Here is a 1,153,433-nt window from a genome sequence, read left to right as displayed (position 1 = left end):
TCTATTCACTAATCTTATTGCCTTTCTCTGTACTCATTCTAACAGCTCTACATCCTTCCTAAAATGAGGCCTCAAGACCTGTATACAGTAATCAAGGTGTGGCCTGACCATTGCCTTATACAAGGGGATAATGACCTCCTTATCCCTGCTAGAAAAATTCCTGTATATCATTAAAAAGACACCATGAACTACTGTTGCAGACCGTCTGCACTGCTCATAAAACTTCATATCTGCCTGCACAATTACCCCAGGTCCTTTTCATTCTCTACCACGACATTCTCTACCACGATATTTGATACGTTATTCTGGGGTTACATTTGTCAATGTTAAACTTCATTTGTCACCTCTCAGCCCATCTGCTCAACTTTTCTAGATCCTGTTGCAGGTGCTGTCATTAGTATTCTCTTAACAACCCTGCCAACCTTCGTATCATCTGCAAACTTGAACATTAAGCTTGATATACCATCATCAATATCATTTATAAATACAGAAAACAGCAATGGCCCCAACACTGAACCCTGAGGGACTCCACTAATAGCATTAGTCCACAATGAACAGTGTCCATTGATTACCACTCTCTGTCTTCTCCCAGTCAACTATCCCTTTATCCATAGCAGCAATTTGCCTCCAATGCCACACTGCTTCAATTTGTGCAGCAGTCTTCCATGTGCAACAGTATCAAAAGCCTTTCTAAGATCCAAATATATGATATCAAAGTTATTCCCTGCATACAGTTCCTTTGTGACCACATCATAGTATCCAATCAAATTTGTCAGGCAAGATTTTCCCTTAACAAAATCATGCTGTGTCTGAGCTATAACTAGTCTTGTCTAGATTATCCTGCAGTGCTTCTTTAACCAGTGCCTCCCTTAATTTTCCTGGAACAGAAGTTAAACTAACAGGTCTATAATTACTTGTGTCGCCGTTTGATCCTCCTTTATGAATTGGGGACACATTTGCACATCTCCAGTCCATGGGTACCTCCCCTGAGTCCAAGGAAGCTCTCATAATTATGACTAAGGGTTTGCTTACTTCCTTTGCTGCCTCCTTTAATATAACTGGATGGATCCCATCCACCCCAGGTGCTTTTTTATGTTTATGTTCAACAATTTCTCCTCCACTTTCCTCTCAGTTATTACAAAATCATCTAGCTCATTGCCAGGGTCTAATTCACCTCTGGCATTCCCCTTCCTGAATAACTCCTCATTTGTGAATGTAGATGCACAATGCTCATTTAGTTTGTTAGCCACCTGAGCAGGATCCTCAACTGTTGAACCATCAATATCCAGTGGACCAATCTGGTTCATCCCTTTCCTTCTAGAGTTTACATAGGTAAAGAACTCTTTACTGTTTTTCTTTGCATCCTTTGCAAAGATTTCTCATAATCTGCCTTTGCCTGCCTAATCTCCTTTGTCACTTGGTTACAGACCAACTTATATCTATCATAGGCTTCCATGTCACTCATTAATTTATATGTATCCCATACATTTTTCTTCTCTGCCATATGGCTCATTAGTTCATCTGACATCCATTTAGGCCTAAACATTAAACAATATTCTTAGTTGGTATGTAAAGCCTAGTAGCTTCCAAGATAAATTCTTTGAATGCCTCCCATTTTTAATTTGCTATTGATAACATCATCCGTTGGTCCCACCGTATCGAATTTAAATACTGTCTCAGACCACTGTAGTCACCTTTACGAAAGCAAAAACACTTCCCTTTACCCCTGATTTGGTTACCTCTTTTAGTAAATCCCACTTCAGCACGCTGTGATCACTGCCACCTAGTGGTTCCTTTATCTGAAAATTCTTAATGCATGAAGAATCACTACTGATAATCAGATCAAGAATATTACTCTCTCTAGTTGCCTCCCAAACATGCTGATGTAGAAAACAATCATCCAATAAATCCACAAAAGCCTTGCTAGTTAGTGTGTGAGTGACCAACCCACAATTCCAGTCAATATCCAGGAAATTAAAATCCCCCATTATAAGACTCTCTGATTTACTGAACCATTCTATTTCCTTCTTTTACACATTGACCCATTCTTTCTTGTACACATTGTACTCCCCAAATTCCAGTTCTGCATTCCTTATATCTGTGTGACACCCCGTCTCTTAGATCCCAACAATATCTGCCTTTGATGTTTTGAGCAATATCTCAAATTCATCAAATTTATTTACCAAACTCCTAGCATTGGTGTATACACAAGGATACATGCACCTGTTCCTAATCTTAGCTACCCTAACACAACCCATGTGTTTACTTGTACTCCCAGCAGTCTCTGAAATACCCTACATCTATTTTTTCAGGCTGCTGCTCATTCCAATAGAAGCAGTGCAAGAGTCACTTTCACCTCTGCCAGTGGCTACTGTTAATCTATTAATCCTTGTCCCCCCAAGCTAGCAGTTTTCCGACCCACCTAACACTGCCTCGATAGCATCAGCAAATATTCTTGCACCCTCTCTATTTAAGTGTATCCCATCCCTGTAGAAGCAGTCTCTCCTGTTAACAAGTACAGACCAGGCTGAAAAAAATTCTACCCCTTGAGCCTTGCACAATCTTTGCAATGTCGAATTGATCAACAAGTCTCTCATCATATACTCCCTCCTCTCGTGTCTGGGCAGAATTGCATACACTTTCAAATTCAACCCTAATTCACGGCTTTTTTTCAACAGTGACCTGTACTTGTTAAGTAATTCTGCCTGTCTCCTACTCTTAATATCATTCTCTTGCTTTGGAAAACATTTCAAGCAAAGAAAGTAAATACAAGAAGTCTTTCACTACCTATAATCAGGTATACTAAAAAAATATGTCTGATCGAACTCCATCTTCTCATATAAAGTCAGGCATTAATATGAACTACAATTGCAAGAGACCAGACTCAGAAAAGCAAAACTATGAGAAGTGAATTATGGCCATGGTAGCTGATGACAAACAACAACACGGATGCTCTCATAATTGTGGCTAAAGGTCTACTTACTTCCTTTGCTGCCTCCTTTAACATAACTGGATAGATATCATTTGTTTCCAAATGATTCTGTAATAACTGAGAGAAAAGTGGAATAGAAATTGTTGAATTACTTCAATTTCTATTCCACTTTTCTCTCAGTTATTACAGAATCATTTAGCTTCCTGTTAGGAGTTTGATAAGCTTCTGGCCTCCACTTTCCTACAGAATTCCACATGTGTGAATCTACATTCAGAAATGCTCATTTAGTTTGTTAGTTATCTGAGCAGAATTATTAAGTGGACCAATTTGATTCATCCCCCTCCTTCTAGAGCCTACAAAAGTAAAGAAGATTTTGCCGTTTTTCTTTGCATCCTTTGCCAAAGATTTCTCGTAATCAGTCTTTGTTTGCCTAACCTCCTTTGTGACTTGATTACAGAGTAGCTTATATCTAGCCTGTAATCTAGCCCATACTTCTGTGTCGCCTGATAATTTATATGCATCCCATCCATTTTTCCTATCTGCCATGAGACTCATTAGTCCACCTAATATCTGTTTAGGCCTGAACCTTGAAGAGTATTTCTTAGTTGGTATGAAAACCTAGTAGCTTCCAAGATTAATTCCTTGAATCCTCCTTTTAGAATTCACCATTTGTAACAAATTCAGTCCCGCTGTATAGAATTTAAAAACTGTCAGAGACCACCGTAGTAACCTTTACGAAAGCAAAAACTCTTCCCTTTATCCCTGATGTAGTGAAATCTTTGAATAAATCCCACGTCAGTACACTGATCACTGCCACCTAGTGGTTTCTTTGTGAATATCTGACATAAGGTTTCTTGATTCATGAATAATCACTTCTGATAAATCAGATCAAGAGTATTACTCCATCTGGTCGCCTCTCGAACATGCAGCTGTAGAAAATAATCAACTAAGTATACGAAAGGTCTTGCTAGTGTGGGATTGACCAATCCACAAGTTTCAGTTAATAACTGGGAAATTAAAATCCCCATTATAAGCAATTCTGATTTACTGGCTACTCTCATTTTTTCTTTCCCAGTGCTTATGTCATACTAAAGTAAGTCAACATTGCTGTGTCCACCTATGTCAACTAAATGCACTGCCTTCGATTTTGTGTGTTTCTTGAGTAAAAGAATAACCCATCCTCCCTTCCTCTGCTATCTGTCCTTTCTGTACACATTGTACTGACAAAATTCCAATTCTGTATTTTTTATATCTGTGTCTCACCACGTATACTTGCATATATACCAATGCTAGAATTATAGTAAATAAATTTGATGAATGTGAAGTGCTCGTCAAGACATCAAAGGCAGATATTGTTGAGATATTAGAGACATGATGTCACACAGATATTAGGAATGCAGAATCGGAATTTGGGGGGTAGAATGTGTACGGAAAGGATAGGAAGGGAGGAGGGGTTATGCTGTTAATTAAGAAAATATAAAATCAAAAGAAGTGCATTCAGTTGATATGGATGGAGAGCACACTGTTGAGTCAGTTTGGTGTAACATAAGCACTGCAAAAGCAAAAATAAGACTAGTAATGTGTTATAGGCCTAATGAGTCGAATGAGTACAACGAACAGTTGTACAGAGAAGTAGAGTGGGCTAGTAAATCAGAATGTCTTATAATAGGGGATTTTAACTTCCCAGATATTGACCTGAACTTGTGGTTTTTTATTATTATTATTAAAAAAAAAAAAAAAATTGAATGGCAAATGCCTAAAAAACGGTACTCACCTTGTATAAATCTGCAATAAATTTATTGGTAAATGGTGGCTGAATTTAGTTTGGAAGAAGCATTAAAAAGAACTAAGGCAGAGAATGGGGTAAAAATATTTTTAAACAAATTTTAAAATGAGCGCAAGGAAGTAGAAGTGCAGATCTCCAATCCTTGGTTGTCATAAAAAGGTTGAAGGACGCGAATGAAAGAATGAAATAAAAGAAAAGACCAGTGGTGCCAATAGTCGTTGCGAGAGACTTTCGTTAAATGAACCGTCATCAGTTGGCAAATGGAAGAGAAGTGAGCGCGTGTTATATTTAAAGTTGGTCTTTACTCTCGTGATGCTCTTTTTGACACGTGGGAACTTTAGCTGCGAGAGGTTCCAAGCCGGTGAGAGGTTGAAGGGAAGTTTTGCGTTAATAATATTGAGATCGGAATGGTGTCGGTACCATTCGATGGTGAGGGCTTCATATTGAAGAATTCTGTAGCTCGATCTAAGTTTAATAATAGTGATGGCAGAGTCAATAAGGGGGGGGTGTGGTTGGGGTTTTGAGCATGGGTTGTTAACTCAGTGCAGGATTGACTTGTCCTGAAACTGTTGAAGTGGTAGTATGCGCGGGTGTTGGAAGTTGTGGAGGAACCGAATTTGGTGGTAGTGCTGCCGATGTAACAGGTGTCTCAGTTTGGTTGGCATTTTATGAGATATATGATATTATTGAGATCATTGATGGGATACTTGTATGTTTCTTTATAAGAATTAAATAGGGAACCTAGTTTATTATAAGTAGAGAAAGTGAGGGAGATGTCGGTATCTTTGAATGTACGTCGGAATTGTCCTGCGAGTTCACTATGGTAAGGGAGAACTATGCGAGTATTTGTCTTGTTACTGTGTCTGATGGGGTTATTAATGTTGTTTTTAACGGTGGATATTGTGTGTTGGATGAGTTGAGGGGGATAGCTCCTGGCTATGAATTTATCAGTAAGGTATTGAAGTTCATTGTGTAGATCGTTTTGCGAAGAGCTGAATTTGATAGCATTGTAGATTTGGTTGTATAGGACGGCTTTTTTGGTACTAAGGGGATGATGTGAAGTGAAATGTAGATATTTACCAGTATGCGTGTTTTTTCTGAAAATCTTGGTATTTAAATTTGTGTCTGTTGTATAAATAGTGAGATTAAGAAAATTAATTTGGTTGTCCGTTCCGATTTCGAGGGTAAGCTTTAGCCTGCCATGTATTGTATTGAATTTTAAAAAAAGATTGTCTATGATTGTTCTGTTGCCTATTATTAAGACATCATCGGCGTAGCGGATGTATAATCTAATTTCAGAAGGGAAAGGTTGTAAAATTTGGTTTTCAATAGTGCCGAGATAAATTTCAGAAAGGGGAGCAGAAATGCCTAAACCCATTGGTAAACCGAATGTTTGTCAATAAATTTTATTATTAAATCTAAAATATCTAGCGTCTAGTAAAAGAGTAGTAAGTTCAAGGATGTGGTCAACTGAAAGAGAGGTACGTTTCGTTAAAGTGTCATCAGCTGTTAGAAGTACGCGTAATGCTTGTAGGGTGAAAGGAATATGCACGTTAGTGTATAGGGATGTGACGTCAAAAGAAGCTAATATGTCTTCGTCGGATATGGTGGTGTTGCTGATTTTTTGGAACGCTTGGTTTGTATTATTAATTTTGAATGTAGAGAATCGAGTGAGTGGGGATATAATTTTAACAAGGAAGGTGGATAAATTAGCAAAAGCTGATCTACTAAAAGAAACAATAGGTCTTAGTGGGTGGCCAGGTTTGTGTAGCTTGGTTATTCCAAACATGTGGGGCAGAATGTTGTTGCGAATACCTATCTGTTGTAAAGTAAAGAGGTTGATTTCTTTGTTCTGAGTTTTCTGAGAATTGTGTCAAGTTTATTTTTAAGTTTTGTAATGTTGTGGTTGCTGTCATTTGTATATGTATCTTGGTCGGCTAAAATTAATTCCATTTTTTCTGTGTAGGTGTCCTTGTCCAGGATAACGATTGTGTCTCCTTTGTCAGCTTTTTTGGATGATGATATCTGGGGTTTTGCTTAGTCTTTGTAAATCCGAGAGTTGTTGTTTTTTTATGTTAGGGAGAGATGTGAGTTTAGAATTTATTATCCTGTTAGACTGGTGTATAAGTCGCCACTTATCGGGATGTTGGTCGAGTTTAAAATTTGGGGGGGGGGGTTGGATGTGTGAGTATTTCCATTTTTTGGTGTGTTTTTGTGTTATGTGTTGGATGGTGGCGTTGATATGTACATTGTTGTGGTTAGTATATTCGATCCAGGCGCTGATGGCATATTTCTTTTGAGAAGGAATCGTAATTGGTGAATGTAGTTTAAAAGTTGGTGTTTTTTGTTAAATCTTTTCTTAAGTTCTTCGCGTATGATCGCGATGGATGTGCGGTGTATGATGTGTGGGTATTTTTTACAGTTATTTTTGGGAAAGATGCAGGCGAATTTGGGGATGACGTTGTGATATAAGCATTTTTGTAGGAAAGCTGTATGTAATTTGTTGGAGAAATATTTGATAAGCGCTTTGGAGAGTTGTATTTTTCTATCAGGCATGTCTAAGAGCATCAGAGATGAGATTGGAAATATGTGAAATATATTAACCCGGTGCAGATAAGGTGTTGATAATGACGTTAAAATATCTTATAAGTTTGACGATAGTGAAATTATAGTCGTCTACTCGCCTTCTATAAATCTGCAATAAATTTGCAGATTTATACAAGGTGAGTACCGTTTTTTTAGGCATTTGCCATTCAATTTTTTAGTCAGTTTGTCATGGCATTATAAGACTACTATAATTTCACTATCGTTATTATTATTTATTATTATTATTATTATTGGCCATATGGTGCATGGAAGCCTCAGGCTTATGTTGCACCAGCCAAAAAAAAAAATTTTTTTCTGAATTACCCTGAGAGAGAGAGAGAGAGAGAGAGAGAGAGAGAGAGAGAGAGAGAGAGAGAGAGAGAGAGAGAGAGAGAACAAGAGTCAGAAGGAGAAGAATGATGATTTTGGCCACTTGCACACTAGTAAGACTTTTGTGGATTTATTGGATGATTATTTTCTGCAGAAGAATGTCAAAAGGCAACCAGAGAGGGTAATACTCTTGATCTGGTTATCAGCAGTGATCATTTGTGTATTAAGCATTTGCAGATAAAGGAACCACTAGGTGGCAGTGATCACAGTGTGCTGATGTGGGATTTACTTAAAGATATAATTACCATTGGGGTAAAGGAAAGGGTTTTTGCTTCCATATAGGTGACTACATTGGTCTCAGACAGTTTTTAAATTCTGTACAGTGGGTACAACTGATGATGTTACCAACAGCAAATTCTAATTAGGAAGCATTCAAGGAATTAATCGTGGAAGCTATTAAACGTTTCGTAGCAGGTACAGCCGAAACAACTCCATCTTGGCAGCTGGTACACAGTACCCTACCAATAACAATTGCGGTAGATTGTCAGGTGCATCATTCTCCTCTCGAATAAAACCCATGATCACAAGACCCATCCAACAATCTAAAGCAATCTTTGTTTCCCAAGTCGACCCTCAGACTACTCTAGACCAAATTGTGTCTGAATGCCTACGACTCATGAATATAATTGTAAAAGTCACGCAACTGAAGAGGGCAGCCACATATGCATCCTTCAAAATTGAGTGTGATGAAAAAGATGTTAATAATGTTGCCGCCACTTCCTTCTGGCCAGTGGGAGCTCTCATCAGACCTTTTTATCACAACGGCCAGCTGAGATTAAAACTACCTCGCTATGTATATCCCAGTAAGCCAACCACAAACTCACAAGTATGACGCCAAAGGAAGGAAACCAGACCATCGCAGAATATATGTACCCGTCAGTTACACAGGATACTGAAACTCTACCGGATCGCCATTCAGATGTCAATCAGATTTCTACAATAGTCACTACCCGACACATGATACAAAGTAAGACTATACCCCGTAGAAGACCTACTAGGACACGGATAAAACCAATATCCATAAGGAAGATTTTTTATCAGAATGTTAGGAGCATACGAAACAGGTTGGACACATTGGAACAAATGCTCTTGTCACGGTCTGCTGATGTTATCTGTCTTGCGGAGAGTCTCTAGTCGCTGCTGACGCTGCTGGATACAATGCCTACTTCAAATCCAGATCTGTAGCGAGGTGGTGGAGGAGTAGCCCTGTTTGTACATGCCATAGCACTTCAAATAATCTCGGTTGCCTACTCAGATTCAGAGTTTTATGAGGCATTACTTGTCACTCTAAAAGTCCACTCAGCACTCTTAGATATAGCAGTCGTTTACATTTCACCTGTCTCTAGTCTAGAAATGATAAATAATGTAGTAGACTGGCTTCTCAACAAATTACATGTGTCAGCCACCCATATAGTATGTGGAGATTTCAACCTTCCACCACAGCTCAATAACCTACTGGACATCATGTTAAATAAACTACAGCCATGTTCCATCTATCTTATCAATGACCAACCTACAAGAGGTGAAAATAGACTTGACCTAATTCTTTCTTCTGGTAAATGTATAATTGATGTACCCCCCCCCCCCCGAAATGTTCTTTCCATCCAATCATAGCCCAATTGCAATGCCCATAATGCTACCATATGTGGACTTCAATGTCAAGAAAAAAATTAAGAACCAGCTTGTCACTTCGCCAGACTTTCTGGACCCAAATAAATGCTTATTTGCTGCCAGTATCCCATGGGAATGTCTACTCAAATGTGATGCCTTATTTGCAACAACTCTCTTAACCAGTTGGATCAACTCTATTACAGAATTTGCGGCTTCCAAAGTAGTAAGGATGTCATCAAAATCTAAAACCTGGTGGAACTCCAGCCTAACTGCATTGTTTAAACTAAAGCAAACTCTGCACAGAAAATGGAAACTGTCTAATGACACACAAGATAGAATTAACTACTCGAGGGCCAGAGCAATATTTAACAGGGAAAAATCTAGAGCAATCAACCGCTACATGAAAGACACACTTGACAGGGGAAAGCTACCTCGTTGCACACATAAAAGTGACACAAATCAGGGGCTTGACAAAGAAGCGTGGATGGACCACATCAGCAGATTCTCCAGCATATATCATGAGTCTCAAGTCAGGGAGTTTGAGTGGCATCAATTAGTTGATAGTGAGATGGAGTCTGTTCTTATCACTAAAGAAGCACTAATACAGAGTATTAACTCCCTCAGGCCAACTAACACAGCTGGAGTTGATGGAGTTGACCATGTTCCCCACTTCATGGTCAAGTGTCTCAGCCCTTACCTAATTGAACCACTCCAAGCAATTTATATCTCTATCCTTGCTTGCCGAGTTTTCCCCGAGAACTGGAATAAGTTCGCTGTACCAATGCCAAAAATTACAAAGCCTAACCTTGTGGAGCACTATAGGCCAATATCTACTGCATCTACCCTGTTAAAAGTACTGGAGAAAGCTCTGTTGCCAAAGTTGTCGAATCAGATACTGGCTGGACAGCCTCAACAAATTCATTATTCAATAACTGCAAGATCAACAATAACTAACCTCCTCACAGTTCAAGCCATGCTACTAAATGCTTTCCAAGCCAGAAAGGAAATTGCAGTAATTTATGCCGATATAAAAGCAGTCTTCGATAGTCTGGATGTACATGCCTTACTTCATCTGCCCCAACATGCCTTCCAAATAAAAGGAAATCTACTGAAGTTCCTACAGGCCCTACTTACTTGTCGGTCCATTTATTACCGCACAGATAGTCAGATCCTCCAACGCCAACTCCACAGGAGAGTCACAGGGTGGAGTTTTATCTGGACTCCTCTTTACCGCCATGATGATCCCGTTCTGCAACGGAAGGGATGATGTATACACTTATGCAGACGATATTAAGATCCTAACACCCATCCAACCATCCATGGACAATAGGGCATTGTGTGAGCAGATTAATTATAAGCTTCTGAACTTATTCGTGTACTTAGACAAATTTGGCTTGGCCCTAAATCCGCAGAAGACTGTAATCATGGTGTACTCGCTCAAAAAATCGCCTACGCTCGTACACCCAAAACTTAATGGCAAACCTATCTAAGTTGTTGAGACACATAGAGATCTTGGAGTAACATTTTATATGAAACTTACGTTCAAGTCTCATGTTGACCTGATTGTAAAGAAAATGAACTACTTACGTTGGGCAACAAAACAGCACCTCTTGCACGTGAAACAGACTGCAATAACCACACGATATTTAAGAACCACAGTGTATTCGGCCATTTTGTATGGCGCCGAATTGTGGGCGTCAGCCACTCCCTACCCACATTAGGAGAATATATGCGAGTGAATTCTGGCTGCTGAAGTGGACAAACCATAAGCACCATCTCCCTCAACAGTTAAGGACCACGCAGCTCTCTGAACAGCTTAAACTGCAGCGTTTACCAGACATCATTGCCTGGAAACGATTAATAACTACAATCAAAATGATGACTGGCATGATATCATCACCATGCTTCTGGCAGCTTTGTGAGTGGCACATCCCACCATCTGCATTAAGAGGCACAAAATCCTTGAGAATGAAGACCAACAGACTGAAGATGGCTGACAGGTTTATACCCGCCAGAGCATTAGAATCAATTCAGTGCCTAACACATATCGGAATTGACCTACTAAGGCTCATAGAAGATCCGAAATATAGGAAACAAACCGCAATGTGGCTCGCTGAGGCTACTGTTGCCCCTAGTAGTTGTGTGAATTTCTGTCAAGAACTGTGTGTACGTAATTGAATAATGTATATCTCGCACAAGTTGATCAGTGGATATGATGTTCAGATGAACTTTTGTATTACAATTGCCAGGACTCTAGACAGAAATGTAGTGAAGAATAATGTAGTTTAAATGTCATCTTTTCGTGTATATTTAACCTTTCTTTCTTATATATTTTAGACATTCTTTTATTCGCATTTTATGGTAATCCCCTGGCATTTTCTGCCCTGAAGGGAATTTGTCACTTACCAATGTACACCTATATTTTAAATTTGGTAGGACAAATAAAGATTTATTTATACCTACTAAGAAATATTATTCAAGGTTTAGGCCTAAATGGTTATCAAATGAACTAATGAGACTCGTGGCAGAGAAGAAAAATGCTTGTGGGATGCATATAAATTATCAGGCGACACAGAAGCTTATGGCAGATAAGCTAGTCTGTACTCAAGTCACATAGGAGGTTAGACAGACGAAGGCAGATTATGAGAAATCTTTGGCACAGGATGCGAAGAAAAACAGCAAGGATTTCTTTACTTATATAAACTCTAAAAGGAAGGGGATGAATCAGATTGGTCCACTTGATATCAATGATTTGACTGTTGATGATACTGCTTAGATAGCAAATTGAATGAGTATTCAGTTTGCTATCCAGTTATATTAAAGGAGGCGGGAAAGGAACTAAGCAAACCCTTAGTCATAATTATGAGATCATCCTTGGACTCAGGGGAGGTCCCCTGAGTCCAAGGATGGGCAGTACAAGGCAGGGAAAGAAGGTAATTGCCTCTCTGTATAAGGCAATTTTCAGGTCAAATGTATCCCCTAATTCACAAAGAGAGATCGAAGGATGACACGAGTAATTACAGACCAGTCAGTTTAACTTCTGTTCCGCGTAAAATAATGGAGTCACTGGTTAAAGATGCATTGCAGGATCATCTAGACAAGACTGCAGTAATAATTCAGACACAGCATGGGTATGTTAAGAGAAAGTCTTGTCTGACAAATTTGATTGGATATTATGATGTGGTTACAAAGGAACTGGATGCAAAAAATAACTTTGATATTATATACTTGAATTTCAGTAATGCTTTTGACACTGTTGCATATGGAAGACTACTGTACAAATTGGAGCAGAATGGTATTAAGGGTAAGTTGCTAGAATGGGAAAAAGGATGGTTGAGTGGGAGAAAACAGAGAGTGGTAATCAATGGGCGCGAATTTTCGTGGACTAATGTTATTAATAGAGTCCCACAGGGTTTGGTGTTGGGTCCACTGTTGTTTTGTATATTTATCAATGATATTGATGAAGGTATATCAGGCTAAGTGTCGAAATTTATAGTTGATACAAAGGTAGGTAGGGTTGTTAATGACAGTAATGGCAGTGTGCTACTGCATCAGGATCTAGAAAATTTCGGCAGATGGGCTAAGAAGTGGCAACTGAAGTTTAACCTTGACAAATGCACAGTACTGCATATGGGTAGAAGTAACTCCAGAGGAACGTACCAACTGTGTGTGGTACTACAGGGTGGTAGAAAATGAAAAAGACCTAGGAGTAATTGTGCAGTGAGATATGAAGTTTTCTGAACAATTCAGACAAGCAGCAAGAGCAGGTCATGGGGTTTTGCAATTATATACAGGAATTTTGCTAGCCGGGAAAAGTAGGTGATTGTCCCTCTGTATAAGGCAATGGTCAGTCCATGCCTTGAGTACACTGCGTACAGGTCTGGAGGCCTCATTTTAAGAAGGAATGAGATTTGCCTGAGCGTGTACAGAGAAGGGCAACAAGATTAGTGAGGGTAATGAAATGATCCGCTTACTAAGAGAGGCTTAAATTCTGCAAATTGCAGCGGCTGGAGACTAGACACCTGCGAGGTGATCTGATTGAGGTGTATAAGGCCTTGATTGGGTTGAGCATTCTGAATTCTGATGGGATTCTTCCACTTGTTCAGATTACAAACCTAAGGGGGCATAAATTCAAATAGAGGAAAGACAGCTGTACAATAGATGTGCAGAAATTTGCCTTTAGCCAGCGGGTGGTTAATTGCTGGAACAAACTTCCATTTTTCATTGTGGAAGTTGATAGGTTAAATAAATTTAAGAAGGAACTGGACAAAAATTTAGAGGGAATGGTTGTGTGAAATTTTTTTTTTTTTTTTTTTTGGCTGATGCTACATAAGCTCATATGCTTGCTTTCTTGCCACGATTACTATTACTATCTCTAATATTTCAACAATAGCCATGTTTGATATCTTGACCAGCACTTCAAATTCATCAAATTTATTTACTATAATCCCAGCATTGCTGTATATGCAAGTATTTGTGCACCTGTTCTTACCCTTACTTACCATAATACAGCCCATGATGACTTCCTGCAGTCTTTGAAATCCAGGCTGCTTCTCATTAGTAGAGGCAGTTAAAGAATTGCTTTCACCTCTGCCTGTGGCTATTATTAATCTATGAGTCTCACCCACCCCCCCCACCAGCTAGCAGATTTCCAACCCAGCTAACACTGCCCCAATAGCATCAGCAAATATTCTTGCACCCTTTCTATTTAAGTGTATCCCATCCCTGTAGAAGCACTCTCTCCTGTTAACAAGCACAGACCACACTGATAAAAATTCTATCCAAGAGCCTTGCACAATCTCTCCAGGGCCGAATTGAATGCCAAGTCTCTCACCTTATATTCCCTCCTATCGTGTCTGAGCAGAATTTCAGACACTTTCAAATTTAACCCTAACTCACGACTTTTTTCCAACATTGACCTTTACTTGTTAAGTAGTCTACAATAAGTGATGCTGAATTTGAATATGGGTAGTATAATGTATAGAGATTCAATAGATAAGACAGGAGAGGTGCAGGGGTTATGGTCTTAGTTAAGAAGCATTATACATCTAAGGCAGTGCATCCAGTTGACATGAGTGACGAGTGTAATAATGTTGAATCAGTTTGGTGTGATATAAGCACTGAGAATACAAAATTTGAGATTAGGAGTGTGTTATAGGTTTAATGACTGTGTTGAGTATACCTACCAGCTATACAGAGAAATAGTGTGCCAGCAAATCAGATTGTCTCTTAATGAGCGATTATAATTTTCCAGTTGTTGACTGGAATTTGTGTTGATCACTCACACACTAACAATACTTTTGTGGATTTCTTGGATAACTGTTTTTCTACAGCAGCAGCATTTTAGAGAGGCATCAAGAGGAAGCAATACTCTTTGTCTTTTTATCAGCAGTGATTTTTTATACATTAAGAATCTGCACGTTTGTTTGTTTGTTTGTTATTCGGTTTTTAGAAGCATTAGCAACTAAGGCCATATTGCTCCGGGAATATGCAGTGGTCATTCTCTGACCTTTCCACAGCCTCCGTATTTGGTGGTGACGGGCTCGAACCCCGGTCTAATCAAGAAGCGTGTGCTACACACTGCTGCTCCTTCCCACCTGGCTACGGAGACGCCGAATCTGCAAGTAAATGACCCACTGGGTGGTAGCAATCACAGTGTACTAATGTGGAATTTAATTAAAGACATAACTACTATCAAGGATAAAGAAAAATGCGTTTGCTTTCATAACGATGACTACAGTGGTCTCAGAAAGTTTTTGAATTGTGTGTAGTGGGACGAACTGATGATGTTACCAACAGCAAATTCGAAATGAGAAGCATTCAAGGAATTAATCTTGGAACTTACTAGGCTTTTCACACAAAGAAAGAAATACTGTTCAAGGCTTAGGCCTAAATGAACGTCAGATAAACTATTGAGACAAGTGGCAAAGAAGAAAAGTGCATGGGATGTATGTAAATTAGCAGGTAATACAGAAGCCTATGGTATATAGAAATCAGCGTGTAATCAAGTGACGAAGGAGGTTAGACAAGCTAAGGCAGATCATGAGAAGTCTCTGCCAAAGAATACAAATAAAAACAGCAAAGATGTCCAAGTTTATATTAACAGTAGAAGGAAGATGTTGAAGGACATTGGGCCACGTCTGAGTTAACTGTAGATGACCCTCCTTAGGTTGCAGAATTGAATAGGTATTTTGCATTTACATTTATACACGGGGTATTCATTCCAGAAGAGGATATCTGAAGTTCATCAAACTCTACTGAGGAGCTAAATGACTTTGTGATTACTGAAAGGAAAGTAGAGAAGAAATTGTTGAGGTCGAACATAAAAAACGCACCTGAGGTTCGATGTAATCTATCCAATTATAATAATGCAGGCAACAAAAGGTGTAAGGAAATCCTTAGTCATAATCATGAGAGCATCGTTGGATTCAGGGAGGTCCTTATGGACTAGAGATGTGTGAATGTATCTCCAGTTCATAAAGGGGAAGCAAAAGGAGATGTGAGTAATTAACAACCTATTAGATTAAGATCTGTTCCAGGAAAAATAATGGAATGACTGGTTAAGGAAGTAATGCAGGACCATCTGGAGAAGCATACAATTATACTGCAATCACATGTATTTATTAAGAGGGGTGGTCTTGTCTAACCAATCTGATAGGTTAAACAAGATTTGACCAAGAATGGGTGCAAAAAATAATTTTGACATCATATACTTGGATTTTTGGAAGGCTTTTAATACTGTCGCAAATAAAAGACTGCTGTCTTTTATTTGCGACATAAATGGGTAACATAAGCCAGAATTCGATACTAATGGAATTCATCCTGGTGATTGTTGATCAAGCGGAAGGTTTCTAGATAGTTTAAGAGTTGGCGGTTATTCGGTTCCTCCATTACTTAGAAAGAGTAAAAGTAATTGCAATGGGACAATAATTGGATGGGAGGGATTTGTCACCCTTTTTAGGAACTGGCTGGATATGAGCAAATTTCCGAGCAGAAGGAAAAACACCTTTAGAATAAGAATGTGAAAAAAGGTGGCAAAGAACAGGGGTAAGTTCAGAGCACAGGTTTTGAGAACAAGCAGAGAAATACCATCTGGACCTGGAACTTTCTTAGCATCAAGATTCGTCAAAATCCTTCTTGACATCCTTTTGATGGAAGACCACCGACGGAATTGAATGGAGCTTGTTCGGAATGGTGGGAGATGTTTTACCAAGATCACTAATACATGAGTTGGAAGAAAAATGGGATACTAGCAGGTCAGCTTTATCCTTGGCTGAAGTGACAATAGAACCATCTGGTTTCGACACAGAGGTGGCAGCAGAGATGGGCAAAAGTTACAGCCAATAGCTTGGGCAAGAGACCAGAATGCTCAGCTACCATTTGGGAAAGAAGCAAGTTTTATACTCTTAGCCTGTTCAAAATCTAATTAGGACTTATTAATAACTGCTTTACAGTTGTCGTGAGCTTTGGTGTAGGCAGAAAATGAAACTGAAGAATTGGATACAAGCCATTTACAATATGCAACATTCTTCTCTTGAACAGCCTTAGCACATTATTGGAAAACTAAGGTTTAGATAACTAAGGGCCTAGTGTGTGGAATTAAGGTTTAGAGCAACGATTTCCAAACTGAGAGGCATGCCTCCCTGGGGAGGCACGAACTAGTGCAAAAGGAGGCACGAAAAGTTTAACAGAAATGTAATTTTCATAACATAACATATATAAATAAAAATATATATACAGGAGTTTAATAAACAAAAGCAAACCTTCAAAAAAATAGTTTCTGTTCCATCAAATGCATTGCTAGCATCGTACCAAGTTTCTTACAGAATCGCGAAATCTAAAAAACCACACACAATAGGAGAAACTAGTTTTGCCGAAGAACTAGAAATTGCATAATTATGGATGTTTTACTTCAAGGGAGGCGTGGGCTCAGAAAGTTTGGGAAATGCTGGTTTAGAGTGTGGAATACAGGATTCCATTCCTACAAGAATAATTTCAATGACATGTGCTGAGCAAATGTTGACATCAGAAGTTTTGAAACAGTAATGCAACCAAGGAAAAGAAGAAAAGAAATCACCCAGGTGATCCCATTTTGCATTCTTTTAATGCCAAACAACACAATATTGGAAATAGCCTTGAGATAAAGGCTCCACTTGAGAAGAGACAATCACCAAGTTGTGATCTGAGGTGCCTAAAGGACTGCTAACTTCAAACGAGTACTAAGAAGGGTTGTTTGTAAGAAAAAGATCAAGCCTGTTGGCTGTACGGTTAGGATTGTTCTGTATTCTAGTAGGTAAATGAACAATCTGTGTGAGGTTATTAGTAATGGCAAAAGCCTCAGCATCTCAACCAGCTGGGTCAGTGTGACTAGAAAACTGAAGCCAGCTGGAGTTTGGCTCATGGCTATTCAATAAATCAAATAATTCAGCCCATTTATTTAATTTTATCCAGGTATTGTTCAAATAGCATAGTTGCCAACTCTCTGGATTTAGGTAAAAAAAAAAAAAAAAATTAAATAAAATAAAAAGATTCTTTTTTACTCAATGTAATCCTTCTCTGACCATTCTTACATAGTTGGTGACAGTTTCTCCATCTCTTTTTGCGAAAACTCAGTTTATCTCCATCTTCTTTTTAAAAAAAAAAAAAAAAAAAAAACTACTTAAATTTTTTTTGTATGTTTTGTGATATTTTCATTGACCATCAGGTGTGATGTGGTAGTCTACGTTGCAAAAATAGTAATGTGTGATAATATCCTTGTTTTGTGCAATAATTTCATAGTTCTTGTGTAGTGCAAAGCTAATTAACAATATCTTTCACTGTGATACAAAAGAAATATGACATAGTTTCATGCGAGGTTTTCAATGAATTGTAAAATCTGAAAAATGTAACATGTTTGCCTTGTTTTACGATATATGCAAATGTGTGATTTTTCAATTTCAAGTGGTGGGAAATGTGATATGATCAGATATTTGCAAAAAAATAAGTATAACAACAATGTGCAGTGTATAGAAAAAAATTAAAATAGATGTTGCATTTTGTGGTGACGGTGGTGATGTCATACATGCTGAATGTTTATTTGCATTTTTTGTCATAGAACATAATCTTCCTCTCGGTTGTGCTAATTGTGCGAGCACATTTTTAAAAAATGTCTTTCCTGATAGAGAAATAGTAAAAAAAAGTATGGTTGTGGAAAGAAGAGGTGACAGGCTCAGTTAGTGAAGCTGCATGAATGGAGGAAAAAGAGGTAGTCATGGCTCTGAAAAATGGACCATTTACAGTTGCTACAGATAGCAGTAATCAGAGTTATTCCAAGCCGTATCCCATTGTGGAGACTGTTTGTAATTAAGGGAGAAAAGCATCAACTCAAAAGCTTCTTGCTTTCAGCACCAGCATGTAGGATTACTTCAAAAAAATTGTATGGCACGTTAATAATGTGCCAGTTATGGTAGGTGTAAATACTGGAGTAGAACCAATTAAATTTAAGAGAATTGACTGTTTGGTGGTAATAGACAGTAATCTTATTAATTTGTGTGCTGAAAAGGGATTGCATGCCCTCCTGTGAAAGTGGATGAATATTTGGTGGAAATTTATTACTATCTAGGAAGAAGTGCAGAAAGGAAAGATAGTTTTAAACAATTTTAACTGATTTGTGCTACTGAAAGTCGCCGACCGGGCTAGCCGAGTGGGTAAAAGTACCTGCCCGGCAACCCAAAGGTCGCGGGTTCGATTCCCGCCTCGGGCTTGGATCAAAGTACTGCAAAAACCTTGGGAGGTGCAATATGGCCACAGAAGCCGATGCGCCAACAACTACCAAATCAAAAAAAAAAAAAAAAAAAAAGCTACTGAAAGTAAAAAAAAAGATTTTGAAATGTTGGCCATCAGTGGTTAAATTATACATTTACATTACACTAGACTAGTAGAACTGTAACAACTTTTGACAAGTCTGTTTAAAGAAGTGGTGAGAAAAGAAATATGAGCACTTTTCAGTGTTACCAGATTAAAAAGTACAAGTCATCACTAGTGGGTGGTACTGAATCATATTCAAATCCAGTTCATGATCCAAACGTTCTTAAAGAAGATAAACTTATGAACTCAACAAAAAGAACTGGTAAAAGAATCTTAAACAGGTCAAGGAAGCTGATAACCTAGGCATGTCATCCTCACTCATGCTGAAAGTCTTTTCATGTAATCAGCTTTCTTGTTTCTTTTAAATTTTATGCCAACATTTAAAAATCCAGACATAGCTGTTCAATTCAGTGTACCTCACATCCATGTACTGAGGCCATTACTCTAGATATATTGAAGACATATCGAAGTGCAAATTTATTTTACAAATAGTTTATATATCTTACCTTTTGGAAGTTGATTATTATAACAGATTAAACTAGTCTGCTATGGTAATTAATAGCACTTAGTCATGGACATTTTTAACTGCTAAAGGTGTAACGGAAAGTCAAAAACAGGAGATTTTTTTTAAAAACCAGCTTGCTATGATAATCAATAGGAGTTAGGCATTTTTGATTGTTAAGGTGTAGTGGAGCATCTAAAACAAGATGAAAAGATTTTTTTATTTTGCTCAGTGATTCTATGTGACTGTATGGTGCACAAGTTCCCATTGAAAAATGATGTTCTTATAAAAGTTGAGGTAGCACAAATTTCATGAATTGGCAGTGCATCATTTTCAAACTCAGTTTTTTGTGTTCAAGTTTCCATTAATTCTTGGTGTTTGAAGATAAAGAAATAGATGTAGATGAAGCAGTAGATGTTTTTTGCAGCATAAGTGTGAGAACTTACCAGATGTTATTATGAAAACATTTATGTACTGTGGTTCTTGTTTGAAAAGCGGAAAAGTGCACAAGGCAGCTTGAAATATAGTAGATTATCCCAATTTGTTCTCTTCATTTTAACAATTCCTCATAGTAGTGCTGAGTGCGAGAATATTCATCCCGGTTAGAAAAGATTAATTCGTGAAGTGCTGTGGCCATTAATAATCACTTTTGTCTCTTGCCACTCACCATCCCTTTATCCATGGCGGTAATTTCTGCCAGTGCCACAGCACTCCAATTTGTAGAGCAGTCTATCATGTGGAACAGCATCAAAAATTTTAATGAAATCTGAGTATATGATGTAAAAATTATTTTTTTTTTACAATCAGTTCTTTGCATCTTCTTCACAGTTGCTAATCAGATTAGTTGGACAGGAGGTTCCCTTATCTTATCCATGCTGTGATTGCCTTATAACTGCATTTCTGTTAAAGTGATATTCTGCCTTTTCTAAATTCAAGGTGAGATTCTGCATTCATCCTTTAACCACTGATTTGAATTTAATGACTCTGCATGTGTTTCAGCAAATTGGGCAGAAATGTGTTTAGCATTGGATGGAAGAAGTTCATCACAGTTCCTTGGTAGCTCACAGAATATTTGGGGTTGAACTTCTAAAGTGTTTCCTCATTATAAACAAGGTTACGGAGTAAATATAATTATATAGTTATAAACTATTTAATTGTAAATCTAAATTAAGTGAAAATTAATGTGCAGGCTATGGACTTCAGACACAAGATTTCACTAAACAAAAATCTGTTCAGTCATGTTCTAGATTTAAGCAAATATTAGGACATTTAACTGGTGTGAATGAAGAAGTATCATGAATAAACTACAGCTACTAAATTCATAGTTTGTGGTGATATACTTGGGATTTAAAACAGTTCAACATGCACAATCTTGAAGGATAGCAAAAAACCTGAATAGTTTTTTTCACTTTCTAGGTAGGAAATCAGATTCTAGCTCTAACACCCCAGAATAGGCAAACCCTACCATCTGTGCACCAATTAAGAAACCTGACTCCTGATCAGCATATACAGCTTAAGGTTAGTACAGTGATTTTTATTTGTTTTTACAGACTCATTTATGAAGGTTAATTTTAAATGTGTTTTTAAACAGACAAAAGTTCTAGGCTATTCTTTTAAGAAACCATACAAAAAGAAATCAATACAAATGGTATTTAGGCTTTCTATTAGTTTTTATGTCTTTATTTTTAAGTGATATGAAATAGTTTACAGGTCCTTTTTTTTTGTTCATATTGAAATAATTACGTCTCACCTTATTATAAACAGAAATTTTAAAAACATATTGTTTAACTTGCATTACCCTCCAAAAGTATTCAGGCACCTTCTAGTGTGGTGAAGGGTGTGAATGAGATGTAAGCAAATCAGGAACAGGCTTGGAATGTATACAGGTAATAAATAGGAAAGGAATCACAAACAATCAGAATGAGTTGTGATAGTGTGTTTATGGAAGTTCAACGAGTTAATTATCAGATGCTATACAGTGAGTGGTGCTTATTGTGATCATATTAGGTTTCTGAAAATTGATAATGTTCAGCTGCTGAAAACAAAGCACTAAAAAGGGTTTAGGACTGAAAGCCTCAGACTATGGGAAATTTACTAGACAAACAAGTTAGTGCAAAGCATCATTTTAGTTCGTAGTAAATCACTGAAGTAAGTGAAATGGCATTGTTTTTGTTACATCTCATATTGTGAATGCCTTCACAACAAGTTGTCTGTTATTGCACTACCTTGAATGAGCAATGCTTCTCCAGTAGAAAAGACTAAGGTTACTTATTCTCTGCAGATATTAGTATTAGTAATGGCCGCATGGTGCAAGAAAGCCTATGGCTTAATCTGCACCAGCCAAAAAAAAAAAAAAAAAAAAACAAATAAAACAATGATAAAACATAATAAATAAATAAATAATAATAATTAATAAAATAAAAGGAAATTAAATCTATCATCCTATGTGCTTTCCTGACCCGAAGGTACTATCCAGATGACCTTTGAATTTCCCCAAACTGTCAGCCTCTATCACCCATGTAGACTTATTCCAGTAATTTATAACTCGCTGGCTAAAATAAAACTTCCTGCAGTCCAATCTAAGTTCTAGCATCATTTATAATCTTGAAAATTTCATCCTCATTCATTTTACTGATGCCTCTCAGAGCTTTAAACACCTCAATCAAATCTCCTCTAAGGTGTCTAGTTTCCAAACTCTGCAACCCACATATTCGAAGTCTTTCTTCATAAGGACGCCCTTTTGCCGATCTCACCAGGCGAGTTACCCGTCTTTGCATCCTTTCAAGAAGCTCGATGTCTTTCTTTAGGTGCGGTCTCCATACTTGAACACAGTATTCCAAGTGTGGTCTAACAAAAGCCTTATATAATGGGATTATCACGTCCCTATCTCTACTTGCAAAAGTTTGATAGATCATCAGCAGGACACCGTGGACCTTCCTTGCAACCTGTTTACAATGCTCAGAGAATTTCATGTCTGAGTGTATCGTAACACCAAAATCCCTTTCCTCCAGTAATGGGTTTAGTTGAACTCCACCAAGTGAATAAGTTATTTTGGGATTACTGTTTCCCAGGTGTAATACCTTACACTTTGTTGGATTAAAGCATAGCTGCCATTTTTCTGACCATTCCTGAAGTCTATCTAGGTCTCTCTGAAGAAGCTCAGCTTGACAGTGATCATTAACTACTCTACCAATTTTAACATCATCTGCAAATTTAGACATCATGCCCGTTATCCCTTCATTGATGTCGTTTATGAAAATTAAAAACAACGTTGGTCCTAATACTGATCCTTGGGAAACCCCACTTCTTACATCAACCCAATCTGAGGAACAGCCATTTATCACAACCCTCTGCCTCCTGCCCTGAAGCCATCCTGCTATCCATCTAAGGATTTTCCCAGTGATTCCAACCTGTTCCAGCTTATAAAGCAACTGCTCATGTGGGACTGAGTCAAAAGCTTTGCTGAAATCTACATAAACAATGTCGAAATTATTCCCTAAATCCAGCTCGTGAGTGACCCTTTCAAAATAGTGAACCAGATTTGTTAAACATGATTTTCCCTTTACAAAACCATGCTGAGTATCCCTGAGAATTTCAGTTCGATCCAAATGATCCTGAATTCCACCCTTGATCATTGCCTCCATGATTTTCCCTACCACTGAAGTCAGACTGACAGGTCGATAATTTCCCACTTCACTCTTAGAGCCACCCTTATGTATGGGAGATACATTGGCACTTTTCCAGTCCAAGGGAATCTCCCCAGAGTCTAGTGATCCTCGCATAATTAGGCTCAATGGTTCAATGCACTCACTTGCCGCCTCCCTTATGATTATAGGGTATATTCCATCAACTCCAGGAGCCTTACTGGTCTGTAGGCTCAAGTTTTTTTATTAAATAATCTTGGGAAATTTCAATATCATTAATTACATATTTTCCAACTTCGCTCCCACAATTTCCCATTGCCACAAAAGGTTTTTCATTTGTAAATATCGATGCAAATGACTGTTGAGTTCATCTGCAACGGCAGCTGGTGTATTTAATGCTATCCCCTTTCCCATACATAAAGGTCCGATCTGGTTTGTCCTGCTCTTCTTGGCATTGATATATGTGAATAATTCCTTATCCCCCCCCCCCTCTTTGCTCTGTTTGCTAGTGCTTTCTCATAAACTGCCTTTGCCTGCCGAACCTTTTCTGTGGCTCTATTACAGATCATCTTGTAGCTGTTATAGGCTTCAGTACTTTTTATTGCTCTGTAACCTTTCCATGCCACCTTTTTCTGCTCAAGTGATGTGGCAACTTCACTATTCATCCAACTTGGAACCCTCCTCGCGGAGTATTTTTTTTAATGGTAAATACGCATTCAATATGCATATCACCACCCAGATGGCACCATTTTGAAACTTGTTGGTCTCTCACTTCTACCGGGGTGTGAAAAGTTGGTTTCTCACCTCTGCCAAGGTGTGAAACACCTGCCTACCCCAGTGATACAATGAGTGACAATCCAGTTATGTAGTTTAACTCCACAATACGGGCGATGCCAGACGGTGTGCAATAGTAATTGCCATTTCACTTATTTCCGTGGCGCCTCCGTAGCCAGGTGGGAAGCAGCAGCAGTGCGTAGCGCACGCTTCTTGATTAGACCGAGGTTTGAGCCCGTGACCACCAAATACGGAGGATGCAGAATGATCAGGAAATGACCACCGCATATCTCCGGAGCAATATGGCCTTAGTTGCTAATGCTCCTAAAAATCAAATAACAACAACTTATTTCGGTGATTTACTATAAACTAAAATGCTGATAACATTAAATAGGGGGATTTTTTTTTTTTTTTTTTTGATGAAATAAAAAGTTGTTTATCTTACCAAACTTTATTTATTATCCAGTACAGTATATATATATATATATACCATACTATACGTACTAGAGTACTATACAGGGTTATTCAAAATGATTCCGGGGTTTCTTCATATGTCTGCTCATGTGTGTACAGGAATTGTTTGAAACCCCGGACTTCATTTTGAATAACCCTGTGTATATATATATATTGTACTCTACATCAGTGAGGTTGCCAAAATCTTAACAACCAGTTCCCCATAAAAAATTCTGATTTAAGGGCAATACAGTATGTATTTTTTGTACCTTTCTCCCATAAGAAGTGGCAATGCATTGAGCCATTCAGAATCATATTTAGCAATATTAAAAAACATTTTTACATGTTTATTACAATAGAAAAAAGTAAATTAAATGAAACTGAAATATGTACATTTCAAAAAAAGAAGATAAGAAGTGATGTATGTGTAATAATGTTTAAGAAAAAAATGCCTATCATTCTTGTATTATGAAATATTACACATGAGCTATTTAGGTTAGTAAAAATAAAAAGTGTAATATAATCATGTTAACATATACAATGCAATAAACAATAATTTAGAGAATCCTGCCAACTCCTGTTAGTAAAATAAAAAAGTAGATGTTTGTCTTGCGTCAGGACGAACTTAAATGTATATTTGTTTCTTATTAATGTGCTTCTTATTTGTTACAGACTGTGACAAATAAGAAGCACAGAGTAAACATAACTCGTGACCTATCTGTTATAGAAGTGGCTCTTTAACTACTAGAAATATGCAATCTTTTGCATTTGATGTTTATTTTGTATACCATATTATTTTATACACCGTTTTATAAGATTAAAATTATTCGATTTTGAGATCGTTGTCACATTTGTTTGCATAAAAATTAACAACAAATTTACACAAACCAGTGTGAACCAGCTCCAGCTCATCACACTACTACAATATCAACTGATTTCAGTGTTGAAAAAAAAAAAACAAAAAAAAAAACAATGAATACAAAAACACATTTTAAACATACCGACTTATTTAAAATTTTTCTCCAATGTTTGTTGTTTTAACTCCTTAACAGTTAAATTTTCAGTATGTTCTTGTAACCTTTAGAATAATTTGTAATCTTCACTTTTCCCTCCCTTAACGTCTAATACACTCCATAACACTTCAAAAGATTTCATAATTTCTCTGGTCATTGGCAATGACCAGAGAAATTGTACCTCACTATCTTCGTTACCTACTATCTGTAGCTCACTATCTTCGTTACCTACTATCTGTACCTCACTATCTTCATTAATAGAATTTTCATTTTCTCCAGTGTCAGGTTTATCTGATATAATTGTTTTCGGAAGATTTTCATCATTTTTGGTCCTGGGTGCAGTGTTCCATGACCAAGAGATTTCTCAAAGTGTTATCTCCAAAGAGCCTTCAAGTGATAGATTATATTTTTTTTCAACAACCATTTTCTTTATTTATTAATTTGTCTAGCTCTTTCACACTACAAGAAGTAGGCAAAGGCCCAGAAAGGAAAATTACCTTTCTGTTTCTATTTCTAATAGTACTAACTAACTAACTTAGCTGCTTGATCACCTTGTAGCACTGCTCCTGCCTCCCTGTGGCGGGGCCGGAAACCTGGGTGGTGAAGAAAATCCCCAGGGCCAAAAGGAGCAAAACATGGACTGTGGCAATTTTTCACCAATTAGGACTGCAAATCCTGTGGATTTGTACATACCCAATAATGACTCATCAAATGCAAAGAGACTGAGGATGGATGCTCACCGAGTTTTCTCATTCTTCATTTGCTGACTTACAAGTCCTTAGATAATCTATCACCATTTCTCATTCAAAAATGTCTTGAGAGTGTAGCTGGCCCCTGAAAATGGTACAACGGCTAAAATCTGGCGACCTGCTTGTTGACACCACCAACTCCAAACACTCTTGAGTCTCTACTCAGACTCAACTCATTTGGTGGAGTTACAGTTAAGGTGCCCCCACACGCCACACTTAATACATCCAAAATTTCTGAACGGAACGTAATGAATATCTCAGAAGAAGAAATTGTTCAGGAACTGAAGGAACAGAAAGGCAAAATGAATTATGATGAAAAAAGATGACGAACTCTTTTTCAACTCGCAGCATAATACTGGCATTCAGCTCACCCAACTTACCTTCACCAGTGAAAGCAGGGTATTTGCATTGTCGCATTCATCCATATATTCCAGACACTCACAAATAGTCTGTTGAGGTGACCCCATATGTCCTAACTGTGGATTAAAAGAGCATTCCCAGGCTGATTGTAATGCACAGTCTCCGCTTTGCCCTAATTGTAAAGGCAACCATTCAGCTCTTCCTAAAAACTGTGAACAATGGAAATACAAGAAAAAATACAGAAATATAAAATAGAATAGAAAAGTCTCATTCCCAGAAGCAAGAAAGCAATTACAACTACAGATACCTAGAAGCATGTATGCCGAAGCCACTAAAAAGGTTAATTCAGTGTCAGTCCAGACTGATATGTCAATTCCTCCAAACATCTCTATTTCGGAATGGGCTCGATCCCTGCTCAGCTCTGTACCTCAATCTTTAAAGCAACAGATTTCAAGCAACACACCAGTCACGATACCACCACATTTGACTCCTCCCTTATGGATACTAATGAAATTTCCAGTCAAGGTGATACCGAAACCATTCTGGAGATCCATCCAGAGGATGAAATAGACACAAGACCTGTTTTCCCAAAAAGAGATAAGATTAAAATTGACCATGTCAAGCAGACTTCCAAAAGCCAGGTAGATTCAGTTCCTTCATCTAAATCGAAACAGTGAACAATGTTGTCCAGTGAATTGTAAAGGCTTTAGGAGCAATATTGTTTTTTTTTTTTTTTTTTTTTTTGTTAGTTGTTCACGCATCGGCTTCTGTGGTTATAATGCACTTCCCAAAGTTTTTGCATTTTACTCTGAGGCAGGATTAGAACCTGCGACCTTTGGGCTGCCAGCAGGCACTTTACACACCTGGCTAGCCTGGTCAGCAGGAGCAGTATTGATGACATCTATGGTATAACTAAGCATCACAATCCAGTAGGCATCTACTTACAGGAGACATATTTTATTCCTCAGGTATCATCTTCTTCAAGAGGAGTGTTTCCATTTACAATGGGTTTCCTCAGCCTACAAGTTATTTCTTGTTAGGAATTTTTTCCTGCCATAAAGTGCGGTTCAAGGTGTCTTGGTCGGTTAAGCCTTGGGCTGTCATGCACTCCCGTACTCCATCCATTCATGTCCTCCTAGGTCTTCCTCTTCTCCTTCTTCCAGGAGGAATCCATTCCAGGATAGCCTTTGGATATCTGTTTTCTTGCATCCGTTTTACATCTCCATACCATGTTAAAGAACAGAACCCAATTGAGAAAATAGCCAGGGTTTACTTTGCTTAATTGGGACAACATGCTGTTTAATCAGGGCAGGAGACTGCAGCACTCAAGATCACAACCATAAAACAATAAAAACAATTAGCAGTCCCCTGTTTATTGGGCTTTTCTGTTAGTGCAGTCTATTATAAACGGATAGTAACCTCGACCTTATTGAATTTGCAATAATACCAATAGCTGGAATTCTGTGGGTTTTCATGTTATGGTGAAATGTGTTTCCCCTTCCATGAAATCTTCAATCATATAAAAAAACAAATTGTTACTCCGTTCTCACTTGCGAGTATCGTGTTTCTTGTGATTGTGTGTGTGTGTGTGTGTGTGTGTGTGTGTGTGTGTGCGTGTGCGTGTGCGTGCCTTGTTCTTTGTTATTGATTGCTTCTCTTTTTTACTGTTTTAAATTTTAACCCCCACCCACAAATGTTAGTGAACAGAAATATCAACTAATTAGTATGTACATATTATAGTATATATTAATTAAGCTATGCACGTAAGCTTAAATTTATTTTTATTTTGCTAAACTGTGGAAAATATTCTTCCGATTTTCAAATATCATTTAATTTTTTAATTGGTAAGGTAATAAAGTGTAAATTTGTGCTTGATATATCTTTACTTTTATAGCCTGTGGATAATATTCCTCCTATTTTTGCTAATTAGAATTGCTGTTTAATAGAATTAAAATTCAACTCACAAACTTGATCACAATGACTGGCGCTTACTACATATTATATAGTGAACAGTACTTTACTATGGTGAGTCCATCGTAATGTGATTTGATCGTACAGAAAATCAATCGTAAAGCTGAGTCCATTGTATTTTTAACTATTTACATGAAACTTCGCATAATTGGAGCAGCTGCTTAATCAGGCATGCACTAGTCCTGACGTGTCCCAAACAACTAGAATCGACTGTATTTCATTATTTGTAACACACACAAAAAAAAAAAAAAAAAATCAGAAATCTTTCATCGTTATCATATGTTCCGTTATAAGAATCAATTTTGAACACCTTTGTGATATTTTTCTAAAGCATGTTTCTGGAAGTCACTGCCACAAAACAATAAAAACAATTTTACTTTCCAGTTTATTGAGCTTATCTGTTAGTGCATCTTTTTTTTTTTTTACAGTGTCTGGAGACTAGGCACCAGCGAGGTGATCTGATAGAGGTGTATGAAGCCTTGAATGGTTTGAGCATGCTCAATGCTGATGGGATTCTTCCTCTAGCTCACAATAATCACCTGAGAGGGCATAAATTCAAATTGAGGAAAGACAGATGTAGAATAGACATGCGGAAATTTGCCTTTAGCCAGCGGGTGGTTGGTTGGTGGAACAGACTTCCATCCCTTGTAGTGGAAGTTGATAGCCTAAATAAGTTTAAGGCTCAGCTGGACAGGTATTTTGAACGAACAGAGGGGTGAAGTGGAAGTGGGTTTTTTTTTTTTTTTTGGCTGATGCTGCATAAGCTTGCTTTCTTGCATCAAATGCCTCTACTAATGCTAATGCTAATGCTAATTATAAATGGGTAGTAAAGGCGATCTTATTGCATTTGCAATAATTCCGATAACTGGAATTGTTGGGTTTTTACGTTATTATGGTGAAATGTGTTTCCCCTTCACTGAAATATTCAATCATCATAAAAAAAATAAACTTTCAGAATCTTCTCTTCATTCTTATTTACTTATTACAATGGTGAAGGGAAAGCGACCAATGGAAAGTGCAAGTGCTGGCAGTGCTAGGAAACCAAACAAAATTGATTTAGAAATGAAGATGAAAATCATTAAGAAGTATGAAGCAGGACAAATTTTGTCATTTATTGCATGGGAATTAAGTCTCACTGCTTCAACAGTGAATGCTATTTTAAAGGACAGTGAGCGTATAAAAGAACATTTTAAAGGTCAACACATTTAAGATCATCAGTGATCACAAATCAGCATTCAGGTGCTATATCGAAGATGGAAAAGCTATTAATAATGTGGATGGAAAATCGGATTCAGAAGCAAGTGCCCCTCAGTCCAATGGCCATTCAAGCAAAAGCAAAACGTATTTATGAAGATATTAAGGATACGGCAAACCCCAAGCCAAGTTTGTGGCAAGCAATGATTGGTTTAATAAGTTCAAGCATCGTGTTGGTTTCCAAAACATTAAAGTATGTGGTGAAGTCACCAGTGCTGATTCTGCAGCTGAAGAGAAATTTTGTGATGTGTTAGAAAAAACCCATTCTAAATCATCACAGCCCTCAAATTCCACAGCGGCGTTTTTGTCAGCTGGAGAGTTAATTCTGGCAACAATGCTTGAAAGGTAAAACTTGCTGACGTTATGCCTGTCTCCTCTCTCTTTTTGTAATTTTGTATACTTTTGTAATTCTTCCTACACATGAGATAAAAAATGTATAATTCTATTTACATGTTCATCGAACGTTTCTTTTTTGCTTCAATCAAATTCAGCATGCGTAAGTGTGAGTGCTGCATAAGCATTTAGGGAAATTCCGACTTACATAAAATTCCACTCATGCAGAGTTCCGCACAACGCAACCCTTACATAAGTTGGGAAGTAGCTGTACTCGTAGCTGCGCCTGAAAGGAAAGTCACACCAGTCCCAGTTAACTCGTATGCGGCGTCCTCGGCCAGATCACAAAATACGAGTTAACTCGCCTTTGGCAGTCAATGTGTTAAGTAAAATTCAAATCATTACCTTGCCACCTAGCAGTTCTATTATCTGCAGATTCTTAATACCTGAATAATCTCTGCTAATAATCAGATCACGAGTATTACTTCCTCTCGTGTAATATACTACTGTGTCCCTCCTATTGTGCTTGGACATAAATGCAGACGCTTCCAAATTTATTCCTAACTCATGCCTTTTTTCTGAATATTTCCTTGTAATTGTTGAGTAAATCCACAGACCTTGTACTCTTAATATCATTACTACCAATGTGTACAAATGTCAACTTTTGTTTACTTAAAAGATGATGGCTGCTATAAACATCATGAACTTTTTTTCCCTGGCAGACACTCCCTAGGCCTGTTTCACCTGTCATTTTTACAAAATATATTTCTTGTTTCTCTGATAATAGACCTTTAGTCATGGCCCACCTCTTCACCTTATAGGCTTTCATGACCCACCTCTCCACCTTATAGCCTTTCCAGGCAGGCGATCACCTGAAAAGCCTGCCCTTAATGGGCAGGCTTTCTGGGTGATTGCCTGCCTGCTGATTAAAGTGGCCTGAAACAAATAAACAGCACAGCAGTTTTACTACACAAAGACAACATTTTACACCTTTTTGGCCTATTGTGGCAGTTTCTATCATCACTATGTACCACAGTGAAGTTGAATTAAAATTTTGGAGCCAGCCTACATAAGGTACTATATATGTTCTACATTCCCCGATAATAGAGCCACCAAAGGTTGCTACTTCCTGTGGAACCAGTGCATTCTTCCATGTAGAATGTCATATCATATGATGCTCAAGTGTAGTACGCAGTATTGTGGTGGGTGGCTGAGTGCTTGATAGGTACCTCTCTTTTATTTCTTTGATTGCATCGGCCCTTACCCTCAAGTGCTCATATATGCTCATCAGAATTTGTTCACACTCTTTGTGAATGTGAGGAAATTAACAAATGCACACAGACATCCTCTTTGGCTGCATTACGTCCCACTACAGTCATCTCAGAAAAATAAGTGCAAAATGCACCCTATATGTCCTCTTTAGTGAAAGCTGTAGTTAGTCAATCTTAGGCAGAGGGAGCAAGGTTCTCCTGTAAGTGATTTAGGATTTTTCAGCTCATACAACATCCAAATCAAAACACACACACACACACACACACACACACGGCGCCTCTGTAGCCAGGTGGGAGGGAGCAGCAGTGCGTGGCACACGCTTCTTGATTAGACCAGGGTTCGAGCCCGTCACCACCAAATACGGAGGATGCGGAAAGGGCAGGAAATGAGCACCGCATATTCCCAGAGCAATATGGCCTTAGTTGCTAATGCTCCTAAAAAACAAATAACACACACACACACACATACACACACACACACACACACCTGATATATGAACTACGTAGATTTGAGGGATATGCTCCAATATCATTAAAACAATTTGGATTTGTAAAAATTTCTCCTTAATTCAATTTACTGTACTCACTTAGTATCCTTTTATAAACTTAAATTAAATATCCTATAAGGTACTTTAGCATTAGTTGAGACACATTATGCAAGAAAGCAAGCAGCATCAGCCAAAAAAAACCTTTCCATTTCACCTATCTGTTCACTCCAAATGTTTGTCTAGTTCAGCCTTATATTTATTTAAGCTATGAACTTCCACAACAACAGATGGAAGTCTGTTCCAGCAATCGACTACCTGCTAGCTGAAGACAAACTTCCACATGTCTATTCTACAACTGTCTTTCATTAATTTGACTCTATGCCCCCTGAGGTTCTTAATCTAAGCGAGCAGATGTATCCTGTCAGCATTGAGCTGCTCAAGCCATTCAACGCCTTATACACCTTAATCAGATCACCCTCGCAGGTGCCTAGTTTTCAGATGCTGCAACTTACAGAATTTAAGCGTCTCCTGGTAGGAAAACCCCTTTGTTCCTTTCACCAATCTTGTTGCCCTTCTCTTTACTCATTCTGGCAACTGTACATCATTCCTAAAACGAGGCCTCCAGACCTGTATGCAGTACTCAAGGTGTGGCCTGACTGTTGCCTTATACAAAGGGATAATCACCTCCTTGTCTTTTATAGCAAATTTCCTATATATCATTGACAAAACTCCATGACCTGCTCTTGCAGCTCATCTGCACTGCTCAGAGAACTTCATATCCGACTGCACAATTACCTCCAGGTCTTTTTCATTCTCGACCTCCCTGAGTTTAGTACTACACATATGCACTACTTTACATTTGTCAATGTTAAACTTCAATTGCCACATTATTACTTCTCAGCCCATCTGCCCAACTTTTCTAGATCCTGTTGCAGTAACATACTGTCTTTTGTGTCATTAATAACTCTGCCATCCTTTGTGTCAACTGCAAAACAATAATTGGCCCAGCACCCAACCCTGGGGTACTTCACTAATAACATTAGTCCATGTAGAGCAGTGTCCATTTATTAATCTCCCACTCAACCATCCCTTTATTCATTGCAGCAACTTGCCCTTAATGCCATATCACTCCAGTTTGTACAGCAGTCTTCCATGTGCAACAGTATCAAAAGATTTTGTGAAATAAAAGTATATGATATCAAAATTAAATTTTGCATTCAGTTCCTTTGTAACCACATCGTAGTATCCAATCAAATTGGTCAGATAAGACCAATAAACCCTTAACAAACCCATGCTATGTCTGAACTATTACTGCAGTCTTCTCTAGATGATCCTGCAATGCTTCTTTAACCAGTGACTCCATTATTTTCCCTGGAACAGAACAAACTAACAGGGCTAATTATTATTTGTATCACCCTTTGAACCCCCTTTGTTAAACGGGGATACATTTGTACATCTCCAGTCCATGGGGACTTCCCCTGAATCTAAGGATGTCATAACTGTGGTAAGGGTTTGTACTAATTTCCCACACTGCCTCCTTCAATATAATAACTGGATAGATTCAATCCACCTCAGGTGCCTTTTTTATGGTTAACTTCAGCAATTTCTCCTCCACTTTGCTCTCAAAATTTTACAAAATCACTTAGATCCCTGTTAGAGTTTGATAAACTTCTGGCATTCCCTAACTTAAATAACTCCTCATGTGTGAATGGAGATGCATAATACTCATTCAGTTTATCAATTACTTGAGCAGGATCATCAATAGTTGAACCATCTATGTTAAGTGCACCAATCTGATTCATCCCCTTCCTTCTAGAGTTTACATAAGTAAGGAACGCTTTGCTGTTTTTCTTTGCCTCCTTTGTGAAAGATTTCTCATAATCTGCCTTTGCCTGCCTAACCTCCTTTGTTATTTGATTACAGACTAGCTTCTGTGTCGCCTGATAATTTATATGCATCCCATGCATTTGTCTTTTCTGCCACGAGCCTCATTAATTCATCTGGCATCCATTTAGGTTTGAACTTAGAACAGTATTTCTTAGTTGGTATGAAAAGCTTAGTAGCCCTCAATATTAAATCCCCGAAGACTTTCCATTTAGAATTCAACGTTGGTAACATCATCACTTGATCCCACTGTATAGAATTTAAAAATTGTTTAAGACCACTGTACATTTTTATGAAAGCAAAAATCATTCTCTTTACTCTTGATGGTAGTTACATATTTAAGTAAATCCCACAGCATGGATTTGTTAAGGGAAAGCCTTGTCTGACAAATTTGATTGAATACTATGATGTGGCTACAGAGAAACTGGATGCAAAAAATAATTTTGATATCGTATACTTGGATTTCAGGAAAGCTTTTGACACTGTTGTGCATGGAAGACTACTGTACAAATTGGAGCAGAATGGCATTAAGAGTAAGTTGCTACAATGAATTAAAGGGTGGTTGAATGGGAAAAGACAGAGAGTGGTAATCAATGAATGCTACTCTTTGTGGACTAATGTTATTAGTGGAGTCACACAGGGTTCAGTTTTGGGCTCACTGTTGTTTTGTATATTTATCAATGATACTGATAAAGGTTTATCAGGCTTAGTGTCGAAGTTTGCAGATGATAAAAAGGTTGGCAGGGTTTTTAATGATAGTAGTGACAGTGTGCTACTGCAACAGGATCTAGGAAATTTCGGCAAATGGGCTGAGAAGTGGCAACTGAAGTTGACAACATTGACAAATGCAAAGTACTGCATATGGGTAGAAGTAACTCCAGAGGAACCTACCAACTGTGTGTGGTACTACACTTAGGGTGGTAGAAAATGAAAAAGACCTAGGAGTAATTGTGCAGTGAGATATGAAGTTTTCTGAGCAATGCAGACAGGCTGCAAGAGCAGGTCACGGGGTTTTGTCAATGATATACAGAAATTTTGCTAGCAGGGAAAAGGAGATGATTATCCCTTTGTATAAGGCAATGATCAGGCCACCCCTTGAGTACTGCATACAGGTCTGGAGGCCTCATTTTAGGCAGGATGTAGATTTGCTTGAACGTGTACCGAGAAGCGTAACAAGATTGGTGAGGGGAATGCAGGGATCCTCTTACCAGGAGAGGCTTAAGTTCTACAAATTTCAGTAGCTGGAGACTAGGCACCTTTGAGGTGATCTGATTGAGGTGTATAAGGCTGGGAATGGGTTGAGTATGCTGAATTCTGATGGGATTCTTCCACTTGTTCAGATTACCAACTTAAGGGGGCATAAATTCAAATTGAGGAAAGAGAGTTGTAGAATAGATGTGCGGAAATTTGCCTTTAGCCAGCGGATGGTTAATTGCTGGGACAAACTTCCATCTGTCATTTTGGAAGTTTATAGCTTAAAAAATTCAAGGAGGAACTGGACAAACTTTTAGAGGGATGGTTGTGTGAATTTTTTTTCTTTATTTATTTAATTTTTTTATAAATTTTTTTTTTTTTTTTTTATTATTATTATTATTTTTTGGCTGATGCTGCATAAGCTCATATGCTTGCTTTCTTGCATCACATGCCTCTATTACTATTATCAGTATGTGGTGATCACTGTCACCTAGTGGTTCCTTTATCTACAAATTTTTAATGCATGAATAATCACTATTAATAATCAGATCAAGAGTATTACTCCCTCTGGTTACCCCTCAAACATGTTGCTGTGGAAAACAATCCTCCAGTAAATCCACAAAAGTCTTGCTAGTGTGCGAGGACTAACCCACAAGTTCCAGTCATTGTCTGGAAAGTCAAAATCTCCCATTACAGGCATTCTGATTTACTTGCCCACTATTTCTCTGCACAACTGTTCATTGTACTCATCAGAGTCATTAGGCCTATAACACACTCCTCTCATTTTCCCTTTTGCAGTGTTTATGTCACACCAATCAGACTCAACGTTGAACTGTCCACCCGTGTCAACTGGATGTACTTCCTTAGATTTTGTATGTTAACTAGCAGCATACCCCTCCTCTCTTCCTACCTTGTCTATCCTTCCTGTACACATTGTACTCCCCAAATTCTAATTCTGCACTGTTCATATATATGTGTGACACCATGTCTCTGATATCCCAACAATATTTTCTTTTGGTGCCTTGATCAGTACTTCAAATTCATGAAATTTATTTACTATTCTTCTGTCATTGGTGTACATGCAAGTATATGTGCACCTGTTCTTACTCTTAGTTACCCTAACACAGCCCATGTATTTACTTGTTCTATGATGACTCCCAGCAGCTCTCGAAATCACCAGCAACTTGCTCTCTAGGCTGCTGCTCATTACAATAGAAGCAGTGCAAGAATCACTGTCATCTCTGCCTGCAGCTACTTTGAAAGTGATTCTTGCGTATTTCTCCTCATAGGGACGTCATCCAGCCAATCTCATCAGGTACATGTCTTGTCACTGTACTTTTTAATGAAACTACCTTTTCTCAGCTGTGATGTCTATACCTCGACAGAGTATTCTAAGTTTGATCACATTTTCCCTATTCAGTGGAATTATAACCTCCCTCTTTCTACAAGCAAATGTTCAATAATGCGTTATTAGGAGACAATGGCCTTTCCTGTTGCTTGTCTGCCATATATGGAGAATTTCATATCTTTGTCATATCCCCCAAATCTCTTTCTTGCTTTACCACTTTTAACTGAATGCCAGTCATTGCCAATTATCTAACCATCCCTGAAGCCTGGATTGTTCTGCAGCAGTATTGCTTGATGGTGATCATTAACCATTCTTAATTTTCACATCATCTGCAATTTTTTTTTTTTTTTCTTTTTTTTAATCAAGCTCTGTATCTCTCTGTCAGTATCAATTAAGGAAATCAGAAAGAGGAGTGATCAAACACCAGTCCCTGAGGGACATTGCTTTCCTTGCACATTCTAAAAATTAACTGTTAATTACAATGCTTTGTCTTCTGTTGTGTAGTCATTTTGTAATTTATCGATCTTATCTATGATCCCAGTATGTTCCAGCTCATTCAGGAATTTCTTATTTTGAAACTGAGTCAATTGCTTTGCTGAAGTGTGAATAAACAATGACAAAGTTATTTCCTGCATCCAATTCATGATTGACACTGTCGTAATAGTTCATTAGACTAGTTTAAGAAGTTTTTTTTTTTTTTTTGCTAAGGTAGTATGTGTTTTAATATTTCAATGTGTGAGTACACTAGTTTTTCATACTTTTACCAATATTTACTTATGTTTTTAATTTCAGAATTCCCAACAGACACTTCTTTTAAGGGTACAGTCACAGGGGCCACAGACAAATGCCGTAGCTCTTCCAAATGTCATTCAGATACAGGTAAATATTGAATTATTTTTTTTTATTTTCTTTTTCCTTTGTGAAAAATGATCTGTACTAATCTTTAGTACTTGTATTTGCTATCATTGATACTTTTTACCAATAAAATACATTTTTGTAATAATTCATTGTTAATAACGTTATGATATCTTGCTGCCTGTAAAATTATGTGAGAGTTCATTTTCTAGTGGTATACCAAAAATCAATGTGAAAGAAAAGACACAGGTAAATAACTATAAGGGATATAATAACTATAAAAAGTAAAAACTTAACCTATCTGTATAGATGCCAAGAGTGTTGTAAACGAAATGAGCGAACTTGAATTCCTGGTTAGATCAGCTAATGGTGATATTGTAGGAATAACTGAAATGTGGTACACCCAAGATGCTGCTGACAGCAAATGCAGGTTATCTACCCTGTAAAGATCATACATATCTAATCTGATGAGATGTTTCAAATGTCAGCATTTTGGGTGCTTGGAAAATACTTGCAGAAGACATACCATCTGTCCAATGTATAGGTCGAAAGATCGTACACAGACAAAATGTCTGTCTACATCACTTGCTCTAATTGCAATGGTAAGCATCCTGCTTTCTCTGGCAACATGTGAACATTAGGAAAAAGGGTAAATAATAAAAAAATAATATACAGAAGGAAATTATGTGACAACCTGAAGAATGGGAAAAATTATTTGTAATATAGTCATCTCAATTTTATGCCTCATTATAAAAAAAAAAAAAAAAACAGTCAAGCAAAACAAACAGAATTTTATATTCCTTCAAATTCAGCAATTTTTGAATGGTCATAAACTATAATTTCTACTGAACTAAGATCATCAAATGCTGCTATTGCCACTACAACCAACAGATGAGGATACTTTGCAGTCAAACAGAGTTCAGTACAGGGTTATTAGATCTATTTAACCATTCAAGTGTAAGCACAAACAGTATGGTATTAACCAGAGCTGTAATGCTCAATACGTTCTACGTTGATATCAATATTTATAAAATAATAAGAGAAGTTTACCTCAATATAGTACGTAGAACACTTCCTACGGAAGTGTTCTACATACTATATTGAGGTAAACTTCTCTTATTATTTTACAAGCAGAAACGAGAGAGAAAGATTTAACTTTGCATTTTGGAATATTGAACTACAATATCTACCACAAAGACAGGAATGATAGTAACTCCTCTAAAGGAGGTTTAATGATTATGATGCACATAAGCATTCCCAGAAGTGTTAAAACTTTAGACTAATTTTCAGGTAGTAGCTTTGTGAATAGCTTTAGAAATAACCATCAACTTGGCACCCATCTCTCCTAGCTTTTATGATTAGGATGAATCTGATATAGACCCATGAAGCTTGAATCTATAATGCAAATCATATTGCTTGATGCAATGGTGCATCACAATAAAATTATTATTCTGTTCACAAATAACAGCAGCTGCTCCATGTTTTTGGTATTGTTATCACGATACCAAGAAGCAAAGTTTATACAGCACTAGCCAGAAAAATGAAAAATAAGTAAATAAAAATTACCCATTTCAGTATCTCCTTCTTTCTAATAATTTGTCCAAACGATATTTAAATTTGTCCAGGCTACTCAGTTCCACAATACAATGTGGAATTTTTTCCAGTAGTCAAGTTACTTTCTGACTGAGTGCAAATTCTGCACATCTATTTTGCATTTGAACATGTTCTGAGAAAGAGTGACTATAAGTATTCCATTGGCATATTATCCTGTAGTGCCCTCGACTAATTTTTTTGCCCCAAATGAGATTTCCAAACCTCTGTGCAGTATTCCACATGTTGCCTAACGATTAACCAAAAGGATAATCACCTCTTTATCCCTGCTGACAAAGATAGTTTACCCATGTAGTGCAATGAAGTCACATTCTTTTTCTAATTAGGGAAAAAAGTAAATAACAAATATTGAAAAATAAAATATATAAAAACATAAAATAAATTACTGATGTATTTCTCTCCTTCCTCACATAGCTAGGTAACTATATTAAGAGTAGGAGACCGGCAGAATTACTAAACAAGTTCAAGTCATTGTTGAAAAAAAAAGCCGTGAATTAGGGTTGAGTTTGAAAGTGTCTGCAATTCTGCCCATACACAATAAGAGGGAGTATATGATGAGAGCATTGTCGATCAGTTCGGCCCTGGTAAGATTGTGCAAGGTTCAAGAGGTAGAATTTTATTATTTTATTATTATTATTAGCCATATGGTGCAAGGAAGCCTGAGGCTTATGCTGCACCCTGAGAGAGAGAGAGAGAGAGAGAGAGAGAGAGAGAGAGAGAGAGAGAGAGAGAGAGAGAGAGAGAGAGAGAATCAGAAATAGAAGGGAATCAGCAAGAAAGAGAAGAATGATGATATCAGCTTAGAACCCTGGGTTTGCCAAGCCCCATACTCACCAGATGTGAGCCCCTGGGGTTTTTTCTCAGCCTGGTCTGTGCTTCTTAACAGGAGAGACTGCTTCTACACTTAAATAGAAAGGGTGCAAGAATATTTGCTGAAGCAATTGAGGCAGTGTTAGGTGGGTCGGAAAACTGCTAGATTTGGGGGAGATATACAGACTAATAGCTTAACGGTAGCCGCTGGCAGAGGTTAAAGTGATTCTTGCACTGCATCTATTGGAATGAGCAGAAGCCTGGAAAACAAGATGCAGGAGATTTCAGAGACTGCTGGGAGTCATTGTGGTACACATGGGTTGTGTTAGGGTAGTTAAGAATAGGAACAGGTGCATGTATACTTGCATGTTCACCAATGCTAAGAATTTGGTAAATAAATTTGATGAATTTGAGGTGTTGGTCAAAACATCAAAGGCTGATATTGTTGGGATATCAGAGATGTGGTGTCACACAGATATAAGGAATGCAGAACTGGAATTTAGGTAGTACAATGTGTACAGGAAGGATAGGAAGGGAGGAGGGGTTATGCTATTAGTTAAGAAACACATAAAATCCAAGGAGGTACAGCCATTCGACATCGCTGGACAGTGCAGTGTTGAGTCAGTTTGGTGTGACATAAGCACTGGGAAATCAAAATTGAGAGTGGGAGTGTGTTATAGGCCAAATTACTCTGATGAGTATAATAAAAAACTGTACAGGGAAATAGAGTGGGCCAGTAAATCAGAGAGTCTTATAATGGGAGATTTTAATTTCCTGGATATTGACTGGAATTTGTGGATTGGTCACTCGCACACTAGCAAGGCTTTTGTGGATTTATTGGATGATTGTTTTCTACATCAGCATATTCGGGAGGCAACTAGATGGAGTAATATATCTACTGATAATCAGATCAAGAGTAATAATACGCTTGATCTGATTATCAGTAGTGATTCTTCATGTATTAAGAATCTGCAGATAAAGCAACCACTGGGTGACAGTGATCACAGTGTACTGAAGTGGGATTTACTCAAAGAGGTAACTACCATCAAAAGTAAAGGGAAGCGGTTTTGCTTTCGTAAAGGCGACTACGGAGGTCTGAGACAGTATTTAAATTCTATACAGTGGGACCAGCAGCAAATTGAAAATGGGAAGCATTCAAAGAATTAATCTTGGAAGCTAATAGGCTTTATATACTAACTATGAAATATTGTTAAAGGATTAGGCCTAAATGTATGTCAGATGAACTAATGAGACATGTGGCCAAGAAGAAAAATTCATGGGATACATATAAAGTAATGGGTGACATGGAAGCCTACGATAGATATAAGCTGGTCTGTAACCAAGTCACAAAGGTTAGTCAAGCAAAGGCAGATAATGAGAAATGTTTGGCAAAGAATGCAAAGAAAAAGAGCAACGAGTTCTTTACGTATGTAAACCCTAGAAGCAATGGGATGAATCAGATTGGTCCACTGGATATCGATGGTTCAACTGTTGATGATCCTGCTCAGGTGGCTAGCAAACTAAATGAGTATTTTGCATCTACATTCACACATGAGGAGTTATTCAGGGAGGAGAATGCCAGAGGTGAACTAAACTCTGGCAGTTAGCTAGATGATTTTGTAATAACTGAGAGGAAAGTGGAGGGGAAATTGTTGAAGATAAACATAAGAAAGGCACCTGGGATGGATGGGATCTATCCATTTATATTAAAGCAGGCAGCAAACCCTTCGCCATAATTATGAGAGCTTCCTTGGACTCAGGGGAGGTACCCATAAACTGGAGATGTGCAAATGTGACCCCAATTCACAAAAGAGGATCAAAGGGCGATACAATAATTATAGACCTGTTAGTTTAACTTCTGTTCCAGGGAAATTAATGTAGGCACTGGTTTAAGAAACACTGCAGGATCATCTAGACAAGGCTTCATTTAATAAAGCTCGGATTATGATTTTGTTAAGGGGAAGTCTTGTATGATCAATTCAATTCGATACTATGATGTGTTACAAAGGAGCTGGATGCAGGGAATAATTTTTGATATCATATATTTGAATCTTAGAAAGGCTTTTGATACTGTTGTACATGGAAGACTGCTGCTCAAATTGGAGATGTGTGGCATTGGAGGCAAATTGCTGCTATGGATAAAGGGATGGTTGAGTGGAAGAAGACAGAGAGTGGTAATCAATGGACGCTGCTCTTCGTGGACTAATGTTATTAGTGGAGTCCCTCAGGGTTCGGTGTTGGGTCCATTGTTGTTTTCTGTATTTATAAATGATATTGATGTTGATATATCAGGCTAATGTCCAAGTCTGCAGACGATACGAATGTTGGCAGAGTTGTTAATGACAGTATGCTGCTGCAAGAGGATCTAGAAAAGTTAGGCAGATGGGCTGAGAGGTGGCAACTGAAGTTTAATCTTGACAAATGTAAAGTACTGCATATGGGAAGCAGTAACCCCAGAGGAACGTATCAACTCTGTTGTACTACACTGGGAGAGATAGAGAGTGAAAAGGACCTGGGGGTAATTGTGCAGGCAGATATGAAGTTTTCTGAGCAGTGCAGACAGTCTGCAAGAGTAGCTCATGGTGTCTTGTCAATGATATACAGGAATTTTTCTAGTAGGGATAAGGAGGTGATTATCCCCTTGCATAAGGCGATGGTCAGGCCACACCTTGAGTATTGTATACAGGTCTGGAGGCCTCATTTTAAGAAGGATATAGAGCTGTTAGAATGAGTACAGAGAAGGGCAGCAAGATTAGTGAATGGAACAAAGGGGTTCTCTTACGAAGAAAGGCTTAAGTTTTGCAAATTACAGTGTCTGGAGACTAGGCACCAGTGAGGTGATCTGATAGAGGTGTATAAAGCCTTGAATGGTTTGAGGATGCTCAATGCTGATAGGATTCTTCCTCTCTCTCAGAATAATCACCTGAGAGGGCATAAATTCAAATTGAGGAAAGACATGTAGGATAGACGTGCGGAAATTTACCTTTAGCGAGCGGGTGGTTGGTTGGTGGAACAGACTTCCATCCCTTGTCGTGGAAGTTGATAGCCTAAATAAATTTAAGGCTTAGCTGGACAGGTATTTGGAACGAATGGAGGGATGAAATTGGAGTTTTTTGGGGTTTTTTTGGCTGATGCTGTATAAGCTTGCTTTCTTGCATCGTGTGCCTCTACTAATTTGAATGGTAATGCTAAATATCCAGCTGACCTTTGAATTTATCTAAGCTGTCAACTACCCCAATTTATCTCTGAACTAACCACAGAGGTTAACTTATTTCAGTACTTTTCAACTTACTGGCTGAAAGAAAACTTCCTACAATCCAGTCTATACCTCTTTATATGTATAATTTATGGCTCCTAGTTTCTGGAATTATAACGGTGAAAATTTTGTCTTCACATGTTTTACCATCCCCTCGCAGAACCTAATAGAACTCAGTCAAGTCCCATCTAAGTTTCTTTTGCTGAGCTTATTTGCTTAAATGTCTTTCCACATAGAACATACTTTTTCAGATAACACTGTGGGTAGCTCACTTTTGGACCCTTTCAAGAAGCTTGATGCTTTTTTTTTAGGTGTGTGTCTGAGAGACAGATTCAAATGCAGTCTTACAATTACTTTATATGATGGAATTATGATCTCACTCTTGCTTTCTCTACACACAAATATATATGACAATTCATTGTTAGGACACTGTAGGTCTTCCTTGCTGCCTGTCTACACTGTGCAGAAAACTCTCATATCTCTCCTCCTATCGCAATCAATTCCCAAATCCTTTTCTCTCTCTACCATTTTTAATTCAATCCTAAGTGTGCAAGTTATTTTGAGATTACTGTTTCCCAAGTGTAACATTACATTTTGCTGCATTAAAACATACTTTACTGACCATCCAGGGAGTCTATTTAAGTCATTCTGAAGGAGTTGGTTAAGGATTTTATGGTGCATTAGCATCTAAGACTATAATGCGCCAAGTCAACCTGAAGGAGTACTGCTTGATGCTGAGCATGAACTACTCCCTCAATCTTCACATCATATACAAATTTTAGCATCATGCTCTTTATCCTTTTGTCGATATCATTTATAAAAATCAGAAATAAGTGTCTCAGAACTGACCCAAAATGTTTTTCCTTGTCACCCACCTTGAGTTTGGTATGGTATCTGTATATGCTGCAGGATTATTGCTACCCAAAAGCAGTACTTTGAATTTAATAACATTAAACCTCAACTGCCATTTCTCAGCCCATCTGCATAGTTTTCTAGAAACACTTGAAGTAGAACTCCCTGTTTAATACCACTAACTACCCTGTATCATCAGCAAACTTTATTAAACTTGAAATTCACACAGCAGTGTCTTTATTAAATACTAAAAACAGGAAATGGTCCAACACCAACCTCTGTGGTAGCCCACTCTCATCACATTAGTCAGTATAGAGCAGTAGCTATTTATATCTACTCTTTGTCTCTTATCACTTGACTATTCCTTTATCCATAGTATTAATTTGCCCCCAGTGCCTCACTATCCAGTTTATACAGCATTGTGATACATCTACATCTATGCCGCAGTTTCAGTACCACTCGTGGTATTGAATTTCTTTTTCATAAGATTTTACGTGTTGACTAGTATTATGGGTCTGCGCACACTCCTGGACACTTATGTAGTATGTAGTACTACCCTTATTTTGTTTACCCATCCATGGATGCATTCTAGTTCCGTTAGTGATAGGCAGTTGGAGCTTTATAATTGTGGTTATTCTCCTGGTATTCTCCTGGATAAGTGTGTTACAAGCCCGCAATTTTGTCACCCAATCACATCCTCCCTGCGATAATGAGATTATCTACACTGCCTACTATCCAGGCACATTTGAGTGTCTTACTAGAAGTTTATGCTCTTACCATATACGGTGTGTACAAGTCCCTGGTAGGAAATTACATTCTATCATTTCCAGAGTGAAAGCACTTATTCCTCCTTTTCTGCTGAGCGGTTCCATTTACCTTATTGTGTGTCTGGATTGTGGGATGTGTTATGTTGTTGAGACTGCCAGAAGATTAAGAGATCATGTTTCACAGCATGAGGTGGCTCTCCGCACCACCAACTTTCAATGCTCTGCTATTGCTGAGCATTATTGGGTCGAGGAACATAACCCTGATCCCCGTCTCAACATTAAAACCATCAATTACTCACGTGATTACTGTCAGCACTCATGACTTGAGACACTCCACATTTCCGGTTGCAATTGTACTATGAATCACAATAGGGGAATTCATATACACTGCATTATGGAGTCTGCCATTCTACAGTGCAGTGAGCTCTGGCGTTCATTTCCTATCCATAATGCTGCATCACCGGCACCGGAGTTGTGATTTTATGATCATGCTCAGTCTTCTTCTATTATATTAACCAATGTATATATAGTCAGTAACTAACTAGCTGATGAAGGGACACCTCGCCCCGAAAGCTACTATTTTATTCCTTTATTTAACACTTTTATTGTATTTTAATGCTTTTTTTCTTGTTTTAATGATTTATTTATGTATATTTCATATTGTATCTTATTTATTTTATTTTAATAAAGTGTGATTAACCAGTTTGTTGATTGAGACAAGAAATTATAGCAATATGCAGCCTATTTGCAATTGTTTCCCAACGCCTGTTTTCTAATGCATTTTGGTGATGTTATTGAATTGATGAAAACCAGGCTAGTGTATAATAGTCAGATTATGATTATAGAAAAAATGATATCTGTTTATAGGCAAATCGTATAACACTACAATAGTTAAGCGAATATTAACCTTCAAAACAAAACAACAGAAACTGCTGTGCATGTACTGCATACAGACATCAATTTTGATTGGCACCATATACAGCAATATTCTGCATAGAATACTCCGCATTTTCTCAGCATACAAGTCTTTGTATATGGTACAGACAGACAGACATACATCTGTCTGTACCATATACAGCAATACTCCGCATAGCACTGATAATTGGTACCAAAGCTGTTCTGCGTTATGTGAAACCGTGCTGATTGAGTATAATTATAATGGTTTTAATAAACAAATTATAATAAATCTATAAACAATTTGTGCTTGATAGCCAATTAAAAGGATTTGAAATAAAAAATATTGCAAAATTTTATTAATGGAAAGGTAACAGCATGAGAGGTGAGAAAAATGCTTTATTATTTATTTAGGTCTTTCAATAATAAAGTCTGGTGAAGTCGTCTCTTCTTTTTCTCAGCATACAAGTCTTTGTAGGCACCTCCGTAGCCAGGTGGGCAGGAGCAGCAGTGCGTAGCACACGCTTCTTGATTAGACCAGGGTCCGAGCCCATGACCACCAAATACGGAGGATGCAGAAAGGTCGGGGAATGACCACCTCATATCCCTGGAGCAATATGGCCTTAGTTGCTAATGCTCCTAAAAACCAAATAACAACAAGTCTTTGTAGCATCGAATCCCATCTTGTAAAATTTGCCATATCTTGGTGCTACGTTCGACATCCGGATCTCCATTCATAATTGTCTTGCAGGCCATGTGAACCCCCAGAAAACTTTCTCCTTCCGTTGGAAATTGTTTTCCTCTTCGTCATATGCAGTTTGCCGTCAGTTTCAAGGAGAACTGCATCATCTAAGTCATTTGCATGCAAGTCAATACAGTCGTTTACATTGGCAGTGTCCAAAGTTTCAAATCCCAACTCTTTTCTGATCTTCACAATGTCTTCGACAGTTGTCTGAATTTGCAATTCAAAACCAGTGAAATCAGTTTTGTCAAATGGGACAAAACATGCTGCCAAACAGAACGCATGTTATTGCCAGTGATTTCTAGCAAAGATGCAAATATATTTTTGATCTTATTTAAAGAGATAAAAAATTAAATGTGAAATTAAAATCTATCACATCAGGATGGAATTAAGAATACTGAACACTGTTACACATTGCTGCTGACTACCTGAGGGGAGCTATTGGCAGATGTTCATGTGAGACAATAGAGTCGGCACTGCAGCATATGTGTAGATTACGTGTCTAGGCTATTGAATGAGTCTTAATATGTACAGTAATTTTCAACTTAAACTTAATTGAAAACCATGTTATAGTGAACCCCATGCTATGTGAGGTATTGCTGAACAAGCAAGTCTGGCAAGCAGTTCGAAAACTTTAAGGAATGTATTAGTGTAGTAAACAGTGTAAAGTACTTGGTATGAGGTTGGGGAAAGATTGGGTACGTGGTGGCTTATAGAAGTGTTAGGAATGTTCCTAATAAAATTGAAGTTTTAACTCTTGGTTAGTACAACTATTTAATAAGGTTAATGAAACTTGGTGTCACTCAGAAAATAGGAGATGGTGAGTTTTGCTGTAATGTATACAGTTTATTTAGGAAGGATAAGCAGGAGAGGAAGAAGGATATCATGTTTCTGGTCAAAACTAGCCTTTATACAACAGGAACATTGTCAGATTTGACGCTAATATGTGAATCTGAGAATCTTATTTGGAGGAGGGGATATTTTGCAAACCAGAAGGCTATAGAGTATGATGAGACCCTCTTTATGCAGATAGAGAAGTAATTTAGTGTAAGTTCCTTGTTATAGGGTATTTAAATCTGCCCTTCATTGATTGTAGTGAATAATTCCATTAATTTACTGTAATTCAACAAAATTATGATACAAAATGATTACAATGGAAAAACCAAATATCTTATTATTAAAATTGTAATAAGTGCTAATTTTTTAATAGCATTAATTTCACCATCTGTTAATTTATCTTTTGAATCTTTATATATTAAAAAAAAAAAAAAAAAAAAAAAACCCTTAGAGTACTTGATCCGGTTTTTTTCTTATGGAGTGGATTTGTTCTTGCTGTTGGCATGGTGATTTAATGCTTTAATACTATTGTATTTTACACAGAGTTTTACATTAGTGTCATCTAGTGCTAAATAGTTAAAATCTAGCCTATGTCAGTCAGCCATTAAAAATGCAGTCCAAGGTATGACATTTGTTAAAAACACAGTCCAAGGTGTGACATTCAATAACATCTTCCAAGGGCAATGCCACTCACAGTGGAAGCTGTACAGTGACATAATGGTGCAGTTCAGTGATAATGGTACTGTGCATTTGTTTTATCATGAACCATTTACCATTATTTACTTTTTAGTCCCCCCCCCCCCGACACATCAATCTCAGAATGGGCTTGATCAGTACTCTCGGTTCAGCATCCATCTCCACCAAACATAGTAGACCAAAGCAATAATACACCACTGACAATTCCATCCCAAAGAGTTCCCCATTGTCAAGCAGCAGAGAATTTGCAAAAATCAGATCCTGTTGAGGTAAAGCAATCACACCTATCAAGCATAGATACAGATGATACAACTAATCAATGAAGATCTGCTTGAAATACATGCAGATGATGATGATGATAAGAAAGCAGTGGCTCGGGACACCCTACTTTTTTGAGAAAAGAAAAATCAAAACTCGACAAATATAAACAGCCCACTCACAAAAAGCAGACAGACTCATTTTCTGCCTAAAAAATCAAATAATGGAAAAAATCATACAATGGAATTGAAGAGGTTTTTGCAGCAATATTGATGATATCTGGAATTAATCCACCATTACAATCCTGCTGCCATGTGCTTACAAGAAACAAATTTAACACCAAAAATCTCTGTTTTTGTCAAAAATTATACTATCTTCAGACAAGATCAGTCTTGATACTAGCAGCCCCCATGGAGGAGGAGCTATACTCATGGACTTATGAGTCCCCTCCAGGTGCATTAGAAGCTGTTGTATAGAAATTGGTATAGCAATTTGTATATGCTGACACTGGTCTCAATATATCTTCTGCCAAACTATCTATGTATAGTTCTATCCATGTATAGAACTGTTTAGCACTAGATGCATGTATAGAACTGTTTAGCACTATAATTCAGGAAGTTGAAAATCTTATTTTTCAATTGCCATCTCCTATCTGTGTATTAGGATATTTTAATGAACATCATCCATAATGGGATTCTCTGGCCTCAGACGGACGCTATATGACACCATTGAATACTGGCTTACCCACTTACATCCATTTTTCTTCTGGGTCAACCACTGCAATAGATCTTTCAATCTTCTCTCTGATCCTTTTCCTAACTATAGAGTGGGCAGTGCATGACAATCCTCTAAACAGCAATCACTATCTGGTGATTTGTAGCATTCAAACCACCCATTCTTAACAAACAGAAACAAAAATTAAATGGAAATTTTCCAAAGCAGACTGGACAAAATTTACCAATCATGTATCTTTCGATTGAATCAATGATGACATCATTGAGTCTTCTGCAATCGATATTGTCACTGATCACATCACAATTCAGATACTAACAGCTACAACAGCCACAATCTCACAGTTTCAAATAATAAACCATTGTAATAATAATCACTGGTGGACTGATGACTGTAACAAAGTGAAAAGAGAAAAAAACGCAGCATGGAACACTTTACATGAGCACGCTGAATTCTGATGGGATCCTTCCACTTGTTCAGATTACGAACCTAAGGGGGCATAAATTCAAATTAAGAAGGACAGATGTAGAATAGATGTGCGGAAATTTGCCTTTAGCCAGCAGGTGGTTAATTGCTGGAACAAACTCTTCCATTTGTCGTTGTGGAAGTTGATAGGTTGAATAAATTTAAGGAGGAACTGGACAGGCATTTGGAGGGAATGGTGTGTTGTTTTTTTTTTTTGCTGATGCTGCATAAGCATATACACTTGCTTTCTTGCATCACATGCCACTACTACATCTGGCAGAAGGCCAAAAAAAGACTCATGGATAAAATTTGCCTCCTCAGTCTACAAGGATACTGATACCTGAATAATCTGGGAAAAAAAAAATAAAGAAACTAAGCAGTAAATATTATATGTTACCTTGTCCTATTATTAATTGGAATGAGAAGGAGATCTCTTCTGGCCCCGGGCACCAAGCGATAGTTTCCAAGCGATTTTTACTAAGTGATATATAGAGATCTTTCTAAGTGATTTAGTTTTGTTTTCTTTCCAGTGCTTTTCTCATCCTCAATTCTTTGTAAGTGGTTCTGTACTTAACAGACCTTGAGTAAAAAACCCAGAAAGGAAAATCACCTTTCTTTTCCTAGTATATTTATTAATTTTTACACTAAAAAACTAACTTCTCCAGTCACTTGGTCACTAGGTGGCACCACTCCTGCTTCCCCGTGGTGGGGCCAGAAATCTGGGAGGAAAAGCTCTCACTCCCAGGGCTAAAAGGAACAACAATGGGCTGAATTCATGTCCGCCACTACAGTCAACAGGCTCTCAACATACTGAGACCTGCAGAATGGAAGACGACCTCAGTCATTCTGAAAAGAATGAAAAAGAACTCTAACAAATCAGAACCACCAGCATTTTCTGATAATGCATTCACTATTGACTCAGCCAGTAAGCAAACTCTCTCCCTTTGTTATCCAGAGATGTCTCGAGAATGCACACCAAAAATGGTGAAAAGGCTCCAGTCAGGAGATCTTTTAATTGAGACCATGCAACGTTCTGAATTATTATTAAAAATGTTCTCTATAAGTGGAATCTCAATCAAAGTCACACCACATAACACATTGAACTCCTCAAAAAGAGTGATAAATGAATGGGATTTATTGAATGTTACCGAAGAGGAGATAGTCATAGAATTACTAGAACAGAAAGTAACTCAAGCAAGACGAATTATGGTATGGAAGGACGATAAGCTTGTCCCAACACGTAATATTATATTGACCTTTAGTACACTACATTTGCCAACCTCAGTTAAAGCAGGCTACCTGCACTGCTGTATCCAGCCATACATTCCAAACCCTTTAAGATGTTTAAAGTGCCAAAAGTTAGGTCACTCCCAGACAACATGCAGAGGTGCAACTACTTGTTTTAACTGTGGGTCTGGCGCCTCCGTAGCCAGGTGGGAAGGAGCATTAGTGCGTAGCACACACTTCTTCATTAGACCGGGGTTTGAGCCCGTCACCACCAAATATGGAGGATGCGGAAAGGTCAGGGTATGACCACCGCATATCCTGGAGCAATATGGCCTTAGTTGTTAATGCTCCTAAAAACCAAATAACAACATAACAACTGTGGGTCAAAAAATCATTCACAAACAGATTGTACTGCAAAGGCTCTGGAATGTCCCAATTGCAAGAGCGACCATCCAGCATATTCAAAATCATGCTACCTCTGGAAAATTGAAAAAAGAATACAAAAGTATAAGATCGAAAATAAGGTCACATATCAAGAAGCAAGAAAGAAAATAAAATCAACTATCTCAAAAACCATGTACGCTTCTGTTACACAAAAGTGCCACACTGTTTCAACCCAAACTGAGGTATTAGTTCTGCCCAATACATCCATTCCGGAATGGGCATGATCTATACTATGAACACATCAACCCACAAAACCTGTGCTAGTTGATGAAATAAGTAATATCCCTATCTCAGTTCCGCCTAAAATCCCATCATATGATAAAATGTCCAATAAATCACGAAGGCAACAAGACACTGGATTGCAAAAGCCAAACTCAAATAGAATGAACTCTGAAAATATAGCTACACACGATGAAACAGTCCTTGATCTTCATGCAGAAGGTGATATGGAGACTGGATTTTCACTTGGTCAAACTGATGATGTAGAAGAGAGTACAGATTCCGGATGTCCCAATTTTTCTAGAAAAGATAAAACGAAGTATGACCATCAAAAGCAAACCACTCACAAGAAACAGACAGACTCACCTTCCCTCCTCAAACCCAGATAGTGCAGAACGTTGTAAGTGGAATTGTAGAGGGTTACGCAGCAATACCATGATTAAAATCAATACTATGATTTAAAAACCCAATATGGTCCTGTAGCCGTTTGCATACAAGAGACTAATCTAACTCCACAAGTAACTCCATCAATCAAAAATTTTACATTTTACAGAAAAGATAGAAACTCTTCATTATCCGCACATGGAGGCATTGCGATTCTAGTTGACTGTAAAATATCTTCTAGAAACATTCCGCTTCAGACCCACTTAAAAGCTGTTGCTGTATGTGTATCAATTGGGCAAATTCTAACTCTAGTATCTCTGTACCTTCCACCTAACAAGATGTGCATGTTCAAAGAACTGGAAGACCTCATAAGACAAATACCACCACCTTTTTGTATCCTTGGTGACTTCAATGTGCATCATCCATTGTGAGGATCAGACCACATGGACAATAGAGGACCCGTGATAGAGACGATACTAGACCAACTGAATCTAACATTACTGAACACTAGTGAAAATACTTATACTCACCTTCCCACTGGATTGATTTAACTCTCTGTTCCCCCATATTGTATCCCAGTATAGAATGGACAGTTTTAAATGACCCACACAATAGTGATCACTTCCCAATCATATGCAGAATTCAAACACCATACTCTGATAATCGCTTAAAATGGAAATTCTCCAAAGCAGATTGAGAAAAGTTTTCAACCCGCCTTTCTTTTGATAGCCAATTGATCATATTACAACCCACTGATAATGTCACAGAGCATATTACCAGGCAAATACTGACCATAGCCTCTGAAGCAATACCTCAAGCCTCCACATGTAAACACAAAACCTTAAACAGTGGTGGAATGAAGCTTGTACCAATGCCAAAAAGGAAAAAAATAAAGCTTGGAACCTACTCTGGAAGTTCCCAACTACCAACAAAAGTATAAAAGGTTCAAGTCAAAAGCTAGACAAATTAGAAGAAAAGCCAAAAAGGAATCATGGATACAGTTTGCCTCCACTATTACAAAAGATACTAGCAGTCGTCTCATCTGGAAAAATATTCGGCAATTAAATGGGAAATATCCACCTCTTCCTTCTCCCATCTTAATCAAAAATAGACAGGAAATATCTTCTTCTGAAGAAATAGCTAACACCCTTGCAGAGAATTTCTACCAAACGTCTGCCACTTCAGCATGTAGCAACTCCTTTCTTAAAATCAAAGCTTCAGCTGAAAGGTACAAAATAAAATTCCATACTACTCAATATACTACTCAAGAAACACTTGTCATACTACTCAAGAAACACTTGTCATGATGAACCAAAGACGACAAATGAAGAGCAAGAAAAACACTGACAGGGAGAAAATTGAGTATACTGAGTTATGCAAAGCCATTAGAAAGAGACTCAGAGAGGACATAAGAAGATTTAACACAAGAAAAGTAGAACAAGCATTAAGGGAAAACAAAGGATTTAAATCAGCAGCCATGAGCAGTAATACAGAAAGACAAATGATACTGAAACTGAAGAATAGTGATGGTGTACTTATAAACAGCAGAGAAGGCATAATTCAAATAGCAGAAGACTACTATAGAGAATTATACAAGGAGCGAGGGAATGATACCAGCAGTGGGGAACATGGATTGCAAAGTAGCAACACATACGACATACCCGATATTCTTCCTGATGAGGTAGAACATGCATTGAAGAAAATGAAGAATCGGAAAGCCCCAGGGGAAGATGAAGTTACTGTAGAGTTGTTAAAATTGGGAGGAAGAGACATAACACAAAAACTGGCAAGGCTCTTCACAAAGTGCATTAGAAAAGGTGTGACGCCTAAGCAGTGGAATAATGCAATCATAGTTTTGCTGCATAAGAAAGGAGATAAATCAGAAATTGGAAATTATAGACCAATTAGCTTGTTATCCCACATCTACAAGTTGTTCACAAGGGTCATTACTAACAGATGAGAAAGAATACTTGATGAGAATCAACCGAAAGAGCAAGCTGGCTTTAGGACAGGATTCTCAACTATGGATCACCTTCACGTAATATCACAGCTAATGGAGAAAACAAATGAATATAAAACACCATTATGCCTGGCATTTGTGGATTATGAAAAGGCATTTGACTCCATACAGCATAAGGCAATGTTTCGGGCACTGGAAAGACAAGGCATAGATACTCCATATATTATGATTTTGAAGAAAATATATGAGAGTGCTACATCCTTTATTAGACTAGACAAAGATTTTTTTTTTTTTTTTTTTGATTTGGTAGTTGTTGGCGCATCGGCTTCTGTGGCCATATTGCACCTCCCAAGGTTTTTGCAGTACTTTGATCCAAGCCCGAGGCGGGAATCGAACCCACGACCTTTGGGTTGCCGGGCAGGTACTTTACCCACTCGGCTAGCCCGGTCGGCTTAGACAAAGACAGTAGCAAATTTAAAATTGAGAAAGGAGTTTCTCCGAAGCTGTTTACTGCTGCCCTTGAGGAAGCTTTCAGAAGATTAGACTGGTCGCAGAAAGGAGTCAATGTGAACGGAGAGTACCTAAACCATTTACGATTTGCAGATGACATTGTGGTCATAAGCCACGATCCCAAAGAATTAGAGGAAAATCTTAATCAGTTATGCACAGTTAGTAAGGATTTTGGACTAAAGATGAATATGGCTAAAACAAAAGTAATGATGAACAAGTATGCCACAGAAAGGGAAATAATGATTGAAGTAGCAGTAATTGAAAAGGTGGAGTCATATACTTATCTGGGACAAGTTATTAGCTGTAATAATGATAAATGGCTTGAAGTCAAGAGAAGAATAAATTTTGGATGGATAGCATTCAGGAAATATAGTCACATACTGAAGAGCAATATCCCAGTTTGTCTGAAACGTAAAATAATGAACCAATGTATACTCCCCACCATGACTTATGGAAGTGAAACTTGGGCACTCACCAAAAGAATGGAAGAGAAGCTAAGAACTACACAGCGAAGAATGGAACGAATTATATTGGGAATCAGACTGTTAGATAAGAAGAGAAACACATGGATTAGGCAGCAAACTCAAGTAAAGGACATTCTTATCAAAACTAAAGAACTAAAATGGTCTTGGGCAGGACACATAGCTCGAAGACATGATGACAGATGGACTAAGAAAATAACAGAATGGTACCCAAGAGGAGCTAGAAGAAAACCTGGAAGACAAAGGCGGAGATGGATAGATGAAATTCATGAGTCTTTGAGTAGTAAATGGATGGCCAGTGCTCAAAACAGAAGGAACTGGAAAGTTGCTGGAGAGGCCTTCATCCTGCAGTGGATTGAAAATGGCTGATGATGATGATGACTACTCAATATATTGCCTATAATCAACTGTTTAAACTATTTGAACTGCAAACAGCATTAAATAGATCACTAAACAGTGCAGCTGGACCTGATGGAATATATTATGTAATGCTGAAACATATAAACAGTATGGCCTTGAATTTACTATTAATGTTCTATAATCGAATTTTTCTTGAAGGTACATACCCATCTTCCCGCATCATTTTAGCCTTTCCTAAACCAGGAAAAGATCACTCACTTCCAGAAAATTACCAACCTATCTCTCTAACCAGCTGCTTAAGTAAAATCCTAGAAAGAATGATACACAGATGGCTTACCTAGGTTCTTGAAACTAAAGTACTGATGAATAACAATCAGTTTGGATTCCGAGAAAACAGATCCACTTTGGAGCTAATGGTGAAAGCCGAGACTAACATCCATAATGTAAGTCTCAATATAGAAAAAGCTTTCAACACTACCTGGAGGTATGGCATATCGAGAGAACTTCATTCCATAGAATTGCAAGGGCACTTACCAGAATTCATTAGAAATTTTCTTCAACACAGAACCTTTCAGGTCTGCTATCAATCTGTACTTTCTCAGTCCTACACTCAAGAAGGTGTCCCACAAGGATCATTATCGAGCTCTACCTTTTTTCACTTAGACTGAACATCCTATAACACACAACATCCCGATACTGTAGAACTATATATGTATACTGTCGATCATACTATATCTTGCCATTCACAAAATATTCATTCCAATGAAAGACAGCTGCAACTTTCCATAAATAAGTTGGAGACATGGGCACTGCAGAATGGATATCATTTATCAGAACAAAAAATAATTGCAGTTCACTTCAGCAAAAAACATAAGCTACACCCAGAACCGGAACTCAGATTAAAAAACCATTTGATCCATCTCACCAGTAATCTTCGTTTCCTAGGCTTAATATTGGACACCAAACTTAACTTTGTTTCACATATCACATACCGCCGAACTGTTTGTCTAAAGAAACTTAATATACTTAAGTCCATTTCTGCTATAACATGGGGAGGTGATAGATACACTATTACATTTGTACCTGATAATAGCCGGTCTCTAAACGAGACCTGCTATTATCAGGTCTCGTTTAGACTACGGTGCTATTGTATATGATTCAGCTAGGAAAAGTGCATTAATCAGACTTAATACCATCCAACACAGTGCCCTTCGTACGGCTCTGAACGCATTTAGAACATTCCCTGTTCAGAGTCTGTATGTCGAGGCACATAAACATCCTCTTCACCTTAGAAGGAAAATGCTGCTGCTAAATTATGCAGCTAAAATTCAAAGCCTTCCAGTCCATCCTGTCCAACCGCTGCTTTCCAACCCTGAATGGACAGTATTCTATAACAGTAAACCTACTAAAAATAGACCAACTGGCATTAGACTAAAAGATTTGCTTCACACCTGGAATATTGATTTTGATAACATACTTCAAGAGAGTGGTGTTCCTGATCTACCCTGGTCCGTAAATCTCCCTCACTGTGATACCCACTTTCAGAAATGGGGAAAGAAATCCTTAGCAGATGAAAATATCAAACAATTACATAAAGAACATGCCCTCAATAATATATAAAGTGCCAAATATATACAGATGGCTCAAAAACAGTTCTGCCCTTGGTGCTGCAGCTGTCTTTCTTTCTTTTACAGCCTCCATATCACTACCATTTGAATGTAGCAGTTATACTGCAGAATTATATGTAATCAAACTGAATATTAACAGAATATTAACACTTTCCACAATGCTAGCAGTGTAATATACACTGATTCATTGAGTGTAGTGTCTGCTTTGGGCAATCGATTTTCAATATCACAACCAATCAAAAAACAAATCATTTGCTGTTTAAACCATCTATGAAATAGGAATCATTCAGTGAAATTCTGCTAGATTCCAGGGCATTCTTGGTATTATTTATTATTTTTTTTATTATATAGCTAATAATAATTGCACCAGCCAAAAAAAAAATTCCCGAGTTACCCTAAGAGAGAGAAAGAGAGTCAAAAGGAAATCACCGAGAAAGAAAAGAATGATGATATCCAGCTCCGGACCCTGGGGTCTTAGGCAATGAGAGAGCAGATCAGGCAGCCACAAAACCAAACAGTACAACATCAGCAAATTACGAAGTACCATATAGAAATTATTTGAAGCATATAAAAAAGTCTGTACATTTCAGTGGACAGAAATATGGAAATCACCAAGTAATAACAAATTGCTCCAAATCAAAGAAGAACCAGCATTATGGATTTCCAGCTTCAGACAAAATAGATAGGAAGAAGTTGTATTAGCAAGACTAAGGATAGGACATACGCACCTAACCCATATGTTTCTACTCATGGGGGAATGACCCACCTTGATGCACGCATTGTACACGTACACTACCACTTACGGTCAAGCATATACTTTTAGATTGTCCTCACTATTCCCATTTCAGAAGAAGTACTTTCCACTCTCAATCACACATGATTGGAAATAGTGCTAACCTAGATAAACTCTATACCTTTCTGAAGCAAATACATATACAGTCATACCTTGGTTAACGTTACCTCTGATAACGAAGCTTCGATATAACGAAGTCCGCAATTTCAAACCCCATTTAACATTAAAAAATATTCCAATTTAAGGCCACTGCCCAACAATCATCCAATTGGTGACTGACGGCAACTTGTTATATACTCCCGAGCTGCGTGTCTGTTATAACAGTTTTGCGCGTCATTCGCCTAATTTAGTTGTTGTTTACACTTCATAGGGTGTGTTTCCGTGTGGTGCATTGCAACAATCCGTATCTGTCAGTTTTCTTGGTATGCCAGATCGTGATTTTTAACTGTCCTCCATTTCCTTTACATGATTGATGTTGTTTCGGTGTAGCGCATTGCAATAATCGATGCAGGTTCTTTGATAGCATAACGTAGATTTTGTAAATTTTAATAGAAATATTTTTGTTTTAGTTAAAATGTCAGAATCAAAGAAAAGAAAAGCAATTTCTTTGGAAACTAAACTAAATATCGTACAACGTGTTGAAAGTGGTGAAAGAAAATCCGATGTGGCACATTCTTTAGGATTAGCGCAATCAACTTTAACAACCATACTAAGTCAATCAGAAAAAATAAAACAGTCTGCTCAGAATTGTACAGATGTTACAGCGGCAAAATTAACTCACTTAAGGAATCCAATTTTAGAAAAAATGGAGAAAATGTTAAGTTTGTCGATAGATGATATGTCACAACGTCATATGCCTTGAAGTCAAATGGTGATTCAAGAAAAAGCATTATTTTTGTTTAATCACCTGAAATCTAAACAAACTAAAGAAATTACAGAAACTTTTGGGGGCTTTTCATGGTTGGTTCGAGAAATTTAAAAAAAAGGGCTAGGATTCATAGTGTAAAATTAACAGGAGAAGCTGCAAGTGCAGATGTTGAAGCTGCAAATAAGTTTCCAGAAAAACTAAAAGGAAATAATTGAAAATTTTCCACCAAATTTGGTGTTCAATGTTAACGAAAGTGGTTTGTTCTGGAAACGGCTACCAACAAAAAGCTTCATTTCTATTGAAGAAAAATCAGCTGCTGGGTTCAAAGCAGCCAAAGACCATTTAATGTTACTCTTTGGATCAAATGCCTCTGGAGATTATAAATTAAAATTGTTATTAGTTTACCATTCAGAAAATCAGAGGGCATTAAAAGGTAACATAAAAATGAATTTACCTGTAATATGGAAAGAAAATAGAAAACGTGGGTTACCAAGGAGTTATTTACTGATTGGTTTGTTAACCACTTTTGTCCTGAAGTAAAACGGTATTGTCAAAAAAACAACTTTGAAGAAAAAGCTCTTTTGTTGTTAGACAATGCTCCAGGACATCCTACTGATCTTAACACGTTGCACACATGCATTCCTGTCAAAGTTGTGTTTCTTCCAGCAAACACAACTTTCCTGATTCAATCACTGGATCAGGGAGTAATAGCATCATTTAAAGCTTATTATCTGTGTTGAACACTAAGCAATTTAACTGAACTAGAGGATAAAGAGGAAACGACAGCTAAAACTTTTTAGAAAAACTACACCATTAAAAGTGCAATTGAAAACATTGATAGTTCTTGGAAAGAAGTTACTAAGAAATGCTTAAATGGAGTTTGGCGCAAAATATAGCCAGAAGTTGTACTAGAAGAAGAAAATAACATCCAAGATATTAGAAATGAAGTTATCCAGATGGCTCAATCAATAGGTTTCGAAAATGTCGATGAAGAGGATGTTAGAAATTTATTGAATTGCAGAAGGCGATGGTTTTTCAGTGGAAGATTTAGAAAACCTTGTTAGCAACGAAGACAGAGATAATGAAGACGAAGTTAAAGAAGTTCCTGCCAAAAAAGTGTTAACAACCAAAGATTTAAAAAGGTGCTTAAATGACATTGAAAACGTTTTAAATTTTTTTAGTGAAAATGATCCTGATTTAGGAAGAAGTGTTATTGTTAAGCGATCAGTGTTAAATGCAATAACTCCGTATAGGCAATTGTTAAATGAAAGAGAAAAAAAGCATAAACAATCAACTTTAGACTCATATTTTAAAGTGTGATTTCACTTTGTATGTAAGTTGACTGTTTATTTAATAAAACTTTTCTTTGTTCGAAAAAAAGCTTTTCATTTTCTTTACATAGGAATGTATCCCTATTCTGGCCATAGTATTTTTACCTCTGAAAACGAAGTTTTGCTTAACGAAGTAATTTCGTGGAACGCATCTTATTCGTTAATCGAGGTATGCCTGTATATGAATTCCTCTGATGCCAAAATGGAACAAATTATATTACTTTAGGATAATAATATAGGGCCTGGCACATTTTGGCCTCAGCTGCCCTTGTACACTTAAACACAAATACCAATACCAAAGATCTCTTCTCCTGGGGAGATTGCCAATACCTTAGGAACTGTGTTCTGTGAATTATCTGCCTCAGCCACATATCAACCGTCTTTTCAAATTAAAGATGGTTGATATAAAAAAAAAACCTATATATACTTCAAGAAACAGTGCTCCTGGCCTCACAATACAATCAACCACTCACAATATCTGAACTGCAGAATTATATACCTCAAGAAACAGCACTCCTAGCTCTGACGGAATATACTATATAATACTTCAAAATCTCAGTCAGAAATCACTATGGTCATTCCTAAATTTTCATTGCTAATATTCTGAGAACATATATTCCCCACTTCCTGACAACATTCTTATGTAATAACTATACCTAAACCTGGAAAATCATTCAATTCCTCACAACTATAGACAATTTCTGTAACCAGTTGCTTGAATAAGACTTTGGAAAAAATGGTTTACTATTGACTCATCTGTTATCTTGAATCCTGAAACAATCGGTAATAATCAGTTTGGCTTTCGAAAGAATAGATCTTCCCTAGACCTCATGACAAAAGCTGAATCAAACATAACAATTGCATTCATCAGGAATCACCATCTCATCATTATATATCTCAATATAGAGAAGGCTTTTGATACCACGTGGTGCTATGACATCCTAAGAGTATTATGGACATATGGACATTCTATTCATATTCTCATATGAATAGAATGTCCATTCTATTCATATGAGAGGCCATTTACCATATTTTATTCAAAGCTGCCTTTGACACAGATCTTTCCAAGTTAAGTACCGGCAGGTTTTATCTCAAACATATAGACAAGAAGAAGGAGTACCACGAGGCTCTGTTCTCAGTGCCATTTGCAATACGAATAAACAATATCACAAACAGCATTCCAAACACTGCTGACTCATATCTCTAGGTGAATTATCTTACCATATCCTGCCATTCCAAGAATATGAACTATATTGAGAGGCATCTACAAATATCCATAAATAACATTGAATTGTGAATGGCACAAAATGGATACAAACTGTAAAGCCACAAGTCTACACCAATACATTTCTGCACCAAGCACAGAATGCATCTTTAACCTGAGTTACACTTGGCCAATCATCCTCTACCAATTGAGAACAGTATTCGCCTCCTAGGGCTAATTTTTGGTAAGAAGTTCAACTTCCTGGAGCACATTAAATATCTATGCACCACTTGCATGAAGAAAATGAATATACTCCAGTACATCTTCCGGTGCAGATCATATACCCTACTCCTTATATAGGTCCTTAATTAGATCTCGGCTAAATTACAGAGCACCTGTTAATGGCTGAGCTAGGGAGAGCACCTGTTAATGGCTCAGCTAGGGAGAGCACCTTAGCCCATCTTGCGCCCATCCAACACTCTTTTCCAAGGATAACCCTAGGGGCATGCAGAACATCACCAGTTCAGAATCTTTATGTTACAGCTCAGAATCTAATAGAATGCTGGAACATTCAGCTTGATAATATCCTCAGAGAATCAAAAGATCCAGATCCCCCATGGACTACCTTCACACTTTCTTGTGATGAATACTTTGAGCAGTGGGGTAAAGATTCTATAGCAGATATTAACATCCAACAACTACATTTTGCTCATACACAAAAGTATTCCCACTTTACTAAGATCTATACCGATGGTTCAAAGTCTGAAAATCAAGTGGGTGCAGCTTGTTGTCTTTCCTAATGCAACTGTTTCGGTTTCACTTCCAGTTGAACGAGGCAGTCATATACTGCTGAGCTCCATGCCATTAAGCTTGCCCTGAGAAACATTTCACTTCTTTTGTTAGCTTTCAAAAGCACTTCCTCACCTAACAATCCTTTATTAAAGCTCATAAAACATGAGCTGATACATCTTCGTGAATATCAACAAACTGTTATCTTCCCTTGGATCCCAGGCTACAGTGGTATTCCAGGAAATGAATGTGCAGATGATGCTTAAAGGCATAGCCATCTGGCATAGCCTCAACAAATGATCTGGTCCCATATACTGATTATAGACACAATATACAAAAAACATGTATGGAACAATGGACTTCTGTGGAAAATGCAAACGAATAACAAGCTATTTTAACTAAAACCTGAACCACAAGAGTGGACTGCTAGCCTTTGTAAAAATCGAAAAGAAGTAATCTTAGCCAGAACCTGAATAGGTCACACTCACCTCGCACATTTCTATCTGCATACAGGAAATGATCCCTCACAGTGTATATGCACTGCTCACAACAATACACTTCTTTCAGTTTTGTTTCAGATCTGCAAGAACCTTTGTCTCTCAATAGCATCATAGGTAAAGAAGGAAATCTCTTTGAATTCTTTCTCTCTCTTTTTTTTTTTTTTTTTTATGTAAACCCCAAACATAAGAGGTATTAGAACCTATAGTACTTAGTACCATGCTTGGGTTGGAGGTTGAAAATGTGAAAGAAGGTATTTGTTGACATTGGACTTGAACTTCTGTAGACTGTAATTTTCAGGAAATACATATGAAGGAAGGTTGTTGCAGAAAATGGCAGTTGAATGAATAAACAAGAAAGATGAAAAGTTGGTTCTGTGAGTTTGAAGTTGGACAGTAAATGAATGTTGGCTGGCGGCGGCACGTGTTCGACTATTCTGAAAGAGAGAGCGGGAATTATAGAAGCCATTTCAGAAGAACAGTGCCCGTGGAAATATCTGTAGAAGAGGCATGCAGCAGAAACAGTATGTCTATGAGACAGCGAGCGGAGAGACACTGTTAGAGATGAATCATTAATTAACCTAACTGCCCTCTTCTGAACCGAATCAAAGAAGCCTGAGAGAGGTTTTGGGGGCACCACCCCAGATGTGGGAACAATATTCCATGGTAGGGCAGATTTGAGATTTGTACAGAGTGAACAGCTGTTTGGAAGAAAAGTAATGCCAAGAGCAAAAGAGAAAACCAAGTTTTTTAGATGCAGAGGAAGCAATATTTTTAATGTGCTTGCGCCAAAAGAGATTAGAAGTCTGGGTAATACCCAAAAGAGATATATCATTTTGTATAGAAATCGGAGTGTCACCAAAGATAAGCATAGGAGCAGAAGAATGCTTTTTGCGAGATATAAGACAAGACTGAGTTTTAGAAGGATTGAAATCAACTAAGTTGCCTTTGCCCCACTGGAGAATTACCTGGAGATTGGAATTTAAGGAATTGGTAGCAGATTTTCGAAAGGTTGAAGCTGATTGAGCAGGGCAAGGTTTCTCAAAATGGAAAGTGGAATACAATGTGCTATCATCAGCAAAACTATGGATAGGATTACCAGTCAATGGAAGGTCATTAATATACAAGAGGAAAAGAGTGGGGGAAAGAACTGAACCTTGAGGGGACACCAGCATTAGTGGAGAAGTTAGAAGACAGAGAGCCATCTACCATCACCCTCAGTGAGCGATTAGAGAGAAAATTAGATAACCAATTACAAAATACAGTTGGCAAACCATAAGATGGAAGCTTGTTTAGAAGACCTTTATGCCAAACACGATCAAAAGCCTTTGAGATGTCAAGAGCAACTGCTTCTGTTTCACCGAACTTTTCCATTGAATTAGTCCATGAATGGGTAACATAAGCCAGAATATCACGAGGGGATTGACAATGATGAAATCCATACTGCCGATCGTTGATCAGATGGAAGGTTTCTAGGTAGTTTAAGAGTTGGCGAATTTATTACTTTAGAAAGAGTAGAAGTAATTGCAATGGGACAATAATTGGATGGGAGGGAGTTGTCACCCTTTTTAGGAACTGGCTGGATATGAGTAAATTTCCAAGCAGAAGGAAAACCACCTTTGGAATAAGAAAGTGAAAAAAAGGCGGCAAAGAACAGGAGTAAGTTCAGGAGCACAGGTTTTCAGAACAAGTAGAGAAATACCATCGCGACCTGGAGCTTTCTTAGCATCAAGATTCATCAAAATCCTTCTGACATCCTTTTGACAGAAGACCACAGGAGGCATTGAATGGAGTGTGTTGGGAATGGTGGGATGTGTTTTACCAAGATCATTAATACACGAGTTGAAAGAAAAATGGGATGCTAGCAGGTCAGCTTTATCCTTGGTTGGACAAAGGTGGGAGCAGAGATGGGCAAAAGTTCCGGCCAATAGCTTTGGCAAGAGACCAGAATGCTCGGCTACTACTAAGGCAAGAAGCAAGTTTTCTACTCTTAGCCTGTTCAAACTGTAGTTTGAATTGATTAATAACTGCTTTACAATTGTTGCGAGCTTTGGTGTAGGCAGAAAATGGCACTGAAGAATTAGAAACAATCCAATTACGATATGCAATGTTCTTCTCTTCAACAGCCGTAGCACGTTTATTGTAAAACCAAGGTTTAGATAAAGGACGAGATTTTAAAGTGGAGTGTGGGATAAAGGATTCCATTCCTGCAAGAATAATTTCACTGACACGATCTGAGCAAACTTTGACATCAGAAGTTTTAAAACAGTAATCCGACCAAGGAAAAGAAGAAAATAAATCTCTCAGGTCATCCCATTTTGCATTCTTGTAATGCCAAACAGTACGAGGTTGGGAATAGCCATAAGGCTCCATTGGAGAACAGACAATCACCAAGTTGTGATCTGAGGTACCTAAAGGACCTCTCACTTCGACCGTATACTTAGAAGGGTTGTTTGTGAGAAAAAGATCAAGCATGTTGGCTGTATGGTTAGGATTGTTTGGTATTCTTGTAAGTAAATGAACAATCTGTGCAAGGTCATTAGTAATTGCAAAAGCCTCAGCATCTCTACCTGCTGGATCGGTGTGACTAGAAAACGGAAGCCAGCTCGAGTTGTGAACATTAAAATCACCAAGGAAAATTACCTCACTGTTAGGAACGTTGGACTGGAGAAAGTCAAGTTGCAAAGAGAGGAAGTCAAAGCTATAAGTGATTAGTGAAGTTGGGAGAACAGTAGAGACAACAGATGAATTTAACCCAATGAGATAGAGAGATTTTAAGCCAGAGAAGATCGAAAAGAGGAGATTCCAAATTACCAAGTCTCTGACAGGGAATATCAGAATGGACATATGCACAAGTACCACCTTTGAGGCAAAACGAATCATACAGCGAATAATTTGGGAATCTGAGATGAGCAGTATTTGAATCAACCGATAACTGAGATTCTGTCAGAAAAAGTACATGGGGTTTGGCAGACTGCAAGTAGAAATGGACATCGCTGAGATTAGAATTGAGACTACGTATATATGTGAAATGAATTAGGAAGTCCTTGGGACGTTTAGATCCTCTCGCAAATAAGCTTACTCTATTAGTTTGACAATTCATGGTGCATTCAATAGTAAGAAAAAGTGGGTGGTACATGCTGTATGAAGTAATGAAATTTTTGGATATGGAGTACACATGGTAAGAATATACCCAGATCCTTGACATAATGTGGCTTCGACAATGCCCCCCACATACACACTACTCGGACTCCCTCCAATCACTATCTGGCAGAGTAGAGGTAGCAAGATTATACACTAGCTGATCCGGAAACCTCCTAGAGAGTTACCAATAGGTTCGGTCCAGTGTACTAACTAGCGTCCGGACTGCGAACACTGTTTTAGAGCTGTACCCTTGAAATGTAAGGAAGGTTGGATCTCACCACGTTGTTCATCATAACCTCAAAAGTCATCAATCATACTGCACAGTGGAAGATATGGGGAAGGGTTGACCGAACTTAGCTCTGGAGACTAAACATGGGTTCCACCACTTCAAGCCTCCAATAAGCAAAGTGGTGGTATTGCACCGGTTGATGAGAGTCATCTACCACCTAGTACTGCCTGGTAACACAGAGGGTGGCATTCCTCCATGTGGTGTGGGCACCACACCTCGACCCCTGCTTACATTGGTTCACACCTGCGTGGTCACCCACCATGTGCTTGAGCATGGAGGTTATACCCAGGATTACTAACAGTAAACACCATCGTGAAGGTGCAAGCAGAGGATTTGGCTGTCACAGACCATCCGGACTTCGCCGAAATTGGGTCCACTTGACTTGAGTGTCACCTGAATATTTAAAACAAATTCAAATATATGACCATTTCTAATTGCTCCACAGGCAATTCTCATATGTAAAGTCAATTGATTTGAGAGAGACAATATGTCCTAAGTAGCCCTTGCACCAGAAACTACCACCCAGAAAAATGACAACTGTACTTTTTATCAGAATTTTAACATACAATGTGCATATAAGCACGCCACGTTTGTGTTATTTTTATTTGTTTATTTATTTTTTTTTTGTTTTGTTTTCAATGATGAAAAAAAAAAAAAAAAAACCATCTTTTAGGGGAAGTTCAGCAGTCAATTTTACAACTAGCTTTCGATTTAAAAATGCTAGCCATTTGGCAACCCTAATCAGCATGTGTTGTGGAAAATACTCAAGGCAAGAATGTTCTGCACATGGTCGTGATCTGTGTTTCAGATAATATTATAGGAGTGACACTACAGGAACATTTAGATGGTGATCATGGATCCTATGATGGATGATGACATGTGGGACCTTCATTATTAAAGGCTTGGGTTTTACTTTCAGAAAAGAACTGTGATTTATTTGATCCTGCATGGATTTTTAACTAGAAAGTCAGTGTGGAGAGGGCAAATACAGGTGAATTATTTAATAAATATTCTTTATTGTACAACTAGATAAAATGAACACTACTGTTGTACAAGCCCTTCACAGCCAGAAGGCTAACCCTTGGCCTTCTGGCTGCAAAGTTAAGAATGATATTATTCCATCGTGGAATAAACGTGAAGAGCAGCCGTCATAGTAGCTGGGAATGCATATGTAGCATTAGGAAGGGCATGTGATGCAAGAAAACCAAGCTTATATAGCGTCAGCCAAAAAAAAAAAAAAAAAAACCCCACCTCCCCCCCCTTCTCATTTCATCATCCACTTGCTCAAAATGTTTTTCTAGTTCTGCCTTGAATTTGTTTAAGCTATCAACTTCTACAACGACGGATGGAAGTTTGTTCCAGCAATCAACCACCCACTGGCTAAAGGAAAACTTCCAACTTCCGCACATCTATCCTACAACTGTCTTTGCTCAATTTGAATTTATGCCCTCTCAGGCAATTATTCTGAGCAAGAGCAATAAAACCTTGAATGGTTTGAGCATGCTCAAACCATTCGTTTTATACACCTCTATCAGATCACCTCGCTGGTGCCTAAGTTAAGCCTTTCTTCATAAGAGCAACCCTTTGTTCCATTCACTAACTAAGTTGCCCTTCTCTTTACTCATTCGAGCAGCTCTAAATCCTTCTTAAAATAAGGCCTCCAGACCTATATACAATACTAAAGGTGTAGCCTAACCATTGCGTTATACCAGGGGATAATCACCTCCTTATCTCTGCTAGAAAAATTCCTGTATATCATTGACAAGACACCATGAGCTACTCTTGCAGACCATCTGCACTGCTCAGAAAACATCATATCTGGCTGCACAATTACCCCAAGGTCCTTTCCACTCTCTAGCACTGCCAGTGTAGTACCACACAGTTGATACGTTACTCTGGGGTTACTGCTTCCCATATGCAGTACTTTACATTTTTTCAAACTTCAGTTTCCACCTCTCAGCCAACATGCTCAACTTTTCTCGATCCTGTTGCAGCAGTGTACTGTCATTAGTGTCATTAACAACCCTGCCGACCTTTGTATCATCTGCAAACTTGGACATTAAGCCTGATATGCCATCATCAATATCATTGATAAATACAGAAAACAACAATGGACCCAACACTCAACCCTAGGAAACTTCACTAATAACATTAGTCCAGGAAGAGCAGTGTCCATTGATTACCACTCTGTCTTCTCCCTATCAACCATCCCTTTATCCATAGCAGCAATTTGCCTCCAATGCCATGCTGCTCTAATTTGAGCAGCAGTCTTTCATGTGCAACAGTATCAAAAGCCTTTCAAAGATCCAAATATATGATATCAAAATTATTCTTTGCATCCAATTCCTTTGTGAATACATCATATTATTCAATTTTTTTGACTTCCCGTTAGCAAACCCATGCTGTGTCTGAGCTATAACTGAAGTCTTGTCTAGATGATCCTGCAATGCTTCTTTAACCAGTGCCTCCATTAATTTCCCTGGAACAGAAGTTAAACTAACAGGTCTGTAATTACCTGGTCTCCCTTTGAACCTCCTCCTTTGTGGATTGGGGTCACATTTGCTCATTTCCAGTCCATGGGTATCTCTTCTGAGTCCAAGGAAGCTCTCATAATTATGGCTAAGGGTTTGCTTACTTCCTTTGCTGCCTCCTTTAATATAACTAGATAGATTCCATCCATCCATCCATCCAGGTGCCTTTCTTATTTTTATCTTCAACAATTTCTCCTACAATTTACTCTTAGTTATTGCAAGATTATCTTGCTTACTTTCAGAGTTTAATACTCCTCTGGCATTCCTCTTCCTGAATAACTCCTCATGTGTGAATGTAGATGCAAAATATTTATTTAGTTTGTTAGCTACCTGAGTAGGATTATCAACAGTTGAACCATCAATATCAACTGGACCAGTCTGATTCATCACCTTCCTTCTAGAGTTTACATAAGTAAAGAACACTTTGCTGTTTTTCTTTGCATCCTTTGCAAAGATTTCTTGTAATCCTGCTTTGCCTGCCTAACCTCCTTTGTGACTTGGTTACAGACTAGCTTATATCTGTCATAGGCTTCTTTGTCACCTGTTAATTTATATGTGTATCCCATGCATTTTTTTTCTCTGTCACATGTCGCCAGGGGCAAAGGTTGATGACGTTGTAGAGCAGATATCATCTTTTAAGGGCACAAAAGGTGATATAGTTGTACACGTTGGCACTAATGATATTAATAGTATTAGACCAGCGGAATTACTTAACAAGTACAGGTCACTGTTGAAAAAAAGCCGTGAAGTAGGGTTGAATTTGAAAGTGTCTGCAATTCTGCCCAGACACGATAGGAGGGAGTATATGATGAGAGCCTTGTCGATCAATTCGGCCCTGGAAAGATTGTGCAAGGCTGAAGGGGTAGAATTTTTTTCAGTCTGGACTGTACTTGTTAACAGGAGAGATTGCTTCTACAGGGATGGGATACACTTAAATAGAAAGGGTGCAAGAATATTTGCTGATGCTATCGAGGCAGTGTTAGGTGGGTCGGAAAACTGCTAGCTTGGGGGGAGACAAAGACTAATGGATTAACAGTAGCCACTGGCAGAGGTGAAAGAGATTCTTGCACTGCTTCTATTGGAATGAGCAGAAGCCTGAAAAACAAGATGCAGGATATTTCAGAGACTGCTGGAAGTCATTGCGGTACAAGTAAACACATGGGTTGTGTTAGGGTAGCTAAGAATAGAAACAGGTGCATGTATACTTGCGTGTACACTAATGCTAGGAGTTTAGTAAATAAATTTGATGAATTTGAGGTATTACTCAAAACATCAAAGGCAGATATTGTTGGGATATCAGAGACGTGGTGTCACACAGATATAAGGAATGCAGAACTGGAATTTGGGGAGTACAACGTCTACAGAAAGGATAGACAGGATAGGAAGGGAGGAGGGGTTATGCTATTAGTTAAAAAACACATAAAATCCAAGGAAGTGAAGCCAGTTGACATCGCTGGACAGTGCAGTGTTGAGTCAGTTTGGTGTGACATAAGCATAGGTAAATCAAAATTGAGAGTAGGAGTGTGCTATAGGCCTAATGACTCTGATGAGTATAATAAGATACTGTACAGGGAAATAGAATGGGCCAGTAAATCAGAGAGTCTTATAATGGGGGATTTTAATTTCCCAGATATTGACTGGAATTTGTGGGTTGGTCACTCACACACTAGCAAGGCTTTTGTGGATTTATTGGATGATTGTTTTCTACACCAGCATGTTCGGGAGGCAACTAGAGGGAGTAATACTCTTGATCTGATTATCAGTAGTGATTCTTCATGCATTAGGAATCTGCAGATAAATGAACCACTGGGTGGCAGTGATCACAGTGTGCTGAAGTGGGATTTACTCAAGGAGGTAACTACCATCAGAGGTAAAGGGAAGGGTTTTTGCTTTCGTAAAGGCGACTATGATGGTCTGAGACAGTATTTAAATTCTATACAGTGGGACCAACTGAAGATGTTACCAACAGCAAATTCAAAATGGGAAGCATTCAAGGAACTAATCTTGGAAGCTACCAGGCTTTACATACCAACCAAGAAATATTGTTCAAGGTTCAGGCCTAAATGGTTGTCAGATGAACTAATGAGACATTTGGCAGAGAAGAAAAATGCATGGGATACATACAAATTAATGGGTGACGTGGAAGCCTATGATAGATATAAGTTGGTCTGTAACCAAGTCACAAAGGAGATTAGGCAGGCAAAGGCAGATTATGAGAAATCCTTGGCAAAGGATGCAAAGAAAAACAGAAAAGAGTTCTTTACCTATTTAAACTCAAGAAGGAAAGGGATGAATCAGATTGGTCCACTGGATGTTGATGGTTCAACAGTTGAGGATCCAGCTCAGGTGGCTGACAATCTAAACGAGTATTTTGCATCTACATTCACACATGAGGAGTTATTCAGGAAAGGGAATGTCGTAGGTGAAGTAAACATTGGCAGTGAGCTAGATGATTTTCTAATAACTGAGAGGAAAGTGGAGGAGAAATTGTTGAGGATAAACATAAAAAAGGCACCCGGGGTGGATGGGATCTATCCAGTTATATTAAAGGAGGCAGCAAAGGAAGTAAGCAAACCCCTAGCCATAATTATGAGAGCTTCTTTGGACTCAGGGGAGGTACCCATGGACTGGAGATGTGCAAATGTAACCCCAATTCACAAAGGAGGATCAAAGGCTGACACAAGTAATTATAGACCTGTTAGTTTAACTTCGGTTCCAGGAAAATTAATGGAGGCACTGGTTAAAGAAGCACTGCAGGATCATCTTGACAAGAATTCAGTTATAGCTCAGACACAGCATGGGTTTGTTAAGGGCAGGTCTTGTCTGACCAATTTGATTGGATACTATGATGTAGTCACAAAAGAACTGGATGCAGGGAATAACTTGGATATTATATATTTGGATCTTAGAAAGGCTTTTGATACTGTTGCGCATGGAAGACTGCTGCACAAATTGGAGAAGTGTGGCATTCGAGGCAAATTGCTGCTATGGATAAAGGGATGGTTGAGTGGCAGAAGACAGAGAGTGGTAATCAATGGACACTGCTCGACGTGGACTAATGTTATTAGTGGAGTTCCTCAGGGTTCAGTGTTGGGTCCATTGTTGTTTTCTGTATTTATAAATGATATTGATGATGGTGTATCAGGCTTAATGTCCAAGTTTGCAGACGATACAAAGGTTGGCAGGGTTGTTAAGGACACTACTGATACTATGCTGCTGCAACAGGATCTGGAAAGGTTGAGCAGATGGGCTGAGAGGTGGCAAATGAAGTTTAACATTGACAAATGTAAAGTACTACATATGGGAAACAGTAACCCCAGATCAACGTATCAACTCTGTGGTACTACGCTGACAGTGGTAGAGAATGAAAAGGACCTGGGGGTAATTGTGCAGGCAGATATGAAGTTCTCTGAGCAGTGCAGACGAGCTGCAAGAGTAGCTCATGGTGTCTTGTCAATGATATACAGGAATTTTTCTAGCAGGGACAGGGATGTGATTATTCCCTTGTATAAGGCATTGGTCAGGCCACACCTTGAGTACTGTATACAGGTCTGGAGGCCTCATTTCAAGAAGGATGTAGAGCTGCTGGAACGAGTACAGAGAAGGGCAACAAGATTAGTGAATGGAACAAAGGGTTGCTCTTACAAAGAAAGGCTTAAGTTTTGCAAATTACAGAGCCTGGAGACTAGGCATCGCCGAGGTGATCTGATAGAGGTGTATAAGGCTTTGAATGGCTTGAGCATGCTCAATGCCGATGGGATTCTTCCTCTTGCTCAGAATAATCACCTGAGAGGGCATAAATTCAAATTGAGGAAGGACGGATGTCGGATAGATGTGCGGAAATTCGCCTTTAGCCAGCGGGCAGTTGGTTTGTGGAATAGACTTCCATCGCTTGTTGTTGAAGTTGATAGCCTAAACAAATTTAAGGCTCAGCTGGACAGGTATTTTGAACGAATTGAGGGGTGAAATGGGAGTAGTGGTTGGTTTTTTTTTTTTTTTTTTTTATTGGCTGATGCTGAATAAGCTTGCTTTCTTGCATCATATGCCTCTACTAATGCTAATGCTAATGTCCAATTAGTTCATCTGACATCCATTTAGGCCTGAACCTTGAACAATATTTCTTAGTTGGTATGTAAAGCCTAGTAGCTTCCAAGATAAGTTCTTTGAATGCTTCCCATTTTGAGTTTGCTGTTGGTAACATCATCAGTTGGTCCCACTGTATAGAATTTAAATACTGTCTCAGACCATCGTAGTCACCTTTACGAAAACAATAACCCTTCCCTTTACCCCTGATGGTAGTTACCTCTTTGAGTAAATCCCACTTCAGCACACTGTGATGACTGCCACCTAGTGGTTCCTGTATCTGCAGATTCTTAATGCATGAAGAATCACCACTGATAATCAAATCAAGAGTATTGCTCCCTCTAGTTGCCTCCCGAACATGCTGATTTAGAAAACAATCATCCAATAAATCCACAAAAGCCTTGCTAGTGTGTGTGTGTGACCAACCCACAAATTCCATTCAATATCAGGGAAATTAAAAACCCCCATTATGAGACTCTCTGATTTACTGGCCCACTCTATTTCCCTGTAGACTTTCTTATTATACTCATTGAGTTTCTTATTATACTCATTATTATACATGTTCGAGAGGCAACCAGAGGGAGTAATATCAGCAGAGTAATATCACCCTTGATCTCATTATCAGCGATCATTATTCATGCATTAAGAATTTGCAGATAAAGGAACCACTAGGTGACAGTGATCACAGTGTACTGGTGTGGGATTTTCTTAAAGATGTAACTGTCATCAAGGGTAAAGGGAAGTGTTTTGGTTTCGTAAAGGTGACTACAGTGGTCTCATACAGTTTTTCATTTCTGTACAGTGGGATCAACTGATGGTGTTACCAACGGTGAATTCTAAATGGAAAGCCTTCAGGGACGTAATCTTAGGGGCTACTAGGCTTTTCATAACAGCTACAAAATACTGTTCAAGGTTCTGGCCTAAATGTATGTCGGATGAATTAATGAGGCTCGTGGCAGAAAAGAAAAATGCATGGGTTGCATATAAAATCAGCAAAGAATTCTTTACTTCAGTAAACCCTAGAAGGAGGGGGTTGAAACAGATTGGTCCACTTGATATCAATGGTTTGATTGTAGATGATCATTCTCAGATAGCTGCCGAACTAAATGAGTAATTTTCATCTACATTTACACATGAGGAGTTATTTAAGTTAGGGAATGCCAGAAGTTCATCAAACTCTAACAGGGATCTAAGTGATTTTGTAATAATTGAGAGCAAAATGGAGGAGAAATTGTTTAAGTTAAACATAAAAAAGCACCCTGTGCAAATTGAATCTATCCAGTTATAATGAAGGAGGCAGCAAGGGAAGTAAGCAAACCCTTAGCCATAATTATGAGAGCATCCTTAGAATCAGGGGAGGTCCCCATGGACTGGAGATGTACAAACGTATCCCCATTTCACAAAGGAGGTTCAAACAGTGACACAAATAATTATAGACCTGTTAGTTTAACATCTGTTCCAGGTAAGATAATGGAGTCACTGGTTAAAGAAGTATTGCAGGATCATCTAGAGAAGGCTGCAGTAATAGTTCAGACACAGCATGGGTTTGTTAAGGGTTTATTGGTCTTGTCTGACCAATTTGATTGGATACGATGATGTGGTCACAAAGGAACTGGAGGCAAAAAATAATTTTGATATCATATACTTGGATTTCAGGAGAGCTTTTGATACTATTGCACATGGAAGATTGATGTACAAATTGGAGTGGTATGGCATTATGTGCAAGTTCTGCAATAGATAAAGGGATGGTTCAGTGGGAGACGGTGGAGAGTGTTAATAAATGGACACTGCTATACATGGAATAATGTTATTAGTGGAGTCCCGCAGGGTTCGGTGCTGGGCCCATTATTGTTTTGTGTATTTATCAATGAAAGTGTATCAAGCTTAATGTCCAAGTTTGCAGATGATACAAAGGTTGGCAGGGTTTTTAATGACAGTGAAGACAGTATGCCACTGCAACCGGATCTAGAAAAGTTAGACAGATGGGCTGAGAAGTGGCAACTGTAGTTTAACATTTACAAATGCAAAGTACTCCATATGGATAGCAGTAACCCAAGAGAAATGTACCAACTGTGTGGTACTACACTCAGGGAGGTGGAGAATGAAAAAGACCTGGGGGTAATTGTGCAGTCAGATATGAAGTTCTCTGAGCAGTGCTGAGAGGCTACATGAGCAGGTCATGGAAGTTTGTCAATGATATATAGGAATTTTGCTAGCAGAGACAAGGAGGTGATTATCCCTTTGTACGAGGGTAATTCAAAAAATAAGTTATACTTGACCATTGTAGCCCAAGAGACATTTATTGCAGTATTTAGCATTATGCAATAGAAAGCACATACCTAGCACTACTTTGCTACATAGTTACCGAGTTCGTCCAAACACTTCTTGGAACGTGTGACTAAGAGTTCGATTCCCTGTTGATAGAAATCCACTCTTTGGTCATTAAGCCACTGTCGAATTGCTGTTTGGACCTGCTCATCGTTTGCAAATCATTGTGTCCCTAGATGTTCTTTCAGCTTGCCTAAGATGTGGTCGTCACAAAGTTAAAGATCGGGACTGTTCGGCAGATGTTGCCATACCTCCCATCCAAAACTTTGGAGAAGTGTTGTGTTGTACATGCATTGTGTGGTGTTGTCCTGAATGTGAACAACACCTTTGCTTAACTTTCCAGGCCTCTTGTTTTTCATGGCTGTTCTCAAAGACTGTAATGTTTGGCAGTTTGAGGCAGCATTAATTGTTATGCCTTTTGCCCTAAATTCCGTGTAAACTACTCCTTCACAGTCGAAAAACACAGTGGCCATAACCTCTCCTGCTGATGGTGGAACTGAATTTCTTCTGCACAGGCAATGTTGTGTATGTATGTATCTCCATTCCATAGATGCTCTCTTCGTTTCTGGGGTGAAATGGTGCACCCACCTTTCATTGCCAGTGGTGATGCAGCATAAGAAGTCATGGCCTTCCACAGAATAGCATTGAAGGAAGGCTAGAGAAAGTGAGAAACATTGACCTTTGTGTTCGTCTGTTAGTGAATGATGAACCCATCTTGCACACAATTTTCGATAGTTAAGATGTTCACGGATGATGGCATGATCTGCCTATCGAAATATCCAACTCATTTGCCATTTCTGCAACTGTCAGTCTTTGATTATTATTGCGAATCATTTCATCAACCTGCATCACGTTGTCTGAAGTGGTCAACGTTGATTGCCTTCCTTTTTGATCAGCATCCTTCAGTTCTGTGCGACCACTTTCAAACTGGTGGACACAACATTGCATTTTCCCCATACATCGCCGTTATTTCACGATGAATCTTGGAACAATTCAGACGTTTCGCCCACAAAAATCATACTGTTTTGCGTACCTTGAACTTGGAGTAACATTCTAGCTGCCATGCCATTATGAATGCTTGCTCCTACACAACTGTTACTGCTATGTAAATGAAACTCACCTACCAGGGGTGCACGATATGAACTCCATTCTGTGCAGGCACCACATTTGTTGTACAATTATACCAAGTGATGGCAGCAGGTGTAACTTATTTTTTGAATGCCCCTTGTATAAGGCAATGGTCAAGCCACACCTTGAGTACTGTATACAGGTCTGGAGGCCTCATTTTAAGGAGGATGTAGAGTTGCTAGAACAAGTACAGAGAAGGGCAACAAGATTGGTGAGAGGAACAAAGGGGTGCACTTACGAAGAAAGGCTTAAGTTCTGCAAGTTGCAGCATCTGGAGAAGAGGCACCTGCAAGGTGATATGCTCAAGATATATAAGGCCTTGAATGGTTTGAGCATGCTCAATGCTGATGGGATTCTTCCTCTTGCTCGTATTAAGAACCTGAGGGGGTAGATTCAAATTGAGGAAAGACAGTTGTAGAATAGATGTGCGGAAGTTTGCCTTTTACGAGCAGATAGTTGATTGCTGGAACAGACTTCCATCTGTTGTTTGTGGAAGTTGATAGCTTAAATAAATTTAATGCTGTGAACTAGACACACATTTGGGTGAAATGGGAAGGGTTTTTTTTTTTTTTTTTTTTTTTGGCTGATGCTATATAAGCTTGCTTTCTTCCATCATATGTCTCAACTAATGCTAATACTAATATTGGGATCACGGGTAAGATCGAGCTACACAAGAGGAGGCAGGAGTAGAGATTTGGTGCATGACTGCTCCTGTTTCCTATTTTATTAAATGAGTTTATGAAGGGATAAAGGATGTGTTGTCAAAATTTGCACCCGTTTTCAGTCAGCCACTGAAAACAGGTGCAAATTTTGACAATGGCAAAACAATCATATGCCACTCCAATGCCCACTGTAAGCGTGTTTTCATGTGATGGGTAATCAGCAGGAATACTGAAGGAGGCCATTGACTGTGATAGCACAGTGTGCTAGTGTCCAGTACATGGAATGGGTATTGCAACCCGCCTGTTTATTGTGTAGTCAGTTGCTCTACTGTTGTTTTCTGTTTTGCTGGACAAATATTCAATCCCTCATCATTTTGATTAACAGCACTTGCTTGATACCCACAAGAAGTATGGATGTATTGGAACACTGGAGAAACGCAACTGTGTCTTTCAAGATACTTTTCCCCTGCTAATCTGGCCTAATGATCATCCCCAGTTGGAACTTGGTTGGGTTACACCTCAGATCCATTCATTGTATGCAACACCAATCTACCAAATGCTGTAGTGTCTGGCTCTGTCCTTACATACAAACTCTCGTAACCTATTGCGTGTCATGATCTGTAAGCTTATCTATCTTGTTTGTCAAAAGTTAAATTTGTAAGTTCCCATTCATTTTTTGAATTCAAAAATAACATGGAAACACAAGTACTTTTAAATAACTACTGATCATCTGAACAGATAATAAGTTACAGTCTTTGTGGCATGCTGTATTGCTGGACACGTGACTGTACCATAGTATAATCATAGGAAGGTGAGTTTGTGGTTGTTTTTAGTGATAAAATAAAATTTTGGTAAATTTAAAGGTTTCAGTTTTCCAGCTATATATTTTGTCTGATTAAATCAGTATAATGATTGTATAGAAAATTTAAAGTTTTTATTTTTTCCAGGGTAAGCAGGGAGTAAACAGGGTAGCACTTCCAATATCCAAAACAGCATTGTAAGTCATTTTTATATGTTTGCTTTTTTTTTTTTTTTTTTTTTTTTTGATGAGTGATGTACACTGAGTGGACAGAAATCATGGGATACCTACCTAGTAACTGGTAGGCCCACCTTTTGCCCAGATAAGGGAGTCACACGGTGAGTCATTCAGTCCACTAGTTCATGAAAGCGTTCCACAGGTATTTCCATCCGTGCTTGCTGCACTGCTGTCCATAATTCCGTCGCATTCTTGGGTGGAGGATCCAAAGCTCGAACGGACTTTTCCATACCATTCCAAAAATGGGTTCGTGTCCTGTGAGCAGTGAAGCGGTTCCATGGTGGTAATATCTGCGGAATGCTCTCCAAACCATGTTCTAGTTACCATTGCTCTGTGGGAAGATGCATTGCCCTGCTGGAAGAATCCATTGCCCTATGGGTGCACGATGACCATGAAGGGATGCAAATGGTCTGCAAGGATGAACACAACCAGGACAGTTCAGAGATGCATCTAGACATACCAGAGGTCCCAACGTGTGCCAGTTGAACATGCCCCAGACCATTAGCGACCATCCACCTGCCTGAACAGTTCCTTGTTGACATGATAGGTGCATTGCTTCGTGCGGTCTGCTCGAAATAACTGAATATGGGACTAATTGGACCAGGAGACCAGTCTCCAATCAACCAAGGTCCAGTGCTGATGTTCTTTTGCCCAGTTGAGGCTTAGAGTCCTGTGTCATGGTGTTAGCAATGGGACTTGGTGGGTCGGCGGCTCTTGTAACTTATTGTGTCTAATGATCTACTGATGATCTTAGTGGAGACATTTCTGGCACCTCCCTCATTGAAGTCAGCAGTGATTTGTGCCACTGTCTCTCTCCGGTTGGCAGAAACAATGCAAGACAGGCATCAGTGGCTACGTTCATCCACCACCTTTCTCAGCCGACAGCACTGTTCACGATGAGATGTTATTCCAGAAATGGTGTACTCTTGATACTGTCGAACGGGGATAGTGCAGTTTTTCTACCACATCTGTGATAGAGTGACCCATGCATCGGGTAACCACTATCATCCCTCTTTTAGAGTCGGTTAACTCATGATGTTTATCCTTACTGGCACCGAATTACCATCTGCGTGCAGTGATGCATTGTACCTGTCAAGCCTATCAGGTACAATGCCTGTCAAGCGGTGGGTTCGTCCACTAGCGAGAGGGGTGACAGCATCACATTGCCCAGGAACCAGGTATCCCATGAATTCTGTCCTTTTCAGTGTACATGTTTATTCAAAAATAGTAGGCAAAACAGAAGACAACTGGCGTGATATATCTTTTATTGTATTATTTGAAACTAATTTTATCAGTGATTGAGAAGATGTTTGATTCTTTTTTTTTATTATTCTTATTTTGTTCAATGCATAGAATGAGAACTGCGGTTTTGTATATTCAAAGCCACGTGCTGCTTCAGAGCATGGGTTCCTGAACTCCTAACCTATTATAACAGTAATTTTTTATTACCATTTAATCGGAATTATGTGATAATACATTAAGAATTAGGAAGAACCATGCTAATTCAAGTTTGCAAAATTATATGGAGAGTTACATTTAGAGGAAAATAAAACAGTTAATAAAGTGCCACGTTATCCAGAAACCAGGTATCCCATGAATTGTGTCCTTTTAGTGTATATGTTAATTGATAATTCTGCTTTAGTAAAATGCGCTTTAGTAAATCTAAATCTCATTTTAAACTAAGCTAGTTTCATTTGCATGGAGAAGTTCTAATACAGTATATTGTATGGCAGAAGGCAAGCTTCCACTTTAATGAAATGCTTAAATTTCACTTTAAACAACTTTTTTTTTTTTTTTTTTTTTTTTTCCAAGAATTATTTTGAACATGTCGCTAAATGTAAGATTGTTAACTTTCTATTATAATTTTTTCCCTTTAATTTTATGCACCAGTTTTCTCTGTGTTGTTATGCCATTTTGACTTCAATTTGTAATTTTCTCTAATCCCAGCATCATCTAGTTGATGTGGTCATACTGTTGTCACATACTACCATATGAGAATTATATTTGATTGGACTTTTGTTCCAGTTATTTTAACCTGGAATATAGTGCACAAAGTGTATAGTGTTTAGTATTTACATCACTAAACACTATACCTTGGTGTTTATACACCGGAGTATAGTATTTACGTCAGGGTCTTTGAGGACCCACATGAATTTTAGTGATTTCATGCTTGTGAACTATAGGAAAAATCCTGGATCATGAATGAATGCTACTAATAATTTTTAGTTTATTCCTGATGTAAACAAATGTGAGTTTCCCTCACTAAGATTTTCTTTGGAAAGTAGCTATATCACTTTCTGGATTTTTCCAGTATATAAGATAAAGTTTATGCAAGTGTGCACAATAGCTATAGTTCATCGCTCATCTAAGGGAATACATTTTCCTAAATGTTTAAATCATCAATAGACAGGATATAGATTATAATTGTTTCTTTGCACACAAAGGACAAAAAAAAAAAGATGTGCATATGCCTCACAATGAATTGTTTAGAAAACAAAATTATTATATATTCTTTCTTCAGTATGTATTGCATATACTAACAAAATTTAAAGCAAATTCATCTTTCAGCAGCTGCATTATAAATTGCAAAAACAGAAAACATCACTTTGTACACTGAATAAAAAAAGAAATTTGCTCTACTTTCATGGAATTGTTTTTCAAAAACTATACTGTTACAGTGTCTTTCCTCAGTAGCTATAGTTCGCACATTTCACATTTCCTCAATATAGCTCAGTGGTCAAGAGTGAGAGTGCCATAGTGTATGCATTTGAGTGGACTATAGTTCAAGGCCTCATGGCTGATAGATTTGATTAGCAGTTGTATTCATGTTGAAATAATTGTAAATTCCTTTGACCTGCTGGTAATGCCAGAGTATAAAACTTTTTTTTTTTTATGTGATCTTGTAACAAAATTTCAAGAAAAAAAAATCTATGTTAGTAGCTTCCTTATAAACTTCTGAAAAGTAATATCAAATCTTAAACCACATCTGTTGTTACCTTCTGCCCAAAATAAAAAAGCATGTGCTGCTTTTTTCTTTTGGGCAAAACTCAATGGATTGTGTTTTGAAAATTATATTGTTGTAAGATCTTGCTTTGATATATGTTTGACTTAATAACACAATTTCAGGGAAAATTTTCTGTTAGAAGCCGTGTTATAAACTGCCAAAAATTGGCATCTTATCAAAAATAAACTGGAATAAATATGATTTAAAAAAATAAATAAAATACTGCAATTATTAATAAGAAATTTTAGCTATTTGTGAAATAGATAGTATTACTAACCAGGCAAAAAAAAGGAAAAATGAAATATAAGAAATTTTCATAAGTGCTGCTACATTTTAAAATTGCACATGTACTAGTTCACTTTGACATTGCATGCATTCAAATGTAATGGTTCTTATACTTTATCTTGCAGGTTAACTTTGTAACCTTTATCATTTTTACTATTTGAAGCGAACATGGAAAACATTTTATCAAATTGAGTCAAAGTTCACTATTATAGCATTTATTTCCAACTTTAAGATGAGCCAGTTGTTAGTTGTTTACGTTTTTAATAATCAGAAAATCGCTCCTGATAAGTTGGCTTAATATAGAGGGTGTTCATAAAACATTTGAATGATAAGAAATATAGTAAAATTAAACCCAGGCAAGCCACAAGAGAAATGTTTATTAATATGATACAGGAATAAAAAAAGTTTTATCTAAATGGTTGGTACACTTCAGTACATGCACCCTTTGTTGCATATAGGACTTGCATTTATAGTTAACTTCTCTATTTCACTCCTGCTTTGAATGTTGTTCGGTGAGTATGGGCTTGGCAAACGGGTCCTGAGCTGGATATCATCATTCTTTTTTCTTGCTTTCTTGTTGATTCCCTTCTACTTCCGACTCTCTCTCTCTCTCAGGGTAACACGATTTTTTTTTTTTTTTTTTGTCTGGTGCAGCATAAGCCTCAGGCTTCCTTGCACCGTATGGCTAATAATAATAATAATAATGATGATAATGTCATCTGTTATTCTGGTTTGAAGTTTTGTAATGCACAAAACTTCTGTCCACCATCGCAGGTGAACAAAAGTTTTGCACATTGCAAAACTACAATTCACTGATGTGTGAAATTCCCAGTTCAGAACCTGCTGCACTGAGTGATGTATGGTTATATTTCCTATATCAGCTGAAACAAAAAATGTCCCAACATCTCAAGACAAGCAGCAGATTTCATGGTATTTTCAATGAAGAAAGAACCTATGATCACACTTATACATACACACAACCATACACATATATCCTGGTTGGACTCAATTTTATTAGAACTTCCACCTGTATTAATAGTACTACTGGTTTGTTATGTTTCTTATTTGTATAATAGTCATTAAGCTGGACTTTTGATTATGTTGCTTCCATTACCTTACAAAATTTTTCTAAATCATCTTCTCTTCTCTTCTCTTCTTTTCTTTTCTTCATCTTCTCTTCTTAGACGCCTCCGTAGCCAGGTGGGAAGGAGCAGCAGTGTGTAGCACATGCTTCTTGATTAGACCGGGGTTCGAGCCCATCACCACCAGATGCGGAAAGGTCAGGGAATGACCACCGCATATCCCGGAGCAATATGGCCTTAGTTGCTGATGCTCCTAAAAAAAACCAAAAATAACAAAATAACAATCTTCTCTTCTCTTCATCTTCTCTTCTCTTCTTCTCTTCATCTTTTCTCTTCTCTTCTTCTCTTCATCATCATTTCGTTTATTTTTCACTCTTATCTACCAGATAATAAATTTCTCCCAATATATTTGACTTCTTCAGCACTACAATATACAGTTGAACAGAGATAATACCATAACTGATTATTGCATTCACAACTTTATATGCATCATTTATTACTGTTTTATACTTGTTATTTTCATTTACGTTAGGTAGATCAGTTTAATTACTAAATTAAATCAAAAGTTATTACACTATATGGAATTGATTATATCTAACCAGAAGAAGACTCCTACATGTCTTAAGCTAAGGTTGCAGAGCACTGACTGCTATCCTGACCCAATATTCACCCCTAACAGTTTTTGTACTGTAGCCTGTTAGTAGGAAGCCTTCTCTATAACTACCAAATGAATGAAGACAAATGCTAATATGACATTGTTTAAAGGATTAATTAAAATAGATTGAAGACATCACTGTGATACAAAATTCATGTGAGCACAATGTAAGATGGAAAATTTGGTGATGAAATTTGTCGATATATACAGTCCAGCTGAAATCTCAAAAAATAAATGAAATATAAGAGTTCTTTATTATATTAAAAAGGGTACAGAGTACAGAGTATTTTTGGGTCTAACGGCACCAGGGATTTACCCCATCTCCACGTATGTTCTTTGTATCGAGGACAGTATACTGTCAAGGCCAGAGGTTTAAAAGTGTGTGGGTCATGTGTTGTGTAATATGTTGTGCCCCTTGTTCCTCAGGCTTGTTAGCCGCCAGACCCCAGATGGGACCTGTTGTTTACGTACTCCGCCACGTGGAGGCCAGCCAGGTGTTTCCTTAAAGTTTGCTCTGGCAGGTCCTACCACCTATTTTTCTGAGATTTCACTGGCTCAAAGACCTAAAAAAAATAAATAAATAAATAAAAAAAATAGATAAAATAAAAATTCTTCTTTTCTTTTCGGCACAGATGGTATATTATACACTGCTTAGAGGGTCTATAAGGGATAAGCACTGGAGGTGATAAGATTTCCTAATAGGTCGGGCATGAATTTTGGTGTTTTAAATTTGTACGTGTGGGGCATGCGCTTTGTAAGGCAGAAAGGGAGGGGAGGGAAGGTGGAAGACTGGGAGGTTGGAAATTGGAAGTAAGGGGTCGATAGGGAAGATGACCCCTGTTGAAATAGTGGGGCATGCCCATGCCCCACCAGAGGAGAAAGAATGGTGGCAGGACGGGAGGAGACAGCAGGCCCCCCCTGCTAGGGAAAGAGGAGTAAAAAGCAGGCTATACAGAGCCAGGACGCCATATGGCTGTATGGCATCATAAGATGGAATCTTCACCTTTGTGTTCGGGTCCTTCGGAGGTCCGAGTCCAAGTTGCAGTCTTCGTCTTTGCATTAGTCTGGTGGAGGTCTAAGTCCAGAAGTCAGGTCCAGTTCGTTACGTTCATGTGTTGTATCTACTTCAGGTGGTCACTAGTTCAGAGTTTCACATTCATCTCAGGTAGTTATGTCTGTGTTTTCATAGGTTAGTGATGATGTGGCAGGGATTTTTGTCTTTCAAAGAGTTTGTGGGCAAAGACAGTGAAAACCCGGTAATTATCTTCGTCTTGCAATATTATTTCTTCTCAGTTTCTTAGCAAGGAGTTGATGCATGTATATAGCTGACATCTGAGGTTCTCATAGTTGTCACAGTCATGGATAAGATGTTCCCAGGTTTTCTCCTGACCGCAGTTACAGCTCGGGTTGTCGGAGATTCCCAGCTCGTGGAGTTTCCCCTCTGAAGAAGTCATGTCCCGTAAGAAGGAAGGTGGTGTGCAAGCCAGCGGAAAACCAGGAAGGGGAAATAGGATATACCCTACTGACATCGGGTATAAATTTTTTGGTGACTTGCCTTTTTGTGGTAAGATTCCATCCATTTTGCCAGATAGATTGCAGATGTTCCATTAACCTCTTATTTTCTGAGGATTTGCTTTTCTGTGGATCTATTGTGTAGTCTAGATAAGTTGTGGTTCTTCCTTTTGAATGTTGGTGTAGCATCCCACAGCGCACAATCTCCAGGTCCAGGGGAAGGAAGCCCGCCAGGGCCTGGAGTGCATGGGAGCTCACTGTGCAGCAGGCTCTAGTTGTTGTCAATAGTATGGATCAGTGGATTGACTCCAGCTTTTTCTTGTTGACTGCTGTGTTTGCTTTCTGATACCAGGCGCCTGCACCATAGGCAAGGATAGAGATGAAGAGAGCTTTGTATAGAAGGGAGAGAGTCCTCTTCTTTAGTCCCCAGTCCCTCCTGGTTATTTTGGTTATCAGGGCCGAGAGCCTCCTTGTTTTCGTTCTGAGATAACAGAGATGAGATGTGAAGTTCAGGTTTTGGTCTAATATTATTCCTAAGTATTTTAGTTCCTGTTTGAGTTTCATGGTCATTCCATTTGTTTTGATTAGTGGAGGTCTACCAGGGTCAAGAGCACCCCCTGAGGAGTATTGAGTTTGTTTTTTCAGTTGAGATCGTTAGAAGATCCCTCTTGGCCCAATCCTGTAGAATGTGTGTGGCATGATTGCCTATGGCCTCCAGTTGAGCCCTGCTGTCTGCTTGAAGCATCATAATCAGATCATCAGCGTATGCCTGTGTAATGACATTTGGAATATCCAGATTTAAAAACTCATCAAGCACCAGATTCCACAGGAGTGGCCCCAGGACGGATCCCTGCGGGCAGCCCCTATAAACCGGTGGATACAGAGGTAAAGAGAGTGCTGACAGTGATTCTTCGGTTTTCCAGGTAAGATTTCATGCAGCGAAATAGATTTGATGGGATTTGAGCCCGTCGAAGCCTGGCCAGATCTTCCTCGATGATCCTCTCGAGGGCATCAGTGGTGGAGCATCCCGTTCTGAAACCAAATTGGTTTCTTGACATCAATTGAGCATTTTGGTAACGGTTTTCAATTCTGTGGTAGATGAGTCACTCAACGAGCTTGCTCGGCATTGACAGCAGAGCGATAGGCCTGTATGAGCCTGGCATGTCGTGGCGTTTAGTGGAGTTTTTCAGGATAAGTCTGACTCGGGCTGTCTTCCACAAAGTTGGAAAGAAACCCTCCATGAGGCATTGATTTGCTAGGTTTAATATAGTATCCGGTATAATTTCCACTCCCTTTTTTAGTATTTCCGGCTCTGTTTGATCTTTGCTGGGAGTTTTCCTGTTTTGCATTTTAGCTGTAGCTATGTTGAGTTCCTTTATCGTGAAAGCGGGCTCCACTGTCTGGGTGGAGTATTTATCATTCCCCATGTAGAGAGTTCTCTGTTCCTGCGTGTGTGGAATTATTGAAGGTAGGAGGATATGGTCCAATATATTATTAATGGAAGAGTGCCAGGATCTGGTGTATGTCCCTTGAGGTGTTAAGGTGACAGCAACAACTTCTCCCTTGGGGAATTTACTGGTGGTGACTTTATATACCACTCCCCAGGGGTCTGCATTTCCTATTGTGGATACAAGGTCTTCCCAGGAGCATCTTTTTCTTGTTTTAATTTGAGCTGTATATTGGTTCCTAACCTCCCGGTATTGCTGTCTGAGTATGTCAACCTCTGCTTGGGGCCAAGATCTGCATGCCCTTTGGAACCTTTTTCGGGCATTATTCACTCGCTGTCTTATTGCCTGGAGTTCCAGTGACCACCAGTGGACCACTTTGAGAACAGGCTTCTTTTTCCTGATGGCCATGTTTGCTGCCTCAGTTATGAGCTGCATTACTTTTTGTTGGTGTTAGTCTGGATTGAGATGTTTTGGGTCGAAATTCCTAGCCTTTTCCATCAGTGTCTGTTGGAATAAGTTCCAGTCTGCTTTTTGGATGGCATATCTTGGCGAGAGGAATCTAGATGGATACTGTGCTATGAGGGAGTGGTGGAGGTCAAAGGTTAGGACTCTGTGGTCCGATGTAGTCCAATATTCTTGTACCACCCAGGGGGAGAGATGCCCAACAATCAACCGAGTGGTGAGAGTTACATCTATATTTGCCTCCCATAGTGTGCTGGAGAAAGTTGACGGTTGATTAGGTCTGTTCAGAACTGCTAGATTAATGTTGGAGATGTAATCCTCTAGGCGCTGACAATTTCTTGCAACCCCCACGGTCTGGTCTTTCACTGTGCCAAGCAGGGGATCTACAGTTGGCATCCATTCCTACTATGAGTTTGGCATTCTGCATTTGTAGTTGGATATTTTGCATATATCTTGTGACGGGCAATATATAGAGGTGACATAAAATTCCCCTAACGGTGAGGCTATATGGGCACATGTGGTCCAGTTTGTACATAGGTCTGAGGTCTTGGTTACCATGAGGTCAGGATTCCGGACAGCGATGGCAGCCCATGGGTTGTCTCCATCGACTTGTACGATCTTGTAATGTAGGGGGTAGCCTTTTACTTCTTTGTTGTAGGGCTCCTGTAGCATTAGTATGTCATAATTTTCTTCCATGGCTTTTTTAGCCATTTGTATACGGTAACAGCCTTAGATCTCTGAGCATTGTGCTGTGCGAATTTAATCTTTGTTTGATTATAGTGATTCCTGTTATTCCCCATAGTCGATTCTGGTTTGTTACACACTCTTAGCCTTTATGTAGATTGGACACATATTATCCCATAGTGAGTGATCAAATGGTAGCTTCGTTTCTTTACAATTCACACAAATTGCAGGTTCTGCTTTACTGGAGCAGAATGCGAATTCATGTCCAGTGTCCTCACAGTGGTGTGGGCTGTGTGACCAAAGTGGTAGCACCTGTAGCATTTGGAACAGCCACGTGCTCGCAAAAACGGTGGCTGCCCCAGTTTATATAGATTCTTGATTGTTGGCTCAAAGATTTCCAGGCCGCTGCTGAGAGCTCTATGATCCAATTTAAGGCATTTCCGTTTCTGGATTTAGTTTTATGTTTGGGCATAATGTGTTGCCCTGATTCTTCCTTTTTGCAGTATATTTCCTCTGTTAATTCTTCTGGAGTTGTCTCTTTGTCTACATCAAATACAATGATGCTTGGCCCTTTCCGTCTAGGAGGCTCTGCTAGGAGTTCCAGCATTGAAAATTTGGGCTTGCTAATTATACCTTTTATGTCCTCCACAGGTTCAGTTTCAATTAACGCCCCTACGTTTCTTGTTTTCCGAATAGATCTAATCTTAGTACTTGAAGTCACCCTTCAGCTTTTCTGCTATTGTTTGTTTTACTTCTTCGCTGGTCTTGTGTGTTTCTGTAGAGGCTGGCTTTAGTACAACTAGGTGCTGTTTTGGTATGAGGGTTTTCCTCTGGGCTGTTGTGGTTCGGTTTGTAATGATGCTTTCATTTGCCTTGTTTAGGTTGGTCCTCAGTGCTTGGGGGCAGGTAGGGATGCACTGTAGCATTTCCTTTGCCCTACTGTTTTGATAGACTTGAAGTTTGGTTAAAGCAACCTCTTTTTCCAAGTTGGTCTGGACTAGGATTGTCTCCATTTTCATCCATAATACCACTATTTCCCCCCGGAATGCAGTCGTAATCCTGTTATGTTGATCTTTAAATAGGCTTTCTAGGGTAGTCCTTAGAATAAGAGACTGCTCCAGTGCAGTGCCTTCAAGCAGTCTGGGGTCCAGTGAGGTTTCTTGTTGGCAGATAGTCTGCTCCGTTTGGTCTTTGTTCTCGCTTTTGGAGCGGGTTTTCATCTCCGATCTGGGAGCTGTGGATTGCTTGCCCTTTCTCTTCGCTGTGGATGCTGTTAGAGTACTGTCCAAATCTTCATTATTCTCTATAAGTATTGGGTCATCGTTATTTATAGCCTTTTTCAGAGGCATACTTGGATTTTTCGATTTTACGGCCAGGTCCAGATTATTGGGATTGTTTTGGGTTATCGGTTCCATATTTTCCCTGGATGAACAGTTCTGAAGGGCAGCTACTGAATTGCTTAGCTGCAGGAGTGCAGTGCTTAGTTCAGATTCTGTTTTATGCTTGTTGACCCAGAGCTTGCCGGGTGTGGGGGGGGGAGTCTCAACCCTAATTACCAAAATACCTGGATGTTGTGCTTAGTTTATTATTCATTCTGGGAGGATAGCACTGTACACATTATTATATATATTCTCAATTAAAAAGAGGCTAATTGAATATTAGAGCAGAGAAAGAATAGTACTGGTTGGAGGTTTAAATTAGTATTGCAAGGAAGCCATAAACTTTTGCTGCACCAGCCAAAAAAAAAATAAAAAATTTCTATTTTATAAATACTTGAATTTATTTTTTTTTTTAATGAAAACTCCAAACACGAGAGGTATTAGATGCTATAGTACTTAGTACCGTGCTTGGGTTGGAGGTTGGGAAGATGAAAGAAGATATTTGTTGGCATTAAACTTGAACTTCTGTAGACTGTAATTTTCAGGTAATACGTATGAAGGAAGGTTGTTCCAGAAAATGGCAGTTGAATGAATAAACGAGAAAGATGAAAGGTTGGTTCTGTGAGTTTGAAGTTGGACAGTAAATGGATGTTGGTTGGTGGCAGCACATGTTCGGACTGTTTTGAAAGAGAGAGAGAGAGAAAGAGCGGGAATTATAGAAGCCAATTCAGAAGAACAGTGCCCATGGAAGTATCTGTAGAAAAGGCATGCTGCTGCAGCAACAGTACGTCTATGAGACAGCGAGTGGAGATACTCTGTTACAGATGAGTCATTAATTAACCTAATTATGCTGTTCTGAATGGAATCTCGAAACCTGAGAGAGACAGTGTACTTCGTTGGCTGGATCCTGTCCATCATATGGCTCTCCGTACCGCTATTGGAGCATATCGAACATCTCCAGTCCAGAGCTTATGCGTCGAAGCAAACGAACCGCCGTTATCGCTTCGACGTAAGCAGTTGTCTGTAAACTACGCTCTAAAACTGAAATCCCTGCCAGACCATCCTATGTGGCTATCCGTTTTTGAGCCATGATGGGAAAATTTGTACAACACCCGTAAGACTGCCAATCATCCTTTTGGTATTCGTCTCCAAGAGCTACTCAAAGAACTTAATATCAAGGTAGACAAGGTTGATCAAACACCTAAGCAACCCCTTCCACCCTGGCATGCTCATGTTCCGGCATGTGACTTGTCCCTTAGAAATTGGGGAAAGTCGGACACTCCATCGTCTGTCTACCTGCAGCTTTGCTCAGCACACTTAGCTGAACATTCTGACTTCGCGCCAGTTTACACAGACGGCTCGAAGTCGGAATCATATGTGAGATCTGCTGCTGTCTTTACAGACAGCACTACATCGGAGCAGATTCCCTCTGAATGCAGCATATTTACTGCAGAAGTGCAAGCTATAGAGTTAGCCTTGGATCACATTAGTGAATGCCAATACCAACAGTTCATTTTATATTCCGACTCTCTCAGCGTGTTACAGGCTTTAATAACTGTGAGATATAATTCTCATCCAGTTCTGTCAAGCATTCAGTAGAAGATTCACTTTCTCCATGAACGTGAATATGATATCCGCTTCTGCTGGATTCCCAGCCACATTGGGATTAGGGGAAATGATTTGGCTGACACCGCAGCCAAGTCAGCAATCCCCAATAATAATCACTGCCTGTCAGTCCCCTATACAGACTACAGGCAAATAATACAGCAGAAGATACACTCCCAATGGCAGGATTTGTGGAATAGACAGGCTGGGAATAAATTATATTGTATAAAGCCTGTAATTGAACTGCGGCAGTCTAGTCTAGTCTGCGCAAGAATCGTAAGGAGGAAGTTGTTCTTGCCCGGACCTGCATAGGACATACTCATTTGACACATTCGTTTTTGCTGAGGGCTGATGACCCTCCTATGTGTGAGTCCTGTGGCTCAATTTTAACTATTAGACACATTTTAATTGATTGTCCAGATTTTAGCAATATCCGTTTTACCGCTTTTAATCATCTGGCTGAGCCGTATACACTCAGTCAGATTTTATCCGACAATGACCATGTGTCTGCCGTTTTTAGATTTTTAAAATCAATAAACATTTTTGCTCATATATAAAATTCACATTTTTCTTTTATACCTTTTATACATTTGTTATACCTTTTGACATAGTGACCTAACCAATTAGGTCACTGAAAGTTTAAAATTTTTTTTATATATGACCTGGTCTTGGCGCATTATAGCCTTAGTAGCTAATGCACCAATAAAATCAAAACCAAACCAAACCATGGTAAGGCGGATTTGCGATTTGTACAGAGTGAACAACTGTTTGGAAGAAAAGTAACACCGAGAGCGAAAGAGAAAACCAAGTTTTTTAGATTCAGAGGAAACAATATTTGTAATGTGTTTGTGCCAAAAGAAATTAGAAGTCAGGGTAATCCCCAAAAGAGATATATCATTTTGCCTAGAAATTGGAGTGTCACCAAAGATAAGCATAGGAGCAGAAGAATCCTTTTTACGAGATATAAGACAAGACTGAGTATTAGAAGGATTGAAATCAACTAAGTTATCTTTGCCCCACTGGAGAATTACCTATAGATTGGTATTTAACGAGTTAGAAGTGGTTATTCGAGAAGTTTAAGTTGATTGAGCATGGCAAGGTTTCTCAAAATGGAAAGTGGAATGCAATGTGCTATCATTGGCAAAACTGTGGATAGGATTTCCAGTCAATGAAAGAAGGTCATTAATATACAAGAGAAAAGAGTGGGCGAAGGAACTGAACCTTGGGGGATACCAGCATTAGTGGAGAAGTTAGAAGACAGAGAGCCATCTATCATCACCTTTAGTGAGCGGTCAGAGAGAAAACTGGTTAACCCCTTACAAAAAACAGTTGGCAAACCTTAAGATGGAAGCTTGTTTAGAAGACCTTTATGCCAAACACGATCGAAAGCCTTTGAGATGTCAATAGCAACTGCTTGTGTTTCACTGAACTTTTTCGTTGAATTTGTCCATAAATGGGTAATATAAGCCAGAATATCACTAATGGATCGACGGAATCCATACTGGCGATCATTGATCAGACGGAAGGTTCTAGGTAGTTTAAGAGTTGGCAGTTAATTGATTTCTTCATTACTTTAGAAAGAGTAGAAGTAATTGCAATGGGATGATAATTGGATGGGAAGGATTTGTCACCATTTTTAGGAACTGGTTGGATATGAGCAAATTTCCAAGCAGAAGGAAAAACACCTTTGGAATAAGAAAGTGGAAAAAGGTGGCAAAACGAACAGGAGTAAGTTCAGCAGCACAGGTTTTGAGAACAAGTGGAGAAATACCATCAGGACCTGGAGCTTTCTTTGCATCAAGATTCGTCAAAATTGTTCTGACATCCTTTTGACAGAAGACCACAGCAGGCATTGAATGGAGCATCATGGGAATGGTGGGAGGTGTTTTTATCGAGATCATTAATAGAAAAATGGGATGGTAGCGGGTCAGTTTTATCCTTGGCTGAAGTCACAACAGAACCATCTGGTTTTGTCAGAGTTGGAATCAGAGATGAGCAAAAGTTGCAGCCAATTGCTTTGGCAAGAGACCAGAATGCTCGGCTACCATTAGGGCAAATAGCAAGTTTTCATCTCTTAACCTGTTAAAAGTTTGGACTGATTAATAGCTGCTTTACAATTGTTGCGAGCTTTGGTGTAAGCAGAAAATGAAACTGAAGAATTGGAAACAAGCCAATTATGATATGCAACATTCTTCTCCTGAACAGCCTTAGCACATTTATTGGAAAACCAAGGTTTAGATAAAGGATGAGATTTTAAAGTGGAGTTTGGGATAAAGGATTCCATTCCTACAAGAATAATTTCACTAACACGATCTGAGCAAAGGTTGACATCAGAAGTTTTGAAATGGTAATGCAACCAAGGAAAATAAGAAATGAAATCTCGCAGATCATTTTGCATTCTTGTAATGCCAAACAACTGGTGGTGAGCTATAGTGGGCTCGCGAGAGTCCATTGTTATTTTTTTTTTAAATTTGCGAGTTCATTGTTGAGACTATAATTTATTTTACAAATGAAATCCTGAATGCAATTATTGAATATCCAGAGCCCAAACTACAGTGGGGAGAGGGGGGGGGGTCCCATTCCCAGCATTTTAAAATTGCTTCATTTTTGATTTAATTAGTCGGACCTCTGTTTAACAAACTTCTTTATAGCGAATTTTTTTTATTCCCCCTTGGTAATTACATTTCAAATAGTTTCAGTTGAACAAAGAAAATTTCCATGTAACGAACGGATTAGGAGAGAACTTTGTATGCATTGTTCCCACCTCTGGCCTTTAGGCAATTTAGATAATTAGAAAGTGCGAATTAAGGGTGAACGGGATTACCATTTCACAATGTTAGTGGTGTCCATAAAACCTATGCAGTCACATACTGAGAAGTCGCGCTAGTCAATATGCTTTCCATAGTCATTCAGAGGATTAAGAAGATTCTGACAAGGATACTAGCCCCTGGTCAACCTATGTTGTGGTTCTCCTTTACTCGGACAAACGGGCATATGTTTTTCAGAGAAGTGAGTGATCCACACCTTCCAGTTAATTTCTCCTGTCTGTGTTTACATGGTCACAGTAACTGAATATGCATGTGATTTTGACATTTTGCACTTATTCAAAGAACTAGTGATAGTAGCAATGTAGAGGTGGGGGATTGAGGCAACTAAGAAACATAAACTTTACGAAGATGAAATGTTGGCAGATTTTGAAACTTTGTCGAGCCTTTTACAGTGTAGAAAATATTCTAAAATATAATGGCATATAGGCAATAATTAAAAAAAAAAAACTATATCACCAAACTCCAAAAAACTAGCACAAATTAAGGATGATTGCTAAAGAACTATGGGGAAACTATAAAGATCGGTTGTGTGTTCGGACCACGATGAGCAGCTTTTAGCTTGCGGACAGCAATTATGGGTTGGGGGAATTCCCGATTATTAAATTGACCTTTAAATTTGTAATTTCTTAACAATTTAGCAGTAATGATCGACATCCTGCAGGAGCTCTCTTACCTTTCAGAAGCTATGGTAAAAGCATATAAATTAATTATTCAAACTATCAGTGCTATTGCTAATTTGAAAAATTCTAAAGCTAAAATTGAGAGCATGTTGAAAGTGGAAAGAATTTGAAGGAATCAAAATCGAAAGTAAAAAAAGTACCTCGTGACAAGTTATTAAATGCATTGTGTTATCCTTAAATGATAAGTTATTAATGCAACAGGGCAATTTTAAATTAAATAAAGAAAATAACGATACCATTGAAAGAAATTTTAAACATATGCTACCCGAAATCGTGGAATGTGAAAGAACTTTCGTCTCGGTGGCGAGAGGGTGAAAACCGAATAAGAAATTTGTTTTCTGATAAAATATGAAATAAAAATTAATGATTTTAGAGATTTTGTCGAAGACAGTTTATCTTCAAAATCGAGTGAAATTACCTTTTCAATTAAGAAAGCCAGAAAATATCTTTGAAACCATTGCGATTAGCAGTGCGTGCTGAAGCTGAGTGAGCTTTCAGCGTAATGAATAATATTGTGACAATTAAACACATTGCAGATTATGATGACCATACCTCTTAACTCTTATCTAAATGGAAAACCATTGCTTCAATTTGATCTGGATTGTTACATCAAATCATTCCCCTGTAATCATCGTTCAGCTATTGAGCAAAGCAGATCGACAACAAATATTAATTTTATTAATTTATTAATAAAATTAATAAATTAAACTAATTTAATAATAAAGAAGTAAATTGGCAATTTTTAGAATAAATTTTTCTTGAATATTTGTGAAATATATTCCTGTGGTTTTTGTGTACTTTTTCTGGTGTTTGTTTTTTATGTAATATTTGTTTTTATATTGTGGAATGTTTTGTGATAGTTTTTATGTTATTTGTGATATGGGAAATATTTCATGTTATTTTTTATTTCAATATTAAAATTTTATCATGAAAAAAATGTATCCATCAGTGGCATAGCTACCGTGTAGGCAGGCAAGGCAATTGCCTCCGGGCCTGGCCCTTTAGGGGCCCAGCGTCTTTGGCTGTCTCCTGTTTTTACAATTTTCATTAATTAAGTAGGGGCCCGAACATGTACTTTGCCTCGGGCCCCAAAAAGGGTAGCTACACTACTGGTATCCATTATATTTCCCTAGTTGTTAAAAAAAAAAAGACGAATAAAAAAGTTGCGCATGTGTCGCGCATGCGCAGTAGATGGTGTATGCGAAACATCTTTTGCGTTTCTTTTAGGTACTGTATTTTGATTTGTATATATCGATTACAAAATAAAAGAACTTTCTTATTGTAAATATTTTATTGATCATTCACAGATTTTCATAATTTCTGGAAGACAAGATACAATGGATTTATGATAACTAAAGTAAGAGATGTATACTTGTGAGTGCAACGTATCTAAATAGCTCTGTAAAAGAGCACCAATTGATGTACCGATCTTGTAGTTTAAGCGACATACACAGCTGTTAGGGGCACCTAACAATGAAATGTAACGAAAATGCGAGACGAAAAAAGAAATTGTTGACAAATATTTGTATTGTTGCAATCATACTTACTGCAGTAGTAACTTCAGGAAGCATGATTGCAACGTCATGGTATTTAAAAATTCTAAAAAGTTAGAACTCCAGACACTGTCGTATCAAGTTATCATCGTAAGGCGGAACATGACGACCAGGTTTTTTTATATATAGACCTAGGAACTTTTACACATGGTTAAGGGGGTAATAAGTCACATCTGTCCATCCCCCTAAATCCGCCACTGACTCAAGATATCATACCAGTCATGAAAAATGCGTCACACGCTCTAATCACACTACTAGTAGTGCGAGCGTGTGAAGCGCCTCTAGTGGAAGCCGCAGATGACGTCATTTCTGACCAATCAAATTTACTCAGTAGAAAATCGGAAAAACTGCGAGCCCATTGGTAAAATATTCACAGCTCACCACTGCGAACAACACGGGGGTTGGGAATAGTCATGAGATAAAGGCTCCATTGGAGAAGAGACAATCACCAAGTTGTGATCCGAGGTGCCTAAAGGACCACTCACTTCTACCGTATACTTAGAAGGGTTGCTTGTGAGAAAAAGATCAAGCGTGTTAGCTGTATGGTAAGGATTGTCCGATATTCTTGTAGGTAAATGAACAATCTGTGCAAGGGCATTAGTAATTGCAAAAGCCTCTGCATCTCAATCAGCTGGGTCGGTGTGACTAGAAAACGGAAGTCAGCTGGAGTTTTGAACGTTAAAATCACCAAGGAAAATTACCTCACTGTTAGGAAAGTTGCACTGGAGAAAGTCAAGTTGCAAAGATTTGCAAAGAGAGGAAGTCAAAGAGCTCCAAGTGATTAGTGGAGTTGGGAGAACGGTAGAGACACAGATGAATTTCACAGAATGAGGTAGAGAGATTTTAAGCCAGAGAAGAGGACAAGGAATATCGGAGCGGACGTATGTAGAAGTACCATCTTTGAGGCGAAAGGATTCATACAGCGAATAATTTGGGCAACTGAGATGAGCAGTAGTTGAATCAACTGATAACTGAGATTCTGTAAGAAAAAATACATGGGGTTTGGCAGACTGCAAGTGGAAATGGACATCGTTCAGATTAGAATTGAGACCACATATATTTGTGAAATGAACTGGGAAGTGTTTGGGAGGTTTAGATCTTTTCACAGATATCTTACTCTATTAGTTTGACAATTCATGGTGTATTCAATTACTGTGTGAAGTAATGAAATTTTTGGATAAGGCGTACACATGGTAAGAATATACCCTGATCCTTGACATAACGTGGCCTCGACAATGCCCCTCAAATACACACTACTCGGACTCCTCCAGTCACTATCTAGCAGAGTAGCGGTAGCAAGATTATACACTAGCTGATCCGGAAGCCTCCTAAAAAGTTACCAATAGGTTTGGTCCAGTGTACTAACTAGCGGCCGGCCTGCAAACACTATTTTAGAGCTGTACCCTCGAAATGTAAGGAAGATTGGATCTCCCCATGATGTCCATCATAACCTCAAAAGTCATCAGCCATACTGCATGATGGAAGATATGGAGAAGGGTTGACTGGAAGTTAGCTCTGGAAACTAAACATAGGTTTCACCACTTCAAGCCTCCAATAAGCAAAGTTGTGGTATTGCACTGGTTGATGAGAGTCATCTACCACTTAGTATTGCCTGGTAACACAGAGGGGTGGCAGCATCTTCCATGTGGTTTGGGCACCACACCTCGACCCCTGCTTACATTGCTTCACACCTGGGTAGTCACCCACAATATGCTTGTGCATGGGGGTTATACCCAGGATTACTAACAGTCTCACCATCGTGATGGTGCAAGCAGAGGATTTGGCTGTCATAGACCATCTGGACTTTGCAAAATTGGGTCCACTTGACTTCAGTTTCACCCGAATATCAGTTCCATCAGCGTTTTAGACTCCCAGGTAGCAAGTACAGCTTGGCTGGCCTATCTTGTGTCTGTGACAACTGCAAGGACCAAATGTGTGAATGTAGTTGGAAAATACCTATTCTGTTTGTCAGCAGCTTGAGTTGGATCATCAAGAGTTAAACCATCAATATCAAGTGGACCAATGTGATTGATCCCTTTCTTTCTAGAATTTACTTAAGTAAAGAAATCTCTTTTTCATTGTGTTGTTTCCCAGTGACTTCTCGGATTGCCCTACATAACATCCTTTACGACTTGATTGAAGACTATTTTATATCTGTTTGTTTGTTGTTGTTTGTTATTTGGTTTTTAGGAGCATTAGCAACTAAGGCCATATTGCTCCGGGGATATGTGGTGGTCATTCCCTGACCTTTCCGCATCCTCCGTATTTGGTGGTGACGGGCTCGAACCCCGGTCTAATCAAGAAGTGTGTGCTAAGCACTGCTGCTGCTGCCCAACTGGCTATGGAGCACCTATATTATATCTGACATAGGCTACTGTATCACCTAATAAGTCATACAACCCATGCATTTTTCTTCTCCGCCACATGTCTCAGTAGTTCACCTGACATCCATTTAGCTCTAAGCTTTGAACTGTACTTCTTATTTGGTATAAAAAGCCTAGTAGCTTCCATAATTATTTCCCTAAATGCTTCCCATTTAGAATTTGTTGATGGTAACATCATGCAAGGCTCATGGAGTAGAATTTTTCTCAGTGTAGTCTGTGCTTGTTAACAGGAGAGATCACTTCTGCTGGAATGGGAAACACTTAAATATACACTTAGAAATGGTGCAAGAATATTTGCTGATGCTATCGAGGCAGTGTTAGGTGAGGCAGAAAACTGAGTTTGGTGGGGGGGGGATTCACAGACTAATAGAGTAACAGTAACCACAGCAGAGGTGAAAGTGAATCTTGCTCTGCTTCTATTGGAATGAGCAGCAGCCTGAAAAGCAAGGTGCTGGACATTTCAAGAACTGCTGGGAATCTTCATGAAACAAGTAAATACAATGTCTGTATTATGGTAATTAAGTGCAAGAACTGGTGCATGTATACTTGCATGTACATCAATAGACTTTGTACACCAATAGAAGTAATTATTCATCATAGTATATAAATATGATGAATTTGAAGTTCTGGTCAAGATATCAAAGGCAGATATTGTTGGGATATCAGAGACATGGTGTTACACAGATAATAAGGAATGCAGAATTAGAATTTGGGAAGTACAGTATGTACATACAGGATGGAAGAGAGAGGGGTTTATGCTGCTAGTTAAGAAACACATAAAATCTAAAGCAGTGCATCCAGTTGACATGGGTGGACAGTGCACCGTTGAGTCAGTTTGTTGTGTCATAAGCACTGGGAAAAGAGAAATGAGAGGACTGTGTTATTGGCTTAATTGACTCTGATGAGTACAGTGAACAACTAGACAGAGAAATTGAGTGGGCCAGTAAATCAGAATGTCTTGTAATGGCAGATTTTAACTTCCCAGATATTGACCCAAACTTGTGGATTGGTCACTCACACACTAGCAAAACTTTTGTGGATTTATTGGATCATTGTTTTCTTCAGCAGCATGTTCGAGAAGCAATCAGATGGAGTACTCTTCTTCCTTACAAATTTTCCCTAAATCCAGCTCTTGAGTGGCCCTGTCAAAATAGCTAACCAGGTTAGTTAAACACAATTTTTCCCTTACAAACCATGCTGAGTATCCTTCAGAATTTCATTTCTATCTAAATGATCCTGAATTCCACCCTTGATCATTGCCTCCATGATTTTTCTGACTACTGAAGTTATACTGACTGATCGGTAATTTCCCACTACACTCTTAGAACCACCTTTATGTATTGGCAATACATTGGCACTTTTCCAATCCAACGGAATCCCTCCTGAGTCCAGTGATGCTCTCATTATTAGCTTCAACAGTTCAATGCACTCACCTACTGCTTCTCTTAAGATTATAGGATATATGATTTTTTTTTTTTTTTTTTGTTAGTTGTTGGCGCATCGGCTTCTGTGGCCATATTGCACCTCCCGAGGTTTTTGCATTTTCTACTCTGATCCGAGCCCGAGGCAGGAGTTGCCAAGCAAGCACTTTAGCCCAGTCGGCATAGGATATATGCCATCAACCCCAGGAGCCTTACTGGCCTGTAGGCTCGAAAGTGTTTTCATTAAATAATCGTGTGAAATTTCGTTATCATTAATTAGATATTTTTTGACTTCACTCCCATAATTTCTCTTTGACATAAAAGGTTTTTCTTATGTAAATATCGATGCAAAGTAACTGTTGAGTTCATCTGCAATTAAGCTGGTGTATCTAATACAATCTCAACTCCATTACTTAAGGGTCTGATCTGGTTTGTTGTTCTCTTCTTTGCGAATATATTCTTCACAAATATAAATATTTGTGAAGAATTCCTTATCTCCACTCTTTGCCTGTGATTTCTCAGGATCTGCCTTTGCCAGCCTAACCTTTTCTGTGGCACTATTAGAGATCACTTTGTAGCTGTCATAGGCTTCAGTACTTTTTATTGCTCTGTAACTTTTCCATGCCGTATTTTTCTGCCCAAGTAAAATGGCAATTTCATTATTCATCCAACTTGGAATCTTCCTTATGGAGTATTTTGTTTAATGGTTTATATGCATTCAAGGCTTCTGTGATTAATGTTTTAAAGGTATATCATACTAGCAGTCACCCTAAAGTAAGTAACAGTTTCCCTGAACCTTTAACGTATCCTCAATAAGCAAAAACTCTTGCTCTACCTTTGTTTAAATTTATCCTGTCACTACAAAACAGATTCCTTCTACCTACAAGTGTTAGCCAAGCTGATAGAAAAGACCCCCAAAAGCCTTGCAGTCCTTCAAGCTTAAGCTAATCCACAAGGCTTTCAGCATATAATCCCTCCTATTGTGCCTGGGCTATACTGCAGACACATAGACATTGTGACCTAACTTGTGGCATTTTTTCAGCATGGTCTTATATTTGTCTAACAAATCATCAGATTGTGTATGCTTAATGATATTAGTCCCCACATAAATAATATTCTCTTTATCCCCTTTAAAATCTGATAGTCTGTTAATGACATCATTAATTGTTACTACTGGCAGACATACCCTAGTATGTCTGTAGTCCATCTATCCTTATTACAAAAATATTTACCTTTTCCCCGACAATGGAGTCTCCTAATAGAACTAAGTCCTTTTGAACTAGAGTAGTTTGCACTTTGTTATTCTGTTCTGGGGCCTGAATCGGGAGTGCATCACTTGGTAGGTTACTAGAGTCTTGAGTTCCTGACGAGCTCCCGGTTACATTATTCTCGAGGGCAAGCACCCGTTTTTTCAGTGACTCAAATTTTCAGCAATGCACTAAATTTTAACTTAAGATTGGTACACTCCATAAAACGGTGACAAAGAAAAGAATCGCCAGGTGAGCTACGATTATCCACTAGATCAACCTTGGAATACATGCCACAGGTTCTGCAAAGAATAAAATCATCACTCATACAGAAATAGCTGATGGCTATTTCCGTATGAGCGATGATACCCTCTGACAAAGTGTTCTAGGCTGATCTTGTAACAACCATTGTAAAATTTACTAAATATCAGTAAAAGACACTTTCAAAAAATTATACTTATAATATTATAAAAATCAAACTATTACGGGGAAAAAAAACTTAACAAAATAAACTTTACAATATACTACATAAATTATATAAAAGCAATATTCAAACCTCTGTAATCCTCCTGTGCTCCACTAATCCCCTAATTCTTTGTAGTCACTATGAAGAGCACCACCTACAGAGGCGGATTTAACGGCGGGCGCACCGGGCGCACGCCCTGGGCCCCGACTTCTGAAGGGCCCACGCAAAACCTCAACAAATATATCTTCAACTTCTTCAACGACTTCAATGTTCAACTAATATGAACTAATATGTTCAACTAATTTTAGTTGAACATATTAGTTCAAAACTTTGCGATTATTATTATGCTATTATTAATTATATTATATTCAAATTTTATTGGAAATAAAACATTAATAGTATATAATATTTTTTATTTATTTAAAAAATTGGTTTACATGTATTTTTATTTTCCCTGTCTCTCTCTTTTTTTTAAGGGGCCCAATATTTTCTTCGGTGCCCGGGGCCTCAACCGACTTTAATCCGCTCCTGACCACCTAGGCACATCTGCTTGCCACGAATGCAAACAATCGAAACCCCCAGAGAGTTTAAATTTGTGTTATCATGAATGAACAATTTTTGATCATTTATTTATTTTTCCACTGTTTAAATACATTAAAGGTTGATGCACTGATGTTTTTGCCTTTGTGCTTAATACTGAGGGAGGGGGTGGTTTCAGTAGAAGAAAAATTAAAAGATAAACTGAAAAAGTAAAATTCGTTCTACTCAACAAATTAAAGAAGGTTGGTATTTGTATAATTTAGAACTGACTAAAGTTAGTAAATAATCTTTAACAAATAGATATTTACAGTATACCCAGTATAAAATAAAATATAAGTACAAATTCAGTAGCTTTCGGAACTCGTGTCCCTTTATCAACTGACAAATTTGAATACATTACAAGCAAAGTGTGGCACGTTACTCATTCGTCATTGTTGTAGCACGGACGTGTGCTGCCTTGCGCCAGTGATCATCCATCAATAAAACGGTTGTCTCCAGGATTGGATGTATACGCATGCCTTTCTGGCGATTTAATGCCTTAGGGTTGTTTATTATGTTTAGTGACTCTAGCCATAGGCGGTGGCGAAAGTGTCGCGCGTGGTCCACTATCTCAAAGTCGCGCTTGGGGTCAAGATCGTGGTTGGTAGCCCAAAAATGTTCTGCAAGCGCGGACTGGTCAGTTTCGGCAAGCCGGATTGCTCTGTCGTGTTCCGTGAGGCGATCCTGGAGACGTCTCGATGTCTCACCTACGTAGCAACTGTTACAGGCCCTACAGGTGATACGGTACACTACATTGCTGCGTAAGACAGGTGTGACAGGGGTCTTCACACTGGAGACAAGTGAACGTAGGTTCCTACCTGGTAATTGCACACATTTGATGTAACTTCTCAGGATCTTCGAGATACGTCCTGACACTCCTGGATAGTACGGAATGTAGGCGGATGATATGCCGACTTGCTTCGGAGGTCTTGGGTTGGAAGTAAGTTCTTGTGCCTGTAACAAGCATCTGTTTAGTACATGGGATGGATAACCGCATCTGGTTAGGTCCGCCTTCACACGGGAGATCTCGTTACGTCTAATTGTGTCGGTGCTGGAATGGCTCCAGGCCCTGGAGAACAGGATGCGGGCAGTGCTATTGAGATGGCTTGGAGCGTGGCCGGACCCGTAGTTGGTGAATTGACCGCACCACATGGGTTTGCGGTATACTGAGGTCTCTAGATGTGGGCCTACGCGATGCACTAGCACGTCCAGAAACGGGAGCGAACCGTCCACCTCTGATTCTACGGTAAACTTGATGAAATTGGATAGAGAGTTGAGGTATTCTAGTAGTACCGTTTCAGAACCACGTGGTATTATGTTAAAAATATCGTCGACCTATCTACACCACGTTGTAATAGGTGTAGGTGGGTTCTGGTGTATCTGCTTCTCCAGATCTTCCATGGCGATGTTAGCTACTACGGAACTGACAGGGGCACCCATAGCAGTGCCATGTACTTGTTTGTAGAGTGAGTCTTCAAAGGTGAAGATGCTGCTAGAGAGGCATAGGTTGAGGGCGGTACAGATGTCATCAGTGGATAGTGACGTCCTGGATTGGAGGCTTAAGTCGCTCTCAAGGAGCCTTCTGGCGCAGTGCACGGCCTGTTGGACGGGAATCGAGGTGAATAAAGAAACCACGTCAAATGATGCCATTGCAGAGTTATCAGGGATTGAAATGTCCTTAATGGTGTTAATGAATTCACTGCTGTTTTTAACGGTGTGAGATGTATTACCTATAAGAGGCGAGAGGAGGCTCGCGATGTGTTTGGACAGTTCATACGTTGGGGCACTGCAGCAAGACACTATAGGTCTGAGAGGAATACCCGGTTTATGGATCTTTGGTAATCCGTAGAATTGCGGTAGTTGGCAGCCAGTAGCACGCAGAAGATGGTGAGTCGCGGTCGGGATCTTCTTATCTTTAAGCCATGCGTGGACAAGTTTATTAACATTTGCTTCCAGACGTTTCAAGACTTTAACGGGAGGATCAGGTAGAGGTTCATATACGTTAGGATCGAGTAATAGGGCCAAGGCTTTCTCTCGGTAGGCTGATCGGTCCAGCACAACAGTCCGGCGCCCTTTATCCGCAGGAAGTACAACGATGGAGTTGTCTTTTCTTATAGATGACAGGGCGGCACGTTGGCGGTGGTTGAGGTTTGAGCACGTTTTTCGAGTGTTGCGGAGGACTGCGGCAGTGTTGAATCGGATCTCGTTGGCAGTTTCTTCGGGAAGGTTGGTAATACTGGCTTCTATACCCATAGCGAGCTGTGTGATGGGAGGTTTCGATGGTATAACGGCGAATTTCATACCGTTTGATAAAACACTCAGCTGCTCGTTGGACAGTTGTTTGTTACTTAGATTCAAGACGAAAGAAGTTGTGTCGTCTGAACGAGTGTTCGTCTTTAAGGAGTTAGTTTCTATGCTCAAGTTTATGAACTTGCGCTGTTCGCGTAAACGGTAGGTATCCGAGGTCTGACTAGCCCGATGGCAGATGGTATGTATAAGGTTTGTAAATACAATAGGCGAGACCTTACCTTGTAGATGTTGTAACAGTCTGGACTTGTTGTAGTCAGCGTTCCTGATTTCACGGTGGAGATGGGATATCCATAAATTTAATGTGCGTAGGCTGAAGTTAAAGCAGGCACGATCCATATGAGAGTTGTGGAACGGGGCTTTGTATCGGAACCCTTTAGGTATAATTCGATTGCTTTTGCATCTGTGTGCGAAGCGTAAATGTTGCCTGTAGCGAGCTATTGAGAGGAAGCACTTTTGCAACTGTGCACAATCGTTGTAGGTATTATGGCCATAAAGTGATCGAATAGTGACAAATGGGCCTGGAGTACTGGGGTCCATAGTTTAACAAATAGATATTTACAGTATACCCAGTATAAAATAAAATATAAGTACAAATTCAGTAGCTTTCGGAACTCGTGTCCCTTTATCAACTGACAAATTTGAATACATTACAAGCAAAGTGTGGCACGTTACTCATTTGTCATTGTTGTAGCATGGACGTGTGCTGCCTTGCGCCAGTGATCATCCATCAATAAAACGGTTGTCTCCAGGATTGGATGTATACGCATGCCTTTCTGGCGATTTAATGCCTTAGGGTTGTTTATTATGTTTAGTGACTCTAGCCATAGGCGGTGGTGAAAGTGTCGCGCGTGGTCCACTATCTCAAAGTCGCGCGTGGTCCACTATCTCAAAGTCGCGCGTGGTCCACTATCTCAAAGTCGCGCTTGGGGTCAAGATCGTGGTTGGTAGCCCAAAAATGTTCTGCAAGCGCGGACTGGTCAGTTTCGGCAAGCCGGATTGCTTTGTCGTGTTCCGTGAGGCGATCCTGGTGACGTCTCGATGTCTCACCTACGTAGCAACTGTTACAGGCACTACAGGTGATACGGTACACTACATTGCTGCGTAAGACAGGTGTGACAGGGGTCTTCACACTGGAGACAAGTGAACGTAGGTTCCTACCTGGTAATTGCACACATTTGATGTTGTAACTTCTCAGGATCTTCGAGATACGTCCTGACACTCCTGGATAGTACGGAATGTAGGCGGATGATATGCCGACTTGCTTCGGAGGTCTTGGGTTGGAAGTAAGTTCTTGTGCCTGTAACAAGCATCTGTTTAGTACATGGGATGGATAACCGCATCTGGTTAGGTCCGCCTTCACACGGGAGATCTCGTTACGTCTAATTGTGTCGGTGCTGGAATGGCTCCAGGCCCTGGAGAACAGGGTGCGGGCAGTGCTATTGAGATGGCTTGGAGCGTGGCCGGACCCGTAGTTGGTGAATTGACCGCACCACATTCCAGCACCGACACAATTAGACGTAACGAGATCTCCCGTGTGAAGGCGGACCTAACCAGATGCGGTTATCCATCCCATGTACTAAACAGATGCTTGTTACAGGCACAAGAACTTACTTCCAACCCAAGACCTCCGAAGCAAGTCGGCATATCATCAGCCTACATTCCGTACTATCCAGGAGTGTCAGGACGTATCTCGAAGATCCTGAGAAGTTACAACATCAAATGTGTGCAATTACAGGTAGGAACCTACGTTCACTTGTCTCCAGTGTGAAGACCCCTGTCACAACCTGTCTTACGCAGCAATGTAGTGTACCGTATCACCTGTAGGGCCTGTAACAGTTGCTACGTAGGTGAGACATCGAGACGTCTCCAGGATCGCCTCACGGAACACGACAGAGCAATCCGGCTTGCCGAAACTGACCAGTCCGCGCTTGCAGAACATTTTTGGGCTACCAACCACGATCTTGACCCCAAGCGCGACTTTGAGATAGTGGACCACGCGCGACACTTTCGCCACCGCCTATGGCTAGAGTCACTAAACATAATAAACAACCCTAAGGCATTAAATCGCCAGAAAGGCATGCGTATACATCCAATCCTGGAGACAACCGTTTTATTGATGGATGATCACTGGCGCAAGGCAGCACACGTCCGTGCTACAACAATGACGAATGAGTAACGTGCCACACTTTGCTTGTAATGTATTCAAATTTGTCAGTTGATAAAGGGACACGAGTTCCGAAAGCTACTGAATTTGTACTTATATTTTATTTTATACTGGGTATACTGTAAATATCTATTTGTTAAACTATGGACCCCAGTACTCCAGGCCCATTTGTCACTAAATAATCTTTATTGATATTATAAAAAAGTAACATTATTTGAAAACTTTTAATGAGAACTTTATTGTTACATAATTCTTTGCATAATTACACTTATGCTTTTCATAACTGCATATGACTAATATATCATAAAACAAATTTTTATTCAAATAAAAATACTGTTTTTATAATATACAGTATTTATGGTTTGGTCATGTGGCCTGCATACCATTGTTCCCCCACTCTTGTCCTGGGAATTCAGTGACTAACAGTTGAGAAATATTACTCTATAGCAGGAGTAGCCAACTTAATTTGTGATGCGATGCGATCTACTTTTTTCCTTCAAAATGTGCCACGATCTACCATCTCAAAAATTTCATTGCACAAAGTTAAAAAAGTTAATGAAAACATATTGAAAAATGTTGTTTATAAATTTTAAAATTCAATACAATTCAGAATTCTTATTTTAAATTCATACGTATTTAAAATTTTAATTTATGCAAAGTTTGTCTTCATGTCATCTGCCAAGCTTTCAAAATCGGAGATATACTGTGATAAGTCCAACCATAAAGAATATTCAGGATGCAAGTCCGTAAGAGCACAGCAATTCTTCGTCTTTGTTTGTTTCAAATACGAAAAGGCCGATTCACACAGAAATGTGGAACCAAAACAGGAATTTAAAAGTTCACTGCATTTTTTTACATTTGGGTACTTTTTTCGGCAAACATATTTCCAAAACTCTTTTTCCGACGACCTGGCTTTTAGGAACATATCGTTTTACAATGTAATAATTTCATTTTCAAGTAATATTTTCTCCGTGTGAAAAATCTCAGCGATTTTTTTTTCTGCAATTTGTTTTGTATCTAAGTCGACATTAAATGGATAAGAAATATGTTGAACAATGTCTTCAATTGTTTTAAAATCACTGAATCTGGTTTCAAAATCATCCACAACATTCTCAGTTTCAGAAACATATTTCTCACTATTAAATTCAAAAAACAGGATATTTTTGCAAATAATCTTGCATATTTGCAAAATGGTCGAATTTTGTTTTCTTTGAGATCCTTAGCCATTGCCAAAAATTGATATTTATATTCAGAAATACTACTAATCATGTCACCCACATTTTTATTTTTTCCTTGTAATTCCAAATTCAGATCACTTAATTCACTGGTAAAATCTGACAAAAAAGCCAGATCACACAACCACTCCGTATCTTATAGATGCTGATAATCATTTCCCCTTTGATCAATAAATTTTTTAATTTCATTCAGCAAATTTCGAAATCTCTGTAGAAACTTACTCCGACTCAGCCACCTCACATCTGTGTGTACTTTCAGATCTGGTTCTTTTTCATCGAGTTGCATTTTGAAAAGTCTCCTTTGAAGAGATTGTCCTCTGATGGAATTTGCGATTTCGAAAGCGATGTCCATAACACTTTTAGTATTTAATCTTTTGCTGGCTAACACTTGTTGGTGGATTATAGTGGTAAGTCAAAAAATCTAGGAATTCATCATCCTTTTGGCACAATGCAATGAATCCGTTAAGATGCCCCGTCATTGCTTTAGCTCCATCTGTTGTTACTGGTTCGAGCTTAAATAGTGGTAATTTAATTTAATTTTTTCAATAAAATATTTGAATGAGTTAAAGATATCAAGACCTCTAGTTCTTTCTTTTAATGAAACCATACCCAGAAGTTCTTCTCTAGTGACAGAATCATAGAAAAACATACCAACAAAAATGAGCAATTGAGCTGTATCACTGACGTCTGTAGATTCATCCAGTTGTAAAGATAAGGACACACAATTAGCAATCAGCATGCAATTGTTCGCTCACATTTTTACTCATTTTTTTTTGATGCGTCACATCACAGTATTTCAAGATAATTGCACATCTTGAAGGTCACTTTTAATTTCATTTTTATTCTTAAAATGTTCAAAAAGAGAATCTGTTATTTCTAAAAATGCGTTTTTGATGAATTGACCATCAGAAAATTATTCGCATTTTATTCAAGAAGATGACTCACTTTAAATGAATGCTACAATTACTGCTTTAGATTGTAAATTAGGTGTCATGAAGAAATTTTGTTGAGTGAATAATCTAGATTTAAGTTCTAATTTTTTTTTTCTAAGGTCACTATTCGGCAGAAAATCCGATTGGTGTTTACCATGGAGTGCGTTGAAGTGCCTTTCTAAATTTCCTTTTTTGGGTATAGCCACGGAAGCATTTCAAATCAAACAGCAACATTTTTCTTTCACCATTACAAAAAAAGTATTCTAGTTCCCACCCTTGATGAAAATGATACGTTTTACTCTTTTTCGTAGTATTCATTTTAAATCAAAAGGTATTAAATGAACATATAAGTACTGTCCAGTTATTAAATCAGCAAAAGCAATGTTTTACCGATTAAAACATTTTAAGTTGTGTGAACTGGAAAAATATTCTGTCTGAACAGCTAACGTAGGATAATTGATGAAGAAGATTCCCGAATGAGGAAGTTGTTTCCAAAATAACCAGACAAACACACCACTATTTATTGCTCTGTTCGGTTATATCGTTATAAGAATCAGTTTTGAACGCCTTTGTGATATTTCTCTAAAGCTATTTCTGGAGGTTACGACCGTAAAACAATTTTAAATGGGTAGTAAACTCAATCTTATTGCATTTGCAATAATACCGACATCTGGAATTCTGTGGTATTTTACGTTATTGTGGTGAAATGTGTTTCTTCTTTAATGAAATCTTCAATCATACAAAAAAAAAAACAAAAATAAATTTTCAAAATCTGCTCTTCATTCCTATTTTTGAAGCTTCATTAAAAAAAATAAATAATGCGCAAATAGCGAAACCCACTGCGCAACATAAAAATTTTGGTAGTATACCTGACCGCGCAAATCAAGGGATGACTGTATATTTAAAATTCGTCGTGATTGACCAAAATTAAAGCCGCGATCGACTCGTTGGCCTCCCCTGCTCTATAGGATATGAGAAATAATTGCTAATCAGACACTGACTTACTCAGAACAAATGTCCTGTAGATAATATGTTAATATCTAAACATACTAATTCTTAGTTTTCTGTGCAATTTATTTTTATAATTGTTTGTGTAACTTTACAAATGACCATACTTGATGGCAAATTGTATTGTTTAATTAAGAACTAAACTTTTTGATTAAAAAAAAAATTAGCCAATATTTAACAGTATTTAATTTTTTTTTTAGGATGCATCAACAGCTAACAGTAGACCAAAATGGTGCTCTCAAACCTGAAACACAAACTCCATTTTCATCCATTTGTAATGCATGTGAGCATCTCCTTCGGTATCATGTTTTTAACACCAAAATGCCTTCTCCTCAACAAATTAAAGAAGGTTGGTATTTGTGTAATTTAGAAATAAGTGATTTACTTTCCATTATTGATTAATAAATAAAACCTTGTATCATGTGAAGTTGTCCAAAGTAAGGTCCTTGCCTTTATGCTTAATACTGGGGGGGGGGGGTGTTCAGTTGAAGAAAAATTAAAAGGTAAAGGTTCCACCATTTCACAAAGGTGTGAAATGGTGGAACCCATATTTAGTTTCCAGAGCACAGCTCTGAATCCCCCCCCCTCCACCATCACAATTGATATCATTTGAGGTTATGATGGGTATCATGGCAAGATCTATTCTCCTTACATTTTGAGGTACAGCTCTAAAACAGTGTTTGCAGGCTGGCCGCTAGATAGTCCACTGGGCTGAACCTATTGGCAACTCTCTAGGAGGCTTCCGGATTAGCTAGTATATAATCTTGCTGTTTGTTCCCTCAGCTAGATAGTGACTGGAGCGAGTCTGAGTAGTGCAGGAGGCTTTGAGAATATACACAGCTCCTGTATGTCAAGGAGCTTGGTATATTCTCACCGTGTGTACGTCATATCCAAAAATTTTATTGCTTCATACAACATGTCCTACCCTCCTTTTCTTACTATTGAAACCATCATGAACAGTCAAACTAATAGAACAAACTAATCTGTAAAAAGACTTAAACCACACATCTTCCTCATTCATTTCACAAATATATGTGGTCTCGGTTTCAATCTCAGTGATTTCCATTACCAATTACAGTTTGACAAGCCCACATGTTTTTTCTAATGGAACTCCAGTTATTGGTTGATACATCCACTGCTCACTTCAGTTGTCCAAATTATTCTCTGTATGATTCGTTTTGCTTCAAAGATGGTAAGTGTGCATATGTCCACTCTGATATTCTCTGTCAGAGATTATCAGAGTGGTAATTTGGAATCTCCTCTTTTCAATCATTTCTGGCTTAAAATCATTCTTCCCCATTCTGTCACTAGGAAATTCTTTGACTTCCTTTCTTTGAAACTTGACTTTCTCCAGTCCAACTTTCCTAACAGTGAGGTAATTTTCCTTGGTGATTTTAATGTTCACAACTCCAGCTGGCTTAAGTTTTCTAGTCACACAGATCCGACTGGTCGAGATGCTGAAGCTTTTGCAATTACTAATAACCTTGCACAGATTGTTCATTTACCTACCAGCAGTGCTTTTTTTGGGACGGTAAGCAATGGTACGGCATACCGGCACCTTTATTAACAGTGACGTGTGACATTTGGATGCAGTGCACTTCGAAATTTGTAATATTCTGTAAATTTTTTTTCACGTTTACCTACTATTCAAATAAGCTTAAAATTATTTAACTAAATTTGCATTTTTCACTGTCTATTTATTGTTAAGATATTTTCTACATAAAACTGTATAACCATTTTTATAATTCTAAATTACTCAGTCGGACTTCTGCTTTTATAGCGAATTATTTTGAATTCCCCTTGGAGGAAGTAACATTTAAAATACTTTCCGTTGACCAAAAAAATTTTTCATATAGCGAACGGAGTGAATTAACTCGGTACACACTGTTCGCATTTCTGGTCTTCAGGCAGTTTAGGGAATTAGTGCTGCTGTGCGCATTAAGAGAGCTAAAGGGATTTCTACAACTTAGTGGTACCTGGTAAAATCTATCCGACCACCTGTTCCCACATACGGAGAAATTGTGCTAGTCAACAGTGAGCAGATCAAGGAGTATTCCCAATGGGCTCTGGTCCACCTTCTACTGCAGTGGTGTCCAAACGTTTCCCGTACAGGGGTCATATTCAAAAAAAATTCAAAAGTTAGATTTCTTTATGCTGTTTTAGCAGGCCATAGGTTGCCCACCACTGTGAATCAACTGTAAGTGCTCCCATTCGAGAATTAGAAGAGAGCGATTTTCTTTTACCCTGAAAAATAATCATCTGTTGTTTCGCAGAAGTACGTTATTGACATTTTTCCGTAAATTTTTCCTGTCTCTGCTTACATGGTCACAGTACCTGAATATCCGAATGACACTGACATTTTGGACTTTCCAAAAAAGGAAAAAATTCAAATTTAAGAACTAATGACAACATCAATGACGAGAGAAGGAAAACGAGGACAACGAAGATATTAAACCTTCTAAACATGAATTGTTGTAATTTGGTGAAAATGAAGTTAGAAAATTGTCAATTAGGTTACAGTTAAATGAAAGAGATACAATTTGTGGATTTCTGGAATACCTAATTTAAAAGATGGTTTCGGAAGAATTGAAGCATTTGATGGACGCTCTGAGTACGATACCAATTTCATTGAGTCAATGTGAACGAGAATTTTCACAAATGAATCTTATCGCCAGCCCAACAAGAGCTTCGCTGATGACAAAAATAGTTTCTTCACTACTGTTTTTTAAAATTGTAGGGCCAATTCGATCCAGCAAAATATATCGATTCATGGCTGCTTCAGAAACGTCGTTCAGAAACCGACACACAAAGAGGAAGAAAATAAGTCAGCATAGGGTGTCAGATGAGAATTTAATAAAAATTTGGAATATTTTACAAAAACTTTATTATGAAATTATTTTTACTTATTATTTTTAGGGTCCGTAGTCTAAAGAAAGACCCTTATTATTGTTGTTATTTGGTTTTTAGGAGCATTAGCAACTAAGGCCATATTGCTCCGGGGATATTCGGTGGTCATTCCCTGACCTTTCCGCATCCTCCGTATTTGGTGGTTATGGGCTCGAACCCCGGTCTAATCAAGAAGCGTGTGCTACGCACTGCTGCTCCTGCCAAACTGGCTACGGAGGTACCAAAAGACCCTTATCACTCGGTTGTCTGTCTGTCACAGCATTGTATCTCTGGAACCACTCAACCTATTGACTCAAAATTTTGCATGGGTTTGTACATCATATGGGCCAACATAATACCATATTGATCATTGTTGACAAAATTTGTCCGAGAAACGGAGGGGTAAAATGTGGGTGGGGGGGACAAAAATGTTGTTGACAACCTATATACACCGTTGGAAAGAGCTCAATGAGTAGGTTTAAAATATAATTTTAAAATTAAAAATGGTGGCACCAGACAGGAAAATGTGACTAATTTCCGCGTCCCCCCTATTTCTGTCACTAATGGAGCCAAAAATTTCAAAATCACATTAGCTATGCGTTATTCGATGCGTATCAAGGGAAAACTATTCCGATTTAAATCTATCATTTACTTTTTGCGTTAAAATTAAAAAAAAAAAAAAAAAAATTTTTTTTCACTTCGATAGCACGCTTCTTTGTACTAAGTAACTCTCCTTTTGGTGACAAAAATGTTGCTAAATAGTTAATTAATAATTCTATAAATTTTTCGAAGAGAAGTATTTTTTAAAAATTTTCAAAGCTGGAGTTGTCACAGCAAGTAGATACTCAGAGAGCCAGTGTTGAGGTAGCGGTGGTGGGTAGGCACCTACATGGAGCCTTGCAGGGCTCTCACCTGCCAGTCACTTCTCCCCCAAGAGTTTAATCGCTTCTCCCCCACAAGGTTAATTGCTTCTTCAGGAAGAAGTCAGAGTCGCTTCTCTCACTCTTGTCATTCAATGACTGGAAAGACTCAAATAGGCAACGCTTTCGTTAGTTCCTCAGTTTTAGGCCAAGCCGGTGTACTAGAAACATTTTTTCAGTTACCATAAAGCTCTCTATTTGAGATACTACACTTACAACCATTCGCGACTACAGACCCTTCATCCTGAGTGCTTGGCACTCAGTAGTTGACCGATTTATTTACTTATTTTACTCACATTTTACTTATTTTTTTTTATATACTTGGATAATAAATTTATGCATAATAAACTGTGTTAATATACTAAATTTGTTGTTCTTAATCCAAAAACATTACTACTAAAGTAACAATATCGGGGGGAAAAAAATTATTTTAGAGTATCCTTTTAATTTTTAATTTTTCCTGATAGTAAAGAATTAGTACTGGCACCTATTTTTTTTTACAAAAAAAAGCACTGCCTACCAAAATACCGGACAATCCTAACCATACAGCCAACATGCTTGATCTTTTTCTCACAAACAACCATTCTAAACACATCTGGTATTTTGGTATCTAAATTTTCTGGAGAAATAAATATTAAATAGATAAATAATAGAGAAATTCATTAAATCCTATCCAGCCACCTCAGATCACAAATTGGTGATGGTCTCTTCTTCAATGGAACCTTTCTCACATAGCTACTCTCAGCCTCATGTTGTTTGGCATTACAAGAATGCAAAATGAGATGAACTGTGACATTTCTTTTCTTCTTTTCCTTGGTTGGATTACTATTTTAAATTTTCTGATTTCAATGTTTGTGGAGATCATCAATGAAATTATTCTTGTAGGGATCAAACTGTTTATTCTACACCTTAAAATCTCATCCTTTATCTAAATGTTGGTTTTTCTAATAAATGTGCTAAGGCTGTTCAAGATAAGAATGTTGCATATCACAATTGGCTTGCATCCAATTTTCAGCTTCATTTTCTGCTTACACCAAAGCTTGCAACAATTGTAAAGCAGTTATTAATCAGTCCAAAGTCAATTTTAAACAAGCTAAGGGTAGAAAACTTGCTTCTTGTCAAAATGGTAGTTGAGCAGTCTGCTCTCTTGCCAAAGCTACTGTCTGCAACTTTTGCCCATCTCTATTCCTACGTCTATCGAAACCAGATGGTTCTATTGCCACCTCAGCTAAAGCTGACATGCTAGCATCTTACTTTTCTTCTAACTCATGTATTGATGATCTTGGTAAACCACCTCCTGCCATTCCCAGTAAACTCTATTCAATGCCTCCTATGGTCTTCTGTCAAAAGGCTGTCAAAAAAATCTAAAGAGTCTTGATACTAAAGCACCAGTTCCAGATGGTATTGCTTCACTTGTTCCCAAAACCTGTCTGTCCTCCAGAGCTTGCTTTTGTTCTGTGTTGCCTTTTTACACTTTCTTACTCCACTGGCGTTTTTCCATCTGCTTGGAAATTTGCTAATATCCAGCTGCTGGTTCCTATAAAGCGCGACAAATCCCTCTTATCCATTTATCATTCCATTGCACTTACTTCTACTCTTCCTAAAATAACAGAGAAATTCATTAACTGCCAACTCCTACTAAACTATCTAGAATCCTTCCATCAGAACAATCAATGCCAGTATGGATTCTGTCAGTTTTGATTCACTATTTCATTTTACCCATGCATGGACAAATTCAATGGAAAAGTTTGGTGAAACTGAAACAGTTGCTCTTCACATTTCAAAGGCTTTTGATCGTGTTTGGTATAAAAATAAGCTTTTTAAATAAGCTTCCATCTTATGGTTTCTGTTTTGTAATTGGGTATACAGTTTTCTCTCAGACTGCTCGCTGTAGGTGATGGTAGATTGCTTTCTATCTTCTAACTGCTCCACTAATACTGATTCCTTCTTCCATTGACCAAAAATTCTATCCATAGTTTTACTGACGATAGCATATTCCATTCCACCTTCCACTTTGAGAAACCTTGCCCTGCACAAAAAGCTTTAACCTCTCAAATATCCACTACCAGGTTCTTAAATGCTGATCTCTAGGCAATTCTCCAATGGGGGCAAAGACAACTCAATTTATTTCAATCCTTCTAAAACTCAGTCCTTATATCTCACAAAAAAGATTCTTCTGTTCCTATACTTATCTTTTACGACATTAAGAATTCTAGAAAAGATTACATATCTCTATTAGGGATTACCCTGACTTCTAATCTCTTCTGACATAAGCATATTACAAATATTTCTTCCTCTGCATTTAAAAAACTGGGTTTTCTCTTTTGCACTTGGTATTACTTTTCTTCTAAACAGCTTCTCACTCTGCACAAATCTCAAATCTGCCCTACCATTGAATATTGTTCCAATGTCCAGGGCAGTGACCCCCCCCCCCAAAAACCTCTCTCGGGCTTCTAGACTCCATCTCTCTTCCAAACTAGTTTGAACACATGCTGCAATTTTATTGCCCAACTTCAAACTCACAGAACCAACTTTTCTTCTTCCTCATTTATTTCTCCACTTCAGTTCTCTGGAACAACCTCCCTCCCATCATAGGAAAAGCATAATTACAATCTATAGAAATTCAAGTTTAATGAAACATGTATCTTCTTTCATCTTCTCAACCTTCAACCCATGCGGTACTAAATACTACAGGTTTTAATACCTCTTGTGCTTGGAGTTTTCATTAAAAAAAAAAAAAAAAAAAACGTGTCAAGTAATGTTGTCAAGTACTCCCAATTGACCTGATCTTAAGAATAGACCAACCATTGCTGAAAGCTCTGGTTCATAATGAGATGAAGATTTTTTTGGTTCATAATAAGATTCTATTGTAAGGGAAACTGGGAACATTTTTAGTAAAAAAGACACATGAAACCAAACCAGAGTTTGCCTACCTAGTGTTAAAATTGACAATGTTACAAATTGGTTGTCAGGTCATAAGGAGACTATAGGGAATATGATTATATATCTGGATACTAATGACTTAAAGCTTAAGCCAACTGAAGATCTGGTTCTGAAGTATAAGATCACAATGCAAAAATGTCATAAGTCAGGTCAAAATGTTCTTGTGGCTACAATGATGCTCAGACATAATGGGAGGGGTCTTATGATGAGAACCTTGCTGATTAACTCAAGACTTCAAGATCTCTGCAAGGCGTATGGGGAAAGTTTCCCCAGCTTTTTCTGCCCTAATAGGTAAAGTGAATTTATTTAATAGAGATAATATTCATTCATTCATTTGAGCAGGGGAGAAGGTGCAAGTCTTTGATGAAGTTATAAACGAGGCATTATAAACGAGAGCAAGGAATGTTCAGTTTCAAAGCCAACTTATACAAATTGCAAAGAAGAGAACCTTGCATACTCTGAAATATGCCAAAAAATTGGTACAAGCTCAAAATAACACCTGACTTACTTTCACTTGAGTAATTCAAAAGTCAGCACCACTCCTGCGCAAGGAACAACAACGACTAGTACCCAAAAAAAATAACACATCCCTCAAACAGATCAATGTCATACTGGGCTTGTCACTTTTGGAAAGTGTATCCTTACCTATTAAAACAACTAAGATAAACAAGGCTGACAACACACCAATCACTGTTCCACATACTAATACTCAGTGCTTTTTTTGTAAAAAAAATAGGTGCCGGTACTCATTCTTTGCTATCAGGAAATACTAAAAATTAAAAGAGTATGAAAAGTACTCTAAAAAAATTTTTTTCTGATATTGTTACTTTTGTAGTAATGTTTTTGGAATAAGAACAACAAATTTAGTATATTAACACAGTTTATTAAGTATAAATTAATTATTCAAGTATATATAGAAAAATAAGTAAAATGTGAATAAAATAAGTAAATAAATCGGTCAACTACTGAGTGCTGGGCACTCAGGATGACATGAATGGCCGTTAGTGTAGTATCTCAAGCTTTATTAGCATTAGCATTAGTAGAGGCATATGATGCAAGAAAGCAAGCTTATTCAGCATCAGCCAAAAAAAAAAAAACACACCACTCCCATTTCACCCCTCCGTTCGCTCGAAATACCTGTCCAGTTGAGCCTTAAATTTGCTTAGGCTATCAACTTCAACAACAAGTGATGGAAGTCGGTTCCACAAACCAACCACCCGCTGACCAAAGGCAAATTTCCGCACATCTATCCGACATCCGTCCTTCCTCAATTTGAATTTATGCCCTCTGAGCTGATTATTCTGAGCAAGATGAAGAATCCCATTGGCATTGAGCATGCTCAAACCATTCAAAGCCTTATACACCTCTATCAGATCACCTCGCCGGTGCCTAGTCTCCAGACTCTGTAATTTGCAAAATTTAAGCCTTTCTTCGTAAGAGCAACCCTTTGTTCCATTCACTAATCTTGTTGCCCTTCTCTGTACTTGTTCCAGCAGCTCTACATCCTTCTTGAAATGAGGCCTCCAGACCTGTATACGGTACTCAAGATGTGGCCTAACCATTGCCTTATACAAGGGAATAATCACCTCCTTATCCCTGCTAGAAAAATTCCTGTATATCATTGACAAGACACCATGAGCTACTCTTGCAGCTCGTCTGCACTGCTCAGAGAACTTCATATCTACCTGCACAATTACCCCCAGGTCCTTTTCATTCTCCACCACTGTCAGTGTAGTACCGCAGAGTTGATACGTTGCTCTGGGGTTACTGTTTCCTATATGTAGTACTTTACATTTGTCAATGTTAAACTTCATTTGCCACCTCTCAGCCCATCTGTTCAACCTTTCCAGATCCTGTTGCAGCAGCATAGCATCGGTGGTGTCCTTAACAACCCTGCCAACCTTTGTATCATCTGCAAACTTAGACGTTAAACTTGATATCCCATCATCAATATCATTCATAAACACCGAAAACAACAACGGACCCAACACTGAACCCTGAGGAACTCCACTAATAACATTAGTCCACATTGAGCAGTGTCCATTGATTACCACTCTCTGTCTTCTGCTACTCAACCATCCCCTTATCCATAGCAGCTATTTGCCTCCAATGCCACACTGCTCCAATTTGTGCAGCAGTCTTCCATGTGCAACAGTATCAAAAGCCTTTCTAAGATCCAAATATGTAATATCAAGGTTATTCCCTGCATCCAGTTTTTTTTTTTTTTTTGTGACTACATCATAGTATCCAATCAAATTGGTCAGGCAAGACTTGCCTTTAACAAAACCATGCTGCGTCTGAGCTATAACTGAAGTCTTGTCTAGATGATCCTGCAGTGCTTCTTTAACCAGTGCCTCCATTAATTTACCTGGAACAGAAGTTAAACTAACAGGTCTATAATTACTTGTGTCAGCCTTTGATCCTCCTTTGTGAATTGGGGTTACATTTGCACATCTGCAGTCTATGGGTACCTCCCCTGAGTCCAAAGAAGCTCTAATAATTAAATCTAGGGGTTTGCTTACTTCCTTTGCTGCCTCCTTTAATATAACTGGATAGATCCCATCCACCCCAGGTGCCTTTTTTATGTTTATCCTCAACAATCTCTCCTCCACTTTCCTCTCAGTTATTACAAAATCATCCAACTCAACGCCAATGTTTACTTTACCTACATCATTCTCCTTCCTGAATAACTCGTCATGCGTGAATGTAGATGCAAAATACTCGTTTAGATTGTTAGCCACCTGAGCAGGATCCTCAACTGTTGAACCATCAATATCCAGTGGACCAATCTGATTCATCCCTTTCCTTCTTGAGTTTAAATAGGTAAAGAACTCTTTTCTGTTTTTCTTTGCATCCTTTGCCAAGGATTTTTCATAGTTTGCCTTTGCCTGCCTAATCTCCTTTGTGACTTGTTACAGACCAAGTTATATCTATCATAGGCTTCCATGTCACCCATTAATTTGTATGTATCCCATGCATTTTTCTTCTCTGCCACATGTCTCATTAGTTCATCTGACAACCATTTAGGCCTAAACCTTGAACAATATTTCTTAGTTGGTATGTAAAGCCTGGTAGCCTCCAAGATTAGTTCCTTGAATGCTTCCCATTTTGAGTTTGCTGTTGGTAACATCATCAGTTGGTCCCACTGTATAGAATTTAAATACTGTCTCAGACCATCATAGTCGCCTTTACGAAAACAAAAACCCTTCCCTTTACCTCTGATGGTAGTTACCTCCTTGAGTAAATCCCACTTCAACACACTGTGATCACTGCCACTTAGTGGTTCCTATATCTGCAAATTCTTAATGCATGAAGAATCACTACTGATAATAAAATCAAGAGTATTCCTCCCTCTAGTTGCCTCCCGAACATGCTGATGTAGAAAACAATCATCCAATAAATCCACAAAACCTTGCTAGTGTGCGAGTGACCAACCCACAAATTCCAGTCAATATCTGGGAAATTAAAATCCCCCATTATAAGACTCTCTGATTTACTGGCCCACTCTATTTCCCTGTTCAATATCTTATTATACTCATCAGAGTCATTAGGCCTATAGTACACTCCTACGTTCAATTTTGATTTCCCTATGCTTATGTCACACCAAACTGACTCGACATCGCCCTGTCCATCGATGTCGACTGGCTTCACTTCCTTGGACTTTGTGTTTCTTAACTAATAGAAAAAAAAAAATAATAATAATAAAAAAAATAATAAAAAAAAACCCGACACGGAGTCTGCTGACGAGGCTACTAGTGACGGTCTCGTGTTCAAAGCCGCTAAGTGGATTTTTCTTATTTATTGATTTGAAGTTATTGTTTTTCTAAAACTTTTGATTTAAATTTAGTAGAATAACATTATTTTGTGATTTTTTGATTAATTTGGTGTATTTATTCTTTACTCGGCCTTGTAAAAGTATCGGTAAGGGTTTCCACGTGTTCGTAACTACCGTTCGTAACTACCGCTACCGTTAGTAACTTTCCCGCCATTATGATACCGTACTAGATATACCGTAGGTTATATACTGTACTAGATAGCGTTAGTTGAACTTCGTTAGCAGTTAAATTGTACGTTTAAATAAACACATATAACGACTTTGATTACAAACGTAATATAATTAATAACATAACATAATTAATTAATAAATTAATAGAATCATGACTCAGACCAGAGCAGCAAAGCAAAAGGCTCAAGCTAATGGAAGTGCTGTGGCTCAGAGCAGAACTGAGGGGGGCAGTTGTCCTCTGACTCACAGCCTTATAAAATGCACTGTTTGCTTGATGTTTGCAGAGCAATCGGGTACGGGACATGATACTGCCAAGGGGGATGTCTTTGTGTGTGCGCGATGCAAGGAGTGTATCGATATCAGGCAACAACTCGGCGTTCTTGTGGGCCTATATGAGAGCTTGAAGGACAGGGTGGATGCCCTCAAAGAAACTAAATTGAGGGGCCCATCAAGCTCTCAGCTGCCCACATCAACGCCAGAGCTTGCACTTGGGCATCGCGTGACACAGAGACAACCCCTAAGGCAGAATGCGCTGGTCCCGAAGGAACTAGTAGTTGTTGGTGACTCTATTGTCAGGGAAACGGGGAACATGCTTTGTAAAAAAGATAGGTGGAACAGGACCAGGGTATGTCTGCCAGGGGCAAAGGTTGATGACGTTGTAGAGCGAATATCATCTTTTAAGGGCACAAAAGGTGATATAGTTTTACACGTTGGCACTAATATTATTAAGAGTAGGAGACCGGCAGAATTACTTAACAAGTACAGGTCACTGTTGAACAAAAGCCGAGAATTAGGGTTGAATTTGAAAGTGTCTGCAATTCTGCCCAGACACGATAGGAGGGAGTATATGATGAGAGCCTTGTCGATCAATTCGGCCCTGGAAAGATTGTGCAAGGCTCAAGGGGTAGAATTTTTTTCAGCCTGGACTGTACTTGTTAACAGGAGAGATTGCTTCTACAGGGATGGGATACACTTAAATAGAAAGGGTGCAAGAATATTTGCTGATGCTATCGAGGCAGTGTTAGGTGGGTCGGAAAACTGCTAGCTTGGGGGGAGACAAAGACCAATAGATTGACAGAAGCCACTGGCAGAGGTGAAAGAGATTCTTGCACTGCTTCTATTAGAATGAGCAGAAGCCTGAAAAACAAGATGCATGGTATTTCAGAGACTGCTGGGAGCCATTGCGTTACAAGTAAACACATGGGTTGTGTTAGGGTAGCTAAGAATAGAAACAGGTGCAGGTATACTTGCGTGTACACCAATGCTAGGAGTTTAGTAAATAAATTTGATGAATTTGAGGTATTGCTCAAAACATCGAAGGCAGATATTGTTGGGATATCAGAGACGTGGTGTCACACAGATATAAGGGATGCAGAACTGCAATTTGGGGAGTACAACGTCTACAGAAAGGATAGACAGGATAGGAAGGGGGGAGGGGTTATGCTATTAGTTAAGAAACACATAAAAACCAAGGAAGTGAAGCCAGTCGACATCGCTGGACAGTGCAGTGTGGAGTCAGTTTGGTGTGACATAAACATTGGGAGATCAAAATTGAGAGTAGGAGTGTGCTATAGGCCTAATGACTCTGATGAGTATAATAAGGAACTGTACAGGGAAATAGAGTGGGCCAGTAAATCAGAGTGTCTTATAATGGGAGATTTTAATTTCCCAGATATTGACTGGAATTTGGGGGCTGGTTACTCACACACTAGCAGGGCTTTTGTGGATTTATTGGATGATTGTTTTCTACATCAGCATGTTCGGGAGGCAACTAGAGGGAGTAATACTCTTGATTTGATTATCAGCAGTGATTCTTCATGCATTAAGAATCTGCAGATAAATGAACCACTAGGTGGCAGTGATCACAGTGTGCTGAAGTGGGATTTACTCAAAGAGGTAACTACCATTAGGGGTAAAGGGAAGGGTTATTGCTTCCGTAAAGGCGACTACAATGGACTGAGACAGTATTTAAATTCTATACAGTGGTACCAACTGATGATGTTACCAACAGCAAATTCAAAATGGGAAGCATTCAAAGAACTTATCTTGGAAGCTACTAGGCTTTACATACCAACTAAGAAATATTGTTCAAGGTTTAGGCCTAAGTGGATGTCCGATGAACTAATGAGGCATATGGCAGAGAAGAAAAATGCATGGGATACATACAAATTAACACATGACACAGAAGCCTATGATAGATACAAGTTGATATGCAACCAAGTTACAAAGGTGGTTAGGCAGGCGAAGGCAGATTACGAGAAATCCTTGGCAAGGGATGCAAAGAAAAACAGCAGAGAGTTCTTTACTTATGTAAACTCTAGAAGGAAGGGGATGAATCAGATTGGTCGACTTGATATTGATGGGTCAAGTGTTGATGATCCTGCTCAGGTAGCTAACAAACTAAATGAATATTTTGCATCGACATTCACACATGAGGAGTTATTCAGCGAGGGGAATGCCAGAGGTGTATTCAACTCTAGCAGTAAGCTACAGAATCTTGAAATAACTGGGAGTAAAGTGGAGGAGAAACTGTTGAAGATAAACACAAGAAAGGCACCAGGGGTGGATGGGATCTATCCAGTTATATTAAAGGAGGCAGCAAAGGAAGTAAGCCAACCCTTAGCCATAATTATGAGAGCTTCCTTGGACTCAGGGGAGGTACCCATAGACTGGAAATGTGCAAATGTGACCCCAATTCACAAAGGAGGATCAAAGGCTGACACAAGTAATTATAGACCTGTGAGCTTAACTTCTGTTCCAGGAAAATTAATGGAGGCACTGGTTAAAGAAGCACTGCAGGATCATTTAGACAAGACTTCAGTTATAGCTCAGACACAGCATGGTTTTGTTAAGGGGAAGTCTTGCCTGACCAACTTGATTGGATACTATGATGCAGTCACAAAAGAACTGGATGCAGGGAATAACTTTGATATTATATACTTGGATCTTAGAAAGGCTTTTGATACTGTTGCACATGGAAGACTGCTACACAAATTGGAGCAGTGTGACATTGGAGGCAAATTGCTGCTATGGATAAAGGGGTGGTTGAGGGGGAGAAGACAGAGAGTGGTAATCAATGGACACTGCTCATCGTGGACTGATGTTATTAGTGGAGTCCCTCAGGGCTCAGTGTTGGGTCCATTATTGTTTTCTGTATTTATAAATGATATTGATGATGGTATATCAAGCTTAATGTCCAAGTTTGCAGACGATACAAAGGTTGGCAGGGTTGTCAAGGACACTACTGACACTATGCTGCTGCAACAGGATCTGGAAAGGTTGAGCAGATGGGCTGAGAGGTGGCAAATGAAGTTTAACATTGACAAATGTAAAGTACTACACATGGGAAACAGCAACCCCAGAGCAACGTATCAACTCTGTGGTACTACACTGACAGTGGTAGAGAATGAAAGGGACTTGGGTGTGGTTGTGCAGGCAGATATGAAGTTCTCTGAGCAGTGCAGACGGGCTGCAAGAGTAGCTCATGGAGTATTGTCAATGATATACAGGAATTTTTCCAGCAGGGATAAGGAGGTGATTATTCCATTGTATAAGGCGATGGTCAGGCCACACCTAGAGTACTGTATACAGGTCTGGAGGCCTCATTTCAAGAAGGATGTAGAGCTGCTGGAACGAGTACAGAGAAGGGCAACAAGATTAGTGAATGGAACAAAGGGGTGCTCTTACGAAGAAAGGCTTAAGTTTTGCAAATTACAGTGTCTGGAGACTAAGCACCAGCGAGGTGATCTGATAGAGGTGTATAAAGCCTTGAATGGTTTAAGCATGCTCAATGCTGATGGGATTCTTCCTCTAGCTCAGAAAAATCACCTGAGAGGGCATAAATTCAAATTGAGGAAAGACAGATGTAGGACAGACATGCGGAAATTTGCCTTTAGCCAGCGGGTGGTTGGTTGGTGGAACAGACTTCCATCCCTTGTGGTGGAGGTTGATAGCCTAAATAAGTTTAAGGCTCAGCTGGACAGGTATTTTGAACGAACAGAGGGGTGAAGTGGAAGTGGGTTTTTTTTTTTTTTTTTTGGCTGATGCTGCATAAGCTTGCTTTCTTGCATCAAATGCCTCTACTAATGCTAATGCTAATGCTAATAGCATAACCCCTCCTCCCTTCCTATGCTGTCTATCCTTTCTGTAGACATTGTACTTCCCAAATTCCAGTTCTGCATTCCTTATATCTGTGTGACACCACGTCTCTGATATCCCAACAATATCTGCCTTTGATGTTTTGAGCAATACCTCAAATTCATCAAATTTATTTACCAAACTCCTAGCATTGGTGTACACGCAGGTATACATGCACCTGTTTCTATTCTTGGCTACCCTAACACAACCCATATGTTTACTTGTACCGCAATGCTCCCAGCAGTCTCTGAAATATCCTGCATCTTGTTTTTCAGGCTTCTGCTCATTTCAGTAGAAGCAGTGTAAGAATCACTTCCACCTCTGCCAGTGGCTACTGTTAATCTATTAGTCCTTGTATCCCCCCCAACTAGCAGTTTTCCAACCCACCTAACTCTGCCTCGACAGCATCAGCAAAAATTCTTGCACCCTTTCTATTTAAGTGTATCCCATCCCTGTAGAAGCAATCTCTCCTGTTAACAAGTACAGTCCATGCTGAAAAAAATTCTACCCCTTGAGCCTTGCACAATCCCTCCAGGGCCGAATTGATCGACAAGGCTCTCATCATATAGTCCCTCCTATCGTGTCTGGCAGAATTGCAGACACTTTCAAATTCAACCCTAATTCACGGCTTTTTTTCAACAGTGACCTGTACTTGCTAAGTAATTCCGCCGGTCTCCTACTCTTAATATCATTAGTGCCAACGTGTACAACTATATCACCTTTTGTGCCCTTAAAAGATGATATCCTCTCTACAACATTATCAACCTTTGCCCCTGGCAGACATACCCTGGTCCTATTCCACCTATCCTTTTTACAAAGCATGTTCCCCGTTTCCCTGACAATAGAGTCACCAACAACTACTAGTTCCTGTGGGACCAGCGCATTCTGCCTAGGGGGCTGCCTCTGTGTTGCCTGATGACCACGTGCAAGCTCTGGCATTGATGTGGGCGGCTGAGAGCTTGATGAGCCCCTCAATTTATTTCCTTCGAGCGCATCCACCCTGTCCTTCAAGCTCTCATAAAGGCCCATAACAACTCTGAGTTGTCGCCTGATTTCCTTGCACTCCTTACATCGTGCACGCACAAAGACATCCCCCTTGGCAGTATCATGTCCCGTACCCGACTGCTCCGCAATCATCAAGCAAACAGTGCATTTTAAAAGACTGTGATTCAGAGGGCAACTGCCCCCCTCAGTTCTCCCCTGAACCACAGCACTCCCATTAGCTTGAGCCTTTTGCTTTGCTGCTCTGGTCTGAGTCATGATTCCGGTTTAATTCAATAAAATTTCAAAACAAAATTAAATCCTTAAGTTATATCCCAAAACAGTTATAACGCTATATTTATTTTTTCGGTATCTAGTGTTTTCTACGAGTTCCCTTTATATAACTTCTGTATCACGTGTGCCACTATAGTTATGTATTAATTATTTATTACGATTAAGTCGTTATATATATATATATAGAGTTAAAAGTACAATTTAATTGACAATAAAGTTTATCAAGATTAATAGATTTACTGATTAATTGACAATATTATTATTATTATTATTATTATTAGCCATATTGTGCAAGGAAGCCTGAGGCTTATGCTGCACCAGCCAAAAAAAAATTTTTAGTTACCCTGTGTGTGTGTGTGTGTGTGTGTGTGTGTGTGTGTGTGTGTGTGTGTGTGTGTGTGTGAGAGAGAGAGAGAGAGAGAGAGAGAGAGAGAGAGAGAGAGAGAGAGAGAGAGAGAGAGAGAAGTAGAAGGAAATCACCAAGAAAGAGAAGAATGATGATATCCAGCTGAGGACCCTGGGTGTGCCAAGCCCATACTCACCAGATGTGAGTATGGGCTTGGCACACCCAGGGTCCTCAGCTGGATATCATCATTCTTCTCTTTCTTGGTGATTTCCTTCTACTTCTCTCTCTCTCTCTCACACACACACACACACAAACACACACACACACACACACACACACACACACACACACACACACACACACACACACACACACACACACACACACACACACACAGGGTAACTAAAAATTTTTTTTTGGCTGGTGCAGCATAAGCCTCAGGCTTCCTTGCACAATATGGCTAATAATAATAATAATAATAACAATATTGTCAATTAATCAGTAAATCTATTAATCTTGATAAACTTTATTGTCAATTAAATTGTACTTTTAACTCTATATATATATATATAACGACTTAATCGTAATAAATAATTAATACATAACTATAGTGGCACACGTGATACGGAAGTTATATAAAGGGAACTCGTAGAAAACACTAGATACCGAAAAAATAAATATAGCGTTATAACTGTTTTGGGATATAACTTAAGGATTTAATTTTGTTTTGAAATTTTATTGAATTAAACCGGAATCATGACTCAGACCAGAGCAGCAAAGCAAAAGGCTCAAGCTAATGGGAGTGCTGTGGTTCAGGGGAGAACTGAGGGGGGCAGTTGCACTACACTAAGCTTATGCTATCGTGTAAAAATGGCGGGAATTCATGAACGGTACTTCTACGGACTCGTAAGTATTGATTAGCTTCCAAATCTCGCTATCTCAATTTAGAATAAACTAAGGATCCTGACTAGGTCTATAATCTACTTATAGAAGATAATTTAATATAACAGTTGGTTAATAAATCGACTAAATTTGGTTAAAAAAAAAGACCTCTCGTTCAATTTGTAACACGTGGATTTGATACCGTTACCGATACTAAGTAATACCTACAAAATCTGTCTAAGTTAAACTTTAAACTAAGTATCGTAACTAGGAATATAAAACTACTCTAGAAATAAGTTAATATGACAATTTAAGCTAATAAATCAGAAAATAAATCAGGAAAAACTTCTCTGTTCCAAGAGCGTCAAAGAGCTTCGTCCGCACAGGCTACTCTTGTACCCAGCTTTATGGTAACTGAAAAAAGTTTCTAGTATCTCGGCTTGGCCTAAAACTTAGGAAATAACAAAAAGGTTGTCTATTTGAGTCTTTCCAGTTGTTGTTAATGCCAAGGGTGGGAAAAGCAACTCTGACTTCTTCCTGGAGGAGTGATCAAATGCTTGGGGGGGGGAGAGAAACAACTGGCAGGTGAGGGCCGTGCAGGCGCCTCACCACCACCGCCTCAACACTGTCTCTCTGAGTACCTCCTTGCCGGGACAACTCCAGCTTTGAAAATTGTTAAAAAATACTTCTCGTCACAAAATTTATAATTGATCTTTATAGAATTATTAACTAACTATTTAGCAACCTTTTTGTCACCAAAAGGAGAGTTAGTACAAAGAATTGAAGTCCAATAAAAAATTGGTTTTTTAATTTTAACACAAAAAGTAAATAATAGATTTCAATCGTAATAGTTTTCCCTTGATGATAAGCATTGAATAATGCATAGCTAGTGTGATTATTTTAATTTTTAGCTCCGTTAGTGACGGAAATAGGGGGAGGACATGAAAATTCTCACATTTTCCTGTCTGGCGCTGCCATTTTTAATTTTAAAATTATATTTTAAACATATTCGTTGAGCTCTTTCCAACGGTGTAGCCATAGGTTGTCGTCAACATTTTTATCCCACCACATTTTAACCCCCCCTCTATTTCTCAGACAAATTTTCATCAACAATGATCAATATGGCGCTACGTTGGCCCACTTGATGTGCAAATCCTGCAAAATTTCTAGTCAATAGGTTGAGTGGTTCCAGAGATACAATACTGTGACAGATGGACAGACAGGCAGACAACTGAGTGACATTTTAAGGGTCCTTCATTAGACTATGGCCCCTAAAAATAATAAGTAAAAATAAATAATATAAGTAAAAATAATTTTATAATCAAGTTTTGTAGGATATTCCAAATTTTTATTAAGTTTTCATCCGGCACTCTATGCCGACTTCTTTTCTTCTTCTTTGTGTGTCTCTTGCTCACGTTTCCGAAGCAGCCATGAATCGTCATATTTTGCTGGATCGAAGCGGGTCAGCAGTGGGCATACAATTTTAAGAAACAGTAGGGAAGAAACTATTTTTGTCATCAACGGAGCTCTAGTTGGGCTGACAATCAGATTCATTTGTGAAAATCCTCGTTTACATTCAATCGATGAAATTGGTATACTGAGAGCGTCCATCAAATTCTTCAATTCTTCCGAAACCATCTTTTCAATTAGGTACCCCCCAAAATCCCATAATTGCATTTAACTGTAACCTAATTGACAATTTTCTAGCTTCATTTTCACCAAATGCCAACAATTCATGCTTAGAAGGTTTAATTAATATACCTTGTTTTCCTTCTCTCGTCATCGGTATTGTCACTAGTTCTTAAATTTGAATTTTTTTGAAACTGTCCAAAATGTCAGTGTCATTCGGATATTGCGGTACTGTGACCGTGTAAACAGAGAAGGGGAAAATTTACGGAAAAATGTGGATAATGCACTTCCACGAAACAACAGATGATTATTTGTCGGGGTAAAAGAAAATCACTTTTCTAATTCCCAAACGGGACGCGCTTACAGTTGATTCACAAAAGTGTCCAACTGAGGAAAGTGAACTAAAACAGCATTTTAAATTTTGTTAATTATCAAAAAAAAGTCTCAATAAATGTTTTATTCAGTAAATGTAATTGTGTATTGTACTTAATAAAATTTTCGAATATTTTCAATTTTACTTTTACATGCAACAAGATATGGAAAATGTAACACACTAAAGAAATGTAACTTTGAATTTTTTTGAATATGGCCCCTGTATGGGAAAAGGTTGGACACCACTGCAGTAGAAGGTGGGCAGAGCCCATTGGGAATACCCCTTGCTCTGCTCACTCTTGACCAGCACGACTTCTCCATATGTGGGACACGTGGTTGGATAGTTTTTACCAGGTAACCACTAAGTTGTAGATTGGTAATCCCTTCAGCTCTCTTAATTCGTGCAGCAGCACTAATTGCCTAAATTGCATGAAGGCCAGAAATGCTAACAGTGCCTACTGAGTTCATTATCTCCTAATCCATTTGCTATATGAAAATTTTCCCGCTCAACGGAAACTATTTTAAATGTAACTTCCAAGGGGAATTCAAAATAATTCGCTATAAAACGACTTCATTAAACAGAGGTCTGACTGAGTAATATAGAACTATAAAATGGTTATAGTTTTATATAGAAAATATCTTAACAGTAAAAGACAGTAAAAAATGCAAATTTAGTTAAATAATTTTAAACTTATTTGAATAGTAGACAAACATGTGAAAAAAATGTATGGAATATTACAAATTTCAAAGTGCACTGCATCCAAATGTCACACGTCGCTGTTAATAAAGGTGCTGGTACACCGTACTGTTGCATACCGTCACAAAAAAAAGCACTGCTCCTGATAACACTATACAGATTGGCTCACCAGCAGGGGTGGAAATTGAAGAAAATGCTCACTGCTTGACTTCTTCCCCTGGGAAGAGGTCGAGAAGTGGATTATCTTCCCCCCCCCAAAAATATCTGATTACCATAAGCCATCATCCTGAGGGATACACTAAATCTAAATAATGCCCAGTTTCCTTCAATGAAATTGTAGAGAATATCAACCTTGCCTACATTTGGGATCTTCTTATCCGGTAAACCCAGTTACCTTTTGTTCTCAAGAAACTAACTTAACAGTATCTATTACTACATCACTTAAACGTCATGTCATCTATGGAAATGAGAGTGCTGACCGTGCAGCCAAATTCACCGTGGGACCATTTGACACCTCTTAAAATTCCTTTTCTGACTGCAAAGATCTTGTAATAAGTCAAAGTATAAATCACTAGCAAAATCGCCGACCGGGCTAGCCAGGTGGGTAAAGTGCCTGCCTCGCAACCCAAAGGTCGCGGGTTCAAATCCTGCCTCAGGCTTGGATCAGAGTACTGCAAAAACCTTGAGAGGTGCATTATGGCCACAGAAGCCGATGCGCCAACAACTACCAAAAAAAAAAAAAAAAAAAACAACAACTAGCAAAATGAAGAAGGCAACAGACTCGTTCAGATAAAACTGAATCTACAGTCTAGCTTCTGCTCAAATCAAAAAGAAGTCACACGCATGATTAAGAATGGGTCATACACACCTTACTCACTTTTATCTTCTTTCTGCCTCAGATCCACCATTCTATCTGAATTGTCATCCTCAACTCAGAATCCAACATATCATAATTGACTCTCCTCTCTATAATACAGTATAGCAAACAACGTTCTTATGAAGGCATGTAACCTAAATCACTCCTACTTTGAAATGAATTTTAGACAATATATCTGATATCAATGAAGTTTTCACTTTTCTAAAAAAGATACAATGCTGTGACAGAATTTGAATCCTAATTCCTACATAAGGCACATATCTATTATTTTCTACCATTGTTCTACCATAATAGCCATTAACTTCCATTGCACTGTAAAACCTTCAGTAATAATTGAGCAGCAGCAGCATTAACAATCATGCTACTGTCTCCTTGAAGGCCTATGAGTGTATTTATAGTTGTGTCTGACATGCAGTGCTTGGGTAGGATGTAGGGTTTATACAAAAACTGGTTTTCGAATTCCAGTATTTCCAAAAAAACGGTTAAACTGGTTTTCAAATTTTTACAAAAAAATAAAATGAAATAATAATATAATTAAAACAGTAAAAAAATATTTATACTTATTTTTAAATTTTTCAGTTTATTTAATATTTATGGAACTATAAAAATATAACAAAATAAAATATACTCCATACAAAACCAAATAAAAAAAAAAACTAAAATAACTAAAATCCGTACAAAATATAAATTATAAATTTTTATTTCATTTAGTATTTTTCTTCAGGAAATATGATTTCAAAAAAAACAAAATGTCCACTGAACAATTACTTAATCTTGTTCTTATTCTAGATAAAAAATTGCTTGAAATAGCAGGGCATCAAATAATAAATCTAAATTCTTTGTTCTTTTATTGGTTGCCTCAAATACTGAAAATTCAGTGCCTTCAGATTTGATATTATTTCTTCCGGTTCCTCAAGAAACCTATGAATTGATTTTTCCATGGCTTCATGGAAAAATTAATCCAACTTGTCTTCTTTCTTGAATTCGTACTTCTAAAGCATTTAATAATTTGGAACTAATTTCAGTCTTCAGTTTTTTTGGTTCATTTAACAGAAATTGAGATATGCCTTCACTTGTTAATAAATTGGCATCTTGCTGCCCTAAGGTCTCAGCTGCTAGATGTACTGGCCCCAACACTTTAAGAAGCTCTATGATTTTAGGATATTGAGCTTCATTCCACATATGAGAAGCACCAATATCATTCAAAGCTAAAACAACACATTCTTTTAATGTTATAAATCTTTCAGTCATGGCCTCTAAACTATTCCATCTCATTTGGCAGTCAAGAATCAAACTTAATTCCTTTCTTTTTCTTGTTTTACATAATTCTGAAGGATGCTATCTCTTACGGGAGATTTTCTAAAAAATTTGAAAATTTTTCTAATTTGGGAAATTGATTGTTTGTAATTGTCAGACAACATAGGGAATCCACAGTCGCTATCTAGATTAAGAAAATTTAAAAAATCCTCGCTATAGTCATCTTCGCACTCTATGTCATCTTCCGATTTCTCACTTGTAACATATACATCGGTTTCAGCAATTTCTTTATTTTTATATAACACATCAGTAACTGCTAAGTGTATGGCATGTGAATAGCATAGTTGATTAATTATAGGTGATAATTGGCCAAATCTTTTCATAAGTGTCATCATTTGTTGCTGCAACTATGTCGGTTGCTAGATCCAAGTTAAGAATTTGTAGCCTCTCAGAAACTATACTTCTAATGTTTTCTTAGCATCGCAGGAACTAGCTATTGGAACGAAATCGAAATTAAAATCTTCCGCAAAATGGTGTATGTTGATATTCAAATAGCTGCAATTTCTTTTGCTAGTCCACTCATCTAAAGTTATAGAAAATTTTTTCCCATTCTTAATACAATCCAATTCATTTATAGTTTCACGTTTGGCATTTTCATAAAATGTATGAATGAGATCCATTACTCAAGTGTTGTTTTTTGGTAATGAATATCCCCGTTGTTGCAAAGACTCTCATATGAACGAGCTTGTTGTAATACTATTAATGGACAATCCATCCATTGCAGTAAGTTTTGCTATAATTTCTTCTAAACTGCTCCTTTTTACAAAATTAAAAATACTGGCTTGTTTTTGTGGGCAGGAGGAGGGTCCAGGTGTTTCTTGCTTGTCAATCGTTTCTGTTTTCTTGTTGATCATTATTTTATGAACTGCTTTCAGATGATTATGAGATTGCTCGTAGATGATCCTTTACAGCTCAACATTTTATTACAATGATTGCAGCATGCCTTGTCTTTTCCAACCTTTTTGAAATTATCCCAACCCTCTGACTTATTTACAACATTCATTTTGGTCTAAAAATCAAATAAAACATTTTAAATATTTTTATCAATGACATTAATATTTAATAATGAAGGAATGTTATATTATTAGAATAGACAATTTACTTCTGTTGTTTTTGTTTTTACTAGCTAAAACAAGAAAAATAACAAGCAATAACATAAACTTCCTATTGCTGCTTGTGATCAAACTCAAGTGAACAGAGCTGTCGCAGCGCGTCGTATACTGCGTACAACCCGTACTAAGCAGGACTAAACTGGTCTGGTGTGGTGGGGTCCACGTGAGCAACACATCTGATGTCATCGGTCAGTCTCTGTGATGCCACATAGAATAGCATAATAGAATGCGTTTGTGGATTTGCATGTCAAACATTCGCCTGACTCGTGAAGATTAGTTTTTCTACAATATGCTTGTGCCCGAGGCACAGGCAAGTCAAAATGTTAATGTTTTTAATTAAATAATTAATTTTTACGTATTAATTCTAGTATCTAAAACCGGTTTTTAAAAACTGACAAACCCTAGTTGTTTGTTTGTTTGTTATTTGGTTTTTAGGAGCATTAGCAACTAAGGCCATATTGCTCCGGGAATATGAGGTGGTCATTCCCTTGACCTTTCCGCATCCTCCGTATTTGGTGGTGACGGGCTCGAACCCCGGTCTAATCAAGAAGCGTGTGCTACGCACTGCTGCTCTTTCCCACCTGGCTACGACAAACCCTAGTAGGATGTGAGCAATTATCAATGGAGTTTTGTGCAGTGTATATATTTAATAATCTTCATGGTTATTATATGTTTTTATTATTTATGTATATTATTATATAAGCCCTCATTACAATTTTATGTAGTTTTTAAAGCTCTCTTTTATCCCTCCTGGCCTGTGTGCCATTTGGGACCGAAAAATATGTGGTAGTCTGATATTTATTATTTTCTGACCATAGAAGAGGAAGAATTTGAAAATATATCTAGGCAGCTCTTAGAGAGAAGCAGGAAAATGATAATGAAATATCAATATCTTTTACTAAAAGAAGGAATGGTAAGTTTAAAAATTTATTAACAGTTTTATTTGTAATAAGGAAGAGTACTGATAGCTATATTTTAGTAATAGCATTGTAAAAGTGATGCAAGGAAGCTAATCTTATGTAGTATCAACCTTAAAAAACAAATCATTCTGTATGTAATTGTAAGCTATATGTAAAGTGTTAGAATTTATTTTTCTCTGCTTGGAAATAACTATGATAGTTTTGGTACACTTTAATAAAGGCAATTGTTTTACATAGCCAGTAAAATGTTCTCTTATCTTTGGATATAAATATTTCATGAACCTAGAGAAATGCATACCAAAAGTAAATAATACAAGGAAAGCAGCATAAAAATCAGTAGGCTCCCTTTTTAAATTTCATATTTCAGCATGTACAGGCAACACCCGTATAACATGATACTTCTACAACACGGTTTCACTCTTAACACAATTGATAAATTGTGGCAATCCTTACACAACACGGTTAGAGAATTGCAACAAACCTAACATAATGGTATTTTTGAGCTTTTGTGCAGGGAAAACCCTGCTATTATGTAAGATGTAATTTTTCAACATTTCCATTCTTTTTTTTTTTTTTTTTTTTTCTTTCACGAATCCCTGCTGTTGACGTGCTAATTGTTATGCAAAAAAAAAAATTATTGGGAAATCCCCATGTTAGGTTCTGTGCTATTGAACCTGTGCTTGTTTGAGACCATAAAAAATTGACTTTGAAGCATGCAATTCATGACTTTTAAGGTTTTTTGTAAGATTATTTTGTTTTCACCATAAAGTGACAAACTCGGTCTTTGAATTCTGTGCCAATTATCATGCACAAACCTGTGCATGATAATTGCAACTCTTACAACACTCAAAATCATTTTAAAATATTCTGCTGTCACTTCTCCCCCTCCAACTACAGAAAAATAGCTTGTAAAATGTGACTCTCTTGAGAACTGCGAGAGAGAAGATGGGTTTTAATGTCTACAGTGAATAGCTTAAACAAAAAAAAAAAAAAAAGAACAGGTTCAAGATATGATAGTCAACTACACCCTCTTACTCAAGGTGGATGTGTAAGCATAGGTGGATTCAGGGTAGGGGAAACAGGGCACATGCCCTCCCTGTTGTTTTTCGAAGAATATACACCAATCATTTAAATTCCCTTTAGCTACAAAAAAAAATTATTTTTCATTGTTATCATAAGATTTTACCTATTTTCAACTGACTACAGTTGGCAACACTGATGCTGATGTGATTGTCATTCTAGTTTGAGATGCCACACAGTATAGTGGAGTGTAATGTTTATTTCAAAGTAATTCAAAGTTTAGCTGTGTGCCTGTGTTCACCAGTCACATTATGTTTGAGTGTCATATTTGTTTTGTTCTGTGCATTATTTTGTGCCTTGTTTGTGCATAATCAAGACACAAGGCATAAAATGGTGTCCCCCCCCCTCCGTCATTTTTTTTTGGATCTGCCATTGTGTGTAAGTGTATTTATATTGTGAAATAGCAGCTGTTTGATGGTCATGGGGTATTCCAAGCTCACACAAATCTGAATTCCTAAACTTCAGTAAGAGTTATAATTATTTTTCCTAAATGAATTAGAGATAATTTACATAAAAAAAATTAACTATTTTCCATCAACATATTTTCATTTGAAAAAAATAACCTTTTAAAAGGCTCAAGAACCTTACTGCTGACATGAACTAAACATTTTTTGACTCGGTCCTGAATTCCTTTAACCTTAAACCTTTGGTTAAACAGAATCACTGTTGAAGATTTATTTTGATTGCAGTGACCACTAGTAATTGCAGACTATGCTTATTGTAGCTATTACATTAATATTAAATTTTCTTAAGAAAAACAATCTCTGAAAGCTAGGAACATTCAAGATTTTAAAAAGGATAATTATTTATGAGCATCTGTCTTTCCTAGGTCTCCTTCGAAGTTCTGCAAAATTCCTTCAGTGACAGAAATTTACTCTCTGAAATTCGACAACCTAACTTGAGAAACTTGTTATAGCACGGAATGCTTTCTAAATAAATCATTGACTGAAAGCTCTCTGTGAACCAATTGTATGCCACAAATCCACATATTTATTTCAGACCACTTAATGACGGCAAATATGAAACAGCAGATACTTCTATATGTGGTCTCAATTCTAATCTTAACGATGTCCACTTCCACTTGCAGTCTACCAAACCCCATGTACTTTTTCTGACAGAATCTTAGTTATTGATTCATCCAACTACTGCTCATCTCAGTTGCCCAAATATTTGCTGTATGATTCCTTTCACCTCAAAGGTGGTACTTGTGCCTATGTCCATTCCGATATTCCTTGTCAGAGACTTGGTAATTTGGAACCTCCTCTTTTCGATCTTCTCTGGCTTAAAATCTCTCTACCTCATTGTGTCAAATTCATCTGTTGTCTCTACTGTTCTCCCATCTGCACTAATCACTTGGAACTCTTTGACTTCCTCTCTTTGCAACTTGACTTTATCCAGTCCAACTTTCCTAAGAGTGAGGTAATTTTCCTTGGTAATTTTAATGTTCACAACTCCAGCTGGCTTTCGTTTTCTAGTCACACCAACCAAGCTGGTCGAGATGCTGAGGCTTTTGCAATTACTAATCCTCTGGATCATTCCTCTGCATCTAAAAAACTTGGTTTTCTCTTTTGCTCTTGGCGTTACTTTTCTTCCAAACAGCTGTTCACTTTGTACAAATTGCAAATCTGGCCTACCATGAAATATTGTTCCCACATCTGGGGCGGTGCCTCCAAAAGGACTAACAGAGTCTGTCCACTCGCTGTCTCATAGACATACTGTTTCTGGTGCATGCCTTTTCTATAGATACTTCCATGGGCACTGTTCTTCTGAATTGGCTTCTATAATTCCCGCTCTCTCTTTCAAAACAGTCCGAATACGTTTTTTTTTTTTTTTTTCCATCTTCCTCATTTATTCATTCAACAGCGGTTTTCTGGAACAACCTTCCTTCATACGTATTTCCTGAAAATTACAATAAACAGAAATTCAAGTCTAATGTCAACAAATATCTTGTTTCGTCTTCTCAAGCTCCACCCAAGCATGGTACTAGGTACTATAAGTTCTAATACCTCTCATGTTTGGGGTTTTTGTAAAAAAATAAAAATATATATATTTCTTTCAAACCTTGTGATTCTTGCATAAGTTAGCAATGCTTACTTTCTTAACAGAAACAAAATATTTTAACATCATTGAGTGTGCAAATTTTTATACTGAAGTATTCTACAACATTATGTATACAAACTGATAAACGTACACTTTTCTATAATGCGAAATGGCACTCATATAAAGCAGCATTACTGTTGCTCTGGACGTATTGCCATATTAGTGGAATGTGACTGGTGCAAGATGTTGTTATAGAAAGAATATATATATCGAGTTTACCCTGTATAGTTTGGTAGGCTTAATTCTAATCTTATGATTGTAGATTTATCCACAAACGGTGGGGGGGGGTGAAATGTTTGTATGAAAGGGTAGTGGTACAGTGCTAAAAATTTCTGTACTTAATGTATAACACTTCAAATAGTAACTCAACAAGTTTCATGCAGTTTCAATAACATCTTTTTTTAATTATAGGTCCTGAAGTTGACAAAGTTGTGAAAATGAAGAAAGATGAATGAAATCAGTAAACATATAGTCATCCAATATTTGTGGGGGGGGGACTAACACCAAAGGCAATTCATGAGGATAGGCAAAACCATTATAGTCACCTTTACAAAAGCAAAATCCTTTCCTTTTACTCTTGACAGCAGTTAAATCTTTAACCCTTCAGTAGTCACGTGACCTTTCTTGACACTTTTAGTCGTATAGATGACCATTGTCCTCCATTTTAAAATTCATTTTTAAGTTTGTGGAATTTTTTTTCCCTTTGTAATTTCATAATAGGCGTTCTTATTGATCTAGTCAGGGACATTATAAACTGTTTTTAAGTTTCTGGAAGAAAAGGGTGATCATTAATAACCACCTTGATAGAATATTTGTATCAAGCATTGATGGTGAACATTTTCTATTGATTATGATTATTCTATCAATCAGTAGATTATTATTTATAGTAGGTTCATCATGTAATAAAATTATGTTCAATACTAATAGAATATTTATTAATATTTCACAGAGTACAAGATATTGGTTTCTTTGATGTGTACTATATATTTTGAAAAAATATTTATTTTGAGAAATATTTTATTACAGTAAATATACAGAATATTTATTGTACTTTATATACATTCATTTATCCACTATAACAATTGTGCTTCACTCTCAGCACTAAATCACCTACTCTAATTCTTTTAGAACATGACATGGCAAAATGTGGTCACTCAAATAAAATATGAGCAAACAAGGACACTACACTCTAAAATCTAAGTGAAAACTGAAATTGCAACAAGGACAAAATAAAATAACTGTGGGAATCTACAGTAAACCAGAAAGCAGCAATGTGAAATGGAGAGTTGAATTGTAATGCAATTAGTCATGTGGATGACTATTCCTTCAGACCAATTTTTGTGGAAAATACTGAGAAAATAACTGCTAGCTGATCTTGATTCACACAGAAACAATAAATTAGCTTAAGATAGGTAGGTTTTGAGAGCTGCACTGCTGCAAGTGAAATTACTGTTTATTGGCACCAATTTAAAATTCTATGGATGACATCCTCCACATAATGACTACTGAAGGGTTAAGAAAATCCCACATTGATAGATTATGATCACTGTCACCTAGTGGTTCTTACTTTATCTGGAGATTCTTAATGTATAAAGAGTCACTGCTGATAAGCAGATCAAAAGTATTTATTTTCTCTTATTGTCTCTCTAATGTGCTGGTACACAAAACATTCATCCAATATGTTTAGAAAAGTTTTGCTGCCGTGTGAGTGACCCACCCACAAATTCTAGTCAGTATCTGGAAAGTTAAAGTCCTCCATTATAAAACATTTTGATTTGTTGGCCCATTTAATTTGTCTGTATGGTTGTTCATTACTCTTCAGTCATTCATGCACTAGTCATTTGGCCTATAACATATTCCTATTGTACCCTCATTTTCCCCAGTGCTTATGTTACATTGGCTACCCACATTAACTGGAAATACCACCTTGATTCTATGTACATGTTAGCCAAGAGTATAACCTCCCTTCTCCTGTCCTATCCTTCTCCCCCCCCCAAAATAACTTGCTCCCTCCTCTGTTAACTCCCTCCTCTCCTACCACCCCCAGATGTGGGTTGAGGATCATGCACATGCATAGCAGTGATTGTTAAACAGGCCATACAATGCTGTCAAAATAGTGTGCACAGATCATAGTGCCCACTTTATTGCTTATCCTGCAATTCCTAACACAGCCCCTCCCTGATAGCATTAATTGCAATTTTTATCCCCTGAGATATCTTTCCTATCCAATCCCTTCCTTTCATATTATATCTCATGTGGTGTTTACAGAAGATAGCCCACCTCTTTGACAACAGATTTCCAGGTGATTTTGTTGGTTACTAAGAGGCTAATCAAATAGCACAACACATCACTAAGCACACAAAACAAGACCACATGCATGGCTGAGTTTGCAGAAATGCTCAACACAGAGACATGAGACCGGTTTGGGGATCCTCAAACCTGTCTCATGTCTCTGTGTTGAATTGCTTTAGCAAAGCCATATACATGTTCTTTCTGTACACATTGTCTGAGTGGCACCATGTTTCCAATATGCCAAGTAAGTCCACATTTGATGACTCAACCAGTACTTCAAATACATCAGATTTATTTACTATACACTTGGCATTAGCGTACAGGCTTTTCTATGTATGCCTGTTTTTGCTCTTAGTAATCCTAACACCGCCCATTTGCTTTTTCCAGGAGTAACCCCCTTCCCCACACATTCAGTGCAACATATTTCTTGAAGCAATCATAACACTGATCTGCACAGATTTTGATGTTTTCAAAATTTGTTGTTTCTTGGTGTACTAATTCTAAACATCCAACCAAGTTTTACCAATCAGATGCAGTTTACAAACAGTAATAGAAGAACATACACTATACAGTGTGTTTTAATGGCATAATAATTAGACTTATTAAATAACTTGACATTACAAGTGAGTAAAACCAGATTTCAGTAATCTGTTAAAACATCAGTTTTAAAATATTAGATATGAAATGTTAAGATGGCAAAACTGTGAAAACCATGCTTAATTTGGAAATATATATTACTTCTAACTGAAGGCAGTGATTACTGTGAAGTGAAGGAATGATGGAGTCTACTGGCAAAAGAATCATATGTACAGGATGTCCCCTTTGACTGGTGGCCAAAGAGTGACCTAGGAATTGTCTGGTTGTTAGCAGCCTTCTTATCTTCCAGATGGTCAGCAGCCCATCTGGGAGGGTGAAAGTTTGTGACATAATTAGTTGTCACTGTAGTGATCGTAGGAGTGACTCTTGTTCTCTCTCTCTCAGGTAACTCAGAAATTTTTTTTTGGCTGGTGCAGCAAAAGCCTCAGGCTTCCTTGCACCATATGGCTAACGATGATGATAATAATAATAACTCTCCAAATTTCTGATGGGGAATCCATCTTTCTGATTCAATTTCATTCCTTCTTTGTCTTCTTGCAAAAACACTATTTTTCTCTTTCATTTACTTTTTTGCAAAATTAATAAAAATGCATTAAATTGCAACTTGTTTAAAAATTTTCTGTTCATTTTTTCTTAATTTTGTTAAGGAATATGACTATGATAAACACCTGAGAATAATTTGTCATAATTGTTCAGTTATCCATAAAAAAGAAGCAAACTTTGATCCCAACTCACAGTTTAAAAAGCAACAAAGATTAATAAATAACTTAAAAAGCTTACTAAAAACTAGTATAACTGGCATCTCCATAGCCAGGTAAGCAGGAGCAGCAGTGTGTAGCACGTGCTTCTTGATTAGACCGGGGTTCAAGCCTGTGCCCACCAAATACGGAGGATGCGGAAAGGTCAGGGAATGACCACCGCATATCCCCGGAGCAATATGGCCTTAGTTGCTAATGCTCCTAAAAACTAAATAACAAAACAAACAACTAGTATAACTGAAAATTAATTTTCAAATAAAATAAATTTATTTGTTTTCAAATCCTGACTCACATTGTTAATAGTCTAGAAATATGAGCCAAAACACTTTCCTCTGTCAATGAATTAATAAAGGCCATCTTCTTTTCAATTACAGTCACAAAAACCATTGAGAGACAAGTACAAATGATGTGTTGAATGTGAAAACAGGTTGATGCAGTTTAAAAAAAAAAAAAAAAAAAAAATTTCAAAATTTTTATATACCATTGAGGTGATTTGTATGCTAATGTGTTACAACTTCAAATATTTCATATGCTTATAGCAGAACCTGAATGACTTTATGAATAAATTTGGTAAATTGCATTTCCTTATAGCAGCTGAAAGTAAAAGGCTTCAAACATAATTGATATAAAGTTGTCCAGCTGGCTTACTGGAAGTATTAAGTTAAATATCATTTAATTGTAACTTATATAAAATCATATTTGGAGAACCAGATTGCCATCCAATAATGCTATTCTTCAATTTTTTTTAACCAAATTGAAACAAATCAATTTCATGGAAACAAAAATTGCAAGAGTTTTCACTGGTTTTCAGTATTATTGAAGGTAAAGAAATAGATATTTTATAGATCAGTTTTCAGTTCAGGTCTCTTTCTGCTGTAGGTTTGTAAATGTTTTTGAGAGCAGTCTAACAGTGCCATTGCTATAAACAAAGCTTTGATGCAGCATTTCTGAAGATATGCAAAGCTGCTGCAACATATTTCTTGAAGCAATCATAACACTGATCTGCACAGATTTTGATGTTTTCAAAATTTGTTGTTTCTTGGTGTGCTTTTAGTGCTAATTCTAAAGATCCAACCAAATTTTACCAATCAGATGCAGTTTATAAACAGTAAGAACTGTTTTCTTAGATACGTATTTCATGTATATGTAATATGCGTACTACTTCTTTTGTGACTGACAGGTATGGACAAGCCCAGATTTGTTTAGACATGTCAAGGCTTGTCTATTTCAAGCTAATATTTAAACCTGTGAAGTGTTTCTTCTGCATTCAGTTGTTGTCTGGTGCAACTACTCTAACCAGTTCTGCATCTAACATGATTTTCATAAATCTGTGTCTTTGACAGTGGCAACTCATGGTTGTGTAATCTATCTAAATATATTTTTTTACATTTGTGGTAACCATGTTGTGATGAAACAAAGGCAGGATATACATAATCTGTGAAAATTGTATATGTGGCATATTTCGCAATTAAATTGGATGACCAACATAAAAGTTGCCATCACCCTCCCCCCCATAAAGTGTGCTGTGCATTTGTAGAGGGCTTGTGATTTTGTAAATTTGGTAAAAAGAGAACCATTACATTTGCCATTCTCATGGTGCAGAACAAACCTCAGGATCAGATTAATGACTGCTACTTTTGTTCCATAAATGTACCAGATTATGATGTTTAATCTGTAAAATACAAGATAAACCAGAAGCATCTCTGCTAGTATTTTTTTATTGTGTATAGAGTATTGTATTGTGTACCCCAACAATATTACTTCAGCTGTAAGACCAGTACCTCATGCACCTGAACTACTGGTTCCACCTCCACCAGTTGCCTAACATATACCACCAGAACCCAAATTTGGAAAATTTTGATATAGTGGATATACAATAGCATGAAGAAGAAATCCACAACTCTGGATCATAGCTGTTTACACAAAGTGAACTCGAATATCTTATGAGAGATTTAAATCTGCCCAACAGGTCTGCAGAGTTTTTGTGTCTAAATTGAAATCCAAGGATCCACTGGCTACAGGAACAGCCTTTTCATGGTATAGACATCATGGAAAAGAATTGATTTTCCCATGTTTTCAAATATGGCTCAATATACTACAACAAAATTCCTCCAATTTTGAACTTTGTTTGGAAATTTTCACCAACCAACAGAATGGAGGCTATTTATTGACTCATTGAAGCAAAGCCTCGAAGGAATTCTTCATATTGGAAACAAGTATACATTCATCCCCATAATAGGATCGTGGTTGACTAGTGTGTGGAGAGTTTAAAGTTATTGGTCTCCGACTTGGTTAACAACTTGGTTACACAAAAATACCTTTCTCTCTGTGGAGTTGGAAAGCCGAGCAAGAAACGAACATTGGAGAAGGAACGTGTGAAGGAACAACAGTCTCTGACACCAGGTTTAATAATGGTGAGTAATTGTTGGGGGCCTCTTTGGTATCATCCTCATCAGAGTGGGAAAGTTTGAGTTTGATGGGATGTTGTAATTTTTAAAGTTCCACAAGTAAAACTTGTAGCACTTTAAAAATTCTGCTAAAAGAGTTACCATACTTCTACACTTCTAGCAGATAAGTGATATGTGCCTTTTTAATTTTTCAAAAATACCAAGGGAATTAAATAGTCAAGTTCTTTACAGGATTATTAAGCATTGTAGTAGTAAAAGCTTATGAACATCACAGTAAGGAACCATATGTAAATTATGTAAGGCCAGGAGAGGAGGTTATATCAAGTGGTGGGGCACACAGAAATGTTACACAATGTAAAAGATGGTTCAAAAAGTTAAAAAATAAATAAATAATGTAATTTGTAAATGGCCTAATATAAGCATAAGCTTTATTCTGCTTGGTGAAACATCTCATGCCTTTATGTTGAGTGAAAATTTAATTTAGTCTAATATCAATCATCATGCTCCATTTTATCAGTATTAACAGAATAAAATTAGTTAAGTTTTTCTGATTTTAGATAAATAAATAATTTTTTTTTTTTTTTTTTTTTTTCTGTTTATACTCCAGCATGACAACCAAGTCAGTAGAGTTTACAATAAATCGTCAATATAAATATTTTACCGTATTTAGTAGTCACAGGCTTGAACCCTGGTCCATTCAAGGAACGCGTGCTATGCACCCTCGCTCCTGACCACTCAGCTACGTCAGGCCTAATATCAATCATCATGCTCCATTTTATCAGTATTAACAGAATAAAATTAAGTTTTTCTGATTTTAGATAAATAAAATAAATTCTTTTTTTTTTTTTTTTCTGTTTATACTCCGGCACGACAACCAAGTCAGTAGAGTTTACAATAAATCGTCAATACAAATATTTTACCATATTTAGTAGTCATGGGCTTGAATCCCGGTCCACTCAAGGAATGCGTGCTATGCACCTTCGCTCCTGACCACTCGGCTAAGTCAAATAATTACAGGTAACCCTTGTATAACACAGTAGTTGGGTTCCTATAAAATGTTGTGTTGTGCGAAACCATGTTATGTGTGACTAAGAAAAAGTACAAAAGGGGAGTTACGTTCCAAAAGTAACAAAAATGCACAATTTCGTTAACAAAAATACATCATTCTAGATTTCGTGTATCTTCTACTCTCTTTAAAAAATCAGTAATCTGGGTTTGTTTACTTTTCCTTGATAAATCTTTGTGAATTTTATTGTATGGAACTAAGCATTTTTGAAGCTCCCTTTTGAACTTTGAACTCCTTTCATTCAAGAATCTGCATTTAAAAAATAAGATTCTAATTGTTCAGCTAACTTTATACCTTCCCGTATGCTTTTTAGTGTAAAATTTGGAAGTTTAGAATTTTCATCTGCTCTATCATCCTCTAAGTTGATTTGGTTTTATCTCTGATACCATTACCACGAAATCTGCTTCGCCAGTCTCTTTTTCCACCAGTAATTCTTGAATGTCTTCAGTAATCATATCTTTTTTTTAGGAGCATAGGTGACTCAGGCCATGTTACTCTGTGTATATTGCCTATATATATATATATATAAAACCCCACGGACTCACATCTGGTGAATATTGGCTTGGCACACCCAGGGTCCTAAGCTGGATATTGTCATTCTTCTTTTTCTTGGTGATCCCCCCCCTCTCTCTCTCTCTCTCTCTCTCTCTCTCTCTCTCTCTCTCTCTCTCTCTGTGGCTGGTGCAGCATAAGCCTCAGGCTTCCTTGCACCATATGGCTAATAATAATAAAAATAATAAATTGATGTGTCCTGAGGTCGATTTTCTGTTTTGCTGGATGAAAAACCAGAGATTCCAGGAGGAAAGCCACTCTACCCTCGCCTGAGCCGAACTAACTAAGCCACATTGTGAAAAACACCCATAAAAATTCCTCCCATCATTGATGGGATTCGAACTCAGGTCTTTTCCACCCAGTGTTCGGAGGAGGGAGATTCTATCAACTGTGCTACCCACGAGGGCTTTAGTAATCATATCATCAAAACCTTCCCCTCCTACCGACGTAGCAAGTTCTACTATCGCACCGATTCCGTTTTCTGCCAGTTCGGCCATATTTCCTGAATGAACTGACTCTGGTCGTACATTTTTCCACACACATTTAACGTTGACGGTTTTACTTCTTTCAGCGATAAAGCTATGATTCTGATACTTCTGAAATTGAGAAATGGGCCTATATGAGAGCTTGAAGGACAGGGTGGATGCCCTCGAAGGATTACAAGTGAGGGCCCATCAAGCTCTCAGCTGCCCACACCAATGCCAGAGCTTGCACTTGGTCATCGCGCAACACAGCGGCAACCCCCAAGGCAGAATGCGCTGGTCCCAAAGGAACTAGTAGTTGTTGGTGACTCTATTGTCAGGGAAACAGGAAATATGCTTTGTAAAAAGGATAGGTGGAACAGGACCAGGGTATGTCTGCCAGGGGCAAAGGTTGATGACGTTGTAGAGTGGATATCATCTTTTAAGGGCACAAAAAGTGATATTGTTGTACACGTTGGCACAAATGATATTAAGAGTAGGAAACTGGCGGAATTACTTAACAAGTACAGGTCACTGATGAAAAAAAGCCGTGAATTAGGGTTGAATTTGAAGGTGTCTGCAATTCTGCCCAGACACGATAGGAGGGAGTATATGATGAGAGCCCTGTCGATCAATTCGGCCCTAGAAAGATTGTGCAGGGCTCAAGGGGTAGAATTTTTTTCAGCTTGGTCTGTACTTGTTAACATGGAGAGACTGCTTCTACAGGAATGGGATACACTTAAATAGAAAGGGTGCTGATGCTATCGAGGCAGTGTTAGGTGGGTCGGAAAACTGCTAGATTGGGGAGATTCAAGGACTAATAGATTAACAGTAGCCACTGGCAGAGGAGAAAGTGATTCTTGCACTGCTTCTACTGGAATGAGCAGCAGCCTGGAAAATAAGATGCAGGATATTTCAGAGACTGCTGGGAATCATGGGGGTACAATTGAACACTTGGGTTGTGTTAGGGTGGCTAAGAGGAAGAGCAGGTGCATGTATACTTGCGTGTACACCAATGCTAGGAGTTTAGTAAATAAATTTGATGAATTTGAGGTATTGCTCAAAACATCAAAGGCAGATATTGTTGGGATTTCAGAGACGTGGTGTCACACAGGTATAAGGAATGCAGAACTGGAATTTGGGGAGTACAATGTCTACAGAAAGGATAGACAGGATAGGAAGGGAGGAGGGGTTATGCTATTAGTTAAGAAACACATAAAATCCAAGGAAGTGAAGCCAGTCGACATCGCTGGACAGTGCAGTGTCGAGTCAGTTTGGTGTGACATAAGCATTGGGAGATCAAAATTGAGAGTAGGAGTGTGCTATAGGCCTGATGAGTATAATAAGAAACTGTACAGAGAAATAGAGTGGGCCGGTAAATCAGAGAGTCTTATAATGGGGGCTTTTAATTTCCCAGATATTGACTGGAATTTGGGGGCTGGTCACTCACACACTAGCAAGGCTTTTGTGGATTTATTGGATGATTGTTTTCTACATCAGCATGTTCGGGAGGCAACTAGAGGGAGTAATACTCTTGATTTGATTATCAGTAGTGATGCTTCATGCATTAAGAATCTACAGATAAATGAACCACTAGGTGGCAGTGATCACAATGTTCTGAAGTGGGAGTTACTCAAAGAGGTAACTACCATTAGGGGTAAAGGGAAGGGTTATTGCTTTCGTAAAGGCGACTACGATGGACTGAGACAGTATTTAAATTCTATACAGTGGGATCTACTGATGATGTTACCAACAGCAAATTCAAAATGGGAAGCATTCAAAGAACTTATCTTGGAAGCTACTAGGCTTTACATACCAACTAAGAAATATTGTTCAAGGTTTAGGCCGAAGTGGATGTCAGATGAACTAATGAGGCATATGGCAGAGAAGAAAAATGCATGGGATACATACAAATTATCACGTGACACAGAAGCCTATGATAGATACAAGTTGATCTGTAACCAAGTTACAAAGGAGGTTAGGCAGGCGAAGGCAGATTACGACAGATCCTTGGCAAGGGATGCGAAGAAAAACAGCAAAGAGTTCTTTACTTATGTAAACTCTAGAAGGAAGGGGATGAATCAGATTGGTCCACTTGATATCGATGGGTCAACTGTTGATGACCCTGCTCAGGTAGCTAACAAACTAAATGAATATTTTGCATCGACATTCACACATGAGGAGTTATTCAGCGAGGGGAATGCCAGAGGTGTATTCAACTCTAGCAGTAAGCTAGAGAATCTTGTAATAACTGAAAGTAAAGTGGAGGAGAAATTGTTGAAGATAAACACAAGAAAGGTACCTGGGGTGGATGGGATCTATCCAGTTATATTAAAGGAGGCAGCAAAGGAAGTAAGCAAACCCTTAGCCATAATTATGAGAGCTTCCTTGGACTCAGGGGAGGTACCCATGGACTGGAGATGTGCAAATGTGACCCCCAATTCACAAGGGAGGATCAAAGGCTGACACAAGTAATTATAGACCTGTGAGCTTAACTTCTGTTCCCGGAAAATTAATGGAGGCACTGGTTAAAGAAGCACTGCAGGATCATCTAGACAAGACTTCAGTTATAGCTCGGACACAGCATGGTTTTGTTAAGGGGAAGTCTTGCCTGACCAATTTGATTGGATACTATGATGCAGTCACAAAAGAACTGGATGCAGGGAATAACTTTGATATTATATACTTGGATCTTAGAAAGGCTTTTAATACTGTTGCACATGGAAGACTGCTGCACAAATTGGAGCAGTGTGGCATTGGAGGCAAATTGCTGCTATGGATAAAGAAATGGTTGAGGGGAGAAGACAGAGAGTGGTAATCAATGGACACTGCTCATCGTGGAGTCCCTCAGGGTTCAGTATTGGGTATTTTTTGTTTTCTGTATTTATAAATGATATTGATGATGGTATATCAAGCTTAATGTCCAAGTTTGCAGATGATACGAAGGTTGGCAGGGTTGTCAAGGACACTACTGACACTATGCTGCTGCTGCTGCAACAGGATCTGTAAAGGTTGAGCAGATGGGCTGAGAGGTGGCAAATGAAGTTTAACATTGACAAATGTAAAGTACTACATACGGGAAACAGCAACCCCAGAGCAACGTATCAAATCTGTGGTACTACACTGACAGAGGTAGAGAATGAAAGGGACCTGGAGGTGGTTGTGCAGGCAGATATGAAGTTCTCTGAGCAGTGCGGACGGGCTGCAAGAGTAGCTCATGGTGTATTGTCAATGATATATAGGAATTTTTCTAGCAGGGATAAGGAGGTGATCATTCCCTTGTATAAGGAAATGGTCAGGCCACACCTAGAGTGCTGTATACAGGCCTGGAGGCCTCATTTCCAGAAGGATTTAGAGCTGCTGGAACGAGTACAGAGAAGGGCAACAAGATTAGTGAATGGAACAAAGGGGTGCTCTTACGAAGAAAGGCTTAAGTTTTGCGAATTACAGTGTCTGGAGACTAGGCACCAGCGACGTGATCTGATAGAGGTGTACAAAGCCTTGAATGGTTTGAGCATGCTCAATGCTGATGGGATTCTTCCTCTTGCTCAGAATAATCACCTGAGAGGGCATTAATTCAAATTGAGGAAAGACAGATGTAGGATAGATGTGCGGAAATTTGCCTTTAGCCAGCGGGTGGTTGGTAGGTGGAACAGACTTCCATCCCTTGTCGTGGAAGTTGATAGCCTAAATAAGTTTAAGGCTCAGCTGGACAGGTATTTCGAACGAACAGAGGGGTGAAGTGGAAGTGGTTATTTTTTATTTATTTATTTTACTTTATTTTTTTATTTTTATTTTTTATTTTTTTGCTGATGCTGCATAAGCTTGCTTTCTTGCATCTAATGCCTCTACTAATGCTAATGCTAATGTTTCCATGCCTCCATTACTTCAATAGATTCAGAATCATTTTTTTCCAAAATCCATTGTAACAATTTTCTGAAGTAATGAGTTTTAAAGGTGGATATAATACCTTGATCTAATGGCTGAATGAAAGAAGTTGTAGGAACATAACTTCAACATCTGGATGACTTAAATCTTTTGGATGACCTGGTTTTGCTATCAAGTAGTAATAAAACTTTGAAAAATGTAGATTTTTCCACAAGTTCAACAAGCACAGAACATAACACAGGGATTTCCCAACCAAATAAAATACAGGGATAATATCTCAATAATTGTTTTTGACTAGCGAGTCAACAGGCAGGGATTCAAAAAGAGTGGAAATGTTGAAAAATTACATCTAACATAATAGCAGGGTTTTCCCCATACAAAAGCTCAAAAATACCGTGTTATGTGAGGTTTCCCGAAATTCTCTAACCGTGTTGGAGCTAAAACCGTGTTATATAAGTACTGTGTTGTGCGAGGTTTGCTGCAATATATCAATCGTGTTAGAGCAAAACCGTGTTGCAGAAGTACCATGTTATACGGGGGTTGCCTGTATATTAAATATTCAAAGCGTCCCAAACTTGAACTTGTAAACAAGTTTTAAATGAATTTTAAAACTCTACTCAAAAAAGAATAATGATAAAAGAATTGTGTATAAAAGTGGAGACAAAGACTGTATAAAGAATATGTAGAACTCTAAAGAATATGTATAAAAAAATATAGGCTTTATTCTGCTAGGTTAGACATATGGTATTTTATGCTGAATGAAAGTTTAATTTAATTGTATTTCAGTGAATTATGGTCTGTTTTATCAGTTGTTAAGAGGATAAAACTGGGTGGGTTTTTTTTTTTTTTTTTTTGATTATATAAATATTAAATATCCAAGAGTATCCAAATTTGAACTTTCAAATAAGTTTTAAATGAATTCTTAAACAGAAAGAATGTCCCACTCCAGAGAGAGTAATGCTAGAAAGGTTGTTTATAGAAGAAGAGACAAAGACTCTAAAAAATGATAAGTTATCTGTAGCAGAAGGCAAAGGTAAGGAACTGATTTTAATTATATTTTTACAGTATTATCTTTTGTTGCTCTTTATTTTCATAAGTACAGTAATTAGTAAAAAGCTTTTGTTTATACTCTGGCCAATCACACATGGTGCTCAGTTAATAATGAGGCATATTTTTATCATGTCATATAAATTTGAATGTACTACTACCATATATACAAACCATTACATCTGGTCACAGTATTGATGCAGTGTTGGGCCTGTGCCACACTGAAATGTTGAATTATACAGATGCAAAATGTAATGAGCAGAGGTAATGACTTTTGATTTGGGAGGAGGGGAGAGATATAGTCTGAAAGATATATTTTGAATCAGTGGATAGAGACTGATGAAATATACTTTTGTCACCACCACCACTTAGCAAACCACACAGGTGTCTATCCTCATGGTATGCTGACCTCAAGGACTGACTGCGTAAAAAGAATATCAAGGTACTTCAGGACAATTGACATCTTTGTTCCAAGTAGTTCCCTTCTCTTCCCTTTGTAGTGATACACTATATCTGGCATTGCTGAATGTCACCAAAGTAACTTTGGATATATGTGGTGAGGGGACCTCCCAGTGATGCTACTGGCCTTCCAGATTAGCATCAATAGGATCTCCAGCGCCCATACCTTGTTTTCAGGGTTACATCATTGGAATCCAGCATGTGCAACGATGCAATGTAAACTCAGAAAGGGAGATCCTGGTAATTTTTTTTTTTTTTTATGAAAACCCCAAACACGAAAGGTATCAAAACCTATAGTACTTAGTTCCATGCATGGGTTGAAGGAGAAGTATGGGGGGAGGGGGATGCCAGAAACTTTGCTCTAGAGACTAAACATGGGTTTCACCACTTCAAGCCTCCAATAAGCAAAGTGGTGGTATTTGAGGGGCTCAGCTGTAACACACCACTTTGACACCTGCTTCAAAAAGATAGGAAGTCCTGGTGTGGCCCTACTGTGATCAGTGGGCACTTCCATAGCCAGGTGGGAAGGAGCAGCAGTGCATAGCACATGCTTCTTGATTAGACCGGGGTCCGAGCCCGTCACCACCAAATACGGAGGATGCGGAAAGGTCAGGGAATGACCACCGCATATCCCGGAGCAATATGGCCTTAGTTGCTAATGTTCCTAAAAAAAACCAAATAACAAATAACTGTGATCAGTCAGTGGGTGGTTCTTACTGCTGGGGTCAACTGCATTCTAATAAGTCTACTTTGCTGAGGTCCCAGAACAGGGTCAAGACTTATTGGAAATGTGGCTATGGTGTTTTAAGCAAACTTTGTATCCCATTTGTGTACGTAGTACCTGCTAGTTTATGAGTGGATATCACTCCCCCATTATTTTTGAACATTTGCTCAAAAATAATGACCTTGCACTTCAAAATATGGGATCCAATATCTTTTTCCACATGCCTTCCTGTTCATGTACTGCCATTAGTCTTTTTATCTGCTCTCCATTTCTCCTCCATATGTGCACAAGTGGGGGTTGAAGAAAATTTCCACGGAAGCAATCAGTTCTCTGTGATATCCACCCTGGGTAATGGGAGAGGTTACCCATGTCATCCAGCAAGGATTTCGTGGTGGAAGATTGATCAGGCTGACTGGAGCACCTTTAAACATCTGGAAATGTTCGATACTACCATAGAAGTTAAGAGCCAATCAATGAAACAGTAAAGCATATTACAAAATGTATTATCCAAGCTGCTGCACTTGCAATTCCAAAGCTATCTACTCAGTTTCCACTATTCTTGAAGCCACAGTGGAATGCAGAATGCACAGCAGAAAGAAAGGTACAACACAAGGCATGGAGAATACTTTGACAATAGCCTACAAATAACGTAATAGTCTTTAAAATACACATTACATTCACCACCAGAGTCGGAAGGAATCTTGGATCCACTTTACAACTTTCCTCAACCAAATCAATTCCAAAGTAGTCTGGGATAAAGAATGAAAAATGAAGGGTGAAGGTAAAGAAAGCCAACACAAGAATGACGAGAAACGTTGGATAACTACTGCTGTTCATTCAGTAAACAGACGGTTGGTGTTATCAGTCTGAAGCAAAGTCGAGAATGATATAATGATTAACAGGTAGGCATGGCAAATGATGTGCTGACTGGTGCGCAAACACAACACATGATAACATCGGTTTAGTATCATTTTAGTATTAGTAGCACTCAGAAGCACTAATGGTAACTTGCCCTAATGAACGCTTTCCATAATGGTGAAAAAAGGTCAAGTTACCTCCACATGAATCCCATGGGAGCTTGAACCCCTTCCCAAAGTGGAGGGGATAACCTAACCTTTTTTCTTTAGAATCATGGGTGGACTAGAGCATAAATTGTTTTTTAACAAAATATTAATTTTTTATTACTGTACTTTTGTTTTTAAAGACACTCATGTAGATACACACGTATCATAACGGCCATCAACACCTAAATAGCTATTCACTCTATATATATATATAAAGAATCTTTCTTTCTTTTCCTATTATTTCCTAACCTAGGTCAGGAAATATAAGGAAACCTTTTCTATTATTGCCTAACCTACCATTTAAGGTCAGGTTACAAAATATAATGAAAAATAAAGAAACCTTTTCCTTTTTTCGTAACCAAACCTAAATCAACAATATAGTAAAAACACTCATGAACTCAAAAAATCTGCTTTTAATAATGAGAAAAAAAACATCATGAAGAACATAAAAATGAACAGAGCGAAACTTTTATTAATTTAGTTTTCATCAAAAAATCAACCAACATTTTATTATCCTTACAAATTTCTTCCATCTTTAAAAGATCCATCGCTACTATTACCTGTTTACCATTCATTACTCATAAATGCACATTATAATGCCAACCAATGACTACACAGTAGCTTGTCATCTGTCACACCCACCACCAATCATTTCATTATTTGCCACGCCTACCTGTCATTCAATATATCCTTCTCAATTTCGGCTCCAGACCGATAACACCTACCGTCTGTTTACCGAGTGAGCAGCGCTGGAGTCCAGTGTCAGGAAACTAATTTTCCGTGTAAGTTATCTGACATTTCTCGTCGTTCTCGTGTTGGCTTTCTTTACCTTAGCCAGGCAAATATATGTCATTTCCTAGAATATAATGGATGTGCAATTGCAGACCTAATGGAAATTGCTACTATTCATAATCCTGAAGTGGGGGTTGTAATTCACTATGGAGGTGTGAGACAGATTTTAAGGTCTATAGAGTGGGACCAACTGATGATGTTACCAACAGCAAATTCTAAATGGGAAGCATTCAAAGAATTAATCTTGGACGCTAGAAGGCTTTTCATACCAACCAAGAAATGTTGTTCAAGGTTTAGAACTAAATGGATGAACTAATCAGATGAACTAATGAGACATGTGGCTGAGAAGAAAATGCTTGGGATACAAATAAATTAACAGGTGATACAGAAGACTATGGAAGATATAAGCTGGTCTGTAATCAAGTCACAAAGGAAGTTAGGCAGGCAAAGGCAGATTACGAGAAATCTTTGACAAAGGATGCTAAGAAAAACAGCAAAGAGTTCTTTACATATGTAAACTCTAAAAGGAAGGGGGGATGAATGAGATTGGCCCACTTGATGTCGATGGTTCAACTGTTGATGATCATGCCCAGGTAGCCAACAAACTGAATGAGTATTTTGCATCTACATTTACACATGAGGAGTTAATTGGGGAGGGGAATACCAGAGGTGTATTAAACTATGGTAGTGAGTTAAATGATTTTTTTTAATAACTGAGAACAATGTGGAGGAGAAATTGTTGAAGATAATCATAAAAAGGCACCTGGGGTGGATGGGATCTATCCAGTTATATTACAGGAGGTGGAAAAAAAGTAAGCAAACCCTTAGCTGTAATTATGAGAGCTTCCTTGGACTTAGGGGAAGTACTCATGGACTGGAGATGTGCAAATGTGACCCCAATTCACAAAGGAGGATCAAAGGGTGACACAAGTAATTACAGACCTGTTAGTTTAACTTCTTTTCTAGGGAAATTAATGGAGGTACTGGTTAAAGAAGCACTACAAGATCATCTAGACAGGATCATCTGAGTTATAGTTATAGCTTCAGTTATAGTTCGGACACAACATGGGTTTTGTTAAGGGGAAGTCTTGTCTGATCAATTTAATTTGGATGCTATGATGTGGTCACAAAGGAACTGGGTGCAAAAAATTATTATTTTGATGTTATATACTTGGAACTTAGCAAAGCTTTTGATACTGTTGCACATTGAAGACTACTGTACAAATTGGAGCAGTATGGCATTAAGGGCAAAATGCTGCTATGGATAAAGGGATGGTTGAATAAGAGAAGACAGAGTGGTAATCAGTGGATGCTGCTATTCGTGGACTAATGTTATTACTGGGTTCAGTGTTGGGTCCATTGTTGTTTTCTGTATTTATTAATCATATTGATGAAGGTATATCAGGCTTAAAGTCTAAGTTTGCAGATGATATGACGGTTGACAGGGTTGTTAATGACAGTACGCTACTGCAACAGGATCTAGAACCATTGAGCAGATGGGCTGAGAGTTGGCAACTGGAGTTTAACATTGACAAATGTAAGGTACTGTATATGGGTATCAGTAACCCCAAAGTAACATATCAACTGTGTGGTAATACATTCAAGGTGGTAGAGAATGAAAAGGACCTGGGAGTAATTGTGCAGTCAGTAATGAAGTTTTCTGAGCAGTGCAGACAGTCAGCAAGAGTAGCATTACTGTGTCTTGTCAATGATATTCAGGAACTTTTCTAGCAGGGATAGGGAGGTGATTATCCCCTTGTATAAGGCAATGATCAGGCCACACCTTGAGTACCATATATAGGTTTTAGGCCTCATTTTAGGAAGGAATTTTGAGCTGCTGGACAAGTACAGAGAAGGGCAACAAGATTAGTGAATGGAACAAAGGGTTGCTGTTACAAAGAAAGACTTAAGATTTGAAAATTATAGTGTCTAGTGACTAGGCATCTGCGAGGTGATCTGATTGAGGCGTATAAGCCTTGAATGGTTTGAGCAAGCTCAATGCTGATGGGATTCTGCCTCTTGCCCAGATAAATCACCTGAGGGGACATATGTTCAAATTGAGGAAAGAGAGTTGTAGAATAGATGTGCGGAAGTTTGCCTTTAGCCAGTGTGTGGTTGATTGCTGGAACAAACTTCCATCTTTTTTTATTTATTTATTTTTTTTTATGAAACCTCCAAACACAAGAGGTATTAGAACCTATAGTACTTAGTACCGTGCATGGTTTGGAGGTTGAGAAGATGAAAGAAGATATTTTTTAACATTAGACTTGAACTTGTGTAGACTGTAATTTTCATGAAATACGTATGAAGGAAGGTTGTTCCAGAAAACGGTAGTTGAATGAATAAACAAGGAAGATGAAAAGTTGGTTCTGTGAGTTTGGGGACAAACAGTAAATGGATGTTAGCTGGTGGTGGAATGTGTTCAGACTCTTTTGAAAGAGAGAGAGAGCGGGAATTATAGAAGCTAATTCAGAAGAACAGTGCCCATGGAAATTATCTGTAGAAAAGGCATGCAGCAGAAGCAATACGTCTATGGCACAGAGAATGGAGAGACTCTGTTAGAGATAAGTCATTAATTAAGCTAATTGCCCCCTTCTAAATGGAATCTAGAAGCCTGAGAGAGGTTTTGGGAGCACCACCCCAGATGTGGGAACAATATTCCATGGTAGAGTGGATTTGAGATTTGTACAGAGTGAACATCTCTTTGGAAGAAAGGTAACGCCGAGAGAGAAAGAGAAAACCAAATTTTTTAGATGAAAAAGAAGCAATATTTGTAATGTGCTTGTGCCAAGAGAGATTAGAAGTCAGGATAATCCTCAAAAGAGATATATCATCTTGCCTAGAAATTGGAGTGTCACCAATGATAAGCATAAGAGTAGAAGTATCCTTTTTCTAAGATATAAGACAGGACTGAGCTTTAGAAGGATTGAAATCAACTAAGTTGTCGTTGCCCATCTGGAGAATTACCTGGAGATCGGCATTTAAAGAATTGTTAGTGAATATTCAAGAAGTTGAAGCTGTGATTGAGCAGGACAAGGTTTCACAAATTGGGAAGTGGGATGCAATGTGCTATCATCAGCAAAACTATAGATAGGATTGACGGCCAGTGGAAGAAGGTCATTAATATACAAGAGGAAAAGAGTGGAGGGAAAGAACTGAACCTTCAGGGACACCAGCATTAGTGGAGAAGTTAGAAGACAGAGAGCCATCTACCATCACCCTCAATGAGCGATCAGAGAGAAAACTGGATAACCAATTACAAAAAACAGTTGGCAATCCATAAGATGGAAGCTTGTTTAGAAGACCTTTATGTCAAACACAATCGAAAGCCTTTGAAATATCAAGAGCAAGTGTTTGAGTTTCACCAAACTTTTCCATTCAGTTTGTCCAGAGATGGGATGTGCTGGGAATGGTGGGAGTTCTTTTACCAAGATCATTAATACATGAATTGGAAGAAAAATATGATGCTAGCGGTCAGCTTTATCCTTGGCTGAAGTGGCAATAAAATCATCTGGTTTTGAAACAGAGGTGGGAGCAGAGATGGGCAAAAGTTGCGGCCAATAGCTTTGGCAAGAGACCAGAATGCTTGGCTACCATTAGGGCTAGAAAAAAGTTTTCTACTCTTAGCCTGTTCAAAATCTAGTTTTGACTGATTAATAACTGCTTTAAAATTGTTGCAAGCTCTTGTGTAGGCAGAAAATGAAACTGAAGAATTGGAAAGAAGCCAATTACGATATGCAACATTCTTCTCTTCAACAGCCATAGCACATTTATTGTAAAACCAAGGTTTAGATAAAGGACGAGATTTTAAGGTGGAATATGGAATACAGGTTTCCATTCCTACAAGAATAATTTCACTGATACGATCTAAGCAAAGGTTGACATCAGAAGTTTTGAAACACTAATCCAACCAAGGAAAAGAAGAAAAAAAATCATGCAGGTCATCCCATTTTTCATTCTTGTAATGCCAAACAACACGAGGTTGGGAATAAATAGCATTAGCATTAGTAGAGGCATTTGATGCAAGAAAGCAAGCTTATGCAGCATCAGCCAAAAAAAAAAAAAAAAAAAACCCACTTCCACTTCACCCCTCTGTTCGGTCAAAATACCGGTCCAGCTGAGCCTTAAACTTATTTAGGCTATCAACCTCCACGACAAGGTATGGAAGTCTGTTCCACCAACCACCCACCCGCTGGCTAAAGGCAAACTTCCGCAAGTCCATCCTACATCTGTCTTTCCTCAATTTGAATTTAAGCCCTCTCAGGTGATTATTCTGAGCTAGAGGAAGAATCCCATCAGCATTGAGCATGCTCAAACCATTCAAGGCTTTATACACCTCTATCAGATCACGTCGCTGGTGGCTAGTCTCCAGACACTGTAATTTGCAAAATTTAAGCCTTTCTTCGTAAAGGCAACCCTTTGTTCCATAGTTACGAGATAAAGGCTCCATTGGAAAATAGACAATCGCCAAGTTGCAATCTGAGATCCCTAAAGGACCGCTCACTTCAAACGAGTACTAAGAAGGGTTGTTTGTGAGAAAAAGATCAAGCCTGTTGGCTGTATTGTTAGGATTGTTCTGTATTCTAGTAGTAAATGAACAATCTGTGTGAGGTTATTAGCAATTGCAAAAGCCTCAGCATCTCGACCAGCTGGGTCTGGGTGTCTAGAGAACTGAAGCCAGCTGCAGTTTGGCTCATGGCTATTCCCAACACAAGATTGGGAATAGCCATGAGATAAAGGCTCCATTGGAGAAGACGCAATCACAAAGTTGTGATCTGAGGTGTCTAAAGGACCACTTGCTTCAACCGTGTACTTAAATGGTTGTTTGTGAGAAAAAGATCAGGCTTGTTGGCTGTATGGTTAGGATTGTCCGGTATTCTGGTAAGTAAATGAACAATATGTGCAAGGTCATTAGTAATTGCAAAAGCCTCAACATCTTGACCAGCTCGGTCTGTGTGACTAGAAAACGGAAGCCAGCTGGAGTTGTGAACATTAAAATCACAAAGGAAAATTACCTCACTGTTAGGAAAGTTGGACTGGAGAAAGTCAAGTTGCAGAGAGAGGAAGTCAAAGTGATTAATGGAGTTATTAGAATGGTGGAGACAACAGATGAATTTGACAGAATGGGGTAGAGAGATTTTAAGCCAGAGAAGATCAAAAAGAAGAGATTCAAATTACCAAGTCTGTGATAGGGAATATCAGAGCGGATATATGCACAAGTACCACCTTTGAGGCGAAAGGAAGCATACAGTGAATAATTTTTGCAACTGAGATGAGCAATGGGTGAATCAACCGATAATTTAGATTCTCTCAGAAAAGGTACATGGGGTTTACAGACTATAAGTGGAAATGGACATCATTGAGATTAGAACTGAGACCACGTATATTTGTGAAATGAACTAGGAATTAAGTAAGAGATGCACCCTAAACGACAAAAATATAATAAAATGAACGGAACGATTAAACGCCACTTCGGAAAACAAATGACAACTGAAAGAAAATTACGACTGCAGAACATCACTTCAAAATCAGTCCTCTTCTGCACCTGTGAGACTTGGGTCATAAATAAGAAAGATGCACAAAAACTAGAAGCAGCACAAATGAGATTTTTAAGACCATTGTTAGGCTTTACAAGTCTAGACCACCAAAGAAATTTGGATATTCGTGAGAAATTAAAAGTAGATAACATAGTAAATGACATAAAACAGTATAAAAAAAAATGGATCAGCCACATAGAAAGAATAAACCCAGACTGGATCCCAAAGTTAGGCTTTATCTACAAACCTATAGTGGGCAGGAGCAGCAGTGCGTAGCACACGCTGCTTGATTAGACCAGGTTTCGAGCCCATGACCACCAAATACGGAGGATGTGGAAAGCTCAGGGAATGACCACCGCATATCCCCGGAGTAATATGGCCTTAGTTGCTAATGCTCCTAAAAACCAAACAACAACAACAACAAACCTATAGGCAAGAGAGATATGGGTTGGGCAAGACAATGACGGTGAGATCAAGACCCCCTCCAAGAGCTACAACGGAACAGGTCTTAAAAGACCTAAGCCAGACCAAGTTCATGATGATGAAGAACTAGGAAGTGTTTGGGAGATTTAGGTCTCTTTGCAGATAGGTTTGCTATATTAGTTTGACAAGTCATGGTATATTCAATAGTAAGAAAAAGTGGGGGGGGGACATGCTATAAGAAGTAATGAAATTTTTGGATATGGCATACACATGGTAAGAATATACCCAGATCCTTGAAATAACGGGCCTCAACAATGCCCACCCCTGCATACACACTACTCAGACTCCTCCAATCACTATCTGGCAGAGTAGAGGTAGCAACATTATACACTAGCTGATCCAGAAGCTTCCTAGAGAGTTACCAATAGGTTCTGTCCAGTGTACTAACTAGGGCCTTCCTGTAAACACCGTTTTACAGTTGTGCCCTCGAATGTAAGCTAGTTTGGATCTCGCCATGGTGTTCATCATAACGTCAAAAGACATCAATCATACTGCATGATGGAAGAGAAGGGTTGACCAGGACTTAGCTCTGAAGACTAAACATGGGTTGCACCAGTTGATGAGAGTTATCTACCACCTAGTATTGCCTGGTAACACGGGGGGGGGGGGGGGCATTCTTCCACATGGGCGCCACACCTCGACCCCCTGCTTACATTTGTTCACACCTGGGTGGTTACCCACAATGTCCTTGTGTATGGGTGTTATGGGGATTACTAACAGTCCCACCATCGTGAAGGTGCAAGCAGAGGATTTCTCTGTCGCAGACCATCCGGACTTTGCCAAAATTGGGCCCATTTGACTTAAGTTTTACCCGTATATCAGTTTCATCAGCGTTTTAGACTTCCAGGTAGTAAGCACAGCTTGTCTGGCATCTGTTGTTGTAGAAGTTGACAGATTAAATAAATTATAAGCAGAACTAGACAGATATTTGGAGCGAATGGATGGGTGAAATTGGAAGTGTTTTTTTTTTTTTTGGCTGATGCTATATAAGCTTGCTTTCTTGCATCATATGCCTCTACTAATGCTAATGCTATTTTATCAGAAATGTCAGTGAAAACAGTATACCCCCATAGTTTCTGGGCTCAAAACTTAAAATAGCAACCATTGCAGTTGTCTTGTAACAATTCCATCTATTCTACAATTGTCCAGCATTTCCAATGCATAAATTTTACATGGCACTCTGTCTCTCCAAGGTGAGTGCTATAGAGCCAGACAACATCCATTATGAGATGATTAAACATCTTTCATCAGAATCCAAGAATCGTCTACCCTGTTTTTACAACAGAATCTGCCTTGAAGAGCAGTTCACTGACTCCTGGCATAAGACAATTGTGCTTGCCTTTCCAAACTAGGAAAGGATTCAAAAATCCCAAAGAATTACTATCCCATTGCTCTGAAATGATTGTGCAACATCCTGGAAAGTGGATCATGCCCACCTTATTGTATTATGAATCAAATGACTTCCTTTCCAGGATATGGTGGGGTCTAAAGGAACAGGTCAACACTCTGTGATGCTTTCCTGAAATACGAGTACTTGGATTGGTTTTCTCTGATGTACAAAAAAATGTGTGACCAGCTTGGAGATTTGGAATCTTAAATGACATTCTTAACCTGTATTTTTAAAGGCCGCCTTAAAAATTTTCTCTCAAACTGCTCATTCCAAGTTTATGTGGGATCCACTCTCTCTTTTGTCCTTTTTTGCCAAGAGAAAGGAGTTCTCCAAGGATATGTTGTAAGTGATGCGTTTTTGCTATCAATGTTAATTCTTTTACTGAAAAACTTCTCCAAATATGAAGAGTACCCTCTATTAATGACGTCAATATTTTTATGCAGTCAGGCAACATGAGCATTAGCATTAGTACAGGCATATGATGCAAGAAAGCAAGCTTATAGAGCATAAGCCAAAAAAAAAAAAAAAAAATCCCATTTCACACAACAGTCTGTTCTAAACGTTTGTCAAGTTATTCCTTAATTTATTTAAGCTATCAACTTCCACAAAGACAGATGGAAGTTTGTTCCAGCAATCAACCACCTGCCAGCTAAAGGCAAATTGCCGAACATCTATTCTACAACTCTCCTTCCTCAATTTGAATTTATGCCCCTACACCAGGGGTGGGCAACTTTTTTCGTCAGCGGGCCGAATGAAATTTTCGTATCATGATGCGGGCCGAATGAAATTTTTGCATCATGATGTGGGCCGGAATAGATTGAACGATTTAATGAAAAAAATCAGAACCTAAAAAATGTTATATTACTTGAATTACCAAATTATTAATATATTTAAAAAAAAAATATCTGAATGTCCAATTATCATTGAAAATGCAGCATTCGGCATCAATTTTTCTTTTTTTTTAATTGGCTCATTTTATGGGCTATAAATTATATTAAATTAAAAATTATAATAATTAGAAAAGGCATAAAACAAAATATCTCCCACCAATATTATTTTTTTCATAAGAAGTCAAACCCAAAGGAACTTCGTTCGATCGATGCTACAATAATAATTAGGAAATAACTTTGATGCTGCGTAGAATTACTTGGTTACTGTTGTACTGGCCGCGATGCCCGATTGAACCGAATTAAGCCGAACATTTACGGCGAGTGTAGTCAGGTATGGATTTTCTATATTTATGCATTTACCGAGGGGGCCAGATTCAACATCGTCGCGGGCCGGATGTTACCCACCCCTGCCCTACACATTCGTAATCTGATCAAGAGGTAGAATCATTAGCATCGATCCTGCTCAACACATTCAAGGCCTTATACACCTCAATCATATCACCTTACAGGTGTCTAGTCTCCAATGCTGCAATTTGCAGCAGAACCTAATCCTTTCTTGGTAAGAGTATCCCCCTTCGTTACCCTCACCAATCTTGTTTCCCTTCTCTGTACTCATTCTAGCAACTCTACATACCGTATTTCCCCATGTATAAGACGCACCTTAATTTTGGGGCCCGAAATTTGAAAAAAAAATGTATTACATAAAGTTATTGAAGTCAAGTTTTATTCATCATAAAATTCATACAACTCCTCATCACTATCAAAACTCCCATCCATTAGCTTGTCCTCATCTGTGTCTGATGACGAATTACTGTCTTCATATATTGCCTTGTCCTCAGTTCCATCTATGGCATTTGAAATGCCACACTTCTTAAATGACTTGACAACGATCTCAATCTTGATATTATCCCAGGATCTTTTCACCCAGGTACAAACTTCTCCTATAGTTGGTTTCTTCACTCTTCTTGCTGGTGTCAAATTGTCCCCAGAAGACTTCATCCATTGGTTCCATTCGTCTCTCATGGCAGCTTTGAAGGGTTTGTTAATGCTGACATCAAGTGGTTGGAGCTGGGATGCCAAGCCTCCAGGTATGACGGCAAGTTTTGTTTTTTGCTCTGCGGTAATCCTCTGTGTTTTTTGTTATGTGTGCCCTGAACTGATCAAGCACCAATAGGGCAGGTTTGCGTAAGAGCTCACCTGGTCTCCTGCTCCAAACTTTCTCAAACCAGATCTTCATCCCATCCTGATCCATCCAACCCTTGTCATGAACGTGGACAATCACTCCTCGAGGAATGTCTTCTTTTGGCATTGTTTCGCGTTTGAAAATCAGCATAGGAGGCAGCTTGGTTCCGTCGTGGCAATACGTAACCTAATATACCGGTAACAAGTGCAAAACAATGAGCGCAAAGAAAACAAGCGCAAAAAAGCGGAAAATACAAGTAAAAAAATCTACAACCACTGTATAAGACGCACCCAGTTTTTAGACGCCAAATTTTTCGAAAAAAGGTGCGTCTTATACATGGGGAAATACAGTAATTCATAAAATGAGGCCTCCAGACCTGTAGGCGTGGCCTGACAATTTCCTTATACAAAGGAATAATCACCTCCTTCTCCCTACTAGCAAAATTCTTGTATATCATTGAACAGAGGGGTGAAGTGGAAGTGGGTTTTTTTTTTTTTTTTTTTTTTGGCTGATGCTGCATAAGCTTGCTTTCTTGCATCAAATGCCTCTACTAATGCTAATGCTAAAGACCCCATGACCTGTTCTGGCAGCCTGTCTGCACTGATCAGAAAACTTCATATCTGACTGCACAATTACTCCCAGGTCTTTTTCATTTTCTACCATCTTAAGTGTAGTACCACACAGTTGGTACGTTTCTCTGGGGTTACTTCTACCCATATGCAGTACTTTGCATTTGTCAAGGTTAAACTTCAGTTGCCACTGCTTAGCCCATCTGCCCAAATTATCTAGAACCTGTTGCAGTAGCACACAGGGTTGTCATTGACAACCCTGCCAACCTTTGTATCATCTGCAAACTTCGACACTAAGCCTGATATACCTTCATCAGTATCATTGATAAATATACAAAACAACAGAGGACCCAACACCGAACCCTGTGGGACTCCACTAATAACATTAGTCCACGAAGAGCAGCACCGATTAATTACCACCCTCTGTCTTCTCCCACTCAACCATCCTTTTATCCATTGTAGCAACTTACCCTTAATACTATTCTGCTCCAATTTATACAATAGTCTTCCATGCGCAACAGTGTCAAAAGCTTTCCTGAAATCCAAATAAATGATATCAAAATTATTTTTTGCATCTAGTTCCTTTGTAACCACATCATAATATCCTATCAAATTTGTCAGACAAGACTTTCCCTTAACAAACCCATGCTGTGTCTGAATTATTGCTGCCTTGTCTAAATGATCCTGCAATGTATCTTTAACCAGTGACTCCGTTATTTTACACGGAACAGAAGTTAAACTAACTGGTCTGTAATTACTCGTGTCACCCTTCGATCCCCCTTTGTGAATTGGGGATACATTTGCACATCTCCAGTCCGTAGGGACCTCCCCTGAGTCCAAGGATGCTCTCATAATTATGACTAAGGGTTTGCTTAGTTGCTTTGCCGCCTCCTTTAATATAACTGGATAGATCCCATCCACCCCAGGTGCCTTTATTATGTTTGTGTTCAACAATTTTTCCTCCACTTTCCTCTCAGTTATTACAAAATCATTAAGCACCCTGCTACAATTTGATAACCTTCTGGCATTTTCAAACCATAATAACTCTTTGTGTGTGAATGTAGATGCAAAATACTCATTCAGTTTGTTTGCTATCTGAGCAGGATCATCAACAGTGGAACCATCAATATCATTGTTGAAGATCCTGCTCAGATAACAAACAAACTGAATGAGTATTTTGTCCCATTGGTCTACCAATGGGACTAGGAACTTGTGCATCACTGTCGGAAATACATTTAGTATCAATAGAAGATCAAATTCTTAACCCTCTCCCTCTCACAGTTAAATTATTTATTCACTACCCTAATTATATTCTTATAATTTCCAACAGAAGGAATATATGTACTATTATCTATATACTATTATTATACTATTCTCTTTTAATAATATTATTATATTATTATACTATTATATTATACTATAGGAATATATATACTATTATTATACTATTATCTTTCTTTGCAAGATAATAGTATAAATTTCTTAAACTTAGATTTTTAAGCACAGTGATTAGTTAAAAACTCGTACCAATAGAAAAAAGACAAATACAGAGAAATGTTTGCATTTTTATTCACACCATCCATACAGTGTAAAAAGATCAGTTTCGTAACACAATAAATTATTGCCATGACGAAGCTGACTTACAAACAGAGCTACAATATCTGAATAATCAAACCGGAAATAATAAAATTAAATAAGATTAATTAAATAAAAAAAATTATAAACCAATCTCGGAAAACAGAAACATCCATTGAGGCATCTTTATGATTTTTATACAAAATAGAAAAATTAGAAAGATTTTTAAATGCTCTAGGTTTTTCGACTTACCAATAATGAACACGAACAATCTGTGTGCATCCCAGTGGCATTTGCACACATAGCAATTGTAACTTGCACTTTTTTCTCCTTAAAACCTGGTACAGACATTTCTCTTTTGGTGGCTACGGTTTTTGTCGGTAAAGCTTTCCATAATAAGCCCATCTCGTCAACATTATACACGTTTTCTTTCTCATAATTTGCTATAACTGAAGAAAACTTACTTTTCAAAGGACTCGCTGCCGATTCGTCTGCAGAAAGTTTCTCGCTTTGAATCTAGTTCATGTATACTGTTTCTCAGTTTAAAGTTTTTGAGCCAACCTGTGCTTGCCTTAAAATCTTCATTACCTATTAATTTTTGATTAAAATCCAATGCTTTTTCACACAAAATTGGGCCAGGCATTTGTCCACCTAAACTTCATTCTGAAGAAAACAAAGAAATTAACTGAGTGCACTCTCTAAAGTGGCATTTTCAGGTTTCGACATTGTCTTTCTCCTGCTAGACCCTCCTTCACTATCCATAATCGACACAAATCTTGTTATAGCATTGGAATTTTTCTTGATGTCATAAATTGTTGAAGTCCTCACATTAAACTCCTTGGAGAGATTTCCACCTTTTTTGAATTCTATTATTCTAGAATTCAAAATAATAGTGAAACCAACACAGAAACTTCACTCCATATTGAAACATCATTCTGTCCTTCCATCTTCTCCCATAGAAATGCATGACATAGTATATAGTATCTCATGCGGAGATTGTGATTCCTCTTGTGTGGGATTGACAAGGTGTCATTTGGACACATGTCAGTTAGAGCATTACGAGCCATGGCATCAGAACTGTCTTCCCATACCATAATGAGGGTAAGGTTTTAAACATACAACACAATTATTAGTACAGGTCGACTGTCACTAATCCGACAGCGTTGGGACCTGTGGGGTGCCAGATTAGTGAGTTTGCCGGATCACTTGTGGTTATTTTAGCACATGCAGTTTACCCAACAGCTAACCACCTCCTCCTACCTTGCATTTTGACAGGTTGACTGCCAAGCCAGTTTAAGAAAAAAATTCCCCAGGAACCAAAAAATATTTAGCGAATAAGTTGATTAGTAATTCTAAAATAAATATCGTAATGTCAGTCTTGTTGTTTTTTCACTTAAAAAAAAAAAAGAGAGAGAGAGAGAGATTTTTTTTATGTCGCATATATTGTGGCCAATGTGGCCCAGTAGGTTACTTTATTTCTTGAGAAGCCATGTCGGCCACATACGTGTGACGCTATTACGGCATACATATGGAGGTTGTTTGTGATTAGTTTATTGCATGCGTGGCCAGCGCTGCAATAAAATAAACTCTCAAACATCGCAATAAATTTGTCAGTATTGTTAGAGATTTTGTGAAAACAAGTTCGTTAGCACACTGTATTATCCATCATATTGTGTTGTGTTTTTCTGCAATTTTGTACAAGTGTGTTGTAAAAAAAAAAAAAAAAAATCTAAAAAGGAATGGCTAAAAGAAAATTACTAAAATAAGAGGACCTGAGAGAAATTGCTGGAATTTACAATTAAGCAGAGTTAAACTTCTCACAGGACACACTGCTGTCGAGTTTTTTCAGAGTTCAACTTTATCTGTTATGGACAATGTATGGTGTTTGCACTTTACACCATGAGAGGCACTTCCTTTATGCATTGGAACCATGGCTGGGGCTAAATGTGAGCAGGTTATAATAATAATGAATGCAGAAAAAGAAGTGGGAATGGCTTTCCAGTGTGTACGAATTCGTGCCAATAGCTGATGCTGCAACCAACACCACCAAAACAGTAGCAGGAGGTCTGTGTACTGACCCAGGAAGTTTTAAATTACATTCGCAGAAATTATCCGAATTAGCAGTGGAACCAGATTACCGGTGGCCGGATTAGTGATGGTCGACCTGTATTAGTATTAGGAATGGCCACATGGTGCAAAAAAGCCTTTGGCTTATGCTGCACCAGCCAAAAAAAATAAGAAAATTTTTAAAAAAATAATAAAAGAAAAGGATATAGACAGCCTCTGGTTTCCCTCCTCCCGTAGTTAATTATCCAGCTGACCTTTGAATTTCCCCAAACTGTCAGCCTCTACCACCCATGTAGTTAACTTATTCCAGTAATTTATAACTTGCTGGCTAAAATAAAATTTCCTGCAATCCAGTCTAAACATCTCCCCCCGCAACTTGAAATTATGGCCCCTTGTTATACAAAATTACTAATTGCGGAAACCATAGAAATGAGACTACAAAATAACTCAGTTAACATAAGATGTCCGTTTCTTATTTCAGATACACGGGCTTTTACACGCATGCTTACTAACGAGTAATCTCCCATAAATATCGTAGAATACATATTGCACATTAGTATTCCAACCTGTGAACACTGGAAGTCAAAAAGCTTGGTCCCCTTAAGGAAGGAAAGTTTTGTAAATTATTTCATCGTTGCATATTTATGTAGCAGTTTATTTTGTGGTATATTTTATCGGCGTCTATTTTTAAATATCTGACATGATGTCTTCAGTCACTCAAGGTTTCGTGGAGGATTTTATGGGTCTGGGGTCGGGTTAGGGCTTTTGACTATGATCCCTGGGCTTCAGATCATTCATATACGAAGAAGATCGAACACATTTAATAATTTTAAAGAAGTTTTTTATGCGTTTTAAAACCAGTTCTGGAGAGTAGAGTATAGAGGTCATCCTATGAAGAAATATTGAGGTAACTCTTGTAATTTTCAAATATATATTATTATTATTGTTGTTGTTGTTGTTGCTCTTATATTATTTCTCCCTGATTGGGGGATTCCACTCCGTGACGGGTACTGCTACCAAGTAGACAGAGTGGTTGTAATGTCTAGTGTTACTGTCGGTCAAGGAAATCTCTGACTATCCTACAGGTGTTCAGGATTACAACTTTCTGGAGTTCCTTGTAGTTGTTCTCTGGGAGACCTATTGCTGCTAGGCTGCTGTGTAGAGTCTTCGGTACCATACCGGTGGTTGACGCGATGATTGGGACGGTTGATACTTCTTCCATATGCCACATCTCCTTGATCTCAGGTCCGTGTACTTCCTAATTTTTTCCTCATGGGTTTACTGGACATTGCTAGTGTTGGGCACCGCTATGTCAATCAGGTATGTAGCCTTTTCCATCTTGTCCACAAGGGTTATGTCCAGTCTGTTGTGTGGGATGGACTTATCCGTTATTATGGCGCGGTCCCAGTAGAGCTTGTGAGTTTGGGTCTCTAGTACTACCTGGGGTTCGTACTTGTAGTATGGTACACTTTCTTTGGTCAACTGGTATTTCCTCGCTAGCTTCTGATGTATTATCCTGGCTATCTGATCGTGTCTATGAGTGTACTCAGTCTGGGTGATCACCTTACACCCCGCGGTGATATGTTGGATCATTTCTGAGGCCAGGTGGCATCGTCGACATGTGTCATCTGATATTCCGGGCTCCTTTGCAATGTATTTTCTATAGTTTCTGGTGTTGATTACCTAGTCTTGGATGGCCAGCATGAATCATTCAGTCTCGGGGAAGAGCGTCCCACTTGTGAGCCATGCATTGGAAGCAATGTTATCGATGTGGTCTTGATGGAGGTCATTGTAGTGTCTGCCGTGGAGTGTCTTCTTTGCCCAACTTTCTAACTTTGTTTCGTGTACTGTCTGGGCGGGAAGGGTCTCCTTGCTTAGGTTGAGTGGGGTATACCACTTATCTATCTTCCTTATGGCCTGATGGAGTGTTGCTGTGTGGTTCTCAAAGTAATTCTTCAGGTTAACTATCACTGTTTTCTGTTGTTCTATCAGGCCCCTTCCTCCCTCTTTCCGAGGTATTGTTATTCTCTCCACTGCTGACTTCAGCTGGTGTTGGCGACTCTTGGTCATCATTGTCCTTGTCTTTCGTATGATATCTTCTAGCTCGGTGTTAGTCCAATCTATGACCCCGAATGTGTATGTTAGTACTGGAGCTGCATAGGTGTTTATGGCTTTAACTGTGTTCCCTCCATTCAATTTTGCTTTCAGCAGGCTTCTGAGTCTCTGATGATATTTTTTGGTCGGGCACTTCTTGAGGCCCCGGGTGCCAAGCGAATTCGAGGTCAAACGATTTTTCTGCGATATATAGAGTGCTCATCAAAAGCGATTAAAGTTTTTTCTAATTTTGTACGTTTCTATTAGCAGCTTTATTTCTATATCGTTCTACACTTAAAAGCCACAAGTTAGAACAGAGAAAGGAAACTCACCTTTCTTTATTTATCCATATATTTCTATTTCCACTAACTAACTAACACTTTAACTGCTTGGCCTCCTAGCGGCACTGCTCCTGCCTCCCCGTGGCGGGGCCGGAAATCTTGGCAAGTAAGATCACTTGCCAAGATTATCTTGGCAAGTGATCTACACAGCAGGTTATTTACTTTGCCGAATCCGGCCTTACATTCCAAACCCTTTAAGGTGTTACAAATGCCAAAAGTATGGCCACTCACAAACTGTATGCAGAGGAGTTCCTGTCTGCCCCAACTGTGGTTCCTCGGATCACATACAAAGTGACCTGTCCAAATTGCAAAGGTGATCATCCTGCCTATTCCAGAACTTGTGAAAAATGGAAAACGGAGAAACAAATTGTAAAATACAAGGTCGAGAACAAAGTAAGTTATCCAGAAGCGAGAAGACTAGTGGCACCTACTATGAATAAAAATATTTCTTATGCTAATGCAGTTAAAAAATACCAAACAGTCTCTACTCAAACTAATGTTACAGTTCCTACTAATATTTCAATTTCAGATTGGGCTAGAACTCTCAGACCAAGCAAATAATACTCCTCTTACAATACCAGCAGAATCTCCTCCCCCAATGAGTGCTACCACACCATGTATTACAAATTTAAATATAATCAAAAATATTCGAGACACAACCATGGACACAGATGGCACATCTATAGAGGAAGATCCTCTTTTAGAGATCCATGCCGAAGAAGAAGAAATGGACACTGGTCAGCCAGTCTTCCAAAAAAAAAGACAAACACAAATTGGATCGCCATAAACCAGTCACTTTCAAAAAGCAGTCAGAATCAGCTCCATCAACTAAACACAAATAATGCCTTGTATTTTACAGTGGAACTGCAGAGGCTTTCGTTGCAATACAGTCGATATCCAAGATCTAATAAATCGATTTTCTCCAGTTGCCCTTTGTCTTCAGGAAACTTACTTAACTTTGCAAATTTCTCCTTCGATAAAGAACTATTGCCTTTATCGAAGGGATCGTAATACAGCAAATGCTGCCCATGGTGGTGTAGCAATCCTGATAAATTCAGTAATTCCAACTAAACATATTCCACTTCAAACTGAAATAGAAGCTGTTGCTGTGTGTATAACGCTCCATATTGAAATAACTTTAGTATCAATCTACTTACAGCCAAACCGTACCTACTGTTTAAAAGATCTTGAAGATCTCCTTATACAGATACCTCCACCTCTCTGTATGTTAGGGGACTTCAACGGGCACCACACCTTATGGGGCGATCCTAAATTAGATAGACGAGGTCGACTCATTGAGAGCCTAATAGAGGCGGTAAACCTCACCATACTCAATACTGGCACACACACTCACGTTCAGCTCCCAAATGGACATACCTCAGCCATAGATCTCTCCATTTGTTCTCCATTACTGGTCCCGACCATAGAGTGGTATGTTTTAAATGACATAATGGGTAGTGATCACTTCCCAATCGTATGCAACCTATTAATAGCACAGGCTCCTCCAGCTCAACCATGTAGAAAATGGAAATTTGCCCGAGCAAACTGGGCAAAATTCCGATCATCAATATCTTTTGATGAGGAAAAAATCCATCTCCAGCCTATTGATGATGTGACAGAATACATCACGTCACATCTCCTAAATGTGGCTAAAGAAACAATACCACTATCAAATCCTTCGGTTCGTAAGCATTATAATTATTGGTGGAATGAGCAATGCACAAAAGCCAAAAAAGCAAAAAATAAAGCCTGGAATTTGTTTCGGCAATATCCAACAACACCCAATCTAATAAATTATAAGAAGTCAAAGGCAAAAGCACGCTTCATACAAAGGCAAGCCAAGAAAGAATCCTGGATCCATTTTGCATCAAGCATTAACAAAAACACTGACACCAAAATAATATGGAAAAATATTAGACAGCTTTCTGGTAAGTTTCCTACCGTACCTTCACCAATTCTGTCCTGTAATGGGCAAGATCTATCTAGTCCTTTAGATATCGCAAATGCTTTGGGCAACACATTTGCTGAAATCTCAGCGGCAGCAGCTTATACTCCACTTTTCCAGAGAATTAAAAACACTGCAGAACAGCACTCTGTTAACTTCCAAACTGCTCTCCTTCTGCCGTATAACAAACCCCTACAATATTCCGAACTCTTGCATGCTATCGGAACAGCCCACAATGGTGCTGCCGGACCAGATGGAATCTACTACGTCATGCTACAACATCTTGACGACAGAGCTTTGCGTCTCCTTCTGCTCTTTTACAATCGTATTTTTCTAGAAAATGTCTATCCAACTTCTTGGCATCATTCTACTGTTTTGGCATTCCTAAAACCTGGAAAAGATCCAACCAATCCCCATAGCTATAGACCAATATCCCTCTCAAGCTGCCTCAGCAAAATTCTAGAAAAAATTGTCCACTGTAGACTCGTCTGGATCATTGAGTCAGAACAGTTAATGAGCAATAGTCAGTATGGCTTTCGTCAAAACAGGTCATGCCTGGACCTTATGGTTAAGGCTGAATTTGCCATTCGTAATGCCTTTATTAAGCATGAACATCTAGTAATGGTTTCCATAGATATAGAGAAGGCTTTTGATACCACCTGGCGGCATGGCATACTAAGAGACCTTTATTCTCTTGGTCTGTGGAGAAACCTTCCTATATTTATAAAGCATTTTCTACACACTAGATCTTTTCAAGTTCGATACCAACATGCCCTCTCTGCAACTTACATTCAAGAAGAAGGTGTTCCACAGGGATCAGTACTGAGTGCCACTCTTTTTGCCCTAAGAATAGATTCTATCACTAAACAACTTCCAAATACTGTAGAAACTTACCTTTATGCAGATGACCTTGCCATCTCCTGTCATTCCCAAAATATGAGATCTATTGAATGACAGCTTCAGATATCATTAAATAAAATACAGCAATGGGCCAGCCTTTAAGGCTATAGGCTATCACAGCAGAAAACAGTTGCTATCCATTTTTGTAGGCAATGCAAATTTCATCTGGATCCTGAACTTCACGTCTCTAATATTTCCATCCCAGTCACTAGTAACATTAGATTTCTAGGTTTAATCATGGACAACAAGCTAAATTTTTTAGAGCACATTAAAAAAGTACGTACTGCCTGCTTAAAAAAGATAAACATACTCAGATCTTTATCTGCACAAACGTGGGGTGCAGACCGTACCTGCCTTCTTCGATTATACAGGGCATTAATCAGATCCCGTCTTGATTATGGAGCTCCCATTTATGACTCTGCCAGAAAGAGCGCATTACGCTGGCTTGATCCAGTACAACACAGTGCACTGAGGATTGCACTTGGTGCATTCAGAACATCGCCAGCACATAGCCTGTACATTGATGCTCATGAACCGCCACTATCTTTACGTAGGAAATTGCTTTTGCTAAAGTATTCTGTCAAGATATAAAGTTGTGCCTCGCATCCCATTCAGCCATATCTTTTCAATCCACCATTAGAAAATCTGTACAGAAATAAACCTAGCATAGTAAAACCAGCTGGTCATCGCCTTCTTGAACTACTGCAGGTTTGGAATATATCCATCCGTTCTGTTCAACAAGTAGCCACTTGTACCCAGCCACCATGGGTTCAAACTCCTATACCGACCTGTGACACTAACCTCTGTCAGTGGGGAAAGAATATTTTGCAATCATCAAATATCAGACAAGTTCATGCTGTTCACACTCAAAAATATATTGATTTTTTACCAATATACACAGATGGCTCTAAATCAAATTCAAAAGTTGGAGCAGCTGCAGTGTTTCCGAATACAATTGTATCAGCAGCCCTTCCTCCTGAATTCAGTATCTTCTCAGCTGAGTTATTCGCAATTAAACTAGCTTTAAAAAATCTCCCTCCTGACTGCTCATTAAAATCAGTAGTTTACACGGATTCCCTCAGTTCAATCAACGCTTTGTGTAGTTCCTCAGATAAATTTCACCCTGTTATAATTGAAATTAGAAAATTATTACTAAAGATTAAAGATCATCACCAACTGGTCGCCTTCTGCTGGATACCAGCACATTCTGATATTTTAGGCAATGAACAGGCTGATAAAGCTGCAAAAAACCCAACCAGCTTAGATTTAACCAATATCCCTGTCCCAGCCTCAGACTATGCAATAATGATTCATGCTGCATGCCTAACAGAATGGACAGCGCAATGGCATTCCCAAACGAATAATAAACTTTTTCAGATTAAACAGGTTCCGAAAATCTGGCCCTCCAGTGTCCGGACATCAAGACGAGAAGAAGTAATTCTTTCAAGAGTAAGAATAGGTCATACTTACCTGACCCATCTTCATTTACTCACAGGAGATGATCCACCACAATGTCCACATTGCTATATAAATATGACTGTTAAACACATTCTCATTGACTGTCCCTATTATAAACAAGACAGAATTTCAACCCTGCAATCACTGGTTATCCTTCAACAACCAATAACCCTAGAGAATTTGATAGGTGACAAGGCAAATATATCTGAATTCTTCCGTTTTCTGAAGCAAATTAGAATTTTTAATCTTTTCTGATTAAGGACACTTCAGACAGTACGATTCTTTCCCTTTTCCTTTAATATAAATGAATAGGCGCATTATAGCCAAAGTTGCTTATGCGCCATGAAACCCCCACAACAACAAGCACTTCTTGATTTCCTTGTGTTCTAACTGCTCAGCCTGCATCATCCCTAGGTATTTGTAGGTCTCTCCTTCTGTCATAGCTTCGATCTCTTTACCAGTCAGCAGCTGGTAGTTTCGGCCAACTAATTTTCCCTGGTGCAGTGTGTAGGTCTTTCATTTTTCTAAACAAAATTCCATCCTGATGTCCTTGCCGAATTCTTCAGTGATCCGGAGTAGTTGCTGGAGTTGCTTCTCAGTTGCCGCATAGAGCTTGATGTCATTCGTGTACATCAGGTGGGTGAGGGTGTATGGGTTCTTTCTTCCTTCTTTGTGGTTATATCCATACTTACTGCCATTGAGCATGGTGGATAGCGGGTTGAGTGCTAGACAGAACCATAGTGGGCTCAGAGCATCTCCATAAAAGATTCCTCTTCTAATGGGGATTGGCCTGGTTGTGATGTTCTCAACCTTAATGGTCGTACTACATTTTGCCATTGTTGATCCTGGGAAGTTTGTCACTATCGGATTGACCTTGTAGATCTTCAGGGTCTCTATTAGCCAACTATGAGGTACGGAGTCGAAGGCCTTGCGGTAATCGATGTAGGCATTGTATAGGTTGTGGTGCTTCTTGAAGGCTTGATCCATAACTGCGGCATCTATGGTTAATTGCTCCTTGCATCCTTTGCTCCTCCGCTTGCATCCTTTCTGCTCTTCAGCCATTATGTTCTGACTCTCTAAGTGGTCTGATATCTTCTTGGTTATGCAGCTGGTCAGGATCTTGTACATCATTGGGAGGCAGGTGATTGGCCTGTATTTCGTTGGGTTTTTTGTAATCTTTAGGCTTCAGATATGTGACTCCTTCAGTGAGAAACATCGGGATTGTCTCCGGGTGCCTTATCATTCGAGTGAACTGCTCTGCTAGGTTCTTGTGTGTGCAGGTAAGCTTCTTGTACCAGTAGTTTTGGATGTTATCAATTCCCAGGGTTCGCCAGTTGTGGGTGTTCCTGATCGACTGTTTTACTTCTTCTTCTCTCATCTCCTGTATGTCCTTTGTTTTCTTGCATTCTATTTCTATCTAGGGTGCTCTGTTGTTATGTCTTACTTCACTGCTCCAGATATTTCCCCGGAACTCTTCAATTGTCTTCTTCTCAGGTGGTCCGTTTCCTGCTTTCTCATCTTCATCCAGTTTCCTGTAGAAGGCTCTTTGGTCCTCATCGAAGATTCAGTTGTTTATTTTCCTCTGGGAGCTCTCTTTGTATCGGTGTAGTCTCTTGCTGAGTGCAAGGAGGTTATGCTTCAGTGTGTCCAAGTATTCTCCTATTCTCTGATTTCTGGTCTCAAGTTTGTTGTGGAAGCTGTCTCTCTTGAGGATGCTCTTCACCTTTCCAATCAGTTTCTTACTTCTATTACCTGTTGGTATTGTGTCAACTGACCTATCTTGACTCTTAATTCTTCTGTCTTCTTCTGGTCTTTTTTTCCAAGCTGGCGGTTCCTCCTGTTTTCGGTTCTTCTGCTGCTGGTCTCTCGTTTCTTTTCTATTAATCCTAGTGGCTGCTATTGCAGCACAGTATACGGTTGTGTGGATAGCTTCCAGCGTTGCACCATTGTTGTCAAGGTAATATAGCATTATTTGCCGATTGAGGTGGTCTGTTACTCTCCACAGGATTTTATTTGGTCTCTGCTTGGGTATCACGTGGGTTCTTGTGTTGTCCATTCCTTCAAATTCTGTTAGGGCCTTCTTCCACTGGTCTTATTATTATTATTATTAGCCGTATGGTGCAAGGAAGCCTGAGGCTTATGCTGCACCAGCAAAAAAAAAAAAAATTTTCCGAGTTTCCCTGAAAGAGAGAGAGAGAGAGAGAAGGAAAGAATGAGAAGTAGAAAGGAATCACCAAGAAAGAGAAGAATGATGATATCCAGCTCAGGACCCTGGATATGCCACGCCCATACTCACCAGATGTGAGCCCCTGGGGCTATACAATGGAAAAAATTAAAAATATATGTATGTATATATATATGTGTGTGTATAAAATCTGGATAAATTAAAAGAAAAATACATAAAGATGGAGCAGAACACAAGGTGTCAAGGCTAATAGAAGAAGATACAAGTAAGAAAAGAAAAGAATGAGGAATAAAAAGAGAAAGAATTTTAAGAACCTAAAAAAAAAAAAAATATATATATATATAAAATTATCTGATATTAAAGGCTGAATCAATGAGCCGATTAAGCATAGAAAAGCTGAAAGGGAAAGCAAAAATATATGATTAATAAGAAAACTTAAAATAGTGAACATCAAACTAAGGGTGGGAAGTATTAAAATCACTAAGGAAAAGAAAGAGTTTGATGCAAGCTTAAGAAAGTTGGTACAGTAGTCCCCCCCCCCTAATCCGTGGGGGATACATTCCAGGACCCCCAGTTAATACCTGAAACCGCGGATAGTACCGAACCCTATACATACTATGTTTTTCCCTATATATATATACCTATGATAAAGTTTAATTTATAAATTAGGCACAGTAAGAGATTAACAACAATAACTAATAATAAAATAAAACAATTATAACAATATACTGTAATAAAACTTGTGTGAATGTGGTCTCTCTCTCTCTCTCTCTCTCTCAAAATATCTTATTGTATTGTACTCGCCCTTCTTCTTGTGATGATGATACAATGCCTACATGATAAGATGAAGTGAGGTGAATGACGAAGTGTTAGGCTACTATTGACCTTCTGACAATACGTCAGAAGGAGAATTATTTGCTTCTGGTGATCCTGGATCATCAAGCCATGATGGTGTCGATGGTTGGGGATCCTCGATAGTTGAAAGTTTTTTGCCGAAACCTTTTGGAAGAACATTATAATCGGAAGTTTTTGTGTCTTTCTTTTTAACTCATCAAAGTGTTGCTGCAGAGGTTGTAATCCTTTGGTGATCATACGGGTGACTTTAATGCTGCGTTCCATCCGAGGATCGTATTCCATAATTTTGTCCTTTAATGTCTGTGCAATTCGAAACTTCGGCAAATTTCGGTAATGTCCACATTGCTGGTTCTGCTTCAGTTTCTTCTTCTCCCTCTTCCTCTGTAGATGACTCAACAAGTTCTTCCAATTCCTCATTTGTTAACACTTCTCAGTGGTCTTCAATGTGTTCTTTCATTTCTTCATCAAGCATGTCAGCAAATCCTTCTCCACCAACTTGTCTTGCTGCGTCAATGATTTTCCTAACTTCTCCATCGATCCCCGGAAAGCCTTTAAAATCATTCACCACTTCACTCCATAAGATCTTCCAGCAGTTTTTGGTTTTAATTCATCCATTGCAGCTTTGATGAATGCTATTGCATCAGCAATAGTGAATGATTTCCAGCACTGCGTTATGTCCGGATTAGGGTCTAGATCAATTGCTGATCAAATGCAATTTGATCAGCAATTGATGGGTAGAATTTCTTGAGGGGTAGAATTTTTTTCAGCCTGGACTGTACTTGTTAACAGGAGAGACTGCTTCTACAGGGATGGGATACACTTTAATAGAAAGGGTACAAGAATATTTGCTGATGCTATCGAGACAGTGTTAGGTGGGTCGGAAAACTTCTATCTTGGGAGGATACAAAGACTAATAGATTAACAGTAGCCACTGGCAGAGATGAAAGTGATTCTTACACTGCTTCTATTAGAATGAGCAGAAACCTGAAAAACAAGATGCAGGATATTTCGGAGACTGCTGGGAGTCATTGCGGTACAAATAAACACGTGGGTTGTGTTAGGCTAGCAAAGAATAGAAACAGGTGCATGTATACTTGCGTGTACACCAATGCTAGGAATTTGGTAAATAAATTTGATGAATTTGAGGTATTGCTCAAAGTATCAAAGGCAGATATTGTCGGGATATCAGAGACGTGATGTCACACAGATATAAGGAATGCAGAACTGGAATTTGGGGAGTACAGTGTCTACAGAAAGGATAGAGAGGATAGGAAGGGAGCAGGGGTTATGCTATTAGTTATGAAACACATAAAATCCAAGGAAGTGAAGCCAGTCGACATCGCTGGACAGTGCAGTGTCGATTCAGCTTGGTGTGACATAAGCATTGGGAAATCAAAATTGAGAGTAGGAGTGTGCTATGGGCCTAATGACTCTGATGAGTATAATAAGAAACTGTACAGGGAAATAGTGGGCCAATACATCAGAGAGTCTTATAATGGGACATTTTAATTTCCCAGATATTGACTGGAATTTGTGGGTTGGACATTCACACACTAGCAAGGCTTTTGTGGATTTATTTCATAATTGTTTTCTACATCAGCATGTTCGGGAGGCAACTAGAGGGAGTAATACTCTTGATTTGATTATCAGTAGTGATTCTTCATGCATTAAGAATCTGCAGATAAAGGAACCACTAGGTGGCAGTGATCACAGTGTGCTGAAGTGGGATTTACTCAAAGAGGTAACTACCATCAGGGGTAAAGGGAAGGGTTATTGCTTTCGTAAAGGCGATTACGATGGTCTGAGACGGTATTTAAATTCTATACAGTGGGACCAAATGAAGATGTTACCAACAGCAAATTCAAAATGGGAAACATTCAAAGAACTTATCTTGGAAGCTACTAGGCTTTACATACACCAACTAAGAAATATTGTTCAAGGTTTAGGCCTAAATTGATGTCAGATGAACTAATGAGACATGACAGAGAAGAAAAATGCATGGGATACATATAAATTAACACGTGACACAGAAGCCTATGATAGATACAAGTTGATATGTTTACCAATTTACAAAGGAGGTTAGGCAGGCAAAGGCAGATTACGAGAAATCCTTGGCAAGGGATGCAAAGAAAAACAGCAAAGAGTTCTTTACTTATGTAAACTCTAGAAGGAAGGGGATGAATCAGATTGGTCCACTTGCTATCGATGGGTCAACTGTTGATGATCCTGCTCAGGTACCTAACAAATTAAATGAATATTTTGCATCAACATTCACAAATGAGGAGTTATTCAGCGAGGGGAATGCCAGAGGTGTATTCAACTCTGGCAGTAAGCTAGATAATCTTGTAATAACTGAGAGTAAAGTGGAGGAGAAATTGTTGAAGATAAACACAAGAAAGGCACCTGGGGTGGATTGGATCTATCCAGTTATATTAAAGGAGGCAGCAAAGGAAGTAAGCAAATCCTTAGCCATAATTATGAGAGCCTTCCTTGGACTCGGGGGAGGTATCCACAGACTGGAGTTGTGCAAATGTGCCCCAATTCACAAAGGAGGATCAAAGGCCAACACAAGTAATTATAGACTTGTGAGTTTAACTTCTGTTCCAGGAAAATTAATGGAGGCACTGGTTAAAGAAGACTGCAGGATCATCTAACAAGACTTCAGTTATAGCTCAGACACAGCATGGTTTTGTTAAGGGGAAGTCTTGCCTGACCAATTTGATTGGATACTATGATGCAGTCACAAAAGAACTGGATGCAGGGAATAACTTTGATATTATATACTTGGATCTTAGAAAGGCTTTTGATACTGTTGCACATGGAAGACTGCTGCACAAATTGGAGCAGTGTGGCATTGGAGACAAATAGGACTTTAAATTCCAACCCTTCCTCTTCCAAGTATTTTTGCACTTCTGGGATGAGGCATTGGTGGAACCATTCCATAAACAAGGTGGCTATAACTAATGCTCTCTAATTATGTTGCCAGAACATGGGCAAATAATTTTTGTTTTTGCTTTTGAGTGCGCTTGGGTTCTTTGCTCTGTACACTACACCTGGCTTTATCATATGCCCTGCAGCAGTCACATAATACCAGAGTTAATCTGTCCTTCCATGTTTTATGCCCTGGTGCCTCCACCAGGGCATAAAACATGGAAGGACAGATTAATTAACTCTCAGATAAAACATTTGCACTTTTACGAATGTAGGTTCTATTTGGCATCTTCTTCCAGAAGAGCCCAGTTTCATCACAATTGAAGACTTGCTTTGGATGGTATCCTTAATCAGCTTCTTCAACTCTGCCGGAAATGTGGCAGCGGTTTCTTCATCAGCATACAAAGCCTCTCCAGTAATTTTTATATTTTTCAGTTCAAACCTCTTCCTGAATCTGTGTAACCATCCCTTAGTCGCAGTAAATGCCTAGGTGTCACTCGTTTCAGAGGACCCCCTTCGTATAAGCTCGATGCTTTCTGGCACAACACGTTGCCATCGATTGGAACACGTTTTCTGTTCATGTATTCCACCCACAAATTTAATGCCTTTTCCATATTAACTAAGCACTTATCACGCACTGTGGCCATAATTTTTGCAGTTTGAAGTGCGACAGCAAAACTAGCACGAATTTCTTTTTCCTTCTTCACAAATTCACAGATAGAAGATTCGTTCTTACCATACATCTTAGCAACCTCAGCATACAATTTTTTTCTTTCCTTATTAAGTCACGAACTTTCACCTTTTCACTTAAAGAAAGTGTTTTATGGCTTCTCTTTGGCATATTCGAATTTCCAGCATCACTACTCTTGCACTTTGGGGCCATTATTAAGTAAAGTAAGGGTTACTTGAACACACAGTACTGGGATACTGCGATAGTCAATCTGATAATCGAGATGGCTACTAAGTGACTAACAGCAGATAGCATATACAGCGTGAGATTTCATCATGCTTATGCATTTAAATTCATAAAACTTATGAATTATTTATTTCTGGAATTTTCCATTTAATATTTTCAGACCATGGTTGACCGTGGGTAACTAAAACCGCGGAAAGCGAGACCACGGATAAGGGGGGACTACTGTACATAGATCAGGTATTTCATCAGGGGACTACACCTGACTATATACCGAGCCACTGCATTTCTATGCAAATTTATGGTAATTGAGGAAAGATTAATATAATAGGGGGAAAAAAATTTAATATAATAATAAAAAAGAGGAGGGAGAAAAAGATAGATCCTCCAAAATAGATCCTCCAAAATAGATCCTGCAGTGTATATAATTAATTAATTAATATAATTACTCTGAATATTTAAATAAATTATAGTGAATACCTTGAAATTCATGTATATACCTTAAGTATTTTGTGTTAAAAAGATAGTGTTAAATTTGCATGTCCTAGATAAGGAGAGATAAATTTTGACTGAAAAATATAGTAAAGATGTAAATTTAGTGTAACAGGCAAAGGTATAGAAATGGGAAATAAAACAAGGAGCGGGAAGGAAAAGGTAGTAAAAATAAAAGAGGCGAAAATAGCAAAGAAGAAGGAAAGCAAGAATGTCTGAAGCCGACCAGGCTAGCTGGGTGGGTAAAGTGCCTGCCTGGCAACCCAAAGGTCGCGGGTTTGATTCCCGCCTCGGGCTTGGATCAAAGTACTGCAAAAACCTTGGGAGGTGCATTATGGCCACAGAAGCCTATGTGCCAACAACTACCAAAACAAAAAAAAAAAAAAAAAAGAATGTCCGAATCGCCTTCATATTACGCTAATAGCTCAACAGACAGAAAAATGAAGGAAAGAAAATAAAAAGATAAAAAGCAAAGAAAAGAGTTTAAAGGATACTAGGCAAGCTGGGTGTGTAATACCCACTCTCTTAGGAGGACCTTGGCTGAGAGAGCATTAACTGAAGGATAAACTTATACCAAAAAAAAAAAAAACACAGAAAAATGTATTAAGCGGTATAGAAACGGGAAATAAAAACAGGGTAAGGAAAGGATAAAGGTAGCAAAGAATAAGAAAAGTAAGAATGTCCGAATCACCCTCATATTTCACTAATAGCTCAATGGATGGGAAAAAGAAAGTAGAAAGATAAAAAGCAAAGAAAAGAGTTTAAAGAATACTAGGCAAGCCAGATGTGTAAATACCCAACCTCTTAGAGAGGGCCTTGACTGAGAGAGCATTAGTTGAAGGAGAAACTAATACCACATGCCTGTAATGTTTTGGAATGTCAAAAAAATATGGTTAAAAATATATAAGAAGAAAACAAATAAATACCTTGGATTCATTAAATTAATTCAAGTGTCATCAAGATAGTCATAAATGGGATATAAACAGAAGCAAAGAGCTATGACAACTGTTGAGTTCCTCAGAGAAGAAAACAGTATATAAAGTGTAATGCAGACTGAATAGAGAGCTGTGTAAAAGAAAGAACAACTAGTGCCCTCTGTAGCTGTTATTAGTGTAACATAGAAATGAGCTGAGCTTCCGAATAAAAAATAAGCCAGTTGAGACCAAAATACATTTAAAAATATGAATGCGAACGTTTGTTACAGCAAAACCACAATCTGGAGAAAAGAGAGAAAGAGCAACATGCAATAGATGAAAAGAAGAATATAAAATACCATTTGTAAATTATTGTTGTATAATATCGGTGTAGATACAAGCATTGACATCATTCAAATATAAGTCATATAATGCATTTACTCTCAAAGTAGTGGAACTACCACCATTGAAATTTACATCTGTACATTTCTGCAAGTATGAAGTTAGCACTAACCAAAATGCAACATTAAATCCAAATATATGTTTGATAAATGATAATATATTTTTGATGTTATAATTAATAAACTTAATAGGAACGTTGTTAGTAACCAATTTAATACAAAGGCAGTTAAGGCATTAGTGAAAAGTGCTTGATTACTGCTTAAATTATTAAGCCGAATAATCTGCGTACAGATAATGTTTTTATGCACTTTAATGGAAATATTAGAATTCCAGTTAGTTTGGTAAATAATGTTAAAATTGAATTTACCCTTTTTGTCAAATAATTCTAAATTATGATGAAGAGGGGGACTATTCAATGTAATACTTAAATCAAGAAAGTTAGTATATCGATTACCAGTGTTAAGCTATAAACCCAAGCAAACTTACTCTGAATAAAGAAAACACTGGTAATTTCCAGAATTTTCCATTGCCTATTTAAGGATCGTTTTATGCACTGACAGTCAGTTTTACTTTGGCTTTAATACTGTTCAAGTCGGTTATATCGTAATGCGAGTGAGCTAATATTTGTGTTGCCGTTTCTATTTAATGAAGTTAGTAAGCAAACAGTTTTGTGTTGTGACTCTTATATACACATGATTCCAACTTGATGTTGCTTTCCAAGCCAACTAGAAAAAGAAAGGTTGTTGATGAGGGGAGACAATTCCAAGAAAGATGAGAATTGAGTTACTTTTGCACAGAGGTAAAAGGTAAAATTGTGTGTATTATTTGCAATGAATCAATTAGTGTCATCAAAGAGTACAATATTAAATTACACTATGGTACAATTCACAAAGAAAAATTTTCCTACTTTGAGGGTAAATTAAAAGAAGAAAAACTAAAGGATATGAAGAACTCACTTCAAAGGCAGCAAAATGTAATTACAAAAAATCAGTAGTGAAAGCCAGTTATGAAATCAGCTATTTACTGGCAAAACATTCCAAACCTTTCTGGCTGAAAACGTGTCCCGGAAATGTGAAAGTGTTCCAAGAACTTTTGTTGTCGAGAAACGCAGTGGCTGAAAGGATAACTGAGATAACAGACAATTTGCCTGAATAACTGCAGGAAGCGTCTGCAATGTTTCATTGTTTTTCAATTGCACTTGACGAAAGTAATGATATTCAACATGTGGCACAAGTTGTACTGTTTCTTCGCGCCTGCAATGACAATTTGAATAAAAAATAAGCCAGTTGAGACCAAAATACATTTTAAAAAATGAATTCGAAAGTCTGTTATGTCTGAAGTTTTTGGAAATGATTCCCATCTATGTAACTACTACTGGGAAAGACATTTGTGACTGCATATGGAGCATTCTGGAGAAATACAAGCTTCCTCTCAAGAGACTCGTGGCTGTGACTACCAATGCTGCTCCGATGATGACAAGCAAAGTCAAAGGATTTGTTTCAACACTAGAAGCAAAACTGAAGGACGAGTATCCAGACAAACAAAAATTGCAATCTTTCCAATTCATCAACAGGTTCTGTGTTCGAAAATACTGAAAATGGACTGTGTGCTCAAGACTGTAGCCAAAACTGTGAACTTCATCTGGTCCAGAGGACTGAATCACTGCCAGTTTGCTCTCCTTCTTAAGGACTTGGAAGGTGAATTTGAAGGGCTGCCGTACTACACAGAGGTTCGTTGGATGTCTTGCTACAATGTACTAAAGATTTTTTTTTACTTTTGGAAAAAATAATACTGTTGCTGGAAATGAAAGGTCAGGATGTATTGCTTCTGAAGGATCAGTCTTAGGTATACAAGATTTGGCTTTCCTAGTAGATATTACAGGTCACCTAAATGATCTAAACATCAAACAACAAGGAAAAAATCAGTTGGTAACAGACATGCACAATGCACTGGCTAGTTTTCAAAAAGAGTTTATTGTATGGCAAAATCAATTAAAAACATATACTCTGACTTACTTTTCTGTGTGTGAACAATTGAAAAATCAGTCAAAGTTATACCTTTTCAAAATATTATGACAATAGAAAAGATTAAAGGTGAATTTGATAGGCGCTTTAAAGATTTCAAGGAGCACCAAGAACATTTCATTTTTTTCTCTTTTCACGGGTCTTTTTCTTTTAATGTCGAGAGAGCTCCCATTTCCATACAAATGGAACTAATTGATCTGCAGAATGACTCAATTTTAAAAGTGAAATACCGAGAAGTTGGGATGGCAAAAATATCCAGAGATAAGAAAGTTTACCGCACAAGATCTGTGTTACTTTGGGAGCACATATTTATGTGAACAACTGTTTTCGCATATGAAAGCTAACAAAATAGCCCCCAGAACAAGGCTAACCAATGCCAATCTTTCTTCCATAATGAAGGTTATGTCTTCTCAATCTTTGACTCCAAATCTTGCAAAGCTGGTTGCAAGTAAACGGAGTCAAGTGTCTGGCAAAAGGGCCTAAATTAGCTAATTTCATGTGTATTCCCTCGTTGAAATTATCTGGAATAAACTTGCTTTTCATTATTCGTTCTGTTATTTATTCGACTTTTATTTCCTTTCAATTAGTTATTAGTGCATTCTCGGCTGCGAGTATCAATCAGCAACAACTAAGCAATTAAAAAGCATCTTTAGGCTTAGCAATGGCAAGGTTTGTAGGTCGTGTGCGGCCCGCGTGAGGTACACTAATACGGGAAATGGCCCACTGCCCAAATGAGTGTGACATCCGTGATCTATAACCATGTGGTAGGGAGACTAAATAGTTACCAGAACTGATTATTAACTATTCCAGCATGAATTATATAATGCAGATAGATCTGCATGAGTAGAGAGTTTGGAGATATTATGCGAGGACTGGCTATACATATAAAAACAGATAAATTTAAAGTTGTTATTGGATGGCTACTACATTTCTGTGGGAGAAATGGAACAGTAAATAAAAAAAATAAAAAAAAAATACAGTGGATAATCACTGAATATATTGTATGTAGTTTTGAGGTATTTGATTTTTTCTCCCCCTTTTTAATTTGGAAATTACTGTTTATATTTAAAGTTGGATTAAAAATTTTCTTTGGCCCTCTAGCTGATGTAGCAAAAAAAAATAAAATAACTTAAGAGTTATTATTTTATTTTTTGGGATAAAAGGCAAGAAATAGTTGAAAGCGGTGCACTTATAAGATACTGCAGTGGCCATGGGCATCCACAGAAAATTTTCCAGGGGGGGGCAAAGCTTGGAGACAAATAATTATATCAATAAATTTTTAAAATAATTATTTAATTATACAAGTAGATTATAGAATACAGTATTGCATCAATACAAAAACACATACATAATGTATATAAATTTAAAATATAAAGGAAACAAGAATTAATACACACACACACTGGCCTCGATTAATGCGATTAATTCGTCGCGCAAAACGGAAACGCGTTAATCGAATATAATAATCAATAGGAAAAATTATAATTGGTCCTTGACCTTCTGGAATGTCCATAAAGAATTTTAAAAATACCTTTTAAATAACTTTGTAACTGTATACAATGTAAAAGATAATGAAAATAATTATGGAATTAAATGTTTATTGCATAAAATGGCGGTTCCCAAACTGCGTGCCGCGGAATATTTTAAATTTTTGAGGGAAATACAGCAATACTCAACATCTTTCAGACACCGCACAAACTATTTGCTCGAGGTAGTTCACAGTTTCAGCATTTCTTATTAAGTTGTTTGGACCTAACTATTAAACGGAACTGTTAGGTATTTCTTTTGGTCTGGGTGCGCCTTGAAACAATTACTGAGATACTAAGGGCGCCGAGAAAGTTTGGAAACCTCTGACAATGAAGAAATGACTGTTGCAGAAATATTTGAACAGTGTTGACTTTCTCTTTTCATCAATCAATTTCCGATAGCCGACAACAGTCTTCTCTGGGCCCTGGCGAAATAAATATCGCAGAAAACCTCAAACCTGTTGTTTGAGGTTCTCTGCAATACGAAAGATTTCATCTAATTCTTTTACCATTATCTCCTTCGCGGTAACATTTTCATTTGGCTCATTTAAAAATTTGAATTTTTATGCAAGTGCGCATTGACTTTATTAGCAGGAGACAAACAAACAAGTAACGCATCTTCTTCCGATGGTTGATGGAACACACTGAAGTGGGCAGCAGGCAAACGTTTGTTTGTTGACCGTACGACTTGCAGTAAGCTTAACGTGCGATTCAAATCTTTTTCAACTATTGCATAAAAAAAAAAGATCGCGTTAACTGTAAATTTGCATCATGCAAAGTGAAAAGTGGTGGTATAATTTTTCAAATAGCGTTAACTGAAAATCACGTTAATCGAACTCCCGTTATGCGAGGCCTGGCTGTATATATATATATATATATATATAATAATAATAATAATTTCAATAATCACATATTGTATAAGAATTGAATTCTCCATCTATCGCTTGCAAACCTATTGATGACATTTTCAATAAATTTCTTCTTTACCGCTTCCTCTTCTAGTTTCTTCCTGTGCATACTAATCATACATAACCCTGATAAGCGAGTTTCTGAGATAGTGGACACCTTAACCATGTTTTCACACGGCTCAAGGTGCTGAAACTTCTTTCAATGGTACAGGTCGTAACAGGTAATGTCATACCAATAGTTATTGCCGAATTAATAGTTGCAATGTTCCAAAACTTCTGGTAAAGTTTGGGGAATATCACTCGATTAACCAAAAACAGGAACACATGTTTTATTGCTGCAATAGATGAAACACATGTTCTATGGTTACCCCGCCGAGGGCCGAAACTGGCCAGCCCGTAATAAAATTTTAAGGCAGACAAAGCGTTCCGTGGTCGAGGGTGTAAGGTTACATATCTCAATCACTTTTAGGATTATAATTTGTGGAATTTTTTACTCAATCCCAGGGAGGGGCAAGTACCCTGTTTGCCCCCCCCCTCTGCGGACGCCCATGGCTGTGGTTTAACAAAAGACTTGTTTATCAAAAAATAAAAAATAAATAAATTCCCCTACCACCTCATTTCTGATGCTCAGCAACATGAGACAAGCAAAATATATAAATAAGTAAATTAAAGCTGTACAGAAAATTAACAGGAGCAAGTGTGGTACACTTTTGTGCCCGAACACAGTAAGTACTATAAAGGAATTTTTTTTTATAGCTATACATTTTCCATTTAAAAATAATGATCTAGGTTTAAAATGAACACCATACTGGAGAAATACTTTTAAGTCACACCAACATAATTCTAATAAATATTTAATTTTTTTCTTCTTTCTTTTTGTATTTAGTATGCAAGGTTAAATTTCCTTATTGTCATTTAATATATTGTAATAAACTTATATTTTACTATTAAATTTCTCTTTTCAGAACTTGATCTTCCTCCATATCCAGATGTGTGGCTTAAGTCAATAAACCCAGTGGCAGATGCATCACCAAAGTGCAACAGCAAATTCTTTTCAGAAGAAATAGTTGTGAAAAATGAAAATTTTTTGGAAGTTCAGGAAGAGAGGTATGAGAAAACTTCTTTGAAACGTGTTTCAGTGAAAGAAGAACATCAAGAAGTAGAAAGTGTAGAGGAACCTATAAATAAAAAGCCAGCTAAAATTGTGAACTGCATAACTAAAGAACAGAGTGAAATTGATTGGTCTCATAATCATCATCAGAATTCTCCTGTTTCTGAACCTTGTGAGGATGATGATCTAGAACCTCCTAACTTACATCCAAGTGTTGTGGCAGAAGATGATGAGTATGGTGAAGAGAATGACATTCCCTCTGGTATTACAACAGTAGCTGCACAAGATGAAGATATTGTATCAAAAATCAGAAAGGAGCTGAATATTTCACCACTTGAAAATGAAGATGATGATGATGATGGTGAGTCTGTTCCTCATGTAGACTTTGAAACACCTGGGGAAACTAGTGGCTTAGCAGATTTCGAACCGCCAGTGGCTAGGACAGAAGAATCACTTGAATCAGCATTGTTGACTTCATATGGTAATGGAGCAAGAAATGGTGTTGAATTAAAATATGACTTTGAGATGTTGGATGGTGCATCAGAATGGGCTCAAGCATATAGTGGTCAGGGGCACAGAATAATATCAGAGTCTGAAGCTGCTGTTGAAAGCATCTTAGAAGAGCAGAATCAAGGAACAGATTTGGATCTTTCAGTGATAGAAGGACTAGAAGAGCAACTTGACGAAAGTCAAGAAATTATGCCAAATGGCCTTAGAGAAAGAGTGGAAAGAAGGGAAGCAGATTTAGGTTATGTGGGGTTTCATCTACAAAAGAGTAGAATTTGTACATTAGAACGGGAACTGGGAAAAGCACAGGGTGGGGGTGAGGACCAAAATGATAAGCGCCATGCTCAAGTACAGAGTGCCATTAAAAGTATACTGGAACTGCAATCAACTGAGAATCGTTCCTACTATGAGGATGGAGATGGGGAATTAGTTTCACGCATATGTAACTTAGAAAAAGGAACTGAAGGTGCAGATAAGCAAAGTCATGAATCAGAAGTCATGGACTATGATGTAAGTCTTGATGCGGAAATAGGTGTATCTAGCAGTGAATCAGATGCAGTACTAAATGAAGCTGTAAGAAGTATTTTACTCTAACTTAATGTGTTCTAGTTACCTAATACATGCTGATGAGCCTTTAAAAGAAAATAGTATTGCAATATTCTTTGTAAATTTTAGGTGGTTTTTTTTTTAACCAAAATACTTGAACTGTGCAAGTCATTACTTTAGTGATTTTCATTAATGCATGGCTCAAAATGTTGAATACTCATTAAGCAAAATGCACAAAAAATATTGTGGTGTATTTATTTTTCTTCAACTGATATAGATCCCTGACTTTGACATCATTCTTCTAATTTATGAAATTTATTTTCATGAGTAGCTTTTATCAAACATTTCTGTTTATTTATATTTCTGTCTGTAATGATATGCACATATTATGCAAATCTATATGTTCCTGTTAATATAATTTAGTGAGTGAACAATTTTCTGTACTATATCTCTCTATATATATCACTTACCTGCTCTTTCAAATAGGCAGATAAATAAGATCAATGTAAAGCAATAAATAGATGATTAAAGTAGTATTTATACAAACTGGCTTATCTGCATGATATTAGGTAGCTGCAATTGAGGAATATTTAGGGCATAGCAAATGTCCAAGCTTCCTCTGCTATATGTGTTCCGTCCTGATTAGCAAAAAAATAAAAAATAAATAAAAAGGAACAGCTGAAAGTGAATAACAACATAAAGAGCAGATTTTTTCTCCCCAACACATAATTTTAAAGCTATATATATATATATATATTATGTAGTGTAAAACACCAGTGGAACCCATTTCAAGAAAATGCTTAATTGGGTTATAAACAAAATTTAACATTTAAAATAGTTTGCCTGTTTCTAGAAATTCCACTTTTCCCATTATTCCTAAAGTAAATTATTTCATAATACAAGACATAATATATAATAATTATTTTTTTTATATATATAATTTCTAGAAACAGGCAAACACATTTAAATGAGTCTGTCTGTTTCTAGAAATAATTTGAGTTTTTCTCATAATTCCTAAGGTTAATTATTTTATAATACAAGTAGCTTACTTTTTTTTTTTTTTAAGTTAACTGTAAGCATAATTATGAGTTCAGGAGGACTACTTGTATCAGATATGACAAAATCCTGTGTCTTTCAGCTTAAAACAAAGTTATAAAGGGAAAAATTTATATTAAAAAGAAAAAGAGAAAATGCTGGAAGCAACTTTCATTTAGATAAAACTGTGAAGGCATAACTTTTGGAAATTGTATTTGCACTAAATTATTGGATACCAAATTTAAAAAAAGCATTATCTTAGCACAGATATTTCACTGGTGTTTACACATACTAATACATATGTTATAAGCAAAAATTCAGGATACTATAAAATTACTTTTTAAAAATAAAAAGAAATCATAACGAAAATTTATATGCGCATTTATACAACCAAGATAGTATCTCTATGTTTTTGTTTTATTTTCCATGCATAAAAACTGCAACACAAAAGTTCCATTTGTTCTAGATTGTTTTGCTTTGTTATGCATGCATGAAACATACACACACCACACCACACATATGTGCCTCCGTATATACACACACAGCACAGCAAAAAATAAATAATAAAACAATAAATCCTGTTTATTGTGACTGATCTCACTTTCAATAGCATATACGTGGTATTAATTATAATATAAAAATATCAGTTTAATTACAGTTAGTAATACTGATTCCAAATGCATAAGAGCTTCATTTGCCAATATTAAAAAAAATAAAAAAAAACACCATGTTTAGGATTTATAGTCAGTTTTATCTGGTACCAGACATCACCAATAATATTTATAATTGTTGTATGTTACTTTGAGCTCTGGTTTTCAAGTGATTGTTTTAACAATCACTCAATTTTTATTTATTATATGTGCATTTCTTTTCAAAATTAATTATCAGTTTATTGATGTCTTATGAAATTTAATTTTATTGTAACATTACCAAAATCTATATTGTATAATTTTAAACAATTATTGAACTTATTCCCAATAGTAATGCACCTGAGTAGAACCATTTAGATGCAAATTTCAAGTAATGGGTACTGCCGTGTCTTGGTTATATTTGATTATATATTTCAAGAAAATAACATTTTATGGATATTCCATTATATTTTACTGTATATGGTGATGTACTTAATAATTTTAATGCAGGTTAACTGAATTAAGATTTTACAATATTTAAAGAATTTAAAATGGGTTAATGACATATCACTCGGAGATTGCTTTGTTACACTGCAGTATGTTGATTTACTATACATGTGTATCTTTCATCTCTTTCTCAGCGTGTGTGTGAATGCAGATTTATTTTGTAAACTTATAATAAGTTGTATTGATTTTAACAAAAAAGTGCAATATTTTGACCCTAACAAATGGAGAACACTTTTCATAAATTTTGTTTGTTGTGCTTCTCCCACTTCTTTGTTACATCAATTTGTCTTCATTATTATTGGATATGTTATTTATGAAATGTGTGCTTAATATTTTATCGGATTTATTTCTGTAAAATAATAGTTTAAAATATTAAGCACACATGAAATCTGAAAGCTGAAAAATACTGTATCAGTATTTCAATATAAGTGAGTGATAAAAGAAAAGGTGCATTTGCTTCATAGTACTGCTAGATATCTCCTATTTCTTGTACTTGATGTATGGTGCAGTAAAACTGCTGAAACTATCTGAACTATTTCAGTGAAAATTGCCTTTCAGATACTGAAGTCTATTTTCCATTGTTAGTCTGTAAGGATGTTGCTACTATGGTGCAGCATCATTAAATGATCCGTACTTAGTGTGCCTGCAAGATTAATGAAAGCCAAAATGAAATTAATGTACTAGCACCGTAAACTGGCAAAGGAAGAAGGCGACTGAGTAATGTTTTTGTTAACTTGTCATTGAAAAGGCTGTGTGGTCTTTTAGCATTACTTTTATGAATTTTTATAAACAGATGTGTATCACTGATTTAAGAATCATTTATAAAATATTAAATTACCATAATTATTTATTAATAATTATGGTAATTCAATGTTAATAAAATGTAACATGAATCTCAGTTTTTCATGATATTGATTAAATTATATTAAGGTCATTTTAACTAAGAATATATCATGTATTAATTAGCTTTTTTTTTTTTTTTTCTTCTTTCTTTCTTGTTGTTGCAAACATTTGAAACAAATTATCCTTATTTTAAAAACATTATAGCTTGAGCAATTTGTAAGATCTTTGCTCGTAATATGGATAAAGAAATTGCTGTGAAATGTTAAATTAGTCTTTACAAAATTGAATTATGGTTTGTATGGAGAAGATTGCCATAATCTTTATTATCTGTTGCTCATTTTAATAGTGATGGTTTTTCTGTTGTTTCTAATGCCTGGATATAGAAACCATAACTCAGATATAAAAACTGTAATTGCAGCCTTTTTAATGACTTCAAATTGTTAAGATATATATTTTACTGTGATGATTTTTTTTTCCCTATTATATTTTAGTGCCACTTTTGTCTTTCAGTTTTGTGCATGGGGTAATATTGATAGTTTCCAGCCAGTATACAAGGATTAAAGTGATGGCTGCTCGATTGATATGTTTGGCTGTTGTGATAAAAGCTCAACCCGCAGGGTGAAAGAACCCAGACTGTGTAATATAGTAACTGTAGTTACTCAGGGTTAGATGAACTTACATTATGATGATGGTGTACAGAATGACTGCATCTTTGACATGCATTTTTTTCTACAAAATGGTTGTAAATATTTTATTAAACGTCCTGAGCTGTCAGCAGACTATTGTTGTTGTCTTTATTTTCTCTACCCCTGCCAGTACAGGGTATTAATAGGATATATTGTTACTTTCCACAAACATACACACAAAGGAATCCGTTGATAACACTATGTAACAAAAAAAAAAAAAAGTTCGTTTATATTTAAATATTTCTATTGTGTATTTTGAGTCCAACAGTTTCATTAGTTTTTCTCTAGTATCAGTTTTTGGCATCATTTGAAGGCAGTTTTGTTTTTGTGACATGTAATAAATGCATACCAATACAATGGTATTATAAAAGCCTGTAGTATTTATAAAATGTTGGGGGTTTTTTTGTTTTTTTTCCAGAAAGATGTAAGTTATCTCTAGATTCATTCTGCTATGTTTGTGGATAATATATAGATCCAAAGGAGATGAGGCATAATATTTTAGGTGACACCAAGTTTTGCAGTGCTTGCAAAGCCTATTTTGAAATGCCTTGGGTGATCAGAACAAGTTGCAGACACCTCATTTCTTCTTTGATTAATTAATCAGTTAATCAAAGAAGAACTGTAGGTCAAACATTAGAGGGATGTTTTTTTTTTTTAATGAACAGAAACAAAACACAAGGTATCAAAATCTATAGTACTTAGTAATGTGCATGGGTTAAAGGATATGGGGGGGGATGGAATGCCAGAAACTTTGCTCTGGAGACTAATGGGTTTCACCACTTCAAGCCTCCAATAAGCAAAGTGGTGGTATTGCACCATTTGATATGTGTGTGAATATGGAGAGAGAGTCCATAAGCCATCATGATGACTGCTACCTTTTTAATGGTTGATATATCATAGTTTAAAAAGTCTGCAGAATAAAAGCTGTAGTTTATCTGTATTTGATCATACCATCCTCAGTTGTTGCAGTGCCACACAATGAAGACCTGCTGATTCTCAATCCACCTTCCAGAGAATTGCTTTTGGAACTGGATAAAGAATCTGGTGAATTGGATAATTGGGATTACACCATAAGAAGCCTGTTCAAATAAAGTACCCGGTTTCCCTAATTAGCAAGAATTGGATGGAACTTCTGCATCACAGCTCCAAAATTCCACCTAAAGAAACAAGACATCTCTTATGCATATTTTTATGCTGTTGCAGAATCTCTGTGCTATTGTTTTGATCTTTATGAAGAAATTGGCATTAGAATCCTCCACAATCCAGAGGAGTGGCATCTTTTCATAGATCATTCAAGTTTTAAAGTTTGTTGCTTCAAAATTGAGAATGTACAGCAATTAATTCCTGTTGTGCACTCTGTTAACATTAAAGGGGACTACAATGTGCAATAGAGATCATATATGACCAATATACATGGGATGTCTGTGGGGATTTAAAGATGCTAGGATTCCTTCTGATTTTTCAAGCTGGTTTCACTAAGTTCCTTTGCTTTCTCTCTCCCTGTGACACTGTGGCAGTAGAACAGCAGAAAAGAATGGCTTGCATCCATCACTCTGCATCAAGCTGAGACTGGTCAAACAATTTGTTAAAGCAAGGTGACACCATCAAACATATACAATTCATATTTCCAAAATTGTCTTTTGTCTTTTCTTTCCACAAAAAATAATAAAACGGGGTTAGAAGACATATACACAAGATTTTCGCATACTATAAAATCTGAAAAAAGGTAACACATTTGCCTTGTGTATGATGATGTGATTTTTCAATTTGAAATGGTGGGAAACATGACATAATTAGAAACTGCAAATAAATAAGCATAACAACAGTGTGCAGTGCATAGAAAGCAATGCAAAAATATCATATGTTGCAGTTCGTAGTGATGATGTCATTCGTGCCAAATGTTTATTTGCAACTTTTGTAATAGAACACAATTTTCCTCTGAGTTGTGCATGCAGTCATGTTTTTCAGAAATATGTTTCCTGACAGGGAAACAACAAAAAATACAGATGTAGATAAACAAAAAGTAACAGGCATTGTTAGTGAAAGAAGAGGTGGTATTAGCTATGAAAAGCAGGCCAATTTCAGTTGCTACAGATGGCAGTAGTTAAAGTGATTCCTAGCTATATCTGAAAGCTTGGAATTGAAAAATTAGAGGGAACTGTGGTGACCACAATTCCCTCTAATAAATGAGCCTTGATGCTCATTTATAAGGCTATATTTCTTCTGATAACCTGTTACAGTGAAGCAGTGTGGTGTACCAGAGCCACCATTATAAGGAATAAGCTTAAATTGGAGTCAGTCCATTTATCTATGCTACTTACCACCATGAGGGTGCACTGTAAGTACCCCTGCCCTCGTGGTCCTGGTTGGCTCTATGCCACTATACCTAGAGGTGCTCAAGTGAGGACTCTTTCAAAGACCGAAAAAAAGGCATCCTAATGGAACAGCTGGCATTCAATTTGACCTTGCAAATCAGCCTAAGTAGGAGAGGAAAAGGATAGCGGACAAGCTTCAGTCAATCTGGAAGAAACCTGATAACACTACCAAATGTGCTATTACCAAGAAGCTTATTCCCCTGTTATGATCACAAGTCCAAAGCCATTTCCCGGTACTCTCCAGGACTACAGGCCACTTTCGACATAAGCTAACAACTTTTGGCATTGAAAATAACTCATACTGTTTCTGCAGGGAACTTGAAGGCTGGGAACATGTTATGTTATGTCCAGAATACAATGACTATTGAGTAGACTGTTTTCCAAGCTCAAAGGCAATCCCTGCAACTCAGCACACCTGTTTCTCTTGGAAGAGAACTTCTAAACTGCATTTACTGATCAAAAATGCAAATCAAGACCTGTGACCACAACTACTAGTGATAGCTGAACATACACTGTCTTCTTAGCATTATGACCATGGCCACTCTGAATACAATGGGATATCACGCATCTTCCCTGAATTGTGACTGGACTGCAATTTGATGTATAAACGACGGGACTTTGAATGCAGCCGATTCCCATGTGGGACTTGTCCAAAGCATGCTTCCAACAACCTGTAACTCCAGGATAGACTACCATCAAAAACTTATGTATAGGCAGAATTTAGGGTTAACTTTGAAAGTGTCTGCAATTCTGTCTGGACATAATGGGGGGAAAGAGTATATAATGAGGGCCTTGTCAATCAATTCGATGCTGGAGAAATTGTGCAAGACTCAGGGGTAGTGTTTTTTCCAGCATGGACTGTGCTTGCTAACAGCAGAGACTGTTTCTATGGGGATGGGATACACTTAAATAGAAAAGGTGCAAGAATATTTGCTGATGCTACAAGACAGTGTTAGGTGGGTTGGAAAACTGCTAGCATGGAGGGATTCACAGACTAAAAGATTAACAGTAGCTGCAGGCAGAGGTGAGAGTGATTCTTGCATTGCTTCTATTAGAAAGCAGCAGCCTAGAAAGGTGATGGGAGATTTCAAAGACTACTGGGAGTCATCATGGAACAAATTCAACGGTCAACCCTTCCCTACCTCTTCCATCATGCAGTATGATTGATGACTTTTAGGTTATGATGAACATCGTGGCAAGATCCATTATTCCTTACATTTCGAGGGTACAGCTCTAAAAACGGCGTTCACAGGCCGGCAGCTAGTTAGTACACTGGACAGAACCTATTGGTAACTCTCTAAGAGGCTTCTGGATCAGTTAGTGTGTAATCTTGCTACCTCTACTCTGCCAGATAGTGACTGGAGGGAGTCCGAGTAGTGTGTATGCGGGGAGCATTGTCGAAGCCACGTTATGTCAAGGATCTGGGTATATTCTTACCATATGTACGCCATATCCAAAAATTTCATTACTTCATACAGCATAACCCACTATTCTTACTATTGAATACACCATGAATTGTCAGACTAATAGAGTACGCTTATTTGCGAAAAGATCTAAACCTCTCAAACACTTCCTAATCCATTTCACAAATATACGTGATCTCAATTCTAATCTCAACGATGTCCATTTCCACTTTCAGTCTGCCAAACCCCATGTACTTTTTCTGACAGAATCTCAGTTATCGGTTGATTCAGCTACTGCTCATCTCAGATGCCCAAATTATTCGCTGTATGATTCCTTTTGCCTCAAAGGTGGTACTTGTGCATATGTCCATTCTGATATTCCCTGTCAGAGACTTGGCAATTTGGAATCTCCTCTCTTTGATCTTCTCTGGCTTAAAATCTCTGTACCTCAATGTGTCAAATTCATCTGTTGTCTCTACCGGTCTCCCAATTCCACTAATCACTTGGAGCTCTTTGACTTCCTCTGTTTTCAACTTGACTTTCTCCAGTCCAACTTTCCTAACGGTGAGGTCATTTTCCTTGGTGATTTTAATGTTCACAACTCCAGCTGGCTTCCGTTTTCTAGTCACACTGACCCAGATGCTGAGGCTTTTGCAATTACTAATGACCTTGCACAGGTTGTTCATTTACCTACAAGAATACCGGACGATCCTAATCATACAGCCAATACGCTTGATCTTTTTTTCACAAACAACCCTTATAAGTACACGGTTGAAGTGAGAGGTCCTTTAGGCACCTCAGATCACAACTTGGTGATTGTCTCTTCTCCGATGGAACCTTTATCTCGTGGGTATTCCCAACCTCGTGTTGTGTTTGGCATTACAAGAATGCAAAATGGGATGACCTGCGAGACTTCTTTTCTTCTTTTCCTTGGTCAGATTACTGTTTCAAAACTTCTGATGTCAGTGTTTGCTCAGATCGTGTCAGTGAAATTATTCTTGCAGGAATGGAATCCTTTATCCCACACTCCACTTTAAAATCTCGTCCTTAACTAAACCTTGGTTTTCCAATAAATGTGCTAAGGCTCTTCAAGAGAAGAATGTTGCATATCGTAATTGGCTTGTTTCTAATTCTCCAGTTTCATTTTCTGCCTACACCAAAGCTCGCAACAATTGTAAAGCAGTTATTAATCAGTCCAAACTAGAGTTTGAACAGGCTAAGAGTAGGAAACTTGCTTCTTGCCCTAATGGTAGCCGAGCATTCTGGTCTCTTGCCAAAGCTATTGGCCGCAACTTTTGCCCATCTCTGATCCAACCTCTGTCCAAACCAGATGGTTTTGTTGTCACTTCAGCCAAGGATAAAGCTGACCTGCTAGCATCCCATTTTTCTTCCAACTCATGTATTAATGATCTTGGTAAAACACATCCCACCATTCCAAACACGCTCCATTCAATGCCTCCTGTGGTCTTCCATCAAAAGGATGTCAGAAGGATTTTGAAGAATCTTGATGCTAAGAAAGCTCCAGGTCCCAATGGTATTTCTCCACTTGTTCTCAAAACTTGTGCTCCTGAACTCACTCCTATTCTTTGCTGCCTTTTTTCACTTTCTTATTCCAAAGGTGTGTTTCCTGCTACTTGGAAATTTGCTCATATCCAGCCAGTTCCTAAAAAGGGTGACAAATCCCTCCCATCCAATTATCGTCCCATTGCAATTACTTCTACTCTTTCTAAAGTAATGGAGAAATCAATTAACCGCAAACTCTTAAACTACCTAGAAACCTTCCGTCTGATCAACGATCGCCGGTATGGATTCCGTCAATGTCGATCCACTGGTGATATTCTGGCTTACATTACCATTTATGGACTAATTCAATGGAAATGTTCGGGGAAACGCAAATAGTTGCTTTTGACATCTCAAAAGGCTTTCGATTGTGTTTGGCATAAAGGTCTTCTAAACAAGCTTCCATCTTATGGTTTGCCAACTGTTTTTAGTAATTGGTTATCCAGTTTTCTCTCTGATCGCTCACTGAGGGTGATGGTAGATATCTCTCTGTCTTCTAACTTCTTCACTAATGCCGGTGTTCCCCAGTTCAGACTGATTAATAACTGCTTTATAATGGTTACAAGCTTTGGTTTAGGCAGAAAATGAAGCTGGAGATTTGGATGCTTATTGGGAAATCAATGTTTAGCTCAGTGTTTCCCAAACTTTTTTATTCAAGGAACACTTTTCATCTCACAATATATTTACAGAACACTTACGTAACACAAGTTTAGTGGGAGCCAAAGAACTGTTTGCAAATATTTTATTACATATGACGCACTGTGCATCTTTATTTCCAACACATGTAAAGCCAAAATTCAAATAACTGTCATTATACTTTCGTTTTGGTCTTTTATTAGTTGGTTCCTGTTTTTTCACTTTGGATTTTTGGGGAATACAAGGCTGCGATTGTTCATCCTCACTTTGAAGTGTGACAATATTGTGTTCATTTTCATCAACCACAGTTGCAATACTAGAAGTACTTGCTTCTCTTTTTAAAGTTTCTTTCTTCAACCACAAATCCATGGTCATTTATTTTAATAATAATATTTCAAAATACTGATAATGATCAAAAAAAATTTATACAAGGAAGTGAATTTAGTTATGATATTGGTTCGCTTCTCCCTCTCCTTCAACCCGTGTCCTCCAGACTAAATCGCATACAAATGGCATATTAGATCACTACATTGCTACTTTTTCGTAGATGTCATTACCTCTACACATACTTCTCTATGCCCGCCAAAATAAAATTTTCCACGGTCTATTTGATTATTAGTCTATGCCAGTATATCAATAACCAAAAAAAATTATAACGATAAAGTGGTGTATGCTACAAATATGCAAAATTTATTTATTTTATTTTTTTTTTAATTATTAATTATGATTTTTCATGAAACACTTGGTCTGCAGAACACAGTTTGGAAAACACTAGTTTAGATAAAGGATGAGATTTTAAGGCAGAGTGTGGAATTTCATCCCTGCAAGAATAAGTTCACTGACACAATATGAGCAAACAGTGACATCAGAAGATATAAAACAGTAATTCAACCAAGGAGAAGATGAATAGAAATCTCACAGATCATCCCATTTTGCATTCTTGTAATACCAAACAACAGAAGGTTGAGAACAGCCACAAGAGCCACTCTGCCGGAAACAAGACTATCACCAGTTTGTGATCTGAGGTGTCTACAGGAACACTCACCTCACCCGAGTACTTGGAAGGGTTATTTATGAGAAAAAGATCCAGAGTTTGCTGTGTGATTAGGATGTCTGGTATTCTTGTAGGTAAGTGAATAATCTCAGCAAGATAATTAGTAATTGCAAAAGCCTCAGCATTTGACCAGCTGGGTCTGTGTGACTGGAAAATGGAAGCTAGATGGAGTCATGAACATTAAAATTACCAAGGAAAATTACCTCACTGTTAGGAAAGTTGGACTGAAGAAAGTCAAGTTTCAAAGAAAGCCAGTCAGAGAGTTCCAAGTGATTAGTAGACAATGCAAACCACTAAAGGCAACAGATGAATTTGACATAATGAGGTTGAGAGATTTTAAGCCAGAGAAGATTGAAAAGGGGAGATTTCAAATTACTAAGTTTCTGAGAGGGATTATCAGAGCAGACATGCTTGCATACCACCTTTGAAGAAAAGAATTATACAGTGAATAATTGAGAAAACTGGAATAAGCAGTGGTTGATTCAACTGATAATTGGGATTCTGTCAGAAAAGTAAATGCAGACTAAGTGGAAATGAATGAGGAAGTTTTTAGGAGGTTTAGATCTTTTAGCAGATAATTTCATTGATAAGTTTGACTATTCAAGATGAATTCAGCAGTAAGACAAAGTGGAGAGGACATGAAGTAATGAAATTTTAGGATATGATGTACATATGGTAAGTATATACACAACTCCTTGACATAACGAGGCCTCAACAATGTCCCCTCCCACACATACATACTACTCTGACTCCCTCCAGTAACTATCTGGCAGAGTAGAGGCAATGAGATTATACATTAGCTAATCTGGATGCCTTCAAGAGAGTTACTGATAGATTCGGCCTGGTGAACTATGTAGCTGCCAGACTGCAAACATCATTTTAGAGCTATAGCCTCAAACTGTAACAAAGACTGACTCTTGCCATAATGTCCATCATAATCTGAAAAGACTGAAAGTTGATAGTTTAAATGAATTCAAGGAAGAACTGGACAAACTTTTGTAGCAAGTGTATTCATGGGAAGATTTTTTTTGCTGGTGCTGTATAAGCTTGCTTTCTTGCATCACATGCCACTACTAATGCTAAAGACATCAATCATACTGCATGATGGAAGAGATGGAGGATTGCCAGAGCTTTGCCCTGGAGACTAAATGGGGTTTTGCCACTTCAATCTTCCAATAAGCAAAGTGGTTGTTGTTGTTGTTATTTGGTTTTTAGGAGCATTAGCAACTAAGGCCATATTGCTCCGGGATATGCAGTGGTCATTCCCTGACCTTTCCGCATCCTCCGTATTTGGTGGTGACGGGCTCAAACCACGGTCTAATCAAGAAGCGTGTGCTACGCACTGCTGCTCCTTCCCACCTGGCTACGGAGGCGCCTAAGCAAAGTGGTGATATTGCACCAGTTGATGAGAGTCAACTACCACCTTGTATTGCCTGTTAACATAGAGGGGCAGCATTCCTCTGTTAATGGCCACCACACCATTCAACTATACTATGTACAATCAGATTTGTGGCCTAGCTATGGGGCCACCATTTAGCTCTCATGTGATTTACCTTCATGGGAATCTTTGAATCTGAATTCTTTCTTAACTTCCTCTTTACACTCATCTTATGGAAAAAAAATATATACATATATATATATGTGTGTAATTTTAACTGAGAGATGAAGTTGACGAGGATGTGGATATCATTAACAAGTGCAGAGCAATGCGGAAAAAATTTCACAAACTGAAACTGAAAGTGTCTGCACTCCTGTCCACACAAAAGGGAGTACATGATGAGAGTCCTGCCAATCGAGTTGTTCCTGGGGAGACTGTGCAGGGTTCATGGATTAGAATTTTCTCAGTTCTCATATTAATTTTCTCATATTAACAAGCTCTCTGTGAGCTTGTTAATATGAGAGTGATTCTACAGGGATGGGATACACTTAAATAGAAGGGGTGTAAGAATATTTGCTGATGCTATTGAGGCAGTGTTAGGTGGATCAGAAAACTGCTAGCCTGGTGGAATACAAAGACTAATAGATTAACAGTGGCCATAGGCAGAAGTGAAAGTGATTCTTGCTCTGCTTCTATTAGAACATGTAGCAACCTGGAAAACAAGCTATTGGAGATTTTGCGACCTGTGATTCTCATGGAACAATCAAATTTTTTTTTTTTTTTTTATGAAAACCCCAAACACGAAAGGTATCAAAACCTATAGTACTTAGTACCATGCATGAGTTGAAGGAGAAGTATGGGGGGGGGGGATACCGGAAACTTTGCTCTAGAGCAGTGATGGCAAACCTTTTTGAAGAGTGGGTCAATTATTTTTATTTCTTTTTTAAATACTAGCCCGTGAGTCATAAGTTAGTGGCTTCAATTAGAAAGGGGGGTAAAAAGGCTGCCAATTATTTGGAAATATCAAACATTTTGTTAAGAGATAAAGTTGACAGTTGAATCTTTTTGGTTCTCACTTTTGAAATAATCCAAAAAAGGTTTTAGTTTCCTTTTTGATTTATAACTTTAACTTTTGCAAGTGAAGAGCTAAAAAAAAAGTAAATATGGAAGCTTGATTTGATACCTTGTACCACACCAGGTGACATCATGACCAGTATTGCCTCTGCACAAAGTATTTGAATGAGCAAGGAATAAAAGAAAACGCTTTTATTTTGAAATATTCTTCATTAATAATTAACATAATTACAGATACAGTATGTGTAATAAAGTTGATAAAAGTATATTTAATGCGAAATTTGTTGTTGCTTACTTTCAGACAGTTTCTTAATATTAGGTACATACTTCGTGTTCATTACTTTAATACATTTTGCAGTCAATTAATTTCCAAGTTTATTCCTTTTGGAAGATTTAACAAAATTCATTGAGGAAAACAATTTTTCACATGAATATGTGGACCCGAACATTGTGAGAAGAGCGTTAGCCAGTTTCCTCGAACATGTAAAATTGTTCGGTAAAGAATACCATGCGTTTAATATAATATTTTCAACTTTTAGTGTGGGATCTTCATTAGGCCTATCTGCATTACTTTCTGAAATTTTTCCTTCTACTTCGAAAATCAAGTTTTCAAATTTATTTTTCCACACTATGCTGCTTTGGAATTCAATTAATTCCATTTCTAAGTTAGTGATACCTAGCCACATAAAATCATTTAGCTGCATTGTATCGTACTCTGCTTTATGTGGGCATAAAATAAAACAAAGTGTATTTTCCAAACTTTTAAATTGATTATATCTCTCATGGAAAGCTTGTTTTATTTCTTGCAAAATGGTTCAAGAAAATGCAATTTTCTTGAACGTCAAGAATATTTTCAAAATCTTTAGTGTTTTGAAAATGTTTTTGTAATTGAGGAAAATATTTCATGGTGCTCATATCCAAATCTTTAGTAAAGATGTCAAGTTTTTTCATAAATATTTTGATATTTTCAAACATCATTAATGCAATTTGTCCATGTCATGTCCCTGAAGTTTTTATTCAGTTCATTGAAATGCTGAGTGATATCACATAAGAACATTAAATCATTTAGCCAATCTATATTTGAAAATTCATCATAACTATTGTTTTTTTCATTCAAAAAGAGCTTTATTTCGTCTAATAAAATGACAAACCGATTAAGAACTTGGCCGCAACTGAGCCATCGAACATTGTTGTATGTCAAAATCCCAGAATATTGGCACTCAATTTCCTCTAATAATTGTGCAAATTCTCACTTATTAAGACCTCTTGCGTTTATAAAGTTAATAACTTTAATTACAACTGGCATTACATTAGAAAATGTTTTTAAGCCATGCTTCGCACATAGAACTTGCTGGTGTATTATGCAATGAAATTCTATCAGAGAATGTCTAATATTTTGCTTAAGCTGCTGAATAAAACTAACGTTTTTTCCCACCATATTGGGAGCACCGTCTGTTGTTACAGAAACAATTTTTTGTAGGTCAATTTCCATTTTTTTTTTTAAATGCATTATCAAATTCTTTAAAAATATCAAGACCGGTACACCTTCCTTTCAATGTTATTAGTTTTATTAACTGTTCTTTCATTATATTGCCTGCATTATATCGAGCAAAAACTGCTAGTTGTGCATAACCATTTACATCAGTACTCTCATCTAAAGCAATCGAATACTACAGACTTTAAATCGTTATGTATTTGAGAAGAAATATTTTTTTTTCTAATTCGATTATTCGATCTTTAATAGTATTGCGACTTATTGGTAACTCATTTATATGCTTTATAATCAAGTCTTTTTCTTTAAAATCTGAAAACAGAGTAGCACTACATTCTAAAAATGCTTGTTTTACAAACTCTCCTTCTGACAGAGGTTTCCCATGGCGAGCAATGCAATGGGCTACTTCAAAACTAGTAGCTGTAATGTTATTTTTCGGAGTCAAAAAAGTTTTTAAAACACTTGTCTGTGAATCATTCTGTTTTTTCTTTTGTAAAAAATATTCTCTCCTTTCTTCGTCTGTTGAGAAGCCGAGATTTGATTGCAACTTTTCAAAATGTCTTTTTACATTGAATGTACGAGAGGTGACTTTTTTCGTTACAAATAACACACAGTTGTTTTATTCTTTTCAATCACACCATATTTATCAAACCATTCTGTTTGATATGGTCTGGAGCTTGTACCATTAGTTTTCATTTTTTTAACCACTGACATAGTTCAGGGCTACGCCTGCAAAAAAAAAATATATTTTTATAACCTACATATATATTATATATGTAGGATGCAATAATTTTAGATGAACTTTTATAAACGTAGGCCCACTTAATATACTTTCATCGGTTATGTAGATGAGAAAATTTGACAATAGAAAAATTAAGTTATAATCAATTTACTATTAACACTTCTAAACTCGTACGTCAAGTCTAAGGTGCCTCCGTAGCCAGGTGGGAAGGAGCAGCAGTGCATAGCACACGCTTCTTGATTAGACCGGGGTTCGAGCCCGTCACCACCAAATACGGAGGATGTGGAAAGGTCAGGGAATGACCACCGCATATCCCGGAGCAATATGGCCTTAGTTGCTAATGCTCCTAAAAACCAAATAACAAACAAACAAAGTCAAGTCTGCCTATTAGTCCAATACTTTGAGAGTGCGTGCTGGTAACTTTGGTACTAGCTCGATACATCTCCGTTCTTCAATGCAACGACAAATCGCGCCAAGTTTATGTCACAATGTAATGAGTCACCCCCACCCACGGGCGCCTCCGTAGCCAGGTGGGAAGGAGCAGCAGTGCGTAGCACATGCTTCTTGATTAGACCGGGGTTCGAGCCCGTCACCACCAAATACGGAGTATGCGGAAAGGTCAAGGAATGACCACCGCATATCCCGGAGCAATATGGCCTTAGTTGCTAATGCTCCTAAAAACCAAATAACAAAACAACAACCCCCACCCAGAGTTTAATACAATAGAACACTGTTTGCCGACGCGCGACGTCCACATTCCACTTGGATTTTTGTTATTTTTTATTTATATATTTTATTTTTAGTTATTTATTTTTTTATAAATCTGACATTACATATTTATATTTTATAATTATTGTTTAATATTTTCGATTATCTTTTCTCTCTGTTATAATTAAAAAACAAGTAGGCCAATATTACAATAAACGCATGCACGTGGGTTACTTACAAAGCCTTTGTGGGTCAGTATCTGACCCACGTGTCATAGGTTCGCCACCACGGCTCTAGAGACTAAACATGGGTTTCACCACTTCAAGCCTCCAATAAGCAAAGTGGTGGTATTTCACCGGTTGATGAAAGTCATCTACCATCTGCATGGGCTGTAAGAGTAAAAACAGTTGCAGATATACTTGTATGTAGAGGGCAGCTTGTCCACAGGCACTGCGGCGGGGGTGCCACAGTGCCTGTGGACAAGCTGGCTATTTAAATCTAGATATACAATGAACAGAGTTATATTAAATTTTGTGAAGAACAATGCAACGCAATGAATATTTTTATTAACAGGACCCACATACAGTATGTGCATCTTCTATTTCCAATAATCATTTCAATAATAAATGAATAAAAACACAAAAGTACGGTTAATTAAACTTCAAAGTTTCTGACTTTGAAGTTTAATTAACCGTAGGTCTCACTGTGCACCAGGAACAGTGAGACCTACGGTTTATTAACACGTTTTGCATTCTAGTGGATATCTGGTAGTTGGTTGCCGTTGGCAACTTGCCAATTAACATTTTTTAAATTGCTACTAAATTGTTTAACAAGGAGAACTTTGTTATTTTTCGTATGAAAATGCCCAAGGAAGAGGTATGGGAGCCTACTGAGGCATATCCCATGATCGAAAGAGGAAAACTTACGGAATTACAAGTTTTCTATAGCAGACATGATCTACACAATTATTGCAAATTAACTGCTGTTTGTTATTGTTTGTTATTTGGTTTTTAGGAGCATTATCAACTTAGGCCATATTGCTCCAGGGATATGCAGTGGTCATTCCCTGACCTTTCCACATTTGGTGGGCACGGGCTCAAACCCCGGTCTAATCAAGAAGTGTGTGCTACGCACTGCTGCTCCTGCCCACCTGGCTACGGAGGCACCTGCAAATTAACTGACTTGCTGAAATTTATCTCAGAAAATAATCTAGCTGAAGTTCTTGGTGAACTTACAAAACTCTTATGAGTTCTTTTGACCATTCCAATGACTACTTCAGAGCCCCCGAACACTGCCATTCGACATTAAAAAGAATAAAAACATTTTTAAGGAGCACTATGAATCAGGAAAGGCTAAATGCTCAAGCAATGCTTTCAATAGAGAACAGCTTAGTCAACAGTGCACCACACTTGAATGAAAAGGTTTCCAGAATGGATTTTGTTTTTAAATAAAATTTCAAGTCAATGGTTAATGTTTTGTAGTATTTTTAACTTGCTTATTGTTATTACTGTGTATGTCTACTTGTCTTATAACCAAGGCAATTTAATGTAACTTTAAGATGCGGCACCCCCAAACATCAGAGTCACGTGCCGCCACTGCTTGTATGTATACTAATGCTAGAAGCATAGTAAATAAATTTGATGAATTCGAAATAATCATAAAATCATCAAATGCAGATATTGTGGGGATATCAAGAGACTTGGTGTCACTCAGATATAAGGGATGTCAATATGGAAAAGGAGTGCTAGGGTGATAGTTCGAGTTAGCATAAAGGTGAAGGAGGTGAATGGTATGAAAACATCCACCAGGAAACAGGAATTTAAGAGAACAGAAGGGCTCCACTAGAGAAAGCCCATCCTTCATTGGGGGGGGGCTGTTAAGAATTGGGAAAGGTTTAGAACAGCATTGCCCACTAGACAAAAAGTAGGAATGGAAAGTGGGAAGGGATGGTAGAAGGTTTAGGGGGAAATAGAGTCATTGTGCATAGTATTAATTGTAATGTGGCACTGCTGGTTCCCCCAATTTCACATTAGGCAATGTGAAGAATACAAAACTCTGTAAAGGCCAGATTTATGTAGGTTAGTGAAGTGTTAATGTGGGGGTTGAGTTGTCCATCCAGCCTCTTAGCCTAGGGGCTTGTGTTTTCACACATAAACCTCTAGTTTACCATCCAATGCCATGAGGTGGGCCAGGCAATAGGGAGTATGAAAGCACTGGCTGGGCCAACCCTGTGGTAACCAAAGCTACAGATAGGGAGAGCCCAGTAAAAAAAAAAAAAGAAAAAAGTGGAAGATAGTTGTGGGAAGACAGGAAGTGGGGGGAGGTTAAGGTGGTAGAGAGAAAGGGGAGCAGTAGCTCCCCTTTCTCTCTACCACCTTAACGTGGGGGTTGAGTTGTCCATCCAGCCTCTTAGCCTAGGGGCTTGTGTTTTCACACATAAACCTCTAGTTTACCATCCAGTGCCATGAGGTGGGCCAGGCAATAGGGAGTATGAAAGCACTGGCTGGGCAAACCCTGTGGTAACCAAAGCTACAGATAGGGAGAGCCCAGTAAAAAAAAAAAGAAAAAAGTGGAAGATAGTAGTGGGAAGACAGGAAGTGGGGGGGAGGTTAAGGTGGTAGAGAGAAAGGGGAGCAGTAGCGAAGGCTCCCACCTGGTTGGAAGGGGGGGGGGACAGATGAGATCCCCCAGGTGAGGATGCCCATCCTGGTGGGGGCAGTGCATTTTAGTGCTCTATCTCACACTAGCTGGGGGGGGGCAGCCCTTGCTGGCTGGTGTCAGTGTCCCACACCATGCCGGCTGAGTAGCCACGGGATGGTGTCTGCTTAGATGGGCAGAGGGTCTGGGCCATCTGCCCATCATCCTATCAAGGAGGAGGAAAATATGTATAATTTTGTACATTTTTCTTATATTTTATGCTAGTTTTGTACCTTTTTTCTCACATTTTCTGTTAACACGGGGGGGGAATGTAGTGGTGTGTAAAGTAAATTAATATACTAGTAGATGATAATTAAGGCTAAATAAGAATTAGGAAGAAGTTAAACTAGGGTTAGTCAATACTTAACTGTGGTTTGTGTTCTTTCACTCACATAATCACACTCATATTCATTCTTCTGGTTTTCTCATTTATTCAGTTCTAGTTTCTGCTCTTCACTCTCAGGGCATTCCAACTTACTTTTATTTTTCAGTTGGGGTGCTTGGCCCGGCTGCAATTTGCAAGCCAGGGGAGAATGCAGTGTGTGCTCATGTTGTTAGTATTGTAATACAGTTTTTGTTAGTGTATACAAGCTAAAATGTATTATTATTAAGTATTTGTTCATTCTGTCAGTTTCTTTCATTCCTTCACTCAGTCTCATTTACCATAAATTTCATTAACTCCCTCTTGCTCCCTTACTGGGTCACTCTATTTCACCAAAACTAGAGCTCATTTGCTTTTTACCACAATTCCTATTTCACACTCTATCATTCAGTGCCCAGCCCATTTACTCAGTCTTTCACACTCTTTCAGGTGCCTCCGTAGCCAGGTGGGCAGGAGCAGCAGTGCATAGCACACGCTTCTTGATTAGACCGGGGTTCGAGCCCGTGACCACCAAATACAGAGGATGCGGAAAGGTCAGGGAAAGACTACTGCATATCTCCGGAGCAATATGGCCTTAGTTGCTAATGCTCCTAAAAACCAAATAACAAACAACACACTCTTTCATTCTACATTGTATCTCCTTGCTACTAGCTTACTAGTATTTTTCAGCTAAGTGGCTTCCCTGGTTGCCTGTACACATCCCTCCCCCTAGTGTTTACATAGCAGGTGTGTAGGAGCCCCCAGGCCCCTGTATAAGGCAGGGTATGTCTGGGGGGGGGAAAACCCTGGTCAATCTGGTTTAGTCACATTCAATTTTCCGTCAGGGTGCTAAATACATCTGCCCTGTCAGTTTAAAACAGTGCTGTCCAACCTTTTTTCTTAAAGGGGCCATATTCAAAGTTAGACTTGTTTCACGAGCCGCACCGAATGATTCGAGAAAAATTGACGTGTTACATTTTCCATATCTTGTTACACGTAAAAGGAAGTTTCTATTTTCATGTTACTGTTTTTAATTTTCAGGCTATATATAAAAAATGCAATTCCCAACACTTTTATGTGCAAAATATCTGTCATGGAGTTATTTTTAAGATTTTATTAAAATTATAAAAATATGACTTACTTCTGTTTTGTAAAAAAATACTTTACTTCTGTTTTGTAAAAAAATACTTTACTTCTTTTTTTTTTTAAATACTTTACTTTTCCTTTTAAATGCTCACTTTAGAAAAATTTACAACCTGGAAAGGATAACTGCTTTTCAATATTGAGGTGAATAAATAAATATAATTGATACACCTAAAATTGAAAATACGTATTTGAAAATCTTATTAAGTAATTAATAACAATATTCACAATAACGCTTACTGAACAAAACTTAACATTTAATGAGACAATTGAGGCTGGATATTTTTAAATAATTGCCCAAAATTTGGTTGAAAATTTGTGACACCAATTCTCGATACGGAACGAAGATGCTCACCTGTTATCCTGTTTCTTTTTAAATATTCATTTGATTTCGTGCATGAAAAATTTGCTTGCGAACATACGCTGATCCAAACAAAGTAGCCATTTTCATGGCATTTTCTTTTATTACTGGAAAATCTTCAGATGGGAGAGCCTTTTAAAATTCAAATAGTTTATTTTTGCAGTCCATATACTTATTTTTGAACCACATTTTGGTTTGAAGAGCAATAATTTTAAGTTGCAAGATGGGATTGCAGTTTTCAGCCACACAAGTAGATGGATTCTTAAACAAGCTTATGTCCTTTTCATGAGATCTTATATCAGTAAATTGACTTTCAAACTCATCAAAAAGTAATTGTCATAACGAGAGGCAACAATTCTCTAGAAATATGTTTCTCTTTTAGCTCAGTACCGCATTCAAAGTGAACTAAATTGTCTTGCTCAATTTGGGATTTAAATAATAACTTAATCTGAAAATGATTTGACATCACCATACAAATCGGAGACCAATTTTCCTGTCCCTTTCCCTTGTAGTTTTAAATTGAGAGCATTTAAATGACTAGAAATGTCTGTAAGAATTGCAAGATCAAACAACCGCACCATATTTGATAACTTTTTAATTGGTTTCCCTTTTTCTGTCATACAGATATCAATTTCATGATGCAGTTTAAAGAAACAATATAAACTTTGCCATGACTAAGCCATCTCAGTGTGCTTTTGTAAAATTACATCTTCATATTCAGCTTCAATTTCTGAAAGAAACTGTTGAAATGTACAATGACCAGAGAGAATCAAATGCCCCAGCAAAGCCTATTGAAATTGCCAACATGTACTTTTCCTCTGTATTTTTTACTGTTGTCGGTAAGTGGTGCATGGCATCCTCAGTAGAGTTTCCCTGCTTAAAACCATAGTGATTATTTGAGTGAAAGCCTGCTTCTGTATAATACACAGATATCCTATTGCAAATTAGTCTTTCATATATTTTCCTTAGTACTGGGAGTAGAGCTATTGGTCTGTATGATTTTGCATCAGTGGGAGGTTTCTCTGGGTTCTTCAGGATTAATCTTATTACTGCTTTTTTCAAGATTTTAGGGAATGCTCTCTCTGTCATGCAGTGGTTGCATAAGGCTATTAGTTTATCTGGTGCTATTTCAGTTAATTTTTTGATGATTTCAGCCTCTAGGAGGTCAAAACCAGGGCTTTTGTTGTTTTTGGTTAAAGTTATTTCTAAAAATTCTTCTGTTGTAAAAGGAAGCTCTATATTGGCATTTTCATATTCAGAATTTTCTTTTATAATGTCAATCTGAGTAGGGGAATAATTCCCAGCCTCAGTCTGGATAATAGTGTCTAAGATGTTGTTCACAGACTCTGCCCAACACATGGGTTCCATCTGGTTTAACTAGTTTCAATTACATCTCCTCTTCGCAACTTGTTGGTCACTATTACTTTCAAACTAAGGATCGTTGTTTTCGTATGTCCCCACCAAGTGCCTCCAGGATTCTTTTTTCTTTTCTCTATTGAGAGAAGTATATTGGTTCCTGAGAGTTAGCATTAGCATTAGTAGAGGCATATGATGCAAGAAAGCAAGCTTATTCAGCATCAGCCAAAAAAAAAGAAAAAAAAAAAAAAAAAAACAACCACTACCATTTCACCCCTCAATTCATTCGAAATACCTGTCCAGCTGAGCCTTAAATTTGTTTAGGCTATCAACTTCAACAACAAGCGATGGAAGTCTATTCCACAAACCAACTGCCCGCTGGCTAAAGGCGAATTTCCGCACATCTATCCGACATCCGTCCTTCCTCAATTTGAATTTATGCCCTCTCAGGTGATTATTCTGAGCAAGAGGAAGAATTCCATCGGCACTGAGCATGCTCAAGCCATTCAAAGCCTTGTACACCTCTATCAGATCACCTCGGCGATGCCTAGTCTCCAGGCTCTGTAATTTGCAAAACTTAAGCCTTTCTTCGTAAGAGCAACCCTTTGTTCCATTCACTAATCTTGTTGCCCTTCTCTGTACTCGTTCCAGCAGCTCTACATCCTTCTTGAAATGAGGCCTCCAGACCTGTATACAGTACTCAAGGTGTGGCCTGACCAATGCCTTATACAAGGGAATAATCACATCCCTGTCCCTGCTAGAAAAATTCCTGTTTATCATTGACAAGACACCATGAGCTACTCTTGCAGCTCGTCTGCACTGCTCAGAGAACTTCATATCTGCCTGCACAATTACCCCCAGGTCCTTTTCATTCTCTACCACTGTCAGCGTAGTACCACAGAGTTGATACGTTGATCTGGGGTTACTGTTTCCCATATGTAGTACTTTACATTTGTCAATGTTAAACTTCATTTGCCACCTCTCAGCCCATCTGCTCAACCTTTCCAGATCCTGTTGCAGCAGCATAGTATCAGTAGTGTCCTTAACAACCCTGCCAACCTTTGTATCGTCTGCAAACTTGGACATTAAGCCTGATACACCATCATCAATATCATTTATAAATACAGAAAACAACAATGGACCCAACACTGAACCCTGAGGAACTCCACTAATAACATTAGTCCACGTTGAGCAGTGTCCATTGATTACCACTCTCTGTCTTCTGCCACTCAACCATCCCTTTATCCGTAGCAGCAATTTGCCTCGAATGCCACACTTCTCCAATTTGTGCAGCAGTCTTCCATGCGCAACAGTATCAAAAGCCTTTCTAAGATCCAAATATATAATATCAAAGTTATTCCCTGCATCCAGTTCTTTTGTGACTACATCATAGTATCCAATCAAATTGGTCAGACAAGACCTGCCCTTAACAAACCCATGCTGTGTCTGAGCTATAACTGAATTCTTGTCCAGATGATCCTGCAGTGCTTCTTTAACCAGTGCCTCCATTAATTTTCCTGGAACCGAAGTTAAACTAACAGGTCTATAATTACTTGTGTCAGCCTTTGATCCTCCTTTGTGAATTGGGGTTACATTTGCACATCTCCAGTCCATGGGTACCTCCCCTGAGTCCAAAGAAGCTCTCATAATTATGGCTAGGGGTTTGCTTACTTCCTTTGCTGCCTCCTTTAATATAACTGGATAGATCCCATCCACCCCGGGTGCCTTTTTTATGTTTATCCTCAACAATTTCTCCTCCACTTTCCTCTCAGTTATTAGAAAATCATCTAGCTCACTGCCAATGTTTACTTCACCTACGACATTCCCCTTCCTGAATAACTCCTCATGTGTGAATGTAGATGCAAAATACTCGTTTAGATTGTTAGCCACCTGAGCTGGATCCTCAACTGTTGAACCATCAACATCCAGTGGACCAATCTGATTCATCCCTTTCCTTCTTGCGTTTAAATAGGTAAAGAACTCTTTTCTGTTTTTCTTTGCATCCTTTGCCAAGGATTTCTCATAATCTGCCTTTGCCTGCCTAATCTCCTTTGTGACTTGGTTACAGACCAACTTATATCTATCATAGGCTTCCACGTCACCCATTAATTTGTATGTATCCCATGCATTTTTCTTCTCTGCCATATGTCTCATTAGTTCATCTGACAACCATTTAGGCCTGAACCTTGAACAATATTTCTTGGTTGGTATGTAAAGCCTGGTAGCTTCCAAGATTAGTTCCTTGAATGCTTCCCATTTTGAATTTGCTGTTGGTAACATCATCAGTTGGTCCCACTGTATAGAATTTAAATACTGTTTCAGACCAGCATAGTCTCCTTTACGAAAGCAAAAACCCTTCCCTTTACCTCTGATGGTAGTTACCTCCTTGAGTAAATCCCACTTCAGCACACTGTGATCACTGCCACCCAGTGGTTCATTTATCTGCAGATTCCTAATGCATGAAGAATCACTACTGATAATCAGATCAGTATTACTCCCTCTAGTTGCCTCCCGAACATGCTGGTGTAGAAAACAATCATCCAATAAATCCACAAAAGCCTTGCTAGTGTGTGAGTGACCAACCCACAAATTCCAGTCAATATCTGGGAAATTAAAATCCCCCATTATAAGACTCTCTGATTTACTGGCCCACTCTATTTCCCTGTACAGTATCTTATTATACTCATCAGAGTCATTAGGCCTATAGCACACTCCTACTCTCAATTTTGATTTACCTATGCTTATGTCACACCAAACTGACTCAACACTGCACTGTCCAGCGATGTCAACTGGCTTCACTTCCTTGGATTTTATGTGTTTTTTAACTAATAGCATAACCCCTCCTCCCTTCCTATCCTGTCTATCCTTTCTGTAGACGTTGTACTCCCCAAATTCCAGTTCTGCATTCCTTATATCTGTGTGACACCACGTCTCTGATATCCCAACAATATCTGCCTTTGATGTTTTGAGTAATACCTCAAATTCATCAAATTTATTTACTAAACTCCTAGCATTAGTGTACACGCAAGTATACATGCACCTGTTTCTATTCTTAGCTACCCTAACACAACCCATGTGTTTACTTGTACCGCAATGACTTCCAGCAGTCTCTGAAATATCCTGCATCTTGTTTTCCATGCTTCTGCTCATTCCAATAGAAGCAGTGCAAGTATCACTTTCACCTCTGCCTGTGGCTACTGTTAATCTATTAGTCCTTGTATCCCCCCAAGCTAGCAGTTTTCCGACCCACCTAACACTACCTTGAGTCTCCTGTTCATCGCAGTGATCGTGATATTAAGTGATTGCATAGTGTAGAGTGTGTTATTTATGTTGTATTAGTGTCTAGAAGGTTTAAGAGTTGCAAGACATTTTCAGAAGTTTCTTTTAATCAGTTTTAGGAGTTAAAATTCAGGTATTTTTGATTTTTAATATATTAATTTATTGTCAGTGGACTTTTAGCATTGTATCGTATAATTAATTGAAAGGACAGTAGGTTTATTTTCTAATAGTTGATTTGTATTGTAGTATAGGAGTATTTTCCTCTAAATATTAAGGAAAATATTGGAGATATCAATATTCCCTCCCCCCATCTTTGTGTTCAAGCTTAAATAGAGATTGTTAGCTTTTGATAGTTTGAAGTTGTGGGTGTGGTTTTTTTATCATTGTATGGTGTTATATTTATTTTGGTTTTGATTTTAAATTATTTATTATGGTTTACTGACTTGGCCTGTGGGATCACTAAGTCTGGTAAATTACTAACCTGTATTATTGTTAAATAGTTGGCTCAGTCAATTATTGATTGATCGTTTAATTGTAAATAGTTATATTTATTTTATTTATACATTACTAATATAAACGTGTATTATGGCTATGGGAATAAGGAGATTCTTTACTGGTTTCCCTTCCAGACCTTACTGCAGTAGCAAGTATATCTGATGTTGATAGTAATGAACAAAGTCTTGTAGAATATGTAGATATGTCTGAAGAGGAGTTAGAATGGGTTAAGGTTAGTAAAGAAGTAAATGTGGTATCCAAAAAGCAGAAACTAAAAGCAAAGAAACCTGGAGAAAATTCTAAAGCTAAGGGTAATCCAAACATTAAAGAATGTAGTGTTCAACTGGAAGTAATGGATTTAGAATTAATAAGTCAGAAACTCTCAGAAAGCCAGGCATATACAGGAAAGAGACAGGAAAATAGAGCGGCTAAACATGTAAGAGAAGATCTGTAAAGCTCAAGTGATATTTCCTTGGATATGGCAGTAGACAGAATATGGGTTTAGATGGAAAAGATAAAATAAAGAACTGCAGGTTAAAACTAAGAGAATTACTTCTTAGAAAAGATTATAACATTCCTAGTGTTGTGACTGTGGAAATACTAGATCTTTGGGATGGATTAGAATTGACAATAATAGATTTACAAATTGATAATAAAGTTTTAGAAACTAAATTGGAAGAAAAGAAGGATTCTCAGAAGTCATATGCCCAGGTTGTGTAAAAAGAACAGGATACAGTAAGACAACCAAAGATTGCTGTTTTAACTTCAAATAATGATAAATTTTTATCTAGCGAAGTCATGAAGCAAGAGTTACTGAAAACAGTGAGACTAACGTTGCAAGACATTAAAGTTAAAAGTGTATAAGAGCAGTGAAGGATAGGAAAGTTATTATAGAGATGGATTCAGACCGAGAAAATTAAAAGATGTCTTCAATTTAAAGATCTTGGTATGACTTTGGAGAAACCTAAGAGAATGAAACCCAAGCTGCTAGTCTTTGACATTAGTGAAGAGGTAACTAAAGAACAATTAATTGAACAAATATGGCAAAGGAACTTGAGTGAATATGAAATTACTAAAGAAATTTAGTTGAAACAAAAGATCTTTCAACACTTGAAACTAAAGATGTTTCCATTTTGTCTATTAATAAAGTTAAAGGAAAATTTACAACTAATTGGATTTTACAAATGTCAGGACATATCCACAAGCTATTGTTAAATAGTGGTAGCCTATTTATTAACTGGGACTCCTGCCGGATGCGGGACATTGTAACAGTAACCCAATGTTACTGTTACAGACATATTGCAAAATATTGTAGGAACGAAACCTGTGGACACTATAGTGCACAGGGTCACTCATTTAAAGAATGTTCCAAAAAATTGGAGCCTGTAAAGTGTATCAATTGTTGGTGTAAGAAAAGCTCCGCTGAGCATAGTGCAGTAAATAAACAATGCCCTGAATATGTTAAAGCATTGGAACAAAATAAGAAAAGGATTGATTATGAGTAAAGTTATAAATATATTTATATTAAAGATTTTACAAATAAATGCTCACCAGGCAAAAGATGTGACATCTCAGCTATGTAGGGTGGTGGAGGAGGGATCTGATGAAATTATTCTTGTGCAGGAACTCTATACCTTTAAAGGGAAAGTGAGGGGATATCTGGGTACATACAGAATCATACAAAGTGGAGACATGCCTCTTGCTGCTGTAATAGTTATTAATCCACGATTAGTGGTTACCATGATTACAACCTTGTGCTTTGATTGTGGAGCATGTTGTGAAATAATGACACCTACTGGTTCTGTGTACCTGGTGTCCCCTTACTATAAGTATAGTGATATTATTGACCCGTATATACAATATTTGGAAAAGGTGGAGGGTGTCCTGCAGGGGAAGCCTGTGATTGTTGTGGCAGATGCAAATGCTGGCTTCACACTCTGGGGAGCTAGGAATACTGATGAAAGAAGACAGGAGATTGAGGATTTCCTTTGCTCCGCTGGGTGGGGTGTCATCAATGATCCCCGGCAGCTTCCTACCTTCTCTTCCCTGCATGGCAAATCTTACATTGATATTACTATTTGTTCCAGTGCTATTTTAGGTAATATTCATAATTGGATGGTTCACTGTGCATTAACTACAAGTGACCACAGGGGCATTTCTTTTGATTATTGGGGCTGGGGTGCCTCGTGCCTGGCTGGAGACCAGTAGGTATAATATTAGATCTGTGAACTGGGATAGATTTGATAACTATATTCAGGGTCAAATCGGTGGCGCTGTGGACTGGGCTCTATGTAGGGCTGCCCAAAAGTCAGAAAATCTTAACTAACATTTTCAAGTCGGCAAGTCAGAAATTGATGAGTAGAAAAAAGAAGTGTTTTAAATCTGTCCCGTGGTGGAATTCATATTTAGATGAATTAAAACGTAGGTAAGATCTGCTAGGAAAAATTTTCAGAGGGCACGACGAATGGCTAATCTTGCTTTAATCATGGAATTAAAGCAAAGCTATAGAGTTAAAAAGAATGAATGCTCATCAAAGATTAAACAACATAAGCAACTTGCATGGCAATCATTTGTTGAACGGGTTGGAAATGCAGACCCCTGGGACCCAGGGGTCTGCATTTCCAAGGTTATCACCGAGAAGTCAGTATTAGGTAATATTGCTTATTCTGCACTGGGTACGGAAGATACGGTGCATTGGGCTCAGTCAGTCTGGCAGGTCTTGTCAGAATTGTTTTTACAAAGATAATGAGATAAACACTGACTTGCAGAGATCCATTGAGGTAGAGAATCAGGAATATATCTCTAATGAGAGAGAGAGATCCCCATTTATTCGAACTGAATTAGATGCTGCTGTTAATAGGGTAAGGGATGGGAAGGTGCTGGGGATCGACTTTAATGAGACACTAGTAAAACATTTTTATTCTATGTTCCCCGATATAATGTTAGATCTTTACAATACATGTCTACTAGAAGTTTTTCCAAAACTATGGGAAACTGCAGTCCTAAGAGTGATCCTGAAGAACCCGGAGAAGTCCCTGAGGTGAGCCAACGTCATATGGCCCAATTGATTTGCTTCCAATCTTGGGAAAAATTTGAGAGGCTGATAATTTCCAGGTATCAGTTTAAATATGAAAATTTACATCTTTCTTCAAGTAAACAATATGGTTTTAAGAAGGGCTTCTCGACCGAAGATGTGATTCGTAAACTTATTATGATTGTACAGGGAGGATCAAGGCGATATGTCCTTGGATTGTTTGTGGACTTTAGAGGTGCATTTGCCCTGTGGTGGGGTAGCATCCTCTGCAGGACGAGAACTGCCCTGTCCTGGGTACTTATATAGCATCTTGTGGGATTACTTTTCGGACCGTAGTGTAATTGTTTGGTCCTCTTGAGGAGGAGATTTTTCAGGTTGAACAGGGATGCTCGCAGGGGTCGATCCTCAGCCGCTTCGTGTGGAACATGGTTTTAGAGTGTGACATGGGAGACTCACAGGCCATCGCCTATGCTGATGATTTAGTTTTGCTGGTTCCCGGTAACTCCAGGAGAGATATTGAAGGCAGAGTCAGTGCCCTGTTACAGGATCTGTTGTATTGGAGTACCTTGCACAAGCTTAATATTTCTAGAGACAAAACTGTTACTATGTTGCTGAAGGGAAAGCTAAGAAGGATGAGGCCTCCCGTTGTTCATAGCAGAGGTGTCTCTTTGAGGAATGTACCGTCGGGTACCTTAGTGTTTGTCTGGAAGAGTGCCTGTTTTTTACGAAACATGAAACATATCTAAAACAAAAAATTAAACTCCTTTATGCCAAGCTCCGCAGAGTAATAAGGATGAAATGGGGAATCAGAGGACGATCATTAAATATGCTATATGAGTGTGTATTTGTCCTCATTATCACATATGCTGCTGGAGCTTGGTATCATAAAGTGATCAATTTGTAATTAAAGCATTTAATGTCTGCCCAAAGGTTTGCTCTTCTAGGTATCACCAGGGCCTGCCATACTGTCTCTGGTGATGCTCTGAATGCAATATCTGGGAAGATTCCTGTGGATTTATTGGTAATCCGCACAGGCTTGAGGTACTGTCTTAGAAGAGGCATCTCCACAGAGATTTTAGGTATTCAGTAATGCTCGGGGGATGGAGGCAGCTGCTTGCGGTCGATAGATAGACGATACATGATGAGTTAATGAAAATTTGGCAAACTAGATGGAATGACTCTGATAAAGGCAGGGAAACCTAAGCTTTTATTCCCTCCATAACAACCGTGAATTTGAAATTAAGATCGTGGTTGCAGTTCAACTTGAGTGCTTGTTTCCTCCTGACTGGGCATGGCTTAATGTCTAGGCTGAGTCAGTTTGGTTTGGTCCCTTCTGGCTTGTGCTTCTGTGAGGCGATGGAGACTGGCCTTCATGTCATATGTAAATAAATGTTTATTTACATATTTTTATTTTATTTTATTTATTATTATTATGTTGATTATGAATACATACTTTTAAATCAAAGACTGTATACATGGTCTTTGGACTTTGAGAATTAGTGTATATGGGCCTAGGCCCTGGAGGCACGTATGGGATGAAGTTGTTAATATATGTATGTATGTCCCAGTCCAACCTTTGACATAAATGTACATCTGTGGACATCTACATCTGTAGGAACCTGAGCTGGATATCGTCATTCTTCTCTTTCTTGGTGATTTCCTTCTACTTCTCACTCTTGTTTTCTCTCTCTCTCGCTCAGGGTAACTCAGAAATTTTTTTTTTGGCTGGTGCAGCAAAAGCCTCAGGCTTCCTTGCACCATATGGCTAATAATAATAACTGTACAGACATATAGAGTGGGCCAGTAAATCAGAATGACTTATAATGGAGGAATTTTGGCTTTCCAGATATTGACTGGACCTTGTGGGTTGGTCACTCAAATAATAGCACGATTTTTGCTGATTTACTGGATGACTGTTTCCAACACCAGCAGGTTAGAGAGGACACAAGAAGCAACAACAACATCAAAAACAGTCTTGATGTGATTATTAGCAGTGATGTGGCCTAGCCATTGCCTTATATAACGGGATAATCACCTCCATATCCCTGCTGGCAAAATTCCTGTATATCATTGACTAAACTCTATGAGATATTCTGATGCAGTTTCTCAGAAACCTGAGTATCAGCACTACTCATGGACTGTTAAACCATCAATATCAAGTGAGCCAAAGTGATTTGTGTCCTTCCCTCTACAGTTTACATAAGTACAGAAGTCTTTGATGTTTTTCTTTGCCTCCTTTACCGAAAACTTCTCACATTCTGCTTTAGCTTGCCTACCTCCTTTGTCACTTGATTAGAAACTACTTTTTATTAATGATCCATCTCTTATGAAGACCCTCCACTCCCTCTCACAGACATTGTTTCTGCTGCATTCCTTTTCTATAAATACTTCTATGGGCATCTGTAATTCTGTGATGTCTTCCAAACCAATCTGAATACATACCAGAACTAGTCATCATCCATGTACTGTCAAACTTCAAACTCACAGAACTAACTATTCTCACACATATTTCCCAAAAATTACAATCTTCAGAAATTCAAGTGTAATCTAAACAAATATTTTCTGTCTTTTCAACCTTCAGCCCATGTATGGTACTATAGGTTCCTTCGAGTTTCGGGATTTCATAATAAAAAAATTCTCAAAACAACAGAAATCACAAATCCATGCACAGTCAATTGCATCCCTGTACACTAACATAGTATTATCCACACTTAGACTGGGGCATGATCACATCACAAAATGAAACAGAAAGACATTATGAAATAAGAAAGGTCAATGCAGATTTCCAGAAATGCTTCCCTGAGGAAACTGTAAACTGCCAGGAGTTATTATACATTACCCAGGCATATCTAGAGAACATTATTTTCACTATGCACCTTCTAGGTCTGAAATGGTTCAAGCTACCATATGACTCGCATTTCTTTATATCCAGCAGCATGTCAGCATTTTTCATAATTATAACATTAGTACAATGCAATTAGCTAGTAGAAAGTTATTTGCTGCCAATCAGGCAACCTGCCTGATTGCCTAAGAGATATTGTACATAATTTTCAAAGGCTGACTTTCCAAGGAACAGCAAATTCACTGGTTTTGCATTTAAGGCTCATCATTAGTTGGAATCAGCATATACCTGTAGTCTTATTAGAAATAATGACACATGTATGACCCCCCCCCTTTCGAGTCTTTGCTGTTACATAAAGTGAGCATCTAATGTCCCCAACCAAAGAGCAAGTTCCTTGAATTATTTGACACATTTGCTGCAGCCTATATTTGAGAAGATGCATTTAATGTGCTGTAATTTTCAGAATGTTGAGGAACAACTCCTTTAATATCTGCCTAAAAATAAATGATGATTGAAAAGTGAAAGTCTGGAATTCACATCTAAAGGTGGACATTTACTTTTGGACTGAGCTGTAAATCAGAAAAGGCTCAAAATGTTATCAAAAGTTTCTTCTGTGTACATTAAACTCAAAACTAGCAAAGACAAATAAAACTGCATACCAAGTCTATAAACAAGGCCCAAGTGCTGCCATAAATAGCAGAGTTCAACCAGTGTGCCAATGTTGAGCAGTTGCCATTTCATGTGCCTTTTCTTTTACAGCATTCATTTACTGACTACTTAAGAATGACTTCATATATACATCATAGTGTCTCGCCTAGGTGCTGACTGATGCTTATATCTATCAGAAACAGCAAACCTGTCTGATGTCCAATCTTTAGTCCAAAAGCTTTTGTGATTTTAATTTTATTCATCTATTTTTATGGCATTTCATTAGTATATATTTTTTATTATCTTTAACCATATATCTTCAGTGTAATAAAGCTACTCTAGCAAGCATACAAAAATCTGCCAGGTGATCTTAATTCTTTGAAAATAATTTCAATGTTTATTCTTTCACAACCTCAAAGAATAAACCATAATATTGCTTTTGTGATTGAGTGGATTTTATGGTTGTGTTCTGCACAATTTTCAAAGAAAAAATATCATTTGGTAGCTTTCGTTTTTTTTTTTTTTTTTTTTTAATGTTTGGTGTTTAGATTTATAAAACTAGATAACAGTAAGAAAAGAGCTTTTGCTTTAAAGGAAGGCGATTTCTGGTTCTGTGTCACCTTGAAATATAGAGAACTTTTCCCACTGAGTGGTTCGCACATTTCATTACATTCAAGCTGATAAATCTGTCATTCATCCTTAGACTTACCCTCATAAAAAGTATTGTATAGTGTCAGCCACAATGCTTTGATCATCTGCATTTGCTTAATGCAAAACAAGTGGCATTAACCTTTCACAGTGAGTTTCCTAAACATCTGTGGGTTTCTTTCTAAAATTTTGATTTTTTAAAAATACCACTTTCTATGTAAATTCTTTTAAATGTTAATTTCTTCTTATTTTGACTTGACTGCCCATCATTAAAGTAAAATTATCATCAAAAATGAAGCCAACATTTGGGGAGGAAAAAACTTCAAAAAAATACTTGCCATTATTTATTTATTTTATTTATTTATTTATTTTATTTATTTATTTATTTTTTTTTTTTTTTGAAGAAATAATATCCTATAAATCTATTTATGTATCATTCAATTCAATTCAATTTGTCACCTTCTGATTTACAGAAAATTTTGGCTTTTGTAAGCCAAATTTGGGAAATGATGGATGCAGGCGTAATGTCCTCTTCCAATTTTTAAAGCTACTTTCATTTATTGAAACCGTATCATCTATTTTATCTATTGAAACAATATCTGCTATCAGTTGGAAATGCTGATAAGAGATGGCAGCACATACTGGAAAAATTTCAAGGCACTTCATATTAACTGAGTTGGCTTTACATTAGCAACCCATGTTGGAATAGACTGGTCTGTGATACTGGTGAAGGCTCTAAGTCAGGAACAGCTGATATAAGATTGTAACTTGCATGCATGGCAATCAGTTTTTGAGTGTTTGCAAGGAAAGAATGGGTCAGTGTCAAGATCTTTCCAACTCTGAACATGGAATGATGTGGGGGCAAGACTTGCAGGTGCCAGTACCTCGACCAGGGCCGTGCCGTGCTATGATACAGACAGCTGGCACCGTAAGGAGGCGGCATAAGCAGCGAAATCAAAATACAATTTGAACCATTGGGGGGGGCGGCATTTCGAAGACTTGCATCATACTGAGAAAATATACTGCACGGCCCTGACCTCGACCATAGGGTTAAGTGCTCCATTCTGTGGTGTCACAAGTCTGCCGTGGCTGGCTAACAACAGTCAAACAAACAACCAAATGTCACACATGAAACAGTTATGTATGGTCAGTGTCTGTGGTGAGCATCATGTGTTTCATCTCATAACCCAGCTAATCACCCAATACAATGTAGGAATAGCAAGGCCAATATCTACATGATCTGTGCACAGAAATTAGCTCATACAAGCTATGGCAGTTGGCAATCATCATTGGTATCCATACTTGCTGCAAGACAGAAAAAACTGGGCACGTCATAAACACTGTGAAATGCATGGGTAGCACTACCAAAGAACACCCTGTAGCAGCTTGTGGAACCCATGGCAAACCATGTATCGATTGCTGTATTACAAGAAAAAGGTGTCCCCAATAAAGTAGGTGTTACTAATACAAAGCTAATTCAATGTATAAAACATAACTGCCAAATTTTCATTTTCAAAAAGCTGGAGATTATTATTATTATTAGTTATATGGTGCAAGGAAGCCTGAGGCTTATGCTGCACCAGCCAAAAAACATTTCCTAGTTACCCTGAGAGAGAGAGAGAGAGAGAGAGAGAGTCAAGAGTAGAAGGGAATCACCAAGAAAGAGAAGAATGATGATATTCAGCTCAGGACCCCGGGTGTGTGCCAAGCCCATACTCACCAGATGTGAGCCCCTGGGGGAGATAAGGCATTTGCAAGGAGGAAAAGAAGCTCAAACATTTCTGCAAAAAGCAGGTGACTTTTTAAAGTCCAGACTGGTTGGTTAGTTGTAGGGTTTTATGTGCATCCGCAACTTAGGCCACATTGCACTGTACATAACATGTCTGTAAATTGCGCGTATTCTGTGTTCAATTTTCTGGATGAAAACCCAAAGTTTCCAGGAGGGGGAACCATCCTACCCTTGCCTGTGACCAACTATTTGAAAAATGGCCAATTATTTTTATGGGCCTTTTTCAACATGAAAAAGGCCCATAAAAATTCCTTGCATCATTGAAGGATTAGAACTCAGATCTTTTCCACATGATGTGGAGAGTATGGTGATTATACCATACTGTGCTACCATAACCATAACAGCAAGTCTAAACTGCACTGGAAATTTAATTTCACTGGTAAAATGCAAAATTTATATTAAAATATAACCGTGGCATTGTTTTACCAGTAGAGTATGCCTTCAAGCATTAGTTTACCTAACATTTTTCTGTCTGTAGATTTCTATTAGACATCAATTGATTTTAATTGCTTTCAGATGCTGTTGCAGACTGTCTTCTTTAGAGATGTTGATTCAAAGTTTTGTTCATAAACAGTGGACCTGCTTTCTAGACTTGGCTGTCAGGAGCATTTCCAAAGCTTCATCAGAAACAGAAGATCCAAAACCAGTGTTTGTTTTTCTAACTTGGCTGAATATTGTCCTGCACTCAGAGATGCTGTGAGGAATTATTAAAATGCCAAGCATAACTTGGGATAATTTGTTATATTTCAAGCTTCTTATGCATTTGCCAGTTCCCCAACCAAGGGCCAATGCACATCAATTCTTTGTTCTTTCATAATAGCATCTGGTAGTTGCTAGGTACACTGAAACTTGCAGAATTGATGGTGCAAAACATCTACTGCTTTATCTTTAACAAAGCAAGGAAGTACTGGAAACACATTCACAAAAAATTTCAAATTTGAAAATGATGCATTGGCAACTGATATTTGTGCTACCTCAGCATTTATAAGAACATTTTTCAAAGGGAACTTGCACACCATGTAGTCATATTCAAACATAAAGTACTTCCTCACTCAGCAGAATCTTCTCTTGTTTTAGACTCTCCATAACCTTGGCAGTAGACATGCCTCAGTCAGAATCATCCTTCTGGTTTAGTGTCAGTATCTTTATGCAAAGATACTGAAAGATATTGTTAATTAACTTTCACATATAAAATAACAGATATATCACAAAATATATTATAATGGTGTGATTGAGGTCAAATCAAGTAAAAAAATTTGGATTCTCACTATAAATCCAGAGAGCTGGCAACTATTATAAAAGAATGCCTTATTTTAAATGATCTTTGAAAACTTATATCTATATAACCCCCCCCCCCCACACACACAGTCCACACATGAAAAATGTGGATTAACAAGATTCCTCCTGAAAGTGTTAAAGTAAACATTAATTTTGAATTTCTAACAATAAAATTCTTTATTTCATCAATCATGATTTTGTCAGAATCTGACTAATGCTATTTTGTGTTGCACATAAGACAAATCTTATTGTCAAGATCATATCTGTGTAAAGGATTATGAATCATTATTGGGAATGAACTACTACTGAGTGAGAATTACAGACAAATATTTAACAAAAAAATAATTTATTTCAAAAAACTGTCTCACTGAAACTCATTCTTAAAATACTAAAAGCAAAACCTGATTTTCATTAATTATTTTCTTAAATAGATACTATAACTGCATTTCTGAACCATACCATGAATGAATGAAACAACTGGGCTACAAAGAGATAAATTATAGATCTGCATAAACCATGATTTTAAATTATCTACCATAATTTAAAAGATAAAAAATAGCAGAATACTACAAAAATGAAATGAGCATTATTCGTATGAATAATCCAAACCCTATTGTTTAAATTAAAGGTATTAAGCACAACATAAGAGCACTATAATATGCTTTGATTCAATATATATAATATAACAGTGTTTCAGCCATAAGGCATAAACAATGAATTCACCATTGGCAGATACAGATATCTATTAACATGATCCAACAGTCAATTTGGTTGATAGGTTGATAGAAGAGCTGCATCAACTGGTTCTAGACAAGATGGGCATGTAAAGGACCTCATTAGCCAATCATCAATACACGTAACATGGTAAATGTGGAGACACGGCAAGAATCTGACTGTATCACCAGCAGTAAATTCTCCCATACATATAGCACACCTGTTAAGATAACAATGAAATTCGACTAAATTAAGTAGTTAATTACTCTGCCTATATAGTCACTTTAATGATACTACTTATTAGATATAAAAAGTATAATAAACCCTCACTTTAACAGACTTAAAAATAATGAACAGTGTTCGATGAACCATGCTTTTTGTTTGTATGGTACCCATCACTGTGACTGCCTGTCAGATGGCATTTACCATCAGTTAAAATATTTTCACAATAAAGTAAGGTATCTGTGGGGGGGGGGGCAAGATTTCCCTTCCATCAGTCTGCTGAACTTGTCAGAAATCAGTTAAAAGTTATCTGAACCTCCAGACTCCAGGGCTCTTCAGACTCTGAATAAGCCTTAAAAGTTTCCACAGCCACTATATGACATTACTCTTCTACTCCACATAACTGGTACAGTCAGTCCTCGTATAGCACGATAGTTGTGTTCCTAGAAACCCTCATGCAATATAAACAACAGGCCCTATGGGAAAAATAGGTGCCAACCACCCAAGATTGAACCCACATTTGTAACCAAAACATTACCAAACACAATAAATAATCGTAATAAAATACTTATGTATTTTATTACGACTATTACGTAATAAAATATTGCTAATGTTTTTGATTCTATCGTAAGCAAACTTGTTTTTTGTTTGATTTTCTATCCAAACAGATGACAGCCATTCCATCTCTTCCAATTCTTTGTGTCTTAATCTAATGGATTTTTATTACATTTTGAGTTGTTCCTGCTATGAAAGTTTTTATTTTCTCTGCATTCTTTGTAATTCTTGGCTTTGCCTCATTTAGGCCTATAGCACGTGCAATATCACATTGTCTTCCATTTTGCTCAAAGCGTTTCAAAATTTCATATTTTTTCTCTATCGACAGAGGCTGACTGGCCATAAGCCTTACCGGGGAAACGCCGGTGGGCGGTGTGATTTTGGCCATAAACCATAGTATGAGACCACTATAAATTTTCCCGGATAAGAATCTTGACCCAGTCAACCTCTGTTTATCGATATTTCTTTTCTTTTTCTCTCTGAATCTGCAGTGTCTTCACCAGGACGCTTCCTTTTCACACCTTTTAAGTATTTTACTCATTTTTATGGAATAAAGCACAATTACAAAACGAGGAGGCACGCTTGATACACATAAACAAAGCTGCGCACGTGTAGCAACTGAATAAACAACACCGTAAAGGCAAAGATACACTATTAACACCTCACATTTTACTAAAGCATATTTCTAGGAGTTACTACCATAAAACAATAAAAACAATTTCCAGTTGCGCTTCTGCTAGTGGAATCTGTTATAAACTGGTAGTAAACTCAATCTAATTGCATTTGCGATTATACCGATTGCTGGAATTGTGTTGGGTTTTACAGTATTATGGTGAAATGTGTTTCCCCTTCACTGATATAAAAAAACATAAATACATTTTCAGAATCTTCTCTTCATTCCTATCGTGTTGCGTTCGGTTGGCTTGAATAAATATCTGTTATAAACTGGTAGTAAACTCAATCTAATTGCATTTGCGATTATACCGATTGCTGGAATTGTGTTGGGTTTTACAGTATTATGGTGAAATGTGTTTCCCCTTCACTGATATAAAAAAACATAAATACATTTTCAGAATCTTCTCTTCATTCCTATCGTGTTGCGTTCGGTTGGCTTGAATAAATATCTCTAGGAGGAAAACGTTTTTAATGAATAGATAGATTTGAAACTTCATTTTGATTCAAAAAAACGATCTATTGTTTTTGACAGTAATTTGTCTGCAGGGATATTCTTAGTTAAATTACATGAAGGTTATAAAGTTGACTTTTCAGATTAGGGTTTGAACAAAGGTATATAAAAATAGAATAAATGAAGGTTTATTCTATATTACTTATGAAGTGGATAAAATATTACTGATTAGTTTTAAAAGGAGACATTGATAATGGCATTCAATCTGATGTAATATATAACTTTAAACCTACTAACTGCTACTAGCTTTAAACCTACTACATTTGCTGCTATAATTGAAAAACTTAACCCACCAGTATATTTTCCTCTCAATAAAACAACATTTGATGAAATAGTTATTTCATTAACAGATGAATATGGAAGATCAATTAACTTAAATGGAGATGATATATCTTATGTATCACATATACATGGAAAGTATGATTACATATTATATGAGCTGTATTATATGAGCTGATTAAGAAGGTTAACCTGATTTTAAATATATATAATTAAAATAAATGATGCTTAACAGAAACAGACAGTAACATTACAAAGCTCATCATCGAATCTATAAACTATTACTGGAAGTGGTTTTATATTTGATACAATTAAAGAATTAATTAAAAAAAAAAAAAGATTAATAATGCTTGGTAAGAAAGGACTTGAAATAGTTAAATATAAAGCTACAGACATAATTAATTTAACATAAGTTAAATATAAAGTTATTACAATGTGGTGGGATGAGATTATTTAAATATTAATTTCCTATTACATAAAAGTAGAACATCCTATTGGAATTTACTTGAACAACCTCTTATAGAAATATCAACTGAATACTATCAATCATTATCTAAAAAGAAATGTAAATGTCAAGGAGCTTTCAAAATATATATTTTTACAAGATTTTGATAAGCATTTTTTTTCCTTCATAGAAAATACTTTCACATACAAGGATGTATATTAAACCCTGATAATACTACAGTTCTACAGTTAACAAAACTTAAATTGTAACATTAGAAAATAATGGTTTTAATATCTTTTCAAGGATGCAGCTTATCATAATAAAACTATAGCTGATATTTCATATGTTGGTATAAAAACATTAGTTGACAATTTAGTGAATTTCTCAGATCTAGTGGTATCCTGATACCTCAATTACTTTAGATTGGAATAGATTTAATGGTACTACAGATCCATCTAAAGACTTGATAGTTGCACAAATAGCCTCAAAAATAAAAAAAACGAAAACTTCAATGAAGGATTCTGTAAATGACTATAATTAACAAAAAAAAAAAAAAGTAAGCCTGTATGGTTTTGGTTACCACTCAATAAAGTTTTTGGGTTTTGCAGAGATCATGGGTGCTGGCAGGATATTTTGAAAGGTGGTGCAAAAAAAAAAATATATATCTACTCCAGTAGAACATCAATTATCCAAACCACTGGCACCCCAAAAAAAAAAAAAAAAAAAATTACTTATACTGCACTGGTTCTTATGTTGAAATATTACTCCTGCAGCTTAATGCATTCGTTTCCGATTATTTATTCGAAGATATATAGAAAGATATATTCTAAGCATAGCATAGAAACAGTCTTAATTTGTCGTTACAGGAGTTAAAAATCAAATGTTGGCTTTAACTACTATGTGGACCCAGGATAGTCTCTCGTGACCTTGTTGCATCATTATCTGTTGTACCGCTGTCCATTGTGAGTGCGGGAGTATGGTGGGGGCGGTTCGTTTCACTCAGTTTGCTGCGAGCCACTGCAGTGTGAGGTTATTTCAAGCGTTTTGTTTCTGATCACTCAATGTTCGAGATTTTGTTTGTGGCTATTTCAAAGTGAAATATTGTGTCATTTTGCTTTTTAATTTTAATACTGCTGCCCCTTTGTGTTAATAATGGCATGTACAGGAAAAAGAAACCGCAATGTTTGTCAATGGAAGACAAGATAACAATTATTAATAGACTGGAAAAGGGCGAAACCGTGTATATCTTGCTAGGATTTTTAATGTTGGTAAAGCAACCATATTTTACATAAGAGCAGAAAAAAATGAAATTCTGAAGTTTACTTCAAAGTTTGACAATGAACATGGCTCTAAAAAAAGGAAAACTGAAAAAAGCTAGTGATGAGAAATTAGAAGATGCTGTTTATTTATGGTTTCTACAAAAGAGAAGTCAAGGCGATCCCTATTTCTGGACCTCTGTTATGTGAAAAAGCATTAGAATTGAATCAAAAGTTTAAAAGCCCATCTAAATTTAGTCAGTACAGGATGGCTGAAATTTTTCAAATCTTGCCATAGTATAAGGGAACTTGAAATTCAAGGAGAAGCTTTATCAGGTGATATCCTGGAAGAAGAAGAAACTTTTAAAGAGTCTTTTCTGAAAACGGCAGAGGAAGAATGTTTTCCAAGGATGACTTTTACAATACAGATGAAACTCGTCTGAATTGGAAGTCACTTATATAAAGAAGAATTGGAAGTCATAAAGGACAGAAAAATGCTTGGATGAATTCCGTTTTTTTGGATTGGTTTAGACAAGATTTTATTCCAAGTGTGAAGAGACATCGAAAAAATTAGAGTAAAGCTGGTAAAGTTTTGTTTATTATCGATAATGCATCATCCAACCCTCCTCTTGAAAAAATGAATTCAATTGACGAGAATTTCACTGTCAGGTTTTTATTGTCGAATGTTACAGCCCTGCTGCAGCCAAGGATCAAGGTGTATAGAAAAACTAAAAAAGATTTACAAAAAACAAGTCTTACGTCGTTTGCTGCTATCAGAGGGAGATGAAGAGAGCGTGGTTGAGTTTCGAAGAAGCTCAACATTAAGGATTGTTGCTACATGTCAGCAGATGCCTGGAACATGTTGTTGGAGAGAAATCTGAAAAAGGTATGGCATAAACTTTGGGGGTGCTGCCAAAGAGACGGTCACACGTGTGCAAAATTTGAATGAAAATGTAGGTGAGATTGTAACTTTATTTCAAGGGATTGTGGGATTTTCTGAGTGTGGGCAAGATGATGCAGAAGCATGATTAAACAACAATGCTGATGATCCTGATTATTCATGTTTTAACTGAAGAAGAAATTGTTGCAATAGTCCAGGATGAAGAACATGCTGACTTTAACCAAGGAGATTCTGATGGCAAAGAAGAGGGAGTGGGCCCGCTCACATGGAGGCCTTCACTGGCTAGAAACTGCAATGGCATGGTTTGAGCAACTGTCTGAATGCAGTTCTACAGAGATATTGCTATTAAAGAGGACGAGAGACCTCGCCACGAAAAAAAGACAATCTCGCATGGTTCAAAGAAAAATTCAAGATTACATATTTTAAAAAATAGACCTTCCCTAGATTCATTATACTCTTATTTGTGTGTAATTACTTGAGTTTATTTATTTCTGTTTATGTAAAAAAAAAAGGGTGATTTATAGTTGAAACCGTGAAAACAATTAGTAAGTTCAAAATAAATAATATACATTGTTTCTTCAAAACATTTCGGATATTATTTACAAACCATTTCCTAAATCAATTATTTTTTATAATACTTCATATTTCAAAATACAGTATCAATAATCTTGCATACGATAATTTAATTTTTGGCCTAATTACACTTTGTTTCATATAAACTGGGTATTCTCATGTATGTTTGATTATCCAAACTATTTGATTAACTGAACCAACCTTGGTCCCAATTAGTTCGGATAATCGACATTCTACTGTATTACATTAGGGTCACATGGTAAATTATTACATATACCTCAGGGGCTCACATCTGGTGAGTATGGGCTTGGCACACCCAGGGTTCTGAGCTTGATATCTCTCTCTCTCTCAGGGTAACTTGGAATTTTTTTTTACGCAAGACGCAAGAAAGCAAGCTTGTGCAGCATTGGCCAAACAAAAGAAAAAACAAAAAAAAAAACTTCCACTTCACCCCTCCGTTCGTTCGAAATACTTGTCCAGCTGAGCCTTAAATTTATTTAGGCTATCAATTTCCACAACAAAGGGATGGAAGTCTGTTCCACCAACCAACTACACGCTGACTAAAGGCAAATTTCCACACATCTATCCTACATCTGTCTTTCCTCAATTTGAATTTATGCCCTCTCTGGTGATTATTCTGAGCAAGAGGAAAAATCCCATCAGCATTGAGCATGCTCAAACCATTCAGGGCTTTATACACCTCTATCAGATCACATCGCCGGTGCCTAGTCTCCAGACATTGTAATTTGCAAAACTTAAGCCTTTCTTCGTAAGAGCAACCCTTTGTTCCATTCACTAATCTTGTTGCCCTTCTCTGTACTCGTTCCAACAGCTCTACATATTTCTTAAAATGAGGCCTCCAGACCTGTATACAGTACTCAAGGTGTGGCCTGCCAAACTTTGTATCGTCTGCAAACTTGGACATTAAGCTTGATATACCATCATCAATATCATTTATAAATACAGAAAACAGTAATGGACCCAACACTGAACCCTGAAGGACTCCAATAATAATATTAGTCCACGATGAGCAGTGTCCATTGATTACCACTCTCTGGCTTCTCCCCCTCAACTACCCCTTTATCCATAGCAGCAATTTGCCTCCAATGCCACACTGCTCCAATTTGTGCAGCAGTCTTCCATGTGCAACAGTATCAAAAGCCTTTCAAAGATCCAAGTATATAATATCAAAGTTATTCCCTGCATCCAGTTCTTTTGTGACTGCATCATAGTATTCAATCAAATTGGTCAGGCAAGACTTGCCCTTACCAAAATCATGCTGTGTCTGAGCTATAACTGAAGTCTTGTCTAGATGATCCTGTAGTGCTTCTTTAACCAGTGCCTCCATTAATTTTCCGGGAACAGAAGTTAACCTCACAGGTCTATAATTACTTGTGTCAGCCTTTGATCCACCTTTGTGAATTGGGGTCACATTTGCACATCTCCAGTCTATGGGTACCTCCCCTAAGTCCAAGGAAGCTCTCATAATTATGGCTAAGGGTTTGGTTACTTCCTTTGCTGCCTCCTTTAATAAAACTGGATAGATCCCATCCACCCCAGGTGCCTTTCTTATGTTTATCTTCAACAATTTCTCCTCCACTTTACTCTCAGTTATTACAAGATTATCTAGCTTACTGCCAGAGTTGAATACACCTCTGGCATTCCCCTCACTGAATAACTCCTCATGTGTGAATGTCGATGCAAAATATTCATTTAGTTTGTTAGCTACCTGAGCAGGATCATCAACAGTTGAACCATCGATATAAAGTGGACCAATCTGATTCATCCCCTTCCTTCTAGAGTTTACATAAGTAAAGAACTTTTTGCTGTTTTTCTTTGCATCCCTTGCCAAAGATTTCTCGTAGTCTGCCTTCGCCTGCCTAACCTCCTTTGTGACTTGGTTACAAACCAGCTTATATCTATCATAGGCTTCTGTGTCACGTATTAACTTATATGTATCCCATGCATTTTTCTTCTCTGCCATATGTCTCATTAATTCATCTGACATCCATTTAGGCCTAAACCTTGAACAATATTTCTTAGTTGGTATGTAAAGCCTAGTGGCTTCCAAGATAAGTTCTTTGAATGCTTCCCATTTTGAATTTGCTGTTGGTAACATCGTCAGTTGGTCCCACTGTATAGAATTTAAATACTGTCTCAGACCATCGTAGTCGCGATTATGAAAGCAATAACCCTTCCCTTTACCCCTGATGGTACTTACCTCTTTGAGTAAATCCCACTTCCGCACATTGTGATCACTGCAACCTAGTGGTTCCTTTATCTTCAGATTCTTAATGCATGAAGAATCACTACTGATAATCGAAACAAGAGTATTACTCCCTCTAGTTGCCTTCCAAACACGCTGATGTAGAAAACAATCATCCAATAAATCCACAAAAGCCTTGCTACAGTGCGAGTGACCAACCCACAAATTCCAGTCAATATCTGGGAAATTAAAATCCCCCATTATAAGACTCTCTGATTTACTGGCCCACTCTATTTCCCTGTACAGTTTCTTATTATACTCATCAGAGTCATTAGGCCTATAGCACACTCCTACTCTCAATTTTGATCTCCCAATGCTTATGTCACACCAAACTGACTCAACACTGCACTGTCCAGCGATGTTGACTGGCTTCACTTCCTTGGATTTTATGTGTTTTTTAACTAATAGCATAACCCCTCCTCCCTTCCTATTCTTTCTGTAGATGTTGTACTCCCCAAATTCCAGTTCTGCATTCCTTATATCAGTGTGACACCACGTCTCTGTTATCCCAACAATATCCCCCTTTGATGCTTTGAGCAATACCTCAAATTCATCAAATTTATTTACCAAATTCCTAGCATTGGTGTACACGCAAGTATACATGCACCTGTTCCAATTCTTAGCTACCCTAACACAACCCATGTGTTTACTTGTACCACAATGACTCCCAGCAGTCGCTGAAATATCCTGCATCTTGTTTTCCAGGCTTCTGCTCATTCCAATAGAAGCAGTGCAAGAATCAATTTCACCTCTGCCAGTGGCTACTGTTAATCTATTAGTCCTTGTATCCCCCCAAGTTAGCAGTTTTCCAACCCACCTATCAATGCCTCGATAGCATCAGCAAATATTCTTGCACCCTTTCTATTTAAGTATCCCATCCCTGTAGAAGCAGTCTCTTCCGTTAACAAGTACAGACCAGGCTGAAAAAAATTCTACCCCTTGAGCCTTGCACAGTCTTTCCAGGGCCGAATTGTTGACAAGGCTCTCATCATATACTCCCTCCTATTGTGTCTGGGCAGAATTGCAGACACTTTAAAATTCAACCCTAATTTACGGCTTTTTTTCAACAGTGACCTGTACTTGTTAAGTATTTCTGCCGGTCTTCTACTCTTGATATCATTAGTGCCAAAGTGTACAACTATATCACCTTTTGTGCCCTTAAAAGAAGATATCCGCTCTACAACGTCATCAACCTTTGCCCTTGGCAGACATACACTGATCCTGTTCCACCCATCCTTTTTACAAAGCATGTTCCCCGTTTCCCTGACAATAGAGTCACCAAAACTACTAGTTCCTGTGGGACCAGCGCATTCTGCCTTGGGGGTTGCTGCTGTGTTGCGTGATGACCAAGTGCAAGCTCTGGCGTTGATGTGGGCAGTTGAGAGCTTGATGGGCCCCTCAATTTAGTTCCTTCGAGGGCGTCCACCCTGTCCTTCAAGCTCTCATATAGGCCCATAACAATGCTGAGTTGTCGCCTGATTTCATTACACTCCTTGCATCGTGCACACACACACACAGACTTTCCCCATGGCAATATCATGTCTTATACCCGATTGCTCCACAAACATCAGCAAGCAGTGCATTTTAAAAGGCTGTGATTCAGAGGGCAACTGCCCCCCTCAGTTCTCCTCTGAGCCACAGCACTCCCATTAGCTTGAGCCTTTCGCTTTGCTGCTCTGGTCTGAGTCATAATTTCGATTTAATTTCAATAAAATTTCAATTTCAGTACAAAATTATAACCCTAAACTTGTATCCCAACACAGTTATAATGCTATATATATTTTTCAGTATCAAGTATTATCTACGAGTTCCGTTTATATAACTTCCGTATCAAGTAATGTATTAATTAATTATGTTACGTTTGTAATCTAAGTCGCTATATGTATTTAGTTAAAAGTAAAATGTAATGTTGTGTGTATGCGGGGGTGTCGTCACCAAACTCGTATGTACTTGGTCGTAAGCCTGCCACAATGTGTTAGAATTTGCACGAATACATTTTGACCCCCCCAATAATGTATTCAATTTATTAACGTGTCTGTGTTTTTATTTCTAAGGCCTGTGCTTCATGTCGCAAATCTATGGAGATCTTCAATACGTTAGGATGCAGATAATTTTTTTATTTGTTGCGAGGTTTCCTAACCTGAGAAAGGTATTTTCATTTATTAGAATACCAAGATCTTAATGCAAGTTTAACTATATTACGCGATGTGGCAAGTGCTAGTTGCTTTCTGCTCGAAATTTTATGATTTAAATTGACCCTGGCAAACTTTGGAACGATGTTGTTTTGAAGGCAACATTTAGAAAAGAAATTTGGTAACTTTGGGCTGTGTATATCTTAGTGTAGGAAGGAAAATTGTTTTTGCAATTTTTTCTTATCAGTCTAATGCAATTAAAAATTAATTGCATTAGATTGATTTTTAATTGTGTTCAATTGAGTTTTAATTATTTTATTTTTTACTGTAATGTAAGATTTGTGATTTTTTTGTTTTCACTGCTGGAGAGTATCATATGGAAGTGTTCTACGTATTATATTGAGGTAAACTTCCCTTATTATTTTACAAATATTGATATCAACAAAGAACATATTGAGTATTGCAGCTCTGGTTCATACTATCAAATGAATTACTACAGAAAATGATAAGAAATATAAATTTCATTTATCAAAGCTTTCTTTATGGCTTCCACAAGTTAAACCCTCATTAACCACAGAAAGTAAATTTTTAAAAAATACAGGTATTTTTTTAACTCAACTTCATGAGTTAATTTGTTCCTAGTGTGCACTTGTAAAACAAAAACTCGTAAAGCGGAAATTTATTTCCCATAGACATAATGTTAAGAACAGGGGTTACGTTATCAACAATGAAATTAGTTAGCTAATTAGTTTATGTTTAAACATAAACTAATAAACGATTTATCCAAAGAAATGAAAATGTAGCCTGTAAAATCAAGCAAATTATGATAATAGAGAAATTATTTATGACTTACAAATGTTAAAGAATGTTTATTCTTCATCATCATCATCGACTAAATGCACACTGTTTGATCACTCATTATTGGCTTGGCATGTGGTTTGTTGCACAAGGAGTCGTCTTCTTCAGAAATGCTTTAAGAGGAATTTGTTTCCAAGATAATCTTCTCTTTTCTTTATAAATTTCAATAGCATGCATAAGCATTTTTTTAACGGAATGCACAAATTGCAACTAACACGATTTGTGCAGAGTAACAAGTTTACGAAGCTTAAATAAAAGGAATGAAGAGAAGATTCTGAAAATTTATTTATGTTTTTTATACAATTGAAGATTTCAGGTTGATTGGTTGGTTTTTTTTTTTTTTTTGGTTTTTTTTTTTTTTTAGGAGCATTAGCAACTAAGGCCATATTGCTCCGGGAATATGCGGTGGTCATTCCCTGACTTTTCCGCATTCGGTGGTGATGGGCTCGAAACCCCGGTCTAATCAAGAAGCATGTGCTATGCACTGCTGCTCCTTCCCACCTGGCTACCGAGGCGCCTGAAGATTTCAGTAAAGGGGAAACACATTTAACCATAATAATGTAAAAAACCATACAATTCCAGCTATCGGTATTTTCACAAATGCAATAACATCGAGTTTACTACCTGTTTATAATTGCTTGCATTAACAGAAATGCCCAATAAACCAGAAAGTGCAAATTGTTTTTGTTTTATGGTCGTGACTTTCAGAAATGTGCTTTAGAAAAATATCACAAAGCCATTCAAAATTGGTTCTTATAGCATATGATAACGAAGAAAGTGTAGTGCGTTTAATGATTTGAATTGGTAACTAATACAATTTACACTATAAAAACAACCTTTTTGGCGTCTCCGTAGCCAGGTGGGAAGGAGCAGCAGTGCGTAGCACACGCTTCTTGATTAGACCGGGGTTCGAGCCCGTCACCACCAAATACGGAGGATGCGGAAAGGTCAGGGAATGACCACCGCATATCCAGGAGCAATATGGCCTTAGTTGCTAATGCTCCTAAAAAAAACCAAATAACAACAACAAACAAACAACCTTTTTGGGAGTTATATAGTGAAAATTTGAACTTCCGAGGTCGTGGAATGAATTACCAAAAAACAATGTGTTATTGGGTTCACATCACGATATTTTCACGATACAATCGATGGTAACTGATTAATATCGTAAAGCAGGGTGCACCGTATTGTATAGCTAGGCGTGTGGTTTGAAATGTGGTATTTATGAATGTTTAACATTCATTTTTTGCAATTAATGTTCATATTTTAAATTATGTTGATACTTAATACTTTAAAAAAAAAAAAAAAACTCGTAAACCGAGAACTGTCTGTATTATATTAGGAGAAACTGTAAACTAATTATGGGAATGTAGTAATGTAATTAATAATAATGGGGTACTTGGTTAGTTTCTAATACAGAGAAATGACCATCTCAACATTTTCATGATGTTTCAGAAATCAGACACATTTGAAAATCAAAAACAAAATAATACAATTTTCGTTCATTTGAATTTAGAATTGTGTTATGTTGAGGTGTCAGGAAAAAGATATGAAAGGAAAAAAATTATGAAGGAAACGAGTATGTAAGATTATGTACAAGTTTTTTAGCTGCAGGAATAAAAGATATGTGTTTTGATGAAGGTGTATTTGTTGATTATTGTCAGTTCAAAAACATATATCCAATTTGACAGCAAGCATTCTGATTATGTCAACATCAAATCTATTGAAGTTTTATTTCAGTGGAAATTAAAAAAGAATGAAAATTATCAAATATACTGTTTTAATTTTTTCTGAAAAGAAAGGAAAGTTACAATTATCCAATAAAAAACAGTCATTATTTAATTGAAAAACATAGTTTATAATTAAATGAAAATTTCTGAAGGGTACCCCTTTAAACCTAATACTGTAAAATGAGATGAAGTGTCTAGAGATCCTACTTTCTGAGAAGTAGCTAGAGAATTTAAGGACTATTTCAATTGGAATATTATTTCTAAAGAACAAAACTTAGCAGGGCCAGTGCTAGGGTTGCACATGTGAGGCACTTACCACATGTGCCGCCTAAAATAGGCACTGCTGGATGCACTACTGCATATATATATGTGTTAAGATATGATAAGAATTAGGTACGGTTACAAGGCCTCAGGCACCACAAATGCTAGCATCAGTCCTGTCTCTCAAAAAGCTTTATAGAAGAATTTCATGAAAAGATTTATTGGAATCTAATATCTAAACAACAAGCTATCTTTAAAGAGTTAATTAAAGAACATGCAGATGCTAAACTGGGAATTTATTTCAGAGTTTCAAAGATTATCTGAGGAATTTATGCAGGAATTCAAAGAAAAATTAAACATGAAAAAAGTAACTCCAAACACTTAGTAGTATTTTATTCTTGAATTCTCCGATGAACCAGATATGCAAATTACATAAACTCCCCGACTTATGTAATACTCGACTTACGGAAATTTGACTTTATGTCAGTTTTTGACGGACGGTGCAAACTTGAAAAAATCGTGGAAACATCTTTTGCATCCTGTAGGAATAAATGGAAGTATCATAAAAATATCATAATGTGAACCGAATAACACATTGGGGTTTTTTCTTGTTTTTTTTTTGTAATTCATTCTAAGTCCTTGGAAATTTCAAAATTTCGCTATATTCAATAAATAATTTCGCTAATTTCACTAAACAACTTAGTAATATTACTAAGTTGTTTTTCTCTCTTAAAGGTCATATTTATAATGGAAATTGCACTACCATTTCATCGTTAATCATATGTTCCCGTTATAAGAATCAATTTTGAACACCTTTGTGATATTTTTCAAAAACAATTTTGAATTTTTTTGAAACACATTTGAATTTTGATTCTAATAAATGGCAGTTCTAATAAGCGAAAATCGACAAATATTATCCAGAGGCTATAAAAATAAAGATATAAAGCACAAATTTACACTTTATTACCAAAGGTTTATTACCGATGAAATGATACGTAAAAATTGGAAGAATATTCCGATTTTTACATTCTGAACAAAATAAAAATAAATTTATACTTACATGCATAGCTTAATTAATATACATATTAATTAAACATAACAATTTGTAATATGATTATAATTTAAAATAGTCACTTATTTTAGATTTCTTTAAATTATCACTACAAAATCTATTTATAGATTTTTCAATATTGTATAAAAGTCTATATTCACGATCACTTGCACCAGTTTCTTCCAATGCTCTCCTCAGGACCGGCGCCTCCGTAGCCAGGTGGGAAGGAGCAGCAGTGCATAGCACACGCTTCTTGATTAGACCGGGGTTCGAGCCCGTCACCACCAAATACGGAGAATGCGGAAATGTCAGGGAATGACCACCGCATATCCCGGAGCAATATGGCCTTAGTTGCTAATGCTCCTAAAAACCAAACAACAAACAAACAAACTCCTCAGGACGGCTATAGCTTCACGAGTTTGCCATTTTGTAACTGGAATTTGTTCGTGTTCATCTTCATTTTCCTCCTCCTCAGCGAAATTATAAGTAACAGACTGGGCAATTTCTTCATCTGTTAAAGCTATAGTAACTTGTAGGTCACCATTTATGTCCACCCAATCATTAAATTCCTGTTCACCCATGTCTTCAGGCTTTTCAACGTGATCAGTATTGTGACTAAGTTGTCCATCATGTATAATTAATCCACATTTTTTGAAACAGTTGCTAATGTAGGTTTTGTAAACTTCATTCCAGGCACTCATTGTCTTATGAAGTGCATCTAGAACAGTTATCTGCTTTGAGATATCAGATGATGTTCCCAATTTTTTTTTTTTTTTTTTTTTTTTTGATTTGGTAGTTGTTGGCGCATCGGCTTCTGTGGCCATATTGCACCTCCCAAGGTTTTTGCAGTACTTTGATCCAAGCCCGAGGCGGGAATCGAACCCGAGGCGGGAATCGAACCCGCGACCTTTGGGTTGCCGGGCAGGTACTTTACCCACTCGGCTAGCCCGGTCGGCGATGTTCCCAAACCTTCATCTATAGACTGGATGATTCTTTGCCTCATATCCAATCTATAAAGGGTCTTAAAGGTTTTTTATTATTCCTTAATCGAGAGGTTGAATCAGTGATGTGGTATTTGAAGGTAGAAAAACTAATTCAATGTTTTTTGAAAGTCAACTTTGGATGAGCTCGGCAGTTGTCCAAAACCAATACAATTTTTTTGTTTTTCTTATCCAATTTCAAATCCTATTTACGAAGATAATCTTCAAATAAAGAAGCTGTCATCCAAGCACTGCTATTATTGGCATAGTCAACAGACAGCTGTTTTACTCCTTTAAAACATCTAGGCGATTTACTCTTGCCGATAACTAACAGCTTCATCTTGATTGTTCCCATCATGTTGCATGTTAAAAGAACTGTAATCCTGTCCTTCATCTTCTTTCCTGCAGATGCAGGGGAATTTTTAAAAATCATGCAGTGGTCTGGGGTAGCCCTGCAGTACAACCCTGTTTCATCTGTACTAAAAATGTCTTCAGGATTATAAGTGCTTAACACAGTTTGCCAAGAGGTTTTCAATCAGGTGTCAGCTGCAGAACCATCTTTTTTCTCCGTGAAGTTTTTTGTAAACAATACCATGCCTCCCTCTCCTTCCATCTTGTCAGCCATCTGTCGCCTTAAACTCTTCGTGTGGTTTTTCAGCAAAATCATTAGCTTTTTGAAGAAGAATGCTACAATTGATTGGTGCATTAAATGAGCTGGCCTGTTTGAACCAAACGAACAGAGCTTCATCTACTGTTTGGCATTTCCCTTCATGCTTCCTTTTTCTGGTTTCACTAATCACATTAGTGTTTAATGTGTGACGTGATTTTAACAATTTTGATAAAGATGACTGAGGCACTCCTAATTTTACTGCTGCTTCCCTTTGAGACATATTGCTTAAGTTCAATTTATTGTACGTTTCTATAATTCATAACTTATCTTTTACACTCAAATTCACTCTCTTTCTCTTCACTGACTTTTTTGTTTTGGTAGTAAAATTTAAAACACAATAAAAAAGATAAGCTTCAATCAATAACAAAGCACACGGTGCACACAAATTGGAACTAACACAACACACGCAAGTGAGATGAAGTTTAGATATACAAATGAAGAGCAGATTTCAGCAAAGGGAACACAATTCACCATAATAATATGAAAACACAGAATTCCAGCTATCGGTATTATAGCAAATAAATAAGATCGAGTTTACCACCCATTTATTGCACTAACAGAAAAGTCCAATAAACCAGAAACTGCAAATTGATTTTATTGTTTTATGGTTATGACCACTATAAATGTGACCTCCAGAAATGTGCTTTAGAAAAATATCACAGAGGCATTCAAAATTGATTCTTATAACAGAAAATGTGATTCTAGTAAACGCTGAAAGTGTAGTGCATTTTATTGATTTGGATTGGTTCTTCGAAATTTGATTCTATTGAATAGCTGATTCTAATAACCGTGATCACTATAACCGATGCTTACTCTATTTATAAAGATATTAAGGATAAGTAAGGTGAACCCCAACCCAAGTTCGTGGCAAGCAACAGGTGGATTAATAGGTTCAAGCATCGTGCTGGTTTCCACAATGTTAAAGTATGCGGTGAAGTCGCCAGTGCCGATTCTACAGCTGCAGAGAAATTTTGTGATGTGTTGAAAAAAATTATTGATGAAGGCAGCTATTCAACACAGCAAATTTTTAACGTTGACAAGACTGCTCTGTATTGTAAAAAAATGCTGGATCGAACATACATTGCCAAAGAGGAAAAGACAATGCCATGTTTCAAGGCTTCAAAAGATAGGGCTGCACTCTTGCTTGGGGTTAATTCAGCGGGAGATTACAGATTAAAACCACTGCTTGTGTACCATTTTGGAAATCCTTGTGCATTTAAGGGCATCAATAAAGCCACCCTACCCATGCATTTCCGATTGAACCAGAGAGCATGGATAACGATATCTCTCTTTGAGGATTGGTTTAAATGCTGCTTCATTCCAGAGGTTGAAAAATATTGTAAAGATTACGATGTTCCTTTCAGGATTTTGCTTCTATTAGATAATGCTCCTGGACATCCTACTAATCTAGATGATTTAAATTCGAACTTGAGAGTCATATTTCTACTGCCAAACACGACTTTGCTTATCCAACCTATGGATCAGGGTGTTATTTCAAATTTAAAAGCATACTATTTACGCACAACATTTGCTCAGGCATTGTCTGCAGAGTAGACAATGAGAAAAATTTTACATTAAGAGACTTGGAAATCTTACAATATTTACCACTCCATCTTAAACATTAATAATGCCTGGGATGAGGAAATTACTAAAAGTTGTTTAAATGATGCATGGAAGATAATATGCCCACAGCACATAAAAGGCTTTGAAGGATTTCAAAGATGAATCATATGAAGAGTTTACATATAAGATTGTAAAGTTTGCAGAGCTACTTCAGTTGGAGGTTGATGCCAAAGACGTGGAGGAATTAATAGAGGAAGAAGAGAAGGAATTATCTAACGAAGAACTTATTGACTTGCAGGCAGCGATAGTGAAAGAAGAAAATGCTGACAAAGTCAAGATGAACCAAATGAGGAGCCGAGGTACTTCATCACCAGACAGATGGCAATGGCATTTCGTGAAATTGCATCGGCAATGGCGAGGTTTGAGAAGATGGATCCTGACAGCGAACGATTCTTAAAAATTAACAGAGGAGTGAATGATATGTATGCTTGCTACAAAGAAATTTACGATGAAGAGAAAAAAGCCACCGTCCAGTCATCCAGTAATATGTTCTTCCATAAGGTTGTGGCCAACCCCTTCTAAATCTTCATAGATCTAAACCTATGCAGTGGCGTACTTATCAGCTGAAGATGTTGATTCTGGCGATGATGCTCAAGAGGTAAAACTTACTGACATTATGCCTGTCTCCTCTCTTTTTTACTAATTTTATAATTTTGAAATTTTTTTAAATTGCACGCTTTTGTGATTTTTCCTGCGCATGAGATAAAAAATTGAATAAATACAAAAAATAATTCTATTTACATGTTCGTCGAACATTTCTTTTTTTTGATTCAATCAATTCAGCGAGCACAGTTGCGAGTGCTGCACAAGCATGGGGGAAATTTGGACTTGTGTAGCGTCCCGCGGAATGCAACCCTTACATAAGTCGCAGAGTTCCTGTATAACTAAATATCAAGAATTATCAGAATACACTGAGTAACTATTAAAAAAAGAATGGAAACAGCTAAATACCAATCTTCAAGTATGGACTTTATTAATACATATAAAATGAAAATAAACTGGTGTGAAATTGTTTTACACTGTTCATTAAGCGATGAATTCATAAACAAAAATTATAAAAGGTTAGTTTCATACATGATAGCAAAATTATGTATGAAATAAAATAGCTTGAAAAAATATTATGATAATTAAATAGCAGATATTCTTAATGCAAAGCTACAAATCCTTCCTGCTAAAAAAATAACTGATTTAAGAATAGACTTTGAATACAATGTAAATAAATTCAAAACTATCAAAGCAGACACTGGCATTAATCTCACACCAGAAGTTTATAAAGCTAAAAAGAAATTTATTTCAAATTTATATGTCAGAAAAGTTCAGTCAAACCTTATCTGATTACATTAAAAATTTAAATTTAAAAGATGACTTAAAATTAATTTACTGTGGGTTACAATATAATATTGAACATGAGTTTAATTATAGAAAATAGTTTTAAAATGGTCTTTATTCTAACATTTTATTTATTGAAAGTCACATTAAAATCAGATAATTAGTTAAGAAGTTATAACAGTTTAAAGTGAATTCTAATTAATTATCTCTCATCAGATTAATACTCCTAGCTACCAGATACTATTTACTTTTACCGATAACAGCTTCACATTCAAGGAGTACTGTTAATAAGCAGTGCAGTTCTCTGTTAAATGAACTTTGTAACATGCAGAAGTTAGGATAAGTAGGGAGGTTATATCTGCAAGCAGAAATAATTGTAAAATAATAATTCACAAAATAACACCTTGATTATCACACTGAAGAATGAAGAAGACATTATTCAGAAGTGCAGATGATAAAATATTAAGGTAATATTACTGACAAAGTATTATATAAAAAAAATATTCTTAGAGGTGTATTCAAATATTCTTTGAAGGCTTCAACATCAAAAAGACTTTTTTTAATACAGTTTTTCTTGCAATATTAAAAAAATAAGTTGATTAATGTACAAAATAAATATTAATTAAATTACAGTCATTTCTGCTATAACGTGGTGCATGTGTTCCTAAAAATCTCCGCGTTGTAGTATTTTGCGCATTCAAAACACAAAAGCTTATGGGAAAAATAGGGATAGGGGCAGAGCACTCAAAAAGATATCCAGTCTAGTAAGTAAAACACTAAGAAAAGTTAGAAACCCAATAAAATTGCTAACACAGGTTTAAACATCTTAAATTTCTAATAAATAAATATTACAGTAAATATAGCACTGTAATATATACATACTAATTTATATTTCTGTTCGCTGACATTTTTTTTTTAATTGTTAAATTTAAAACAGTAAAAAAGATAAATAATCAATAACAATGAATACGGCATGCACAAATTGCGCAAGTGAGATGCAGAGTAAAAAGTAAAAAGCTTAAAAAATAGCAATGAAGAGAAGATTCTGAAATTTTATTTATGTTTTTTATGACTTCAATGAAGGGGAAACACATTTCACAATAATAATGTAAAAACCCACAGAATTCCAGTTATCGGTATTATTGCAAATGCAATAAGATCGAGTTAACTACCTGTTTATGATTAGGTTGTACTAACAGGAACGCCCAATAAAACAGGAACCACAAATTGTTTTTATTGTTTTATGGCCTCCAGAAATATGCTCCTCAGCTCATGCTATCCCATCTCATGAATTTCTCTTTGAACAGAAAAATGTGAACTCCTGAAAACGTGAGTCAGCCTACAATATCACCTGTTATCTTTTGAATACAGCGAGTGACAACAGTGTGACTCCGACCAATACAACAGTAAATGGGGAAATATAGCTCTCACACATTTGACATTTTTTAAGCTTCATAAACGCATATGTATTGCTGTGCAGGTCGCTACATTCAGCTTGGTGCCTGGTTTTGTATTCACTTGGGGTTACTCGCAGATGAAATTGCGCATGAGCCAACATGAAAATTGCATTATACTCGCATTGTTCCCTAATATATCAATCATGCTGGAGCAAATTCGCATTGCTAAAGTGCACATTATATGAGAACTAATATATGTGAAAACAGCTTTTGCCGAGTCTGAAGTTATGTCTGCCGACGCAGAATCTGTGTTGTGTGAGTTAGTTGAAAGCAAAGGTAAAATAAGAGTGGGAGTAATATACAAACTAGAAGATTGTGAAGAGTATGACAAGAGTCTTTACATGCAGATGGAATGAGCAAGCTTGTACAAATGTCGTATTATGGGTGATTTTAATCTGCTCCAGATTGACTGGAATAAGTGGGAAGGAAAATCACCATGCGGAAATTTTTTTTTTAAATAACTATATGATTATTATTTGTACCAGCATGTCAGAGTATGATTAAAGAAGCCTGTGCGCTTTGGATTCATTATTATTGTGGATTATTGTGTGAGACAGAGCAAAACGGAAGACAGAATAAATAATGACAAGTTTAATACTAATTGTGAAACACACATATATTAAATATATACAAAAGCTTTTGGTTATTATGGTAATCATCAGTCAAACTGACAGTTAAGAGTGTGGAACATGAGGGCGTGTACTGCCAGTCATGTATATGAAACTGCATGATGCAATAGTTAGGCATCTCCGTAGCCAGGTGGGCAGGAGCAGCAGTGCATAGCACATGCTTCTTGATTAGACCGGGGTTCGAGCCCGTGACCACCAAATACGGAGGATGCAGAAAGGTCAGGAAATGACCACCGCATATCCCCGGAGCAACATGGCCTTAGTTGCTAATGCTCCTAAAAACCAAATAACAAACAAACAACAGCAATAGTTAATTCTTTGATGTTGAAGCCTGTGGCTGTGATGTATGTGAACTTTGCCAACATTAGTCATTCATCAAAATGGTTGCTTCAATAATAGGGTGGAGAAGTGTTGGGCAATGGCCGAGTGTCTATGTCCGCTAAGCAGATGGCTCTTTCGTGTTCTGAAAGACGTTTTCCGAGCTGTCTCCTAGTTTCCCCAATGTAGCAACTAGTGCAGTCACAACAAGAGACTAGACCACTTTGTATGATGGGAACTGGTGTTTTCACTCTAGAGATGAGGGATTCCAACTTTCTGCCTGGGAGCTGTACGCACCTTATTCCATGTGATTTTAGGACTCTAGAAACCAGTTGTTGTTATGTTGTTGTTATTTGGTTTTTAGGAGCATTAGCAACTAAGGCCATATTGCTCCGGGATATGCGGTGGTCATTCCCTGACCTTCCCGCATCCTCCGTATTTGGTGGTGACGGGCTCGAACCCCGGTCTAATCAAGAAGCGTGTGGTATGCACTGCTGCTCCTTCCCACCTGGCCACGGAGACGCCTCTAGAAACCAGTTGTGATAGGTTTGGGTAGTATAGGATAAAGGCGTTTGCGGTTGAGTCATCACCTTGGATGTTCCTGTTGGCCGCTACGTGATCATGTGTCTATGGGTCACTCTTGTCAAGGGTACTGGTGGAATAGCCGCACCTCGCAAGATCCATCTTGACTTTAGCAATCTCGGTGTGCCTCTCATCTACAGAACTAGAGTGGGTCCAGGTATGGGTTAACAAGGTCCATGCAGTGCCAAGAAGATGGCTGCAGGCATGTGCTGACCAAAAGTTGGTAAACTGACCAGCACACTTTACAGTAGACAGTTGTCTTCAAGAGCGTGCCCTCGCGTCGAACAAGGGTGTCTAAGTATGGTAGGGTACTGTCCAATTCTAGTTCGATGCTGAATTTTATGAAAGGTGACAGAGAATTGAGGTGGTCTAAGAGCCGGTCGCCCGAATCTCTGGGGATAACCACAAGTACATCATCCACGTAGCAACACCAAAAGGTGATGGGATCTGGTATGTTCGTAAATGCATGACCCTGTAATTCTTCCATCGCGATATTTGCTGTGATTGACCTAACTGGGGAACCCAAGGCTGTGCCGTGCACCTGTTGGTAAATGGAGTCGTTGAACATAATTCCACCACCTGTTAGCACAGTCTGAGGGAAGTGGACTACCCAAACCTATCACAACAGGTTTCTAGGGTCCTAAAATCACATGGGATAAAGTGCATACAGCTCCCAGGCAGAAAGTTGCAATCCCTCATCTCTAGAGTGAAAACACCAATTCCCACCTTACTACTAAGTGGTCTAGTCTACTGTATCCCTTGCCATGCCTGTACTAGCTGCTACATCGGGGAAACTGGGAGACGGCTCGGCAAATGTCTTTCGGAACACGAAAGAGCCATCCACTTAGCAGACGTAGAACACTCGGCCATTGCCGAACACTTCTGGTCAACCCACCACGATATTGACCAGCACCACGATGTCATGATTGTAGATAGGTCCCGCCAATACTGCCACCAACGTGCCTGGTCGGAGTTGTTGAACATCACATGCTCTAATAACTCGGTCAACAGATGCAGTGGATGTCGTGTCCACCCTATTATTGAAGCAACCTTTTTGATGAATGACAAACATTGGCAATGTTCACATATGTCACAACCACAGGATTCAACATCAAACAATTAACTATTGCATCATGTAGTTTCACATACATGACTGGCAGTACACACCCTCATGTTCCACACTCTTAACTGTCAGTACACGCCCTCATGTTCCACACTCTTAACTGTCAGTTTGACTGATGAAAGTTACCATAATAACCGAAAGCTTTTGTATGTATTTAATATTTAATATGTATGTTTTACAATTAGTATTAAACTTGTCATTATTTATTCTGTCTTCCGTTTTGCTCTGTGTCACACAATAATCCACAATAATAAGCATGTCAGATGTGAGAATATTCTTGACCTCGTCATTACTCACGAATTACATGAAATCACAGGACTTAAAATATAAGATACATCCTTTCCTTTCCTTCCCTAATTATATTTATTTATTAAATAATTGTCCTTAAAAGCAAGAAGGTGGGGTGTGAATGTGTACTGTTATTAAATTTTAAGCCTTCATACCTACACTTTTGACTGAATAATCAACGCCTGCACTGAGTATTACAAGGCTGTTTACCAGAATTTTTATGGTCCAACTAGCAGTACACCAGTATGTATTTCTGCACTCAACATCATTAAGGGATTATGGATTACTGTACCTATTGATGTGGTATATTTGTATAACTGTAGATAGCAAAAACCTAACAGTAAAATAAATAAGAAAAAATATTTTGTATTTGGGGTAGAGAGAAAGAAATTTGATATTGCATGTTAAATGTAAAACATATTTTATTAACAGCATGGTGCCTATTTTAGGCAGTGCCTGTGGTAAGTGCCTCACTTGTGCATCCCTAGCACTGGCCCTGGTAGTGCAGACAGGCTTCCAAGACAGCTCATGGAGTTTTATCAATGATATACAAAATTGTATCAGGGATGAGGAGTTGATTATCCCTTTGTACAATGCCATGGTTAGGCCAAATCTTGAGTACTGTATACAGATCTGAAGTCCTCACTTTAGGATGTAGATCTGCTGGAATGGGTGCAGAGAAGAGCAGCCAGATTGGTCAAGGGAACAAAGGAGTGCTCTTACAAAGAAAGGCTTCAGTTCTGCAAATTGCCGCATGAGACTAAGCACCTGTGGGGAGATCTAATTGAGGTGTTTAAGGCACTGATTGGATTGAGTCAGCTAAATTTTCATGGCATTCTTCCTCTTTCTGAGACTACACACATGTGGGAGCATAAATTCAAGTTGAGGAAGGATGGTTGTAGGATAGGTGTACAGAAGTTTGCTTTCAATCAGTGGTGGTTGATTGTTGGAACAAATTTCTATCTACTGTTGAGGAAGTGGATAGTTTGAATATATTCAAGGAAGAACTAGACAACTTCTTAGAGGGTTATGGATAGGCGAAGTGTTTTTTTTTTTTTTTTTTTTTGGCTAATGCTTTATAAGCTTCCATTCTTGCATCATTTCCCTCTATTAATACTAAGTCTCTGGCAAAGAATGGAAAAAAGTAACAAAGACATCTTTAATTATGTAAATAGAAGAAAGGGGATGATTTACATCGGTCTGCTAGATTAGCATTAGTAGAGGCATTTGATGCAAGAAAGCAAGCTTATGCAGCATCAGCCAAAAAAAAAAAAAAAATAAATAAAAAATAACCACTTCCACTTCACCCCTCTGTTCGTTCGAAATACCTGTCCAGCTGAGCCTTAAACTTATTTAGGCTATCAACTTCCACGACAAGGGATGGAAGTCTACCAACCAACCACCCGCTGGCTAAAGGCAAACTTCCTCAAGTCTATCCTACATCTGTCTTTCCTCAATTTGAATTTATGCCCTCTCAGGTGATTATTCTGAGCGAGAGGAAGAATCCCATCAGCACTGAGCATGCTCAAACCATTCAAGGCTTTATACACCTCTATCAGATCACCTCGCCGGTGCCTGGTCTCCAGACACTGTAATTTGCAAAATGTAAGCCTTTCTTCGTAAGAGCACCCCTTTGTTCCATTCACTAATCTTGTTGCCCTTCTCTGTACTCGTTCCAGCATCTCTACATCCTTCTTGAAATGAGGCCTCCAGACATGTATACAGTACTCTAGGTGCGGTCTGACCATTGCCTTATACAAGGGAATAATCACCTCCTTATCCCTGCTAGAAAAATTCCTATATATCATTGACAATACACCATGAGCTACTCTTGCAGCCCGTCTGCACTGCTCAGAAAACTTCATATCTGCCTGCACAACCACCCCCAGGTCCCTTTCATTCTCTACCACTGTCAGTGTAGTACCACAGAGTTGATACGTTGCTCTGGGGTTGCTGTTTCCCATATGTAGTACTTTACATTTGTCAATGTTAAACTTCATTTGCCACCTCTCAGCCCATCTGCTCAACCTTTCCAGATCCTGTTGCAGTAGCATAGCGTCGGTAGTGTCCTTGACAACCCTGCCAACCTTCGTATCATCTGCAAACTTGGACATTAAGCTTGATATACCATCATCAATATCATTTATAAATACAGAAAACAATAATGGACCCAATACTAAACCCTGAGGGACTCCACTAATAACATTAGTCCACGATGAGCAGTGTCCATTGATTACCACTCTCTGTCTTCTCCCCCTCAACCATCCCTTTATCCATAGCAGCAATTTGCCTCCAGTGCCACACTGCTCCAATTTGTGCAGCAGTCTTCCATGTGCAACAGTATCAAAAGCCTTTCTAAGATCCAAGTATATAACACCAAAATTATTCCCTGCATCCAGTTCTTTTGTGACTGCATCATAGTATCCAATCAAATTGGTCACGCAAGACTTCCCCTTAACAAAACCATGCTGTGTCTGAGCTATAACTGAAGTCTTGTCTAGATGATCGTGCAGTGCTTCTTTAACTAGTGCCTCCATTAATTTACCAGGAACAGAAGTTAAACTAACAGGTCTATAATTACTTGTGTCGCCCTTTGATCTTCCTTTGTGAATTGGGGTCACATTTGCACATCTCCAGTCCATGGGTACTTCCCCTGAGTCCAAGGAAGCTCTCATAATTATGGCTAAGGGTTTGCTTACTTCCTTTGCTGCTTCCTTTAATATAACTGGATAGATCCCATCCACCCCAGGTGCCTTTCTTGTATTTATCTTCAACAATTTCTCCTCCACTTTACTCTCAGTTATTACAAGATTCTCTAGCTTACTGGCCGACCGGGCTAGCCGAGTGGGTAAAGTACCTGCCCGGCAACCCAAAGGTCGCGGGTTCGATTCCCGCCTCGGGCTTGGATCAAAGTACTGCAAAAACCTTGGGAGGTGCAATATGGCCACAGAAGCCGATGCGCCAATAACTACCAAATCAAAAAAAAAAAAAAAAAAATCTAGCTTACTGCCAGAGTTGAATATACCTCTGGCATTCCCCTCGCTGAATAACTCCTCATGTGTGAATGTCAATGCAAAATATTCATTCAGTTTGTTAGCTACCTGAGCAGGATCATCAACAGTTGACCCATCGATATCAAGTGGACCAATCTGATTCATCCCCTTCCTTCTAGAGTTTACATAAGTAAAGAACTCTTTGCTGTTTTTCTTTGCATCCCTTGCCAAAGATTTCTCGTAATCTGCCTTTGCCTGCCTAACCTCCTTTGTAACTTGGTTACAGATCAACTTGTATCTATCATAGGCTTCTGTGTCACGTGTTAATTTGTAATGATAAGAATAGTAAAACTCTTGATGATCCTGCCTCAGTTGTTTTCAAAATAAACATAAAAAATAATAATAATAAACATATTTTGCATCTACTTGAGGAATTTCTTAGGGATGGGCATGCCACAAGCATTTTAAATTATATGGAACTAAATAACTTTGTAATAACTGAAAGTGGAAGAGAAATCATTGAAGCTAAATGTAAATAAGGCAACTGGAGTAGATGGAATCCAATTATATTAAGAGAGGCAGCAAAATAAGTCAGCAAACCTTTAGCCATAATTATGATAGCATCGTTGGATTCACGGGAAGACCCTGTGGACTGTTGATGTGCAAATGTAGCCACAATTCACAAAGCGGAATCAAAGGGTGAATTGTGTAATTACAGACCTGTAAACTTGACTGCTGTTCAGGGAAAATAATGTTACCACTGCTTAAAGAAGTAATGCAGGATGGATCATCTAGATAGGAATGCAGTTATATGATAGTTACAGCATAGGTTTTTTAAGAGGAGATATTGTCTGACCAATCTGATGGATACTACAATGCTGTAAAAAAGGAACTAGATGAAAAAAATAATTTTGATACCTCATACCTAAATTTCAATTCCCAAAATCCAAGCCAACATCCACAACGCAGTAGTCTGCAACAACTATAAGCAGGGAAACTTTCAAAGGTGCTCTTGTGATGACCTGAAAGTAATTGACGAAAAGCGCTCTGGCGAAGCTGTGACAGATAAGTGCTTTCAACACCACGGAAAACAGGAAACCTGGAAAGAATTCTACAGTTAATGACAATGACCAAAGGATATCAGACTTGGAACGCTACACATTGTAACGTTAAACAGAAAGGAGGAAGGTTAGTAGATGAAATGGTGGCGAGAAAACTAGATGTGCTGAAACTGAGTGAAGTGAAGTGAAGTGAAGTGATGTGAAATGGAGCAGCAAAGGTCCAACATTCTGCAGGTGTATACACCACAAACAAGATGTGAAAGTAAGGAAAAGATCATGCTTAAGAAGAGATGGAGGAATATTTAAAGGAATAAGATCAAGCTGTTATCGGTGATTTTAAAGTGCAAGTTGGCATAGATAAAAGAAGATATGAAAATGTTTTTTGGGCAAGTTTGAAAAAGGAAGAAGAAATGAAGAGGGTGAAAGAATGTTGGACCTATGCAGGAAGAATTGACTAATTTGGAATGAGTGGTTCCAGAAGCAGGATAGTTGCAGTCATATGAGGTATAGCTGGAATGGGAAGCAGAAAGTTAATAATTGACTGCATATTGATCAGTAGTGACCTACAGCAAAGAGTGAAGGATATTAAGGTACTACCAGGAGTAGTGATTGAGAATGATCATATACTACTTATAGGAGCTAACATCAGTGAAAGAGAGAAATCAAAGAAAACAAGATAGGATGATTATAATATGGGAACTCAAAAATGAGGATACAGGAAAAATGTATAAAGAAAAGACAGAGAAACTGAGGCATGAGAATGTAGTATAAGGAGTAGAAGAGGATTGGGAAGATTTAAAAAGGTTCTGGTTGTGACCGCAGAGGATGTGTGTGGGAGGATAAGCAGTGTGAGGAGATGGAAAGAGACACAGTGATAGAACAAGAGAGCAAAGGCGGCTACTCCATGGAAGAATAGGGTCTTTAGAAGCAGATGTGAAAATGCAACTGATGAGTCAGAGAGAGAGAATACAATGAAGCAAAAAGAAATGCACAGAGAATAACTAAATATAGTTGAAGAGTTGGTCAGCAGATCTACAGGATGCTAATAATGGGAAAAATATGTTATATGGATTAGTGACGAATAAAAGGAGAGACAGGAAAGAACAAAATTACCTGTATAATGAAATGAGAAAAATAATTACAGATGGTAGAAATTTAAAGAGGATGTGGAAAGCTTATTTTTGGAGGCTATCAAACAATCAAACAACTCAGAAAAAGAAGATACAATGAAATAAGAAGTAGGGGAAAGAGAGAGAGAGGGATATTAAGAAGTGAAGTAGCAGCAGCAATGGAAAAGATGAAAGGGGGTAAATAACCATGGTGTGATGAAGTGACTATTAAAATAGTAAGATGTGTGGGCCAAGCTGGGCTGCACAGTAATGAAAGTAGTATGGGAGCAGAAAATAATAAAAGGGGACTGGAAAAGAGGACTGATTGTGCTTATATATAAAATATTCGTAAAAAAATTATGTACCAGGTACATGAGTTGCTGCCACTCTACTCTGATAGACTGATAGTGTCACTGATAAGGTCACAGTGGCAGCCGTTAAAAACGTCTTTACTGCGGAAACACATTATGAAACTAGTACAGTAAAATAAATAAAAAAAGTACTGCTGCATTATTTTTATTAAAAAAATAATTTCAGTACAATGAAATACAATGAATGGAATTTTTCATTGTACTAGTGTACAATGAAATAATTCTGATAAAATATATTATATCAGAATATATTATATTATAATAACACTAAAATTATTGGTTTATGGTAACTGAAATAAGATATATGGCACCTCCGTAGCCAGGTGGGCAGGAGCAGCAGTGCGTAGCACACGCTTCTTGATTTGAACAGGGTTCAAGCTCGTGACCAACAAATACGGAGGATGCGGAAAGGTCAGGGAATGACAACCGCATATCCCCGGAACAATATGACCTTAGTTGCTAATGCTCCTAAAAACCAAATAACAACAATATAAGATATATAATTTTGACACTCAAATGATTTTAATTCCCGAGTGAATACTCCATCGATTGTTGTTCCTTTACATGTAGTATTTACTAAAGTATTTGACTTAATATCTAAACCGAAGATATCTTTCATAAATTTAAAACTTCTTTCCAGCCTCAGAATTTAATTCTAGATTGAAATCACCAGTGAGAACTATAGGTATATAATCCAGTGGCTCTTCCAATAATTTCGCACCTTCAATGGAATACGGAATCAGATTCTTGTTTATGAATCTTTGAATTATATCTAATGACAACCCTAGAGTGATGTATATGGCAATGATGAAAATAGATTCACTATTGAATTTGCACAAAGATCCACAAATGTCTCCAATTTCATCCGATACTGCTGTCGCATTGCTGCTATTATGTTGTGCAAAGATATGTAGTGTACTGATGATAGTTGAACCTTCACATTGATATATCGCAACACCACCGCTACAAACATCTGACCTTCTAAATTGAGTCACACATTGGAATGGTTAAAGTAATATATGTTCATCATTATCCAACCACGTTTCACTTAATATCAATATTTTGGATTGCTGTAAGATTGTGTCCATTTCAATATCTCAAACATGGTCCCGTAAACTTTGTACGTTCATTGACAATATAGAGATATCACTCTGTATGAAATCTTGCATTTCATCCTGTAGAGATGGTAGCTTATTATTTTTTAAGCAATCTAGTTCAGCACAAAGTTCTATATTACTAGTAGCTTTGCCGTGGTGAAATGTGAAATCGTTGTGGTGATTTGTAATATATAAACCTTGCAATGAGGTCACTCGAGATAATGTCACATATACAAGTTGCTGTTGATGATCTTTCTCATAATTATATACAACTTTGTGGAAGGTCCCTCCTTGAGATTTATGTATAGTCAAAGCACAACCACATACTAAAGGAAATTGTGCACGTCTACATGTTAATTTTTTCCTATTATTCTTGAATGGAATCATAGTTGATTGTTTTATAATAGGTATGGATTGACTAGGTAAATGTTTATCTTTCACATATTGTTTATAACGAGATTGAAGGTTATTTCCTATTTTTGACCCAGGAAATTTCATCCATACTCATTTAACTGTTTTGTTGTCCTCAAATTCGAAATATACTAAAGTACTGACTGCACTGTTTACCAAACCATCGACCACATCTTTATTTGTAGTAATCATGTATGGTTTTCCTTTCAATAATGGTAGAATGTATGGAAGTCCTGCAGTTTCAGTCACTGACATTTTATGAATTTTATTTTGCATACTTGCTAATTGTTCTTCAAAATGATGTCCGTGGTATAAATCTTGTGCACCCACTTCATGGGTTTCATCTGCAACTAAAGCATTTGTAGATTTAAATGCAATTTGCAAATTTTCTGCAATACACATTCGCATAATTTTCATTGCCATATATAGAAAAGGTTGGGGAGTTACTCCACGATGATCAGATCTACAAATTTCACTCAATGCCATCATAAAGGGGGTAATTTTCAATCCATTTTTAAATTTTCTTGCACGTACCAAATATATAACTGGAAAAGAAAGTTCTTCTGCATGTATATCAAATATGAAACTTGGAGATGATTTCTGACCTGGTGCTATACATAAATGTTTATCTTCAGACCATAATAATGTTTGTTGTTGAATTAACAATAATTCATCATCATTGTTGACAAATTCCACAATTTCATCATTGTTGACAAATTCCACATGCGTTGTACTTGTTGCATCGTTGCACGCAACAAGTACAATGCATGTGCATCAAATTTCGTGACGATTTCTAGGTAACATAATGCTTTTTTCCAAATAACGCCGGTAAAAACATTTAAACGTCAAAAGGGAACAGGAAAAAGTATGAGAATTACAGAGGGGTCATCCTGACCAGTCACTTAAGATGAAATGGTATGAAAGAATAGTGGAAACGAGTGTATGAAAAAAGATTGATTGGGACAGAAAAAATGAAAGTGATGATGTCTGCTGATAATTTGTTGATTTAGGAGGAAGTGTGGGAGAAAGGAGATATCTGAGAATTGCAAGATAGTGCTCTACAGAGCTTATTCTCCTGCATTACCCATGATTTTATTAGGTACCAGGATAAAATCATGGGTAATTGGCTAGTAGGGGCCAGACGTGTTCAAAGCCGCTAAGTGGATTTTTCTTATTTATTGATTTGAAATTATTGTTTTTCTAAAACTTTTGATTTAAATTTAGTAGTATAGCATTATTTTGTGATATTTCTGATTAATCTGGTGTATTTATTCTTTACTCGGCCTTGTAATTGCATAAAAGTATCGGTAAGGGTATCAAATCCACGTGTTACAAGTTACAACTCCGCTGAACGAGAAGTTTTTTTAGCCAAATTTAGCCGCTTATTGAATATTTTTTACATAAAATTATTTTTTGTAAGTAGCTTATAGACCTAGTAAGGATCGTTAGTTTATTCTGAATTGAGACAGCGAGATTTGAAAGTTAATTAATACTTAAGTGTCCATAGATTACTTCGTAACTTCCGCCTTTGTCTTTGTCATACGATCGTTATATATCGAACCTAGATAGCATTAGTATAGTATACGTTATAATATTTTCAGCGATCGGTAAAATCTATTAAACTTGTTGAACTTCTTTGGCATTTAAATTGCACTTTTAACTAAATACATATACCGACTTAGATTACAAACGTAACATAATTAATTAATACATAACTGATACGGAAGTTATATAAAGGGAACTCGGAGATAATTAATACTGACTGATTGATTAATACTTGACGCTAAAAAATATATATCCCGTTATAACTGTGTTGGGAGATAAGTTAGGGTTATAAACTGAAATTGAAATTTTCTTTAAATTAAAAGTAATCATGACTCAGACCAGAGCAGCAAAACAAAAGGCTCAAGCTAATGGAAGTGCTGTGGCTCAGAGGAGAACTGAGGGGGGCAGTTGCCTTCTGAGTCACAGCCTTCTAAAATGCACAGCTTGCATGATGTTTGTGGAGCATTCAGGTACGGGACATGATATTGCCATTGGGGATGACTTTGTGTGTGCACGATGCAAGGAGTGTATCGAAATCAGGCAACAACTCAGCATTCTTATGGGCCTATATGAGAGCTTGAAGGACAGGGTGGATGCCCTCGAAGGATCTAAATTGAGGGGCCCATCAAGCTCTCAGCTGCCCACATCAACGCCAGAGCTTGCACTTGGTCATCGTGAAACACAGCGGCAACCCCCAAGGCAGAATGCGCTGGTCCCAAAGGAACTAGTAGTTGTTGGTGACTCTATTGTCAGGGAAACGGGGAACATGCTTTGTAAAAAGGATAGGTGGAACAGGACCAGGGTATGTCTGCCAGGGGGCAAAGGTTGATGACGTTGTAGAGCAGATATCATCTTTTAAGGGCACAAAAGGTGATATAGTTGTACACGTTGGCACTAACGATATCAAGAGTAGGAGACCGGCAGAATTGCTTAACAAGTACAGGTCACTGTTGGAAAAAAGCCGTGAAATAGGGTTGAATTTGAAAGTGTCTGCAATTCTGCCCAGACACGATAGGAGGGAGTATATGATGAGAGCCTTGTCGATCAATTCGGCCCTGGAAAGATTGTGCAAGGCTCAAGGGGTAGAAATTTTTTCAGCCTGGACTGTACTTGTTAACAGGAGAGATTGCTTCTACAGGGATGGGATACACTTAAATAGAAAGGGTGCAAGAATATTTGCTGATGCTATCGAGGCAGTGTTAGGTGGGTCGGAAAACTGCTAGCTTGGGGGGATACAAAGACGAATAGATTAACAGTAGCCACTGGCAGAGGTGAAAGAGATTCTTGCACTGCTTCTATTGGAATGAGCAGTAGCCTGAAAAACAAGATTCAGGATATTTCAGAGACTGCTGGGAGTCATTGCGGTACAAGTAAACACATGGGTTGTGTTAGGGTAGCTAAGAGTAGAAATAGGTGCATGTATACTTGCGTGTACACCAATGCTAGGAGTTTAGTAAATAAAGTTGATGAATTTGAGGTATTGCTCAAAACATCAAAGGCAGATATTGTTGAGATATCAGAGACTTGGTGTCACACAGATATAAGGAATGCAGAAGTGGAATTTGGGGAGTACAACGTCTACAGAAAAGATAGACTGGATAGGAAGGGAGGAGGGGTTATGCTATTAGTTAAGAAATACATAAAATCCAAGGAAGTGAAGCCAGTGGACATCGCTGGACAGTGCAGTGTCGAGTCAGTTTGGTGTGACATAAGCATTGGGAGATCAAAATTGAGAGTAGGAGTGTGCTATAGGTCTAATGACTCTGATGAGTATAATAAGAAACTGTACAGGGAAATAGAGTGGGCCAGTAAATCAGAGAGTATAATGGGAGATTTTAATTTCCCAGATATTGACTGGAATTTGGGGGCTGGTCACTCACACATTAGCAAGGCTTTTGTGGATTTATTGGATGATTGTTTTCTACATCAGCATGTTTGGGAGGCAACTAGAGGGAGGAATACTCTTGATTTGATTATCAGCAGTGATTCTTCATGCATTAAGAATCTGCAGATAAATGAACCACTAGGTGGCAGTGATCACAGTGTGCTGAAGTGGGATTTACTCAAAGAGGTAACTACCATTAGGGGTAAAGGGAAGGGTTATTGCTTTCGTAAAGGCGACTACGATGGACTGAGACAGTATTTAAATTCTATACAGTAGGACCAACTGATGATGTTACCAACAGCAAATGCAAAATGGGAAGCATTCAAAGAACTTATCTTGGAAGCTACTAGACTTTACATACCAACTAAGAAATATTGTTCAAGGTTTAGGCCTAAATGGATGTCAGATGAACTGATGAGGCATATGGCAGAGAAGAAACATGCATGGGATACATACAAATTAACACATAACACAGAAGCCTATGATAGATACAAGTTGATCTGTAACCAAGTTACAAAGCAGGTCAGGCAGGCAAAGGCAGATTACGAGAAATCTTTGGCAAGGGATGCAAAGAAAAACAGCAAAGAGTTCTTTACTTATGTAAACTCTAGAAGGAAGGGGATGAATCAGATTGGTCCACTTGATATCAATGGGTCAACTGTTGATGATCCTGCTCAGGTAGCTAACAAACTGAATGAATATTTTGCATCGACATTCACACATGAGGAGTTATTCAGCGAGGGGAATGCCAGAGGTGTATTCAACTCTAGCAGTAAGCTAGATAATCTTGTAATAACTGAGAGTAAAGTGGGGGAGCAATTGTTGAAGATAAACACAAGAAAGGCACCAGGGGTGGATGGGATCTATCCAGTTATATTAAAGGAGGCAGCAGAGGAAGTAAGCAAACCCTTAGCCATAATTATGAGAGCTTCCTTGGACTCTGGGGAGGTACCCACAGACTGGAGATGTGCAAATGTGACCCCAATTCACAAAGGAGGATCAAAAGCTGACACAAGCAATTATAGACCTGTGAGTTTAACTTCTGTTCCAGGAAAATTAATGGAGGCACTAGTTAAAGAAGCACTGCAGGATCATTTAGACAAGACTTCAGTTATAGCTCGGACACAGCATGGTTTTGTTAAGGGGAAGTCTTGCCTGACCAATTTAATTGGATGCTATGATGCAGTCACAAAGGAACTGAATGCAGGGAATAACTTTGATATTATATACTTGGATCTTAGTAAGGCTTTTGATACTGTTGCACATGGAAGACTGCTGCACAAATTGGAGCAGTGTGACATTGGAGGCAAATTGCTGCTGTGGATAAAGGGGTGGCTGAGGGGGAGAAGACAGAGAGTGGTAAACAATGGACACTGCTCGTCATGGACTAATGTTATTAGTGGAGTCCCTCGGGGCTCAGTGTTGGGTCCATTATTGTTTTCTGTATTCATAAATGATATTGATGATTGTATATCAAGCTTAATGTCGAAGTTTGCAGACGATACAAAGGTAGGCAGGGTTGTCAAGGACACTACTGACACTATGCTGCTGCAACAGGATCTGGAAAGGTTGAGCAGATGGGCTGAGAGGTGGCAAATGAAGTTTAACATTGACAAATGTAAAGTACTACACATGGGAAACAGCAACCCCAGAGCAATGTATCAACTCTGTGGTACTACACTGACAGTGGTAGAGAATGAAAGGGACCTGGGGGTGGTTGTGCAGGCAGATATGAAGTTCTCTGAGCAGTGCAGACGGGCTGCAAGAGTAGCTCATGGTGTATTGTCAATGATATAGAGGAATTTTTCTAGCAGGGATAAGGAGGTGATTATTCCCTTGTATAAGGCAATGGTCAGGCCACACCTAGAGTACTGTATACAGGCCTGGAGGCCTCATTTCAAGAAGGATGTAGAGCTGCTGGAACGAGTACAGAGAAGGGCAACAAGATTAGTGAATGGAACAAAGGGATGCTCTTACGAAGAAAGGCTTAAGTTTTGCAAATTACAGTGTCTGGAGACTAGGCACCAGCGAGGTGATCTGATAGAGGTGTATAAAGCATTGAATGGTTTGAGCATGCTCAATGCTGATGGGATTCTTCCTCTCGCTCAGAATAATCACCTGAGAGGGCATAAATTCAAATTGAGGAAAGACAGATGTAGGATAGACGTGCGGAAATTTGCCTTTAGCCAGCGAGTGGTTGGTTGGTGGAACAGACTTCCATCCCTTGTCGTGGAAGTTGATAGCCTAAATAAGTTTAAGGCTCAGCTGGACAGGTATTTTGAACGAACAGAGGGGTGAAGTGGGAGTGGTTTTTTTTTTTGGCTGATGCTGCATAAGCTTGCTTTCTTGCATCAAATGCCTCTATTAATGCTAATGCTAATGTAATGCAGGAGAAGGAAATTTTGAGAATGCATATTATGGAAATAGTTTCTGAGTTGCGTGCATGCGTGCTTACTCTCTTTCTCCTAGTGGAAATACTAGGAGAAAGAGAGTAAGAAATGTGGCCATTCCGGAGAAGCTGAGAGAGGAATGATTACAAGAAAAGACTGAGAGGAACAGACTGAATGGTTTGAACATGTAAGAGAATGTTAGAAATAAAAATGGAGAGTAAAAGACCAAAAGAAGGCCAAGAAAAAGACGGCAAGAAGAGGTGAATAGTGACATGGAGAGAAGAGGCATGAGCTAAGAAAGAGAGAGAGAGGAATGGTGGGAAGGTGGAGCTAAATGGAATAGATGTGTTTACTGGTTTAAGAAGACTATGTATCTGGAACAACAATGGATAAGTAAGTGTACTTAGATATCAGAAAAGCTTTAGATACTGTTGTAGGTAAAATACTTCTATACAAACTGGAGAATTGTGGCATTAGACTACAAGTTACTTCTATGAATAAAAGGTTGATTGAGTGGATGAAGACAGAGTAGTTATCAATGGGTATAGCTCTTTTTAAAATAATGTTATTAGTAGAGTTCCTCAGGGTTCAGCACTGGGCCCATTGTTGTTTGCAATATTTATTAATGATATTGATGAAGGTATATCAAGCTTGATGTCTAAAGTCTGCAGATGATAAAAAATATGGCAGGGTGGTTAATGACAGTAATAAGGGTAATGACAATAAAATTGGCAGATGGTATGAGAAATGGCAAGTAAAGTTTAACATTGACAAATGCAAGATACTGCACATGGGTAGCAGTAATCCCAGAATAACATACCCCAGGTCTCTTTTGCTCTCCAACTACTCTGAGTGTAGTACCACAATAAGGGTAGTGGAGAACAAAACAGATCCGTGGGGGGGGAGGAGATAACTGTGTAATGAGACATTAAATTCTCGGGGCAATGCAGAGAGGCTGGCTGCTGGGATAGCTCATGGGGATTTTTGCCAATGTCAATGATATAAAAAAATTTTGCTAGCAGGGATAAGGAGGTGATTATCCCATTGTATAAGGCAATGGGAGACCAAAATGGCTGCTTTCCTCCACAAACATGTTGTTATTGGCTCCGTGAATTTTGTTTCAGTTTAGTTTAAAGTTGTGTTAGAGCCTGATTTTTCTCCCACTTGAAGAACTAATAAGTTGGATCACCTTGGTGAGTTTTGTTTTTGCTTATTCTAGGTGCAAGCAGAATTCTGTGCATTATTTTATTCAATGCTAAGGACAATGGGTTTGCTTCCATAGCACCATTGTCTTAGCATTGCAGAGCATAATCTCAGGCCCTTTTCTGATCACCACATCTGAATTCTGCTGTTTGATTTGGGCTGGGTTCCCTCCCCCCTGAGTGACCTTCAAGAACACTTCGTCATGTTTTGACAATATTCACTGTTTTTCACTTTGAAAATGAAAAACAGCGAAGTCCCATGTGTACCAAGTGCTTCCCCTCCACCATAAACTCATCATGGCAACTTTTCCCTTGTCAGTTTTCTCATCAAATCGACCTTGCCAATGCAAAAGTAGCCCTCCCCCTCTAGGGCTATTTCTATTGTTGGCTGTTCCCCCCAACATGTTTAGTGGAGGTCAGCCCAAAACTTCAACAGGCTATAACTTGGTGTTAAATTCACCCACGAACTTGTGATCGGTGTCTTTCGTCATCTTCCAAAGTCTGCTACTCACCCAATAGCTATCACCCCACTTGTCCGAATATTCCTGTTTATCCGGATCTTTCATAATGGAAAGCAACTATGACATTTCTGAGATCCCAAATGGTATTGAAAGCCAAACAGAAGACATCCCGGCTTGTACCAGGGCAGAATGCGACCCCAATAGCAAGGTGGAGAACCCTGGAGACCAGCAACCAGGACATACCACCAAGAGGAAAAATAAGAAAGTAGAAGTCCCAAAATCAGACAGAGAAACCCATAGCACCAGCCAGACTAAAGAAACATATGAGCAAAATCCCAAGGGGTGGAAGATCCAAAACAAGCGGATAAGACACATGTTCTAGATCCCACTATCCCAGAGGGCATAGTGCCAGAACAAAGCATGATTATTAGAGCTAAATTGGAGACCATACTGAGAGACAACAGCAGTAGGATCTCATCAATGCTTCGCACAGAAATTATCCTCACTGCCGCACCTAAGAAAATGCTTTTACCAAAACCACATCTAGTGGTGCTCAAGCCAATAAACCCTAAACCACACAAAACCAGTGAAGAGGCAAAGAAGACAGTCAGACTCCCTCCCTTACTGGAGATTTCAGGAATGCAAGAATAAAATCAATATGGAAAACTTGTAACAGAGTCATTGTCGAAACTCAAACCAAAGACAATGCCAACTTAATATTAAACAACACTAAGATCCCTATGCTTGGTCTCACTGCTGAGCCGCTCAGGAAAAAGGGCCCCCTCTATTGTTGTTTTTGATTTTAACAAAGAATTGACTCCCTGTACCATCTGTGAGGAGATCTATAGAAGAAATATACAGCAACAGACACATATTAAAACTGATCACAACAAAATATCAAACCAAGAGTAAAAATGGAAGCTCCACAAACTGGGTCATCGAACTGGCACCTGAAGCTTCGCAAGCCATAACCTCCATGCACAAGCATACTGTGGGTGACCACCCAGGTGTGAACCAACGTAAGCAGGGGTCGAGATGTGGTGCCGGTACAATACCACCACTTTGCTTATTGGAGGCTTAAACCCATGTTTAGTCTCTAGAGCTAAGCTCCGGTCAACCCTTCCCCCACCTCTTCCATCATGCAGTATGACTGATGACTTTTGAGGTTATGATGAACATCATGCCGAGATCCAATCATCCTTACATTTAGAGGGTACAGATCTAAAACGGTGTTCGCAGGCCGGCCGCTAGTTAGTACACTGGACCGAACCTATTGGTAACTCTTTATGAGGCTTCCGGATCAGATAGTGTATAATCTTGCTACCTCTACTCTGCCAGATAGTGACTGGAGGGAGTCCGAGTAGCGTGTATTTGGGGGGCATTGCCGAGGCCACATTATGTCAAGGATCTGGATATATTCTTATCATGTGCACCATATCCAAAAATTTCATTATTTCATACAGCATGTCCCCCCCCTCCAATTTTCTTACTATTGAATACACCATGAATTGTCAAACTAATACAGCAAGCTTATCTGCGAAAAGATCTAAACATCCCAAACACTTCCTAGTTCATTTCACAAATATATGTGGTCTCAATTCTAATCTCAATGATGTCCATTTCCACCTGCAGTGTGCCAAACCCCATGTACTTTTTCTAACAGAATCTCAGTTATCGGTTGATTCGACTACTGCTCATCTCTGTTGCCCAAATTATTTTTGCCTCAATTTTTGCCCTACCTTTTGCCTCAAAGGTAGTACTTGTGCATTTCTGTTCCAATATTCCCTGTCAGAGACTTGGTAATTTGGAATCTCCTCTCTTTGATCTTCTCTGGCTTAAAATCTCTCTACCACATTGTGTTAAATTCATCTGTTGTCTCTACTGTTCTCCCAACTCCACTAATCACTTGAAGCTCTTTGACTTCCTCTCTTTACAACTTTGCTTTTTCCAGTCCAACTTTCCTAACAATGAGGTAATTTTCCTTGGTGATTTTAATGTTCACAAATCCTGCTGTCTTCCGTTTTCTAGTCACACAGACAAAGCTGGTCGATATGCTGAGGCTTTTGCAATTACTAATGACTTTGCACAGATTGTTCATTTACCTACAAGGATACCAAACAATCCTAACAATACAGTCAACATGCTTGATCTTTTTCTCACAAACCCTTCTAACTACACGGTCGAAGTGAGTGGTCCTTTGGGCACCTCAGATCAGAACTTGGTTATTATCTCATTGCTATTCCCAACCTCGTGTTGTGTTTGGCATTACAAGAATGCAAAATGGGATGACCTGCGAGACTTCTTTTCTTCTTTTCCTTGGTCGGATTACTGTTTCAAAACTTCTGATGTCAACGTTTGCTCAGATTGTGTCAGTGAAATTATTCTTGCAGGAATGGAATCCTTTATCCCACACTCCACTTTAAAATCTCGTCCTTAACTAAACCTTGGTTTTCCAATAAATGTGCTAAGGCTGTTCAAGAGAAGAATGTTGCATATCGTAATTGGCTTGTTTCTAATTCTCCAGTTTCATTTTCTGCCTACACCAAAGCTCGAAACAATTGTAAAGCAGTTATTAATCAGTCCAAACTAGAGTTTGAACAGGCTAAGAGTAGAAAACTTGCTTCTTGCCCTAATGGTAGCTGAGCATTCTGGTCTCTTGCCAAAACTATTGCCGCAACTTTTTCCGATCTCTGCTCCAACCTCTGTCCAAACCAGATGGTTCTGTTGTCACTTCAGCCAAGGATAAAGCTGACCTGCTAGCATCCCATTTTTCATCCAACTCATGTATTAATGATCTTGGTAAAACACATCCCACCATTCCCAACACGCTCCATTCAATGCCTCCTGTGGTCTTCCGTCAAAAGGATGTCAGAAGGATTTTGAAGAATCGTGATGCTAAGAAAGCTCCAGGTCCAAATGGTATTTCTCCACTTGTTCTCAAAACTTGTGCTCCAGAATTTACTCCTATTCTTTGCTGCATTTTTTTCACTTTCTTATTCCAAAGGTGTTTTTCCTTCTTCTTGGAAATTTGCTCACATCCAGCCATTTCCTATAAAGGGTGACAAATACCTTCCATCCAATTATCGTCCTATTGCAATTACTTCTACTCTTTCTAAAGTAATGGAGAAATCAATTAACTGCCATCTCTTAAACTACCTAGAAACCTTCCGTCTGATCAACGATCACCAGTATGGATTCCGTCAGTGTCGATCCACTGGTGTTATTCTGGCTTATGTTACTCATTTATGGACAAATTCAACGGAAATGCTTGGTGAAACACAAGCTGTTGCTCTTGACATTTCAAATGTTTTTGTTCGTGTTTGGCATAAAGGTCTTCTAAACAAGCTTCCATCTTATGGTTTTCCAATGTTTTTTGTAATTGGTTACAGTTTTCTCTCTGATCGCTCACTGAGGGTGATGATAGATGGCTCTCTGTCTTCTAACTTCTCCACTAATGCTGGTGTCCTCTAAGGTTCAGTTCTTTCCCCCACTCTTTTCCTCTTGTATATTAATGACCTTCTTCCATTGACTTGAAATCCTATCCATAGTTTTGCTGATGATAGCACATTGCATTCCACTTTCCATTTTGAGAAACCTTGCCCTGCTCAATCAGCTTCAACTTTTTGAATATCTGCTACCAATTCCATAAATGCCAATCTCCAGATAATTCTTCAGTGGGGTAAAGACAACTTAGTTGATTTCAATCCTTCTAAAATCAGTCTTGTCTCGTATCTCACAAAAAGAATTCATCTGCCCCTATTCTTATCTTTGGTGACACTCCGATTTCTAGGCAAAATGATATACCTCTTTTGGGAATTACCCTGACTTCTAATCTCTCTTGGCACAAGCACATTGCAAATATTGCTTCCTCTGCATCTAAAAAACTTGGTTTTCTCTTTCGCTCTCAGCGTTACTTTTCTTTCAATCAGCTGCTCACTCTGTATAAATCGCAAATCCACCCTGCCATGGAATATTGTTCCCACATCTGGGGAACAATATTCCATGGCCCCTAAAACCTCCCTCAGGCTTCTTGATTCCATTTAGAAGAGGGCAGTTAGCTTAATTAATGACTTATCTCTAACAGAGTCTCTCCATTCTCTGTGCCATAGACGTATTGTTTCTGTTGCATGCCTTTTCTACAGATACTTTCCATGGGCACTGTTCTTCTGAATTAGCTTCTATAATTCCCGCTCTCACTTTCAAAAGAGTCCGAACACATGCCACCACCAGCTAACATCCATTTACTGTTTGACCCCAAACTCACAGAACCAACTTTTCATCTTCCTTGTTTATTCATTCAACTGTCATTTTCTGGAACAACCTTTATTTCCTGAAAATTACAGTCTACAGAAGTTCAAGTCTAATGTCTACAAATATCTTCTTTCATCTTCTCAACCTCCAACCCAAGCATGGTACTAAGTACTATAGGTTCAAATACCTCTCATGTTTTGGGTTTTCATAAAAAAAAAAAAAAAAATCAGACAAACAAAGGTGTACATTAACTGGGGATCCCACCAGTTCAAAGAGCATGTAGCTGTTCCTAAGTGCTACACGTGTTGCTTCTTTGGGCACACAACTCACAAGTGCATCCAGGCGGTAACTTGTGGCTACTGTGTGGAGAAGGGGCACAATTTCAAAAACTGCTCGAACAAAGACAAAGATCCACTCACTCCAAGACAATAAGTGCCCTGTACATCTGAAGGCAAAGCATGTCAAACAACAAAAATTCGAATATGGGGACACTGCCTAAAAAACATAATACTACCTACCTAACTAAATACCTTTAGTTAGGTAGGTAGGTAGTATTAACTAAATACCTTTAGTTGCAGGAATCAAATTCCTGCAATTAAATGCTCAGCGAGCTACAGCTGTTGCTTCCTAGACAAGGCAAAGGTTGAAGGAAGACAACTATGACATACTGCTCCTCCAGGAGCCATACGCCTTCACCAATGCCATACATGGATACCCACTGAACTACAAGATCATCCAAGTGGAAGGTGAAACGCCCTGGACGGCCGTGGTTATGCGCAATCCCAACCTGACCATTACAAAGATATCTCATCTGTGTTCTAAATGGGCCACCTGTGTGCATATTATCTCATCCTTGGGGGCCTTTTATGTAATATCCACGTACTGTCGTCCAGGAGAAGACATTCTGACAACTATCCAATACCTGCACTATGTTCAAACAGAACTGCCAAAATCCAGAATCCTCATTTCCATGGACCTAAATTGCCACTCATCCATGTGGCACACTGAAACCTTAGAACACAGAGGCTCTAGAAATGGCCAGAGCATGGAGGAGTTTCTCACAAACAGCAGGACTGTGGTCTTAAAGTCTTAAACTGTCCTAACAACCTGCCTACATTTTCCTCAACTCTCTGGGAGGCCACCCTGGATGTCACCGTGTCAACGAGATCTTTCGCCAACTACCTAACTGCCTGGACCAACTCAGACCATTGAGCCACTTTCGAAATGCAGAGATCTATCCAACTGGGACAGCTTCAAACAAGCCATTACTACAAATGCACAGTCTGCTGACCAACCTAGAAAACCAGAACCCAGAACCTAGAGAAACACCAGCAAGCTGTTTCTGAAGCAATAATCAATGCAGCCAACCAAATAATCCCAAAAAAGATTCCAGGACTTCCAGCTCTCGTCCCGAGAACCGGAAGTCCTCAGAAGACAGACTAACCAGAAGAGGCATGCTTTTCAAAGAGCCAGGTGGTCCTAGCACCTTCCAGAGGTTGAGTATCATAAGCAACAGTACCAGGAAGCCAGAAACACTGGCCTGGGGTATCCAGTGGCGTAGGAATGCCTTGGCATTGGGGCAGGTGCCAAGGGCGGCAACAGGAGAAGGGCGCCACTGAGGCCACACGAGTACAGTGCCAAGCTATTTCGACACCCGAGGCTAGCTGACGAAATGGCGCCCCTCGATGATGTCGAATCAAGATGACAGCACAGGGAGGGTTAAAATTAATTTTCACACAGCGATTCAAGCCTGCATGCATCCTTACATCTGAGTACATACTACATAGTATCGTAGATCTATATGCTGTCCAGAATGTAACTTTGAAGGGATCAATCAGGCGATCGCTTTATCAGCGCATGCTCGAATACATAGCAGTTCGCAATTCACGCATTGTGTACAAACTGAATAAGTTATAAGTTATAGTGTTTTTGTGATTGCTATATAAACAGGTAATTGTGAATATTGTGATTTATAATTTAAATAAAACAATAAAGGCCAAATTAATTTTAGACATGCTACCAAATAAAAAAAATTTGGACAACAGTACCAAGTAGAAAGACTGCATTAAGAGGAAATTAGAAAAAAAATATTCCGCTAGTTTACAAAACTGGATTAACAATAAGCCACTCCAAACCTGAAAGTGACAAAGAAAACGAACGTGATTCGAATGAAGATGAAACAAATGATGACGATGCCACTGAAATGGAAGTCCAAGAAAAAGTTTGCATAGTTGAAGTTACTTTAAAAGAATTAGAAAGTGTGGACAATAACCAACAACAGTTGGCAGAAGAAAATAATGGCAGCAATAATATTAACATGGAACATGTAGGTCTGAACTTTTAATGATCCGACCACATGGAACTTTAATAACAACAAAGTCCAGAACATATAGTCTTAAATACGTATCCTGTCACTAATGGCCAATGTTTAAATAATTCGTGGAAATACAAAAATGAAGGTATTGAAAAAAAAAGAGAAGAAATGGTTATTTTATTGCAAAAACAAATATGCAATATTTTGTTTTCCGTGCCTCTTTGTGGCACAAATAATGTTCCATTTTCAGCTCAGATGGATTTAAGGATTGGAAACATCTAAATCCAAACGTTCTTTTTTCATGAGAATTCATTACAACACATATAAACTATTTAACAAAATGGAAATTATTAGAAAAGAGTCTTCAAAAAGGTGGACTAATTGATGACGCTGCACAAACAGCACTAAGAAGCGAAATTTCGAAATGGTGTCATATATTGAAAATAATACTGAAATCTATATATTGTTCTGTGCTGAAAATAATTTGGCATCTCGTGGACTTGCTAGTAATATCGATACCGAAGAAAAAAATTGTGGCATATTTTTAAACTTGATAAAATTTGTCAGCCAATTTGACTTTGGTATGAAAAATGCTCTGGAATCGCATATTAAACACGACACTAATTATTTATCTCCAAAAATTCAGAATGAATTTATTAATTTGTTAGCAACAAAAGTACGAAGTGAAATAATTTGAAAAATAACTAAATGCAACAAGGCATAATATGTTAAGGGTAGGAGTTTTATATCTATATAATATCAGAGTGGATACACCACAGATAACTCGATAGGAGGGAGTATATGATGACAGATAGGACGGACACAATAGGAGGGAGTATATGATGAGAGCCCTGTCGATCAATTCGGCCCTGGAAAGATTGTGCAAGGCTCAAGGGGTAGAATTTTTTTCAGCCTGGTCTGTACTTGTTAACAGGAGAGACTGCTTCTACAGGGATGAGAAACACTTAAATAGAAAGGGTGCAAGAATGTTTGCTGATGCTATCGAGGCAGTGTTAGGTGGGTCGGAAAACTGCTAGATTGGGGGGATACAAGGACTAATAGATTAACAGTAGCCCCTGGCAGAGGTGAAAGTGATTCTTGCACTGCTTCTAATGGAATGAGCTGCAGCCTGGAAAATAAGATGCAGAATATTTCAGAGACTGCTGGGAATCATTGTGGTACAAATAAACACATGGGTTGTGTTAGGGTAGCTCAGAAAAAGAACAGGTTCATGTATACTTGCGTGTACACCAATGCTAGGAGTTTAGTAAATAAATTTGATGAATTTGAGGTATTGCTCAAAACATCAAAGGCAGATATTGTGGAGATTTCAGAGACTTGGTGTCACACAGATATAAGGGATGCAGAACTGGAATTTGGGGAGTACAATGTCTACAGAAAGGATAGACAGGATAGGAAGGGAGGAGGGGTTATGATATTAGTTAAGAAATACATAAAATCCAAGGAATTGAAGCTAGTCGACATTGCTGGACAGTGCAGTGTCGAGTCAGTTTGGTGTGACATAAGCATTGGGAGATCAAAATTGAGAGTAGGAGTGTGCTACAGGCCTAATGACTCTGATGAGTATAATAAGAAACTCTACAGGGAAATAGAGTGGGCCAGTAAATCAGAGAGTCTTATAATGGGGGATTTTAATTTCGCACATATTGACTGGAATTTGGGGGCTGGTCACTCACACACACTAGCAAGGCTTTTGTGGATTTATTGGATGATTGTTTTCTACATCAGCATGTTTGGGAGGCAACTAGAGGGAGTAATACTCTTGATTTGATTATCAATAGTGATTCTTCATGCATTAAGAATCTGCAGGTAAATGAACCACTATGTGGCAGTGATCACAGTGTGCTGAAGTGGGATTTACTCAAAGAGGTAACTACCATTAGGAGTAATGGGAAGAGTTATTGCTTTCGTAAAGGTGACTACGATGGACTGAGACAGTATTTAAATTCTATACAGTGGGACCAACTGATGATGTTACCAACAGCAAATTCAAAATGGGAAGCATTCAAAGAACTTATCTTGGAAGCGCCTAGGCTTTACATACCAACTAAGAAATATTGTTCAAGGTTTAGGCCGAAGTGGATGTCAGATGAACTAATGAGACATATGGCAGAGAAGAAAAATGCATGGGATACATTCAAATTAACACATGACACAGAAGCCTATGATAGATACAAGTTGATCTGTAACCAAGTTACAAAGGAGGTTAGGCAGGCGAAGGCAGATTACGAGAAATCTTTGGTAAGGGATGCAAAGCAAAACAGCAGAGAGTTCTTTACTTATATAAACTCTAGAAGGAAGGGGATGAATCACATTGGTCCACTTGACATAGATGGGTCAACTGTTGATGTTCCTGCTCAGGTAGCTAACAAACTAAATGATTATTTTGCATCGACATTCACACATGAGGAGTTATTCAGCGAGGGGAATGCCAGAGGTGTATTCAACTCTGGCAGTAAGCTAGAGAATCTTGTAATAACTGACAGTAAAGTGGGGGAGAAACTGTTGAAGATAAACACAAGAAAGGCACCTGGGGTGGATGGGATCTATCCAGTTATATTAAAGGAGGCAGCAAAGGAAGTAAGCAAACCCTTAGCCATAATTATGAGAGTTTCCTTGGACTCAGGGGAGGTACCCATAGACTGGAGATGTGCAATTGTGACCACAATTCACAAAGGAGGATCAAAGGCTGACACAAGTAGTTATAGACCTGAGAGTTTAGCTTCTGTTCCAGAAAAATTAATATAGGCACTGGTTAAAGAAGCACTGCAGGATCATCTAGACAAGACTTCAGTTATAGCTCGGACACAGCATGGTTTTGTTAAGGGGAAGTCTTGCCTGACCAATTTGACTGGATACTATGATGCAGTCACAAAAGAACTGGATGCAGGGAATAACTTTGATATTATATACTTGGATCTTAGAAAGGCTTTTGATACTGTTGCACATGGAAGACTGCTGCACAAATTGGAGCAGTGTGGCATTGGATGCAAATTGCTGCTATGGATAAAGGGGTAGTTGAGAGGGAGAAGACAGAGAGTGGTAATCAATGGACACTGCTCATCGTGGACTAATGTTATTAGTGGAGTCCCTCAGGGTTCAGTATTGGGTCCATTATTGTTTTCTGTATTTATAAATGATATTGATGATGGTATATCAAGCTTAATGTCCACGTTTGCAGATAATACGAAGGTTGGCAGGGTTGTCAAGGACACTACTGACACTATGCTGCTGCAACAGGATCTGGAAAGGTTGAGCAGATGGGCTGAGAGGTGGCAAATGAAGTTTAACATTGACAAATGTAAAGTAATACATATGGGAAACAGCAACCCCAGAGCAATGTATCAACTCTGTGGTACTACACTGACAGTGGTAGAGAATGAAAGGGACCTGGGGGTGGTTGTGCAGGCAGATATGAAGTTTTCTGGACAGTGCAGACTGGCTGCAAGAGTAGCTCATGGTGAATTGTCAATGATATATAGGAATTTTTCTAGCACGGCTAAGGAGGTGATTATTCCCTTGTATAAGGCAATGGTCAGGCCACACCTAGAATACTGTATACAGGTCTGGAGGCCTCATTTCAAGAAGGATGTAGAGATGCTGGAACGAGTACAGAGAAGGGCAACAAGATTAGTGAATGGAACAAAGGGGTACTATTACGAAGAAAGGCTCAAGTTTTGCAAATTACAGTGTCTGGAGACTAGGCACCAGCGAGGTGATCTGATAGAGGTGTATAAAGCCTTGAATGGTTTGAGCATGCTCAATGCTGATGGGATTCTTCCTCTTGCTCAGAATAATCACCTGAGAGGGCATAAATTCAAATTGAGGAAGGACAGATGTAGGATAGACATGAGGAAATTTGCCTTTAGCCTGCAGGTGGTTGGTTGGGGGAACAGACTTCCATCCCTTGTCGTGGAAGTTGATAGCCTAAATAAGTTTAAGGCTCAGCTGGACAGGTATTTCGAACGAACAGAGGGGTGAAGTGGAAGTGGTTATTTTTATTTATTTATTTATTTTTATTTTTTTGGCTGATGCTGCATAAGCTTGCTATCTTGCATCAAATGCCTCTGCTAATGCTAATGCTAACTCTTAAGAAAAAACTACGATAGTAGCGTGGGTGGCATCATTTCCTCTGTATCTCATATTGTGCTCGATGATAGGCCAATAGCTTTGAAACAGTGCCGTTTCACTTCCACAAACAACAGATGACCACTTATCCGGATAAAGGAAACCACTCTCTTCTAAATCTCTAATAGGGTGCCTACAATAGAAGGTTGACCAGAGCCTTGGTCTCGCAATTGGCTATGGATACACAGAAAGTAGTTGACCAGCTCGACTTCTCTGTATGTGGGCCAGGTAGTCAGATAGGTTTTAAGGGTCTCACTGAGTGGCAGATGGTATCTTTTAATTCGGGCGTAACAACAGCATTATTGCTCAAATTTTCTTTGTTCTACGAACAAAGAAAATTTGAGTTTCCATAAAACGAAGAAACAAAAAAAAAATTCTAAAAAAATTCTGTAAAACAAAAATATTTATCTCTAAATAGAAAAATTCGGTAAAAAGAAAATATATATCTCTAAATAGAAAAATTCGTTATAAAGAAGTTTGTTAAACAGAGGTCTGACTGTACTTATTATTTATTATGATTTTACCAATTATCGAAAAAAGGTGCGTAGCCACGAATTTGCCAAGGGTGCCGAAAACCTAGCTACGCCTCTGGGGGTATCATATACAGGATTACAACCAAGAAACTACCCAGAGGGGAGGTGACGACATCTACAAAAACTGGCAGGAATCCATAAACAATATGCTCAATGCCACTTTCCACACCCTAGATGGCCAAGGCACCCTGGAACATCAGCTGCTTAGTAATGCCAACACCTATCAGTCTGACCAGACAGAGGAACCATTCACTCTTCTAGAATTCCAAACTTAGAGCCAGAAATTGTCAAGAAGGTGGCAGAGTACACCCCAAACCTGCTTCTGAAAATCTATATAACCACTGTCTCCACTCTGGCTACTTCCCAACGAACTGGAAGGTGGCCAGCATTAAGCTCATATTAAAAATCCCATCCAAGCCCCAACACCTACAGGACTCCTATCGTATCATCCGATTGCACTCCTCTCTGTCCTGAGCAAGGTGATGGAACAGATGCTTAAAGAAAGAATTGAGACACTACACCCTGGCAGAACACCATGCACCAAACTAATTTGGTTTCAAGCCAGAGAGAGATCCACTATCCGCACGCATTGGAGAATATCCTGGGTCTGGCCGAAAACTGCGATCAGAAATACCTTTTGGTCATCTCTGTTGATTTGGGGGGGGGGGGTTCAACACCTTATGGTGGCCGAGTGTCTTCACATGAATGAGAGAAGTGAACCTGCCAGGAAACCTCTTCGCCTGCCTCCGGAGCTATCTGAATAACTGAAAAATCACAGTACAGGGCCCCTACTGCAGGGTGGAATGCCAAATTTATCATGGATGTCCATAGGACTCTGTGCTTGGTTCATTTTGTGAAATTACATCATCGTCAAGTTTCTTCGCTTGGACCTTGGAAATGTCCATTCGCAGGCCTATGTGGATGATCTCACTTTGATCCTCGCCGCCAACTCCAGGGCTCAGATGGAGAACCTCGCTAACAGAGCTCTAGGAACACTCCTGATGTGGGGTGAGAAGCACAAATTACCCATCTCTCTGATCAAAATCCAGCAATATTATTAAAAGGCTATCTAACACCAACAAGATAATTTATGACAGGATGATAAAGTGAAAACTGAGTTAAAATACCTAGGCATCATCCTGGATAGAAATCGATCATCTATCCCTCATCTCAACAACATCCATACAAAAATAAAAAAGTAGAATGGTCGCGAGGGTCACTCACCAGGACTGGGGACTGAGGAATACACCCTTGTGCTCTTCTACAAGGCAGTCTTCATTCCAGTCATTGCATATGCCTCAGGTGCCTGGTACCTTAAATCCTCAACAGCAGTGAACCGGAGAAGACTGGACATAATCCAAAGACCGATCCTTTTGACCATAACACGTGCCTGTAACACAGTGCCAACTCATGCACTTCAGTTGATTGCGAGGGCTTACCCTTAGATCTAGAAGTTGTCCGTGTGGGTGCTCTTCATTCACCATTCTTTCCAATAATTTATGGCATTCTTCATCTTGCTGAGACTACACACGAGGGGACATAAATTCAAATTATAATAATAGTAATAGAGGCGTGTGATGCAAGAAATCAAGTGTATGAGCTTATGTAGCATCAGCCAAAAAAAAAAATTCACACAACCATTCCCTCTAAAAGTTTGTCCAGTTCCTCCTTGAATTTATTTAAGCTATCAACTTGCATAACGACAGATCAAAGTTTGTTCCAGCAATTAACCACCCGCTGGCTAAAAGCAAATTTCCGCACATCTATTCTACAACTGTCTTTCCTCGATTTGAATTTAGGCCCCCTTAGGTTTGTACTCTGAGCAAGTGGAAGAATCCCATCAGAATTCAGTGTGCTCAACCCATTCAAGGCCTTATACACCTCAATGAGATCACCTCGCAGGTGCCTAGTCTCCAGATACTGTAATTTGCAGAACTTAAGCCTCTCTTGGTAAGAGGATCCCTTCATTCCCCTCACCAATTTGTTAGAAACCTGTATAGGATCACCAATAATTATGGCATTAATATTTAATGGATCTAAATGATTCTTCCCTTAGTATTAGTATCAGCAACATGATGCAAGAAAGCAAAGTTTATACAATGCTCGGTCCTGGGTCCACTCCTGTGGAATCTCCTGTGGAATCTCCTGATGGACGACTTCCTGTCTATTGACCTGGGGGGGGGGGTATTTGCAGGCTTTCAAGCTATCAATATCATCTGGAAGTTTGCCTTCAGCCAGAGGGTGGGTCCTGGGTCCACTCCTGTGGAATCTCCTGATGGACGACTTCCTGTCTATTGACCTGGGGGGGGGGGTATTTGCAGGCTTTCAAGCTATCAATATCATCTGGAAGTTTGCCTTCAGCCAGAGGGTGGTTGATTGTCAGAACAGGCTTCCATCTGTTGTTATAGAAGTGGATGGTTTGAATAAATTCAAGGAACAACTAAACAAATTCTTGGAGGATATGGATGAGTGAAAGGTTAGCTTTTTTTTTTTTTTTTTGGCTGATGCTATATAAGCTTGCTTTCTTACATCATTTGCCACTACTCTACTACTACAACAGTAGGGAAACAAACACATCTAAAACACCATATAAATCCTTTTCGCCATAAACCAAGTAGATACTTGGTTTATGATGAAAAGGGGTTGCATATTGCAATCCGAAAAGCAGAAACAAATGGTGAATTGCGCTAATTACAATTCCACCAGACCAATCATTATGAATCCATGTGAAACAAAAGCCAACACAATATCTAGAAATTACAACATTACACAACAGCTGGATGTAGAATTACAATCATACCCAAAGGTTCTGTATTAGAAATATTGCAATACTTTTCTACCTCTAGAGTACCAACATTCCTTACATCAGTGTTACAACACCAAGCTTACAAAAGGGGTCTCCTTAGATAACATTTAAAAGGTCAGTTTCACACTTCTAATGAAATAGCCTGACACTATTCAAAACACTCTTCAGCAATTATAATCATTTAATTCGGTTAGCACAAATTTCAAATTTTCAATGAAATACCATATGAATATTTCACCTTCCTGATTTTTGTGAAAATGGCATCTTGGGGAAATATTATCCCCCCACCCTTTGCCCTCATATTTTGCTGTTAACAAACTGGAAAGGGATGCGATATAATATTTGAATGCCAAAATGACAACCTAGGTGAATCACAGTTTCCAATTTTTATACAAGGGTATATGGGGAAAATACCACTCCCTTCTTATATATCTTGCTATTAACGAATTGGAAAGGATATGATATGTCAATTGAATACCAAAACGACAACCTAATTGAAACATGGCTTTGATTTTTATACATGGGCATGTGAACAAAACAATTTGTATACAGGCTTATAACAGATATATATCTTTCCAGTTCACTAACAGTGAGCTATGAAGGAAAAGAGTATTTGCATCATCTTTCCCTGTAAAAATATCAGAAACTGATTCACTTATATAACATTATCATATGGTTCAATTACGTTGTTCATATTATAAATTTCACACACACAGAGAGAGAGAGAGAGAGAGAGAGAGAGAGAACATAAGCAATTATAAAGTTTGCACATTAAATAATACATCATAATTGGGAAACTGATACCCTGAATAATAACAAGAAATGCAGTTACATATCTAAAGTGACTTAACCCTAAATTTGGACATTGCAACAATGAAATAGCATTAGCATTTGATGCAAGAAAGCAAGCTTATGCAGCATCAGCCAAAAAAAAAAAAAAACCACTTACACTTCACCCCTCTGTTCGTTCGAAATACCTGTCCAGCTGAGCCTTTAGGCAATCAACTTCCACGACAAGGGATGGAAGTCTGTTCCACCAACCAACCACCCGCTGGCTAAAGGCAAATTTTCACGCATCTATCCTACATCTGTCTTTCCTCAATTTGAATTTATGCCCTCTCAGGTGATTATTCTGAGCAAGAGGACGAATCCCATCAGCATTGAGCATGCTCAAACCATTCAAGGCTTTATACACCTCTATCAGATCACCTCGCTGGTGCCTAGTCTCCAGACACTGTAATTTGCAAAACTTAAGCCTTTCTTCGTAAGAGCACCCCTTTGTTCCATTCACTAATCTTGTTGCCGTTCTCTGTACTCATTCCAGCAGCTCTACATCCTTCTTGAAATGAGGCCTCCAGACCTGTATACAGTACTCTAGGTGTGGCCTGACCATTGCCTTATACAAGGGAATAATCACCTCCTTATCCCTGCAAGAAAAATTCCTATATATCATTGACAATACACCATGAGCTACTCTTGCAGCCAGTCTGCACTGTCCAGAAAACTTCATATCTGCCTGCACAACAATCCCCAGGTCCCTTTCATTCTCTACCACTGTCAGTGTAGTACCACAGAGTTGATACATTGCTCTGGGGTTGCTGTTTCCCATATGTAGTACTTTACATTTGTCAATGTTAAACTTCATTTGCCACCTCTCAGCCCATCTGCTCAACCTTTCCAGATCCTGTTGCAGCAGCATAGTGTCAGTAGTGTCCTTGACAACCCTGCCAACCTTCATATCGTCTGCAAACTTGGACATTAAGCTTGATATACCATCATCAATATCATTTATAAATACAGAAAACAATAATGGACCCAACACTGAACCCTGAAGGACTCCACTAATAACATTAGTCCACGATGAGCAGTGTCCATTGATTACCACTCTCTGTCTTCTCCCCCTCAACCACTCCTTTGAGTATGCTAAAATACTTATTTAGAAGATATGAACACAGGAAAACTTGTTTTTCCAAAATGGAAATGTTTAAAACTGGAAGACATAAACCTCTCAGACACAATCCAAAAGCACAGCCAAAACTAAATAATCAGGGACCAACTGATTCAGTAGAGCTGCAGAGATTACAAGCCAATGTTCATGGTGTGCAATATCTGATAACCAAACACACATTGCTATTGGTTTTGTAGAGCATCAGCAACTTACACTATATTGCTCTGCTGTGTATCTCCCTTATGTCTTTAAGACTGTATGTTCACAGGTCAATCTGCATGTTTTGAAGCCTGAAAAACTTGGAATAACTCAAAAAAACAACTCTACTCCACCATCTGAGATTGAGTAATTACAGATCTTACTGAAGAGACTGGTGCCTCTGTAGCCAGATGGGAAGGAGCGCGTAGCACATGCTTCTTGATTAGACTGGGGTTTGAGCCCGTCACCACCAAATACGGAGGATGCGGAAAGATCAGGGAATGACCACCGCATATCCCGGAGCAATATGGCCTTAGTTGCTCCTAAAAAACCAAAATGCTCCTAAAAACCAAAATAACAATAACTGAAGAGACTCGCCCTTACTGAAGAGATTGACAGTCCTGTCAATGATTTCCAATCATTGATAGGACTTGAACCCTGACTAATAGTGACAAGTGGCAAAACCACTATACTGTCATGGAAAATAATCAAATATACAGCAATCTGTTTGCCTCCAAGAAACATATCTGAAGATGCAGGATGCTCCTAACAAGCAGAACTACACAATTTACAGAAAACATCAAAAATATGAAGGAATAGCATATGAAAGAATCATAATACTGGTCAACAGCCATATTATCTAAACAGGCCCCTAAATGGCTGCAAGTTCAAAGAGCATTTGACTTTCAGATAACAGTTTGTTCAATATACTCAACTCTAGACACAGACAGTTGTGTGTAGTGGCACAAGTTCCTGTGTCCTGTGTTCAGTCTCCTGACTGTAAAAACACTACGGTAATGTGCACCATTTGTTGCACATTACAAAAATATTCACTTTATACATCCTCCCCTGGCAGTGTTATAGAAAAAGGTGCCCACTTTGAGATTCTAATTAACTGAAATTTATAGAAGTATAGTTTATAAAATATCTCTTTTAGGAACTGTTGAATGAAGGACAAGGAATTGATTGTAACTACACATACTGCTCAGCTATGCTATTTTTGTTTAGTTTTGGCTTCCAATCAATTCTGGTTTAAGTATTGTTTATATATATTTTGTGTACACGTGATTGATTTTACTTTACCATTTAAGTAGTTTCAACTTTTTTTTAAAAAAAATGGCCCTAAAGAAATCAAGTGAGTTAGCTAGTGTTAAAAAAGCAAAGGTAAAAAGCTATCAAAAAAAACTTATTTGAAACTAAATTGGATACTAGACAAAAACAGACTGAAATTAGGAAGAGCACTAGATTTAGTGGGTTAAGCAATCTGAAAATTAATAGCATCGTAAGCTGTTATTGTAAATAATGAAAATACAGTATACATTTAGGTTCTGTAATTCTAAGGTAAGTTTCTTGTATTTCTTGAGCATACACAGTGTGCCAATTAAATAACAAGACTGACAATACTACAAAAAAAAGAATAACACTAACAGCAAAATAAGGTTATATATTTTCGAAGTAATCACTCCGATATGTACACACTGTTTACATCTTTTATACAAGTTTAGAAAACACTTCTGGAACTCCTCTTCTGGTACCGCTTTCAGCTGGTTAATCACTGCACAGCCTAGATGTCCTCTATCGTCCCGAATCACATTCCTTTCGTGGCTGTTTTCATTTTGGGGAACAAAAAGTAATCTGCAGGAGCCAAATCCAAAAAATATGATGGGGTGTTCAATGACCGGAATCGATTTTTTTGCCAAAAATTGCTTGATGTTGACAGCAAAATGTGCGGGTGCATTGCTCAAAACTCAACGAATGGGGTACAAAATGAAAACAAATTTTTCTCTTACCCAGATCTTTTAGAATTTCTCATACAGATTCCTTATTGCTACCAATCATCTCAGCAAGCAACCTTGTTGAAATTGATCTGTCTTCAGTCACAATTTTTCTAACCTTTGTGACAATCTCCAGTGTTCAAACGGAGATTGGTCGGCCAGGTCGGGGATCATTGTCTAACGATTCACGTCCTTTATGAAAATGAGAAAACCATTCAAACACTCTTGGTTGAGACAAACATTCATCAGCATAAACATTTTTAAATAGTCAAAAGTTTCCGTAGCACTTTTTCCCAATTTACAATAAAATTTTATAACTGCCTCCGTTTTCAATTTCTGATGACATGCACAAAACTACTATTACTCTTTCCATCACAAATCACAAACTACTGACTGGACAATTTCCACTTGCACTCATTGGAAGGAGCACACTCTAGTGGATCTAATCATGTACTATTTTGGCCTCTTACATTAATACTAAATGCAGAGTGCACGCAATCTCATTATTTAATTGGCACACTGTGTATACTGTATTTACACTTTATTGCATAAATTATGTATTTAAAGTTAATATTTAAAGGTTTAAATCAAGGGTGCTCAACCTTTTGGAAGTCGTGGGCCAATTTGAAAATTTGGTACATGTCACAGGCCATACAATAGACAAGTCTTATATACCGCTTTTAGGCTCAAATTCAGAAGCAACACCTAAGGGAAAATTTGTTGAGTAAAAACACTTAAAACCAATTGCAGTGTTGTTCCATGCACTTTACTATAATGTGATTCTTTTCATTTTTTGACTTGAAAATATTGCCCTTGAGAGTTGTTTCTGAATTTGTCTCCATGTAATAAATTTGTTTTGTAAACCTAGGGATCATTTAAATTTTAAACTTTAAAAGAACAAAACCAACTGCATTTATAAGCAAATTTTATTACAAAACAATAACAATGAAAGGAATGAAAGATTCAGTTAATGAGAAAACTGACTCTTTATTTTTTACTAATAATTCAATATCAGGAACTATTACTGTGGTAGCTAATCGGAGGCAGTGCTCCAGATGACAATCAGTAATTTTTGTCCTCAATTTTAACTTGGAGTGCTTCAATCTAGAAAACATCTGTTGACATAAGTACATGCTTCCAAAGAGGGAGAAGATTCTTGCCACATACATTCTTAAATTGACAAATTTTCCCTTTTCTACATATTTTTGGTAAAATTCTAGGAGAGATACTTCATCAAATTTTATTTGCAGGTCTAAGTCACATTGAAGGTCAATGATTTCCATTTTGAGGTCCCCTAGAATCTCCATCACATTCAAAGAGAAGGGGTAGTTACCACATTCAGAGTCCTTTTCTTGAGCACGGAAATCTTGGAATCTCTCTTGGAACTCGGTCTGGAACTGAGATATTGCAGTCACATATTGAGGAGCATATTTTGCAGACTGCAATTTCAACATTCCTTGGAAATGAGTTAAATTCTGGTACTTAAAGAGTTCTAATTTCATCCAAAAGGCTTTGATGTGATTAAACAGGACATGCACCAGTTGATCTTTTGACTGGAGCTTCAAATTTAACTCATTCAAATGAGAAGAAATGTCAATAAGGAAAGCAAAGTTGGCCAACCACTTCAGATCATCAAACTCTGATACTGGCTTGCCTTTTACTGTCATGAACTACCAAATTATGATATTCAGGTCTCCTGTAAATCATTATTCTACCCATATATTTATTTTGTCTGTAATTTGTGTTCTCTGGCCGATTTGCCTGTTTGCTGGACAAAAAAAACCCCAGTTTCTGAGGGGGGGGAACCTTTTTTTTTTTTTTTTTTTTTTATGTAAACCCCAAACACGAGAGGTATTAGAACCTAAAGTACTTAGTACCGTGCTTGGGTTAGAGGTTGAGAAGACGAAAGAAGATATTTGTTTACATTAGACTTGAACTTCTGTAGACTGTAATTTTCAGGAAATACGTATGAAGGATGGTTGTTCCAGAAAACAGCAGTTGAATGAATAAACGAGGAAGATGAAAATCTGGTTCTGTGAGTTTGGGGACAAACAGTAAATGGATGTTAGCTGGTGGTGGCATGTGTTCGGACTCTTTTGAAAGAGAGAGCGGGAATTACAGAAGCTAATTCAGAAGAACAGTGCCCATGGAAAGTATCTGTAGAAAAAGCATACAGAAACAATATGTCTATGGCACAGAGAATGGAGAGACTCTGTTAGAGATCGGTCATTAATTAAGCTAACTGCCCTCTTCTAAATGGAATCAAGAAGCCTGAGGGAGGTTTTAGGGACACCACCCCAGATGTGGGAACAATATTCCATGGCAGGGTGGATTTTCGATTTATACAGAGCGAGCAGCTGTTTGAAAGAAAAGTAATGCCGAGAGCGAAAGAGAAAACCAAGTTTTTTTTATGCAGAGGAAGCAATATTTGTAATGTGCTTGTGCCAAGAGAGATTAGAAGTCAGGATAATCCCCAAAAGAGATATATCATTTTGCCTAGAAATCGGAGTGTCACTAAAGATAAGCATAGGAGCAGAAGAATCCTTTTTGTGAGATATAAGACAAGACTGAGTTTTAAAAGGATTGAAATCAACTCAGTTGTCTTTGCTCCACAAGAAAATTACCTGAAAATCGGCATTTAAGGAATTGGTAGCAGATTTTCGAGAAGTTGAAGCTGATTGAGCAGGACAATGTTTCTCAAAATGTAAACTGGAATGCAATGTGCTATCATCAGCAAAACTATGGATAGGATTTCCAGTCAATGGAAGATGGTCATTAATATACAAGAAGAAAAGAGTGGGGGAAAGAACTGAACCTTGGGGGACACCAGCATTAGTGGAGAAGTTAGAAGACAGAGAGCCATCTACCACCACCCTCAGTGAGCGATAAGAGAGAAAACTGGATAACCAATTACAATAAACAGTTGGAAAACCATAAGATGGAAGCTTGTTTAGACCTTTATGCCAAACATGATCGAAAGCCTTTGAGATGTCAAGAGCAACTACTTGTGTTTTATCACACCTATCCATTGAATTAGTCCATAAATGGGTAACATAAGTCAGAATATCACCAGTGGATCGACACTGGCGGAATCCATACTGACGATCGTTGATCAGACGGAAGGTCTCTAGGTAGTTTAAGAGTTGGCGGTTAATTCATTTCTCCATTACTTTAGAAAGAGTAGAAGTAATTGCAATGGGACGATAATTGGATGGGAGGGATTTGTCACCCTTTTTAGGAACTGGCTGGATATGAGCAAATTTCCAAGCAGAAGCAAAAACACCTTTGGAATAAGAAAGTGAAAAAAGGCGGCAAGAATAGGAGTAAGTTCAGGAGCACAAGTTTTGAGAACAAGTGGCGAAATACCATCAGGACCTGGAGCTTTCTTAGCATCAAGATTCATCAAAATCCTTCTGACATCCTTTTGATGGAGCATTGAATGGAGCGTGTTGGGAATGCTGGGAAGTGTTCTACCAAGATCATTAATACATGAGTTGGAAGAAAAATGGGATGCTAGCAGATCAGCTTTATCCTTAGCTGAAGTGACAACAGAACCATCTGGTAGGAGCAGAGATGGGCAAAAGTTCCGGCCAACAGCTTCGGCAAGAGACCAGAATGCTCGGCTACCATTAGGGCAAGAAGCAAGTTTTCTACTCTTAGCCTGTTCAAACTCTAGTTTGGACTCATTAATAATTGCTTTACAATTGTTGCGAGCTTTGGTGTAGGCAGAAAATGAATCTGGAGAATTTGAAACAAGCCAATTACGATATGCAACATACTTCTCTTGAACAGCCTTAGCACATTTATTGGAAAACCAAGGTTTAGTTAAGGACGAGATTTTAAAGTGGAGTGTGGGATAAAGGATTCCATTCCTGCAAGAATAATTTCACTGACAAGATCTGAGCAAACGTTGACATCAGAAGTTTTGAAACAGTAATCCGACCAAGGAAAAGAAGTCTCGCAGGTCATCCCATTTTCAGAGCGCCTCCGTAGCCAGGTGGGCAGGAGCAGCAGTGCGTAGCACGTGCTCCTTGATTAGACCGGGGTTCAAGCCCGTGACCACCAAATATGGAGGATGTGGAAAGGTCAGGGAATGACCACTGCATATCCCCTGAGCAATATGGCCTTAGTTGCTAATGCTCCTAAAAACCAAAATAACAACAACAACATCCCATTTTGAATTCTTGTAATGCCAAACAACATGAGGTTTGGAATAGCCACGAGATAAAGGTTCCATTGGAGAAGAGACAATCACCAAGTTGTGATCTGAAGTGCCTAAAGGACCTCTCACTTCGATTGTGTACTTAGAAGAGTTGTTTGTGAGAAAAAGATCAAGTGTATTGGCTGTATGATTAGAATTGTCTGGTATTCTTGTAGGTAAATGAACAATCTGTGCAAGGTCATTAGTAATTGCAAAAGCCTCAGCATCTCGACCAGCTGGGTCGGTGTGACTAGAAAATGGAAGCCAGCTGGAGTTGTGAACATTAAAATCACCAAGGAAAATTACCTCACTGTTAGGAAAGTCTGACTGGAGAAAGTCAAGTTGCAAAGAGAGAAGTCAAAGAGCTCCAAGTGATTAATGGAGTTCGGAGAACGGTAGAGACAACAGATGAATTTGACACAATGAAGTAGAGTGATTTTAAGCCAGAGAAGATCAAAGAGAGGAGATTCCAAATTGCCAAGTCTCTGACAGGGAATATCAGAATGGACATATGCACAAGTACCACCTTTGAGGCGAAAGGAATCATACAGAGAATAATTTGGCATCTGAGATGAGCGGTTGTTGAAGCAACCGATAACTGAGATTCTGTCAGAAAAAGTACATGGGGTTTGGCAGACTGCAAGTGGAAATGGACATTGTTGAGATTAGAATTGATACCACGTATATTTGTGAAATGAATTAGGAAGTGCTTGGGAGGTTTAGATCTTTTTGCAGATAAACTTGCTCTATTAGTTAAAACCTTGCCTGAGACCGACTAACTCAGCCACGGAGTGAAAAAAGTCCACTAAAGTTCCTCGCATCATCGACAGGATTCGAAACTTGTAATCAGCATCTTCTACACACCCGGGCCTTTTCACCCGGTGTGGAGAGGATGCTGATGACACCACTGTGCTACCTGAGCAGACTGCTGTCATGAACTCTTGGATGGCATCTTTCAACTCAAAAATTCTCGTGAGCACTTCTGAACTGCTTAACCATCGCACGTCGAAAAAGTAAACAACATTGCTGTGATCAGCATCCCATTCCGTCTGTAGAAAATTTTGAAACTGTCGATGATTCAAACCCTTCACTCAGATGAGATTCAAAATGTCTGTAATAACTTTCATGACATTTTCAAAACCGAAAGATTTGCCACACAAATTTTCCTGGTGAATGATGCAATGGTAGCTGGTAAATCTTCTAGTATCTATACTGGCAGTTCTTTTTGTAAAAGTGCTATCAATCCCACTTTTGTTTCGACCATAGCTTGGGCTTCATCCGTTGCCAACCCTGCGAGGTTTTTCAAACTGAGGTGATATCTAGCAAGAATCGTTTATGTAGCTTCCAGAATGTCTATTCCCTTCGTGGTTCCTTTTAAGGACATAAAGCCAACAGTTCTTCAAAGACTAAGTTCGTAGTAGATCCCACGAATAAAAATAGCCAACTGAGCTGTATCGGTTAAATCTGTGCTTTCATCCAATGCCAGTGAGTAAAATTTGCATGCTAGCAACTTTGTTTTCAATGTCTCCTCAACATTCAATGCCAGTTCTTCTACTCTCCTAGTAACAGTCATTCCAGACAAGCTTATCTTTTTGAAAGCATCATCTTTGTTTGGGCACACAACTGCTGATGCTACAAGGCACTCCTTCACAAATTCTCCATCATAAAATGATTTCAACCTTTTGGCAATTTTTTGAGTAATGATATAACTAGCTTTAACATAACTCTCGGCATCCTCCAATACTTTCTTAAAAACTGATTGTTGAGATTTTAATGATTTTTTGAGAAGGTTCAGTTTTTCTGTGCGCACTTGACCCTGGAGATTGAAAAGCTTGGTTGCATGTTTCGTGTCATAATGTCTTTTCAAATTGTATTCCTTGACAATGGATATTGATTCCTGACATATTAAACAAACAGGCTTTCCATCAGTTTCCACAAAGAAGTATAAATCAGTCCATTTTTCGTTGAAATTGTGAACAACACTGTAAACACGTTTTTTGCTGGTACCGGCCATTTTGAATTTACTAGGGCCTATTATTACCGATGTTATAACAAAGTTAATCAAAACTTCACTAAATGATTAAATTCACTTAGCTTTATTTTTAAAGCTCAAACAACGTAATAAAAACTAAAGAATATTAATATTAGTTGTTAATAATCAAAAGTTGAGAAAGCGCGCATGACAAGATCGAATTCTAACTGACTGAATGACTAAAATCCACACAAGCACAAGTATATATATACCTTGACAGTTCCTAGAAAGGTCCAGTGACTCGAGAATACTTTTCTGGTAAACACTAGAACTGGAAAGTATGCAAAAATGTAGCAGTGCCATCTGTGTGCTCTTGTTGAGAAGCTGAGCTTTCTTGCTTAACCGATACATGGCACAGGAGTTGTTACACTCCATTTTTCACTATTATATATATATTTTTTGGAAATTTCGTTGTGTTCTCGGGCCACAATTAAGGGGCCTGCGGGACATGGCTTGAGCACCCCTTAAACCATTTAAACATCCATTCTGTAAATGGATGTTTGAATGGTTCTGCTACATTTAACATTGTTATATACAGAAATGGTGCCTTAAAATCAGACACTAGTGACACCAACTAGTTAAAACTAATTACATTCTGATTAACTTGCCATTTTTATGGCCCCATGTAAGAGCACTAAGCAAGGAATACCTACAATGCCAAGTGAAGCCTTAATTTGTACATATTGTCACTCCAGAAATTTTATTTATAAGGGCCATTCAAATTAAAAAAAAAAAAAAAAAAAAAATTGGTTAAAAGTAAACACCAGTAGATGAAACTATATAACCATTTCCTTACTTTGCTGGCCAGTGAAAATGATGACCTTTGAGCTCCTTCAGGTTGGCTGAAAATGTAGCAGCTGAAAGGCGACAGGTCGGGATAGTCTTGAAACAACATGTCATTGTCATCACACATTAAACTAGCTGGCTGACTAACTGATCAGCCATAATCACTCCACTGCTTAGAAACTCCACTCCAAAGAAAAACCAAGCTATGAGTACTGGTCCATGCCGATCAAAAGAAAATGTTAATATCATCTTCCATGTATTAGATATGAATGGTGTGACCAGGCATCCTGATTTTTTGGCGTAATGTCCCAGATCCCCAGAAGAGTTTTGGGGACATCGTTTTGTCCAATTTTCATGTAAAGCTCTTTTTCTGAACTAAATATACAATGTTAAAATTATTAATATATAATTTTATTAATTTAGCATGGCAATAACATTATAATAAATAGAAACACCTACATTTTAACACCATGTTTCCCAAACCGTATATGTTCCTCTGTGTCATATAGTTCAAATGTACATGTACACTAGGTATGCGATAGTGATTTTTTTTATTTTCTTTAGATTAGACTGCATACTGTATGGGTGGCTAACCCTGCAGCAAGCCTGTCATGCACAGCTCTTGTTAGTGGCAAACCTATACAATGTGTAAAAAAAAAAAATAACTAATAATGTATAAAATCAAAAATGAATATGCAGTTTAAGTTCCATTTTTATTTCCAAAAATATTTACCACTTCTTTGCTTTAATTTAAAGAACATTAGTCAACTCCTTGCTACATCCATTCTGTAAGGACAAACATTTATTCATTAACCTATTAATATTACATTTATTTCATAAACATAAAATTGTTTAATTTTTTTTATTATGAGCGCTTAGCATATACAATAATAATTTGCACATTTAGCAAAAACATTTGATGGTACTAATCAGTAGTGGAAGTACTGATTCCAGCAGCTTATGGATATGATCCTAGGGGTCATGATGGATTTTCAACATGATATGCAGGAAAAGATTGTCCACCCCTCGTTACTACTTAGCATATTCCAGCGAACTCTTATACATATCACTAGAACTCATCCTTTATTTCCACAATAAAACCCTACTTACTTATAGAAACCTTCACTCTGGAAAGGATTACAGGGAATAGCTCTGCCAGACCCTCAATATATAAAGCACTGACACTACCTCCCGAATCTCTTTCCCTGCTTCTTTCAACTGAGATTTACATATGAACATTAAGCAGCGCAATCAGTCCGAATTACTGGTATGTATTAGTAATCATTTGATTGAACTTATCTGTGATCTTCAAGAATAGATAATCCTTTCTATAAATCAATAATTCACTAGTGAGAGAAAAATATCTTTAATAGCTCATTTGTTTCTGTGGTTTGTGCAGTATACTATTTAATTTGTTATAAATTTGTAATTTTTACAAAATGGATACAAGGCAAAACAAGTTTTCATACAGTGCTAGCTTCAAATTGAAGGCGTTAAATTATGACAAAGAACATGGAAACAGAGCATTATAAGGACATTTTTTTTTTTTTCTTCCCAAAATTCTGTTTCTAAAACTTGTCTTAAGGTCTGGTACATCTTATCATCCAGCAAATATGGTAATCAAGCAAGCAGAAGTTGTCTTTTATAATTACTGATAAAATAAGACATTAAATATTTTATTTTCTCTCCATTCAGTAAAATCCCTATGCATAAATGCATTTATAAAGAACAATATTTGAAGGAGGGGGACGTGTGACATTTTCAATTAATGAAGATGGTTGTTGTGCTGATATAAAAGTTTACTTAAAATAAAGCAAAACAAGCAAAACAGCAGAGGCAAAACTAATTTGCAGAATTTTTGTCCAAATTTTTATCCCTGAAAACCTGGTCACAATAGATATGAGGCATAACTGGATGCAACCTGTTGTTCAGAGCATGAAAACTACAGCTACTATTCCTATCTCAGATTAAGTATCAACACCTATATTTATGCACCAGTTCTAGAAGGCATTATCTGCTCTTAGATGCATCATTTATTTTGTTCTGTAGGTGCCACCAATGTTGCAGTAATTACAGGTAAAGGCACAGATTTCAATTTCAGAAAAGGAGACTATGGAAATTTAAGATAATACATGGCATCTGTAAATTGGGTAGATTGCAGAGGGAAGGCGAATATATTAGAATTATGGGGATACCTTTAAAGCAATAATATAGCAAATAAGAACATATAGCACAAGTAAGATGCCGAGATGGGTGAATACAGAATTGACCAGTCTAAATGTGTAGTCCCTCATAGAGTAGAAAAGATGGCTAGGGAAAGTTACAAAGTGATGAAAAGTAGTGAAGCCTACAACAGCTAAAAGTTTATTAATAACAGTACCACAGAAAAGGTTAGGACAGCCAAGGTTTAGTATGAGTAAGCACTGGTTAAGAGAAAGCACAGAATAGGGACAAGGAGTTTTTCGTGTATGTGAATACAAAGAATAAAATGAATCAGATCAGACCCTTATGTACAGGGTGTGGGGAAGTCTTAGATAACCCGGCTGATATTGCTGATGAAATGAATAAGTACCTTGCACCGATCTTTACTTATGAATGCCCTTCACAGCAAGAAGGAGTATGCAAGTGAAGCTGGAAAGCATGAAATTCCCATATTATTAGAAAAAAATTTGAGCCTATAGGCAAGTAAGGCTCCCCAAGTTTAGCACATACCCAGTAATTATGAGGGTGATGGCCAAAGAGTGCAGAAAACCAGTGAGCTTAATTCTGAGGGCATTACTTAACTCGGGGAAAGGTTTCTTTGGACTGGAGACGAGCCAATGTCACCAGTACATAAAGGTAGTTCTAAGAGTGAAATCAGTAACTGCAGACCAGTTAGTCTGACTTTAGTAGTAAGGAAACTCTTGGAGGCAATGATTAAGAGTGCAATCCAGGGACATTTAGATTGAAATGGGATTCTTAAGGACACAACATGGTTTTGTTAAGGACAAATCATGTTTAACTAATCTGGTTAGCTATTTTGACAGTTATTCATGAGCTTGATGTAGACAACAATTTCAACATAGTTCATTTGGATTTTAGCACAGCATTTGACTCAGTCCCACTTCTTACTGTATAAGATGGTATATGTTAGGATAACTGGCAAGGTTCCAATATGGATTGCAGGATGGCTGCAGAGCAGAAAACAGAGGGTGTGATTAATGGACATTCTTCAGATCAACAGTGATCCAAAAACCTCTTTGGGGTTTTGGGACCACTGTTGTTTCTGATTTTCATAAATGACATTGACAAGGTGATAGAGTAATGTCAAAATTGTAGATGATATTACATCATCTGGAAGAGTCATTAATGATCAGTGCCAAGCAGCATTCCATCAGGATGACTTGAACAGGGCTCAAGAACAGTCAGAAAAGTAGCAGTGTTTTAATACAGCAAAATATAATATCATATGCTTGGGGAATAGCAACCCTAAAATAACTTATACACTTGGTGTGGCTAAATTAAAAGCAGTAGAGAAAGAAAGGGATTTGGTTGGATATGAAGTTCTCTGAGCACTATATACAGGGAGCCAGGAAAACCCATGGTGTTCTATCGATGATTCATTGAGCAGCCTATAGAGATAGGGTGGTTATAATCTCACTGTATAAGGCAATTATAAGACTGCACTTGGAATGCTGTGTCAAAGTATGGAGACGCTCTAAAAAACAACACTCAGATTGTTGAAATGGTCCAAAGATGAGCAACTCGCATGGTGAGATCAGCAAAAGGACGACTGTCGGAAGAAAGATGGATTATGTGGGCTACCAGAGTTTGGCAACCAAGCACCTTAGAAGGGATCTGACTGAGGTTTATAAAACTCTGAGAGGGGTTAGTAAAAAATATGAAGGCAAAATTTTGACTGTTATAAAGAATTCCAAAACTAGAGGCCATAAATTCAAATCACAGGTGAAGAGGTTCAGACTAGATTGTAGAAAGTTTTCTTTTAGCTAGCAAGTTGTTGATTACTAGAAAAAGTTGCCTCCACAGGTAGTTGAGGCTAACAATTTGAAGAAATTCAAAGGTCAACAGGATAGTTACCTATATGGGGAAGGAAATGTGTAATTTGTCTATTTGCTTATTTACTTTTTACCTTTTTTTTTTTTTTTTTTCTGGCTAGTGCAGCAACGGCCTGTGGCTTTCTGCACTATATGACTAATACTATTCCAGCTACATTCCATCTGTTTATTCCAAAATTGTGTATGTCATTTGGTCAACCCTTATTGAAAAAAAAAATTTAAAACAAAGCGGAAAAAAAAGGTTTCCTGTGTATAAAAAGAAATGCATTATTTCCCTGTGAGCAGAAAGAAAACTCACTCTTTTGTTTTATTAAGTCCATCATAAATTCCAGTTGGGAGATGATGAATAAGACCAATCTTCTTTGCTACCTTTACTTGATCATCTTCTTCTGATAACTGAGATGAATTCGGTGGCAGAGGTAGTGCACTTACAGATTGAAAAAATATAGTGTTTCCCTGAAAAGGAAATATTTTTATCATCAAATAAAAATCACTGAAATTAATATTAATGAAAAAAAAATAGCAATTATTCAGAAAACAATATTTTCCATATTACATAGTACAGTCAGTCCTCGTGTAGCATGATAGTTGTGTTCCTAGAAACCCTCGTGCAATGCAAAATCATGCAATATAAACAACAGGGCCTATGGGAAAAATAGGGTTAGGTGCCGACCACCCAAGATTGAACACACATTTGTAACCAAAACATTACCAAACACAATAAATAATCATAATAAAATACGTAAGTATTTTATTACGACTATTCCGTAATAAAATATTGCTACTGCTTTTGCTTCTATCGTAAGCAAACTTGTTTTTTGTTTGATTTTCTATCCAAACAGATGACAGCTGTTCCATCTCTTCCAATTCTTTGTGTCTTAATCTAATGGATTTTTAATTACACTTTGAGTTGTTCCTGCTATGAAAGTTGTTTTTATTTTCTCTGCATTCTTTGTAATTCTCGGCATTGCCTCATTTAGGCCTGTAGCACGTGCAATATCACATTTTGCTCAAAGCGTTTCACAATTTCATATTTTTTCTCTATCGACAGAGGTGGACTGGCCATAAGCCTTACCGGGGAAACCCCGGTGGGCCAGAGGCCGGTGTGATTTTGGCTATAAACCATAGTATGAGGCCACTATAAATTTTCCCGGGTAAGAATTTTTGATCCAGTCCGCCTCTGTTTATCAATATTGCTTTTCTTTTTCACTCCGAATCTGTAGTGTCTTCACCACGATGATTCCTTTTCACACCTTTTAAGTATTTTACTCATTTTTAGGGAATAAAGCACAATTACAAAACGAGGAGGCATGCTTGATACACATAAACAAAGCTGCACACATGTAGCAACTGAATAAACAACACCGTAAAGGCAGAGATACACTATTAACACCTCACATTTTACTAAAGCACATTTTTAGGGGTTATTACCATAAAACAATAAAAACAATTTCCAGTTGCGTTTCTGCTAGTGTAATCTGTTATAAACTGGTAGTAAAGTCAATCTAATTGCATTTGCGATAATACCAATAGCTGGAATTGTGTGGGCTTTTACCTTATTATGGTGAAACGTGTTTCACTGATATAAAAACACAAATACATTTTCAGAATCTTCTCTTCATTCCTATCGTGTTGCGTTCAGTTGGGGTGATTCTGCGTTCGACTGCCATTTCTTGTAAACACAAAGGCGAATCGTGCATAAGCGAATTCGGTTCGTGTTATATAAGATATCGTTCCCGTATTTATAAATCGTGTATGATCGAATTTGTGTAGTGTAAACACGTGTTATACGAGGACTGACTGTATTTTATATTTCTTTTCTTTAGAGCAGTGATGCATAATCTCTTACTTTCAAAGGACCACAGTGAAATTTGACCTAATTTGTAGACAACATTTGAAAAGTTAGAATACATAATTAAAAATTAATAATCAAGCATACATTTGTGTGTTATTAATTACTTTTTTAAAAGAAATGTCACATTAACAAAATAACATGGACTTTTAATGCAAAAATCAGAATATTTCATTAAATAACAAATAAGCATATAAAAAAATAATAAAATAAACTGAAATAGTAGTAGCAGTAATGGAGGCAGGTTATGCAAGAAAGCAAGCATATGAGCTTATGTAGAATCACAACAAAAAACAATTTCACACATCCATTCCCTCTAAAAGTTTGTCAAGTTCCATCTTGAATTTATTTAAGCTATCAACTACGACAGATGGAAGATTGTTCCGCTGGCTAAAGGCAAATTTCCACACAACTATTCTACAATTCTCTTTCCTCAATTTGAATTTACGTCCCCTCGGTTTGTAATCTGAGCAAGCGGAAGAATCCCATCAGAATTCAGCATGCTCAATCCACTGAAAGCCTTATACACCTCAATCAGATCAGATCACTTCACAAGTGCCTAGTTTCCAGCTGCTGTAATTTGCAGAACTTAGGCCTTTCTTGGTAAGAGGATCCCTTCATTCCCCCACACCAATCTTGTTGCCCTTCTCTGTACATGCTCAAGAAACTCTACATCCTTCCTAAAATGAGTCTCCAGACCTATAAGCAGTACTCAAGGCATGGCCTGACCAATGCCTTATATAAAGGAAATGGTCAGGCTCCTTTTCCCTACCAGCAAAATTCCTGTATATCATTGACAAAAGCCCATGACCTGCTTTGGCAGCCAGTCATGCATTGCTCAGAAAACTTCATATCTGACTGAACAATTACTCCCAGATCTTTTTCATTTTCTACAACCCTAAGTGTAGTACCACCACACAGTTGGTACGTTTCTCTGGGATTATTTCTACCCATATGCAGTACTTTGCATTTGTCGATGTTAAAACTTCAGTTGCCACTTCTCAGTCCATCTGCCCAACTTTTCTAGATCCTGTTGCAGTAGCACACTGCCATTATTGTCATTAACAACCCTGCCAACCTTTGTATCGTCTGCAAACTTTGACATTAAGCTTGATATTACCTTCAATATCATTGATAAATATACAAAACAACAGTGTGCCCTATACCAAACCCTGGGGGACCCCACTAATAACATTAGTCCATGAAGAGCAGCACCCATTGATTACCACCCTCTGTCTTCTTCCACTCAACCACCATTTTATCCAATGTAACAACTTACCCTTAATACCATACTCAGTGGCATGTTATCCTAGGGGTCTCTGATCAGAGGAGGTCCCAAAATTACTGTTTTAAAAATTCATTGCTGTTTTTTACTAATATTTTTAAGTGATTTCTATAGGGAACTGAACTTTCTACTTGCCAAGGTCAAGGAACTTTAAAGATTAATTTGAAAATTACATTTTTTTTTCAAAAATGGTTTTATCTATTTTGATGAAATTTTATATTTAGTTCTTATGTCATATAATTTGTTTGTATTAGTAACACAATAAAATGAAATAGTAAATGTTCTTTATTAGTTTTTTCTTTATATGGGGCCTCAAATTTCATTTTGCCTTGGCCCCATGAAGGTATAAGCGTGCCACTGACCATACTGCTCAAATTTGAACTTCCATGCGCAACAGTGTCAAAAGCTTTCCTGATATCAATTTTATTTTTTGCATCCAGTTCCTTTGTAACAAAATCATAGTATCCAATTAAATTGGTCAGACACGATTTTCCCTTAACAAATCCATGCTGTGTCTGAATTATTACTACAGTCTTAGCATTAGTACGGGCATATGATGCAAGAAAGCAAGGTTATGTAGCATCAGCCAAAAAAAAAACAAAAAAAAAAAACTTCCACTTCGCTCCTCCGTTTGTTCGAAATACCTGTCCAGCTGAGCCTTAAATTTATTTAGGCTATCAACTTCCACAACAAGGGATGGAAGTCTGTTCTACCAACCAACTACCCGCTGGCCAAAGGCAAATTTCCGCACATCTATCCTACATCTGTCTTTCTCAATTTGAATTTATGCCCTCTCAGGTGATTATTCTGAGCAAGAGGCAGAATCCCATCAGCATTGAGCATGCTCAAACCATTCAAGGCTTTATACACCTCTATTAGATCACCTCGCCGGTGCCTAGTCTCCAGACACTGTAATTTGCAAAACTTAAGCCTTTCTTCGTAAGAGCAACTCTCTGGTCCATTCACTAATCTTGTTGCCCTTCTCTGTACTCGTTCCAGCAGCTCTACATCCTTCTTCAAATGAGGCCTCCAGACCTGAATACAGTACTCAAGGTGTGGCCTGACCATTGCACAAGGGAATAATCACCTCCTTATCCCTCCTAGAAAAATTCCTGTATATCATTGATAAGACACCATGAGCTACTCTTGCAGCCCGTCTGCACTGCTCAGAGAACTTCATATCTGCCTGCACAATAACCCCCAGGTCCTTTTCATTCTCTACCATTGTCAGTGTAGTACCACACAGTTGATACGTTGCTCTGGGGTTGCTGTTTCCCATATATGTAGTACTTTACATTTGTCAATGTTAAACTTCATTTGCCACCTCTCAGCCCATCTGCTTAACCTTTAAGATCCTGTTGCAGCAGCATAGCGTCAGTAGTGTCCTTAACAACCCTGCCAACTTTTGTATCGTCTGCAAACTTGAACATTAAGCTTGATATACCATCATCAATATTATTTATAAATACAGAAAACAATAATGGACCCAAAACTGAACCCTGAGGGTTCAGTGTTGAGGTCTTGTCTAGATGATCCTAGAATGCATCTTTAAACATTGACTCCATTATTTTCCCCCAAACAGTAGTTAAACTAATTGGTCTGTAATTATTCGTGTCACCCTTAGATCCCCTTTTGTGAATTGGGGATACATTTGCACATCACCAGTCCATGGTCTTGCCCCTGAGTCCAAGGATACTCTCATAGTTATGGCTAAGGGTTTGCTTACTTCCTTTCCCACCTCCTTTAATATAACTGGATAGATCCCATCCACCCCAGTGCCTTTCTTATGTTTAACTTCGACAATTTCGAACGAACGAACAGAGGGGTGAAGTGGAAGTGGTTATTTTTTATTTATTTATTTTATTTTTTATTCTTTTTTTTTTTACTGATGTTGCATAAGCTTGCTTTCTTGTATCAAATGCCTCTACTAATGCTAATGCTAATTTTTCATCCACTTTGCTCTCAGTTATTATAAAATCATTCAGCACCCTGTTACAGTTTGATAAACTTCAGGAATTTTCCTGCTTTAATAATTCCTCATGTGTGAATGTAGATGCAAATGAACCATTGATATCAAGTGGACCAAACTGATTCCTCTCCTTGCTTCTAGAGTAAAGAAGACCTTGCTATTTTTCTTAGCATCCTTTGCCAAAGATTTCTTGTAATCTTCCTTTGGGACTTGATTACACACTAGCTTATATCTGCCATAGCTTTCTGTGTCACCTGATAATTTATATGCATCCCATACATATTTCTTCTCTGCCACAAGTCTCATTAGTTCGAGTCTCATTTAGGCTCATCAAGTCTCATTTAGGCCTAAACCTTGAACAATATTTCTTAATTGGTATTAAAAGCCTAATAGTTTCCACAATTAATTACTTGAATGCTTTCCACTTAGAATATTCCAACTACTGTTCAAGATTTAGGCCTAAATGTATGACAAATGAACTAATGAGACATGTGGCAAAGAAGAAAAATGCATGGGATACATATAAATTAATGGATGACATGGAAGCCTATGATGGATATAGCTGTTCTGTAACCAAGTCACAAAGGAGATTAGGCAGACAAAGGCAGATTATGAGAAATCCTTGGCAAAGGATGCAAAGAAAAACAACAAAGAGTTCTTTACCTATGTAAACTCTAGAAGGAAAGGGATGAATCAGATTGGTCCAGTGGATATTGATGGTTCAACTGTTGATGACCCTGCTCAGGTGGCTAACAAACTAAATGAGTATTTTGCATCTACATTCACACGAGGAGTTATTCAGGGAGGGGAATGCCAGAGGTGTATTGAACTTTGGCAGTAAGCTAGATAATCTTGTAATAACTGAGAGTAAAGTGGAAGAGAAATTGTTGAAGATAAACATAAAAAAGGCACCCGGGGTGGATGGGATCTATCCAGTTATATTAAAGGAGGCAGCAAAGTAAGTAAGCAAACCCTTAGCCATAATTATGAGAGCTTCTTTGGACTCAGGGGAGGTACCCATGGTCTGAAGATGTGCAAATATGACCCCAATTCACAAAGGAGATCAAAGGGCGACAAGTAATTATAGACCTGTGAGTTTAACTTCTGTTCCAGGAAAATTAATGGAAGCACTGGTTAAAGAAGCACTGTAGGATCATCTAGACAAGGCTTCAGTTATAGCTCGGACACAGCATGGTTTTGTTAAGGGAAAGTCTTGCCTGACCAATTTTATTGCATACTATGATGTGGTCACAAAGGAACTGGATGCAGGGAATAACTTTGATATCATATATTTGGATCTTAGAAAGGCTTTTGATACTGTTGCACATGGAAGACTCCTGCACAAATTGGAGCAGTGTGGCATTGGAGGCAAATTGCCGCTATGGATAAAGGGATGGTTGAGTGGGAGAAGACAGAGAGTGGTAATCAATGTCCACAATGAGCAGTGTCCATTAGTGGAGTCCCTTAGGGTTCAGTATTGGGTCCATTGTTGTTTTCTGTATTTATAAATTATATTGATGATAGTATATCAAGCTTAATGTCGAAGTTTGCAGATGATACAAAGGTTGGCAGGGCACTAATGATAGTATGCTGCTGCAACAGGATCTAGAAAAATTGAGCAGATAGGCTGAGAGGTGGCAAACCAAGTTTAACATTGACAAATTTAAAGTACTACATATGGGAAGCAGTAACCCCAGAGTGACGTACCAACTCTGTGGTACTACACTGACAGTGACAGAGAACAAAAAGGACCAGGGGGTAATGGTGCAGGCAGATATGAAGTTTTCTGAGCAGTGCAGACGGTCTGCAAGAGTAGCTCATGGTGTCATGTCAATGATATACAGGAATATTTCTGGCAGGGATAAGGAGGTAATTATCCCCTTGTATAAGGCAATGGTCAGCCACACCTTGAGTACTGTATACAGGTCTGGAGGCCTCATTTTAAGAAGGATGTAGAGCTGTTGGAACAAGTACAGAGAAGGGCAATAAGATTAGTGAATGGGACAAATTGTTGCTCTTACAAAGAAAGACTTAAGTTTTGCAAATTACAGTGTCTGGTGACTAGGCACCTGCAAGGTAATCTGATTGGGGTGTATAAAGCCTTGAATGGTTTGAGCATGCTCAATTCTGATGGGATTCTTCCTCTTACTCAGAACAATCACCTGAGAGGGCATAAATTCAAATTGAGGAAATACAGATAACGATTACTGCGTTAACATTCACATAGAAAGTAAAAAATTACACAAATCGTGTTATTTAATGGGGTTGGTTCGTAAATGAGATGTAAGGTTTGATTAAAGTATCTACTTATGACTCCTTGGTATCATCTGTATGATACCGAGATTGACGAAGCATTCTTCGATGAAAATGTAGAACACGATGATCGTCCTACATGATGAAACGAGTGAAGCTATATCTATTGAAGAAAGTTTAGTTGCAAGACAACAAACTCTTTTGTGGAGCGATGACAAATATTTACAAATAGCTCCTATTTGTGGACGAAATGTTGCACAAAGTTTACTAAATAGTGGACGAAATGTTCTACAAAGTTTACTTTTTGACAAACATACTGAAGAATTGTCCTTTCCTAGCATTTACTTTGGTCAGTATCAAGTTTGCAGATAATTTAAAAGTTTATGATGGCATCGAGGGGACTTCTTCATTCAGATTGGCAAGGAGTGATGCCTTATCATCTTCTTTATATGGCCGTAAAAATAATGAGACTAAGAACTCGAGATTCATTAACAGTTGCTTTTAAATATGTTGAAAAAGACACTAAACTCATCAAAGAACAAATCTAATCTTGACAATACGTCAATAACTGCACTGAAAACAATTTAACAATTTTGAAATCGATTCCTAATACAAACTTATTACTGGACACAACATAAACCTACGTTCTTCTTAACTTTGAGTGCAAACGAAATCACTTGGCCTAAATTGCTAAAAATTTTATACAAATGAAAACACGACAACTACTTGAAACGGATCAAATTTCAACAAACATTGTAGCAATCCACATACTCACATTCTTTTGCAGTATAATAATGCTCCTAAAGAACTTATGGGAAACGGTATGAACGCAATGATAGCTATGTAAATCAGCTTGTGTCCATTTCTACTGCAAAAGTATCTGGTAATATCAAACTCCAAACTCATAAACATACTTTTACTTGTTACAAAAGGATCAAAGCTACCAACAAACAGGTTTGTCATTTTGACGCTCAATTTATGACATCACAATTATATTAATTCCCATGCCAAAAGCATAGGAATTAAAAGTTTAAAGTTTAAAAAAAAGTTTAAAAAGTTTCTTTCAGACACTTGAGTCAAATATAATGCTGAATAGAAGAATCTAGAGAACAACAAATATACTAGAATATACACTTTCAAATTTAATCTTAACTTGACTTCTCAACATTGTTCCACACTTGCTAAGTAAATCCTGAGATATCCTTATTATCATTTGCATCAGTGTTTACAACAATATTACCCTTTGTGTCCTTAAAAAATGATAGCTACTCTACAATGTCATATTAACTTTTGCTCCCTGCAGACCTACCATAATCCTATTTCATCTCACCTTTTTTTTGCACAATATATTTCCTATTTCTCTGACATTATCTACTTCCTGTGGGACTAGAGATCCTTTTGCTGTTGAGGATGTTGTTATGATGTGTGATACTGGAGCATGGACCCTAACACTGGGTTGGGAAACTTAGTGCTTGATGAGTCCCTCATTTCAATTTCTTCAAGAGTAGCAACCCTTTTCGTGAAGCCCTCATATAAGCCCATCAAAAATGCTCAATTTGCTCTTAATATAAGCCCATCAAAATAAGCCCCTCATATAAGCCCATCAAAAATGCTCTTAATCTCCTTGCAACAAGCACACAAAGGCATCATCTTTGGGCTGTATCATGTTCCAATACAGACAGCTTTTCAAACAATCAAGTAGTACACATTATACAAATTCTTGATTCATGAGAAAACTGTCAAGTCAGGTCTTTTACTATTTATGTATACAAGATATTCATCTTTTATACTTTATATTCCATTCTCCAAATTCCATATACTTAATTTAAAAAATTTATTTAACTTTATTGCTTTACTGGTTTTTTTTTTTTTTTTTGCTGCTTTATTTAACAAATTTTAAATATTTTCCATTTTTCTTCTATTGACTGATTTTCATATGCCATTTCTTGTAATTCTATATATTCTCTCAATCTATTTCTATACAGAATCCTAATACTTTCATCTTATAATAATTGCTTTTGAATTTTGTTTCTTATTGGTTTATTTTTTGACTTTTCTTAAAGGATTCCTTAAATCTGAAGGTTCCCACTAATAATTCGTGCTCGCTTCTGTATCTACTGAGGTTGCTGCTTTTACATCCTTTATACACAGTGAATCAGAATTATATATATATATACACATAAACAATCCATAATTTGTGAGTCACAGACATCAATATGAAAATAAGCAAGTATGCATCCTGTTAAAAAAAAAAAAAAAAATGCCATCATATCTGAAAACGTGCTTCTGATATTAGGTACTGTATAATTCTTTAACATTTCAAAATAACCCTAGTAATCACAGCGAACTGATTTTGGATTTGCTTAAAGATATACTGCCACCAAGGGTAACTGATTACAGAATTTATAACTTTTTCTTTAGGTTTCTCCCTCTTCTGGGCCATATATGCTTAATATGTTTAATGTTTTTGTTAACCACCTCAATTTTACATGCAATATTCTTTCTGATTCTATATTACATTGTTTTACATTTTTTCAATGATTCATATATTAAAATCCCAATGCCTTTAGCAGCTCTTCTAATTTTCTGCACCTCATTATATATAAATATATAATTTCCCATATTTATTATACCTTTCTCTTTCTTTTTTAGTTCCTCTAAGTGTATAAATCTTTTCTAATTTCTATCCTCCCACTATCTCTTCTTTCCATTAACAGACCTTATATTCATGTTCCCACAGTTTTTATTCCTTTCTTCTTCTTAGAGTTTCCCTAATCTATTCCCAGTCAGTTCAGTTTCTAAACTTTTTAATTTTCTTTGAACATTTTAACTTTACATCTGAAGGATCTTCTCTTAAATGGTGGACTACAATTCATCTCATGCCCATCGTTTGACCTGTCTGGCTAGGATAGTATTATCAGATGCTTAAGATCTCACCAGTGTGGCTCTTGAGGTTATCAACATACTCGCACCTCTTTGCTACAATAAAGTGGTAGTCTAAGGAGAATTATTCATTTTAGTTTTATTAATTATCGCTTCCCAACAAACACACACACACACACACACACACACCTCTGCCTTTGTGACTGTTTCTCTGATTAATTTTCTTTGAAAAAGGATGCTGTCTTGGGGTATCCATCTGTGAAGTTCTTCCAAGGGTCTCTTTTAGTCTCTGCTGGGTAAGTACTTACTCTGCTGGGTAAGTACTTTGTTTGCTTGTGGTTTGCACAGCATGGTGCAATAGCCTTTCAACCCAATCCTATGATGGTTTAGAGGTTATCAACATATTATGTCTCTCAGTTTTTTGGATGACAGTGCCTTGATGAGATGGAGCTGCAGCATACAAAATTTTCATTCTGTTTAACTATAATCTATCCTTTACATTTTATCTCACAATCTCGACAAACTTCAAAAGAACCAGCAACAGAAGTGACAAGTTCATCTCAACTACCTCTGATATACTTTGTAAGTGCTACTTAAAATTTCTCTCAATTTGACACAGAGCAGTGATGCAGCAGATCTGTCCAAAGATATTGAAAGAAAGATACCATTGAAAGAAGTTATGCTACCATATGCTACCCGAAATCGCGGAATGTGAAAGAACTTTTGTCTCAGTGGCAAGATGAAAACTGAATAAGAAATTTTTTAAGTTTTCTGTTAAAATATGAAACAAAAATTAATGATTTTAGAGATTTTCGAAGCCAGTTTATCTTTAAAATTAAGTGAAATTACCTTTTCAATTAAGAAAGCCAGAAAATATCTTTGAAACCATTGTGATTAGCAGTGCTGAAGCTGAGTGAGCTTTCAGTGTAATGAATAATATTAGCATTAGCAAAGGCACATGATGCAAGAAAGCAAGCTTATACAGCACCAGCCAAAAAAAAAAAAAAAAAAAAAAAATGTAATATAAGCCAAGATAACACCAATGAATCAACACTAATAGACCCCTCACTTTTCAGACTGATAATCAGATGGAAGGCAAATAGTGTAAGAGCTGGTAGCTGATAGATTTTTTTTTTTTTTTTTTTTAGTTGTTGGCGCAGCAGCTTCTGTGGCCATATTGCACCTCCCAATGTTTTCGCATTTTGTACTCTGATCCAAGCCCGAGGCGGGATTCGAACCCGCAACCTTTGGGTTGCCAGGTAGGCACTTTACCCACCCAGCTAGCCCGGTCGGCACTGATAGATTTCTCCATTACTTCAGAAAGAATTGAAGTACAAGAGGACAATAATTAGGAGGAAGAAGACGTGTCAATTTTTTAGGAATTAGACAAATATGAGCAAATTTCCATGCAAAAGAAAAACACCAGTGGAACAACATAATGGAAAATTGCAACAAACACAGATTTTAAAGAGAAGAAATACCATGCAACTTCTTTGCATCAAGATTCTTCTAATGCCTTTCTGCCAAAAATCTAAGGGAGGCAATGAATGAAATGTGTACAGCATAAATGTGGGGAAGATTTACTAAGATCCTGAAATGCAAGAAGGAAAATTAAGATTATAAGTTAAAAAAAAGGTAAGATGCTAAGCTGAACAAAGAATAAGATGATAATCTTCTCTTTCCTGTAACAGGCCAGTAGGCCTGTTACAGTCTCTCTCCATCTTTGCAGGGGTCTACCTCTGTCTCTCTTTCCCTAGGGTTTGTAGTGTAGTATCTCTTTCAGATAGCATCTGTCCTCCATTCTTTCTACATGCTGGATCCATCTGTTTCTGTATGAGTCAATATAATTCAGTACTGAGGTTGTCTGCAGTTCTGATAGGATGTCAGGATGTCTTTATATTGTTGGGAATGAGCAGCAGCCTGGAAAACAAGATGCAGGGTATTTCATAGACTGTTGGGAGTCACTGTAGTACAAGTAAACACATGGGCTGTGTTAGAGTCGCTAAGAATAGGAACAGGTGCATGTATACACCAATGCTAGGAGTTGGATAAATAAATTTGATGAATTTCAGGTGTTGATCAAAACATCAAAGGCAGATATTGTTGGGATATCAGAAACGTGGTGTCACACAGATATAAGGAATGCAGAACTGGAATTTGGGGAGTATAATGTGTACAGGAAAGACAGACAGGATAGGAAAGGAGGAGGGGTTATGCTATTAGTTAAGAAACATGTAAAATTCAAGGAAGTGCAGCCAGTCGACATCACTGGACAGTGCAGTGTCGAGTCAGTTTGGTGTGACATAAGCACTGGGAGATCAAAATTGAGAGTAGGAGTGTACATGTCTTGATAAGATGATAATAAGTCAGCTTTATCTTAGGTGAAGATGCAATGGATTCACCAGGATGTAACAAAGGTGGAAGTATGGTTGAAACTTTTAGGGAGGCACACAAAGAAAACTTACTTTGATAGGAGTTTGCAAAATAGAATATTCAGAGGATATCTCTTCAATATTTTCATGTTTGGGAAGAAGAGAACTGCAACCAACAGCTTTTCATGTTTGGGAAACCAGCATGCCTGGCTACAATTGGCCAAGAGGCAAGATTCATACCCTTCACATGTTTGCTGCTGCCTCTAAAAACTGTCTGTACTATGATTGCACTAAACTGTTTGTAAACCATGCTGCATTCAAAGAAACAGATAATGGCTGCCCCTAAACTAAAGGACGTACTGTTCATATCATTTGCTGAACACGTGTTTTCTTGTACATCACAAGTGGAATGTGTTGCTCTTTAGAATGTTACACCTGGAAATGGTGGGGGCATTTTAATGCTAAGGAGAGTTAAAAATTTAGAAACTAAATAATTGTTGAGAGAAGTATCTGTAAATATTGTTAATTCAGAATAATATTTAGTAGACAAAACAATAATTGAAAGTTAAGTTAACGAAGTTGGAGCTTTATACATTTTGAATAAGAGTAGATTGTGGGTTATTTGTATGTTTGGAATATGGTGTGATGATTTCACTTCTTTTGGTGTGATGATTTATTTTTTTTGTCTCACTTACAAAAACAGCATTCTTACAAAAAAAAGGATGTGTAAAATATGTTCTAATGTCATGTACATACAAAAGTACACAGCCATTAATTATTTTTGAAATGAAGTAAAGGTAAGCCACTTTATCTGTTCTCATGAGTAGAAAAAGGACGAATTTTCTTTTGAACATAAACTCTACAATTTTATTCTTGCAATTGTTTATATAGCAATTTGAAGAAGTAAACTGAGAAATTTGGAATATTTTCATTAACTGTTAATTGGCTTATGTTCTTATTAAAGGCAGAAGAATTTATGTTGCTTGATGCAAATGGCCTGTTTCACGTCATGTATTAGTTCTTTTCCCCTGTTAAAGAAATAGATATTCTAAGTAATTTATTTTATATATTAAAATGAAGAAATTAAGTCTCTTTATTTTTTTATTGTTCGTTATATTGTTATTCAACTGTCTGATCACAGTGTAGCCACTTAAACCTGGAAGAAAATACAGTGAAATCACAATTGGAAATTTATATGTTTAAACACCCTGCCAAAGCTTTGATAGTTTAGTATTAGACAAATAAACAACGATTGAAGAGTAAAAGTCTGGAATTCATAGCCAAAAGTGAATACTTACTTTTGGGCTGCACTGTAAATCAGACCTAATCTCAATTTTATCAGACCTTTATTCCATGTATGTAAACTAATCTCAACACAAACAAAGAGCAAATAAAACTGGGTACCAAGTCATGTATTACAATTGGCACACCATTCAAGATAAACAAAAACAAAGTGCCAAAGCAAACAGTGTAGAGATCAATCAGTGTACCTATAAAGCAGTTATTAATTTCATGTGCCCTTAACAGCACTTATTTAGTGATCACTATTTGCCAATGCTATCAAGGCAGTGTTAGGTGGGTCAGAAAACTGGTAGCTTAGGAGGATACACAGACTAACAGATTAACAGTAGCCGCAGGCAGAGGTAAAAGTGATTCTTGCACTGCTTCTACTGGAATGAGCAGCAGCCTGGTAAACAAGATGCAGGGTATTTCAGAGACTGCTGGGAGTCATTGTAGTACAAGTAAACACATGGGCTGTGTTAGAATAGCTAAGAATAGGTACAGGTGCATGTATACTTGTGTATACACCAATGCTAGGAGTTTGGTTAACAAATTTGATGAATTTGAGGTGTTGGTCAAAACATCAGCGGCAGGTATTGTTGGAATATCAGAGATGTGGTGTCACACAGACATAAGGAATGCAGAACTGGAATTTGGGGAGTACAATGTGTACAGGAAGGATAGACAGGATAGGAAGGGAGGGGTGGGTTTAGGCTATTAGTTAAGAAACACATAAAATCCAAGGAAGTGCAGCCAGTCGACATTGCTGGACAGTGCAGTGTCGACTCGGTTTGGTGTGACATAAGCACTGGGAGATCAAAATTGAGAGTAGGAGTGTGTTATAGGCCTAATGACTCTGATGAGAATAATAAAAAAAACTGTAAAGTGAAATAGGGAGTCTGCTGATGAGGCTAGTAGGAGCCAGACGTGTTCAAAGCTGCTGTGGATTTTTCTTATTTATTGGTTTGAAATTATTGTTTTTCTAAAACTTTTGATTTCAATTTAGTAGTATAGCATTATTTTGTGATTTTCTGATTAATCTGATGTATTTATTCTTTATTTGGCCTTGTAATTGCATAAAAGTATCGGTAAGGGTATCAAATCCACGTGTTACAAGTTGCAACTCCACTGAACGAGAAGTTTTTTAGCCATATTTAGCCGCTTTATTGAATATTTTTTACATCAAATTATTTTCTGAAAGTAGCTTATAGACCTAGTAAGGATCGTTAGTTTATTCTGAATTGAGACAGCGAGATTTTAAAGTTAATTAATACTTAAGGTGTCCATAGATTTACCATTTGTAACTTGTCGCCTTTGTCATAGATAGTGTTTGTATAGTATAGGTTATAATATTGTCGGTTGATTGGTAGAATCTATTAAACTTGTTGAACTTCATTGTCAATTAAATTGTACTTTTAACTAAATACATATAACGACTTAGATTACAAATGTAACATAATTAATTAATACATAACTGATACGGAAGTTATATAAAGGGAACTCGTAGATAATTAATACTTGACACTGAAAAATATGTATATCATTATAACTGTGTTGGGATACAAGTTTAGGGTTATAATTTTGAACTGAAATTGAAATTTTATTGAAATTAATAGAAATCATGACTCAGACCAGAGCAGCAAAGCGAAAGGCTCAAGCTAAGAAGTACTGTGGCTCAGAGGAGAACTAAGAGGGGCAGTTGCCTTCTGAATCACAGCCTTTCAAAATGCACTGCTTGCATGATGTTTGTGGAGCATTCAGGTACGGGACATGATATTGCCATGGGGGATGTCTTTGTGTGTGCACGATGCAAGGAGTGTAAGGAAATCAGGCGACTACTCAGCGTTGTTATGGGCCTATATGAGAGCTTGAAGGACAGGGTGGACGCCCTCGAAGGAACTAAATTGAGGGGCCCATCAAGCTCTCAACTGCCCACATCAACGCCAGAGCTTGCACTTGGTCATCACGCAACACAGCGGCAACCCCCAAGGCAGAATACGCTGGTCCCACAGGAACTAGTAGTTTTGGTGACTCTATTGTCAGAGAAACGGGGAACGTGCTTTGTAAAAAGGATGGGTGGAACAGGATCAGTGTACGTCTGCCAAGGGCAAAGGTTGATGACGTTGTAGAGCGGATATCTTCTTTTAAGAAGATATCCGCTCTACAACGTCTACAGAAAGGATACACAGGATAGGAAGGGAGGAGGGGTTATGCTAGTAGTTAAGAAACACATAAAATACAAGGAAGTGAAGCCAGTCTGGTGTGATATTAAGCATTGGGAGATCAAAATGTACACTTTGGCACTAATGATATTAAGAGTAGAAGACCGGCAGAAATACTTAACAAGTACAGGTCACTGTTGAAAAAAAGCCATGAATTAGGGTTGAATTTTAAAGTGTCTGCAATTCTGCCCAGACACGATAGGAGGGAGTATATGATGAGAGCCTTGTCGATCAATTCGGCCCTGGAAAGATTGTGCAAGGCTCAAGGGGCAGAATTTTTTTCAGCCTGGACTGTACTTGTTAACAGGAGAGACTTCTTCTACAGGGATGGGATACACTTAAATAGAAAGGGTGCAAGAATAATTGCTGATGCTATTGAGGCAGTGTTAGGTGGGTCGGAAAACTGCTAGCTTGGGGAGAGACAAAGACTAATAGATTAACAGTAGCCACTGGCAGAGGTGAAAGTCATTCTTGCACTGCTTCTATTGGAATGAGCAGAAGCCTGAAAAACAAGATGCAGGATATTTCAGAGACTGCTGGGAGTCACTGCGGTACAAGTAAACACATGGGTTGTGTGAGGGTAGCTAAGAATAGAAACAGGTGCATGTATACTTGCGTGTACACCAATGCTAGGAGTTTAGTAAATAAATTTGATGAATTTGAGGTATTGCTCAAAACATCAAAGGCAGATATTGTTGGGATTTCAGAGACGTGGTGTCACACAGATATAAGGAATTCAGAACTGGAATTTGGAGAGTACAACGTCTACAGAAAGGATACACAGGATAGGAAGGGAGGAGGGGTTATGCTAGTAGTTAAGAAAAACATAAAATACAAGGAAGTGAAGCCAGTCTGGTGTGATATTAAGCATTGGGAGATCAAAATTGAGAGTAGGAGTGTGCTATAGGCCTAATGACTCTGATGAGTATAATAAGAAACTGTACAGGGAAATAGAGTGGGCCAGTAAATCAGAGAGTCGTATAATATTTAATTTCCCAGATATTGACTGGAATTTGGGGGCTGGTCACTCGCACACTAGCAAGGATTTTGTGGATTTATTGGATGATTGTTTTCTACATCAGCATGTTTGGAAGGCAACTAGAGGGAGTAATACATACTAAATACAAGGCAACAATACAAATGGCCCTCAGTCCCCAGCAGCTTTCACTCTCCCTCTTACGGCAGCGAGAGGATCAGAGTGGAAGCAGAGGGTGCTAAGAATCTCTGGGTACGACCAGGCTGCCATGCACGGAAATTGAACTTGGCCTGTTATAACGTACGATCACTCATCGGTGAAGACAGGATATTAGAGCTGGAAAAGGAATTAGAAAATGTGAATTGAATATCATCGGTTTGGCTGAAACAAGAAGAAGAAATGAATGACTTATAAGTTTATCAAGTGGAAATCTGCTGTACCCCAATGGAAACAGTGAAAGGAGTGAAGGTGGAGTTGGGTTTCTGGTCCATAAAGATTTTAAAAACAACATTTTGGAATTCAAAAGTACATCACCAAGGGTGTCAAGACTAATACTCAAGATTTCTAAGAGGTACAAGCTAAAGATTATAATGATTTATGCACCAACATTGAGCCATGATGATGAAGAGGTTGAAGAAATGTACACTGAAATTGAGAGTCTTCTAGATGAGCAGAAAACCCACTACACTATTATTATGGGGGACTTCAATGCTAAGGTTGGAAAAAGGCAAAACAGCGCAGAAAGAGGAACTATAGGAAATTTTGGAATTGGTGAAAGAAATAAAAGAGGTGAAAGACTTGTGGAATTTGCAGAATCTCAAGGACTGTCAGTAATGAACACTTTTTTCAAGAAAAGGGTGATCAGAAAGTGGACATGGAAGAGTCCAAATGGATTAACAACTAATGAAATCGACTTCATCCTCACTAACAGAAGATATATTGTGAATGATGTTACCGTCCTGAATAAGGTAAATGTTGGAAGTGATCACAGAATGGTAAGATGTACACTTGATATAGATGTAGGAAAGGAAAAAACTGACTCGAGTAAATAATACAAAGGTCTTTGAAATAACAGAGGAGGAGAAAAAGCAGTATGTACTGGAAGTTAAGAACAAGTTTGAGCTTCTGCAGACTGCTGAGGACCAAGATATCGACGAGGAATATTACAACTTTCTGAAAGTGATAAAGCCCAAGAAACCTATAGGGAAACAGAAATCCAAAGAAGAAAAAATTAGTCAAGAAACACTTGTCATGATGAACCAAAGACAACAAATGAAGCAAGAAAAACACTGACAGGGAGAAAATTGAGTATACTGAGTTATGCAAAGCCATTAGAAAGAGACTCAGAGAGGACATAAGAAGATTTAACCAGAAAAGTAGAACAAGCATTAAGGGAAAACAAAGGATTTAAATCAGCAGCCATGAGCAGTAATACAGAAAGACAAATGATACTGAAACTGAAGGATAGCAATGGTGTACTTATAAACAGCAGAGAGGGCATAATTCAAATAGTAGAAGACTACTATAGAGAATTATACAAGGAGCAGGGGAATGATGCCAGAAGTGGGGAAGATGGATTGCAAAGTAGCAATACATACAACATACCCGATATTCCTCCTGATGAGGCAGAACATGCACTGAAGAAAATGAAGAATCAGAAAGCCCCGGGGGAAGATGAAGTTACTATAGAGTTGTTAAAATTGGGAGGAAGAGACATAACACAAAAACTGGCAAGGCTCTTCACAAAGTGCATTAGAAAAGGTGTGATGCCTAAGCAGTGGAATAATGCAATCATAGTTTTGCTGCATAAGAAAGGAGATAAATCAGAAATTGGAAATTATAGACCAATTAGCTTGTTATCCCATATCTACAAGTTGTTCACAAGGGTCATTACTAACAGATTAGAAAGAATACTTGATGAGAATCAACCAAAAGAGCAAGCTGGCTTTAGGACAGGATTCTCAACTATGGATCACCTTCACGTAATATCACAGCTAATGGAGAAAGCAAATGAATATAAAACACCATTATGCCTGGCATTTGTGGATTATGAAAAGGCATTTGACTCCATACAGCATAAGGCAATGTTTCGGGCACTGGAAAGACAAGGCATAGATACTCCATATATTATGATTTTGAAGAAAATATATGAGAGTGCTACATCCTTTATTAGACTAGACAAAGACAGTAGCAAATTTAAAATCGAGAAAGGAGTTCGACAAGGAGACACAGTATCTCCGAAGCTGTTTACTGCTGCCCTTGAGGAAGCTTTCAGAAGATTAGACTGGTCGCAGAAAGGAGTCAATGTGAACGGAGAGTACCTAAACCATTTACGATTTGCAGATGACATTGTGGTCATAAGCCACGATCCCAAAGAATTAGAGGAAAATCTTAATCAGTTATTCATAGTTAGTAAGGATTTTGGACTAAAGATGAATATGGCTAAAACAAAAGTAATGATGAACAAGTATGCCACGGAAAGGGAAATAATGATTGAAGGAGCAGTAATTGAAAAGGTGGAGTCATATACTTATCTGGGACAAGTTATTAGCTGTAATAATGATAAATGGCTGGAAGTCAAGAGAAGAATAAATTTTGGATGGATAGCATTCGGGAAATATAGTCACATGCTGAAGAGCAATATCCCAGTTTGTCTGAAACATAAAATAATGAATCAATGTATACTCCCCACCATGACTTATGGAAGTGAAACTTGGGCACTCACCAAAAGAATGGAAGAGAAGCTAAGAACTGAAGCTAAGAGAAGCTAAGAAAGAAGCTAGGTGGGTCGGAAAACTGCTAGTTGGGGGGGATACAAGGACTAATAGATTAACAGTAGCCACTGGCAGAGGTGGAAGTGATTCTTGCACTGCTTCTATTCAAATGAGCAGAAGTCTGAAAAACAAGATGCAGGATATTTCAGAGACTGCTGGTAGTCATTGCGTTACAAGTAAACACATGGGTTGTGTTAGGGTAGCTAAGAATAGAAACAGGTGCATGTATACCTGCGTGTACACCAATGCTAGGAGTTTGGTAAATAAATTTGATGAATTTGAGGTATTGCTCAAAACATCAAAGGCAGATATTGTTGGGATATCAGAGACGTGGTGTCACACAGATATAAGTAATGCGGAACTGGAATTTGGGGAATACAATGTATATAGAAAGGATAGACAGGACAGGAGGGGAGGAGGGGTTATGCTATTAATTAAGAAACACATAAAGTCAAAGGAAGTGAAGCCAGTTGACATCGATGGACAGGGCAGTGTCGAGTCAGTTTGGTGTGACATAAGCATAGGGAAATCAAAATTGAGAGTAGGAGTGTGCTATAGGCCTAATGACTCTGATGAGTATAATAATATATTGTACAGGGAAATAGAGTGGGCCAGTAAATCAGAGAGTCTTATAATGGGGGATTTTAATTTCCCAGATATTGACTGGAATTTGTGGGTTGGTCACTCGCACACTAGCAAGGCTTTTGTGGATTTATTGGATGATTGTTTTCTACATCAGCATGTTCGTGAGGCAACAAGAGGGAGCAATACTCTTGATCTGATTATCAGTAGTGATTCTTCATGCATTAAGAACCTGCAGATAAATGAACCACTGGGTGGCAGTGATCACAGTGTGTTGAAGTGGGATTTACTCAAGGAGGTAACTACCATCAGAGGTAAAGGGAAGGGTTTTTGTTTTCGTAAAGGCGACTATGATGGTCTGAGACAGTATTTAAATTCTATACAGTGGGACCAACTGATGATGTTACCAACAGCAAACTCAAAATGGGAAGCATTCAAGGAACTAATCTTGGTGGCTACCAGGCTTTACATACCAACTAAGAAATATTGTTCAAGGTTTAGGCCTAAATGGTTGTCAGATGGACTAATGAGACATGTGGCAGAGAAGAAAAATGCATGGGATACATACAAATTAATGGGTGACATGGAAGCCTATGATAGATATAAGTTGGTCTGTAACCAAGTCACAAAGGAGAATAGGCAGGCAAAGGCACACTACGAAAAATCCTTGGCAAAGGATGCAAAGAAAAACAGAAAGGAGTTCTTTACATACTTGAACTCGAGAAGGAAAGGGATGAATCAGATTGGTCCACTGGATATTGATGGTTCAACAGTTGAGGATCCTGCTCAGGTGGCTAACAATCTAAACGAGTATTTTGCATCTACATTCACGCATGAGGAGTTATTCAGGAAGGAGAATGATGTAGGTAAAGTAAACATTGGCAGTGAGCTGGATGATTTTGTAATAACTGAGAGGAAAGTGGAGGAGAGATTGTTGAGGATAAACATAAAAAAGGCACCTGGGGTGGATGGGATCTATCCAGTTATATTAAAGGAGGCAGCAAAGGAAGTATGCAAACCCCTAGCCATAATTATGAGAGCTTCTTTGGACTCAGGGGAGGTACCCATAGACTGGAGATGTGCAAATGTAACCCCAATTCACAAAGGAGGATCAAAGGCTGACACAAGTAATTATAGACCTGTTAGTTTAACTTCTGTTCCAGGTAAATTAATGGAGGCACTGGATAAAGAAGCACTGCAGGATCATCTAGACAAGAATTCAGTTATAGCTCAGACGCAGCATGGTTTTGTTAAGGGCAGGTCTTGCCTGACCAATTTGATTGGATACTATGATGTAGTCACAAAAGAACTGGATGCAGGGAATAACTTTGATATTATATATTTGGATCTTAGAAAGGCTTTTGATACTGTTGCACATGGAAGACTGCTGCACAAATTGGAGCAGTGTGGCACTGGAGGCAAATTGCTGCTATGGATAAGGGGATGGTTGAGTGGCAGAAGACAGAGAGTGGTAATCAATGGACACTGCTCAACGTGGACTAATGTTATTAGTGGAGTTCCTCAAGGTTCAGTGTTGGGTCCATTGTTGTTTTCGGTGTTTATGAATGATATTGATGATGGGATATCAAGTTTAATGTCTAAGTTTGCAGATGATACAAAGGTTGGCAGGGTCGTTAAGGACACTACTGACGCTATGCTGCTGCAACAGGATCTGGAAAGGTTGAACAGATGGGCTGAGAGGTGGCAAATGAAGTTTAACATTGACAAATGTAAAGTACTACATATGGGTAACAGTAACCCCAGAGCAATGTATCAACTCTGCGGTACTACACTGACAGTGGTGGAGAATGAAAAGGACCTGGGGGTAATTGTGCAGGCAGATATGAAGTTCTCTGAGCAGTGCAGACGAGCTGCAAGAGTAGCTCATGGTGTCTTGTCAATGATATACAGGAATTTTTCTAGCAGGGATAAGGAGGTGATTATTCCCTTGTATAAGGCAATGGTTAGGCCACATCTTGAGTACTGTATACAGGTCTGGAGGCCTCATTTCAAGAAGGATGTAGAGCTGCTGGAACGGGTACACAGAAGGGCAACAAGATTAGTAAATGGAACAAAGGGTTGCTCTTACGAAGAAAGGCTTAAGTTTTGCAAATTACAGAGTCTGGAGACTAGGCACCGGCGAGGTGATCTGATAGAGGTGTATAAGGCTTTGAATGGTTTGAGCATGCTCAATGCCAATGGGATTCTTCATCTTTCTCAGAATAATCACCTCAGAGGGCATAAATTCAAATTGAGGAAGGACGGATGTCGGATAGATGTGCGGAAATTTGCCTTTGGCCAGCGGGTGGTTGGTTGGTGGAACCGACTTCCATCACCTGTTTTATGTTGATAGCCTAAACAAATTTAAAGCTCAACTGGACAGGTATTTCGAACGAACGGAGGGGTGAAATGGGAGAGGGTTTTTTTTTTTTTTTTTTTTGGCTGATGCTGAATAAGCTTGCTTTCTTGCATCATATGCCTCTACTAATGCTAATGCTAATGCTAACTACACAGCGAAGAATGGAACGAATTATATTGGGAATCAGACTGTTAGATAAGAAGAGAAACACATGGATTAGGCAGCAAACTCAAGTAAAGGACATTCTTATCAAAACTAAAGAACTAAAATGGTCTTGGGCAGGACACATAGCTCGAAGACATGATGACAGATGGACTAAGAAAATAACAGAATGGTACCCAAGAGGAATTAGAAGAAAACCTGGAAGACAGAGGCAGAGATGGATAGATGAAATTCATGAGTTTTTGAGTAGTAAATGGATGGCCAGTGCTCAAAACAGAAGGAACTGGAAAGTTGCTGGAGAGGCCTTCATCCTGCAGTGGATTGAAAATGGCTGATGATGATGATGAGTGATTCTTCATGCATTAAGAATCTGCAGATAAATGAACCACTAGGTGGCAGTGATCACAGTGTGCTGAAGTGGGATTTACTCAAAGAGGTAACTACCATTAGGAGTAAAGGGAAGGGTTATTGCTTTCGTAAAGGCAACTACGATGGACTGAGACAGTATTTAAATTCTATACAGTGGGACCAACTGATGATGTTACCAACAGCAAATTCAAAATGGGAAGCATTCAAAGAACTTATCTTGGAAGCTACTAGGCTTTACATACCAACTAAGAAATATTGTTCAAGGTTTAGGCCTAAATGGATGTCAGATGAACTAATGAGACATATGGCAGAGAAGAAAAATGCATGGTATACATACAAATTAACACATAACACAGAAGCCTATGATAGATACAAGTTGATCTGTAACCAAGTTACAAAGCAGGTTAGGTAGGCAAAGGCACATTACGAGAAATCTTTGGCAAGGGATGCAAAAAAAAAAGCAAAGAGTTCTTTACTTATATAAACTCTAGAAGGAAAGGGATGAATCAGATTGGTCCACTTGATATCGATGGGTCAACTGTTGATGATCCTGCTCAGGTAGCTAACAAACTAAATAAATATTTTGCATCGACATTCACACATGAGGAGTTATTCAGCGAGGGGAATGCCAGAGGTGTATTCAACTCTGGCAGTAAGCTAGAGAATCTTGTAATAACTGACAGTAAAGTGGAGGAGAAATTGTTGAAGATTAACACAAGAAAGGCACCTGGGGTGGATGGGATCTATCCAGTTATATTAAAGGAGGCAGCAAAGGAAGTAAGCAAACCCTTAGCCATAACTATGAGAGCTTCCTTGAACTCAGGCGAGGTACCCACAGACTGGAGATGTGCAAATGTGACTACAATTCACAAAGTCGGATCAAAGGCTGACACAAGTAGTTATAGACTTGAGAGTTTAGCTTCTGTTCCAGAAAAATTAATGTAGGCACTGCAGGATCATCTAGACAAGACTTCAATTATAGCTCGGACAAAGCATGGTTTTGTTAAGGGGAAGTCTTGCCTGAACAATTTAACTGGATACTATGATGCAGTCACAAAAGAACTGGATGCAGGGAATAACTCTGATATTATATACTTGGATCTTAGAAAGGCTTTTGATACTGTTGCACATGGAAGACTGCTGCACAAATTAGCATAAACATTAGTATAGGCATATGATGCAAGAAAGCAAGCTTATGCAGCATCAGCCAAAAAAAAAAAAAAAAAAAACCGCTTCCACTTCACCCCTCTGTTCGTTCAAAATACCTGTCCAGCTGAGCCTTAAATTTATTAAGGCTATCAACTTTCACAAGGGATGGAAGTCTGTTCCACCAACCAAGTACCTGCTGGCTAAAGGCAAATTTCCACACATCTATCCTACATCTGTCTTTCCTCAATTTGAATTTATGCCCCCCCAGGTGATTATTCTGAGCAAGAGGTAGTATCGCATCAGCATTGAGCATGCTCAAACCATTCAAGGCTTTGTACACCTTGCTCAAACCATTCAAGGCTTTGTACACCTTCTGTTAACTTCTGTTCCACGAAAATTAATGGAGGCACTGGTTAAAGAAGCACTGCAGGATCATCTAGACAAGACTTCAGTTATAGCTTGGACACAGCATGGTTTTGTAAAGGGGAAGTCTTAAAAATTGGAGCAGTGTGGCATTGGAGACAAATTGCTGCTATGGATAAAGGGGTGATTGAGGGGGGAGAAGACAGAGATTGGTAATCATAGTGCTAATGTTATTAGTTGAGTCCCTCAGGGTTCAGTGTTGGGTCCATTATTGTTTGCTGAATTTATAAATAATATTGATGATGGTATATCAAGCTTAATGTCCAAGTTTGCAGACGATACGAAGGTTGGCAGGGTTATCAAGTACACTACTGACACTATGCTGCTGCAACAGGATCTCGAAAGGTTGAGCAGATGGGCTGAGAGGTGACAAATGAAGTTTAACATTGGCAAATGTAAAGTACTACATATGGGAAACAGCAACCCCGGAGCAACGTATCAACTCTGTGGTACTACACTGACAGTGGTAGGGAATGAAAGGGACCATTGGCTGGTTGTGCAGACAGATATGAAAATTTCTGAGCAGTGCAGACGGGCTGCAAGAGTAGCTCATGGTGTATTGTCAATGATATATAGGAATTTTTCTAGCAGGGATAAGGAGGTGATTATTCCCTTGTATAAGGCAATGGTCAGGCCACACCTAGAGTACTGTATACAGGTCTGGAGGCCTAATTTCAAGAAGGATGTAGAGCTGCTGGAACGAGTACAGAGAAGGGCAACAAGATTAGTGAATGGAACAAAGGGGTGCTCTTACGAAGAAAGGCTTAAGTTTTGCAAATTACAGTGTCTGGAGACTAGGCACCAGTGAGGTGATCTGAAAGAGGTGTATAAAGCCTTGAAGGGTTTGAGCATGCTCAATGCTCATGGGATTCTTCCTCTTGCTCAGAATAATCACCTGAGAGGGCATAAATTCAAATTGAGGAAAGACAGATGTAGGATAGACTTGCGGAAATTTGCCTTTAGCCAGTGGGTGGTTGGTTGGTGGAACAGACTTCCATCCCTTGTCGTGGAAGTTGATAGCCTAAATAAGTTTAAGGCTCAGCTGGACAGGTATTTTGAACGAACAGAGGAGTGAAGTGAAAATGGTTTTTTTTTTTTTTTTGGCTGATGCTACATAAGCTTGCTTTCTTGCATCAAATGCCTCTACTAATGCTAATAGAGTGGGCCAGTAAATCAGAGAGTCTTATAATGGGGAATTTTAATTTCCCAGATATTGACTGGAATTTGTAGATTAGTCACTCGCACACTAGCAAGGCTTTTGTGGATTTATTGGATGATTGTTTTCTACATCAGCATGTTCGGGAGGCAACTAGAGGGAGTAATACTTTTGATCTGATTATGAGTAGTGATTCTTCAGGCATTAAGAATCTGCAGATAAAGGAACCACTAGCTGAATCTTGGAAGCTACTAGGTTATACATACCAACTAAGAAATATTGTTCAAGGTTTAGGTGTAAATAGATGTCAAATGAACTACTGAGACATGTGGCAAAGAAGAAAAATACATGGGGTACATATAAATTAATGGGTGACATGGAAGCCTATGATAGATATAAGCTGGTCTGTAACCAAGTCACAAAGGAGATTAGGCAGGCAAAGGCAGATTATGAGAAATCTTTGGCAAAGGATGCAAAGAGTTCTTTACCTTTGTAAACCCTAGAAGGAAAGGGATGGATCAGATTGGTCCACTGGATATTGATTGTTCAACTGTTGATGATTCTGCTCAGGTAGCTAACAAACTAAATGAGAATTTTGCATCTACATTCACACATGAGAAGTGTGAATGTAGATGCAAAATATTCAGGGAGGGAAATTCCAGAGGTGAATTAAACTCTGGCAGTGAGCTAGATGATTTTGTAATAACTGAGAGGAAAGTGGAGGAGAAATTGTTGAAGATAAACATAAAAAAGGCACTCGGGATGGATGGGATCTATCCAGCTATATTAAAGGAGGCAGCAAAGGAAGTAAAGAAACTCTCAGCCATAATTATGAAACTTTCCTTCGACTCAGGGGAGGTATCCATGGATTGGAGATGTGCAAATGTGAACCCAATTCACAAAGGAGGATCAAAGGGCGACACAAGTAATTATAGACCTGTGAGTTTAACTTCTGTTCCAGGGAAATTAATGGAGTCACTGGTTAAAGAAGCACTGTAGGATCATCTAGACAAGATTTCAGTTATAGTTCAGACACAGCATGGTTTTGTTAAGGGGAAGTCTTGTCTGACCAATTTGATTGGATACTATGATGTGGTCACAAAGAAACTGGATGCAGGGAATAACTGTGATATCATATATTTGGATCTTAGCAAGGCTTTTGATACTATTGCACGTGGAAGACTGCTGCACAAATTGAAGCAGTGTGGCATTGGATAAAGGGATGGTTGAGTGGGAGAAGACAGAATGGTAATCAACGGACACTGCTCTTCGTGGACTAATGTTATTAATGGAGTCCCTTAGGGTTCAGTGTTGGTTTCATTGTTGTTTACTGTATTTATAAATGATATTGATGATGGTATATCAGGCTTAATGTCCATGTTTTCAGATGATATGAAGGTCGGCAGGATTGTTAAGGACACTAATGACAGTACACTGCTGCAACAGGATCTAGAAAAGTTGAGTAAATGGTCTGAGAGGTGGCAAATAAAGTTTAACATTGACAAATGTAAATACTACATATGGGAAGCAGTAACCCCAGAATAACGTATCAACTCTTTGGTACTACACTGACAGTGGTAGAGAATGAAAAGGACCTGGGGGTAATTGTGCAGGCAGATGTGAAGTTTTCTGAGCATTGCAGACGGTCTGCAAGAGTAGTTCATGGTGTCTTGTCAATGATATACAAGAATTTTTCTAGCAGGGATAAGGAGGTGATTGTCCCCTTGTATAAGGCAATGGTCAGACTACACCTTGAGTACTGTATACAGATCTGGAGGCCTCATTTTAAGAAGAATGTAGAGTTGTTTAGAATGTAGAGCAAAATTAGTGAATGGAACGAAGGGTTGCTCTTACGAAGAAAGGCTTAAGTTTTGAATATTACAGTGTCTGGAGACTAGGTACCTGCGAGGTGATCTGAAAGAGGTGTATAAAGCCTTGAATGGTTTGAGCATTCTCAATGATCATGGGACTCTTCCTCTTGCTTAGAATAATCACCTGAGAGGGCATAAATTCAAATTGAGGAAAGACAGTTGTAGGATTGAAGTGTAGAAGTTTGCCTTTAGCCAGCAGGTAGTTGGTTGGTGGAACAGACTTCCCTCTCTTGTCGTGGAAGTTGATAGCCTAAATAAATTTAAGGCTGAGCTGTAAAGGTATTTGGAACGAACGGAGGGGTGAAATGGAAGCGTTGTTTTTTTTTTTTGGCTGATGCTGCATAAGCTTGTTTTCTTGCATCATATGCTTCTACTAATGCTAACGCCAATATGCTTTTGGTAACATCATCAGTTGGTCCACACTATACAGAATTTAAAAACTGTCTGAGACCTCTGTAGTCACCTTTAAGGAAGCAAACACCCTTCCCTTTACTCCTGATAGAATTATATCTTTAAGTAAATCCCACATCAATACAATGTGATCACTGCCACCTAGTGTTTCCTTTATCTGCAAATTTTTAATGTACGAATAATCACTGCTGATAACCAGATCAAGAATATTACACTCTACAGTTGGTTCTCGAAAATGCTGCTGCAAAAAACAATCACCCAATAAATCCACAAAAGTCTTGCTAGGGTATGTATGAGTGACCAATCCACAAGTTCCAGTCAACATCTGGGAAATTAAAATCCCCCATTATAACATAATCTGATTTACTGGCCTATTCTATTTCTCTGTACAATTGTTCATTGTACTCATTAGAGTAATTAGGCCTGTAACACACTCCTACTCTCGTTTTTGTTTCCCAGTGCTTATGTCACACCAAACTGACTCAACATTGCACTATCTCTCTATATAAACTGGATGCACTTCCTTAAATTTTATGTTTTTCTTAATTAAAAGTATAATCCTTTCTCCCTTTCTGTTCTGTCTATACTTTCTGTACACATTGTATTCTGCTAATTCCAATCCTGCACTGCTTATATCTGTGTGACACCCTGTCTCTGATATCCCTACACAATATATGCCTTTGATGTCCTGACCAGCACTTCAAATTCATCAAATTTATTTACTATACTTCTAGCAGTGGTGTACATGCAAGTATAATGCACCTATTCTTAGTTACCTTAACACAGCCCACGTATTTAAATGAAAATGAATAATGCACACTTATATTCATGCTAACCTTTAGAAATTATAATCTATAAAACTTTTAATGCCAATTTGTCTATAATTCAAAATGTCTTCTAAATTAATAGTAATTGTCAGTGTCCTATCCTTGGGAATTTTTTGTACACTTCACACACCTGCTTCCAAAAAGAGCAAACCTGTGGCCACTGCATTGTCAGAGGCCATGACTACAAAGAATGTTGAAAGACCCAAGAGGCAAGGTGTGCAAATTATAAAACTGCCTTATAATCATTCCCTTAGGGATCCAAAGTGCCCGCCCCCAACCAATTGAAGAAAAAATAAATTATGGAACATCATCATCATCAGCCATTTTCAATCCACTGCAGGATGAAGGCCTCTCCAGCAACTTTCCATTTCCTTCTGTTTTGAGCACTGGCCATCCATTTACTACCCACAAACTCATGAATTTCATCTATCCATCTCCGCCTTTGTCTTCCAGGTTTTCTTCTAGCTCCTCTTCGGTACCATTCTGTTATCTTCTTAGTCCATCTGTCATCATGTCTCCGAGCTATGTGTCCTGCCCAAGACAATTTTAGTTCTTTAGTTTTGAATGTCCTTTACTTGAGTTTGCTACCTAATCCATGTGTTTCTCTTCTTATCTAACAGTCTGATTCTCAATATAATTTGTTCCATTCTTCACTGTGTAGTTCTCAGCTTCTCTTCCATTCTTTTGGTGAGTGCCCAAGTTTCACTTCCACAAGTCATGGTGGGGAGTATACATTGGTTCATGATTTTACGTTTCAGACAAACTGGGATATTGCTCTTCAGTATGTGACTATATTTCCTGAATGCTATCCATCCAAAATTTATTCTTCTCTTGACTGCCAGCCATTTATCATTATTACAGCTAATAGCTTGTCCCAGATAAGTTTTTTTTTTTTTTTTCCATTTATTTGTACACACAATTCTTTACAGATTATATACAAAAACTTACAGAGAAGATATATATACATTTTATATACATTAGCATTCTCATTATACATATAAAAAAAAAAAAAAAGAAATATATATATATATATATATATATATATATATATATACGAACACCTGTGTGTGTGTGTGTGTGTGTGTGTGTGTGTGTGTGTGTGTGTGTGTGTGTGTGTGTGTGTGTGTGTGTGTGTGTGTGTGTGTGTTTACCTGTATCAAGGGTGGCTCCTAGGCCTTAGCCCATCTCCACCTTGCACGTCTGTGTTGGTGCAGAAACTCTGCAAAGCTTTTTATCGCTTGTGTATGTCCACCTTGCCACCAGGGGGCAGCCAACACCTAAGCAGCCGCTGCCTGCCCCCAGGCACAAGCAGCCTGCCTGGGTCTATTATTACCTTTGGTGCCTTGGGCACAAATCTCGCACCCACCGGAGATAGTGCAATACCGGTGGGTGCCAGCAATCCCGTCTCCAGGTTGCCCAAACCTGGAAACCAGCAAAAAAAAAAAAAAAAACCAAGCCTCAGCAGATACAAGCCAGTTTGGAAACTCCAATAAACTTAGCGAAGTAAATATTTACATTTGTACAAAAGATAATAGAATTTTAACTCTAAATCCTAGCAATACAATTCAATTTACATATCTTACAAATCATCCTATTTATATTTAATGGAATACAAACATATATATTAACTTCTCAGATATCAGAATTATATTCGCTTTTGGATTTGAGTTCTTTGTTGAAGTCTTTTCTTAAATACCGATTCTGCAAAGGTCTGGAAAGTCTCAAAGTTTGTTTTGTTCTCAACTAGTATTTTCACATTGTCCTCAGCTAGAGCTGGAACCTGATTAAGTAGCAATACTCGATGGTCTGTATATTGCGGACAAAACAGTAAGACATGGATCCAGTCTTCCATTTGACCACAGGTGCAAAAAGGGTCTCTCGCTCCAAACCTCTGTCGAATAGTTTGGCCCTCAGAGATCCATGGCCTGTTAATAAATACGTCGTAAACATGCTTGGTGCAAACCACGAAACAGAAGGTTGAGTAGAAGTAAACTCAACATTTTCAATATACTTCTTTGTGACTTCACCGTGCACAGACTCATTCCATCTACTTTGCCAAATACTAACCATTTCACTCCATAATCTTTTCCGTTCTGTCTTACTGACTGGGTCGGTTGTAATTCCCATAATAGATACCTGCAGTCCTTTCTTATGTTTATAAATCATGCCACGGTATAAGATAAATAAATCTAAAGGCAGTTCTCCTCCAAGGATTTGGAGGGCATTGTTTGATACTGTATGAGGGGCATTGTTTAGTGCCAGAAGCATTGTTCTTTGAATTGTTAGTAGCTTATTTTTAATTTTCATCTTAACGACGTTCTGATGCCAAATACCTGCTCCGTACGATACTATAGGCAGAAATATTGCTTTATAATATAGTTTCATGGTCTTTTTATTCAAACCCCAGTCTCTTTTGGAGATTTTTATGACCGAAGTAGTAAACTTTCTAATTTTTTCCTTCAGTTTGGTGACATGAGGGGGAAAGGTTAATTTATCATCGAGAATTATGCCAAGATATTTGTTTTGAGGAACATAAGGTATCTTTAAACCATTCAGTTGAATTAGTAAGTATATGACTCCACCTTTTCAATTACTGCTCCTTCAATCCTTATGTCCCTTTCTGTGGCATACTTGTTCATCATTACTTTTGTTTTAGCCAAATTCATCTTTAGTCCAAAATCCTTACTTACTGTGCATAACTGATTAAGATTTTCCTCTAATTCTTTGGGATCGTGGCTTATGACCACAATGTCATCTGCAAATCGTAAATGGTTTAGGTACTCTCCATTCATTGACTCCTTTCTGCAACCAGTCTAATCTTCTGAAAGCTTCCTCAAGGGCAGCAGTAAACAATTTCGGAGATATTGTGTCTCCTTGTTGAATTCCTTTCTCAATTTTAAATTTGCTACTGTCTTTGTCTAGTCTAATAAAGGAGGTAGCATTCTTATATATTTTCTTCAAAATCATAATATATTGGGTATCTATGCCTTGTCTTTCCAGCCCCGAAACATTGCGTTATACTGTTTGGAGTCAAATGCCTTTTCATAATCCACAAATGCCAGGCATTATAATGGTGTTTTATATTCATTTGCTTTCTCCATTAGCTGTAATATTATGTGAAGGTGATCCATAGTTGAGAATCCTGTCCTACCTAAAGCCAGCTTGCCCTTTTAGTTGATTCTCATCAAGTATTCTTTCTAATCTGTTAGTAATGACCCTTTGAACAACTTGTAGATTTTTTTATTTTTATTTTATATATAACAAGATACACAACAGGTAACCATTAACAGTGTATCTGTTAATGGTTACCTGTTGATGTGGGATAACAAGCTAATTGGTTTATAATTTCCAATTTCTAATTTATCTCCTTTCTTATGCAGCAAAACTATGATTGCATTATTCTACTCCTTAGGCATCACACCTTTTCTAATGCATTTTGTGAAGAGTCTTGTCAGTTTTTGTGTCATGTCTCTTCCTCCCAATTTTAACAACTGTATAATAACTTCATCTTCCCCAGGGACTTTCTGATTCTTCATTTTCTTCAACACATGTTCTACCTCATCAGGAAGAATATCGGGTATGTCATACGTGTTACTAATTTGCGATCCATCTTCCCCACTGCTGGCATCAATCCCTCACTCCTTGTATAATTCTCTATAGTAGTCTTCTGCTATTTGAATTATGCCTTCTCTGCTATTTGTGAGTACACCATCGGTATTCTTCAGTTTCACTATCATTTGTCTTTCTGTATTACTGCTCATGGCTGCTGATGTAAGTCCTTTGTTTTCCCTTAATGCTTGTTCTACTTTTCTTGTGTTGAATCTTCTTATGTCCTCTCTGAGTTTCTTTCTAATGGCTTTGCATAACTCAGTATACTCAATTTTCTCCTTGTCAGTGTTTATCTTGCTCTTCATTTGTCGCCTTCGGTTCATCATGACAAGTGTTTCTTGACTAAGTTTTTTCTTCTTTGGATTTCTTTTTACCTATAGGTTTCTTGGGCTTTATCTTCCTTTCAGAAAGTTGTAATATTCCTCTTTGATATCTTGGTCCTGAGCAGTCCCATAATCAGAATAATGGAAAAGCCTTGAGGTTCTTGCAACCAAATGCCCAGAGAGCTCGTGCAGTTGCAGAATAAATCAAAATTATCATGGAAGAAAAAGATATAGACACTGCCTGCATCCATGGGTGTAGGGCTCTTGGCTACACTGCCTGCATCCAAGAGCCCTACACCCATGGGGGTAGGGTTCAAGGATATCCTAAATCATATAGAATTGTTGAGGCCACTATAGACACCTTGTGGGCTGCCTTGATAATAAGAAAACCTAGTTTAACAGTTCCTAAAATCAGTAATTTCCGCAACACTTCAGCAGCCTGTGCTCAAATTACTTTCCCCCTGGGAAGCTTCCATATTATATCACTATATCACTCACAAAAAATCAAATTCAAAATGGAGATAGAAAACAACAGAAGCCTTCCTTTCCTAGATATCCTGTTCACAAAAAAACCCCTAGGGCTACATATGGAGGTTTACCAAAAACCTACAGCCACTGGGATCATCCTACACTACAAATCCTGCCATCGTTTCTCAAAAAAAATCAGTATTCTCAAGTCCTTCATCCTAAGAGCTCACAGAATTTGTAAAGAAGAAAAACGGGCTTGCCATGAAGAATGAATAATGTTATTACCAGAGCCATAGAAAACATCTCCAAGACTGTCACACAACCCCAACCCAGCAGGGCCAGAAGAACCTCCATATGTATACTTTACATACCAACAATCAGCACAAAAATAGCAAAAGATGCTAGGAAATTTGGTACCTCTGCCTTTTTTCAAGAGTTTGGCCTCCATCAAGCAGATTTTAAAACAAAAACCCAATAGCCCCTTACAACCCTAGAGGTGCTATCTAAAAAATTGATTGTAGACGTGTGGGGTACTAGCATGGGTGAATCATACAGAAGATTAAACTGCAGAATCAAAGAACATAAAAAGATGTATAATATGGAAGAGTCCTAAAGTCTGAAACAGCCATACATGCATTCCAATGTGGTGACACATATTTCGACAACACTAGAATCCTCTCTTTAGGCAACCAATAAAACACAAGGAAATTTAAGAAGCCTTCTTCATAACTATGTTTTGAGCCTCAGCAATCGACAGAAAACAGGAAGTTGAATTTAACCTATAATATTTCCACCATTTCAATAAAAAAATAGAAGAGGAAAAGAAAATAATCCAGACATCCGGAAGAGTAGCTCACATACACCCCTCTCCAGATCCCCAGAACCAGCCTGCACACTGTCCAGAGTATGAGAGCAAAGGTCACACCAGATTTCCAGTACACAAGGAACACAATATCCAGGATAGAAAACTTAGCACCATTCTATTAGCTAATGGACTTAAATCTCTCACCTATAAATTAACTGCTGGCAGCACCTCTTGCCTGGATGCACATCAGGTTTCTCGCAGCATTGGCAAGTAGGAGTCTGTCAGCAGGTAAGAATTTTATCTTTACGTATTTTGGATGTGCTTAAATTTATATCTGTTTTCTACTGTAACAGTAATTCAAACTTAATACTTTAGACTTAAAATTCATAATTAATTAATAATTTTTTAATTGGAATATTTGATAATGACGAAGGGTCTGATGATGAGTATCAGAAAGATGCCTGAAACATCACTTTAATGTACAGTGGTTATGCAATTAGCTTAATAAACTATATTATTAATTTCACGTGGTATAAGAGTGGTATTAAATATAGCAATAACCTTAATGGACAACCACATAATGTCCTCCCCCTAACTATATTTCATGCAGAGCTGCACTGTGTATCCACAGAGTAGACTCCCACTGCCCACACAGGGCACTCTGACCATAGAAAACATTGTTGTACAAAGGGTACTAGGAAAGTTTTGCAATATGACGCAACAATGAATCACAGGAAGCTGCTTGTTGCTGCATGTTGAGACATGTTCATACGTGCATAGTAGCCGCCGCGCCAAGTCGATGGGCTCAGTTATTCATTAGTAGTGAGAGTGTAAAGTGCTTGCGATGGCATCGTGGTCACGAAATGAGATAAGGACAGTTTTGCGGTATAATTTCGTGTGTGGTTTAACCATAGACCAGTGCTTAGAAGAAATGACTCTTGCACTAGATGATGATTGTCCACATCGTACAACGATATTCAGGTGGTATAGAGAATTCCAAAGGGGAAATTTCACTCTGGAGGATTCTGAGAGGCCGGAAAGGCCACGAACGTCAGTTACGGAGGAAAACGTTACTGCTGTGAGGAAAATGCTTGACGAAAACAGACGAGTGACCTACCAACAGATAGAGGATACTTTGGGCCTAAATGCACCAGCAATTCGTTCGATTCTGCAAGATCATTTGCACGTGAAGAAACTTTGTTCTCTCTGGGTGCCGCATCAACTGACTGAAGAGCAGATGACACGACGTGTGACTTGGTGACGGGAGATGTTAAAAAAGTTTGATAAGGGACAATCTCGGTATGTGAACAACATCGTGACAGGTAACGAGACTTGGCTGTACTATTACGATCTGCCGACCAAGGCTCAAAACAGAGTTTGGGTCTTTGATGATGACGACACACCCGTAATTGTCAGAAAATCCCGATCTGTAAAGAAGAAAATGATAGCTGTATTTTTCAAATCGAGTGGAATTGTGGAACGTGTCGTTTTGGACACGCAGAAGACAGTCACAGCTAAGTGGTATACTGAACAATTCCTGCCTAAAGTCATTGGATCTATGAAGAACCTGCGGCCAAAGTCAAGAATGGACACCTGGTACCTCCATCACGAAAATGCTCCAGCTCACCACGCCAAAGCCTGCACCGAATATTTGACCACGACAGGACTGAAACTTCTCGAGCACCCTCCCTACAGTCCAGACCTTGCTCCCTGCGACTTTGCACTGTTCCCGCATGTGAAAATGAAGCTAAAAGGGAGGCGGTTTTCCAGTGATGAGGACCTTCTATGGGCTTGGGACAACGAGTGTGCTTTACTCCCTAGTGAAACTTGGCAGAACTGGTTTAAAGATTGGTTTCGGAGGATGGAGAGGTGTATTGAATGTAGAGGAAATTACTTTGAAAAAATTAAATAAACAAAGCTGTATTGCAAAACTTTCCTAGTACCCTTTGTACATCATCACACCAAACTGACTCAACATTGCACTGTCTATCTATGTCAACTGGATGCACTTCCTTAAATTTTATGTTTTTCTTAATGAACAGTATAACCCTTCTTCCCTTTCTTCCCTCATACTACCATCTCCCATCCCAACTTTTCAAGAGATGGATCCTACCACCACAAACCTTTTACTTTTCCTTAGCAGCCCCATCCCCTCATGTGAGGATGGGTTCCTCCCACAGGGGTGCCCTTTATCCCTTTAACTTCCTATTTCCAGGTAGACAACCTTCCTATTGTCTACCTTAATCTTCTTCATCTGTTCCCTCCCTCCTCACTTGTCACCCTCTTTCACACTTTCCTCTTCTAGCGGGTTTTTTTTTTTTATGTGAAAACATCTATGGCAGCACTTCCTTTAGGTGGCTGTTAGATTTATTTTAAATGACACAAATGACATCACTTCCTTAAATGGCACTAACAATGCTAACTCAATCACTAATGTTAATTCAGTAGAGTAAGTAGTGGGCATGAGAATAAAACGTTGCATTGTTCATATTAAGATACAGAAATGATGTCACTTCCTAAATGACACTAACTCAGTCACTAACGTTGATTTGGTAGAGTAAGAAGCGGGTAGTAATATTATGCAAGAATAAAAACTTCGAAACCACCGAAGAAGCCTCTCATGTCGAAAAGGAAAGAGTTCAAAAATTAGAGAACGAAAAAAATGCAGACTTTAATAAAATCTGCTTCTCAAGATTTTTATCAACATCAACCTTCTACATTGACTTCTCATCAAGAAGCTGGACCCATGACATCAAAATTAAATTCAAGAACTTCCTAAAGATTTCAGTCCAAAAGATTTCAGTTCCAATAAATTACCTGAGTATTTTCAATTGAATCCTGAACCGGCTAGACAGAGTATACTACAACACCAGCTTCGATTGCATCATCCAAAAAGAAACAAAATCATATTTCAGCTCAATCGCCTGTTGTAGACCCAGATCCGTGCCGAGGGTGAGGCGAACAAGGCTCTTGCCTCATTGAGCATGCTCAATGCTGATGGAATTCTTCCTCTTGCTCAGAATAATCACCTGAGAGGGCATAAATTCAAATTGAGGAAAGACAGTTGTAGAATAGAAGTGCGGAAGTTTGCCTTTAGCCAGCGGGTAGTTGATTGGTGGAACAGACTTCCATCTTTTGTTGTGGAAGTTGATAACCTAAATAAATTTAAGGCTAAGCTGGACAGGTATTTGAAATGAATGGAGGGGTGAAATGGGAGCAGTTTTTTTTTTGTTTTTGTTTGGTGCATAAGCTTGCTTTCTTGCATCGTATGCCTCTACTAATGCTAATGACCACATATATGCATCATGATTTGGTTTTTTGGTTTTCGGTTTTTTTATGGCACAAAAATGACTATAGTTTTAATGTGCCACACTATGGCACACGACTCAGATGCTGTTTGTTGCATGTGTATCAGTGGCAGCAAATGCATTAACCATTTCAAAATTTAGTTTGGATGGATTTGTTAATAACTTGTTTACAATAGTCTATACGGACATGACAAAAAGAATATTGCTAACTGATTTTCTCAATAACATAACCTCACAGAGTAATCACTCACATCACAATTAGAACAATAATTACCCCTTAATCTAGAAAGCCACAGTACTAAACTTCTCTCTCTTCTTCTCTCCTTCTTACCTTCTGAGAGAGGTGCCTCCGTAGCCAGGTGGGAAGGAGCAGCAGCAACACTGCGTAGCACACGCTTCTTGATTAGACCGGGGTTCGAGCCCGTCACCACCAAATACGAGGATGCGGAAAGGTCAGGGAATGACCACCGCATATCCCGGAGCAATATGGCCTTAGTTGCTAATGCTCCTAAAAAAAACCAAACCAAATAACCTTCTGAGAGTCATAAAAAAACATGAGCTGTGTACATGATGCAAAGTTGCACTATACTTTTTATTTCACTAGTCAGAACCAGTAAATTCCAATTTTATTTCGGCCTGTTATACGTTTCACTGAAAATAAATCTACATTGCACTTTTATTTTGTTAGTATAATTTTTTTGAAGAAAAAGTTTTTTATGGACTACATAAATTTACAAAGAAAACTTACTTCGATAGGAGCTTGAGAAATAGAATATTCAAAAGATGTCTCTTGAATATTTTCATGTTCGGGAAGAAGAGAATCATTATCAGAAGATAAACAGAAACATTTTAAGCAATTTCCCATGTTCTATAAATAGAAGAAGACCATATTGCAGATTTCACAGGTGTAGCAATCTCCATCACCTATATTATCATTAATTGGAAATACCTGAAATAGAACAATAATAAAACAAATAAAAATTGAATAGAGCAATGAAATTAATATTTATCATGGACTTAAAAGGTATATAATGATTAAAATTTTCATCTTCAAAAAAAAAAAAAAAAAAAAAAAGTCATTCTAAAAATAATAAAAGGAGCTGTCTATTGCAAAAATTAAAAACTTAGATTTTTTACATACATTTTATTAAAAATATAAAATATCATTTTCATGATAGTTTATATTTTTAATAAAACAGGCAAATCTTTTAATAAAATCATCGCCATAAAGCTTCATCCCACCCAACTTGATATCTCTTTTCCATTAGCTGTACATCCTGGTGTAATCTCTCCCTATGCTCTCCAGGTGGTCATAATTCAGTGATCACTCAGTGTACATTCTAGTGGATTCTCTCCCTATGCTCTTCACCAACATCACCCAGATTTGTCTGAAAAATCCAAAGGAGAGTGCACGTAATGGACCTTGATTGACATTTTGCATCCGATTTTTTGTAATTTTCAATCAACTTGTCAACTAGGTCATTAGAAATTTCATTCTTAATGGTAACAAAAAAGCTTTTCACTATAAGGCAAAATGACTGCTTGGCATTTTGCCTTAAAGCAGTCATTTTGTCTTAGCTCAGCAACAAGCCAGTTTGTTCCAGTTGTTGTGAAGCCAACACTTACTTAACTTGTGGATCAGCAAATATGCTAGTTTTTTACTTTTGCATCACACAATTTTAGAATCAAGATTGTATATTCTAGAAGGTGTCAACATTGAAGATCAAATGCTTTTACAATGTTTGATCAGTCCTAGTTGATATGGAGCGGTGGTGGAAGAAAGCAAGGCTGGCACTAGGGGGTGTGCAAGTGATGCACTTGCCAAAGGCACCACCTAAAATAGGTGCTGCTAGATGCACTTGCATACATATGTGTGTTAAGATATGATATGAATTAGGCACCATTACAAGGTTTTGCCTCAGGCGCCACAAGCACTAGCACCAGCCCTTTAACCAAAGGACTGTTTACTAAGACAATAACAAAACAAATTGGTTAATATAAATTTTCATATCATATTTTTATATTGTAACAAACTATAATTACAATCTAATAAAGATTGCAATAAATGAACTATTATGAAAAAATATGTATGAAATTGATGTCCTCTTTTTTTTTAAATTATTATTCTCATATTTTGGTAAAACATGAAAACATAAAAATCTAAAATTTCATAAAAAAAAACTCATAAAAATCTCTCATAAAAACTATCAAAAACAATCTCTGGTGGAATTTTTGACTTTTTTTTTTTTTTTTTTTTTGGAAATTTTGCATACCTCATATACATAAAGGAAAATATTCTGGAGGTGAGAGAGAAAAATTGTAAAAAATTATTCATTAGCATTAGTAGAGGCATATGATGCAAGAAAGAAAGCTCATGCAGCATCAGCCAAAATAAAAAAAAAAAAACATGCTCCCATTTCACCCCTCTGTTCATTCCAAATACCTGTCCAGCTCAGCCTTAAATTTATTTAGGCTATCAACTTCCATAACAAAGGATGGAAGTCTGTTCCACCAACCAACTACCTGCTGGCTAAAGGCAAACTTCCGCATATCTATCCTACATCTGTCTTTTCTCAATTTGAATTTATGCCCTCTCAGGTGATTATTCTGAGCAAGAGGAAGAATCCCATCAGCACTGAGAATGCTCAAACCATTCAAACCTTTATACACCTCAATCAGATTACCTTGCAGGTGCCTAGTCTTCAGACACTGTAATTTGCAAAACTTAAGCCTTTCTTGGAAAGAGCAACCCTTTGTTCCATTCATTAATCTTGTTGCCCTTCTCTGTACTCGTTCCAACAGCTCTACATCCTTATTAAAATGAGGCCTCCAGACCTGTATACAGTACTCAAGGTGTGGCTTGACCATTGCCTTATACAAAGGAATAATCACCTCCTTAACACTGCTAGAAAAATTCCTGTATATCATTCGCAAGACACCATGATCTACTCTTGCAGACCATCTGCACTTCTCAGAAAACTTCATATCTGCCTGTACCATTACCCCCAGGTCCTTTTCGTTCTCTATCACTGTCAGTGTAGTACAACAGAGTTGATACGTTACTCTGGGGTTACTGCTTCTCATATGTAGTACTTTACATTTGTCAATGTTAAACTTCATTTGCCACCTATCAGCCCATCTGCTCAACTTTTCTAGATCCTGTTGCAGCAGCGTACTGTCATTAGTGTCCTTAACAACCCTGCCTACCTTCAAACGTCTGCAAACTTGGACATTAAGCTTGATATACCATCATCAATATCATTTATAAATACAGAAAACAACAATGGACCCAACACTGAACCCTGAGGGACTCCACTAATAACATTAGTCCACGATGAGCAGTGTCCATTGATTACCACTCTGTCTTCTCCCACCCAACCATCCCTTTATCCATAGCAGCAATTTACCTCCAATGCTACACTGCTCCAATTTGTTCAGCAGTCTTCCATGTGCAACAGTATCAAAAGCCTTTCTAAGATCCAAAATATATAATATCAAAGTTATTCCCTGCATCCAGTTCTACTATCTACCAACTCTACCATCAAAGACCGAACTGTGCTACAGGCAGGGACGCCACAAGTGGGTAGGCGAGGTAAGCATCGCTTACGGGCAGCAGTTCAGGAGGGCACCAAAAAACTTTTTGACATATAAAAAACTTTTATATGTCAAAAAGTTTTGTTTTTTTGTTTTTTTTATATATATAAAAAAACTTTTCGGACCTCTGTTTAACAATCTTCTTTATAGCAAAATTTTCTATTTAGCAATATGTTTTGAATTCCTCTTGGTAATTATATTTAAAATAGTTTCCGTAGATCGAAGAAAATTTCCATATAACAAATGGATTACACAAGACTTCACTGGGAATGCATTGTTCACACCTCTGGCCTTCAAGCAGTTGAGGCAATTAGTGCTACTAAGCACGAATTAAAAGCGAAAGGGTTTACCATCCTGCAAAGTAAAATTTATCCAACTGCCTGTCCCACGCACCAGAAGTCGCACTGGTCATCTGATTGGTTAACGTTTACCAGTATTCAACACAGCAATCAAATAATTCATTTAAAATTAATATAATATACGAAATTGAAGAATTACATTAATTTTCATAAATTATCTGGATCTGTGTTTTATATTTATATTTCGCAGGGTTATACTCCAGAACATGGGTACAATGCTGTATTTCAGCTGGAAAGAGAGGAAGAAGGCAGTGATAGGACATGAAGGTACCTCTCACTCACTGCTTTCCCCCTCTCCTGCATGTTACTGGGGAATGTCATGTGATATCACAATATGTCAGAGCTGAAATGAAGAAAAAACAGCAAAATGGCAATTTTTTTTTAAACAGCTAACAAAAATTAACACCACATACAACCACTGATCCTTCTCGCCCATACGATACTAGGCGATGATGATTTCACATGCATTTAATAATGAGAATTGCTCATGCACCTCAACACGCTTCTTTTTTCATTCTGGGGGGCTGCTGCCCTCACACCACCCGCTAATATAAAGAGAACCTGATACTAAAAACTCGTACAATTTATGTGAAAAACATCAAATTGTCAAGAAACAACTTGGAAAAAAAAAAAAAACACCTCATCAGTCCTCACATGTCGGCTGGTACACTTCATCAAACATCCACCACTAAAAACACTTGTATTCCGAAGCTAATTAAATTCACACTCATATATCATTCAATTGCAGTCTTACATTAATCCATCCTTTTGCAAACAGAATAACAATAACACACAATAACAGAGAGCAGCGGAGCAGCATGACGACAACTAAACAACAGCACGATAATTTTGTATTTCCCGCTAAAATAAGAAGCGAATTTGCATCCAATCAAACATTCAGAAACGCAAAATGTGGTAAATTACACATTCCCAATAATCAGCCAATCCCAGAACTTGACTGAACAACCACTGCGTTCTTCGGGCCACACCCGCAATAGAGATATCCATGTCTTGAAGTTCAGTCAGAATTATATACAATATATGATACTATTTTTAGCAAGGCAATGTATAGTGTTCAGGGGATCTTCAAAAGATTTATATCAAAATGAAAATGGTAACTTTTTAAAACTTACCGAAACAATTGCTAAATTTTATTCAGCTGTGGATACACTGTGGATTCAGCTGTGGATTTCTGAATACACATTCGCTGTATTCAGAAATCTGAATCGAAAAATATTGTGCATTATTTGGGTGATCAAATCCAAATGAAATTATTGAAATAATTTCACAAAATATTACAGATAAAATGCTAGAAATGATTAGAGAAACTAAATATTTTGCTATAATCACTGAAGATGAAAATAAAATTAATATTTTAAATGAAATGCTCCAAAAAAAAAAAGGATTCTGATATATACGAAGCTCTTGAATGTCTACAAAACATCACGGAATATTTTAAAGAAAGCAGAATAGAGGAAGCAGTCCAAAAAATTCGCGATTCAGCTAATAACATGGCTGTTATCATTAGAATGAATTGAAGCTTCATATCCAGAAGTAAGCACGGTAAGGAAAAGCTGTCATTTCAATTGTGAAAGTAGAGATAAAGCATTTGCATTAGTAGAGGCATATGATGCAAGAAAGTAAGCTTATACAGCATCAGCCAAATAAAATTAAAAAATTTTCATTTTACCTAATCACTCACTCTACAAGTTTGTCCAGTTCTTCCTTGAATTTATTTAAGCTATCAACTTGCAATGCAAAATTTAGCAAACCTTAAAGTACCGTATTAATTACTCAAATCAGTAATACAGCAATGACTTAATTGATTTGAGTTATCAACTTCCACAACGACAGACGGAAGTTTGTTTCAGCAATCAACCACCCGCTGGCTAAAGGCAAATTTCCGAGTATCCATTCTACAACTGTCCTTCCTCAATATGAATTTATGGCCCCTCAGGTTTGTAATCTGAGCAAGAGAAAGAATTCCATCACCATTGAACCTGCTCAACCCATTCAAGGCCTTAAACACCTCAATCAGATCACTTCGCAGGTGCCTGGTCTCCAGACACTGCAATTTGCAGAATTTAAGCCTTTCTTGGAAAGAGCACCCCTTCGTTCTCCTCAACAATCTTGTTATCCTTCTCAGTACTCGTTCTAGCAACTCTACAACCTTCCTAAAATGAGGCCTCCAGACCTGAACGTAGTACTCAACGTGTGGTCTGACCATTGCCTTATACAAAGTAATAATCAGCTCCTTCTCCCTACTTTTTTTTTTTTTTTTGATTTGGTAGTTGTTGGCGCATCGGCTTCTGTGGCCATATTGCACCTCCAAAGGTTTTTGCAGTACTTTGATCCAAGCCCGAGGCGGGAATCGAACCCGCGACCTTTGGGTTGCCAGGCAGGTACTTTACCCACTCGGCTAACCCGGTCGGCTCCTTCTCCCTACTAGCAATATTCCTGTATATCATTGACAAAACCCCATGAGCTGCTTTGGCAGCCTGTCTGCACTACTCAGAAATCTTCATGTCTGACTGCACAATTACCCCCAGCTGTTTTTCATTGTCTACCACCCTGAGTGTAGTACCACATAGGTGGTGTGTTTCTCTTGGGTTACTACTACCCATATGAAGTACAAGCATTTGTCAACATTAAACTTCAGTTGCCACTTCTCAGCCCATCTGCCTAACTTTTCTAAATCCTGTTGCAGTAACATACTGACATTAACAACCCTGCCAACCTTTGTATCATCTGCAAACTTCAACATTCAGGATCCACAACAAAATTTCAAACTTTTTTTTTTTTCTTTCAAATTATGCACACAACAATTTTCTCATAACGAAACAGGCCTACGCGCTCTGGATTCATTAAGAATTTATTATAGTTACACACAGAGCGTACAAATAAAGAAGAAATATATTAGCTTTCGGCTATATGGTAGCCTTCATCAGAATTAAAAATACATGAATGGCAGTTGGAATGAAGATGTGCACTGCCAGGTGCGTGAGACGCGAGGTTTAATTGTTTGTAGACGTCTGTGGCTGTGACGCATGATGACGTGGCCAGCGCTTGTCCAATGACAGAACTACTGACTCTGTGATCGGGTTGACTTGGCAACCACTGTTCCTGTTCAAGGATTTATCCGAAGATTTTATATTTAACGATTCCAACCAGGTACGTTTTAGGTAATGGTGGGATCTGTCTACCACCACGACATCGCGGTGTGGGTCGATGTCGTGGTGGGTTGTCCAGACATGTTCGGCGATAGCTGAGTGTTCTATATCCGCTAAACGGATCGCTCTTTTGTGCTCCGAGAGACGTTTCTCGAGTCGACGTCCAGTCTCTCCAAAGTAGCAGCTAGTGCAGTCACGGCAAGAGATGCGGTAGACCAAACCGCTCTGCAGAAGGGTGGGGACAGGTGTTTTCACGTTGGAAATGAAAGAACGCAGTTTCTTGCCTGGGAGTTGGATGCACTTTATTCCGTGCGTTCTCAGGATTCTACCGATCTGTTGTGACAGGTTGGGGTAGTATGGGATGAATGCCCTCGTGGATGGCTCGTCACTGTTGGTGTTGTAGCTGGTCGTCACGATGTCACGTGTCTGTAGATCACACCTGTCGAGGACGTCAATGGGGTAGACCTTACGAGGTGTGGCTACCCCATTGACGTCCTCGACAGGTGTGATCTACAGACACGTGACATCGTGACGACCAGCTACAACACCAACAGTGACGAGCCATCCACGAGGGCATTCATCCCATACTACCCCAACCTGTCACAACAGATCGGTAGAATCCTGAGAACGCACGGAATAAAGTGCATCCAACTCCCAGGCAAGAAACTGCGTTCTTTCATTTCCAACGTGAAAACACCTGTCCCCACCCTTCTGCAGAGCGGTTTGGTCTACCGCATCTCTTGCCGTGACTGCACTAGCTGCTACTTTGGAGAGACTGGACGTCGACTCGAGAAACGTCTCTCGGAGCACAAAAGAGCGATCCGTTTAGCGGATATAGAACACTCAGCTATCGCCGAACATGTCTGGACAACCCACCACGACATCGACCCACACCGCGATGTCGTGGTGGTAGACAGATCCCACCATTACCTAAAACGTACCTGGTTGGAATCGTTAAATATAAAATCTTCGGATAAATCCTTGAACAGGAACAGTGGTTGCCAAGTCAACCCGATCACAGAGTCAGTAGTTCTGTCATTGGACAAGCGCTGGCCACGTCATCATGCGTCACAGCCACAGACGTCTACAAACAATTAAACCTCGCGTCTCACGCACCTGGCAGTGCACATCTTCATTCCAACTGCCATTCATGTATTTTTAATTCTGATGAAGGCTACCATATAGCCGAAAGCTAATATATTTCTTCTTTATTTGTACGCTCTGTGTGTAACTATAATAAATTCTTAACAATTTTCTCGTTAACTGAAAGGTTTACAAATATGAAAGAACATGTAGAAATATTTTAAATGTTTTTTAATATTTCTGAATTTAAAAAATGGTCAGATGACAATTTAATAAATCATTTACATATTAAGTTAAGTGACATTGATCATAATGAATCCAATATTGATGTTTTAGCATTATCTGAAGAACTTAAAAGTACTTCAAATTTATATTAAAGACAATATACAAAGACAATATATATATTCCATTTGAAGTTTTACAATATATTTTTAAAATCGATTTTACAGATACTTTTCCAAATGTAATGATTATATTAAGAATTTTTCTAACTTTACCAGTTTCAGTTGCCTCAAGTGAACGGAGTTTTCTAAAATTAATAAAAATTATTTACGATTGATAATGCCTCAACAGCGACTCTCTAATTTGGCAATAATTTTAATAGAAAATGATCATTTGGAACAAATTAACATAAATGAAATAATAAAGTCGCACTTCTTAAAGCAAGGAAACATAAATTTGCATAATTTTTTTAACATTATAATTTTCCTTTTATTTTATTATTGTGGGTATGATTACTGATTTTATAATTTAAAGTTTATTTCCAGAATTTCAGAATGATTCTATTATTTTTGTTTGTTGTTAAGATTCTTAGCAAAGCTTATTATTTAGTACTCACCGAGGTGAATACTAAGATAATAAGCTTTGCTAAGAATCTTAATAGATAATCAACAGTACTTCAAGCTTTCAGCTGTAAAATTAGTATTTGTTTGTTGTTTCATTATATTATATGTGAGTTTTGTTGTAATTCTTTTCTTTTTTGATAAATTATTAATAATTATTTATGCCTCATTTTATTTTTTAATCCAAATATATTTTGGGGCGACAAATTTCATTTCACTTACTGGCGGCACATAGGGTAGCAGCGGCCCTGGCTACAGAAGATACCAAGTTATGATATCATGGATAATCATGAGTCTGCTATGTTATCCTCCTAAGATCTGCTCTCCCCCCCCTGCTACCACCACTTAACTGCATCTCTGCTTAATTCTACTTTGATCTTTCATTTTGGCTATAAGATCATTATGACCTTATAACCAAAATATCACTATGAGGTTAAACTAACATCCTGGCAACTTAATTAGGACCACAGAATTGCTATATGCAACAATATATGCAAAAATATAAATCAAAGGTTACATGGTATTGATGTGTGCAAGAAAGTGCTATAAAGCTATGCAACCCAAATCAGTTATCATTAGTAGAGGCATATGATGCAAGAAAGCAAGCTCATACAGCATCAGCCAAAAAAAAAAAAAAAAAAAATGCACTTCCCATTTCACTCATCCATTTATTCCAAAAGTTTGTCCAGTTCTTCCTTGAATTTATTTAAACTATCAACTTCCACAACAACCGATAGAAGTTTATTCCAGCAAACAACCACCAGCTGGCTAAAGGCAAATTTACACACATCAATTCTACAACTGTCTTTCCTCAATTTGAATTTATGCATCCTCAGGCGTGTAATCTGAGCAAGAGAAATTTTGCCAACAATGGAGAATGTACGGGTTCTCGTGGACTTCCAAAGAGGTATAATTGTCAGCACATGGCTGGTACAGCTACATGCTGACAATTATACCTCTTTGACTTACATAACCACCCTCTCTGCTACAGTACCTGCTGGCATTCAGCAGATACTGCAGCAGAGGATGTTTATGCGTCAAATTTTCAAATATTACTGTCATTTAAGTCTTTAACAGACCCAAAACAGATATAACTGTGGCTGAAAATGTAAAGTGACAGAACAATGTGCTCAACATCTGGAGCTGATTGTCAAGTGCAATCATTGATAACTGAATGATGGAATGATTGACCTCTGCATTTAATATGAGAACATCACAAGACATCAGTACCGACAATGTGCAAAGAGCTTTACAAAGGCGTGCACTGTGGGTACAGACCTTCACAGAGGCCACTGATCTGGAACACAAATTAGAGAATGTCTACACTGGTGTCAGAATGCAAAGGAGGACCTGAAGGCAAGTTGTGTGGTCTGAGGAGTCCTAATTGATGCTTTTCCATAGCAATGGAAGGGTACATACATGAAGCAAACCACGAGACCCTGGGAACCATCCTATCATGTCATGTCATGTCGTGATTATTTGTTGATGAAATAAATTTTCTGTAGGCACCAATTGCCCAGTGGCAATTTGTGTCTGACTACCATCTGTGCCAGTCCACTCCAGGTTGTGATATACCTTTGGTCCTCTGATACCACTGGAGAGCGCAGTGACTGAAACAATGTTCAGCATATCTGAACATTGTTCAGCCCACTTCACTCAAGGACAGGTTTGTTAGATGAATGGTACAATATTCCTTATGCCACTTTTGATACCTTGTTGAATCCTTGTTTGATACCTTGTTGCAGTGATTCAAACCAACAGCAGTCCAGCACACAATTAGCTCATGATCCTAATAAGGGGATAACCAGCAAAAGGGAAGGGTTTTTGCTTTCGTAAAGGCGACTACGATGGTCTGAGACAGTATTTAAATTCTATACAGTGGGACCAACTGATGATGTTACCAACAGCAAATTCAAAATGGGAAGCATTCAAAGAACTTATCTAGGCTTTACATACCAACTAAGAAATATTGTTCAAGGTTTAGACCTAAATGGATGTCAGATGAACTAATAAGACATATAGCAGAGAAGAAAAATGCATGGAATACATATAAATTAATGGGTGACATGGAAGCCTATGATAGATATAAGCTGGTCTGTAACCAAGTCACAAAAGAGATTAGGCAGGCAAAGGCAGATTATGAGAAATCGTTGGCAAAGGATGCAAAGAAAAACAGAAAAGAGTTCTTTACCTATGTAAACTCTAGAAGGAAAGGGATGAATCAGATTAGTCCACTGGATCAGTGGCGGATTAGCACTTGAGAGGCCCCAGGCACAATTGAATTTTGAGGGCCCCCTCTAAATATTTTCGGTACCACTACAGTGTGCATTCTATGCGCACGTGTTTACTATAGCACGCGCTCTAGATTTGGTGTTGCGGTTTTAATCATTTTGGTTGCGCAGTTCGTTCATACATATTTTAACTAATGTTTAAATGAAAAAATGGAACAACTAAGCATTAATGATAATATGTATTCTACTTCAGATTCACTTAGTTCACATAAATATTTCATATAATATGTAGAGATATTCGCATAAGAGTTTACTAACGTCTCATATTAAATTATAGTTTTATTCAGTAACGGTAATAAAGATGGGTGTAAAAATTAAAAATTAAACAATTTTATTTTTTTTTTAGACCTGAGATTTGAGGCCCCCTCTATTTAAGAGGCCCCAGGCGCGCCTCATGCGCCTGTGCGGAAATCCACCACTGCACTGGATATTGATGGTTCAACAGTTGAGGATCCTGCTCAGGTGGCTAACAAACTAAACGAGTATTTTGCATCTACATTCACACATGAGGAGTTATTCAGGTAAGGGAATGCCAGAGGTGAAGTAAACTCTGGCAGTGAGCTAGATGATTTTGTAATAACTGAGAGGAAAGTGGAGGAGAAATTGTTGAAGATAAACATAAAAAAGGCACGTGGGGTGGATGGGATCTATCCAGTTATATTAAAGGAAGTAAGAAAACCTTTAGCCATAATTATGAGAGCTTCTTTGGATTCAGGGGAGGTACACATAGACTGGAGATGTGCAAATTCACAAAGGAGGATCAAAGGTTGACACAAGTAATTATAGACCTGTGAGTTTAACTTCTATTCCAAGAAAATTAATGGAGGCACTGGTTAAAAAAGCACTGCAGGATCATCTACACAAGACTTCAGTTATAGCTCGGACAAAGCATGGTTTTGTTAAGGGAAAGTCTTGCCTGACCAATTTTATTGGATACTATGATGCAGTCACAAAAGAATTGGATGCAGGGAATAACTTTGATATTATATATTTGGATCTTAGAAAGGCTTTTGTAATGTTGCGCATGGAGGGGGACTGCTGCACAAATTGGAGCAATGTGGCATTGGATACAAATTGCTGCTATGGATAAAGGGATGGTTGAGGGGAGAAGACGGAGTGGTAATCAATGGACACTGCTCATCTCATCGTGGACTAATGTTATTAGTGGAGTCCCTCAGGGTTCAGTGTTGGGTCCATTGTTGTTTTCTGTATTTATAAATGATATTGATGATGGTATATCAAGCTTAATGTCCAAGTTTGCAGACGATACAAAGGTTGGCAGGGTTGTTAAGGACACTCCTGATTCTAGGCTGCTGCAGCAACAGGATCTGGAAAGGTTGAACAGATGGGCTCAGAGATGGCAAATGAAGTTTAACATTGACAAATGTAAAGTACTACATATGGGAAACAGTAACCCCAGAGCAACATATCAACTCTGTGGTACTACACTCACAGTGGTAGAGAATGAAAAGGATCTGGAGGTAATTGTGCAGGCAGATATGAAGTTTTCTGAGCAGTGCAGACGGGCTGCAAGAGTAGCTCATGATGTCTTGTCAATGATATACAGGAATTTTTCTAGCAGGGATAAGGAGGTGATTATTCCCTTGTATAAGGCAATGGTCAGGCCACACCTTGAGTACTGTATACAGGTCTGGAGGCCTCATTTCAAGAAGGATGTAGAGCTGTTGGAACGAGTACAGAGAAGGGCAACAAGATTAGTGAATGGAACAAAGGGTTGCTCTTACGAAGAGAGGCTTAAGTTTTGCAAATTACAGTGTCTGGAGACTAGGCACCGGCTAGGTGATCTGATAGAGGTGTATAAAGCCACGAATGGTTTGAGCATGCTCAATGCTGATGGGATTCTTCCTCTTGCTCAGAATAATCGCCTGAGAGGGCATAAATTCAAATTGAGGAAAGACAGAGGTGCGGAAATTTGCCTTTAGCCAGCGGATAGCTGGTTGGTGGAACAGACTTCCATCCCTTGTTGTGGAAGTTGATAGCCTAAATAAATTTAAGGCTCAGCTCGACAGGTATTTCGAACGAACGGAGGGTCGAAATGGGAGTGTTTTTTGGTTTTTTTTTTGTGTGTGTGTGTGTGTGTTCATTGTAACAACCTTTTTTGTGAACATTGTTCTTAGCTGTAATTTTTATCGCACTGGACATTAGTACTTATAATATCCATCAAAATCAAGTGTCCATCATTTTTATTTTCTAAGACAAAGTGTGAAATTGGCAACTTTGGCCTAGGAAAAAAAAAAGAAAGAAAAGAGCTTTGAGACACCCTGGTGGAGGAACATGTAAAGAAGAGTAAACATCACAAACTTGGAAAAAAAAAACTTCTTAAAACTGTGAGATGCATTTTTTACAATCATGCCTTGAAGTGTCCCTGGACTTCACTGTTAAAACAATAAACAGACTTTAATTACTTAGCACATTACTTGCACAAAGTCAGATGTTTCAGAGATATCCACTTCTATGATGTTTTGGAGATGTCCACTTCTATGACAAAAATATCTTAAAAATCTTAAACATTATTAAACTGAGAAAACTATCCATAAATTTGGAACTATAAATTGCTATTACCAAATTTAGGAATAGTTTTCTCGGAATGAGGGCAAGGGATCATGTGGTCATTCTTTTTTTTCTTTTTTTTTCTTTTTTTTTCATTTATTAAGTAAAGCAGCTCCTAGCCAAAAAAATCTGCCATACATATAAACATGGTACAGTATACAATATTCTTATATACATGAGACATTGTATATCATCAATCAATTCAGTTATCACATGACAAATCAACTATACTGTGCAATGGCTATCCTCTCAGCTACAGCACGAGCTGGACAAGCAGGCTCAACAGAAACCGATGAAGAGACACTGTCCACAGATGAGCACGAGCATCATATCCTAAAGACTGATCATTGCCAGTAAGCTCCAAAAGATAAAAAGCTCAACAAACAGCCATCCACCAGTAGTCAGAGAGCTCAACAGAAGTTACTCATATTAACCAGCAAAACTAAGCTGGAAGAAGATGTTATTGCAGGATCAAATCCAAGAAAAACAACTAAGGCTTCTTACCAACTGCATCGGCAAGAGCAGAAGTGGACACTCACCCATTAAGGAAACAGAGTACCAACATCCTGTCCACCACTGCAAAGAAATTTTTCTGTCCCTTATAAAAATTAATGGCTAAGGTAAAGAAAGCCAACATGAGAACCACAAGAAACTTTTACCAGACAAACTCATTTCCCCACTACAGCAGTTTCTCCCAGTATTCTTGGTAAACAGATGGTGCATATTATCAGTAATGGCAGTAGAAGTCAATAACAATGTATTGATTATAGAAGTCGTTTACCTACACGATAACACGCACCATCTGTTTACCAAGAATGCAGGGAGAAACTGGGTAGTTGGAGACAAGTTTGTCCAGTAAAAGGTTCCTGAAGTTTCCCATGGTTCTCTTGTTGGCTTTCTTTACCTTTGCCAAAATAACACACTGTTCCACATAAATAAATGGGTACAGTCTACCAATTCACCCATTATTCAATCTTAATTCTTCCAACTGCAAAAGAATATTCCTTCACACAAAAACTGAATTTGCAAAATTTTGAAAGGCAATAAAATTTTCCCTTCTTTTAATAAGTATTGATTCAATCCCATCCACGAGACAAGTTATGTTATCAAAATTATTCAGTAAATCAAAAATGCAAATCAGCATATTCCAAACAATATAATGGGGGATTTTAACTTCCCAGATATTGACTGGAACTTGTGGGTTGGTCACTCACACACTAGTAAGACTTTTGTGGATTTATTGAATGATTGTTTTCTGCAGCAGCATGTTCGAGAGGCAACCAGAGAGGGTAATACTTGATCTGGTTATCAGCAGTGATCATTCGTGTATTAAGAATTTGCAGATAAAGGAACCACTAGGTGGCAGTGATCACAGTGTACTGACGTGGGATTTACTTAAAGATATAATTACCATCAGGGGTAAAGGAAAGGGTTTTTGCTTCCGTAAAGGTGAGTACAATGGTCTCAGACAGTTTTTAAATTCTGTACAGTGGGATCAACTGACGATGTTACCAACAGTAAATTCTAAGTGGGAAGCATTCAAGGAATTAATCATGGATGCTACTAAAAGTTTCATACCTATTAAGAAATATTGTTCAAGGTTTAGGCCTAAATGGTTATCAAATGAACTAATTAGACTCGTGACAGAGAAGAAAAATGCATGGGATGCATATAAATTATCAAGCAACTCAGAAGCCTATGGCAGATATAAGCTAGTCTGTAATCAGGTCACAAAGGAGGTTAGGCAGGCGAAGGCAGATCATGAGAAATCTTTGGCAAAAGATGCTAAGAAAAAGAGCAAGGATTTCTTTACTTATATAAACTCTGAAAGGAAGGGGATGAATCTGATTGGTCCACTGGATATCAATGGTTCGACTGTTGATGATCCTGTTCAGATAGCAAACAAACTGAATGAGTATTTTGCATCTACATTCACACATGTGGAGTTATTAAGGTTTGAAAATGGCAGAAGGTTATCAAATTGTAGCAGAGTGCTTAATGATTTTGTAATAACTGAGAGCAAAGTGGAGGAGAAATTGTTGAAGTTAAACATAAGAAAGGCTCCCGGGGTGGATGGGATCTATCCAGTTATATTAAAGGAGGCGGCAAAGCAACTAAGCAAACCCTTAGCCATAATTATGAGAGCATCCTTGGACTCAGGGGAGGTCCCCACAGACTGGAGATGTGCTAATGTATCCCCAATTCACAAAGGGGGAGCGAAGGGTGACACAAGTAATTACAGACCAATTAGTTTAACTTCTGTTCTAGGGAAATTAATGGAAGCAGTGGTTAAAGAAGCACTGCAGGGTCATCTAGACAAGACTTCATTTATAGCTCGGACACAGCGTGGTTTTATTAAGGGAAAGTCTTGTCTGACCAATTTGATTGGATACTATGATCTGGTCACAAAGGAACTGGATGCAGGGAATAACTTTGATATCTTATATTTTAGGAAGGCTTTTGATACTGTTGTACATGGGTTTGTTAAGGGAAAGTCTTGTCTGACAAATTTGATAGGATATTATGATGTGGTTACAACGGAACTGGATGCAAAAAATAATTTTGATATCATATATTTGGATTTCAGGCAAGCTTTTGACACTGTTGCGCATGGAAGACTTGTACAAATTGGAGCAGAATGGTATTAAGGGTAAGTTGCTACAATGGATAAAAGGATGGTTGAGTGGGAGAAGACAGAGGGTGGTAATTAATGGGTGCTGCTCTTCGTGAACTAATGTTATTAGTGGAGTCCCACAGGGTATGGTGTTGGATCCTCTGTTGTTTTGTATATTCATCAATGATATTGATGAAGGTATATCAGGCTTAGTGTCGAAGTTTGCAGATGATACAAAGGTTGGCAGGGTTGTTAATGACAGTAATGGCAGTGTGCTACTGCAACAGGATCTAGATAATTTGGGCAGATGGGCTAAGAAGTGGCAACTGAAGTTTAACATTGACAAATGCAAAGTACTGCATATGGGTAGAAGTAACCCCAGAGAAACGTACCAACTGTGTGGTACTACACATAAGGTGGTAGAAAATGAAAAAGACCTGGGAGTAATTGTGCAGTCAGATATGAAGTTTTCTGAGCAATGCAGACAGGCTGCTAGGGCAGGTCATAGGGTTTTGTCAATGATACATAGGAATTTTGCTAGCAGGGAGAAGGACGTGATTGTTCCTCTGTATGAGGCAACGGTCAGGCTGTGCCTTGAGTACTGTGTACAGGTCTGGAGGCCCCATTTTAGGAAGGATGCAGATTTGTTTGATCTTGTACAGAGAAGGGCAACAAGATTGGTGAGGGGAATGAAGGGATCCTCTTACCAAGAGAAGCTTAAGTTCTGCAAATTGCAGTGGCTGGAGACTAGGCACCTGCGCAGTGATCTGACTGAGGTGTATAAGACCTTGAATGGGTTGAGCACCCTGAATTCTGATGGGATCCTTCCACTTGTTCAGATTACGAACCTAAGGGGGCATAAATTCAAATTAAGAAAAGACAGATGTAGAATAGATGTGCGGAAATTTGCCTTTAGTCAGCGGGTGGTTAATTGCTGGAACAAACTTCCATCTGTCGTGGAAGTTCATAGGTTAAATAAATTTAAGGAGGAACTGGACAGGCATTTGGAGGGAATGGTGTGATTTTTTTTTTTTTTTTGGCTGATGCTGCATAAGCTCATACACTTGCTTTCTTGCATCACATATCACTACTACTACTACAATTAAAAACAAGATGTTCCCATATCACCACAAGTACAGTTACATCTTTCTACATTCCAAGACTATTCAGTTAACAAAAAATGATCCATGACCTGTTAATAAGAATGTTTCAATGAGATTAGGTAGTATCCTGATTTGTTTAATATAATTTACACCATTAACATAATGGAAAAAATTGAATGTCATTCTACCTTTTTCCTTACAATTCCATCTGCTTTGCCATTTTTGTAAAAGGAGATCCCAAATCCTCTTTTTTTTTTTTTTTTCATTTCTTAAGCGTTAATTTAAAGCGTTTCATTTAAAGAATTAATTTTGATGCCCAGCAACTCAGATTTTTTATACTTCTCAAATAAAAGGACAAGCTTCTAAATACTCATTCAATGCATGCATATGTTCTAGATTAACACATGGGTTATCAGCCATGTTATCATTACCTATAAGGTGATCTAAGATTGCACTCATGGAATCTTCCCAATTACACGTCACAGTGGGGCCCTTGCCAATAGAATATATAACATCAGCAGCTGCTCTGAATTTGCCAGCACAAATTTTATAAACCAATCCCCAAGGGTCATTATTTCCTGCTGTTTCCAGCAGTCATATTTCTGTTTAGTGATAGCATGAACATACTTGTTATGAACACTTTGATAGTCTTTCTTTAATAGAATAACTTTCAAGGAATTTCCCCTACGTTTGCTCTTCTGAATTGCTTCCTGGCCTTATTAACCTGTTTTTCAAATACAGTAAGCTGAGGTGTCCACCCCTTAACCAGTCTATGTTTTATCTGTTTCCATTTCATAGCAGCTACACGCCCATCATGGATAACTTTTGCAAAAACTCCACAGAGTTCTCACCTGTCATGTTAGATAACTCAGAGACCGTAATCATGGCCCACTGAAGACTTTTCTCAAAGTTATCCCAGCTTGCATACTTAACAGCAAAGCACCACAAATGAATCAAGCTAACACTGTTTTCCCAATGTGTATTGATTTCATAAAATATCACACGATGATCGCTCAATACCCAGTCAGATTTGACTTTCCATCCACAGACAAATCTAGCGCCAATTGAGTTAGTAAGAGTTACACCTATGTTTGATTCACCATTTACTGTCCAAAAGGTGGACTCCTCCCCAGGTTGATTGTGAACCATAAGCTTCAGTGCAACTATCATATCATTTAAAGCTTTCCCTCTATCATCAGTTGTGCCACTGAACCAAAGTGAACTCTTGGCATTAAAATCAACTGCAAACAATATAGGCAAATCTCCTAGCTTATCAAGAAAACTATCAATATAAACTAAATATGGCTGAATGTCAGAGCTGTATTTAAAATACATTGAAATAAATACAAATGCACCAACAGTAGACTGAATGTTAACACAAACCGCATGACTGCTATATAAGGATTCAATTTTGGTTAATACTAAATCAGAATTAAAAACAGTTATTGCAGCTCACACTTCTGGACAAAGATTATATATGACCCTACAGGAAAGGAGAAAATCATCTTATCATTCACATAGTAAGGTTCTTGGATGCAAGCAACATTGATATTTTCTCGTTGACATACAATTTTTATTTCATCTGCAAGAGATTTAGAATGCTGCGCATTCAGATGCATTATTTTCACACCTTTAAACAAACTTATATTGTGAGTGTACTGATTGGAGTTACAGTAATTTGGACTATTGGCCATAGTTATGAAAGGAATCAGCCATACGCAGTTTAATTAGTTTTAGCACTCTGATATTCTGGACACCTTTTATCACAAACAGAATGGTCTCCCACATGATTTCTAGCAATACAGTTTTAACACACACAGCCTCGCCTCTTTCTTAATCCCACATATAGGATCTTGTCATCTACATGTTTTGGCAGTATGCCCTGACAATCATAGTATACAGTCAGAAGATAGAAATTGTTTAACCTGCATATTGTTTGTTTGTTTGTTATTTGGTTTTTAGGAGCATTAGCAACTAAGGCCATATTGTTCCGGGATATGCGGTGGTCATTCCCTGACCTTTCCGCATCTTCCGTATTTGGTGGTGATGGGCTTGAACCCCGGTCTAATCAAGAAGCGTGTGCTACGCACTGCTGCTCCTTCCCACCTGGCTACGGAGGCGCCCTTAACCTGCATGACATCACGCCAACAAACAAATGCTGCTGTTGCATTAGAAACATTCTAATTTTTTGTGAAACCTCCACAATCCAGTTATTACCGGAATCACTCCTGTTCCTACTTATGAAGCAAACAATGAACTCAGCAACCATCTCTGCTTTCTTCAATTCCAAATGCAAAAGATTTTTCTCATACACGTCCTGTAGAAGATCATCCTTCTGAACTTCCTTACTAACATCATACACAATTAACTTCATTCCAGGTCTTTTGGGAAATCCAAAAGCTAACCTAAGACATGTCAATTGTTCACACTTTTTTTATTTTTCTTCTATGTCTTTTTTAGTTTGCGTCTCTAAAACAATGCCACGATCAAATACTTTTCTTACCTTCCGTATCCTGACCCTTTTCAATGAGTTTCTCATTTCCTTATCCACAGCAATTCGGACACCTTCACTACTTTTAAGTACAGAGTCATCTTTAGTTTCAATTAATAAAACATGCTCATCATCATATGATCTAGCCGCTTCATCGTCTCAGGAACTCACTTTCAAGCCAACATCCTTCAATCAAGTGATCAGGAAGAACCCTCTAATTAATGGCTGAGCAGTTAAACATGCCAACTGTCTGAGAGGGAAGGATGCCATGATGTCAGAAATGATAGCCGCTGTAGCAGTTTGAAAGTCTAGTCATTGCTCTTGCTTTTCACTTACATTTCTTTAACATAATGTAAATTTAATTTTGATGAAAACATTTTCAGTGACATTTTACAAATTTAAATTTTATATTATAATTTTCATTTTTATAAAAGTTACTTTCTGTGCTATTATGTAAATTTAACAAGGATACTTACAAGAACCATACTGAATACTTCAAGGATATCATGACTCCGATGAAAATGGCTGTGAATCATGAATTCATTACTTGCATAGTATGAGGCACATATGGAAAGTTCAATCTAGTTGCTAATCACAGCTGACAATTCTCTTCTTCGTTCATGATGTAAGGAGTATACTGATCTCAAATTAAAACTTGATGCATCACTACAAAGAGTGTGTCACTTCAGTTTGCCTTCAGACAGCAGGTGTTTGATTGTTAAAATAAACTTCCATCTGTTGTTATGGAAGTGGATAGTTTGAATAAATTTAAGGAAAAACTAGACAAACTATTTGAGGAGATGGACAGGTGATGTCAGATTTTTTTTTTTTTTTTTTTTGGCTGATACTATATAAGCTTGCTTTCTTACATCATTTGTCACTACTAACACTAAGTATTTATCCACTTTCACAGCAAGGCATGTAGATCCCTTTTCAGCACACAAATTAATAAGATGACAGGGACAACGTATTACCATCAAATGCTCTATCTTCTCTTTTAATACCCTTGCTACTTCAGTTTTTAAGCTTACCACAACAGTCACGTTATCAACACTATGGGTAGGGGGGTCAAAAAAAAATTTGTATTCACCAAGAAGTATTTGCGATAGAAGGTTGAAACAAACACCACATTTTACACTTTTTTTTTTTTTTTAACAGTCACCAGACAGTCACATTTTTGCCACCTCTCGATACACTTCCACAGGCCAGTTTTGTGGAAGTCCTCTGACTGTCTTTCAAACCACGCCTCAGCAACAGAAATTACCTCATCATCAGCAGCAAAGTGTTTTCCAAAAAAAAAAGGACTTCAGGGCAGAAGAGGAAGAAATCTGAAGGTGCAAGGTCAGGGGAATAAGCAGGATGCAGCAATATTTCAGTTTTTCCTGGCACATCGACAACATTTCATGTGAACGTTACATCCTTTCCTTCTTCTGGTAAGGGATCAGAAACCTTGGAACCCACCTAGCAGACACTTTACTCATATGCAACTGTTGATGGATGATGTTCACCATAGACCCCACACTAAGCTGGAGCTCTGCAGCTAGTTCTTTGATGCTAATCCAGGATTAATAGCATTAATCCTGGATGCGACCATCCAGGATTAAAAAATGCCTCAATTTTTGCAACACTCTCTCTCTCTCTCTCTCTCTCTCTCTCTCTCTCAGTTAGCAGTTGCTGGGTATCCTGGGATTTCTTCATCATGCAGTGAGGTTCTTCCACATTTGAACTGTTTATACCAATGTGTAACAATACAGTACTGTAACCTGTGCAGTCTTCTCCATAAACAGTAATCATTTCTTCATGGATTGTTTTGGGTGTTTTCCCTTACAGAAAGAGGAACCAAATCACTGTTCCATATTCCACTTTATCCATTGTAAGACTTCATTTCATTTCAGCACTGCAAAGAAAAAAAAAATTAACTGTCAGATCAAAACCAAGGTTGCAATAAGATTTCAAGGTACCAAACAAAAATCTTTCATATTTCTATCACAACTACTTCTGGGTAAATACAAATCTTTTTTTGAACTCCCATTCCAGACAGTTTTTGAAGAAATCTCAGGTGCTTTGGGATTGTTCAGAAGAAGGTACCCAATGATGTACCCTGCAGAGTCATCTTCCAGAACTGGCAATAAGCTGTAAATTTCTTTTGGTTTGACTTTTTTTTATTATTTTTTTTTTTTTTTTTACAAAATGTCACTACAATAGGATATAACTTGAATTCACTTTGATTGGTATCATCTGCAGTAGCAATCAAAAAGGGCCCATTTTTCAGAACCATCATTACCTCTTCTTTCCCTATCCATGCAATTCCACTAACAACATTTGTTATTTTTGTTCTTCTGCAACTGCATTTTTGCCATTTTATTATAGGGAAACATCTTTCTGAACAGCACACTCTACAATCAGCACAACCCAGAAGAAAATAAACATTTTGCACATATGACATCATCATCGCAATGATATGCTACATTTGTGTTTGCGTTTCTTTCTAAATATTGCATGCTGTCATTAATTCATGAAAGATTGAACATGCATGTGAAAATTTTTAAAATCGGCAAACAAAAATTCGAAATTGTTCATTTTTTATGTTCACTTTTATTTTCAATCTTTTCTGAACACAACTGTGAAAAATCCATGTTCATTTAAGAACTGATTTTTCACGGATTGTTTAAAACAGTGAAATATGGATTGTTCTTCGTGGATTGTTTAAAAGAGTGAAACACGAATTAAGATTAATATTATATTTAATACCACTCATATAACACGTGAAATTAATAATATAGTTTATTAAGCAACCACCTAAACCACTATACATTAAGATGATGTTTCAGGCAACTTGTCAATACCCATCATCACACTATGCTGCTGACAGACTCCTACTTTCCGATGCTGCTAGAAACCTGATCCAGGCCCTAATGCACATCAGGTTACTAGTTTAGTCTGAGTTAGCATCAGGTCCTACCCTGGAGCCAATAGTCTGGGGTTAGCAGACAATGCTAGTTTAGGAGGTCATATCCAGAGTGTCAGATTCAAATAAACTTTATTTGGATCTGAGTGGTGGAAAGTCCACTGACTTCACTCTGCCAGTGAGTGAAGTATTACAGTGAGAAAGTCATATCCAATTAGAAAGGTCAATCAGAAAAAGATTGTGACATTTTGCTGCCAGGCAGCATCTGTTCTATGGAGGTGGTGATATCCAGAGTCAAGTGGGTACACTTTTATAGAGAGGCAGTTCCAGTTAGGGAAGCATGTGAATTGAGGGTCAAGTACAGATAGGTTGACGAAGTCGGTGAAGGTTATGTAGATTCACTTGCAAGGAGTATTCTTTCCATGAAGGAAATAATGTCTGGTGTTGAGGGTCAGGTCGTTGCACATGATCAAGCTGACAAGTGGGATGATTTACTCTTAAACAGATGTTGGAGTGCAGGTGTAGCAATTTAGGTTTGTAAGAGTGAGTTGATAAACAGGAGAAGCACATTTTCGAAGAATTTGCAGCTTGGATGGCCTGAATCATCGTACATCTTATGAATAGGTCCTGTGCATATTTAGTGAAAGCTTGGTATTTGGATTAATCCAGGATTAGGAGATGTTCTTGCCATTGTGGAATGTCTTGAATAGCAATAAAGAATATGCCTTGAAGGGCTTCATAATAGAAACAGCAGTATAGTAAATGAGCTCATTCTTCAATCTCACCACACACACACAGTGTGGGTTATCTGAAATGCCAATAGAGGTGAGTTTACAGTTGATGGACCCATTTTCAGTCAATAGAAATGTAGGGTAAAGAGCTGGTGAAAACCAAGTTGATGCTTTTGGAAAACCACTTCCACATCAGGGAAAAATTTTTGCACTATTTGTCCTTTAGGCCTGACATAACCGAGTGGTCAGGAGCATGGAGGCAGTAGCAAGTACTCTTTGAGTAGACTGGGGTTCAAGCCCATGACTGCTAAATATGATTAACGTTTGTATTCATGATTTATTGTAAACTCCACTAACCTGGTGGTCGTCATGGAGTATAAACAAGAAATTTTTTTTTTTTTTTTAATCTGAGCTGGACTACCTAGCCTTCCAGATCAAAACAATTTTGTTGGTCAGGAGCTTCTTCTGGATCTTCTTGTCATTGAGAGCATTAATGGTATGACCCAGGATAGTCGCTTGACAGCCTTAGCCAGAGAAAGGACAGACAGTATAGGAAGGGGGGTTATGCTTTTATTTAAGATGCATATAAAATCTAAGACAGTGCATCCAGTTGACATGGATGGCCAGTGCAATGTTGAGTCAGTTTGGTGTGACATAAGCACTGGGAAAGCAAAAATGAGAGGAGTGTGTTATAGGCCTCATGACACTGATGAGTACAATGAACAACTGTACAGAGAAAGAGTTGGCAAGTAAATCAGAATGTCTTATAAGGGGAGGTTTGAACTTTCCACATGCTGACTGAAACCTGTGGGTTGGCCACTCACACACTAACAAGACTTTTATGGATATATTGGATAACTGTTTTCTACAGCGGCATTTTAGAGGGCAACCATACTCTTGATCTGATTATCAGCAGTGATTATTCATGCATTGGGAATCTGAGATAAAAGAATCACTAGGTGGCAGCAATCATAGCGCATTTATTTGGGATTTACTTAAAAATCTAACTACCATAAAGGGAAGGGTTTTTGCTTTTGTAAAGGTGACTACAGTGATCTCGGCCAGTTTTTATATTCTATTCGGTGATACCAACTGATGATGTTACCATCAGAAAATACTAAATGAGAAGCATTCCAGGAATTACTCATTGAAGCTACTAGGCTTTTCATACCAACTAAAAAATAATATTCAAGGTTTAGGACTAAATGGATGTCAGATGAACTAATAAGACTCGTGGCGGAGAAGAAAAATGAATGGGATGCACATAAAGGTAAGCAAAGGCAGATTATGAGAAATCTTTGGCAAAGGATGCAAAGATTGCTTTACTTATATAAACACTAAAGAAAGGGGATGAATCAAATTGATCAGGTAGTAGTAGTGGCATGTGATGCAAGAAAGCAGTGTATGAGCTTATGCATTAGCCAAAAAAAAAAAATAATAATAATTCCCACTAAATGTTTGTTCAGTTCCTCCTTAAATTTATTTAACCTATCAACTTCCACAACGACAGATGGAAGTTTGTTCCAGCAATTAACCACCCGCTGGCTAAAGGCAAATTTCTGCACATCAATTCTACATCTGTCTTTCCTTAATTTGAATTTATGCCCCCTTAGGCTGGCAATCTGAACAAGTGGAAGAATCCCATCAGAATTCCACGTGCTCAACCCATTCAAGGCCTTATACACCTCAATCAGATCACCGCGCAGGTGCCTAGTCTCCAGTCATTACAATTTGCAGAACTTAAGCCTCTCTTGGTAAGAGGATCCCTTCATTCCCCTCCTCTGTACACACTCAAGCAAATCTACATCCTTCCTAAAATGAGGCCTCCAGACCTGTACGCAGTACTCAAGGCGTGGCCTGACCATTGCCTTATACAGAGGGACAACCACCTCCTTTTTCCTGCTAGCAAAATTCCTATATATCATTGACAAAACCCCATTACCTGCCCTGGCAGCCTGTCTGCATTGCTCAGAAAACTTCATATCTGACTGCACAATTACTCCCAGGTCTTTTTCATTTTCTACCACCTTAAGTGTAGTACCACACAGTTGGTACGTTTCTCTGGGGTTACTTGACAAATGCAGTACTTTGCATTTGTCAAGGTTGCCACTTCTCAGCCCATCTGCCCAAATTTTCTAGATCCTGTTGCAGTAGCACACTGCCATTACTGTCATTAGCAACCCTGCCAACCTTTGTATCATCTGCAAATTTTTGACACCTGATATACCTTCATCAATATCATTGATAAATATATAAAACAACAGTGGACCCAACACTGAACCCTGTTGCACTCCACTAATAACATTAGTCCACGAAAAGCAGCACCCACTGATTACCACCCTCTGTCTTCTCCCACTCAACCATCCTTTTATCCATTGTAGCAATTTACCCTTAATACTATTCTGCTCCAATTTATACAGTAGTCTTCCACGCAACAGTCTCAAAAGCTTTCTTGAAATCCAAGTATATGATATCAAAATTATTTTTTGCATCCAGTTCCTTTGTAACCACATCATAATAACCAATCAAATTTGTCAGACAAGACTTTCCCTTAACAAACCCATGCTGTGTCTGAATTATTGCTGCAGTCTTCTCTAGATGATCCAGCAATGCATCTTTAACCAGTGACTCCATTATTTTATCCGGAACAGAAGTTAAACTAACTGGTCTGTAATTACTCGTGTCAACCTTCGATCCCCCTTTGTGAATTGGGGATACATCTGTACATCTCCAGTCCATGGGGACCACCCCTGAGTCCAAGGATGATTTTATAATTATGACTAAGGGTTTGCTTACTTCCTTTGCCACCTCCTTTAATATAACTGGATAGATCCCATCCACCCCAGGTGCCTTTCTTATGTTTAACTTCAACAATTTTTCCTCCACTTTGCTCTCAGTTATTACAAAATCATTAAGCACCCTGCTACAATTTGATAACCTTCTGGCATTTTCAAACCTTAATAACTCCTCATGTGTGAATGTAGATGCAAAATACTCATTCAGTTTGTTTGCTATCTGAGCAGTATCATCAACAGTCAAATCATCAATATCAAGTGGACCAATCAAATTCATCCCCTTCCTTTTAAAGTTTATATAAGTGAAAAAATCGTTGCTGTTTTTCTTAGCATCCTTTGCCAAAGATTTCTCGTAATCTGCCTTTGCCTGCCTAACTTCCTTTGTGACTTGATTACAGACTAGCTTATATCTGTCATAGGCTTCTGTGTCACCTGATAATTTATATGCAACCCCTTACATTTTTCTTCTCTCTCACAAGTCTCATTAGTTCATTTGATACCCATTTAGGCCTAAACCTTGAACATTTCTTTAATAGGTATGAATCTTTTAGTAGCTTCCACGATTAATTCCTTGAATGCTTCCCACTTTGAATTTGCTGTTGGTAACATCATCAGTTGATCCCACTGTATAGAACTTTAAAACTCTCTGTGAACACTGTAGCCACCTTTACGGAAGCAAAATCCCTTTCCTTTACCCTTGATGGTAATTATATCTTTAAGTAAATCCCACATCAGTACACTATGATCACTGCCACCTAGTGGTTCCTTTATCTGCAAACTCTTAATACACAAATGATCACTGCTGATAACCAGATCAAGAGTATTACCCTCTCTGGTTGCCTCTCGAACATGCTGCTGTAGAAAACAGTCATCCAATAAATCCACAAAAGTCTTATTAGTGTGCAAGTGACCAAACTGCAAATTCCAGTCAATACCTGGGAAGTTAAAATTCCCCATTATAAGACATTCTGATTTACTAGCCCACTCTTCTCTGTTGATTGATTTGATAGTTGTTGGTGCATCGGCTTCTGTGGCCATATTGCACCTCCCAAGGTTTTTGCAGTACTTTGATCCAAGCCCGAGGCGGGAATCAAACCCGCGACCTTTGGGTTGCCGGGCAGGTACTTTACCCACTCGGCTGGCCCGGTCGGCTCTATTTCTCTGTACAATTGTTCATTGTACTCATTTGAGTCATTAGGCCTATAACACACTCCTACTCTTATTTTTGCTTTCGCAGTGCTTAGGTCACACCAAACTGATTCAACAGTGCACTGGTCATCTGTATCAACTGGATGCACTTCTTTTGATTTTATGTTTTTCTTAATTAACAGCATAACACCTCCTCCCTTCCTATCCTGTCTATCCTTTCTGTACACATTGTACTCCCCAAATTCCAATTCTGCATTCCTAATATCTGTGTGACACCATGTCTCTGATATCGCAGCAATATCCGTCTTTGATGTCTTGACCAACACTTCAAATTCATCAAATTTATTTACTATACTTCTAGCATTGGTATACATGCAAATATACATGCATCTATTCTTATTCTTAGTTACAATAACACATCCCAAAAACCCACCTGTTTCATAATGACTGCCATTAGTCCCTGAAACCCCAGCACTCCTTGCTCCAGGCGGCTGCTTATTCTAATAGAAGTAGTGCAAGAATCACCTTCACCTCTGCCTGCAGCTCCTTTTAACCTTTAAGTCTGTGAATCCCCCCCCCCCCCAAGCTAGCAGTTTTCTGATGCACCTAACACTGTTGTTGACAAACAATGACTATTTTGCATCTACATTCACTTATGAGGAATTCTTTAGGGGAAGTGGAGGCCAGAAATTTATTTAACTCTAACAGGGAGCTAAATAATATTGAAATAACTGACAGGAAAATAGAAGAGAAATTGTTGAAGTTAAACATGAGAAAGGCAAGTAGAGTGGATGAAATCTATCCAATTATATTAAGGGCAGCAAATATTTAGCCATAATTATGAGAGCATCCTTGAATTCAGGAGAGTTCCCATGGACTGGAGATGGACAAATGTATCCCCAATTCACACAGGGGGATCAAAAGGTGACATGAGTAATTACAGACCTGTTAGTTTCATTTCTGTTCCTGGGAAAATAAATGAGTCACTGGTTAAAGAAGTAATGAAAGATCATCTAGATAAGACTGCAGTTATCCTTCAGACACAGCATGAGTTTGTTAAGGGGAAATCTTGTCTGACTAATCTGATTGGATACTACAATACTGTCAAAAAGCAACTGTATACGAAAAATAATTTTGATATCCTATACTTCGATTTCATGAAAGCTTTTGATACTGCTGCATATAAAAGATTGCTGTAGAAATTGGAGCAGTGCAGCATTTATGGCAAGTTGCTGTATGGATAAAGGGATGGTTGAGTTGGAGAAGAGAGAGAGAGAGAGAGAGAGAGAGAGAGAGAGAGAGAGAGTGGTAATCAATGGACATTGCTCTTTGTGGACTAACGTTATTAGTGAATTCCCCCAGGGTTCAGTGTTGGATTCACTGTTGTTTTTCTATATTTATCAATGATATCGATGAAGGTATATCAGGCATTAAGCCTGATATACCTTCATCGATTCATGAACATTAAGTTCAGGTTTGCAGATGATACAAAGGCTGACAGGGTGGTTAATGACAGTAATGATGGTGTGCTACTGCAACAGGATCTAGAAAAGTTAGACAGATGGGCTGAGAATTGGCAACTGAAGTTTAACATTGACAAATGCAAAGTACTGCATATGGGTAACAGTCAACCCAGAATAACGTACGAACTGTGGTACTACACTTAGGGTAATGGTAACTTGGTAATGGAAAAGACCTGGGGGTAATTGTGCAGTTAAATACAATGTTCTCTGAGCAGTGCAGATGGGCTGCCAGGGAAACTCGTGGGGTTTTGTCAATGATATACAGGAATTTTGCTAGCAGGGATAAGGGGGTGATTATCCTATTGTATAAAGGCAATGATCAGGATGAATCTTGAATACTGTATACAGGTCCGGAGGTCTCATTTTAGGAAGGATGTTAGAGCATTTGGAACAAGTACTGAGAAGGGCAATGAGATTGGTGAGTGGAACAATGGGGTACTCTGAGCCAGAAATGCTTCAGTTCTGAAAATTGCAGTGTCTGGACTCTAGGTACCTGCAAAGTGATCTGACTGACGTGTGTAAGCCTTTGAATAGATTCAGCAAGCTCAATGCTGATGGGATTCTTCCTGTTGCTCAGACTATACACACATGAGGGGGCTTAAATTCAAATTGAGTAAGGATGGTTGCAGAATAGATGGACTGAAACCAACTTCCATCTGTTGTTGTGGAAGCTGATAGCTTAAATAAATTCCAAGGAAGAAACTAGACAAACAACTTGAGGGAATGAACAGGTGAAATGGGAAGGATGCGGCTTTTTTTTTTTATTTTTATTTTGGCTGATGCTGTAAAAGCTTGCTTTCTTGCATTATATGCCCTACTAATGCTAATTAGCTCCCATAGTTGCTTTCTCCATAGCAGCCACTACAGAGAGCTCCAATCAACTCATATTCTCATGCTCGCTCATACAAGTTGCATCTATGTTAATAATACTACTACATTTAGAAAATGTCTCATATTATTCTACTACAATATTCCTTTTATAACATATAATACAATATTACATCATATGTAAACGTACACAAATATAGCCTTACTCATTCATACCCACCTTCTCTCTCTCTCTCAATACTGCACACTCATTCACAAGTTCCTATACACATTTGCTTATTCATACATTCTCTCCATCACTTAGTATACACTTCACATAATTTATTATAGGGAAAGGAACTTATTACGACAGACCAGGGTCTTCAGTCATCCTATCTAACTTGTCAAATTGGGAGGCTTGTCATGGTCAGTATTATCTTTAATTGTCTAATTTAAGGGGTTGTCACAGTCTGAGTGGTCATAACTTGCCTACTTTTTCAGCAAAATCAGGGAAGGCCATATAGTGAGTTTCACTCGAGATGAAGAGATGCTCATCTCCACAATTTATCGGTCCAATCTTTGTCATAAATATACATCTGTGGGGATGGTAATCAGGACAGTCATATAGAACATGTGCCCAATGTGTACATTTAGGGTCCTAGCTGAGTCCCAGCTGGCATAGTTTTGCATTTAGGGAACCATGCCCTGTAAGCAAGAAGGTTGCATACCATACCGGTGGAAGGGCTAGGATTATCTGAGGAAGGAACCTCCTAGTGACTTCCCCCTTTGGTAGTCTCATTACATCTGGTCTGCCAAAGTTGATAGAGAGTATCTAGGATTCTTGATTTGCTTCCTTTATCTTTTTTGTGTCACCTTCCAAGTTCAGGGTTATACCCAAAAAGTCTGTTGGTATTTGCCATTTGAGCCTGTAGTTAATGCCCCTTCTTATCACTTCTAGATCAAGAAGGAGCATAGGTGTGCTTACAGTATGGCAAACTCTTGTGATCATTAATAATATGATTAGCTGGATTGAATCAAGTTTAGCTCTGTTCCTGATTAGAGTTGCTCTGGTAAACCAGGTGCTTCCACCATAGGTAATTACTGGGGAAAGACTGCCTCATAAATAAGTGCAAGGGTCTTCCTTTTAAGTCCACAGTCAGCACAGCTAATCCTTGTAATCATACCGGCATAGTTTCACACTTTTCTGACAACATACATAAGATGGGGATGAAAGGTTAGTTTCTGGTCAAACTTCATTGCTAGGTATTTTAATTCCGATACTAAGGCTATTGTTTCCCCTTAAATTTTGATTTGTGGGCATCTATTTTGTTTACCTTTAAGCACTATTGCTTTGGTTTTGGTGTTAGATATTTGTAGTTTATGAGTGTCTGCCCATTCCTGTAGGGTATTTAATGCAGAGTTTGCATATTGCTGCAGAACAGCTCTAGAGGTTTCCTTAACCAGAAAAACAAGGTCATCAGCAAAGGCAATCCTGTCAACTGGGCCAGTATTCACCTCCAGAAACTCATCCAGCACCAGGTTCCAAAAGCAGTGACTCAAGGATGCCTCCAGGGTAATGGGGTGTGGTATACCACACCCCATTACCCAGGAGGCATCCTTGTGTCATAATTCCGGTAATACACTGATATCTTTTCTTAACTGAAATTTTCCTATCACAGTGGTAGTCTTGTATGCATCTGTATAAGTTCTTAGGTATACCAGCATGGCAAAGTCTGCAAAGTATGCTCAGCCGCCATAATGCATAAAATGGCAGAATCGATGCATATGGTAAGCAGGTAAGTTTCCTGTGTAGTACTGGCAGTGTTCATTATATAGTTCATGGCACCCACTATGGAGTTTTCTCACTTAAAGTCAAACTGCTTAGCAGATTGTAGGTTTGCACTTAGGTATCAAGCATCCAGGTGTAGAAGAGTCATTCTTTCCATCACCTTATCCAAGACAAGTAACAAAGCGATGTGTTTGTAAGATTTAGCATCCTTGGGTCATGGATTTTCAGTATTTAACTGATATATGCCTATTAAGATGCACTTTTGCTTGATGTTTGCGGAGCAATCGGGTACGGGACATGATACTGCCATGGGGGATGTCTTTGTGTGTGCACGATGCAAGGAGTGCAAGGAAATTAGGCGACAACTCGGCGTTGTTATGGGCCTATATGAGACCTTGAAGGACAGGGTGGATGCCCTCGAAGGAAATAAATTGAGGGGCCCATCAAGCTCTCAGCTGCCCACATCAACGCCAGAGCTTGCACTTGGTCATCTTGCAACACAGAGGCAGCCCCCAAGGCAGAATGCGCTGGTCCCACAGAAACTAGTAGTTGTTGGTGACTCTATTGTCAGGGAAACGGGGAACATGCTTTGTAAAAAGGATAGGTGGAACAGGACCAGGGTATGTCTGCCAGGGGCAAAGGTTGATGACGTGGTAGAGCAGATATCATCTTTTAAGGGCACTAAAGGTGATATAGTTGTACACGTTGGCACTAATGATATTAAGAGTAGGAGACCAGCGGAATTACTTAACAAGTACAGGTCACTGTTGAAAAAAAGCCGGGAAGTAGGGTTGAATTTGAAAGTGTCTGCAATTCTGTCCAGACACGATAGGAGGGAGTATATGATGAGAGCCTTGTCGATCAATTCGGCCCTGGAAAGATTGTGCAAGGCTCAAGGGGTAGAATTTTTTTCAGCCTGGAATGTACTTGTTAACAGGAGAGATTGCTTCTACAGGGATGGGATACACTTAAATAGAAAGGGTGCAAGAATATTTGCTGATGCTATCGAGGCAGTGTTAGGTGGGTCGGAAAACTGCTAGCTTGGGGGGAGACAAAGACTAATGGATTAACAGTAGCCACTGGCAGAGGTGAAAGAGATTCTTGCACTGCTTCTATTGGAATGAGCAGAAGCCTGAAAAACAAGATGCAGGATATTTCAGAGACTGCTGGAAGTCATTGTGATACAAGTAAACACATGGGTTGTGTTAGGGTAGCTAAGAATAGAAAAAGGTGCATGTATACTTGCGTGTACACCAATGCTAGGAGTTTAGTAAATAAATTTGATGAATTTGAGGTATTGCTCAAAACATCAAAGGCAGATATTGTTGGGATATCAGAGACGTGGTGTCACACAGATATAAGGAATGCAGAACTGGAATTTGGGGAGTACAATGTGTATAGAAAGGATAGAAAGGACAGGAGGGGAGGAGGGGTTATGCTATTAGTTAAAAAACACATAAAATCCAAGGAAGTGAAGCCAGTCGACATTGATGGACAGGGCAGTGTCGAGTCAGTTTGGTGTGACATAAGCATAGGTAAATCAAAATTGAGAGTAGGAGTGTGCTATAGGCCTAATGACTCTGATGAGTATAATAAGATACTGTACAGGGAAATAGAATGGGCCAGTAAATCAGAGAGTCTTATAATGGTAGATTTTAATTTCCCAAATATTGACTGGAATTTGTGGGTTGGTCACTCACACACCAGCAGGGCTTTTGTGGATTTATTGGATGATTGTTTTCTACACCAGCATGTTCGGGAGGCAACTAGAGGGAGTAATACTCTTGATCTGATTATCAGTAGTGATTCTTCATGCATTAGGAATCTGCAGATAAAGGAACCACTGGGTGGCAGTGATCACAGTGTGCTGAAGTGGGATTTACTCAAGGAGGTAACTACCATCAGAGGTAAAGGGAAGGGTTTTTGCTTTCGTAAAGGCGCCTATGATGGTCTGAGACAGTATTTAAATTCTATACAGTGGGACCAACTGATGATGTTACGAACAGCAAATTCAAAATGGGAAGCATTCAAGGAACTAATCTTGGAAGCTACCAGGCTTTACATACCAACCAAGAAATATTGTTCAAGGTTCAGGCCTAAATGGTTGTCAGATGAACTAATGAGACATATGGCAGAGAAGAAAAATGCATGGGATACATACAAATTAATGGGTGACATGGAAGCCTATGATAGATATAAGTTGGTCTGTAACCAAGTCACAAAGGAGATTAGGCAGGCAAAGGCAGATTATGAGAAATCCTTGGCAAAGGATGCAAAGAAAAACAGAAAAGAGTTCTTTACCTATTTAAACTCAAGAAGGAAAGGGATGAATCAGATTGGTCCACTGGATGTTGATGGTTCAACAGTTGAGGATCCAGCTCAGGTGGCTAACAATCTAAACGAGTATTTTGCATCTACATTCACACATGAGGAGTTATTCAGGAAGAGGAATGTCGTAGGTGAAGTAAACATTGGCAGTGGGCTAGATTATTTTCTAATAACTGAGAGGAAAGTGGGGGAGAAATTGTTGAGGATAAACATAAAAAAGGCACCCGGGGTGGATGGGATCTATCCAGTTATATTAAAGGAGGCAGCAAAAGAAGTAAGCAAATCCCTAGCCATAATTATGAGAGCTTCTTTGGACTCAGGGGAGGTACCCATGGACTGGAGATGTGCAAATGTAACCCCAATTCACAAAGGAGGATCAAAGGCTGACACAAGTAATTATAGACCTGTTAGTTTAACTTCGGTTCCAGGAAAATTAATAGAGGCACTGGTTAAAGAAGCACTGCAGGATCATCTGGACAAGAATTCAGTTATAGCTCAGACACAGCATGGTTTTGTTAAAGGCAGGTCTTGTCTGACCAATTTGATTGGATACTATGATGTAGTCACAAAAGAACTGGATGCAGGGAATAACTTTGATATTATATATTTGGATCTTAGAAAGGCTTTTGATACTGTTGCGCATGGAAGACTGCTGCACAAATTGGAGAAGTGTGGCACTGGAGGCAAATTGCTGCTATGGATAAGGGGATGATTGAGTGGCAGAAGACAGAGAGTGGTAATCAATGGACACTGCTCAACGTGGACTAATGTTATTAGTGGAGTTCCTCAAGGTTCAGTGTTGGGTCCATTGTTGTTTTCGGTGTTTATGAATGATATTGATGATGGGATATCAAGTTTAATGTCTAAGTTTGCAGATGATACAAAGGTTGGCAGGGTCGTTAAGGACACTACTGATGCTATGCTGCTGCAACAGGATCTGGAAAGGTTGAACAGATGGGCTGAGAGGTGGCAAATGAAGTTTAACATTGACAAATGTAAAGTACTACATATGGGTAACAGTAACCCCAGAGCAATGTATCAACTCTGCGGTACTACACTGACAGTGGTGGAGAATGAAAAGGACCTGGGGGTAATTGTGCAGGCAGATATGAAGTTCTCTGAGCAGTGCAGACGAGCTGCAAGAGTAGCTCATGGTGTCTTGTCAATGATATACAGGAATTTTTCAAGCAGGGACAGGGATATGATTATTCCTTTGTATATGGCATTGGTCAGGCCACACCTTGAGTACTGTATACAGGTCTGGAGGCCTCATTTCAAGAAGGATGTAGAGCTGCTGGAACGAGTACAGAGAAGGGCAACAAGATTGGTGAATGGAACAAAGGGTTGCTCTTACGAAGAAAGGCTTAAGTTTTGCAAATTACAGAGCCTGGAGACTAGGCATCGGCGAGGTGATCTGATAGAGGTGTATAAGGCTTTGAATGGCTTGAGCATGCTCAATGCCGATGGGATTCTTCCTCTTGCTCAGAATAATCACCTGAGAGGGCATAAATTCAAATTGAGGAAGGACTGATGTCGGATAGATGTGCGGAAATTTGCCTTTAGCCAGCGGGCAGTTGGTTTGTGGAATAGACTCCCATCGCTTGTTGTTGAAGTTGATAGCCTAAATAAATTTAAGGCTCAGCTGGACAGGTATTTCGAACGAACGGAGGGGTGAAATGGGAGTAGTGGTTGTTTTTTTTTTTTTTTTTTGGCTGATGCTGAATAAGCTTGCTTTCTTGCATCATATGCCTCTGCTAATGCTAATGCTAATGCTATTTCCAGGTGGCGGGGAAAATTCCTTTCTGTAGGCAATTGTTATATAGTTATAACAGGTGATTTGAAAAGTTTTTGGCTACCAATTCTTTTATCATTTCAACAAGATCATTACCTGGGCATATGTTGTTCGTAGTTTCATTGATGGCAGCAGTCAGTTCCTCAAAACTGAAAGGCAGTTCAGTTTCTATGTTTTGGTAATCATTGTTTTCAGCACAAATATATATTTGCACTTCATTGGTGGGTTTGTCATCAATTGGAAACTGCATCTAAAATGTTGCTGACTGTTTCCTTCCAGGTATGTGTAGGCTGTCCAGCTGCAGTATTTATAGTTGATCACATCTCCCTTTGGCAACTTGTTGGTAACAATGTGGTATACCACATCCCATTACCATTGGTGCCAACGAGAGATTGCCAGGATTCCATCTTTTTCTCCCTAATAAGGCTGGTATATAAGTTTCTGAGATTTTTGTACATCTCTCTCTTTGGGCATTGACTTCAGTTGGCGGCAAATTTGATCTCAACCTCTGGAAGTGTTTTCTGGCCTAGTTCATGCTTCATCAGATATTTCAGGGAACTTCACTTCGGGGAACTGCATTTGGTTTTGGTTGCTTTTTCCTCGTAGAGGTATTTGCAGCTTTAATGATAGTTCCAGTTAATCTCTGAACGTGTTCATTAGGGTGGCAGTGATTATTAAACTCTGGTAATACTCCAGTAAAGACAGAGTCAAGAATATCTGACTTGGGGGATCTGATCCAGTTGGCATGCCAGTTTGAATGTGATTGCACAGTGGTTGGGCAAAGTCCAGGTCTCCTGCACGCTCCATTCTGTGGAACTTGCAAGCAACAACTTGTGCTGTCATAGTTACGGCAATCACTCTCTCATGCAGCGTACCGCTGTAGATTGGCAGAATGTATGGCTGGTTTAGAATCATGAAAGAGGTTACAGCAATGGAGTCCTCGTTTTGTTGCCCATTACTAGACCCTGCTGTCTCCCCCATGGCCGCTTCCAAGCGTGCACGTGTGTGTGACAGCTCCGTAAATTGTGACCTGGTTTACTAGTTTAAAGTTAGCGCCAAACTCTGGATTTGTGTTAGATCAAAGCCATTAAGGAACTGGAACACCTTGGTGAGTTTTGTTTTAACTTTCTTTGGATAGAAGTGAGATTCTGTTTGCGTTATTTATCCAACGCTAACGACAATGGGTCTGCCGTTAAAAGCGCCATTGGCTTAGAATTGGAGAGAGAGTGACCACGTGACAACATACGGTCACCACGCCTGAATCACATTCTTAGACTGGGGATTAGTTCCCCCCCTGTGTGCTACTATAGCGTAGGAATGTGCTCCTTCACTCTATGACCTTGTAAACAACATAGTGAAGTAAATGCGTCTTCAAGTTATCCCCCTACCTCCGTTCCTCCCTACCAATAGTCATTGCATGGGCGAGCTACAACTTTTCTTCCGTGCTCCCGCACCCTGGCGGATTCAGTAGGACTTATTGGGAAAATTGGTAGATTATTGATTGCTAATCTTTTGCCCTATATGCGTGTAGCGGGTATTGTTCACCAGCATATTACAGCCACAAATTGATATAAAGATTGACAACCCCCATAATCCGCACGTCCGATTATCCGGAACCTTTGCTGATATGGATAGAAAAAATCACAAACTGAAAGAAACTGAGCCAAAAGGGCAGGACGATGAGATAACCCCCCCAGAACAACAGCAGAACACAGAAGACGCCTGTCCAGGGACCCCCCAAACACAAAGCAAGCGTAAAAACAAAAAGCTGTTAACAGCGAAAATAGAGCGGGGAACACGCTCCCAAACTGAGAATAAGGACACTCAGGAAAATGTCAATGCAAACGAAGAAACAAACAACGAAGAGCAGCAGGAAACTCCCCCCATAGATCCCTCCCTACCGGTGGGCACTGTCTATGAAAAGTCACTGGCACTCAAAACAGCACTGGAGTCAATATTTAAAGAACCGAATAACAGAATAACCACCCTTGTGAGGTCGCAAATCGTCACAATCTTTAACAAGATGGAGACTATCCTTTTCAAGACATATGTTGAAAATGAAAAGGTCACCGCGAGGCTGCAGGCCTATAAAGAATGTGGGACAAATAAAATGCAACAGCGTACGCCCACATATGCTGAAACGCTGAGGAGTAACCAAAATCAGGGAAAACAAACTCAGTGCTGGCCCCCAAAAAGGAAGCAACCTCTCTTGATGACACCCAATTTGGTTGTGCTTAGACCTGTGGCCACAGATGGCCCCCAGGAAAAGAGAACTAGTGAAGAAATAAAGACAACTGTGATGAAGGAACTAAGGGATGACCTCAAAGCTACTAAGATAAAGTCCATCCGGAAAACGAGGAATGTAGGACTCGTTATTGAAACGGAGGGAAATGAAGACATACAGACGATAATGAAAAACCCAAAAATTGCCACCTTGGGTTTGACTGCAGAATTGCCAAAAAAGAGAGGACCTGCTATCATTGTCTTTGACACTGACAAAGACCTAACCCCAGAACAGTTAGCCACAGAGATAATAAGCAGAAATCTGAGACCGACGCCCCAGCAACTACAGGAACAGCGAACCCTGGTGCAGCCTAGGTACTCCACCAGATCTAGGGCAGGACCAAACAGAAACTGGGTTCTAGAGCTGGCCCCGACTGTCTGGCAGCAATTAAAGAAACAAGAGAGAATCTACATTGAATGGGGATCCCACCGATTCCGGGAGCATGTGGCAGTCCCGAAATGCTTCCGGTGTTGTAAATACGGCCACACAACTCATACCTGTACACAAACAGAATCAACCTGCGGTCACTGCTCTGGCAGGGGACATGAATATAAAACATGTCCAAACAAGGAGCAAGATCCAATCTGTACAAACTGCAAGGCAGGGAAAATGGACCATTCGCATTCTATTAGAGACCCGAACTGTCCAGTTTATCTTAAAGTAAAAGGGTTATACCAGTCACGAACTGACTATGGAGAGACGCCCTAAAGAGTACAACAGATCCAAAATTTCAATAATACAGCATAACGCACAGAGAGCTAGAGCAGTGGCCCAGCAACTTAGGGTCATAGCAGACGAAGATGCAGCTGACGTCTTACTACTACAGGAACCATATACCCACTCAAAACGAGTGTGTGGATATCCGGCTGCATACAAAATAGTCCATGATGAGAGTGACACCCCTTGGGCTGCGGTTGTGGTGCGCAATCCCAATTATACTGTGACTAAAGTGACACAGCTTTGTGCACCCTGGGCGGCGTGTGCCCACATCTTAACGCCATTGGGCCAAATCTATGCTGTGGCCCTTTACAGCAGGCCGGGCGAGGACATCGCACCCATCACCAGGTACTTGCAGGCCTTGACCGACATGCTCCCTGATCAAAGGATCATAATTGGGGCAGATGTAAACTGCCGCTCACCAGCCTGGTATAGTCTGACCCCTGACAGGAGAGGTACCAGAAATGGACAGATTTTAGAGAACTTTCTCTCCAACTCCCGGTTCACTATCCTGAACAGACCACACCAGATGCCAACATTTTGTAATACCCTGTGGGAGGCGACTATTGATGTCACGTTGTCCACGGGAAACCTTGCAGGTTACGTTGATGATTGGATCGTCAGAGACTCGTGGACGACTTCCGACCACAGGGTGATTACCTGCCAAATCAGAAGATTATTAAACAGGCTACTGATACCTAAACAAACACTAAATCGCTTCGCCATCCGCTGGGCGAACTGGGAAAGGTTCAGAGAGGTTTTAATGCCCGCTGCAGCCCAACACCTGGAAACAACAAACCAGAATGGGGATCCAGACGAGAATCAAAAGAGGGTAATGGAAATAATATTTGCTGCGAGCGAAGCATCAATGAAGAGGAGAAATCCCAAACCGGGAGCAGTCCCGTGGTGGACTCACGAGATCCAGCAACTCAGAAGGGAGACCATGAGAAGAAGAAAACTCTTCCAACGGGCAAGACGCACATGGCCTGCTGCGGAGGTCCAGATACTAAAGGAGCGCTATAGAGAAGCAAGAAACAGATATACGGATGCGATAAACAAGAGCAAACAAAGAGCCTGGGAAAACTTGGCAGGCATAACAGGAAATAATGAGCCATGGGGGGTAGTCTATAGGATAATCACAAACAAACTCCCCAGGGGGGAAGTTATTTCTACCACATTGACACCACAGGGGAGCCAAACCACCACATGGCAACAGTCAATCACAAATATTCTGGGCACTATTTTCCCAGAGACTGCCATGCCTACTTCACCTGAACAGCATAGAATATGCCAAGAAAATGACATATACAGCACTGACTCCCGTGAACCACCGTTCACGTTAGATGACATCAAATCCGCAGCAAATCACTTAAGAAATAATAAGTGCCCTGGCCTCGACTATCTCGAACCGGAAATTGTCAAAAAAGTAACGGATCTGACCCCCGAACTCCTCCTAAATCTGTTTAACAACTGTTTGCATCAAGGCATCTTCCCAAGAAACTGGAAGACTGCGGGACTGAAGCTGATCCCAAAAACACCCACGAAGCCTCCACAACAGCCAACCACTTACAGACCGATAGCTTTGCTACCAGTGATCAGCAAACTATTTGAGAGAATGCTATATACCCGAATTGACACACATTACAAGAGTGCTGAACTGCACATGTCTACCCAATTCGGCTTTAAGCCTGAGTCTTCGACAGTAGAGGCACTTAGACATCTGCTGCACGGTGTGGCCAGTTGCAACAGTAAATACTACCTAATCATCTCCATAGATTTTGCCGGGGCTTTCGACACCATTTGGTGGCCAAGTGTCCTGGCAAGGCTAAGGAGGGCCAACATTCCCTGCAATCTGTATCTCACTATCAAGTCTTACCTTACCGATAGGAGTATCAGTGTCGTGGCACCCTATGGTAGGGTAAACCGCCGTGTCTGCAGGGGTTGCCCCCAGGGTTCTGTCCTGGGGCCGCTGTTGTGGAACATTGTCTTGGATGAGTTCCTGGCCATGGACCTTGGTGACGTCCAAACCCAAGCTTTTGCCGACGACTTAATCTTGAAAATTGCTGCCGACAGTAGAACCCAGTTGGAGGTAAAAGCAAACCATGCCATCAGGATACTACAGGACTGGACCATCTTACACTGCCTAAAAATCTCACCAACTAAGACATCCTCAATCTTACTGAAAGGCTCCCTTGACCTGCACAGGCCGCCTCAAATAAAGGTGAACAACACCACAGTGAAACTCCAAAGCCAGCTTAAGTACCTGGGGGTGATATTAGATTGTAATCTTTCCTTCAAGCAGCATCTCATACATTTAAGAAAAAAGATAAGGAAGTACTCTGCACTGTTAGCACGTGTGGTCCGTCGTGACTGGGGACTTAAACGTCGCGTGCTCTCCTTATATTATAAAACGACATTCCTACCAGCTATAACATACGCCTCTGCGGTTTGGTATCACAAGGCATCAACCGCCGTAAATAGACGCATAATCGACTCAATCCATAGAACTATCCTGTTAACCATTACCAGAGCCTGTAGCACCACTAGCACTGTTGCCCTACAGGTCTTGGCCGGAGCCCTTCCCCTTGATCTGGACATCATACGTACTGGAATAGCCTATTATATAACCAAAGGAATGCCTTGCACCCACCAAGACTACACAGTGGATAACAATGCAACCCACAAGGCTGAAAAGAACAGGCTGCAGACATACCTAAAAGAAACCTGGCAAGACCGCTGGACAAACACAACAAAAGGGAATATCACCAAAAAGTTCATCCCGGACGTAGACAGAGTATACCCCATTCTTCCAACCTGGCTGCAACCCGGACTTTACACGACCTACCTCCTTACGGGTCACGGGGCTTTCAATGGAAAGCTTACAGCATTGGGAATAGTGGAGGATCCACGTTGTACTTGCGGGGAACAAGAAAGCTGGGTGCACATTATGTTTGAATGTGTCCAATACGAAGACCTTAGATGCAGACTAATAACTAGAGTTCACTATCTACCGAGGGATCTCGAGTCACATCTACTAGATACGCAAGAAGAATATTTAGCCTTAACTGATTTTGCCCAGGGATTATTTACCAGGCGCCAAACACTAACCGCCATATACAGAAGACCTTAACGGCAAACCTGCAAATAGCAGCGAGACAACATAGAGGAGCCAACTATAAAGACCTTGGACTGACTACAAAATGCACTGGGAAAGACAAGTGATAATAGATTGTCTAACTACAAGAGTCATGATTACCGCCAATGGAAGCGAAAAAACCTTTAAATAGTCGTGACATCAGAACAAAGTGCCCCAAGACCTTGCAGCTTAGACCCACTACAAAATGACAAAAGGTAGTGTAAGGACTAGCAAACATCACGGAAGGGATAAAACCCCATAATGACAACCAGTAGACTTGATTATGACCCCAAGATAATGACCAGAAAATAGGCCCCAAACCACATGCAGTCTGGAAGGATGACATCTCAGATTTAACCCCCTATTAGTGTCCCACCTAGATGAGACTCAATGGCCAGCTTTTTAGGGCCTGCAAACTGATGGAGACGACATCCGGTGGCACTCTCCCGCCGGAACAGCCTATTGGCGACCCAAATCCGCGCTCTCTTGAGCGGATCTTTTTTTTTTTTTTTTTTTTTTTTTTCAAACTCCTGGGAAGGAGAGGCTTGCCTCCCCAATTTTCTCACTCTGGTGGGGCACGGGCATGCCTCACCACCTACAGGGGCCATCTACTCTGTCGGCCCCTTATTTCCAATTTCTTCCCCCCTGTCTTCATCCTCCCCCCAAACTTTTGTCTTGCACAGCGTTTAGCCCTACATGTCAAAATCAAAAGAGAACATCAAAATTCTTGCCCGAACCTATTTCAAAAAGTGCGGTCAAAGTGAGTTTTTAAAACTCACTTTGACCGCACAGCCCCACGTCGCATACTATTAATACTAACTTGTTAAGTATCACTAATATCAACCTCGATTTATTTATTATTATTATTTATTTATTTTTTTTTTTTTTAATTTATTTATTTATTTATTTATTTTTTTTTTTTTTTTTGGTCCTAGCCACTGAAATCCCAGGAAAGTAAGTGGCAAGACCAGCCAGAGTACAAATATTGGTAACACCCGGCCGGCCTCCCCGTGGCGGGTATTGGTAACGTCGGGTCTCATAGGGGCCCGGCGGCTAACAGGCCGGATGAACAATGGGCACAACAAACTACACAGTACATATCCCACACACTTTTAAATCTCTGGCTTGTCCGATACAGAGAACATATGCGGAGATGGGAGAAATCCCAGGTGCCGTCAGACCCCGAACATACCTAATACCTAATACCTAAAAATACTAGACCCTGCTCTGTCAAATGTGTGGCTATGACATATGAATGATCTACAGTTTGCATCCATTGTCACTATTCTGCCAACTGGTAGTAGGTTTAGTGCTGTTGTTATCACCTGGCCAGAAATATGGTGAATCACATGGAAGGATTCATGAGGATAAATAATATGGGCATAAACAGCTAGGAGTGTACAGAGACTAGTTACTTTTGTAACTGTAAATTTGGAATTTCTAATAACTATTGCAGCCCACAGCGTCCTATTAATGATTTATCAAACAATTGCTAGTAGAGATAAAGACGTCATAATCCCATTATACAGGGTTATTCAAAATGAAGTCCAGGGTTTCAGTACAGGAATTGTTTGAAACCCCGGACTTCATTTTCAATAACCCTGTATAAGACTATTGTTAGAACACACTTGGAATACTGTGTTCAAGTATGGAGACCACACAAGTGTTTGTGGAGGCTTCAATAATCCTATAATTCTAGGGTATCCCTGACCCTACAACCATGGATGTAGGGCTCCTGAATACAGATAATGTCTATTTGTTGTTCTTTCATGACCAGTTTTAACTGGTATACAACTATTTGGGCTCACTGAGCATTCGGCTGAAGAAACTTCAAGACCTGGTACTGTTTCTGATTATAGGTTCTGTCCATAGTCAACTTTCTGTTTTAGCTGCTTTCATGCAGATTGGGCACTTAACATCCCACACTGAGTGGTTGAAAGCTAGCCCAGCAGATTTACAATTGGCACATTTGGCCTCCTGTGATTTCTTACATTGACTTTAGTCATGCCCTTTAACAACACAATGATCAAAAGTGTTCTCTTTTTGGGTGCAGGTGTGTGAAGTATGCTTGTACTTCATGCACCTGTAGCACTTGGGTATAGGGAAATGTTCCCTGTACCTGTGGCTACCCCACCTAATGTAAATTCCTTCTTGCTTTATGATTATTTGCCAGATTCTGGGAGATAACTCTGCAAACAAATTACAGGATTCGGTCGATCTGGATTTGGTAGAGTAATTTAAATGAATGAGACTAATTCATCCTTGGTTATGTGATCTTGGAAATTTTTTGCATAGATCTCTGCGTAATTATTTCTTCCTTGGTTTTGGATTTGTCTATATCAAAAATGACAATATTTGAATCCTCCTTGTCTTGGGCTTTTCAATTTTCAAGCCTCGGTTTAAGACTTCGGGGTCATTTCTTATTCTTTTTGCATCTTGCTATGTGGCAGCTTCTATTACAACCCTTGTAGTTCTGGTGTTCCTTATTCCTTTAGTTTTGATTGTCTTGAATTCAGGTTCTAAGTCTCTTGTAATAGCCTGTTTTATAGCCTCAGTGGAATCCAGTGAACTTGAATCTGTTGGCCTGATGATGATTAGATTGTCCTCTTTCTTATTTGTACCAGTGTTATTTTGGAGTTTGAAGGTGGGCCCTTTACTACCTGTGCAAAAGTTAGCTGTTGTTGTCTTTGATTTAAGCATGCTGTCTCCTTAGCTTCTAGTTTGTCTTTCAGTAGCTCATTTTGGACATGTAAATCTGTGACTATTCTTTCTAGGGTTGTCCAACATTCAATTACTTCTGGAGGTTGTAGCTGTAATTCTGTTTGTCTGAGCAGCCATGAATGTTTCCATTTGTAGTCTGACAGAAATTACTTTATCCAGGGTGGAGTCAGTTGTCTGGGGGTGTGATCTGTATACAGGAAGGACATTTCTGTCATTTGAATGAGCAACCATCTTAGTCACCACCTGGACTTTCGACCATATGCAACTACTCTCTCATTTGCATCGTTTGAACCAAAATTCAAATGGTTCAATCAAACAAATAACATAGAGACCACATCGGTCAATTCAAATAATATAATGATTATACAGGGTGTTTCAGTTAAACGTTTCAGAACTTCTAAGAGGGGTAGGGTACATCCTGACAACTCGAAATCATATAGCAATGTGGGGTCGGAAATGATTTCCTGAAGCGGTGTTGTACACAGAAGCACCATAAAGAAAAGAGACCGTAAGTGAGAAATCGTTTTAATAATACATGGATTAAAGTAAGTGTTCGAAGTTTCTTCCACGGGCTACAATGCGCGCCTCACATCTCCGACGTATGGACATCCGAACATTCTGGAATACTCCAGGCAAATTTCGAATTTCTTCGGCAGCTACTGCGATTCTTGCAACCAGCTCCTCAGCATTGTCAACAGGGGTGTCATAAACTAGCGATTTCATATGATCCCAGAAATAAAAATCAAGACATGATAGGTCGGGTGACCGAGCAGGCCAACGCACGGGACCACCACGTCCGATCCACTGTTGACCAAATGTGACATCCAGGTAGTTACGAACATCTCCGCTATAATGGGCAGGGGCTCCATCGTGTTGGAACCACATTGTCTGTTGCGTCGATGCAGAAATCTCTTCATCTCTCAAAAGTTATGGCAATACTTGCTGCAGAAAGATCAAGTAGATAGGTCCGGTTAGACGACACGGTAACAGGTAAGGTCCGATGAGGTGATCTCCCATAATACCGGCCCATTCATTGACCGAAAATCGAATCTGTGCTGCACGACGTCGCACGACGACTTCTGTGTACAATACCGCTTCAGGAAAGCATTTCCGACCCCACATTGCTATATGATTTCGAGTTGTCAGGATGTACCCTACCCCTCTTAGAAGTTCTGAAACGTTTAACTGAAACACCCTGTATATTAGAGCTCAAATGACCAATTGGCCTCAAAACACGGATAGACCATCATGCCACCACCACCACAAGTTAATGTCCCCACTGCGAGGAGATTGGTTGCTACTACCTAACAAAGCTTATCTGTCAAAAACCTAATGAACATATTCAGCAAATCTACTGAACATCCCTATAAGTCAACAACTCTACCAACACGGATTCATGGAGAGCAAGTGTCCCTTGCTCCAACCCAGCTCTCAAGTCCTCATAACAAGAACATATAACCGTGATGTGAAGACCAATTTCCAGATCCCCAATAAGAAATAACCTCCAGGAGCACAAATCTGAGGAGTCGACCAAAACAGCCTTGATCTCAGGCCATGGCCAGTCACCATGACTCCGCATGCCAAAACAAACTACAACCACAGCATTCCCTGACAATATGTGCATGTATACTTACATGTACATTAATTCTAGGAGCACTGTAAATAAATTTGATGAATCTGAAGTACTGATTAAGTCATCAAATACAGACATTGTAGGAATAGCAGAAACATGTATCACTCAGATATAACTGATGCCGAATTTGAATATAGGAAATATAATGTATACAGGAAGGAGAGAAAGAACAAGAAAGGGAAGGGATTATGCCCTTAGTCAAGAAGTATAGTTGGACCTCTATATAACGAAATCGATCATTCGCTTGAAAAAATTCATCAAACAGAAATTTCGTTATAAATAAATATGACCTTTCCAACAATGAAAAATACTGCAATTCATCATTCAGAAATATAGCAAAAGATGGAAAATAAATCAGAAATAAGTGGGAATGAATAAATTTTCTAACATTTTAAAACAATTAATTTATTCATATATATATATATATTAAGAAATGACTACTTACATGATGCACACAATATATTAGTATGCTTTTAAGAATTATTTATGAATTTGAAGTGCTAATCAAGACATGAAAAGCAGATATTGTTGGGATATCAGAGACATGGTGTCATACAGATATAAACAGTGCAGAATTAGAATTTGGAGAGTACAATGTGTACAGAAAGGACAGACAGGGAAGGAAGGAAGGAGGAGGGTTATGGTGTTAGTTAAGAAACATAAAATATAAGGAAGTGCATCCAGTTGACACGGGTGGACAGTGCAATGTTGAGTCTGTTTGGTGCGACATAAACACTAGGAAAGGGAAAATGAGAGTAGGAGTATGTTATAGGTCTAATGACGCTGATGAGTACAGTGAATAGTTGTGCAGAGAAACAGAATGGGCCAGTAAATCAGAATGTCTTGTAATGGGAGATTTTAACTTTCCAGATATCGACTGAAATTTGTGGATTGGTCACTCTCACGCTAACAAGACTTTTGTGAACTTTTTGGAGGATTGTTTTCTACAGCAACATGTTTGAAGGGCGACCAGAGAGAGTAATACTTTTGATCTGATTATCAGCAGTGATGATTCATGCATTAGGAATTTGCAGATAAAGGAACCACTAGGTGGCAGTGATCACAGTGTATTGATGTTGGAGTTACTTAAAGATATAATTACCATCAGAGGTAAAGGAAAGGGTTTTTGCTTCTGTAAAGGTGACTACAGTGGTCTCAGACAATTTTTAAATTCTGTACAGTGGGATAAACTGATGATGTTACCAATAGCAAATTCTAAGTGGGAAGCATTCAAGGAATTAGTCGTGGAACCTACTAAGTTTCATACCTATTAAGAAATATTGTTCATAGCATTAGTAGTGTACTATGGAAGGTGGTTCAGGCCTAAATGGTTGTCAAATGAACTAATGAGACTCGTGGCAGAGAAGAAAAATGTAAAAAAAAAAAAAAATTCTGTTTATACTCTGGCACGACAACCAAGTCAGTGGAGTTTACAATAAATCGTCAATACAAATATTTATCGTATTTAGTAGTCACGGGTTTGAACCCCAGTCCACTCAAGGAACACGTACAATGCATTCTTGCTCCTGACCACTGGGCTACGTCAGGCCTTTAAGGGGTTGCATAAAAATTATCAGGTGACACAGAAGCCTATGGCAGATGTAAGCTAATCTTTAATCAAGTTACAAAGGAGATTGGAAGGCAAAGGCAGATTATGAGAAATCTTTGGCAAAGGATGCTAAGAAAAATAGCAAGGATATCTTTACTTATATAAACTCTAAAAGGAAGGGGATGAATCTGATTGGCCCACTTGTTATCGATGGTTCAACTGTTGATGATCCAGCTCAGAGAGCAAACAAACTGAATGAGTATTTTGCATATACATTCACACATAAAGAGTTACTAAGGTTTGAAAATGCCAGAAGGTTATCAAATTGTAGCAGGGTGCTTAGTGATTCTGTAATAACTGAAAGCAAATTGGAGAAGAAATTGTTGAAGTTAAACATAATGAAGGCACCAGGGGGTGGATGGAAATCTATCCAGTTATATTAAAGGAGGCAGCAAAGGAAGTAAGCAAACCCTTAGCCATAATTATGAGAGCATCCTTGGGCTCAGGGGTGGTCCCCACGGACTGGAGATGTGCAAATGTATTTCCAATTCACAAAGGGGGAATCGAAGAGTGACACGAGTAATTACAGACCATTTAGTTTAACTTCTGTTGCGGGTAAAATAATGGAGTCACTGGTTAAAGATGAATAGCAGGATCATCTAGCCAAGACTACAGCAAAATCAGACACAAAATGGGTTTGTTAAGGGAAAGTCTTGTCTGAAAAATTTGATAGGATATTATGATGTGGTTACAAAGGAACTGGATGCAAAAAATAATTTTGATATCATATACTTGGATTTGAGGAAAGCTTTTGACACTGCTGCGCATGAAGACTACTCTACAAACTGCAGCAGAATGGTATTAAGGGTAAGTTGCTACAATGGATAAAAGGATGGTTGAGTGGGAGAAGACAGAGGGATGGTAATCAATGGGTGCTTCTCTTCGTGGACTAATGTTATTAGTGGAGTCCCACGAGGTTCAGTGTTGAGTCCACTGTTGTTTTGTTTATTTATCAGTGATATTGATGAAGGTATATCAGGCTTAGTGTCAAAGTTTGCAGATCATACAAATGTTGTTAGGGTTGCTAATGACAGTAATAGCAGTGAACAACTGCAACAGGATCTAGAAAATTTAGACAGATGGGCATGGAAGTGGCAACTGAAGTTTAACATTGACAAATGCAAAGTACTGCATATGGGTAAAAGTAACCCCAGAGAAACGTACCAACTATGTGGTACTACACTTAAGACTTAAGGTGGTAGAAAATTAAAAAGACCTGGGAGTAATTGTGCAGTCAGATATGAAGTTTTCTGAGCAATGCAGACAGGCTGCCAGGGCAGGTCATGGGGTTTTGTCAATGATATTCAGAAATTTTGCTAGCAGGGAAAAGGAGGTGATTGTCCCTCTGTATAAGGCAATGGTCAGGCCACGCCTTGAGTACCACGCACAGGTCTGTAGGCCTCATTTTAGGAAAAATGTAGATTTGCTTAAGCATGTACAGAGAAGGGCAACAAGATTGGTGAGGGGAATGAAGAGATCCTCTTACCAAGAGAGGCTTATGTTCTGCAAACTGCAGCGGCTGAAGACTAGGCACCTGCAAGGTGATCTGATTGAGGTGTACAATGCCTTGAATGGGTTGAGCATGCTGAATTCTGATGGGATGCTTCCACTTTTTCAGACTACGAACCTAAGGGGGCATAAATTCAAATTGAGGAAAGACAGATGTAGAATAGATGTGTGGAAATTTGCCTTTTGCCAGCGGGTGGTTGATTGTTGGAACAAACTTCGATGTGTCGTTGTGGAAGTTGATAGGAGGAACTGGACAAACATTTAGAGGGAATTGTTTTGGAATATATATTTTTTTTTTTTTTTTGGCTGATGCTGCATAAGCACATACACTTGCTTTGTTGCATCACAATGCCATTACTAATACTAGCAAAATTCCTATATATATCATTGACAAGACTCCATGACCTGTCCTGGCAGCCTGTCTACACTGCTCAGAGAACATATCTGATTGCACAATTATCCCCATGTCTTTTTCACTTTCCACTTCCCTAAGTGTAGTACCACACAGTTGGTACGTTTCTCTTGGGTTACTGCTACCCATATGTAGTACTTTGCATTTGTCAATGTTAAACTTCAGTTGCCAGTACTCAGCACATTTGCCCAACTTATCTAGATCCAGTTGGAGAAGCATACTATCTTTACTGACATTAACAACCCTGCCAACCTTTGAATCATCTGAAAACATGGACATGAAACTTGATATACCTTCATCAATATCATTGATAAATATACAAAACAACAATGGACCCAACACCAAACCTGAGGAACTCCACTAATAACATTTGACCATGAAGAACAGTGTCCATTGATTACTACTCGCTGTCGTCTGGCTCTCAACCATCCCTTTATTCATTGTAGCAACTTACCCTTAATGCCATACCTCTCCAATTTGTACAGCAGTCTTCGATGTGCAACAGTATCAAAAGCTTTCCTGAAATCCAAGTATATGATATCAAAATTATTTTTGCCATTCAGTTCCTTTGTGACCATATCATAGTATCCAATCAAACTGGTCAGACAAGACCTTCCTTTAACAAACCCATGCTGTGTCTCAGCTATTACTTTTTTTTTTTTTTTTTATGAAAAACCCAATCATGAGAGGTATTCGAACCTATAGTACTTAGTACCGTGTTTGGGTTGGAGTTTGAGAAGAAGAAAGAAGATATTTGTTGACATTAGACTTGAACTTCTGTAGACTGTAATTTTCAGGAAATACGTATGAAGGAAGGTTGTTCCAGAAAACAGCAGTTGAATGAATACATGAGGAACATGAAAAGTTGGTTCTGTGAGTTTGAAGTTGGACAGTAAACGGATAATGGCGGCATGTGTTCGGACTGTTTTGAAAGAGAGAGCAAGAATTATAGAAACCAATTCAGAAGAACAGTGCATGTGCAAGTATCTATAGAAAAGGCATGCAGGAGAAACAGTACATCTATGAGACAGCAAGTGGAGAAGCTCTGTTAGAGATGAGTCATTAATTAACTTAATTGCCCTCTTCTGAATGGAATCTAGAAGCCTGAGAGAGGTTTTGGGGGCACCGGCCCAGATGTGGGAACAATATTCCATGGTAGGGCGGATTTGCAATTTGTACAGAGTGAACAGCTGTTTGAAAGAAAAGTAATGCCGAGAGCAAAAGAGAAAACCAAATTTTTTAGATGCAGAGAAAGCAATATTATAATGTGCTTGTGCCAAGAGAGATTACAAGTCAGGGAAATCCCCAAAAGAAATACATCAACTTGCCTAGAAATCGGAGTGTCACCAAAGATAAGCATAGGAGCAGAGAAATCCTTTTTTTTTGCAATATATAAAGCCAATACTGAGTTTTAGAAGGATTTTTTTTAGATCAACTAAATTGTCTTTGCCCTACTGGAGAATTACCTAGAGATCGGCATTTAAAGAATTGGTAGCGGATATTTGAGAATTTGAAGCTGATTGAGCAGGACAAGGTTTCTCAAAATGGAAAGTGCAATGCAATGTGCTATCATCGGAAAAACTGTGGATAGGATTTCCAATCTATGGAAAAAAGGTCATTAATATACAAGAGGAAAAGAGTGGTGGAGAGACCTGAACCTTGGGGGACACCAGCATTAGTGGAGAAGTTAGAAGACAGAGAGCCATCTACCATCACCCTCAGCGAGCGATCAGAGAGAAAACTGGATAACCAATTACAAAACACAGTTGGCAAACCATAAGATGGAAGCTTGTTTAGAAGACCTTTATGCCAAACATGATCGAAAGCTTTTGAGATGTCAAGAGCAACTACGTTTCACCGAACTTTTCCATTGAATTTGTCCATAAATGGGTAAGATAAGCCAGAATATCACCAGTGGGTCAAAACTGACGGAATCCATATTGGCGATCATTTATCAGATGGAAGGTTTCTAGGTAGTTTAAGAGTTGGCGGTTAATTGATTTCTCCATTACTTTAGAAGGAGTAGAATTAATTGCAATGGGACGATAACTGGATGTGAGGGATTTTTCACCCTTTTTAGGAACTGGCTGGATATGAGCAAATTTCCAAGCAAAAGGAAAAAACCTTTGGAATAAGACAGAGAAAAAAGGCGGCAAAGAAAAGGAGTAAGTTCAGGAGCACAGGTTTTGAGAACAAGTGGAGAAATACCATCAGGACCTTGAGCTTCCTTAGCATCAAAATCTTTCTAACATCCTTTTGACGAAAGACCACAGGAGACATTGAATGGAGCATGTTGGGAATGGTGGGAGGTGTTTTACCAAGATCATTAATACATGAGTTAGCAGAAAAATGGGATGCTAGCAGGTCAGCTTTATCCTTGGCTGAAATGATAACAGAACTATCTGGATTTGATACAGGTGGAATCTGAGATGGGCAAAAGTTGTGGCCAATACCTTTGGCAAGAGACCAGAATGCTCCTCTACCGTTAGGGCAGGAAGCAAGTTTTCTACTCTTTGCCTGTTCAAAATCTAGTTTGGACTGATTATTAACTGCTTTACAATTGTTGCAAACTTTGGTTTAGGCAGAAAATGAAACTGAAGAATTGGAAACAAGCCAATTACAATACGCAACATTCTTCTCCTGAACGGCCTTAGCACATTCATTGGAAAACCAAGGTTTAGATAAAGAAGAAGATTTTAAAGTGGAGAGTGGGATAGAGGATTCCATTCCTACAAGAATAATTTCACTGACACCATGTGAGCAAACGCTGACATCAGAAGTTTTGAAACAGTAGTCTGACCAAGGAAAAGAAGAAAATAAATCTTGCAGGTCATTCCATTTTGAATTCTTGTAATGCCAAACAACACGAGGTTGCGAAATAGCCAAGACAGAAAGGCTCCATTGGAGAAGAGACAATCACCAAGTTGTGATCTGAGGTGCCTAAAGGAGCACTCACTTCGACCATGTACTTAGAACGATTTTTTTTGAGAAAAAGATCAAGCTTGTTGGCTGTATGTTTAGGATTGTCCGATATTCTTGTAGGTAAATGAACAATCTGTGCAAGGTCATTAGTAATTGCAAAAGCCTCAGCATCTCGACCAGCAGGGTCAGTGTGACTAGAAAATGGAAGCTAGATGGAGCTTTAAACATTAAAATCACCAAGGAAAATTACCTCACTGTTAGGAAAGTTGGACTGGAGAAAGTCAAGTTGCAAAGAGAGGAAATCAAAGAGCTCCAAGTGATTAGTGGAGTTGGGAGAATGGTAGAGAGAACAGATGAATTTGACACAATGAGGTGGAGAGATTTTAAGCCAGAGAAGATGTAAAAGAGGAGATTCCAAATTACCAAGTCTCTGACATGGAATATCGGAACGGACATATGCACAAGTACCACCTTTGCAGCGAAAGGAATCATACAGCGAATAACTTTGGGAAACTAAGATGAACATTAGTCAAATCAATCAATAACTGAGATTCTGTCAGAAAAAGTACATGGGGTTTGGCAGACTGCAAGTGGAAACAGACATCACTGTGATCAGAATTGAGACCACGTATATTTGTGAAATGAACTAGGAAGTGTTTGGGAGGTTTAGATCTTTTTGCAGATAAGCTTACTCTATTAGTTTGACAATTCATGGTGTATTCAATAGTAAGAAAAAGTGGATGAGACATGCTGTATGAAGGAATGAAATTTTTGGATACGGCGTACACATGGTAAGAATATACCCAGATCTTTAGCATTAGCATTAGCATTAGTAGAGGCATTTGATGCAAGAAAGCAAGCTTATGCAGCATCAGCCAAAAAAAAACCCACTTCCACTTCACCCCTCTGTTCGTTCAAAATACCTGTCCAGCTGAGCCTTAAACTTATTTAGGCTATCAACCTCCACCACAAGGGATGGCAGTCTGTTCCACCAACCAACCACCCGCTGGCTAAAGGCAAATTTCCGCACGTCTATCCTACATCTGTCTTTCCTCAATTTGAATTTATGCCCTCTCAGGTGATTTTTCTGAGCTAGAGGAAGAATCCCATCAGCATTGAGCATGCTTAAACCATTCAAGGCTTTATACACCTCTATCAGATCACCTCGCTGGTGCCTAGTCTCCAGACACTGTAATTTGCAAAACTTAAGCCTTTCTTCGTAAGAGCACCCCTTTGTTCCATTCGCTAATCTTGTTGCCCTTCTCTGTACTCGTTCCAGCAGCTCTACATCCTTCTTGAAATGAGGCCTCCAGACCTGTATACAGTACTCTAGGTGTGGCCTGACCATTGCCTTATACAATGGAATAATCACCTCCTTATCCCTGCTGGAAAAATTCCTGTATATCATTGACAATACTCCATGAGCTACTCTTGCAGCCCGTCTGCACTGCTCAGAGAACTTCATATCTGCCTGCACAATCACCCCCAAGTCCCTTTCATTCTCTACCACTGTCAGTGTAGTACCACAGAGTTGATACGTTGCTCTGGGGTTGCTTTTTCCCATGTGTAGTACTTTACATTTGTCAATGTTAAACTTCATTTGCCACCTCTCAGCCCATCTGCTCAACCTTTCCAGATCCTGTTGCAGCAGCATAGTGTCAGTAGTGTCCTTGACAACCCTGCCAACCTTTGTATCATCTGCAAACTTGGACATTAAGCTTGATATGCCATCATCAATATCATTTATAAATACAGAAAGCAATAATGGACCCAACACTGAGCCCTGAGGGAATCCACTAATAACATTAGTCCACGATGAGCAGTGTCCATTGATTACCACTCTCTGTCTTCTCCCCATCAACCACCCCTTTATCCATAGCAGCAATTTGCCTCCAATGTCACACTGCTCCAATTTGTGTAGCAGTCTTCCATGTGCAACAGTATCAAAAGCCTTTCTAAGATCCAAGTATATAATATCAAAGTTATTCCCTGCATCCAGTTCTTTTGTGACTGCATCATAGTATCCAATCAAGTTGGTCAGGCAAGACTTCCCCTTAACAAAACCATGCTGTGTCTGAGCTATAACTGAAGTCTTGTCTAAATGATCCTGCAGTGCTTCTTTAACCAGTGCCTCCATTAATTTTCCTGGAACAGAAGTTAAGCTCACAGGTCTATAATTACTTGTGTCAGCCTTTGATCCTCCTTTGTGAATTGGGGTCACATTTGCACATTTCCAGTCTATGGGTACCTCCCCTGAGTCCAAGGAAGCTCTCATAATTAAGGCTAAGGGTTTGCTTACTTCCTTTGCTGCCTCCTTTAATATAACTGGATAGATCCCATCCACCCCGGGTGCCTTTCTTGTGTTTATCTTCAACAGTTTCTCCTCCACTTTACTCCCAGTTATTACAAAATCATCTAGCTGAATGCTAGAGTTGAATACACCTCTGGCATTCCCCTTGCTGAATAACTCCTCATGTGTGAATGTCGATGCAAAATATTCATTTAGTTTGTTAGCTACCTGAGCAGGATCATCAACAGTTGACCCATCAATATCAAGTGGACCAATCTGATTCATCCCCTTCCTTCTAGAGTTTACATAAGTAAAGAACTCTTTGCTGTTTTTCTTTGCATCCCTTGCCAAGGATTTCTCGTAATCTGCCTTCGCCTGCCTAACCTCCTTTGTAACTTGGTTGCATATCAACTTGTATCTATCATAGGCTTCTGTGTCATGTGTTAATTTGTAAGTATCCCATGCATTTTTCTTCTCTGCCATATGCCTCATTAGTTCATCTGACATCCATTTTGGCCTAAACCTTGAACAATATTTCTTAGTTGGTATGTAAAGCCTAGTAGCTTCCAAGATAAGTTCTTTGAATGCTTCCCATTTTGAATTTGCTGTTGGTAACATCATCAGTTGGTCCCACTGTATAGAATTTAAATACTGTCTCAGTCCATCGTAGTCGCCTTTACGGAAGCAATAACCCTTCCCTTTACCCCTAATGGTAGTTACCTCTTTCAGTAAATCCCACTTCAGCACACTGTGATCACTGCCACCTAGTGGTTCATTTATCTGCAGATTCTTAATGCATGAAGAATCACTGCTGATAATCAAATCAAGAGTATTACTCCCTCTAGTTGCCTCCCGAACATGCTGATGTAGAAAACAATCATCCAATAAATCCACAAAAGCCCTCCTAGTGTGTGAGTAACCAGCCCCCCAAATTCCAGTCTATATCTGGGAAATTAAAATCTCCCATTATAAGACTCTCTGATTTACTGGCCCACTCTATTTCCCTGTACAGTTCCTTATTATACTCATCAGAGTCATTAGGCCTATAGCACACTCCTACTCTCAATTTTGATCTCCCAATGCTTATGTCACACCAAACTGACTCAACACTGCACTGTCCAGCGATGTCGACTGGCTTCACTTCCTTGGTTTTTATGTGTTTCTTAACTAATAGCATAACCCCTCCCCCCTTCCTATCCTGTCTATCCTTTCTGTAGACGTTGTACTCCCCAAACTGCATTTCTGCATCCCTTATATCTGTGTGACACCACGTCTCTGATATCCCAACAATATCTGCCTTTGATGTTTTGAGCAATACCTCAAATTCATTTACTAAACTCCTAGCATTGGTGTACACGCAAGTATACCTGCACCTGTTTCTATTCTTAGCTACCCTAACACAACCCATGTGTTTACTTGTACCACAATGGCTCCCAGCAGTCTCTGAAATATCATGCATCTTGTTTTTCAGGCTTCTGCTCATTCTTATAGAAGCAGTGCAAGAATCTCTTTCACCTCTGCCAGTGGCTACTGTCAATCTATTGGTCTTTGTCTCCCCCCAAGCTAGCAGTTTTCCGACCCACCTAACACTGCCTCGATAGCATCAGCAAATATTCTTGCACCCTTTCTATTTAAGTGTATCCCATCCCTGTAGAAGCAATCTCTCCTGTTAACAAGTACAGTCCAGGCTGAAAAAAATTCTACCCCTTGAGCCTTGCACAATCTTTCCAGGGCCGAATTGATCGACAAGGCTCTCATCATATACTCCCTCCTATCGTGTTTGGGCAGAATCTTTGACATAACGTGGCTTTAACAATGCCCCCACCCCCGCACACACTCGACTCGGGCTCCCTCCGGTCACTATCTGGCAGAGTGGAGGTAGCAAGATTATACACTAGCTGATCCGGAAGCCTACTAAAGAGTGACCAACAGGTTCGGACTGGAGTACTAACTAGCGGCCGGCCTGCAAACACCATTTTAGAGCTGTACTCTCGAAATGTAAGGAAGATTGGATCTCGCCATGATGTCCATCATAACCTCAAAAGTCATCAGTCATACTGCATGATGGAAGAGATGGGGAAGAGTTGACGGAAACTTAGCACTGGAGACTAAAATGGGTTCCACCACTTCAAGCCTCCAATAAGCAAAGTGGTGGTATTGCACCTATTACTGCTAGTTATCTTAACTATTACTGCAGTCTTGTCTAGATGATCCTGCAATGCTTCTTTAACCAATGATTCCATTATTTTCCCCGGAACACAAGTTAAACTAACAGGTCTATAGTTACTTGTTTCACCTTTTGAACCCCATTTGCCAATTGGTGGTACATTTGCACCCCTCCAGTCCATGGAGACCTCCCCTGCATCCAAAGAAGTCTCATAATTATGGCTCTGGGTTTGCTTACTTCCTTTCCTGCCTTCTTTAATATAACTAGATAGATCCCATCCACCCAAGGTGTCTTTTTTATGTTTAACTTCAACAATTTCTTTGCTCTTAGTTATTACAAAATCACTTAGCTCCTTGTTAGAAAAGCCTAGTAGCCTCCAAAATTAAGTCCCTGAAGGCTTCCCATTTAGAATTCAACGTTGGTAACATCATCAGTTGATCCCACTGTGCAGAATTTAAAAACTGTCTGAGACCCCTGTAGTCACCTTTACAAAAGCATGAGTTATCGGTAATAAATGAAAATTTCATAACTGGGCATCTCATACAGTTACAAAAACTCATTTGAGGAGTATTTCAACCCCAGGGGTGTACACATCTGGTGAGTAGGCTTGGCACACCCAGGGTCCTGAGCTGGATATCATCATTCTTCTCTTTCTTGAGAAAGAGAAGAATGATGATATCCATTTGCTGCACCAGGCAAAAATTTTTTTTTTTTTTTTGTCTGATGCAGCAAAAGCCTGGGGCTTCCTTGCACCAATGATAATTGGTGCAAGGAAGCCATTGGTGATAATGACACCAATAATAATGATAATTTCTTTCCAAAGAATGGTCTTAAATTATTATTATTATTATTATTATTTTATTATTATTATTATTAGCCATACCCTGAGAGAGAGAGAAGTAGAAAGGAATCACCAAGAAAAAGAATGATGATATCCGGGTCAGGACCCTGGGTGTGCCAAGCCCATACTCACCAGATGTGAGCCCCTGGGTATAATTAGCTAAAGGTGGCAACAGATGCTAGTTTTCCAGACAATTGACATCAAGGCAAGCACATCTTCAAGGAAGCCACAATGTGTGTGGTAAGATAGCTAGAAGCCTTGAACGGAAAACAAAGCTGAAAGAAATATCTATCAACTCGATTGTTTGCTGGAAAGCACTAAGTGTGCAAATCATAACATGGAGTGGGAGTGGAAAGAAGGAAGACGTGATGATTACTAAAAAAATTTGGCTTACACATGCACCAGAGAATTATCATCAATCACTGAAAGAAAACTGTGCATGTAAACAAAAGCACATGAATACTCATGACAATCACGTTCCAAGTACATGTGCTGAAGAGCATAAATGTACATCTTAAATAACAAAAGCTATAAACAAATTTTATAGTACTTTCACTGATATTGCATAGCCTTAGTTGTTCTGGCATTTAAACATACACCTAACTAATTAATGCAATGGTCTTATATTCAGGGTGGAACAAAAAACATTTCCTTTACAGTATGAATGGGAAAATGGGTTAAAGTGTGTTACTTAAGCAGTTCTTTAACTGTTAAAACAAGACTGGCATCAAATGTGGCTTTCTGATTGGTGCCGAATCCAATCAGTCAGCCTAACTGGGCATTATTGACTTTACCTGTAATGGGAGATCTGAAATTCTGAACCTAAAAATGGCACTTCCTCACATTTACAGCTTTCCCTCCACAAATATCTTCAATGTTTTTTGTCACTACACTCACATTATTACCTTTAAATTCAAATCATACCAGTACAATATTCTCTTCTCCAACTTTTATATTGTTTTCAAAACAATATGGATGTTTCCGAGGAAGAAAAATACTGCGCCCTTCATTAGCCACAATTTTATGAAAAACTGCCAATTCATTTCTACACAATAACAATATTCCAACACAAGCACACAGAAATGCAGTTGTCTTGTGAGTGCAAGAAATATCCTAAAAAATAATCAAAACAGATTTCAGGGAATCTCATTTTCCAGTCAATCCTTACCTGGAAAATGAACTTGCCTTGTCATAAAACTTCCAGCACACCACAGTATCTATAGCCACCTTAAGAAACACGTTCACTGATTCAATCAAACTGAAGATATCACAACCAAATAATGTGAACAGTTGAAAAAACTGCTGATGTTGGTTTTTAATTGCATCAGAAACTTAGCTACATTGTGTCATTATGTATTATGCCTGTACAAGTGTGTTCATAGCCCAATGTGTATGTTGTGTGACCTGAAAAATGCAGACTAACTAACAGGGGAAACCTACACTTTCCACTTGAAACTGCAACCCCAAGTGAAGAGACCTTAGAAATTTCTCCTATCTATGGCAGGACTCAAACCTGAATTTCTCCAAACAGGTTACAAGCAGAAAAACCGCTATATTGTTACAGAAGACAACAGACATTGCTTGTGACTCAACTTTAAAACTAATTTACCACTATGCCTCTTGGAAAGGGTCCAAGCTTTTGAGGCATGCAGTTCGGTGTTCTCCCCAGGATGTATTGAATGGGTGCACTGCCCCGTGAATTTAACTGACTGACCAGCTAAAATTTAAGCGATTCTGGCGGTACTGTATGGTACTGCTCACTGATCCCGATCAATATTAATTCAAGTATACTATGTACCAGGAGTATATAATGTTAAATTATGCAATTAAGTTTTGTTTTGGATCACTTAAGTCACATTTATAAATATGACAAGCAAAAATTTTATAATATTGTGAAGTATTACACTTCAACACCCAACTAATTCATAATGCCACCTGGCTGGCAAAATTTTCTGGAGAGTACACTGCTGCCACTTCCAACCATTTGGTATAACAAAAAGAAAATTAGTACATTTCAGACAGCAATTATCACCCACTGAACCAAATTTCTATGCTCATCACAACTGTATCCTCCTCACTACGGAAGTGATGTACAATAATATTGTAAATTAACAGGATTATATGAATTATATAAATGTGATTTTTCATTGTGGTTTTTTTTTTTTTGTTTGTTTCATTAGTGCATGCACATATTTTGGATATTTAGCTTTCTATTTATCTTGGAAGCTACTCGGCTTTACATACCAACTAAGAAATATTGTTCAAGGTTTAGGCCTAAATGGATGACAAATGAACTAATGAGACATGTGACAGAGAAGAAAAATGCATGGGATATATATAAATTAATGGATGATATGGAAGCTTACGATAGATATAAGCTCTCTGTAACCAAGTCACAAAGGAGATTAGGCAGTCAAAGGCAGATTATGAGAAATCCTTGGCAAAGGATGCAAAGAAAAACAACAAAGAGTTCTTTACCTATGTAAACACTAGAAGGAAAGGGATGAATCAGATTGGTCCACTGGATATTGATGGTTCAACTGTTGATGATCCTGTTCAAGTGGCTAACAAACTAAATGAGTATTTTGCATCTACATTCACCCATGAGGAGTTATTCAGGGAGGAGAATGCCAGAGGTGAGTTAAACCCTGGCAGTGAGCTGGATGATTCTGTAATAACTGAAAGGAAAGTGGAGGAGAAATTGTTTAGGATAAACGTAAAAAAGGCACCCAGTGTGGACGGGATCTATCCAGTTATATTAAAGGAGGCAGCAAAAGAAGTAAGCAAACCCTTAGCCATAATTATGAGAGCTTCTTTGGACTCAGGGGAGGTACCCATGGACTGGAGATGTGCAAATGTGACCCCAATTCACAAAGGAGGATCAAAGGGCAACACAAGTAATTATAGACCTGTGAGTTTAACTTCTGTTCAAGGAAAATTAATGGAGGCACTGGTTAAGGAAGCACTGCAGGATCATCTAGACAAGACTTCAGTTATAGCTCGGACACAGCATGGTTTTGTTAAGGGAAAGTCTGCCTGACCAATTTGATTGGACACTAAAATGTGGTCACAAAGGAACTGGATGCAGGGAATAACTTTGATATCATATATTTGGATCTTAGAAAGGCTTTTGATACTGTTGAACATGGAAGACTGCTGCACAAATTGGAGACAAATTGCTGCTATGGATAAAGGGATGGTTGAGTGGGAGAAGACAGAGAGTGGTAATCAATGGACACTGCTCATCATGGACTAATGTCCATGATGAGCAGTGTCCATTAGTGGAGTGGAGTGTTAGTGGAGTCTCTCAGGGTTCAGTATTGGGTCCATTGTTGTTTTCTGTATTTATAAATGATATTGATTATGGTGCCTCCGTAGCCGAGTGGGCAGGAGCGGGAGTGCAGTAGCACACACTCTTTGAGTAGACCGTGGTTCAAGCCCCTGACTGCTCAATACAGTCGATCTGCCAATCCGCACTGGACCAGCGTGGCAGATTATGGTCCATTTCCCTCAGCATGAATTGTTGAGGCTTCCATCCTGCAGTGGGTTGATAATGGCTGCACTTTACTTTTTTTTTTTATCAAGCTTAATGTCCCAGTTTGCAGACAATACGAAGGTTGGCAGGGTTGTTAAAGACACTAATGACAGTACGCTGCTGCAACAGGATCTAGAAAAGTTGAGCAGATGGGCTGAGAGGTGGCAAATGAAGTTTAACATTGACAAATGTAAAATACTACATATGTGAAGCAGCAACCCCAGAGTGACATATCAACTCTGTGGTACTACATTGACATTGGTAGAGAACGAAAAGGACCTGAGGGTAATTGTGAAGGCAGATATGAAGTTTTCTGAGCAGTGCAGACGGTCTGCAAGAGTAGCTCATAGTGTCTTGTCAATGATATACAGGAATTTTTCTAGCAGGGATAAATAGGTGATTATCCCCTTATATAAGGCAATGGTCAGGCCACACCTTGAGTACTGCATACAGGTCTGGAGGCCTCATTTTAAGAAGGATGTAGAGCTGTTGGAAAGAGTACAGAGAAGAGCAACAAAATTAGTGAATGGAACAAAGGGTTGCTCTTACAAAGAAAGGCTTAAATTTTGCAAATTACAGTGTCTGGAGACTAGGCACCTGCGCTGTGATTTGACTGAGGTGTATAAAGCCTTGAATGGTTTGAGCATGCTCAATGCTGATGGAATTCTTCCTCTTGCTCAGAATAATCATATGAGAGGGTATAAATTCAAATTGAGAAAAGACAGATGTAGGAGAGATGTGTGGAAGTTTGCCTTTGGCCAGCGGGTGGTTGGTTGGTAGGTGGTACACACTTCCATCCTTTGTTATGGAAGTTGATAGCCTAAATAAATTTAAGGCTGAGCTGGCCATGTACTTGGAACGAACGGAGGGGTGAAATGGGAGCGTGGTTTTTTTTTTTTTTTTTTTTATGGCTGATGCTGCATAACCTTGCCTTCTTGCATCATATGCCTCTACTAATGCTAATGTATGATAATTTTCAAACATTCATGGTTCCTTAACTGCAATACATGCAGCAGTTTAGATGCTCAGACAGCTGCCAAAATAGAATTAAACTAAGGTTTTTCCAATTTATTTACAAAATTTTACCCCAAATGTTCCATGAAACATTTCAGTTTCATGAAAACGGGGTTCTTGAAAGGCTAAAATAGTTTGAAAAGCAATGATCATTCAACATTCTGCATATTTCTGTGAAAACGGTTCACTAATTTTTATCCTGTTTAAATTTTAGTTAAATGATTCCCGAATTTAAAAAAAAAAAAAAAAAAAAACACTTTTTTTTTTTTTTTTTTTTTTTATGTAGTAATTTACTGTTGTATATACCCCAGTTTTCCCAACGCTACTAACATATATATCAGCGCAGATAACAATCTGTTCCTTGTGGTGTCCCACCTCCCAAACTTCAGAGCCTAGTTACCAGAATACTAACCTCAGTATGGTAACAATTCGGGCTTTGTGTGTACTATGCTGCTAGTTAAAAACTACAGCTAAATTCCAGGTTGAATTTTCAGTTACTGCCATTTATGTCTCATCGTTATATTGTTTCCCCCCCCCCCAAAAAAAAGTCTGGATTCATCATTGTATTTAACTCTTATTTTGGGGAAGTTAACTTGTTTGAATAATATGAAACAGGAACTTCCAATCGAACTGTATATAAATATTTACAGCCAAACAAAAACACTGATGTAATTTTCCTTAATATCCCCACCCCAACTTTTAATTCAATTAACAACTTACGTACAGCACGAATATCATCTTTACGTTCCACATAGCCAAACACACATCACGTGTAAACTGTTTTGATGATACGAGCGACACGGTTTAGAAAATTTAAGTAAAAACATGAGAAAAAGTTTTCTCAGGGATTTTGTTTGAATGTTTATATTACACTCAGTGATCACTGAATTATGACCACCCACCTAATACCCTGTTGGGTCACCATTCGCACGGATAGCAACCGCTATTCACCAAGGGGACTGTAGATGTGCTGCCTGCAAGTCTTTTCACAATGTAGTGTTGGAATATATCACGGTTGGGTGTCTTTACGCCTCATTCCCAGGTCAAAACATCCCACAGGTGTTCAATTGGATTGAAGTCAAGCGAATTTGTAGGCCAATCAAGATGGGTGATATCTTCACCGTATTTCCCAAAACACTCGTGCGCAGTTCCGGCCCGATGACACAGCGCATTATCGTCTTGAAAGATACCGTTTCTATTGAAGAGAGGATGGCTCTTGGGCTGTCTGCTGTAGAAACCTATACGGCGGAGTCTGCGGCTCATCATCATTTGAAACATGGTTCTTGCATTCCCAGCATTGTACTGCGATATCAACTGGCGCACAGTGACCTGCTGTTGAGTCTGTACAACGCGCTGCACCCTTCGGTCACCACAAACGTCCACTTTGCATAATCATTTAGAGTTCTATCAGTGGGAATAGTTTCACCCATTCGACACTATTCTTTGTACACCTTAAACACAGTGGGCCATGAACAACCGACAAGACGGGCCATTTCCGATATGGCAACACTCGATACACGAGCTCCCATAACCATGCCCTTTTGAAATTCGATGGGAAGCATTAAAGATGTCCATGATCCCATAATTGCGCCTTTATCACTGCCTTGCACGACTAATTGCGAATTACCGGTACTTAAGCGTACAAAGGTGTTCAGCATTTTATACTGCAAGCTATGCGGATTGGGTGGTTCACTGAGTGTATATAATCGTATATGCGTCAATTAAGGCAACTGAACTTTAATTTTCCCAAAGGCAGTGATTTTCTTGCTAACCTTGGTTATCTTTTTGTTATCTGTAGACACAGCTTATTGTATTATTCATCTGATATCTGTGTAAGGTATCATGATTGTAGCTAAGTTAAGCTAATAAAGAACTTATTATTATTATTATTTTTTTTTTTTTAATTTTTCTCCTCTATGGGACTTTCTCACCGCACGAGGAGTACTGATGCCAAGTACATGGGGTGGTTAGTCTTGTCTGATTACAATTATTATTAATATAATTACTGTTGATCGGGGAACTACAGATCAGTTAGTTTAATTATAGACCAGTTAGTTTAGCTTCTGTTCCGGGTAAAATAATGGAGTCACTGGTTACAGATGCATTGCAGGATCATCTAGACAAGACTGCAGCAATAATTCAGACAAAGCATGGGTTTATTAAGAGAAAGTCTTGTCTGACAAATTTGATAGGATATTATGATGTGGTTACAAAGGAACTGGATGCAAAAAATAATTTTGATATCATATACTTGGATTGCAGGAAAGCTTTTGACACTGCTGCGCAAGGAAAACTATTGTACAAATTGGAGCAGAATGGCATTAAGGGTAAGTTGCTAAAATGGATAAAAGGATGGTTAAGTGGGAGAAGACAGAGAGGAGGTAATCAATGGGTGCTGCTCTTCGTGGACTAATGTTGTTAGTGGAGTCCCACAGGGTTCGGTGTTGGGTCCACTGTTGTTTTGTATATTTATCAATGATATTGATGAAGGTATATCAGGCTTAATGTCGAAGTTTGCAGATCATACAAAGGTTGGCAGGGTTGTTAATGACAGCAATGGCAGTGTGCTACTGTAACAGGATCTAGATAATTTGGGCAGATGGGCTAAGAAGTGGCAACTGAAGTTTAACCTTGACAAATGCAAAGTACTGCATATGGATAGAAGTAATCCCAGAGAAACGTACCAACTGTGTGGTACTTCACTTAAGGTGGTAGAAAATGAAAAAGACCTGGGAGTAATTGTGCAGTCAGATATGAAGTTTTCTGAGCAATGCCGATAGGCTGCCAGGGCAGGTCATGGGGGTTTTGTCAATGATACATAGGAATTTTGCTTCTATCTTCTTCCACTTAACCATCCATTTATCCATTGTAGCAACTTACCCTTAATACCATTCTGCTCCAATTTGTACAATAGTCTTCCTGTGCAACAGTGTCAAAAGCTTTCCTGAAATCCAAATATATGATATCAAAATTATTTTTTGCATCCAGGTCCTTTGTAACCACATCATAATATCCTATCAAATTTGTCAGACAAGACTTTCCCTTAACAAACCCATGCAGTGTCTGAATTATTGCTGCAGTCTTGTCTAGATGATCCTGCAATGCATCTTTAACCAGTGACTCCATTATTTTACCCGGAACAGAAGTTAAATTAACTGGTCTGTAATTACTCGTGTCACCCTTCGAGCCCCCTTTGTGAGTTGGGGATACATTTGCACATCTCCAGTCGTGGGAACCTCCCCTGAGTCCAAGGATGCTCTCATAATTATGGCTGAGGGTTTGCTTAGTTGCTTTGCCGCCTCCTTTAATATAACTGGATAGATCCCATCCACCACAGGTGCTTTTATTAGGTTTAACTTCAGCAAAATTCTTCTCCACTTTGCTCTGAGTTATTACAAAATCATTAAGTATCCCGCTCCAATTTGATAACCTTCTGCCATTTTCAAACCTTAATAATTCCTCATGTGTGAATTTCGATGCAAAATACTCATTCAATTTGTTTACTATCTGAGCCGGATCATCAACAGTCGAACCATCGATGTCAAGTGGACTAATCAGTTTCATCTCCTTACCTTATGAAGAGTTTATATAAATAATGAAATCCTTGCTGTTTTTCTTAGCATCTTTTGCCAAGGATTTCTCGTAATCTCCCTTCGCCAGCCTAACCTCCTTTGTGACCTGATTACAGACTAGCTTATATCTGCCACAGGTTTCTGAGTCCCTTGATAATTTATATGCATCCCATGCATTTTTCTTCTCTGTTACGAGTCTCATTAGATAACCATTTGGGCCTAAACCTTCAACAATATTTCTTAATAGGTATGAAACTTTTAGTAGCACCCGCGATTAATTGCTTGAATGCTTCACACTTAGAATTTACTGTTGGTAACATCGTCAGTTGATCCCACTGTACAGAATTTAAAAACATCAAATGTCACTCTGTATAAGGGAATGGTCACGCCACGCCTTGAGTACTGCGCACAGGTCTGGAGGCCTCATTTTAGGAAGGATGTAGATTTGCTTGATCTTGTACAGAGAAGGGCAACAAGATTGGTGAGGGGAATGAAGGGATTCTCTTACCAAGAGAAGCTTAAGTTCTGAAAATTGCAGTGGCTGGAGACTGGGCACCTGCGCGGTGATCTGATTGAGGTGTATAAGGCCTTGAATGGGTTGAGCACGCTGAATTCTGATGGGATCCTTCCACTTGTTCAGATTACGAACCTAAGGGGGCATAAATTCAAATTAAGAAAGGACAGAGGTAGAATAGATGTGCGGAAATTTACCTTTAACCAGCGGGTGGTTAATTGCGGGAATAAACTTCCATCTGTCATTGTGGAAGTTGATATGTTGATAAATTTAAGGAGGGCAGGCATTTGGAGGGCATGGTGTGATTTTTTTTTTTTTTTTTGGCTGATGCTGCATAAGCTCATACACTTGCTTTCTTGCATCACATGCCACGACTACTACTACTACTAACTCTCTTACTGTCCTACAGATGTTCAGAATCGCTTTCGGCAGTTTCATGTACCTGTTCTCTGAGAGGCCTATTAAACTAGGTTCTTATGTAGAGTTTTTAGCGTCATTCCTGTGGTTGACAAAATGATTCGGATGGTCATTATTTGTTCCATATATCGTATTTCTTTGACTTCCTGTCTTAGGTCTGAGTATTCGTAATCATTTCATCGTATATTTTTTGGAAATTGCTAGTGTTGAGCACTGCTATGTCGATCAGCTAGGTAGCCATATCCTTCTTGTGCATAAGAGTTATGTCCGGCCTATTGTGCGGGATTATCTTATCAGTTATTATGGCGCGATCCCAGAACAGTTATGGGATCTCAAGTACAGCCTTGAATTCGTATTGTAATACGGTACACTTTCTTTGATAAAATGACATTTTCTCGCTAGATTCGGATGTGTTGTCCAGGTTACCTGGTCGTCTCTGTGAGTGTAATCCGTCTGGGCGATTACGTTGCGTTCTGCGGTGATATGCTGGATCGTTTCTGAGGCCAATTGGCTTCGTAGACCTGGGTTATCTTTGACTCCGGCATCTTTGGCGATGTATTTTCTATAGTTCCTGGTGTTAATTAACTGGTCTTGGATGGCGAGCATGAATCCTCGTTCTAGAGGGTCTGGCTCATGAGCCGTGCATTTTAAGCAATTTTATTCGTGTGCTCTTGATGGAGGTCATTGCAGTGTCTGCCTTGTAGCCTTCTTGGCCCATCTTTCTTGTTTAGCTTGAGTATTTGCCGCTTGTCTAACTTCTTTTGAAACTCCACGCATCTAGTGGCAGTGTGTTTTACTGGAAGTAAACCTTCAGCTTCCATATCGCTTTCTTCTATTGGTCAATGAGTTCCATCAAGCCCCTTCGTCCTTTTTCCACGGTAGTGTCAATCTCTGCACAGCAAATTTTTCGGTTGGTGTTGGTGGCTCTTCGCTATCATTGTCCTTGTCTTTCTCATGATATCCTCCAGCTGGGTGTTAAGCCAATCAATGATACCGAAGGATTATATTATAACTAGGACTCCATAGGTGTTCGGGGCTTTATCTGTGTTCTCCTCTTTCAGCTTTTATTTCAGCAGGCTTCTGAGTCTGATGGCATTTTTTTGTCAGGTTGAAATTGATCACTTTGTGCTCTAACTGCTGAGCCTGTATCATCCCTGCATGACGCTGCATCATTGATATGATATTAAGAGTAGGAGACAGGCAGAATTAATTAACAAGTACAGCTGACTGTTGAAAAAAAGGCGGGAATTAGGTTGAATTTGACAGTGTCTCCAATTCTGCCCAGACACGATAGGAGGGAGTACATGATGAGAGCCTTGTCGACCAATTCCGCCTTAGAAAGATTGTGCAAGGCTCAAGGGGTACAATTTTTTTCAGCCTGGACTGTACTTGTTAACAGGAGAGACTGCTTCTACAGTGATGGGATACACTTCAATACAGAAGGTGCAAGAATATTTCCTGATGCTATCGAAGCAGTGTTAGGTGGGTCGGAAAACTGCTAGCTTGGGGGGGTCAACAAGGACTAATCGATTAACAGTAGCCACTGGCAGAGGTGAAAATGATTCTTTGCACTGCTTCTATTGGAATGAGCAGCAGCCTGGAAAACAAGATGCAGGATATTTCAGAGACTGCTAGGAGTCATTGCGGTAAAAGTAAACACATGGGTTGTATTAGTGTATACGAACAGGTGCATGTATACTTGCATGTATACCAATGCTACGAGTTTGGTAAATAAATTTGATGAATTTGAGGTATTGCTCAAAACATCAAAGGCAGATATTGTTCGGATATCAAAGACGTGGTGTCACACAGAGATAAGGAATGCAGAACTGGAATTTGGGGAGTACAATGTGTACAGAAAGCACAGACAGGATAGGAACGGAGGAGGGGTTATGCTATTAGTTAAGAAACACATAAAATACAAGGAACTGAAGCAAGTCAACAGCGTTGGACAGTGCAATGTCGAGTCAGTTTGGTGTGACATAAGCATTTGGAGATCAAAATTGAAAGTTGGAGTGTGCTATAAGCCAATTGACTCTGATGAGTATAATAAGAAACTGTACGGGGAAATAGAGTGGGCCAGTAAATCAGAGAGTCTTATAATGGGGGATTTTAATTTCCCAGATATTGACTGGAATTTGGGGGCTGGTCACTCACACACTAACAAGGTTTTGGGGATTTATTGGATGATTGTTTTCTACATCAGCATGTTGGAGGCAACTAGAGGGAGTAATACTCTTGATTTGATTATTAATAGTGATTCTTCATGCATTAAGAATCTGCAGGTAAATGAACCACTAGGTGGCAGTGATCACAGTGTGCTGAAGTGAGATTTACTCAAAGAGGTAACTACCATTAGGGGTAAAGGGAAGGGTTATTGCTTTCGTAAAGGCGACTACGATGGACTGAGACAGTATTTAAATTCTATACAGTGGGACCAAATGATGATGTTACCAACAGAAAATTCAAAATGGGAAGCATTCAAAGAACTTATCTTGGAAGCTACTAGGCTTTACATACCAACAAAGAAATATTGTTCAAGGTTTAGGCCTAAGTGGATGTTAGATGAGCTAAAGAGACATATGGCAGAGAAGAAAAATGAATGGGATACATATAAATTAATATGTGTTACAGAAGCCTATGATGGATATAAGCCGGTCTGTAACCACGTTACAAAGGAGGGTAGGCAGGCGACGGCCAAGGATGGAAAGAAAAACAGCAAAGAGTTCTTTACTTATGTAAACTCTAGAAGGAAAGGGATAAATCAGATTGGTCCACTTGATATCGATGGTTCAACCGTTGATGATCTTGCTCAAGTAGCTAACAAACTAAATGAATATTTGCATCGACATTCACACATGAGGAGATATTCAACAAGGGGAATGCCAGAGGTGTATTCAACTCTGGCAGTAAGCTAGATAATCTTTTAATAACTGAGAGTAAAGTGGAGGAGAAATTGTTGAAGATAAACACAACAAAGGTACCTGGGGTGAATGGGATCTATCCAGTTATATTAAAGTAGGCAGCAAAGGAGGTAAGCAAACCCTTAGCCATAATTATGAGAGCTTCCTTGGACTCAGGGGAGGTACCCATAGACTAGAGATGTGCAAATGTGACCCCAATTCACAAAGGAGGATCAAAGGCTGACACGGGCCTTTGATCCTCCTAGGACCACCTAGACAAGACTTCAGTTATAGCTCGGATACAGCATGGTTTTGTTAAGGGAAAGCCTTGCCTGATCAATTTGATTGGATACTATGATGCAGTCACAAAAGAACTGGATGCAGGGAATAACTTTGATATATTTGGATCTCAGAAAAGCTTTTGATACTGTTGTACATGGAAGACAGCTGTTCAAATTGGAGCAGTGTGGCATTGGAGGCTAATTGCTGCTATGGATAAAGGGATCGTTGAGGGCTAGAAGACAGAGAGTGTAAATCAATGGACACTGCCCATCGTGGACTAATATTATTAATGGAGTCCCACAGGGTTCAGTATTGGGTCCATTATTGTTTTCTGTATTTATAAATGATATTGATGATAGTATATCAAGCTTAATGTCCAAGTTTGCAGACGATACTAAGGTTGGCAGGGTTATTAAGGACACTACTGACGCTATGCTGCTCCAATAGGATCTGAAAAGGTTGAGCAGATGGGCTGAGAGGTGGCAAATGAAGTTTAACATTGACAAAAGTAAAGTACTACATATGGGAAACAGCAACCCCAGAATAACGTATCAACTCTGTGGTACTACACTGACAGTGGTAGAGAATGAAAAGGACTTGGGAGTAATTGTGCAGGTAGACATGAAGTTCTCTGAACAGTGCGGACAGGCTGCAAGAGTAGCTCATGGTGTCTTGTCAATGATATACAGGAATTATTCTAGCAGATATAAGGTGGTGATTATTCCATTGTATAAGGCAATGGTCAGGCCACACCTTGAGTACTGTATACAGGTCTGGAGGCCTCATTTCAAGGATGAAGAACTGCTGGAGCGAGTACAGAGAAGGGCAACAAGATTAGTGAATAGAACAAAGGGTTGCTCTTACAAAGAACGGCTTACGTTTTGCAAATGAAAGTGTCCGGAGACAATGCACCGGCGAGGTGACCTGATAGAGTTGTATAAAGCCTTAAATGGTTTGAGCATGCTCAATGCTGATCAGATTCTCCCTCTTGCTCAGAATAATCACCTGAGAGGGGATAAATTCAAATTGAGGAAAGAGAGATGTACGATAGATGTGCGGAAATTTGCCTTTAGCCAGCGGGTAGTTGGTTGATGGAACAGTATTGCTTCCGTAAAGGCGACTACGATGGACCGAGACAGTATTTAAATTCTATACAGTGGGACCAACTGATGATGTTACCAACAGCAAATTAAAAGTGGGAAGCATTCAAAGAACTTATCTTGGAAGCTACTAGACTTTACATACCAACTAAGAAATATTGTTCAAGGTTTAGGCCAAAATGGATGTCAGATGAACTAATGAGGCATATGGCAGAGAAGAAAAATGCATGGGACACTTACAAATTAACACATGACACAGAAGCCTATGATAGATACAAGTTGATATGCAACCAAGTTTCAAAGGAGGTTAGGCAGGCGAAGGCAGATTACAAGAAATCCTTGGCAAGGGATCCAAAGAAAAACAGCAAAGAATTCTTTACTTATGTAAACTCTAGAAGGAAGGGGATGAATCAGATTGGTCCACTTGATATTGATGGGTCAACTGTTGATGATCCTGCTCAGGTAGCTAACAAACTAAATGAATATTCTGCATCGACATTCACATATGAGGAGTTATTCAGCGAGGGGAATGCCAGAGGTGTATTCTACTCTAGCAGTAAGCTACAGAATCTTGAAATAACTGGGAGTAAAGTGGAGGAGAAACTGTTGAAGATAAACACAAGAAAGGCACCCGGGGTGGATGGGATCTATCCAGTTATATTAAAGGAGGCAGCAAAGGAAGTAAGCAAACCCTTAGCCGTAATTATGAGAGCTTCCTTGGACTCAGGGGAGGTACCCATATACTGGAGAAGTGCAAATGTGACCCCAATTCACGAAGGAGGATCAAAGGCTGACACAAGTAATTATAGACCTGTGAGCTTAACTTCTGTTCCAGGAAAATTAATGGAGGCACTGGTTAAAGAAGCACTGCAGGGTCATTTAGACAAGACTTCAGTTATAGCTCAGATACAGCATGGTTTTGTTAAGGGGAAGTCTTGCCTGACCAACTTGATTGGATACTATGATGCAGTCACAAAAGAACTGGATGCAGGGAATAACTTTGATATTATATACTTGGATCTTAGAAAGGCTTTTGATACTGTTTCACATGCAAGACTGCTACACAAATTGGAGCAGTGTGACAATGGAGGCAAATTGCTGCTATGGATAAAGGGGTGGTTGAGGGGGAGAAGACAGAGAGTGGTATCAATGGACACTGCTCATCGTGGACTAATGTCCAGGGCTCAGGGCTCAGTTTTGGGTTCGTTATTGTTTTCTGTATTTATAAATGATATTGATGATGCTACATCAAGCTTAAATGTCCATGTTTGCAGATGATACAAAGGTTGGCAGGGTTGTCAAGGACACTACTGACACTATGCTGCTGCAACAGGATCTCGAAAGGTTGAGCAGATGGGCTGATAGGTGGCAAATGAAGTTTAACATTGACAAATGTAAAGTACTACACATGGGAAACAGCAACCCCAGAGCAACGTATCAACTCTGTGGTACTACACTGACAGTGGTAGAGAATGAAAGGGACTTGGGAGTGGTTGTGCAGGCAGATATGAAGTTCTCTGAGCAATGCAGACGGGCTGCAAGAGTAGCTCATGGAGTGTTGTCAATGATATACAGTAATTTTTCCAGCAGGGATAAGGAGGTGATTATTCCCTTGTATAAGGCAATGGTCAGGCCACACCTAGCGTACTGTATACAGGTCTGGAGGCCTCATTTCAAGAAGGATGTAGAGCTGCTGGAACGAGTACAGAGAAGGGCAACAAGATTAGTGAATGGAACAAAGGGGTGCTCTTACGAAGAAAGGCTTAAGTTTTGCAAATTACAGTGTCTGGAGACTAGGCACCAGCGAGGTGATCTGATAGAGGTGTATAACGCCTTGAATGGTTTGAGCATGCTCAATGCTGATGGGATTCTTCCTCTAGCTCAGAATAATCACCTGAGAGGGCATAAATTCAAATTGAGGAAAGACAGATGTAGGATAGACGTGCGGAAATTTGCCTTTTGCCAGCGGGTGGTTTTTTGGTGGAACAGACTTCTATCCCTTGTAGTGGAAGTTGATAGCCTAAATAAGTTTAAGGCTCAGCTGGGCAGGTACTTTGAACGAACAGAGGGGTGAAGTGGAAGTGGGTTTTTTTTTTTTTTTTGGCTGATGCTGCATAAGCTTGCTTTCTTGCATCAAATGCCTCTACTAATGCTAATGCTAACAGACTTCCATCCCTAGTTATGGAAGTTGATAGCCTAAATAAATTTAAGACTCAGATGGACAGGTATTTCGAACGAACGGAGGGGTGAAATGGAAGTGGTTTTTTTGGCTGATGCTGCATAAGCTTGGCTTCTTGCATCATTTGCCTCTACTAATGCTAAAAAAAATGCTAATCCCCAGGTATTTGTAGTTCTCTCCCCCTGTCATGGCTTTGATCTCTTTACCAGTCTGTAGTTTCAGCAGACTAATCTCCCCTGATGCAATCTGTAGTTCTTGCATTTGTCTACCCTAAAGTCTATCTTCCTATTATTGCTGAATTCTTTAGTGATCGGGAGTAGTCGCTAGGTTTGCTTCTCGGTTGCGTCATACATGTACACCACGTTGGAGAGAGAGTATGCGTTTTTCCTTTCTTCCTTGAGGTTATATCCATACTTACAGTTGAGCATGGTGGATAGGGGGTTATATACTAGACAGAACCACAGGGGGCTCAGGGCATCTCCTTAAATGATTCCTCTCCTGATGGGATCGGTCTGGTTTTGATGTTCTCGACCTTGATGCTGGTAGTCCATTGTCACATAGTGTGTTTGTTAGATGATGCCAGCGGTTTCCCAAAAAACCGCGTTTAATGACACTCTGACTCTGCAAAGCCAGATGAGCGTGAGTTGTATTGGATACCGTAAGTTATGTGATGGTGTATTGCTTGTGTTGTTCATCTGGCCCTATAGTTACTGGGAGGTGCGATCACCAAGAAAGGCACCCGTCCATGGCACGAGGAGACGGACCATGAACGGATAAGAACGACAGAACGAGATTTGCCCAAGGCAGAGCTAGGGCGAAGCCCCAAATGAAGAAAATAATGGAGACGGTGGAAGAAGGTTGAAGGTGAAAGAGATGTCACTGAAATGAGAAGGAGCTAGGAAAATCTGAAGTAGGTGGGATGTGCTCAAGAAGGACAGGGAGGGATAAGAGAGTAAAAGTTCTTAAGGGTGAAGAGATTGACTTCTGAGGAAGCAGAATGCTGAAATCATAAGCTATTGTACTCACAGATGGTTTCCTCGGCTAAACGAACAATGTGGATGATGTTCCATCCAGAAGGAAGGGGTCTAAGAAGCTCTCTGTTGAAGGTTGTGGCAGTGACTTGTGAGAGGAGAATATTTGCATTGGGTCGACCTGTTCAAAACATTTTCATGGGGAATCCAGCGTCGATATTTTGTCCCGCCTGGAATGTCCGGCCATCAAGTAGATATCCTACCCAAAAGGAGGTGAAAGTCATCTGTAGAATTATCCTACTCAGGGTTGAAATCCCACTGAAGCGAAGTATCCTACCTGGAATGATCAGCCTAGTAAGAGTTGTGGTCAAGTTGTAGGTCGCTAGATTGCCAGTTTCAATCCATGAAGTTGATTGTGAAACATATGGTTCCAGTAGCTGAATGTTCTACTATTGTGGTTATGGGAGAGCTGCCATGAAATTCCTTCTCCGCTTGAACACATGGGTAGAGAAATTAGAAAAGGCAAAGAAGGCTGTCTTTGTTGCAATTTGGGCGTAGACATGTTGTTGATTTTGTAGTTCACTCTCCAGAAGAAATTGTTGTCGGACATCTAAGTAGGTGACACAGTCGAACATGGTGGGACTCCAATCTTCCAAGTCACCGCAGTTGCAAAGGTTATCGTTGGAGAGGCGCAGTTCCTGTAATTAGGCGATGATTGACCCATGTCCAGAGATTAGATATGGCGTCTCTAAATTGGCGGTAAACCAGGACAGGGTGCAACTGACAAAGTGGTCGATGGTTGGGATAAACAACTTTGTTATTAGACCTTTATTAGTAATGGATCATCAAGAAAACCACAGGATGTTCACTTCTTGCCAAATACGTTTCTTTTCTACTTTCAGATCTTGGTCGGTCTGGTGCTTACCTAGGAATTCTAATGTTATGATCTTTCTCGTGCATTCCGTTAGCCCACAGAAAGCGACTTGCAGATCTAGAGGAAATTTCCCTGTGATTACTTAGAGAGGTGTTGGTATGATGCCGCATGGTCCAGACATGCGTAGAAGGAAGAAGGAAGAGGCATTGGAGCTGTCCAACCCTGTTGATGATGGTCTTCTTGTCCACACTGCGAAACCAGATATGAACTCCATAAGTTACGAATGGTACGAAGACGTGCTGTAAAGGAGGTGCAGGGTTCTTCCTTTTAGCCCACAATCAGTTCTGGTTACACGGGATAACATGGCTGTGTAGCGCTTAGTTTTTTTTCTTTGAGGGAGTCGAGATGTGGTAAGGATGTCCACTTATTATCTAGGGTTAGAACCAGATACTTGATTATCCTTCAATATTGGAGAGGATTGCAATGCAGTCTAATTGTGGGATGTCTGCTCACGTGAAGAGTGAGTGCTCTTTCTCAAGAATGTTTTGCATTTAAGTGTGCTGATGGACAACTTATGGGTTGAAGCCCAAGTGGCAAGGGCTTCAAAGACCTGATTTCCTCGGTTCGCTATCGAAGACCTAGGGGGTCCATCTCCAGGATAACGAGGTCATCAGCACAGGAGAACAAGGAGATGTCCTTGAAGGTATAGCCTAACCACTAACCCAACACCATGTTCCACATAACTGGGCCAAATATGGAGTTGTGAGGATCGCCTCTAGCATTATTCCTTGTAATCCGATAGAATGGCGCCTTGATTGTAATTTTTTTTTTTTTTTATTTGTAAAACAGCTGTTGGAGCATTTGAAGAGCTCGGGAGAACATTCGGTGGGACTAACCGATCTCATGATACTAGGGCACAGCACAGTGTCAAATGCCACTTTCATATCTATAAAGACAGCTGTCATGCATTTAAAGTGCGATCGCTCAGTCGCATTGAAAATGCTTCAGTTTGTGTCAGTAGTGGAGCATCCTGGATTAAATCCATATTAGTAGGGGGAACTGAATCCCTTCTTTCATAGATAGGTAATAGCCTGGCTAGCAGCAAGAACTCAAGGACTTCGCCTAGAACGGGTACGAGGGTAGGAATTAGAGGAAGGTGGAAGAAGAGGTATATTTTGGTATTAAGCGAACGATTTCGTACTTTTTTTTATTAAAACCCCAAACATGAGAGGTATTATAACCTATAATACTTAGTAACGTGCACGGTTTGGAAGTTGAGAAAATAGAAGATATTTGTTGATATTAGACTTGAACTTCTGTAGATTGTAATTTTCAGAAAAAAAAGTATGAAGGATGGTTGTTCCAAAAAACGGCAGTTCAATGAAAAAATGAGGAAGAAAAAAAGTTGGTTCTGTGAGTTTGAAGTTGGACAGTAAAAGGATGTTGACTAGTTGCGGCACGTTTTCTGACTGCTTTGGAAGAAACAGCAAGAATTATACACCCATGAGCCAAAACATTATGACCCTACCTAATATGATGTTGGTCCGCCACGTGCAGCCAAAACAGCTCGTACCCGGCGAGGTATGGACGCCACAAGAATTCTAAATGTGTCTTGTGGTCTCTGGTATGAACACGTAACCGGCAGATCCTTTAACTCCTGTAAGGTCCGTGGTTGAGACGCCGCAGATCGAGTTGCTGTTCCAACACAAACCACAGATGCTCGATGGGACTGATGTCTGAGGAATTTGGAGGCCAGGGCAATATCTGGAAGTCTTCCTCAGTTCCGCGAACCAGTCTCGAACAATCCGGATGGTGGGGTATGGCGCAATATCCTGCTGATAGAGTGCACCGCAAGAGGGGGAAGACCGTTGCGATGTAAGGGTGTACCTGGTCAGCAATAATATTAAGGTAAAGTATAAAGTGTATTTAGGGTAAGACGGCACCCACCAGAGGTTTCCCCCGTAAACTCCGCGTAGTTTACATTGTGGTGTGATACATATTTTAGCATTAAATCAGCTCACACACCAACCATAAGAATAAGTATTTACTGTATCTAAAATATTTACATATTAAAATAAAATAAAATAAATATTTACAAAAACTGCTATTATATTAAATTAAATTATATACATGTAAAAAACATTAAAACTGTGATAAAATCCTTGAGATAAAATACACTAAAATAAACCGGGATAAAAACGATAAAAATCTCTGGAGCTTTCGGAAGCATCGGCTTCCTTCCTCAGCAGTAACAAAACTTCCTGCTGCACGTCCATATATAACAGGCTCACGGTACTTATACACGTGGTACAGTCGGCGCATGGTCTGAACTGGAAGCGGAAATAGCTCGGGAACGTGTTAAGCAAAACCGTTCATCCGTACTTAGGATGATAGTTTCAAACAGAGGATGCATATGCATACCTCTGTCCCTATTCATAATATTGTGGTCGGATGAACAGATTCGTAGGCTCTCGAGCCATTTACGGTTCCAGAACCCATGCGCTCGATCCACGATAACCGCATCCTCTGGGGAGATTTGATGCTGCTTCTCCCAAAAATGTTCGGCCACAGCACACTTATTGTAATCAGCGGTTTTTTTATAGCATTTGCATGCTCCCCAGACGATCCTTGAGCCGTCGTTTTGTCTCGCCCACATAACATTCCCCACAATCCGGGCATTTTATCCTGTATACTACTCCACTACTCAGGTCCTTTGCTATTGGGTCTTTTACCTGAGACAACACTGTGTGCAACCTCCGCCCGGGAAGCTGCACACAGCGTGTTTTATAACCCCAAAAAACTCTCGCGAGATGCTCAGTAATGCCCGGATAGTAAGGAATGTATGCGGTAGCCACAGGAACAAACGGTTCCTGACGGTTAGACTCTATTCCTCTACTAAACCTGTCTATGATCCTCTGGGGGTATCCGCATTTTCTAAGGTCTGCTGTGACTCGTCTAATTTCACATTCTTTGTCCTCAGAGAATTGTATAAAAGAGGCCAGACAGAAGCAGCACCTAAGGTTTGCGCATCGATGCAAAACGCATGGACTTATACTATATGACTTTAGAGTCAAAACACCATTTCAGGATGACCGATTAAAGTGGGTTACTTTGTGTTTTCAAAGGAAGATCATGAATATTTGGATCCGTAAGTTACATGAGGAGTTAAGAGACACTAGGAGGCAAATAGGTATCTACCTGGATGTTATTAGTAGTAGTGTATCTTCCGGACATTTGGCTCTCATCAGAGGGAAAAAGAAGGGTGGCGAGGAGCGGACAGGAGGACCATAAACTTCCCCCTACACACACACACACACCAGGGAGGTAAAGTGGTCCAGGAAAGGAGCTGGCACAGATCACCAATAAGGCTCGCTGGCAATATGCTTGTTATTTGGTCAAATCTTTGGGTCGAGTCCGTGGGTCAAGTCCATGGTTATCACATCGAGGTGTTTGGTTCAGTCCGTGATTGTCATGTAGTAGCAATGTGTATGCTTTTGGTCAGTTCCTTGAGTCGAGTCCGTGGGTCTTATCTGTCGTTGTCACATCCAGGTCTAGTCCAGTCCAATCAGTGTTTATCTTGCATGGGATGTGGCCCCACCCTAAGTAGTTTGGTTCAGTTGGCTGAGTGTCCGTCCATGGACAGAGTGTAGAGTGTAGAATGTGTTTAGTGTCAAACGGCATCAGGGGTTTCCCCCATCTCTGCGTAGTATACATTGTGGGTGTGGAACAGAACACTGTCAATGCCAGAGGTTTAAAAGTGTATGGGTTTTGTATATGTGTAGTGTCGTGTACCGTTGTTCCTCTGGTTATTTAGCCGCTGGGTCCCTAATGGGTTCAAATGTTGTCCACACTCTGCTCCGTGGAGGCAGACAAGGTACACCAGTATTATAGTTATTTACTCTGGCAGGTCCTGCCACCTAATTTCCTGAGATTAGTATTAGTATTAGTAATGACCGCATGGTGCAAAAAAACCTATGGCTTATGCTGCACCAGCCAAAAAAAAAAAAAAAAAACCGAATAAAACAATGATAAAAAATTTAAAATAATAATAATTAATAAAAGAAAAGGAAATTAAACATATCATCCTATGCGCTTCCCCGACCCAAAGGTACTATCCAGATGACCTTTGAATTTCCCCAAACTGTCAGCCTCTACCACCCATGTAGGCAACTTATTCCAGTAATTTATAACTCGCTGGCTAAAATAAAACTTCCTGCAGTCCAATCTAAACATTTCCCCCCCGTAACTTGAATTTATGTCCCCTAGTTCTAGCATCATTTATAATCTTGAAAATTTCGTCCTCATTCATTTTACTGATGCCTCTCAGAGCCTTAAACACCTCAATCAAATCTCCTTTGAGGTGACTAGTTTCCAAACTCTGCAACCCACATATTCGAAGTCTTTCTTCATAAGGACGCCCTTTTGCCGATCTCACCAGGCGAGTAACCCGTCTTTGCACCCTTTCAAGAAGCTCGATGTCTTTCTTTGGGTGCGTGATAATGGGATTATCACGTCCCTATCTCTACTTGCAAAAGTTCGATAGATCATCGATAGGCACCATGGGCCTTCCTTGCAACCTGTTTACAATGCTCAGAGAATTTCATGTCTACCGTATCGTAACACCCAAGTCCCTTTTCCCTTTTCTCCAGTACTGGGTTTAGTTGAACTCCACCAAGTGAATAAGTTCTTTTGTAATTACTGTTTCCCAGGTGTAATACCTTAGTAAAGGCCTTACACTTTGTTGGATTAAAGCATAACTGGCATTTTTCTGACCATTCAGTGGCTAGGACCTAAAAAAAAAAAAAAACCGCTACAGATAGGGATCAGGCAAAAGGATTACTGATTACGCAACTGATGTTTTTATTGTTTTTGGGTGTAGGGGTTAGGCAATTTAGAGATGGTTCAGACGCTGGTTATAAGTTAGAGAAGGGGGAGGGAGACTGAAGGCTGGGGGAAAGACAGAGATGAGGGGTCCATAGGGAAGAAGACCCCCAAATCAGTGGCGCAGGCCCATGCTCCACCAGAGGGAAAAGAGGGATGGAGAGGGGGCAGGTGACCAGGGGTAACCTCACCCCTACCTGGGTGGTGGAGAAAAAGAACCACGCAAGGGAGTGTGGCAAAGAAAGCTTAATGGCAGCAGCTGAGCTGTGCTTTGGAGTGTCATAGCTGGAACAAAGGTCCCGTCCCACCTTGTCTTCTTTTTCAGAGTCTGGCAAGGCTGTCACACTTGGGACTGTACGTAATGTGGCCCGCCCGATGTATACTTGCCACTACGAGTTCGGAGCTTTCACGTCTGGTCGTCATGTGTGTGGTTATCACTAGACTGTGTCACTAGTACCTAGTACGGGTCTCACCGCGGATTTGTCCCTTTTGTTAAGTCAAAATTAGAGATGTATGTTCACTGCAGTCTGACTTGGTAGCGGTTTCAGGGCTTCTGTCCATTTGGTCACTGGGTCAGCAGAGCTGCATAATATCACAATTCGTAAAGAATCTAAATCAGGAAGGTCCAAAACAGTATTGTCATTCGTGGAACAGAGATCCCATCCCAATAACGATGGTAGTCGTTGACAGTCCAGCTTGAATTTGGGCAAGACGAGTTAATCAGGTGTACGTTCGTTCCAGCGGTAGGGATCTTCTTCTTGTGAAGAGCTCCTGGCAGTATTGCGAAAAGGCCTTGTACTCTCTGTCGCTGTCCAACAAGTAATGCTCCTGGAGTTTTGGATTGAAGTTAATTCTGGTAATCAGAATGCAGCGAAGGTCCTCATACAAAGGGCAGTCATACATTAGGTGAGACCAACTCTCCAGCTCTCCGCAATGGCAGAGGGGATCATTAATAATTCCAAGACTTGAAGAGTTTGGCTCTGATGGATCCGTGACCTGTTAGCATGAAAGTTGTGTACAGGCCGGGAGAGAACCATCAAGGAGACTTGGGATATACCTTGTTGATATGTGGAATAAATTTCCTAGTGATATCTCCTTTAGTAGAGTTAGCCCATCTATTTTGCCATATCTGCTGTAAATGGAGGCTAAGGCGCTTCTTTTCAGCAATCAAGTTATTAGTGGGATCAATGGTTTGATCCATGAACGTCACCAATGTGCATTTTGATAGTTGGTAGAGGAACCCGCAACGTATCATATCCAGGTCCAAAGGAAGGGCGCCTGCCAGCACCTGAAGGGCATGGGTGCTGACAGTACGGCAGGCCATGGTAATGGTGAGGAGGATAAATCTTTGAATAGTTTCGAGCTTCTTTCTGTTTGCTGCTATTTTTGCTCTCGGATACCATATCCCTGCAGCGTATGTAATTGCCGGTAGAAATACTGCTTTGTAGAACAGCCAGACAGTGCGGCGGTTGAGGCCCCAATCCCGACGCATAACTCTGGCGACCAAGGCAGTATAGTTCCTTAACTTTGTCAGCAGGTGTTTCAAATGTGGGAGGAATTTAAGTCCTGAGTCCAGGATTATTCCTAGATATTTCAGTTCAGTAGTGAAACATATTGCGGTCTCGTTTATCTTGATTTGTGGACGTCTTCCGAGGGACCCTTTCAGTAAGATGGGATTAGTCTTCATTAAAGAGATTTGAAGATTACGATCCCTTTCCCAGTTTTGTAATATCAAGAGAGTCTGATTTGCAGAATTTTCTAGCTGCGCTCTGCAGTCTGCAGACACGGCCAAGATCAGATCATCTGCATAGGCCTGGGGGATAACTTCATTCAGGTTAGTGTTGAGGAAGTCAACAAGTAGAACATTCCAAAGGAGCGGCCCCAGCACCGAGCCCTGTAAACCTGGCATTTGACTCTGCAGTATGGTGCATTGACAATTATTTCTCTGGCTGTCAGGTAGCTTCTTATTGTGTTATAAAGGTTTCCGGGAAGACAGGCACGTCTTAGTCGGCTGAGGGCGCTCGGCCACCAGAGTGAGTCGAACGCCCCAGCAAAGTCTATGGCAATAATCAGGAAATATTTTCTATTGGAGTTTGTGGCAGTTGTAAGGATATTCTGGAGTGCGTCAACTGTAGAGCATCCTTGTTTGAAACCATATTGGCTTGTAGAGGATAAATTTGCTGCATTACAATGTACTGTAATTCTACTGTGTAGTAGGTATTCAAAAAGCTTGCTTAGCACAGATAACAAGGCAATCGGTCTATAAGAAGATGGGATTTCTGGAGGCTTGGTTGAGTTTTTCAGAACGAGGCGTATGTTAGCTATCTTCCAATCGGATGGGAAGACTACTGTCTGCAGGCAGTGATTGAACAGGTCGAGGATGAGGTATGGGGAATGCTCCACAGTCTTCCTTATAATCTCTGGTTCAAGTAGGTCCGGTCCTGGACATTTATTGTTGCGGAGTCTATCAGTTGCGCTGTTAAAAGTTAAAGTGCAGCCATTATCAACCCAATGCAGGATGGAAGCCTCCTCAACAATTCATGCTGAGGGAAATGGACCGTAATCTGCCACGCTGGTGCGGTGTGGGTTGGCAGATCGACCGTATTCAGCAGTCAGGGGCTTGAACCCCCAGTCTACTCAAAGAGCGTGTGCTATGCACTCCCGCTCCTGACCACTCGGCTACGGAGGGTGTGCAGCTCCTCAATAGTGAAGGGCGGCTCTTGATGTTGTCCTGGAAGAGTTGTTGTTGACTTGTACTAGAATCCATTGCTGGTTGGATAATTGTATCCAACATGTTATTGATGGATCTGTCCCATGAGGTTGTTATGTTACCTTGAGGGGTTATTATTGCTGTCATTACCTCCCCTCTTGGGAGTTTGTTGGTTGTGATTTTATAGACTACACCCCAGGAATCGGTGCTTCCGGTTGTGGAAATTAATTGTTCCCATGATGTTTGCTTGTATTTCCTGATAGTAGCCGTGTATATATTTCTAGTCTCTCTGTATTGCTGGCGGAGAGCCTCTACCTCTGCAGCTGGCCAGGACCGTCGTTTGTGTAGTGGTTTACATGGCCAGGTTATTCATGGGCAGGCTTGGTAGATTCCGGTGATCTTTGGTGGTTTCATTTAGGGAGTTAGCCAAGTCTTTACGTTGGTTGTGGTTGCTGGGATTGTGGCACAGGGAAGGTTCGTCTTCTGTCGAAGAGGTCCTGTGCATATTTTGTTAGTGCCCTGTAACTACCCTCCTCCTCCAGTATACGGTCCTCTCGGTTCTGTATTACATATTGGATTTCAGTGATAAGGCGGCATCGAAGGTAGTCGTATAAATGACAATAGTGCATAACTATTATTTTAAAAACTATTATTTTAAGGGCACCCGAATAATGAAATTCATCTGCTGTGCTATGTATCTTATGTCTGTTAATTGCGTGTGTTCGATGGTCGATTTGTCTGTTTTGCTGGACGAAAAACTCCAGTATCTGGAGGAAAAACCTTGCTATCTACGTCTGAGACCGACTAACTCAGCCACGGAGTGAAAAAAGCCCATTAAAGTTCCTCTCGTCATCGACAGGATTCGAAACCAGGCCTTTTCCATCCGGTGTTGGGGGGGGACGGTGATGATACCACTGTGCTAGCCACGCAGACACTGTGGTGCATAAGATGCTCCCATGTTCCTATCATTCCACAATAGCATAGAGGGGAGGTGTCACTGAATCCAAAGTTTGATAGTTTATGTCTGATGGCGCCGTGACTGATAAGCAGGTACGTTACCAGCAATCCTGGGGAGAACCAGTGCAGATATTCTGGGTAGACAGCTTGTATTATTGGCACGAATTTCCGTGTAATTTGTCTTTTTGATGTGTTCTCCCAGAGTGTTTGCCAAATTTGTTGAAGATGTAAGACGAGTCTCCTCTTCTCTATTTTGGGTTCATTGGTTAAGTGTAATGTGAAATCTTGACAGGTAGCAGTTTTGTCTTTGGAACGGTTGTAGAGGAGGCAAAGGCGAACTATCTCGAGGTCCAGCAAATTAAGGGTTAAAGGGATTACCGTTCCACAATGTAAGCGGAACGTAACACGTATGCAGCCACATACCGAGTCTGCGTGGGTAGCACAGTGGTATCGTCACCGTCCTCCCCACACTGGGTGGAAAAGGCCTGGGTTCGAATCCCGTCGATGACGCGAGGAACTTTAATGGGCTTTTTTCATTCCGTGGCTGAGTTAGTCGGTCTCAGGCGTAGATAGCAAGGTTTTTCTCCCCAGTAACTGGGGTTTTTTCGTCCAGCAAAACAGGCAAATCGACCATAGAACATACGCAATTTACAGACACAAATACGGGTTAATGTATTTAATTACGGGCAATCCTAAAATAATAATAATATCCCACATACCGAGAAGTCATACTAGTCAACTGCTTTCTTTAGCTAATCAAAAGATTAAAGCGTATTCCCGACACGAATAATAGCTTCTGGTCAACTTGTGTTCTTTGTTTAAAATAAAAATAAAAATTTTAATAAAAGGAATACTGCAGTTCCTCGGTAGTATAGTGGTAGGTATCCCCGCCTGTCAAGAGGGAGACGGGGTTCGATCTCCCGCCGGGGAGTTAGGAGGTCAGGAGCGAGAGTGCATAGCACGCGTTCCCTGAGTGGACCGGGGTTCAAGCCCGTGACTACTGAATACGATAAATATTTGTATTGACGATTTATTGTAAACTCTACTGACTTGGTTGTCGTGCCGGAGTATAAACAGAAAATTTATTTATTTATTTATTATCTTTGTACGTGCTACTTATGATTCCAGAATTTTTTTCGATTTTGTGAGAACGAAAAAAATTATAAATTCGAGATTTATAATCATTTATGGAAAAAAATATCAGGGAGGAACAGTGTTTTCCAAATTTCGAAAATAACAGAAAAACTCCAATGCGCCTATAAACTATAAAGTATGGCCCGTTTTGAGTTTTTTGGTTTGTCCTCCAGTGCTAACCACTGGAGGGCAAACACAATTTTTCAAATATCTGTTGATATTTTAGAAATCATGTTTTATCAATTCTGCAGGATATAAAATCTGTAACCCCTTTACAACTTTTCCAATTCGTTCATGAGTATTGTCTAATAAAATCTTATCTAAATATAGAAATAGCGCTATGATTTTTTTTTACCCTGCCTGTAACAGTAGCTTCTTGTGAAAGGTCCTTCAAAGGAAGAAAAATTCAATTAAATATGTCTCTTCAATTAAATACATCTTCATTGCACATTTTTAGTTTATGTTATAATGTTAAAAGTACTATACTTCACAATATTTGGTTTCTATGATTTTATACAAGATAAACATGTATAAAACAAATTTATTATTTGGCACCAGCTGTATGCTAGGCTAAATTAGTGCGCTATTAAAATTAATTAATAAAGGTTTTCGGGAGTGTTGCTCAAAACGAAGTTACATTTTACATAAAATAAGTGTAGGTGAGTGATAGGTTAAGATTTGGGACCTAAAGGTGATTTTATTTTTCGGACTGTGAACTTTTTTTTAAATGGCTATCATTGTTATGTTCGGACATAGGAAATTTCAAGGTCATTAAATTTTTAAGGAACTATAATCAGTCACTGGGAATTCTTAGTAGAATAGTTGTGCTACCTGATAGCTGTGATGAAAAAGTTTTCAGGATACCAAATTGTATTTAAAAATACTCACGTGTTGCTGAGTTATACATTGTTGGTATTTTCAAGGTCACAGTAATTCTTCCAAGTCAGCCATTTGGATGTTTCCAGGACATAAAAGAATTACAGCAGTGCCGCCTGCTTGTTCAGTGGTGACTAGAAATTCGGCATAAATTGCGTAATATTATTAAATTGTGACATCACGAGGAAGCTTCATCACTGAATAAGAGCTACTCCATTTATATGGCTGCAGCAGGTTTAGTAGATCGGCAGCTTAAATCCCAAGCCCAGATAAATGGTGAGGGTTGACGTCAGGAAGGGCACCCGGTCGTAAAAACTATGCCAAAACCAATAGATGTGTTCCGGTTAAGAAGTTAATCCAACTAGAGGAGAAGAAGAGGATGTAAAGTGTGAATTGGGAACATTGAATGCCAACCCCACATAACGTGGGAAAAGGCGAAGACAAAGAAGAAGAAGAAGATACATGTATAAACAAACTATCGGGTTTTCTAATTTCTTTGTACTTATATGTACTTTCTTTGTAGTTATGTGTACTTTCTTTGTAGTTTATATAGAATTAAATTCTCTGTAGATATAAACGAATATTTGTAAATTTCTTTTTCTTTGATATTTTTGTTTTGTTATATTCATTGTATTATTTAAATTATTTTATTAATAAATACTGTATATGCAAATCGTAGACCATTGCAATAATCATTTTTAGAAATTCATAAAGATTGCAGAGGCGTAGCAAGATGGGTGTAGAGGGGAGCTTTCCCTCCAAGCGCCCAGCTTCAGGGGCGCAAACGGAAGGAATTATTATACTGTATATCACAATCAGAGGCTCCAGGAAGAACGTAGTAGCAGTAATAGTAGTAGTGATAAGCGATGCAAGAAAGAAAGTGCATGAGCATATGCAGCACCAGCCAAAAAAAAAAAAAAAAAATTTACAAAACAATTCCCTCTAAATCTTTGTCCAGTTAATCCTTAAATTTATTTAACCTATCAACTTCCACAACGACAGATGGAAGTTTGTTCCAGCAATTAACCACCCGCAGGCTAAAGGCAAATTTCCGCCCATCTATTCTACATCTGTCTTTCCTCAATTTGAATTTATGCCCCCTTAGGTTCGCAATCTGAACAAATGTTTCCCCGGGCGTCGACGACCCTAACCACGCTACTGATCCAGGCCTAGGGCCTAGTTCCGGCTCTGTGCACACAAAACACACTGCTTTTTCGTAGTAATCAATGAAGAAATAGTCTTCAGTCCACTTTTGATCAAAAACATGGCACTCCAAATCGATTTTCCCCTTTCGAAACATTTTTTAGGATGATTTTTTAATTCAATACAAATTAATAATAATTCAATTCAATGACAAATTAATTCAATTCAATGAACAAGTCAAGGGGGATGTCTCACATAAGGACCTGAAGCGCATGGGTGCTGACTGTGTTGCAGGCTCGGGAGATCGTGAACAGGATATATAAGTCTGGGCAGGTAGAACAGTGGTACCGCTACCTTCATTCCCACACCGGGTGGAAAAGGTCCGGGTTCGAATCCCGTCGATGACGCGAGGAACTTTAGGGGGATTTTTTCACTCCGTGGCTGAGTTAGTCGGTCTCAGGCATAGATAGCAAGGTCCCTCCCCCCCAGAAATTGGGGTTTTTTTCGTCTGGCAAACAGAAAAATCAACCAGAGAACACACGCAATTTAGAGACAAATGAATATATGGGTAGATATAATCATTTACGGATCAAAGTAATAAAATAATTTTTTTTTTTTTTTTTGAGCAGGATGTATCTCTGTACAGTGTCAAGCTTTTTTCTGTTTCTTGCAGTTGTCGCTTTTTTATACCAGACTGCAGATGCGTACAAGATGACTTGCAGAAAGATAGCTTTGTGGAAGAGGGCAAAGGTAGTTTTCCTCAGACCCCAATCCTTACGGGTGATTCTTGCAAAGAGAGAGGAGAAATTTCTAATTTTGTTCCAGAGGTAGTTTATATGGGGGTGAAGGAAAAATTTCTGTCTAGAATGACACCGAGGTGCTTCATTTCTGTTCTGAGCTTGATAGTGGTCCCATTTACTTTGATTTGGGGAGGTCTCCTGATGTCCAGGACCCCCTGGAGTAGGATCGAGCTTGTTTTTGATGAACTATTGCTAGGTTGTTTCTATCGGCCCATTGTTGAAGGGTGGCATGCACCTGGGTTGCTGTAATTTTATTTGTTAACAGGAGAGACTGCTTCTACAGGGATGGGATACACTTAAATAGAAAGGGTGCAAGAATGTTTGCTTATGCTATCGAGGCAGTGTTAGGTGGGTCAGAAAACTACTAGATTGGGGGGATACAAGGAGTAATAGATTAACAGTAGCCACTGGCAGAGGTGAAAGTGATTCTTGCACTGCTTCTATTGGAATGAGCAGCAGCCTGGAAAATAAGATGCAGTATATTTCAGAGACTGCTGGGAATCATTGGGGTACAAGTAAACACATGGGTTGTGTTAGGGTAGCTAAGAAAAAGAACAGGTGCATGTATACGTCCGCATACACCATTGCTAGGAGTTTAGTAAATAAATTTGATGAATTTGAGGTATTGCTCAAAACATCAAAGGCAGATATTGTTGGGATTTCAAAGACATGGTATCACACAGATATAAGGAATACAGAACAGGAATTTGTGGAGTACAATGTCTACAGAAAGAATAGACAGGATAGGAAGGGAGGAGGGGTTATGTTATTAGTTAAGAAATACATAAAATCCAAGGAAGTGAAGCCAGTCGACATCGCTGAACAGTGCAGTATCGAGTCAGTTTGGTGTGACATAAGAATTAGAAGTTCAAAATTGAGAGTAGGAGTGTGCTACAAGCCTAATGACCCTGATGAGTATAATAAGAAACTGTACAGGGAGATAGAGTGGGCCAGTAAATCAGAGAGTCTTATAATGGGGGATTTTAATTTCCCAGATATTGACTGGAATTTGGGAGCTGGTCACTCACAGACTAGCAAGGCTTTTGTGGATTTATTGGATGATTGTTTTCTACATCAGCATGTTCGGGAGGCAACTAGAGGGAGTAATACTCTTGGTTTGATTATCAGTAGTGATTCTTCATGCATTAAGAATCTTCAGATAAATGAACACTAGGTGGCAGTGATCACAGTGTGCTGAAGTGGGATTTACACAAAGAGGTAACTACCATTAGGGGTAAAGGGAAGGGGTATTGCTTTCGTAAAGGTGACTACAATGGACTGAGACAGTATTTAAATTCTATACAGTGGGATCAACTGATGATATTGCCAACAGCAAATTCAAAATGGGCAGCATTCAAAGAACTTATCTTGGAAGCTACTAGGCTTTACATACCAACTAAGAAATATTGTTCAAGGTTTAAGCCTAAATGGATGTCAGATGAACTAATGAGGCATATGGCTGAGATGAAAAATGCATAGGATACATACAAATTAACAAGACACAGACGCCTATGATAGATACAAGTTGATCTGTAACCAAGTTACAAAGGAGGTTAGGCAGGCGAAGGCAGATTACGAGAGATCCTTGGCAAGGGATGCGAAGAAAAACAGCAAAGAGTTCTTTACTTATGTAAACTCTAGAAGGAAGGGGATGAATCAGATTGATATCGATGGGTCAACTGTTGATGACCCTGCTCAGGTAGCTAACAAACTAAATGAATATTTTGCATCGACATTCATACATGAGGAGTTATTCAGCGAGGGGAATGCCAGAGGTGTATTCAACTCTAGCAGTAAGCTAGAGAATCTTGTAATAACTGAGAGCAAAGTGGAGGAGAAATTGTTGAAGATAAACACAAGAAAGGCACCTGGGGTGGATGGGATCTATCCAGTTATATTAAAGGAGGCAGCAAAGGAAGTAAGCAAACCCTTAGCCATAATTATGAGAGCTTCCTTGGACTCAGGGGAGGTACCCATGGACTGGAGATGTGTAAATTTGACCCCAATTCACAAAGGAGGATCAAAGGCTGGCACAAGTAATTATAGACCTGTGAGTTTAACTTCTGTTCCCGGAAAATTAATGAAGCACTGGTTAAAGAAGCACTGCAGGATTATCTAGACAAGACTTCAGTTATAGCTAGGACACAGCATGGTTTTGTTAAGGGGAAGTCTTGCCTGACCAGTTTGATTGGATATTATGATGCAGTCACAAAAGAACTGGATGCAGGGAATAACTTTGATATTATATACTTGGATCTTAGAAAGGCTTTTGATACTGTTGCACATGGAAGACTGCTGCACAAATTGGAGCAGTGTGGCATTGGAGGCAAATTGCTGCTATGGATAAAGGGGTGGTTGAAGGGGAGAAGACAGAGAGTGGTAATCAATGGACACTGCTCATCGTGGACTAATGTTATTAGTGGAGTCCCTCAGGGTTCAGTATTGGGTCCTTTATTGTTTTCTGTATTTATAAATGATATTGATGATGGTATATCAGGCTTAATGTCCAAGTTTGCAGACGATACGAAGGTTGGCAGGGTTGTCAAGGACACTGCCGACACTATGCTGCTGCAACAGGATTTGGAAAGGTTGAGCAGATGGGCTTCGAGGTGGCAAATGAAGTTTAACATTGACAAATGTAAAGTACTACATATGGGAAACAGCAACCCCAGAGCAACGTATCAACTCTGTGGTACTACACTGACAGTGGTAGAGAATGAAAGGGACCTGGGGGTGATTGTGCAGGCAGATATGAAGTTCTCTGAGCAGTGCAGACGGGCTGCAAGAGTAGCTCATGGTGTATTGTCAATGATATATAGGAATTTTTCTAGCAGGGATAAGGAGGTGATTATTCCCTTGTATAAGGCAATGGTCAGGCCACACCTAGAGTACTGTATACAGGCCTGGAGGCCTCATTTCAAGAAGGATGTAGAGCTGCTGGAACGAGTACAGAGAAGGGCAACAAGATTGGTGAATGGGACAAAGATGTGCTCTTATGAAGAAAGGCTTAAGTTTTGCGAATTACAGTGTCTGGAAACTAGGCACCAGCGAGGTGATCTGATAGAGGTGTACAAAGCCTTGAATGGTTTGAGCATGCTCAATGCTGATGGGATTCTTCCTCTTGCTCAGAATAATCACCTGAGAGGGCATAAATTCAAATTGAGGAAAGACAGATGTAGGATAGATGTGCGGAAATTTGCCTTTAGCCAGCGAGTGGTTGGTAGGTGGAACAGACTTCCATCCCTTGTCATGGAAGTTGATAGCCTAAATAAGTTTAAGGCTCAGCTGGACAGGTATTTCGAACGAACAGAGGGGTGAAGTGGAAGTGGTTATTTTTTATTTATTTATGTTACTTTTTTTTTTTTTTTTTTTTTTTTTGGCTGATGCTGCATAAGCTTGCTTTCTTGCATCAAATGCCTCTACTAATGCTAATGCTAATGCTAGAGTTGAGAAGGGGGTGGAGGAATAATAATATACTATAGAACATGCTTTAGGGCAATACAGGTTTACCACTTAACTCAGTCTTGTGAAAACTGCTGTGTCAAATTATTAGGAGAAGACCCAGAAAACACATTCATGATTTGTGCTTTTTACAGGCCACCATCAGATTCAATAAACAGCTTCCTAATAGAATTAGAAAACATTTTGCAATGGGACGACATACAAACAGATAAGACCATACTAGTAGGAGATTTTAATATTAATTTACTAACCGATGTAACTGATAATGTGATACCCAGATACTCTACAATCTTAAACAATTATGGATTTGAACATACCTTATTTGGAATAACTAGGCAACAAAGGATGGAAGGTAATAGAACAGTCAGCTCTTGTTTGGACCACCTAATTACAAATATCAAGTTGAAGTACGCTAATTCCTACATACTATTAAATCAACTTTCAGATCACAGAACATGTTTACTAATAGTAGATATGTATTCAAAACAACATCCATATGAAGAAATAAAATTAACAAATGCTAAGAAGAAAAATTATTTATTAACAGGTAAACTGAAACAGAACATAGAAAACATGTTAATACAAATGCAAGCATTTTACACAACAAATGTAAATGTTTTTTAAAATAAGATAATACAAATTATAAACAATTTGAGGTTTAATACCGAGAGAAAAGTTAATCACACAGCCAACAACACAAACACTGGGAGTTGCAGGATTAAGCTTTGGAAAACTTGGATGACTAAAGAAATAGAAGAACTAACGGTACAAAGGGATAAATATGTCAGGCAGTATAGAAATTGTCCATCAATGAAAGAACATTATCACAATTATAAAACACTCAGAAATAAAGTGACAGGTATGATAAAAAAGCAAAAAAACACTTATTACAATCATCTTTTCATGGATAAGCAGATAACACAAAAGGATAAATGGAGCATTATAAATAACATGTTAAGTACAAGGAAGAAAAAGTCAAGAGGAAACCAAATTAAAACACTAGTAGAACAGATTTCTGGTGCAAACAAACAATGAGGCTGCAAATAGGTTTGCCAAAGCTGTACCAGATCTCAACAGATTTTTAATACATTATTGCCAAGATTCCTTTACTCAACAAGATAGGCTTCCTTAGATAATGAACTCTTGTGTAGTCTTAGCTCCACATTATACTGAGATTCTTAAAATTATAGAACAATTAAAGAACAAGAAATCTTACGGACTGGACTGTATTACAGTAACCGAGGTAAAGAGAAACAAAGAACAGTTCTCTGTTCTCTTGGTAGAGCTAATAGCACGGATGTTAGATTCGGGAAGCTATCCTACAAATTTACTCTCATTTAAGGTAATTCCTATATATAAAAAGGGACCACCTGATGATTTTTGCAATTACAGACCAATAAGATAAGATTATAGAAAAATAAGATAATAGAAAATTATATATTTTCCCATATAAGCAAATATTTACATCAATATGGACTGTTAAACAACTCTCTATTCTCATATCAGAAGGGCAAGAGCACACAGACATTATTAGAGAACTTAGTAGACTCTCTAAACTTACATTTAAACAACAATAACTTCATATTGATTTTATTTATAGATTTGACCAAAGCATGTAGGTGGTAGATGACTTTCATCAACCGGTGAAATATCACCACTTTGCTTATTGGAGGCTTGAAGTGGTGAAACCCATGTTTAGTCTCTAGAGCAAAGTTTCCGGCATCCCCCTCCCCCCATACTTCTCCTTCAACCCATGCACGGTACTAAGTACTATAGGTTTTGATACCTTTCATGTTTGGGGTTTTCATAAAAAAAAAAAAAAATGACCTAAATGATATCCCAATATTGCAACAGAAATTACTGAAATATGGTATAAGGGGAAGACTCAATCAACTCCTAGCAAATTATTTAACCAAGAGAAAAATAACAGTAGAAGTAGAAAATACAAAGGGTAAATCTTATAATGTAAAGAGAGGAGTACCTCAGGCTCAGGGCACACATGCTGGGCCAATCATGTTCAACATCTATATAAATGACATATTCGAAGTAATTAAGAACTCCTTTATAAAAATTTATGCAGATGATATAATCTTATATCATCTGCATAAATAGGAAATACAATAGGAAAGAACCTAACAAAAATGGAGAATGATTTACAACAGGATGCAATACATTTACAAACTTGGTTGCACGATAATAAATTAGCACTTGGCTTTGAAAAAACAAAATATTTGGTAATAAGACCTCCTCATCAAACCTTGGACATTCAACCCTCTATCAAATTGCACAAACATGATTGCCTACATGATCAGAATTTCAAGAATTGCAAATGCCTAACTGTGGAAGAAGTTTCAAATCATTGTTACCTTGGGTTATGGATTGACTACAGTCTAAGTTGGTTAATGCATATAACAAACTGTACAAAAAAATGAGATTTTATGTGTACTTTTTCTACTACATTAAAAATAAGTTAAACCTTAGAACAAAAGTTACCTTATTTTATGTATCAGTGGACTCTCAACTCAATTATTTAGTAAATATATGGGCACGAGCAAATAAAACAGAAATAAGGGCAATAAACAACTTAATGAATAGGATTCTAAAACTTTTAATGGGGACAAACTCTTGGAATGACCTGAACAAGAGAAGGCAATTTTTGTTGAAACATGAAATACTGTATCCAGTTCAAAAACTGAAGTTAAATCTATTCTTAAAAAATCTTAACACTATTTTTGAAGAGTCGAATCTGCAAAGAAATGTCTCACAAAATTTAAGGAACCCAAAAGCAATTACTTTGCCTCACCCTAGGATACTAAATAGATTTGGAGATAGACACACAATGAATATAATAAACAACTTGTTGGCTAGCATTGATTTCAGGCTCAGGAGAAGTTACCCCATCTCCAAATTAAAATTCCTAATAAGAAAATTCTTATTCTTGATACTCAATGACACAGTAGATTATAATTGATATGCAGATAAACCACTACTTCTGTTTACAGTGTGGAATATACTATGTGTAGTGACTTCATGATCTTTTCTGTAAGATAACAAATTTGTACAAAACTGTTGTAAAGGAAGAATTACAACTTGTTGTCAAGAAATTTACTTTTCTTAACAAGTTCATTTATTGTAAACGAATTCTCTTGATAAATAAAATTGTATTATTATTATTATTGTAAACGAATTCTCTTGATAAATAAAATTGTATTGTATTATTATTATTATTAGCCATATGGTGCAAGGTAGCCTGAGGCTTATGCTGCCCTAGCCAAAAAAAAAAAAAAAAAAAAAAAAAATTGTACGTTACGCTGACTGAGAGAGAGAGAGAAAGCAAGAAAGAGAAGAATGATATCCAGCTCAGGACCCTGGGTTTTCCAAGCCCATACTCACCAGATGTGAGCCCCTGGGGTAGTGCAATACATTGGCAACTCGCTGTGAAGGATGAGTAGATATGGTCTATCTACATCGATATCATATAGTAATGTTTATTATGTACTTGTACATAGTAAAAAATGAATGAACTGAAAAATGAGAAAATTATTTCATTAGACATTTTTTATTATATGTTACAGAATGTAAAGTTCCTTGAAGTTACACTATTTTTCAGTTGTACGAATAAAGAATGAATCCCGAGTAGTTTGTATTTTTCCACTCCGTAGTGTTTTTTCACTCCCGCTCCTAACCACTCTGTAGCCGAGTGGTCATGAGTGGGAGTGCAGTAGCACACGCTATTTGAGTAGGCCGGGGTTCAAGCCCCTGACTGCTAAATACGATCGATCTGCCAACCCGCACTGGACCAGCGTGGCAGATTATGGTCCATTTCCCTCAGCATGAATTGTTGAGGAGGATTCTATCCTGCAGTGGGTTGATAATGGCTGCAACTAACTTAATCGGTGACCTGAACATCCGGGAATCGTACTAATCTTACAGTAGTAAGATACTACTACTCTGTAGCATGTAGCCTAGGTGACCAGATAAATGCGCACATGAAAAAAGCCCACACGAAAATTCCGCACAGAAAATACCCACACGGATAAATGCTCACACGGAAGAATGCTAACATTATTTTTAGTTTACAAAAAACAAATTATTTCATATTTCAAAACGCAACAAAATGTTGAATTTATATATTTTTTTCTACTTCTATACGATGTATCTTTTGATATAAAATATAACTTTTAGTATAACTTTTGATTTTAATATAAAATAGAATATTTGGATGTAAATGTAAACACTTTTTGGTTTTCTATCAACAAACAACTAATTCAGACATATTTCAGTGATTTATTTATTTGTCAAGGATTTTAACAGAATTTTCATTAATATAAATTAGCCAATCTCTGCAAGTATTTCAGTTTGTCTTCTATCTGCTCATATTCCTGCAAAAAAAGTGGCAACTAAGTCATGCAGTCCATCATATCTTCTCTTTTTCACCGCTAGACGACCTGCCTGTGCATTAACCAGTGTCAGTCTGCGGCAAGCCAGGCAGTGTTGCCATTTTAGCGGTTTTCCCGCTAGATTTAGCGGAATTGCTTCAGGTTTAGCGGATAAAAATATGAAATAGCGGATTTTTTAGCGGGAAGAGTATAAATGTTTAGCATTTTATGTATTTTGGCAATGTAACATTTAATTAACAATAAAAATAATTCATAATTGAAATAGTAGGGATATCATATTTCATAGTTTTTTTTTTTTTTATAAAGCGAAGAATCGGTTTCATATTATTCTGGATTTCCCTGAGGAGAACCCAACAATTTTACGTAGTTACGCTCGCGGTCAAACGACCTGATCATTGGGTCATAGCTTTAAATTGTTGGATCAAATCTAAAAATGTGGAAAAAATTCTAATGACGCCTTTTTTTGAAACCGCGAAGGAATGGCATTGGATAATTTTTCTTCGTCGTATTTGTTTGGCTTCCAAGAAATGCGATCCGAATTACCGACATCTCTTTCAACGTTTCTAATAACCACAGAGCAATAAGTAATAAGAGTAATAAGTAATAATTATTTCTAATAACCACAGTGTAATAATATCTTAGTATAGTCAGTCCTCGTATAGCACGATAGTTGTATTCCTAGAAACCCTCGTGCAATATAAACAACAGGCCCTATGGGAAAAATTGGGTTAGGTGCCGACCACCCACGATTGAACACACATTTGTAACCAAAACATTACCAAACACAATAAATAATCGTAATAAAATACTTACGTATTTTATTACGATTATTAGTATTTTATTACGTATTTTTTATTACGTAAAGGTCGTAATAAAATACAGTATTGCTAATGCTTTTGCTTGTATCGTAAGCAAACTTGTTTTTGTTTTATTTTCTATCCAAACAGTTGACAGCCGTTCCATCTCTTCCAATTCTTTGTGTCTTAATCTAATGGATTTTAATTACACTTTTAGTTGTTCCTGCTATCAAAGTTGTTTTTATTTTCTCCTCATTCTTTGTAATTCTCGGCGTTGCCTCATTTAGGTCTGTAGCACGTGCAATATCACATGGTCTTTCATTTCGCTCAAAGCGTTTCACGATTTCATATTTTTTTCTCTATGGACAGAGGCGGACTGGCCATATGCCTTACCTTATGGGATGGCGGACAAAAACAAAACGAAATATACCCAAAATTTTCGGAAGGAATCGTTAGCTTTACCACAATTCAAAGCCTGGTTAGTAGAGATTCCAGGACATCCAACTCGAGCAAGATGTAAATATTGCAAGTCTGATTTTACTGCTAAAATTTCGGACATTAAAAGTCATTTAAAAACTTTCAAACCTATTAAGTCAGCAGAACCATTTTCACCTAATAGATCAGGCAACCAATCTAAATTAAATTTTCCCACCAAGAATTTACAATGGAAGCTGAAGCAAAGTTAAGTTTGTTTGTTTGTGCTCACTCGTCAATACTGGCAAAAGACCACCTTGGTGAATTATGTAAGAATGCATTCCAAGATCAAACAGCCAAAACTTTAAAAATTCATCGAACAAAATGCAGCGGCATTATAAAATATATCCTACACCCCCACTTTCAGATTTATTGAAGTCAGAGCTCAATGGCTTTTCAAACTATAGTTTGTTACTAGATGAATCAAACGATATTAGTGTAACAAAACTATTAGGTATTGCAATTGTGTATTATGATGAGCAATTCGATAAAAGATTTTCTACATTCTTAGCTCTTGTAGAATTAGATCAGTGTAAGGCTGAAAATATTTCAAATTCAATTAAAATAACGCTGGAAAATTTTAAACTTCCTTTAAATAATCTTGTGGGCATTGGGACAGATAATGCTAGCGTTATGATTGGAGTTAATAACAGCGTTTATACACATTTGAAGTCCGATGTACCGAACTTGATATTAATTAAATGCGTATGTCATTCTTTGCAATTAGCAGTATCTCATGCAACCCGCGAAACATTCCCTAGAAGTCTAGAATTCATGATAGCTGAAACTTATAATTGTTTTAGTAAATCCACCAGCCGACAAAATCAATTCAAATATTTATACAGTGCCATAAACGATGGTGCAGATCCGAAAAAGATAGTTCATTCGTGTCAAACAAGGTGGTTATCCATTGAAGTTGCTAAAACAAGAATTTTAGAACAGTATATTGAATTAAAAGCCCATTTTGAAATAACTCATTTGACTGACAAATGTTATACTGCAGAACTTCTTTATTCAATGTTTAAAGCTGAAAGTAATTTAGCGTATCTTTTATTTTTAAAACCTATCTTATCTGAAGTACAAAGAGTAAACAAATCTTTTGAATCAAATACTGCTGATCCGACATTATCACTACATGATTTAAACACGCTATTGTCGATGATTGCCAATAAAATGTTTTTACCAAATACACATATTGAAATGATAGAAGAGGACATTAATACTTATTTAGACCCTAAGCCATATTTAGGTTACCAATTTGAAAGAAAAATAAATGAATTAATAATAAATAAACTTATCACAACAACAGATGAAATTTCAATAAGAGAGAGATGCCGTAATTTCTTGATTGATTTGTATCAACAATTAAAACAACGCCTTCCGGACAACATAAAAGAATTAGAAAAAATGTCATTAATCTCAGTTAACAATATATTAAAGCAACAAAAAGAACCACTGATAAATTTATTACAAAATTTAAAATTGTCTGAAGTAGAAATTGAAAAAATTGAGCAACAGTATATAAACAATACTCTCGTTAAATGGGAAAACTTCAACAATACAATGAAGTTTTGGTCAGAAGTTTCGAAATATCGAGATGCAAGCGGTGAAAATCCATTTAAAGAAATTAGCGAATTTGCATTGGGTATTTTAATTTTGCCATTATCCAATGCAGATGTGGAAAGAACATTCAGCAACTTAAATCTAGTAAAAAACAAAACACGCAACAGAATGAGTGTTGGCATGGTTAATGCAATTTTATCAGTACGATACGGGCTCAAAATAGTTGAAAAGTGTTGTAGAAATTGTTTTACCTGAAGAAGTGCTTCGCAAAATAGGTACACAAGAAGCATATGATGAGGAGGTATTGAATTTCGAAATTAATTTAGATTTTTAGATATTGATTTTATATTAAAAACAGAAAAATAAATAGCTATTTATATATACTATTTGTTTGTTTGTTTGTTTTTATTCACTACAAAGTACAAACAAATGAAAATTTAAAAAATTTGGCGGGTCAAGTGCTAAAAATAGCGGATTTTGAGTATGCGGCTAGCGGGAAATATTATTAAGAGTTGGCAACACTGAAGCCAGGTCCCTCTTCAGTCCATCAAACAAAAACCACACGCTGGGATGACTGCAGTGGAATATGGAATTAAGTGCATTGTGAAATCCCTCACAGCAGTTTGTAGTTTTAGGCGAGAGCTGCATCATTATGATTCTATATTCATCTTGGAAACTGGGGATCTCTACCTGCTGCACCCTCAATGTATGTGGAAAAGAAGTACGCAAGCACCTCATTATAACTATCTTCGTCTGGAAATGGGGCGGCAAGCTCATCAAAGACCTCCTCACATCAGACTGGGACAAAGGTTAATGCAGCAAGAGACTTCAGCCTGAGTTTTATATCAGTTTCAAATTCAATCTTCAAGCTAACATTGCTGAATTTCCTGATGAGACTCTGACACAGATGGAAACACCACCCTTTGACCGGAGCGTGTGGAAAGGCAATCCTTACTGCATTCATGCAAGCCTTCTCAAAATCCACTAAAACCTTTTGAGGCATCAGATTTGGAACCAACAGTTTCATAATTTCAAACATTCTATTATAAGTATCCAAGTTCTTTTTCTGTAACAAAATGTAAATTCGTAGCGGATATGAGTTACACTTCTTGGTATGCCACATATACAGTTTGAAAAGCATGTTAGGAACTTTATCAAAGGTGTTTTCTCTATAAATTGTATCTTTGTTCAATTCCACCAAGAGCTCTTTATCACCTAAAACCAGAATTCTGTCTGGATCATCCACACCTGAATCATGAAGTATCAGTTGGTGGTACGTCTCAGCAATGTAAAAATTTGTTGTTGTATTAGACAAATGACTGTCTTTTCTGTGATTGAGAAGATTTCTCGCAAGGACATATGGGCCAGTACATCGTTACTCAACTCTGACAACGCATCGTTATTCAGGGAGGGGAATGCCAGAGGTGAAGTAAACTCTTGCAGTGAGCTAGATGATTTTGTAATAACTGAGAATAAAGTGGAGGAGAAATTGTTGAAGATAAACACAAGAAAGGCACCTGGGGTGGATGGAATCTATCCAGTTATATTAAAGGAGGCTCTGCAAGAGTAGCTCATGGTGTCTTGTTAATGATATACAGGAATTTTTATAGCAGGGATAAGGATGCGATTAACCCCTTGTATAAGGCAATGGTCAGGCCTTGACTACTGTATACAGGTCTGGAGGCTTCATTTTAAGAAGGATGTAGACTGTTGGAACGAGTATAGAGAAGGGCAACAAGATTAGTGAATGGAGAGTTTTACAAATTACAGTGTCTGGTGACTAGTTACCTGCGAGGTAATCTGATTGAGGTGTTTAAAGCCTTGAATGGTTTGACCATGCTCAATGCGGATGGGATTCTTCCTCTTGCTCAGAATAATCACCTGAAAAGGCATAAATTCAAATTGAGGAAAGACGGTTGTAGGACAGTTGTGGGAAGTTTGCCTTTAAGCAGCGGGTGGTTGATTGCTGGAACAAACTTCCATCTGTCGTTGTAGAAGTTGATAGCTTAAATAGATTCAAGGCAGAAGTTGACAAATATTTGGAACTAGTAGATGGGTGAAATAAGGGTGTTTTTTTTTTTTTTTTTTTTTTATGGCTGATGCTATATTAGCTTGCTTTCTCGCAACATGTGCCTTTGCTAATGCTAAAATATATAAATTCAACATTTTGTTGCGTTTTGAAATATGAAATTTTTTTTGTAAAAACATTTCATATTTCATATAAAAAAACTCGTTTTTTGTAAAGTAAAAATAACGTGAGCATTTATCCGTGTGGGCATTTATGATAGTGGGGTTTTTCTGTGCGGAATTTTCGTCAACGAACCGTAGTCCATACCTGACGTCATATCGGTCTTGGTTACCTCGTACACAGAGTAGTAACATATCTTACTTGGTTACTTCGTAGCACAGAGAAGTAAAATATGTTACTACTCTGTGCTTCGTGAAACTTCGCATGATGAATATATTCATTTCCCCCTTCATTCGTTGGCGGTTTCTTCCTGGGTTAATTCCTCAGATAATGTTTGAAACTCAGAAATTCCCAGTTTAAATTTTCTGCTTGCTGTTTGATAAAAGCTCATCAGAAAGAGTTTGTTTTGAAATTAGATTCCAGTCAATTTTTTTACGAAATTCTTCTGTAAAGCTTTCTGAAAGTTTTTGTTCTTTTGTACTATTCCAATTGAGATAATCTTTAAATTGTCTAGCTAGCTAACTGTTCATGACAGGACGATCTCTAGATACACCAGTACATTTTACATCATTAGATAAAGGATAGTCTTTAGAAATTTTCATTTAGTTATTTAAATTAACGACTTTTTTTTCTAATACTTGTAATTTTCCTTCCTTTTCATATAAAATTAAACAACATATTCGGTAATTCTTCATTTTTTTTTAGTCTTATTGAAATGAAACTCCAACAGTTTGAATGGTGACATTAAAAATATTTGCTAACATCAAAATAAATTATTCGGTACATGTTTTAAATTTAAAATAATCACCAGTTACTGCTCCATCACAGTACACATATTTTATACACACAGCTAAAAAACATGTAATCTTACCTAGCCATTTTCTTCATAATTTATTCTGAATTCTTGATATAGGTATTTTCTTCATGATACTTCAATATAACAGGATTCTAAATTCAAATAATCAAAAAGCGTATTATTTTATTTTATTTTTTGATTTTCAAACCTATCTGATTTCCGAAACATTATAAAAATATGTGAATGTGATTTCTCTATACTACAAACTGCCCAATAATCCACATTAGCATTAGTAGAGGCATATGATGCAAGAGAGCAAACTTATACATCAGCCAAAAAAAAAAAACCCATCCCATTTCACCCAGTCATTTACTCCACTGGCTGAAGAAAGGCAAATTTTTGCACATCTGTTCTATGACTGTAGTAGTAGTAGTGGCATGTGATGCAAGAAAGCAAAGGTATGAGCTTATGCAGCATCAGCCAAAAAAAAAAAAAAAAAATCACACCATTCCCTCCAAATGCCTGTCCAGTTCCTCAAATTTATTCAACCTATCAACTTCCACAACGACAGATGGAAGTTTGTTCCAGCAATTAACCACCCACTGGCTAAAGGCAAATTTCCGCACATCTATTCTACATCTGTCTTTTCTTAATTTGAATTTATGCCCCCTTAGGTTCGTAATCTGAACAAGTGGAAGGATCCCATCAGAATTCAGGGTGCTCAATCCATTCAAGGCCTTATATACCTCAATCAGATCACCGCACAGGTGCCTAGTCTCCAGCCACTGCAATTTGCAGAACTTAAGCCTCTCTTGGTAAGAGGATCCCTTCATTCCCCTCACCAATCTTGTTGCCCTTCTCTGTACACGCTCAAGTAAATCTACATTCTTCCTAAAATGAGGCCTCCAGACCTGTACGCAATACTCAAGGTGTGGCCTGACCATTGCCTTATACAGAGGGATAATCATCTCCTTTTTCCCTGCTAGCAAAATTCCTATATATCATTGACAAAACCCCATGACCTGCCCTGGCAGTCTGTCTGTATTGCTCAGAAAACTTCATATCTGCCTGCACAATTACTCCCAGGTCTTTTTCATTTTCTACCACCTTAAGTGTAGTACCACACAGTTGGTACGTTTCTCTGGGGTTACTTCTACCCATATGCAGTACTTTGCATTTGTCAAGGTTAAACTTCAGTTGCCACTTCTTAGCCCATCTGCCCAAATTATCTAGATCCTGTTGCAGTAGCACACTGCCATTACTGTCATTAACAACCCTGCCAACCTTTGTATCATCTGCAAACTTCGACACTAAGCCTGATATACCTTCATCAATATCATTGATAAATATACAAAACAACAGTGGACCTAACACCGAACCCTGTGGGACTCCACTAATAACATTAGTCCAAGAAGAGCAGGACCCATTGATTACCACCCTCTGTCTTCTCGCACTTAACCATCCTTTTATCCATTGTAGCAACTTACCCTTAATAGCATTCTGCTCCAATTTGTACAATAGTCTTCCATGCGCAACAGTGTCAAAAGCTTTCCTGAAATCCAAATATGATATCAAAATTATTTTTTGCATCCAGTTCCTTTGTAACCACATCATAATATCCTATCAAATTTGTCAGACAAGACTTTCCCTTAACAAACCCATGCTGTGTCTGAATTATTGCTGCAGTCTTGTCTAGAAGATCCTGCAATGCATCTTTAACCAGCGACTCCATTATTTTACCCTGAACAGAAGTTAAACTAACTGGTCTGTAATTACTCGTGTCACCCTTCGATCCCCCTTTGTGAATTGGGGATACATTAGCACATCTCCAGTCTGTGGGGACCTCCCCTGAGTCCAAGGATGCTCTCATAATTATGGCTAAGGGTTTGCTTAGTTGCTTTGCCGCCTCCTTTAATATAACTGGATAGATCCCATCCACCCCCATGTGCTTTTCTTACGTTTAACTTCAACAATTTCTCTTTCACTTTGCTCTCAGTTATTACAAAATCATTAAGTATCTTGCTACAATTTGATAACCTTCTGCCATTTTCAAACCTTAATAATTCCTCATGTGTGAATGTAGATGCAAAATGTCTTTCCTCAATTTGAATTAATGCCCCCTAAGGTGGGCAATCAGAGCAAGAGGAAGAATTCCTCGAGCATTGAGCTTGCTCAAACCATGAAAGACCTTATACACCTCAATCAGACCATCTCAAAGGTGCCTAGTCTCCAGATGCTGCAATTTGCAGAACTTAAGCCTATCATTCATTATATTAGATAAATACACATTATCACAATTCCATAACAAGTTAACAGTTTCTCCAGATACAATATTTTGTAAAAATTTACTTTCTGCTGTTAATGAGGGTTTAACTTATGGAAGCAATAATAATAAATGTTCTAACTGAAATTTATATTTCTTATCATTTTCTATATATATCAGCTATATTTTTATTATTTATGAAACACTGCATCCTTGAAAAGATTTTAAAATCATTATTTTCTAATGTTACAATTTTATTTTCATTAATTATTGTATCATCAGATTTAATATACATCCCTTTACATGAAAGTATCCATCATGAAGAAAATCATCACTCAGAGAAATAATGTATTTTGTAATTCATTTACATTTCTTTCTAGATGATGACGAAATTCGTAGTATTCAGTTGATATATCTATAAGAGGTTGTTCAAATAAATACCACGTAGGATGTTCTACTTCCATTTAATAGTCAATTATGAAGAAATTTTGAACCTCCTCCACTTAACTTTTCAAGCCTTGCCTTATTTTTATCACTTAATTTATTAATTAATTTTTGCCACTGGTCCTGTTCCACCTATCCTTTTTGCATAATATATTCCCAGTCTCCCTGACAATAGAGTCACCGACAATAACTAGTTCTTGAGGGACCAGTGCATTCTGCCTTGGAGATTGCCACTGTATTGCCTGATGCACAGGAGTGAGCTCTGGTGTTGAGTTGGGCAACTGAGAGCTTGATGGCCCTTCATATTAATTTCTTCAAGGGCATTTACCCTACACCTCAAACTCTCATAAACACCCATCAGAACGCTGAGTTGCCGCCTAATTTCTTCACAGTCTCTGCACCTAGCGCACACAAAGACATCCTCCTTGACTAGATCATGTCCTGTTCTAGACAGGTCTACAAACATTTCACGCATTGTTTTAGATGCATTGGAGAATCATCCCCTTCGATTCTCCAGCGATTCTGGCTATTCTGTGAACGCGCTCTAGTCTGGGTCATGATTCCGTTAAGTATAAGTTAATTAACAATGAACTTTAATAAGATTAATAAATTATATATCACAATATTATATATTACATCAGATTGACTAATTTCATTATCATTAGATCCTTTTCACAATTGAATCAAAATGAAGTTTTAAATAATCATTAAGGAAATCTACTTTATATATTCCATCAGGAAATATTAATTTCCATACATGATTATCAAAATACTTGAAGTAATTATTCTGATATTAATTACATTCATTATACCAGGAACAGAATGTATTTTATTTAGTTAATGCAATTTCATATGAATTATCAAACTTGAAAGATATATCTGATTATAATCTTAACGATTCTGGTGTTTGTTTTAGAAGGTTAGAACTAATTAATATGTCCTATTTATAATAAAGGAAAATATTGAATTAACTCCTCTTCTTGTTAATTCTAACTCGTAGTTTTCTTATTTTCACCTCTATTATGAGTTCCATTATCTACAAAGGAGGTTTTTATATATGATATTGTGCTTATTCACTGTTATCAAAAGAACAACTTTTAAGCATTTAGTGCAAGTTTTAAGGATCGCTACAAGTTGCATCGAAAAATAGATTTCTGAACATCGCTTACAGAACAAACTCAAGTTGTGGATTCTATTGCAGAATGCATTCTGATAGATCACATTATTTGCACCTGGTTATTGCAGTAATGAGAGATAACTGTTTCTAACTGGTTATTGCAGTAAGGAAGGATAACAACACGTAGTAGTTTTAATCAGCACTTAAGTAAACAGAGCCGTTAGCTGACTGCATTTTATCAGTTGAGAGTTCAAAGTAAAAGCAGAAAGCTATAAAAGTAAGTTTAACATAGTGAAATTTATATAATAAACAACTTTAATTCCGATTGATTCTAGAAATTTCAAGATGTGGGTGTACATAGCCTAGAGCTGATAAAGCTTCAATTTTAAATATGTCAGTTTTTTTTTTGCTTATATAAATAAAGGCTTTTTTTTGCTTGCTTCTATTAATTTATGTTCAAATTTTTGTTCTCCAATAAGCAGTTTAAATGTAATAAAAAAGAATTTTTCTCCTCCTTGAAAATAAATTGGTAATTTAAATTCTGTTATCATAAGTTAAGTTAAACTTCATATCTTTATCTAATAAAACACCACTGTGCTTTTCAAAGTTAATTATTTGAAACTGTTTTTGTAAAACAATAGATGCACAGAATGGAATAGAATATGCTTGCAAGTTATGTGAAATTACTGCATTTTTATCAGAGTCTGAGATGTTGATGATTCTGTTCCCTAATGCATCATAGGAACCATTGGAAAGAGAAAATGCATATTATACATTAAATTTTTGATCAACAGAAGCTTTATTGGCAATCATCATTATCTTGAGGGTTAGCTACTTTAATTATTCTTTTATTTCTTGCATTAAAAATATCTGATATAGGTATAAAAGAAACAAACATATTCAATGAATGATTTATTTACTGCATCAATGGGATACTCCGAAGGATATACATTTACGATTTTTTTCCATTTGCATCATAGACATTGTTTTTAACAGCTAACACATTCTCCATTTTAAAATTAATAGCCTTGTTCAAAGTTTATCAATTTATTATTATCTAACAATTTTATATCCTTTTCAAGGTTAGTACTTTTAAAAACCTTGCAGTTCACTCTAAAGCATTTGTAATTTTTTTATTAGTTTCTTTGAACCTCATTGTTCTTACATTTATTACTTATCTAAATACTGTACTTTTTTTACTGTTTGATTCAATATAATTTTTAAGGTTTAAATTAACATTATTAATTTATTTTTAAAGAATCTTTCTGATTTTTTTATTTCATTATTCAGTGAATGCAATTTCTGACTATCTTTCTTTATATATGATTAAATGTTCAACTTAATGCTATCAGTACATTATTTGTGTTTGATTTATAGTTTTGGAATTCATTATTTAATGTCTGATTGTTACTTTTAAGGCCGTCCAAGTTATTTTGTACAGCTGAATTTTGTTTTTGTATTATTTCTATAATATGACTAACGTTTTCATGTACATATTTTTTAGTTACTGAATCTCTTTCATGTTTGGGATACCTGAGATTCTTCAACTATGTATGATCAATATCAAAATTACCATTTTCGTCTAATTAAAACCTATAACAGGAAGTATTCTTTCACCTTTACTAGTTTTTTGATCTAGATATAGTACCTAACTTACTATAATAGCCCATTTATTATAAACTAAATTTATTTGATATTTTAATTCCTTCTTATCAGTTACATCATCTATAAAAAGGAAGTTGTGTTTTCCCCCACAGCATTATTAAACAGTTTTCTGAACTGTTTAATAATGCTGTGGGGGAAAACACTATTCAGTAGCATGTTCTTTCCTAATCTCATACATTTCTCTTTTATTTGAAGAAGCAAAAAATGCAAAGTAATTACACTGAAGACAACTGTCTTTAGCTACTGAATAACAGAAATCGTCAGTAACAAAAATCTGTAAAATATCGTCAAAAACTACAAGATTTTGATTATCTCGACCAAGTGAATTAATCAATATTAAATATATTATCAATAAGCGATTTAAAAGTAGCAACAATAGGGTCTTCTATTTTATAGATTTTTCTGATGATATATAATTTTTCAAATATTTCTGCAAATATTCATATTTTGATTCACTTAAATCTTTTGCATAAATATATCCCTCTATACCTTTAAAAAGTTTTTTTCCTAGTGATATTTATTCGAGCCAATGGGCAAAGAGGATGGGGCAATTACGCCACTTATTCAAGCCAATGGGAGAAGAGGGTGGGGCAATTACGTTACTACAAACGACGTAATTAAATAATTACATAGGTCATTTCCTGATTAGATTTTGATCAGGGCATTATAATATTAGTATAATGTTATTATTATACAAATAACATTATACAGTTCAAAACTATACAAATATTTACAAAAAACTAAACTATTTACAATCATACCTCTACTATATTTCGGGACGATGGACCATTTCAACAGCTGACATTAATATACAAAAAAAACGCTACAATGGAACATCAAATGATGCTGGGCATGGTCATGTATTAGACAGTGAAGCACATGCATGAGGTTGGTGAACATTAAATGAAAGGAACACAAATGGGTTACTGGGCAGAATCAGACACTTTCTGTTGACAATGTAGAGTGTGTGCATGGGACAACTGCCTCCATAACACCAACCATGAGCTTCACTGTCTAATACATGACCACGCCTGGCATCATTTGATGTTCCATTGTAATGTCAGCTGATGAAGGGACCCGATTTAGTTTGTATATTTGTGAATAGTTTAGTATTTTGTAAATATTTTAATATTTGTATAGTATGTAAATATTTTAGTCCTGCTCTTTCAGATGCAACAATATTCCTCCTGCATTATGGAACCTCGAAGCAAAATGCCTTTTCCTAAGTGACCTATGTAAACACAGGTAAATAATTACATAGTGATGTTTATTCGACCTTGAGAATCCTGCGTGGTGGGGAAGTGAGGTAGCCAATGGGAGAAGAGGGATGCAGGTCACATGGTACAAGTGGGCAGGGCAATTAAAAAAAATTACATCACTACAAATGCACAGGTAAATAATTACATGTATTATTTCCTGATTAGATATCGATCAGTGCATTTCTACAGATATTTCTTTTACATAGAAAGGATTTATTATTATTATTAGCCCTATGGTGCAAGGAAGTTTGAGGTTTATGCTGCAACAGCCAAATTTTACTTACCCTGTCATACCTCCACATTTTACGTAGAAAAGTGTGCAGAGGTTAGTGAGCAGGGACAGAGCCCCTTAGTAGCTTATTATAACATAAACAGTCAAATATGAAATTCATTAGTAAATTTGCCTTTTCAGATTCCATTAGGAATATAAATTAATTGATGAAAAGGTCACTTTGGTAATAAAACGTGCATTACCATTAGCAAGGGCACATGATGCAAGAAAGCAAGCTTATATAGCATCAGCCCAAAAAAAAAAAAAAAAAACACACACCCACCCCATTCTCATTTCACCCATCCAATATATTTCTATATATTAGAAATAAGAAATATTAGAAATATATATATATATTAGAAATAAGTATATCAATATATTTCTATTTTATAATTCATAAATTTTAATAGGGGCATTTTTCATTTATTATTATAAAAGAAAATTATTATTTTCACTTATAATTAGTCTTTCATTTCATAATTATTTTTATAAATGGAAAATCCTCTTAAGATATTCAAATTTTTAACATCTTGTTTCAGAGAAATGAAAGAACATAAACACTCATAATATAAACAAACTTCTGGAAGAATTTATGAAGTTTCAGAAATCAATTACAGAAAACCTAGAAGTTATAATTTCAAATATAGCTAAAGCTATTGAAGGTATGTCTAAGGATAGCTTAGCTACCTTAGAAGATAAAATATCTAGTGATGGAATTCACTGAGTTTCTCAAGCTCAATTCTGATAAATGATTAGATACAGAATACAGTATTTAGAAGATAATGAATTAAAAATGCCTAGTGCATTAGTACTAACAGAAAGAACACCTGAAATAGAAGAACCAAATAAAAGATTAATTGCTAAATTAATTTCCTTAGGTGGAAAGAAAAGACAGATTAAGCATCTTGATGATAAGAACCTCATCAATCAAGAGATTGAATATTTAAGAAAATATAAGGCTATTTGTTTAATACCAGTAACATTAGAATATAAAGGATCAGGACTAGTATACTCAAACATGGATGAGCTATAAGAAAAATTAAAAATGAGTATTGCATCAAAGAGAGCTAGAACTAATAGCACTGAATTAAGAAATCAAATTGTAGAAATTCTAGATATTTCTTGAAAAATAATGAACTCACTCAAGCTGAACATAGATGAGTGTATGAATTATATCTTAAATAAATTTTATTTAAACAAATGACATATCTAGTGCATACAAAAATAAACAAACTGTTGGAATAAGAATCGATAAAAGTAAACCTGCTAACTTTAATTTAAAATTAACCGAGACTCAAATGAATCATATTTTAAATCACAAAAAGGAGTAATATTACTTTAACTAAACCTCTATGACTCACCATGAGACTAAACCAAGGGATGCACCCAGTGGTGAGCTGTGAATATTTTAACAATGGGCTCGCACTTTTGCTGACTTTTTGATGGGAAACATCTGAATACCTAACTAGTAAATGTGATCGGTCACGGAAGTGATGTCATCTGCAGTGTCTGCCAGAGGCGCTTCCCACGCTTACACCACTAGTCGTGTGGAGCACTAACTAGTAGTATAATTAGAGCATGTGACGCATTTTTTGTGACCAGTACGACATCTGTTGTTCTAACTTTTTAGAATTTTTTAATAGCATGACGTTACAATCATACTTCCTGCAGTTACTACTGCAGTAAGTATGATTGCAAGTATTTGTCATATGACTGCAACAATACAAAGATTTGTCAACAATTTCTTTTTTTTTTCGTCTTGCATTTTTGCGTACGCAGCTGTTCGGGGCACATAACATCGGAATGTTATGTACCCTGATCAGCTGTGTATGTCGTTTCAACTAAGGTCGGCTACCTCAATTGACGCTCTTTCAGAGACATTTAGATACGTTGCAGTAGCAAGTACAGTATACGTCTCTTACTTTAGTTATCATAAATCCATTGTATATTGTCTTCCAGAAATTATGAGAATTTGTGAATGATCAATAAAATATTTACAATACAAAAGCCCTTTTATTTTGTAATCAATATATACAAATCAAAATATCTAAAAGAAACGTGCTCGGCAGAAGCGCGACTTTTTTATCCCTTTTTTTTTTTTTTTTTTTCATTTACAAATAGGGAAATATAATGGATACATTTTTTCATGATGATAAAATTTTAATATTGCAAATAAAAAAAATAACACGAAATATTTCCCATATCACACATAACAAAAACTATCACAAAACATCCCACAATATAAAAAATATTACATAAAAACAAAACTATTCTAGAAAAGGTACACAAAAATCACAGATTACATGAAAAGAAATTATTACACAAATATTCAAGAAAAATTTATTCTAAAAATTGCCATATACAATTTACCTCTTAATATTTGTTGTCGAGCTTTGCTCAATAGCTGAGCGATGATTACAGATGACATAACGATCCCGATCAAATTGAAGTAATGGTTTCCCATTTAGATGTATGGTCATCATAATCTGCAACGTGTTTAATTGTCAACATTATTCATTCATTACACAATATTATTCATTGCGCTGATAGCTCCCTCATCTTCAGCACTGCTAATCGCAATGGTTTGAAAGATATTTCTGGCTTTCTTAATTGAAAAGAGAATTTCACTCGATTTTAAAGATAAACTGTCTTCGACAAAATCTCTAAAATCGTTAATTTTTATTTCATAATTTATCAGAAAACAAATTTCTTATTCGGTTTTCGCCGTCTTGCCACCAAGACAAAAGTTCTTTCATATTCCATGATTTCCGGTAGCATATGTTTAAAAATTTCTTTAAATTTAAAATCGCTCTTTTGCATTAATAACTTATCCTTTAAGGATAAAACAATTCATTTAATAACCTGTCAGAGGTAATTTTTTAAATGTGTTCTTACTTTCGATTCCTTCAAATTGGCGCCTCCATAGCCAGGTGGGAAGGAGCAGCAGTGCGTAGCACACGCTTCTTGATTAGACCGGGGTTCGAGCCCGTCACCACCAAATACAGAGGATGCGGAAAGGTCAGGGAATGACCACCGCATATCCCGGAGCAATATGGCCTTCGTTGCTAATGCTCCTTAAAACCAAATAACAAACAACAACAAAACCTTCAAATTCTTTCCACTTCAAGATGCTCTCAAATTTAGCTTCATAATTTCCTTCAGAAGTTTTCAAATTATCAATAGCATTGATACGTCGAATAATTAATTTATCTGCTTTTACCATAGTGAATCTGTAAAGATTCTGAAAGGTAAGAGAGCTCCTGCAGGATGTCGATCATTAGTGCGAAATGGTTAAGAAATTCCAGATTTAAAAGTCGATTTAATAATTCGGAACATTTAACTTCTGATTCAAAATGTTTGCACAATGCAGGATAATTCCCTAAACCCGCAATTGCCATCTGCAAGCTACAAACTGCTCATCTTAGCCGAATTTTATAGTTTCCACATCAAGTTCTTTAGCAATCATCCTTAATTCGCGCTGGTTGTTTGGAGATTGGTGATATAATGCATGTAGTTTTTTTTTTTAATTATTGCCTGCATGCCATTATATTTTAGAACATTTTCTACACAGTGAAAGCCTCAACGAAATTTCAAAATCTGTCACCATTTCATCTTCATAAAGTTTATATAATATCTTAGTTGCCTCAATTCCCCCCCCACTCCCCTCTGCGTTGCTACTATCACTAGTTCTTTGAATATTGTGCAAAATGTCGGAATCACACGGATATTCAGCTATTGTGATCATGTAAACATAGACAGGAGAAATTTACGGATGGTGTGGATCATTCACTTCTCTGAAAAACATATGACATCTTGTGGAGTAAAGTGGAACCACAACACAGGTTGACCAGAGGCTATTATTATTATTATTATTATGCCATATGGTGCAAGGAAGCCTGAGGCTTATGCTGTGCTAGCCAAAAAAAAATTTCTGAACTACCCAGAGAGAGAGAGAAATAAAAGGGAATCACCAAAGAAGAGAAGAATGATGATACCCAGCTCAGGACCCTAGGTGTGCCAAGCCCATACTCACCAGATGTGAGCCCCTGGAGTTAATTTTATCCGTGTCGGAAATCTTCTTAATCCTCTGACATATTGACTAGTGCAACTTCTCAGTATATGACTACATAGGTTTTAGGGACACCACTAACATTATGAAACGGTAATCCCTTTCACCCTTAATTCACGCTTTCTAATTGCCTAAAGACCAGATGTGGGAACAATGCAGACAAAGTTGTCTTTCGTAATCCGTCGTTATATGGAAATTTTCTCCGTTCAATGGAAACTATTTTAAATTTAATTACCAGGAGGAATTTTAAAAAATTTCCTATAAAGAAGTTGGTTAAACACAGGTCCGACTGTAATTAAATCAAAAATGAAGCAATTTTAAAATACATAACTGATCGATAGCGCCATTAAAATGCTGGGGATGAGGTCACGCTCAACCCACCGTAGTTTCTGTTCTGGATACTCAATAATTGCATTCAGGATTTCATTTGTAAAATAAATGATCTTATCAACAATGGGCTCACAAATTTAAAAAAAAAATAATGGCCTCACAAATTTAAAAAAAAAAATAACAATGGGCTCTTGCGAGCCCATGTGACCCCACTATAGCTCACCACTGGATGCACCATCATTCGTCAGTACTGTACTTGAAACTGTACTGATGAATACAATACAGTTTCAAGTACAGTTTACTTGAAATATTGTACTTGAAAAAATAAAAAGGGAAATAAAACAAACATGTAAAGGTGTGTTTTTGAATGGATTATACAGGTCATCACATATTCAGATGACACATCTTGTTAGTGAAAATGAAGATGATCTCAAATTAACCCACTGTTAGTATGGCATCTGAGAGATACCCTTTTTAATATTATCATATTTTTTGAAATTTGTAAATGAAATCAAATCCTTCCATGTACTTCTGCTCACCAGTATTCTCTAACTGGATGTATACAGCAGGGGTGTGCAACCTGTGGATGTTGACCCTCTTGGAGGTTATGGAAGAAGTTTTGAGGGGTTTGCGAGAGAGTCGCCAATTAAGGAATGTTGAAAAAGAAATCATACCTAAACATAACACTTTTATCATATCGTGCAACATTGTAGGAACTACAATGTCATGCTAAATGATAAAAGTATTATGTTTAGGTCTTATTTCTTTCCAAAATTCCTTAATTGGTGACACTCCCTTGTGTCACCAGTTAAGGAATTTAGTTCCTACACAATGTAGTTGAACAATCGGGATAAGCTGTCTGATCTTATCTGCCTACGATGGCTGTAATTGTACATACTTGTTAGTGTGTTTCATGGACATAACATTCCGGTTAAATGTACAGACAGTGAAGTGGGAGAGATAGAGTTTTTTTATATTTTTCTATTCTTCTTTTTTTATACTGTACCATATTTATTGGAAAAATATAATAAATACTATTCAAAACCATATTTTCATTTTAATACATTATGAAACATTAATTTTTGTTTGATGTTTAATGCACGCCAGGCGAGCAAAAGTGTCTGTCTTTCTTCAAGCAATTCTCATTCTTCTGTGGCATCTGAGATGTCAGCATTCGGTGTCTAACCTTTCTGTAGAACTTTGGTTTTGCTTGCTAAATGCAAACAGGCGACAAAAATTCTTCTTGCATCTGATAGATGCCATGCAAACATCTGTGTTTCAGTCTGGGAAATGAGTGACCTTCAGAATTCTAAAAAATATTTATTTCATTTATTATTTTTTCAATGGCTACATGGTATAAGGAAGTCTTGGCTTATGCTGCACCAGCCAAAAAAAAAAAAAAAAAAGAAAATAATAGTAAGAATAAAATTTTTAAAAATAAATAATTAATAAAAGGAGAGGAAATAGACTCTGTGTTTCCCTCCTCCCATAGGTAACTATCCAGCTGACATTTGAATTCCCCCAAACTGTCAGTCTTTGCCACTCGTGTAGGTAACTTATTCCAGTAATTTTTAACTTGCTGACTAAAATAAAACTTCCTACAATCCAGTCTAAACATCCCCCCCCATAACTTGAATTTATGGTCCCTAGTTCTAGAATCATTTATAACCATGAAAATTGCGTCCTCGTTCATTTTACTTATGCCTCTCAGAGTTGGACTGGCGCATCATGGCCTAAGTTGCCTTTGTGCCATAAAACCTAAATAAAATAAAATCAAATTAAACCTCAGAGCCTTAAATGCCTCAATCAAGTCTCCTCTGAGATGTCTAGTTTCCGAGTACTGCAACCCATATATTCAAAATGTTTCCTCATATTGATGTCCTTTTGTTGATCTCACCAAGCGAGTTACCCATCTTTGGACCCTTTTTAAGAAGCTCAGTGTCTTCATATTTTTGATGGTCCTTCATTTCATCATCTTATTTCTTGCAAAGCCATTAGGTTTTCAAATGTCTAATGGATTGCTATTTCCTTTCTGTTGTATCCTTTTTTTAACCTTTACAAAGTTTTTGAGTCCTTTATTTATCACTACTTTATTAGTAATTTCCACTGACTGGACATGTGTGTCAAGAACTTAATTTTGCTTTCTCATGCTAAATGTTGCTAGTCTACTACTTTAATTTGAGTCTCCTCTGAGGCAGCTAGTTTCCAATCACTGCAACCCACATATTCATGGTGTTTCCTCATATGGATGCCCTTTTGTTGATCTCACCAGGCGAGTTACCCATCTTTGGACCCTTTTTAAGAAGCTCAATGTCTTTCTTTAGGTGCGGTCTCCATACTTAAACACAGTATTCCAATTGTGGTCTAACAATAGCCTTATATAATGGGATTATGACATCCTTATCTCTACTAGAAAATAGTTGATAAATCATTGATAGGACACCATGGGCCTTCCTTGCAACTTGTGTACAATGCTTTGAGAACTTCGTGTCTGACTGCATCATAACATCCAAGTTCCTTTCCTCCACTACTGGCCTTAGGTCAACTCCACCAAGTGTATAAGTTATTTTAGGGTTACTGTTCCCCAGGTGTAATACCTTACACCAGTGTTTCCCAAACTACTGAGATCTATGGACCCCTTCAAAAATCAAAAAAAGTTTACACACACACACACACACACACACACACACACACACACACACACACACACACACACACACACACACACACACACGAAGGCTGTTCCGAAAATACACAGACTGAGATCATTGCTCTGAGTCTGAGTCACTTGGGAGGTTGGTATGGGTTCCCTTTTTGAAATAGCGTCCTTCACATTCTATACACCTTTTAAAGCGGTTCTCTAGCTTCTGAAACAAGTGCTGCAGCCCATTATCTGAAAGGCATTACAGGATAGCAGATGTGGTAGATATAACTTCTTAATTTGTGTTAAATATTTTTCCTCTCAGCTCTTTTTTTTGATGCTCAGGAAAGCCCAGAAATCACATGGTGCGAGGTCTGGGCTGTATGGAGTGTAGTCTAGTGGTTGACCACCAATTTTGGTTAAAGCTTGCATTGCTGGCTATGCAACCTGTGGCCTAGCATTATCTTGAAGAAGAAACCATTCTTGATTAAGCATTTCTGGTCTTTTTTTTTTTTTTTTGCAAATTGCTCCTTGTAGGTAAATTTGCAACATGTTGGCATAATATTCTCCATTTACAGTTTGTTTCTCAGGAATACAGTGCTGCAGTATTATTCCGCAGGCATCAAAAAACAAAATCAACATCAATTTTTTTGATGAACCAAAAACTCGAACTTTTTTTGGAGGTGGTGAATTGTGTTTCCATGTGCTTGACGGCTGTTTGGACTCAGGATCAAAATGTTTAATCCAGGACTTATCACACGTGATTAGTTTTTTGAAAAAGTCTGACTCTTCTTCCACCTTGTCAATAAAGACTTGACAAAGTTCAGCGTGTCGTTCCTTTTGTTCTGCAGTAAGATTGCAAGGTACCCATCTTTGTAAACATGTGACATGTTAAGGTGCGGCTTTACAATTTCATGACATCTTGCTACATAAACATTCAACTGAACTGCCAGATCATAAATCGATAAACATCTGTTTTCTTTCAATAACGTTTCGGCTTCCTCAATGTTTTCATCATTCACTGAGGCTAATGGACACTTGCCTCTTTGTTAATCTCGTATTGCTTTTTTTCCTGTCCTTAAAATGCTTCCACCATTTAAATACGGCCGTATTTAAATGGTGGAAGCATGACAACTTTTGCCTAACTTTTCACAAAATTCAATTGCGATTTTTTTGTCTAATAATTAACGAAATATTTTTCTCATCTCCCATCATAAAACACACTTCACATAAACATTGTGAAGTCATTGCGATACAAGTAAACACGTGGGTTGTGTTAGGAGAGCTAAGAATAGGAACAGGTGCGTGTATACTTGCGTGTACACCAATACTAGGAATTTGGTAAATAAATTTGATAAATTTGAGGTATTGCTCAAAACATCAAAGGCAGATATTGTTGGGATATCAGAGACGTGGTATCATACAGATATAAGGAATGCAGAACTGGAATTTGGGGAGTACAATGTGTACAGAAAGGATAGGAAGGGAGGAAGGGTTATGCTATTAGTTAATAAACACATAAAATACAAGGAAGTGAAGCCAGTCGACATCACTGGACAGTGCAGTGTAGAGTCAGTTTGGTGTGACATAAGAATTAGGAGATCAAAATTGAGAGTAGGAGTGTGCTATAGGCCTAATGACTCTGATGAGTATAATAAGAAACTGTACAGGGAAATAGAGTAGGCCAGTAAATCAGAGAGTCTTATAATAGGGGATTTTAATTTCCCAGATATTGACTGGAATTTGTGGGTTGGTCACACACACACTAGAAAGGCTTTTGTGAATTTACTGGATGATTGTTTTCTACATCAGCATGTTCGAGAGGCAACTAGAGGGAGTAATACTCTTGATTTGATTATCAGTAGTGATTCTTCATGCATTAAGAATCTGCAGATAAAGGAACCACTAGGTGGCAGTGATCACAGTGTGCTGAAGTGGGATTTACTCAAAGAGGAAACTACCATCAGGGGTAAAGGGAAAGGTTTTTTGCTTTCATAAAGGTGACTATGATAGTCTGAGACGGTATTTAAATTCTATACAGTGGGACCAACTGATGATGTTACCAACAGCAAATTCAAAACAGGAAGCATTCAAAGAACTTATCTTGGAAGCTACTAGGCTTTACATACCAACTAAGAAATATTGGTCAAGGTTTAGGCCTAAATGGATGTCAGATGAACTAATGAGACATATATGGCAGAGAAGAAAAATGCATGGGATACATATAAATTAACATGTGACACATAAGCCTATGATAGATATAAGTTGATCTGTAACCAAGTTACAAAGTAGGTTAGGCAGGCGAAGGCAGATTACAAGAAATCTTTGGCAAAGGATGCAAAGAAAAACAGCAAAGAGTTCTTTACTTATGTAAACTCTAGAAGGAAGGGGATGAATCAGATTGGTACACTTGATATCGATGGTTCAACTGCTCAGGTAGCTAACAAACTAAATGAATATTTTGCATCGACATTCACACATGAGGAGATATTCAGCGAGGGGAATGCCAGAGGTGTTTTCAACTCTGGCAGTAAGCTAGATAATCTTGTAATAACTGAGAGTAAAGTGGAGGAGAAATTGTTGAAGATAAACACAAGAAAGGCATCTGGATGAATGGGATCTATCCAGTTATATTAAAGGAGGCAGCAAAGGAAGTAAGCAAACCCTTAGCCATAATTATGAGAGTTCGATGCACTCAGGAGAGGTGGACTGGAGATGTGCAAATGTGACCCCAATCCACAAAGGAGGATCAAAGGGAGACACAGGTAATTACAGACCTCTTAGTTTAATTTCTGTTCCAGGGAAATTAATGGAGGCACTGGTTAAAAAAAGCATTGCAGGATCATCTACACAAGACTTCAGTTATAGCTCGGACACAGCATGGGTTTGTTAAGGGGAAGTCTTGCCTGACCAATTTGATTGGTTACTGTGATGTAGGCCATCCGGGCTAGCCAGGTGGGTAAAGCGTCTGCCTGGCAACCCAAAGGTCGTGGTGTTTCGAATTCTGCCTCGGGCTTGGATCAAAGTACTGCAAAAACCTTGGGAGGTGCACTATGGCCACAGAAGCCGATGCACCAACAACCACCAAAAAAAAAACAAAAAAAAACTGTGATGTAGTCACAAAGGAACTGGATGCAAAGGATAACTTTGATATCGTATATTTGGATCTTAGAAAAGCCTTTGATACTGTTGCACATGGAAGATTGCTGCACAAATTGGAGCAGTGTGGCACTGGAGGCAAATTGCTGCTATGGATAAAGGAATGGTTGAGTGGGAGAAGACAGAGTGGTAATCAGTGGACACTGCTCATCGTGGACTAATGTTATTAGTGGAGTCCCTCAGGGTTCAGTGTTGGGTCCATTATTGTTTTCTGTATTTATAAATGATATTGATGATGGTATATCAAGCTTAATGTCCAAGTTTGCAGACGATACAAAGATTGGCCAGGTTGTTAAGGACACTACTGACGCTATGCTATACCGCCACTTTGCTTATTGGAGGCTTGAAGTCTTGAAACCCATGTTTAGTCTCTAGAGCAAAGTTTCCGGCATCCCCCTCCCCCCATACTTCTCCTTCAACCCATGCACGGTACTATGTACTATAGGTTTTGATACCTTTCGTGTTTGGGGTTGTCATAAAAAAAAAAAAAAAAAAAATGCTGCTGCAACAGGATCTTAAAGGTTAAGCAGATGGGCTGAGAGGTGGCAAATGAAGTTTAACATTGACAAATGTAAAGTACTACATATGGAAAACAGCAACCCCAGAGCAATGTATCAACTCTTTGGTATACACTGACAGTGGCAGAGAATGAAAAGGACCTGGGATAATTGTGCAGGCAGATATGAAGTTCTCTGAGCAGTGTAGATGGTCTGCAAGAGTAGCTCATGGTGTCTTGTCAATGATATACAGGAATTTTTCTAGCAGGGATAAGGAGGTGATTATTCCCTTGTATAATGCAATGGTCAGGCCACACCTTGAGTACTATATACAGGTCTGAAGACCTCATTTCAAGAAGGATGTAGAGCTGCTGGAATGAGTACAGAGAAGGGCAACAAGATTAGTGAATGGAACAAAGGGTTGCTCTTACAAAGAAAGGCTTAAGTTTTGCAAATTACAGTGCCTGGAGACTAGGCACCAGCAAGGTGATCTGATAGAGGTGTATAAAGTTGAATGGTTTGAGCATGCTCAATGCTCATGGGATTCTATCTCTTGCTCAGAATAATCACCTGAGGGGGCATAAATTCAAATTGAGGAAAGACAGATGTAGGATAGATGTGCGGAAGTTTGCCTTTAGCCAGCGGGTAGTTGGTTGGTGGAACAGACTTCCATCCCTTGTTGTGGAAGTTCATAGCCTAAATAAATTTAAGGCTCAGCTGGACAGGTATTTCGAACGAACGGAGGGGTGAAATGGAAGTGTTTTTTTTTTTTTTTTTTTTTATTTTGGATGATGCAGCATAAGCTTGCTTTCTTGCATCATGTGCCTCTACTAATGCTAATAAACTGTTATAACGAACACAAAAATAAATACTATGTGATACACTTGCACAAACTAACTAAGAAAAGCCGGGGGAACATTCCTAGACTGCAAACTTGTCACTCGTTTCCACAGCAACAAAGTAGTGTTGCCAGTCTGTGTATTTTTGGAACAGCCCTCATATATATATATATATATGCATATGTTTCTCTGTGTGTATATATATATATATATATATGTACACTGGGTTTTCTGAAAAGAAAATTGAAAGTTTTATGTTTAAAACAACTGAACTTTTATATAAATATATAATAATAACTATTTATCATCAGTTTGTTATACATTGAACGAATAATTTGACCAGTTCCACGGGGGGGGGGGGTCTGTTTCATGGAACCCCTGGAAATGGTATACGGACCCCAGTTTGGGAAACGTTGCTTTACACTTTGCTGGATTAAAGCATAGCTGCCATTTCTCTGACCATCCCCGAAGTCTATCTATCTCAATAAGAAGCTCTGCTTGGCGGTGATCATTAACTACTCTACCAATCTTTACGTCATCTGCAAATTTAGTCATCATGCCCTTCATCAATGTCATTTATGAAAATCAAAAACAGTAGTCGTCCTAATACTGATCCTTGAGGAACCCCACTTCTTACATCAACCCAGTCTGAAGAATAATCATTTATCACAACCCTCTGCCTCCTGCCCTGAAGCAATCCTACTATCCATCTAAGGATTTTCCCTGTGATTCCAACCTGTTCCAGATTATAAAGTAATTGCTCATGTGGGACTGAGTCAAATGCTTTGCTGAAATCTAAATAATGTTGAAATTATTCCTTAAATCCACCTCATGAGTGATCCTGTCAAATTAGCTAACCAGATTTACACATGATTTTCCCTTTACAAACCATGCTGTGTATCCTTCAGAATTCCATTTCTATATAAATGATCCTGAATTCCACCCTTGATCATTGCCTCCATGATTTTCCCTACTACTGAAGTTAGACTGACCAGTTGGTAATTTCCCACTTCACTCTTAGAACCGCCCTTATGTATTGGAGATACATTGGCACTTTTCCAATCCGACGGAATCGCTACCATTCCAGTAATGCTCTCATAATTAGCCTCAATGGTTCAATGCACTCACTTTCAGCTTCCCTTAAGATTATAGGTATATGCCATCAACCCCAGGATCCTTACTGACTCGAAAGTTTTTTCATTAAATAATCATGTGAAATCTATCATTAATTACATATTTTTCAACTTCACTCCCATAATTTCTCTTTGACATAAAGGATTTTAGCATTAGCATTAGTAGAGGCATATGATGCAAGAAAGCAAGCTTATTCAGCATCAGCCAAAAAAAAAAAAAAAAAAAAAAACAACCACTACTCCCATTTCACCCCTCCGTTCGTTCGAAATACCTGTCCAGCTGAGCCTTAAATTTATTTAGGCTATCAACTTCAACAACAAGCGACGGGAGTCTATTCCACAAACCTTATGTAAATATCGATGCAAAGTAACTGTTGAGTTTATCTACAACTTCAGCTGTGGTATCTAATACAATCTCAACTGCATTATATAAGGGTCCGATCTGGTTTGTCGTTCTCTTCTTTGCATTTATATTTGTGAAGAATTCCTTATCTCCACTCTTTGCTAGCGATTTCTCAGAATCTGCCTTTGCCAGCCTAACCTTTTTCTGTGGCATTATTACAGATCAATTTGTAGCTGTTATAGGCTTCAGTACTTTTTATTGCTCTAAATTTTCTATGCTGTCTTTTTCTGTTCAAGTAACCTGGCAACTTCATTATTTGTTCAACTTTGAATCCTCCTCATGGAGTATTTTTTTAATGGTATATATGCATTCAAGGCTTCTGTGATAATGTTTTAAAGGTATACCATAATTCAATTGTATTTTCCCTCTATATGATATCTACCCAGTTAATAGAGGCCATGGAGCACCTTAAGGCATTGTAATTTTCTTTTCTGTAATTATAACCCATTCCTTTGACTTTAACTACTTCTCTCTTCATTGTCCACTGTAGAACTCCATGATCACTTCCTGCTACTGGTTCTTGTACTGTCATCCATATTGTGTCATTTGGTTCAGGTGATAATGAGGTCTAGAATATTCTTTTCCCTAGTACTTTCCCTGACATGTTGGTACAAATAGAAATCATCTAGTTGATTTATTTTCATTTGATCTTTTTAACTGAGTTTAGAAAATCATAATAGATTACTGTTTTCAATTTAGTAAAAAAAATTAAAATTTTTTATAATTAAAAAAATTTATAAAACTAAAACTTTTTAAAAATCTTACAGAAGCTACACGAGCATCTTTGTTAAATTAAAGGCATGAGTAATGGAAGGTTAAACATAAATACTGGAAAAAAAGATGCTCGAACCATTGGACTTAAATATGAAGAATACAGAAAACAAAATATATGATAATGTCCAAAAAACAATATACCCAATAAAAAAAAGTATTAAAATAGACAAGACAGACTATGAAAAGGTTAAAAACTTGAAATATTTATAAACCACGCTAACAGTAAAAATTTAATAAGAAATTTTAAAGTAGGAACTCCTGGTACTGCTTCCATCTGATAGTATTATTGAAGCATATATTTAGGAACTTACATTTAAAAATATATATCACAATAGTAACGAATGGGCCTGGAGTACTGGGGTCCATAGTTTAATATACACTTAAGTTAGTTATAAACCAGTTATACAAATATATTAACAAAAATCAGTAGCTTTCGGGATGCGTGTCCCTTTGTTAACTGACAAATTAAATACAATACAACGAGCTGAGTGAGGCACGTTAATCATGCGTCATTGTTGTTACGCAGACGTGTGCTGCTTTCTACGCCACTGATCATCCAGCAATAAAACGGTTGTCTCCAGGATGGGATGTAGACGTATGCCTTTCTGGGGATTTAATGCCTTTGGATTGCTTACTATGTTGAGTGACTCTAGCCATAGGCGGTGGCGAGAGTGCCATGAGTGGTCTACTATTTCAAAGTCGCGTTTGGGGTCAAGATCGTGGTTGGTGGCCCAGAAATGTTCCGCGACCGCGGACTAGTCAGTTTTGGCAAGCCGGATTGCTCTGTTGTGTTCCGTGAGGCGATCCTGGAGACGCCTTGATGTTTCTCCTATGTAGCAACTGTTACAGTCTCTACAGGTGATGCGATATACCACATTGCTGCGTAAGACAGGTGTGACAGGGGTCTTCACGCTGGAGACAAGTGAACGTAGGTTCCTGCAGGGTAATTGCACACATTTGATGTTGTAACTTCTAAGGACCTTCAAGATCCGTCCGACACGCCTGGATAATAGGGAATGTAGGCGGACGATATACCGACTTGGTTCGGTGGTCTTGGGTTGGATGTGAGTTCTTCTGCCTGTAATAGGCATCTGCTTAGTACATGGGATGGATAACCACATTTGGTTAGGTCCGCCTTCACACGGGAGATCTCGTTACGCCTAATTGTGTCGGTGCTGGAATGGCTCCAAGCCCTGGAGAATAGGGTGCGGGCAGTGCTATTGAGATGGCTTGGTGCGTGGCCGGACCTGTAGTTAGTGAATTGACCGCACCACATGGGTTTGCGGTATATTGAGGTCTCTAGATGTGGGCCTACGCGATGCACTTCGACGTCCAGGAACGGGAGTGTACCGTTCACCTCTGATTCTATGGTAAACTTGATGAAATTAGATAGGGAGATGACCCAAGACCACTGAACCAAGTCGGTATATCGTCCGCCTACATTCCCTATTATCCAGGCGTGTCAGGACGAATCTCGAAGGTCCTTAGAAGTTACAACATCAAATGTGTGCAATTACCCTGCAGGAACCTACATTCACTTGTCTCCAGCATGAAGACCCCTGTCACACCTGTACGCAGCAATGTGGTATATTGCATCACCTGTAGAGACTGTAACAGTTGCTACATAGGAGAAACACCAAGGCGTCTCCAGGATCGCCTCACGGAACACGACAGAGCAATCCGGCTTGCTGAAACTGACCAGTCCGCGGTCGCGGAAAATTTCTGGGCCACCAACCACGATCTTGACCCCAAACGCGACTTTGAAATAGTAGACCACTCACGGCACTCTCGCCACCGCCTATGGCTAGAGTCACTCAACATAGTTAGCAATCCAAAGGCATTAAATCCCCAGAAAGGCATACGTCTACATCCCATCCTGGAGACAACCATTTTATTGCTGGATGATCAGTGGCGTAGAAAGCAGCACACGTCCGCGCAACAACAATGATGCATGATTAACGTGCCTCACTCAGCTCGTATTGTATTTAAATTTGTATTTAATTTGTCAGTTGACAAAGGGACACGCGTCCTGAAAGCTACTGATTTTTGTTAATATATTGTATAACTGGTTTATAACTAACTTAAGTGTATATATATCACAGTAATTATGCCCACATTCTCTCTCTCTCCTATAGCTGCATGGTCTGGACTCTATCCAAACAAGAAAATAAACTTAAAACTTTCAAAAACAAGGTTCTAAGAAAATCTTTGTGCCCAAGATGGACGAAGACACATCAGAATGGAGAAAACTGCACAACAAGTAATTGAAAGAAAACTATGGATAGGAAGACATCATAAAGAAAGAAGACACATGAGTGTCTTCCTTCCTCTTCATGCAAAATTCTGTTTGGAAAACAAAGAAATGCATCTTTACTAAAAGAATAAAAAAAAAAATGGTATGTTGATGGCACTTTCAAAAATTTCACCACCTCTGCCTTCACAAGTCTGTGTAATTATGGCAGAAATGCATGGAGGTCCAACGATGTATGCTCTTCTCCTGAGTAAGCTGCAATGTACACATGACAAATTATTTGATATGATTCTCCAGATTCAATCTGAGTGCAACCAGATAATTAATTGCAACTTTGAGGTAACTACATTCAAGAGTATAAAGGAGCATTTTCTACATGCTGAAATGCGGGGTTGTTTTTTATATCTTGCACACAATATGAAAAAACATCTTGCTTCTATGGGGCTTTCACATTAACATAACAATCATGCACAATTTGCTCTACAAGCTAAAATGATTAGTGCACCCATTTTTACTGAGTGAATACATCAACAAAGCAATTTGAACACCTTGCTTATATTCTTCCTGATGAATTGCAACTACTCCTTGATTAGTTTGAGGACAACTATTGTAGGCAGAAGACGGAGACGGACAAGGTAATGATAGTGTCCTCTGCTATTTCCACACGAAATGTGGAATTTATATTGAAGAATTTTGAACAATGATGATTGAATGAAATCATGCAGAATATCTGGAAGTTTATCAATGGGTTGCATAAAGGGGAAGAGACTTTTACTATGAGCAATTAATCACAGGACAGAATCCCTTGGAATTGAAAGAATATAGAGAAGCTGTTGTTTGGTTTTTAGGAACATTAGCAACTAAGGCCATATTACTCCAGGGATATGCGGTGGTCATTCCCTGACCTTTCCGCATCCTCCGTATTTGGTGGTGACGGGCTCAAACCCCGGTCTAATCAAGAAGCATGTGCTACGCACTGCTGCTCCTTCCCACCTGGCTACGGAGGTGCCTATATATAGAGAGAGAAGCAGATGCAAGGATAAATTTTGAGAGGCAATTGCCTATAACTTTGAATTGTCAAACTAATTTGCAATTTACCCTTTTTATACTTTTGTTTTAATGAAATTTGATGCAAAAGTTAAAATCAATATTTTAAATTGTTCCATTTAAAAATACTTTACTTTGGTTTTATTTTGCCCTTCATCTAGGTGTTTCAAAAAATGTACTTGCTGCCAAGTTTATTTAAGCCCACATCTTTATATATCTTGATTTTAAAATTTTTATATATTAATGAATAAATATCGCACATTTTGCCAAGTTGGGTGATGGCGAGTGCCGAGTTTGGTCTACATTGAGATGGCCATACCCAGATGGCTGCACTGAGTTGCCCACACCAAGTTGTCCCATCTAGTAAACGACTCTGTGGACACCTCCATAGCCAGGTGGGCAGGAGCAGCAGTGCGTAGCACATGCTTCTTGATTAGACCGGGGTTTGAGTCAGTGACCACCAAATATGGAGAATGCGGAAAGGTCAGGGAATGACCACCGCATATCCCCGGAACAATATGGCCTTAGTTGCTAATGCTCCTAAAAACCAAATAACAAATAACAACAACAACTCTGTGGCATATATTAGGATATCGTCCTTCAACTCACTAGATTTACACCGCAACAATTTTAACAGTATTGCACAGTAAACTGCTAAGAAAGTATTACGTGTAATGAAATTATTGTACATTTTTACAAATAGGCTCATGGAAAGCAAGATGTGCAACTTTGCTCTTACTTACATTACTATGCATACCTTTTCAGGTGGTAGATGACTTTCTCAGGTGGTAGATGACTTTCATCAACCGGTGAAATACCACCACTTTGCTTATTGGAGGCTTGAAGTGGTGAAACCCATGTTTAGTCTCTAGAGCAAAGTTTCCGGCATCCCCCCTCCTCCCATACTTCTCCTTCAACCCATGCACGGTACTAAGTACTATAGGTTTTGATACCTTTCGTGTTTGGGGTTTTCATAAAAAAAAACAAATTTCATTTATTTAGGCGTTCCTTGTTGCTGATTTGTGTGCTGTACTGTGAACTTGTTTCCTGTAAACAATCCTCATTTGTAAGTGTATGACTGTTATAAGAAACTGAAAATTTTGAAAATTTATTTTTAATAACATATCACAGAGGTTCCCAAACTTTTATACCTTGTGACCCCTCCAAAACATTTCATAAATTCATGAATCCTCCCAGAACAAGTGCAAATAAACAGTTTGACATAAAATTTAGCTGCGTACACATACTTTTATAAATTTATAAATTAATATATACTTCAATATATTTAATCTCAAAGGTTGAAATAAAATAGTTCCCACTTGGATTAATGGGATGGCTGTTTTCCAAATTTCATTTAAAAAAGAGGTTCATATAACACAGTGTGTTCCCAAGGGAAGGGGTGTTACCCCAATTTGAGAGCCTCTTATATATAGAATTAATGTTCAATACTTTCAGCTAACGGCCTCCGTAGCCGAGTGGTCAAGAGCAGGAGTGCAGTAGCACACGCTCTTTGAGTAGACTGGGGTTCAAGCCCCTGACGGCTGAATACAGTCGATCTGCCAATCTGCACTGAACCAGCGTGGCAGATTATGGTCCATTTCCCTCAGCATGAATTGTTGAGGTGGCTTCCATCCTGCAGTGGGTTGATAATGGCTGCACGTTACCTTTTTTTTTTTTACTTTCAGCTAAGTACAGTATAATTTTTAATAATTATGTCGGAAAATTATTTTAGAAAAGGATGCATAAAATAAAACTTAAATAGATTACAGCTCTTTGTCATTGTGTCCTTTAAAAATGTCATCAATTTTAATTTTGCTTAATTTTGCATAGGTGTCAAAGTTTGTCCCAAGTACAAGGTTGCACTTGTACTTGAGTATCATTATGGATGTTATTATTCTTGTAACATGCATAATGATATTATATACACAAAAAAGGGAAACCAAAAGCTTATATATAGTAATACTCTGTAAAATACAGGGGAAAAAAAAACACACACACACACAACACAACCCACGAGCCAAAACATTATACCCACCATTATCTTCACAAGTGGACACATCCCACAGCACCTAGGAGTGACGTCACCAAGCACTGCAACATACATAATGACAGCATAGGTAGTGCCTGTTAGTTTTTTAGTATGAAGCCCATGCAATGAGGAAAGGGAAGAACCTGATGGATTTTGAACAGGAAATGATTTGCATGGCTAGGAAGATGGGAGAAGCATCACAGTAATTGAAAGCATTGTTGGCTGTTTGAGGACCATCATAGTGGTGTGACTGGAATGATCCATAGAGATGCACACAATCACCCAACATGCCAGGAAGGGGAGACCACCACTGGTTGACAGTTGAAGTGAATGGTGTGTAGTATGTGCTGTTCAGGACAACAGATGGCTCACAATACCTCAATTAATGGCATACTACAACCGGGGTGCACAGGGAACCATTTCCAAACATGCCATCCAGCAGATAGGCCTATGGAGTAGGCAACCTGTTCATGTGCCCATGTTGACCAACTATCATCGACACCTCAGCCTGAAGTGGGTATGGAGTACTACAGTTCCTGGACATTGGACGACTGGAAAGGTCATCTTGTCTGATGAATCAAGGTTCCACCTCCATTATGCTGATGGATGGGTGCATAATTCAACGGTGAGTAGGTGAACAGCTGCAACCAGACTGCAGAGTTTTTGATGAAAAAAAAGGCAAGTGGCACCATGGGTGATGTTTTCAGAAATCAGTGGGTCCTCTTATCCCCATTGAATATGCCCTCACTGCCAGATCCTACTTTGGCATTGTTTCAAACCAAGTTTTGCCCTACATGGTGACTGTATATCCAGATGGCACTGGACTCTTTCAACAAGACAGCGCCATGTTACAAGGACTGCATTGTGTAGGGATGGTTCTAGGAGTGTGCCCAAGCATTTCATGTGTTTCCCTGCTGCCAAATTACTCTGACATCAGTCCCATTGTACATTTGTGGGGTATGATGAAATGAAGTATTTGCAAATGCCTTGCTCCATTGCTGAACCCCAGGACATCCTTTTGCCAGTGGTACAAGATACCCGAGGACACCTTTTGCAGTCTTGTGGAGTCAATGCCATGCCAGGCAAGGATGATCACAGTGAAAGGGGCCCAACATGCTCCTAAGTAGGTGATCATAATGCTTTAGTTTATAACTATACGAGAAAAAAAGAAATCCACATTTTCTGCCTATCCTCTCCAATAATTTTTAGCTCCAGAAAATCCCATTGTCAGGGAAATAGATATCTTTTTTGTAATAAGGATTGGGGGACCGTAACAAGGTTGTGTCTCACACAAGCAATAAATGATATCGTCACCAACAAATCACCAGGTTTTAGTGGGTAGTAAAGAGAGCATTATTATTCATGTGGGGACTACTGATATAAAATATACATGTTATGAAGATTAATTCGATAAATATATGACCATGCTGAAAAAATCCTGTGAGTAGGATCAGAATATGCGTGTTTGCAATTCTACCCATGCATGATAGGAGGGACTATATGGTAAAAACCTTGTAGATTAACTGAAGAGTTGAGAGATTCTGCAAAGCTTTTGGGGAATGGGAAATTATTATTAGTTTGGCCCTTACTTTTAAGTAGAAATGAACCTAGTTTGCAGAGATGGAATACATTTGAACAAAGATGGTGCAAGAGTTTTTGCTATTACCATTAAGAATATCTTAAGGGTTCATGGGAAATTGCTAAGATGGGGGGGGGTAAGGTAATATAAATGTGTGTTTGTCCAATGTTATGGGTCAAAGTAATGCACACATCTCAAGAGTTTTTGTTTGTTGCCACTACAGATGCTTCCAAACAACGGGAAGCTAATACTAGGGAAATAACTTTTAGAGGTGTGTCGAAGTACTAAACTATACAAGTACACCAAGTCTTAATAGTGTTTACAGTAATGTTAGGAATGCTATCAATAAAAGTGAGTGAAATTGAACTTGACAGAACAAATAATGTTACATAACATAATAGACCAAGTGATAAAGCCTTGTTTCCAGAACCTCCTGACCATTGTTATCTATTACTGTGATAGGTTCAGATCTGTGGTGGGGAAGATACTGCTGTTGATCTTTTAAAGCCCTTCTACTTTGTACTTAAAGATATTGAAATATTGTTAGTCAAACTTCACTCTGTGTTTTTTGTTTATGGATTTAGATTCAAAGTTGTATGCAAAATGTCTTCAATTTTTTATCTACATTGTTGGCTGTAAAAAGTATTGTTGGACTGTAGAAAGTGCTGCTATTTTATCAAATTCCCATGGATTCTCATGCACTGAAGTAAAAAGCTTTGTCAAATTTGTCTGACTTCCTACATTACATCTTGGCACTAATGATATCAAGAGTAGGAGACCGGCAGAATTGCTTAACAAGTACAGGTCACTGTTGAAAAAAAGCCGTGAAATAGGGTTGAATTTGAAAGTGTCTACAATTCTGCCCAGAAACGATAGGAGGGAGTATATGATGAGAGCCTTGTCGATCAATTCGGCCCTGGAAAGATTGTGCAAGGCTCAAGGGGTAGAATTTTTTTCAGCCTGGACTGTACTTGTTAACAGGAGAGATTGCTTCTACAGGGATGGGATACACTTAAATAGAAAGGGTGCAAGAATATTTGCTGATGCTATCGAAGCAGTGTTAGGTGGGTCGGAAAACTGCTAGCTTGGGGGGAGACAAAGATGAATAGATTAACAGTAGCCACTGGCAGAGGTGAAAGAGATTCTTGCACTGCTTCTATTAGAATGAGCAGAAGCCTGAAAAACAAGATGCAGGATATTTCAGAGACTGCTGGGAGTCATTGCGGTACAAGTAAACACATGGGTTGTGTTAGGGTAGCTAAGAATAGAAATAGGTGCATGTATACTTGCGTGTACACCAATGCTAGGAGTTTAGTAAATAAATTTAATGAATTTGAGGTATTGCTCAAAACATCAAAGGCAGATACTGTTGGGATATCAGAGACGTAGTGTCACACAGATATAAGGAATGCAGAACTGGATGGAATTTGGGGAGTACGTCTACAGAAAGGATAGACTGGATAGGAAGGGAGGAGGGGTTATGGTATTAGTTAAGAAATACATAAAATCCAAGGAAGTGAAGCCAGTGGACATCGCTGGACAGTGCAGTATCGAGTCAGTTTGGTGTGACATAACCATTGGGAGATCAAAATTGAGAGTAGAAGTGTGCTATAGGCCTAATGACTCTGATGAGTATAATAAGAAACTGTACAGGGAAATAGAGTGGGCCAGTAAATCAGAGAGTCTTATAATGGGAGATTTTAATTTCCCAGATATTGACTCGAATTTTGGGACTGGTCATTCACACACTAGCAAGGCTTTTGTGGATTTATTGGATGATTGTTTTCTACATCAGCATGTTCGGGAGGCAACTAGAGGGAGTAATACTCTTGATTTGATTATCAGCAGTGATTCTTCATGCATTAAGAATCTGCAGATAAATGAACCACTAGGTGGCAGTGATCACAGTGTGCTGAAGTGGGATTTACTCAAAGAGGTAACTACCATTAGGGGTAAAGGGAAGGGTTATTGCTTTCGTAAAGGCGACTACGATGGACTGAGACAGTATTTAAATTCTATACAGTGGGACCAACTGATGATGTTACCAACAGCAAATGCAAAATGGGAAGCATTCAAAGAGCTTAGCTTGGAAGCTACTAGGCTTTACATACCAACTAAGAAATATTGTTCAAGGTTTAGGCCTAAATGGATGTCAGATGAACTGATGAGGCATATGGCAGAGAAGAAACATGCATGGGATACATACAAATTAACACGTGACACAGAAGCCTATGATAGATACAAGTTGATCTGTAACCAAGTTACAAAGGAGGTTAGGCAGGCGAAGGCAGATTACGAGAAATCTTTGGCAAGGGATGCAAAGAAAAACAGCAAAGAGTTCTTTACTTATGTAAACTCTAGAAGGAAGGGGATGAATCAGATTGGTCCACTTCATATCGATAGGTCAACTGTTGATGATTCCTGCTCAGGTAGCTAACAAACTAAATGAATATTCTGCATCGACATTCACACATGAGGAGTTATTTAGCGAGGGTAAATCCAGAGGTGTATTCAACTCTAGCAGTAAGCTAGAGAATCTTGTAATAACTGAGAGTAAAGTGGAGGAGAAATTGTTGAAGATAAACACAAAAAAGGCACCCGGGGTGGATGGGATCTATCCAATTATATTAAAGTAGGCAGCAAAGGAAGTAAGCAAACCCTTAGCCATAATTATGAGAGCTTCCTTGGACTCAGGGGAGGTACCCACAGACTGGAGATGTGCAAATGTGACCCCAATTCACAAAGGAGGATCAAAGGCTGACACAAGTAATTATAGACCTGTGAGTTTAGCTTCTGTTCCAGGAAAATTAATGCAGGCACTAGTTAAAGAAGCACTGCAGGATCATTTAGACAAGACTTCAGATCATTTAGACAGCTCGGACACAGCATGGTTTTGTTAAGGGGAAGTCTTGCCTGACCAATTTGATTGGATACTATGATGCAGTCACAAAGGAACTGGATGCAGGGAATAACTTTGATATTATATACTTGGATCTTAGAAAGGCTTTTGATACTGTTGCACATGGAAGACTGCTTCACAAATTGGAGCAGTATGACATTGGAGGCAAATTGCTGCTGTGGATAAAGGGGTGGCTGAGGGGGAGAAGACAGAGAGTGGTAATCAATGGACACTGCTTTTCGTGGACTAATGTTATTAGTTTAGTCCCTGAGGGCTCAATGTTGGGTCCATTATTGTTTTCTGTATTCATAAATGATATTGATGATGGTATATCAAGCTTAATGTCCAAGTTTGCAGACGATACAAAGGTAGGCAGGATTGTCAAGGACACTACTGACACTATGCTGCTGCAACAGGATCTGGAAAGGTTGAGCAGATGACAAATCATCTGCTCAAAGATGAGAGGTGGCAAATGAAGTTTAACATTGACAAATGTAAAGTACTACACATGGGAAACAGCAACCCCAGAGCAACGTATCAACTCTGTGGTACTACACTGACAGTGGTAGAGAATGAAACGGATCTGGGGGTGGTTGTGCGGGCAGATATGAAGTTCTCTGAGCAGTGCAGATGGGCTGCAAGAGTAGCTCATGGTGTATTGTCAATGATATATAGGAATTTTTCTAGCAGGGATAAGGAGGTGATTATTCCCTTGTATAAGGCAATGGTCAGGCCACACCTAGAGTACTGTATACAGGTCTGGAGGCCTCATTTCAAGAAGGATGTAGAGCTGCTGGAACGAGTACAGAGAAGGGCAACAAGATTAGTGAATGGAACAAAGGGGTTCTCTTACAAAGAAAGGCTTAAGTTTTGCAAATTACAGTGTCTGGAGACTAGGCACCAGCGAGGTGATCTGATAGAAGTGTATAAAGCCTTGAATGGTTTGAGCATACAAACCATTCAAGGTAGGATACACGTGCAGAAATTTGCCTTTAGCCAGCGGGTGGTTGGTTGGTGGAACAGACTTCCATCACTTGCCGTGGAAGTTGATAGTCTAAATAAGTTTAAGGCTCAGCTGGACAGGTATTTTGAACGAACAGAGGGGTGAAGTGGAAGTGGTTTTTTTTTTTTGGCTGATGCTGCATAAGCTTGCTTTCTTGCATCAAATGCCTCTACTAATGCTAATGCTAAACATTCTTTTTATGTTCATCCAATCTGGTATTGAGATGCCCAAGTGATTTTCCAATGTAGATATGTCCTGCAATTGCAGTTGATTTTATAAATTGGACCCATGAATGTATCAGGGTCATTCGTTGGATTATGTGTTCTTGAGCCTTTGAAAAAGGTACTAACTCCATATTTCTTTACTTCTTTGGCATATTTTTCACCAATTATTTGTAAAGGATCCAGATATTTGACTTTTCATCTAGTTTAGATTGGTTAGGTGTAAGGGCCATTGGCGACCAGCTGATGGTTGCCATTCAGCCTCAAGTCTTTACAAAATAAAAGTTTAACAACACCTTGCATTTGAATTTAGCAGTCTTAAACAAGCCAGGGCAAGGAGCTGGCCATGTGTTTCATGTATAATTGATTTATATATTCATAAGCCAAAACATTATGACCACCTACCTAACAGTGTGTTGGGCCACCTCTTTCTATAACTGCTTGCGCCTGGCGTGGCATTGACTCCTTGAGACTGTAAAAGGTATCCTTGACCAGCTGGACAGAAGAATGTCCCAGAGTTCAACAACGGAGCAAGGCACTAGTGAATGCTGTGTTTCACCGCATGTTTAGTGGAATTGATGCTGGGGGGGCCATTTGGCAGACAAGAGGAGCACACAAAATACTTACGCGTGATTGAACCATTCCTGTATGATGTGGGCCTTGATATGTAGGGCATTGTCTTGTTGAAAGAATCCAATGTCATCTGGATACATAGACACTATGTAGGGCAAAACTTGGTTGGAAACAATGCTGAGGTAGGATTTGGTGGTGAAATTGTGTTCAATGGGGATGAGGCAACCCAGTGATGTTGATGAAAGCATCCCCCAAACCATGATGCCTTAGCCACTGGCCTGTTTTCATTGAACTGTGCAGTCTAGTTGCAACTGTTCACCTGCTCGCTGTTGAATATGCACCTCACCATCAGCATGATGGAGCCGGAACCTTGATCTGCCCTACATGGTGTCTATGGTGTAAACAGGGTGTTTAAAAAATGATGGTCAATAATTTAAAGGTGAAAAGTACAAACTAAAATAAGCAAAAAAATCTCAGTGAACATTGGGCTGCAAATGAACCGTTTTTGAGATAATGCGCATTTTCTGTTGAGGTCTGCCACTGACTATGGGAGCACTGGTTTATCAAAAAGTTGTGAATCCTTTGCTAAGGGTGGTTTTATTAAACATAAGATAATACATTTTTAATTTTTGGTTTCAACACCACAGGATTTTACAGATGTTACGAAAGGTGTTCAAAATGCTGTCCTTGCATCAGTATGCAGCTTTGTAGTCTTCTCTGCATTGAGTTGCGAATCCTTTCGGGCATTCCTGGGTCATTTCTGATTTGCTGAAAGGCTCCTTTTACCCGATGCTGCAATTCCTCAACTGTGTTAATGTCAGAAGTGTACACCAAGCTTTTTACATGACCCCAGATACAAAAATCCATAGGATTTAAGTCTGGTGATCTGGGAGACCACATTACAGGCTCACCTCTACCTATCCACCGTTGACTATACTTTCTAGTTAGATACCGAGTCACAACTCGAGCGAAATGTGCCAGTGCACCATCATGCATAAACCACATTCTGGCATTGCTGCAGTGGAACATTATCACCATCAAGGTCTGGAACAGGAGAGCTGTACCTTCATGAACTGAAGGTACAGCTCTCCTGTTAGCTTGTTTGGCAGAAAGTGTGGTCCAATTAGACAGTCTCCTAGTAGTCCTGCCCAGACATTCAATGAGAAATGTTGCCGATATCGTGACTCATGAATTGAATTAGGATTTTTGTCGGACCAAACATGACAGTTATGAAAATTAAAAATACCATCACGAGTAAACCCAGTTTCGTCAGTGAACAAAATGTTGTTTAAAAATTGGGGGATCAGGACACACTGCTGTTGCATTCACTGGCAGAAGTTCACTCTGGGAGGGTTGTCTGTATTGCTGAGACCTTGTACACGCTGGATATTGTAGGGGTACAGTAATTGGCGATATAAAATTCGCCACACACTACTGTGACTCAGTACACGCTCTTGCAGAGCAACCCTCCTTGTTGAAATTCCTGGATTTTGATCTATTCTTTCTAACACCCTTTTCTCAACATCAGATGTTATGCTTCTGGGCCTACCTGCTTGTACTCCATGTGCAAAGCACCCATGTTCTATAAGGCGTTGATGTGCCCTGATGAATGTGCGCCTGTTGAGCTGCCTTCAGCGGGGAAATGCTTCTTGGTACAAACGTGCAGCCTCAAGTGCACTGCCGTTGGTCTTACCATACATGAAGTGCATGTCTGCATACTCTTCGTTGCTGTAACCTCTTTCCATATTGACAATCCTTTGACAAGTACTAGTATGCCTGCTACGTCTCAGAGCATTGAGAGAGGGGAAAGGGAGAGAATGAGCATAACCTAACCTAACCTAAACAAACAAGTCAGTGGTGGATCCCAATTCAGTACAGTTCACCTTGTCAGTGGTGGATCCCAACTAGAAATGCAATATCTCGAAAACAATTCACTTAAGGACCCATATTTACTAGGCTTTTTTTGCATATTGTAGTCTGTACAGTTCACCTTTAAATTATTGACCATCACTTTTAAAACACCCTGTATGTTATGCCAGTTGGTGACATTACTCCTAAGTGCTAGGGGATGCATCCAGTCATGGAGATGGGTGGTAATATTTTTTTGGTTCATGAGTGTAAATTTAGATTATTTCATTTAATTGTGACTAAAACTGTATATTGCAATTTTTATTAATTTTATATATAATTAATTTATAAAAACTGTTTATTTGTGATGATTATTTTAACTAAAATTGCAATATTGTAAAATTGTTAAGAATGTAAATTTATCCTATGTTCCCCTTATTTTAGTCCCCTGGTCTGATGATGGGATCTATCAAAGATCCTGAAATGTCACCTTTGTTTTAAATTTAGGAATTAGGTCAAAGCAATAATAAATTAATTGTACATTATCCACAGACAATCACCATATAGTATAGTTTCCAAATTATATTTTACATTAGTAGGAAGTGATCATGTAGTCTTTGGAAGATGAGGAAAGTATTAGTTGTTAAAGGTTGCATGGGATTTATCTTCAGCAAAGGGGATTGTCACAGTTTAAGATGCTAGGTGGCCTCTATTAACTGGCAGATAGCAAGAGGGTTAACAAAATTATGGAATATTTTTAAAGCAATAGACACAGAAGCAATGAATACATATAGACCATTAAGTAAGTATATTATGAGGATAATGAGATCAATAAATACAGAGTTAGCCTAGCAAGTCAAACAGTGCAGAAAGAGATGGCATAGGACAATTACAGAGTGATGAAACATACTGAAGTCTATGACAGCTTTTTTTTTTTACAAACACCCCAAACACAAGAGGTATTGGAACCTAGAGTACTTTAGTATCATGCATAGGTTGGAAGTTGAGAAGACGAAAGAAGATATTTGTTGACACTACAGACTTGAACTTCTGTAGACTATAATATTCAGTAAATATGTACGAAGGAAGGTTGTTCCAGAAAATGGCAGTTGAATGAATAAACGAGGAACATGAAAAGTTGGTTCTGTGAGTTTGAAGTTGGACAGTAAATGGATGTTGGTTGGTGGCAGCATATATTCTGACTGTTTTGAAAGAGAGAGTGGGAATTATAGAAGCCAATTCAGAAGAACAGTGCCCATGGAAGTATCTGTATAAAAGGCATGCAGCAAAAACAGTACATCTATGAGACAGCGAGTGGAGAGACTGTTAGAGATGAGTCATTAATTAACCTAATTGCCCTCTTCTGAATGGAATCTAGAAGCCTGAGAGAGGTTTTGGGGGCATGGAATATTGTTCCCAGATGTGGGAACAATATTCCATGGTAGGGTGGATTTGCGATTTGTACAGAGTAAACAGCTGTTTGGAAGAAAAGTAACGCTGAGAGCGAAAGAGAAAACCAAGTTTTTTTCAATACAGAGGAAGAAATATTTGTAATGTGCTTGTGCCAAGAGAGATTAGAAGTCAGGGTAATCCCGAAAAGAAATATATCATCTTGCCCAGAAACTGGAGTGTCACCAAAGATAAGCATAGGAGCAGAAGAATTGAAATCACCTAAGTTGTCTTTGCCCCACTGGAGGATGGCATTTAAAGAATTGGTAGCAGATATTCGAGAAGTTTAAGCTGATTGAACAGGGCGAGGTTTCCCAAACTTGAAAGTGGAATGAATGTGCTATCATCGGCAAAACTGTGGATAGAATTTTCGGTCAATGGAAGAAGGTCATTAATATACAAGAGGAAAAGAGTGGGGTGGTTAAGAACTGAACCTTGGGGGATACCAGCATTAGTGGAGAAGTTAGAAGACAGAGGGCCATCTACCATCACCCTCAGTGAGCAGTCAGAGACAAAACTGGATAACCAATTAAAAAAAAAACAGTTGGCAAATCATAGGATGGAAGCTTGTTTAGAAGACTTATGTCAGACATGATCGAAAGCCTTTGAGATGTCAAGAGCAACTGCTTGTATTTCACCAAACCTTTCCATTGAATTTGTCCATAAATGGGTAACATAAGCCAGAATATCACCAGTGGATTGACACTGACGGAATCCATACTGGCGATAAATGATCAGATGGAAGGTTTCTAGATAGTTTAAGAGTTGGCAGTTAATTGATTTCTCCATTACTTTAGAAAGAGTAGAGGTAATTGCAATGGGATGATAATTGGATGGGAGTGATTTGTCACCCTTTTTGGGAAATGGGCTGGAATTGACCAAATTTCCAAGCAGAAGGGAAAACACCTTTAGAATAAGAAAATGAAAAAAGGTGGCAAAGAACAGGAGTAAGTTCAGGAGCACAACTTTTGAGAACAAGTAAAGAAATACTATCAGGACCTTGAGCTTTCTTGGCATCAAGATTCATCAAAATCCTTCTGACATCCTTTTGATGGAAGACCACAGGAGGCATTGAATGGAGCGTGTGGGGAATGGAAGGAAGTGTTTTACCAAGATCATTAATACACAAGTGAAGAAAAATGGGATGCTAGTAGGTCAGCTTTATCCTTGGCTGAAGTGACAATAGAACCATCTGGTTTTGACAGAGGTAGTAGAAGAGATGGGCAAAAGTTGCAGCCAATAGTTTCGACAAGAGACCAGAATGCTCGGCTATCATTAGGGCAAGAAGCAAGTTTTCTACTCTTAGCCTGTTCAAAATCTAGTTTGGACTGATTAATAACCATTTTACAATTGTTGTGAGCTTTGGTATAGACAGAAAATGAAACAAGCCAATTACGATATGCAACATTCTTCTCTTGAACAGCCTTAGCACATTTATTGGAAAACCAAGGTTTAGAAAGGTTGAGATTTTAAAGTGGAGTGTCGAATACAGGATTCCATTCCTACAAGAATAATTTCACTGACACGATCTGAGCAAAGGTTGACATCAGAAGTTTTGAAACAGTAATCAAAACAGCCTGAGGAAAAGAAATCTCGCAGGTCATCCCATTTTGAATTCTTGTTATGCCAAACAACACAAGGTTGGGAATAACCATAAGATAAAGGATGCATTAGAGAAGAGACAATCACCAAGTTGTGATCTGAGGTGCCTGAAGGACCACTCACTTCTATCGTGTACTTAGGGTTGTTTGTGAGAAAAAGATCAAGCTTGTTGGCTGTATGGTTAGGATTGTCCAGTTTTCTGGTAGGTAAATGAACAATCTGTGTAAGGTCATTAGAAATTGCAGAAGCCTCAGCATCTCGACCAGCTGGATCTGTGTGACTAGAAAGCGGAAGCCAGCTGGAGTTGTGAACATTAAAATCACCAAGGAAAATTACCTCACTGTTAGGAAAGTTGGACTGGAGAAAGTAAAGTTGCAAAGAGAGGAAGTCAGAGTTCCAAGTGATTATTGGAGTTGGGAGAATGGTAGAGAGAACAGATGAATTTGACAGAATGAGATAGAAAGATTTTGAGCCAGAGAAGATCAAAAAGAGGAAATTCCAAATTACCAAGTCTCTGACAGGGAATACTGGAATGGACATATGGACACCTTCGAGGTGAAAGGAATCATACAGCGAATAATTTGGCAACTGAGATGAGCAGTGGTTGAATCTACCGATAACTGAGATTCTGTCAGAAAAAGTACATGGGGTTTGGCAGACTGTAAGTGGAAATTTTTTTTTTTTTTTTTTTTGGTAGTTGTTGGCGCATAGGCTTCTGTGGCCATAATGCACCTCCCAAGGTTTTTGCAGTACATTGATCCAAGCCCGAGGCGGGAATCGAACCTGCGACCTTTGGGTTGCCAGGCAGGCACTTTACCCACCCAGCTAGCCCGGTCGGTGTAAGTGGAAAGGGACATCATTGAGATTAGAGCTGAGATCCCGTATATTTGTGAAATGAACTAGGCCGTGTTTTGGAGGTATTCCATGGTACCATACTGATGATTTATTCAGCATTTGCTTGTAGAGATGAGAATGTTATAATCCCACTATTATGGGATCTTATTGAGGTCTAAAAGACTATGAGAGGGGATAGCAAAATGAATGAAGGCAACATTTTCAATGTTATGATTCTTCCACTGCCAGACCACAAATTCGAATATAGACTAAATTGTAGGAAGTCTTCTTTTAGCCGGTGCATTGTTAATTGCTGTAATAAACTACCTCTGGGGGTAGATGAGGCTGACAGCTTGGGGGAAATAAAATAAATCTCTTTAGAAATTTATTTTACTTTATTATTATTATTTTATTTTGGCTAGTATGTTGGCTTTCTTCACTATATGGTTAATACTAATAATTTGACCAATCCCTATTTAAATTCATTCCAACTACCTGCTACCACAACAGAAGATGGATGTTTGTTACACCAATCAGTTACTCTCTGACTGAAATCAAATTTTTGGGTATCCGTCCTGCAGCTACCTTCTTAAATTTTTCCCTGAGGGAAAAAAGTAAGATGTTATCAGCATTTAATTTACTCAATCCATTTAAAGCTTTAACACTTCAGTCAGGTCTCTTTGCTGGTAGCTAGTTTCCAGAAGCCTTTCTTCTTTATAAACTGAAGCCTCTTTTGGTAAGAGTACCACTGTGAATCCTCTGAATAATCTTTACACTGTACTCTACTCTACTCTTTACCCATTCCAACAGCTCCACATCCCTAAAAATAATGCTTCTTGACCTGTGTCTGGAAGCATTATTGCAGTGCTCATGTGCAACCTCTCAACTGCCTTATGCAGTGAGTTAATCACTTCGTTATCCCTATTGGCAAAGTTCCTTATATCATTGACAAAGTCTCATGAGTTGTGCTAGCAGCTTGTTTGCACTGCTCAGAGAATTTCATGTCAGACAGTATAATTACCTCTATCTTTCTCATCTTTGCATCAAATTCCTTTATAACTTGACTTTGGTACCATCCACATGGTATATTATTCTGGGATTACTGCTACCCAAATGCAGGTATCTTAATTGCATTTATCACTTTAAACTTCAATTACAGTTTCTCAGCCTGTCTACTGAGCTTGTGTAGATCCTCTTCAAGAAGAATACCATGATTAATGTCATCAACCACTGTATTCACCTTTGCCTTAAAGCAAAGTTAGACATCAAACTTGAAATAAATAATATCATTAATAAATATTTTAAAAAAATTAGCCAAACACTGAATCACAACAAACTCCACTAATATTATTCCATGACAATCAGTGGCCATTAATAACCACTCTTTGACTCCTGCCATTTAACCATTCCTCTATCCATATAGAGTAGTAATTTTCCCCCAATGATGCCACAAAGACTTTACTGAAATCTATGTCAGATTACCCCTGCTTAATGCTGATAATTCATTCTGGAACAACAGAGCGTTAAGTGAATCAGTGCTAAGCAAGCACCATATTTCCATAAGGTAGCATATGCATTTGTGAGTTGTGGTGTATGCCATAGGATATTTCCTAATCAGTAATAAACAGTAGTAAAAAGATGCACAATGTCGGCCAAAATATTTAATATTCAAAAATTTGCATACATATAAAATGTTGTACATTATGTACGTATATAATTATGTAGTAAATAACTACATTATGTATCAAAATTAAACTTAAAATATCATTTAAAACCATGAATTTATCAATCTGAAGGCCCTGGGCTATGGAGTTTTCGTATCTTTGGACTGAAAAATGAGTTGATTTTTGGGTTATACTTTGGCCCTCTTCCTCTCATTGTACAAAATCATGTAGGGGGTTCATTTCTTTCTTTAAACTATTATTATTTTTTAATGAAAACGTATATAATTATATACGTTTTCATTACACATAGGTTCTAATACACGAAAGGTTTTAGAACTTAATAGTATTTAGTATCGTGCATGGGTAGGTCGAGAAGACAAAAGAAGATATTTGTTGACGTTTGACTTGAACTTCTATAGATTGTATTTTCAGGAAATACATAGGAAGGAAGGTTGTTCCAGGAAACAGAAGTTGAATGAATAAATAAGGAAGAAGAAAAGTTGGTTCTGTGAGTTTGAAGTTGGACAGTGAAAGGATGTTGACTGGTTGTGGCAAGTGTTCAAACTGCCTTGGAAGAGAGAGAAAAAGAGTGGGGATTATAGAATTCAGAAGAACAGTGCCCATGGAAGTATCTATAGAAAAGGCATGCAGCAGAAACAGAATGTCTATGAGACAGAGAGTCTGTTAGAGATGGGTCATTAATTAACCTAACTACTCTCTTTTGAATGGAATCCAGAAGCTTGAGAGGTTTTGGGGGCACTGTCCCAGATGTGGTAACAATATTCCATGGTAGAGTGAGTTTGCTTTAAGTTACTTTAATTACCTTTAAACTTCTTTCCACATCATAGTTGTTCTTACGTAAATAATCACATTTTTTCAAAGCATTCAAAAGCTTTACTAAGTCCTTTCAGAGAAGCCCTCTTTGCTTTGATGTCCTGGTACATTGTCCAAGATCAGAATTGCTTAGCAATATACAATGTTCGAGTAAACTGTCCGTTGCAGACACTGTACTGAGTGATGACTGGGTACAGAGCTCAATGTATATGCAAGCAAATGCAATGCACAACTTTTCATCACTGTTAAAAGAGCATGATAGTGAGTTGTGAGATACGGGTTATAATATAAGAACAGCTTTATAGCGAATCAGTTTAAGTGAACCGCTAGGGCTTACTGTATATGATGTCAGAATTATTCTTTACATCCAGTTCTTTTGTAACAACATAACTAATCACACTGGCATGGCACAATCTTCCTTTAACAAATCCATGCTGTGATAGCATTAGTAGAGACATATGACCATATGCTGCAAGAAAGCAAGCTAATACAGTTTCAACCACAAAAAAAAAAAAAGAAAAAACTACCCATCTCCCATTTTACCTATTCATTTCTCAAAAGTCTGCCTAATTTTTGAATTTATTTAAGTGTTTTATTTGTGGACTAATAACATTAGTCCACAAAGAATAAAATATTCTTTGTGGACTAAAACAAAGAATAAACTCTCCCACTCAACCAACCCTTTATCCATAGCAGCAACTTGCCCTTAATGCTCCAGTTTGTACAGTAATCTTCCATATGCAACAGTATCAAAAGCTTTCCTAAAATCCAAATACAGTAGACTCGATTTTCCGGGATAGATGGTAAAAAAAAAAAAAAAAAAAATTCCCGAATAATCCAAAAATACAGTAAGTTCCCGAGATACATTCCAGGACTTCTTACATAACTTGAGTTTTACGTAACTCGTGAATGGCTAATAAAATATTGCTACTATATCCCTGATATGCCAAAATTACTACGTAATATCCTCAAAAAAAAAAAAAAAAAAATAGTTATATAATTTTCAATTAAAAACTTTATCTGGGGACAGCGGTGAAGTAGCCAGAGTAGCACATAAGAAAAGAAAACATAAAAGGAAGAAAATACGCATGTTATTGTACTGTAAAAACTGATATGTATTTTGTAGCTTGGTTATTATAGTTGAACTCGCTGGTGCCGATCGCTTCACCGCTTCTCGTATTCCGTCTTTCTACTTTGTGTTCACCACGACAAATCTGAATTCCGCACGATACTTGTTAATATTTGGACATTTTATACATCCTTATTATTTTAATTTTCTGATCCAACTCGATCACTTTCCTTTTCTTGATAGATTTCCCAGTACTGCTGTCACTTATTCTCTTAGTCGGCACCGTGATAACAGTCAAAATAAATTTTCTGAAAAGAACTTTAGCATTACAATTAGCATAGGCATTTGATGCAAGAAAGCAAGCTTATGCAGCATCAGCCAAAAAAAAAAAACCACTTCCACTTCACCCCTCTGTTCGTTCAAAATACCTATCCAGCTGAGCCTTAAACTTATTTAGACTATCAACTTCCACGGCAAGTGATGGAAGTCTGTTCCACCAACCAACCACCCGCTGGCTAAAGGCAAATTTCTGCACGTGTATCCTACATCTGTCTTTCCTCAATTTGAATTTATGCCCTCTCAGGTGATTATTCTGAGCAAGAGGAAGAATCCCAACAGCATTAAGCATGCTCAAACTATTCAAGGCTGGCTTTATACTCCTCTATCAGATCACCTCGCTGGTGCTTAGTCTCCAGACGCTGTAATTTGCAAAACTTAAGCCTTTCTTCGTAAGAGCACCCCTTTGTTCCATTCACTAATCTTGTTGCCCTTCTCTGTACAGTACTCGTTCCAGCAGCTCTACATCCTTCTTGAAATGAGGCCTCCAGACCTGTATACAGTAATCTAGGTGCTGTATACAGGTAATAATAATAATAACTTTAATAATAATACATAATAATAACATTATATATTATTATTATATAATAATAATATATAATAATAATAATAACTTATTATTATTGTAATAGGTTTCACAGGGTTAAGACGAAAACTTACTATTATCACCCCACGTGAGCTCTCGCATTTTACTAAAGCTCATTTCTGGAGATCACTGCCATAAAACATTAAAAACAATTTGCACTTTCTGGGTTATTGGATTTTTCTGTTAGCGCAATCTATTATAAACAGGTAGTAAACTCGATCCTGTTGCATTCTCTCAGATATGCCAGACAAGCTGTACTTGCTACGTGGGAGTCTAAAACACTGATGGAACTGACATTCGGGTGTCACTCAAATCAAGTGGACATTATTTTGGCCAAGTCCGGCCGGTCTGTAACAGCCAAATCCTCTGCTTGCACCTTCACGATGGTCGGACTGTTTGTAATCCTGGGTATAACCTCCATGCACAAGCATGCGGTGGGTGACCACACAAGAGTGAACTAAAGTAAGCAGGAGTCAAGGTGTGGTGCCCACACCATATGGAGGAATGCCACCCCTTTGTGTTACCAGGCAGTACTAGGTGGTAGATGGACTCTCATCAACCAGTGCAATACCACCACTTTGCTTATTGAAGGCTTGAAGTGGTGGAACCCATGTCTAGTCTCCAGAGCTAAGTTACGGTCAACCCTTTCCCATCTCTTCCATCATGCAGTATGATTGATGACTTTTGAGGTTATGATGAACATCGTGGCGAGATTCAATCTTCCTTGCATTTCGAGGGTACAGCTCTAAAACAGCGTTCAAGGGCCAGCACTAGTTAGTACACCAGATCGAACCTATTGGTAACTCTCTAGGAGATTTCCGGATCAGCTAGTGTATAATCTTGCTACCTCTACTCTGCCAGATAGTGACTGGAGGGAGTCCGAGTAGTGTGTATGCGGGAGACATTGTCGAGGCCACGATATATCAAGGATCTGGGTATATTCTTACCATGTGTACGCCATATCCAAAAATTTCATTACTTCATACAGCATGACCCACTATTCTTACTATTGAATACACCATGAATTGTGAGACTAATAGAGTAAGCTTATTTGCGAAAAGATCTAACCCTCTCAAACACTTCCTAATCCATATCACAAATATACGTGGTCTCAATTCTAATCTCAAAGATGTCCATTTCCACTTGCAGCTTCCAAACCCCCATGTACTTTTTCTGACAGAATCTCAGTTATCGGTTGATTCAACTACTGCTCATCTCAGTTGCCCAAACTATTCACTGTATGATTCCTTTCGCCTCAAAGGCGGTACTTGTGCATATGTCCGTTCCGATATTCCCCATCAGCGACTTGGTAATTTGGGATCTCCTTTTTTTCAATCTTCTCTGGCTTAAAATCTCTCTAACTCATTGTGTCAAATTCATCTGTCGTCTCTATCGTTCTCCCAACTCCACCAATCGCTTGGAGCTCTTTGACTTCCTCTCTTTGAAACTTGACTTTCTGAAGTCCAACTTTCCTAACAGTGAGGTAATTTTCCTTGGTGATTTTAATGTTCACAACTCCAGCTGGCTTCCGCTTTCTAATCACACCGACCCAGCTGGGCGAAATGCCGAGGCTTTTGCAATTACTAATGACCTTGCAAAGATTGTTCATTTACCTACAAGAATACCAGACAATCCTAATACAGCCAACACGCTTGATCTTTTTCTCACAGACAACCCTTCTAAGTACACGATCGAAGTGAGAGGTCCTATAGGCACCTCACATCACAACTTGGTGATTGTTTCTTCTCCAATGAGACCTTTATCTCATGGCTATACCCAACCTCGTATTGTTTGGCATTACAAGAATGCAAAATGGGTGACCTGTGAGATTTATTTTCTTCTTTCCTTGGTCTGATTACTGTTTCAAAACTTCTGATGTCATTGTTTGCTCAGATCGTGTCAGTGAAATTATTCTTGCAGGAATGAAATCCTTTATCCCACATTCCACTTTAAAATCTCCTTTATCTAAACCTTGGTTTTTGAATAATGTGTTAAGGCTGTTCAAGAGAAGAACATTGCATATTGTAATTGGCTTGTTTCATTTTCTGCCTACACCAAAGCTCGCAACAATTGTAAAGCAGTTATTAATCAGTCCAAATTAGAATTTGAACAGGCTAAGAGTAGAAAACTTGCTCCTCGTGAAAAAAGCTCCAGATCCCAATGGTATTTCTCCACTTATTCTCAAAACTTGTGCTCCTGAACTTACTCCTGTTCTTTGCCGCCTTTTTTCACTTTCTTGTTCCAAGAGTAGAAAACTTGCTCCTTGTCCTAATGGTAGCCGAGCATTCTGGTCTCTTGCCAAAGCTATTGGCCACAACTTTTGCCCATCTCTGCTGTCCACCTGTCCAAACCAGATGGTTCTGTTGTCACTTCAGCCAAGGATAAAGCTGACCTGCTAGCATCCCATTTTTCTTCCAACTCATGTATTAATGATCTTGATAAAACACGTCCCACCAATCCCAACACGCTCCATTCAATGCCTCCTGTGGTCTTCCGTCAAAAGGATCTTGATGCTAAGGAAGCTCCATATCTCGATGGTATTTCTCCACTTATTCTCAAAACCTGTGCTCCTGAACTTACTCCTGTTCTTTGCCGCCTTTTTTCACTTTTTTATTCCAAAGGTGTTTTTGCTTCTGCTTGGAAATTTGGTCATATCCAGCCAGTTCCCAAAAAGGGTGACAAATCCCTCCCATCCAATTATCGTCTGATTGCAATTACTTGTTCCCTTTCTAAAGTAATGGAGAAATCAATTAACCGGCAACTCTTAAACTACCTAGAAACCTTCCGTCTGATCAACGTTCGCCAGTATGGATTTCGTCAGTGTCGATCCGCTGATGATATTCTGGCTTATGTTACCCATTTATGGACTAATTCAATGGAAAAGGTCGGTGAAACATAAGCTGTTGCTCATGACATCTCAAAGGCTTTCGATCGTGTTTGGCATAAAGGTCTTCTAAACAATGTTCTTCCATCTTATGGTTTGCCAACTGTTTTTTGTAATTGGTTATCCAGTTTTCTCTCTGATCGCTCGCTGAGGGTGATGGTAGATGGCTCTCTGTCTTCTAATTTCTCCACTAATGCCGGTGTCCCCCAAGGTTCAGTTCTTTCCCCCATTCTTTTCCTCTTGTATATTAATGACCTTCCATTGACTGGAAATCCCACCCGTAGTTTTGCCGATGATAGCATATTGCATTCCATTTTCCATTTTGAGAAACTTTGTCCTGCTTAATCAGCTTCAACTTCTCCAAAATCTACCGCCAATTCCTTAAATGCCGATCTCCAGGTAATTATCCAGTGGGGCAAAGAGAACTTAGTTGATTTCAATCCTTCTAAAACTCATTCTTGTCTTATATCTCGCAAAAAGGATTCTTCTGCTCCTATGCTTATCTTTGGTGACCTAGGTTTCTGGGCAAAATGATATTTCTCTTTTATTACCCTGACTTCTAATCTCTCTTGGCACAAGCACATTACAAATATTGCTTCCTCTGCATCTAAAAAACTTGGTTTTCTCTTTCGCTCTCAAGCGTTACTTTTCTTCCAAACAGCTGTTTACTCTTTTTAAGTCGCAAATCCACCCTACCAGGGAATATTGTTCGCACATCTGCGACAGTGCCCCTAAATCTCTCACAGGCTTCTTGATTCCATTCAGAAGAGGGCAGTTAGCATTAGCATTAGTAGAGGCATTTGATGCAAGAAAGAAACCTTATGCAGCATCAGCCAAACAAAAAAAAAATAAAAATAAATAAATAAATAAATAAAAAATAACCACTTCCACTTCACCCCTCTTTTCGTTCGAAATACCTGTCCAACTGAGCCTTAAACTTATTTAAGCTATCAACTTCCACGACAAGGGATGGAAGTCACCAACCAACCACCTGCTGGCTAAAGGCAAATTTCCTCACGTCTATCCTACATCCGTCTTTCCTGAATTTAAATTTATGCCCCCTCAGGTGATTATTCTGAGCAAGAGGAAGAATCCCATCAGCATTGATCATGCCCAAACCATTCAAGGCTTTATACACCTCTATCAGATCACCTTGCTGGTGCCTAGTCTCCAGACACTGTAATTTGCAAAACTTAAGCCTTTCTTCGTAAGAGCACCCCTTTGTTCCATTCACTAATCTTGTTGCCCTTCTCTGTACTCGTTCCATCATCTCTACATCCTTCTTGTAATGAGGCCTTCAGACCTGTATACAGTACTCTAGGTGTGGCCTGACCATTGACTTATACAAGGGAATAATCACCTCCTTATCCCTGCTAGAAAAACTCCTATATATTATCGACAATACACCATGAGCTACTCTTGCAGCCCGTTAGGTTAATTAATGATTCATCTCTAAGTCTCTCCACTCGCTGACTCATAGACGTACTGTTTCTGCTGCATACCTCTTCTGCAGATATTTCCATGGGCACTGTTCTTCTGAATTGGCTTCTATAATTCCCGCTCTCTTTCAAAACAGTCCGAATACGTGTCGCCACCAGCCAACATTCATTTACTGTCCAACTTCAAACTCGCAGAACCAACTTTTCATGTTCCTCTTTTATGCATTCAACTGCGGTTTTCTGGAACAAACTTCCTATATACTTATTTCCCGAAAATTACAGTCTACAGAAGTTCAATTCCGTCAACAAATATCTTATTTCGTTTTCTCAACCTCCAACCCAAGCACAGTACTAAGTACTATAAGTTCTAATACCTCTCGTGTTTGGGGTTTACATAAAAAAAAAAAAAAAAAATTGCGATAATATCGATAGCCGTAATTCTGTGGGTTTTTATGTTATTATGGTGAAATGTGTGTCCCTTTCACTGAAATCTTCAGTCACAAAAAATATATATAAATAACATAACGTAAGCAGTGTTGCCAACTCTTAATAATACTTCCCGCTAGCCGCATGCTCAAAATCCGCTATTTTTAACACTTAACCCGTCAACTTTTTAAATTTTCATTTCGGTTAAATCCTATTAATGGGCGCCATAAAAAATTTTAAGACCCTACATTATGTCCAGACAAAAACCTCCAAATTGCATATTAAGTGCAGTTTATTCTGAGGAAGAAGTCAAAAATAACAACTACCGTTTAACGGAGTTGATGAATTTATGCAGCGGCAATATTAATCACTTGATTTCTTGGTTGGCGAAAAATCACATTTTGCAAAGTACAGCTTTTGGTGAAGTTTGCAAACTTGAAATGCGGCTAACAAAAAGTAAATGTAAAACTGATATGTTTAGATGGGGTTGTAAGAAACCTTGCCGTAAAACAAAGAGTATTAGACATAAATCATTTTTTGATGATAGTACATTAAAGTTTATTTCTATCAAAAGTTCTATTTTCTATCAAAATTTATTTCTATACTTCTGGTCCTAAGATTGGTCTCAAGGTCGCATTGCTCTTCATTTAAATATCAATAAAAAAAAAATAAAAAACACTATTTTTGGAAAATGTAAAGATCTGAGGGAGATCTGCATGATATCAATAATTGATTAAGATAGTTAACTAGGGAGATTTCAGAAAATGGAATACCTATCGAAATTGAAATTGATGAATCAGCATTTTTCAAAAGAAAATATATAATAACCCCCAGGGACTCACATCTGGTGAGTATGGGCTTGCGATACCCAGGGTCCTAAGCTGGATATCATCATGTTCTTCTCTTTCTTGGTGATTCCCTTCTACTTCTTTCTCTCTCTCAGTAATTCAGATTTTTTTTTTTTTTTTTTCTTCGGCTGGTGCAGCATAAACCTCAGGCTTCCTTGCACCGTATAGATAATAATAAAATAATAGAGGAAAACTAATAGGAACACAATGGGTTTTTGGTGCATTTGAAAGAATTACCAAACGATGTTTTTTTAGTTCCGGTAGAAAATAGAGATAAAACAACTCTATTATCAATTATAAGAAAGAAAATATTGTCAAGTACAAGAATCATCAGTGATGGATGGCCTGCATATAAAGATATCTACAGAGACATTAATTATACCCATGATGAGGTTATTCATCGCTATAATTTTGTTTCTCCAGATGATTCAATTACGACAAAGAAAAATAATCCAATGGCATGCCTTCGCGGTTTCAAAAAAAGGTGGGGCTAATCCATTAGAATTTTTTCTACATTTTTAGATTTGATTCAACAATTTAAAGCTAAGAACCAACGGTCATTATCGTTTGACCGCGAGTGTAACTACGTATTGAAATTGTTGTGGTTCCCCTCAGGGGATCCCTGAATAATATAAAACCGATTCTTCGCTTTATAAAAAAAAAAAACTATTAAATAAGATATCCCTACTATGTTTACGATGTATAGAAATAAAACATTTCAATTATGAAATATTGAATTGTTAAATAAATATTTCTTAATTTAAATGTTACATTGCCAAAATATATAAAATGCTAAACATATTTTAAATTTTTACATTTAAACTCATTCCACTAAAAAAACCGCTATCCGCTGTTACATATTTTAATCCGTCAAACCTGAAGCATTTCCGCTAAATCTAGCGGGAAAACCGCTAAATTGGCAACACTGAACGTAAGTCGGGGCCTTACTGTATTGAAAAATGTTGAGCAACCTGTGTACAAAGTATGGCGATGGATAAAAAATGAAAAAACTTGCAACACATTACTTAGTGTCAAATATTATGCTGCCCTTTATTTTTTACAATGTTGCATATGGTTTGGTGACCAACATTATAATGGTTCATTCGAGATTTACAGATGCACCGTTTTCAAACTTTTGAATTCAAAAAAATTTTTGAATTAAGTTTTGAAATTTTTAAAAAACTTTTTAAATTCAATTTTGAAATTTAAAAACTTTTGAATAAAACTTCATTTGTTCAATTAAACAAACTTTTCAAGTTTTAGTTTAATTGAAAGCACACCTCTTGCTTTTGCCCATAATTTTTGTGATTTCTAAACAAAAAAATACATAATAATAATAATATAAATTCCGAGATCCCTGACATGTATAACTAAACAAAATTTGCCCTTTTGCGGTGCGATGGAACAACTATTGGCACGACGCACTAAACATTTGGTCTTTTTTTTTTTTTGAGCAGCGGGTGTGAAGATTGCGGGGTTGCAAGATAATAGGCACACTAATCTCCCAATGATGACTTATAGCGCTGCTTATTCATGACTTTCAAAATATCTGTTTATACCTATTCTAGTTATTACTCGAATTTTATTTCTGGTTGATTTTTTTTTTTTTTTTAATTTGGTTTCTTTAAGTGTCCCAGTTAATCTGAGCCAGGTAAATCGATAGTCTGCTGTATATGATATCTAAATTTTTTTGCATCCAGTTCCTTTTTGACCACATCATAGTATCCAATCAATTTGGTCAGGCAAGAATTCCTCTTAACAAACCCATGCTGCATCTGAAAGTAATAGTAGTAGTGGAAGAGGAAAAGAAACATGTTGAAGAATGAAAGGGACAATAACTCTTCAACTCAAATTCCTCCAATAGGTAACGCTTCCCCAATAGAGAAGACTGTTGTTACCCATTCTCGGAAACTCCGTGAATTTCAGGCTCTCCCCAGACACGTTTCAAGGCTATTGGCCTATCATCAGTGGGTGGGCAGGCACCGTTTCAGGGCTATTTGGCCCTTCTTCAGTGGGTGGGTAGGTATCCAAGTGATGCAATGATGGCAAAACAGTTATGAAGTATAACTCTACAATATGAGAGATGCCTGATGGTGTATGTTGTATTAAGACTATATATAATCCGTTTAGGGTTAATGCCTCAGGCTGCAAGAAAGTCTGGGTGGTGGTATACGCTGAGAATAAGTAACACGTCTTCTCCTTTAGATGAAGACTAGTGTTACTTATTCACCTAAAGGAGAAGCGTTACGAACGAGTAACACCATGGCAACGTGTGAAGGTATTCACAATATGATATAACTTAAAATGATGCCATTTAAAATGAATTTGCTAATTTAGAATTTTGCACTTAACGTATACATAGTCTAGACTTTCTAAATGCATTCAAATCTTAATACATCATACACCATCAGGCATCTCTCATATTGTGGAGTTATACTTCATAACTGTTTTGCCATCATTGCATCACTTGGGTACCTACCCACCCACCGAAGGAGGGCCAAATAGCCCTGAAACGGCACTGTCCCTTTCTTCTACACCGTTTCTTTTCCTCTTCACTCCTACTATTACTTTCCTTTCACCTTTTTGCTCTTCTAAGTCTAATAGGAACAAGTGGATACTTGAGTTATTATCCCACACATATACAAAATAGCCCTGAAACGGTGCCGTCTGGGTGGTGGTATCCACTGAGAATAAGTAACAGTAGTCTTCTCCTTTAGGTAAAGCTTTACTTATTCGAAGTAGTGCAATACCATGGCAACTCATGAAGGTATTCACAATATAAGATATAACTTAAATCGATGCTGCCTTTGCAAATATTTGATAATTTAGAATTGGCTGTGTATTAATGATGCATTTGCACTTAACTTACACATGGTTAAGAAGTAATGCAAGGTTAAAAAGTGCTAAGAAATACTGTTCAAAGTTTAGGCCTATATGGATGTCAGCTGAACTATTGAGTCTCGTGGCAGAGAAGAAAAATGCATGAGATGCATATAAATTATCGAGTGACACAATTTTTATTCACAATCTCATATTGTGAATACATTGTGAAGGTATTCACAATATGAGATATTTGCTAATTTAGAATTGGCTGTGTATTAATGATGCATTTGCACTTAACTTATACATAGTCTAGACTTTCTCGCAGCCTGAGGCATTAACCCTAAACGTTATAGCCTATTAATTCTATTATTTCACTTGTACCTCAATATACTATGATCACTGTCTTCTAGTGGTTTCTTTATCTGGAGATTCTTAATGTACCAATAGTCAATGCTGATAATCAGTTGAAGAGTATTGGTTTATCTTGTTGCCTAACATGTGATATGAAGTTCTCTGAGCAGTGCAGACGAGCTGCAAGAGTAGCTCATGGTGTCTTGTCAATGATATACAGGAATTTTTCTAGCAGGGATAAGGAGGTGATTATTCCCTTGTATAAGGCAATGGTTAGGCCACATCTTGAGTACTGTATACAGGTCTGGAGGCCTCATTTCAAGAAGGATGTAGAGCTGCTGGAACGGGTACATAGAAGGGCAACAAGATTAGTGAATGGAACAAAGGGTTGCTCTTACGAAGAAAGGCTTAAGTTTTGCAAATTACAGAGTCTGGAGACTAGGCACCGGCGAGGTGATCTGATAGAGGTGTATAAGGCTTTGAATGGTTTGAGCATGCTCAATGCCAATGGGATTCTTCATCTTGCTCAGAATAATCAGCTCAGAGGGCATAAATTCAAATTGAGGAAGGACGGATGTCGGATAGATGTGCGGAAATTTGCCTTTGGCCAGCGGGTGGAACCAACTTCCATCACTTGTTGTTGAAGTTGATAGCGTAAACAAATTTAAGGCTCAACTGGACAGGTATTTCGAGCGAACAGAGGGGTGAAATGGGAGCGGTGTTTTTTTTTTTTGGCTGATGCTGAATAAGCTTGCTTTCTTGCATCATATGCCTCTGCTAATGCTAATGTCAGTGTGGAAAACAGTCATTGAATATTAATCTGGAGAGATTCTGTGTGTGTGATCAAACCACAAGTTCTAGTCCATATCCTGAAAGCTCCTGTGACATTCTTATGTACTGGTCCACTCTGTTTATCTGTATAGCCATTTATACTCTATCAGTTGTTTGGCCTATAGTGTACGCCTACTCCCATTTTGTTTTCTCGGTGCTTATATCTCACCAAACTGATTCTAAGTTATTGTTTGTTTGTTTTATTTGGTTTTTAGGAGCATTAGCGACTAAGGCCATATTGCTCCAGGGATATGCGGTGGTCATTCCCTGACCTTTCTACATCCTCCGTATTTGGTGGTCATGGGCTCAAACCCCGGTCTAATCAAGAAGCGCGTGCTACGCACTGCTGCTCTTGCCCACCTGGCTACGGAGGCAGCCATGATTCTAAGTTACAATAGCTCAAATCAACTGAGTGCACTGCCTTAAATTCTATGTGCTTCTGAACCATGAGTATAACTCAGTCTTTCCTGTCTTCCTTTGGACATTATAGTTACCATATTGAAATTCTGCATCCCCTGTGACAGTGGCATCATGTTTTTGATATCCCTATAATGATATAGATATCCTTTTAAATATTAGAATTTATAACAGTTAAAAAGATTATCTCATTGGAAATGTCCATTACTTTGAGAAAATATTATTATAGAGATATTTTACTATCTACTATATTATATAACAGTGTTTCCTCAACCTTTTTGGCCCCACAGACTTCTTATGATGTTCCCATATTTTTTAGACCCCTCCATGTAAATAATATAAATAGAAAAATAGTATTTCTTTTTGGTGATCTCACTTGACCTGATGTGTTCAATGTTCCCATTAAACGTTTTTTGATTAAACATTGGAATACCTATATACCAAAGTGAAGAAATATTTTGGTGTTATTTTGCTTGGTTTGTTTTGGATTTTATTGGCGCATTAGCAACTATGGTTTTAATGTGCCTGTTTGTTTGCTTTACAATAGAAGGAAAACCTTAAATCTAATTGCGCTTCTATTTCAACTTTAAGGACATGGAGCTAAAACTCACAATACATATACGGTTCCTACTTATAAATTAATTGCCATGAATTTCAAAACTTTGAGTTTGGAAGTAAGAAAAAAAAAAGAAAAAAAAAAGAAGAAGAAAAAAAAAAAACCACCTAATAAAACAGAAGAAACTGACAGTTTATTAGTAAAATTGTTGAACCAAACATTTTTTATAGTATTGTTAATTGATATACATAATAAATTTCATATACTATTTTTCTTCATCAGAAAAATATAAAGAAGCAAATTATATGTTAAAAAAACTAAAGCAATTTCTGTTCTTAATAACTAAGGGCTATAATCTGGGTTCAGTGGAGTTTAAAAGAGCCAATCACATACAAGCATCAAGACAGTCGATTTCTCTTCTTTGGTTTTATCAATGTCATAAGTGCATTGAATTACATAAATACATTGAAGTGAAAGGTAGCAAAATCTTCAAAGCTTTTTAACTCAACATGCTATATTCGCTCCTAATACCAATCCAAAATGTAAGCAAATTTTGCCTATATCTTGTTTCCAAAGTACTGTCGTTGGCCAGTTTGACAAGTTGGTCTTCTTCCAACAGTGTCAGATAAAACCCAGATTGATGAACAAAAGGATTTTGTATCCATAGGCTACCTTACAAATTTTTACTAAGTGCATTTAGATGAGCTTTTATATTAACATTAATCACATTTTAATCAAAAACAAAAGGTTTATTATTTACCATTTGAAAATACTGAGGAAACATGTCATAAATACCCATATCCATTCTTTTAGACCAAATTAACAACTTTTTCTGAAATGCTCTAATTCTGTCAATAGTGAAAAATATGCTGTTTAACTGTGCTTGCTGGGAGAATTTAAGTTTGCTGAGGATATGTGATTATGTCACTTAAAGAGGCAAGTTTTGCCAACCAAATTCCATTAACATAAAAAGTACTCCTAAATCAGAGTTCTTCTCTATCAAAATTATTTCCAACTCTTCCTTTAGCTTTACTAGGCATGTCAGTACCTTTCCTCGAGAAAGCCAACAGATATTGTGCATAAAGAAGTATGAGCAGAACCCATTTCTTCGTACAGCACAAAGAACAATCTTGAGTTGACAGCACTTGCTTTCACAAAATTTACAATTTTAACTGCTAGTGAAGTACTTCACTGAATTCTAGGATAATTTTTTTGAAGCTAGTTGTTCACGATGTAAAAAAAACAATGTGTTGCAATTAATAACTGTGTGCATAGTTCTCTTAATTTGAGTTACAAATACCCCAGATTGACACCCTGTTATTGGTCTTGCTCCATTTGTACATACACCGATGCAGAATTTCCACTGCAAATCTTTTTTTCTCAATAAATTAATTTAAGGCATTAAAGATACATTTGCCAGTGGTAAAAGTTTTTAGTTCCAAGCAACAAAGCAGTTCTTCCCCAATTTCCACTTCAGAATAATCAATAAACTACACAGACCAATCAAATGGCTTGGTTTGATATATCTAATGATTCATTCATTTGAATAGAATACCAGCAGGATATAACTTTATCAATTAGTTCTTCTCTAACATTGTCCAAGAACATCAGTATTCTTACATTTACAATGTCCTTGATTTTATTTGCATAAGATTCTCCAAAAAGTATGACACATACCTACCATATATTGTGAAATAGTTAAGGGTGTCTTAACTTTTGAAATACGTAGTGCTACTAAAAACAATGATTTTACAAGGGAATTTTTCCCCCCATTTATAACTACATCCTGCTGCCTTTTTAAAGCCATGGAATGTCTTAAATAATGGGTTTATTTTTTGACCCAGGATGTTTTGTTTCTAAGTGACACAGTAGCTTTGCAGATAATATATTATCTATTATTTGATAATATATTGCTACAACACACACAATAATAGATAATATATTATCTATTATTTGATAATATATTGCTACAACACACTGGAGCTTTACAGCTCCAAGTTCAATGCAACTAACACCATATCGAATGTATGTTGAATCATATTTTTATTTTTTGAACTTATCTAATGAACTCGTGGACGGCTCATTGATCAACTTTTTTTTATGGCTGCACTTGCAGTGCCATTGAAAGTATTCATAAAGGTTAAAGTTTCTGCCAGTAGCTTCTATTTGCTGTCATGATGAGCCTGGCAGTGTCTTTGAAGTCAACACAAAATCAAAGAGCATTCTTTGCTTACTCATTATGGCAGAGGTGTTACCAAAAAATAATTATGTTGCATTTATATAAATATGTAAAATAAAGGAGAAACTTGACCTACACTTAACCTTACGATTAAGAAATTGCTTAAGATTCTGGATTCTCAAACACGCAAACTGACATATTCAATAGATTATATTGAATTGAATATTCTCCTTTGGAGAGCAAATTAAAACTGATGTGTTGCTTTTTTTTCTTTTTAGTTTGAACACTGGTTGGGCTTAAATGGAAAAATATCAGCAATACTTCTATGTAAGTCATGGTTAGGGAATCTGTAGCTTGCACAGATAAAATGAATGTATATGCATCTATTGGAGTTTGTGATACTTATACGCAAAGACTATTTTGTACTCAAAGATAATTGGCATGTCTCATTTCAGACAATTTGGTAATATATAAAGTATGCTATTTACAATGAACTCAATCTCAAGAGGAACTGATCTTTTCTTTCTTCAGTTAGGAAGTTTAAGAAAATGCTGAGTCAGATGTAAGGTAAATTTGCGACTCCCACGAACCCCCAGTTGAGAAACACTGTTATATAGTATAATATACTCTTTGGGTCCGTCACTATAATTCTGTAAGGTACAAGTATCCCTTTACAATTTTCAAAATCACAATGGAGAGGGAGTGTAGTTATGTGCCTGGCTAGTTGGAAAATACAGAAACAATTTTTAAACAGCAGAAATAAGAAAAAATCAATAATTCAAGTAATACGTATATAAATAATATAAGTGCTTAACTTACCAGTAATCTAAAGAAGACATCTGATATTGATATTTTATAAGCTAAATTTCACCCCAGGGGCTCACATCTGGTGAGTAAGGGCCTGACACACCCAGGGTCCCGAGATGGATATCATCATTCTTCTCTTCCTTGGTGGTTACCTTTTCTCTCTCTCAGGGTAACTCAGAAATTTTTTTTGGCTGGTACAGCAAAAGCCTCAGGTTTCCTTGTACTATATGGCTAATGATAATAATAAAGATGACAGAGGTGATTACTTTTTATCATTATTAGTACTGGTAAATGGTAATAATAATGATAAAAAAGTAATCGCATTTGTCATCTTTCAGCGTGTAGTGTTTTGCTATTGGATGTCTTCTTCAGATTACTGGTTTGTTAGTTATTTGGTTTTTAGGAGCATTAGCAACTAAGGCCATATGCTCCAGGGATATGCAGTGGTCATTCCCTGACCTTTCTGCATCCTCCATATTTGCTGTTCATGGGCTCAAACCAGTCTAATCAAGAAGCGTGTGCTGCGCACTGCTGCTCCTGGCTACGGAGGCACCTTCAGATTACTGGTAAGTTACCTAATGTTATTACTTGATGGAAGTGAAAGCTGCAATGGAGACAGGAATTAGAAACAGGAATTGATGCAATGAAGACAGGAATTAGAAACTGTGATTTAAAACTGCTCATTTTTTCTTATTTATTTCTTTACAGAGTTCTTCACAGGGTAATAACAGCAGCTTCCATTTTTTGTTTTCTTGGTTAGACTTAAGTTTCATAAGAGATTCACCTCAACAATTTTGGCATTTCTTTTTGATTATTTTTAAAATCTGTTATAATTTAGCCCATTGTGGAAATGGCAGCTAATGATTCTCCATATTCTCTAATTCTTTCTCTTCCTTTTCATGTAAACAACATCCATTAAAAATTCACTGAACAGTTGCTCTAATTGTACCACCACTACTTCTTTGATGTACAAGAAGTATATTGGCAAGATTTGATTCAGTTGAATCTGTTGTCTGTTATATCAAAAGATACAACTGAATAATTATGCTTTCAACCATAACCAGAATATTTTCACATTCACTTTTATGTAATTAATAAGTGGTTATAATTAGAATGTATAATGCTATTTTTAGGCGTATTTGCACATATGCTGAAGTGTCCATTTGTGCATGTAATAACTGTACTCCTAGTGAATACAGTTCAATACAGAGGCCAATAGATTTTAATAAAAGTTTATATTTGGCTCTTTTGGAAAGATTTACTTAGCCATTCCAAATTTCATTAACATTGGCTGTTCACTTAGACAAAGTATATTAGAAATCAGGCAGTTTTTTTTTTTTTTTTCAACAATATCATATCCATATATCGCAGCTGAAGCACAGGATATTATGTTTGTTTTTGTTTTTGTGCACTGCTTGGAGGTATGAATGGGCAATATGGCAGATGCAAAGAAATGTTCTTGGTTTGTGCATAAAAGTTGCTTTTTTTTTTTTTTTTTTTTTTTTATAAATCATGAATTATTACTATTTACTAACACATCTGAAATGTAACACACTGCACAACTAAATTGTTATATTTTTATAAGCGTACCTTGTAGAAGCCTTTGGCTTATGTGCATTTCGTGCTTACTATTTTCTCCTTGGGTGCCAAGCTTTTTTTTTTTGGTGGCTTTTAATGTTGTTAAGAACTTTACAGATGTAGGGAGATTATTTCATGATTTCAGTTGTCAAAACTGTAGCCTCCCTCCCACTGATTTTTTAAAAAAAAAGAGTCATGAAATTTTGAGACAGGCCTCACTGAAGTCCAGGCACCAAGACCACAGCACTAAAGCTCAGACTAATGTTAAACTCATAGAACCTATTATCTATGGTACTGCTTAAGTTTCTGATATCTTAAATACAGCCAGGATAGTTGTTTCATAGCTTTAATGGCTTCTCATTAGCTGATCGAGTGGGGTATTACTTTTCGAGTGGAAGTTTTACTTCCATACGCTGCTTGGCTGTTCACTTAGACAAAGTATATTAATCCACACCATATACACTGAGTGATCACTTAATTATGACCACCTATCTAATACTTCGTAGGTCCTTCCTTTGCCCTCAGTATACAGCAGCTATCCGACGTGGCCATTGATTCAACAAGAAGTTGGAAGCGTTCAGGAGGTATGGCCAACCAAGCTGTGTGTAATGCGGTCAGCAATGCAGGTATGGAGGTATATCAGGCATATCCAGATGCCTGATATACCTTTCCATAGTGTCCCACAAGTGCTCTTTGTAATTGATATTGGGGGAGTTCAGAGGCCAATCGATATGCTGGAAGTCAGAATTGTGTTCCTCAAACCATTCCTGTACAAGTGCCTGACGGCTTGGTGCATTGTCATCTTGGAAGACACCATTGCCATTCAGGAAAAAGTGTAACATAGCATGTACACAGTCAGCAAGCAGTTGATAATAGCAGAGACCACTGATACGTTGTTCCACATGCACCAGGGGATGGTGCCTCCGTAGCCAGGTGGGAAGGCGCAGTAGTACGTAGTACACGCTTCTTGATTAGACCGGCGTTCGAACCCATCACCACCAAATACAGAAGGTGCCGAAAGGTCAGGGAATGACCACCGCATATCCCGGAGCAATATGGCCTTAGTTGCTAATGCTCCTAAAAACCAAATAACATAACAGCACCAGGGGGTCCAAGTTCCTGCCAGTGAAACATGCCCCACACCATACAACCGGTCTGCACTTTTGATACCATGCATGATGAACGAAGAGCCTCATGTTGTTGATGCATTCTGTACACAATGATCCATGGTGTAGAGTAAATAACGTGACTCATTTTATTGAGCACACCTTCTTCTGGTCTTCTAATGTCCAACTTGTATGCTCTTTGCAGCAGGCAAGTCTTTTACACCAATGAGCCTTGGTTAGGAGAGGATGCTGTAGGGGGCATCTGCTGGTATAGCCCATACATGCAACTCATGGTCATGCCAGATATTGTTCCGGGTTGGTTCATAGGTAGTCAACTCTTCAACAATGCTGCACCTGTTCGCCTGTATGAGTTGTCAGACCCGGCGCTCACCTCTAACATCAACCTTTTGCTGACCTTTGCAGTTTTGCCGTCTGGTCGTTGTTTGACCATTTTGAAGCCAGTCCTGGTACACTTTAACTACAGCGGCTCTTGAACACCCCACCAGTTCAGCCGTTTAGGAAATCGAGGCACCAGCTCGTCGAGCACTCACAATCTGTCCTCTATCAAAGTCTGCTAAATCCTTCCTTTTACCCATCATGATTGGAATTTTACTACCTACTGAACCACTTACAATGCTACTTATCTATGCTACGTAGGTAGACTAACTCCGCAGTCTCATACCCCACGTGGTCAACGGGTTGCATTCAGTTTTCTTAGGGATGGTCATAATTCAGTGATCTCTCAGTGTGCTAATAGAGACCACCCACCAGTCATGCCAGTAAGCTTTAAAAAACCTCTCCAACCAGTATTTGATTTTTTAATGTGTAGTGGACTCACCTATTCTGGTGATGCTATACAATTTGAAAAGATATTAGCAACTTGGCAGAACCGTGTATAACAGTATTTGTTTCTAAGCTGAACTTAAGCCTAAGCCTTAAATGCTGAGTACTTTGCATTTATATTTAGTCTCTCCCTGATCAAAATACGGTAGTTAAAGAATATAAATTGATTTGATTTCAACTGCAAAGAAGCATCCCTGCAATTGTATAGCATTGTACTGTTTTTTCCTTTATCAGTATTTCTTTACTAAGAGAAACACTGAACAAGTCAAAGTGTATTGAACAGCCCAAAGAAATCAACAAGTTGATTAACTTTGGAACTAGGATTGTATGAATTCTGGAGTTAGTTCAGAAGTTATGGCCTATCAATGAGTCATGAGCTCATTTCAAAAAAAAAAATAAATAAAATAGTTTCGCAAAGCTTAGCATTATTCAGAAGTTATTCTTGTAATTTGTTGAACAAATTAATTAGGCTTTATTAGCACACAGCAAAACTTTATCATAGTAGTTTTGAAGGTTGGCTTTATTTTACAAGTCACACCTGCTGTAATTTCATGTTAGTCTTGGAGATTTAGATGGTTTTACTTCAGTTTTGTCTTTTAACTCTGAAGTAATTATTTGGGATGGGACTGTGCCATCACCAATATTAGATTTTTATGGCAGGTCCTTTTGAATCGTATTTTTAAAATTTTTTTTTTTAAACAAGAATATTGTACTATACTGCCCCTAATATTAAAATATGAACGTCATTAACTTCCATAGTTATTAAAAAAAAATGTTCAGAACTAAATGGAGCATTTTTCATGGAATCTTCCAAAAACATATACAGTCAGTTCTGCTATAACGTGTGCATTTTTGCAATGCGAATTTGTTCCAATGCGACTGATATATTAGGGAACCATGCGAGTATAATGCAATTTTTGTGTTTGCTCATGCGTGATTTCATCTGCGAGTAACACTAGGTGAATGCAAAACCTGGCACCAAGCTGAACTTAGCGGTACACAAGTTTACGAAGCTTAAAAAATATCAAACGTCAAATGTGGGAGAGCTATATTTCCCATTTACCGTAGTTGTATTGGTCAGAGACACACTGTTGTCATTCGCTGTATTCACAAAGATAACACATGATATCGTAGGCCGACTCATGTTTTCAGGAGCTCACATTTTTCTGTTCGAACAGAAATTTTGTGAGGCATGAGCAGAGGAGCACATTTCTGAAGGTCACTACCATAAAACAATAAAAACAATTTGCAGTTTATTGGGCTTTTCACTTAGTGCAATCTAATTATAAATGGTTAGTAAACTCTGTCTTACTGCATTTGCGATAATACTGATAACTGGAATTCTGTGGGTTTTTACGTTATTATGGCAAAATGTATTTCCCCTTATATGAAATCTTCAATCATATAAAAAATACAAGCACATTTTCAGAATCTTCTCTTCATTCCTATTTTTTATGCTTCGTAAACTTGTTATCCTGTATCTCACTTGTGCAATTTGTGTATACCACGTTTGTCGTTGATTGCTTATCTTTTTTACTGTTTTAAATTTTACAATCCAAAAAGAAAATGTTAGTGAACAGGAATATCAATCAAACAAACAAACAAACTTCATATCTTGTGAAGGTAAAATGCTATGTTTTAACCTGTGTTAGCAATTTTATTGGGTTTCTAACTTTCTTTAGTATACGTACCAGACTGAACATTTTTTTATTTTGAGTGCCCTGCCCCATCACTATTTTTCCCATAAGCCCTGTTGTTTTTTGCATGAAATACGAAAACGCAGAGATTTTTAGGAACACACGTACAGCATTATAGTGGAACTGACTGTGGTTACCAAGAGAATTTTCAATCCCCCCCCATTTCACTTTAAAATAAAATATCACATTCATAATCCAATTTTGTTTTTTTTTAAAACTTTTTTTAGCTAAACTTAGCAAAATTAACAGCACCCCCCCCCTTTAATCACTAATATAAGAATACAATATCATATTCATATTACTAGTTATTAAAAAGAAAACAATTTGTGAATTAAACTGATTACTTTGGAAGTGCTATTGCATACTGGAAAATTAGACATTTTTCACTGTTTTTATTTATTTCTTGATCTGTAATATGAGCTTTCATGAAAAATGGAATATAATATTCATAACTAGTAGTTTTTAAATAAACTTTTAAAAATAACTTTCCAAATAGATCTTAAACATTCTTTTAGTGGCATGGTGCACAGGTATATCAAGAACTGGAAATTGATGAAATGATGAGCACTTAAACCTGCATGGAGTGTAATCTGCCTTTAATTACTTAAAGAATTATAGATGATTCTCAGACGTTTCAGTGTACTTCCTGTATCACTTTTTCAGTGAACTCCTGTAATGCTGTCCATACGATACCATCAACCTCATGTACCAAAGTATGTGAAGGGAAGGACTACGAAAGTACTACAAAATGTTTGAGAATTAATCTTTAATTCTTTAAGAAATTAAAGGCAGGTTACACTGCAAACAGGTTTAATTGCTCATCATTTCATCAATTTCCAGTAACTCTCCAAACATATATAACATGGCTGTGTAGTCATAATTTTTGTGAATTTTTTTTCCCAGAGAAAATTTCTATTACTGTTAGCATTGCTAATATAAAATTTCATGTTTATAGCTGTCAAAGTTTTTTTTGGACAGAATTCATTTATCGTATTCCCATGGAATCCTCTTGAAGCCTGGGCTAATTATATAAGCTAATGAATAAAAAAAGTTTCTTTTGCTTGTTTTCTTCTGTGTTTGCTCTCCATGGGGGTAACCAAGAACAAGCTTTAGTAAACATTATCTACAAATATCATTTGTGCATCATTAGATGTTACATATTGTGCTCCCCTGGAGTGCAAACTAATAGGACAACTACTTTTCTAGCATGGCTTTTCAATTTCTTTTATCTGATTTAGAAAAGTGATAGGATTAACCAAAATGCTGCCATTTTTCTTTCTGACTTTGTTTTAATCCAATGTGAGGTACAATACTGTACTGCTTGGTAATCAGATATCATGTCTGAAGGTACATGGGATCTCTCTGGAGTGGTGATACAGACCTCATGTGCATACCAACGGATTAATGATGACTTTAATTTTAAAGATTTTAATATATTATAATATTTTAATTCATATCCAGGAATTCTTTAGCTGCAATTCTTCAGTTTCCTGCAATTACTACAATGCTGTCAAAGAATGTATGATGATTAAAATGCAACTGTTTCATTTTATTAAAGGCTTTTGTAATGAAGCAAGGTAACTTAATAAGGATAACTTTCAACCCTTTATATTAAACAGTATTTCCCATATACTTTATACTGCAACCCATATAAGCTGTTCTGGTGAGCATGGGCTTGGCACACCCAGGGTCCTGAGCTGGATATCATCATTCTTCTCTTTTTTGGTGATATTCTCTCTCTCTCTCTCTCTCTCTCTCTCTCTCTCTCTCTCTCTCTCTCTCTCTCTCTCTCTCTCTCTCTCTCTCTCAGGGTGCTCAGTTTTTTTTGGCTGGTGCAGCATAAGCCTCATGCTTCCTTGCACCATATGGCTGCTAATAATAATAATAATAATAACTAGCATGGTTTTACACAGACTTGGGATAACTAACCTTGTAACCATGCAGGTGATGAAAACAGGAGAAATTTAATGAATATCAATTAAGGTCACTTTTCATGAGACTTGACAAGGTAAACAACAACTGGCTGCTGCTGGATATATTAAAACATCATTATTTACAAGGCCCATTAAGTACAGTTACCTAACTAGTACACCAATTTCCTTAAATTCCAAAACAAGTAGGTTACTACCTGCTTTGGGATCTAAATAAAAAATTTTGGAAGAATACTAGCTTACTCACCCCCCCTTGCTTGAGAAAGGATTTAGCTCAACTTATTCTTTGGATCAATGATAGAATTTGAATCCACATTTTATAAACATGTGATAGGAAGTACATCCACACAGCTACAGGGCTTATGAAGCATTTAAAGTGCTTTGTAGCAGGAGAAAAAGCCCCAGTAAATGTATTGTGGTATATTTCAAAATTCTTCTATAGAATCACTACTTGTTTTGTTGCTCATCAATAATGCTATTAACAACCACAGAGGGACATCAATACAATGTTTAATCTTCACAGATGACATCAAATTATTTCTATAGATAACTAACAAAGCAGACTGTGAGACAATGTAGAAAATAATTTTTACAGTTGGTTATTAAGCCAGAAAATGAAATTAAGTATCGATAAGTGTTTTTTTTTAATTTCATATGGTAAGAGTAATATATCCAATTATGGTAAACATAATTATGTAATAAAAATAATTCAGTACTCATTAGAACAGAACAAATTAAGGATTTATAGATTACCTTCAATTTCAGCTAAAAAAAATTCACTTGACATTTCAATTAAAAAATCATGAAAGATGTTATTAAAGATTTATGCTATGACGATCTTAATCGTGCTGAAGTATGCTTTCTCACATTATAAAAACTATATTAAAATTGCTCGAGTCAGTACAGGAAAATTAAATAAATGTTCAAGTTTACAATGTGTATTATGGATCATTGTGCAACAGATCCCATATACAGAGTGCAGCAGAAAGAATGGACATTTAGTTTTTAAATTGCATGCGCCAGCATAATTTCGTCATTTTTGAAGGTGGACACCAAAAAGTGCTATCTTGGAGTTTTGTTTCCTACTATTTTATAACTAGTCCACAGTTCAATGTTGCTTATGTTGAATATTATGCGAAGATAGGTTCCATAATGGACACTCAGAAAAGTTTTCGCAACCAGTTTCAAACCCACCGTACTTCTTGTCAATCCTTAATAACTCAGGTTACCAAGTAGCAAATAATGGGCTCCAGTGCAAGACACATATCACGTTCTGTACAAGCAGCGTGTGACCTAGGAAGCAAAAGTTACTAATGCAATAATTTGTAGTCCTTTCAGATCACTTTTAGCTGGCATGCTGCAACATTAAACATTTTGGAAAGAAATGCTAAAAGAATATTACACCAAAAGTAGGTACCATCTATACAAGATTTGTATTGTGCAATAATTGTCAGAATGTGACAAGATGAACTCCATTCATTTCTGTAGACAAATTTCTGTGTTGAAATACCAATAGCCAAACATTGTAAATCATCTGATGAGGCTCATTTTCATCTTTTGGGATTCATAAATAAACAAAATTATCATTACTGGGCACAAAAATTCCACATGAATTGTTTCAACGTTTTTTCATTCTGGCTAAGGTTACCAGATTGTATGTTGTTAAATTTTTTGGCCCCTACTTTTTTTTTTGAAACTATAGCCCAAGAAGGAGGTCACTTTAACATCACCTTCAAGACTTAAGGTGGTTTGGCATGCTTATAATACTTTCCAGTTTTTGGGATATTATGTTAAAAGGATGTGCCTTTTTTACACTGCAGTACACATATTAAAAGATAAAGCATGTCTGTATTTTTTGCCACACCCTGTAATGTACTGTAGAAGAACTGGTGTATGTATTTTAAATGGTTCAATTTGTTATAAAAAAAAAAAAAGTTGCACTATCCACAAAGAATAATGTTGAATGAACAAAAACTTCTGTCAGGCTATCCTGAAATAAAATTACAAAATGATCTATTAGTGCATGGTTTCAAAACATTTCAGCGACTTTTAAGCATATACATGATTAATTAATTAATTTATTTATTATGGTTATTAAGTGTTTTAATAATTTTAAATAATGATCACTTATCCTTTCTAACTTATCTTGGGTTACATTTCACTACAAAAATTTGCAGCTACTCCAGTTGATATATATTCTTAACTCACATTAGAAGTACATAGACTCCATTCATGTTTTGACAATTTATTGTCTGGAGGACTCCCACACTTTCTAATTCAATTCAAAGGTTTGTAATTCAATAATTTGAGAACCTTTGATAGGCACTTCCCAAATTTTGTTTTTCCACAAGTTAAATGTTGATACCAGTCTTTCTATGAGACAAACAATATCATTCTTTGATCTTTTATTGCCTTAAAGATACTTCACTCACCTCTTTTCTAACTTGTTTCATTCTAAATTTTGAATGTTTCACAAACTATTCTCCCTTCTTGTAATTTTTATCATTACTATAGAATCTTCTTGTTGCTCTAATGTAACATTTAAATTTTATTGTAATGTGTATATATTTTGTGTATTTGTAAATCTTCTTTGTAACAACAGTTACACCAACTTACCTTATTTGAATGTTAGCCATATTTTTACTTCTGTGCCCCCTGCTTGCCTTCACTGCCTTGGGAGTAGCAAATGTTATTTAATTTGCAGTGTAAATATATTTTAAGTTCTGCACATTTTTAGCCAATAAATAGATTATAAATATTCATTATAAGTTTATAACTTATCTACCTTATATATTGGTTTATACCAAATCACCCAACTTTTAGTTTAGTGGAAACATTTTTTTATTTTTTGTGTTACACCAAAGTCAAATATTTTTATCAATTATACATTTATGTGAATCCTTTTAAATGACTATTTGCTAAAGTGAATAAAACCAAATTCTTTAGGTTTAACATATTAAAACCTAAAGTTATAAAATATAACTTTAGGTTTTAATGTTTTAAAAATAAAACCTAAAGTTAAAAAAAATATTAAAACTAAACTGAATCAACTGATACTATTGGTGAATGTACTTTATATTTGGTTGAACTGTTTACAAGAATCCTAACTCATAAATATACTGATGAAAATTGCAAAAGGCCTGTCAGCACTTTGTTAGCTACAACTGGATATAATTTTTGAATATTTATCCAAAGAACTAACTTTGAATATCCGAAAATGAAATGTAAAACAATAAAAAGATGTTCATTAGTTTTATAAGGTCCAGAAACAAATGACAGTTGATGCTAAATCTGTAAGGAATTGATTAAAAAAAAAAAAAAAAAACTGTAAACATACAGGATGATTGAAAAATGAAGGTCAATATTTCACAAGGATTGTCTATGAAAATATTAATTTATTTGTATTTTCATAGGAAAATGGTTCAATCCTTCTTTATTTACAAAGAAAAAAATACTTGCTGTTATCAGGTTATATGACCTTGAACTTTTGTAATTTTTATTTAAATTGTGTGTTTATGGTCAGGTTAAAAGAATCATGTTTTCACATTATGGGTGTCAGACCAGATTTCAGAGAAAACACAATGCATGTACGCTGTATTAAGAAACAGTGAACCATTGCAGAAAATAGAATGCTCACACCAGTAGAGCATGCTGATATGCATATTATGTATTATGCTAGAACCACAGAGTATGGGGACTTACAAAAGGGAGAAATAACTGACCGTGTTCAAGAAAGCACACCTTTTTTCCCTTTTTGGCTGATGCTGTATAAGCTTGTTTCCCTTCTTTTGCCAATACTAATCAGCCAAAGTCAGAATACAACAATGATAGTAAGTTGAGTCTCATTTGCATATGTAAAATTTAAATCAATACTATGTACTGTATAACAGATTCAACCACTTCAACTTGGAGATAGGCAGAAATGGAGTGTTTCTGTTGGAATGACCACCCAGACTTTCTCTTCAGTGTACTGTGGAATGGTGAGTGTATATTTACAGAAGGAATGATTAACATGCACATTGTATTTTTGATCAGTGAAGAATCTGCACATTTTCAGACAAACCTGATTCCATGTGCAGTTCATCGTTAATGTGTGGGCCTACTGTTTGTTTTTAAGGGGTTTTGCATTGAGAATTTGAACAGCACAGTGGTTACAATCCAGAACGACTTTGAAAGTACAGCATTTAAAAAGTTCATGTCCTTAGTAAAAGAGGGTAGTGGTACACCATTTCAGAATTTCTGTACTTAATGTATAACACTTCAAATAGTAACCCATCAAAGTTTTGTGCAGTTTTGATAACATATATATTTTTTTAATTACAGGTCCTGAAGTCAACAAAGTTGTGTGAATGATGAAAGATAGACTAATCAGTCACTGAGCAGTCATCTAATATTTGGGGGGAAAAAAGAAGAGGACTAACACCAAAGGCAATTCATGATGATATGGTTACAACATTGGGGAGAATGCCTTTATTATTCCATGGTTAAGAAGTGGGCAGCAGAGTTTAAATGAGTGAGGGAGAGCCCTAGAAGATGACCCATGCTATGGAAGATCTGCAATGTCCATCACTCCAGAAGTTGTTTGCATGTGCATGATCAGGTGATGAGTGATCAATGAGTGACAGTTCAATACATTGCCAGCATCCTGGGCATTTAATATGAACATATGTATCACATAACAGAGATTCTCACCATGAAAAAGGTTCAGCATGATGGGTCCTAAAGTTGTTGACAGCAAATGAAAAATGCACAAGAGTTGTCAAGTGAAGTGAACTTTTGCATTATTTTCAAGCAGATCCTGCAAATTTCTCTGTAAGATTTATAACCATGGATAAAATGTGTGTCCATCACTTTCAGCCAGAGACAAAGGAGCAGTCCAAACAGTGGAAACAGCACTTCTTCCCTCCAAAGAAAGCCACTCCATTTCCTTCTGCTGGCAAGGTGATAGCATCTGTTTTTGAGATGCTGATGGAGTGTTGCTAGTGGATACCCTAAGAAAGGCCAGACAGTTACAGGAGCATATTACATTGACGCTGTGTGGCATTTACATGAAAACATCAATGAAAATTGGAGAGGAAAACTCAGCAAAGGAATCTTATGCCACCAGGAAAATGCACATGTCTAAATGGCTCACAAGTCTGTCATTGCATGAGTGCAGCTTTGAAATCTTGGACCATCCTCTTATACTCACCAGATCTAGCACTATCAGACTTTCATATATTTCCTAATTTGAAAAAATATCTGGCTGGCATTCATTTTCCCACCCATGGTGGCATCATTGCTGCAATGGATGAATTCCTGGAGGCCCAAGAGAAAACTTGCTTAGTAGCTGGAATAAATGCATTGTAGCATTAGTGGCAAAAGTGTATTAACTTCAAAGGCAGGGGGGGGGGGGCTACGTTGAAAAGAAACATTACCACTCTTCAAATAAACCCTTCAGAACTCACTCCTCAAACGCCTCTCCCACATTCACATAGTTTCTGAAGCTGTTAGTACCCTGAATGATTCAGTCACATTTGAGTACTTATCTTGCAGCGTATTGAGGCCTGGGTTACTCAGAACCATTTTCTAATTGCCACTTAAAATGGATAGTTTATAGCATGCCAAACAGGTATTTATGTACTTTATTAAAGTAGATATTCTGAGTAATATTTATTTCATTTTTTGTTTATCAGCAGCTATATATCTGAGAGAAAATGACATAATGAAAGTTTGTGATCATATAAGTTGATAAATGGTGCTTTAAATCTAAACATATTTTCTCTACTTGTAACTTTGAGAAACATCCTCATGAAATATTTGACCTCAGTTTTTTAATTCTCTATATACATACAAAAATCAAATTAAAATTTGCATCATGTTTTATTTTTAACTCCTTTCATTGCACATCAATGGGCGATCAAGGGTTTATATTAGTTTAATCTGTTATTGTCCTGAGCATACTTTGCAATTAGAAAATATCCTGTGTGCTTTGTATTGAACAAATAAATATAGTATCTATGAGAAGTATTCCAAATCTTCAGGATGGCATATCAGCAGATGCAAAAAAATATTACAGCCATGAGAATAAGAACACTTCAGAACAAATGGGTTGCAGCTACCAACCAGCCTTAGGCATGAGAACAATCATACACATTGTGTAATTTAATATAAAAAGTAAATACTGTAGACATTCATTACAATTTAGCCAAAACTGCATGCAATAATAATATAATTATTTTAATGCTTATAAACAGAACCACTTTAATGATTAAGAAGATTAATACCAACACAATTAAAACTTCTATTTTTGTCATTAAGATTAAAATAACGGTAGGCACTTTATAATAGGTAAGCAATAATAATAATAATATTGGCCTGATTAATTCTTTAATATACCTGAAATGTTCTATGAAAATAAAAGACAACTATACAATCATTAGGTTCATTCTTTTATTGTCATTTCAACAGATCCTGTGGTAAAAAGAGCTGGAAGGCAAACATGGGCACTGTAAACTGTAGCTCAAAACTTTTTCATGCTTGTGGCTAGGTTCAGCAAAGATTAATTGACAGGACTGAACTGTTGCTCTTGGTCACATGCCAAAGTACAGTACAACCCTTTTAGTGAACTTTGTAATTACAGTGCCAGTAGCAGAAAAAGGTTTAACAATAATGCAACTTCAGTGTTGTCTAAATAAAAGAAACCAAGCATTTTTAATGTATTTACCAAGAAAATTATAATGGAAACAAAATTCTAACCAACAATCATGCAAATTAAATGTATGGAAGATATATCTTAAGCAGTATCAAAGTTTAGGAAATTGCCTTATATCACTCTTAAGAGACTATTAGCACAACTGTGGTGTGTTGTTATTGTGCAATAACTCTCTTATATCCATATAGGTGGTAAAATTTATGTGCTTTCGTATTCCAAACAATTTAGTGAATATAACAATACATATTAACATCAAAGAATATATTTAAAACAAAGCCACATACTGACATTTTTCAAATAAAAAAAATGCTTCAAAGCAATATATCTGGTCACTTACAACAATAAAAGTTGCACACTACATTTTAAATTATACCTGTTTTGGAAACAAAAATATCAAATTATTACAAAACATTTCCCATTTCTGTACTATGCATTGAATGAAAGACAGTTCATTCCTTAAAACAGTCTTGGTCCACATAAAAGTTGGAAGCTTTACTAATATTTTCTTATGCAGGGTTGTACTGTACAAGCTACAAAGCTGACATAATTTATGAGAATAATGGAGCAAAGAGAAAGATGGGGTGGGGATAAATGTATATAGGAAGGAATAAAGGATGGGAGAAGGGGGAGCTATGAATGAAGGAATGAATGTGAAAAGTAAGAGTGCTACTATCAAGCATCAGCACTATTGTACAGAAATGTCCCAAATTAGGACAATACCATACAGTGGTTTAATAATACTGAGAGAATCAGGCTGATTACAGAAGGATAAAAAATATTGTTACATAGGATTGCACAAATATCTACATATAACCACATGTAACTGATTTAAAAAACCATGCAGTAACATAAAAACCCACCCAATTGTGTCATCTGTAAAGCTCTTTAGTGGGCAAAAAAAAAAAAAAAAAAAAAAAAAGTTGATAATTTAAAAATAGTAGACAAAAAGACTGCTAAAGAATACATGAAAAATAATCCAAGATTATTGAAACTTTAAGGATTTTAATGTTCAAGTGCACAGGAATAAACGCAAGTTTAGTGACCAGCATAACAGCTCTAATGTGCTTCCACTAAACATTCACTCACAACAATATAACAAACAAACAACTAGAACCCTCCAGGCCGAGTCTAGATTCACAATCACCGGGTTTCAACCCCAATAGATAATCCATCTTAGAATGGCAGTGTGATTGCTATATTACTTATTTCCCCAAAAGCTTAAAAAGGAACATCTCCACTTTTTTTTTATTTTTTATTTTTTTTTGTTGTTGTTGCTGTTTTTAGATATGTTCAACCAAGTATTCAATAACAAATACAGTCTATGCTGACGACACAATTTCTGGCAGAACATTAGTGGGCCAATCTGTGTACAAGTTTTCAAAGCAAAACCAATAACTTGTTCCAGTTAAATAAACCTAACTCTTTACAATTCAAGCACAATTAACTTTGCAGCTCTTTGAGCTAATTTATCTGAGAGTCTAGAGTATTTTATCACGTTTTCAGTTAATATGGTTTTATTATTATTGGAATTTTTTTTTTTTGAAAAACAAAAATTTTTTTGTGTGTGTGTGTGTGGGGGGGGGGATGTACTTAACATAAAAAGCAAAAGAAAACTGCACATTCTTAAGACTCTGGGTTATATAAAGAAATCATAAATATGATAAATATAATCAATCACTTTAAACACAAACATTAAATACACAACTATATATATATATTTTTTTTTTTTCACTTGCTATAACAGCATAGCTTGGTCTAATTTGTTTCAGGCATTGAAATAATTCATCTTGACTTTTTTTTTTTTCATTAATATGTCTTTATTCATATTATATATAACCCCCATATTTTCATTGCTGATTTAAATTTTTCCATTTGAAATAAAGAAAGGACAAGAGAAAAGGGAACACACCAAATTTCACTAAAATGATATTACAGCAGATATATTTAGGGAAAAAAAAAAAAAAAACACTGCAGTTGCAACAATCAAACACACTTTGGTAGCATATCTTGAAACTGGTAATCACTTTATTATACTATACCATCTTATATGCAACTTCTTGAGCCTGTTAAACTTATGTATTCTGGGAGCTGCCACACTACATTCTACTCCTTAGCAGCAATAGCATTAATGATGCAAGTGGTCTATGAGCAGAACTAGAAGAAAAGTCCAAATGGACAAAATGATTCCAGAGTGAAACCAACTTGTCGCTATATTAACACATATATCAATCTTTAAAGCTTACCTTATTTTTCCCACTCTTTAATACTGCATTTAAACTATTGAGTTTCATATGAAATGAATATGCCACATTAACTCAAACTTCAAATGAGTACAGTAAACATTTTAATGAAAACATTACCAACATGTAAGAACTACTCCCTTAAAAAATTTATGGGGTGCCCAGTTTAGTTACATTACCCCACAGAATCATGGAAGCTTCCAAAACTCATATGAAGATCGTGACACCAACAAGAACTCTCCTAGTGGAGATGACATTCAATTCTTGCCTTTGCATTTGACAAACTTTGTACAAAATTGTTTTTTTTTTTTAAATTTTTTTTTAACATCAACAGTCATATGTGCTTCATACCTAAAAACATTGCAACTTTTAAACTTACATCTGCTGGGTTAATTCCCTGAAGAACAGCAACAGTTTCTCTCTTCTAACAACATATTAAACATATTTTATTTGGTGCAAAACAAGGTCAACAATAGTCCTTTTTACTTCAAAACTTGATACATAATTAGAAAATCATTTAGGAAAAATACAGACATACTGTGGTTGGTAGGTAGTATCAATGTTATAATAATGTATATATATATTATCAAAACAATATTTATACTTGGATCATCTTTGTCAGCCTAATCAGAAAGAAAACTATTAATATTTGTCATTTAAAAATGAAATCTGTAACTAAACCCTTCAATTCTGCATTAATATGTGAAATAATGAAGAATTTAATACAACCTTATACTGGCAATATTGTAATTAAGTAATCAAGTATTGAATGCAAAAAGTTCTACTGAATCACAAAGCAGTATACATCAAAGTGCTTCCAATTAAAAAGGCTCAACGATTTTCCTGATACTGTATGTGAATAGCAGTGGTAAATCATCGGGGCCTATAATGTAATAGCAGAGCACTGTATTCCTAAAGTTGCCACTTGAAGAAAAGGGGGGAATATTAGACAAAAGACATTTAGTTAAAAAAAAAAAAAAAAAGTCATGGCAAAATCAGTTTGAAAACCTCTCACCGGTAACCAACATATACAGCCATCAAGGCTAGACGCAGAGTTTCATCAGTGCAACATAGGTAAATCCCTTTTTTTTTTTTTTTTTTTTGCTTTTTTTTGCTTTTTTTTTTTTTTTTTTTTTTCCACCGGGAACATACAACAGCACCTACAACCACCAGGAGGACATTCCAAAACTGCAAAGAACTTGAACACATTTTCTTGTACTACTACAGTCTTTGTACAGTTGATTTTTTGCTGGGATGGCACAATGGCACTACAGCTTCATTTACCCCCTGCTGCTGACTTTTCAGACAGTTCTTTCATCTTGTCTACATAGTCTGCAAATATATCTCGAAAGCGTACCCAGGATTTCTCTGGAATGGTGATGGCAGTTCGCAGATTACTTTTAACCTAGAAGTTAAAAATAAAGAAACCTAAAATATTACTAACTGTAATGCTAAGACCAAACTGTTTGTTGCATCTGAACACGCAATAAGTTATTAATGTAAAATCTTGAAAAGTATCACATTATTAGTACAAATTAAGAGTTGGTAATCAAAAACCCAACAATGCTAACTTGTTAAAATTTTCATTCAATGTTTTTCAATTTTTCTTTTTCTAATTCAACACTCATTGAATTTTTGATTCTTTATCAGAAAAGGCAAGGATGAAGACTACTTGAAATTCCAAAAGTAAGGCACTTAAAGCATTGCAAGTATTTAAAAGGTAGTGTGAGATATGATTTTAAAGGTCATCCTGAGCTTCTTCAATATATTTAAATATACTGAAGTTTCTGTATGTGTGTGTGTGTGTGCGTGCACGCACACACACGCACACACACACACCAAAATTAACCCTAGTGGGCCCACTCTATCCAAGAAGTAGTTATGGATGCATGGAGTTAATTTTGGGAGTCATTTATTTAAGCAGTAATTTTTTTTTTTATTTTATAGAATTTTCCCAGGAAATCTGCAAAAAAAAAAGAGAAACATTTTTAAATTTGACAAAAAGCAGATTTAATTACTTGGTTTTTTGCTTAATTAATTCTTATTTATAAAACTATACTTCAACATGGGAAGATTAGACACAAGTTTTGAAGAATCACCTTGTCAGTGATAGCAGTATCTCCCTATTATTCCATATAGTCAAGTACAGACTCCTCATTCATCAAAGTGGGATTAACACTCTAACGGAGCTTAATGATTTTGTAATAACTGAGAGCGAAGTGGAGGAGAAATTGTTGAAGTTAAACATAAGAATGGCACCTGAGGTGGATGGGATCTATCCAGTTATATTAAAAAGGTGGCAAAAGAAGTAAGCAAACCCTTAGCCATAATTATGAGAGAATCCTTGGACTTAGGGCTTCCCACAAACTGGAGATATGCAAATGTATCCCTGATTCACAAAGGGGGATCAAAGGGTGACACAAGTAATTACAGTCCTGTTAATTTAACTTCTGTTCTGGGGAAAATAATGGAGTCACTGGTTAAAGAAGCATTACAGGATCATCTAGACAAGACTGCAGTAATAATTCAGACACAGCATGGGTTTGTTAAGGGGAAGTCTTGTCTAACCAATTTGATTGGATACTATGGTGTGGTCACAAAGGAAATGGATGCAAAAAATAATTTTGATATAATATACTTGGATTTCAGGAAAGCTTTTGATACTGTAGCACATGGAAGAGTGCTGTACAAATTGGAGCAGTATGGTAGTAAGGGCAAGTTGCTACAATGGATGAAAGGGTGGTTGAGTGGGAGATGACCAAGAGTGGTAATCAATGAACACTGCTCTTCATGGACTAATGTTATTAGTGGAGTCCTCCGGGGTTCGGTGTTGTGCCCATTGTTGTTTTGTACATTTATCAATGATATTGATGAAGGTATATCGGGCTTAATGTGCAAGTTTGAAGATGATACAAAGTTGGCAAAGTGATGCAAAGGTTGGCAGGGTTGTTAATGACAGTATGCTACTGCAGCAACAGGATCTAGAAAAGCTGGGCAGATGGGCTGAGAAGTGTTGTCTGGAGACTAAGCACCTGTGAGGTGATTTGATTGAGGTGTATAAGGGCTTGATTGGTTTTAGCAGGCTCAATGCTGATGGGATTCCTTGTCTTGCTCAGATTACAAACCTGAGTGGTCAAATTCAAATCGAGGAAAGACAGGTGTAGAATAGGTATGTAGAAATTTGCCTTTAGCAGCAGTTAGTTGATTGTTGGAACAAACTTCCATCTGTTGTTGTGGAAGTTGATAGTTTAAATAAATTCAAGGAAGAACTGCACAAACTTTTAGAGCAAATAGATGTGTGAAATGGATTTTTTTTTTTGGCTGATGCTGTATAAGCTTGCTTTCTTGCATCATATTATTTGTTATTTGTTTTTTTTTTTTTTTTTTTTTTTAGGAGCATTAGCAACTAAGGCCATATTGCTCCAGGGATATGTGGTGGTCATTCCCTGACCTTTCCACATCCCCCGTATTTGGTGGTCACGGGCTCGAACCCCAGTCTAATCAAGAAGCATGTGCTACGCACTGCCGCTCCTGCCCACCTGGCTATGGAGGCGCCTTTGCATCATATGCCTCTGCTAATGCTAACACACTCGTTGTAGAGACCCGGATAATAGGAGATAATATATTTCTCTAGATTAATAATATTGTACAACATTATTATTACATGTTATTAATTATCAGCAGAAAAAGGGAAGGTCCCCCCCTTACTTAGTCGTGATAAGACTTCATTTCACTGCATATTCAGGAAATTCCTTATCGCTTTTCCACTCTTATTATTTTTGTTTTTAATGGAGATTCACTTCATACTAATAATTCATTTTTATTTTTCTCATAAAGATTTTCCAAACCAAACTGGAATGTTAATCAGTAGCAGATTTTGTTTGCCTCTAGAAAAATCCACGTTTTCAGCTGGTATCAGTTCTTAAAATTTTGATATAAATTTCAGCACATTTTGTCACAGCATGAGTTTGTAGTACATAAGTGCAAACGACTTCAGATTCAAGCAAACCTCAAACTTTTAAACAAAAACTTGTTTGACTTTAAACAATCAACAAAACTGCAACTAATTTAAACAACTCTGGCCTTTATATTGTGATAAATCAAAACATAACAGATTAATGCAAGCAGGGGCCAATGACAGACTATTAAAGATATGAGGTATATATAGCATGTCATTATACTACATTCCCCCAGCACAGAAGAAAAGAAGTTCAAGCAATGAAACAGACAACCACAAGACAGTGTAAGATAGCTGAATCCCAGGTATTCTATACACAAAACTAAAATATAAATTATGGAAGTCAGACATGGGTGCTTTGTGCCTGCTGAGGTTATTGGTATTGGTATTGGTATGGTTATTTCTGGCGCAAGGGCTACTTAGGCCATATTGCGCCTATAAACGAGGTGAGGATTTCACGGTGTCTGTAAAAAACAGTTAGAGACAATTATACAGATTTATGCGTTTTAAGAAGCAGAAAAATTCCGGGAGATTTGCATCATTACCTATGAACTGTTGGAGTGTCAAAGGTTGTTGGAGATTACTGTATGAAGCTTTTCGGGCATCAGTGTATAAGGTACATTCAACGAGTATGTGCTTTATTGTGAGAACGGAGTTGCAGTGCATACACTGCGGAGGATCATTCCCTGTAAGAAGAAAAATATGGGTGAGCTGACTGTGCCCGATCCGGGCTCTGGCCAGGATGACTTCTTCTTTTCTGTTTACAGAAAAACTGGAAACCCATAACTGTGGTTCAGGTTTTATTTCACGGAGTTTGTTATTCAGTTGAGATTGCCATAGAAGAGTCCATTGTTCTTTGCATGTATTTCTTATATGGGATCTGTAGTCCATATATGGGACATAGTAACCTGGTGATGCTATGTTGGATGAATGTTTGGCTGCATAGTCTGCTTTTTCATTCCCTGATATCCCAGTGTGACTTGGGATCCAGCAAAATATGACAACTTGTTGGTGATCATGGATATGCATTAGTTGAGATTTTATAGATTTTATTAAGGGATGTGTTGTTGAGGAGGAATTTTGCAAGGCCAAGATTGAACTCTGTGAGTCACTATATATTACACTTTTTTGGATGGACAGGTGGAGAATGTTTTCTAAGGCAAGCTTGATAGCATATAATTCAGCTGTATAACTGCCGCATTCGATGGGAAGTGAAACAGAGATAGTGTTAAAGGGAAAGACAGCTGCAGCACCGACTTTACTACCAGACTTTGATCCATCAGTGTATACTTGCGTAAAATTTTGGTAATTTTGTGTGTGAGCGGCATGCAGTTGCTGTATATTGGTATTTGCAAGCGAATGTTTTCCCCAGTTTAAGAAATAGCTGTCACAGGATGCTTTAATATAGGACCATGGAGGATCTGAACTGGTCAGATCATGAAGGATTTTGTCCAGATGTATATTCCAATTTTGTGATAGTTCCTGTAATCTGATGCCAGCAGGTCGAACTGCTCTAGGTTTATTTCTGTAGTACATTGAGAACTGTGGGTTGTTAAGTATTGGCCAATTGGGGTGAGAAGGCAGACTTTGAATTTTGGCTGCATAGTTCAAAAGTAACATCTTTCTCCTGAGGCTGAGCGGAGGTTCATGGGCTTCGACATAAAGACTTTGCACTGGCGATGTTCTATAGGCGCCTACAGCAATTCTGAGGGCAGAATGTTGAATGGGGGCAAGACGTGCTAGCACGCTTTCCCTAGCTGAATCATACACCGGGGCGCCATAATCAAGGCGAGATCTGATCAGGGCTCTGTACAAGTGAAGTAAGGTGTACCGATCTGCACCCCATGATGTAGAAGAGATAATTCTTAGTAAATTCATTTTTTTCTGGCAAGCAGTCCTTAGATGTGTGATATATTCTAAGAAGTTCAGTTTATTATCAAAAATTAAACCAAGGAGACGAATGCTATTCACCACTGTGATGGGATGATTTGTTAGTTGTATCTCTGGATCTGGATGCATCTTTCGTTTATTACAAAAGTGAATGACTCTAGATTTCTGATAGGATAATCGGTAACCATTGTGTATCATCCATAACTCAATGTTATTTATAGATGTTTGCAGCTGCCTTTCGATAAAGCTCATGTTTTGCGAGCTGCAAGACACAGTCAAATCATCAGCATAGAGGTAAGAGTTTACAGCTTTTGGAATATTTTTTGTCATCTGATTTATTCTAATTGCAAATAAGGTTGCACTGAGTACAGAGCCCTGCGGGACTCCTTCTTCTTGTATGAATGTTTGCGAAAGTACTTGCCGATAGCGAACTTGAAATGTCCTGTGTTGTAGGAAATTCTGTATGAAGTACGGTAAGTGTCCTCTCAGGTCCAGGGAATGAAGATCTTTCAGGATACCAAACCGCCAAGTGGTGTCAAAAGCCTTCTCTATGTCGAGACATACCATTACTAGATGTTTGTTTTGGATAAACGCATTCCTGATGTCTGTTTCCGCTTTGATCATGAGATCTAGAGATGATCGGTGTTTTCGGAAACCAAATTGATTGTCAGAGATAATATTTTGGGAATCAAGATACCACGTTAGTCGACGGTGTATCATTTTTTCTATGGTTTTACTTAGGCAGCTTGTGAGCGAAATGGGTCTGTAATTGTTCGGAATAGAATGATCTTTCCCTGGTTTGGGTATCGCCAGTACAAAAGCATGACGCCAGAGGCTGGGGAAGGAATGCTCCATAAATATGCGATTGTAGAAGGTCAGTAGCGAAGATAATGATTTATTGTCTAGATGTTGTAACATTATGTAGTATATTCCATCCGGGCCAGCAGCACTGTTTTTAGCGGTGGATAAAGCTTCTTGAAGTTCTACCAAAGTAAGTGGTGTATTGTATTGGAAAGAGGATGTAGTTCTAAAATTCGGATGGGATTTTTCTGCTACAGCTTTAATCTTTTGAAATGATGGATCATATGCCGTAGAGTCAGACAACTGTGAAAATACCGTCCCTAGAGCATTTGCAATCTCTGCAGGAGTGGATAGCTCCTGTCCATTCACGGTGAAAAGTGGGGACGACAAAGGGGGAAATTTACCATTTAATTGTCTTATTTTCCTCCAAATAATTCTTACATCAGTATTTTTATTAATTGTAGTTGCGAATTGAACCCAAGAGTCTCTTTTTGCTTTCTTTCTAATATGACGGGCTTTAGCTCTAATTTTCTTGTAATTTATAAGATTAGTGGTGGTAGGATGTTTGCGGAATAAATTCCATGCACGGTTTTTGTCTTTTTTTATATTCTTACAATCCTCGTTCCACCAATAATTTCTGTTTCTACGAATGCTTGACTTTGATTGCGGAATGGCGGTGGATGCAGCTGCTAGAATCTGTTTTGTAATATGGTCGGCAACTGTGTCAATCGGATGAGATTTGATGATCTGATTGTCGAAGGATACGTTAGTGGTATACTTTGCCCAGTCTGCCTTGGAAAATTTCCATTTTGTGTGAGTTTCTGAAGGTATGCAGTGTGAAGTTTCAATTTTACATATTATAGGGTAGTGGTCACTATTGAGTGGATCATCCAGAGCTGTCCACTGGATACTAGGGAAAAGGATTGGAGAGCAGATAGAGAGATCTATTGAAGAGACTGTTCCTGTTGGGAGGTGGAGGTAAGTTGGCGAACCAGTATTTAATATGGTTAGATTCCGTCTTTCAATAAGCATTTCGATGATTTTTCCCCGTCCGTCTGTATTGGAAGAACCCCACAATGGATGGTGTCCATTGAAGTCACCCAATAAGCAGAAAGGGGTTGGCAACTGCTGAATGAGATCTTCAAGTTCATGTATGGTACAAGGGCGACTGGGTGGCAGGTAGATTGAAGCAAGTGTTAGGGTAACGCCAATGGCTATTCGTGTGGCAACAATTTCAACATTGGTTTGTAACTGAATGCGTTTGCAGGGTACTCTTCCATCTATAAGTATCGCTACCCCTCCGTGAGCATTATTAGTAGCAGGTCTGTCTTGCCGAAAGAGAGTGTAATTTTTTATCGAAGTAGACACCTGAGGTGTTAAATATGTCTCTTGTAAACAGATTCCAATTGGTTTATAACGCTTAATTATCTCATGGATGTCGTCGATATTGCTGCGAAAGCCTCTACAGTTCCATTGGATGATGTTTTTCATTGTTTGGATTTAAATGAGGAAGCTGTGTCTGTCTGCTTTTTGGAAGTCTGTTTCTGTCGGTCAATTTTTATTTTGTCTCTCTTTGAAAATATTGGTCTGGCGTCTATTACATCTTCTGGATGAATTTCCAGAATGGTTTCCGTTTCTTCATGAGAGCAAGTCTCATTCGTGTCCATGAAGAAAGATTCAGCATGCTGCTTGTTACCGGGATCAGAGTTTTCTGTTTGACTAGATCTTACAGGAGTTGTAAGAGTAACAGGAGGTATCGTGACTGGTGTGTTATTAGATCTATTAGAAGTCTGTTGCTTTGAGGACTGAGGTACAGTAGAGAGTAAAGTTCGAGCCCATTCAGAAATAGAGATGCTTGGCGGGATTGATGTATCTGTTTGAACTGATATTGAGTGAAATTTTTGAGCAGCGTCGGCATATGTACGTTTTGGCATCGGTATTAGTTGCTGTAATTGTTTTCTGGCTTCGGAAAATGAGACTTTCTTTTCTATCTTGTATTTTTGAATTTTCTTCTCGTATTTCCACTGATCGCATGTTTTTGAGAAAGCTGGGTGATTGCCTTTACAATTAGGGCAAAGTGAGGACTGCGATTTACAATCAGCTTGGGCATGTTCCTTCGATCCACAGTTAGGGCATACGGCATCGCCTCTACAGACAGTTTGGGAATGTCCAAATTTTTGACATTTATAGCACCTTAGCGGGTTTGGGATATACGGGCGAATGCGGCAGTTCAAATACCCGGCTTTTACTGATGATGGTAGGTTGGGTGAGCTAAATGTCAGTATGATACTGCGAGTTGGAATAAGTTCGCCATCTTTCTTAATCATGATTCTCTTCGCTTGTATGACCTTCTGATCCTGCAATTCGTTGACAATTTCCTCTTCTGAAACATTCATTAGGTCCCATTCTGAGATAACACCCTTGGAGGTATTGAGTGTTGCGTGTGGTGACACCTTAACAGGGATTCCATTGAATGTTGTGAGCTTGAGAAGGTACTCTGAGTGTTTAGAGCTTGTAGTCTCAACCAACAGGTCACCAGATTTGAGACGGCGCACCATTTTGGGGGAACCTGCTACATTTTCCAGACACTTTTGTATGAGGAATGGCGATAGATTGCCTAGGGCCTGGTTCGCTAAGGAATGCAGGATCAGGAAACTCGGATGTTCTATTAGGGAATCATCCGTCTTCAGTCTCTTTCGGTTGGTTTTGTCATCATTAGGTTGGTGCAAATCCTTTGAATTTGGATTTGCTGTCTGAATCGGGGGAAAGTTTTCAAAGTCCATGTTTTGCTCCTTTTGGCCCTGGGGGTTTGCTTTACCACCCAGGTTTCCGGCCCCGCCACGGGGAGGCAGGAGCAGTGCCACAAGGTGACCAAGCGGCTGGGTTAGGAAGTTAGTATTAATATAAAGAGAAACAGAAAGGTGGTTTTCCTTCCTGGGCCTTTGCCTACTTCTTGTAGTGCGAAAGAGCTACTTTAATCGAGAAATCAAGAAAAACGGTTGTTGAAACAAAAATAGAATCTATTCGCTGAAAATCTCTTTAGGAAAAAACGCTTTTACAGACGCACTAGAATCGCTTGGCCACGGAACGCTTGGCACCCGGGGCCTGCTGAGGTTAGCTTCCAAATACTGACTTTCAAAAAGCCAGAGATTGGGTAATTGTAAGCAGCTATTTTTTTAACTCAATTTTTTAAAACTTTTGGCTTGAAATTAATTTCCACTAATTGGTTGATGCTTGAAATTAAATTTCATGTTAAAAGTAACATGTACATTTTATATTAAAAATATTGCCACTTCATTGTTAAACAGTACAATATTCTTTCAAATATTACCTTAGCTAGGAATTTACTGTCTGTAGACTTTTGTTTTAATTGTCTGTTCAGCCAAGTAAAGCAAACTTGTGTGCATCTGTTAGCCATCTAAGTTTGCTTTCTGTGTGTGTGTGTGTGTGCGTGTGTGTGTGTGAGAGAGAGAGAGAGAGAGAGCGAGAGAGAGAGAGAGAGAGAGGTTTGGTTTGGTTTTGGTTTTTTTTGGCGCATTAGCTTCTATGGCTATAATGAGAGAGAGAGAGAGATATGGACTATGAGTTGAATCTCAAAAATATAACAAAAGTGGAGGAGCTTCCCTTAGAAGCAGATGTTTACATAAGAAAGGTATGCTCAATATGTAGGCTTGTTAATATAACCTTTCCCCATCTACATAACGTTTTCATCTCCAGTTATATGTTTCAAAACTTTTGTTAGTATTCACATGATCCAGCCAAGGAGGATGTTTGTGCGTGTGGAGTGGGAAGAGTAGGGTAGATGCCCTCAAAGGAATTAAAATGGGTGTCCATCAAGCTCTCTCTCTCTCTCCTTAACTCAATTCCATAGCTCATACTTATGCATCAGACAACACAGCACAGCAGCAGAATGTCCTGTCCAACAGAAGATGGTTATTGTTGGTGATTCTATTGTCAGGGAAACAGGAAATATGTTGTGCAAGGATAGGTGGAATAGGACCAGGGTATGTCTGCCAGGGTCAAAAACAGATAACATTGTAGAGCAAATATCTTTTAAGGGCACAAAAGGTGATATTGTTCTACACCGTTGGCACTAATAGAGTAGGTTGGTTATTTTTTTTTTTTAGGAGCATTAGCAACTAAGGCCATATTGCTCCAGGGATATGCGGTGGTCATTCCCTGACCTTTCCGCATCCTCCGTATTTGGTGGTCACGTAATAGAGTAGGAGAACCGGGGATTTACTTAAAAAGTACAGGGCAAGGTTGGGAAAAAGTCGTGAGTTAGGACTGAATTTGAAAGTGTCTGCAATTCTGCCGAGACACGATACAAGAGAGTATATACTAAGAGCCTTTTTCAATCAATTTGGCCCTGGAGAGAATGTTGCAAGGCTCATGGGGTAGAATTTTCATAGTGTGGTCCATGCTTGTTAACAGAGACCGTTTTTACAGAGGAATGGGATACACTTGGATAGAAGTTTTTTTTTTTTTTTAAGGAGCATTAGCAACTAAGGCCATATTGCTCCGGAGATATGCGGTGGTCATTCCCTGACTTTCTGCATCCTCCGTGTTTGGTGGTCACGGGCTCGAACCTGGGTCTAATCAAGAAGCATGTGCTACGCACTGCTGCACCAGCCCACCTGGCTATGGAGGCACCTTGAATAGAAGGGGTACACAAATATTTGCTGATGCTATTGAGGCAGTGATAGGTGGGTCAGAAACCTGATAGCTTGGAGGGGAATACATAGACTAATATTTTAACTAGAGCCACAGGAAGAGGTGAAAGTGTGTGTTGCACTGCTACTATTGGCACACACAGCAGCCTGGAAAGCAAGGTGCCTGGAATTTCAGACCCTGCTGTGGATCATCATGGAACAAATGAATACATGGGCTATGTTAGGGTAACTAAGAGTAAGAACACTTGTATATACACTAGTGCTTGGAACATTGTAGGAATAGTGAAGCTGTGGTGTCACTCAGACATAAGTGATGCTGAATTTGAATATGGGGAGTGCAATGTATAGAAAAGAGGATGACATGAGAGGTGGAGGGGTTATGCTCTTAGTTAAGAATAATATTAAATCTAAGGCAGTGCATCCAATTGACTTGGGTGACAAGTCAATTGGATGTGTTTTTGATTTTGGTGTGATATAAGTACTGGGAAAACAAAATAGAGTAGGAGTGTGTTATAAGGCCTAATGATTGTGATGCGTATACACAGAAATAGAGTGAGCAGGCAAATCAAATGTTTTATAATGGAGGATTTTAACTTTACAGATGTTGACTGAAATTTGTGGATTGGTCACTCACACACTAGCAAAACTTTCATAGATTTCTTGGATGACTATTTTCTACAGCAGCAGCAGCATGTTAGATAGGAACATCATCACTAACACTTACGCTACATGCAATGTGCTACCTGAACAGCAGTCCACCTATGCTTTAGGTCTTTAATCTAAAATTTTAACTTTTATTGATCCTTGGCCATGTCCCCTACTCAACAAGGCAAGTTTTGGGAACATGTTACCGCCCCTCCCCTGGGAAGTGTGTTTGGTGTCAAGCGGCACCAGGGGTTTCCCCCATCTCCGCATTGCTTGCATTGTGATGAGTGTGCCAGTTTACTGGAAATGCCAGAGATTCAAAAGTGTATGGATATTGCACATGTGTAGTGTCGTGTACCGTTGTTCATCTGGTCATTTAGCCGCTGGACCCCCACTGAGGCCCAACGTTGCCCCACTTTAGCCCCGTGGAGGCAGACCAGGAAACACCAGTCGACTAAGATTTACTCTGGCAGGTCCTGCCACCTAATTTCCTGAGATTTCAGTGGCTAGGACCTTAAAAAAAAAAAAAAAAAAAAAATATATATATATATATATATACACCCGTGTGTGGCATGTATATATACACATACATGCCACACACAAATACATATACACATATACACACCCTCTATGCGCTTGTGTGGCAGGGAGGCGCTACGGATGAGAGGCCGAAAGTAGTGGGCGAAGGTGATTTTAGATTGTGTGGGGCATTGCGTGCAGGTAGAGTGGGGAAGTAGATTGAAGACTGGGGGAAAGGCAGAGACATGGAGCCGATAGCGAAGACAGCTCCAGTTTACAGTGGGGCAAGCCCATGCCCCACCAGAGAGTAAGAATGGGGGTGGCACGTGGGGGGGATACGGTGGAACCGTCACCTCCCCCACCCGCCGGGGAGGGGTAGAATAGTTGAGCCAGGTAAGGGAGCTGGCTGAGGTTGCCAAATACGGCGTGCATGCAGAGACTGCGATTTGTTCATGTGGCATTTGGTATAGACTAGTAGGATTGAGTCGCTTGTAGGATTTAACTCGTCTTCTCTGATGTCCGTGTGAGTCAAGTTTGGTCGCCTATTTGGAGGTCGCTCTTTGGAAATGGGACCCGTCCAGTTAAATCAGATTTTAGCATCCATAGGATAATGCGTAGAGGGCTGCTCGCCGCTTTTGGTGTATACTCCGTCTGCAGGTCAAGATTGAGTATTCAAGAAGCAAATCCTGGTCCATTTGATGCTGGAGATGTAGGTTCAATAAGTCTGTCAATTCAGTGCAGTTAATGCAGCATTTGTTGAGTAGTCGCTCAAGGGACCCATGTCCCGTCCATGGATATTTGGAAGAGTAGGATTTATCGTCCATTAGGGCGGATTCCGTTGTTGTTTGGGAGAATGGATCTGTCAACCAGAATGCAAGTCCGGGTCGTATATTGTGCACGGAGGCTGTGCTTGCTCTTTTGTTTGGAGGTTGCCCTTGGGAGCCATGTCCCGTCGGTGAGTCAATTTGCAGAGAAAAGGAAGTGAGTATGGTTGAGGTGAGTTTCAGTTCTGCCATGATGTCCAGCGTTATCCACTGGGGTAGAATTGGGAAGTTCTCCCCCCCATACTCCTCCTGTGACACGTGTTCCGTTTGGTTACAGTTGGTGATGAGTTGGCATATTTAATGGTCCTACCCCAGTAATCTGGTATGGATGGAATTATAAAAGTTTCCACTTGATCATGGAGCTTTCAGATTTGGAGTGCGTGGAGTACTACATTTGTCCTTGTTGTTCGTGATTTGGAGGCAGTGGAAGGGTTAGTCGTCTAGTGTATAGGCTCTGAGCAAATTCAGTTAAGGCTTTGTAGGTTGTCCCATCCTCCAGCAGGTGGTGTTCCTGGTCTTTAGGGTTGCAGCGCACTTGTGTGATCAGCTGGGCACGTAGATCATCATACAGTTCATACTCATGCATCTGGTGATCCCAGGTCTCGGGGGAGCCACAGGCACATGCAGGATTGTTTGCGATTCCAAGGAGATGAAGCTTGTGACGGACTGCTCCGTGTCCTGCAAGGAGGTAGGTGACATGCAGTCCGGGGCAAAACCATGTCGGAAATATAGGGTACACTTGCTCCAGATTTGGAAGGAACTTTCGCGTGACTTCTCCTTTATCAGAGTCTGTCCAGCGCTGTTGCCAGATTGATCGGAGGTAGATTTGAAGCTTGTTCTTCTCGGCTTTCCAATTGCTTGTCGGATCTGTTGTATGGTCCAGATATGTTGTAACCTTTCCCCGTCCAAGCTGCTGCAGCATGCCTGTTCGGGTAGCCTCGAGGTCGAGGGGCAGAGCCCCTGTAATCACTTGCAGTGCGTGGGTCGACACTGTTTTGCATGCACGGGTGAGGGTCCCTCCCCTGGGAAGGAGGATATCTACCATCTATGAAAAAACTCTTGTTATAGGGCAAATATTAAAGCATTTAACTCCAAACAATTGTGATTCTTGTTAGCCAACAATTCAAACTACAATACTTTTGTATTTTCTTATTTTATAATTTTTTCATAATTTTCTATTTTCTACAAACTTTATATCTCTCATAAAACTTTAAACTTCCACTTAGCAATAGCTAATATAAATAAAACTCAACTCAGTGCGAACAGCATTTAAACTCTTAAAATACAGGCTGGCCTCGATTAACGCGATTAATTCGTCCCACGAGCGCATTGTGCAAAACGGAAGCGCGTTAATCATATATAATAATCAATAGGAAAAATTATAATTGGTCCTTGACCTTCTGGAACGTCCATAAAGAATTTTAAAAATACCTTTTAAATAACTTTTTAACTGTATACAACGTAAAAGATAATGAAAATAATTATGGAATTAAATGTTTATTGCATAAAACAGAGGTTCCCAAACTGTGCGCCATGGAACATTTTAAATTTTTGAGGGAAATACAGCGATACGCGACATCTGTCGGACACCGTGCAAACTACTAGCTCGAGGTAGTTCACAGTTTGAACATTTCTGATTAAGTTGTTTGAACCTAACTACTTAATAAATGGAACTGTTCGGTATTTCTTTGATCTGGGTGCGCCGTGAAAAAATTACTGAGACACTAAGGGCGCCGTGAACTGAGAAAGTTTGGGAACCTCTGACATAAAATACACAATGAAGAAATTACTTTTGCGGAAACATTTGAGCAGTGTTGACTTTCTCTTTTCATCAATCAATTTCTGATAGCTGACAACAATCTTTTCTGGGCCCTGGTGAAATAAACATCACAAAGAACCGCGATATGAAAAATTTCATCTAGTTCTTTTACTGTTATCTCCTTCGCAGTAACATTTTCATCTGGCTCATTTAAAAATTTGAATTTTTAAATGCAAGTCTGCATTGGCTTTATTAGCGGGAGACAAACAAGTAATGTCTTCTTCCGATGGTTGATGGAACACACCGAGGCGGGCAAGCAGGCAAACGTTTGTTTATTGCCCATCCAACGCGCAGTAAGCTTAATGCGCAATTCAAACCCTTTTCAACTATCACATAAAAAAAAAAAGAAAAAAAGAAGATCGCGTTAACTGGAAATTTGTATTGTGTAAAGTGAAAAGTGGTATAATTTTTTCAAGTAGCGGTAATTGAAAAACGTGTTAATCGAACTCACATTATGCGAGGCCTGGCTGTACTATTTACATTCAATTTCTCACTCTTATTTCATTAACTTCTCTTGCGTAATCAAAAAAAAAAAAAAAGAAAAAAAAAAGCACCATACCAGACCCTATTCTTAAATATGTCACTGCAGTTGTATGAGTCAGGGCCTATCTTAGGGATAAATATATCTGTCTGTTTTTTGTACCTTGTGCAACTTTCCAACACATGCTCTGTATCTTCAATTTGACCACATACACACCTGATCAATCTTCCATCATCTTCAATTCCCAGCTCCACCAATCTTTTCTTAATTCCATGCCCTGTTACCATCATTGTTGCCATCAGACCCAAGCCTGGCCACCCTCATTTTTCTCTAAGAAAAGCATACATGATATGGCTCATGTCAGAACAGTTCCACTTCTCTTGCCAAATACAGTCTATCCCTTGTAGTAATTATTTTTTTTCCCTCTAAGTCTTGTCTCCATATATCCTATCCTCCTCTATACAAGATTTAATTCCTATTATTTCTATCCTATTTTTCTTTATTGCATATTCCATTACTCTTTCAATCACCGCCAAATCAATTGGTTCTTTTCCTGATATAACTTATAAGGCATCATGGCTAGAAGAGCAAATTTCTGAGCAAAAATTAAACTCCTTTTAACTTTCTCACTCTATGCACCCACATGCATATGTTACAAATATGCAATTACAGAGGAGATCCAGGAATTTCCCTTTCACTCCCCAATTTACTCTACTAATATTCCTTATCTTGGAGTATATAACCCCTACTTTTTCTCTTAACTTCTGCATGTAAGGCAAAAAAGACATTTTCTCATCTATATTACACCTAGGCCAAAGGGACATATACTGTAGATGTTCCTAATATCTTAAACGGTAGGCCTTCTTCACTCACTTAACTTATTTCTGAGCAGAAAGAAAAACAACAAAGAGTTTTTTTACTTATGTAAACTCTAGAAGGAATGGGATGAATCAGATTGGTCCACTTGATATCGATTCTTCAACTATTGATGATCCTGCTCAGATAGCTAACAAACTAAATGAGTATTTTGCATCTGCATTCACACATTCAGGGAGGGGAATGCCACAGGTGAATTAAACTCTGACAGTGAGGTAGATGATTTTGTAATAACTGAGAGCAAAGTGGAGGAGAAATTCTTAAAGATAAACATAAGAAAGGCACCTGGGGTGGATGGGATCTATCCAGTTATATTAAAGGAGGCAGCAAAGGAAGTAAGCAAACCCTTAGCCATAATTATGAGAGCTTCCTTCGACTCAGGGTAGATACCTATGGACTGGAGATGTGCAAATGTGACCCTACAGACCTGTTAGTTTTACTTCTGTTCCAGGGAAATTAATGGAGTCACTGGTTAAAGAAGCACTGCAGGATCATCTAGACAAGACTTCAGTTATAGCTCGGACACGGAATGGGTTTGTTAAGGGGAAGTCTTATCTGACCAATTTGTTTGGATACTATGATGTGGTCACAAAGGAACCGGATGCAAAGAATAATTTTGATATCATATAATTGGATCTTAGAAAGGCTTTTGATACTGTTGCACATGGAAGACTGCTACACAAATTGGAGCAGTGTGGCATTGGAGGCAAATTGCTGCTATGGATAAAGGGATGGTTGAGTGGGAGAAGACAGAGAGTGGTAATCATGGACACTGCTCTTCGTGGACTAATGTTATTAGTGGAGTCCCGCAGGGTTCAGTATTGGGTCCATTATTGTTTTCTGATGATAGTATATCAGGCTTAATGTCCAAGTTTACAGATGATACGAAAGTCTGCAAGGTTATTAATGACACTAATGACAGTACACTGTTGCAACAGGATCTAGAAAAGTCGAGCAGATGGGCTGATATGTGGCAACTGAAGTTTAACATTGAGAAATGTAAAGTACTGCATATGTGAAGCAGTAACCCCAGAGTAACATATCAACTGTGTGGTATTACACTGGCAGAGTGTTATTGTTATGCGTTTCCTGAGGTTTCCCAAAAATCCACATTAAGTACTCTGTTAACATTGCAAAGCCAGTCAGTGTGGGTTGTGTGAGTAGTGTGTTGTTTGACTGGCCTCTTGGTTACTAGGAGCTTTCCAGCATCCGTCTACTGGCATGAGGAGCCGGACAAGGGAGTAAAAAAAAAATCTCTGACGGGCTGTCCGTACTCCTGCAGGAGCAAGAGTGGGGAGGGGCCAAGGAAAGAGCAGAAAAGAGACAGAAAAATGGAAGACAGGGAAGATGGCAGAGCATAGGCAAAAAGGAGCAGGAAAAGTGCTAGGTGCAGTTGGGGGAGTCATGGAGAAGGACTGTAGGTAGGGAGAAGAGAATAGGTAAAGTTCAAATTAAAGAGTCCGAGATCATCACATTGGAGAATAATGGAGCAGTGTCGGCGGGACATCTAGTTCGGTGGTCCTTAGGATCATCCTGCCCAGGGGTGCTGCACCCTGGGCCAGCAGTAAGAGTGGGTTAGGATCCCAATTTGCAGTTTCATGACTGGGAGTTTCTGGTGCTGGATATCAGTTGCTGTGTTGCGGAGGTTGTCCACTAGTAGTGTTATGAAATTGCAGGTGATGCCTGAGACGACGAAACACCTCATTGGCATAACTGGTCAGTGCACAGAAGGTATCGTTAGATTCCAATAACTTGGTTTCTGGCTGAAATGATGTTGTGGAGGTCTAGGAGTAGTTGGGTTCTTAGGTCTAAGTATACATTGCATGAGTGCACCTGCAGAGAACCTGAAGATTGAGACCACTAGTCTCAGTCTTCAGGTTCTCCTCGACTAGGCTGAACTCTAGAAGGCCTCTCCTGTAGGACCCATGGCCAGTTAATAGGACGGAAGTATAGATGTTAGGGAAGAACCAAGTGGAACATTTGTTGATGTAGGTTACCTCAGGGAGGAAAAATTTAGTAGTTGAACCAGTTGTGGAGTTATTCCAGCAGTTTGCCATAAGTTTATGTTCCTGTTTGTTATCGGTATCAGTACAGTTTTGAATAGTGAGGAATTCTGCTTTCTTATTCTTCTTAATGGCATGAGAGAGTCTGATAAAAGCAACGTGGAGGTCCAAGGGGAGGCAGCCTGTAAGTACCTGTAGGGCGGCAGTTGATGTCATTCTACACGCACTGGTCATTTGTAGTAGCAAAAGTCATTGAATTTGCTGAATTTGACGTGCATGCACTATAGTCATTCGGTGGTACCATACTGCAGCTCCATATGTGACAATTGATAAAAATACTGCTGAATATAGAAGTTGTAGAGTTGGTCCTTTAAGACCCCAGTCCTTGCGGGTAAAGCATGCTAACATGGTGATGTCATTTTTTTTCTTTTCTTTGATAGCCTGGATATGGGGGATGAAAGTTCTCCAGTCGTGCAACATTACTCCTAGGTACTTCACCAATTGGTGGTTTTTAAACTACCGGGCAGCTATTAAAACGTATGGTAGGAGGTCTGGAGAAGTCCAGTTTGTCTTTCAATAGAAGGGTTTTGCTCTTCTCAGTGGAGACAGAGAGTTTATTTTCTATGGCCCATACAGACAGAGCAGAGAGAACTACAGCCTGGGTTTCTATGGTGGTGGTGGTGGTGTGGGTGGGGCCCTCAACGATGATAACCACGTCATCGGCATAAAGCTGAGTAGTGTGTGGGTGATCCCTCAGGAGCCAGTCATCGAGTATCATATTCCAGACAGCTGGCCCAGGTTTTAGATGTCGGGTGATGCAGTGATATTTTGTTTTGATGCTGGCCTTGCGGTTAGAGAAGTAGCTCTTGAGGCAGTGGTAGAAATTCCAGGTACAGTTAGAGACTCTGACCTTCTGGAGAACACCCCACCACCACCACACTGTGTCAAAAGCTCTTTTGAAGTAGATGAACATATATTTAGATAGAGCATTGATTGTGGAGCACCCTTTTTGAATCCAAATTGAAGTGAGGATACCAAACCACTGGTTTCATATCAGGGTTGGAAGCAGGAGAGCAGCAGTCTCTCAAAAACCTTGCCAAGAATGGAAACAGCGCAATCGGGTGGTCTGCCTTAGAGGTACCTGTGGGATCCTTAGGTAAGAGCCTCAGGTTAGCATGCTTCCAACGTGATGGAAAGTTGCCTTCACTTCACTCAGACAGTGTTGAAGAAGTATCATTAGAGCTATGGCCCAGAGACGTTGCACAGCCTCGCCTTCAATAACATCCAGACCAGGAGCTTTACCTTTTTTGTTTTTGTTAATTGCTACATCAACGTCCTCCTCTGTGAATGGTTTCTCCATAATGTCTGGCTGAAAGCTGGAATTTTGTGCTGCAATCTTCCTGTGGATGTCAGTGTCAGACTTGTTGTTGTCCCGATATATTAGTTCATCCAAAATCCGGTTGATTTTACCTTCCCAGTGTGTGTAGTCTCAGATGAGCCATCAGAGCAGACAGTTTATGACATCCATGGATCCCAGCTTATTCCTCATGAGTTTGTGGAGGTGATTATTCCCACGGATTCCGGTTCCCCTCAGTCTCAACAAGGGAACTGTGCTTAGCATGGTAAATTTTGTTAGTATATTCACGGTGGATTGCTTTGAATTGTTCTCTGTACTGTTCTACAATGTGAGCAGGTTCAGTTCTTCACTTGCATTGGTACTCTTTGCGAGCGTTCTTCAGAGAATCGTGCAGGTTGGTGAGTTCCTGTGACCACCATGGTAAAGATCTTGGGTTCCTGGAACATTTTTTCATGGAAGCCTCTGAAGCTTTGAGATGCAGACTCTGCACAAAGTCTGTTTTTGCACACTGTTCATTGATTGGTAGGAGTTGCTAGCGGCGTCATGAAGAACATCTTGAATTACATTTCAAACCGGTCCCAGTTCGCTATTTTAGTAGAGAATCTTGCAATATCTTGGATAGACACTTGATGAGGGATGGCAGAATCCGCTGACACTGTAGGTGATGAGGTGATGGTCACAATTAGTGGCCATGTCATGCACCTGCCATTGAAGGAATCTATTGCGAAGAGAAGAAGTAGTCAGTGTAATGTCCAGGTTAGATTCTCCAGTACCCAAAGAGTAGGTGGCTGGTTGTCCTGGTCTGTTGATAATTTCAAGGCCTCATTAGGCAATGAATTCATCTAACATGTCTCCTCTTGCGTCGGTAGAAGTGTTGAACCATCGGGTCGACCGGGTATTTGAATCTGCTGCTATAATTACATCAGTGTTCTCCACCAGGTCAAGAGCTTGTTTCAGTCGAGCTATGTGTGGGAGGATATCAGTACCAAATTGGAAGTATGCTGTTAAGACTGCAATATGTCCGAAGCTGCCTATAAACCAAGTAGTAGCACAGATAGAAAGTGATTCTATCTGTGCTACTACTTGGTCTGGAATGCAGACGATGATAGCAACGAGACATGATTGGTTTGTGGTCTGGATTTTCTTGAAAGCCATGGGGGTAACCAGAGACTCTTCTGTGGATGCAGTAGGGTTCCTGAAGGAGAAGAATATCTAGAGTCAACTTGTACATTAGAGGATGAAGCTGCGTTTCCACTGAGATGGATTTTTGGCCATTTATCTGGGCTATACAAGTCTGGGAGATGGGAGGTTGAGCATTCTATTTTCCATAGTTAGTCTTATTGCGTACTATATCTGCTGCTCTTCTATAAACAAGGCAAGCTCCATCCCACAAAGAGTGATCATATGGTTTGTTAATTGCTTTGCAATTTGAGCATTTAGGAGATGAGGCTTTGTTGGGGCAGTCCTTGTAGAGATATCCTGCCTCAGCACGATGCCCACATATTGGCTGTTTTTTAAGACACTTAGCAGAGATGTGCCCATATTCAAGACATTTGTAGCATTTTAGGACTGGTACAAAATTTCTGAATCTGTGGGATGATGACCAGTCCAGAAAAATTCGATCCCAGCTGTGTAGGAATCTCCTTATCCTGAGGGACACTTCTATAACCCAGTTAAGTCAACCATGGGTCCGTATATTCGTGGAGTACTACACTGACCATGGTAGAGAATGAAAAGAACCTGGGGTAATTGGGCAGGCAGCTTTTCTGAACAGTGCAGATGGTCTGCAAAAGTAGCTCATGGTGTCTTGTGAATGATATACAGGAATTTTTCTAGAAGGGATGGTGATTATCCCCCTGTATAAGGCAACAGTCAGGCCACACCTTGAGTACTGTATACAGGTCTGGAGGACTCATTTTAAGAAGGATGTAGAGCTGCTGGAACGAGTACAGAGAAGGGAAACAACATTAGTGAATGGAACAAATGGTTTTGCTCTTACGAAGAAAGGCTTAAGTTTTGCAAATTACAGTGTCTGGAGACTAGGCAACTTCCATCTGTTGTAGAAGTTAATAGCTTAAATAGATTCAAGGCTGAACTAGACAAACATTTGGAGTGAGTGGATGATGAAATTAGAAGGGGTTTTTGACGTTAAAAACGTTTTTACTGGAGTTATTTGGAAAAAAGCGTTACGTTACCTAGAAATCGTCACGAAACCCAATGCACATGCATTGTACTTGTTGTGTGCAGTGATGCAACAAGTACAATGCACGTGCCCTAAGAAAACTCAATTGTATGCAACAAGTACAATTGAGCAGTGATGCATAACGTTATACCGTTATATCAGCATAATGATTAATATGCGAGTGACTGTGCCAAAATCTACAGCCCAGCGTTCGAAGGAATACCACGAAAGAAAAAAAGGGAAGTTGGACAGAAATGTTAATCCACATGAAATTCATCAAGAGTGTTTCGTTATGCCTGGGAGCCTCAAACTGCACCCAAAAATACTTGGGCTGAAATAATGAAGGAATATTGTGAATGGAAGAAAAGGAAATTAGAAATTCAAACTATTCTTAATCATAATGAAATTCAACCACAGAGTTCTACTATGCCTGATACTTATCAGGAATCTAAAACTCCAGCAGAACGAATGAAGGAATATTGTGCATGAAAAAAAGTGAAATTAGAAATGGCTAATAATGAGATTCCTGATTACATCCCTACAGTGTCTACACGAGCTGACAGTGAGTTTGACAAACTAGTGTACAAAAACCATTTTGGATTTAGTTGTAATATTTGTGATCGTTTATGGTTTCAATTAGATTTGAAACCATTTCCAATAACTTCATATGAATTACTTAAAAATGAATTTCATTTACAAGAAGTGAGTACTTTCATGACATGTAATACATGCCATACTTTATTAAAAGCGGGACAGATACCAACCATGGCCACGTAAAATGGATTTATATATCCAACATATCCTATTCATTTGCCTCCACTGGATGTTGTAACTGAATGTTTGATATCACTACGATTACCCTTTATGCAAAGTCTTTGTTTTCATTATGGATATGGGCAATAGGGGATCACTGGACAAGTAATAAATGTACCAGTTAACATAAATACGATGGGTCATCAATTACCTAGAGAATTAGATGATGATTATGCCATTAATATGGTTACAGTATTTGATATATTCACCTTTGTATATATAAATTCTAAAGACTGTTTCTGCAGTTTATGAAGTAAAATAAACAATACAAAATAAATTATCCATCTAATTTCTGTTGGGCATTTTGGGAGCCTTCCAGCAGTGCCACCTGTTAGTGAGTAATAGCATTACGTGAAGAAGAGCAATATTGAATCTCAAGTTTTCGTACTAAAAACAAAAACTGCAAAACAAAAAGCAAAAGTAATTTGTGTTTAAAAATAATTGGTGGCTTATAACAATAATTGAGTATATTTCTGTACAGTACAGATGGTATACATCTCAACACGGCTACACTGGCTCATCACTTTGTCCAGAAGCCTCTTGGACAAACCTGTGACTACTAGCCTGTTGGTATCTGTTGCTTTTATGTATAGGAACTCGTGACCAAGAGCTAATAAACAGAATTTATTATGTTTTATCCTTACTTTATTTTATTTAATTTATTCTTTTATTCTATTAGTGTTTTAGTTTTGTTTATGTAAATACTGTATTTTATTAAAATTTTGTTGGTCATCACAAGAAATCTTCCACATGTTTCCACAGGCCTTTCTTTATTTCTTCTCCACATGCCTAGTTGCCTGTCTACTTGATTCTAGTAGACAGGCAACTAGGCATGCACAATATCTAAAGACATATTGTTGATTTAGACCAAAATGGATGTCAGATGAATGTGGCAGAGAAGAAAAATGCTTGGGATGATTATAAATTTCATGCACGATTTCAGTTTTTAAACTATATACAAAATGTGCAGTACTAAAATATTCCTGAAAACTTTTACAGGTATCATGTGCAGGTTTGAAAATTCCTTAAAACATCTCACACAGAAATTTTGTCTGGTTGGCTTGTTTGTTTTTTGTTATTTGATTTTTAGGAGCATTAGCAACTAAGGCAATATTGCTCTGGGATATGCGGTGGTCACTTCGAAGGATGCGGAAAGGTCACTTCGTGACCTTTCCGCATCCTTCGTATTTGGTGGTGACGGGCTCGAACCCCGGTCTAATCAAGAAGCGTGTGCTACGCACTGCTGCTCCTTCCCACCTGGCTACGGAGGCGCCGGTTGGCTTGTATATTCTACATTGGTAGCTTTTACCATCTTCAACTTGTGACAGTAAATTATATAATATAAAACTAAATGTTCTTGGGGGGGGAAGTCCAGCCCCTCATGTGGACCCTATGTATGCTGGTCCCAGAGTTCTTTAAAATGTTGAGACAGATGTTGAGGATATAAAAATTCATTTGAAATGTTTCTGACAACTGGTGCAGGTCTCAAAATTCCTAAAAAATCTTTGAGGCAGTTAGTGTAGGTTTCAAAAATTTCTTAAAAATGTTTTCCAGTTTGCAACTTTGTAAATTCCAAAAATGAATGTCAGCTATGTACCACTATAATTATAATAAGCATTTCTCCCACCTTTGGAAGAACAATCCCAATTTTTGACCATTCTTCCATACCAATCTGATAAGCCTTGCTTCTTAAATTCTGAGCTTTTCAAATTCTGTACTACTTTAACAATTATTAACAACCACACCTATTACAAAGACAATAAAGTAGAATTAATTCGAATTTGGTGTTTCATACTGAAGTTCATAATAATCCTCTTCAGCACTATTGTTTCTCATATGATAAAATTCTATTCTGACACATTACAGGTTGTGAGTAATTAGTTATGGTTCAGCTACTCGGTTGTGTTGTTGGGTGGTGTAGTTCACAGTGTTCAGTGATGTTTATTCTTCTGTTTTACACAATTAGACATTTTTAATGTACCTAAATACTGCAGGTTTCAGAATGGAATGAAATCATGTCAATGAACATGGAATTGGTTAAATTTTAGCATTTTTCAAAAAATTAAGTGCCTTGTGCAAATTTAAAACAGACAGCAGAGTAGAGATCATGTTTACCAAGTGCAACTACCCTTCCATCTCAGATGCCTTTTGTACCCAGACAACTGCAGAATATGGTTAAAAAACAAACGGGCAGTGATTTATGGTAGACAGCAGTGCTCATTTGTGCAACAGCATATGCCTGCATCTAATTCATCCATTGATCACAAATCTGTGTTATCATACAGCCACACTGAAGATTCTATTAGAGAAAAATTAAAAGTGGTAAGCTGGCTTAGTTTTTGAAGTAGCATGTAATGATTTACCTAACAGCTGTTTCTTTTTAATTTGAATTTTTTGTATTGTTATTATTGGTGTCTGCATGCATTTATAATATTATCAGTATTATGAGTTTAATAGCCATATTAAGAATATTTGTACAGGAACTAGAAATTAAAATAATTTATTTATTCACCCTTATATGCCTATATATTTTAAGGAACTTCTTTATGAACTATGGCTAGGTGAAAAACACCTAGTTAAAAATAACATGGCATGTTTAGGTATTTGGCCATGTTTGCTGCCCCCAAGAGGGTGCAGTCATAGTTAGTGAAGGTGTTTCATACTAAAGTTCATATGAGGTGTCTGAGGGAAACCAAGTTAGCTTGCCATATCACTCAGGTGATGGATGGTTCTCTGAGTGACTATCAAGGTGGAGAGCCAAGCTGCATTGGTCTGCACCAGGCCAAAACAAAAAAATCTCTGAAAGGAAAAATGGTGGGCAGTGGGCTACCTGCCCCCTGGGTAATGGGGAGGAAGCTGAGAATTTGTGAATACAACTAGAAGCAGATAGCCAGGAGGAAAGTGGCGATGAGTCATTAAAACCTGAAGAAACAGTTTTATACTGATCTCTGTGGTCCTGAGGGGAGCGGCTAGTGGGGGGATGGGTATTTACATGTGATACCGTGGTGGAGGAATTAAGTTTTAAAGGTGGTTTGCGGGGGGGGGGGGGTTGTGGACATTCTCAGTGGGTGTGGGAGGGGATAGGAGAAAGGGAAAATATATTATGGGGCTGAATGTTTATTTCCTTAAGTGTGGAGTAAGTCTGGCATTAAGGGCAAGTTGCTGCTATGGATAAAGGGATAGTTGAGTGGGAGAGGACAGAGAGCAGTAATCATGGACACTGCTCCTCATGGACTAATGTTTTCCCATTGTTGTTTTCTATATTTATCAATGATACTGATAAAGGTATATCAGGCTTAATGTCCAAGTTTGCAGATAATACAAAGGTTGGCAGGGTTGTTAATGACAGTATATTACTGCAATGGGATCTAGAAAAGTTGGGCAGATGGACTGAAAGGTGGCAACTCAAGTTAAACATTGATGATGCAAAGTACTGCATATGGGTAGAAGTAATCCCAGAGTAATGTACCAATTGTGCGGTACTATACTCAAGGTAGTGAAGAATGAAAAAGACCTGGGGTAATTGTGCAGTCAGATATGGAGTTTTCTGAGCAGTGGAAACAGGCTGACAGAGCAGCTCATGAGGTGATTATCCCTTTGAATAAAGCAATGGTCAAGGTCACACCTTGAGTACTGCATAGAGGTCTGGAGACCTCATTTTAGGAAGGATATAGAGTTGCTGGAATCAGCACAGAGAAGGCCAATGAGATTGATGAGGGGAACAAAGGGTTACTCTTACCCAAGAAAGGATTAAGTTTTGTAAATTGTAGCATCTGGAGACTAGGCACCTGCAAGGTGATCTGATTGAGGGTATAATGTGATTTAATTTATTATTATTATTATTTTTTTTTTTTTAAAACAAGCTACAGCCCTCTCCAAAGATCCCAATAATATTGTTTTCAACAAGTGATACAGCTTGCCTGACTGGTTTAAATCATTAGTAAAATACAAAGGGTACTAGGAAAGTTTTGCAATACAGCTTTGTTTATTTAATTTTTTCAAAGTAATTTCCTCTACATTCAATACACCTCTCCATCCTCCGAAACCAATCTTTAAACCAGTTCTGCCAAGTTTCACTAGGGAGTAAAGCACACTCGTTGTCCCAAGCCCGTAGAAGGTCCTCATCACTGGAAAACCGCCTCCCTTTTAGCTTCATTTTCACATGCGGGAACAGTGCAAAGTCGCAGGGAGCAAGGTCTGGACTGTAGGGAGGGTGCTCGAGAAGTTTCAGTCCTGTCGTGGTCAAATATTCGGTGCAGGCTTTGGCGCGGTGAGCTGGAGCATTTTCATGATGGAGGTACCAGGTGTCCATTCTTGACTTTGGCCGCAGGTTCTTCATAGATCCAATGACTTTAGGCAGGCATTGTTCAGTATACCACTTAGCTGTGACTGTCTTCTGCGTGTCCAAAACGACACGTTCCACAATTCCACTCGATTTGAAAAATACAGCTATCATTTTCTTCTTTACAGATCGGGATTTTCTGACAATTACGGGTGTGTCGTCATCATTAAAGACCCAAACTTTGTTTTGAGCCTTGGTCGGCAGATCGTAATAGTACAGCCAAGTCTCGTCACCTGTCACGATGTTGTTCACATACCGAGATTGTCCCTTATCAAACTTTTTTAACATCTCCCGGCACCAAGTCACACGTCGTGTCATCTGCTCTTCAGTCAGTTGATGCGGCACCCAGAGAGAACAAAGTTTCTTCACGTGCAAATGATCTTGCAGAATCGAAATGCCATCGCAAGCACTTTACACTCTCACTACTAATGAATAACTGAGCCCATCGACTTGGCGCGGCGGCTACTATGCACGTATGAACATGTCTCAACATGCAGCAACAAGCAGCTTCCTGTGATTCACTGTTGCGTCATATTGCAAAACTTTCCTAGTACCCTTTGTAAAAGAAATAATAAATTGCACAATAAGCTGATACTTCAAAATGTGCATCTTTTTATATAAATCAGTTATATGTGCTGCTATCACTTTAATGAAACTATTCATTAAAGTTGCTTTAGGTTTTATTTCCAAACCAAACAGTATAACTTATAGTACTTAGTATCGTGTGCGAGTTAAAGGTTTGAAAGACAGAAGAAGAAGATACTTGTTGATATTAGACTTGAATTTCTGTAGATTGTAATATTCAGGATACAGTCATACCTTGATTAATGAATAGGATGCTTTCCACAAAATTACTTTGTTAAGCGAAACTTCGTTTTCAGAAGGTAAAAATACTATGGCCAGAATAGGGATACGTTCCTACTTAAAGAAAATGAAAAGCTTTTTTTTGAACAAAGAAAAGTTTTATTAAATAAACAGTCAACTTACATACAAAGTGAAATCACATTTTAAAATATGTGTCTAAAGTTGATTGTTTATGCTTTTTTGATCTTTCATTTAACAATTGCCTATACGGAGTTATTGCATTTAACACTGATCGCTTAACAATAAATTCTTCCTAAATCAGGATCATTTTCACTAAAAAAAATTTTAAATGTTTTCAATGTCATTTAAGCACCTTTTTAAATCTTTGGTTGTTAACACTTTTTCAGCAGGAACTTCTTTAACTTCATCTTCTTTGTCTTCGTTGCTAACAAGGTTTTCTATATCTTCCACTGAAAAACCATCATCTTCTGCATTCAATAAATTTCTAACATCCTCTTCATCAACATTTTCGAAACCTATTGATTGAGCCATCTGGATAACTTCATTTCTAATTTCTTGGATGTTATTTTCTTCTTCTAGTACAACTTCTGGCCATAATATTTTGTGCCAAACTCCATTTAAGCATTTCTTAGTGACTTCTTTCCAAGAACTATCAATGTTTTCAATTGTGTTTTTAATGGAGTAGTTTTTCCAAAAAGTTTTAAATGTCATTTCCTCTTTATCCTCTAGTTCAATTAAATTGCTTAATGTTCGACACAGATAATAAGCTTTAAATGATGCTATTACTCCCTGATCCAATGGCTGAATCAGGAAAGTTGTGTTTTCTGGAAGAAACACAACTTTGACAGGAATGCATATGTCCGTGTTAAGATTAGTAGGATGTCCCGGAGAAGTCTAACAACAAAAGAGCTTTTTCTTCAAAGTTGTTTTTTGACAATACCGTTTTACTTCAGGACAAAAGTGGTTAACAAACCAATCAGTAAATAACTCCTTGGTAACCCACGTTTTCTATTTGCTTTCCATATTACAGGTAAATTCATTTTTATGTTACCTTTTAACGCCCTCGGATTTTCTGAATGGTAAACTAATAACAATTTTAATTTATAATCGCCAGAGGCATTTGATCCAAAGAGTAACGTTAAACGGGCTTTGAACCCAGCAGCTGATTTTTCTTCGATAGAAATGAAGCTTTTGATGGTAGCCGTTTGCAGAACAAACCGTTTTCGTCAACATTGAACACCAAATTTGGTGGAAAATTTTCACGTTCAATTAATTCCTTTAGTTTTTCTGGAAACTTATTTGCGGCTTCAACATCTGCACTTGCAGCTTCTGTTAATTTTATACTATGAATCCTGGCCCGTTTTTTTAAATTTCTCGAACCAACCACGAGAAGCCACAAAAGTTTCCGTAATTTCTTCAGTTTGTTTATATTTCAGGTGATTAAACAAAAATAATGCTTTTTCTTGAATCACCATTTGACTTAAAGGCATACGACATTATGACATATCATCTATCCACAAACTTAACATTTTCTCCATTTTTTCTAAAATTGGACTCCTTAAGCTAGTTAATTTTGCTGCTGTAACATCTGTACAATTCTGAGCAGACTGTTTTATTTTTTCTGATTGACTTAGTATGGTTGTTAAAGTTGATTGCGCTAATCCTAAATTCGCCATCAGTCACCAATCGGATGATTGTCGGGCATTGGCCTTAAATTGGAAAATTTTTTTATGTTAAACAGGGCTTGAAATTGCGGACTTCGTTATATCGAAGCTTCGTTATCAGAGGTAACATTAACCAAGGTATGACTGTATACAAGCGAAGGAAGGTCATTCTGGAGAGCTGAAGTTGAAGGGATAAATGAGAAAAAAGAAAAGCTGGTTCTCTGAGTTTGCAGTCGAACAATAAATGGATGCTGTCTGGTTGCGGCACATGTCTGAAGTGTGGAAGAGAGAGGGGGGTATTATAAATGCTAATTCAGAAGTACAGTGCCTGTGGAATTATTTATATTTAAGGATCAGAAATCAGAAGATCTATAGATCCGAATCAGAAAATCTATAGATCCAAGAGTGGAGAGACTTTGTAAGAGACAAGTTATTTATTAACCTGACTGCCCTCTTCTGAATGGAATTTGAAAGCCTGAGAGTGGTTTCGGGAGCACCAACCCAGACACAGGAACAATATTCGGTGGAAGAGTAGATTTGAGATTTGTACAGAGTGAGCAGCGATTTAGAAGAAAAGGAATGCCGAGAGCAAAAGAGAAAACCAAGTTTTTAGATGCAGATGAAGCAATGTATTTGTGATGCTTACGGAAAGAGAGGGTAATTCTTAATAGAAATATGTGATCTTGTATAGAAATCGAAGAAAAGCATGGGAGCCATAGAAGATTCCTTTTTGTGACAGGACTGGGCTTTAGAACGTTTGAAATTAACTAAGTGATCTTTACCCATTGGATAATTATCCGGAGATCAGCATTTAAGGAATTATAGTAATAGTGGCATGTGATGCAAGAAAGCAAGCATATGAGCTTATGTAGCAGCAGCAAAAAAAAAAAAAAAAAAAAAAATCACACAACCATTCCCTCTAAATGTTTGTCCCAGCAATTAACCACCCGTTGGCTAAAGGCAAATTTCCGCACATCTATTCTACAGCTGTCTTTCCTCTATTTGAATTTATGTCCCGTTAGGTTCATAATCTGAAGAAGTGGAAGAATCCTATCAGAATTCAGCATGCTCAACCCATTCAAGACCTTATACACCTCAATCAGATCACCTCGCAGGTGCCTAGTTTCCAACCGCTGCAATTTGCAGAACTTAAGCCTCTCTTGGTAAGAGGATCCCTTCATTCCCCTCACCAATCTTGTTGCCCTTCTCTGTACATGCTCAAGCAAATCTACAGCCTTCCAAAAATGAGGTCTCCAGACCTGTAACGCAGTATACAAGGCGTGGCCTGACCATTGCCTTATACAGAGGGACAATCACCTCCTTTTCCCTGCTAGCAGATCATTGACAAAACTCCATGACCTGCTCTGGCAGCCTGTCTGCATTGCTCACTTCATATCTGACTGCTAATTACTCCCAGGTCTTTTTCATTTTCTATCACCTTAAGTGTAGTACCACACAGTTGGTACGTTTCTCTGGGGTTACTTCTACCCATATGCAGTACTTTGCATTTGTCAATGTTAAACTTCAGTTACCACTTCTCAGCCCATCTTCCCAAATTTTCTAGATCCTGTTGCAGTAGCACAGTTGGAGTAGCATACTGTCTTTACTGTCATTAACAACCCTGCCAACCTTTGTATCATCTGCAAACTTCGACACTAAGCCTGATATATACCTTCATCAATATCATTTATAAATATACAAAACAACAGTGGACCCAACACCGAACCCTGTGGGACTCCACTAATAACATTAGTCCACGAAGAGCAGTGCCCCTTGATTACCACCCTCTGTCTTTTCCCACTCAACCATCCTTTTATCCATTGCAGCAACTTACCCTTAATACCATTCTGCTCCAATTTGTACAGTAGTCTTCCATGCAACAGTGTCAAAAGCTTTCCTAAAATCGAAGTATATGATATCAAAATTATTTTTTGTATCCAGTTCCTTTGTAACCACATCATGATATGAAATTGGCGATGGATATTCAGTGCAAAGTTTTTCAAACTACAAGGTAGAATGCAATGTGCTATCATCAGCAAATCTATGGATAGGATTTCTGGTCAATGGAAGGTCATTAATAAGCAAGAGGAAAAGAGTGGAGAAAAAAAAGCGAACCTTGGTGAAAACCAGCATTAGTGAAGAAGTTAGTTTTCTCTCTAGCCATTCACAAAGAATGGCAAGGGAGAAAGCTAAAAACAGTTATCAATCCATAAATATGGAAGCTTGTTAAAAAGACCTTTATGCTTTAGAAATGCCAAGAGAAACTCTGCTTAACATTCACCAAATGTTTCCACTGAACACATCATTATTCAAGATAGTTTAGGAGTTGATGGTTGATGGATATCTCCATTACTCTAGAAAGGGTAGAGGGGCAATAATGTGATGGGGGGGTTGTCACTCTTTTTAGGAACTTGTGGCTAAGTGCAAATTTTCAAGCAGAAGGAAAAACACCAGTGGCATGAGAAGGTTAAAAAGCCAACACAGCCAGGAATAAGTTAAGGAAGGTTTTGGGATGCTCGAAAGGTAAAACTTGCTGACATGCCTAATCTCCCTTTTTGTAATTTTATAATTTTGAAATTTTTCCTGTGTATGAGATAAAAAAATTGAATAAATAACTCTATTTTCATCATCGTTTTAAGGGAGGTTTTGAGAACAAATAGAGAAATGCATCAGAACTAGGAGCTTTAGCATTAGCAGAGGCATACGGTGGAAGAAAGTAAGCTTATATAGCACTAGCCAAAAAAAAAAAAAAAAAAATTTTTTTTTCACCCATTTCACCCCTCCATTCACTCTAAATGTTTGTCTACTGCCTTGAACTTTTTAAGTTGTTGATCTCACTACAACAGATGGAAATATGTTAAAATTATCAAAAACAAATTTCCGCACACCTATTCTACAATTGTCTTTCAGCAATTTGAATTTATGTCCCCTCAGGTGAGTAATCTGAGCAAAAGGAAGAATCCTATTGAGCTTTTTTTGCTATCCTATTTTGCTCAAACCATTCAAGGCCTTATACGCCTCAATTAGATCACTTCGCAGGTACCTAGTCTCCAGAATCTGCAATTTGCAGAACTTAAGCCTCTTTTGGTAACAGCAACCCTGTGTTCCACTCATCAATCTTGTTGCCCTTCTCTGTACTCGTTCCAGCAGCTCTACATCTTTCCAAAAATGAGGCCTCCAGACCTGTATACAGTACTCAAGGTGTGACCTGACCACTGCCTTATACAAGGGGGGCAAGCACCTTCTTATCCCTGCTAGCAAATTCCTGTACAGCCACTCCCCAACTTATATAAGGGTTGCATTCTGTGGAACTCTACGTAAATAGAATTTTACATAAGTCGGAATTTCTCTTAATGCTTATGCAGCACTCACAACTATGCATACTGAATTTGATTGAAGCAAAAAAGAAATGTCAATAGAATTATTTATTCAATTTTATCAAATGCACAGGAAAAATTACAAAAGTGTACACAATTACAAAAATTTCAAAATTATAAAATTACAAAAAGAGAGAGGAGACAGGTATAACGTCAGCAAGTTTTACCTTTCGAGCATCGTTGCCAGAACTAACTCTCCAGCTGATACGCACACCACTGCAGAAGTTGAGGGCTGTGCAGATTTAGCAGAGGCAGATTTAGTTTTCCAACACATCACAAAATTTCTCTTCAGCTGCAGAATCGGCACTGGCAACTTCACACTTTAATGTTTTGGAAACAAGTGGGAGGCTTGAATTTATTAAACCACCCATTGTTTGCCACGAACTTGGGGTTTGCTGTACTTGTCCTTAATATCTTCATAAATATTTTCGCTTTTGCTTGAATGGTTATTGGACTCAGGGGCACTTGCTTCTGAATCTGATTCCATCCACATTATTAATAGCTTTTCCATCTTCGATATAGCACCTGAATGCTGTTTTGTGATCACTGCTGATCTGAAATGCATTGATCCTTTAACATGTTCTTTTATACGTGCACTATCCATTAAAATAGTATTCACTGTTGAAGCAGCGAGACCTAATTCCTTGCAATGCAATAGATGACAAACTTTGTCCTGCTTTGTACTTCTTAATTAATCATCTTCATTTCTAAACCAATTTTGTTAAATTTCCTAGCACTGCCAGAACTTGCATTTTCCATTGGTCCCTTTCGCTTCACCATTGTAATAAGTAAATAGGAATAAAGAGAAGATTCTGAAAATTTATTTGTTTTTTATATGATTGAAGATTTCAGTAAAGGGGAACTCATTTCACCATAATACCGTAACGTAAGAGCCCACAGAATTTCAGTTATTGCTATAATCGCAAATGCAATAGGATTGGGTTTACTACTTGTTTATAATAGATTGCACTAACAGAAAAGCCCAATAAATCGGAAAGTGCAAATTGTTTTTATTGGTTTATGGTAGTGACCCGCAGAAATGTGCTTTAGAAAAATATCACAAAGGCATTTAAAATTGACTCTTATAACGTAACATGTTATAACGATGAAAGTATAGTTAAATTTTCATTTAAAAATGACCTTTTAGAGAGATAGATAGATAGCTAGCTTAGTTAAAAAAGGTAAAGTGCAGCCATTATCAACCCAGTGCAGGATGGAAGCCTCCTCAACAATTCATGCTGAGGGAAATGGACCATAATCTGCCATGCTGGTCCACTGCGGGTTGGCAGATCGACCGTATTCAGCAGTCAGGGGCTTGAACCCCGGTCTACTCAAAGAGCGTGTGCTATTGCACCCCCGCTCCTGACCACTCGGCTATGGAGGCCTTTAAAGTAAAGTGCAGCCACTATCAACCCACTGCAGGATGGAAGCCTCCTCAACAATTCATGCTGATTATAAAATGACCTTTTAGAGAGATAGATAGATAGCTTAGTTATATAGCAAAAATTTCAACTTCCAAGGTCTTGGAATGAATTACCAAAAAAAAAAAAAAAAAAAAAAAAAAAAGGCTTTTAAGTTTGCACTGGCCGGCAAAAACTTACGTAAAGTCAAATTTCCATAAGTTGAGTATTACGTAAGTCGGGGAGTGCCTGTATATAACTTAGAAGATACCATGAGCTACTCTTGCAGCCTGTCTGCACTGCCCAGAAATCTTCATATCTGACTGCACAGTCTTCCATGTGGCACTGGTCCTTTTCATTCTCCCTACCCTGAGTAGTATTACCCAGTTGATAAATTACTCTGGAGTTACTGCTACCCATATACCACCCATACTTTAGTTGCCAGCTTACACTCAGCCCAACTGTTCAACTTTTCCAGATCCTGTTGCAGTAGCCACCTATCATTACTGTCATTCACAACTCTGCCAACCTTCGTATCACCTGCAAAATTAGACATTCACCCTGATATTCCTTTATCAATATCATTTAAAAATACAGAAAACAACAATTGGCTCAACACTGAACCTTGGGGAACTCCACTAATAACATTAGTCCACAAAGAACAGTGTCCATTGATTACCACTCTCTCTCTTCTCCCACTCAACCATCCTTTTATCCATTTTAGCCACTTGTCCATAATGCCATACTGCTCCAATTTGTAGTCTTCCATGTGCCACAGTATCAAAAGCTTTCCTAAAATCCAAGTGTATGATATCAAAATTATTTTTTGCATCTAGTCCCTTTTGTAACCACATCAAAGTACCCAATCAAATTAGTCAGACGACTTCCCCTTAACAAACCCATGCTGCATCTGAACTATAACTGCAGTCTCGTCTAGATGATCCTGCATTGCTTCCTTAAGCAGTGCCTCCATTAATTTCCCTGAAACAGAGGTTAAACTAATAGGTCTGTAATTACTCATGTCACTGTTTGATCCCCCCTTGTGAATTGGGGACACCTTTGCACATCTCCAGTCCATGGGGACCTCTCCTGAGCCTAAGGAAGTGTTCATCATTATGGCTAAGGGTATTCTTTTACTTCCTTTGCCGCTTCCTTTAATATAACTGGATAGATCCCATCCACTGCCATCCAATTTCAAAAATCTATCCTCCACTTTGCTCTCAGTTATTACAAAATCATTTAGCTCCCTGCCAGTTTGATAAACTTCTGCCATTCACTTCCCTGAATAACTCATGTGTGAATGCAGATGCAAAATACTCATTCAGTTTGTCAGCTACCTCAACTGATGCATCAGCAATCAGCATGAACCATTGATATCAAGTGGACCAATCTGATTCATCCCCTTCCTTCTAGAGTTTACATAAGTAAAGAAGTCTTTACGGTTTTTCTTTGCCTCGTTTGGCAAAGATTTCTCATAATTTGCCTTTGCTTGCCTAATGTCCTTTGTGACTTGATTACAGACTATCCTATATCTACCAAAGGCATCTGTGTCTACTGATAATTTATATGCATCCCATGCATTTTTCTCCTCTGCCACAAGTTTCACTAGGTCATCTCACATCCATTTAGGCCTAAACCTTGAACAGCATTTCTTAATTGGTATGAAAAGCCTAGTAGCTTCCAAGTTTAATTCCTTCAATTTTTCCCATTTAGACGTTCCTGTTGGTGACATCATTAGTTGGTCCCACTGTATAGAATTTAAAATATCTCTGAGACCACAGTAGTCACCTTTACAAAAGCAAACACTCTTCTCTTTACCTGTGATGGTAGTTACCTCTTTAAGTAAATCCCACATCAGTATGCTGTGATCACTGCCACCTAGTAGTTCGTTTATCTGCAGATTCTTATTGCATGAAGAATCACTGCTGATAATCAGATCAAGAGTATTACTTCCTCTGGTTGCATCTCGAACATGCTGCTGTAGCAAACAATCATCCAGTAAATCAACAAAAGTTCTGCCAGTGCGTGAGTGATCAACCCACAATTTCCAGTCTATATCTGGGAAGTTAAAATACCCCATTATAAGACAGTCTGATTTACTGGCCCACTCTATTTCTCTGTACAGTTGTTCACTGTACCCATCAGAGTTATTAGGCTTATAACACACTCCTATTCTCCACTTGGTTTTCCCAGTGCTGATGTCACACCAAACTGACTGAATGCTGCACTGTCCACACATGTCAACTGGATGCATTTCTTTAGATTTTATGTGTTTCTTAACTAACAGCATCATCCCTATTCCCTTTGCCCTGTCAAATTCTTTCTGTACACATTGTACTCCCCAAATTCCAATTCTGCATTCCTTATATCTGTGTGACACTATGTCTCTGATATCCCAACAATGCCAGCCTTCGATGTCTTCACCACGCACCTCAGATTCGTCAAATTTATTTACCATACTCCTAGTATTGGAGTAAATGCAATTATACATGCATTTGTTCTTACTCTTAGTCAGTCTAACACACAACTCATATATTTACTTGTCCCATGATCATTCCCAGCAGCCCTTGAAATCCCCAGTACCTCGTTTTCCAGGCTGCTGTTCATTCCAATGGAAGCAGTGCCAGAATCACTTCCACCTCTGCCTGTGCTACCATTAGTCTGTGATTAATCTGTTAGTCTGTGAAACCCCCCCCCCCAAAGCTAGCAGTTTTCTGTCCCACTTAATACTGTTCTGATAGCATCAGCAAATATTCTTGCACTCTTTCTATTTAGTGTATCCCATCCCTGTAGAAACAATCTCTCCTGTTAAACAAACAAACGATGCTGAAAAAAAATTCTACCTCATGAGCCTTGAACTATCTCTGCAAGGTGAATTAACTGATAAGGCTCTCTTCATACACTCCCTCCTATCATGTCTGGGCAGAATTGCAGACACTTTCAAATTTAACCCTAACTTGTGACTTTTTTTAACCTTGACCTGTAGTTGTTAAGTAAGTCTGCAGATGTTTTACTCTTAATGTCATTAGTGCCAATGTGTACAACAATATCACCCTTTGTGCCCTTAAAAGATGATATCTGCTCTACAACCTCATCAACTTTTGCCCATGGCAGACATCATCATCAGCCATTTTCAATCCACTGCAGGATGAAGGCTTCTCCAGCAACTTTCCAGTTCCTTCTGTTTTGTGCAATGGCTATCCATTTACTACCCACAAACTCACGAATTTCATCTATCCATCTCTGCCGTTGTCTTCCACGTTTTCTTCTAGCTCCTCTTCGGTACCATTCTGTTATTTTCTTAGTCCATCTTTCATCATGTCTTCGAGCTATGTGTCCTGCCCAAGACCATTTTAGTTCTTTAGTTTTGATAAGGATGTCCTTTACTTGAGTTTGCTGCCTAATCCATGTGTTTCTCTTATCTAACAGTCTGATTCCCAATATAATTCGTTCCATTTTTCGCTGTGTAGTTCTCAGCTTCTCTTCCATTCTTTTGGTGAGTGCCAAATGTTTCACTTCCATAAGTCATGGTGGGGAGTATACATTGGTTCATTATTTTACGTTTCAGACAAAATCGGATATTGCTCCTCAGTATGTGACTATATTTCCTGAATGCTATCCATCCAAAATTTATTCTTCTCTTGACTTCCAGCCATTTATCATTATTACAGCTAATAACTTGTCCCAGATAAGTATAAGACTCCACCTTTTCAATTACTGCTCCTTCAATCATTATGTCCCTTTCTGTGGCATACTTGTTCATCATTACTTTTGTTTTAGCTATATTCAACTTTAGACCAAAATCATTACTAACTCTGCATAACTGATTAAAATTTTCCTCTAATTCTTTGGGATCGTGGCTTATGATCAAAATGTCATCTGCAAATCGTAAATGGTTTAGGTACTCTCCATTCACATTGATTCCTTTCTGTGACCAGTCTAATCTTCTGAAAGCTTCCTCAAGGGCAGCAGTAAACAACTTCGGAGGTATTGTGTCTCCTTGTCGAATTCCCTTCTCAATTTTAAATTGGTTACTGTCTTTGTCTAGTCTAATAAAGGAGGTAGCGTTCTCATATATTTTCTTCAAAATCATAATATATGGGGTATCTATGCTTTGTCTTTCGAGTGCCCAAATCATTGCCTTATGATGTATGGAGTCAAATGCCTTTTCATTATCCACAAATGCCAGGCATAATGATGTTTTATATTCCTTTAGCTGTGCTATTACGTGAAGGTGATCCATAGTTGAAAATCCTGTCTTAAAGCCGGCTTGCTCTTTCAGTTGATTCTCATCAATTTTCTTTATAATCTGTTAGTAATGACCCTTGTGAACAACTTGTAGATGTGGGATAACAAGCTAATTGGTCTATAATTTCCAATTTCATCTCCTTTCTTATGCAGCAAAACTATGATTGCACTATTCCACTCCTTAGGCGTCGCACCTTTTCTAATGTATTTTGTGAAGAGTCTTGCTAGTTTTTGTGTCATGTCTCTTCCTCCCAATTTTAACAACTCTACAGTAACTTCATCTTCCCTTGGGGCTTTCTGATTCTTCATTTTCTTCAATGCATGTTCTACCTCATCAGGAAGAATATCGGGTATGCCATATGTGTTACTAATTTGCAATCCATCTTCTCCACTGCTGGCAGCATTCCCTCGTTCCTTGTATAATTCTCTATAGTAGTCTTCTGCTATTTGAATTATGCCTTCTCTGCTATTTATAAGTACACCATTGCTATTCTTCAGTTTCAGTATCTTTTCTTATGTTAAATCTTGTTATGTCCTCTCTGAGTCTCTTTCTAATGGCTTTGCATAACTCAGTATACTCAATTTTCTTCTTGTCAGTGTTTATCTTGCTCTTCATTTGTTGCCTCTGGTTTATCATGACAAGTGCTTCTTGACTAATTTTTTCTCCTTTGGATTTCTTTTTACCTATAGGTTTCTTGGACTTGATCACTTTCAGAAAGTTGTAATATTCCTTGTCCACCTCTTGGTCCTGAGCAGTCGGCAGAAGCTCAATCTTGTTCTTAAGTTCCATTACATTCTGCTTTTCCTCATCTTCTGTTATCTCAAAGACCTTCGTATTATTTACTCAAGTCAGTTTTTCCTTTCTTTTCTTACATCTATATCAAGTGTGCATCTTACCATTCTGTGATCACTTATCTTATTCAGGACGGTAACATCATTCACGATATATTTTCTGTTAGTGAGGATGAAGTCGATTTCATTAGTTGTTAATCCACTTGGACTCTTCCATGTTCACTTTCTGTTCACCCTTTTCTTGAAAAAAGTGTTCATTACTGACAATCCTCAAGATTCTGCTAATTCCACAAGTCTTTCACCTCTTTAATTTCTTTCACCAATTCCAAAATTTCCTATAGTTCTCCTTTCTGCGCTGTTTTGTCTTTTTCTAAACTTAGCATTGAGGTCCCCCATAATGATAGTGTAGTGGGTTTCTGCTCATCTAGAAGACTCTCAATTTCGGTGCATAAATCATTATAACTTTTAGCTTGCAACTCTTACAGATCCTGAGTATTAGTCTTGACACCTTTGGTGATGTACTTTTGAATCCCAAAATGTTGTTTTTTATATATTTATTTACCAGAAAGTTAACTCCACCTTCGCTCCTTTCACTGTTTCCATTGAAGTACAACAGATTTCCGCTTGATAAACTGATAATTTATTCATTTCTTCTTCTTGTTTCAGCCAAACCGATTACAGTCCAATTCACATTTTCTAATTCCTTTTCCAGCTCTAATATCCTGTCTTCACCGATGAGTGATCTTACGTTATAACAGGTCAGGTTCAGTTTCTGTGCATGGCAGCCTTGTCATACCCAGAGATTCTTAGCACCCTCTGCTTCCACTCTGATCCTCTTGCTGCCGTAAGAGGGGGAGTGAAAGCTGCTGGGGACTGAGGGCCAATTGTTTCGTCGTGCTGTCATGTGTTGGAGGGTTTGGTCTTTTCCTCTTCACGCTGACCAGGTGCCTTGAAGAGAACCACTCTACATGTTCGTTGCCATCTAAGTGACATAACAGGGCTTACTATCGAGAAGGTATGTATGAGTGGATTTTAGGGAGGCAGGCCAACCAGACTTCTCCTAAATCTTCTGCAATAGAAAGATATTGGATCCATCAGTGTTTTAGACTGAGTGTTTGATAACACATAGAATACTTGTTCCCTTCTAATCCCCATTTTCAATCCACTGCGGGATGAAGGCCTCTCCAGAAATTTACAACCGGCAGACATACCCTGGTCCTATTCCACCTATCCTTTTGCACAATAATATATTTCCAATCTTGCTGACAAAAGTCCAATTCACATTTTCTAATTCCTTTTCCAGCTCTAATATCCTGTCTTCACCGATGAGTGATCTTACGTTATAACAGGTCAAGTTCAGTTTCCGTGCATGGCAGCCTTGTCATACCCAAAGATTCTTAGCAACCTCTGCTTCTACTCTGATCCTCTCGCTGCCGTAAGAGGGGGAGTGAAAGCTGTTGGAGTCACCGAAAATAACCAGCTCCTGTGGGACCAGTGCATTCTGCGCTGAAGGTTGCCACTGTGTTGCCTGATGCACAAGAGTGAGGTCTGGCGTTGCATTGAACAGCTGAGAGTGTGATGGGCCCCCATTTCAATTCCTTCAAGGCCATCTATCTAGTCTACTGTTCAAACTCTCATTGACGCCCACAGAAAGCCGAGTTGGCACCTAATTTCTTGATACAGCACGCACAAAGACATCCTCCTTGGCTAGATCATGTTATTTTCCAAAAGATCTGCAAACATTTCACAAGTTGCACATTTTTTTAGGCTGTGATGCATTGGAGAATCACCACCTTCAGTTCTCCCCCAAGCCACAGAACCTCCGGCACTTTGTGCACATTGCTTTGCCGCTCTTGTCTGAGGCATGATTTCTGCTTAAATACGATGAAATTAATTAACAATGAAAATTAATAAGGGTAATAAATTTGATCGATTAATCTACTATATTTGACTATACAATACTATAAGCTAATGCAGTAATATGTATTCCGCTATATAGTTTTAGGTTATACCTTAGCCATAAAGTTTGAGATATGTGCTATCAAGCTACGCTATACCGTAATGATCACAAAGTTAAATTAGATATATGCTTAGCTAAATGCAAAAGGTATATGCCCAAGAAGCAATTAAAATCTTCCAAATACTTACTCATTCATTTATTACAATTAAAACCCTACTATTCTTCTGTGCTACTGGTTACGCTATGATATTCCTGCCAAAAAACAGACACAACAGCGGTACGAGTAGTGAGTTGTAACTTACAAAGTCACTAGCTAAATTTAAAAAAATACACTAATGAATGCCACTAAGCCTATTTAATCTATTTGTAAAACACAAATTAATACATTAACTAATCTAAAATACAAAAGATATATGCCCAAAAAGTGATTGAAACTTTCAAAATACTTATTTACTACAATTTAAACCCTACTATTCTTCTGCACTACTGGTTACGCTATGATATTCCCGACAAAAACACTGATACGATAGTAGTACGAGTAGCGAGTTGTAACTTACAAAATCATTAGCTAAATTTAAAAAATAAGCTAACGAATGCTACTAAGCCTATTCAATTTATTAAACTAAACCTATCCACTTACAGCAGCTACAGAAGTCTACGTCTTCACCAAGTGACAGCTTGCTGCCGACCCCAATGAAATATCTCGATGCCTTTCTTGGCATCGAGATATTTCAAAATTCTTCTGATCTCATTCTGTCTGAAAACCAGAGGAGGTACTGGTAATAATAGTGGGCAGTTTATGAAGATCTTCAATAGAAGAGTTAGAAGAAGAGCAGGATGCTAGTAAGTTGGTATTATATTTACTGAGGCAATAGAACCAATAGGTTTTAACAAAGGTGGGAGTACAGTTGGCAAAAGTCATAGCCAATAACTTTGGCAAAAGACCATAATAATTGACTATGATTCGGTCAAGAAGCAAGTTTTCAACTCTTAGCATGTTCAAAATCTAGTATGGACTGATGAATAACTTCTTTAAAAATTATGAGCTTTAGTGCAGGCAGAAGATGAAACTGGAGATTTGGATGCAAGCAAATTGCGATATGCAGCATTCTTATCTTGAACAGCCCTTAGCACATTTATTTAAAAGCCAAGGTTTAGATAAAGGACGAGATTTTAAGGTTGAGTATAGAATAAAGGATTTCATCACTACAACAATAATTTCACTGACATGATCTGAGCCAACACTGATATTTAATTGGTCAGACTGTGTCATATAGACATTTTAAAGATTTAAAACATTAATCCTACCAAGAAAAAGAATAGAAATCTCACAGATCATCCCATTTTGCATTCTTGTAATGCCAAACAAGGCAAACTGTGACCATCAAACAGTACATTCTAAAAAGGGAATGGGGAATGTCAGTTAATCCAGCTAGTCGGTTAAAAGGATCTCTGCCATACTAGTATTTCAATAAGAAACTGTCAAAGAAGATAGTCAAAATCAAACAGGTCCAGTCTGTGTGAAACTGTTTTGTTTATGGTCCAGATGAAATAAAATTTACAATTCTAGGATTCCCAGATGTCACAGGAATGTCCCTAATTTTTAGACTGTCTCCAGAAATGAAACTTACATAAATTCTCCACATTGCTTTGAAATATTCGACAATGACATAAATACATATCTATATATTTTACCCTTCAAATACAGGGCCAAAAAACCTAATAAAAACTTTGATCTACTTTGTTGAAAAATTTTCAGTAGGGTACAGCAGATGTGTTAATAATATGTAAATAAGTTGTTTAAATTTTGAAAATATGCTGGTTTACAACTGAAAAATGTTTGTAATGTTTTAAACAATTAACATACATAGATCACATTCCTTGTTTTCATTCTTGCAATCTTCTAGGAGTCAGACATGATTGTAAACTTCCAATGAATACATTGTTCAAAGATGTAGTTCCAACTTAGATGAGCAGGAAAGCTTTGCAGCATAAAGACATAGCAGGGTTTGCCTTTTAAGAGATAATGGGAGTTTCTCAGCTTACATATACAAATTGTGCACTGGGGAAATTTTAAAGGTTCTAAGAGCTGTCTGAAGAGTGCAATGCTGAGTTGCACTAAGTCATTGCAAAATACTTTTCCTGGCTGATACATAAACTAGATATCCATAATCAAGCCAATTAATCAAATCGTTAATAAACTGATTACTGAATCCAATTAATAACTCACAGGGTGCAGACATTGTCAGTCTATGTCTGTGCCCTGTGATGTAGCTGATACCAATTGAAGATTAGTTTCTGTAAGCAGTCAGTTTGGAGACATGTTGCATAAGTTCATTGATCGGTGCTGTCTTTCCACTGTACTCATATTTTGAAAGGGACAGTAAATAGTGAGATCATCAGCATACATAAGTTTCAACCATGCTTGGGATGTCTCAGGTCATGTTGTTTAGCCTGATTGCAAATAATGCTGCACTGAGAACAGATCATTGTGGTACACCCTCTTCTTGAACATGTCTGGATGATAATGAAGTCTGGTAAGAAACCCGAAAAGTCCAGAGGTTGAGGAAGTTCTGTTGGGGGCAAGTAACCTATTAAGCAAAAATTACATCTTTGAGAATGCTATACTTCCATGTGGTGTCAAAGGATTTTTCAATACGTAGAGATACCATTACCAAATGTTGCCTCTTGATAAATGCATTTTGAATGTTAGCTTCGGGTTTGACATGCACATCTGAAGTGTATCAGTTCTTTTGAAAGCCGTACTGATGGTAAATCAAAATGTTCTGCATTTCTAGGATCCACGTAAGCCTATGATGTATCACCTTGTCTTAGCGGATAAGTGTTTTCTCTAACAATCTGATTGTAAAAGATCAAGAGGGTGGTAATGGCTTTGTCACCAAGATGCAGCATCATGATGTAGCAAATGCAATCTGGACCCAAAAGCATTGTCAGAAGAGTTATGTAAGATCTGTTTAAGTTCTATTAATATAAACAGTTGATTATACAGATAGAAGGCTGTAATAGCAAAACTGATCACGTACCACTCAGCACAAGATTTAATATGTTTAAAATGTGAATAATATGTTGCTTTGCTGGAAAGATAACAAATCGTTATCCCTCTAGCATAGGATCGGGAAGGAACTTGATTTTTACCACTCAGATCCTGAGATATGTTTTGAATTAACTTCAAATCTGTGTCTTTGTTAATGGTACTGGCAAATTTAATCCAAAATTCTTGTTTGGCTTTTCATCTGATTTGTTATGCTCCAGCTTTGAGTTTCTTGTAATTAATGAGGTTATCAGAAGTGGGAAACATGTTGAATTGGTTCCAAACTTTAATCTTCTTTGATTGTGCAAGAGCATACAGTTCCTATTCCACAAGCGATTGCAAAATTGTCTACCTGCTTGTGATTTTGGTATTGACACATCAGCTAATATTTGGTTAGAGATAAGTACAGTTACACCTTCAACAGGGGAGAACTAAATCAACTAATCATCAAGATGGATGCGCTTTGAATAATTATTCCAGTTTACCTTATGGAAGCTCCAGGTAGTGCAACTAAAAAAAAAAAGCAGCATCTGTACTCTGTACGCATGAAAGATGTTTTCTTTTATGTGAAAACATCCTTGGCCTGGACGAGATTAAAGGAGTTTAGTATGAAAATAATCCGAGCATGTTTAACATCTTAAACCATATAATTTTTTTTGACAGTTTCATGAATATGAGGTTGCAATACATGTTCAATAAGTAATTTTCTTACATTGGGTTTGTGATAGCTAAAAGCAACCCCAGGGGCTCACATCTGGTGAGTATGGGCTTCACCCAGGGTCCTGAGCTGGATATCATCATTCTTCTCTTCCTTGGTAATTCCCTTTTATCTCTCTCTCTCTCTCTCTCTCTTGGGGTAGCTCAGAAATCTTTTTAGCTTTTTTGGCTGGTGCAGCATAAGCCTCAGGCTTCCTTGCACCATATGGCTAATAATAATAATAATAATAATAAAAAATATGATATGTACACTTTAGATTGTAAAGAGTGTAAATGTCTTTGAAACACAGCATCAATTATAGTTCCATGATTAGTAGTCGATACAGATGAAGAAGCATTTAACATTAGTCCAAATTTATTTTCTAGGAAATCAGTCAAAGGTTGGATTGAGTATCTGCAAAATTATTGAGTATCTGAAATTTCCACTAAGTATCATTGGTATTCGGTCATATTTTTTTTTGAGAAAATTGTTGTAGCAGTGCAGCTCTTCAATCGTGTAAAAAAGTAAAATGAAATGGATGAATTCAATGACGTGTTCGATCTTTTGGTTAGGTGAAATGTAAAGGACCACCGACAAATTGTTTGACCATCAGGAAGAAGGCATTCAGATGCACAAATGTCTCCAACAGGTCTAACACTAACAGATTTTTCAACAGTTTGTCGACAAATCACTTCCATATGATAAGTAACAACACGAGTATGATATTCTCTCTTATGATAAACTGCTACACTGCCAGCTTGTTGATCTTCTCATTTGAATCGAACGACACAATTGAAGTTAGGTACGCTTACTTCTTCTTTGTGATTTAGCCATGTTTTGGAAAGTAGAAGTAAATTGGATTGTTGTGTGACTGCATCAGTGATTACAATTTGCATCTTGCTAGTGTTTCCTTCAAAATCTTGAGAAGCAGATTTTATTAAACTCTGCATTTTTTTTTTGTTCTTTATGTTTTTGAACTCGTTCTTTTGTCAACATGGGAGGTTTCTTCGGTGGTTTTTAAGCTTTTATTCTTGTATACTTCTCTCAAGTCCGCTCAGCTGGAGTTTTAGCCATCTTCAAAATACTCTTATAGGGTGTTAACTGAAATTATATTTGGTATTTTTACAATTCAGTAGTTAGCGAAACCCATTTGTAGATTAGTATGATGTCATAACCTACTGCAAGAAGTGACTGTTTTATTGTTGCATTCTTGAATCAAAACCATTTAAATTTTTGAAACGGTTTGATCAAAATTTCCTTACTTACTTATGCTACTTAGGAGGTTACTGTTGATTCAAATCTCGAGAAGCAGATTTTATTGAAGTCTGCATTTTTTTCGTTCTCTATGTTTTTGAACTCATTTCTTTTCGACCTGAGAGGCTTCTTTGGTGGCTTTGAAGATTTTATTCTTGCATAATACTACTAACCTCTGCTTACTCTACCGAATCAACATCAGTGACTGAATTTAGCATTGTTAGTGCCATTTAGGAAGTGACATCATTTAAAATCTAACAGCCACCTAATAGGAAGTGATGTTAATTATGTCATTTCTGTAAAAAAATTTGCTACCAACCAATTGCGTCATTTCAATAAAAAAATTTCGTCACCAATCGGTTTTACTCTAGTGCCGCCATAAATGTTTTCACATCAAAACCAAGGGGTGAACTGAGTTTGTATTGTACTGATAATAAGGAAGCCATCACTTAGCACTTATAATTCCATACTCACACAGATAGACAGTGAACATACTGATAGAGCTAAAGCAGACAGAGCACCTGTCAGGAGATGTAATGGATGTATGTATCAGACCCAGTGTTTAGCAAACAGAGTTTGTAGTTATCCAGTAAAGATTTATTAGTCTACCTCTAGCATCCATGTAATAGGATTCCCATAATGGGCTGAGCTACTACTTTTTTTTTTTTTTATTACTATTATTATTATTTTGTTGTTGTAGGCGTTTGATGGTGCATAAGTTGCTTTGGCTACAATGCGCCTATTCATTTATTGTATAATTAGATGAGAAATTCTAGTAATGTCAGAAAAGGCTGAAATCAAAATGGTTAAAACTCCACTTTGCTTCAGAAAGTTGAAAAATTCGGAAATATTTGCAATGTCACCAATGAGATTCTCTATTTTTTATTGGTTTCCGGTGATAGCAGTAACCAATGATAGCAGGGTTGAATTTCTGTCTTGTTTATAGTATGGACATTCAATGAGAATGTGTTTAATAACATTTATAGAACAATATAGACCAGTGTTTCCCAACCGGGGTCCATAGAAGCTTTGAGGGGATCCACAAGAAAATAAATTGTATTTCGGGGGTCCATAATATGAGCTAAGGGGTTCATGAAAAAATATTATAAATAAAATAATTTGTTAAATAAAAATAATAATAATAAAATAAACTAATGTCATAGAAAAGTCCAGAAATTCGCAGTTAGAAGATGCTCGTATTTTCTGGAACCTTCTTTAGTTGACGGAAAAAAAATTTTCTTTCCATAGAAAATTCTTGAAGAAGAAAACATTATTTAAGTAATCTAGAAAGAGTCAATCACTCAGAGGCAGTCATTTCATTCTATAGTCAGTAATCGGAATCGTCGTGGTGAAATCTATTGTTTGTGATATTGGACGTTATTGTTCTAGTGAACTATATTTCCATTAGTATCTACAAGCATTTCCAACATTAAATATTTGAGGTTAATAATATTATTATTGTTTTCAGATTACCCATGGCTCATGCAAAGAATAAAACAAGACAATCTTTGACTGAATATATGTCGTATGGTTTTATTGAATCACCAGAGAATATCACAAAACCAATGTGTCTTATATGTATGACTGTGCTGTCCAACGATAGCACGAAGCCAAGTAAGCTTCGTCACCATTTGGAGATAAGGCACAATTCCATTTGAGGTAAATGTTGCTGATGTTGAAATTGATTTACAAGAGGAACTTGTTGAATTGCGGTCTGATGAGACAGTCCGCAGTCTATTCAAAAAAGGAAAGCACGATGTATGGAAGAATAGTGACATTGTATGTAAATATCCGCTTTTATGGAAGAAAGCAAAAATGTATGTCATTGTTTTCCCATCATCTTATCTTGTGGAATCTGGCTTTAGTCGTGTAACACAGTTGTTAACAAAAAATCATAATCGACTTGATATAGTAAAAAGAGGTGATCTTCGTCTGACTCTCACAAAATTGGAGCCAGACATTAAAATGCTAATATCAAAACATCAGTCACAAGGATCTCATTAGTAGGGCCTATTTAATAGCCTTAGGAATAAATTTATATATGTTGTTTGAAATAGTATTTAAAAAAAATTTTTTTTTTTACTAATTCTGTCATTACAAGTAAAAATGTGTTTTAGTTTTATCAATTAAAATTTTCAAAATTTGTAATTTACATTTTTTATATTATATTGGAATTGTTTAATCATTACCTTTTACTAACCTACAAATAAATATTTCATTTAGGAATATTACATATGCGTATATGGGGGTCCACATACGTAAAGTTAGGACTCAGGGGTTCCATAAGCAAAAAAAGGTTGGGAACCCTTGATGTAGACACTGTAGTGGATCATCTCCTGTGAGTAAATGAAGGTGGGTTAGGTATGTATGACCTATTCATGCTCTTGAAAGGACTACTTCTCTTGTCTTGATGTATGGACACTGGAATGCAAATTTTTTGGATCCTGTTTAAACTGAGAGAGTTTATTTGTTTGAGAGTGCCAGAGTGTTGTCCATTCTGACAGGCTTGCAGCATGAATGATATTTGTATAGTCTGATGCTCGAACAGGAATATAATTGGTTGAATCTAAGATAGTTGGATTTTTTGCAGCTTTATCAGCCAGTTCATTACCAAAAATTCTGGAATGTGCTGGAATCCAACAGAAAGTAACCAGTTAGTGGCATTTCTCAATTTCCAGTAATTTCATTTAGAACAGGGTTAATAATTAATTTAATTTAGAAAAGGGCTTCTAATTTCATTTAGAACAGGGTGAACTTTACCTGAGGAGTTACATAATGCCATGACAGCTAAGGGAATCAGTGTAAATAACAAATTTTAATGAACAGTCCGAACAGAGATTTTCTAAGGCTAGTTTAATTGCATACAATTCTTCTGAGAAGATACAGAATTCAAGTGGAAGGGATGCTGAAATAGTGGTATTTTTAAACACTGCGGCTGAACCAACATTTGAATTAGATTTAGAGCCATCTGTATAAATTGGAGAAAAATCAATATATCTATGAGTGTGAACTGCATGATGTTGTTTGACATTTGATGCTTGTAGAATATTCTTTCCCCATTGGCAGCAGTAAGTGTTACAGGTTGCTAGAGGAGGAGTCCATGGTGGTTGAGCGAAAGTTACTACCTGTTGTACAGAATGAATGGAAACATTCCAGTTCAAGAATGTGAAGACCAGCTGGTTTTACTATGCTAGGTTTATTTCTGTAGAGATTTTCTAATAGTGGGTTGAACATGTATGACTGAATGGGATGTGAGGTACAACTTTGTATTTTGACAGCATACTTCAGTAACGGTGTTTCCCTATGTAAAGTCAGTGGAAGTTCATGGGAGTCAATGTAGAGGCTATGTGCTGGCGATGTTATGAATGCACCAAGTCATATCTGCAAGGCAATGTGTTGAACTGGATCAAGCCAGCACAAAACACCTGCTCTGGCAGAATCATAGACAGGATCTGATTAATGCCCTGTATAACCGAAGCAGGGAGGTGTGATCAGCACCCCATGTTAGGGCGGATAAAGTTCTGAGTATATTTAACTTTTTTAAACAGGAAGTACATATATTTTTAATATATGTCTAAGAAATTTAATTTGTCATCAAGGATTAATCCTAGCAATCTGATGTTAGCAGTAACTGGGGTGGAGACATTAGAAAGATATTATTATGTGTAGGTATGGCATGTGTACTGTATACAAAAATCCAGGGTTCTGTCTATAATGAATTTTGTATTCAATTTCACCACTGATAATAAAATGTTTTCCAGGTTGCTGTTACATAGGTAGATATTATAGCCTATCCACATAGTTCAAGGATCCAATATTCAGGACATCAAAATACAGTAGTCCAATACAGTAGTTTCCAGAATCACAAGTATTTGTTTTTTGGGTTCTGAAAACAAAATCAATCCAAGGACTAGCAGCAAAAGGAACCACTATTTTACACCACCAGATTGCAGTACAAAGAATCACTTTGGAGCCAGCAGCACAATGAATTACCGGTCCACATCAATTTGTTGTATGACAGCTCGGTGTACAAGGCAATTTGGTGAATGAATTTTGCTGTACGTAACAATTAGTGCTATGACAATTCAGTGCATCATGGATCTGGAGATTATCTGTAGAGGAGTTCACTTCCGTCTCTCCCTCGCCATTTCCACAACCATCTATGACCATACCATCAACACTTCAACTAATATCAAGAAAGAAAAGCAGATTATCTCTAGAAAACTGAACCAAACCTGGTAAGCACGATGGACTGATTCCACCAAGGGACCCATCACAAAGAAGTTTATTCTACAAATAGTCTATCCTCTATGACCATACCATCAACACTTCAACTAATATCAAGAAAGAAAAGCAGATTATCTCTAGAAAACTGAACCAAACCTGGTAAGCACGATGGACTGATTCCACCAAGGGACCCATCACAAAGAAGTTTATTCTACAAATAGTCTATCCTAAGCCTCCAATATGATTCTCTCTTGGTCTGTATATACAACCTTCCTATTTACAGGACAGGGTCCCATCAATCAAAAACTAACATCTCTGGGCATTACTGCAGAGCCCTACTGATACTGCGGCCAGATAGAAGACTGGCAGCATCTAGTTTAGTGGTTCCCAAATTCCTGGGGGTTTGCAAAAGTGTTCCAGGGGGTTCGCATTAAAAATTCTGTAATGGTGTCTTCTTAGATTTACATAGGTATATTTTTGTAAACTACAAAATAGTTTAATGTTAATTTATGTGGTTCGGTTCAAAAATTATATTTAGTTGTGGTTTGGGTCACGTGTCCTTACATAGCGAGCATACACAACAGGTTGTTGGTGGGAGGGATTGGGTTATGCATAGGTATCTATTATGTATAGGTAGTTAATAATTTTAAATTATTATGCAATATCACTTATAAAAACATAGTACTGGAAATATTTTGTAATAAAAATTCAGAACTATTATATGAATTCACAGGCTTAGTGGTTCATGTTAAAGTATTATGTTGAAAGAGGTTTGTGAGTCAAAAAAGTTTGGGAACTGCTGATCTAGTCTATATCTGCCCTCGCTACGAGGACCTTCGTAGCCAACTAATCACAGAAATACATGACTTTCTATACGAGAGAGAGAGCACCTTTTCACAACAAACCATAATTACTACCAAGCTTTTACCAATTTTGCTCAGAAGCTTTTCACCTACAGAAGAACAATAATGGCTACACCCCTCCTGACCGTAACCTAATGTCTCTCTCTCTCTCTCTCTCTGCACCTTTCTCCCAACCTGAGGATCAAACTGTGCATCCTCACCTAAACTTTTACCAACTGAACATGGAATGGACTTAAACCAGACACAACTCTATTGATTGTGCCTCTACTTTCATCCCTAACTAGAACTTACAGCATCTTATTTCCCTGGACTGACCTTCATACCGGATTGACCTATTTCTACTTCCACCTACATGGACTGCTAACCCTGGAACATCCAGGGTAGGAGTTATGTTATTTGGTTTTTAGGAACATTAGCAACTAAGGCCATATTGCTCCGGGATATGCGGTGGTCATTCCCTGACCTTTCCGCATCCTCCATATTTGGTGGTGACGGGCTCGAACCCTGGTCTAATCAAGAAGCGTGTGCTATGCACTGCTGCTCCTTCCCACCTGGCTACGGAGTCGCCTCCCGGGGTAGGATCCCATTGCTAACCCAGCCACATGGCTAGGCAGGATTTCGCCTGACCAAACTAACCAGTGTATACCCTGGGTACGATGCTGCTAACCCAGTTCTGGAATCGGGTAGGTCCAGTGGTTTAAGACTACTCCAAAGCCAACAGGTGACCAGACCCAGCACCCTCGCTGGGTGGCTTTTCTTCCCTCTCCCTGGGGATATCTCCCCTTGCATGGTGGAGCCAATGTTCCACCGATAATTAGGCAGGTGCCTTCATCCACATTCCCTCATTCTCAACCCCCCCTTTTCTTTCTTCTTTTTTTTTATTTTTTTAAAAACCTGTCTTCATCCAGGAAGCTCATGTAGCCAAGGCAGAGACCATCCAAAGAATAATGGGGAGCCTGGCTTACTTCCTAGTGATGTGTACGAGCAACGTGGGATCCCATCAGGGAGCCCTGCGGCCAAAAGCCAGAACACAACATAATACTAGTCATATATCACACACAATACTTTTGTCTGGCTTTTACAGAGTATGTACACTTCACAAGAATATGTATGGTGCAGTTGTGGGAACCACTGGTGGTGGTGGTGCATCCCCCCCCAAACACTATGTACACTATATGTATCATGCAGACACCAAAAATTAAAATCGATGTAGTAAAAGGTGCAGAAAAATAAGAAATATTGGCAATTTAGAATGGAGGAATGCAGAAATTTAGAAAAAATAAATATATATATAATTTCTTCCTTATCCTTCTCAACCTGCAACCAACCAATCCTAGCTATTCGAAAAAAATGGACTTAAAAAAAAAAGTATTTTAAAATTATTTCTTTGCATATAGTCTCCATACTAATGGCCTTTTAGGTGGCAGTGTTGTTAGGATCCATGCTGTGTGGAAAACTAGGTGGTTCGAATCCCATCACAAAGGAGGAGGATGCGCCTCCGTAGCCAGGTGGGAAGGAGCAGCAGTGCGTAGCACATGCTTCTTGATTAGACCGGGGTTCGAGCCCGTCGCCACCAAATATGGAATATGCGGAAAGGTCAAGGAATGACCACCGCATATCCTGGAGCAATATGGCCTTAGTTGCTAATGCTCCTAAAAACCAAATAACTAACTAACTAACAAAGGAGGAATTTTTATTGGTAGGTGCTACGTTACCTCCCCAACTAGTAACTCATATTTCATGAAGCAAACAGACAATACAGTGTATGCAATTCACCAGGGATTATATACAGATGCCACGTGACCCTAGTTGTTTGGTGGAAAAGTAAATACCCTTTTAACTAAGTGTCATTTGGCATACCATCCCCTGGTCAGGGGTGTCAAGATGTGCCACAGGCCCTCTGGGAAAATACCTCAATGGGCCAGAGTGCTTTTCCATGTAGTCCATTGACTTGGACTACAATTCTGACCCCTACACAATCTCTAGGGAAGCTTACCCACTTACCTTTAACCCATCCATGGGTAAAGGGTAGGTGGGTACTAGCCCACTACTAAATGCAGCAGTAGTCCAGTACGCACTACTACATTTAGGCTAGTACCATTGTACTAGATTCTAAAACATAGAAACTAAATTCTTTCGACAAAAACTATAATGTGGATTGCAAAATGAACATCAGAAGGTGTGCACTACCCAGCCGGCATCTATTTATGATCTCTACTGTTGGTCTCTGGAACAATCCCTGCCCCTATGTGTATTGGCTAAAAAATGCAACTTTAGCATTAGCAGAGGCATTTGATGCAAGAAACCAAGCTTATGCAGCATCAGCCAAAAAATAAAAAAAAAATAAAAAAATAAAATAAAATAAAATAAATAAATAAATAAAAAATAACCACTTCGACTTTACTCCTCTGTTCGTTCGAAATACCTGTCCAGCTGAGCCTTAAACTTATTTAGGCTATCAAATTTCACGACAAGGGATGGAAGTCTGTTCCACCAACCAACCACCCGCTGGCTAAAGGCAAATTTCCTCACGTCTATCCTACATCTGTCTTTTCCTCAATTTGAATTTATGCCCTCTCAGGTGATTATTCTGAGCAAGAGGAAGAATCCCATCAGCATTGAGCATGCTCAAACCATTCAAGGCTTTATACATCTCTATCAGATCACCTCGCTGGTGCCTAGTCTCCAGACACTGTAATTTGCAAAACTTAAGCCTTTCTTCGTAACAGCTCCCCATTGTTCCATTCACTAATCTTGTTGCCCTTCTCTGTACTCATTCCAGCATCTCTACATTCTTCTTGAAATGAGGCCTCCAGACCTGTATACAGTACTCTAGGTGTGGCCTGACCATTGCCTTATACAAGGGAATAATCACCTCCTTATCCCTGCTAGAAAAATTCTTATATATCATCGAAAAGACACCATGAGCTACTCTTGCAGCCCGTCTGCACTACTCAGAAAACTTCATATCTGCCTGCATAACCACCCCCAGGTCCCTTTCATTCTCTACCACTGTCAGTGTAGTACAACAGAGTTGATACGTTGCTCTGGGGTTGCTGTTTCCCATATGTAGTACTTTACATTTGTCAATGTTAAACTTCATTTGCCACCTCTCAGCCCATCTGCTCAACCTTTCCAGATCCTGCTGCAGTAGCATAGTGTCAGTAGTGTCCTTGACTACCCTGCCAACCTTCGTATCGTCTCCAAACTTGGACATTAAGCTTGATATACCATCATCAATATTATTTATAAATACAGAAAACAAGAATGGACCTAACACTGAACCCTGAGGGACTCCACTAATAACATTAGTCAACGATGAAAAGTGTCCATTAATTACCACTCTCTGTCTTCTGCCACTCAACCATCCCTTTATCCATAGCAGCAATTTGCCTCCAATGCTACACTGCTCCAATTTGTGCAGCAGTCTTCCATGTGGAACAGTATCAAAAGCCTTTCTAAGATCCAAATATATAATATCAAAGTTATTCCCTGCATCCAGTTCTTTTGTGACTGCATCATAGTATCCAATCAAATTGGTCAGGCAAGACTTCCCCTTAACAAAACCATGCTGTGTCTGAGCAATAACTGAAGTCTTGTCTAGATGATCCTACGGTGCTTCTTTAACCAGTGCCTCCATTAATTTTCTGGGAACAGAAGTTAAACTAACAGGTCTATAATTACTTCTGTCGCCCTTTGATCCTCCTTTGTGAATTGGGGTCACATTTGCACATCTCCAGTCCATGGGTACTTCCCCTGAGTCCAAGGAAGCTCTCATAATTATGGCTAAGGGTTTGCTTACTTCCTTTGCTGCCTCCTTTAATATAATTGGATAGATCCCATCCACCCCAGGTGCCTTTCTTGTATTTATCTTCAACAATTTCTTCTCCACTTTACTCTCAGTTATTACAAGATTCTCTAGCTTACTGCCAGAGTTGAATACACCTCTGGCTTTCCCCTAGCTGAATAACTCCTCATGTGTGAATGTCGATGCAAAATATTCATTTAGTTTGTTAGCTACCTGAGCAGGATCATCAACAGTTGACCCATCGATATCAAGTGGACCAATCTGATTCATCCCCTTAGAGAAGTGAAAGTGCAAACAAGGTACTCTTGTATCTAAATCTATAACTTGTCCATGGAAGTTTTATAATAGGATCTCCTAAAAAAAAAAAAAGAAGTAAAATGTGCATTAAGAAATGAAGGTGGATAGTAAACTCCATCAAGATCAGTATCAGAATCACTAAATTCACCATTTACAGCACAAAATGTTAAAAGTTTGGACTTTCTTTCTTGCTTTGCCGTACACTGAATTGTCCCAAAGAATTCATAAATCACCATAGCCACCAAATGTCTTTCACTAAATTATCATATACAGCAAAATGTCATTCACCCAATGATCTCATATACTGAACTGTTGTACAACAAAATGACATGATTCCTGAGCTACCCTGCTATGTAGCTTTAAAAACTGTAATTTCAAATTGCCTGCAAACAGAAGGACTGGTTACAATAGTGGAATGGACATTCCACTATCATACCCACTATCATGCCTGACGTAAATAAGAATCTAACTCATGAAGTGTGCCTACACTGTCTATTGCATAGACTTAAAGGATCAGCAGTAAAAAATGCCATACTTTCAAATTAGGAGCTCATGAAGAACTGACTGTTACAAACTATTGCTCGATTAGGAAACACTGCTTACGCATGTGAGTCACACAAGTAGTAGCAGAAGTGAAGGTGAACACCTACCTCAAGATAGAGCAGAATAAGTTTCTAAATTAGGCACATTAATATTACGATCTTTTGTCAGTAATATAAGAGAGTAGTCTGTTGTAGTGTTCTACTCCTTCATGTGGAACCCCCCCCCCCCCAAATTTCCTGAAGTACAGACCTATGCCTGAAATTAGAGACAAATAACAGGTTTAAACTCAGTCCAAAGCCACCACACGAAGCAGTGTTTGGCATCTAACAAAAACCTCATTTGCAAAATCCCAAAAAACTTGAAAATTTTCCCTTGTTTCCACAAAGGCAAAATTGATAGAGTGTTCACAACATTAACATATTTTCTAGATTTGTTATCTGAAATACTAACTCAGTTCTTAGATCTTTATATTCCTTGCAGCTATACATAATATGCTTCTTTATGATTCTGCCTGACCACAATGGTAACTTGTTCTTTCTTTAGTCCCAGTGTGCAACTTCTCATTAACTGACCCATGTTCAGTGAGCAAAAATGAAAAATGAAGTCAATCCAGATTCAACTCTTATCCAGTTTACAGATTTGGTGCTAACCACTTGTTCCATGAAGCAGCAATTCTGACATCTAGGAAAAATCTTTGTAATCAGCCCTTTATTACATATCCTCCAATGTACCTGCCACACATCCAATAGAGCATTCTCGGTCCTTACTTATCCTTCTTTGGATCAACTGTGTTATCTATGTGTATATTCAAAAAACAGCCCTATATGCCATGTCATACAAAATACCTTAGACCAGCATTTCTCAAACTTTTTTAGTCACAGAACACTTTTCATCTCACAATATATTTACAGAACACTTACGAAATACAAGTTTAGTGGGAGCCAAAGAACTGTTTGCTAATATTTTATTACATATGACGGACTGTGCATCAGGAGCATCCTTATTTCCAAAACATGAAAAGCCGAAATAGTCAACTGATATAGGCAATTCCAAGGGTAATGTTGCTCATAATGTGTATTCTGAGCAACATTACTCTTTGAATTTGCTCCTGCTTTCTTTGGAAAATTTTAAGATTTACTCACTTAAACTAAAGTGAGGTACCATATGTAACCACTGGAACAAATATGCATTTGCAAAGTAGAATGAGTGTGTTACATTACACTTCCCAGCTGACTCTAGTAATTTGTGCAATTATGCCCACAACGTTTTGTATATTTTCTGCTAAATGAAGTACACCTAATTCTGTTTTTACACGATAGATACGTTCCTGAAAAATACGTGTAAAAAAAGACATTGTATTTATGGAAGGAAAGACGATTGGTTCCGGATCTAAAAAATCAGTAAAAATAATTATAAAAAAAAAAACACATAAAAATATTCATTTTAAGCTTATTATTTTATTTCAACAAAATACACATGTAATAATATGTAATGAAAATGTATTAAAGTAAATTTGTATGCATATGAAATGAATTCTTCATGAACAAAAAAAATCTGTTTTACACATAACAAAATTTTATTCATTTTCACTTTCTGATAATAAACGGCGCATACAACTGGAATATCACTGCTATCACTAGAAATGTTGTGGACATCGTCTTCTTCCTCTATTAATGAAATTCTTTCTGTGATCTCTTGAGCAAAATCAGCACGAGTCTCCTCTGGTGCTGATGTTTCACCGGTTTTACGAACGAATTCAGTTATTAATCGTTGTGTTCATGTTTTGGTTAGGCCGTTATATAATTCTCTGTAAGAGGCTGTCAACAATTTCAGTTCAAGTTGAAACTTCTCAGCGCGTTCCTCATTAGGGTCATGTTTGACAAAATGATCACCTAATTTTCTGGCCAGTTCCAGACCTTCTTTTATTAAATCTGCATTTAGAACAGGATCATTTTCTTCATTATCACTACGTTCTGTGGGATAAGGAGTCCCAAGGACAATCTCTAATATTCCATCTTCGCTTAGGGCTTTGTCGGTTAACAATTCATCAATATCTTCAAACGATAGATCATCGAATCCTTCTCCACCAATTTTGTGTGTCATTGTAATGATGTTGGGAAATGCGGTCGTATTAAGGATGATGGGATCTTTGCTTTTTACACATTGTGGCCAAACCACTTTCCAACACGCATTTAAAGTTGCTGGTTTTAATTCAGTTAACGCTAATCCAACTTGATTGATACAATCCATAATTGAGAATTTCTTCCACACATCAATGACTGTTAGTGTTTCATCATTCAGTTTGTCCAAAACGTGTTGGAATGTTCGTTTTACGTAGTATGTTTTAATTGTCGCAATTATACCTTGGTCTACCGGTTGTATCAAAGATGTAGTATTAGGTGGCAGAAATAAAATTTGTACGTTTGGGTGTTCCAAGACAGGATGGCTGGGTGCATTATCAAGAATCAGAAGAACTTTAAATTTGAGACCTTTCAAATTCATATAACGTCTGACTTCTGGGACGAAACATTTGTTGAACCATTCTATAAAGATAGCAGTAGTCACCCAGGCCTTCTTGTTTGCCATCCAGTGAACAGGCAGTTTATTGATATCTACACCTTTCATTGAACGTGGGTTTAGGGCTCGATTTACCAGCAGTGTTTTCAACATACGATCTCCTGAAGCGTTAGAGGAAAATAATAAGGTCACACGATCCTTAGCTACCTTAAAACCACCAGCAGTTTTCTGCGATTTGGCTACATACGTTCTGTTCGGCATTCGTTTCCAGAAGAAACCAGTTTCATCTGCATTCCACACTTGATCGGGAGTGTATCCTCCATCTTCAATAATTTTTGCAAGTTCCTGTGGGAATACTTTAGCAGCCGATTCATCTGCAGATGCAGTTTCACCTTTAATTTTTATATTATGAAGAGTATTCCTTTTAAGAAACCCTGTCATCCAACCTGTACTCGCAGAAAATTTATACTTTCTGTTTAATTGAGATGAAGTGCTTGGTTCCTTTTCTTTAATCTGTCTGTAAATTCTTAGTGCTGTTTGCTTGATGGCATTTCCATCTACTGGTACTTTTTTTTGTGACTGGTCTTCTATCCATATTACCAGAACCTTTTCCATTTTTTCCTTGACAATATCTCTTGTATATGATGATGAATTAACACTTACTTTTGTTCCAGAACATACCGACTTCCTAATTGCAGCTTCATTTTTCTTAATAGTTCTTACGGTAGCTTCATCTACACCAAAATGCTTTCCTACAGACGTAGCCCCTTGTCCAGTTGCAAGACGATCTAAAATTTGAATTTTAAGTTCCAAAGAAATCGCTTTCCTTTTCATTTTGGTAATAGGGGAATTATTCGACATTATATAAGGGCTACCGAAAAATATCTCAGTTATAATTAATAAAAAAAGGTATGAAAAATTTGTAAACTTACAATTTATTGACTATCGACAAAATTAATAAATTTTTATGTGCACAAATTTCACTAAAGATTCTTTTACTTTGAAATAGAGCGTACTACTAAATGTCTTCCGAAGATACAATGCACAAATACCGTAGATGTGCACCAAATTCAATAAAAACGTTGACGATTCATAGATATCTAGACGTACACATTGGTAAACAAAAGCACGCGTTTCAAAACGCACACACTAGCTGTTATCCAATCTATTGGTGCGTGTAAAATAGAAATGATACTAATATGCCACAAATTAAAAAAAAAAAATTTCTTAGAATTTAGGCAAAAAAAATTAATTGAATTCGTGTTAAATCAAATTCGTGTGAAAAAAGTTCGTGCAAAAACAGAATTAGGTGTACACAGGAACTGAAACTCAAGTTCTGTCCAGTATGATACCTAAGTATCTTAACTGCCTTACAGATTTTAAATTTATCCCAGTGTATCTCACCATTTGAGGTCTATGACCTGACAAATGACCACTGAATACCATATACCACAGTTTGAAAACCATAGTTTTAATTTTTATCCATGAAACAGATAGTTTATGTAGCCAGCACTAGTCACTCAGCTCTCCTATGATGTAACCCAACCTAGCTTTCAGCTGAGCGTGTGAATTACCTTTAATGAGAAGCAACAAATCATCAGCATAAGCTACCATCTGCGAACATTGAAATTCTTTTCTCAGTCAGTCCTTCAAGACCAAGTTCCACATTAATGGTCTGAATACTAAACCCTGTAGACATCCCTTGAACATTTCCTGCATCACTGTACCCACTAATGATTTCACATTAATCATTCAATGCCAACAATACTCCTTTACCACCATAAAGAGATAGCATGAACAATGTGCCATATAAAACATCATTAAAACACTTTCCCATTGAATTGAATCAAATGCCCCTTCAAAGTCTATAAAGACTCAAGTATATATGTGCTATTTGAACCCAAGATGTGGTTTCTCACAGCCTGAAGTGCATCCTCAGTTCCCTGCCCTGGAGTGAAGCCATACTGACTGTCAGACCAACTTAAGTTGTAACCAGTGTAACTTATAATTCTATTAGCTAACACTTTTTCCAGACCTGACACAACTAACGAGAAGGGCTATAGACAATAAGATTTTGATTTATCTTTAGGTTTTGATGGTTCCAAAAGAAATTTTTGCAGCCATCCTTTCACAGGGACAGATAAACCTCATCTCTTAGGCAATTATTAAAGAATTGCAGGAAAAATTCCAGAATCAAGCAGAGATCCATCTTGAATACTTCTCCTTCATTAAGATCCGTTCTGAGCACTTGTTTTTCCTGATGCCATGAAATGCATTACAGAGTTCTTCCAAATTAAACAAAGGTTCATTGTGCATTCCCAAATATTTGTAGTTTAGTCATTTCATCAACATACATATGCTCCTCACTGTTTTGGACTTGTATGTCATCTCCGAACTGAAGTCGAATATTACAGATGCTTTTCTTCCAAGTTTTACTTTCTCTTTCTCAGCATTTCCAATCAAATAAATGTTCTTCCCATTTGACATTTTAGTTCTCCTATACAAAGCTTAAATATTATTTCACACAGGTTCTCATACCTGGCACTAATGACCAGCATCCTCCATGTCTGTATTTTAGGCTTGGTTATACTATGCACGTATCTGCATAGTATAGCCAATTTGGAATATAGTGTCCTATATTCCAAATCTAGCCTGTTAATTTCTCCTTCATATAACATCTACTTTGCTGATAATTCTTCTGTGTTTTGTAGACCAGCTTCCAAAGATAGCCAAGTTGAAATCAACCACCATTTCACAGGAATGCTCTTGCAGTTCTTCCATCTCATTAATGCACAAGAGGCACAGAATGTGTAGGAGCACCTCAACTCTGTCCTCTCCCAACACAGATTCAATGACTTCAGTCTTCAAAACATTCAAATTTATTGTGGATACAATCTTCAAATTTGTCCCATTTCGCAAAACTGTTCATCTGACATGAGGTGAGAGCCTGGCCTGCTCCTCCTCTGACTGTGAACAGAACAGCCTGTCGATCAAAATCCAGTCTGCTTTCACCTCCCATTTCTTAAAAAATCATGCTGTAGACTGTCAAATCAATATTTAACTTTCCATTTATGGTAAGAAAATACTTGCCTATCCAGGAAGATTCTTAACTACTAAAATATCACCAACTGTGCTACCCACAGGGTCATCAATTAGAAACTCATCTAATTGTTGACCATGCTCATTAGTCAAATAATTGAACCATGTTGTCAATCTGGCATTTGAGTCCATGGCAAAGATAAGCTGATGTCCACATAAGTGCACCTGCATTATTTCTATTGGTGCAATGACATTAATATCAGTTTGACCAAAACAGTACATGCAGCAAATTAAAAATGATGTCAATCCAGATTCAACTCCTATACACGTTTTTTGTGCACAACAAATTCAGCACCGTCACAAGGTCCCTCTTGAATATTACAATTGCTGCTCACTGATCTTTTCTTACACACAACATCTGTCCAGAAAGTGGTTAGCCTATAACATGACCCTTCTAGAATATAGGGTTCTTGGATGCAGACTATATCAATATGCTCCCTTTCACATATTACTGTTATTTCATCTGCTACTTCTGTTAATCTTTGTGCATTTATCTGTACTATGCATAAAGTACCATTTGGTTGTAAAGCATACCAATACATTTATGAGTTTCTATTTGCTAGTTCCCATTATCCTTCGACTTCTCATACTCTTTCTTTCATCAATTTCGGTATTTTCAGGTATTCTGGGCATTGCTTACTTTTTACAGAATGGTTTGCAAAGTGACTCTTAGATTGTCAAGATCAGCACGAGTAAGTGAAAACTTGGGCAGAATATAAACTGAGATCAAGGTTATGGTGATTCCAATGACAATGTGCATAATTTCATTATTTCTGAGATAGTCTGGAGAGCAACACGCCAGAAGGGATATTGGATTTAATGAGCATTGCAATTCCTCCATGAGCAGGTGATTCTGTGATTCTATTGAGTCTGTACATGGTACAGTTTATTACCTTAGAAGACCCCATGGTAAGTTTCCTGTATGCACACACTAACGTGATCATATTGTTTAACTAGGTTTTTGTCATTGCAGTAGGGTATTTTTTTAGGAGCATCAGCGACTAAGGCCTTATTGCTCTGTATATAGTTCTGAATTTTGTGTCTTCTGTTGTTGATTTTCTGTTTACTGGACAACACAGTTTCCAGGAGGGAAAAACCATGCTACCCTTGCTTAAGACTAACTTGATGTGAAAAGGCCTTACATAATTGACAGGACTCAAAACTCGGGTCTTTTCCACTCAGTGAGGGGAGGACGATAATTTTGCCAACTGTGCTACCCACAGGGACATTTAATAGATCTGAATCTCATAAATACTGTGGTACAAGCCTTGGAAATTCCATTGCATTACTTAGTTTAGACCTGGAATATTTGACCTATCTGACTGTTTCTTCGAACAAGTAGACCAACCGTCATCCATGTCATCTTCCCTGTTTTGTTCCTGTAGAAATAGTGAGCTTTGCTTTGACTAGTTACTGTGTGTGTGCAGAGGGTGCTATAGTGATTGCAGTGTTAGTAATCTCATTAGTTGTGTCTGAACATGTTCTTGTTTTTATGGGAGAGAATACTGATCGGGCTCAGTCGACAGATATATGTTCAGGCAACCGAGAAATCGGTTTAAATGAGAACTTTTGTGGTCTTTGACAGGGCTACAAATGAGCATGCAGGCATCCTTGCTAAAATTTGTTTTCATGCTTACAGATAAGTTACTTTGTTTTTTTTTTTTTTTTTTTTTGACCTTGTATTTTTGAATTTTTTCCCCCTAAGTTTCCATATTTCACAAGTCTTAAGAAGGCTGGATGATTTCCTTTGCCATACACTGGGACTGGCTGCATTTTTGGCATTTGTACGATCTGATGGGGTTTGACACATAAGAATTCTGCACAACAAATAATTTGCTTTAACTGTTTGTGGCAAGACAGGAGTACTGAATGTATGATGCTAAATGTGGGTATTAAATTTTCATCCTTTCTGTTCGTAATCTCTTGCCACATATAACTGATCTTTTAAGCTCCTCAATTACTTCCTCTTCCTCCTCTGAGAAGTCCCACTACATTATAACTCCATATAAGTGTTTAGGGTGGCATGAGGAGTGGCTGAAACTGGGAGTTCATCAAAAGTTTTTGCTTTAACAGCTGTTCTGAATATCTTGGTTGAAATTTCTCTATTAGGAGATCCACTGATTGATGTCTCTTATATTGGATTGTTGGATTATATAACTATTTTTGGAGGGCCAGCAACTGCCTAAACACTTTTACAAGAAGAGGGGAAAGTCGGCATAATAGCTGTATTATACATACAACTCTGTAACACCCGAAACACTTTATTCTCTGGAGCCTTCAGGTTTACCTCCGCATAAATTACTATTAAAGGTAAATGCAATTGTTATGGTTTTAAGAAACTTAGATATAAAAAAATGATTATGGTAGTGGAAATAAGGAAGAAATATTTGGTTTGTGAACACATCACAGGTTACAGAGCTGGATCCAATACATATATTCCATGGATTCATATGTATTTAAATGAAGGGGAATATAACTTCATTTTTCAACAAACAAAGTTTCCTGTGAAACTGGCTTTTAGTATGACAATAAACAAAATATATAAATGATGGTTTTGTTATTAATTTGTTTTTAGATAACAAAATAATATAATTTTTGTACATCTTTTGATTATTAGGCAGGGGTGTGGGGGCTTTCCCACACTAAAAAAATAAATAAAATATTAAAGGGGTGGGAGGGTTTTCTCCCACTGAAAAAAAAAAAAAAAAATATATATATATATATATATATATATATATATATATATATATATAAAAAGGAAATAATTCAGGTTTGTGGGGAGAAAGAAGCACCTTTCTGGCTTGTAACATCAAAATTGTTTTTTGCCACTTAATATGATATCCATGCAGCCAGAAACCAATGTTATGACAGGCTACTAACAAGAGGAATATGGGGTGATGTAAAAAAAAAAAAGCTTTGAAATGGGTGAATTTTAAGATGTAAAAAATATTATTGTTTCCTGAGTGAAACTCTGCCCACAGTGACTAACAGCCTGGTGGAAATTGGTAGGTAAGGGATTTGGAAATGGAAAAAGCTGGCATTTAGGAATTTATTCATAGCCATAGAACTGATTGAACTTCTGACAGAAGTTCAATGTTATATTAATTGCAAGGATATGAGTAACATCCACATTAACTGTGGATATTATATTAATTGCAAGGATATGAGTAAAAATTTTAGCCTCTTTCAGAAGGCCATGGCTAAGTTTGAGAGGTTGCAGGTATTCACAATATCCTTCTGGGTCACAGGAAAAAAAGAAGGAATCAGAAATGAATGCTAACATTAATTAATGCTTAAAGGTTAATGTAATTGGTAATGTTCGTGGACATCCTTCACTGCCTGACGATCTGCACTGTAACATCAAGGTTGTTTTTTTTTTTTTTTGTTTTTTTGTTTTTTTTTTTGCCACCTAATATGCTATCCATCCAATATTCTAATATGATGTTCTGATATATCTTGTATGTTCTTCAAGAAGTACTAGCTACAGAACAATCACTTTCATCAAGATCTATAACTTCAATTGCTGGAAACAGACCTTAGAGACACTGATAATCTTCCCCCCCCAACCCATTATCTGCACCTTCATCTTCCAATTAAACATCACTCATCTTCCCAGAAAGCAAATTAATATTGATGCAGGAAAAAGTTTATTTATATATAATGCACATGCACATATAGTGCATTCGGTACCTACAGGAGTAAAATTAAGCTACATGCACATATAGTGCATTCGGTACCTACAGGAGTAAAATTAAGCTTACGAGCTTTTTGAACTAAGAATGAACAAATTTAGCTCATAGTTGAGCATCACCTGTATTTAGACTTATTTAGTTTTTGATGCTGTTCCATGTGAATGACTGCTATACAAATTGTAGCAGTATGGCATTAAAGGCTAGTTACCATCATAGTCATTCTTTGTGGAGTAATAAAGGGATGGTTAAGTGGGTAGGAAAAAGTTGTTATTAATGGTCACTCTTTGTGGAGTACTTTATTTGTGAAGTCCCTTAGTGTTCAGAGAAGGACAATATACTGTTTTTAATTTTTATTAATGATACTGATGGAGGCATATCAAATTTAATGTCTAAATTTTCTGATGATACAAAGATTGGCAGGATGGTTAATAAGGGTAATTAAGGACTGGCTGTAGTTGGCCACAGCAGTGATAGCCACCTAGCTGTCTGGGCCAACCCACCCATGCATGCAACCCTAACAAGACCTGAAAAAATTATGCAAATGGGCTGAAGAAATGGCTACAGAGATTTAATATTGACAAATGTAAAGTACATGCACTCCTCTACTTACGTACAACTCGCAGATACAAGATACGTACAAAGCACAAAGATGTTGCTATGTGTGGTTATAAGAATCAATTTTGAACACCATGATATTTTTCTAAAGTAGATTTCTGGAGGTTTTTTTTTTTTTTTTTTTGATTTGGTAGTTGTTGGCGCATCGGCTTCTGTGGCCATATTGCACCTCCAAAGGTTTTTGCAGTACAGTGATCCAAGCCCGAGGCGGGAATCGAACCCGCGACCTTTGGGTTGCCGGGCAGGTACTTTACCCACTCGGCTAGCCCGGTCGGCGATTTCTGGAGGTCATCACCATAAAACAATAAAAATAATCAGCAGTTTCCAGTTTATTGGGCTTTTCTGTTAGTGCAGTCTATTATAAACGAGTAGTCAACTTGATCTTATTGCATTTGTGATGATACCGATAGCTGGAATTCTGTGGAATTTTATGTTATTATGGTGAAATGTGCTTCCCCTTTACTGAAATCTTCAATCATACAAAAAACATGAATAAATTTTCAGAATCTTCTCTTCATTCCTATTTTTTGAGCTTCGTAAATTTGTTACTCCATGTCTCACTTGTGCATATTGTGTTAGTTGCAATTTGTGTGTTCTTTGTTATTGATTGCTTCTTTTCTTACTGTTTTAAATTTTACAACACAAAAAAAAAAAAAAAAAAAGTCAGTGAACAGAAATATCAATTAATTACACTATTGATTAAGCTATGTACATAAGTGTAAATTTATTTTTATTTTTCTAAACTGTGGGAAATATTCTTCCGATTTTCACGTGTCATTTAATTTTGCTAATTGGAGGAAGTAAAGTGTAAATTTGTGCTTTATAGGTTTTTATAGCCTGTGGATAATATTTTTCCTATTTTATTAAGCCAGCTACCGAGGGGGGAAAGCCAGCCTCAGTGTAGGTGCCGGTCCCAAGCCCGGATAAATGGTGAGGGTTGGCGTCAGGAAAGGCATCCAGCCGTAAAAAAACTATGCCAAAACAAAATAAAATGATAGAATGACGGAAAATAGATGTGGAATGACTAGGGCGTACCCCCATAAGCAATGCACAGTCACGTCACCTGGAAACTGTGAGAAAAGGGTCAGGGCTACCGAACAAAGGATGGTTTCGGTTAAAGAAGTTAGTCCAGCTAGAGGAGAAGAAGAGGATGAAACGTGTTAGAATAGGAACATTGGGACGATGAATGGAAAGAGTAGAGAGATTGTGGATTTGATACAAAGAAGAAGAGTAAAGATCCTATGCCTACAAGAGACAAGGTGGAAGGGAAATAAAGCAAAAGAGCTCGGTGAAGGGTACAAGTTGTTCTTTAAAGGAGCGGATGAGAGAGGAAGAAATGGAGTAGGTATTGTAGTTGATAAGGAGTTAAAAGATGGAGAGTGTGAGGTTAACAGAAGGAGTGATAGTTATTATGAGCATCAAACTGGAAGTGGGTGGACACTTGACCACAATAGTATGTGTGTATGCCCTGCAAGTAGGATGCGGGGAAGAAGAAAAGGACAGTTTTTGGATGGAAATGGATCAAGTGGTCATGGCAATACCTGAGAAAGAGAGGTTGATTGTTGGGGGCAATTTAAATGGACATTTAGGAAGAAGCAAGAGAGGGGAAGGAAGAGTGTATGGAAGGTGGAGTATTGGGGAAAGAAATAGAGAAAGGGAGAGGATAGTAGAACACGCAGTGGCATTCAACCTGGTGAGAGTTAACACCTACTTCGAAAAGAAAGAAAGTCAGCTGATAACATACACGAGTGGGGAAAGGACAAGCCAGATTGACTATATCATGTGCCGTAGGAGGCATCTAAAGGAAATGAGGAACAGCAAGGTGATAAACGGAGAAAGCGTGTCGCACAACATAGATTGCTTGTGGTCGATTGAGAGGTTGCAGTGGACAAATTTAGGAAATATTCAAGACAGAGGGAGAAAAGGATAAAATGTTGGAGATTGAAAGAGGAGGGTTTGAGGAAGGAGTTTAGGGGAAAGGTGCTAAAAGGAATAAAGTTACTAGAAGATGTGCAAGAGTGGTGGAAGTTAAATAGTTGTATCATAAGGAAAGTTGGAGAAGAATTGTTGGGGAAAACATCAGGAAAGGGTGTGCCAGAGGGAAAGGAGGCTTGGTGGTGGAATGAGGACGTGCAATCGGTGATAAAACAAAAGAAGAAGATGAAGAAGAAAAGATGGGATTTAACAGGTAGCCAGGAAGAAAAAGAAGCATATAAATTAGCAAATAAGGAGGCAAAAAGGGCTGTGGCAACAGCAAAGGCAAGGGCCGTGGACGAAGGCCTATGGGGAACTGGAAAGGAAAGATGGAGATAGGCAATTGATGAGAATAGCCAAAGTGCGAGACAAGGCATCAAAGGACTTCTCATCAATAAAACAGATAAAAGATGAGAGGGGAGTGGTTATACAGGACCAGGAAAAGGTTAAGGAAAGGTGGAAAGACTATTTTAAGAAGTTATTAAATGAGGAAAACCCAAGAGCATTATGTGAGGATGGAGAGACGAACGAAAGAGTAGTGGAAGGCATAAGCAGGAAAGAAGTGGAAAGCGCACTCAGAAAAATGAAGAGGGGGAAAGCAGTAGGTGTTGATCAGATACCAGTAGAGGTATGGAGAAGTCTGGGAGAAGAAGGGATCGATATCCTATGGGACTTTAGGGAAAAACTGTGGCAGCAGGAAAGGATACCCGATGAGTGGAAGGAAAGTATACTTGTGCCAATCTATAAAGGAAAGGGTGATGTGCAGGAATGTGGGAACTACAGGGGAATAAAGTTAATGTCTCATTCAATGAAGATCTGGGAAAGAATTGTGGAAGGAAGGATACGGCAGGAGACGGAAATAGAAGAGGAACAGTTTGGTTTCAGCAGGGGAAGAGGAACAACAGATGCGGTCTTTGCTTTAAGGCAGGTGATGGAAAGATACAGGGAGATGCAAGTAGAGTTGCACATGGTATTCATAGATGTGGAAAAAGCATATGATAGAGTCCCCAGACAAGGATATGGAGATGCATGAGGGAGAAGGGTGCATCAGAAAAGTACATAAGGCTTGTGAAGGAAATATACGAGGGAGCGGTGACTCAGGTTAAGAGTAGTGTAAGTATGACTGAGGGGTTCTCTGTAGAAGTTGGACTGCACCAGGGATCAGCTCTTAGCCCATATCTGTTTGATCTGGTAATGGATGTGTTGGTGAGAGAAGTGAAGAGTAGAGCACCATGGAGTATGCTGTTCGCAGATGATATCGTACTGTGCGAACCATCCCAAGGAAAGGTAGAGAAGAAATTGGAGGAAAGTGTTGGAAGAGAGAGGCATGAGGATAAGTAGAACAAAGACAGAATATATGGTATTGAATGGAGAAGATGAGAGAGTTCTATAAAACTGCAGGAGGAAAAGCTACCATCAGTTTCGAAATTTAAGTATCTAGGATTGAACGTTGAGAGGGATGGAGGATTGAGTGCAGAAATACAGCATAGAGTGCAATGTGGATGGTTGAACTGGAGAAAGATGAGTGGGGGTACTGTGTGATAAGAAAGTAAATTGTAGAATGACGGGAAGAGTGTATAAAACTGTGGTTGATTACAAGGGCCCAGGAGAAAAAGATGGAAGTGGTGGAGATGAGGATGTTAAGATGGATGTGTGGTGTGACGAGGAAGGACAGGATAAAAAATGACTACATCAGAGGTACGGTTAAGGTGGGGCCTCTGAGTAAAAAAATGCAGAAATCTAGGTTGAGGTGGCTTGGACATGTGGAACGAAGAAGTGAGGAGTATGTGGGGAAGAGGTGTGAAAAGTTGGAGGTGATAGGGAAGAGGGGAAGACCTAAGCTGAGATGGAAGGACAAGGTGGCAGAGGATTTAAAAGAGAGAGGAAGCCCAGGATAGGGAGGAATGGAGGAAAAGAATTAAGGATGGAAATGCCGACCCCATATAAACGTGGGAAGAAGGCAAAGATAAAGAAGAAGATTTTTGTTTATTAGAATAGCTGTTTAATAGAATTAAAATTCAGTTCGCAAATGTGATCACAATGACCGACGCTTACTACACATCGTATAGTGAATGGTATTTTAATTTGGAGAGTCCATTGTAAAGTGATTTGATCTTAGCTTAAATTAAATTACATATCATATTTAGATTAAATTAGTTTTGAATAAATACTGTACTCCACATTATTATTCATTGTTTGTTTTTTCAGCCTCATTTAACTCGGTTACAAATCAAAAATGCTGTACATGATGAAGTTTGTTGGGGGTTATAATCTCGGTGCATTGTACTGTACTGTACTGTACTGTACTGTACTTTGTATCTACAAGACCAAAGTTGGACTTACGTACATGAAAAAAAAAAAAAAAAAACACGAGTAAGTACGTAAGTTGAGGAGTAAGTACATAAGCCTGTACTACATTTGGGGAGCAATAATCCCAGAATAGCATAGAATTTGTGTGGTACGAAAATTAAAGGCAGTGAAGATTTAAAAAGATTTAAACATAATTCTGAAGTTTGACATGAAGCTTTTGAAGCAATGCAGTCGGGATACAGCCTAACTACTGTCTTGCACAAGAGACAGGCTGCTATGGCATCTTGCGGAGTTCTATTGATGATATACAGGAATTGTGCCAGCAGGGACAAAGAAGTGATTATCCCATTATATAAGGCAATGGTTAGGCTACATCTTGAATACTGCATATAGGTTTAAAAAGCTCATTTTAGAAACACAGAATTTGCTGGAATGGGTGTAGAGAAGAACAAGATGTTGAGGGCACAGAAGGGTACACTTACCAAAAAAAAAAAGCATTATTGTTAGAACTGGCAACTGATGCAAGAAAGCAAGCTTCGAGAGAGAGAGAGAGAGAGAGAGAGAGAGAGAGAGAGAGAGAGAGAGAGAGAGAGAGAGAGAGAGAGAGAGAGAGAGAGAGAGAGAGAGAGAGAGATTCAGACTTCCCACACCAAGTTGTCCACTATTCCTTCTTCCTCAATTTGAATTTGTCTCCTCATGTGCATAGTCTGAGCAAGAGGAAGAATGCCATGAGCAATGAGTTTGCCTAATCCATTCAAAGCCTTAAACACCTCAATCAGATCAGATCACATCACAGGTGACTAGTCTCCAGGAAATATATATATATTATTATTATTTAACATTATTTAAGCTGATATGTAATAAATTCCTTTGTTTCTATTATTACTAAGAATTTTTTTAGAATAGTAAAGTTATACAATTTGTATAACTGAAGCCTTTCTTAGTAAGACACCCCCTCGTTCCCTCACTAATCACGTTGCCCTTCTCTGCACCTGTTCCAAAAGCTCTACATCCTACCTAAAATGAGACCTCCAGACTTGTATGCAGTATTCAGGAGGGAGCCTAGCTACTGCCTTGCACAGGGGATAATCACCTCATTATCCCTGCTAGCAATAGTCCTGTATATCACTGACAAAACTCCATGAGTTGTCCTGGCAGCCGGTCTGCACCGAGAAAACTTCATTATTTGGCTGCACAATTATCCCCAAGTATTTTTTTTCATTCTTCATTATTCATTGCCTCGAGTGTAGTACCACATAGTTTGGTACATTAATCTCGGATTACTGCTTCCCATATCAATATTTAAACTTCAATTGCCACATCTCAGCCCATCTGCCTAATTTTTTTTTTTTTTTATCTTGTTGCAGTATTATACTCTAATTGCTGTGATTAACTACCATGCCAACCTTCATATCACCTGCAAGCTTAGACATCAAGCCTGATATGCCTTAATCAATATCATCAATAAACATAGAAAACAACAATGGGTCCAACACTGAACCATGGGAAAACTCCACTAATAAACATTAGTCCACAAAGAACAGTATCCACTGATAACTACTCTATATCTCTTCCAGTCATCCATCCCTTTATCCATAGCATTAATTTACCCTTACTGCTGCATTGCTCAACTTGGTGCATCAATCCTTTTGGTACAATAGCATCAAAAGCTTTTCTGAAATCCAAGTATACAATGTCAAAATTATTTTTCACATTCAGTTCCTTTGTTATTGCATCACACTATTACACTATTCAATCAGACTGGTCAAACAAGATCACCACTAAACAAATTCATGCTGTTACTTCACTGTAACTGCACTCCTGTCTAGATAGTCTTCCATTACTTCTTAAACGATTGACTCCATTTATTTTCCCTAGACTGACAGAAATCAAGCCAACAGGCCTGTAATTACTCATGTCATCCTTTGCATTAGATTTTATGTGCTTCTTAACTAAGACATAACTCCCCCACCATCCATCCCTTTATCCATACCAGTCACTTGCCTTTACTGCCCTTACAAATTCTGAATCCCTTATATATCTGAGTGACACCTTGTTTCTGACGTTCTCACAATATCTGCATTTCACGATTTGATCATTACTTTAATGTTATAAAATTTATTTACTATGCTCCTAGCATTAGTGTACACGCAACTATTTTGACTCTTAGTAACTCTAACACAGACCGTGTGTTTTTTTGTTCCTGGGTCTTGAATTCCCCTGCATGGAACATGCAGGCTGCTGCATATTCCAATAGAAGCAGTGCAAAGAATTGCTTATACCTCTGCCTGTGGCTACTGTCTACAGACTAATTTATGAGTCTGTCAATTTACAGAACTGAAAGACTTCAGGTTTATAAATTGCAATTAAAAATCTAGAAACTGGTTATCTGTAAAAATACATTGAAGTGTTCAGGAGTCTGGATGGGTTAAGTAGACTAAATGCTGATAGTCTTTAGTTTTCTCAGAAGACACAGAAAAGGAGACAAATTTAAACTGGAAAAGGGTGGTTGCAGGATAGATCTGTGGAAATTTTCCCTCAGCAGAGATTAATGGACTATTCGAATAACATTCCAGCTGGTGGCACGGAAGTGGGTTGTCTGAATAAATTTAAAAAAAGATTCCACAAATGATTAAAAGGTGAAGTGGGAATTTTATTTTTATTTATTTAATATTTTTTTAATGGCAGCTGCTGTAAAAGCTTGCTTTCTTGAATCATTTTAATTATTATAGCTATTATTTAATCTGTGGTAGTAATATCTTGTAGAATATTTTATTTGTATTCTGTACTGTCTTTGTATCAGTATTCAGTTTTGTTTTAGAAAGATGAGCTTTTGTGTGCGTGCGTGCGTGTGTGTGTGTGTGTACACACTGATATGGTAAATTTCTCCAGTTGTGGAGAAACTTACCATATCTGTTGTTGTAGAGCCAATAGAACCATTAGGGTTTTTGAAGTGCAGGGAAAAATTATTATTTTACATTTATTATTTTCCTATTCTGGGGTTATTGTTTATTTTAGTTGTATCTGGGTATTCCGTGATGGAATAGTAAATTTTCATGGAAGGATCAGTAGCACAGATTGAATAATCAGGTTTGCAAGCACAAACACAGACAAATAGGCCTGATGTAAGCCTGAGTGGTCAGGAGGGATAGTGCTAGTAGCACAAGCTCTTTGAGTGGATCCTTGACTGCTAAATACGATTAACGTTTGTATTGATGATTTAGTGTAAACTCCACTGACCTGGTGGTCGTGCCGAAGTATAAACAAGAAATATATATATATTATTATTATTTAACATTATTTAAGCTGATATGTAATAAATTCCTTTGTTTCTATTATTACTAAAAGAACATTACATTTAATATTTACTGTATATGTCAACATTTCAATAGTGATATGTGAACTATTCATTTCTTAAGTGGCATTTAATTTATTTCTGTTATTTATGAACTTGAAGACAAAAGGAACATACACCTTTTAAAACATATATTTTTTTGTGATGGGATTTTTATTCGTTGTCATTCTTATTAAGAATGTTCTGATCTACATACATAAGAAATAAACAACATGAAAAGTAAACTCCATGCACACATTGTTATCAAAAAAATAGTAAACACAAGAAAAAAAGTTTTCATGTGAAGTAATTCAAAGAATTCAGTATTAGTTCCCCTATTCTCCCAATGCAGACATGAAAGAGCGGCAGTCGTAACCACTAAGCTGACTGTAAGAGTTGCTTTTAAGATTAGTTAATTTATAAGGTTAAACTTCAGAACGAGATTCTTACCCTTGGATTTTTGCAACACGGAGCAATGGATAAGCTTAGCTCCTCCTACTGCTTTGCAGTGATTGGACAATCTATTCCTTCATGTAATTTTGTTTCCCAATTTAAAAACAACCAATGGTAAGAGGGAGCCCCCAAACCATTAGTGCTGGTTTAAAATCAGGAAAGAATTCCCCCTCCCCTACTGCTGGTTTTTAATTGAGAAACAAAATTACAAAGGAATAGCTCATCCAATCAGTGCAAAGCAGGGGGCAGAGCTAGATGTGCTCATCATTGCTGTCACAAAGATCCATGGGTAAGTCTGGTTTTGAAGTTTAACCATTTATAACTTTATATTTTTTCTGGATTATAAAAACTTGCTCAATTGAACTAACCATATTTTTTCCACATAAAAGTTGTAGATTTACAAAAATTCCAGAATCTTATACAGAAATCATGTAACTTGCAAACAATCACTGTATACCAGGCATATGCTCTGTCTGTATGTATTGATACATACAGAAAGAGGCTCTCTGCCACAGATTGTCGTGGTACCATTCTAAATAAAAAGAACTGCCATAATGAAGAAGTATACTGCTTTTTATTTGAAGTGTATGCCGCTACCCAGACCTAGGTAGTAAACTCTGTTGGCGTCTCATCAGTGAGCAAGTAGGCACAGTGAAGACCTGGACAACTAGTGATAAGATGAATCCACAATATGCGAGATGCATGATAGTGTAGCTAGTGAAGTAGACATAATTAAGTTCAGGACAAATGCTTAGAAAAGTTATAAAAGGTCATTGTACATGTCAGACACAGCCTCTTTCTGTATGCAGCTGTGAGAAAACTGGGTTTGCTATTGAGTGCATCAGTTATATTTATGGATAGTTATCAAAATGCAAGTCAAGCAGACTTAACTGACAATTTCCCCATAGGTGCAAATATTCATATTCATGGATTTAGTATTTCTGGGGTATCAAAAGAAGTTCTGAAAGGTGACTGTTGAGTTATCTGTGAATGGGTCTTGAAGATCAGCAATTTTATGCAAACCATTTTTTATATTCTCAATCAATTATATGATTTTAATTCATGTTTTTTTTTTTTTTAATGCTCTTCAAAAATTCTTCCACCTTTTTTTATAACACTAGATTATGGAAGAGTTTCACTCTTCCATAATCTCGTGCTATAAAAAAGGTGGAACTTGAAATTTGAACCAAGTGTATAGCAATCACACTTCTATAATCTACTATGACTGGGAAAAACAGGTGTGGGGGAAATAGAAATATCTTTCCTGAGAGAACAGTGCAGTAATGGTAACTGATGATTTCAAATGGTAGTGCCAAATTAAAAAAAACATAAATAAATAAATAAGAATTATAATTTATTTTAGAACACTGGTCTCAAATGTGTATAAAGTGCAGACTGGGGGGGGGGGGGGGCACAGATATATTGAAAGGGGTCTGCAAATCCACATGTATATACAGGGTGATTCACTACCAGTGCGACAAACTTGCAGGAGGTGTAGGGGGCACAAAGACGAATTGGAATCACATAGCACTGCAGGGTCCGAAATGCCTTCGTCATACGGTAGAGGATGTTGAACGGGAGGTCGCGTGAACAGCGATCCCACTGGAAGTCAGCATTTGCGAACCGTTTCTGTTGAAGAAACCAAGTAGCAAAAGTCCTCCAGAGTGGATAATCTGCAGGCTCCAATGATTGGACGCGTTGCAGATGGTATGAACTCATTTGGTTTGTTGACAGTATCCTCCATACAGTGGATTGGGAAATACCCAATCATTGGCCTATTGCTCGAGTACTCGTACTCGGATTGCCTTCTGCAAGACGTAGGACATTCTCCTCATTGTCTGGCGTCCTCATCATTCGCTCTTGATTCATGGTACCTCTCGTGAAACAACCAGTCTCACGTAACCTTCTGTGCACACGTGTGAAAATTGTATGATGAGGAGCATGCCTGTGTGGGAAATGTTCCTCGTACAAGCGCAGAGCGGCGCGCCCATTACAGTCCGCAGCTCCATACGCGAGGTGCATGCCGGCCAGTTCAACGTTTGAATACTCGTCCATCCTACTGCCTCGGGAACCGGTTCGCAAATGCTAACTTCCAGTGGGATCGCTGTTCACGCGACCTCCCGTTCAACGTCCTCTACCGCATGACGAAGGCATTTTGGACCCTGCAATGCTATGTGATTCCGATTCGTATTTGTGCCCCCTACACCTCCTGCAAGTTTGTCGCACTGGTAGTGAATCACCCTGTATATATGTGTACTACTATTTTTCAACTGTATATAGATTCTGTTGTAATTAATAAAAAATACAAATTCATTTAAAAGCATTACCTGAATTCATGGTAAGATTTTTGTCATTATGTATTTTCTCAATCAAACAATACTAAAAGTACAACTATTATCATGTGGGGATTGGCAAAAAAATATTAGTTAAAAAGGGGCTCTCACACTTAAAAAGGCTGGGAACCACTGTATTAAAATATTGCTTTTCCATAATAATATTTAAATCAGTTAGACGTCTGTCTAATCATGTAATTTAAAGTTTATCATTGTATGACAGCAGTGAAAAAGCAGCATTATATGATAGCTATTTTTTTTTAATTACCTATCTTATTCATTTTGTAAATAAATGCCAACGAAAGCACATAATGGCAGCATGGAGCCAAATTTTTTCTAGCACATTCAGTCTGGTAGGAAAAGTGTTCAAAAACATCTCTAAGTGCATGCACGGATTATTTTATATAATAAGCATAAGAGTCAGCTTTAGAGAAGCACACTGCCATCACTTCATTCTGCTGACTTACGAATATGATTACATCATAAAATATTTGATCATTTATAAAACTGGTTGTTACAAATACAAAAGGTTATTATGGTAGTGGCATAGCTCAATAGCACTTTATATCCATCCGTCACTGGGTACTTGTATACTTTTGCATAAAAGACACAATTAACCAAATGGTTATCACCACAGGAAATCAGACTCCATGTTCTCAACTGCCAAAGAACAAAGAAGTACAAAGAGGGGGGGAATAAACCAAAAAAGGCTTAATGCGATTTTTTTCAGATAACATCATATCAAATAGCATCACTGGAGAACATGGGTACAAAATGTGGAATTTGATGTGTTATGTGTCTTCAATACAGGATACTACTTATTTCAATGTTTAGTGCATTTCCTTTGGGGGGGGGGGACAAAGAACTTATATTTCTTCTATTTGTGATTATGTCTAAATAAAAAGCAATACAAATATATTTTAGGGTAAACTCCTACAGGAAAAAATGGATTAACTCAGCCACATTTTTGAAATGACAAGAAATATTCTTCTAAATTATGAGAACACACTTTTCAAACGAACACCAAGTAATTGCATCCATTATACCATTGTTTTGTAAAAAATCATGTAACAAATAAAACATTTATTATCATAATCTGTGAAACAAGATTTGCAGATTTCTTGGAACTGACAATCTTTTTAAGTACACAAATTTAATTTGGTTAATTACTAAAAAAAAATTACCTCATCTTCCACCATACCACAGCAATTAAAATGTTAAAACATTTACAATGTACATACCTCTGATATACGCATGTATATTCCTCTACTGTTTTGGCCAATATCAAAATAAAAGTTTTTGTTTTCTACTCTCATATGCTGGCCTTCTGGTAGTTCTCCTTTAAATTCTGCATAAAAGCATTATTGTTTTAAAAGCCTAGCAAAAGCACAAAATATTTTATACATTGCAGTTTATAAATTTTGTGATAAATAAATATGAGAATTAATAATAAATACATACTTACCCGACGGAAAGTATCAAACTAAATAAAGTTAAGAGAATAAATATCTACTCAATGCAGTATTTAAGTTTGACTTGCATAAATTGAAATAACAGTAATACATGCCAAAAGTTATCAGTCTCCTGCATTTGGTAACTGATTTTTATATATCATCATATAACTTGCATATGTAAAATGATACTACTAGTCCAATCTCAGGTTAATGGTTCTTAAAACTGCTTTAAAATATGACCCACTACTGAAAGGGCAGTAAGGGAAGAAAACCATTTCGAGTGAGTCACCAAGGATGTCCAGTGACTCTATACATGTTACTTCATAATTTAGATAACAATATTATTCAAGGATGAATTTCGCCCTACAGACTACTAAATGTTAAAATAAGGCAGTTTTGACCCAAATATTGCAAAGACTATACTTATCTGATCCCAACCATACTTATCTGATTTTGCAATATATCATTGTATCCTAGAAAGATAAATAAAACATAATACAGAGAGTTAAGCCTCTGACCTGGTTGCAATTTAATCTATTCTTTCATTCATCCACATTAATTTTATCATATATCAGTAGTCTCCAAACTTTTTTGGCCGAGCACCCTTATTTTACTTAAAAGGACTAGAGCGCACCCCAGGATAAAAAATTAAACACAGCTGAACCTGGTTATAACGAGCATGGAAATAACGCGATCATGACGGTAATGAGCAAAAAGCCACAATGATTTTAATTTATATGTATTCCCATACAATCACTCACTATTGTAACGGGCATACTGCACGGATATACTGAACAAATTTTGGTAACTATGTAAACATTCTTAATTTCTCAGTTAGGCGAAAAAATCCAATTCTTGGAATAGACAAAAAGGGTGACTTAGCTTTATAACCACCTGCATCAGATTAGCGATGCAGGTGGAATGCATTGGCATTCTGTTTGTCGCATTACCCTATTTACAGATTGTCTTGTATTCACTGAACCATAAATTTATTTCGGGACTTCTAAGAATTTTGGAAACGGGACTTCTAAGAACTTTGTATGCATTTCGGAACTTCTAAGAACTTTGTATGCATTTCAAGCTTCTAAGGACTTTGTATGCATTTCAGGCTTCTAAGAACTTTGTATGCGGATCAATTTATCATTTTAAAATAAAATCAGTTAGAAACGACCCCTTCCTTTGGAAACATGTCTAGTAACAAAAGAAAGTGTCTCTCAATTCACAAAAAAGTCAAAATTATTCGTGAGTTAGAATGTGGTGCAAAAAATGTTCAAGTGTGTAAAAAGTTTTCTTTGTCCTCTTCAAATGTATCGACACTGTGGAAGAATAAAGATGCTTACATATTGGCATTGGAAAAGAATATAACCGGGGGGGGGGGGGATTTAGAAAGTGCAAGGTTACAAATGTTGATGAAGCATTGCTTGAATGGTTCACACTACACAAAGAAGTGCTGGATTTTCAATAGACGGCCCAAACTTGAAGGCTCAAGTGAAAAATTTGCTAAACAATTTGGATGTGACAATTTTGTGTGTAACAACGGTTGGCTGGATCAATTTAAAAACTGATGTAACATCGTTTATACAAAAATTAGTGGAGAATTTCGATCTGCAGATCCAATAATGGAAAATGATTGGATTGACCACGTTTGGGCAGAAATTAGGAAATATTTCAATGACGAAGACATCTACAACTGCAGCAGGATCTAGAAAATTTGGGCAGATGGGCTGAGAAGTGGCAACTGAAGTTTAACATTGACAAATTCAAAGTACTGCACATGGGTAGAAGTAACCCCCAGAGGAATGTACCAAATATGTGGTATTACACTTAGGGTGGTAGAAAATGAAAAAGACCTGGGAGTAATTGTGCAGTCAGATATGAAGTTTCCTGACCAATGCAGACAGGTTGCCAGAGCAGGTCATGGAGTATTGTCAATGATATACAGAAATTTTGCTAGCAGGGAAAAGGAGGTGGTTGTCCCTTTGTATAAGATCTGGCCTTAAGTACTGTGTACAGGTCTGGAGGCCTTATTTTAGGAAGGATGTGAGTTCCTTGAGCATTTACAGAGAAGGACAACAAGATTGGCGAGGGGAATGAAGGGTTCTCTTACCAAGAAAGGCTTAAGTTCTGCAAATTGCAGCGGCTGGAGCCCTTATCAGAGTACCTGTGAGGTGATCTGATAAGGCCTTGAATGGGTTGGGCACAATGAATTCTGATGGGATTCTTCCACTTGCTCAGATTATGAACCTGCAGGGGTATAAATTCAAATTGAGGAAAGACAGTTGTAGAATAGATGTGTGGAAATTTGCCTTTAGCCAGCGAGTGGTTAATTGCTGGAACAAACTTCCATCTGTGGTTGTGGAAGTTGATAACTTAAATAAATTCAAGGAGGAACTGGGCAAACTTTTGGAGGGAATGGTTGTGTGAAATTGTTTTTTTTTTGGCTGTTTTTTCATATGCTTACCTTTTTGATTCACATACCTCTATTACTACTACTACAACTACACCGATGAAACAGGACCTTTTTTTTATAATTTGACTCCTGACAATACATTTAAATTCAAAGGGGGAAAAAAACAAAGGCTTGCTTGATGGTGCTTGTATGTGCAAATATGACAGGAACTGAAAAAAAAAAATCTGTTTATTATTGGAAAATTGTTAAAACCTAGGTGTTTCAAAAATGTAAGGAAACTTCTTGTGGATTACACTGCAAAAAAAAAAGCTTGGATGACTTCAGATATTTTTCAGGAATACGTAAATGATTGGAATAAGGAGCTATTCAGAAACAAGAAGAATATTTTATTTTTAGCTGATAACTATTCTGCACATTCCCAGATTCAAAATTTGTCCAACATTAAGCTAGTGTTTCTGCCTCCCAGTGCAACATCAATTTTATAACCAATGGACCCAGGTGTAATCAAGAGTTTGAAAGGATTTTATAAAAGATTCCTGGTTCTATGTATAATCAGTCAAAGAGAACAGAAACTTACAGTCATTATTGATATTGGTTGCTATAAATTTTTTGAATGATGCGTGGAACGTTACTTAGACAACCATATCGAATTGTTTCAAGAAATCGAAATTAAATTCAATTGTAGATGAAGAAGATGGAAATGAAGAAAACAACTTACCATTATCCAAATAGTTGCTACGTAACAACGTTGTAGGCTTTAATACAGAATACAATGATGAATTTGTATGAGTCAATGACAACTTATTAACTAGTGGTCTTCTTACAGAGAGTGACATTGTAATTTGCTGTGCTCAACAAAGATGATAACGACGATGGTAAAGACAATGATTGTGATGATGGAAATTGAAAGTGAATCAAAGCCAGTGCCGACAAGCTCAAGGTGCACATTAGTCAATTTTTCTGAGGCAAGTAATGAGACTATGCATTGAGTGTTTTAAGGGGAAACTTGAGAAATATGAAAGTGAAATCTTTAAAACAAACATCAATTTTAAGATTCATAAATAAGGACTAATTGAAATCATTATTATTATTAAATACTATTGTTTTTAATTATAGAGAAATAAATTGTGTTTAGTATTAAGTGCATGGTTTTAAAATTACAGACAAATAAATTGTGTTCAATATTAAGTGTATTGTAGTTTATACAAGCACCTTAATACAAATAATATGTAGGTATATACTTATATTATTTTTATCTCTAATATTTCTTTTGTTTTTTGAATCTCTTTTTTATCAAGTTATTGAGAATTTAAAAAAATAAGAGATAGATTTAACTCATCACTGATATAAAGTGTTCATTGTTTAATGGCCCCAGGGGTTCCCCATCTCCGTTATCACTGATATAGTGAGTAATGGTTATAACAAGGAAATTTTGCCCATCCTTTGATGCTCGTTAATTTACAAATAAAACATCATTTACATGGTTCATTTACAAATACAGCCATGACGCTCGTGGTGGCAGTACAGCTCAGTGATAGCCGCAAGCATAATCCATCCTTTCTTGATCTACACTTAGTAAGTTAAACAAGGATGGAAGATATACTCCAAGCCCGAAGCGAGCACGTGGCTGCTTCTTGTTGGGTATGGGCAAAACCAATGGCACGATTAAATAAAGCCGCATAATGAAGTATTAAAAAAACATTTATTTATAACTTCTGTTTTCAATCACGTTTAAAAAACTAATGTTTTCATAATTAATGAATATTGATTTATTGCGGATTATCTCGTGCACCCCTAGGGGTGCACGCACCCAACTTTGGAGACCACTGTCACCAACACAAGTGTTTGGATCATTTATTATTTTAGTTAAATGAAATCATTTTAAATTTATGATTTTCTCATAATTTGAGGCATGGATTACAGAGTTAGTAATGGAAATTGGGGTTGAAGCCAAAATAAATATTATAGATGTGGTTTTAGCTGACCACTATTTTGATTTCAATGACCGAAACTCTTTTTTACTTACTCAACAGTTTCATTACTTGTGGTAGACCTAGAAGTCTTCTTACTGTGGTGCATAGAACATCTGGCAGCTAAAGAGTAGATGTTTGCCCAGTGAAGTTTTGCTTAACTTCCACCCAAAAACTAAAACCATGCTCTTTTTGCATGAATTTATGTACACATTTCTGTTTACAATATAGCAGCACCACAGGTGGCTACTTCAGCAATCAATAATGTATTGTATAAGTGCGAAAACCAACTTTAAGTTTATTTATACCACTGTCAGCGCATGTTGATTATTGTCAACAAACTTTTACAAACTTTTTAAATTGTAAACTACTTTTGAGTTATCCTATATATAGTCCTCAATAACAGGATGAAAGCGGCTGATGCATGTAGCTTATATTTTTAACTTCTTCAGAACAATCTCTAAGGCTCACTTAATATTTTTTTCTGAATTTAACCCTTCAAATACACAAGGGCCTAATTTTCTTGCGATTCTAAATGAATGCCTTCTTCATGTATATCACATGTCCAAAAAGTTCAGTACTTTTAAAAAGTGGTGAAGTATAATCATACGTCAACTGGGTAGTACCCCATATTCCTTTCTAGTGTTTAGTGCAGGTTATATTCTCACTGAGGCATTTCTTGGGTACTATTAATTGGGGTAGTCGTGTCACACAGATATAAGGAAGGTAGAACTGGAATTTGGGGAGTACAATGTGTACAGAGAGGATAGACAGGATAGGAAGGGAGGAGAGGATATGTTAGTTAAGGAACATAAATCTAAGGAAGTGCATCCGGCTGACATGAGTGTACTGTGCAATGTTGAGCCAGTTTGGTGACATAAACACTGGGAAAGCAAAAATAAGGGTGGAAGTGTGTTATGGGCCTAATGACTCTGTTGAGTAAAACGAACAACTGTACAGAGAAATAGAGTGGGCCAGTAAATCAGAATATCTTATAATGGGGGATTTTTACTTCCCAGATGCTAACTGCAACGTGCCGATTGGTCACTCACACACTAGCAACACTTTTATGGATATATTGATTGACTGTTTTCTACAGCTGACTGTTAGAAAGACAACCATACATTTTATCTGATTCTCAGCAGAAATTATTCATGCACTAAGGATCTGCAGATAAAAGAACCACTAGGTGGCAGTGATCACAGTGTAGTAACGTGGGATTTACTCAAAGATATAACTACTATTAGGGGTAAAGGGAAGGGTTTTTGCTTTCGTAAAGGTGACTACAGTAGTCTCTGATAATTTTTAATTCTATACCAACTGATGATGTTACTAACAGCAAATTCTAAATGGGAGGCATTCAATGAATTAATCTTAGAAGCTACTCAGCTTTTCATACCAACTAAGAAATAATATTCAAGGTTTAGGCCTAAATTGATGTCAGATGAACAAATGAGACTTGTGACAGAGAAGAAAAATGCATGGGATGAACATAAATTATCACGTGACACAGAAGAATATGGTAGATACAAGCTAGTCTGTAATCAAGTCACAAAGTAGGTTACACAAGTGAAGGCAGATTACTAGAAATCTTTGGCAAATGACGCAAAGACAAACAGCAAAGACTTCATTATTTATGAAAATTCTAGAAGGAAGGGGATGAATCAGATTGTCCACTTGATATCGATGACTCGACTGTTGACAATCCTGCTCAGGTAGCTGGAAAACTGAATGAGTATTCTGCATCTACATTATCACATGAGGAATTCAGTAGGGAATTGGAGGCCAGAAGGCTTTCAAACTCAAATATGGAGATAAACGATTTTGTAATTCTTCAGGGCAAAGTGGAGGAGAAATTGATGATTAAACATAAGAAAGACACGTCGGGTGGATGGGATCTATCCGGTTATATCAAAAGAGGCAGCAAAGGAAGTAAGCAAAACCTTAAGCCATAATTATGAGAGCATTCTTGAATTCAGAGGAGGTCCCCATGGACTGGAGACATGCAAATAAAACCCCCACTCACAAAAGAGGATCAAAGGGTGACACGAGTAATTACAGACCTGTTAGTTTAACTTCTATTCCAGGGAAAATGGAGTCACTTAAAGAAGCATTGCAAGATCATCTAGACAAGACTGCAGTTATAGTTCAGACACAGCATGGGTTTGTCAAAGGGAAGTCTTGTCTGACCAATCTGATTGGATTCTGTGATGTGGTCACAAAGGAACTGGATGCAAAAAATAATTTTAATATCATATACTTGAGTTTCAGGAAAGCTTTTGATACTATTGCACATGGAAGACTGCTGCACAAATTGGAGAGGTGTGGCATTAAGGGTAAATTGCTACAATGGATAAAGAGATGGTTGAGTGGGAGAAGACAGAGAGTGGTAATCAAAGGACACTGCTCTTCATGGACTTCATGTTATTAGTGGAGTTCCCCAAGGTTCTGTTTTGGGTCCATTGTTGTTTTCTTTATTTATCAATGATACTGATTAAGGTATATTATCATTAGCATAGGCATTACGATACAAGAAAGCAAGCTTATGCAGCATGCATTAGCCAGAAAAAAAACAAAAAAACCTTCCCATTTCACCCCTCCATTCATTCCAAATGCCTTAAATGTATTTAGGCTATCAACTTCCACAACAAAAGATGGAAGTCTGTTCGTCAATCAACCACCCACTGGTTAAAGGCAAACTTCTGCACATCCATTCTACAACGATCTTTCCTCAATTTGAATCTATGCCCCCTCAGGTTCTTAATCTGAGAAAGAGGAAGAACCCATCAGCATTCAGCTTGCTCAACCCATTCAGGCCTTATACACCTCAACCTGACCACCTCGCAGGTGCCACTCTCCAGGTGCTGCAATTTGCAGAATTTAAGCCTTTCTTGATAAGAGCACCCCTTTGTTCCCCCAATCTTGTTGCCCTTCTTTGTACTCGTTCTAGCAACTCTACATCCTTCCTCAAATGAGGCCTCCAGACCTGTACACAGTACTCTGGGTGTGGCCTGACCATTGCCTTATACAGAGGGACAATCACCTCCTTTTCCCTGCTAGCAAAATTCCTATATATCATTGACAAGACTCCATGATCTGCCCTGGCAGCCCATCTGCACTGCTCAGCAAACTTCATATTTGACTGCACAATTACCCCCAGGTCTTTTTCACTTTCCACTTCCCTGAGTGTAGTACCACACAGTTGGTATGTTTCTCTTGGGTTATTGTTACCCATATGCAATACTTTGCATTTGTCCATGTTAAACTTCAGTTGCTACTACTCGTCCCATTTGCCCAACTTATCTACATCCAGTTGGAGTGCCATAGTTGGACATTAATCCTGATATACCTTCATCAATATCATTTATGAATACACAAAACAACAATGGGCACAGCACCGAAGCCTGGGGAACTCCACTAATAACATTTGTCCACGAAGAGCAGTGTCCATTGATTACCACTCTCTGTTGTCTCCCACTCAACCATCCCTTTATCCATTGTAGCAATTTATCCTTAATGCCACACCTCTCCAATTTGTACAGCAGTCTTCCATGTGCAACAGTATCAAAAGCTTTCCTGAAATCCGAGTATATGATATCAAAACTATTTTTGCCATTCAGTTACTTTGTGACCACATCATAGTATCCAATCAAATTGATCAGACAAGACTTCCCTTTAATAAACCCATGCTGTGTCTGAACTATTGCTGCAATCCTGTCTAGACGATCCTGCTACACTTCCTTAACCAGTGACTCCATTATTTACCCCCGAAAACAAGTTAAACAGGACTCACATCTGGTGAGTATGGGCTTGGCACACCCAGGGTCCTGAGCTGGATATCATCATTCTTCTTCTTCTCCTCTCTCTCTCTCTCTCTCTCTCTCTCTCTCTCTCTCTCTCTCTCTCTCTCTCTCTCTCTCAGGGTAACTCGGGAATTTTTTTTTTTGGCTGGTGCAGCATAAGCCTCAGGTTTCATTGCACCATATGGCTAATAATAATAATAAAAAATTAACAGGTCTATAGTTACTTGTGTCACCTTTTGAATCCCCTTTGTGAATTGGTGATATAATTGCACACCTGCAGTCCATTGGGCCCTCTGAGTCCAAGGAAGCTCTCACAATTATGGCTAAGGGTTTGCTTACTTCCTTTACTGCCTCCTTTTAAACATAATGGATAGGTCCCATACACCCAAGGTACCTTCCTTATGTTTAACTTCAACAATTTCTCCTCAACTTTGTTCTCAGTTATTACAAAATCACTTAGCTCCCTGTTAGAGTTTAATAAACTTCTGGCATTCCCCTCATTGAATAACTCCTCATGTGTGAATGTAGATGCATAATATTCATTCAGTTTATCAGCTACCTGAGCATGATCATCAATAGTCAACCCATCCATGTTAAGTGGTTCAATATGATTCATCCCTTTCCTTCTAGAGTTTACATAAGTAAAGAACTCTTTGCTGTTTTTCTTTGCATTCCTTGCCAAGGATTTCTCATAATCTGCCTTCACCTAATCTCCTTTGTGACTTGATTACAGACTATTTTATATCTCCCATAGGCTTCTGTGTCACCTCATACTTTATATGCATCCCATACATTTTTATTCTCTGCCACGAGTCCCATTAGTTCATTTGACTTCCATTTAGGCCTAAACCTTGAACAGTATTTCTTAGTTGGAATGAAAAGCCTAATAGCCTCCAAAATTAAGTCCCTGAAGGCTTCCCATTTAGAATTCAACATTGGTAATGTCATTAGTGGATCCCACTGTACAGAATATAAAAACTGTCTGAGACCCCTGTAGTCACCTTTATGAAAGCAATAGCCCTTCCCTTTAGCCTTGATGGTAGTAACATCTTTAAGTAATTCCCACATTAGTACATTTTGATCACTGTCACCCAGTGATTCCTTTATCTGCAAATTCTTAATGCAGTAATCACTGCTAATAATCAGATCAAAAGTATTACTCCCTCTGGTTGCCTCTCAAACATGTCGCTGTAGAAAACAGCCATCCAATAAATGCACAAAAGTCTTGCTAATGTGCGAGTGACCAACCGACAAGTTCCAGTCGATATCTGGAAAGTTAAAATCCCCCATTATAAGACATTCTGATTTACTGGCCCACTATTTCTCTGCACAATTGCTCATTATACTCATCAGGCTTATAACACACACCTACTCTCATTTTTCCTTTCTCAGTGCTTATGTCACACCAAACAGACTGAACATTGCATTGTCCGCCAACATCAATTGGATGCACTTCCTTAGATTTTATATGTTTCTTAACTAACAGCATAATCCTTCCTCTCTTCCTAACCTCTCTATCTTTTCTATACACATTGTACTCCACAAATTCCAATTCTGCACTGATTATGTCTGTGTGACACCACGTCTCTGATATCCCAACAATATCTGCCGTTGATGTCTTGACTAGCACTTCAAGCTCATCCAATTTGTTAACTATACTCCTAGCATTGGTGTACATGCAAGTATATATACACCTGTTTCTACTCTTAGTAACCCTAACACAGCCCATGTATTTATTTGTTCCACTATGACTGCTAGCAGTCCTGGAAATCTCCATTGCCTTGCTTTCCAGACTGCTGCTCATTCTAATAGAAGCAGTGCAAGAATCTCTTTTGCATCTGCCTGCGGCCACTGTTAACCTTTTAGTCTGTGTATCCCCTGAGGTGAGCAGTTTTCCGACCCACCTGACACTGCCTCGATAGCATCAGCAAATATTCTTGCACCCTTTCTATTTAAGTGTACCCCATTTCTGCAGAAGCAGTCTCTTCTGTCAACAAGCACAGACCAGACAAAAAAAAAATTCTGCCCCTTGAGCCTTGCACAATATCTCTAGGGCTGAACTGATCGACAAGGCTCTCATCATATACTCCCTCCTATTGTGTCTGGGCAGAACTGCAGACACTTTCACATTCAACCCTAACTTGCGACTTTTTTTTCAACATTGACTTGTACTTGTTGAGTAAATCTGCAGATCTGTTATTCTTAATGTCATTAGTTCCAACATTTACAACAATATCACCTTTTGTGCCTTTAAAAGATGATATCTGCTCTACAACATCATCAACTTTTGCCCCTGGCACACATCCTTTCTCTCCTAAAGAGCAGGAAATCACATGATGGCAGAAGAATGCAGAAACACTCATGCTGTCGTTGTACACAACTCTGAAAAACAAGCTTGAACTTCCCTGAAGAAAATGGTCTAATTACAAAATTTGCTGTAACCCACATCAAAGAATAATGGGTAATTTTTTTTCAGTTGGAAATGAGCTTCATCAGTTCATAACATGTTCCTCAGAGATCTAACCCCAGGGGCTCATATCTGGTGAGTATGGGCTTGGCACACTCAGGGTTCTAAGCTGGATATAGTCATTCTTCTCTTTCTCTGGGTAACTTAAGGAAAATTTTTTTTTTTTTTTTCAGCTGTTGCAGCAAAAGCCTCTGGCTTCCTTGCATCATATAGCTAATGATAATAATAATAATAACATCCCTGATTCCATCCTTACTGGATGGAATCAGTGGATGCACACTGATTCCATCCAGTAAGAAACCACAAAGCAAAGTCGTTATGTTGATGGGGATCAGTTTGCTCTAGCTCTTGCACTAGATGTTGCTGGATCTTGTACGAGCCAATGAATGATAGATCATGATTCCGCCCTAGTGCTAAGAGATGAATGCTGATTTCAGCTGCACCATCAGCCACAGCAATCTCTCCAAAAACAGCTACTGTGACTTTGTCTGTCCTCTGCCATGAGCTGCAGGTAACTTAACAGTTTGTTTGAATTATACCATTTTGGAAAGTGGACTTCTTCTTAATCCTTTTAAATGCTGGTGTTCTCTAAGTAGATCTGTGGAATTGCATGGAGTCAAAGCACAATCCATCTTTTTGAGCACTATTTCAAGATTTGTTAAATGCGCTTACCATCCTCTTTTTAAATCCTCTCAGGTGTCTCACTGTCATGTAATGCAAACAGATTTGCATTCTGGCATATGCTATGCTAATTTCCCTGGTGGCAGTGTTTGGAACTAACCTTTTTTAAAAATTGTTTTTGTTTGTATAGCATCCATTCCAAATTCTATCTTTCTATCATTAATGGCTTTCCAACTACTACTAGTTGAAGTGATACACTTCCACCTGTATGTCTTAAAGAAACAAAACATGTATTGTATACAATATATCAGCAACACTTAAAAAAAAAGCTTCACACCAAATCACTGGCTGAAGGATTATAAAAGAGTATTTATACACAGCAGTATCCTTATGTAAATATAAAAAAATTCTCAAAAAAAAAAAAAAAAAATATATATATATATATATTGCCTTTGTTCATGCACCATTTAAATTTGAGGAGACAGTTTTGCCCCCAAAACATCTGTTACTATTCTTTTAAAACAGATGTGCAAAATTACCCAAATAATTTAACTCATTCGTTTTTATATATATTTTTTTTATTGCAATATTTTCTTGATTTTTATGAACATAATCAAAAAGGAAAATTTTTATTTTAAGACAGCATGACTTTTATCACTTTTTAATAAAATTTGTGCATGTACGTTGAAGATTATCTTGTGCAGCTTTAAGGGTTGCTAAGTCTCCCATCCCAACTATTAATTCTGTAATACAGAAGACGTAAAGCTAACAAATTCGAATTGTTATTTTAATGCCACTGAAGCTTACTGCTCACACCTCTATTATTAGTAATATCTGTAGAAATTGTATTGGGCTGAACTGCATGTGGGAGCAGCAGTGCGTAGCACACGCTTCTCGATTAGACCGGGGTTCGAGCCTGTCACCACCAAATACGGAGGATGCAGAAAGGTCAGGCAATGACCACCGTATATCCCGGAGCAACATGGTCTTAGTTGCTAATGCTCCTAAAAACCAAATAACAAACATAACAAACAAGTTGAAAAAACATGAAACAGCTCATGGGAGGGGGGCACCCAGCCTACAATCTGCAAACTACAGCCACAATCAAAGAGTTTTAGAGATTTCTCAGTTGGTATCAAACCCAGACCTTGTCATACACCAATGTATCGTGATAAGCTGCCACAAGTCATATAAAGGTAACATTTATAACTTGCAGATGAACTGCACTCTCGTAAACACTTTACTTCCTTGATGCAAATAAAGCAAAACAAGATCTCGCCTTCTGCCACACAGGTTACTAAATCTCAATGTAAAACATATTTCCTTGCAGAAATGTGTGTGTGTAATATGTTTGTGTTTTTTTTTTTGTTTAATAAAGTTGTGAAATTTTTTCCTTTGAGTAATGTGATATTTATAAAAAAAAAAAAGTGGAGGGCCTATGCTGCAAAATGCCATGCTTTTAATTTCTGAAATAACTTCATATACTACCAAACCATATGTGTGTAAATAAATAAAATATTAACACCATGGCCAGTCTTGATACAAATGTATCAAGTTCTTCCATAATCTGTTGCTACTCTTCTAACATAACTCTCTTAAAGAATTAAAAAAATAAAATAAATAAATAAATAAATAAAATAAAAATATGTCTCCAAAATACATCCTTACAAGTGCAGAAAAAACAAAAGTTTCGAATGTAATCTGGGGGGGGGGGGGTTGTTGCAGCATTGGCGACATTATGCAAGCTGGCTGAGTACACATAGTCTGCATACATGTGCATATTTAACATATTTTAATTTAAACAATTCACTTTATAGTAACAGGTAAGAATTTAAGGGAAGGATTTAGAGAGTTTTAATGTGAATTCAACCAATTCCACAAATGTTTGGCCTATAACAATTGTTACAGAGTGGAGCTTTTGGTTTCCCTACTCCCATTTACTCCCCCCCCCCCCCGTTTCATTTAATCCTACTACTGTAGATCAATCCTTATTTGCAGTTTGCTAAATTATTATTCTGTTTGTTTTCCTTTTTAACACATTAATGCTGGGGCTACCCATCAGTACATCGCTGCTCTAATGTCCACTGAGCAAAGAAATTCACCGGTGGGTTGTTGCAGCTAATTATCATAGGCTGTTGCAACCCATGGGTGTATTGCTGTGCTGCAAGCCTTGTATTCAGTTTTGGCATTAAGCGCCCAGTGTTTAAGCATTTTATCGGATTCACCAGTCCTCCATATATATATTTATCTATCAAGTGTCAGTCCAGGATCAATATTTTTTTTTTACTGAAGTTTTTGCGGGGTATATAAAATCATAGTAGTTGGAATAGAAAAAGGAACCAACAGTTGACAGTTTTTATTTAAAATATAATTATTTTTGTTTACAGTGATTTTTTTTTTGATAGTTGTTGGCGCATCGACTTCTGCGGCCATAATGCGCCTTCCAAGGTTTTTGCAGTACTTTGATCCAAGCCCGAGGTGGGATTCGAACCCGCGACCTTTGGGTTGCCAGGCAGGCACTTTACCCACCCGGCTAGCCCGGTCGACTCACAGTGAATTATGTTGAAACATTCTAGACACAAAGTGAATTGATTTTCATAATCTTGACAAAATGTTTTAACTTATTTTGTCTTCCGGTCTGCCACCTTCTTTTTCAGAAATTTTCTTGTAACACTCCTCGCAATGTTTCCTAACTTTCCTTGCTTGACCTTCCATTTTACAAAAAGTATGAATTCTGCCAGGTGCCTTTGTTACTTTTGTAGTAGTCTCGCTATTCAATAAACTGTATATTATACTTTCTCGGAATTGAAGGAGGGACAGACGATTATTAGTCCCAAATTTACTCTGTACCACCCATGCATTGACTAGCATGGTACCAAAGATGATCTCCTCCATTGCAGATTTTTTATACCATTTTACAGTTTTATGCAGGCTACTATAATATGATGCCATTTGGTCAGATATATCCATTCCCTTCTTTGCTTGATTGTAACTGATAATAACATTGGGTTTCTTGATTTTTTTCTCCCTTTCTTTTGTTCTTTCCTGTCTCAATAATTTTACACTGATGAATTTTGCATGTTGTTAGCATCATTACTGGTCTTTTATCAATCCATTTCATGATTTTCACTTGTTATTCTTAAGAGCGATTATGTCTCCCCGTTTCATTTCCCCCCTGTAATATTCCTTGGTATTCCTTTTCGATTGCTTCTTAGAGTCCCACAGAGAAAGGTTTTCTTTTCTAATAACTCTTGCGCTAGAGGGAAACTGGTGTAAAAATTATCCGAATAAAGAACACATCTTTCGTCGAGCAGATTAGCCATCAGTTTCATTGAGACGGCATTGGAATGTCCTTTACCTTCTACTGAATCATCCTTTTCGGTATAAATAGAGATTTCATGAGTATATCCCTCGGGCAAACATAATTTATAAAATTTGTTCCCATATTTATGAGATTTGTTAGGGATATACTCGTGAAAGAGTAGCCTTCCACGTCAAGGGATCAAACTTTCATCAATGACCAAGTTTTTTCCTGGCTTTAAGATGCTTTGAAAATTCCTATTGCCTTTATCTAATAAAATTCTGATTTTGTTGAGATGGTCTTGTCCACTGGAAGTTTCATTGTCAGAGAAATGCCAATATTTCAGCAGATCTAGGAAACGATCTCTACTCATAGATTTCCTAATGAGATTATTCGAGTATAAATCTTTTTTTGACCAGTGTAATTTTATATCTGGGATATGAACAATTCCCATTATCAATAATATTCCAAGAAATTTTTCCATTTCTGGTTCAGTGATTGGTCTCCAATCAGCTTTCTTCTTTTTGAGTGCTTGTATATTACTAGCTGCAGATGACAAACAGTACTGTGCATATCTGTTGGTTTCAGTCACCATCATCTGAAGGATATCGTCAGTTAGAAACAGTCTGCATATGTGGTAAGGTTGGTCCAAATCAACATCAACAAGGATTTCAGCATCTTTATTATATTCATTAATTGAAATTTTAGTTTTTCCTACCTCTCGCCAAATAACATTTTCAGACTTATATGCATTGGAGATTTACTTGAGAATATAGGTCATTATTTTCATCACTGATTTCATGATATTCATCACTTTCATCAGATTCTTCTGAGATTTGGATCTTATCATCACCATCACTGTAATTGGAATGTATGTCTAAATCATCTAATTCTGACCCATCGTCGGATTCATCACTAAAGAAATATTGTGGCTTCTCTTTTTTCCGCAAGTCCAACTCTGTTCTCGATGTCCCCGAAAAATTTTTATCATGTTTTGGGCAACTTTTTCTTTCAAAAGAGGTACATCTGAATCAATCACTATCACCTCTCTTTATCAAACATTCGTCTTTAGCTCGTTTTCCGTAAAAAGAGGAGGGATTCATTTCAAAGCTTTTTAGAAATAGGTATCTATAAATACGATAAACGAAAAATTGAAATATCCAAAGAGTTTACCTCAATCTCTAGATTATAGAGAGAAACAAAATGTTTTCCACAAGTTCATGTATTTGAAATGAAGTCAATATGGGGAGGCAATAACTATTGTCAGTCACAGAGTACGAACAAATTGGAAAACAATGCTCGTGGAGGTACCAGGAAGTAATTCGAAATTGCGCTTTGGCGACTCACTGGCGCTTACTCCCGTTCATTGACAATACTTAGTGCCACAGGGCGGGGTGAACCATCGGTGGGTCGTCGCTATCAAATTTTCATGAAAAACAAATGACAATCCGTTTTTCTTGCACATACTATGTTATTTGTCACTTGTATGAACTAAATTATGAAAAAAAAAAAAAAAAAAAACAGTCATCGTTTGGGTAATAAAAGTCGTGAGTCTATCTGCCTCTTAGGCTTCATGTTAAATAAACACTCCAGTGGGAATGTGTTAAATACCTGCATCATTTATTAATAACCTGTGTTCACCAGTATTTCTTTAGTTCAAAGGGAAACTAGATATTTTAAATGAGTGTAATTTTTGCTAGATTATACCAGCTTGCATAATGTAGCAAAAGGTGCAGCTAAACCCCCCCCCCCCCGACTACATTTGAAACTTTTGTTATTTCTGCACTTGTTACCAGTACATCCATGCAATTTAGAAACTAGATAATTTAAATGAGTGTTATTTAAAAGTACCAAAATCTCCACTTGCAGCTGAGCAATAAAATTTGCTTAAGAGCCTGTTTTAATCAAGAAGCAGTTATTTCCATTTAGGGCAGATGGGTCAGAAGAGTTATCTGAATCTTATAAACATTCAAGAGGTTCGAGCAATATGAAATGTTAGCACGAGGCTATAAGAGGGGAAGAGACAGTGATCCTCACATGAACAAATGAAGAAGTGACTATCTTTAGCCCCACGTAAGTGTCTATGTATTCAAAATATCGTTCTACCATTTCCAAACAAGGAAATAGAGAAGTTTTGTTTATACATTTCAAATGCACTAGACACGTGGCATGATGGGGATAACTAGTCACCCCCTTTTCTGTTTTTTTCGTCATGTGCCGACCGAGCACTTTGGACACGAATCTCTCTCTCCTTAACACCCAATGAGAAGCTGGAATTCTCTAAATATTTTGGGAGAATTTCGGACATAAAAGCGGGTCTTTAGAGGACCCAGTGTGTAGTAGGGAAGAAAGAAGGAGACGAGTGCAGACAAGTCCGAACCAGTGAGCCTGAGCCATCAAAAAGCAGTCACCAATAGCAAAGCAAGGAAGAGAGCCAATGCCTAAGACTCGCCTGACCAGAACACCAACAATAAGCTTGGTAAGTCGGAATGCCCTATTCTATAAGTATGGAAGGGAATGTCTGCAAGAGCGATAATGAAATAGATAATTATTCATGAGGAACAATCATGATAAAATGATTTCTTCCTAGTGTTTTCGAACATTACATGTTAGTATTTCATGTGTAGTACAAGGTTTTGATTTATTGTTGAACTTACATAGTGAAAATGGAACCTTTATATCGAAGCTTTCACACTAAATTGAAATTTGTGACCGAACAAGAAGTAGAAGCAACAATAACAAAAAGATAATTAGTAATAGTGAATGATGATGGTTGAAATAATAATAGCTACTTATGTATAATATAGATACAAGCTGGAAGTGCTTATAAAGATTATGTCTTCTTTTATGCGCATGTTTACCTATTTATATTACTCATGCTATTAACCTCCTAAAGGATACAAGCATGGTGTATGATTGTGTTTTTATTTACAATAACTGTCATATTATACTGCTCATGTGTTAAACATTTTAAATCGTGTATGATGAAATTGTGATATATGATTGCTTTCTAATCTTCTTTAATAAATATGCTTTGTTTTGAAAGATGGCCTCTTAGAAAATTCTCATTCACACCAGAAAGCACCAGAGTTAGGAATAAGAGATTCCAAAAGGTTATTGTGACATTGAAGATCAAAAGCTACCTAAATAGCAGTGGCCCTTCAATATAATACACAACGCAACCCAAACTGCGATTTTTATGGAAAGTTGACTGTAAAAATCGAGGGTATAGTGGTTGTGTCCTATTTTACCACTAGTTGAACATTTAAGGGTAAGTCAGAGACAATGGAGCTTCATATGCAATAACTATACTGATGGTTAAAAATATTAGGAGCACCAGTCCATTCCCATACAGAGCAAAGCAAAACAGTACCACAATCAAACCTCGCTGACACTGCTTCAATTCCAAAACAGGAAGAGTTTCAAACAGTTTCCCAACAGTGGGGTAGTTATAAGCAGTTATGAATCTGTCAGTGAAGCAGCCAAGATATTACTAATATCCTATTGGATATCACTAGTAATATTTTGGCTGCTTCACTAATTTGCCAGGGTGGCCGAGTGGTTAAGGCGCTAGTCCCTGCCAAGCCAGAATTATTTCACTAATTAGATTGCCAAAGTACTTCTGAAAGTAAGCATATTTCCTCACACAAAAAAAGTACTGCTTCAGGATCCATTTTTAGTAAACACATTTTATAAAAAGAGAATACAGCAGAGCCAGTGGAAGCAATAACTAAAATAAATTTAACAAGTCTTAATACAACTAGTAGCTTTCAGAGTGATGAACCCCTTCCTCAACAAGAAAGGTACATACATGCAGAAATGCAAACATAACATAAAACATTAGGAATGGAATAAATTATACTAAATAGGCTGTGCGTGACCTGATCAAGCGGTTCATCACCCTGAAAGCTACTAGTTGTATTAAGACTTATTAAATTTATTTTAGTTACTGCTTCCACTGGCTCTGTTGTATTCTCTTCTTCTAAACCATGGAAACCAGTGCCACAGGCCCATTCTCTTTTACATCATTACTGATTGGAAATAATGAGAGATTACCATTATTTTTTAAGTTTCTCGTTTTATTTTGCTAGGATATTATGTAATCACAGAAACAACCGTAGAAATGTGGATAAATTTGTTAATTACTGTAATATTACCTTCAGAACGTTTATCAAACAGGTAAACAAACACACTAAGTTACCTGTGTATCAAACCATACCTCCATCATCTGTGCCAAATTCTTCCAACAGGTCTGTTAATGCATCACGAAATTCTATCATACCTTGGGCCGGTATAGCAATCTGTGAGCGAGGCCCTCCCCTTGCTATTGTCTGGGAGACCTATTAAAAAAAAAAAAAGAGTTTTATAGAATATGTAAGCAATCATGATAAGGCAATTCACATGATTTGAACATAAAAAAGGAAAAAGGATCTCATTACTCTATTAATAAAAAGAGAAATTTAGTTAATTCAGATAAGACAGCTTAATAAATTCAAGAAAATGTATCATTTCATCTTTTTACAGTGCCTGATTTTTATTAGTCAAAGAAAACAAATATATAATTTTAATCCTATCCCCCACTTTTAGATTTGAAATATTTCCAAAATTAGGCCTATTAACAAACATGTTAATTTTATTCTCTTGAAACTTAAAGTGATGGTGAACTTCAATTAATTAACAAAATTAATGAACATTTGACTAGCTAAATACCTTAGAAAATAGTCATCTGGAAATAGAAATTAGTCATTTACTTGAATGGCACAGTAGACTTTCGAAATAACAGCACCTTCAGGGATTCAAGGTGCCATTATTTTGATTTTGTCGTTATCTAGGAATTTTATTTTTAATATATTTAATGCAGAAATAATGAGGCCAAATAAGAAATAAAGATATTAAGAATGCAATTGTATTAACTGCACATAAAAAAACATAAACATGTTGAAGAGCAAATGTTATATTCTGCCATTAATAAATTTCTGCTTACGCCCCGTTCTACTTTCTTTATTATATCAAGTTCAGTCTGCACGGGTAGCACAGTGGTATCATCACCTTCCTCCCCACACTGGGTGGAAAAGGCCAAGGTTCGAATCCCATTGATGATGCGAGTAACTTTTATAGGCTTTTCCCACTCTGTCGCTGAGTTAGTGGGTCTCAAGGGTAGATAGCAAGGTCCCCCCCCCCCCCAGAATCTGGGGTTTTTCATCCAGCAAAACAGGTAAGTCAAGCAGAGAACACATACACAATTTATAGACACTGCACAAGGGTATATGAATTAGCATTCCGGTGATCCTAATGTAATAGTTTGGATTATATCAAGTTTGTCACTAAGCTTAATGTTGTTCTTCTTTTCTTCTCCGTAGTTTATTAACTTTAGGAGCTATAGTGAGGGATTTTTAATTTAAAATACAGTGGATTCTGGTTATTTGGGCCACTGGTTAATCGGAGCAGCCGTTTATTTGGGGCAAATCTTAAAAAAACAGAAACCAATCGAGAAAATAGCCAGGGTTTACTTCGCTTAATTGGGATAGCATGCCGTTTAATCAGGGCAGGAGACCGCAGCACTGGAGATTACCCTACGAGTCTCCGACGGTACCACGTGGTTTGGTCGAAATTCTGGAGGTCACCACCATAAAACAATAAGCAGTCACCTGTTTATTGGGCTTTTCTGTTAGTGAAATCTATCATAAACGGACAGTAAATTCGATCTTACTGAATTTGCGATAATACCGACAGCTGGAATTCTGTGAGTTATTATGGTGAAATGTGTTTACACTTCCATGAAATCTTCAATCATATAAAAAAATAAATTTTCAGATCTTCTCTTCATTCGTATTTTTAAAGCTTTGTAACTCGTTGCTCGATTCTCACTTGTGCATATCGTGTTCCTTGCAATTTGTGCGTGCCGTGTGCACAGTCAATTCACAAATGTGATCACAATGACCGGCGCTTACTGCACATCGTATAGTGAACGGCACTTTACTATGTTGAGTGTGTGTGTGTGGGGGGGGGGGATACAGTGTATTTTTAACTATTTATGTGAAACTTCGGATAATTGGGGCAGCCGCTTAACAGACCAAAATGCACTGTCCCAATGCGTCCCAAATAACCGGAATGGACTGTATATGTAAAACAGCGATATAATCAGTGATAACAGTACAGAATTCATTTTGAAAATGGTGGATTCAAACAAATACAGTAATCATGTGACTTGCTGTTTTCATTTTTCGGCACTGTAATACATCCGATCTCAATGTGCCATTATTTAGACAGTCTACTGTACTATCAGATGAAAGCTGGCCAGATGGCTGGTGCATCAATGGTACAGCAGATATGTATTTTTTTTAAATGTTTTTAAAGATAATGATGGCCGTGGAAGCTCTTTCTCTCTGTATTGCTTTTGTTGTTACATATTTATGTAACTATACGTTTTATATTTGTTATTATGTATTTCGTATCTCCCTAGTAAATTAACATCTCTCTCTAATAAATGAATGAATTGGCTAATCGCTGATAATCTCATGACTTTTACTTCATAACCAATACACAGAATAATGAAGCAATGCAATGGTGGAGTTAGACACTTTTCAATTACAAAATATATAAAAACAGTAAAGTAGAAGCAAGCAGGGTGGAAAACAATTTGTATTGTTTGAATTGTATGTTTATTATATAAAGTGGTTGTTGGGTTCAGATTTTTGGTGACATTTCTGTGTGCACATGTGTGGGTTTAAAAGAAAGTTTATTACTCTAATTCAGTGAGTCCTAACTTTTTCTCTTTGTAACTTCGAAGGTTCTAATCACTTGTTGGGCATATATCTTTTTTGTGTTTAGCTAAGCAATTTTTACTTTTAGCAGGGATAGAACTATTTAACATTGTGATTGTTACAATATGGTGTAACGTATATCTTGAACTTGATAGGGCAAGGTATAAAGTAAAACTAGACAGCGTAATATGAATCACTGCATTTAGGAATCTATTAGTTTAATGTAGTCCTGCCAATTAACAATTAAATTGCATTTAAACAGAAATCATGCCCCAGACTAGAGCAGCAAAGCAATGGGTACAAAGTAGTGGGAGCAGCCTTGGGGGAGACCCAAAGGGCATGATTCTCCAATGCATCACAGCCTAAAAAAATGTGCAACTTTTGAAATGTTTGTAGACTTTCTAGAACAGGACATGATCCAGCCAAGGAGTAATTGTGTGCTAGGTGCAGAGAGCAGGAAGAAATTAGGCATCAACTCAGCATTCTGATGGGCATTTATAAGAGTTTGAAGAGAAGAGCAGATGCCCTTGAAAGAAGGAAGGAATTAAAGTGGGGCATCAAGCTCAGCTGCCCAACTCAAAGCCAGAGCTCATCCTTATGCATCATGTAATATAGCAGCAATCTTTAAGGCAGAATGCGCTCATCCCACAATAGGTGGTTATTGTCAGGGATACAGGAAATCTGTTGTGCAAGAAGGATAGGTGGAAAATAGGACCAGGGTATGTCTGTCAGGGGCAAAAGTAGATGACTATGTACAGCAGAATAATCTTTTAAGGGCATAAAAAGGTGATATTGTTGTACATGTTGGCACTAATGATATTAAGAGATCTGAGGCCTTAATTAACAATTACGGAGCAATGTTGGAAAAAAAGTAGTGAGTTAGGATTGAATTTGAAAGTGTCAGCAATTCTGCCCAAACAAGACAGGAAGGAGTATATGTTGAGAGCCTTGTCTATCAATTCGGTCTTGGAGTGAATGTGCAAGGCTCATGTGTTAGAATTTCTCACAGCATGGTCTGTGCTTGTTAACAGGAGCGACTGTGTTTACAGGGATGGGTACAAAGTGTGTTAGTTGTCTGACGGCACCAGGGGTTTCCCCATCTCTGCAGGGATGGGTACACTTGAACAGAAGGGGTGCAAAAATATCTACTGATGCTATCGAGCAGTTATAGGTGTGTCTGAAAATGGTACCTTGGGGAGATACAGCCTAATAGTTTAACTAGAGCCTCAGTCAGAGGTGAAAGTGATTCTTGCATTGCTATTATTGCTACATGCAGAAGCCTGTAAAGCAAGGAGTCTGGGGTTTCAGCCCCTGCTGTGGGGTACAAACAAATACATGGGCTGTGTTAGTGTAACTAAGAGTAAAAAAATGTGCATATATAGTTGCATGTACATTAATGCTAGGAGCATTGCAAATAAATTTTATGAATCTGAAGTACTCATTAAGTCATCACATCCAACATGGCATCACTCAGGCATAAGTGATGTTGAATTTGAATATGGGTAACACAATGCGTACAAGAAGACCAGACAGGGCAGGAGAGGTGAGGGGTTTTATGCTCTTAGTTAAGAAGAATATTAAACTTTCTGTTTATACTCCAACACGACAACCAAGTCAGTAGAGTTTACAATAAATCGTCAATACAAATATTTATCATATTTAGTAGTCACAGGCTTGAACTCCAGTCCACTCAAGGAACGCGTGCTATGCACTCTCGCTCCTGACCACTGGGCTAAGGCAGTGCATCCAGTTGACTTGACTGAATGATGAGTGCCATGTTGAGACAGTTTGGTATGATATAAATACTGGGAAAACAAAATTGAGAGTAGTAGTGTGTTATAGGCTTAATGACTGTGAATGAATATACCAAACAGCAATACAGGGAAACAGAGAGCCAGCAAATCAGAATGTCTCATAATGAGGGATTTTAACTTTCCAGATTTTGACTGGAATTTGTCGGTTAGTCACTGAAAAACTAGCAAGACTTTTGTGAAATTCTTGGATGACTGTTTTCTACAGCAGCATGTTAGAGAAGCAAAGAAGCAATACTCTTGATCTCGTTATCAATAGTGATTCTTCATGTATTAAAAATCTACAAGTAAGTAAATGACTCACTGCATGGTGGCAGCAATCACAATGTACTGATGTGGAATTTAATGAAAGATAACTACTGTCAAGGATAAGGGGAAAGGCTTTTGCTTTCGTAAGGGTAACCAGTGGTGAGCTATAATGGGCTTGCATGGGTTCGCGAGAGCCCATTGTCATTTTTTTGAAAATTTGTGAGCATTGTTGAGACAATCATTAACTTTACAAATGAAATCCTGAATGCAAATATTGAGTATCCAGAGCCAAAACTATGGTGGGGCAAGCGGGGCCCCATTCCCAGCATTTTAATGGCACAATCGATTTGTTCATTTTTAATTTAATTACAGTCAACCCTCTATTTAACGCACTTCTTTATAGCAAATTTTTTTGATTCTGCTTTACATTTAAAATAGTTTCTGTTGAATGAAGAAAATTTCCATGACACGAACGGATTAGGAGAGACAACTTTGTATGCCTCATACCTTTTGATAGGAAATTCCTACTGCCCGACACTCACATCAAATTAATCCAATTAATACATTACATTATATATATATAAAAAGGTCTAAGTGCATAATGTGATTATGCTTTTTAAAAGTAAACTTAATATATACGGGTTTGTTAAAACTAATCTTGTCTTCAATTTCCATTATTTATTACTGCCAGAAGGAAGAGTAAAGTGCTGCCAATGTACATCAACTCACCTAAAACTAAACCAACCAGCAACAGGAGACCGGGAACAGAAGGCAATTGTCGAAATATCTTAAAATATTTTCGACTAAACTTCTTAATAATGGACTAAGTTATTTCGGTATGATCCGTGCTCACAAGAAGTAAAGTGAATAACCTAACAATATCCACTCTCTTATAAATCAAGATTCATTTAAAATTAAAATTAGCGCTCTGCAGCGAGATTATTTTGTTAACCAATGTAAACAGTGCTATTTACACATGTGCATTAAGCTCCATGAGTCCATTTTGGATTTGGACTCATGGACCTTAATACACATGTGTAAATAGCACAGTTTACATTAGTTTACAAAATAATCTCGTTGCGCAGCACTAATTTTAATTGAGTCTTGGTTTATAAGAGAGTGGAATATTGTTAAGTTAAGTGCTTCTTTATGGATATTCAGAGACTTTAGTACTTCTCCATTCCGTGTGGATCATCTAGAGTAATGATGATCTCATTACCTTTACTAATGGTTTGATGCAGTTGTGTTTCTCTTCTAACCTTATGAAAGTTTCACTCAATTAATAACATCTTTATTACTTCCATTATAGCTCTAGACAATAGTTGTTATTAGCAGACTAATACTAATCAAAACAAGCTGCTGCAAATATTTCAATAGGAGAGCAGGCTGCTCATGCTGTGACAGGAATGATTGCACAAGAATTTGCATTGAAGTAGGAAATAAATCTGCTTTAGTTATCCTAGTCATCGTCAACATTATCATCAGAGGCAGTCTCCAAGTCAAAGGTTTACAGTTATGATTCGCCAGAGCTTTCTGTTTTGGGCAAGTCTCTTCAGCTCACAATACTTCTTAAAGTTGGACCATTCTTCTTTTAAGTCATCTAGCCATTTTCTTCTTGGCATCCCTTGTTTCACTCTCTCTCTTCCACCAAATATGGAGGATGCGGAAAGGTTAGAGAATGACCACCACACATCCCCGGAGCGATATGGCCTTAGTTGCTAATGCTCCTAAAAACCAAACAACAACAACTCTCTCTCTCTCTGTCCATCCATCTAATGCTGTAACTTCCTTCTCATCACTTCTTTCAATAAGCTGTAATCACTTCCCATTCTTCTCCAAGCTTATTCATGACTCAACTCATCAGTCCATTCAATTTTTAACATTCTTCAAGCACACCACATATCAAAAGCATTGATCATATTTTTCTTTTCTTTTGTCAGAGTCCACATTTCGTACCCATATAGGACAACAAACTAAACATAACATAACATCTCAACGTCTAGTTTTATTTCCTTGTTCAAATTCCTTCTCATCAGCTCTGTGTGTTTCAAACAAGCTGCCCTCGGCATTACAATTCTTAAATGAATCTCTCTGGTGCTCTTTCCATCTACTTTTGTCAAACTTCCTAGGTATCTAAATTCTCTCACTTGTTTAACTAACCCTCCATTTATTCTAAATTTTCATTTTCACTGAATACCATTCTTTTGTTTTGCTCATGTTTAATCTCATGCCATACTCTTCTCCCCCTATGTGAATTTTGTTAAGTGCTCTCTTTAGTTCTGATTTACTTCAAGTAATTATAATTGTGTCGTCTGCATATCTATTCCTACTGAAATTAGTTCTGCCTATTCTTATTCCCCTAGTGTCTTCTAAGGATCCAATTTTAATTCCTCGTTGTATAAGTTGAAGAAGGGGGAGACCACAAACCAATCTGTCATTTTGTTGTTTATTCTGAAAGTTTTTCTTATAATTCTTAAATCCTTTCCTTCCATGACTGTGATTTTTTTTTCTTAAATGCACTCTGTCAAAAGCTCTTTCAAAATTCCTGAATCCAAAGAACGTTTTGTGATTGGGTTGCCTGTTTCGCTGTATGAAAAACCAAAGTTTCTGGATGATAAAACCATGCAACCACCGTTCGAGAACTGAAGCATCTAGAGACAATGGTAAGCTAGTGACCAGTGAGTTTAACTTCTGTGGTAGGAATAATCAGGGAAACCATAGTTAAGGATATTATACCAGGGCCACCTAGATAAGAATGGAATCACAACAGCATTTGCAAAAACAAGGACTTGCTTAACCAATCTGGCTAATTACTATGATGAGATTATAAAATATAAAACATAGGAATCAAAATATTTTGATAACATTATATACATATACTTTAGTAAAGCTTCTAATATGATATGATCTGTCCCCCTTGGAAGGTTATTGTATAAACTGGACAAAACTGTGACTGTAGAAAAGATGCTTAAGTGAATCAGAAGCCAGCTGAAACAAAATGAGTGGACTAGCAAATGGAGTCTGTGAGGGTCTGGTGATGGGATATATCTCTCTCTCTCTCTCTCTCTCTCTCTCTCTCTCTCTCTCTCTCTCTCTCTCTCTCTCTATTGTTTCTAATCTTTCTTAATGACACTGATGAAGGGGTTTGATTGGGTTTGTTCATATGTTATTCGTACAACAGCATCTAAGGCCATCACCCAGAAAAGATTATAAATAATTAAATAATCTAATTGTTATTTGGTAATTAAAGGAAAGAGTAGTGATTCAAATGGCTGAGTTAAAATAGGTTAAACAGAATGATATAAATTGGCCCTTTTTAAAAAGTTAAAAATACAAGTTATCATTGTCATATAAATCTGTCCGAGCAACTACAGCTCAGGCAGAAGTTTAAAAGTGGTATAAGCTGCACCATGTTCACTGATAAAATGCAAATAATCAATTAGTAAATACTGAAGCATCTAGAGGCAATGGTAAACTTGTGACCGGTGAGTTTAACTTCTGCGGTAGGAATAATCATGGAAACCATAGTTAAGGATATTACACCTAGATAAGAATGAAATCACAACAGTATTTGCAAAAACAAGGTTTTGCCTAACCAATCTGGAAGAAGAAGAAGAAATACTGAATAATTAAAAGCATCTCACAATACTCAACTAAAGGGAATGGCTTGTGATCAACAGCCATCAACAAAAAATAGTGTGCACAAGGTGACTATATCCAATATGAAGTCCAATGGGAATGAAAGACAAAATAAAAATCTCAATATTCAGTGGTTCTGCTTATTTGGCTGCAACATTGGCAAAATTATTTCACTTGATTCCAATGTGGTACAGACTCTAGAAAAAGCAGACATTCCTAGAGGGAGCAAAGTGTTTTTTGAATCTATCAGAGAACTGGGCGAGTGTAATACTGTGTACCCAGTGGTGAACTATAGTGGGCTCACATGGGCTCGTGAGAGCACATTGTTTTTTTTTTTTTTTTTAATTTGTGAACCCATTGTTGAGACGATCATTTATTTTACAAATGAAATCCAGCTGAAATTATTAAGTATCCAGAGCCGAAATTACGGTGGGATGAGCAGGGCACCGTTCCCAGCATTCGAACAGTTATGTATTTTAAAACTGCTTCATTTTTGATTTAATTACAGTCAGATCTCTGTTTAAACAACTTCTTTATAGCGATTTTTTTGAATTTCCCTTGGTAATTACATTTAAAATAGTTTCCGTTTAACAAAGAAAATTTCCATGTAAGGAACGGTTTATGAGACACAACTTTGTAGGCACCTCCGTAGCCAGGTGGGAAGAAGCAGCAGTGCATAGCACATTCTTCTTGATTAGACCGGGGTTCGAATACAGAAGATGCAGAAAGGTCAGGGAATGACCACCGCATATCCCGGAGCAATATGGTCTTAGTTGCTAATGCTCTTAAAAACCAAATAAGATACAAAAAAAAAAAAAAAAAAAAAAACAACTTTGTATGCATTGTTCCTGCCTCTGGCCTTTAGGCAATTTACGTAATTAGAAAGTGCAAATTAAGGGTGAAAGGGATTACTGTTTCACGATGTTAGTGGTGTCCCTAAAACCTGCAGTCAAATACTGAGAAGCCGCCTTCGTCAATATGCTTTCCACAGCCACTCAGAGGATTAAGCAGATTCTCGACACGGATAATAGCCTCTGGTCAACCTGTGTTGTGGTCCCCCTTTACTCTTGCAAATGTTTTTCGGAGAAATGAGCGATCCTTGCTTCCAGTAAATTTCTTTATCTATGTTTACACAGTCACAGTAGTTGAATATCCGAGTGATTCCGACATTTTGCATAATATTCAAAGAACTAGTGACAGACTGACAGTAGCAACGTGGGGGGGGGGGGCAACTAAAATATAATATAAACTTTACGAAAAAGAAATGTGGGCAGATTTTGAAACTTCGTCGAGGCTTTAACTGTGTAGAAAATGTTCTAAAATATAATGGCATACAGGCAATAATTAAAAAAAAAAAACAACAACTGTATGAATTATATCACCAATCTCCAAAAAACTAGCGTGAATAAAGGATTATTGCTAAAGAACTTGATGTGGAAACTATATAGATCGGTCGTGTGTTATTGCCGTGATGAGCAACTTGTTGCTTGAGGACTGCATTGTGGGTTGAAGGAATTATCCCACTTTGTGCAAACATTTTGAATCAGAAGTTAAATATTCGGGATTATTAAACTGACTTTTCAATGTGGAATTTCTTAACAATTTAGCACTAATGATCGACATCCTGCAGGAGCTCTTTTACCTTTCAGAAGCTTTACAGAATCACTATGATAAAAGCAGATAAATTAATTATTCGAACTATAAATGCTATTGCTAATTTGAAAAATTCAGAAAGAAATTATGAAGCTGAAATTGAGAGCATGTTGAAGTAGAAAGAATTTGGAGGAATCAAATTCGAAAGTAAGAACACATTTTAAAAATTACCTCGTGACAAGCTATTATAATTTATTCTTAAAGGATAAATTATTAATGCAACAGAGCGATTTTAAATTAAATAATGAAAATAATGATTCCACCGATGACGAGAAATTGAAAGAAATTTTAAACATATCCTACCTGAAATCGTGGAATATGAAAGAACTTTCATCTCGATGGCCAGACAGTGAAAACCGAATAAGAAATTTAAGTTTTCTGATAAAATATGAAATAAAAATTAATGATTTTAGAGGTTTTTCAAAGACAGTTTATCTTTAAAATCGTGTGAAATTCCCTTTTCAATTAAGAAAGTCAGAAATACAGGCAGTTCTCACTTTACGAGTTCCTGGGTTTAAAAGTTTTTTTTTTTTTCAAGTATCAACAAAATCGAAAATATGAACATTAATTGCAAAAAATGAATGTTAAACATTCATAAATACCGCATTTCAAACCACGCGTGTACTTATAAATACAGTGTACCCCACTTAAGATATTAATCCGTTACCATTGTAGCGTGAAAATATTGTAATGTGAACCCAATAACACATTGTTTTTTGGTAATCCATTCCACAACCTCGAAAGTTCAAATTTTTGCTATATAACTCCCTAAAAGGCCATTTTTATGGTGTAAACTGTATCAGTTACCAATTGAAATCATTAAATGCACTACACTTTCATTGTTATCATATGTTCTGTTATAAGTACCACTTTTGAACGGCTTTGTGATATTTTTCTAAAGCACGTTTCTCGAGGTCACTACCATAAAACAATAAAAACAATTTGCACTTTCTGGTTTACTGGGTTTTTCTGTTACTGCAAGCAAATATAAACAGGTAGTAAACTCGATGTTATTGCATTTGTGAAAATACCGATAGCTGGAATTGTGTGGGTTTTTACTTTATTATGGTGAAATGTGTTTCCCCATTACTGAAATCTTCAATCGTATAAAAAACATAAATAAATTTTCAGAATCTTCTCTTCATTCCTTTTTTTTTAAAGCTTTGTAAACTTGTTACTCCGCACAAATCGTGTTAGTTGCAATTTGTGCATTCTGTTAAAAATGCTTATGCATGCTATTGAAATTTATAAAGAATAGAGAAGATTATCTTGGAAATAAATGCCTCTTGAAGCATTTCTGAAGAAGACGACTACTTGTGCCAACAAACCAACGAGTGCCAAGCCAATAAACGAGTGATCAATGAGAGTGCATTTAGTCGATGATAATGAAGAATAAACATTCTTTAACATTTGTAAGTCATAAATAATTTCTCTATTATTATAATTTGTTTGATTTTACAGGCTACGTTTTCACTTTTCTGGATAAATCAATCATTGTTTAAACATAAACTAATTGGCTAACTAATTTCATTAACATTGTCAATGGGAAATAAATTCCCACTTTACAAGCGCGCACTAGGAACGAATTAACTCGTAAAGTCAAGAACTACCTGTATCTTTCAAACCATTGTGATTAGCAGTGCTGAAGCTGAGCGAGCTTTCAGTGTAATGAATAATATTGAGTGAATGAATGAATAATGTTGACATTTAAACAAGTTGCAGATTATTATGATCTAAATGGAAAACCATGCTTCAATTTGATCCGGATCGTTACGTTAAATAATTCCTCTGTAATCTTTGCTCAGCTTTTCAGCAAAGCAGATTGACAACAAATATTAATAAAGAAGTAAATTGCATATGGCAATTTTTAGAATATATTTTTCTTGAATATTTGTGTAATCATTTTTTTTTCATGTAATATTTGCTTTTATATTGTGGAATGTTTTGTGATAGTTTTTATGTTATTTGTAATATGGGAAATATTTCATGTTATTTTTTATTCGCAATATTAAAATTTTATCATGAAAAAAATGTATCCATTATATTTCCCTAGTTGTTAAAAAAAAGACTAATAAAAAAGTTGCGCATGTGCTGAGCATGCACGGTAGATGGTTTATGTGAAACATCCTTCACATTTCTTTTAGGTATTTTGATTTGTATATTGATTACGAAATAAAAGAGCTTTTGTATTGCAAATATTTTATTGAACATTCGCAAATTTTCATAATTTCTGGAAGACAAGATACAATGGACTTATGATAACTAAAGTAAGAGATGTCTCTAGAAAACGGCGTGGATTGAAATACCGATCTTGTAGTTGAAATGACATACGCAGCTGTTAGGGGCACCTAATAATGAAATGTAACGAAAATGCGAGATGAAAAAAAGAAATTGTTGACAAATATTTGTATTGTTACAGTCACAAGACAAATACTTGTATTGTTGCAGTCATATGATAAACACATATTCTCACAGTCATATCACAAATACTTGTATTGTTGTAATTATTCTTACTGCAGTAGTAACTTCAGGAAGTATGATCGTGATGTCATACTATTCAAAAATTCTAAAAAGAACTCCAGAGACTATCGTATCCAGGTATCATCGTAAGGGGAGGCATGACGACCAGGTTTTTACGTGTTTTTTTTTTTTTTTTTAGATAGACCTCATGCACATACACGTATATGCATGGTTAAGGGGGATAACATGCCCCATCTGTCCCCTCCCCCAATCCGCTCCTGACTCGAGATATCATACCGGTCAGTCGCGAAAAATGCGTCATGCTCACTAATCACACTACTAGAAGTGCAAGCGTGGGAAGCGCCTCTGGTGGAAACTGCGGTTGACGTCACTTCCATGACCGATCAAATTACTCGGTAGAAAGTCAGAAAATCTGCGAGCCCATTGTTAACTTATTCACATCTCACCACTGTGTGTACCTATTACAGCCTGTAAGGCATTCAGAGAGCCAATGTATGATATACACCTAGAATACTTATATAATATCGGTGTGTAGGTACACCATAGACAACTCTTAAAAAACTACAAAGTAGTTATTGTGGGCATCATTTGCTCTTTCTCATATTGTGCTCTGCCTTCACGACGAGTTGCCATGATAATGCACTACCTCGAATAAGTAAAGCTTCACTAATAGAGAAGACTATTGTTACTTATTCTCGGTGAGTACCACCACCCATACATGTTTCAGGGCAGGTACCCTGGTATTGCAGACATGACGACCCAGTTGTGAAGATAATCACACAATATGTGTGAATACCACCGCCCAGACATGTTTCAGGGCAGGTACCCTGGTATTGCAGACATGACGACCCAGTTGTGAAGATAATCACACAATATGAGAGATGCCAAAAGGTGTATATGTGCTCATATTGTGCTCTGCCTTCACGACGAGTTGCCATGATAATGCACTATCTTGAATAAGTAACGCTTCACTAATAGAGAAGACTATTGTTACTTATTCTTGGTGAGTACCACCACCCAGACATGACGACCCAGTTGTGAAGATAATCACACAATATGAGAGATGCCAAAAGGTGTATATGACAATATTTAAAATAACTAAATGCACAAGGCATAATACATTAAGAGTTTAATATCTATATAATATCGGTGTGTAGGTACACCATAGACAACTCTTAAAAAGCTACAAAGTAGTTGTTGTGGGCATCATTTGCTCTTTCTCATATTGTGCTCTGCCTTCATGACGAGTTGCCATGATAATGCACTACCTCGAATAAGTAACACATCACTAATAGAGAAGACTATTGTTACTTATTCTTGGTGAGTACCACCACCCAGACATGACGACCCAGTTGTGAAGATAATCACACAATATGAGAGATGCCAAAAGGTGTATATGACAATATTTAAAATAACTAAATGCACAAGGCATAATACATTAAGAGTTTAATATCTATATAATATCGGTGTGTAGGTACACCATAGACAACTCTTAAAAAGCTACAAAGTAGTTGTTGTGGGCATCATTTGCTCTTTCTCATATTGTGCTCTGCCTTCATGACGAGTTGCCATGATAATGCACTACCTCGAATAAGTAACACATCACTAATAGAGAAGACTATTGTTACTTATTCTTGGTGAGTACCACCACCCAGACATGTTTCAAGGCTATTGGCCTATCATCAGTGGGTGGGCAGGTACCCTGGTATTGCAGACATGACGACCCGGTTGTCTTGAAACATGTCTGGGTGGTGGTACTCACCGAGAATAAGTAACTATAGTCTTCTCTATTAGTGAAGTGTTACTTATTCGAGGTAGTGCATTATCATGGCAACTCGTCGTGAAGGCAGAGCACAATATGAGAAAGAGCAGATGATGCCCACAACAACTACTTTGTAGTTTTTTAAGAGTTGTCTATGGTGTACCTACACACCGATATTATATAGATATTAAACTCTTAATGTATTATGCCTTGTGCATTTAGTTATTTTAAATATTGTCATATACACCTTTTGGCATCTCTCATATTGTGTGATTATCTTCACAACTGGGTCGTCATGTCTGCAATACCAGGGTACCTGCCCACCCACTGATGATAGGCCAATAGCCTTGAAACATGTCTGGTGGTGGTACTCACCGAGAATAAGTAACAAAATAGTCTTCTCTATTAGTGAAGCGTTACTTATTCGAGGTAGTGCATTATCATGGCAACTCGTCGTGAAGGCAGAGCACAATAAGAGAAAGAGCAAATGATGCCCACAACAACTACTTTGTAGTTTTTTAAGAGTTGTCTATGGTGTACCTACACACCGATATTATATAGATATTAAACTCTTAATGTATTATGCCTTGTGCGTTTAGTTATTTAAAAAAAAACCTAGAATACTGCATTGTTTGAATATCAGTTAAGGAAAGTGCATACAAGTTGTTTTTCTTAGTGGCACAGTGCACAAGTAAATCAAAATGGAGAACAATGGAAGCAATTCAACTTGTGTAGAATAAAAATCTGTTTTTAATTTTTTAAAGAAATATAGGTAACTGTCAGATGTCTTGTAGTTTTCCATATACCACTTCTTTGGTGACTGGATCGCTATCCTTACACGTGTAAAGTTGACAGTATAATTAGGACAGCAATGCATTCACTGAAGAATGAGTGATAATTTCCTTACTTTACCCATAAAGACAACAATTCGGCCACCAAAGAAGTGGTACAGGAAGGGAAAAATGTTTGAGACTTATTTGTATTCCTTTACGAAATTAAAAACAGATTTTACTCTATGCAAGTTGAAGTGCTTAAATTTTCATTATTCTCTATTCCATGCATTTCTATGTTCAATACTATATTTAAGTGAAATGGGTCTGCTAGGGAAACCTGCCACAGATCCTCATCAAACTTTGATCATCAATGTTAAAAGCAGAAAATAAGAAAACAGCACGATGTGGGGCATAGAGCCGTTGATAACCTGTATATGGCATATTGCACTATTCCCACTTCTGCAAAGAAGAGTCACAGGCTGCACAATGGATGCTCCATGACGAAAGAGTTGCATAGATGTAAGTGCAACAAGGTCAATTGTCATGTTAAGATTATGAAGCAGATCATGAATTCCAATGCCAAAGGTTGATCAGCCTAGGACAAGCATTAAAGTTCTTCTCTGTGTTGCATAAAAAAACATGACTGAGCAGGGTGATTAAATTAATATTTCAATTTTAATGTACACCATAATGATAGTTGCATAAGACGAAGTAAGAGTGATGGTTCATTAGCTTCAACATAAACTTTCTATAGAGGATATGTGAAAGACTCAGTAGTGATGCAAATGAGTCTTTCACTACTGAGTCTTTCACATATCCTCTATGTGAAAGACTCAGTAGTGATGCAAATGGTGTGGTTGTGAATGAGATCAAGACACAACAAGGCACTATACCTGGCTGAAGCATATAGATGGGTATCACAGACCAATTCAGTTTGAATCAGTGCACAGCAGAAACAAAGCAAAAACAATCTCCATCTGCTCCCCAATTAGTGGAGCTAAGAGAATGGAGGATGTTGATGCCTTTAGTGCATTTTGTCCATAATTAGTGAATTTGCTCAAGGAAGGTCAACCATTTCTTTCATATAATGCATGATTGAAATTTCTGATTTAACTGGAATATTCTTTCAGTCAAATTTGAGTTCCAGTTCTGAATCTAAATCCACTGACTAATGCCCACTTTCCAAGGTAATTGAAATCAGCATTGCAATTATCTTTCTATTACCCACATGTTGCATTCAGTACCCGAAAATATTGAATTCATCAACACAAAGAGCATGTAAACCAGTGATGGGGTTGTCTTATGATAATAAAAGTAAAAAGTGTAGAGACCAACTTGAAAAATTGTATTCAATAATAAGAAGCTATTTCTTTGTTTCCAAGCAATATAAGCCAAAAACAAACTCTCCACACTGTATGCGCTTTTTCATTTATTCTTATTCTTTTTTTGCATGTTAGCAGATGAAATGGATTGGTTCCAACATTTAAAGGAAAAAAATGTCATTACACTTAAGCATACATGCTATGATCTCAGACCATATCCATTAACATGGATAGCAGAACATGATACAGCCATAGGGGATGCCTTATGTGTGGTCACTGCAAAGAGCATGAGGAGATAAAATGCAAACTTGGCCTTCTGATGGAATTATATGAAGGCTTCCAGAATAGGGTTGATGACCTTGAAGGTTTAAAAGAGAGAAACAAACAAAGACACAGCTGCCAAGCTCATGCTCCAGCATCAGACAACACAAATACATCCTTGACAACAGAAACCTTTGGTCCAACTTGGAAGTAGCAATAGTTGTTGATTCAATTATCAGTGAAATGGGAAATATATGTGGGCAGAATAGTACCAGAATATAGCTTCCAGAGTTAAAGTAGATGATATTGTAGAGCAGTTATCTTCTAAGTGCACAAAAGGTAATACTATTGTATATGTTGATACATATTATATAAGGGACTGAGGATTTAATTAATGAGTACAGAACAATGTTAAGGGCGCTGACTCTATTTAAAAGTTACAGCTGACAGTTACAGACTCCGCAAAAACGATAAGTGTTTGCCTTTTATTTACATGATTGTTGTTTTATATTGTACTTAATACGTAGTCATATAATTATAGTTACGCTGGTTATTTTTTATTTTAATTTAGATAAAGAGTTTTTGTGGATTTTACTTACGATAGGTAAAACCGTTATTTTTGTTCGATTTTTGTAGCCATTGTTTTTGTATATAGGGAATTCAAAGTTTTTGAAGGGAATTCAAATTTTTTAATTGAGGTAGCTCTAACGCATAATTATATAGTAATACGCTTCACTGTTTCTATTTCATAGTTTCTATTCAAATACTACTGACATTTAATTTATTGATTTTATTAATTTAAACTACCATGCCCCGAACTAGAGCAGCAAAGCAACGGGCACAAAGTGGCAGGAGTGTTGTGACTCGGGGGAGAACTGAGGGGGGCGATTCTCCAACGCGTCACAGCCTAAAAAAATGTGCAACTTGTGAAATGTTTGCCGAACTCTCTGGAACGGAACATGATATTGCCATGGGGGATGTCTTTGTGTGTGCGCGATGTAAGGAGTGTAAGGAAATCAGGCGACAACTCAGCGTTGTTATGGGCCTATATGAGAGTTTGAAGGACAGGGTGGATGCCCTCGAAGGAAATAAATTGAGGGGCCCATCAAGCTCTCAGCTGCCCACATCAACGCCAGAGCTTGCACTTGGTCATCACGCAACACAGCGGCAACCCCCAAGGCAGAATGCGCTGGTCCCACAGGAACTATTAGTTGTTGGTGACTCTATTGTCAGGGAAACGGGGAACATGCTATGTAAAAAGGATAGGTGGAACAGGACCAGGGTATGTCTGCCAGGGGCAAAGGTTGATGACGTTGTAGAGCGGATATCATCTTTCAAGGGCACAAAAGGTGATATAGTTGTACACGTTGGCACTAATGATATTAAGAGTAGGAGACCGGCAGAATTACTCAACAAGTACAGGTCACTGTTGAAAAAAAGCTGAGAATTAGGGTTGAATTTGAAAGTGTCTGCAATTCTGCCCAGACACGATAGGAGGGAGTATATGATGAGAGCCTTGTCGATCAATTCGGCCCTGGAAAGATTGTGCAGGGCTCAAGGGGTAGAATTTTTTTCAGCCTGGACTGTACTTGTTAACAGGAGAGATTGCTTCTACAGGGATGGGATACACTTAAATAGAAAGGGTGCAAGAATATTTGCTGATGCTATCGAGGCAGTGTTAGGTGGGTCGGAAAACTGCTAGCTTGGGGGGATACAAAGACTAATAGTTTAACAGTAACCGCAGGCAGAGGTGAAGGTGATTCTTGCACAACTTCTATTAGAATAAGAAGCGACCTGGAGCGAGGGGTGTTGGGGGTTTCAGGGACGGATGGCAGTCATCCTGGAATAGTTGGGTATATGGGATGTGTTAGGGTAACAAGGAATAGGCATAGGAGCATGTATGCTTGCATGTATACCAATGCTAGAAGTATAGTAAATAAATTTGATGAATTTGAAGTGTTGGTCAAGACATCAAAGGCGGATATTGTTGGGATAGCAGAGACGTGGTGTCACAAAGATATAAGGAATGCAGAACTGGAATTTGGGGAGTACAATGTGTACAGAAAGGATAGACAGGACAGAAAGGGAGGAGGTGTTATGCTGTTAATTAAGAAAAACATAAAATCAAAAGAAGTGCATCCAGTTGATATAGATGGACAGTGCACTGTTGAGTCAGTTTGGTGTGACATAAGCACTGCAAAAGCAAAAATAAGAGTAGGAGTGTGTTATAGGCCTAATGACTCGAATGAGTACAATGAACAATTGTACAGAGAAATAGAGTGGGCCAGTAAATCAGAATGTCTTATAATGGGGGATTTTAACTTCCCAGATATTGACTGGAACTTGTGGATTGGTCACTCGCACACTAGTCAGACTTTTGTGGATTTATTGGATGATTGTTTTCTGCAGCAGCATGTTCGAGAGGCAACCAGAGAAAGTAATACTCTTGATCTGGTTATCAGCAGTGATCATTCGTGTATTAAGAATTTGCAGATAAAGGAACCACTAGGTGGCAGTGATCACAGTGTGCTGAAGTGGGATTTACTCAAAGAGGTAACTACCGTCAGGGGTAAAGGAAAGGGTTTTTGCTTCCGTAAAGGGGAGTACAGTGGTCTCAGACAGTTTTTAAATTCTGTACAGTGGGATCGACTGACGATGTTACAAACAGTAAATTCTAAGTGGGAAGCATTCAAGGAATTAATCGTGGAAGCTACTAGACTTTTCATACCGATGAAGAAATATTGTTCAAGGTTTAGGCCTAAATGGTTATCAAATGAACTAATGAGACTCGTGACAGAGAAGAAAAATGCATGGGATGCATATAAATTATCAGGCGACGCAGAAGCCTGTAGCAGATATAAGCTAGTCTGTAATCAGGTCACAAAGGAGGTTCGGCAGGCAAAGGCGGATTACGAGAAATCTTTGGCAAAAGATGCTAAGAAAAACAGCAAGGATTTCTTTACTTATATAAACTCTAAAAGGAAGGGGCTGAATATGATTGGTCCACTTGACATCGATGGTTCGACTGTTGATGATCCTGCTCAGATAGCAAACAAACTGAATGAGTATTTTGCATCTACATTCACACGTGAGGAATCATTACAGTTTGAAAATGGAAGAAGGTTATCAAATTGTAGCAGTGTGCTTAATGATTTTGTAATAACTGAGAGCAAAGTGGAGGAGAAATTGTTGAAGTTAAACATAAGAAAGGCACCTGGGGCGGATGGGATCTATCCAGTTATATTAAAGGAGGCGGCAAAGCAACTAAGCAAACCCTTAGCCATAATTATGAGAGCATCCTTGGATTCAGGGGAGGTTCCCACGGACTGGAGATGTGCAAATGTATCCCCAATTCACAAAGGAGGTTCGAAGGGTGACATGAATAATTACAGACCAGTTAGTTTAACTTCTGTTCCGGGTAAAATAATGGAGTCACTGGTTAAAGATGCATTGCAGGATCATCTAGACAAGACTGCAGCAATAATTCAGACACAGCATGGGTTTGTTAAGGGAAAGTCTTGTCTGACAAATTTGATTGGTTATTATGATGTGGTCACAAAGGAACTGGATGCAAAAAATAATTTTGATATCATATACTTGGATTTCAGGAAAGCTTTTGACACTGTTGCGCATGGAAGACTACTGTACAAATTGGAACAGAATGGTATTAAGGGTAAGTTGCTACAATGGATAAAAGGATGGTTAAGTGGGAGAAGACAGAGGGTGGTAATCAATGGGTGCTGCTCTTCGTGGACTAATGTTATTAGTGGAGTCCCACAGGGTTCGGTGTTGGGTCCACTTTTGTTTTGTATATTTATCAATGATATTGATGAAGGTATATCAGGCTTAATGTCGAAGTTTGCAGATGACACGAAGGTTGGCAGGGTTGTTAATGACAGTAATGGCAGTGTGCTACTGCAACAGGATCTAGATAATTTGGGCAGATGGGCTAAGAAGTGGCAACTGAAGTTTAACCTTGACAAATGCAAAGTACTGCATATGGGTAGAAGTAACCCCAGAGAAACGTACCAACTGTGTGGTACTACACTTAAGGTGGTAGAAAATGAAAAAGACCTGGGAGTAATTGTGCAGTCAGATATGAAGTTTTCTGAGCAATACAGACAGACTGCCAGGGCAGGTCATGGGGTTTTGTCAATGATATATAGGAATTTTGCTAGCAGGGAAAAAGGAGATGATTATCCCTCTGTATAAGGCAATGGTCAGGCCATGCCTTGAGTACTGCGTACAGGTCTGGAGGCCTCTTTTTAGGAAGGATGTAGATTTGCTTGAGCGTGTACAGAGAAGAGCAACACGATTGGTGAGGGGAATGAAGGGATCCTCTTACGAAGAGAGTCTTAAGTTCTGCAAATTGCAGTGGCTGGAGACTAGGCACCTGCGCGGTGATCTGATTGAGGTCTATAAGGCCTTGAATGGGTTGAGCAAGCTGAATTCTGATGGGATCCTCCCACTTGTTCAGAATACGAACCTACGGGGACATAAGTTCAAATTAAGAAAGATAGATGTAGAATAGATGTGCGGAAATTTGCCTTTAGCCAGCGGGTGGTTAATTGCTGGAACAAACTTCCATCTGTCGTTGTGGAAGTTGATAGGTTAAATAAATTTAAGGAGGAACTGGACAGGCAATTGGAGGGTATGGTGTGATTTTTTTTTTTTTTTTTTTTTGGCTGATGCTGCATAAGCTCCTACACTTGCTTTCTTGCATCAAGTGCCACTACTACTACTACTACTTAAGTGCACAAAAGGTAATACTATTGTATATGTTGATACATATTATATAAGGGACTGAGGATTTAATTAATGAGTACAGAACAATGTTAAGAAAAGGTTGAAAGGAAGGACTGAAACTGAATGTGTCTGCAATCCAGCCAAGCATAATAGGAGGGAGTACACAATGAGAGCCTTGTCAATCAGTCTGGTCCTGGAGTGACTGTGCACAATTCATAGGGTTATAATTTTTCTTAGCATGGTCTGTGAATGTTACCAGGACAGATGGTTTCTATAGGGATGGGAAACACTTAAATAGGAGGGGGGTACAAGAATATTTGCTGACTGATACTATCAAAGCAGTGTTAGGTGGGTCAGAGAAGTGCTAGCCTGGGAAACTACACATACTAATACATTAACAGTAGCTGCAGGCAGAGGTGAAAGTGATTTTTGCACTGCTTCTATTAGAACATGCAGCAGCTGTAAAGCAAGTTGTTGTGGATTTCAATTCCTGCTGGGGTTCATTGGAACAAGCAAATACTGTTTAGGGTAACTAAGAGTAAACACAGCTGCAAGTATACTTCTATGTACACTAATGCCAGGAGCAAAGTAAATAAATTTGATGAATTTGAAGTATTCATCAAATTGTAAAATACAGACTGAGAGGTTATCTGAAGTATGGTGTAACTAAGATATAAGGGATTAGAATTTGACTATGGGGAGTACAATGTGTGCAGGAGATACAGGATGGGAGGGGGAATTATGCTCTCAGTTTATTTCACATAAAATCTAAGGCGGCGAATTCAGGGAACATGGGTTGTCAGTGCAGTTTGGTGTAACATAAAGCATAGGGAAAACAAAAATGAAGGTAGGAATGTGTTACACACTAATGACTGTGATGAGCATAACAAACTAGTGTACAGATGTATAGAGTAGGCCAGTAAATCAGAATGTCTTATAATGTGGAACTTTACCTTTCCAGATAGTAACTGGACGTTGTGAGTTGGTTACTCACATAGTAGCAAGACTTCTGTGGATTTATTGGATGATTGTTTCCTAGACCACCACATTAGAGAGACAAAATGAGAAAGCAATACTCTTGATCTGATTATCAGCAGCGATTCTTTGCATATAAAGAATCTGCATATAAAAGAACTAATAGGTGGTAGTGATCACAGTGTATACATGTGAGATTTACTTAAAGATGCAACTACCATTAAAGGTAAAGAGAAGGGATTTGGCTTTCATAAGTGTGACTATATTGGTCTCAAACAGCTTTTAAATTCTATACAGTGGAACCAACTGATAATGATACCAACAGCAAATTATAATGGGAAGCATTCAGGGAAGTAACTGTAAAAGCTACTAGATTTTTCATACCAGTTAAAAAATACTTTTCAAGGATTAGACCTAAATAGATGTCAGATGAACTGATGAGACTTGTGACAGGGAATCAAAATGGGATGCATATAAAATATCTGGTTATACAGATGCCTACAGCAGATATAAACAAAATCTGCAATCAAATCACAAAGGAGATTAGGCAACCTAAGGCAGACTATGAGACGTCTCTGAAAAAGAAGACAAAGAAAAGTAGCAAAGAATTCTTTACTTATGTAAACAGTAGAAGAAAAGTGATGAATCATATTAGTCCACTAGATACGGATGGATTAATTGTTGATGAACTATATCAGTTTTCTGAAAACTGAATACATATTTTTCATTTATATTTACCCACAAGAAATTTTTTGGGATAGGGATGCCATAAGTGAATTAAATTCTGGCAGGGAGCTGAATGATTTCGTGATAACTAAGAGGAAAATGTAGACAATTAGTTGGCACTAAACAAAAAAAAAAAAAGGAAACTGTGCAGGATGCGATTTATCCAGTTATATTAAAGGAGGCAGCAAAAGAGGTAAGCAAACCTTTAGCCTTGATTATGAAAACATTCCTGCAACCAGGAGAGGTCCTACTGGATACATTTGAACATCAGATGTTCAAATGTATTCTCAATTCCAAATTGGGAATCAAAGGGTGACATAAGTAATGACAGACCTATTAGTTTGACTACTGTTCCTGGGAAAATAATGGAGTCACTGGTTAAAGAAGTACTGCAGGACCATCTAGAAAGGAATGCAGTTAGCTGCAGTCACAGCATGGGTTTGTATAGGGGCATCTTATCTGACCAATCTGATTGGTTACTATGACACAGTGGCGTCTCCGTAGCCAGGTGGGAAGGAGCAGCAGTGCGTACCACACGCTTCTTGATTAGACCGGGGTTCGAGCCCGTCACCACCAAATATGGAGGATGCGGAAAGGTCAAGGAATGACCACCGCATATTCCGGAGCAATATGGCCTTAGTTGCTAATGCTCCTAAAAAAAAACCAAACAAACAAACAAAAACTATGACACAGTAAAAAAGAAAATGGTGCAAAAAATTATTTTGACATCATATACATTTTGACATTATTATAAATTATTAGACTTCAGGAAAGCTTTTAATACTGCTGCACATAAAAGACTGCTATACAAATAGAAGCAGTGTGGCATTAAGGGCAAGTTACCATGCATAAAGGGATGATGATGAGGGACTATGGATAAAGGCAAGTTACCACGAATAAAGGGATGGTTGAGTAGAAGAAGATAATCTGGTTATTAACGGACACTATTCTTTGTGGACTAATGTTATTAGTGGAATCCCCTCCCCCCCAGCTTTCTATATTTATTATAGAAAGCTGGGGGGAGTCTATATTTAATGATATTTATGAAAGTATATTAGGCTTAATGTCTAAGTTTGCAGATGATACAAAGGTTGGCAGGGTAGCTAATTACAGTAATACAAGTATGCTACTGCAACATATTGTCACAAAAGAAGTTTTGAGACAATGTGTTCAGGGAAGAAAAAGGTATTTTATAATTGAAAGAAAGGGGAAAGGAATAAATGTTATAAATTAACATCATCAGTACAAACCCTTAAAAACCTCCCTCTAGAATTTTCTTTCAGGTCCAGATAATAGCGTCGATTATCTTTTACCATAACTTCACTTTTTAGTTTTCCATCCTCTGGAAGGTTGTCAGGGTTTGGTGGACCTGCATTGAAAATTATTATAATCTGCAATTAAGTTTAAAATTAGAAATAAAAACAAAAATAATGAAGTAATAACAATGTCAATAAACTGACTATATTAATTTATGGTTTACAGAAAGTTCAGTAGTTAAAAGACATTAATAAAAATGGGAACCTAAAATTGCAGAACTTACCTCCTGACTCTGTTAGGTTAGCATTAGTATTACTAGAGGCATATGATGCAAGGAAGTGAAAAAAGAAAAAGGAAGAAAGGTTGTTAATGAAGAATTAAAAGGAAATGAACTATTAAATTCGAATCGCAATGAGATAAGTGTACTAAACTCTATGCTCATCGCATAAAATCTTAAAATTGAACCAAGAGCTCAAAAAGGAACATTCATAATCATCAGCAGTTGGTTCTATCTCACAAAATGAAGAGAGGCGTTACATGGTCTACTGCTTGTTCCCATGATGAAACTCAATTTTATACTTGAACTTCATGTTCCTTAATGTTCTGGCATGTATTATTCTATTTTTGTCAGGATGATTGTTTAATTTAACTTGTAATTCAGTTATGCAATCTCTTATGGAGTACTGGTTACTGCTTACAGCAAAATTAAATCCATATTCCAGTATGGAAAGTTCATCATTGATAAATTCTTTAGATGAGAGATTTATTTTTGACACAGGGTGGTGGATTTTACACATCTTTAGTAAGGGCATTTCATTTTCTCTTGTGTCTGTTGGAGATAGTGTAATGTGATGCATATATACAACATTGGTTGTGACGTTACAACCAATATCGTACAGACTCCACTCTTTGAAATTTAGCTATCTTCTATAGAAGACAATATTCTTATCCCTCCCAACTCCACGGTTAAACTTTTTACCCATTATGTAGATGACATACTCATCATTTCAAAGAAGCAAACTGTTGATTCTGTTTCACATACTAGAAATAGAACATAACAGTATAAACTTAAATTTAAGGATTATAAAATACAATAACCATTTGAATACTTGCATTTATAGGAAACACACACAGGCCAGTTTCTACATTTTTATCCACTTCACCCATATACAGCAGACTCTCAATTTAACGAGATCGCATTAACCGAGACACTTCGACTCCAAATTTAAAAAAAAAAAAAAAAAATCAACCAAAAATCATAAAATTCAAGTAATAACTAGAATAGGTATAAACAGATGTTTTGCAATTCGCAAATAAGCGGCATTATAAGTCGTCATTGGGAGACTTGCAACTCCCGCTATCTTCACACCCACAGCTAAAAAAAAACAAAAAGACACCAAATGTTTAGTTTGTTTGTTGTGTTCCGCTGCGCTGCTAAAGGAGAAATTTTGTTTTGTTATTTACATCAGGGATGTCAGAATTTTTTTTTATAGTAGCTATTGTTTTTTTTGTTTGCTTGTTTGTTTGTTTGTTTTGTTTAGAAATCATGAAAATGATGGGCAAATGCAAGAGTTGTGCTTTCAATTAAACAAAAACTTGAAATTATTCAAAAGTTTGAAAATGATGCATCCAATGTTGGTGACCAAACCATACGCAACCTTGTAAAAAATAAAGGGAAGCTATTAGATTTAAAATCGACATCGTAAAATGTAAATGCGTGTCCAATACACACTACTCGTTTATTGGCCATGTGAGTAGTGTGTGGTAAGTTTTTTCGCTTTTTATCTATCGCCATATTTTTTATGTAAGTTGCTGGAGCATTTTTTGATACAGTAAGTCCGGCCTTATGTTATTTATCTTTTTTTTTATGTGACTGAAGATTTCACCATAACGTAAAAACCCACAGAATTCCAGCTATTGGCATTATTGCAATAAGATCAAGTTTACTACCTGTTTATAATGAATTACACTAACAAAAAAGCCCAGTAACCTGGGAACTGCAAGTTCTTTTTATTGTTTTATGGCAAGAGACCTCTAGAAATGTGTTTTAGTAAAATGTAAGCTCGCATGGGTGTAATAGCTATTATGTTGACGGGGCTATTATGTTGACGAGGCTACTAGAGACGGTCGTTTTCAAAGCCGCTAAGTGGACTTTTCTTATTTATTGATTTGAAATTATTGTTTTTCTAAAACTTTTGATTTAAATTTAGTAGTATAACATTATTTTGTGATTTTCTGATTAATTTGGTGTATTTATTCTTTACTCGGCCTTGTAATTGCATAAAAGTATCGGTAAAGGTTTCCACGTGTTTCAACTCCGCTAACCGTTCGTAATTTTCCCGCCTTTGTGATACGATATACCGTACTAGATAGCGTTAGTTGAACTTCGTTAGCAGTTAAATTGTACGTTTAAATAAATACATATAACGACTTAGATTACAAACGTAATATAATTAATTTTATTTAACATAATTAATTATACATATAACCACTTGGATTACGTAACATAAATAATTAGTAAAAACAAATAATTAATACATAACTTGATACGAAAGTTATATAAAGGGATTCCGCAGATAACACTCGTTACTGAAACGTAAATATTCCGTAGATAACACTCGTTACTGAAACATAAATATAGCGTTATAACTGTGTTTGGATACAAGTTTAGGATTTAATTTTGTACAGAAATTGAAATTTTATTGAAAGTAAATCTAAATCATGACTCAAACCAGGGCAGCAAAGCAAAGGGCTCAAGCTAATGGGAATGCTGTGGCCCAGGGGAGAACTGAGGGGGGCAGTTGTCCTCTGAATCACAGCCTTGTAAGATGCACTATTTGCTTGATGTTTGCGGAGCAGTCAAGTATGGGACATGATACTGCCATGGGGGATGTCTTTGTGTGTGTGCGATGCAAGGAGTGTAAGGAGATAAGGCGACAACTCAGCGTTGTTATGGGCCTATATGAGAGCTTGAAGGATAGGGTGGATGCCCTCGAAGGATTACAAGTGAGGGGCCCATCAAGCTCTCAGCTGCCCACACCAATGCCAGAGCTTGCACTTGGTCATCGCGGAACACAGCGGCAACCCCCAAGGCAGAATGCGCTGGTCCCAAAGGAACTAGTAGTTGTTGGTGACTCTATTGTCAGGGAAACGGGAAACATGCTTTGTAAAAAGGATAGGTGGAATAGGACCAGGGTATGTCTGCCAGGGGCAAAAGTTGATGACGTTGTAGAGCGGATATCATCTTTTAAGGGCACAAAAGGTGATATAGTTGTACACGTTGGCACTAATGACATTAAGAGTAGGAGACCGGTGGAATTACTTGACAAGTACAGGTCACTGATGAAAAAAAGCCGTGAATTAGGGTTGAAATTGAAAGTGTCTGCAATTCTGCCCAGACACGATAGGAGGGAGTATATGATGAGAGCCCTGTCAATCAATTCGGCCCTGGAAAGATTGTGCAGGGCTCAAGGGGTAAAATTTTTTTCAGCCTGGTCTGTACTTGTTAACAGGAGAGACTGCTTCTACAGGGATGGGATACACTTAAATAGAAAGGGTGCAAGAATGTTTGCTGATGCTATCGAGGCAATGTTAGGTGGGTCGGAAAACTGCTAGATTGGGGGGATACAAGGACTAATAGATTAACAGTAGCCACTGGCAGAGGTGAAAGTGATTCTTGCACTGCTTCTATTGGAATGAGCCGCAGCCTGGAAAATAAGATGCAGGATATTTCAGAGACTGCTGGGAATCATTGGGGTACAAGTAAACACATGGGTTGTGTTAGGGTAGCTAAGAAAAAGAACAGGTGCATATATACTTGTGTGTACACCAATGCTAGGAGTTTAGTAAATAAATTTGATGAATTTGAGGTATTGCTCAAAACATCAAAGGCAGATATTGTGGGGATTTCAGAGACGTGGTGTCACACAGATATAAGAAATGCAGAACTGGAATTTGGGGAGTACAATGTCTACAGAAAGGATAGACAGGATAGGAAGGGAGGAGGGGTTATGCTATTAGTTAAAAAACACATAAAATCCAAGGAAGTGAAGCCAGTCGACATCGCTGGACAGTGCAGTGTCGAGTCAGTTTGGTGTGACATAAGCATTGGGAGATCAAAATTGAGAGTAGGAGTGTGCTATAGGCCTAATGACTCTGATGAGTATAATAAGAAACTGTTCGGAGAAATAGAGTGGGCCAGTAAATCAGAGAGTCTTATAATGGGGGATTTTAATTTCCCAGATATTGACTGGAATTTGGGGGCTGGTCACTCACACAGTAGCAAGGCTTTTGTGGATTTATTGGATGATTGTTTTCTACATCAGCATGTTCGGGAGGCAACTAGAGGGAGTAATACTCTTGATTTGATTATCAGTAGTGATTCTTCATGCATTAAGAATCTGCAGATAAATGAACCACTTGGTGGCAGTGATCACAGTGTGCTGAAGTGGGAGTTACTCAAAGAGGTAACTACCATTAGGGGTAAAGGGAAGGGGTATTGCTTTCGTAAAGGCGACTACAATGGACTGAGACAGTATTTAAATTCTATACAGTGGGATCAACTGATGATATTGCCAACAGCAAATTCAAAATGGGAAGCATTCAAAGAACTTATCGTGGAAGCTACTAGGCTTTACATACCAACTAAGAAATATTGTTCAAGGTTTAGGCCTAAATGGTTGTCAGATGAACTAATGAGGCATATGGCAGAGAAGAAAAATGCATGGGATACATACAAATTAACACGTGACACGGACGCCTATGATAGATACAAGTTGATATGCAACCAAGTTACAAAGGAGGTTAGGCAGGCGAAGGCAGATTACGAGAAATCCTTGGCAAGGGATGCAAAGAAAAACAGCAAAGAGTTCTTTACTTATGTAAACTCTAGAAGGAAGGGGATGAATCAGATTGGTCCACTTGAGATCGATGGGTCAACTGTTGATGACCCTGCTCAGGTAGCTAACAAACTAAATGAATATTTTGCATCGACATTCACACATGAGGAGATATTCAGCGAGGGGAATGCCAGAGGTGTATTCAACTCTAGCAGTAAGCTAGAGAATCTTGTAATAACTGAGAGCAAAGTGGAGGAGAAATTGTTGAAGATAAACACAAGAAAGGCACCTGGGGTGGATGGGATCTATCCAGTTATATTAAAGGAGGCAGCAAAGGAGGTAAGCAAACCCTTAGCCATAATTATGAGAGCTTCCTTGGACTCAGGGGAGGTACCCATTGACTGGAGATGTGCAAATGTGACCCCAATTCACAAAGGGGGATCAAAGGCTGACACAAGTAATTATAGACCTGTGAGTTTAACTTCTGTTCCCGGAAAATTAATGGAGGCACTGGTGAAAGAAGCACTGCAGGATCATCTAGACAAGACTTCAGTTATAGCTAGGACACAGCATGGTTTTGTTAAGGGGAAGTCTTGCCTGACCAATTTGATTGGATACTATGATGCAGTCACAAAAGAACTGGATGCAGGGAATAACTTTGATATTATATACTTGGATCTTAGAAAGGCTTTTGATACTGTTGCACATGGAAGACTGCTGCACAAATTGGAGCAATGTGGCATTGGAGGCAAGTTGCTGCTATGGATAAAGGGGTGGTTGAGGGGGAGAAGACAGAGAGTGGTAATCAATGGACACTGCTCATCGTGGACTAATGTTATTAGTGGAGTCCCTCAGGGTTCAGTATTGGGGCCTTTATTGTTTTCTGTATTTATAAATGATATTGATGATGGTATATCAGGCTTAATGTCCAAGTTTGCAGACGATACGAAGGTTGGCAGGGTTGTCAAGGACACTACTGACACTATGCTGCTGCAACAGGATTTGGAAAGGTTGAGCAGATGGGCTTCGAGGTGGCAAATGAAGTTTAACATTGACAAATGTAAAGTACTACATATGGGAAACAGCAACCCCAGAGCAACGTATCAACTCTGTGGTACTACACTGACAGTGGTAGAGAATGAAAGGGACCTGGGGGTGGTGGTGCAGGCAGATATGAAGTTCTCTGAGCAGTGCAGACGAGCTGCAAGAGTAGCTCATGGTGTATTGTCAATGATATATAGGAATTTTTCTAGCAGGGATAAGGAGGTGATTATTCCCTTGTATAAGGCAATGGTCAGGCCACACCTAGAGTACTGTATACAGGCCTGGAGGCCTCATTTCAGGAAGGATGTAGAGCTGCTGGAACGAGTACAGAGAAGGGCAACTAGATTGGTGAATGGGACAAAGGGGTTCTCTTACGAAGAAAGGCTTAAGTTTTGCAAATTACAGTGTCTGGAAACTAGGCACCAGCGGGGTGATCTGATAGAGGTGTACAAAGCCTTGAATGGTTTGAGCATGCTCAATGCTGATGGGATTCTTCCTCTAGCTCAGAAAAATCACCTGAGAGGGCATAAATTCAAATTGAGGAAAGACAGATGTAGGATAGATGTGCGGAAGTTTGCCTTTAGCCAGCGGGTGGTTGGTGGGTGGAACAGACTTCCATCCCTTGTCGTGGAAGTTGATAGCCTAAATAAGTTTAAGGCTCAGCTGGACAGGTATTTCGAACGAACAGAGGGGTGAAGTGGAAGTGGTTATTTTTATTTATTTATGTTACTTTTTTTTTTTTTTTTTTTTTTTTTGGCTGATGCTGCATAAGCTTGCTTTCTTGCATCAAATGCCTCTACTAATGCTAATGCTAATGCTAATAGTGAGTTTTCGCCTTAACCCTGTGAAGTTCTTTTCAGAAAATTTAATTTTGGCTGTTATCATGGTACCGACTAACAGAATAAGTGACAGCGCTACTAGTAAATCTACCAAGAAAAGGAAAGCGATCAATTTGGATTAGAAAATTAAAATAATAAGGATATATGAAAATGGCCAAACATTAACAAGTATCATGCAGAATTCAGATTTGTCAGTGGCAACGGCGAACACAATAATAAAGTAGAAACACAATACGAGAAGCAGTGAAGCGATTGGCACCAATGTTTTGTTTGTTTGTTTTTAGAAGCATTAGCAACTAAGGCCATATTGCTCAGGGGATATGCAGAGGTCATTCCCTGACCTTTCAGCATCCTCTGTATTTGGTGGTCACGGGCTCGAACCCCGGTCTAATCAAGAAGCGTGTGCTACGCACTGCTGCTCTTGCCCACCTGGCTACGGAGGCACCTGGCACCAATGAAGTCAACTATAATAACCAAGGCTATGAAATGCAAATCCGTTTTAACTGTACAATAACATGCATTTTTTTCTTTCCTTTGATGTTTTCTTTTCTTATGTGTCACTCTGGCTGCTTCACCGCTGTCCCCAGATAAAGTTTTTAATTGAACTAATTAAAAATATATAACTGTTTTTCTTCATTCTTCTGGGGGTTTTGTAATTTTAATGTGGATTTTGTAATTTTGGCATATCAGGCATATAGTAGCAATATTTTATTAGTCATTTCCGAGTTAGTTACGTAAAACTCGACTTACATAAGTAGTCTTGGAATGTATCTGTTACGTATGTTGGGTCTTGCTGTATTTTTGGATTAACTGGGAACTTTTTTTACCATCTCTCCCATAAAATCGAGTCTATTGTAGTATAAAAAAATCTGTTTTATTCACTCAATTCCACAATGCAATGAAATAATGTTAAGAGAAGGGCCTAAAAACATAGCTAGAACCTCTAACAAAAAAACCTTCCTCAGAAGGAAATATCCACGTAGTCATCTTATCCAAAACACGATACAGGAAGTTAAAAATAAACTCAACAATCAACTAAGAAAAAACAGTTAACCACAAACAAAATAATTGTTCTCCCATATCATAAACAATTAGTGAGGAAAATCAGGAATGTATTCACAGGCACAGATTTTTCCTTAATATTCTCTTTTTATAATAAAATTAACACCTTTTTCAACAATTACAAAAATAACTACAAATACAATATTTCAGATACAAATAACATAGTATATCTAACGCATTGTCAAGACTGAAATACATCCAACACCAGAGTGTATTACCACCAAGCAAGTCAGGGCATCACACCATGGAACTCAGTTGCCATAGTCACTCAAAACCACCAACCCAAGACTGATTCTGCAATAATCTTCCCTAAACTCAGTTCCAACTATAAATTAACTATTGTCGAATCTCTTGCAATAGAATGGTTTAAACAAAATACACAACAATGTTCTGATTTTAAAGCTGAACTTCCTACTATCCCTTAACCAATATGTAACCTAAGGAACAAAGTTCCCATATAAAATTGAGTTGCATCATGGAAATGGGCAGTGGTCCTCATGTAACACCACTCTTCTTAACCAAGTGATGATGATTACGAACGTTCCTGTTCGAGTTATTAGTCCGATTTTAAGCATTATACGTGACGAGCACAGAGTTTAGTGCACTCAATGTGATTCCAATTTAATAGTTAATTTCCTTTTAATTCATTAACAACATAATGGCCAGGAGGTAAGTTCTGCAATTGTAGGTTCTCATTTTTATTAATGTCAATAAATCGACTAAGGCGCATTTAGGGCTAGAGCCTCAAGCTGCGAACAAATTTAGACTATGTATATAAAGTGCTTAGCATCATAATACACAGCCATTTCTGAATAAACAGAAAATTTTTAAGGTGGCATCGTTTTAGGTTATATCTCATATTGTGAATACCTTCACAACGAGTTGCCATGATATTGCACTACTTCGAATAAGTAACGCTTCACCTAAGGAGAAGACTAGTGTTACTTATTCTCAGATAGGTACCACCACCACCCAGACAGCACTGTTTCAGGGCTATTTGGCCCTTCGTCAGTGAGTGGGTAGGTACCCAAGTGATGCAATGATGGCAAAAACAGTTATGAAGTATAACTCCACAATATGAGAGATGCCTGATGGTACATCAGGCATCTCTCATATTGTGCATCAGGCATCTCTCATATCTCACAATATGAGAGATGCCTGATGGTACATCAGGCATCTCTCATATTGTGGAGTTATACTTCATAACTCCACAGTTATACTTCATTTCTGAATAAACAGAAAATTTTTAAGGTGGCATCGTTTTAGGTTATATCTCATATTGTGAATACCTTCACAACGAGTTGCCATGATATTGCACTACTTCGAATAAGTAACGCTTCACCTAAGGAGAAGACTAGTGTTACTTATTCTCAGATAGGTACCACCACCCAGACAGCACTGTTTCAGGGCTATTTGGCCCTTCGTCAGTGAGTGGGTAGGTACCCAAGTGATGCAATGATGGCAAAAACAGTTATGAAGTATAACTCCACAATATGAGAGATGCCTGATGGTACATCAGGCATCTCTCATATTGTGCATCAGGCATCTCTCATATTGTGCATCAGGCATCTCTCATATTGTGGAGTTATACTTCATAACTGTTTTTGCCATCATTGCATCACTTGGGTACCTACCCACTCACTGACGAAGGGCCAAATAGCCCTGAAACAGTGCTGTCTGGGTGGTGGTACCTATCTGAGAATAAGTAACACTAGTCTTCTCCTTAGGTGAAGCGTTACTTATTCGAAGTAGTGCAATATCATGGCAACTCGTTGTGAAGGTATTCACAATATGAGATATAACCTAAAACGATGCCACCTTAAAAATTTTCTGTTTATTCAGAAATGGCTGTGTATTATGATGCTAAGCACTTTATATACATGTCAATAAATCGTTAAAATACTTAAAGAATAATATTTATAACAGTTTTAAAACAAATAAATTAGTTTATTTTATTAAGAAACTGTCTGAGATTTACATATAAGTTCTCTCCAGACTTCAAGCAGGACCTTGGTTAAGAGTACTGTTTCTCAAAGCAGAATGTGGATGAGGTATGCTTGAGACAGTTACTCTGATGTGTGTGTGTGTGTGTGTGTGTGTGTTTTCTGCCCAATTAACTATATCATATAAACTTGATGAAGAAAGATAATGACAAAGTTTGGAACTAGATGGACACCACTATCTTCCCCAAACAATACTGTTTTAAGAACAAAATCCTACTACACATCTACTTATCCAAGTCTCTATTCTTGTCAATGAACATCCATTTACAGGGTGATTCAAAATTTGAGCAACCAAAATATCAGTAATTAAAATTTGTTAATTCTTTTCTATCAAATTATACAATCAAATAATTACAGTAAACATTGAAAATGCTAGCTTGAATAAATGCCCAGATTTATTTCATCATATTCAATGACACTTTTTCTAATGATCGAACATCTGGTTGCAATTTCATCTGAATGTAAGCTTTCAGTTCAACCAGCGTGTGTGTTTCTTATAAATGCAAGTACAGGTAGTTATCGACTTTACAAGTTAATTAGTTCTTAGCGCGCTTGTAAAGTGGGAATTTATTTCCTATAGACATAAGGTTAAAAATAAGGGTTCCGTTCTCAACAATGATTGATTTATCGAAAGAAATGAAAATGTAGCATGTAAAATCAAGCAAATTATAATAATATAGAAATTATTTATGACTTACAGACGTTAAAGAATGTTTATTCTTCATCATCATCAAATAAATGCACATTCGTTGATCACTCATTATTGGCTCGGCACTCGCTGGTTTGTTGCACAAGGAGTCTTCTTCTTCAGAAATGCTTCAAGAGGCGTTTATTTCCAAGATAAACTTCTCTTTTAATTATAAATTTTATGATTGCATGCATAAGCATTTTTTAACGGCACACACAAATTGTAACTAACACGATTCGCGAGGAGTAGCACATTTATGAAGCTTAAAAAAATAATAATAAAAAAAAAAAAAGGAATGAAGAGAAGATTCTGAAAATTCATTTATGTTTTTTATACAATTGAAGATTTCAGTAAAGGAGAAACACATTTCACCATTATAATGTAAAAACCACCCAATTCCAGCTATCTGTATTTTCGCAAATGCAAGGAGATCTAGTTTACTACCAGTTTATAATTGCTTGCAGTAACAGAAAAGCCCAATAAACCGGAAAGTGCAAATTGTTTTATGGCCATGACCTCCAGAAATGTGTTTTAGAAAAATATCATAAAGCCGTTTAAAATTGATTCTTATAAAGGAACATATGATTAGCATTAGCATTAGCATTAGCAGAGGCATATGATGCAAGAAAGCAAGCTTATTCAGCATCAGCCAAAAAAAAAAAAAAAAAACACACCACTCCCATTTCACCCCTCCGTTCGTTCGAAATACCTGTCCAGTTGAGCTTTAAATTTGTTTAGGCTATCAACTTCAACAACAAGTGATGGAAGTCGGTTCCACCAACCAACCACCCGCTGGCCAAAGGCAAATTTCCGCACATCTATCCGACATCCGTCCTTCCTCAATTTGAATTTATGCCCTCTGAGGTGATTATTCTGAGAAAGATGAAGAATCCCATTGGCATTGAGCATGCTCAAACCATTCAAAGCCTTATACACCTCTATCAGATCACCTCGCCGGTGCCTAGTCTCCAGACTCTGTAATTTGCAAAACTTAAGCCTTTCTTCGTAAGAGCAACCCTTTGTTCCATTTACTAATCTTGTTGCCCTTCTCTGTACCCGTTCCAGCAGCTCTACATCCTTCTTGAAATGAGGCCTCCAGACCTGTATACAGTACTCAAGATGTGGCCTTACCATTGCCTTATACAAGGGAATAATCACCTCCTTATCCCTGCTAGAAAAATTCCTGTATATCATTGACAAGACACCATGCGCTACTCTTGCAGCTCGTCTGCACTGCTCAGAGAACTTCATATCTGCCTGCACAATTACCCCCAGGTCCTTTTCATTCTCCACCACTGTCAGTGTAGTACCGCAGAGTTGATACGTTGCTCTGGGGTTACTGTTTCCCATATGCAGCACTTTACATTTGTCGATGTTAAACCTCATTTGCCACCTCTCAGCCCATCTGTTCAACCTTTCCAGATCCTGTTGCAGCAGCATAGCGTCAGTATTGTCCTTAACGACCCTGCCAACCTTTGTATCATCTGCAAACTTGGACATTAAACTTGATATCCCATCATCAATATCATTCATAAACACCGAAAACAACAACGGACCCAACACTGAACCTTGAGGAACTCCACTAATAACATTAGTCCACGTTGAGCAGTGTCCATTGATTACCACTCTCTGTCTTCTGCCACTCAACCATCCCCTTATCCATAGCAGCAATTTGCCTCCAATGCCACACTGCTCCAATTTGTGCAGCAGTCTTCCATGTGCAACAGTATCAAAAGCCTTTCTAAGATCCAAATATATAATATCAAAGTTATTCCCTGCATCCAGTTCTTTTGTGACTACATCATAGTATCCAATCAAATTGGTCAGGCAAGACCTGCCCTTAACAAAACCATGCTGCGTCTGAGCTATAACTGAATTCTTGTCTAGATGATCCTGCAGTGCTTCTTTAACCAGTGCCTCCATTAATTTACCTGGAACAGAAGTTAAACTAACAGGTCTATAATTACTTGTGTCAGCCTTTGATCCTCCTTTGTGAATTGGGGTTACATTTGCACATCTCCAGTCTATGGGCACCTCCCCTGAGTCCAAAGAAGCTCTCATAATTATGGCTAGGGGTTTGCATACTTCCTTTGCTGCCTCCTTTAATATAACTGGATAGATCCCATCCACCCCAGGTGCCTTTTTTATGTTTATCCTCAACAATCTCTCCTCCACTTTCCTCTCAGTTATTACAAAATCATCCAGCTCACTGCCAATGTTTACTTTACCTACATCATTCTCCTTCCTGAATAACTCCTCATGCGTGAATGTAGATGCAAAATACTCGTTTAGATTGTTAGCCACCTGAGCAGGATCCTCAACTGTTGAACCATCAATATCCAGTGGACCAATCTGATTCATCCCTTTCCTTTTCGAGTTCAAGTATGTAAAAAACTCTTTTCTGTTTTTCTTTGCATCCTTTGCCAAGGATTTTTCATAGTCTGCCTTTGCCTGCCTAATCTCCTTTGTGACTTGGTTACAGACCAACTTATATCTATCATAGGCTTCCATGTCACCCATTAATTTGTATGTATCCCATGCATTTTTCTTCTCTGCCACATGTCTCATTAGTTCATCTGACAACCATTTAGGCCTAAACCTTGAACAATAAAATGATGAAATTGATAATGATGAAAATGTAGAGCATTTTAATGATTTGAATTAGTAACTAATACAATTTACAAACCATGCTCATGACCTTTTATAAGACCTTAAGGTCACGCTCGTAGCCTTAAAAATTACATTTTAGAGATATAAATAGCTTAGTTTTCAACTTCCGAGATCTTGAAACAAATTACCAAAAAACAATGTGTTATTGGGTTCACATTACGGTATTTTAACAATACAATGGTGTCTCTAGAACTGATTAATGTTGCAAGCGGGGTACACTGTATTGTATATCTACGCATGTGGTTTGAAATGTAGGATTTATGAATGCTTAACATTCATTTTTTGCAATTAATGTTCACATTTTCGATTTTGTTAATACTTGATACTTGGGGAAAAAAACTCGTAAACTTGTAAAGTGAGAACTGCCTGTATTCAAATGGTTATTGTCTTTTATAATCCTTATTTTAAGTCCGAATTTTTATACACTTGGTTTTTCAACAAGCCCCACAAGTAGAACAAAGCTTCATCACTGAAGAAAACACAGCCCAAAATGCTAATTTCATTTGAATCAACAAAGGCACCAAAAAAAAGCAACAATAACACAATCTTGTTTCTAAAATTTTAAATTTGGGCATAACATGAATATATATAAATGAAGGCTTAACTTCTTATGAGCTCTTTGTGTACTTGATCAAGACATACCTGTTTGCAATTCAAGGTCTTTCCAATGATTATTTTGCATGACACAGCAATAAATGTTAATTAAATTCTTTACATTTTGATCTGCTTAGTAATGAAGGGTGCCCGATTCTTCTTTTATTTTTATTTTTTTTTGTCACAAATGCTACCTGTTTCTTAAAAATGGATTTCTAATCATGAGATTGTTGATTTGTTTAGTACTAGTGAATTAAGAATTTTCTCAAAACTTGGTTTTGTCATTCACATGCGATTTTGAACAAAAGCATAACTGCTCAACAAAAACACAATCAGACAGGGGATGTGCCTTAATGGTTTCATCCTGGGGGGGCATAAAGGGATGAGTTTGCGCAAAGTAACCTAATATCCACTGTTCTGCATGTGGCTCTGTAAAACTGCTTATAGTTAGCAAAATGAGGAAATTAGCTTTTTCATTTAGTGTTGTGCAAATTTTGAATCATCCTGCAGATAACAACCCAAAAGCTGGGATACCATCATACATAGCAAACTATGAACAGCTAGCTGCCAAAATTTCAAAAATAACAAAACTATTCAATAAGAATAATCGATTTTGTGTATGATTATGCCTCCCCCTCCCAACCCAGAAGGTGTTCCTTTACCAATGGAGATAATAGAGAACTGCTGTTTTAACCGATTATTTTCCTGGAATACTTTATAAAATACATCAACAGATTGTACTAAAATCAGCAACTCCTCTGTTATAACTGCAAATTCTAGTTTACTTCCACAAAATCAAAAGAGAGCTTTAGTATTAAGTCCTTCACTCAATGTCATGACAGACAATAGCAGCTTTATTCTCTATGAGGATTCCACCATAGTGAGAATGTAGATGCTGAATGTAGATAATGAGGATTCCACCACAGAGTGTAGATGCTGAAACCTTTTCAGCATCTACACTCCCATGCAATAACATTCTCCTTTATGAGGAGTAACATTTTATACTAAATAGGATACTTGTAGCAACTGTGTATTCAGTAATAAAATTTACACTTTTAGCAGTTATGATGTTGATGCTTTGAGAAGCATAAATATCTCACACACACACACACAAAATGAATAGGGTGAACAAAAAGAGTAGAAACTATGGAAACTGCAGGGGAACAAATACAGAAACTTTTAAATAGCAAGTGCAAAGCAGCAGAAACTAATTTCACTGGAATATATACTACACTAAGGATGTAAAAATAATACCAGTAACTGCAACAAGGATAGTAATATAAGATGGAATTAGTAACAGCAGTAGTAGTGGCAAATGATATAATAAGGCAAGCTTATATAATGTCAGTAAAAAAAAAAAAAAAAACACTACATACTTTTCCTATTTGTCTAGTCCTTCCTCGAATTTATTCAAACCATTCACTTACACAACAACAGATGGAAGTCTGTTCCAACAATCAACCACCTGCTGGCTGAAGGCAAACTTCCGCACATCTGTCCTGCAACCATCCTTCTTCAAATTAAATTTATATCCCTCATGTGTGTGTGTGTGTAGTCTCAGCAAGAGGAAGAATGCCATGAACATTTAGTTTACTCAATCCATCCAAGGCCTTAAAATACCTCAATAGATCTCTCTGTAGGTGCCTAGTATCCAAAGGCTGCAACTGGAAAAACTGAAGCCTTTCTAGGTAAGAGCACCCTTTCCAGCAAGACTACATCCTTCCTAAAGTGAAGCCTCCAGACCTCTTTACGGTACTCAAGATGCGGCCAAACCATGGCCTTGTACAAGGAAATAATCACCTACTTACCCCTGCTAGCAACGTTTCTGTATATCACTGACAAAACCACATGAGCTATTCTGGCAACATGTCTGCACGGATCAGAAAACTCCATATCTAGCTGCACATTTACCTCCATGTCTTTTTCATTCTCCACTACCCTGAGTGTAGTACCATACAGTTGGTATGTTACTCTGGGGTTACTGCTACTCATATGCAGTACTTTGCATTTGTTAATGTTAAAACACTGTCAATCTTTTTTCTTTTTTAATGGACTGCATTACTTGGGGCTTAACATACCTGCTGTGTCTGCCTGTCTCTCACCTTGTTCTTTCAGTAATGGAAAGACAGTTGCAGTGTGATTATGAGTACAATTAATCTGTTTATCTATTACATATTGTTTATTTCTTTCTGTGTTTTGCTTAGCATTGTACCATATTGTTAAAATATTTAAGAAGCACCTTGACAATTTTTGCTATGTGTGCGGATGGTTTATAACAAAAACTCAGAAGTAAAAAAATCTACAGAATTACTAAATGCACATATTCTTTGTATGGTTGCAAGATTGGTGATCAGGACAAAACTTAGGCTACAAATATGTACTATGCTGTATTACCTGCACCACAAATCTAATAATGTGGCTAAATGGGAAAATTAAAAATATGCCTTTCACTGTTCCTATCATGTGGTGAGAATAGAGCAACCATATTGGTGACTGCTATTTCTGCATGACAAAAATATCAGAGATGGATATCCAGAAAAAAAGCAAGCACAACACCAAATATTCTAATATATCATCTGCAATAGGATTTGTTCTACATAATGAAGAACTGGCAATACCAGACCCCCCAAGTCACTGGATAAAGAAAGCAATGATGAATATAGTGATGATTCTTGTGTTGAAGACTTTGTTGGCCCTCTAATTACACATATTTGGCTACCAACCATAAAATTATAATGTGCTGCACTTCATTAAGCAAAAAGAGTTGAATGACTTTATTCATGATTTTAATTTATCTAAACACCACGAAAAACACCTTGGTTCCAGGTTAGTGAAAGTTACCTGAAACAGGAACAAAAATCATAGAATATCTAAAATGTCACAAAGCATTTTCAGAATATTTTGTTGTGGAAAACGGTATACATTTCTGTAAAGATATTAGTATGCTGAACGAACTGGGCATTGAACACTATCCTAATGAATGCCACATATTTACTGATGTCTTAGAATTAAGTTTAAAAGCAGTATTGCTGCACAATGGAAATGCACTGCCATTTGTTTTTCTACTCCTCCTTGTTGTTGACTTAAAAATAACATATAAAAGTTCAAGATCCTGAGTGCAGTAAAGTAATATGACTTTGCTTGGAATGTCTGTGGTGATCCTATGGTAACTGGATTACTCATCGATTTACTGTAAATAATCCAATCCCAAAACATTATACTGTGCAGCAGTGGGAAAAGAGGGAGGAATTTTTACCAGGGAGAAGTAGCACAAAATATGTGTCACTAGTTGAACCAAAAAAAATGATTTTCTTCCATCTTTGTATATAAGCTTGTATTAATGAAGAATTTTATTGAGGCTCTGGATAAAGAAGAAATTGGATTCTGCTACCCGAGGGAAGTGTTCCAATTTAATAAATATAAAACAAAAAAAGAAGGAATTTTCATTGAGCCTCAAATAAAGAAACTCCAAAAATGTGATGAAACAAAGCTACAGGAAATTAGCAGCTTGGCAATCATTTAAAGCAGTTGTGCATGGATTTCTTGGAAGAAAAGAAGATAATTATGACTATCTGCTATCAACTTTACTGTAACGTTATAAAGATATGGACTGTTGAATGTCTGTTAAAATTCAATTTCTTCGCTCCCATCCCACCTTATTTCCTCAAAGATAGGGAGATACAAGTGATAAGCAAGGGGAAACTCTTTCATCAGGACATATACTTTTGGTATGCTACAATGGGAGATTACTGGTTTCTTAAGAGGAAAAATAAAATGGACTCAAAACTCTGAGTGGAAAACATTTCTAAGGAAGTAGAAGGTATATAATACATTATATCTTTGATCAAAGTATTTTAAAATTAATAAATGAATGAACTCAATTTTAAGGTAGCATACACTGCCCTACCATTAATATCCAGACACCTGCATATCTATAAATTTAGATATGTTATGTTTCTTTACTGTGCTGAAGTGCAATAATGTGTGCTGAAGCCTTTATGATAACCTCTAGTCTCTGTGGAACACTGTCTACCAACTTTTTTGTAAATAAAATTTGATATTTTCTGCCTTCTTTGATATTTGGCTTTCAAAACTGTTACCAGTTCAGCTCTGTTTTCTTGGTAGTCTCTCCTCACATGCACACAACAATCCAATTCATTCCCAGAGATGTTCTCTATAGGAAATAGGGCACTACTCTGGGCCTGGCCAGTCAAGCTTATCAACACTCACGTCCTGAAGCCAGTCCATCACAATGCGAGCAGTATCACACGGAGCATTGATCAGCTGATACAAGTATAGGCCTTTTGTAATGTGTTGTCACAATATAGGTAACACATTATTGTTCAAGACATCAAGATAGACCTTGACATGCATTGTTCTGTTCAAAGCAATCAATGGTCTCAGGGCAAACCACAAAAAATAGACCGAGGCCATCACGATGCTTCCTCCAAATTTCACTATCAGAATGATACGGTCGAGCAGATAGCCTTATCCCAGCAACTGCCACACCCAGGCATGACGGTCAAACTGGTAGACCACATACCAAGATTTTTTACTCCAAAGCACAGGTTTCCATTGGTCTACAGTCTAAGAACAGTAGGCCTTAAACAAAGCTAGATGGCATCTGGCATTATTCAGGATGATTAGTGGCTTGTGGATGGCTACATGATTGTGGGAACTCATATCATGCAGTGGCTGCACACTATATGTACTTACAATTGTCCTAATCATCTCACTGAAGGTGTGTGTGCGCGCGACCGTACACACTGCAATGCCGACCTGCATCGTGAACAGATGTTATTTCACAGGGCTCTTCAGTCATGTTTGTTACTTCAGAAGTTTTCTAGTCATTTCATGATGATTTCAGCATCAATCGCTTCCATTTGCAGATCACACTACTTTTTCTTTTTTTTTTGTTAGTTGTTGGCGCATCCATCGGCTTCTGTGGCCATAATACACCTCCAAAAGTTTTTGCATCTTATTCTAATCCAAGCCCGAGGCAGGATTCGAACCCGCGACTTTGGGTTGCCAGGCAGGCACTTTACCCACCTGGCTAGCCTAGTCGGCAAATCACACTACTAATCACTGACCTATATCTTCAGTGCCATTGAAATGCCATGTACAGACTAATTGCAATGATAACTATTATCATTCTATGCTGGAAGTCTGATAAACGTGAATACTAGATACCAATTGTGGATCTTACATTCACAATTGTATTGTTGTCTCCTTGAAGGCTATGAGAATAATTTATAGTTGTGTCTGACACATCGTCCTTGTATAGGATGTGATCAACCATCAAAAGGATGCTCAGATATTAATATTAGGGCAGCGTATGTATTATTGTATGATATTTGAAACTGGCAATTCATTAATTTACTAAAATTTCACTATATCTTTTAATGGAGATGTGACAGAGAACAGAGACAATTTTGATATCGGCCAATCAATTTCCTTCAAAATCTGACACTTTTGGTCCATTGGAGAAAAGTTGCAAATTACTAATTATACATGCAGATTTTATACAGTGGCCAACAAAATTTATTTTTTTATTTTTTGTTGACCAGCATAACTGACAAAAGAAACCATTTTACGTCAACAATAATAACACAATACAATACATACTGATGCCATAAAAAGAGTTAACTCAATGCAAAACTTTTTAAGGATAGCAACAAGTTAATTTTACTAAGCCATAGAATGATTTAAAACTTTTTATCCTAATCATTATTCTTCTGACCATCAAATAACATTAAACATTAACTGTCTTCATAAAGTAATACAACAAACAGCAACTCACTAAGGAAATAAGATTCCTTATTAACAAGCAATAATTAACTTCAATAATCCACACGTAACAGCAAATCATTTAAATAATGAAGACAACTTCAGTTACATCTTCAAAACCAGAAAAACCTTAAAATAATGTTTTAAAGATACAACAACCATGTTATGAAAACTTAAGTTATCCCAATCCATTTTTATAGACTTTCTGTTTACTAAATTGTGTTTCTTATTAGTTGTTGGATTTCAATGATTTGAAAATCTTTCCCAATTTATTTAAGTGGTGGAATTCATTGGATAAAGTAATTATCACTCTGTACTAATTACTTTAGAGGTAGAGAATTCCTCACATCATATACATGTCTTCATGATTTTGCAATGTCTAGTCTAGGAATATGCCTCCAGCTCAAATAAAATGTCAATGTAACATCCACAATAACTCCAGAATATGAAAGCAAAACTTATTTCATAATCCCCCTTTTATCTTCTTTTTTTAAACACTTAACTGTTTCATGAGATCATTACTTGCTCATAATAATATCAGCCTTAATTTTAATTAAATTAGAAAAGCTCACCCAAAGAAGCATACAGTTCACTAAAGGACGTTAAGTGGTCTCTGAATTCAGCTGCTGTGGACATGGCTAATAATAATCGACTTTTTCTTCCTGCAGCTCCCACCTGGGGTAAAAACAATACGTGACATGAAAAGTCAATGAAAATTATGAAAAATTCAATAAAAGCAAATATGTTAAAATCCACACGTAACAGCAAATCATTTAAATAATGAAGACAACTTGCTCGTGACATTATATCACGTGACAATATATAGCAAAAAATTTAATCTGAGGGAATGCACTTTTGCCAAAACATGGCAATTTTCATGAAAGTATTCTCTATGATTAGCAGTTTTTATTTGTTTTTCCCATAATTACTTTGGTTCTATTTCTCTTACAATTCCATTTGTGCAAGTCATGGAATTTCCAGCTCCAAGAAACCGATAAGTTTTTGAAGACTTTTCCTGTTTTATTGACTTAACTGTCATATAAAATCATACTCTATAAGTAGCTTTATAGTCATATTTTATTTTTTAAATTTAGCTAGAGATTTTGTAGGTTAGTACTTAATATATGTAGAACCTTTGTTTCGTTTGAATCTTACCACCATTGTTATAGTTATAAAAAGACTGGAGGGGAAATCAAATTTAATTGTTGTAAATAGGTAGCTCTAAAGTTCGAATCAATTATTTTGGCATTAGTTAGATAACTTTATTATATATTATAATAAAAGTGGAACAGGACAAGGTTATGTCTTCTTTGGGCAAAATTAATGACACTGTACAGCAGATATTATCATTTAAGGGCACAAAAGGTTATATTGTACACATTGACACTAATGATATTAAGAGTAGGAGAGAAGCAGATTTACTTAACAAGTACAGGTCAATGTTGAAAAGATGTCGTGAATTAGGTTTAAATTAAAAAGTATCTGCAGATCTGCTCAGATACTATAGGAATTAGTATATGATGAGAGCTTAGTCGATCAATTTTGACCTGGACAGATTGTGCAAGGATAATGCAGTAGAATTTTTTTTCAGTGTGGTTTTTGCTTGTTAACAGGGGGGGGGGAGAGTTTGTTTGTTATATTAGCAACTAAGGCCATATTGCTCCGGGATATGCGGTGGTAATTCCTTGACCTTTCCGCATCCTCCATATTTGGTGGTGACGGGCTCGAACCCCGGTCTAATCAAGAAGCGTGTGCTATGCACTGCTGCTCCTTCCCACCTGGCTATGGAGGCGCCGAGAGAAAGAGAGAGAGAGAGAGAGAGAGAGAGAGAGAGAGAGAGTGCTTTCTACAGGTATGCAGATGCTATCAAGGCAGTTAGGTGGGTCAGAAAACTGCTAGCTTGAGGGGATACACAGACTAATAGATTAATAATAGCTGCAGGCAGAAATGCAATTAAGTCTTGCACTGCTTCTATTAGAATGAGCAGCAGCCTGGAAAACAAGGTGCTGGGGAGTTCAAGAACAGCTCGGAGTCATCGGGGAACAAGTAAATACACAGGCTGTGTTAGGGTAACTAAGAGTAAGAGCAGGTGCATGTATACTTGCATGTACACCAATGCTAGGAGTACAGTAAATAAATTTGATGAATTTGAAACACTGACATCAAAGGCAGATATTGTTGGGATATCACAGATGTGGTGTCACACAGATATAAAGAAGACAGAATTGGAATTTGGGTAGGAAGGGAGGAGGGGTTATGCTGTTAGTAAGAAACATAAAATCTAAGGCAGTGCATCAAGTTGACATGGGACAGTGAAATGTTGAGTCAGTCTGGTGTGACATAAGCAATGGGAAAGCAAAAATGAGGTTAGGAGTGTGTTACAGGCCTAATGGCTGTTGTGATGAGTACAATTAACAATTGTACAGGGAAATAGAGTAAGCCAGTAAATCAAAATGTCTTATAATGGGAGATTTTAACTTCCCAGATATTGGAACTTACGGGCTGGTCACTTGCACACTAGTAAGACTTTTGTGGATTTATTGGATGATTGTTTTCTGCAGCAGCATGTTCGAGAGGCAACCAGAGAGGATAATACTCTTGATCTGGTTATCAGCGGTGATCATTTGTGTAATAAGAATTTGCACATAAAGGAACCACTAGATGGCAGTGATCACAGTGTACTGATGTGGGATTTACTTAAAGATATAATTACCATCAGGGATAAAGGGAAGGGTTTTTTGCTTTCATAAAGGTGACTACATGGGTCTCAGACAGTTTTTAAATTCTGTACAGTAGGACCAACTGATGATATCACCAACAGCAAATTCTAAGTGGGAAGCACTGAAGGAACTAATCAAGGAAGTTACTATGCTTTTCATACCAATTAAGAAATACTGTTCAAGGTTTAGCCTAAATGGATGTTAGATGAACTAATGAGACTTGTGGCAGAGAAGAAAAATACATGGGATGCATATAAATTAACAAGTGACACAGGAGCCTATGGCACATATAAGCTAGTCTGTAATTACCCCAGGGGACTCACATCTGGTGAGCACAGGCTTGGAAAACCCAGGGTCCTGAGCTGGATATCATCATTCTTTTCTTGGTGATTCCTTCTGCTTCTCTCTCTCTCTCTCTCTCTCTCTCTCTCTCTCAGGGTAACTCGGGAATTTTTTTTTTTAGCTGATGCAGTATAAGCCTCAGGCTTCCTTGCACCATATGGCTGGTGATAATAATACTAATAATAAAAGATAAGGAATGAAGAAATAGCTAAAGCAGTACAAGATAAATATCTTAAATCTTTCTTCAATTTGAATTTATGCCCTCTCAGGTGATTATTCTGAGTAACAGGAAGAATCATATCGGCACTGAGCATGCTCAAACCATTCAACGCTTTATACACCTCTATCACAATTATCCCCAGGTCATTTTCATTCTCTACCACTGTCAGTGTAGTACCACAGAGTTCATATGTTGCTGTGAGGTTACTGTTTCCCATATGTAGTACTTTACATTTGTCAATGTTGAGTGACACTCCGATTTCTAGGCAAAATGATATATCTCTTTTGGGGATTACCCTGACTTCTAATCTCTCTTGGCACAAGCACATTACAAATATTGCTTCCTCTGCATCTAAAAATATTGGTTTTCTCTTTCACTCTTGGCATTACTTTTCTTCCAAAAAGCTGTTCAATCTGTACAAATCGCAAATCCGCCCTACCATAGAATATTGTTCCCACATCTGGGGTGGTGCCCTCAAAACCCCTCTCAGGCTTCTAGATTCCATTCAGAAGAGGGTAGTTAGGTTAATTAATGATTCATCTCTAACAGAATTTCTCCACTTGCTGTCTCACAGACGTACTGTTTCTGCTGCATGCCTTTTCTACAGATACTTCTATGGGTACTGTTTTTCTGAATTGGCTTCTATAATTTCCGCTCTCTCTCTCTTTCAAAACAGTCCGAAAACATGCCACCACCAGCCAACATCCATTTACTGTCCAACTTCAAACTCACAGAACCAACTTTTCATCTTCCTCATTTATTCATTTAACTGCTGTTTTCTAGAACAACCTTCCTTCATACATAATTCCTAAAAATTACAGTCTACAGAAGTTCAAGTATAATGTCAACAAATATCTTCTTTCGTCTTCTCAACCTCCAACCCAAGCATGGTATCAAGTACTATAGATTCTAATACCTCTGGTGTTTGGGGTTTTCATAAAAAAAAAAAAAAAAAAAGGGTAATAAACTCGATCCTGCTGCATTTTCTATAATACCAATAGCTGGAACTGTGTGGATTTCTACTTTATTATGGTGAAATGTGTTTCCCCTTTCATGAAATCTTCAATCATACAAATTTGTATGTGCAATTTGTGCATCCCGCTTGTTTGTTGTTAATGATTGCTTTTCTTTTTTACTGTTTTAAATTTTACAATCAAAAGTAAAATAATAATAAAATATCAGTGAATAGAAATATCAATCAAGCAAAACATATCTTTCAAGGTTATATTTACTGTAATATTTATTTATTTATTCAAAATTTAAGGGGTTTAAACCTGCGTTAGCAATTTTATTGGTTTTTTTTTTTTAATGAGTTGGTGTATTTAATACTATCCCCTTTCCCTTACGTAAAGGTCCGATCTGGTTTGTCCTGCACTTCTTGGCATTTATATATGTGAAGAATTCCTTATCTCCCCACCTCCCCTTTGCTCTGTTTGCTACTGCCTTTTCATAAACTGCCTTTGCCTATCGAACCTTTTCTGTGGCTCTATTACAGACCATCTTGTAGCTCTTATAGGTTTCAGTACTTTTTATTGCTCTGTAACCTTTCCATGCCACCTTTTTCTCCTCAAGTAATGTGGAAACTTCACTATTCATCCAACTTGGAACCCTCCTCGTGGAGTATTTTTTTTTTTTTTAAGGGTAAATGCGCATTCAAGGCATCTGTGACTGTTTTAAAAGCATACCACAGTTCAATTGTATTCATTCTCTATGCGATATCTACCCTGTTAATAGAGGCCATGTAGCACCTTAAGGCATCGTAATTTCCTTTTCTGAAATTATAACCCATTCCTTTGCCTTTTACTACTGCTACCTCTCTCATCATCATCCACCGTAGAACGCTGTCATCACTTCCTACTACTGGTTCCTCTACTGTCAGCCCTGTTGTTATGTCATCTGATTCATGGGTGATGATGAGGTCTAGGATATTCTCTTCTCTAGTACTTTCCCTGACATGTTGATACAAATAACAGTCATCTAATTAATTTAAAAATTTTGTTTCCAATGTCGAGTTTCCTTCCCATTTACTCCAATCAATTAGAGGCAAATTGAAACCACCCATAATAAGACATTGACGCTTACTTGCCCATTCCATTTGCATGTAAAGGCTTTCGTCATAATCTTCACAATCACCTGGTCTGTAGATTACTCCTACTCGCATTATACCTTTGTTTCTAACAATGTCACACCATACAGATTCTATACTAACATGTGAAACATCTGAATCCAGGAAAGCTATCGTTGCACTCAGGCTGCTTCTGATAAGAAGCATTACCCCACCACCCCTTCTATCTACCGTATCCTTCCTAAATACATTATATAAGCCATACTGAAACTCATCATCCCCAATTTCTGGGTGGCACCACGTCTCCGTAAGCCCTATTGTGTCCACATTACTTGTTTTAACCAGCAGTTTGACTTCATTCATTTTATTGACGACACTTCTAACATTACTATATAAACAATTAATACTTACTGTTCTTGTATATTTAATAACCCTAACACAACCCTTGAAGTTTTTTAGGCTCGCTTCCATGGCATTAGCTACCCGCTCACTTGAAACATCTCTGCCCACAGAACGTCTAGATAATATGATATCAAAATTATTTTTTGCTTCCAGTTCCTTTGTAACCACATCATAGTATCCAATCAAATTTGTCAGACAAGACTTTCCCTTAACAAACCATGCTGTGTATGAATTATCACTGCAGTCGTGTCTAGATCCTGCAATGCATTTTTAACAAGTGACTCCATTATCTATAATTATTTGTGTCACTCTTTGAACCCCCTTTGTGAATTGGTGATACATTTCCACATCTTCGGTCCATGGGGACCTCCTCTGAGTCCAAGGATGCTCTCATAATTATGGCTAAGAGTTTGCTTACTTCCTTTGCTGAGTCCTTTAATATAACTGGACAGATCCCATCCACCCCAGGTGCCTTTCTTATGTTAAACTACAATAATTTCTCCTTCACTTTTCTCTCCATTATTACAAAATCATTAAGCACCCTGTGATAGTCTGATAAACTTCTGGCATTTTCTTCCCTTAATAATCCCTGATACTAATTCAGATTATCAGCTGTCTGAGCTCATCAACATTCGAAACATCGATATCAAGTCCACCAATCTGATTAATCCCATTCCTTCTAGAGTTTATAAGTAAAGAACTCTTTGCTGTTTTTCTTTGCGTCCTTTGCCTGCTTAACCTCCTTTGTGTCTTGATTACAGACTAGCTTATGTGCACCATAGGTTTCTGTGTCACCTGATAATTTATATGCATCCCATGCATTTTTCTTCTCTGCCACGAGTCTCGTTAGGTTCTCACACATCCATATATATCTAAACCTTGAACAATATTTCTTAATCAGTATGAAAAGTGTTCCTTGAATGCTTCCCATTTTGAATTTGCTGTTGGTAAAATCATCAGTTGATCCAACTGTATAGAATTTATAAGCTGTCTGAGGCCACTTCCTTAAAGGTGACTGTAGTCACCTTTAAGGAAGCAAAAACCCTTCCCTTTACTACCCCTGATGGTAATTATATCTTTAAATAAATCCCACATCAGTATACTCTGATCACTGCCACCTAGTGGTTCCTTTATCTCTAAATTCCTTATACATGAATAATCACTGCTGATAACCAGATCAAGATGATTACCCTCTCTGGTAGCCTCTTTGAACATGCTGCAAAAAAAAAAAAAAAAAAAAACCGATCATCCAATAAATCCACAAAAGTCCTGCTAGTGTGTGAGTGGGATGTGAGTACGAGAGTAGCCTGTGCGGACGTAGCTTATTACCGCTCCTGGAACAGAGAAGTTTTTTCTGATTTATTTTCTGTTTTATTAGCTTGAATTGGCATATTAACTTATTTTCTAGAGTAGCTTTATATTCCTAGTTACGATACTTAGTTTAAAGTTTAACTTAGATAGAGATTTTGTAGGTATTACTTAGTATCAGTAAGGGTATCAAATCCACATGTTACAAGTTGCAGCTCCGTTGAACGTCCAATTGTTATATCAAATTACTTTCTGTAAGTAGCTAGTCAGGATCCTTAGTTTTTTCTGAATTGAGTCATCGAGATTTGGAAGTTAATCGATACTTAAGTGTCTGTAGATTTACCGTTCGTAAATTGCCGCCATTGTTACGCGATACAAAATATCTCGAACTAGATAGCATAAGCTTAGTATAGTATAGTACATAATATAATATTGTCAATTAATCAGTAAATCTATTAATCTTGTTGAACTTCATTGCCAATTAAATTGTACTTTTAACTATATACGTATAACGACTTAGATTACGTAACATAAATATTTAGCAAAAATAAATAATTAATACTTAACTTGATACGGAAGTTATATAAAGGGATTTTGTAGATAACACCCGATACTGAAACATAAATATACTGTTATAACTGTGTTGGGATACAAGTTTAGGGTTTTAATTTTGTACTGAAATTTAAATTTTATTGAAATTAAATCGAAATCATGACTCAGACCAGAGCAGCAAAGCAAAACGCTCAAGCTAATGGGAGTGCTGTGGCTCAGGGGAGAACTGAGAGGGGCAGTTGCCCTCTGAATCACAGCCTTTTAAAATACACTATTTGCTTGATGTTTGTGGAGCAGTCAGGTATGGGACGTGATACTGCCATGGGGGATGTCTTTGTATGTGCGCGATGCAATGAGTGTAAGGAAATCAGGCGACAACTCAGCGTTGTTATGGGCCTATATGAGAGCTTGAAGGACAGGGTGGATGCCCTCGAAGGATTACAAGTGAGGGGCCCATCAAGCTCTCAGCTGCCCACACCAATGTCAGAGCTTGCTTGAGCATCACGCAATACAGCGGCAGCCCCCAAGGCAGAATGCACTGGTCCCAAAGGAACTAGTAGTTGTTGGTGACTCTATTGTCAGGGAAACAGGGAACATGCTTTGTAAAAAGGATAGGTGGAAGAGGACCAGGGTATGTCTGCCAGGGGCAAAGGTTGATGACGTTGTAGAGTGGATAACATCTTTTAAGGGCACAAAAGGTGATATAGTTGTACACGTTGGCACTAGTGATATTAAGAGTAGGAGACTGGCTGAATTACTTAACAAGTACAGGTCACTGTTGAAAAAAAGCCGTGAATTAGGGTTGAATTTGAAAGTGTCTGCAATTCTGCCCAGACACGATAGTAGGGAGTATATGATAAGAGACCTGTCAATCAATTCGGCCCTGGAAAGATTGTGCAAGGCTCAAGGGGTAGAATTTTTTTCAGCCTGGTCTGTACTTGTTAACAAGAGAGACTGCTTCTACAGGGATGGGATACTTAAATAGAAAGGGTGGAAGAATGTTTGCTGATGCTATCGAGGCAGTGTTAGGTGGGTCGTAAAACTGCTAGATTGGGGGGCTACAAGCACTAATAAATTAACAGTAGCCACTGGCAGAGGTGAAAGTGATTCTTGAACTGCTTCTACTGGAATGAGCAGCAGCTTCTACTGGAATAAGCAGCAGCTTGGAAAATAAGATGCAGGATATTTCAGAGTCTCCTGGGAGTCATTGGGGTACAAGTAAACACATGGGTTGTGTTAGGGTATCTAAGAAAAAGAACAGGTGCATGTATACTTGCGTCTACACCAATGCTAGGAGTTTGGTAAATAAATTTGATGAATTTGAGGTATTGCTCAAAGCATCAAAGGCGGATATTGTTGGTATATCCGAGACGTGGTGTCACACAGATATAAGTAATGCAGAACTGGAATTTAGGGAGTAAAACTTCTAAAGAAAGGATAGCCAGGATAGGAAGGGAGGAGGGGTTATGCTATTAGTTAAGAAACATAAAATCCAAGGAAGTGAAGCCAGTCGACATCGCTGGACAGTGCAGTGTTGAGTCAGTTTAGTGTGACATAAGCATTGGGAGATCAAAATTAAGAGTAGGAGTGTGCTATAGACCTAATGAATCTGATGAGTATAATGAGCAATTGTGCAGAGAAACAGAGTGGTCCAGTAAATCAGAGTCTCTTATAATGGGGGATTTTAATTTCCCGGATATTGACTGGAATTTGTGGGTTGGTCACTCACACACTAGCAAGGCTTTTGTGTATTTATTGGATGATTGTTTTCTACACCAGCTTGTTCGGGAGGCAACTAGAGGGAGAAATACTCTTCATCTGATTACCAGTAGTGATTCTTCATGCCTTAAGAATCTGCTGATACAGGAACCACTAGATGGCAGTGATCACAGTGTGCTGAAGTGGGATTTACTCAAGGAGGTAACTACCATCAGGGGTAAAGGGAAGGGTTATTGCCTTCATAAAGGCGACTACGATGGTCTGAGACAGTATTTAAATTCTATACATTGGGACCAACTGATGATGTTACCAACAGCAAACTCAAAATGGGAAGCATTCAAAGAACTTATCTTGGAAGCTACTAGGCTTTACATATCAACTAAGAAATATTGTTCATGGTTCAGGCCTAAATGGATGTCAGATGAACTAATGAGACATATGGCAGAGAATAAAAATGCATGGGATACCTATAAATTCACATGTGACACAGAAGCTTATGAAAGATATAAGTTGATCTGTAACCAAGTTACAAAGGCAGATTACGAGAAATCTTTCGCAAGGGATACAAAGAAAAACAGCAAGGAGTTCTTTACTTACGTAAACTCTAGAAGGAAGGGGATGAATCAGATTGGTCCACTTAATATCGATGGTTCAACTGTTCCTGATCCTGCTCAGGTAGTTAACAAACTAAAATAACAAATCAATATTTTGCATCTACATTCACGCATGAGGAGTTATTCAGGAAGGGGAATGCCATTGATGAAGTAAACACTGGCAGTGAGCTAGATGATACTGTAATAATTGAGAGTAAAGTGGAGGAGAAATTGTTGAAGATAAATACAAGAAAAGCACCTGGGTTGGATGGGATCTATCCAGTTATATTAAAGGAGGCAGCAAAGGAAGTAAGCAATCCATTAGCCATAATTATGAGAGCTATCTTGGACTCAGTGGAGGTACCCAGAGACTGGAGATGTGCAAATGTAACCCCAATTCACAAAGGAGGATCAAAGGCTGACACAAGTAATTATAGACCTGTGAGTTTAACTTCTGTTCCAGGAAAATTAATGGAAGCACTGCAGGATCATCTTGACAAGAATTCAGTTATAGCTCAGACACAGAATGGTTTTGTTAAGGGATGGTCTTGCCTGACCAATTTGATTGGATACTATGATGTAGTCACAAAAGAATTGGATGAAGGGAATAACTTTGATATTATGTATTTGGATCTTAGAAAGGCTTTTGATACGGTTGCACATGGAAGACTGCTGCACAAATTGGAGAAGTGTGGCATTTTGGCAAATTATTGCTATGGATAAAGGGATGGTTGAGTGGCAGAAGACAGAGTGGTAATTAATGGACACTGCTCATCGTGGACTAATGTTATTAGTGGAATCCCTCAGGGTTCAGTGTTGGGTCCATTGTTGTTTTCTGTATTTATAAATAAATTGATGATGGTATATCAAGCTTAATGTCCAAGTTTGCAGACGATACAAAAGTTGGCAGGGTTGTTAAGGGCACTACTGACGCTATGCTGCTGCAACAGAATCTGGAAAGGTTGAGCATATGGGCTGAGAGGTGGCAAATGAAGTTTAACATTGACAAATGTAAAGTACTACATATGGGAAACAGCAACCACAGTGCACCGTATCAACTATGTGGTCTACACTGACAGTGGTAGAGAATGAAAAGGACCTGGGGGTAATTGTGCAGGCAGATATGAAGTTCTCTGAGCAGTGCAGACGGGCTGCAAGAGTAGCTCATGGTGTCTTATCAATGATATACAGGAATTTTTCTATCAGGGATAGGGAGGTGATTATTCCCTTGTATCAGGCAATGGTCAGGCCACACCGTGAGTACTGTATACAGGTCTGGAGGCCTCATTTCAAGAAGGATGTAGAGCTGCTGGAACGAGTACAGAGAAGGGCAACAAGATTAGTGAATGGAACAAAGGGTTGCTCTTACGAAGAAAGGCTTAAGTTTTGCAAAATTACAATTTCTGGAGACTAGGCACCGGCGAGGTGATCTGATAGAGGTGTACAAAGCCTTGAATGGGTTGGGCATGCTCAATGCTGATGGGATACTGCCTCTTGCTCAGAATAATCAGCCGAGAGGGCATAAATTCAAATTGAGGAAAGACAGATCTAGGATAGATGTGCGGAAATTTGCCTTTAGCCAGCGGGTTGTTGGATGGTGGAACAGACTTCCATCCCTTGTTGTGGAAGTTGATAGCCTAAATAAATTTAGGGCTCAACCGGACAGGTATTTCGAATGAACGGAGGGGTGAAGTGGAAGGGGTTTTGTTTTTTGGCTGATGCTGCATAAGCTTGCTTTCTTGCATCATATGCCTCTACTAATGCTAATGCTAACCCACAAGTTCCAGTCAATATCTGGAAAGTTAAAATTCCCCATTATAACACAATCTGATTTATTGGCTCATTCTATTTCTCTGTACAATTGTTCGTTGTACTCATTAGACCTACAATGCACTCCTACTCTCATTTTTGTTTGCCCAGTGTTTATGTACCAACTCAAGAGAAACATACCAACTGTTGGGTACTACACTTAGGGTGGTGGAGAATGAAAAAGACCTGGGGGTAATTGTGCAGTCAGATATGAAGTTCTCTGAGCAGTGCAGACAGGTGCCAGAGCAAGCAGGTCATGGAGTTTTGTCAATGATATATAGGAATTTTGCTAGCAGAAATCAGGAGGTGATTATCCCTTTGTATGAGGCAATGGTCAGGTCACACCTTGAGTACTGTGTACAGGTCTAGAGGCCTAATTTTAGGAAGGATGTGGAGTTGCTAGAATGAGTACAAAGAGCAACAAGATTGGTGAGAGGAACAAAGGAGTGTGCTTGTGAAGAAAGGCTTGAGTTATTCAATTTGCAGCATCTGGAGACTAGGCATGTGCGAGGTGATCAGATTGAGGTGTATAAGGCCTTAAATGGTTTGAGCAGGCTCAATGCTGGTGGGATACTTCCGCTCGGGCTAAGAACCTGAGGGGGAATAGATTCAAATTAAGGAAACTCAGTTGTAGAATAGATGTGCAGAAGTTTGCCTTTAGCCAGCAGGTAGCTGTTTGCTGGAAGAGATTTCCATCTGTTGTTGTGGAAGTTGATAACTTAAATGAATTTAAGGTTGAACTAGATAAACATTTGGGGTGACAGGATGGGCGAAATGGGAAGGTTTTTTTTTTTTTTTTTTTTTTTGTTGGCTGATGCTGTATAAGCTTGATCGCAAATCTGACTGATTGATCTTCTTAGCATTATCTATATTCCAATGCCAGGAATATAGTAAATAAATTTAATGAATCTGAGGTGCTGGTGAAGCCATCAAAGGCTAATATTGTTGGGATATCAGAGATATGGGGTCACAAAGACATAAGCTGTGCAGAATTTCAATTTGGGAAGTACAATGTATACAGAAAGGACAGACAGGATAGGAAGGGAGGAGGGTTATGATGTTAGTCAAGAAAGATCATAAAATCTAAGGCAGTAAATCTAGTTGACATGGATGGAGTGCAATGTTGAGTCAGTTTGATGTGACATAACCACTGAGAAATCAAAAATGAGGGTAGGAGTGTGGTATAGGCTTAATGACAATGATGAGTAAAATGAACAACTACAGAGAAATAAGAGTGGGCCAGTAAATCAGAATGTCTTATAAGAGGGATTTTAACTGCCAAGAAATTGACTGGAACTTGTGTGTTGGTCACCCGCATGCTAGCAAGACTTTTGTGGTTTTATTGGATGATTGTTGTCTATAGCAGCATGTGTGAGAGGCAACCAGAGAGAGTAATGCTCTTGATTTGTTTACACTAGCCAACAAGATTTTTACCTACAAAAACTTAAATGCTGTTTTTAACTAATTTTTATGCGTAGATTTCGAAAATCACCATGATAGTTTTACATCACGTCACGTCACAGTTATTAAATATAGAGGGAGTTACGTTTTACCAAAATATGCAAATTTTGCATAATCTAGCCAGTAATGTATGACATATTGATTAATTTTAACAGATATAATCTAATTCTCTTAATTTTAGCAATCAATTCTGGCCTCAGTATTTTTATAATAAACATAAGATTCCATGGTTCGTAGGTTCAAATTCCGATGAAACAATTTACAATTTGAAGAGAGCACATAACATTTTTGGTGAGAATTTTTGTAGGCTGTGCCAAGGTTTTAGAAGTATTACTGATCATGACATTTTCTCAGGGTTGTAAATCTATCCTCCAAACATAAAAAGCCCTTCAAGGGTAGGAGGGTGTGGCCCGCAACCCTTGCAGTAGCTGTAAAATAATTTCCAGCTCTATCTGCCAATTCACAAATATTTTCCTTTCAGTGTTCAAACGAGTAGAACTAGTATATTGCCACGTCTGCATACTGTGTAGTGATAAAAATTGAATTTGCGTTGTTTTTATATTGTAGTGTTCAAAACTGAATTTATGTTTTCAAAAATTCATTTAGTGCTACACTGAATAAGCAGACAACACAGGAAGCGTATTAATCATCCAGAAAATTTTTGTTATGTTTGTAGATGGTTTATCCCAAAGACTCAAAGGAAAAATATCTATAACATTACAAAACTTTCGTATTCTTTTTATTTCAGATGTAAAATTGGTGCAAGACAAACGTTAGGTGCCTCACAAGTGTTGTATTTCCTGTATGACAAAACCTTGAGAAGTGGTTACATGGCAAACTCAAAGCGTTACCTTTTGCAGTCCCTATGGTTTGGTGAGAACCATCTAACCACATTAATGATTGCTACTTCTGTATGATAAATATATCTGATATGTCTAAAAAAAGCAAACACGCTAAAATATATCCAAATATACCTTCTGCAATTCAGTCTGTTCCACACAGTGATAATTTGCCAATACCAGTGCCCCCCAAACTTGGGATAATAGTAGGGGGAAGATAACAGTGATCAAGTTCAAGATGAGGATTCCCCGGAAGCCTCCACTTCACAAGATGTCGACTATCAACCAGTAAGCTCAGGTAGTGAGGTACATTTAATCAAACAAGATGAGTTGAATGATTTGGAGGAGAAATCCTCCAAATCATTCAACTCATCAAAGTGGAGGAGAAATTATTGAAGTTAAATTTGTTGAAAGAACAAACTGAATTGTTAGGTTCTAGGTTACAACAGTGGAATATATTTCCACTGTTGTAACCTAGAACTGGCATTTCTTCATTGCTTCACAGCAATGAAGAAATGCCAGTTCTTTAATTTTCTTGATTTAATTTAATTTAATTGGTTTTAATTTCTTTAATTTAATTGGTGCACTGTAAGCTGTTATCGGCGCTAAGATACATTCATAAAAAGATTTATTGCTTTCCCCTTAATACCCCATTGCATTATGGAATACCATTAAAGCAATAGTCTCGGACGTTATCAGTGCATATACAAGTATACCATTAAGAAAATGGTATGCAAGAAGGATGTAAAGATGGATAAATAATGTTACAACATGAGGCCAGGGGAATGTTTACAACATGAGGCCAGGAGAATGTTTCAGAGCAATGAAAGGAACTAAAGTTTGTAGCAACTAAAAGTTCAATGGTATTAGTACGACAGAAAAGGTGTAAGCTGGCTAAGGCTGATTATGAAAAATAATAGGCTAACACTGAAAAGAATAAGAAGAATTACAAAGAGCTATTTGTTTGTTTGTTATTTGGTTTTTAGGAGCATTAGCAACTAAGGCCATATTGCTCCGGGGATATGGGGTGGTCATTCCCTGACGTTTCCGCATCCTCCGTATTTGGTGGTGACGGGCTCGAACCCCGGTCTAATCAAGAAGCGTGTGCTACGCACTGCTGCTCCTGCCCACCTGGCTACGGAGGCGCCTACAAAGAGCTGTTTACATATGTGAATACAAAGTATAAAGAATGAATCAGATTAGATCCTTGCATCATGAGTTCTAGAAATCATTAATAACCAACCTGATGGTGCGATGAATTAAACAATACTTCACCCAATATTTACAGATGAAAAACAATTCACGGGAATGAGAAACTACATGGTGGTGATGCTGGACAGTATGAAATTAGCAAACCAAAATAACAAAAGATGGTTAGAAAAACTTTCAAGCTTAAAGATAAATAAAGCTACTGGAGTCAATGGCATATACCTATTAATTCTGAGAGAAAGTGACAGGAAAATGCATTGAACCATTAAGATTAATTATGAAGGCATCACTGGAGTCAGGAGAGATGCCAAGTAACTGGAAAAGTGCCAATGTATCACCAATACGTAAAGGCAGCTCTAAAAGTAAAGTGGGTAATTAGCTCTTGATCAGTGACTCCATAATTTTTCACCATAATACCCAGTAAGTCTGACTTCAGCAGTAGAGAAATTCAGGAAGGAAATTATTAATTATTAAGTGCAATTATTAAAAATACTGAAAATAAGGCAATTTGGATAGAAATAGATTTCTGAAGGAAACATGGAATGGTTTTATAAAGGGAAAAGGGATGAACAATTACAATTCTGTCATTGTTCATCTACCATTCAGCTAATTATTTAAGGATCCTATCTGTGATTGATCCCACTGCATACCAGCTTATACAGTAACCTGTCGTATGGAATGAATAAAATACTTTGCTGAAATCTAAGGCTGATTATGAAAAATAACAGGCTACCACTGAAAAGAATAAGAAGAATTACAAAGAGCTGTTTGTTTGTTTGTTATTTGGTTTTTAGGAGCAAACGTTCTTTATCAACATTGTTTCTTTATTCAACAACATTGATAAAGAAACAACATTGCATTTGATAATGTCTGTGCTGTAGTTAAAAATACTGAAAATAGGAAAATTTATTAGTTTTAACTCATAGGGATTAATGGTTTTGCTTCAGGCTGGACTAACATAAAAAGTGGGCTTCCCTATGGATCAGTATCAGGGACCACACTCTTTCTGATTTTCTTAATTTCTTAATGATCAGCGTAAGCACTTCTTTGTGATGACTTGATTGGTTTCAGGGATGGTTATAAAAGTGGTGGCAATGTTTTAATGCAGTTAAATGCAATATCTTACACTCAGGGGAACAGCTAGCCAGATGAAGTAGCTTACATTAACCAATGTCTCAACTGCTAGTTATTAGCCCATCTGCCTAATTTAACCACATGTTGTTAGAGTAGTGTACCTAACCACCATCATCATTATTATTATTAGCATATGGTGCAAGGAAGCCTAAGGCTTATGCTGCAACAGCTAAAAAAAAAAAAAAAAAAAAATTTCTGAATTACCCTGAGAGAGAGAGAGAGCAATAACCAGAAGGGAATCACCAAGAAAGAGAAGAATGATGATATCCAGCTCAAGACGCTGGGTATGAGAAACCCATACTCACCAGATGTGAGCCCCTGGGGGTAATTTATCACCCTGCCCACCCTTGTGTTATCAGTAAGCTTGATAGGCCTAGAACAACAATAACAGTGTTAATATATACTGAAATCAGTTATGTGCTCAACACCAAACCCTAAGCAATGCCACTCTTAATGCTGGCTCACAATGGGTAGTAGCCTTTAATCCTCTCAGAAGTAAATGTCCCAAAATTGTATGGGCTTCCTATTAAAGTGGGGCATTTAACCCATTTTTGAACAGGAACCAACAAAAACAGATGAAATGTCTAAAACCATACGCTTCATGGATTTTCAGGAGAAGCAGGCCACACGAACAATTCCTTACCATTAATTATATGCATCTTTCAAAACAGAATTTAATTTCTGTTAGCAACATTATATTTACAATTTGATTTTTTATATTTAATAAATAAATAATTCAACAATTATTATATAACATTACTAATATTCTTATTATATGATTATACTAATGTTGTTAAATACTAAGAAAAAGTCATGAAACATCATCAGAAAGCAATCCTAAAAAAATCGAATATTACTAAAAATAGACATGGAATTTATCTCTTGTGGCACATTAGTTTTAAACTCATACGACACATAACACTGTTATATAAGTTTTATAAATATATATATATATTGTACGCAGTCCAACTTCGGTCTTGTAGATGCAAAATACACGTACAGTGCAATGCACCGAGATTATAACCCCCAACAAACTTCATCATGTACAGCATTTTACGGTTTGTAATTGAGTTAAATGAAGCTGAAAAAACATACAATGAATAATAATGAAGAGTACAGTATTTATTCAAAACTAATTTAATCTAAATACGATACGTAATTTAATTTAATCTATGATCAAATCACATTACGATGGACTCTCCAAAATAAAATACTGCTCACCTTACAATATGTAGTAAGTGCCAGTCATTGTGATCACGTTTGCGAACTGAATTTATTCTATTAAACTATTCTAATAAGAAAAATTGGAAAAATATTATCCATAGGCTATAAAATTAAAGATATAAAACACAAATTTACACTTTACTTCCTTCAATTAACAAAATTAAATGATATGTGAAAATCGGAAGAATATTTCCTACAGGTTAGCAAAATAAAAATAAATTTACGCTTACGTACTAGCTCAATTAATAGTTTAACTAATTCATCATTCTGTTCACTGACTTTTTTTTTTTTTTTGGGTCGTAAAATTTAAAACAGTAAGAAAATAAGCAATCAATAACAAAACATGGCACGCACAAATTACAACTAACACGATATGTGCAAGTGAGATATGGGGTAACAACTTTATGAAGCTCAAAAAATAGGAATGAAGAGAAGATTCTGAAAATTTATTTATGTTTTTTATATGATTGAAGCTTTCAGTGAAGAAGAACCACATTTCACCATAATAACGTAAAATCCCACAGAATTCCAGCTACGGGTATCATTGCAAATGCAATAAGATCAACTTTACTACCCATTTATAATTACATTGCAGTAAAAGAAAAGCCCAATAAACCGGAAAGTGTAAATTGTTTTTATTATTTTATGGCAGTGACCTCCAGAAATCTGCTTTGGAAAAATATCATGAAGGTGTTCAAAACTGATTCTTATAACCGAACATCGCAGATACGTACAAAGCATATCTACATATCTGCGAGTTGTGCATAAGTCGTTTGTACATAAATAGTGGAGTGCCTATATATATACATATATACAGTAAAATCTCGTTAATACAAAGTACTCATTTATATGAAGCACATGCCATTCCCCTGTGAAAGGATAGGCTTTTCTATCTAAATATATTCATTTATTACAAAATTTGGTTAATATGTATTACAAAGTTCGTTTTCACCCCGTGAGAAATAAATATTGTTAATTTGAATGTTTAATACAAATCTTGGCACAGCTGTCGGATTACTGCCACTATTATCGCCTCTATCCATGCAGTTCTCTGCTCCCCGAAGGATGGCACTGACTTGTTAGAATTTACTTTTGTGTAAACAAAACCAGTTTATGGTAGCTACAACTTCAATGCACTCTGAAAAATGTCACTGTGAAGAATGAGCTTAAATTAAGTTGTTTATATACATTCCCTCACTCTCCGTGGGATTAATGTTGTTTGTTGTTTGGTTTTTAGGAGCATTAGCAACTAAGGCCATATTGCTCCGGGATATGCGGTGATCATTCCCTGACCTTTCCGCATTCTTCGTGTTTGGTGGTGACTGGCTCGAACCCCGGTCTAATCAAGAAGGATCTGCTACGCACTGTTGCTCCTTCCCACCTGGTACAGAGGCGCCCTCCGTTGGATTAAGATCAGCTACAATTTACATTACACCAGTTCAGAGTAATCTATTTTTAGTGCCATTTTATCTGAGCTGATGTCATTTTTTTTTTTTTTTTGGAACTTGTGTCTTTAAATTAATTTAAAGTTTGTTCATATTAAATCGTATTTAGCAGTATTATGTTGAAAAACCGTAAACGGACAGAATTAAGCCTGTAAATTAAACTGAAAATTATACAAGAGGCTGATAGGATGGATTGAAATAAAAGACATTGCAAAGGAATACAACATCCCTTTACCTACTTTATCTACAATACTGAAAAACTTGAAGTGCATGACACTGGAGCAGTGATAAAAATCAGGTAACAAATTTGTTGTGTAAAACCCTAGGAGCTTGAAATAAAAGTTTTTGAGTGGTACCAACAAATCGTGGATCTAATTTTCCAATATCAGGTCCAATTTTGCAAGAAAATGCAAATTATCTAGCTCAGCAACATGGAATTAGCGACTTCAAATGCAGCAGTGGCTGGCTCCAAAGATTTAAAAACAGGAATAGCTTGGTTTTGCAAAATGTTTTCCGCAAGTCTGGATTAGTTGAAAAAGAAAAGGCTGCAGACTGGTTGTGTTCTGTACAGTCCATTCTTGAAAAATATGAGGATATTTTTAATCTTGACGAGACAGGTTTATTTTATAATTTGCTGCCAAACAAAACATTTGCTGTTTGAGGAGAGTCTTGTCATAGTGGAAAATGAAGTAAATGATGACTCACTGTTCTGTAATTCAGATGGCAGTACAAAACTGCACCCACTTGTGATTGGTAAGTTTTCCAAGCCAAGATGTTTTAAAGAAGTTATCCAACTTCCCTGTGATTATAAGGCCAATAGAAGTGCTTGGCTTACAGTCAAAATTTTATAGTCTTGGTTATCAGAAGTGGACAGAAGAATGGCGTCAGAAAAAAGGAACATTTTGGTGATTCTAGATCCTTGGTACAGCACATTCTGCCAAGAAACTTAAGTTGACAAATATATGGCTGTTGTTTTTATCTCCCCATATCACCAGTTTTATGCAGCCACTCGTTCAAGCATCATTTATAATCTCAGGAGAGCATACAGAACCCGCCTGATAGGGTACTTGATCAGCAACATAGAAGCAGGGAACAATTTGCAGCCAAATTTAATGTCTTGGATGCTATCCGTAATCTTGTTATTGCTTGGGACAGTATTGCATAAAGTGTAATAATCAACTTCTTCAGAAAGAATGGCTTTCGAGAGAATATCATTGAAAAACATGGTCCACCAGACGAATGTGATAGCAACATTGAAAATGGGGGAATTTGAAGTAGCATATGAATTTTGTTGGCGAATTTGAAGAGTTTGTGAAGATGGATAATGAAGTTGCTACCAGAGCAACACAAAAACAGAAGAGTTACTGAGCACCAAGCAAAACAATGTTTTTGTTACCAGCAACAACAAAAGTGAATAAGCACACACACTGCCATATAAAAAAGATGGCCAAAATGCATTGAGCATAATAGAGAAGTATTGCCTGCAGTAACATTGATAAAGAAACAACATTGCATTTGCTAATGTCTGTGCTGTAGTTAGCATTAGCATAGGCATATGATGCAAGAAAGCAAGCTTATGCAGCATCAGCCAAAAAAAAAAAAAAAAAAAAAACGCATCCCATTTCAATCCTCCGTTCATTCCAAGTACCTGTCCGGCTCAGCCTTAAATTTATTTAGGCTATCAACTTCCACAACAAAGGATGGAAGTCTATTCCACCAACCAACCAACCACCCGCTGGCTAAAGGCAAACTTCCGCACTTCTATCATATATCTGTCTTTCCTCAATTTGAATTTATGCCCTCTCAAATGATTATTCTGAGCAAGAGGAAGGATTCCATCAGCATTGAGCATGCTCAAACCATTCAAGGCTTTATACACCACAATCAGATCACATCGCAGGTGCCTAGTCTCCAGACACTGTAATTTGCAAAACTTAAGCCTTTCTTCGTAAGAGCAACCCTTTGTTTCATTCACTAATCTTGCAATTCTTTGTACTCATTCCAACAGCTTTACATCCTTCTTAAAATGAGGCCTCCAGACTTGTATACAAGCTCTACATCCTTCTTAAAATGAGGCCTCCAGACCTCTACACCTCAAAGTGTGGCCAGACCATTGCGAGCTAGAAAAATTCCTGTATATCACTAACAAGACACCATGAGCTACTCTTGCAGGCCGTCTGTACTGCTCAGAAAATTTCACATCTGCCTACACAATTACCCAGGTCTTTTTCATTCTCTACCACTGTCAGTGTAATACCACAGAGTTGATATGTTACTCTAGAGTTACTGCTTCACATATGTAGTACTTTACATTTGTCAATGATAACTTCATTTTGCCACTTCTGAGCCCATCTGCTCAACTTGCTAGATCCTGTTGCAGCAGCAGCATACTGTCATTAGTGTCCTTAACAACCCTGCCAACCTTCGTATTGTCTGCAAACTTGGACATTAAGCCTGATATACCATTATCAGTAACATTTATAAATACAGAAAACAACAATGGACCCAACACTGAACCGTGAGGGACCCCACTAATAACATTAGTCCAAGAAGAGCAGAGTCCACTGATTACCACTATCTCCTGTCTTCTCCCACTCGACCATCCCTTTATCCATAGCATCAGTTTGCCCCCAATGCCACACTGCTCCAATTTGTGCAGCAGTCTTCCATGTGCAACAGTATCAAAAGCCTTTTTAAGATCCAAATATATGATATCAAAGTTATTCCCTGCATCCAGTTGATTTGTGATCACGTCATAGTATCCAATCAAATTGGTCAGACAAGACTTCCCCTTAACAAACCCATGCTGTGTCAGAGATATAACTGAAGTCTTGTCTAGATGATCCCGCAGTGCCTCCATTAATTTTCCTGGAACAGAAGTTAAATTAACTTGTCTATAATTACTTGTGTCGCCCTTTGATCCTACTTTGTGAATTGGGGTCACATTTGCACGTCTCCAGTCCATGGGCATCTCCCCCGAGCCGACAACCATGCTGTAGCTTTTCTTAGCTGGCATGGTGCGGGATGCTGACACTGGCCATTTGGGTAATCCTGAGGTCAGTGTGGGACAGAGCCACCACAGAGATCTCTTTCCCTATGTTGTTTTATTCCTACCACCTGGGGTTGTCTCCTTCTCCAAATCCCCTTCCCCACTCTGGGTGTCCCCTGCCTCCCTTTCACCTGGTGGTTCACCCCACCACACCTCACACTTTTCACTGCCACCCTTCTTAGGCATAATTATGAGAGCTTCCCTCAGGAAGCTCTCATAATTATGCCTAAGGATTTGCTTACTTCCTTTGCTGCCTCCTTTAATATAACTGGATAGATCCCATCCACTCCAGGTGCTTTTTTTATGTTTATCTTCAACAATTTCTACTCCACTTTGCTCTCAGTTATTACAAAATCATCTAGCTGAATGCTAGAGTTTAATTCACTTCTGGCATTCCCCTTCCTGAATAACTCCTCATGTATGGATGTAGATGCAAAATACTCATTTAGTTTGTTAGCCACCTGAGCAGGATCATCAACAGTTGAACCATCAATATCCAGTGGACCAATCTGATTCATCCCTTTCCTTCTAGAGCTTACATAGGTAAAAAACTCTTTGCTGTTTTTCTTTGAATCCTTTGCCAAATATTTCTCATAATCTGCTTTTGCCAGCCTAATCTCCTTTGTGACTTGGTTACAGACCAGCTTATATCTATCATAGGCTTCCATGTCACTCATTAATTTATATGTATCTCATGCATTTTTATTCTCTGCCACATGTCTCATTAGTTCATCTGACATCCATTTAGGCCTAAACTTTGAACAATATTTCTTAGTTGGTATGTAAAGCCTAGTAGCTTCCAAGATTAATTCTTTGAATGCTTCCCATTTTGAATTTGCTGTTGGTAACATCGTCAGTTGATCCCACTGTATAGAATTTAAATACTGTCTCAGATCACTGTAGTCGCCTTTACGAAAGCAAAAACCCTTCCCTTTATCCCTGATGGTAGTTACCTCTTTAATTAAATTCCACTTCAGCACACTGTGATCACTGCCACCCAGTGGTTCCTTTATCTGCAGATTCTTAATGCGTGAAGAATCACTACTGATAATCAGATCAAGATTATTACTCCCTCTAGTTGCCTCCTGAACATGCTGATGTTGAAAACAATTATCCAATAAATCCACAAAAGCCTTGCTAGTGTGTGAGTGACCAAACCACAAATTCCAGTCAATATCTGGGAAATTAAAATCCCCCATTATAAGACACTGATTTACTGGCCCACTCTATTTCCCTGTACAGTTTTTTTTTATTATACTCATCAGAGTCATTAGGCCTATAACACACTCCTACTTTTAATTTTGATATCCCAGTGCTTATGTCACACCAAACTGACTCGACACTGCACTGTCCAGCAAAGTCGATTGGCTGCACTTCCTTGGATTTTATGTGTTTCTTAACTAATAGCATAATCCCTCCTCCCTTCCTATCCCGTCCATCCTTCCTGTACATATTGTACTCTCCAAATACCAGTTCTGCATTCCTTATATCCGTGTTACACAACATCTCTGATATCCCAAAAATATCTGCTTTTGATGTTTTGACCAACACCTCAAATTCATCAAAATTATTTATCAAATTCCTACCATTGGTGTACGCTAGTATACATGCACCTGTTCCTATTCTTAGCTACCCTAAAGGCCTTTTGCTTCGGGTTCAATAATGCATGAGGAATATTGTTGCATCTGAAAGAGCAGGACTAAAATATTTAACTGAAATATTTACAAACTATGCAAATATTAAATTATTTACAAAATGTTAAACTTTTTACAAATATAAAATATTCATTAATATATGAGCTAATCTTGCAGATTGTCTGCACTGCTCAGAAAACTTCATATCTGCCTGCACAATTAACCCCAGGTCCTTTTCGTTCTCTACCACTGTCAGTGTAGTACAAAAGAGTCGATATATCACTCTGGGGTTGCTGCTTCCCATATGTAGTACTTTACATTTGTCAATGTTAAACTTCATTTGTCACCTCTAAGCCCATCTGCTCAACTTTTCTAGATGCTGTTGCAGCAGCATACTGTCATTAGTGTCCTTAACAATCCTGACAACCTTCGTATAGTCTGCAAACTTGTACTTTAAGCTTGATATACCATCATCAATATTATTTATAAATACAGAAAACAACAATAGACCCAATACTGAACCCTGAGGGACTCCACTAATAACATTAGTCCACGATGAGCAGTGTCCATTAATTACCACTCTGTCTTCTGCCACTCAACCATCCCTTTATCCATAGCAATAATTTGCCAAAATGCCACACTGCTCCAATTTGTGCAGCAGTCTTCCATGTGCAACCGTATCAAAAGCCTTTCTAAGATCCAAATACATAATATCAAAGTTATTCCCTTCATCCAATTCTTTTGTGACCACATCATAGTATCCAATCAAATAGGTCAGGCAAGACTTTCCCTTAACAAAACCATGCTGTGTCCGGGCTATAACTGAAGTCTTGTCTAGATGATCCTGCAGTGCTTCTTTAACCAGTGCCTCCATTAATTTTCCTGGAACAGAAGTTAAACTAACAGGTCTATAATTACTTGTTTGCCCTTTGATCCTCCTTTGTGAATTGGGGTTACATTTGCACATCTCCAGTCCATGGGTACCTCCCTTGAGTCCAAAGAAGCTCTCATAATTATGGCTAAGGGTTTGCTTACTTCCTTTGCTGCCTCCTTTAATATTACTGGATAAATTCCATCCACCCCAGGTGCCTTTGCTATGTTTTTCTTCAACAATTTCTCCTCCACTTTCCTCTCAGTTATTACAAAATCATCCAGCTCACTGCCAGAGTTTAACTCACCTCTGGCATTCCTCTCCCTGAATAAATCCTCATGGGTGAATATAGATGCAAAATACTCATTTAGTTTGTTAGCCACCTGAGTAGGATCATCAACAGTTGAACCATCAATATCCAGTGGACCAATCCGATTCATCCCTTTCCTTCTAGAGTTTACATGGGTAAAGAACTTTGTTGTTTTTCTTTGCATCCTTTGCCAAGGATTTCTCATAATCTGCCTTCGCCTGCCTAATCTCCTTTGTGACTTGGTTACAGACCAGCTTATATCTATCATAGGCTTCTGTGTCACATGTTAATTTATATGTATCCCATGCATTTTTCTTCTCTGCCACATGTCTTATTAGTTCATCTGCCCTCCATTTAGTCCTAAACCTTGAACAATATTTCTTAGTTGGTATGGGAAGCATTCTTTGAATGCTTCCCATACCAACTAAGAAATATATACCAACTAAGAATGCTTCCCATACCAACAGCAAATTCAAAATGGGAAGCATTCTTTGAATGCTTCCCATTTTGAATTTGCTGTTGGTAACATCATCAGTTGGTCCCACCGTATAGAATTTAAATACTGTCTCAGACCACCATAGTCATCTTTACGAAAGCAAAAACCCTTCCCTTTATCCCCGAAGATAGTAACCTCTTTGAGTAAATCCCACTTCAGCTTTGAGCAATCCCACTACAGTTAAAAATGCATATAGGAAAAACACTGCGCAAACAACATTGGATTCTTTTTTTAAATTAGATTAATTTATTAAAAAGTTAATGGTTTGTATGGCTCCTTTTATATTAAGATTGTAATTCTTTTTAGTGTGATACTAAAATATTGTATATTTCAAAATATATAGCGCACAATATTTTCATTTACGTTAATCGCTTTTCTCTTAGTTTATCTTACAAATAAAATAAAATGCTTAAAAAAAATGTGTTATTTCTATCACTGTATTGTTAGACAAGTTTTTTATTCTTATTATTTTATATTATTAATTTAAACTAATTTATTTTTTCATTTATTTTTGATATTATTATTATTTATTATTATTCTTGAGTAGTTCATGTACCAGAAAAAAAGAAAAAAAAAAGTGCAAAATTTTGACATTTTTGGGAGGGGCCTCTTTACTACAAACCTTGGTCCCTTGAACTTTGTATTAACAAGTTTAGATTATATATATATATAACAACATATAAGACATATAAGGGCTATCTATATAAATAAATAAAGAATAAATTTTCTGTTTATACTCCAGGAAGACCAAACGGTCAGAGGAGATCACAAGATAGACAGAATACAAGAAACAGCACCATATTTAGCAGTCAGGGGCTTGAACCCCGGTCAATCAAGGTGTACTTAAGCACCACGCACCTGATCACTTGGCTACGGCAGATGGCAGTGCAATGTGAAGAAATGCACAACACATTGGTTATCCATGTCATAGCAAGTTTTTTTTATAGGGATAGACACTATGGAGAAAGTTTCTTTGTGAAAATTTGAAGTTTTGCAAAATGAAAACATTCTACAAAAAAATTTTACAGGCAGTCCCCAACTTATGCAAACTCAATTTTCGTAAAGTTTGAAGTAGAGTAAAATTAAAATAGTGCATAGAGGTTGGAGGTGGTATATGCACAAAGTGGTGCCCTTCCAATGCACTTGCTTTCTTGCATCACATGCCACTACTACTACTACTACATTTGTTAGGCTTCCAACACTCATCATTCAGTATTGCTCTTTGTGTATTGTGTGCAATTTTCTAAATACTTACATTCCTTTGAAAATGACAACAATGTCTAGCAAACTTCAGAGGTGTTGGCTTATGTAATAAACAAACTGTGTTCCCCACACCACACACACAGAATAAAGTTGCTGGAATAATTTTTATTATACAAAATATTGTATTCATTATATTTTGAAGTAAGTTTGAAATGAACGTTTTGTACATTTCAAAACATGTATACATCTCACAGATACATATGCTGTATAGGTAAATATTTATGGATTTTTTATTATGAGCATTTCTTGTGAAATTAAGACGTAGTCATAACAATGCATGTAAAATTCATAATAAATAAATTAATATTGCCCTTAAGCAGAAGAGTCTAAAATACCAAAACACAATATTAGTGAGATATAGAAAAGTAGTGCAAGTGCCATTTTTAGTGTGGGACCCCGACTTACACAAAAACTCTACTTACGTAAAAACGCCAAGGAACAGAACCCTTATGTAAGTCGGGGACTGCCTGCATTTATTTCTTCTTATTTTGACTTGAATGACATCATTAAAGTAAAATTACTGTCAAAAATGAAACCAGAATTTACAAAAAAAAAAAAAAAATAATAATAATAAATAAATAAAAAAAAAAAGTAGAATCCTATAAAAAAAACATCACTTTTTTTAAACAATAAGAAATTTTTAACCATTATATAATAATAACTAAATAATTATAAAATATATACATCTAGGGTCTTTACGGGTCACTTAATTTGATTTATCAATATCTAGTTCTGAAATCCATAAAATTTTGGCTTTTGAAAGCTGAAATCAGACAATAGTAGCTAACAAGTGCAATGTCTTCATCCCATTTTCCAAAGCTATTTTTGCGATTGCATTTATGAAAACCATAACTACTATTAGTTGGAAACACAGATAAGACAGGGCAGCACATAATGGAAAATATCAAGAAATCCCTCAAATGAAAGGACATTATTTGAAATGAACTTCAAATTAACTTCTAAAATGTATATCAATGTGTTCACTAATGAAAGAAAAAAACATTTTCCTTTTAGGAATGAATTCCTGCTGCTCAGCCATCCCTTTATTCATAGCAGTAATTTGCTCCCTATGCACACTACTCTAATTAGTTGAGCGGTCATTCACAGAGAACAACCATCAAAAGTTTTACTGAAATCCAAGTATTATGCAATTTACATATATTAAGTAAATATTATTTTTTGCATCCAGTTCCTTCGAAACTACCTCATAGTAGCTGATCAAATTGGACAAGTTCTCCCCTTAACAAATCCCACACAATTGCCATATAACTGGGTCCCTGTCAAGATGATCGTACATTAATTCTTTAAGAAATATCTGGGGAGGGGGGGGGAACAATTTTGTAGGCTTCTGTGTACCCAGATAGTTTATAATTATCACAAGGCATTTTTATTCTGTGCCCCCCTAGTCTTATTAGTGCATTTGACATCCATTTAGGTCTAAACCTTAAATAGTTGGAATAAAAAGTTTAGTACCTTCAACGTTTACTTCTCATTTATCTGGCATTCTGATCTAACTGGCATTCTGATGTTTTTGATAAACTAAAAAAACAAAAATAAATAAACTTATGAATTTAAATTAGAATTACTTAAGTCTAAATTTTAATATTCTTCTAGCATGATATTCACTTTTGATAGCTGCATTTAATTATTTTTCAACTGGAAAATTTTGCCATAAATAAATCCTTATTAAGGAATCTTAAAGTGAAGATCCAGATTTCTGCCCTTTCTTTTTCTTTTATTTATTTATTTTGTTGGTTGAGATTTTTTTTTTTTTTTTTTTTTTGATAACAAGACTTGTATCTAATAGTGTTTATCAATCTTATTATACAATACAATAAGACCAAAGAACTTCAAAAACTGTTGTTATCCACTGTTATTACATTGTTATGCAACTATACAGTGAACATAAAATCCTGATTCTAAGCAGAATTACTCCTCTCTTCTATGAATCAGGATTTCATAATGTGCCAAGTACTGTTTTCCTAATTCAAAAAAAAGTTCTCATTATTACATTATAGTGTGCACTACTTTTAGCACAACCCAAAGTGGGATCCAATACAGCCAGAGGAGATGCCTTTGTGTGCTTTTGATGCAAAGTGTGAGATACTAAGTAAAAATTCAGGGTTCCAATGTGCAAATGGGAGAGCTTAAAAAAAAGGAGTTTATGCTGTTGAAGGAATTAAAGCAAGGTATACCCAACCAGCACTTACTTGCCCAGCTCAATGACAGAACTCACACTCTTGCATCACATGTACAGCAGTGTAGCCATGGGCAGAAAGCTCTACAACAATAACTACTTTGTGTTGCACAAAGTAGTTATCATTGGTGACTACTTTCAGGAAAATATACTGTGTGCAAAAAAATAAGGTGAATAGAACCATGAGAAAAAGTTAATGATGTAAAACTGTTATCTTTTAAGCACAATAAATTGGTGCATGGATGTCCATGCGTCGGAGATGTGAGGCGTGCATTGTAGCCCGTGGAAGAAACTTCGAACACTTACTTTAATCCATGTACCTTTTGCTTCTTTTCATGTATTATTAAAACGATTTCTCACTTACGGTCTCTTTTCTTTATGGTGCTTCTGTGTACAACACCGCTTCAGAAAAGCATTTCCGACCCCACATTGCTATATGATTTCGAGTTGTCAGGATGTACCCTACCCCTCTTAGAAGTTCTGAAACGTTTAACTGAAACACCCTGTATATTGAAGACTACCTTTTTTTTTTTTTCCTCATCAGCGCCAGTCTGTGTTTTTTTTTTTCTTTTACTATTAGTTTATTATTATTTTATTTATTTATTTTTTTTTTTTTTCTCGCAACATGTTTTTTTTTTCTCGCTAATGTTTTTTTTTTCTTTTTACCAGCACCACGGGTTGTTTACTTTATTATTATTTTATTTTTTTTTATTACTATTATTTTATTTTATTTATTTATTATTATTATTTTTTTTTTCTTTTCTCTCTCGCTCCTTCCTTTTTCCTCTGGAATGGGGCCCCTCTTTTGAGGCGTTACGTGCTCTGCTGGAACTGACCCACCTTCCCGTGGTGTGGATGAGTACCCAGAATCATCTGTCCAGGTGACTGATGCTTCTGGGTAGCCATGTGGCCAGAACAGAACACACACACAATACACACACACACCTACGTCACACACATATCTGGCCCATTTGTAGTGATACTGTTCTTCACAGAGACACGAGGCGGAGTTGAACAGATGTTCTAGATGCCGCCCATTACATATACACATGTCCACATATAGAGATCGCACAATAACACTTAAGTTGAATTTTGGATTAATTACACATTGTGTGACTCGAGGCTGTCAGCAGGGATCTATCTTTGGCCCTTTAATGTGGAACTTGGTTTAGAAAGATTGGCTCAAGAGAGTGTTTGACCACTCGCACACAATAGTTTATGCAGATGATAGGGTAATACTTATGCATAAAAATTCCAGAAAGGAGCATGAAATGAGATCTGATCACATATTGAAAGAATTATGCAAATGGTGTAGTTTACATAGGTTGGCAATCTCTACATCCAAAACTAAAATCATGATGTTTTTATTTTATTTTTTTTTTTTTGGCTGATGCTGCATAAGCTTGCTTTCTTGCATCAAATGCCTCTACTAATGCTAATGCTAATGTTGAGGGGTTGGCTCTTAGTAGACCTCCTCTTGTAAGGTTGAATGGTACTTCCATACAGCAGGTGTTAATGATTAAATATTTGGCAATATGTATTGCTAGTGGCTTTGAACTTCATCTTGCATATTAACTACAAGTAGCCCTCATTTTGTGCCGGTCCGATTTCCACCGATTCGCAATAGCACCAGTCACTAAACACAACGGCATTTTTATTTTTGAAAATTTTTTATAAATTGAAAGTTTAAAATTGTCAGGCAAAATTTATCGGCATCATACTGTGCAATCCACTGTTCACATGATTTAATACAATCTGAGGCAATCAGTAATCAGCACATCCATATCAGAGACGGGAAAATTCCTGCCCTCAAAGTAACCACTCATGAATGCAGGTAGTAAAAGGTCCATGCAGTGAACCATTCAGTTGATGGTTGTTTATGTTATTTACACGTGTTGGAAATTTATTACACTGGCATTTTTTATTAATTGTGCTATTAATAAATTAAATAAAAATAATAGTGATATCCATGTGCAGTTTTTGGCAATCGTGTTATAAAGTTTTTAATTTAATAGAATAAAGAAACACCATGTCTGGTAAAAGAAGTTCATTGAATCCTAGTGCAATATTCGGAGGATGGAATCTAGTGAAAGCCACCCTAATGTGTGTAGGGCTATGGATATGACTCCATCTTCAATTACTACAACTATGAAGAATGCAAATAAAATAAAACAGTCAATTCAAAGTGGTAGGTAAAATTTTTGGTGCCTGGAACCTAACCCTGTGATTTCCGATTGACTCCGTTATATATAGAGTTCCATTTGTGGCGATTCCATTTGCGCCTGTTCCCCCCCACCCCGGGAACCTAAACCCAACGTAAATCGAGGGCTATCTGTATATATCAGAGAAGGTAAAGAAATTTATTGCGATGATCTCAAGAATAATGGGGATGGAATGGGGGAAAGCACTCCATTTGATTTATGATTGTATTTTTCTGAGAATTGTTATTTATGAAGCATCAATCTGTTCTGCGCAGCCCATGCAATCGAGGTAAGCACCAGTAAGCTTTATTCTATATATCAAGTTATGTTAGTCAGAATGGTTATAGCCTGCAGAAAGATTTCTACATAAGTTTTGCAAGTCCTGCCCAAGTCCATTTCAGTTCTTTAGTTTTGATAAGAATGTCCTTTGTTTGTGTTCGCTGCCTAATCCATTTATTTCTCTTATCTAACAGTCTGATTCCTAATATAATTTGTTCCAGTCTTTGCTGTGTAGTTTTCTGCGTCTCTTCCATTCTTTCGATGAGTGCCCAAGTTTCACTTCTATAAATCTTGCCACTTGATTTACAGTTAGTATTTAGAGGTCTTTCCTTTTATTTGAGAAGAGGTATAAAATCTGAGGTGCTGGGCTTCGAAATTAACACTCTAAATGACATAAGAAAGAAATGAAAAGAAGAGGATTTGGGAACTCCTTTTACAAAACTGGCAAAGCAGATAGGATTGTTCGGGGAAGGGTAGAATAACATTCAAATTTCCCCCTTACGTTAATGGTGTAAATTATATTGAACTGTTCTGGTTAGTACATAATCTATGTTGTACATTCTTATTAATGGGTCATGGACCATTTTTTGCTAAACTAAATAGTCTTGGAATCATAGAAAGATGTAACAGTACATGTGGTTATCTAAAACATGGGAACATGTTGTTGGAAGTGGTAAAGATTGAATAATGGATGAATTGGTGGACTGTACCCTTTTATTTAGATGAAATAGTATGTTATTTTTTATATAAGAACAGCAAACTTTCTCTGCAGAAGAGGACAGGATGTTTGTACTCTGTTTCCTTCACAGGTGGGTGTCCACTTCTGCTCCTGCCAATGCAGTTGGCAAGAAGCCAACTAGTAATGATCTTGGTAAAACACCTCCCACCATTCCCAACACGCTCCATTCAATGCCTCCTGTGGTCTTCCGTCAAAAGGATGTCAGAAGGATTTTGACGAATCTTGATGCTAAGAAAGCTCCAGGGCCCGATGGTATTTCTCCACTTGTTCTCAAAACCTGTGCTCCAAAACTTACTCCTATTCTTTGCCACCTTTTTTTCACTTTCTTATTCCAAAGGTGTTTTTCCTTCTGTTTGGAAATTTGCCCATATCCAGCCAGTTACTAAAAAGGGTGACAAATCCCTCCCATCCAATTATCGTCCCATTGCAATTACTTCTACTCTTTCTAAAGTAATGGAGAAATCAATTAACTGCCAAATCTTAAACTATCTAGAAACCTTCCATCTGATCATTGATCGCCAGTATGGATTCCGTCAGTGTCAATCCACTGGTGATGTTCTGGCTTATGTTACCCATTTATGGACAAATTCAATGGAAAGGTTTGGTGAAACACAAGCAGTTGCTCTTGACATCTCAAAGGCTTTCGATCATGTTTGACATAAGTCTTCTAAACAAGCTTCCATCCTATGATTTGCCAACTGTTTTTTTTTTTTTTTTAATTGGTTATCCAGTTTTGTCTCTGACTGCTCACTGAGGGTGATGGTAGATGGCCCTCTGTCTTCTAACTTCTCCACTAATGCTGGTATCCCCCAAGATTCAGTTCTTAACCACCCCACTCTTTTCCTCTTGTATATTAATGACCTTCTTCCATTGACTGGAAATCCTATCCATAGTTTTGCCGACGATACCACATTGCATTCCACTTTCCATTTTGAGAAACTTTGCCCTGTTCAATCAGCTTCAACTTCTCGAAAATCTGCTGCCAATTCCTTAAATGCCGATCTCCAGGTAATTCTCCAGTGGGGCAAAGACAACTTAGTTGATTTCAATCCTTCTAAAACTCAGTCTTGTCTTATATCTCGCAAAAAGGATTCTTCTGCAACTATGCTTATCTTCAGTGACACTCCAATCTCTAGGCAAAATGACATATCTCTTTTGGGGATTACCCTGACTTCTACTCTCTCTTGGCACAAGCACATCACAAATATTGCTTCCTCTGCATCTAAAAAACTTGGTTTTCTCTTTTGCTCTGGGCGTTACTTTTCTTCCAAACAGCTGCTCACTCTGTATAAATCGCAAATCTGCCTTGGCATGGAATATTGTTCCCACATCTGGGGTGGTGGCCCCAAAACCTCTCTCAGACTTCTTGATTCCATTCAGAAGAGGGCAGTTAGGTTAATTAATGATTCATCTGTAACAGAGTCTCTCCACTCACTGTCTCATAGACATACTGTTTCTGCTGCATGCCTCTTCTACAGATACTTCCATGGGCACTGTTCTTCTAAATTGGCTTCTATAATTCCCGCTCTCTCTTTCAAAACAGTCCGAACACATGCTGCCACCAGCCAACATCCATTTATTGTCCAACTTCAAACTCACAGAACAAACTTTTCATCTTCCTCGTTTATTCATTCAACTGCTGTTTTCTGGAACAACCTTCCTTCATACGTATTTCCTGAAAATTACAGTCTACAGAAGTTCAAGTTCAATGTCAACAAATATCTTCTTTCACCTTCTCATCCTCCAACCTAAGCATGGTACTAAGTACTATAGGTTCTAATACCTCTCGTGTTTGGGGTTTAAATATAAAAAAAAAAAAGAAAAACCTCAGTTTTCATTTTTCTTGGGTTGGATCCTGCAATAAACCCTTCTTCAAGTTTGGTTTTACTGGTTAATATGAGTAACTTCTATTGACCTGTATGACTGCTGGTCGATTGCTGTTCCTTGAACTGTTTATCTTTGCCGATGATCGATCATCGGTGAAGACAGGATATTACAGCTGGAAATTGGAAAATGTGAGGAATATCATCGGTTTGGCTGAAACAAGGAAAAGAAATGAATCGTTTATATGTTTATCGAATGGAAATCTGCTGTACACCAATGGAAACAGAAAAGAGTAAAGGTGGAGTTGGCTTTCTGGTCCATAAAGATATAAAAAACAACCTTTTGGAATTCAAAAGTACATCACCAAGGCTGTCAAGACTACTCAGGATTTCTAAGAGGTACAAACTAAAGGCTATAATGATATATGCACCAACATAGAGCCATGATGATGATGAAGAGGTTGAAGAAATGTACACTGAAATTGAGACTTCCAGATGAACAGAAAACTCACTACAGCATTATTATGGGCGGATTTCAATGCTAAGGTTGGAAAGAGACAAAACAGCGCAGAAAGGGAAACTATAGGAAATTTTGGAATTGGTGAAAGAAATGAAAGAGGTAAAAGAGCTGCAGAATCTCAAGGAATGTCAGTAATAAACACTTTTTTTTTAAGAAAAGGAACAGAAAGTGGACATGGAAGAGCCCAAATTGATTAACAACTAATTAAATCAACATTATCCACACTAACGTAAGTTGTTTGGTTTTGCCATATTGCTCCAGGGATATGCAGTAGTTAATCCCTGACCTTTCTGCCTCCTCCGTATTTGGTGGTCACGGGCTCGAACCCCGGTCTAATCAAGAAGTGTGTGCTATGCACTGCTGCTCCTGCCCACATGGCTACAGAGGCGCCAAACACTAACATAAGATAAATTGTGAACGATGTTACTGACATGTACAAGGTAAATATTGGAAGTGATCGGTGATCACAGAATGGTAAGATGCATCCCTGATATAGATGTAAGAAAAGAAAGGAAAAAAACTGACTCAAGTAAATAATACGAAGGTCTTTAATATAACAGAAGAGGAGAAAAGGCAGTATATACTGGAACTTAAGAACAAGTTTGAGCATCGGCAGACTTTGGAGGACAAAGATATCGACAAGGAATGCAACAACTTTCTGAAAGCAATAAAGCCCGAGAAACTATAGGGAAAAAGAAATCCAAAGAAGAAAAAATTAGTCAAGAAACACTTGTCACAATGAACTGAAGATGACAAATGAAGAGCAAGATAAACACTGACAAGGCCAAAATTGAGTATACTGAGTTATGCAAAACCATTAGAAAGAGACTCAGAGAGAGGACATAAGAAGATTTAACAAAAAAAAAAAAAAAGCAGAACAAGTGCATTAAAGGAAAACAAAGGACTTTATGATGCTAGCAGTGGGGAAGATGGATCACAAATTAGCAACACATACAACATACCCGTTATCCTTCCTGATGAGGAAAAACATGCATTGAAGAAAAAGAAGAATCAGAAAGCCCTAGGAGAAGAAGAAGTTCTCAACCTTTTTTTAATACTTGTACCACCAAAACCAAAATCAGCAGCATGAGCAGTAATACAGAAAGACAAATGATACTGAAGAATAGCAATGGTGTACTTATAAATAGCAGAGAAGGCATATCTCAAATAGTAAAAGACTACTATAAAGAATTATACAAGGAGCGAGGAAACGATGCCAGCAGTGGAGAAGATGGATTACAAATTAGCAACACATACAACATACCCAATATCCTTCCTGATGTAGAACATACATTGAAGAAAATGAAGAATCAGAAAGCACCAGGAGAAGATGAAATTATTATAGAGTTGTTAAAATTGGGAGGAAGAGACATTACACAGAAACTGGCAAGACTCTTCACAAAATATATTAGGAAAGGCATGACGCGTAAGGAGTGGAATAATGCAATCATAATTTTGCTGCATAAGAAAGGAGATAAATCAGAAATTATAGACCAATTAGCTTGTTGTCCCACATCTACTAGTTGTACACAAGGGTCATTACTAATAGATTAGAAAGACTGCTTGATGCAATTCAACCGAAAGAGCAAACTGGATTTAGAGCAGTGTTCTCAATATCACCTTTATGTAATATCGCAGCTAATCTAGAAAGTAAATGAATATAAAACACTATTATGCCTGGCGTTTGTGGATTATGAAAAGACATTTGATTCCATACAGCCTAAGGCAATGTTTCGGGTACTGGAAAGACAAGGCATAGATACCCAATCTACGATTTTGAAGAAAATATATGAGAACGCTACCCCTTTTATTAGACTATATAAAGACAGTAGCAAATTTAAAATTGAGAAAGGAGTTTGACATGGAGACAATATATATAAACAAAATTGTTTACTGTTGCCCTTGAAGAAGAACATTGTGATCAGATGACAATTATGAACCATTTACGATTTGCAGATGACATTGGGATCCCAAAGAATTAGAGGAAAATCTTAATCAGTTATGAAGTGTTAATAGTAAATATTTCCGACTAAAGATGGATATGGCTAAAAAAAAATAATGATGAACAAGTACGGGGCAGAAAGGGATATAATCATTGTAGGAGCAGTAATTGAAAAGGTGGATTCATATACTTATCTTTGACAAGTCATTAGCTGTAATAATGATAAATGGCTGGAAGTCAAGAAAAGAATAAATTTCGGATGGATAGCATTCATAAAATATAGTCAGATGCTGAGGAGCAATATCCCAATTTGTCTGAAATGTAAAGTAATGAACCAATGTATACTCCCCACCATGATTTATAGAAATGAAACTTGGGCACTCACCAAAAGAATGGAAGAGAAGCTGAAAACTACAGAGCAAAGAATGAATAAATTATATTAGGAATCAGACTGTTGGATAAGAGACAAACACATGGATTAGGCAGCGAACACAAAAAAAACAGGACATTCTTATCAAAACTAAAAAACTGAAATGGACTTCGGCAGGACAGCTCAAAGATGACAACAGATGGTCTAAGAAAATAATAGAATTGTACCCAACACGAGCTAAAAGAAAACCAGGAAGACAACAATGGAGATGGACAGATGAAATTCATGAGTTCATTGGTAGTAAATGGATGGCCATTGTACAATACAGAAGGAACTGGAAAGTTGCTGGAGAGGCCTTCATCTTGCAGTGGATTGAAAATGGATGATGATCAGTCTCTAGGATATGATGCTCACCTGTGGACAGTGTCTCTTCATCGGTTTCTGTTGTAGCTCAGCTGGTCTACAACAGAAACTATTGAAGAGACACTGGTCCAGCTCATTGTGCTGCAGCTGAGTTCAGGGTGACAATCACACAGTATGATTGGTTTGTCATGTGCTAATTGAATTAACTGATATGTACAATGTTTCATGTGTATAAGAACATTGTCAATATTTGTATATTGTACCATGTCTATATGCATAGCGAACTTGACATATTTTTTGGCTAGGGGCAGCTTTACTCAATAAATAATGAAAAAAAAAAAAAAAAAGTATACGGTTTCTGTACCCTGAGCATTTATAGTCATCCTACTGATCTTTCTTCTGTGCACTAATATCACTTTACTTGATATTTCTTCAGTTCTAAATCGTAAACAGCATCATTTAACTGATGTGCAAAACTTGGGCACGTTTACAATTATGCCTCTGTAGGATTTCCACTTAGAATATGCAGTTGTTGACAACATTAGTTGTTCCAACTGAAAGAATTTATAAACGAAGAACATCACTATCGCTAATCAGAGACAAGATTTCCATGATTCAGTTCATGATATTAGGTGTCTTCAGTATGTAAGAGCTATGGAATTAAAGCAAGAACAGCAAATGAATAATACATTATTTCAAGATGTAGGAAGTAGCATTGGTTCAAGTTATTCAGGAAGTAATGAAGGAACATTACCTCAGAGAAGTTCTGTTTTTTGTTTGTTTTGTTTGTTTGGTTTTTAGGAGCATTAGCAACTAAGGCCATATTGCTCCGGGAATATGCGGTGGTCATTCCCTTGACCTTTCCGCATCCTCCGTATTTGGTGGTACGGGCTCGAACCCCGGTCTAATCAAGAAGCATGTGCTATGCACTGCTGGTCCTTCCCACCTGGCTATAGAGAGGCAGAGACACGAGGAGATAAAGAGAAAGAAGGCAAAAGGAGAGAGAGAGAGAGAGAGAGAGAGAGAGAGAGAGAGAGAGAGAGATGAGGAAGTTCTGTTAGAACTAGTATAAATATTATGCAAATTAATGCACAGCGTTCAAGGCTAGTGTCAGATGAAATATGTCGATCTACTGAGGAAAATCAAATTGATATAGTAACACTGCAAGTGCCGTATTGGTCAAAGGTGCACCCAGTTCAATCAGATAAGATAGTAGGATATTCTTTGTGATCCAGAGTAATACAGCCTATTCAGGATGATCCTAAGGTGGGAATAGTCATTATAAATCACGATATGAATGTTGTTCGTGGCCTATGTAATGGTTTTGCAACTTGTGTTATGGCTGCATTCAATTTTTTGTCATTTTACTTAATATCATTTTATTGTTCTCCATTAATGGACTTTAATGATTCATTGAATTATTTGGAGTATGCATTAAGTTGTTTAATGTCCAATGATATTGTTAATACTGCTGATGCCAATGCAAAATCCAAGTTATGGCATAGCCAAATAACAGGTATGCATGGTTTACAACTTGAACAATTGGTAGTTACAATCTACATGTGTTTAATACAATCTACAGTTACAATCTACATGTGTCAATTGTCTACGTCATTTGTCTACACCTAATCAATTGTCTATGTCTTGATTTTCCTATGTATAAGCAAAATCAGTTGGTTGCCAACTCTGCAGTAAAGTTGGTTAGTTTTGTAAAAACAGCTGTGTTACAGGCAGCTTATAAACCGGCTAAAAAGAAAGTTATCAATTCCAGATCTTGTCCATGGTGGTTAAGAGAACTAACTGTTTACAAAAATCTGAAACCCGAGCCAGGTGTAAATATCAACATCACTGGAATTGGTCTCTTAGTGATGTGAATCATTAACATTAGGTAACCATTATATGATGCAAGAAAGCAAGCTTATACAGCATCAGCCAAAAAAAAAGAAAAAAAAAAAACCTCCCATCCAGTCACTCCAAATGTTTGTCTAGTTCGGCCTTAAATTTATTTAAGCTATAAATTCCACAACGACAACAGATGGAAGTCTGTTCCAGCAATCAACTACCTACTGGCTAAAGGCAAACTTCCGCATATCTATTCTACACCTGTCTTTCCTCAATTTGAATCTATGCCACATCTATTTCTTAGTCTGGTTCTTAGTCTGAGCAAATGGAAGTATCCTGTCAGCATTGAGTCTGCTCAAACCATTCAAGGGCCTTAAACCTCGATCAGATGCCCTTGCAGGTGCCTAGTCTACAGATGCTGCAACTTGCAGAACTTAAGCCTTTCTTCATAAGCACGCCCCTTTGTTCCTCTCACCAATCTTGTTGCTTTTCTCTGTACTCGTTCTAGCAACTCTACACCCTTCCTAAAATGAGGCGTCCAGACCTGTATACAGTACTCAAGGTATAGCTGACCATTGCCTTATACAAAGGGATAATCACCTCCTTGTTTCTGTTAGCAAAATTCTTTATATCATTGACACAACTCCATAACCTGCTCTGGCAGCCGATCTGCACTGCTCAGAGAACTTTATATCTGACTGCACAATTACCCCCAGGTCTTTTTCATTATCCACCTCCCTGAGAGTAGTACCACACAGTTGGTACATTTCTCTTGGGTTACTGCTACCCATATGGAGTACTTTGCATTTGTCAATGTTAAACTTCTGTTCCCACTTCTCAGCCCAACTTTTCTAGATCCTGTTGCAGAAGCATACTGTCTTTACTGTCATTAACAACCTTGCCAAGCTTTGTATCATCTGCAAACTTGGACATTAAGCCTGATATACCTTCATCGATATCACTGATAAATACACAAAACAACAATGGGCCCAGCACCGAACCCTGGGGGACTCTACTAATAACATTAGTCCATGTACAGCATTGTCCATTTGTTACTACTCTCTGCAGTCTCCCACTGAACCATCCCTTTATCCATTGCAGTAACTTGCCCTTAATGACATACCATTCCAATCTGTACAACAGTCTACCATGTGCAACAGTATCAAAAGCTTTCCTGAAATCCAAGTTTATGATATCGAAAATTATTTTTTGCACCCAGTTCCTTTGTGACCACATCATGGCATCCAATCAAACTGGTTAAACAAGATTTCCCCTATACAAATCTATGCTGTGTCTGAACTATTATTGCTGTCTTGTCCAGGTGTTCCTGTATCACTTCCTTATCCAGTTACTCCATTATTTTCCTCGGAACAGAAGTTAAACTAACAGGTCTATAATTATTTGTGTCACCCTTTGAACCCCTTTGTGAACTGGGGATACATTCGCACATCTCCAGTCCATGGGGACCTCCCCTGACTCTAAGGATGCTCTCATAATTATGGCTAAGGGTTTGCTTACTTCCCTTGCTGCCTCCTTCATTATAACTGGATAGATTCCATCTACCCCAGGTGCCTTTTTTATGTTTAATTTCAACAATTTCACCTCCACTTTGCTCTCAGTTATTACAAAATCACTTATCATCCTGTTAGTTTGATAAACTTCTGCAATTCCCCTCCTTGAATAACTCCTCATGTGTGAATGTAGATACAAAATACTCATATTGAACAATTAGACTTTACACCAGCCGGTATTCAAACAAACAAATTCCAATCCTGCAACTAAAACACTTTATTTACAATAAAATAAAATATGAGCGTATGAAATGAAATGAAATAAAATAAAATATATAGTAGTCTAAAACTGATGTGATTTAATTTACAATAAAATACAAAAATATAAAATATGATGATAAAAGCGATAAAAACAATTAATAAAATACTGTAACAACTGTAGCTTTTGGGGATAGCGATCCCCTTTCTCAACAGCATATTTCTGCTGTGTGGCACATCCTTAAATAGCAGATCCATGGCACTCGTCACATGGTTCCTCGGGAATAATGCCAAAATTTCCCATTTATGCACCAGAACCGGAAATGGCTCGGGAGCGTGCTAGCTGAAACAATTCATCTCGCCCAAGAACCACAGTTTCCAAGAGGGGATGTAAATGCACACCCTTGTCTCTATTAATGGAATTGCTAGCTGCCCCAATACGTAAACTCTCAAGCCATTTACGGTCCCAGAACCCCTGTGCATGATCCGTGATGACAGCATCCTCCGGGGAGATTTGATGTTGCTTCTCCCAAAAATGTTCTGCCACGGCAGACTTCCCATAATTTGCGGACTGTATTGCACTCATATGCTCCCTCAGATGGTCTTTCAGTCGTCGCCCCGTCTCACCTACATAACACACCCCCACAATCCAGGCATTTGATCTCGTATACCACCCCACTGTTGGCTTCTTTCGTTATGGGGTCTTTGACACAAGACATCACTGTGTACAACCTCCGTCCCAGGAGTTCCACACAGCGTATCTGGCACCCCCGAATTACTCGTGCAATGTGGTCTGAAAGGCCCGGACAGTAGGGAATGTATGCAGTGCTCACAGGGGCGAATGGCTGAAACGGGTGGAGTCCGCTCCTCTAATAATTCTGTCCAACACCCTCTGGGGGTAGCCGCATTTCTTGAGGTCTGCCGTGACATGAATAATCTCGTTATCTCTGTCCTCGGAGGTGCTACAGTGGGACCACACCCTATCTACTAAAGCCTTGACAACACTACCCTTAGTGTTATCAAGGCTTTAGAATACTACCTTTACAACACTACCCTTAGTGTTGTCAAGGCTTTAGAACGCCACCTTTACAACACTACCCTTAGTGTTGTCAAGGCTTTAGTAGATAGGGTGTGACGCTTGAGTTTGTTTGACAGTAATTACTTTCTTTATATCTGGTTCTATATTTTACTTAATTTCAACATAAATTTGGCTCCAAAGTGAGTCTTGTCCTGCATTTGTTTTTTAAAAAGATAATAAAAGAAAATCCTGTTTCACATAAATGTCGAACAAAATGGCATTAAAAATTTTATTGTTCTTTCTGAAATTTCTTTAAAATCTTTCTTATGCTTAATACAAAAGTTGATTAAAGTGTTGTTTTTGAAATCATCCATTAAATTTCTGTCACAAGAAAGATATTCTGGTACATAATCTGAAAAAAAAATGGATTCCTGATCCAGTTTTATTTTTCATAATCTTCTGGGAAATACAATTTTGAAATTATGTATTAACTGAAAACAATGACTTTTTATATTTGATACTAATTCATGTCTCAATGTTAAATTATTTACTCCAAAAAAATTTTCTAAAAGTTGACAGGAAACTTAAGACCTTTTAATCCAAATCTCTAATGATCAACTCAAGTTTTTTTTTTTATTGTTGCATTTACTTTGTCACTAACAGTGAAAAGAGTGACATTTGGTCCTTGTAAAACTGAATTCAGATCATTTAAGTCTACCAAAAATATCAGCTAAATATGCTAATCTGGCCAACCATAATTCATCAAAGAAATAGTCTTTTAATTCACATTTTGAATCATAAAGGAAAACTTGCACTTCCAATTGAAATTTAAAAAAGATGATTTAAAACTTTACCTCTGGACAACCATCTAACTTTTCTATGCAGTATTAGTTTTTCATGGTCACTGCTCATCTTTTGGCATAAAATTTGCAAATGTAGTGCACGGGATTTAATAAAATTAGTAATCTTAACCAACTGATCAAAAACCAGTTTCAGTCCTTCGGGTATTGCTTTTGCAACCAAGGCTTCGTGGTGAATACTGCAGTGAGTGAACTTAGCTTCAGTAGCGACTTTCTTAATTGTAGCTACAACACTGCTATGCTTTCCTGTTAAAGCCCGAGCTCCATCAGTACACACGCCAATGCAATTCTTCCAAAAAGTATTGTGTTCTGTCATAAAATTGTCCAATTTTTTAAATATTTCATTTGCAGCTGTTTTACTAAATTCCCAATGCTGCACAGTAACTTACTAAAGCCACAATGCGTACTAACAGCAACTCTGCTGTGTAAGAAAGAGAGTTTTTCAAGGAAGGAACAGAAAACAACACAAGATAAGATTCGGTCACGATTTTAAGCTTTCCAATTGTTTGGTTGTTTGTTTGTTTCGGGATTTATTGGGCGCATCGGCAACTATGACCATAGTGCGCCATACATATGATAGTTATGCATGCTATTTCTTCTCAATTACAGAAAATGGAAAAAGAAACCAGAAAATAATTTTTTTTCCCTAACTAAAGGAGGTGATATACTTTAATCATCTTCAGAAAGTTATATATGCTTGAGATATTTGTTTCATTATTTAAAAGTGAGGTAAGTGTAGGATCTTTTGTTGTGGCTGAAGTGCAAAGAATCTGGCGTTCTCTTGTATATTTTGTGCATTCGACCAGAATGTGTTTCACTGAGAGCAGTGTATTACATTGATGATATTGAGGGGGTATTTCTCCTCTTAGAAGATAACCCTGAGTGATATTTGTGTGGCCTATTCGCAGTCGAGCCAAAATTACCTCTTGATGTCGGATTGAACTAAAGCTGGAAGGCCATCGCTCAAGGTTTGGCTTGATACTTCGAAGTTTATTATTAGGTTGATTTTCCCATGATAACTGCCATTGGCACATGCATTTTTTCTGGATTATTGGTCGATAGTCTTGATGAGGCACTTTCCACTTTTTCTCGGGTGGTAGGTGAGCTGATTTGGCAGCATTGTCCGCTAGTTCATTTCCAGGAATTCCCATATGTCCTGGGACCCAGCAGAAATGTATGTTTTTTCCAAGTTCTGATAAGCTATGTAAAGAGCTGACTATTCTTTTCACGACTGGGTGGGTGATGTTCATGGTGTTTTTTAGTGCATGAAGTGCACTTAAAGAATCTGTGAAAATTAAACTGTTGTTAATATCAGAGGACTCGATATGATTCAGTGCAACCTGAATTGCTATTAGTTCGGCGGAAAATATACCGAACTCAGGTGATAACTGATAAGCTAATGTGATGTTTGGAAAAACTGCGGCGATTCCGACGTGGACATCATTCTTTGATCCATCCGTATGTACTATGGAAAAGCTGGGAAACTGGTCCAATACTGCATGGTATAGTTGCGAGAAGTTTTCTCTATGCAAAGTAGATTTATTCCATTCATGCAGATGTAAGTCACATGAGGGTGGAATGATATTCCAAGGAGCAAGAGAGGATGGGAGGCTATGTGCCACATTGTCTAAGGTTAGATTTAGTTCTTCTAAGAGGTGTTTTATTCTCATACCCAAAGGACGATTAGCATTAGGGCGGTTTTGATATAACCTACTGTGCTGTGATGTGAAAAGTATGGGCCAGTTCGGGTGTTCCGGCATAGATCTAATTTTATAGGTGTAACGTAGTATCAGTTGTTGTCGCCTGATTGAGAGAGGGGGTTCGTGTGCTTCAGCATATAAGCTATGTGTTGGAGATGTGCGATATGCCCCTAAAGCAACGCGTATTCCACTATGATGGATAGGGTCAAGCCAGCGAAGGGCACTAGGTCTTGATGAACTATAGACTGGTGCTCCGTAGTCAAGTTTCGATCTTATTAATGCTCTATATAACCGTAATAAAGTAAGGCGATCAGCTCCCCAATTGGTTGCAGAGAGAACCCGGATGATATTTAGTTTTTGTTGACATGATGTTCTTAGTCTTTTGATGTGCTCAACGAAAGTGAGTTTATGGTCTAAAGTGATTCCTAAGAACCGTATGCTGGGATGAACTGTTATTTGTTGGCGATTCAGTTGTAGCTCCGGATTGGGATGGAGTTTGCGTTGGCGGCAAAAATGGATGCAAAATGTTTTTTCTGGACAAAGTTGAAATCCATTAGTCTGAGCCCATGAACAGATATTATTTATTGCCACTTGCAACTGTCTCTCAATAGTATTCATATTTTTAGCATGACACCAAATACTAAGATCGTCTACAAACAGTGCTTTATCAACAGTGTCTGGAATTTGTCTGGCAATGGAGTTTATTGCAATTATAAAAAGTGAAGCACTGAGTACGGAGCCTTGAGGAACTCCTTCTTCTTGGGAAAATACTTGGGACAGTGAGGTTTTGAATCGTACCTGGAATGTACGCTTGCATAGGAAATTCTGTATGAAAATCGGGAGGTGACCCCGAAGTCCATGACGATGTAATTCACGGAGTATTCCATACTTCCACGTGGAATCATAGGCCTTACTGATATCAAAGCAGACTAACACATGGTGTTCCGATCTGAGGAATGCATTACGGATGGAATTCTCTAGTCTGACTAGTATATCTAGTGTAGATCTGTTTTGTCGGACACCGTATTGTGCAGAATGTAGCAGATTGAGATTTTCAAGGTACCAGATCAGTCGGCGGTTTACCATTTTTTCGAGAATTTTGCAAATGCAACTGGTCAAGGCGATTGGTCTATAATGAGTGGGATTTGTAGGGTCTTTACCTGGTTTAGGGAAGGCAAGGACCGTAGCGTGATGCCATTGATTAGGAAATTTATCTTCCAGGAAGAGTCTGTTGAATAGATGAAGAAGTAACTGTAATGATTCGGTACTTAGTTCCTGAATCATGGAATAGTGGATGTTATCTGGTCCTACAGCACTGCGTCTAGATGTTGACAAAGCTCTATGTAATTCGTGTATGGTAAAAGGTAAATTGTATTCTTCATCACATTTTGAAGAAAAGTTTAACTTTTGTTTTTCTAAACTTGTTTTTAATCTTCTGAAGGTCGGCGTATAACTTTCTATTGCTGATGTTTTTGCAAAGGTTTCACCTAGTATATTGGCAATTCCAGCAGGATCATTTACATTCTGCCCTCTCCATTCCATGATGGGTAGGGGTATCGGTTTATATTTGCCACTCATTTTTCTGATTGCTTTCCAAATTTTATGTGTAGACATTGCTTGATTAATAGTCGAAGTGAAGCGGATCCAAGCAGCCTTTTTATTGCAGCGTCTAACATATCTCGCTCTTGCTCTAGCACGCTTATATTGAATGAGATTGGTTGTAGTTGGACTCCGGCGAAAAGAATTCCAAGCTTTGCTTTGCACTTTTTTAGCCACAAGGCATTCATCACTCCACCAGGTTTTTGGATGAATCGGTAATTTTGATGAGGATTTCGGTACGGTTTGTTCTGCTGCATGTAATATCATTTTGGTGACATAGTCAACTGCTTCGTCAGTTGTGAAATTTTGGATTATTTCGGGATCAAGCTTGGTTAATTTTTTATAGGACTGCCAATCTGCTTTATCAGTAAGCCAATGCGGAATTTTAGTAGGATGATGAGTGGGCTTATTAAGTAATTCAATTATTATGGGGAAATGATCGCTATGTAGCGGATCGTTGTTTACCGTCCACTTTAGAATAGGATATAAGGTTGCAGAACAGATAGACAAATCTATTGCAGTGCTTGTTCCTGAAGGAAGGTGAACGTATGTAGGTGAACCGTCATTTAGAAGAAGGAGGTTGTTATTGTCGAGACACTGTTCAATTAGTTTTCCTCTTTGGTCGATGTTGTTGTTACCCCATAGAGTGTGATGACCATTTAAGTCTCCCAAAATGAGGAAAGGTGTTGGGAGTTGAGCTATAAGATTGTTGAGATCATTTTGCTGGAGTGTATAGCTTGGTGGAATGTATAAGGAGCAGATTGTCATATGGATGTCAGCAGCTATACGGACTGCTATTGCCTCGAGGGGAGAGTTCAGTGAGACCTGTTTGGTAGGAATATGTGGGTTTGTTAAAATAGCTACGCCACCATGTGCGATATTCTGATTGGTTCTGTCTTTTCTAATAATGTTATAACGAGACAGTTTTGGTGTATTTTGGGGTTTTAAATACGTCTCTTGAAGGCAGAGACATATTGGTGAGTACTTACAAGAAAGATCGTATAGGTCATCGATATTGGCACGGAATCCACGACAATTCCACTGTATTATTCTGTTCATTATTTATCTCTTATTAGGCTTTCTGAGCGTTTTCGGGTTGTTGAAGTTTTCTGTTTTTCACTTTTGCTTTTATCTTTTTTTGGGAAGGAAGGCCTTTCGGTGTCCATGTCTTCTTCAACAAAAATTTGAAGAACAGGGTCATCTGCTGATTTTTCTTCAGTGTCCATTTGTTGTTGGTGACTAGAAGTTAGGATATGTTTTTCTTTGGGTCCTTGATCCGGACTCTGGACGTTTTCTTGTGGTATGGTAATTGGTGTATTTACAGCTTGGGTTTGAGTTGCACTGTACAAAGATTTTACGTAATTTGAGAAAGACTGTTTTGGAGGTACTGTTATTTCAGTTTGCGATCCGGTTGATTGGAATTTTTTGGTGGCTTGGGCATACGTAGGTCTGTCTGCATGAATTGGTGGTGAGATGATTCTTTTTGCTTCTTGGTAAGAAACATTATGCTCAGTTTTATATTTCTGGATAAGTTTCTCGCTTTTCCAGCGCTCGCATATTCTGGCATAAGCGGGATGATCGTTTTTGCAATTTGGACATACTGATTGAGGAGCATTACAGTTTTCGCAATCGTGTTCGATTGAACCACACTTTGCGCAAGTGGGGGTTCCCCGGCAAGCTGTTTGGGAATGTCCATACTTCTGGCATCGGAAACACCGTAGCGGGTTTGGGACGTATGGTCTGACATTACATACCAGATATCCGGCCTTAATGGATGATGGACGATTCGGTGTGTTAAAGGTCAAGATCAGATTGCGGGTAGGGATCAGATTACCATCTTTTCTCGTGGAGATTCTCTTGACATGAATAACTCCTTGTTCTTTCAGTTCTTCTAGCATTTCTTCTTCAGTTACATCTAGTAAGTCCCAGTTTGAGATCACTCCTTTAGAGGTGTTTAGTGATCTGTGGGGTGTTACAGTTACTGGGAGACCTGCAAAGAAATTTGTTTTCAGAAGTCGCTCAGAATGTTTGGTATTAGATGTCTCAATGAGAATATCTCCTGATCTGAGTCTTTTTACGGATTTCGGAGATCCTGCTTTACTTTCCAATTCCTTTTGAATTCTAAAGGGAGAGAGTTTGCCAACTGCATTCTCACCAGTTGAATGGATGATTAGATAGGTTGGAATGGGATATGTCTCTGGCTCAGTTTTTTGGCGCTTTGCTGTTCCTGCTGTGGAACTGTCTTTCTTTTTTGATATCTGGGTTGCGTCTGGCAGCCCAGATAAGTCTGAGTTTGATTTACTCATGATATGCTCTTTTTGGCCCCGGGAGATTGTCTTTTTCTCCCAGGTTACCAGCCCCGCCACGTGGAGGCAAGAGCGGTGCCGCCTAGTGACCCAAGCGAAGAAAAGGGTTAGTAATAACTAAAAATAAAAAGAGGGATTAAAGAAAGGTGGCTTTCCTTTCTAGGTTATAGTATTTGAATATATCTATTTAATTATAATATTCAGGAGTTATCGGAATTTCGAAACTCAGGAGAAACGTATTTACAATTAAGCGTACTAGATAATCACTCTGGAAAGGCGCTGTGGTCACTAATATCGCTTGGCACTCGGGGCCAGCTTTCCAATAAACATATAACTACCCGCTCGGAGGTTGAACAACAAACAAAATATTTGAAAAGCAACACAATTTGTGACCTCCTGTTAGATTGAAAAAAGATAGGTAAAACATGTAATTATTGAGGGGGAAATTTTTAATGTATTATTCTTCATAATTTGATAAATTTAAAAATTCCAACCGTCCATTATTCAAGCACCACCAAATCTTTTTCCACACACACCACAGGTTGAGAAACGCTGCTCTAGACAATATGGTTTCATGCCCGAGAAATCTTATGAAGATGCTTTTTTTTTGTTAGTTGTTGGCACATTGGCTTCTGTGGCCATATTGCACCACCCAAAGTTTTTGCATTTTCTACTCTGATCCAAGCCCGAGGCGGGATTCGAACCCACGACGTTTGGGTTGCCAGGCAGGCACTTTACCCACCCGGCTAGCCCGATCGGCAAAGATGCTTTTGATTGATTTCTTAGTGCACATTGAGAACTCTGAAGCTAAATATGAATTAGCTATATATGTGTGTACAGTCAATAAATTTTGAAGCGGCATTTGATTCAGTTTAGTGGGAGGCTGTCCTGGCTCAGTTATGGCATGTAGAATGTTCATTTGAGCTCTATAACTTGTTTATAAGTTATTTCTCTGACAGGTGTTATAGTAAAATCAAAGTAATTCAATGGTAAAAGACAGGTGAAACCAGAGCTCAGTGCTGGGGCCTCTCATCTGGAATTTGGTGTTCCTGTTGTTGTTGTTGTTGTGGGGGTTTTCTGGCGCATAAGCTGCTTTGGCTATAATGTGCCTATTCCTTTATTGTAATAAAATATGAGAATTTCTTGTCACGTCAGAAAAGGAGAAATCAGAAATGAGTAAAAAGTCCAAGTTTCTTCAGAAAGTTAAAAAATTCAGGAATATTTGCATTGTCACCAATGACATTCTCTAGGGTTACTGGTTTCTGAAGGTTAACCAAAGATAGTAGGATTGTATTTCTGTTTTTTTTTTTTTTTTTTTTTTGATTTGGTAGTTGTTGGCGCATCGGCTTCTGTGGCCATATTGCACCTCCCAAGGTTTTTGCAGTACTTTGATCCAAGCCCAAGGCGGGAATCGAACCCGCGACCTTTGGGTTGCCGGGCAGGTACTTTACCCACTCGGCTTGTATTGTATTTCTGTCTTGATTATAGTGTGGGCATTCAATGAGAATGTGTTTCACAGTCATTAGAGAACAATGTGGACATTGTGGTGGATCATCTCCTGTGAGTAAATAAAGGTGAGTCAAATGTGTATGGCCTATTCTTGATCTTGAAAGAAGTACTTCTTCTCGTCTTGATGAACGGACACTGGAACACCAAATTCTAGGATCCTGTTTAAATTGAAAAAGTTTGTTATTTGTTTGAGAGTGCCAGAGTGCCGTCCATTCTGTTAGGCATGCACCACGAATGATTTGTGGATAGTCTGATGCTGGAACAGGTATATTGGTTAAATTTAAGGTAGATGGATTTTTTGCAGCTTTATCGGCCAGTTCATTACCAGAAATTCCAGAATGTGCCGGAATCCAGCAGAAGGTGATCAGTTGGTGGCGCTCTTCAATCTGCAGTAGTAATCTTCTAATTTCATTTAGAAAAGGGTGAACTTTATCTGCGGAGTTATATAATGCCATAATTGAGCTGAGGGAGTCAGTGTAAATAACAAATTTTAATGAGCAGTCAGAACAGAGATTTTCTAAGGCTAGTTTAATTGCATATAATTCTGCTGAGAAGATGCTGAATTCAGGTGGAAGGGATGCTGAAATAGTGGTATTTAGGAACACTGCTGCTGCTCCAACGTTTGAGTTAGATTTAGAGCCATCTGTATAAATTGGAGAAAAGTCAAAATATCTGTGAGTGTGAATTGCATGAAGTTGTTTCACATTTGATGCTTGAAGAACATTTTTTCCCCACTTGCAAAGGTAAGTGTCACAGGTGGGTAGAGGAGTACACGTCCATGGTGGTTGAGCGCATGTTACTACTTCTTGTACAGAATGAATGGGAACATTTCAAAGCTGCATCAGTTCAAGAAGGCGAAGACCAGCTGGTTTTACTATGCTAGGCTTAATTCTGTAGAGGTTTTCTAATGGAGAATTGAATAGGTATGACTGAATTGGATGTGAGGCACAACTTTGTATTTTAACGGCATAATTCAGTAGCAGTGTTTTCCTACGTAGATTTAAAGGGGGCTCATGTGCATCGATGTAGAGGCTATGTGCTGGTGATGTTCTGAAAGCCCCAAGTGCAGTCCTCAAGGCGCTGTGCTGAACTGGATCAAGCCAGCGCAAAGCACTTGCTCTGGCAGAATCATAGACAGGCGCACCATAATCGAGACGGGATCGGATTAATGCCCTGTATAACCGAAGTAAGGAGGCACGATCTGCACCCCATGTTAGGGCGGATAAAGTTCTGAGTATATTTAACTTTTTTAAACAGGAAGTACGTACATTTTTAATATGGTCTAAGAAATTTAATTTGTTGTCAAGGATTAATCCTAGAAATCTGATGTTAGTAGTGACTGGGATAGAGACGTTGGAAATTTGAAGTTCAGGATCCAGATGGAGTTTGCGTTGTCTGCAAAAATGGATAGCAACTGTTTTCTGTTGTGAGAGCCGATAGCCATTAAGGTTGGCCCATTGTTGTATTTTATTCAGTGATATCTGAAGCTGCCTTTCAATTGATCTCATGCTTTGGGAATGACAGGAAATGGAAAGGTCATCCGCGTAAAGATATGATTCAACTGTGTTTGGAAGCTGTTTAGTGATGGAATCGATTCTAAGAGCAAAGAGAGTGGCACTCAGTACAGATCCCTGAGGAACACCTTCTTCCTGAATGAAAGTTGTAGAGACGTCGTTTTGGTATTTTACTTGAAACGATCTAGTGTATAAAAAGTTCTCAACAAATATGGGAAGATTGCCCCGTAGACCGAGAGAATAAAGATCACTAAGTATGCCATGTCGCCAGGTAGTGTCAAAAGCCTTCTGTATATCTATAGAAACCAATACCAGATGCTCGTGTTTAACAAAAGCATTGTGAATGGCAAATTCAGCCTTGATCATGAGATCTAAGCATGATCTGTTTTGTCGAAAGCCATGCTAACTATTGCTCATTAGATGTTGAGACTCTATGATCCAGACAAGTCTACTGTGGACAATTTTTTCAAGGATTTTGCTGAGGCAACTGGACAGAGATATTGGTCTATAGTTATGGGGATTGGTTGGATCTTTTCCAGGCTTCAGGAACGCCAAAACAATAGAGTGGTGCCAAGAAGCTAGATAAATTTTTTCTAAAAAAAATACGGTTGTAAAAGACCAGGAGGAGGCGCAAAGCTTTGTCATCAAGATGCTGCAGCATGACATAATAGATGCCATCTGGTCCGGCGGCACCATTACGAGCTGTTTTAATGGCATGCAATAGTTCAGAATATTGTAGAGGTTTGTTATATGGTAGGATGAGGGCAGTTTGGAAGTTAACAGAATACTGTTCTCGACTGTTTTTAATTCGTTGAAAAGATGTAGTATAAGCTGATGTTGCTGAGATCTCAGAAAAAGTATTGCCCAAAGCATTGGCTATATCCGAGGGACTAGATAAATCTCGCCCATTCCAGGAGAGGAATGGAGAAGGTATGGTTGGAAACTTACCAGAAAGCTGTCTAATTTTTTTCCAAATTAATTTGCTGTCAGTGTTTCTGTTAATTGTTGAGGCAAAACGGATCCAAGATTCTTTTTTGGCTTGCCTCTGTATGAAACGTGCTTTTGCCCTTTCTTTCTTATAATTTATCAGATTGGCTGTGATTGGATATTGCCGAAACAAATTCCACGCTTTATTTTTTGCCTTTTTTGCTTTGGTGCATTCCTCATTCCACCAATAATTATAGTGCTTACGGCCCGGTGGATTTGATAATGGTATTGTATCTTTAGCCACGTTTAAGAGGTGTGACGTGATGTAATCTGTCACATCATCAATACGCTGGAGACGGATTTTTTCCTCATCGAAAAAGATTGATGACTGAAATTTTGCCCAGTTTGCTCTTGTAAATTTCCATTTCCTGCAGGGTTTAGTTAAAGGAGTCTGTGCTATCAATACCTTGCATACGATTGGGAAGTGATCACTGCCCATAGGATCGTTTATAACATACCACTCTATGGTCGGGACCAGTACTGGAGAACAAATGGAAAGATCTATTGCTGAGGTATGTCCAGTTGGGAGGTGAATGTGAGTGTGCATGCCAGTATTCAGTATGGCTAGGTTTAGTGCCTCTAAAAGGCTTTCAATGAGTCTACCTCGTCTATCTAATTTAGTAGCGCCCCATAATGGGTGGTGACCATTAAAGTCCCCTAAAATACAGAAAGGTGGAGGTATCTGTATGATGAGGTCTTCAAGTTCTTTTAAACAGTATGTATGGTTTGGCTGCAAGTACATTGACACAAGTGTTAATGAAATATGGAGCGTTATACGAACAGCAACAGCTTCTATTTCAGTTTGAAGTGGGATGTGCTTTGTTGGGATCTTTGAATTTATCAGGATTGCAACACCACCATGGGCAGCATTTGCTGTATTACGATCTCTTCGATAAAGGCAATAGTTCTTTATCGAAGGAGAAATTTGTGAAGTTAAGTAAGTTTCTTGGAGACAAAGAGCAACTGGCGAATACCGATTAATCAGATCATGGATATCGTCTGTATTGCAACGAAAGCCTCTGCAGTTCCATTGCAAAATACAAGGCATTATTTGTGTTTAACTGATGGAGCTGTATCTGACTGCTTTTTGAAGATGACTGGTTTATGACGTTCTAATTTTGATTTATCTTTTTTGGAGAAAACTGGCCAACCTGTGTCCATTTCTTCTTCTTCAGCGTGAATTTCTAAAATTTTATCTTCCTGTATAGATGTGCCATCTGTATCCATGGTTGTGTCCTGGTTAATTTTCATTGCATTTGAGTTTGTAATATTGGATGTAGTAGTATTCATTGGAGCAAGAGATGCTGCTGGTATTGTCAGAGGAGTATTGTTTGCCTGGTCTGAGACTTTGGTTTGTTGTTTACATACACTTGGTTGTTTCTCAGAGAGGACAGTTCTAGCCCAATCAGAAATTGATTTATTAGTGGAAACGGTGACATCTGTTTGAGTGGAAACTGTTTCATATTTTTTTACTGCATTGGCATAGGTTAAATTTTTGTTTATAGTAGGTGTAACTTGTTTTCTTGCTTCTTGGTAGCTGACTTTATTCTCAACCTTGTATTTTACTATTTTTTTCTCTGTTTTCCATTTTTCACAAGTTTTGGAATATGCAGGGTGGTCACCTTTGCAGTTAGCGCACGTCATTTTTGTAGCCGAACAGTCACTCTGATCGTGTTCTGAGGACCCACAATTGGGGCAGACTGGAACTCTTCTGCACACAGTTTGCGAATGGCCATACTTTTGGCATTTGTAACATCGTAAAGGATTGGGAATATATGGGCGAATGCGGCATAGTAAATAACCTGCTTTTACAGAGGTGGGTAAGTCAGGGGTATTAAACGTGAGAATAATGTTTCTGGTAGGTGTAAGTTGATTGTCTTTTTTAGTCATTATGCGCTTTGCTTCAATGACATTTTGTCCCTGCAGCTCTTGGGTTATTTCTTCCTCGCTGACATTTAGAAGATCCCAACTGGATATCACGCCCTTAGATGAATTTAGGTTGCATGAGGAGATATTTTTACTGGAATACCAGCAAAATTACTAAGTTGTAAAAGTTTCTCCGAATGTCTGTGGTTAGTAGTTTCCACTAATAGGTCTCCTGATTGCAGTCTCTTAACAGTCTTAGGAGATCCTGCAATACCTTCCAGATGTTTTTGAATCACAAAGGGAGTGGAAAATGAGAAACGATGGGCAGGGTTGCTCCATCCTGTCAGTTTTCAGTCTTTTGGTGTTATTACCTAAATCGAGATTTGTGTCATGGTCATTGTAATTTTCGGTCCTGGAGCTCGAAGGCTCTAATGGTGGATAAGTATTTTTATCCATGTTAGCTCCTTTTGGCCCTGGGGGTTTTTCTTTACCTCCCAGGTTACCGGCCCCGCCACGGGGAGGCAGGAGCAGTGCCACGAGGTGACCAAGCGGCTGTTAGTTGAGTTAGTACTAAAGGAAAAAGAAACAGAAAGGTGTCTTTCCTTTCTGTGCCTTTGCCTACTACTTGTACAGCGAAAGAGCTACTGAAATATAAAATGAAATGAAGAAAACGCTATTCAGAAATAAACAGAGTATGTATTGGCAAAAGCTCTTTAGCTAGTTCACTTGTATAAACGCACTGAAATCGCTTGGTCACGGAACGCTTGGCACCCGGGGCCTTTGGTGTTGCAAGATTGGTTGGAGCAGTCCTATTTGGATAGTAAAACGTTTGTTTTTGCAGAAGATGTTACTATAGTGATTGCTGGAAGGTTAGGGCGATGCTAGAACATAAAGCTAACAACATATTGAATGATTTATATTCTTGGTCTCAAACTACAAACTTACTGCAAGTTCTCATAAAACTAAAATGATGATTATTAAAACTAAATTGGATTTAAATTGTCCCCTACAAATTAAGCTACAAGGAAGTCAAATACTGTTAGTGCCTGGGATAAAATATTTGAGAGTACTTATTGATTACAGATTATAATGCATTATGTATCATATTAGTAGACGGCCAATTCTAGATTAGCAAATTATTTGCAAAAGCTGCATCGTTTAAGTCATAACTCATATTGTGAATACCTTCACGACGAGTTGCCATGACATTCCACTACTTCGAATAAGTAACGCTTCACCTAAACGAGAAGACTATTGTTACTTATTCTCAGTGGATACCACCACCCAGACGGCACCGTTTCAGGGCTATTTGGCCCTTCTTCGGTGGATGGGTAAGTATCCAAGTGATGTAACGATGGCAAAACAGTTATGAAGTATAACTCCACAATATGAGAGATGCCTGATGGTGTACAAGATGAATTAAGACTATAATGCATTAGGGCTTATGCCTCAGGCTGCGAGAAAGTTAGACTATGTACAAGTTAGTACAAATGCATCATATTAGTACACAGCCAATTCTAGATTTGCAAATAATTTGCTAAAAGTGGAAAATGGGACTGGCTGATAATATGAGACGAGTGCTGGTGCCATAATCTACTAGAAGAAAACATGAAATTAAAGATTAACTGTTTCTTGAGCACTACAGTCAAGGTCAGCAGAAACTGTTGCCTTTTCAGAATGTGGTGTGAGCTGAACTGTATGCCCCACCTGCAACTGTTGTGGAGGGCCAATGGAACGAGCAAATATCAAATTTTGCGTTTGACTGGGCAAAACTGCCAAAGTAATGTTTCAAATGATGAAGTGTATGGCATAAATGTTTCACCCATGGAAAAGAATCACTGGAAGATGATGAACATCCAGGCCCAGCTAAAAAGGTTCGACCACCACAGTTGATTGAAAAGGTGCAGGAGTTCATTAACCAATTACCAATGTGCAATGCTCCGACGAGCACTGCAGAGAACTCAACTGAGGCTGCTGAAAGCAAACCCAACTTCCTGAATTCGATCATTACAGGTGACAAGACATGGCGTTTCCACTATACGGCTGAGCAATAAATGGAAGTTGGCACACTCTCCCAAACCAAAAAATTTTGTCAAGAAAGGTCAAAAATCAAAAACATGCTCATAACTTTCTACTATAGCCGGGAAATTGTGCATAAAGAACTCATACCTAATGGCAAAAGTGTTACTGCTGCCTACTATCTGGATGTTTTGAAACATTTGTTGCAGAGAATCATGGGATTCTTTCAGTAACACCCAGGAATTGTCCAAAAGAGACAAGATTATTATTGTACCGTATAAGACAATGGTTAGCTGCAACTTAAGTATTGCAAACAGGTCTGGAAACCTTATTTTAGGAAGGATGTGGACTGCTGGATCCAGTGGAGTCAAGGGCGACAAGACTAGTCAGGGGTACAAACAAACAAAAAAAAACTTCCGTTCAAAAAACTGCGGTGTATGGAAACTAAAGACCTGATTGAAGTGCTTTATGCTTTAAACAGACTGAAAGAACCGAATGCTGATAGCAACATTGCTCTTTCTTGGGTAATGCACAGAAGGTGGACATTGATTTAAACTGGAAAGAGATGGCTGCAGGACAATGTACAAAAATTTCTTTCAGTGAGGGTAATTGATTATAGTTACAAACTTCCAGCTAGTGTTGTGGTGGTGGTGAGTAATTTGTGTAAATTTAAGAAATGATTAGACAAATGATACAGACAGTTTTGTTGACTTGTGTATCATGTATCGTATTTGTTGCAACTTGTGCGTGCCATGTTCTTTGTCATTTTTACTGTTTAAATTTTACAACCAAAAAAAAAAAAAAAAAAAGTCAGTGAACAGAAATATCAATTAGTTAGTATGTACATATTACAGTACATATTAATTCAACTATGTATGTAAGTGTAAATTTATTTCTATTTTGCTAACTGGAAAATATTCTTCCAATTTTCACGTATCATTTAACTTTGTTAATTGGTAAGGTAATAAAGTTAAATTTGTGCTTTATATCTTTAAAGCGGGGGCCCACTATATTTTGTTGGAAGTCCCTGGGTTAGGGTCTGTGCTATTGAACTTGTGCTTGTGTCAGACCATAAAAAATTGTGACTTCGAAGTGTGCAGAAGGTACATGAAATCTAGATGTCACAGAAGAGATTGTGCTTAGCAGCGATAAAGATGAAGAAAATCAAATGAATGTACATTATCTGACATATAAGTATCACAGTTTGTAAGGTTAGATGTTTGTTCAGTTATTACTATTTAAGTTACTACCATTGTAAAAATAAAGTTAAAATATTAAAAAGTTGTTACTTCTATAAAAATTAAGTTTCTGATATTCTAAATATATTTCTTGACTAAATGTCAGAATAAGAAAAGGCTCTTTAAGCATGGGTAATGCATCTCCATCATTTCTACTACCCAGGTAGTATGCATGCATCGTTTTATTATATTTCATATTGTGAATACCTTCACAAAAAGTTTCCCAGGTATTGCTACTTCAAATAAGTAACACTTCTCTGGTAGAGAAGACTACTGTTACTTATTCTCAAATGGGCACCACTTTTCAAAGCTGGTTGGCTTCATCAATGGTGGGTGGGCAGGTACTCTGTTACAATAGTGACAACCCAGTTATGAAGTATAACTCCACAATATGAGAGCTGCTTGATAGTGTATATCTGAGAATAAGTAACTTCTCTACCAGAGAAGTGTTCAAAGTAGTGCAATACCTAAGCAACTCATTGTGAAGGCATTCAAAATATGAGAAATAATAAAATGATATATGCATACTACCTGGGTAGTAGAAACAATGGAGATGCCTTACCAATGTTTAAACAGCTTTTCAAGTTTCTCATAATTATAAAAAAAAAAAAATGTATTTTTGTTAGCTTTTGGAGCGTAACCCCCTTTACTGGTTCTTAGTTCCGTATAACAGGGTTTCGCATTACACAAGATTTTGTAGGAACCAAACTACTGCGTTATGCGAGGGTTACCTGTATTGTGTGCTATCATCAGTAGAACTGTGGACAGGACATTCAGTCAGTGGAAGAAGGCCAGAAACATGCAGCAGTAAAAACAGAAACAAACAAAACAGAACACCAAAGAGAATTTAGAAAACAGAGATATCTAGCATCAATCAGAACCAAATGGAAAAAGAGTAACGTAACCAGAGATATCTGTAGTGAATTGGCACTGATAAAATCCATATTAGCAATCATTGACAGATGAAGAGTTCTGCAGTAATGTAAGGGTTGGCAGTTAATGGATTTTTTCATGACTTTGGAGGGCGTCAAGGAAGGTGCAACAGTACAATAATTGGGAAGGAGGAATTTGTCAGTACATTTTTTTTAAACTGGCTAAATTTGAGCACATTTCGATGTAGAAGATTTAGTGATATAACAGGAATAAGCTCAGGAGTACAAGTTTATAAAACATGTATTCGAAGGTTGTGATCCATAGTTGTTGTCCGAATGTTGTCCTAAAGCCAGCTTGCTCTATCGGTTGATTATCATCAAGTATTCTTTCTAATCTGTTAGTAATAACCGTTGTGAACAACTAGTAGATGTGGGACAACAGGCTAATTAGTCTATAATTTCCAATTTCTGATTTATTTCCTTTCTTATGCAGCAAAATTATGATTACATTATTCCACTCCTTAGGCGTGACACCTTTCCTAATGTATTTTATGAAGAGTCTTTCTAGTTTCTGTGTCATGTCTCTTCCTCCTAATTTTGATAAATCTACAGTTACTTCATCGTCACCTGGGTCTTTTTGATTCTACATTTTCTTCAATGCATGTTCTACCTCATCAGGAAGGATATCGGGTATGTTGTATGTGTTGCTAATATGTGATCCACTGCTGGCATCATTCCCTTGCTCCTTATAATACTTTACAGTAGTCTTTTACTATTTGAATTATGCATTCTCTGCTATTTATAAGTGCACCATCACTATTCTGCAGATTCACTATCATTTGTCTTTCTGCATTACTTCTCATGACGGCTGATTTAAATCTTTTGTTTTCCCTTAATGCGTGTTCTACTTTTCTTGTGTTACATCATCTTAAGTCCTCTATTGGTCTCTTTCTGGTGGCTTTACATAACTCAGTATACTCAATTTTGTCCGTGATAATGTTTATCTTGCTCCTTATTTGTCGTCTACGGTTCATCTTGCCTCTTCTTTCGATTTGTTTTTAAATATACATTTCTTGAGCCTTTTCACTTTCAGAAAGTTGTTTTATTCCTCGTCAATATCCTGGTCCTGAAAGGTCTGCAGAAGCTCAAACTTGTTCCTAACTTCCAGTACATACTGCTTTTCTCCTGTTCTGTTTTCTAGAGACCTTCATATTATTTACTCAAGTAAGTTTTTTCCTTTCTTTTCCTACATCTATATCAAGTGCCACTGAGAAAGGGAAAATGAGAGTAGGAGTGTGTTATAGGCCTAATGACTTGGATGAGTACAACGAACAGTTGTGCAGAGAATTAGGTGGTCCAGTAAATCAGAATGTCTTGTAATGGGGGATTTTAACTTTACAGATATTGTCTAGAACTTGTGGTTGATTACTTGCATGCTAGCAAAAATTTTGTGAATTTATTGGAGGATTGTTTTCTACAGCAGAATGTTCAAGACGCAACCAGTTGAAGTAATACTCTTGAACTGATTATCAGCAGTGATTATTCTTGCATTAAGAATTTGCAGGTAAAGGAACCACTAAGTGACAGTGATCACATTATACTGATGTGGGATTTACTTAAAGACATAACTACCATCAAGGGTAAGGGGAAGGGTTTTAGCTTTTGTAAAGGTGACTACAGTGGTCTCAGACAGTTTTTAAATTCTATACAGTGGGATCAACCAATGATGTTACCAATGGTGAATTCTAAATGGGAAGCCTTCGGGGACTTAATCTTCGAGGCTACTAGACTTTTCATACCAACTGTGAAATGCGTGCGCTTACAAATATTGTTCAAGATTCAGGTCTAAATGGAGGTCAGGTGAATTAATAAGGCTCGTGGCAGAGAAGAAAAATGCATGGGATGCATATAAATAATCAGGCGACAAACAAGCCTATGGCAGATATAAGCTAGTCTGTAATCAAGTCACAAAGGAAGTTAGGCAAGTGAAGGCTGATTACAACAAATCTTTGGGAAAGGATGCAAAGAAAAATAGCAAAGAATTCTTTACTTATGTAAACTCTAGAAGGAAGGGGCTAAATCACATTGCTCCACTTAACATAGATGGTTCAACTATTGATGATCCTGCTTAAGTAGCTGATAAACTGAATGAGCATTTTGCATTAAAATTTACACATGAGAAGCTATTCAGGGAGAGGAATGCCAGGTGTATTAAACTCTAACAGGGAGCTAAATGATTTTGTAATAACTGAAAGCAAAGTGGAGAAGAAACTGTTGAAGTTAAACATAAAAAAGGCACTTCAGGTGGATGGAATCTATCCAGTTATATTGAAAAATGCAGCGAGTAAAGTTAGCAAACCCTTAGCCATAATTATGAGAGCATTCTTATCTTCAGGAGAGGTCGATGGACTGGAGATTTGCAAATGTATCCTCAATTCACAAAGGAGGTTCAAAGGGTGACTTACAAATAATTATAGACCTGTTAGTTCAACTTCTGTTATGGGGAATATAATGGAGTCACTGGTTAAAGAGGTAATACAAGATAGCCTAGACAAGACTGCAGTAATAGTTCAGACAGCATGGGTTTACAGAAAGGATAGACAGGATAAGAAGGAGGAGGGGTTATGCTATTAGTTAAGAAACACATAAAAACCAAGGAAGTGAAGCCAGTCGACATCGCTGGACAGTGCAGTGTGGAGTCAGTTTGGTGTGACATAAACATTGGGAGATCAAAATTGAGAGTAGGAGTGTGCTATAGGCCTAATGACTCTGATGAGTATAATAAGGAACTGTACAGGGAAATAGAGTGGGACAGTAAATCAGAGTGTCTTATAATGGGAGATTTTAATTTCCCAGATATTGACTGGAATTTGGGGGCTGGTTACTCACACACTAGCAGGACTTTTGTGGATTTATTGGATGATTGTTTTCTACATCAGCATGTTAAGGAGGCAACTAGAGGGAGTAATACTCATGATTTGATTATCAGCAGTGATTCTTCATGCATTAAGAATCTGCAGATAAATGAACCACTAGGTGGCACTGATCACAGTGTGTTGAAGTGGGATTTACTCAAAGAGGTAACTACCATTAGGGGTAAAGGGAAGGGTTATTGCTTCCGTAAAAGCGACTACGATGGACTGAGACAGTATTTAAATTCTATACAGTGGGACCAACTGATGATGTTACCAACAGCAAATTCAAAATGGGAAGCATTCAAAGAACTTATCTTGGAAGCTACTAGGCTTTACATACCAACTAAGAAATATTGTTCAAGGTTTAGGCCAAAATGGATGTCAGATGAACTAATGAGGCATATGGCAGAGAAGAAAAATGCATGGGATACATACAAATTAACACGACACAGAAGCCTATGATAGATACAAGTTGATATGCAACCAAGTTACAAAGGAGGTTAGGCAGGCGAAGACAGATTACGAGAAATCCTTGGCAAGGGATGCAAAGAAAAACAGCAAAGAGTTCTTTACTTATGTAAACTCTGGAAGGAAGGGGATGAATCAGATTGGTCCACTTGATATTGATGGGTCAACTGTTGATGATCCTGCTCAGGTAGCTAACAAACTAAATGAATATTTTGCATCGACATTCACACATGAGGAGTTATTCAGCGAGGGGAATGCCAGAGGTGTATTCAACTCTAGCAGTAAGCTACAGAATCTTGAAATAACTGGGAGTAAAGTGGAGGAGAAACTGTTGAAGATAAACACAAGAAAGGCACCCGGGGTGGATGGGATCTATCCAGTTATATTAAAGGAGGCAGCAAAGGAAGTAAGCAAACCCTTAGCCATAATTACGAGAGCTTCCTTGGACTCAGGGGAGGTACCCATAGACTGGAAATGTGCAAATGTGACCCCAATTCACAAAGGAGGATCAAAGGCTGACACAAGTAATTACAGACCTGTGAGCTTAACTTCTGTTCCAGGAAAATTAATGGAGGCACTGGTTAAAGAAGCACTGCAGGATCATTTAGACAAGACTTCAGTTATAGCTCAGACACAGCATGGTTTTGTTAAGGGGAGGTCTTGCCTGACCAACTTGATTGGATACTATGATGCAGTCACAAAAGAACTGGATGCAGGGAATAACTTTGATATTATATACTTGGACCTTAGAAAGGCTTTTGATACTGTTGCACATGGAAGACTGCTACACAAATTGGAGCAGTGTGACATTGGAGGCAAATTGCTGCTATGGATAAAGGGGTGGTTGAGGGGGAGAAGACAGAGAGTGGTAATCAATGGACACTGCTCATCGTGGAGTCCCTCAGGGCTAAGTGTTGGGTCCATTATTGTTTTCTGTATTTATAAATGATATTGATGATGGTATATCGGGCTTAATGTCCAAGTTTGCAGACGATACAAAGGTTGGCAGGGTTGTCAAGGACACTACTGACACTATGCTGCTGCAACAGGATCTGGAAAGGTTGAGCAGATGGGCTGAGAGGTGGCAAATGAAGTTTAACATTGACAAATGTAAAGTACTATACATGGAAAACAGCAACCCCAGAGCAACGTATCAACTCTGTGGTACTACACTGACAGTGGTAGAGAATGAAAGGGACTTGGGGGTGGTTGTGCAGGCAGATATGAAGTTCTCTGAGCAGTGCAGACGGGCTGCAAGAGTAGCTCATGGAGTATTGTCAATGATATACAGGAATTTTTCTAGCAGGGACAGCGATGTGATTATTCCCTTGTATAAGGCATTGGTCAGGCCACACCTTGAGTACTGTATACAGGTCTGAAGGCCTCATTTCAAGAAGGATGTAGAGCTGCTGGAACGAGTACAGAGAAGGGCAACAAGATTAGTGAATGGAACAAAGGGTTGCTCTTACGAAGAAAGTCTTAAGTTTTGCAAATTACAGAGCCTGGAGACTAGGCATCGGCGAGGTGATCTGATAGAGGTGTATAAGGCTTTGAATGGCTTGAGCATGCTCAATGCCGATGGGATTCTTCCTCTTGCTCAGAATAATCACCTGAGAGGGCATAAATTCAAATTGAGGAAGGACGGATGTCGGATAGATGTGCGGAAATTTGCTTTTAGCCAGCGGGCAGTTGGTTTGTGGAATAGACTCCCATCGCTTGTTGTTGAAGTTGATAGCCTAATCAAATTTAAGGCTCAGCTGGACAGGTATTTTGAACGAACGGAGGGGTGAAATGGGAGTAGTGGTTTTTTTTTTTTTTTTTTTTTTGGCTGATGCTGAATAAGCTTGCTTTCTTCCATCATATGCCTCTACTAATGCTAATGATCAGGTACCTTGAGTACTGCATACAGGTCTGGAGGTCTCATTTTAGGAAGGATGTACAGGTGCTAGAATAAATACATCAAAGGACAACAAGATTGATGAGAGGACAGAGAGGTGTGCTTATGAAAAAAGGCTTAAGTTCTGCAATTTACAGCATCTGGAGACCAGGCACCTGCAAGATGATCTCACTGAGGTGTACAAGACGTTGAATGGTTTGAGCAGGCTCAATGCTGATGGGATACTTCTGCTTGCTCATACTAAGAACCTGAGGGGCCTAAATTCAAATTGAGGAAAGACAAGTTGTAGATGTGTGGAAGTTTGCCTTTAGCCAGCAGGTAGTTGATTGCTGAACAGACTTCCATCTGTTGTTTTGGAAGTTGATAGCTTAAATAAATTTAAGACTGAACTAGACAAATGCTGTCCATGCTGTATAAGCTTGCTTTCTTGCATCACATGCCTCAACTTATGCTAATGCGTGCATCTTACAACTCTGTGAACACTTCCAACTTTCACAATATATCTTCTGTTAGTGTGGATGAAGTCAATTTCATTAGTTGTTAATCCATTTGGGCCCCTCTATGTCCACTTTTTGTTCACCCTTTTTGTGAAACAAGTGTTCAATACTGACATTCTTGAGATTCTGCAAGTTCCACAAGTCTTTCACCAATTCCAAAATTTCCTATAGTTTCCATTTCTGTATTGTTTTGTCTCTTTCCAACCTTAGCATTAAAATCCCCATAATGATGGTGTAATGAGTTTTCTGTTCATCTAGAAGTCTCTCAATTTTGGGGTACATTTTTTCAACCTCTTCATAAGGGCTCAATTTTGGTCCATATATCATTATAATGTTAAGTTATAATGATATATGGACATATGGATTCCTCTAAGAAATCCTGAAAGTCTTGACACCCTTGGTGATACACTTTTAAATTCCAAAATGTTGTTTTTAATATCTTTATGGACCAGAAAGCCAATTCCACCTTTACTGTTGCCATTGGTGTACAGCAGATTCCCACATGATAAACTTGTAAGTAGGTCATTTCTTCTTCTTGTTTCAGCCATTACGATGATATTCCAATTACATATTATACATATTTTATATTGTACTTAATACGTAGTCTTATAGTTCTAATTACGCTGGTTATTTTTATTTTAATTTTATATAAACAGTTTTTGTAGATATACGTAATACTTTATAAAACCGTTAGTCCGTACGAATCTTGCAGGCATTGTTTTTTGTTTATAGTGATAGGGAATTCAAATTTTTAATTGAGGTAGCTAGGTAGCTCTAACGTATAATTATAGAAACAGTAATATGCTTCACTGTTTCTATTAGATAGCGTAGTATTGACATTTAATTTAATTTAATTTATTGATCTTATTAATTTAAAATATCATGCCCCAAACTAGAGCAGCAGAGCAACGGGCACAAAGTGGCAGGAGTGCTGAGACTCGTGGGAGAACTGAGGGGGGCGATTCTCCAACGCATTACAGCCTAAAAAAATGTGCAACTTGTGAAATGTTTGCCGAACTATCTGGAACTGAACATGATATTGCCATGGGGGATGTCTTTGTGTGTGCGCGATGTAAGGAGTGTAAGGAAATCAGGCGACAACTCAGCGTTGTTATGGGCCTATATGAGAGTTTGAAGAACAGGGTGGATGCCCTCGAAAAATCTAAATTGAGGGGCCCATCGGGCTCTCAGCTGCCCACATCAATGCCAGAGCTTGCACTTGGTCATCACGCAACACAGCGGCAACCCCCAAGGCAGATTGCGCTGTTCCCAAAGGAACTAGTAGTTGTTGGTGACTCTATTGTCAGGGAAACGGGGAACATGCTTTGTAAAAAGGATAGGTGGAACAGGACCAGGGTATGTCTGCCAGGGGCAAAGGTTGATGACGTTGTAGAGCAGATATCATCTTTTAGGGGCACAAAAGGTGATATAGTTGTACACGGTGGCACTAATGATATCAAGAGTAGGAGACCGGCAGAATTGCTTAACAAGTACAGGTCACTGATGAAAAAACAGCCGTGAATTAGGGTTGATTTTGAAAGTGTCTGCAATTCTGCTCAGACACGATAGGAGGGAGTATATGATGAGAGCCTTGTCGATCAATTCGGCCCTGGAAAGATTGTGCAAGGCTCAAGGGATAGAATTTTTTTCAGCCTGGACTGTACTTGTTAACAGGAGAGACTGCTTCTACAGGGATGGGATACACTTAAATAGAAAGGGTGCAAGAATATTTGCTGATGCTATCGAGGCAGTGTTGGGTGGGTCGCAAAACTGATAGCTTGGGGGGATACAAGGACTAATAGTTTAACAGTAGCCGTAGGCAGAGGTGAAGGTGATTCTTGCACAACTTCTATTAGAATAAGTAGCGACCTGGAGCGAGGGGTGTTGGGGGTTTCAGGGACGGATGGCAGTCATCGTGAAACAGGTGGGTATATGGGATGTGTTAGAGTAATTAAGAATAAGAATAGGTGCATGTATACTTGCATGTATACCAATGCTAGAAGTATAGTAAATAAATTTGATGAATTTGAAGTGTTGGTCAAGACATCAAAGGCGGATATTGTTGGGATATCAGAGACGTGGTGTGACACAGATATAAGGAATGTTGAACTGGAATTTGGGGAGTACAATGTGTACAGAAAGGATAGACAGGATAGGAAGGGAGGAGGTGTTATGCTGTTGATAAAGAAAAACATAAAATCAAAAGAAGTGCATCCAGTTGATATAGATGAACAGTGCACTGTTGAGTCAGTTTGGTGTGACATAAGCACTGCGAAAGCAAAAATAAGAGTAGGAGTGTGTTATAGGCCTAATGACTTGAATGAGTACAATGAACAATTGTACAGAGAAATAGAGTGGGCTAGTAAATCGGAATGTCTTATAATGGGGGATTTTAACTTCCCAGATATTGACTGGAACTTGTGGGTTGGGCACTCACACACTAGTCAGACTTTTGTGGATTTACTGGATGATTGTTTTCTGCAGCAGCATGTTCGAGAGGCAACCAGAGAAAGTAATACTCTTGATCTGGTTATCAGCAGTGATCATTCATGTATTAGGAATTTGCAGATAAAAGAACCACTAGGTGGCAGTGATCACAGTGTACTGACGTGGGATTTACTTAAAGATTTAACTACTATCAGGGGTAAAGGAAAGGGTTTTCGCTTCCGTAAAGGCGAGTACAGTGGTCTTCGACAGTTTTTAAATTCTGTACAGTGGGATCAACTGACGATGTTACCAACAGTAAATTCTAAGTGGGAAGCATTCAAGGAATTAATCGTGGAAGCTACTAAAAGGTTCATACCTATTAAGAAATATTGTTCAAGGTTTAGGCCTAAATGGTTGTCAAATGAACTAATGAGACTCGTAACAGAGAAGAAAAATGCATGGGATGCATATAAATTATCAAGCGACTCAGAAGCCTATGGCAGATGTAAGTTAATCTGTAATCAGGTCACAAAGGAGGTTCGGCAGGCGAAGGCAGATTACGAGAAATCCTTGGCAAAAGATGCTAAGAAAAACAGCAAGGATTTCTTTACTTATATAAATCTAAAAGGAAGGGGATGAATCTGATTGGTCCACTTGACATCGATGGTTCGACTGTTGATGATCGTGCTCAGATAGCAAACAAACTGAATGAGTATTTTGCATCTACATTCACACATGAGGAATTATTAAGGTTTGAAAATGGCAGAAGGTTATCAAATTGTAGCAGGATACTTAATGATTTTGTAATACCTGAAAGCAAAGTGGAGGAGAAATTGTTGAAGTTAAACGTAAGAAAAGCACCTGGGGTGGATGGGATCTATCCAGTTATATTAAAGGAGGCGGCAAGGCAACTAAGCAAACCCTTAGCCATAATTATGAGAGCATCCTTGGACTCAGGGGAGGTTCCCACGGACTGGAGATGTGCAAATGTATCCCCAATTCACAAAGGGGGATCGAAGGGTGACACGAGTAATTACAGACCAGTTAGTTTAACTTCTGTTCCGGGTAAAATAATGGAGTCGCTGGTTAAAGATGCATTGCAGGATCATCTAGAGAAGACTGCAGCAATAATTCAGACACAGCATGGGTTTGTTAAGGGAAAGTCTTGTCTGACAAATTTGATAGGATATTATGATGTGGTTACAAAGGAACTGGATGCGAAAAATAATTTTGATATCATATATTTGGATTTCAGGAAAGCTTTTGACACTGTTGCGCATGGAAGACTATTGTACAAATTGGAGCAGAATGGTATTAAGGGTAAGTTTCTACAATGGATAAAAGGATGGTTAAGTGCTAGAAGACAGAGGGTGGTAATCAATGGGTGCTGCTCTTCTTGGACTAATGTTATTAGTGGAGTCCCACAGGGTTCGGTGTTAGGTCCACTGTTGTTTTGTATATTTATCAATGATATTGATGAAGGTATATCAGGCTTAATGTCGAAGTTTGCAGATGATACAAAGGTTGGTAGGATTGTTAATGACGGTAATGGCAGTGTGCTACTGCAACAGGATCTAGATAATTTGGGCAGATGGGCTAAGAAGTGGCAACTGAAGTTTAACCTTGACAAATGCAAAGTACTACACTTAAGGTGGTAGAAAATGAAAAAGACCTGGGAGTAATTGTGCAGGCAGATATGAAGTTTTCTGAGCAATGCAGACAGGCTGCCAGGGCAGGTCATGAGGTTTTGTCAATGATATATAGGAATTTTGCTAGCAGGGAAAAGGAGGTGATTATCCCTCTGTATAAGGCAATGGTCAGGCCATGGCTTTAGTACTGCGTACAGGTCAGGAGGCCTCATTTTAGGAAGTATGTAGATTTACTTGAGCGTGTACAGAGAAGGGCAACAAGATTGGTGAGGGGAATGAAGGGATCCTCTTAACAAGAGAGGCTTAAGTTCTGCAAATTGCAGTGGCTGGAGACTAGGCACCTGCGCGGTGATCTGATCGAGGTATATAAGGCCTTGAATGGGTTGAGCACGCCGAATTCTGATGGGATTATTCCACTTGTTCAGATTACGAATCTAAGGGGGCATAAATTCAAATTAAGAAAAGACAGATGTAGAATAGATGTGCGGAAATTTTCCTTTAGCCAGCGGGTGGTTAATTGCTGGAACAAACTTCCATCTGTCGTTGTGGAAGTTGATAGGTTGAATAAATTTAAGGAGGAACTGGACAAGCATTTGGAGGGAATGGTGTGATTTTTTTTTTTTTTTTTGGCTGATGCTGCATAAGCTCATACATTTGCTTTCTTGCATCACATGCCACTACTACTACTACTACTACTACTACTACATTTTCTTATTCCCTTTCCAGCTCTAATATCATATCTTCACCGATGGGCAATCTTACATTGTAACTTACCAAGTTCAGTTTCCGTGCATGGCAGCCTTGTTGTACCCAGAGATTCTTTGCACCCTCTGCTTCCGCTCTGATCCTCTCGCTGCCGTAAGAGGGAAGAGTGAAAGCTGCTGGGGACTGAGGGCTATTTGTTTCATCTTGTTATCATAAAGTGCTGGAGGGTTTGGTCCTTTCCTCTTCATGCTGACCAGGGTCTTGAAGAGCACCACTCTACACATTTGTTGCCACCAAAGTGACATAAAAAGGCTTATCAACAAGAAGGTGCGTATGAATGTATTTTAGAGAGGTACGCCAACCAGACTTATCCTAAATTTTCTAAAATAGAAAGATATTGGATCCATTAGTGTTTTAGGTTGAATGTCCAATAACACACAGAATGCCTGTTCCTCTCTAAGTATATGATATCAAAATTATTTTTTTGCATCCAGTTCCTTTGTAACCACATTGTAGTAGCCAATCAAATTTGTCAGGCAAGATTTCCCCTTAACAAACCCATGCAGTTTCTGTACTATAACTGCAGTCTTGTCTAGATGATTTTGCATTGTTTCTTTAACCAGCGACTCCTTTACTTTCCCCAGTACAGAAGTTACACTAACAGATCTGTAATTACTCATGTCACCCTATGATCCTCTTTATGAATTGAGGATACATTGGGTATCCCTAATGCATAAAGTGCTTTGGGTAATTGTCTTGTTTTAATATAAAATTTATTCCACAAAGTCAAAGTCCAGATGATACTGCATTATGTTCAAGAATGTTTTTATAACCTTCTTTTCTTAAAATTACTTTAATTCTGATGAGTCACCTACTACAGAAGCAACTCAGATTGTGATGGAACCAACACTGTGATTAACTGTAAGCACTAAACAAAGTAGAACCATTTTTTCTTCAGCTGATTGTCTCATATAAACTCTACACATGAATCTAAAAACTGAAGTCTGGATTTTTCTATCCACAGTACATTTTTCCACTCCTCAATTATCCAATGGTGATAGCTCTTAGCTCAAGCCAACCATTTCTTTCAATTTTCTGGTTTCTTTCAATTTAAGGGTTTTCGAACCGCTACAGGACCATGAAGTCTTGCTTGTTTAAGACAAAGTTTTACAGTGGATGGAGACACTGGAGTTTCTCTGTTCCTATTGAACTTCCAGCACATATTTCGGGTGCAATAAGTCGTCAATTGCATTTAGAAATAAGTGTTACGGTCATATTTCGTGCTTACATTGTTACATGCAGTTCTGCTGATTGTGGTCTGTCCTTTAAACTGCCAGTTTCTTTGAATTGCCGAATGGTACTTTGTACTCCTTTAAATAAAACAACTAGTTTTTGCCAATATTTCTCATCGAGTAGCTTCCTTTATAAAGAGTTATAATAATACTTCTTTTTTCAACACTTAGTTCCTTATTTCTTGCCATGTATCCGACCCATAAAACACACAAAACATTCTTCCTGAGTTATGGGCTTTCGATTTCATAAGTTACAACCCTTACGCCTCAATTTATATTACTGCAAAACACTGTACAATCATCTACAAGATTCCACCACATTCAGGATATTATACAATGTTCTACCACATTCAGAAGTCTCTTACACTTTCCTGGAATATTCTTAAATATTTCTTAAAATTCTAAAATATTTCTAAAAACATTTTAATAAAAATTGGTAAACAAGTTGGCCCTATTTTAATAAAAACTTTGAATAAAAAGAAATATTTTGAATAAAAATAAAGCGCAATTCCAAACTTTTAGGTCTGAGTGTTTATGCTAAACACCTAAACAGAGGGTAGAGGTTATGCTTCTGGTTATCACTCTGGTTGACCACAGACAGATCACTAGGCTGTAAGTATGTATTGGCTGTGCTGCAGCCAAGTCAATATGGTGTGACAACCAATAAGCACTAGGAAACAAAAATAAAAGTAGAAGTAATTTACATATAAAACGATCATAAGGAGTACAATGATTAACTGTATACCCAAACAGAATAACCAAGCTGCAGAAAATGGCTTATAAATATCTGATCTGCTGCTTTCAAATAGCTGCAGGTCAGGCATTTCTAAGCAGGAGGAAAAGAGGAGTGTAAAAAAAAGTTCCCAAAAAATAGGAAGAAAACAGGATATATTTTGGGAACAGAAGTATGTTTTTTAAAGTCTGCACTGAGCTAGAAATTAAATTTCACTGTGAAAATGCACACACGTTTTCCATTAAAATAAAGGCAGTGCATTGTTTACAGCATGCTTTTAAACATCAGCTTACCTGACATCTTTCTGTCTGTGGATTTATGTTTGGATATTCCATTAGACATCAACTGATTTTGATCTCTTCAAGAAAGATACTGTTGCAGACTTTATCCTCTTAAGAAATGTTGAGTCAAAGTTTTGTTCATAACAGGTTAGTTAATGCACACAGTACATTACGTTTGAGCATTTTCTTTTTTATAATTAATTTTCTTAATTTATTTTATTTTGATGCAATTAATAGAAGTGAAAAGTAAATAGCCATCTCCTTATCAATTAATTTCTAAGATTAAAACTCCATAGAACACTTAACTCTACAGTTTTACATTCTATAAACTTAGCCGTTTGGCTTAATTACAATGTATAATATTCATTACTCTTCTCTCTCATTATGCTTTTAAGTCTCTCTCTCTCTATATATATAGATATATATATATATATCTCTCTCTCTCTCTCTATATATAGATATATATATATATATCTATTCACAAGCTACACCACGTTCAGAAGTCTTACTTAGAAATACATGTGAAGTGTACACACAGACTGTCTAAAATTATATTTAATCTATGAATCTCTTCTCCCCCCCATACAATTTGTACGGAATGAAGAAATAATAATTGCCAGATTTTTATTTAGCCAATTTTAGTGAAATTTGGAAAGATTCAACAAATATATTTAAAAGACACAAACATAAAATTTCATGAAAATCCACCCACTGAGAGCCCCTCTGTTACATGCAGACAGTCGGACAAATACACAAGGTGAAGACAATAGGCACACCCACACATAAAGACAATGCAAGATATAAGTTGTAGCTCAGGTACAACTTGGGTACCCGAGCTACAACTTATATCTTGCTTTGTATATCTTCCTTTACTAACTTTGCCCGATCCTGAGCTCAATAACTCCCAATAACCAACCAACCTGATTGGTTGGTTAGTTATTTGGGAGTTTTGACGGGCGAAGTATGGAATGCCCCCCGTGGCAATCCGAATGGCTTTATGGTGGACTGGGTCAAGCCATCGGAGTACAGAATTTCTAGCAGAAGAATAAGCCTGGGAACCATAGTCAAGTTTAGAGCGAACGAGTGCTCGGTATAGACGCAATAATGTGCTTATATCTGCTCCCCAAAAGTTGGAGGAGATAGCACTGAGCATGTTTAAACCCCTCATGCATTTTGCTCTAAGCTGACGGATATGGTGTAGGAATGTCAGCTTTTGATCAAAGATAAGTCCCAAAAATTTTGTTTCTGCTACCAGAGGAATTGGATTTTGTCCAAGTCTGAGTTCTGGGTCAGGATGTAGATTCCGTTTGTGGCAGAAGTGCATTCAAACGGTCTTTTTGGCAGAAAACCTAAACCGATTGGTTAAAGCCCAGGAACTAAGGTGATTGACTGCTTGTTGCAATTGCCGTTCAATAACTCTCATGCTACAGGAGTGACAAAAAAATACTAAAATCATCAACGTACAAGGCACTATTTACTGTAATGGAGTTAACCTGCAAACAGCGTAACACCGAAGACAGAGCCATGGGGAACTCCTTCCTCTCGACAAAAAAAGCGGGACACACTGAATTTCCAGGTTTGTGTCAAAGTAGACCGATTCCTTCGGAAGCACACTTAATCTTGTTCAAATGGTCATTTGCCTAAAGGTAATATATAAGGTGGGCATTCACCATTTTTTTCCAAACCTTACATAAGCAAATGGTCAGAGCAATTGGACGATAGTTTCTAGGAATTTTGGGGCCTTTTCCAGGCTTTGGGAAAGCGAGAATGGTTGCCCTACGCTAAGAAATGGGAAATTGATCCTCTAAATAAATTCGGTTGTAGAAATGTAACAACAGCTCTAGAGAGTGAGATGGAAGATGTTTTATCATCTCATACTGAATTTCATCTGGCCCTGCAGCACTCACTTTCGAGGTAGCAAGTGCAATGGTTAATTCCACTTGACTAAAAGGCAGGTTATAGGACTTGGCTTTGCTTGAAGGGAAGTTGAGTTCTTCTCCACTTTCTTCTTTAAAACTAGGAACTCAGCAGAGTATGAAGTTTCAGCAGATATAGTGGAGAATACTTCTCCTAGAGCGTTGGCAATAGCAGTTGGGTCTTCTAATATACAACCATTATGTTGTAACATAAATGAGGGAACTGATGTGTATTTACCCTTCATCTTCTGAATTTTATCCCAGACGACTTTGGCACTAGTCATCTGGTTAACTGAGGATGTAAACTTGACCCTGCATTCCTTTTGGCTTTTGGCTCTGTCGGTGTATAAATCATGCTTTGGCACGGGCACATTTAAAGGCTATAAGATTTGCGGTGGTGGGGTAACGTCAGAATTTTCTCCATACACTATTTTGTAAGTTTCTTGATTCTTAACAATCTTGGTTCCACCATGGCATTGGAAAACGTGGAAATCGGGAGAATGTTTTTGGAATTGCAATTGCTGTTGCATGGATAATATACTCTGTGATATATTTCACTGCTTCATCAATTGACTCCTGTTGAATTGTTAGACGGTTCAAATTCAGTAAGCCGTGAAAATTTACTCCAGTCTGCTTGATAATACTTCCAACGTGGAGTTCTAAATGGATGACAAGATTGTCCATCCACTATGGTAGATATTACGGGGAAGTGATCGCTTCCATAAGGATTCTGTTCCACTTCCCAGGAAAGCATAGGTAGCAAAGAAGGCAAGCAGATGGAAAGATCAATGGCAGAGAAAGTACAGGTAGGCATATGGAAATAGGTGTTTATTCCCATATTTAGTAATGAAAGGCCATTATTGTCGAGCACACGTACAACAATATGACCTCGTTCATTAGTTTCTGTACTACACAGGGTACTATGTCCATTAAAGTCTCCAAGAAGTAAAAAAAAGAGAGGGCAATTGTGTAATAAGATCGTCGAGATCTACCTGGGAAATGTGTCCCAGGAGGAAAATACAGAGAACATATTGTAAGAAAAGACCCTATTGCTAAGCAAATGGCTACTGCTTGTAAGTTAGTAAAAAATTGAACTTGTGAGAAAGGGATATGGTTGCCCACAAGTATTGCGACTCCTCCGTGGGCAGTGTCATCCCCATTTCTGTCTTTACAAACAGCAGTAAAATTTCGCAAGATGGGGGTTATCATTTGTCTTTAGGTACGTTTCTTGCAAACAAAAGCAAACAGGTTCGTGTTTGCACATTAGCATTTTGACATCCTCCATATTTCGTCGGAATCCACGACAATTCCATTGCAATAATTCGGAAGCCACCATTGGCTGGCTTCCGAAGTGATGCGGGTTTTGATTGGCCTGCTTTGGGAAATTGAGGGTGCCAATATCCATTTCTTCCTCCGGATGAAGATCCAGAATAGATTCTTCCACACTTTCTGCTTCTTCATTCACCTCCATTTCCTTCTGTACCTCACTAATAACAGGATGGGATTTTGTTGAAGGTGATTTTTCTTTAGGTGCTACTTCCTTAGTTGGTATTGAAATGGGAGTAGCGACTGCTTTATCTTGCTGTGCTTGTGTCAACAAGTATCGGGCTTGGGGTATAAAAGAATCACGTGGCGAGACTGAAATATCAGTTTGCGTTGAAATTGAAACCTTCCTCAAAACTGCTTGTGCATAAGATTTTCCACTGTTTACTGAGGTTACCTGTTTCTTTGCTTCCACATATGGGATGTTCTATTCTATCTTGATTTTTTTGTTTTTCATCTTTCCATCTTTGGCATGCTCTTGAGTATGCAGGGTGTTCACCGCCACAATTCAAGTATGCTGGTTTCGAGGCACAACATTCCTTTGTGTCATGTTCTTTTGCTCCACAGCAGGCACAAGCAGGTGATCCACGACATGACATCTGAGAGTGGCCATATTTTTGGCATCTGAAATATCGCAATGGGTTCGGAATGTACAGCCTTACAGGACAGTTCAGATAACCAGCCTTGATGGAAGGTATGTTAGGTGCGTTAAATGTAAGGATAATAACCCTAGTTGGGACTAGTTTTCCCTCCTTACGCATAAATATCCTCTTAACGGCTGTTACTCCACGATCTCTCAGTTCGGTGCATATCTCCTCTTCTCAATTACGGCACGCGATGTATTCAATGTCCTGTGTGGTGATATCTTAATTGGAATGTCCCCAAGAGATGTTGCTTGAAGAAGCAATTCTGAATGTTGCACTGAGGAAGTTTCTACTAAAAGGTCACCCGATCTAAGTTGTTTTACCGACTTCGGGGACCCTGCCAGCCCTTTGAGACCATTCTGAATGAAGAAGGGCGACATTTTACCCATTTCCTTTTCACCGGTAGAATGTATGATAAGGAATCGAGGTACAGGAGGTGGTGCAACTTCTGTTCGGCGTTTCTTTTTTGATGTTATATTCTCTTCATCAATTTCAGGTAGGGACCTTGTGGAGGACCCAGAGGGGGTTTGAAAGATTTAAATTACTCATAGGAATAAAGAGAAAGTTTCTGATGCCCTAAGTACCACGGAGCCAAATGAGGGGATGCCCATTCGTAAACTAGCAGGTACTGCGTACATGAATAGAACGCCAAGTTCGCTTAGGAGCACGTTACCAATAAGTTTTGATCTGATCCCAGGACCAAAGGGAGGGAGACTTATTGGAATGCAGTTGACCCTAGCAGTAAAAAAAAACCACTCGCCGATTGATCCCAGTTGGGCCGGGACCACCTGTCTTGTCGAAGCAGGGACCAAAGTGGAATATTAGGGCTAGGCCCCCTTACCCACCAGGATCACCCTTTCCGAGTTTCCACGGGTAGCGGCGCACGGCTGCACACGCCAGATTCCAACGGTGTAACCCTGGAACCAAGGTATAGGTGTTAGATCCCAGTGATGCTAATCTGGAAGGCCAGCAGCATCACTGGGAGGTCCCCTCACCACATACAGCTGCCCACGTGGGGGGGGGGAGGCTTACACGAGCTAAAACTTATATCTTGCATCATCTTTAAGCTGTCCATTCTCTTCATTCTTATTTCTCCAAAATTATTAGGGCAATCCAAGGATGTAGGAGAAACTGCTTCTTGTATTACAGGTAACCCTCGTATAACACAGTAGTTTGGGTCCTACAAAATCTCGTGTAATGCGAAACAGTGTTATACAGGATTAAGAACCAGTACAAAAAGTGGGGTTACATTCCAAAAGCTAACAAAAATACATTTTTTTTAATAACTATCAGAAACTTAATTTTTATAGTAGTAATAACTTCATATTTTAACTTTATTTTTATAGTAGTAATAACTTCATATTTTAACTTTATTTTTATAATAGTACTAACTTAAATAGTAATAACTGAACAAACGTCTTACCTTACAAACTGTAATAGTTATATGTGATATAATGTACGTTCATTTAATTTTATTCCTCTCCATCGCTGTTAAGCACAATCTCTTCTGCAGCATCTAGATTTCGTGTACCTTCTGCTCTCTTTACGTCACGAACTGCACTCTTTGAGGTCGAAATTATTTTTTATGGTCTCAAAGAAGCACAAATTCAATAGCATAGAACCTAACCCAGGGATCTCCCAACAAAATACAGTTTAAATGATATGTGAAAACTCGAACAATACTTTCCAGTTAGCAAAATAAAAATAAATTTGTGCTTACGTACATATCTTAATACATACATACTAATTGATATATCTCTGTTCACTGACTTTTTTTTTTTTTTTTTTGTTGTAAAATTTAAAACAGTAAAAATGATAATCAATTAATAACAAAGAACACAGCATGCACAAGTTGCAACAAACACGATACGAAGTAATGAGTGTCTAAAAATTTATTTATGTTTTTTTATATGATTGAATATTTCATGGAAGGGGAAACACATTTCACCATAATAACATGAAAACCCACAGAATTCCAGCTATCAGTACTATAGCAAATGCAAGAAGATCGAGTTTACTACCTGTTTATAACAGATTGCATTAACAGAAAAGCCCAATAAACTGGAAACTGCAAATTGTTTTATCGTTTTTTGGTAGTGACCTTCAGAAAAATATCACAAAAGCAATAACAACTAGTGAGTCAACAGCATGGATTCACAAAAAGGAATGGAAATGTTGAAAATTACATCTAACATAATAGCAGGGTTTTTCCAGCACAAAAGCTCAAAAATACCATTCTTTGTGAGATTTCCAGCAATTCTCACACCATGTTAGAGCGAAACCTTGTTGTAGAAGTACCGTGTTGTGCAAGGATTGCGCAATTTATCAATCGTGTTAGAGCAAGACTGTGGTGTAGAAGTACTGTGTTACACGGGTTTGCCTGCACTATATTTTTCGTCTTCATGGAGTTCAGGTACTATTATTTCTAATCTATTAGTTTTTTATTCATCTTACTATCCGCATGTTTCTTTTTATGTTAATTTAATTTTAACTAATTGGTTATTTACATGCATTTTACCACTTCCATCACATAGAGTTCACCACATGCACATTAACTCTTATTAGAAGAATACACATTTCTTTCATGACTACAATTGTTGTTGCTATACTCGGGTCGCATCTTGGATAGGGTAGATATGCCTTAAATTTATTCATATTTTAATTAATAAACTATGTTATCTGTTGGGTCAATGATGTTCAATGTGTGCTTGCATTATTGTTATATCTTTCTTTTGATTCTAAATTATTAACTAACTTTTATGGTTTAGATTCAAATTATTTAATGTCTAAATTTATTATTTTATATAACTTAGCAGATATTGTTCATTATAGAAACAGAGAACTCCTTGTCACTTTTTTGCTTTCGGTCTGGGTGGTTCACGCCCATACGAAGTCACCTAGATTGTGGGTAAATAGCGATAAGTTTTGTGTGTAAATATATATATATATATTTTTTTTTAATTTATATATTCTATTTCATTCTTTTGTACATTATTATTCCTTGTATTAACCAACGTTAATACAAGGAATAATATTATCCCTTGCATTTTCTATAAATCTATCGGAGTATATATGATTGTCTTCAATATTAATTACTATATACAATATACTATATATATATATATATATATATATATATATATATATATATATATAGTATATTGTATATATATTGCACTACTTCGAATAAACAATGCTTTTCTAATAGAGGAGACTACTGTTATTTATTCTCAGTGGCCATCTGGCACAATTTGGCATCTCTCATATTGTGGAATTAGCTTTGCAACTGTGATCGCATGTTTCTGTTGCCAGGGTACCTGCCTTTCACCGATGAGTGAGCCAACAAGCAAGCTCCAAAACGGTGTTGTCTGGGTGGTGGTGGTGCCCACTGAGAATAAATAACAGAAGTCTCTTCTATTAGAGAAGTGTTGTTTATTCGAAGTAGTGCAATACCTGGTAACTTGTTGTGAAGGCAGCCCCAATATGATATAAAATCAAACGATGCCTTTACACTATTTATGTAGTTAAACTTATGGGTAAACTATGGTATTTACACTAATATACAGTTAATTTCAACCCATAACATATTATGCCTTGTGCATTTAGTCTTCAAAATATTATTATTACTTACACTATTTGGCATTTCTCATATTGTGGAATTAATTTTGCAACCATAATGGCATGTTTGCATTGCCAGGGTACCTGCCTGCCCACCGATGAGTGAGCCAAAAAACTCCAAAAGGGTGCCTTCTGGGTGGTGGTGCCCACTGAGAATAAATAACAGTAGTCTCCTCTATTAGAGAAGTGTTTATTCGAACTAGTGCAATACCTGGTATCTCATAGTTAAAGTACATAATATGAGATAAAATCAAATTATGTCTTTACACTACTTATGGTGTATTTACACCAATATTATATAGTTAATTTAAACCCATAACATATTGTGCCTTGCACACTTAGTCTTCAATATACAGGGTGATTCACTACCAGTGCAACAAACTTGCAGGAGGTGTAGGGGGCACAAAGACGAATCGGAATCACATAGCATTGAAGGGTCTGAAATGCCTTCGTCATGCGGTAGAGGACATTGAACGGGAGGTCACGTGAACAGCGATCCCGCTGGAAGTCAGCATTTGCGAACCGGTTCCCGAGGCAGTAGGATGGACGAGTATTCAAACGTTGAACTGGCCGATATGCACCTCGCGTATGGAGCTGCAGACTGTAACGGGCGTGCTGCTCTGCGCTTGTACCAGGAACGTTTCCCGCACAGGCGTGCTCCTCATCATACAATTTTTGCACGTATGCACAGAAGGTTACGTGAGACTGGTTGTTTCACGAGATGTACCATGAATTGAGAGCGAACAACGAGGACGCCAGACAATGAGGAGAATGTCCTACGTCTTGCAGAAGGCAACCCGAGTACGAGTACTCGAGCAATAGGCCAACGATTGGGTATTTCCCAATCCACTGTATGGAGGATACTGTCAACAAACCAAATGAGTTCATACTATCTGCAACGCGTCCAATCATTGGAGCCTGCGGATTATCCACTCCGAAGGACTTTTGCTACTTGGTTTCTTCAATATAAACGGTTCGCAAATGCTGACTTCCAGCAAGATCACTGTTCACGTTCAACGTCCTCTACCGCATGATGAAGGCATTTCGGACCCTGCAATGCTATGTGATTCCGATTCGTCTTTGTGCCCCCTACACCTCCTGCAAGTTTGTCACACTGGTAGTGAATCACCCTCTATGTATGTATGTATGTATATATATATATATATTGAAGACTAAAACATCCCTAACATTGGCTCTGCTGTCTAGACTTGCTGTCACGAGTATTTCCAAAGCTTCACCAGAAAGGGAAGATGTGAACTCAGTTTTTGTTTTTCTAAACTTCGTGAATATTCTCTTACATTCAGCATCGAGGAATTGTTCAAATGCCAAGCATGAATAGGAATAATTTGTTATATTTCAAGTTTCCTTGTGTACTTGTGACTTCCATTACCAAGGACCACTGTACGTCTTCTATCTTTTTTCATAATAGAATCTGGTAAGTTCTTACCAGGAAACTGACATATTTAAATATAAATGCACAAGGCATAATTAAAATTTATACTTTAATATAGTATTATCCTGTACACCTTCTGGCATCTCTCATATTGTGGCATTAACTTCACAACTGGATTAGCATGATTGCTACATGAGAGTACTGTTGGGTTATTGCTTTCGTAAAGGCGACTACGATGGACTGAGACAGTATTTAAATTCTATACAGTGGGACCAACTGATGATGTTACCAACAGCAAATGCAAAATGGGAAGCATTCAAAGAACTTATCTTGGAAGCTACTAGGCTTTACATACCAACTAAGAAATATTGTTCAAGGTTTAGGCCTAAATGGATGTCAGATGAACTAATGAGACATATATGGCAGAGAAGAAACATGCATGGGATACATACAAATTAACCACATGACACAGAAGCCTATGATAGATACAAGTTGATCTGTAACTAAGTTACAAAGGAGGTTAGGCAGGCGAAAGCAGATTATGAGAAATCTTTGGCAAGGGATGCAAAGAAAAACAGCAAAGAGTTCTTTACTTATGTAAACTCTAGAAGGAAGGGGATGAATCAGATTGGTCCACTTGATATTGATGGGTCAACTGTTGATGATCCTGCTCAGGTAGCTAAAAACTGAACGAATATTTTGCATCGACATTCACACATGAGGAGTTATTCAGCAAGGGGAATGCCAGAGGTGTATTCAACTCTGGCAGTAAGCTAGAGAACCTTGTAATAACTGAGAGTAAAGTGGAGGAGAAATTGTTGAAGATAAATACAAGAAAGGCACCTGGAGTGGATGGGATCTATCCAGTTATATTAAAGGAAGCAGCAAAGGAAGTAAGCAAACCCTTAGCCATAATTATGAGAGCTTCCTTGGACTCAGGGGAAGTACCCATGGACTGGAGATGTGCAAATGTGATCCCAATTCACAAAGGAGGATCAAAGGGCGACACAAGTAATTATAGACCTGTTAGTTTAACATCTGTTCCCGGAAAATTAATGGAGGCACTGCAGGATCATCTAGACAAGACTTCAATTAAAGCTCAGACACAGCATGGTTTTGTTAAGGGGAAGTCTTGCCTGACCAATTTGATTGATTACTATGATGCAGTCACAAAAAAACTGGATGCAGGGAATAACTTTGATATTATATACTTGGATCTTAGAAAGGCTTTTGATACTGCTGCACAAATTGGAGCAGTGTGGCATTGAAGGCAAATTGCTGCTATGGATAAAGGGGTGGTTGAGGGGGAGAAGACAGAGAGTGGTAATCAATGGACACTGCTCATAGTGGACTAATGTTATTAGTGGAGTCCCTCAGGGTTCAGTATTGGGTCCATTATTGTTTTCTGTATTTATAAATGATATTGATGATGGTATATCAAGCTTAATGTCCAAGTTTGCAGACGATACGAAGGTTGGCAGGGTTGTCAAGGACACTACTGACACTATGCTGCTGCAACAGGATCTGGAAAGGTTGAGCAGATGGGCTGAGAGGTGGCAAATGAAGTTTAACATTGACAAATGTAAAGTACTACATATGGGAAACAGCAACCCCAGAGCAACGTATCAACTCTGTGGTACTACACTGACAGTGGTAGAGAATGAAAGGGACCTGGGGGTGGTTGTGCAGGCAGATATGAAGTTTTCTGAGCAGTGCAGAAGGGCTGCAAGAGTAGCTCATTGTGTATTGTCGATGATATATAGGAATTTTTCTAGCAGGTATAAGGAGGTGATTATTCCCTTGTATAAGGCAATGGTCAGACTGCACCTAGAGTACTGTATACAGGTCCGGAGGCCTCATTTCAAGAAGGATGTAGAGATGCTGGAACGAGTATAGAGAAGGGCAACAAGATTAGTGAATGGAACAAAGGGGTGCTCTTACGAAGAAAGGCTTATGTTTTTCAAATTAGTGTCTGGAGACTAGGCACCGGCGAGGTGATCTGATAGAGGTGTATAAAGCCTTGAATGGTTTGAGCATGCTGAATGCTGATGGGATTCTTCCTCTTGCTCAGATTAATCACCTTCAAATTGAGGAAAGACAGATGTAGGATAGACGTGTGGAAATTTGCCTTTAGCCAGGGGGTGGTTGGTTGGTGGAACAGACTTCCATCCCTTGTCGTGGAAGTTGATAGCCTAAATAAGTTTAAGGCTCAGCTGGACAGGTATTTCAAACGAACAGAGGGGTGAAGTGGAAATGGTTATTTTTTATTTATTTATTTTTTTTTTTTTTTTTTTTTTTTTGGCTGATGCTGCATAAGCTTGCTTTCTTGCATCAAATGCCTCTAGTAATGCTAATGCTAATGCTAATAATTCATCAATCCATTTCAACAAAATATATATTTTTTCCAAATAAATGTTTATACGCTTTAAAAAATAGGATATAAAATTTAATGTTATGAAAGTTTATTTATAAGTATATATAAATATATTTTTATTTATATATATATTATGTTATTAAAATTACATTTCTGTTAAACTTTTTGCGCTTCCTTTTGCACTAGCCTGCGTCTCCCAGTTTGGAAATCGCTGATTTTTGGTATATTTACACCGATATTTTACAGAAACTGGCAGGAATGATGCTGCAAAACATCTACTATTTTTATGTATTTCTTCATCTTTAATGACACCAATGAGTTGTGGAAACTTGTCTGCAAGAAATTTCAAATTTGAAAAAGGTGCACTGCCAATTGACGAAATTTGTGCTACCTCAGCATTTATAAGAACATTTTTCAATGGAAACTTGTGCACCATGTAATTCACATACAATCAAAAACCACTTCCTCACTGAGCAAAAGAAGAGAATCTTTTCCTCTTGTTTTAGATTCTCCACAACCTTGGCAACCGAAATGCCTATAGCTGAGTCATCATCATCCTTCTGGTTTAGTCTGTTAAGGCAATCACTTTACAAAATGGAAGTGTAAGGTTTAAAAATTGTTGGTAAAATAAATTTGCAATATAACATTCTTCAATATATTCCATAACAAACTGGATTGAAGAGGCTATGTTCAGATTTCTATTTGGTATAACATTTAAAAGAAACAAGCAAATTGCTTTATTCAAAGCAGAAGAGAGAAAAGGATTAATAACATGCATAACATTGTCAGACTGCTTGGCTTCTTTAGGGCTGCTTTTCCCAAAAGTTTGCAATTCGAAAGTTCTTTTTCTTGAATCCATCAATTTGTCTATTTCAAAGCTATTGGACCATGAACTGGATTTGAACATAAGTCAGCAGCACTCACTAGTGGCTGCTCATTGTAATTCAATTTAGTAGCTCTAAAAAGTGGTCATATTGCTTTTCTCACCACTTCTAACCTCTTCTTTAAACACGCTTATCAAAAGCTGCCACTATTCTACCAGTCTATTTACATATTTAACCAGAGACAGCCAACGTGCACACAAATGCTTCAAAATATTTTGTACTTCAGTGGCATGCATCAATCAGTGAAAAATCAGTGACAATGTTTAAATCTATCTTTCCATTTAGAAAGTCTTTGCAGATAATAGTAAATTTCTATCAAATATTCATCTGCTTTCACAGATAGACATGCAATTCTCTTTTCAACACACAAATTAATTCAATGACATGGACAACCTATTACCGCCAAGCCTCAATTTTCTCTTTTAAGACCCCTTGCCACTCCTGTTTTCAAGCATACCATAACACATGCATTAGCAACACTAAACACCAGACAGTTTTTTTGAGGTAATCTCACATGCTTTAAGGTTGTTCAGAATGTTGTCGAGTCACCTTCTAATGCTGTCACTGAAAGCCAGCTATTTCAGTTCGACATGTTTTTTTTTTTTTTTTTATTACATAAGGTCATCACAGTGGCATATAACTTTGGTTACTACCATCTGTACGAATTGAAAATGGCCCATTTTCCATTCCCCACTCTTCTTTCAATATTCGCGCAATTTCACTAAAAATGCCTGTTGTTTTAGTTTTACAACCATTGCTTTTTTCACTATTTCACTATTGGAAAATAGCAAAATTCAGCACAACTCAGAGTTGTGCTGAATTTTGTCAACGTTCTATGACAAAAGATTTGGCATGAATGACATCACTGTCGCCATAAAATGAAACATTATTTTTGCACTTATTTCTATGCACTGCACAATGTCTTTATGCTTATTTACTTACACATGTCTGATACATTATATTTCCTGCTGCTTAAAACTATAAAATCACATTTGTGTATGATAAATAAGGCAAATGTTTTACCCTTTTCTCATTTATAATACATAGAAAATCTTTTGTACATCTTACTTCCTTGGCAGATTAATGAAAGACTGTTAATTATCTTCGCAATATACAAAGGGTACTAGGAAAGTTTTGCAATATGACGCAACAATGAATCACAGGAAGCTGCTTGTTGGTGCATGTTGAGGCATGTTCATACGTGCATAGTAGCCGCCGTGCGAAGTCGATGGGCTCAGTTATTCATTAGTAGTGAGAGTGTAAAGTGCTTGCGATGGCATCGTGGTCACGAAATGAGATAAGGACAGTTTTGCGGTATAATTTCGTGTGTGGTTTAACCATAGACCAGTGCTTAGAAGAAATGACTCTTGCACTAGATGATGATTGTCCACATCGTACAACGATATTCAGGTGGTATAGAGAATTCCAAAGGGGAAATTTCACTCTGGAGGATTCTGAGAGGCCGGGAAGGCCACGAATGTCAGTTACGGAGGAAAACGTTACTGCTGTGAGGAAAATGCTTGACGAAAACAGGCGAGTGACCTACCAACAGATAGAGGATACTTTGGGCCTAAATGCACCAGCAATTCGTTCGATTCTGCAAGATCATTTGCACGTGAAGAAACTTTGTTCTCTCTGGGTGCCGCATCAACTGACTGAAGAGCAGATGACACGACGTGTGACTTGGTGCCGGGAGATGTTAAAAAAGTTTGATAAGGGACAATCTCGGTATGTGAACAACATCGTGACAGGTGACGAGACTTGGCTGTACTATTACGATCTGCCGACCAAGGCTCAAAACAAAGTTTGGGTCTTTGATGATGATATTTTATCATCACAGAATAACTAAACAGGATCACATTCACAATTTTGTCATTATTTCTATACAAGGTTATGAACTTTTCAATACTAACCCGTATATTAGAAAGATAACTAGCGGTGACAGTTTCAAATACAAGTTCCAAACCACCAGTTTGTTTTGCATTAATTTATTTCAGATACGATCAAATAAAAGGCAAGTTCAATTTAATTATAAATAATGATATTTTTTTAGAAAAAATAAAATAAACTACACTAAGCAAACTGAGTGCTATATATTGTTCTATATGTTTTGCAATCAGCAGTTTCAACTGTTCCTGCTGCAAGTACATGCTATGTTTATATGACAGTGCTGATGGGAATCCTTTCTCTTGCTCAGATACGAGGGGGGGCATAAATTACAGACATTACAGTAATTATTAATTTATTGAAGGAAGAACTAGACAAATTCTTCTAGGGCATATATGGTGAACTGTTTTTTTTTTTTTTTTTTGCTGATGCTATATAAGCTTGCTTTCTTGCACCATTTGCTATTACTACTATTCAAATTGAGAAACAATGGTTACATAAGTTTGCTTTCAGCCACCAGGTGATTGATTGATTGTTGGAACAAGCTTCCATATGTTTGTATGGAATTTGAATAAATTCAAGGAAGAATCAGACAAAATAATGTTGGGCGTTTTTTTTTTTTTTTTTTTTTTTTTGTGTGATGCTTTATAAGCTTGTTTTCTTTCATAATTTGCTACTACTAATACTAACACAAAATCAGTTTTAGACACAAGATGTGCTCAATAAATTTTCTGCTATATTAACCCTTTGAGCAGTTTGCATTTTTATTCAATTTATTAGCATATAGGCACAGAAGAGTATGTATGTATGTACGTACAAGGTCTCCTCTAAAACTAATACCTCCAACTTTTTTTCGCTTTTGAATGACATTGAATGTAAAATATGGGGTGTCAGAGTGTCAGAATTTAAATGTTACCAACAATATCCTACAAGTTTCATTACTGCATGACAGCTGGCAGGTCTGCTGTTGTCTCTGAAAATACAGCGGTTGATATGGATGTCCATGAAGTAGCAGGTGTGTTCTTGTGTTCCTCAAACGCAGTGAATATTGCATTCACTGAGATTTACCTACATGTAATACTATATATAATACAATTATATATATTATTGTATTATATATATATATACATTATATATTATACAGAACATTTAAGGGGATGTATGAAGCAGCAGAGTATTCTTGTGTTCCTGAATTCAACGAATATTGCATCCCTTGAGATTTGCCAACGTGTGAAGAACATTAAGGAGATTGCGACAGTTCACAACACAGTTCACGAGTGAGTTAAGCAGTAGATTATGTATGTCAGTGCTGGTGGCACTGATTTGAAGGTCATACCACAGTCAGGCCACCTATGCACTGTAGCAATGGTGGAAAGTAAGGAGGGAGGGAGTATATCAAGTGATTTGAAGACTGACACATTAAGACTCAAAATATACATCAAAATAAATAAGTTTTAATGCACTGAAAACAATCCTGGACAATCCAGAATACATGAAATTGTGTTCCAGCTGGATTCCAGGAATGCTAATGCTTGCATTTTCTGCTCCTTCCAGATTGCAAGGAGTAGAAAATGCAAGCTTATGCCAACGTTTGGAGCAGAATGAGACCATAGGCAGTGATTTCCTTGACAGGATTGTCATCGAAGATAAGACTTGGGTATACCATTATGAAATGAAGTCAAAGTCTACAGCAACAACATAAGGATTTACTGAAAAATAAGAAATTCAAGACTCAGCCATCCACAAGAAAAATCATGTGTTCTGTGTTTTTGGAAAAAGGAACACAAGAGAGTGGATTACCCTTGTGTATTTCCTGCAACAGGGACATACAATCAATTTCAGCAGAGGAAACATTTATTGAAAGTGATGGTTAATATGTAAAAAAATAAATGAAGTATTTCAAGGCTTAAAAAGTAGATAACACACTTTAACCCAATTTATCAACAGTGTCAAAGAATTTGGTGGCATTAGTTTTGGATTATCCTTCATATATAATTTTCAAGGTCATTTCGACTAAATTTCAAATAATGTGTTCAAAGTACTAATTGTCTTGAAATCTTCCAGTGCATGCTACTATCTCTCATCTGTTTCCAACTAATATTCGACACAGAAGTTTTAATACATGGCAGTATTGCTTTAAAAATTTAGAGGAGGAGGATTCCAGAACTTCAGAATTTCTCTGAACTTCAAATCCTGAAGCTTATAAATTGGATCATGTGATAAATAGATGTATCAATATTATTACATTAAAAACAAGTAACGATGTTGTTAACTTTTTTTTTTAAATTGCAGTTTAATTTTTGATAATAATTAAAAATAATTTTAAAACAATAATCAAAAGAGTAAATAAATCTGATGAATTGAAGTGCTGGTCAAGACTTCAAATCAGACAATGTCGGGATTTCAGACAGTGTCACTCAGACATAAGGGATGAAAAATTTTAATATGGGTTAGTACAATGTATGCAGAAAGGACAGACAGGATCGGAGGGGTTATACTGTTAGTTAAGAAACACAGGAAATCTAAAGAAGTGCAACCAGTTCACAGAGATGGACAGTGCAATGTTAAGTCAGTTTGATGTGACATAAGCACTGGGAAAGCAAAAATGAGGGTAGGAGTTTCTTATTGGCCTAATGACTCTGATGAGTACAAGGAACAATTATACAGAGAAACAGAATTTGGCCAGTAAATCAGAATGTCTTATCATGGGGATTTTAACTTCATAGATATTGATTAGAACTTGTGGGTTGGTCATTCGCACACTAGCAAGCAAGACTATTGTGGATTTATTGGATGACTGTTTTCTACAGCAGCATATTAGAGAGGCAACCAGAGGGAGTAATACTCTTGATCTGATTATCAACAGTGATTATTCATGCATTAAAAATTTACAGATAAAGGAACCACTAGGTGGCAGTGATCACAGGGTACTGATGTGGGATTTACTTAAAGATTTAACTACCATCAGGGTAATGGGAAGGTTTTTGCTTTTGTAAAGGTAACTACAGTGGTCTCAGACAGTTTTTAAATGTACAGTGCAAGCAACTGATGATGATGTTACCATCAGCAAATTCTAAACAGGACTCACACAAACTACTAAGCTTTTCTTATCAACCATGAAATACTCTTTGAGGTCTAACCCTAATTGGATGTCAAATGCACTAATGAAACTCATGGCATAGAAGGAAAATGCATGGGATGCATATAAATTATTGGGTGACACAGATGCCTATGTTAGATATAAATTAGTCTGTAATCAATCCAAAAAGGAGATCAGGCCAGAAAAGGCAGGTTACAAGAAATCTTTGGCAAAGGATGCAAAGCAAAACAGCTAAGATTTCTTTACTTATGTAAACACTAGAAGCAGGAGGATGAAGAAATTTGGTCCACTGGATGGTTTGATTGTTTGATGATCCTGCTCAGGTTGCTGACAAATTGAATGAGTATTTTGTACACATGAGGAATTCTTAGGGATGGGGATGTCAAAAGTATATCAAACTCTAACAGGGAGCTGAATGATTTTGTAATAACCGAGAGGAAAGTGGAAACAAAATTGTTGGAGTTAAACATAAGAAAGGCACCTGGGGTGGATGGGATCTATCCAATTATATAAAGGGAGGCAGCAAAGGAAGTAAGAAAACTGTTAGCCATAATTATGAGGGCATCCTTGTATTCAGGAGAGGTCCCAAAGACTGGAAATGTGTAAATATATCCCCAATTTACAAAGGGGATCAAAAGGTGACATGAGTAATTACAGACATATTAGCTTAACTTCTGTTCCAGGGAAAATGATGGAGTTACTGGTTAAAGACGTAATACAGGATCACGTAGACATGGCCGCAATTAAACTTCAGACACAGAATGGAGAAAATCTTGTTTGAAACAATTTGATTGGATTCTAAGATTTAGTCATAAAGGAACTATATGCAAAAATAATTTTGATATCATACAGTTGGATTTCAAGAAAGCTTTTGATACTGCTGCACATAAAAGAGTGCTGAAGAAATTGGAGAAGTGTCACATTAAGGGCAAGTTGATGCTAAGGATAAAGGGATGGTTGAGTGGGAGAAGGCAGAGAGCTGTATCAATGGACATTGCACTTCATGGGCTAATGTTATTAGTGAAGGCTCCAGGGTTTGGTGTTGGGGCCATTGTTTTCTTCTATATTTATAAAAGATTTTGATGAAGGTATATCAGGCTTAATGACAGTAATAAAGGTATGTTGCTGCAACAGGATCAAGAAAAGTTGAGCAGATGGGCTGAGAAATGGCAATTGAAGTTTAACATTGATAAATGCAAAGTACTGCATACACACAGCAGTAACCTCAGAGTAGCGTACCAACTGTGCAGTACTACACTCAGGGTAGTGGAGAATGAAAAGACCTGGGTTTGCGGTCAAATATGTCTGGGTCAAATATGTCTGAGTTTTCAGAGCAGTGCAGACAGGTTGCCAGAGCAGCTCATGGAGTCTTATCAATGATATACAGAAATATAGCAGGGATAAGGAGGTGATTATCCCCTTGTATAAAGCAATGGTCAGGCTACATCTTGAGTACTGCATACAGGTGTGGAGGCCTCTTTTTAGGAAGGATGAAGAGCTGCTGGAAAGAGTGCAGAGAAGGGCAACAAGATTGGTAAGGGAAACAAAGGGATTCTTTTATCAAGAAAGGCTTCAGTTCTGCAAATTGCAGCATCTGGAGAATAAGCATCTGTGAGGTGACCTGATTGAGATATTTAAGCTTTAAATGGATTGAGCAAGCTTTAATGCTTATAGGATTTTTCCTCTTGATCAGAATACACATGAGGGGACACATATTCAAATTGAGAAAGGATGGTTTCAAAATAGATGTGCAGACGTTTGCCTTTAGATAGTGGATAGGTTGATTGTTGCAACAAACTTCCATCTATTGTTGTGGAAGTTTACAGTTTAAATAAATTCAAGGAAGAACACTAGACAAACTATCGGAGGAAATGAATTGGTGGGTGGTATCTTTTTTTTTGGCATTAATGTGACTGAGAAACTGCCATTTCTCAGCCCATCTGCCTAACCTTTCTAGATCCTGTTGCAGTAGCATACCTTCATTGCTGTATAAGCTTGCTTTCTTGCATCTTTTTCCACTGCTAATGCTAATTTCACTCTTGACAGCAATGATGTCAACATAAGAACAGATTAATATTTAAAAGCATTTATGTATGAAATTTTTATTTTTATGAAACTACAAATTCCATTAACTAACTCTCCACAGAGCTAATCCCCAGAAGAAAACTGCCCTGAAAAAATTCACTATTTAAAGGGATAAATACTTGAAGGGGGGAAAAATTACATTGTGCACTTAAGCACTGAATTCCCAATGACAAAATTATTTTTGGTTTGAAAAGATTAAAGAACTTACTGAACGGCTTAAAAACAACATTGACATTAATGTAACTAAAGAGATTTAATAATTTCCTGCAGCTTTTCAACAAATGGCAACGTTACATTGGAGTTAGGACAGAATTAAAAATCAATTGGGTAATAAAAAAATTTAACTGAATTCATGGGCGGTGGGTGGAATAACAAGTTCTTGCTTAAAAGAACTAAAAGCACATACTTTTAAGTTTGCATTTTTTTGTTGGAAAGCCAAAAATACTAACCAAAATTATTCCTTTAGACTTACCTTCCAATATCAAAATTTGATTATACCTTCTCTTACATGTATTGTTTTTATCTAATCTCCAAGTCATATTACTCCAGCCAAGTTTTTTTCCAAATGATAAAACATTAATTATTCTTCCATATTTATATGGAAACTGAACTAAAATTAAATAGGATCATTAGTATTGTTATGCAAATTATCAAAGAATCTGCACTCAAAAAATAAGATTCTAATTGCTCGGCTAACTTTATGCCTTCCCATATGATTTTTACTGTAAAATTTGGAAGTTCAGAATTTTCATCTGCTCTATCATCCTCTGAATTGATTTGGTTTACCTCCGATGCCATTTCCAAAAAACCTGCTTTGCCAGCCACTTTTTCCACCAGTAATTCTTGAACATCTTCAGTAACCATGTTTTTTTTTTTTTGTTAGGAGCACCAGCGACTAAGGTCATGTTGCTCTGTCTATATTATCTATAAACTGCTTGTGTTCTGAGGGCGATTTTCTGTTTTGTTGGATGAAAAACCTGAGTTTCCAGGAGAAAAAACCATGCTATCCTTGCCTGAGACCGACTAACTCAGCCATCAGCCAAGTTGGGAAAAAGACCCATAAAAATTCCTCCTGTCATAGATGGGATTCGAACTCAGGTCTTCTCCACCTAGTGTGAGGGAGTGGCGATTCTACCAACTGTGCTACCCAGGAGGGCTTCAGTAGTCATATCATCAAAACCTTCCCCTCCTACCGACTTAGCAAGTTCTACTATAGCACCGATTCCATTTTCTGCTGGTTCGACCATATTTCCTGAATGAACTGACTCGGACCATAAATTTTTCCAACATACATTTAATGTTCAAGGTTTTACTTCTTTGAGCGATAAAGCTGATACAGTCCACAATTCAAAAATGTTTCCATGCCTCCATCACTTCAATAGATTTGGAATAAATTTTTTCCAAAATCCATTGTAATGATTTTCTAATGTAATGCATTTTAAAGGTAGATATAATGCCTTGATCTTATGGCTGAATTAAAGAAGTTGTATTAGGTGGTAGGAACATTAGTTCAACATTTGGAGGACTTAAGTCTTTTGATGGCCTGGCATGTTATTCAATAGTAATAAAATTTTGAAATCTAGATTTTTCCACAAGTTCAATAAGCACAAGTTCAATAGCACACAAATTAAGTCAGGGATTTCCCAATAATTTTTTTTTTTTTTTTTTTTTTTTAAACGACTAGTGAGTCAACAGCAGGGATTCACAAAAAAGAATGGAAATGTTTCAAAATTACATCCAAGAGAATAGTAGGGTTCCCCCTACACAAACACTCAAAAATACCATGTAATGCAAGGTTTTCCGCAGTTCTCTAACCATGTTAGAGCGAAACTGTGTTGTGCGAGGATTGCTTCAATTTATCAACTGTGTCAGAGTGAAACTGTGTTGTAAAAGTACCGTGTTATATGAGGGTTGTCTGTATTTATAAACAGGTCCATGGATTCCATACTGACCCTACTATTAGAAGTTTCGTGGCCAAAATTTCTTCAACCAAGAAACTAAACGAAGAGCGACTTGGCGATTCTTATTTACACAATGACATAATTTGTATCCACATTCAAAATAAGCCACACGCAAGATATCCATAAGCCAGTTGCTGCCAATACACAGGATCTCAGATTTAAAACTTCTCATTTTACCCTTCCACCTCTGTTATAATTCAGTTATTACTGTTCTACAAATTTATTGTGCTTCACTTCACTTTGCGTGTCTTGCCATTTCCCTGGTAACAACATAAAAAATGCGTTTCTATTTACTGATTTCCATTGATGTAGATTCCTTATTTGTTGGCTTAGTTTCACATGCAACTCTATGGGTTTTCTCAATTTTAGCCATTATTGGAAGATCTTTGACCACTGAGAAACTGATAATGCCAATTTCATATAATTTTTACTGTATTTTTAAGCAACTTTAACTTGTTTTGTTTTATTATTTATTGCTGTGTTAAAGAGACTATTCTATATTATACAATGGCAATAACTTTATTTTGTTAATAATTTTGAAAAGGTGGAGGAAATTAAATATATTAAAATATTCTAATATTCTAAATTATTTTAAACACAATTACTGTTTTAAAAAAAATAGCTCACAATATCACTTCACAGTGCCAATTACATAAATCATTCATTTTCTATTACCTCTGCAACTTTGATGAACCTGCCTCGTCTGTTCTGTTTCACATCTAAGTAAAACCTCTTGGACTGAATCTGTAACATCTTTGTGGCCAGCTCCTGCTCCCCCTGTGGCATAAGCTGCCCCCCTACAAATATACATAAAATTTTTGCATATCACTGAACATGTCATTATCTAGATGAAACTAAATTTCTTTATATATGATATTGGGAGGGGTCACTACACAAACTTTTTTTTTAATGGTTAGGAAGGTAAAACTAATATTCCTCTTGGGCTTTTAATATACAATGTTACAAGTCTGTTTCAACTGAAAAATGAAATAAAAATGTTATTTCAAATTTAGTTAAATTCCACAGGTCAAGAGTCCACTGCTTATTCGAATTGCATTTTTTGTAACGTTTTAAGTGTCTATCCATCTAAATTTCCTGAATTTGTTATGATGTACCTTGCAACAGTTTCACTATCCAAGGTCTGTTTTTAACAAACAGCCTTCAAAATATACCAATGGGGAAAAAAAAATTGAGTGGTGACAGAGTTTTCACTGGCAACTTAAATTCTTCACAAATTACATAAATACCGATTAGCCTAATTTTCTCCTCCAATAACTCTGACTGCATAAGTAAAATCAGTTAGCCAAGTATGTTAGAACTAAAAACATTTAAGCTCTTAAATGTATTTTATAAATGTAATTTTCTTGCATGTCTTGAAATGATTATCATATATAAGTCAGTATTAACAAAAATTATAGACTACTGTTAAAACAAACATCTGTACAGACAAACAGAATGGGTTAGCAAATCAGAATATCTTACACTAGGGGATTTAAACTTTCGAGATGGACTGAACTTGGGTGATCGTTACCAACTGCATATTCTAAATGCAAAGTATTCAGAGAAATAATCAAAGGAGCCACTAAGCTTTTTATCACATTGAGATAGTGTTCAGGATTATATACCTAAATGAAGGTGTCAGATGAATGCACGAAATGATTATAAATTATCAGAGGACACAGAAACTGACAGTAACTATGTCATTGTGGACTCCAAATTAGTCTACAGTCAAGCTACATGGTGCTAGGCAAACTAAGGCAGGTGATGATAAATCTTCAGATAAGAATGCAAAGAAAAGTGACAAAGAATCCTTCGTTGTGTTAACACTACAAGGAAAGGGATAAACCACACTGATCTACTATAGATTATATAAATGGCATAACCGTGGATGATCCTGTTTAGGACACTCACAAATTGAATAAATAGTCTGGACCTACATTCCTGCTTGAAGTTTTTAGAGATGGAAATACCAGAAATATACCATGTTATAAGTGGAAGTTAGGTGATTTTGTGATAAGAGAGAATGTCTTAGAAGAAAAGGGGAAGAAAAATTGTTCACGCTAAGGGCGAATAAGGCACCCAGGGCCAAGGTCATTCTAATGGGATTTTATGAGAGCTTAAAGAATAGGATTGTCATCCTTTAATAATTAAAAGAGGGGGACCAATCATGGGCTCAAGTGCTGGCAGCAGATCCCAACAATTAAGCCCATGCTCCAGCATCAGACAACACAAAGACATCCTCTGCTGCAGAGAGTCTTGGTCCCAACAGGAAGAAGCAAGAGATTTGATTTGATTTTGATTTTTTTGGCGCATTAGCTTCCAAGGCTATAATGCGCCAAGACCAGGTCATTTATAAAAAATTTTAAACGTTCAGTGACCTAATTAGTTAGGTCACTATGTCAAAATCTATAAAAGGCATAAAAAAATAAATCAATAAAAATCACAGTAAAATATAAATTTTATACACGAGCATTAAACATTTATTGATTTTAAAAATCTAAAAACAGCAGACACATTGTCATTGTCGGATAAAATCTGACTGAGTGTATAAGGCTCAGTCAGATGGTTAAAAGCGATAAAACGAGCATTACTAAAACTGGGACAGTTACATAAAATATGTTTAATGGATAAAATGGTGTCGCATTGCTCGCACATAGGAGGATCATCCGCCCTCAGCAGAAACGAATGTGTCAGATGACTGTGTCCTATGCGGAGTCGGGCAAGAACAACTTCCTCGCTCCGATTCCTGCGCAGACTGGACTGCCATGTTTGTATTAGAGGCTTTATTTGGTATAATTTATTTGTTCTCTCCCTATGCCATTGTTCTTGCCATTGGGAATATATCTTTTTATCTTTTGGTGTATTATTTGCCTGTAGTCTGTATAGGGGACTGACAGGCAACGATTGTTAGTGGGAGCTGCTGATTTGGCTGCAGTGTCAGCCAAATCATTTCCCTTTATCCCAATGTGGCTAGGAATCCAGCAGAAGCGGATATCAGATTTATATTTATGAAGAGAATATATCTTCTGCTGAACCCGAGAGAGAAATGGATGATAGTTGTGTCTCAAAGATAATAAAGCCTGTAATACGCTCAAAGAGTCAGAATATATTATTGACCTTTGGCATTCAGAAGTTCGAATGTGATCCAAGGCTAACTCTATAGCATGCAGCTCTGCAGTGTATATGCTGGATTCAGGAAGAATCTGCTGAGATATTATAGTGTCCCGAAAGACAGCAGCAGATCCTATGCACGATTCAGACTTCGAGCCATCTGTGTAGACAGGCAGGAAGTCGGAATACTCAGCTCGGTGTGCGGAAAAGAGCTGATGGTAGACAGATGACGACGTTTCAGCTTTTACCCATTTCTTAAGGGAGAAGTCGCACGATGGAGTATGAGCATGCCAGGGTGGAAGAGTCTCTTTTGGTGTTTGTGCAACCTTGTCTACCATGATGTTAAACTCTCTCAGTAGCTCTTGGACACGAATACCAAAGGGTCGGTTGGCAGTCTGACGGGTATTGTACAAGTTTTCCCAACGTGGCTCAAAGACAGATGTCCACGTAGGATGGTCTGGCAGGGATTTCAGCTTTAAAGCATAGCTTAAAGACAACTGCTTACGTCGAAGGGATAATGGTGGTTCGTTTGCTTCGACGTATAAGCTCTGGATAGGAGATGTTCGAAATGCTCCAGTAGCGATACGGATAGCCTGATGGTGGACGGGATCCAACCATCGAAGGACACTGTCTCTAGCTGAGGAGTATACCTGGGCCCTGTAGTCCAATTTGGATCGTACAAGTGCACGATAAATACGTAGTAGGGTGCACCTATCTGCTCCCCAACGCGTAGAGGAGAGAGAGCGAAGAATATTTAGTCCCTTCGTGCACCTTGTACGAAGTTGACGGATGTGTTCAAGAAAGGTCAACTTTTTGTCAAACACAAGTCCCAAGAATTTTGTGCTTGACACTACTGGAATAGCATTTTGTCCGAGCATTAATTCAGGTTCAGTATGAAGATTACGCTTACAACAAAAATGTACGCAAACGGTCTTCTCCGGCGAGAACCTGAAGCCGTTTGCAAGTGCCCAGGAATTGAGTTGATCAACGGCTTTCTGCAGTTGTCTTTCGATAACCCTCATGTTGCATGACTGACAAAAAATGCTGAAGTCATCAACATAGAGGGCACTGTTTACAGTTGGAGGAAGTTGTTCTGTGATGGAATTTATTTTGATGGCGAAAAGCGTGACACTTAATACTGATCCTTGTGGTACTCCCTCCTCTTGGCTAAAAGAACGAGAGAGTGAGGATCCCACACGAACTTGGAAAGATCGATTGGCTAAAAAGTTTTGAATAAACACAGGAAGATGCCCTCTAAGGCCTAGGCTGTGCAAATCTTTTAATATGCCAAATCTCCAAGCTGTGTCATACGCTTTCTCCATGTCAAAGGACACTGACACCAAGTGTTCCCATTTTAGGAAAGCATCCCGGATGGATGTTTCCAGTCTAATAAGATGGTCCAAAGTGGACCGGTTCCTTCGGAAGCCGCACTGGATGTTGGAGAGAAGGTCATTTGATTCTAAATACCAGATTAAACGAGAATTAACCATTCTCTCCAGGATTTTGCACAAACAGCTAGTCAGAGCAATGGGACGATAATTTCTAGTGACTTTTGGATCCTTTCCTGGCTTAGCAAAAGCAAGAACGGTTGCCTTGCTTGCGCCAGGAATCCAGAAACTGCCCTTCGATAAAGATTCTGTTATACAGAGTGAGCAGATAATCCATAGATTTTGGTGAAAGATGTTTAATCATTTCATAATGGATGCCATCTGGTCCAACAGCACTTGCTTTGGAAAGAGTGAGGGCTCTTTTCAATTCGTGTATAGTGAATTCCCCGTTATCGGGACAGTCGCTCTTACACTTAAAATTAAGTGCCTGTTTCTCTATTTTATGTTTCAGGACCAGGAACTCTGGGGAATACGAAGATGTTGCACAGATGTTAGAGAATGTTTCCCCAAGAGAGTTGGCTATTGCAGTTGGATCTGCAATAGCGCATCCATTATAATCTAGGATTGAAGTAGGGTGGGATGTATGTTTTCCCTTAATTTTCCGGATTTTATCCCAGACTACCTTAGAATTGGTAGACTGGGTAATGGATGATGTAAAGCGGATCCACGATTCCCTTTGACTCTGACGGCGGATGTAGCGTGCTTTGGCTCGCGGACGTTTAAACGCTATAAGGTTGTTCGTGGTAGGATATCGGCGGAATATCCCCCACGCTTTGTTTTGAGCCTTTTTTGCTGCTGTGCATTGGGAATTCCACCAAGGTTTGGGAAACGGTGGAAACCGGGCAGATGTTTTTGGAACAGCATTTGCAGCTGCTTGGACCATAACCTCTGTGATGTACTTTACTGCATCATTGATCGGCTCCTGACTGACGGTTCTGAGATCAAAATTTGCCTGATGTTGGAAGGCAGTCCAGTCAGCCTGATCAATTTTCCACCGTGGTAACCTGAAGGGAAGACATGGTCTCCCACTGTCTAGCGAGGTTATCACAGGGAAGTGATCACTTCCGAATGGGTTCTCCTCCACTTCCCAGATGAGTGAGGGGAGTAGAGAAGGGGAGCAGATAGAGAGATCAATGGCAGAAAAGGTACGGGTAGGCATGTGGAAGAAGGTGTTTGTTCCAGTATTTAGAAGGGAAAGGTCATTGTCATTGAGCATGCGCTCTATGACTCGTCCCCTTGCATTAAGATTAGCACTACCCCACAGGGTGTTATGTCCATTAAAATCCCCGAGAAGTAAGAAAGGGGGAGGCTACTGCGTTAGAAGATCATCAAGGTCTGCCTGGGAGATGTCAGTCCCAGGTGGCAAATAGATAGAGCACACAGTTAATAAAAATCCCACTGAAAGGCGAATTGCGACAGCCTCTATGCTGGTTGTAATTAGGAAGGGCTGCACTGGGGTCTGGTTACCCACAAGGATAGCCACTCCCCCATGTACAGAGCCATCCGCAATTCTATCCTTTCGAAAAACTGTGATGTTGTGCATGGTGGGATCATCATTTGCCTTTAGATATGTTTCCTGCAAGCAAAAGCAAACTGGCTCGTGCTTTTGCAGGAGGGCCTTGATGTCATCAATATTTCGCCGGAATCCACGACAATTCCATTGTAGGAATTTAGCCATTATTTTGGCTTGGTGAGTCCATCAGGCGGCTTCCGAGGTGCTGAGGGCTTACTTTTATCAGTCTTGGATTTATCTTTTTTGGGGAAGAAAGGACGCTGTCCCGTGTCCATTTCCTCCTCCGCAAAGAGTTCCAAGACTGACTCTTCGGGTACCTCCTTCTGCTCGACATCCATCTTTTCTTGGGTTATAGGGGGGACTTCCCCTTTCTTATTCTTATCTTTCATAACTACCTTTGTAATTTGTGGAGCATTAGGAGGTACCGATATAGGAGTGGCAGCTGATTGGTCCTTCTGTGCAGGTTTTTGAGATGTTAAGAGATACCGCGCGATGGGAGTGAAAGACTCCTTTGGAGGAATGGTCATGTCCATCTGAGTTCCGACGGAACATCTCCCTGCTACCTTCTGGGCGTAGGTAGGTTTGTTGATATTCAGGGGTTTGACCGATTTCCTTGCCTCCTGGTATGATATATTTAGCTCTGCCTTCAGCCGTTGAATTTCTTTTTCTTCTTTCCACCTCTGGCATGCTCGTGAATAGGCCGGGTGTTCGCCTTCACAGTTAATACAGGTGGGTTTTGCGGCTGAACATGCTGTTGTTTCGTGGTCCTTTGCACCGCATCGAGCGCATGCAAGGACTCCGCGGCAGGCCATTTGAGAATGTCCGTACTTCTGGCATTTAAAACACCGTAAAGGATTTGGAACGTACGGACGCACTGAACAGTTGATGTATCCAGCTTTAATCTCGTCAGGAGGTTTAGGAGAGTTAAAAGGTCAGGATAACGCTCCTGGTTTTAACAATTTTTCCATCCCTTCGCGCAGTGATTCTCTTGACGGCAATGACTCCCTGTGGTTTTAATTCGGAGCAGATTTCCTCCTCGGTTACGTCGAGAAGGTCCCACTCCGAAATGACACCTCTCGATGAATTGAGTGTTCTGTGTGGTGTCACTGTTATAGGGATACCTCCGATTGTTGTTACTCGGAGTAGATGTTCCGATTGCCTGTCATTTTTAGTTTCAATTAAGAGGTCTCCAGAACGGAGCCTCTTAACTGATTTGGGTGAACCTGCTAACCCGTCTAACCCTTTTTGTATAAAAAAGGGCGACATTTTACCAATTGGTGTCTCATTGGTAGAATGCATAATTAGGAACCTTGGGACTGGCCCTGATGGTAGTTCGGTTCGCTGCCTCTTTTTAGCAATACTGCTATCAGTGTCTTTGTCATTGTTTTCAGATAGGGACCGGGTTGGGGCCCCTGAAGAAATGAGTTTATCAGGATTCATGGAGTTTTTTTAATTGTTCAGTGCCCGGGCTCCCCACCCACCACGGAGCCCAAAGGGACGCCCACTGCCCGGCATGCAATAAATGCGCTTGGGAGTGGGATGCCAGGGCTACCCAGACACTATACCTGCACCGCAGCCAGCCTGAATCCTGTCCCTCGGACCATGAGGGTAGGGGCGTGGCATTGACACGGTTGACCCTCGCAGGCGAGCCTACTAGCCGGGCCTTCCAGGACCACCCGTCTTGTCGAAGCAGGGGCCAAAGTGGTGTATTGAAGCTGGGCCCCTCAACCACCAGGATCCCCCTTTCCGAATTTCCACGGGTCGCAGCGCACGGCAAACACGCCGGATTCCATTGATGTAAGCCTGGAACCTGGGCTGTGGGCGTTGGATCCCAGTGATGCTAGTCTGGAAGTCCAGCAGCGTCACTGGGAGGTCCCCTCACCACGTACAGGTGCCCACGTCGAGGGGAAGAAGCAAGAGATGGTGACCTTACTGTCAGAAAAGTCGGAAATATATTGTACAAAAAGGGCAAGTGGAATCAGACTAGAGTATGTCTACCAGGGCGTAAAGTAGCGAGCATACAATGTATACAGAAAGAACAGACAGGATGGTTATGCCCTTAGTTAAGCTTCTTAGCTTAATCTTTGAAAAACAGTGCAAACACATGCCGCCACCAGCCAACATCCATTTACTGTCCAACTTCAAACTGACAGAACCAACTTTTCATCTTCCTCGTTTATTCATTCAACTGCCGTTTTCTGGGACAACCTTCCTTCGTATGTATTTCCCAAAAATTACAGTCTACAGAAGTTCAGGTCTAATGACAACAAATATCTTTTGTCTTCTCAACCTTCAACCCAAGCACGGTAATAAGTACTATAGGTTCTAATACCTCTCATGTTTCGGGTTTTCATAAAAAAAAAAAAGAATTTGATGTGGAAACTATAAAAATCGGTCGTGTGTTTGGGGCCACAATGAGCAGCTTGTAGCTTGCGGACGGCAACTGCGGGTTGAAAGAATTATCCTGCTTTGTGCAAACATTCTGAATCAGAACTTAATTTTTTATGATTATTAAATTAACTTTTCAATTGGCATTTCTTAACAATTTAGCGCTAATAATCGAGATCCTGCAGGAGATCTCTTACCTTTCAGAAGCTTTACAGAATCACTATGATAAAAGCAGATAAATTAATTATTCAAACTATAAATGCTATTACCAATTTGAAAAATTCCGAAAGAAATTATGACACTAAAATTGAGAGCACGTTGAAGTAGAAAGAACTTGAAGGAATTAAATTCGAAAGTAAGAACACATTTAAAAAATTACCTCATGACAAGCTATTAAATACATTCTTTTATCCTTAAAGTATAAGTTATTAATGCAACAGAGCAATTTTAAATTAAATGATTCCATTGATGACAAGGAATTGAAACAAATTTCGTCTCGGTAGTCAGATGAAAACCAAATAAGAAATTTAAGTTTTCTGATAAAATAAGAAATAAAAAAATGATGATTTTAGAGATTTTGTCAAAGACAATTTATCTTTAAAATCGAGTGAAATTCCCTTTTCAATTAAGAAAGTCAGAAATATCTTTGAAACCACTGCGATTATCAGTATTGAAGCTGAGCAAGCTTTCAGCATACTGAATAATACTGAGTGAATGACTGAATAATGTTGACAATTAAACAAGTTGCAGATCATTAGGATCTAAATTGGAAACCATTGCTTCAATTTGATCTGGATCGTTACGTCAAATCATTCCTCTGTAATCATCGCTGAGCTATTGAGCAAAGCACATCGACAACAAATATTAATAAAAAAGTAAATTGCATATGGCAATTTTTAGAATAAATTTTTTTTGAATATTTGTGTAATAATTTTTTTTCATGTAATTTTTTTTTATATTGTGGAATGTTTTGTAATAGTTTTCATGTTATTTGTGATATGGGAAATATATTGTGTTATTTTTTATTCGCAATATTAAAATTTTATCATGAAAAAAATGTATCCATTATATTTCCACGAGTTGTTAAAAAAAAACAAGACGAATAAAAAAGTTGCAGGTGGTAACTTGGTAGATGGTTTATGTGAAACATCATTCGTGTTTCTTTTAGGTATTTTGATTTAGTATTATTAGCCATATGGTGCAAGGAAGCCTGAGGCTTATGCTGCACCATACAAAAAAAAATTCCCAAGTTACCCTGGGAGAGAGAGAGAGGAATCACCAAGAAAAAGAAGAATGATGATATCCAGCTCAGGACCCTGGGTGTGCATATCGATCATGAAATAAAAGAGCTTTTGTTTTGAAATATTTTATTGAACATTTGCAAATTTTCATAATTTCTGGAAGACAAGATACAATGGATTTATGAATACTAAAGTAAGAGATGTATATTTGCGATTGCAAGTGTACAGTCTCTAGAAAACAGTGTCGATTGAAGTACCAATTTTGTAGTTGAATTCGCAGCAGTTAAAGGAATCTAACAATGGAATGTAATGAAAATGCAAGACGAAAAAAAGAAATTGTTGACAAATATTTGTATTTTTACAAATATTCATGTGACAAATACTTGTACTGTTGCAGTCATACGATAAACACTTGTATTCTTGCAGTCATATGACAAATACTTTTATTGTTGCAATCATACTTACTGCAGTAGTAACTTCAGGAAGTATGATTGTGACGTCATATTATTTAAAAAAATTCTAAAAAGAACTCCAGACACTATCGTATTGAGGTATCATTGTAAGGGGAGGCATAACAACAAGGTTTTTAAATTTTTTTTTTAGGTAGACCTTATACACATACACTTATATGCATGGTTAAGGGGGTAACAAACTCTATCTGTCCACCTCCACTGAATCCGCTCCTGACTCAAGATATCATACCAGTCAGTCACGAAAAATCCGTCACGCACACTAATCACACTACTAGTAGTGGGAGCGTGGGAAGCACCTCTGGTGGAAACCGCAGATGGCGTCACTTCCGTGACTGATCAAATTACTCGGTAAAAAGTCGGAAAAACTGCAAGCCTATTGTTAAAATATTCACAGCTCCATTGGTTACTCTACCAAAATGCACGCAACATTAGAAATAAAATCGACACCTTAGAGTAGTTACTTCTAGCTGGACATGTGGATTTTTCTCTGCATCACAGAAACGTAGTTAGAACACAGGAATGTACTGCAATCACTGTCCCAGCAGGATATTGTTCCTCCTTTATGTCGAGAGATAACAGGAGAGGAGGGGGTACTGCCATCTTTTATAAACATACCCTCTTTACACCAATCTCCAGCATTTCAAGTGAATAGCAAGATTTTGAAGCTATCTCTGTCAAACTAAAGAACCAATCTACCAGCAGTTAGAGTTTACATCCTTGAAGTAGCTAATTGGATCCTGGACCAGTTTCAACTAACAATGTCAACATTGTATGCGGCGACTTCAATCTGTCTCGTTAACTTGACCAAGTAAAGCAGCAGCTCCTTTCTCACCTTTGTACCGCAGACCTCTGCTTGCCAGCGAACTCCCAACTCGTGGGTCCAACCAACTTGACCTGATAATAGTTTCTGTACCCTGCACAATCGCCCAAACCACAGATATAATGCTCAACTCTGACCATGATCCACTCTTTAGATTTAGCATTAGTTCAGGCATATGATGCAAAAAAGCAGGCTTACACAACATCAGCCAAAAAAAAACTTCCCATCTCACCCATCCATTCACTCCAAAATATTTTCACATCTTTCTTGAATTTATTTAAGCTATCAGCTTCCACAACAACAAGATAGAAGTTTGTTCCAACAATCAACTACCCGTTGGCTAGAGGCAAATTTCTGCACATCATGTTAAACTTCAGTTGCCACCTCTCACCCCATCTGCTCAACGTTTCCAGATCCTGTTGCAGTAGTGTACTATCATTACTGTCATTAACAACCTTGTCAACTTTCATATCATCTGAAAACTTAGACATTAACCCTAATATACCTTCATCAATATCATCGATAAATACCGAAAACAACAAACTGACACAACACTGCACTGTCCAACCATGTCAACTGGATGCACTTCCTTAGATTTTGTGTTTCTTATCTAACAGTATCACCCCTCATTCCCTTCTATCCTTTCTGAACATATTGTAGGCCCCAAATTCCAATTCTGCATTACTTAACTCGGTGTGACACCATATCTCTGATATCCGAACAAAATCAGCCTTTGATATCTTGACCAGCACTTCAAATTCATCAAATTTATTTACTATACTCCTAGCATTGGCATACAGGCAAGTATACATGCACCTTTTCTTACTCTTAGTTATCCTAACACAGCCCATGTACTTACGTGTTCCATAACTCCCAGCAGTCCTGAAATTCCGAGCAACTTGCTTTCCAGGCTGCTAGTCATTACAATAGCAGCAGTGCCAGAATCACTTTCACCTCTGCCTGCAGCTACTGTTAATCTATTAGTCTGTGAATCTCCCCACCAAGCTAGCAGTTTTCTGATCCACCTAACATTGCCTCGACAGAATCAGCAAATATTTTTGCACCCTTTCTATTTAAGTGTATTCCATCCTTGTAGAAGCAATCTCTCCTGTTAAGAAGCACAGACCATGCTGGGAAAAATTCTACCCCATGACCCTTGCACAATCTCTCCAGGGCCAAATTGATCGACAAGGCTCTCATCATATACTCCTTCTTGATGCTATTTAAACTACCAATCAATTGCCATCTTCTCAATTGCCAACAAACCATGTTCCATGTCAGTTCAGCATTCCCGGACATACTGGGATGCACTGATGCAGCCTTGCTTATCCCTTGGTCGATCCTTGAGTCACGTGATGTCGAGCTAGCTGTCAACCCAGATTACCAACTGAATTGTCTCTGTGACAAGCTATGCGGCCACAAGAAAGGTTACAATTTCTACACACTCTAAAGCATGGTGGTCCAATGACCTGAACAAGCGCTTTAACATTAAGCAACAGCTGCACAAATGTGCAAGCAGTCTCAGAACGATACAGACAGAAATGCTTATTCGAGAGCTCGAAGTGAGTTTAACTGGAGAAATCCAATGCGATCAAATCGTACCTTAACAGGACCTTATGCACCAGGAAAGTTCCACATAAGGATACCCCTTGAGGTTCCCCCTTCCAAACAACTTGATCCCCAAAGCTGACTCGATTACATCACCAGGTTTACTGCTATCCTCAACCAAGACGATCAGCCCCAGCTACCAATATTGAGACAACAGCTGATTACTACCATAAACTGCCTGCCGGCAACTTCTACTACCGGACCTAATGGGATCCCGCAATTTATGCTTAAGAACCTAAGTCCTTACATCCTACAAACTCTCTTACATATTTTTAGCTCAGTGTTCTCAAATCGCTGCTTCCTACACCAATTGTAGGAACACCTAGTCAAGCCAAAGCCAAAAATTCAAACTCCATCACTGGTGAAACACTACGGGCCGACCTCAAACTCATTCTGCCCGTTGATGCTGCTAGAAAAAAAATACTGCTGCTGATTGTCAATAAACAGATCCTGCCAAATAATCCTACACAAATGCACTATGCACTTCCACACAGATCAACTGTGACCAATCTTCTAGAAACTACCAACAGGATCCTCCAGTCTTTGAGAACAGAGAACTAGGTTACCAGCTGAAGCCACCTACGTAGACATCAAGTCTGCATTTGATGCCATGCACATCCCATCTCTCCTAAAGCTACTCGAGAACCACTATCAGATAGGTGGTGGCATCTTAGCTTTCCTCACATCTGCTGCATAACTGCATAGTGAAACTATCTGTATATAACTCCTAATACTGCAAAGTAATCTTAGTTGGAGTCCCACAAGGGATAGAGCTATCTGGCCTCCTCTTCACCACCCTCATTGCTACGCTGGCAATCTGAGAGCTGAATACACTAGTATATGCCAGTGATACACGAATTATACTCAAACCAAGACCCTCACCAAATCTCAGAAGAGCTAACAACTACTCTCTCGGCAATATCTACCTACCACAAGCAATTTGGTCTACACATAAATCCTAAGAAGTTGGAAACCATAGTTTCCCCCTTAAAACAAAACCCAATAAAATTTCATCAGCCATCAAAGGAGCTTTCATCCTGATTGTTCAAAATCACATTGATCTAGGGATCAGATTCAACCCAAAGCTTCTGTTCAGCCAATATGTAGATGTGCAACAGACAAATCCACCACAGTCAGATATATTAAACCCAGGGGCTCACATCTGGTGTGGCTCAGAAACCTGGCCACACCCAGGTTCCTGAGCTGGATATCACCATTCTTCTCTTTCTTGGTTATTCCCTCCTACTTCTGACTCTCTCTCTCTCTCTGTGTAATTAAATTTTTTTTTTTTTTTTTTTTTTTGGCTGGTGCAATATAAGCCTCAGGCTTCCTTACACTATATAGCTAATAATAATAATAATAAAAATTTCAACAATAGTTTATCCCCCGCTTCTCTATGCTGCAGAGATTTGGGCATCCACATCTCCCTCTACCACCAAACCAGTGTTCTCCTCCGAGTACTGGTTCCTCAAGTGGGAGGCGCCTCCGTAGCCTGGTGGGAAGCAGCAGCAGCAGTGCGTAGCACACGCTTCTTGATTAGACCGGGGTTCGAGCCCGTCACCACCAAATACGGAGGATGCGAAAAGGTCAGGGAATGACCACCGCATATCCCGGAGCAATATGGCCTTAGTTGCTAATGCTCCTAAAAAAAAAACCAAACCAAACAAACCTCAAGTGGGCTTGCCACAACCTCAGCCTACATCCCCAGCTCCGAAATACTGATATAGCCAACATACTCAACATCCCAAGGCTCACTGATGAAAGGAGACTTTTCATTACGGTCAAGCTGATGACTAGTCTCATCTTGTCTCCCTCCTTCTGGGAAAACTGTGATGGAAGATCCCAGTGGCACATCTCAGAGCAACTCTGCAGCTATGCCGTCCCCAAACACTCCTTCACCCATCAGATTGGTTCCTTCCTTAGCAGATGTTATCACATGTCCACGATCTAGATGTCAACTTCAAGATGTTTAGTCAGGTTCGACAATATAGAAGAATACTTCATACAGGGGGGCCAACGCCACCACTATTATAACCTGTGTCCCGATCAATGTATTCTCTTACTGAATTCAATGTATATGATTATGCAATTCGATGTATAGGTAACCTTCATATAAAACGGTAGTTGGGTTCCTATAAAATGTTGTGTTGTGCAAAACCGTGTCACGTGACTAAAAAAAAGTACAAAAAGGGGGGTTACATTCCAAAAGCTAACAAAAATACACTATTTCGTTAACAAATTGTTAAAAAAAAATATAACATTCCAGATTTCATGTATCTTCTGCTTTCTTTTAAAAATCAGTAATCTGAGTGAGTTTGTTTTTGCTTGATAAATCTTTGTGAATTTCATTGTATGGAACTAGGCATTTTTGAAGCTCCCTTTTGAACTCTGGGCTCCTTCGATCAAGAATCTGCTCTCAAAAAATAAGATTCTAATTGCTCGGCTAAATTTATGCCTTCCCATATGCTTTCTAGTGTAAAATTTGGAAGTTTAGAATTTTCATCTGTGCTATCATCCTCCGAATTGATTTGGTTTTACTTCCGATGCCATTTCCACCAAATCCACTTCGCTAGCCACTTTTTCTACCAGTAATTCTTGAACATCTTCACTAATCACATTTTTTTTATTATTATTATTATTTTAGGAGCATCAGAGACTAAGGCCATGTTACTCAGTGTATATTGCCTATAAATTGAGCGTGTCCTGAGATCGATTTTCTGTTCTGCTGGACAAAAATGAATTTGAGGTATTGCTCAAAACATCAAAGGCAGATATTGTTGGGATATCAGAGATGTGGTGTTACACAGATATAAGGAATGCAGAACTGGAATTTGGGGAGTACAACGTCTACAGAAAGGATAGACTGAATAGGAAGGGAGGAGGGGTTATGCTATTAGTTAAGAAATACATAAAATCCAAGGAAGTGAAGCCAGTGGACATCACTGGACAGTGCAGTGTCGAGTCAGTTTGGTGTGACATAAGCATTGGGAGATCAAAATTGAGAGTAGGAGTTTGCTATAGGCCTAATGACTCTGATGAGTATAATAAGAAACTGTACAGGGAAATAGAGTGGGCCAGTAAATCAGAGTCTTATAATGGGAGATTTTAATTTCCCAGATATTGACTGGAATTTGGGGACTGGTCACTCACACACTAGCAAGGCTTTTGTGCATTTATTGGATGATTGTTTTCTACATCAGCATGTTCGGGAGACAACTAGAGGGAGGAATACTCTTGATTTGATTATCAGCAGTGATCACAGTGTGCTGAAGTGGGATTTACTCAAAGAGGTAACTACCATTAGGGGTAAAGGGAAGGGTTATGCTTTCGTAAAGGCGACTACGATGGACTGAGACAGTATTTAAATTCTATGCAGTGGGACCAACTGATGATGTTACCAATAGCAAATGCAAAATGGGAAGCATTCAAAGAACTTATCTTGGAAGCTACTAGGCTTTACATACCAACTAAGAAATATTGTTCAAGGTTTAGGCCTAAATGGATGTCAGATGAACTAATGAGACATATATGGCAGAGAAGAAACATGCATGTGATACATAGAAATTAACACATGACACAGAAGCCTATGATATATACAAGTTGATCTGTAACCAAGTTACCAAGGAGGTTAGGCAGGCGAAGGCAGATTACGAGAAATCCTTGGCAAGGGATGCAAAGAAAAACAGCAAAGAGTTCTTTACTTATGTAAACTCTAGAAGGAAGGGGATGAATCAGATTGGTCCACTTGATATCGATGGGTCAACTGTTGATGATCCTGCTCAGGTAGCTAACAAACTAAATGAATATTTTGCATCGACATTCACACATGAGGAGTTATTTAGCGAGGCGAAAGCCAGAGGTGTATTCAACTCTAGCAGTAAGCTAGAGAATCTTGTAATAACTAAGAGTAAAGTGGAGGAGAAATTGTTGAAGATAAATACAAGAAAGACACCTGGAGTGGATGGGATCTATCCAGTTATATTAAAGGAAGCAGCAAAGGAAGTAAGCAAACCCTTAGCCATAATTATGAGAGCTTCCTTGGACTCAGAGGAAGTACCCATGGACTGGAGATGTGCAAATGTGACCCCAATTCACAAAGGAGGATCAAAGGGTGACACAAGTAATTATAGACCTGTTAGTTTAACTTCTGTTCCTGGAAAATTAATGGAGGCATTCGTTAAAGAAGCACTGCAGGATCATCTAGACAAGACTTCAGTTATAGCTCAGACACAGCATGGTTTTGTTAAGGGGAAGTCTTGCCTGACCAATTTGAATGGATACTATGATGCAGTCACAAAAGAAATGGATGCAGGGAATAACTTTGATATTATATACTTGGATCTTAGAAAGGCTTTTGATACTGTTGCACATGGAAGACTGCTACACAAATTGGAGCAGTGTGGCATTGGAGGCAAATTGCTGCTATGGATAAAGGGGTGGTTGAGGGGGAGAAGACAGAGAGTGGTAATCAATGGACACTGCTCATCGTGGACTAATGTTATTAGTGGAGTCCCTCAGGGTTCAGTATTGGGTCCATTATTGTTTTCTGTATTTATAAATGATACTGATGATGGTATATCAAGCTTCATGTCCAAGTTTGCAGACGATACGAAGGTTGGCAGGGTTGTCAAGGACACTACTGACACTATGCTGCTGCAACAGGATCTGGAAAGGTTGAGCAGATGGGCTGAGAGGTGGCAAATGAAGTTTAACATTGACAAATGTAAAGTACTACACATGGGAAACAGCAACCCCAGAGCAACGTATCAACTCTGTGGTACTACACTGACAGTGGTAGAGAATGAAAGGGACCTGGGGGTGGTTGTGCAGGCAGATATGAAGTTCTCTGAGCAGTGCAGACAGGCTGCAAGAGTAGCTCATGGTGTATTGTCAATGATATATAGGAATTTTTCTAGCAGGGATAAGGAGGTGATTATTCCCTTTTATAAGGCAATGGTCAGGCCACACCTAGAGTACTGTATACAGGTCTGGAGGCCTCATTTCAAGAAGGATGTAGAGCTGCTGGAACGAGTATAGAGAAGGGCAACAAGATTAGTGAATGGAACAAAGGGGTGCTCTTACGAAGAAAGGCTTAAGTTTTGCAAATTACAGTGTCTGGAGACTAGGCACCAGCGAGGTGATCTGATAGAGGTGTATAAAGCCTTGAATTGTTTGAGCATGCTGAATGCTGATGGGATTCTTCCTCTTGCTCAGATTAATCACCTTCAAATTGAGGAAAGACAGATGTAGGATAGACGTGCGGAAATTTGCCTTTAGGCAGCGGGTGGTTGGTTGGTGGAACAGACTTCCATCCCTTGTTGTGGAAGTTGATAGCCTAAATAAGTTTAAGGCTCAGCTGGACAGGTATTTTGAACGAACAGAGGGGTGAAGTGGAAGTGGTTTTTTTTTTTTTTTTTTTTTTTGGCTGATGCTGCATAAGCTTGCTTTCTTGCATCAAATGCCTCTACTAATGCTAATGCTAATGCTAAAAATGAGTTCCGGGAGGAAAAAAACCACCCTCGCCTGAGCCCAGCTAACTCAGCCACGTTGTGAAAAAGATCGATAAAAATTCCCTCCATCATCGACTGGATTCAGACTCAGGTCTTTTCCACCCAGTGTGGGGGAGGAGGGCAATTCTATCAACCGTGCTACCCACGAGGGCATCAATAGTCATATCATCAAAACCTTCCCCTCCCACCGACGTAGCAAGTTCTACTAATGCATTGATTCCATTTTCTGCAGGTTTGACCATATTTCCTGAATAAACTGAGTGGCCATACATTTTTCCACATGTGTTTAACATTGATGGTTTTACTTCTTTCAGCAATAAAGCTATGATTCTGATACTGAAAATGAAAATTTAGAAATTTTTCCATGCCTCCATTACTCCAATAGATTTGGAATCATTTTTATCCAAAATCCATTGCAACAATTTTCTGATTTAATGAGTTAAAGGTGGATATTATGCCTTGATCTAATGGCTGAATGAAAGAAGTTGGAAGTTGAATTAACCCAGTACAACTGTGATGGTAGGAACATAACTTCGACATTGGAAGTTGAATTAACCTAGTACAACTGTGATGGTAGGAACATAACTTCGACATTTGGATGACTTAAATCTTTTGGATGGCCTGGTGTGCTATCCAATATCAATAAAACTTGTGAAATCTAGATTTTTCCACCTGTTCAAGACATGAACTGGTGGAAAAATGAAACAGAACATAACATGGTAATTTCCCAACAAAATAAAATAAAGGGATTTCTCAATAATTTTTTTTTGACTAACAAGTCAACAGCAGAGATTCAAAAAGAATTGAAAGGTTGAAAAATTACATTCAACATAATAACAGGGTTCCCTCCCCCCACAAAAGCTCAAAAATAACATTATGCGAAGTTTACCGAAATTACTACAATTTTATCAATCGTGTTAGAGCGAGACCATGTTGCATAAGTACTGTATTATATGGGGGTTGCCTGTATACTCTTATCTTATGTATTTTATAACTAATGGTCTGTATAACTCACTTAATGTTTAGTATATTCAATTCATTTCTCTATATTTTTAATACGTTTGATTTTTATTTTCTCAGCTATATGAAATTTTTCTAATTTTTTTCAAATTAACTCAATACTAAACAATTATTATTTTTACTCTTTTATTTTTTATTATTTTTTTTTTATTCAGGCAACTTTGTCTTTATATTATATTGTTAACCCCTGGCTAATGCGCCATGATGGGAACATGTAAGTATATATCTTTGTTGCAATATAGATCACTCTCTCTCTCTCTCTCTCTCTCTCTCTCTCTCTCTCTCTCTCTAAAACTGCACTTTTATACTTGACTGCCAATGATACTCATAGGCAATTTAATTACAACACTGCAATTTCCACCATGCTACTGATTAAAACTCTTTACTACTATGCTACTCTTTACAATGTACTGTTTTTTCTTTAGGTGAAGAATTTCATAAAAGATTTCTCTCTCTGATGCTTATTAGCAGGAAAATACTAAGATTCAAATCTCACACAAAAAAGGATACTGGCAGGATGCCAGATCTGTAATTTCATGTGCATGAACACCTAAAACAAAACAGTTTTGGTGGCCCAAATAAATGAATTACAAACATTCAAATGAATTACATAAAACTCATTTGTGTAATTCGGTTGATAAATCATAAAGAATAATTCGTGCCTCATGCATGTCATGCAGGTCTCATCACGGGTATATCTGTCAGTACATCTACCAACTGTACAGAGCTGAAATAGCCATTGGTTGAATAGTAGTATACAGGTGACCCCCGCTTAACGCTGATCATTCGTTCCGGAAAAACAGAGCGCTAAGTGAGCGCCGCTTTCCCATAAGGTTGTTGTTGTTGTTTTGGTGTTTATTGGCGCATCGACAACGGAGATCATAGTGCGCCAGTTAATTGATTATACAATGTTCTCTTTATATAAATCTTATTTGAATGTGAAAGGTTAACTGTTTCTGCGGTATTATACTATTATTTACAGCAGATGGTATATGTTGATTGTTTGTATGAAACTAAAAATATCTGACACGTGTTCTTTGTCACCTATATGTATTTATGAGCTGCGGTCAGTGCCATAGGATATTTCCTAATGAATAATAAACAGTAATGAAAAGATGCACAAATGTTGGTCAAAATATTTAATATTCAAATATTTGCACATATAAAATATTCTGCATTGCATATGTATAATTATGTGGTAACTACTTGCGTATCAAAAGTAAATTTAAAATTCCAATTAAAATAATGAATTTAATTTAATTGATGAATTTAATCATGAAAAATGTGTGGATTTTGAGTTGAACTTTGGCCCTCTTCCAAATAAACTAAAAGGGGTATTAATTTTAATCCCCCGCAGCGTTAAAACCAACAATAAATTCAACCGATCCTTCACCGCTTTGAAACCTGGCATGTTTTTTCTTCTTTCAATATGAAACTTCTTTTAGGCATTCGTTTCCACAAAAGTCCTGCTTCATCTATGTTAAAAACTTATTGAGAATTATAACACATAATACCCCTCTTTAATAATTTTAACAAAAGTTCTTTTTTGAAAGTTTCGGCTCCTTGATCTGCACTTGCGGCTTCTCCCTGGATTTTAAATCTATTCAACCAGCCCTTACCAGTTTTAAATGGTTCCACATATTTTTTTTTTTTTTTTTAGGCGAGTTTTCTTCAGATCATCATATTGGCTAATCTCTTTCTCTCTCTTTTTAATATTTAACTTTATTCTGCATTGGAATATTATCTTCAATAAAATTAAAGTCTTTCCATTTCAATCCTAATAGCCGGCCTAGTCCTAGTTGCTTGCAGTGGAACAGCTATCTTTCCCGCTGCAAAAATTAATTCTTTATTTTTTTATAATTGTTCTTACAGTTAAAGTTGCAAGTCCTAAATTATGGCACACATCCGTTTGTCGTTGACCAGAATCGATTCGCTTCAAAACGTCTAATTTACTTTTCAAATTCAGTCTTTTTCTTACATTTATAGTCTTCGTACTGCGCCCAGACGTTGCTTTTTCATTCCTGTCGGTCATTATTAGCTCTTCGAAAATGTAACCGCGTTGGTTGAATTAATTATGATACAATGTTCAAGTAAACTTTCTGTTACGCACGATGTCTAATACTCTACTGAGTGATGACTAGACCGGATAAATGCATATAACGCAAATATTACAAGCAATATACTTGATCATTTCTTAAAATGTTGATCGCGGAACTACGTTACAAGTCACTGTACTGAAACTAAATTAGCGTGCGAGAAAATTTTACTGAGCGTGGGAAAATTTCTCAAGTCGTCGTGGAAAACGTTTTAATACTGTTTGCTATTCATTTTCAAGCTATCGACTCCATCAAATGAAACGATTTCGTTAATATGTCAAAAATGAAATCTGTAAAAGAGCGTTATAATGATCTGTGACAGCGTTATAATCAGATACGGGTTATAATATAAGAACAGCGTTATAGCGAATCAGCATAAAGCGAACTGCGTTATAACGGGGGCCTGCTGTATATCAATTCAGTAACAAATCTCGAGGCATGCATGGGCGCGCACAGACACACACACACTGAAACAGCATGCCTGAGTGTGAATACTGCACAGACAGTACTGTCTAACAAAGTGTAACATCTCAACTTGAAGTGTAGTGGAAGCAGTAAAGCTGTTTCAGCTAGTTCAGATTGGTCCATTAGTGGTAGTGCCCCTAAAAAACAATGTAAATGACTTACCTGGATAATTAATTATGTGCTACCTAATCTACAGAAACTGGCCCATTCAGTGATACATAAGAAGGCTCCATGTCATACGGCACTTGTTTGAAGGAAACAATGTTGAAAAATTGGTCTGGATGGCAAGAGCACAACCTCAAACCCCAATTAATACCTGTTGGATGAAGTATAGAAGTGGATTAGACTGGATTAGCCAAAATGCCATTCTTCCAAACCAGCTCTAGCAGCTGCTTTGAGGGAAGAAAGGCAACAAATTCCAGCCAACAACTACCAGAAATTGTTAAGTGTTATGCTTAAGAGTGTTAAGGCTGTCATGCAACCAAAGAGTCATACTGTATCATATTAGAGTGGTTGGTTTGAATAAATTCAAGGAAGAACTAGACAAATTCTTTGAAAGTATGGAGGGATAAAGCATGTAGGCGAAAATAGGGTCGAATTAAGGACGAAATAGGCTACTAGCCATATTTAAGTTTGAGGCCCCTTCCCAGGCCATATACAGGGTGATTCACTACCAGTGCGACAAACTTGCAGGAGGTGTAGGGGGCACAAAGACGAATCGGAATCACATAGCATTGCAGGGTCCGAAATGCGTTCGTCATGCGGGAGGTCGCGTAGGCAAAGAAAAAGAACAGAAACAGCAACTCGTTAATGTAACAGAAATCATTTTAATGACAAGTTTTACATTGGCAAAAAGCCATGCTACAGAAGGTGTTCGAAGGTTCGACCAGAAGCAGCAGTCACACAGGCTTCACACAGCGCCGCCGCATGGAATTCTTAACGTTCCGGAAGATTACTGGCATGTCTCAAATCTCCCCGGCAGGTACAGAAATGCGAGCGACGAGGTCTTCCCCTGAATCAACGGGAGTCTCGTACACCAATGTCTTCATTTGACGCCAGCAGAAGAAGTCCAGGCATGATAGGTCTGGTGATCTCGCAGGCCAATGAACCGGACCACCACGACCTATCCAATGCTGTCCAAATGTAACGTTTAGGTGTTGGCGGACGTCATGGTGTAAAGTGAGGGAGCCCCATCATGTTGTTGTTATTTGGTTTTTAGGAGCATTAGCAACTAAGGCCATATTGCTCCGGGATATGCGGTGGTCATTCCCTGATCTTTCTGCATCCTCCGTATTTGGTGGTGACGGGCTTGAACCCCGGTCTAATCAAGAAGCATGTGCTACGCACTGCTGCTCCTTCCCACCTGGCTACGGAGGCGCCTAGCCCCATCATGCTGGAACCACTTTGAGAGGCACAACGACTGAGGAACATGTGCTTCTTCAATAAGTTCGGGCAGGACTTGTTGTAGAAAGATCAAGTATGCCCTACCGTCCAGATGAGGGGGCAGAAGGTACGGTCCAATGAGGTGGTCTCCAACAATGCCAGCCCAAACATTGACAGAGAAACAGCGTTGAGTTGCACATGTTCGCGTACCATGCGGGTTCTCCAAAGCCCACAAATGGGCATTATTTGATTGAAGGTTCCCTCTCTTGTGAAACTTGCCTCATCCGTGAACAAACGGACACAGCAAATGCGCTGTCTGCCGCACTCTGTTGACGAAACAAAGTAGCAAAAGTCCTCCGGAGTGGATAATCCGCAAGCTCCAATGATTGGATGTGTTGCAGATGGTATGAACTCATTTGGTTTGTTGACAGTATCCTCCATACAGTGGATTGGGAAATACCCAATCGTTGGTCTATCACTCGAGTACTCGTACTCGGATTGCCATCTGCAAGACGTAGGACATTCTCCTCATTGTCTAGCGTCCTCGTCGTTCGCTCTCAATTCATGGTACCTCTCATGAAACAACCAGTCTCACGTAACCTTCTGTGCACACGTGCGAAAATCGTATGATGAGGAGCACATCTGTGCAGGAAACGTTCCTGATACAAGCGCAGAGCGGCGCACCATGCTGACTTCCAGCGGGATCGCATTTCACGCAACCTCCCATTCAACGTCCTCTACCGCATGACGAAGGCATTTCGGACCCTGCAATGCTATGTGATTCCGATTCGTCTTTGTGTCCCCTATACCTCCTCCAAGTTTGTTGCACTGGTAGTGAATCACCCTGTATATATATACAGGCAGTCCTGCTTTACGAGTTTTTTTTTCCAAGTATCAACAAAATATGAACATTAATTGCAAAAAAAAAAAAAAAATTACTGTTAACCATTCATAAATTATGCATTTCAAACCACGCACGTAACTATACAATACAGTGTACCCCACTTTACGACTTTAATCTGTTCCAGAGACACCATCGCATTGTGCAAATATCATGTTGTGAACCCAATAACATGTTGTTTTTTGGTAATTTGTTCCACAACCTCGAAATTTAAAATTTCACTATATAACTCTCTAAACTGTTGTTTTTATAGTGTCAATAGTATTAGTTACCAATTCAAATCATTAAAATGCACTACACTTTCATCGTTATCATATGTTCTGTAATAAGAACCAATTCTGAATGGCTTGTGATATTTTTCTAAAGCACATTTCTGTACGTCACAAAGAGGTGTATTGCTAAAAAAAAAGCACCAGAACGCTTGTCGATTCATTTTTCTTTTTTTTTTCTTTCTTTTATGTAAACCCCAAATAAGAAAGGAATTAGAACCTATACTACTTAGTACCATGCTTGGGTTGGAAGTTGAGAAGACGAAAGAAGATATTGTTGGCATTGGACTTGAACTTCTGTAGACTGTAATTTTCAGGAAATACGTATGAAGGAAGATTGTTCCAGAAAATAGCAGATGAATGAATAAATGAGGAAGATGAAAACTTGGTTCTGTAAGTTTGAAGTTGGACAGTAAATGGATGTTAGCTGGTGGCGGCACGGGTTCAGACAGTTTTGAGAGAGAGAGAGAGAGAGAGAGAGAGAGAGGGAGCGAGAATTATAGAAGCCAATTCAGAAGAACAGTGCCCATGGAAATATCTGTAGAAGAGGCATGCGGCAGAAGCAGTATGTCTATGAAACAGTGAGTGGAGAGACCCTGTTAGAGATGAATCATTAATTAACCTAACTGCCCTCTTCTAAACGGAATCAAGAAGCCAGAGAGAGTTTTCGGGGCACCACCACAAGATGTGGGAACAATATTCCATGGCGGAGCAGATTTGCGATTTGTACAGAGTGAACAGCTGTTCGGAAGAAAAGTAATGCCGAGAGCGAAAGAAAACCAAGTTTTTTAGATGCAGAGGAAGCAATATTTGTAACGTGCTTGTGCCAAGAGAGATTAGAAGTCAGGGTAATGCCCAAAAGAAGTATATGATTTTGCCTAGAGTGTCACCAAAGATAAGCATAGGAGCAGAAGAATATTTTTTGCGAGATATAAGACAAGACTGAGTTTTAGAAGGATTAAATCAACTAAGTTGTCTTTGCCCCACTGGAAATCGGCATTTAAGGAATTGGTAGCAGATATTCGAGGAGTTGACACTACTTGAGCAGGGCAAGGTTTCTCAAAATGGAAAGTGGAATGCAATGTGCTATTATCGGCAAAACTATGGATAAGATTTCCAGTCAAGGGAAGAAGATCATTAATATACAAGAGGAAAAGAACTAAACCTTGGGGGGACAACGGCATTAGTGGAGAAGTTAGAAGGCAGAGAGCCATCTACCATCACCTTTAGTAAACGATCAGAGATAAAACAGGAAACCAATTACAATAAACAGTTGGCAGATCATAAGACGGAAGCTTATTTGGAAGACCTTTAGGCCAAACACGATCGAAAGCCTTTGAGATGTCAAGAGCAACTGCTTGTGTTTCACCAAACTTTTCCATTGAATTAGTCCATAAATGGGTAACATAAGCCAGAATATCATCAGCGGATCGACACTGACGAAATCCATACTGGCGAACGTTGATCAGATGGAAGGTTTCTAGGTAGTTTAAGAGTTGCCGGTTAATTGATTTCTCCATTACTTTAGAAAGAGTAGAAGTAATTGCAATGGGACAATAATTGGATGGGAGGGATTTGTCACCCTTTTTAGGAACTGGCTGGATACGAGCAAATTTCCAAGCAGAAGGAAAAACACATTTGGAATAAGAAAGTGAAAAAAAAGGCAGCAAAGAACAGGAGTAAGTTCAGGAGCACAGGTTTTGAGAACAAGTGAAGAAATACCATCGGGACCTGGAGCTTAGCATCAAGATTCATTCAAAATCCTTCTGACATCCTTTTGACAGAAGACCACAGGAGGCATTGAATCGAGTGTGTTGGGAATACTGGGAGGTGTTTTACCAAGATCATTAATACATGAGCTGGAAGAAAAATGGGATGCTAGCAGGTCAGCATTATCCTTGGCTGAAGTGACAACAGAACCATCTGGTTTGGACAGAGGTAGGAACAGAGATGGGCAAAAGTTGCAGCCAATAGCTTTGGCAATAGACCAGAATGCTCAGCTACCATTAGGGCAAGAAGCAAGTTTTCTACTCTTCGCCTGTTCAAACTCTAGTTTGGACTGATTTATAACTGCTTTACAATCGTTGCAAGCTTTGGTGTAGGCAGAAAATGAAACTGAAGAATTAGAAACAAGCCAATTACGATATGCAACGTTCTTCTCTTGAACAGCCTTAGCACATTTATTGGAAACCCAAGGTTTAGATAAAGAACGAGAATTTAAAGTGGAGTGTGGGATAAAGATTCCATTCCTGCAAGAATAATTTCAAAGACATGATCTGAGCAAATGTTGACATCAAAAATTTGGAAACTGTAATCCAACCAAGAAAAAGAAGAAAAGAAATCTTGCAGGTTATCCCATTTTGCATTCTTGTAATGCCAAACAATATGAGGTTAGGAATAGCCACTGAGATAAAGGCTCCATTGGAGAAGAAACAATAACCAAGTTGTGATCTGAGTTGCCTAAAGGCCCACTCACTTCGACCGTGTACTTAGAAGGGCCCTTGTGAGAAAAAGATCAAGCGTGTTGGCTGTATTGTTAGGATTGTCCGATATTCTTGTAGGTAAATGAACAATCTTTGCAAGGTCATTAGTAATTGCAAAAGCCTCAGCATCTCGGCCAGCTGGGTCGGTGTGACTAGAAAACGGAAGCCAGCTGGAGTTGTGAACATTAAAATCACCAAGGAAAATTACCTCACTGTTAGGAAAGTTGGACTGGAGAAAGTTAAGTTGCAAAAGAGGAAGTCAAAGAGCCCCACATGATTAGTGGAGTTGGGAGAACTGTAGAGACAACAGATGAATTTGAAACAGTGAGGTAGAGAGATTTTAAGCCAGAGAAGATAGAAAAAAGGAGATTACAAATTACCAAGTCTCTGATGGGGAATATCGGAACGGACATATGCACAAGTACCACCTTTGAGGCAAAAGGAATCATACATCGAATAATTTGGGCAACTGAGATGAGCAGTAGTTGAATCAACCGATAATTGAGATTCTGTCAGAAACAGTACATGGGGTTTGGCAGACTGCAAGTGGAAATGGACATTGTTGAGATTAGAATTGAGACCACGTATATTTGTGAAATGAATTAGGAAGTGTTTGGGAGTTTTAGATCTTTTCACATATAAGCTTACTCTATTAGTTTGACAATTCGTGGTGTATTCAATAGTAAGAAAAAGTTGGTGGATCATGCTGTATGAAGTAATGAAATTTTTGGATATGGCGTACACATGGTAAGAATATACCCAGATCTATAACATAACGTGGCCTCAACAATGCACCCTGCATACACACTACTCAGACTCCCTCCAGTCACGGTGCCTGCATAGCCAGGTGGGCAGGAGCAGCAGTGCGTAGCACACGCTTCTTGATCAGACCGGGGTTCAAGCCCGTGAACACCAAATACAGAGGATGCGGAAAGGTCAGGAAATGACCACCGCATATCCCTGGAGCAACATGGCTTTAGTTGCTAACGCTCCTAAAAACCAAATAACAACATAACAACCCTCCAGTCACTATCTGGCAGAGTAGAGGTAGCAAGATTATACACTAGCTAATCCGGAAGCCTCCTAAAGGGTTACCAACAGGTTCGGTCTGGTGTACTAACTAGCGGCTGGACTGAAGATTGGATCCTGCCATGATGTTCATCATAACCTCAAAAGTAATCAGTCATACTGCATGCTGGAAGAGATGGGGAAGGGTTGCCCGGAACATAGCTCTGAAGACTAAACATGAGTTCCACCACTTCAAGCCTCCAATAAGGAAAGTGGTGGTATTGCACTGTTTGATGAGAGTCATATACCACCTAGTACTGCTTGGTAACACAAAGGGGGGGTGGCATTCCTCCATTTGGTCTGGGTGCCACACTTCGACCCCTACTTACGTTGGTTCACACCTGGGTGGTCACCCACCATGTTCTTGTACATGGAAGTTATACCCAGGATTACTAACAGTCCTACCATCATGAAGGTGGAAGCAGAAGATTTGGCTATCACAGACCGTCCAGACTTTGCCGAAATGTGGTCCACTTGACTTGAGTTTCACCGAATATCAGTTCCATCAATGTTTTAGTCTCCCAGGTAGCAAGTACAGCTGGTCTGGCATATCTGAGAAAATGTCTGTGACAACCTCAAGGACCACAAATAGTTACCTACACATTTTTCATTTGCAAAAATAAATAAGTCAAAGATTAGAATATTTGTTCAGTATTTTTTTTATAACTATTAAATAAAAATTTCAAAAGGAAAAGGCGAAAACAAAACTCCAAAATAATATAAAAAATAGTGTTCAGTATTTAAAATAATATATCAAAATAATATTAAAAAAATCCCCTTCGTCGTTCTCCAGAAGACTATATGATAATGCCACATCGACTGTACAGTAACTGAATCAGACTTCAGACTCACGGTTCATAGAAAAACCAGTTCTAGATTTCAGCTCACGGCAAATCAAAATGCAGCATTCACACTGATCACAGTATATGTCATTCGTTGGATCTCTTTATCTAACACATTGTACTTTAGTAAGAAACGTTCAAGTTTCATTGCAAAATTTATATTTTTGCTTTTAAATAAATTTTAAAGAAATCTATTAATTTTGAAGATTACTATTAATATATATTTTTAGCAGCAATGGGTAAAATAGATATTATTTTTGCCACCCCTTTGATTATGCCATTGTTTCATAATATTAGGTGTATAAATTTAATGATTTTCTATTATGACATTTAGAAAAAATGTACCAAAAAGTCGTTCCAGCCCGAACACACCACTGGTCGTACACATAAAATAATAAAAACAACTTGCACTTTCCGGTTCATTGGGCTTTTTTGTTACTGCAAGCAATTATAAACAGGTATTAAACTCAATGTTATTGCATTTGCAAAAATACTGATAGCTTGAATTGTGTGGTTTTTCACATTATGGTGAAATGTGTTTCCCCTTTGAAATCTTCAATTATATAAAAAACATAAATAAATTTTCAGAATCTTCTCTTCATTCTTTTTTTTTTAAAGCTTCATAAACTTGTTACACTGCGCAAATCGTGTTAGTTGCAATTTGTGCATTCCGTTAAAAAATGCTTATGCATGCTATTGAAATTTATAAAGAAAAGAGAAGATTACGATTACTCCTTGTACATCAAACAAACGAGTGCCGGGCCAATAATGAGTAATCAAACAGTGGGCATTTAGTCAATGATGATGAAGAATAAACATTGTTTAACATTTGTAAGTCATAAATAATTTCTTCATTATTATAAAGAAATTATTCATGACTTACAAATGCTGGATTTTACAGGCTACATTTTCATTTCTTTGGATAAATCAATCATTGTTTAAACATAAACTAATAAGCTAACTAATTTCATTGTTGAGAACGTAATCCCTATTTTTAACATTATGTCTATGGGAAATAAATTCCCGCTATATGACTGTGTGCTAGGAATGAATTAACTCGTAAAGTCAGGAACTACCTGTATCCATATATATATATATATATATATATATATATATATGAAGGGGTATCAAAAATTTCGTACCCTCATCTAGAAATAATATCCCTAGAAATGTGAAACTTCACAGGAACTTTAATCCTTTTCTATGTATTTTCCATGTATAGTAACACATTTCTACCATCTATGGATCCAGTTGTTTAATGCCTTGATCATAGAATCTGCACTTTTTTGCCTGAAACCAAGATTCCACTTCATTGAAGACCTCCTGAGATGAATCATAGCGGAGTCCAAGCAATGGTTTCTTAATTTCTCGAAACAAGAAGTTTGACGATGCTAGGTCAGGAGAATACGGTGGGTTCACGCTAAAAACATTCTCAATATCCACATCACACAAATCCAATAGTTTGCAAGAACACTGCATTCAACATTGCTTCTGCAAAGGCATCAGCAATCTTGGAACCCATCGTGCAGACCCTTAACTAATTCCCACTACATTTACGATGAAATAAATTGCCACACGTCTGTCACTCAGCACCAGCTACTCAGCCTTTTCAACTGTCTCACTGTCTGTGGATGTTGATGGCCTTCCTTGTCTTGGCTTGTCAAAGACAATTGTACGACCACACTGGAACTCCTGTTTCCACTTTTTTACAGTGTCATAGTATGGGCAATTCTGCCCTTACACAGTTTTCATTTCTTCATCAATTTCCTGAGCTTTCTTGCTCTGCAAATGGAGGAAATTGATCACTACTTGATGCTCCACTTTGTCAACCATAGTGTCCTTTCTCAGATTCCTGGCTCCACCTCTGGTGTTCGATCACCTATGGGAATGAAATTTCACATGTTAGTTATTGAATATGTAGACAACGTATATTAAAATGGCATCTTCCTACTGAAGTTTTATCTAGGATAGGGTACGAACTATTTGATATCCCCTTGTATATATATTGCACATACATATTAATACAAATAATACATATGTTTTTATATTTATATTGTGAATAATAATTCCTTGATAAAAATGTAAAATAAGAGGTCAAAAATATTTTATGACTTGAAAAATAAAGTAAAAATAAAAACAATTTTAATAGAAACTTTTAACTTATTTATTGTACAATAAAAAGGTATACGAATAAAATTTAAACATTAAACTAGTTAAGTTTAAGTATGCTTTTATATTACAAATTTTCTTGGTTTATTATTATTATTATTATTAGAAATTTTTATCACTATTTTAGAAAATATTTACACTGAAAATCACGCCCCCTCCAAGTGAGGGCCCGCCGGCCATGGCCAGTTTGGCCATAGCATTAACCCGGTTCTTGGTGAAGATTTTGAATTAAAATCCCTTTCTTTGTGCTGCTCAGTGGCAAACATTACTGAGCAGCAAATTTATTATGCAAAAAGGTTTTTAGCAAACTGTCAGTTTTGTTACACTGAAGCACAAATTTAAATTACAGTTTGGTTCCATAAAACTTCTGGAAAGATGAATAATTTCATAGTGAGTAAAGAAGTTTGTGTAGTCTTGTTCTGTGATAAACAATAAGAAGCACATTATAGGCAGAAAGAAGTCCATGAGAAAGTGCCTGAAAATATTACACGTGTGCAGGAAGAAATCAATCATAATTCAAGCAAAATGTGTGAAATGATTGCTACAACGTGTGACGGCTATGTTTAAAACAAACATACAATTTTCCTATTTTTTGACAAGACTTAAAATTGTTTTCATACAAAATACAGGTGCAATAATCCCTGACTGACATCAACAAAGAGAGAAATTTAGCCTTTTTTTTTCATTTCACTGATATCCAAACAACAATACCAAATATTCACTACATGATTCATCAATGAAAGGCACTTCGGCCATGTCAAAAAACTGAATATGCATGGCACTGCAAAATTATTCACTACACATGATTTGCCAATACGAAGTGCACCTCCACTTTAATGACTATGGCAACCAGATTCATAAACCGAACAAAAGGATGCTCTTACCTATAAAGGCTTCAGTTCTACAAATGCAGTGACTGGAGACTAGGCACCTGTGGGTGATCTAATAGAGGTGTTTAAGGCCTTGAATGGATTGAGTACGCTGAATGTGAAAGGCATTCTTCCACTTGCTGAGACTACACACATGGAGTCATAAATTTAAGTTAACATTAGCATTAGTTCAGTTATATGATACAAGAAAACAAGCTTATACACCATCAGCCAAAAAAAAAAAAAAAAAAAAACTTTCCAATTCACCCATCCAGTTACTCGAAACGTTTGTCTAGTGCAGCCTTAAATTTATTTAAGTTATCAACTTCCACAACAACAACAGATGAAAGTCCATTCCAGCAATCAACTACCCGCTGGCTAAAGGCAAATTTCCGCACATCTATTCTACAACTGTCTTTCCTCAATTTGAATCTGTGCCCCCTCAAGTTCATAATATGAGCAAGAGGAAGAATTCCATTAGCATCAAGCCTGCTCAAACCATTCAAAACCTTATACACCTCAATCAGATCACCTTGCAGGTGCCTAGTCCCCAAATGGTGCAACCTGCAGGACTTAAGCCTTTCTTGGCAAGAGCAGCCCCTTGTTCCTCTCACCAATCTTCTTGTCCTCCTTTGTAATGGTTCTAGCAACTCCATATCCCTCCTAAAATGAGGCCTCCAGACCTGCATGCAGTATGCAAGTTTGGCCTGACCATTGCCTTATACAAAGCGATAATCACCTCATTGTCTCTGCAAACAAAATTCCTATATATCATTGACAAGACTCCACATAACCTGCTCTAGCAGCCCGTCTACACTGCTCAAAGAACTTCATATCTGACTGTACAATTACCCTCAGGTCTTTTTTATTCTCCACTTCCCTGAGTGTAGTACCACACAGTCAGTACATTTCTTTTGGGTTACTTACTACCCATGTGCAGTACCTTTGATTTGTCAAATTTAAACTTCAGTTTTCACTTCTCAGCCCATCTGCCTAACTTTTCTATATTCTGCTGAAGTAGCATACTGTCTTTACTGTCAATAACAACACTGGCAACCTTTGTACCATCTGCAAACTTCGACATTAAGTTTGATATACCTTCATCAATATCATTGATAAAAATACAAAACAACAACAGACTCAACACCAAACCCTGGGGACTCCACTAATAACATTAGTCCACGAAGAGCAGTGTCAACTGATTACCACTCTCTGTTGTCTCCTACTCAACCATCCCTTTATCCCTTGTAGCAACTTGGCCTTAATGCCATACCACTCCAATTTGTACAGCAGTCTTCCATGTACAAAAGTATCAAAAATATACCTGAAATCCAAGTATTATTTTTTATTTAATACTCCAAAATTATTTTTTGCACCCAGTTCCTTTGTGACCATATCGTAGTATCCAATCAAATTGGTCAGACAAAACCTCCCCTTAACAAAACCATGCTGTGTCTGAACTATTACTGCAGTCCTGTCCAGATGATCCTACAATGCTTCTTTAACCAGTGACTCCATTATTTTCCCTGGAACAGAAGTTAAACTAACAGGTCTGTAATTATCTGCATCACTCTTTAAACCCCCTTTGTGAATTGGGGATACATTTGCACGTCTCCAGTCCACTGGAACTCCCCTGAATCTAAGGATGCAATCATAATTATGGCTAACGATTTGCTTACTTCCCTCGGTGCCTCCTTCAATATAACTGGATTGATTCCATCCACCCGAGGTGCGTTTTTTTTTATGTTTAACTTCAATAACTTCTCCTCCACTTTGCTCTTCATTATTACAAAGTCATTCAGCTTCCTGTTAGTTTAGTAAACATCTGTCCTCCCCTTACTTACAGAATTCCTCATGTGTGAATCCATAAGCAAAATACTCATTCAGTTTGTCCGCTTTCTGAGCAGGATCATCAACAGTCGAACCATTGATATCAAGTGGACCAAACTGATTCATCTCCTTCTTTCTAGAGTTTACACAAGTAAACAAGTCTGTAGTTTTTCTTTGCATCCTTTGCCAAAGATTTCTTGTAATCAGCCTTCACTTGCCTAATCTCCTTTGTGACTTGATTACAGACTGGCTTATATCTACCATAGGCTTTTGTGTAACCTGATAATTTATATGCATACTATGCATTTTTCTTCTCTGCCACAAGCCTCATTAGTTCATCTGATGTCCATTTAGGCTTTAATCTTGAACAGTATTTCTTAGTTGGTATAATAAGCCTAGTAGCTTCCAAGATTAATTACTTGAAGGCTACCCATTTAGAATTCTCTGTTGTTAACATCGTAAGTTGATCCCACTGCATAGAATTTAAAAACTTTCTGAGATCACAGTAGTCACCTTTACTAAAGCAAAAACCCTTCCCTTTACCCTTGATGGTAGTTACATATTTAAGTAAGTCCCACATCATACACTATGATCACTGTCACCTAGTAGTTCCTTTATCTGAAAATTCTTAATGCATGAATAATCACTGCTGATAATCAGATCAAGAGTATTACTCCCTCTGGTTGCCCCTCAAACATGTTGCTGTAGAAAACAATCATCCAAAAAATTCATAAAAGTCTTGCTAGTGTGCGAGTGACCAACCCACAAGTTCCAGTCAATATCTGGAAAGTTGAAATTTCCCATTACAAGACATTCTGATTTACTAGCCCACTCTATTTCTCTGCACAATTGTTAGTTATACTCATCAGAGTCATTACGAATATAACACATTCCTGCTCTCATTTTCTCTTTCCAATGCTTATGTCATGCCAAACTGACTCAACATTGCACTGTCCATCAATGTCAACTGGATACACTTCCTAGTTGATGAAGGATGGTTGCAGGATAGGTGTGTGGAAGTTTGCCTTTAGCCAAAGGGTAGCTGATTGTTGGAAAAGGTTTCTATCTGTTGTGGAAGTGGATGGTTTGAATAAATTCAAGGAAAAACTAAACAAATTCCTGGATAGTATGGATTGGTGAAGTGTGTATCACTGTTTTTTTTTTTTTTTTTTGGTTGGTTGATGCTATATAAGCTTGCTTTATTGCATCATTTGCCACTACTACTACTACTAAATAGGATATGGACGAGACAGTGATAATCCCCATATACTCATGGAGATAGCTGTAAGACTAATAACAGACTGGGTGGTGTGCAATTTCATCATTTGAAACTGTCAAGCCAGTATTCCTGGACAACCAACAAAGTGCACTTCCACTTGAATGACTATGTCAATAAACAGGATATGCATGGGACAGTGAGAACCCTCATACTCATAGCAATGCCTTTACATCCCAAAAATACGTGTGCAATTTCATCAAACTCCTTTAAGACTACTTCACTGCAACACTTCAAGTATGGGAGTCAAAAAGGAAATGACAAGGCAAAGTTTAATGACAAGGCAATTTGTAATTGATATATGATATCCTAAACAATGTAAGATTGATTGGATGGTCTTGGCCATCGCTCAATGGATTTGAATCCATGTGATTATTTGCTTGAGGGATTCCTGATGGCTAATATGTAATACCAGAAATAATCCACACAGCACTGAAGAAATTAAAGGTCAAATCACAGTTGCTGTGAAGGGCATCACAACTCGCTAAAGTTATCACAAACTTCAATCAACATCTGTGAAGTCATGGATGCACAGGGAGTGTATATTCATTATGTTTTTACTGAAATAACTTCCAGTCTTACATGTTTAATGACACTGAACTCTCCAATGCCAGCACACTATATCAAAAGTTTATATGCATTCAAAACTGTTGTCCTTTATTGAGGATCCCATATATCTGAAACACTAGGGCATTACTTGAAAAATCTTTATATCTCATCTGATACTGAAAGAGAATTCTATTCAAGTGATGAAGATTCTGAATCTCATTCAAATACATCTGTTAGTGTTAGAATGCTACAGGTCAATGTTACCTCGACTGATGATTCTTCAAGGATTTTTATCCATTTACTAAAGAGCACTGCCCACTTGTTCCAGAGCCCTACAGAAGTGCCAAAAGGCACATGTACAAGACGCTCACAAATATAAAAAGAAGCAAACATGTTAATATGATTTTTTGAGTAGGTTTTCCCCACCATGCAAATTGAGATATTTCCTGAACAGTCACAAGTGAAATCAGAATTGTGTTTTTCCATTAATTCTGTTTTCAATGAAGTCAGCCTGCTTCTTTTGCTGTGTGCCAAGTGTTGTCAAACTAATTTAGTCATGGAGCTAGAATGCAGAATTGGTAGAATGAATTCTGTTAATTTAGTAAACATTGTGTCAATTTAATAAAAAGTTGGAAGGAAGGATTTTGCTTTCAGAATGGGATTTATTTATTGAAGTTTTTAACCCCTGAAGTATATTTAACTCGCCATTACTCCTGACACTATATGAAACAAATACCCTCAACTGGCATCTGTGAGACACCTTTTGTTTTAATGAATTATAAAAAAACAAATTTTTCAGCTGTTTCAAATGAAAAAAGTTTGTTCCATTCTATTAATTATGATTTGCTAAACAGAATTACAAAACGTCAAACGAAAATAAATGAGAGAAAGCAATAATAAGTTATCTGTATCTTTGGAATTTTCAAGGTCATTCATCCCTCCTACGATTGGAAACTCAGACGGTGGCGTCTAGCAGACGCAACATGAACGTCTATACAGTACTGTATTTTGTCAGCTGTGCGCGTTTCGGTGAAACCAAAGCACTACGGAATGATTAGACAGCTCGACCTGGAGTCTCACATACACCAAGTGAGAATGGGAGCTGCCTACAAGAAAAGACGCTTTTGTAAGGCAAACTATAATAACTAGAATACACGTAGCGAATATTTCGCCAAAACTGTTTCAGAGAAGAAGAAATGGCTCCCTTCGCTGATGGCAAGGTATCATGGGACAGGCTTGGGTAATAAAATTTATTTTAAACAATGAAAAAAATTTACAATTATTATAAATAAAATATAGAATAAAATATAAAATAAAATAAAATATAAATTTTTTTATAAATATAAAAAAATTACAATTATTGCACACAAAAAAATTACAATTATTGTAATTCTAGTGTACCCGTGGCAAATATTTCGCCAAAACTGTAAATGAAACTGTTACTCAACAGTTTTTTTTTTTTTTTTTTTTTTTTGCTTAACTGTTAAAATAATAACAGACATTTCGATAATCGGTCGAAAAATTTGTTTGAAAAGGAATCAGGTTATAAGCTTATTGTCTTTGAGTTATTCAAGTTCAAAGAGCATTCCGGAGAGAGGGACATAAAATAATAATTTCTCGTAATTCATAGTACAATGAAATGTTTGTTATTTAGGAGCATTAGCAACTAAGGCCATATTGCTCCGGGGATATGCGGTGGTCATTCCCTGACCTTTCCGCATCCTCCGTATTTGGTGGTCACGGGCTCGAACCCCGGTCTAATCAAGAAGCATGTGCTACGCACTGCTGCTCCTGCCCACCTGGCTATGGAGGCGCCTATAATGAAATGAAAACAGAATGTCTGTTTATTTGCAAATAAACAAAAAAAAAAAAAAAAAAAATCCCCACATTACCATGAGAGAGAAGTAGAAGTGAATCACCAAGAAAGAGAAGAATGATGATATCCAGCTCAGGACCCTGGTTTGCCAAGCCTATAACACAATATTGAAATTTAAAGTATTGTGCACATTACCTAACTTGTTACCAACTAATACCATGTTTATCAAAATTTCAATTTAAATAGTACGCCCAAAGCTAAACCCACAAACCTGAAGCGGTGAAAGCCTTATAAGCACCATGTGAGAATATTTTCAACAATGAAAAATAATTGCGGAAAAACCATGGTTTAGAACTGGATATAAAATCTGTAACCGGGAAAAATAAAGTGGGCTCTATATATATATATACATATATATACTTATTATTATTTTTATATTTTTTGTTTTTTTTTTGTTACAAAATCCTTTCGGGGGAAGAATTCTTGTCCCCCCCCCCAAGCCGTGGTTTAAAACTCAGAAGGTAGATCTAGATCGTATGTATAGCTTAGCTTAATTTTCAGAAGGGTAAATGAATCGTTAATGTGGAACTTTTTTTTCCCCCGGGTTATTAAGAGAATCATGGAAAACCAAATATAATGTGCAGTCGCAAGATTTTTTTCAAGCATTTTTTAAAAATTAAATATTACCACTGTAATTTCAAGAAAAAGTTCCATGTATAAACTACTTTTGGTATTTAAGGAAAGTTGCGTTATGCGGGCATCCTGTAAAAAAGTGTGCTACAAACATGTGACAAACCAGCTCATATTTTCATGCTTTGAATACAGCATAACCCTCATTGCACCTAAGCTTTTCATGTCTCGAATAATAATTATCCGTACACTTACGTATTATGCTAAACACTGCACCCAAGCTTAGATATGCAGCATCTAGTAACTATAAAAACTGAATCAACAACATAAATTTTTTTTTCAGTATGTTGAAAATTATATATATATATATATATAACTCTTCAAATAGTGAAACAGCACTATACGTGCACTTCAAAATAAGGAATAAGTGACGGGGGGGGGGGTTAGAAAAAATCGAAGACCTTTCCATGCCAACGCGGTCATTCACCCCGCCCGAGCGCTGCAAGCTTCACTGGCCTACTTTCCATCTCAGACGACTGACTGTAGACGCTTTAAAGGCCAGGCCAGCGCACGACGAGTGAAAGGGTTGTCTGGTGACAGAAAGAGTGTCATGGGCATAAGGAAAATAACATGTTTGTTGATTTAAGGTAAGTTAGACATAAAGGATAAAAAAAAAAAAAAACTTGAAGTAGAAAAAGGAACAGTATACATCACATCACATAAAGAAACGTTCGAAAAAAAGTAACAAGCACGGAAATAAACCGGAAACATTTGTGTTTAATGATCTTTTTTTATTTTATTATTATTATTATATTTACGAGAACCCAAGCACAAGCGGTATTTGAACCTATGGTATTTAGTACCGTGAAAATACTTGTTGACATTAGACTAGAATTTCTGTAGATTGGAATTTTCAGGAAATATGTATGAAGGGAGGTTGTTCCAAAGGATGTTGACTGGTTGCGGCACGTGTATGGACTGGTTTCGAAAAGAGAGGGGAAATTATAGAAGCCAATTCAGAAAAACAGTGACCATAATAGAATTATCTATACAAAATGCATTCTGTAGAAACAGAACATCTATAAGAGAGTGGAGCGCTTCTGTAAGAGCTTGGTTATTAATTAACACAACTGCCTTCTTTTTAATGGAGTCTAGAAGCCTGAGAGACAGTTAATGGAGACACAGCTCCAGATGTGGCAACAATTTTCCATTGTAGCGCGGACGTGCGATTCGTACAGAGTGAACAGCTGTTTGGAAGAAAAGAAATGCCGAGAGCAATGCCCAGCTTTTTAGATTTTTGATTTGATTTCATTTTGTTTTTTTGGCGCATGAGAGACTACGGCTACGATACGCCAAATCCACTTTTTAGATGCAGAGCAAGCAACATTTGAAATGTACTTATTCCAAGTGAGAACAGATGTCAGAATAATTCCTAATAGAGACATGTGATGCTGTCTAATATTCTGAGTGTCATAGAAGATGAGTAAAGGTGCAGAAGAATCCTTTTTTTGCGAGAAATAAGACAGGACTGGTTTTTAGAAGGATTGAAATCAACTATGTTATCTTTGTCCCAGTCCACATCAGCATTTAAGGAATTGGCAGTGGATATTCGAGAAGTTGAAACTGTTTGTGCAGGGCAAGGTTTTTCAAACTGGAAGGTGGAGTGGAACGCAATGCGCTATCATCAGCAAACCTATGGATAGGATTTCTGGACAATGGAAGAAGGTCATTAATATACAAGAGGAAATTAGTGGTGAAGTTAGAAAACAGAGAGTCAGCTACCATTACTCGCAGTGAGTGGTCAGAGAGAAAACTGAATACCCAATTACAAAAAAACAGCTGGCAAACCACAAGATGGAAGCTCATTTAGAAGACCTTTATGTCAAACATGATCAAAGGCCTTTGAAATGTCAAGAGCAACTGCTTGGAGTTTCACCAAACATTTCCATTGAATTTGTCCATAGATTAGCATTAACAGAGACATATGATGCAAGAAAGCAAGCTTAGACAGCATTAGCCAAAAAAAAAAAAAAAAACCTTTCCCATTTCACCCATCCATTCGCTCCAAATGTTTTTCTAATTCTGCCTTGAATGTATTTAAGCTGTCAACTTCTACAACGACAGATGGAAGTTTGTTCCAGCAATCAACCACGAGCTGGCTAAAGGCAAATTTCCGCACATCTATCCCACAACTCTCTTTCCTCGATCTGAATCTATGTCCACTCAGGCGATTAATCTGAGCAAGAAGACGAATCGCAACAGCACTGAGCATGCTCAAACCATTCAAAGCCTTATAAATTTCAATCAGATGACCTTGCAGGTGCCTAGTCTCCAGAAAGCAAGATGGGTAACATAATCCAGTATATCACCAGTGGATCGACCTGAGGAATCCATACTAGTGATCATTGATCAAATGAAAGGTTTCTAGACAGTTTAAGAGTTGACGGTTAATTTATTTCTCCATTACTTTAGAAAGAGTAGTAATTGGATGGGAGGGATTTGTCACCCTTTTCAGGAACTGGCTGGATATGAGCAAATTTCCAAGCAGTAGGAAAACACTTTTGGAATAAGAAAGTAAAAAAAAAAAAAAAAAGGCAACACAGAAAAAATGTTCTTGTTTATACTCCGGCACGACCACCAGTTCATGGGAATATACAATAAATCATCAGTAGAAACTTTAATCGAATTTAGTGGTCATGGGCTTGAACCCCGGTCCACTCGGCTACAGGAGCTGCATTTTGAGAACAAGTGCAGATATACCATCAGGACCTGAGCTTTCTTAGTATCAAGATTGTTCAACATCCTTCTGACATACTTTTGAGAGATGTTATGTTGTTATTTGGTTTTTAGGAGCATTAGCAACTAAGGCCATATTGCTCGGGGATAGGCGGTGGTCATTCCCTGACTTTTCCGCATCCTCCGTATTTGGTGGTGACGGGCTCGAACCCCGGTCTAATCAAGAAGCGTATGCTACGCACTGCTGCTCCTTCCCACCTGGCTACGAAGGCGCCTACCTTTGAGAGAAGACTGCAGGAGGTATTGAATGGAGTGTACTGGGAATGGTAGGAGGTGGTTTACAAGTGTAAGGACCTGTCCTTACAAATCTTATTTAATAATGGTTATTAATATTGAAAAATTATTAGTATTTTAATATAGACAACCATTTGAAAATATATCAGGTCCAAACTAATAATAGTAGATTTCAATAGGATAATTCAGCGCCGAAGCGATTAAGCCGAAGTCCCAGGCTTAATTGTGCTCATTTCGCCTATTACTTTAAGTAAGAGGAGGATTAACGTAGCAACGGGGGGCAAGCGTTTCGAACACGCGAAACAATAGGAGCTCCGATCTGGAGCAGTTCGTAGTTGATGTACACTGGGCATAGGCAGCACTCCATCCGGAAGAAACAATAGACCAAAACAAATCCCACTTGAGAAAGGGGCAGTACGCAATAGAGAAGGCACTGAGTAATGGAGTGCGCTTTTAAAAATTTCATGGGGCGATTAATGGCAGGTGAAGCACGACGAATAAATGGGTGTGGATGTGAGGTCACAAAGAAGATCTGGAAACATCTAGGCTGACCGGAACTTCCGTTTACGTTTCTAGAAAGTTCTAGAAATTGCTGAAACCGGAAGACTTCTCATATAAATGATGGAAGACACACCCACGGAAGAGTATAGGGGAAGAATGGGAATTACAGGGGAAGGGATGAAAAGGTCAGCGATTGGTCAGGGAGAAAAGGGGGGAATTTTGAAGAGAGCAGAGAGAGAAGTTTTTTTGGAGCATTCTGAGGAGAGTCGTGGTCGAGTTTGGATGGTGGTTGTGGCTGCAGTTCTGGGGTGATAGCTTAGTAATGGGAAGGAAATTTTAATTGTGAGAATTTTTTTTGTCTAAAGTTGGGGAAGGAATGTGTCCTTGTGGAGGAAAGAAGATACAGCAGTAACAAATGAATACTACAACAGTGTGAGAAGCTGATGCTGTTTATGGAGAAAGGAAGTAGAGCGCCCAAGGAGAATTCTAGAGAATGACGTAAGAAAGGATCCTTTTCAACTCAGCAGAGCAATACCCACGGAAGAGCGAACCCCAGGTAGATTGGTGTGTCCCACGGATGAACAACCAACCATTCGCCTTCCAGACTACGCTTCAGAGCTGAGAGAGAGAGAACCTAGCAGGGAGAAATGCTCAGCGAATTGAGTAAGTGCTAGTTAAGTACAGAAAAATCTTTAACTTAGTAATGGAAAGGACTCTAGAAGAACGTTAAAAATTTAGGGGAGAATGCTAAACAAAAAAAATATAGATGTACGTATAATTGGAATACAAAGAGAGAGAGAGAGACAGATAGATAATTCAAATTAGTAGAGGAAACAAGAGTAGTGCATTAAAGTTAATCTGTGGTTGGAAGGGGAGTTCTGACATAATAGTAGATTAGGGGGAAATGATTAATTAAGTAACAAAGGATTGAAGGTAGAATGTATAACAAGTGGCAAGTAGATTACTAACTAGTGTTGAAGGTTGAATTTTGAATTATTGAGAGTATAATTTATTGTGATGGTAATTGTTTAAACAGGTAGACAATTGAGTGTCAAGAATTAATTAATGAATTGTGGGTTAGTTAAACGGGAAGATTATTAATTAATTTTGGTTGATTATTGTTGGCTGGTTGATCTGTGGTCGAAAGAGATTTCTGACTGAAGTATGTGTATTACATAATAATTTTGGAAGGGGGACACATAGTGACTTACATTTGTCTATTCGTATGCTGATTGTCACTTATTGACCTACTTGGACAGTTAAACAGTAGGGATACTGATTTGTGGATTATGAAATGTAATAATTACCTGGACCTGTTGGAACCAATGTTGAGGTACATGAAGAAACAATGGTACATTAGAATTGGTAGTTTTGATTACAAAATATGTACACAGTTAATTGGTAGCAGTCTAACAAGGTCCCACTGATTAAAGTACTAGTTATTTGTTGTTGTTTGATTACCATGTAAAAAGTGTCAATAAATATTGTTATATTTAACACATATGAGTTTGTCAGTCATTTTGAACATCAGCCAGTCCAGAGGAGGAATACTTATAATATTGAGACCCCCTAGAGTCTAGAATCTTCTGACAGTTTAACAAGTCAGGTGTAAAGTGGGAGGGGACAAAACGGGGGGGAGGCATAGTAGAATACAGGGAATAATTAAATAAACACATGCATTGAGAATAAAAATTAAATAAAAGATAATTAACAAGAAAATAATAAACATTACATCCACTCCCCACACAAGTTCATCAACAAAAAAAAAAAAAAAAAAACACTATTGTTTATATAAACTCCGGCACGACCGCCAGGCTAAGAGTTTACAATCAATTATCAGAATAAACATTAATCGCATTTAGCAGTCACGGGATTGAAACCTGGCCCACACAAAGGGTGCTTCCTACTGCACCTCACTCCTGACCATTCGGCTATATCAGGCCCATAAGATAGAACAGTGGTTTTCGGCCTTTTTTTAATATTAAAAAAAATATACGTTATATGATAGTTATTACAATAATATAACTATAAACAAAATTACAATTCCTAATAACAAAGTATACAGCAGACTCTCCCTTTACCGGGATCGGATTAACCGGAACACTTCAAGATTCCAAATTAAAAAAAACAAACAACCAGAAATCATAAAATTCAAGTAATAAATAGAATTAGTATAAACAGATGTTTTGCAAGTTTGCAAACATCTGTTAAGTAAATAAGCGACTTATAATGCCTAATGACGGCATTATAAGTCGTCATTAGGAGATTAGTATACCTATTATCTTGCAACACCCGCTGTCTTCACACCAGCAGCTCAAAAAGGAAAAAAAAAAAAAAAAGAGTCCAAATGTTTAGTTTGTTTCAGTGCAGTAGTTTTCAACCGGGGTGCAACATAATTTGGGTTTAAGTTACTTAAACTTTATTATTATTTTTTTAATTTATATATTTATTTCATTATAAAAAGATGTACAGTATCTTTTTAATTTTGTAGTGATTTATAATTGATGTTTACTTAGTACCTCTATATAAAGAATAAAATTATATACTGTATATATATAATTTGTATTATGAAATGTACTTTTTATAATTATATTATTATAATAAATATCATATAACATATATTTTTTTATTATATATATATATATATATAGAGAGAGAGAGAGAATCGGATCTAACAGGCAAAAAATTGAGTAGGGGTGCCGCAAAATAAAATAAATTACTTAGGGGTACCGTTATTTAAAAAAGGTTGAAAACCACTTTTAGTGCGTTGCATCGATTGTTGTATTCCGTCGCACCGCAAAAGGCCAATTTTTTTTCCGTTATGTATGTCAGGGACGTCGGAATTTATTTTTTTTTATAGTAACTACAGTGAAACTTCTCCTAACGGACACCTCTCGTTAACGGACATCTCTCTACAACAGACATTTTCAAATTCCCCAACTCACCGCTATTGGTTTTAACGTGTTTGCAGCTTCTGTCTAGCGGACATTCTCTGTAACGGACGCGGACAGGCAATCTGCACTGTTTCGTTCAGATTAGCACTTAATTTGATCTCCCCATAACGGACAGCGGGCGAGCTTACGGCCCTCTTTCTAGGAACTTTTCTCCCACGTATTGCGCCGACCGGGCTAGCCGAGTGGGTAAAGTACCTGCCTGGCAACCCAAAGGTCGCGGGTTCGATTCCCGCCTCGGGCTTGGATCAAAGTACTGCAAAAACCTTGGGAGGTGCAATATGGCCACAGAAGCCGATGCGCCAACAACTACCAAATCAAAAATCAATCCACGTATTGCCTCAATCGTGTGTTTATTTTCTATTTCCGATTCTCTGAATTTTATCAAGGTTTACGTCGCGGTTCTAAACCCTTTTTCAAGAATTTTAAGGCACGTGTAAAACTTCTGATGAATTCGGTGTGTGCAAGGGGGGGGGGATATGGTCGGCCTTTCGGCTTTTCAGTTTCAGTTTTGTTCAGTGTCGTGTGAAGTGCACAATGTCTTCTCGTAAACATTTAACTTTAAAAGATAAAGTCGAACTCATTAATGCGTATGATCGATCAGCAAAAAAATAGTGTTCGCACGCTCGCTGCTTTGGTTTGGTTTGGTTTTTAATGGCGCATTTGCAGCTGTGGCCATAATGCGCCAAATCAAAAATATTGGTCAGCCTTAGAACAGGCTACCGTGTCAAAAATGTAAAAAATATAAACTTAAATCTTTGTGTATAAATTAATCGAGTGTAAAAAATTAAAAACGTCAGACATGTTGTCTCTGTCACCTAAAATCTGACCGAGTGTAAAGGGTTCAGCCAGATTATTAAAAGTTCTAGAAAAAGATTGTCTAAAAACAGGACATACAATAAAAACGTGAGAAACAGTTAAAGTCTCACACATAGGTGGGCCATCCGCCCTCAGCAAAAAGGAGTGTGTTAGATGGCTATGACCTATTCGGAGCCGAGCAAGAACAACTTCCTCTCTTCGCACCTTGCGTAGACTGGACTGCCATTGCATGATTACAGGCTTAATGTGGTGTAGTTTATTCGCGGTCTGTCCGAGCCAAGAGTCTTGCCATTGGGAATATAATTTAGACCATATTATTTGCCTGTAGTCTGTATAGGGGACTGACAGGCAATGACTATCCAGGGAAATGGCTGATTTGGCAGCAGTATCAGCTAATTCATTTCCCCGGATCCCAATGTGGGTTGGGATCCAGCAAAAGCGAATGTCAAATTCTGTTTCAAAGGCAGAACAAAGCATCTGCCAGATCCGGGACAGGACCGGATGAGAGTTGTACCTCATCGATACAAGAGCCTCTAACACGCTCAATGAATCACAGTAAATCATATACCTTTGGTAATCACTATTTATAATGAACTCAAGGGCTATTTCAATTGCATGCAACTCTGCAGTATAAATGCTAGCTTCTTGCGGGATCTTGAATGATAACGTCGTTTGAGGAAATACGACAGCAGATCCCACATAAGATTCTGACTTTGAGCCATCTGTATAGAATGGCAGAAAGTCAGAGTACTGCTCTCTATGTGATGCGAAGAGTTGTTGATAGACGGCCGCCGGTGTATTAGCCTTCTCCATGATCTTGAGGGAGAAGTCACACTTTGGCAAATGTGCATACCAGGGTGGAAGGAGTTGCCTTGGTGACTGGGCAACGTTGTCTACCGTCATGTTTAGTTCATTTAATAGCCCTTGAATCCGAATACCAAAAGGTCTGTTGGCAGTCCGATGGGCGTTATAGAGATTTTCCCAACGTGGCTCAAAAACTGATGCCCACGTGGGATGATCAGGCAGGGCTTTCAATTTAAAGGTGTAATGTAAAGACAACTGCTTACGTCGAAAAGATAGGGATGGTTCATTTGCTTCAACGTAGAGGCTTTGGACTGGAGATGTGCGGAATGCTCCTGTGGCTGTCCGAATGGCCTGAGTGTACTTCGGTGGATCTAACCACCGAAGTACACTCTCTCTAGCAGATCCATATACCTGGGACCCATAATCGAATTTAGAACGGACAAGGGCTCGGTAGAGACGAAGAAGGGTAGAGTGATCTGCGCCCCATGAAGTTGACGAAAGGGCACGAAGGATGTTAAGCCCTTTAACACACCTTGTCCTGAGCTGACGAATATGTTGAAGAAATGTCAACTTTTTGTCGAAAATAAGTCCAAGGAATTTGACTTCTGCTACAACTTGGGATGTTATTTTGTCCAAGCCTTAAATCTGGTTCAGGATGAAGATTACGTTTGCGACAGAAGTGTACACAAACGGTCTTCTGTGATGAAAATCTGAACCCATTAGCCAATGACCAAGATGTAAGGTGATCAATGGTTTTCTGCAGTTGCCTTTCAATGACCCTCATATTGCACGAATGACAAAATATAGTAAAGTCGTCAACACAAAGGGCATTGTTTATCGTGGGCGGAAGTTGTTCCTTGATAGAGTTTATTTTGATTGCAAAAAAGCATGACACTTAGAACGGACCCTTGTGGGACTCCCTCTTCCTGACAGAACTCTCTCTCGAGAGTGGATCCTAGGCGCTTGAAAATGATGATTCGAAAGGAAGTTTTTGATAAAAAGAGGAAGGTTACCCCTAAGACCAAAGTTGTAGAGGTCTTTTAATATTCCAAATCGCCAGGCTGTGTCGTACGCTTTTTCAATATCAAAGAAAACTGCTACCAGATGCTCGGATTTAAGAAAAGAGTCACGAATGTATGTTTCAAGTCGGATTAAATGATCCAAAGTGATTCTGTCTCTTCGGAAGCTGCACTGTGTCCTGGAAAGCAGATCATTAGATTCCAAATACCACACAAGGCGGGCATTAACCATTCTTTCCAGGACCTTGCACAAACAGCTTGTCAGAGCAATAGGGCAATAGTTATTTGGATATCTAGGATCTTTTCCTGGTTTTGGGAAAGCAAGAACGATTGCTTTCCGCCAGAAATCCGGAAATTGTTTATTAAGAAAAATTCTGTTAAACAAAATTAATAGGTGATTTTTAGAATGCGGTGACAGATGTTTTATCATTTCGTAGTGGATGTCATCGGGCCCGACAGCATTTGCATGCGTAAGAAAGAGTGCTGCATTTAACTCTTCCTGTGTAAAGGGCTTGTTATATGGTTCAAGTCCTTTTGACGAGAAGTTTAATGGCTGTTTCTCACATTTCTCTTTCAAGACCAAAAACTCTGGAGGGAATGAGGTTATCGCAGATATTTGGCAAATGTTTCCCCTAGTGTTTACAACTGCAGTTCGGTCTGCAATTAGACATCCATTGTGCTCGAGAATCACCGAAGGGCACGGTGGGTATTTTCCCTTCATTTTCCGGATCTTGTCCCAGACTACTTTTGAGCTGGCAGTCTGGGTTATGGATGATGTAAAACGGATCCAAGATTTCCGTTGGCTCTGACGTTGGATATAACGTGCTTTTGCACGTGCACGTTTAAATGATATTTAGATTATCGGTCGTGGGATATCGACGAAATATCCCCCAGGCTTTGTTTTGTGCCTTTTTTGCTGTTGTGCACTCTGAATTCCACCAAGGTTTAGGAAATTGAGGAAACCGGCTGGATGTTTTTGGGATTGCAATTGTAGCTGATTGGACAATACTTTCTGTAACGTACGCGACTGCATCATTGATATGTTCCCGACTGACTGTAGCGATGTCAAGATTTGCCAGATGTCAAAAGGCATTCCAGTCAACCTGATCAATCTTCCACCGCGGTAAACTAAATGGCTGACACGGTCTACCACTAGTTAAGGTGGTTATCACGGGGAAGTGATCACTTCCATATGGGTTTTCTTCCACCTCCCATATAGCTGAAGAAAGGAGGGAAGGGGAGCAGATAGAAAGATCAATGGCAGAAAAAGTACGTGTAGGCATGTGGAAGAAAGTGTGTGTTCCCACATTGAGAAGGGAGAGGCCATTGTCAGTGAGCATGCGCTCTATGACTCGTCCCCTTCCGTTAATGTTAGTACTACCCCACAGAGTGTTATGTCCATTAAAGTCTCCAAGAAATAATAAAGGGGGAGGCAATTGCATGACGAGATCATCAAGTTCTTCCTGGAGGATGTCAATACCAGGTGGTAAATAAAGAGAGCAAACAGTTAATAAGAACCCCACTTTAAGGCGAATTGCTACAGCCTCTACGTTGGTTGTAAGTTGCAAAGGCTGAAAGGGAATCTGGTTGCTCACGAGGTTTGCAACTAATCCATGAGCAGGACCGTCCCCAGTTCTGTCTTTACGAATGATTGTAATGTTACGTATGGTGGGGTCATCATTTGCCGTTAAATAGGTTTCCTGTACACAAAAGCACGATGGCTTGTACTTTTGCAGAAGTGCCTTGATGTCACTAATGTTTCGTCGGAATCCACAACAGTTCCACTGTAGGATTTTAGCCAGTATTTTGGCTTGGTGGGTCCATCAGGTGGCTTCCGAGGTGCTGAGGGCTTACTTTTATCAGTCTTGGATTTGTCTTTTTTGGGGAAGAAAGGGCACTGTCCTGTGTCCATCTCTTCCTCCGTAAAGAGTTCCAAGACTGAATCGTCATGTAACTCCTTGGTTTCGACATCCATTTTTTCTTGTCCTGGCACGGGCTCTTGATTTTTTTGTACTGTTACTTTAGTGCTCGCTTTTGATAGTGCTTGAGCACTGGGAGGTACCGATATTGGAGAGGCAGCTGACTGAGATTTCTGTGCTGGTTTTACTGAACTTAATAGATAGCGAGCGATGGGCGTGAATGACTCTTTTGGTGGCACAGTCATATCCGTTTGGGTGCCAATCGAGCATTTATTGGATACCTTTTCGGCGTATGTTGCTTTGACGCTACTTACTGGTTTAACTGCTTTCCCAGCCTCTTGGTATGAGATGTTAAGTTCTACCTTTAGTCGTTGTATTTCCTTTTCTTCCTTCCACCGCTGGCAAGCTCTTGAATATGCAGGGTGTTCTCCATTGCAGTTAATACATGCGGCTTTTGTAGCTGAATTTCCAGTTATTTCGTGGTCCTTTGCACCACATCGAGCGCATGCAAGGGAACCACTGCAGGCCATTTGCGAGTATCCATATTTCTGGCATTTGAAACAACATAAAGGGTTCAGAACATATGGACGCATGGGGCAGTTTATGTATCCAGCTTTAATCTCATCAGGAGATTTAGGTGAATTGAATGTCAGGATAATGTTTCTGGTTTTAACCAGTTTCCCATCCCTACGCGCACTAATTCTTTTGACGGCAATAACTCCCTGGGACTTCAATTCCGAGCAGATTTCCTCCTCGGTAACGTCGAGAAGGTCCCACTCTGAATTTACACCTCTCGATGAATTTAGTGTTCTGTGTGGTGTCACGGTTACAGGGCTTCCTCCGATTGATGTTACTCTGAGTAGATGTTCAGATTGCCTGTCATTTTTAGTTTCAATCAAGAGATCCCCAGAACGGAGCCTCTTAACTGATTTGGGTGAACCAGCTAACCCATCTAACCCTTTCTGTATAAAGAAAGGTGACATTTTACCAATCGGTTTTTCATTAGTGGAGTGCATGATTAAAAACCGTGGGACCTGATGGTAGTTCAGTCCGCTGCCTCTTTGAAGCAATAGTGCTGTCAGTGTCTATATTTTCAGATAGGGACCGGGTTGGGGCCCCTGAAGAAATAAGTTTATCAGGATTCATGGAGTTTTTTAAATTGTTCAGTGCCCGGGCTCCCCACCCACCACGGAGCCCAAAGGGACGCCCACTACCTGGCATGCAATAAATGCGCTCGGGAGTGGAACGCCAGGGCTACCCAGACACTATACCCGTACCGCCACCAGCCTGAATCCTGTCCCTCGGACCATGAGGGTAGGGGCGTGGCATTGACACGGCTGACCCTCGCAGGCGAGCCTACTAGCCGATTGATCCTAGCCGGGCCTTCCAGGACCACCCGTCTTGTTGAAGCAGGGGCCAAAGTGGTGTATTGAAGCTGGGCCCCTCAACCACCAGGATCCCCCTTTCCGAATTTCCACGGGTCGCAGCGCACGGCAAACAGACCGGATTCCATTGATGTAAGCCTGGAACCTGGCTGTGGGCGTTGGATCCCAGTGATGCTAGTCTGGAAGTCCAGCAGCGTCACTGGGAGGTCCCCTCACTATGTACAGGTGCCCACGTCGAGGGGCACTCTCGCTGCAAAACTCAAAATCGGGAAGACGCAGGTAAGCGACATCCTAAAGAAAAAAAAATGAACTGCTCAAACAATTTTGGCAACACGGAAATGATCAGGTTCAAAAATCATTCCCGAAAACTGTTGGACTTCAAATTGACAATGTTACGTATGAGTGGGTTTGTTGCAAACGTGCTAAAAAAATTCCCATTAATGGGCCTATTATTAGGAAAAAGGCTTTGGAGGTTCCAAAATCTATGGAAGTAAATGAGTTCAAAGCTTCTGTGGGATGGCTAGACAAGTTCGAAACTCGGCATAAAATTTCTTGGAAAACCGGAAGTGGTGAAGGTGGATCTGTTGATACTGGGGTTGTAACAGAGTGGACCATCAAATTGGAAGATTTATGTCGTGATTTTGAAGCTAAGGATGTTTACAACTGTGACAAAACGGGGTTGTTTTTTAAAGTTCTTCCTGAAAAAACAATGAGAATAAAAAACAAAAAGTGCCAGGGCGGAAAAATTTCTAAGGGACGTTTGACTGTACTATTGTGTACAAATATGCTGGGAGACTTTGAACAACCTCTTGTTATAGGAAAACCACAAAATCCTCGTTGGTTCAAGGGCATAAAGTTGAATCTTAAATGTTGATTGGAAGTCTAATAAAAAAGCGTGGATGACACGAGTTATCATGAGCGAATGGATAAGTCACTTTAACCAAAACATGATTCGTCAAAACAGAAAAATTATTCTTTTCATGGATAATGCTGCATCTCACCCGCACATTGAATTGTCCAACATTCAAATCATTTTTCTGCCACCAAACACATCTGCAGAGTGTCAGCCCTTGGATCAAGGGATAATAAAAAATTTTAAACTTCACTACAGAAAACGTGTTTTAAGACATCTCATTGCAAACATGAACAATGTAACGTGCGAGTGACCTTGCAAAGAAAATCAGCATCCTAGATGCGATTCAATGGATTTCCTCTTCAGTAAACGCAATTAGAAAACAAACTGTTGCGAACTGTTTTGTAAAGTCTGGCTTCTCAAACGCAAAAATTGAAGTTGTGAACAGCAATGTGGAGCACCAAGACGAAAAAGAACTTCAACATCTGTTGATAATGTACGATACTTCAGCTACAAGTGACCCTGGCTACAAAGATATAGACTCGAACCTCACTACAGAAAATGGTGCTCTAGATATCAACGACATTATCATCGATATTTTTCAAGAAGTTCCTTATGAGGATGAAGAAACGGATGGTCATTATGCCGAAGAACATATTGACGAACCACCGATGAAAATAGAAGTGCTCATACAAATCAATTGTTTAAAAATGTTTTTCGCTGCTGAAGTATCTTACTGAAGGGCTTTCGATGGTTTCTTCACTCCAAACAAATGTTGAAACAAAATTATCAGCCGGAAGAAGGTGGAGAAGAAAATAAGTGATTACTATATGTATTTTTCATAAGAAAAAGTCATAATATGCATAGCACAATTGTATGTATATTTTTTACAAAAACATTGTGCAAAATCTGTATATAATTTAATTTAATTTTACATTAAACGTTTAACGATTTTTTTTTTTTTTTTTTTTTCTCCCTCAGACTTCTTGTTAGCGGACACTTCTCTTTAACGGACACATTTTCGTTCCCCATGGCTGTCCGTTAAAGGGAAGTTTCACTGTATATTTTTTTGTTTGTTTTATTTAAAAATCGTAAAAATGTTGGGCAAACGCAAGCGTTGGGCTTTCAACTAAACAAAAACTTGAAATTATTCAAAAGTCTGAAAACGATGCATCTGTTAAATATCTAAAGAACTACTATAATGTTGATGACCAAACCATACATGACACTGAAAAAAATCAAGGGAAGCTATTAGATTTAAAATCGAAATCTTAAAAAATAACTCTCGCGTATTGAACACGCCAGAGTACGTGTTAAGTTTTTTATATATCGCCATACTTTTTACGTAGGTTGCTGAACATTTTTCAATATAGTACATCCCCGATTTACGTAGCTTCGGACTTAAGTTACGTTTTTTATATATATTTTTTAAGACTGGATATATCAGTGAAGGGGACACACATTTCATCATAATAATGTAAAAACCCACTGAATCACAGCTATCAGTATTATCGCAAATGCAATAAGATCGAGTTTACTACCCGTTTATAATTAGCTGGACTAACAGAAAAGGCCAAATTGTTTTATGACAATGACCTCCAGAAATGTGCTTTGGTAAAATGTGAGCTTGCGCGAAGTGATAATAGTGAGTTTTCCCATTAACCCTGTGAAGTTCTTTACAGAAATTTTCATTTTGTCTGTTATCACGGTGCCGACTAAGAGAACAAGTCACAGCGGTACCAGTAAATCTATCAAGAAAAGGAATGTGATCGAGTTAGATCAGAAAATTTTAAAATAATCCTTATGGATGTATGAAAATGGCGAAACATTAACAAGTATCACGCAGAATTCCGATTTAAAATTTGTCATTGGCAATGGTGAACACAATAAAGGAGAAACAGAATACGAGAAGTGGTCGGCACCAATGAAGTTCAACTATAATAATAACCAAGTCTAGGAAATACGTATCAGTTTTTACAGTTTTTTATTATTATTATTATTATTAGCCATATGATGCAATGAAGCCCGAGGCTTATACTGTACCAGCCAAAAAAATAAATAAATTCCAGAGTTATCCTGACAGAGAGAGAAGTAGAAAAGAATCACCAAGAAAGAGAAGAATGGTGATATCCAGCTCAGGACCGTGGGTTTGCAAAGCCCATACTCACCAGATGTGAGCCCCCGGGATAAAATTCAATAACATGCATTTTTTTCTTCCTTTTATGTTTTCTTTTTTGTTATGTGCCACTCCGCTACTTCCCCGCTGTCCCCAGATAAAGTTTTTAATTGAACTAATTAAAAATATATAACTATTTTCTTCATTCTTCTGAGGATATTATGTGGTTTTTGTACTCTGGCACAACCAGGTATAGTAGCAATATTTTATTAGTTATTCCTGAGTTAAGCGAAACACGACTTACGTAAGAAGTCCTGGAACGTATCTCTTACGTGCGTCGGGGACTTGCTGTATTTTTAGATTAACCGGGAAATCAATTGTCCGGGAATATTTTTTTTTTTACCATTTATCCAGGAAAATCGAGTCTACTGTGTGTGTGTGTGTGTGTGTGTGTGTGTGTGTGTGTGTGTGTGTGTGTGTGTGTGTGTGTGTGTGTGTGTGTGTGTGTGTGTGTGTGTATATACACAAGGTGTCTCAAAAATATTGGTACAAACGTTTGGGGCAGGTAGGTAACATCTAAAGGAATGTGAATAGCATAGAGACCCATCACTGGAAACGTCACGGGAAAGTAGCAGTAGAGGCACAAGAAGCAGGAATGGCACAAGACAGTAATTAGTGGCAAACATTTGACATAATATTAACAATGGAGTACGAGATAGATGCATTTCATGATGTTACAACAGATGCTCGAAGGTTCCATCATTAGACGCGATGTGTGCGTGACACCGACACAGCATGGATTGGCGGACACACCTGGAGTTTCTTTCACAGTAGCAGCAGCGCAGACGAGTCTCATCACGAGATCCGTTTCCGTCTCCACAGGCGATTCATGCACAATAGATTTGAGGGCCCCCCACAGAAAGAAATCAAGGCTCGATAAATCAGGTGAGCGTGGGGGCCAGGCAACGGGTCCACCACGGCCAATCCATCGACCCCCAAAACGCCTGTTCAAATGGTCACGAACACACCTTCCATAATGGGCAGGCACCCCGTCATGTTAAAACCAAATGTTGTGTCTCACATTTGCTGGAACATCGTCAAGTAACCCTGGCAGAACTTGTTCAAGAAAGATCCGATATTTAGCGGAGTTCATGCGAGATGGTAACAGGTATGGGCCGACTAAGCAGTCACCGACCATACCTGCCCACACATGAGCATTGTGCTGATTGAATAGGCCTTCCCAAGTGAAATAAGCCTCATCTGTGACCAAAACATAGGCTGGAAAATTCAAGTCTTGAACACTTACTTGGAGAAAGCACTGTGCAAAAGCCACCCACACATGCAGGATGATCTTGGGGGAGAAGTAACTGAGCCCTTTGGAGATGAAAGGAATCATGGTGCCAGACACACTGTACACTGCAATGAGACACTCCTAAGGCAGAGGCAACGGCATGTGTGCTGGTAGTAGGATTATTCTGGACAGCATTCAACACACTTTCTTCCATGGCGCAAGTTCGTGTCAAATGTGGTCTGCCCGCACTACTCTTGTTACCTCTAAATGACCCATAATCACGCAAATTTTGATGCACACGTGGAAACAAATGGTAGTCCGGTACATGTCTGTCTGGGAAGCGTTCTCCATAAATTCGTTGAGTGGCTCATCCATTGCCCTCTGCTAATCCATACATTAGGTGCAAGACGTCTGCCAGCTCACAGTTCGTATATTGATGCATGCTCTTCGTGCAGCGACTACTGCTTGAATGAGTAAACCAGAAATTTTCCCTCTCGCGAACCGATGAACAGCGCCGTGTACCGACTTACGGTGACGTTTCCGGTTATAGGTTCCTATGCGATTCACGGTGCTGTTCATTAGTTTGCGAGAGGGAAAATTTCTGAAGAAAGGTAGGATGCTAGCGATTCAGCTTTACCTTTCATTGACATGACAATAGAACCATCGGGTTCCAGCACAGGTGAAAATAGATATGGGCAAAAGTTGCTGCCAATAGCTTTGGCAAGAATGCTCGAATGTTCGATTACCATTTGGACAAGATGCAAGTTTTCTACTCTTAACCTGTCCGAAATCTAGTTTGGACTGATTAATAACTGCTTTACAATTGTTGCAAGCTTTGGTGTAGGAAGAAAATGAACCTGAAGGGATGCATATAAGCCAAATGCAATATCCTTGAATAGCCTTAGCACATTTATTAGTAAATCAAACCCTTTATATTTCGAAGCCCTTTCACCAAAATATTTCTTTATATTTTGGAGAAAGGATGAGATTTTAAGGTGGAGCGTAGAATAAAGGATTTCATCCCAACAAAAATAAAATACACTGACACGATCTTAGCAAACGATGACATCAGATTTGAAACAGTAATCCGACCAAGGAAAATAAAACTCGCAGATCATCCCATTTTGCACTCTTGTAATTACATTAACAACATGAGGTTGTGAATGGCCAAGAGAGAAATGTTCCCATTGGGGAAGAGACCATCAGCAAGTTGCAATATGAGGTGCTTAAAGGACCACTAATCAACTGTGTACCTCAGAAAGGTTATTTATGAGAAAAAGATCTAGCATTTTGGCTGTGTTGTTAGGATTGTCTGGTAAGAAAATGAACATCTGTGAGAGATCATTAGTAATTATAAAAGCCTCAGCATCTTGACCAGATGGGTCCATGTGACTAGAAAATGGAAGCCAGCTGGGGTTCTGAACAGTAAAATCACCAAGGAAAATTTAGTTGGACTGGAGAAAGTCTAGTTTAAAAGAGAGGGCATCAAAGAATTCCAAGTGATTAGTGGGGTGAATAGAACTATAGAGGTGACAGAAGAAAGACAAAATGTGGTAAAGAGATGTTAAGCCAACGAATGAAAAGAGGAGATTCCAAATTACTCAGTCTCTGACAGGGAATATCAGAGTGGACACATGCACAAGTAAAACCTTTGAAGAAAAAAGAATCATACAGTGAATAATTTGGACATTTTTATTTATTTTTTAGAATTTGTGTTTTTATTGTTTGTGCTAATATCCCCAGAACAGCAATTAGAAGAACAGTATTACAATACAGAAACAACTGGCCAAGCAAATCGCTGGGCCACTTGTCTTATCTGTCGCTTCTGTAAATTTATACATTTTTATCTGATACTACCTAAGCAGTTTAACTACTATGCCAACTGAAGTAAGCAGCGAAAAGCTACTCTAGATATTTCATGCCAGCCCAGAAGCAAAGTATGGCTGAGTGAATTGTGGGTTAAACCCTTGTTAATATGGAAACCAATACAAAGTTCTCAGTTATCAATGTGCCATGAATTTTTTTTATGGAGGTGTATGGCTTCAAATGTGCAACATGTGTACCCGGATAACATCGGCAGTAGCCAATAGACTTCAGTAATTTCTGCAATTAGAATTTCTTCGAAATATAAATAAAAACAGCAATACTTCGAACAGTATGGCTCCAATCAGTACGAGATTCACTGTAGTGCGGTTTATAATCTGTGATTGCAATTGATAATGTGGTCACGTCACATATGGCCGACATTTTTCTAAAATTTTCTAGTATGATCTCCACAAATTTACATCACTCGCTTATTCTAGATCTTGTTGCAAGCTTATACAATGCTCATATGTACTATATATAAGTATTGGCATCACTTACTTCCAAGGTCAAAGTTCAGCTTCTTCACGGGTGTAACCTTTTTGTGATTTTTTTTTCTCTCAATGATCCCTTTATTATGAGCGAGAAAAGAAAGTGTGATGATACAAAGCCAAAGCAAAGTAAATGGTTGAAATTAGAAGAGAAACTTGAAATAAAATGCCACGAAGAAGGCGCTTCCTTTGCCAAACTCGCACGAGACAAAGGAAAAAATTAATCATCTATAAGAAGAATTGTAAAAGAAAAGAATCAGTACAAAGAGTATGGAAAACTACCAACTCTATTTCCTCGAAAACAATCGTAAAGAAAAAGAGCTCTCTAATGGTAAATATGGAACATCTGCTATCGATATAGATAGAGGATTCGAATCAGAAGTGAATTCCGTTACGTCAAATGGAAATTCAAATGGAAGCTATGAGTCTTTTCAATGCACTTAAAGGAAATGTAACAGAGAACTGATGACACATTTTCGGCAAGTTGTGGTTGGTTCTTTCATTTTAAAAAACGGTTGGGGATTCATAATGTCCGTATTCTATGTGAAAGTGCAGGTGCAGACAAATCTGCTAATGAAAACTTTCGTAAAGAATTTATACAAATTATTTAAAAATGTGGGGACAAATATAACCAAATTTTAAAAGTTGATGAAACAGGTCTGTTTTGGGAAAAAAAAAAAAAAAAATGCCTTCTAGAACTTTTCTATCAGAAAACGAAAAAACTCAACCAAAAGTCCATGCTTGTGTATCATGCAAGACACCCATTAGCACTTAGCAGTTATGCAAAGTAGGCGCTCCCAGTATGCCTTTCAAATAAAAAAGCTTGGGCAACACAAACTTACTTTAAAGAGGGTTTAAAACTTACCTTTGTCTTGCAGTCAAACGTTGCTGCAAAGAGAGCAACATGGATTTTAAAGCTTTGTTGTTGTTGGATAATGCAGCAGGGCATCCAACCGGACTTTGTGACTTTAACGAAAATGCTAAAATTTATTGTCTTCCACCAAACACATATCTACTGCAACCAATGGGGTTTCATTGCAACGTTTAAAGCATATAATTTTAGACAAACTTTTTCTCAAGCAATAAAGGATACATCCGGAGAAGCCGCACCATCTTTGGCACAATTCTGGAAAAATTACATCAGAAATAGTATCAAAAACATAATCAAAGTATGGTTCGAAGTTAGTGAGTAACATGAGAGCACTGTGGAAGCAAGGTTTGCCTAATTGCGCAAATGATTCCTGTGGCTATGAGACCGAAATTCAGGATTTTTCCGAAGACATAATCAAAATTCGACACAATCTTGGATTCGTCTTTGGAAATGGCTAACGGTCGATTGCATATTGATGAATATGGTCCTTGAGCTTATAACAGACATTCTCTCAGATATGCTAGACAAGCTGTACTTCCTATGTGGGAGTCTAAAACACTGATGGAACTGATATTCTGGGTGTCACTCAAATCAAGTGGACCCAATTTCGGTGAAGTCCAGACGGTCTGTAACAGCCAAATCCTCTGCTTGCACGTTCACGATGGTGGGACTGTTAGTAATCCTCAGTATAACCTCCAAACACAAGCACGCAGTGGGTGACTACCCAGGAGTGAACTAAAGTAAGCAGGGGTCAAGGTGTGGTGTCCACACCACATGAAGGAATGCCGCTCCTGTGTTATCAGGCAATACTAGGTGACAGATGCCTCTCATCAACCGGTGCAATACCACCACTTTGCTTATTGGAGGCTTGAAGTGGTGGAACTCATGTTTAGACTCCAGAGCTAAGTTCTGGTCAACCCTTCCCCATCTCTTCCATCATGCAGTATGACTGATGACTTTTCAGATTATGATGAACATCAAGGCGAGATCGAATCTTCCTTACATTTTGAGGGTACAGCTCTGAAACTGTGTTCACAGTCCAGCCGCTAGTTAGTACACGGGACCGAACTTAATGGTAACTTTCTAGGAGTCTTCCACATCAGCTAGGGAATAATCTTGCTACCTCTACTCTGCCAGATAGTGACTGAAGGGAGTCAGAGTAGTGTGTATGAGAGGCATTGTCGAGGCCACGTTATAGTTAGTTAGTTAGTTATTTGGTTTTCAGGAGCATTAGCAACTAAGGCCATATTGCTCCGGAATATGCGGTGGTCATTCCCTGACCTTTCCACTTCCTCTGTATTTGGTGGTAACGGGCTCGAACCCCGGTCTAATCAAGAAGCGTGTGACTACGCACTGCTGCTCCTTCCCACCTGGCTACGGAGGCGCCTGGGCCACGTTACGTCAAGGATATGAGTATATTCTTACCATGTGTATGCCATATCCAAAAATTTCATTACTTCATACAGCATTGCCCCACTTTTTCTTACTATTGAATACACCATGAATTTTCAAACAAATAGAGTAAGCTTATCAGCGAAAAGATCAAAACCTCCCAAGCACTTCCTAATTCATTTCACAAATATACGTGGTCTCAATTCTAATCTCAACGATGCCCATTTCCACTTGCAGTCTGCCAAACCCCATGTACTGTTTCTGACAGAATCTCAATTATCGGTTGATTCAACTACTGCTCATCTAGATGTCCAAATTATTCGCTGTATGATTCCTTTCGCCTCAAAGGTGGTACTTGTGCATATGTCCGTTTTGATATTCCCTGTCAGAGACTTGGCAATTTGGAATTTCCTCTCTTCGTTCTTAAAATCTCTTTACCTCATTGTGTAAAATGAGGCTTAAAATCTCTCTACCTCGTGTCAAATTCATCTGTTGTCTCTACCGTTCTCCCAACTCCACTAATCACTTGGAGCTCTTGCTGAGGCTTTTGCAATTACTAATGACCTAGCACAGATTGTTCATTTACCTACAAGAATACCGGACAATCCTAATCATAAACCCAATACGCTTGATGTTTTTCTCACAAACAACCCTTCTAAGTACACGGTTGAAGTGAGAGGTCCTTTAGGCACTTCAGATCACAACTTGGTGATTGTCTCTTCTCCAAAGGAACCTTTATCTCATGGCTATTCCCAACTTCGTGTTGTTTGGCATTACAAGAATGCAAAATGGGATGACCTGGAAGACTTCTTTTCTTCTTTTCCGTGGTCGGATTACTGTTTCAAAACTTCTGATGTCAACGTTTGTTCAGATCGTGTCAGTGATATTATTCTTGCAGGAATGGAATCCTTTATCCCACACTCCACTTTAAAATCTCGTCCTTTATCTAAACCTTGGTTTTCCAATAAATGTGTTAAGGCTGTTCAAGAGAAGAACGTTGCATATCATAATTGGCTTGTTTCTAATTCTTCAGTTTCATTTTCTGCCTACACCAAAGCTCGCAACAATTGTAAAGCAGTTATTAATCAGTCCAAACTAGAGTTTCAACAGGATAAGAGTAGAAAACTTGCTTCTTGCCCTAATGTTAGCCAAGCATTCTGGTCTCTTGCCAAAACTATTGGCCGCAACTTTTGCCCATCTCTGCTCCCACCTCTGTCCAAACCAGATGGTTCTGTTGTCACTTCAACCAAGGATAAAGCTGACCTGCTAGCATCCCATTTTTCTTCCAGCTCATGTATTAATGATCTTGGTAAAACACCTCCCACCATTCCCAACACGCTCCAATCAATGCCTCCTGTGGTCCTCCGTGAAAAGGATATCAGAAGGATTTTGATGAATCTTGATGCTAAGAAAGCTCCAGGTCCTGATGGTATTTCTCCACTTGTTCTCAAAACCTGTGCTCCTGAATTTACTCCTATTCTTTGCCACCTTTTTTCACTTTCTTATTCCAAAGGTGTTTTTCCTTCTGCTTGGCAATTTGCTCATATCCAGCCAGTTCCTGAAAAGGGTGACAAATCCCTCCCATCCAGTTATCGTCCCATTGCAATTACTTCTACCCTTTCTAAGGTAAGGGAGAAATGAATTAACTGGCAACTCTTAAACTACCTAGAAACCTTCCGTCTGATCAACGATCGCCAGTATGTATTCCATCAATGTTGATCCACTGGTGCATCCACTGGTTGATCCAATATTCTAGCTTATATTACCCATTTATGGGCTAATTCAATGGAAAGGTTCGGTGAAGCACAAGTAGTTGCTCTTGACATCTCAAAGGCTTTTGATCGTGTTTGGCATAAAGGTCTCCTAAACAAGCTTCCATATTATGGTTTGCCAACTGTTTTTAGTAATTGGTTATCCAGTTTTCTCTCTTATCGCTCACTGAGGGTGTTGGTAGATGGCTCTCTGTCTTCTAACTTCTCCACTAATGCCGGTGTCCCCCAAGGTTCAGTTCTTTCCCCCACTCTTTTCCTCTTGTATATCAATGACCTTCCATTGACTGGAAATCCTATCCATAGTTTTGCCGATGATAGCACACTGCATTCCACTTTCCATTTTGAGAAACCTTGTCCTGCTCAATCAGCTTCAACTTCTCGAAAATCTGCTACCAATTCTTTAAATGCCGATCTTCAGGTAATTCTCCAGTGGGGCAAAGACAACTCAGTTGATTTCAACCCTTCTAAAACTCAGTCTTGTCTTATATCTCGCAAAAAGGATTCTTCTGCTCCTATGCTTATCTTTAGTGACACTCCGATTTTAGGCAAAATGATATATCTTTTTTGGGGGATTACCCTGACTTCTAATCTCTCTTGGCACAAGCACATTACAAATATTGCTTCCTCTGCATCTAAAAAACTTGGTTTTCTCTTTTGCTCTCGGCGTTACTTTTCTTCCAAACAGCCGCTCACTCTGTATAAATCGCAAATCCGCCCTGCCATGGAATATTGTTCCCACATCTGGGGTGGTGCCCCCGTAACCTCTCTCAAGCTTCTTGATTCCATTCAGAAGAGGGCAGTTACGGTAATTAATGATTTATCTCTAACAGAGTCTCTCCACTTGCTCTCTCATAGACGTACTGTTTCTGCTGCATGCCTCTTCTACAGATACTTCCATGGGCACTGTTCTTCTGATTTGCTTTCTATAATTCCAGCTCTCTCCTTCAAAACAGTCCGAACACGTGCCGCCACCAGCCAACTTCCATTTACTGTCCAACTTCAAACCCACAGAACCAACTTTTCATCTTCGTCATTTATTCATTCAACTGGAGTTTTCTGGAATAACCTTCCTTCATACCTATTTCCTGAAAATTACAATCTACAGAAGTTCAAGTCCAATGTCAACAAATATCTTCTTTCGTCTTCTCAACCTCCAACCCAAGCACGGTACTAAGTACCATAGGTTCTAATACCGCTTGTGTTTGGGGTTCACATAAAAAAAAAAAAACAAAAAAAAACTTAATTACGAATCATGATCCAAATGTAGAGCATAGCATTAATGCCCAACGAGTGTTAGAAATTTCCATTGAGTGTTACCACCAAACACTCCAAAAAGAAAAGAAAAACAAAATGGTGCAAATTAGTTAGATAGATTTTTCTTTAATCAGTAAAATATTCTAGCTTTCATTATTTCAAAATAATGTTTATCAATTAATTTTGTTCTTAGTCTGTCATTACTATTTGTACTTATTATTATTCTAACTGATCATGCATAATTATTTCTTATAAAAAAATCCTTATGATACTCCCACATTCATTATTTTTTCCATTAAAACTATTCCCAATTTAGTGGTGATTCAGTTAAAGTCGTTTTTTCTAACGACATTAACGACATTGTTCGAGGTATTCATGTATTCATATTGTGTTTAATATCCCCTCTTCGGGCATCTACACCGATGAGCCAAGTGATGTTGGTATGCGAAGTGCAGCCAAAACAGCTCGTACCCGGCGAGGCATAGACGCTACAAGATTTGTAAATGTGTCTGGTACCAACACGTAACCAGCAGGTCCTTTTAACTCCTGTAAGGTCCGTGGTTGAGACGCCGCAGATCGGAGTTGCTGTTCCAACACAAACCACAGATGCTTGATGGGACTGATGCCTGAGGAATTTGGAAGCCGGTGCAATACCTGGAAGCCTTCCTCATGTTCATCAAACCAGTCTCAAACAATCCGGGCGGTGTGGCATGATGCATTATACTGTTGAAAGATGGCACAGCCGGAAGGGAAGAACGTTGCCATGAAAGGGTATACCTTGTCAGCAATGTTTTTTTAGGTAGGTGGTAGACGTTAGAATGCCTGGACCCAGGGTATCCCAGCATAACATCATCCAAAGCTGCTGACACCACCAGCTTGTTTCGTCTAACGGTGCATCCAGGTGACATCACTTTCCCAGGTAAACAATGCACACATACCCGGCTGTCCACATGGTGCAACAGGAAACATGATTCATCAGACCAGACAACCTTCTTTCAATCACACAAGATCCAGTCTTGATGCTCGCTTGCCCATTTTATGAGCTATCACCGGTGAACCGTGGTTAGCATGGGCACTCAGAGCGGCCTGTGGCTTTTACTCACCTGAAGCATCAATGAGTTCCGGTGGTCCAACACCTCACGGTTTCCTCTCCTCTGACCACTTTCGGTAGGTACTAACCATGGCTGACAGTGAGCACCCCACCAGCCATGCCGTTTTGGATATGATCTGACCCAGTCGTCCGGCCATTACAATCTGACCTTTGTCAAACCCGCTAAGTCAGCTGTATTTCCCATCTGAAGAACAAGAGTAACACTGATTAATGGAGCAGTATCAGATGTTTTTTATACCATGTTGTAATTCAACTGCAGTGCTTCGATTTGCATAATGATTCGCTGGTCATAATGTTTTGGCTGATCAGTGTATCTATTTGAAGTACATAAAAATTTTTTTAGTGAATATGCTGGTTAACAATAACATCAGATTCTTGTACGAGTACAATCTGACATTATGAGTACAGGTAACCCTCATATACCACGGTAGTTAAGTTCCTATTAAATATCATGTTGTGAGAAACCGTGTTATATGGGACTAAGAAAAAGTAACAAAAGAGGGTTTTATTCCAAAAGCTAATACAAATACTATTTCATTAACAAAACTAACAAAAATAGACCATTCTGCTTCCTTTAAAAAATTAGTAATCTGGGTTTGTTTGCTTTTGCTTGATAAATCTTTGTGAATTTCATCATATGAAACTAAGCATTTTTGAAGCTCCATTTTGAACTTTGAGCTCCTTTCATTCAAGAATCTGCATTCAAAAAATCAGATTCTAATCGATCAGGCAACTTTATGCCTTCCCATATGCTTTTTAGTAAAAAATTTGGAAGTTTATAATTTTTATTTGAGCTATCAATCTTGTGAATTGATTTGGCTTTGGCTCCGATGCCACTTCCACCAAATCCGCTTCACCAGCCTCATTTTCTATCAGTAATTCTTGAACGTCTTCAGTAATCTTATCTTTTTTTATGTTTTTTAGGAGCATCAACAAATAAGGCCAAGTTACTGTGTATATTGTCTATAAATTGCATGTCTTAAGGTCGATTTTCTGTTTTGCTCGACAAAAAACCCTGGCCCGACTAACTCAACCACATTGTGAAAAAGACCCATAAAAATTCCTCCTGTCACCAACCTGTCCTGTTTCCACCCAGTGTCGGGAGGAGAGCGATTCTATCAACTGTGCTACCCATGAGGCCTTCAGTAGTCATATCATCAAAACATAGCAAGTTCTACTATTGCACTGATTCCATTTTCTGCCAGTTCTATCAGATTTTCCTGAATGATCTAACTCTGGTCATACATTTTTCCAACACACACCTGTTGACAGTTTTACTTCTTTCAGTGATAAAGCTATAATTCCGATACAGTCCATAATTGAGAAATATATCCATGCCTCCATTACTTCAACAGATTCGGGATCAATATTTTTCCAAAATCCATTGTAACAATTTTCTGATGTAATGAGTTTTAAAGGTGAATATAATGCCTTGATTTAATGGTTGAATAAAAGAAGTATTAACATAATACAACTGTGGTGTTAGGAACTTAACTTCAACATTTGGATGACTTAAATGTTTTGGATGGCCTGGCGTGTTATCCAGTAGTAATAAAACTTTGAAATTTAGAATTTTCTACAATTTCAATAGCACAGAATGTAACACAGAGATTTCCCAACAAAATAAAAAGAAGGATTTCTGAATATTTTTTTTTGACTAGCGAGAATTCAAAAACAGTGAAAATGTTGAAAAATTACATTCAACGTAATAGCAGAGGTTTTATTGCCCTGCACAGAAGCTCAAAAATACCATTACGTGAGGTTTACTGAAATTCTCTAACCGTGTTGTGTGACGATTGCCGCAAATTATCAATCATGTTAGAGCGAAACCGTGTTATACAGGAGTTGCTTGTATAACAAAAAATAAAAAATTGAGACATAAAGGGTCATCATAAAGTCCTTGTGCAGTTTTAAATTTTCATAACTTCTAACTTCCTTTCTATACATGATAAAAATCATGTCTGAAAAAGGGCATTAGAAAAGTAATTTAGTGAAGTTTATGTACTAAGATTGATTCATTTATTTTATTGTACTTTTCAAAACTTTTATTATTATTATTATTATTATTATTTTATTATTTTTTTTTTTTGAAGAAGAAGAAGAATAAGGCTGGACCAAATGGCTTCAATTGTGTGCTGTGGTTCGCCAATTTAAAGTCTGTAATTGCAGTACAACTAAGTTTAGAACGCACTACAAAGATTCGCCACACAGGAATTCCATAACTAACTGGATGAAAAAGTTTAAAGAAACATGTTTCGGCAATGATAAACCACGATCTGGAAGGCAAAGTGCAAGTGTAGAAAGTGCAGTATCATAGAACAATCCTTTATTGCAAGTCATGTCGAGAATTAATAATCCCAAGAATGGAACGAATCATATTGGGGATCAGACTGTTAGATAAGAAGAGAAACACATGGATTAGGCAGCAAACTCAAGTAAAGGACATTCTTATCAAAACTAAAGAACTAAAATGGTCTTGGGCAGGACACACAGCTCGAAGACATGATGACAGATGGAGTAAGAAAATAACAGAATGGTACCCAAGAGGAGCTAGAAGAAAACCTGGAAGACAAAGGCGGAGATGGATAGATGAAATTCATGAGTTTTTGGGTAGTAAATGGATTGCCAGTGCTCAAAACAGAAGGAACTGGAAAGTTGCTGGAGAGGCCTTCATCCTGCAGTGGATTGAAAATGGCTGTTGATGATGATGATTGGGCTATCCCAAGTTATCTTGAGTATGCCAAAAAGTTTGCAAATTATACAGATTTTTTTAATGAATCAGCGCTTGAGTTAAAAGAAAGGAACAAAAAAACACACTTCACTACTCATTATATTAATAAATTTATAAAATCGAGTGGAACACACATGCAGTAACCTCCCACCACAAGCAATAATCGTGAAATAACTACATTCTGATACATGGCCACCGCAAGTGGATAGGCGAGGTAAACGTCGCTTGCGGGTGGCAGTTCAAGATGATGCCGAAATATTTTTCAATATAGTTTTCTAATTGGTTAACGCTTATCAGTATTCAGCATTTAGGATGGCAAATTTTATTTGGCTTACTGGTGACACATAGGAATGCGTGCTACTGTTCTGACATTACTGTACAACAAGTAAATATAAGTAAAATGAAAGCCAGTCATCTGCTGCCACACGAAATAAAATCCCGAGAAATCTCAGGATTTATCTGGCTAATAGAAAATTAGCCAGAAAAATGCCCAAGAAAATACATTTCTATCCTAAATTTGGAAGTATTATTGTTTGCTTTGGGTATTATTGTATCCTGAGATATTTCGTGTAGTTTCAAATAACTTTTAAAACTAAAAACAAGATATCTCGGGATAATCCATGAAGGGGTTAAAAAATTAGAGACAGAACTATGCTGAGCAATCATATCATCCACATCCACATGTAATTCTTAAATAACATAAGAATTTATCTACTGATCACTTGGCCCCATGCCACGACTTGAAAATCAAACAGTAACATCAGTTACTGCCCCTGCCCCAGGTTGGGTGGATTACCAGTATTTCAAAAATATGCACTCATACTCACAGACTGAACAATTTCTTCACAATATTTCACATTTCACACAATGTATATATAAAATCAGATGTAAACTGTATTTAAAAAAAATACATATAACCTTCCTATCAATTTGCAAAAACTTTTTTAATAAAATCAATAAAAATATAGTACATATTTAAATCTGAAATGTAAATGTAGTTGCAAATGCATTCAAAGGTACCCATCCCACTCCTACAGAAGAGTTAGTATGCAAGTACCTACAATGAACACGTTCAAACATAATGTGATCAGTGTCCTCTTTTGTTCCACAGACGCAGACACTGCCATCCAATATATCCAATTCAGACAGTCTTGCTCAGGTCAACGTCCTTTGCGATAACAGTACTGAAAAGCCCAAAAAACCAGTCACTTCCTATTTATGGCAACTGTATCTACACAAGACAAAAACCTGTCAGTGTGTGTGGCATGGTTCTTGTCTTCACTGTCTCATCTTTCCTACTATGTCCTTCTAACTGAATGAAATCTTTTCTTTCCTCTTTCATATCTCATCTATCATAATCTTTGTCGATTCTAGGACAGGATCTTACAAAATAAATTAAATACATAAATCCGCACAAATTTATTGGTTCACATGCACCAAGTACCTGAACGGCATCGAATGAGACTGTTTGTTTGTTTGTTATTTGGTTTTTAGGAGCATTAGCAACTAAGGCCATATTGCTCTGGGATAGGCGGTGTTCATTCCCTGACCTTTCCGCATCCTCCATATTTGGTGGTGACGGGCTCGAACCCCGGTCTAATCAAGAAGCGTGTGCTACGCACTGCTGCTCCTTCCCACCTGGCTATGGAGGCGCCTCAAATGAGACTGGTAAACACGGCTGCATCACTCCTAGCAGTCACGGACACACTCTCAGCAGATATCAGCATCTACACACAGAGTTCTATATTCTTCAACACCAAGCTCCACATGCATAATAAAACTAAGGCTGACACAAGTAATTATAGACCTGTGAGCTTAACTTCTGTTCCAGGAAAATTAATGGAGGCACTGCTTAAAGAAGCACTGCAGGATCATTTAGACAAGACTTCAGTTATAGCTCAGACACAGCATGGTTTTGTTAAGGGGAAGTCTTGCCTGACCAACTTGATTGGATACTATGATGCAGTCACAAAAGAACTGGATGCAGGGAATAACTTTGATATTATATACTTGGATCTTAGAAAGGCTTTTGATACTGTTGCACATGGAAGACTGCTACACAAATTGGAGCAGTGTGACATTGGAGGCAAATTGCTGCTATGGATAAAGGGGTGGTTGAGGGGGAGAAGACAGAGAGTGGTAATCAATGGACACTGCTCATCGTGGACTAATGTTATTAGTGGAGTCCCTCAGGGCTCAGTGTTGGGTCCATTATTGTTTTCTGTATTTATAAGTGATATTGATGATGGTATATCAAGCTTAATGTCCAAGTTTGCAGACGATACAAAGGTTGGCAGGGTTGTCAAGGACACTACTGACACTATGCTGCTGCAACAGGATCTGGAAAGGTTGAGCAGATGGGCTGAGAGGTGGCAAATGAAGTTTAACATTGACAAATGTAAAGTACTACACATGGGAAACAGCAACCCCAGAGCAACGTATCAACTCTGTGGTACTACACTGACAGTGGTAAAGAATGAAAGGGACCTGGGGGTGGTTGTGCAGGCAGATATGAAGTTCTCTGAGCAGTGCAGACGGGCTGCAAGAGTAGCTCATGGAGTATTGTCAATGATATACAGGAATTTTTCCAGCAGGGATAAGGAGGTGATTATTCCATTGTATAAGGCAATGGTCAGGCCACACCTAGAGTACTGTATACAGGTCTGGACGCCTCATTTCAAGAAGGATGTAGAGCTGCTGGAACGAGTACAGAGAAGGGCAACAAGATTAGCGAATGGAACAAAGGGGTGCTCTTACGAAGAAAGGCTTAAGTTTTGCAAATTACAGTGTCTGGAGACTAGGCACCAGCGAGGTGATCTGATAGAGGTGTATAAAGCCTTGAATGGTTTAAGCATGCTCAATGCTGATGGGATTCTTTCTCTAGCTCAGAAAAATCACCTGAGAGGGCATAAATTCAAATTGAGGAAAGACAGATGTAGGATAGACGTGCGGAAATTTGCCTTTAGCCAGCGAGTGGTTGGTTGGTGGAACAGACTTCCATCCCTTGTGGTGGAGGTTGATAGCCTAAATAAGTTTCTCAGCTGGACAGGTATTTTGAACGAACAGAGGGGTGAAGTGGAAGTGGGAGTTTTTTTTTTTTTTTTTGGCTGATGCTGCATAAGCTTGCTTTCTTGCATCAAATGCCTCTACTAATGCTAATGCTAACTTTGGGTGGAAAAATTCACTTGTACAATAGGTCTAAAATCTTCCTTTTATTCTCAATTATACATACTGTTTTCCTTATTTCAGCATCAGTAAATTTGCCTTTTAAGTTACTTAATCAAGCAGTTATATGAATTGGGCTGCACGTCTACTTTTAAGGTCGGATGTCTACTTCCACTCAACCATCCCCCTTCATTAACACCATCTTAGTTTTGTCATAGATCTTCAATTTATGAGCCTTGGCCAATTCAACAATTCTTCTCATTGCTGTATTCGGTCCGTGTTCAATTCGCAGTCTTCTTTTCCTATGTATAATGACTAATACCATCAGCATAAGCCACTAAATCAGTCATTCCAGTTTTCATTTAAATATTTCATATAATACGAAATGCCAAGAAAATGCCTTTACCCTTCCTTTCTTTACCTATTCTAGAATTCTGAGGAGCTAATTTTGATATTTAATTATGACTCACATTTATTATGCAAAAAACAGCTTCACACTGCATTATAAATATCACATTGGTACTCCATGATCTGAAATCTTCCCAGCATATTCCATCAAAACACCCAATTAAAATCAATAAGATACCAAAAGCATATTTTGTAATGGGATGCTACAAGGTATATATCATGTCTGAGATTGCAACCCCAGTAGATTTACCATACTGCCTTGCTGAAAATAACCACCATTCCACATACCGTGTATCTGTTCTTTAAACTGGGAGAAGGACAATTGGCCTATATGATCTAGGCTCAGTAAGAGATTTCTTTCAAAATATCAAAGGAAAACACCTTCTAAAAAGCACTATATAATGAGAAGAGTATTTTCCCCATTTTGCTACAAAGGATAAAAGGATGGTTGAGTGTGAAAAGACAGAGAGTGGTAATCAATGGATACTGCTCTATGTGGACTAATGTTATTAGTGGTGTCCCTCAGGGTTCGGTGTTGGGCCCATTGTTGTTTTGTATATATATATATATATATCAATGATATTGATGAAGATATATCAAGCTTAATCTCAGTTTAAGATGATACAAAGGTTGGCAGGGTTGTTAATAACAGTAATGACAGTATGCTGCTGCAATAAGAACTGAAAAAGTTGGGCTGATAAGTGGCAACTGAAGTTTAACATTGACAAATGCAAAGAACAGTAACCCCCAGAGAAATGTACCAACTGGGAGGTGTTGCACTCAGGGTAGTGGAGAATGAAAGAGACCTGGGGGTAATTGTGCAGTCAGATATGAAGTTTTCTGAGCAATGCAGACAGGCTTCCAGAGAAGGTCATGGGGTCTTGTCAATGATATATAGGAATTTTGCAAGAAGGAATAAGGAGGTGATTATCCCCTTGTATAATGCAATGGTCAGGCCACGCCCTGAGTAGCATACATGTCTGGAGGCCTCATTTAAAGAAGGCTGTAGAGTTGCTGGAAAGAGTACAGAGAAAGGCAATCAGATTAGTGAATGGAACAAAGGGGTGCTCTTATGAAGAAAGGCTCAAGTTCTGCAAATTGCAGCTTCTGGAGACTAGGCACCTGTGAGGTGATCTGATTGAGGTGTATAAGGCGTTGAACGGATTGAGCAGGCTCAATGCTGATGGGATTTTTTCTCTTGCTCAGATTACAAACCTGAGGGGGCATAGATTCAATTGAGGAAAGACAGTTGCAGAATAGATGTGTGGATGTTTGCCTTTAGCCAGCAGGTAGTTCATTGCTGGAACAGATTTCCAACTGTTGCTGTGGAAGCTGAAAGCTTAAATAAATTCAAGGCAGAACTAGACAAATATTTGGAATGAATGGATCAGTGAAATGGTTTTTTTTTTTTTTTTTGGCTGATGTTGTATAAGCTTGTTTTCTTGCATCATGTGCCTCTACTAATGCTAATGACAAGAACTTTTATGGCATTTTTTAATTAATTTGTTTTTTTTATTTTTTTTCCTCCCCACTCTGTGATTTAGTTAGTCTCAGGTGTGCACAGCAAGGTTTTTTCTGTACTTTTTTTTTTTTTTTTTTTGTTATTACTATGGAATGATAATGAACATTCCATTGAAATGCATATATAAATTAACCAATTTCACATACAGGGTGTCTCAAAAATATTGGTACAAACGTTTAGGGAAAGTAGGTAACATCTAAAGCAGCGTTTCCCAACCGGGGTCCATAGAAGCTTTGAGGGCGTCTACAAGAAAAAAAAAATTGTATTTCGGGGGTCCATAATATGAGCTAAGGGGTTCGTGAAAAAATATTATAAATAAAATAATTTGTTAAATAAAAATAAATAAAAATAATAATAATAAAATAAAGTAATGTCATAGAAAAGTCCAGAAATTCGCAGTTAGAAGATACTCGTATTTTCTGGAACCTTCTTTAGTTGACGCAAAAAAAAAAAAAAAAAATTTCTTTTCATAGAAAATTCTCGAAGAAGAAAACATTATTTAAGCACCGACTAATCTAGAAAGAGTCAGTCAGTCAGAGGCAGTCATTTCATTCTATAGTGAGTAATCGGCATCATTGTGGTGAAATCTATTGTTTGTGTTATTGGACATTATTATTCTAGTGAACTATATTTCCATTAGTACCTACAAGCATTTCCAACATTAAATATTTGAGGTTAATAATAAATATTATTCTGAAGATGTAGAAAATCAACTTATTGCTCAATTACGAGTGAAACAGTTTGCAATGCAACTCGATGAATCAACATTGATGGGCAACGAAGCACTTTTATTGACATATGTAAGATGTATGGATGATAATCAACTCAGAGAGGAAATTCTTTTTGCAAGATTCCTCAAAACAGATACTAAAGGTGAAACAATATTTAAGGAAGTCCAGTCTTATTTTAGAGAAAAATATTCCACTCGAAAATTTAATGGCTTGTGCTACTGATGGCGCTCCTTCCATGGTCGGTAGGTACAGAGGGTTTATCACTCATTTAAAAAATACATTGCCAAAAGTATTTTGCATAGATTGTGTGATTCACCGCCAACATCTAGTGGCAAAGATATTGAGTGGACATCTTCATGAAGTCTTAACTCTTGTAATAAAAGCTGTCAACCTCATTAAGGCTAATGCTCTTCAAGATCATCTCTTTTGCAAATTTTGTGATGAAAATGAAGAAGGATTTGACCGTCTTGTACCGCATACAGAGGTGCGATGGGTGTCTAAAGGCAATTGTCTTCGTCGTCCTTTGGGACAGTATTGTATCATTTCTAAACAAAAAAGAGATTGAAAAACAGTTGGTTGCCATTAAAACAGACATATTTTACCTCTCAGATGTGTTTGAAAAACTGAAATTCTCTTAATAAGCTGCAGCAAGGACATAATTGTGATTTAATATCTAGCAAAGAAGCCATTAATGCATTCCTAGGAAAACTCAAATTGTACAGTCTTAATATCTCACGCCGTGCGTTTGACCAGTTTCCAAACCTTGCTTCAGTTAGCAGTGATTTAAAAGATGATGATTGTGTTGTGTATGTTGATCATTTAAAAAAAATTTATGAAGACATGCAAGTTCGGTTCAAGGACCTACTAGAACTGACCATCCAAGATTGGGTGCTGATTCCATTTGAGGTAAATGTTGCTAATGTTGAAATTGATTTACAAGAGGAACATGTTGAATTGCGGTCTGACGAGACAGTCCGAAGTCTATTCAAAAAAGGAAAGCATGATGTATGGAAGAATAGTGACATTGCATGTAAATATCTGCTTTTATGGGAGAAAGCAAAAATGTATGTCATTGTTTTCCCATCATCTTATCTTGTGGAATCTGGCTTTAGTCGTGTAACACAGTTGTTAACAAAAAATCATAATCGACTTGATATAGAGGTGATCTTCATCTGACTCTCACAAAATTGGAGCCAGACATTAAAATGCTAATATCAAAACATCAGCCACAAGGATCTCAACAGTAGGGCCTATTTAATGGGATCCTATTTAATAGCCTTAGGAATAAATTTATATATGCTGTTTGAAATAATACTTTTTTTTTTTACTAATTCTGTCATTACAAGTAAAAATGTGTTTCAGCTTTATCAATTAAAATTTTCAAAATCTGTAATTTACATTTTTTATATTATATTGGAATTGTTTAATTATTAGCTTTTACTAATCGACAAATAAATATTTCATTTAGGAATATTACATATGCGTATATGGGGGTCCACATACGTAAAGTTAGGACTCAGGGGGTCCACAAGCAAAAAAAGGTTGGGAATCCTTGATTTAAAGGAATGTGAATCGCATAGGAACTCATACCGGAAACGTCACTGTAAGTCGGTTCACGGAGCTGTTCATCAGTTCTCGAGAGGGAAAATTTCTGGTTTACTCATTCAAGCAGTAGTCGCTGCATGAAGAGCATGCATCGATATACGAAATGTGAGCTGGCAGACATGCACCTAGTGTATGGATTAGCAGAAGGCCCACACGGTGTGCGCCCCAATGCGGCACAACATCGCTTTGCAATAAATGTGTGGGCGGGTATGGTCGGTGACTGCTTAGTCGGCCCATACCTGTTACTGTCCTGCATGAACTCTGCTAAATATCGGATCTTTCTTGAACAAGTTCTACCAGGGTTACTTGAAGATGTTCCAGCAAATGTGAGACGCAACATTTGGTTTCAACATGACGGGGCGCCTGCCCATCGATGAATTGGCCGTGGTGGATCCATTACCTGGCCCCAATGCTCACCTGATTTATCGAGCCTTGATTTCTTTCTGTGGGGGCCCTCAAACCTATCATGTATGAATCACCTGTGGAGATGGAAATGGATCTCGTGGCGAGACTCGTCTGTGCTGCTGCTACTGTCAAAGAAACTCCAATGTGTTCAACCGTGTCCGCCAATCCATGCTGCTTCGGTGTCACACATGCATCACGTCTCATGGTGGAACCTTCGAGCAACTGTTGTAACATCATGAAATGCATCCATCTCGTACTCCAGTGTTAATATTATGTCAAATAAATGTTTGCCACTAATTACTGCTTTGTGTCATTTCTGCTTCTTGTGCCTCTGCTAACTTTCCTGTGACATTTCCAGTTATGGATTCCTATGCGATTCACATTCCTTTAGATGTTACCTACTGCCTCTAAACGTTTGTACCAATATTTTTGGGACACCCTGTATATCAAAATCTCAATTAGACTGGAGTTGTCCCATAATGCGAAGGCTGTTCAATAAAAAATGATAATTTTTTTCATAACATACAGTTGTGCCCCGGTATCTGCTGATTCAGTTATCCACGATTAACAACAGAAAAAAAAAACGAAAAATCTTAATACGTACTACTCGCTTGCTCAATATGATGCTTCCCTTTATTTTTTACGATGCCCCGTATGGTTTGGTCACCAAGATTGTAATGGTTCTTTAGAGTTTTAACGGATGCACCGTTTTCAAACTTGAATAATTTCAGGTTTTTGTTTAATTGAAAGCACAACTCTTGCGTTTGCCCATCATTTTCATGATTTCTAAACAAAAAAAAAAAATTCCGACATCCCTGACATAAATAACGAAACAAAATTTGTTCTTTTGCGGTGCAGCGGAACACAACAGTCGACGCAACGCACTAAATCAAACTAAACATTTGGTCTCTTTTTTTTTTTCTTTGAGCAGTAGGTGTGAAGGCAGCAGGGGTTGCCAGATGATGGGTACACTAATCTCCCAATGACGACTTATAATGCCGGTTCTTGTCGCTTATTTACGACTTTCAACATATCTGTTTATACCTATTCTAGTTATTACTTGAATTTTATGATTTCTGGTTGATTTTTTTTTTTTTTTTTAATTTGAAGTCGGAAGTGTCCCAGGTTAATCCGATTCTGGTAAATTGAGAGTCTGCTGTACTTTACTATTACCATATTTAATGTTTTACTGTGTGTTTAATTTAGCGATTAAAATTTATTATATGTTTGTATGTACAGGAAAATCACGTTATATATGGGGTCAGCGGGTGTTCGTTTATATCCACGGTAAGTCTTGGAATGTATCTCCCATTGATATGGAGGTCTTACTGTACCTATTTTGTTATTAATTTATCAAGCATCATTAGTGATCATATCTCGATGGCATTTTTCAGAGTAATCCACATTTGACGAAATGCACTTAGACCAACGTTTCTGCCATTCTTCAAAAACATGGTGGAAGCCATTTTTTGACATGCCTTTGAGAATCTCTGGAAATGTGAAATGACTGGAAACGTTTTCCTCACAGCTCCTCCTTTAACATTGGGGGAAAATAGCAGGGTGCACGGTCAAGGCTGGTAGAAGATGAGGAATAATATTTGACATTAATGCTGGCTAAGTACTCAGTGACACTATAAGAAATGTGAGGCCTCACATTGTCGTAATGCAGCATCCAACAACTGTGGGCAGTTGTGGTTGCATTTCACGAATATGAGCCTGCAAAGTGTGCAGTACAGTTCTGTAGTAAGATCCTGTAACAGGTCATATCGCGTGGCACAACATGCTGGTAAACCATTCCTTGAATGCCAAAAAACGAGATGACCATAATCTTCCCTGCAGAAGCCACAACTTTTGCTTCTTTCTCTGTTGGTGCAGACTTCTAAACAGCTTTGTTGCTTACTCTCTCTGGGTCTAAATGATGAAGCCAGTTTCATCTGCCGCTATCACCTTGCTCAGAGTCTCACCATCTTCAATAACCATCCGTTGCAGCTCCTGACAAACCTCTGTGCGAAACTGCTGTTGTAAGGGTGTGAGTTGTCTTGGAACCCAACGTGCACAACCATGTGTTATATGCAAAAGGTCATGGAGAATACCGTGCATGCTTCCTACTGATATTCTCAACATCTATGCCAGTTGCCTTACTGTTATACAACAATCTTTTATCATGATAACAGAAGCAGTATTTATGGTTTGTGATGAGAGCAGTGGTTGGAGCTGCAGGACTGCTGTATTTGTGATTGAATCACGTTTATCTTTAAACATTCTGAACTACCTGTGAGCTGTGCTATATGGAAGCATAGATTCACCATAAGCCTCTTAACTTTCATATGCCTCATCTGCTTTCTTGAGACAGAAACACAATTTAAGAACAGTATACAGTTCCTTGGGGGCCAATCCATTCTTACGTATGCAAAACTGATGCATAATCTTGACCGACCACTCCACTAAGGTCACACCATGTGCAAGAGTCAACTGCACAGTTACTATGTGATGCAGCTTAGTTTCATCTTATATTCCACAGCTCAGCTAGAAATAGCAAGCAGTATAGTTGTTCATGAAAAATTATGATCACTCTTTATTGAATAGCACTCATATGAGTCTGCTCAAAAGTCCTGCAAGTTACTAAGAGAGGGAATCAGAAGGATGCAGAATCCAGCAGACTGATAATGATCGCATTCAATTTAAATATATTTTACAGTTAGTGATCAGCCCCAGTGCAAGTAATGTGAAGGATCATCTGCAAGCAATTAACAGAAATCAATGAGATGGGTATGACCAATACATGTCATGGCAAGCACAACTGCTTATGTCTGTTTGATCAGAAACTGGAAATCCTCAGTTGTAGATTCTGCTTTGTTTCAAAACTTGTTATAAATCTGGTTATGGCAAATTTCTGTCCACTTTTCATCACATAGTCAGTGTAAGACTGATTTTGTAATCTGAATGCGATCAAAGGTAGTTTCTTGTTGCTTTATCTGCATGCTCATTTCTCAGTATTCTAGCATTATCAACAGTAATCAACAGAATGACAGACTCTATTGTTATCAAGCTGCTGTATCTGAGATCTTGTTTTAAAAATGGATGTGAAGAATGCAAATTATCTTGGAGAACAGTCACTACACTCAAAGAATCAGTATAGATTATGGCCCTCATGCTGAAAACATTAGTAAGAAAGGTCAAAGCTTTCTTACTAGCATAGTTGTGCAGTGGAAGTGAGAAAGAATCAGTTAATGCAGGAAAGACCACTACAGCTCCCACAGCTCCATCAATTTTGGAGCCATCAGTATAAATTTGCAATGGTTAGTACATTGGTCAAGGAGTGGGCTGCATGTAGTTTTTGAAACATTTGACTTTCTGGGGAATGTTTACTCCAACGACATAGCACAGTTGGTAGAATGGCCATCCTCCCCACACCAGGTGGAAAAGACCACAGTTTGAGTCCCGCCACTAAAGTGAGGAATTTTTATGGGCCTTTTTCACAAAGTGGGTGAGATAGTAGTCTCAGGCAAGGCCAGGATGTCTTTTTCTCCTGGAAACTCAGGCTTTTCGTCCAGCAAAGAGAAAATCAAACATAAAAGCACACGCAATTTACAGACAGTATATACAGAGCAATGTGGCCTTAGATGCTGATGTTCCTAAAACCCTACTACAATAATAACAACCCAAAGACAGCAGGAGCTATCACAGAAGCATATGAACATTTTCCATACAGGCAGTACCATTTCTGCTTGATAAGGATTAGTCAAATGCATATCCCACTGTTGAATTAACTCTTGTAGATAAATTCCGGTAGGTTTATTTCTGAAATGGACTACCAACTGAGGATCACAGATGTGTAACCACATGGGATAAGAAGAGAGACTGCATTTCAGTGGCATAATTAGCATCCTTCTCTAAAGGTGAACTGGAAATTTACTGGCTTTATAGGCTTTGAACGAGCGATCTCCTGAACACTTCAAAGGCAATCTTTAACACACTATGTTCTACTGAGTTGAGACATGATAACGATCTTTTGAGCAGTCATAAACTAGGGCTACGTAACATAATCGAGATCTGATCAAAGCTCGACATAAGTGGTGGAGATGATAGCGATGAGCTCTGCACTTCAGATGATCTCTTCATGAATCCTCGTGCTTTAGTAATTCTTGCACCATGATAGCTACAACTCTGCACAGTGCCGCCTTTGATTCTGTCATAGTGAATTTATCTGCTTTGTCTTGTTTTTTTTTTTTGATTTGGTAGTTGTTGGCGCATCGGCTTCTGTGGCCATATTGCACCTCCCAAGGTTTTTGCAGTACTTTGATCCAAGCCCGAGGCGGGAATCGAACCCGCGACCTTTGGGTTGCCGGGCAGGTACTTTACCCACTCGGCTTTGTCTTGTCCCTACTATTTCCCATCTCTCTGAATCTCTCCTGAACCTATTCATCTTCAGTAAACAAAGGTCTCAACATTTCCTGAAATGGTGCAAACATCCCACTGTCCTATCAGAACAAGGCTTCTTAACACTATGACCAAGTTTAAAATGTTTTAACCTAACTAGTGCTGAATTGTAGGGGTTTGGTATATCCCATTAATAAGAAATCCTGGGTTCGGTAAACCCATTGATCCAGGGTTGATCCAGGGCTGAATTCAGACATTTTTGTTTGGAAGTTAAATTTTAAAAAAATAGAAAACTTGTTGTTTTTTTTTTTTTGTTTGCTTGTTTGCAGTACATTCTTTTTTCTCCCTTAATTACAGTTTCCCACTGTTATCTAATATCAATTTATAAATCACTCCCAAATCAGCTTATATGATCCAAAATGAATCACAGACTTCTCAGAAATTTTAATCGACATTTTTAAGGAGGCTTCTTTCAAACTATCAAGAATAATACCTTCTAAACAAACATTGCATCAGTTTCCCAAGGATCTTGACTTTCCTTTATATCTACGAAGTCCAGTAGGAGTTCAACTTACACTTTTTGATCATTTAAGATATCTAATTCTTTTCTGTATAGTCGCTTTTCAAAGTATTTAATTACATTTTTGCTCTACATCACCTGGCTCTTTGAAACAATCATTTAACTCACATGACGGATCAGATCTCCTTACTTCTATCAGATCAGAGTTCCACCGGTGCAAAGTACAACTATACTTGCAGTACTGTGATACTTGCAGTACTGTGATACCGTGATTCTGCTGTGTGTTAGCTTTTTTAGTTAGCTGTGGATTATGCACTATAATTTTATGTTTTCAGGCAACCCCCTTCAGATGTGGTGTCACACAAGACATAATCAGTGCAGAATTGGAATTTGGGGAATAGAAAAGAAAATGTACAGAAAGGATAGACAGGACAGGAAGAGAGGAGGAGTTATGCTGTTAGTTAAGAAACACAAAATCTAAGGATGCACATCCAATTAATGTTGAGTCTGTTTGGTATGACATAAGCACTGGGAAAAGAAAAATGAGAGTAGGTGTGTGTTATAGGCTTAACGAATCTGATGAGTATAATGAGCAATTGTGCAGAAAAATAGAGTGGGCCAGTAAATCAGAGTGTTTTATAATGGAGAAGTTTAATTTCCCAGAGATTGACTGGAATTTGTGGGGGTCACTCGCACACTACCAAGGCTTTTGTGGATTTATTGGATGATTGTTTTCTACATCAGCATGTTCGGGAAGCAACTAGAGGGAATAATGCTGTTGATCTGATTATCAGTAGTGATTCTTCATGCATGAAGAATCTGCAGATAAAGGATCCACCAGGTGGCAATGATCACAGTGTGCTGAAGTGGGATTTACTCAAAGAGGTAACTACCATCAGGGGTAAAGGGAAAGGTTTTTGCTTTTGTAAAGGTGACTATGGTGGTCTGAGACAGTATTTAAATTCTATACGATGGAACCAACTGATGATGTTACCAACGGCAAATTCAAAATGGGAAGCATTCAAAGAAATAATCTTGAAAGTTACTGGGCTTTTCATACCAACTAAGAAATATTGTTCAAGATTTAGGCCTAAATGGATGTCAGATGAACCAATTGGACATATGGCGGAGAAGAAAAATTCATGGGATTAATATAAATTAACATGTGACACAGAAGCCTATGATAGATGTAAGCTGGTCTGTAACCAAGTCACAAAGGAGATTAGGCAGGCAAAAGCAGATTACGAGAAATCTTTGGCGAAAGATGCAAATAAAAACAGCAAAGAGTTCTTTACTTATGTAAACTCTAGAAGGAAGGGGATGAATCAGATTGGTCCACTTGATATCGATGATTACACTGTTGATGATCCTGCTCAGGTAGCTAACAAACAAATGAATATTTTGCAACTACATCCAAACATGAGAAGTTATTCAGGGAGGGGAATGCCAGAGATGTATTACACTCTGCCAGTAAGCTAGATAATCTTGTAATAACTGAGAGTAAATTGGAGAAGAAATCATTGAATATAAACATAAGAAAGGCACCTGGGGTGCCTTGCTTATGTTTATATACTTCTTTAATATAACTGGAATCTATCCAGTTATATTAAAGGAGTAAGCAAACCCTTAGCCATAATTATGAGAGCTTCCTTGGACTCAGGGGTGGTCGCCATGGACTGGAGATGTGCAAATGTAACCCCAATCCACAAAGGAGGATCAAAGGGAGACACAGGTAATTACAGACCAGTTAGTTTAACTTCTGTTACAGGGACATTAATGGAGGCACTGGTTAAAGAACCATTGCAGGATCATCTAGACAAGAGTTCAGTTATAGGTCGGACACAGCATTGGTTTTTTAAGGGGAAGTCTTGTCTGACCAATTTGATTGGATACTATGATGGAGTCAAAGAAATTTAATGCAAAAATTAATTTTGGTATTTATATTTGTATCTTAGAAAGGCTTTTGATACTGATGCACACGGAAGACTGCTGCACAAATTAGAGCAGTGTGGCATTGGAGGCAAATTGCTGCTATGGAGAAAGGGATGGTTGAGAGGGAGAAGAGAGAGTCATAATCAATGGACACTGCTATATGTTATTAGTGGAGTCCACCAGTGTTCAGTGTTGGGTCCATTGTTGTTTTCTGTATTGATTAATGATATTGATGATGGTATATCAGGCTTAATGTCCGAGTTTTCAGACATTACGAAAGTCAGCAGGGTTGTTAATGACAGTACACTGCTGCAACAGAAACTAGAAAAGTTGAGATGGGCTGAGAGGTGGCAACTGAAGTTTAACATTGACAAATGTAAAGTACTGCATACTGGAAGCAGTAACACCAGAGTAGCATATCAACTGTGCTAAATCTCTGAGTAGTAGAGAGTGAAAAGGACCTGGGGGTAATTGTGCAGGCAGATATGAAATTTTCTAAGCAGTGCAGACAGTCTGTAAGAGTAGCTCATGGTGTCTTGTCAATGATATACAGGAATTTTTCTAGGATCCAATTATCCCCTTGTATAAGGCAATGGTCAGGCCACACCTTGAGTACCGTATACAAGTCTGGAGGCCTCATTTTAAGAAGGATATAGAGCTGTTAGAGCAAGTACAGAGAAGGGCAACAAGATTAGTGAATGGAATGAAGGGTTGCTCTTACGAAGAAAGGCTTAAGTTTTGCAAATTATAGTGTCTGGAGACTATGCACTTACGGGGTGATCTGATTGAGGTGTAGAAAGCCTTGAATGGTTTGAGCATGCTCAATGCTGATGGGATTTTTTCTCTTGCTCAGAATAATCACCTGAGAGGGCATAAATTCAAATTGAGGAAAGACAGTAGTAGGATAGACGTGCGGAAGTTTGACTTTAGCCAGCAGGAACAAACTTCCATGCGTCGTTGTACAAGTTCATAGCTTAAACAGATTTAAGGCAGAACTAGACAAACATTTGGAGCGAGTGGATGGGCGAAATGAGAGGGTGTGCATGTTTTTTTCGCTGATGCTATACAGCCAGGCCTCGCATAATGCGAGTTTGATTAACACGTTTTTCAGTTACTGCTATTTGAAAAAAAAAAATTTTTTTTTTTTTTTTTTTGTTAGTTGTTGGCACATTGGCTTCTGTAGCCATATTGCACCTCCCAAGTTTTTTTGCATTTTCTACTCTGATCCAAGCCCGAGGTGGGAATCGAACCTTCGAACAGGCAGGCACTTTACCCACGCGGCTAGCCCAGCAGGCTTAAAAAGATACCACTTTCACTTTACACGATGCAAATTTCCATTTAATACGATCTTTTTTTTTTATGCGATAGTTGAAAAATATTTGAATCGTGCATCGGACAGGCAATAAACAAACATTTTCCTGCTGCCCGCCTCGATGTGTTACATCAACCATCGGAAGATGACGTGTTACTTGTTTATCTTCTGCTAATAAAGTCAGTGCAGACTTGCGTTTAAAAATTCAAATTTTTAAATGAGCTAGATCAAAATGTTACCTCAAAGTAGATTATTATTATTATTATTATTAATAATAGCCATATGGTGCAAGGAAGCCTGAGGTTTATGCTGAACCGGCCAAAAAAAAAAAAAATTTCCCTATTACCCTGAAAGAGAGAGAAGTAGAAAGGAATCACCAAGAAAAAGAAAAATGATGATATCCAGCTCACGACCCTGGGTGTGCCAAGCCCATACTCACCAGATGTGAGCCCCTGGGGGTAACGGTAAAAGATTCCATTGATGTAAGCCTGGAACTTGGGCTGTGGGCGTTGGATCCCAGTGATGCTAGTCTGGAAGTCCAGCAGCATCACTGGGAGGTCCCCTCACCATGTACAGGTGCCCACGTCGAGGGGCAATCTCGCTGCAAAATTCAAAATCGGGAAGACGCAGGTAAGCGACATCCTAAAGGAAAAAAATGAACTGCTCAAACAATTTTGGCAACACGGAAATGATCAGGTTCAAAAATCATTCCCGAAAACTGTTGGACTTCCAATTGACAATGTTACACATGAGTGGTTTTGTCGCGCACATGCTAAAAAAATTCCCATTAATGGGCCTATTATTAGGGAAAAGGCTTTGGAGATTGTGAAATCTATGGAAGTAAATGAGTTCAAAGCTTCTGTGGGATGGCTAGACAAGTTCAAAACTCGGCATAAAATTTCTTAGAAAACCGTAAGTGGTGAAGGTGGATCTGTTGATACTGGGGTTGTAACAGAGTGGACCATCAAATTGGAAGATTTATGTCATGACTTTGAAGCTAAGGATATTTACAACTGTTACGAAACAGGGTTGTTTTTTAAAGCTCTTCCTGAAAAAACAATGAGTAAAAAACGAAAAGTGCCAGGGCGGAAAAATTTTCAAAGAACGCGTGACTGTACTATTGTGTACAAATATGCTGGGAGACTTTGAACAACCTCTTTTTATAGGAAAACCACAAAATCCTTTCAAGGTTGTTTCAAGGGCATAAAGTTGAATCTTTTGAATGTTGACTGGAAATCTAATAAAAAAGCACGGATGACACGAGATATCATGAGCGAATGGATAAGTCACTTTAACCAAAACATGATTCGTCAAAACAGAAAAATTATTCTTTTCATGGATAATGCTGCATCTCACCCGCACATTGAATTGTCCAACATTCAAATCATTTTTCTGCCACCAAACACATCTGCAGAGTGTCAGCCCTTGGATCAAAAGATAATAAAAAATTTTAAACTTCACTACAGAAAATGTGTTTTAAGACATCTCATTGCAAACATGAATGATGTAACATGTGCGAGTGACCTTGCAAAGAAACTCAGCATCCTAGATGCAATTCAATGGATTTCCTCTTCAGTAAACGCAATTAGAAAACAAACTGTCGTGAACTGTTTTGTAAAGTCTGGCTTCTCAAACGCAAAAATTGAAGTTGTGAAAAGCAATGTGGAGCACCAAGAACTTAAACATCTATTGATAATGTACGATACTTCCGCTACTAGTGACCCTGGCTACAAAGATGTAGACTCGAACCTCACTACAGAAGATGGTGCTCTAGATATCAACGACATTATCATCGATATTTTTCAAGAAGTTCCTCATGAGGATGAAGAAATGGAAGGTCATTCTGTCGAAGAACATATTAACGACAAAGCAGCGATGAAAATAGAAGAAGCGCTCCTACAAATCAATCGTTTAAAAATGTTTTTCGCCACTGAAGAAGATACTGAAGGACTTTCGATGGTTTCTTCACTCCAAACAAATGTTGAAAACAAAATTATCAGCCGGAAGAAGGTGCAAGAAAATAAGTGTTTAGTGTATGTATTTTTCTTAAGATAAAGTCATAATATGCATAGAACAATTGTATGTATATTATTTAAAAAAGTATTGTGCAAAATCTGTATATAATTTAATTTAATTTTACATTAAACATTTAACGATTTTTCTTTCTTTCTTTTTTTTTCCTCCCTCAGACTTCTTGTTAGCGGACACTTCTCTCTAACGGACACATTCTCGTTCCCCATGGCTGTCCGTTAAAGGGAAGTTTCACTGTATATCGATGATAGGAGTATTTATAAACTTTTTATATATAATGTAATATAAACCAGATTGGATTAATACCAGCTATAATCAATTGTACATTACATCCGTCGTTATACTATTTATTATAGCCTTATAGACTGTGGTCTGCATGTTAATATACATATTTTCGTATTCATATACATGAGTAGATTCAGTTTTTTACATTTTTGGCCTCTAATACAATAACTAACATACTGACCAATTAAATAGTATGTACTTATTTTACTTAGGCTATAATAAATATTATATATATAAATTGTAATAATACTAATTTAATTAAGTATGCATAGGTGCATCTGTCATACCTAATTTATTAAACTTGCTTTCGCTGAAACCACTTCATCTACTGTATACCTCTTTTCTGTGTAACTCTTTAAACTATTATTTTAAACAGTTACATTGAAAAACTCATATGTATGTATATATATATGTATGTATATATATATATATATATATATATATATATATACACACACGGCCTCCGTGTATGTATATATACATAAAAACGGCCTCCGTAGCCGAGCAGGCAGGAGCGGGAATGCAGTAGCACACGCTCTTTGAGTAGACCGGGGTTCAAGCCCCTGACTGTTGAATACGGTCGATCTGCCAACCCGCACTGGACCAGCGTGGCAGATTATGGTCCATTTCCCTCAGCGTGAATAGTTGAGGAGGCTTCCATTTTGCAGTGGGTTGATAATGGCTGCACTTTACTTTTTTTTTTACATACACACTGGTGTTCAAAGAAAGTGCATCACCCCTTAAATTTGTAATTGTCATCCGAATAACGTAAGTATATGCCAATATTTCTCAGAGATTGTATCAGATAAGATTGACACACATGGGTGATGATGTAATATTGCATCAGCTGTTACTTTCAGCTATATAAGCACGCTCTGCATGTGTTGCAGTCATTCCTTGCTTGTGTCAGGATGGCAACTTACTAGCAGTTGACGCCATGAAGAAAGAATGCTATTGTTGCTTTATGTGAGGAAGAATGTTCTTCCCGTCATATTGCTTATAGAATGTCTTGTAATCAGTTGACAGTGAGCAGATTTCTTTCCAAACTAAAGAATACTGGGTCTGCTGATAGGAAAAAACGGACCCGGACATAAACGAGTCTCTGCACTAAAACAGGACATTTTGAAGTGCTTATGCCTTAAAAGGGGCTCACATCTGGTGAGTATAGGCTTGGCACACCCAAGGTCCTGAGCTGGATATCATCATTCTTCTCTTTCTTAGTGATTCCCTTTTACTTCTCTCTCTCTCTCTCTCTCTCAGGGTAACTCGGGAATTTTTTTTTGGCTGGTGCAGCATAAGCCTCAAGCTTCCTTGCACCATATAGCTAATAATAATTACAAAACCGTAAAGCTTCTTCATCTGAGCTGAAAAGACAATGGGAAGAACATACAGGAGTGGTAGCAAGTGCAGTAACAGTCAGAAGAGATCTTTTCAAAGATGGATTTGTAGCCCATCATCTTAAGAAGAAGCCCCTCCTCACACAAATAAAAAAAAGGCCCAATTAATTGGGTGTAAGGAGCATGTGAAATGGACCCCCGAACAGTAGAAGTCGATTATTTTCTTGGATGAGAAGAAATTCAACCTGCATGGCTCTGATGGGAGACAAACGATTCACAGTAGACAGGGTGAAGAATAACATCCAGACTGTATGGTGTCTACAGTGAAATTCCCTACCAGCCAAATGATATGGAGGTGCATTTTGTATCGCAGAGTAGGTCAGCTGCAGTTTATAAAAGGTTCCGTGAATGCCAACAGATACCTGGCTATACTGGAATGCAAATTGCCGCCAACCATTAGAGACCATTTCAACCTGCCAAATAACTGCATCTTTCAGGACGACTCTGCTCCATGTTACTGGGTGAAAAGTGTAGGTAGGAACTTCTGTAGTTACTTTAGTTTCATTTCTGCATTAGAGGTTAGACAGTAACGTGTTTACATTTGTTACATGTGAAAAAATAGTTGAAAGAACAGTCCATTACAACTCTTAGCTGGCCAGGAAACAGCCCTGACCTGAATCCTATAGAGAACTGTTGGCATTGTGTGGAATCTGCAGTTGCCAGAAAGAAACTAAAAAACCCTTTGTGAACTTCAGGAAGCCATAATTCGTGTTTGGAACCATGAACTATCAGTTGAATATCTTCAGAAATTGATCTTGTCAATGCCTCGACGGTGTGTTGCTGTCATCTGGGCAGAGTCGGTTAAACTAAATATTAGTTTGCACCCGGTGAACTTTTCATTTTGTTTTTCATTTAAAATGATTAACTGAAGCAATTTGAGAGCTTCTGATAACATTTCAGCCATAATTGTTGGAATATTTTGAGAGCACCTGTCAAATATTACTTAGTTTTGCTTTAACTATTAATAAATATCTTTTGTTTATATTTCTATTTGTGATATTAGTTATTAATGTAACGTACCATCACGAAAAAGGGTTAGAAATGTGAAATTCCTAGGTGATGCACTTTCTTTGAACACCGGTGTGTGTGTGTGTGTACAGTCAGTCCTCGTATTGCACAATAGTTGTGTTCCTAGAACCCCTCGTGCAATGCAAAATCGTTGCTTTCATTTCGCTCAATATAAACAACAGTCCCTATGGGAAAAATAGGGTTAGGTGCTGACCACCCAAGACTGAACACACATTTGTAACCAAAACATTACCAAACAATAAATAATCATAATAAAATACGTATTTTATTACGACTATTAACGTAATAATAACGGCTGTCATCTGTTTGACACAACAGATGACAGCCGTTCCATCTCTTCCAATTCTTTGTGTCTTAATCTAATGGATTTTAATTACACTTTGAGTTGTTCCTGCTATAAAAATTGTTTTTATTTTCTCTGCATTCTTTGTAATTCTTGGCGTTGCCTCATTTAGGTCTGTAGCACGTGCAATATCACATGGTCTTTCATTTCACTCAAAGTGTTTCACAAATTCATATTTTTTCCTCTATTGACAGAGGCAGACTGGCCATAAGCCTTACCGGGGAAACCCCGGTAAGGCTTATGGCCAGTCTTATAATAGTCGTAATAAAATACGTAAGTATTTTATTACGACTATTACGTAATAAAATATTGCTAATGCTTTTGCTTCTATCGTAAGCAAACTTGTTTTTTTGTTCCATCCCATCTCTCCCAATTCCATCTCTTCCAATTCTTTGTGTCTTAATCTAATGGATTTTAATTACACTGAGTTGTTCCTGCTATGGAAGTTGTTTTTATTTTCTCTGTATTCTTTGTAATTCTCAGCTTTGCCTCATTTAGGTCGGTAGCACGTGCAATATCACATGGTCTTTCATTTCGCTCAAAGTGTTTCATAATTTCATTTTTTCTCTATCGACAGAGGCTTACTGGCCATAAGCCTTACCCGGGAAACCCCGGTGGGCCGGAGGCCGGCGTGATTTTGGCTATAAACCATAGTATGAGGCCACTCTAAATTTTCCCAGGTAAGAATTTTTGACCCAGTCCGCCTCTGTTTATCAATATTGCTTTTCTTTTTCTTTCTGAATCTGCAGTGTCTTCACCAGGACGCTTCCTTTTCACACTTTTAAGTATTTTACTCATTTTTAGGGAATAAAGCACAATTACAAAACGAGGGGGCACGCTTGATACACATAAACAAAGCTGTGCACATGTAGCAACTGAATAAACAACACCGTAAAGGCAGAGATACACTATTAACACCTCACATTTTACTAAAGCACATTTCTAGGGGTTACTACCATAAAACAATAAAAACAATTTCCAGTTGCGTTTCTGCTAGTGGAATCTATTATAAACTAGCAGTAAACTCGATCTAATTGCATTTGCGATTATACCGATAGCTAGAATTGTGTTGTTTTTTACGTTATTATGGTGAAATGTGTTTCCCCTTCACTAATATAAAAAACATAAATACATTTTCAGAATCTTCTCTTCATTCCTATTGTGTTGCGTTCGGTTGGAGTGATTCTGTGTTCGACTGCCATTTCTTGTAAACACAAAGGCGAATCGTGCATAAGCGAATTCGGTTCGTGTTATATAAGATATCGTTCCCCTATTAATAAATCGTGTATGATCGAATTCGTGTAGTGTAAACAAGTGGTATACGAGGACTGAATGTATATTTTTTTTTTGGTCCAGAAAATTGGTGGTGGTGTCCTTGTGAGTTTTACATAGTCTTTTTTTTCCTTTCAGTGTGGATATTGGAAGAGGACAACTCAATTTTGTGTACATTTTTACTCTCCAGACATTGGAACAGCACTTTTAGTTTTAAGATATCCTGTAATCACACTAAATTTCTCTATACGTTAATTTGGATGAAAAATTTTCTTTGTCCCAGAATTTTGAGATAGAACTATCGGACTTTCCAACTGATCATGGATCCAAGAAGGTTGCTAAGGTCCCTGCAAAGTCAGCCTGGAAGAAATGACATGAGGTTCTCACTGACTTGGATTCTGATTCCACAGCCAGGCCAGCTGCTGAATGTACAGGTAAACAAACTGGCAAAAAGAGTGAGAAGGAGTTTAGTGAATCTTCTTCAGATCAAGCTACAAGGACAGCAAGTACTGCTAAAAAAGAACAGAAGTCAACGGACAATGTTCCTGAATGTCCAGCTATATTGGGTACAGAAACAACAAGCAAATGTACCAAGAAGTGTCCTAAAGTGATTATTACTCATTGTGACTAGTGTCACCCCCAAGGAAACAGCAATTATCTCAGATACCAGGGGATGTAGCTCGCAAAAAGCTGCAAATAAAAACACTGATGATTCTCAAACATCTGCTACTGCTGAACAAAATAATGTTTACTGAGGGCCTTGATTTATCTAAGCCTCTTGATATCAACATCTGTATTCAACAAATTTTCAAAGATAAAGAAAGCATTGGGGGAATATATTGCTGTGGAGAACAGCAAAATTACCAAGATGGTCTTGACGTACATTCAAGGTCTGTAGTCAGACCTTGAGGTGGTCACGACAGCTGTGTATTGAAAATGAACATCTGAAAGCTAAATCAGCAGAGTTCCAGATCAAAGCCAATCATTTCAATAATCTTTTTTGGGACCAGCCCAAACAGGCTCATTTGCAGATATTGTTAGAGGTGCTGCTGACACAGGCAGTGGTCATCAGCTTCTTCAAACCTCTACAATGCAGATTATTGTTCAAAAAGATAGAACTCGATTTGCTTCTCCTCCGCAATCAACAATACTAGAAGATCACGTTTAGACACTACAAGGGTTACCTGACAGCAATATTCCTTCCAGTCAAGACATATGAAACACTGTGAGAGAAAATATCAGAAGGGAACACTGGCATATCAAGATCAAAAACATAAGATTACTGAGAAATAAGTGCCTATTGGTCGAAAATACCAATCCCTCGGATGAAAACATTCAAATCTTTTTCAACTATCACATAAAAAAAGATTGCTAATTTTCGAGGGAAACACAGCGATACTCGACATCTGTCTGACACCGCACGAACTACTAGCTTGAGGTAGTTCACAGTTTCGACATTTCTTATTAAGTTGTTTGGACCTAACTACTTAATAAACGGAACTGTTAGGTATTTCTTTTGTTCTAGGTGCACCGTGAAAAAATTACTGAGACACTAAGGGCGCTGTGAACCGAGAAAGTTTGGGAACCTCTGACATAAAATACACAATGAAGGAACAATTTATTACAGAAATATTTGAACAGTGTTGACTTTTTATTTTCATTAATCAATTTCCATAGCCGACAACAATCTTCTCTGGACCCGGTGAAATAAATATCGCAGAGAACCTCAAATGTTCTCGGCGATAAGAGAACTAGATGAAAGATTTCATCTAGTTCTCTAGATAAGAGAACTAGATGAAAGATTTCATCTAGTTCTCTTACCGTGATCTCCTTTGCGGTAACATTTTCATCTGGCTCATTTAAAAATCAGAATTTTTAAATACAAGTCTGGCATTGACTTTATTAGTGTGAGATAAACAAGTAACACATATTCTTCCGATGGTTGAGGGAACACACTGAGGCGAGCAGCAGGCAAACTTTTGTTTACTGCCCATCCGACATGCGGTAAGCTTAACGCGTGATTCAAATCTTTTTCAACTATCACATAAAAAAGATCGTTAACTGGAAATTTGCATTGTCTAAAAGTGGTATAATTTTTTTCAAATAGGAGTAACTGAAAAATGTGTTAATTGAACTCGCATTATGTGAGGCCTGGCTGTATATTATATTAGGCGTGAGTGAGAAATCTTGATAAAAGAAAGATAGTGGGTGTGATTTAATTCATCCACCTTTGCTTTTCATAGGCCTTAAAATGCTTAAGTGTCTCTGAAATCCTTGCCATTTGCACCTTTCTGACAGCTACAAGCTTGGTGGCAGCATGATTTATTTATTTATTCTTTTGTTTCATTGGTCAATATGAGGCATGAATGGGATGAGGAAATGTTTCAGTCTGTTGTTTCTACTTTCTAAACGGCAATTAGTATTGCTTTATTGTTTCCTTTTGGAAGTTGTTTATTTTTGATCCACCGTGCTTTTGTGAGTGACATGGGCTATGAAAGTTAAACAAAAGTAGTTTATATTTATTATACTTAATTCTTTGTAGTTATTCAACCCACATTAATCATGTCAAGTGCTGTAAAGAAAAAGTGTCAAGAGTATCAGGATAAACATCTAGCTTATGATTTAATTGAAAGTCCATTTGATTGTAGACAGCCTATGCGTCTGATGTGTAATAGTTCTTTTTTTCCAAATGAGGCTATGAAACCATCAAAACTTTTAGATCACTTAAAAAGGAAACATCTGATAAAGTTCTTAAACGTATTGAATATTTTAAAAATTTAAAGCAGAATTTTGAGCAATGTAACACTGTTTCTTCCTTATTTAAGAAGAGCACACAAACAAATGATGATGGAATGACCATGTCTTATAAAATTGCAGAAATCATTGCAAAAACTGGTAGTCCTCATACATTGTTGAGATGTTATATGACCTGCATTAGAGACTGTAATTTCAACAAATTTTAAAAGCATTGCCATTGAGCAACGATTCAATTTGAAAAAGAATCGATGGGATGCCAGTTTACATTGAAGAGCAGCTAATTGACAAACTAAAGATATGAAAATTTTCTATTCGGACTGATGAATCCACAGTTACCGAAAATAACGCCCTTCTAATGGCATATTCATTATTTCGATGATAACTGTCAATTGCAAGAAGAGATGTTGTTTGTAAAATCTATAGAAACTGACTGTAAAAACACTGCTTGATTAAAAACAAGTACCACTGGAAAATTTGGTATCCTGTGCCACTGATGGTGCTACCTCCATGACTGGAAGACAAGTTTTATAGCCCAACTAAAGGAATTATGTCCTGAACATCTTGCAATACACTGCATTGTGCACTGAGTTCATCTGGTTGAAAAAAATTAGTCCATTTCTTTATCAATCTCTCAGTATAGCTATTAAAACCATCAATAAAATAACGTCACATAGCAAATATGATTGCCTTTTCAGAAAATTTTGTGTTTATAATGAAGAACAATATGTGAAGCTTCTTTTACATACAGAAGTATGTAAAAGAAGCCTCACATACTGAAACCTCACAATCAGCAAACACAAAAACAACATATACTGTATGGCTTGGATTTTTTGAAAACTTGAAAAACCTGAAATTTCACTTCAACTTCAAGGGAACTTAATTCAGTGATAGACTGCAAACGCATATTAAAAGCCTCAAAAACTGGAACTATTTGAGAACAATTTAATGAGAAAACAATTTCATGGTATGCAGAAGTTGGCTGAATTCAATGAATCTCTCAGTGAGAATGATCTTAAGAACTATTCATATCATGTGTTCTTTAAATGGTGAAAAGAAAAATAGATTTTTAGATGTAGTTTCTTTTGAAGTGAAACCACAGATGTTAGTTCCAACTGGATGCAATGCTGGGCCTGCTAGTGAATAAATTCAAGAACTCATTGAATTAAAATGTAATGAAGAATGCAAATATACTCAGGGGAGGTACCCATGGACTGGAGATGTGCAAATGTGACCCCAATTCACAAAGGAGGATCAAAGGCTGACACAAGCAATTATAGACCTGTGAGTTCTTGCACCATAAAAACCAAAATCAAATCACACCATCATGGGTTCCATCAGTCTTGATTCTACTGGTGATATCTTGGCTTATGTTATTCATCTTTGGACATGTTTAGCATCCGCCTTCTGCTATTTGCAGACAGGTAGCCAGTTTCCCTGCTGACCACTCACTATGGGTAATGGCAGATAGTTGTTTGTCTAACTTCTCAACTAATGCTACATATATCAAGGTTTGGTTCCCGCCGCCCACTCTTTTCTTCTTGAATATTAATGACTTTCTTCTGCTGACTGCAAATCTTATCCATAATTTTACTGATAATAGCACCCTATGTTCTGCCTACCAGTTTGAGATACCTTGTTCTTCTCCATGAAAAAATTCAGGCCATTTCCTTAAATGTTGATCTCCAGGTAATTCTTCAATACAACAAAGAAAACTTCTGTTCCCGGAAAATTAATGGAGGCACTGGTTAAAGAAGCACTGCAGGATCATCTAGACAAGACTTCAGTTATAGCTTGGACACAGCATGGTTTTGTTAAGGGTAAGTCTTGCCTGACCAATTTGATTGGATACTATGATGCAGTCAAAAAAGAACTGGATGCAGGGAATAACTTTGTTATTATATACGTGGAAAGGCTTAGAAAGGCTTATCTTAGAAAGGCTTTTGATACTGTTGCACATGGAAGACTGCTACACAAATTGGAGCAGTGTGGCATTGGAGGCAAATTGCTGCTATGGATAAAGGGGTGGTTGAGGGGGAGAAGACAGAGAGGGGTAATAAATGGACACTGCTCATTGTGGACTAATGTTATTAGTGGAGTCCCTCAGTGTTCAGTATTGGGTTCAGTATTGTTTTCTGTAGTGAAGATAGTATAGTATTGTTTTCTGTAGTGATGATGGTATATCAAGTTTAATGTCCAAGTTTGCAGACGATACTAAGGTTGGCAGGGTTGTCAAGGACACTACTGACACTATGCTACTGCAGCAGGATCTGGAAAGGTTGAGCAGATGGGCTGAGAGGTGGCAAATGAAGTTTAACATTGACAAATGTAAAGTACTACATATGGGAAACAGCAACCCCAGAGCAACGTATCAACTCTGTGGTACTACGCTGACAGTGGTAGAGAATGAAAAGGACCTGGGGGTGGTTGTGCAGGCAGATATGAAGTTTTCTGAGCAGTGCAGACGGGCTGCAAGAGTAGCTCATGGTGTATTGTCAATGATATATAGGAATTTTTCTAGCAGGGATAAGGAGGTGATTATTCCCTTGTATAAGGCAATGGTCAGGCCACACCTAGAGTACAGTATACCGGCCTGGAGGCCTCATTTCAAGAAGGATGTAGAGCTGCTGGAACGAGTACAGAGAAGGGCAACAAGATTAGTGAATGGAACAAAGGGGTGCTCTTACGAAGAAAGGCTTAAGTTTTGCAAATTACAGTGCTTGGAGACTAGGCACCAGCGAGGTGATCTGATAGAGTTGTATAAAGCCTTGAATGGTTTGAGCATGCCCAATGCTGATGGGATTCTTCCTCTTGCTCAGATTAATCACCTTCAAATTGAGGAAAGACAGATGTAGGATAGACGTGCGGAAATTTGCCTTTAGCCAGCGGGTGGTTGGTTGGTGGAACAGACTTCCATCCCTTGTCGTGGAAGTTGATAGCCTAAATAAGTTTAAGGCTCAGCTGAACAGGTATTTCGAACGAACAGAGGGGTGAAGTGGAAGTGGTTATTTTTTATTTATTTATTTATTTATTTTATTTATTATTTTTTTTTTGGCTGATGCTGCATAAGCTTGCTTTCTTGCATCAAATGCCTCTACTAATGCTAATGCTAATAAATTCGAAAAAGGTGGAATGGCTGAGTTGTGGGGATCAAAAAATAAATAAACGTCTTTATTCAACAATGTGGTCTGAAATGGCCAAAGTACTTCTTCATTATCCAATGTCTTATAGGGCTGAAAGCGGGTTTAGTTCAGTAAATAAAATATTAACAAAGGAAAGAAACAATTGATATGTTCAAGAGGAGACAGAATTAAATTTACTAACATCATACTGAACATTGAACTTTTAGCTAAGAAGCATGAGGCTCACGGATCACATTTAATAAAAGAAGTATAAAGCATTTTATTGTTTAAAATTTCATGGGTGGGGAGGCAATTAGGAAAAAAAATTGTCTAAAAAAGCCCTTTATGGGGCGACATTTAAAAAAAAGGTTGAGAAACACCGATCTACACAAGACTGCAGCTATAGTTCAGACACAGCATAGGTTTGTTAAGGGAAAGTCTGGTCTGCCCAATTTGTTTGGATACTATGACGTGGTAACAAAAGAACTGGATGCAAAAAATAATTTTGATATCATATACTTGGATTTTAGGAAAGCTTTTGATACTGTTGCACATGGAAGACTACTGTACAATTTGGAACAGTATGGCATTAAGGGCATGTTGCTACAACAGATAATAGGTGGTTGAGTGGGAGAAGCCAGAGTGGTAATCAGTGGACACTGCTCTTCATGAACTAATGTTATTAGTGGAGTTCCCCTGTTGTTTTCTATATTTAATGATATTTATGAAGGTATATCAGGTTTAATTTCTAAGTTTGCAGACGATATGAAGGTTGGTAGGGTTGTTAAAGACAGTATGGATGGTACCCAACTGCAACAGGATCTATAAAAGTTGAGAAGATGAGCTGGGAGGTGGCAACTGAAGTTTAACATTGACAAATGCAAAGTACAGTAAGTCCCTGACTTACGTAAACCCGAGTTATGTAACTTTGGACTTACGCAATTTTCCTTTCACTTTTTTTTTTTTTTTTTAATTGTAAAATTTAAAATATTGGAAAAAGTAATAATTAAAAAAATAAGCAATGAATAAAGACAAACACAGTACGTGCAAATTGCACAAGTCAGATATGGAGTAACAAGTTTACAAAGATTAAAAAATAGGAATGAAGAGAAGCTTCTGAAAATTTATTCATGAATTTTTATATGGCTGAAGATCTCAGTGAACGAGCCACACATTTCACCATAATAATGTAAAAAACCCACAGAATTCCAGCCATTGGCATTACCACAAATGCAATAAGATCGAGTTTGCTACCTGTTTATAATAGATTGCGCTAACAGAAAAGCCCAATAAACTGGAAACTGCAAATTGTTTTATGGTAGTAACCTCCAGAAATGTTCTTTAGAAAAATGTGAGCTCGCGTGAGGTGATAATAGTGTGTTTCCACCTTAATCCTGTGAAGTTGATTATGAAAATTTCATTTTAACCCTTATCATGGTGTCGACTAAGAGAATAAGTGACAGCAGTAGTAGCAAATCAACCAAGAAAAGGAAAACAAGCGATTTGGATCAGAAAATTAAATTGATAAGAATGTATGAAAATGGTCAAACATTAACAAATATTGCATGGAATTTAGATGTGTCAGTGTCAACAGTGAACACAATAATAAAGGACAAAGACAGAATACGAGAATGGTGAATGGATCGGCACCAATGAAGTCAACTATAATAACCAAAGATATAAAATACATATCACTTTTTACAGTACAAAAACATGCGTTTTTTTCTTCCTTTTATGATTTCTTATGCCCCACTCTGGCTATTTCACCACTGTCCCCAGATAAAGTTTTTAACTGAACTAATTAAAAATATATAACTATATCTATATAGATATAACTAATATATTAAATGTAACTTAAATTCAAAGTAACGGTTGATGGAAAAATGAAAATAAAAAATGAATAAGCAAGGTATGAGACAAATGTACCAAAAGTGCAAAGCAGCAGTAAAAGGATGCAAAAGCATATAAGCATGTAAGAATAGATAAGTCTGATAAAGTTTGCATAGATGGAGGTGAAAATTACACAAAGTGCCAAGGACTAGAAGGGTAAGGATAGTAGAAAATAGAAGTAATGTAGATTTGAAAAAAGGCAAAAGAATGTTTATATTCTAAAAGTTATAATGAATTAAGAAAATTATGGGCTGAATTGCAAAGCCAATTTGGAGGCAAAGGAACTGTAAAGTAAAAATATTAATACCAAATAATTAAACAAACTAAAGTAAAAAATAAAATAAAATAAAATAAAAGGTCGTACAGCTGTGATCAGATATGGGTTGGCAAATTTAGTTATAAGTTGAACACAGGGATGCCAAAAATGCAAAATCTGATGTCAGCAGAAGTAAATATTGATACATGGTCAGGTAATTCATCAGGGGACTACACCTGACCATGTATCAGGAACTGCATTTCTATACTTCTACATAACAGTAGAAGAAATGTGCAAAAAAAGCTAAAAGAAAATAAAATACCACATTCTTTTACAGTATGGACAAGGTAGTCCCAAAGCAGTGCCAATGACATGAAAATTATTAGGGTAAAAATAAGGATAAGGCTAAAAAATATAATTAAGTGTTTTCAGCGGGGAAAAAGGTTTTGAAATACAGTCAGGTATGCTACAACGAACGAATGCTATAATGAACAATTTTATCAATAAAATCAGGATGCTACAATGTACACAGATGTTACAACGAATGCGGAGGAATACATCGGCCAACGTAGCACGCCCGTGCACATGACGTGTCAGGGCCTTCCCGCTTTGATTAGAGTGTCAGTTATCATCTTTGTTATCGTTTGTAAGGTTCAGTTATCAGCTTATTGCCCTTTAGCCATGAAAAAATATTTTTTAATTATTCTGCTATATAATTTTAGCCATGAGCTGGCAAAATAGAGTGAGAAAGCTAATTAACTTAAACATTAAGAAAGAAATAATTTCCAAGCGAGAAAGTGGAAAAAGTGTAGGAGGTCTAAGTGCTGAATATGGTATGGCTAAATCAACAATCAGTACAATTTTAAAAAACAAGGAAGAAATAAAAAGTGCACAGGTCGTGAAGGGAATCTTTAGGTTAAGCAGTTAACGTTGTAATATCATGGAAAAGATAGAAACTCTTCTATTAGTGTGGATTAATGAAAAACAAATGGCAGGTGATAGTGTCAGTGAGGTGATTATTTGTGAAAATGCCAAACAATTGTTTCAGGAACTTGGTGCTAAGGCTCCTAGTACAAGTACTGGTTCTGTGAAGGAGTTTTTTGGCACCAAGGGGTGGTTTACCAGATTTAGGAAAAGGACTGGATCACACAATGTTGTGAGGCATGGTGAGGCTGCCAGTGCAGATAGGGACGCTGCTAAGCAACATTGTGAGAAATTTAAGAAAATAACTGAGGATGGAGGCTTTCTTTCGCAGCAAGTGTTTAATTGCGATGAACTGGCCTTTTCTGGAAGAGAAAGCCACACAGAATATATATTACGAAGGAAGGGACCACCTTGCCTGGCCGTAAGTCAATGAAAGACCGGCTTACATTGCTCTTTTGTGCCAATGCTTTGGGTGACTGCAAGATGAAACCACTGCTTGTGTACCATTCAGAGAACCCCAGGACTTTTTAAAAACATCAGGAAAAACCACCTTGGAGTTTTGTGTTCCAAGCACAAGGCTTTGGTGACCAGGAGTCTTTTCTCCGACTGGTTAACCGAGGTGTTTGGCCCACTGTCCGTGACTACCTTAGGGAGAAGGATCTTCCACTGAAGGTTCCTTTGGTCATCCACCCTCCTAATTTGATGGAAGAATTACCAGATGAGTTCACTTTTATCAAGGTTCACTTCTTGACACCTAATATGACATCTCTCCTTCAGCCTATGGACTAGCAGGTGATGGCAAATTTTAAAAAAAATTTACACTAAAGCACTGCTCAAAAAATGTTTTGAGGCCACTTCTTCCAGTGATGTGACTCTGAAGGACTTTTGGAAGGGTCACTTCAATAAAGCGGATGCTGTTTTCCTAACTGTGGTTGCTTGGAAGGTTTCTGTTAGGGGCTTGAATTTGACTTGGTGGCCATTGTGGCCTGATGCTGTGGCTCCAAGACTGAAGGATTTCAGCAGTTGGAGGAAGAGCCTGTTGTGCAGGAAATTGTGTGTCTGGGCAGCTCCATGGGCCTGGAGATCAATGAGGAATTGGTGGAGGACCACAGGAAGGAGCTATCATTTGAGGAGTTGCAGAGCTTCACAACGAAGAGGCACTGAAGAAGAGAAAAGCCGACGTGGACAAGGAAAAAAGTCACAGCATTCCAGCTGAGGACCTTAAAGAGATATTCTCTTGCTGGAATAAACTGTCCAAATTTATAAAAGATTATCACCCAGATATTGCCACTGTGGAAATGGGCCTTAAATATGGGTCGGAAAACTGCTAGCTTGGGGGGAGACAAAGACCAATAGATTGACAGTAGCCACTGGCAGAGGTGAAAGAGATTCTTGCACTGCTTCTATTAGAATGAGCAGAAGCCTGAAAAACAAGATGCAATTTGTTTCAGAGACTGCTGGGAGCCATTGCGGTACAAGTAAACATATGGGCTGTGTTAGGGTAGCTAAGAATAGAAACAGGTGCAGGTATACTTGCGTGTACACCAATGCTAGGAATTTAGTAAATAAATTTGAGGTATTGCTCAAAACATCAAAGGCAGATATTGTTGGGATATCAGAGACGTGGTGTCACACAGATATAAGGGATGCAGAACTGCAATTTGGGGAGTACAACGTCTACAGAAAGGATAGACAGGATAGGAAGGGGGGGAGGGGTTATGCTATTAGTTAAGAAACACATAAAAACCAAGGAAGTGAAGCCAGTCGACATCGCTGGACAGTGCAGTGTTGAGTCAGTTTGGTGTGACATAAGCAATGGGAGATCAAAATTTAGAGTAGGAGTGTGCTATAGGCCTAATGACTCTGATGAGTATAATAAGGAACTGTACAGGGAAATAGAGTGGGCCAGTAAATCAGAGAGTCTTATAATGGGAGATTTTAATTTCCCAGATATTGACTGGAATTTGGGGGCTGGTTACTCACACACTAGCAGGGCTTTTGTGGATTTATTGGATGATTGTTTTCTACATCAGCATGTTCGGGAGGCAACTAGAGGGAGTAATACTCTTGATTTGATTATCAGCAGTGATTCTTCATGCATTAAGAATCTGCAGATAAATGAACCACTAGGTGGCAGTGATCACAGTGTGCTGAAGTGGGATTTATTCAAAGAGGTAACTACCATTAGGGGTAAAGGGAAGGGTTATTGTTTCCGTAAAGGCGACTACGATGGACTGAGACAGTATTTAAATTCTATACAGTGGGACCAACTGTTGATGTTACCAACAGCAAATTCAAAATGGGAAGCATTCAAAGAACTTATCTTGGAAGCTACTAGGCTTTACATACCAACTAAGAAATATTGTTCAAGGTTTAGGCCAAAATGGATGTCAGATGAACTAATGAGGCATATGGCAGAGAAGAAAAATGCATGGGATACTTACAAAATAACACATGACACAGAAGCCTATGATAGATACAAGTTGATATGCAACCAAGTTACAAAGGAGGTTAGGCAGGCGAAGGCAGATTACGAGAAATCCTTGGCAAGGGATGCAAAGAAAAACAGCAAAGAGTTCTTTACTTATGTAAACTCTAGAAGGAAGGGGATGAATCAGATTGGTCCACTTAATATTGATGGGTCAACTGTTGATGATCCTGCTCAGGTAGCTAACAAACTAAATGAATATTTTGCATCGACATTCACACATGAGGAGTTATTCAGCAAGGGGAATGCCAGAGGTGTATTCAACTCTAGCAGAAAGCTACAGAATCTTGAAATAACTGGCAGTAAAGTGGAGGAGAAACTGTTGAAGATAAACACAAGAAAGGCACCCGGGGTGGATGGGATCTATCCAGTTATATTAAAGGAGGCAGCAAAGGAAGTAAGCAAACCCTTAGCCATAATTATGAGAGCTTCCTTGGACTCAGGGGAGGTACCTATAGGCTGGAAATGTGCAAATGTGACCCCAATTCACAAAGGAGGATCAAAGGCTGACACAAGTAATTATAGACCTGTGAGCTTAACTTCTGTTCCAGGAAAATTAATGGAGGCACTGGTTAAAGAAGCACTGCAGGATCATTTAGACAAGACTTCAGTTATAGCTCAGACACAGCATGGTTTTGTTAGGGGGAAGTCTTGCCTGACCAACTTGATTGGATATTATGATGCAGTCACAAAAGAACTGGATGCAGGGAATAACTTTGATATTATATACTTGGATCTTAGAAAGGCTTTTGATACTGTTGCACATGGAAGACTGCTACACAAATTGGAGCAGTGTGACATTGGAGGCAAATTGCTGCTATGGATAAAGGGGTGGTTGAGGGGGAGAAGACAGAGAGTGGTAATCAATGGACACTGCTCATCGTGGACTAATGTTATTAGTGGAGTCCCTCAGGGCTCAGTGTTGGGTCCATTATTGTTTTCTGTATTTATAAATGATATTGATGATGGTATATCAAGCTTAATGTTCAAGTTTGCAGACGATACAAAGGTTGGCAGGGTTGTCAAGGACACTACTGACACTATGCTGCTGTAACAGGATCTGGAAAGGTTGAGCAGATGGGCTGAGAGGTGGCAAATGAAGTTTAACATTGACAAATGTAAAGTACTACACATGGGAAACAGCAACCCCAGAGCAACGTATCAACTCTGTGGTAATACACTGACAGTGGTAGAGAATGAAAGGGACTTGGGGGTGGTTGTGCAGGCAGATATGAATTTCTCTGAGCAGTGCAGACGGGCTGCAAGAGTAGCTCATGGAGTATTGTCAATGATATACAGGAATTTTTCCAGCAGGGATAAGGAGGTGATTATTCCATTGTATAAGGCAATGGTCAGGCCACACCTACAGTACTGTATACAGGTCTGGAGGCCTCATTTCAAGAAGGATGTAGAGCTGCTGGAACGAGTACAGAGAAGGGCAACAATATTAGTGAATGGAACAAAGGGGTGCTCTTACGAAGAAAGGCTTAAGTTTTGCAAATTACAGTGTCTGGAGACTAGGCACCAGCGAGGTGATCTGATAGAGGTGTATAAAGCCTTGAATGGTTTAAGCATGCTCAATGCTGATGGGATTCTTCCTCTTGCTCAGAAAAATCATCTGAGAGGACATAAATTCAAATTGAGGAAAGACAGATGTAGGATAGACGTGCGGAAATTTGCCTTTAGCCAGCGGATGGTTGGTTGGTGGAACAGACTTCCATCCCTTGTGGTGGAGGTTGATAGCCTAAATAAGTTTAAGGCTCAGCTGGACAGGTATTTTGAACGAACAGAGGGGTGAAGTGGAAGTGGGTTTTTTTTTTTTTTTTTGGCTGATGCTGCATAAGCTTGCTTTCTTGCATCAAATGCCTCTACTAATGCTAATACTTAATCATTTTAATGACACCTTGATGGCCCATTTTGGAGGGTCCCAAAATCGAGGATAAAGCAGTCAACCCTGGATTCATTCTTCAAAAAGGTGGGCCAAATGCCCTCCAACTAATAAACTTCCCACAGGACAGTCACCCAAGATGAGTAGGAACGATACACCTCTATGTGATATTTATTATTTTTATTAGGGAAGGTTGTTTATATTTTCACTGGGGAAATATTGTTTATGCTTTTCATGTGCGAAAGATTTTTTATGGAAAGTTCAATTATAGTTTTCACTAGGGAAAGATTGTTTATCTTTTTCATGTGCGTTAGATTGTTTATGCTTTTTATTAGGGAAAGTTTGTTCATATTTTTCACTAAGGAAACATTGTTTATGCTTTTCAAATTTTATGTACAGTGTATAAAAGTTAAACAAAATAATTTTATATTATTTTTACACTTATATTTTTCATTTTGTATTATATTTTTCCTATTTAAATCATTGTATTGGATGGTAACTTTGCTCTAAACTATGGGCCTAGACCGGATTACCCCTAAATATATATATTTTAATGTATGACAGAACGAACAGATGCTATAACAAACGAGGTTCTAAAATCAATTATTTTCGTTCTAGCATACCCCATTGCATATGTAGATTTTTGAGTAAATATGGAAAAATATTTTAGTGTTGGAATTTTGTGGAGATTAGAAGAATTTAAAATAAATAGTAACATGCACACAGTATAGGGAGAGGTATTAAATTGAGGATGGGGAAGAGAGAAAGGCGTAGTTAAATAAAGACGAAAATAGTGATAGAACGAGGATAGCTGGAACGCTCTTATCGCCCTCGTATTGCACTAATATCTCTGCGAACGGGAAGAAATGTAGAAATAGAGTGTACAAAGGTAAAAAGTACAGGGTTTATAAACAGTTAGTATAAAACGGAGATAAATATCAAATGCTTGTACTGCAGGGAAAAAGCAGGCAAAAAAATTTAAGTCAAACAGGTCTAAAAATCGAAAGTATAATAAGAAAGGGAATGATAGCTGGAGTTTTCAAGTAAAACATAGTGGAAGGAAGACAGCAGGAAAATAAGGCGCACATATTTAGTAGAGTAGATTAATGTATCTAAAGCATTAGTGACTTAACTACAGGATAAAGCAATTTATAGCAGCATAACGGACTTGATAGAGAGCTGTGAAGAAGTGGAAATAGATATGGAAATAGTGACCTCTATAGTGTATTTTGAACAAATAAGAGCATAGAGATACATAAGAATAGCATTAGAAAAGAGATTGTATAACATAAATATGTGGTTGGAATAAAAGGACTTTACCGACAAAGTCAAAAGATATACAAAAATAAAACAGTTCGTAGATAAATAAAAAGTATTGAACATAGCCGTAATAAAACGAATAGAAAGTAGACCAAGTGATATGGCTACTATATATTTAGCAAAAGAAGGATGTCGTATAATCCTAGTATATAAATCGAAATTATATCAATTAGGAGGGTAAAGCCATAAAATGAGTAAATTATACCAATTAGGAGGGTATAGCCAGGAAATGAGTAATTAGATATGTAAGCATAAAAACAGGAAATATGCAAAGAACAACATAAAATCCAGATTTTGAGAGGCCAGACTAAGACTTAAGAATTATAACCTGTAGTCCAAGATGGAGTGAAACAAGATTGAAGTAATATCAATAATCATTTCTGTAAAAATAAATAAATCTACTGTTGAACATGTAATGAATCTGAAGCATACAGGTTGTTTATGGAATTTGGCAATCATAGACAGAAAGGGTAGGGTTCAGTTCAGCAGGGAGTAAAAGCGGAACTATTTTTTATTTCATTTTTAAGTTGATTACAGTAAAATTTCTTGCAAAAGATGCTAGCCGAGATGTCTATTAATTCTTCTATATGTTTCTTAAGATTGCAGTATGGTGTGTAGCAGTTACTGTACAGTTTGTAGGCATTTGAGATAGCTTTTACAATGTCATGATAGATGATGGTGATCCAGACACTATCATCTATCATGACAGTCACGATGGTGATCCAATCACCATCATTTGTCATGACACCTTTGGATTTATTTGCTCTAGATGTACACTAATTTCATTCACTATTGTGCATATTCTTTACTACTGAAATTTTTTTTCAGTACTTGTTCATTTTTGGATTCTTCAATTCCATGGATCTTTGTGACTCTTTATTCACGTATATTACAATTTTTTTTTTAATTATCTACAGTGTCCTTGTGATTTGAGGCCTAAGTATCCCACCGTTGGGTCTACAGTCATCTAGTTATATACATCCTCAGATTCATTTCCTATTCTTTCATCACTGGATTTAAACTGGATTTCCTCATCAAAAACCCCCTATGGATTCTTATTACGATGCCTGTTCACCTTCGGATTCATATCTGTAACTACCTGTGGATTTATGTCACTATCAACAATACATTTATTTTTTTTTTACAGAAATGATTACTGATTTTACTTCAGTTTTGTTTCACTCCATCTTGGGTTACAGGTTATAATTCTTAAGTCTTCATCTGGCTTCTCCATCTCAGGATTTTATGGTGTTCTTTGCATATTTCCTGCTATTTATGCTTACATATGTAATTATCATTTCCTGGATATTAAAAAGGTTTTATGTGTAAGCAATACTCCCCTAATTGGTATAATTTTGATTTATATACTAGGATTATACGACATCCTTTTTTGCTAAGTATATAGTAGCCATATCACTTGGTCTACTTTCTATTCATTTTATTACGGCTATGTTCAACACTTTTTATTTATCTATGAACTGTTTTATTTTTCTATATCTTTTGACTTTATATCGATAAAGTCCTTTTATTCCAACCACATATTTACTTTATACCCTTTCTTTTCTAATGCTACTCTGTATCTCTATGTCCTTATTTATTCAAAATAAGACTATAGAGGTCACTATTTCCGTATCTATTTCCACTTCTTTAGATCTCACTATTGAGTGTGTTATACTGCTATAAATTGCTTTATCTTGTAGCTAAGTTATCCTATAGTTATGCTTTAGATTGCTATCCTGTATTATACTACAGGATAAATTGCTTTATCCTGTAGTTATGCTTTAGATACATCCATCTACTCTACTAAATATGTGTGCTTTATTTTCCTACCGTCTTCCTTCCACTACATTTTACTTGAAAACTCCAGGTATCATTCCCTTTCTTATTATACTTTCGGTTTTTAGACCTGTTTTGAGATATATATTTTTTCGCCTGCTTTTTCCCTGCAGTACAAGCATTTGGTATTTATCTCCTTTTTATACTAACTGTTTATAAAGCCAGGACCCTTACTAAAAGGTTGGCTTTACAACCCCAGCTAGCCCTGTATGTTTTAATAACTTTTTGTGTACTTTTTTTACCTTTCTACTTTCTACTTCCAATTTAATACCTCTCACTATACCATGGGCTTGTTACTATTTACAGTGGCGGACAAAAAAACTGCATCACCTTAAAAAAAGTAGCATTTGTAAGTGAAACGTAAGATATTGTTTGATTACAATCATTTTGTTTGTCGCAAAGCAAAGGTATTGCGTCAGATAAAGCTTCAATAGCATTTGACAATAATTGCAAGGTACTGCATCAGGTGTTTCTATAAATATGGCATTGGAAGGGTATACATGTTCATTAGTATCCTGTTTTGCACAGGAGTAGCATGGCTCCATGTGTTCAGTTGATACCAAGCAAAAAAGTGTAGCTATGGCTCTGTCCAAGGGCTTTCTACATGTGCTATCACTGATAAAATAGGCTGCCATCAGTCAACAGTGTCCCGAGTGCTGAAATTAAAGCACAAAAACTGGTGATGTGAAGAGAAGACCTGGATTAGGCCATTAGAGAGTGAATATGCCTTCCCAAGGTCAATATTTGAAACCACTAAGCTTTCGTAATCGCCATGCTTGTGCTCCTGATCTAAAACTGGACTTTGAGATGGCCTCTGGTTTTGAAACAAGTATACGAACTATCCATTGACAGCTTTCGGAATGTGGTCTGTATGCCTGTTGGTCCAAGAAGCCTTTGTTCACCCAACAAATGAGGAAGAAATTACTTGCTTGGGCTAAAATGTATATTTCATGGGCAATGGGACACTGTCATCTTTTCTGATGAATGATGGGAAGTGATATGTCAGAAGACAAAAAATAAAACCTTAGCATCCTGACTACACAACGCCGATTGTAAAGTTTCCCGCCGGTCAGATGGTCTAGGGATGCATAACAAAGGGATGAGACGAATTAAGTTTATTAATGAAACAGCGAAGCAAAAACCTACCCTGCTATTTTGGAGGAGTCAATGAAACCCATTATTAGGAATCACCACACAGATGTCATAAAGTGCATTTTTTAACAGAACTCAGCACCCTGCCACACAGCAAAACTGGTAAGTTTTATGCTATTTAGATTTAATGATGAGTTATTATATATGCTATTTAGATTTAATGCTGAGTTTGTCTTCTTGTCTCACAAGACTTCAAACATATTTACACCAATGTTTTCCCTTGTTTTACTCCCTTAAAGTGCAGTCATGCCTCAGAAATGCTAGCATTACACTGTTGAACTGGCCCAACAACAGTCCAGATTTTAACCCTATTAAAAATTGCTGGTACATAAATGTCGTCTAAAACTGCTCAGAAGAAGCCAACAAGATTCAGCTGCCGGAGAGCATTGTAAGAGTGTGGTACTATGAAATTGGGCAAATGCATATCTAGAAGTTGATTAACTCTATGCCAGATCGTTGCAAGACTGTAATTTCAGCATTTTACCCTTTGGGAAGATATTTATGGCAATTAGGTATATCAGGTGGAGTCTTTTAATTGGATTTCATTCACAGAGATACACTGGTGTTCAAAGAAAGTGCATCACTCCTTAAAATTGTTATTGTCATCCGAATAACGTAAGATAAGATTGACACGCATAGGTGATGATGTAATATTGCATCAGCTGTTACTTTCAGCTATATAAGAATGCTCTGCAAGAGTTGCAGTCATTCCTCGCTTGTGTCAGGATGGCGAGTTACATGCAGTTGACACCACGAAGAAAGAGTGCTATTGTTGCTTTACGTGAGGAAGTCTTCCCGTCATACTGCTTATGGAGTGTCTTGTAATCAGTCGACAGTGAGTAGATTTCTTTCCAAACTCAAGAATACTGAATCTGCTGATAGGAAAAAAGGAACTGGATGCAAACGAGTCTCTATGCCAAAACAGGACCACGTTTTGAAGAGCTTTTGCCTTAAAAACCATAAAGCTTCTTCGTCTAAGCTGAAAAGAGAATGGGAAGAACATACAGGAGTGGTAGTAAGTTCAGTAACAGTCAGAAGATGCCTCTTCAAAAATGGACTTGTAGCCCGTCGTCCCTCCTCACACAAAAAATGAAAAAGGCCTGATTAATTTGGTGTCAGGAGCATGAGCATGTGAAATGGATCCCTGAGCAGTGCAAGTCGACTATTTTCTCGGATGAGAAGAAATTCAACCAGCATGGCTCTGATGGGAGTCAAATGATTCGCCGTACACAGGGTGAAGAATACCATCCAAACTGTATGGTGTCTACAATGAAAGTCCCTACCAGCCAAATAATATGGGGGTACATTTTGTATTGCAGAGGAGGTCACCTGCAGTTTATAAAAGGTTCTGTAAATGCCAATGGATACCTGGCTATATTGGAAAGCAAATTGCTGCCAACCATTAGAGATCATTTCAACCTTCCAAGTAAATGCATCTTTCAGGACGACTCTGCTCCTTGTCATTGGGTGAAAAGTGTACGTAGGCACTTCTGTAGTTACTTTAGTTTCATTTCTGCATTAGAGGTTAGACAGTAATGTGTTTACATTTGTTACATGTGAAAAAACAGTTGGAAGAACGGTCCATTACAACTCTTAGCTGGCCAGGAAACAGCCCCGACCTGAATCCTATAGAGAACTATTGGCATCATATGGAATCTGCAGTTGCCAGAAAGAAACCAAAGACCCTTCGTGAACTTCAGGAAGCCATAATTCGTGTTTGGAACCACGAACTACCAGTTGATTATCTTCAGAAATTGATCTTGTCAATGCCTCAATGGTGTGCTGCTATCATCGGGGCCAGAGGCAGTTCAATTAAATATTAGTTTGCACCTGGTGAACTTTTTATTTTGTTTTCCATTTAAAATGATAAACTGAAGCAAATTGAGGGCTTCTGATAACATTTCAGCCATAATTGTCGTGTTTACCAAAACTGTTGTATAGAGGTTGCAAATGCTCATATTGAAATATTTTGAGAGCACTTGTTAAATATTACTTAACTCTGCCTTAACTATTAATAAATATCTTTTGTTTATATTTCTATTCGTGATGCTAGTCATTAATGTAACATCCTATCATGAAAAAAGGTTAGAAATGTGAAATTCCTAGGTGGTGCACTTTCTTTGAACACCAGTACATATATCCCATCTAACAAATGCATTTCAAACATTTCTGCAACCCATAATGCAGTGCAAAACACATTATTTGCAAAATTCACAAGTGATGGAGTTATTTTTATCTGCCACTGGATTTTAAATTCTTCTAATCTCTACAAAATTCCAACGATAAAATATTTTTCCATATTCAATCAAAAATCTACATATATTTCAAAACCTTTTTTCCACTCTGAAAACACTTAATTATATTTTTTAGCCTCATCCTTATTTTTACCTTAATGAATTTCATATCATTGACACTGTGTTGGGACTACCTTGTCCATACTGTAAAAGAATGTGCTAATTTTTTTGTCTTTTTGCTTTTTGGCTTAATTTCACATTTCTTCTACTGTTATGGACAAGTATAGATGTGCAGTTCCTGATACATGGTCAGGTGCAGTCCCCTGATGAATTACCTGACCATGTACAGTAGAATCCCGTTAATCCGGACTTGACAGGACCACAGTCCGGATTAGTGAAAGTCCGGAATAACTGAAACGTACCAGTTATCTTTTCACGGAGCAGTTTTTATTTAAAGCTACTAAATAACAAAACTTTAACTAAATTGGTTTTTACATTAAATTAATAAAACAATATTTTAAAGTAAAAGAATATGGTAAGTAAACAAAATACTGTAGAAAGCAATAAAGTTTTAATTTAGAACATTATATTACACAAAATTAAACGCAAAAATATTACAATAAATAACTATTTTCAAAAAGTTTACTTGAAATAATCCTCAATGTTTTTTTGCTTTAATATAAGTAAAAGAATATGGTAAGTAAACAAAATACTGTAGAAAGCAATAAAGTTTTAATTTAGAACATTATATTACACAAAATTAAACGCAAAAATATTACAATAAATAACTATTTTCAAAAAGTTTACTTGAAATAATCCTCAATGTTTTTTTGCTTTAATTTTGAAACTCGCTTTCGGGCTGCATGATCTCACACCTGCTTCAAGGTCAGAAGCTCAACAGCTGATGTGTTATTCTGTCTCTCAAAATAAATCAGTAGCTTCTCCAGCATTCTGGTTGCTTCAGTGTGACTCGCGCCAGTTGTTTTCTCATACACTTCATCATGGGAGTTGTCATCTTCATTAGCTTACAATGATGATGATGAGCATGCTTGCACAATGTCTTCCTCAGTGACGATCTGATGTTCTAGATCATTATCACACATTATCCATGGGGCGATGTCTTCATTTGTTACATCTGAACAACCCCCTAGATGTTGAAATAACTGAACAAAATCATTACCATCATTGTCATCAACAGGATCTGAAGAAATATCCATTTCCTCCACAGATCTTTCCATTGGAATATCAGGCCAAAGTTTTTTCTAGCATTTGATAAGGGTAGTCTTGTCAGTTTCATCCCAAGCTGCAGCAGAAAAATAAATTACTGTCTTTATTATGTTGACATTTTTAAGAAGGCCATAAAGTTTGATTTTTCTTCAAGTGCCTCTTGTTGTTCTAACAATGAGATTATCACCTTCTTTCTGTACCGTCGCTTCACAGCCTCTATAACTCCTTAATCCATAGGCTGTAATAGTCCTGTAACGTTGGTTGTTGTTGTTATTTGGTTTTTAGGAGCATTAGCAACTAAGGCCATACTAGTCCGGGGATATGTGCTGGTCATTCCCTGACCTTTCCGCATTCTCCGTATTTGGTGGTCATGGGCTCGAACCCCGGTGTAATCAAGAAGTGTGTGCTATGCACTGCTGCTCCTGCCCACCTGGCTACGGAGGCACCCTGTTAACGTTGGGTGCCAAAAATTTTACAAAGATGTCGCCAGATCTCAGTTGTTCTTCTGCTGGGTGAGGTGGAGCATTATCAATGGATAAAACTGCTTTTTCTTCCAGTCCTTGATCCCTTAAATATTTTTTAACTAAGGGAACAAACAAGATGAAAACCAATCTTTAAAAAGAGCTGAGCTCATCCAAGCTGATTTTTGTGACGTGTACTTAGCTGGGAGGGCATTCAAGTTCACATTTTTAAGAGCACAGGGCTTAGAAGATTTTCCTATGACTAACAGTGGTAACTTTAAATTCCTGGATGAATTACTACACAAAAGCAAACCTCTTTCCTTATTTGATTTATGTCCTTTAGCTGAAGAGTCAAGTTTTGAGACAAGTGTTATTTTGGGTAACATTTTGAAAAATAAACCAGTCTCGTGAGCATTAAAAATTTGGGATTGAAGTAAGTTTTCTTTATTAATAAACTTGAGAAACTGTAATTTAAATTCTTTGCTTGCAACACAATCACCAGAAAGACTTAAACTGTAATTCCGAGCTGTCGAATTCAATGATGATCCTTCCACCTTGATAACCATCCCAAATTCGCAGTAAAAGACGGGTCACGTCTTAGCCATTCGTTAAGGCTAAGAGCCCTTGATTCAAGGATTGGGCCTGAAAGAGGAACTCCTTGCTCTGGTCCTTGACAAAACCAAATGTATAAGGCCTCATCCAAATTTTCATATTTGCCTGCTTAATGGCAGCTTTATTTCATAAGCTGTCTTTGGCCACCATTTTTGCACAAAAGTTTTCGATTGCTTTCCTATTTTTTTTTTTTCCCCCCCAATTGGAAACAGTTTGTTCTGCCACCCCCTGTATCGAGAGCGATCTTTTTTAAACTTTCCCCCTTATCAATGCGAAAAAGCGTGTTCAGTTTTAGTTCCATTGACAAAGTAACACTTTCTTTTTGTTGCCTTCAATAAATAAAAAACTCAAGTAAAAATGGAAAAAACACACTAAAGAACTGAGGTAAGGTGTACACGTGGACAATGTGTAAGGAGCATGTGAAATGGATCGATTGTCTACGATTGTCTCTGGCCATACCACATGGTACAGTCAGATTTCTACAGGTCACAACCATAAAATAATTAGCAGTCCCCTGTTTATTAGGCTTTTCAGTTAGTGCAATCTATTATAAATGGATAGTAAATACAATCTTATTGAATTTGTGATAATACCGACAGCTGGCATCCATCCATGAAATCTTCAATCATATCAAACACATAAATAAATTTTCAGAATGTTCTCTTCATTCCTATTTTTTAAGTTTTGTAACTTGTTACTCCGTTTTCACCTGAGCGTATCGTGTTAGTTGCAATTTGTGTGTGGTGTTCTTTGTTATTGATTGCTTATCTTTTTCACTGTTTTAAATTTTAAACCCCCTCCAAAATGTCAGTGAACAGAAATATATTTTTTTTCTGTTCACTGACATTTTTCCTGACCGAAAATCCAGTCCGGATTAACAGAATGTCTGGATCATCAGGGTCTCGATTAATGGGATTCTACTTTTTTTTTTTTTTTTTTTATGAAAACCCCAAACAAGAAAGGTATCAAAACCTATAGTACTTAGTACCGTGCATGGGTTAAAAGAGAAGTGGGGGGGGGGGGTTGCCGAAAACTTTGCTCTAGAGACTAAACATGGGTTTCACCACTTCAAGCCTCCAATAAGCAATGTAGTGGTATTGCACCGTTGATGAGTCATCTACCACCTACTGTATCAATATTTACTTCTGCTGACATCAGATTTTGCATTTTTGCCATCCCTGTATTTGCCGACCCATATCTGATGACAGCTATACCACCTTTTTATTTTATTTTATTTTTTTATTATTTTTTTTTCTTTACTTTGTTTAACTCTTTGGTATTACTCTTTTTACTTTACAGTTACTTCGCCTCCAAATTGGCTTTAATTTTCTTACTTCATCATAACTTTTAGGATATTAACATTCTTTCACCTTTTTCAAATCTACATTACTTCTTTTTTCTACTATCCTTACCGTGCTAGCCCTTGGCACTTTGTGTAATTTTCACCCCCATCTATGCAAACTTTATCAGACTTATCTATTCTTGCATGCTTATATAACTAATATATAAGGTGTATAAAAAATATATAACTAATTAATTGAAAAATATATAACTTTTTTTCTTCATTCTACTGAGGATATGTGGTTTTTGTAATTTTGGCATATCAGGGATATAGTAGTAATAAGTTTTTAGTCATTCCAGAGTTAGATAAAACTTGACTTACGTAAGAAGTTCTGGAACGTATCTGTTATATGTCGGGAACTTATTGTACTGCATATGGGTAGCAGTAACCCGAGAGTAATATACGAATTGTGCGGTACTAAACTGAGGGTAGTGAAGAATGAAATCAACCTGGGGTAATGGTGTAGTCAGATATGAAGTTTCTGAACAGTGCAGACAGGCTCCAAGAGTAGCCTCCTAAACCCCCCAATAAACTTTTATTGTATAATAACATAAAAACGTGCATTCTTAATTTAATAAACCTCATTATAAAAATATTCTCCACCATGTCCACTCCAGGACATAGTCTATCCTGAGAATCGGAAATGTATTGCAAATTGTCGTTCTGGATTCTAGAATATTTCTCAGAATCACCAGCAGGATTATCTATGGGAAATAATCTGTCCAAAATATGGTTCACTGTATCATTCCAATCGATTGTACAGTAGAACATCGGTTTTCTGGAATAATCTGAAAGGTTGATCTTTCTTCTTTTTGAAATAGCAGTAGTACAGTAAGCTCCGGTTATAGTGATCACATTTGCAAATCGAATTTTGATTATAATAAGCAAAAGATCGAGTTTACTACCTGTTTATAACAGATTGTACAAACAAAAAGCCCAATAAACTGAAAACTGCAAATTGTTTTTATTGTTTTATGGTTGTGAACTATGTGATCTTCAGAAATATGCTTTAGAAAAATATCACAAACTACTGGGTTTTCTTGGGAAACCATGAGTGAATTTCACATTAGTTTAGCTCCAGATTCGGTAAGAACAATATCAGCCCGAAACTGTGTGATTTATTATTTTTCTCAATTTTTTACAGTAAAATGTGAATAAAAAGAAAACTTGTGGTTTTAATATTGCAACAAAAAACGGAAATTATTAATAGAATTATAAAAAGTGAAAATTTAGGAAATCTCTCCAAAGAGTTTAATGTGGGGACATTAAACAACAATTTACGACATCAAGAAAAATTCCAATGATATAACAGAATTTGTGTCAATTATGGATAGTGAAGGAGGATCTAGAAGTAAAAAAAAAAAAGGCAAAAACTTTTTTTTTCGACTTTAGAGAGTGTACTAAATTTATTTATTTTTTTATTATTTTTTTTTTTTTGTTTTCTTCAGAGCGAAGTTTAGGTGAACCAGTGTCTGGCCCAATGTTCTGTGAAAAAGCATTGGATTTTAATCAAAAATTAATAGGTAATGAAGATTTTAAGGCAAGCACAGGTCGGTGGAAAAACTTTAAACTGAGACACTGTATATGTGAACTAGATATTCAGTGTGAGAAACTTTCTACAGATGAATCAGCAACAGAGTCCTTTGAAAAGTAACTTTGCTTCAGTTATATCAAATTATGAGAAAGAAAACGTTTATTATGTTGATGAGATGGGCTTATAATGGAAAGCATAACAAGAAAACCCTAGACACTAAAACAGAAATGCCTGTACCGAGTTTTAAGATGAGAAAAGAGGGAATTACAATTGGTATGTGAGCAAATGCCACTGGGATGCCCAAATTGTCCATGCTCATCAGTAAGTCGAAAAAACCAAGAGCATTTAAAAATCTTTCTGATTTTCCTGTTTTGTATAAAAATCATAAAAATGCCTGGATGGATGTTTCTGTTTTCCGAGATTGGTTTATAATTGTTTTTTAATTTAATTAATCTTATTTTATTTAATCGTAAGTAAGATTAAATTAATTTAATCTTACCTTACGATTTTTACCTACCGGTAAGATTAAAAAGGAATTTAATCTTACCGGAAAAATTTTCCGGTTCGATAATCCAGAAAATTTGGCTATCCAGAAGAGGCCCGGCATCAATTATTAAGGATGACTGACACCCTACTGTATTGTAAAATATCTAAATTTATGTGATCCAAAAGCAAGATAAATTTTGCTCTTAGATGAAATATGTCTGAAAATTTTTGGAAGAATTTCTTCTTCCATAAAACCATAATCCTATAAGTCCTTGCAATATATGTCTTCTGAACAGTACTTTCTTAGACAGTTCTTTTGGAACTATCATAAATAAGAAGTGAAGGATATTCCTTCCTGAGAGCTTCCGAAGTAACACCAGCAGAAACGAGAGTGCTAGAAGCAGAAATATGCTAATATATGTTTTGCAAGCAGTCTCAAGAACAATACCATGATTCCCAGCTAATCTTAAAGATTTCACCGTCACATTTTTAAATTCAGATTTCAAAGTCTTGGTTACTAGGTTCTTAACATTCACCCTTGTCTTCAAATCACTGTTATCATTAGCTTGAAAAATAACATTGTCTTTTATGTCTGCTGACACATCCCTAGTTTGTGCCCCATCTCGAGCAACGTCAGCAAAAGTACGTGCAGAAGCAATTTGCAACTCAGAGTTATTAACTTTATTTGCATATTTTTATCATTTGAATCAGGAACTGGAGATCTGTGATCTTTAAGAGGAAACAAAGCCGAAAAAAAACTTCACAACACTATTCAATAAATTAGGTCTACTGCTAACCTCCTAGTTTACAGCCTTCAACCTCGTTTTCAATTAATGACGACATAGCAACACTCTCAAGGTTTGACAACTTTTCCATTATTAAATTACCAGTAACTTCAGTCACTTTATTGCTTTCACTGAAGAAAAAATACCCAATGTCCTGTCTCATATACAAGAAACACTCCCATAAACTAAGGATACATCCTGTACATTATCAATCAGCAAATTTTGCAAACCTTTTTCAATACCTGGTTTAAGGTTAATACAGTCGATTCCGGTTATTTGGGACACATCGGGACTAGTGCATTTTGGCCCGATTAAGCGGCTGCCCCGATTATCTGAAGTTTCACGTAAAAAAAGTTAAAGATACAATGGACCCCCGCTTTACAATTGGTTCACTGTACAATCAAATCACGTTACGATGGAGTCACCATAGTAAAGTACCATTCACTATACGATGTGTAGTAAGCGCCAGTCACCGTGATCATGTTTGTGAATTGAATTTTAATTCTATTAAACAGCGATTCTAATTAGTGAAAATAACAAGAATATTATCCACAGGCTATAAAAGTAAAGATATATTAGGCACAAATTTACCTTTATTACCTTACCAATTAAAAATTAAATGATACATGAAAATCGGAAGAATATACGTGATAATCAGAATAATTAATACCTACCGTGATATTAACTATATAGTATCGGTGAAAATACACCATAGTTAAACCATATATTTGAACTACGTATGTAGCGTAGAGGGCATCGTTTTAATTGTATCTCATACTGTAATATGTACATGATAAGTAGTTAACATTTCTGTTCACTGACATTTGTGGGTGGGGGTTAAAATTTAAAACAGTAAAAAGATAAGCAATCAATAACAAAGAACACGGCACACACACACACACAAATTGCAAGTAACATGATACGCGCAAGTGAGAACGGAGTAGCAAGTGAGAACGGAGTAACAAGTTACGAAGCTTTAAAAATAGGAATGAAGAGAAGATTTTGAAAATAAATTTTTTATATGATTGAAGATTCCATAGAAGCGTAAACACATTTCACCATAATAACCCACAGAATTCCAGCTGTCGGTATTATCGCAAACCCAATAAGACTGAGTTTACTATCTGTTTATGATAGATTGCATAAACAGAAAGGCCCAATAAACAAGTGACTGCTAATTGTTTTTATTGTTTTATGGTTGTGACCTCCAGAAATCCGACCAAACCACGTGGTATGGTCGGAGACAATCGTTGGGTAATCTCCAGTGCTGTGGTCTCCTGCCTCAATTAAATGGCATGTTGTCCCAATTAAGCAAAGTAAACCCTGGCTATTTTCTCGATTGGGTTCTGTTTTTTAAGATTTGCCCCAAATAAACGGCTGCCCCGATTAACCGGTGGCCCAAATAACTGGAATCCACTGTGTCTGATTTAGAATTAACCTCAGAAGAATCAAAGGGAAGCTCTCTATCAGAGTGCAATTGCAACTGCATGTTTATATCAGAAACAATTTTTGACAGCTCTCTTGTAACAGGTCCTCAAACATACCTAAATTCAGACAGTTTTCTTAATTCAGATTGAGATGAAGGCACTTTAGGAGGTAATAAAGGAGAGGTAGCCTCTCCTCCCCCCCAATCTGCAGAGGGTTTAAAATAAAATTAAATTCAACTACTGTAAATAAAGAACAAATCAAAATCTATTAAATAACAAGAGCAATCAATTAATTTAAACACACTGAGCAAAAGAAAAGCCAAAATATGCCAAAATTGCTTAAACCTAAGCAACGTTATTCATTGCCCAGGTTTAATCAATCTATAATGTGTTTTGCATTATAAATTGCAAAACAGAATTCTTAAATGTAAACAATGCTATAAATTGCCACACAATGGCTGTCAGCTTCGAATCACCTCAAACTAGCACAAAAATAAGAATGCAGTTAAATATAAAAATGTTAGAATGTTAAACAAACTACAATTGAAATTAATTCTGGTGTCAAAGAGAGTTTATGACACATCTTAGATACAGTATTAGAAATAACAACAGTTAGAAATGCAAATAAATCTCATTAACAATAATCTGTAATGCTAACACAATGGTGGCCATGCTGATGCTGTCATTACCAGCCACCAAGAGATATAAATTAAACGATTTTTTTCTCAAAAAAACAAATACAAAAACACCGAATATACAGCAAATGTCAAAAGAGGTTCAGAAATAACCCCAAAACGAATTAACACTAAACAACTCAAAAAATCATCAATAATCACAAAAAAAAAAAAAAATCAGCAGCCAAGTAAAAACATGACACTTTCACAGTTTCCGCCACTACTTCAAATGAGTAGCAGATGGCAAAGCCTCTATACTGAAGTATCGATCAGTGACAACTCAAATAATTACCAATGATCACAAAAAAAATCAGCAGCCAAGTAGAAATGTGACACACTCTCACAGTTCCTGCCACTATTCCAAATGAGTAGCAGAGGGCAAAACCTTTATACAAAAAAAATTAGCAGTATCGATCAGTGACATTTTCTTACAAGTTGCACTGTTAGCGAGGAGGAAGAGAACTATCCCAATGTGGCAGACTTCACTCTCACAAAAATTTAATCAACTGAAGTGCTACACGAAGAGGACCCTCTGCCCCTATTTTTCTCTTCAAGCTCCTATTCATTGAGGATATATCCTGTAACCCAGGCCTTCTTGTTACTGTGCCAAAACACTCCCAGCACGCATTTGTCAACTTTTTGTTGTTTAAATACTATGGGGGTATTTGTGTTTGTGTATCACTCTAATACTATGGGGGTATTAGAGTAATACACAAACAAAGGCTTCAGCTTAAAATCTCAAGAGGCATTGGCACCCAACAGAAGAGTGAGCCCATCTTTCATAGGCTTATGTCCAGGTAAACTAGCCTCATCCTTAGTGATGTACGTGTTCCCGGGCATTTGCTTCCAGAAGAGCCGATTTCATAAATGTTAAAAACCTGCTGGGAAAGATAACCCTCCTGATCAACTAATTCTTGGAATTCAATTTTAAAGGTCTCAGCTGCTTTATCAGTACTGGATGCCTCCCCACACCTTTCAACGCTTTTGATATTCAGCCTTTTTTTTTTTTTTTTTTTTTGAAGCACTCGAACCAGCCTCTGCTGGCTTTAAAGTCTTCACAAAGCGCACAGTACTGCCACTGGAGCTTGAAGTTTCAGATTGTCATAGATCTGAAACGATCATATGAGTGATGTTCCACGCACCACACATTGAACGATAACGTTTTTCAATAACAAAGACACTAATTGGTTGAGAACAATCGTACGAGTTATGTTCAGTGAGGCACGCATCTGAAAATTTCCAGCTATATCGGAAAGCCATCAGTACTTGCAAATATCATTGGTCCTTAAAATAAAAGACCGTATGGATAGTATATCGGTTCCTGAGAATATCGGATGTCGATGTCATCGTAAGTCGAGGCCCTGTGTACAGGGCAAAAAGCGGTTTCTAGGGAGACCAAAGGAAACGATGTAGATGGAGGGTCGCCGTCAAAATTCATATCAGTTTCTAGCTTTTATTTTTTTATTATGGGTCCTGCAACACCATCCCATGTGAGAAGGTAAGCAAAGCTTTATTTTTATACAATTTTTATTAAAATCTGAGAATTCTAAATTGCTATGTGGTTACAATCATGAGATAATTTTTGGCTGTCACTGCTGCCATAACAAATAAATGGCGAAAATTTAGGATATCTCTCCAAAGAGTTAATGTGGGAACTTCAACAATTTACAACATCAAGAAAAATTCCAATGATATAATAGAATTTGTGTTGACTATGAAGGAGGAGGATCTAGAAGTGAAAAAGAAAAAAAGTCAAAACCTGAAATGCCACTTTAGAGAGTACACTATATTTATTTATTATTATTATTATTTTTTTTTTGTTTTGTTTTTTTCAGAGCAAAGTTTAGGTGAACCAGTGTCTGGCCCCATGTGTGAAAAAGCATCGGATTTTAGGCGAAAATTAATAGGTAATGAAGATTTTAAGACAAGCACAGGTTGGCTGAAAAACTTTAAACTGAGACACGGTATATGTGAACTAGATATTCAAGGCGAGAAACTTCCTGCAGACGAATTGGCAGTGGTGTCCTTTGAAAAGTAAGTTTGCTTCAGTTATAACAAATTGTGAGAAAGAAAATGTTTATAATGTTGATGAGACAGGCTTATTATGGAAAGCATTATCAAGAAAAACCCTAGCCACTAAAAGAGAAATGCTTGCACCAAGTTTTAAGATGAGAAAAGAACGAGTTACAATTGCTATGGGTGCAAACGCCACTGGGATGCACAGATTGTCCGTGCTCGTTATCGTTAAGTTGAAAAAACCAAGAGCATTTAAGAATATTTCTAATTTTCCTGCTTTATATAAAAAGCACAAAAATGCCTGGATGGATGTTTCTGTTTTCAGAGATTGGTTTATAATTTTTTTTTTTTTATTTAACTAATCTTATTTTATTTAATCATAATATAAGATTAAATAAATTTAATCTTACCTTACAATTAAATAAATTTATTCTTACTGGAAAATTATCCGGAAGATGTCTAACATCAATTAATCCAGATAACTGACGTTCTACTGTATATAAAAATCGAAACATCAAAAATGCAAACCACAACATAAACGAGATGATACTGAAATTATGACCTCAGATTCTGAAGCTGAGCCTAAGGACCTGCAGCCTGCAATTTGCTTAAAACAAGCTAATACTGAATAATGATTCTATTAATAACTGAGATGATGAAGAAAACCTGGATACGCCTCCAGCAAGGAAAGCAGAATGAAGACTAGATCTACAATAGAGTCCCCTCAACAGAATCAAGTCTTACAACCCGGTAACAGATATGACAGTGAAAACAAAGAATGGAGTTTCCAGGCAGCTGGTTCTGCCCTGGACCATATTTCAGCTAGATCGCAACTGGAAAAGCTAATGACATTGAAAGGATCATAGCCACAGTCAGAAGATACAGATTATTGAAATGTGGATTGGACTGAAAGAACCATTACAGAACTCCTGGAAAGAAAATGTGAGAGCCAAAACAACATTTCTTACTACAACTAGCTGCCTTCCCAGGACAGAGGACAAGCAAAGTGGGGTCCCACTAGGGGACCTGCGGCTAAATAACCAGAGGAACAGAACAACACAGTCCAACACTAAAACTCACTATCTTTGGCCTTTACAGAGTATACAATACTTTACAGTGTTGGGAGGGGGGCAGTACCGCTTGACAATCAAACACTATACACTATGTACCTTCAAATGAGAAGACTAATATCAGGAACCCTCTTAAGGTCACCAAGCCCACTCCACGAATAAACAGAAAACTAATCACCAACTGCATCATCCTCACAATCATCATTGCCTGATAGATCATATCATGATATGATACCATATCTGCATTGTAAGGTCAAGCTTATTCTTGCTAGTAAGCAAGACATTATTGCCAGGGAATCCTTCCTCGTGCTCTACAAATCCTGAAGTATCATCAAAAAATAGTCTACATGCTCCAGTCGGAGAACGAACAACTGAAAGCACACAACTGTTTTTCATAAACTCACCGATAGCCTTCCCAAGCAAAGAACCTGCAGTCTCAATCAGATTCTGACAAGTGTTCTACCACTACAGATGACAGAACACTCCTAGCATTTCTTATGCTGAAGCAACCCTTGCCTCTTCCCACCCAGGGTCATAAAGGACTTTGTCTTCAATAAGGCCAGCCAGAAATGCCCTCTTAGCAAAACCAAAGAACTGAAATCCAGAGTCCTATCCTCAATCAAGCTGCAGCTGTCTAATATCAGGGCTAAAAAAGTAAGGACAATAACAGACAAGGGAATCGTTATCGAAGATGTCTCTAAAGAGGACGTCGATTCTATCAGCAACTTCAGTGACAGGGTTAATGAACTGGCCTTAACCATGGAGGTCCCAAATTTCTGATCGAACATTGACGTTACCATAGTCCTCCTAGCTAGTGAGAGAATTTCCAACTGGAAGGTTCATAAGTTTCTTTCTACTAGTGACCATACGATCATTACTTTTCACGTCTCAGACATTCTTAGATACACTAGCAAGTCTGCAAATTGGGACACCTTCAATGCTGCCTTCAAATCCCTCCTGCAACAGCACCGCTTGGAGGGTTGTATGCAGCTGATCAGCTAACCTGGTAATCACCACAATCACATCTGAGTGTAACAAGTCAATGGTGAAACACAAACTCCCCAAGAGTGTCCGTTGGACTGTAGAGCTGTCAATGCTGATCAAAACTGAAGACTGCAAGCTGGCACCTTACAGAGAACTTGCAGCAGGGGTCTCCTCCACCAAGTTGAAACTCTCTCCCTCTCTCTGACCAATACAAAACACTCAGAAGTATGTCAATGGCATCTACCTGGCAGAACCTTGCTGGGAAGGCTTGTTACCAGCCTGTTGCACTTCTCCCCATCAGTGGGAAAGTGTTTGAAAGCCTCCTCCTCCTCACCAGAATTCAAGCCAACTACTAAGATAAAGTGGAGGAACAACCAAGATTAAATGAAGTTGTTCACCACTGATTCCTTGCTTCAACTGCGAACGAAGAGAGAAGTCTCCGACTCTATATACACCGATGAGCTAAAACATTATGACTATCTACTAATAAGATAAAGTCAGTCCCCGTATAACACGTGTTTACACTACATGAATTTGATCATATATGATTTATAAATAGGGGAACGATATCTTATATAACACGAACTGAATTCGCTTATGCACGATTCGCCTTTGTGTTTAGAAGAAATGGCAGTCGAACGCTGAATCACCCCAACAGAACGCAACACGATAGGAACAAAGAGAAGATTCTGAAAATGTATTTGTTTTTTATTTCAGTGAAGGGGAAACACATTTCACCATAATAACGTAAAAACCCACACAAATCCAGCTATCGATATAATCACAAATGCGATTAGATTGAGTTTACTACCAGTTTATAGCAGATTCCACTAGCAGGAACGCAGCTGGAAATAGTTTTTGTTTTATAGTAGTAACCCCCAGAAATGTGCTTTAGTAAAATGTGACGTGTTCATAGTGTGTCTCTGCCTTTACGGTGTTGTTTATTCAGTTGCTACACGCGTTCAGCTTTGTTTATGTGTATCAAGCGTGCCCCCTCGTTTTGTAATTGTGCTTTATTCCCTAAAAATGAGTAAAATAGTTAAAAGGTGTGAAAAGAAAGTGTCCTGGTGAAGACACTGCAGATTCAGAGAGAAAAAGAAAAGCAATATCGATAAACAGAGGCAGACTGGGTCAAAAATTCTTCCCCGGAAAAATTTATAGTGGCCTCATACTAGCATTTATGGCCAAAATCACACCGGCCTCCGGCCCACTGGGGTTTCCCCGGTAAGGCTTATGGCCAGTCTGCCTCTGTCGATAGAGAAAAAATATGAAATTGTGAAACGCTTTGAGTGAAATGAAAGACCATGTGATATTGTACGTGCTACAGACCTAAATGAGGCAACGCCGAGAATTACAAAGAATGCAGAGAAAATAAAAACAACTTTCATAGCAGGAACAACTCAAACTGTAAATAAAATCCATTAGATTAAGACACAAAGAAGTGGAAGAGATGGAACGACTGTCATCTCTTTTGATAGAAAATCAAACAAAAAACATGTTTGCTTACGACAGAAGCAAAAGCATTAGCAATATTTTATTACGTAATAGTCGTAATAAAATACGTATTTTATTCGACTATTTATTGTGTTTGGTAATGATTTGGTTACAAATGTGTGTTCAATCTTGGGTGGTCGGCACCTAACCCTATTTTTCCCATAGGGCCTGTTGTTTATATTGCACTATTTTGCATTGCACGATGGTGTCTAGGAACACAGCTATACAAGGACTGACTGTATTGGTCCTCCAAGTGAGGCCAAAACAGCTCATACTTGGCGAGACATGGAAGCTACAAGATTTCTAAATGTGTCTTGTGGTATCTGATACGAACACATAACCAGCAGATCCTTTAACTCCTGTAAGGTCCGTGGTTGAGACGCTGCAGATTGGAGCTGCTGTTCCAACACAAACCACAGATGCTCGATGGGACTGATGTCTGGAGAATTTGGAGGCCAGGGCAATCCTGGAATTCTTCGTGTTCCACAAACCAGTTTTGAACAATCCGGGCAGAGTAGAATGGCACATTATCCTGCTGAAAGACTGCACCACCAGAGGGGAAGACCGTTGCGATGAAAGGGTGTACCTGGTCAGCAATGATGTTTGAGTAGGTGGTAGACGTCAGAGTGCCCGGCACATGGTTCACTGGACCCAGGGTATCCCAGCAGAACATCGGCCAAAGTATGACACTGCCACCACCAGCTTGTTTTCGTCCCACGATGCATTCAGGCACCATCACTTCCCCAGGTAAATGATGCACACGTAACCAGCCGTCCACAAGGTGCAACAGAAAACGTGATTCATAGGAACAGACGACCTTCTTCCAATCACTCAAGGTCCAGTTTCGATGCTCGCATGCCTATTGTAGGCACTGTCACCAGTCAACCGTAGTTAGCATGGGCACTCCAAGTGGCCTGCAGCTAGGCAGCCCATTTTCAGCAGGGTTCAATGTACTGCACGTTGTGACCCATTACTCCCATCACCAGAATTCAAATTACTGGCGAGTTGTGCCACAGTCGCCACGTACCATCCAGCAGAGCCTTTGCTCACCTCGAGCATCGATGAGCCATGGTCATCCAATACCTCGCTGGTGGTTCGTGGGTTTTCCCTGCTCGGCACATTTTCGGTAGGCACTAACCACAGCTGACCATGAGGCCCCACCAGCCGTGCCATTTCAGATATGCTCTGGCCATTACAATTTGGACTTTGGCAAACTCGCTTAAGTCCGTTGCCTTTCCCATCTGAAGAACAAGGGTAACATTGATTAATGTTACCCTTGCACACACACTGCAGTTCACCTGCAGTTGCTTTGATTTGCATAACAACTCACTGATCATAATGTTTTGGATCATCGGTGTGTGTGTGTGTGTCCAGGCCATCTTCGTAGATGTTAAGGCATCTGATTTGGTCTAGAGGCCTATTCTCAATCAGACAGGTTGGCTATGATTTGAAATCTACAAGTGCATCAACAGGAGGGTTACTATCAAGACCCTTTATCACCAGATCAATGTCCAGAGGCTATCCTCATGGTTCCATCTTGGACCCAGCTATGGGGAACATGGTTTTGCATAAGTGGTTCTCCAACAAATTTGATCAGACCACCATATTCTCATAAATGGCCAACCTTGTTCTCATTGCCAAGGGTCCCTCCTGGTCTGCCCTGGAGCTGCAAGCAAACTCTGTAATGAATGTTCTTTCTGAATGGGCTTTGGCTCACAAACTTACCATTTCCTCAACCAAAACGTTGCTCATTAAAGGTACACTCCATAGGCTGCTCATCATCCAACTTCGTCACATCTCTGAAGATGTATACACCTATAAAATACCTTGGAGTCCTCTTCGATCAGAAATGGTCCATCATACCCCGAAGGGCTCACATCTGATGAGAATGGGTTTGGCACACCCAGGGTCCTGAGCTGGATATCATCATTCTTCTCTTTTTTGGCAATTCCCTTCTACTTCTGACTCCCTCTCTGTCAGGATAACTCGGAATTTTTTTTGGCTGGTGCAGCATAAGCCTCAGGCTTCCCTGCACTATGTGGCTAGTAATAATAAAACTGGTGAATTAGTGCAGAATCCTCCAGCTCTTGCATTCTTCCTCCTGATTATTTCATATAGGGCCCCTGCCTAGTTCTACACAAGTGAACATTCATGGCTCTTAATTCCATGAACACAGCAGGTTTCTTTCCTGTAGAACAATTTCTCTATCAGGAAACCCCACAAGAAAAAGTCACATAGCTACAAGCTTAGATTCAAGAGGTAGTCAAAAATACCCACAGCTGTAATCATTAGGATAACCATACAATGACATTAGGATAATGTCATCATATAGTTATCCTAATGCAATCATTAGGATAACCATATGAGCAAAAACAGTATGTGAAAAAAACTCTAATATGATACTAGCGGTATGTGGCATGGTGCCATCATGTATCATGCATGATCACTGAATGTCGCAGAAAAATGAGCTGCAGTACAAAATCATTCTGAAGCACATGCAAGTACAATTTGAATTAATAGTTCCAGAGTAGAAGGGTCCATGACTTCACAGAAGTACCCATAGCTACTTTCCCTCCATGGCCACTTTTCTCCAAATAAAAATAACAATCTGTAAACATGACATTGTGTAACATTGCATTTCATGCCTCTGTGCACACAGCAAATTAGCATTTATAGAGACATATGGTACAAGAAACCAAGCTTATAAAGCATCACAAAAAAAAAAAAAAACCTTCCCATTTCAACTTCCAATCACTCCAAATGTTTGTCCAGTTCTTCCTTGAATTTATTTAAGCTACCAAATTCCAAAATGACAGATGGAAGTTTGTTCCAGCAATCAACCACCCGCTAGCAAAGTGCAAATTTCAGCTGATCTATTCTATATATTCTATAATTGTCTTTCCTCAATTTCAATTAAAGCCACCACAAGTCTGTAATCTGAGCAAGACAAAAAAATCCCATCAGCATTCAGCCTGCTCAAACCATTCAAGGCTTTATACACTTCAATCAGACCATCTCAGTGCTTAGTCTCCAAATGCTGCATTTTGCAAAACATAAGCCTTTCTTGTTAAGAGCAATTCTTTGTTCCCCCTCACGAATCTCATTGCCCTTCTCTGTACTCAATTCCCGCAGCTCTATATCCTTCTTAAAATGAGGTCTCCAGACCTGTACTCCAGTACTCAAGGTGTGGCCTGACCATTATACAAAGGGATAATCACCTCTTTATCCCTGCTAGCAAAATTCCTGAATAGCTCTGACAAAACACCATGAGCTGCTCTGGCAGTCTGTCTGCACAATTACCACTAAGTCTTTTTCATTCTTCACTACCCTGAGTGTAGTACCACACAGTTTGTACGTTACTGAGGGTACTGCTACTCATATGCAATAATTTGCATTTGTCAATGTTAAAAACATCAGATGCAACTTCTTAGCCTATCTGCCGAACTTTTCTCGAACTTGTTACAGTAGCATACTGTCATTAACAACCGTGCCAACATTTGTATCATCTGAAAATGTGGACATTAAGCCTGATATACTTGCATCAATATCACTGATAAATACAGAAAATAACAACAGACCCAACACAGAACCCAGGGGTACTCCACTAATAACATTAGTCCACAAAGAGCAGTGTCAATTGATTACCACTCTGTCTTCTCCAACTCAACCATCCCTTTATCCATAGCAGCAACATGCCCTTAATGCCATACTGCTCTAATTTGTATAGCACTTTTCCATGTCCAACAGTAACAAAAGCTGTCCTGATATTCAAGTATATGATATCAAAATTATTTTTTGCATCCAGTTACTTTCTGACCACATTAGTATCTAATCAAGTTGGTCAGACAAGACTTCCCCTCAATAAACCTATGCTGTCTCTGAACTATAACTGCAGTCTAGATGAACCTGCAATGCTTTAACCAGTGACTCCATCATTTCGCTGGAAAAGAAGTTTAACTAACAGGTCTGTAATTACTCGTGTCACCCTTTGATCCCCCTTTCTGAATTGGGAATACATTTGCATAACTCCAGTCCATGGGGACTTCCCCTGAATCCAAGGATATGGTTACTATGGATTTGCTTACTTCCTTTGCTGCCTCCTTTAACATAACTGGATAGATCCCATCCACCCCAGATTCTTTTCTTAAAATCAACAACTTCTCATCCATTTTGCTCTCAGTTATCATAAAAAATAATCATTTAGCTCCCTATTAGAGTTTGAAAAACTTCTGGCCTCCTCTTCCCTACAGAATTCAGAATGCGTGAATGTAGATGTAGGATACTTATTTAATTTGTCAGCTCCTTCAGCAGGATCATCAGTCGAACATTCGAACTATCGATATCAAGTGGACCAATCGGATTAATCTTCCTGATAGAGTTTACATAAGTAAAAAGGTATTTGCTGTTTTTCTTAGCATCCTTTTCCAAAGATTTCTTGTAATTTGCATTTGCTTGCCTAACCTCCTTTGTGACTTGATTACAGACTGGCTTATATCTACCATAGGCTTCTGTGTCACCTGATAATTTATATGCATCCCATGCATTTTTCTTTTCTGCCACAAGTCTCATTAGTTTAACTGCCATCCATTTAGGCAAGAAATTTATATGCTGTAAGTGCCAGTTAAGTCCTTGAGGTTGTCGCAAAAATTCTGTCAGATACCAGACAAGCTGTATTTGCTAACTGGGAGTCTAAAACACTGATGGAACTGATATTCGGGTGACCCTCAAGTCAACTGGACCCAATTTCGGCCAAATCCGGTCCGTCTGTGACAGTCAAATCCTCTACTTGCACTTTCATAAGGGTGGGACTGTTAATAATCCTGGGTATAACACTGGGAGTGACAACCCAGATGTGTACCAACGTAAGCAGGGGTTGAGGTGTGGCACCCACAACACATGGAGGAATGCCACCCCTCTGTTTTACCAGGCAATTCTAGGTAGGATGACTCTCATCAGCCAGTGCAATACCACCACTTTGCTTATTGGAGGCTTGAAGTGGTGAAACCCATGTTTAGTCTCCAGAACTAAGTTTCAGTGAACCCTTCCCCATCTCTTCCATCATGCAGTATGACTGATGTTTTCTGAGGTTATGATGGACATCATGGCGAGATCCAAACTTTCTTACATTTCGAGGGTATAGTTCTAAAATGGTGGTCACAGCCCGGCTGCTAGTTAGTACACCGGATCAATCTTATTGGTAACCCTTTAGGAGGCTTCCGGACCAGCTAGTGTATAATCTTGCTACCTCTACTCTGCCAGATAATGACTGCAGGGAGTCCGAGTAGTGTATGCGGGGGGGGGGGGGGGGAATCGAGACTACATTATGTGAAGAACCTGGGTATATTCTTACCATGTGTACGCCATATCCAAAAATTTCATTAATTCATACAGCATGTCCCCCCCCAACCTTTTTCTTACCATTGAATACACCATGAAATGTCAAACTAATAGAGTTAGCTTATCTGCGAAAAGATCTAAACCACCCAAACACTTCCTAGTCGATTTAACAAATATATGTTGTCTCAGTTCTAATCTCAACAATGTCCATTTCCACTTGCAGTCTGTCAAACCCCATGTACCTTTTATGACACAATCTCAGTTATCGGTTGGTTAAAACCACTGCTCATCTCAGTTGCCCAAATTATTCGATGTATGATTCCGTTTGTCTCAAAGGTGGTACTTGTGCATGTGTCTGTTCCGATATTCCCTATCAAAGACTTGGTAATTTGGAATCTCCTCTTTTCGATCTTGTCTGGCTTAAAATCTCTCTACCTCATCCTGTCAAATTTCTCTGTTGTCTCTACCATTCTCCCAACTCCACTAATCACTTGAAGCTCTTTGACTTACTCTCTTTGCAACTTGACTTTCTTGAGTCCAATTTTCCTAACAGTGAGGTAATTTTCCTTGGTGATTGCTTCAGTTCTCTAGTCACAGATGCTTGATCTTTTTCTCACAAACAACCCTTCTAAGTACATGGTCGATGTGAAAGGTCCTTTAGACACCTCAGATCACAACTTGGTGATTGTCTCTTCTCCAATGGAGCCTTTATCTCATGGCATCATGTACAAGAATGCAAAATGGGATGATCTGTGAGATTTCTTTTCCTTGATCAGATTACTGTTTCAAAACTTCTGATGTCAATGTTTGCTCAGATCGTGTCAGTGAAATCATTCTTGTAGGAATGGAATCCTTTATTCCACACTCCACTTTAAAATCTTGTCCTTTATCTAAACCTTGGTTTTCCAATAAAAGTGTTATGGCTGTTCAAAGAAGAATGTTGCATATCGTAACTGGCTTGTTTCCAATTCTTCAGTTTCATTTTCTGCCTACACCAAGGCTCGGAACAATTGTAAACCAGTTATTAATCAGTCCAAACTAGATTTTTAATAGGCTAAGAGTATAAAACTTGCTTCTTGCCCAACTGGTAAGCAAGCATGCTAGTCTCTTGCCAAAGCTATTGGCCGCAACTTTTGCCCATTTCTGCTCCTACCTCTGTCAAAACCATATGGTTCGATTGTTACTTCGGCCAAAGATAAAGATGACCTGCTAGCATCCCATTTTTCATTCAACTCATGTATTAATGATCTTGGTAAAACACTTCCCAATACGCTCCATTTAATGCCAACTGTGGTCTTCCGTCAAAAGGACGTCAGAAGGATTTTGACAAATCTTGATGCTCAAAAAAGCTCCAAGTCCTGCAGGTTTTATCCACTTGTTCTGAAAACCTGTGCTCCTGAACTTACTCTTGTTCTTTGCCGGCCTTTTCACTTTCTTATTCCAAAGGTGTTTTTCCTTCTGCATGGAAATTTGCTCATATCAAGCCAATTCCTAAAAAGGGTGACAAATCTCTCCCATCCAATTATCGACCCATTGAAATTACTTCTACTCTTTCTAAAGTAATGAAGAAATCAATTAACCGCCAACATTTAAACTACATAGAATCCTTCCGTCTGATGAACGATTGCCAGTAGGGATTCTGTCAGTGTCGATCCTCTGGTGATATTTTGGCTTATGTTAACCATTTATGGACAAATTCAACGAAAAAGTTCGGTGAAACAGAAGCAGTTGCTCTTGACAACTCAAAGACTTTCAATCGTGTTTGGCATAACGATCTTGTGAACAAACTTCCATCTTATGGTTTGCCAACTGTTTTTTGTAATTGATTATTCAGTTTTCTCTCTGACTACTCACTGATGGTAGATGGCTCTCTGTCTTCTAACTTCTTCACTAATGCTGGTGTCCCCTAAGGTTCAGTTCTTTCCCCCGCTCTTTTCCTCTTGTACATCAATAACCTTCTTCCATTGACTGAAAATCCTATCCACAGTTTTGCTGATGATAGCACATTGCATTCCACTTTCCAGTTTGAGAAACCTTGTCCTGCTCAATCAGCTTCAACTTCTCGAATATCTGCTACCAATTCCTTAAATGCTGATCTCGGTAATTCTCCAGTGGGGCAAAGAAAACAGTTGATTTCAATCCTTCTAAAACTGAGTCCTGCCTTATATCTCGCAAAAAGGATTCTTCAGCTCCTATGCTCATCTTTGGTGACATTCCAATTTATAGGCAAGATGATATATCTCTTCTGGGGATTTCCCTGACTTCTAATCTCTTTTAGCACAAGCACATTACAAATATTGCTTCCTGTGCATCTAAAAAACTTGGTGTTCTCTTTTGCTGTTGGTAACATCATCACTTGGTCCCACTGTATAGAATTTAAATACTGTCTCAGTCCATCGTAGTCGCCTTTACGAAAGCAATAACCCTTCCCTTTACCCCTAATGGTACTTACCTCTTTGAGTAAATCCCACTTCAGCACACTGTGATCACTGCCACCTAGTGGTTCATTTATCTGCAGATTCTTAATGCATGAAGAATCACTGCTGATAATCAAATCAAGAGTATTCCTCCCTCTAGTTGCCTCCCGAACATGCTGATGTAGAATACAATCATCCAATAAATCCACAAAAGCCTTGCTGGTGTGTGAGTGACCAGCCCCCAAACTGCAGTCAATATCTGGGAAATTAAAATCTCCCATTATAAGACTCTCTGATTTACTGGCCCACTCTATTTCCTTTTCAGTTTCTTATTATACTCAGAGTCATTAGGCCTATAGCACACTCCTACTCTCAATTTTGATCTCCCAATGCTTATGTCACACCAAACTGACTCGACACTGCACTGTCCAGCGATGTCCAGTGGCTTCACTTCCTTGGATTTTATGTATTTCTTAACTAATAGCATAACCCCTCTTCCCTTCCTATCCAGTCTATCCTTTCTATAGACATTGTACTCCCCAAATTCCAGTTCTGCATTCCTTATATCTGTGTGACACCAAGTCTCTGATATCCCAACAATATCTGCCTTTGATATTTTGAGCAATACCTCAAGGCAAATCAAATCAATTAGAGGATGATAGCACAGATGAAAATTCTGAAGTTGGAAATTTTAAACTAAAAGGTATACAGGAAGGCATAAAGTTAGCAGAACAATTAGAGGCTTATTTATTTTTGAATGCAGATTCTTTGACTGAAAGGAGTCCAAAGTTCAAAAGGGAGCTTCAAATATGATTAGTTCCACACCATGAAATTTACAAAGATGTATCAAGAAAACACAAGAAAAGTAGAACAAGCATTAAAGGAAAACAAAGCACTTAAATCAGCAGCCATGAGCAGTAATACAGAAATACAAATGATACTGAAACTGAAGAATACCGATGGTGTACTTATAAATAGCAGAGAAGGCATAATTCAAATAGCAAAAGACTACTATAGAGAATTAAACAAAGAGCGAGGGAATGATGCCAGCAGTGGGGAAAGATGGATCACAAATTAGCAACACATACAACATACCCGATATCCTTCCTGATGAAATAGAACGTGCATTGAAGAAATGAAGAATCAGAAAGCCCCGGGGGGAAGACGAAGTTATTGTTGCGTTTTTAAAATTGTGAGGAAGAGACATGACACAAAAACTGGCAAGGCTCTTCACAAAATGCATTAGAAAAGATGTGATGCCTAAGGAGTGGAATAATGCAATCATAGTTTTGCTGCTTAAGAAAGGAGATAAATCAGAAATTGGAAATTATAGACCAATTAGCTTGTTACCCCACATTTACAAGTTGTTGTTCACATGGGTGATTACTAACAGATTAGAAAGAATACTTAATGAGAATCAACCGAAAGAGCAAGCTAGCTTTAGGACAGGATTTTCAACTATGGATCACCTTCACGAAATATCACAGCTAATGGAGAAAGCAAAAGAATATAAAACACCATTATGCCTGGCATTTGTGGATTATGAAAAGGCATAGATACCCCATACACTACGATTTTGAAGAAAATATATGAGAACGCTACCTCCTTTATTAGACTACACAAAGCCAGTAGCAAATTTAAAATTCAGAAAGGAGTTTGACAAGGAGACACAATATCTCCGAAGTTGTTTACTGCTGCCCGGGGTGTCTCCGTAGCCAAGTGGGAAGGAGCAGCAGTGCGTAGCACACACTTCTTGATTAGACCGGGGTTCGAGCCCGTCACCACCAAATACGGAGGATGCAGAAAGGTCAGGGAATGACCACCTCATATCCCGGAGCAATAGGGTGTTAGTTACTAATGCTCCTAAAAACCAAATAACAAACAAACAAACTGCTGCCCTTGAGGAAGCTTTCAGAAGATTAGACTGGTCGCAGAAAGGAGTCAGTGTGAATGGAGAGTATCTAAACCATTTACGATTTGCAGATGACATTGTGGTCATAAGCCACGATCCCAGAGAATTAGAGGAAAATCTTAATCAGTTATGGACAGTTAGTAAGGATTTTGGACTAAAGATGAATATGGCTAAAACAAAAGTAATGATGAACAAGTATGCCACAGAAAGGGATATGATTGAAGGAGCTGTAATTGAAAAGGTGGAGTCATATACTTATCTGGGACAAGTCACTGGCTGTAATAATGATAAATGGCTGGTAGTCAAGAGAAGAATAAATTTTGGACGAATAGCATTCAGGAAATATAGTCACATACTGAGGAGCAATATCCCAATTTGTCTGAAATGTAAAATAATAAACCAATGTATGCTCCCCACCATGACTTATGGAAGTGAAACTTGGACACTCACCAAAAAAATGGAAGAGAAGCTGAGAACTACACAGCGAAGAATGGAACGAATTATATTGGGAATCACACTGTTAGATTAGGCAGCAAACTCATGGATTAGGCAGCAAACTCAATTAAAGCACATTCTTATCAAAACTAAAGAACTAAAATGGTCTTGGGCAGGACACATAGCTCGAAGACATGATGACTGATGGACTAAGAAAATAACAGGATGGTACCCAAGAGGAGCTAGAAGAAAACCTGGAAGACAACGACGGGGATTGACAGATGAAATTCATGAGTTTGTGGGTGGTAAATGGATGGCTACTGCACAAAACAGAAGGAACTGGAAAATTGCTGGAGAGGCCTTCATCCTGCAGTGGATTGAAAATGGCTGATGATTATGATGATCAAGCAAAAGCAAAAACAAACCCAGATTAATGATTTTTTAAAGAGAGCAGAAGATACACGAAATCTAGAATGGTGTAGTTTTGTTAACATTGTTAACGAAGTGGTGTATTTCTGTTAGCTTTTGGAACATAACCCCCTTTTTTTTGTACTGGTTCTTAGTCCCATATATAACACCGTTTCGCACTAAACAAGATTTTATCGGAACCTGACTACCGTGTTATACAAGGGTTATCTGTATATTGACGGCAAAAATAAACTACTTTAATTCTATAAAGCTCTCCCATCTGAAGATTTTCCACTAATAAAAGAAGAAAATTCCATGAAAATGGCTACTTTGTTCGGATCAACCATGTTTGAAAGCAAATATTTTCACACATGAAATCAAATAAATATTTAAAAAGAAAGAGAATAACAGAGGAGCATCTTCATTCCATATTAAGAATTGGCATCACAAATTTTCAACCAAATTTTGAACAATTATCTAAAAACATCCAGTTTCGATCATCTCATTAAATGTTATTGTGTATTGTACTTAATAAAATTTTCGAATATTTTCAGTTTCAGAGGTATCATTATATTTATCTATTCACCTTAATACTGAAAAGCAGTGATCTTTTCAGGTTGTAAATTTTCTAAAGTGACCATTTAAAAACAAAAGTAAAGTATTTCTTTTAAAACAAAAGTAAAATATTTAAAAAAATAAAAAATAAAATAAATAAGTCATTTTTATAGTTTTAATAAAATCTAAAAAATAAATCTGTGACAGATTTGTTGCACATAAAGGTGTTGGGAATTTGCATTTTTTTTTTATATAGCCTGGAAATTTAAAAAAAAAAAAAAAAAACGGCAACATGAAAATAGAAACTTTCTTTTACATGTAACAAGATATGAAAAATGTAACACACAATTTTTCCTCAGATCACTCAGTGCAGCCCACGAAACAAATCTAACTTTGAATATGGCCTCCGTAGGGGAAAAGGTTGGACACCACTGATTTAGATGGAAATGGAATTCTGAAGGATATACAGCATGGTTTTGTAAAGGGAAAATCATGTTTAACAAATTTGGTTAGCTATTCTGACAGGTCGCTCATGAACTGGATTTAGGGAATAATTTCGACATTGTGTGTTTCGATTTCAGCAAAGAATCTGACTCAGTCCTACATGAGTGGTTACTTTATAAGCTAGAATCACAGGGAAAATCCTTAGATGGATAGTCGCATGGCTTCAGGGTAGGAGGCAGAGGGTTGTGATAAATGGTTATTCCTCAGATTGGGTTGATGTAAGAGGTGGGATTCCCCAAGGACCACTGTTATTTTTGATTTTCATAAATGACATTGACGAATGGATAGAGGAAATGATGTCTAAATTTGCAGATGATGTAAAGATTGGTAGAGTAGTTAATGATTGCCGCGCAGCAGAGTTTCTTCAGAATGACCCAGATAGACTTCAGGGATGGATGACCCAGATAGACTTCAAAGCATAGCTGCCAAAAATGGCAGCTATGCTTTAATCCAGCAAAGTGTAAGGTATTACACCTGGGGAACAGTAATCCAAAAATAATTTATACACTTGGTGGAGTTGAACTAAAGACAGCAGTGGAGGAGAGGGACTTGGATGTTATGATACGGTCACATATGGAGTTCTCTGAGCATTGTAGACAGGTTGCAAGGAAGGCCCATGGTGTCCTATCAATGATTTATCGAACATTTGCTAATAGAAATAAGGAAGTCATAATCCCATTATGTAAGGCTATTGTAAGACTACTGCACATAGAATACTGTGTTCAAGTATGGAGACCCCACCTAAAGAAAGACAATGAGCCTCTTGAAAGGGTTCAAAGACAGGTGAGAGTGGCAAAATGGCATCCATATGAAGAATGACTTCGAATATGTGGGTTGCAGAGCTTGGAATCTAGGCACTTTAGAGGAGACGATGGAGGTGTTTAAGGCTCTGAGAGGCATAGGTAAAACAAATGAGGATGAAATTTTCATGGTCGGTTATAAATGATTCTAGAATTAGGGGCCATAAATTCAAGTTACAGGGAAGATGTTTAGACTGGATTGCAAGAAGTTTTATTTTTCAATTCTGCATCTACCACCCATGTAGGCAATAAGTTACCTACAAGGGTGGTAGATGCAAACAGTTTAGGGACTTCAAAGGTCAGCCGGATAGTTACCTATAGGAGGAGGGAAACGCATAGGTTGTCTATTTTCTTTTCTTTTATTAATTATTTATTATTTTATTCTTGTTTTATTATTATTATGATTATTTTATTCTTTTTTTATAATCTTTCTATACATTAAAATAATTTTCCTCCTAATCATATTTATTCAGCCAACAGGAGACGAGAGATGCAGGTTACGTGGTAATACATAACAAATACATAACAGAAGCTTGTTTTACTGTGGTAAAACAAACTTCTAAAAGCGTGGTCACGTGCTATATTTATCTATGACCATGCAGTACCATTCTTGATTTCCATATGTAACATATTTATTTAAATAAACTAAATACAACAAGGCACCCACCGATGAAAAGACAACTAGCTTTGAAACGGTGCCGTCTGGGTGGTGGTGGGTGTTGCCCACCAAGAATAAGTGACAACAGTTTTCTCTATTAGTGAAGCATTACTTATTCGAGGTAGTGCAATATATGGTAACTCGCTGTGAGATACACAATATAAGATACAGATGAAATGATGCCTTTCACACTGTGTTCGTAGTTTTTAAGAGTTATCTATGGTGTATCTGCACCGATATTCATAGTTGAGAGAGAGATACACACAGAGTTGAAAGCTTCTGTAAGTATTTTATTTTATCAAAAGAAGCTGAGCACAGGGAGCAGGGTGCAAAGCCCCCTTAGTTATTATTCTTATTTTATTATTTTATATTTTTGGCTGGTGCAGCATAAGCCATAGGCTTCCTTGCACCATGTGACCATTGCTAATACGAATACTATAACATTTGTTAACGAGATCATTAGAATCCAGGACAATCCCCAAGACTCATTAAGAATAGCCATTATGGATATTAGCATTAGTAGAGGCATTTGATGCAAGAAAGCAAGCTTATGCAGCATCAGCCAAAAAAAAAAAAAAACCCCACTTCCACTTCACCCCTCTGTTCGTTCAAAATACCAGTCCAGCTGAGCCTTAAACTTATTTAGGCTATCAACCTCCACTACAAGGGATGGAAGTCTGTTCACCAACCAACCACCAGCTGCCTAAAGGCAAATTTCCGCACGTCTATCCTACATCTGTCTTTCCTCAATTTGAATTTATGCCCTCTCAGGTGATTATTCTGAGCTAGAGGAAGAATCCCATCAGCATTGAGCATGCTCAAACCATTCAAGGCTTTATACACCTCTATCAGATCACCTCGCTGGTGCCTAGTCTCCAGACACTGTAATTTGCAAAACTTAAGCCTTTCTTCGTAAGAGCACCCCTTTGTTCCATTCACTAATCTTGTTGCCCTTCTCTGTACTCGTTCCAGCAGCTTTACGTCCTTCTTGAAATGAGGCCTCCAGACCTGTATACAGTACTCTAGGTGTGGCCTGACCATTGCCTTATACAAGGGAATAATCACCTCCTTATCCCTGCTGGAAAAATTCCTGTATATCATTGACAATACTCCATGAGCTACTCTTGCAGCCCGTCTGCACTGCTCAGAGAACTTCATATCTGCCTGCACAACCACCCCCAAGTCCCTTTCATTCTCTACCACTGTCAGTGTAGTACAACAGAGTTGATATGTTGCTCTCGGGTTGCTGTTTCCCATGTGTAGTACTTTACATTTGTCAATGTTAAACTTCATTTGCCACCTCTCAGCCCATCTGCTCAACCTTTCCAGATCCTGTTGCAGCAGCATAGTGTCAGTAGTGTCCTTGACAACCCTGCCAACCTTTGTATCGTCTGCAAACTTGGACATTAAGCTTGATATACCATCATCAATATCATTTATAAATACAGAAAACAATAATGGACCCAACACTGAGCCTGAGGGACTCCACTAATAACATTAGTCCACGATGAGCAGTGTCCATTGATTACCACTCTCTGTCTTCTCCCCCTCAACCACCCCTTTATCCATAGCAGCAATTTGCCTCCAATGTCACACTGCTCCAATCTGGGTAGCAGTCTTCCATGTGCAACAGTATCAAAAGCCTTTCTAAGATCCAAGTATATAACATCAAAGCTATTCTCTGCATCCAGTTCTTCTGTGACTGCATCATAGTATCCAATCAAATTGGTCAGGAAAGACTTCCCCTTAACAAAACCATTCCGAGCTATAACTGAAGTCTTGTCTAAATGATCCTGCAGTGCTTCTTTAACCAGTGCCTCCATTAATTTTCCTGGAACAGAAGTTAAGCTCACAGGTCTATAATTAATTGTGTCAGCTTTTGATCCTCCTTTGTGAATTGGGGTCACATTTGCCCATTTCCAGTCTATGGGTACCTCCCCTGAGTCCAAGGAAGCTCTCATAATTATGGCTAAGGGTTTGCTTACTTCCTTTGCTGCCTCCTTTAATATAACTGGATAGATCCCATCCACCCCAGGTGCCTTTCTTGTGTTTATCTTCAACAGTTTCTCCTCCACTTTACTCCCAGTTATTTCAAGATTCTGTAGCTTACTGCTAGAGTTGAATACACCTCTGGCATTCCCCTCGCTGAATAACTCCTCATGTGTGAATGTCGATGCAAAATATTCATTTAGTTTGTTAGCTACCTGAGCAGGATCATCAACAGTTGACCCATCAATATCAAGTGGACCAATTTGATTCATCCCCTTCCTTCTAGAGTTTACATAAGTAAAGAACTCTTTGCTGTTTTTCTTTGCATCCCTTGCCAAGGATTTCTCGTAATCTGCCTTCGCCTGCCTAACCTCCTTTGCAACTTGGTTGCATATCAACTAGTATCTATCATAGGCTTCTGTGTCATGTGTTAATTTGTAAGTATCCCATGGATTTTTCTTCTCTGCCATATGCCTCATTAGTTCATCTGACATCCATTTTGGCCTAAACCTTGAACAATATTTCTTAGTTGGTATGTAAAGCCTAGTAGCTTCCAAGATAAGTTCTTTGAATGCTTCCCATTTTGAATTTGCTGTTGGTAACATCATCACTTGGTCCCACTGTATAGAATTTAAATACTGTCTCAGTCCATCGTAGTCGCCTTTACGGAAACAATAACCCTTCCCTTTACCCCTAATGGTAGTTACCTCTTTGAGTAAATCCCACTTCAGCACACTGTGATCACTGCCACCTAGTGGTTCATTTATCTGCATGTTCTTAATGCATGAAGAATCACTGCTGATAATCAAATCAAGAGTATTACTCCCTCTAGTTTCCTCCCGAACATGCTGATGTAGAAAACAATCATCCAATAAATCCACAAAAGCCCTGCTAGTGTGTGAGTGACCAGCCCCCAAATTCCAGTCAATATCTGGGAAATTAAAATCTCCCATTATAAGACTCTCTGATTTACTGGCCCACTCTATTTCCCTGTACAGTTTCTTATTATACTCATCAGAGTCATTAGGCCTATAGCACACTCCTACTCTCAATTTTGATCTCCCAATGCTTATGTCACACCAAACTGACTTGACACTGCACTATCCAGCAATGTCAACTGGCTTCACTTCCTTGGATTTTATGTATTTCTTAACTAATAGCATAACCCCTCCTCCCTTTCTATCCTGTCTATCCTTTCTGTAGAAGTTGTACTCCCCAAATTCCAGTTCTGCATCCTTATATCTGTGTGACACCACGTCTCTGATATCCCAACAATATCTGCCTTTGATGTTTTGAGCAATACCTCAAATTCATCAAATTTATTTACTAAACTCCTAGCATTGGTGTACACGCAAGTATACCTGCACCTGTTTCTATTCTTAGCTACCCTAACACAACCCATGTGTTTACTTGTACCGCAATGGCTCCCAGCAGTCTCTGAAATATCATGCATCTTGTTTTTCAGGCTTCTGCTCATTCTAATAGAAGCAGTGCAAGAATCTCTTTCACCTCTGCCAGTGGCTACTGTCAATCTATTGGTCTTTGTCTCCCCCCAAGCTAGCAGTTTTCCGACCCACCTAACACTGCCTCGATAGCATCAGCAAATATTCTTGCACCCTTTCTATTTAAGTGTATACCATCCCTGTAGAAGCAATCTCTCCTGTTAACAAGTACAGTCCAGGCTGAAAAAAATTTTACCCCTTGAGCCTTGCACAATCTTTCCAGGGCCGAATTGATCGACAAGGCTCTCATCATATACTCCCTCCTATCGTGTCTGGGCAGAATTGCAGACACTTTCAAATTCAACCCTAATTCTTGACTTTTGTTCAACAGTGACCTGTATACTTGTTAAGTAATTCTGCCGGTCTCCTACTCTTAATATCATTAGTGCCAACGTGTACAACTATATCACCTTTTGTGCCCTTAAAAGATGATATTCGCTCTACAACGTCATCAACCTTTGCTCCTGGCAGACATACCCTGGTCCTGTTCCACCTATCCTTTTTACAAAGCATGTTCCCCGTTTCCCTGACAATAGAGTCACCAACAACTACTAGTTCCTTCGGGACCAGCGCATTCTGCCTTGGGGGTGCCTCTGTGTCACGTGATGCCCAAGTGCAAGCTCTGGCGTTGATGTGGGCAGCTGAGAGCTTGATGGGCCCCTCAATTTAGTTTCTTCGAGGGCATCCACCCTGTCCTTCAAGCTCTCATATAGGCCCACAAGAACGCTGAGTTGTTGCCTGATATCGATACACTCCTTGCATCGCGCACACACAAAGACATCCCCCATGGCAGTATCATGTCCCATACCCGATTGCTCTGCAAACATCAAGCAAACAGTGCATTTTATAAGGCTGTGAGTCAGAGGACAACTGCCCCCCTCAGTTCTGCTCTGAGCCACAGCACTTCCATTAGCTTGAGCCTTTTGCTTTGCTGCTCTGGTCTGAGTCATGATTCTATTAATTTATTAATTATAATTAATTATGTTATGTTATTAATTATGTTAAATATAATTAATTATATTACGTTTGTAATCTAAGACGTTATATGTATTTATTTAAAAGTACAATTTAACTGCTAACGAAGTTCAACTAACGCTATCTAGTACGGTATATAACTATCGTATCACAAAGGCGGAAAAGTTACGAACGGTAAATCTACGGACACTTAAGTATTAATTAACTTTCAAATCTCGCTGTCTCAATTCAGAATAAACTAACGATCCTTACTAGGTCTATAAGCTACTTACAGAAATAATTCGATGTAAAAAATATTCAATCACGCGGCTAAATATGGCTAAAGAACTTCTCGTTCAGCGGAGTTGCAAACACGTGGATACCCTTACCGATACTTTTATGCCATTACAAGGCCGAGTAAAGAATAAATACACCAAATTAATCAGAAAATCACAAAATAATGTTATACTACTAAATTTAAATCAAAAGTTTTAGAAAAACAATAATTTCAAATCAATAAATAAGAAAAATCGTCTTAGCGGCTTTGAACACGACCGTCTCCTAGTAGCGTCGTCAGCAGACAATGTGATACAGATGTGATACTTAATATAATCAGATCTTGGCAGGAAAAAAATCCTTATTGGATCACAGCATGGATTTGTGAAGGGCAAGTCTTGCCTGACCAATCTAGTTCATTATTAAGAAATTCATAAAACAGTTATGACTGTTTTATGACAGTTACATGCAAGAAACAACTCTAACTTCACTTAAGCCTTTTACATGATTCTTCATGAAAGCTATTATAAATTAGGGCAAACAGGGATTACTGGTAAGATCCTCACTGGATTAGGATCTAGATAAAAGATGGGTAGAGAGAGTAGTTATAAATGGATATTTCTTGGAGCGGACCAATACAGAAAGTGGATATCATGAGGGATCAGTATTGGAGTCACTCCTGTTTCTAATCTTCCTGTAATGATGAGGGAGGAGGAAATTGTTAAAGTTTAAGGATTATTTGAAGGTAGAAAAAATGGTTAATGATGAGGATGTGCAAGGGGAAATTGTCAAAGTTTGATGATTGTTTAAAGGTAGAAAAATGGTTAATGATCACAACAAGCCATTATGGATATAATACAGATCATCTTGGCAGAAAAAGAATCCTTATTGGATCACAACATGGATTTGTGAAGGGCAAGTCTTGCCTGACCAATCTAGTTCATTATTAAGAAAATCATAAAACAGTTACATGCAAGAAACAACTAACTTTTCACTTAAGTGAAGTTAGAGTTGTTTTGAAGCAAAATGGCTTTGAAGCCATTTTGCTTCAAATGAGTTAGACAGGTTGCATGTATGGTCAATTGCCAGTGAAGTTCAATCTAAATGTAAGGGTTTTTTTTTTTTTTCTGCCTACGGAACCGAAATCCATAAGTTATTTATTAACTGGGGGAAGAGAAGTTAAAATTGGTTTCAGGACAAAAAAAAAAATTATGGGTTAGAGTATACTCAGTTATGAAAATTTCCATGTAAACAGGTAGCTGTGAAGGCATCATAGCATTCTGTCTGTGGATCTTCAAATTTGGGAAAAAGAATGTCACTATCTCTCCACATAAGACAATGATGATGCCACATTTAGAATACTATATTCCAGTCTGGAGGCTACACCTGAAGAATGACAGAACTTCTAAAAAGAGTTCAAAAAAGGTCCATAAAATTGCTAATCAATTGTCAATGTCAATCAACTGCAAAACTAGATATCTTTGGGGGGGGGGGACCTGATAAGACCCCCGAGGGGCTTCAGGGAAATGAACAAGAGGAGCATGTTTTCATTGGATTGGTGGGTCACAAATATAAAATTGTAGGGAGTAACAGACCATCTTATTCAGGGTGCAGACATCGTCAGATTTGTGAAGAGCCAGAGACTTGCCTGGTTGGGACGTTATGAGAACGGATGACAGCAGAACAGCTAAAAGTATAATGAAGTGGAAACCAACCAGTAGGAGAGCAAGACGAAGACCACGGAAAAGACAGATGGATGACATAGAAGAGGACTTAAAGATCACGAGAATAAGAAGTTGGAGAAGTTTGACTTCTAGGAGGGCTTACCGGTGAAACATCGTTGAGAAGACTAAGACCCACCCTGGGTTATAATGTCAGAAGAAGGGAGTAACAGAAGGCTGGATCTTGTGAAGTTTACCTTCAGGCAGCACACTGTAGATGACTGTAATAAATTGCCTGGAGTGGTGGGTGACGTAGAGAGTTAGGTCAAGTCCAAACCAGCATCAGAAAGACACTTTTTGGTGATAAAAGTCAATGATTCAGAATTTTTAAAATACATATACAGTAAGTGCCGGTTATGGTGATCACTAGTTATTAGAATCAGCCACTTTATAGAATCAAATTTCGAAGAACCAATTCAAATCAATAAAATTCACTACAGTTGCATCATTTATTAGAATCGCATCTTCAGTTATAAGAATCAATTGTGAATGCCTCTCTGATATTTTTATAAAGCACAATTCTGGAGGTCACAACCATAAAGCAATAAAAACAATTTCAAGTTTTTGGTTTATGGGTTTTTCTGTTAATGCAGTTCTGTTAGTGCAATAAATGGGTAGTAAACTTGATCTTATTGCATTTGTGATAATACCGATAGCTGGAACTCTGTGTTTTCATGTTATTGTGGCGAAATGTGTCTCCCCTCCACTGAAATGTGCTCTTCATTTCTATATCTAAACTTCGTCTCACAAACAAAGTGTGCTTTGTTATTGATTGACGCATATCTTTTTATTGTTTTAAATTTTACTACCAAAAAAAAAAAAATGTCAAATGAACAGTAAGAGAGTGAATTTGAGTGCAACAGATAAGTTACGAATTATAGAAACATACGATAAATTAAACTTAAGTAGTATGCCTCAAAGGGAAGCGGTAAAATTAGGAGTGCCTCATCTTTATCAAAATTATTAAAATCACCTCACACATTAAACACTAATGTCATTAGTGAAACCAGAAAAAGGAAGAATGAAGGGAAATGCTAAACAATAGATGAAGCTCTGTTCTTTGGGTTCAAACAGGCCAGCTCATTTAATGCACCAATCAATTGTAACATTCTCCTTCAAAAAGTTAATGATTTTTCTGAAAAACTACACAAAGAGTTCAAGGCGACAGATGGATGGCTGACAAGATGGAAAGAGAGGCATGATATTGTTTACAAAAAACTTCACAATGTAAAACAGGGTTCTGATGGTTTTGGAGCTGACACCTGGTTGAAAACCTCTTGGCAAACTGTGCTAAGCACTTATAATCCTGAAGACATTTTTAATACAGATGAAACAGGGCTACCCCAGACCATTGCATGAATTTTAAAAATTCCTCTGCATCTGCAGGAAAAAAGATCAAATACAGGATTACGGTTCTTTTCACATGCAACATGACGAGAACAATCAAGATGAAGCCATTAGCTATAGGCAGGAGTAAATTGCCTAGATGTTTTAAAGGAGTAAAACAGCTGTCTGTTAAATATGTCAATAATGCCAATGCTTGGATGACAGCTTCTTTATTTGAAGATTATTATCTTCGTAAATGGGACTTACAACTGGAAAAGAAAAACAAAAAAATTGCACTGGCTTTGGACAACTGCCCAGCTCGCCCAAAGTTGACTTTCAAAAACATTGAATTAGTTTTTCTACCTTCGAATACCACATCACTGATTTAACCTGTCAACCAGGGAATAATAAAAAGAACTTTTATAGATCGGATATGAGGCAAAGAATCATCCAGTTATAGATGAAGGTTTGGGAACATCATCCAATATCGCAAAGCATATAAACTGTTTCAAAAAATGTGGATTAATTATTCATGTCTAATTATTCATGTCATGGATTAATTATTCATTCTAAGTCATGATACTGATCACGATGAAAAGCCTGAAGACAAGGGTGAACAGGAGTTTAATGATCAGGTGGACACAGATGGTATTCTACAAGTTACTACAGCTTTAACAGATAAAGAAATTGCCAGTCTGTTAGTGAAAATGTTGCCGAGGAGGAGGAGAAAAATGAAGATGAACCCGAACTAACTGCAGTTACAAAACAACGAACTGGTGAAGCTATAGGAGGACAGCATTGAAAGAAACTGGTGCAAGTGATCATGAATATAGACTGTTATACAATATTGAAAAATCTATAAATAGACTGTAGTAATAATTTGTAGAGAGTCTTATAATGGGGAATTTTAATTTCCCAGATATTGACTGGAATTTTTGGGTTGGTCACTCACACACTAGCAAGGCTTTTGTGGATTTATTGGATGATTGTTTTCTACATCAGCATGTTCAGGAGGCAACTAGAGAGAGTAATACTCTTGATCTGATTATCAGTAGTGATTCTTCATGGACTAAGAATCTGCAGATAAAGGAACCACTGGGTGGCAGTGATCACAGTGTGCTGAAGTGGGATTTACTCAAAGAGGCAACTACCATCAGGGGTAAAGGGAAGGGTTTTTGCTTCTATAAAGGTGACTACAGTGGTCTCAGACAGTTTTCAAATTCTATACACCTGCGAGGTGATCTGATTGAGGTGTATAAAGCATTGAATGGTTTGAGCATGCTCAATGCTAATGGGATTCTTCCTCTTGCTCAGAATAATCACCTGAGAGGGCATAAATTCAAATTGAGGAAAGACAGATGTAGGATAGATGTGCAGAAGTTTGCCTTTAGACAGCGGGTAGTTGGTTGGTGGAACAGACTTCCAGTCTTTGTTATGGAAGTTGATAGCCTAAATAAATTTAAGGCTGAGCTGGACAGGAATTTTGAATCAAACAGAGGGGTGAAATGGGAGTGTTTTTTTTTTTTTTTTTGGCTGATGCTGCATAAGCTTGCTTTCTTGCATCATATGCCTCTACTAATGCTAATTTAAAGCAATCTAAAATAAGTGACTATTTTAAATTATAATCATATTACAAAGTGTTATGTTTAATATGTCACTTTGCTATGCACGTAGGTATAAATTTATTTTTATTTTGCTAACTTCCAATTTTCTTCCGATTTTCACATATCATTTAACTGGTAATAAACCTTTGGTAATAAAGTGTAAATTTTTGCTTTATATCTTTATTTATATATCCTCTGGATAATATTTATCGATTTTCATCGCTATTTATTAGAATCAAAATTCAATTTGCAAACATGATCACTATAATCGGCACTTACTGTATTTAGAAAAAAATAATTGGAAAATTAGCCCAAAATTATCTTGTGGCAAATGCTATTTAAAAAAAAAAAAAAAAAACTGAACAGTCCTACTGATAATTCTTCATAATTATACAATATCACAGCTTTGATAATGAAGCTTAAATTAAATTCTCTGTTTAGCAAACAGCAGTAAAGGTAAGATATGGACAGAAAACCAGGAAACCAAATCACAGATCCCAAAATGGTAACTGCACTCTGATAGATGGTTGGATGATTGATTCGATTTTAATGATGCAATAATGACGCTATATTGCCCCAAGATCAGACAAAATTAGAAAAATATATATAAGAATAAAAAAAGTGGTATAAGCTTGAAAACTAAATGATCTGCATTATATATTATATATACATGTTAATAATTTGTAAAAATTTAAAATGAGCTGGCAAATTAAAAATCTGTCAGATGCGTAAAAGTGGCAAAACATATATTTTAATTTACTAGTAAAATTACCAGTCACATAAAATATGTTGTAGTTAAAATGGTGTCACAGTACTCACACGTAGGAGGGTAACCAACCCTCGGCAGAAAAGAATGTGTCAGATGACTTTGTCCTATGCAGAGGTGAGCAAATACAACTTCCTCTTTAAGATTCCTGTGCAGACTGGACTGAAATGTTTCGATCATAGTCTGATATAATCTGTTGATAATCTGTCCATGTCACAAATCTTTTCATTGAGAATTTAGTGCATTACATATTATTTGCCTGTAGTCTATATAGAGGACTGAGAGGCCGAGTTATTTGTGGGAGTTGCTGATTTTGCTGTAATGTCAGCCAAATCATTTCCCTTGATCCCAATGTGGTTGGGGATCTAGCAAAAGCAAATGAAGAAATCTCGTTACAAAAGATGATGTAGCCTCTGCTGCACTCGGGACAGGGCTGGATGTGGAATATAAGAAATAATTTGTCGCAAATTATTTTTTATAATCCTCATCAGTTCGTTGCAGCCCTTAGCAGCAATAAGAAGTCCACTTGTTGATAAGGCCTGTAATGAACTGAGAGGATTGGTATATGTAATACTCTTTTGGTGGATGTAGATTTCTGTGATTCAAGACTATGGCATGTAACTCTGCAGTATATATTCTGCATTCACGAGGGATGGTGGGGATCTGCTTGGATATCACAGCATCTGAAAAGATAATGGCAGATCTCGCAGACTGACTTCTGACTTAAGCTTGGCGTGCTGAGAAGAAATGAAGGCAGACAGAAAATGGAGTGTTAGTCTTTCCCCAGATATTAAGCATGGTGATGAGACAACCGTGTCTACTATGACACCTAAATCTCTGAGTTGGTCTTGGATATGAATGCCAAATGGATGTTTGGCAGTCTGATGGGTATTATGTATGTAGTAGTAACCGATTTGGCTGTGCTATCATCCAAAACATTTTGCCCAATTCCAAAGTGGCCAGGGATCCAATTGCTATTAGTATTATAAAAGCTAAATGAAAAAGGCAGGTTTTTTCTGCATCTGTCAAAAAAAAAAAAAAAAATATCTATCATTCATACTCCCAATCACCAAACAGTGCTTATCCAATTCCACTTGGAACTTTACTTGGATATTTTGGAACTTTCGAAATATCAACCCTGACCACTGTGGTAGGCAGTTGGCTCCAATGATCTAAAACACACTAACTGAAAGTAAACTTTACCTTCCATTACTCCCCAAAATTCTATATTTGTGCCCCTTGATTCTTCTTACTTCCACCAGTGAAAATATACCTCCCTCGTTCATTCATTTTACTGATTCCCTTCGTGGCCTTGTATACCTCTATCAGGTCCCCACCAAGACATCTAGTTACCAAGCTGTTCTTTCTATGGACATCGATTAGCACCCCTTACCAATCTGGATGCCCTTCTCTGAACCATTTCTAAAAGTTGTCTTTTTTTCATATAAGATCTGAACACTATTTTAAATATAGTTACATCATTGTCTTCTATAATGATGACATACTTTTCCTCACTTGCAAATGTCCCATTTATATTTAGAAGCATTAAACTTCAGCTGCCATTATTCAGACCATTTGTGCACCAAATCTAAGCCATTCTGAAGCAAAACAGCTTCAAAATAACTGTTGTTACTATTAATTATTATTTAATGTCATTAACTACTCTTCCTACTATTCAATCGTCAGCAAACTTTGAATTCTTAAGACAACTTCCCCTGCACTTCTTCATCAATGTCATTAAAAAAGGTAAGAAACAGAAGTGGCCCCAACATTAATCCCTGAGGGATTCTGCTTACTACACTGGTCCAAAGGACCTCGCCACTAATGCAAATTTGCTCCCATTTACATAATAGCCTTTCCCTGGGAACTATATCAAAAGCATTAGTGAAGTCAAAGTTGTTTCTTACATCCAACTGTTTAATATCTTTGTCATAATAATTAACTAGTTTTTTCGTGCAAGGCTTACCCCTCAAAAACTCATGCTGTGATCCATTAAGGATATCATTCCTACTGAGATGATCCTGTATTGTATCCTTAATCAGAGACTCCACAATGTTATCCGTTACTGAAATCAAACTCATTGGCCCATAGTTCTCCACCTCTTTTCTGGATTTAGGATACATTAGCACTAATCCAGTCCAGGGGACATCCCCAGAGTCTAATGATCCCCAGCGTCTAGAGTATAAAAGCATGCATACCATCCATTCCTGGAGCATTACTTTTACTTAGATTCAGGGGTTTCCCCATAAATGTTTCTCCATGATTGATCACTTAATTTGTAGGAGTTTAAATCCTTCTCATTAATCTCTCGTGGTTCAAATGGTCCACCAACTGAAAAAAAATGTTGCAAAATACATATTCAACTTGTCTGGCACTTTTGTTGGGTTTTCTATGACTTTTACAGTTAAAGTAAGGAAACTGCCTGATTCACTCTCATGCATGAAAAGACTGTCTCCGTTTTTAGTCTGCTTTACCATCAATTCCTTGTACTAAACTAGTATGAGGAAACTATAAGCATATATGCTTATAATACTCATATAAAACTATCTCGTTGATAGCCTAAATAAGTTTAAGGCTCAGCTGGACAGGTATTTTGAACGAACAGAGGGGTGAAGTGGAAGTGGTTTTTTTTTTTTTTTTTTTTTTGGCTGATGCTGCATAAGCTTGCTTTCTTGCATCAAATGCCTCTACTAATGCTAATCTCACAATAGTCTATAATTGTCTCATGCTTCTTTCTTTAGTTCAATTAAAGTCTTAACCTCTCTGGTCATCCACTTGGGCATCTTTCTTTTCCAAAATTTCTCCCAGGACAAATACACTGGTAGCTTCCAGGAAAAATACCTTGAATATTTCCTGTATGAACTATTATCCAGCAACTTACAGTTGGCTCTCCAATTAATATAGCCCAAGAAATACCTCAATCCCTTATAGTCCCTTCTCTTCCCGGACCCTTGTTGCTTAAATTTATCAAGTTCCTTTTCTTGAAATTGAAACCCTCTCTTTTTCCCTTTACTACAGAAATTTCTTTGGACACTACCCATTTTATGACACTGTAGTCACTACCTGTTTTTGGTTCCTGCATTGTCAAATATTAGATACAGTTTGGAACTTCGGTGAGAACCAAGTTGAGGATATCAGAGTTCCTTGTACTTTCTCTGGCATGTTGGTATAAATAACAATCATCCAGAGGGCTAAAAAAATCTGTTTCCAAAAGGTGCATTGCCTCTCCATGATTTCCAATCTATAAGAGGCAGATTGAAGTAGATCATAATCAGACAATCACACTAGTCTGCCCATTCAAGTTGACTATAGAGATTTTTGTCACACCCCATAGAATCGTTTGTTCTGTAATATACTTTACCATGCCCTCTCTACCACACATCATCTTTCACTACACAAACTCAACTTCCACCTAAACTTGATATCTGACTCTGGATACAGTCTAATCACTTTCAGGGAGCTCTTGATAAAAAGCATGACTCCCCTTCAACTCACCCCATCTCATCCAAACAAAATATACCACAAAATTATTCATCCTCTATCTGTGGATGGCACCAGGTCTCCTATTATAGCAGTGACTTAATTAAATGTTCAAATTCATTTAATTTAGTTACAATATTCCTGGCATTACTATATAAACAAATTAAGGATGATGCTTAACCCTCTGTGCACAATTGATGAATTGTTGAAATGTCAACTTTTTGTTGATATTTCCAAGAATTCTGTCTCTGGTACTACAAGAATAGAATTTTTTTCAAGCCTCAATTCAGGTTCAATGTGACAAAAATGTATGCAAATGATCTGCAGCAAGAACCTGAAGCCATTGGCCACTACACATGAGTGTAGGCAATAAATGTCTTCTTCCATTTGTCTTTCAGTGACCCTCAAGTTAGTGACTTGGAAAATATGCTAAATTCATTGCCAGTTGGAGGTAGTTGTTTACTCTAACCCTCGCAAAAAGCAAAACACTTAAGACTAATCTTTGGGTACTCCCTCTTCTTGCCAAAAGGATAAGAGAGGGTGGATCCTATATAAACTTCAAAACTTTTTAATGAAAACAGGGAGGTCACCTCTTAGACCTAACTATAAAGGTCTTTTAAATTGCCAAATTACCTAGCTGTGTCATACACTTTTTCCATATCAAAGAAGATGAACACTCGCACTTTCATTTTAGAAAAACAACTCAGACAGTGTTTCCTGTCTGAGCAAATGGTCCAAAGTGGACCTGTTCTTTCAAAAGCTATACTGCATACTGGAGAGGAGGTAATTTGATTCAGGATACTATATATAAGATGAGCATTCACCATTTTGGAATGGACTACTTAGAGCAGCGATTTCCAAACTGGGAGGCGTGCCTCCACGAACTAGTGCAAAAGGAGGCGGGAAAAGTTTAACAGAAATGTAATTTTCATAACATAACATATATACATGAGTTTAATAAACAAAAGCAAACCTTCAAAAAAATAGTTTCTGTTCCATCAAATGCATTGCTAGCGTTGTACCAAGTTTCTTACAGAATCGCAAAATGTAAAAAACCACACACAATAGGAGAAATTCTAGTTTGGTTGAAGAACTAGAAATTGCATAATTATGGATGTTTTACTTCAAGGGAGGCGCCGGGAAAATTTTACAGGTCAAGGGAGGCGTGGGCGCAGAAAGTTTGGGAAACGCTGACTTAGAGCAACAGGACAACAGTTTATTGGAAATTTGGGACCCTTTCCTAAATTAGCAAAGGCAAGAACAGTTGCCTTGCACCAGGTATCTGGAAACTGCTCTTCAAGGAATATTCTGTTGTATAGGAAGAGCAAGTGAAGAACAGATTTTGGCAAAAGATATTAATGATTCCATAATGGATGTCATTCAGTCCAACAGCACTAGCCTTTGTAAGAGTTTGTAGTTTATTGGCATATTAGCAACACATGCTATAACGTGCCAATGACAGTAAATAAATAAAATATTATGTGTGATAAACAATAAAAAATCACCTTTTATTGTTTACCAAAAAAAAAAAAAAGGCATAAATGATATATTTTATTGCAAGTATTAAAAATATATGCAATAAAATAGTATATTTTAAATAGAATTAAACAAGTTAATCAATTTTAAATAGTTAAAAACAGCCAACATGGTCACTGTCAGATAGTATCTGATGAGTACATGTGGTTCAGTCAGATGCTAAAAATGGCAAAAGATTTAAATCATTCTTGTCTAAAATGTGGACATTTGATTAAAATATGTCTAATGGTTAAAATCGTGTTGCAGTCCTCACACACAGGAAAGTCATCTGCCCTCAGCAGAAAATAATGCAAGCAAGAACAACTTCCTCTTTACAGTTCCTACACAGACTAGACTGCCATGTTTCAATTACAAACTTAATTTGATACTTGTTTGTGGCCTCTTCATGCATGATTGGTTGCTATTGGAGTGTTTACTTTATTTTAACAAATGTCTCCACAAGGGTATTCGCAATTGTAGCTGGGTCTAGAATTGCACATCCATTATGTTCTAGAAATTATGTAGTGTGCAACGTCTGGCCTTCATTTTCTGGACTTTGTCCCAGATGAGCAAAGATAACACTGGGTGGTGAAAGATGTGAAGCAGATCCAAGATTCCTTTTGACTCTGACAGCTAACGTAATGTGCTTAGGAACATGCGTGTCTGAAGGCTATTAGATTATGTGGTGGGATAATGACAAAATAATCCCCATGCCTTGTTTTGAGCCTTTCTTGGTGCTCTACATTCTGCCATGGTTTTGGAAATGGTGGAAACCAGGTAGATGTCTTCGGAATTACAACTGCAGCTGCCTGCCTGCAACTGTCATTAATTAGCTCTTGCTGACTGTGGTGGTATTAAACATTGCCAGATGCTTGAAAGCATTCCAGTCAGCATGATCAATCTTCCATCATGGCATCCTAGACAGGTAGCATGGTGTCACTTTACATGGGGAAGTGATTATGACCATTAAGGTTGTCTTCAACCATCCATGTACAAACAGGGAGAGAAGGGAGAGAAGAGTAAATGTACAGATAGGCATGAAAAATGTGTTAGAAGCTGCATTTAGAAGAGCCAGGCCATAGTTTTTGAGCATATGCTTGATAGTCTGACCACATTCGATGATGTCAGCACTATCTCACAGTGAATTAAGTCCACTAAAATCCTCTAGTAATAGAAATGGGGGACAGCAACTGCTTAATGAGAAAGATGGTCTGCATAGGGGGATGTCAATCCCAGGTGGAAAATAGATGGAGCAATCAGCTAAGAGAAACCCTACTGTTGTTTGAATTGCCACTGCCTCTAAGTTGGTGGTAAGTTGTATAGCTTTAAAAGGGGTATGGTTACCAACAGAAATGGTAACTCCTCCATGGGAAGGTCCATCCCCAGCTCTGTCTTTGCATATAATTGAACAGCAAGTTGGTTTGCAAAAGCAAACTGGCCATGCTTATGCAGGAAGACCTTGATGTCATTACTATTCTGATGGAATCCACAGTAATTCCATTGTATGACTTTAAATACAGTCATTATTTAGATATGATGGGTCCATTTGCTGACTTCCAAAGAGCTGAGGATGTTGTTTTCTCAGTCTTGGATTGTCCTTTTTTGGAATGAAAGGATTCTGTCCTCTGGCCACTTCATCCCCTTCTGCGAATAGTTCAAGCACTGAGTCATCTGGAACCTCCTTGACTTTGACATCCATTTTTCCTTGGGTTGCTGGTGGCTCTTCTAGTCCCCCCCCCCACTTTATTTCAGTGGCAGAGCACTAGGAGGTATTGATATTGAACTGGAGTATTCCAAACACCATTTTGATTAAAAGGTAACTAGAAAGTAGCCGCTTTACTGATCTAGGCCTACTAAGCTTTCTAGTAAACCCCTTCTGCATAAAGAAGGGTGGCATCTTTGCTAATGGAGTGTAGTGGGTTATCTGGAAGTGTGGTTATCACCACGCTTCCAGAGGTCCTGATAACTCCTCTATTATTGGTCTTTTTGGTCCTGTGGTAGTATATTATTGTCCATGTCACTGTTTCCTGGCAGAGACCATGTTGAGGTCCCAGAAGAAAAGTTTACATTATCAGGATTCAGTGTTTTTGTTTTGGTTCAGTGACGAGGGTCCGAAATCTTCATGGCATCCAAATGGGACACCAAAGTTACCCAGACATCACACCACTGCTGTGCCCCTTAACATACAGGGAAATGACAGTAACAGTTAACCCTTGTAGGTGAACCTACTAGCCAACTGATTCTGGGCAAGCCATCCCAGGACCACCCTTCTCGTCAGAGCAGGGACCAAAATGGCCCTTACTTCGATGAGAAGTGTGTTGGAGCTGGGACCCCTCAACCATCAGGATCATCCTTTCCGAGTTTCCACGGATAGGGGTATATGGCAAACATGCAGATTCCTTTTATGTCAGCCTGGACCCTAGGCTGTAGGCACTGGATCGCAGTGATGCTAATCCAGGGAACCAGCAGCATCACTGGGAGGCCCCCTCACCACATACAGATACCCATGTTGAGGGACCTTTGTAAGAGTGAGAGCTATTATCTACTGGTAAAGGCAAATTATACAAGTAAAAACTTTCTGTGGTAAAATTAAGGTGAATAAGATGCTGCTGCTGAGGTTTTAGAAAGGGCTTCCACAAGGACACTTGCTATCGAAATGAGTCTGCAGTAGCATATCCATTATATTTTCCAGACCATACTATTGCTGCTGACTGGATAACAGAAGATGTAAAGAAGATCCACTTTTCCTTTTGCATGTTTAAAGGTTAAGGGATTATAAATATACTCTTAAGTTTTCTTCTGAACTTGTTTTGCTGCTGTGCATTCTGCATTACATCATGGTTTGAGATATGGTGGAAACCAAGTACAGTGAAACTTCTCCCAACGGACACCTCTCTTTAATGGACATCTCTCTACAACAGACATTTTCAAATTCCCCAACTCAGCTCTATTGGTTTTAACGTGTTTTCAGCTTCTGTCTAGCGGACATTCTCTGTAACGGACGGGGACACACAATCTGCACTGTTTCGTTTAGATTAGTACTTAATTTGATCTCCTCATAACGGACAGCGGGCGAGCTCACGGCCCTTTTTCTAGGAACTTTTCTTCCACGTATTGCCTCAATTGTGTGTTTATTTTCTATTTCCAATTCTCTGAATTTTATCAAAGTTTACGTCGCGGTTCTAAACCCTTTTTCAAGAATTTTAAGGCACGTGTAAAACTTCTGATGAATTCGGTGTGTGCAAGGTGGGGGGGGGGGATTTGGTCGGACTTTCGTCTTTTCAGTTTCAGTTTTGTTCAGTGTCATGTGAAGTGCACAATGTCTTCTCGTAAACATTTAACTTTAAAAGATAAAGTCGAACTCATTAATGCGTATGATCGGCAAAAAAAATAGTGTTCGCAATCTCACAGCAAAATTCAAAATCAGGAAGACACATGTAAGCGACATCCTAAAGGGAAAAAATGAACTGCTCAAACAATTTTGGCAACACGGAAATGATCAGGTTCAAAAATCATTCCCGAAAACTGTTGGACTTCAAATTGACAATGTTACGTATGAGTGGTTTTGTCAGCGCACGTGCTAAAAAAATTTCCATTACTGGGCCTATTATTAGGGAAAAGGCTTTGGAGGTTGCAAAATCTATGGGAGTAAATGAGTTCAAAGCTTCTGTGGGATGGCTAGACAAGTTCAAATCTCAGCATAAAATTTCTTGGAAAACTGTAAGTGGTGAAGGTGGATCTGTTGATATTGGGGTTGTAACAGAGTGGACCGTCAAATTGGGTTGTTTTTTAAAGCTCTTCCTGAAAAAACAATGCATCTAAAAAACGAAAAGTGCCAGGGCGGAAAAATTGCTAAGGAACGCTTGATTGTACTATTGTGTACAAATATGCTGGGAGACTTTGAACAACCTCTTGTTATAGGAAAACCACAAAATCCTTGTTGTTTCAAGGGCATAAAGTTGAATCTTTTGAATGTTGACTGGAAGTCTAATAAAAAAGCGTGGATGACACGAGATATCATGAGCGAATGGATAAGTCACTTTAACCAAAACAAGATTCGTCAAAACAGAAAAATTATTCTTTTCATGGATAATGCTGCATCTCACCCGCACATTGAATTGTATCATTCAAATCGTTTTTCTGCCACCAAACACATCTACAGAGTGTCAGCCCTTGGATCAAGGGATAATAAAAAATTTTAAACTTCACTACAGAAAACGTGTTTTAAGACATCTCATTGCAAACACGAACAATGTAACATGTGCGAGTGACCTTGCAAAGAAACTCAGCATCCTAGATACGATTCAATGGATTTCCTCTTCAGTAAACGCAATTAGAAAACAAACTGTCGTGAACTGATTTGTAAAGTCTGGCTTCTCAAACGCAAAAATTGAAGTTGTGAAAAGCAATGTGGAGCACCAAGAAGAACAAGAACTTCAACATCTATTGATAATGTACAATACTTTCGCTACAAGTGACACTGGCTACAAAGATATAGACTCGAACCTTACTACAGAGGATGGTGCTCTAGATATCAACGACATTATCATCGATATTTTTCAAAAAGTTATTCATGAGGATGAAGAAATGGAAGGAGGTCATTCTGTTGAAGAACATATTAACGATGAACCACAGATGAAAATAGAAGAAAAGCTCATACAAATCAATCGTTTAAAAATGTTTTTCGCCACTGAAGAAGATACGGAAGGACTTTCGATGGTTTCTTCACTCCAAACAAATGTTGGAAACAAAATTATCAGCCGGAAGAAGGTGCAGAAGAAAATAAGTGATTACTGTATGTATTTTTCTTAAGATAAAGTCATAATATGCATAGCAAAATTGTATGTATATTATTTACAAAAATATTGTGCAAAATCTGTATATAATTTAATTTAATTTTACATTAAACGCTTAACGATTTTTCTTTATCTCTTGTGTAAGTAATTGTATATTATTTACAAAAATATTTTTCAAAATATCTATATATTTTAATTTAATTTTACATTAAACGTTTAGCGATTTCTCTTTCTTTTTTTTTCTCCCTCAGACTTCTTGTTAGCGGATACTTCTCTCTAACGGACACATTCTCGTTCCCCATGGCTGTCCGTTAAAGGGAAGTTTCACTGTAGATATTTTTAGAATTCTAATTTCAGCTGCATAGACAATATTTTTTGTGATGTTCTTAACTATGTCACTGATTGTGCTTGACTGACTGTAGTTTGTTTGTTTGTTATTTTGGTTTTTAGGAGCATTAGCAACTAAGGCCATATTGCTCCAGTGATATGTGGTGGTCATTCCCCGACCTTTCCGCATCCTCTGTATTTGGTGGTTACGGGCTCGAACCCCAGTCTAACCAAGAAGCATGTGCTACGCACTGCTGCTCCTGGCTACGGAGGCACCACTGATTATACTGATGTTAAACTCCTCCACATTGTTAGAATGCATTCGTGGCAGCCTGACTGCCCTACTGCCATGATAATCTACCTCCCGCCACCTCACAAATAAGTGAAGGAACAGACACACACAGAAAGATCGACAGAAAACATACAGATGAGCATATGAAAAAACACACAGATAAGCATATGAAAAAACACACAGATAAGCTGACTCTTGGGCAATACTTATAGTTTTATTATTGTTAATATATATGCTGTATATATAAGTAAATAAATATGCTGTGTGTGTGTGTGTGTACGCGCACGCACGTGGGGTAGACATGTATACCCTCTGGAATTCGATTAATAAGCATAGCATACTCTCTGCATATGTAACATTCACAGAGTATACCTTCTAACCATACGACTACAACACTGGTCATAAGTGGCACAGTTAGAAATGGAATCTGGCTGGCCACAAAGATCTGCTGAAAACTCAGACAATTTCAATGTAGTAATTTAGCCATTATTTGAGCTCGATTGATCTGTTAACTGCCTTTAAAAATGCTGGGGCTTGCCTTTCAACCTTGGATTTATCCTTTTTAAGGAAGTATAGACACCATCCTGCGTCCATTACTTCTGCAGAGTTCCAATTCTGAATCATCGAGTACCTCCTTCAACCTTGATTTTTTTTTCTTGTGTTTCGTGTGTGTGTGTGCATGTGCGCACGTGTTTGAGATTTCTTTTTATGGGATTTTGTACAGGAGGTACCAGCTGACTTATCTTTCTGTGCAAGTGTTTGGGCTTAATAAATAGTGTGCAAAGGGAATAAATAAATGTTCGTATGAAATAATCATTTCAGTTTCTATTCTGATTAAAGATCTCTCTACAGCTCCTCTGAGCGCATCAATGTTTATTAGTATTTATATATTTCACTATTTCTCTTGCCTCCTGGTACAATATGTTTATCTGTCTTTAATCTTTATATTTCTTTTTCTTCTTTCCACTGCGGGCATGCTTGCAAGTAAGTACAATGCTCTCCCAGCAGTAAATACATGTCAGTTTCAGAGGTAAATATACAGTAATTTGGTGTTTCTTTGCACTACAATTAATGTATGCAAGGAATCCATGACAGGCCATTTGCGATTATAGCCATACTGAGAAGTGCAAGTAGACAGCTGTAACTAAGTTCAGAGGCACTCTTGTACTGAAAGTAAGAATGAGGTTTAGGGGAACCTATCAACCCTTCCTGAATAAAGGGTGATTTTTTCCTATTAATTTCTAACTGGTGGAATAGACAATCAGGTATACAGGTGTTGGATCTGATACAGTTTCAATTCTTGGTCTCTATGCTAATGTGACATTCTCTATTTCAATGGTATAATTTTCTGGTAGAGACTATTGGGATCTCAGAAGAATTTAGATTATCAGGATTCATATTAGTTTTTGTTTCAGTACTCAGGAAAATTTAGAAGCCTTTCACTGCAGTATCTCCTGTGCATAATATTTTTGCATTCATCTGGATTTAGGAAATGATACGACCCCAATATATTCCCACAGTTGTGATCTATCAACAATGTTTGTTGTCATATTCCATCCCTTATTATCATTATTATTATCCTTCTATATACATTAAAAAAAGTTTTCCTCCTAGTGATATTTATTCAAGCCAATAGGAGAAGAGGGTGAGGCAATTACGTCACTGTAAATACATTTAATTATTGACAACTGCCTCCATAACGTTCACCAACCTCGTGCACATGCTTCACTATCTAACATTCGATATTCCATAGTAACATTTTTTTAATGAATTCTTTATATTTGTAAAAAGTTTAACATTTTGTAAATAATTTAATATTTGTATAGTTCGTAAATATTTTAGTCCTGCTCTTTCAGATGCAACAATATTCCTCATGCATTATTGAACCCGAAGCAAAAGGCCTTTAGGGTAGCTAAGAATAGAAACAGGTGCTGTATAGTTGCGTATACACCAATGGTAGGAGTTTGGTAAATAATTTTGATGAATTTGAGGTGTTGGTCAAAACATCAAAAGCAGATATTTTTGGGATATCAGAGATGTGGTGTCACACAGATATAAGGAATGCAGAACTGGTATTTGGAGAGTACAATGTGTACAGGAAGGATGGACGGGATAGGAAGGGAGGAGGGGTTACGCCATTAGTTAAGAAACACATAAAATCCAAAGAAGTGCAGCCAGTCGAAATTGCTGGACAGTGGAGTATCCAGTCAGTTTGGTGTGACGTAAGCACTGGGAGATCAAAATTAAGAGTGGGAGTGTGTTATAGGCCTAATGACTCTGATGAGTATAATAAAAAAACTGTACAGGGAAATAGAGTGGGCCAGTAAATCAGTGTCTTATAATGGGGGATTTTAATTTCCCGGATATTGACTAGAATTTGTGGGCTGTTCACTCACACACTAGCAAGGCTTTTGTGCATTTTTGTATAATTGTTTTCAACATCAGCATGTTCAGGAGGCAACTAGAGGGAGTAATACTCTTGATCTGATTATCAGTAGTGATTCTTCACGCATTAAGAATCTGCAGATAAAGGAACCACTGGGCGGCAGTGATCACAGTGTGCTGAAGTGGGATTTAATTAAAGAGGTAACTACCATCAGGGATAACGGGAGTGGTTTTTGTAAAGGGAAAGGTTTTCGTAAAGGTGACTACGGTGGTCTGAGACAGTATTTAAATTCTATACAGTGGGGCCAACTGATGATGTTACCAACAGCAAATTCAAAATGGGAAGCATTCAAAGAATTAATCTTGGAAGGCTACTAGGCTTTACATACCAACTAAGAAATATTGTTCAAGGTTTAGCCCTAAATGGATGTCAGATGAACTAATGAGACATGTGGCAGAGAAGAAAAATGCATGGGATACATATAAATTAATGAGTGACATGGAAGCCTATGATAGATATAAGCTGGTCTGTAACCAAGTCACAAAGGAGATTAGGCAGGCAAAAGCAGATTATGAGAAATCTTTGGCAAAGGATTCAAAGAAAAAGAGCAGAGTTTTTTTACCTAGGTAAACTCTAGAAGGAAAGGGATGAATCAGATTGGTCCACTGGATATTGATGGTTCAACTGTTGATGATCCTGCTCAGATGGCTAACAAACTATATGAGTATTTTGCATCTACATCCATACATGAGGAGTTATTCAGGAAGGGGAATGCCAGAGGTGAATTAAACTCTACCATTCAGCTAGATGATTTTGTAATAACTGAGAGGAAAGTGGAGTAGAAATTGTTGAAGATAAACATAAAAAAGGCACCTGGGGTGGATGGGATCTATCCAGTTATATTAAAGGAGGCAGCAAAGAAAGTAAGCAAATCCTTAGGCATAATTATGAGAGCTTCCCTCAGGAAGCTCTCATAATTACGCCTAAGGATTTGCTTCCCTCAGGAAGCTCTCATAATTACGCCTAAGGATTTGCTTCCCTCAGGAAGCTCTCATAATTATGCCTAAGAAGGGTGACTGAAAATATACGGGAGAGAAATATGTATTTTGGGAATATATGCCCCAACTAATGACACCACCAATACCTTGAAGGATGAATTTTGGGAGGATCTGAGAGAACTAATAGAAAAAATTCCTAAGAACAAAGAGATATTTCTAATGGGAGATTTCAATGCAAGAGTAGGAACTGAACAAAATAGCAAAGTTATTGGAAGATTTGGAGAGAAAGAGAGGAATGACAATGGAGATAGACTATGCAATCTTTGTGAACAGTTCGACTTGAGAATAAACAACACATTTTTCCAACACAAGGATATCCATATAATATACTTGGTCACAGGAGACAAGACAAATTACATCAGTTATAGATTACATTATTTCAAAACATTCAGGGACATATGTATTGAAAGATGTCAGAGTTTATAGAGGAGCTGAATGTGGATCTGACCATTTTCTTGTTAAAACAACACTGAGGTGGAACTGTATTAAGAAAATATGTGTGGACAACCAACAATGCAGGGAAGGAGAAATGCTACAAGTGGATCAATTTAACATTGACCTACTCCAGGACGACAGCATTAGAAACAACTTCACCCAAAGACTGGATGCTGCAATTAACATAGAGATAAAGGGTAATACTGAAGAAATCTAGGAATATTTAAAAAATACTGTTAAAAAAATAGCTCATGAAATCCTAGGCAAAAAGAAGAGCCAAGGACCAAAAAAGACCTGGATTACAGAGAAAGTAAGAGTTGCTGTAGAGGAAAAGAAACTTGCATATCAGAAATGGCTGGGTGATAGAAATGATGCATATAGGAACATTTATGTTGAAAAAAAAGAAAATAGTCAGTTGGTTGGTAGTAGAAGCGAAAAATGAAGAATGGGAAAGGAAATGTGCAACTATTAATAGCAAATTGGGATTCGAGCAATCAGCGGAATCGTGGAAGGTCCTTAAAGACTTGAGAAAACAGAATTGAAGGACTTTTAAAAGAAGACCGGGAAGAGTTCAAGACGATGGAGGATTTTGGTGTAGAAGACTCGGGCTTAAAAGTTTCTGTTAGGGAAGTGGAACTCCTGCTAAAGGAAGAAAGGAATGGCAAATCAACTGGACCTGGAGGAGTTTATATGGAACTTCTGAAATATGGAGGAAGAGGAGTGGCTGTTCTGATACAAAAACTGTTAAATAGTATACTGAGAGGAGAAGAAATACCGAAAGAAATGATAACAGGATATATTACATCAATTTATAAGAAGGGCGATCGGAAAAGCTGTTCAAATTACAAAGGAATATGCATCCTGAACCCGCTGTTAAAGATTCTTGGAAAATGGATCAGGAACCATTTAGAAGCCCGAATCAAGGTATCAGAAGAACAAAGTGGTTTTTCAGCTGGGAGGTCAAGTATAGATCATATCTCAACAGTACGACAGATCCTTGAAAAATGCCAATCAAAAGGGAAAAAATATCTTTATGATTTTCATTGACCTTGAAAAGCCATATGACAGTGTTCCAAGAAAACTTTTGGGAAGCACTGAAAGAGGCAAATATTGATGGACAACTGATTAACATTATTAAGGCAATTTACAGGAATAATAGATGCAGAATTAAAGTGGGATCAGCTTTGTCACCTGAATTCCACACTTCAAAAGGCTTATTACAAGGTTGTTGCATGTCGCCAACACTTTTCAAAATTTATATTGACATCTGCCTAAGATCCTGGTCAAAAAAATGTAATAAAATGGGATTGCCGATTAATAAGAACACCTATATTCACAATTTACTTTTTGCAGATGATCAGGTGGTGATAGCACAAGACTTAGAAGATGCAAAGTATGCATGTCGCCAATTGTTTGAGGAATATAAACAATGGGGTCTAAAAATAAATTTTAGCAAGACTGAAATGTTGTGTTCGGGGCCAGGACACGTTCTAAATATTGCAAGTTTTAAAATCAAACAAGTCGATAAATTCAAATATCTGGGATCAATCTTACAAAGCGATGGATCATCCCAAGCAGAGATCAATAAGAGAATTACAGACGGCAGAAAGGCTATTGGCATGTTAAACTCTGTTCTGTGGAGCAAAAATATCCTAAATAAAACAAAGAAACTTATATTTCAAACGATTGTACAAAGTCTTCTATTGCATGGAGCGGAAACCTGGACATTGAATAGGCGAGCGGAAAACAAATTACTCTCCACAGAAATGGATTTTTGGAGACGCTCAGCAGGAACTTCTAGAAGAGACAGAAAACGGAATGAAGACATAAGGGAAAAAATGGAAGTGAGAAAGACTATTATTGACACTATCAAAGAAAAGCGTCTAACATGGTATGGACATGTAAAACAGATGCAAGAAAACAGATATCCAAAGGCTATGCTGGAATGGATACCTCCTGGAAGAAGGAGAAGAGGAAGACCTAGGAGGACATGGATGGATGGAGTACGGGAGTGCATGACAGCCCGAGGCTTAACCTACCAAGACACCTTGAACTGCACTTTATGGCGGAAAAAAATACCTGACAAGAAATAACTTGTAGGCTGAGGAAACCCATTGTAAATGGAAACACTTTTGAAGAAGAAGAAGGGTGGCAGTTAAAAGTGTGAGGTGGGGTGGGGTGGGGTGAACCACCAGGCGAAAGGGAGGCAGGGGACACCCAGAGTGGGGAAGGGGATTGGGGGAAGGAGACAACGACCCCAGGTGGTAGGAATAAAACAACATAGGGAAAGATATCTCTGTGGTGTAGCGTGCTTTTTACAGCTCTGTCACACACTGACCTGAGGATTACCCAAATGGCCAGTGTCAGCATCCCCCACCATGCCAGCTAAGAAAAGCTACAGCATGGTGTCAGCTCGGAGGAGATGGCAATGGACTGGAGACGTGCAAATGTGACCCCAATTCACAAAGTAGGATCAAAGGGCGACACAAGTAATTATAGACAAGTTAGTTTAACTTCTGTTCCAGGGAAATTAATGGAAGCACTGCAGGATCATCTAGACAAGACTTCAGTTATAGCTCGGACACAGCATGGGTTTGTTAAGGGGACGTCTTGTCTGACCAATTTGATTGGATACTATGATGTGGTCACAAATGAACTGGATGCAGGGATTAACTTTGATATCATATATTTGGATCTTAGAAAGGCTTTGATACTGTTGCACATGGAAGACTGCTGCACAAATTGGAGTAGTGTGGCATTGGAGGCAAACTGATGCTATGGATAAAGGGATGGTCGAGTGGGAGAAAACAGGAGAGGTGGTAATCAATGGACTCTGCTCTTCTTGGACTAATGTTATTAGTGGAGTCCCTCAGGGTTCAGTGTTGGGTCCACTGTTGTTTTCTGTATTTATAAATGATACTGATAATGGTATATCAGGCTCAATGTCCAAGTTTGCAGATGATACGAAGGTTGGCAGGGTTGTTAAGGACACTAATGACAGTATGCTGCAACAGGATCTAGAAAAGTTGAGCAGATGGGCTGAGAGGTAGCAAAATGAAGCTTATCATTGACAACTGTAAAGTACTACATATGTGAAGCAGTAACTCCAGAGTAACATATCAACTCTGTGGTACTACACTGACAGTGGTAGAGAATGAAAAAGACCTGGGTAAGCAGATATGAAATTTTCTGAGCAGTAGAGACAGCCTGCAAGAGCTCATGGTGTCTTGTCAATGATATACAGGAATTTTTCTAGCACGGATAAGGAGGTGATTATCCCCTTGAATAAGGCAATAGTCATGCCACACCTTGAGTACTGTATACAGGTCTGGAGGCCTCATTTTAAGAAGAATGTAGAGCTGTTGGAATGAGTACAGAGAAGGGCAACAAGATTAGTGAATGGAACGAAGGGTTGCTCTTACGAAGAAAGGCGTAAGTTTTGCAGATTACAGCGTCTGGAGACTAGGCATCTGCGAGGTGATCTGATTGAGGTGTATAAAACCTTGAATGGTTTGAGCATGCTCAATGCTGATGGGATTTTTCCTCCTGCTCAGAATAATCCCGAGAGGGCATAAATTCAAATTGAGGAAAGACAGTTGTAGGACAGATGTGCAGAAGTTTGCCTTTAGACAGCGGGTAGTTGATTGGTGGAACAGACTTCCATCTTTTGTTGTGGAAGTTGATAGCCTAAATAAATTTAAGGCTGAGCTGGCCAGTTATTTGGAATGAACGGAGTGGTGAAATGGGAGCATTTTTTTTTTTTTTTGGCTGATGCTGCATAAGCTTGCTTTCTTGCATCATATGCTTCTACTAATGCTAATGCCTTTTCCTAAGTGACCTATGTAAACGTAGGTAAATAATTACAGTGATATTTATTCCACCTTGAGAATGCTGCACACTACAAATGCACAGATAAATAATTACATAGGTCATTTCCTGATTAGATATCAATCATAGCGACATACTGTCTTGGGGCACGGGGGTCCCCCAATTTGCACTTTTACTCTGTGTAGAATACAGTACTCTGCATAAGGCCAGGGTGTGTGTGTTAGTGTATGGATTGTGTTCAGTAGCGGATTAAGGTAGGTTGAGGCCCCGGGCGCAGAAGAAAATACTGGGCCCCTTAAAAAAACAGAGAGAGACAGGGAAAATAAAAATACGTGTTAACCATTTTTTTAAATAAATAAAAAAATATTATGTACTATTAATGTTTTATTTCCAAGAAAATTTGAATATAATATATGTATAATATAATTAATCATAGCATAATAATAATCACAAAGTTTTGAACTAATAATTGAACATATTAGTTCACATAATTTGTTGGAATTTTGCGTGGGCCCTTCAGAAGTTGGGGCCCAGGGCGCACGCTCGGTGCGCCCACCGTTATATCCGCCTTTGGTTGTGTTGTTACTCTGACCACTTAACCTGGGGGCCTGTAGAGAGCCACTAACACCACCAAGTTTCCGTCACCACACCGGGGACTCAGGCCAGGACACATTAGGAGATAAGAAAGCTCTTGCGGGGGCGATCCCTGGGGTAGCCTAAGCACCAAGGTGAGCCCAAAAAAAAAAAAAAAAATTTTCTTTTGTTGGAAAGGAGATAATAGGAAGATAGGAAGAGGGTGGGATAAAAGGGGTAGAGAACAGAGGGGAGCAGTAGTCGAGCAAGGCACCTTATTTGAAACGGGAGATATTAAGGGAATCCCTGGTATAGGATGCCATCTGGTCCGGAAGGAGGGAGTTGAAAGTGGGTGGTGGGGTGAACCACCTGGCGGAAGAGAGGCAGGGGACACGCAAAGTGGGGAAGGGGATTGGGGGAAGGAGACAACCACCCCCACGTGGTAGGAATAAAATAACATAGGGAAAGAGATCTCTGTGTTGGAGCGTGCTTTTTGCAGCCGTCCCACACTGAACTGAGGATTATCCAAATGGCCAGTGTCAGCATCCCACAAACTTTCATTCACTTAACATTCACACAATTTTACTTTTTATATAGTTTTTTCTTACACTCTATTTTCTTTTATATATTAAATTAGATATCAATCAGTGCATTTCGATGGGTGTGCCTTTTACGTAGAAAAGATTTGACTTACTCCATCATTCATCTATATATTACGTAGAAAAGTATGAGTGGGGGTTGGTGAAAAAAGCCCCCTAGTTTTCATTATTTTTATTTGTTTATTATTTTGTTCTTTTTAATTAATTTTTTACAACATGTATTTTAAACAAACCTACTCATCTCCCTTTGGCATATTAGTGTTTGCCAGTAGCGACAACTGATGATGTTACTAACAGATTGCCAGATTTTAAGGGAGGTAAAGAAAGCATTATTTTTCACATGAGGACTAAGAATATTAAACAAACATGACCTGATCGGCCGTTAGATAGATATAGGCCTCTGCTGAAAAAATGCCACGAGTTACGTCAGAATGTAATTCTGCCCACACATGATAGGAGTGATTATGTGCCAAAAGCCTTGTGGATTAACTCAAGACTTGAGAGAATCTACAAGGCTCAAGGGTAAGAAATTTTTTTATCAGTGCAGCCTACATTTGTAGGTAAAAAGAATCTATTTTGTAGAGATGTATTCATTTGGACAAAGGTGGTATACGGATTTTTGCCAGTATTGTTGAGGATACCTTAAGGGTTCAGAGAACTGCTAGTTGGAGGGGGGGGGTAATTTAAATCCATGTTTATCTGATGATATGGGTCAAAGTTTTTCAGCCTGGTCTGTACTTGTTAACAGGAGAGACTGCTTCTACAGGGATCGGATACACTTAAATAGAAAGGGTGCAAGAATGTTTGCTGATGCTATCGAGGCAGTGTTAGGTGGGTCGGAAAACTGCTAGATTGGGGGGATACAAGGACTAATAGATTAACAATAGCCACTGGCAGAGGTGAAAGTGATTCTTGCACTGCTTCTATTGGAATGAGCTGCAGCCTGGAAAATAAGATGCAGGATATTTCAGAGACTGCTGGGAATGATTGGGGTACAAATAAACACATAGGTTGTGTTAGGGTAGCTAAGAAAAAGAACAGATGCACGCATACTTGAGTGTACACCAATGCTAGGAGTTTAGTAAATAAATTTGATGAATTTGAGGTATCGCTCAAAACATCAAAGGCAGATATTGTGGGGGTTTCAGAGACGTGGTGTCACAGATATAAGGAATGCAGAACTGGAATTTGGGGAGTACAATGTCTACAGAAAGGATAGACAGGATAGGAAGGGAGGAGGGCTATTAGTTAAGAAATGCATAAAATCCAAGGAAGTGAAGCCAGTCGACATTGATGGACAGTGCAGTGTCGAGTCAGTTTGGTGTGACATAAGCATTGGAAGATCAAAATTGAGAGTAGGAGTGTGCTATAGGCCTAATGACTCTGATGAGTATAATAAGAAACTGTACGGGGAAATAGAGTGGGCCAGTAAATCAGAGAGTCTTATAATGGGGGATTTTAATTTCCCAGATATTGACTGGAATTTGGGGACTGGTCACTCACACACTAGCAAGGCTTTTGTGGATTTATTGGATAATTGTTTCCTACATCAGCATGTTCAGGAGGCAATTAGGGTGAGTAATACTCTTGATTTGATTATCAGTAGTGATTCTTCATGCATTAAGAATCTGCAGGTAAATGAACCACTAGGTGGCAGTGATCACAGTGTGCTGAAGTGGGATTTACTCAAAGAGGTAACTACCATTAGGGGTAAAGGAAAGGGTTATTGCTTTCGTAAAGGCGACTATGATGGACTGAGAAAGTATTTAAATTCTATACAGTGGGACCAAGTGATGATGTTACCAACAGCAAATTCAAAATGGGAAGCATTCAAAGAACTTATCTTGGAAGCTACTAGGCTTTACATACCAACTAAGAAATATTGTTCAAGGTTTAGGCCTAAGTGGATGTCCGATGAACTAATGAGACATATGGCAGAGAATAAAAATGCATGGGATACATACAAATTAACAAGTGACACAGAAGCCTATGATAGATACAAGTTGATCTGTAACCAAGTTGCAAAGGAGGTTAGGCAGGCGAAGGCAGATTACGAGAAATCTTTGGCAAGGGATGCAAAGAAAAACAGCAAAGAGTTCTTTACTTATGTAACCTCTAGAAGGAAGGGGATGAATCAGATTGGTCCACTTGATATCGATGGGTCAACTGTTGATGATCCTACTCAGGTAGCTAACAAACTGAATGAATATTTTGCATCGACATTCACACATGAGGAGTTATTCAGCGAGGGGAATGCCAGAGGTGTATTCAACTCTGGCAGTAAGCTAGAGAAATTTGTAATAACTGAGAGTAAAGTGGAGGAGAAATTGTTGAAGATAAATACAAGAAAGGCACCCGGGGTGGATGGGATCTATCCAGTTATATTAAAGGAAGCAGCAAAGGAAGTAAGCAAACCCTTAGCCATAATTATGAGAGCTTCCTTGGACTCAGGGGAAGTACCCATGGACTGGAGATGTGCAAATGTGACCCCAATTCACAAAGGAGGATCAAAGGGCGACACAAGTAATTATAGACCTGTTAGATTAACTTCTCTTCCTGGAAAATTAATGGAGGCACTGGTTAAAGAAGCACTGCAGGATCATCTAGACAAGACTTCAGTTATAGCTCAGACACAGCATGGTTTTGTTAAGGGGAAGTCTTGCCTAACCGATTTGATTGGATACTATGATGCAGTCACAAAAGAACTGGATGCAGGGAATAACTTTGATATTATATACTTGAATCTTAGAAAGGCTTTTGATACGGTTGCACATGGAAGACTGCTGCACAAATTGGTGTAGTGTGGCATTGGAGGCAAATTGCTGCTATGTATAAAGGGGTGGTTGAGGGAAAGAAGACAGAGTGGTAATCAATGGACACTGCTCATCGTGGACTAATGTTATTAGTGGAGTCCCTCAGGGTTCAATATTGGGTTCAGTATTGGGTCCATTATTGTTTTCTGTATTTATAAATGATATTGATGATGGTATATCAAGCTTAATGTCCAAGTTTGCAGATGATACTAAGGTTGGCAGGGTTGTCAAGGACACTACTGACACTATGCTACTGCAACAGGATCTGGAAAGGTTGAGCAAATGGGCTGAGAGGTGGCAAATGAAGTTTAACATTGACAAATGTAAAGTACTACATATGGGAAACAGCAACCCCAGAGCAACGTATCAACTCTGTGGTACTACACTGACAGTGGTAGAGAATGAAAAGGACCTGGGGGTGGTTGTGCAGGCAGATATGAAGTTTTCTGAGCAGTGCAGACGGGCTGCAAGAGTAGCTCATGGTGTATTGTCAATGATATATAGGAATTTTTCTAGCAGGGATAAGGAGGTGATTATTCCCTTGTATAAGGCAATGGTCAGACCGCACCTAGAGTACTGTATACAGGTCTGGAGGCCTCATTTCAAGAAGGATGTAGAGATGCTGGAAGGAGTACAGAGAAGGGCAACAAGATTAGTGAATGGAACAAAGGGGTGCTCTTACGAAGAAAGGCTTACATTTTGCAAATTACAGTGTCTGGAGACTAGGCACCGGCGAGGTGATCTGATAGAGGTGTATAAAGTCTTGAATGGTTTGAGCATGCTCAATGTTGAGGAATTCTTCGTATCGTTCAGAATAATCACCTGAGAAGGCATAAATTCAAATTGAGGAAAGACAGATGTAGGATAGATGTGCGGAAGTTTGCCTTTAGCCAGCAGGTTGTGGAGGTTGATAGCCAAAATAAATTTAAGGCTGAGCTGGACAGGCATTTGGAAAGAATGGAGGGGTGAAATGGGAGCATTTTTTTTTGGCTGATGCTGCATAAGCTTGCTTTCTTGCATCATATGCCTCTACTAATGCTAATGCTAAATCCATGCTGTGACTGCAGTATAATTTCATTCATGTCTTTATGTCTAGATGGTCCTGAATTACTTCTTTAACCAATGACTTCATTATTTTCCCTGGGACAGAATTTAAGCTAACAGGTCTGTATTTGTTCGTGTCATTCCTTGATTTCCCCTTTGTGAATTGGAGATATATTCACACACTCCCAGTCCACAGTGACCTTCCCTGAATTCAAAGATATAGCGCTGGTCTACTATAAAACCTCTTAGCATCAAGTTGAATATTATATATATATACAAGCAACTCTCAGTTAACGAATGAGTTCCATTCCAAGACGTTGTTTGTTATATGTTTTGTTCGGTATGTGTATCTTGAATTCCTGAACTTTTATGATAACATTGTATAAATTAGCAGTCATTTTAAAGCATTAAAACCATGTACTAAACATCGAATGGTCCATACAATATTTCATTATAATGCACGTATGTTTTATGGTGTATCGTATACAATATGTAACGTAAAATAAAATAAAAAAGAATAAAAAAACAAGATATCATAATTGTTAATTTTAATTAAAAACAGAGTTACAAAATAGAAATAAAGAGATGTTTGTTGTTGTTTGGTTTTTTTTTTAGGAGCATTAGCAACTAAGGCCATATTGCTCTGGGGATATGCGGTGGTCATTCCCTGACCTTTCCGCATCCTCTGTATTTGGTGGTGACGGGCTCGAACCCCGGTCTAATCAAGAAGCGTGTGCTACGCACTGCTGCTCCTTCCCACCTGGCTACGGAGGCGCCTAGAAATAAAGAGAATGAGTACTAACATATGTACTGTACACACATATGCATTCAACTTTTACTCATCAATATCTTCATCAGAATTCAATTTTTTCCACATAAGTGACACTAGGTGCAGATGAGGTAGATGGAAGGGTGTCTGATAATGAAGAAACAGCTGGGTTCTCCAGTTTTTTAAAATATGTTTTTATAGAAGATTTCAGATTTTTTTTTCTTCTTCTTCTTCTTCAAAAATCTCACTGTAGCATGCTAGACAGTCAAACACCTTTTTTTTCACTTTTGCAATTCTTTCTATATTTGCATCTTGTTCTTCAAAGATTGCCAACGCCTCAGAAATTGATTTAAAAGCCGCAGCCATTTTCTGCCTTGTAAATGTTCTGGGAGGCTATGCAATATCATGTTCTTCTGTTACTTCAGAATTTAGATCTGTCTCTATTTCAATTATTTCATTGGTTGTTAATTCCTGAAAATGCAAGTCCAAAAGCTCTCTCACGTCAGTCACATCAAGGTCCATTTTATTGCCCAGTTCAACAATTTCCTGATAATTATTGTAATAAATAAATTTTTTAAAAGTTTATTTATTTAAATTGTGCAATTTGTTTGGCATTTTGTTTTATAAGGAACTCTTATCTATTGACGACTTTAAGAAATTTTGAATGATTGTGACGTTCGTTATAGCAAATGTTCATAAATCAAAAGTTCGTAAACCGAACGTTGCCTGTATTACTTATCATTCAACTACTTATCTTCACGGTTAAATTTATTAGCCGTGTTTTATCCATAATATGATTTAGGTTTTCGCCTCCCTTGAGGTTTCAAAAATCTTCATATTTTATTCTTCTTTCCTTTTTCTTATAGACTGGCAATCTGTACGATGAACACAGCAACCCATCACTTTCATATATTTTTTAATTTGTCATTTCTAATCTGCATACTGCTTGTGCTCGAAGATGTAATCTAATAATCCAGGTATACATGCATTACCATTAACTTACATTTATCCCTACAGCAATTCCCTTAAGTTGGTTTCACTGTACCTGTCATTTCACATCTCTTGGTATGTGTGTGTGTGTGTAATAAAGAAAAGAATATCCAACAACTTGTGTGCCCTGTGAACACCATTGTTTGCTCTTTTGTGCTATTTTTTTGGCTTTGGGCACAAGGCCTGAATGTGAAATTCTTGAAGTAGTCAGTGTGTGAGAGAGAATGTAAAAAGTAGCAAAACAGAGGATGGAAGCCCCCATTCTGACAAAATTTGAATACAGGGCTTGATGGAGGGAGGGGGGTTCTTTCCTTATATTTCATTTTATGCTGTTATAGATTTGGATAGCCTAAACTTTGGAGGCTGACGTAGCTGAGTGGTCAGGAGTGCGAGTGCAGTACAACCCGCTCTTTGTGAGTAGTCAGGGGTTCAAGCCCGTGACTGCTGAATACAATTAACAATTTGTATTCATTGATTTATTGTAAACTCCACTGACCTGGTGGTCGTGTCGGAGTATAAACAAGAGCATTTTTTAGGCCTTATGTAGCCCAGTGCTCCAGTGGTCAGGAGCAAGAGTGCATAGCATGCTTTCCTTGAGTGGACCGGGGTTCAAGCCCGTGACTACTAAATACAATAAATATTTGTATTGACGATTTATTGTAAACTCTACTGACTTGGTTGTCGTGCCGGAGTATAAACAGAAAATTTATTTATATATATAATGTAATAATAAATTATAGAATAAGTTATTTTGATAGCTTAATGTCTTATAAAATAACATGGAAAAAAAAAATTGTCAGTTTTATGCAGTTTATAAAATTTTATTATTCATGTTGGGAGGCAGCAGAAAAATGAATATCCAGCAAATCACACATCATTCATTCAGTAATCAGATTTTTTACCAAAAAAAAGGTGGGAATACTTAAGAAATCCAGGAAAGAATGACTAAAGTTTTTGGGGAAGTATCACCCAGTTTAGCTATTATTGCAAGTTGAATGGCAAGAGTTCAAAAGAGGAAAAGAGTCAATTGAGAATGATCCAAGGTCTGGTCGGCCATCGGAGGCAATCGATTCTGAAATAACTGGCTTCATTGAAAAAAAAAAAATTTAGAAAACAGAAGAATTAAAGTGTCTGAACTTGAAGAAGTACTTAATATTTCCTATGGATGCATTCTGACAATAATACATAAGCAATTGGGAATGTTCACAGTTAGCACAAGATATGGATTTTCAGAAACCTTTCCATTCATGACAAATGTAACGGGGTGAAGTCATCAAAAGAAAATTTAATTTTTCCAAAACCATTTGGTGACTGGCAACAAAATTGGGCTACATTTTTATGATACTATGATCCTGAATCCATATCAGAGAGCATGCAGTGAAAGCCCAAGGGATCTCCAACCCTAGAAAAGTTTCAAACCAAAACATCAGCTGGTAAAGTGCTGGCCTCAATTTTCTGGGACACAAAAAGATTGCTGATATTTGATTACCTCAAACCTAAACCACAATAACAGGGAAATATTATGCCAGCAATACCCAAAGTTAAAAGTGGCAATACAGGAATAAAGAAGAGAAGAGTTGGATCATCGGATTTTGTTTCTGCATGACAATGCATCTGTGCACAAAGCTCAGGTTGCACAGGCTAAAATTTCTGAATGTGGATTTGAACAATTAAACCCCCCCACCATACAGCTCAGGTCTACCCCCAAGTAACTACTATTTGCTCTGAAACTGTCATAAAACTCTCATCTTCTTAGAACATATTCTAAAGATGACGAAGAGCTAAAAGCAGTTGAAGCCCGCTTTGATGCCCAACCTAAAGAATTTTTTTTAAAGGTTACAGATTAAATATAATAGGTGTACTGAACTTCAGGGTAAAAACATTGAAAAATAAAAAAACAAACAAATTCTATACCTATTTTTTTCTTTGATACTCAGATCTTTCAACCACTCCTTTTGACCTGAAAAATCCTGATGCTCTGGGTGTGGAAAAAAACACAAGGAGAGAATTTGTTGAAGCTTTTCACAATAAATAATCATTCAACAACATAAACCAACACACAGGGAAAATGCCCCCACCAGCCAGCTCTGGTTTCTAATTCTAGAAGGGGGGGGGGGGGTCCCATCCTTTCTCCTCAAACTTCTTTCACAGTAGCTTTCTCTTTGTCAGGTTATGACGCATACCAGAAATGCCTGTCAACTTCTAGTCACTGGGGGATCAGCCCCAATGGACAGACATCACAAAGGATAGTATCATGCCACCAAAGCCAACCAAGAGCTGGAAAGAGCACAGCGGGTGCCACTCTTTGTCAATACCAATGATCTTTTCTGGCTGCACCAGTTTTAGGACATTCTTTGCTTATCCATTGTCTTATCCACTGTACTATATATAGTATTTTATTATGTTTCTGGTCTATTTGTAATTTACAACTTAATTTTTATGCATATTATCTGGTTCCTCTGTGGTAATAATATTATTCTAACGATTTTTTCTAACAATTTTCGTTCTCCCCAACACTACGGTAAATAAATGCTTGCTTACATTCCCTACTAGTGGGTTTGGTTTTTTTTTTTTTTTTTAGGAGCATTAGCAACTAAGGCCATATTGCTCCGTGAATATGCGGTGGTCATTCCTGACCTTTCTGCATCCTCCGTATTTGGTGGTGACGGGCTCGAACCCCGGTCTAATCAAGAAGCGTGTGCTACGCACTTCTGCTCCTTCCCACCTGGCTACGGAGGCGCCCCCTACTAGTGGGCATAATCAAATGATCAATAATTGATTTCAATAACTGACTATTTCAATAATTAAAATAATAATTAATTATATACAAATTAGTTGATTGTGACAACAACACAGTTGAAAACTGAAAAAGAAAAAGCAAAGAAACAACAGTTGAGGAATTCAATCCAATGTTACTAAAACTAAAATAAAGTGCTGTTCCTACTCAGGCAATAGTTTTGTTTGTTCTCTCTCTCTCTCTCTCTCTCGTGATTCTGATGCTTATTGAAACATAATTTGCATATAGTCTATTATGAGTCTCCATTATGACCATCACTAAACCCCACCAAGGAAAGTGGACCACATGTGCTGGAAAACATTGATATAGCGTATTTTAATTAAGCATTAATCAAAATTTTTTTTCTTTTTCAGAATTCTCATCTAAGCAGAAATGGTTCTGATGGATTGGTTTTACATTTCTTGGTTCATTAACTGCTTTGGCCATGGCAGAACTATGTTTGCTACCTCAAGTTCCTAACTTTATCATGTATTATATGTTCATGAACCTATTTACAAGTTGTGTATGCTGAAAAATACATATAATTCATTGGGGAATTCATAAAACTCAAATCCCTCCACCTGGGACAGTCTAACTACTATAGCCTAGACCAAAGATATGTTTAAGAATTCTTCCAGTCTCCAATTAAATTCAAACCTAAACCTCTCCAACCAAGCAAACACAAATTATATCATTATAAAGCAAACATTATATCGTTTTTCTGCATATTTGTGTAAAAAATACTATTATATTCATTACCTCACTGATTATGATTATTGTAATCAGCATTTATTCTTATCACTTTTTTGCCTAACTGCAGTTTACACATGTGCAGTAGAAGTGATTACATAACACCAACCTGATTTGTTCTTGACTCCAACATGTGTGTTTGCTTCATACAGTTCATCGTATTGTCAGTGTTGTTATTCCATGAAAGAAAGTACTGTATCAGTACTTCTATCAATCTGACTGTTTTACAGTACAGCATTAACCCTTTTCTAATTCTTCATTTTAATATTTTCTTTATTTGTTTTTAATAGTTTGTATGAATTTCTGGAAATATTATGATGGTTTCATTTTTAATGATGACTTTCTCAAATGAAGAAATAGTGGACAGTCAAATTAAAGTATTTTATATTGCTTGATTTTAATGTTTTCTTTCTTTCCACTTCCAACTTTTTATATACACATTTTCCACTCTGCATCAATAAACAGCACTTAAGTTATTGCTATCAATTAACTAAGTCCCAAAGTGATCACAATACGCAACATCCACTGTATATATGCACATACTTTTGAAGGTTATGAGACAATGTGACATTCATATAGGTTGGGACTAATGATTTAAGCATACAATCTAAGAAATTATTTAGAATAGTATAAGATGATCTTGAGAAAAACTGCAAATTAGGGTGGAATAGGAGTGTGATATTTTGCAAAGGTAGGAGAGGAGAGAGTTGGCCTGACACAGCTAAGTGATTAAAGCAGGAGAGCAATACCACAAGCATTTCAGTTGGCTGTGGCTCAAGCCAACATAAATGCTAAATATGGTATTAGCTATATTACTGCAAGTGATTAGTTATAAAATCCTCTGATTTAACTGATCATGCTAGTTTTCTACCCTAGTCAAGTACAGTAAACCCCCGCTATTCGCTGGGGTTACGTTCCTGAGAAATGTCGCAAATACCGAAAACGTGAATACTGAGTTATGGCTCCCACAGTAATAAAGGGTTCCGTTCCAAAGTATGAAATATATAAGAAAAACTAGTCTAAAATTTTGTCTATGTATGTATTATATATACCTTCATAATATGACTATGTACATAGACAGTACATAGTGAAATGCAAGCATATGGCATCGAAATGAAAATAAGAAACAATTTAATATTAAATGTAATATTTATTAGAAATTTCAAAACAAATCTTTAAAACCAGCGCCTTTGCTAGCAAAAAAACTTATCCCGCCAGTGCTATCACCAGTTTCGCTAAAGTGTTGATAAAGGGGTTTTGCCTTTTCACGAATGATGAGCGAACTTAACAGAATTTTATTTTGAGTTCGGTCTTCTATCCACAGATTTAAAGCTTTTTCCATTTTTTCTAATTTAACATCACGAGTTACAGAGCAAATTTTTTAAGCAATTAGCGCATTTTCACGGACACTACGGCGGATTCTTTTTTCCGATTTTTTGATTGATTGTACCATTGACTCATTGATTTTTTAATGTTTTTCCACTGAGGAGACACTTTCACCATTAGAAATTTTGTCTAATAACTCAATTTTATTCGCTAATGTCATCACCTTCTTTGATCTTTTCACATTTCCCTTGTTATTCGTAGCCATATTTTTGTACGAGTAAAAAAGAACTTGTCCACAATAAAGTCACTTTCTTCCGTTAACACACTCGAAAAAGTCTGTTTTACACTGCAAAACGATAGATTTATCACTTTTGCAAGCATATCATTTTATAAATTGATAAATTTATTCAATTTATAAGCATATAAATTAAAAGCAAACGACAAAACCTTCCATGACAAGCGCATAACACATACTGAACAAGGATTAGCGAGAAACATCCACGCTCGCGATTTTGTCACCCTTACCCCCCACCCACCCACCCACTGAGCGCTGTTCACGGCGCTTTAAAATTCACATTTTTTTAGGTTTCATTTTATATTTAAATCAGCGATCGCAAATACGCGAAACCGCGAATAGCGGGGGTTTAATGTATTTGATATCCAGCGAATCCCAGGTGTCGTCGGCATCCAATTTTAATGAAAGCATTACTCTGGAATGATCAGGTAAATTTTTATTAGCAATTCTGAATACTGAATTTGTTAGCCAACTATTCATTGCTTAAACCAGCGAACAATACTGATCAATTTGCCATAAACAGTGCAAACTGGGAACTCTTTGCCACAACTTTACAGTAATCTTTACAAGAGACAGATGCAGCAAACCTCTGTAACACAGATGTTGATGAACACCAGAGGAGTCGCGGATATCCTGATAAATGCCAGTAACCAGTCTATAAAAAAGAAAATCCCCAGCTTGTGCAATGTTCCCTGGTGGTGTCCTGAGCTACAGAATCTGTGGTGCACTGTCCTCGCCCAACGGAAAGCCTTTCAATGTGCTCGCCGTACCTGGCCCCTCCGAGAAGTCGAAGCTCTACGCCAAGACTACAGACAAGTCAGAAATAACTATACTACTCTCACCAGGCAACGAAACTGGATATCCTTGGAACACTTAATTACCACGACTGGCAACACTGACCTCTGGGGTATAGTGTACCGCATCACTACCAATAAACTCTCCAGGAGAGGAGTTACCAGCTTAAACATAACAAAAGGACAGATGATTACCTCCTAGGAACAGTCAATAAACAACGTTTTAGACACCATCTTCCATCCTGCTGCGGACTCACAAATGCAGCAACAGCAGGAGATGTGCCAATAAAATAGCACCTATCACTCAAATCGATACAAAAAGCACTTCACACTGGAGAAATTACAACTTGCCCTCAGCAGACACAGAGATAAAAAAATGCCCTGGCCCAGATTTTCTTGAACCTGAGATTATCAAAAAGTCGGTGAAACTGATCCTCAACTCCTTCTCAACGTATATAATCACTGTCTTCAGGCTGGAAAATTTCCAGTTGACTGGAAAACTGCCAACATACAACTTATTCTAAAGAATCCAGCGAAACCACCTGAACTTCCTGACTCATATAGGCCTATTACTCTCTTCCCCATCCTAAGCAAGGTATCTGAGTCTCCTGCATTACAGATTCAACCAACACTACTGCCTATATGCATTCTGACTTCCAATATGGGTCCATCCTGGATGCTCCATGGAGGATGCCCTCCAACACCTCATCACTGCAGATAAAATTGCAATCACAAAACATTTCCTTGTTCATAGCCAGTGATTTCGCGAGAGCATTTGACAGGTTCTAGTGGCCAAGCATCTTCAACCGGCTTCAACAACCTCAGCTTCCACTAAATCTCTACCAGTGCATTAAAGTTACCTCTCAGATAGAAGAAGCACTGCATCTTCTCCCTGCTTGAAGATTAACTGCTCCATATACAGAGGATGCTCCCAAGGCATAATATTGGGCCCATTCCTAAGGAATATCATATTAGATGAGCTCCTTGGTCTAGACCTAGGCCATGTCTCTGCTCAAACCTATGCTGATGACCTTATTCTTACCATAGCTGAGAACTCCAGGGCTTCTCTTGAGGCTTCCGCTAATAAGCTCAGAGGATTCTCCAAGATTGGGTTAAGCAGCATAATCATTGTATTTCTGCAGCCAAAACACAACCCATCCTTTCAGAAGGATGGATTTTTGGCTCCAACCATCAAGACCACCACAGATCAAGATCGACGGATACACCATTAAGCTCAGAACCCACTCAAACAACTGGGTGTTATTCTAGATTATCGTTTTTCAATATCTACAGACAAAAGCAAGAAAATACACTGCCCTTGGTGCTCGAGTCAGCCAGTGTGATTGGGGCCTCAAATGGTGCACCCTCTCACTCCTACATAAAGTTATATTCTTGCCTGTGATCACATGCTGCAGGGGTCTGGTTTCCTCGGGCAGTCATCGGTCGAAACCAAAGAAAACTGTAAACCATCCAAGGAAGCATCCTTCTAACAATCACCCATGCTTGCTGTACAGTGAGCACCCCACCCAGTCCTCCAGATTCTTGTAGCCGTCCTCCCCCTGAACCTGGAGGTTATTTGTCATGGTATTCACTTCTGTATCTCCAGAGGCTTCTCTGCCACCTCTTTGGGCTTCACTATAGATCTCACCATTGATCCCAAGCTTGAGAAAGAGTGCCTTGCTGCATTTCTGCTTCAGATTTGGCAGACTAAATGGTTTTACGCACCTAAGGGTCCTATTATGAAAACACCTATGAAAATTTTGGGACACCTAAGGGTCCTAATATTGCTCAAGTCTTTCCTAAGCCACCTGCCAAGTTTTCTCCTGGCTTTCATACAACCTTTCTTCTAATGAGGCATGGCTCCATCAAGAGTAAACTGTTCTCCCTGGGTATCTCAGAGGATCCACACTTTCATTGCGGTGGCATTGAGGATCGTGTATGAATGTGCCTCATATGAAGACCTAAGATCCATTATACCACGATTCAGGACATTCCCCACGAGCAGAACACTTCCCTCATACACGATAAGAATTACTACAAAGCCTTCTCATGATTTGCTCAGGACCTGTTTGTAAAGAGAAGATCACTAGAAGCCAATGACTCTTAGTTCAAAGATCCCTCTGCTGCCCTTCCTAGGCATACACACTGATGTTCCAATATAGACCTCTTCTGCTTCCTCTACCTGTCCAAAACTGGAACAGATTATTCTTCCTTCCTGGACTACCTCACTGGAAATTACTTCCTGCACCTGACATTACTTCCTGGACTTGTCCATCAACAACAGACAACCTGACAAGATCACTGGCAACCTAAACCTGGCCCTAACTGGCCTGACCAGAAACACTCACATGACCAGCTAACTCTCCATGAGGGTAGGATCACACTAACCAAACCTATGACAGATTAGGATTATCAACTGAACAAGCTAACCTCGGGTCTTCCAGGATAGGATTGCAAACCCTGCCACCTGTCAGGGTAGGAGCTGCCAATCCTGCATATGGTGGATAGGATGACCTTGCTAACCCAGCCACATGGCTCAGCAGGAATTCAAGACTGCTAATCTAAGTATTTCCAGCATTTGTCAGGAAGTTGATAACCCAAACCTCAGACTGGATATGATTCAGTGGCCTAAAACCACTGCAACACCGATTGGCAACTTCACCTAGCACCCTCATTAGGTGTCTTTTCCTCCTGTACCCTGGGTTCCTTTTGCCCTTTTCACCTGGTGCACCAATATTCCACTGATAACCAGGGGAACATTAATGTTAACTAATAACCAGGGGGATGCTTTCATCTCCATCCCCTCACATTTAATTTCACCCCTCCTTTTTTTTCTTATGTAAACCCTGCACTTCCCCCACATGCTACCTTTTTTTTTTTTTTTTTTTTTTTTTTTGGTCTCTGTCCAGGAAACTCACGCGACCCTGGAGGAGACCAGTCAGAAAATAATGGCACACCTACCTCCTAGCAGTGTGTACAGGCAACATGACGTCCCATTAGGGGCCCTGCTGCCAAAGCCAGAACAACAACAGAACCCAACACAATACTACACACCCAACTTTTCCGGCCTTTACAGTGGTTCTGTACTTCTTCACAAGAGTACTTATGGTGCAAATGTAGGAAACCACTGGTGGTGGCTAACGCAAACAACACACTATGATCATGTGAAGTATAAACAGATTTTTTTTTTAATGATAAGAGCATTGCCACAAATTTGGCCCTGGAGAGATTTATTAGCATTAGCAGAGGAATATGATGCAAGAAATCAAGCTTATACAGCATCAGGAAAAAAAAAAACTTCATATTTCACCCACCCATACACTCCAAAAGTTTGTCCAGTTCTTCCTTTAATTCATTTAAGCTACCAACTTCCACAATGACAGATGAACGTTTTTTCCAGCAATCAACCACCCACTGGCTAAAGTGGCAAACTTCCACACATCTATACTACAACTGCCGTTCCTCAATTTGAATATATGCCCCGGTTTGTAATCTGAGCAAGAGGAAGAATCCCATCAGAACTCAGCCTGCTTAAACCATTCAAGGCTTTTACACCTCAATCAGATCACCTCACAGGTGCCTAGTCTCCAGATGCTGCAATTTGCAGAACTTAAGCCTTACTTGGTAAGACCACCCCTTCGTTCCCCTCACCAATCTTGCTGCCGTTCACTATACTCGCTCGAGCAACTCTACATCGTTCCTAAAATGAGGTCTCCAGACCTGTACGTAGCACTCAAGATAGGCTTGACCATTGCCTTATACAAAGGGATAATCACCTTATCCCTGATACCAAAATTCCTGCATATCATTGAAAAGACTCCATTACCTGTTCTGGCAGCCTATCTGTGAGAAAACTTCATATCTGACTGCACAACTACCTCCAAGTCTTTTTCATTCTCCACTAACTGGAGTGTAGTACCACATAATTGGTATGTTTCTTTGGGGATATTGCTATTTGTCAATGTTAAACTTTAGTAGCCACTTCTCAGCCCATCTGCCTAACTTTTCTAGATCCTGTTGCAGTAGCAAACTATCATTAACAACCCTGCCAACCACTGTATCATCTGCAAACTTGGACATTAGGCCTGATATACCTTCATCAATATCATTGATAAATATACAAAACAACAATGGAAGCAACACCGAACCTTGGGGACTCCACTAATAACATTAGTCCACAAAGAGCAGTGTCCACTGATTACCACGCACTGTCCTCTCCCACTCAACCATCCTTTTATCCTCTGTAGCAACTTGCCCTTAATGCCATACTGCTCCAATTTTACAGTAGTTTTCCATGTGCAACAGCATCAAAAGAATTCCTGAAATCCAAGAATTTGATATCAGAATTATTTTTTCCATCCAGTTCCTTTGCATCCAGACCAAATCATAGTATCCAATCAAATTGATCAGACAAGACTTCCTCTTGACAAACCCATGCAGTATCTGAATTATTACTGCAGCCTTGTCTAGATGATCCTGCAATGCTGCTTTAACCAGTGACTATTTTTCCTGGAGTAGAAGTTAAACTAACAGGTCTCTAATTACTTGTGTCACCCTTTGATCCCGCTTTTCTGATTAGGGATACATTTGCACATCTCCAGTCCGTGCAGACCTCCCCTGAGTCCAATGATACTTTCATAGTTATGGATTTGCAAATGAAGCAAGCAAGGATTTGCTTTCTTCATTTGCTGTCTCCTTTAATATAACTGGATAGATCCCATACACCCCCATGTGCCTTTCTAATGTTCAACTTCAACAATTTCTCCGCTATTTTTCTCTCAGTTATTACAAAGTTATTTAGCTCCCTGTTAGAGTTTAATAAGCTTCTGTCCTCCACTTCCCTACAGAATTCTCATTAAGTTTGTTAGCTCAGATAGCTGACAAACGTAATGAGAAAATACTCTAAGTTTATCAGCTATATGAGCAGGATCATCAACAGTTGAACCATCGATATCAAATGGACCAATTTGATTCATCTCCTTCCTTCTAGAGTTTATATAAGTAAAGAAGCCTTCGCTGCTTTTCCATTGCATCCTTTGAAAAGATGTCTTATAATCTGCCATTGCTTGCCTAACATCCTTTGTGACCTGATTACAGACTAGCTTATATCTACCATTGGCTTCTGTGTTACCTGATAATTTATATGCATCCTATGTATTTTTCTTCTCTGCCACAAGTCTCATTAGTTCATCTGACATCCATTTAGGCCTAAACCTTGAACAGTATTTCTTAGTTGGTATGAAATGGCTAGTAGCTTCCAAGTTAATTCCTTGAATGCTTTCTATTTAGAATTTGCTGTTGGTAACCTCATCCGTTAGTCCCTCTGTATAGAATTTTAACTGTTTGAGACCACTGTAGTAGCCTTTACAAAAGTAAAAACCCTTCCCTTTAACTCTGATGGGAGTTATCCACATCAGTACACTGTGATCACTGCAACCTAGTGGTTACTTTATCTGCAAATTCTTAATGCATGAATAATCAGATCAAAAGTGTTACTCCCTCTGGTTGACTCTCGAACATGATGCTTTAGAAAACAGTCATTCGATAAATCCACAAAAGTCTTGCTAATGTGCGAGTGACCAATCCACAAGTTTCAGTCAATATCTGAGAAGTTAAAATCTCTCATTATAAGACATTCTAATTTACCCACTCTATTTCTCTGTACAGCAGAATTTTTCTCATTGTGACTTGTTTTTATAATGGGGTTCAATTGTCTTTTCTGATGTTATCAAGATAAAGTTAAGCGAGTTGTTAAACTACTGATGAATGTGAGGGAGGGAGATCACAGATCGGTAGTTTAATACAACAAGCAGAGGTGAAACTGACTCTTGCACCACTTGATCCTAGTAATGGCTATGTTAGAGTTACTAAAAACACACAGACAGATATACATTTCCTTTCTTGAACTATAATTACAATAAATAAAATTCAACAAATCTGAAGCACTGATTATGTTATCAAACACTGACATTTCAGGAATATAAGAAACATGGAGTTCAAAATTAACTTGATCAAGAGAGGAAGGGGGCAGAATTATGCTTAACAGTTAAAAACACAGATTCTAAAACAGGGGTGTCAAACTGGTGGCTCGTGATCCGCATGCACCGTGCGACAGTTTTTTTTTTACGGCCCACACTGCCTCCATAGAAAATAATGTTTATAAAATGAGTTTCTATTGCTTTCCAATGCTGTCTACTGTTTTCTGTGATTGCGCAATTTCCAGAATTTTCCATTTCCTATTTAAGCAATTGTTTCACGTGCTGACAGTTTTACTGTGGCTTTCATACTGTTCTAGTCGGTAACATCATAATGCAAGTGAGCTAATCTTTGTGTTGCCATATATATTTAATAAAGTCAGTAAGCAAATAGTTTTGTGTTGTGACTCTTATATACATGTGATTCTGACGTGATGTCACTTTCCAAGCCAACCAGAAAACGAAAGGTTGTTGATGAGAGGAGACAATTCCAAGGAATATGGGAATTGAGTTACTTTTGCACAGAGGTAAAAGGTAAAATTTTGTGTATTATTTGCAATGAAACGATTAATGTTGTCAAAGAGTACAATATTAAATGACGACACTATGATACAATTCACAAAATCTTCCCACTTCAAGGATAAATTAAGAGAAGAAAAACTAAAGTATATGAAGAACACTCTTCAAAGGCAGCAAAATGTAATTACAAAAATTAACGAAGGCAGTGAATCGGTAGTGAAAGCCAGTTATGAAATCAGCTATTTACTGGCAAAACATTCCAAACCTTTGAGTGAAGGCTCCGTGGTTAAGGAATGCATGATAAAAGCGGCTGAAATGTCTGTCCCGGAAATGTGGAAGTGTACCAAGAAATTTCGTTGTCAAGAAACACAGTGGCTTAAAGGATAACCTAGATAGAAGACAACTTACGTGAACAACTGCAGGAAGCATCAGCAACGTTTCAATGTTTTTCGATTGCACTTGACGAAAGTAACAATATTTAAAGGCGTGGTGCAAGTTGCACTGTTTCTTCGAGTTTGCGATGGCAATTTGAAAGTAACTGAAGAGATTTTGGAAATGATTCCCATCCACTACTACTAATCGTGGGAACGCCTGATGCACCACTGCCAACTTTACGAAGATCTTTGATGTCTTATAATAACTAAATTGCGCTTCGTGCCACAAAACCAAGAACATCATCTACTAGAGAATGAGGACAGCTACAAAGCCATGACCCAATATGCACAGGATCTCTTCACCCAAAGAAGAACATATCCACAACCACCGTAAGAGTACTCACAAATAGACATCTGCAACTAGGACGAGGACCTTAATAGCCAGTACCTGGAAATCCAAAGAAGTACGAAACTCTTCTGAAGACCAGATGTTCCCTTGTTCACTCGAGTGACTAGACCAACCTAAATTTGACAACCGACTCTTACAACCAGAAAGAGACCTGACGGGACAAACATAAGTGACTGCGGTGACCTGACTACAAATCTGAAAGAGTAACAACATCTCACCAAAAGAGACTCTGATCTCACAAGTGACTAAACCAAACTAAACTTGCAACCCAACCCGGACAACCAGAGAAGAGACCTGACAGGACAATTGCCCCATGTATAAACTGTATGCATATGACTTCCCACGAGTGTCGTCTACCAGACAGGACAACCTAAACTGACAACCAGAAAAGAGACTTGACCAGACAAATGTCCACGTATGACAACACGAACCTGACTTCTCACGAGAGCATTATCTACCGGACGGGACCCTCCCACCTTATGCTTCTCCCCAGTGCGGACATTCCAGCAGGAACATAACGACTTGACGTGCACAATAATGAGGTGGCCATTGACTCCAAGCCACACTCCCTTGTGTGGTCCTATCCTTCCCTCTCTCCCCGATGGGGAGAGGATAACTTGTCCCTCACCCCCCCTTTCTTCGCCTGGTGGGGCATGGGCATGCCACACTGATCACTTGGGTTGTCTCCTCCATTGACCCCATATTTCTGTCTTTCCCCCAACCTTCAGTCTCCCCCGTACTCTGTCTATACACCAGCGTATGCCCCACATGTCTAAATTTAACTATGTAAAATTGAACTGCACTCATTAACGTTTTGGCTTTTCCAATTCCAGTGTCACATCAAGATTTTTTTTTTTGAATTTTTTTTAAAGGTCCTACCACTGAAATCTCAGGAAATTAGGTGGCAGGACCTGCCAGAGTATTATATAAAAATACTGGTGTACTTGACTTGCCTCCACGGGGCTTAGTGTGGGCAACAGTGCGTCCCATTAGTGACCCAATGGCTAAAAGGTCAGAAGAACAACAGTACATGACATTACACTTACAATATCCATACATTTTTATATCTCTGGCCTTTACAGCATACTGTAACACACGACAATGTATACTACGTGAAGATGGGGAAATCCCTGGTGTCATTAGACCCTAAACACACTTTCCACTTTTTTTTACTACTGGTGAAGACAATTATGATGCCATATGGAGCATTCTGGAGAAATACAAGCTTCCTTTCAAGTGACTTGTGGCTGTGATTACCAATGGCACTCCAGCATCAAAGGATTTGTATCAACACTAGAAGCAAAACTGAAGGATGGGTATCCGGATAAACAAAAATTGCAATCTTTCCACTGCATTATTCATCAGCAGGTTCTGTGTTCGAAAATACTGAAAATGGACTATGTGCTCAAGACTGAACTTCATCTGTTCCAGAGGACTGAATCACCACCAGTTTGCTCTTCTTCTTAAGGACTTGGAAAGTGAATTTGAAGGGCTACTGTACTACACAGAGGTTCGTTGGTTGTCTCCCCACAACGTACTAAAAAGTTTTTTTTTTTACTTTTGGAAGAAATAATACTGTTCCTAAAAATGAAATGTCAGGATGTATCGCTTCTGAAAGATCAGTCTTGAGTACAAGATCTGGCCTTCCTAATAGATATTACAGGTCACCTAAACGATCTAAACATCAAACTACAATGAAAAGATCAGTTGATAACAGACATGCACGATGCACTGGCTAGTTTTCAAAAAAAGTTGATTGTGTGGAAAAAAATCAATTAAAAGAGGGTACTCTGACTTACTTTTCTATATGTGAACAGTTGAAAAATCAGAGTCAAAGTTATACTTTTTCAAAATATTGTGACAGAATAGAAAAGATTAAAGACAAATTTGATAGGCGCTTTAAAGGTTTCAAGGAGCACCAAGAAGATTTTTTTCTTTTAACAGATCCTTTTTCTTTTAATGTCGAGAGAGCTCCCATTTCTATACAAATGGAACTAATTGATCTGTAGAATGACTTAATTTTAAAAGAGAAATACAGAGAAGTTGGGATCCCAAAAATCTACTCGTATTTAGGGCAAAAATAGCCAGAGATAAGAAAGTTTGCCGCACAAATTCTATGTTACTTTGCAAGCACATATTTATGTGAACAACTGTTTTTGCATATGAAAGCTAACAAAACAGCCCACAGATCAAAATCAAGGCTAACCGATGCCAATCTTTCTTCCATAATGAAGGCTGTCTTCTCAATCCTTGACTCCAAATCTTGCAGAGCTGGTTGCAAGCAAATGGAGTCAAGTGTCTGGCAAAAAGGACTAGATTATCTAATTTCACGTATATTTCCTCGTTGAAATATTGTATTATCTGGAATAAACTTGCTTTTCATTATTTGTTCTGTTGTTTATTCAGACTTTTATTTCCTTTCAATTAGTTATTAGTGCATTCTCAGCTGCGAGTATCAATCAGCAACAAGCAACAACTGAGCAATTAAAAAGCATCTTTAAGCTTAGGGAAATAGTCTGCAGCCCAAATGAGTTTGACACCCCTGTTCTAAAACATTATAACCAGTAGACACTGGTTGCCAGTGTAATACATTCAGTCTAATGTAACATAATGACTGAGAAAACAAAAAATATGAGAAAATATTTTACAGGCTGAATGACTGTGACAGGTCTAATGTACTGACTGGAAAATCAAAACATACTGTATAGGAGATTTTAACATCTGAGATAATATTTGGAACTCATGGACTGACAGATTCCTCAGTAGCAGAACATGTCTGGATTTGTCATAGCGGCTATAAGAGAAAGAAATATTCATGATCCAATTAGCAGTAGTAATTCAGGCACCTCCGTAGCCAGGTTAGAAGGAGCATCAGTGCATAGCACACGCTTCTTGATTAGACCGGGGTTCGAGCCCGTCACCACCAAATACAGACGATGCAGAAAGGTCAGGGAATGACCACCGCATATCCCTGGAGCAATATGGCCTTAGTTGCTAATGCTCCTAAAAACCAAATAACAAACAAACAAACTGTAGTAATTCAACAAGTATTAAGAATCTTTCAGTATGGAAACACTAGGCAGCAGACCCAGTATATTGATATAGAATTTACTGAAAGGAATAAGTACAGGTAACCCTTATATAACAGGTAACCCTTATAAGGAAATGGGTTTGTTTGCTTTTGCTTGATAGATCTTTGTAAATTTCATTGTATGGACCAAGCATTTTTGAAGCTCCCTTTTGAATTTTTAGATCTTTGTAGTCAAAAAATCTGAATTCAAAAAAATAAGATTGTAATATGCCATTTCCAACAGATCCTCTTCACCAGCCTCTTTTTCTACCAGTAATTCTTGAATGTCTTCAGTAATCATTTTTTTTTTTTTTTTTTTTTTTTGGGAGCATCGGCGACTAAGGCTATGCTGCTCTGTGTGTTCCAATTGCATGTGTTCTGAGGTTGATTTTCCATTTTTCTGGATGAAAAACCTGATTTTCGGGAGAAAAAATCATGCTGCCTTCACCTGAGATTAAGTCAGCCACGTTGTGAAAAACACCCATAAAAATTCCTCTCGTCATCTACGGATTCGAACTTAGGTCTTTTCCACTGATGTGGAGATGACAGCAATTCTACCAACAGTGCTACCCAGAAGGGCTTTAGTAGTCATATCATCAAAGCCTTCCCTTCTACTATTGCACCAATTCCATTTTCTGCCAGTTCAACAATGAACTGACTCTGGCCATATATTTTTCCAACACGCATTTATAGTTGACGGTTTTACTTCTTTGAGCGATAAAGCTATGATTCCAACATAGTTGAAAAATGTTTCCATGCCTCCAACACTTCAATTTTCTATCAATTCAATTCGGAATCAATTTTTTTCCAAAATCCATTGCAACGATTTTCTGATGTAATGAGTTTCAAGGGTAGATATAATGCCTTGATCTAATTAAAGATGTATTAAGTGGTAGGAACATTACTTCAACGTTTGGATGACTTAAATCTTTTGGATGGCCTGGCATGTTATCCAATAGTGATAAAACTTTGAAATCTAGGTTTTTCAACAAGTTCAATAGCACAGAACCTATCTAGGTTTTTCACAGGGATTTCCCAACAAAGTACTGCACTACTTCTATTGGAATGAGCAGAAGCCTGAAAAACAAGATTCAGGATATTTCAGAGACTGCTGGGAGTCATTGCGGTACAAGTAAACACATGGGTTGTGTTAGGGTAGCTAAGAATAGAAATAGGTGCATGAATACTTGCATGTACACCAATGCTAGGAGTTTAGTAAATAAATTTGATGAATTTGAGGTATTGCTCAAAACATCAAAGGCAGATATTGTTGGGATATCAGAGACTTGGTGTCACACAGATATAAGGAATGCAGAACTGGAATTTGGGGAGTACAACGTCTACAGAAAAGATAGACTGGACAGGAAGGGAGGAGGGGTTATGCTATTAGTTAAGAAATACATAAAATCCAATGAAGAGAGGCCAGTGGACATCGCTGGACAGTGCAGTGTCGAGTCAGTTTGGTGTGACATAAGCATTGGGAGATCAAAATTGAGAGTAGGAGTGTGCTATAGGCCTAATGACTCTGATGAGTATAATAAGAAACTGTACAGGGAAATAGAGTGGGCCAATAAATCAGAGAGTCTTATAATGGGAGATTTTAATTTCCCAGATATTGACTGGAATTTGTGGGCTGGTCACTCACACACTAGCAAGGCTTTTGTGGATTTATTGGATGATTGTTTTCTACATCAGCATGTTCGGGAGGCAACTAGAGGGAGGAATACTCTTGATTTGATTATCAGCAGTGATTCTTCATGCATTAAGAATCTGCAGATAAATGAACCACTAGGTGGCAGTGATCACAGTGTGCTGAAGTGGGATTTACTCAAAGAGGTAACTACCATTAGGGGTAAAGGGAAGGGTTATTGCTTTCGTAAAGGCAACTACGATGGACTGAGACAGTATTTAAATTCTATACAGTGGGACCAACTGATGATGTTACCAACAGTAAATGCAAAATGGGAAGCATTCAAAGAACTTATCTTGGAAGCTACTAGACTTTACATACCAACTAAGAAATATTGTTCAGGGTTTAGGCCTAAATGGATGTCAGATGAACTGATGAGGCATATGGCAGAGAAGAAACATGCATGGGATACATACAAATTAACACATGACACAGAAGCCTATGATAGATACAAGTTGATCTGTAACCAAGTTACAAAGGAGGTTAGTCAGGCGAAGGCAGATTACGAGAAATCTTTGGCAAGGGATGCAAAGAAAAACAGCAAAGAGTTCTTTACTTATGTAAACTCTAGAAGGAAGGGGATGAATCAGATTGGTCCACTTGATATCGATGGGTCAACTGTTGATGATCCTGCTCAGGTAGCTAATAAACTAAATGAATATTTTGCATCGACATTCACACATGAGGAGTTATTTAGTGAGGGGAAATCCAGAGGTGTATTCAACTCTAGCAGTAAGCTAGAGAATCTTGTAATAACTGAGAGTAAAGTGGAGGAGAAATTGTTGAAGATAAACACAAGAAAGGCACCCGGGGTGGATGGGATCTATCCAGTTATATTAAAGGAGGCAGCAAAGGAAGTAAGCAAACCCTTAGCCATAATTATGAGAGCTTCCTTGGACTCAGGGGAGGTACCCACAGACTGGAGATGTGCAAATGTGACCCCAATTCACAAAGGAGGATCAAAGGCTGACACAAGTAATTATAGACCTGTGAGTTTAACTTCTGTTCCAGGAAAATTAATGGAGGCACTAGTTAAAGAAGCACTGCAGGATCATTTAGACAAGACTTCAGTTATAGTTCGGACACAGCATGGTTTTGTTAAGGGGAAGTCTTGCCTGACCAATTTGATTGGATACTATGATGCAGTCACAAAGGAACTGGATGCAGGGAATAACTTTGATATTATATACTTGGTTCTTAGAAAGGCTTTTGATACTGTTGCACATGGAAGACTGCTACACAAATTGGAGCAGTGTAACATTGGAGGCAAATTGCTGCTGTGGGTAAAGGGTTGGCTGAGGGGGAGAAGACAGAGAGTGGTAATCAATGGACACTGCTCGTCGTGGACTAATGTTATTAGTGGAGTCCCTCAGGGCTCAGTGTTGGGTCCATTATTGTTTTCTGTATTCATAAATGATATTGATGATGGTATATCAAGCTTAATGTCGAAGTTTGCAGACGATACAAAGGTTGGCAGGGTTGTCAAGGACACTACTGACACTATGCTGCTGCAACAGGATCTGGAAAGGTTGAGCAGATGGGCTGAGAGGTGGCAAATGAAGATTAACATTGACAAATGTAAAGTACTACACATGGGAAACAGCAACCACAGAGCAACGTATCAACTCTGTGGTATTGCACTGACAGTGGTAGAGAATGAAAGGGACCTGGGGGGTGGTTGTGCAGGCAGATATGAAGTTCTCTGAGAAGTGTAGACGGGCTGCAAGAGTAGCTCATGGTGTATTGTCAATGATATATAGAAATTTTTCAAGCAGGGATAAGGAGGTGATTATTCCCTTGTATAAGGCAATGGTCAGGCCACACCTAGAGTACTGTATACAGGCCTGGAGGCCTCATTTCAATAAGGATGTAGAGCTGCTGGAACGAGTACAGAGAAGGGCAACAAGATTAGTGAATGGAACAAAGGGGTGCTCTTACGAAGAAAGGCTTAAGATTTGCAAATTACAGTGTCTGGAGACTAGGCACCAGCGAGGTGATCTGATAGCGGTGTATAAAGCATTGAATGGTTTGAGCATGCTCAATGCTGATGGGATTCTTCCTCTCGCTCAGAATAATCACCTGAGAGGGCATAAATTCAAATTGAGGAAAGACAGATGTAGGATAGACGTGCGGAAATTTGCCTTTAGCCAGCGAGTGGTTGGTTGGTGGAACAGACTTCCATCCCTTGTCGTGGAAGTTGATAGCCTAAATAAGTTTAAGGCTCAGCTGGACAGGTATTTTGAACGAACAGAGGGGTGAAGAGGGAGTGGTTTTTTTTTTTTTTTTTTTGGCTGATGCTGCATAAGCTTGCTTTCTTGCATCAAATGCCTCTACTAATGTTAATGCTAAAGTAAAATATGAGGATTTCCCAATAATTTTTTTTTTTTTTTTTTTGCATAAGGATTAAGTGGGGATTCACAAAAAATGAATGGAAATATTGAAAAATTACATCCAACATAATGGCAGAGTTTTCCCCCGCACAAAAGCTCAAAAATACCGTGTTATGGGAGGTTTGCCACAATTCTCTAACAGTGTTATATAAGTACCGTGTTGTGTGAGGATTGTCGCACTTAATCAATGGTGTTAGAGCAAAACCGTGTTGTAGAAAGTACCGTGTTATACTGGGGGTTGCCTGCACTGTTAAGGAAGATGATTTATTTTTGCAAAGGTATTTATAATTAAGTTCGGGCATTTTTAAACTATTTTCAGCAGAATCAACCTTCAAGAATTGCAAATATATAATTTGAAATGCATTTAGGAAGATAATCATAAAGGCTACTTAGCTTTTCATAGTAATATGATGGATGTCGATGATAATGGAGAACAAAATGCCAAAATCTCATCAATTCGTTGCTAATAATAATTATAAATTCTAAAAAATAATTTTAAAAAATGCCAATAAAGATAAAAAGAAAAAACAATAATTATTATAAATTATCAGGAGAACCTGAAACCTAGTAAGCATAAATTAGTGTGTAATCAAGTTAGGTAGGAGTCAACCATGCTAGTGGTCCCCTCATGAGAAGTTGTTAGCTAAAAATGCAAAAAAATGGCAAGGAATTCTTTATGTTAATACTAAAAGGTAGGAATTAATTCAACACAGGTCCACTTGATACAATTGCAGATATTGATGATCCTTTACAGACAGGTGACAAACTAAACAAATAAATATTTTGCATCTACAATATACACATTTTGCAACTGCTATACCAGGGGTGGGGAACCTTTTTACATCAGAAGGCCATATTTTATTTAACCAAGATACTAGTAGGCTGCATGCTAAGAGTTTAATATATACAAAAAAAAATTATATTTTTGTAGGCATATTTAAACTTTTAATTACAGCCTGTATGAGGAATTTAAACAAAAAAAATTTGCGGAGACATTTGTTTAACAATGATGATGATAAAACTAAAAATGGAATTTAGACAACAAACCATTACTTTTTTGTGACTGCTTAATGCCAGATAGTAGTCTGATATTTGATTCCAACATCGTTGAGCAGAGTTTTAATTGGTCCTCCAGGTAAATATCCATCATCGAGATCTCAATCTTGCTTTAATTTGTGTTATATATGAAAATGTCGATTCACAACAGTAGGTTGTGAATTATTTGTTGTATTCACAACATTCACAACAACTTGTGCCAAAACAAGATGGCATTCGACAAGCATTTTGACGTAGACGTGGGTATTCGACAACATTTTTCCATATTTGAAGGGGATCCTTCTTTGCATCAAATAGACTTCAGAATATTATCTTCTGAGAGCTCAATTAATTCCACCTGTAAGTCAACAGGTGTGGTTTAAAAGCTAGATTTAGTGAGAGATCATATTTCTCAAAATCAGCAAACCTTTCATTGTATTCTTCAATCAGAGAATCTACAACAGCTGTGCATTCTTTCATGTTGCATTTCCTTAAACTGAAACTGTAAACTAAATTATATAAGGAGAAAAACAATATATAAAAAAGAGAATAGATAAAATTGCTATAAAATAAAAGAATACATAAAATTGCTGACCGGGCTAGCCGGGTGGGTAAAGTATCTGCATAGCAACCCAAAGGTCGCGGGTTCGAATCCCGCCTTGGGCTTGGATCACAGTAGTGCAAACACCTTGGGAGGTGCATTATGGACACAGAAGCCGATGAGCCAACAACTAACAAAAAAAAAAAAGGTGGATTTCGCATTTGGGAGAAATAGACAAAAGGCCACAGGTTCCCCACCCTTGTGCTATATACAAAAGAAGTTTTCAGAGATTAGCAGGCATCTGTTTAATACTGATTGACAGTAAAATAATTTTATGATAACCAAGAGAAACTGATGCAGCTAAGAGTGAACAAAGCTCGTGGGGGCTATAGGAATATAACCTATAGGCAGAATTCAGGAAAGCAAGCTGGTGGGGATTTCGAGTGCTGCTGTGAGCCATCATGGAACAAGTAAATAGATGGACTTGATTAGGGAACTAAGAGTAAGAAGAGGTGCATGTATACCTCCATATACACTAATAGTAAACTTGATGAATTTAAAGTCATCAAATGTACTGTTGTTTGTTTGTTTGTAGGCTTTACGATGCAAGGGCAACAAGGCCATAATGCGCCTAACTATGGTGATGTCAAATGTACTGATGAAGCCACGTAGGGATATTGGAGATATGGTGTCAGTCGCTTGTAAGGGATGCAAAGTTTGAATATGAGGAGTACAATATGTACAGAAAGGACAGAAGAGGGGGGTTATGCTCTTAGTTAAGAAGCATATTAAATTAAATGCAGTGCATCCAAACGACATGGATGGCCAGTGCAATACTGAGTCAGTTTGGTGTTACATAAGAACAGGGAAAATTAAAATGAGAGGAGTCTGTTACAGACCTAATGACTATGATGAGTATAACAAACAACTATAAAGAGTAAAATTGGGGAGCAATAAATCAGAATATTCTTTCCAGCTTTTAACAGAAACTTGAGGATTGGTCACTCACACACTAGCAAGACTTTTGTGAATTAATTGGATAACTGTTTTCTACAGCGGCATATTAAAGAGGCAACAACAGAAAACAATATTCTTGATCTGATTATCAGCAGAAATTCTTCATGCATTAAGAATCTGAAAGTAAAAGACCCACTGGGAGGCAGTGATCACACTGTACAGTTGTGAGTTTTACTTAAAGACATAACTACTGTCAAAGGTAAAAGGGAAGTGCTTTGCATTAGCATTAGTAGAGGCATATGATGCAAGAAAGCTAATTTATATAGCATCAGCCAAAAAAAAAAAAAAACACCTTCCCATTTCACCCATCCAATCACTCCAAATGTTTGTCTAGTTCTGCCTTGAACTTATTTAAGTTATTGACCTCCACAACAACAGATGGAAGTTTGTTCGAACTATCAACCATCTGCTGGCTAAAGGCAAATTTCCGCACACTTCTACAATTGTCTTTCCTCAATTTGAATTTATGTCCCCTCAGGTGAGTAATCTGAGCAAGAGGAAGAATCCCATCAGCATTGAGCCTGCTCAAACCATTCAAGGCCTTATACACCTCAATTAGATCACCTCGCAAGGGCCTAGTCTCCAGAAGCTGCAATTTGCAGAACTTAAGCCTTTCTTGAGTAACACCAACCAAACCTTTATTCCACTCACAATCTCATTGCCCTTCTCTGTACTCGTTCCAGCAGCTCTACATTCTTCCTAAAATGAGGTCTCCAGACCTGTATACAGTACTCAAGGTGTGCCTGACCATTGCCTTATAAAAGGAGACAATCACCTCCTTATCCCTGCTAGCAAAATTCCTGTGTATCATTAACAAGGCACCATGAGCTGCTCTTGCAGTCTTGTCTACACTGCTCAGAAAACTTCATATCTGACTGCACAATTACCCCCAAGTCCTTTTCATTCTCCACTACCCTGAGAGTAGTACCACCCAGTTGATATATTACTCTGGGGTTACTGCTACCCACACGCAGTACTTTACATATGTCAATGTTAAACTTCAGTTGCTACCTCTCACCCCATCTGCTCAACTTTTCCAGATTCTGTTGCAGTAGTGTATTATCATGACTGTCATTAACAACCCTGCCAACCTGCTTATCGTCTGCAAACTTAGACATTAACCCCGAAATACCTTCATCAATATCACTGATAAATACCAAAAACAACAAACTGACTCAACACTGCAATGTCCACCCATGTCAACTGGATGCACTTCCTTAGATTAGATTTTATGTGTTTTTAACTAACAGCATCACCCCTCCTCCCCTTCTTTTCTGTACACATTGTACTCCCCAAATTCCAATTCTGCATTACTTAACTCTGTGTAACACAATTTTACACTTAATTGCCTGGTGAAACCATGCCCCTGCAATGAACGTGACTATGGGGAGGAACACCGCCTTGTAGTAAAGGAGTATTGTGCACATGGAGAGCCCCCACTCACTCCTGGAGATCCTGACTATTGAGACTGAGAAGTTTATTACTTTTATGTTGAGATTCTGAAGGTGAGGGAGGAAAGTAAGTCTATGGTCAATGATGACCCTTAGGACTCTGATTTGATCACAAAAGGTAACTGCGTGCCTTGGATTTTAAATTGGGGAGGCCTTCGAAGGTCAAGTTTGGATCCAAAGATCATCATTTTGGTTTTTATTGGATTAACTCATAGCTTATTGGTTTGAGTCCAGTCGGCAAGGTCGTCAAGAACGTGGTTTGCAGTGGTCTCAAGGGCTCGCCGAGATCGGCCCAAGAAGATGATGGCGAGATCGTCTGTGAATGCAATGATCTTGGTACTGTCGAAGCTGCGGCGAAGCCAGTCCTGAAGAACCAGGTTCCAGTCAGATGGGATATATCTAATTATATTAAAGGAGCCAGCAAAGGAGTTAAGTTAGAATGACCAGATGTCCTGTTTTTAACGGAATTATCCCCTTTTTCAGCCACTGATCCATCCTACTTCTCTGAGAAAATGTAAACGGGATGCCAAATGTCTCGTTTTTAAAAACACATTCCATTTTTCTTTTCTTTCTTTATTCTACACACGAGAGTCGACTTTTGTGTGTGGCATGGCTGACGTAAGACATGTGCGAATGAATTCTAGTATTTTCTTTGGTGTTTTTCAAAGTATTGATGTGTTGGTGGTGATGTAAACTCTTAAAATTATTTGAAGGGTCTAATAATTAATTATAATTTCAATTTGTTGACAATAAGGATTCGTTAGATGACAACCAGAATTCCCTTTCCGAACTGAGAGTCATAATGTTAATACACTGTTCATACAGCTGAATTTTCTATTGAGCATGATGGTCGTTCAAATATTAGCATCAGTTGAGGCATACGATGCAAGAAAGCAAGCTTACGCCACATCAGCCAAAAAAAAAAAAAACCCAACCCTCCAATTTCACCCATCCATTCACTCCAAATGCTTGTCCATCTCAGGCTTAAATTTATTTAAACTATCAACTTAGACAACAAAAGATAGAAGTCTGTTCCAGCAATCAACTACCTGCTGGCTAAAGGCAAATTTCAGCACAACTGTCTTTCCTCAATTTGAATCTATGCCCCCCCCCCCTCAGGTTCTTAACCTGAGCAAGAGGAAGAATCTCACTAGCATTAAGCTTGCTTAACTCATTCAAGGCCTTATACATCTCAGTCAGATCACCTCGCATGTGCCTAGTCTCCAGGCACTGCAATCTGCAGAACTTAAGCCTATCTTGGTAAGAGCACCTCTTTATTCCCCTTACCAATCTTGTTGCCCATCTTTGTACTCAATCTAGCAACTCTACATCCTTCCTAAAATGAGGCCTCCAGACCTGTACACAGCATTCAAGGTGTGGCCTGACCATTGCCTTCTACGATGGGATAATTGCATCCTTGTCCCTGCTAGAAAAGTTCATATATATCATTGACAAGACTCCATGCTCTGCTCAGTGAAACTCATATCTGACTACACAATTAGCCCCAGGTCTTTTTCACTCTCCACCTCCCTGGGCGTAATACCACACAGTTGGTATGTTTCTCTTGGATTACTGCTACCCATATGCAGTATTTTACATCTGTCAATGTTAAACTGCAGTTGCCACTTCTCAACCCATTTGTCCAACTTATCTGGATCCAGCTGCAGTAGCATACTGTCTTTACTGTCATTAACAACCCTGCCAACCTTTGTATCATCTGCAAACTTGGAACTTGAACAAAAGAGCCTGATATACCTTCATCAATATCATTGGTGAATACACAAAAGAACAATGGGCCCAGCACCAAACCCTGGGGAACTCCACTAATAACATTAGTCAACAAAGAGCAGTGTCCATTGATTACCACTCTCTGTCTTCTCCCAATCAACCATCCCTTTATCAATTGTAGCAAATTGCTCTTAATGCCATACTACTCCAATTTGTACAGCAGTCTTCCATGTGCAAAAGTATCAAAAGCTTTTCTGAAATCCAAGTACAGCAATACCTCACACAGCACTGATAATTGGTACCGAAACTGTTCCGTGTTACGTGAAATCGTGCTGACTGAGGTATAATAATGGGTTTTAATTTAACGAGTACCAGAGAAACAGTCTATAAATAAATTATAATAAATCTATAAACAATTTGTGCTTGATAGCCAATTAAAAGGATTTGAAATAAATATATATATATATATACACATAAAAAATAAAAAATATATATTAATGAAAAGGTAACATCATGAGAGCAGAGAAAAAAGCTTTATTGATTTTTTAGGTATTACAATAATGAAGTCTGGTGAAGTCATCTCTTCTTTTTCTTGGCGTACAAGTCTTTCTAGCATCGAATCCCATCTTGTAAAATTTGCCTTATCTTGATAGTACATTCAACATTCGAATCTCCATTCATAATCGCCTTGAAGGTCAACCTGCCAAAACACCTTCTACAATTCTGTTCATAATTCTTTTGGTGCCACTTCAGTGTTATCCTCTTCAGAATTGTTTTCCTCTTCTTCATATGCAGTTTACTTGTCAATTTCAAGGAGAGTTGCGCAGTCGCATACTTTGGCAGTGTCCAAAGTTTTGAATCCCAAGTTTTTTTTGATCTTCACAAATGTCTTCGGCAATTGTCTGAATTTGCAAATCAAAACCAGTGATATTGTTTGCCAAATGGGGCAAAACATGCTGCCAAACAGAACACATGTTGTTGGCAGATTTCTAGCCAAGATGCAGATATATACAGTGGATTCCGGTTATTTGGGCCACCGGTTAATCGGGGCAGCTGTTTATTTGGGGCAAATCTTAAAAAAAAAAAAACAATCGAGAAAATAGCCAGGGTTTATACTTCGCTGCGTTGGGACAACATGCCGTTTAATCGGGGCTGGAGACCGCAGGACTGGAGATTACCCTACGATTGTCTCCGACCATACCAAATGGTTCGGTCGGATTTCTGGAGGTCACAACCATAAAACAATAAAAACAATTAGCAGTCACCTGTTTATTGAGCTTTTCTGTTAGTGCAATCTATCATAAACGGATAGTAAACTCGAACTTATTGAATTTGCAATAATACCGACAGCTGGAATTCTGTGAGTTATTATGGTGAAATGTGTTTATACTTCCATGGAATCTTCAATCATATAAAAAAATTAATTTTCAGAATCTTCTCTTCATTCCTATTTTTAAAGTTTCGTAATTTGTTACACCGTTTTACAAGTTACATGCAATTTGTGTGTGCCGTGTTCTTTGTTATTGATTGCTTATCTTTCTACCGTTTTAAATTTTAACCCCCATCCACAAATGTCAACTAGTTAGTTTATACATATTACAGTACATATTAATTAAGCTATGCACGTAGGCATAAATTTATTTTTATTTTGCAAACCTGTGGAAAATATTCTTCCGATTTTCAAGTATCATTTATTTTTTTAATTAGTAAGATAATAAAGGGTAATCTTTACTTTTATAGCCTGTGGATAATATTCCTCCTATTTTCGCTGTAGAATTAAATAGAATTAAAATTAAATTTATAAACATGATCACAATGATCGGCGCTTAGTACTTGACTATGGTGAGTCCATCATAACGTGATTTGATTATACAGTGAACCAATTGTAAAGCGGGGGTCCATTCTATTTTTAACAATTTACATGAAACTTCGGATTATTGTGGCAGCCGCTTAATCGGGCCAAAATGCACTAGTCCTGATGTGTTCCAAATAACCAGAATCAACTGTATTTGATCGTATTTAAAAGGGATAAAAAATAAATTGGGAAATGAAAAGTTTGAAAAGCTATCGTGTCGTCTCATCAGGATGGAATTAAGAATATATTGAACACTGTTCCACATTGCCGCTGATTTTCTGAGGGGAGCTATTGGCATGTGCATGTGAGACAATAGAGTTGGCACCGTAACATATAGGTACACATACCTAGGCTACAACAACGCAGCATATATGCAGAGTATATAAGCTATTGAATTAGTTTTAATATGTACAGTAAATTTTTGACTTAAACTTAATTGAAAACCGTGTTATAGTGAAACCCGTACTGTTTGAAGCCATGCTAAGCAAGGTATTGCTGTATATGATATCAAAATTATTTTTTGTGTCCAGTTCCTTTGTGTATCATAGTATCCAATCAAATTGGTCAGACAAGAAGACTTCCCCTTAACAAATCCATGCTATTTCTGAATTATTACTGCTGTCTTGTCTAGATGATCCTGCAACGTTTCTTTAACCAGTGACTCTTATTTTCCCTGGAACACAAGTTAAACTAACAGGTCTATAGTTATTTGTGTCACCTTTTGAACCCCCTATGTGTATTGGGGATACATTAGCACACCTTCAATCCGTGGGGATTGAGGGTGTGCTAATGGCTAACTATGGCTAAGGGTTCGCTTACTTCCTTTGCTGCCTCCTTTAATATAACTGGATAGATCCCATGCACCCCAAGTGCCTTCCTTATGTTTAACTTCAACAATTTCTCCTCCACTTTGCTCTCAGTTATTACAAAATCACTCAGTTCCCTGTTAGAGTCTGATAAGCTTCTAGCATTTCCCTCCTTGAATAACTCATGTGTCAATGTAGATGCAAAATACTCATTCAGTTTATCAGCTAGCTGAACAAGATAATCAACAGTCCATCTATGTTATGTGGACCAATCTGATTCATCCCTTTCCTTCTAGAGTTTACATAAGTAAAGAACCATTTGCTGGTTTTTTTTGCATCCTTTGCCAAATATTTCTCGTAATCTGCCTTCGCCTGCCTAAACTCCTTTGTGACTTGATTACAGACTAGTTTATATCTGCCACAAGCTTCTGTGTCACCTGATAATTTATATGCATCCCACACATTTTTCTTCTCTGCCACGAGCCTCATTAATTCATCTAACATCCATTTAGGCCTGAACCTTAAACAATATTTCTTAGTTGGTATGGAAAGCCTAGTAGCCTCCAAGATTAAGTCAGCATCACATCAGCATTGAGCTTGCTCAAACCATTCAAGGCCTTATACACCTCAATCAGATCACCTCGCAGGTGCCTAGTCTCCAGATGCTGCAAATTGCAGAACTTAAGCCTTTCTTCATAAGCGCACCCCTTTGTTCCTCTCACCAATCTTGTTGCCCTTTTCTGTACTGGTTCTAGCAACCTGAATTGCCTGAAGACGTCCCGTTTAGAATTCGCAGTTGGTGACATCATCAGCTGATCCCACTGTATAGAATTCAAAAATTGTCTGAAACCACTGTAGTCACCTTTACAAAAGCCCTTCCCTTTACCCTTGATGGTAGTTACATCTTTAGTAGATCCCACATCAGTACACTGTAATCACTGTTATCCAGTAGTTCCTTTATCTGCAAATTCCTAATGCATGAATAATCACTGCTGATAATCAGATTAAGGGTATTACTCCCTCTGGTTGCCTCTCAAACATGCTGCTGTAGAAAACAATCATTACACAGCACATTGCTAAAAAGAAGCAGTTGCAGCAAAAAAGTGCTAACTGTAAACCTACCTCTTTCATGACAAAACAACAAGATGTAAAAGGTGAACGAAAATGTCTCACTTCACAAGGAGGATTCCTAGTTTTCCATAGCATCAAGCATAACCATTCATTTAGATCCAGTGGATTACACATCTACCATCATACCAAACTTATTCTCAAAGATTCACATGTGTAAGAACAACATGTGAAAGTATAGCTGTGAATGCAGTGGATCCTTTTGCATTTCATGTGATAAGTGACTAATGTGAAGCAAAATATGTATTTGTTATAGTAGATTCATCAAATCACTCAAGCCTGAAGTTGGTTCCAGTTTTTGGTGAGGTAATTTAAGCCTACAAAAGAAATACAAATGAAACTGTTGGAATTCCAAAATATCATGGGGGAAACGTCTGTGATATTAGTGGATCACATTCTGTCCATATTGGATTTTTGTTTGTTTGTTTGTTTGTTATTTGGTTTTTAGGAGCATTAGCAACTAAGGCCACACTGCTCCGGGATATGTGGTGGTCATTCCCTGACCTTTCTGCATCCTCTGTATTTGGTGATGAGTCCATATTGGAGAAATATAAATTAACCAACAAGATAATAGCATTTTTTGGTGACAACTGCAACACCAACTTCGGTGGCATTGCAAGAAAAGGCAAGAATAATGTCTTTCAATAGTTAAGTAAGAACATGAAAATTAACATCTTGGGAGTATGCAGTGCTCCACATATCGTGCATAATGCTTTGTAAACAAGTGCAGATATGTTGCCAATTGATGTGGAATCAATCAGTTCATCCTGACTAACGACTATTCGTAGTTAGACAGTTGCATTTATTAAATTTAAGAAAATTTTAAAAATTAAATAGAAATTTAAAATTTTTTAAAAAGATATATATATATATACAGGGTATTTCAAAAGTGATGGTCAATAATTTAATGGTGAACTGTACAGACTACAATATGCAAAAAAAGCCTAGTAAACATGGGTCCTTAAAGTGAATCGTTTTCGAGATATTGCACATTTCTAGTTGGGATCCACCACTGACAAGGTGAACTGTACAGAGTTAGGATCCACCACTGACTTGTTTGTTTAGGTTACATTATGCTCATTCTCTGCATTTCCCCTCTCTCAATGCTCTGAGACGTAGCAGGCATACTAGTACTTGTCAAAGGATAGACAACGTGGAAAGAGATTACAGCAACAAAGAGCATACGGATATGCACTTCATGTATGGTAAAGCCAACAGCAATGCACTCGAGGCTGCATGTTTGTACCAAGAAGCATTTCCCTGACGAAGGCAGCCCAACAGGGACATGGGAGCTTCGCACATGGAGTACGAGCAGGTAGGCCCAGAAACATAACACCTGATGTTGAGGGAAGGGTCTTAGAAAGAACATCCTGTAACATCTATAAAATCCTTGGTTTTGAAACCAAAAATTAAAAATGTATTATCTTATGTTTAATAAAACCACCCTTAGCAAAGGATTGACAGCTTTTTGCTAAACTAGTGCTCCCATAGTCAGTGGAGGATCTTAACAGAAAATGTGCATCATCTCGAAAATGGTTCATTTGCAGCCCAATGTTCACTGGGACTTTTTTGCTTATTTTAGTTTGTACTTTTCACCTTTAAATTATTGACCATTTTTGAAATACCCTGTATATATATATATATAGAATTGAGTCCTAACAATAAGTCGCACTTGCTTATGACAATTACGGCATCCCATGCTTAGTACAGTGCCATTGAGCCTAGCTACTCTCAATATGACTCAGTCTCTCTCTGTTCTTCGGAGCTAGCGAACGTGATATTATCCCTATATGATTCCCAATCTTTTTGTTATCTTGGGTACCAAACTATCATTCATTTAATGTGGCTAGCAAACATAAAATTGATTCACCATATCCTGTCAAGAAGAAAAGAAAGATAATAAGCTTAGAGACGAAGTTGAAAATAATGTGCGGACGTGCCTTTCTGCCGCTCTTGGAACAGAGAAGTTTTTTCTGATTTATTTTCTGCTTTATTAGTTTATATTGACATATTAACTTATTTCTAGAGTAGCTTTACATTCCTATTTACGGTACTTAAAGTTAAAGTAACTTAGATAGAGATTTGTAGGTATTACTTAGTATCGGAAAGGGTACCAAATCCGCGTGTTTACCGTTCATAAACAGCCGCCATTGTTACGTGAAAATTAATCAGTAAAATCTATTAATCTTGTCGAACTTCATTGGCAATTAAATTGTACTTTTAACTATACATATAACCACTTAGGTTACAGAACATAAATAATTAGTAAAAATAAATAATTAATACATAACTTGATACGGAAGTTATACAAAGGAACTTCGTAGATAACACTCGTTACTGAAACACGATACAGCATATCCGGAATTCGATAGCATTAGCTTTGTACAGTATAGTGCATAATATAATATTGTCAATTAATCAGTAGATCTATTAATCTTGTTAAACTTCATTGTCAATTAAATTGTACTTTTAACTATATATATATATATAACGACTTAGAGTACAAACGTAACAAATAATTAATACATACTTGATACGGAAGTTATATAAAGGGAACTCGTAGATAACACTCGATACTGAAAAATAAATATAGCGTTATAACTGTGTTAAGATACAAGTTTAAGGTTTTAATTTTGTTCTGAAATTGTAATTTTATTGACATTTAAATCGAAATCATGACTCTGACCAGAGCAGCAAAGCAAAAGGCTCAAGCTAATGGGAGTGCTGTGACTCAGGGGAGAACTGAGGGGGGCAGTTGCCCTCTGAATCACAGCCTTTTAAGATGCACTGTTTGCTTGATGTTTGCGGAGCAATCGGGTACGGGACATGATACTGCCATGAGGGATGTCTTTGTGTGTGCACGATGCAAGGAGTGCAAGGAAATTAGGCGACAACTCAGCGTTGTTATGGGCCTATATGAGACCTTAAAGGACAGGGTGGATGCCCTCGAAGGAAATAAATTGAGGGGCCCATCAAGCTATCAGCTGCCCACATCAACGCCACAGCTTGCACTTGGTCATCTTGCAACACAGAAGCAGCCCCCAAGGCAGAATGCGCTGGTCCCACAGGAACTAGTAGTTGTTGGTGACTCTATTGTCAGGGAAACGGGGAACATGCTTTGTAAAAAGGATAGGTGGAACAGGACCAGGGTATGTCTGCCAGGGGCAAAGGTTGATGACGTTGTAGAGCAGATATCATCTTTTAAGGGCACAAAAGGTGATATAGTTGTACACGTTGGCACTAATGATATTAAGAGTAGGAGACCAGCGGAATTACTTAACAAGTACAGGTCACTGTTGAAAAAAAGCCGTGAAGTAGGGTTGAATTTGAAAGTGTCTGCAATTCTGCCCAGACACGATAGGAGGGAGTATATGATGAGAGCCTTGTCGATCAATTCGGCCCTGGAAAGATTGTGCAAGGCTCAAGGGGTAGAATTTTTTTCAGCCTGGAATGTACTTGTTAACAGGAGAGACTGCTTCTACAGGGATGGGATACACTTAAATAGAAAGGGTGCAAGAATATTTGCTGATGCTATCGAGGCAGTGTTACGTGGGTCGGAAAACTGCTAGCTTGGGGGGAGACAAAGACTAATGGATTAACAGTAGCCACTGGAAGAGGTGAAAGAGATTCTTGCACTGCTTCTATTAGAATGAGCAGAAGCCTGAAAAACAAGATGCAGGATATTTCAGAGACTGCTGGAAGTCATTGCGGTACAAGTAAACACATGGGTTGTGTTAGGGTAGCTAAGAATAGAAACAGGTGCATGTATACTTGCGTGTACACCAATGCTAGGAGTTTAGTAAATAAATTTGATGAATTTGAGGTATTGCTCAAAACATCAAAGGCAGATATTGTTGGGATATCAGAGACGTGGTGTCACACAGATATAAGGAATGCAGAACTGGAATTTGGGGAGTACAATGTGTATAGAAAGGATAGACAGGCCAGGACGGGAGGAGGGGTTATGCTATTAGTTAAAAAACACATAAAATCCAAGGAAGTGAAGCCAGTCGACATTGATGGATAGGGCAGTGTCAAGTCAGTTTGGTGTGACATAAGCATTGGGAGATCAAAATTGAGAGTAGGAGTGTGCTATAGGCCTAATGACTCTGATGAGTATAATAAGAAACTGTACAGGGAAATAGAGTGGGCCAGTAAATCAGAGAGTCTTATAATGGGAGATTTTATATTCCCAGATATTGACTGGAATTTGTGGGTTGGTCACTCGCACACTAGAAAGGCTTTTGTGGATTTATTGGATGATTGTTTTCTACATCAGCATGTTCGGGAGGCAACTAGAGGGAGTAATACTCTTGATCTGATTATCAGTAGTGATTCTTCATGCATTAGGAATCTGCAGGTAAAGGAACCACTGGGTGGCAGTGATCACAGTGTGCTGAAGTGGGATTTACTCAAGGAGGTAACTACCATCAGAGGTAAAGGGAAGGGTTTTTGCTTTTGTAAAGGCGACTATGATGGTCTGAGAGAGTATTTAAATTCTATACAGTGGGACCAACTGATGATGTTACCAACAGCAAATTCAAAATGGGAAGCATTCAAGGAACTAATCTTGGAAGCTACCAGGCTTTACATACCAACCAAGAAATATTGTTCAAGGTTCAGGCCTAAATGGTTGTCAGATGAACTAATGAGACATATGGCAGAGAAGAAAAATGCATGGGATACATACAAATTAATGGGTGACATGGAAGCCTATGATAGATATAAGTTGGTCTGTAACCAAGTCACAAAGGAGATTAGACAGGCAAAGGCAGATTATGAGAAATCCTTGGCAAAGGATGCAAAGAAAAACAGAAAAGAGTTCTTTACCTATTTAAACTCAAGAAGGAAAGGGATGAATCAGATTGGTCCACTGGATGTTGATGGTTAAACAATTGAGGATCCAGCTCAGGTGGCTAACAATCTAAACGAGTATTTTGCATCTACATTCACACATGAGGAGTTATTCAGGAAGGGGAATGTCGTAGGTGAAGTAAACGTTGGCAGTGAGCTAGATGATTTTCTAATAACTGAGAGGAAAGTGGAGGAGAAATTGTTGAGGATAAACATAAAAAAGGCACCCGGGGTGGATGGGATCCATCCAGTTATATTAAAGGAGGCAGCAAAGGAAGTAAGCAAACCCCTAGCCATAATTATGAGAGCTTCTTTGGACTCAGGGGAGGTACCCATGGACTGGAGATGTGCAAATGTAACCCCAATTCACAAAGGAGGATCAAAGGCTGACACAAGTAATTATAGACCTGTTAGTTTAACTTCGGTTCCAGGAAAATTAATGGAGGCACTGGTTAAAGAAGCACTGCAGGATCATCTGGACAAGAATTCAGTTATAGCTCAGACACAGCATGGTTTTGTTAAGGGCAGGTCTTGTCTGACCAATTTGATTGGATACTATGATGTAGTCACAAAAGAACTGGATGCAGGGAATAACTTTGATATTATATATTTGGATCTTAGAAAGGCTTTTGATACTGTTGCGCATGGAAGACTGCTGCACAAATTGGAGAAGTGTGGCATTGGAGGCAAATTGCTGCTATGGATAAAGGGATGGTTGAGTGGCAGAAGACAGAGAGTGGTAATCAATGGACACTGCTCAACGTGGACTAATGTTATTAGTGGAGTTCCTCAGGGTTCAGTGTTGGGTCCATTGTTGTTTTCTGTATTTATAAATGATATTGATGGTGTATCAGGCTTAATGTCCAAGTTTGCAGACGATACCAAGGTTGGCAGGGTTGTTAAGGACACTACTGATACTATGCTGCTGCAACAGGATCTGGAACGGTTGAGCAGATGGGCTGAGAGGTGGCAAATGAACTTTAACATTGACAAATGTAAAGTACTACATATGGGAAACAGTAACCCCAGATCAACGTATCAACTCTGTGGTACTACGCTGACAGTGGTAGAGAATGAAAAGGACCTGGGGGTAATTGTGCAGGCAGATATGAAGTTCTCTGAGCAGTGCAGACGAGCTGCAAGAGTAGCTCATGGTGTCTTGTCAATGATATACAGGAATTTTTCTAGCAGGGACAGGGATGTGATTATTCCCTTGTATAAGGCATTGGTCAGGCCACACCTTGAGTACTGTATACAGGTCTGGAGGCCTCATTTCAAGAAGGATGTAGAGCTGCTGGAACGAGTACAGAGAAGGGCAACAAGATTAGTGAATGGAACAAAGGGTTGCTCTTACGAAGAAAGGCTTAAGTTTTGCAAATTACAGAGCCTGGAGACTAGGCATCGGCGAGGTGATCTGATAGAGGTGTATAAGGCTTTGAATGGCTTGAGCATGCTCAATGCTGATGGGATTCTTCCTCTTGCTCAGAATAATCACCTGAGAGGGCATAAATTCAAATTGAGGAAGGACGGATGTCGGATAGATGTGCGGAAATTTGCCTTTAGCCAGCGGGCAGTTGGTTTGTGGAATAGACTCCCATCGCTTGTTGTTGAAGTTGATAGCCTAAACAAATTTAAGGCTCAGGTGGACAGGTATTTCGAACGAACGGAGGGGTGAAATGGGAGTAGTGGTTGTTTTTTTTTTTTTTTGGCTGATGCTGAATAAGCTTGCTTTCTTGCATCATATGCCTCTGCTAATGCTAATGCTAATAACACAACATGAAAAAGGTAAATCTGTAACAGAACTGGCTTCACCATATGACTTCACCTTATCTCATTCGACAATATCCATCATCATGAAGAACAAAGATAGAATTCGTGAAGTAGTAAAAGCATCAGCGCCTATCAACTCAACAATAATAATGAAAAAAAAAGAACTAGGCCCTATTCATGAGATGGTAAAGTTATTAGTTGCATGGATAGAGGACCAAACTTAGCAGCATGTACCCCTGAGCTTATTAGCTATTCAAACTAAAGCAAGAAGCCTTTCCAAAACATGCAGGAGATAACTACCAAGAAACATTTGTTGGTCATGAATGGTTCAACAGGTTTAGGAAACATTACAATTTGCATAATGTGAAAGCATATGGGTAAGCAACTAGTGCGGATATAGAAGATGCCGAAGCTTTTAAGGAAGAGTTTAATCATAATGCTGAAGAGGGAGATTATCTGCCCAAGCAAATTTTCAACGTGGATGAAAGAAGGTTATTTTGGAAAAAATGCATGACCGTATGCACATCCACAAAGAAGCTAAAATGAAGCCAGGATTTAATACATTCAAAGATCACGTCACCCTACTTTTTTGGAGGAAATGTAGCAGGATATAAGCTAAAACCATTAATGATTTATCATTCTGAAAATCTAAGGGCTTTAAAAAATAACAATAAACACACCCTGTCAGCTTTTTATCGGCATAACAAAAAGACGTGGATGGCCATACTGTTGTTTGAAAATTGGTACATAAATTATTTCATCAGAGAAGTCAAGAATTATTGTCATGAAAAAGACAGCATTTTGTTAAGGTTGGATAACGCACCCAAACATTCAGTGCACCTGGATGACATTCACCCTGATGTTAAAGTAGTGTACCCTCCACCGAATGCTACATCACTTTAATGCACCCAGACATCCAGTGCACCTGGATGACATTCACCCTGATGTTAAAGTAGTGCACCCTCCACCGAATGCTACATCACCATTAGATCAAGGAATTATTGCTGCATTTAAAGCTTATTACCTTCGAAAGGCATTTTCTCAGGCTATTAATGCTACTCAAAGAAGGCAAACTCTTGAGAGAATTTTGGAAGGCTTATAATATTTTGCACTGCGCAATGAACATAGCTGCAACACGGAATGAGGTTACTAATAAATGCATGAGTGGCATATGGAAGAATCTCATGGAAATTCGTGTCTTTACATTTGATAAGAATAATGCTATTACCGAAATTAGTAATGAAGTTGTAGAACTTGGAGAGCAGCTGGAAATAAAAGTGGATGCAAATGATGTGGAGCAGTTTGTTGAAAACACAGAAGAATTAACTAATATTGATGACTGATGATGACTAATGATTGAGCTGGAACTACAAGACATCAGAGAGAGAAAAAATGTAGAAGAAACATCAGAGCCTGCAAGAAAGTTTCAGAGAAAAAGATGGCAGAGTCATTTGCCATAATTAATAAGGGAATACAGATGTTGGAAGAAATGGATCCAAATGTCGAAAGATATTCAAATGTGTACAAAACTATTCAAGATGCCCTTGCTTGCTACAGGGATATCTACAATGAAAAGAAAAAGCAAAGTGTGCAGTCAACATTACACAAATTTTTCAAGAAGACTTCCACTGTTCCTTCACCATCTGCTGAAAAGTCTAGCACCCCTCTCTCTCCCTCACTCAATGAATAATTTCATTGTCCATAATTGTGAAATTTTTACTTCCCTTTTCTTATCAAATTTATTATTATTATTACTATATTATTTTCTTATTAACCTTGGAAACCACACCCCTATATTACCATTGTTATTCATATTCAACTTACAACGGAAGTGCAAGAATGGAACTTGTTATAAATCGAGGAGGATTCAGGGGAAATGACTATAGAATAGTGATGTAGTGTATCTCCTATTCAGAAGAATAATTCAAAGGTCAACTAATAGTTCTAACTGTTTTTTATGCTGATTTCGGAAATATTATTCATTTTTTTCTATCACATATATTTCACAAATCGCTTGAGTTGATGTCATGAGTTGTATTATTGAAGGTAGTAAGTTAGGAGTACATAGTAGGAATCTACTGATCAACTGAACCTAAACTGCAAGCAAACCAAATCATAATAAAAAGAATAATATAAACTATGGAAAAGTAACGTATTTTAAAAAATATTTTTAAGATTAAATTACTAGACTTAAACATTCACAAGTGAACAAATTACACAAAACTTGCTAACACTACTATTGCCCAAGGAAAATAAACTAGAAGCAAATCATCACATACTTGATACTACCTCTTTCCAGATCAATATTCTGTGCCATATCACAAGATCTCTCAAAATAGTGAACAGTGTTACCACACTGTTGCAACCAGTCTGAATGTCAGTGACAAAATAAGGCCTCTGCCATGGATGTCAAATGGAGCTAAAGAAATTACTACAATTCATGTTATCTAATTCAATTATTATAAAAATCTGCAGGCCTTTATAAAGTAGTGCTACTTTTGCACAGTAACTGAATAATCATAAAATAAAACAGCTATTGCTACTTGGCTGTATTTAAATTATATGAATTAGAACTATCCAGCCATTTGTGGGTTTTTCTGTCAATTAATATTTATTAATAATTAAATTTATTAATAATTTTATTAATAAAATTTCTTAGTTATTAAAATATTAATACAAATTAATTCTTCGTTAATACTTGCACTACTTTCAAAAGTTTGTTTGAAGGTATTCTACTATTTTCAAAGAAAAATGTTTGAAATTGGGAGATTAGCCTTTTGGCAACGTAACTGTTAAAATAATGCAAGATCATCTCAATAGGAATGGAGCTAAAAGGCAATCACAGTATTCATTTGTTAAAGGGAGATCATGCCTGACCAAAATGATTAGCCACTAAGAAGTTTCTATAAAGTAACTGGATACAAAGAATAAATTTGGTACATCATATGCATAAATTTCAGTAAGGCCATTGATACTGTTCCACATAGGCAGCTGCTACACAAATTCAAGCAGTGTAGCATTAGGGACAAATTACTGTGGTAGATAAAATAACACGACTTTGTGGTTTTCAATGTTTGTAAACTAATAGTTTTTAATGCTGATTTCCGAAATGTTATTAGTTTTTTTTCTATCACACATTTTTTCACAAATCACTTGAGTTGATGTCATGAGTTGTATTATTGAATGTATTAAGTTAGGAGTAAATACTGGGAAAAGAGGGGCAGTTTGCTGACTGGATCAAAGAACAGTTCATAAACCACTGTTAGGCACCCAAGTCTCCTCCTTCCACCCTTGCATTTCAAACTGGGTTTGATAAAACAGTTTATAAAAGCTTTACTTCAGGAAGGTCCCTGCTTCAACTACCTTTGTACTAAATTCCCATCAATCACCAAAGAGAAGCTAAAACAAGGTATTTTTGTTGGATCTGAAATCTGCAAACTGATAAGGGACTGAGATTTTCAGGGAACTATGAATAAAAGAGGAAAAACAGGCATGAATTAGCTTCAAGTCTGTTATTGAGAATTTCTTACGGAACAACAAGGATCCAGGCTACAAGTTGAATATAGTTGAAAATATGTTAGCAAACTTCAATAAGCTGGGCTGCAACATGGGTATCAAGGTACATTTTTCACACTCGCAAAATATAACGCTTCCCTGAAAACCTGGGAAGTGTTAGTGACGAACAGAGTAGTAGTAGTAGCAGCAGTGGCATGTGATGCAAGAAATCAAGTGTATGGGCTTATGCAGCATCAGCTAAAAAAAAAAAAAAAAACACACCATTCCCTCCAAATGCCTGTCCAGTTCCTCCTTAAATTTATTCAACCTATCAACTTCCACAACGACAGATGGAAGTTTGTTCCAGCAATTAACCACCCGTGGGCTAAAGGCAAATTTTCGCACATCTAATCTACATCTGTCTTTTCTTGATTTGTATTTATGCCCCCTTAGGTTCGTATTCTGAACAAGTGGAAGGATCCCATCAGAATTCGGTGTGCTCAACCCATTCAAGGCCTTATATACCTCAATCAGATCACCTCAATCACCTTATATACCTCAATCAGATCACCGCGCAGGTGCCTAGTCTCCAGCCACTGCAATTTGCAGAATTTAAGCCTCTCTTGGTAAGAGGATCCCTTCATTCCCCTCACCAATCTTGTTGCCCTTCTCTGTACATGCCCAAGTAAATCTACATTCTTCCTAAAATGAGGCCTCCAGACCTGTACGCAGTACTCAAGGCGTGGCCTGACCATTGCCTTATACAGAGGGATAATCACCTCCTTTTCCCTGCTAGCAAAATTCCTATATATCATTGACAAAACCCCATGACCTGCTCTGGCAGCCTGTCTGCATTGCTCAGAAAACTTCATCTCTGACTGCACAATTACTCCCAGGTCTTTCTCATTTTCTACCACCTTAAGTGTAGTACCACACAGTTGGTACGTTTCTCTGGGGTTACATCTACCCATATGCAGTACTTTGCATTTGTCAAGGTTAAACTTCAGTTGCCACTTCTTAGCCCATCTGCCCAAATTATCTAGATCCTGTTGCAGTAGCACACTGCCATTACCGTCATTAACAACCCTGCCAACCTTTGTATCATCTACAAACTTCGACATTAAGCCTGATATACCTTCATCAATATCATTGATAAATATCCAAAACAACAGTGGACCTAACACCGAACCCTGTGGGACTCCACTAATAACATTAGTCCAAGAAGAGCAGCACCCATTGATTACCACCCTCTGTCTTCTCCCACTCAACCATCCTTTTATCCATTGTAGCAACTTACCCTTAATACCATTCTGCTCCATGCGCAACACTGTCAAAAGCTTTCCTGAAATCCAAATATATGATATCAAAATTATTTTTCGCATCCAGTTCCTTTGTAACCACATCATAATATCCTATCAAATTTGTCAGACAAGACTTTCCCTTAACAAACCCATGCTGTGTCTGAATTATTGCTGCAGTCTTCTCTAGATGATACTGCAATGCATCTTTAACCAGTGACTCCATTATTTTACCCGGAACAGAAGTTAAACTAACTGGTCTGTAATTACTCGTGTCACCCTTCGATCCCCCTTTGTGAATTGGGGATACATTTGCACATCTCCAGTCCGTGGGAACCTCCCCTGAGTCCAAGGACGCTCTCATAATTATGGCTAAGGGTTTGCTTAGTTGTTTTGCGGCCTCCTTTAATATAACTGGATAGATCCCATTCACCCCAGGTGCTTTTCTTATGTTTAACTTCAACAATTTCTCCTTCACTTTGCTTTCAGTTATTACAAAATCATTAAGTATCCTGCTACAATTTGATAACCTTCTGCCATTTTCAAACCTTAATAATTCCTCATGTGTGAATGTAGATGCAAAATACTCATTCAGTTTGTTTGCTATCTGAGCAGGATCATCAACAGTTGAACCATCGATGTCAAGTGGACCAATCAGATTCATCCCCTTCCTTTTAGAGTTTATATAAGTAAAGAAATCCTTGCTGTTTTTCTTAGCATCTTTTGCCAAGGATTTCTCGTAATCTGCCTTCGCCTGCCTAACCTCCTTTGTCACCTGATTACAGACTAGCTTATATCTGCCATAGGCTTCTGAGTCACTTGATAATTTATATGCATCCCATGCATTTTTCTTCTCTATTACGAGTCTCATTAGTTCATTAGATAACCATTTAGGCCTAAACCTTGAACAATATTTCTTAATAGGTATGACACTTTTAGTAGCTTCCACAATTAATTCCTTGAATGCTTCTCACTTAGAATTTACTGTTGGTAACATTGTCAGTTTATCCCACTGTACAGAATTTAAAAACTATCGGAGACCACTGAGAGTGAGAGGTTTCACAGGACATTAAAGACATGGAGATGAAATACCAAGGAAGGTAGAATGTCAACATAATGGCTGACTATTGCTGGATGCTGAAGAGGCACTGTAAGTAGAAGGATCTGCAAGAAAATCAAAGAAATTAACATTTGACTCATCAGGATCAGTTTTTAAAATGAGAGGTGAGTGTTTAGTGGACTTTTACTATACGTACCTTTTTAATAGTGTTCTCAACATGCATTTAAATATAAGTTTGGTAAAAGTAGCATTTTGTTAAAATTTCAGTGCACAAAATCCTGACAAAATTAATAAAATTTGTAAAAAATCAAAATATTTTTGAAGAAACCAGATATGATGGAAACAAATGGAAATCATTTTTGAAACCAGCATTACAAAACGATTCAGAAACACCCTCTTCTGAGAAAACATCAGTAAATTTTTTACAAAAGGTAGTGTAGTAATTTTAAGTGTAAGAGAGAGTGACTAATAATTACTGCTCTTCGTGGATTACTGTTATGAGTGGAGCACTAGAGCATTCAGTAATGAGCATTTTAATTTCCCAGATATTGACTGGAATTTGGGGGCTGGTCACTCACACACTAGCAGGGCTTTTGTGGATTTATTGGATGATTGTTTTCTACATAGCATGTTCGGGAGGCAACTAGAGAGAGTAATACTCTTGATTTGATTATCGGCAGTGATTCTTCATGCATTAAGAATCTGCAGATAAATGAACCACTAGGTGGCAGTGATCACAGTGTGCTGAAGTGGGATTTACTCAAAGAGGTAACTACCATTGGGGGTAAAGGGAAGGGTTATTGCTTCCGTAAAGGCAACTACGATGGACTGAGACAGTATTTAAATTCTATACAGTGGGACCAACTGATGATGTTACCAACAGCAAATTCAAAATGGGAAGCATTCAAAGAACTTATCTTGGAAGCTACTAGGCTTTACATACCAACTAAGAAATATTGTTCAAGGTTTAGGCCAAAATGGATGTCAGATAACTAATGAGGCATATGGCAGAGAAGAAAAATGCATGGGATACTTACAAATTAACACATGACACAGAAGCCTATGTAAGATACAAGTTGATATGCAACCAAGTTACAAAGGAGGTTAGGCAGGCGAAGGCAGATTACGAGAAATCCTTGACAAGGGATGCAAAGAAAAACAGCAAAGAGTTCTTTACTTATGTAAACTCTAGAAGGAAGGGGATGAATCAGATTGGTCCACTTGATATTGATGGGTCAACTGTTGATGATCCTGCTCAGGTAGCTAACAAACTAAATGAATATTTTGCATTGACATTCACACATGAGGAGTTATTCAGCGAGGGGAATGCCAGAGGTGTATTCAACTCTAGCAGTAAGCTACAGAATCTTGAAATAACTGGGAGTAAAGTGGAGGAGAAATTGAAGATAAACACAAGAAAGGCACCCGGGGTGGATGGGATCTATCCAGTTATATTAAAGGAGGCAGCAAAGGAAGTAAGCAAACCCTTAGTCATAATTATGAGAGCTTCCTTGGACTCAGGGGAGGTACCCATAGACTGGAAATGTGCAAATGTGACCCCAATTCACAAAGGAGGATCAAAGGCTGACACAAGTAATTATAGACCTGTGAGCTTAACTTCTGTTCCAGGAAAATTACTGGAGGCACTGGTTAAAGAAGCACTGCAGGATCATTTAGACAAGACTTCAGTTATAGCTCCGACACAGCATGGTTTTGTTAAGGGGAAATCTTGGCTGACCAATTTGATTGGATACTATGATGCAGGGAATAACTTTGATATTATATAGTTGGATCTTAGAAAGGCTTTTGATACTGTTGCACATGGAGAGCAGTGTGACATTGGAGGCAAATTGCTGCTATGGATAAAGGGCTGGTTGAGGGGGCGAACACAGAGAGTGGTAATCAATGGACACTGCTCAACGTGGACTAATGTTATTAGTGGAGTCCCTCAGGGCTCAGTGTTGGGCCCATTATTGTTTTCTGTATTTATAAATGATATTGATGATGGTATATCAAGCTTAATGTCCAAGTTTGCAGACGATACAAAGGTTGGCAGGGTTGTCAAGGACACTACTGACACTATGCTGCTGCAACAGGATCTGGAAAGGTTGAGCAGATGGGCTGAGAGGTGGCAAATGAAGTTTAACATTGACAAATGTAAAGTACTACACATGGGAAACAGCAACCCCAGAGCAACGTATCAACTCTGTGGTACTACACTGACAGTGGTAGAGAATGAAAGGGACTTGGGGGTGGTTGTGCAGGCAGATATGAAGTTCTCTGAGCAGTGCAGACGGGCTGCAAGAGTAGCTCATGGAGTACTGTCAATGATATACAGGAATTTTTCCAGCAGGGATAAGGAGGTGATTATTCCCTTGTATAAGGCAATGGTCAGGCCACACCTAGAGTACTGTATACAGGTCTGGAGGCCTCATTTCAAGAAGGATGTAGAGTTGCTGGAACGAGTACAGAGAAGGGCAACAAGATTAGTGAATGGAACAAAGGGGTGCTCTTACGAAGAAAGGCTTAAGTTTTGCAAATTACAGTGTCTGGAGACTAGGCACTAGCGAGGTGATCTGATAGAGGTGTATAAAGCCTTGAATGGTTTGAGCATGGTCAATGCTGATGGGATTCTTTCTCTAGCTCAGAATAATCACCTGACAGGGCATAAATTCAAATTGAGGAAAGACAGATGTAGGACAGACGTGCGGAAATTTGCCTTTAGCCAGCGGGTGGTTGGTTGGTTGGTGGAACAGACTTCCATCCCTTGTTGTGGAGGTTGATAGCCTAAATAAGTTTAAGGCTCAGCTGGACAGGTATTTTGAACGAACAGAGGGGTGAAGTGGAAGTGGTTTTTTTTTTTTTTTTTTTCTTTTTTTTTGGCTGATGCTGCATAAGCTTTCTTTCTTGCATCAAATGCCTCTACTAATGCATTTTACTTATTTTTATATTTATTAATGATATTGATATTTCAAGTTTGATGTCTAAGATAAAAATGATGGTGCAGGGAATAATGACATTAACCAGGACATGCTACTTCAAAAATACCTAGATAAATGAGGTAAACTGTCTGAAAAATGATAACTGGTGTTTATCAATGATAAATACAAAGTACAGCATTTGGGTGGCAGTAATCCCAGAAAAAATACCATTTGGACAGTACCAAATTCAAGGTAACTGAAAAAGAACCTAGGGGTCATTTTCCTTATTACGTGGAGGGGGGGTCTCTTCAAGATTCAGTTGTATCTAAATCTCTAGATTGATTTTCTGCTGTTACCAAAGATCACAAAAACTGTAAAGAAATTATTAATCAACACAAACTCAAATCTGAAAATGCTAGGAATAGGAAACTGTCTTTTTGTCCACATGGTAGTCAAGCCCCACACCACCACTTTTTTTTTTTTTTTTTGCCAAATCTAATGACTGCAACTTCTTTCCATCCAAATATTTTCTCTCATATCCTTTGATTGCATCTCCATATAAAGATAAGGCTGAAGAATTAGCATCATCATCAGCCATTCTCAATACACTGCAGCATGAAGGCCTCTCCAGCAACTTTCCAGTTCCTTCTGTTTTGTGCAATGGCTATCCATTTACGAACCCGTCAATTTCATCTTTCCATCTCCATTGTTGTTTTCCAGGTTTTCTTTTAGTTCTTTTTTGGTACCGTTCTGTTATTTTCTTAGTCCATCTCTCATTATTTCTTCGAGCTGTGTCCTGTCCAAGTCCATTTCAGTTCTTTAGTTTTAATAAGAATGTCCTTTACTTGAGTTTGCTGCCTAATCCATGTTTCTCTTCTTATCCAACAGTCTAATTCCTAATATAATTCGTTCCATCCTTCGCTGTGTAGTTTTCAGCTTCTCTTCCATTCTTTTGGTGAGTGCCCAAGTTTCACTTCTATAAATCATGGTGGGGAGTATACACTGGTTCATAATTTTACGTTTCAGGCAAATTGGGATATTGCTCCTCGATATGCAACTATATTTCCTGAATTCTATCCATCCGAAATTTATTCTTCTCTTGACTTCCAGCCATTTATCGTTATTACAGCTAATGACTTGTCTAAGATGAGTGTATGAATCGACCTTTTCAATTTCTGCTCCTTCAATGATTATATCCTTTTCTGTGGCATACTCATTCATCGTAACTTTTGCTTGTGAAGAATTAGCATTAAACTTTAACTCTTTTACTGATTATTTTGATAAATCCCCTCCAAATCATATTGATACATTCCATTCAACATCTCCCATAATTCTCTCAACAAAATATTAGAAAAATCCTGAATCATATTAATAGCTTGTTATTTGTTATTTTTTAGTTTTTAGGAGCATTAGCAACTAAGGCCATATTGCTTCGGGATATGCGGTGGTCATTCCCTGACCTTTGCGCATCCTCCGTATTTGGTGGTGACGGGCTTGAACCCCGGTCTAATCAAGAAGCGTGTGGTACGCACTGCTGCTCCTTCCCACCTGGCTACGGAGGCGCCCATATTAATAGCAAAAAATCTCCACATGGCATTTCCCCACTTGGTATTAAAGTCTGTACACCAGAATTAAGTCTCGTTTTATGTTGCCTTTTTACATTCTCTTAGACAAGACCTAAAAAAAACAAAGGTGAATTCTTCTCTTCCAATTACTATTTTGTTGCACTTACCTCAAATATTTCCAAAATAATTTAAAAAAAAAAAAAATCAACAACAACATGCTAAGTCATCTCTGCAAAATGGTACCTATATGATTTTGAAAATGTGGGGTACAGAGCTTGGCAACCATAACCCCTTAGGAGGGACCTGATTGAAGTCAATAAGGATCTGGGAGGGCTTAGTAAAACAAATGAATCTGAAATTTCCACTGTTATAAATTATTCCACAACAAGGGCCACAAGTTTTTTTTTAATGAAAATCCCAAGCACAAAAGATATTAGAACCTAATACTGCACGAGATGAATTCTCAAAGGACAGAAGATACTTGTTGCCATTTCACTTAAATTTCTATAGGCTGTAATTTTTGGGGAATACAGTACAATCTCGATATAATGTGGGTGTCGGGCGACAACTTGGATAATTGTGCTTGCGAAGCACATTATAGCCAAAAAATTTTACCATTTTTTACACAGTTTAACATAAACACACTTTGCTTAGTAAATAAATACTTTATTTACAAATGTTTCATGAGTATAAAGACTAAAATACATGTAATTTAGTTAGCCAGAACTGATGACAGCATTTTTTCAGTACATAATTCTTAATAGTGGTCTGATGCAATAAATGAAGGTGTTCGCCATTACCCTAATGTTCTAACCATGCCATCACTTCACTAATGTTGTCAAGCACTTTGTCAATTTATGGTGCTTTTTCCTTACACAAGTCATCCACATTATCTTCTAAATCACTCCCTGTCACTGGCCTTCTATTTATTGATTGTCTTTCCACCATCAAAATTGACTCCACCTCCATCCGAATTGTAACCAACCTCAAGTATCTTGGCATCATGACAGACCCCAAGCTTTCCTTTCATACACATCTCCAGTACCTCAGCTCTGAAGTCAGAAAATACACTGCAATGTTCAGGCAGATCTCATGCACTGATTGGGGCTTCGTGGCTGGCCCCTTTCCCTATTTTATAGTCACCTTCCTCCCCATAGTTTGTTTGTCATGTTATTGTGCAGGTACATGGTTCACCATGGCTTCACTTGCAAGGAACACTCAAAAGCTCCAGTCAATTAAATGCACCATGCTTCTAGCCATCTCCAGAGTGTATTATACCATCAGTACTCCTTCGGTACTCACTCACATCCTTCTCTCCAGGTCTTAGCTGGCACTCTTCTCCTGGATTGGGGGGGGGGGGGTCACCCACCATAGCCTCTGCTATAAATTGAGGAAATCCACCCACACTATCCTGAATTACGACACAAACAACCTCAAACAAGAGACTATCCACCCATCTGTACCACCTTTGGCAACCCCCCTGGGATGACCTCCGAAGGGCATTATTACCCATAGGGTCTTGCCCCAATCTCCATCACCAGTCCCAAGCCACCTCCTCCCTCTGTCACCTTCCTTATCACAGACTATAGCTCACTCAAATCCAAGCTGGCAAGTCTTGGCATCACTGACAACCCACTTTGCATTTGTGGCTCCCCAGAGGACTGGGAGCACATCCTCTATCATTGCCCACTGTATGAAGCCTTTTGAGTCCAACTTAACGCCTCACTCACATCCTTCCATACAGATGTGAGTGAAGGTGATTTCATTCTAGAACAGGACAACAGAAACTCAGCATTCTCTCACTTTGCCCAGGAAGCTTTCACAAGTCATAGGACCATCCTCTGAAACCTCACCTATATTGCACCACCCACCATCTAGTTCAAATTGGCACCTCCACTGCCAGCATGGACTCCCTTCTACTCAACACATCAAACACTACCCGAAGCTCACTTCTTCACCACCAGACCTGACCTCCTCTCGGTTACAACTGCCTTTCCACCAGATCTGACTTCAGCAGATTCGTCTTTCCCCATGACTTGACCTGACCCCGGCCTTTGCCAGACCTGCTCACATTGCAATGTGGAAGAGTCTTTCACTTCACTATGTTGGACCTCTGACACTGATGCCTGTCAACGTTTCACTTCAAGTACCCTACCCAGCACATGATGCTTCTTGGCAACTGCAGGGGACACTGCAGTTGCCAAGTTTGGTCCTTGAGGTTGTCACAGACATTCTCTCAGGTATGCCAGACAAGCTGTACTTGCTACCTGGGAGTCTAAAACGCTGATGGAACTGATATTCGGGTGACACGCAAGCCAAGTGGACCCAATTTCGGCAAAGTCCGGACGGTCTGTGACAGCCAAATCCTCTGCTTGCACCTCCACGATGGTGGGACTGTTAGTAATCCTGGGTATAACCTCCATGCACAAGCACATGGTGGGTGACCACCCAGGTGTGAACCAACGTAAGCAGGGGTCGAGGTGTGGCGCCCACACCACATGGAGGAATGTCGCCCCTCTATGTTACCAGGCAGTACTAGGTGGTAGATGACTCTCATCAACCGGTGAAATACCACCACTTTGCTCATTGGAGGCTTGAAGTGGTGGAACCCATGTTTAGTCTCTAGAGCTAAGTTCCGGTCAACCCTTCCCTATCTCTTCCATCATGCAGTATGATTGATGACTTTTGAGGTTATGATGAACGTCGTGGCGAGATCCAATATTCCTTACATTTCGAGGGTACAGCTCTAAAACGGTTTTCGCAGGCCGGCCGCTAGTTAGTACACCGGACCGAACCTATTGGTAACTCTCTAGGAGGCTTCCGGATCAGCTAGTGTATAATCTTGCTACCTCTACTCTGCCAGATAGTGACTGGAGGGAGTCCGAGTAGTGTGTATGCGGGGAGCATTGTCGAGGCCACGTTATGTCAAGGATCTGGGTATATTCTTACCACATGTACGCCATATCCAAAAATTTCATTACTTCATACAGCATGTCCCACCCACTTTTTCTTACTATTGAATTCACCATGAATTGTAAAACTAATAGAACAAGCTTATCTGCGAAAAGATCTAAACCTCCCAAGGACTTCCTAATTCATTTCACAAATATACGTGGTCTCAATTCTAATCTCAACGATGTCCATTTCCACTTGCAGTCTGCCAAACGCCATGTACTTTTTCTGACAGAATCTCAGTTATCGGTTGATTCAACTACTGCTCATCTCAGATGCCCAAATTATTCGCTGTATGATTCCTTTCGCCTCAAAGGTGGTACTTGTGCATATGTCCGTTCTGATATTCCCTGTCAGAGACTTGGCAATTTGGAATCTCCTCTCTTTGATCTTCTCTGGCTTAAAATCTCTCTACCTCATTGTGTCAAATTCATCTGTTGTCTCTACCGTTCTCCCAACTCCACTAATCACTTGGAGCTCTTTGACTTCCTCTCGTTGCAACTTGACTTTCTAAGGTCCAACTTTCCTAACAGTGAGGTAATTTTCCTTGGTGATTTTAATGTTCACAACTAGTCACACCGACCCAGCAGGTCGAGATGCTGAGGCTTTTGCAATTACTAATGACCTAGCACAGATTGTTCATTTACCTACAAGAATACCGGACAATCCGAATCATACAGCCAATACACTTGATCTTTTTCTCACAAACAACCCTTCTAAGTACACGGTCGAAGTGAGAGGTCCTTTAGGCACTTCAGATCACAACTTGGTGATTGTCACTTCTCCAATGGAACCTTTATCTCATGGCTATTCCCAACCTCGTGTTGTTTGGCATTACAAGAATGCAAAATGGGATGACCTGCGAGACTTCTTTTCTTCTTTTCCTTGGTCGGATTACTGTTTCAAAACTCCTGATGTCAACGTTTGCTCAGATCGTGTCAGTGAAATTATTCTTGCAGGAATGGAATCCTTTATCCCACACTCCACTTTAAAATCTCGTCCTTTATCTAAACCTTGGTTTTCCAATAAATGTGCTAAGGCTGTTCAAGAGAAGAATGTTGCATATCGTAATTGGCTTGTTTCTAATTCTTCAGTTTCATTTTCTGCCTACACCAAAGCTCGCAACAATTGTAAAGCAGTTATTAATCAGTCCAAACTAGAGTTTGAACAGGCTAAGAGTAGAAAACTTGCTTCTTGCCCTAATGGTAGCCGAGCATTCTGGTCTCTTGCCAAAGCTATTGGCCGCAACTTTTGCCCATCTCTGCTTCCACCTCTGTCCAAACCAGATGGTTCTGTTGTCACTTCAGCCAAGGATAAAGCTGACCTGCTAGCATCCCATTTTTCTTCCAGCTCGTGTATTAATGAACTTGGTAAAACACCTCCCACCATTCCCAACACGCTCCATTCAATGCCTCCTGTGGTCTTCCGTCAAAAGGATATCAGAAGGATTTTGATGAATCTTGATGCTAAGAAAGCTCCAGGTCCTGATGGTATTTCTCCACTTGTTCTCAAAATCTGTGCTCCTGAACTTACTCCTATTCTTTGCCGCCTTTTTTCACTTTCTTATTCCAAAGGTGTTTTTCCTTCTGCTTGGAAATTTGCTCATATCCAGCCAGTTCCTAAAAAGGGTGACAAATCCCTCCCATCCAATTATCGTCCCATTGCAATTACTTCTACTCTTTCTAAAGTAATGGAGAAATCAATGAACCACCAACTCTTAAACTACCTAGAAACCTTCCATCTGATCAACGATCACCAGTATGGATTCCGTCAGTGTCAATCTACTGGTGATATTCTGGCTTATGTTACCCATTTATGGACTACTTCAATGGAAAGGTTCGGTGAAACACAAGTAGTTGCTCTTGACATCTCAAAGGCTTTCGATCGTGTTTGGCATAAAGGTCTTCTAAACAAGCTTCCATCTTATGGTTTGCCAACTGTTTTTAGTAATTGGTTATCCAGTTTTCTCTCTGATCGCTCACTGAGGGTGATGGTAGATGGCTCTCTGTCTTCTAACTTCTCCACTAATGCCGGTGTCCCCCAAGGTTCAGTTCTTTCCCCCACTCTTTTCCTCTTGTATATCAATGACCTTCTTCCATTGACTGGAAATCCTATCCATAGTTTTGCCGATGATAGCACATTGCATTCAACTTTCCATTTTGAGAAACCTTGCCCTGCTCAATCAGCTTCAACTTCTCGAAAATCTGCTACCAATTCCTTAAATGCCGATCTTCAGGTAATTCTCCAGTGGGGCAAAGACAACTTAGTTGATTTCAACCCTTCTAAAACTCAGTCTTGTCTTATATCTCGCAAAAAGGATTCTTCTGCTCCTATGCTTGTCTTTAGTGACACTCCAATTTCTAGGCAAAAGGATATATCTCTTTTGGGGATTACCCTGACTTCTAATCTCTCTTGGCACAAGCACATTACAAATATTGCCTCCTTTCGCTCTCGGCGTTACTTTTCTTCCAAACAGCTGCTCACTCTGTATAAATCGCAAATCCGTCCTGCCATGGAATATTGTTCCCACATTTGGGGTGGTGCCCCCAAAACCTCTCTCAGGCTTCTTGATTCCATTCAGAAGAGGGCAGTTAGGTTAATTAATGATTCATCTCTAACAGAGTCTCTCCACTCGCTTTCTCATAGACGTACTGTTTCTGCTGCATGCCTCTTCTACAGATATTTCCATGGGCACTGTTCTTCTGAATTGGCTTCTATAATTCCCACTCTCTCTTTCAGAACAGTCCGAACACGTGCCGCCACCAGCCAACATCCATTTATTGTCCAACTTCAAACTCACAGAACAAACTTTTCATCTTCCTCATTTATTCATTCATCTGCCGTTTTCTGGAACAACCTTCCTTCATACGTATTTCCTGAAAATTACAATCTACAGAAGTTCAAGTCCAATGTCAACAAATATCTTCTTTCGTCTTCTCAACCTCCAACCCAAGCACGGTACTAAGTACTATAGGTTCTAATACCTCTCGTGTTTGGGGTTCACATAAAAAAAAAAAAAAAAAAAAAACACTACTCCTCATGCCTCTTCACTATGGGTCCCTCATCCTCTTTCACAGCTTCACTTGGTCTCGGTCACTTTATCAACTGTTTATTCCCCTTTCCTCCTCTGTCTGACTATTTCCTAATGCTCCTTTCAATTTTTTTTTTTTTTTAAATGGACTCCTCTGGAAAGCTCAGGCAACTCTGGGATTGGCCCTGCCAGAGTTTCAAGTCCCTACCTCCTGGTCTGATTCCCATTAGTCTGGATGATAACTGGTAGTTGGTGGTGTTCCATAGGCCCCTTGGCTAAGGGGCCCATTGAACACCACCAACCCCCAGTTACTATCCAGACCACTGAGAGGTAGACCAGAAGAACAACATAACACAAAGCTATACTATACTATTTTCGGAGAAAAATATTTGAAATTAGCAGATTAGCCTTTTGGCAACGTAATGAAAATGTCAAAAGATTAATCTGCTATTTAGTCACTGTCTCGTGATTTAAATAAATCCTTTAAATAACTTTTTGGCAACATCCTTTTTGTTTGAAAGTAAGAAAAGAAAAGGATGGTTTTGCACTACTTTCAAACTTTTGTTTGAAATATCTGGGAAACTTGTTTGTTCTGGTGTGAGTATTAAAACCATTGCATTAACTGAACAGTTTAGGTCCTGCTGGCTGCTAAAAAAATATATAACAGAGGACAGGATAGTCCTCCTAACTCCATATAATTTAATAACCATATTACTTATTTTATAATTAAAATAATATTATAATACAACTATGATTTCATTTATTTAATTATTTACATAAAACCATAATTTCATTTATTTATTTATTATTATAATTTAATTCTGTTACTGAAAATATGGAATGGTATATCTTATATTTTCCATATTCTTTATGTTGGGATGTTTATTTCCCTGAATTTTAAAAGAAAGAGATGTTAAGCTTATCCAAATTAATTAATTAAACAGAACACACTTATCTGGAGAAAGGGGGGGGCAAAAGATTTTGCAAGTATGAAAATGTGTGCGTGCTTGCTTGCTTGAGTGCAAAACATTAATTATAGAGATTTTATCACTTTGGTATATAAACAAAAAAATTGCAAGCTTAATTTTTTTTTTGTTTTATTTTTTGGATTGGACTGTTTGGGCTCAGGGTTGACACAAAGGTATTCAACACCTATGGTGTTGAATACCTTTGTATCAACCCTGAGCTCCTTAGAGGTACATTCCTAGTAAGTTTGGTAAACTGATATAGGAGTGGTCTAATAAAACAATCTAAGCAATAATTTTTCCCTAGCTTCCCCCCCACCCATACACACTTCATTCAGTTGATTTTTCATATTTTTACATGGATTGGATAATTTTACACTTGATTTCATCAGAATTTGTGGTGCTGCTGGATGATGGCACTCTAGGCAATTACCTAGTTTTACTAGTGGCACTGTTTGGTTTGGCAGCAACTGACTATGATTGTACACAACTGAACATCTTATCAACTATAAACTTTGTATTCTAAAGCTTGATTCATAAGAAATTTTGGCTAGTTGCATATGAGTTTAGTGATATAATAAAATGTGTGCATAAAATTTTTTTTAATAACTAATAATTTTCCACCACAAAAGAGGAGCTCATATGGAATTCAGCGAAACATGATGAATCAAAATTTGTTCTGCCCTTGCGCACATTTTGTGTTAATTTTCTTTATTAGATAGTATTTTTTCTTATGTTGTTTAACCCTCTGCTGCTAATTTGACATCTAACATATGCAACTTTTATTTTTTTTAATAAGCTGATATAGGAGTATTTTAATAAAACAATATAATAATTTGGAAATGAAATTAAATCCGCACATGTACATTTCCCTGCCAATATTCTCTAAATGATTATACAGTATTTTCTGTTTTCATTTCAATGTACTATGAATTAAAAGAAATAAATTGTTTGTTTGATGCTTAACAGATGCCAGGTGAATGACATCTATCTTTTTATACCCAACTCCCCATATCTGTGAAAGCTTCTAATCTTACCACAGAGATTTGGCATTACCAGCTAATTACAATTCACTGGCAAAAACACAGTCGTTCATGTGGCATCTCCCAGATGCCAGGTGAGCATGTGCTTCAATTTGGGGGAGAGTAACTGCAAAAACATTATTATTAGTTTCTCTCATTTATTTTTATTTTATATTTCATAACTGGGTTTCGCAAATCATAATTAATACAATACAGTTCTCGATTCAGCAAAAAAAAAAAAAAACTAAGAATAAAATTAATTTATTATTAAAACAAAAAAAAAAAGTGTCTCCCAGATGCCAAAAAAGTGTATTTCTTCCATTGAGGGCACAAGAGAAAGAGAATTAATAAAATGTTACTCTTAGACAGAGCTGTTTGCTTTTGTTGTATATATATTTTTATTGTGTATGTATTTGGAAGTAACAATTTGGTTTTAAAATGGAAGTAGTTTTCACATTTCTCTTAAATATGGATTATCCTAAGGGATTGCTGTATGTTTTTTGTGTAAGAATGGGCAGAACTGATTATGGTTTTATATATATTTTTTTAATATACTGCTGTGTGCAAAAATAACTTTTGTTTGTACCTCTATGAATGGTGGATTGAAATATATTTTTTTTGTGGACTTATAAAAAGATTAGGTTAACATAATTTTTAAGAATTCTGGGTTCTTTTAGTTTTATTTTTTTGACAGTGAATATCTTCATATAACAACCTGCATAAAATTTACAGATGTAACCTTTGCTAATAAACAGCTTAATAACCAGAAAGGCATTCCATTCTATTTGATGTTCCTATTTGTCATATGCATCAATAATGTTACATACACATTAGCTGCCTAGTGCATATATTATCTTGGCCAGTGTTACTTCATAATTTTTTTTTTTTTTTTATTTTAACCACTGATTAAACAGATATTTCCTGGTCAGCAGTTTTTTACAAAAGAATGTTTTCATTAGCACAAGTTGATTTAAATCTGTGTGTGTGTGAATTTTTTTTCAACAGTATCTGTTTCAAAAAAGACAGGTAACCTCAAGTTTGTTTAAAGTTTATTTAAGAGTATTCTTAAAGAACCATCTTTAATGGAATATTAGGTTCTCAATTTTGTAACAGATAAAAAATTATTTTTTTTTTGGTGGTTATTATTATTTTTTTCCTTCTAAGGTTCGCATTACTTTTTTTTTATAAGAAGTTGCATCTTGTCTCACATAATACAATAACTTAAAAACTTTTAAATTTGAATTTTTAAAAAAACTTCATTTTTTTTTTTTTTTTGAACGCTGCAGACTTAGAAGAAAAAATAATAATAATAATAATAATAACCACTAAAATTTTTTTTTTATCTCTAACTACTGATAAACTAACTGTCATTGTTTGTTTGAAAAACAAAGATATATTGTAGCACAAAAAAATGCCTAAGTTAACCTATAATTTAATGCATAATACTGTCGCGTTTTACAAGTCAACCTTTGATTTTAATTTCGTTAATTACTTTTTTTTTTTCTTTTAGGACATGAACAGCATTGGACAGAAGTTGCAATAAGGTAATTTGTAAATTCCAAAAAAAAAAAAAAAAAGCGGGGGAACGGATACTAAACAATAAACACATAAAATAAGGTTAGTTGCTTCACAAGTCGATGTAAGTTTTATTTTCACGACCGCATATAAACTGGGAGGGAGAAAACGCAATAGTAATAACAATGCAATATATGTTAACAAAATTATACCAAAAAAAAACAGGACTAAATATTCATTTCACCATTTTCTACAATGTTTTACGTAACTTACTTAAGAGTGATATTATTTAAGACATATTTCAAATTATATACAATGTAGTGTAATAATCTCAATACAAAATGGATCACGAAATATTAAAAATCAGTCACTCGATGCATGTGTTTGAATAGGCGAACAGCTTAAAAATCCGCAAATTCAAAACAACTTTTTGCTAATAAGGACTACATAACAAAATTAAAAGGCCTACAAACCGCATGTACACACTGAAACCGTGTTAAACTAAAAGATCAAATGAAATAGATAATTCTTATTCGGCAGTTCCATCTCAAAAAAGTCCTCAAGACAAAAGAACAAACTTCAGATTTTTTTTAAAATATACTCGTCTAATTATAAATATATTTTAGGAAACAAATTCTTCGAACATGATAATGAAATGTACGAGACGACGGATACCAAAAAACAAACACGCCATGTTTAGAAGTAAACTAGGCTTAAGTATGAGGTACGAAGAAACTCCATAAGACATATTTATGTTTCGCGTACGCTACCGATGACATAAGGCACTGCTAAACTTATTCAAAATATACAAATGTTTTCTTTGAACAAAACAAACAGCTAACCGTACATACTTTGCGCAGGATGCTGATCATCCCCACTCTCACGATCCGACATGGTGGCCTTCCACGAAAGCTATCTCTAACCTCGTTCCCAATAACAACTATTGAGTATCATATTTTAGCGAATAAGGAAACGATAAACTATTTCTAGGCAACTGTCTTCCACAAATTAGATTCTGGGATACCCCAAATTGTAGACAGCGATTAGAGTTCGGAACGTGATTTAGTATTGGATAATTGTTGAAGTATCAGGCAGAGAAATATTTAACAAAGAACTAAAAAGCTGCGAGAAGAGGGGGCCCCCAATTTATAGAGGTCCACATCCCTAAGGGACTATTCACAAATTGCGTACTGCACGGAAAGGAACCCGGACAAAACAGTAAGTAAGATTCATTACTGAGGTGAGGGGGAAAGAAAGTTTGCACCAACTTCACGAAACAGTTTTAAATAATATCTCCTATACTGGTATGATAACAAATGAAAATAACAAATCTTTCTCCAAAAAAAAAACAAAACAAAACATGCTACTTCACCTGATTTAAAAATGAGAAAATTAGTCGATTTCAGCGAGGGTAGCAATGTTTTTTCTCACGAAACTTAAGAATTTGTTTTTTTTTTTTTTTTCGTCTAGTAAAGAAAATCTTTCAGAGGATACAGGCAAGATATGGTTTAGGTCATTGATGCGCCTAAAGCGCAGCTACGAATATGACATTCCCTCCTCCATCTCACACATTGTCTTTTTTTTTTTTTTGTAACAATTTGTTACAAAAAAAAAAAGGTTTTCGCAAATTATTAACTTAATAAAATAACGTTAAACTAGAACATACCATCGCCAAGGGCAGAATGAGCAGAGACTTGGAGGATGGGTGCCGAGGGTTTCAGGGACTGGTGGGAGTCATCATGGAACAAATAAGTGCATGCTTATTTAACTTACTTTTTTATCTTATTTTTTAGCTTATTTAACTTACTTACTTATCTTACTTTTAGTTACCTTAACACATCGTGTTAAGGTAACTAAAAGTAAGAGCAGGTACATGTATACTTACATGAACACCAATGTTTGTTGGATTCTTTCCTTAATATAGCAGACAAAGCAGTTCCTCAACGTTTACCATTTGTGATGTCTTATTTATGTGAACGTGAGTTTGAAAAATATTGTGACCCAATATCAAAAAAGTGAAACAGACGTGAACGCTTCGACAGAGTCGCTGCCAATTATTAGCTTTTACATCTAATTTCAAAAAAATTGCTGAAAATCTGTCGCAGCAGGTCTCTCATTAGATTCATTGAGTAAATCTATTTTTAATTTTGAATCTAAATAACACTTAATTTTTTTTTAGTTTGAAATTTTAAGAGTAGCGATTATTTTAGGTGGTACCTGAGGACCTTTCCGAAGTCCAAGGAGATCCTCGGCCCAAAAGATTGAGAACCACTGGCCGAAGGGGACACTGCACTTAGAATTTTTTGTTCAACATTGGAGGCCAGACTGGAAAAGAGACGTAGAATCATAAAATCTTCAGAGAAGTAAACTAGTGCTAAGAGGTGCCAATTGATGTCTGTATAAAAAAAAAGGCTAAGATAGGGCAAAATAGATATATTGGCAACTAGACATCTCATGATCCACCCTAGTGGATATGACAACAACTCCACAGACCAGGTGGAGTTTGAATCCCATAGGCGAAGAATTTTTATGAGCTATTTTCACACTATAGCAGAGTTAGTCGGTCTCAGGCGAAGGTTGCATGGTTTCTCTCTGAAATTTGGGTTTTTATCAGCCAACAGGAAAATCGCCTTTGAAGAAACGCAATTGAGAGGCAATATACTGAAGCCACACAGCCTTAGTGGTAGGACAGTAAAGCGAAGGACAGGCATATTATAAGGAACTGGATTTATTTAAACCTCTGAAGTAAATTGGTAGAATGAAATGTAATTGGTAATAGAGAAAAGAATCGGTGAGCAGATATACAAAATATTGGGAAGTAACAGAAGTTTGGATCTACTGAAGTTTACCTCATGAGATCCAGGTTGATAGTTGGTAAATTTAAAAGCAGTATTAGACAGACTTTTTGGCGATGGAGAAAGTATGAACTTCACGATGGAAGTACCCTTGATCTTTTTCGTTCTCCGCTTTACTGTTCTACCACAGTGCTACAGTGAACCTTGAATCCCAACGTTCTTGCCTTAAGGCAAGTAATCTCTTAAATATTTACTCTTTTTCCTTTTTAATATTACCAGTAATCATCAGATAAATCCATAAACGATATTTGTTTACTTTTCCTTAAAAAAATAACAAAGAGACCAAAATACAATATACAATCCAAAGACCCAGCAATAACCTGCATAGCAATGTAAACACCGTTTTACAAACTTTTAATATTGTCAACAACATAATTCTTTGAAGGGAACTTAGTTTTTTACAAAACTTAATATTTTCTATGCGTTTACACCAGATAGATGCAGCATAAGTAACAAGAGGTAAAAAAAGCATTACAATATACATTGGTAACTCGCTTTCCAAGTGCCCAATCCGACATAGTAAAACGAATTACAGAGACGGTAAACTTTTTCATCTTAAAACTTAAGTAATCCAATTGTGCCAAACAAATTTTTATCATCATTATCTAAAAGTACACCTAAATACTACACCCTAGAAACCAAAGGTATCTGTTTGTTGTTAATTATCAATCGAGGCGGTCTGTCATAATTTAACTTCCCCTTCATTAGTATCATGACTGTTTTATTTTCAGAAAATGTGAACTTATAAAAAGCAGCACATGTTTCAAGATTATTCACTACAACTTGAAATCTCTCCTGTAGAACCTGCCTAGAAATATCCGACTGTGCATAGTACTAAATCGTCAGCATAAGCTACTTTGTGGAACTGAGGTAAGTGTCTCTTCAACCAGTGATTAAGAAACAGATTCCAGAACACAGGCCCTAGAACTGAACCTTGTAGACAGCTCCTGTTAAAAACCGATTAATTTTCCTGAGGGAAGCAGTTCTATTGAAGAACTGATGGACAGGATGAATGCGATTCTCTAGGTCGATAGGACAAGCATCTAAGTAATCATTGTGTCGTGTAGCACAACATTATTCTCGCGGTGAAAATAACCCAATCCTTCTCACTTCCCCACCAAAACAGAGGACTGTTCTTCAAGATCTCCACTAAGATAAGTAAGATGTCTGAACAAGTCGTTCAATCCGACAGCTGTGTGATTGAATGAGCCGATCAGGACCTTCGGACGAGGAACATACAAAAGTGAAATCACTGCTTTTCCTACCCACTAAATAGGCCTGTTTTCAAAATCTCCTCCCAAGGAAGAAATAATGGAACAGCTGGAGAATTACTCTATCCAAGAGGTTGATCAGCTTGATGAATATATACTCATATATGTACCTTGTCTGTAAATTTCATGTGTTCTGCGGTCGATTTGCCTGTTTTGCTGGACTAAAAAATCTCAGTTTCTGGGGAAAAACCTTGCTATCTACGCCTGAGACTGAATAAGTCAACCACGGAGTGAAAAAAAGCCCGTTACCTTGATGACACTGATGATGAGGGCCCTCGAAACACGCTCCCTCTTAATAAGCAACTAAAACAAAGCCACCGACTCCAGAAAAATATCAAGGCCAAGATCAACAAGATGAGGAAGGAGGCGAAGAAGATGCTGTTGCCAAGGGCATGGTCCCAGGGCTACTCCTCCAAGCAGTTTAATATGAAAAAAAGATTGCCACGAATTCCCAGAAGAAGTTCCCCAAAAGTAAAACTGGAGAGAGACCCAGATATTGAAAAAATCCCTTCCCTACTTCAGTATTAAAAAACCCCAAGCCCTCACTTAATACCTATTGTTGGTTTTGGCATTGAATTAAGTTTGTCTAGGGAAAAGAGAAGAGTGACAAAGGAAGCTTCTTGCAAGGTTCCTCGTGCCTAAGGAGCTATGGAAAAGCTATTGTACCAACTCCACCTATCATAAAGAACGTTGCATCAACGTCATACCATGCTCAAGATTTCCTATACTGCTGTTGCATGAAAACTGCCAAAGCCTCCCACCAGTGAAAGATCCAAACATGTTGTTATACTCAAGACAACACTCTAAAGGGCAGTGACATAGTGTTATTTGACAAGCGTCACAGGTGATTTCTCACAGCTCTGCATTTTGATCTCTTGTGAAGTAAAACATTACTGTGAAGGCCAGATAGTGTATGTTAATGTTCGTGTTTGCTTAGTGTGGGTTATGTTGTTCACTTGACCACAGCCTAAGGTCTGTGGAGCACCACAGACCAATAGTTACTGACACTACAAGGAGCTGGGCTAGGGCAGTAGAAAGTAGAAAGTAGGGCAGTAGCCAACCAGAGTCTCCTAAGCTTCCCAGGGCGGGCCTATAAAAAATTAATAAATAAGAAAATTAATTAAAAAATTATAAAAAAATATATTAAAGGATAGTAAGATGTGACAGCCTCAAGACTTGGAGTTATGGTAAAGGAAAACTGAAGTATGCTGAAGAAAGGCATCCTTTGACAGAAGAGGTGAGGGAATAAGAGGTTGGACGAAATGAAAAGTTGGGGTGCAGAGTGGGTGAGGAAAGATGGCATCCTCCAGATTAAGAAATATAAGAAGGGGTTAAGGAAAGGTGTCCTGATTTGGGGGAGCCCACCCAGCTTTGGGAAAGGAAGAAAGTATGAACAGGTGCCCCACAAAGTCAGATTGCCTAATATTAGGTGTGATCACACATTTGTCAAAGTCAAATGCCAGCAATTTCTGTTCCACCCCTAGAGGAGTATTCAGGTAAGATCCTACCTGAAGGATAGGGTAAACAAATATTATCCCCTGCCTCGAATGTGTAAAGGCACCAGCCAGTGAGTGGATCCCACACTAAGCAAGAGCCCAGTGTCAGCAATTAACTCTTTCTCAGCAAAGGAGAATTGTAGGCAGTAGTGGTCTGCATGAGCCAACCTAGCCTTCGGGCCGGGTAACGCGAATATGCACGGGCTCGGTTGGGAACAAATAATCGTAATGAATTACATGTATTTCTGAACATTTCGGACTTTTTAGAGTTTTTTCCTACTTATATATTTTATTATGTAATTAGAATCTTAACGATTTTTAAGAAACAAAATTGTGTTAGCTGTCTGTTGACACTTTTAATTAATCAATAAGGCCCACCTCGCGAACGTCTCCAAAATTCACGGAAATTCGTACTCTTTCGTGGAAAGGACCTGGTCAGTAAAGTAGCCTATACGCTTAAGCGGGCATTAAGTTGCAATTTACGTTACATCAAGGGTATATGAGTCTCATGTCCCCTGGCAATGTGTTCCCATTTTGTTGTATGCACACAGTACACAGTTCGTTAAAAATCAATATTGCTTTCATAACGTGACACTTGTAGGCGATTCTGCATCAGCGGATTTCATAGCTGCAGAAAGTTTCCCCATTGAACTAAAAAAATTAATTACGGACAAAGGATATGTTCCCGAAGAGGTGTTCAATGCAGACGAATCTGGGTTGTTTTGGAAGAGAATGCCAGCCAGAACATACTTAACACAAAATAAAAAATCTGCTCCTGGATTCAAAGCTTCCAAAGATAGGCTTACTCTTTTGTTTTGTGAAAACGCTAGTGGACACATGATCAAACCGATGCTCGTGTATAAATCGCAGAATCCACGTGCTTTGAAGGAAAAGAATAAAGGTTATCTTCCAGTTTATTGGAAGTCCAATAAAAAAGTATGGGTAACAATTACACTTTTTAGAGAGTGGTTTAATGATAGCTTTGTGGGAGAGGTGGAAAATTACCTAGCTTCAAAATCTTTGCCTTGCAAAGTTCTGCTTCTTATTGATAATGCGCCAGGACATCCAAGCAGTCTGGAATTTGACCACCCAAACGTTGAAATTGTGTTTTTGCCACCCAACACCACATCACTTTTACAGCTGCTAGACCAGTGTGATTTCTGCGTTTAAGTCCTACTATGTTAGGAGAACTTTTACTGGCTTAATTGAAAAAATGGAAAGGGAGTCAGACTTAACTGTAAACCAAAGTTGTAAAAATTATAACATTGCAGATTGCCTGATCAACATCAAGACATCAGTTGATGGGATAAATGCATCTACAATTACCGCGTGTTGGCGAGAATTGTGGCCAGAAGTGGACGTTGCTAAAACAATCCCTAATGTCAATGAACTGGTTGCCGATATGTAGAAATCGCACAGGGAATAGAAGGCGGGGGCTTTGAAAACATCGATGCAACAGACATTCAGAAACTTATTAAGACTCATGCAGATGAACTTACAATAGAAGTGTTGGATGAATTAGTAACAAGGTCAAATGAAAACCAAAATGATCCTGAGGGGGAAGCTCTCGACGATTTAGACCAGAGTTAAACAGTAAGTCATTAAACGAAATCTTTAGCCTCTCCATACAACTTTCAGAAAAGGTGGTGGAAACGGATCCTAATTTGGAAAGAAGCATCAGTTTAAACGAGACCGAGAACAATTACTCTTGCCTTAGGAGAAAATTCAAAAGGAGCTCAATAAAAAACTGAAGAAACAAACTTCGATTATGAGTTATTTTTCGCCTAGCAACCCATGTTCTTGATATGTTTTTGAAAGGTTTGTTTAAAATGTCTAATACATATTACATTTAATAAATTGTTCCTTATTTTCATTTCGATGACTTATGCTTGTATTTTACTATGTACTGTCTACGTTTGTCTATGTACATAGTCGTATTATGTAGGTAAATACACATAATACATACAGACAAAATTTTAGACTAGTTTTTGTTATATATTTCATACTTTGAAACGGAACCCTTTTATTACTATGGGCGCCATAACTCAGTATTCGCGGTCTCAGGAACGTAACCCCGCGAATAGCTGGGGTTTACTGGACTGAACAATAATCTAGAAATACAGGTAAGGGGCATGGTTACATATCATTCATACAGTGAGAATTGCCATGACAGACAGTTCTAATTTTTTTTATTTAAGTAGAGGTGGATATCGATATTCGTTTTGGAGTTACATTAACTTTGGTAAATTGAAAATTTATTTAATTTTCTTTTTTATATTATTAACCATATGGTGCAAGGAAGCCTGAGGCTTATGCTACACCAGCCAAAAAAAATTTCTGCATTACCCTGAGAGAGATTGAAGTAGAAGGGAAACACCAAGAAACAGAAGAATGGCGATATCCAGCTCAGGACACTGGTTGTGCCAAGCCCATACTCATCAGATCGGTGTATATATATACACCGATGAGCCAAAACATTATGACCAGTGAGTCGTTATGCAAATCGAAGCAACTGCAGGTGAACTAAGGCGCGGGTCCGGATACAGTCTAAAAAACATCTGATACTAGCTCCGTTAATCAGTGTTACCCTTGTTCTTCAGATGGAAAAAGCAGCAGACTTAAGCGAGTTTGACAAAGGTCAAATTGTAATGGCCATACGACTGGGTCAGAGCGTATCCAAAACGGCATGGCTGGTGGGATGCTCACGGTCAGTACCTACCAGAGTGGTCCAAGCAGGGAAAACCCATGAACCTCCAGCGAGGTGTTCAACGGCCATGGCTCATGAATACAGGCTCTTCCGGACGGAACATGGCAACAGAAGGGCGAATGTGGCGCAACTCACCGGTAATTGGAATGCTGGTGACGGGAGTAATGTGTCACAACAGACAGTACATCGGACCCTGTTGAAAATGGGACTGTGTAGCCTCAGGCCGCTCCGAGTGCCCATGCTAACCACGATGCAACAACGCCGACAATGGGCACGCGAGACTGGGCCTTGAGTGCTTGGAAGGTCGTCTGGTCCGATAAATCACGTTTCCTGTTGCACCATGTGGACTGCCGGTCACGTGTGCGTCGTTTACCTGGGAAAGTGATGGTGCCTGGATGCACCGTGGGACGAAAACAAGACGGTGGCGGCGGTGTCGTGCTTTTGGCGATGTTCTGCTGGGATACTCTAGGTCCAGTCATCCATATGCCGGGTAATCTGACGTCTACCACCTACCTAAGCGTCAGCGGAGATGGGGGAAACCCCTGGTGCCGCTTGACACTAAATACACTCTACCTAAGCGTCATAGGTCATGAGGATTGCAGGAAGCCATGTATCATAAAGAAATCTATAAAATTAAGAGGGCACCTTATCATAAATTAATACTTAATAGTAAAACTGAATCAAGGAAAAACTTGGTCCCAGGGGCAGGTAACTCTGATCCCTGGGGCCTTGTATATAAGTTGATAACTGACAAGATGCAAATCAGTCCCCTGTTATCTACTATTAAGTCAGGCAGTTGTGAAACAACTGACTGGGAGAGAACAGTTGCTGGTATAGTTAACTGTTTATTTCCAGATGATAATGTGGGGGATGATACAGTAAATCAATTGCATATAAGGTGTGGTAAGTGAAATTATGTTGGTTCAGGTGCGGATATTTTATTTACAGTTAATGATCTTAGACAAGTTTGCTCGGTTATCAACATCAATAAAACTCCAGGTATTGTTCTTGTTGAAAATAATCTATTACTCAAAATGGTTCAGATCTATCCACATCTAATGTTAGAGATTTTTAATGTTATTTAGCTGGTATCTTTGCTGGATTTTGGAAGGTTTGCCTTGCTGAAGTTGATACCTAAACCTGGCAAAGATTTGCCAGAGCCTAGAGCATATATTCCTACCTCCTTACTTCCAAATATGTCTAAGATTTTTGAAAGATTGTTATATCTTAGATTAAATTATTGGTTTATTAAGCGTAATTATACACTGCCGTATAAATATAGTTTAAACCGAAAATGTTCCGCTGAAGATGCACTAAAGGACCTTGAAGATTATGTTGGCTCTTCAAATAGAAAATATGTATTAGTTATTTATGGAGACTTTGAAGGAGCTTTTGATGTCTGGCATGAAAGCATACTTCATTCTTTGCGCTTGTTGAAATGTCCTCACTTGCTATATACATGTTTGTCAGATTATTTTCATGGAGGAAGGTTTTGGTGAGCTTCAGCAGTTGGTGTACTCGAAGATTTCCAGAGGTTGTCCCCAGGGATTTTGGGGCCAACCTTCTGGAACATCGTATTGAATTTATGATTACATAACACAGATATGCAATGCATAAAATTGCAGATGATTTGGTGCTGGGTTTTGATAGCATGTCAAGATGGGATTTAGAGACAAAGGCAGCTATTGTAATGGATAATCTGGTTTGTTGGGCATCAGATCATAAGTGAAAGCTATCTATTAGTAAAACTGTAATGATGTTATGTAAAGGTGGATTAGATGTGGGAAGGCCTCCGAAAGTATTAATTGAAGGGAATCAAATCCCTAAGGTTAAGACAACAAAGCATCTAGAGATATTAATTGAGAGTAAGTTGACATTTATGCAGCATTTAGAGTATTTAGGTGAAAAAATTAAAAACTTTCCCTCATCTATTATTAGTTGAAAGGAATGGGGCCCGAGTAAGAAGACTTGTATTATGCTACAAGGCCTATCATTATGTATGGAGCTAATGTTTGGTATTCAGGATTTCTCACTGTGAAATTCAGACAGAAATTGTCTATACAAAGGAAAATGATAATATCTTTGTTTAAAATGTGTAGAACTGATTCCACTAATGCTGCTCAGGTTATATCTGATTGTATGCCCCTAGATCTCTATGCTGCTTAGTTTTTTGTTCCTTTTGAGAAAGGGGGTTGGATTTACTTTTAGACATTACTAATAATTTAGATATAACTAAGGCTAAGAAATTGATAATGACTGCTTTGATGGATCAGTGGCAGGCCAGATGGTGCAGTAGTGAGACTGGTCATATTACCCTTGTTTCCAGAAATGGAAACCTCGTATTTTATGACAGGACATAAATCTTTTAATTATAAGCTGCATTAATTTGGATTAAATAATGGATAAAAAAATCCTGGAAATGGAAAATTATACCTCGCAAAAATAAGGTATTTTAATGCCTTGCAAGATTGATCTTCAATAAGCAGACAGATGTCTTTCCTTGTAATGTCAACTTCTGGTCTTGCTGAGCAGTAAAAAAGAAAAGGAAAAAAAAAATTTTTTTTTTATTTATTTTGCTGGCCTGTAGTTGCAGGTAACTGTAGGTGGGATATTACTATCTTCAGTTTGGATTTATATTCCAGGGTTTTTTTTTTTATTATTTAACTTATTTAAAATTGTTTTTTTTTCTTTTGTTGGCTCTCAGTTGCAATCTGCATGCTGGCTGCACATTGCAATTGATGAGCGGAATTGCTGCCATCTATTTATTTTTCCCCTCAGTGTGGGAATGTTCTTTTTTTTTTTTTTTTTTTTTTTTTTTTGCTGGCTCTCGGTGTGGACGACCTGGGAACGAGATTTTGCACAAAGACTGGTGGCTGCGGCATTTTCTGGTGCTACGTTAGAACTGACATAGGAGTAGACGGAGGTTCGGCTCTTTGTGCTAGAGCGAGCATCCAGTGGTATTTGCCCATGTTGATGGCTGCCACCTGATGGCAGAGAGGCCTGGTAAATACACATTTACACTTCAGGCCAATGCGATTAAGGGGATTTTTTTTTTTTTTTTTTCCTACGTATCAATTGGTGGAGATAGACAGTTAGTTCCGGTGCCACTGCAAGACAGGTATACATATATTTTTTAAGGTGTCTTATGTTTGTTAATCGCGTGCGTTCTATGGTCGATTTGTCTGTTTTTCTGGGGGTAAAACCGTGCTATCTACGCCTAAGACCGACTACTCAGTCACAGAGTGAAGAAAGCCCATTAAAGTTCCTCGTGTCATCGACGAAATTCGAAACCCAGCCTTTTCCACTTGGTGTGACCAAGTAGACTTTCATGGCAAGTCATCTCCTCTGGCGGTGTCATCTTTCAGGATAATATGCCATGCCACACGGCCCGGATTGTTCTAGATTGGTTTGTGGAACATGAGGAAGGCCTGGACTCCAAATACTCCAGACATTATTCCCAACGAGCATCTCTGGTTTGTGTCGTAACAGCAACTCCGATCTGTGGCATCTCAACCACGGACCTTACAGGAGTTAAAAGGATCGGCTGGTTATGTGTTGGTACCAGATACCACAAGACACATTTAGAAATCTTGCAGCATCCATGCCTCGCCGGGTACAAGCTGTTTTGGCTGCAGATGGAGGACCAACATCATATTAGGTGGTCGTGTTTTGGCTCATCATCATCCATTTTCAATCCACTGCAGGATGAAGGCCTCTCCAGCACCTTTCCAGTTCCTTCTGTTTTGAGAAATGGCCATCCATTTACTACCCAAAAACTCATGAATTTCATCTATCCATCTCCACCTTTATTTTTCAGGTTTTCTTCTAGCTCCTCTTGGGTAACATTCTGTTATTTTCTTAGTCCATCTGTCATGTCTTCGAGCTGTGTCCTGCCCAAGACCATTTTAGTTCTTTAGTTTTGATAAGAATGTCCTTTACTTGAGTTTGCTGCCTAATCCATGTGTTTCTCTTCTTATCTAACAGTCCCAATATAATTCGTTCCAATATAATTTGTCCCTAATGCTACACTGCTTGAATTTGTGTAGCAGCTGCCTATGTGGAACAGTATCAATGGCCTTACTGAAATTTATGCATATGATGTACCAAATTTATTCTTTGTATCCAGTTACTTTATAGAAACTTCTTAGTGGCTAATCATTTTGGTTTCACTTCCGTAAGTCATGGTGGGGAGTATACACTGATTCATTATTTTACGTTTCAGACAAACTGGGATATTGCTCTTCAATATGTGACTATATTTCCTGAATGCTATCCATCCAAAATTTATTCTTCTCTTCACTTCCAGCCATTTGTCATTATTACAGCTGATAACTTGTCCCAGATAAGTATATGACTCCAACTTTTCAATTACTGCTCCTTCAATCATTATTTCCCTTTCTGTGGCATACTTGTTCATCATTACATTTGTTTTAGCCATATTCATCTTTAGTTCAAAATCCTTACTAGCTGTGCATAACTGATTAAAATTTTCCTCTAATTCTTTGGGATCGTGGCTTATGACCACAATGTCATCTGCAAATCGTAAATGGTTTAGGTACTCTCTGTTCACATTGACTCCTTTCTGTGACCAGTCTAATCTTCTGAAAGCTTCCTCAAGGGCAGCAGTAAACAGCTTCGGAGATATTGTGTCTCAACTCTTTTCTCAATTTTAAATTTCCTACTGTCTTTGTCTAGTCTAATAAAGGAGGTAGCACTCTCATATATTTTCTTCAAAATCATAATATACTTTGTATGGGGTATCAATGCCTTGTCTTTCCAGTGCCCGAAACATTGCCTTATGCTGTATGGAGTCAAATGGCAGGCATAATGGTGTTTTATATTCATTTGCTTTCTCCGTTAGCTGTGATATTATGTGAAAGTGATCCATAGTTGAGAATCCTGTCCTAAAGCCAGCTTGCTCTTTCGGTTGATTCTAATCAAGTATTCTTTCTAATCTGTTAGTAATGACCCTTGTGAACAACTTGTAGATGTGGGATAACAAACTAATTGGTCTATAATTTCTGATTTATCTCCTTTCTTATGCAGCAAAACTATGATTGCATTATTCCACTGCTTAGGCGGCACACCTTTTCTAATGCACTTTTCGAAGAGCCTTGCCAGTTTTTCAGTTTGTGTTATGTCTCTTCCTTCCACTTTTAACAACTCTACAGTAACTTAATCTTCCCGATTCTTCATTTTCTTCAATGCATGTTCTACCTCATCAGGAAGAATATCGGGTATGTCGTATGTGTTGCTGCTTTGCAAATCCATCTTCCCCACTGCTGGCATCATTCCCTCACTCTCCTTGTATAATTCTCTATAGTAGTCTTCTGCTATTTGAATTATGCCTTCTCTGCTGTTTATAAGTACACCATTGCTATTCTTCAGTTTCAATATCATTTGTCTTTTTTGTTACTGCTCATGGCTTCTGATTTAAATCCTTTGTTTTCCCTTAATGCTTGTTCTACTTTTCTGGTGTTAAATCTTCTTATGTCCTCTCTGAGTCTCTTTCTAATGGTTTGCATAACTCAGTATACTGAATGTTCTCCCTGTCAGTGTTTTTTTGCTCTTCATTTGTCATCTTCGGTTCATCATGACAAGTGTTTCTTGACTAATTTTTTCTTCTTTGGATTTCTGTTTCCCTATAGGTTTCTTGGGCTTTATCACTTTCAGAAAGTTGGCTCATCAGCGTATAAGTAATATTGATTTTGGATAATTATTAGTTATATAATTAGCACATTTATAGAGCCTCGTAATGTACCATTATGTAATCGACTTAATAATAATAGCAATAAGAGCTTAATTGACGGTACTCACCTCAATTGATCTGCTTAGTTACATGGTATTGAAGTGGAAATGAAGTTTAAAATAAATAAAGACGGAATTGTTAAAACCTGTAATTAAAATTTGTTCAAGGAAGAAGTGCAATACTTCGTCCCTGGTTGTCATTTATAAAATATTAATATGAGAACAAGGTAAAGCCAATAGTCACAAGCGACTTTTGTGAAAAACTTCTTCGGTTGGCAATGATAGAAGAAAAAGAATTATGTATTTAAAAAATTCCTGTTCCCACAATGCATTTGTGACATGTGGGAACTTTACATTCATGTGCCTAAGGGTCCAGACCAGTGAAAGGTTGGTTGGAAGTTTGGTGTTCAGAACGTTAAATTTAGTGTTATGGCAACACTATTCTAGGCTAAGTGTTGGAAGATTTTGTAACTAGATCCTAATTTAATAACTGCAGTGGCTGAATCGATTAGGGGATTGTGGGCGTGCAAGTGTTGTGTAAGTTCAGTGCCAGCTTGATTAGTTCTGAATTGATTATGGCGGTAATAAGCATATGTATTGGAAATATACCTTTGAAATAGAAACTGACAATAAAATCAAGTTCCTTAACCTGACAATATATAAAATGGGCATCAGGACACACACGAAAATATTTGCATTTTCAATCACATCACCCACTCAGTACAAAAGAAGTCCGTTCTCTACAATTAAATCCACGCCATTAAGTTTAGTTCTTCGTGGGACGATTATCTACCGAACTACAATATCTTACAAAGAAATTCATACCTAGGAAATACCCTATACATCTAATTCAACACAATTTGTTGCAAGAAATAACCCACATAATCATAGCACCAACCGGAACAACAAACAAAATACAGGCATTTTCCTCCCCTATCACAGAGGACTCGCTAGACAGTTTTGCCAATACACAAATAACGTTAATATTTTCTTAATATAATAAATTAGGGACCATGTTTAATATTACGGATATCCAAGAAGCAACATTGTTATAAATTTAATTAAATGTCAATCCGGTTGTAATGCATACATTGGGAGCACTACCGCAAAAACTTCCAATACATGCCCTTATTACCACCATAATAGCTTCAGAACTAATCAAGCCGGCACCGAATTTATACAACACGTGTACTCTCACAACCACAATCCCCTAATCGATTCAGCAATCACAATTATTAAATTAGGATTTATTAACAAAATCCTCCAACAATAGTGATACTATTATATCGCACTTGCGATATAATAGTATCACTATGACACAAAATTTAACATTCTAAACATGAATAGAATCTTTAATTGCAGCAATGATAGACATACAATTAGTCCCGTCACGGCATGGTGGTGCCAGGGGTTATGAAACTTCCCACCACACAGAATAGTAAGATATCTTAGTACTCTGTGCTTCCAACCAACCTTTTACAGGTCTGGAACCTTATGTGTTCCCTCTCGAAATGCATTGGAGAAACATAGGAATTCTTTAAACACAATTGCTTTTCTCCTATCACTCCCAAACAATAGACGTTTTTCACGAAAATCGCTTGTTGTGACTATTGGCTTTACCTCGTTCTCATATTAATATTTTATAAATGACAACCAGGGATAAAGTAATGCACTTCTTCCTTGAGAAAATTTTAATTACAAGTTTTTTTTTTTTTTTTTTTTTTTAACAATTCCATCTTTATTTTAACTTAAACTTCATTTCCACTTCAATACCATGTAACTAAGCAGATCAGTTGAGGTGAGTACCGTCAATTAAGCTCTTATTGCTATTATTAATAACTGTTATATAATTATTAATATTGCATCTGAAAGTTTTATTTTTTTTATTATGAAACTTCAAAGTAATGCTAGCAAATTTTATAAAAAGTTTCAATCAGGGTGGAATAAAAATTGGTCCTGGGGGCAATGATTTTGAAAAACAAATTCGGCTCGGGTCAGTTAAAAAAAAAAAAAAAAAGTAGGCCCACGCAGACGTATTATTAAGCAGTGAGTAGTGTTCCTTGCTGAGCTGGCAATTTGGATCATCTCAAAGTATCAGGGAGTGGAGGCAGAGATTATTGAAGGTCGCGGAAGAGTAACAATCCATATCCTGTAAGAAGTTTGATTCCATTCAGAAAATGTCCAGTCTAAATCCTGTACGTTGGGTTCGGGGTTCGTTATAGGGTGGTGGTATGCTGGAGGTGGGCTTGACAGATTTCAAATACTGACTGAGCAAAAGGAGCAAAGCTTTGTAGTTAGTTACGTAGAGATGTTCCTGCCTCAGAGGTACATTTCTAGTTCCGGCAAAAAGATTTCTAGGTAAATCGTAAGGAGAGCAGTCATACGCAAGGTGACCCCATTCTTTGTCACAGCAAGGGCAGAGAGGGGAATTGTTAAGGCCTACAGCATGCAGCTTGGCTTAGAACAATCCATGACCAGTAACATATATATAGGGCACCCCCTGTTGTCCGTAACTTAATCCAGCACTGATCACAACTTGTGCAAGAAATCATTTAGTTGTCTCACTTTTGGGTATCTGATCAATAATCTTGAGATTGCCAATATTGGAAGAGCTCGGAGGAAATCAGTTTCATTTCATTATTTGGATCAGTGGTTAAATCAAGCATTATGTCCAAAATGGTAGTTGGAATTCCTCTCTTTATTCAAGGCAGTATCAGATTTCCTCAAGTCCAGAGGGAGAATACCTGCCAAGATCTAGAGAAAATAAGTACTGACCATGCAACATACTCTAGTCACAATAAGATATTGCATTGAATTGTATACAGCTTTGCTTGATTACAGGAAATGACAGCACATTCAATAATGTGCCAGCTCCATAGCACACAGGTGGTTTTATATAGCAACATGAGGGTTCTCCTCTTCAACCCAAAGTCTACCCTGCTCATTCTAATAATCACAGTGGTATAATTGCAGGTAGATAAGATGAGGTTAACCAGGAGCAAAAAGCTACTCCTAGAAATTTGAGTTGAAATGTCTGGCATGAGATTTTAATTTGGGGTGGTCTTCCCGTGTCTAAGGATTCCTTGAAGGAAGTTCCCCCCCCCCCTCCAGAGACGACTAACTTGTGGTTCGCCGAATTTTGGAGAAACGTTAAGGGGAGGCAAATTGCTCAAGCTGAGCTATAGACCAGCTTTGATTAGGTTATCTGCCATGCAATGAACAGGGGGCTAGGTCCATATGAAGAAATCAGTCTGTCAGGTTCAAAAAGTAGGAGCCAAGCACTGAATCCTATGGACAGCCTCCAAATTGGTCAGGAAGTTTTCTGAAAATTTGTACAATTACTGATTGATTGAAGAGGTAGTTCTGGAGACAGCGGTACAGGTCGAGTGGAACACTGAGTTGACATAATATCAATGCCCAGCCCCAAATGGCATCGAAGGCACCAACAAAGTCAATATTTAGTAGGCATATCTGTGGTTGAGTTAGCCATGTTGAGGATAATGTTCATATGTTCTGTGGAGCATCCTGCCTTTGGCAGCTTTGTAGAATCCAAGTTGTAGACAGTAGGTAGACAATCTGAGTGAAGCAGTCATTTCATTACCTTTCCCAAGAATGGAAAAGGACAGTAAGATTTGGAGTCTAATCCTTGTCTGGACATTTCAAGACGAGTAATAGAACCACCTGTTTCCAAGAATCGGGGATGATCCTTTGGCTAAGCATTTAAGTCTACACAGGTAACAGTGGTATGGCTAGTCCTCCATACACTGGGTGGAATGGCCAGAATCCAAATCCCGTCGATGACACAAGGAACTTTAATGGGCTTCTTACATTCCATGGCTGTGTTAGTCTACCTCATACTTAAGTTAGCAAGTTCCCCACCACCCAGAAACTTTTCATCAAGCACAAAACAGGCAAATTGACCAGAGAACACAATTTATATACTACACATGGGTATATGAATTAAATTTCCAGGTGACGCTAATGTCAGTTTGGATTCTATCGTGTCACTACTAAGCTTCCCCCCCTTCTCTGTATGAGGTTTAACTTCAAGAGCCACGGTGAGGGGTTTGTAATTTAAAACAGTGGTATAATCTGTGATATCAATACAGAATTCACTTTAAAAATCAGATCTCAATATTTCAACAGTACTGTATTAGTCCATAAAATCACAAGTCTTCTCGCACTTTATATGCATATATAGTTTTTTGCAATTAATTTTCGCTGAATCCCCCCCCCCCCAGTATTCCAACCTCTATGGTTGTTTATACACTCATAAACACCAACTCCATAGGTGTAAAAGGAACAGGAGTGGGTCTTGATCATCTTTGTTTATTGGATTTCTTTTGTTACATTTGGACAGACTTTGGATTTCATGTAAAAACTGGACAAAGTATTACCATTTATAAAGTTTTAATCTGCTTTATTTTTGGAAAGTTGTTACATATCTTTGGCTCACTAAGAACATCCTTTTGCTATTGAAATGAATATAAACCAATTTTATTTTGGTGGGGGAGAAAAAAAAAAAAAAAAAATTGTGAACAGAACCACTTTTTTTGGTAATGTGTGTCATGTCTACACATATTGCAGGTGTTGTGCTATTATTAATTATATTTTTTTTCTTCCAATAAAATTACTTTTCAGAAGTACAATGCAGATGTTTCCACTTTAAGAGGTCAGAGAAAATTAATTTATAATTACAAAATCTGAACAGTAACACTTGTAATTTTCAACAAATTCAAAAACTTCTGTCAAAATATGAGAATAAAGGCCCAGATAACAAATGGTCTAAATCAAAAAGGGAGACTAGATCCCTGGGCCTTTTAAATGAAACAGTGCATGTTGTAACTGTATTTATGAGATCTCCATTTTGTGAAATATAGAACTTATTTATTTATTATTAACCTTTACTTGTGAATGTAAGCATCATTGCACTGAAATGTGCAAGCAAATGTTTCAGTGCAACAATGTACTGAAACATTTGCTTCACATGCCATGCCAATGCTGTGACGTATAGTGATCATAGCAGGATTCGAGAAAAATGGAGTCTGAAATAAAAATTAATGTGGTAACTTAATTGTTAAGGAAAAACTGAACAGGTTTTCTTCTATATACTTCTATGAACTACACCTGAAGTTAATGTATGCAGGAACAAAAATTGCTAAGCTCAGGCATGGATATCTTCCAGTCCTACCAATCATTCATCATTTATTAGTGAATAAATTTGTAATATATTTGAAACAGGCCAGTGATGATTAATTCTTTGAAAAATCATCTTCAATAGGAAGCTTTATCAGTCACTTATGGAAGAATAAACAAGGATGTTAATTTTTAATTCTGAAAGGAACTGCCAAAACAAATTAGAAGCAAATGCTAAGTGACCTCTAATACACAATGAAGTTTAAAGGCTATTACTGCTTTTGAGTTATTCAAGCTGTGATGCTTAAAGATTCAAGAATATTTTATTTAAATATAAATACATGTTTAGTGCTAAGGTAGCCCACCAAATGCAGTAAAAGTTTCCTTGCATATGTATTATATAAAATAATTATATTTCTAAAGAGTTAAATAAAAGAAAAACATTCAAGAATTATACTTTTATCTACAGATGACTATCTGTCCCACTTCTATGATGAATGAAATAACTGGTCAAATAGGAAGAAATTCAAAAATAAGAAAACACACGATTAAGCCACAACTATTAACCACAAATTACAGGACTATGTAGTAACACACACAGGTATGATTTATATAGACATTAATTCTAAGATGTAGCACTGAAGCCATCACTTTTCAATTAGTTGTTTGTTTGTTATTTGGTTTTTAGGAGCATTAGCAACCAAGGCCATATTGCTCCGGGGATAATGCGGTGGTCATTCCCTGACCTTTCAATTATTTATTACTTGCTCATGTGTAATATGCAAATGCATTTGGAATCATTAATCTCTTATAGCATTAACTCTTTTTGTTGACTAAATTTAAGCTAGGTTTTATTCTTCCACAGATTTATATGGATTAATATTCAATTCGAATGAATAATATTTTCTAAATATGCAATTCTATTAACCTTGTACAGTACTGCTAAGCTCCATTTTAATAAATATCTAATAAGTAAATTTTGGATTTTGTAATCATAATGAATAACAGCCAAAGTACTCAAATTATTATACAGGGTGTTTCAGTTAAACGTTTCAGAACTTCTAAGAGGGGTAGGGTACATCCTGACAACTCGAAATCATATAGCAATGTGGGGTCAGAAATGCTTTCCTGAAGCGGTGTTGTACACAGAAGCACCATAAAAAGAAAAGAGACCGTAAGTGAGAAATCGTTTTAATAATACATGAAAAGAAGCAAAAGGTACATGGATTAAAGTAAGTGTTCGAAGTTTCTTCCACGGGCTACAGTGCACGCCTCACATCTCCGACGCGTGGACATCCGAACATTCTGGAATACTCCAGGCGAATTTCGAATTTCTTCGGCAGCTACTGCGATTCTTGCAACCAGCTCCTCAGCATTGTCAACAGGGGTGTCATAAACTAGCGATTTCATATGACCCCAGAAATAAAAATCAAGACATGATAGGTCGGGTGACCGAGCAGGCCAACGCACGGGACCACCACGTCCTATCCACTGTTGACCAAATGTGACATCCAGGTAGTTACGAACATCTCCGCTATAATGGGCAGGGGCTCCATCGTGTTGGAACCACATTGTGTGTTGCGTCGATGCAGAAATCTGTTCATCTCTCAAAAGTTGTGGCAATACTTGCTGCAGAAAGATCAAGTAGATAGGTCCGGTTAGACGACACGGTAACAGGTAAGGTCCGATGAGGTGATCTCCCATAATACCGGCCCATTCATTGACCGAAAATCGAATCTGTGCTGCACGACATCGCACGACGACTTCTGTGTACAATACCGCTTCAGGAAAGCATTTCCGACCCCACATTGCTATATGATTTCGAGTTGTCAGGATGTACCCTACCCCTCTTAGAAGTTCTGAAACGTTTAATTGAAACACCCTGTATATACAGGCAACCCCCATATAACACTCTTAGAGAACTGCGGCAAACCTCGCATAACATGGTATTTTTGAGTTTGTGCAGGAAAACACTGCTATTATGTTGGATGTAATTTATTTTCCAATACAGTAAGACCCCCATATCCACGGGGGTTATGTTCCAAGACCTACTGTGGATGGCTGAAACAGCAGATATAAGCGAACACCTGCTGATCCCATATACGTGATTTTCTTGTAGCTACATACGTATAATAAAGTTTAATTGATAAATTAAACTTTAGTGGGGTTTTTCTCACTCGGTGGCCGAGTTAGTCTGTCTCAGGCAAGGTTCCCATCCACCCCCAGAAACTGGGGTTTTTTTGTCCAGCAACAGGCAATTCGACCAGAGAACGCACAAGCAATTTAAAGTCATAATACATATACAGGGTGTTTCAGTTAAACGTTTCAGAACTTCTAAGAGGGGTAGGGTACATCCTGACAACTCGAAATCATATAGCAATGTGGGGTCGGAAATGCTTTCCTGAAGCGGTGTTGTACACAGAAGCACCATAAAGAAAAGAGACCGTAAGTGAGAAATCGTTTTAATAATACATGAAAAGAAGCAAAAAGGTACATGGATTAAAGTAAGTGTTCGAAGTTTCTTCCACGGGCTACAATGCATGCCTCATATCTCCGACGCATGGACATCCGAACATTCTGGAATACTCCAGGCGAATTTCGAATTTCTTGAACAAGAACGCCAAGTTAGTAGGATGGATGATTACACAAACGCAGAGTTAGCCGATATGCATTTGGCGTACGGGGCTGCAAATTGTAGTGGGCCAGCCGCACAGCGTTTGTACGCGGAACGACATCCGACGAGGCGTATTCCCAGTCATAATTTCTTTGCAAGACTGCACCAGAGGTTAGCTGAGAGAGGTTCATTTGAAAGAGCTGACAGGGACAGGGTAAGAACAGCACGGACTCCAGCCGTCGAACAGAATGTGCTGCAGCATGTACAGGGGAATCCAAGAACGAGTACACGAAGTCTAGCAAACGCAGTCGGGGTTTCCCATTGCAGCATCTGGAGGATTCTCCGAGAACAAGACATGCATCCGTTTCACGTGCAGCGTGTCCAGACACAGCAACCGGAGGATTATGCACCTCGTATTGCTTTCGCACAGTGGTACCTTGGAAAATGTGCTACAAATCCCCTTTTTCCTGCTGAAGTGTTGTTTTCCGATGAGGCACCCTTCACAAGGGAAGGAATTTTCAACACGCATAACGACCATATCTGGGCGGTCGAGAACCCACATGCAATACGACGTTGTGCAGCACAGATTCGATTTTCGGTCAATGTATGGGCCGGTATTATGGGAGATCACCTCATCGGACCTTACCTGTTACCGTGTCGTCTAACCGGACCTATCTACTTGATCTTTCTGCAGCAAGTATTGCCACAACTTTTGAGAGATGAACAGATTTCTGCATTGACGCAACAGACAATGTGGTTCCAACACGATGGAGCCCCTGCCCATTATAGCGGAGATGTTCGTAACTACCTGGATGTCACATTTGGTCAACAGTGGATCGGACGTGGTGGTCCCTTGCGTTGGCCTGCTCGGTCACCCGACCTATCATGTCTTGATTTTTACTTCTGGGGTCCTATGAAATCGCTAGTTTATGACACCCCTGTTGACAATTCTGAGGAGCTGGTTGCAAGAATCGCAGTAGCTGCCGAAGAAATTCGAAATTCGCCTGGAGTATTCCAGAATGTTCGGATGTCCATGAGTCGGAGATGTGAGGCGTGCATTGTAGCCCGTGGAAGAAACTTCGAACACTTACTTTAATCCATGTACCTTTTGCTTCTTTTCATGTATTATTAAAACGATTTCTCACTTACGGTCTCTTTTCTTTATGGTGCTTCTGTGTACAACACCGCTTCAGGAAAGCATTTCCGACCCCACATTGCTATATGATTTCGAGTTGTCAGGATGTACCCTACCCCTCTTAGAAGTTCTGAAACGTTTAACTGAAACACCCTGTATATGGGTATAGATAAGAGATTACGGGTGGCCCTTATATAATAATTTGATCAATTAAACACGCAGTAAGACATTACCAACATTAAATATGGTAATAATAAAGTACAGCAGACTCGATTTACCGGGATGCTTCAAGACTCCCAATTTAAAAAAAGAAATCAAAATTCAAGTAATAACTAGAATAGGTATAAACAGATATTTTGCAAGACGTAAATAAGCAACAAGAACCAGCATTATAAGTCGTCATTGGGAGATTAGTGTACCTATTATCTTGCAAAATCAGATGAATAATTTAGACACTACGTATAATTACCCCAGCCAAACTTCATTCTGTGTGAACTATTTTAATACCCACAAAATGCAAATATGGGTTCTGACACAGCTGGGGATAGAGTTGACAATGGGATTTGGTTATACATGGTGTCTCAGAAATATTGGTACAAACATTTAGGGGAGGTAGGTAACATCTAAAGGAATGTGAATCACATAGGAACCCATAACCGGAAACAAAACAGTAGCAGACGCACAAGAAGCAGAAATGACACAAGACAGTAATTAGTGGCAAGCATTTATTTGACATAATATTAACAATGGAGTATGAGACAGATGCATTTCATGATGTTACAACAGGTGCTCAAAGGTTCCATCATGAGACACGATGCATGCGTGACACCGACACAGCATGGATTGGCAGACAAGGTCGAACACACCTGGAGTTTCTTTGACAGTAGCAGCAGTGCAGATGAGTCTCACCACGAGATCTATTTCAGTCTCCACAGAAAGAAATCAAGGCTCGATAAATCAGGTGAGGGTGGGGGCCAGGCAACGGGTCCACCATGGCCAATCCATCGACGCCCAAAACGCCTGTTCAAATGGTCACGAACACACCTTCCATAACGGGCAGGCGTCCTGTCATGTCGAAACCAAATGTTGCATCTCACATTTGCTGGAACATCGTCAAGTAACCCTGGTAGAACTTGTTCAAGAAAGATCTGATATTTAGCCGAGTTCATGCGGGATGATAACAGGTATGGGCCGACTAAGCAGTCACCGGCCATACCTGCCCACACATTTATTGCAAAGCGATGTTGTGCCCCATGGGGGCACACACCATGTGGGCCCTCTGGTAATCCATACACTAGGTGCATGCCTGCCAGCTCACATATCAATGCATGCTCTTCGTGCGGCAACTACTGCTTGAATGAGTAAACCAGAAATTTTCCCTTTCGCGAACTGATCAACAGCACTGTGTACCGACTTACGGTGACATTTCCGGTTATGGGTTCCTATGCGATTCACATTCCTTTAGATGTTACCTACCTCCCCTAAACGTTTGTACCAATATTTTTGAGACACCCTATATATTGTAACTATACAGGCACTCCCCAACTTGCACAATACTAGACTTCTGTATTAACTTAAAAATATCATGAAACACATTTTGCATCCCACAGGAATAAGTGGAGGTACTGTGAAAACATCAAGATGACCCCAATAAGTTTTTTTGGCAAATCGCTCCAAAACCTCAGGAGCGATTTGCAAAATCGCTCCCAAGGTTTATCACTCTAAAAGGTCATTTTTATAATGCAGTGCTACCCTTTCATCATTATCATAGGTTCTGTTATAAGAATCAATTTTGAATGGCATCGTGGATATTTTTCTAAAGAAAATTTCTGGAGGTCACGACCGTAAACAATTTTCACTTTCCAGTTTATTGGGCTTTTCTGTTAGTGCAATCTATTATAAACAGGTAGTAAACTCTATCTTATTGCATTTGCGATAATCCCAATAACTGTAATCGTGTGGGGATCATTATTGTGGTGAAATGTGTTCCCCTTCACTGCATTCTTCAATCATATAAGAAACAAATAAAATTTCAGAATCTTTTCTTCATTCCTATTTACTTATTACAATGACGAAGGGAAAGCAAAAATGGAAAGTGGTTGCAGTGTTAGGAAACCAAACAAAATTGATTTAGAAACGAAGATGAAAATGATTAAGTAAGAAGCAGGACAAAGTTTGTCATAGGTTGCACAGGAATTAGGTCTCGCTGCTCAACAGTGAATACTATTTTAACGGACAGTGCACGTATAAAAGAACATGTTTAAGGATCAACACAATTAAGATCAACTTTGAATACAAAAGCATTCGGGTGCTTTTTGTGATCACAGTTGATCACAAAAAGCACCTGTATGTGTGTGTCCTGCCCGTCATAGAAATTGGAACGGGTTCAATATACTTGTAATGGTCATGTGTACGTAAATACATACCATCACCGCAGGTGTGCCACAACCCATATTTTTGTTATATATTTCAAGGAACTTGGCTGAGAACAGTGATATGCTGTAAGCTGTAATTGTCACAGTAGCTGTTTGCGACTCCAGAGCATTACATAATCTTTAGGTAATTATGCACTTCGCCACAAATTCTGCAATATTAGGTTTCAAAATTCCAGCAAATAATGAAAGGATGCTTCAACATTGCCAATTTGTGATAGCCTGTCAAATGTGCATATTTATGTTTACATATTAATATGCACATGCATATAAACAAATGCACTGGCACATGGAAGTTTTAAGTTCCCATTCAGTGCACAATTGAATAAGTTATCCACAACTGTTGTAATTTATTGATTTCTCCCTCAATTAACTTTAAACTATTCATTTTCTGTTCTTCATCCCACATAATATATGATGGCCACCAGAACTATGTGGACACCCACTCATAGTTAACAAATGCATGAAATTAAGATGTATTAGATATTTCAAACTAAACAATTACAACCACATAAAGAAGGTACAATGAAGGTATCTAATTAAAAGATCAGCAACTGTGATAGTTAACAGCTTCAGTTTTATTTCATACATAATTGCATTATCTGTTAACAAGTTTCTTTTGCTTACAATACAACACATGAAAATTATTCATTTTCTTCAGACCGCAGACGTGCATGGGCATTGGTAACCCTAACAGCAAGCTGCTGAGCCCTTTCAACTATATCTTTGCGCTTTTTAGATGACACACCATGTGCTATCTCTGCACAAAACCTTTTATTCTGCATCATTAACATTTCAAGATCCTGTAAAATCAATTTTTCATATATTTTAAAAACAGAACATCTTTTAGTTCATAATTTTTCTGAAAAATGGAAAGACTACATTTTTTGTTAATAGAATCAAGTTGGATAAAATATTATCAGTTACAACATTAATAAAACATAAGAAATCCAACTTCCAATGAATAATCCTTATTTACACTCACAATACAATAAAGCCTTTTTAATTCAAGGTTCAAGATCCCAAAATGTTTCAATGTAAATCAGGCCGTAAAGGAATAAATCAGTATTAATCAAGATAAAATTTTACAGTTGAATACTATGCTATAGAAGATTTCCACAATACTCTCATCTAAAATGTTAAAAATTGTTTAATTTCATTTTGGTAGATGTGTTCTGAACTTATATTCTTCCCACATCCTGGTTTATTATGGTTGAGTCTGGTGAGGTTTCCACCCCCCCCCCCCAACCTCTCCACTCTCAACCACAATAAACCAAGAAGAAGTTTATCCCAGTGGGTTTATAATATGTTGACCAGAGGTAAACTTCCTGAGATCAAATTATTAGTTTTCATAATACAGACAGTTTTTTTTTTTTTTTTGGAGGCCTTAAACATGAATGTATCAGAAACTATAGTATTAATACCATACATCGATAATTCGAGAAGACAGAATTTATTAGTTTATATTAGACTTGAAATTGCAGCATGTTGTAATTTTTGGGAAATACATATGAAGGAAGGCTGTTCCCGAGAAAAGTAGAAGGGATACTTCTACTTCTTTGAAGAAGAGAAAAAGTTGGCTTTGTGAGTTTAAAATTGGGCACTGAATGGATGCTGCATGGTTGCAGCAACATATTTACATTAGTTTGGAAGAGAGATGGAAATTATAGATGTCAATTCAGGAGAATAATGCCCATGGATATGGCAAAAAATTCAGCAGAAAGAGAACATCTGAGACAGAGTGGAGAAACTTAGCAACCTGACTGTCCTCTCTTGAATGGACTCTAGAAGCCTGAAAAAGATTATGGATGACCACCCCAGGGAGTACAATATTGCATGGTTGGGCATTTTTGTACAGAGTGAATAGTTGTTTAAAAGAAAAGTAATGCTAAGAACAAGAAGAAATCAATGTGTATTTCAAAGTGGATTAATGCCATATTGGCTCAGAAGTATGTTTATGTCTGACATCATTTCCTTTGTGTGTTCAATGCTAGCTGCCTGGAACCACATTTAGATACAGAAACATTTCTGATATGCTTATGCCAAGACAGATTAGAAGTCAGAATAATCCCTAATGGAAATGTGATGTTCGTTAAGAGATCTGAGTATCATCGAAGAAAAGAACAGAAGCAGTAGCTCCTTTTCATAAAGTATGACCAAGTTTTAAAAGAATTGAAATTAACTAAGTTATATTTGTTCCAATGGAGAATTACTTGGAGATCAGCATTTAAGGAATTGATGGCGAATATCTGAGAACATGAAGCTGTTTGTGTAGGGCATGGTTTCTTAAATGGGAAGGTGCTATCATCAGCAAATCTATGAATAGGATTCTAAATCAGTGGAAGGAGGACATTAATATACACAAAAACAGTGGCAGACAAAACTTAACTTTGGAGAACAGAAGCATAAATAAAAAAGTTAGATCTATCTAGACAATACAATCACCTGGGGCTACCAGCCAGAGGAAAAAAACTGGATACCCAATTGTAACAAACAGTCAGTAATCATAACATGAAAGCTTGGCAACTGCTTCAGATTCAAACCTTTTCCACAGAAAATGTAACAATCCAATATATCACCAATGGATAGACACTGGCAGAATACAGTGATCGTATGGAAGATTCTGAGATAGTTTCAGAGTTGGTAGTTAGTTTCTCCATTACTTTAGAAAGAGTAGAGGTAAGCACAATGGAATGATAACTGGGAGGGAAGGATATCACATTTTGGACCTGAATGGATATAAGCAAATTTCAAAATAGAAAAGAAAAAAAACACTAGTGGTATATGGAAGTGTAAATAGGTGATACAGAACAGGATTTGAGAACAAGTAGAGATATACCATTAGGACAGAGCTTTCTTAGCATCGAATGATCAATATCCTTCTGACATCCTTTTGATGGAAGGCAGACATGAACCTGGAGATTTGGATGCAAGCCAAATGTGACAAGCAACATTCTTGAACATGAACAGTCAGCACATTTAACAAAAACCCAAGGTTTATATTAAGGATGAGATTTTAAGGTGGAGTGTGGAATACAGGATTTAATCTCTACAAGAATAATTTCACTGACAAAATCCTTGCAAACATTGACATCAGAATATTTAAAACAGCAATCCAACTAATGGAAAGAGAAATCTCACTAATCATCCCCTTTTCATTTTTAATATTCCAAAGAAAACAAGGTCAATAATGTCCACAAGAGAAAGGCTCTATTGGAGAAGGAATCAACCACCAATTTGTGAGCTGAGGTGAAAGACTACCACTCACCCTAACTGTATACTTGGGTTTTTTTGCAAGGAAAAAAATCAAGTGTTGACTGTGTGGTATTCTAGTAGGCAAGTGAACAAGTTGTGCAAATCATCAGTTATTGCAAAATTCCTCCTTTTGACCAGATGGGTACCCATGACAAGAAAAATGAAGCAATCTGGAATTGTGAACATTAAAATCACCAAGGAAAATTACCTGTTAGGAAAGTTGGCTGGAGAAAGTTTCCAGAAAAGGAAACAAAGTAACAAGTGATTACTGGAGTTGGTAGAACAAAGGCAACAGATGAATTTAACAGAATGGGGAAGATATTAAGTCAGAGAATCAAAATTAATAGGTGCTTGACAATGAATATCAGGACCCTGAATACACATTACTCAGACCATCCGGAACAAATGGTAACTATCATTTAACCTTTCAAGACACTTCTATTTCATCATAGTTCACCTGACAAAGTAGAGGCAGTGATAGTTTACACTAGCTAATCCGGATGCCTCAGAGTTATCAAATGGAAGATTGGATCTTGTGATGTCCACCTTAACCTGAAAAAAACATCAATTATACTGCATGCTGGAAGAGTTGAGGGCCAGAGCTGTAAGCCATTTCATATCCCCTCAGAAATACTGCTGTGGTATCCACACCAGGCAAGTTACCCATCTTTACATTCATTCAAGAAACTCTGTCCCTTTTCTCAAAATGCAGCTTCCAAACCTGAACCCATATATACAAAATAATGCTTCACCATTGACTTGTGTATAATATAACTATCACCTTCATTATCCAAGGTGGAAAGATATGGTAACCCACTGAGAAAACATCGTACACTTTCCTGGATGCCTTCTTATGCGATGCAAATTTCCAGTTTACACCCTTTAGCAGTATCACACCTATGTGGTACTGCTAAAGGGGGTAAATCAGTATTTCGAAGATGTAGAATCTTACATTTAACAGTAATTAAATATAAAAGGGGTGTAAATCAGTCACAATGCAGTCATCCAATTTTTGGGAAAACAGGTTAGGTACTAGCACCAAAGGCAATTCACGAGGATATGGTTACAACAATTGGGAGGATGCCCCCTTCCTATTCCATTGTTAAAACATGGGTAGCAGAATATAAATGAGGGAAGTAAGGAAGGAGAGTCTGGAAGATGACCTCCACATTCCAGAAGTTTTTGCAGTGTGCATGATTTGGTGACAAGTAACTGAAAAGTATATTGTGAGCATCTTATCTGAATCAGGGTATCATATAATTAGTGGCTTAGAGGGGGAAACGGGTATTCTGGCCTGCCTCCATAAAATTCACTCAAGCACACCTTCGATGGTAAGCCTTGTTGTCACTTAGGTGCCAACAAACGTGTAGAGTGGTTCTCTTCAAGACGCCTGGTCAGCATGAAGAGGAAGAGACCAAAATCCTCCAACACATGACAGCACGATGAAACAAATGGCCCTCAGTCCCCAGTAGCTTTCACTCTGCCTCTTATGGCAGAGAGGATCAGAGTGGAAGCAGAGGGTGCTAAGAATCTCAGGGTATGACCAGGCTGCCATGCACGGAAACTGAACTTTGCCTGGTACAACGTAAGATCGCTCATCGGTGAAGACAGGATATTAGAGCTGAAAAAGGAATCAGAAAATGTGAATTGGAATATAATTGGTTCGGCTGAAACATGAATAAGAAATGAATCACATAAGTTTATAGAGTGAAAATCTGCTGTACACCAATGGAAACAGTGAAAGGGGCAAAGGTGGAGTTGGCTTTCTGGCCCATAAAGATATAAAAACAACATTTTGGAATTCAAAAGTACATCACCAAGGGTGTCAAGACTAATACTCAGGATTTCTAAGAGGTACAAGCTAAAGGTTATAATGATTTGTGCACCAACATCAAGCCATTATGATGAATGGGGGACAATCATTATGGGGGACTTCAATGCTAAGGTTGGAAAAAGACAAAACAGCACAGAAAGGGGAACTACAGGAAATTTTGGAATTGGTGAAAGACTTGTGGAATTTGCAGGATCTCAAGGATTGTCAGTAATGAACACTTTTCAAGAAAAGGGTGAACACAAAGTGGACATGGAAGAGTCCAAATGGATTAACAACTAATGAAATCGACTTCATTCTCACTAACAGAAGATATATTGTGAATGATGTTACCGTCCTGAATACGGTAAATATTGAAGTGATCACAGAATGGTAAGATGTACACTTGATATAGATGTAGGAAAGGAAAAAACTGACTTGAGTAAATAATACAAAGGTCTTTGAGATAACAGAAGAGGAGAAAAAGAAATATGTTCTGGAACTTAAGACCAAGTTCTTTTGCAGACTGCTCAGGACCAAGATATTGACGAGTAATATTACAACTTTCTGAAAGTGATAAAGCCCAAAAAAACCTATAGGTAAAAAGAAATCCAAAGAAGAAAAAATTAGTCAAGACACACTTGTCATGATGAACCAAATGCGACAAATGAAGAGCAAGATAAACACTGACAAGAAGAAAACTGAGTATACCGAGTTATGCAAAACCATTAGAGACTCAGAGAGGACATAAGATTTAACACAAGAAAAGTAGAACAGGCATTAAGGGAAAACAAAGGACTTAAATCAGCAGCTATGAGCAGTAATACAGAAAGACAAATGATACTGAAACTGAAGAATAGCAATGGTGTAGTTATAAATAGCAGAAGACTACTATAGAGAATTATACAAGGAGCGAGGAAATGATGCCAGCAGTGGGGAAGATGGATTGCAAAGTAGCAACACACATACCAGATTTTCTTCTTGATGAGGTAGGACATGCGTTGAAGAAAATGAAGAATCAAAACGCCCAGGGGAAGATGAAGTTACTGTACAGTTATTAAAATTGGGAGGAGGAGACAGGACAAAAACTGGCATGACTCTTCACAAAATGCATTAGAAAAGATGTGACACCTAAGGAGTGGAATAATGCAATCATAGGTTTGCTGCATAAGAAATGAGAAATCAGAAATTTCTGATTTATCTCATTTCTTATGCAGCAAACCTATTAGCTTGTTATCAAACAATTAGGACCAATCAACCGAAAGAGCAAGCTGGCTTTAGGACAGGATTCTCAACTATGGATTACCTTCGTGTAATATCAGATAATGGAGAAAGCAAAGAATATAAAACACCATTATGCCTGGCATTTGTGGATTATGAAAAGGCATTTGACTCCATACAACATAAGACAATGTTTCTCGAAAGACAAAGCATAGATACCTCATATATTATGATTTTGAAGAAAATATGAGAACGCTACCTCCTTTATTAGACTACACAAATCCAGTAGCAAATTTAAAATTATGAAAGGAGATTGACAAGGAGACAATATCTCCAAAATTATTTACTTGAGGAAGCTTTCAGAAGATTATACTGGTTGCACAAAGTAGTCAATGTGAATGGAGAGTACCTAAACCATTTATGATTTGCAGATGACATTGTGATCATAAGCCACAATCCCAAATAATTAAAGGAAAATCTTAATCAGTTATGCACAGTTGGTAAGGATTTTGGCCTAAAGATGAATATGGCTAAAACAAAAGTAAACAAGTATGCCACACAAATGGACACAATGAATGAAGGAGCGGTAATTGAAAAGGTGGAGTCATACTTATCTGGGACAAGTTATTAGCTATAATAATGATAAATGGCTGGAAGTCAAGAGAAGAATAAATTTTGGATGGATAGCATTCAGGAAATATTGCCACATACTGAGGGGCAATATCTCAAATAGTCTGAAACGTAAAATAATGAATCAATGTATACTACCCACCATGACTTCTGGAAGTGAAACTTGGGCACTCACCAAAAGAATGGAAGAGAAGCTGAGAACTACACAGTAAAGAATGGAACAAATTATATTAAGAATCAGACTGCTAGATAAGAGAAACACATGGATTAGGCAGCAAACAAGTAAAGGACAGCCTTATCAAAACTAAACTAAAATGTCTTGGGCAGGACACATAGCTTGAAGACATGACAGATGGACTAAGAAAATAACAGAATGGTATCCAAGAGGAGCTAGAAGAAAATCCGGAAGACAATGGCAGAGATGGATAGATGAAATTCACGAGTTTGTGGGTAGTAAATGGATGGCCATTGCACAAAACAGAAGGAAAGGAACTAGAAAGTTGCTGGAGAGGCCCTCATCCTGCAGTGGATTGAAAATGGCAGATGATGATGATAATAATAGGTTCTTGCTATGAAAAGAGTTTCAGCACAATGGGTCCCAAAGTAGTTGGTAACAGATCCAGCAAATATTCTTGCAAGGTTTGTTATTATGGATAAGACGTGGCTCCATCACTTGCAACCAGAGATAAAGGAGCAGTCGAACCATTGGAAATAAGCTCCTCTCTCCTCCAAAGAAAGCCAAATCAATTCCTTCTGCTGGCAAGGTAATGGCATCTGTTTTTTGGGATGCTGATGGAATGCAGCTTAAGAAAGGCCGGACAGTATTACTATGCAGAACTTGTGAGGTGTCTGCGCAAAAATATCAAAACAAATGCCAATGAAAACTCTAAGGAGTAGTGTTCCACCAATACAATGTGCTTGCTCACAAGTCCATCACTGAACTGCATGAGTGCAGCTTTGAAATCTAGCATCGTCTCCCATATTCACTTAATCTAGCACCACCAGACTTGTTTCTTAATTTGAAACAATCTGACTGGCATTCATTTTCCCACTGACAGCGGCATCATTGTTATAAAGGATGCATTACTGAAGGCTCAAGAGGGGAAAAAAAAAAAAAAAACTCTTTGAAGCTGGAATCAAAGCAATGCAACAGCAGTAAAAATATTGACTCCAAAGTGGACTAAGACTGCTTAAACAGATTCTTCATACTTAGGCCACAAATTTTTCAAATGTTCTTTGTAGCTGCCATTTCTTGAAACATCAAATAAAACTTGCCCAAATCATTCTGAAGAAGCTTAGCCCAATAATATTCCTGCCACTTATACTCAGTGATACAGAAACAGGAAATAACAATTGTATATTATTCCTTAAGGTTAGTTTATTTTTTCTCTGCAAGTTGTCATTTGTCTCCATTTTGTTTATCCCTCACTGTGTGCAAAGATGCAGAAATCACATTTTTTATTGTCAGATAATGAGTGTACAATGGTTTCAGTATTTTGAACAAAATGGTCATAGTATTTTTAAATATATAAAAATAAAATATAATACATAAGAACAGGACATATGGATAGCTGTCAACTTTTCACTTTCAAAAAGCTGGAGACAGTGCAGTTGCAAGCTGGAGGAAAACTTGAGATTTTTTGAAGCCCGCAATGCACAGAGAAATAAAATTTCATTGGAAATATACATATTTTATACTAAAATGCAGACAGGATTTTTTTTTTAGCAGTATATTAGTTTACCTGTGATTTTTCTCTTGCAGAAAGACACTTACATATTTTTCCTCTTGAAATGCTGGGTGAAAGTTTTATTTACAACAAATGTCCTGCTTACTAGGCTCGGCTGTCAACGTTTCAAAAGCTTCACCAGAATGAGGTGTGAACTCCATTTTTGTGCTTCTAACCTGGTTGAGCACTCTCTCACATTCAACATGGCTATGAGGAATTGTCAAAATGCCAACATGACTTGGGACCTTTTATATTTCAAGCTTCCTCGCTCGCTTTTTCAGTTCCCTAACCAAGGATCACTACAGCCAGCCCTCACATAATGCAAGTTTGATTATTGCGTTTTTCAGTTACCACAATTAAAAAAAAAAAAACCACTTTTTACTTTACACAATTCAAATTTCCAGTTAACAGCAAATAAACACCAAGGCTTTTGCCTGCCTCATTGTGTTCCATGAACCACCGTAAGTAGGTGTGCTATTTGTTTGTCTACTGGTAAGTCACATTCTGGTGCATTTAAAAATTCTAATTTTCTACCCCTGTTAATTATGGATAAAAGAAACGGTAAACAACAATCAATATGCGAGCAGTTTGGATGCAATTTTTACCCCATCCTTTGTTTCAAAGGCTTGGATGCAGCTAATGTTCAAGAATCACTAAATTCTCATTCAGAACAGCTTAGTGACAACAACCTTTCTCAAATAGAGGAACAGCGTGCATACGAAAAAGCTGAATAAAAAAAAAAAGTGTGAGCCAGATGAAAATGTTAATGCAAAGGAGATAACGGCAAAAGAACTAGGTGAAATCTTTTGTATCGCAGAAAATTGTATCAATATTCCTATAATCAATTAATGCATTTCTATTTTGCGTGATGTAATCGCAGAACAAATTAATTGCATTAATCAAGGCCAGTCCATATATGATTCTTTATTTCATAAGATCTAGAAGATTCTCACACTTAAACTAACAGAACTGATTCTGTAATACAACTGCAGTTCTATCTTTAATGATGACAAAGAAGTTGGAAAAAACTCTTTGAAACTTTCTCCAGTCCAACTTTCCTAACAGTGAGGTAATTTTCCTTGGTGATTTTAATGTTCACAACTCCAGCTGGCTTCCATTTTCTAGTCACACCGACTCAGCAGGTCGAGATGCTGAGGCTTTTGCAATTACTAATGACCTTGCACAGATTGTTCATTTACCTACAAGAATACCAGACAATCCTAATACAGCCAACACGCTTGATCTTTTTCTCACAAACAACCCTTCTAAGTATACGATTGAAGTGAGAGATCCTTTAGGCACTTCAGATCACAACTTGGTGATTGTCTCTTCTCCAATGGAACCTTTATCTCATGGCTATTCCCAACCTTGTGTTGTTTGGCATTACAAGAATGCAAAATGGGATGACCTGCGAGACTTCTTTTCTTCTTTTCCTTGGTTGGATTACTGTTTAAAAATTTCTAATGTCAACATTTGCTAAAATCGTGTCAGTGAAATTATTCTTGCAGGAATGAAATCCTTTATCCCACACTCCACTTTAAAATCTCATACTTTATCTAAACCTTAGTTTTCCATTTAATGTGCTAAGGCTGTTCAAGAGAAGAATGTGTTGCATATCGTAATCGGCTTGTTTCTAATTCTCCAGTTTCATTTTCTGCCTACACCAAAGCTCGCAACAATTGTAAAGCAGTTATTAATCAGTCCAAACAGGAGTTTGAACAGGCTAAGAGTAGAAAACTTGCTTCTTGCCCTAATGGTAGCCGAGCATTCTGGTCTCTTGCCAAAACTATTGGCCGCAACTTTTGCTCATCTCTGCTTCCACCTCTGTCCACACCAGATGGTTCTGTTGTCACTTCAACCAAGGATAAAGCTGACCTGCTAGCATCCCATTTTTCTTCCAACTCGTGTATTAATGATCTTGGTAAAACACTTCCTACCATTCCCAACACACTCCATTCAATGCCTCCTGTGGTCTTCCGACAAAAGGATGTCACAAGGATTGTGACGAATCTTGATGCTAAGAAAGCTCCAGGTCCCGATGGTATTTCTCCACTTGTTCTCAAAACCTGTGCTCCTGAACTTACTCCTATTCTTTTCCGCCTTTTTTCACTTTCTTATTCCAAAAGGTGTTTTTCCTTCTGCTTGGAAATTTGCTCATATCCAGCCAGTTCCTAAAATCCCTCCCATCCAATTAACGTCCCATTGCTGTTGTTTGTTTGTTATTTGGTTTTTAGGAGCATTAGCAACTAAGGCCATATTGCTCCGGGATATGCGGTGGTCATTCCCTGACCTTCCCGCATCCTCCGTATTTGGTGGTGACGGGCTCGAACCCCGGTCTAATCAAGAAGCGTGTGCTACGCACTGCTGCTCCTTCCCACCTGGCCACGGAGACGCCTTCGTCCCATTGCAATTACTTCTAATCTTTCTAAAGTCATGGAGAAATAAATTAACCGCTAACTCTTAAACCACCTAGAATCCTTCCATCTGATCAACGATTGCCAGTATGGATTCCGTCAGTGTCGATCCACTGGTGATATTCCGGCTTATGCTACCCATTTATGGACTAATTCAATGGAAAGGTTCGGTGAAACACAAGTAGTTGCTCTTGACATCTCAAAGGCTTTCAATCATGTTTGGCATAAAGGTCTTCTAAACAAGCTTCCATCTTATGGTTTGCTAACTATTTTTTTGTGATTGGTTATCCAGTTTTCTCTCTGATTGAGGTGCTCACTGAGGGTGATTGTAGATGGCTCTTGTTTGTTGTTGTTTTTTTGATTTTTAGGAGCATTAGCAACTAAGGCCATATTGCTCCGTGAATATGCGGTGGCCATTTGCTTACCTTTCCACATCCTCCGTATTTAGTGGTGACGGGCTCGAACCCCGATCTAATCAAGAAGCGTGTGCTACGCACTGCTGCTCCTTCCCACCTGGCTACGGAGGGGCCTAATGGTAGATGGCTCTCTGTCTTCTAACTTCTGCACTAATGCCGGTGTCCCCCAAGGTTCTCTTCTTTCCCCCACTCTTTTCCTCCTGTATATTAATGACCTTCTTCCATTGACTGGAAATCCTATCCATAGTTTTGCTGATGATAGCACATTGCATTCCACTTTCCATTTTGAGAAACCTTGTCCTGCTCGATCAGCTTCCAATTCCTTAAACGCCGATCTTCAGGTATTTCTCCAGTGGGGCAAAGACAACTTAGTTGATTTCAACCCTTCTAAAATCCAGTCTTGTCTTATATCTCGCAAAAAGGATTCATCTGTCCTATGCTTATCTTTAGTGACACTTCGATTTCTAGGCAAAATGATGTCTCTTTTGGGGATTACCCTGACTTCTAATCTCTCTTGGCACAAGCACATTACAAATATTGCTTCCTCTGCATCTAAAAAACTTGGTTTTCTCTTTCGCTCTCGGTGTTACTTTTCTTCCAAACAGCTGCTCACTCTGTATAAATCGCGAATTTGCCCTGCCATGGAATATTGTTCCCATATCTGGGGTGGTGCCCCCAAAACCTCTCTCAGGCTTCTCGATTCCATTCAGAAGACGGCAGTTACAGTAATTAATGATTCATCTCTAACAGAGATGTCTCCACTCACTCTCTCATAGACGTACTGTTTCTTTCTGCTGCATGCCTCTTCTACAGATACTTCCATGGGCACTGTTCTTCTGATTTGCTTTCTATAATTCCTGCTCTCTCTTTCAAAACAGTCCGAACACGTGCCGCCACCAGCCAACATCCATTTACTGTCCAACTTCAAACTCACAGAACCAACTTTTCATCTTCCTCGTTTATTCATTCAACTGCCGGTTTCTGGAACAACCTTCCTTCATATGTATTTCCTGAAAATTACAGTCTACAGAAGTTCAAGTCCAACGTCAACAAATATCTTCTTTCGTCTTCTCAACCTCTAGCAATTAGCTAGAGGTTGAGAGGGCAGCTAGCAATTCCATTAATAGAGACAAGGGTGTACGCTTACATCCCCTCTATGAAACCGTGGTTCTTGGGCGAGATGAACGGTTTCAGCTAGTGCTCCCCCAAGCCATTTCCGGCTCATAAATGGGAAATTCCGGCCTTACTCCCGAGGAACCATGTGACGAGTGCCGTGGATCTGCTATTTTAGGATGTGCCACACAGCAGAAGACCAACCAGGCAAGCCGGGTGGATAAACTGCCTGCCTGGCAACCCAAAGGTAGCGGGTTCGAATTCCGCCTCTGGCTTGGATCAAAGTACTGCAGAAATCTTGTGGGGGGGGGGGGGGGGGCATTATGGCCACAGAAGCCGATGCGCCAACAACTACCAAAAAAAAAAAAAAAAAAAAAAAAAAAAAAAACAGCAGAAATACGCTGTCGAGAAAGGAGATCGCTTTCTCCAAAAGCTACGGTTCTTACGGTATTTTTTTAATTGTTTTTATCGCTTTTATCATCATAACTTTATATATATATATATATATATATTTATATATATATATATATATATATATATATATATATATATATATATATATATATAAATTTTATACGCTCGTATTTTATTTTATTTTATTGTAAATAAAGTGTTTTAGTTGCAGGATTGGAATTTGTTTATTTTAATACTGGCTGGTGTAAAAGTCTAATTGTTCAATATGAATTGTCCCAGCCTTGTACGGCCTCCGTAGCCGAGTGGGCAGGAGCGGGAGTGCAGTAGCACACGCTCTTTGAGTAGACCGGGGTTCAAGCCCCTGACTGCTGAATACGGTCGATCTGCCAACCCGCACTGGACCAGCGTGGCAGATTATGGTCCATTTCCCTCAGCATGAATTGTTGAGGAGGCTTCCACCCTGCAGTGGGTTGATAATGGCTGCACTTTACTTTTTTTTTTAGGGATATCCAAAATGCATTAGTCCCGATGTGTCCAAATTAACAGGAATCTACTGCATTTTCAATAATTACTCATAGGTTCAGGAAAGGACACTACGATTAGGATATTTAACATACTATTATTAGCCATACGGTGCAAGGAAGCCTGAGGCTTATGTCACCAGGCAAAAAAAAAAAAAAAAAAAAAACCCCCGAGAGAAAAATTGCCAGGAAAAAGAATGATGATATCCAGCTCAGGACTGGTGTACCAAGCCCATATACTCACCAGATGTGAGCCCTTAGGGATAAACCAGTAATAATGGAATTAGGTATTCATTAACATCAGTAAATATAAATAAAAGATAGGTAATTCAGTTATTATTATCAAAAGTTTACATAAATTGACATATTTTAGGAAAGGAAATTTTCTTATAGTTTTATGTAGGTATATTTCAAATAAGTTGTTTCAGACTAGCACCGGGCTGCAGACCACACTTTGGGAAACCCTGTGCTAGGTCATTTGCTCTTCTGTAACAGGTACTACTCAGTGATTATTCCTCTAGATGTGAGGAGTGATTTAGCATGAGGAACTATTTAGAATCTATCAGTGACATTAACACAACACTGGGCTAATTGGATGTATCAACAAAATTACCTATACAATTCTGTAGAAGATCAGATTCTCACATATTCACTTGTTAGAATACAGTATCAGAAATGTATAGTCCAGTTAAGTCTTAAGATGCAATAGTTCCAAGAAGAGTTTGTGGCAGAAATTATTCAAAATTAAATTTTATTCATTTTGGCTTTGGAAGAATGGTTTTTCTTCTGTGCTACAAGAAAGCAGGTCTAATGACACCAGGCAATTATTTTGCTTCTGGACTTGCTTGCTTACAATTTGTAAATAAACAGAAGCATTGAACTAGTTCACAATGATTGCATCCGGGGTACTTATTCTTACCACAGCTATCTTTTTTGGCTAAGCAGCTTTTCTATTTTGTCTGATGATTTTGGGGATGGAAAGGAGGCTTATGTCTCCTAAATTATTTCAGATATATAATTAAGTAAAATAAATAAATACTAAACTGAAGCAAAGAAAACACATACCCGAACATTGTGAACTAAAACTTTCCTGAAACCATTAGGAAGGAGATGTCTGGTCTTTCTGTTACTTCCATAACCAATGTTTGGCATAAGTCTCTGTCCCTTAAAGCGCCTTCTAACCCTATTGTCAATTCCTCTAGGCTTGCGCCAGTTGGGCTGAGTAAGAGAATTGTAATATTAAGCAGGGTTCCAATGAACACATATTGGTAAGTGACCATAATAAGAAAATTTGTTTAAAACTTATGTTTTGCATGCAAAATGTAAAAGTGTGCACAAAAACTAAGGAAACCAAGGTTTCATTGTTCTGATCATCACAAGGTTACACTAAAACAAAAGTCATTGTTAGACATGCATTTTAGTATTAAAAAGATACTTTACCCATTTCTTTCATCTGCACTCCTAATAATTTGCCCAGTTCTGTTTGAATTTTATTCAAACTTTCTACTAATTCCATAACACTAGGAAGTCTATTCCATTAATTACTTTTTGGCAGTTATTCTGTAGCTATCCTTATTTCAGTTTAAACTTGTGCCTCTTAGCAGAGAAAGTGTCAGTTTACCCAACCCATTTAAAGCCTGAAACACTTCAATTAGGTTCCATGCAGATGCCTAGTTTCCAGAAATCAAAATTTGCAATACTACCAGCCATTCTTGGTAAGTGTATCCTTCCATATTCTAAACTAATCTTATTATGCTTCTTTGTATTCAAAACACACCTCTGCCACTTCCTAAAATGAAGTTTCAACTAACTATGGGCTTGTCAGTAAAGAACTGGAGAGAAGGATAATTCTGATATCATTTACTTATAAGTTTAGCAAGAGGAACACAAGTTTGTGTTTCCCCTGAGATGTTTAAAGCCTTGAATGAATTGCAAAGTAAATGCTGATGTTATCTTGCTCAGACAACATTATTTATATCTCAATATTTCCTCTTGCTCAGACAACACACGAGGGGATATTAATTTAAATTTAGGAAGGATGGTTACCGAATAGATGTGTGGAAATTTGCCTTCAGCCAAATGTAGTTTAAATAAATTTGAGGAACTAGACAAATTAATGATTTGATCAACTGATTTGATAAGGTTTTTTTTTTTTTGTTGATTTTTTTAAAGCTTGCTTTCTTGTATCATTTACTATCTATCTCTTTAATAGAATTAAACATAAAATTTCATGAAAACTCAAAGAAAATAATTCTCAGATTTATAATTGTCCAATTTTAATGAAATTCGGATGGCTTGATATGTTTTTCTAAACAGGCCAAATATAAAATTTTATGAAAATCAATCCATTAGGAGTTTAAGTTATTACACGCAGATAGATGGACACGAAGACAAAATTGGCAATTTACATGTATGCTAATGCTAAAAAAGAACAGTATTTGACTGGAGACTTTAATTAGCAGGGAAGAAAATGCCAATCATCTACATAGATATTTTTGGAAAATCTGAAAGGTAAATTTAGCAATAATAGTAAAAGGCTAGAGAAACTGTCTAAAACATGTTCTCCTAATTAAAGTAATGCACGATCATGCTAATAGCAGTTGAGCTGTAAGGCAATCCACACCAAGGAACTATAAAAAGTTCCTCACACCTGACCTGCTATGAGGTTGTCACAAAGCAACCGGATAAAAAGAATAATCCTGGAGTGAGTGTGTGTGTGGTATAAATGGCAATTGCTCTTCATTGATTAAAGTGGTGGGTGGGGTGCCACAAGATTCGGTACCAAACCCCTTAGTTTTTTTTTTTTTAATATATTAAAATCAATGTATGCATTTCAAATTTGAGGTCTAAGGGTGTTGAGGGTACAAAGGTGTGCAACATGAGGTGTAGCATAAGTGGAAGGTCATATTTCACTGGCATCCTGCAGTTGCCAGTGAAATACCACTACTGTCATGAAGCAGACCAGGAATGCTAATTCACGAGGATCTACATAACCCAAGAAGATGAGCTAAACAACAGTAACAGAAGTTTAACAGTGATAAATGCAAGGTACAGCTTTTTGGTAGAAAAAACCCAAGATATTTGATAAGGGGAAAAAAAGATCTACAGGTACAGTCTGATATGAAATTCTCTTAGCAGCACATACAGGCTGCTAGAGCAGCCCATGGAGTTTTGTCAATGAATTGCTGCACTGTATAAGGAAATGGTTAGGCCATATCTGGAATACTGTATAAGTTTCAAAACTTATTTTAGGAAGGACAGATCTGTTGGAAATGGTGCACAGAAGAGCAACAAGATTAGTTGGAGGGGAGCACAAGGATTTTCTTAACAAGAAACATTGTTCTGTAAATTATAATCTGTGAAATGAGCATGTGCACTTTAAATCAACTGACGTGTATAAAGCTTAAGGGGTTAGGTAAACTATATTCTAATGGAATCTTCACTCTTTATCACAATACATTGTATGAAATTTTGTATTGAGCCAAAAAGTAAATTGATTGTTGAAATAAAATCCCAACAAGTGTAATAGAAATGCATAGTTTGGATAAATTTAAAGAACATTTAGCCCTCACAGGAATGGATAAATGACATTTTTTCTAACTGCTGCTGTTGTATTAGCTTTGCCTCCTTGCATCATCTCGCCAACATTAATCTAATCGTCTTTCTAAAAATGCTCTTGTTAGCAGTGTCAATATTATAAAAAACTTTTTCAGATCTTTTTTGAAAAGAAAAAACAAAACAAAAAAATTCATAATCAAATGGTGTATCTGATAATCTAAATAGAAATCCACACAAATTTTAGGGGCTAATGTTCAAAGCACACTGTATAATGCTATGTGTATATTTTAATATAAAATGTGTGTTGTCATCAGTGAAATTTAATTTCTACTGCAGCATAGACTTGTAGTCTCCTGTAACTATTTTCTGCTCATACACATTAACAGGTTCACACTTTCCACTGCAAATATGCAGCATCAAATTTTTTACCCGCTCATAGTGAAACTACCTTTCTCTGCCAATCTGACAGAAGAAAAACCGGATAGTTTTTGTTAAGCAGCCTTCACCAGAGGCTCATTAATTCCAATTACAGTAAGAATGAAGCCCAAAATGTCCCTGCCCTTTCCAAATTAAAATCCAGACTGACTCAATTCCATGGTTTTCAATCCTGGGTCAAAAAAGGTTGCCGTAAAAGCCAGTTATTAAATCTAATAACTATCAGGACCATAAGATGCACTTTTTCCCTTTGGATTAATGTTGCCTAAAAATTTGTTTTATGATCTGAACTAGGTGCATGCAGTTTTTTTTTTTTTTTTTTTTAAGATCAATGTTGCAGGCATTGCCAACCCTGTGGCATGTGTAGAACTTGTTTGTGACACACCTACCACTGTGAGGAGGGAAAATTTTTTCCCTCTTGTCACAAAAAAAAAAAAAGCTTGAATTCCACCTTCATTATTAAAAATAAGTAGGATTTCCTTGTGATGGAAGCCCATGGTTGACTTTACCACTTTTTAAGGTTGAGTTAATGCATGTATTGTGTTAGAGCTTCATACGACATTGATTTTGTAAAGATAAATATTAATTCATTAACCTATATTAAATTTATTTCATATATATAAATTTGTCCAATTTTCTTTTATGAGAAGCACTTAGAATATAAAGTAATTCGTTTATGTAATTGGGAAAACCATTTGGTGGTGCTGTTGGGTAGGGAGGGTATCAATTTTGGCAGCTTATGAATATGCCTCTTAAGTGGTAATTAATATATGTTGCATGTTTCGAGAAAATGTTTGCCACCTGTAGTTACTACTTAGTGTATGAGGGAGGCCTTGCATGTCCCACCAGAACTCTTAATTATTTTAAATAAATACAGCAAACTGGGACTGGAACACAGGACAGGCATACATCACACAAAGGTATACCTATAGTATACCTAGTGGACTGTGTTCTAATTCAAGTTCTTGCATTTATATTTATTTATAAAGATATTGTTATACTACTTTGCTGCTAATTAGCTCTCAAAAATGATTAATCTGGACCCATAACTACCACAAAATATTCATAAACAAAGTAAAAGTGATACTGCAATAATGGAAACAGGTATGCATGATTATTCATTTTGACTGGACATTTTTCTGCTTAAAGAATCGTTTGATAGTAGAGCTGTGTCCACTAAAGATGAATTAAATTTAATTCATCTTTAGAATAATTATTATATTAATAAGTACAAAGTCAGAACACCACTACTAATATGCCTAGCTGTTAATTAGCACAATCGTCAGGTATTTTTGTGCTAAATCACACATCTAAAATATAAATTAATTATAGCACATTATACATGTGAAAGACACTTGACTGGTTTGCAATGTATCTATGTTACATATTACTCACCAAGTTTCATAAATCATTCATAGGATTTATGAAGTTTCATAGGATCGTCAGGTATTTTTGTGCTAAATCACACATCTAAAATATAAATTAATTATAGCACATTATACATGTGAAAGACACTTGACTGGTTTGCAATGTATCTATGTTACATATTACTCACCAAGTTTCATAAATCATTCATAGGATTATCAACAGTATATTTATCTTAAGTGAAAATGCACTCACACTGACAATAAGAATTCGGCCATACTTAAATACTTTTACATTAAGCACATTTACTCTAAAATTGAAAAAATAATTAAAAAACAAAAGTGTGGTTTAATATATCAACAATAATTTCAGTGGGCTCTTGTTTAACAATTGTAATTGGTTCCATGAAAGAAAAAAAAAAAAAAAAACAAAACAATTAAATATGGTTTTTGTCAATCTGAAGTTCCTTGTAAATAATATTTTTACAGGCATTTTGTACTTCAAGCAGGTGTAGTTTTTTTTAAAAACATCCATAGGATTTACATATCAAATATTTCATCTTTAAATGATTGTTTCTTCACCATAAATATTCCAATTAGTTAATTTTTTTCAAAAGCTGAAATGGTTGAAAATAAGGAGCAAAAACTGTTCAATGCATAACTTCAACCTTTGGGTTTGCTAATACACTTTAACTTGTGACCCTTACACAATTTTTAGAACTCTGATTTTTGTATTTGCTTATTGAATATGCCAAGCACTAAGAATAACATGGAAGTAGGCTTCATTTAATAGCAACAATAATTTTTCATATATTTTGATGGCACTGATTCCAGAAAATTTTTTTTCAGTACTTTGAAAATTAATATTTGATCAATCATTTTATATAAATGTAGCCAACTAGTTTTTGAAGAACCAGTAATTTATGAGGTTTATTCAGAAAAAGTTCTCAGAATTTTACTGTAAAAGTTGATTGAACAGTTGTGCATTACTAGCCTAACCAAATTCAACATAACCTTCTCCTGCTCACACACAAGCTTCCATCTTCCCAAGCTTTGAAACATCCTAAAGTGTTTTTAGTCACATGTAGGGCTGCTTTGGAGTTTTCTCTGATGTCATCCACTGTAGCAAAATAATGACCCCAAAGCTCCACTTTCAGCTTAGGAAACAGACAGAAGTCAGGGGAGAGGCTGCTACATGGCTGTGATTTTCTTCACACCCAAGAACAGCTAAACTGACATTGCAGTGTGACTGCATTTCATGGTGCAGGATCCAGCCATCCTTATAACTGAAGTTTTCTTCGCAGCACATCCTCATACAAACGGGTTAATACCTCGAGATAGTACGCAGCAGTAATATTCCCCTAATCACAAATTTGTGGTGCACAATGCCCTCAACATAAAAATAATAAAAAAGATCAGCATGACTGACAAATTCTGTTGTTGCACAAGACGTGTTGGACCATGGGGGCATTATCAGTGCATTTGGATGGTTCTATCTTGGTCCCAGGCAGGTTTGTAGATGAACACTCAGCTCTCGCCAGTGACCACTTTGCTTAGGAAGCTCAAATCCTGTGTAGATTTTAAACAAATTATCTGCAATGGCTTTCCTGCAGTCCATTTCATTTTCTGATCGAAAGCACACACACAACATTCCTAAATCTTGCGTCAGGATTGTGTACTAAGCCTACAGAGACAGCCCAATTTCACGAATTCCTTCATTTTCATTGAAGGGTATCCACTGTGAGGTTCATCTTTGCAGCATTTCCTGTCCATTTAAAACTGATTAAACTGCTACTTCTTCAAGGCATCATCTCCATAAACTTTCTGTAGCATATCTGTAGCACTTTTCCCAAGTTCAAGGAACTTGATGTTAGCACACTGTTCAAACTGCAACATTCCACAACTGATCAGCAGTGACATATGAGTCAAATGGCTGAGCTAGTTCCCACTTGGCATGCATCTGCACCAATGCCAAGATCAGCACCCAATGAAACTTTACAGCTTTAGCACAAACCATTTAAGTACCAGCACGTGATTCCAGAAATGTTTTGAATGTTCTATGTATGTTGCACATCTGAAAATCAATTTAACAAACTATTAATGAAGCCTGAAATTACAGGTCAGGAAGCCTCACTCTGTGAAGGATGGTACAGGCCTGGAGGTAACACTTTAGAAGGGATGTAGATCTACTGGAATAGGTACAGAGAAGGAAGGGTAACCAGATTGGCAAAGGGAATAAAATCACTCTTACCAAGAAAGGATTTGGTACTACAAATTGTCTGGAGATGGTAGCTGGGGGTAAATCTGATTGAGGTGTTAAAGGCCTTGAATGGATTGAGTAAGGTAAATGTTGATGGCATTCTTCCTCTTGCTGAGACTATACATACGAGAAGGCATAAATTCAAGTTGAGGAAGGATGTTGCAGGATAGATGTGTGGATGTTTGTCTTTACCCAGCAGGTGGCTGATTGTTCAAACAAAGAAATGTTTTTAATGTTCTATGTATGTTGCACATCTGAAAATCAATTTAACAAACTATTAATGAAGCCTGAAATTACAGGTCAGGAAGCCTCACTCTGTGAAGGATGGTACAGGCCCGGAGGTAACACTTTAGAAGGGATGTAGATCTACTGGAATAGGTACAGAGAAGGAAGGGTAACCAGATTGGCAAAGGGAATAAAATCACTCTTACCAAGAAAGGCTTTGGTACTACAAATTGTCTGGAGATGGTAGCTGGGGGTAAATCTGATTGAGGTGTTAAAGGCCTTGAATGGATTGAGTAAGGTAAATGTTGATGGCATTCTTCCTCTTGCTGAGACTATACATACGAGAAGGCATAAATTCAAGTTGAGGAAGGATGTTGCAGGATAGATGTGTGGATGTTTGTCTTTACCCAGCAGGTGGCTGATTGTTCAAACAAAGTTCCATCTGTTGTTGTGGGAGCGGGTGGTTCGAATAAATTCAAGAAAAAGAAGATAAATTCTTGGAGTATGGATTGGTAAAGCCTGTAGTTGTGTTTTGCTTTTTTTTGCTGAAGCATTATAAGCTTGCTTTCCTGCATCATTTGCCACTACTAATAATAATAGTAATATGAAATCTGCATAGGGTTATCCTTTACAGATTTTACACAGAAAATCTTGTTTACATGTCTTCTGTTCTTGAGTTCAGTCAATTAGACACAAGACTCATGAATTTAATCAAAACTACCTTTTTATATTAAGTAAAAATTCAACTGCCCAACTTAGTACAATCCTACTTTCAAATATCCATAGTATTTGTGATTGTGACTGCCATTATCAAAGTACATCACTTTTCCAACCTAAGGTTGGGCCAGATGAGTCAAAGCAATCCATCCTTTTCTGTCTTCCCAGATCTTGTCTTTATCATTCTCTCCCACTTAATTCCTTATGTTTCCACATCTGATCTCTCCATCTCTTCCTGGGTCTTCCTTTTGGCCTCATCTGTTTTCATCTCAAACACCATTGCAAACGTGATGTAATCATCTTCTCCCTCAGACTTTCTATTCAAAAATTCATTCTTATATCAGAATTCCTTATTTTATCTCTTCTAGTTTTAGCTGGCATAGTCCTTAGCACCTTCATTTCCATTGGTTGGACTCTTCTAGAATCCTTTTTATTCATCCTCCATGACCAAATATACCCTATTTATTAGCTTTTTACACTTCATTAGAAGTTCCCTAGCCCATAGCAGGCTATTAACATTACAGAATAAACTGATTAGATGCTATTCTCCTAATTACTTCCATATCTAGGCTGCCATCCATTGTTAATAAGCTACTTTGCAGTTTCCAGTTTGTTGGGCTTTACTGTTAGTGCAATCTATTAAATGAGTAGTAAACTATCTTATTGCATTTGCGATAATACCAATAGCTGGAATTCTGTGGGTTTTATGTTATTATGGTGAAATGTTTCTCCTTCCAGGAAATCTTAAATCATATAAAAAAACATGTATATACCCATTCCATTTGATTGTAACAAGTAGCAGTGATGGACATGCCTAGCCCACCATTTATCCCCACCATTTTGAAATCTTGAACTTATTTTCCCAATTTTACGTAACACGAGATAAACACCCTAAAACTAACCATAGCAGGCAAGGCATGTCAATCATACTGGTGACAATCAATAAGAAGGGGTACCAGATTGTAAAGACTAACCAAATAAAATTTAGAATCTTCTCTCACTCCTACTTTTTAAACTTCGTAAACTTGTTAGTCCATATCTCACTTGCATGTATCATGTTTGTAGGTATAACCTACAAACCTATATTACCTACAAAACCAAAAGAATCCCATGAGCAGCCAAGCTATGTGTGTCTTAGACAATCTATCTGTACTGGTCTAAAACATCCTTGCCTCAGAACTATCCATGTTTAGATACATAGATGACTTATAGGTAATAAAACTGCACCAATTTTTTTACAAGACTTTGCTAATATTTATTCTCCAGAACTCACACTGGAAAGAACCAATAAGAATAACCTTGTAGGCAACTATAGTAGACTCTCGATTATCCGTGATAGATGGTAAAAAACAAATCCCAGATAATCGATTTCCCGGTGAATCCTAAAATACAAAAGTCCCCCGACATACGTAAGAGATACATTCCAGAACTTCTTACTTCGTTTTACGTAACGTGGAAATGACTAATAACATATTGCTACCATATTATTGACAATATCTAAATTCCACACGATACTTGTTAATGTTTGGCCATTTTGATACATCCTTATAATAATGATTCCTTAGAGATTTAACAGATGCACTGTTTTCAAACTTTTGAAAACTTCAAGTTTTTGTTTAACTGAGAACACAACTCTTTTGCATTTACCCATCATTTTCGCGATTTCTAAAAAAAAAAAAAATAAATAAAATAAAAAAAATAAAAAAATTCAGACATCCCCAACAGAAATAACGAAACAAAATTTTACATTTGTGCTGCAATGGAACAACAATCTACGTTACGCACTAAAACAAACTAAACATTTGGTCTCTTTTTCTTCTCTTCTCTCTCTTTTTTTTTTAGCGGCAGGTGTGAAGACAGCGGGGATCGCAAGGTAATAGGTAAACTAATCTCTCAATGACAACTTATAATTCCACTTGTCATTTATTTACGACTTGCAAAATACCTGTTTATACCTATTCTAGTTATTACTTGAATTTTGATTTCTGTTTTTTTTTTTTTTTTTTAATTTGGAGTCTTGAAGTGTCCTGGTTAATCGAGAGACTGCTGTACTTGGATCTGGACATGATTTCAACAGTTCACAAATCACCATAAATATTTACAACAAACAAGATGCATTTAACATTAATATGTAGTCAAGTTCACTCACCAGCACTCCATGTCAAAAATAAGTGTAATCCAATATCATACTTTCCCAGTGCAACAGAATAGTCACCACATGTAGTAGCAACAGTTTGATTTATACACAATATGGAAATTCTCTATAATAAACTAGTGGATAATGTTATCTACAGCCTACCTTTATCATCACTTCAGTAAAGCTCTCCATATATTAAAACATAAAAAAACTGCTTAACCACCTCTTTGATAGTAGTATAATAGCAAGCCGACCTCCTCTGCTTTAAGGCTGTGTACATAATATACAGTTTTATACCTCCTAGCCTATTTGGTGCCTCACAATCTAAAAAAACTTGTGCCCACCAAGTGGCTACAAAGGGTGAGGGGGTATCAGTATTATGTTTATTAATATTAATAATTATTTTAATTTTAAAGAGTAAACTTTTACCATTAACATAATTGACCTAAACATATGAAGCATGCTCCAGGAACTATATTCAGAGTCCTACTATAGGAACAGGATTTGCAACCTGGACTGCAACCAGCACACCTATATTTCCTCTTACTCATTACTTTCCACTTTCCTAGCACCCTATATCTTATTATTGGCGTTGCATCAGTTTTACGAATGTAATATCAAGATGCTATTTTTCTGACATGCAGGCACTCCCTGGCCTGCGCAATACTAGACTTACGGAAATTCAACTTCACGCAAGTTTTTTGCCGGCCGATGCAACTTAAAAAAATTGTGGAAACTTATTTTCTTGAAAATGTCGTAGTGTGAACCCAATAACATTGTTTTTGGTAATTCGTTCCAAGACATCAGAAGTTGAAATTTCGCTAAGCTATTTATCTCTAAATGGTCATTTTTATAAAGGAAATTGCACTACAATTTCATCATTATCATATGTTCCGTTATAAGAATCAATTTTGAACACCTTTGTGATATTTTTTTAAAACATCACTGTAGGTCACTACCATAAAAGACAAACAATTTGTACTTTCCCTTTCATTTTGCTTTTCTGTTAGTGAATCTAATTATAAACGGGTAGTAAACTTGATCTTATTGCTTTTGCAGTAATCCCGATAACTGGATTTGTGTGGGTTTTTATGTTATGGTGAAATGTGTTCCCCTTCACCGAACTCTTCAATCATATAAAAAACAAATTCTCAGAATCTTCTCTTCATTCCTATTTACTTCTTACAATGGTGAAGGAAAAGCAACCAACAGTGGTAGGGCTAGGAAACAAAGCAAAACTGATTTAGAAATTAAAACGATTAAGTACAAACCAGGACAAGGTTTGTCGTTACTGCATAGGAATTAGGTCTTGCTACTTCAACAGTGAATACTATTGAAAGGGACAATGAACATAAAAGAACATGTTAAAGGATCAACGCATTTAAGATCAACAGTGATCACAAAACAGGATTCGGATGCTATATCGAAGATGGAAAATCTATTAATAAATATGGATGGAAAATCAGATTCAGAAGCAAGTGCCCCTGAGTCCAATGGTCATTCAAGCAAAAGCAAGAAGTATTTATGAAGATATTAAGGATAAGTATGGTGGAACCCCAAGCAATGTTCGTGGCAAGCAACAGGTGGTTTAATAGGTTCAAGCATCACACTGGTTTCCACAACGTTAAAGTATGCAGTAAAGTTGTCAGTGCCAATTCTGCAGCTGCAGAGAAATTGTGATATGTTGGAAAAACCCCCTTCTAAATCTCCACAGCCCTCAACTTCCACAGCAGCATGCTTATCAGCCGGAGTTAATACTGGCAACGATGCTCAAAAGTTAACTTGCTGACATGCTCGTCTGTCTCTTTTTGCAATTTTATAATTTTTAAATTTTTCCTGCATATGAGATATAAAAATTGAATTAATTATTCTATTTATATGTTCGAACATTTGTTTTGCTTCAATCAAATTCAGTGTGCATAGTTGCGAGTGCTGCATAAGCATTTAGGGAAACTCAGACTTACACAGAGTTCTGCGGAATGCAACCTGGGGAGTGGCTGCAATTTGTTTTTTTCTTTGCCTAAAACATAGTTCAGCATCTACATTATGCTACTTTGATAGTGCATCTTTTCTCCACTATCCTGGAGGCATACTGCTTCATTAATTTAATGCTGATCTTCCCATCACACCTAGCAATCTTAATCTCATCCAAGTGCCTTCCAACATTTGAGGTATATAACATACTATATGTTTACTCTGACAATAGCTGGTATTTCCTTTTCTCATCTCCAATGCAATGGTCTATGCCACACAGTTCACACTCCAGCATGGTACAATAGTAGGTTGCATCTTTGACCTTCTGCTTCAGCTTATTTTATTTCTTTCACTTATTTTTTCCTTCCTTTTTCTATCTCTGCCAGTTCAGCCATGATATATATGTCAGCATTCTATATATTTACTGCCACTGTTAACCTGGATTCTATATACTCTTAAGCTGCAACCTGGATTCATTGTTTCCACCAAGTGCATTTCATATTAAAAACACAAGGCCTTACTTCATGCTGTATTTCTGTTGGGTCTGATGGCCAATCATCGGGTTTGCAGCAATTAAGTACCTTTATTTTTTATTTTATTAATGCCTTTGCAGTTTTTCCATAGTTTCGACTTCCGGTTTTGTTAGACTATCTCCTCTCCCTTTACCACAATCTACTTTCATTTATGGTCATTGGATTCTTTCTGCTATATGTAGCAGTACCCAATGTCAATAATCTTTCAAAAAATCAGTATCTATTCTCTACTACCTCTATTACATTTTATTATATAATATCGATGTAAATACACCATAGTTAACCTATAAATTTGAACTACATAAGTAGTGTAGAAGGCATCGTTTTCGTGGTTGCCTTCACAACGAAATAACACCGATATTATATATAGTTAATTACCAAAACCCATAAGAATTATGCCTTGTGCATTTCATTTTCAAATTCATTTTTACACACACACACACACACACACACACACACACACACACACACACACACACACACACACACACACAGTCAGGCCTCGTGTAACACGTTTGCACTACACGAATTCGATCATACACGATTTATAAATAGGGGAACGATATATCTTATATAACACGAACCGAATTCGCTTATGCACGATTTGCCTTTGTGTTTACAAGAAATGGCAGTCGAACGTGGAATCACCCCAACTGAAGGAAACACGATAGGAATGAAGGAGATTCTGAAAATGTATTTGTTTTTATATCAGTGAAGGGGAAACACATTTCACCATAATAATGTAAAAAGCAACACAATTCCAGCTATCGGTATAATCGCAAATGCAATTAGATCAACTTTACTACCAATTTATAACAGATTCCATTAGCAGAAAGGCAACTGGAAATTGTTTTATGGTAGTAACCCCTAGAAATGTGCTTTAGTAAAATGTGAGGTGTTAATTTCTGCTTTTACGGTGTTGTTTATTCAGTTGCTACACGTGCGCAGCTTTGTTGCTGTGTATCAAGCGTGCTTGTTCCTTTTGTAATTGTGCTTTATTCCCTAAAAATGACTAAAATACTTAAAAAGTGTGTAAAGGAAGCGTCTTGGTGAAGACACTGCAGATTCGGAAAGAAAAAGAAAAGCAATATTGATAAACAGAGGCGGACTGGGTCAAAAATTCTTACCTGGGAAAATTTAGAGTGGCCTCATACTATGGTTTATAGCCAAAATCACGCCGGCTTTCGGCCCACCGGGGTTTCCCGGATAAGGCTTATGGCCAGTAAGCCTCTGTCGATAGAGAAAAAATGAAATTATGAAACACTTCGAGCGAAATGAAAGACCATGTGATATTGCACGTGCTACAGACCTAAATGAGGCAAAGCTGAGAATTACAAAGAATGCAGAGAAAATAAAAACAACTTCCATAGCAGGAACAACTCAGTGTAATTAAAATCCATTAGATTAAGACTTGGAAGAGGTGGAATGGCTGTCATCTGTTTGGATAGAAAATCAAACAAAAAAACAAGTAGAAGCATGTTAGAAGCAAAAGCATTAGCAATATTTTATTACGTAATAGTCGTAATAAAATACTTACTACGATTATTTATTGTGTTTGGTAATGTTTTGGTTACAAATGTGTGTTCAATCTTGGGTGGTCGGCACCTAACCCTATTTTTCCCATAGGGCCTGTTGTTTATATTACACGATTTTGTATCAGCCTACATTTATATATATATATATATATATATATATATATATATATATATATATATATATATATATATATAAAATGCAGGCTGTTGTAACTTTCTTTTGACATTTTAATGTATTTCTTTCAGCTTTCCGGATGTTTTGAACTGCCATCTTTACTTTTATCTGTCATATTAATTATAATATACATATATTTACATTTGCATCCATTGCTGCTGCTTTGCACGCTTCGGTGCATTTGCCATATCCAGTTTAACTTTCTGATGTTTTATCTGTTTTTAACTCTTTAATACAATCCTTTATACACACACACACACACACACGATGATTCACTACCAGTGCGACAAACTTGCAGGAGGTGTAGGGGGCACAAAGATGAATCGGAATCACATAGCATTGCAGGGTCCGAAATGCCTTCGTCATGCGATAGAGGACGTTGAAAGGGAGGTCGCGTGAAAAGTGATCCCGCTGGAAATCGGCATTTGCAAACCGGTTCCCGAGGCAGTAGGATGGACGAGTATTCAAACGTTGAACTGGCCAAAATGCACCTCGCGTATGGAGCTGCGGACTGTAACAGGCTCGTCGCTCTGCGCTTGTACCAGGAATGTTTCCTGCACAGGCATGCTCCTCATCATACGATTTTCGCACGTGTGCACAGAAGGTTACGTGAGACTGGTTGTTTCACGAGAGGTACCATGAATTGAGAGCGAACGACAAGTATGCCAGACAATGAGGAGAATGTCCTATGTCTTGCAGAAGGCAATCCGAGTAAGGTACTCGAGCCATAGGCCAAGGATTGGGTATTTCCCAATCCACTGTATGGAGGATACTGTCAACAAACCAAATGAGTTCATACCATCTGCAATGCGTCCAATCATTGGAGCCTGTGGATTATCTACTCCAGAGGACTTTTGCTACTTGGTTTCTTCAACAGAAATGGTTCGCAAATGCTGACTTCCAGCAGGATCGCTGTTCACGCGACCTCCTGTTCAACGTCCTCTACCGCATGACGAAGGCATTTTGGACCCTGCAATGTTATGCGATTCCGATTCCTCTTTGTTCTCCCTACACCTCGTGCAAGTTTGTCCCACTGGTAGTGAATCACCCTGTATACACACAAACTAGAATGAGAGTTAAAAATAGAATAATGCCAGCAGTATGGCAAGATGAGCGAAAATAGTCTAAATTAAACTTAAGAATCAAACCAAACAGGGAGGGAAGAGAGGGGTAACAAGAGTAAAAATCTCTAAGATAATCTAACACACACACACACACACACACACACACACACACACACACACACACACACACACACACACAGTGGATTCCAGTTATTTGGGCCACCAGTTAATAGGGGCAGCTGTTTATTTGGGGCAAATCTTAAAAAACAGAAACCAATCGAGAATAGTTTAATTGGGACAGCATGCCCTTTAATTGGGGCAAGAGACCGCAGCACTGGAGATTACCCTACGATTGTCTCCGACAGTACCACGTGGTTCTGGAGGTCACAACCCCAAAACAATTAGCATTCACCTGTTTATTGGGCTTTTCTGTTAGTGAAATTTATCATAAACGGACAGTAAACTTGATCTTACTGAATTTGCGATAATACCGACAGCTGGAATTCTGTGGGTTATTATCATGGTGAAATGTGTTTACACTTCCATGGAATCTTCAATCATAAAAAAAATTAATTTTCAGAATCTTCTCTTCATTCCTATTTTTAAAGCTTCGTAACTCGTTACTCTGTTCTCACTTGTGCGTATTGTGTTACTTGCAATTTGTGTGTGCCGTGTTCTTTGTTATTGATTGCTTATCTTTTTACTGTTTTAAATTTTAACCTCCACCCAGAAATATCAATGAACAGAAATGTCAACTAGTTAGTATGTACATATTACAGTAAGTATTAATTATTCCGATTATCACGTATATTCTTCCGATTTTTACGTATCATTTAATTTTTTTAATTGGTAAGGTAATAAAGTGTAAATTTGTGCTTAATATATCTTTGCTTTTATAGCCTGTGGATAACATTCCTCCTTTTTTCACTAATTAATCAATTCAAATTCAAGTTTGTTTAATAGAATTAAAATTCAATTCACAAACGTGATCACAATGACCGGCACTAACATCATATAGTGAACGGTACTTTATTATGCTACCTATCAAATCACGTTACGATGGTGATTCCATCATAACGTGATTTGATTGTACAGTGAACCAATTGTAAAGATGGGGGGGGGGGTACCTTGTATTTTTAACTATTTACGTGAAACTTCAGATAATTGGGGCAGCCGCTTAATCGGGCCAAAATGCAGGAGTCCTGATGTGTCCCAAATAGCCGGAATGGAATATATTAGAATAATGAAGCAGTTTAGAAAATTAGTAAAATAAATATAAAGCTATCATTACAGGCAGCAAAATTGCACATTCCTTCACATGATGCCCAATGTATAACTGATATTAAATCAAAACTAATGCCAGTAGCATGGCAAAACTGTTGAGCGAAAATAATAAATTAAACATAACAATTAATAAACAGGGAGGGAGAAGAATACGTAACAAGACTAAATATTGCAGCAGAAAATCTCCAAATAATTTAGAAATTCCAATAAAAAAAACAATTTTAAAATTTAGAGCCAATTACATAAGAATTTAACAGCGGCCCCCCTCTTAAGGTGCCAGTTCCAAATTATGTGAAATATCACGTAATATTTCATGTAATTTGGTGTCTTGCTATTTCATGACAATGCCCACAATGATGTTGTTCGGGAAAATCAGTAACGGGAGTAGTCTAAAAACCTACTCTTGGGTTAACTCACTTTTGATATTGCACTAATCTGAAGAATACCAATTAATCGCAATTCTCTGCTTCCTGCCGTGCAACCATCTTGTAATTCATCTTAGAATCTGGCCCATGATTAAAATATGATGTGGGTTTCAAAAATGACTTCAAAAATTGAAGTCATTTTTGAACACTGCCTTCAATTTCTCATCTCTCGTTCCAGCGTATACAGTAACCTCTTACAAGAGAGTCAAATGCCTTGCTAAAATCCAAATAAACTATGTTAAAATTATTCCTTATCAGCTAATGAGTCAAAATACTTCATCAGGTTAAGCATACGGCAATACCTCGTTTAGCACAGGTTTCTGTATAACACGGTTTTCAATTAAGTTTAAGTTGAAAATCTACTGTACATAGCTTACACACATACTCTACATATAAGCTGCAGTGCCAACTCCATTGTCTCACATGCACCAATAGCTCCCCTCAGGCAATCAGCAGCAACATGGAAGTGTTCAATATTTTTAATTCCATCCTGACGAGACATGATAGCTTTATAAACCTTTTATTTCCCAATTTATTTTTTATCCCTTTAAAAATACGATCAAAAATATATCTGCATTTGGCTAGAAATCACTGCCAACAACATGCATTCTGTTTGGCAGCATGTTTTGCCACATTTGGTAAATCATTTCACTGGTTTTGAATCACAAGTTCAGATAAGACTTTCGACACTGCCAATGTACGTGACTGCATTGACTCACATGCAACTTAGATGATGCAACTCTCCTTGAAACTGATGAGAAAACTGCATATGCAGAGGAGGAAAACAATTCTGAAGTGGATAAAACTGAAGTGCCACCAAAACAATTTAACAGAAAAATTGGAGAAAGTTTTTTTGGGGGGTTCACATGGACTGCGAGGCGATTAAGAATGGAGATCCGAATGTTGAATGTAGCATCAAGATACGACAAATTTTACAAGATGGGATTCGATGCTACAAATAATTGTACGCCGGGAAAAAGAAAAGATTGCTTCACTATTGAAACACCTAAATAAACAACTGCTTTTTTCATCTCTCATGATGTTACCTTTTCATTAATAAAATTTTTGCAATATTTTTTAAATTTCAAATCCTTTTAATTGGCTATGAAGTGCAAATTGTTTATAGATTTATTATAATTTGTTTGTAGACTGTTTCTCTTGTATGCATTCAATTAAAACCCATTTATAATTATACCTCAATCAGCACAGTTTCACATACCACAGAATAGTTTTGGTACCAATTATCAGTGCTATGCAGGGTATTGCTGTACATGATTTTTGCCTATCACAACCATGCTGTGTCCTTCAGAAAGGCATTCTATCTAAATGTCCCCAGATTGCATTCTTCATCACTGCCATCAAGATTTCCCCAAACAAAGTCTATAGATGGCCACGTTCTTAGAACTGGTCTTATATAGTGGAGATATTTTGGCATTGAAATCTAAAGGAATCTTTCAAAGTCCAACGATACCCTCATAATCAACCATAATCATCAACTTTCATATATCTCGGCCTCACTCGTATCTCTCCTCAATTATGAAGGGTTGAAAAAAATTAATGAAGTATGCATTAAATTCATCAGCAGGTTATCTAAGGCTATCTCCACACCCATTACACAAGGATCCAATCTGATTTATTTTCTTCTTTGTATGCACATGCACAAAAAACTCATTGTCCCCATTCTTTGCTCTCTGATCTAGAGCTTTCTCATACTCAGCCATTGCCACCCTAACCAGTTATATTCTGTTGTATTATTACAGATCTGTAGGCCTCACTACTTTTCAATCTCTTAACTTTCACATGCCATCTTTTCCTGCCCTATCAGACTGTCCAACTCTGTACTCATCCATCTTGGGCTGTATTTTCTTAATGGTATATATATATATATATATATATATATATATATATTCATGGATTCTGTGACAATTGCTTTAAATGTATTCCGTAATTCTAACATATTTACATTCCAACTGCAATATCTCCAGTTGATATGCCACGAAGCATTTTAAACTCTGTCCACGTTCCTAAAATTAAAACTTGTGCCTTTTCCTTGAACTGCAACATCTCTTTTCATCTTCTAATTAACTGCTGCATGATCACTTGCTGCCAATGATTCCGGTACTGTGAATCCTAACGTGTCATCTGACTTGCGAGTAATAATAACTTGAGTCTGATATTCTAACTAATAAGTTAGAATATCAGACTCACAAGTCAGATATTCTAGCCAAGTATTTTCTCCAATTTGCTGGTACAAATAATAATGTAACTTATTTAAAAGTTGTTCCCCATGGTGAGCCTCCATCCACTTATTCCAGTCATGAGGGATAAATTTAAATCACCCATAAAATAAAGACACTCGCACACCCACTCTATATACAATTAGGGAGTCACCATACCCACTCTATATACAACTAGGGACTGTCATCATACTACTCTTCATAATCTTCCATCTATAGGTTCTTCTCACTCACACTATACCTTTGCTTCCAACTCTTACTACACAGATATGCTGGCAAGCATAAATTTTGAATCTGCAAAAGCTCTTTTCATGCTAGTCTCTTTTGATAAGAGACATGACCCCACCTTCAATTCTCTCTTCCCCATTCTTTATATATATATAGTACATTCTGTCATCCCTATTTCTGGGTGGTACCATGTTTCCATTAGCCCTATTAGGTTAGCACTGTCTCATCCCATGAAGTTATTTGTGCTTGTTTCCCCTAGCACGAGCGTCTCAATTGTTTGAAACATTCTTACCCTTGGGACCTCTTGTCGGCTCTTCCGATATATCGGCAGCAACAAAGATCTCTTGATGTGTTCTTCAAGCACTACCTTAACCCATATCATCAGATAAATACATATCTATATACTACTAACCAGCAGTTTACCTGAACCCTTAAGGTTTCATTGATGATATTGGCAAAAATCCTCGTCACCTTTGTTCAAATAAATCCCATCCCTATGTGGGGTGAATAAAATAAATAATAAAAGGATCCTTCTACCTACAAGTAGAGGTACATGCAATAAAAAAAATTGTAATCCACAAGACTTTCGGCATAGTTCTATATTTATGCAACAAATCGTCAGATCCAATTTTTTCAATGCTTACTTTATTCCCCTATTAAACCTGACAATCTGTTGGTGACATAAAGTGCTGCTTCCAACAAACATTCCAGTTTAGCTGTCCTAAAAAAAAATAAAAAATAAAAGTTATTTACCCTGACAGTCTTCAGAACAGTATGCACTTGACAATTCTGTTCTAGGGTCCTGCTTCAGGAGACACATCACTTGACAGGTCACTAGATTCGAGGCCCACACGAGTTCTCAGTTTTATTTTTCTCTATGACAAGTGCCCATAACAGTGACTCAAATTGAACAATGAATGCACAAGGTTTTAATTGATCAGTACTTTTTACACCAGGTAGAAGGAAAAGAATCAACAGCCAGGATTGGTTTATCTACTAGACCACCTTGAGAATAGTAATAGTGGCATGTGATGCAAGAAAGCAAGCATATATGTAGCATCAGCAAAAAAAAAAAAAAAAAAAAATTCACGAAACCATTCCCTCTAAATGTTTTTCCAGTTCCTCCTTGAATTTATTTAAGCTATCAACTTCCACAATGACAGATGAAAATTTGTTCCAGCAATTAACCACACGCTGGCTAAAGGCAAATGTCAGCACATACACACTCACAGGGTAACTCAGAAATATTTTTTTGGCTGGTGCAGCATAAGCCTCAGGCTTCCTTGCACCATATGGCTAATAATAATAAAAAAGTGGAAGAATCCCATCAGAATTCAGCATGCTCAAACCATTCAAGGCCTTATACACCTCAATCAGATCACCACACAGATGCCTAGTCTCCAGCTGCTGCAATTTGCAGAACTTAAGCCTCTAATGAAAGGATCCTTTCATTTCCCCCCCCAACCAACCAATATTTTTACCCTTCTCTGTACATGCTCAAGCAAATCTACATCCTTCCTAAAATGAGGCCTCCAGACCTGTACACTGAAGGCGTGACCTGACCATTGCCTTATACATATCATAAGCTATAATACAAACAGTGAACTCATGGTTCATATCAGAAATGCCTACAGCCATTTTCTTAGATGAAGTATTGAGTGGATCTTGTAACAACTATTATTTAGTTTATATTTGGGCTTAAAAATACACTGAAACGCTGCCATCCTTCTCACTAGTGGACAAACCCACCACATGCAGGTATATACAGCTGTAATAGTCTATGTGAATGCAGATACACCGTATTCACATAGATAGTATAGTATGGCAAGGCCTCATAACGACAGTTTGATTAATGCATTTTTCAGTTGCTACGATTTGAAAAAAAAAAAAAAAAACGTAGCATTTTTTACTTAACGCAATGCAAGTCTGGTGGCAATAAAAGAAATGTTTGCCCGCTGCCTGCGGGCAAACATTTGTTTTATTTCATCAACCATCGGAAGTAGACATGTTACTTGTTTGTCTCCCTCTAATAAAGTCACGTGCAAACATATTTAAATTCCAATTTTCTACCCCTGTTAATTATGGATAAAAGAAAGTGAAAAATGTGACTGCAATTAATAAACAAAACAAAAGGTTATTACTTAACCTGAAAAACTTGAAGTTATTAAAAAACACAGAAGTGGAAAAACAAAAACCATAAGAGATCTAGGATACAGTGAGTCTACCATACAAACAATCTTGAGCTGTAAGGATGAATAGAGTTTTTCATCAACTTTTCATTTTACAATATACCAGAAACAGAACTCCAATAATGACGGAAATGGAAAGTCTATCAATTTTGATAGAAGATTGTAATTAAAAAAAAAAAAAAAAAAAGAATTCCATGGCTCATATCAGAAATGCCTACAGCCATTTTCTTGGATAGAAGATCTAAGGACAATATTGAGAGCAAAGCTATAAACATTTTTACTAAGCTCAAAACAAAATATCAAGGGGGAGACTAAAACGTTTGTTACTAGTTTGGGGTGGTTTGAATGTTTCAAAAATTGAGCAGGACTGTATAATGTTAAAGTAACATGGAAAGCTGCTAGAGTTGAAGATGTTGCAGCCAAATTCCCTACAGAATTGCAAAAAATCATTCAGGATGGCAAATATGACAATCAGCAAATACTTAATGTAGATGAAATGGGTCTATTTTGGAAACTGATGCCACCTAAAACTTATTTGGTGCAAATGAAGCATTGCAACCTGGGTATAAAAAAAGTCACAGATTGACTAATGCTTTTATTAGGAGATAATGCTGTAAGCGATTTTAAATTGAATCCTATGCTTGTGTACTATACACAAAATCCTAAGACTTTAAAAGGATACAGTCAGTCATCGAACTCTTCGTCATTTTGCATTCAAATAAAATAAATCTATCAACTACTGGGTGCCAGGCACTGGGATGAAGGGTCTGTAGTCACAAATGGAGTCAAAGCTCTCAAATAGAGAGCTTTATGGTAACTGAAAAAAAAAAAAAAAAGCGCAAAACTGAGGAACTAATGAAAACATTGTCTATTTGGTTTTGTTGATATGGGAACGAGGGCCATGCAGGCCTTCCCCAACGCTGGCTCTCTGAGTCCTCCTTGCCGGGACAACTCCAGCTTTGAAAATTGTTAAAAAACATTTCTTGTTGCAAAATTTATAAATGACCTTTATAGAATTATTAACTAACTATTTAGCACCAAAAGGAGAGTTACTTAGTACAAAGTACAATAAAAATATTTTTTTTTAATTTTAACATAAAAAGTAAATGACAGATTTTAATCGGAAGTAGAAAATAGTTTTCCCTTGATAAGCATTGAATAACACATAGCTAATGTGATTTTTAAATTTTTTGCTCCATTAGCAATGGAAATAGATGGGGGAAAGAATGGAAATTACATTTTCCTGTCTGGTGCCACCATTTGTAACTTTAAAAATATTTTAAACCTACTAGTTGAGCTCTTTCCAGCAGTGTGTAATAAGCTATAGGTTGTCAACATTTTGCCCCCACATTTCTCAAACAAATTTGTTTTCAACAACGATCAACATGGCGTTAGGCTACGGACCCTGAAAAGGAATTTTGTCCCCCCCACCGAATTTATTTTCAACGATCAATATGGCATTACGTACAAGCCCATGCAAAATGAAGTCAATAGATTTAGGGGTTCCAGAGATACAATGCTGTTACAGACGGATGGACAGACAGGCAACCGAGCAACATTATAATGGTCCTTCGTTAGACTATGGACTCTGAAAAGCATGGATGACCAAAACCCTATTTGAAGACTGGTTTACATCTTATTTCTATCCAAGAGTTGAAGCCTATTGCAAGAAAACTAATCTTACTTTTAAAGATCTGTTGCTTTTAGATAATGCACCAGGCCATCCTTTGGCATTTGATGAATTAAATGAAAAAGGTTTTTTTTTTTTTTTTACTGGCAAGTACAACTTCATTATTGCAACCCAGGGACCAAGGGACAATCTTAACTTTCAAGGATTACTGTCTCCGTAGAACATTTGCACAGGCACTTAAACTACAACAATGCAATTTTTGTACTAGAATTTTGGAAAAAATATAACATACAAGTGGCCATTAAAAACATTCATGCAATGTGGGAAGAAGTGACAGCCAGCAATATGAGAGCAATTTGGATGCATCTTTTACCCCATTGTACAAACGATTTTACTGGCTTCAAAGATGCAGTTCAAAAAGTTAATGAAGACATACCTAATATTGGTAATGACCTTGGTTTCAAAGGCTTGGATACAGCTAACGTTCAAGAATCACTAAATTCTCATTCAAACTGCTTAGTGGCAATGATCTCCTTCAAATAGAAGAACAGCATGCGTACCTAGCTGAAGGGGGGGGGGGGGAAGAGTGTGAGCCAGATGAATGTTACCACAAAGATGATAATGGGAAAAGAACTAGGCAAAATCTTTTTTGCAGAGAACCTTAAACAAAAAAGGCAATGGATGCTGATCCTTACATCAAAAGAAGCATGTTATTTCGCCAGGGCCTAAAGAAGCTTGTAATATATATATATATATATATATATATATATTTGTTTTTTGTTTTTTTTGCAAGAAAAAAACAAAGCCAAAAGACTGATAAAGAGATCAAACCAATGACAGACAGAGAGAATTCAAATATTTCCATAGCAAAGTTATTTTCTTCATTATGTATTTTGTGCATTAAACATTTTATTCTCTTTTACATGGTATACAGTTAAAAGTTATTTTTAAAATTCTTTATGGACATTTTTGAAGGTCACGGTCAAAATTAATTAATCAAAATTAAGAAAATTTATATATTTCTATTGATTATTATACTCGACTAATGCATTTCCATTTTGTGCTTTTGGGATGAATTAATCATGTTAAGCCAACCTGTAATTAGATGTCAGTATGGATAAATGCTGTAAGACTTTGATAGAGGGATGATAGTGGGCGCTCAACGTATGTATGGGTCACTATCGAGGAGGTCGTACAGAAATTGCACTATCCCTGTTCGACAGTACCAAGAGAATATACTATACTTTTCCTGGAATAACATCTCATCGTGAACAGAGCTGTGGGTGGATTAAGGTGGTGGATAAACTTGGAGTTAAGGCTCTTCTTACAAAAAACTGTAATTCACATTTCTTATAATAACTATACGAATTACATTAGTCCAAAATTACAAGATTTGAAAAATACAATAAAAACCTACTTACTTTCAATTTTGCATATCTGTCAGATTGATGTCGGGTAAACTTTTTAAGCCGCTTCTTCACAATTTTTGGCTTTATCAAAGGACGAAGAGCCATTATATGCTTAACCACTTATCTGATTTAAAAAAATAAATAAGTTTTATATATATATATATATATATAAAAATAAGATGTAATTTTATTTTAAATTATATCAATATAATGGAAGCTATAGGAGAAAAGATTTAGAAGATATATATATATATATATATACTGGAAGATGATCTGATTTATTGGAATATGCAGCAGCCTGCTGAGGGTTCTCATGGAAGTAGCAAATATATGGGCTGTTTTAGAATAAAGATGAACATTAATTGCAGGAACTGGGTAAATAAATTGATGAATTTGAAGTACAGTAATACCCCGAAGTTACGCGATAGGTGGGTCCGACGAAAATCGCGTAAGTCGAATTCGCGTAAGTCGGGGTACAACTTTGCATATAAATACATATAAATTTTGCTTAATTGGGACCAAGGACTAACAAAAACACTAGTTTAGAAGAAAAATATTAATAAAATTGCAGTTCTTTATACATATTAATACAAAATATGTATTAAAAAAAACAAATGACTTACGTAAAAAAGTTATTTCGATGTCGATGGCTTCATAAAATCTAACAAATTCGTCTGACGACACATCGCGTTCTTTTTTTCACGCAGAATTTCTTCGTAGCAAGCTAATAATTTTTTTTATTCCTTGCTTTGTAGCTATAACACGTTCTTCGTTGGAGTCTATGTTTTCTAAAATTTTTAAGCCCTTTACAATTGAGCCCTTTTCAATTTTCAACCTGTCAAGTTTGCAATTGTCATGTGCTTTTCGCCGTTGCTTCATTTAGGCCTGTAGCACGTGCAATATCACATGGTCTTTCATTTCGCTCAAAGCGTTTCACAATTTCATATTTTTTCTCTATCGACAGAGGTGGACTGGCCATAAGCCTTACCGGGGAAACCCCGGTGGGCCAGTGTGATTTTGGCCATAAACCATAGTATGAGGCCACTATAAATTTTCCCGGGTAAGAATTTTTGACCCAGTCCGCCTCTGTTTATCGATAATTGCTTTTCTTTTTCTCTCTGAATCTGCAGTGTCTTCACCAGGACGCTTCCTTTTCACACCTTTTAATTAAGTATTTTACTCATTTTTAGGGAATAAAGCACAATTACAAAACGAGGAGGCACGCTTGATACGCATAAACAAAGCTGCGCGCATGTAGCAACTGAATAAACAACACCATAAAGGCAGAGATACACTATTAACACCTCACATTTCTAGGGGTTACTACCATAAAACAATAAAAATCCAGTTGCGTTTCTGCTAGTGAAATCTGTTATAAACTGGTAGTAAACTCGATCTAATTGCATTTGCGATTATACCGATAGCTGGAATTGTGTTGGTTTTTACGTTATTATGGTGAAATGTGTTTCCCCTTCACTGATATAAAAAACATAAAAGCAACAAAGTTGAATTTTGTTCATCTTTCGCTCTCATTCTCCGCTGTCGCACCGTATATCGATAACATATGAAAAACGACCTTGAAGATAGTGGGCGGCAGCGTTGCCAAACGAAAAAAATCAAGAACCGCGTAACTCCGAGTTCGCGTAAGTCGGGGTAGCGTAAGTCGGGGTATTACTGTACTGGTTAAGTAATCAATCTGGACACTGTAGGAATATCATTAACGTGGTGTCAGACTTTGGATACAGATTTAATGGGGAATAGAATGCATACAGAAAGAACAAGAGTGGGAGAATGGCCATTCTGTTAAAACAAAATCTAAGGGAATACATTCAGTTGATAGAGATGGCCAGTGCAATGTTGATTCGGTTTGGCATGGCATAAGTACTGGAAAAACAAAAATAAGTGTGTTAATGACTTAATGACTTATGCACACAATTAACAACTATACAGGGAAGCATAAAGGCCAGTAAATCATAATGCCTTATAACAAGGGATTTAACTTCCAGTGGACTGAACTTGGGGGTTAGGGATTAGACAGTAGCAGGACTTGTGGTTTTAGTGGATGAATATTTTTAAACTGGTATGTTAGAGAAGAAATGAGAGAAATCAATACTCCTCGACCTAATTATCAGCAGAAAAGGAAAACTAGTAGGTGACAGTGATCACTATATTGATTGGGGATTTACTGTAATTACATATTACAGTAAGTAAGATGTAATTACAATCCAGGATAAAGGGAAGCATATTTGCTTTCATAAAAGTGATTATGGTATTTTTATTTAAATTCTGTACAGTGGGCCAGCTGATGTTACCAACAGCAAATCCTAGATGGGGAAACCTTCAAGAAAGTAATTACAGAAGCTACTAGGCTATTATCTCAACTAAAAAGTAAGTCAGCTCTCTAACAGCATACTGAATAATTCTGTGATAACTTTAAGTGGAATGGATGGAATATATCCAATTATATTGAGGAATAAAAGGAGGTAAGCAAACCCTAAGCCATAATGAGAGCTTCTTAGGATTCTTGAGAAGTCCTTGTGGAAGAGAAGAGTATTCCCAAATCAATAAAGGAGGAATCAAATGGTGATTTGAATAATTACAGACCTGGCAGCTTAAATTGTATTCTGAGGAACATAATGGAGTTGCTGGCCAAAAAAGTATACAACCACCTAAACAGGAGTACAGTTATACTGCAGTCAGAGCATAGATTTGTTAAGAGGATTCTTAGAATGAGATTCCACTAATAACATGGCTCCCATTTTTTGTCACTTGAAGTGTTTTTTAGTTTCAGAACATCAACATTTTGGATTTCTTGTGAACACGTAGCAATATTTTCAGTTTAACACAAATCCACGATACATCATCCTTTGATTTCCAGAAGAACAATAATAAACTTGTAACTTTACTTGAATCGCTGAGACACGTTTGAAAAATGGACTTAAATTTCTTGAAACAGAAAAGATAAATTCCCTTTCAATTTTACTGTCCAATGCCTTATTGAAACTGTTAAAAAGAAACAGATGCAATGAAAGAGTCAACCCTTTATACAATTTTTTAAAATATGAAAGAATGAAAGTAACAAGTAAAATGTGCAAAAGTTTGTTCACTAATGTCTACTTAGTTAGTATTAGTAATGGCCGCATGGTGCAAGAAAGCTTTTGGCTTATGCTGCACCAGTCAAAAAAAAAAAAAAACCCAAATAAAACAATGATAAAAAAAAATAATAAATAATAATAATTAATTTAAAAAAAAAACGGAAATTAAACCTATCATCCTATGCACTTCACTCATGCGAAGGTACTATCCAGATGACCTTTGAATTTCCCCAAACTGTCAGCCTCCACCACCTATGTAGGCAACTTATTCCAATAATTTATATCTCGCTGGCTAAAATAAAACTTCCTGCAGTCCTTAACTTGAATTTATGTCCCCTAGTTCTAGCATCATTTATAATCTTGAAAATTTTGTCCTCATTCATTTTACTGATGCCTCTCAGAGCCTTAAACACCTCAATCAAATCTCCTCTAAGATGTCTAGTTTCCAAACTCAGCAAAAACCACATATTCGAAGTCTTTCTTCATAAGGACGCCCTTTTGCCGATCTCACAAGGAGAGTTACCCATCTTTCCACCATTTCAAGAAGCTCGATGTTTGTTATTTGGTTTTTAGGAGCATTAGCAACTAAGGTCATATTGCTCCGGAGATATGTGGTGGTCATTCCCTGACCTTTCCACATCCTCCGTATTTGATGGGCATGGGCTCGAACCCTGGTATAATCAAGAAGCGTGTGCTACGCACTGCTGCTCCTGCCCACCTGGCTACGGAAGCACCTAAGAAGCTCTGTCTTTCTTTAGGTGTGGTCTCCATACTTGAACACAGTATTCCAAGTGTGGTCTAACAAAAGCCTTATATAATGGGATTATCACGTCCCTATCTCTACTTGCAAAAGTTTGATAGGACACCATGGGCCTTCCTTGAAACCTGTTTACAATGCTCAGAGAATTTCATGTCTGACCGTATTGTAACACCCAAGTCCCTTTCCTCCAGTACTGGGTTTAGTTGAACTCCACCAAGTGAATAAGTTATTTTGGGATTACTGTTTCCCAGGTGTAATACCTTACACTTTGTTGGATGAAAGCATAGCTGCCATTTTTCTGACCATTCCTGAAGTCTATCTGGGTCTCTCTCTGAAGAAGCTCAGCTTGACAGTGATCATTAACTACTCTACCAATTTTAACATCATCTGCAAATTTAGACATCACGCCCTCTATCCCTTCATCGATGTTGTTTATGAAAATTAAAAACAACAGTGGTCCTAATACTGATCCTTGGGGAACACCACTCCTTTCATCAACCCAATCTGAGGAATAGCCATTTATCACAACCCTCTGCCTCCTGCCTTGAAGCCATCCTGCTATCCATCTAAGGATTTTCCCAGTAATTCCAACCTGTTCCAGTTTATAAAGCAACCACTCACGTGGGACTGAGTCAAAAGCTTTGCTGAAATCTAAATAAACAATGAAATTATTCACTAAATCCAGCTGGTGAGTGACCCTTTCAAAATAGCGAACCAGATTTGTTAAACATGATTCCCTTTACAAAACCATGCTGAGTATCCTTGAAAATTTCAATTCGATCCAAATGATCCTGAATTCCACGCTTGTTCATTACCTCCATGATTTTCCCAACCGATAATTTCCCACTTCACTCTTAGAGCCACCCTTATTGTATGGAAGATACATTGGCACTTTTCCAATCCAAGGGAATCTCCCCAGAGTATAGTGATGCTCCCATAATTAGCCTCAATGGTTCAATGCACTCACTTGCCACCTCCCTTAGGATTATAGGGTATATTCCATCAACTCCAGGAGCCTTCCTGACCTGTAGGCTTGAAAGTTTTTTCATTAAATAATCTTGCGAAATTTCAATATCATTAATTACATATTTTTTAACTTCGCTCCCACAATTTCCCATTGCCACAAAAGGTTTATTTGTAAATATCGATGCAAAATAACTGTTGAGTTAATCTGCAACGACAGCTGGTGTATTTAATACTATCCCCTTTCCCTTACGTAAAGGTCCGATCTGGTTTGTCCTGCTCTTCTTGGCATTTATATATGTGAAGAATTCCTTATCCCCCCTCTCTTTGCTCTGTTTGCTAGTGATTTCTCGTAAACTGCCTTTGCCTGTCAAACCTTTTCTGTGGCTCTATTACAGATCATCTTGTAGCTGTTATAGGCTTCAGTACTTCTTATTGCTCTAACTTTTCCATGCTACCCTTTTCTGCTCAAGTAATGTGGCAACTTCACTATTCATCCAACTTGGAACCCTCCTCATGGAGTATTTTTTTTAATGGTAAATACATTCAAGGCATCTGGGATTAATGTTTTAAAAGCATACCACAGTTCAATTGTATTCATTCTCTCTGCAATATCTACCCAGTTAATAGAGGCCATGTAGTACCTTAAGGCATCGTGATTTCCTTTTCTGAAATTAAAACCCATTCCTTTGCCTTTTACTACTGTTACCTCTCTCATCATCATCCACCTTAAACTCCTTGATCACTTCCTGCTACTGGTTCCTCTACTGTCAGCCCTGTTATATCATCTGATTCATGGATGATGATGAGGTCTAGGATATTCTTTTCTCTAGTACTTTCCCTGACATGTTGATACAAATAACATGTCATCTAGTTGATTTAAATTTTGTTCCCAGAGTTTCCTTCCCATTTACTCCAATCAATTAGAGGAAAATTGAAATCGTCAATAAGACATTGACGCTTACTTGCCCAGTCCATCTGCATGTAGAGGCTTTCGTCATAATCTTCACAATCACCTGGTCTGTAGGTTACTCCTACTCGCATTACACCTTTGTTTCCATCTATCTCACACCATACAGATTCTATACTAGCATGTGAAACGTCTGAATCCGTGAAAGCTATCGTCGCACTCAGGCTACTTTGATAAGAAGCATTACCCAACACCCCTTCTATCTTCCCTATCCTTCCTAAATACGTTATACAAGCTTTGCTGAAACTTATCATCCCGAATTTCCAGGTGGCACCACGTCTCCGGAAGCCCTATTATGTCTGGGTTACTTGTTTTAACCAGCAGTTCGAATTCACTCATTTTATTGACGACACTTCTAACATTACTATATAAACAATTAAGACTTACTGTTCTTGTATATTTAACTACCCTAACACAACCCTTTAAGTTTTTTTAGGCTCTCTTCCCTGGCATTAGCTACCCGCTCACTTGAAACGATTCTGCCCCCAGAACATCTAGATAATGTCCAGTTGGGACAACAGATAAGAACTCTTGAGGTATGTGCAAGAGTTACTTTGACCAATATTATCAGATAAACGCGTGTCAGTATTACCCACATCACCCCTAACTAGCAGTTTCTCCGAACCTTTAAGGTATCCTCAGTAATACTGGCAAAAACTTTTGCATCACCTTTGTTTAAGTGTACCCTCTACAAAACAAATTCGTTCTACCTACAAGTGTGGGCCATGCTGATAAAAATTTCCCCCCTAAACTCTTGCAGAGTCCTTCCAAGTCTTGAGTTAATCCACAAGGCTTTTAACATATAATCCCTCCTATCGTGTCTGGGCAGAATTGCAGACACAGACATTGTGGCCTAGCTCGCGGCATTTGCTCAGCATGGTTTTGTATTTTACCAACAAATCGTCAGATCGTGTAAGTTTAATATCATTAGTCCCCACATGAATAATAATATTCTCTTTACCCCCTTAAAATCTGACAATCTGTTGGTGACATCATTAATAGTTGCTCCCGGCAGACATACCCTGGTTCTACTCCACCTATCCTTATTACAAAAAATATTCCCTATTTCCCTGACAATGGAGTCTCCTAATAAAACAAAGTCCTTTTTAACCAGAGTAGTTTGCACTTGGTTTTTCTGTTTTGAGGTCCGAATTGGGTGTGCATCACTTGGTAGATTGCTGGAGCCTTGAGTCCCTGACGAGCTCCCAGATGCATTATTCTCGAGGGCACGCACCCGTTTTTTTCAGTGACTCAAATTGTTCCATCAGTGCACCAAATTGTAATTTAAGATTGGTGCACGCCTTACATTGACCACAAAGAAAAGAATCCCCAGGTGAGCTATGATTAGTCACCAGGTCGACCCTGGAAAACATTCCACAGGTTCCACAACAGATTAAATCATGACTCACCCGTAAAGTGCCATCGGCTATTTCTGTGCGAGTCACGATACCCTGTGACGTGTTTAAAGCAGATCTCATAACTACCATTATAAAATTAGCTAAATATCAATGAAAATTAGTTTAAAAAATTATATCTATAATATTATAAAAATCAAACTGTTACAGAAAAACCTATAACAAAATAATCCAACAATATCTAAATAAATAAAATATTTAAAAGCACTAATCAACAGTAATCCAATCCACTTAACTGAGAAGCCCTGACAAAGTGCATCCGCTCACCTCGAATGCCAACACTCGAAGTCTGTTGAAGTAGTTGAAAGAACAGAGTTCATGTTTTATGCATTATTTTCCCCCCTGAATTTGACAGTTTAATTTCAAAACACAAACTTAACAGTTAATACAACCACATGGAAAAGCAGATTGTGACAAGAGGCATGTGTTTATAATATTTATATAGATTCAACAACATGAATTAGTTTTTTTAATTAAAGTAGAACCCAGATAAGAAATTCCAGCATAAGTTTTCCTCTTTACTAGGTTTGGAAGTCCCAATTTCAACTCTATATGTTGTAAAGTATTATTTTCCCAGGTAAAAAGTTTGTGATAAAGAATACACAATATTATTATAATGACGTTTTCCCACTTCATGTTTTTTTATATTTAGAAATTATTTATTTTTAATATTAAAGAATATAAACATTTGGTAATCTAACAAGTTAGTGACAAGCATCATTTTAGTTCATAGTAGACCACCAAATTAGGTGAAATGGCATAGTTTTTGATATTCATGTATCTCATGTTGTGCATGCCTTCACAACGAGTTGCTCTGATATTGCACTACCTCCAATAAGCAATACTTTGCCAGTGGTGAAGACTAATGTTACTTATTCTCGAGAATCCATACGACCACCTGCTGGCTAAAGGCAAATTTCCACACATTTATTCATTAACTGTCTTTCCTCAATTTCAATTGATAGCCCCGTAAAGTTGGTAATCTGAGCAAGAGGAAGAATCCCATCAGAATTGAGCCTGCTCAACTGTTGCCCCTGTTAGATAATGCTTTATCACTACATAATCAGTGCTCTAATCTGTTGTGCTAAGTGGGCCAAGGAGTAAAGGTCACGGAACCTTTGTTACTATTAGTAGTAACATAGTGGTGGTGCTTTTGTTCGTGTTATTTGTACTGTTGTGAATGTTATAAACACAATATAACTTGTGTTTGTAATATTTCATCTCTTAAAAGTGCTTTGAAATTTTTAATAATGCTTGGAAAATGTGTTCCTGTGTGGAAATTATAAGTGGTCCTAAAATACACGTTTTTAGCTTTCCGTTGAAGGACACTGTTTTAACAAATGGTTGAAAGCTATACCAAGGAAAGTTTGTGCCATATGAACATTCAAATGGGAAGTTCACTAAAATAAGTCTGTGGTACATTAATAGTTACCATTTATAATAAAAATAATCTTAAATAGTAGTACACTTACTTACTTTAACAGTAATGAAATGATAGTACATTTATCTAACACACAATTAGCTATCATAAGGAAATGAAACAGATATATTCTTGTCAGAACTTCAGCTTTTGTTTCATTTATATAAAATATTCATTTCGTATATTGGATACACTGAAGAAGTGCATGCTTGTTTAAGAAATCAAAAAAATCATTTCTACGATATGTAATGTTAATTTTATTTATTGAAACTTTTAGTCTGGATAAATACACTAAGTGTAATTAAAAATAACCTTTGATAAACTATAGGCCAGTGTATGCAGACTAGGGTATCCTTAGTTGTAAAAGCTAATAACAGTCATCTATGAGATGATAATAACAAGTGAAGTGAAATTCGGAAGAGAGCATAACATTGTTTATATATTTCATATTGTTATAGGTATGAGATGCATTTCAATCCATCCCAAATAGTTAGACAAACATCTAAATTTGATGGAAAAAAATAAGAGAATCACTGTAATTTCAAGTATCCAAAATTAATTTCCAAGCTATTTGTCATCACAGGCATTTATAAGTGACAGTCCTGAAAAGAAGTGAATATTAGAAGAAAAAACTGAGAAGGCTCTGGAAAATAATATTACAAGTAATTATGATTATGAAAAATTAAGAATTTCATACGGTCCCACAATCAGCAGAGTGCCTGAATAGCCATACAGTACCTGAATGCTGGCAAGTTATTTCAAAAAATAACTGTATTGTATTTTTATAATTAATATTTCAGCCAGCACCTTCCATTGCCTATTCAGTTGTGATTAGTGAAGATTTGATGTTGTTGGTATTTGCACAGAGTGCTGAAATTGATAATTTAAGCAAGTCAAAGTTAGTGGAACTTCCTATGAATTTGAATAGTTTCAATCAGATTACTGACATCTTAGAACAGATACCAGTAATTGCCAACAGCATCGATGTTAATAATATTTATTTTGTTTTAAATGCTGCTTGTAGTAGTTTACTATATTCAATTGCAGGAGACAATAGTGAGAAAGCATCAGTGTTTAAATTCATATGAACAATTACATTTATTCGAATGTGAAAAGAATGCATACGGGTGTTTCACCGAAGTATTAATATTTTCATCTTTGATATCTCTACATGCCTATAAATTTCTGCAGCATTCTGCATTCCTAAGTCTCCCTCACTATAAAGATGCCTTCATATTTTCAGAATGTTAAGATTAAAAAATTTTCACTTAAGTATTAAAACTAATTTTTAATTTGTAAGCTCTGCCCTTCTCTAAACGCAAAAATTCCAGATGACCAGCAAGAGAATCATTTTCTGATGTATACTAAACAGAAATTGGCCTTATTTAAATTCTCCAGAATGCAAAATTAGTTTAATGATCAATGTAACTCATCTGAAACCATATATTGATTACTGATTGATTTTCTTTGAATGATGTTTACAAAAATGGTAATTTTGGAGAAATAATTTTAAATATGCTAATTAATACCATTATCAATATTTTGCTCAACAATTTTTGTAAAAAAAAAATTGTAATAAAAGCAATACAAACTTATACTTCAAACATTGAAAAATAATTTCTGTTCAACTACAGTAATCAAATTATTAGATTTAATTGACTGAATAAAAAGGTAACGCCTTGTTTATTTCTAAAAAATTAGATTTAATGAATAAATACACGCACTGGTTGGATTACAAATAAAACATTCAAAATGAAATAAAATAGTTGACTATAAAGATGCCTTCATTTTTTCAGAATGTTAAGATTTAAAAAAAATTATCACTTAAGTATTAAAACTAAATTTTATTTATTTCATTTATTTTTTCGTATTGTCACATAAATTATGTGTATCTTTTCATTATTATTTGTGTAGTTTCATACCATTAGGTAATTTTCTCTTCTAAGAAGTTCTAAACTTTCAGTTCCTTGGAAAACTTAGCCGGATTCTACTGTACATTATTTATTGCACAGTACATGCACATCAATAAAAGATTGAAACAACACAATTGCATATTATTTCCATTATTATTTTTTGCGTGATTTTCTTAGATTTAGTATTGCAAATATCGTGCAAAAAAGAGATGGGCAAAATTAATAATATGCATGAAGTTTGAATGCTGTAAAATGGCTAGAATTTTCTAACGTGATCCCACTTATGTTGCAATGAGATTCTTTGGACCCTGAGCACTGTCCTATATAACGGGTTTAACTAGTATTATGATGCAGTAACAAATGGAAACTGGATGCACAAAAAAATAAATTCATATCATATACTTAGATTTCAGGAAAGATTTTAATACTGTTGCATATAAGACTGCTATACAAATTGGAGCAGTTTGGTATTAAGGACAAAGTTCCTGCTATGGATAAAGATATAGAGCGGGAGAAGACAGTGAGTACTAATGGACACCTCTTCATGGACTGATGTTATTAGTGGAGTTACCTATGGTTCAGTGCTAGGGTCATTGCTATTTTTTATATTTATTAATAATATTGGTGAAGGTATACGTCTAATGCAACTTTAATGTCTAAGTTAGCAGATGATACAAAGGTTAGCAGGAACTTAAGAACTGATAAATGGCAATTAAAGTTTAACACTGACAAATGCAAAGTAATACATATGAATAGCAGTAATCCCAGAATAACATACCAACTGTGTGACACCAAAATCAGAATTGGGAGAACAAAAAAGTTATCTCGGCATAATTCTGCAGTCAGACATTAACATCTGAGTAGTGCAGCATGACTGCCAGGACTGCTTATGGCATTTGTCAATGATATATAGGAATTTTATTTTGCTAGCAGGGATAAAGAGGTGATTATTCCATTATACAAGGCAATGGTCAGGCCACATGAGTGCTGTATACAGGTCTAGAGGCTTCATTTTAGGAAGGATGTATGGCTACTAGAAAGAAGCAACAAGGTTGGCAAGTGCGACAAAGAGTTGCTCTTACCAAGAAAGGGCCTTAGTACTACAAACTGGAACATCTGCAAACTAGGCAGATATTCCAATTTTAGGCACCTGCGAGGTGATGAGTGAGATGCTTAAGGCTTTGAATGGAGTAATCTATATCTGGAAGTTTGTCTTCAGCCAACGGGTAGTTGACTGTTGGAACAACTTTCAACTGTCATTGTGGAAGTGGGTAGTTTGAATAAATTAAATATTAAACTAGACAAACTATTGGATGGGATGGACAGGTGATTATAGTAAGTTTTCCTCTGGCTGATGCCATATAAACTTGCTTTCTTGTATCATTTGTGGTAGATGACTCATCAACCGATGCAATATTACCACACTTTGCTTATTGGAGGCTTGAAGTGGTGGAACCCAGGTTTAGTCTCCAGAGCCTTTCTGGTCAACCCTTCCCCACTCTTCCATCATGCATTATGACTGATAACTTTTGAGGTAATGATGAACATCATGGCGAGATCCAATCTTCCTTACATTTTGAGGGTACAGCTCTAAAATGGTGTTCACAGGCTGGCCGCTAGATAGTACATCAGACCGGACCGAACCTATTGGTAACTCTTTAGGAGGCTTCCGGATCAGCTTGTGTATAATCGTGCTGCCTCTACTCTGCCAGATAGTGACTGGAGGTAGTCCGAGTAGTGTGTGTGTGTGCAGGGGACATTGTCGAGGCCACATTATGTCAAGGATCTGGGTATATTTTTACTATGTTACAGCATATCCAAAAATTTTACTACTTCATACAGCATGTCCCCCTCCACTTTTTCTTACTATTGAATACATCATGAATTGTCAAACTAATAGAGTTTGCTTATCTGCAAAAAGATCTAAACCTCCCAAACACTTCCTAGTTCATTTCGCAAATATGTGGTCTCAATTCTAATCTCAACAATGTCCATTTCCACTTGCAGTCTGCCAAACCCCATGTAATTTTTCTGACAGAATCTCAGTTATCGGTTGAATCAACTACTGCTCATCTCAGTTGCCCAAATTATTTGCTGTATGATTCCTTTCGCCTCAAAGGTTGTAACACTTGTGTATATGTCCATTCCAATATTCCCTGTCAGTGACTTGGTAATTTGGAATCTTCTCTCTTCGATCTTCTCTGGATTAAAATCTCTCTACCTCATTGTGTCAAATTCGTCTGTTGTCTCTACTGTTCTCCCAACTCTGCTAATCACTTGGAGCTCTGACTTTCTCTCTTTGCAACACACTTTCTCCAGTCCAACTAACAGTGAGGTAATTTTCCTTGGTGATTTTAAGTTCACAACTCCAGCTGGCTTCCATTTTCCAGTCACACCGACACAGTCAGTCGAGATGCTGAGACTTTTGCAATTACTAATGATTTCGCATAGATTGTTCATTTACCCACAAGAATACTGGACAACCCTAACCATACAGCGTTTTTTTCCTCTCTCATAAACAACCCTTGTAAGTAGGGATTGTTTTCGGGATCGTGGTTGATTATTGCTGCGGGATTTCCCGGTCTGAATTACTAACTTTAATAATCAATACTAACAGTCTTACACACACATTATATATATATATATATATATATATATATATATATATATATATATATATATATATGCAATCATCGTGCGTTGGCAAGATAAATAGTTTCTTCATAATTTGAGATATCGTCAGCAATAAGATGTGTATTTTAATTTAGAAAAATATTTATTTTGATACATTACATTTGCAATATATATATATGTATATAAAGCAGAAAGCAAAAGGCCAGCACTTTCTTACATATCTCTGTAATGTAATCGTCGTCATTTGTAGAGTCTCGACTCTTTTTGATTATACATGTCATTTGTCCTAGAAATATCCTCTTGCAGTTAAGCTGCTTTATATATATTTTATTGTTTTAATATTTTGTGATGATGGAGAGATCAAAAACATTCGTTTGGCAGTACTTCATTAAATGTAATAATAATGAAGAAGAAAAGTGTAGTCATTGTGGTGCAATACTGAAATGTAGAGGTTTTTCTACAAGTGGCTTGCTTCGGCATTTAAAAACTAAACATTCTATTGAGAAGCCTACGTCGGCAAATGATTGTAACCTCAAACGTTCTGCAGGGGATGAATCTGTAGAAAGCTCTTCGAAATGTTTAAAAAGTGTTCATTCTCAGCTAACATTTAGTTTTTTAAAGAAAGACACAAAAGAAGAAATCATTGCAAAGCTTGTAGATGTAGATGGATTTCCTATCAGTGCCATATGTAAAAGTGAATTTATTCAGCAAACATTCAGTGAAAAAGGTTTGCTTCTTCCTGAAAATCCCAATCATGTTATGCAATTAGTGTATAAACAGTATAATGTTATAAAAGAAAATATAATAAAAGAAATTGAACAATCATTAAAAAATGGTAAGAGTTAAAAATGGCCTTTCTCTAGACAAATATCCGTCGCTTAAAAACGAACTATTTAAATATCAATGTTCATCAAGATAAAGATAAATTTTGGAATCTAGGAATGATTGCTATTAATGGTAGAATAAACACCGAAGAAATGGTTGAAGAAGTAAAACAGAAGTTATTGGAGTTTAAATTATCAATAGAGCATCATATAGTTGCGTGCATAACGGATGGGGCGAGTGTTACGGTGAAATTCGGACAGTTGATAGATTGAACATCAGCTTTGCTATGCCCACGGTATACACCTTGCAATATGCGACGTTCTATACAAGAGACGGAATGATTTGGAAGGTGTAATTGAGGTAGAAACAACTGAAGACAGCGAGGAAGATTTAGAAGAGGATGAAACGGAAAATTAGGATTCAAATCTAAGTTTCGAAAGCAATCCTGATAAGGAACAAAAATGTGACTTCAAAGATGACCTCCAGTGCATTAAACATAGCTAATATCATTAATAATGTTAGAACAATTGTGCGAATGGTTCTAAAGTCTCCCTTGAAAAATGATACTCTTCAGGATTATGTTAAATCTTCATTCAAGCAAGAAAATTTAAGTCTAGTACTCGATTCTAAAACTAGATGGAACAGTTTGGTAGCCATGTTAGAACAATTCTTACAGTTAAATTCACAAATTGAAAAAAAAAAAAAAAAAAAAAGATTGACTATAACATAAAAAATCCAATATGTGAAGCAGAGTATACAGCTCTTAATGACCTTGTGCGTGCATTGAAACCCATCGAAATCTGATCGCAAAACTGTTGCAGTCATGATGCAAAACTTCTTTACAGAGGGAGTTTTTTTCTTTTATCATACAACTTTCTGAGCAAAATTCTATCTTTTCGAGAAAAGTTCAGGAAGCACTAATTTCAAGGATAAATGAGAAGACAAAAAGCTTTGGTTGGATTACTGAAGTATATAAAAACTGGAAACATATTATAAAAGAAATAGAAAAATAGCAGAAACCAAGTTGCAACCATTTCCAAGCAAGTCAGCCTTGTTGGTTACAGCAAAATGAATAATAATTCGTCTTGGGTTTTCCTCTTCTGAATCATCACATTCGGACTCCGAGAAAGTGTGAGAGTGAGAGGGAAAGACAGCAGACGCTTTGTGAGAAATTGGTGCATCAAATCAAAAAACAAACTGAATGTGTTTCGAAAGACCCTCAACATGAAGCTGAAGGTCAATCACTTGCAAAGAATATATCCAAGGAGTTCGAAATCTTTGAGGCAACTTGTGAAAAAACAAATGTATTAAAATTAATGGACCCTCTCGAATCCATACCATCAACAAGTGTAGAAGCTGAAAGGTCCTTTTCGGCTGCAGGACTATTTATAACCAAAATTAGAACTAGACTCGGCGATAAGTGTAAATTGCCTGTGTTTCTTAACGTTCATATTACATGTCAATTGCCAAATCAGTTTCAAAATAAACTAGAGTTAAATTTTTGTTTCACAATGTAGTCACTAGTCTGTCAAGGATTAAAAAGAACATGTTAAGTTTCTGAAAAGTTTTGAATTTGTTTCAATTTGTAGTTATTTATATACACACACAGTAAACCCCTGCTATTCGTGGGGGTTACATTCCTGAGAAATTCTGCAAATACTGAGTTATGGCTCCCACAGTAATAAAAGGGTTCGATTCCAAAGCATGAAATATAGTACATAAGAAAAACTAGTCTAAAATTTTTTGTCTATGTATGTATTTTATGTACCTTCATAATATGAATATGTACATAGTGAAATGCAAGCATATGGCATCGAAATGAAAATAAGAAACAATTTAATATTAAATGTAATATTTATTAGAAATTTCAAAACAAATCTTTCACACCAGTGCCTTTGCTAGCTAAAAAACTTATCCTGCCAGAGCTATCAGCAGTTTCGCTAAAGTGTTGATAAAGGAGTTTTGCCTTTTCACAAATGATGAGTGAACTTAATGGAATTTTATTTTGAGTCCGGTCTTCTATCCACAGATTTAAAGCTTTTTCCGTTTTTTCTTAATTCATTTTCTGCCATAAAAAAAAAAAAAAAAAAAAAAAAAATGGGCGTGGCTAAAATTATCTTTCCCGGTCAAAACAGCGCTCAGTGTGTGGGGGGAGAGGGGTGACAAAATCACGGCGTGGATGTTTCTCACTAAACCTTGTTCGGTGTGTGTGTTATGCGCTTGTCATGGAAGGTTTCGTCGTTTGCTTTTAATTTATACGCTTATAAATTGAATAAATTTATCAATTTATAAATTGACATGCTTACAAAAGTGATAAATCTACCATTTTGCAGTGTAAAACACTTTTTCGAGTGTGTTAACAGACGAAAGTGACTATTGTGGACAAGTTCTTTCTAACACGTACAAAAATATGGCTACGAATAACGAGGGAAATGGGAAAAGATAAAAGAAGGTGATGACATTAGCGAATAAAATTGAGTTATTAGACAATTTCTAATGGTGAAAGTGTCTCCTCAGTGGCAAAACATTATAAAATCAATGAGTCAACGATACAATCAATCAAAAAAATCGAAAGAAAAAATCCGCCGTAGTGTCATTTTTCTTCCAACTCGTGTATTAATGATCTTGGTAAAACACCTCCCACCATTCCCAACACGCTCCATTCAATGCACCTCCTGTGGTCTTCCATGAAAAGGATGTCAGAAGGATTTTGACGAATCAAAGGCTTGTCAAATTTTGACGAAGGTTTTGACGAATCAAAACCTGTGCTCCTGAACTTACTTCTGTTCTTTGCCTCCTTTTTTCACTCGGTGGAAATTTGCTCATTTCCAGCCAGTTCCTAAAAAGAGGATGACAAGTCACTCCCATTCCAATTACTTTTCTTGCTAAAGTAATGGAGAAATCAGTTAACTGCCAACTCTTAAACTACCTAGAAACCTTCTGTCTGATCAATGATCGCCAGTACGGATTCCGCCAGTGTCGATCCACTGGTGATATTCTGGCTTATGCTACCGATTTATGGACAAATTCAATAGAAAAGTTCGGTGAAACAAGCAGTTGCTCTTGACATCTCAAAGGCTTTCGATTGTTTTGCATAAAGGTCTTCTAAACAAGCTTCCATCTTATGGTTTGCCAACTGTTTTTTTGTAACTGGTTATCCAGTTTTCTCTCTTATTGCTCACTGAGGGTGATGGTAGATGTCTGTCTTCTAACTTCTCCTCTAATGCTGGTGTCCCCCAAGGTTCAGTTCTTCCTTCCACTATTTTCATCTTGGATATTAATGACCTTCCATTGACTGGAAATCCTATCCATAGTTTTGTGGATGATAGCACATTGCATGCCACTTTCCATTTTGAGAAACCTTGCTCTGCTCAATCAGCTTCATGGATATCTGCTACCAATTCCTTAAATGCTGATCTCCAGGTAATTCTCCAGTGGGGCAAGAAACCTTAGTTGATTTCAATCCTTCTAAAACTCAGTCTTTCTTATATTTCGCAAAAAGAATTCTTCTCCTATGCTTATCTTTGGCGACACTCCGATTTCTAGGCTAAATGATATCTCTCTTTTGGGGATTACACTAACTTCTAATCTCTCTTGGCAACAAGCACATTACAAATATTGCTTCCTCTGCATCTAAAAAATTTGGTTTTCTCTTTCACTCTCGGCATTACTTTTCTTCCAAACAGCTGTTCTCTTTACAAATCGCAAATCCGCCCTACCTTTAATATTGTTCCCACATCTGGGGCAGTGACCCCAAAAGCTCTCTCAGGCTTCTAGATTCCATTCAGAAGAGGGCAGTTACGTTAATTAATGACATCCTCTAACAGAGTCTCCACTTGCTGTCTCATAGACTTACTGTTTCTGCTGCATGCCTTTTCTACAGATACTTACATGGGTACTGTTCTTCTTAATTGGCTTCTATAATTCCCTCTCTCTTTCAAAGCAGTCCCAACACATGCTGCCACCAGCCAACATCCATTTACTGTCCAACTTCAAACTCACAGAACCAACTTTCCATCTTCCTCATTTATTCATTCAACTGCCCTTTTCTGAAACAACCTTCCGCCGTAGCCTAGTGGTCAGGCACGTGGGTGCATAAGTACACGTGCCTTGAGTGACCGGGGTTCAAGTCCGTGACTTGCTGAATACGGTGCTGTTTCTTGTATTCTGTGTATCTTGTAAACTCCTCTGACCGTTTGGTTGTCCCGGAGTATAAACAGAAAATTTATTTATTTATTATATGCTTTTCCTGAAAATTACAGTGTACAGAATTTAAAGTCTAATGTCAACAAATATCTTTTTTCGTCTTCTCAACCTCCAAAACAATCAAACATTCCCAAGATTGAGTCCATTTGAGTCCAGAACATCTGAGGTGCCTGGTTGCCAAGCTCTGTAAGCCCACATAAGTCTTTCCTCACATGCTCATCCTTTTACCAATCTCACTATTAGAGTAATCCATCTTTGAATCCTTTCAAGAAGCTTTGTTTTTTCAAGTGACATCTCCACTTGAATACAGTATTCAAAATGTAGTCTAAGAATTGCCTTATACAGTGGATTATAACCTCCACTATGTCTACAGGATAATGTTTGATAAATCATTGATAGGACATCATGGGCTTGTCTGGCTGCTTGTTTACACTGTTTAGAAAACTTGATATCTGCCCATATTGTAACTACAGGATCAATTTCCTCCTTGTTTTTAATTCAAATGTTGGGGTTGAATATGAGTGTTGCTATTTCCCTATTGCATTTAGCAGCATTAAAACCTTGCATTTAGCAGCATAAAAACATAACTGCCACTTCTCTAGTCATCTTTGAAGTCCATTCAAGTCATCCTGAAGGAGCACTGCCCATTAACGACTATGCTAATTTTTACGTCATCTGCAAACTGACATTTTACTGCCAGTAAGGAATGTTTGCAAACTTATTTGGGCTGTCTGATCCAGTTCCACTGTAGTGGATCACTTGGCAAGGGAATTGCTTAACTAGACTAACAGACTAATTCCTTAACTAGAGCACAGGTGAAAGATTCTTGCACATACCAATGCCTTGGTACGTGCAAGACACTTTCTACTATTGGTAGAAAGATTGCAGCAGCCCGGAAAGCAGGGTGTCTGGGACTTGGGGCTCAGCTGTGGATTGTCATGGAACAAATAAATACATGGGCTGTTAACTAAGAGTAAGAACATGTTCACTCATGTTGGGGAAATTGTAAATAAAATCTGATGAATTTAAAGTACTGATTAAGTCATCAAATGCAGACATTGTAGAAATATCATTAACATGGTGTCACTCGGACAAACGATGCTCGTATACAGGAATGACAGAAGAGGTGAAGGAGTTATGCTCTTAGTTAAGAAACAGGTGAAAAGTACAATGTTAAGTCAGTTTGGTGTGATATAGGCACTGTGAAAACAAAATTAAGAAGTGTTACAGGCCTGATGACCGAGTATACTAAACAGCTATACAGGAAAATAGTGGGCCAGCAAATCAGAATGTCCCATAATGGGAGATTAACTTTCCAGATGTTGAATGGAATTTGTGGGTTGGTCACACACACACACACACACACACACACACACTAGCAAGACTTGTGTGGACTTTTTGGATGACCGTTTTCTAAAGCAGCATCAGTGGGAAGAAGAGAAAGCAATACACTTCATCTGGTTTATCAGCAGTGATTCTTCATGCATTAAGAATCTCCAGCTAAAAGACCCACTGTAAGGCAGCAATCAGTCTACTAATGTGGAATTTAAATAATTTTAAATTTAAATATTAAAAAAATAATTACTGTCAAATGGGAAAGGCTTTTGCTTGAGGGTGACTACAGGGGTCTCAGACAGCTTTTAATTTACACAGTAGGACCAACTGATGTTACTAACAGCAAATTTTAAATGGGAAGCATTCAGGAAAGTAATCGCAGAACCTACTAGGCTTTTTATAGCAACTGAAAATGTTCTTCTAGGCTTAGACCTAATGGAAGTCAGATGAACTAATGAGACTCAGAGTGAGAAGAAAAGGGCATTCAGCGCACAAATTACCAAGTGATACAGAAGCCCATGATAGATATAAATTACGCTGTAATCAAGTCACAAGCTAAGGCAGATGAGAAGTTGCTGGCAAAGAAAAACAGCAAAGACTTTTATGGTTATATTAACAATAGTAGTAGAAGGAAGGGGTGAATCACATTGGGCCACTTGATGTCTATGGGTTGCAGTCAAATGGAACAAGTATTTTGCATCAACATTCACACATGAGGAATTCTTTAGCAAAGGGGATGCCAGAAGTTTATCAAATTTGTGATAACTGAAATGAAAGTGGAGAAGTTGAGGATGGATAAAAAAAGGCACCTGGGATGGATAGAATCTAACCAATTACATTAAGGAAGACAAGCAAAGGAGGTAAGCAAACCCTTGGCCATAATTATGAGAGTATCCTTGGATTCAAGAGTTATCCCTATTGACTGTAGATGTGCAAATGTATCCCCAAATCAATAAAGGTGAATCAAAAGGCAACATGAGAAATCAGACCTGTCAGCTTAAAGTCTGTTCCGGGGAAAATAATGGAATCTAACCACCTCTTAACAAATGCATTAGCATGCATTTGTTAAGGGGTGGTTAGACAAGCCCAATCTGATAGGCCTATCAGATTGGGCTCTTCTAATTACTGTAACTACTTGTCTTACTATGATACAGTGACCAAGGAACTGGATACAAAAAATTAACATCATATGCAGTACTTGGATTTCAGGAAGGATTTTGATACTGTTGCACAAAAAAGACTGCTGTTCAAAAAACTGGAGAATGTGGCATTAAAGGCAAGCTATTTCTATGGATAGGGCAGCACGATGTGCCTAGCACTTGAGGGTTCAGTGCTGGGCACATTGTTGTTTACAATATTTATAAATGATATTGATGAAGGTATATCACACTCAATGCCTAAGTTTGCAGATGATACTAGGTTGGCAGGAGGTTAACGACAGTCACCAGGATGAGCTACTGCAACAAGATCTAGGAAAATTGGGTCGATGTGCTGAGAAATGGCAGCTGAAGTTCAACATTGACAAATACACATGGGTAGCAGTAACCCCATAGATACTACAGGATAGTAGAGAATGAAAAAGGCCTGGAGGAACCTGTGCAATCAGACATGAAGTTCTAAACAGCACAGACATGCTACCAATACAGCTCATGGGGTTTTGTCAATGATACAGAAACTTTGCTACCAGCGATAAGGAGGTAATTATCCTTTTGTACAAGGCCATGGTTACACCACATCTTGAGTACTATGTAGAGGATATAGATGGGCGAAACTGTGCAAGGCTTTTTTTTTTTTTTTTCAGGGAAGTGATGCAGATTGCTGGAAGGATTGCAGAGAAGGGCAACCAGATTGGTGAAAGGAACAAAAGGGTGGTCTTACCTAGAAAGGATTCAGTTCTGCAAATTGCAGCATATTGAGACCAGGCACCTGCAGGGAGATACGATTGAGGTATTTAAAGCCTGAATGTTAATGATATTCTTCCACTTAATGAGACTACAGACATGAGGGGGTATAAATTCAAGCTGAGGAAGGAACCTTGCAGGATAGACATGGAAGTTTGCCTTCATCCAGCAGGCAGTTGATTGTTGGAACAGGCATCCATCCATCAGTTGTGGAAATGTATGGGTTAAAAAAAAAATTCAAGGAAGAACTGGACAAATTCTTGGAAGGTACAGATGGGTGAACTGTGCAAGGTTTTTTTTTTTTTTACGACTAATGCTATTTAAGCTTGCTTGCTTCATTTGCCATTACTACTACTACTAAAATTGCCTAACTCAGGAGCTGTTTCCAGAAGAGAAAGAGGAGGGAAAAACCCATCTCTACCAATGGACTGCATAATTTTGATCACTGAGGATTTCCATATGTTACATATGGTGGGCAGAAAAAAATAGCCCCAAAAATGAAACTCAGGAATAACCATTGCTTTGGTAAAGGTGACTGGTAATCACAGTTTTCAAATTCTACACACTGGGTGTTGTGACTAGGCATTTCATACCAATTAAAAAAATACTGTTCAAGGTTTAGGCATAAATGGGTGTCAGATGAATTAATGATACTCGAGGCAGAGAAGAAAAATGGGCTGAGGTAAAGAAAGCCAACATTAGAACCATGGAAAACTTGCCCTGCATTTTCAGTAAACAGATGGTGCATGTTATCTGTAGTGGCAGTAGAAGTCAATAACAATGTATTGATTAGTTTTTTTCTCATTATTGATAGCAGATTATTGAAGTTAATGAGTGTTTTCATGGCCAAAATTTACTTTCAGGTACACCCTCCAGATTGCTTCAGTCTTAAGATGTTTATTTCCCCCTTCCCCCTTGGTTTTAAAATAGAAAAATTACTTCTACTGCCACTATTGATAACACCCACCATCTGTAGAAATTATTTCCTATTTTAAAATAGCCGGAAGGTGGAATAAATACCAAGACTGAGGCAGTCTGAAGGGCGTACCTGTAAGTAAATTATAGCTGCGAAGGCATTACTCATTAACTCCAATAATCCACTTTTAATAATGAGAAAAAACTAATCAATACATAGACTTCTACTGCCACTACCGATAACATGCAACGTTTACCAAGAATGCAGGAAGGCAGTTTTGCCCAGTGGGTTTCCCTAAGTTTCCAGTGGTTTTCTTCACTTTCGTCAAGAAATGCGTTTCAGTATTCTGGTGTTTCCAATTTTTTTTTATTGAGTTGGTACTTCTGATATATATTTTCCTTGAGTCAGTCACTAGTTGGTTAACTGGATGCACAGCTCATATTGCTATATAGATGGAGACAAACTAACATACGGCTTATAAAAGCTCTATTTGTGCTTGTTGTTAGATCTACAATGTAGATCTAACAACAATTGTTTATCGTTAGATCTACAATGTAGATCTAACGATAAACAATAGGTATTGATATAATGCAGATTCTACATTATATATCAATACCTATCGTTTAAAATTGTGCATAACTTTTGAGTGTTGCTTTCATATGAAAATTCATCTTGTTAAATTAAAAGATTAAACTGCAAGCCATTTTTCTTTTACCATTTTTAACAAATGGTAAAAGAAAAGTGGACAAAGAAGGATGTGTTTTTCAAGATAAATGGGAAATGATGTACTTTTGGGGTGTTGTGCACAATAAATTTGTATGTTTTATTGGTAATAAGGGAATATCGGTTCCAAAAGAATACAATTAATGTCGCTATTACGAAACGAATCATAAAGAAAAATTTAAAATGTTGGAAGGCAAATTGAGAGAAAAAAAGTTAGTTTCTGAAATCTGGCTTACGACGACAATTTTTTTACTGAAGCAAATAAATCCAGTGAAGCAACAGTTCAATGCAAGTTTTGCTCTCACACACATCATTGCAAAACGATCAAAACCATTTACTGATGGTGAATTCCTTAAAGATTGTTTAAGTCTGCTGAACTTTTGTCCTGACAAACAACAATTATTTAAAAATATTAGTTTGCCAGCCAACACGGTATCAGAACGTATTAATGAAATCGCTAGTGATTTACGATGTCAGTTAAAAGAAAAAAGTATAGATTTTGCAGCATTCTCAATAGCAGTTGATGAGGGTACTGACATCACAGATATAGCACAACTTACCATTTTCGTACAAGGTGTTACTGATGAATTTGAAGTAATTGAGGAATTATTGGAAATAATTCCTATGAAAGGAAAAAGTGGTGCACAGGATATTTTATCTGAAATAAAAACTGTAATAGATAAATATAAATTAAGTTGGGATAAAATGGTTGCATTTGGAAGTGATGGTGCAGCTGCTATGGTTGGTAAAAAACTGGAGTAGCAATAAAATTAAGAAATATAGTGAAAGAAAAAAAATTTCAGAATAATTTTTGTACTATACACTGCATTACTCATCAAGAAGCACTTTGTGCCAAAAGTTTGCAGATGGATAATGTTATGGAAACAGTAACTAAAACAGTAAACTTTATCCATGGATGAGCTCTGAATCATCAAGAATTTGTTGCTTGAAGAAATTGAAAGTGAGTACGGAGAAATGATTTATTATAACGAGGTGAGGTGGTTAAGTCGAGGAGCTGTATTAAAATGGTTTTTTGATTTAATAAATGAAATCAAAATTTTCATTACACAAAAAAATAAAACCATCTACGAGCTACATAATGATACATGGATAACAGATTTAGCATTTCTTGTTGACTTAACCAGCCATTTAAATATTCTCAATAAAGAGCTGCAAGGAAAGAATAAACTTATCACTGACATGTATGCTTGTATTAAATTGCAATTATGGGAAACACAACTGGAATCAAAAAATTTCGTACATTTCCTAAAACTTAAATCCTGCCCTATTATTTCAAATGAAAAATCAAGAATATGCAAGAAAACTAGCATTATTCTGATAAGAATTTGAAGAAAGATTTTAGATTTAAATGATTTGGAGTCCGATTTTACATTATATTCATTACCATTAAAAACGAATGTGAATAACACACCAGAAAATCTACAAATGGAGCTAATTTACAGTGTGATATAAATCTTATTCAAAGATTTGAAGATACAGATTTGATTAACTTTTATTCGTACTTGTCAAAAGATAAATACCCTAAGTTATGAATTTTTGCAATAAGAATAATCGCTTTGTTTGGGAGTACATTTATACGTGAACAGTTTTTTTTCGCAGTTGAAAATTAATAAGTATAAGAAAAGAACCCGATTGACCGATGAGCATCTACAATCCGTGATGTTGTTTCTAGTAATTTTTCTCCAAGGCTACAAAACTTTATCAGAATCGAAACGCCATCAAATGTCAAGTTGTAGTAAGAAATAGTTTATAATTATTTACATACAAACATAAGTATTTTTTTGTGTGTCGAAGAAAAATTTAATAAATAAAAGAAAGAGAATAGGCTGCCATTATTTATTCTCAAGTTTTGTCCCACGTGGAAAGTCTTCATAATTTGTTTATTTTTAGTTTAAGTTAAAAGTAAGTTATTTAGTGGTTAATTAAACATATTAGAACTATTTGAAATCAATGTCGTCTGAAAATTTAATATTTAGCTGTCAATACGTTTGAATTACAAAGTGTAACCAACAGAAATTTCTTGCAGGTACCAACCTTTAGATTTCAGATAGAAAATATAAATTTGAATTTTTTCCTTTGTGTTATTATTGTTTACGTATGTTTTGATAAATATTTAGTGACTGGGCATATAAAGAAAATAGAAAAGAAAATTTAACCAAAGAAAGTCTCAATTTTAGCCAGGGAGAGAAGGAGAAAAATTTGAGAAATAAAAAGTAAGTATAGAGAAAAACATTGTAGAAAATACAATTGAACATTATTGAAATACATTTTCAATTAAACCATGCTTGAGGCAAATTAAATTTTAAAAGTAAAATTTCCAAACTTATTATAAACTTACACACAACACACACACACACATCATGCGTAACATCATCATCATCAGCCATTTTCAATCCACTGCAGGATGAAGGCCTCTCCAGCAACTTTCCAGTTCCTTCTGTTTTGAGCACTGGCGATCCATTTACTACCTAAAAACTCATGAATTTCATCTATCCATCTCCGCCTTTGTCTTCCAGGTTTTCTTCTAGCTCCTCTTGGGTAACATTCTGTTATTTTCTTAGTCCATCTGTCATCATGTCTTCGAGCTATGTGTCCTGCCCAAGACCATTTTAGTTCTTTAGTTTTGATAAGAATGGCCTTTACTTGAGTTTGCTGCCTAATCCATGTGTTTCTCTTCTTATCTAACAGTCCCAATATAATTCGTTCCATTCTTCGCTGTGTAGTTCTCAGCTTCCCTTCCATTCTTTTGGTGAGTGCCCAAGTTTCACTTCCGTAAGTCATGGTGGGGAGTATACGTTGGTTCATTATTTTATGTTTCAGACAAACTGGGATATTGATCTTCAGTATGTGACTATATTTCCTGAATGCTATCCATCCAAAATTTATTCTTCTCTTCACTTCCAGCCATTATTCATTATTACAGCTAATAACTTGTCCCAGATAAGTATATGACTCCACCTTTTCAATTACTGCTCCTTCAATCATTATTTCCCTTTCTGTGGCATACTTGTTCATCATTACTTTTGTTTTAGCCATATTCATCTTTAGTCCAAAATCCTTACTAACTGTGCATAACTGATTAAGATTTTCCTCGAATTCTTTGGGATCGTGGCTTATGACCACAATGTCATCTGCAAATCGTAAATGGTTTAGGTACTCTCCGTTCACATTGACTCCTTTCTGCGACCAGTCTAATCTTCTGAAAGCTTCCTCAAGGGCAGCAGTAAACAGCTTCGGAGATATTGTGTCAAACTCCTTTCTTGATTTTAAACTTGCTACGGTCTTTGTCTAGTCAAATAAATCTCTATGCCTTGTCTTTCCAGCGCCCGGAACATTGCATTATGCTGTATGGAGTCGAATGCCTTTTCATTATCCACAAATGCCAGGCATTATGGTGTTTTTTTTATTCATTTCCTTTCTCCATTAGCTGTGATATTACGTGAAGGTGATCCATAGCTGAGAATCCTGTCCTAAAGCCAGCTGGGTCTTTCAGTTGATTCTCATCAAGTATTCTTTCTAATCTGTTAGTAATGACTCTTGTGAACAACTTTTAGATGTGGGATAACAAGCTAATTGGTCTATAATTTCCAATTTCTGATTTATCTCCTTTCTTATGCAGCAAAACTATGATTGCATTATTCCACTGCTTAGGCATCACACCTTTTCTAATGCACTTTGTGAAGAGCCTTGCCAGTTTTGTGTTATGTCTCTTCCTCCCAATTTTAACAACCCAGGGCTTTCTGATTCTTCATTTTCTTCAATGCATGTTCTACCTCATCAGGAAGAATATGTCGTATGTGTTGCTACTTTGCAATCCATCTTCTCCACTGCTGGCATCATTCCCTCACTCCTTGTATAATTCTCTATAGTAGTCTTCTGCTATTTGAATTATGCCTTCTCTGCTGTTTATAAGTACACCATCGCTATTCTTCAGTTTCAGTAGTCTTTCTGTATTACTGCTCATGGCTGCTGATTTAAATCCTTTGTTTTCCCTTAATGCTTGTTCTACTTTTCTTGTGTTAAATCTTCTTATGTCCTCTCTGAGTCTCTTTCTAATGGCTTTGCATAACTCAGTATACTCAATTTTTTCCCTGTCAGTTTTTTTTGCTCTTCATTTGTCGTCTTCGGTTCCTCATGACAAGTGTTTCTTGACTAATTTTTTCTTCTTTGGATTTCTTTTTCCCTATAAAGCCCAATATCCTTGGGCTTTATCAAAAATCAGAAATCCACTTTCAGAAAGTTGTAATATTCCTCGTTGATATCTTGGTCCTGAGCAGTCTGCAGAAGCTCAAACCTGTTCTTAAGTTCCATTACATACTGCTTTTTCTCCTCCTCTGTTATCTCAAAGACCTTTGTATTATTTACTCGAGTCAGTTTTTTCCCTTTCCTACATCTATATCAAGTGTACATCTTACCATTCTGTGATCACTTCCAACATTTACCTTATTCAGGATGGTAAATTTTTTTTTTTTTTTGGTAGTTGTTGGTGGATAGGCTTCTGTGGCCATAATGCACTTCCCAAGGTTTTTGCAGTACTTTGATCCAAGCCCGAGGCGGGAATCGAACCCGCGACCTTTGGGTTGCCAGGCAGGCACTTTACCCACCCAGCTAGCCTGGTCGGCCAGAATGGTAATATCATTCACAATATATCTTCTGTTAGTGAGGATGAAGTCAATTTCATTAGTTGTTAATCCATTTGGACTCTTCCATGTCCACTTTCTGTTCACCCTTTTCTTGAAAAAGAGTGAACATTACTGACAGTCCTTGAGATTCTGCAAATTCCACAAGTCTTTCACCAATTCCAAAATTTCCTATAGTTCCTCTTTCTGCGCTGTTTTGTGTTTTTAGCATTGAAGTCCCCCATAATGATTGGGTGGTGGGTTTTCTGCTCATCTAGAAGACTCAATTTCGGTGTACATTTCTTCAACCTCTTCATCATAATGGCTTGATGTTGGTGCATAAATCATTATAATCTTTAGCTTGTACCTTTTAGAAATCTTGAGTATTAGTCTTGACACCCTTGGTGATATACTTTTGAATTCCAAAATGTTATTTTTAAAATTTTTATGGACCAGAAACCCAACTCCACCTTCGCTCCTTTCACTGTTTCCATTGGTGTATAGCAGATTTCCACTTGATAAACTTATAAGTGATTCATTTCTTCTTCTTGTTTCAGCCAAACCAATGATATTCCAATTCACATTTTCTAATTCCTTTTCCAGCTCTAATATCCTGTCTTCACCGATGAGTGATCTAACGTTTTAACAGGCCAAGTTCAGTTTCCGTGCATGGCAGCCTGGTCGTACCCAGAGATTCTTAGCACCCTCTGCTTCCACTCTGATCCTCTCGCTGCCGTAAGAGGGAGAGTGAAAGGTGCTGGGAACTGAGGGCCATTTGCTTTGTTGTGCTGTCATATGCTGGAGGGTTTGGTCTTTTCTTCTTCACGCTGACCAGGCATCTTGAAGAGAACCACTCTACACGTTCATTGCCACCTAAGTGATGTAACAGGGCTTACCATCGAGAAGGTGTGCATGAGTGGATTTTAGGGAGGCAGGCCAACCGGACTTCTCCTAAGTCTTCTGTAATAGAGAGATATTGGATCCATCAGTGTTTTAGGCTGAGTGTCTGATAACACACAGGATACCATTTCCCCCTCAAGGGGCTTAGAGGGGAACACCAGGCGTAACACCAGGTTATAAAGGGGTGGTACCATACATGAGGGGTAAGTACAGTGCAGTGCAATATATATATACACTCATTTTGCTAAAAAAAAAATTCCGGCCCATCAGCTGCTTTCAGATTGTGCATTCAGCCCGTATGCAATTTGAGTTTGAGACCTGGGATCTAGACAATACTGCAGTAATAATTCAGACACAGCATGGGAAAGTCTTGTCTGACCAATTTGATTGGATACTATGAGGTCACAAAGGAAATGGATGCAAAAAATTTTGATATCATGTACTTAGATTCAGGAATTCTTTTGATACTGTTGCACATGGAAGACTACTGTACAAATTAGGAGTATGGCATTAAAGGCAAGTTATTATTATCGTGCCATATGGTGCAAGGAAGGCTTATGCTGCACCAGCCAAAAAAAAAAAAATTACCCTGAGAGAGAGAGAGAGAGAGAGAGAGAGAGAGAGAGAGAGAGAGAGAGAGAGAGAGAGAGAGAGAGAAGGGTAATCACCAAGAAAGAGAAAAATGATGATAGCCAGCTCAGGATCCTGTTACAATGTACAAAGGGATGGTTGAGTGGAAGAAGACAGAGTGGTAATCAATGGACACTGCTCTTCATGGATTAATGTTTTTGTTATTATTAGTCATATGGTACACCAGCCACAAACCTTCATTACAAAACTAAGACATTGTGTGAATAGGGTACATGATACAAATATGAAACCACTTCCAGAGGATATGGAATACTTCAAGATTTAATTCACTAACTGGAAAACTGGGCTCTACACTAGGCAATAGCATAATTGCAAAACTAACCATAGCATAATTTACCAATCCCCAAGATGGCACAATCCATACTTTGGTTCCACAAGCTGCAGTCTGCCACAGCTGTTATTCATAAAATTTGAACAGTTTAAAAAGAAGCACACAGTAGACCTACATTTCTGCATTGAAAGGGAAAATCCATAAAGGATGCCTATTTGTATAACCATCACTGCCAAATAGACAGCAGAACAAAAGTCAGTGCGACACAGCTGAGCTGGTTTGAGTGTTTCATGCAAAGCCCAGGAAAATCAATACATGTTAAACAAAAGCTTGAAGATATCTATCAACATGGACGTGGTTTTGAATTTGTATCATTTATCCTATTCACACAATAACATTTTAGTTCTAAAAAGAAAGTCTGAACACCCTGTACATTCAATAAAATCACTGTGATGTTTGACATTACTTCTGTAACTGCTTTAGCAACAGCAGCTTCTAGCCTTTTTACTGAAGTAAAATGGCAATTTTTCCATGCCATCACTTGTCACTTTCACTCGATAGCAAGAAATGTTTTTTTTAAGTAGTTATATACCAAGGTTCGTTCATGTATACAGATTTTTTCTTGGAATACTGGTTCAAAATTTTCCTAGGCATTAACATGCAATGCATGCTAATTCTTTTAAGGAATAAATCCTTGCCTTTCAACATGGCTATATACAGAATTTTAAAGAGAGATCTTACCCATTTAATGGGTGGGAGGGAAAGATGTCTTGTTATATTATTAACAATGGTAATATGGTACAAGGAAGCCTAAGGCTTATGCTACAAAAACCTACAAAAGTAAAATAATAAATAATAAAATTAAATAAATAATTAATAAAAGAAAGGAAATAGACAACCAATGCATTTCCCTCCTCCCATTGGGAAATATCCACCTGATCTTTAATTTCTCCAAACTATCAGCCTCTACCACTTGTGTAGGTAACTTATTCCAGTAATTTAAAACTCACTGGAAAATAAAACTTCCTGCAATCCGGTCTAAACTTCTCCCCCATAACCGGAATATGGCCCCTAGTTCTAGAATCATTTAGAAGAAAGAAAATTTGTCCTCATTTATTTTACTTTTACCACTCAGAGCCTTAAACGCATCAATCAAGTCTCCTCTAAGGCCTAGTTTCCAAGCTGGTGCAACCCACATATTTGAAGTCTTTCCTCATATGCCCTTTTGCCAATCTCACCAGGCAAGTTACCTGTCTTTGGACCCTTTCAAGAAGAGTCCTTTTTCAAGTGCGGTCTCCTTACTTGAACACAGTATTCCAAGTGTGGTCTAACAATATCCTTATATAATGAGATTATGATATTTATCTCTACTAGCAAATGTTCAATGAATCATTGATAGGACATCATGGGCCTTACTTGTAGTCTGTCTACAGTGCTCAGAGAACTGTCTGAATGTATTTTAACTCCCAAGTCGTTTTTTCCACTACCGACTTTAGTTCAACGCCAATCGCACAAGTTATTTTGAGGTTACTGTTCCCCAGGCTTAAGCTTGCACTTTGCTGGATTAAAGCAAAGCTGCCACTTTTCTGATCATTCCTGAAGTCTATCTAGGTCATTCTTAAGAATGCTCTGCTCTGCTTGTTGATGATCATTAACCGATCGTTATATCATCTGCAAATTTAGACATCGCACCCTCTATCCCTTCATAGATATCATTTATTGAAATCAAAAACAATGGTCCTAATACTGATCCTTGGGAGAAAATCTCACTTCTTACACCAACTCAATCTGAGGAATAACCATTTATCACAACCCTCTGCCTCCTGCCCTGCAGCCATCCGGCTATCCATCTAAGGATTTCCCCTGAGAGTCCAACCTGTTGCAGCTTAAAGTAACTGCTCATGTGTCAAATGCTTTGACAAAATCTAAACAAACAAATGTCAAAATTATTCCCTAAATCTAGCTCAAGAGTGACTCTGTCAAAACAGATAACCAGATTAGTTAAACATGATTTCCCTTTAAAAAACCTTGCTGCATATCCTTCAGATCTCCATTCCTATCTAAATGATCCAGAATTCCACCCTTGATCATTGCCTCTGATTTTCATTACTACTGAAGTCAGACCAACCAGTTGGCGATTTTCAACTACATGTTGATACACTCTTAGAACAGCCCTTAAATATTGGCGCATTTCCAATCCAACAGAATCTCTCCTGATTCCACTGATAGTTTGGTTTTTTTAAGGAGCATTAACTATATTGCTCCAGGATATGCAGTGGTCATTCCCTGACCTTTCCGCATTCTCCGTATTTGGTGGTGACGGGCTCGAACCCCGGTCTAATCAAGAAGCATGTGCTACGCACTGCTGCTTCTTCCCACCTGGCTACGGAGGTGCCAATTTCCACTGATGCTCTCATAATTAGTTTAATGCACTCACTTGCTGCCTTGCTTAAAATTACAGGGTATATACCTTCAACCCCAGGGGCCTTACTCACCTGTAGGGTTGAAAGTTATTAAATAATCATGTGAAATTTCAATATCATTAATTACATATTTTTCAACTTCACTCCCATAATTTCTTATTGGCATAAAGGGTTTTTCTTCTGTAAATATCAATGCAAAGTAACAGTTAAATTCATCTGCTGGGGAATCTACTGATCAGATTCCCCACCTGATGTTGAAGTTAAACATAAGAAAGGCACCTGGGGTGGATGGGATCTATCCAGTTATATTAAAGGAGGCAACAAAGCAACTAAGCAAACCCTTAACCATAATTATAAGAGCATCCTTGGACTCAGGGAAGGTCCCCACAGATTGCAGATGTCCAATTTTTTCCAAATTCACAAAGGGGGATCGAAGGGTGACACGAGTAATTACAGACCAGTTAGTTTAACTTCTGTTCTGGGTAAAATAATGGAGTCACCGGTTAAAGATGCATTGCAGGATCATCTAGAGAAGACTGCAGCAATTCAGACACAGCATGGGTTTGTCAAGGGAAAGTCTTGTGTGACAAATTTCATAGGATATTATGATGTGGTTACAAAGGAAATGGATGCAAAAAATAATTTTGATATCATATATTTGGATTTCAGGAAAGCTTTTGACACTGTTGCGCATGGAAGACAACTGTACAAATTGGAGCGGAATGGTATTAAGGGTAAGTTGCTACAATGGATAAAAGGATGGTTGAGTGGGAGAAGACAGAGGGTGGTAATCAATGGGTGCTGCTCTTCTTGGACTAATGTTATTAGTGGAGTCCCACAGGGTTCGGTGTTAGGTCCACTGTTGTTTTGTATATTTATCAATGATATATCAGGCTTAGTGTCAAAGTTTGCAGATTACACAAAGGGGTTGTTAATGACAGTAATGGCAGTGTGCTACTGCAACAGGATCTAGATAATTTGGGCAGATGGGCGAGGAAGTGGCAACTGAAGTTTAACCTTGACAAATGCAGAGTACTGCATATGGGTAGAAGTAACTCCAGAGAAATGTACCAACTGTGTGGTACTACACTTAAGGTGGTAGAAAATGAAAAGACCTGGGCTAATTGTGCAGGCAGATATGAAGTTTTCTGAGCAATGCAGACAGGCTGACAGAGCAGGTCATGGGGTTTTGTCAATGATATATAGGAATTTTGCTAGCAGGGAAAAGGTGATTGTCCCTCTGTATAAGGCAATGGTCAGGCCACACCTTGAGTACTGCGTACAGGTCTGGAGGCCTCATTTCAGGAAGGATGTAGATTTGCTTGAGTGTGTACAGAGAAGGGCAACAAGATTGGTGAGGGGAATGAAGGGATCCTCTTACCAAGAGAGGCTTAAGTTCCACAAATTGCAGTGGCTGGAGACTAGGCACCTGCGCGGTGATCTGATTGAGGTGTATAAGGCCTTGAATGGGTTTAGCACACTGAATTCTGATGGGATCCTTCCACTTGTTCAGATTACAAAACTAAGGGGGCATAAATTCAAATTAAGAAAAGACAGGTGTAGAATAGATGTGCGGAAATTTGCCTTTAGCCAGCAGGGGGTTAATTGCTGGAAAATCTGTTGTGGAAGTTGATAGGTTAAATAAATTTAAGGAGGAACTGGACAGGCATTTACAGGGAATGTGATTTTTTTTTTTTTTGGCTGATGCTGCATAAGCTCATACACTTGCTTTCTTGCATCACATGCCACTATTACTACTACATCAGCTGGGGAATCTAATACTATCCCATGTTCATTACACAAGGGTCCGATCTGGTTTGCTCTTCTCTTCTTTGCACTTACGTAAAGAATTCCAAATCCTACTCTTTGCTAGCGATTTCTCAATCTGTCTTTGCCAGCCTAACCTTCTGTGGCACTATTACAGATCAATTTGCAATTGTTATAGGCTTCAGTACTTTTTATTTCTAACTTTTCCATGCTGTCTTTTTCTGTTCAAGTAATCTGGCAACTTCATTATTCATCCAACTTGGAATCCTCCTCATGAATTATTTTTTTAAATGATATATATGCATTTTTTTTTTTTATGTGAACCCCAAACACGAGAGGTATTAGAACCTATAGTACTTAGTACTGCCTACAAAAATGTAGAAAAAGAGGAAAAAAGAAAAAAGAAGACAAATTATGATGAACAACAAAAAGAAAAGCAATTTTCCCAAGTGGAGTAAGACAATGATAAGTTAAAGATGAATGAAAAGTAGTCGCTTGTTACAACCTTCAAGCAGTCTTTGCCTGCCCACAAGGGGCAATATTTCCTGATTCTATTACAATTCTAAATTAAACTGCTATAATTTTATGATTTAAGAACTTAAGTAATAAAGTGCAGTGTTTCTTCTGGCACGATGGTGGAGGTAACTGGGGCCCATAGAAATTGGCACTTGCGTTTGAAACATTTAGTAGACTGCTAGATCAATGAACAGTACTGATATCGAGATTACCTTTTACTCAGACAACTGCAGTGGACATGTAAATGCAATGCTGTATCAACGCTGGGTCCATCACTCAAGTTCCTAATTACATAACATGCATTCAGTGACAGAAAAATCCATAAAGAAAGCATTAAAATTGGGACTAATTTATATTCTTTGGCAGAATGTTACATTAATACATGCAGCGAAGGAACAACAGAACAAGATGATACACAACGATTTTAAAAACTTCATTACAGGAACAACTTCTCAAAGACTGAAGATAATGAAAATGTAAAGTTGGGCAAAATCAAGATACTTAGAAGGTTGAAAAATGTAATCACTGCACATTCTTCATAAAAACTTCATGGGGAAGAGGACTATAAAAAATTGACTAACAAGAGTCACAAGGTCACAGGGCAAAACGATCGAAATTAAATCAGCATACACCAAGAAGATACAAGCAAGGAAAAAAAAAAAAAAAACACATATCCTCTACCTGATTGAAGTAATTCATATTCCCAAAAGCTATGAACCGTTTTATGGTTCAGCATTCAACTCAAACTTTTTTGATTAATAAAAGTATTATTGCATTTTTTTAATAAATTACATTGTGTTTCGTATGTTGTTCTTTTCAAAATATATTTTCATTAATTAACAAAATGTTATTTTTTTCTAAAATGTTCCAAAATATTTATTTTTCTGTACCTTTCCTATATTAAAAGTGCCACGACTAAAAAACAAACAAGAAAAGTTGACAACTCAAAGTTATGGTCATGGTAAAACAAATTTTTGAAAACAATATTCATAAAACCTCTTAGAAGAGTTAAATGAACTTTATCAAGTTGGTAATTTTTTCTAATCTATTATCAATGTCCACAATGGAGATGAAACCTTATCTGATTTGTTTTCACTTTTCTGAAAAACTGAATTTTTCAATTGTCACTTTACTGTATGATATGCAATATGTGACATCAGTTCCAGTCTAAATGATGTCCACTTAGTCTGGCAAGCCCCACATGTTTTTTCTAACAGAATCCTTATTATCGGTTGATTCAACTACTGCTCATCTGTTTTGAAATTTATTCCTTTTGCTTCAAAAACAGTACTTCTGCATAAGTCCACTCTGATATTCCCTGTCAGAGAATTAATTTAGAATCCCCTCTTTTTGATCTTCTCTTACTTAAAATGTCTACCCCATTTTATTATTTCACCTGGTGTCTACCAATCTCCCAACTGCACTAATCACTCTGAAAACTTTCTTTGAAACTACTTTCTATAGTTTACTTTTCTTAACAGTGAGGTAATTTTCCTTGGCAATTTTACTATTCACACAGACCAAACTAGTCAAGATGCTGGGGTTTTTGCAATTACTAATCATTTGGATAGATTGCTCATTTACCTACCAGAAAAGACAATCTTAACCACATGGCCAACACTCAAGGTAAGTGGCCCTATAAGCAGCATAGAACAAAACTTCGTGATGGCCTTATCTTCAAAGGCACCTTGCCTTGTGGTTAATCTAAGCATTATGCTGTCAGTATAAAAAAAAAAAAAAAAAATTACAAACACTAAATGAAATATATTGTACCGTACAAATTATCCCCTTCAAAATAATTTCCTTGGGCTTGCACAATGTTCTACATGTTTGTTTCAAGCACAAACATTTCTGGAAGTTCTTATGTAAGGGCTTTTAATTTTGGTTGGGTTTTTTTTTCTGAATGTCTTCAATGGACTGAAAATAGGTTCCCAATAGGTACACTTTTCAGTTCAGGGAAGCAAAGACTCGAGCAGCTAGGTCTGGGGAGTAGGGTGCATGTTCACACAGATGTTTTGGCAAGAAAATGGCAGAGTGCATTGTGTGCTGGAGCAACCAACTGCTCTTCCATAATTCAGATCTCTTCATTTGAATTTTTTCACGCAGCCTCATCAGAACTTCAATGTAGTATGTTTCATTGACGTTCTGATTTGGTAGGACTGTATTCAGCCATAATTTATTTAATATCAAAGAAAACAAAAAGCACAATTTCCATTTTTGATATGCTTGATTTATTTTTGTACAGAGTTGTTTTGTCATCCAATGCAATTGATTACAGTACTCAGAAAGTCTTCATAAACTCCAAGTCTTCTCATTATTTGATCTTCGTTCAAAATTTGACAACATCTGGGCTCACTTTTCTCATGCCTAAATTTTCATTTAAAATTTGCCTGTTTCTTCCTCCATATTAAATTCTAATGCAACCATGCTAATACTTAAACAATCATCATTTCATCTAATCAATGTCCTCACCCAGTACAAATTTTCATTGATAACAGACAGCCTGATCATTCAGTCTTCCACAACCTTACTTATTTCTATAAGTTTTTCATTCAAAAGGCAGAATGCACTGGTCCCACAGGAGCTAGTTGTTGTCGGGGGTTACTGGCAGGAAGACAGATAACGTATTGTGCATTTTAATGCATTTTTCGTGACCAGTATGATATCTCAAGTCAGGGGCGGATTTAGGGGGCGAACAGATGCAGCTTATTACCCCGTTAACCACATGTATAAGTGAATGTGTAAAACATTCCTAGATTTATCAAAAAAAAAAACGCCCTTAAAACCTGGTCATCATGCCTCACCTTACGATGATAACTGGAGAAGACAGTGTCTGGAGTTCTAATCTTTTAGAATTTTTTAATAGTATGACATCACAATCATACTTCCTTACTGCAGTAAGGATGATTATAACAATACAAATGTCAATTTTTTTTTGTCTCGCATTTTTGTTACATTCCATTGTTAGGTGCCCCTAACAGCTGCGTATGTCGCTTCAACTACAAGATACACCACTACGGTACACCACTCGGTACTATTTTAGAGATATTTGGATACATTGCACTCCCAAGTATACATCTCTTACTTTAGTTATCATAAATCCATTGTATCTTATCTTCCAGAAATTATGAAAATCTGGAAATGAAATATTTACAATAAAAAAGCTCTTTTATATCGTAATCTATATATGCAAAACAAAATACCCAAAAGAAACCCAAAGGATGTTTTGCATAAACAATCTACTGCACGTGCTCATTACATGCACAACTTTTTTTATTCATCTTTTTTTTTAACTAGGGAAATATGATACATTTTTTAAATAATAAAATTTTAATATTGCGAATAAAAAATAACATGAAATATTTCCCATATATGAAAAATTATCACAAAGCATTCCACAATATAAAAACAAATATTACATAAAAAACACTTTCTAGAAAAATTACACAAAAAATCATTTTACATGAAAAATTTCGCAAATATTCAAGAAAAATTCTTGAAAATTGCCATAGAATTTACTTCTTTATTGTCGTCTGTATTTGTTGTTCATCTACTGCTTTGCTCAATAGCTGAGCGATAATTACAGAGGAATGATTTGACATAACAATCCAGATCAAATTGAAGCAATGGTTTTCCATTTAGATGTATGGTCATCATAATCTACAACGTGTTTAATTGTCAATTTTATTCATTACACTGAAAGCTCACTAAGTTTCAGCACTGCTAATCACAATGGTTTCAAAGATCTTAATTGAAAGGGAATTTCACTCGATTTTAAAGATAAACTGTCTTCGACAAAATCTCTAAAATCATTAATTTTTATTCCATATTTTATCAGAAAACTTAAATTTCTTATTCGGTTTTCGGTCTTGCAACCAAGATGAAAGTTCTTTCACATTCCACTATTTTGGGTAGCATATATTTAAAATTTCTTTCAATGGTATCATTATTTTCTTTTTCATTTAAATCGTCACCCTGTTGCATTAATAACTTATCCTTTAAGGATAAAACAATCCATTTAATAACTTGTCACGAGGTAATTTTTTTACTTTCAATTTTGATTCCTTCAAATTCAACATGCTCAATTTTAGCTTCATAATTTCCTTCAGAATTTTTCAAATTAGCAATAACACTGATAGTTCAAATAATTAATTTATATGCTTTTACCATTGTGCTTCTGTAAAGCTTCTGAAAGGTAAGAGAGCTATGTTATGTTGTTATTTTAGGAGCATTAGCAACTAAGGCTATATTGCTCCGGGGATATGCGGTGGTCATTCCCTTACCTTTCCGCATCCTCCGTATTTGGTGGTCACGGGCTCGAACCCCGGTTTAATCAAGAAGCGTGTGCTACGCACTGCTGCTCCTTCCCACCTGGCTACGCAGGCGCCAGGTAAGAGAGCTACAGCAGGATGTCCATCATTAGTGCTAAATTTAAGAAATTACAAATTTAAAAGTCGATTTAATAATCCGAAATATTTAACTTCTGATTTAAAATGTTTGCATAAAGTGGGATAATTCCTCCAACCCACAATTGCCATCCACAAGCTACAAGCTGCTCATTGTGGCCCGAACACATGACCGATCATTAGTCTCCACATCACGTTCTTTAGCAATCATCCTTAATTCACACTAGTTTTTTGGAGATTAGTGATGGTTTTTTTTTTTTTTAAATTATTGCCTATATGCCATTATTAGCATTAGTAGAGGCATATGATGCAAGAAAGCAAGCTTATGCAGCATCATTCAGGAAAAAAAAAAAAAAAAAACTTCCACTTCACCCCTCCTCCGTTTGTTTGAAATACCTGTCCAGCTGAGCCTTAAATTTATTTAGGCTATCAACTTCCACAACAAGGGATGGAAGTCTGTTCCACCAACCAATTACCCGCTGGCTAAATCCAAATTTCTGGACATCTATCCTATATCTGTCTTTCCTCAATTTGAATTTATGCCCTCTCAGGTGATTATTCTGAGCAAGAGGAAGAATCCCATCAGCACTGAGCATGTTCAAACTATTCAAGGCTTTATACATCTCTATCAGATCATCTTGCTGGTGCCTAGTTTCCAGACACTGCAATTTGCAAAATTTAAGCCTTTCTTCGTAAGAGCAACCCTTTGTTCCATTCACTAATCTAGTTGCCCTTCTCTGTATTCGTTCCAGCAGCTCTACATCCTTCTTGAAATGAGTCCTCCAGACCTGTATACAGTACTCAAGGTGTGGCCTGACCACTGCCTTATACAAGGGAATAATCACCTCCTTATCCCTCCTAGAAAAATTCCTATATATCATTGATAAGACACCATGAGCTACTCTTGCAGCCCATCTGCACTGCTCAGAGAACTTCATATCTGCCTGTACAATTACCCGAGGTCCTTTTCATTCTCCACCACTGTCAGTGTAGTACCACAGAGTTGACACATTGCTCTGGGGTTGCTGTTTCCCATATGTAGTACTTTACATTTGTCAATGTTAAACTTCATTTGCCACTTCTCAGCCCATCTACACAACTTTTCCAGATCCTGTTGCTGCAGCAGCAGCCTAGAATCAGGAGTGTCCTTAACAACCCTGCCAACCTTCGTATCGTCTGCAAACTTGGATATTAAGCTTGATATACCATCATCAATATCATTTATAAATACAGAAAACAACAATGGACTCAACACTGAACCCTGAGGGAGTCCACTAATAACATTAGTCCACGATGAGCAGTGTCCATCGATAACCACTGTCTTCTCCCATTCAACCACCCCTTTATCCATAGCAGCAATTCGCCTCCAATGCCACACTGCTCCAATTTGTGCAGCAGTCTTCCATGTGCAACAGTATCAAAAACGTTTCTAAGATCCAAGCATGATATCAAAGCTACTCCCTGCATCCATTTCTTTTGTGACTGCATCATAGAATTCAATCAAATTGGTCAGGCAAGACTTCCCCTTAACAAAACCATGCTGTATACGAGCTATAACTGAAGTCTTGTTTAGATGATCCTGCAGTGCTTCTTTAACCAGTGCCTCCATTAATTTTCCTGGAACAGAAGTTAAGCTCACAGGTCTATAATTACTTGTGTCAGCCTTCAATCCTCCTTTGTGAATTGGGATATTTTCCCCTCTCCAGTCTATGGGTACCTCCCCTGAGTCCAAGGAAGCTCTCATAATTATGGCTAAGGGTTTGCTTACTTCCTTTGCTGCCTCCTTTAATATATCTGGATAGATCCCATCCACCCCAGGTGCCTTTCTTGTGTTTATCTTCAACAATTTCTCCTCCACTTGACTCTCAGTTATTACAAGATTATCTGCCTTACTGCCTGAGTTGAATACACCTCTGTCATTCCCCTCACTGAATAACTCCTCGTGTGTGAATGTCGATGCAAAATATTCATTTAGTTTGTTAGCTACCTGAGCAGGATCATCAACAGTTAAACCATCAATATCAAGTGGACCAATCTGATTCATCCCCTTCCTTCTAGAGTTTACATAAGTAAAGAACTCTTTGCTGTTTTTCTTTGCATCCTTTGCCAAAGATTTCTCAATCTGCCTTTGCCTGCCTAACCTCCTTTGTAACTTGGTTACAGATCAACTTATATCGATTATAGGCTTCTGTGTCACGTGTTAATTTATGTATCCCAAGCATTTTTCTTCTTCATTTAGGTCTAAACTTTGAACACTATTTCTTATTTGGTATGTAAAGCCCAGTAGCTTGCAAGATAAGTTCTTTGAATGCTTCCCATTTTGAATTTGCTGTTGGTAACATCATCAGTTGGTCCCACTGTATAGAATTTAAACTGTCAGTCCATCGTAGTCGCCTTTACGAAAGCAATAACCCTTCCCTTCACCCCTAATGGTAGTTACCTCTGAGTAAATCCCACTTCAGCACACTGTGATCACTGCCACATAGTGGTTCATTTACCTGCAGATTCTTAATGCATGAAGATTCACTACTGATAATCAAATCAAGAGTATTACTCCCTCTAGTTGCCTCCCAAACATGGTTATGTAGAAAGCAATCATCCAATAAATCCATAAAAGCCTTGCTGGTGTGTGAGTGACCAACCCACAAATTCCAGTCAATATCTGGGAAATTAAAATCCCCCATTATAAGACTGATTTACTGGCCCACTATTTCCCTATACAGTTTCTTATTATACTCATCAGGGTCATTAGGCCTATAGCACACTCCTACTCTCAATTTTGATCTCCCAGTGCTTATGTCACACCAAACTGACACAACACTGCCCTGTCCAGCGATGTCGACTGGCTTCATTTTCTTGGATTTTGTGTTTCTTAACTAATAGCATAAACCCTCCTCCCTTTCTATCCTTTCTGTAGACGTTGTACTCCCCAAATTCAAGTTCTGCATCCCTTATATCTGTGTGACACCACGTCTCTGATATCCCAACAATATCTGCCTTTGATGCTTTGAGCAATACCTCAAATTCAAATTTTATTTAGCAAACTCCTAGCATTGGTGTACACACAAGTATACATGCACCTGTTCTTTTTCTTAGCTACCCTAACACAACCCATGTGTTTACTTGTACCGCAATGACTTCCAGCAGTCTCTGAAATACCCTGCATCTTGTTTTCCAGGCTGCTGCTCATTCCAATAGAAGCAGTGCAAGAATCACTTTCACCTCTGCCAGTGGCTACTGTTAATCTATTAGTCCTTTTATCCCACCAAGCTATCAGTTTTCCGACCCACCTAACACTGCCTCGATAGCATCAGCAAATATTCTTGCACCCTTTCTATTTAAGTGTATCCCATCCCTGTAGAAGCAGTCTCTCCTGTTAACAAGTACAGACCAGGCTGAAAAAAATTCTACCCCTCGAGCCTTGCACAATCTTTCCAGGGCCGAATTGATTAGCAAGGCTCTCATCATATACTCCCTCCTATCGTGTCTGGGCAGAATTGCAGACACTTTCAAATTTAACCCTAATTCATGGCTTTTTTTCAACAGTGACCTGTACTTGTTAAGTAATTCTGCCAGTCTCCTACTCTTAATATCATTAGTGCCAACGTGTACAACTATATCACCTTTTGTGCCCTTAAAAGATGATATCCGCTCTACAACGTCATCAGCCTTTGCCCCTGGCAGACATTTTATTTTAGAACATTTCCTACACAGTGATTGGCTCAACAAAGTTTCAAAATCTGCCAACATTTCACCTTCGTAAAGTTTATATAATATCTTAATTGCCTCAATCCACCCCCTCTACGTTGCTATTCCCATTAGTTCCTCGAATACAGTGCAAAATGTTGGAATCATACACCTATTCAGCTACTGTGACCATGTAAACATAAAGGAGAAATTTACTTGAAGCCAAAGATCTCCAAAAAACATATGCCCGTTTGTTGGAGTAAAGGGGAACTACAACACAGGTTGACCAGAGGTTATAATCTGTGTCGAAAATCTTCTTAATCCTCTGACTGGCTATGGAAAGCATATCGACTAGTGCGACTTCTTGGTATATGACCACAGAGGTTTTACGGACACCACTAACATTGTGAAATAGTAATCCCTTTCACCCTTAATTCGCAATTTCTAATTACCTAAATTGCCTAAAGGCCAGAGGCGAGTACAATGCATACACAGTTGTCTCTCCTAATCCGTTCATTACATGATAATCTTGTTCAACAGAAACTATTTAAATTTAATTACCAAGGGGAATCAAAAAAATTTGCTTCAAAAAGTTCGTTAAACGGAGGACCAAGTACAATTAAATCAAAAATGAAGCAATTTTAAAATACATAACCTATCGATTGCACCATTAAAATGCTGGGAATGGTGCCCACCATAATTTCGGCTTTGGATACTCAATTACATTCAGGATTTGTAAAATAAACGATCATCTCAACAATGCGATCACACATTTTCAAAAAAAAATTACAATGGGCTCTCGCGAGCCCACTATAGCTCACCACTGAGTAGGACCAACTGATAATGTTACAGAAAGCAAATTCTAAATGGGAAGTATTTAAGGAATTAACCTTGAAAGCTACTAGGCTTTTCATACGTTTAAGAAATACTGTTAAAAGATTTAGGGCTATATCGATGTCAGATGAACTAATGAGACTCGTGGCAGAGAATAAAAATGAATGGAATGCATATAAATTATAAAGCGACACAGAAGCCAGTCTGTAATCAAGTCAAAGGTTAAGGCGACTGAATGCAGATTACAAGAAATCTTCAGCAAAGGTTGCTCAGAAAAACAGCAAGGACTTATTTATATAAATTCTAGAAGGAAGAGGATAAGTCAGGTTGGTCCGCTTGATATCGATGGTTCGACTGTTGATGATCCTGCTCAGAGAGTTGACAAACTGAATGAGTATTTTGTATCTACATTCCCATTTAGGAATTCTGTACAGAAGGAGGACAGAAGGTTATTACACTAATAGGGAGCTTAATGATTTCGTAATAACTGAGGGAAAAGTAAAGTGGAGGAGATATTGTTGAAGTTAAACATAAAAAAGGGACTTGAATTGGATGGGATCTATCCAGTTATATTAAAGGAGGCATCAAGGGAAGTAAGCACACCCTAGCAACAATTGAGATCACTGGACTTAGAAGGCCCCACAGACTAGAGATGTGCAAATGTATCCCCAATTCACAAAGGGTCATGAATTAAGAATTCACAGATAAAGAAACCACTGGGTGACAGTTATTGTTATTTTTTTTTTTTAGGAGCATTAGCAACCTAAGGCCATATTGCTCCGGGAATATGCGGTGGTCATTCCCTGATCTTTCCACATCCTCTGTATTTGGTGATGACGGGCTCGAACCCCGGTCTAATCAAGAAGCGTGTGCTACGCACTGTTGCTCCTTCCCACCTGGCTACCGAGTCGCCTACTGGGTGACAGTGATCACAATGAACTGATATGGGAATTACTTAAAGATGTAACTATCATCACGGCTAAAGGCAAGGGTTTTTGCTTTCTTAAAAGTGACTACAGGGGTCTCATACAGTTAAAATTCTGTACAGTGGGATAAACTGATGTTACCAACATTGAATTCTAAATGGGAAACGTTCAGGAACTTAATTTGAGGCTACTAGGCTTTTCATTCCAAATAAGAAATACTGTTCAAGGTTGAGGCCTAAATGGATGTCAGATGAATTAATGAGGCTCGTGGCAGAGAAGAAAAATGTACGGGATGCATATAAAATATCAGGTGACACAGAAGCCTATGGCAGATATAAGCTTGTCTGTAATCAAGTCACAAAGGAGGTTAGGCAGGCGAAGGCAGATTACGAGAAATCTTTGGCAAAGGATGCAAAGAAAAATAGCAGAGTTTTACTTATGTAACTCTAGAAAGAAAGGGATGAATCAGATTGGACCACTTAACATAGACGGGTTGATTATTGATGATCATGCTCAGGTAGCTGAAAAACTGAATGAGTATTCTGCATCTACATTCACACGAGTTATTCAATGAGGAGAATACCAGAAGTTTATCAAACTAACAAGGAGCTAAGTGATTTTATAATAACTGAGAGCAAAGTGGAGGAGAAATTGTTGAATTTAAACATAAGGTACCTGGGGTGGATGGGATCTATCCAATTATATTAAAGGAGGCAGCAAAGGAAATAACCAAACCCTTAGCCATAATTATGAGAGATTCCTTGGACCCAGGAGAGGTCCCCATGCACTTTAGGTGTTCAAATGCATCACCAATTCACAAACTGGGTTCAAAGGTAACACAAGTAACTATAGACCTGTTAGTTTAACTTGTATTCTGGGGAAAATAATGGAGTCACTGGTTAAAGAAGCATTGCAGGATCTTTTTTTTTTTTTTTTTATGTAAACCCCAAACGAGAGGTATTAGAACCAAAGTACTTAGTACCGTGCTTGGGTTAGAGGTTGAGAAGATGAAAGAAGATATTTGTTGACATTGGACTTGACCTTCTGTAGATTGTAATTTTCAGGAATTATGTATGAAGGAAGGTTGTTCTAGAAAACAGCAGTTGAGTGAATATATGAGGAAGATGAAAAGTTGGTTCTGTGAGTTTGAAGTTGGACAGTAAATGGATGTTGGTTGGTGGCAACACATGTTCAGACTATTTTGAAAGAGAGAGCAGGAATTATAGAAGCCAATTCAGAAGAACAGTGCATATGGAAGTATCTGTAGAAGAGGCATGCAGCAGAAACAGTATGTCTATGAGACAGCGAGTGGAGAGACTCTGTTAGAGATGAATCATTAATTAAGCTAAATGCCCTCTTCTGAATGGAATCAAGAAGCCTGAAAGGTTTTGGGGGCATCACCCCAGATGTGGGAACAATATTCCACAGCAGGGCGGATTTGCGATTTATACAAAGTGAGCAGCTGTTTGAAAGAAAAGTAATGCCGAAAGCAAAAGAGAAAACCAAGTTTTTTAAATGCAGAGGAAGCAATATTTGTAATGTGCTTGTGCCAAGAGAGATTAGATGTCTGGGTAACACCCAAAAGAGTTATATCATTTTCCCTAGAAATCGGAGTGTCACTAAAGATAAGCATAGAACAGAAGAATCCTTTTTGCGAGGTATAAGACAAGACTGAGTTTAAGAAGGGTTGAAATCAACTGAGTTGTCTTTGCCCCACTGGAGAATTACCTGAAGATCGGCATTTAAGGAATTGGTAGCAGATTTTCGCGAAGTTGAAGCTGATTGAGCAGGATAAGATTTCTCAAAATGGAAAGTGGAATGCAATGTGCTATAACCGGCAAAACTATGGATAGGATTTCCAGTCAATGGAAGAAGGTCATTAATATACAAGAGGAAAAGAGTGGGGGAAAGAACTGAACCTTGGGGGACACCAGCATTAGTGGAGAAGGCAACAAACCAACAAGTGCCGAGCCAATAATGAGTGATCAAAGAGTGTGCATTTAGTCAATGATGATGAAAAATAAACATTCTTTAACATTTGTAAGTCATAAATAATTTCTTTATTATTATTATTTGCTTGATTTTTATAGGCTACGTTTTCATTTCTTTCGATAAACCAATCATTGTTTAAACAAACTAATTAGCTAACTAATGTCAATGTTCAGAACGTAACCCCTATTTTTAACCTTATGTCTATGGGAAATAAATTCCCACTTTAAGAGCCCGTGTTAGGAACGAATTAAAGGTTCAAGTCGAGAACACCTGTATTCATCAATGATATTGATGAAAGTATATAAGTATGCTACTCCAACTGGATCTAGATAAGTTGGGCAAATGGGCTGAGAAGTGGCAACTGAAGTTTAACATTGCCAAATGCAAAGTACCGTACATGCATAGCAATAACCCAAGAGAAACATACCAACTGTGTGGTACTACACTCAGGGAAGTATAAAGTGAAAGACCTGGAGGTAAATGTGCAGTCAAATATGAAGTTTGCTGAGCAGTGCAGATGGGTTGCCAGGGCAGGTCTTGGAGGTGATTATCCCATTGTACAAGGCAATGGTTAGGCCACAGCTTGAGTACTGCGTACATGTCTGGAGACCTCATTTTAGGAAGGATGTAGAGTTGCTAGAATGAGTACAGAGAAGGGCAACAAGATTGAGGGGAACAAAGGGGTACTTTTACCAATAAATGAAGTTCTGCAAATTGCACACATGGAGAGCAGCCACCTGTGAAGTGATCTGATTGAGATCACCAAGGCCTTGAATAGGTTAAGCAAGCTGAATGCTAATGGGATTCTTTCTCTTGCTCAGATTAAGAACCCAAGGGGGCATAGATGAAAAAACTGAGGAAAGACGGCTGTAGAATAGATGTGCGGAAATTTGCCTTTAGCCAGCAGGTGGCTGATTGGTGGAACACTTCCATCTTTTGTTGTGGAAATTGATAGCCTAGATAAATTTAAGGCTGAGCTGAACAGGTATTTGGAACGAATGGAGAAGTGAAATGGGAGGGGTTTTTTTTTGCTGATGCTGCATAAGCTTGCTTTCTTGCATATGCCTCTACTAATGCAACTTAAAGATGCAATGCAGGATCATGTAAGGAAGACTGCAGCAATAATTCAGACACAGCATGGGTTTGTTAGGGGGAAGTCTTGTCTGCAAAATCTGATCAGACACCATGATGGGGTCACAAAGGAACTGGATGTAAAAAATAATTTATAATCAGTGAAACTTCCCTTTAACGGACAGCCATGGGGAACGAGAATGTGTCCATTAGAGAGAAGTGTCCGCTAACAAGAAGTCTGAGGGAGAAAAAAAGAGAGAAAGAAAGAAAAATCGTTCAACATTTAATGTAAAATTACATTAAAATATATACAGATTTTGAACATATTTTTGTAAATAATATACAATTACATACACAACAGATAAAGAAAAATCGTTAAACGTTTAATGTAAAATTAAATTAAATTATATACAGATTTTGCACTTTATTTTTGTAAATAATATACATACAATTGTGCTATGCATATTATGACTTATCTTAAGAAAAATACATATAGTAATCACTTATTTTCTTCTCCCCTTCTTCTTCCGGCTGATAATTTTGTTTTCAACATTTGTTTGGAGTGAAGAAACCATCGAAAGTCCTTCAGTATCTTCTTCAACGGCGAAAAACATTTTTAAACGATTGATTTGTAGGAGCGCTTCTTCTATTTTCATCGGTGGTTCGTCGTTAATATGTTCTTCGACAGAATGACCTCCTTCCATTTCTTCATCCTCATGAGGAACTTCTTGAAAAATATCGATGATAATGTCGTTGATATCTAGAGCACCATCTTCTGTAGTGAGGTTCGAGTCTATATCTTTGTAGCCAGGGTCACTTGCGGAAGTATCGTACATTATCAATAGATGTTTAAGTTCTTGGTGCTCCACATTGCTTTTCACAACTTCAATTTTTGCGTTTGAGAAGCCAGACTTTACAAAACAGTTCACAACAGTGTTTTCTAATTGCATTTACTGAAGAGGAAATCCACTGAATCGCATCTAGGATGCTGAGTTTCTTTGCAAGGTCACTCGCACATGTTACATCATTCATGTTTACAATGAGATGTCTTAAAACAAGTTTTCTGTAGTGAAGTTTAAAATTTTTTATTATCCCTTGTTCCAAGGGCTGACACTCTGCAGATGTGTTTGGTGGCAGAAAAACTATTTGAATGTTGGACAATTCAATGTGCGGGTGAGATGCAGCATTATCCATGAAAAGAATAATTTTTCTGTTTTGACGAATCATGTTTTGGTTAAAGTGACTTATCCATTCGCCCATGATATCATTCGCTCATAGACTTCCAGTCAACATTCAAAAGATTCAACTTTATGCCCTTGAAACAAGGATTTTGTGGTTTTCCTATAACAAGAGGTTGTTCAAAGTCTCCCAGCATATTTGTACACAATAGTACAGTCAATCGTTCCTTGGAAATTTTTCCACCCTGGCACTTCGTTTTTTAGACTCTGTTTTTTCAGGAAGAGCTTTAAAAAACAATGCTGTTTCGTCACAGTTGTAAATATCCTTAGCTTCAAAATTACGACATAAATCTTGCAATTTGACAGTCCACTCCATTACAACCCCGGTATCAACAGATCCACCTTCACCACTTAACGTTTTCTAAGAAATTTTATGCCGAGTTTTGAACTTGTCTAGCCATCCCACAGAAGCTTTGAACTCATTTACTCCCATAGATTTCACAACCTCCAAAGCCTTTTCCCTAATAATAGGCCCATCAATGGGAATTTTTTTAGCACAAGCGCGACAAAACCACTCACATGTAACATTGTCAATTTGAAGTCCAACAGTTTTCGGGAATGACTTTTGAACCTGATCATTTACGTGTTGCCAAAATTGTTTGAGCATTTAATTTTTTTTTCTTTAGGATGTCGCTTACCTGCGTCTTCCCGATTTTGAATTTTGCAGCGAGATTGCAAACACCTTTTTTCGCCAATCATACGAATTAACGAGTTCAACTTTATCTTTTAAAGTTAAATGTTTACGAGAAGACATTGTGCACTTCACACGACACTGAACAAAACTGAAAACTCAAACTCAAAAAGACGAAAGGCCGACAAAATTCCTCCCCCCTGCACACACTGAATTCATCAGAAGTTTTACACATGCCTTAAAATTCTTGAAATAGGGTTTAGAACCGCGACATAAACCTTGATAAAATTCAGAGAATCGGAAATAGAAAATAAACACACGACTGAGGCAATACATGGAAGAAACGTTCCTAGAAAAAGGGCCGTGAGCTCGCCCGCTGTCCGTTATGGGGAGATCAAATTAAGTGCTAATCTAAACGAAACAGTGCAGATTGCCTGTCCGCGTCCATTAAAGAGAATGTCCGCTAGACAGAAGCTGAAAACACGTTAAAACCAATAGAGGAGAGTTGGAGAATTTGAAAATGTCCATTGTAGAGAGATGTCCGTTAAAGAGAGGTGCCTGTTAGAAGTTTCACTGTATCATATACTTGTATTTGAGGATAGATTGCAATATTGTTGAACATTGCAGAGTGCTGTATAAATTGTACCAGAATGGTATTAAGAGCAATTTGCTACAATGGATAAGAGGGTGGTTGAGTAGGAGAAAACAGTGACAATCAATGGATGCTGCTGTTTGTGGACTAATGTTATTGGTGGATTCCCCCAGAATTTGGTGTTGGTCCACTATGTCCAAGTTTGCAGATCATACAGAAGGCGGGGGGTTGTTAATGGCAGTGTGTTATTGCAACAGGGTCTAGAAAAGTTGGGCAGATGGGCTAAGAAGTGGCAACTGAAATTTAACATTGACAAATGCAAAGTACTGCATAAGGTAGAAGTAACGCCAAAGAAATATACCAACTGTGTGATACTACACTCAGGATAGTGGAAAACAAACAAACTGGGGGTAATTGTGCAATCAGATATGAAGTTTTCTGAGCATTGCAGATAGGCTGCCAGAACAGGTCATGGGGTATTGTCAATAATATACAGGAATTATTCTAGTAGGGATAATAATGGAATTATCCCTTTTTTATAAGGCAAGTCAGGCCACGCCTTCAGTAATGCATAGAGGAGGCGTCGTTTTAGGCTTGAGTCAGTACAGAGAAGGGCAAGATTGGTGATGGGAACGAAGGGGTCCTCTTACCAAGAAAGGCTTAAGTTCTGCAAATTGCTACACCTGGAAACTAGACACGTGAGGTGAACTGATTGAGGCGCATATGGCCTTGAATGGGTTGAGCAGGCTCAATTCTGGTGGGATTCTTCTCACCAGAATTGATATCAGCAGATTACAAATTTGAGAGCCATAAATTCAAATTGAGGAAAGACGTGCAAAAATTTGCCTTTGGCCAGTTGGTGGTTAATTCCTGGAACTAACTTCCATCTGTTGTGGAAGTTGATAGCTTAAGTTCAAGGAGGAACTGGACAAACTTTTAGAGGGAATGGATGTGTAAAATGGTTTTTTTTCTTGATATTACATAAGCTTGCTTTCTTGCATCACATGCCTCTACTACTGCTACCACTACTACATGCAAAGCCGACCGGGCTAGCCGAGTGGGTAAAGTACCTACCCGGCAACCCAAAGGTCGCAGGTTCGATTCCCGCCTCGGGCTTGGATCAAAGTACTGCAAAAACCTTGGGAGGTGCAATATGGCCACAGAAGCCGATGCGCCAACAACTACCAAATCAAAAAAAAAAAAAAAAAAAACCTACATGCAAGCTCTTGACAGCATCTTCTCCATAAACTTAACTCAACTTGCAGTTGGTATTTTCTTTAGTTTTATTAAAAATTCGAGGTTGATTCTGTCTGATTCTTTTGCCTTATTTTTCTGGCAAACTGCAGAAACTAAAGGTGATAATTAAAACCTCACTGCGAAACAAATGAGTGTTGGAAAACAATTTGGCAAATAACTAAGGAAAGGGCAAGGTCTGCTGTGCCTTTGTTTCACAGATGGCACTTGAAGTGTAGTAGCTCTGTACAGTCGTTATTTAACAGCCACACCTTGTGTGGCTATTAAATTATATTTTTAAATTTGAACAGAATAAATTAGTAAATTTTTAATTTTATTCATTTTTATAAAATTTTACTTTAACCTTTTTCATTCTCCAAACAAATTAAAAAAACTTTTCAGAAATAAAAAAGCCTCTCACTAACATCAACAAAACTCGTGATCTTCACACAGAACTTGTCTCCTCACCCTCAAACCTGTATACAAACTAAATACAGTAGAAGCTGGATAAGAAATTCCCGCATAAGTTTTCCCCTGTATTAGGTTTGGTTTCTTAAGTCCCAATTTCAACTATATATTGTAATGTATTATTTTCCTGTAAAAGAAGTTTCCCAAGTAAAATGTTTGTGATAAAGAATACACAGCGATTATAATGACATTTTCCCACATAATACGTTTTTTAAATATAGAATTTTTTTATTTTTAATATTAAAAAATAAAAATATAAACATTTTAGTAATCTAACAAGTGGCAAGTAATCTAACAGTTTTAGTAATCTAACAAGTGGCAAGTATCACTTTAGTTCGTAGTAAATCACCAAAGTAGGTGAAATAGCTCGTTTTTGATCTACACTATCTCGTATTGTGAATGCCTTCAACAAGTTGCCCTGATATTGGACTACCTCCAATAAGCAATGCTTCGCTAATGGAGAAGACTAACGTTACTTATTCTCAGAGAATATCTGCCGAGAATCCAGTGTCGAAGTTGCTTATTCGAGGCAGTTCATTATGACGGCAACTTGTTGTGAAGGCATTCACAATGAGATATCACAAAAATGATGCCATTTCACCTATTTCAGTGATTTTTTAAGTACTAAAACAACACTGTGCATTAACCTGTTCGATTAGTGAATTTTCTGTAGTCTCAGGCTTTCAGCACTAAAATCTTTTCGGTGTTAACATTTTAATATAATGAAAGTGACATACAGCAATTGTTTTCATCGTTATCCATAATTGGATACTTCGACCGCATTAAGTTCTGATGGTTGTGAACAGTTCTGAATTACTTAGTTGTTATTTGGTTTTTAGGAGCATATTGCTCCGGGGATATGCAGTGGTCATTCTCTGACCTTTCCACGTCCTCCGTATTTGGTGGGTACGGGCTCGAACCCCGGTCTAATCAAGAAGCGTGTGCTATGCACTGCTGCTCCTGCCCACCTGGCTATGGAGGCACCAGTAAATTACTTAGTGGATTGTTGCTTTGTCTTATCGTAATTGTGACCTTTTAAGACATGCTGAAACTCCAAAAGGAGCTCACCCTTCCAACTTGTAATCAGTTTAATGAACAGAATGTTAAGCAATTAGAAATACGCAGTTTAAAAATGTTTCCCAAAGTCAGAGTAAAATATTTATAAATTCTGTAATAGTACTTAAAAATGATCTTTAAGTTATATCTTTTCATTTCTAAGAAGTTTTCCTGGGTAAGAAGTTCTAAATCTCCAGTCACTTGGAAAACTTCTGGGTTCTACTGTACTACAGGTTCTAATACTAATGTATTCGGAATTTTCATTAAAAAAAAAAAATTCTAATTGTGGAGGTAAAACAAATAATATACAGACAAACTAATACATAACACTTATTGAAGTAACCACAGCTTTACATCTAGATGTATAACCTGAAAGCATGTTCTTGAAACCATAGTTCTTTGTGTAAGGTTTTTTAAAACCTAACTGAATGAGAATAAAATATCATTTTGGCTGACTGCCGATTATGGATACACCTTGTCACTGCATTGTGGGAATGCAAAATTCGGGTTGGATTAAAGCAAAAGTGCGGGTTTAATACTCATTTTCGACTAGTGAAAAAAGGTTAGATTAGTTTACGTCGTTAATTCGGGGCGGATTCAAGCAAAACAAGCCACTTCCTCCGGAGGTGTACTAATGATACTAATCAAGAGTATAACCATAATTTGATTCATCTAACGAATTAGCCTTTATTAACGACTTTTTTTTTAAAATAATTACGTTAAATAGCATACATTAATTGTGACGTTTATATAACCTATAATCAGAGATATTGAAAAATTAAAAAAAAAACGCATGCATAAATTAAAGTTTTTATGTAATAGTACAAACATAACTATACAGTATTTTTGGAAGGTTGAATATATCACAGATTATTAACGAAATTAAAAGTTATCGACACTTGTTTTTCCTTTATACTTCTAACATGAACTTCGTGGCGACAGTCCCAACAGTGTCGACGATTTGTCCTATGCGATCAGCTTAACCAGGGCTTATTAAAAAAAAAAAAAAAACCATGAAATGTGTACCATACAATTTTTTCATGTAACAAGTTTAATACTGTATTAATAACTGCAAGATATGGCCACGTGGTTAAAACGATACTTAGCGTTACTGGTCGCTTGTCAGGGCAGTTGATCGCTTCATCCCAAAAGCGTATATGCCACCCGATTATAATCATACCCACCGTAAAATGTACTTGGCAAAAACGTTATTACAATGAAAATTGTCTGAGAAAAGGAGGTGGAGGCATTCTTCTGCCCATCTATTCAGTTAGTTCCCAATAAACTGTTAATACTGAACCCAGTTAACACTGCTAGCACTTCACTTAAGTGCAGAGCGCATTACCATCAAAATAGCAATAATCGAACCAAAATATACCAGCTGATAAAAGTCTAAAATTCTTATCCTATAATTTATTTGAAAATTTCCGAAAAATAACATTTATATTCTTAAGATGACAGAGATCCTTACCTTCACGTTCCAAAAACTACACCAAAAACCACATCAGTTATTGTGGATATATAAATAAGCCACTAGGGTAGCCAAAAGAAACAGAAGACAGAGGGTCAATTAAGAGAAAATAAGTAGCCCTAAAACCGCCTGTATACGCCTGGACCAAAATCAATGAGAAACATGCGGGACTCACGAACACAAACGTGAAAATTATGAATATGAAACCGCTTATTAAAAAGTTTAAAACATTGTCAAATAAGTAACAGATAGCTTCATCACTATTATATCAAATGTCTGCATTGCTTGACGTTTTATAATTTACATGTACTTACATTTCACAATAAAATTCTGCTACTTGTCAAAACTATATCTGAATTTGGTAACCACAACACCATTAATATTAGTCGGTTGGTTGGCGTCACACATCCATATTACCTACTAATCTGTGGGTAACTGTAGCGTTAAGGCGTATCTAAAATTTAGATACTGATCAACAACATTAACAGAACACGGTGTAACTCGTGAAGGTTACGATAAAGCAGGGCAAAATTTGGTATGTTGGTATACCAAAGAATAACGATGAAATCATGAAAGAGAAAGATAAATTTCGGAAAGCTATAAGGGACATTCCTAGGGATTGTATAAAAATTGCAAGTAGGAAAAAGGAAGTGATTGTCCCTTTGTATAAGGCAATCGTCAGGCCAGGCCTTGAATGGGTTCAGCACGCTGAATTCTGATGGGATCCTTCCACTTGTTCAGATTACGAACCTAAGATGGCATAAATTCAAATTAAGAAAGGACAGAGGTAGAATAGATGTGCGGAAATTTGCCTTTAGCCAGCGGGTGGTTAATTGCTGGAACAAACTTCCATCTGTCGTTGTGGAAGTTGATAGGTTGAATAAATTTAAGGAGGAACTGGACAGGCATTTGGAGGGAATCGTGTGATTTTTTTTTTTTTTTTTGGCTGATGCTGCATAAGCTCATACATTTGCTTTCTTGCATCACATGCCACTACTACTACTACTACTAATACTGCATGGAGGCCTCGTTTTAGGAAGGACATTGTGCGTGTTTGCTTGAGCGTGTTGAGCAAGTTGCTTGAGCGTGTACAGACAAGGGCAACAAAATTGTGAGGGGGAACGAAAGGGTTCCTCTCACAATCACTTAAAGCCTCTCTTACAAAGAAAGTCTTTAAGTTCTGCAAACTGCAGAGGCGGAGACTAGGCACCTGCGAGGTGATCTGGTTGAGGTGTATAAGGCCTTGAATGGGTTGGGCACGCTGAATTCTGATGGAATTCCATCGCCTGCTCAGATTACGAACCTGAAGGAGCATAAATATTAAAATTTAGGAAAGACAGTTGTAAAATAGAAAGGCGGAAATTTTCCTCTAACTGGAGAGTGGTTAATTGCTGGAAGAAACTTCCATCTGTCGTTGTGGAAATTTATCTCAGCTAATAGTTTAGATAACTTAGAGGAGGAACTGGGCAGATTTTAGACGAAATGGATGTCTGAAATGATTTTTTTTTTTTTTTTTTTTTGCTGAGGCTACATAAGTTCATTCACTTGCTTTTTCCACCACATGCCTCCATTACTACTACTATTACCAAAAAGGTCACATTACAGAAGTCAATACAACATGCTCGAAAATATGGCCACATCAGTATTCTGTATGATCCTCTCAAACGGCTAAACTGGTCGGATAGCAGTGAATCCTGCTTGATATAAGGGAGTCTATAAGGGTCTGTGGCAATAAAACCCGTTTTTCGACCAGCACAGGCCTTAGCTCAGCACGTGACAGAGAAGTTCATTGTAGGCATCAAATGCAACGCCTAAGGGTGGCGCACACATGTACGATCAGATTTAAGTGTGGTTATCGAACTGGACACGGAAAACGTTGGATATCTTCAATATTCCTCAAACACTTGAAATCTAGATGTAGTGGCATTGGAGTAAAACGAAAAATCTTGTCCAACAGCACCCCTAAAAAGTCGCACGTAGGGTTCGAGGATAATGTTCTCGGTATCTTTGCGCAGTTATGGTACGCCTATCAAAAACGTGAGGAGGGACGGAGCCTTTCATTACTATTCTGTCCTACAACAGAACACCGACTAGACCATAAGTGTCGTTTTCTCTGAGGTTGGAAGGATGGTACGGCATTACAGTTGTCTCCAGATGAAATAACTACAACTAGAATCTGTTTGCAGGCTAAAAAGTGTATAATCAGAGAAGATAAATGTACCACATTTATCAAGGTTCCAATTCACATGTTCGTGGCAACATTTTCGAGGAGCCCTGCTATTGTTTTCGGTTAATCGGATACAAACCACTTGCTTCTTTACGTAGCTTTCTTAACACTGATCGCTTGGAATTGCTTCCACTATAATCCTAGCACCCTCAAGAGACAGTTCATGCCTACCGGGCTAGCCAGTTGGGATAAGGCCTGCTTGGCAACCCAAAGGTCCGGGTTCGAATTCCACCTCCAGCTTGGATCAGAGTAAATGCAAAAACTTTGGGAAGTGCATTATGGCCACAGAATGCGCCTCTCAAACCAACACCTCCCAACAACTAACAAAAAAAAAAGAAAAAAAAAAGACAGTTCCTAACAGCATATCGTTGGGTTTCGTCTGGCTGTTAAAGCCAGAGAGCGGACTGTACTGATTGATGTACCGTCGAGTGATCTTGCCTAGTTCTTCTTGTAATGTAACTGAAACTGATTCCAAAGTGTCGAGATTACACTCTGTGACACATTAAATACAAAAAATAAAAAAAATAGTTAAGAAATGGAGGAAATACCTCTATGATGTCTTGCAGAACACTTCAGTACTGATAGTCTATGTTGATAAATAACTTTACAAATAGTTTACATGTATTAGCCATCCTCGTAGACAAAATCAATGATCCAATGTACCACGGAATGCGAGGTCGGCGGACCCAAATATAGATCGAATCACCAACCCTAATCTTTCAGTAAGAGAAAAAAATACGTCCATATCTTAAAAAAAATTTAAATTCTTTGAGACCAAATGTATGCGCTCGTAGCACAGTGGACACGTCACCGCCCTCGCCAGACCGGGGGGAAAAGGCTTTTTTCACTCCGTGGTATTAGTAAGTCGGTCTCAGGCGTAGATAGCAAGGTTTTCCCCCAGAAACTGGAGGTTTTTCGTCCAGCAAACAGACAAATCGAACCATAGAACACACGCAATTAAGAGACATAAGACACAGCACGGCAAATGAATTTAGTTATTCATGTAGCCTAAATATAATAGTTTTTTTTGTTTTTTGTTTTTTGTTTTTTTTGAGACCAAATAATGTCTACACGGGGAGCACAGTGGTATCATCACCTTCCTCCGCGCACCGGGTGAAAAAGCCCGGTTTTGAATCCCGTTGTTGATACCAGGAACCTTAATGGATTTTTTTTTCACTCTGTGGCTCAGGAGGGATAGCCAGTTTCTTCCCTCGGCACCACGCGCTTTTCATCCAGCAAAACAGGCAAATCGACAAGAGAACACATGCTATTTTCAGACAAAATATGCAAAGCATGGCAGATGCATTTAATTATTCGGGTGGCCTTAAAATAATAGTTTTTTTTTTTTTTTTTGAGACCAAACAAATAATGAATCCATACTTTTAAAACTTTAAAAATGAAATATAAAAACATTAAGACTCCTCTAAAACATAAAGAAACTAAACAATCGTGTTACGTCCCAGAAACCGACGGGGATTTTCGACCGGGGTCCTGGTCGCAAAAGCCGCAAATCCGAGTCCCACAAATAAGCTGCAGGTTATATCAGATGTACTCCCTTCGAACTGTACGTGGTATTTTTGAGGAATAGTTTCATACCAAAAAACAGGGCCAATCAGTTAAAATCTTCGACATTGAAAGGAATCCATTGTGGATCTTAAACGAGAGAAACCAACCCTATGGATGAAATTCTGAATGATATGGAGAATAGATTGCAGCTAAGTGACAATGGGACAATATCAGGCTATATATACAGGTTGCTATTTATGTTACGAAAAAAGACATCAGAAAATCGTTTTACCCATCAATGACCACGTCCTTCTTACTGAACGGAAACGGGTCTTTTAAGGAAAATATTATTCTTTCGGACTTCAGTCGGATCCCTACTGCACTTGCTGGGAAATGGAAGATTGGAAATATGTGTTACTGATTTTTTCCAGCCTATCAAGAATTGACCGGAATTATATCAAGAAGCTCAGTCCATCAATGAAAATAATGAGATTATTTTGGTACGAAATGCTCAAAACTTTATAGCTTTACAGATTTTCTTTGATCGGGTCTTCAGGAGAAGAACTGCTCTAATAAACAACGCTGAAAATAGGACTTCAAAGAGTAAATTGAAATTGTGCATTCTTATTGCTGCGTATTTGTTTTATTAAAATTATTTAAAGCGAAATTTTTGATATCTTTGCAAACAATAATTTTATTTCGTCAATTTGTGTAAATTCATGTGAGTTAAAGAACAACGTTTCAGTTTAGATTTATGTCAGGCTTGGACTTAGATTTTGTACAATTGGGATTAGTAGTCCTAAAACTTTTAGTCTGCTTATTTATGAAATAAGTATATCCATTGTGCTGCCACTTTATTAGGTACACCGAACTAGTAGTGTGTTGAGCCTCCTTTAGCATTCAAAACAGCCCGAATTCGTCTAGTCATGGATCGAACAAGATGCTGAAAACGTTGTGCAGGAATGGAGTACCAAGCAGACATGAGTGCGTCAAGCAGTTCCTTGAGATTCGACGGAGGTGTAGGCCAGCAGCGAATAGCCCTTTCCAGCTCATCCCAAGATGTTCAATAAGATTGAGATCCGAGGACTGAGCGGGCCACTCCAGAAAAGAAAAGTCATAATCATGTTCCTGGAACCATTCCATAGTCATTCGGGCTTTGCGCACCGGTGCGTTCTCCTGCTGGAAGTAACCATCTGACTGAGGATAAACTGTGAACATGAACGGATGCACTTGCTCAGCAACGATGTTTAGGTACGATGTAGTATTCATTGATACCCATCCACACGTTGGGTCCATGGGTATCAATGGATGCAACGTGTGCCAAGAAAACATTCCAAACACCATAACACTGCCCCCACCACCTTGCACAGTAGTCGTCAGACATGACGGGTACATGGATTCATGTTGTTTTCGTTAAATTCTGAGCCTTCCATCAACATGATGCAACAGGAACTTCGACTCATCAGACCAAGCAACTGTTTTCCAACCCCCGATTGTGCAGTGCTGGTGTTGCTGTGCCCATAGGACGTATGCTCTCTTGTTCTTCATTAATAACAAAGGTATGCGATGTGGCCCTTGGCTGTTGTAGCCCATTCGCGACAAAGTGCGACTAGTGGTCCGTTGCGATATTTTGTTCTGCGCACCATGGTTGTATTCCGACGTGATGTGCGACATTGTGGCCCGTCAGTTTTCTTGCACAATTCTAGCCATCCTCCTCTGACCTCTCTCATCAATAAGCAATTTTCTTCCCCAGGAGTGCCGTTGAGAGGATGTTTTCTGTTCGTTTCACCATTCTCGATACACCCTTCAAATTGTGGCGGGAGAAAGGTTCAGGAGAACTGCCGTTTCAGAGATGCTTTGTCTAGCACGTCTTGCACCTACTACCAAATCCACGTTCGAAGTCCGTTAGATCACTCCTTTTCCTCATTCTTGCTACTGTATGTACACTAAAGTGATACTAGAAAGGTTGTTCTGCTGCATTTATATCTGCAACTGTGGTCATGTGACTTGCAACGTTTTGGGACAAACCATTTGTGTGCACAGCAGGTGTGTACCTAATAAAGTGGCAGCACAGTGTATCTTTGTTTTGTAGCTGTACGGTTAAAAATAGATGATTAAACAGGAAAGATTATTTTGTATATGTTATGATTTCGCCAATATATTAGTTTAGTTAATAACGATTTAAAATTTTTTCAAGTTATGGTTTGTATTTCCGTATGTTATCATGTTTGAGATATAAGCATTAGTACGAGCATTAGTTGATCGTGCAAGAAAACAAGCTAATACAGCTCCGGACAGAAATAAAAACCTTGCAATTTCACCCATCCGGTAATTCTAAATGATTTTCTACTGGAGCCTTAAATTTATTTAAGCTCTCAATTTCCACCACAAAACAGAGACAAGTCTATTCCAGCAATCAACTACCCGTAGCTAAAGGCAAACTTCCGCCCATCTATTCTACAACTGCCTTTTCTCAATTTGAATCTTTTCGGCCCTAGGTTCTTAATCTGAACAAGCGGAAGTATCCCATCATCATTGACCCTGCTCAAACTATTCCAGGCCTTCTACCATTCAATCAGATCACTTCGCAGGTGACTAGTCTCCAGATGCTGCAATTTCCAGAGCTTAAGCCTTTCTTCGTAAGCGCACCCCTTTGTTTCTCTCATCAATGTTGTTGCCCTTCGCTGTACTCGTTCCAGCAACTGTACTTCCTTCCTAAAATGAGGCCTCCAAACTCGTAAGAAGTACTCAAGGAGTATCTTCGCCATTGCCTTACACAAATGGATAATCACTTCCTTGTTTCTGCTAGGAACATTCCTATATATGTCATTGACAAAACTCCATGACCTGGTCTGGCAGCAAGTCTGTACTGTACTGAGATCTTCATATTTGACTGTACAATAACCCACAGGTCTTTTTCATTCTTCACTTATTCGAGTGTAGTACAACACAGCTGGCAAATTACTCTTGCGTTACTGCTACTGATACGCAGTACTTTGGATTTGTCAATTTTAAACTTCAGTTGTTACTTCTCAGCCCATCTGCCTAACTTAGTTAGATCCTGGTGACCTGTTTTCACGGTCATTAACCAACCTTTATATCATCAGAAAACTTGGATATTAAGCTTGCTATACTTTCATAGATAACATTGATAAATATACAAAACAATAATGGGCCAAGCAAAGAACTGTGTGGGACTGCACTAATAACATTAGTCCACGTACAGTAGTGTCCATTTATTATCACTGTGCCGTCTCCCGCTCAACCAACCCTTTCTCCATTGTAGTAACTTGCCCTTGATGCTATACAACTCCATTTGCACATCAGTCTTCGTATGCAAGAGTTTCAAAAGATGTCCTGAAATCCATGTATATGATATCAAAATTAATTTTTCCATCCAATTCCTTTGTGACCAATCGTAGTACCTCCCCTTAACAAACCCATGCTGTGTCTGAACTATTACTGCTATCTTGTCTAGATGATTCAGCAACGCTTCTTTAACCAGTGGCTTCATTATCTTCCATGTAATAGAAGTTAAACTAACTCGTCTGTAATTATTTATCTCACCCATTGAATCCTCTTTGTGAAATAAGGATATATTTGACATCTCCAGTCCGTGGGGACCTCTCCTGATTCTCTCATAATTATGACTAATGGTGTGCTTATTTCCCTTGCTGTCTCCTTCGATATAACTGAATAGCAAAGGCTCTCTCGGATGGTAACTGTGGCAACAGAACGGCGACTGCGATGCAACTCGCCGGTAATTGGAATGCTGGTGACGTGAGTAATGTGTCACAACACGCACACAGTATATCGAACCCTGTTGAAAATTGGGCTGCGTAGCCGCAGGCTGCTCCGAGTGCCCTTGACAGCTCCTACAATGGGCATGCGAAAATCGAAACTGGACCTTGAGTGTTTGGAAGAAGGTCGTCTGGTCCGATGAATCACGTTTCTTGTTGCATCACGTGGACGGCCGGATACATGTGCGTTGTTTACCTGGGGATGTGATAATGCCTGGATGCACCGTGCGACGAAACCAAGCCGGTGGCGGTTGTGCCATGCTTTGGGCGATGTTCTGTTGGGATACCCTGGGTCCACTCATCCATGTGCCAGGCACTCTGACGTTATGCTAGTAGTGACTCCCCCAGTGGCGTGTCACTGCTGCAAGTTCGGCACACCACGCATACGTGTGCACAAACTACCCCAACATGCGGCCATTGCTCAGAAAAGGGTTATGAATATAATGCCTGCCCCCACAAAGATATGGAATCTACTTGCGTAAACTGTAAACACTTAAAGCTAGAGCACAAGCATTCACTTAGAGACCCATGTGTCCCACGTATCAACGAGCCAAGGGTTTATACCAAATTAGTATCAACTATGGGGACGAAAATTAAAGATCACAACACAAATGTACTAAAAATAATTCAAATAAATGCGCAGAAAGCTAGAGCAGTAGCCGACCAGATCCGGGTTAAAGCTGAAGAGGAAAACGTGGATGTCGTCATATTACAGGAGCCATACTCGCATGGGAAACGGGTTGTAGGCTACCCACTCACCTACAAAGTGATACACACAGTTGAAGACACCTCATGGGATGCTGTCCTGGTAAGGAATGGTAATATCCCAGTGACTAAAATCAAGCAGTTCTGCACGGAGTGAGCCACCTGTGCCCAGCTAAATACAACTTTAGGAAACCTCTACTTTATGGCACTCTATTGTAGACCAGCACAACACATAGATTTTGCAATCGACTAACTTCGATGCCTGCAGGACACCCTGCCAAACTGAAAAATAATTATAGGAGCTGACGTGGACCGTCGAGCCCCGACATGGCACAGTGCTATCCCTGGCAAGCGAGGAACCCAGAATGGTAAACTCCTCGAGGATTACTTGGCAGGATCACAGTTGACAGTGCTAAATCAACCTCACCATTTGCAAACCTTTTGCAACATCCTCTGGGAGGCCACGATTGATGTTCCCTAGCCACTAGGAACTTGGCGGGATTTCTGACCGACTGAAAAATATATCTCCCCTGCCCTCTAGCCCCCCCTTCACCCATGAGGAACTCGGCGCGGCTACTACCAGGAACAGAAACCGCATATGCCCTGGACGTGATACGATCGAACCTAGGACACTGAAAAAAATATTAGAAATTGCCCGCAAAATCCTACCTGCAAACACCAAGCTAATTCTGAAAAAACCCTACTAAGAACCCAGAATGTCCAGTATCATACAGACCCATCGCTCTGCTCTGAGTGGTCAGTAAATTATAGGAGAGCCTGCTCCATGCGGTTACAGAAACACTACGAAAGGGCAGACCTGGCAGCTAAGAATCATTTTGGCTTTAAGCCAGGATCCTCTATGGTGGATGCCCTTGTATAACTGCTTAGGAAAGCACTAGAGTGCACGAAAAAATATCTATAAGTCATTTCAGTCGATTTCGCTGGGGGGCATTAGACACACTCTGGTGGCCAAGCATCTTGAGTAGACTGAGAGAAGTTTCAGTACCCCATCAACTTATACAAAGAAATGGAAGACTACTTTTCAGGCAGAAGTGTCGAAATAAATAGAAATTATCAAAAAATTACAGAAAGTAAATAGGTGCTATCCGCAGGGGTCTGTCTTGGTACCTCTCCTTTGGAATATAGTCTTGGACGAATTCCTGTGCCAGGACCTGGGTCTGGCTAAGGCCCAGGCCTTTGCAGACGATCTAATTGTTACTATTGAGGCGAATTCCAGAGTCCAACTGGAAAACATCGGTAATCAAGTAATGTAGAAATTACAATACTGGGCCACAAAAAACCAGCTAAAAATTGCACCGACGAAAACCATATTCATCTTGCTGAAAGGAACTCTTCAGGTTCAGCGTCTCCTCCCCCCCCAAATAAAAATAAATGGCCTGACCACCAAACTCACCAAACAAATGAAGTACTCTGGAGTTATCTTAGATAATAATCTATCCTTCATACCCCATCTAAAATACATGAGAATGAAAATAAGAAGATGCTCAGCCCAAGTGGCTAGGATTACGAGGAAGGACTGGGGATTGAAAAAACGAACACTAATGCTATATTATAATCAACCTTCATCCCAGCAATAACCTATGCAGCTGAAGTATGGTACACCAAAACATCACTAGTAACCAACAAGAAAATCCTGGACATGACACATAGGACCATTCTATTGACAACCACACAAGCTTCCTGCACGATAAGCACACTTGCGCTGCAGGTGCTTGCTGGAGTGCTGTGCCTGGGTTTAGAAGCTGTGAAAGCAGGATTGCTCTACCTGCACTGAAAGGGAGTGGCGGCATCAGCACTTCACAATCAACCCAGCAAGCAGTCAAAAAACGGAATGAGCCCGACTAGAGACCTACTTCCTTCAGGAGTGGCAGCAAAGATAGACAGAGATGTAAAAAGGTGAGATCACTCGTAAATTCTTTCCAGATCTTAACAAAATATACCCAAGGCAACCAAAAAAAACCCCAAATTATTATATTTAGGCCCCATGAATAATTAAATTCATCTGCGGTGCTGTCTTATGTCTGTTAATTGTGTCTTGGCAACTCGGGATTTTCAATCCCGAGTTGCCGAGGGGAAAACTTAGTTATCTACGCCTGAGACCGACTAACTGAGCCACGTGCTGAAAAAAGCCCATTAAAGTTCCCCGCGTCATCGACGGATCGAATCCGGGCCTTTTCCACCCGGTGTGGGGGGGACGGTGACGATACCATTGTGCTACATGCGCAGACAACCCAAAACAACTGGGCTAGTTCTTTCCGGGCTTGCACCTGACCTCGTCACTCACAGGACAAGGACCTTTTAACCAGAAACTGCTCGGCTTCGGCCTCGCCGATGACCCAAATTGCATGTGCAGGCAGGTCGAAAACTGGAACCACCTGCTTTACGACTGCCCACAATACTAAGATCTCAGATGCACCCTCAACACGAAAATCCATAACTTCCCCAAAGGACTTGAACATCATTCATCAACATGGAAGAGGAGTACCGAGCGCTTTTCCAGTACGCACAGGACCTCTTCACAAAGAGAAAGGTGTTAAATGCCATACATCGAGACTGATAGTACAGTATCATAAACAGAACACATAAGACAGAGACAACTCCTAGAAAAGAAAACTGGAAGAAAAAGAAATGAACAGAAAAGAAAGGGGAAAAGAATAAAAAAAAAAAAGTATGGGGCTTTCCCCATGAGTGTCCCGACCTGAATCAAGTGGACAGGAATAAAGGCAACAAACCACAGCCTAGCTCCCAAAGCCTTACGACAGCCTGAAGAGGTCACCCTATCCCCCTTCACCTTAAACCCTACTTCCCGGGGGATGATTCTCTCCTCCCCACCCTCATTTCTACTCTGGTAGGGCATGGCTATGCCCACTGTAACTTGGGGCTGTCTTCCCTATTGGCTCCATGCTTCTGTCTTTCTCCCCCCAGTCTTCCGCCCCCTTTCTCTATCTTCACGCTAGCAAACCCCCCCCCCCCCACACACACCTAACCCCAGGGGCTCACATCTGGTGAGTATGGGCTTGGCACGCCCAGGGTATATCATTATTCTTCTCTTTCCTGGTGATTCCCTTCTATGTTTCTCTCTCTCAGGGTAACTTAGAAATTTTTTTTTGGCTGGTGCAGGAAAAGCTTCATGCTTCCTTGCACCCTATGGCTAATAATAATAATAATAATAATAATAATAATAAAATTTAAACTCACCCAAAATATCTTCGCCCACATCCCAGCCTATCAACTGAAGCAACATCAACCCCCACGACTGACGCTGGTATGTGTGTGTGTGTGTGTGTGTGTTTACACACATATATACATACAATATAAGAATATGTTTATTTATTTTTTATTTTTATTTTTTTTAGGTCCTAGCCACTGAAATCTCAGGAAATTAGGTGGCAGGACCTGCCAGAGTGAAACTAAAACTACTGGGTTCCTGGTCTGTCTCCACGGGGCTCAGGTGGGACAACGTTGGGTCTCAGCGGCTAAACGACCAAATCAACAATGGTACATGACACTACACATATACAATATCCATACACTTTTAAATCTCTGGCATTTCCAGTGAACTAGTACACCCACAATGAAAACTACGCGGAGATGAGAGAAACCCCTGGTGCCGTCTGACATTAAATGCACCTGACACACCTAAGCATAAATGACACTAAATGCACATGACACACCTAAATACACCTAAGCATGGACACCAGAATATGGCTGCCGTTCAGTGTGCACGTGCTAATTAACGCTCCGTTAATTTCCTTATAAATTAGTCAATTTAACCTGTGCTACAGCTTAGATTTTCTGCATAACAAGGCTTTTAAGGATGAAGAACAACGTGTCGAGGTTTCTCTCTTGAGTTATGAGTCTATTCGTGTGTTTCAACGCGTTAATTTCTGAACGATAACGTGTCTCACTGCTTGACATGAAGATCGCAATATGTCTGCCGTTATAGTCGGACACGTGAAACATTGCTCCGTAAATATTGCATAATAAGACGTGTTTATATTATGGTCTAAGTTTCAAAAAGTGCTCCCATAAGAAGATATCAACTGCAAGTCCAGTGGTGAGTAGCTTTTGGTTAATCATTGGGATTTAAGCCAAATAATAGAGTTATAATGCTAATGTAATAGCGTTATAATGCTAATGTAATAGCGTTATAATGCTAATGTAATAGCGTTATAATGCTAATGCTGATGTTATTTTCTGTTCTCCTTTGTTTGCGAGACTGCATGGTCACTATGTGGCTCGCGGAGGGAAAATAGAAAAGCGCTCCGAGTTAACGCGTCTGCCGCGCTAGGATCTGGTAAACCAAAAGACTGCTCAACCTAACAGTGATTAAAATTGTTTCTAATGCCGCGAAATATGTACTTAGTGATTTCCCCCATCATAAACTTTCCATTGTGTCATCCAAACTTCTTTCTGGAGCATTTTACAGTAATTGTATTGTCATCATCATCATCTCTGCATCTCCCAGAAAGCCCATAGGGAACTAGCTCTACCGCTCTAGGGGCATTTCAGTACTTGTCTGATCCCCCCAAGTGATGGGGGGGGAATAGCCCATATCTTCAAAGGCATACCAGTGGCCACCAAATACTCACACGAACGTGTGGCGGGCATTATTTGTCAGTATTTCCAACCCTCTCAACAATTTCTCGCTCATTCGTACAGTCTCGCTAATCCGATTTGTAACGGAATGGCACAGGTAGGTTATGACAATTTAGTATTGTCTTTTGACATAAATGCTAAATCCAATATGTGGTTCAGTGGTATGACCGATAATAGGGTAATGTGCATGGGAGGATTTTGTAATATCAAATAATTTAGCTGTACTTAATGAATCTCAACAACTATATACTTTTAGCAATGTACATGGATAATCGAACATTGATTTGACACTGGTTTCACCAGAATTTGTAAAGAGAGTGTGTCACTGGGTTGTTGATGAGAATGTAACATACAGTGACCATCAGGCTGTATTATTTCATGTAAATGTGGAAGTATATAGTAAGACTTTTTATATTAAAATCAATGAGCAGATGAGATTTGCATACAAAAAGATAAATCGGGAAAAATTTATTGAATCCTTGCAATTGGTTTTTGGTAACGATAAGTATTTGGCTTTGAACACTATGAATGCCACAGAATGTGCGTTTTATATTCAAAATGTACTTTTTGAAGCTTTGAAGTATGCAGCTAGGCGTAGGAAAGCCACAGATAAGCAGGTACCATGGTGGTCTGAACAACTGAAAATTTTAAGGTGAGATGTTTTTTTGGCCAGGAAGCAATTTCAAAGATATAGGTCTTGTGATATAGAAGAGGCTATTATAAGGAAATATATAGGTATAAAAGGAGGGAATATCAAAGTGCTGTTTATCAGCATAAGTTAAGATCATGGCAGAATTTGGTAAAAACTGCAGGAAAAGTAACCCTTGGGGACTGCTGTATAAGTTGACTATTAATAAAAAGATAGAGCAGGATGTATTTCACACAGTAATAGTAGATGGCAGGGAAACAGTTAGTTGGGAGACAACTATTAAAGTTGTCATAGACTGTTTCCTGAGGATTGTGTAAGTAATGATATTCTTGAACAGTGTGAGTTGAGAGCAGATAATATAGACTATGTCAACAATGAGGATATCTCTCTTTTGACAGCAGAGGATTTACTTGTAGTCAGTAAACAGATAAATGTTGATAAAACTCCGGGGATTGATTTAATTGAGAACAACAGTATCAGTAAGTTATTGGAGATATATACTCCAGTTCTGCTTAATATGTATAACAAATGTTTATTGGAAGGCACATTTCCTGTTTTCTGGAAATGTGCCCTTCTGAAATTGTTGCAAAAACCAGGTAAAGAAAAACAAGCCCCAAGAGCTTTCGGCCAATATCGCTGTTCCTAACCTCGGCAAGTTGTTTGAGAGATTGATTTTCAAGGAAATTAGTGTCTTGGGGATGCCCACAGGGATCTGTGTTGGGTCCCTTATTCTGGAATTTGGTTCTGAACCAATGGCTTAAATTCAGACAAACTTTGCCATAAAATAGCATTTGTGGATGATCTGCTTATCTGTGTGCCTGGTAAATCAAGAAGGGATATTGAAGAGAAGGCTGCAATGGTTCTTCAGAGTCTATCATCATGGGCTATTGTAAATAAATTAAGTTTCGGAAGAAAAAACAGTTATGATGTTAGTTAAAGGTCACCGTGATATCAATCGCCACCCAAAATTTTGTTAAATTGTAAGCAAATTAAATTCGTTACCCAACTTCTTTAGCCCTGCTTGAATTTCGAAATTGCGTATTTTGTCCCTGAATGTCATCCCTAATTAGAATATGCAGTGTAGGAAATTAAATCCTTCTTTATTCATCCATAAGTACATCTTGAAACGATTTTCATCTTCTTCTAAGTCCTGCAATAAATGATGTAATTCGCCCTTTTCTGTTCTCTTCCAGTTGATGTGTATCCATTGCGTACTCTTTTGTTTTCTCGGCTATAAGAGAAGTGCATGCATTTTCTAAATCTTCAAAATCTGAAGAGGAGGATGAACTGTGGCATTTCATTATGCTTCAGCTTTCCTCAAAGAGAATGACACGTATAGAACATCACAGGTTTCCAGACGTATCCCTTTTGGAATTATAATAAAATTTACAAGATACGCCTTTTTTTAACGTTAGTAATGGGCAATTTGAAAAAAGCAGAACTCATAAAACAACCTGTGGAGATGATTATTTAGGAAGAAAGAATTAACCGACGATAAAGTTGTTGTTGATATGCACCCTTAAAGACTCAAAAAACAACATTTTATCCTATTTACAAAGGGGGTTACAGAATATTTATATTATGCTTACTTTGTAACCTTTTACATTCTACTTGACTTCTTTTTTATTTCGTTGTGATGGTTTAAGGCTCAGGCAACAAACTTTTTTATTTAAAATTCCCAATGTCAATATCGATTTGCTGTATGAAGAATATGTTCTGTTGAAATCATTCCATAGAAATATTGAGACTAAAGACCTCAAAAATACCAGAGATATTTGGATAAAAATTTTAAATGCGTACGAAGTATGTAATACAGAAAAAAATATTAATTTTGTCTTTGCTTTTCCTCACTCAAATGCAATGCGTGAGCGAGTATTCAGCTCAATGTTTAATGCATGGAAAAATAATAGAAATAAGAATGTTGAAGAAGAACTGTTGCAGAAAACCAATCCCAAAATTTCATGCAGAGAATTTTACGCATGTGCACTAAAAAGCTGTTAAAGAAAATTCGCTCAAATAAAAAGTATTGCTAGGTAAATATTTTCTTTTTGATAAAATAAATCAGGTTTATTGAATGTGTATTGTAAACAATTATGTAAAACATTTGATGTTAATATTTATAAAAACATTCCTTTAGTGTTTATAACTCTTGCAATAAAATTTTCCTAATTAAACGAATTAAAGCACGGGCTATAATTCGGTTAATTTTATTTAAATTTGACTAATTTTGCATTCCACATAAAAATGAACAAAATATAGATATAGAATGGTTGTTATTAAAATTGTTCGGTTTTCTTAAGATATAATGCGAGTACCTCTAAACGAGGAATGAATACCCCAAACGTAAGCACGAGTACCTTGAGATCAAATTTTTACTCTGGCCACCCTAAATTACAGTGATGTTTCTTCTCCGACCGACTTCGCAGTTTACATTAAACAGGGACCACAGACTACAGTACTACTTTTATGACGAGTTTCACGTGATGTGATAATAGTGTGTTCCTGCCCTTAGTGTCGTGAGTCACGGTCGGCCCGCAAGTCACGCCAGATCCAGCCTAGCGTGAATCGTATTCTGACGGGCAGTTCCGACTTGACTGAGCATGTGCGACACTGACTATATACTGGCCACAGAGTAGTAAGATTCTCTGTGATACTGGCAATGTACTACGCACAGAGAAGTAAGATTTGTTTCTACGCTATGGTACTACGTACGTGTAGTAGTAATTTTTTTTTTTTTTTTTTTCGTTTTCAGAAAGAATTAAATACAATTTCCTGACTACATAAGAATTTGATTATAAAAGTAGATAGTTATAAAAACGATAATGGAATTAGGTAATTATTTTCAGGTAATATATTTTGTATTTCCTGAAAATAATAATATGAATATATTTTGGGATTATTTGTAATAATTTGTGAATTATTACTGTCTGTATATACCGTATATCTATGTGTTGGGAATTGTCACGGAGCATGCGCGACACTATCTGCCGATCTGTATACAGTACTGGCAATGTACTACGTACTCGCAGTAATTTTTTATTTTATTTTTTCGTTTTCAGAAAGAATAAAAACAATTTCCTGACTACATAAGAATTTGATAATAAAAATAAAAGTAGATAGTTATAAAAACAATAATGGATTTTTTATTAGAAATAAAACTCATGCTTGCTCAGCAAGTCGGAACTGCCCGTCAGAATACGATTTATGACAGGTTGGAGCTGGCGGTGACTTGCGGGCTGACCGTGACTCACGACACTAAAAAAAAACACTATTATCATGGCGGAAACACACTATTATTACCTCACGTGAATCTCGTCATAAAAGTAGTACTGTACTGTACTGTGGTCCTTGTTTAATGTAAACTGCGAAGTCGGTCTGAGAAGAAACATCACTGTAACATAGGGTGGCCAGATTAAAAATTTTATCTCGAGGTGCTCATGCTTATGTTTGGGGTATTCATTCCTCGTTTAGGGGTCTTGCATTATATCTTAAGAAAACCGAACAATTTTAATAACAACCATTTTAATTCTATATTTTGTTGATTTTTACAAGTTCGTGGAATGCAAAATTAGTCAAATTTAAATAAAATTAACCGAATTATAGCCCGTGCTTTAATTCGGAAAATTTTATTGTAAAAGTTATAAATACTAAAGGAAACTTTTATAAATATTAACATCAAATGTTTTACATAATTGATTACATATTCAATAAACCTGATTTATTTTATCAAAAAGAAAGTATTTACCTAGCAATACTTTTCACTTTAGCGAATTTTCTATAAGTTTTTCATTTTTTAGTGCACATGCGTAAAATTCTTTGCATGGCATATTCTGATTGGTTTTCTGCAACAGTTCTCTTTCAACATTCTTAATTCTATCCTTTTTCCACGCGTTAAACATTTAGCTAAATACTCGCTCACTCATTGCATTTGCATTTGAGGCAAAGCAAAAACATTTAAAATTTTTATCCAAACATCTGTGGTATTTTGAGGTCTTTTGTCGCAATATTTCGACGGAATGATTTCAACAGAACATATTCTTCATACAGCAAATCGATATTGATATTGGGAATTTTAAATAAAAAAAAGGTTGTTGCCTGTGCTTTAAAACATTACAACGAAATAAAAAAGACGTCAAGTAGAATGTAAAAGGTTACAAAGTAAGCATAAAATAAATATTCTACAACCCTCTTTGTAAACAAGATAGAATGTCGTATTTGAGTCTTTAATTAAGGGTGCATTTCAACAACAACTATCATCAGTTAATTCTTTCTTCCTATATAATCATCTCAACAGGATGTTTTATGATTTCTGCTTTTTTCAAATGTTAAAAAAGGGGTATCTTGGATATTTTATTATACTTCCAAAAGGGGTACGCCCGGTAACGTTGTATATGTGTCATTCTCTTTGAGGAAAGCTGAAGTGAAATGAATTGCCACAGTTCATTCTCCTTTTCAGATTTTGAAGAAGATTTAGAAAATGCATGCACTTTTCTTATAGCTGAGAAAACAAAAGAGTACGCAATGGATACACATCAACTGGAAGAGAACAGAAAAAGGCGAATTCCATCATTTATTGCAGGACTTAGAAGAAGATGAAAATCGTTTCAAGATGTACTTATGGATGAATAAAGAATTTAATTTTCTATATAATCCAATTAAATCTAATTAAGATTTAATTTTCTATATAATCCAATCAAGGGCAAAATACGCAATTTCGAAATTCAATCAGCGCTAAGGAAAAATTAATTATATGTTAAAGGAAAGTTAAAATACTGCAAGTTTAATTTTGAATAAGGACTTATTCTGTCAAATTACGAAACAAAAATATTTAATGAAATTTAATAACAACAAAAACTACTTCTGAACCCTAGAAATTGAACTTGTAAGAAATTATGAGTTGTGCAAATTGAAATGATCGACTTGTTCGTCCTCTCAATTTGTAATTCTGTTGGTCTATTTTCCTACTTTTGCCATTTTTGAGCGTCCCTATGACTGGACATTTGTGATGAGTATGCCGAATAGCTGGTCGAAGTGGAGGGTGCTTCGGAAAGGAACACGAGCAACGTCCTTGAAGTTGTTATTTGTTTTCGGATATTCTTACTTGTGCACTGAAAACAGATTATTTACTTCAAATTTAATTTTCTATTAGCATTTCCTCCATTTTCTTCTTGTACGCGGCACGCCTAATGAAATTTCTGTTCCAACAGAAAAATCTGACTTCCTGACAATGTCATTCGACCTTGAAGCCCGATGTGTTATCTTGTGAATACAGCCAATCACAACACTGCATCTCCAAGCAATAAAATAACGCTTCCCTACATTTGACATTAGATATGCATTCGAGTGAAGTGATAATAGTGTGTTTCCGCCGTAAAGTGCAGGATTACCTTCGATATAATAAAATTTAAGGAGATTTACACAAAAATTGGCAATTATCTTAGAGATTAGCAGGAGGTGTGACCAATAAGGCAAGTATCTTTTTGATTATCAACGTATGAAAGTTTTTTCATGAAAGGCACGTGTTAAAAGTATATTGTAACTGACAGGAAGATATCCCAAAAAAAAAAAAAAAAACTTTGGGTGTCTAGTTTGTCTGCCGGTAATCTTTTGCATATTAATTGTAGTTATAGGGCAACGAGCACATTCCCCTAACTGTAAATAATTTTTCTGTTTGAAAGGGTGAGAAATGTTATTTTGTTTATTATGCAACGGTATTTTTCATGTAAAGATACATATCCAAATAGAAATTAATTTATTTGTATTTATGCAACTGAAAATTAAATTTTGATATTCGTTTATTTACTTTATTTAGTATTATTTTATTTGTTTATTATTATTTAAAAAGCATAGATATATCATTGGTTTTGGACACAACCAAGTAGCATTCATTCACAAGTTATGTTGATCCTTTGCTAGTAAAGGGGAAATCACCTTGGATTTACTTAAATATTTGTATTATTTCTTTTCTGTAAGCCTTTTATCATTAGCGTGTGATAGGTGTTAAAGGAGGCGGCAAAAGAAGTAAACCCTTAGGCATATTTTTATGAGAGCATCCATAGACTCGGGGGGAGTTCCCCACGGACTGGAGATTTGCATATGTATCCCCAATTCACAAATGGTGACATGAGTAATTACAGACCTATTAGTTTAACTTCTGTTCCAGGGAAAGTAATGGAGTCACTGGTTAAAGGAGCAATGCAGGATCATCTAGGCAAGGTTGCAGTTAGAGTTGAGACAGCACGGGTTTGGGGAAGTCTTGTCTGACCAATTTGATTAGATACTATAATGTGCTCACAAAGGAAATGGATGTAAAAAATAATTTTTATATCATATACTTGTATTTCCGGAAAGCTTTTGATAATGTTGCATGTGGAAGACTGCAATAAAAATTGAAGCAATATGGTATTAAGTGCAAGTTGCTACAATGGATAAAAGGATGGGTGAGTTGGAGAAGACAGAGAGTGGTAATCAATGGACACTGCACTTCGAGGACTAATGTTATTATTGGAGACCCCCTGGGTTCAGTGTTGGGCCCACTGTTGTTTGCTATATTTATTAATGATATCGATGAAATGATATCAAGCTTAATGTCCAAGTTTGCATATGATACAACTTCGGCATTGTTGTTAATGACAGTATGCTACTGCAACAGGATCTAGAAAAGTTGGGTAGATGGGAGAAGTGGCAACTGAAGTTTAACTTTGACAAATGCAAATTACTACATATGAGTAGAAGTAACCTCAGAGAAACATACTGTGTGGTACTACACTCGGGGTGGTACAGAATAAAAATACCTGGGGATAATTGTGTAGTCGGATTGGAAGTTTTCTGAGCAGCGCAGACAGGCACCAGAGCAGGTCATGGGATCTTGTCAATGATATACAGGAATTTTGCTAGTAGGGATAAGGAGGTCATTATCCCATTGTATAATGGTTAGGCCATGCCTTGAGTAATACAGGTCTGGAGACCTTATTTTAGGAAAGATGTAGAGCTGCTGGAACAAGTACAGAGAAGGGCAACAAGATTGGTGAGTGGAAAAAAGGGGTTGCTCTTGCCAAGAAAGGCTTAAGTTCTGCAAATTGCAGCATCTGGAAACTAGGCAGCTGTGAGGTAATCTGATTGAGGTGTATAAGGCCTTGAATGGTTTGAGCAAGCTCAATGCTGATGGGATTCTTCCTCTTACTCAGATTACGCACCTGAAGGGGTATAAATTCAAATTGAGGAAAGACAGTTGTAGAATAGACGTGTGGAATTTTGCCCTTAGCCAGGAGATGGTTGATTGATGGAACAAACTTCCATATGTTGTGGAAGTTGATAGCTTAAATAAATTCAAGAAAGTACTGGACAATTTTTTTTTTTTTTTTTCGGCTGATGCTGTATAAGCTTACCTTCTTGAATCATATGCCTCTACTAATGCTAAACAATTCATGCTTCTGATTTGTAAGTAATGGGACTATCCATCATGTTCACTCATATCCTGCTTTCATACTTAAAAAAACAAAATCTACTATGAAACTAGAATTAATTCAAACCTTTCACTTATTATCATTCCCATTTGGTGCTTTAGTTCCTCAGTTGCATTGCCGTATCTGTAGGTTGCATAGTGTTCTCAGTTGATTCTTTTTTCTTCAGTTCTGTTTTAGACAATAGGATACTTTTAATGTATTTAAATACACTAAAAGGTCACACCAATTGATATAAGATGTGTGAGTGTATTTTCACAATTTTCGAAAAATGAAATGCTTTTGAAATTTAAAACAAAGTGGACTATGTATTATGATTACTAGGAATTAATGCTGCTGTTAATGTAACTGGATAGATCCCATCCACACCAGCTGCCTTTAGGTTTAACTACAATTTATGCTCAACTTTGCTCTGTTATTACAACATCATTAAGCTCCCTGTTAGAATGTAATAAGCTGCTGTCCTCATTTCCTTACAGAATTCCTCATGTGCGAATGTAGATGCAAAATGCTCGTTTAGTTTGTGAGTTTATGTGGAACACTTAGGAAAATAACATTGCTGGAATTTGGAATTTGGGGAGTAAAATGTGTACAGAAAGGATAGGAAGGGAGGAGGTGTTATGCTGTTAATTAAGAAAAACATAAAATCAAAAGAAGTGCATCCAGTTGATAGAGATGAACAGTGCACTGTTGAGTCATTTGCTGCTTCTTATGGGTTTCACTTTTCAGTTTTTATTTCCACTTCTTTCCCCCCCACTTCCAGGATTTGCTTAAAAATCAGGTAAGGTGAATGAACGGTTAAATGGAACATTGTGGAAGTGAGACTGCTTCCTCTTTCAGTTTCTTATTCAACAAGTTGTGGGGAAGGGGAAGGAATATACTCAGCCTGGTCTGTGCTTGTTAACAGGAGAGACTGCTTCTACAGGGATGGGATACACTTAAATAGAAAGGATGCAAGAATATTTGCTGATGCTATCGAGGCAGTGTTAGGTGGGTCGGAAAACTGCTAGCTTGGGGGGGATACAAGGGCTAATAGATTAACAGTAGCCACTGGCAAAGGTGAAAGTGATTCTTGCACTGCTTCTATTAGAATAAGCAGCGGCGTGGAGTGAGGGATGTTGGGGGTTTCAGGAACTGATGGCAGTCATCGTGAAATAGGTGGGTATATGGGATGTGTTAGGGTAACTAATAATAAGAATAGGTACATGTATACCAATGCTAGAAGTGTAATAGATGAATTTGAAGTGTTGGTCAAGACATCAAAGGCAGACACGTGGTGTCACACGGATATAAGGAATGCAGAACTGGAATTTGGGGAATAAAGTGTAAAGAAAGGATAGACAGGATAGGAAGGGAGAAGGTGTTATGCTATTAATTAAGAAAAACATAAAATCAAAAGAAGTGCATCCAGTTGATATAGATGAACAGTGCACTGTTGAGTCAGTTTGGTGTGACATAAGCACTGCGAAAGCAAAAATAAGAGTAGGAGTGTGTTTTTAGCCTAATGACTCGAATGAGTACAATGAACAATTGTACAGAGAAATGGAGTGAGCTAGTAAATCAGAATGTCTTATAATGGGGGATTTTAACTTCCCAGATACTGGAACTCATGGGTTGGTCACTCGCACACTAGTAAGACTTTTGTGGATTTATTGGATGATTGTTTCCTGTAGCATTATGTTCGAGAGGCAACCAGAGAGGGTAATACTCTTGATCTGGTTATCAGCAGTGATCATTCGTGTATTAAGAATTTACAGATAAAGGTACCATTAGGTGGCAGTGAACACAGTGTACTGATATGGGATTACTTAAAGATATAATTACCATCAGGGGTAAAGGAAGGGGTTTTCGCTTCCATAAAGGTGACTACAGTGGTCTCAGACAGTTTTTAAATTCTGTACAGTGGGACCAACTGATGATGTTACCAACAGCAAATTCTAAGTGGGAAGCATTCAAGGAATTAATTGTGGAAGCTACTAAATGTTTCATACCTATTAAGAAATATTGTTCAAGGTTTAGGCCTAGTAGTAGTGGCATGTGATGCAAGAAAGCAAGTGTATGAGCTTATGCAGCATCGGGGGGGGGGGGGGATTGCACCATTGCCTCCAAATGCCTGTCCAGTTCCTCCTTAAATTTATTCAACCTATCAACTTCCACAACGACAGATGGAAGTTTGTTCCAGCAATTAACCACCCTGGCTAAAGGCAAATTTCCGCACATCTATTCTACATCTGTCTTTTCTTAATTTGAATTTATACCCCCTTAGGTTCATAATCTGAACAAGTGGAAGAATCCCATCAGAATTCAGCGTGCTCAACCCATTCAAGGCCTTATATACCTCAATCAGATCACCGTGCAGGTGTCTAGTCTCCAGCCACTGCAATTTGCAGAACTTAAGCCTCTCTTGGTAAGAGGATCCCTTCATTCCCCTCAACAATCTTGTTGCTCTTCTCTGTACACGCTCAAGTAAATCTACATCCTTCCTAAAATGAGGCCTCCAGACCTGTACCCAGTACTCAAGGCGTGGCCTGACCATTGCCTTATACAGAGGGATAATCACCTCCTTTTCCCTACTAGCAAAATTCCTATATACCATTGACAAAACACCATGATCTGCCCTGGCAGCCTGTCTGCTTTGCTCAGAAAACTTCATATCTGACTGCACAATTACTCCCAGGTCTTTTTCATTTTCTACCACCTTAGGTGTAGTACCACACAGTTGGTACATTTCTCTGGGGTTACTTCTACCCTTATGCAGTACTTTGCATTTGTCAAGGTTAAACTTCAGTTGCCACTTCTTAGCCCATCTGCCCAAATTATCTAGATCCTGTTGCAGTAGCACACTGCCATTACTGTCATTATCAACCCTGCCAACCTTTGTATCATCTGCAAACCTCGGCATTAAGCCTGATATACCTTCATCAATATCATTGATAAATATATAAAACAACAGTGGACCTAACACCGAACCCTGTGGGACTCCACTAATAACGGAGAGCAGCACCCATTGATTACCACCCTTTGTCTTCTCCCACTTAACCATCCTTTTATCCATTGTATCAACTTACCCTTAATACCATTCTGCTCCAATTTGTACAATAGTCTTCCATGCGCAACAGTGTCAAAAGCTTTCCTGAAATCCAAATATATGATATCAAAATCATTTTTTGCATCCAGTTCCTTTGTATTATGATGGTGTGTAAACCACATCATAATATCCTATCAAATTTGTCAGACAAGACTTTCCCTTAACAAACCCATGCTGTGTCTGAATTATTGCTGCAGTCTTCTCTAGATGATCCTGCAATGCATCTTTAACCAGTGACTCCATTATTTAACCTGGAACAGAAGTTAAACTAACTGGTCTGTAATTACTTGTGTCACCCTTCGATCCCCCTTTGTGAATTGGGGATACATTTGCACATCTCCCGTCCGTGGGAACCTCCCCTGAGTCCAAGGACGCTCTCATAATTATGGCTAAGGGTTTGCTTAGTTGCTTTGCCGCCTCCTTTAATATAACTGGATAGATCCCAACCACCCCATATGCTTTTCTTATGTTTAATTTCAACAATTTCTTCTCCACTTTGCTTTCAGTTATTCCAAAATCATTAAGTATCCTGCTACAATTTGATAACCTGTCATTTTCAAACCTTAATAATTCCTCATGTGTGAATGTAGATGCAAAATGCTCATTCAGTTTGTTTGCTATCTGAGCAGGATCATCAACAGTCGAACCATTGATGTCAAGTGGACCAATCAGATTCATCCCCTTCCTTTTAGAGTTTATATAAGTAAAGAAATCCTTGCTGTTTTTCTTAGCATCTTTTGCCAAGGATTTCTCGTAATCTGCCTTCGCCTGCCTAACCTCCTTTGTCACCTGATTACAGACCAGCTTATATCTGCCACAGGCTTCTGAGTCGCTTGATAATTTATATGCATCCCATGCAATTTTCTTCTCTATTACGAGTCTCGTTAGTTCATCAGATAACCATTTAGGCCTAAACCTTGAAAAATATTTCTTAATAGGTATGAAACTTTTAGTAGCTTCCCCGATTAATTCCTTGAATGCTTCCCACTTAGAATTTACTGTTGGTAACATCGTCAGTTGATCCCACTGTACAGAATTTAAAAACTGTCGGAGAGCACTGTACTCACCTTTACGGAAGCAAAAACCCTTTCCTTTACCCGATGGTAATTAAATCTTTAAGTAAATCCCACATCAGTACACTGTGATCACTGCCACCTAGTGTTCCTTTATCTGCAAATTCTTAATACACGAATGATCACTGCTGATAACCAGATCAAGAGTATTACTTTCTCAGGTTGCCTCTCGAACATGCTGCTGCAGAAAACAATCATCCAATAAATCCACAAAAGTCTGACTAGTGTATGAGTGACCAACCCACAAGTTCTAGTCAATATCTGGGAAGTTAAAATCCCCCATTATAAGACATTCCGATTTATTAGCCCACTCTATTTCTCTGTACAATTGTTCATTGTACTCATTCGAGTCATTAGGCCTATAACACACTCCTACTCTTATTTTTGCTTTCGCAGTGCTGTCACACCAAACTGACTCAACAGTGCACTGTTCATCTATATCAACTAGATGCACTTCTTTTGATTTTATGTTTTTCTTAATTAACAGCATAACACCACCTCCCTTTCTATCCTGTCTATCCTTTCTGTACACATTGTACTCCCCAAATTCCAGTTCAGCATTCCTTATATCTGTGTGACACCACGTCTCTGCTATCCCAACAATATCCGCCTTTGATTTCTTGACCAACACTTCAAATTCATCAAATTTATTTACTATGCTTCTAGCATTGGTATACATGCTCCTACTCCTATTCTTAGTTACCCTAACACATCCCATATACCCACCTATTTCAGGATGACTGCCATCCGTCCCTGAAACCCCAACACCCCACGCTCTAGGTCGCTACTTATTCTAGTAGCAGTTGTGCAAGAATCACCGTCACCTCTGCCTACGGCTACTGTTAAAATATTAGTCCTTATATTCCCCCAGGCTATCAGTTTTCTGACCCACCTAACACTGCCTCGATAGCATCAGCAAATATTCTTGCACCCTTTCTATTTAAGTGCATCCCATCCCTATAGAAGCAGTCTCTCCTGTTAAAAAGTACAGTCCAGGCTGAAAAAAATTCTACCCCTTGAGCCTTGCACATTCTTTCCAGGGCCGAATTGATCGACAAGGCTCTCATCATATACTCCCTTCTATCGTGTCTAGGCAGAATTGCAGACACTTTCAAATTCAACCCTAATTCTTGTCTTTTGTTCAACAGTGACCTGTACTTGTTAAGTAATTCTGCCGGTCTCCTACTCTTAATATCATTAGTGCCAACGTGTACAACTATATCACGTTTTGTGCCCTTAAATAAAGGAAGGGGTTTTTGCTTCCATAAAGGAGACTACAGTGGTCTCAGACAGTTTTTAAATTCTGTACAGTGGGACCAACTGATGATGTTACCAACAGCAAATTCTAAGTGGGAAGCATTCAAGGAATTAATAGTAGAAGCTACTAAATGTTTCATACCTATTAAGAAATATTGTTCAAAGTTTAGACCTAAATGGTTGTCAAATAAAGTAATGAGACTTGTGACAGAAGAAAAATGCATGTAATGCATATAAATTATCAGGCAACTCAGAAGCCTATGATATATATAAGCTAGTCTGTAATCAAATCAAAAAGGAGGTTAGTCAGGCGAAAGCAGATTACAAGAAATCTTTCGCAAAGGATGCTAAGAAAAACAGCAAGGATTACTTTACTAATAAACTCTAAAAGGAAGGGGATGAATCTGATTGGTCCACTTGATATCGATGGTTTGACTGTTGATGGTCCTGCTCAGATAGCAAACAAACTGAATGAGTATTTTGCATATACATTCACACATGAGGGGTGATTAAGATTTGAAAATGCCACAAGGTTATCAAATTGTAACAGGGTGTGATTTTGTAATAACTGAGAATAAAGTGGAGGAGAAATTGTTGAAGATAAACATAAGGAAGGCACCTGGGGTGTATGGGATCTATACAGTTATATTAAAGGAGGCGGCAAAGGAAGTAAGCCAACCCTTAGCCATAATTATGAGAGCATCCTTGGACTCAGGGGAGGTTCCATGGACTGGAGATGTGCAAATGTGTCCCCAATTCACAAAGGGGGATCGAAGTGTGACACAAGCAATTACAGACCAGTTAGTTTAACTTTTGTTCCTGTAAAATAATGGAGTCACTGGTTAAAGATGCATTGCAGGATCATCTAGACAAGACTGCAGCAATAATTCAGACACAGCATGAGTTTGTTAAGGGAAAGTCTTGTCTGATTGGTTTGATTGGTTATTATGATGTTGTTACAAAGGAACTGGATGCAAAAAATAATTTTCATATCATATATTTGGATTTCAGGAAAGCTTTTGACACTGTTGCGCATGGAAGACTACTGTACAAAGTGGAGCAGAATGATATTAAGGGTAAGTTGCTACAATGGATAAAAGGATAGTTGAGTGGGAGAAGACAGAGGGTGGTAATCAATGGGTGCTGCTATTTGTGAACTAATGTTATTAGTGGACTCCCACAGGGTTCGGTGTTGGTTCCACTGTTGTTTTGTATGTTTATCAATGATATTGATGAAGGTATTGAAATTTGCAGATGATACAAAGGTTGGCAGGGTTTAATGGCAGTGTTACTGCAACAGGATCTAGAAAATTTGGGCAGATGGGCTGAGAAGTGGCAACTGAAGTTTCACATTGAAAAATGCAAAGTACTGCATATGGGTAGAAGTAACTCCAGAGAAATGTACCAACTGTGTGGTACTACACTTAAGGTGGTAGAAAATGAAAAAGACCTGGGAGTAATTGTGCAGTCAGATTGGAAGTTTTCTGAGCAATGCAGACAGGCTGCCAGGGCAGGTCATGGGGTGTTGTCAATGATATACAGGAATTTTGCTAGCAGGGAAAAGGAGGTGATTGTCCCTCTGTATAAGGCAATGGTGAGGCCTCGCCTTGAGTACTGCGTGCAGGTCTGGAGGCCTCATTTGAGGAAGGATATAGATTTGCTTAAGCATGGCAACAAGATTGGTGAAGGGAATGAAGGGATCCTATTACCAAGAGAAGCTTAAGTTCTGCAAATTGCAGGGGCTGGAGACTATGCACCTGCAAGGTGATCTGATTGAGGTGTATAAGTCCTTGAATGAGGTGAGCACGCTGAATTCTAATGGGATTCTTCCACTTGTTCAGATTACAAACCTAAGGGGGCATAAATTGAAATTGAGGAAGGACAGATGTAGAATAGATGTGTGAAAATTTATGACTTTAGCCAGTGGGTGGTTAATTGTTGGAACCAACTTACATCTGTCGTTGTGGAAGTTGATAGGTTAAATAAATTTAAGGAGGAACTGGACAAATATTTAGAGGGGATTGTTTTGTAATTTTTTTGCTGATGCTGCATAAGCTCATACACTTGCTTTCTTGCATCACATGCCACTATTACTACTACTACTACTACTCCCTCCTTATTCCCTTGTTTATAAATTGGGAAAGTGAATGAGCTGTTAACATTGAACAGTTTTGAAAATATTTTGATTTTCAGATTATTACCCAACAATCTTGAAGTGTGGGTAATTTTTCCTTGTGATGAAGCAAATTATACCCAAATCCATATTTTGTTAATTAATAATGGCTTAAAAATCAACATTGAGAATCTCTGTAGGTAAGTGATATAGTATTTTCATTGAAACTGCTTAGTATTGTACACTTTTAATCTAATATCATTGTCTAATCATCTTGTTAAAAAAGATGTGTGCAGTCTATTTTGCGTGCACAAATGAGTGTAGAAATTTTTGAAGATTCTGGAGTTTACAAAAATGTAGTTTTTCCTTTTAATGATCTGATTGTAAAATCCACTGATTTTATTCAATAGTAACTGTATAAAACAAGTTAAAATGCTGAAGAAATGGAGAATTGTTTTGGCAATAAAACTAAAGTTTAACTCTGTGGACCATAAATTAGAGTATCCTAAGCAGAAACAAATTAGCATGGAGCTTAGAAGGTGGATGAAGGTTATAGCATGCACTTGCATTACTGAGCATTCATGTTTAGTGTAAAGGCTTTATGGTCATTTCAACTCGAAATATTGCTTGCCTTGTGGCATACTGACAGAAAGGAACTTACTGCTGCTACATACCAGTTTATGGCAGTCTAATAAAAAAAAAAAAAAAAAAAAAATATATATATATATATATATATATATACACACACACACACACACACACACACACAGGGTTGTTAAAATTAAAGTATCCCTATGTAGGGGGCTCTGGAGCGAGTTCTAAGGCTCATACTGAAGAGAAATTTGGACAACAGGTACAATAAAGAAGGCGCTCATCATTTATTAAAAAAAAAAAGTTAGTTATAAAATTTGTCACTATATGGTGCTGTGGCAACACAAATCACTTGAACAGTGTGTCCTCCATTTTGGTCAACAACAGTTTCGATTCGAAGAACAGCATTTTCTACAGCAGAACATAACATGTCAACTGGAATAGCCACATGACGTCTAATGCTGTCCTTCAGATCTGCCAGAGTTTGATATCCTTCTCGATACACCTGGTTCTTCAAAAAACCCCACAACCAGAAGTCGCATGGGGGTGAGGTCCGGTGATTGGGGTGGCCAAGATGTCTGGAAACAATGGCTGATGATCTTGTTCGTCTGTAAAGTGTTGCCTTAGCAATCTTTGGACACAACAGTGGATGTGATGCTCCATGCTTTTTCAAGAGGTGGTGCACCATATTGCATGAATATGGTATCCTGAATATGGTATTCCTGCTTGGAATCCTGAATAAAAACCACTTTTCAGTCTTGGGAATTTGCACTAAAGAAACCCATGCAGTTTCTATTCTTGCCGTTTGCACCCCATTGTAAAAAATACAGATCTTTTTGTGCATTGGCAATATATCCTTTCTCCTTAAACCAAAGGGCAGAGTAACTGCAGAAAATTTCACTCTTGTAAATACAATAGTTCTGTCCTTATTGAGATGTGAAACTTCACCATCAAATAAGTATGCAACTATTATGTGGAAAATATAAAACGTTTAATGCCATTTTTTAGGCCTTAAACAGCAAGATACAAAACTGAAAAACTATGATTCTTGTTGCTTAAAACCTGTTCTTTCCATTGGTGGCAAAATAGAGTGCACTGAGGATGTTCCACATTAAGATATTTGCCCCTAAAGATAGGTCAAATTTTGAGGCTATCTTTGAAGGAAAATATCTCAGCGAGCAAACAAGTATAAGAGCTTATATTTAGTTAGGCTGAATTCATGCAGGTGTTAAATGGAATGCCCAAAGAAGAAGACACCAAAGGTTTTTATTTCAAAGTTATGACCTTCAAAAACTTGCTTAAATTATTTATTTGTCGCAACAAATTTTTGGTGCCAGTTTTAGACTGCATTGTAAAAAATATGAAGGCTTTTGAGCCTGGACACCAAAGTTTTGCATTCTCTACCAAAAGTTAACTAGGTATACCAAGTTTCTGAGCACTACATTTCAATGTTGTGCAACAGTAACACTTAAAACTTCTGAAAATATTTTGTGATTTGCTCCACAAAAGAGGTGCTGGTGCCTCAAGCATACTATATTTTGAACTGAATTTTTGCACAGCTTCTTTGGAAACCTTTTTTAACATCTACACCAAGTTTCAACAAAATTGAAGAAGGTCGAGCAGGGACCATATTCAAAATTAGGCCACTTGACATGGAATCGCCCCTTTTCAAGAGCAAGAGCCATTTTCAACCTCCAAAAATCCCAGGCCATCAAGAGCTATTTTGATCGTTTGCTAGCAATAGGTAAGATACCATACACTGAACAAACCACCAGTTTCCCAGAGCAACTTGATTCCCAGAAGTGGTTTGACTTAATAACCAGATTTTAAGACGTCATGGGACCCAGCAGTAACCTTGACCACATATTCAATCATAACAAACAGAACCAAATCTTGACAGCCTTGAATTCAACCCTGTCCTCTTCAGCTGTGGGTGCTGATAGAATACTGCAGTTCATGTTGAGATGCCTGGGACCATATATCTTCCAGCCCCTTGTTAGCATCTTCAATGCAGTGCTGATCAGCGGCATCTTCCCCATCAATGGAATGTATATCTGGTAAAGCCACACCCAAAAATAAGAATGCCGTCATTGGAAAAGTACTCCAGACCCATCTCCAATTCCTTATGTCTCCTGAAACTACTAGAAAGAGCCCTCCTTCCAACTCTAATAACTCATATACTTCCAGATGCCCCACCACAACTTCATTCTTCATTACCAAATAGGTCCACCACCATTACCAATCTCCTTGCCACCACCCACAGCATCCTTACAGCATTTGAGAGAAAAGAACTCCTCATAACATATCTCGACATCGAAGCAGCTTTTGATGCCGTTCAGGTACCTGCCTTCCTACAACTGCTTGAAGACCACTACTCTATAGGTGGGGATGCATTGCACTTCCTCTCATCACTCCTCAACTGTATTATCATATTCCATCATTCAAAAAAAAACCCATATCAAGCAAATATCTACAGGAGTACCACAAGGGGTATACTCTCTGGTCTCCTCTTTACTGCCATTATCTCCTCGTTCATAAGCCAGAGACCAGATGTATTGTCTTACGTGGATGATTAAAAATATTGACCACCATCCAAGCAAACACAGATCCCTCTAGGATCACAGAGGAAATTAAGTGTCCTCCTCGCACTAGCTGGCTACCTTAAACAATTTGGCCTTAATATTAACCCAGCGAAGTCTAAGTGCACGCTCTTTTCCCTGAAGAAAGAAACAACAATCATCTCACCCAAATCAGTGGAGTTTCCATCCCGATTGTTCCATTTACCCCAGGGGTTCACATCTGGTGAGTAAGGGCTTGGCACACCCAGGGTCCTCAGCTGGATATCATCATTCTTCTCTTTCTTTTTTGGATTCCATCACTCCGAGCCTCCAATAAGCAAAATGGTGGTATTGCACCGGTTGATGAATCATCTACTACCTAGCTTGCTTGCCCACTATCGAGGCAGTTACCACTGGTAGCAACCACCACTACCTGTCTAGATAGTATTGCTTGTGCCTCTCACGAAGGTATCTGTCAGCATGTTGCACCAGGTATTTGGATTCATCCAACGAGCACATGTTTCCAATTCTGTAGTGTCCAACCAGTGTGTTGTTGACACCACAGCATTTGCTACTGATGATGATCAGTGGTGAGGAGAGGGGTATCTTTTGGGTCATCTGCTATGGAACCCCATTTAAGTGTGCAGCACATTGTCATTTGGGATATTGTTCTTGTATTGTGATATTAACTGTTGCATAGTAACCTGCCATTCAGCCTGTGCACTTTTTTTTTTTTTTTTTTTTAATGAAAATTCCAAACATGAAAGGTATCAAAACCTATAGTACTTAGTACCTGCATGGGTTGAAGGAGAAGTATTGGGGGGGGGGGGCTGCCGGAAACTTTGCTCTTGAGACTAAACATGGGTTTCACCACTTCAAGTCTCCAATAAGCAAAGTGGTGGAATTTCACCGGTTGATTGGCAGAAAATGGTTTGACCTGTTCGACACCATTCTTTGTACACTTTAACCACAGTGGATTGTGAGCAACCAACAGGATTTGGTATTGGCATGGTTATTTCTGGCTCAAGGGCTGCTTAGGCCATATTGCGGTTATAAACGAGATGAAGGTCATACGGTGTCTGTATGAACAGTTAGAAACAGTTATACAGATGTATCCATTTTAAAAAGCAGAAAAATTCCGGGAGATTTGCATCATTACCTATGAGCTGGTGGAGTGTCAAAGGTTCTTGAAGAAAACTAAATGAGGCTTTTCGGGCTTGAGCGTGTACAGTACATTCAACGAGAATGTGTTTTATTGTGAGAAGAGAGTTGCAGTGTGTACACTGCAGAGGATCATTTCCTGTAAGAAGAAAAATATGGGTGAGCTGACTGTGCCCGATTCGTGCTCTGGCCTTCCTTTCTGTTTACACAGAAACTAGAACCCCATAACTGTGGTTCAGATTTATTTCGTGGAGCTTGCCATAGAAGTGTCCATTGTTCCTTACATAGGGATCTATAGGCCATATATGGAACATAGAAATCTGGCAATGCAGTGTTGGATGAATGTTTCGCTGCATAGTCTGCTTTTTTATTCCCCCGATATCCCATTGTAGTCTGGGATCCAGCAAAAGATGACTACTTGCTGGTGATCATGGATATGCATCAGCTGAGTTATTATAGATTTTATTAAAAGTTGCGTTGATGAGAAGGAATTTTGCAAGGCTAAAAGTGAACTCTGTGAGTCAGTATATATTACACTTTTTTGGATGGGGCGTCTCCGTAGCCAGGTGGGAAGGAGCAGCAGTGCGTAGCACACGCTTCTTGATTAGACCGGGGTTCGAGCCCGTCACCACCAAATACGGAGGATGCGGAAAGGTCAAGGGAATGACCACCGCATATTCCCGGAGCAATATGGCCTTAGTTGCTAATGCTCCTAAAAACCAAATAACAACAACCACTTTTTTGGATGGACAGATGGAGAATGTTTTCTAAAGCAAGCTTGATGGCATATAATTCAGCTGTATAACTGCTGCATTCAGTGGGAAGTGACAACAAGACTGGTGTTATAGGGAAAGACAGTTGCAGACACAATTCCACTCCCAGACATCTGAGATGAGCAGTAGTTGAATCAACTGATAACTGAGATTCAGTCAGAAAAAGTACATGGGGTTTGGGGTATTTGCTAGCGAATATTTTCCCCAGTTTAGGAAATAAAATAAATAAACAGCTGTCGCTAGATGGTCTAACACAGGGATCCCCAACCTTTTTCATTGGAGGACCACATAGAAAATTCATAACAATTGGCGGGCCGGAGTCAGCGCAATTTTGACGACTGTAAACCAAAAAACTCAATTTTATCGACTTCACCAGGTCAAACGGGGTGAACAAATAAACTATAAAAAATTATAAATAAGGGATATTTATTGTAAATAAAGACATAGTCATATTAAAAATCACAATTTTTATTATTATAATCACATTTGATATTACAGAAATAGCAAATCAATGAGATGTTTGTAGTTGTTTTGATTTAGCAATAATTGAAATGTTAGGTTTAATAGTAGAAGTTCCCAATCTTAAAAAGTCTTGCAAATGTTCATCTGTCATTCTTGATCGATGTTTGGATTTTATATATTTCATTTTTGAATTTGTTTGTTCACATAGGTAAGTGCTACCAAAAATAGAAATTACTGTATTCTATTTGCTAATTTTTTTTAATTCTGGAAATTCATTTTCTGTCAAAGTTTTATAAAAGTTAATTAATTTTTCAATAATGTTTTCAGGTTATCGTTACTTTGAAGATCTATGATTTCTAATTGTAGATCTTTATCTATTTGTGAAACATTTACATCAAATGGATTCTGAAACAATGTAAATAATTTTCTATTGTTTTCGAAATCAACGAATACTTCCATCAATAATTCAAGATTTCGGACAAAATTGTCGGTAGAAAAATCGTAATTGGGCATATTATTATATAAACTTTCACAACACAAAAAATGGGAAAAATTTTGTTCAATATGATTTTTAAATAATTCTAATTTTGTCTGAAATGCTTTAATATTGTAGAACAAGTCATTTACAAGTAGATTGCAACTTTGAAGTTTTTTATTTAATGTATTCAAATGTTCACAAATATCTGTTAAAAATGCAAGTTCCCATAACCATTTAAAGTCTGTTAATTCTGGGACTGGTTTTAATTTTTCGTTCATGAATATGTCTATTTTGGTTCTGAGTTGAAAAAATCTTTTTAACACATTACTGCGACTCGACCATCGCACTTCCGTATGATACAAAATATCACCATTTTCGATTTCCTCCAAGAAAATTTTAAACTGACGATGGTTCAGGCCATTTTTGTGTATAAAATTCACAATGCTAATTATAGTCGACATGATTGAGTTCGAAGACAAAAATTTACCGCACAAAGATTGCTGGTGAATAACACAATGAAATTGCATAGGGCTTTCGATGTTTTTGGAATCAAAATATTTATTAACATGGCCGATGAAACCAATATTTTTCCCATCACATTCTTTGCACCATTGGTCGTAATTGCTGTCAACAATTCCCAATCAAGCTGCAGGTTTTCAAACACTTTTGATACACTATAAAATATGTTTTCACCAGAGGTTCTATTCTTCAAGCTCTCAAGTGCAGCCAGTTCTTCTGTGACTTTTATTGGCCTTTATAAAAAAAATAATTAATCGACCAAAGTTCATTGAAGACACGACATTCAGAATCAATTTTTCTTTTCCTTGACATCTTGATTCGCTAAAATTAAAAATTCTAAGTTAAATAAAATTAAAAATAATATGCATTTATACAAATGGCACTAATAAATTGTTGCGCATGATAATCGGTGAAGCGGCCCGACAACTGCGGTCTGAATGAGAATAGCTGACCAGGAGAAAGATTAATACGCGTACTCGTCTTTACATTGCAAACTGCAAAGAACACATTGCATACAATTCTTTCACTAATACTTGCTTGATTAATATTTAGATTAGTGTTTAGCAATTGTTTTAACAGTCGTTTATTTTAACTTTACTATTTCACTTTTTGACAACTCGTGTTCGCTGGAAATACTTGAGGCTATAAACTTATAGCCTTGGGCACTCGCACTGTTGGGATTTCCGACATCGCAAGAAACACTGCTGCCAAGTGCAAGCGCACAGAGTTGCAACAATGTTACAAAATTACATTTGGATGCATTTACATTATATTTTGATTAAAAATATCCTTATATGTAACAACCAAAAAAGATTTCTATAGAATAAATTTCACGGGGCGGATAAAATAGTCTTTCGTGCCGGATCCGGCCCGCAGAGCATAGGTTGGGGACCCCTGATCTAACAGAAGACCAAGGAGGATCTGAACTGCTTGGATCTCTGAGGATTTTGTCCAGATGTATATTCCAAGTTTGTGATAATGCCTGAAATCTGATGACAGTAGGCTGAGCTGTTCTGGGTTTATTTCTGTAGTACATTGTGAACTGTGGATCAATAAGTATTGGCCTAATGGGGTGAGTAGGTATACTTTGAATTTTGGCTGCATAGTTCAGAAGTAATATCTTTCTTCTGAGGCTGAGCGGAGGTTTATGGGCTTCGATATAAAGACTTTGTACTGACCATGTTCTATAAGCCCCTACAGCAATTCTGGGGGCAGAATGTTGAATAGGGGCAAGACGTGCTAGCACACTTTCCCTAGCAGAATCATACACTGGGGCACTATAATTGAGGCGGGATCTGATTAGGGCTCTGTACAAGTGAAGTAAGGTGTAACGATCTGCACTCCATGATGTAGAAGAGATAACGCTTAGTAAGTTCATTTTTTTTTCTGGCAAGCAGTCCTTAGATGTGTAATATATTCTGAGAAGTTCAGTTTATTATCTAAAATCAGACCAAGGAGACAAATGCCATTCACAACTGTGATGGGATGATTTATTAGGTGTACCTCTGGATCTGGATGCATCTTTCGTTTATTGCAAAAGTGAATGACTCTTGATTTCTCATAGGATAGTCGGTAACCATTCTGTGTCACCCATAGCTCAATATTATTGCGGTTTGCAGTTGCCTCTCAATAAAGCTCGTGTTTTGCGAACTGCAAAAGACAGATCATCAGCATAAAGGTATAAATTTACAATGTTTGGAATATTTTTGGTAATCTGATTTATTCTTATTGCAAATAAGGTTGCACTGAGTACACAGCCCTGAGAGACTCCTTCTTGTGTATGTGTTTGCGAAAGGACTTGCCGATAGCGAACTTGAAAGGTCCTGTGCTGTAGGAAATTCTGTATGAAATATGGTAAGTGGCCTCTCGGGTCCAGGGAATGAAGATCTCTCTCAGGATACCAAACCACCAGGTAGTGTCAAAGGCCTTCTCTCTGTCGAGACATACCATTACTAGGTGTTTATTTTGGATAAATGCATTTCTGATATTTGTTTCTGCTTTGATCATGAGATCTGGGGATGATCGGTGTTTTCTGAAACCAAATTGATTGTCAGAGATCATATTTTGGGAATCAAGATACCATGTTAGTCGACAGTGTATCATTTTTTATATGGTTTTACTTAAGCAGCTTGTGAGCAAAATGGGTATGTAATTATTCAGAATAGAGTGATCTTTCCTGGTTTGGGTATTGCCAGTACAAAAGCTTGATGCCAGGAGCTGGGGAAGGAATGCTCCATGAAGACACGATTGTAGAAGGTGAGCAGCGAAGATAATTTATTGTCAAGGTGTTGTAGCATTATGTAGTATATTCCATCTGGGCCAGTAGCACTGTTTTTTGTGGTGGATAAAGCCTCTTGAAGTTCTATCATAGTAAGTGGTTGATTGCACGGTAAAGAGGATGTAGTTCTGAATTTCAGATGGGATTTTTCCGCTAAAGCTTTAATCTTTTGAAATGATGGATTATATGCCTTCGTGTCAGACAACTGTGAAAATACCATCCCTAGGGCATTTGCAATCCCTGCAAGAGTAGATAGCTCCTGCCCATTCCAGGTGAAAAGTGGGGTAAATTTTCCATTTAATTGCCTTATTTTTCTCCAGATAATTCTTACATCGGTATTTTTATTAATTGCAGTTGCGAATCGAACCCAAGAGTCTCTTTTTGCTTTCTTCCTAATATGATGTGCTTTAGCTCTAATTTTCTTGTAATTTATAAGATTGGTGGTGGTAGGATATTTGCGGAATAAATTCCACGCACTGTTTTTTTTCTTTTTTTTATATTCTTATAGTCCTCGTTTTGACACAGTTGCCAATCATATTACAAAACAGAATCTGTTTTGTAATATGATTGGCAACTGTGTCAATTGGATGAGATTTGATGATCTGATTGTCGAAGGATACACGAGAGGTGTATTTTTTTCCAATCTGCCTTGAAAAATTTCCATTTTGTGCGGGTTTCTGATGGCATGCACCGTGAAATTTTGATTTTACATATTATGGGGTAGTGGTCACTATTGAGCGGCTCATCCAGAGCTGTCCACTCGATATTAGGGAAAAGGATTGGAGAGCAGATAGAGAGATCTATTGAAGAGACTGTTCCTGTTGGGAGGTGGAGGTAAGTTAGTGAGCCAGTATATGGTTAGATTTTTTTCTGTTGATAAGCATTTCAATGAGTTGTCCTCATCCATCTGTATTGGGAGAACCCCACAATGGATTGTGTCCATTGAAGTCGTCCAATAAACAGAAAGGGGTTGGGAACTGTTGAATGACATCTTCAAATTCATGTAGGGTACAAGGACGACTGGGCAACAGGTAGATTGAAGCAAGTGTTAGGGTAACGCAAATCGCTATTTACATTGCAACAACTTCAGTTTGCAACTGAATGCATTTGCAGGGTACTCTTGCATCTATAAGTATGGCTACCCATCTGTGAGCATTAGTAGTAGCAGGTCTGTCTTGCTGAAAGAGAGTATAATGTTTCATCGAGGTAGACATCTGAGGTGTTAAATGTCTCTTGTAAACAGATTCGAATTGGTTTATGATGCATAATTATCGCTTCGATGTCGTCGATTTTGCTGCAAAGGCCTCTGCAGTTCCATTGGACAATGTTTTTCGTTGTTTGAATTTAGGTGAAGATGCTGTGTCTGTCTGCTTTTTGGAAGTCTGTTTCAGTCAGTCAATTTTCATTTTGTCTCTTTTTGAAAATATTGGTCTGGCATCTATTTTGTCTTCTGGAGGGATATCCAGAATGGTTTCCGTTTCTTATTCAGAGCAAGTCTCATTTGTGTCCATAAGGAACAATTCAACATGCTGTTTGCTACCGAGATCAGAGTTTTTTCTGTTTGACTAGACCTTACAGGAGTTGTATGAGTAACAGGTGGTATCATGACTGGTGTGTTACTAGATCTATTTGAAGTCTGTTGCTTTGAGGACTGAGGTACAGAGGAGAGTAAATTTTGAGCACATTCAGAAATAGAGATACTTGCTGTGATTGATGTATCTGTTTGAACTGATACTGAATGAAATTTTTGAGCAGCGAAAGAAAAGCAAGAAAACAATAACAGTATCTGTTGCTGTAATTGTTTTCTTGCTTCGGAAAATGAGACTTTCTTTTCTATCTTGTATTTTTTTCTCATATTTCCACTGATCACATGTTTTAGAGAAGGCTGGGTGATTGCCTTTACAATTAGGGCAAAGTGAGGATTGTGATTTACAACTAGCTTAGGTATGTTCCTTCGATCCACAGTTAGGGCATACTGCATCACCTCAACACCATCTGGGAGTGTTCAAATTTCTGACATTTATAACACCTTAGCGAGTTGGGGATATACGGGCGAATGCAGCAGTTCAAATACCTGGCTTTCACTGATGAAGGTAGGTTTGGTGAGCTAAATGTCAATATGATGTTATGAGTTGGAATAAGTTCGCCGTCTTTCTTCAGCATAATTCTCTTCGCTTGTGTGACCTTCTCATCCCGCATTTCGTTGACCCTTTCTTCTTCTGAGACACTCATTAGGTCCCATTCTGAGATGACACCCTTGGAAGTATTGAGTGGAGCAGTGGTGACACAACTGGAATTCCATTGAATGTTGTGAGTTTGAGAAGGTACTCTCTCAAAGAGTACCTTCTCAAACTCAGTGTGTTTGGAGCTTGTAGTCTCAACTAATAGATCACCAGATTTGAGATGGCACACCATTTTCGGGGAACCGGCTACATTTTCCAGACATTTTTGTATGAGGAATGGCAATAGATTGCCTATGGCGTGGTTTGTTAAGGAATGCAGGATCAGGAAACTTGGATGTTTTATTAGGGAAGCATCAGTTTTCAGTCTCTTTTGGTTGGTGCCAATCTGTTGAATTTGCTGCCTGAATCAGTGGGAAGTTTTCAAAATCCATGTTTTGTTTCTTTTGGCCCTGGGGGTTTGCTTTACCACCCAAGTTTCCAGCCCTGCCACGGGGAGGCAGGAGCAGTGCCACAAGGTGACCAAGCCGCTGAGTTAGTAAGTTAGTACTAACTTACTAACTATATACTACTAGGAAAAAAAAAAAAAAAAAAAAACAGAAAGGTGGTTTTCCTTTCTGGGCCATTGCCTACTTCTTGTAGTGTAAAAGAGCTACTTTGATAGAGAAATCAAGAAAAATGGTTGTTAAAACTAAAAGAAGAATCTATTCGCTGAAATGCTCTTTAGAGATGCACTAGAATCGCTTGGCACCCAGGGGCCGACCAACAAGATGTACTGTTTCTGATGTGGAAGCACCCAATGCTCCTACATACATGCCCTTTTGAAACACTGATATCTTTACTATGTCCACAAATGCTGCTTTATCACTTTGACTCACCTGACCAGATGCAAATTACCACTGCTCTGGCATATAAAGCTGTTTGGCTTTTTATACTATGAGCTATGTGACACAGTCCATTATGGATTGGATGGTCACAGTTTAGTGATCACTGAAAGTATATTTACAATGTAATTATTATTAGCTATATGGTGCAAGGAAGCTTGAAGCTTATGCTGCACTAGCCAAAAAAAAAATTTCCTGAGTTACCGAGAGAGTGAGAGTCTCTGAGCATTCTGTAATAATTAAAGGAAATAATAATACTATAATAATATTTATTTGATGTTTTAATAATTTATGCCAATATGTTATCTAAATCTTGAATTACATTTTTTTCTACTACAGACCATAAAGAAAACTATGGTGATCCTATCACTTTAAAAATGGATAAAAATCACAAATGTGTTTTCTATGAAGGTGAGACTTGACTACCTCAATACAGGTATATAAAGGGCAGCTCTATGATGTGGTTGATCATGAAGGTTATACTCACATGAAACTACGTCATGACAGGTGAGTTTTTTCTTTCTTTAACGACAATTTTAAAAATATGTATGGTTCTAAATGATTTTATTTGCTGTTATATTTTGTATAGTTTTGAAAATTCCTTAAAAATATTTTATGCAGCTTGTGCAGGCATTGAATGTTTCTGATCATGGATTTGAACACAGATGTTTATTAACTCAAAATGCATTGATCATATACAACAATGAGCATCTCAAACTGATTCAGCTCCAGGAATAAAAGGTAGCTGTTAAAGCCCAGGGGTGATAGTCAAAGGCCATGACATATAAACACAAAGTTTGTATGTCATGTCAATATTAGAAGGAACTGGGTCAGACTTCAAGATTGATATAAGTATATACATTGCAGAAATTTTATTTTGAATTTGACTAGCTCCATGTAATATATAAAGGCCTTTCCTGCAGATTAAAGCATTCAATTCCAGCTGAAATTTTAGACATTATCGGCAATATAACAGTCAGTATTAAAAGAGAAAAACGTTGCATCTGGAACGAACTAGTAAACATCTCGCAAATTCGTTGGGATACTAGTACTATAGGATAGGTTACATGCTCATTTACCTTGCAAGTCACATCTGCAACAAAGAAAAATGTAAACTGCTGGTTCTTGCGAAATCTGAACACCACCTATCTCTTAACAGGATACAGATCCTGTTAAGAGATAGGTGGATAAGTTATTCCAATTGGGCCTCATCAACACTAATTTATGTTATTGTGGTGAAGAAGAAATGAGAAATACTTTTTAAATCATTTATTATTTTAAATACAACAACAATTTCAATATTTACCCCCAACCATGCCTATATTGCATCATTGCAACATTTATTCTGATTCAAGCAATAGTTTACGGAATTTGGTGACAGGTTATTCTGAAGGTAACAAATCAGTTTTTATTGAAAGCGCTGCATACTTTCAAGCCCTACAGAAATTATCTACTGAAGTTTTCAACAAAAGGAAATTACTGCTTCCTGGTGCAAATTGAAGGCCATATCTACACGATCCTCTTCTGAACTTTAGCACAAACATTTATTAAAATCCGGCTGATAATGTTCTCTTAGATCTTGGATAGCTACCTAATGATGACCTTAAATGTTGAATGCTGACTACTTCATAAGGCCATATCTATCTATCTATGTATGTTTCACCTCTTAGTATGGTTGTCAAATTATGTTAGTTCATTTTTTTTTTAAAAATTAATGTACTTTTTTCCCCTTAATTTTTAAAAAATTATATATGCATTTTTCTTTGTTTTAAATATATATACATTTTTCTTTTTACTATATACTTTTTTTTTTTTGCTTGTACCCTTAGTCTGGGTGGCTATGGGTGGGGAATTTTTGCTAGCATCCACTGGTATAGCACTACCTCCAGTGAGTGTGATCATTATGGTATAGCGTAATTAGATAGTAAGAATCAGAGCTGTAATACTCAATACATTCACGTTGATATTAATATTTGTAAAATAATAGGAGGAGTGTATCTCAATATAGTACGTAGAACACTTCCGTATGATACTCTCCAGAAATTAAAACGAAAAAATTGAAAACTTACATTAGAGTAAAAAATAAATAATTAAAAACTAATTTAACACAATTAAAAAGAATCTAACAAAAATATTCAAAACGATTTTCCTTCCTGAGGCTGACAACGCTTTTCGACCGTATGTTGTGATCACAGGAAGGAAAATTACCGAATAGGGTTGAATCTGAAACTTAAATAGTGATTATTTGTCTTCGCTCATGTGCGTAAAGGTCCACGCATCGGAGATCAAATATGGCTGCCAAACATTAACAGAATTCTCGTGTAATTTAATTTCTACGGTTTCTGCCACTAATAGTCGCGTATAATTACGTTGAACATTAAGTATTTTGGCCTCATTAAATAAAAAAGTATTTTTCGTTAATGGAACGAAAGGCTAATTCTGACGCTACTGAACAAGAAGCACGAACTGAGGCTTCATGTTGATGTACACGAATATTCAGAGAAAATTACGTTGTACCTTGGTAAAACAAGTTGCAATCACCGCAAGAAATGTGTATACCAGATCATTAATCTGTGTTGCGAACGCGGAAAGATCCGAGCGATTGGTCAGTATAGTGTGTAATTTCCGTATTGGCCTGGCCACAATTTTAAATGCGGTATCTTTTAAAGAATCTATTAAGCTGTTTGTGCCACTGTTCAACATATGGGACAGAAATAAAGTATTTTTTATATTACAATTGTTGATTGGTATAGTGTTTTGTATCCTATCCTTAGCCTGTACCCTAATTCGGTTTATTGTGGCAAGGGGATAACCCCTATTTAAGAGGCGCCTCCGTAGCCAGGTGGGAAGGAGCAGCAGTGCGTAGCACACGCTTCTTGATTAGACCGGGGTTCGAGCCCGTCACCACCAAATACGGAGGATGCGGAAAGGTCAGGGAATGACCACTGCATATCCCGGAGCAATATGGCCTTAGTCTCTAATGCTCCTAAAATCCAAATACCAAACCCCTATTTAAGAACCTGCTAGTTAATATTTGTATTTCTGAGCCCAAAGCAGATTCCGTCGTTGAATATTTATAGGCATTTAGAAATTGATTAAAGATAATCGATCTTTTGTAGGTGAACGAGTGATAGCTATTATAATGTAGAAGCATACTGGTGTTTGTAGGTTTTCGATAGTTGCTAAATTGGATTTTATTCGAATCCCGAGTAAGCGTGAAATTTAGAAAGTTTAATGACTTTTTATCCGTATCCTCCCTTTCCAATGTAAATTTGAGTCTAGATTGAATATTATTAAACGAATGTAAAATGTCCTAGATAGTATTACTATCAGTAATAACTAGAACATCGTATAAATACCCCCCATAGTATGTGATACGGGGCCGAAAAGATGTCAAATGTATATGCTCAATCGTTGAGAGATTGATATCTGTCATTAAGCCGCTCAGGCTCAAACTCATTGGCAATCCAAAAATTTGTTTGTACACCTTGTCTCGAAAGGTGATGTAGTTTGCCTCAACTAGCAGTTTAATCAAGTGAAAAATTTCCTTAATAGGTAGCTTCGTATAATTAATCGGTATCGAGTTTTCATTTAACATATCCCAAATAATATCTAATGTGTATTCAACATTTACATTCGTATATAACAAGGTAACATATAGTGAGAATAAATTGTCATTGTCGCTGAGTCTACAGTCTTTAAGATTAAATAATGTATTGTAGTTCTTAATCCCAAACTGTATTACCTGTCTAAAGGGTTTTATAATGCTATATACATGTGTGGCTAAGGATGAAAATGCCGAGTTCCTGTAGGAAACAATAGGTCGAATAGGAAATCCAGTCTTCAATTCCTTTAACTGGGCCATAGTAATGTAGTCGTTTTTTCGATACACGGTTCACGTTTTATTGTATTGATTGACCAAATTGGTAAACAGTGCTGGGTCTACTTCAAGATAAATGGAGGTATCTGAAACAATTGAATCTAACTTATTAATATAATCAGGTTTATCTTGTATTACCACTGTATCTCCTTTATCTGCCCTCTATATAATAATGTCTTTATTTCCCCGAAGTTCTCGTAAAGCTGAACTGTCTTGTGTATTCAATTTAGGAAGTCGCGTTTCTTTTATGTTATTCACTACTTGGTTAACTTGTTGAATTAATAAATCTTTTTGTGGAACATTACGAAGTCCAAATTCAATATCAGTTATGCATTGTTTTTAAGGTAGTTTTCGAGGTGGTAAATTATAATTTAGTCCTTTGCATAAAAGTGAAATCTGGTCCTGCGATAGCGTACACGAGGAAAGATTTGTAAGCTGTTGATACGTCGGTTCGTTGAATACTGGGTGAGGGGGTGTTCGTGACCTAGCTGATGTATTATTCGGCGCCTCCGTAGCCAGGTGGGAAGGAGCAACAGTGCGTAGCACACGCTTCTTGATTAGACCGGGGTTCGAGCCCGTCACCACCAAATATGGAGGATGCGGAAAGGTCAGAGAATGACCACCGCATATCCCTGAGCAATATGGCCTTAGTTGCTAATGCTCCTAAAAACCAAATAACAATAATAACATAGCTGATGTATTCTGTGGTAGTACGTTGTGTGTGGGGGGGGTTGTCACCCAACTCGTATGTACTTGGTTGCAAGCCCGGGACAATATTTTAGAATTTGCATGAATGTGTCTTGCCCTATTGGATAATGTTTGCAATTTATTAAAGTGTTTTTTTTTTTTTTTTTTTTATTTCTGAGACCTGTGCTTCCCGTCGCAAATCTATGGAGATCTTCAATACAGACCAATTGTTCGGATGTAGATAATTTTTTAATTTATCGCAAAGCTTCCGAACCTGGGAAAGGTATTTTTGTTTATTCGAATATTGAGATTTTAAGGCAAGGTTAACAATATTACGCGATGTGGCCAGTGTTAGTTGTTTTATGCCTGAAATTACATTAAATCAACACAAAGTATCTTTGTGTTGATTTAATGTAATTTTGCACCAAGCCATTCAAAAAATCCCCCATAATTGTGTGTATCGATAGGTTACACATGGAGAGACAGGAAGTGAATGAAATGTCAAAAGGAGTTTAAAAAATGAATTAGATAGTAAGAATGAGAGCTGTAATACTCAATACGTTCTACGTTGATATTATATTTATAAAATAATAATAGGGGTTTAGTATTAGTATTGGCCGCATGGTGCAAGAAAGCCTATGGTTTATGCTGCACCAGCCAAAAAAAAAAAAAGGGGGAAATTAAACCTATCATCCTATGCGTTTCCCTTACCCGAAAGTACTATTCAGATGACCTTTGAATTTCCCCAAACTGTCGGCCTCTACCACCCATGAAGGCAACTTATTCCAGTAATTTATAACTCGCTGGCTAAAATAAAACTTCCTGCAGTCCAATCTAAACATTTCCCCCTGTAACTTGAATTTATGTCCCCTAGTTCTAGCATCATTTATAATCTTGAAAATTTTGTCCTCATTCATTTTACTGATGCCGCTCAGAGCCTTAAACACCTCAATCAAATCTCCTCTAAGGTGTCTAGTTTCCAAACTCTGCAACCCACATATTCGAAGTCTTTCTTCATAAGGACGCCCTTTTGCCGATCTCACCAGGCGAGTTACCCTTCTTTGCACCCTTTCAAGAAGCTCGATGTCTTTCTTTAGGTGCAGTCTCCATACTTGAACACAGTATTCCAAGCGTGGGCTAACATAAGCCTTATATAATGGGATTATCGCGTCCCTATCTCTACTTGCAAAAGTTCGATAGGACACCACGGGCCTTCCTTGCAACCTGTTTACAACGCTCAGAGAATTTCATGTGTGACCGTATCGTAACACCCAAGTCCCTTCCCTCCAGTACTGGGTTTAGTTGAACTCCACCAAGTGAATAAGTTTTTTTTGAGATTACTGTTTCCCAGGTGTAATACCTTACACTTTGTTGGATTAAAGCACAGCTGCCGTTTTTCTGACCATTCCTGGTCTCTCTGAAGAAGCTCAGCTTGACAGTGATCATTAACTACTCTACCAATTTTAACATCATCTGCAAATTTAGACATCACACCCTCTATCCCTTCATCAATGTCGTTTATGAAAATTAAAAACAACAGTGGTCCTAATACTGATCCGTGGGGAATCCCACTTCTTACATCAACCCAATCTGAGGAATAGCCATTTATCACAACCCTCTGCCTCCTGCCCTGAAGCCATCCTTCTATCCATCTAAGGCCAGTGATTCTAACCTGTTCCAGCTTATAAAACAACCGCTCATGTGGGACTGAGTCAAAAGCTTTGCTGAAATCTAAATAAACAATGTCGAAATTATTGCCTAAATCCAGCTCATGAGTGACCCTTTCGAAATAGCGAACCAGATTTGTTAAACATGATTTTCCCTTTACAAAACCATGCTGTGAGTATCCTTGAGAATTTCAATTCGATCCAAATGATCCTGAATTCCACCCTTGATCATTGCCTCCATGATTTTCCCTACTACTGAAGTCAGACTGACAGGTCGATAATTTCCAACTTCACTTTTAGAGCCACCCTTATGTATGGGAGATATATTTGCACTTTTCCAATCCAAGGGAATTTCCCCAGAGTCTAGTGATGCTCGCATAATTAGCCTCAATGGTTCAATGCACTCGCTTGCCGCCTCTCTTAACATTATAGGGTATATTCCATCAACTCCAGGAGCCTTACTGGTCTGTAGGCTTGAAAGTTTTTTTTCATTAAATAATCTTGCGAAATTTCAATATCATTAATTACATATTTTTTAACTTCGCTCCCATAATAGGCTTTTCATTTGTAAATATCGATGCAAAATAACTGAGTTCATCTGCAACGGCAGCTGGTGTATTTATTACTATCCCCTTTCCGTTACATAAGGTCCGATCTGGTTTGTCCTGCTCTTCTTGGCATTTATATATGTGAAGAATTCTTTATCCCCCCCCTCTTTGCTCTATTTGCTAGTGATTTCTCATAAACTGCCTTTGCCTGTCGAACCTTTTCTGTGGCTCTATTACACATCACCTTGTAGCTATTATAGGCTTCAGTACTTTTTATTGCTCTGTAACCTTTCCATGCCACCTTTTTCTGCTCAAGTAATGTGGCAACTTTACTATTCATCCAACTTGTAACCCTTCTCGTGGAGTATTTTTTTTTAATGGTATATATGCATTCAAGGCATCTGTGATTAATGTTTTAAAAGCGTACCACAGTTCAATTGTATTCATTCTCTGCACGATACCTGCCCAGTTAATAGAGGCCATGTAGTACCTTAAGGCATCGTAATTTCCTTTTCTGAAATTAAAACCCATTCCTTTGCCTTTTACTTCTGCTACCTCTCTCGTCATCATCCAACGTAGAACTCCGTGATCACTTCCTGCTACTGGTTCCTCTACTGTCAGCCCTGTTATGTCATCTGATTCATGTGTGATGATGTCTAGGATATTCTTTTCTCTAGTACTTTCCCTGACATGTTGATACAAATAACAGTCATCTAGTTGATTTAAAAATTTTGTTCCCCATGTCGAGTTTCCTTCCCATTTACTCCAATCAATTAGAGGCAAATTGAAATCACCCATAATAAGACATTGACGCTTACTTGCCCATTCCATTTGCATGTAGAGGCTTTTGTCATAATCTTCACAATCACCTGGTTTGTAGATTACTCTTACTCGCATTATACCTTTTTGTTTCCAACTATCTCACACCATATAAACTCTATACTAGCATGTGAAATGTCCGAATCCGGGAAAGCTATCGTCGCACTCAGGCTGCTTCTGATAAGAAGCATTACCCCACCACCCCTTCTATCTAACCTATCCTTCCTAAATACATTATACAAGCCGTACTGAAACTCATCATCCCCAATTTCCGGGTGGCACCACGTCTCTGTAAGCCCTATTATGTCTGCGTTACTTGTTTTAACCAGCAGTTCGAATTCGCTCATTTTATTGACGACACTTCTAACGTTACTGTCTAAACAATTAAGATTTACTGTTCTTGTATATTTAAGAACCCTAACACAACCCTTGAAGTTTTTTAGGCTCTCTTCCCTGATATTAGCTACCCGCTCACGTGAAACATTTCTGCCCCCAGAACATCTAGATAATACGTCAAGTTCGGGTAACAGATAAGAACTCTTAAGGTATGTGCAAGAGTTACTTTGACCGATATTATCAGATAAACGCATGTCAGTATTACCCACATCCCCCTTAACTAGCAGTTTCCCTGAACCTTTAAGGTATCCTCAATAATACTGGCAAAAACTCTTGCACCACCTTTGTTTAAGTGTATCCCGTCTCTACAAAACAAATTCCTTCTACCTACAAGTGTGGGCCATGCTGATAGAAATTTCCCCCTTAAACTCTTGCAGATTCCTTCAAGTCTTGAGTTAATCCACAAGGCTCTTAACATATAATCCCTCCTATCGTGTCTGGGTAGAATTGCAGACACATAGACATTATGGCCTAGCTCGCGACATTTCCTCATCATGGTCCTGTATTTTTCTAACAAATCGTCAGATCGTGTATGTTTAATATCATTTGTCCCCACAGGAATAATAATATTTTCTTTACCCCCTTTAAAATCTGACAATCTGTTGGTGACATCATCAATAGTTGCTCCCGGCAGACATACCCTGGTTCTGCTCCACCTATCCTTATTACAAAAAATATTCCCTGTTTCCCTGACAATGGAGTCTCCTAATAAAACAATGTCCTTTTTAACCAGAGTAGTTTGCACTTGGTTTTTCTGTTTTGAGGCTCGAATCGGGTGTGCATCACTTGGTAGATTGCTGGAGATTTGAGTCCCTGACGAGCTCCCAGATGCATTATTTTCGAGGGCAAGCACTCATTTTTTTCAGGGACTCAAATTGTTCCATCAGTGCACCAAATTGTAATTTAAGATTGGTGCACTCCTTACATCGATCACAAAGAAAAGAATCCCCAGGTGAGGTAGGATTAGTCAGCAGGTCGACCTTGGAAAACATTCCACAACGGATTAAATCATTACTCACCCGTAAATCGTCATCGGCTATTTCCGTGTGAGTCACGATACCCTGTGACGTGTTTAAGGCAGATCTCGTAACTACCATTATAAAATTAGCCAAATATCAATGAAAGTAACTTTAAAAAATGATATCTATAATATTATTAAAATCAAACAGTTACAGGAAAACCTATAACAAAATAATCCAACAATATCCAAATAAATCAAATATTTAAAAGCACTATCCAAAAGTAAACCACTTAACTGAGGAGCCCTCTCTAAGCACGTCCGCTCACCTCGAATGCCAACCGATTTACCTTAATATAGTATGTAGAACACTTCCGTATGAGACAAATAATCGCTATTTAAGTTTCGGGTTCAACCCTATTTGGTAATTTTCATTCCTGTGATCACGGCATATGTCGAAAAGCATTGTGAGCTTCAGGAAGGAAAATCGTTTTGAATATTTTTGTTAGATTCTTTTTAATTTTTAATTGTGTTAAATTGGTTTTTAATTATTTATTTTTTACTCTAATGTAAGTTTTCGGTTTTTTTCGTTTTAATTTCTGGAGAGTATCATACGGAAGTGTTCTGCGTACTATATTGAGGTAAACTCCTCTTATTATTTTACAAATACAGGTATAGCGTAATGTATAGATAATTTTTTAAAGAATTTTTCTGTTTTATTGACTTAATTGTCATTAAATTGTACTGTATAAAGTAGCTTTATAGTCCCATGCTTGTTATTTTATTTTTAATTTAGCTAGAGATTTTATAGGTAAATATACCTAGAACCTTTGTCATTCAAATTTTTTGCAGCCATTGTTATAGTTGTAGATAATTAAAGGTTCTCTACAACTATAACCCGTAGGGGAATTAAGATTTTTTAATTGTGGTAAATAGGTAGCCCTAAAGTTCAAAACACATAGGCTGGTGTTACTTGGATAATTTTGTTATATATTATAATTAACTTTATTAGAAAATGAAATGCACAAGGTATAATTCCTTATGGGTTTAGGTAATTAACTATATAATATTGGTGTAGATACATCATAGTTTACCCATAAATTTGAACTACGTATGTAGTGTAAAAGGCATAGTTTTAATTGTATCTCATATTGTGGGTTTCTTCACAGCGCGATAGCTGGTATTGCAGTACTGCAAATAAATAACGCTTCTCTAGTACAGAAGACTGCCGTTATTTATTTTCAGAAGATACCACCACCCAGACAATCATTTCGAAGCTAGTGGGCTACATCATCAGTGGGAGGGTAGGTACCCTGGTAATGCAACATGCCATCACAGTTGCAAAGTTATTTTGACAATATGAGAGATGCCAAATTAAAACTATGCCTTTTACACTACATACGTAGTTCAAATTTATGTGGAAACTATAGTGTATCTACACCGATATTATATAGTTAATTACCTAAATCCATAAGGAATTATGCCTTGTGCATTTCGTCTTATAGTAAATTATCACCAATGCCATTTGGCGCAAATAAATTTGCAACTGTGATTGCATGTTGCATTACCTGCCCACCCACTGATGAAGCCCACTAGTTTCGAAACGATCATCTGCGTGGTGGTATCCTCTGAAAATAAATAACAGTAGTCTTCTCTACAAGAGAAGCATTATTTATTTGAAGTAGTGCAATACCAGCTATCTTGTTGTGAAGGCACCCACAATATGAGATACAATTAAAATGATACCTTTTTACACTACATACGTAGTTCAAATCTATGGGTAAACTATGGTGTATCTACACCGATATTATATAGTTAATTATAATTAAGTTAACTTCTAATCACTATGGGCATATAATTTTTTTTGTGTTTGGCCAAGGATATCTCATATAATATTTTGATCATTACAGTATAGCGTAATGTATATATCTTGAACTTGATAGCGCAAGGTATAACATAAAACTAGATAGTTTATTTTCTACTATCCAATTATGTTATAATATATCTCCAACACATCACAGCCTAAAAAAATATGCATGAAACTTGTGACATGTTTATGGCTTTTCTGGAACGGGACATGATCTAGCCAAGGAGGATGTTTTTGCGTGTGCTAGGTGCAGAGAGTGTGAAGAAATTAGGTGCCAACTCTGCATTCTGATGGGCATCTATGAGTTTGAAGAGCAGGGAAGATGCTCTCAAAGGATTTAAAATGGGGGGCATCAATCTCTCAGCAGTCCAACTCAATGCCACTCTTTGTGCATCCGGCAAAATGTGCTGGTCCCACAGGAGATAGTTACTGTTAGTGACTATTGTTAGGGAAATATATTGTGCAAAAAGGATAGGTGGAATAGGACCAGGGTATTTATGGCAGGGGAAAAAGTTGGAAAAAGTTACCAATGTGTACAACGATATCGCAAAAGATGATATTGTTGTACACACTGGTAAACCACATTAAGAGTAGGTCAGGATTAGAAATTGAATCCCATGGGAGATTGAAACCCTCCCGAAGTGGAGGGTGTAACCTGACTTTTTTTTCTTTAGAATTACCGGTGGACTAGTGGATAAACTTATTTATTAAGAAAAAAAAAAAAAAAGGCAAAGGAAGCCCACACGAGAAGCATGGTAAACTTCGAAAAAGTTTACCGGTGAAACTACGTTACGAACATTTTTTACGATGCCAGAACTTCCGATATGATTGTTTGTGATTGAATTAGTTAATTCAATTAGTGATTCTAAAGGAAAAAAGCTCAGGTTACCCCCCTCCCCACTTCGGCGGGGTTTCAAGCTCCCATGTGATTCAACTTCTACTCCAGACCGATAACACCCAATGTCTGTTTACCAAGTGAGCAACAATACAAATGCTGTTACGGCAAAGTACTTTTACCACTAAATTTCATCGAACTTTTACATGCTTCTCGTACAGGCTTTCTTTACCTTAGCCAATTGGTGTTATTCATATTTTGTTAATTCTAATGAACAGCTACATTATATCCTTTTTTTCAAGATACTAATTTAATTCACTGTTGTTTCATTGCAGGCCAATTTGCAAAAAATCAAGCTTGTGCTCTGTCTGCACATTTTTTGTGGCAGACAGAGCACAGGCTTGATTTTGTGGTGTATGAATTTGTCCCAGGACTGCACTACTCACAATTTTATATACTGAAGTTTATTTCAGTTGTATTCAATTTAATGGAATTTTAATTTAGGCAATTATTCAATCTATAGTTCCATAGTGGTTCTTTTGTAATTGAATATAATCCAATTATATTGATCAACTGATAATATTTAATTACTTTTTCTAATGAAAATGTAAGTTTGAGATGACTGTACATAGTAATTATAATTACCACATATAATGTGTATACACACAGCTGTAGGTAATTGCAGAAATCTTATTTTTAATCCTGGTTGAAATTGTAAATCTCATTGAAGATTCCCTCCTTAAATCACAAACAAATGGGAGCAGATTATATAGTTTATTGCATAACACATTATAGGCTGCTCAACAAAAGCTGTAATAATTGAAGATAATGTGTGAAGCAGTTGTCTGACAGATATAGACTGGAACTTATGGGTTGGTCACTCGCACACTAGTAAGACTCTTGTGGATTTATTGGATGATTGTTTTCTGCAGCAGCATGTTTGAGAGGAAACCAGAGAGGGTAATACTCTTGATCAGCAGTGATCATTCGTGTATTAAGAATTTGCAGATAAAGGAACCATTAAGTGGCAGTGATCACAGTGTACTGATATGGGATTATTTAAAAATATAATTACCATCAGGGGTAAAGGAAGGGGTTTTTGCTTCTGTAAAGGTGACTATAGTAGTCTCAGACATTTTTAAATTCTGTACAGTGGGACCAACTGATGATGTTACCAACACCAAATTCTAAGTGGGAAGCATTGAAGGAATTAATAGTGGAAGCTACTAAATGTTCCATACCTATTAAGAAATATTGTTCAAGGTTTAGGCCTAAATGGTTGTCAAATGAACTAACGAGACTGGTGGCAGAGAAGAAAAATGCATGGGATGCGTATAAATTATCAGGCGACACAAAAGCCTATGATATATATATATAAGCTAGTCTGTAATCAAGTCACAAAGGAGGTTAGGCAGGCAAAGGCAGATTACGAGAAATCTTTGGTAAAGGATGCTAAGAAAAACAAGGATTTCTTTACTTATATAAACTCTAAAAGGAAGGGGATGAATCTGATCGATCCACTTGATATCGATGGTTTGACTGTTGATGATCCTGCTCAGATAGCAAACAAACAATGTTTGTTTGCTATCTGAATGTAGATGTTTGAAACAAACATCTACATTCACACATGAGGAGTTATCAAGGTTTGAAAATGCAACAAGGTTATCAAATTGTAACAGGGTGCTTAATGATTTTGTAATAACTGAGAACAAAGTAGAAGAGAAATTGTTGAAGTTAAACATAAGAAAGGCACCTGGAGTGGATGGGATCTATCCAGTTATATTAAAGGAGGTGGCAAAGGAAGTAAGCAAACCCTTAACCATAATTATGAGAGCATCCTTGGACTCGGGGGAGGTCCCCACGAACTGGAGATGTACAAATGTGTCCCCAAATTCACAAAGGGGGATCAAAGGGTGACAAGAGTAATTACAGACCAGTTAGTTTAACTTCTGTTCCCGGTAAAATAATGGAGACTGATTAAAGATGCATTGCAGGATCATCTAGACAAGACTGCAGCAATAATTCAAAAAAAGCGGGGGTTTGTTAAGGGAAAGTCGCTGGATTGTGATTAAATTTACTCTTTTAAGAACTATGACTTATTTACATATGATCATATTTTCTAATTTGACTTACCCTCCTCCCACTAAGTTCTACTGTACACATATTCCTATGTAAATCTGAGAGTAAGTAATGGATAGATAGCAGCTGTTCAGTCACACTAGTGGTTTACAATTCTTGTTTTTTTTTTTTATCATGTACAGATATGTAAAATTGTATTCATAGATGTAAATTGTATTGCATTGCTCATCTCTGCACTCATTTCAACAGATCCACATCCTTCCTAAAACAGAGCTTCCAGATCTGTATACATACCTTACTATTGCCTTACACATTGGGATAATTACCTTATACATGTTGACAAAATTCCCTGAGCTGTCCTAACAGCATTGTCTGCAATGCTCAAAGTGACTTCATGTCTGATTGCACAATTACTGTTTTTTATTCTTATATAAAATTACTCTTTTTATTTTAGCCTTTTTCATTCTGTATAACCTTGAGTATGGGATCACTGCTACCCATCTGCAGTACCTTCAATTTGTCAATGTTAAAATTCAATTACCATATAAAAACTGTCAAGCCATATAAAAAGTCTTAGTAGCTTTTATGATCATTTTCCCGAATGCTTCCCATGTAGAAGTTGCAGTTGGTAACATCAGGTGGTTCCACTGAAGAGAATATAAAAATTTTCAAGAACCACTGTGGGCTGCCTTTATGAAAGCAAAACGTACAGTAATTCAGTAGATCCCAAATTAATTATTTATGATCACTGCCAGTGCCTCCTTTATCTGAATATTCTTAATGCGTGAGGAATCGCCATTGATAAGCAGATCGAGATGACTGATTTCTCCCATTGCCTCTCTAGTATGCTGATGTAGAAAACAGTCATCCAATAAATCCAGAAATGCCTTGGTACTCTGTAATTGCCCAATTCAAGTTCCAGTCTCCATTTGGAAAGTTAAAATCTGTCATAAGACAATCTGATTTACTGGCCCACTTTGTTTGTCTGTAAAATTGTTCATTATACAGATATCGATATCTGTATCATTGATATCGATGGTTCGACTGTTGATGAACCTGCTCAGATTACAAACAAACTGAATGAGTATTTTGCATCTACATTCACACATGAGGAGTTATTAAGGTTTGAAAATGGCAGAAGGTTATCAAATTGTAGCAGGGTGCTTAATGATTTTGTAATAACTGAGAGCAAAGTGGAGGAGAAATTGTTGAAGTTAAACATAAGAAAGGCACCTGGGGTGGATGGAATCTATCCATTTATATTAAAGGAGGTGGCAAAGCAACTAAGCAAACCCTTAGCCATAATTATGAGAGCATCCTTGGACTCAGGAGAGGTCCCCACCGACTGGAGATGTGCAAATGTGTCCCCAATTCACAAAGGGGGATTGAAGGGTGACACGAGTAATTACAGACTAGTTAGTTTAACTTCTATTCTGGGTAAAATGATGGAGTCACTGGTTAAAGATGCATTGCAAGATCATCTAGACAAGACTGCAGCAATAATTCAGACACAGCATGGGTTTGTTAAGGGAAAGTCTTGTCTGACAAATTTGATAGGATATTATGATGTGGTTACAAAGGAACTGGATGCAAAAAATAATTTTGATATCATATATTTGGATTTCAGGAAAGCTTTTGACGCTGTTGTGCATGGAAGACTATTGTACAAATTGGAGCAGAATTTGTACAATTAAGGGCAAGTTGCTACAATGGATAAAAGGATGGTTGAGTGGGACAATTCAGAAGGTGGTAATTAATGGGTGCTGCTCTTCGTGGACTAATGTTATTAGTAGCGTCCCACAGGGTTCGGTGTTGGGTCCTCTGTTGTTTTGTATATTTATCAATGATATTGATGAAGGTATATCAGGCTTAGTGTCGAAGTTTGCAGATGATACAAAAGGTTGGCAGGGCTGTTAATGATAGCAATGGCAGTGTGCTACTGCAACAGGATCTAGATAATTTGGGCAGATGGGCTAAGAAGTGGCAACTGAAGTTTAACCTTGACAAATGCAAAGTACTGCATATGGGTAGAAGTAACCCCAGAGAAACGTACCAACTGTGTGGTACTACACTTAAGGTGGTAGAAAATGAAAAAGACCTGGGAGTAATTGTGCAGTCAGATATGAAGTTTTCTGAGCAATGCAGACAGGCTGCCAGGGCAGGTCATGGGGTTTGTTAATGATATATAGGAATTTTGCTAGTAGGGAAAAGGAGGTGATTGTCCCTCTGTATAAGGCAATGGTCAGGCCACGCCGAGTTCTGTGTGCAGGCCTCATTTTAGGAAGGATGTAGATTTGCTTGACTGTGTAACAGAGAAGGGCAACAAGATTGGTGAGGGGAATGAAGGGATCCTCTTACCAACAGAGTCTTAAGTTCTGCAAATTGCAGCAGCTGGAGACTAGGTGATCTGATTGAGGTGTATAAGTCCTTGAATGGATTGAGCATGCTGAATTTTGATGGGATCCTTTCATTTGTTGAGATTACGAACCTAAGGGGGCATAAATTCAAATTAAGAAAAGACAAATATAGAATAGATGTGCAGAAATTTGCCTTTAGCCAGCAGGTGGTTAATTGCTGGAACAAACTTCCATCAGTCGTGGAAGTTGATAGGTTAAATAAATTTAAGGAGGAACTGGACAGGCATTTGGAGGGAATGGTGTGTGTTTTTTTTTTTTTTTGGCTGATGCTGCATAACTGCATGCTACACTTGCTTTCTTGCATCACATGCCACTACTACTATTATACCCGTTACAGCCATAAGGTCTATTCTTATCTTCTCAGTGCTCATATCACAACAAACAGTCACCTAGTCTCCATGAACTAAGTGCACTGTCTTAGATCCTAAGTGCTACCCCTCCTGTCCTCTACACATTATATTCAGCATATTCAGATTCTGCATGTCTTATGTTTGCGTGGCAGCATGTCTCTGATTACTCTAGTGTCTGTGTTTGATGGAGAACTTCAAATTTGTCAAATTTGTTTACCGTACACTTAGTATTGGTGTACACACGCTTATTAACACTGCACAGCCCTCTATTTGCATGTTTGTCCATGAACCATGGCAGTCAGTTTAAAACCAGACACTTTGCTTTAGGCTCCCAATAGGAGCAGTGCAGGAATATTTTCACTCCTCCCAGTGGCTGTTGTTATTCTAATTAGTCTGTGTATCCCCTCAAACCAGGTGCCTCCGTAGCCATGTGGGAAGGAGCAACATTGTGTAGCACACGCTTCTTGATTAGTCCGGGGTTCGAGCTCATCACCACCAAATACGGAGTATGCGGAAAGGTCAGGGAATGACAACCGCATATCCCGGAGCAATATGGCCTTAGTTGCTAATGCTCCTAAAAACCAAACCCTCAAACCAGCAGTTTTCTGACCCATTCTAACATTACCCTGAGAGCATCAGCAAATATTCTTGCACCTCCTTCTGTTTAAGCGTATCCTATACTTGTAAAATTAGTCTCTCCTGTTAACAAGGAACACCATTCTGAGAAAAATTCTGCCCATGAGCCTTGCACAGTCTCTCTGGTGCCAAATTGATTGACAAGGCCCTAATCATATACTCAATCCTATCTTGTTTGGGCAGATCAGACCCTCAAATTTAATCCTAACTTGCAAATATTTCTCAACATTACCCTATACTTATTAAGCAAATCCCAAGATCTCCTATCCTTAATATTGTTAGTGCCAATGTCTACAATATCACATTTTCTCTTAAAAAATGATGGTTGCTCTATATCATTAACTTTTGCCCCTTGCAGATATACCCTGGTCTTATCTTGCCTATCTTCTTTGCAAAATATGTTTCCCATTTCCATGACAATTGTGTCACCAACAAGGGTTGCTGCTTCATGTAGGACTGGCCTTTCTGCTATGGAGGATTTCATTGTGTTATCTGATGCACGAGTGTAGTCTCTAGCATTGTGCTTGGCAGCGGAATAATTAATGGGTCCTTCCTTTTTATTTCTTTGAGGGTATTGAACGTGATCATGAAGTTGTTATATAAACCCATCAGAATGCTGAATTGGCACTTAATCTCCTTACACTCTCTCTGCAATTAAAACATACAAAGACATCCTCTTGGTTAGGAATACAATCAAGTATATGGCCAATAGTTGATAAAAATGTTCTGATTTAAATTTCAGTTGATATCTTGTTTTCCTGAATTTCAATCCATACATAGAATTATGACCTTTCAAATGTGGAACATGCATTGTTTAATAGAAATAATGTTAAGCATTGTGGTGACTGAAATGTGTTAAGGGCTTTAGCCTCAAACTGCGAGAGATTTAGACAACGTACAAGTTAGTGCAAACGCATCATATTAGTACGCAGCTAAACTCTGAATTAGCACAAATATGCAAAGGCGGCATCATTTAAGTTATATCTCATATTGTGAATACTTTCAGAGTTGCCATGATATTTCACTTACGTTAGTCTTGACTAATTTCTTGTTAACTTAATGCTATTTTACATTCAGTATAATGACATTGAAAATAAAAGGACTTCTGTGTAATGACCATAAATTTCTACCTCTTAATCTGAATTTTTACTTTTTTATTACAATATTCGCAATACTTTAAGAGTGTATTATCTATATAATATCGGTGTACACACACCATAGACAACTCTTAAGAAACTACGAAGTAGTTGTAGTAGGCATCATTTGCTCTGTTTCTCATATTGTGCTCTTCCTTCACTACGAGTTGCCATGCTATTGCACTACCTCGAATAAGTAATGCTTCACTAATAGAGAAGACTATTGTTACTTATTCTCAGTGAGTACCGCCACCCAGATGGCACCGTTTCAAGGCTATTGGCCTATCATCAGAGGATGGACTGGTACCCTGGTATTGCAGACATGACAACCCAATTCATGGGTGGTGGTACTCACTGAATCCAATGTTTTAAGAAAAAATGCTATTTAATCAAAATTGTGCTGTCTTGAAAGCAAATTTCAATGCGAAATCTACAACCTGCAGGCATTGTTTCAGCATGGGATGCAGTTGATGAAAAAGTGATCGTCAGCTGTTTCAAACGTGCTGCATTTACTTTCTTGAACAATGCAATGTGTGAAGTTTCGCATGCTTCTTTTGCTATTAATTGCGAAGAACATTGATAATAGGGAAGAAATATTTGAGCATATGAGTCACCATACAAACTTACAGGAAAACGTGAGTTTCAAAGATTATGCAGAAGTGGATGTTGACATTGAATGTTTCAGGAAATGCATGAATGAAGAACCCATTGCACATGTAATGGAACCTTCTGAAATTTGTGACGAAGATGAGGAACCTACTGTGGTTGAACAAGAAGTTTCAATAAAGGATGCTCATCAAGGATTAGAATTATACATAGATTTTTTTTTAAAGCACTGCCCAATTGCAAAAGTGAAATAACTGCTATTGCATCTTCATAATTCTCTTTTAAAACATGCTCTACCATTGAAACAACTTGTTTTGACAGATTATTTTAAAGTATGGAACAATCCTCTTGATAGGTATGCAGTGAAATTTACAATCATAATTTTCTTGCTTAATACTGTAGTACATATTATAAATGAGATTTATAATGAAATATTGAAAGTATATTGTATACCTTCAATGAAAGTATACAATATGCTTAATGAAAGTATATTGTATTAGTAGAATTACATTAAATGTTGAAGCGTTTACCTGTTTTGTTCTGATTTTATGAACAAATGATATAGCGATTGTTTTTCTTATTTCCCTGGCAGAAATGTTATATACAGCTTTGACTGTATTTTAGCATTTTTACTACTTAATCACACCCAAAATTGCTTCTTCCAGCACATAGTTCGCTGTTGTGGCCACCAACAAATTCCTCCAACTGCATCAATCATGTGCTATACAAGTGGCATGCAAATGTTACGCCCAAAAGTTCACTGATTCCATCCTTCCGCCTAGTTGCAGGTCTTCCTTTAATAGCAGTTCTTGATGTTGCTTTTGTTATGGTCTCTGTGGCATGCCATTGCCTACCACATGGTTGATTTTGAAAGGGGCCTGCTTTAATCATAGGAAGAGTCATGCATCTCACAAGATGCTCTTGAAGAGGAAAGGTTACTACAACAGAGCCCGCTTAGTGCAGAAGGCTGATTACAACTGGTTTTTGCTTGGTTTCCAGAGGTTGCCTATGTATATAAACAGATATATATTATTCATTAGATTCACACAAGTAATTATTATATCTTCAGTCAATGAATTTATTCATAAGGTGAGGCTATTATTATTCTTCCTTCTTCAATGTCTAATGTGCAAAATTGCTTAGTACTGTTATTGGTATACCAGTAACAGTTACTAGAAAGAAATTCTTGTTTGACCAATTTGATTGGATACTACGATGCAGTAACAAACTTACTGGCTACAAAAAATAATCTTGACAATCATATACTTGGATTTCAGGAAAGCTTCTGATACTGTTGCACATAATGACAACTTTACAAATAGGAGCAATGTAACATTAAGGGCAAGTTGCTGCTGTGAATAAAGAAATGGTTGAGTGAGAGAAGATAGTGATAATCATTGGACATTGCTCTTGCTGAACTAATATTATTAGTGGAGCTCCTCAGGGTTAAGTGTTAGGCTGACTGTTGTTTTCTATATTTATTAATGTTATTTATGAAAGTATATCATCAAACATCAAAGTTGGCAGTGTGGTTAATGATGGTATGCTGCTGCAACAGGATCCAGAAAAGTTAGGTAGATGGGCTGAGAAATAGCAATTGAAGTTTAACATTGACAAATGCAAAGTACTGCAAATGGGTAGCAGTAACCCCAGAGTAGTAGTGTACTAATGGTGCAGTTATTTGGTTTTTAGGAGCATTAGCAACTAAGACCACATTGCTCCAGGAATATGTGGTGGTCATTCCCTGACCTTTCTGCATCCTCCGTATTTGGTGGTGACGGGCTCAAACCCCGGTCTAATCAAGAAGCGTGTGCTACGCACTGCTGCTCCTTCCCACCTGGCTGTGGAGGCGCCACCAACCGTGCAGTACTACACTCAGTGCAGTGGAGAATCAAAAAGACCTGGGAGTAACTGTGCAATCAGATATGAAATTTTCAGAGCAGTGTAGGCAGGGTGCCAGAGCAGCTCATGGGATCTTGTCAATGATATGCAGGGGTCAGAGATAAGGGCAATGGTCAAGCCATACATTGAGTACTGTATACAGATCTGGAGGCCTCATTTTAGGAAGGATGTAGAGCGCGCTGGAACAAGTACAGAGAAAGTCAGTTTGATTAGTGAGGGGAACAAGGGGGTTTTTCACCAAGAAAGACTTCAGTTCTGATGATGGGATTCTTTCTCTTGCTCAGACTGTGCATGAAGGTCATAAAATCAAATTGAAGAAGGATGGTTGCTGAATAGATGTGCAGAAGTTTGCCTTTAGGCAGCAGGTGGTTGATTTCAGGAACAAACTTCCGCTGTTGTTGAAGTTGATAGGTTAAATAAATTCCAAAAGTCTACAAACTATTGGAGGGAATGGATTGGTGAAATTGGATTTTTTTTTGGATGCTCTATAAACTTGCTTTCTTGCAGCATTTGTCATTACTAATATGAGCATGACTAAATTCTGTCTGATGACTTTGAATCTATTTTACATGTAAATGTAAATCTGTTTTCTCAATTTATGATAGGAATAAATGGCAAGAGTTGCTTCATATGCTCTTTTTTTCAACTTAGTTACTGGTTGTTTTGCTGGAGATAACTGACAGTTTTAGTTGGTTTTTAATTTCTAAATTTGAAATTCCATATAATCTTAAACAGTCTCCTTGTACAGAATTTCAAAAGGATAACTTTTTTTTTTTTTTTTCCATACCAAAATAATTGTATCTTTAACAACAGTGAAAGTATCATATGACCATATTCCCCATCTTGTGTGTGTGGAGTGGACAAATGATTTGGTATGGTTGTTAAAGATTGCAAGGGAGAACATTTCACAATCTGTAAGGGTGCCCAGAATTTTGTTTCAGTATTGATTTTTAACTAGTTCATTGGCAAATTTTTCAGGATCCTCCCCACCTAATGATGCTCTTTTCTATGAGTATTGTAGGAAAACTTCAGACTGCATTTTATAAAAAAAAATTTCTTTTAACTTTATGCTGTGCTCTCTATTTTAAGACTTTGTTGTTCCTAGATGCAAAGTAAAACTATTCTTGCAATAATATATTACCAACCTCAGGGTTGTCTGAAAGATTCTTTGATAGTATTTAAATTGTATTTAAATACCAGTTAAAGTTGGTTCACTACATTTTAAAAAGTTTATTTTCCGGAGGTGATTTTTATTTTTAAAATGATCAGGAAATGTAACTGCATTTTAATGAGCAAACATAACTTCCTCAGAAAGTGTAAGGTTATGTTTACATTGTGAGAACCAACTTTTTCACGGTGTAAATGCAATCTCGTACTAATTTACAAGGGGTGTATTAAAAATGGTGTCTTCAGTAGGAAGATGCCGCTTTTAATACAAGTTGTGTACATATTCAATAACTAACATATGAAATTTCATTCCTGTAGGTAATCGCACACCAGAGGAGGAGCCCGGAATCTGAGGAAGGATGCTATGGTTGACAAAGTGGAGTATCGGAGTTTGATCAAGTTGCAGGGCAAGAAAGCTCAGGAAATTGACAAAGAAATTAAAGCTGTGTATGGAATTGTTGAATTGGGCAGAATTGTGTATCCTATGAAAATTTTGTCCATCCTAAAAAAAGTAGAAATGGGAGTTCCAGTGTGGTTGTACAAGTGTCTTTGATGAGCCAAGAGAAGGAAGGTCAATGTCCACAGACAGTGAGACAGTTGAAATGTTCTCACCAACTGTTGGATTTGTGTAATGTAGACGTTGACCTTTTGATGAATGCTGGTGTACAATAAAGAAACCATTGCGTGGATGCTGCCTTGATTTGTCTCAGGAAGTCACCACTGAAGTGGAATCATGGTTTCAGGCAAAGGTGCGGACTTCTAAGATCAAGACATTAAACAGCTGATCCATAGATGGGCGAAATGTGTTACTGTACACAGAGAGTACATAGAAAAGGATGTACTCACTGTGTACAGTAACACATGAAACTGTGAAGTTTCATCTTTCTAGGGCTATTATTTCTGTAAAGTTTTTAATTTGTATTTAGTATGATTGCGTTGCTTTCTGTTGTGGTCACTCATGGAACTAATAAATTAATTCGCACACAAAAGAAAAGGAAGCAAGATTAAGGAACAGGCACAGGGGTGCAAGTCATTTTTTAAACCATTTTTCTCACCTGGTTCATATGTTTTTCAGTCACTTTAAATAATGCATCTGTTAATGTATGAATTATTTTTAAATCTTCCAGCATGTGCTGCCAACCAACTCTTATTTGTGTTTTCAACTGCTTTTAGACTCAGTTTTAACCTTTTCTGAAGTGGGGGTCCTGAAAGTGGCTGGGCTGTGAGATGATTTTTCTATTTTGGGAGTAAATTTCTTCAGGAAATTTAGTACATTTCTGCATAAACATTTACGATGAAGAGTGCACAACTTCATTATAACTTACTGTTTTTGTTGGCTGGCATAACAGTGCAGCACCTAACAATGGGCTGCGCAATTTTTTCTCCCCACATACATTACTGCAGAACCACAGCCAGCCAAATATAAATTTTTTTATCATTTTGGCTTGGTTTCCCAACATTAGATTGAAATTATTATCAAAAATCAAGTTAGAATAAAAAAAAATAATAAACAAATAATAAAAAAAAATTAATAAAAAACCCCCTCTTTTTCACTTAATTTTGTCTTTTGTACCTATGTATGTATCATTTAATTTGAACAAAATTTTTTTTTTTTTTTTTTAATCTGAATTGCAGAGAATTTTGGCTTTTGCAAGTCAAACGAAGCTGACACTTTCTTCTTCAATTTTAAAAGGAGATTTTTATGCTGCCATTTATTAAAACTATACTATTTGTTGGAAACACAAATAAGAAAAAAAAAACAACTCTGGCTATATGGTGTTAGGAATTCAGGCTCTTGATCCAGTGGCATGTTATCCTATAAGAAAAAAAAGATTTCCGACTAGGGCCCCCAAAATCACTGTTTCAAAAACTCATTGCTGTTTTTTACTAATACTTTTAAGTGATTTTTTTCTCAGAACTTTTTACCTACCAAGGTCAATGAACTTGAAGATTAATTTGAAAATTAGTTGGAAATTCAACTGCAGAATCTTTTTCAGAAGCAAGTCATTTTTTTGATTTTATTTCTATTTTTTCCTTCATCAACAAAGCGATGGGATCTTTTAATAAAGGCAAACTCAGAAAGAAATAAAACATTAAAAAAAATTAGTAATGCCAGATGGGGCCGCAAGGGCAGATGCAATTCTAGCTGTTAATATGAACTTTCTTGCCTAAAAGAAGCTTTATTTACATTCTCTATTGATTCAAATGAAAAACCTTTGACAAAATTAGAAGCAAAAAGTTGTATGATTTCTTTTGAAGATTTTTAAACAACTATTTTTCTTTTTATATCGCATTCAATTCTACAGCAATTAAATGTCACAAATAAAAATATTCAAAATAAAAATTCAGATTTACAACATGCTGTAAATTAATCCCATGAGATTGGCAGACAATTGAGGTAACAATAAATTTTTTGATGCTACAGAAACTGAAGTTTATGCATTACCTGGAAATAAAGATTATAAATCCGATAAAGCAGCAGTTGACAGAGAAAATTACACTGATGACAAAAAGAGATCGGGGTGCGTAGTTGACAGGCAAAAAATCATTCGTTGTAAATTGTTTAAATGTTATTTGCGATAAATTGTTAGTAGAAATTAACAAGACGTGTTGAGGCATACCAAAATATTTTAAATTATGTTGCTATATTTACAAATTTAAATTTAAGGAAAACATCACTGAGAGAATATGACAACTGTATTATCAATTTAATAAATACCTACTCAGATTACATTGATGCTAATGTTTTTAAAGAATTAACACATTTTATACATTTTGCAAAAAATTAAAATTTAAATTCACTTTCTTTATTGTACGAAGCAATTCAAGGAGAACTAGTATCAACTTTTTCTAATGTGGACATAATTTTTAAAAATATTTTTGTGAACTCCTGTTTTGAACGCATCAGCAGAACAATCGTTCTGTGCTTAATAGTTTAGAATTATATTAGAAATTCACTTGGACAAGAAAAATTACGTAATGTGGCAATAATTTGTATTGAGAATGATATTACAAACAGGATTGGTTATAATGAACTGATATACAATTTCTCAACCCAAAAAGCATGACAAGTTCAAATAAAGTAGTGTAAAAATACTTATTAGATTAAGTGTATGTATTATTCTGGATTATTCTTTTGGGTTAGATATTTTTCTTATGTCATAATTTGTTTGTTTTGTTGTCACAATAAAATTAAATTGAAAATGTTCTTTATTAGTTTTTTTCTTTAGATGGGACCCCAAAATTCCATTTTGCATTGGGCCCCACGAAGGTATAACATGCCACTGGCACCAGCCACATTACCTCTTCTGTATCCAGCTGGCCTTTAAATTTCCCTGTAGTTGTTAGTCTCAGCTACTTAAGGAGGAAATTTATTCCAATGATTAACTCACTGGCTAAGGAAACTTCTTCAGTCCTGTCTATAATTCTTCCTCCTTAGTTTGTACTCTCTGATTCTAGAATCATTTTATTGCATGAAAATTTCGCTTCATTTGTTTTAATATCTCATCTCAGGACCTCTAAACCTCAAATCAAATCCCCAATGATACAGTTCCATGCCATGAAGCCCACATATTAGAAGTCTCCCCTTGACTGTGGCAATATTTTTCAATCTCAGCAGACACATCTGTCTATTCTGGTCATATTAAATCTCTTATTGTTGAAAGAGGATCAAATATGATTAACCTTTCAGCCATCCACAGGACCTGAGAAGTCTCTCTCAAAAATAGCTATTGTGCATTAACCATAAATTAAGAATTAAAGATTTGATTTTTTCTCCCTACCTTCTTAAATGTAGTTCTTTATTTCAGACGTTTAAAAAATGAAAAGTTGTTTATTTGGAATTATATGTGTAAAGAATCTGTCAGGTCCACATGACTATTTACCATTTTTGTCATTCACTGCAGTGTGCTAGTTTCACTTTCAGTATCTTGTGAACAACAACTTGCTCACATGTATTGTTAGAAATTTGTGTTGGTTGACCAGTGGTGGAGGCATCTATTACTTCTTCCTCATGTGCCTTGCCTGGTCCCCTGAATATTGGCGATTACTAATGAGAAAGCATTTCTGACGTCTGCTAGTCTGAATAGTTTTTCTACATTTTGTATGCCAGTCCATTGTTGAGTGTTACGCAGCCAAGACGTTCACCTCCTACCAGTCCCCCGATTTCCTTCAATCTTGCCTTTTATTATCAACTGAGGTAGATGATATTTCTCTCCTCACAGAATATGGCCAAGATAGATTTTTCTGATTGTAGTTAAGGTTCTTTCTGTTCTTGCTCTGTGGAGGACTTTGTTGTTTACTAAGTCCGTCCATGGTATTCGCAACATCCTACGATGTATCCACATCTCGAATGCCTCTACCGGATCAGTGAACTTGCCTTGAGAGTCCACGTCTCAGCACCAGGGCTGGCCCGAGCTGGGCGGTCATCTGGGACGCTGACGCTTTGAGAGCACACGGCATGGGGGTATCAGAGATTTGAGAGGGCGCTTATGCTTCGTGGAAATTGAAAATGAAAGATTTGGGGAAAGATGTGGAGACCCCTTTTCTTCGTTTTAGCAATGTAAAACGTATATTTGTGATTATCAGTGTCGCTGGCAAGATTAAATTCATTAGAAATACTAACAGTTGAAAATGATGTGGTTGCAAATTTGGATTTTACCGACATCATTAATAAATTTTCTGATATAAAATCAAGGAAAGGAATGCATTAAAGGAATTTTGTTTGGAGCTAAATAAAAATATGACATTTGGTTTTAATAACAAAAAAATTCTTAAATTTTCGTTTTGTATTTTTAAATAGCTTCGATGTAACTTGCCGTAATGTAATGTAAAATCTATATTTATTCTGTAAGCATCTACTATTAAGTATTGTCAAGTGTCAGTCGGTCTCCAAATCCTTCCACTTCCAGATGGAAAACTAATTTGAAATTTGGTATAAATGTAGGTGATTGGTCACAATCCCACCACACGAGTGGCTGAAACTATTTTTTGTAAAATTTTTATTAATATTTTAATGTAATAATTAAAATTATAAATATTCTGGTTGTTTTTACATTTGTCATCTTAACTTTTCTCTAGCAAAAATAACAATAAAAACATCTTAGGGTGCCAATATATACCCTGCTCAGCACCATATAAAATTACGGACCAGATGTAGTTTTTACCATATGTTGCCTTGATTTCAGTTTGAGGTTGTCATTGCAAAGAAGTGTCCTCATTTTCTTGAAGGTTGGTCTTGTGATTTCAATCAATCTAAGTTCTCCGTGGTAGTGCTTTACAGGTATTTGAAGTGTCTGACACATGTCTGCATTTTCATACGGTTTGCAGCTAAAAATCATGAACTTGGTTTTCTTTTCATTAATATTGAGTCCCATCTGTGCCCCTCGATGTGGGCACCTGTACATGGTGAGGGGAACCTCCCAGTGATGCTGCTGGTCCTCCAGATTAATATCACTGGGATCCAACACCCATCTACTATTAAGTAAGCAGCTTAGGTTCCAGGCTAACGTCAATGTAATCCGGCATGTTTGCAGTGCGCTGCAACCTTTGGAAATTCGGAAAGGGGGATTCTGGTGGTTGAGGGGGCTCAGCTTCAATATGCCACTTAGGCCCCTGCTTCCACAAGGTGGGTGGTCCTGGAAAGCACAGCTAGTAAGCTCGTTTGCAAGGGTCAACCATGTAAATGGTCCGAGAGACAGGATTCAGGCTGGCGGTGGTGCAGGTATGGTGTTTGGGTAGCCCTGGTGTCCCACTCTTGAGTGCATTTATTGCATGCCAATTAATTTATTGGAAGAAAAGAAATCCAGCGGCTGAAGGCAGAGTTGAACATATACCAGGAGGCAAAGAACACGGTGAAACCTATAAATATCAACAAACCTACCTATGCCCAGAAGGTAGCAGGGAGATGTTCTATCAGAACTCAGATGGATATGACGATTCCTCTAAAAGAGTCATTCACTCCCATCGCATGTTACCTCTTAAGTTCACAAAAACCACAGAAAGACCACCACTGCCACTCCTATATTAGTAGTACCTTCTAATGCTCCACAAGTAGCAAAAGCAATTGCCAAAAAAAAAGAAACCTAAGAAAGTTGAAGTCTCTCCCCCCAACTTCCAGTACCCAAGAAAACACAAATGTCAAGGAGGAGGTACAAGATGGTTCAGCCTTGGAACTCTTTGCTGAGGAGGAAATGGACACTGGACAGCGTCCATACTTCCCCAGGAAAGATAAATCCAAGACTAACAAAAGTAAGACCTCAGAAGCTGCCTGATGGATATACCAAGCCAAAATAATGGCTAAATTCCTACAATGGAACTGATGGGGATTTGGGCAAAACAATGATGACATCAATGCAGTCCTGCAAAATTTATGAGCCAGTTTGCTTTTGCTTACAGGAGACATACCTGAAGGCAAATGAAACCCCTTCGTAACAGTACTATTGTTCGAAAGGACAGAATTGGGGATGGACCTCTCATAGAGGGGGGGGGTGTTGCTATGCTTCTGGGCAACCATACCCTATTTCAACCTATTCCGCTCTCCACCAACATATAAGCAGTAGCGGTTCACCGTACAGTAGGGTTCTTATTAACAGTCTGTTTGATTTATTTGCCACCTGGGGCTGTTATCTCCCAGAAAGACCTTGATGATCTCATTTGGCAGCTGCATACCCCTGGGCGATTTCAATGGACATAACACCCTGTGGGGTAGTGCTGATGTTAATGGAAGGGGATGAGTCGTAGAGCTCACTGACGTTTCCCTTCTAAATGTGGGAGCCAACACTTTTTTCTGCATAGTACTCTGCTATTGATCTCGCTATATGCACCCCCACTCTCCTTCCTTCATTCACTTTATGAGGTAGAGGAAAACCTTTATGGAAGCAATCACTTCCTTGTGATAACCAGCCTACTTAACGGGAGGCAGTATTCACCTTTTAGGTTACCGTGATGGAAGATTGATCAGGCTGACTGGAATATCTTTCAACATCTGGCAGCCTTTAGCATCAGTACAGTCAGTCAAGAGCCAATTAATGATGCAGTGGCATACATCACAGAAAGCATTGTCCATGCAGCTGCAAATACAATTCCGAAAACATCTACACCCCTATGCCACTCCATTTCCAAAACCTTGGTGGAATGCACAAAAGGCAAAAAAAAAAAAGGCACAAAAAGCTTGGAGGATATTTCGACAATATCCCAACATGGCCAATCTATTAGCCTTCAAACTTGCACACACAAAGGCACCCTATATTTACTGTCAGAGCAAAAGGCATTGTGGATCCACTTCACATCCAATATTACTCAGTCGACCAGCACTAAAGTCATCTGGGGCAAAATCTGGAAAATGAAGTGGAAAAATACATGACACCCTTCTTTGGTCCTGGAATATAATGGATGTGTTATTGCAGACCTAACTGCAATAGCTAATGCTCTTGGGGAGACTTTTTCTACCACCTCTTCAACATCCTCTTACTCTGCAGAGTTCCTGGTCCTCAAGAAAAAATCATGAAAAGCAGCGTATTAACTTCAAATGTAAGGATTCTTATCCTTAAAATTTACCTTTCACTACAGAAGAGTTAGAAACAGCTCTAATTCTTACCAAGACAAGTGCTGTGGGACCAGATCACATCCATTATGATATGTTCATACATCTGTACGCAAAATTCATGGACCAACTGCTCTGTCTATACAACAGAATTTTTTTTATAAAAGAGCAGTTTCCGGATTCCTGGTATAAAGCAATTGTTTTTGCCTTTTCTAAGCCAGGAAAAGATCCCAAAATCCTAACAAACTACCATCCTATTGCTCTGACTAGCTGTCTGTGCAAAATCCTGGAGAGAATGGCCTTATATGATATTTGGAGTCAAATGGGTTCCTCTCCAGATTGCAGTGCGGCTTCCGAAGGAACAGGTTCACTCTGGACCATTTGATTAGGCTCAAGAGGCTTTTTTAAAACAAGAAACCTGATGGCTGTTTTCTTTGATATGGAAGAAGTGTATGACACAACTTGGAGATTTGGAATTTTAAAAGACCTTTATAGCATCAGCCTTAGAGATCATCTCCCAGTTTTTATCACATCGTGTAGGATCTACCCTCTATCTCTCTCACCTTTAGCCAAGGATCCTTGGAAGTACCCCAAGGATCTGTTTTTAGTGATACATTTTTTTGTCATCAAAGTGAATTCCATCGCAGAACAATTTCTAACTGTAAACTGTGCACTCTATGTTGACGATTTTAGCATATTCTCTCACTCCTGCAACTTGAAGTTAATTGAGAGGCAACTGTAACATTCCGTTGACCATCTGAACTAAGGAATAATGAATTCAGTTTCTCTCCACAAAAGACTTTTGCATGCATTTTTGCCGGAAGTGTTCACCCTAAACCTGAACCGAGGCTTGGACAAAATGCTATTCTAGTAGTACCTGAGACTGGGTTTTTGGGGCTCATATTTGATAGAAAGTTGACCTTTCTACAACACATCCGTCAACTACGTGCGAAATGCACCAGAAGCTTGAATATACTAAATGCAATCTCTTCAAATTCTTGGGGTGCTGACCGATGCACTCGATTGTGCATCCATGTGATCTAAGTTAGATTATGGGACTGTCCCAGGTATACGTATTTGCTAGACTTAATGTATTCCGATGGCTGGATTCCATCCACCATTAGGCGATCCGTATTGCCACTGGATAATTTTGTACATTTCCTGCCCAAAACCCCTATGCCGAAGCAAATGGGCCATCTTTATCGCTTTGTAGGAAACAGTTCTCTCTACAGTATGCTTTGAAACTGAAATCCCTGCCAGACCATTGCATGCGGACACCCGTTTTTGAACCACATTGGGAAAATCTGTACAATACTTGACAGACTGCGAATCATCCATTTGGTATTCGTATCCAAAGGCTACTCAGAGATTAGGACAGTACTCCATCCACTGTCTACCTACAGCTCTTTTCGAGCACAGTGCTCTGAACATTGACTTCTTGCAGGTATACACAGATGGCTCAAGGTCAGAAGTGTCTGTGGGATCTGCAGCTGTTTTTCCCAGACACCACAGTATCTGAGCAGATCTCCCATGAATGTAGTGTGCTCACAGCAGAGCTGCATGCAGTTGGCATAGCCTTGGATCATATACAAACCACCCACCCCAAAAAATATATTATATATACCGATTCTCTGAGTTCATTGCAGGCTTTATTATCGATGAGGTTCAACCCTCCTGTCCTGACCCGGATACAGCAGAAGCTGCACTTCCTTTCGTAATCTGAATTTGATGTTCGTTTCTGCTGGATCCCTGGGCACATTTGGGATCTTAGGAAATGATTTGGCAGACACTGCAGCCAAATCAGTGACCCTTTTAAACTCTTGCCTGTTAGTCCCCTATACAAACTAGAGGCAATTAGTACGTAAGAAACTGATATCTTACGTAAACAATGGCAACACTCATGTCACGGGTAGGCTGCAAACAAGTTATATAAGATTAAGCCAGTAATTGAACATTGGCAGTCTAGTCTGTGCAGGAACCGGAAAGAGGAAGTTGTTCTATCTTGGTTCCGCATAGGACATTGTCACTTGACACATGCTGAGGGCAGATGATTGTCCAATGTGTAGTAATTGTGACACCATTTTAACTGAATGTCCATGTTTTAATAATGATCGTTGTTTATGTTTTAGACATCTGTCTAAGCCCTATACAATCAGATTTTATCAGACAATGATGTGTCAGCTATATTTAACTTTGTAGAAGTATTAATTTATACAATTTTATCTAGAATCTTTTGTTTTATGTTAACCCTTTAACAATAATGTAGTTATTATATTTTTACACATCTTCGACTTGGCACATTATAGCCACAGTCACTAATGTGCCATAAAACAAACAAACCCAGCTCTGCTCCAGTCAAACTAATCCTATTTGAGGTGGAGGCCTTCATTAGTGTCGCATAGAATGAGTGTTGCCCGCATATCTAATATTAACTATTACAGAAAGTAATTCCTCTTTGTTTTATATTTAATTGCATAAAATGTGTTTTTTTCACGATTATTATTATTTTTTTTCATTTATTTGACAAAACATATTAACGTGTATATTTTTATATACACATATATAAGATTGTAATTTTGTGCTCTTAATGGTTTTCTGAACTGGAAAATGGAAGTGACTATTAGTTTCATGAATGTAACTATAAAAAACACAAGACTTAAATTTTTTTTTATTAAAAATTAACAAAATTACATAAACAGTTCATTAAGATAGAATCAATATTGGTATGCTGCAGGTTAAAAAAAAAAAAAAAAAAAAACTTTTCAAAATAAAAAGCAATGTTGGCTGTCTCTGAGGTTCCACGTAACTGTGTTACATATAGGGATGATAGATAGTAACCAATGTCTACTAACAGGATATTAGTTGACATCGGATAATATGCACAATAATATATATATATATAAAAAAAAAAAAAATGTGTCAAAATTCTATTATATGTATTAACATTTTTACATTTATTACCTTTAAACTTTTATTTATTAATTAAATTACAATTTCTTTGTAATCAGGATTTAAAAGTAACAAACTGTTAAATAAGTATCATTGGATGTCGAATAACCTTTGTTACAGTAAACAGTTACATTCTGTGTCCAGTCTGAAAATTACGACACCTAACAGTGGGTAAACCCTCTTGCTGCCAGTACCACTGCCACATGGTGGGGCATGGACTCTCCAAGGCCTCCAAGAATTTCATTAGGTATGTTATACCGTTTTGTGTAGATTTGCAATAGTCTGGTAGAGAATCCAAATGCCAGAACTGTTAAGCCATCTAATTCCAGAGACGTTAAATGGGATTCTTATCTCGCAAATTTGGTGGCCAAGTTAGCACCTGGAAGTTACTTTCACATTCATAAACCATTCTCAAACAATACCAGTAAAGGGGGAAGCACATTATCCTGCTGGAACACACTCATGCCATTGGGGAAGATGGCCACTATGAAAGGGTGTATCTGATCAGCCAAAATGGAGGTATTTTTAGCATTCATGGTGTGAATGCTATGGGCCTGAGAACTCAAGAAAATACCCCATTACCTGCCTGTTTCTGTTGGACCAGGAAATTGGAATGATTCCTCTCCATATAGCATAGCAGGAATCTTGTTTCATTAGAAAATGCAACTTTTTTCTAGTTGGCATTGGTCTAATGATGCCTGTTTGTGTGCAAAATTTAGGCATTCTTTGTGATGAGTGGCTATAAGCATGGGTACCTTGATCAGTTGCCTATTCTGGTGTTCCCCCCCCCCACATGGAGGAAGACTTTTGAGATCATGATCTTGAAAACTGCCAGTAATTATCTCCTGTTAAAAGTCCATGGTCAGCTGTTCTATTTTCTGTCTATCAGCTTGCACATGATCACCACAACCATCAATGAGGTGTTGGCACCTGCCAGT

General features: G+C 37.9%; 5 protein-coding genes across 10 annotated transcripts in view; 2 read left to right on the top strand and 3 right to left on the bottom strand.

Annotated features, from left to right (window-relative positions):
- Positions 1-187,465, top strand: part of LOC150087056 (uncharacterized) — a 599,010-nt gene extending 411,545 nt beyond the window's left edge. For 2 of the 3 annotated variants that reach the window (XM_090372918.1, XM_090372919.1), the window contains 7 exons: positions 21,070-21,171; positions 37,182-37,268; positions 76,973-77,022; positions 108,185-108,333; positions 132,202-132,296; positions 148,436-148,538; positions 186,139-187,464. In XM_090372918.1, the coding sequence (XP_090229044.1) occupies positions 21,070-21,171; positions 37,182-37,268; positions 76,973-77,022; positions 108,185-108,333; positions 132,202-132,296; positions 148,436-148,538; positions 186,139-187,385 (1,833 nt within the window). In that variant the 3' untranslated portion in view covers positions 187,386-187,464. Of the gene's footprint in view, positions 1-21,069; positions 21,172-37,181; positions 37,269-76,972; positions 77,023-108,184; positions 108,334-132,201; positions 132,297-148,435; positions 148,539-186,138 lie in introns of all 3 variants that reach the window. The other variant, XM_090372920.1, reaches the window with a different exon arrangement.
- A 36,543-nt stretch (positions 187,466-224,008) lies between these two features.
- LOC150087055 (RING finger protein 11-like) lies at positions 224,009-391,823 on the bottom strand. 4 transcript variants are annotated; one of them, XR_016546864.1, is made up of 5 exons: positions 391,535-391,761; positions 328,829-329,029; positions 290,690-290,847; positions 286,796-286,973; positions 224,199-224,324 (listed from the first exon to the last, which is right to left on the bottom strand). XR_016546864.1 is itself a non-coding variant. In XM_090371787.1 (5 exons), the coding sequence occupies exons 2-4, from the start codon at positions 328,943-328,945 to the stop codon at positions 287,101-287,103; spliced, it is 297 nt and encodes a 98-aa protein (XP_090227913.1). In that variant the 5' UTR covers positions 328,946-329,029; positions 391,535-391,761; the 3' UTR covers positions 224,305-224,324; positions 287,070-287,100. The 4 variants fall into 4 exon arrangements, 3 of the variants coding, with proteins under 3 accessions (XP_090227912.1, XP_090227911.1, XP_090227913.1); XM_090371787.1 differs by lacking the exon at positions 286,796-286,973 and adding an exon at positions 287,070-287,122 and having other exon boundaries at positions 224,305-224,324; XM_090371786.1 differs by lacking the exon at positions 286,796-286,973 and having other exon boundaries at positions 224,009-224,324; positions 391,713-391,823.
- A 111,285-nt stretch (positions 391,824-503,108) lies between these two features.
- Positions 503,109-962,448, bottom strand: LOC150087054 (transcriptional regulator protein Pur-beta-like). Its single transcript, XM_090372917.1, has 7 exons — positions 962,377-962,448; positions 735,551-735,672; positions 643,201-643,303; positions 623,097-623,215; positions 598,904-599,024; positions 579,900-580,006; positions 503,109-503,546 (listed from the first exon to the last, which is right to left on the bottom strand). Exons 1-7 carry the CDS (start codon positions 962,417-962,419, stop codon positions 503,418-503,420), a joined length of 744 nt encoding a protein of 247 aa, XP_090229043.1. The 5' UTR covers positions 962,420-962,448; the 3' UTR covers positions 503,109-503,417.
- A 25,031-nt stretch (positions 962,449-987,479) lies between these two features.
- On the bottom strand, positions 987,480-1,079,760 carry RpL32 (Ribosomal protein L32). Its single transcript, XM_090371784.1, has 4 exons — positions 1,079,669-1,079,760; positions 1,025,832-1,025,943; positions 1,001,506-1,001,658; positions 987,480-987,722 (listed from the first exon to the last, which is right to left on the bottom strand). The coding sequence occupies exons 2-4, from the start codon at positions 1,025,922-1,025,924 to the stop codon at positions 987,564-987,566; spliced, it is 405 nt and encodes a 134-aa protein (XP_090227910.1). The 5' UTR covers positions 1,025,925-1,025,943; positions 1,079,669-1,079,760; the 3' UTR covers positions 987,480-987,563.
- On the top strand, positions 1,049,079-1,049,657 carry LOC150087053 (general transcription factor II-I repeat domain-containing protein 2-like). The gene has a single exon (XM_090372360.1). The coding sequence runs from the start codon at positions 1,049,079-1,049,081 to the stop codon at positions 1,049,655-1,049,657; it is 579 nt and encodes a 192-aa protein (XP_090228486.1).
- Positions 1,079,761-1,153,433: the final 73,673 nt, after the last annotated feature.

This window comes from Mastigoproctus giganteus, chromosome 4, assembly GCF_048544385.1.
Source record: "Mastigoproctus giganteus isolate SK-2022 chromosome 4, ASM4854438v1, whole genome shotgun sequence".
NCBI lineage: Eukaryota > Metazoa > Arthropoda > Arachnida > Uropygi > Thelyphonidae > Mastigoproctus > Mastigoproctus giganteus.
Note: the sequence above shows the minus strand (reverse complement) of the source record. Positions and strands in the feature narration are given on the sequence as shown.

Excerpts from the sequence above, each read along its gene's own strand:
- LOC150087055 (XM_090371786.1), bottom strand. The coding sequence starts at position 328,945 with ATGGGAAATTGCTTAAAATGTTTCTGTTTATCTTCTGATAATGATTCT. Across the intron at positions 290,848-328,828 it reads TTTCTCAAGCTCCTATCGAA|GGAAACACTATATTTTTTCA; the intron begins GTAAGTTTTCTT and ends TTTCCTTTTCAG. Across the intron at positions 224,325-290,689 it reads GGACTTAATAAAACAAAAGA|GTGTGCTATATGTATGGGAG; the intron begins GTGAGTTTTCTT and ends TTATCTTAACAG.
- LOC150087054 (XM_090372917.1), bottom strand. The coding sequence starts at position 962,419 with ATGTCGGATCGTGAGAGTGGGGATGATCAGCATCCTGCGCAAA. Across the intron at positions 643,304-735,550 it reads GGTTCATCAAAGTTGCAGAG|GTGGGAGCTGCAGGAAGAAA; the intron begins GTAATAGAAAAT and ends TTTTTACCCCAG. Across the intron at positions 623,216-643,200 it reads TGAACTGTATGCTTCTTTGG|GTCCACCAAACCCTGACAAC; the intron begins GTGAGCTTTTCT and ends TTTTCAATGCAG.
- RpL32 (XM_090371784.1), bottom strand. The coding sequence starts at position 1,025,924 with ATGGCTCTTCGTCCTTTGATAAAGCCAAAAATTGTGAAGAAGCGGCTT. Across the intron at positions 1,001,659-1,025,831 it reads ACAGATATGCAAAATTGAAA|CCCAACTGGCGCAAGCCTAG; the intron begins GTAAGTAGGTTT and ends TCTCTTACTCAG. Across the intron at positions 987,723-1,001,505 it reads TTTTAGTTCACAATGTTCGG|GATCTTGAAATGTTAATGAT; the intron begins GTATGTGTTTTC and ends TTGATTTTACAG.
- LOC150087053 (XM_090372360.1), top strand. The coding sequence starts at position 1,049,079 with ATGTTGGAAGGCAAATTGAGAGAAAAAAAGTTAGTTTCTGAAATCTGG.